Raw genomic sequence first — 816247 nt, forward strand, 5'->3', positions numbered from 1 at the left:
TTATCCCTAAAGAAATTAAATATTTGTTATAATACACATGCTTGAAACTATTTAGTTCTTTATTGAGTAGATATTAATTAAAACATTTAAAAATAATTATCACGAAGAATAATTCTCATATTTTCGTATGTTAAAAATCTGTTATTTGTATAAATAATGCAAATAACAGATTTTTAACATACGATGATAACAATATTCCATTGAGACAATAACGAACCAATATGAGGTAATGGCGTGTAATTAAATTTCAAAAATTGATTCAAATATTTTTTATTTAGTACACACTCTTTCTGGATATCGAACTTCAATTTTATACTTTTTCTAAATATCTCCGCTCACATTGAACGCTGTGACGGAAATTTAATATGTGAATGAGGAAAATATCGCGGGTCGCGAATAACTGAAGAGAGAAATAATTAAATAATCGAAACATTTAATTAAATAATGAAATGTTTGAATATTTATTTATATATTTTATTCTATATATAGTTGCTTTTTAGCCCAAATGGAAATAATTAAATAACACGCAGTAATTAATACACGTAAAATGCACGATAAAATAATAATTATAACATATTAATTTTTCCAGATGCAACCGAGAGGCGTATTTAGTTAAAGAGTACAACGACTGGTGAGTGAACTCGTTTATAATGTTTATATAAATACATATTCTGATACTGTCCTTTTATTTGCTGCTATTTGTTGCGCAATTATTAAATATCGCGTTCATCTTCGTTTTCTGCGAATAAATAACAAAGTACAAAATTACTTTTTCCCTATTTCGACGACAGAAGATAATTGAAATGTGCCATAATAATGAGTAGCTATCGCGATTATTTTCTATACTTGTCGTTCACTCGATTATTTTTATTCTGTCGAACAAAACGCAAAATCGCTGCAATTACTGTCGCGGTCGTAAAAAGCGTTTGTCTCATATTTTAACTTATCAGAATAAAACTAATTATAAATCTATTTCTTATATAAATTTTCTCAATTAAAACACATAATTAAATTATAATGTTTTTCCATCATTATACATTGATCTAATGATATACGTTTTGCTATTAACTTTATATGATTGCTCATTTATTGATCTTGATTTCATTCTAGTTGCTTAAGCTTATACGAGCCTTTTGTTTTATTTTCGTTTATTAATTAATAAGACTTAATCGAGTTTCCTTACTTTTTAATAAACAGAGTTTGATCAAATTGAGCTCTTATGAGGTTATTCATTTAATACTAAAGAGTTAATAGAATGTCTAATAGCAAATTTGGATGTACTAATGCGCACTAGTGCACATTAAAACTTTCGTACACTGATTTAATCTAAGTGTAAAAGTGAAATGCAAGTATTTCGAATTATAAACATTATGTCCAGCAAAATCTAGTTAATCGATTCAAGAATAATTTCAGGACATTCCAGATAAAGTTCTTTTTTAAGTTAGTTTTTTCAGAATTTTTTTTCATCATTTAATCATTAATTTTCATTATTTAATTAATTTTCATTGATTCGCGCAATATTATATGCTTTGCATTCAAATTAAGATTCTATGCATGACGAATGAATTAAAACGCTAATAAATTTCGAACAATATTATTTATTGCGTTATAAATAATATCAAACAAACATTTCGTCAACATAAACGATTTTTTTATTGTGTTCTATTTTAGACATTAAATTCGAGTTTTCTATCGTTGACTCATTGCATCTTTAAGGGAGGGCTTGTACACCATGCAATTTTTCTTTTTATTATTATATTTCTTTCTTTTTCACAATCTGATTTTTTAAATGAAAGAATGATAAATTTCAAGCTGACCCTGAAATTTCAAAAGTTATCCAGGAATTTTCCAGAATACATTAAATTCTAATATAATTCCAGGATCCAAGAATATTCAATATATTAAACACATATCTTACATCAATTTGTGTACAATGGTTTTAATATACTAGTGCGTCTAATCGATTCGCTATAATTGAAAATTAATCATTATAGCTATAAATTAGATCGCAATGTGTGAATATTTGCTTTCACTTTTCTTAGAGATGTGCTATTATCGACCGCGAACAAATGATAACATTCGAGAGTTACACACGCTGATATGTGGACGCGACGTAATTTAATAGTCTACATTTAGGTCGTTTTAGGTCGTTTTAAGAAGACATTTACGAATTTTCGGTCTAATCAAGGGATGTCGAAACTCCGTTAGCGTTACATAAAAATAAAACTGTGACGGTCGGCGTCACGGGAGAGACAGAAGCAAAGAGAGCCAGAGAGAAGAGAGAGAGAGCTTTCTCGCGCGCGAGCGGCGCTTTCTTCGGGTTGGCAATCCTTCACAGTTAACGCCCCTAATCGTATTCATTAAAGTGCTCTCAATGCTTTTACACGGCTCTCAAGCTCCCGCCACCACTTTCTCGCTCCCGTTTCTCGCAAACGCTTCTTCCTCACCTCCCCTTCGCGTCGTGGTCCTTCCGCCTTAACGCCTCTGCTTTCAGTGCCCAAGATTTCGAGCGGATTCTCTCTCTCTAGCATTCACTCTCTCTCTCTCTCTCTCTCTCTCTCCCTCCCTCTTTCTCTTTTACTCTTTCTGTAGGTTAAATAAAATCTACCTCCCTCCATCTCTATTTTTCTTTTCTATCTCTCTTTGTCGTCGACTCGTTCTTCATCCTCTTCTTCTCTTTCTCTCGCTTGCTCTTCGAGCCCAGTCGTCGAGAGAGCTTTTAAGTTAGCAACAATGCGCGGATTTATAAACCAGCGGTACCAGGTATTGTTATCGGCGAGTGATTGGAAGCCGTCGTTTCGACACTGGTCGAATACCAACCATCGGCTGCCTGGGCCATTGTTGACCCCTTTATCTTGGAAATTCGTGGGTGCTATGGTCTCTACCTTCTGCGTGCCTGCCCGTTCGCTCGTCTACCCGTACGTACGTACGTCCATCCGTCCAGGGACTAACTAAATCACTCGGGTTTTATTGATGGACCATGGGGCAGAAAGGCGCGCGCCCGAGCGGGCCGGTGCCCCGGTATCACGGCTCCTGATAAACGGCCCATTGTGGACCACCTTTTCTTCATGGTTTCTTAGTGTGTCGCGCGTGCGATAGTTTCGACCATTTCCCATTTGAACGCCGGATTCGGGCACCCGCCGAATCGGATTTACTTGTTCTTCTGGTCGCCAAATGACGCGACTGCGTCAAGTCCAGATTGATATAGCATAGATGCAGCGATGTCCAATCGAACTTCTGCAACGGAGAGACCTTATTAATTACCTTTGTTATGTTTGTGATAATATCTTATTTGTGAGAATAAAAATACGTTTAATCAAAAGAGATGATCGATAAAAAACCGAATAGGGAAAAAAATAATTTTACTGAAGTATCTAAAAATTATATTATAAATATTGATTTGAAAATAATATTACTGAACTATATACAGAGAAAAATATCTGGTTGGATTAAAATTAGAATTCTGATTGATGTAATCAGAATTTTCTGGTTCATCTATTTCCAACCAGACATTCTTCTCAGTGTAGTAAATTAATTATGTAGAATGCTCGAGCACGATGAACAATATTGCAAAAAGTTTGATATTCTAATAACTAGTTTGAGTGTTCTATACAAATATTTTAATGTTCTAACAGAATTATTTTCAAATGTCTAACTAAAGAACACTGCACTAATCATAGAAAAAGTGATTTCAGTTAAATTGAGCTGAAACTGTGATATTTTGACTTATGAGATGTTAATAAAAAGTTTCCATATACAGGTACAATCAAAGTGACACAAATTTTGCTGCACTGAAAAAAGAATCTGATAATGTTAAGTAAAATAATTTCAATCAAATGTAGTTTTAGTTAATACCAAAACCAAAATAATTTACTAAAATAATTTTATTTTTCGAAATATTTATTAATTATTATCAAACGGTTGGTTACATTATTATGTTTGATAATACTAACTAAATATTTAGAAGAATAAAATTATTTTTGGTATGTTAACCGAACATTTGATAGCTATTAGCAGATTCTTTTTTCAGTATATAGCATTATTTGAAAGTTGCTATTTTAGGTCTAATTGTATTGAAAAGAACTTTTATCTGCAGTACATAGTTAAGCATTTATACAGTTAAACATATATATGTGTGCCTATTATTGAGAGGTTTATGTCTCAATGTATGTACGCGAAAGGGAGAAGGGGTAAGTATATATATGTATATCGGTACATATCTGTATTTGTGCCGATAGCTATTCCATTAATATGTCTGACATTATTACGTATAATAGATACGCATGGCTATACATATATAAATGTCTATATAGTTAAAAAAATAAAGATACTTTTTAATCTAATTAGACAAAAATAGCAATTTTTAAATGGTGCTAAATCTGTTAATTTTTAATGGTTGTATTTATGAAGACTTTTGATTAGCAAAATTATTCTTATAAGTTTTTTCTTTCTTGTAAAATATCACAATTTGCCAATTGACTAAATCTTTATTTTTTTCTATATGAATCATTTAGTGTAAGCTCCTCTTTAGATACTTGGCAAAATCATTTTTTCCATTTAAGAAAATTACATTGTAAATAAATTTAAACTTTTTTTCTAAACCATGAGATAAAGTGATTCTTACAGATTTTTTGTCGCTGAAAATGAATCCGTAAATAAAAATTATGTTGTATTACGTCACGTTTTCAAGATACTTTAGCTTAAAAGTACCTACAAATGCCATTTTCGACACTTTTAGATTCAATTTTCTCGAAAACGTGACGTGACAGAGCAATTTAATTTACGGATTTTTCATTTTCAAAGACAAAAAATTTATAACAATCACTTTGTCCCGTCGTCCATGGTCTAAAATCCATGTCGGACAATGTTATTTAGATATACTATTTGGCATAAAAATTGTTGAAATAGAGCTAAATAGTTATTGAGTAAAATATACAAAAATGTGATATTTTTGAAATTTTGTAACGCAGGAGAGCTTATTTGAAATTAATTTCATTTCCAAATTAAACCATGTCAATCAGTAAAATAACGGTATCATAAGAATTAACAAATAAAAAGCTTTAATCGATTTACTGTTTTGCTTGTTTTTACCGCAAAAGTCTCGATCCACGTTAAATATAATATAAATAAAGAATCGAGAAATAATCCTGAACGCGAGGCAGTCTCAGTAACAGTATTTTTCGGGTTCGTTTCGAACGAAGAACTGCCACTTTTCGAACAAAAGCTGACTGTACACAGCATCTATATTTTTCGTCGATAGTACAGCTTTTGTCCGAGAACCGTGGTTTCCTCGATCGAGAAACTATTCGAAAAAAAGCGCCGTTGATCAGCAACGTCTCGCGCGTTCAAAACTCACCCCTCCTTTCTTTCTTGTGGTTAAAGGGTTAAAGCCGGACTCGATCCGCTCATTCTGACGAAGGAAGCATGACCGCTGTCCGGAATACATATGTAGATGGGATTTCAAGTCCGCATTTAACCGCCTTACATCGACATAAACGCTTACCGCGTTGCGTTCTCACCCCTAACGTCTGTGTTTCACGTTTTCTACACCGCCGGTGTAGCTTTAATGCAGAGCACGTGGATGCGCGTCGATCTCGCCGAATTATACGCGTCGGTGACACTCACCGGTACAATGGGATACCGGGATGAATCGCGCGCGTTTCTACCCCCCTTGGTGGCTCGCAAGCTGACTTTCCCATGATGTGCCTGTAATCAGATCATCTCTATCCTATATACCCTACCAATACCATACACTGCGTTGTGCCGCACCATATCCTACCCCTGTCGTACCCTACCTACCCTACCTACCCTACCACATTATGCCGTCAGCTTCTCTTTTATCGGCTATGTCACACACGTCCGCACACGCGTACAATCTGCTCCGTAATCCCGAATTTTCTAACTAACTGGTTTTTTACGCGTCGCTCAGTCGAATAATCAATTTAATGATTAGTCTTTGTTACTGGGGTAACGGCGAATATATAATGTCGAATACATTGTACATTATCGTATGCTTTGTACTGCTTGTTCGCGGTACCTTAACTTTACACAATGACTTTTTCCTGACTTCTCTAATCAGATCGTGAGAATTTGAGCATGCGACTGCAGCAATAATAACGATTTTAGACATCAGTTTTACAAGGATCGATTTTAATTTGTTTTTCAATTTATTTTTTATTTACAGTAATTAAATGATTCATAATAATTACTTAATTTTCATTAAAAATTAATGATGTTTTAATTTTTTGTTCTAATTTACGCATAAATCGTAAAAACTTACTACTCTATATTGTAATGAATAGTACATTTCAGAGTTCCTTAAAAAAATTTTATCCTTTATTTGCATTATATTTTGCTCCTCCTCCGTAGCTTGTTTTTTATTCTTTTACATTAAAAAAATACTAAATTTTATAAATATTTGTTTGAATATTCTAAGTAAGTATTTACTAAATGTAACATATATTTATTTTTGATACAAGAACCATCAATTTAATTTCACTTTAATTTAACTTTATACTTATTTAAAGTATTAGGTGTTGGAATTAATTCGTAGCGTTTTACAAGTGATGGGAAGTACTTTCATTAATGTATTTTTTAATGCTCATGTGAAATAAATAACATTCTTTCATTAAAAAACGCTACGAATTAATTCCAACACCTAATATAATAACACTTTAATGTAACTTCATATTTATTTTATTTTTATCGAGTAAAATTTATTGTAAATAAATGTTTACTTAACACTGTTAAAAAAATATGCATTAAGATTTAATAAATTTTTTCCAGTGTAGATTTTCAAGAAATGTGGAAATATTTAGAATTAGTTTTTAATATCTTTATTACCAAATAATTCTTTAATAAGATGTTTTAAGAGAAAAAGCTAGATTTTGCCTCTTTATTTTTTCTTTATTTCTACCAAAAAAGATACGAATTGCGGATAGAGGGTTAACTGAAAAGTACTGATTAACTACTCATTTTAAATATTAAAAATACTGTTATTCAGTGTTTTCAATTTTCAAAATAAGTAGTTAATTATTATTTTTTAGTATTAAATTTAACGGTATTAAATTGAATTTTTGTAAGAGATTGCCCTTTTCTAAAAATGCCGATCGCGAAGCAATGCTGCGGTTTGCGGCCTCGTGTGGATTCTTGCACGCGCTAAAATGTACGTACGAGGTACATTGTGTCGCATACAAAGAACTATCGATTTTCAAGAGCGACCGGCACGTGTCCCAAATACCGGGACACGTGCCGGCTCGCTTCGGTTCCGAGAAACCGCGAGATGCGCTAGACAGAGAAAAAGAGAGAGGAAGAGAGGGAGGGGAGAGAGAGAGAGAGAGAGAGAGAGAGAGAGAGAGAGAGAGAAATCGTTGTATTCGTCAATTCGGCCGCACGCGTCTCCTGCATTTGAGTCGCGTGTACGCATGTTATATGATACATATATAAATGCATATCGATTCCGTACGCGCGATTTCGAGGTTGCCCTTCTCGCAGCTCGCTGTCGGATAGCAATCTTCCATCGATCTAATCCGTAATTACACCGCTGAAAGAGCGACCCAGGAGTCACGGATACCTCGATAACGGAGAAAAGTTCCCCAGTCATTTTTCAGATGGGATAGGCCCTACGATCAACTACAGCCATATATTCCCTCCGGCAGTGAGATGACATCTTTTATATAAATGCTATTGAAACTATTGACGTCGAATTACTGCTATTAATACACTAATTTATTATATATACTTCAAAATTATTGTGATTTAATTTTAGTATATGCTATTAATAGCATTGTACATATATTTTTTTATTTTCATCGAATGTAAAATCAATTTGTAAGATATCAATTCTTTTGTCTCTCAGAATTTTCATATTTATTTATTTTATTTATTTTTTATCCTTATAAAATTACTTTAAAAAATATTATCAAAAAAGTTCTCCAAGTTCATTAAAGTATTCGTAACTTTATGTTATATGTTTATCTAAAATAATACAATATTATATCGAAATATATTATTTATATAAATATAAGTATTGTAGATAAAAAAGGATTTGAAAGAAGTGAGATATCTGGAGTAGTGACATTGTGTGTGCTCTAATAAATTGAAAAGAAAAAAAATTAAATTGATTCCTTGCGGCAATTTAATCTACTTTCTTCGACTTATTAAAGTTACGGTTCATGTTTTATTTATATCATTCTACTTCATATTTTACAGGAAAAATTGGAAAATTTATTAACATTAATATTAATTTATATAAATTTATTATTTATCGGTGAAAATAAAATAAATAATAATCTTTAAATAATTGTTGAATCTAATGATCGGGTAATTAATAAGGAATTTAAAATTTCATTCAAAAAGTGTTTAAATAATTTAAATGTTACATTTATGTTACATTTAACGTAAATATACATATCAATTATATGGCAATTTACTTACCAAATTAGAATTTAAGGGGCAATAATTTCGGTTATTCTTTGAAAATCGCGAGAGATAAAATACTTTCTTAGTAATATATGATGTAAATGAATTTATAAAATAAAGAGTAATATATATTGAGGTACAGTAATCCATAAATTCATTGAATTTAATTTGAAATACAAGGAAATTAAATATGTAAACTTTCATACAAAACACAGTTTATTTATCGCGCATTCATACACGTATTTATACATCAAATTTCGCGTCAAATATATTTTTCGGAAAGTTATTTATTTTAATGTTTGAAGTGTTTAAATAATTGTTTGTAACATGAACGGTTTGGATTTAGGAAACGATAAGGAACGGATAAGGAACGGTTTGGAATATTCTATTATTTCGAGGTAATAATTAAAGAAGCTTTCCTAAGGAAGAGTATATAAATTTCTATTATATATTTCAAAGTTTATATGATTATATGTATATTTCTATTTCATATTTTGACGCGCGATTGAGAATTTGTTATCCATTGTTAAAGAATTCATAAGAATTCATTCATATCAAATTATATTAAATTTTATTTTTATAAGTCGTCACTTAATCTTACTTAATCGTCAATTTAGTTAAAACAACTTAACTAAAGAAAATGTGTCAAAATTCACTCAAATTTAATTTATTATTTACGTGCATATGTTAATATGGATAATATTTACTTTAAAACTAATCATAGAAGTAGATTGATTTACATTTTGACTCACATGAAAGTTAAAAATAACAAAATTATTTTTCAATCATTTAATTCAAAAGATTGATTCACTATTGTTCCTTTGATATTTAACAGTAATAACTTTAATTTTGAATAATCTTATATTGCGTTTTAACTTTTTCGTTTATTTAGATGTAATTTGTCAATCAATTGCGCGAATCAGGATATATTGAAAGTTTACTAATAATTAATCGGCGGGACATTAAATAAAATATTTCACATTTATTGTATAACATTAAATATTTCATATTATCAAGTAACGTGTTGACATGATATACTAATGAGTTAATAGTGAGTACAAACAGATGTTCATTTTTTGGAACATAAAGCTATTGCATGCTTTTACCGATGATAATCCTCCAAAGGGTATGACCTTGATGTAGATACGATAAGCTAATACCTTGATGGTGTAAAGACCTAAAGACGAGGGAGTTAACTGTACATTACACTGTTAACACAGCATTGCTACGTCGCTCAATGGCTCTTATGTGGCAAAGCGCATACGCACACTATCCGTTTTCTCGGACAAGTTGGAGAACGAGTTGGAGGTGAAGGTACAGTACTCTGAGAGTGTAAAAATCCAACGACAGGAAAGAGCCATCTTAACACAGTGGTGTCAAGAGTCGTTCAATGACTCTTATGTGGCTTCAAATCGTCGCTGATCGCAAGCGGACGTTTCAGCGTGTCGCATTTTTGAAAGTGCCATGCGAAATCTCGCGTGAAAGAAGATCATTGCGATAATTAATTTGCGCACGATTGTAATTATCGCTTTCTTAATTTTAATTTTGAGAGTATTGTTTGAAATATCGATTCTAATAATTAACATAAATTGCATTTTTTTCTTCTCGTTTTCGAATGCTTTTGATACTTCGGCGAAAGAGCTTTATTGGTATCCTTCGCATCAGGTGGATGTGTTCGTACCGGCGGGAAATTGTAATAATTTCGTAAAAAGTATTTCTCGTCCGTTTCTACAGAAGCCATTCGAGATGTTCGATATCCCGTAGAAAACTGGAGATTTCCTTTGCATGCAGGGCTAGAATTAATCTCTGATTTTCTTGATGGTTTCTGGAAGTTATTATCTTCGCACTGAATCAACGACGACACCATTCACGTGTATTATAGTCGAAAAGCGAAATAAATTCAATACATATTTTGAAAGAAATTTTTCTTTTTTTCTTTTATCCTATGTCTTTTCATTAAGTATTTATCAGTTTTATCTTAATGAATTATAATAACACTTTTAATTGCACTTAACACTTTTATTTTTATTATGCAAAGTTTAAGAAAAAGGTATCTGTCGTTGATTTATTGCCAAAATGGCAATTGAGAATAGTCTGGAAAGATCCGGAATTCGTTTCTCCTGCAATGGGGTCTTTGACGTTTGATCAGCCACTTAACTTTCCTTCGCGGATTGATCCCATGGGTCTCGAAAGAAGCAAAGTACATTCAGCTCGTTTTCCTCAATGATCATGCTTTTTTCTATGTTAGATACTAACGGGTGAATCACCTGTCGGGAGAATTTTGATCTAATTAATGCGTTCTGAATTACGCATGAAGCGTATAATTTATTATATGTATTTTTTGTTCTTGTTGTTCACGATAAATAATAAAGAAGAATAAAACGATATATCATGCGCTTCATGCATAACTCGGAACGCAGCCTAAATGAAGTTGATTATTTTCTCCTAAATGCATATATAATGTTTATAATGATTATCGCTTGCGATTTTTTTCGGATAAAGTTGCGCGTTTTAACTTCGGGAATGTTGTGCAACTAGCCGTGTAAAGTAAGTGGCGCGATCGTAATTATCGTATTGTGTTTTCGCGAGTATCGCGTCAAAGGAATTCTATGGACAATCCAGATAATCTGAGAGGAAGCGATGAGTTTAATTAATTAATTTATATATATATATATATATATATATATTAAACATATACAAAAATTACATTTGATATTAATCGAATTCATATATTTGATTTTAATCGAATTGCTCAAATGATTCAGAAAATAACGATGTGAGGAAATCGAATGAAGTTGATAATCAATCAATAAATGAAAAGAGGAGAAGGAGGTCTATGAGAGGCATTGGGTATCAGCTGAGCAACCTAATGGTAAGAATGTATATAATTGATATACATATAATGATTTATATATTTTTATATTATTTTAATATATTGCTTTTTAACTGGATCATTGGTTTATTTCAATGATTCAAAAAATAAAATTCGAAGAAAATTTTCTATTTATGAAATCCTAAAGATTTATTTTTAAGGAATAGTTTTTAAAAAACTACATGGTTATTTTTATTTCTTTTTTTTTATTTCATTACTTTCGAAAAATTTGTGTACATAGGTTTAATAATTTTTTTCTTGTAATAATAATTGTTTTTTGTTCTATTTTAATTTGGTTTTTTATATTTGTTACAGAATCGTTAGTGCGTAGTTGCAGATATAACTCAGCTGTTGCGCATCAATCGGTGAGTCATGTGAAGAAATTTTTCTATTGAAATTTATTCACAACAATTATTCTATATATAGCAAATATTTCTAAATATAATAATGTACGCCTAAATATAATAAATTATTATCTATATTATATTTTATAGATCTATATTACATTTTATAGATCTATTGCTTTAAAATGGATAGGCTAGAACAGATTATGACTTGATATTTGTTATTTAATCCTGCAAATATATCATATATTCAAATTAATTTATCACTTGGATGTTGTTTGTAACCGTTTGATATATTATATTATACGAATATATTTTTATGAATAGATTCCACTGAGAGAAATGATTTTGTTATAACAAATTAAGAGAAAACAGATGTGATACTTGTTAAGAAAACGATTAATTAATTACTATTGCAAATTAATTATTTCTCATTCGTCAATGTAACAAATAATCAATAGTATCGCTTACAAATAAGAGGCTTATAAATATACATAAAAATTTTAGATGCGGTCGCAGGGTCTCAAATTGTAAGAAATTGATAGATTCTATAATCAAGTATTCTCCCTATATATTTGACTGTGATTGATCAATTTCCTACGACTTAAGACTCCACGATCATTTAGGATTTCTATGTAAATGAGTCTAAAGTCTATCAAAAAGATAGGTTAAATTCTATATAGTTTGCTTCTGTTACTAGTAATTTGATTGGTATAGCAGACTAGCAGGCAATTACAACAAATCAATTTTGTTGTCACATATTTACAGGTCACTTGTTAAACGTACTATGGCTTGTTAAATTAACAAAATCCTTTCTTTTAATGTTTATACATTTATTTACCACATTTATACTTGTATTTACATATTCATTTAAAATAAAAGAATGAAATAATATAATGAAATAAATAACAAATAAAAATGAAATGAAACAAAAATGAGTATAAAAAAAGAGTAAATACATATATAAAATATAGTATATATATATATATATATATATAAAAGTATATATATATATGATAGTATTATATATACATATATACTTTTTTCTTTTCTTTTCCCAAATATTGTCTTGCAGGATTAAATTGATGCAAAAATTCAATATATATGCTTGATGAAATATTTTCAAAGTACAAATAACAAAATCGTAAATAAAAAGCTAGAGAGAGAGAGAGAGAGAGAGAGAGAGAGAGAGAGAGAGAGAGAGAGAGAGAGAGAGAGAGAGAGAAAGAGAGAGAGAGAGTAGCTTATTTTAATTATGGTATATTTTACATAACTTAATAAAATCATATACACGATTAATTTAAACATGTTCTTATAATTTGTCAATTTTAGCTTAAATTTTTGTAGCCAATCCATATCTATTAGTTAATAACTGGGCTTTATATCAGTTAAAATGATACGTTATGAGATCCAATAAATATTTTACGAAATAGAAGAATTTTGTGTAATAATTACTGTAAAATTGATCAGGTTTGTGAAGTATGAATTTTAAACAATTGATTTTAAAATATAATATTTATTTCTAATATATTATAAAATAATTTTAGAAGCATTACTACTATCATGTAGTACTGATATAAATTTTCAATATTCAAATTGTATTCGCCCAAATGTATGAAATGCATTATATTAGTAAATTAATTGCGCGAGAAATTCACTCTCTGTGGATATCATGTCATTAATTCTTTATTTCTCACTTGTGTGCTTTTGAGATAATATTCGATATTCGAAACGAGTGGATAAAATGGGCCTTAAGTTTTCTTAATTTGCTATAAATGCGTTTATTACAATTTTCTCTTATTTATTTTCTAAGATTATTAAAGTTCCATATGTTTTTGTATTGGAAAATATATGGAAAATAAAATTCTTATCACATTTTTCTTATCACATTTGTAAAATGTAATAATCTATTCGAATAACAATGCGATTAAACTAAAGTTTTTTCCAAGATTGAATGTTTTAAGTTTTTTTACTTGGTGAACGTATTATCACGGATACAAAGTGGAATAGTATAGTTTTAATATTTTGGAAAATGTACTAATATATATACATATATTAGTACATTTTCATGTGTGTGTGTGTGTGTGTGTGTGTGTGTGTGTAAACTATTTAATATAAACCCTATTAAAATATATTGTTTTGAAAATTGTATATAAATATTAATGTTACATAATACTAATGCCAGATATAAATACAAAATTCGCTCAATTAGCGCTTAATAAGTTTTGCTTACTTTTGTGATTCTTATTGCACAACGTTTTCAAAAATCATTGCTGCCTTTAATACAAATTTTATATGTAAAAGCGTGAAGATTCAAATGCTAAACCAATGATTAAATAATAGCTTCTCGCTCGCGAAATTTAACATCCGCTTGAAATTTAATATTACAAAATCACGAATATTTTCCAAAATTATTGCAAAATTCGGGGTTTGAAATTATCATTATTTGTTATTAATCATAATATATGAAAATTCTACATTTTTAAATGAATTTATTCACGAATTTCACGTCGCATCTCATGGTAAATATTTATTATATACATTTCTTAATTACATTTTGCGATAAACGGTTTGTTGAAGACCGCTATCTATTCACGTTTTTAGGCTTTGATTGATCTCTCATCATTGCGTAAAACAATATTTACTAAATAACAATTTTTATAAAATTATAGATATCGTGGAAATTAAATTATTCGTCACGTTTAATAACACGAATTGTGAGATTATACCTTATAGTAATTTTTGTCTAATCAGCTTTGCTATAAAATCTCGCATTTTTTAATACAATAACAAAAAAATAAGTAAGAGAATTATTCATTATTTTCGTAATATTTTCAACAGCCGATATTTAGGAATTGTGTGGTTTAGGAATTGTAAATTTTATGTTATATTTGTTTCGAACGTATTCGTGTAATCAGTAAAATATCTCGAATGTATAAATAATCTTATTGTAATATATTTTATAATTCTGTTGCATACTTTCTACTTCATTATGTAAAATAAATTGATATACATTATAATTGTAATATATATAATATATATTATAAATCGTATGAAAGAATTAATAATAAATGATTCAAAAATAAAAAAAAGAAAATCTGAGACGATAGCGGAAAATCTTTACAGATCGATTTGTTTTTATAGGATAAATATTCAATAAAAGCGAAACAGTCTTAGCGAAAATGAGATTACTTATACATTTTTTAGCGATTATTATAAATTTCACATTCATGCTTTTAGATTATTAAATTGCACTATTCAAACACATTAGTTATGATGCGCATCAAAGCCATCGTACATAACTGTCATCCACTTAAAAATGTGTATTTAATATAAATATAGAAGCGGATTAAACAGTGATCTTTAATGCACTTTATTGTTCTGTTATTATAAGTAAAATGTGTATTTTATAATTCCAAAATATTTGTATTTCATTTTTACACTCAGATTGAATCAGTATAACGACTTTAATATGCATCAACGCACATTAGTACATCCACTCGAATTTGCTATTAAATAAAATATATGTACATAATGTATACCATATATATATGTACACGTATATATAGACGTTTGTGCTAGTGGTACAACTAGAAAGGGAGTGATTCTACATTCCGAAAAAAATAACAATAACGTAGAATAAAATTTTTTCACATAAGACTTTGTTTCCAAAAAAATCAATTTTAAATATTCGCCGGATACGTGTACACTTAACTGTGTCTCGACTTAATGAATTTCGCTATAGACTATCTCTCTTCATATTTGTATTTATTATTGTACTGGGTAATTAAGTCTGTACAATAAAAACAGGATATTTACACAGGATAAATCTTTATTATTTTATAAACTGTTGAAAATGTTATTCATTCTGTCGAATATACAATTCCGCTCTTCAAAGTAAATTTGATTGGACGTGTTCTAACGTGTCCTGATGCTTTGTCAAAATTAAATCCGTATTTGGCAAATATTTAAAGTAGATCTTTTCGAAAATAAAGCTTTTGAAAAAATTTTATTCTAGGTCTTCGACTTATTTTTTCATGCGAAACCATCCGCTTCTCGGTTGTACCATTAGATCATGGATACCCTGTATATCTATATATACGTATAAAATAGTAGCTTCACTTATGCTGACGCCCTGAAAAATATTTCGCAAACCCTCTCAATTCACACAATTTACACAATTCCACTGTAACTCGCACATAACGGCTGTAACGGTTTCGTGTGCAGATACGCTCACACGCTTCTTTGCCGCGCTAATCTGTCCCTAATCGCGTACCAGACTTTGTCACGGCGGTGCCGTTTTCCCCGGCGATTCAATGCGAACCACCGTGAAGGATCCGCACCCCTCTCGACGGCTCTCTCACAACACGACGGTAAACAAGTGGCCGGGTTTTTCTTTGCACAATATGTTGCAGGACCATTACTTAGTCGTGGCAACCTCCGTTCTCGCGGGGAGAGTGGCTCTTACCTAAATAACCACTCAGTCACTCGCAGACTTCTCTTAGCTAGAGAGGTCGGCGAGATAGAGAGAGACCGAGTGAACAAGTAAGATAGAAATAAGGATAGACGGAGGGGAGAGAGAGAGAGAGAGAGAGAGAGAGAGAGAGAGAGCCAGAATAGTCGGGGAATGGGAAAGGATAAAGGATGTGAGACGAGGGGCAAGCGAGCAGCTCGACCGGGCGGGGGTGGTCCCGATACTATTACGTGATGTAAGAGTAACCGAGCATCCAGAAACCACCCCGTCAGATTAACGAGGCCATTCTCCGATTGATTTCTCGAGGAGCGCGCTTCGACCGTTAACTTCTATATCGCGCTCCCGCGAAGGTGGAACGACTGCTTTTTGCGCGATCCGATATACAGGGCGATATTGAACTCCGGCCGATGGACTTTCAGCCATTAGACGGATTATTTGATCAATTTGGAGCTGATTTCATTTCTTAGACAAAAATATTATTACTACTGACTCAAAGAGTTTTACCTTGCATTCACAATATTGATTATTTATTTAACGATAAATTCTTTCCGAACAATTAAATGAATATGCAAAATGCATGCGCCTTAAATGTGACAGATAATATTTATTATGTAATAAAAATAAAAATATAAAAAAATAAAAATAACTGTAAGTTATATTTAAGAAAATAGCAGTACGCTGTATTTAAAAATATGGAAAAGAAAATTCCCTATGAATATAATTACAATTTTTAGTATTAATGGAAAACTAATTAAAAGCAACAAGTTATAAATGAGTAGATAAAGATTTTTCGAATGAATTAACGTTCGAGATTCAAATGGATACAAAAATATTATTTTTTAGTTATTTTGTAATAATTCAATAGTTGAGATTTTTATTCTGATAGAAATCTGTCTTAAGCTTCATTATCTAATACTGAATATTAAAAACATCAGAAAATCATGATCATGATATTTTGCAAAAAAAAAGTGAAGATATCGGCAATTATCGTTAATACGATGTTGTAGCAGCTAAAAAATAAATCGTGTAAACTTGAGAGCTGTTTCTATCTATTTCTTTGTTTCTCTTCCTCTCGCTTGATCTGCTGATTCCGCGAGAACAGCACGTTGATTGTAGCGAATGAAATGCATGGAGTGGCGTTATACGCGCTGCAGAGAAGCGGAACTCGAGATGCAGAGGGGGAGGGAGGGGGGGGGAGCAGAGAGAGCGTGCGAAAGGAGGTGAGACGAGACGAGACGAGATGAGACGAGACGAGACGAGACACGTAATGGCGTGTCGGAGTTAACCGGTTGATAACCATCGGCTATAATTAACTCGGGCGAACTGGTGAACGAGCACCCGAACCCGATAACTGCACCGAGCCGCAAACTATGAGTTTACGATACACGCGCGATACGTTTGTGTGCGCGTCGGAGGGGATGCTTCTTGCCCTTTCGGCAATTGCGAGATTCTTGACGAGATCGTGGAGCGTACCTTGCCTCGCGGTGAGGAGAAATCGGCTGTAATCGGAATTACGTTCGAGTGCATTATATGCCCTTGAGTACGGAGCATCCCGCGCATATACGATAATGTCTGTTTTACGGCCGGATAGCTTTGCTAACCGACGATAATGTTACTCGCGCGTGGATGAGGCGGTCTATCAAAACTGATTAAAATCAATAGTACTAGCGACGTTGTACATATTTGGAATTGTTTTCAAGATCCTCGATCTTTTGTTACAAATTTGAAGCTTTGTCCAAAATTTGAAAATTATATTTAACAACACACATTAAGATACAAGATAAATTGATAAATATATTTTAGTCAATTGTTCATATACACAGTAAAAATATTTTGTATTTGTATATAAAATCTGTTCTTGTCAAAATTTTTATGTTAAAATTCTCGACTCTTTGTCAAAAATCTGAAGCATTGAAATTATGCTTAATAGTATAAATTGATAGATACATTTTAGCTATATATTTATTTACATATGCGACCAAAACATTTTGTATTAGTGTTAAAATTGATCTTTGTTAAAATATTTGTGTTTAATTTTTATATAACCGAGTGTTAATTTAATCTAATGTAATTATGTTATTTGAAAATTTTGTGTTAAATTGATGTTCAATACTTTTTTAAATAACATAATTTATGTGTATATAATAATGTACTTGAATAAAAATAATGTATGTGAATAAAAATAATGTACTTCAAAACGTAACTTCTAAGATAAATGAATAAATATGTTAATTTAATTATAATTATTGAATTTAATACATTGAAACGCGTGAATTTATTAAATTTAATACATTATTAAATTTAATACATTATTAAATTGACGTTGATTTTACTGAAAAAATATAGCTCCACAATTTTTTTTTACAAATTGTGTCAGTATTATGTTCCTTGTGATACTTTTTTATATAATATTTATGTTAAATACTTCTCAATATATTTATTTTATGTTAAATTAACACAAATATTTGAATAAATCGTTTGGGACATATGAAATGAGTTAAATTTAACATAAATTTATCATAAATTTTCTAACTGTATACGTAAAAACATATATCGAATATATCTATATTCCGTATAAAGCAATATATAAGAAATATATTTCATAAAGTCAAAAATGTAGATTTCTTGACTAAAGTTAATTATACTTTTATAAATTGATAAATAAAGAATGAGTATAGTTGAATGAAATGTACTGTTATTAGCATAATAAAAAAAAATGAATTCATTTTACTTTAGTTTTTATTTATACTGTAAATAGAAAATAATGTGAGATAAACGAAGAGTAAAATTTTTACTCGAATAACTGAATAAGGATCTATTCGAATAGTGTTCGACTTTCTCTATGGATTATATATGGCCGGAAACGAGTCTCGGCGGACGTGAATAATTGACAAGTCGCATTTGGCGGCGAGGCGGCGATCTGTTCGCAGTCGAATCCGCAATTTTCGTTAAGCAGCGGTCGATTTTCTTCCTTTTTCGACTTGCCCGAAGGGAAAGACTTGCCTGCCTACTTCCCCGAAAGGAAGGAAAGCTATACTACCGTGCAATCATCGGTCAGTCTTTTAATTTCCTATATTGGAGTGAGAGCGTACATGATTTGGAATTGGTGTGTGAACAGACGTACGTACATGAACGACGTGAGGATCAGTGATGGATATAAAATAAATGCTCGCTTGAGCATCATTGAGCTCGCTTTCATATATGGGTCTGCCTGAACTCTCGCTTTCTTATACATCATTGGTGACTCTAATTTATCCGAAGAAGAGAGAAAGAGAGGGAGATAAAGAGAGACAATCCATCATTATACGTTTGCTCGGCACCCTACAAGAGATATATTACACCCCGCGGATTATATCGCGCCTAGGGCGTCAAACCGTCTTGACTCGTCACTGATGTGAGGACGAAGGATCGACGAAAGAGGGAAGGAAGCAGGGTGCTGGTGAATGAGATAGAAAGAGAGTACAGCGAGAGAGAGAGAGAGAGAGAGAGAGGGGGGGGCAGGAGAGCGAGGAATGAAGGGATGGCTCGTGCGCGAGGGTCGGCACGGAGTGGTAATTGGCTGTCAGTGCTTCCCAGTCCTACCAACCACCCAACAACCCCGAGAGATTGGTATCGCTTATAATTAACTTCTCCGTGCCACGAAGCCACCGTTTCCATCGACGTCCACGAAAGGAGGAAGAGAAAGAGAGCGGGAGGTCGGTAGCTAGAAAACAGAAGTATAGAAGATCACATCCAAGAATCGACGGTGGCGCACGGAGGGGGGTTGTTTCTCAACAAGGGATGGACGAGTGTTTCTGGACGGTCCGGAAGTCCGAAAGGTGACTGGATGCGGGTAGCCGGATGTCCGCAGATGTCTCGGCTTTTACAACGTATTCGTGACACGTAGAGTATTCGGTAGAAAAAAAAGTATGAGAAATTCAATAATCATGGGCGTTTCAAGTATAAATTTTGAGTCACTGAATGTCGAATGTTTTTCATTCGACTCAAAAGTAGAGAGTACATTAAACGTAGATTTTGCATACACGGTAATTTACTTTATCTTTCAGCAACATGTATTTTATTTACCTCTAATTAGCGTTGTGTCTCTTTGTGTTAATATTTATATAAAAATCATAATTACGCTTGCACTTTTTCTTTTGCATAAAGGAAGTGCAAAATTATAACAAATTTAGCGTGACATGATATAACAGAACAAGAATAGCGCGATAAATGAATTTAACAATAATCTTCAATCCATTAAAACTGTGTTTTTAAGATAAATATTTATTACGAATAGAATATGCTATAATTAACAAACAAAATCTTCCTTTCCCTCTTTTTCGCCATTTAATTTCCAGATATTAGATTATTTAGACGACTTTATTTATTGTATTGATTTAAGAAAAAAAAAATAGACACCGAAAACGATTATAAAATAATTATTTTCAGTATCAACTATAGTATGTTTTTTTTTATGTAGAGAACTATAAATATAATTAATAGCATTATAGTAACAAGTACAAAAATGGAGCTCTTAACCATAATTATATTATCATGCAATTACACGGAAAGGACGATTTTGTTGTATTATTATCTAAAAATTTAGCTAGATACAGATCTGAAAATAATTTTATTAGATTATCAAAATAATTAACTAACGTAGGAATCTCAACCATGATAAGTAATGCTGCAAAAAGTTTTGATATTTTAGCAAGTTTGAGTATCCTACATAATTATTTTACTAGTACAACAAAATTATTTTTAGATCTGTATGTAGCTAAATTTTCAAATATTTTAGCAAAATCGTATGGTCACAAATATTAAATATTTTTCTCTCAGTGTAGAAAAAAATAGAAAGAGCTATCCAAATAAAATCTTTCATATTATTATCGGCCTCTAATAAGCCTTCAGAACTTTGAATCGAAACTCAAATTCCGTCTCTATCTCTTCATTCTTTCTGTCTTTTCTCTCAAACGGCGTCAGCCTTATGATCCACGTGCGTCGCAACAACGTCGTTATAGCTCGGTAATGTCCACGACAGACCAAAGCTAAGCGCGTGCAGGTTGCATCAAATCAGCGGGCTAACGAACTCGCAGCATCCGCGCGCGCGGAGCGGGATAGTTACCGGCGTGGAATACGACGTAAGTCCGGGGCATCAACCGCTGCGTCGAGCGTGTACCACCCGCCACACATACTCCCGCCCTCCTCCCTCTCCTCCTGCCCGTTCTCTCCCTCGACCGGCATATAGGATCCACGGAATATCAGTGCAACCCTCCGGTAACTAGTTTCTGAGCAGGTCACCCCAATTAACGTTTCCACGTATAGCACGACCACCCTATCGTCCCCTCCTCGTCCCTCGTACCTTCTCTCTCTGTTTCTCTTCCTCTCTCTCTCTCTCTCCTTCGCGAGCTTCTCCCTTTTGGTTCTAAGGCTCCTACCATTTTCCGCTGTGCGTCGCGCCGCGGTAAGTCTCCCAGAAACTTATAATTGCGAAAGGAGTCGGCAATTATAATTGCCTCAGACCGACGGAGACGGCTGTAATTATCCAAAAAGTCGGTGCACCCCGCGAGAAGCACTCGAGCACTACGGCACCACGCGCCGGCTAGCTGCACGTAGTTTTCTCGAAATCACGAGGGATTGAAGAGAATAACGGACAAGGACGCGCGTTCGCGCCTGGCAGAAAATTTTCACGTGACTCTTGATTCGGCAGACTTGGTACGGATAGACGGAGAGCCTGGTCTCGAATTAAAGTTCGTTAATTATTTGCATACTTGGCATTCGACGCTATCCAAATCGAAACCTAATTCAAAGCTGTTAATGCCGAGAGTGGTGGCGGACATTGTTTCGCTCGTTTCGCGATCAATCTATTCGCGGCACGGTATATTTCCGCAAAAGATGTACGATGACAAAACGATACAAAAGATCGGAATGCCTTTGATGCAGCTTTAAGCGTCTTTAACTCTCCGGAGTTAAAATTTGTAACGCAGTTACTGACGCTGGATCTGTGAGACTTATTTAATATATGTTAGTTAAAAGACACTAATTAATTTTAAGAAACTGAAATGACATAACTCATATAAAAAATAATGAATGTTAAGTATATTTTTATAAGAATGATTTAAATTTGCAGATAAAATACACTGAAAAAAATACTAAATAAATATTTGTTTGAAAATTTGTTCTAAATATTTATTTATGTGAACATGTATTTGTACAAAACTATTAATTATCATAACTATTTGACTATCATTTTAACTATCATTTATTATTGGTACATATGTATTAAAATAAAAAAAGTTTTTTCAGTGTAAAGAAAATTGAATTGTTTGACTTTGATTTTTATGCAAAATTGCTACAACAACTGTTTGACAGAAACATTATTTTTTTCTCTCCAAAGTATTATGGCACATTCCTTGAAGATTTTTTAGCGTTGAAAACGAATTAGCAGAATTTATATATTAGGATTTAGAGTAAAATTGAGATAATTAAAAAAATTTTTTACAGTAAATCTTGTTTTTAAATAAAATCTACACTATCTAAAAGTATAATTCAAAAATTTACAAATGAATTTCAGTTCATGATCGTATGACTTATTTTTATCAAGTTGTGATTGTTTGAATTTTAGACTTTTTGTATAATTACATAGTAAAAAAGTGTTTTTTCTCTTTAAAATGCTTTAGTATATATCCGAAAATACACGATACGGTTATTAGAATTTGTCCATATCAGAATTTTTAACAAATTGGAGTGAAATGAGCCAAATACCATCCAATGTATTATTATATTCTAATTTAATAATAATCTTGACTATTATGCAAATTCTAACAATGACAACATGTTCAGCGCAAAACAATTTTGGAAAAAAAAAATATTATATATATATACTATGATACTATATACTATAGAGAGAATTTGAATTGAACAGTAATATATATGTACACAATTAAAAACTAATAATAAATTTAAATATAATGTACTTTTTATCTTAATACTCTCTAAAATCTTTTTGAATAGAATCTAATTCTAAAAAGTAACAATTGAGCCATTATTGAAAAAGAGTGGCGCAATTATAAATTTTTAAGAGTGAAATTTCTCTTTAGATTCCACTTCAAAGAGTATTACTTCACAGAGAAAGCTGAATCATGTTTATTTATCAGAATCTTTATTATTTAAACAATCATCTGTATAGGAGATTCAATAGACCCGTCAGCTCCGGAAGGTTAACCTATCTTTCGAACATTATCGAGCAGTTTGCGTTATCCGGCTGTACTCATGAAAGTCGACTTGTAAAAAAAATTGGCAGCACGTAGCTTCGAGACGTTGAATCCTTATCCGCTCGACGGAAAACGCTCGCAATAAAATTGGTCGTGCCAAATCGAGTTTCTCCCCCTTTCTGTTGGGTTTCGCGGCATTTTTGATTAAGTTCACTCGGGCGGAGGCATTTAACGGAAAGGCATTCAGCGTCGGCCGCAATCGGTAAACTGATTAAAATATAATCCCAGTCGGACGAACAAACAATCGACACGAATCGCACGTATCGACTGACCGCGTCGGTAGTAGGCAGTGCCTATGGACTCGATTTGCGCGCGGAAAGGCGATTTGAGCAAGGAAATTTAAGCGGTATATGCGAGATATATGCAATATATTTGATTCCATCGCCGAAACTCTTGATATTCATTAGGTCTGGGAACATGAAAAGAATTGAAACAAAACCGAGCTAATTTAAATGCTATTCAATCAACGCGCCTTAGATCCGTGTCCACGTTGCTATTTAGCCGCGCATTTTGCGCTAATTGCCGCGCGTCTGAATACTGCATCTCATTCATCTGATATGAATATTGCGCCCAACGTTATCATGGCTTGGGAATCAAATAGCCGCGTTTAACGCTAGTGGTGCGTCGTGAATACACCGTTGTACGCTGTTTCTATATTCTATCGTGAATTCCGTTTTTCGGTGGTATCTGTTGCGTCAGAAACAAAAAAGTTGTATGCGTTGCTTTGACAAGAAACAAGAGAGAGGTAGAAGATTAAGAAACTTCTCCCTTTTCTCGTTTCTCCCTTTTCATTCCTCGTATAAAATGCAAAACGGACACACGTCGTATTCTGTTTCACGATCCAATTAGAATTCTTGCCGCCTGATTATCGAGTAATATTTATACAAAAAGAACGGTTCGAATCATCAAAATAATTATGTAGGAAACTCGTGCATGATAAATAATGCTGCAAAAAATTTGGATAATTTGAACAACCATCTTAAATGTTCTACATAATTATTTTGGTAATAAAATCATTTTCATCTGTATCTAGTTAAATTTTTAGATACTTTGGCAAAACGCTTCTTTGCGTATATTAATTCTTTGTGGACCGACAATTCCGTTTAAGGAATGTCTCAAGAATGGCATAAAGTTTTGGCGTCACTTTTTTTTATTTTATAAATTGTTTATTTAATTTTTATGAAATTTGGCCTGTGGAATAATTTGATAATATTTTATTCAAAGAGATCAAAAATAAAAAAATGATTGAAATAAAAAATAATAAAAATTCAAAATGATAAATTCAATATAGGTAAAAAATGATTTAATTATTATAGTATTTGATTTTAAGGAGTTTTTAATTGCGAAGTAATATCAAATTTGCAGCTTAATTTGAAACTCATCAATGCTTTGTAAACGATTAATATTAAAAAATTTCCAAACTGATTTTCAAACTCTGATTATAAATTCTGTGACATTAGGTCTTCATGGAAGTTACTATCCTTTTGAAATTCGATATTTTCAAACTACACTTCGATATATTCAAAGATATAAAAATCTCCTAAAAGTTTTACGATAATCAGATTATTATTTCGAAATTTTAATTTAGAATTCTGACTAGAATTCAGCGACTCCGAAAACGACTTTCAGAAAGCAAGATCTTCCATAAGTTACCTTGTTAGAAAGCTACGATTCTTATAAGATCAATTGAATCGGCGTTTTTAATCGCGTCCTCATTAGATCTCGTTAGGACTTTTGACGTAAAGATGGAAAACGGTAGCCAAGACATATTTAGCACGTAATATTGCTTTCGTCAAAAAATAATTGTACTACGTTTAAGAACAGAGAAAGCCGTCCGCCACTATCGTCGTCGCGCCGCGCCGCCGTCGCACGTTGGCCGATTGCGGATGCCTTCTTCACGGCCCCCGATGTAATTTTCTGAATGACTGCGTAATTAAAACTCTAATTTCCTGCGCTTAATTGACCGGAGTCTTGGTTCCCCCTTTCCTCGGTGCCTCCCGCCCCCCGCAGCCTCTCCCCTCGCCGGACCGCCTGGCTCACCCACCAGTCACGCCGCTCGCTCGCTCGCGCGCCCTTACGACCTCGTAAAGTAAAGACGCGAAGAAGGTGGGACCCCATACCATTCCTAAGGCATTCTTTTTCGCGGAAATTTGACGTGTGCTCGCCGAATGTCGGAATAGCAGTTATCCGGCGTTATCTTGCAATTTATTTCCGTGAGAAGGTATAACGCGGAAATATGGATATCAGCAAACGTGCGAGAGAGTACACCACTTTCTTTTGACGGAGAATATGATTATTCGAAGAGATCGAAACTATTTCATGGAAAGAATGAATTTGGGTATTAAAGTGTCTAAGAACTTAGCTGAATACAGTAAAGAAGAATGTGGTAAATTTTAATAAATATTTGTTAGAACAGTATTTTCTTTAATTATTATCTCTAAATATTTACTAAATGTTTACTATATATTTATTTAATATAAGAAGTATTGATTTAATTTAACTATCATTTTCTTTTATTGAGTAAATATTTATTTTGAAAAATGCTCACTTAATATACTATTGAAAAAATATATATTAAGATTTAAGACATATTTTTAAATTTTCTTTGCAGTGTGCGGATCTGAAAATAACTTTGTTGAACCGTCAAATATTCTCTAAATCTGAATCAGTGGATAATCACTGACATCAGTCTTGAGTATGTAACTGGTATAATCAGTGAATAAAACATGGAATCCCTAACCTAGCCTAATCATTATTATTTAATCTAACTTATTTACTTTTAGAATATAAATTTAATTCATATGATATTTGGAAGATTGAAACTAACGTGCAAATATCGGTTTTAATTATATAATGTTCAAACTTCCTTTCTGTTTCAGGTGGATTTCACTGATTAATTAGTACCAAGTATACCACTAATTACCCGATTCAGTGATTTATCCACTGATTCAGATTTAGAGAGTAATTATATAGGAAATGCAAGCATAATGAGCAATGCTGCAAAAAGTTTTGATATTCTAGCAATCAGTTTAAGTGTTCTACATAATCATTTGATACCTCAATAAAATTATTTTCAAATCTGTATCTATCTAAATTTTTAGATATTTCAAGAAAACCATTGATATACTTGAATTCACGTTGATGTCGGACGCTAGGTGTTAGAAAACGTCGATCGACAATATTAAATTGCGCACGCGTTTTCGAAGACGCGAATGAAAATCAAAAAGGAAAGTCGAGGCAACCACCGGCACGATCACAATTAGGAAAATAGATTTTAAATCCAGATTATAGCGGGAGGCGAACGTCGAGTAGTAAGGTCGACGCGGACAGCCGCGGATGGGTTGCGCGTGACAGAGTAGTCGTGGGAGGGGGAGGGGGACGGGGGAGGGGGACGGGAACAAGGGGGGAGCGAGGTGGAACTCCAATGGAAATTAATTCATTACTCTAATGCATTGAGCGAGAGGGAATGAGCCAGGCGCTGAAGCGTTGAGCGCCAAGTATTTCGCTAAAGATGGATGTCTCGTTTTCATTTCGAAAATTAACACTCTTCGCCGCTTACTTTTCGAGCCGACGAGAATACCGTGGTTTTGCGTTCTCTTAAACTTGCTTTGTAATCACGATCAAAAGATTCGGCCAAAATCAATTTTAAGGCACGATTTAATGAATTGCGGCTAAATTAATGATCTTGAGAGCCAATTTAATATAAGGACACATGTTGATTATTAAATAATATATTATTTTATGATACCAATTTTATGATATTTAATTTTTCACAGCCTTTTCATCCATGTGAAACTTCATTAACATGCGAATCGTATATTTAATAGATTCTGTAATTTAATAATAGTTGAATAATTCTATATTTAACAAAAAATATATATAATTCTACATTTAATTAATTATGCAATTTACTAAAAATTGCACAATTTTACATTAATTAAAAAATTATATACTATGTATATATAATTGGGTAATAAATCTAGAATAAAAGAATGTATCAAAGAATATGTTATACATATAATTATTAAAAGCTGGTTTTAGTTATCAAATTTTATTTTATGCATCATCGACAGAAAATTATTCTAAATGACACTTAAAGAAAATGTGATTTTTACGGATTAAATGTCATTTCAAGAACATTTCCAAAGAATCGCATTTGGCGTTTACAATTTTTCTTCGACTAACGGTCCCCATGTGCCCATTTCCTTTTCATGGCACTTTTATACATTCCATTTTCTCGTTGCTGTCGCGACTCCTTGGCCGCTGGCGATGCTCGCGAGGTGCGTAGCGCGCTCGTTAACGTATTCATGGGTTTATGGGACAATTAACCCTTTGAGGGACAGTTTAATTACAGAAGTGATTAAACATCTTAACGTACAAACTCGATGGGCCTCGGACGACGTATATGCATTCGCAACGCGACGTGGCAGGCAGCCGGGTCGGCTGGCAGCATAGCATGGCAAGGGGCGGCAGTCGGGGGTCGGGGGAGGCAAACCAGGCTGTTACCAATTAACATACTAATGACACGAACCGCTTTTCGAGGGCCAGCATAACCGGCCGACACCGAGAGAGAGAGAGAGAGAGAGAACTTCGTGTGGGTATACGCGTGTGACGTCGCCATATTTGCGCGTGCATACGTGGGCATATATCTTAAGAATTGTCGCGTTTATTATGACAACAATTAAAATCAGTCGATCGAAAAATTCTAACGGATCGTCCATGTGTTAAGGATGGATTACACGTAGTTTTTAATAAAATGAAGAAGTTATAAAAAAATTACAGAATGTTCTCTGTATATTGTATTTGTGTGAAATTAATATAAGAAGTTTGATAATTATTTACAACCTGGATTAAAAATTTTTTTAATAAGAAGTAGACATGTTTAAGAAAACAATTAAAATAAAATGAAGTTTTCAATTATAAAATTATATTGTTAAATATATATGAATGTTAACTCTTTTGAATGGTTTCATTCAACATTTATTTTTATACGGAAAGTATAAATTTTCAGTCACTTTTTGCAGAAAGAGACTATAAACCTAATAGGTCAGGATTTGTAGAAAGAATTATTTTGCTAGAGCAGTTAAAAATTTAGCTAAGTATAGAAAAAAATTTTGTTAAACTATGATCAAAATAATTATGAAACATGCTCAAGCTAGTTGCCAGAATGTCAAAACTTTTTGCAACGTTGTTTATCATGCTTGAGTCTCCTACATAATTATTTTGATGCTCCAACAAAATTATTTTCAGATCTGTATCTAGCTAAATTATGAGATACTCCCGCAAAATGGTTCTGCTTTTTCCGTGTATCTAATCGACGAATGAACGCGCGTTGCCCGATGAGAAATTTAATACTGTTAACATTAAATTGATTAGTAATTAATTACTTATTTTGAATATTAAAAGCACTACTGTTGTGCTTTTCTTAAAATTAATAAATAATCGCTAATCAATTTAATACTTACAGTATTAATTCTCCATCTGCAATCTAAATCTTTTTTATCCAACCCAAGCTTTTTTACTGTTCTAAAAAAGAAAAATGAAAAAATTTAAATTTAAAATTACTTTCCAACACTTTCTATTACATTATCAGATAATTTTTTAACTTAAATATTAAAGTATTTGATCTCTCCTTTATTTTGAAAAAATTTGAGAATAAAATTTCGCTTGTGCAAAAAAAGATCCAGATTGCAATCGAAGGATTAAATTTCTTTAAGGAAGTCTCCATAACTTTTCTAAGGATACTTCTACCGGTCTGCGTGATCGTTGGATAAAAATCCTCTCCTATCCTCGCGGAGTTTAATTAAACGTTTATCGGCGTGCAATTACGCGTCGGATCGCAACGTCAGCCGCGCTTTCGCTTGAAACGCCGCGACGAATCGTGCGAGCGACTCCCGATAGTAAATCTTGCTCGACACGATTGGATTTCACGATATTGTGTATCTTCACGGTGGGGCGCGGGGAAAGGTACGCGATACGTGCACGGGCGGGGTACGTGAGGTATGGAAGAGGAGGAGGGGGGGGAGGGAAGGGGAGGACGCAGGGTTGAGCGCGCTAGATTTAATTAGCTGATTATAATGTTTATTTAATTAATATAATTGGCAAAGCCCCGCGAGCGTGTGTATAGACTTACACGGGCGCCCCGCGGCCATTCCGCCGGCGTTGCATTTAATGACGTCCATTAACGAACATTTACATTAGCAGTAATTATTATCGCGTGGGCGACGTCAGTTGCGCGTGGACCGACCGAGGAATTTTTGGGCACACTCGTTACCGGGTGCGGAGGCCGATAAAAGCGACGATTATATTCCCTCCCTCTCTCACCCCTCCTCCCCCCCTTTCTCTCCCTTTCTTTCTCGCGCACGTACGCTCGCGCGCGCGAGATTATTAACGCTATTTTGTTAAACTTTCCACACGCTGCGCCATATAAAACCCGATCGACGCCAAAATCACTGTTTAACCGATATTCGTTACTTGATATTAATTGAGCGTTTACACCGACGCGATGTTTGTTGTTCGATACCGCTTCCGGCAGCAATATGCAGCGTAAATATATGCGGCGTAATAGTTAGCGGAACGAGCATTTCCACACCATGTTTTTCGGTGCGTCGTTAACTTTTTCACGTGTAAAACTTTCCGTAATACGTAATGCTCTCGAGCTTCTCCTGCACGTTTGCTCAATTTCCTAATTGATCTTCAAAACGCAATAATAATGCTCAATATTGAGTTTACGCTCCTCAGATTATTTATTTATTTATTGTAAGATTATAATGAGACATTGAAGTCTTTTTCACGATTTGAAATTCTATGTCGTATGCAAAATATGAACTGCTGTCGGATCATTTTTTCTCTGCTTTTCCCTCAATCCTCTTTCAGAACTAACGCCAAGTCTGTAACATAGTTACTGACTAGGTTTGTGAGACTTATTTAATTTATCTTGTCTAAAAGGCACTAATTTAATTTTGAGGAACCAAAATGACATAACTTGTATAAAAAGGAACGAATGTATATAAGTTATTACTATATTTTGATAAGAATAATCCAAATTTGAATGAAATAGACCAAACATGCGCTTTTTACTATGTTCAACAATTTTTACAACAAAACAAAATCTTGTTTCTAAATAAAACTTGGATTTTATTAATTCAAGAACTTTCAAATAAATATTAATTCATGATCCTACGTGACTAATTCATGACTTATTTTTATCAAGTTATAATTGTTTGAATTGTAGACTTTCTGTATTATTATATAGCTCAAAAAGAAAAATTAATTGTTACTTCTTTGGACTGTCTTTATAGTACATGCCTCGGGATTCTTTTTTGCACTGAACATGATTATTATCAAAATTTGCATTAAGATAACACATTAAGATTTTTAGTAAAATGGGATGTTATACACTAAACTGGGATGGTTTTCAACCATTTTACTCCAATTTACTAAAAATCCTAAATACTACGCAAATTCTGTCAGTATTGAATTCAGCGCGAAAAAATTATGGGATAATGTATTATGACAGTTGGGAAAGGATTTGGGTATAAACAGTGCAAGAGATACAAGAATTATGAATAATAAATTCAAATATAATGACATATTGTTTATTTTAGCATTATTTTACAGAGAAAGCTGAATTATTTTTATTCATCAGCATTTTTATCATTCAAACAATCACTATATAGGAGAACCAATAGGTTCACCGTCAACTCCGAAGGTTTAATTGCATCCGATCCTCTTCAATGGATTCGATACGGCCAGTGATAACCAATAATCGGATTAAATGAAATACATAGTTGGAAAATTTGTGATAAATTTAACACATTTCATGTATTTTAAATGGTCCAAATTTTTGTGTTAATTCAACATAAATTAAATTTGTCAAAAAGTAACAAAATAAAAAATTAACACAAAAATGTAACACTGATATAATTTTATAAGTAGTCATATTTTTTCATTAAAATTAGCACTTGTAATATGTTGAATTAACGCGTTTCATTAATAAATTTATAATATGTTTAACTAACACATTTTATTCATTTATTTTAAAATTTACGTTTTGGAAAACATTACTTTTACGTTATTTGTTCACATGTTATTTTAACACTAATAAATGGTTTGATATCATCCATTTAACACAAAATATTTAAATTGTAACACAATCACATTAAAAAATTAACACTTGAATACGTAAAAATTTAACATAAAGTTTTAACGAGGACTTGAAGCAGACCGTTTCTAATACAAATATAGAATGTTTTTTTTTACCGTGTAATAGAAGAGGTATAATTAGAAAATATCCAGTAAGGCTGTAATCGCAAACGTCGGTTAGTTTCATTAGAAACTTTCAAAAATTTGTTTATCAGTAGCTCACTCAGTAGCTCCTCTGAAACTCGAATGAGAGAAACTAGAATTTGAGACTGAGATTGAATTTGATCAATCAAAGCAAAGCTTAGTAAATTTGACAGTAGTTTTATTTTCTTCTGAATGAGTAATTTCACAATCTCAATTTTAATTTCTATTCTGAGTTTGATCAATCAAAGCAAAGCTTATTAAACTTGACAGTAGTTTTATTTTCTTCTGAATGAGTAATTTCAATCACAATCTCAATTTTAATTTCTATTCTAAGTTTGATCAATCAAAGCAAAGCTTAGTAAACTTGACATTAGTTTTTTTCTTCCGAGTGATTAATTTCAATCACAATCTCAATCTCAATTTCTAATCCGATATATCCAATACCAATCTTCAACTCGCTGTCAAATCTTTGCGTCGCTAATAGTTGACGCAAAGAGACATAAATCCACGACAGACGTAAAGGCCAACGATCTCTCCGAGCCTAGGGGATACCGGGTACGGGGTACGGGCCCAGACCCAGGGAACGGCGGGATTAGATTCCGCTACGCGTGAACGGGCCCCGCCGCGCTGCGTGACGTGATCTCCGCTATGACGCAAGGGGAAGGCACAGCAGCCGCGTATATCCTGTACATCCTGCGCGTGTGGAGACACGTGGGAGCAAGAGAGACGTATGAAAAAGGGAAAGAGAGAGATAGGTAAACACGAGGAGGAGACGAGCGCCGCTTCGGGCGCTCTCGGCGAGTTTCGCGTCGCGGTGCGCGGCCGCCTCGTCACTTCGCGTCTGAGTACCGTCGCGTACGGACGTGTAGACGGAGCAACGAACTAACGAACGAACGAACGAACGAATGTACGGACGGACGGACAGACGGAGCAAAGCGAGCGAGTGGAGTCGCCGCTGATCAGCCAGCGCGGTTGCGCGTAGCTACGTTGAACCGTCGCGCCGCGGCGGGGGGTACGGACTCTCAGTGCACGACTTGACGCAGCGGCGAACGACACGAGGGAGACCGACCCCGCGATTGACACGCGCACGCTCGCGCCAAGGAGGCATTATAATCCGACATCCCCGTGGAAGAGAAGTGTTCCGCGCGCGCGGACGAAGAGTCGCAGCGAGAATCGAGAGTCTCGACGGCACGCCGCACGCGTGCAACGGATCGATCGTTCGTGACACATCGAGCCCGCCGAGTTGTGAGAGATTCCGGATATCGGGAATCTTGTTCTTGTTTTGTGTGAAACGCTACTCTCCGCGCGTCTCTCAAAACGTTACTCTCCTCTCTTCTTCTCCCTCTTCTCATTCTCGCGAGTCTCGTATATATATCTCGCTTTTCCTTTCTCTCTTTCGCGTGTATAACATTTCGATTACAACGAGTCTCAACGACGAAGACGACGGGAAAGACGTCGACGACGGACTGGCCTGTGGCCTCATGAGTGTCACGGATTGCGACGTCGCATCGCTCCGAGTGGACGACTACCAGTCGCGAGTCGCGAGGATTTCTCCGCGCGGATCATCGGCCGGCAGCCCTCTCGTCCTCCCATTGGTGAGTAAATTGAAAATGTGTGTACCTCGGGGTACGGGAAGGGGGAGCTTGTATTTCGAGATCGAGTAATTAACGCGATGATAGAGGAAATAATATGCGACGCGAATTCGTGGAAGGGATAACGATAGCGGCGAGTACAATGAGAAACGATAAACGGTGACGAATGATGAAACTTTAGTTACGATTATTTGGACGAACGAAAGATTTGCGATGAATCACAGCTGTTCCAGAAAGAAGAAACTTTCGATAGAACGATGAAGGAAGGATGAATTTGTTTTTTTTTTCGCGAGGTGTTTCTTTACGTTGCGTTAGCAGAAGAAACAGCAACCGTTGTAAGAATTTTCAAACTGAGATGTTACTGTGATGAATTTTTAGCATTTGAAGTTTTTGTTATTAATATTTGGATATTAATATTGCTAAATATAACATTTAATTTGTTTCGTTAGAGTTTCGATATTAGAATAATGTTAGTTTAGTTATTTTAACATTTTGCAAACTAAAATACATAAAAAAATGTAAAAGAATTCTTATATAATTATGTATTATAATATTCATTTAGTAAAGAATTATATATTTAATAAAGAATAGTTGGAAAATGTGTGTTAAATTTGACACATTTCGCAATCTATCTGTTTGTTTTAATTTAATGAATACGTTAGGAAAATAACATATTACGTAAAAAATTAACACAAAAAACGTAACACAATTTGTAAGCAATTGTATTTCTTCATTAAAATTAATATTTATAATATATTAAAGTAATGAAAAAGTAATAAAATAATAAATATTTATAATATATTAAATTAACACATTTTATTCATTTATTTTAGAATTCACATTAAAAAAAAAATTATTTTTATATTATTTGTGCATTTACTTATATTGTATTTTAACACTGAGAAATGTTGGATATCAATTTAACACAAAATATTCAAATAACATAATCACATTATATCGAATTAACACTCGGATATGTTCAAAATTCAACACAAAATTTTAACGATGACTCGAGTAGCTCGTTTTTAATACAAATGCAAAATGTTTTTTACTGTATAAGGATAAGAACCAATCATATTAAAGAATCTTATAACAGTTCAAAGTTGCTTTTTCTGCTGAACGCAGCCTTTGCCTTCACGCTCGCGTGACAGTTGCCATGCTGCGATTTGAAAACGCGACGATCGCGCGCAAAATCCAATTTAACTGTATGATCCAATTCCCGGTTTCCGCGCCTTTTTTCAATAAACATTTAACGTCCCAATTATCATAAAACACTGCAAAGATTCCATTTGCACGAAGCCACGTCGTAAAGAATTATCGAATTATCCGCTCGTGACTGTCATCACTGATTGACGGAATGTAATTCGCTGATTCGCTGCGTGATCCCGAAAATCGAAACATTCGACGCAATTTGCATTAATCTACGTGTGTGTGGCAAGATGCGTTGCATCGAATTGCATTTTCGACATTCGATCGATAGCGGGACCTTCCTGTGTTGCCCCGTCATGAAAATTATATCGAAATGCTTCTACATCCTGATAAAAGTCTACTGCGTACTCTCGTGAAATTTTTGGCGACAAATTGAAATTCAAATCGCGTTGGCAGTGGTTCTCAGCAGAGTATAAAGCCACGCGCATTGATGCACTTAATAGACAAGTTATTCCTCATGCGACACTCGCTTTTAAAACAAGATTTATCGCTCATTTCCACCCATCATCCTATCCATAAATCATATTTTTAAGAGCTCGAGATTATAGTTGTGGAAAGTTACTTTCTTTTAGCATGTAGAGTTTAAAAAAAAAAAAGATATATATAAGTTAGAGATACAGATTTCAAGATTTAAATGTAGATTTAATTATGAATTTGACAAAAATACGATTGACATTAAATTCTTCAATTAACGTTACCGTTGTTACGAATCGAGTAAATAGAAATAAACGGACCATAGGATCAATCGCGAGGTGATTCTCGATGGCTCTCAATAAGATCGAAAACGGGCGCACGGCCGACCGGATGAGGAATCAGTGGCGAAACAAGGCACTTACGAAGAGAGGGTACATCGAGAGGGAGGCTCGCGGGGGTCGCGGAGGGGACGTGAAGTACAGGACGGAAGAATCAACGGGAGCGGGGCGCGGGGCGTGTGTGCGTGTGTGCGTGTGTGCGTGTGTGCGTGTGTGCGTGTGCGCACGAGTATATGTACGTGCACGCGCGTGTGAATCGGCGCAAGCGCGTTCGCCGAAATGGAATAGTATGACTGAACTCGAACGAGAAAAGGGAAATAGCTGCGGGAAGGGTGAAGGGAATGAGATGGAGGTATGGAAGAGAAGGAGGAAGAGAGGAGAAAGAGACCAAGAGAGAGAGGGAGCGAGAGACAGAGAGGATGTAGCGTGGGGCAAACGCGAAGCAGGGAATGGGGGAGGCGGGGGGTCCAAGGCGTTGCTTGCTTAATTACTAAAAGCTAATCAATTCCGGAGGAAGTAAAGTTTAAATTGCAAACTAAAGTATAGCTACCCTCCCCCGGACGTAACCCTGCAAAGCGATATTACCGCTCGCTGCATTCTGCAATTAGCCCGTGGTAAATCATTGAAGGAAAATTATGGCCCGCGCGCGTATTCACGTCTGAGCGAGTAGCAGTTTTTTCGCAATTGGAAAAATTATATAGTCGCGGTTTTTACCGTGTCGTTCGCAGTTCACGATGTCCCTCTGTCTGCCAATCTTCTGTATAATAACGGTTGCCTCTTTTGTTTTCTTTTTTCTTAATAACGTTTATGCCGTTTTACACGAAGATTACATTTAGGTACTCGGAAAGAACGACGATTTTGTTGAAAGATCTAAAAATTTTGCTGGGTAATACAGATATGCAAATAATTCAATCAAGATAAATAATCCTATTTTCGGTCAAAACGGATTTTAATGCTGAAATATTTCGGTGTGAATTTATACATATCCAATTCGCGCACCGAAATTTTTTTCAGTCTTGAAACACAATTAACAGAACTAAAATAGTAATATGGTAATATTACCTAGAAAATCGACAAGCAATTTAATAATATTAGTGTTAATAAGCATATTATTACAACGCTATTTATAATTTGATTCTAATTGGCATCTTAAAAACTGAAAATTTTGTTGGAAACAAACTAATTGCTAGATGTTAATATTTATCGTTGCTCATCATTTTTTTAGTTTTCAACATAATGATATTTGATGATCCAACAAAATTATTTTCAAATCTGTATCGAGTGAAATTTTCAATCTTTCAAAATCATCCTTTTCGTGCAGGATCGATTTTTATGATCATTTTTTTTATGGTTACTCGCACTATACTGAATCGTTACATACATTAAAAGAATGTTGGAGGACAAAATTATTGATACATTATAATCATACAAAATTCTCCAAATTGACTGAACAGAATCAAAAATCCTTTCACAGAATTAAAATAGACGCAAAATTAGAAGGTGGGACAGTTGATTTTATGCTGAAATAAAAAAAAACTATGTTTTCTCATTGAGCTGACGTGGACATTTCCTTAATACAAAAGTTCTATAGCTCATATGAACAAAATGACATTGCATTACCCGTCGGATTACGTAAACGAACAATATACTGAGTTTATAACTAAGATTGAAAATTTAAAAAAAAGATTTACATTCATCTGCAAATTATGTATACATATAACGTGTATACGCTTAACTCAGAATGATAAACAGATAATTGTGACTAAGAGGAGAGAGAGAGAGAGAGAGAGAGAGAGAGAGAGAGAGAAATGCCAGATTTTGCAAAAGATGGCGCTGCAATGTGTTAGATAAAGACAGATGTATGCGTTTGAATAAGACAAAATAATAATAAGAAATGAATTAAAGATATCACTATTATTGACATTTTTCATTGATAAAAAAATTTGTACTATCGACATCAAACAAATTTGTGACTTCAGCACTCCCTTAACTCTTGTTTTATATAAAGTATTTAAATACAGTAATATAATCAATTTTGATAATAAAAAAATTACAGTATATATTAATTCCATTATTGAGCGAATTTCATTCTTATCTCAAACGATTTAGATAATTAAACGTTTAAGATAATTATGTGCTTTTATATTTAAGCTTTTTTAATTTTATATAATGTGAAAAGAATGATTTTGCTAAAATATCATAAAAGATAGTTACAGATCTGAAACTAATTTTATTGCACCATCAAAATAATTTAAATGTAGGAAACTCAAGCATAATGAGCCATGCTGCAAAAGTTTTAGCTATTCTGTAGCAACCTGCTTTAGCGTCCTGCATAATTATTTTAATGGTTCAACAAAATTATTTTCAGATATGTATTTAGTTAAATTTTCAGGTACTTCAGCAAAATCGTGCTTTCCGTGTATAGCAGTTTTTATTATGCATCAATCTAATCTAAAGCAAGTGACCGAATTCGTTATTAGGTTCTGGAATCTTATAGACCAAGTAATTCTGTGATTTCTTTCTCGAATAAAATCGCGTTTTACACTGAAACGATTTGAACGATATATCGCGGTATTTTTCGCGCGAAAGCAACGAAGTAAGGGTTGCCGAGATGGCAGTGGAAAACGTGTCGCGGTTCTGAGTAGAGCGAAGGAAGGTCGGCAGTAGGAAGATGGAGAAGAGGGTAGGATGAAGTATACAGCGCTGGAAACAAGCAATAAAATCAATGTCGTTTCCGGCGATTCAATTCGCAAGACACATCGCACAATTTCACATACAATTTTACGGCAGAACGACCACGACTCCTATTTACTTCACGGCCGCCATTCCCCTTTCCCTCCCCCTTTCCCCCTCTGTCGGCCGTTCGCTAGTTCACCCGTTTCACCGTTCCTCAATTTCTTCCTTTATCCCCGTATTTTATTTTTTACAAAATAATTCCATTTTGCTCTTGTTTACTTAACAAAGTAAGATTTCCCTCCCCCCCAAAAAAAAAGAATTTTACGGAAATTATATAAGAGAATGACAGAGAATCTCTCTCGTTAGCTCTGTAATGATTTATGCGTCGCACGCGAACAGCAATCGGAAATGGAATCCAAACGGTATACGAGTATCAGAATGCCTTCCGTCACAAGTTTGGTTTATTTTTTGCACCGTCTAATGCTTAAACTCGGGGGAGAAACGCTCATTCGTGATTCTCGAGTTTGGATTATCCCTTGCTCCTTGGCCGGGATCGGATTCTTAATCGGTGAGCACTGGCCGGAAAATAGCCACTTTGCCCTGGCACGAACGGGCGCGAATCTACAAGCGCTCCTATCGCCTGTACCATTGGTCGCGAAACAACGGAGAGGATGGACGGAGAAAGAACCTCGGCTCTCGAAAAATCTTTCTTTTTCGAACGAAAAATTAATCAAGCTCACACAGAAGGATAAAGTAAAAAAAAAAAAAAAGATAAAAAAGGACTAATTCTTGTAATATGACAGTTCTCGGGTATGACTTTTCAGTCGCAGATTCATTCGGAATTCGTTTGGCGGGACGATTAAAATCATTTTAGTCCGTCGGATTCTCCAGCCGTTTGATTTCGAGCTCTTTCACAAAGCGTCAATTTTTGCAAATTAACATGATATACGCTTTGGCGCGCAGCGATTGTAACGTCGTTCATTCGGTCGGTCGGTCGGTCGGTCGGTCGGTCGGTCGGCCCGTAACTCGTATACGTGTTAACTCGCGTTGCGCGTGTGCGCATGCCAAGAGACGGCGGTGTGCCACGAGCAATCGATATCGGCGGGTAATAAAATTTGAAAGAATGTAATTCCGAGAAAAGTAGAAAACGCAATAACGCTTAATCGTATTTGCAATCTGCATCCTATATCTAACCGGAGCGGAGTCGCAGTTGGAGTGCGCGAACGGGCGCGCCGCGACCAATTCGGTCTCTGCGATGCGGGTATCATAATCGCGGCGACCGTAATATCATTTTTATCTGGCTTCGATATCGATTACGTATATACGCGCCCGCATCTCGTCGCCCGGTAATCGTCGAGTATACATCGGTGCGGTAATAATGTAACTAAATACGTCTGCATTGAGGTGCTACGAAAGATGTCCTTTTGTCTCTCAACATGAAATATTTTATAGATATTTTATAATATCGTTATCTTATGTATTTTTGCAAAGAGAAAACAATTTTGGTCATCTATCTAAAATTTAGATAGATAGATTTGAAAATAATTTTTGATGACACTATCAAAATAATTATGTAGAACGCCTAAACTGGTTGTTAAACTGTAAAAATTTTTTGATCATCATGTTTGAATTTTGTACATAATTATTTTGATGGTCCAACAAAATTATTTTCAAGTATATCTATATCTAGCTAAATTTTTATATACTTCAATAACATTTTTTCTCATATAAATGCAAATAAAATAACTTTGGATCATTAAAATAATTATGTAGGACGCTGAAGTATAATGAACAATATTGCAAAAAGTTTTAACATTTTAACAACCAGCTTAAGCGTTCTGCATAATTATTTTGCGTGTTTTGATAATCCAATAAAATTATTTTTAAATCTATATCTATATATAAGTTTTTAGACATTTTAACAAAACTTATTTTCGTACAAATATCTCATTATATTGCATTTTACTATACCGTGAATCTTACACATGAGACCTTTCGCATTTGTCATTTGCAAGTTTCATAAAATTATTTTAGGAGAGAAAGAGAGAGAGAGAGAGAGAGAGAGAGAGAGAGAAATATCTGTACATATTCCGTATTACAAATATTATTATATACCAAAAAAATTATTTACATACAGAAAATTATTGCACAGAACAAACGATTTTGCTGAATTATCTACAAATTTAGCTAGATACAGATCTGTGAACATAATTTTGTTGGATCATTAAAATAGTTATTGTATAAAGGGCGTTAAAGCATTCTATATAACGAACAATGCTGCTAGAAATATTCCAGCGATCTTAGGCATCCATAATTACTTTTTGATAGTCTAACAAAATTACTTTCAGAACTATATTTACTTACATTTTTAGATATTTTAGCAAAATCATTCTCTTCGTGCGTCATTCGTGAATCCTACCGAATCTTCGATAACACGCGACAGTCTCCTTTTTCACGTTTACACCGCAGTAATTAATCGCGCATAAATAACGCTAAGCGGACTATTATTACATCCGGGATATTAGCGTATTACGGTATTACGTATCGCGATATTACAATATCGCAATATGAATATTAATCGCCAACGTATTGTTCGTTCATGTAATTAAAGTGGACGTTCCATCGAGTTGGAAATTGAATCAATCAATACGAAGCCAGCCTAATTATCTGCCTCCGGTTTATAGACGATTTTTCGTCGCATTAGATCGGATTATTATATCTGTCAATTGCATAACGACGCAACGTCATTGTGAATGCTCTCGATTCATGTTTCAATATCACCGAAACGACCAATAACAATCGTCGTATGATTTAATGTTATTATCAGTGGGACAGAATATGTCACCTCGAGGGATAAACGACGACGGCGGTATCGGTGATGGTGATGGTGATGGCGACGTTGAGAGTTTCCGAAGTAAATTTTCGGGATTTCATTTGGAAAACATAACGTGCCCCCGTGCGGTATTTACGGGTTCCATTAGGGAGCTGTCAGTCGGTGATCCCGCGGCGCATCTTCAGGCTGCACGTCCGGGTGATCCGGGTGACCCGGGGAGGTAGAGAAGCGCGACATACGATGCAGCAGCGACGGTGCGCAGTCCGTGCACCAAGCTACGAGACACTATACGTTCCGATGGAGGACAAGCTTATGGGATGGAACGTTCATCCGTGGTGATCCTCGGAGTACAGTTTCTTTCGGCTGACTTCCCAGCTTCTCTGTCCCATAGGCGTCGATCGAAAACGGGAGATACCCGTGGCGAGATACGTAGTGCTTTCCAGTAACAGAACACAACGATCATTTCGTCTTTGTTTAACATTGGCAAATAATAAACGGTGCTTTCCATCTGGTGGAACACAAAGCGACATATATGTTGTTCTACTCTTTGTTACTCACTGAATGTTAAGAAGTTGACACGGTGTTTGTGTCAACTTGTATCATCAAAGGGAAAGCCCAAAAACGTAATGATTCATTGGGTAAGGTTGATATATTTCATATATCGTACAAAAAATCTTATCAAGCTTGTTGATTGGCAGAATAGAAAGGTTCTTAGATCTCTCTACCCTGCAGCTGATCAACATGCTTAAAAAGTTTGTCGTGCGACACATGAAATGTCAGCCTTAAGGCGCCTCCAAACTCCAAACGACATGGCCAATTTACGCCACGTTGTCAAATATTACACACACACGCACCACACACACACATGCACGCGTGCAAACACTTGATATGTACTCTGTAAAAGCGAATCAGTGTATTATCATTGATTTCAGTGTTACACTTATAACTTTAATATCAGCGAATATATTTATTTATTTTTAGAAGTTATGATTTCTACAGATTAAATCTGTAGAAAATCGTAATCTCTAAAAGTGAATCATATATTATTACTGAAAAACAGTAAATATTCGCTGATGATTACATCAGTTATAAGCGTAGCACTAAAGTCAGTGATAATACACTGATTCACTTTTAGAGAGAATGAACGTAAACCAGTTTAGCGCAAAGATGGCTTATGTTGGCTATATCGGAGGCATATCTTTACAATGAATCATTACATCTCTTATTTGCCAATGTTAAACAAAAGCTTATGCTCGTATCACTCTGGCGATTGGAGATTGTATCTGTGCTCGCGTTTGCGTCTCTTGATCAATCAGAAAGAAACAACTGACCAGCAATTTCATTTTGATTGGTTAACGCAAACGCGAACGCACATTGAAAGAACAATTTTGTTGACGAATCTAAATAGATCTGAAAAATAATTGTGTTGGACTATTAAAACAATTAGGCCTATAAAATTGATTGCTAGAATATCAAAACATTTTACAGCACTGCTCATCATGGTTAAGATTCCTGTAAAATTATTTTGACGATCCAGCAAAATTGTTCTTTTAATGTAGACGCAATCTCCAATCGCTAGTGTAATATTATAGTGTGATATAGGCATTACACTGTCATCTGTGTCTCTCGCTGGAAAGCATCCACGGCCGCAGACGCAGCTCGTATCTCCTCCACTCTGCCTCCTCGCTCTTTATTATCTGTGGTTAATTTTCTTCTAATTTACAACAAACGAATTTTGACGGAAAAAAAGGAGATAATTATTTTTAGAAACGTGCGGATTACAATTCAAATCATGATTCGCGCCGATTTTCTATTTGTCGCCGAGATTTCTCCATGAATGAAACATCTCGGCAGCCGACGGTTTGCGATTTTCCTGGAATTTGAGAGATTCGGTCCGCTACCAATTTGTGCTACCAAATCCAATTACGGTTACGATCGGGCAAAAATAACACTACATGATGACACGTGTGTGTTTTTGAGCGTTTTTCGCCCACCTGAAATAACTCGACTACCGCACCGGCCGGATTGTTACGAAATTTGATATCCCGCGGAGAGAGCTGCGCCGTGGTTCGACGTCACGGGATCGAAGGCATCGCTAATAAAAATGTTCCCAGGATGGCCCCAATCCGGACAGTTCGATTGTCTATTAACGCTTCGTCTTTTTTTCCTCTCTTTTCCCCTCCTTTTTTTTTTAGTGACGTGTTACACGCGAAGTTACTACGCCATCCGATTGAACTTAAATTAGTCGCAAAACAATTTACCGCGCCAATGGATATCTCTTTTTCGTTTGACACGACTGTAAATAGTGTCCACAGCTCTGCTTTGTAGATATCGATTACTCGGCATCACTGACTAACTGCACAATCTTTATTGGAAGCACATAACTGATCGTCGATATGAAAGCATCTCCCGCGAGAACACTTAAATTTAGACTCGTCTGTTAAAAATTTCTCTATCAAAAAATTCTTAACATTTAGGGAAATGAAGAAGCAAGATTCGTGTTCGTCGATTTTTTGGATATATAATTAGAACTATAATTTTTATTCAACGTGTCTAATATACACAATTGGAAACTCTGTGTTAAATTTAACACATTTCGCGTGTTCTAAATAGTTTATCTAAATTTTTTAGTTAATTCCACACAAGATAAATATTTTGGAAGTAACATAAATTTAAAAATGTGTAACACAAATTATAAGTAAATTGTAGAAGCATATTTTTTGAATAAAATTAATATTTACACATATAAAATTAACACATTTTATTCATGTATTTCTATCTTAGACTTTGATATCTTTAATTCCTTGCAAACTACATTATTTTTATTTGTTCACTTACATATAAAATGTGTTATTTTGACACTAAGGAATATTGAAAATCAATTTAACACAAACACTTTAAATAGTTTCATTCTGTTAAATTAATACTCGAATGTATTAAAAATTTAATACACATATTTTAACACACACAAGGATTAATTTTATATATAACGCAAATACAAAATACTTTTTAGTGCCCACAAAGCTATATCCTTTTCTAGGTGTTAACCGTATTCATTATTAAGAAAGAAACATAAATATGATTTTTACTTTTCTATACCGTCACTCACGCGATCATTTTTCACTTCTTTTATGTTCTGATCAGTTACGTATAAAAGCGTATTTATCCAGTAAGCACTGTAATCGGTTGCGTCCCATAAAATATTTACGAAGACGCGATAGAGACCAGCTATCGTGTATTGCGTAATTATCGGGCTGTGCGTATTCCGGATAACTGCAGTAATTAGGAATTCGCGCGACGAGTTGTTAACGCTCGTAACGCGAACGATCTTTACGAGATTGGCGCGTGCGCGCGCGCGCGCGCGGCACCAACGTTAATAACTTTATTAATTTACGTAACAATTAATGCGACCGCGATAATTAGTCGGCGTTACGTCGACTGCGTATTGCCCATGTACGCGCACATGGCACGAATGTAACATTACGCAAGTCTTCATCGGTTTTTCACCATCGCATCGCGTCGTTGGAAAAACTCGCTTTTTGTCGCGCGAGTCCAGGTCGATCGTCGACGTTGTCGGATGCGATGGCCCGATATGGAATATTAATTTTCGCTAACTCACCAACCTCTCACCTCTCCCTCTCGCCGATCCGTCGACCCCTTTACCCTCTCCTCGTCTCCCAACCCTTCCGTCGTCCCTCCACACCGCTCCTTCGTCACAATTCCGTGTCCCGTCCCGTCCCGTAGTACAATGTTTTCCAATTAACTTTATTCGAAATCGAGCGAACCACCGCGCCGTTTTCCCGACACCCTTCCCCCTCCGACCCAGTCGCACCCCCTTATTCGCTACACTCGGTCGTAATAGCCGGATTCCATGTACGGAAAAATTTACGAAACACTAGAATATCGAAAATCCAGTACGTGGTGTATTCCGTAAAAATACGCTTAATTTTCACGTCTCGTGGGAAATGAACGTAGAAGCAAATGCCCGTTTTTGTATTCTCCTCTACCCCGTCAATGATTTAAAACGAAAAATATCTCGAAAAATTATATCGCGCAGCAACAACGGCGGGATTCGTTTATTAAAATATTTTTTTTTTTTTTAATTTAAATCCTAGACACGATTGTCTCGAACTTTCAATGACGGCGACCAACGTCAGTCGGCATTCAATAATCGACTTTAAACTCAGTTGATTAGCACGTCTCGCCCGGCAGAAATGCGTCATAGTTACCTCGGGCGGAAGTCCTGTATTATTTCGCTTCGCGCGAGGTGATATAAAGTTAATGATATTTGGTGCCGTCACGTTCCGAAAGTTAATTCGTTCTCGGTATTAATACGGAGAGTGCATCCCCGATAATGAGATTGCGTTGTGCGAGGGGACGGATATAAGAGGTAGGTTATAAAGCTGGATCGTAATAACGTATTGTCTGGCGAGTCAGCGCGCGTGTCTATCGAAAACGAAACGACTCGTTGTACTGCCATGATCCGATACATTAAAAGAAGGAATCCGCGAGCCAGTATTTTGTATTTAATAACTTTAATCATACGCGACTTTAACACTTTCACTGCCATTTCTTTAATAATTTAATTAAATGTAATTTACATTTAATTAAATGAGAAATCTTATATTGGATCGAAGCAGATTTTAATGCTTAAATAGTATATTTCTTGTGTGAATGCTCTTTCATTTAATTATATTTATTCTTTAGACCGGATCTACAATAGGTGTTTTAAGCCGTAAGAAATTGAACAATTACAGTCGAATGCGAGGAGAATAATTGATTGTGATTCGTCCATTCCTTACGGTTTAAGGCTTAAAAATCTATTGTAGATTCGAAGTTAATTTTTTAAATACACAATAAAAATCATTTTTAATCGAATAAATAAAATCATCAAATGATGATTTAATCTACACGGTAAAAAAACATTTTATGTTTACATGTATTAAAACTGATCCTTATTAAAATTTTTGTGTTACACAAAATGTTTTATTTTTGACACACCCGAGCGTCAATTTAATATAATGTGATTATATTTTGAATATTTTGTGTTAAATTGATGTTTAACATTCATAGTAAAATAACACATTTTATATAATAACAATTTATGAATAATATTGTATAATATATAGGACCGTATATGTGATAATATTATAGTAATCAATGCCTTAACCGGTCTAGCTGGATCTTAAATGCTTGTATGATTTTATGTGAATTTATATACTACGTATGTAAACGTGCACCGAAAAACTAATTCTACTAAACTACCGCAGTAATATCACGAGTTAAATTGACTAGCAATTTATGAATAAATGAATAATATAGTTTTCAAAACATAAATTCTAAGATAAATGGATAAAAGATAAATGTACATGTTAATTTAACGTACCTATTATAAATATTATTTTTATTGAGAATCACAATTTGTTTTCAAAGTATTACATTTTTTATGGTAATTTTTACACAATGTTTGTGTTACATATTAATATTCATCTTGTTGGAATTGAGTGAACTGATTAGTACGTATAATGTAAATTTTTCAACTGTGTACATAAATAAAATCTACAAATGACTCATGAGATTTGTGCAAATTTTATGCGTCATTAAGATATAAGTGACATGGCAAAGGCGATATCAGTCACACTTATTGTATTTAACTAATACTGTAAAAAGTCTTTACGTTTTTCAAAGGATTAGAAAAATAGATGAATGATGCGATACTTTTTTTTCTCCTAGATCTTAAAAAAAATTGTATATTATATATACAATTGTATATACGATAGCCAACGTTAAAAAAAAACGCAATTTTTTCGATAATTACAAATTAGTAAAAATTCTGATTCTAATATTAATATGAGACCATATGAGACCATAATAAAAAATAAAGATTGTAATTTCTAATGAAATTTAAGTTTAATGAAATTCTTTAAGGTTATTAAAATTATAACGAATTAAACAAGATGTTTCGCATTTGATCGGCTTGCAAAATGTGCACGACAATGTTTGGAGCGTTGTCAACACGATGCTTGGCCGTAAAATATTAATAAATCATAACCACAAGTCGTAACCGCAATTTCTTTCAGAGTCTGTCTCTCTCTCTCTCTCTCTCTCTCTCTCTCTCTCTCTGTATGACGCTGGCGAACTAAAAACCGCGCCTTTCAAGTCTAATGCACGGGCCCCATAAATCGAGGCGACTTCTTGTCGGTGGGCCAGACGATACGACGGTCCAGCCGTTTTTAGTTCCGCTCCGCTGCTATTATTACGCCACGCTTATAGGTCAGAAATCCACTCTTATACCGAGAAGATATTTATACGCTATTCCATTTGGGGCAATCATGGATGAAACAAGTTGGAGAAGATCCTCGTATTGCGACACATAAATTATGCACGTTGCCTTTATATACACTTTCCCTGCCGGATACCTTTATGCAAAAATTCTTTATTCCTTCTGCGTCTTCTTTGTTCTTATCCGCCAAGGGAGATCTTACTCCGCATGTTTGAGAAAATTTCGCCACCAATAATTTCACGTTTTTACGGTCGAATCTTGTGCAAAAGACGATTTTAGCAGGCGACGTAATACTCTTGCAAATTTTTTTTACTCCGCCAGTCATTTTTTTTGTCTCGCAAATTAAAAATTTGTCATACGTAGTCGATCGTAATCTTTCAAACTAGTCCGGAGAGCGTTTTCTTCATTCGTTACACGGGAATCGCTTTGGTATCGGTTTGAAAGCGGATTGCACGGCTCAAAGTAAAATTACGAGTGTATCGGCCAATCATGCACGGCACGAAGAAAAAAGGTATTGACGTCGCCGATATGCACCGTGGCCAATGTGTTAATTAGACGGGTTTTCTTATGATCTGGACGCAATTACCGGTTTCTCCCCACCCCGCGCTGCCCTCGCAACGCCGAGAAACGATCTGTCGCCGTCCATCGTCGGCCAGGAGCCTCCGTTTCTTCCGTGAAAAAGAGACGTGGCCGGCCGTTCGGAAAGATTCAGATAATTACTTTCGCTTCTCGGGAGCACGCTCCGGCGAGCCCGAACCCGAAACAACCGTATCTTGCGGTCATGAATTTAATTAAATATTTTCGTGGCCGAATGTGTCCGTTCGGCCGCGCGATTATCTCGCTGTTCTTTCGCGCGCGGAGACGAGGCAATTTACTTTTTTAATCTCCGTAATGAATTAAACGCTTTCCCCCTCAGTCTGGTTGCTCGCGATGCCGGCCTCACTCCAATCCCGACACCAACCCCTCTCGCGGCACTCCATTCCGTTCCGCACCCTCCGCCCCTGCCCCTCCCCCTACCTTTCGCTCTTGGCATGCTGCTGTATTAGCTTTTCCGATGGTTCTTCGTTGCCCATTGAGCTTTGTCGGTCGCGATAGATATGCGCGCGTGCAGCTGTAGAGTGATATTGGTTGCTCGGAAAGAGCACGATCGCGATAATACGCGCCACCCACAAATGGCCGGCGCGAATGGGGAAAAAAAGGAACTACGGGTCTCCCGAAACAATTTCTGCTTTAATTGCTTAAACTTTCGCGTTAACGAGAGAAATAGTGGATTTAAATTTAAGAATTATGGAAATAGTATTCTCTCGAAGTGATATTTTCCAACACGGTTTACTGTACTGAAAAATAATTTTCCTAAATCTAAGTAATATTTTCTTGAATAGTACTAGATAAGCATTTCTTTATTACAAATAAATACTTATTCAAAAAAAGAAAATACTTAAATCAACTAACACATATGCTTACGTTTATTAAATATTTGTTTTTTTACAATAAAGAAATGTATTTGCTTGTATTTATTTACAATTAATACTATTCAAGAAAATATTATTTAGATTTAGGAATTTTTTTTTTCAGTGTGTAATTTATGCAGATTGGTCTCTGTAATCGGCGAGTCGATGATTGTTCGTCTGTGAATTCTTTAATCAATTTGAAATAGATTTTTCTTTAACAACAATGTCAAGGGAGCCATAGTTTCTAAGTTATAAACGATTGAAAACGAATAGGGTTTGCTAAAGAAATAAGTTTCAAAGGTGCAAAAAGGTAGTACCTTATTCCTCATTTAATTCCAAGTAAACTACTTTAACAAAATTGTAATTTAAGGATTAGTTACAAAGTTATTTAATGTTGAAAATTGGAAACTTACGACAAATGACTTTACTCGACTTTATGCTGAGGAAAAACCGATTCCATCATTTGATCAAAGGATCTATAGATAAAAAAATAGTCCGCTGGAAATCTAAACACTCGAAGCGTAAATTTTAGAGCTGATCTTATAACCGTTTTTTTTTTTTTAGATTATATTTATCTGTATAGAAAAAGTCTGTTATTTTCCTCGTCTCCCCCCTCCCTCTCCGCTTCTTTCTTCACCATAAAAGCCTGACTAAAGTTTAATGATGCGATTCGCGGTTCCCTTTCATTTGCCCGATTGTAAAATTGACTCGGTGCCATTCGACATGCCGTTGCTGCGGTTTTCTCCATCAATCCTGCCGACGCGAAATCGGTGCTTTCCGATGCACTCGACAATGAAGAGAGAGAGCCGTATCGGCAAGTGTATATCTCGCATCGTCTTCCGCCTCCCCTCGTACACGGATAACAATCGGAGTAACCAGCGGGAAACCACGAGGGAAGACAGTAAAGCATCGAGAGTGCGCGTTTCCACCCTCGCCGCGGAATCTAATTTCATCGAATGTCATCCCCGAGACTTGGCTCGACGGTAGTGCAACGATCTGCATTCGAGCGTTCGAATCGCTCGATAGCGATTTCCAGCTAGAGGCTAAAAGGAGGAGGAGAGGACGTGGGGGTGTCGAGGGGCCGAAAGAGAGGACGAAATCGGGGGTGGATGCGCTGTCCGATGTGAGTATGTGTGTGTGTGTGTGTGTGTGTGTGTGTGTGTATGTGTGTGTGAGAGAGAGAGAGAGAGAAAGAGAGAACCTCGTCGAAGTATCGAGCCCCTGGATCGTGCCAGCTATAATATATTTTTTATCTGATCGAGGGGATCGTCTTTATGGAGGGTGTTCCGTGCAGGCTCCGGGCAGCGGCAGTCTACCGGGTAGCGCGTACGTATTATGGCGCACCGATGGATGTGTCCATCTGTGTGTTTCAGGGTACAGGGACACTCAAAAATATCGATAACCAAGCTAATACCGGGCGCAAAAATGTCGATTTTAAAAGTGCTCGTTATCCGGTTTGAAGTATCAATATTTCAGCGATCCCTCGGTACTCTTCTTCTCCCTCTCTCTTTTTCTCTTTATTTATTTCTCTTGATACTTTCGCTCTCGAACTCGTTTTCGCACGTGCAGGACGTACTTTAATTCCAATCGGTAATCCCGCATCCATTCGGGACGCGCCGCGTACTTTGTGAACTTTCATGAGTTGCGCGTGTTTGCGTACGCAGCCGCGTATTAGGGACGGTGTACACTGATGGCTGCTGTTTCCCTGAGCTAATGCGGGCGAACAACCCTTTGAGCCACGAAAATACGGCCGGGTGAACTTAAAAGCGGAGAATACCAGACGGGCGAATGGGTTAGGATTGTCGTGTTTGTTAAAAGACGCTATAGTGAAGTGTTTGCAATAAATCATACGATAATTTCATATTTTTTAGACTGAGTCTCGAAAACGTACTGCAATCTCATTCTTAACCCTTCTCTGTAAAAGTGAATCAGTGACTTCAGTGTTACACTTATTGATGTAATCATTAGCTACTGATATAATCATTACTTACTGTTTTTCAGTAATAATACACTGATTTATTTTTAGAGAGTTGGCTACAACAACGAATCACTTAAACTCCAAACGAAAATTTTACGATACAATTTGTACGATCTGTACTACGAAGTTCTCAATTGTAGATAAAAAGACTTTGTACCGTTTTCTGTCAATTTCGTAAGACGGAAATTCACTTGCATTTTGTACTTCAAATAAGACACTTTAGAACTTATTATTGTCAGGTGTAGTTTTCATGGTTATAATTAAAGGTTAAATATAACGCATGATCTGTAAAAAAAAACAGAAAAAATTGAAAAATATTGTAGATAAAAAACTTTAAATCTTCCTTTATCAATTCCCATAATAAGGCGATTCACTTGTGTTTTATATTACTTATTATAGTCTGTACTTCAAACATAAAACGCTTTATAATTTAGATGTAGTTTTTATAGCTGGTTAAGAGTTAAATATAACGCATGAATCACGAAAAAAATGAAAAATTTTGTAGATAAAAACATACAAAACTTTGAATCTTCTTCTATCAATCGTCATAATAAGACACTTGTATATTATAAATACTGTACTTCAAACACATACACAGAACGTTTTAGAATCTGGATGTAGTTTTCATAATTGGTTAAGAATAATATATGACACACGAAAACCGCGAAAAAATCGTGAAAAAAAAATTGAAAAATTGAGCTCGCGCAAGAAGTCTCGTGCGAATTCTGCACCATTGGACCTCTTATAAATCCGACTTTCGAGAACGAACGCTATAGCAGCAATGACATCAACGAGAAGAATCTACCGGGTGATACGCGCGGGTAGGAGAATCGGAGGGTGAAAGGGAGCGAGAGGGATGCGAGGAGGACAGACGAAGATGGCGGATAGCCGCGGGGGTCGGAGGTGTGCACGGCCGCTAAGCGAGGGGAGGTAGGGACCGGGGGCGGTCGGTATAGGGGATTGAAAAGCAATTTCCCCGCGACGGGGATGCGCGGGATGTGGGCCGAGCTTTATATTAATGATCCAGATATATTATCGGACGTGACCGAAATTGCTGTCAAAAAACTCGGATATTGGAGCGAGTCGAGATCGCGAGACGACCGTTCGCTCGCTCGTTCCCTCGCTCTCTTCCTACACGCGCGCTCATACATGTAGGTATACATATATATACGTGCACACGCACCCGCGAACGCACACGTACGCGCATTCCTATACACGAGCGACGTGGAAAATAGCATCGATCAAATAACGCAGGAAAAGTCGGGACGCTTCACGGCCGCTTACGCGTTTTTTGTTCGTACTTGTAGCGGAACTGTCACGACGACGATGGATCATTCGTGAGCATCTTATTGGGGGCGTTCAATCCTACATGATTATGTCTGTCGGTTCGGAAGATTAGTTTCTGGATTTTTGCTAACAGATAAGTTCGCTTATACTAGAGATACTTAAATATGAGATTGACCACCATTTAGATCATAGACATAATGGATAGATTCCATAATTTTAACAACGTTAAAAAATATCTGTTCCATTAAAAAATATTTGAGAGAGAGAGAGAGAGAGAGAGAGAGAGAGAGAGAGAGAGAGAGAGAGAGAAAGAGAGAGAGAGAGAATAATCAAATTATCTCGCTCTTTCGTAACAACTACATACGAATGTGCAGTCTATACTATATTACATTTGTGATTAGACTTTTGATTAATCTACCATATTCAGGATAATATTTAAGATCGAATATAGATAGATATAAACTAGATAGAATGAAATGCATGGATATCTCATTCCATGTTATGTATGCTCTATCTCATTCTATCTTAAAAACCGTTCTGAATTGGTGGACGTCAGCCAATCTCTTCTTGAATCTCTAGCTCATTTCTGTATTATCGATAGCTCGATAATGGAATGATAAAGCTAGTGGATAGAAAAACATAAGCAGTAAGTGAATGTTCGGCCAATCACAGTCGAGACAATAATAGGAACAAATAAAAAACGGGTATTTGCTTATTCTTTATCCTTAAATTTTTGTGTGTGTCATTGTCTTAAAAAAGTAGCACATACCTACACTGACAAGGGATTTGTCATAATTATTCGGAACTGATTCGATTCTGCTTGAAATATGTTGTTAAACACAAAAATCTAAGAGACATATTTTTTCTACCAGCTCAATCTCAGATCTAAGAAATGAAACAATTCCTCAAAGCTATAACACTTATATATCAGTGAAATAATGAGATGTACAGAAAAATGTTGTAGACAAAATTTTTATGGTTTTTTACATACTTTATAATTATGTATTTAGATTTATCAAAAATTTAACATTTTGAAAATACCCCTATTCTCATTAAATTTTGAGAGAATCTTTTCCATCTTTTTTAAATTGGAGATTAGATCGATATAAAAAATACGTATCTCGTAGATTTTTGTGTTTAACAATATGTATTTCACAAAGAATCGGAACTGTTCCGGACAATTAATAATTATTACAAGCCTCTCGCGAAAGAAAATTTTTTGTTATTTGTGATTATAATTACACGTTATTATAATTATGATTATTATTGCTATACTGTTAGTTATAATACATACAATTCTATTAACAAATATATAATATATAGTTGGTAACAAAAAATGACTATAACTAATAGTTATTATCATAAAAATGATGGCAATTATTATGTATAAATTACTGCAATTAAATATATTATATATTTTTTGTACATATAATATGGTTATCCCAAAAATTTTTATCTTATTGTAGAAAAAAACGTAAGCAGTACGATGTAAGCGAATCATCCAATCACAATGGAGAATGTAAGGCAATAACGTAATAGCGAATTCAATTGAATGCATTCTTCGATTGAATACACTGCACATTAAAGTCGTCGTACACAAATTAAAATGTAAAAATGTATGATTAATGTAAATATAAAAACAGATTAAATTATGAAATCCTCAACATATTTTATGTCGTTAAGTAAAATCTGTATTTTATAATTCGAAATATTTGCATTTTACTTTTATACAAATTAAATCAGTGTACAATGGCTTTTTAATATCCACTAGTGCGTCGAACCAAATTCACTATAAGCAGTAGCAAATAAAAAAAAATGTTGATTTGCTTATCGCTTTTCTATGTGCTATTAGTTGATCTATTCGTGTTATTAGAAGCTCGGATGCTATATATCAATTAAAGGCTTCTCGAGGGCCTTGCGTTCTCATTCAGAGACGAGAAACGTTCCAGCGCGACGCGAGATATTCTCATAATGCTTATCGAATACGTACGTGCGTGTCAAGCACGCATTATAGCTGGATAGGCGTTTTAGGGACGCTCGTTTTATGCGGGTACGTTAAGTAGGGAAACCTGTCTTGCCACATGTGCGTATCCGGACCATGTCTCATGCAAGTCTGTGATAAGCAGCTGCAAACGTAGAGGCATGCTTGTGAACGTCTCAAAAAGATAACGCTTACGCATACATCCCCCATGCGTGCGCTCCGTGACATAACGGCCTGTGTCTCTTTTGCCAGCGAAGATAGCTCGACGATCAGCGATTAAGTTCATTACGCTCGTTAATGAACTTTTTAGCGTAATGAGCACGATGTGGGGACGGTAATTGACCGCCGTTGTGACTCAAAGAGATAACATTTGCGCGTACATCCTTTATGCTCCTGGAGTATTCATGTGGCCATTGCCCCGTCAGGTTTACCTCTGCAGATGTTAGCATACATGTTAATTAATTAACGTTACCCAATCAACGTTTATTGTGTTAAAAAGTTTTCGCGGTAATCAACGATTTTCGTCTGATTTTTCCTGTACTGCGCGCATTTTTTTTTTCTGAGCGCAACTAAAAGATTAACGTGTAGATAATTACCAGTTCGACTCCATTATGGCTGTTAATTTTTTAGCTGCACTCGTACTGTACACGGTGCAGGGAAGTCAGGTTGAAATCGTCGATCATTGCGTAATAATGAGCTTTTTGACATAGCCAATGCTGCTATCCAATCAAGCACTTAAATCACTTTTTATCATCTTTTTTTGCAAATCACTACAGTTATTATCGTTCATAATAAGTCATCTTTTTTTAGGTTAATAAAGTTAACTTACGTTGATGGAAATAGGGATAAGTATAACATACGATTGTCATGATAAGATCCAGATATCTTGATTGATACCTGACGAAAATTTTTGTCGAATTTTAATTAAAATAACGTCATCTCGATCTTATGACGATCGTGTGTTACTTGAAACCTCTTTTGCAAAAAATATCTTTAAGACTTCTGCTTAAAGAGTCTCAGTTTAGGACATGCGTGTATTTGAATATAAATGTGAAGTTGTCTATAACAATGTGAAAAAATCGAGACCATTTGTCATTTTGGAAAACACCTCGTCGTTGTAAGAGACACGTTCTGTAATCTTTTTCAGTTACGAAAGCACAATGTGAGGTTGCATGAATAGTGCGATTATACTATAATGATGCATCGATTATATCCTATAGTCACTATGGGGATTTGATTCGGCGGTCGATCGTTACACAAGCGGCTATAATGGTGCCGGGGTTAGTGCTCCCGGTCTCGAGTCCGGATCTCAAAGATCGCTTTTCGTCGGTCCGTATTTACATAGCGGAATACACGGACTTGGTAATACAGCCCCGTTGACCGCCGTCGGTTGGTCGAAGGGTAACGAGCTTGCCTGTCCACCCGGTCGTTGAATCGGACGTCCATAGCGTTCACCATCGCCAGGGGTGATGAGAGGAGGGAAGGAAGAGTGGTAAGGGTGGCGAAGGGGTGATGTCAAGTCGACTCACGGGGGCTGCGTCGCGCGTCGACCCGGTAAGGTGCTTAGATAGGCGTAGCTCGGATTTCCATATCTGGGTGATTGTAATGCACATTTATTAGCTGGTAACGAGAACGGGCCGGAATTAACATTCGGTCGGGCCAGGTTACCCCGAGTATTTATATTTATGGCCGTTGTGTCCCTATAATGCGATTAGCTCAACTACGTGTTTCTCCCTTCGTGTCGTGTCCTGTGTTCGTGCGTTGGAAGGCTTCCACCTCTTCTAGCCAATCAGGTCTGGCGAGTACAGACGCGTACGTGTATACCGACGCAATATACGCTTTTAAAGTATCGCAAGTTGGAAGGCAGTCAACGTTAACTAACGTCGTTAGCATTCACGTTTTCATAAATTGCTTGCCAATCATGACGCTTTTATTACTTCGTTAAGACGGTATCCAGTGAGAGAGTGAGAGAGAGAGGGAGAGAGAGAGAGAGAAGGAGAGAAAGAGAGGTTGATAAGTAAATTGCTTCCCTTCCCTTCCCGACTTAATTCGTCCATCGCATTTAGGTGATTCATCCGTGAAGTAAATGCGGGCAATTTATCATTTCCACTGTACCTTTAGATACCGTTAATTTCTCATCGGTGCGTACAATGTTCTCGTATATGAATATTTAAATCGTAATCTCTAATGGACCGAATGAAACTGTTTCGCGACCGACAACCTAATCCGATTGATTGTTTCCATCGACGGAATGCATTCCGCTCGATGGGTGCCTCGAGCTGACAGTATAGCTACAGCTGCTAAAATGTACGTCGAGTCGACGTATCACGGGCGACAGTAAACTTCCACTATCGTTGAGTGCAGAAAAACCGATCCTGCCGAGCGAAGTAGCAAGGGAGACTCTTCGACCGGCACTTTGCGCGACGCTGGAGCGTCGCCGTCCTCGTGGAAATCGAACGTGGCGTGGCGTCGCGGCGAGGCTGAATCGAGTGGCGGCGGAGTGAGATACGGGGATGGATGTGTCGGCAGAAGCGGATGGGAAAAGACGGCGGGGGAAAGGGGAGAATGAGTGGGTGAAAGTGGTTTGTCGAGCAGCGCGAGCCACCAGACGCGGCTTGGCAAGCCCCGGGGCAAAGAGAGAGAAAAAAAAAGAGGATAAAAGCTACTGTAGGAGATAAAATAATAATAGCACGATAATGTAAGATGGGAGACAGCTAAAAAGAGAGCGTATTTCGGCTCTCATCGGATTGACAGCCGTACTGCGACTACGGCTATTAATAAAAAGATTTTACGCAAGAAAATTCAGTCTTCCTCTCGATTAAAGGAATAAATTTAAACGTGATTATTTTCGCAGTGAAATTTCGATACTACACCGTTGGAAAATTTGTGTTAAATTTAACATTTTATGTGCACTTAAATTTATACGTTATTTTAATGCAAAATGAATAAATCAACTAAATAAAAAAACACTAGATGAATATATTAGAAGGTAACACAAATATTTAAGAAGATAAACACAAAAAAGATTTTTTTAAAAATTAAAAAATAAATTAAAAAAATAAAATTTAATTTAAAAAAAAATGATATGTTAAACTAATATTTTATTCATTCATCTTAGAATTTAGTTTTAAAACACATTATTTTTATGTTTTTTTTTATGTTATTTGTTCTTACTCATAAATTGTATTATTTTGACACTAAGAAATTGAATATCAGTTTAACACAAACTATTTAAATAATATAATTTGATTAAACACATTAGGTTAAATTAACTCGAGTATGTTAAAAAAATTTAACACAAAAATTTAACAATGACCTGAACGATACACAATAAAATATGTTGAGCCGTTCCAACATAAATATAAAATGTTTTTTTACTGTTTATGTACCGTTATTTGATAAAGCATTTTCACGCATACACTCATAAATTCTGTAAATAAATTTGTTGAAATAAATTCCGGATTTTCTATCTCCCGTTAATTTTATCGTTTATTAATATTGTTATCATTATTTATTATACGGAAAAATAATTTGTATAGTTATGTGTAAGCATAATAGAACAAAAGAGTAAGCTAAGAATAATTCTACAAGATTAATCTAAAACAATAATGCAACATTACTAAAGATAACGAATCAGCAAATGCTTAAATATATAATCAGGATAGGGGAGCAGATCCTATTAGCGTCGCATTAAGGTGAATTCAAACCAAGTTAGCAAAGACGAAGGGAGAAAGACGAACGTAGACGAATTTATGCAGTTGGAAAATTTATGTTAAATTTAACATATTCCACGTATCAAAGAGTCTACTTAAATTTTTGCATTAATTTAACATAAAATAAATCTATTAGAAAGTAACTCAAACATTGTATAAACATAAACATAAAAAATGTAACACTTTGATATAATTTCGAAATAAATTTGAAAACATATTTCTTCAGTAAAATTAACATTTATAATATTAAATTAACGCATACGTTCTTCTTTCATTTATTTATCTTTGAACTTACTTTTAAAATTACATTATTTTTTATGTTACTTGTTCACTTAATCATAAATATTGTGTTATTTTAACTAAGAAATCTTAAACATTAATTTATACAAAAAATGTTCAGATAACTTAATTACATTACATTAAATTAACATCCGGGTTAAGAGATTGAATACAAAAATTTTAACAAGGACTAGTTTTAACACAAGTACAAAATGTTTATTTTATTGTAGCAATCGCTTTACTTTTAAAGTATAAATGAGAAATGGTGTTTGTCGATATAAATTTCGTTCGTGCTGTCTTGAAGATGTTTTAAAGTAAATTCGCATTAAAGATCCTCAAGTACGAGTAAAAGATTGGACACCGTTTAGATAACTTTTGATTAGATAAAATGAGATGCGTGAATATCTCATTCTATCATAAACAGGTTTGGAATGAAAAATATGGCGGACCAAACATATGATATCCAATCTCTTACTCGAGGATCTCTAGTTCGCGTTTATATACAGACTGCGAACGGCACGAGTAACGGCAGACAGCTCCGTAGAACGGTAGATAGCGGGGATGGAAGAGATTCTACGTGGCAGTCGCGAGGGGCACGAGAGCCCTCGGAGATCAGTAGGTTGGTTCGAGGGCTGTGGGTAGGGCTATGTCTGTACTTAGTTAGCGGACAATGCGGCCTCTAATGAACAGCCAGGGGCGCCCGATGCGGCTCGGTGCGTTGCGGCGCCGCGCCTCGATGGAGCAACCGGTGGAGTGCGCCGACCAGTCTGAAACCGTCGGATTGCAATACACGCGTTACATACCGACATTAACGTCGCTAATATGATACTCGGAAATCGCATAACGCATCGTTAATGCTCAGTTCTTCTGCCCGATGAAAAATCGACGCGAGATGAAACGCAATTGACGGTGTCTCTCACTGTGTCTCTTGCAGCGCGAGATATTATTTTTGTGTTGTAGTGCAACAAACGATCTAAAGGTATACGTTTAAGAATGCTTTCGCTGTACAATATCAATTAAAAGTATAATATATAAGTGTGTGAAAACCCTAATGCCAGTCAAAAAATTTTGATTGTGAATACATCCTAAAACTGACTGCAAAAAACAAAGTAATAAATAATTTGAATTAAAATGATTTATGTAGCGTAGTAATAATTATATTTTGCCGGAATTTTTGAATGGTGTAATAATGAAATTTTTTAAGGCTTAATAAAATTTAAGCCTAAACAATTCATCAATTATAGTCGATTATTTTCCTCATATTCGAATGTGATTGATCAATTTCTCACGACTTAAGGCTTAAAGTTTATGCCTTAAAATTTCATTGTAGATAGTTTGTGATTAGCTTTAGGAAAAATGACTTTTAAACGAATAAGCGGATTCAAATAAATTTTTGCACGAATATTTATTATAGAGTTTTTATTAATATATATAACGAATTCAATTTGTAATGCTACTTTCTCATCGAATTTGTAAATACATACTGCAAAACGCGATTTTACATACAAAAGTTAAGGTAAACAAAAAAATAAAATAATTTTTAAATCAATAAGACAATTGTACTCAAATTTTATACAGATGCTCAAATGAATAAAATGGAACGATCTATGAAATTTTTATATTTTTTATAATGCTTGGACATGTGACACATACATATCCTAATTAGCGATTCAAAGAATTTGCGTAAATGAATGGCGTATAAGAGTTTCGATGAAATGTAAAAGATTTTCGAGTTCCATTAAAGTTCCGTCCTAATCGAAAGTATGTAAATTCAATTCAGCACCTCTCACAATATTGTACATCACCGCGATGGAAACTCAGATACTAAAATCTCATTAAAGACTTACAGTCTTTTTCAATCTCGCGGCTTAGCATGTGCCGTTACGAGTCTTTTAATCGTTACCGTAAACGGAGAGAAGAAAATTGACGGGCGGGAAAAATATTGCCGTGAAGCTCAGCGTTAACGCCACCGCCGCGCAATATCGACTCGATAGAGAGAATTAGACTGCGGGAAAAAAACCGCGACGCGGAATGGGCGGGATTGAGTATCACTGGCTACCGCGACGGTCGTAATTAGATTCAATTGTCTCGCGTTAAATCAGTGACTGCGCGGCGCCGCGCCGGTTTCCCGTTCCGCGCCGTCCTCCGTCCGCCGCCGTCCTCTACTCCTACGATGCCGGCTCATTGAAATAACTCGGCCGCGTGCGGTTACGAACGTACGTAACGCGCGCGGAAAATCGAGCGCGCGCTTCGGTGCGCCCGTAACTTGAAAGAAGGCTCTTCGCCGGTTGGTGCCCGTCCGTGCGTCGGAAGGACACCGATTCTTCGCGTTTCTTTGTTGCGCCGTTTTCCGCGAGTCGATTCCGCCCGCCCGACTACAAATCACATTTACGTTTTTCCATCCCGCGCGTAAATAGCGCGGGGGAATGTGTTCCCATCAGCTGTGGTTACCTGCGTTTCCCTTTCTCGCGAGTGGCGTCGGCTTAACATGAAAGCAATCTTATTAAGCGCGATTTCCGATTGAAATACTTATTAAATGTGAAGAAAGGGAAAAAAAAACGATAATTCAATGGCACGATACGGCTGAAGCGTTAAAATGCTCAAAAATTATCGAACATAAAATGTAACTTTTGCGGATTACAATTTTACACTATTAAATTCATAATGTTAAGTTATATCTAATTTCAGTTATTACTAATTATTTGTAATTTCTATAGATCGCCACTGTTTTTACTTTATAGATCTTTTCTTTATCGATGAATTCTTTAAACTGATGCACACCAGTACAATAAGTTGGAATAAAACAGATATAGTTTTGTTTCACTTATTGCACTTACGGTTGCCACTTCTCCGGCTTTTGACCGGAAAAGCTCCAGTTGTTTTATTAAATCGGTTTTCCGGTACACGAGAAAAATCTCCTAACACTAAAAATTTTGGTAATCTTTTTTTAAATATGAGTCGATTTTTCTTTGGTTTTTTTTGAAAGATATCTGTGACGGAAGTGTCAAAACTGACGCATTATAACGAAGTTTCAATTTCAATAATTTCGATATTATCACTGTGCCGCATAAAATAATGAGATTTCCGGCAGAAGAACCATCGATCTTCGATGGAATACTGCAAAAGGTGGCAACTATAAATTTACATTTATGTGTAGTTCGAAGAGTTCTTTGATAAAGAACAAGTAATTGTCGTTAATTTAACTAAAACAATACAATTAAAACATTAGAATTAATTTAATTCATGAAATGTATTAAAAGAAGAAGATCAACCAAGTTTTTCTCATCTAATGGTTATTTTTGATATTTCTAATGAATAAACATACATTACAAGTAAATTATTTTTTTTAGATCTTGAGCGAAAACGACCTTATTGACCTTCCTTCTTTGACTCGGATTTAATTTACTATTTATTAAGTGCTTATATATAAAACATGTGCTTAGTTGAATTAATGATTAATTTTAAAGAGTAAACATCATATAATAATATTGTTTACTTTAAAATTAATCAATTCAACTAAGTACATGTTTTATATTAAAATAATGTCTTTAAAAGTTGAAAATAATAAAAGTTATAGTAGAAATATAAAATAACATTACGATAATTTAACTTAAGAAATTAGTTTAAATTTGATCCTTTAATATACATTTAATACAGTATAAATTGGCATATATATATAGATCAGTGCGCAGATACGACCGACTCGTCGACGGTTATCCGCCACATGCGGGTCATTTAAGAGCTCACTCGGGAAAAATTCTTTTGTACGGCAATTTGGACAGAAATCAACGTTAACGATCCAAATTGAAGTAGAAACGTGAGTTGGGGGAGAAGACGACGGAGGGATTAGGATCGATTCGATGATCGTGCGACTCCGTTCCGTTCGAATTTGCCGAGCGAAATTAATAAAAGCGAATTAATAACGAAACATATTCCCCTCCGCGGAATCTGCCCCTTGCCTGCCCCGTCCATGTTTCCATCGGCTTAATCTCTTTACGCGGCTACTCGGCTCTCGCCTATAAAAGCGGAAGACTTTTGCAGCGCGAACTCGCCGCAGAGTTTAATGAAAATAGTTCTTACGTTTTTACCTGAGGATCTCGGCCGGGAGGCGTTGGGGTTGAGCAAGGGAGGAAGGGAGAGCGAGACTTACGGGTGGTCTCTTAACGAAGATTCTAATTAAGGGAGTCTTTTATTTAGATCCACATCGCTCTTCGTTGCGATTCCTAAGATTTTCCGCCTATTACGATATTCTTTCGCGAAAATATCGCATCAGACTGAATAAAGACTTCAATTAGTCGTGGATGAACAGTGAGAGTATAAAGACCATGGATACAAAAAAAAACTTAAGCAGTAAGCGAATTAGCAATTACAGTAAAATCCATAAAGCCATAAAACATAAAATTCAAAATATTGATTTCGTTGTTTACGTTTTACTGCTTAAGTTTTTTTGTGTGCCATGGCCCGTAGTTCGCGGAGAATAGTTCAAAAGAAGAATAACATATTTCTCTTTGATTAATTCTACATTACTCGCGTGATTCGTTTTATCGGGATTACTCGCATGGAGTGTTTCTGACATTCCAACATTATATCTCAATTTTCATTATTCATATATTGTCATTGTAAATAAAGATTGATAATATTCTAGATATTCTTTAGATAAAAATAAATACAAAACTTTTTTTAAATTGTGAAATGACAATTTGCGCTAAATATAATAATGTGTACATTGAGAGAAAAGTTTTTGATATTTGTGATAAATATAATTACATAATTATGATTATTACTGCTATAAAGGAATAATAACTATCAAGTTTTATCAACAAATATATATACAAATAAATATATAGTTGGTACCGAAAATAGTTACACAAACTATGCCCAGTTTTATAGGGGAATTTGGGTCCTGGATGAACAGACGCGCCTAAAATTTTAAGGTATTAAAAGAGAATCAAAAATTAATACTTTATAGGAGAGGTTTCCTAAGTGCTAGAACTATCCAAAGTTCATTATTACAATCATGTACCACTAGTCTTATCCAATTTCTCTGCGTCCAGACACCTCCCCGCTGTGACGGCGGTAACGGATTGTACCAAAGACATTGAAGTAATATCTAAAATGTATTTGATACAGTTCATTAATCCGGCTAAGTCCCTGGTCGTAATTCATGCCACAGAAATTCGGATTTGCTTGTAATGATGGCGATGCCCCTAGAGTTCGCCCTGGGAGGAGGGGGGGCGAAGAGGGAGGAAGATGGACAAGCGGCGAATGTACCAATTGGGGTAAACCAGCATTTGTTGCCTGAGGAAGTGCTAGATTTCTTGGAACAAGAATCTAGTAGTTCCACAAGATAGTCCCACTCAACACATTTAAATATATATATGTCATGCCTGCCATTATAAAAGAAAACATATTAAAACGAGAGATGGAAATGTTACAGTTAAAAATACTGAATCGCAGCCTCTTTGTCAAATCAAACTGGACATTAGTACGGCATCTTGCAGTAAAAAAAAAAGTGTATATTTGGTTGAAAAGAGATAAGGTCCATATATTGGCACTTCAATTAGGCAATTAAAACCTCTTGTTTCATACTTTGAATGTCTCTCTTCCCTCTTCATTAATATATATTACTTATAACTATTCATTTGGGGTCCAAAAAAGGTTTTAGTTGTCTTCGTTAAGATTGGATATATTCCAGATGATTCGAGAAATCGAATAAAACAAACCTACACAATACATAGTCATAATAGCGAACTTTGAACAGCTGTAGCACTCAAGGGACTCATTTTACAAAATTGTGCATATGGAACTTTTTAATCCTTTTTTTTATGCTCTATAATCCTTTAGTTAAATCTCAAGCTATTCAGCCGGCGCCCAAACTGTAGAGCATAGTCCTTTTAGTTATTACCGTAAAAATGATTGGAATTTATTATAATTTAATTAAACAACTATAAATTAATAATTTATATTCATCTTTTAGGACAACTGTTTTATAACGTTTTATAGCATTCATACATTTCACAAATTTGAAAAGTTTCAAATTATCGCAATTATTCTTTTTTCCACTCATTGTCAGCATAATTGTTCGTGTTACATCAATGGCGAAGAGTTTTACGAAGAATACTTCTCATTCAGTTGGCCTTATATTTGGAGACAATATGAAAAATTGCAAACTGCGAATTTGCTCCTAGTAGATAATAACGAGTGATACAATAAAATAAGAGAAAAACCTTTAGAATTTCGCACGTCACAAATCGGGTTAGTACATTTTGTCTTATCGTATCACTTTTATGGAAAACACGAAATTAACGCGTGCTCTAGCCTCGCGTCCCGTCGCGACATCGCTCCGAAGAATCGAGAAGATAGTCAAAGAAGGGACACTACTAACGGCTACGTGGCGGAATTTCCATAATTCCAGCTTACAGAAAACGACAGGTTTTAACGTTGATGTTCAGTTTGTAACGGGTGTATTATTTTAAGTGGCGCCGTCTCTGTATAATTCGAGATCCGCGGTGGCGCGGATGAGATGAAAGACGATGGAGAATGATGGTGAGAGGAGAAGGAAAGGGGGAAGACAGAAAGATAGAAAAGGAGAGTAAGAGAATGTGCTAAAGAGAAAGAGAGAGGGAGAGAGAAGAGTAGAGAGGCTGAGGGTGTGGGAGAAGGTCGACGCGGTAATGGCATCGTCATGTCGCCAGCCTCAAGCTCCAGTGATCCTCAATCGCGCGAATTCGTTCACCGGATACGCGCCATGCGCAGGGACGCTTTACCCACGTGGAAGGAAAATTTTAGAGCGAGACAAGATTGTACTCGTCGCAAACTTTGCGCTTCCGACAACGCAGATTTAGAAATTTTAAGCTTTAAGGGGATCCTAAAGTTATTTGCTTTATCGATCATTTTTTAAATAAGTATTTTTCTAATTGCCTTTATATATATATACAGAGTTAAAAATTCTTCTCCACGTAACGTAGAAAGTCCAAACTGATCGACTTTATATTAAAAATAAGAAAGTTGGAAAATTATAATTTTGTTATCATCTTCTGACGTCGACTCGAAACAATATTTGCATTATATACAAGTTTTATACTTTGTACATATAAAACAATCTTGGTTTTTAGATTAGGGATTACATGAATAAACAGTGTTGAGTTGTTAGAATTAGATACCTTTAGAATTAGATAGGCTTAGATACCTAATATGAAAGATTAGTTAGTTACAAAATTTGTATTGCAATGTGATGTAGTATATGATAATACAATATATGCAGTAATCATATCTAATCATATCTAATCAACATGTAATCATATATATATATATATATATAAGGTGCGTCACCAAAATCGAATAATTTCTTTAAACAAAATGTTTTTAATGACAAATTAAATATTACAAAAAATCCTTTTACATGGCACTTGGGGGATCCCTGTAGAGCACAATTATTCGATATATCCCCCATTAGCTTGAATGACGGCTTCTATTCTCAGTCTGAGCGTTCGCACGCACGCTGTAATGTAGCGCTGTCCATGCACGAATGCTGCCTCAATAGCGGTCCTTAATGACGTCACATTGGGATGCCGAGACTTGTTTGTGACCCTTTCAACTACGTTCCACGTAGTCCAAGGGATTTAAATCTGGGCTGTTGGAGGCCAGAATGAGTGTCGATGCGAGCAACTCGGCTTGTCCTCAGAGAGCATCTGTCGTATCTTTAATGTGTACGATTTGTATCGAAGATCCTCTTCAGCAATTCGATTCATTGTTAGCTCGCTTACATCAACAATCGATGCTAATTTTTGCAATGATTGCCCTGGGTCATCCGAAATCAATGCTTGAGCCCTTTCAACAACTGCGAGGAGCCTCACGGTGCGTTCTTTCGAGTGACTCTTCCTCGCTGGCATACTGGAACCTTCGTTGAACTGTTCTAAAGCCGTGTATTTTGCCACAACGTCATAAACGATTGATCTCGAGTATCCAAAGAATCGAATTATTTCCGTTGCTGAGCGCCCAGCGCGAAGGCCTTCGATGATTACGGCTCTTCGATTATACTCCGCACTTGGTTTCAACATCGCGGCCATTTTGACTGTTTACTAGAAGCATCAGGCTTTCTCGGACGCCAATAACAACCTCTCACGGAGGCACAATATAGCGGAAAATTTAAATTGAAATTTTTCCGGATTTGGTCGCACCCTATATATATATATATATATATATATATATATATATATATATATATATAGAGGTCTTACTGATCGGTCAAACAGATGATTGTAGAAGCTCTTTAAGTAGATATTGGGTGCTCAAACATCCCAAAGTTTTTATTTTTATTTTTTTTTAAAGTACGTATAAAGTTAAATTAATATTATTTACATTCTTAAATAGAGGAATGTAAAAATAATGAACTTTGAGATCTCTGGATAATATTTTTTTATTTGTTCAAAAGTTTTTAAGAACAACTATGTGTGGCCATCTACTTACTTAAAGTTACTTTATTATGAGTGGATTCTGTTGAAATAAACATGGTGCGTGAACACCACGTGATATTTCTCATAGCATTGGTCGTCGTCTCGCCGGATACTGAAATCCCTTCGGTTTTTTCCCCAGTCTAATTATCCGCGTTCTACTTTGTGTATCCCGATCCTACCGCCTCATTAATTCCGACGATTAAAATCGGGAATTCGCGTGGCATTGCCCACGTGCAATTTCGTTAGAAAGAACTTCAAAACGTAGATGTACGATTCTTCTTAAATTCGGACGGAGCTAAAAAAAAATAGTCAAATCAAGACATCAGAAATTTTATTATGACATTTTTATATGATAATTTATTAATTTTTGGATCGTAGAGAGTCTGAGAGACTTAATTCTAATAATTTTCTAAGATAATTAATTTTAGCCAGACAATTTATCAGAAGTCAAAATAGTTTTTTTTTTACGCAATTTAGGTACAGCGAAATCGAATTCGATAAAAATAAAATTCGTCAGGGCGCCAGGATTGGACGGGCATTACAGCGAATGCGGATGAGAGAAATCGAGAACGTGAATCGTTCCGTGGAACCGCTTAGTCGCTCTTCCCCGATACCGCGGCGATGGTTAATTCAACGGAATTTACCGACGTTTGTGCGCGGCCTGAATAGCGTATAAATTTTACCAAGCGAGACGCATTACTTTCTATTGTGCTGTGTTGCAGTCGTCCTCGCGATACGAAAATCTCGTTCGACCTTTCATGATGATCGTCTCGCTTTGATATTGTTGCATATTGGCGAAGAGGTAAACGATGAGTTATGAACTGCGAAAAGCAATGATAAGCGGAAAATAAGCTTGTCCATTAATCACCAGCAAATTTTTTTTGGGGGAAAAAGCATTAAAGAGTAAGCATTTAGTAAAAAGAAAGAAGTGATAAAAATTTTGCTCTATTATTACCGGTAATATATCAGATATATTTTCAAATATAAGAAAATATTATTTTTAATAATCTTCTTATGTTATATTTTCATTCAGATATATTTAATATGCTTGTGTAATTATTGTGCATTGAGAGAAAAATTGCAATTATTATCATTTATTATTTTTTTATAGTATTTTCGGTGCCAGCTATATATTTTTTTAGTAGAACTGTAAATATAATATTTAATTATTATAATTAATTTACTTGTTACAGAGTAATAACTATAAAAACAGATTTAATTATAATTATTTTATCATACAATTATAGTAACAAATATTAAACACTTTTACCATAATATGTATCTAATTTCATATGTATCTAATTCAGTACCTTAATATACACTCATTCTATTCTTCTCTAAATAGAGTTAAAGAAAATTCGATTACGCAGATTTCCAGATATTATTTAGATAAGCGAACTCATTCATTTTATCATTTACATCTCACGAGTTCGTCGTTTATGTCGTTTATCAATATGCACTCGATCCTCATCGGCGATGAGGCCGTGCAGAAACGAGGCCGGAATTTCAAAAATCCAGGGTGTCCGCGATGGTAGCCGGGTGAGTGTATTTAGCGATAACTGCCGCGATATTTAAGGAACGATCGGATCGCCGCTGATGACGCCCCCGTTAATACGAGGGACAGGGAACGGTAAAGAGAGATCGTACAGTGTGAGAGGGGACGAAAGGGAGGGTACGAGGACCGATAGACGTAGGCGCCGTCCAAGTTGCGCCGTTGATTGCACCACAAAGGGTGCAATTATGCGGCCCTTCAGCAATCACCGCGCATTCTGCCCGCCATTTGACCCCTCCGATTTCCCCTCTCCCAGCCGTCTCCCTTCCCGTCAGACTCTCAACCCCTCAAGCCAGCCAACCCGATTTTGTTCTGCAATCCGCACGAGATATATATCGCTCGGCTATCGCGTCTTTTTATTTAAATGCACCCCGTCGACGTGTCGACGTGCACCGGCCAACCTGAATGCAATCCGCGGGCGTCGATGTGATTTAACCCACTGTCGTGTCGGCGCCGTCGCGAAGAAATCTGTTAATGAGCGATTGTCGCGCTTCCGAGATCGGGGATAAAAGGCGTGCCTGGCTGAAAATTGGGCCGTGCACAATAGAGGCCTACAATTATTGCGCTTTCTTTCGTCTATGAATTTCTTGCACATTACATATACATATATACCTATAATTGCTGTTGATTTTTTTCCGCAGAGTAGAAACTTGATTGAAATCCATCTTTGTCAGAACCTTTATAATACGCAAATAAAATTAAACATTTCAATGAGCAATGAAATAAAGTGAAACTTTTTCTTTGAAATTGATATAATTTTTAAATAACAGTTTAATATCAGGTTTTATAGGAGTTTATAATTCCTAACTTTATTATTACAAATGTAATCATTTTTAGAGTAACAATCGAATAATACAAAAAAATCGTATCATCTGTCAAAAAATCATACTCAAATATCTTAATTTAAATTATAATCTTTCATATTTGACATACGCGAAAGATACTTAAGACAAGTATTTAACGACACTGTAGAGCGTCTTTCCGGTTACGGTTTCTCCGTCGTACATACACATAATACTCTGTTACGGCGACGTGACTTTGACTCGCGCTGTTGGCGTACGAGACTGACGTAAAGAGCGAGACGCAAGAAGAAAACGAAAACAGGCCGTGAGAGAGAAATCCAAGGGGCCGAGACGAAGAGGATACTGCGGGAGATATGTTCCAGATGTTTTCTCTGGTTCTGAGCAAGTTCAGAGTCAAGTTGCCAGACCGCGGTCCCATGGCATGACCAATGTAGGCAGGAAGTGCCGCATTAAAGTCATTAATCCGCGTGCTTTTGTGCTCTCTTTTCGTTTCGCACGTTATCTTGATTTAGCTTCAATTATCATTAGCCCTTAATAAGCTAAACTTTTTTGAAACTCTTCTAGATCTATTCAAAAAATATAAAATAATAATAATAATAATAATAATAATACTGAAATGTACATAGTAAAATTTGTGGTAAATTTGATATATTTCATATGTCCCAAACGATTCACTCAAATTTGCGTTAATTTAATACAAAATGAATCTATTAGAAAGTAACACAAATATTATGTAAAAAATTAACACAAAAAACGTAACACTGACATAATCTGTATAAGCAATCATATTTTTTCATTAATATTTATAACATATTAAATTAACATATTTTTTATTCATTTATTTTAAAATTATTTAAAAAGAAACATTTTTATGTTATTTTTATTTATTTACAAATTGTGTTATTTTAACATTAAGAAATATCAATTTAACAGAAAATATTCAAATAACATAATCACATTATGTTAAATTAAAACTCATTGTTAAATAAGTTACTTAAGTATTTAAATTTTAACAAGGACTTGAGTAGAGTCTCCATACAAATACAAATACAAAATGTAAGATACGAGAAATGTTTTACTGAAAATAGTAGAGAACAACACCTTAAAAGGCATCAGCAATAACGTTGCTTACGAGTCTAGATTATTGATATATCTAATGTAAAGCTAATAAAACTACATTAAAGAAAGATAGTTTTTAAGAAATTGAAAAATATAATTTTATATATGTAATGATGATCCTTATGTACCAATACTGGATTATGGTAAATATTTTATAAATTAAATTTTAGATATGATGAATATCAATAAATAATAAAAATGATTATAATACATATATAAACATATGTAAGATATAGCAATATCAGTAATAAGAGAACTACGTCCTAAAATATTTTTATTATTAGGTGTTGGAATTAATTCGTAGCGTTTTTTAATGAAAGAATGTTATTTATTTCACATGAGCATTAAAAAATACATTAATGAAAGTACTTCCCATCACTTGTAAAACGCTACGAATTAATTCCAACACCTAATATATTTTGCTGAAAGATATAAATGTTTGACGAACACGTATATTAATTTTTTAATACATTTATTAATTCAATATATTGTCGCCTGGCAATGTTAAATGATGTACAGTTAACGGATAATACAAACTGATAATACAAAAATAATAACGATTTATAATTAATATCAATTGTTGTATAAATTAATTTCTCTTTGAATATAATACTGTTATTCTTTGATAATGTTATGTTAAATATTAAATAAATGCACATTATTTTTAACGGATCATTAATTTGTTAACATAACTAATCATTTAATTATTAAATTACAATTTATTATTGCGAGCATTTCTCGTGCCATTTGGTGTTAATTTTTAAATGATTTAAACAAGTTCTTATTGTTGACTTTTTATACTATAATTTATATTTTAAATAGGAGAAGGGGAAGTGGGCGAGACATGTGTAGGTGTACTGAGACATTTGCAGTAGCGTACGAGCAAATCGAAGGAAATAGGCGAGACAGAACGGAAAATGCGGATGTAGCCGCGGCTTAAAGTAAATTTTGAAAACGGCTTCGACGGTCCTCGACGGAAATCTTTCCCTGCGGTCCGCTTCCGTAATCCAGGGACATTAATTTGTCGGCGGTGGTAAACTTACGAGCGCCAGCCGTAACGTTTCCCCCGGGGGACTTCTTGTATTTTCTCAGAGGTTGGTCCCGGGAGGGCGGGACTTGCGTTCTGACAAAATTTTACGGTCCCGTACGACCGACGCCGCAACGGCGTCGTATGCGTCGCGCAAAATCCGCCTGAAAATATCGTTTCAATAAGTGCCGAAACGTTTCAGTCGTTTGCATCACTCGATCCGGGTTTCGAAGGTCGCGTTTAAATATTTAGGTCAATTTAGATCATCAAGCAGCACGTGAATACAATGAAAATTAAGTATCAATGTAAAAAAGCAGTTTGGCCATTTTTATTTGCGTTCCATTTTTTTTGTGATCGAAAATTAATAAAACTTACAATTGAAGGAATTGTATGTGTGTACTGCAACAGTGTATTAATCCACATTTTGTAAATATAGAGTAAATAAATTCTAAAGTTAACTCTGATCGACATTCGCGAGTCCAATGGACACTTTCTTCAACTATGTTGAAAAATTGTTTATAATAAATGTTTCTCACATAATTTTAAATTATGATTCTTTGAATTTTGGTCTAATAAAAAAATCGTTCAATTACGTTAACTTTAAATAAAAATTACATTAATTTTCTGACAATGTAACTTATGGAAGATCTTACTTTCTAAAAGTTTTCAGAGTCGTTGAATTCGACTCTTTTTGTATTTCAGAATTTTAAAATCCAAATTTCAAAAAACTAATTTCATTATCGTGAAACTCGGTTTTAGGTTATTAATATCTCTGTGTTTTTTTGAATGTATATATAGCCTGAAAATATTAAATTTCAAAAGGATAGTAATCACCATGAGGAAAGATCTAGTGTCACAGAGCTCATAATCACAGTTTGAAAGTGAGTTTGAAAATCAGTACTAACTGTTTATGTATCACTAATGAGTTTCAAATAAAGCGAAACTGGAAACTTGATGATTACTTCACAATTAAAAACTCATTAAAATCGAGTTTTATGATAACCAAATTTAAAAAAAATTTTTTTTTTACCATATTGAATCTATCATTTTTAATTTATAATTTTTTTAGATTCAAATAATTATTTCATAACCCAAGTTTCATAAAAATTAAACGAGCAATTAAAATAAAAGAGGAAATGTCTTTAAAGGAGTGAATCGTCGAGTGAGTAAATACTTAAGGATCTTTCTTTACTATTTAATATTTTAGCTCATTGCTCTCCCAAAGAGCTGTGCGTATGTCTAAAGTTTGTGCGCGCATTATGCTGGCAGTAGGTTAATATCGCGCGGTAATGCTACTGTAATTATGATAATGCTATTGCGTTTATTATCATTTGATCGTAAGCGTCATTATGTTCTCTTGCAGCCGCCGTTTTCACAGCGTATCATCCGACGCCGTAAAACACTAAACGCAAACGTTTGCGGAGAGGTTGATTATCATAAGCGCGATGGAAACGAAGATCTTACGTTTTGTGTGGCAAATATGCTCTAACGATTATCTAAGTGCACGTGCCGGCATTGTATGCGATGTTCCAACGGGTTAAAAGTGAAACTTAATCGATCGGTGCTCTTGCTGTTCGTTCATATCGTATCGAAAATCATCTGTTGTGTTTATAAAATTTGCATGTCGAATGCAAATAGTTATAACTTTGTCAAAGATAAAAGTGAGGAATATTGGTTGTGGCAAGAAATATATTCCCCTTTCATATGGAACTTTTTTATAAAGTAAAAGTTTTTTAATACATAGCAAAAAAATTTTTCATATTTGTGTTGGAAATAGTCCACTCAAATCTTTGTAAAAACTTTTGTTAAATTTTTCAACATATTTCAGTATTAATTTAACATAATGTCATTATTGGAGTGAAATTCATTCCAAAAAAGGAGTGAGATTTTGGAATAAATCACTCAAAAAAAAGTGTGAAAATCTGCCTCTTATTCAAGAGTGCAAATTTTCCAGTCTTTCAATAGTGATAATATTTTAACTCTTTTAAAATGAGAGTTCACTCCAAGAAAATTAGAGAGTACTGAAAAAAATATCTATGCTGTCATGTTATTTACAAACTATATCAGTATTACCTTTTTTATATTTATCTTCTTAAATAATATCTACTTGTGTTACCATCTAACAACTTGTATTAAATTTAATTCTTCCAACGGAAAATTGTAGTATATATAATATTAAATATATTGTATTTAAAATGTTACATTAAAATGACATATTCTTTTGTAAATGTTTCAGTTTTCAAATGATATTTGCGATTTCTCAAATAATGAAAAATTAGAAAATATATATAAAATAATTTTCAATTTCGATATCGCGAACAATTACAATATTGTAAAAGAAATTTGCAATATTGTAATTGTTCGCAATATCGAAATTGAAAATTATTTTACATATATTTCCTAATTTTTTCTAATATGAAATCTATAAGTCAAGAAAATTTGTATTACAAGAAGGATTGAAATTAGCATTAGAAATTAGTATTAGAAATTAAAAATGTGATATTGAGATCGCAGATCAGACATGCTTTTGACACAATTAACTTATCATCACGCATCGTGGGAATCGCAAGTAACTCGATAGTTGGACCTTAATCGAGAGCTAGCAATAAATTTGCCAGGACCAAATCGGGGAACCGGCGTCAAATCTCGCGGCCGTCTTGCTTCTTCGGAGGGACGTGGATGGCGTTTAGCGTTGAACGGTCGCGTATCAGTGCTGTCGGTGGCAGAGATCCGAAGGTGGGTAGCGGAGTCGGCGAGTGAGTGCGGGGCCCCGGGGGTGGAACGGGCGGTTATTGCCTGTTGGGTGATTTATCTAGTAATACTAGCCGACAGGCCGCGAGCTCGGGGCAACGGGGGCGAACCCGTGGGTTTCTAACCCCCTACCCGCGGGGCGGCCAACCGCCGGCACTGGTGGAAATTAAAAACTCACTTTATTACACGTCTCATTCTGCGCCCTCCTCGGCCCACCTCTTCGACCGCTTCCACCCTCGATCCTTCTGCACGGCCTCTCTTCTCTTTGCCATCACCTCCTCCTCTGCCGTCGTGCCACCTCATGCGTACTCTTTTTCTCCTCTCTTCGCCCCTCCGTTTTCCACTCATCATATTCCGCCGCTCTGGCGGCGCCTCGTTCGCGCGGACCGACTTAATATGAGGCCGGCTATACCTGATGGAACGAATATTATTAAAGTTCGCCTGCACGCGAAACCGTTGAAATATCGCCGACCACCCTCTTCTTCTTCCTTCGATCCCCTTCGTACCACTAGGCTTCCCCGTCGACCTTTCGGTCCTCACTATGGAGGGCTTGGGCATCGTTTATTCGCCCTTTCTCTTTGCCGACAATTTTCATCTAACTTGTGCTGGACCAAGTAACGTTTGAATCGCAGATGTTGATTTACAAAATGAATTTTGCTGAGTACCAAAAAATTTAGTTACCAGATTTTAAAATAATTTTATTGGATTATCAAAATAACTATGTAGAATGCTTAAGCATGATTGCGAAAAAACTTACGCAATACTGCGAAAAGTTTTGACAGTCTAAAGACCAGCTTAAGTATCTTATATAATTATTTTCTCTCTAAATCTGAATCAGTGGATAATTACTGATATCAGTGCCAAGTATGCCACTGGTAATCAATGAATTAAATATGGAGATTCCTAATCAATCTTTATTATGTGACCTAACTAACCTTGTTTTAGCGCTTAAATTCAATGAATACGGTATTGGAAGATTGAAATTAATGTCAGTCTTTTAGTTGTATAATGCTCAAATATTCTTTTTTTTTTTAGTTGAACTTCACTGATTATCAGTGCTAAATATACCACTGGGTAATTAGTGACTATCCACTGATTCAGATTTAGAGAGTTGATGGCCCAACAAAGTTGTTTTCAGATTTGTATCTAGTTAAATTTTTATATACTTTGACAAAACTGTTCTGTTTCCTTAAAAGTAAATATAAAAATATAGTGTGATAGATTCCATCCAATAATGTTCGTTGTTATCAAACTTCGAATTGGATATTCAATGATTTAATAATTGAGTTTCAATCTGCTGCGTTTCCGAGAGAAAGCAATTGAAGATTTCTAATTTGATCTATACAGAAAGAATGATTTTGCTGAAGTATTTATTTAACATTTATCAAAAATATCTACTCTCTAAAAAAAAGTAAATCAATTATTTTATTGACTACACTTATAATTAATGTAATCATCCGCAAATATTTACTGTTTTTCAATAACAATACACTAATTCTCTTACTTTAGAGATGATTATGATTTTTGCAAATGAATCTCTGATGTCATTGATTCATTTTTACAAACTGAAGTCACTGATTTATTTTTATAGAGTATCTAAAAATGTAAGGAGATACAGATAAAAATAATTTTATTGGACCATCAAAATAATGATGTAGAATGATATCAAAAGAGTTGCTAAACTTTCAAAATTTTCTGCAACACTGCATAAAAAGAACCAGTTTTGCTGAAGCTGGTTGCTAGAATATAAAAATGTTTTGCAGCATTACTCATACTCATCATGCTTGAATTTCCTAAAAATTATTTTGATAGTTCAACAAAATTATTTTCAAATCTCTATCTAGTTCAATTTTTAGATATTTCAGCAAAATTGTTATTTCTATGTAAAATTTAAAAAATGCAACAAAACAAAAACATATTTTTTGAATGTGAAAAAAATAATTGTACTCTTCGAAAGTCATGCTGCCTTTTAGTTTCACATTTCTCTGAAATTTAAAAGCGACAAACTAACAACTTTTCTGTGCATAATTTTTTAATTAAATAAAACGATTAAACCTAAGAGTATTCGTTAAATATTGAACTGCGAAAATCTTTAGATTAAGCTAATTGGATATACGATTTCCTGTATGGGAAGGTGAATGTGCGCGTGCACGCGATGGACAGACGTTTATGGGGCTCTCGATGACATGGCCGTCGGTATCCGGCTCGTTTTATTAATGTCAATAAGGCAATTATTGCCGGCGGGCGGTGTGGGTCGGGATATCTCGTTCATACCGCCGGCGTGGAGAGTTACCTGTCTCGGCTGCCGATGGCTTCGAGCATGCGTTTAATCCTGCATACGTCGCGCCGGTGAAAGCAAGCGGGATTACTCGCCCGTTTCGACACCGATAATCGGGCACGATGGACATTCTGGATTGATTGATCGATCAATCAACTGATTCAGAAATTCGTAATCGCGCCCGCACATTTAGATTTGCCGAAGTAATCGATTTCGCAACCGCACCGCATTACGAATTTAACTCCCACCGATTAGGTTCTGCTAATGACCCTCGATGTTACTCTATCACGATCGATAGGACGATAATTATCGCGACATTACGGCACTTGTATCAGGAAAGAACCATTTTATCCATCTGTACTGCTTTTTTTCCCCGTAACTGAATGGAGAACATAGAGCAAGGTAACGAGGAGCCGACTACCTCGCTGACTACCTCGGTACTTGAACGCTCGCGCGTCACTCGGCGCAGTCGCTGAACGGGATCTGAGGAGGTTGAGGGAGTATAATATAGGAAAGAGGGGTTTCCCTAGTCTCTCTCGCGCGGACTAAGCAATATCCATCCACCCACATGCTTGCTCGCCTGTCTGTCTGCCTGGCTTTTCGGTGCCGTCGCCGTGTACGGGCGCGCGCGTCCAACAATTTATTCATTACTGTCTCGCAAATACCCTCGATGCGCGCTCCATTATTCCGCGTTTCGCGATTCGCACTCGCGCAAACGGATTCCAGCGTAAGGGCGCTTCGAATTTCGTTCCCTCTTCTCCGACTAGCGGCTGCCGGTAGGGAATAGGAAAAGTTTTACGTCAGTCTGGAGATTGACACATGTATCTTGTAACCGTTGTTCCCGTCGTGCACGATGTGCGAGATGCCGAATCGCGAGTCTATGCGATTCGGAGATTCGTGGGGGATTGCCGATGGTATACCGCGGATAAGAATCCGACCGAAGATACGAGCGAAAGGCAGATACTTGACGAGTATGTAATCGCGTGAGTGCTCGTATACTCTCGCAAGTAATGCATTAGCCGGTAAGTGATTGCCGGAAGGACAGACTGCTTGCGAACCGAAGCTTACATTTGAACAGTCATACTTATCCTTCAGAGGGCTGCTCGTTTATTCCTTGCTTATTCTTCGTTTATTTTTCATAATAAAATAAATAAATGATACAATATATCCATATATATTAGTGTTATAACCAAGGAAAGAGATAATATTCACGTATTAGTGCTGTAACCAAGAAAGGAGTGATTTTTAATGGAAAAAGAAATTTTTGAAAAATATTTTTATCTTACAGATTCATTTGTTTTATAATACTGGAAAAAGTCTGATTGCACAAATGGAATTTTGTACGGAGAGAATTTTTAGTTTACTGAAAATATGGGAGTTGTGGTACAATTTTAATAAATGTTAATTTTGAGATATTATTTTATTCCTTAAATTTTATAGATTGAACTAGTGTAGAAAACAAACGTGTCCCTTAGAGTTTTGTGTTTAAAAAATTTCAAGAAGAATAGAATCAGTTCCGGACAACTGTAAAGGTCCGTTGAATAGTGAATATTCTACTATACATATATTATATATTTTTTCGTCGTCGTATATATAAATTACTTTTGTATAAATTACTTTACACATTACGAAAAAGATGCTGAAGTATTTAAAAATTTTATTAGAGAAAGGAGAGGTCAGTTATATAAAAATAATTTTGTAAGACCATCAAAATGATTATGTAAAACGTTCAAATTGGAATATCAAAACTACACTAGAATATCAAAACTTTTACAGCATTGCTCATCATTTCTCATTTTTATACTGACAATGAGAAAAATGATTTGAGTATACTTAAGGAATTTGCGTTACTTGTAACTCCATTACTTTTTATCCTTATTTTGTTATAATAACGATTTGGTAATGATATTATGAATGTTTTATAGCAGTAACAATAACACTAAAGTTGGAAAAGTCAATCGTTACTTGTAATAGACTAGAAAATTCACTCGTTACTGAAAAAAGTAAGTCATTATTTGTAACAAGTTATTTTTACTCGCTATTTGTAACGAATATAAAGTAACACGATGCGATACTTGTAACGAATTATTTTTACTCGTAATTTACTTTTACTTAGTAATTAACGCGTAAATGTAATAAGTTACTTTAAGTGACTTTCTCAATCTTAGCGCAATCTTAGCGTTTAGTCAGTTATCATTAGATATAAAAATTACAACGTCATTATCAAATTCATTATTATAAAAAGTAACGTTAAAAGAAATGATATTACTATACTTTCATTTCTTGATTATAGCAACAAGATGTATATGATTGAATTATTTTGATAAAATCAAGCAAAATTTTTTTTTTTTAAGTTATCTTGATAGAATTTTATATTTTAGAACGTTTGATTTAATTATGTGGATTTGGTTAGTATTTTCCAGTCGAATCTATAAAACTTCTAGTTAAATCCAATAAAGATTCCTCGAGAGCACAGTACGTAATACAGCCGCGAGATGGACGCAGCAGAAGTCTCGTAATTCAAAATCACACACGATAAGATAAAAGGCACAACATTATGAGATTCTTCACTTTCAATATTAGGTTTGAAGACGAAAGTAAATAAGAAATTTTTTGATAGTATAGTTTTTAATTCTATAACAAAATTCATTTAGGAATCTGATAATTTGGAAGTTATATGTGCTAAAATGTATTGATATAATGATACTTGATATTAGAAACACCAAAACTTGTGTGGAATTATGTGCATATTAATCGTCGCAACGATTAGAGTTTGATAATCAAGAATCGATCAACAAGAAATTTAACAGGAAAGAATTAATCATATTCATCTGATAATTTCTATGAGAAATTCTGATTCGTTTATTTTTGCCGAACAGACATACCAGATGAATCTGTATTTTCAGTTAATGCAACCAGATCTTTTTTCAATGTTATGTTGATGATTCAACAACATTATTTTCAGATCTGTATCTATGTAAATTTTTAGATACTTCAGCAAATTTTCTCCTTGTAAGAATATCTTAGAGAATACTCTTTGTGCAGTAATATACGATATACAATGAAAAAAATATAAGCTATGATATTCATCTAGATGAAACATCATATATAGATAATATATTATAATAACGATCAATCATTCATATCATTTTTTTTATCGCTTTTGCGGTATACATCGCATACTGAAAAAAACAGTATCATGAATAAGTTTGTTAATATCTACGGAGAATGATCAAGTATTAATCCGTTGCTCGAGATGTATCGGAAGCCGGCGGAGACGGTGAGACGACAATTTTGCAGAAACGTAGAATTTCGAAGGATTTTACTATTCGAAAAGTACTGCCGGCACGGGAATATCTCGTGAGACGCGGTAGAGCTATCCGAGAAGTCTCAAGGATGGCCCGTGGTGCCTTGCGCGCATAGCAACTCCAAAGACGTATGTCGGTTTGGGGCAACGAAGGCCCGCGGAGGCCCGACGCGGAGGGAGTAAAAATTTCACAGAGTGAATAAATCAGGGGACGCGCCGCGGTGGAGCAGCGCTCTTAGTTTAAGTACATCTGGCACCAGCATCCCTCTCTCACCCTTCCACGTTCGACTTGCTCTTCTCTCTCTTTCTCTCGTCTCTTTCCGGCGTACTCTATCACGAATAATGCGCGAGGAACAGCGATCCTGTCCTGCGTTTCTTGCGCGTGCACGCCATTTCGCGAGCAATAAGACCGTCCGCAACCATTTCTTGTGCGAAGCGGTAAATACCTTCAACTGGATAGGAAGATTTGTATCACTCCAGGAAACCGAAGATTTCAATTTCGCTTGAGTGCAGATTAATAAAATGGCGCATTGAAATTGATGGAATTATATTTAATTTCGGGCGCGAATTAAAAATTCACGAATTACTTTATTATGAGCAGTCCAAGTAAAAATGCTTCTTTTATTTAATCCGCGATAATTCCATAACAAAAATTTATAGGGAAAATTTTAGACTTTTACGTTGGAAAGTTGAAAATTTTCGCAAGTTTTTTTGGGCACGTGACAGGTTTACAAAGTGAAAAGAAAATTTCCCCATTTTGTCCAGCTCGTCCAGTTTTCTTTAGGTCCGCGTGTTCACAGTAGTATACGTTGTTTGTGCACAGTGCTTCAATATTGGAACATGGTCTTGTACGAAATTTGTGTGCGGTTCGCCTTCGTCGATTCCTCAGAAACGCTGGGCCGTCCTTTATGTCGAAGAACAGGATTGATCTTTTAAATTGCGTGTTTACGGTCTAGTGCAATATATTATATATGTGTATGTATATGTAAAAGGAAAGAGGATGCGAGAAGAGAAAAAGAGAGAGACAGAGGGAGATTGGAAGCAAGCGAGTTTGCTACGAAGCAATGTGTGTAGATCGCGACGTGTCAGTGAGGGAGTTGGAAAGGCGGGTGGAGTGGAGAAGGTCATTCGGGAGGATGGCGGCTCATCTTGTAATGGACTCAGAAGACAGGCGAGTCGGCTAATGGAGCCCTGCTTTTCCAGAAAAGCTCTTAGTATCCGCGCCGCGCGCGAGCGTCGATGCTGTCGGGCTGCGTCACTCCAAATCCGCAGCATCCCCAGTGGTTATTTCCGCGCGCGCAGGTGCGAAGGACAGGCGAGCACAGATTTAGAATATTTCCCCTTCCCAAATGCTACGACGTACTGTTTCTCAAGACTTTCGTAAAAAGTTGAACACATCGGACACGCCGTGCGAATATCGATGTGTGTTGATTGAATAATTATTGCAGAATTGCAAAGTATACCATTTAAAATTCTCGACTCTAAAGTGACTTTCTTCTTTTATTTACATTATACATGGTTTTGCTGTAGTCTAAAAATTTAGCCAGACACAGGTCTGAAAATAATTTCGTTAAAACATCGAAATAATTACGTACCAATCTCAATGATTGCATAAAATTTTGACATTCTAATAATCAGTTTGAACATCCTACATAATTATTCGGATGGTTCAATAAAATTCTTATCAAATCTGTAGATATCTACCTAAATTTTAGATACTTCAGTAAAAATCATTCTTCTTATGTATATAAAAATTTCTATCTCATTATTATGGAACACATTGCTCCTGTACTCCAAAAGTGATTCAGCTACAAAAGTTTCCTAGAAAAGGAGAAAAATTATTTTTCACAAAACTTGATAGAAAATTGATCAATCAAATGATATTTACAAAAAGAATAGATTTTTACATAATCAAATGTTACTTTTGTCATTTTCGTTTCACAATCCTCAAAAATTCACTTTCTTTTAGTCATGACAATTTTAATTTTTGTTTAAATCACTCTTTTTGAGTTGTAATGATTTTTTAAGAATATCAGTTTTTTAAATGATTGATCAGATAATTTGTTTAACTCATTCATAACAATAACTCGAAATCACATCATTTTAGTTGTGTCACTTTTAAAGTAAAGAAGCGATATATTTTAGTGATTTTTTTATCTTATACAGTCCGAATTGAGAGAAACAAAGCTCTTTTCGAAGAGCTATTATTTCCTATTGCAATCGTATACGGCATAAAGCATTGTAACTTACGCGCGTGTGTCGCCTTCTTCAAGTTCGACGCGGAATTTATCGTCGCGCCGGCGCGACGCGGCGCGTCGCGTCGTTAAATGCTTTTTCGCGAGATAAGGGCATCGCGAGCGCGGTCGGCGAGAGTGCCGCTTAGTTTAATACACGTAACGCTACTTTCCGCCCGCTTTTTCTATCAAATGCTCCGCGTCGAGCTCCAACGGGGTTCGAAGTAGTATAAGTCGTGGACAAAGTAGACGGCGTACAGAAAACCTCCATTAAAGTCCGTAGAAGTGATTAGTACGCTCCCCATTCCTCTTTCCCATCCTGCCTCCCACTTCACTCTTGCCCTTCGTCCTACACAAACACATACTTCCTCTCCTCCATACACACACACACACACACACACACACACGCGCGCGCGCGCGCGCACACAAGTGCATGCGAGATGCCCCTCCCGACACCTTCCTTCTCTCACTTTTCGCCTCACCTCTTGCAATTTCAGGACTCTCTCGCATTTCGCTTTCTCCTCTTTCGTGCGGCGAACGACAGGCTTTGGAAACGCGCATCTCGCGATACTCGTGGGAGAACTATTATCGAACGTCGTATAGCGATTTTGGATTTGCGACGGTATACAAGGATGCTGCGAGCGTTGCGCACTCTTTCTGTCGGCTAGGGATTTCCCAGTGAATCTGAAGTATACCAATCTGATAAAAATCAGAGCGCGCATCGTTTCCTTTGCGTGGCCCCTCAATTTTCTCAATATTAAATGCACCTCGGTAAGCCGGCGTGCATTTTTAATTTACGGCATTCAATAACGTGGTAATTAAGTCGCCAATTAAATTTCTGTTAAAGTGCACCTGAGATTAATTGGCAAATGAAGTTTTATTACCTATTTACACTTGCGAAACTTATTCGCTGTAACTCTTTATAATTTTCAATATTAAACAACTCCGTAACTGTTACCTCGGTTTTGAAGATTCGCCGAGGAAACGTCGACTCGAAACTTATCGTAGTGCTCTTTTAGATCATCCGGTGTAAAAGCGCCCTTTACGACGGTGCCGTCGGAAATTTTTCGCTGCAAGTATAGAAGCTCTGTCGTCCTCTATTTTATCTGATAACGATGCCGAGATTAACGCGGGGAGAGTAATACAAGCATGAAACCGGATAAGATCGCGAAGCTCTTTTTCTTCTCTGAAAACATTACTTCCTGAGAGGTAACCTAAACTTCCCGCGGTTGTGCGATAGACGTGACGTCATAAATCAGCTTGTAATTAAAAGAGAGACCGCCGGCCATCGGGCGATAAGCATGGCTTAATCCATTTCGTTGGTCCGGGGTATATGGGAACGGAAAAAAAAAAAGGTTGTAGCCTTTCTAATTTAATCTGGCGAATGATTCCGTGATTCTCGAAGCCGGCGGCAACCCTTTCATTACTTACGTCCCCACCTTGCACCGCGCAACCCTTACGGCTCCTTGCCTACCTCCTCCTCCTCCTCCTCCTCCTTCTCCTCCTCTACCAATTCCTGCACCCCCCTCGCGCACGGGCACCACCGTGAATCGGCGCAGAACACTAAATCAGCGACCGGTGTAATTTTTGTAATGGGAGGTGTGGCTTCGTAGGGGTGGCAAGCGCGTGTCCGCGAGGTAGGAGTTTAAAGCGCGTGGAAGGGATATATTTCCCCTGCATCGGCTTGCGTGTAGGCGTGTGGTACGGCAGGGTGGAATTCGTAGGGGTGATTCTAGGGGGGTATCCCGTCGAGCGAGACGCGCCACGCCGGAGGTTAATCCTCCACAGCTATTTCACGACCGTCGACGAACGTGATCGTTCCTTAGAAAGATCTTACAGAGCTCTCGTACACCTCGATTAGCCTCACTACTAAGCTATTTATTGACTAATAATTAATGACTAAACTACATCATTATTTCTCATGTTCTATATATACTGTTATTTGAACTTTTTTTTATTATATAATACATTTTCTATTTACATCCCTAATTTTTTCCATTTGTCTCTAATTATCCTTTCCCTGAAAAGAATTAATTCTGAAACAATGAACAATGTAACATCATTATTAATAATAAAAGAATTTTTATATAAATTGTATTATTGTATAATGGAATTTAAACATTACAATAGTAAAGATATAAATTATAAAATATTTGTTTAAAAAAATTGTCGAAACAAAAGCAGTTACTTGCAACAGTACATTGCGAAAGAAATACATTGAAATATGTTAGTAGAGCTTGTAATACTTTGCAATTAATACATTTTTTCTGTAAATAAGTTTATTATATTCAATTTTAAATAAATATTTCTTATATTAGAATCTATATTATATTAATAATTATGTATAATAATATCGCTCATAAAGAAAATTCCTTTGAAATGGAGAACACAAATAATCAATAATAAACAATCAATTTTTGTTTTCCTTATTTAATTGGATTTGCGATTAAATCGACAAGATATCGAATCATTATGCATTCATTACGATAAATCGTTGGTAATTGAATCCCTCATTCAATCGTGATTACGATCGCGCACGTTCCTTTACCGAGTCTCGGACAAAGTCGATTCTTATCCTCGGCGGGACGTCGACAGGCGCGAAATTAAAAAGAAACAAACACCAGAGCGCGCGGTACCATAATCGATATATCCCCTCGCAATTCGCCGTCGTCTTCACTTCACGGCGGCACGTCGTAGCGGCACGTTCCATCCCTTCCGTCGATCAGCCACCCCCTGTGCGCTCGCTCTTCGTCGCCGTTGGAAATCGAGGGCTCATAACTCGCCATCCTAAACGCGCCGCCTAATCGACTGGAGTGCGGCTGCTATTCCGAATCGGGGTACATCCGGCGTGATGCCGTGCGGGATAGAAGGAGGGGTGGAGGCTAAATTGTGCGGTGGAACACGGATAGTTGAAGGATCGACACGCGCGAACGATGAGAGCGAGGAGAGGAAGTGTGTGTGTGTGTTTGTTTGTTTGTGTGTGCGCGCGTGTATGAGAGAGAGAGAGAGAGCACGCGCGTAAGGGGTAAGTAAGGGGTAACCGTTGGTGGTGGTGTTTGCGACGTGGTGGGGAAAACGCGTAGGGGTACCAGGAACGACGGTGGCGGAGGCTGTCGAGAGAGGGTGGCTAGGTGATGGTGGGGATTTATCACTCTCGGTGGCGTGCCGTGGCTGCACGCGGCACTCGGCAGTTTACAGCCGACCGCCGGAGCGGTGGTCTCGTGGTACTTCCGGTGGGACATTGCTTGACGCACGTTTACTTCATGCTTGTCCCTGCGTACTCAAGAGTGTGCGTGGCTGAGGGTTGTAAGGAGAACATTGTACGTGAGAACGTTCGTGTAGAATTCCAATAGATCGCGATCGATCATTCGATAATTGATCACTGATGGGGGAAGACGATCCGTGGACGATTGGTGGCCGTTTCGTGCGCCTTGTGCAGTGCCACGTGACGCGGAAAGCTTAAACGAAGAAGATTGCTCTGCCTCGCAACGAAACCTTCGCCATTTCCCAGCAATTGTTGACAGGTAAATGCGATCAGAGATCAGATGAGATCAGATCACAGCGAGATAGACGGACTGGCGGGAAATAGAATGGGACTTTGATGAGAACTCTAGATTGCGTCGAGATTTGATTACTCCAAATGTGAAAGAGTGTAATTACTCGGTTCGCTAGGTAACATTTATCAATCTCGATCTCGCGTCCCACACGCGCAGCGTGATATTTCTGTGTAAAATGCATTTACGAAACATAAGATGCAGAACGTAGGATGAGAGGAGAGGAGAAAATAAAACGCGCCGATAAGATCGCGACGCGTGTATATAGACGGTGTATAAAATGAACGTGCATTTGCTAAAGAAGTCGCGTGAGAGTCTCGCGTTAATTATAAACTGTCTTGCTTTTTAGCTTGGCAGATAAGCACGCGCTGGCACACTTCTGTATAGTCATTCACCCCCTTCTTGGGCGCTTGCATCTCTCGCGCGAGGGTCCCGTCTCTCATCGACCGACGTCTGTTCCAATTACCGGTCGCGTTTTAAGGCGATTCCGTTGTAGGGCTGCCGTTAGCCGTTAGCCGACGCGGATTAACTGCATCCTTAGAAATGACTCGTACAGCTCCTTTACTTCGTGATTCCTTTGTCCCGCTGAATCGTCGTAACGGCGCGTGATTATCGACTAGCGCGGCTGCGAGGGGAACGCGATTAATTAACGCCAATCCTTGAGACGTTTAATTAAAATTAAAGAGACATTTATAATACGACAGTTTTTATTGCGGCAGTTAATTAAATTATTTATGCATCAATATGTATGTACATACTTTTTTTGTCACGAAAAGCGCAACGTGTGTTTTTTTTTGTAGTGAAAGAAAAAATGCCGTGAAATTAAATTTTGTTTAAGGATGGTTTAATGATTTCTTATATTTAAGACTATCTTAAGTACAGTCTTAAGATGTCATCAGAACCAATCAGAAAGTTATACTAGCATCTTAAGACATTACTTAAGATAGTCTTAAAATAACTGACTATAAATACTGGTCTAAATTTCTTTGTTTTAGGGTAATATTTTCTTCCTCTGGACAATTGAAAGTTGTAATTTATGTAATTGAAGCGTAATTTATATATAACAAAAAAAATTTTAAATTTACAAGCAAGATCCAACCTCGATTATATTTGGCGCTTCTTACTTTGTCTCTCTCTCTCTCTCTCTCTCTCTCTCTCTCTCTCTCTCTTTGTGTGTGTGTGTTATTCATATTCATTCTATTATTGAAATTGTAGTATCTAAAGTCAATTAGATTAGATTATTTTAATTTCATTCATTCATGACAATGGAGCTACGTTTCTTCATTGAACCGTCTTAGTAATGTCTCAAACTGATGCTATGAGATTACGTAATGCACTATGTATGAATCGTTTTCGAGATATCGTCATCCAATATGCAAGAGCGAGCCAGTTGCAGCGCGTGACAAAGCTTTCACGAAGATTAGCGCTAGGTGCAATCTCGCGAGCGATTCGTCGAAATAGCACATTATTATATAATCCTTCAGAATTTATTTTAAAGTGTCATGAGTGATTATAAATATCTTTTTATTATACATAAAAGGAAATAATCAATTTAGGATCTAATCGATCTAAACTATCCGATAAAAATATATCGCTTTATTTTCCAACTTTCCAAAAGATTTTTCATACTTACTTACTGTTTGACAAAAATTTAAATATTCTACAGCATCTCAATACAGCATAAATATGAAGTACCTCCAACTTATAACTTTTTCTTCTTTCGAAAAAGACGATAACAAAAACCAAAGGAGAAATCATAAAATATTAAAATAATTACAAAAGTAAATATTATTTTCTATTAAAACTATTTCAATATATTTTTATTTAGATATAGAACGTTTACGTCAATTTATGGAGATATTTTATATTTATGACCAAAAGATATGTTTTGTATTTTTAAAAACTTATATTATTATCGTCACACATTCAAGATCTTCTTCCGTACACTCTATTTACTTCGCGAAAATTCAATTAGAATCTTAATTAACGAATTATCGAGCGTTGAACATCAGAAACCTTCACCTTCGATGAAGAAATTGAAAAGGAAATTCCAGCAGATAAATGCGGCTGATGAATCTCTTCGTTAAAGAAAACTGGAAATATCATCGTCTTCAATCTTCCTCTCTTTCTACGATTTTTCGCAAGATAAGATACAGATCCTTCTCGCGTAGCCACATCACGCGTTTTATTCCCACATATGTCGTCGGTTGAAGTCGAAATAATGAAGCTAACTGTACGTCCGGACAAGCATCCCGCCCTGTTTCTTGAAAGCCCCGCCGCCTTCTTCATCAGCGATCTTTCCTCTCTCACCTCCTCTTCTCTCTTTCTCGTCTTTCTCCTTCTCCTCCTCCTCCTCCTCCTCCTCCTCTTCCGTCGCCGTCCCGACGGCCCGCCAAGAGAACGTCTCAACTGTCGGCCACCCGCGTGTACTCGTCCGTTTGAATGCCGATAATTGGCACTAGTTTCAGCCAACAGCGGGCTCGTTAGCCGGGCCAAGCTAAAGAGAATCGCTTAATTATTTCGTTTGAAGTTCGCTTCCGATGGAGGTAGGTATAAAGTAGATACGGCTAACACGCGCGCGTATAAATCGAGAAAGCTCGTGCGAGCGCGAGACCTTCGAACCGACCGCATTTGTTTCGCACCGACAAATTGCCGCGACTAATTAGCCTCGCGGGCTAAAAGAGGAGAAAAGGCTGCTGTTACCGTCGTGGACGCTAGTTGTTGTCGCTATTTCGCCAGTTTATTACCGCGACTGCTGAGTCGAAACTGTGCCGCACGGTCTTCATTGTTTCGAAAAATTTCCCCGCTGCTCGTAAAAAATGAATCGAATCGTTATCGGTTCTTGATACAACGATCAATGCGCTTCTAAAAAATTGATTAAAGCTGCTTATGCAGTTCTTAATGGTTTCATTAGATATATTTCTTTTTTAACTAAAATTAAAAAATTTTTAATTGAAACTAATGTACTTAGTAATAATAGTAAATTGTTAAATATTATTTGTTAAATATTAAATGTTTAATATTAAATATTAAAAGATCAAATTTAAACTAATTCTTTAAATTAAATAATATTTTATTGTTTTTAGCTATTAAGTATAGTATTTTAATATAAGATGTGTGATTAAGAAACAACCATTTCTGTGGTTGAATTGCGCACAGTCAAAATAAACAACGTTCGTATTAACATGTATATACTTAGAAAATAGTAAATTAAATTCAAGTCAAATTTAATATATTTCTTGAGTTAAATTATTTAACGCGCCGTTATTGTTTTAGTTAACCTATAAGGTACATGTCTTTTTTAAAAATCTTTCTTAATAGCTTTTACTTGAATAACATTTGTTATAATTCGTTATTTCATTATATTTCTTGCCCAAAATATGATATTTTTTGAGATTGTAATGATTATCATGTAAAAGTTAAATTATAAAAGACATATTGAGTAGTAACGATCTATAGGAATGATCTAAAAAATTGGATACAATTTTACATTATGAATTCAACAGTCTAGAGAGTAGAAATAAATAAATAAATGTAATTTAAGTGATTCGAGTTTACGTATAGGTATACATCACTCATAAACTTCGAAACAAGGGTCCAACAGTCTCAGGGCCAAGTATTCGTCGCAAGTTCTTTTAGAAAATAACAGTGGAAGTTTCTCTTTCGCCGAAGCAGACCTTTTTTTTCACAAGCAGCATTTTCCTCGTTTTCCGGACATTATAGCGTGGTAGCGGGCCGCTGCTATAATTTAATAACGCCGGGGCGCGCGTAATGCCTTTCGACACGAGTCAGCGATAATTCCGCGGCGAATGTCCAATAAAAAGCCACTTTGCCCGATCGAAATATCAAATGTAATCCTCTTAAGTCGGCCGCACCGTCGAACGTGTATCTCGCGAGCTGACCATCGCACCCTGTCCTTCTCCCCCTGCTTCGCATCCCCAGCCCCCCAGCGGTCTATCAACCCTCGCCTGGACTCTATCTCTGTCCGCCTCGGTGAGCTACTAACTTTTACTTCTCCTCTCTTCAATACCTTCTTCTCTTTCCTTCTTTATTTCTCTCCTTTCTGTATTGCTCTCATTTCGCCCTTTTCTCTCCAACCGTCGTCTTCCTTAAGTCGGAGGGGTTGCTTTTACGGCGATTGAAGCTTCTCGTGGGTCCTTGGGCACACCGCCAGATGGCAGTGCCGCGTCCTTCTGGGCGTCGTCCCCGATATTTTCCTGCGAGATTTTTTTTCTGTGCAGTGATGCCCTTGTATACTTTGGGTGTCGCGTTGCCCTAGAACGCCAATCTCGGTACCAAGTACATCAGTACTTGAAAGTAGAAGAGAGTATTGAGAAATAGAGAAGCTAAATGTGAGCTTTCAACGATCTAAAGAAATCAAAATCGCTTCAGCAGAGTTTTAACCACGCGATAGACGACTGACAATGAGAGAAAAGTTCATGGGCTACAGGGATCGACGGATTGATGCAAAATTATTAAGAGATACCATCGATTGCGAGGGGCACGGAAGCAACGCGGACGACACTGGGGCGAAATTCCGCAACATTCTTTTATCGATCGTTAAAAGTTTCATCGGCGCTCGACGGTTGCTCCTTTAGCGCAACGCTATTGAGAGTACCTCGTACAATTAGCTTCGCTCATTAAAGAACCATTCGCAACGGCACCGAATGCCGGGCCGATGTTGAATAATTAGCATTCGCTACCGACCGAAATCGATTTGTTAATTAATAAAGCGCTAACGTTCGCCGTACTAATAATACCGGTCAACAATTGAATAGAGAGCGCGTTCATTAACTCGCCGCGCCACAGCAACCAGCTAACGCCGGGCATCCCCGGATCGACTCTGTATCGACTCGGATAATCGAATTTGTTGCTGGGGACCCCCTCGTGAGTGGGGCGACCTCCTAGCATATCGTCGCGTAAACGACGTTATTTACAAGAAAGGAATGCGATGACTATAGTGGAAAAAGACTTTATTTTATCCTTGGACATTCTCGTATAATTTCTTCTTCTCGCTTTCCTTGTGTTTCTTTCTCTTTATCGTCTTTTTTCTTTTCTCTTTCTGTTCTCTCACCAACCGGCCAAGACTCCGTGCCACGAATTTTCCTCTCCACTCTTCGCAGGAAGGAAACCCAGAGGAAAGTTCCTTTTCCAACTCGTTCGGTGTGCTCCGACGGGTTACCGGCTATTGGCCAGGATATCTTTCGATTATCAAGACCATCCATACCTACCGCCTTAGCCGAGTCGGCTCCATTGTCTTCTCGCTCTTTCAATTAATGTTTTGATTGATTTCGGACCCTCGGCTGGAGAACGCGACCCTCCCTCGATCGGCGTGCTCTGTTTGTTCTCTCTCTCTCTCTCTCTCTCTCTCTCTCTCTCTCTCTCTCTCTCTCTCTCTCTCTCCCCCCCCCCCTATCTAGGCAATACTCAAGTTGGTTCTCCATAATCAGCATTCCGTAGGAGATGGAGTGCGAAGACGTGAGAATTTCGCACGAAATAAGGATACCTTTGTTGCTTCCTTCATGCTGTTATGACACGATATTTACAATAATGAATTCGATTAATGCCCATTTCCATCAATGTAAATTAATTTCAATTTTGGTTCAACTTACGCTTTATCTTCCTCTAGTTCCAAGAATTAGAAAAACATGAAAAGTAAGTTGAATCGAGATTGAAGTTAATCTATATTTGCATAAATCCTAAGATGATGATTTTTGTATTGAATGCTATTTTTCGAGAAAGCATAATTTTAAAATATAACTCCCATGAAAATTTGTTGCAGCGAATTAGATTTTTAGATATAAAAGATAAATATGAAAATAGCAAGTATTTCTTATTGTTTAAAAGTGTAGATTGAATGGCGAATAGAGTTAACGATTCTAAAAAGCTAATTGCGGTCTTGAGATCGGATTACCAGAGATTTTCCTCTTCCGGAATACTGCGTGCTGCAGATAAATTTTGCTCACTCCCTCTCCCCCTTCGGAACACGCCGCAGGGGAGTTTCGGTATATGTATACGAGAGAACGCGCGCGCGATGTCGCCAGCGACGGAGGAGCGACGGGGGGTTGGCTTCTGGTAGACGACGACGGTCCCCGAATCGGTGTTATACCGGTGGCTGTTTTATTGCGAGATTTGCGGCGTGGCCTCCCCGTGTAACAAGACTTACTGAGATCTTAATAGAATCTGAGACCACCCCTTCTCAGCGAGTCCCACACCACCGCAGGACTAACTCGTTCCTCGTCTATGGTTCCGCGCTTTTCCAACCGCCCTCATCTTGCCAACCACCCCTTCCTCTTTTGGACGGACTTTCGGAGAGTGAGGAGGACCGAGAATGAGGAAATCGCGCGGGGAGGGACGAACGGGAAGTTGACCTCGGCACTGCATCCCTTCGGCGAAAAAAGAAAACTGGTGCTTATATTCTAAGCGTATATAAGAGGGATGGAAACGGACGAGGAGGGGGAGAGGATGAAACGCGGCAAGGGCGGGAGCGATCTGAAGGGTGATTTATGAATATTGCCTACGGAGAAAAGTGTATCGCTACCGCGCTACTACGTCGATTCTTCTCTCTCTCTCTCTCTCTCTCTCTCTCTCTCTCTCTCTCTCTCTCTCTCTCACATCTCTTCGCGAAGACTTCGAAACGATTCCTGCGTGGCGATGCCTTTGGTATACATTCGCGTTGTTTCCGGGAAAAGAACGATCGCTCGGAAATAACCGAGAACGACGGAGCTGTCTTCGTCGACTCACATTGATGAATATTTGCGTGATAAAATTGTTTATAAAACGCATAGATCCTCATGAATCTATCCTCGATAATAAAAGTTTCTTTGATTCTTAAGCATCATAGTAAAGTGTTTGTAATATGTGAATATTTGCGAATGCACGAAAAATATCATTGTTCAAATACACGGGTCGTCGTAAATGTCTACTCTCGATAAAAAAAATATTTTTTCGATTTCTAATCATCATAGTGAGGTATTTGTCACTTTCAATAAAACTGGATACGTCGCGATTAAAGTATGAAAGAATTTTATGTGGGAGATCAAAGAAAAATTCAAAGCGTATACACACATTTACACATTTGTATTATACAATTTTAAGATTTCATACAAGATTTTTTAAAGAAAAAAGTACAGTATCCCAAAAAAAAATTATTAGAACTGACATCATCATGCGCAAAAACGGTAGAAATGAGACTCTTTTAGCGATCGAGTTTCGTCCGACGTATTTCGCTCTTTTGTCATTTCGGTTTCTCGCAGGTCGGATCGATATTATACTCCCCTTCTGCATGCCATGCCGCGCTCCAAGGCTCACCCTTATCCCGTAACGAACACAATTGGCATCGTCAAGACGATCTCACGTGCGTCTTAATTATACCGTAGTGCGGCGCCGGCCCGGTCAGGAGCATCGAGTTGCAGTGAATATTTTATAACGGTGATGCCAACGAGAGACGCGAGGCGTCGCGGCGCCGCGCCGCACCGGTACGATAGTAGTATAGTCGTATAGTCGTAACGACGCGAGAGTAGGTCTGTCCTCGTCCTCTCTGCCTGGTCCCTCCTCTCCCTCCAGCCACCCAACTTTCCCCCCCAGGAAGCTTGTTAGGCGACGCCGTGCTCCGCTATCTTCTAATTGGCGATATAATGATCCTGAAGGATGGAATACCGTGGTCCTGAAGGACCCGAGCAGAGAGAGCAGCCTCTCACCGCGCAGCCTCTCGCTTTGTCAGGGACGAAATTAAAATTTGGCTCTATCTTGCTGCTTCTCTCATCGTTCTCCGCTTACATTTCTTTTCCGTCGCACTCATTTCTTTGCCCTTATTTCGGCGTACCATCCTTCGATCACCGCCGCGTCTCCGCAATTTGAAGATCTCCAAGATATAAGGAGAAGAGTTAAGAAATAATTTATTTCACGTTCTCGTCTCCAAAATATCGCACGCACGAGGAAGTCGCAATCAGTCGCGGCCGTCTACAACGGGGTTTAAGCTCCGGTCGGGGACTATTAATTAATCGACCATTACCTGCATAGTTTGAAATGCGCAGCGCGGGGAACAAGTACTCGTTCTAATTACGCGCGCCCTCATTAACCGTAGTAATATAGTAAATTTACAACTTGTAATTATCTCTCATCCGGCGACGACGACGTCGGTGACGACTATGACTACGATAGCTCGCGCAACGCCCGCGATGTAGTTTCGCCTCGTGTTCACCCAATCAGCGGCGGTATATCCGTATCGTTATCGTTGCTCGTCCATTCAGAATTTACGAACGGACCCTTGTAGCGGTGTTGATAGTTACGAGGCCGGTCTCAATTAGTGGAACTTACGTCGCTAGGGTCCAATTAGACGTAGGCCAGCGCAGCTACACCCTGTTTGCCCAAGTTTCCCGTGCACCATCCACGCCATCGCCGTCAACCTCACCGTCGTCGGGGTAGAGTTGCCCGCCGTCCCGCACCTGCAGCGGTACTAGTTGAGGGTGTCTTTTTCCTACGCTAATGACTAATTAGCAATCCCTCCACTTCATAGTATAATGACATGGGATCCATAGACCGGGAGGGAGAGAGGACCGTCGGATCATTATCAAGCCCCGAAATTGCAGCCGTGCTTACTTGCCCACCCCTTCTCTTGGATTTCCCCTCTTAGAGGATTTTCCAATCCGGGGGGGTATTAATAAACGGACTTCTCTTTGTATCTGTCCGTTCCGCCGCATTGTGCTACCGGTGGGGCGCCATATTTTATTGAGCATCTTCAATACAAGTTTCGGACGTAAGAAAGCGACTTCCGATTGAATTGGCGAGTGCAGTCACTCACAGTTTGGGTCAGCCGAGTACGTCACGCTGACCTTTAACCGTAATAATATATTGACTCTACTATACTCCCGCTCTTCCCACGAGACGACTTCACCCTCTTCGTCGCCGTCGCCCTCTTCCTACGTATATCCGTCTACGTATTTGTCCATCCCGCGTGCTCTCGGTCTTTCCTCTTCTCCTTTCCACTCTCGAGTTTTCTTTTACATTTATTTATTTCCTAAACGTCCGTCCCCACCGGCTACTTTATATTTGACATTTTTATTAAACCACCTAGAGCGGCCCTCTGTGTCCGCTCCGACGGAATCCCCGGGATAGACGGACGGTGGGAAACGGCGAGTTGGGAGAGTCGCTTGGAGAAGCGCGACGGAGGAGATGTGGGGGTGGATTTCTCCTATATTGCTGTTAGAGCAATTTCGTAATCTCGGAAGGGTGCTCCTTATATTGACCGAATAAAAAGTCGTATATTCCATTACTGATTTCACGATCGAATATCAGCGTTCCGATCGAGATTCGTCCATGTTTGAGGAGTGAGCAGCAATTGACCGTTCGCGCCGACACGGAAAAACCGCTCGAAATCAGTTTGCCATTTTACGATTATGCTATCTCAGACGAGAAAACACGCAGACGAGAAATGTCGCACAGCGCGCCCGACGTGAGACCGATTTTATCGGCGAAGAATCGAATTTCTCCGAGACCTCCTCCTCGTAGAAATAAAACGATGACTGCTAGTTTTCAATACCCAAATAATATAATCCAGCAAATACCGACGATCGATGGTATATAAATATCAGAAGAATTTTTATTATTAACGTTTTATTATATATAGTGGCTGTCAAAAATTTCCAGCCAATGAGTACTTTTATTATGTATTATTCAGATAAAGAATTTTTATTTTTTTTCATAAATAAAGATTTAGTATATAAGTATATAATATATTCTTTTATTTAGAATATTATTCTTAAGTTGATTATAATAAGAATTTTATGAATTTATAATAATGTAAACTAAAAAACAGACTGACGAAAATTATCGTAAATTTTATTGATCAGAAACTTTTAGGAATCTAACTCTTACTTACTTTAAAAGTGACAATTGAAAGAAATAAGTTTTCCAGAAAACGGGAAAAACTATTTTTCGACTTGATAGAAAATTATTAATCAAATAATATTAGCAAAAAAGATATATTTTTAATATCATCAAATGTTTCGTTTCAACTCTTAAAAATCCAACCTTTTTGAGTAGTGATGGTTGATTGCAATATTCTTTTTTAGCTATCTTTTTTAAGTGATTTTTAGATGATTTTGATAATTTTTTATGAAGTTAATTTACTTTTGATGATTGATAGGGTAATATTTATTAAATTTATGGTAATAACTCGAAAATCACATTTTATAATCGTGTCACTTTTGAAATAAGGAAGCGATATGTTACCAAGTGTCTTATCGCGGACTGGATACGCGACATTTCCTGTTCTGACGTGGCGCATGTTTATGACGAGATCGCTACGTTTTAAAAGATCTCTGAAAATTCTTGGGGAGATCCGAGAAGATATCGCTGCAGTAAAGAGTCTAATTTCCATAAGACCGGCAGTAGTAAAAGATGCCGTAAATCGCGTCGAGCGAAATTCGTTTGCAATTTCGTTTTATAAGCGATCGAAATATCGACATTGTCCACGCTGACGACATCCGTCACAAGATAATACAATACCCGAAATGTCATTACTGTAAGCAGACCGATTACTCAGCATGGCAAATAAGTCTCAATATCAAATTAGCAACAAGAAATATTACAGATCTCCTTTCCGATTTTTTAGGAAACTTTTATATACAAGTTTCTAAATACATTTTATTTTAATACCGATTTAACAGAAGTATCAACGTTTTTTAAAAGAAGTGTGAATAAATTATTATTATTACGGAAACAAAAGAAAGTGATGAAAAATACTTCATCAGTATAAAAAATATAATTATTGAAAAATCAAAATATTTTTAATAAAAATTTTAACTCAAAAATTGATTTATAGAATTTACTGTAAATTATCCTTTGTTTCGAGAATCTTTTAAATTTACACATAATATCGGTAATCAAGATATAAACAAACAATGGAAATAAAAGAACTCCAACGGAAAAAATATAAGTGCCTAATATTTTTTGCCAAAACTGTATTAGATAATCCAAAAATAGAAATGAAAAAATAGATGGAATCAATATAGATTTCTTCTAGTGTTAAGAAACTTTTTTAGCCGATTAATTTGACATCCCCTTTCGGAAATATAAGTTTCCGCGGAAATGAAAAATGAAAAATTTTCATCTTTTTATAGATTATTTCACTGATTTTAGACACGTTCTTTTATATAAATTCATTCGTTTTTCGAACGAATCCGAATAAACTTATGATTGCGACAGGCGAGTAATTTTAATCAACGTACGGATGTGCGAATTCTCGCAGCAACAGGCTCGAAATTTTTCACCGACGCGAATGATTAATTTCACCCTGATTTTTTTTTGTTTGGTATTTTGGTATCTATGCACCGAACTTTTAATTTACTCGCGAGCATCGGCAATTTCGACATTCGCTATTTGCCAATGAAAAGGGTAAAGTAACATCCATTTTTTATTGTATACATATCTCTCGCAACCATCGCGATCAAATATGATGCATGCGTGGCTATAAGCGTTTGCAAAATACAGAGACTAGACACACGAGATTTTCCTGGTCGCGAATTCATCTCACGTTCTCATTTATCGGTTGGGTTCATTCCAAGTAATCGATTATCAATCGCTATAGCATTGCGGAGTTTTTTTTTCACCCCGAATCGGGAAAAGGACTTAAAAACCGTCATCGTTAACCGCGTCTTTTCGCGGCGCGACGCATAGTGCGCGTTTTTTTTTTTTTTAATTCCATCGCGATGTCAATCGGACTAAGAGAGGAGAATCATTAAAAAAAACTAGATCCAGAGAAAACGAAGCGTACGGATCGTTTGACGAATCACGAGGCGGCTCTTGGATATACCGACGTGGGAGGCGCACCACGGGAGGAAACGAGGCGGGGAGGAGGGGATGATGTTTTTTTCCTCGGCGGCGCCTCTTTAATTTGCCCTCCAATTAACGGACGGGGTCCTATTTGAAAAATACCTGCCACGAGGGCTGGCAATTATACTTCTTCCTTTTTTTTGCGTCACGAGCGCGTTATTAGCGCTATCCGTCCAACCCCCGCTGTCTCTCCCCGTCCCTTGCATTCTCCTTCTCTCCTCCAACTCTCGTTTGCTCTTTCCTTCCGTCCACCTCTCGCACTCTCTCACCTATTTCCTCCACCTCTCCCATCCATTTTGTCTTAGTGCATGTGTGCGAGCGCGAAGGGATGGGACGAGAGTGGGCGAGAGCGTATCCGCACGATTGTATGCGTTTTACGTGTATTGCGGAGCACGCGGGTGAAGTGATGCAGCGATGGGACGAGGGAGATGAAGGAAGGAAAAGGATAGGAAGAGATAACGAGATAGAGGAGGACAGGTGAGATGGAGAGAGAAAAGGGGTTGGCGGGTGGTAGCGAGAGAGAAAATTGGAGTGAGAGAGCGGAGCAGCAGTGCGGTATGGTAGCTGCGGGTCGCGAGGGGCTAGAGAGGGAAGGAGTGGCGTTTATAACTCGTGCCCGGGTCTCCCGGCTTTGAGAAGGCCAATTAGCAGCATAAAGCTGCAGCTCGGCCCCGAGGCCGAGGATGTTTGTATGTAATAATGGATTGTTACTCAAAGTATCCGGCTAATTAATTAAGCCCCCGCCGCGCGTCCGCCCGCTTGTCGTCGTACTGAACGGCAACGGTGGTGGTGGCGGTGGTGGTGGTGGCGGTGGTGGTGGCGGCAAAGGGGGCGAAAGCAAAGTGGGCTGCTGGCCGCCACCCCCATACGTCACCCTCGTTGGCCAAGTGTTACGCGGATCACCTCGGAAGAACATAACTGCGTTCTCGCGATCTTTGGACGCAACGACCTAAATCGTTGTCGGATACAATCGCATTTTTAACTCGATCGCCTGATGTTGACAGCATAGATCGCAGATAACTTGCGGTTGAAAAAATGTCTCGGAGACAATCTAAGTGTGACGCATGAAATGTCGTATCATTTAATTATCCAATTTTCAAGCTTTAGTAATCTTATATCTACTATTTCCGTATACTAAGAAAATAATTATTAAATTTTATAAATATTTCTTTGAATAGTCACATTTACTTACGATAAATAAATATTTAGATACATGAAAAAATGATAGTTGAATCAAATTATTGGTTCTTGTATCTAATAAATATGTATTTACATTTAGTAAATATTCCGCTAGAAGTAGTCAAAGAACTATTTGTAATTTAATAAATTCTTCCCTCAGTGCACTAATTTTGTTAAAACTAAATGTGTTATTAAACAATATATAGAGAAATAATATATTCGGTAAGGCGAATCTCAATAAATATTTCTGTCCGAATTTATGTATATATGTGATTTTTGCAAATCGCGCGTCGAAATCTTTTTCGATCTTGAAACGCAATCATGAATAAAACTTGAGTAGTAGTATCACTTATTAAATTGACAAGCAATTTAATAATTTTTATTATTTTTAATGCTAATAAACAGCTTTACTTTAATAAAAATATTATTAACCTAAATGTTAACGAATCATAAATCTGCGAAAAGTTTAGCGTGAAAAATATTGTTCGCAGAATCAGAATTGTATATAAATTCATACAGAAATATTTAAGAACTAAGAGCCACTTTAATCACAAATATAGGATTTATCTCGTTCAATAAGATTTATTCTCATCGGTGTCCAAATTATTAAATATAAATGTGTTATATTTAAACCAAATGTTGGCATTTCGTATGCCACCTGTAAGTCCGTGATTTACGAGAATTAAAAGATACAATTAAAATGTATCATTGTCGCCCATTTTATTGTACGAATTTGAAATATAAAATAGAAGTTTTGCGTGATTTTACACGAAACAAACAAACAACACACGGAATCAATTATTCATTGTTAACATTCCTGAGTGGGACGCAAAGGTTAAAGTTTAAAGTAGCATAGTTTATAGTACATCTTAGGTAGGATAACGCTTTTAGTTTCCCACTTGTAAGCACGAAATGCGGTTAAAATAATTGGCGTTGTAGAGAAATTTATTTTCGCCCGAAAAATGCTCGCTCAGCGCGAATGCTCCGCGGGATGGTTGGAAGACGGGCTGTTTCGGATGTCGGTAAGCGAAAAGAACAGAGAAAAGGTAGAAGGGTGAGAGCGAAAGAAAAAAGAAATGTTTTATGCACCGTGAAAGATTCCGGAGGCGCTCGTGACGTAGCGCGTCGGTGCTTATTGGAGTCTGAGTGCGCGAGAACGAGCGGCAGGCACGGTTCCAATTAGTCGCACTAATTATTGCGTGCTGTCAGCCACTTACGACGGTCGGAGACGCTTGTAATGGCCGGGATACGCGTACATTGCACGCCAAACGTCCGCGGTGTGTCGGCCCTTAAAAACACGCGCGGATGCATACGAACCGTCAAAATGCGCGGGTAAGGTTCTCATTAACTCGAGAAATCAAATTTTGAGACACTTTCAAATGACGCCGTATATATCATTCTCTCGTCGCGGGCACAACTTTTTTTCTCAGTGTCTTGTGACCTCCTGTCGCTTTGCTGAGAATTTTATTTCACTCGTAAGTTTTAGGCATCTAGTGATTATTTTAAATTTCACTTAACTTGAATCGATAAAACGTCCGAATCCCCGTTCATATTTTTCACAATAAATTCTTTTTGTATATTTTAAATATGTAAATTAATATCAATAATATTTCCTTATCAGTTTAATTTGTAATATTACATACTGCAGCTTCAGTCTATAGAATTGTGTTTCAAAATAGATAAATAATCGCGCGTATTTGTTTGAAATTCTTAAAACTTACACAAATATTATTAGACACCAAGACCCTAATCGAATGGCTCTCTTCACTCATTTGTGTCGAACTTTTCTCGATTCGTTTTCACTTAATATTGTTTGTTTTAAATTTTATCGTAATGCTAACCTTCGATTATAGCAACAGGTCATTTGAACCCAAAATGAATATTTTAGATGGTTATACATTCTGTATGATTGATACTGTGAAATTTTTAATGATAAAAAACCTTGAACTTCTTTCTATCAATCGCTATAAGGCGAAGGTTTATTACATTTTATACTTTAAACAGGACAGTTTAGAAATCTGGTTTAAGTTATTAAAACAAGCATGAGAAAAATCATAAAGTATTATATAGTATATATCTTTGAAAATATAAAACTCGTATTAATAATTCATAATAATGATTATATCAATATTATGAATTATTAATACGAGTATACTTTCAAAGATATATATTACATAATATTTTATGATTTTTCTCATGCTTGTTTTAATAACTTAACCCAGATTTTTAAACTGTCCTGTTTTATTGTTCTAAAATCATTTAGAACTTTGATGTTGTTTTCATAGTTATAGTTGAAGACCAGGGAATTGGAAAAAATAGAGAAGAATCTATCTCGAATATTTTTTTCTTTTTTAACAATAATACAATACAATAGAGGAATATACAATATTAAATTTATGCTGTCAAATTATCAAATTTGAGTATTTCTTAATCATTCCTATAGTCTTAATAGATTCTTTATAGTCTATATTTTCTTAATCATTCTATTTAATACGTCATCAATTTAACTAAAACGAAATTAAACAAAAGAATATATTTTTGGTTCAAATTTAATTTATTATTTATTTATTAAGGACAAGGGAGTTGATTATATGTCGTTTTTAACCATATGTTTTCTACTAAAATAATACAGTTTGACACTTGGAAATTAAAAATAACAACATATTATTTAAGAATTATTTATTCTCTACATCTGAATCAGTGGATAGTCACTAATTACCCAGTGGCATACTTGGCATTGATAATCAGTGAAGTTCAACTAAAAAAAGGAAGAATGTTTGAGCATTATATAACTAAAATACTGATATTTGCACGTTAATTTTAATTTTCCAATACCATATTCATTGAATTTAAGCACTAAAACAAGATTAATTAGATCACATAGTAAAAATTAGCTAGGTTAAGGATCTCACGTTTAATTCACTGATTATCAGTGGCATACTTGGCACTGGTATCAGTGATTATCCACTGATTCAGATTTAGAAAGTAAGCTAAACTCGATTCTTTAATATTTAACAGTGTAATTGTAGCGATTTGATTTGCTGTTCCAGACGGCGCCGTAGTTGAGATCACGATGACTATGGACGTGAGCAAATCCGAGACGAATAAAAATGGTTCGACGCAGCAGGAATGCGCCGGCTGCGGGAAGACAATTACGGAGAGGTAAACGACAACACACATATATACAATGTATTTTTGCATGATCTGTACTCTTAAAAGAAAACACTATCTTTGTCTCTCGCTCTTTCTTCATTAATAAATCCGTTACATATTCAATATTTTGTCGCAAGAATGTAGATATCGCTCTCCGATCTCTAAAGCGGCCCTCTCTCGCTTCGCTTAAAATGTTTAGTCAATGCTTTTGCGTAAATCTATGTTAAATATAAATATCAAGATAAGAGAGGTATTTTCAAAACTTAAACGGCCGGTAAGAACGAAAACTACGGTCGGTCCTTCAGATACCTCCTCAAGGCCCTGGACCTCTACTGGCACGAAGACTGCCTCAAGTGCGGATGCTGCGACTGTAGGTTAGGCGAGGTCGGCTCTACCCTCTACACCAAAGCTAATCTTATCCTCTGTAAGAGGGACTACCTCAGGCTCTTCGGGAACACGGGATGCTGCGCGGCATGTAATAAGCAAATACCGGCGTTCGAGATGGTCATGAGGGCCAGAACGAACGTCTATCATCTCGACTGTTTCGCCTGCCAGCAGTGCACTCATCGGTGAGTGCGAATGACAGTATTACCCTTATTACATTACTAGCTCCAACTCTATTAGTCAAGATTCTAGAATTATCTTTATTATTAGATCCGGTCTTTCTTTTAACAAGATTCTCCTCGTTTATTCTCGTACCTTTTCTCCTCGATTTAGACTGTGAATTTGTGAGTTTTATTTTGAATGTACTCTCTAAATTTCTTGGAGTGAAATTCCATTTGAAAATTAGAGCGATTAACGAATCACTAAAATTAGAATAACTTTTCATTCATATATCCCGTAAAATTTGTAGTGTTAAGTTATATCTAATTTTATATTTTTAACCATTTCTATAGGTCGCCACTGCTCTTACTCACTGTGTCGTTAATTTAATTAAAATAATGCAGTTAATTTAACTTTAAAAAAATGTATTAAATTTGACTCAAATTTAGTTTATTATTTACTAAATGCATACTTTAATACGAACGTTATTTAGTTTAAAAATAACTACAGAAAAATGAATTGATTTATTACATTTGGACGTATATGGAAGTTAAAGATAAAATAAAATATTATTTAACTCAAGGGATTGGGTTGCCATTACTCCTTCGATATCTAATAGTGCAGTGTGAAGTGAATTCTTCCACTCTGTGTTACGGAGTAAATATTTTCATTCGTAATTAAAGAAGAATCTGATATGCTCTACATCACTGTAACAGTTGGAAACAGTACACACGCACCAATGCACCAAGTACGAAAAAATTCAGTGAGCAAGTCACATTGTCTCGTCGATATCGTATTTTGCTGATATTATATAGAAATGACAACGCTTCTTATAGAGATAAAATATAAGAACCTATGTATATTTAGTTTATAAACAATTTTTTAAATTAAGACTCCTGATTTTATACTGAAGACATCAAGTTTTAATGTTTCATCATGTTCCGACACTGACGTTTCACTCCAAACGAATGAAACATTCACTATAGTTAGAGTTAGACATTTTCCTTATGAAAAGTAAAATGTCACTCTATTCCGAATGTGCTTTCACTATCAATTGGAATGAAGTTCATTCGTTTTGAATGAGATTTCATTCTGAAAAATTTAGAGAGTGGAAAATTTAAAAATAAATACAGCGCTATATAGAAAACACATTTTATTTCGGTACTATGCAAGCTGCTATCCGCAGAATTATTTAAAAATTTGCGCTATTTTCTTGTATTGAATAACGGAATTTCAAAAACAGAAACGAAATTCGTTGGGGCTCGTTAATTATTAAAAATTACCGCACGACGTAAAGCGCCGGACGACTCGGAGGAAGACTCGAATCGGCTAAATTTGCTATCTCGCTTCCCGTCCCTCCAATCCCAAACTACCATCCTCCTTTATTTTCTACTATTCCCTTTCACGGCGATGCATCTTTCGCGTCGCGTAGACACATATGTGAAGACGGCCAACGGTGGAAGAGACTACTGGTCCGCGTGGCAAACTTGATAGGGAGAGGGGTTAACGGGGATAGGTTGCTTTACAGGTCAGCTGGGAAATCACCCTGCGCTTTCCGCACCATGACCTCTCTTTTCTTTCGCGATGCCGTTTTCTGGACCGATTTGGTCGTGAAACCTCGCGGCACGTCTTCGCGCATCCCACGACTTCAGTCTCCATCTGCCAAAATATGCGATATGCTATCCACTTCAACCATCTTTTTCGTTCGTTTTTATAAAATAAGCAAGATTCAACACAAATAATTGAAATTTTACATCGCTATAATATCATTGTTTTATGCAACATATTAATAAATAAGGAAATAGTAATGAACGTAGCATATTTCTATTTTATTTGTTAGCAATTTTGGAAGGAAGGAAAGAGAAAAAATAATCTTGTCATAATCAAATAAAATTAATCAATAGTATATATATATATATATATATATATAAAATTGCCAAAAATTAATCATAAAATAAATGTAATTAAAATAAGTAATTGATAAATTTTATTTTAATTAATTAATAGAATTGTTATTCTTAACTAAATAATTATAAAATCAATCTGAAAAATAAAAGTTACCAAATGAGAAACCCAGAAATATGAAAATTATAATATATTTATTAACAACATTAATAATACTTGCTAAAAATTTATAAAATAAATACAATATGTAATTGACAGATTTTATTTTAATTGATAAAATCGTTACTTTTAACTAAATAATTAAAATTAATCTGAAAATTTACAAACTAATATATCAAAGTTAAATTTATTCACATTTATTGTTTGTGTGTCAGGAGTGTATTGACATTTTGCGGCCTTAAAACTTTGCCGATATATTCGTTATCGATTGACCTCTTTAATCCTAGCGCGGTTTGAGACTTTTTGTAATCAATGAGTTATTACGAACTGAACGATGAACTCTGATGGGAGATTAAGCATAGATCCAAATTTTAATAGGTTTTGAATTTTGCCTTTATAAGTTTCTTCTGTATCCTAATACAAGTTTATAAGTTTCATAAGTTTCTTAGCGATATAAAGGGCTTGCTTCAGAGCGAGGATAAACGTCCTTCTCTCTCTTTCTTTGTCTCATCTACTTCGTCTTTTAAGAGACAGTAGTTATTTACGTCGTATTAATATCCGAATATCGAGTATTTTCACGTTTAATTGAGATCAATCTTTGCGAACAAGACACCGATATCAACTCTTTCCATGACTCCTATAGATCGTACGCTCCAAGGTGACATACGAAGTACGCAACATTAAACAAGATCAATTGTAATGAATAAGATCAATCGTCGTGGATTTATCTATCAAACTCGCACGTTATCACCCGTTACTTTTTTCGTCGGTCGTTTTAATTATCTCCGGGCCACGGTACGACATTTAAACAATATGAGACAACGAAACGAGGCGGCGGAGACCTGTAGCGATTCAATGGCGGGAAGCGTACAAACGAGTGCACAAAAGCCAGTGGAGCGATACAATACTGGCTTACGGACGAAGTGACTCGTTTTGGGGGGAGGGGAGGTAACAACGAGCAGGAGAGAGCAGATAGAGCAGGTAGGAAGAGAGAGGAAATCTGTAGCCGTTCTGTCGGTAGAGAATGGCGACAGAAAGAGGGAGAGAGAACAGGGGAAATGATACAGGAGCCGGAGGTGGAGGATGTAGTTTCAAGCCAATAGCAATGGTCGTCCAGGCGTGTGGCAAACGTTGCGCAGCGTCTCAAACAATGTGAACAAAAGAGCATCAATTTTACGTTTTTATCGTCCGGCATTGTCTATCTTTGACAATGCGTCCCGGTCGCGCGCGACTCGCGGCGAAAGTGACCTGTAAGGGGTAAGGGGAGGGTGGCTCGCACGTCAGGATCAAAAACGAATTCGAACGGTGGGGGGGGGGGGAGATAGCCATTGGGGATCCTTTGGAAAGAATCGCGGACGTGTGACGTTCGCAGACAGAGAGTAGAAACCGGTCGACGTTGTCTCGGGGTTGAGGAGGAAAAGCGAAGAAAGTAAATTGAGACGGCCGTGCACTCAGTCCGGTCATTATATTTGTTGTAACAATCGCGTTGCGTGTGTCGTGGATGATGTACGAGCGCAATTAAAACGCGCGCTCGCGATAAAATATGCCTGATGCGGAATATTCGGTGCGACCCCTGCGCGCCTGCGATCGTGCTGCTAAAAAGCAGGCAGGTTGGTAGGTAAATTTGAAGAGGGCAATTACTCGCAGCGCTGCGCGTCCTGTAACGAGACGACTTAGAGTTTGCAATTAAACAGCAACAATTACACGGGGTAACTTTAGACTGTAATAACACAGAATAAAGGGTTGCCAGTGGCTGCGACTAGGCTCCCACCCTCCTGGTTAGAGGATGATTTACCGATGCAATTAGCTCTCTCCTTCTCTCTCTCTCTCTCTCCGCCCTCGATACGAATACACATACGTATGCATTAGCGCAAGCGCGGGCATCGCGTATTCGCTTCCCCTCCCAATTTCTTTCCTTCCGTCGAATCCGGTCAAACATAATGACTACTCGATTAAACTTTCGCCTTTGCGACTTGGATTTAATATTATGCCGGCGCGAGACTCGGCGGAATTGCAAACGATGTGGAATTTCTTATTTGTAGATAATTGCTATTTGCAATCGAAATTATAGCGTAAAATATTTTTTATTATTTATAAAAATGATATTCATTAATCATTACGCTTCGTTGATAAAAAACAGTGACAAAAGCACAAGTAAAAAATTTGCATTTTTTAGATAATGAAAGTAAATCGAAGACTAATACATTTTTTGTGGAAAGATGACATAGCTCATATTTGCACATATTCGAAAAATATCGCATTTTTGATAAAGAGTGAAATTTGCATTATATAAAGCTGTTCACTGTCCAGTGTTCGAATTTTGAAAACTCATAACGTGGTTTTAACTTCAAATGAATAGGTGAAATGACCACAGCACCCTATAGTTTTTTTAAAACAAAATTTATTATATTGTATACCTCTATCTCATAATATAATCAATGTGAATTTAATATAATATATTAGTAAAAAATACAACTATAAAATTAAAATTTGTAAAAAGTGTTTTGATCATCCTACTATGGTACTTGTGTATCTTTAAATTTGTACTTACTTAAAGAATATATCATAATTAAAAGTATATATAACATGAAAGGAAGATCAAATTGGACATAGAAATTGGACATTTATTATTCGAATTAAAACGTTCCAGTTCAGAATTTTTTAGAAGTGTCACTTTTCTATCAGCAATATAGTACAATCGGTCACAACGCGTTATTGTTCATGCTTTTTCATTATATTTGATAAAGATTACCCGTTCCGCAGCGGTTATCTGTTCCGAGGAGACATCCGGATTGCGCTCAGCGTGTGTGCTGTCGGCACGACGGCTTGACCCGCAATTTCCGCGATTCACGCCGCGATGCGTCGAATAAAGATTTTATCTGAGAAACTGGCGAGACGCGCATGGCAAGGCCGCTGAAATTTTGATGTGCTGATGCTCGCGCGCAGAGGACGGTATTACTCTTTGAGGGCTACGGCCACGTCGTCGGAACGGCCCGTAAAGTGCCTCTCTAACGGGGTCACGCATTGCCACCGGTGGTATCATTTATTGAATCGCAATGTCGCCTTTGCGCCTTTCTGCCTTTCTACATCGACCGAACGTTGTCGTCTTCTCTTCGCACGCTTCTCTTCGCCACCTTATGTCTCCTCGATCTCTCCCCACCCTCCATTGTCCTGCAGCCGGACTACCCTTGTTAAAGATTCAACCGAGTTATCTGAGCATCGTCCAGATTGAAATTTGCCATGCAGACCCGAGAGTCGTTCTCTTGCACAATTCTATCCCCTCTCGGGAACTACTCTTAGCGCGGACGGTTCATCAACTCGACGTTTCTCACACATCCCACACATTCGTAATGTAAGATCGATTTAATATTGCCGCAATTATAGCGATCAGAATTACAGCGATAATGTAACTTTTTTCCTAGAGCGGAAACATGAAGAGTGAAAAATTTCTCCATTACCTTCAATGAAAAAAATTTTTACTTTCACGTTTCTGCCTTAGAGGAAAAGTTATCTGATCGTTACCCAGTAACGAGGATAATTCTCATTGAAGCCCGTTTTTTTTTGTAAAATTTTACAAAACAGATTTATAATTGGCAACTCGTAAACACAGGTTTGATCTTTTACTGACAAGTATATACGATGTATCTAAAAAGTTATGAGATTAGATTCAGGAAAAATCGAGAAATAAATTATATTAATGAAAACTTTCAACATAGTCCCCCTGATCTCAATGCACTGCTCAGAACGTTCTTTCAATCGTTGGAAACTTTTACAGTAGTCATCTTTCGTAACGTATTCATTACACTAAAGGTTATTTCGAAGTCAATTCGCTTGGATATTTAAAATATTATCAAATCGCGTCCTCCTTCATGTTTTTAACTTCGGAAATCAAACATCAAAACCATAAAAAAGTAATTAATATTATCTTGATTTTGAATTTTATCATCCTCTCTGGTTGGTTTTGTTTCTCTTGAGACTAACTCCATAAAATTTGTTTCAAAATTGAAATCTGGGATTGGTCAACTCCCTCAGATTTGAACTTTGAAACAAACAGCTGCCCACTGTTTCATTACGAAAATTTTTACAACGAAAAATCTAATGAAACTCACACGCGGCCAGTTCTCGAAACATACTGCTTGCAACGTCATGAAAAAAATCATACAAATAGTCGAAAAAGTTATACTATAGTTGTACAATAGTACTATAGTTGGAAAAAGGCGTTACTTATACATTTAGGAAAAAATAAGTCTCGAAACTTTTTAGACAGATTATGTATACCAATAGACAATGATTCGTCCTTCCTTAAATATAGTGAAGCAAGCCTAAAGATGCCCTCTATCCAGTTTTATTATAAGAATCATATATAAGAGTCATATGCATATTTAATTTATGATATCCAATATACATAGCTATTGTATATTATATGATTTTTGTAGCATAAAAATGGAAAATTTGTTAAATTTAACACATTTCACTTAAATTTTGTGTTAATCTTGCACAAGTGAATATATTAGAAAATAACACAAACATATTATGTAAACAAATTGAGATAAAAAATATAACATTAAAATAATTTATAAGCAAACTTTGAAAGCATATTTTTTTCAATAACATTAAAATTTATAATAAAATTAATTTAACACGTATTTTTTTTCATTTACTTTAAAATTTACGTTTTAAAGTACATTATTTTTATGTTATTTGTTCACTTACCCATAAATTATTTTGAATTAAGAAATGTTGAATATTTATTTAACATAAAATATTTAGATTAATTCTTGAATGTGTCAAAAATTTCATGCACAATTTTAACAAGGACTTGAGTGGACCGTTTTATATTTGTGGATGTTTAACACAAATACAAAATGTTTTTTTTTTTTACTGTATAGAATAGGGCATCTTTAGAACTTACTTTACTAGATGTAAAGAGGACTACATTGTCCGAGGTGTACGCGATAATTTTTGACTGACGCGATCCCTCTCTTGGACTTTCAAAGGATGAAGAAATTGCAACGCATCACAGACTCCCGGGTGTCGTGAAACGTGTCAAAACGGCCGTAAACAACGCGATGTATCCCGCGATGCGCAGGGGGATGAGAAACGCGTGCGATGAGGCGATGGCAGAACGGCTGGCGAGCACGTAATAAAAAGAAAATTGAATGGAAACACTTACGGAATTGCGCCAATTACGTAGGTGCGGGCGTGCTAGATGCGCTCATGCTGTAATAAAGCGTTCGCACGGCGGCGGCGGTGGTGGCGAATTTGTTCTCATTGCGATGAACGCAGAGCGAGAGATAAATCAAGTTTTAAACGTTTATGACTTGCTCGCGCAAGCGTTACGCGATGATGAGCTTCAATACGATGGAAATTAAAACTTTGTAGAAAGGGCTTTGCCTGTCCGCGATTTTAATATTTCGCTTGTGATGGTCGTGAATAAAAATATTTCATAATCAGTACTTGCAACTCATTTTGAACGCGCAGATGTCTTGCGGTACATTTTAGAATCACTGTAGTAATTTTTAGACTTGCAAGAGAAGATTTCTAATTCGGAAATTAAAAAAATTATGAAACTGATATATAAAAGGTATTCTGATATGTAGTGAACTATTTTTTGTCCTGAATTCATCATAAAGAGTTAAAATTAATCTTTAAAGAATAATTAAGATCAGAAATAAGATCATGTATATGAATAAATTAACTAAATACAAGAAGCATTAATTATGATCAAAATTAGATGTTAAGCTAATAATATATATATATATGTATATATATATATATATATTAAATAAATTTTGATTTTATCTTTATGGTGAAACATTTGAACAATAAAAAAAATTTATTAATGTACTAGTGATGCATTTCGATACAAGATTCTCAGAATATCGTCTCAGAATTTCTCGTGTCATTAAAAGAAACATTTCCGAGATTATCGCATATGTCATTTCTTTTTCTCGTCTCGTCTCGTTTCGTCTCGTTTCGACATTTTTATGATAGTTATAATTATATGATGTGCTGCCTGTGTGGTTACATAAATATTTCAAATAAATGAAACGAGATAGTCGATATTCTCGAATGTCTCGAGATAAAATTCGGTAATCTCGAGAAGCGAGAATATCGACCCATCGAGACGAGAAAATTGTATCAATCATTTGTTTTTGTCGAATCTAAATCTCGGTATCGATATTTTCTCGTTTTGTCTTGTTCGAATACATCATTATTATAATATATACTAAAATATCTTTTATAATGGGTTGGGGAAAAAGTCCTTTCACATACATGTAACAAGACTTTTTTTCCCAATCTATATTAAGGAAAAAGTTTTTTCCTCGATTCATATTGGGTTAAGGAAAAAGCTTTTTTACACATATGTAAAAAGGATTTTTTGCCTAACTTATTATATTGTCAAATTTTCATAATTTTTGATAAAATTTGAGATGAGGATTTATCCTTGTTAATACTGTATCATATAGTTTCTACATTTTCTCTTTGTGATAAATGGACAAATAGATAAATTCTCATCGAGAAGTATTAAAAAATATTTTTGCAATTCTGATAATCTTAATCTTATTTTTTTTTATTTTCCAATTATTAATTAACTATTAATTAAAAAAATGATGAAACACTAGAGAGATATCATAATTGATCTCACTCAAGTTATCTGTTTTAGTTTTAATTTTTAAGGACTTTATAGAGTCAATACGATCGACTTGAATAGAGTATCTGCACATTTCTCCTGATGTTCTTTGATCCTGATTTTGGACCTCCGCGACATATCACATAGAATAAAAATGCATGGGGAGGGCGGGGACTAGGTGGAAAATTACGGGGCAGCGTGTGCGCTGATATCGTTCCACGGCAGACATTTGCACCGTTTTCGCGAGAAAGGATCGGGCTTTGCGCGGCATTATTCGCGCGCGCATAATGGAAGGCCGCGGGAATGACTGCGCTCGTGCAACGCGATAATTCCATTGCCCGCGCAATTACGACCCAGTATCTGCCTCTAACCAGACGGCCGAAAAAGGTATTCCAAAGCGTTACAAGGATTATTTTCGTTTAAACCGTCGAGAGTATTGCCGTTGGAGCTCGGATATTAATTCTTTTTTTCTCTCCCTCACGTCTCTCCTTCCCGTCTCTCAAACCGCCCCAACATTAATGAGAAATGACTAATGGTGAAATACAAATATGCTTCCGTCGATTATATCACGCACGTATGAAATGCAATAGGAATATCGATTGCGATAACGATAAGCATTATTTCAATTAATTCGTTTAATTCGCGTTCATTGTAAACTTTGTTCGTCGTTGTATTTCTGATCTATCGTGATTTCAAAGGCAAAACATTACAGTTTTCTGCTATAATTATTTCTTGTGAGGAATAAAAATCTCGGCTAGTTCTTCGTATTATTTATTGTTATTACTGTTTGATGACATAAACAACATTAACCCAAGAATAGCTCTAAACGATACCTGAGTTATTTTATATATATATGCATCCCAATTAAAATCACTATTGTTACAATATATTAAATAAATATATAAAATAAAGCCAAGATTTTGAATGTTACAAATAATACATTATATATTCTTTTATTAAATCAATTTATTCCAGATATAATTGATGTAATAAAACAATATATAATGTATTATTTGTAACATCCAAAATTTGACCAATCTTGACTTTCTTTATCGTATTTGATGTATTCACATATAATCGTAAAATTCTTAATATGATTATATTGTATGTTATTGATTGTTTTTCAATTTATTAGTATTTGAGGATATAAATATAAATATAAATTTAATCACAATTTTCTAAAAAAAGTAAGTAGAAACCAAACCAATATATAACAGAATAAGCACATTACTAATAGTAACTTATTATTATGACAATATTTTCAAAAAATAAAGATTTAAATATATTATATATTTTCTATTGCGAAATTTTCGATGGAATTGTATATTTAAAAATTCGTAAAGCGTAGTTATTAAAAAAGAAAGAGAATGTGTTAAACAATATCCATAAAAAATTATATTTTACAATTTATATTTTTTCGCTACTGAGATATAAAAAAAAATACTCCAAGTAACTATTTCTAAATTAAAAATAATAAAAATAATAAAAAAAATAAAAATTTTCGTATTTTTCTCAGAAGAAAGCTTGACGCATTCTAAGAAAATGAACATTTAATTTTTATAAGATAAATTTATTGCTATTCCTACTGTTTGTCAAGCGGCAACATACCTTTTTTGTGCAGTTAATCAGTGCGAAATAACTAGGTAAATCCGGATTAAAAGTACAGTGACTGGTAGATATATCGAGAAAATGAGAGAGAGAGAGGGGGGGGAGGGGAGTAGAGAGAGGAGGGATGGTTGAATGGGAGGGCGAGGGGCGAAGGGAAACGGAGAGGGATAGGTATCCGATTGGAGTGTGGCGTCATTTAGCAGACGACGCGTATAATGGGGGAAACGAGCGAAACCCGGTATAACCCCGTGCGCTTGCTGCCAGCACGGCCACGCGCGCAGCAACGCGATAATTCTATTTGCCGTGCGATTATGAGAGTATCTACCCCGAGCCAGAGACCCAGCACGGCACGGAGCGGCGCTATGCCGCGCCGTGTGCCGCCGTGCTCTCGTATTTCGCTCTCGTATTTCCTAGCCGGGGATCAAAGCGAATGTGTGCGAGGCCACACTCTCCCCCTCCCCCCCTCCCCCCTCTCTCTCTCTCTCTCTCTCTCGCGAACAGAGGCCCCGGTAATAATTATTTGTTCGATACGTTACGATATGCTCGTTATCCAGCGGAACTCCTTTTTCGTGCTTCCTCCCTTTTTCATTTTTCCTCGTTGCTTTTTCTTTTCTTCCCCCTTTCCTCCTCATGCCGGTCGATCGATCGGATTTGGAGTAACGAACCGAGGATGCCGGGATCGACCGGAGTACAGGATCGAGCCTCATTTGTTAATCGCGTTCTCTTCGAGTCTTTCTCTGAGTCTTGCCGGAGCTTGCTTAAATCTCGTTGACGAACGACCGACGAACAATTAGCGCGTACGCGTTCCTTTTACATTTCTAATGACGTCAAGGACTAACTTCTTTTTCTATCATTGTTTTGAATTGGGAGTCTAATTGTTGTCAATGGATTTTTAGAATAAAACTCTGGTAATTTATGAAATGTTCTTGAAAAGCAAATCACGGCACTTCCGAAAATATAGCGTGTTCCTTTTTTTTTTATTTACAGGTTTTGTGTAGGCGATCGGTTTTACTTGTGTGAGAACAAGATTCTCTGCGAGTACGACTACGAGGAGAGGCTAGCGTTCGCTAATATGGCGTTACAATCACCCGCCTCATTAGCATACATTAAAAGACAACTCCCTCCTACACCAACGCCTCCGGGCCAAAACATACACCCAGGACACAATCCACTCCAGGCTCATCAAGGTCTGGGGCAGTCGGTGGCCCAGCACAATCATGTGCCCAACGTAAGTGCCAACAAACTGTCGAAATGAATGGTCGAAAGCAAACTCGGGAAATAAATCAGCGATAAGAGTAAATAAAAATTTGTAACATATTAGAATAATAGAGCACATGAAATTATAATTTCCCTATATATTGTTTTTGTTATTTTACTTCCGTCGTAATAATTTTTTAATAATTATATCATTATACATAATTAAGCGATATAATCTTTTTACGAGAGAATGAAATAGACTTTTACCTTACAATTTGGACACACTGAAAAAAAGATTCAAAAGATTCAAAAGATTCTAAATCTTAATACATATTTTTTCCAGTATTATGAAACCATTTATATATACTTTTCTCAGTGTTTTAGAAAAGAAATCTTATTATATTAATTAGAATTTTGATAAATTCAACCAGAAAAGTACAAGTCAGACATTTACAGAGGCATGTAAAATTATGCACCCCATCTTTGGTTCTCGAAAGTTCTCTTACAGTTAAATCTATCAAATTCTAACCAAGTTAACTATAAATTCAATTATGATAATCAGAATTTTAATTCGTATAATCAGAATTTGTTTTGTTTGTACTTCTTGTTGGTATAATTAGGATATTTTTTTTTGCAATCAGTAAAGCCATCGAGGCTTGTAACGATCACTGATGCAACGTGAGAATGACGTCTCACGTCTCGTGAATCTTTTATGACTTCAGGGTCAAATGTCAGGTGGCACGCCGACGATGAACGGGACGACTATAGGGGTTGGCGGACCGAGGGCACCGGGTGATATGAACAACAACGGTCTGTCTGGGCCCGCCCTCGGGCCCGTGAAGCCACCCCCGATGTCTATGCAGGCGCCAACCAGCTGAAACGAGGCTTCGCCGCCTCTGAAGAAGCTCAGGTGTCTCAGCGGTTATTAAAACGGGAGTTCTCTTCGCTCGTGGAATATAATCCATGGATTCCGGGCAACGGAAAAGCAGATGAAAGGTATACGTTGCACCAAGAATGACGGAATGAACAAAGAAAAAAAGGGTTGAAAGGAGCGATAGAGAGACCGAGCGAGGGATGTGAATGAAGGAGGGAGGGACGGAAATGTTAAACGCGCGAGGAATCGGACGAACTTCGAAGTGGAATCCGAGGCTTCGTGGACAAAGTGATGAGTCTTGGGAGATTGAAATCACTGTGATCGTGGAAAATGAACACAAATTTAACGGAAGTTAATGTTAATACAGTGTAGGACACGCGCGTGGCGCGAGCTGGAGCTCGACACACCGTATTTACGCAGGCATACAGGTACATACAGAACGTACACTAAACACAAGCGCATACACTCCTTCCGGGCAACGCAAACGTTTAAATGACGTCGTAAAATTCACCAGACTGTCTTTCAGGCGTCTCTCAGACTTTTGCGTTGTTTGCCGATGCACGTACGCGTCTTGTAAGATACGACACGACACTCGACACACACATAAGGATAAATTAGATAATTCATGTAAGATATATTTCTTTAGCGAGATGGGAACGAATGTGATTCTGCGCGAATGTGGGTCTGTACGAGAATCGCGTACGCATGTGTGCAAGCAGCGGAGTCGTTCTGTAAATATATCTGTGTCGTAATCGACTCCGCGAAAGTGAGAAAGAGAGAGAACGAAACAATTACCAGTATACGCACGCCCACCGAGATAACTCTTGTCCCGCTCGTGATAACCGCCGTCGTCCACGCGTAAGGACGTAGAAGCGCCGAAATTCGAAAGAAGAGGGATCTTAGCGAAGAGAGCGAAAGGAACGCGAGGGGTTCTGTAACACACGTGCCATAATTCCGCGATCTCCCGTTTTACAGCCGGCCGAAAACGGGCAGCCACGAAAGGGAAAGGAAATAAAACGATCATCTTATAAGGTAAATATTCCAATAAATTGAATGTGATTGAAAAGAGTATATCTGTAATTATTAAAAATGTTTGTTATTAACAGCAAGAAAATGGCAAAATTAATAGTGGTCAAATATTTTGTACCATAATAAGTAATAAAAATATACTATCCCTCGAAAGTATTTACTCCTTCTGTTTTTCTGAATTAAATGAAGAAGAGTGAATTAAAAGAGTGAACTTTCTATTTTCCTTTCTATTTTTTTTTATGTTAAACTTAACAATAATGTATAGTTAAAAATTTTTAATTTTAAATGCAGTAAAAAAAATACAATTAAAATGGAATTTAGGTTTTTTTTACCTATCTTTATAAAAAAGATAGGTACAAAGATTTGGGTAAACAAATATTTTTATTTAAACGGTAGTATAATTTTGATTGCAAATTATTTTTTGAAAAAATTATTTCTTTCAAGTTTCGCAGAAGATAATCATATTTTTACTCATCTTCTTATTATCTTGGATAAGACATAGTGTGACATTTTCAAATTCTTTAAAATATTGTATTATATTCACTAAATACATATAGTGTATTTTTTTATTGTACAAAACTGAAAGTTGAATTTAAAATAATTTATTTTATTAGAAATTCAGTTATTAGTGCAATCAATAGGATGTAAATATATCAATAAAATTTTATTTTGATATTCCGTTTCAGATTTATGAGAGTATATTATTCGATTATTGACAAGTTTCATATTAATTCTTTGTATAATGCTACTAATTAATAATCAATGATAATACAACGGATTATACCTTCTTATTAATTCAGTCGTTGGAATATTTACTTTTTAAAATTCGAAAAATCGAAAGAGGGGCTAGTAAAGATAATTGGTACCCCCAACTATTTTCGGGATATTCAAAGATTAACGCTAAATTTTCCATTGTCCCACAGCATCAGTCGATTTCTTCTTCGTGGCCCTTCTAGTCTCATGAAATTTCTGTTATGTGTTACGTCGCGAGTTGGACGCGATCGGCTCACGTGACAGCCGATACCAAAGATTAATTAAAGACATTAGGTTAAGAACCCCTCGGAACGCCGCGGAAAGATTCAGTTTCAGACAGCCCGACGCGTCACGGCGAATTATTTTTTATAAGCTTCAGCTATTCTTGCCGGCGAAGAGCAGCGGCAGATTATCGCTTGGACCTCTGAAATTCGCGATTTCACAAAACACATTATTATTGCGATGATAAAACATATTGTTCATTTACTACAACATGATTACAAAATTGTCATTTTTTAATTACTTGCAAAAAACATAAAGAAAAAAAATACTTTTATTCATTCTACAATCAATTATTATATAAAAATTGCATTTTAAAAATTAATATTATAAAATTTAAATTTATTCAATACAAAATTTAATAATTCAAAATATTGAAACTTGTTTTCTGAAAAATTTTGCTTTTTTTAATTATCGTTTAATTGCTACAGCAAATGCGATGTAATCGTTCACCACTGACAATACTTATTTTAATTCATATGATTTCAAATTCTCGTTGGCGATAGCAAAACAGAGAGACTTGAAGTGGTTTATGGCGGGAGGTTTTTAAGTATTCCATAATCCGTCGCTGTCCGACAGTCGCGAGCTCTCATCGGAGCAGAGCGAGGGGCTTAGTCACTTAGCTTTAACGCTTTAATGCCAAAAATACGGCGGCGCTTATCTATACCAAACGCCAAACGGCATACATTCGTAATCATACAGAGATCAGAAAGGAGACCGGCGGAAACGCTCTCTGCCGCGTTTGCCGCCGCGGCATTATTAACTGCGAGCTCGTAACGCTATTAACTGTGAGCAATTTCCCGCGACGCCGGAAATACCGGTCCGTCTCATTCCCGCATTACATCCGGGCTTTCTCTCATTCGCAGCCGGTTGCGTTTGAAAATAACTGTAATGTACTACTCTTCCGTGTCATAGCTAGCAACGGCAACACTTTTATTTTCGTTACTATCGTTTAGTGATACGTATTATAGACCTTATGTCCATTTCTACTAATGTAGATTAACTTTAATCTCGGTTTAACTTTATTTTTTTTTTTTTAGTTTTAACAAGGAGAGGTCAAGTAGTGTATACACGGATTTTGCTTAATTTTAAATCTGTTTTAGTATTCCTAATTTATAAACAAGTGGTGAGCGTTAAAAGTTTTGGAATTTTTAATTATAAATTGCGCACGTTCGATATTACTTGTTGTATGTGTTAAAAATTAATTTTATAGTTATAAAGTAATAATTTTTCTACTACATGCATTGCATAATTACACTGTGTGCCCGCGAAAATTTTCCAAAGGTCACGTGGGTTTGGTTAAGTCGGGGACACGACCCTCTATCATTTCCTCAAGGGATTTGGTGAATAATTATTCACTTAAATGCACATTCTGTAAAAATTTACATAGAAAAAAAAGTATATGAGAAACTTTCGATGCAAATTTCTTGCGAATACATAAATGTTGCGTTGTGCCACTTGTCTATTAAAAGGTAAGTTTTAAAACATATTTAAAATTAGACGAAATCCGTGTGTATACTATTTGGCTCTCCCTGCAAGAATTAGAAAAAGATAAAGAATAAATTAAAGGGTTAGGTAAAGTTAATCTACTTTGATAAAAATGAGCCTTAATCTTTTTTATACTGAAGGGGATAGAGAATGATCATTACAGTTATTAAAATAACAATTAAAGTTGCTATCTAAATTCGAATGAAGCGATATTCACTTGTAATTTGACAAGGTCGCAAAATCCGAGAGAAAGAACGCGTAACGGGAAATTAGTTTACATCGAACATTTATAAATTCGAAGAACAACGGATCGAACCCGACGACTGTCGCATCGTGTTAGTACAAAGTCCTGCGACACGGCGGAGGGAAACAGGTCGGACGACAGGAGGCAAGCAGTACGGGGCGAAGAGGACAGAGGACTGTCTCCTTACGTAGGACAGAGAAGAGACAGGGGACGACACTTTCATTTTTTATCCATCTGTATATAATATCACTTACCTAGGGCTCTATTAATAATATTAACGACTGCCTAATCCCCGCGAGGGGGGAAGGCAGTTCCCATTACTACCGAGAAAATATAACATTCTTATAAATACAACCTGGTGTATTCCAAGAGCGTTTTTCATTTCCAGTCGAGAGGATCTACGACTTCATCTCCAACGTACCGGCAGATCCTATGCGCGTTCCACATCTGGGACGTTGCCTCTTCCACCTTCGTCATCACCCTCTCCTCTGTTCCAGCTTCTTCGTTCCACTCCCCATCCGACAATCTGTCTTTTTGCGGTGCCATGAGGAGTCGAAATCGAGGTAAGTCCCGGCGTGTGGAAGTTCACCAAATCCGATCGAAGGTCGCATTCAACGCGTGAACGCAGTATGGCGGGAACGAAGGGAGTTGAAGGAGGAGAAACGGTAGCCGGCTCTCTTTCTCGTGGCGCCAAGCTAATACGAGAAGGGTGGAAACGCGATTTCCCTAATGCCCGCCAGCCCGCAGAGCCGAATGGTATTATGCGCGGTGAAGACTTTATAATGGGACGTAGAACTCCTTAAAACTCGCGGATACGCGCCTCCGAAAACGCCGGGCGGCTCCGTTACGACGCGGAAGCGAACTCATAACTGAAAACTTATGCTGCCGCGATTGCGTTACGAGGTCGTTTCGCTCGATGGGCTGTTTCATTTTTAGAATTGCGCGCCGAGTGACCCGCAATCGGTCGCGTCATGCCGTTACATCCGTTGTTCGCTATAAAAAAAAAAAAAAGAAAAACTGTCGTTCGGTCTAATAAATGTATTGCAATTAATTGTTCGGTTAAAGCTTATGACAACCCAAATCATGAAATCGCTTTGTTTGATGGATTTTACTAGTTTTACAATTGAAGAGAGATGGTAATGAATTGTTATTTGTTTAACGTTCCGGGACTTTCCCTGAAGCATTGAGATGGGGTGAAAAGTAATCTCCTTGACCGCCAGAATGCGCCACTACTGCAAAAAAGTTTATGGTGCCTTGTAGTCCGTTCATATTTAGGCAGACATGCCAAGTGGCAGTGCGATACTGCCCTTAGTTTTGTTTTGAGAGCTGATTGTTGTTGACGTGTTTGCGAAAACGATTTTCGTTCTCTCATAAAACATTATTTTTTGAGAGGCAAAACGGCGAAGGAAACAAAAGAAAAGTTGGATAAATATTATGTGGCTAATACTCCGTCAGATTACACCGTCAAATATTGGTTTCGAGAGTTTCGTGGTGGCCGCAACTCCACTACCGATGAAGTCCGCAGCGGCAGGCCCTCCGATGCGGTTACCGAGGAAAATGTCAAAAAAATACATGAAATGGTGTTGGCTGATCGGAAAGTGAAGGTGCGCGAGCTAGCAGATGCTACAAAGATTAGTACTGAGCGAACACGCCATATTTTGGGCGAGATTCTGCATAAGAAAAAAATTTTTTTCATTCCCAAGGAGGTTACTTTTCACCCCACCTAGTAGAAAGAACGCGTCTGTATGCACACTGTTAAACTCGCATTAAATGTTAAATTATATCCACCTTAGAAATCTAATGCTAACCAATTTATTAATGAAAGATAGTAATTAATTTCTATTTTTGAAATATTAGAGAACATCAGTGCTTTTAATACTTAAAATAAATAATTAATAAATAATTATTGTCTTACAGTGACCAGTATTAGATTTCTGTAAATTTGAATTATTTTTAACAATTTCCATAAATCGCCATTGCTTCTATTTAATATATCGTTAATTTAATTAAAACAATGGAATTAAACAATTTAATTTAAATATATTAAATTTGATTTAATTTTTGTTTATTATTTACTAAGTGCATACGTCAGTACAGACGTTGTTTACTTTAAAACTAACCGCAGAACTAGTTTGATTTATATTTTGACACATGGAAATTAAAAAGAATAAATGTTATTTAACTTAAGGAATTGAGTTACCATTGTTCTTTTGATATCTAACAATATATATATGGTGGAATTACATTGGGCACGTAATGCTATTGATTTTTTTTTTCAGTTGAAAATCATACTTTCTCGGGTTAATAAACTCTACAACATAATAAATTATGTGATGCAATTCAAAGATAGCACTAGGAGACTCAGTTGACTTTAATTAATTTTTATGGGAACGGCTCAGAAGTTGTTTTAATTCGTACTCTCCACGCTATTCATCGGCGAAGATGCTATCAAAAATAATATCCACCTTTAATGCGTTTGGGCCGGAAGGGGTTAACAATCTCGGCTCGCTTCCGGTGCGTGTTCGAGCGAATTAATCCGACGTCGCGCGAGTAGCCGCGACTCGTCATCTCAACCCTCAAACCACCGCTGCCACTACAGTTGGTGCCAGCACCAACACCATCGTCAGCGTTCACGTCCAGAGTCGCATTAATCACGTCGAAGGCAGACGAGGGCGGCGGCGACGCAAGGGGGGGCCCAAGGGCGGTGCGAGACTAGGAACGAAAGGGAGAACGGAACCCCTTAAAATAATCTGGCCCGAAATGAAATCAGCCAAGGCAATTTCCAATCCCCTCTCCCTTCTCGTATCCGACAGTGATGTTAACAGCGGTGGCGGTTTTATCCGCCCGACCGGCGGGCCCCATCCTTTCTCTTTCTACCCCCTCTCCCCCCTCGTCCATCCCCCGATTCCGTCGCAGTGCCACCGACAAATGACGACGCGGCGGCAACCCCCTCGCGGCGACTCACGGAATTAAAGATCACGAGATAAGGGTGTCATCCTTCGCTATGCATTATGTGTTCGGCAAAAAACTCGCCCCCGGGCCATCCCGTCGTTCCGTCGCCCTTGTCCCTCTGCACTTCTCTCATCTCTCTTTCATTACTTGTCTCCTTCTAGCACGTGTTTGTTTCGACGAGAGAGAGAGAGAGAGTAAAAAAAAGTGGAAAGATGGAAGGTTCCAATTAATCTACTTGGTCCATTTTTCCCTGTTCAAGGCATCTCTGCTGGCGTTCCTCTCGTATCGACATTCTTCTGCTAAAGACGCTCGTCGTTTCGAATACAATGTAGATAATGAAGAAGAATGTCAAGTATCTCATGAGTTTATGGAGATTTTCTCGGAAACGATTGCAACGGGATGTACGCGAGGATGCATTTCGTCTATGATCCGCACATACTCTCATAGTGCGGATGAATGAGATTCGGGTTGCAACCGAGAGTCATATTTCAAGTTTTATCGTCTTGAAAACATTAAGCGGCTAACACTGAATTCAAGAACTTCTAAGGCGAATTCATCGAATCGGAATTCGAAAGCGCATTGTCGAAGTAACATGATAATTGCCAAACTGTTCTGGGGTTTATTAGGTGTAAACAGTAAAATATGAAATATAAGAGAAACATATAAATACACTCAAAGAAAAATAATGCTAGCAACTATATAGATAACGACTATACAAATTTTATATTATATAGAATTAATTATAATAAGTGAATCTTAATATTGTTCTTAAAAATCAAGATGATGTATATTTGGATTACTTGTTGCTAACCCACGTATTTGTGTTTGTGTGCGCGCGCGCGCGCGCGCGTGTGTGTGTGTGTGTGTGTGTGTGTAGTTGAACCAAATATTTTATAGTAATAATTATAAAATAGTTTATTCAACGGTGTACATTAATTCTGATATAAAACTTGTATAGTTACTACTAAAACTTGTATAGTTATGTTTTTCTCTGAGTATAATATAAAAATAAAAAGTATTTTGCTAATACGATATTATAAAAGTTTATTGATCTTTACAGGAGAAAACCACTATGCGGCGCTGAAGAAAGAGAATGTCATATTTTTGAAACAAGAAATAAAATGAAACAATGAATGATTACAAATCTTACTTAAGAAAAAATTATAAAATTTAAAAAAAAATAGATTCTCTAAAGATTAAACTGTATTTAAGATGCAATCAACAGTTTTTCGGAAATCAAGCCTTCAAAATAAATTGAAGAGATAAATCAAGATTCATCTCTTTTCATTAACGTAAACAGAACTTTTGTAATAAAATGTCTACTTATCTCGATTCGACTTGGTCATAATATTTTTTTAATTTAAAAAAAAATTCTAAAAAGAATTAACGATTTCATTTGAGATGAACGTTCAAGAGCGGATCGAGATAGGAAGTGAGGGAATCGCTTAATATCGTCGGCGAAAATCGAGTTTCAGGGACCGTGTTCTGAAACATCCTGAAACAATCACACGGTTTGGTCGTTAGTACGTAAGAGCTATACACAGACAGAGAGAGCCTCTACGGCCTTCGGTTTGGGCGCGGGAGTCGACGCCGTAGGGCTGCGCGTTATGTATAGGGTGTACCGAAGGAAATAACCGTCATCTGTATTCGCGATAACATCGTAATTGAATGCGGTTGACGGGGATTTGCAGCGTACGACGGCCGACCACTGGCGGCCCCCGCAAACGATTCCCTTCCATCGTGCTCTTGCAGTTCTTCCTCGCACCCTACCCTCTTTGCACACCCCCGTAACCCTCGCCGATGATTCTTCCTCTTCCTTCATTCTTTCCTTCGCCTTACCTTCCTTTCTTTCGTTTTTCACTGACATTTTTTTTTATTTCTCATGTCTCTTATCCCTGAAGATGAATTCAAAAGGCATTACACGTTATAGTCTTCGGAATTAGATATTGTATTCGAAAAGAACGCTGAAAATTTGTTGAAATATCTATCTAAAAACTTAGTTAGATACAGTTCTGAAAATATTTTGTTGAGATCAAAATATTTATGTAGAAAGCTCAAGCACGATGAACAATGTTATAAAATATTTTGATATTCAAGCAATCAGTTTACCCATCCTACATAATTATTTTGATAGTCAATCAAATTATTTTCAAATCTGTATTTAACTAAAATTTTAGATATTTTAGCGCAAAACCATTCTTTCTTTGTACGATTGAATAAACAAATTGATGGAATAAACAAATTCTAAGGAAAAAATTGCAAATATACGGTTAAAATTGTTTCATTTTATAGGCGATAATTAAAAAAATTTTTGATATATTATAAATTAATGTTCTTCCATGTTCTTCATTTTGCAGCTAATCTCCCATCGCGATCTCGTCTGTTCTCCCATTGTTTACTTTTTCTACCCCACTTTCTTGGCTGGATCTTCTCGTTCCATCGTTTTCTCCCCTCTCGCCTTCTCTTCTCTCGATCACTTTTTATCTTCTGAGAGTAAAGCATTAATCATATCAAGGCGCAGGAAATCTACTTCGATATTTAGGGTATGTCGTGGTGTTGTCACGTGTGTGCACACAAACGTGCGTTGGCACGCGGGGAAAATCGGGAGTGCTAGAGGGGCTGGTAGTGAATAGCGATATGACGATAGCATAGAGAGGAGTGGGTAGCGAAGTTTATGAGGGGAATTTCGGAAAGGAGATTCTACGAGGGCTATTTGATCGTCATTTTCTCGTCGCGAAACGCTTGTCTGGTGACCTTTTCCCAAAGAACCGAACAGTACGAGGTAAATGTACCTTGCGAGGTGGATTCAGGTCGATACGTCTGCGGTATTTTAATTTTAATTGTGTCGCGATATATCTCTAAATTCACTTCCTTCGACGTAGACGGTATTAAAATTATATATACATTACGTTTTAATTCTTTACAAAGTGATAATACATTATTTCATCATTTTTCAACGTAAAATAAAGCATATTAATTTAATTACTTTAATTAATTAATTTAATTACTTTCTTATTTAAAAAGGTACTATACAGTCCTAAAAGTATTTCATAAAATCATATTTCAAAAATCCTTTTTATTATAAGTTTACATATGCCAATATATGCCGAGGGACTGACTATAACTGTCATGATCGATATAAACATACATAATAAATATATTTATTAATCTTTTAATATATTTTCAATTTTCATATACGATAGCACTGCACAATGCAATTGAATAATTATCAAATGTTTCATTATTTTAAGTCTCAATTGGTCGATATGATATTAATTTTTTCTCAATGAAAATATCGAAGCATTTGTTCTGTAACTCTTAACAAAACAATAATGTTAGTATCGTTATATTGTCAATTTTTTTATATGTATAAAACTTGCACTACGACAATGTAATGATACCGATATTATTGGGAAGAGTTACAGAATATAGGTCTTTCTTCGAATTCTTTCCAGTAATCAATGATCAGAAATAGAATTTTAAATAAGAAAAGAAATATGTAAGTGAAGTGAGTATACTCTTAATTTAATTCCAAGGATTTATAAATATAATTTTAACTTACCTAATTACAAAGATTATAATATCAAAATTATTATAGAATTATAATATTAAAAAATGAAAAAGCATGATGAACGAATTGTAATATGTTTGATAAGCAAAAATCATTCTTTACAGAAACGTAATACTGGCCAATTTACTACTGAAAGACAGCAATTAATTACATACTTATGAAATATTATTAGGTGTTGGAATTAATTCGTAGCGTTTTACAAGTGATGGGAAGTACTTTCATTAATGTATTTTTTAATGCTCATGTGAAATAAATAACATTCTTTCATTTAAAAACGCTACGAATTAATTCCAACACCTAATAAAAGTACCAAACAACAGTATTTTCAATACTTAAAACGAAAAACAAGTGATTAATTACTTTCTTTCAATATCAAAGTGATATATATTTCTGTAAAGAATTATTATTAAAAGGATACAATGGTGAAAAATATGATCGTTTTGGATCATATTGCACAATACAAATACACGTTTTCGTAGGGCCTGCAACAGCTTCGATTGTTGGCACTCGGCCCGATTAATCCCGCCGCGAGATCGGAAAGAGGACGGGGCTGCGCGTATCGCTAATCAACGTAGAAGAGGTCGTTTTGCGATCCGGGATAGCGACCTTGCATGCGGAATGCGCTGATGGGAAATACTTGTTACGTCGTGACTACTGTCACGATCGCTGATTGGCGCATGACCGTTGGATTTCGCGCTTTATTAATGGCCGTCTGTCGTCCTTCTCTCTCACGCTCTCTTATCCCAGACACGGGATCTCCGATCTAGGTTCACGCCTTTCGCCCTTCGATATCGGCTATCCTTCGTTTTCCGCACCGTGACGTCCGACGCCTGCGCCGCCAAATTATTTATGGAATCTCGTTTTTCGCGTCCTGATTTCGTCCACCACAGCTCGTGACGCAGATCGCAGGCGAGATTTTATTTTGGGAGCACATCGTGAAGATCGATCGCGGCTCCGATATAACTTCGCAATTTAACGTTTCTCTCAACTTTCTCAGAGGAGTAGAGAAAATAATGCAAGAAGCCCTTCCCGCGTTCGTTAAATGCATTTATTTTATTCTACAATTTTACTCTACAATTCTGCAGATATCAATATACCGAGATTTGAAATGATGTGAAACATTTGATAATTATCCAATTGCATTGTACGGTATTATCGTGTAAGGTGAAAATTAATAATACATCAAAGGTTTAATAAACATGTTTATTATATATGTTTATGTCGATCATGGCAGTGCAGCTATAGTTAATCCATCGGACATATGTGCAGACTTAGATAGATAGAACACAATAGGATATACGATGTAGAATAATGTGGAAATAATTGTTGCGCATGCGAGAGAGACTGATTGAACGATGTACATATTAAATTGTTGCATACTATTTCCTGATAATCAATGCAACGATGCGTTTCTATGTCCGATATAATAGCATCGTTATATCGCGGTTACATAAATCAGTGATGAAGTCCGAATTGTACATGCTCGATGCTTGTAATATTCCGTTTGCCGGATTTCCGCGAGCGCGCGCGCACTGGTAGAAAATTATAATTATGCGAGCTTCGATCGCGTAAGCCTATAAATGTATATTGTAATTGTCCAACATTTTCGTCATATCATTTATTGGTTATGTTACACAGGTCGTCTCAGACCTATTGTAAAATATTTTCGAGCTAAATCCAAACGTGAATTCGATTCGGAAAATTCAACCTCGAGTTTGCATATAAATAAGCTACAAATAATTGCTAAAGTAAAATAAATTTAAAATTGCGTTCGCCTTCTATTCGATTTTAGTTTCTTGAAATGTTATAATTTTATTGATGGGAAATTTCAAATTTTATAGTTTTATCAGTCTTTTGTTTAACTTTCTGAAGTTGACGGTGAATCTATTAGACCTACCTCCAATTATAAAGCTTTATCAACAATGTCAAATAATTCAATTTTTTTTGTGTTAGTTACAAAAATTTGGATTATTATTTTATACTTATAAGAAAAGGATACAATTGAATCGTCACGGATTTCATCTCCTTCAATAACTAAATCGAAAATAAGTTATGTCGTGCGTTTTGAATGAATTTTGTAAATATTATAGTATTTTTTATCATATGTGTGTGAAAGGATACCATATATAATTATACAGAAAATATTGGATCTGAATGAAATGAGTTAATTTTCACAACTATAATATAACTTATAATGTGAACAAAAAATATCGTATTTTTTTTATACAATTCCTAATTGTTGATTAAAAAAATTCATAGGCATTTGCATCTTCGTTCGAATCTTGACTGACATTGAGTCTTGATTAGCTCTCTGTATATACTGTACTTGAAAGTGTGGAGGATTTCCTTTTTTGTATTTCGCTGAAGATGGTCTGAAATGCAATTGAAACGTTCAAGATTTTAACATTAAATTAAATATGATTTATTATACATAAATTGAATCACGGGAAAAAAATTTACTACTTTTTAATTTTTTGCGCATGAAATATCGCGTCGTATCTTATTAACTTTCATTTGCCAACTTTACAAACCTTTGTTAAAAATATCATAGAAGGCTCATTGCGTGGTTTTTGAACTATGTATAAAACATGTGGTCACGTACAGAACACCTTTGGCACCATAATCAGTTAAAAAGCTATTATTGAATTTTGTGTCTATAATATCTTTTGATCACCACATTATATAAGCTACATTATGTGAAAACTAATTTATTTCATCGAAATTCAATTTTCTATATAATTAATTCACAATTCTTTTATTTTTAAAAAATACTATTTGCAAGTCCAATTCAACAAAACACTTGGGCATTTATTTTTTATATAAATTTATCATGTTAAAGGAGAAAATCCGTGACAAATCTATTGTGTCCTAATCTTTTTCATCATGGTTCCCTGAAATTAATTAGTGGATTTAATTAAATAAATTAAATGAATCTTACATATCTAGCAATAATAATGTTATACGTCAGGTTCAGAGGATTAAAAGAAAATAAAATTTGTACATATAATATGAAAGAAATAAGAATGTGCGGTTAAAATCATATTAAAAATATAAATATCTGTCTGAATTTGAACTTAACATGAGAGATAGATAATTAACTGAGAATTAAAATTTTACTGTTCATTTGTATACCTTTGAAAAGAGTTAACATGTCGATCGAATAATCATGCATAAGCAGGAAGGAGGGACGTTAAGACTAACTTCCTTACTCCAAATCTCCGAAGTCTCGTTTATCGTATTACCAAGTACCATTCGCAGGGTAGGAGCTTTACCGCAGCGAGGATAACCGTTTGGTGGCTGCTGCGGAGGATTTCACGCGCGAGGATATGGGCCGGCGAGACAAACTAAGAATATTACCTTCGGGAATATATACGGACTAACGATCTACCGATGCGTATTAATAGTCTCGACGGTGCTAACTGTCTCGCCACTTAAGCGCTGAAGTCTGGCGACCGAGTATTTATGCTGCTTCGTAATGGTCTCTCGACGGAAGTTCTCGAGACCCATCGAGTTCACTCGAAAACCGGGGTATTTGATATTATGATGTGTAAATGGGTGCTTCTACAGGCCTTAAAATCATTTAAAAGTTTTCTGTTTTTGAGTGCAATTCTCTATAGCGAAACCATAAAAATAAAAATAAAATAAAGATTCAAAATTAAGGATTAAATTCATTTTTATCCAAAACTGATTTATTTATTTTATTGTTTTCTATATTAAAAATCCTTTTAACAAATATTGAATAATATTGATAATAATATTTAAATATCACAAGAAATGAGAAATATTCCACAGATACTTTAAAACATTTTTAAGTTTCTTTGTCTCTCTTTTTTTTAATGCGTTTTCTTTAGATATTAGATATTTCTATTTCATCAGATAATTGCGACACGAAAACCGTTCTAACTTCCTGCCGCAGATTTTATTGTCTGTAAGTGAATGGTAGTTTGCGTTCATCGTTCTCCCTCGCTCTGCTTCCTCATCCGTCCATTCGTCACTGTTCCTTCAACCCCCCGAAGACGGCGAAAGGGGAGGACCATTCACGGATTTTACGAGGGACTAGAGTCGAGTATCGGTGGGCAATTATCCGCGAAACAAACAGGTCCGCGAGGGAAAGTCTAACGACTGCCGGGGTCTTCCCGGCGATTACCTCAAAGCAAACCGCCTAACAAGACATTGTTCCGAATAGCTTAGCCATTCCTCTCCCGACAGCCTCCGACCGGGTGGCTCTTTTCCACCCTCTCACCCACTCTCGTTTCCACGTGGAAGAGACACCACATCAACCAAGACGACCGAACCCAGTAGCAGTTAACAACCCTGGTCTGGTGACGGTCGTTAGCAACATGGGTCATCTCCCGTACCATGTTTCGAACTTAAATCTATACGTAAAGCGCATCTCGTCGAAGTATCATTAACAATATTTGATGTATCTAAAAATATAAACAGACAGAAAAAAATTATTCTTAAATTAACTATGCTCATATGTATGTATAAGCAAAAATATTGTAACAACTTTAATGTCAAAATAGCAAAAGAATATAATTAGCATGGAAGTAGCATTATCTAAATTTCCTAAAATTTCCTAAAATTTCTCAAAATTTCTAAAATTCTCTTCAAAGCATATGCATATCATATTAGAAATTATAATTTCTAAACAATTTGGAAACAAAGAAAGATATTATATGTTACTTCTCTATCATATTCACATCCGTGATTTCGAGTCTTTTTATAGCTTTTAATTTTCGAAAGGTATTTTTTCTGCTTTGGAAGAAATGCGTCTCTATTAGAGAATAAGAATGATGCCAGATGCTCTGGCGGGACATTAATACTGTTTACGAAAGCTCTCGTATTAGGCTCGATAGAATGGATACGCCGGAAGAGGGAGATTTTCCACAAGAAAAGGACTTCGCTCCTTGTCTATTCCTTTAAGAAGTTCCCATCGCTATATTTATTCAAGTACATATATATATGTTAGCGCCATTATCGCCATCCGCGATAAGGTCCCCCGAGTGATAATATATTCTGGCAAGCATCTCGGGGAAAAAAATACAGATTAAGGCTCCTAAGCACGGATTTAACGCTTATTTATACTCCGCTAAGTACCGGCATTACCGCGTATTACGATCCAAATGGTCGCTCGAACTTTTTCACTGTCACCTGCTTCGAGATTTTCGCCGCATTTTCCACTCCTTCCCACATCGCCATTTCCTCGAATATTTTTTTCCTCGCTCCTTTCTCTCCTCGTCTACTGGTTGCCGTTTTATCGCAAATGTATATCCGCACTTACTCAAGTTTAATGCGTCGCGTATTAGCGAATTGAGATACAATCATCTTGATTTCCGTCGCACCATACAAATTATCTATATCACTCGTCGCAAAAATATAATAAAGTGTTCCAACCAGGACGATGAAATCGATCCTAAATCGTGGAAGTAATCATCATCTATGCTACTACACGGAAAGAATAGTTTGCTAAAGTATCTAAAATTAATATTTAGTTATAAATACAGATCTGAAAATATTTTTTGTTAAAAGATCAAAATAATTACATTGATAGACAATGCTTTTGTTAAGTGGATAATTTTGACTAAATGATCTTATGTACTTTTATGCAAACTCTGGAAATTCTGAAAATCGAAATTTATTAATCTTGTGGGCTTAAATTTTTTGAAACCGACATATTTCTTTTTAAAAACATATATTTTATTAACAGCAATTCATTGTATGGATAACTTTTTAATTAAAATTATTTATTTTCTAATCTTTTGGAATGAGTAAAAAAGCATATTAAATTCAATATCTATTAATTTACATTTAAGCAGAAATAGAATTTTGAAATGCATGTTTTTCAAAAAGGCTTGCTCTCCTAAAAGGCAAACGGATTTGAAATCAGCGTAAAAGATATTATAATGTAAGAACACTCTATTAAATCAATTTAACTCGGGAATAATCGTCTAATTTTTTTTTTACGTAAACGACACCTGTCGTTGTGGGGATGTTTATATATATATATATATATACCCCAATTAAAATCACTATTATTAACAATATATTATGGCATTATTTCTAAAAAATAAAAATTTTAATTAACGTAACGTTGTTTTATTGTACATTTTTACTGAATTGCATATTTAAAAGTTCGTGAAGAATAATTAATAAAAAAGAAAAAAAATATGTTAAACGATATTCATACAAAACAATATTTTATAACAATTCACATTTTCTCGTGATGAGATATAAGAACCTTCCAAATGATTTTTCTCAGATTAATATGAGAAAAGTAAAAATTTATCAATGTTTATGTACTCTCTGAATTGCTAGTATCAATATTTTTTTGCAGCTCATCATGCTTGAGTTTCCTACGTAATTAGATAGTCCAACAAAATTATTTTCACAGATCTAGTTAAATTTTTAAGTACTTCAAGAAAATTATTCTTTCCGTATAATTTTCAGAAACGTGGTTCTCTTCGGCTTTCGAACTATAGCTATCTCACACGAATGCACGTTTCGCTGTTTCTTGCAGTTCGTGCTCTTAACGATCTTGGAATACCTCGTTTCCTCTGTCTTCTACGAGGCATACGTATCCCTCTGGTGTACCCAAGGGCTCTTAACGGACGATGGGCGATAAGGGCAAACGGCTTACGAGCCCGTCAGATTCGAAGCACCGCGATTCCCGCCGCGTCTATTCACTTCGAGTTCCTACCACTCGTAGATTTTCTGCTCGCGTTCACGGCTCCGGCTACTTGGAAACATTTGATTTCGATCACCGCGATGCGGCTCGGCAATATAACATCGTCCTTTACGTCGGGTTTCGGTCTGGTTGAAACTACGCGTACGGCACGAAAGCACGTGGCATCGAGTCTTACAATACTTTGTTACTGCGTCGTTAATTTTAACACCCGCTACGTGCCGGCGTTTTTACCAAGTTTTTCGCATCTAGTCGGCAAGAGTTAGTCACGTGAAATGTGCCTTGTCAGTTCGAGAAAATGATCGAATTTATGGAGACGGCTTGGAAATTTCAGCTTTGGAAATTTCAGCTCTGTTCTAATAAATCCACGTAGATATCGAAAGTATTATATACAGTTGAAAAAATATTAAATGTAGCACATTTTACGTGTCTCAAATGGTCTACTCTTTTTATATTAATTTAACACAAAATTAATATATTGTATTAGAAAATAACACAAATATTATATGAAAAATTAATACAAAAAATATAATATTTAATTTGGAAGCAATTTGTGGAAGTATTTTTTCAATAAAATTAACATTTATAATAAATAAATATAATAGATAAATTTATATGTTTTATTCATTTATTTTATCTATAAAAATGTATGTTTTAAAATATATTATTTTTATAATATATCATTTATTTATTTATGTTAACGCTAAGAAATGATAAATATATCAATTTAACAAAATATTCAAATGACGCAATCACGTTAAATTAACACTCAGATATATTAAAAAATTTTTTTAAATTGTTAACCGGTGTTTAACACAAATACAAAATATTTTTATTCTGTAAAATTAATTTTAATCCTATTTTTTATCAAATTTTCCAACAACGATTACGCGAATTGATTAAAAAAAATAATAGGAAACCATTTCTTTTGCCATTACTTTCTATAATAACGATATGATGATATTTTTTTATGTGCGGAAAGAATTTTCTTCCAAAATTTACCCTGAAAATATGGTAATTGTGATGCATTACATATTTTAAAGATTTTTACTATGCACTTCAGTAAAATTGATCAAACTTATTTTATACTTTATTATAGTTTTATTAATGAATGAGAGAGATTTACATTAAGTCTTCAAAATACAATGTTGTCCCACGACTGTCACATTTTCAGAAAAAATTCTTTCCGTGTAATGATAACAATAATTAACTAAAAGCTAAGATTGAGACAATCTTTCTTGAGATAATTATCACTTTTAAGAAGTAACTTGTGACCATTATACGTTTTATTGAAAAAAATAAAAATCTTTATTATATAAATACTTGTAATGTGTCGATTTATTACTTTTACTCGTTATTTTAACAGGTAAGGAGTTACCTTTTTTCAATAAACAACGCGTGATGATCACAAAATATTTTCCAAAAATAATGTTTTCTAAACCTTTGCTCTAAATTAGTTATTGTTACGTCATAAAAAATTGCAACGTTATTATCAAATTGTTATTATAAAAAGTAACGATAAAAATAACGGCGTTACTTCCAATCCCTGATATTGTTGTTACTGCTAGAGTCTGGATTTATTAGTTGACAACGAGAGGCGAGACACCAGGGATATTTTATCGTGATCAAGGGAACGAAGCCTAAAATCGAATTGCCCGCACGTAATTATTCGGTCTCCTTAGCGTAATCGCGGTAAGATTATCGCCTATCTTGCGGCTCGATTCGTCGTTGTTAAAGGGAACGCTTTCATGTCACCCAGGGGAGCATGTTGGGGACATTATGGCTGGTAGGTCGCCAGAATTAGTAAAAGGCGAGACGATGGCGACTTGATTCGATTTATCATCGCGCCACGCAATTTTTTGAATTTCGAAAACATTTCTGTAAATTATAATTAATCTAGGAACGTAAATACATATATAATGCAAGAATCGTTATAGATCGTTCCGCATAAAGATCATACAGATTAAATAGATATAGGCCTCTTGATGGTAGTGAACGGATCAAATCGTTATTCTGGCTGCCGTCTGCCGTGTCAGGTCCGTGGAGTGAAGTAAAATGTACTCGAAGGGTTATGGTTGGTCATCCGTGGGGCTTATGGGCCGATCGCCGCCGATGGAATCAGCGTTCCCCCTCCCTCCCCCTTCCATCCTGCTGCTCATAATCAGTTTTAGATTAATTAAATTTTACGGCCGCTATCGTCGATAAACATTAAATTTAACGGGCCAGTCCTACCGAGACCGTTACGGTTCGTTATATGATCTCATACGCACCATGGGCGTTCACTCGAAATACCAATGTTTGGCATGGATGCTTTGGTTGCATTTTTACTTTGTCAGCGGTAACGTAGTGAAAAAATCGGTCTCGAGATTTTAATGGGAATATGCGTCTTTCTATGTATTTCAAAAAATCGAATAAAATAACTTTTAAAATAACTTCCAAAGTTATTCTTTTCTTCTCGTAATTAAAATATGTTTTATATTCTTCATAATGTAAAAAATATTTTTATTTTTTAGGAACAATCGTCATCAAATTAAATAGTGCCTTTATTAAGTAAATTAAATTATATCCTAATGACTGAATATGTCTAATGATTGAAAAATTACAAAAAATATATATTTGTAATTGATAAAAAAAAGTACTTGTTAATAGTAAAAAATGTCAGATCAAAAAGAAGAATTAAATATTTAGTATTAAAATAAGTAATAAAAACATAATTCTAATTGCAGTTTATTGCAAAAAAAATTCATCTCAAATTTCGTAGGTACAGTTATATTTTTATTCATTTTTTTACAAACTTGAGTATATTGAGAAAAAATGTAGATACTAAATTTTAGTAAATATATATTTGAATAATACCAAATTTATATTTACTTACGATAAATAAATATTTATTAAATAAAAAGTGATAGTTAAATAAAATAGATGACTCTTATTAAATAAACATATATTTACATTTAATAAATATTCAAACAAATTTTTATTAAAACTTAATAGACTTTTTTCTCAATATAAGACTTTGGCTGTGTTCATTTTTGATGCTTATATTCTGTAAGCTCCATTCTATCCTTTTTCAAGACATTATTCATAAATAATGAGTAATAAAGACAGAAGTAATAAGTCAGTATCGAAACCGAATGCAGCAATAATGTCTACATTTTCAAAGTTTAAATTGTATCGTTAAAATATTCTATTTATCAAAACATATAGTGTTTTTTATTATTAATTATAAGAAACTGGAAGTTAAATTTAAAAATATATTTTATTAGAAATTCACAGTTACTGATACAATAGATAGATGTAATACATCAATAAAATTTCAATAAAACTTAAGTGCTCTTTTTTTAAATTTATATGAAAGTATTTTTCGATGACCGATAAAAAAGTTGAGGATATTAATTTCTTTTATAATGCCACTAATTAATAGATAATCAATAATAATATAAAACTTGTTATATTATGCCTTTTTATTTTAGTTCAGTCATTGGGACATTTGCCTTATTTTATACAAATATAATTTAAAATTTATAAAGAACGTTAATGCATTCTTTTAGCGTGAAGAAATAAAATATATAATATTTACCATAATTTTTTATTTCGCTTTATATACAAATTTTGTTAGCGACACTGGGGCACCTGATATGTACATAACTGAGTCATAACTGAGTCGAATCATCCAGGGTGGTTGACGATGCGCGAGTTTCGAGCGAATTGTTATCCCACAGCCGTGAAACGTGAATCACTCTCGTCGACCAGAGAACGGCGGGTGTCGGCGCGGTGCGGTGCAGCACGACGGCGAACAGCAGCAAGCCGGGAGGTAAATCTGGCGAAGGCGGTAATTAAATTAATTAGCTATCTCGAGGATGCAAGGATGTACTGTACCGACCGAGAAAGCAGCCGCTTTGCCTCTCGCTCGCTCGCTCGTTTTCTCTTTAACGGTCTTAATTATCAGAGACTCTCCACCCCTCTATCCGCGCACCACCCCCTTTTCTCTTTTCTTTCTATCTCTTTCTCCCCTCCCTCCCCTCTCTCTCTCTCTCTCTCTCTTGCTCCTCTAGTTCGTTCCCCGCGCTCATGTCTCGGTCCTTCTTCCGGCTATTTATTAGGTTTTTACTTATGGAGTCGGTCGCAGTGCAATCGTCCGATCTGGACCAGTGCGCGATCGAATTTTCTCATTATCGTCGACCTTCTCCGGACGAAACTTTTGCCGGTCCGTCCTACGGCCGGCGGCGAGCGGGACGGCCCGGTTTCCGTGAAAGAAGCAAAGCACTCTGGGTAATTAGAAGCGGAATTATATTCCGCCGCGTCCTGTTTCAGTTTATAAACAAGGACTCTTAAATGAAGTTCCCCGGGAGCTGGCCGCTTTAATGCCTCGGCCGATGCGTTCCCGTGTTTCGATCCTGAAACTCTGAGCTCGCTCGGCGTCACTCGCTCGCTCGCTCGCACGAGTTTTACCGAGCTTTTAACCCTTTCTTACGGCTGACGGCATGCTAATAGAGAGCTCATTCTTCTTTAAAGGAATAGTTAGAAAAAAATAAGGCTGCGAAAACGAGGTACAAATTCGGGAAAGCGCGCGAAAGAAAAAAGTTATGTATAGAAAAATCATTTGCTAAATAGGCAATCATGTTGTCGCATACTTTTCGTTGATCTAATTAGTGGCAAATCGCTAACAGCGCCGTTTAATCATTTAATCGAGCTAATGGTTCTTCCGTAGTGCTAGAAGAGCGTTCACTCCCGTTTCTCCCTCTATTAATTTCGGCATTGAGCTAACTCAACTTCACCTCATCCGTCTATTTCGAATCATGCGGTTACAATTGTAGTGCAAATCAACTTTGATCTACGTCGCACTTAGAAATACAATTTATAATCTTGAAGTTCTTCTTCGATTTTCGTGATAAAGATATATTAGTATTAGAAAATTAATTCATTCTATAACAAGCAATTGCGTCTTAACTCCTTCAAACGTCTTGTTTAGCTCTGCTAAATATATAACTCACTGCATAATTATCAATTTGAGTTATTTTTAATCATTCTTGCAGATAGGCTACTGCTTCAACTCGATATGTCGTTAACTAAAATAGTTTAACTCAAGAAATTTATTAATTTGAGATTAGTTTATTATTTATTAAATATAATAATTATATAATTTGTTAGATATTTATTAAGTGTAATCATATTAAGTCTATTAATATGAACGCTGTTTATCTTTTATCTAAACTAATCAATCATAGAAATGGATTCATTAGATATAGTTTTTAATCAAACATATTTTGAATGAAATTAATACAGTTTTAAGTTAAAAATATAATAATAATAACACTTAAAAGTTAAAAACAAAAATAATACTCTTTTAAAAGTTAAAAATAAAAAAAAAATTTAATTTAAGAAATTGATTTAAATTGGGTCTTTTAATAACTAAGAATCATCTATTTTCTTTTTTATTCTCTAATACGAAGAAAAAAAGATGAGTCATGCAAGAAGTTCAACTGAAATGAACAAGCTTAATGTCCAGGTTTGAAAGAAATAACTTTTAAACACGTCCTAGAAACGATAGAACGTCTCTAAAACGCACATATAGTTTACTTTTTCTAATCCCTTTATAATCATTTTATTCATTTCAGGAAAATATCATGAGATCTGAACTATTATTTTTTCCCTTTAGCCTGTGTTTATCTCGGTATTATATTACGTCGCACGCACAGGACGCCGAAGAAACCACCTAACGACGTACATTCATAATCGATCTCTCGCTCTTATGGGTACGTATATGCGTACGTACATACCTACGACACTCCCAGAGGTATCCTATACGGAGCGTTACCCTCGCCGCACGACTGCGAAATTAGCGCCAAGCCCCTGCGCACGGGAGCTTTCCTCCCCGAGAGCTCCAACTTCCTAAGCTCGACCCAAGTTTGGTCCCTCGGTCGACGCACTCCGCGTCACTCCAGCTCCTCTTCCCACCGCTCCGTTCCGCTCCGCTCCGCTCTCCTTGCTCGCACGCAGAGCGGAGGGATAGGAACACGCATTTTAGTTTTTAATGATTATTGCGCCCAGCTACGCGGCCCAGGTAGGCAGGCATTACCCACGGCGGTCTCCCTCACGCGCATTTGCATATCTTTCCACCCGTTAGGAATTGCCTGTTGGTTGCTTTCGTCCGCTCGCGAGCGGGTTGCGTCTATTGGCGCTTTCGCTTCAACTTTTAAGCCCTTTCCTCCGTCTCTTTCTGTTTCTCTTTCCTTCTCTCTATCTTCTTTATTCACGGGGTGTTCCATAAAATTGTCCGTTTTCGCTCAAATGCAGATTCCTTGACTGAATTTTCGAATGGGACTTCTCTCGAAAATTTGATTAAAAATTCTGTTTTCAACATTAAACACTCTGATAATGCTCTTGAGTCTTGAAATTTTAATCAAGTCTATTTAAAATCCCTTTAGTTGCGATCGCATACGCATGCAAAGATTGAGATGATCGTGAAGTAAAATTTTAAGCAAATAATCTATCGAGATTACTAATTTACGTTTACTTTGTACAGAGATTAATAATGAAATAATGATTTATGGCAAAGTGCTTCATTCGTGCAGCGCATCCGTATCTTTTCTCTGGTCGATGTGATTCTAAGAAAAACTTCTTTGCCTAAAAGATTAAACTGAAAATGCGATATTGTGATCGCAATTGATTCATAATTCTGAAAGTTCGATGTTAGTTTGAAATTCCTATTATTTCTGCACCTCGAAATCTAATTCATCAGAATCAAAATTTGGAATATTGAATTAGCATCATGTTTTTTTCCTTTCAGCACAAAGAATGAGACACCCTATATAATCTCTATCCCTATCTCCTGTCTCTTACCTCTCGGTACCTCTCGTCCTGAAACGGTGTTGGCGTCTCTCTTCGGAACGTCGCGGGCGTCGCGACGTCTCGCTCGTGCTTTACAAACGGCAGCCGCACCGGTAATTTCTCTCTCGCTAGTCTTCGGCCACCCCTGCCGTCGCCACTTCCCTATGCCACTTTCTTCCTTTAATGGCACTTGGTTTTTGAGTGCATTAATTAACGTTTTGTGTCAGCCACCCCTTAATTAGACTGCTTTTGAAAAAATCAGTCAGTGAGTCACTGCGTTCTCGAGATGGGAGAAGAGCGACTTCTCTCTACCGGAAGGTTGAGTTGCTACGTGATTTGACGTTTATTATCCAGGCGGAATGTAATGGCGCGCGCGCGAATGCTAATTTTGCATAATTAATAATTTACGCGACTATTGACTCGAGACTCTTATCGCAGAAAAAAAGAGTGACCCCAAAATTTGAAATTTTTATCTATGTATCTTGCGGCCCTCGAATTTCGAATCGAATTGTATGTCAAATGATGCTATATGATGGGATATTAATCTAAAAAAAAATTTAAGTTAAGCATAGGTGTAGTTTCGGAGAAACGGAAAGTCAAAATGGTCAAATTAATAACATTTTCAATAGGTGTACGTATAAACTTCTTTAAAGCTAATAATTTTAATTTTCCAGGAAACTTTGCAAAATTCTTTTACCTTGGAAACGATAGATAGTCTAAAATAATATTAACGTAAAGTTAATATGATGGCAGAACAGTATATGATGAAAACAAAGATATTTTATTAGTTCATTTAGTCCTAAAAAGAGCTTAGATATCATCACAGCGATATATTTAAACTAGTAATTAGGGATAGAATTTTTTCACATAATAATTATTTTTAACATTCCTAAATCATATAATACAAAATAAATTATTTAATAGAAATTTGTAGAGGGTCTTATTGATCCCCAAAAAGAGAGAGAAATTATTGACCTCCTTCCTTTGGAAGAATGACGTGACACGAATGACACAATTGTTCAATTTCTATTGTTGCAGCGACGAAATATGTTATTTCAGACAGATTTATGATGAATCAATGCCGCAATATTTTCTATCCTCAATTGAAATTTCTGTTGATAAACTAAATGCGGAACAAGACGCCAATCGTAAAACTGTGGACAATTTGGCTGGTTTTGTCGTCAGATCGATCACGTTATTTTCGCGAACGCTTAAATTTTCTCCCTCAATGACACTCGCGCCATTAAATGCCGCGATCTTCATAGTTCGCGAGTATCGCGTATTCCTTATCGCGCGGGTGGCGGGTTGGTAACTTTCTCGTATCGAGCCCGCGGAGTCGGTGGTTTACACGTTATTTAGCAGACGCTCTTCCCAGTGCAAATCGGCGTCGGCGAAACTATTGACCCCGTCATCGCAATACACGCGCGACTTTGGTCTTCCATTTCCGCAGTCATTTCCCATCCTCTCGGCTCGACGAATGCGTCGTGCTTCTCGTCGGAAGGGAAACGGCGCACTTCTTAAAATTATGCCGGCGAACGCGCGCGTTTAGCTATGCCGACAAGAGAAGGATGCAGGAGGACTCGGATGCACGGACAATAGTTCGCCATTGACGACGAATGTTCCCCGCACGAAGATCGTATCTGTATTTCATTAACATTATTCTTGGTGTACTATGTACCACCGCTCCATTCTGCGCACAATATCTATGAAGACAAGGATGACTGAACTTGAAGAAATAAACGCATAGGGATGCATACAACTTAGAAAGTCAGGCAAGTTAGGCGCAAAGAAAAAGATTGAATTAAAAGTATATTCATTAAAGTGTAAGTGACGGAGTAAAAATGAAAAAAATGTGGACATGAGATTTTTATTTGACACACGGAAAGAACGATTTTGTTGAAGTATCTAAAAATTTGATTAAATTCGGATTTGAAAATAATTCTCTTGGACTATAAAAACAATTATTAGGATGATCATTCTGGTTGCTAGAATATCAAAACTTTAACAGCATTTTTTTAACATGCTTTCCTAATTGAATCTCCTACATAATTATTTTGATAATCCAAAGTAATTATTTTCAGATTTGTAGCTATCTAAATTTTTAGATATTTCAGTAGAATCTGTGTGTATAAATACATTTATAGAAATAAAGAAAAAATAACTTTGCATATATACCATATTTATAGTTATTCGAAAAAAGACTTTACTGACAAATTTAAGATACAGAACTCAAAATAATTTTTGTTGGAACATTACAATAATTATGCAAAAAACATGATGAACAATGCTGAAAAAATTTTGAATATTCTTCCAGTCTTGAATTTCCAATAAAAATATTTTGATGGTCCAACAAAATTATCAGATCTGTATCCAGCAAAATTTTAAATTCTTTAACAAAAAGAATAGTTTTTTCTGTGTTACTTCAACGTATATTTTTAGAGAATCTCTCAGTATCCCTCTGTAATTCCTTTGTTAAGATAGTTCGGTATCGTTATGTTCTCGTTACACTTTTTTTTTATTATGCATGATTATAAAAAAATTTTCCCTAATTCGTGCATAAGATTTTATTTTCTATCCCTTTATTGCTTCATTTAGAAAATTTATATGCCGCAATTTATTCCAATCTCCTGAATTTAAGAGCATCGAATATTTACCGATAATTCTTCGTTAGCCTTATGATTCTTCGATCAGTGTAATAAAATAAAATTAAAAACGAGACGTTATACTTTTAAAAATAAAAGGATACGAGAAAGTGGTGGGTAAAAAAAAGACAAAGAGTCGCATCTACGGTAGAAATCCGCACATATGCGCGATAAAATGGCGCGAAAAGTGGAATAGGCGGCTCCGGTGGCACCGCAGGAGCGCACTGCGAAACGGCCCGGGAATTCAATAGCGACAAACTCTCTCGCGCGTGGATATTATTCGGCAGTAAAATTTTATTTCGTCGGCATTTATCGACGACATTTGGCAAAGCCGCACGGCGAGCCCAACGTACGCGAACGTCGTTATTTGATAACGACAAATTATTGTTACGAGAAAAAATGGACGCTACCGCGCACCCCTTAACTCACTACCCTAGGCGCCCTCTCTCCTGTCTCCCCCTTTCCCTGAACCGGCTCGAACTCGTTGATCACGTGTTATACGTGAAGGGAGAGATTGCATGTATATTTCACGAATTGGCAGATATCAAAATGATAATGCATAAATAATTAACAATTTAAATTAAAGCTATAGAAAAATTAATCTTAATATTATAAGGCTCATTTTATGGCTAACATTATAAGTAAATCTCGTTATAAAAAGTTTGAGAAAAATTATATTACCTACATTTCTATAGTTTCAGGTTAAAAACAGAAATAAATATTAGAGAAATAAAAAAGTTACGAATAGGAATTAAACATAACGCATTATGCATACAAATAAGATATAATATATATAGTATTTTCTGTCTTATTTGTCCATTATGCATACACCCTATTTTTAATTTTTTTATTTAGCTAATATTTGATATTTATTCATGTTTTAATATCTCTTCTTATTGTAGGGCTTATGTCAAGATCGATTAATTGTACACATACAAAGGAGATAAATAACGGTAGAATGATCATCAACGTATTATGGTTAATAATATTTATTTTTGGAATATTAATAATTCATTTATTAATTTAGTAATCAATTTAATATAGTAATGCCAACAAACATCTTATATAAATATTTATAAATCTACAAGAGAGTTTATTCCTCAAAAAATATTAATATTAAAAAATGGAATATCAATTTTATATATATATATATATATATATATATATATTATTTATATATAAGAAATTTTGAATATATATATATATATATATATATATATATATATATATAATTCAAAATTTCTTATTTTTATTATGTTTATTTAGAATTGTTCGTATATATCGCAACATAACGTTGTTCCTTAATAAATTATCAATACTTTAAGAAATTTAGTTAAATAAATACAATCAATGTAAAGCCTAAAAAATAACTTTTTGAGAGAGAAAGGATTTTTTTAGGAGCGAGAAGAGGAGAGGGGATGGTGCTGGCTTTGGGTCTGATCCATGGACTATCGAGCTACTGTCCGAACGCTAATCTCTCGATATATTAGCGGATTTATATTTTCAGTATCGGCAGCCCTATCTACCCCTCGAAATATTTAGAAGCACGCGACGGATGTTCCATCCTTTCTACCCCTCGCTCTGTCATAGTTTTCTGTCGGATTATAGATTTTTTTCATCGGTATTCAACAATTTTTGCAATTTCAAAAATTAATAAAAACTCGAGAAAGTTACCGTCAATGTTATGTGAAAGAATTCTAAATAATCTCTCGATCATTTTTGACGTTTTAGTGTCGCCTGTCTTACTAATATATTAACACTTTATTATACTAATTACGTCCCATAATTTTTCCATGCAATTAACTGCATTTGAATCCGGTAATCAGTAACGTGCGTTCCATGGGCGGCACTCGGCGTCGAGCTTTAATAAGCGGTGCCCGTCGCCTCGTTATGCTTTATTAACCATTTACGTTATCAGCCGGCCGACATTATATCACATTTTATCAGCTGCAAATATCGGTAATCGCTACGTTCCACCTAAATTATCGCCCGCGTGTTTCGATCAGCGATTCAATTCGGCGAGCCCCGAATTTGGCATGACGAGCACGAGGCCGGGTATAACGTGACTTTTACATCCACGCTCGTTAAGTCGTCTAGCATTGAGAGACGTGTTGCGAAAGAATCGGCGAAAATACCGAGCATGGTGTGTGGCGGTTAACGTGCTCGACGAGTAGAGAAACGGGGAACGAGGAGAACGGGGATTGTAGGTCTCGTGTAGATACGCGGATATATCCTGGCTGTGCCGATGGTGCTCGCTGCACCTGATCCTGGTCGGCGAAATTGATGATATAATCCTCCATAACTCAGGATTACCGAGGAGGCTTCGGGCGTACAGTCTCGCGTGGAGAAAGCGAGAGAAGGAGGCGCGATTCGCGACTTGCACACACCGGCCGGCCTGCGACCGGCGGATGCGAGATTGACCCGCACTACTTGCTGCACGGAAGAATTCGGAAGAAGCTTTGAGAAGCGCTACGCGTATGAACTGTCGAAAGGATAAAAATAAATTACTAAAATATAGACAAGTATGGATATTTAGAAGATCATTACATTCATTGCAAAATGACGAGATAAAGTCATGGAACTAAAAAAAAAAAAATAATTTTTTTCCATCAATTTTTTAACTCACTTTTTTTATACCTCCGTGAGGCGTATGTAGACTTTTGTTACTAATGGCTATTTCACCGACCTTCCCGAAATTCTCGTTAACGAATGCGAAATTGACGATCCGCCAATTTTTAATGGTTCGTTAAAAGTAGAAGTGATTTAACAATCGTTAGCGCTAACGGACGTCGCTGAATAAAAAAATTGCATTTACAGGTTTCATTCAACCCCGGTGATTCCATCGATCTCCCTCGAGACAGTTAATGTCCATTAAACCTTCGATTAGCGTAGCTGTTCGATAGACAAATTTAATGTCTGGAAAAAAAAAATCTGAAACTTCCGAAAATTTTGTAAGCTGTTTCTTAATATGCAAAAGGGAAAAGAATTAAATTACGCAAATGTGAAATCTTCTTGATGGCGTTACAATTGTTATCTCACAGTTATCACCTAGGGACTGTACGTCATATTTTTACAAAAAATAATTATATTTCTGAGAACCTCTCAGTAAACTCAAGTGATTTACTGTAAACAAAGAATAAAGAATATAACCCAACCAACTAAGAATAAAGAATTATATTAAATGAGATTTAAATGATTTAAATTTGTCACTATGTTCCAGTATTTAACAAAAATCATTACATTTCTAAAGATTAGTTCTTTTTATTTACATAATAAATAAGAATTTAAAAATAATGAAAACAAATTAACTTTTACAACTTGACTTCAGTTTTTACAAATGATCGAACTTACAACGCTATAATGCAGATCAATACTTTTTTAAAAAAAGGATAAAGCAATTCGTGACTGACGTTTATTTCAGGATTGTAAGATCTCGCATTAATTCCTCGCGTTTCGATTCTTCAGAAAGAAAATAATTTTTTGATAGTAAAATTAAGAGCGAGTTTTTAAATTGATTGTAGTAACTCTCTATCATCGCGATCTCTGAGCATGAATCTCGACGTTAAAACTATCGATGATTCTAATTTTTAGAAATATCACAACGTTTTGGAATGAAGATTAGAGGCGATAATTGTTTAAAAGCCGTCGTAAAAAAACGCCGTTCATTTCCGGCGCGACAGTGAGCGTGAAGCACGGCCAGAAAAAAATCCGTTGCTCAAACAAACGAAACGTCGAAATTTACAGCCTTACATTTCGGATAAAGGGTAGCCGTGGCAGCTTTAAGCAGATTTGCAGGTGGGCGGACAAGAGGGAGGAAAAACAACGTCTGGTTTGGTGCTGGAGAGCTGTCGCGTAACGCGAACGTTAAAAAATTCATAAATACTATTCCTAGGTGCCATTGCGAATTGTCCGCGGCGGAAGAAAAAAGGCACGAACGAGCGCGCGCTCGTCTTGCAGTCTGGAACGTCGCATAAATCGCATTTTACGAGATATATCCTGAATAGTGTACCAGTGCCTGGAAAAACGCGTTTGAAGATCGTCGCACGTATTTATGGGACTTTTAGAATTATTCAGCGGATTGCTGTGGAAAACTATACGTGAGATCCTACTATACTGTCGGATGTGATAATCGAATAATTATAATACTACATATCTATTAAATATTTATATTAAAATTATATTATATATATTATTATCTATATATACTAAACAACTAATATTACAGATAATTTGTATTATTAATCTGATAATTTATCGACATATAACATTTTCAGCTTTCACAGGATACGTTACATTATTCTTAATATATATATATATATATATATAGAGAGAGAGAGAGATAATGGAATTAATCATTGTTTTCTTTTATAAATATTAAAAATTGTATAGATATTTGATTAAAGTTTTGAATTTAAGCTGTAAATTTGTGAGAGCTCTAATTATATATAATATAATAGATATAATCTACGCATCGTTTTCTCCCGCGTATGTTAATTCGATTCAACTCTTGAAGATCTATCAGCTTTGCGCAATCGCGTAGGATTTACCCCGCGTTTCTTCCCTTTTAAACATACGGACTGCTTTGCAAGCTCAATGAGAGTATGCAGAAATTAGAATGGGAAGAAAGCTCGCGATTCGCGATCCTACCCGCGAAGAGTACTCACGGCGTTTTCCCCTCGGAGTAGAGAACACAGGCGCAAAATGCAAAATTCCCCTTGGTTCTTGCCTGCCGTGCTTGATCTCGGCAGGAAAGCGGTGACAAAGTTGTCCCGATAATGTTTCTCGAGCTTCCTCCCCCCCCGTCTCTCCCCCTTTCACGAAGTGAAGTTCCGGCTCTCTAGTGCCACGCCTGGCACTCTTGCTCGGTATGTTAATTAACGGCATAAGCTTCCCTAGCCACGAGCTTGCGAGGAGGCCCTTTATATAACTAATTAGCACGGGCGGTATTCAGATTATTTACTTCATTTGGCTCGGCTTAACTCCATCCAGCGACAGCGCACCCCCGCAGCACACCCTTCTATCGTCGCACAGCACACCCTCCCTCCCGCCTCTCTCGCTCTACTATCTTCACCCCGTCGCGCTCTAGCAGTTTACAATATCCTAAACGATCACCGAACACCGTAGCCGCCGGCGACGCGCTCAAATTTTAATTGTCCTCGTTTGCTCGCGTCGTCAAATTTCCAAATGACGCGACGAGTCACCCGATCTCACCGCTCGCGTACGGTATATATTACGGTCTCTCCGCATCCTTTTGCGTATCAATATCGCGGATTGTGCACGGGAAACGTAATTCGCGTAGATAAGAAAGAAAAAATACATAAACCGGAATTCTACCGCTACCCCGGATTAGAATCGGAGGGAAGCTGGGATTTACCGAGGTGAACCCCTCGCCGTCATCGATTACTGCGAATAATATAATTGCCTAATAGCAAGAAATGGTTGTAGGTACAAAAAATCGAGGGTGGTTTAGTAAAAAATTAATTAGTATTATAGAAGTTAATCTTTTTAGCTTGGGAACAGCTCTCCCGGCCCGAACGGACCTTCCAGAGCAAATAGCGGTTAAGGTATCGCGGAAATCGCGTATTAAGGTAGATGTCGCGATATATCGCATTATATTCATGATTGTCATCCAAAAACGTAGAACATGGATCGCGCCATTAAATAATAATCACATATCTAAATAATATATTTAATATAATTAAACAAAAATGAGAGAGAGAACGTGAAGTCAAGTTCTCTCTCTCTCTCTCTCTCTCTCTCTCTCTCTCTCTCTCTCTCTCTCTCTCTCTCACAACATTATACTGTTGAATAGAAAAGGACAGAAACTGGCCATTTTCGCGTCCTATCTCATTTATTTTTTTTGACTAATTATACGTTATGAATTGCGCAGTTCATGCTTTGTCTTCAGCCACCTTCTTTGCCATAGATCGATTGCCTATCAAAATATGTAATGTAAAAAAATGAAAGTCTTGATGACATTCTTTGTTTAGAGAACATATTATAATTTTGATAGGCAATCGATTTCTGACAAGATAATAAAACGCAGGAAGTTAGCAATCATGATTATATTAACTAGAATTGCATATCGAAGTTAACCTAATCACAATTCAAAGTAAATTTGGGTTTTTTTACGAGGAAAAGTTATCATCACAAAAGTAAAATTACTTGTAATTAATTATAATTATTTACAAAAAGTCACAAAAAATCTAAAGCTCCACGTACAAATCTAAATTAACTGAAAAGAAAAACTATCAGATAAATTAAAAATTAGCCAATTTCTGGCTAAGTATTAAATAATTTGCTTAATTTGTTAAATAATTTGCTGGAGGAGAAAGGCTCGTCCTCATGATTATTCTTCCCTTTACGGGGCTTATTCCTATATCTCATTCTCTCAAAGATTTTGTCTTTGTAATTATTGTTTTCACAAGGATATGAGCGTTTCTGTTTACTGATGAGGTCTCGAAGATACGAAAACCGTGCAAATATCGGGAGCGACGCCGCCGTCGCATTTTCGACGATGGCGTGAGCGCCGATGAGGAGGAAAGGGGAGAAGCTCTCCCCCTCCCCCTTCGATTGTGCCGCGGCGTCTCGCGACGGCGATGTCGTGCAAGATTTTTAATTAATCGATCGAGACGCGAGCGTTGTGCGAGCGCCGTCGTTTGCGGCGCGGCTGGTTCATTAGAGGCTCTTAATTAACTTGCGGCACTCACGCAACTTCGCACAATGGATAGCGCGCACGTATATGTGTACGTGTATTTGTATGTGGATGTGTACATGCTGCCTGTACGTGTGTGTGTGTGTGTGTGTGGGACTGCGTGCACGCGCGCGTACTTACAACGCGTCTCAAGCTTGCGCCATTCAATTACATGTTAATAATATACGCAGCGCGGAGTTACATTGGCTCGCTTCCACGCCGGAAACTCGCCCGAATCGAATCCACTTTCACGTAAAATCGAGCTCGAGGTAATCTCGAAGCCGGCGGAGAGCGTGCGCAGATCGATTAGTAATTACATATTCGCACGGTGAATGCTTCTTTATCGAGCGACAATGGAATTGATTCGCGACGGCCGCGTACAATTAATTAGCGGTGACCGGCGCGCAACCGGAGTGATTAGCACATACGCGGCTGACATTGCGCGATCGCGACTATAATTGCGCGCTTGTGATACGCACCGTGAAGAGCGGAAGTATTCCGATACGTACGTTTGCATGGGCGTACTTCGTAACGGAATTACAGCGTTTATGACAACATCGATACAAACAAAAACGGAAAAACTTGAAGAGAAAGAAAGAAGGAATGTAAACATATATAATTTTAGAACACTCGTGTATCTAAATTTAGAACAAAACCGTGCAAATGAGCGAGATCATTGTTAAGCTAAGCCTTTAGTGATCATCAGGAGGTCCGATTTGCCATGCAGGATAAGCAAGCACAAGTTTTTAAGGGAAGCAGCGCATTATCAAAGAATAAGAAATAGGAAACAGAAAATAAAAATTTTAATCTATTAAAAAAAACTGTATTTCACTGTATATGATTTTTAGATAAGTTCAAATTTTTATTCTTTGTTCCTTGTTTCTTATTCCTTTGATAATGCAACTCCTAAAACTCAACCTATTGTATGTTAATTTGGATCTCCTGATATAATATTATAACAAAAAGCGTGCGTAATAAGTAATTTTAATTTTTAATGCAGTTTTGTGTTGCTATATATTTTATTAATAATAATGTTATAAGAAGACATTGGATTACATACTCCGTACCATTTCAGAATTAAATTTGATAGTGTGTTTATTATTTCTTTCTTTTGAATTAATAATTAGGTTATTTGTGTTTATATATGAAAGTCCATTATAAATATTTTGCATCAAAAGTATGAAATATATGAAAACTTACATTAATTAAGAGTGATCTATTTCCTTGAACGTAAAATTTACATATCAATAGTAATACTGTAAATATATTCGCAATATTGACAACGTTCTTTAAAGTTAATATTTCGGAGCTGACGGTAGATCTATTGGATGCACTCTTTCTCTCAATTGTAAATCTCTGTCGAAAATGTCAAACAATTTATAAATTTCTTTTAGTTAACAAATTGCAAATTTGGATTATTCTCATTAAAATACTTAGCATTCATTCTTTTTTTACAAATTATACCATTTTGATTCGTTGAAATTAATTAATGTGTGTTTCAATTACACTGTTAGATATCAAAGAAACAATGGTAACTCAATCCCTTGATTAAATAACGTTTTGTTATTTTTAACTTCAATATGTATATCAAAATGTAAATCAATCCATTTCTGTGGTTGAATTGCTTAGTTTCAAAGTAAATAAGCCATATTAATGTATGCACTTAGTAAATAATAAACTAAATTGAAGTCCAATTTAATACGTTTCTTGAGTTAAATTGTATGATTCCATTGTTTTAGTTAAATTAACGACATACTGAATAGGAGCAGAGTGGTGACCTATAGAAATAATTAACCTTTACAGAAAACGGGAAAGCTACTATAGTCATGTTAAAACAGTATCATATTTTAAAGCAAAAAATACAATGAAATAATGAATTATAATAAATCTTAATAAATCTCGAGGAAAAACTGTAAGATTTTAAAAATAGATCTGCATCCTCCAAAAATAAGTCAAATCGGATATAAATTGGTATTATAAATTTAGCAGTGTAACATAAATTAAATGAGTTCTTACAGACCTAGCATCAGGAACTGTTATAGATTTTGGCGTCAACTTCAGAGGGTTAACGCGTGATTATGGGATTGGCCTTCATGGGGTAGCAGAGCAGCGAAAGGCGGGGAGTCTCGCGATCGCGGACTGTTATTTCTAATAATAACTAACTCGCAATAATATCTCGTTAACGTTTCATTATTCGTCGCGTGATATAACGAAGGTAATATCGATATCACCGGTAGATCGCGGAGTCGGGAGTTCACGAGCTTCGTGTGAAACGCCCATCGCAGCACGACGGCGAGCATCGAAATCGTTGGATGCACGTGCGTAATCACTATAACGTTAACGAGGCGCGAACTTTCGTAGTTAGACACCTCGACTTCTGTCGCCGTTGAACGATCGAACGACGCGAGCGACGCAACGACGCGGGTGATGTGCGGCGGCAAGAGGCCGCGCCGCGCCGCTCCTCGTATGAAAGGGCGGATGAAAACGACCCCGAAACTGGCAGAAACTGGCAACATATGTTCAGACAGGACTACCGCGTGAATGTGCCGGCCGTATATATCCGAGGACGACACCCACGAGCTGTTCCGGCGAGCTGGTTAACCGCACTCGTTAACCAGTTCGTTCCATAATGCGTTTACCATAATCTAAAATCCCTCACGCACCGAATTCGCATGCGTGTCGCATTTCGTCGGCTATCGCGAGCTCTTACGATATCGAATAAACCGAATGAAACGGGCAAGAGGAATACGACGAAGAGAAGATGCGGGACAATTTAGTGCGATAATCTAAGAAAAACGAATTTGAATGTATAATATAATCATAAAAGAATTTCTTGTAAAATTATACTGATTAGTAATCTTACTTTTAAAAGATAACATTAAAATCCACTTTGACTCAATATAGGAATTCTCTTATTTAATTAAATTTATTCTTATCGGACGAAACTTTATTTATATCGAATTCATTCGTATAAAGTTGAAACTTATGAATAAAAATAAAATAAATCAAATTAGGCTTCTTTATGATAATTAAACAATTTACAAAAGTAAATTTATAATTGAATAAGTTAAATTTATATAAGTGTTTACGTAATATAATTCGTGAGTTGCGTATAATTTTTACTTTTTTGTAACTAACGTCAATGTATGATATTATTACATTATGTTATATAATATAAAATTTTGTACATTTACATAAAAAAGTAGAAAATATATTATTATTATTATAACAAATTTTCCTCTCTCTTTCTCTCTCTCTCTCTCTCTCTCTCTCTGTTTCTCTACCTCCTCCCTCCCCCTGTCGAAATATATAACGATATCTAAGAGCAACAACAATTGATCAGAAATCATCAATTTAAAACTGATTTATTGTAATTTTTTAGGTAATATAAAGCCATATTTACACAATTAGAGGTGTAAATTTTTCTACAAATACAATTTTATTTTCACTTAATTATAAATCGTGTAATTTTTACACATTATTATTTACATAATATTATATATTATTATTGTTATATACCATTATTATAATATATATATTTAAATATTTTACATACATTTTTTTACAGCGTAGAAACGTTGCTTTCTTTTAGTGCCTTATTTACATTCAATGATCATCATTTTCAGATTTTGATGTATATTTCAGGAAGAGAAAAGGAAAAAATCCGTTAGAATTTTTTAGTTTATACACGTAAAAAAAGACGAGAAACGAAGGTCGATCTCGTCGAATCGGTTTACTGTCGGCTGAACCGCTCGAAAGACTGGCTCAACAGCTCATAAAAGGGCGCGAGCGGGAAATATATGTCGACATTGAAAAGTTTGTCGAACAAGCTCGGCGACATGTTGCCAGGATAGCGCTATAACTTAACGCCGCCGTCGATATATGGGAAAGGACCTACCAGCCCGGCCCTTCTCCTTATCCTTATCCTATGACACCCGCTTCATCGAGCACGCTTCCGTTTCCTTTTGCCCTCTCGCCGTTTCTTTGTACAGCGCGCCAACGAAACTTTGGATCGCCTTTGGTTATGTGCGAACAGAAACGGCGAAAATATGGCATCGCGATTTACGGCTTCGCTTAAACGCAAGGCCCTCGAAAGAGCCGATTTTCGCCAACACACTTGCGACCGTTTTTTTTTTTATTTAATGTCGATTTTGTCCTAAAGCTTACGATGCATTTTTTTCTTCTGAATTGCTTGTGTTTTAATAAATCATTAGAATTGCATAACACAGAACAGAATTTCTAATAATTTTATAGCGTATATATTATACTTTATTAAAAATTTAGAAGAATTCTAAAATTTATTGAATCTTAGTGTGGATTTAAAAAATTGTTGGTTGATAATCAGTTTGTTTTTTTGGGACGAACTCAAAATTCGTCATTTTAGATTTGGATGTTAAGTCTCTCGTTTGTTTTCATTCGACTGCATTATCTATATTAATTTCTATACATTATCAATCAAACATTAAATGTGGATATATATTATAAATGCAAGGAAATTGTACTGTTTTATTTTTGTTGTTAATTCAAATTTTGTTTTCTGATGTCTAAAAGGCGGACGTTAAAGTTTCTATTCATTCATTACTATCTCAGATTGTAACATCAGAAACAAAAAAAAACGTACGATAAAAATTCTTGTAAAATCTATTAAAATAAAACTATCTTTTAATTAAACAATACTTACAATCAATGAAACCAACTTGTAAAATATAACTCTCCTTTTGTCCTGTTAATTAATATTAATAATTAATTAATTAATTAATGTATCTGGAAATTATGCATAACCAAAAATAAAATAAGCTATGTTCACAGCTATGACAACTGTCAAATTATTAATATATGATAATAAATGCGATTTAATGCTCGTTCTGAAACAAAAAGATAGTTTCCAGTGTATTTGACATGTCTATTATCAATTGCAAATATTATTTTATAGAAACATATTTCTATTTGAATATATTTTACAAAAATTTTTATTGTATATACTTTTGATTTCACAATCTGAATAGTGCTGAGTAGATAAGAACCTAAATACATATATATATATATATATATATATATATATATATATATATATATATATATATAGAAAATATATAGATATATATTTTCTTTTTTAACTTAAATTCTGAAATAAAAGAGAAAAATTCCTAAATCTATTCTTTGTTCTCTGACACGCATAAAACTTTTAAACGCAATTTTCGAAAAGCAATGGAGATAAAAATACATAATACAGAATAATCTGGTTCTTTCAGGTGGTTGAGGTGTCATCGTTCGCAAGAAATGTTAGCCGCCATAAAAATATATGTACGTCACGTCAGGCAAATGGCGCCTATTGTAGCCGCCTCGTCATGCGAATCCGTGTGTAACACGCACGTCAAACAATTAAAAAAATGTTCCCCTCTCACGGCGCTTTTTCAACTCGTTTAGATTATCCGCGTTCGCGCGAGCTAGACAAACGAATGCCGCATAGTTCTTTACTGCTGTGGGATGAGCCGCCGCACGTTCAACGTTGAAAACGAGTATACCCGGTATACGTGCAGCCCTGGCGGTGGCTGTAGGCTGGGGTTGGTGCAATTAGGGGTATTAATTAGCGGGTACTTCATACCGCCCCCCTTTCCGCTTCGCTCCTCCCTTCTCACCGCCTTTCCGCTCTCCCCGATTCTCATCCCCGAACCAGCCAGCCTCCCTCGTCCTCTTCTCCATTTATCCTTCTCATTCCCGTCGACGAGCAATATCCCTCTTTCTCCCATGCCTCTAAAGTGCACCACCGCGCCACCAGTGGGCCAATACGAACAAGAGGCATACATAGCTAATTACACGGTTTTATGTCATCAGGCGTGGGGTTGGTATAGAAACACCCCGAGAAACTTGTGACGTCAGCGAGAGACGCTAGAGCGGGAGTGGCGCGTCGTTGTGCTCTGCGCCGCACGGCAGGATCGAAGATTTAGTTATTATCCTTTTTACCGCTTTCGTTCGCACGAGTACCAAAAGCGCGGGGGTAATTAGCCGCGGAAATATCCGTGCGATGACATATCTACAGTGTGCGCGTCGATACGCCGCGCATCGGGAATACATTTCGCAGTGATAATAGTGAATTTTATCTTGGATTTACAAATTGATGTAAAAATCGAAACAAAACTCGTAAAAAAGAAATTATAAAATTATATTAAAAATAAGGCTAATAAAAGCTTAACACGAACGACCGTTACATTACGTAAAATAAATTAAAAAATTAATTTATAAATTAAATATTCCTACTCAAATTTGAGCTTCTTCAGTACAAAACAAAAATAGTACAAATAAAAATATATTATTTCAATCAATTTCGCTGACAGTAAAAAAAATAATAGGAACACATAAAAAACCTTGACCCGATTAAAAAAAAAAGTTTTTTTTTTATTTCAATTTACTTTATTGCTTATTATTTTTTTGTTAATAACTATTTATATATTTGCTTAATATTGTTATGTTTCTTAACATGATGTTTCAATCGAAGAAAAATTTGTTACAATGTTTATTTTTATGAAAATTATAAACAATTAAAGTTGAGTTGGGTTTTCCAACGGTATATTTTTTTTTGTAATTTAAGCTTACACTATTAAATTCGTAATGTCAAATTATATATATTTTTCAATTCCAGTCATTTTTACTCATTCCTATAAGTCGCCATATATGCTCTTATTTAATACATCGTTAATTTAACTGAAACAATGGAATAAAACAATTCAACTTAAGAAATGTATTAAATTTAACTCAAATTTAATTGTAGTTTACTATTTATTAAGTTAGTAATACATATGTTAATATGAGCGTTGTTCATTTTGAAACTAAGCAATTTAGTCACAGAAGTGGGTTGATTAAATGTGGTTGTTTTTTTAATTACATGTTTTGTATTAAAATAATACTATTTTAACATACATGGAAGTTAATAATAACAAAATGTTATTTAACTTAAAGAATTAAAGTTTTATAAGGATAAAATTGTCAACTTGATAGTAGTTGAGAAATGATTTCGTTAGCCATATCTTATTACGAACAATTGGAAAAGGTCGACTATGAGTTCGAAGATATCTTACTCACTTTATTTACGCGGCGATATCCGTTACAGACCGCAAAACCGCTATCACGGGGTGGTTAGCGTCGGCGGCAGGGGGTTAGATATTCATGTATTTAAATTTATTTATTGGCAGGATTTTTGCTCTCGAGGGCGACGGTGAGCGGAAAGCTGGACCGAGCCCTCACCCTTTTCGAATTTCCCCCCCTCTGTTTCCGTCGTCCCTGCCGCTCTCTTGGGTCGTATAGTTGACTGTTAAACCTTCGATGCTGTACAACCCCTTCTGGGTAATTTTCCCGCTTAAAGAGATCTCGGTCAATTACACAGCTGTCCGATGAACGTTGAATTTTAATCGAAATGAAAGAAAGTAGAGATCCTCCTTGCCGGCTCTTTACACCCCCACCCCATTCCCCTTCAACCAAGGATGCCGTGGGTACCTAACAGGGTAGCGTAGAAAACGACACGTGCACATACACAATACACGCACGCGACGTTGTGACGGCGCGATTTCGATCGTCGACGACGTTCAACGTTCGCGGCACGTCCTGGGGTGGGAGACACGAAAGAAATTCTTCCGCTTCGCAATTAAGTGGTTCAAGATTCGATGCGTCATTCTGTAATCAGTGTGAATCACGGGAAATTGGTCTGAAGATTTTATTCAGAGTTATAAGGGTACTGTGTACTGAATACATTCGCGTGATGACTCTTAAATTACGAATACTAAATTAAGATATATCGTTCATTTAATATACAACGATACAATTCAATAAATAAAGTTTTCTAGAAAATAAGTTTGAATATTTTGAATCGTTAATTTTAAAATGCAATTTTGATGTAACTGATTATAGAGAAATAAAATATTTCTTTTGAAATATGGAAAGAACGATTTTGCTAAAGTCTAAAAATTTAGATATAAATCTAAAAATAATTTTGTTGAACTATTAAAATAATTATGTAGAATATTCAAGCAATGAGGAATGTTTCAAAAAATTTTGCTGTGTCTTCTTTCAACATAACAGGATCAATGCAACGTTAATATATAATAAAATCATTTTTTTTTAATGTAAACAGCAAAAGTGTTATAAATAAAAAGAAAACGCACGATGAAGTATAAAGATTAATGCAATAAATTTCATAGAAAAACATATTATTAAGTATCACGCACGCCACGATATGGGAAAGAGGGTGAGTTTTAAGAAACACTTGGAGACGGATTTCTCTCCATCCTGGCACGGGTGCTGCCATGTCGCGGAGGCGTAATAAACTAGCTAGCCTCCCTCTTACCACCCTCTCGCACAACCCCTCTAATCAATTTCCTAAAGTATCCACATACGATCACGATATCATTCTCAAGATTGGATACATTCCTCGTTTATCTGATATTTGAAAGTATCAGAATCAGTAAATAAAATATAATTACCATGCATTATCGATTGCATGGAATAGATAATCTTCTGAATGGCACGTGTTTCATCCTCTTTCATGTTTACAGAATTCAAACGTGAAGCAATATTTAATATTCCCTTTTTTTTCTACTATTTGCACCTCTCTGAATGGAAATGGTAGAAACACATGTGACTCAAATACTAACATATTAATAAAGTTCCATTCGCACGCGCGCGCGTACACGTGTACTTCTGCCTGCGATTGTGCCTTTTGTCGACGACTTTGTGCCGAAGAAAGCTAATAAGTATCGAGAAACACGAGTCGAAGTAACTTTTAAGAACTCCACCGAAAGACTGGGGGTGGCTCCCTCCGGGTTCCCTGCGGCTCGCAAGGGTGACGAGGGGTAGAAGAAGGAATCGCGCAGCGGGAGGGTTGCCGTACTTTATGAACAGGCTTCACATAAATTGTCGCGGCTCTTTAAGAAATTGGAAAAAGGCGCAAGTATCTTACGTGGAACAGCTTGCGCCGAGAGAGCGGACTGAGAACTTTTTCAACTACTGTTGGACACTAACTAGAAAGGGATTGGCGAGACGAATGAACGAACGGGCAAACGCCGTGCGTGATGCGTGGTGCGTTCGTGCGTGCGTGCTTGCGTAAGATTGAATGGAGAGAAATGGATACTCGAAAGAAGCAATTGAAGAGCTTGTTCCTTCAAATCATTTCCAATTTATATTTCACAAATGGAAATACCATATAACGAGTTATATGCATAGAAAACTATTTACAAGAATCTCTATTTCTTTAAAATGTGAAAATTTATTGTTTACTAATTTGTTGTGTCATATAAGTGTAAATAATAATAAGCAAAAATCTCTCAACGTGTAGGCATTATAAGTATATTTGAAAAAAAATTTGTTGCTTAAATATAGGAATATTGTCCAAAAATTTGTTGATTGCGATCTAAATTTCAAATTTATTGCTTTTAAAAGAAATTTACAATAAATTTTTTACACAATTTTTTAACACCAAATGAACAATGAAATATTAGAATTGATTCTGTTAACACACACTTTGTTCCGTTAAATTTTAAGATGTCCTCTAAAAATAGTTGGAAAAATAATTCTAAGAAAAGATACAAATAGTAAAGGTACTTAAAAAAATTATAACATATGTAGAATATCCAATTATATATCATAATTGTATATATTGGCTGGGATAATATTTTTCGCAATAAATTCTTTATAGTTTTAAGATGTTTATTAGCATTACTATTAACAATCAATTTAATTTATTATATTGGATCAGTGCAAAAGTTCATGCGATTTATTATTCAAAGTTCAAATAGCTGTAAATTTGTTAAAAATAAACGAAATTTAAATTAAAAAAAAAGTTTTAAAGCTTAAAATCTCTACTTTCGAATAGTTACTATATTTTTTTGAATTTATGTAAGTTTTGTAATTTTTACATATAGAAAACTATAAGCTGAAAAAAAATGAAAAATTTTCTTTTCACTTTATAGATTTGTAGCGTATCCAAAAAAATTTGAGAACATTTTCGACTCTCTATCATAAAAGCTTGAAGTCTTCCCTACAAAATCATTTTTTAAAAATGTTTCTATGATTTTTTGTTACTGAGTTGCAAATTAAATAAAATAGATATTTTGACTTTGATTGATTGATTGTGTGTATGTGTGTGTGTGTGTGTGTGTGTGTGTTCATACTCTATCAAACCATCACAATTAAAAAAAATAGATTCTTAAATTCTCTTATCAGATAGAGTAAGATTTAAATTTAATTTTATTTTTAATAAAAATAGCAGCTGTTTGAAATCTGAATAATAAATCGGGCACGAATTTTTGCACTAATCCAATATTATAATATTATTTCAGCTTCAGTTTATTATTTATATTTATTATTTACGTTTTGCAAGTCCGACAATAATCAACATGCAGTTTATATAACTGAAAGTTTAAATACTGAAAGTTTAGTTTATATAACTGAAAGATGAATTTAAAATTTACATATAAATATTATTAGGCACCAAAATTTAATGTCAACCGTATTAGCTATTTATTATATATTTGATTTATATGAATTGTGATTGTGAATAGTATATATATATATATTAGGTGTTGGAATTAATTCGTAGCGTTTTTTAATGAAAGAATGTTATTTATTTCACATGAGCATTAAAAAATACATTAATGAAAGTACTTCCCATCACTTGTAAAACGCTACGAATTAATTCCAACACCTAATATATATATATATATTAAACATTTAAAGAAGTCTTTTAATGTTCAGAAACATTTTATGTAATTATTTTATAAAATAAATATGAAATAGTGTACACACATATCATGGAAATAAATTTTGGTATCTTCATAGCATTTATACATTTTCAAGTGTGATCAACTTGCGTGGCAACCTTATTTTTAATCTAAGAAGATCGAATGTAGAGAACTTTTGATTAATATCCCCTTTATGTATACAAGCCATAGACGAAGGGCTCCTCGTTGGAGTGACAACGAGATCAGGGCGAGAAGGGTAATTCGGAGGAAGAAGGATGTTGTAATACCTGTGGGACACATTTCCCGGGTAGGTAATCTTCGTTCGAAGGCGAGATATTACATTTGAATAAATGTCGCCGCCGATAACTGGTGCCGATCGCAAATACGATCGCGGAATATCTAGGCGGGCTTGTCGCGCGGCATGACACCCCGTGGGAAATATTTGCTAATATCGATCATATCGTCATTAATGGCTTGTCGCGCGGCAGCTCCCTGCGTCACCCCGACTCGCGACGCCAATAACCCTGACTGTTACCTGCCGTCTTTGTTCAGCGTGGCGCCCCGCGAGTTCGCGATAGTTTGCATTAATCGAATTATCACGCAGACGAGCTGTTCTCCTCGTCTTTATTCGCGATCACGACAATGCAGTAGACACAGATTTCATCTCGCGTGAATTCAATTCTGGCTGTAACTTAACTACATACAAAATTAAATCCAGCTAAATAAGAAGTTCTTTTTGTAGTTTAATATGCATATGTTTTATTGCGCTGCCAGAGTTTTAATTAAGAAAAGTTATAAGATTTGCAGAAGAGAGAAGCTTAATATTTAGATTATTGTATAAGTTAATATTTTTGATAATCATTGGACTATTCATTACATAGCTTTGGCATTTGGATAAAGAAGGGCGAACTAAATTGTTGGGAATCATCAACTTCGAATTTGCGTTATTTATGTAATTTCGATTTATATTTTATATTGATAAGGACCCGAATTGAAGGATCGAAACATATATTTTATTCGTTTTGTTACATTCACACGAAAATAAAGAATTTTCTGTGCATCCGAACAGCTAATGTAGACTCTGGGTTTTTTTACATTTTTCACTGATAGATTCTTTCGAGCCTCATTTTATATATTTATTTAAAATTTAGAAATTTTCGTTCAATATATATTCGGAAAGAACGGTTTTACTAAAATAACTAAAAGTTTCACTACATATCAAAAATAATTTTTTTTTAATATTGTTTTGTTACAATACCTAAAAATTTAACTACATACACAGATCTGAAAACAATTTTGTTAAATCAAAATAATTATGTAAAACGCTCAAACATAATGCGTCATGCTATAAAAAGTTTTACCCTTCTAGTAACCAGTTTGAACATTCTTAATTATTTTAATAGTCTAATAAAATTATTTTCAGATCTATGTCTAGCTCGATTTTTTTAAATACTTCAGCAAAAGTATTCTTTTTGTGTAAGAAATATAAATTAAATGGATGCACTTAACTGAAAATTAATATCATGTTTTATAGTACAGTGTATCTATAAAGTCTGTTCCCACTCCCTACATTTCGGGAATGGTTTAAAATTATGAAAAACCGCGAAATACGTGTTTGATAATTTTAAAGGACTATTCACAAATCTCGCAATTAGCGCAATCCTCTTTGAAATAATAAAATACGTATTTCGCGGTTTTTCACAATTTTAACCGAAATATAGAGGGAGGACATATTTTATAGACATTCTATATATATATATATACGTATATAAAATTCAGAAATATTTTTGCACTGATTAATCGTGTAACGCACAATGCAATATTTATTGAATACATTTGCTATGTATTGCATTTATGAATAAATAATATTTTTTTATAACTAACATTGTTGCATCTTGCTAATCAACATGCACTTCTCGCCTTCCCTGCAAGATAAATTATTGTAAAACGAGAAAATCAGTTTTGTCTCGCGGAGTGTGAAAAATCCACAGGAATTGAAGGAAAAGCGAGAGAGTTAACATCAGCCAGGATGTTCGGGTAAGGTGCAATAGCGACCTATAATAATAATGTCTCTCGTTCTGAGCGAGAGGACAGAAGCGAGGAAGAGGGAGTAAATCGGAATTTACCCCAAACGCGGGCGCGCGCGGTCGCGACCGTATCTCGTCGGACTCACCCCCTGTGGCCACTCGACGCGTCCGCCGGTGTTTACCGCAATTATTAAATGTAAACTCATATTTCGTAATTGCCAAATATTGGCGGTCCGATCGTTCGGCCGCGACTCGATGCGCCTCACGCGGGGCTGGTTGCAAGAGGCGTCGGCGAGGGGGTGGGAAACGGCAGAGGGGGATCGGGGGAGAACCAGGGTCGGGAGAGAGGGGCACTGTTGCTCGCATCGTTTCATCCCTTCTCGAATAACAATCCTTCCTCCCCCTCGCCGCGACCCTCGAAATGAATTAACCCTCGGCGAATCGATAAATGAACGTTACAGGGGTACGCGCGACACGCACCGAAAAATCTACATCAGACGTAAACGGATTATTTGATCCATCCGATATATGACGTTTCTAATAAATCGCCGCGTTATTGCATATACGTTGTACAATAGAGAGAAATCCAGAATATCATGAGGTGATATATTATAACGGTCTCGCGTGACTACATGCGTTATCTGGCTCGCGTTTCATTTGAAGAAACTTATAATATAAAGCAATAAAACACACAATAAAAATAGTTACACATTATTCTTCCGTCGAGGATTAACGAGCTCGCGAGCTTAATTCGCGAATCATGTGCTTACAGACAATTTTGTAAAGAATATCGAAAAATACAAAACACAGAGAAAAGAACTTACAACGAGATATCAGGGTCGATTTAAAAAAAAAAAAACAACTCACGAGAATAACGGTTGGGATAGGAAGGGGGTCCAGCGATATCATGGAGGGTTGTCAACGAGAGAGCGGCGTCAGCTTGTGTAACTATCGGTAATTAATCAGAATCATCCCCGCATATCGTGTCCGTCGGATGAGAACGGGCGAAGGCGCTCCGACGTGGTGGTGATGGTGGTAGTGGTGGTGGTGGTGGTGCCCACCACGAGAGGGTAGTTAACCGGTGACGTCACGCCCGTGGCGACATCTGGACCGGCACTAACCGCGCCGAGCCGCGTTGTCCGTCCAGCACGGTAGACACTGGACACCGAACACCGTCCCGGCACACTAACTCCCCGGATCCGGATCAAAATTACCCTGCCCGCCGCGGTGAGGCCGCACGCCGCGCCGGCTGGCTCCAATTAATTTCGCATTCGGCACGTTCTGCATTTCGGCTTTCCCGCCGGTCGCGGACCGGTCGCGACATAACGGCAGCTTCGGGATGGACCCCGAGTTTTGAATAGGAGAGCTTCGTCCCGAGAATAACCGAGAGTAATTGAGAATATCAAAAAGCTTGAAATTTGAAAAAAAAAAAAAATCTTTCTTCTTTCTTCATCCGATAAATCGTTGAGCCATGAAGTAATCTAAATTACATACCATACATGTACACTTAATTATCGGAGTGTCGCATTAAATTTTCACAAAGAATTACATTGACCAAAAGTATTACCTATATTTCATTTATTTGAAATTCTTTTACCTGTACTATTTCTTACAGTTACTAGTATTAAAGTGTTTTTAAAACGTAAGTTTAAAGTGTTTTTAAAACAAAGAATAACTCACAGCAAAGTCAAATCCATTTTTAAATCAAAATTTTTAAATATTGGACGAAAATCACTTTTTTTCCCCGATGTGTCATAATATATATAGAGAGATTTGAAGATACGCAGAACACGATGCCATCGTTAGAATTTGCATAACATATCAAGATTTTTAGTAAACTGGGGTGATATTTGATCCATTTAATCCCAACTTGTTAAAAATCCTGATATGCTACGCAAATTCTGACAATGACATCGTGTTCAGCACGAAAAAATTTTCAAAATTTTATCTACGTACCATACTTCAAAGAAAAAAAAGAGTGATTTTTTTGTTAAACTGTATAATTATACAGAAAGTCTAAAATTCAAACAGCCATAACTTGACGAAAATAAGTCATGATCATAAACTAAAATTCATTTGAAAGCTCTTGAATTGTATTTTTAGATACCGCACTGAGAAAAATTTCTGGTTGAAAATGATTGAATCAGTAAATTCTGATTATATCAATCAGTATTCTAGTCAAGATTACCATATGTCAAATCGGAATTCTGATTGTTATGAGCAGAATTTACTGGTTCGTTTATTTTTAACCAGAAATTTTTTTTTAATGCATACACTTTATTTAGAAACAAATTTCGTTTTGCTATAAAGAAATTTCAAAAATGGCTAATAACGTCATTTTTTGCCCATTTCATTCAACTACTTAAATTCCTGATGTGCTATGCAAATTCTGCAAACGATATCCGATACGAAAAAATTTTCAAAGTATGTACTATGACACTTCAAAGAGAAAAAAAGAGTAATTTTTTGTTGAACTGTGTAATTATAAATACAGAAAGTTTAAATGCAAACAGCTATAACTTGGTAAAAATAAGTTGTACAAGCATGAACTTAAATTCATTTAAAAGCTCTTAAATTATATTTTTAGACGCCATATTTTGAAAAATTTTTGGTTGAAATAGATGAACCAGTAGATTTTAATCATATCAATCAGAATTCTAGTCGAGATAACGAAATGTCCAATTATGATGACCGGAAGTCTAATTACTCTAATCAGAATCTACTAATTTACTTATTTTCAACCAGAAATTTTTCTCAGAATGCGTCGACTTTAATTAGAAACAAATTTTTCTTTTGTTATAAAAAAAATGTCAAAAATAGTCAAAAAACATCATTTTTTATCTATTTTTATTTATTCAGAATGTTGATGTGTTACGCAAATTCTGCCAACGGCAGAAATGTTCAGTGCGGCGTTTTTAAAGAGAATTCATGTTGCATAGTGTATTGATTAGTAAAATGCCTAATACTTTTGGCCAAGGCTGTATTTATAATCTTTTATCTTTATCGTAATTGAGACAAATAGTTAATTAATTACTAACTACAAAAATAATATGCGCAGAAATATTAATTAAAATCAGAGTAAGAATGCAACTCCGCGAATTCATCTACGACGGTCGCTCTTTGAGCGGCGAACAAATTCAGAAACGTCCCTCCGTTCTCGGTGGCTATCAATTGTGGCTAATCCTTTCCCAAAATCGCCGAGAAATTCTTGTCCAGTGTGTTCTCCGCAGTGGCTATGAGCTCGCGATTTAAAATCGTATCTGACACTCATCCGCAGACATATTAATCACGTCATTTATAACACACCGTTCATAAAATCCGTGCACATTCGATGATTATTGCGGATCGATATTCTAGGAAGATCGACTTTTCAGTGGGACAATTAAAACTCATGCGACTCGGTGGTTCGGTCATGTATATTAGATACCCAATTCCAACGGTAATCCAGCTATAAATATCTTTGAATTATATTTTCTACCGGGTCCGAGAGCCCGGACGCGCTACGGACGATTTGTCCTAAAAAGAGGGTGGAAAACGAACGGAGGATAGCGCCGCGCGATGTCTGTTTACCCGTCAATCGTACGATTAAATTGGATCGCCGGTATTATCTTTTAATCTCGCCTCGTCAGTAGAATGGTGCGGCTTTGGAAAAATCGGTATAAAATTTCGCATTGCAACGCCGCGCCGCGCCGACCGTCGGGTTATAGTCTCGCAACCGGAGACTAAAACAATTTGAAAACGCGGCACGCAGTACTTTATTTCGTGTTGTAAACTCGAATTCCCGTTTTGTACTCGTCATCAATCATCTTTCTGGGACGTATAGAGTGCGCGTTGCATCTCTCTTTTGTTACAGATTTCTCGGTCACACTTTGAAATCCATCTTTCGTCAACAGAAACATTGATATGTTAACAACTTTTGAATATAACTATGGAAAATATGAAACTTCTCTTAAATTCAACTTGAAGAGACCGAGTACATAATTGACCAAATCACATTTTTCAATCAATTCCAAAACATTTTTCCTTTAACATAATTTCGATTAAATTTAGTATAAAAGTATTTAGTAATGATACACATATATAAAATTGAAAAAAGAGATAATAATTAGCTTCAATATTTTTTTAAAAGATTCCGAAATTAACTTAAAAAGCTATGAAGGATATTACGTCAAAGAATATTTGTATTTTGAAAAATTATATTTAACGTATCACTCCGTTATTTCAAAAGTGACACAACTTAGAAAATTATTATTGACTTAAATCAAATAATGTAGGCAAAAAATGAATATATTTTTAATACGATAAAAAAACCATTTTTTTTTAATTTTCGTTTTTACAACTCTTAGAAAATCTTTATGAGCTGTGTCAGTGTTTGAAGCCAGGAAATTAACTTTAAAAGTCTTAGAAAGAGTAAGTTACTTCATTTGATAATTAATAGACTAATGTTACTCATTCATAATAATTAAAAATTCATATTTTATATGTAAGTTGTGTCACTTCTAAAATAAGAAATACATATAAACTCGCTTAATAATTGTGTACATATACTATTATAAACTTATATATGTATGTGTAATAATTAAACTTTTTCAACATCTTTTTAATTGTATCTTTTGAACATATAAATTTATAACATTGAAAGTAAAATGCAGTTTAGCATAAAAAATAATGTGCAAAAAATAAAATTGGAAATATAATTCTTTTTTAACCAATGCTTTATCTTACGAGATATCTTTATCACGCGATATCGAACCATGTATCTTTCATCGAACGTATTTCTCGTCGCGGCTTCTGGTAGTTTATCTTCCATCGTTATCGTATAACGAGGGGTACTTCCCTCTCATCTTTTCTCTCTTTCTCTTCCTCTCGTTCGCGAAAGCGGTCGGTAACGGCTAATCCAATCCTATTTACATCGCGGAACTGTCGCGGCGGCATTGACGCGCGCGGAAATAAATCCCGACACGACTAACACGAACGTCCGCGCGCGCGTCCACCGCCGAGGGTGCGTATAAATCCCGGGCTTTCTCTCGGAACAAATCGAATGTCGGTCGATGTAAATGAATTCCGCTCTAATTGCAATTATGCGACACGAATGCGCATAAACGTTCGCGTTATGCGATAAATGACACGTCACTCAGAGGCTGGTGCGGAGCGGAGCGGAGCCCGCGCTCGCCCGCTCTCTCACGTCATTGCGAATTTATGAAATGGCGATCGTTATATCCGTATCGGGCCCTCTCGAAACCGTTCGCGTTATAATTGCAATTAATCAATAATTGACGTCATATAATTGGGCGGCCGCCGAGACGACGGACCGTTAAACATTCACGTACGGGCGTCTAGTGGATGGCATACCGAAATGAGAGCTTCCTGGCACCTCAATTTTACACAAGACGCCCGATTCGATTCGTTGACGAATGTGACATTTTAGACGGAAGACTAATTATTTACTTAATATAAAATATAATTTAATAATAAAATTAATTAAAATTTAATTTTGTTTTAATCGTTGACTAGTTACCTTGATACGCGTTTAATGCGTCATATTCGCATTCAGATTCGGAAACAAAATTTCGTTGTGATAAAAAAGGTTGTGCAAAATTTTCCGTCATGAGCCAATAAACAACATGATAAATTGAAGTTCGAAATTATTAGTATATTATTTCGTTGATTAATAATGATAATGTAAGAAGTATTTTTAGATTTATTTGTTAAAAGAAACTATTCATTCACACTCGCATGAGATATGATCCCTGACATATTTATACAATATTTGAAGATCTTTCAATATATTCGGCGAGCGCAAGTGTGTAATAAATTATTATATTATTGTATAATTATTGCGTTGAGTTGTGCCGTTATGAAAAATTAATTAGTCATTATTAGTGGATCAATAAATTCTATAGGTTTTTAGCACGAACGATTGAAATTCATGATGAAAACATCTTTGAACTAACGGAACGTCGACCTCGAAAATTCGAGCCATAATCGATAATACATCGCGTCAGACAATTTCAACGCAAATACCACCTCACTAAGAGTGAATGGATAAAATTGGCGAGTACGCCAATCGGTAGACATACCGTGTAAATACGCGATGGAGATCTACACATTTGTCCCCCAAATCAAATTCCCAATTGATTCACCAAGCTGTTTAGTTAGTCTGATCTAATTATCTATCAGACCAGCTGTGATTAGACTTTCGCTTTATCATGGATTCGCGGCCTGGTGAGATGTCCATGAACCGACTGCAATTGTCCGACCAAATGGATATTACACGAGTAATTTGAATCTGTTCGAATGCACCAGAATTTCGCAATAAATCGGTCATTCGCACTTTCTCTTTCTTCTCGTTCTTGTAAGAACGTTCTTGTAAGTTCTTCGTCTTCTTTCTTAATATATGTGTATGTGTTTTATATATGATGTGTATATGTGTGTGTGCGTGTACATATATCTGTTTTTTGGTAGAACACGCTTAAAAGCTTTCCACCTGTTGCTAAAAAAGAAAACTATTTTGTATTACCATTACAATCAATATTTGCATTTTTTCTTAGACTAATATAGTTATTTTCCAACAGTACATAAAACAACATTTCCTGTAGTTTAAACAATATTATATATACATACATGTGTGTGTGTGTGTGTGTGTGTGTGTGTGTGTGTGTGTGTGTGTGTGTATTTGAATGTGTATGTGAATAAATAGAGGCTCTAAATAAAAATTTCAAATAAACACTTTTCCATAAATTTCATAAACCACATTTCATTTCTATTGAAAATTTTGATTCTTTGCCTTTATTTTTCTGCTGATTACAGAATTAAAAATAGCTAAACCAATTATCTCAAACTTTATGCGTTAAAAATTTATAAAGATATATTAGCTAATTTTCCTGATAATAATTTCCCTATAGTAAATGAATAAATAATTTGAAAACAAAAAAATATTATTACTTAATACAGTGTGCAATTAGAACTTTCACTTTTTAATGTACAACTTATATATAAAAGGTCTTTTTACAAAACTTTTCACTCGAGAAATGCCTTGATCAAGGCGTCTCACAGCTACGCCGCGGTGTCTGACTTGATACTGCCGTTACTACTTAAGGTTCGATTCTCAGGTTCGCCGCATGATTTCCTCTGCAATAACAAACACTCGAGTGCCGCCATTCCATCGCCTGGAAAGAGCACGCCCGTTCGCGCGGAAGAAGCCAGTTCGCAAGTTCGAAGCTCGGACGGGAGAACAGTTCTCGCGCTCGTTACGAGATTAAGGAAAAAGCTCCGGAGTCACGAGGGGGTGGCGAGGTGGCGACCGGGGCACCCGGGGCCCACCCATGGAGACGTGCCCCCTTTCGGAGTATCCTATCACCGACCCGAGCTTATTCCGCCCCTCAAGCTCGGGCCACACCCGCAATCATGCGCAGTTTCCACCCATCGGCCAATGAAAAGCGCCCAGTAGCTTGCAAGCTCGCCGCTCCGGCTCCGGCTTTCGTGGCCGAGCCACTCCGACCAAACACCACGTGGCACGCGTCCGAGTTGCACGTGCATTCGCGGAGCTGCGAGAGCCCGGTGCGCGCGCGAAAACGGGCGCTCGCGACAGAGCTTGCGAGAGAGCTTACGAGGGATCGGAGCGACGGTGTTCTCACCGCTAGCGGAGAATTGTGTCTCCCTTCACCCTGGGGGATCCTCCGTTTCCTTTTTGCGCGAGTTCCTTCTTCACACACAGCTTCTTTCTGTAACGTATTCTTTCGATCACTCAATCACTCCCTTGCGCTTTCATTCTTCTTCTCTTTTATCTTCCTCTTTTTCTCATTTTCCTTCGATTTCTCCTTATATCTTTTAACGCATTTTGTATAAATGATTGATTGAGACATTGTCATATTGTACTGTTGTGACGTGAAAGATTTAACTGTGCTTCGAGAAACCTGTTTCGAGAAACCTGCCCGACGTCTTTCGTCTTCACTGAAAGTCAAGAGCTGTTGGCAAAGACGAAGATTTCAACGAGTCACGGACGAGGTAAGAAAATTATTTATTTGCCATCAAAGATCATTGCTTGCATATATAGAAAGTGAAAGAAAAGCATTTATGCATCTTTTAATTTGCATTTTATTGTGTGTAATAAAAAATGCGTATTGAATATAATTTCTGATAGCAGTCAGTGGCAAGTAACATTCAATTAAACACATTAAAAATAAAACATTTACGAGAGTAAATGATATATATATGACATTTGCGTGGAAATTTAATATTTTTTGTACAGTAGAAATATCGTGACAAGTCAAATGATTAAAAATAAAATTTGAGGAATATTTAATTAACTCTTTGACGACTTTTTATTATACACCTATATTCTTCTAAATATCTGTAAAATTTTAGTTTATAAAGAAATGTTATAATTGCGGAAATTTTTAAAGATATTAATTTTCTTATAATTACTTATATTATAGTTTACCATATTGTTTATTTTGCTAAAAGATTATGAGAAATTGAATAGAATTTTTTCAAAACTTATTTAGTTCGCTTAGAATGTAAGTAACATTATATACAAAATGTATATATAAATTAATCGAACTTTAGACAAGCTTATAGTTTTAATAAAAATTAATTCTTTATACGGTATTTATATAAAATATAATATGTAAATGAAACTTTAGGGTATAATATGGTACATGTAAGAAAGTTTGACACGTAATAGGCGTCGGTGTCGGCTGGAAGAGAGCCGATATTCAACAGTTGGTCCTTCTTTTATCTTTGAAACTTAACCCTCGATGCTTCCACCCTTCAAACAGGCACCCTCTGTTCATACACCCTGAGAGAAGCACTTCTTGAGGGTGTAACAAAAGTATTTAAAAAAGGTTGAGGGAATTTTCTGCGTAAAACAAGGCGAAAATATATTTCGAATAATGAAACGAAGTAACGAATAGATAATATCTGGATTTATTCTCTTGTACTTGAAATGATCCTAAATTCTTTTTAAACTAATCAGGTTATAGTTTATAATAGTTTATAACCAATCCATATGCTTATGACATTACATTTAATTAGTAAAAGTTTTTATTTATTCAAGTCTTAAAAAGTTTTATTTATTTAAGAAAAAGAATGAAAGATATTTTATTTTATATAATTATATATATATAATGTTGCTGTTTTTTATAAACAAACGATATTTGAAGACATATCAACAAAACAATTAATTTTTGCTTTATAATTTTGTCAATTTAATGTTGCAATGCCCACAAAGCATAAAAAAATATTTAAAAAATTATTTCAAAGTCGGTAAAAATTAAAAAATATATACATATAAAATTAGAGTTGCTTTAACTTTTTAACTATAAAAATATCAAAGAAAATTTTTTTGATCGCCTACTCCAAGTATTAATATTCGTCTAGAAATGTTCATTCCATAAATTTAAAAAAACTTACTCACATGACATTCTACGCATTAAGAAAATTTTTTATACATCTTGTAGATTTCTTTGCAAAATTACTAAATAATATTCTATTAATGACGAAATTGTGAAATTCATTATCTCGTTTCACAGTCTACAAATATATCTGGTAATAGTAGTAAACGATCCAATTTATCCCTAAAAATACCAATCCACTCGTTCGACGATGTTCTTTCTTCGTTCGGTCCGCAGCGAAGGAATTCGCGGACTCAGTGCAATAGGTGCGGCCATAGGTGTAACATATTTATGTTGTGAACCGGCCGAGTGCGAGCAATAAATAGCGAAGGCGTGGGAAGGGTGAAAGAGAGAGAAAGACAAAACGCATGTAGGGGGGCAGTTCGTTGAGGCGCGCGGGGCCAGAGCGATTACGTTTCCCAAACCCCTCGCTCTCTCGCGCGACCGAGTCACCGGCACCACCATCCACCACCGTTTTGCTCCCTACAACCCCCGCGCGAATCTCCAGCCCCGCCCGCCCTCGTCCGTCTCCTCGCGCGCGCGCCTCGTCCCACCGGACCCTTTACGGCACCCGAACAACCCTATTCGTTTGTTTCCAACCCGTATGTGCACGTACACGGAGGTATGCAATTTCGGGAATGCGCGCTACCGGACGAACGACCGATGTATCGTGTATCAATGTTAGAGCTCTTACAAAAGAAAGAAAAGATAGTTACCCCTTCGAAAAATCGGTAAGACATAAAACTGAGGATCGTCGGCTGAAAGAATGCTTCGTCGAAATGTGCTTAAAAATTATACCTTTACAGAAAGAGAATACTGATCAACTTAACCCTTCGTAAGTACACATATATTTATTTCATAGATACTCTGGATCTTTTTTGTTCAGCCGAAATTTTTTTACTAAGTATTCTGGGCTTTCAAAAAGACCTAGAAAAATTCAGGATTATTTTTCAACATCTCTGGTAAATGGTTGTTCATTGCCAAATAGTTCCTTGACTCAAATGTTAAAATTTTTATTTAATAAACAAGAATGAAATTTGAATTTTGAGAATGAAATTTCGCCTGCAATGAATAAAAAAAGATGTATCTACGAAAGGTTAATACCTACTGACCTATTTATCACTGAAAGATAGTAATTAATTACTTATTTGAAGTACTAAAAGCACAGAACAGTGTTTTTAATATTTAAAATAAATAATATTAATTATTGTTTTTCAGTACCTATTGAATTGGTATTAATACCTATTAAACCAATATTAGATTTCTGTAAAAATAGTTGACATAAACGGCGGTTACTCTCTATTATAAATATTAGATATCATAAATATCCTATTAAAGTAACATGAAAATAAATAAAAGTTAAGTTATGTGATTCAGATCATAAGATTCATTTAATGCTACGCGAATTAATTTTCACATTTCGTGTTATTTCAAAGATTTTGAAAGAATGTACAAGCACAGACGATGTAGGATGTCTCAAATCTAAACTGTTTATTCATAAATTTCTTGGTCACCAACAATTATCTTTCCTTTAACAAACATTAGAACTGCAAGTACTTGGAGTTACAAGCTATTAATGATATTTTCTTCGCTAGAAAATAATGAAAATATTTTCGCAAACATTTCAGATATACGATAATGTCTTAAAAGCGGAGAATGAGATATTCGATACGGTATTTCGTATTAGCGCCCCTATTACTCTTCCTCCATTACGGTTACCAGGCGACGTAACGTTCTCCGATAACGAAGCACACGAGTGCATACGGGCACGCGGACGAGCGGACATATCGGAACGCAGACTCGTGGATCCGAATCCGGGCGGCATGCTCGAGGCACAGTTATGCTGAAAATCTTGACTGGAGGACCCTTTCGCATACCAATTGCCCGGGCCAATCCGATCGAGGATGCATCCGTAGGCACGCCGATCGGAGACGCGCTAGTCGGCCAGTCGGGTAACCAAATGATGCATATCTCTCCTCGATCCGTCGTGTCCCGAATGTCTCGACATGTTGCTCCCGTTCGCAGGAACGAGGGGAGGACTGTCTATGGTGGGTGGGCGGACTAGCTCGAAAGCCGTGGGTGAGGAGGACCAGCTCGGGGAGGGCCCGAGCGTATGGTTGCGATGAGGTCGAGAGCTTGCGGCCGGATGCCAGTCTGACCATGTCTCTACCGGCGCGTTACTTGCGAGCTCGTCAGCCTCTCGCTCCTAGACGCATCCTCGCTAGAATCCGAGCAATGCGGCTCAAGAGTCCGCGCCGGCGCTGCAGCTGCACTCTAGGATGCAGCTCTCGGCTACCTTAGCGGCTATACCTGGCGCGATCCTCAACGGGGATTGGTCGGTCGAATATCATCGAGAGACGGGGCATTGGGGTGGTCTTCGGTGGCTGCCGGTATGCGTGGTAATAGGAGGATCTTCGCCGCGATATCGAAGGAAAATTGTGAGCCATCGTAGATGGAAATAATAACGCGAGAATGTCTTATTTATACTCTAGTTTTTTTTTCTTTTTCTTTTTCATTCAATATTCTCCTCTCCTCTGCCTCTCAGTAATATTTAATATGAGGTAAAATATGAAAATGCATTCTATGTATCAAGTATTTAAAATAAATATGAAATTACAGAAAAGGAGATTTATATTTATATTATATATAGAAATGTTGATTTTATATATAAATTTCGCATTTAGCGGTCTAAAATCTGGTCAACGACGCTTTAAAATTCAATGTTATACATCAAATTCGTTGTTATAATTGTGAAATTTGCATTGCCCGCTGTGCATTACATTAATAATTGGGTCGACTCTGTTTAAGCTTTTAATCAAGTACTGACAAAATGCGCGCGTTGTGCGTCGATCGCGCAATACTCCCTCTCGCTCAGTGTGTGACGGAGGCGCGTCGAATGCGGCTTTTGCAAATGAATTTTTCGGGGCACGCCATCGTTCCGCGTTGATACGTTTGCATCGCGGTGATTTCGCAGGGCACCGAGCTATATAACGCGCGAGGGGCCGCGGGTAACGAAATTCCCCCGATGCGTGCATCTCACGCATTCCGCAGCGAGATTGCGCAAAAATCGGGCGAAACAAACGCAACTAATTTAACTGCTTTCGAACAATTAATCCGAAGCATTTAATTTAATTGCGCCGCAGCCCGTCGAGTCCGACCAACAGCCAGTCGGAACAACGACCGGCGCAAAACCCGGGACGGAATTTTCAGCTCGATGCGATGACTCGAATTCTTTGGCGCGTGTAAAACAAAATAAAAACATTTGACAGTTGAAAGTTGACCCGGAGAAAGGCGTGCTTGTTGCAATATCGACATTTGAGATTTGATACGATCTATTTGGTAAAAATGTCTCATGGAACATTCGAATGGCCGTATAAATATTTTTTCCCCTTTATTCGTTTTATAAATAAATATCAATTTAATTTTTTTTTTTTTTTTTTAGATTATATAACGATGTATTATATTTATCTACCAAGATAAGATTTCTCAAAAGAACTTTATTTCGCGATTTCCAAATTAAATTACATGTTTTAGTAAGTCTCAAGTTAAAATTTCATATTCCACAAGTGGAACACTATAGAAAAATTTGTTACATTTTTTACTTGTCGATTTAACTTGTAATATTATAATACTTTAATTTACAGAATTAGCTTCAATTTATAGAATTGTGTTTCAAGACCGGATAATCGGCGCGCCAATTTTTTTGAACTGAAAATTGGAAAAAGATATACAAAAATATTATTAAGTATTAAGAGGCACTTCGACCGAATTTGATCTGCTTCGTTCATTGGCATTGATTTCTTTTTTTTTGTTTTTAATTTAAATGAACATAAACAGGCATAAATGTCAGTAGCTATAAAACGTAAATGCTCTCGTATGAGGATTAAAAAAGAAGAACGATTGATAAAGTAGATAAACGTGGAGAAAAAGACAAGACCGACGAGACGATACGAGGAGGGTGCGCTATGGGTGGATGTAATTAATAGCAAACCCGTATAAATCAGAGACAGGTTGGATGCACGCTGGTACGCGGCGTTACCGATGCAGGATTATGCCCAGAGGGGCAGTTACCCCACGATTCGCTAATTTTTCACACAGCCGCCATAATGGTCCGGGCTAATTACTGATTTTTATCAACGCGAGTTGCTTCCGCACTCGTGCGAGTGCGCTTACGTACATCGGTGTGACCGAGAGGTGTAAAAAGAGGAAGGGCTTGCGGTGATAAAATACGGCGAGGGAAAAATACGATTCGAGATTCAACAGATCAAAGCCGATTTCATAGAGCAATATAATACATCCAACTCAGAGCTCTATAGTATAGTAGAGTCAATCATCGAGAAATTCTTCACCGGAGAATCCCTTCTATCCCAATTCTTAAACAACAACTTAACAAGGATTGTACTGTTTTCTTTGTCAAGGATTCACTTATTGGTTAATGCTGTTTTCCTACCATTTCCTAATAAAATGTAGGAAAAAGTCGAAAAGACAAGTATATATACTTGTTAAATTTGTAATGTTAAATTATACACAATTTAAGTTATTTTTAACCATTTTTGTAGGTCGCCACTATCCAATATGTCGTTAATTTAACTAAAATACTGGAATTAAACAATTTAATTCAAGAAAATGTTTTAAATTTAAATTAAATTTAGTTTATTATTTATTATATTAACACATTTCGTGCTAATTTTAAATAACTTAACTACCACACCATGTAGGTCATTCGCGATTTCATTTGTGTTTGTTATATTTATACAATAACATGTGTTCCGTAATGGAACAATGTAAAAATTATTATTAAAGAAGAAAGCCTCTAATGCACCAATATTTGCTTTCTTCTTTAATAATTTTTATGATGCATCATATATCATCGTTACATATCTACGTATAATATCAGAAATTCATAATTATGTTTTCATAATTATGATTTTTATAGCCAAAATATCAAACGACCTGTATGAAAAGTCTAGTGTGGATCACCGAAACGTGTTAAGCTCATTCTACAATTGCATGAACGTAGTTGTAATTATAAAAATTAACCAACTACTATCGAATATGAGGAAAATAATCTACTGTAATTAATCAATTCTTACGACTATAACCACTTACAACTACATTTATCCAATTGTGAAATGAGCTTAAAATGCATACGTTAACTTACTTTTGTTTAGTTTGAAATAATCACAAAAATAGATTGATTTACATTTTGACACACATGGAAGTGAAAAATAACAAAATATTATTTAAGAAATTACCCGGGTTATTGTTGCTTCTTTAATATCTCATAGTGCTTTTCTTTTCTCCGTCAAGCCAGTTTTCTATTAGAGAGAGAAGTTTAGTAAAGTTTAGTATTGATCACTCCAGTATATACTTCTAAAGCTCACTTTATACGTCGCCGCAAATAATCTTGCACCGCTTTACAAATGACTATTTTTTTAAGGTATATCTGATGAAGAACACTGTCACATCCCAATAAAATCGGCGCTCGTCGTCTCCGTTTACATTACATAATTTGGCGACATTTCATAGCGACGGAAATATGCAAGTTCTTCGTCGTGCTACAGGTCGCTCCAAGTTTCGTGCACCAGGCAGAGATATTCCTCTCCCGCTTCAGTAGATACAGTTAACCAGCCCCAGACGCCTATGTACTTAACGTAACCCATGTAAGCTCACGCTAGAACAAATTTACCACCAAGCTGCTCCTTCGTCCTCCTCGCCTCGCGCCATGCCTTCGCCGAGAGAGCTTCGAGTCCCTTCTCACCCCTCGTAATTCGCCCTCGAAACACCGATGCTATGAAGTTGTGTTGAACTTTTCGCGAGCATAGTTTGCGGAACACCCTCGGGTGACTGCGAACGCTTACCTTCGTTCGTGACATGTATCTACAGAGAGAGCGTCTGACAGTGGGAAGCGGGAAAGCAGGGGAAACGAAAGGTGAGTCAGGCAAATTTTGATAGAAAAGGAGTGTTTCGTCATCGCCTAAAAAAGCGCGAATTTTTACTGAGAGTTCGCTAGATCGGCATTAACAGCTACCTGTTGCCTACCTCCGCAATATTTCGATTGAATCGTATCGATTTATGATATGTAGGAAAAACTTTTATAAAAATATCTAACAGTTTTATTAAAGTATCTAAAAATTTAACTAGATATACCTACAGATATAAAAATAATTTTGTTCAACTATCATAATAATTATGTATTATTATGACTATTAAAATAATTAGAACGCTCAAGCTAGTTGCTAGAATATCAAAACTCTTTGCAGCATGCTTCACATCATGCTTGAGTTTCTTACATAATTATAGTTTGTTGGTCCAGCAAAATTATTCGGATCTGTATCTACACGAAAGAACGATTTTGCTGGAGTATCCAAAATATTAACGAGATACAGATCTAAAAATAATTTTGGATTATCAAAATAATTATACAGAACATTAACAACAAAGCTAGTTAGAATATCAAAACTTTTTGCAGTATTATTCATTATGTTTGAATTATCTACGTAATTATTTTGATAATCTAACAAAATTATTTTCCGTATCTATCTAAATTTTTTATACTTCAGCAAAATCGTTCTTTCCATGTAACTCAATAACTTGATGGATTTCTATACATGACTTCGACGATTCTTTAACACATTCATTCAATTATAAATCAAGTATGGTTTATTAATACAAAAACTCAAGATTCGCATTGTCGCAAGAATTTTCGTGCTCGGAGATCGAAAAGTTTTCTCACGATAAATACCAGAGAATCGCGTCGAGATGTATGAACTTACACAGTGTGTTGTGCTTGTGTTCCTTCGTCTCAAACTTTCTGTTTTTTTTTCTCGAGTCTGTAGATCCTAACTAGTACATACGCACGTTGGCAGCTAAAATGGTACACGCGTTAGGAATTCTCGGCACGGCAGTCGGAGCCAACAGGCTCCGCAGAAACTTACGGGCCAACTTTGAGGGGGGTATAACGGCATTACAACGTTATTAGATTTACCGCAAGCACCTACCCGGAGGCACTCCTGCACATTACCCACATACCCCTACCGAAGTATAAGTAACCCTAAGCGTCCCATAGAACTCACCTCGTGGCTCCTATACCGCCGTACATTAAATTATGCGCGTGCGCCCTGTACTGCGAGTTACTTCGTTTGTTTTTCATATTAATCTCGACGAATATTCATAGAATTCTTTAAGCGAAAAAGCAAGACGAAATTAGTTTTTGAGATATCGCTTTTTTATTTAAAAAATGACATGATTAAAAAAAAAGTGATTTTCGAGTTATTATCATGAATTAATTAAGGTAAACATTATCTTATTAAGCATCAAAAACTTAACTAACTTAACTTCATAAAATATTATCAATACTGTCACAACTCAAAAAGTAATTTTAAAAATGGTGAAAAAAAATAGTATTTAATCATGTTGAGAATATAATATATTTTTTTGTCGATATTATTTAATTAGTCAACAATTTAACTAGTTGAAAAATACGATTATAGTTTTTCCCTTTTTTGGGAAACATAATTTTTTTAGTTGTACTTTTGAAGCAAGATAATAGTAAATGTGAAAAAAATGTCTTTTTGAAGCGATATAGTGAATGTAAAAAAAAATACAAATGTCTATTATAGATTTTCTATAATAAACCAGCCATTATTTAAACTTAAGTCTTAAGCAGTAAGAAATTGACCATATAGTTGATTATTCTTCTCACATTCAACTGTGATTGGTCAATTTCTTAAGACTTAAAACTTAAAGGTAGCAGCTTATTGTGGAAAGTCCATTACACTTATTTATTAATTTTATAATAACAATATATATATTAACTTTATATACGTATTTTAATACCTATCGATATTTTAATTAGATACCATATACATAACAGTGTACTTTAAATTATTTAATACATTACCGATTTATATAATATCAATTTTTCAACATTTTCACACATATCGTATACCGCTGTAATTTTGCATAATGATCATTCGTCATAAAAGAGAAAATGACAAAATAATTTAAATGCGCTAGAAATAATTGTGAGAACGGAAATGCGTGTGGCGAGCATAGATAGCGTGGGTGCGAGAAATGCGAGAGAAATTTCGACGCGGCTAGCTATTGAGTAGCTACCCTTAAGATAAGGGTGGATTCACCCCGTCTCTCATACGTTTCCGCTATCTGACGCTAAGCGGCACCGCTGCTCGGTGGCCTTCCACGGCAAAAGGGATGGCCCCGACAGTGCACGATTCTACATAATACGTTGGCACATTACTGTCGAAGCACCGTTAGATAAGCGGAATTTAGAACGGAGCGAGACAGGATTTTTGTACGGCCGGCATTTGTGAAGAATCGCCGGATCTCCGGATCGCCAGATTTGTATGCAGCACTTTCTCTGTACGCCTCTTATCCAAACAAATTCACATCCTCCGTTTGATCGAAGAAGACTTACGTGAGATGGATCGTCATCATTGTCAGACATTCAAAAGATTGAATAACATTATCATGTAAGAAAAAAGAAAAATTAACTGTACAATGAGAAGCTATAAAATGCAATTAGAATCATCTATCTTATCTATATAGAATCATCATTTATGAATATATAACACGTAGATAAAAAATTGTTTCAGTACTATAAAGTACAATAAAAAAATTTTATTAGTAACACCGTGATCGTTAAGACTCCTAATCACTCATGGATATTTAGATGGATGATAAATAAAGATAAAAACACATAATAGAAATTCTTGCTAGATACATTAAGATAGAAATATTTTTCAATAAAATAATTTTTGCATTGGATGAAGTACACTTTTAACGGAAACCGGAAGCTTTCCTTCTATTTGAGAATAGAATTATATTTACCTCATTTGAGAATAATTACTTCATTTCAGAAAATTATATTTACCTCATTTCAACAGTTGTCGTATAGCTTATTTGATTTTTTTATTAGACACAATTCATCTTTTAATCACACAATCATTTTTAAATGTATGGTTTATTGATTATCGGAACATAATTAAGAGAATTCGATGTATTTCACAAATCCATTCAACTGATTGCAAATGTAGTTTTGATACAAAATATTTACATTTTAACGTAATTTGCAAAAATTTTCTTTATGTATTTTTCTCGTTTCTAACATTATAATCCAAAATGAATAGCCAGGAGCCTTAAATAAAATATGAAGATATCTTCAAATTAAAATGAAGGTAATTTATCTGACAGTTCAATTCTTATTGCCGAACTCTCGATGTTTGATGAAATATCGTAGCTAGACGAAACTGATTTCGAAAGCCGAGAAAGACGAAGCTAACGCAACAAAGGTCTTTACATGTCTCACCCCCAACTCATTTAAGGCTAACTGTCCACAACGGGGGTGCAAACTACCCTTATCTGCGGACGTTTATGCCCACGCCTTATCTAGTAGCCCCCGAGTACCTCGCGCTTGCTAACAACTAGGTATTCTCTCTTCTCCAACCCAATCTCCTTTCTCAAACGACCTGAAGTCCCTTTCTCTCTTCTCAAAGACCTGTTATCTATTTTTTTCTATTCTTGCTCAACTTGTAGCTAGTATTCAATTTTTAAAATATCTATTGATAAGATCATTTTTTAAATTCTTTTGTCATTTTTTTTTTAGCAGAAAAAGAATGTATTACTGTTCAATATAGCTATTGTAGACTTGTAATTTTCTAAAAGATTAAATTAAACAAAAAAATATCAATAACTAAAAAAATTAAAATAATAATTTTTAAAACTAATTATCTATTATATGAACAAACAAATGCTCATACCATAATTAATTCTTTAATTCTGTGTATCTGTTCCAATCATCCGTACTAACACAAAATATTTTTATCATCACAAAATAAGTAAAATCAAAATATTTTATTGTTATTTTATTTTTTCTACTTATTATATATTGCACTTATATGATATCGTTTAACTAATAAGAAATTTGTTAAATATCAAATTAATTCATGATTTAATTCACTTATTAAAAGACTTTAGTCTGCGATGCACAGAGGGAAAACAGAAGACAATCGATGAGGCTTTCTTATCTCGCGTCATTCCTATCCTACTCCTGTCTCTCGTTCCGTTTCGCGAACCGAGACGGTTCGTGAACGAAGGGAGGGTTTCGCCGTTGCAGGATGTTGCGGTGAAAACAAAGACGTTACTCGCCCCTATCTGAGGGTTGTAAAGTAACCGTCGAACGAGGACGAAACAGGGACGTAATAAATGAGATAAGCTACGGATAGATTCCTGCGGGAGTGGAAGGCATAATCGATGAGTTTCTTCGTAACGCGATCAACGTCGAGCCTTATCTAATCGTATCGAGAAAAAATTATTCGTGGTGAACGAATTCGAAGCGACGACGCGATAAATCCTATACAGATCGAGGGAGACGGCAGTTATCACGAGCACAATTAAAAGGATACAGAGATTCGTTCATGGTAAATTGACGATACATCGTTGAAGGGAATCGACCGACACAAGAAGGACGGTTTTGTTAAAATGTTTAAAAATTTAACTGAAGAGGAAAATAATGTTGTTGAACTATCAAATTAATTACGTAGAAATCTCAAGCATGATGAGCATGCTACAAAGTTTTAATATTCTAGCAACCAGTTTGAGCGTCCTATATAATTATTTTGACGATCTAACAAAATTATCCTGTTTCAGAAAGGATTTTTAAAAACAAAATAAAAAATATTCTTGACTTAATTTTATCATATATAGCATAAAAATAAAACAATATTAAAACTTATTGTCTTGAGTCAAAAATAACTTATTTATTGATTTATAGTCTCGAGTTAAGAGTAATGATATAAATTTAAGTTTATATAGTCTTACGTTTAGAACAAATCTTTACTCAATGATACAAAAACGATGCTGACGCCATAATATTTGGCGTGAAACCGATGACCAAGATCATTTTATACTAGATTTACGAAATTTTCCATTTAAGAGTAAATATTCTTCTGCTAACAATAAAATGATTGTCCCTTACATATTCTATTTCATAACAGATCGAAGAACAATATCATTGAACCAAAAAATCTCTTCTATGGGTGTATTTTTTCAGATCTATATCTGACTAAATTTTTAAACACTTCAACAAAATCATCCTTTCCGTGTAGAACTAGAACGCAGATGAAATAGAATATCCGGAGTCTACGTAAGTGTTATTGAGTCAAAAAGTGGTGACTGATATCGGCGGGCAGAGAGTGCGCTTGTTTGTGGATTGCGTGTACTAGTGCTTGTAATCGTGCGAGGCGCGTAACGTTACAGCGGTCATATTATCGACCGCGCGTCGCATTGTTTTTTTTTTTCCGTTATATTCGCGTGAGTGTCTCCGGATGAAACCATGTCCGTCCACATCAGAGTTTTAGCCCGCAGTTTTTTTTCGGACGAGGAATACGCACGCACGTATGCAGCACGCACGCATGCACGCACGCACATACGCGCGCGCTCGGAGAACGTCGGACTAATTGGAAGTCTTAATGGCACTCGACGGTAATAACGCAGTCGGGATCCGGGTGTGTATGCATCATATCGATCAGCATTTGCAACGAACCCCACTCGCTTCCCGAACCCCTTGCACCGCCGATCGTTCTCTCGCGATTTGCCGCCCGTCCGTCAATGACGAATCAACAAACGGGACGGGGTTTGATTTCATTCATTAATTCCGAGCGACTTCGCTCGGGTTGATTTCCGTTATATTTTGTAGTTGATTGTGTGTTATAAGAGAACTAAAAAGAGAAAAAGAACTGAATAGAGAGAGGGCGAAGCAAACGAGACAAAGGGGGTAGGAACATGGAAAAACGGTGAAGAGGATACACTTTTCCGATAAATCGAGGAACCAAATAATGTCTGACAAACAGAGTATTAAATGTACCGCCGGTGTAAATCATCGGGCGATTAAATTACCGATGATTCGTTTCCTTGTTAATGTGTTTTTTTTCTCATCGTCACACGACATACAATTTACCTCGACATTTTCGACGCACTTGTGAAATTTTCGACGCGCGACCTGTAAAAATATAGAAACCCAAATACAGAAATCCTGGTTTATTGGCAGTTGAAGTTTTTATAGAACGTGAATTCATCGAACGATGAGATAAACAGAAGCTGGAAACGGATAACTACCAACGTTCTGTTATATCGTTATCGGTATCCTATATAAGTGGTTATTAGGATAAAAGATACAGATGTGCAAGTAGGCAGGCTCGTCGGATGAAAGAACGTTCCTAATATAATCTACATTTATAATCTCATTTTTATTATTTAAGTCATGATAGCATCAGATGTGTAAATATATAAACACACATTGATTTATTTATTTCCTCGTACATCAAAGATGACACAGCTAAAAAAATTAAATTTTCCAGAAAAAAAGAAAAATTATTTTTCGACTTCATAGAAATTTATTGACTAATCAAATAATAATACCGAAACATATTTTAACATATGTCATTTTTATAAATCTTTTTAAGGAGTTTTTATTTTAACCCGATATTTTCAAGATGATTTTTTTTAAATTATTCATTTTCGAATTAATTTTAACGGTTTTTAAATAATGTTAAGGTCTTCTTAATAGTTCACTTTTAATGATTCCTAAGATAATATTTACTGACTCATTCATGATAAAACTCGGAAATCACGTTTTCTAAGTTGTGTCACTTTTGAAGTAAGGGAGTGATATGATTTTTTTTCTTATCAATTTGAAAATACTAAAGAAAATATAACGTATCATATATCCAAGGGGCATGTATCTTTCTTTATTATAATATCAATGTGTGCTTACTGAGTGCAAGAAACAGAGGTACAGGGCGATCCAAATCTAGCAAATAACCATTTTTAGTCTACAGATTTTTCGTCCAATTTAAAATCAATTTGTATTTAAAAAATATCGAGAAAAATCATCACTGCAAAGTTTCAATCATTAATATTAAAAAAACTGCTAATCTTGTTCATCAGCTAATTCTTAAAGTTAAATTCACTTGTATAAAATTAAATAAAAATACAAATTCTATTGTCTTTTACTCTTGCATATCTTTCAGGATTATATCTTATTAAAAATAAGAAACCTTTCTTATTTTTGCTTAATCCAGAAATTATTGGCTCCTTATATGAAATGATTCGAACGTCTCAAAACGTCCTGTACAGTATTGGCGAGGGCTACGGCAAAATGCCGCGAAGGGTGAAGGATCCGTCTTATTGACATCCCGTAACTGTACCGTGATTTAATATAAACTGCACAAAGCGTCTACCTTTGATAGGTAAATATGAAATACTCCGGTTGCGGACGAGTGCCCTTTCGGGCACAGGCTCGCGCTCGAGGGTGCGTTCGATCCCGCTTTCCAACAGGATGCAGGACATATAGACATACCACGTACCCCCCTGCCGTCTGTTCCGACTCAGGAAAATGTTCTCGGGTAAAAGAGCGCGGATGCTCCATGCTTTGAGAACTTCGAAGACTTCGTCGTATGCGTCTTCCTTTCATCAAGCGTATCGTCTGAATTCTTTCCGTGTGTATATCTGCCGAAACGAAATCCGCGAAATTGCATCCAGTCGAACAACCATTCGAGAGAAAATTATAAGGCAGGAATACGCTATGACTGCTACATATGTAATATGCGACGCGTAAAAGTTTGAATTAATATCCAATTAATATAAATAGATATAAATAAAACCTATATTTATATACAAATATTTTAAAAATAAAAGGTAGTATTTAATATTTAATGCCCATACTGAAAAAAAAGTGTTTGGCATTCGTGACCATAATTAGTTAAATAATTATAGTTAAGAGCTCCATTTTTATCACAGCTTTTTATCTCAAGAGAAAAAATAGTTGCAATTACCATAATTTAATCATAATTATTTTCATTGCTAATATACATTTTTGATGGAACTATAAATATAATTATTATTATTAATATTACTATTATAATATAAGTAATAGTAATTATATTTATAGTTTTATCAAAAACATATAGCTAGAACCGAATAAAATGATCGTAAATTAATAAAATTATGATAATTGCAACCATTTTTTTTCTCAATGCAGATGTAAAAAGCTATAATTATAGCACAATCTACGTGTACACGTTTATTTATTACACGTGTAATTACGTTTATTTATCAACTATAATACATTTAATACTTGCACGGAAAGAGATGAGAACGAAAGTGGGTAAAGATATGTCGCTCGAGAAGAGATCGTTTTATATAATACGGTTCATCCGTCGGCGGGGCGCAATATATATTCTTCTCGCCGACGCTCTTTGATCCTTTATTACATTTTTACAAGCGATTACATTGGCCAGCCGCCGGCAATCCTCCGGGACGACCTTATTTCCGCTCCTTACGACTGTCTTCAGATACCGCCTCGCCTTGCCGGCGCGTGCCCATCCCCGAAAGCGTAACGAAGTTTGCCATGCCGCAAGGACGAAGATATTGTTCTTGTTTATAGCCAAGTTAACTCGAGTCCTGCCCCGCGACTAGGGTTCATTCGCCCTTAATTAAGTTTAGGGGATTATAGAATTGTTCCGCAAAGTCGATTATATTCCTCCGATGCGATGAGGAAAAGACAGCGGATTTTGCCGTGCGCGAATACATCCAGAATTGAATTTTCGCGGTCGTCGGTTGAAAAAGCACGTAAATCACTGGAACTGATAAAATAATGACTAAGGTCTCTTTTCCCTACCCGTGAAACGAGCGGGTCGATCATAGTTTCGTTCAAATTCTGACAGTTCCCAGAGGATTCATCCTGTAACGCGATCGATTATCCGACTCCCCTCGGCTCGCTGCCTTCCCTCTCATCGAAATTGGAATCACTCACGCGGCGTTTAAGAGCGCGCGGCAAGGAAACCGTTCCCAGCGGCCTTTAATTGGTATCGGCCATTAGTTAGCGCGAAATCATAGCTTTTGAGCGACACACGTCACAAGCAGGCGCGCTCACTCGCTCACTAACCAAATGCTCCTGCGAAAGGCAAGGGATGGTTGGACCAACGGCACGATTATCCCAGACTCGCGGATCAAAGGTGAGCGAGAAAGAGAAAAAAGATATAACGCATGGAGTATGTATGTGTGTATGTGGGGGGTCCACGCGCTCTCGCAATTTCAAACAGTCTCTCGCGACTCGATCCTCCGACGTGGCTGGAAGTCCGGCTAGTGAGTCTGAGCGTGCAATGATTGATGCTGGAGCCAACAGTCGCGCGGGAAGAACGGACGAAGGGTGGGGTCAGAGGACCGGGTGCTGATGGTCGATGAGGAAGGGAGGGAGAAGAGGGGAGAGAGAGAGAGAGAGAGAGAGAGAAAGAGAGACCGATGCTGAAAGTGAGGAGGGCCGGAGGATCGGTCCTACGGACTGGGGAAATTTAATTAACGTAAATGCCGCCGCCACGGCCGGCGCTACACGCCGTGTGTGGCAATCGCTCATATGCAACTCAACCCTACCCGTTTTCCTTTCCTCCCCCTTCCCACACAGCCCGTTCTTCTACTCCCCTAACCACCCCCGACACCCTTTAGCCGAGCCGCACGGTACCTCATCCCAAGGCTTATCCCGCTATCACGTGCATCGTCCTGAACGGCCCAGCTGGGGGAGGTTATTAAACATCTGGGAAAGGGGTGAGGGATTTCTCGATTGCGGGGCAATTGATGGGCCTTGAATCGGCCGGCCACGTTCGATTCGGACACGATTTATACGCGCGATTGATCGACGCGAGCCGTCGAAACGCGCCTCGCGGCGACGGTGGCGGATAAATAATCGGCGTGTAATATCTTTGGTGGAATTCGAGCTGCTCCTTTCCCCCGGGAGAGTTAATGGCCCGGGCTAATATATTCGGTCGACATCATTCCACTCGCACGGGGCTCGATTTGCCGCGCGAGCACGCCACTTCGATACGACGGAACTTCCGATGGCGGTTCACCGTCGCAGGAGGGTCTTTACGGCTATCTGTTGCGGGGTGTATTCCCGAGGTAGAGAAATGTGATTTCGCCAGCCTGGGATAGAACTATCTTCAAGTATATTCGTTTTATTCACATAAAGTATCTTAACTCATCTTGTACTCATCTTGTACTCATCATTTTCTTTCATTCGTAATTTTTTCAAGCTATCTATAATAAAATATATTTTTATAAAAATCAAGTGATTGTAGATTTATTTCGTTCTTGTCGTGTCTGATTGCAAAATGTAATCTCAAAGCAATATAAATTAACGATGGCTGTGGCGAATGGTCTTTTTGTAACGCGATCATACATTGAGAAAAAAGTGTTTGGCATTTGTGACTATGTAATAACTATAATTACATGGTAAAATAATTATAATTAGGAGTTCCATTTATATAGATGCTCTAATAATAATAATATTTATAATTTTATATAAAAAGGAAATATATTATAGTCATCCTTGAAAACGACTCTAGAAAGAACACTTTTACTAAAGTAAAAGTTTAAAAATTGTAGGATACTCAAACTAATTGCTAAAATATAATAATTTTTTTACATCATTGCTAATTTTGAATGTCGTACATACTTACTTTGATAATCTAGCAACATTATTTTCAGGTCTGTATTTAGTTAAATTTTGAAACATTTCAGCCAAAATGTTCTTTTCAGTGTAAGTTATCGGGATAATCATATGTTCTTTTTGATATATAGAACAATAAATATAATAATTATTATTATTACTCTCTCTCTCTCTTATTATACACAGTTAAATTTATAATGTTATTATAAATTATGTTCATTTTAATGATTTCTATAAATCTCTACTGTTCTTGCTCAACATGTTTTTAATTTAACTACACAAACAATGGAAAATAATTTAACTCAAAAAAGTGCAATAAAGACTCAAGTTTAATTTATTATTAATTCGATTATTTATTAGATGCATACGTTAATATGGGCGTCGTTTACATTAAAATTAATCACAAAAATAGATTGATTTAGATTTTGACACACAAGAAAATTAAAATAAAATATTTTTAATTTAAGGGACAGTTACCAATACTACTTTTATATCTAACAGTGTAACAATAATAACTATAAAAAGGGCTCCTAACTATAATTATTTGATTATGTAATTATAGTCACAAGTACCAAACATGTTTCTCTCAATGTACTTATTAAAAAATGATGCAAAATTCTTCATTTAGTCAAACCGGATTAGTGAACCTGTCAAGAATCTGTCAAAGCGACTTATCCTAAGCTGCGTGAGATAACCGAGTCGCATTGGTACGCATATGAGTGGATAGGAGAATACACACGCGGGGGGAGGTGGAATAGAGCGGGTGAGACGGGCCGCTTGGTGGTGTCGAGGGTGACCAGGGGGTTGATGATGGAGGCGAGTAGCGCGGCGGCGGCGGCGGCGGCGGCGGCGGTGGCGATGGTGGTGGCGGCGGGGCCAGGGGTATGCTCTATAATGGCCGCGGCACGTGGTGCGTGCCCCCATTAAACCGATCGCACCCCGAATTGATTTTCAGCCTTTCGGCATTTGATCCGAGCAAACTTCGTTGTCGGTATAATTGAATCGCGAATGTTCGCCCGACTCGGCCGCAAATTGACCGAAACGCGCTGCCGGCCGCGCGCGGCACAACGCGGACGAGTTGGTGACTGCCGGCCGGCGAACAGCGAGAGCTAGGGGTTAAAGGGGGAAGAGAGGGAGGAGGGGGCGAGAGAGAGAGAGAGAGAGAGAGAGAGGGAAAGAAAAAAAAGATCGCGTAAAGGGTGGATGGAATCGATGAAATCGAGAAAAAAAGGTATTGAGAAGAACAAGGGAAGAGGGAGAGGAGAAAGGAGGATGGAGAACGCGGCGTGACGTAGGCCGTGCGCGGCTTTCCCTCCCGGTGGGAGGGAAATAAAACGGTAACTTAATTACTCACGCTCGTTGTTTGCCGGGCCGATGTCGACGCTCCTATACCGACACGGTCGCGTCGTCGATACTTTGACAATTAGCGAACCTGATGGATTCGTTGTGCGCTCGTCGCCGCCTCGATTCGATTGCCGCGTCACGTCTACGTTGTAATTCGATTCAACGTGCGCAGTGCGCCACCGAATATGCTCCCCTCCCTTTTCTCTCACTTTTTCTCTATTTCGAAGTCTCGATTCCAAAAGGGTCGAAAAAAATAGGAAGGCGCATCACAGAAGCACGATTGAACCCGCGTCGACTAAACTAATTCGGCGAAACTTTCGAGACCGGTCATTGAGTTAGGCGCACGATTTCAAATGGATCCCGCATGTTCACTATGGACGTAATCGAGTGACACGCATGAAAATTTTAAAAAGCTTTACGATCAGTTTCATTAGAGATAGCCGCGTGAGGCGACTCCCCCCCCCCCCCTGGATATAAAATACAACCTCTTTCTCTTCACGGAAAGAACGATTTTGTTGAAAAATTTAGGTGGATACAGATCTGAAAATATAACTTTGTTGGATCAGCAAAATAATTATGTAGAACGTTCAAGTTGTTTACTAGAATGTCAAAACTTTTTGCTCATTATGCTTTAGTGTCCTACACATATATTTTGCTAATCTAACAAAATTATTTTCAGATCTGTATTTACACAAAAAAAAACCGACTTTACTGAAGTATATCTATAAAAATTTAGCAAGATCTGGAAATAAATTTGTTTAACTACCAAAATATTTACATAAAACAGATCTGTATCTGCACGAAAAACGGTTTTCTGCTGAAGTATTTATAAAAAATTAGTAAGATCTGAAAATAAAATTCCTTAACTATCAAAATATTTATATAAAACACTCGAGTTAGTTGAGAATGTTAGAATTTTTTTACAGCATCGCTCATCATGCTTGAATGGCCCACGTACATATTCAGCTGGTCCAACAAAATTATTTTTAAATCTAAATTATTTTAGCTTTTTATACTTCAGCAAATCCGTTCTTTCCGTACAAAGCAGGTTATTTAACTCAATTGTATGGGATAAAAGAAACGACGAAAATATATAGACTCGGGCACAATCGAGTCAGCGATCCGAGTCGCACCGATAATACAATTTTCAAGATTTGAAAGAAACTCTCGAGAGTTTGAACGAAACAATAAACGCCGTACATCCGATGGGCTAGATGGTGTTTTCAACCGACCGAGATGTTCGAGACGCAAAAGAGCAACGGGCGACCCAGCAGCAGCAGCAGCAGAATGCATTCGTGCGGTCCGCAGGCCATAACTGCTAATTAGTCCATACAGAGCCGTATGGCAGGCTATGGAGGGTCGACCGCCCGACGAAGCGAGTAGCAGGATGCACCCCTTTATTAAATACCATCGAAATTAAAATTATAATTGCGTTCGCTCTCGCAGTGCCCCTCGTTCGCGCCGAGAGCGCGCGCGCTCATATGATAGTTCTCTCTGCGAGAGATTACTCCCCCTCTCTAATATCGCGGATCGAGGATTTTGATTGGAATTCGACGCGCTTAAAAACGCTAACGAGTCCCGATGAAGATTTCGGGAAAATATCCCATCGTGATGCCGTAATTTCTAATTATCGATCCTCGCGCGGGCTAGCGGTTGAAATCCGGCGCATTATAAAACATAAATGGAAATCGATATTTTCCACGGATCTGCACGATGCAACAATATTCAGCATTAGAACGTAGCAATTAACTTTCTATAAATCATATCTTTTATAAATTTTTTTATTTTTCAAAAGATATGATTAGCTCTCAAATGTTCAATTTTACCAATACAAAATAACTTTAATTTCTCTCTCTTTAATGTATTTTAATTTATTTTTCACCTTTCTCCAGTTTTAAAAATTAGAAAAAGATAAATAGTAAATTTATATAAAGTTACTCTACATTGGTATAAATGGAAATTAGTCATTTTATGCGTTATTAAAGGCAATCCAGATCCTTTAAATCTTAAAATTATTATCTGCGAAAAATTCATTGAAAAAATAAAAAATTTATTTTCACGCTACGTGAAAAGTAATTAACCACTACCGAAAGGGGGAAGAGAGGGGAAAAGTATCGCACGGATGAAAAAATTTCGAAATATCGGGCGAATGCAACGGGATACGGGCGAGCGTTGTAATCGACCAGCGGATATTCTAATTAGGGGTAACGCGTGTCGGTTTCTCTTGCCAGCTGAGTAAGGCATACGAGTATACATAGGAACCGTAGGTGGATGAAGCGAGGAATCGGGATCGGGGAAGGAGAAGAGGGTGACGGGCGGGGGGGGAGAGGGGGTTGAGTTGGAGGTAGTAGGTTGTATGGCTCCTGTCAGCCACTGTGCCACTGACGGCTCGCTAATTGCTCAACCAACCTCCGATCCTTCCACCCCCTCCTTCCACGTTGTGCCACCCTTCAAATCCAAATCCATCCCTTCGTAACGCCTGGTCGGCACGGCCGTTTCTCGTCTCCTCCTTCCCCTATAACCCTCTTCGCTCCTCTCCTCTCTCTCTCTCTCTCTCTCTCTCTCTCTCTCTCTCTCTCTTATTCTCTCTCTTCTCTCCCTATGCTGCCGTTGCACCTCGCTGCTCCCTTTCCCCTGCCCGCCGGAATTGCGAGCATAGATCGACTATCCTGCGAACGTAGAAATTTCTGGGTCGACGACCAAAGTGGCCGCCGCACCGACAGATTCTTCATCGGCATTGTGCATCTACGCAAATTTAATCGAATTATCGACGCGACCGGCAACGGTGCGTGCCTTCACGCCGCAGTGAATTATACGCTATATTTTCGATTTGCCAGTGTACACACTTTTCGTAGGCGATTTGTCTCTCACTGGAATATAGGTACACGTTGAATAATCATTTCATGTTCATTTCTGCTAATGCAAATGAACTCTCGGTTTAATTTACCCTTTATCTAATTCACAGAACTAAAAAATATAAAGAATTAGAAAATATAAAAAATATAAAGAAGTTAAAATCAACCTACATTGATAGAAATTATTGGGTTATTATCGATAAAAACAGTTTGCGAAATGTACACGGAAAAGTGATTTTGCTGAAATATGTCTAATAATTTAGCTAAATACAAGTTTGAAAATAATCAATTATAGATTTTTAAAGAGAGAGAGGGAGGAAGAGAGATACAGATCTAAAAAAAATTATGAAAGAAGCTTGAATGTCCTACATAATTATTTGATGATTTAACAACATTATTTTCAGATCACCTGTATTTAACTAAATTTTTAGATATTTTAACGAAACCATTTCCTTCCGTGTAGAGAATTGTTAAAAATATTCATTCTGAAATATACTAAATAGTAAATGTTGAAATTAAAATATGAAAAAATTAAAATGTTTAAAAAACTCACATTTTATTCCACGAATTGACCACTATCAATCTGGTTTTATGAAATGGCAATCTTATTAATTCATTTATTTGTAAATTTTCCTTATTGATGACGTGTAAAAATATTAATAAAGGCCTATCAAAAATTTGAGTTTTCGAATGTAAAAAGATTAATGAAGGCTATTAAAAAAAATATGGATTAAGTAAAGAAATTAATAAATAAAAGCCTACTAAAAACAGCACCGAACTAATTTCACTTATCAGCAATTAGAATTTCTACACGAGATATGATGAAAATGTTCCGTCATTCTTGGTCGGGAGAATTTAATATTGGCATATCTCGTGTAGAAATTCTAATTGCTGATAACTGAAATTAGCCCGGTGCTGTTTTTGAGGCCTCGTCAATAAAAGCCGCAAAGTTTAAAACGCAAGTGCGTACGTCCACGTGCGCGCGATCGATTTCGCGCGCGTTGCGTCCGCGCGCGCGTAGCGAGCGGGTTAGCGAATGGATGGACGGACCAAGGGTTCGGCACGGTCGCGAATTAATCGAGCATATAATCGATGTGCGCCTGTCGATGTATGTATATATGGAAGCCATCCGCCTGGTCACCCTCGCGTACGCAGCTTTCCCTCCCTGTCCTCCCATCCGTTCGCTCTCACCATCCCTCCCAGCCTATCGTTAACCAACGGCGCCGCGTACGGTAACGCTAATTTCTGTGCCGGACGTGTCGTCGTACTAACCCGTCGAAAAACGTCAAACGGCGAGCTTACCTTCTCGTTTGTGTCCCGCGCGCGCTTTCGAGCGCGTCCGGGGGCGACGATATTTTCCAAAAGTTGCCGCTTTGAATTTTACTGTTGACGGACGTCGCGAGCGAACGAGAGCGCGCGAGCGACGTCTGGCTTTGGCAAAATTCAATTGCCGCGCGCTCTGTTATAGTTGCGATGAAAAGTAAACGTAAAAAGCAATAACGATGGGCAGAGCACAGCGTTATGTTTGTGCGATAGTTTTACATCGGATGTGGTAGCAGGAGTTAACTTTTCAAAATTACTCGAAATTCAACATAAATATGACATCTCGGCTTACACTGAGAGAAAAATATGTTTGATATTTGTGACTAAGTTGCATAATAAAATAATTATAGTACAAATGAAGCTTCTGCACAAGAAAAAAAAATTATTCATTCGAAATTAATGTAAATTAATGTAATTGTTTGGTTTTATCTTTATTCCTTTTATTGGAGAAAATATGTATATTAAGTCAAATATATATATATATGTTTGACTCAAATACATAATATTCTTCATCGAAAGAATATATAAGGGCAAACTAAATTAATTTAACCAAATAAACTGTTTGTTTCTTTGTTTAATCATTATTATTTTACCATGCAATTTTAGTCACAAATATAAAACACTTTTTCTCAATGTACGACAGAAAGTCACATATAATATGTAGAGAAATTTTATTATATTTAAATAGAAAATGATATTAATTTAGAAAGAAAGAGAGGCGCTATTTTTGGGGAGAATCCTATCGAAAAACTCAAATCACACGTGTTCGATGCTTAATATCGTGGAACGTTTATGAAATATATCGGTCGCGTGGATATTGGATAACAGAGCTGAAAACCGGAAGGAACGTTGGAACCCGCAGTTTGCATGGGCGGGTTGCAAATTTTGTATCTGATGTCCCCAGGACGGAAATCAGGGGGCGCTGCAAAATTGATCTGTCTCCTGATTTATTACCGCGAACTAATAAAGCCGGTATCGAGCGTGGCCCGCGGCATCCTCGAAACGCGCGATAGGTGCCTATCCCGCGGCATCTATACGACTGGTTCAAATCCATACTTTACAAGAGCTACCCTAATAGCGACCGCGGTGATGGACAGCCGTGAAAACGCCCGCTGTCGCCCGCCAGTGCTCGATTAACGAACGCCAGAATCGAAAGGCGGACAAATTTTCGATATCGCTCGACGAAATTAAAGCATTTCTAATACAAATGTCACGCGTACGTACGTACACATATATTTTACATACATCCCGTTAATTCAATTTAATCATTAAAACCCGCGAGCCCCGAGATTGCAAACATACGGTTGGAAAATTTGTGTTAAAATTAACACATTGATCATGGTCAAATGGCTCATCCAAATTTTAATACAAGTGTTAATTTAACAAGATGAACACATTTTAGAAAGTAATACATATATGTATTATAAATTATCACACAAAATTTAATATTGACAATTCGTGAGCAAATGTATTTATTTCTGCAGTAAAATTAGCATTTGTTAAATTAGCATATTTTATTTATTCATCTTACGTTTTTAAAATTGACATTTTTGAGATACATTATTTTTATGTTGTTTCTCTTACTCATAAGTTGTGTTTTTTAATACTAAGAAATATTTAATATTAATTTAACAAAATAATACAATCATATTGTATTAAATTAATACTCGCGTATGTTAAAAATTTAATATATTGAAAGAATAATTTGCTGTAATAATTAAAAATGTAACTAGATACAGATCTGAAAATAAATTTTGTTGAATCAAAAATAATTTTATAGGACGCTCAAGTTGATTGCTAGAATATCAAAATTGTTTTGCTTATCATACTTGAGTTTCCTCACAAATATTTTGATGGCTCAATAAAATTATTTTCAGATCTGTATCATGCCTACATTTTTAGATATTTCAGAAAAATCATTTTTTTCACGCATAAAAATTTTAACAAGAATTGATTTTAATACAAATGCAAAATGTGTTATAATATGTAAATTTTAATTCAGATCATTTAATTCGAGCGTGCGAGCCAAACGATCGTTTTGAAAATGCCTATAATTTTAGATCCATAAATTGTTAATTTTCGCTTCTCGAAGGTCCAACAAGGAACTATTTGTGTACACATGCATATCCCGAAATCACCATAACGAGCGACATAACGCACCCACCCCGAATGCCGGTCCCGACACTTTTTAAAATCGCGCGTCAGATCCCATATTATGTTTCTCCATTTCATTTGCGCGAGACAAGGCGAAATTAATTAAACAGCTGATACCTATATAGCGCGTCAGAGAGAAAGAACGAAAGAGAAAGAGAAAGAATGTACACCGGCTGCCTCGGGGCAGAGGGCTAGCATTCCGGGACCGGCTTGGTGGTGGAGGGTACAAGCGGAAAAACAAACGCGGCACCGCGTGTTCGCCTCTCTTGGAAATCAGCGCAGTTGTTCCGGAGATTTTCAATTTGCGGATCCGTTAAGGGCACGCAAAACGTTATTCCTGGCGCCGCACCGTTCCGCGCTGTTCTGCTCCGCCGTGCGGAATACGTCAGTTCGCATACCTGTCAGCTGCGCTCGAGCTTGGTAAGAAAAAAAAGAGCCTGTATTCTGGTATAAAGTAAAATTAACCGCGGCCAGTCGGATACTGTCGGATTGTTCAGATCGAAAATCTGATTTCTGCGATTTTCTGACTATCACTCGCCGGCCAGTGGATGAGATCAAGCGCGAATGAACACTGAATAATTTTTATCGCAATGCCGCCTTTGTATCGCGGCGTAAAATAAGCGGCTTTAGAAACGTGTATTTCTGCAAAAATTTTTTTTTTTCCCCCAAAACTCGCTTAGCTCAGTGGTCCGCGAAGTAGATCATTCGCCATGTGAGGCATTAAAATATTGACGACGGGAATCAAATATAATATATAACATAGTACAATATATTTGTGTTGAAAACCGATCCTTATTAATATTTTTATGTTAAATTTTATTTATTATGTTATTTAAACAACGACATATCGCTGCACTTGTCTTAGCGTCGAGGCACTATCGTGTTTCCAGATCTCGTGTTTAATGAATAGTAAACGTTTCTTAATAATAAAATAATATTTTAATTATAATTCATAAACAATAAAAATAATGTAGTTTTAAAATGTAAATTCTAAGGTAAATAAACAATATGCTAATTTAACATATTATAAATGTTAATTTTACTGAAAAATATGTTCCCACTCGGACAGAACGATTTTTGCTGAAGTATATAAAAATTTAGGTAGATATAGATCTGAAAATAATTTTGTTGCATCATCTAAATAATTATGTAGCAATTTCATGATGAGCAATGTTGCAAAAAGTTTTGACATTCTAGCAATCAGTTTGAGCGGTCTACTATTGTGATGGTCCAACAAAATTATTTAAATACGAGAGCGTCATTTTCAGTCAAAGTTAAATGTTAAATTAATATATATATATATATATATATATATATATACATATATATGTATTATTTAAATGAATTTATCTCAGAAATATGACTCGGCGTCGATTACTTTCGGATTTTCCACACAGCTAACTTGCAATATTAATAATCTCCCCAAAAAATTCTTTTAACAAAATTATTTTCAAATCTATATTTAAATAAATTTTTTAATACTTTAGTAAAATTTTTCCGTGCATAGTTTCCAATTGTACCAAAATATTACATTTTTATGTTAATTTTTACATAATATTTAAGTTACTTTCTATTTCCCTTTTATTAACACAAAAATTTGAATGAATCGTTTAAGACATATGAAATGTTTTTAACACAAATTTTCTGTTAATATTATTGAAAAAAAATATATTTTTTGTTAAAATTGATTAAAAGCAAATTAATTAAAATTGGTGATAAAATAAGAATAATTTAATGTATAACGTAATCATTTTAATGACTTTACTTATTTTAACGTCTTAAACCACTTAATCCAAATCTCTGTGCGTAGAATTATTTTTCAAAAGGAAATCACAGTAGATACTTGCAGCAGTATTTGCGCAGAGCGATAAAATTCTACCCGAAACCGTTGTACTTGGGATGTTTGCAGCTGTGTCACGTACGTATCTCGCGTTATGTAGCGAATTACAGACACGCTCTAGGCCAGAACGCGCACGCGGCGCTTTCTGGCGGCGAGCCGCGCTCCGCGCCGACGTGATCGTCGAATTCGCAAACTACATTTGCATAAATTCCGGGCTACACCGAGACAATTTGGACTCATAAACGTAATTAATGGCGGAGCATTAATTCAGAGATTTTTCGCCGGTTGCAAACACATGCCGCGCTGCGCCGCGCCGGTACCAAGTGTTCCGCAATTTAGCTAAATAATTACTAAACTTGCCCCGCTGCTGTTTCCCCAGCACACCACGTCGCGACACGCGACGACGTATCGCAAAATGCCTATGTAATCATTGTAGAATAAACCGTATGTTCGCCATATATCTCGAATCTCAATTCTGTTATTACGAAGAGAATACAGGATAGAATGTCCTAAGTTGATCCCATTTCTTTTAGATTTGAAATCGTTCACTTCCTTAATAAAAATAATTCAATCGTCATTTCATTTTTCTACGTGGAAAGAATAATTTTTTTGAAATATCTAAGATTTTAAGTAGCTAAAAATTTAGGTTCTTAAACAACAGTTTAAGTGTCAAATTATTATAATAGTCCAACAAAATTATTATCAGATCTGTATTTAACTCAATTTTTAGATGCTGCAGGAAAACTGCTCTTTCCATATAATTTCATACAATAGAATTAGAAAATAATGCAATGTTTCCCAAAAATTTTCATATATGAAAAGAACGTTTGTTAAAGTATCTAAAAATTTAGTTAAATTTAAATATATATATAGATCCGAAAATAAATTTTTTAAATCAAAATAATTACGTAAGACGCTATAGAATGGCAAATCTTTCTTGCAGGAATAGTCTAATGTAGGAATATCCTAATGCAGGATGCTCCTCAAGCATAATGAGCAATACTACAAAAAAAGTTTTGCCATTCTGTAGTTTGAGCGTCTTATATAATTATTTTAACATTATATAAAAAATTTATTTTCAGAACTGTATATTCAGATTTAGCTAAATTTTTTGATAACACTATTATCAAAGAAGTAATAGTAACACAATCCTTTGAATTAAATAACATTTTATTTATTTTTAACTAAATATATATTAAAATTAATCCATTTCTTATTTATATTTCTAAGTAAATAATATCCATATTAACATATGTATTTAATAAATAATAAACTAAATTTGAGTCAAATTTAATGTATTTTCTTGAATTAAATTGTTTTCCAATTAAATTCTATTGTTTTAATTAAATTTACAACATATTGACGACCTACAGAAATAATTAAAAATAATTTAAATTGGACATAATTTTACATTACAAATTTAACATAATGTGTACATAATTATTTTGATGATCTAATAAAATTTTCAAATCTGTATCTAGCTAAATTTTTAAATATTTGAGCAAAATCGTTCTTTTCGTGTGTTATCAAAAGGATAGTTTAGTTCTATCTAAACTGGGAACTGAGAATGGGGTTTTGTCGGCATTACCAAATCAGAATATCCGTTCTTATAAGCGTTCTCGGATTCTCTCTGATGCTCCGGCGGATGCTGCACGGCACGGCGGGGCATATATACATATGTAGGTATACATAGACGTTTGTCCTGGGGCAGAGTTGCCATCCTAAGCCGGCTTGACTAATTGGCAGCGTTATAATCATGGGTACACGGTTAGGTTGGTATTACCGCGAGTTATAGCCCCGTCTCCGCATTGGCGACCGCCACGCACATTCGCGCGCAAGAGGGGCGCTTAATGACCCCGTCGTTTACGCAAATTTTCCCATTACGCGACGCGGTTTTGGACCGCCAAACGGGACGCTCAGGACTATCGTCGGGACGAAACTAACGTATTCCGCGGTGTGAGATGCCGCCAGGAGAATGCCGATTGACATGATTAAATTCTTTCTCGTTTAATATCAATTACATTCAAATATTTCATAATATAATTGGTCATTTATTCATGAAAATTGTTCAAGGACATTTTTCCGATATTTGTAGCAGCGCGATATTTTTTTTATAATCATGTATTCTTTCCTTACAAAAATCCAATTTAATACTGACCAATTTAAGTCTTTGTCTACAATCTGGATGTTTTTTGTCACCGAAATTTCACTCTCAAATTTTTCTGAAATAAAAGGACCCCATTCCCTTATTGCTAATAAAAAGAGTTAGACATTTTTAATTTCCATTTTTTCCTCATTTTTGAACAAATTTCAGTTTTTAAATAAATTTTAAGTAAAAATTTTAACATTTAAAAGATCCAGATTGCAGACGAAAGAAATAAAAATATGATTGTAGAGAAGAGAATTTAATACTGAAAGATAGCGATTATTTATTTTGAGTATCTATTCCAATAATGCACTAACAGAAAAAAGATAGTTCTGATAACTATAAATTGACACTCAAAAATGTAAGTATCTGCAACTAGTTTTACAAAGTAATAAGAAATAAAATAGTAAAAATATAGTATTCAATATTACTTTAGTTCTTATTACTTTGTAAAACTAGTTGCGAATACATAAATTTTAGAGTCAATTTATAGTTGCCAGAACTATTTCTTTTTCTCTCTCTCAATATACTTAATACTTATAAGTAATTAATCGCTACCTTCCAGTATTAAATTTCTATAAGAGTTCACAATGCTTCCTATAAAATATAGTTCGCTTTGTAAGCGAGTTTTGTAAATACTGTGAGACGTGATAAGAGACAAATGTGTGTTTGAAAAAAAATTTCCCTGTCGCTCTCCTTCATGAAAATCGAATGATGTTCGATGATGAGGGTTGGAAATTGCGGAGCGATTTCTTTCGTGAGAGAAGATAAGACGAGAACGCGGTGTATTTCTTTCCGCTAGAGAGAGAGAGAGAGAGAGAGACTCGTGCGCTCGCGATGAGAAAACGCGCGAGCACGTATGGCCAAAGGAGATACTGATAATAAAAAATCGTGGGATATAAAGTAATTCAAACAAATGCGCCGGCGCGCACGGGATACATCAGTCCCGCGGCGATATATCCCGCAGGGGCTTATCCGCGACCGGTCATTCATAAATGTGGGAAAAAATGACACTCTAATGGCCGGCTATCTGTAACGGTTAGAAGGTAGAAGAGATTTGTTGGCGACGGATGTTGGGTGGTCCCACCATTTCAAGCTCACCGTGAATTCGCCGTGACTCCTTCGACGATGCTCGAAGATATTTCTACGGTCACACGAATCGATCGTTGGACGTCAGAGTTCGGAGGACGTATCTCGTTTTTGACGTTATTATCTTGACGATGGTTTACTCTCGGTGGTTTACTCCAGACGGTTCCTTATGAAAATCAATCCCTGTAACATGATCGCACGTGCGGCAGCACTCCGGAAAGAGTTAGCCACGGAACTCTCTGGGAACGAAGAGCTTCGCGGAACTTCATACCGATAGCCGGCGCGTCCCATCAGCCTGAGGTCCCAAGGGTGTAATCGCCGGTAACTAAACTTGTAAATCTCTCGTCCCATGCCATGCCCGGGCTTTCCCAACTGACCAGAACGCATTTGTCTATCTTACGCGACGGTAAGCGCTAGTGCTAGAAAGTTAGACGAACGCGAGTCCGATTTGAATTTTAAGTGTACCCGATGGACAATAAGGGCAAATAAAGTATATTTCAAATAAGTAAGTATACTTCAAATTTATTCTATTCAGATTGAACCTTGTTCTCATCTCAATCTAAAAAGATAGCACACGAAAAGAACGATTTGGCTAAAGTATTTAAAATTTTAGATAGATACAAATCTAGATAGATAAAAATAATCATCAAATTAATTATAAGAAACTTTAGCATGATGAGCAATGCTACAAAAAGTATTTTCTTTCCAGCAATCAGCTTGAATGTCCTACATAATTATTGATAGTCCAAAAAAATTATTTTAAAATTTATATAAATTAAATTTTACTTCAGCAAAACCATTCTTTTCGCTATTTATTTTAATCCTTTATATACAATGGCAAAAGTTCGCGATCAAATGTTTTACACGTTTCTTTTCAAAATAAAAATCAAAGGAATTTTTACTAGAGTATTGTATATAAAGATAAGTCATTAAAAAAATAATATAGAAATAAATGTTGTTTACAATACAATACAATAGATTGGTAAAAAAATCCTCTAATTTTCACTTTTAAAAGAAAACATGAAAAAATCAACCTGGAGACTTTTTGCACATTACTGAATATATTAATTCTTAACGTACTCATATATAATATTTTTTTCTTGCATTATCTAGATTTACTTTTTAAAATAATGATGTGCAATTAAAAGAATGAAAAAATTGACAAAATAATATATTTTTGGTAATTAAAACAGAGATTTCGACGTGATAAAACCACTCGACTTGAACGTCATATTTTCCTTTACAGTTTAATATAAAATACGAGAAGTTTCTTAAAGTAAAGCGCACTTCATCCTGCGTTACTCTTTCACAATCGTCTCGTGATTTATCGTCGTTCGTATACGGTCGCGAGTATTCACGAGTCCCGCTGCTGGAATTCGCCACATTTAACGGCCGCAATCTCCACGCTCGTTTCAGTAGCTTCGTTCTTATCCTATAAACTTTGATGTACGGATCCCGTCGAGACGTAAAGGTAGTTTCGGGCGCTGGAGAGATACGTCTCGCGCCCGCGCGACTGGCGGGGGCCATCACAAACAAAAGCTGGGCAAACGAGAAGTTACGAGGACCCTTTACGCCTCCCCCGCCTGCCTCGGCATCCGGTTGTCTCGCGTATTATGACTGATGTCTTAGTTAACCGTTTCGCCCGCGCCGCTCCGGGCCTTAATGTCCCGCGGAAGAAAGAGAACTCCGCGAGATACGGCCACTTGCCGGGCTCGCATTGCCGCAGCCGCGTCAGAAATTGTGAAAAATGGTTATGGCGTGGCAGTTGCGGCGATATCACGGCTACGAGAAAGCGTATGGCGATTTGCAGCTGTGATTATTTGCGTTCGCGGATTTATTAGTTGGACTTCGGGAAAAGAAAGGGAAGAGAGATTCGCATTGGACGATTCTACAAGATTTATGTAACTCGTAGAAAAAAAAAATTAGCCTTACTGTTATATCTTAAATTAAGAGCAAACGTTATAATTTATAAATGCTGGTATGACGCGTAAAAATACGACCTTGTCGTTTCTGTTCCGAGAATAAGCGTCGACGAGCTGCCAAAAAATTCACCGGTCGAATCGGGACAACGCCTCGTTGCCTCCGCTGCGAATTATTAAAAGAGCGTTTAATTTTTTCCTCTCTCTTTTTTTTTTTTGCAAAGAGTCACGGCGCCGTCCGCTTTATTTTGCGCAACTTTCAGTATTCCAGCATCCTCCCTTTGCCTTTCCACCGCCCTTCGAGTACGGACGGTTTTTCATTCCTGCCGTGCGCGCTCTAATCGCCGGCCCTTTCCGCGGTAATATTTAATTTTTAATCCGCTCGTATTCAAATGCACCCGACCCGCGTCCCCGCTACCCTCCTAATGGGAATACAATTTATGCCCGAGCCGCGGCTTATTTTACATTTTATGCTAAATACTCGCCAGCTACGCGCCCACGGTTCGGAGTTTCGCCGACAATTAATCGTATGGGCGCGCGTGTGAGAAAATGAACAATGTAATCCGGCCAGATGCATCTCTTGACGTGCACGTCACGCGAACTTTTCAGGGAGAAAAACGTCATCTTTAATAATCTAAATTTCCTCTGTTTCTGCAAGTATGTTACATATAGAATCTATCAACTACTATCACAAGTTCGAAAACCGTAATATAATAAGATACTAGTATCTTACTTAAAAAATGCGCACAATTAAAAAAGTATGATCTTTAAGTTACATATGAATTAGATGTATAAACATTATTCTATCAATCATTAATAACGAATTAATTTAACTTCTGTGTCCGCCAAATAACACTTGTGTCTTAAGGTTTTCAAAGAGATTATAATACTTTCTACAAGAGTGACATTTTGAGTCGCTTTTTTTGTAAATAAAAAGGAGTTCTACTTCTACAGAAAATATTTAGAGTTAAGATAATTTTAATATTCAAAAAAAAAATTATTTTATTTTAAATTTAATTATTTTAGTATGATGTGCTCGTTTCTATCAATGTAGGTTAATTTTAGAGAGTTTTCAATTCATCTTTTTCTAGTTCTAAGAACTAGAAAACGATGAAGAGTAAATTAAACTGAGATTAAACTTAATCTACATACTTGATAGAAACAAACATAAGGTAAATATAAACTGCTGACGATGCGTCGAGTTAAACTACTTTTAATAAATTATTGTTATGGATTTGTTATAATTTTGTAGAGTATAATCAAAATCATAACTTAAAAAAAGGTCGTTTTTTTTTAATTGTGAAATGAAAATAAAACAAAAATGACTGAAATATTTAATCAAGTTGCTAAGAGTATTTTCTTTTTGCCGATTATATTTGATTAATCAATATTTTTTATTAAATTAAAAAATAGTTTTTTCTTTTTTCTGAAAAACTTATTTTTTGGAATTATATACTTTTAAAATAAGAAAGCGATATAATGTACATGCTTTGCAAATTCTTAAAAATTAGAAAATATGTCGAAGTATGCTTTTAACTTGCTAGTTGTATGTTGTAGGACCTAATTTTTTATATTTTCTTATTTATATTATTATAAGATTTAAAATATGATTAATGTACAATGATTTTATAATCAACGTGGCTTGAACATGTTATCGTTATGAAAACTTTTAGCCAAAACGAATTGAAATTAGAAGGTTGCAAGACTTACTTTCTCATACTTCAAGAATGTAGAAGTACGTACCTCCCTCGTGATTATCTGCTCGAGGAATTTAGCTAGCATAGCCTGAGGATGTGTACGAAACTCAGTTACGGTTTGGTCAGTCGAGTCGGGTCGAAAACTCCCGCGGGGCAGCTTTAAACTGTAATTTTTAATCAAGCACCGATTAAACACTAATAGGCAATCCTATGTGAAAATGACCAAGACCCTTCTGACTCCGCCGAGTATCTCCGATGTCCTAACATAGCAATGTGTAACAGAGTTTAATTTTGTTGTACCGAGTTACAGTCTAATTCAACTATATTATCAGAAATATATTTAAATATACAATTTATTTTTAATTAATATTCACTCTTCGAAAATAGCATGAATTCGAGAGCTTTATGACACATTACGCGCGATTACATCTTATGTTCATCGAGTTGACCTGCCTTGTATCTCGACGAATGCTCTGCCTGAATCAGAAATGAATGGAGTCTGCTTGTCTACCTTCTCATTTCCGGCGTGCCGACCTACGGGAGAAAGGAAAGAACTCCCTTCCGGCTCTCTTGGCCGCTTATTTTTTGACTGGTTGCTCATGCATTATTTAAAGCTCGGCAACGAGCGTTAAAGTCTCTAGGAAAGCTTTGCGCCGCCGGCGCGAACGAATCTCCCAACTTCTCTCTTAATTTCTTAAAAATTTCTCTTTAGTAAAACGATACTACTCTTGAGAGAGAAAAAATGGAAAAGAATGGGAGAGGACGGACTATTCACGTTGCGTCTTTAACATTGTTTCGATCGATTACGAATGTGGCGTTTATTATCGACTAGGTATCGGTGACCGCGCCTCGTTGGTACATACATAAATTATGCTTTCGTATGTATCCGATGCAACATTTAAATGCACGACGAGCAAATTTAGATTTCCTCCCCGGCAACCTCCGGACATAACCGAGATCTCGATTTAGACCGACCTAACGAGGCGGTGATTTGAATAATTGAACGAATCCTAAACCTCATGTCCGGCTATTACGGACGTTGAATATTAAAGCAATCGTTCCCGTTCCGCTACCGCTCGCCGGCGGCGATTCCGATTCCCGAGAAATAAAAAGATTCTGAGCCCTTTACTTGCTCAGATCGCAGCTCCGAAGCAAATGGAGTCTGGAAGCCGTACCTACTTCTTACGTTCAATATAAGGTGACCAACTCTTGATCAGTCAATTTCAATTTTATTATCAATCTGAATATCGGGACGCAGCTAAAAAAGAGATTTTTTTTTATTGGTATACGTTGATATTACAAAAACACCTTGTAATATCAAATTAATTAATTTCATATACAGATATACAGCTAAATAAGTAAAATATTTATTTATTAATAAAATCAATTAATAAAATCAAACAATAATCTACTTATTATACAAGTTAATCATCCGGTTGGCTAACCGGAAGTTTGAATGATGTTTTAAACGTAATTCAGAGAATGTACTTTTATATGTTTAATACTTTTACGAATATTTGGTCACAAGATATTTTTAAAAATTCAATAGAAAAACGTTAATGTTCATTTCTACTAATATAGATTGACTTTAACCTCGATTTAACTTATTTCTTATCATTTTCTAGTTTTAAGAAAAAAATAAAAAAATTTTTTAAATTTAGAAAAGGAGTAAATTGAGAAAATTAAATTAGGAGAAATGGATATAAGAAATATATATATAGTATATATTTCACATATATCTGCGCTTCATTTTTTGTCCTCTGACAAAATAAATTAAAAACTGCAAACTTTCATTCGACACATTAATGTCAATATTATTACATGCATAAGCCATTACCGAGAAAACTTTATATTGCTCGTTTTGTACCCTCAGATTAAACCTTGCCAAAAAGAACGATTTTTATAGCGCATTTAGCTAATGGAATCGATAATTATCAGACGACGCTATTGAATTATCCTGCCATTACTTGGGGAAGATAATTAAGCAACGCTTCGGTAAGCAGCGCGACAGTGAAAACATATTAGGTATTCTTAAGCTTCTCCGCGAATTTCCTTCTCTCACGGGACCGACATAACTTCCGCTTCAATCGTCGCATTAACCTTATTAAAGGTTCTCACGAGTCAGTGTCTAATTGAGATACGATGGTTAAAATACATGATCTATTTTATGTCATTCTATTTGAAAGGATTGACGTGCTTTAACATTTACAGGACGAGAAAGCCACTGTAGTGTCACTAGCAGTGGCACCGAAACAGTGTCATAGTTCAGAAATATTACGAAATAATGAAAGAAATATAATACTAAGAAAAAATTGTCAAGAGTAGCAATTGATTTTGTCTTTATTTGTTTCGATGAAAAATATATTGTATGTATTTAAGTCAAACATATCTATATATTTAAAATATATTGATATATATTTTCCAACGAAAGAAATAAAGATAAGCTAAATTAATTTAGTCAAATGAACAATTTCTTTTCCTCGGTGAATCAAATCATAATCAAGAAAAACTAAAGGGTTTTCTACAATAAGTCATATATCACCATTCATATCACACTAATAAATCAGAATTAGAAATCATAAAAATCTTAAAAAACTTTCGTTCAGAATAAGTCATGTTAAATCATTAATTGCACAATATTTCAGTCAATCAAAGGTATGATAATTCTTAAAGCAAGCAACAAGGCACAGTGATTGATTAGTCATAACATAATCTAAGTTCTAAATCATAAGAATAAAATTCGGCCATCTCCACGCAGTCATTGATTACTGATTTCTATATATATATTACTAATGATTTATTGTAAAAAGTCTACAAGAAAAGCAAATCCCCATCTCTAAAGGTTAAGGCAACACCCTCAGACTTCTCTAATCTCGAAATAATCATAAACCATCAGACTCACCATTTACAGCGAATAACGGCGCGGATATTCTTCGACGCCTAATGACACCCGAGCGGCAAACACAACGAAAGCGCGCGCATTTACTCGACTCGAGAGATAGAGGGCTATATAATATAAGGGTTATTAAGTGGCCGCGCATTCACTTAATCCCGCGGTGAATATCGCTGGGTATCTCCACGCCGATCAATCACCACCAACCACGGAGGGGGTGGAAGTTGCATTATATAGAGGGTGTATCGTCGAAGCCGAGGCGAAAGGGCCTCTGGACCCGAGTGCGGGGTGGGCAAGGCAACGTCCGGGTTTGGCTTGGTTCTCACTTCCCCATAAATACATTCGCACGAGTAAGTGAGCGAGCGAGCGCGGTCGCCATATATCATTTCGTTATCATCGACTCTTTATATGCGGTCGCGCTCCATTTTCTGTCTGTTTGCCCCGTTAAACGCCAGCCGCCCGGCTGAATTTGATTCAGTGAAACCATTAGCCGGATTTCGACCGCCGCCGCCGCATTTTCCGTCCTCGCCTATCGCTCGGGCTATCTCGGCGTATCATCCGCGAATGACTGCCACCATTATCGGTACCGGCGTGAAAGATAACGCCCGGATAGGCCAACAGCAAAAATATCCCCGAGCTGGATGGTCTGCGTCCGTGCCGCCCCGAGATAAGCAAGATCGCGAATCGAGCTTTGCACCGTCGGGAGATGGACGCAAGCTAATGGTCTTTTAGCAGCTCTGTGGAACTAATGATCCCCCAACGGGCAGATGCGACCTAATAGGATTCACTTGGTAGAGACTATGGAAGATTCGTGCAGAGTAAACTTGGAGATCGGTCTCTTGAGGAAGCATCATAATTCAAGCGAGGGTCGTCCAGGTCTCAGATTTTTCTTCGATTTCTATTTTTTGTCTATTAACTCTTATGCGTGCTTTCATACCATAAATAATAAAAAATAATGTTTTTAATAGGTTCATATTAAGTTACTATGCAATAGATATAGAACGTAAATAGTTGTTAAAATTATTTTTTGTACCTAAATCGGCATTTGCTTCAAAATTTTCTTAAATAATATTCGCAGATCCAATGAACTTTAAAATTTAAATTAACATATCTTTGTTTAAAGTTAAAACGTAATTGAACAATTTTTCTTTTTATTTCGAAGGTAAAAATCTGAGGAATAAAATTATGTAGCTTAAAATTATGTATAGCAGCAAAAACATTTATTATAAACAATTTTTTACAATGTAGTTAAGAAAATATCCGGATCCAAAATTAGGGAGTTAAACACTTATTGAAAAATCATCTAAAACAAACAACGTCCTAGTTTAAAGATTATACGTATTCAACGCGTGGGCGTTGAACACGTTGCCGCTTGCAGACAGATCTTTACCATTCTCCCCGTTTTTTGCAACACACTAAATCTCCGGGTGCATATGCGAGCGAATCGCGCTGGTGAACCGACGCCATCTTGCTGGGATAGCATGGAGTGGTGCCTGGTGAGGCGGAAACAACTGATAGTGACGTCACCGATCGACGCTTACGGTCGTTCGAGGACGGTAAGCGCCGATATTATCCATTGTACTACGAATACTCGCGATAAGCCGCACGATAATAGAATTTACGCGACGAATTCGCAGCCCCGTTCCCGCTGACGGTAGGATATTGGAGTTACAACCGTAACGCTTGTCGAAACCATTAGCGCGTCTCCAAAGGAGACGCGATCGATCATAGATCGAGAGGGAGCTTCAAGATATGTCAGGTTACACCACGAATACTCGTTACATCTACGACGTCACATCGATCGTCACTATTATTACCGTGACTATCCAAGTCCTTCCCCTTTCATTGTTAAGTTAAAGAAAAACCAGGAAATCCATAGGAAATTGTCATAATTTTATGTTCACTCATTCGAAAAAAAATATAAAAGAACATTTTCGCAATCAGTTTTCTATCAATTGCTAACCCTTCTGATAGTTCGCTGTACAAAACAAAAAAAAAGCGATAAAACACGAAAGTAATATCAAAGAGGCGATTATTTTTTTTACGACATTCGAAAGAATTCATGCTCCGGCAGACCCACAACAAAGTCGTCGCTGGAGGCTTCCGGACTCGTCCGGAAACGCGTGAAGAGGCCGGAAGAGGCTGAATAAGATCCGTCTTGGCGCATTTTCGGTACGCAGTTTCGCGCGACGGCAGAGATTGCGTCGGGGTCGTTGCAAATAGGGGTGTCAACGGCATCGGGGCTGTATTGTGGACCGTCAATGCCACGGAAACTAACTCCACCCCAACCCCTTGATCCCTCTAACGTTTCCATGCTCCGCTGTAACCGCCAGAACCGTCCCTTCTACCATCCATTTCTCCTCGAAGGTAGCCGTGAAACCAGATCCGCGTCTCATTGACTGCAGAAGCGTCTTATGTCCACTCGATTATAATTCGATCGTATTTTCCCCGTTGTATCATCGCGTAAGATAAATTATCGCATTTGAAGTTGATCAAAGACTTCTGAGAATACATATTATCGTTTTATTCTGCTGCAAACTTAATCATTTTTAATTCTTGACTTTATTCTGAATTTCTATATATTAATTTATTTTAATACTGTAATTAATTATTATTACAATATGTTTGGCTGCATTGATTCGCTTTCAAAGTTTCGTTTTTATCTTCACATTTTTTAGACTCTCAGAATCTAAAGTAGTATGATTATGGCTTAAGATGAATAGCTAATCTTGAGCAAAGCGAAATAAAAGAAAAACAAAAGGATAGAATCAAGTATATTGTCACAATTAGCGACGCTTCCTTCCCGGAATTGTCTCGACAAATATTTTTTTGCGACACACGCAATGAGACTTAACATCGTCACATGTACACCATCTATACCGATCTACACATAATGTGGGAGCGCAAATTAAAGTCTGTAATAGCTTACAATTATAGGTATTCAATTATATACTCATATGTATTCTTTAAAACTATGTCATGAGTTTTCAAAGTCCAAACACTGCGACCCAATGCTTATAATTTTTTACTCGTATCACTTTTCTATCAGCGCGGTAATGTAATGCAAAATAAATAGGATGTCATTTCAAAGTAATTCGACATGCGTTTTTCATTCCTATATTCAAAAGTTTTGATCGTCGTTCAAAATGTCGTTTATCACAATACAGTCGTCTATCTGTCCAATTTTGGTGATTGATAAAGATGATACGCGATTAGCGTCCTTTTAGTACTCATCACGTCGCGTCACAGAGGATCATGATTAACCCTCGCAGATCTCAAATGAGGGCGACATCGCGATTCGCGGGCACGTCAACGGTAAAATTCGACGCGCCGTCTTGTCAAGGACCAGTAAGTTCGAAAGTTCTCGATAGCCGATAACCGATAACCGATAACCGGCTGTCAGAGCGAACCACTTGTCGTGACACCTGTGCCGCTCCTGGTTATTCAAAGCCGACGGCGCACCGTCAAAAACGATGACGGCGCCTTTGTCCGCCCGGGTCCAGTGACAAAGCGAGCGCGTAGCCGACGACAACTATTATTTTCCCTAACTGGACTCGTTAGATTTCCCATTGTACCGCATGCGGTCGCGGTAGGCGTGGTCATTGATCTTGCTGTTCAGAGCTGACGTACTGTCGTTTTAACTCGCGGGGATAGTAGTGTCACGATGCTGGTTAACTTTGGCCCGGAAGCGCATTGCAGATACGTAAAACATCGTAAAAAAAATCTAACAATAAATCAATTTCGTTGCGGCATCAAAACTCTCACGATTAGAGTAAAAAACAGGGAGAGATAATAAAAAAGACTATAGAATCAAACAGATTTGATAATCATTTATACGAATGCAGATTAATTTTAAATTTAAATAAAGATTTAAAATTTTAGTTGATTACTTTTGTAATTCAACGTAATACCATATAAATGTCAGATTTTCCTACAAAAATACGTCGACTCGGAAAAGGTAAGCTGTTCTTAATGAATGACTGGCGCTAATCCAAAAAGCGTTACAGGGCGTGCTGATTTTCCCAAGCACGTCGCGGAAGGTCCCCGAAAGTAAACGGGGGATAAAACGATTATATGAGAAATCTCGCTTACCCCGGTGATGGCGGGGTATTCAAAGGGTGCAATTCCAAGCTGCGAGGACGGCGGGGGAAGAAGATGGAGGGGGATCGAAGGTCTTAACGAAGGGTTAGGGCTACCGTTCTGTGCTACGATTCGAGTCCTTATTAATAAGGTCGGATTAGCATAACTACTCGGATCCGTCGACTGAACTTCGCATAATTAAGCCGCGAGATCTCGATTACCATCTTGACCGGGCAAAAGCATCTAAAGCGTAACATCGGGAGACCGCGTGATTCGGGAAGATAAGCTGCTAATCCTTTCCATCTCCCTCCCCTTCTTCTCTCTCACTCTCTCTTTCTTGTTCAGTTTTGAGTGCGAAATTTGGCAAAGTTAGATATAGGACCGATAGCGATGAAAATTCGTGCCATGTTTCCTAATATCTGAAAGCTCGTTTTCCCGAGAGGAAACCTTCGCTGACGTTATTCGGCTTATCTTTAAAGTTTCTATTAGTGTTTTTGTTTTTGAAATATGATATACACATATAGATAACAGAAAATATTAAATCCAGCTTTCAGTATTGATAACTCATAAATTTGACGATGCGCGCCGCACAGTGCGGGATATCAATTAAAAATCTCTGTCAAACGCGTGGTACTTGAAAAATACGCTCTGATAGGAGATTAAACGGATGTTATGAAAATATTTCCCATGTAACGCACCGAGAGAGATGTAACACATCGAAAAATACTCACCGTTGTCGGCCCTTCAAATATTTGCGATGCGTAATTTTTAAAAATTTTGTATCACTTTCATATAAAGGAAATTAAATATATCTATAGACCTCAGTAAATATTTTCAAATCATGAGCAGATCTCCGTACAGCTTGAATCTCTAAAATTCCATAACCCAATCGAGCGAAAAATTAAAATACTTATACCAATGAAAACATTACGAAAGAAGTTTACGAGTTGTAATTATCTTCCTATCGCAACTGCAGGATTGGCTAACATTGACGGTAGCTTTGCACGATAAAGCTAACGACGCAGCCAACAAAGCTGGAACGGTGTTGCCTTAATATAGATGGGCTTATCGTTCGGAAGAGCTAATGTAAACTTGTTCGTCACGATCCTACGACGCAAACTGTTCGATAAACACCGTAGGGCAATGCCGGGAAATCCGGCCGTAAACTGGAAAAAAAGTCTTGCCGTATTAATTGGAATTCTGATAGATTCAATAGAAAAGCACAAATCAGACGCTCGTAGTTAAATCTATCATTCAGTCGAGATAACCAGAAATTCAATTACAATAATCAGAATTTTGACGCATATAATCAGAATTCATTTTGTTTGTACTTCTTGTTGCTACAAGAATCTCTGATATAGGAATCTCAAGAGTGATGAACAATGCTGCAAATAGTTTTGACATTTTAATAATCCTACATAAGTTTGAACGTCCTACAAAATTACATATTTTGACAGTAACAAATAAAATTATTTTAAGATCTGTGTCTAGCTAAATTTTTCATAAATATTTCAATAAATCCTTTCAGTATCCAAAATCATCAAAATTTAGTGGTCAATAACTAGAAAAATACAATTTTTACATTGCCATCAGATTTAATCACAAGTTAATCAGAAAATAAAAAAATGCTTAACTCAAAAGTGCTAACAGTTCAATGTATCAGAACATGTTTTCTCTCTTCCTCACCTGAGACAAACTGTATTTAGTTCTCGTGTTGGCAATCGCGATGACTGATTTAATCATTAATTAACCGATGAAAGAGACTCTAATTCACATTTGTAATCATAAATTACGATGCCAGTGTTGTTTATCGTGCAACGTCATTTGAAACGGTTGTTTAACCCTTTTTGTGTGCCGATCAAACCGACTCGCAACGCAGGCTGATAACGCCATGACAGTGAATGCTGTCACTGTCACGTGCGTCACGGCGAAGAAAGGGATGTTTGCGCTCCGCGGGGCAAAAACTGGAGGCCACGTCACGACGGTATAACAGCTTATCGGCCCGGTGCGGTACATTAAGCACGGCCGTTACCGACTCCACCGCAAAACGGGGATCGTTCTGGGCGTTAGGCGAAGGGCGGCGGCGGGAGGGGGGGGGGAGGGAGGGGTGTCGAGAGATTATCTTGTCGTATTCAATATTCCTATGGAACGTTCGGGATGATAAATCGTCCGTGCCGATAGAAAAGATGCGTCGAAGCCACATTTCGGAGCCATCATCCGCTCCGCCACGGTTCGGTTCATAGTTTATACAGGGTGTCCACCGAAGTGCGTGAGAATAATAGTACTCGGGTCGTACGCTAGAATAAAAGTACCAACTTCTTTTTCCAGTAGTAAAACGTGATTTGCAACTAGCACATTAAAAAAATATTTCATTTTTGGTGCTGTCGTTGCATTTTTTAAATTAAATTTCGGTAATTCAAGTTAAATTTTTCGCCGAGACAAAGGCACCATCCCGTGCCACTGCGTATAACCGTGCCGTCACGGAATTTTTATATCTGATCTTCCTCATGTCTCTCTCCTGGAGGAGAGGACGACTTGCGATACCTCGAAACGAGAAATCGCGGAAATCATGCGGGTGCGAATGCGTCCACCAAGAAATCCCGCGGGTATCAGTATAATAAAACCATTAGAGTGATCCTCGTGCGTGCATTCAAACCGTATAAATATCCGGCACAATCCCTCGCGCCGTTTCCAACTTCTGTGTAATGTTAAACTTGCGATAAATCCGAAGTGCCCCGGGAACGGGCGTATCTTTTGCCCACCGCCGCCGGCGCGAGACGCGGCGTCCGTCGACAATAATTCCTCGGCCGCCATACGTGAAGTGTGCGGAACCCCTATGGCGCTGTCGCTCGTATTACGCGCGATATTTTTTTTCCGCCCTCTCCCGCGCTCTGCCGCACTTTCGAGGTTCTATTATTTTATGTGCATTCGTCGCGAAAACAATAACTCCGCTGACCTGACTTTCTCGGATAGCGACTCGCTTGGCGGAGGCGTTCCGTCGTTGATCTTCTTCGAACGTGATATTTCGTGGTGACGTTTATCGATAAGAAGCATATGCGAAGCAGTGACTTTGTAGGAATTGTTTAATTCTCCAAAATCAAAGTCTATATCGTCTTACTGACGCTGGATTTATAAAATCTATTTAATTTATGTGAATTAACTTGTAGTTAAAATATATGAATCCTGAAACGTTTTCCTAATTTTTAAACAGCATAATGATTGAGAATTTTATTACTGTTTAGACCCTTTATTTCTGATTTGCCGTATTTCCACGTTACGGTCTCTAAAAATACCGTATTTATTATTGTTTAGAATTTTATATTTCACAATCTTTTTTACAACTTTATTCATGGGCTAATCATCGTACTATATTTATGATAAGTTCAAGTGTTGCGATTTTTTATATTTAAAAAATTTTGAAACTTCTAATTTCCAAGGAGTTCGAATTTCCATTAAAGTTCTTTATTATTAGTTTTAGCATCACAATAAATAAGTATGTTTTCCTATTATGAGTTAAAAGGCACTAAATAATTTCAAGGAATCAAAATAACATATATAAAAGAGAACAAATATTAACAATAAGTAGATATATTTTAATAAGAGAATAGCATAAAGAAAATTGAATTGTTTGATTGTTGTTTTATGTATTTTATTTTATGATAAAGAGATTTATAATGGAGTGGGTTCAATAGACTCATTGTCAGCTCCACAGAATGAAAGAATTTGCGACATAGAATTCAGTAAAATCTTGCTAAAAATTAAATGTAGTCATTGACCACTTATTTCAAAAAGTGCTTTGTTTCAAAATTATCAAAAATCAATGTCATTTCCTTATGAACCATGCTTTTTTAATGGATACTCATATAAAAAAAGGCCTCAATTTAATTACTGATTTACATGTAAGTAGAATGATAATAAAATATTTTTACGCAATTGCATTTACGTTATAACGTATCTTTTTTATTTCATGAAAAATAATAATTTTAAAATAAGGAATCCTTTCTGAAATCAATAATTCAAACTCCAATAAATCTATAATGAATAAACTTACAGTTTGTTAAAAATTTACTTGAAAAAAAAATCGCTTAAAAATTAGTGTTCAGATATGGAGAGATGAAAGTTTATCTTGTATCCTGTGATGTATCGTTTCACTCCCTCCTCAATATTTCTTGTATTCACTTAGTCCCTACTGAGACTAACAAAAGGACTGGTCATCAAGATCCTAAGCAAAGGCTGACCAAGCAGCGGCCTGCTGGGTAGCCGCGTGTAAACGTGTACATAATTATCGGGGAGTATACTAGGACGATGTGATGTCAGCAATGGTCATTTGCCGCTATCGGCTGGCTCGCAGACTATCTCCTAGCTATTCTATCCTCGCCTGTCCTCCTACCCCTGTGTGCCCTGCGATGTATTTTGCTTCGTGTGGGACAGAGACGGACGGATTAATCGAAGTAACCATTGGTAATTTCGACCGCATTATTAACGACTAATTAATATCATTATTGCAAACAGAATTTCCATATAATTAACACAATAGAGAATTTTTATGCGTTTATACTTATGATCCGAATATATATTCTTTGTCATCAAGACGAAGTTTCTTCGCGACATAATCTCTAATTTAAGAAAGTCTTTAGATTAATTGAATTCAAGAAAATCTTCCCTTCCTAAATTGAAGTAATTCGAATGTTATCTTAAGTCATTCTTTCTAGAATCAACAAGTTCAATCCGGGACGGTGTAACACTCGTCGCTTTCTTCGTAAGACCGTGGATGCACATAAATTCCTCCCTTTGCTCATCGTGCTTTTACGGACTCTTTTCCCGAGCAACGATATATCACGGTGCACGGCAGTGGCCTGACGTTCCCTGTCACCAGTTTAATCGAGCACCACTCGGATTAAGTGTTCTCGTTCGCGAGCGACCACGTCCTGACTGGTCGCTGTCGAAACACGTAGACAGCGACTGCGAAGAATAGTTAACGTCCTGCTCTCTTTCTCTCTCTCTCTCTCTTTCTCTTTCTTTCTCTTCCTTCCTTCTCTCCATAATCTTTGCCCTTTATGTCAATAGCTTACTGTTAACTTGTTCGAAACTCGATTTTTCGCAATAAAGACTAAGATCGATAGCACGATAAAGGTTTACTATCGATCAAGCGTTTTCTTGTAATATTATTATTAGGTGTTGGAATTAATTCGTAGCGTTTTTTAATGAAAGAATGTTATTTCACATGAGCATTAAAAAATACATTAATGAAAGTACTTCCCATCACTTGTAAAACGCTACGAATTAATTCCAACACCTAATAATTCTCAGCAAGATAAATAAATTGAAATTGTCGCTATAAATATTATATATATATATATATATATATATATATATATATATATACTATTATTATACACTGTTATATTTATAACGTCAAATGTCCAATTGAATTAGTTTTAATCATTTCTATATGTTGTCATGCTACCTACTCAATATGTTGATAATTTAATTAAAACAATGGAGTTAAAAATTTTAACTCAAGAAATGCATTAAATTGATTCAAATTTAATTTATTATTTACTAACAAGTCCAATTTTGATGAGCCTTTAATATTGCTTTGTAGATAAAAATAAGAGATACGTATTTTTTAAACATACCCACTTTTAAGGGGTAAAATATCCCTTAGAAAAAAATTGGTTTTTTTTCAAAGTGATTATCGTCGAAAGTATAAAAAATAGAAAAAATGTTTAAAACAAAAATTAAATAATTTTAAGAGAGGAATGGTTTCTAAGAGATTGAATGATTTTAAGAGTTCAATAATTATAATTTTAAAAAAAGAAATTCTTTAATTTTCATTTTTTATAAATAAAAATGTTTTATTTAAACAACTTTTTTAAAAATTATTCTAAAATATTTTTTAAACTATTTGAATTTTATTTCAAACATTTTCTTCTACGTCTTATACTTTCAACAGTATTCATTTTAAAAGAAAAACAAACAATTTTCTTCTAAAAGATATTAATAAGCAAAGTGACACTGAAAGTTTGCCTGATGTTTATCTGTCTTTTCTAAAGAAAGATCTCACTCACACTTAATAAATAATTCTGGAACAATCTAAACTTTTGACATATATATAAATAGCGGTAACACATGATATAACGAACAACAATACACAACGAGAAATTTCCGTCTGCTTGAAGGAAGATTCATCATTTTATCTGTAAAACAGGTAATGATTCAATCCTCATAAATTTGACTAGAAGTTATTAATGATAGTTTAATTTTTAAATTAGAATTCGGAAATTCTTGTTCTCTCTACATAACTTGCAACATGATAATTAGCGCTGTAACATTGTTGTACGATGCACCTTAACAAGATGAAAGAACACGTTTATACATACGACTTATATTATACGACGGCTGAATTCAATGTCAGATATATGTAAATTCTGTGTTTTACTAATATTTGTGATTTTACTGAAGATGACCAGATTGTGGCCGAAACGTCTAAAGATTTTTTATTAATGTAATGAACAATTAAACTTCACAAACAACATCCAGTGCTGGTTTCATACTCCTTTTTTTATATGTTTGATTTATAAACATTCGTTAGAATTATTTATAAACTCAAGGGATGACCATTACTTTTTTCATATCTAACAGTGATATATCAGTCCATTTAACGTGAATCATTAAAAAATAACTTACATTTTTACAGAATCAGATACAAATTCATACTGAAATATTAATTATTGGAATATTAAGCACTAAACTCTAGCTCAGATCGAAAAGGCGTTTTAATTGTGTTATTCACACATTAATCTAATGTTGTTTGTATTTTAATTTATTGTTATCCTTCTGCCTGTGTATGTGTCAGATTTTTACTCTCTCCGTCTGCTAATTTGGATCTTCTTTGTCCAGCCAAAGTTTTTTTTATTCTAAGTTTTCAAAAAAATTCAGAGTTACTGTTCAACATCTCTATTATACTACCAAATAGTTTTTTGCACTCAAATGTTAAAATTTATTTAATAAATTTGAAATTTGAACAAAAATAAAGATGAAATTTCACTTGAGAGTGAAATTTCGCTCGTGCGAAAAGATTCAAATTGCAGGCAAAAAGTTAATTAGACGATGCTTATAACATCGTTTCTAATGCAGTAAAACGGTTATTTTAATTTAAACTTGTATTATTATGCATCATTTTAAGTTAATAAATAATTTATCGCGGATAATAATTTAAAATAATCATTCCATTTTGCAAAATTCGAATCGGGGCGTCAGAAAACGAAAAATGGGAAGAGATCGTTCGAGAAACGTGGACCCTTTTGACCATAGCATGAACCGCTTCTATGTTATTTACGTTAGCTGTTAACGGCTACGATTTCCGGAGCAGCCCTAACTCACGTGCAACGACCAAGAATATGTCCCAAGTGTCCGGACCTTCGTCTTACTGCGGACAGACCGCCTCGAATGAGTTACTTGTGATCAAGCCTCAACTAGAATAGAGAACCCGAGTTAATCTCACGTGCCGCATCAGACGCCCACGCCACCTTCGCTCAAATTTGTACAAAGCGCGGAATTTATCCCCGCAATGCCAAACAATTCGAGGAATGTTCCTCTCTCTTTCTCCCTCTCTCTCAACTAGAATAAATTTAATAATGATTTAATTAGCATTCCTACGCTTACAGTTATTCGCTTTCAGTATAACGGCTACCTGCGAATTGAAATGATTTCGGTATCATCCGAAGGTTAAGAACGGAAGAGGAGAGTAGCGTGCGGATGAAGAATCGTCGGCGAGCAACAACGCGAGTGATACGCGGACACCGCAACAGAATCGCCGGCGCGTTTCTGTTACAGCGACGGGATCGCCACGCGCGTTATCTTGCAGTGAAACATTAATAATAAAAGTTTTCGTTTATTGTCTCGCGAACGACAAACCGGCCGCCGTTAGGGGAGGAGGGACACACAGGCTCTGGCGACGCTGTATAACTACGCGGTTACGGCCACGTTTTGTCTTCGTCATGAATACCCCCTTATCTTCGGGCGAGTCCATCATCGCGGGACGGTTTTGTCCCCGGGCGCGTTTCGCCGTAGGAACCTGTCTGCTGGAATTGTAAGGAGACAGGAAGCGCAGCGTCTGGACGTGTCCGCCAGTCGGAAAATATTTCGAAACGTCGATCAGAACCAGGCGAAACGAGGGTCGAGAGCAGCCGGGTACAAGCGACACGGGAGTCTGGTTGTTAAACTAATGCGTCGATGCATCCTCTCCTCCCTGTATCTCCTCCCTGCCGAGGGTTTTGTCGCTTACTCTTCCACCCCCGTCCGCCCTCCTAAGTTACGCGACGAGTCGTGTCGTATTTTTTTAACTACAACGCGCTTTTTTTTACACAAAAAAGATAATTTTGCTGAAGTATCTAAAAATTTGTACTTACATATAAATATTATTACATATAACACACCAAACGCTATTTTGACTAAAAATGGCATTCTTTTTTATTTATATTTAAATGCTTCTTGATTTATTTTACTTAATATTGTATTAATCTAAAAATTTAAATAGATATAAATTTGAAAATAATTTTATCGGATCAAGTGATTACTAGAATATCAAAACTTTTTATAGTACTGATTACCATTGGAATGTGTCCTACATAATTATTTTATAATCCAATAAAATTATTTTCAAATCTGCATTTCAGATCTAAATTTGTTGATGCTTTAGCAAAATTGTTCTTTCCATGTAGAAATATCCCAGCAAACACACTACCAGTAACATAACTGTTAATTATAATTTCCCATTCAACAATATAACTGTTATGTGTTTTAATTGTTATTTGTTATAATACAATTATATCATTGAATGGAAAATTATAACAGTCATGTTATTGATAATTGGTATTTACTGAGATCTCCCGTGAAAAGAATAAAATTCCTCGATTTTGTTTTCATGGCGAACCATGTCTTCCTTTTGGAGTCGCAAATAGATCTTATTCCTTCCGCCGAATTTCCTCCAATTACTGTCACTGATTGGTTCCTCGTCCATGGCGCGACCGGCCGTAACAGACAGAGATACACTAACATATATCGAGCATGCATGTGCAAATGAGAGACTAGATTAGTTACCGTCGGTTTCGCTCGATGTAGAACGGCACGAGACTGATCACAGGCTACGTTTCTCAGCTGACCGCAGCTTCCCGCCGGCCAGTACTTACTGCGTCCGGTAAAGGGACGCGATGTAAATCAGTCTAGCAGTCTGCACTGGCCGCACATTAAGTTGCCTCGAGGTCTGTCAAGAGGGTGGGATGATCCGAGTGCCAGCTTCCGACTAAAATCACGTGCCTTGGAATTCAACACCAAACAAGCGGCCGATACATTCCGAATTAATATCGTGCATATAATATAATACATGGAATACAATCCATTTATTTCATCATTATTATGCCTAAGAAGGACAATTCGCCCGTACTTTCCATTGAGCGAGTATCACCGGGCACGTATGTGGTAGGAGGTCGATCGATCGTTAAGTTGCGCCGGCTGCCGGGGACACTTACAAATTAGCCAATCAAGTTCTAATCCCTTTACGATTTACCCCAATCAGCCCGCATCCCGCCACAAATACTTTAATCCGTCCATTAATCCTGCAAGATAAAAGTTTCCGGAGTAGTTACGGACCCTTTGTCGTCGCCACGGTCAGCAGTATCAGTTCAAGAGGATCGAATGGCGAATGACAGCGATAGTTCTATCTAATCCCTATTATTAGTGAAATAAGTGATCGTCATGAGCAACAACTATCAAAATACGCATTCGACTGACTATTTTGATTTCAAGTGCTAAGAAGGAATTGCTGAAGTATTTTTTCATCTATCTTGCTTCAAAAATGACACAATTAAAAAACATGATTTTCGAGTTATTATCATGAATGAATTAGGTAAATCCTATCATCAATCATCAAAAGTGAACTCATTTAAAATTATTTAAAAAATCATCAAAATTATCACAACTTAAAGAATGATTAAAAGAAAAATATCAAAATTGTCACAATTTAATAAAGATTGGTCTTCTAAGGATTGTAAAACGAAAATGACAAAAATGATCTTGTTAAAAATATATTCTATTTGTCGGTATTATTTAATTACTCAATAATTTTCTATCGAGTTGGAAAATAATTTTTCCCCTTTTCTGAAAACTTAATTTCTTGAATTTCTGTGTCTTCCGAAGTAAGGGACTGATATCATTGCAAAAAGAAGAAATGAATTCTTCCTTTAATCTGGTTAGTTTAAAATGTAATCTTCAAACTCGATTTTCGAAAAAAATACTCACTTTAAGTTACGTTTAAGGTTTTCTTTAAATTTTTCATGGCAAATGTATACATTTCTGCAAAGTGCTTTACAAAATAAAATTAAAATATAGAGAACGCAGAATTTTTTCGTATACTAGATAGAATTTCTCTTTTCTCCTAGATTGTGCATGTCTCGCACTGCGACGTGGTTTTCTATCGCGGACATTTCCGCATAGCGTCGGGGCGTCGGTATCTCTTCGGGGTGGTCATCCAGTTTATTTACGCGTCCGCTTTGCGGATCGAAAAACCCAAAAAGAAGTAAAGCGGCTCCGTGAGAGAGCGGATGGACCGGAGCGGCGCGAGCGGAGGTGCGAGCGTCGCTGGAATTTATACTCCGCGTCGTCGTGGCCGTCCCCGGGCAATTTTTTTTCAACCTCAACCTCGAGCAAAACCCCGCGGTCCACTGTCCCCTGCCTACTCCCATCTCGCTCGCGCTACCGACGGCTATATACAGAACGCTGGACAAACAACAATAAATACATTTTCCCAGGCCGGGTGGCAAACCCGGTGAGGGGTAGAACTTCCATGCGAGCACGTACGGGCATAGCTTAGCGTAATCTGACTGCACACCACCCCATTTCAGCCACCGACCCTCCGCGCCAGGACGCACGCAACCCCCGTTGGCCCCTTCGTCCCCTAATCCCCCTTTTCGTCCTCCGTCCTCACCGTACCGCTGTCAGGAGACTGCAAGCTCCCATACCGTAGAGACAGAAACCAGCGAGGGGGTGGAAGGAAGAGAGATAGGAACCGGGAAAAAAAAAAGATAAATACAAGAGCCGACAACGCAGCGGGGAGTTAGGTGGCATCACCACCTGACGAAAGAATTCCGCGACCTGACCAGAATTTCATTAGCCGTGGTCTGGCGAGAGAACACGGCGAATGGGAAAGAGAGCTGCGAGGGGGTAAAGGCGAAAAATGGTGGGGGAGAAAATGGAGACGCGTCGGGCGCGTTTATCGGTGCGAAAGAGCTTGTTAAACGGCCCGTTTCACGGTACTGCCTTTTCTTCCTGGATGGCGGTCGGGGGTGTCGGGGAGGTTTAAGCGGGAGAACGGAGATTTCGTGCGCGATGACGGCTTAAGGGAAGCGCGTCGTTACGGTAAGAATGAAAACAATTTTCGTTCAAGTGGCATTACATTGTTTCAAACGGTATTCGCCGTTCGTACATCGTAAGGAATAAACGCCAAGGAGATATGATAGTACAATTTATATGAACAGCGAACGAAAGATCCGAGAGATAGATCACGTAAAAGGTAAATTGTGTAAATTTTTACGTTCGTGTTACACAATCTTCATTTTGTATCGTTAGAAAAATTAGTACTCCCAACAAACACTAATATAACAACAATATAACTATTAGTTATAATTTTTCACTCAACAATATGACTATACAACATATATGTAACATATTACAGTTATATAGCATGTAATAGTTATATTGTTGAATGGGAAATTATAACAAACGATTATGTTGCTATTAGTTAATGTTTGAGTTATATCTTCATTATCAATGAGATGATATACTTATCTACATCACGTTATATCATTACAGAAAAAGAAAGAAAAATATAAGCACGGAAAGAACAGTTTTGTTGAAATATTTAAAAATTTAGCTTGATATAGATTTGGAAATAATTTTATTGGACAACCAAAGTAATTATGTAGGACGCTTAAATTAATTGCAAGAATATTAAAACTTTTGCAACATTGCTCATCATTAATTATTTTATGATCCAATAAAATATTTTCAAATCTGTATCTAAATTTTCAGATACTTCAGCAAAATCGTTCTTAATTTCGTGTATAGTACGTAATTAATTAATGTAATATTTTAAAGGAGAAAAAAGAAATAATGAAACTAGAGTCTGAAAATTGGATATTACCTAAAATCAAATAAATTTCGTACTTTATTATACTTTACTATAGAGAAGATGAAATATTTCGCATTCTATGCACAATTTCGTCGTATTACGAAGAAAATTTAAATGCTACAAGTCGATTTCCCTCTTCGGAACGGAAGTTTAGTGCGCCGTTCTCAGCGTATCCGGAATATCATGGCGGCTCCGGCCGTTCGGAATGCTAATGCGTGATTACGGCAGCCACGGTCGTAATACGCGAACTTTTTGTGCGGCTCACGTGTGACCCAGGGGCGCTTAAAACATCCCTTAAATTACCCCCATTAGCAAGGGTTGAACGCCGGGTAAACGAGGATTTCACTGGCGCTGTTACGCGAGATTTATTCCGTGGGAAATATTCCTTTCGGACGTTAAATTACGTCGTTATACCGAGGGCTCTTATTCCTCGCGCCCGACGAGTCGATCTAAGTATAAACTTAAGCCGATTTCGCAACGTATTGTACCGCTATCGCGCGTTTTCGCTTCCGTATTAAATGTGAAGTAACGAGCCGGCAGCGACGGGTAGCGAGAGTTATCGCGGCGCAATGAAAGCGACGATTTCGAGTGGGCGACGATATGGGAACTCCTTCACTGAAGTAGTTACAGACACACGTGTGGGAACACTTCTCGGTAATCGTCTGGAAAAATACGACGGTAGCTCTCTACACAAAAATTGACGCCGATATTATTCAACAGAGACAATGACAAAGATACGAATTAAATTATATTCGATAAACAATAGAAATTACTAACTGTAATGGTTCTTTTATGTGTGCGTGCTTATTTATTTATTTTATATGTATTTATTTATTTAACTCTTAGTAAACGCGATGTTTTTTTTATTTACGTCCTGAATTAATTTTCAGCACTTTAACAAATATATAAAAATTAAGTAATTCTTACATATAAATCTTTAATATCTTTAAAAAGTATTTATAAAGTTGTGTGCTTAAAAGAATTATATATAGTAAATGTTCCGCTACTAACTTTCTCAGTTTTTCGACTCTTCCTAATTTTTTGAAGAAAATCAATGTACAAGACACGAATGACCCAATCGTGTGTACAAAGGATTAATAAATATTTAGCTGCGTTAGTAGAAGAAGCAGCTTAGCAATTATTGTAAGATTCTTTAATATGATTCATTTAAATCCAGTAAGGAACTAAGGATGAAACTAACCATATTAAAGAATTTTTTAAACAATTGCAAAGCTTTTTCTACTAAACAATCATTTTTCCTGAGATTTAATCTCACAAATCGCGATGACGAATGTTAAATATACCAAGTTTCCATGATTATTATCATTATTATCTTCAATTTATATCAGAATAAACCTGTAGAGATTATTTACAAAGTAAAACATCAATAAATTAATCCAATGCTAATTATCACATAAATAACATTAATTATATAACTGTGTATGCTTAATTATTTCAATTCTGCTATGACACGCGCTCATCGTCAGACGAGCGATGGATTTTGTTGATGAATTTCTTGAAGAGAAGAATTCTGTTGATGGCATCCCGTGTTTCGCACGTAACTAACGGCACGCGGTTCGAATCTTATCTCCCTAATTTCTCGAGAGCGACCATTCACCGTCGGCAACGCGCATCGTCGGCACCCGGGAGACGCTCTCGCGGGCGATTTACGGAATTTAAACAGCCCCCCGGGATAAGGCGGCGGCTTGGCGTTGCGTGGCAGGTCGGATTAGCAGGTTGCCCCCACATCAGGATAATTCCCTTCGTCCCCTGCCCCGTTTCCTTGCCACCGACTCCCGGCCGCCCCCGCCGTCAGCCTCCGGGGTAGGTTACGTCCTTCCTGCGGGATAAAACAAAACAGCCAGCGGAGTATATTAATGCTCGGCTTAATGCGGCCCGCCTAATTAATGGACCGACTCTCCGGACGCCCGCGCTCAGCCGCTCGCCCGTTCTAAAAGTAAGAGATAACGCCGCTGCAGAAGCATTATTAAAGACAAAAGCGCGACCGCGCCGCTCTCGTGCCCCTGGACGAGTGGAAATTTCGGTAAGCGCTTCCTGACGTAAGGGATTTCCCCCCTATGGGTCGGAGAAGAAAAAGAAAATGGGAGGACAGATGCGGACGATGATGATATATTTATATTAAAGCTATATCGAATTATTTAAATAAGCGAGATTAATAAAATTTAGCACGTAAAATCCTATCTAAAGATTTGTAAAAATAAGAACTGAACTTCTTTTTATGTATAGAAAGAATACTTTTGCTGACGTCTATATCTAAAAATTTAGCAAGATATATTGGATTATCAAAAAAAAATTAGATAAAACATTCAAATTAGTTGTTATGCTGAGAGAAATGTTTTGTATGATATGTGACTAACAAAAAATCTCTTACTTTTTAATTAAAAAACTTTGTTGTTCCAATCAGGAATTTTAAATTAAAAAGTAAGAAAGTTTTGTAAGTCACATACAAAGCATTTCTGTCAATGTAGAGATCAAAACTTTTTGCAGTATTATCATCATGCTTGAGCGTTCTACTTCAAGTAACAAGGTGATGTCAAATAATGTCTTAATGATATTATTAACGTTAATAAGATATCATTAAAATGTCACTGCTCTATACTGGGACATAATTTTCAAATCTATGTCTGGCCTATGTTTTTATGTTTCAGCAAAATCGTTTCATCTGTATGCAAATATAATAATAATAACAACTTAACATTAGAATCTCGGCTATACCATTTTTACGATCTGATAGTTTTCCTTTTCCAATTAATTTATATTTGCGCATGGAGCTTTAGATTTTTGAGACTTTTCATAAATAATCACAATTAATTACAAGTATTTTTACTTTTACGGTGACAATCTTCTCTCGTAAAAAAGTTTACCTTGAACCGCGATTTAGACCCGCGGTTCTAGTGTTGATATGGAGGTGTCGATGATATGTCTATTGTAAAATTGGCAGAGAAGACAAGGGATACTGAATTAAGTTTCCAAGCACAAGCGCAGCGCGCAGTACTTTCTATTTCTTCAAGAGATCCGGGGGTGGCACTCTGGGAGTGTCATGGATGCTGCCGGGGCGGAGCCTTGAGAGAGTTGCATCGAGACTGCTCGGCTGCGTCAATAAGCAGATCGCCCCCGCCCTACTGTTACGTACTCTTGATTTTATACAGACGCGTTTCTTACAATATTAGAGAAGACTTTTATTGAGATTTGCTCTTACTAAATTGCTTTGAGGGATCCTAATTGTGAAATAAATCATCTAGAAATATTAATTTGAAATGAATGATCAAGCTATGGTTTTTGTATTACGCCCATTTTATAACCGTGTCGTGTCCTTTTGATTAACTTGAGGAGATAAGCTCCATGGCGCTTCCGTAATACTATCGCGATGATAATGACCACCAAGAGCATAGCAACGAGCAATGGCTTGGTCAAGGAGGATACATACACTGACTCTCGTCGACAGGTTAGCGGTTCTCGAACGTGTAGCGGCTAATCGAATTATCGATGCTTTGAGGCTCAGCGTCCGTGGATGATTCGATCACGTAGCTGATGAACAGTTCCGGCGGTCAGCGATGCGAGCCGCTTTCGAAGGGAAATCTCTCGTTATGGACTCTCCCCGGTAACGTTTGAGCGAGCTGTTTCCGCCGTGCTCCACTGGCTTCTCAACGACAATAACCGTGTAATTAGTTGCAAAAACCGGCACCAGCGCCTGGAAAAATCGACGATTGGTCACGAATTTCCGACGGGAGCAGGTTTTTGTAGAATTCTAGTTACCAGGAACTCTAGATATTCGTGAAATAAAGTTATTAAGCCGTTTAGAATTATTCAATCTTCGAATTTCGATAGAAATTAATACTCTATTTGTTTAATTAAAATTTGAGATTGTAAGCAGAAACGAAAAGAGTTTCTTTTAATTTATTATAAGAATTCTTATTCTAGAAGTTGGGAGTGAGTTGTAACCGAGTCAGTAGTACGTCAGTAAACAAAAATGTATCGATAGTCAGTAATTGCGCATAGAAATGATCAAATTCGATTTGTCATGATTTAAAATTTAAATTATGTTATGACTGACTAATTATAAAGCAATATGTTTACTATTTCATCGAGACAACTAATCAGAACTGATTGACATAACTTGAAAACTGAACGATCTAATATGACTTATGCTCGTTTCTATGTAATTTAATTTTTCTAAACTTGTGCTCATTTCTATGTATTGTAGTTCAATGTAGTTTAATTTTAATCTCGGTCCGAATAACTCATCATCTTTTTTTAGTTCTTAACGAATTAAGATAAAAAGTAAGTTGAAGACTAAAGTTAATCTTCATTGATAGAAATGGACATTATTTTGCAAATTTCCTAAAATTTATGATTTATAACTCTGATTTATCACCAGTATAATGTGAATAAGGTGAAAACCTAACTTATGACACACAAAGAAAACATAATGCAATAAGACATAAGTAAACAAATCCACCAGTCAGTAAAAAAGGCAATAACGCAAGCAGTAAATCCAAAATGTTGATTTGCTTATTGCTTACGTCTATTTAAAATAAAATTAAATTTCTTTATGTACCATCATCTCAACAGCTTATTGTATTCTATAAATTCTTTAGAGTGGACTCTTACTTTAAAGAGTAAAACTTGAGCCTTTATTGAAAAACAGTGGCTCAATTTTCAATCTTTAAGAGCGAGAAATTTCACTCTTTAGAATAATGTTTCGCAAGTGAACAATTCACTCTAAAAAAAGTTTTAGAGAGTAGAAAGCCCATTAATGTTGGGACATTAACTTCACACACGCGCAATTTTCCTGGTTTCGTCGCCATTCCAGCAGTGCACGCGCGATTTCGAAAGAGAAACAGTTAAATCGCGATCAAAGTTAGCTGACGCCAGTCGGAAGAATGGCTAAAGGGATGGATATTCTTTCCCCGAAGGTAAAACCACATTCACCGCACCGATGAAAATCGCGGCTAAATACAAAGTGGAAATTGAGCGCCAACCTGGCTTGACGGTCGAAGGTTTTCGAGGTCGTCGGCGGAATCCAGGTCGGCGTCCGCAGGAATTTCTGCGGTGAAATTCCAGTGCACGTAACTCCAAATATTTCTGTAGTATCGTAGTTCGTACGAGGGCGGGGAGATTTCGAGTTTCAAAGGAAACACTCTCGCCACTTCCGTTCGCGAGACAACGACGTTTCGTCGTCCGAGAGTCTAACACGTGGCGACTGAACGGACACATACAGCCATGACGGAAATTCTGTTGATAACTTCGAAACGCATAAACGTGAATCTGAAGTAAAAGCGCCTGTACAAAATTCATGTAGGTATATATTCACGAGCGATACCAAAAAAAAGTGAGGAAAGATACTCTAAATTATTTTCAATCTGATCTAATTACATTGGCGAGGTCCGCCAAAAGAGCAACATAAATTTAACATATCGCGCCAATCGATATCGCCTAGCGATTATTATGTGGGAAAGTTTATATGCGGGCGGATTTAATAGTTTGCATAATTTACCCCTAGTTAGTTATTCCATTAATCATTACCCCGGGTAGGTGTGTGCACGCCCGCGAATAACAATCGTACTATTATTTATAACGTATTCAATTTATCGGTAACCCGCGGGCGGAGGTAAAGCGTGTAATCGATTCAACTCGATTAATTAACTCGCCCCCACGTATGCGATTGTAACCGAGGTGCCTCGGTGTGCACGGAGGCGTCTCTCGTTACCGTGGACGAAAACTTTCCGCCGTCGCGTTGTGTCGCGCAAAAAACGCACATACACAAACATACATACGCAGGACACGCATTCTATGTATGCGGGTCTCGTCCGTTTATCCGCGACACAAAGGCGTTTAATTAGAAGCGCATCGGAAAACGGGGGCATCATCCGGCATCTGGTTTTTGTTCCTGGCAATTTTCGCGTTCCGCTAAGGCGATACGGATTTTTCATCCCCGTCACCGTTAATAATTAACGGATCAAAGGCATCGTATTAATATTTGCCCCGAAGTCCCCGACCACAAGGAAGATATTAACCCGCGTAATATTGTGTCCATGCTAAGGGTGGAGAGGAGGGAAAGGACATATTGAAACCGCACAAACTTCGCTCATAGCATCCGTGGGTATGAGCTCGTAAATATACCGGGTGGCTGAAATCGAACTTGGCGTAGTGCGGCCGGTGGACATCGCCTGAGGAAAAAGACCGACCCGTCAATATGCGTCACGTTAACCGCATCAAGACCTGACAATTTAGTATTTTACTATTTATCTAACATGTAGGGAGTGTAGTATTTAGGAACATGTACTTTGATCACAATTGTCTCTTTAACAATAATGACAATAGTTCATTTTTATATTATTTTAATTAAAAAGTAATATAACCGAATAGCCAACATGAAAAATCTCATTATTGTTAAAAAAGAATTAAGTTAACACATTTTTTAATGTTATATTGTTAAAAAATTATAATAAAGTTGTGACTTTTTTTATTGTTAATGTAGGGTAGACTTGTGATACATATTGTACCTTGGGGTGGAGGATGGGCAGAGATATTATTTTTTAATAAAAATGTTATTACCTTAAAAGACACACTATTATTTTTTAACAATATCAAGATTTTTAATGATAGTTCAGTTATACTTCAATTGGAAAATATAATTAAACAGGCAAAATTAAAAAGCTCATATATATATATATATATATATATATATATATTACTTCATTTGAAAAGTATAACTAAGCAATCAAACATTAAAAATCTCTTTATTTTTAAAATAATAATTAGTATGCTGCAAAGTACACATTCCTATACTGAGAAAAATGTTCTGGTTGTATCAACAAGAAGTACAAACAAAACAAATTCTAACCAATTCGAATTCTGGTTATTGTAATTGACTTTTTTACTATCTCGACTAAAATGTTTGATAGATTTAATTATAAGTATCTAATTTATGCCTTTCTAATTGAATCTACCAATTAATTTTTCAGTATGAATGTATTATATATATGTACCACAGTCTCCCCTACATTCAATTAAAGATATCGCATCTCCCAGAAAGCGTTCTCTGGAATAATAACATTTACGGAAAATTTGTCCCTGTCGATTCGGTTGAAAGAACGCTGTTCTTTTTCTGTGCAATCTATGCAAGCGTTATACTATTCTTATACACTTAAAAGAACACCGTGGCTCTTCGAAGGGATACCTAATGTTTATCCAAAGCACGGACAGCGGTCGGCTACCCGAGTCGCTGGGTTGTTTCGGAACCGGTGGTGCTTAAACGTGCAATAAGTGGAGGAAGAGAGAAGTGTGGGAGGGTCAAACTAATTCGATTCTAAACTCTGACCACATCGCGAGAAAGAGGACAGAACGGTCCGATGCGGGAGGGTTTCCCGGGGGATGAGGAAGGCTACACGCCCGAACGGGCCGAACGAGGTGGACACAGATGGCACTAACCGCGCCGTTAAATTCTCAAGCCGTAACTCTAATTACTCATAGACAAGCCGACATTCTAGTGCCAGATGCCGGTGAAACTTGTTAAAAGCACGCGAACGCGATTACTCATTCTATCCTGAACGGCAGCGATTGCAGCCGAAAGTCGATCCGAGATTTTCCGGCTGCTCCGGAAATCCTTTTGGATCTAAATAATGACATAAAAATCAGTTTTTATAATAGATAAGTGATGTTAAAGTAACTGTTGTCCATTACCAGTCATCAGAATAAAACCGATATATCAAAGATAAATAAATATAACACCCAAACTATAATAAATTAAAATTGACCGAAAAATGTTCGACACAGTTAAGTGAAGAAAGGCGTATTCGATCAAAGTGGATCTTGATATTTAATAATATTTTTGTGTGACTTTTCTGGTTCAAGTAAATTGCGCACTGATTTATCGTTCTTGAAACACGGTTTTAAATTGAAACCGGAATACGTAATATCATGCACAAATTAACGAGCAATTTAATAATATAGATGTTAGATATAGATCTTAACATACGATAATGAATTTGAAGTAACTGGAATAAGAATTTGAAATAATTGGAAATTGTAAGATTCACTCAAAAAATATTATTAAGTATCAAGATCCACTTTGACCGAATATACAGTTTTCTTCGCTTAATTTCTTCGCTTAATTATAATATCAAACTTGACAAAATATCGCGCTCTCAATATATTTCCTGAATAAAATTTGAATGTGTTGAACGTAAATTCCACGAGATGGTTTGTACGATGGCGATTAAACCAACATTTCTGTATCATGTTGCAGGCGATAAAATGACTATGGATGGGAGCAAGAGCGAACCGGGCAAGAACGGGGCCACTCAACAGGAATGCGCGGGTTGTGGAAAGGCGATTACGGAGAGGTAAGTGTTCCGCTTCGTTTGCATGATGCAACGCTACGTGGTATGTTTCACATCCTACCTTGAAAGAACGTTAACCGTAGGGACGGTTCGCTCAACGGTCGATCCTAATGTCTGTCCAACCCCGGAAGTCGTCAGAAGTATGAACTGAGTGGGTTAAATGCATTTTTTCTTAACGAGAAGTGAACCACAGGAAATCTGTGTTGTACAAAATTCGCAATTGATACTTAAAGCAAATAGAAATGTGCAATTATAATTAAAAATGGTGAATGCACGCTTAATGTAGTTGCAGAATAGAAAAAATCTGCATTCAATTATATAATATTATTATATAATCTTATTATATAATGATCTTATTATAGATTTATAAATTATAAATATTATATATTTCTTTTATAAATATTATATAAAATCGTTACAGAAAGAAATCTCTTGTTGTATAAAACAAACTGAACTTACATTGAGTTGCATTAGTAATATTCTTTCTTTTATTAAAAAAATCTATTAACCGATAATATCATTCAATTCTTCAAATTTAAGTTTATATGACAAATCATTATATTAAAATCATAATATTTAGTGTGTTATTATTGCATTAATGATCAAGTCATAGGTGAATAAATATAAATATTCACCATATTAAATAAATTTTCCGGAGAGAAGAGAAGTCTAAATTTTATAAATTTAATCTTGAAAATCTAAAAGCATATTTTATAAGTTTTAATCATACTTATATTTTCTATTCAGACAATAACTTTTCTTAAACAGATATCTTCTGAAAGCATTGGACATGTTTTGGCACGAAGACTGCTTGAAATGTGGATGTTGCGACTGCAGACTTGGCGAAGTTGGTTCGACGCTCTACACCAAGGCCAATCTTATCCTCTGCAAAAGAGATTATTTACGGTAAATAACGAACAAACAATTTAATCGATTGACCAGTTCCTCGCAAAAATCTTTTCGACAAGATTTTTGTGTATTCAATACAGCGTTGCGCATCCCGAGTCAGTAAACAGACAGACAGATTGACAAAACGATTGACGAAAGACGCTATTGCGAAAGGGAGAGGAAACCGAGGCGGGTAGCGGCAACAAATCGAATTTTACAGATGAATTTCCCTTATTGAATACATCCACATCCCATATAAACACGAGTGAGAGCAAATAAACTATGTTGAGATTACGGAGTCCCGAGGGAATATGCGCAGGTGGTGGCGTCCGCACGAGGAACACGCACCGTCGAAACATTGTGGCCTTTATTAATGGCCTAATATTTGAAGACGGTATATTCGCGGTGCCCGTAAGCTTATTGGTTTCCGTCGCGCACAGAGTGAAACTTCCCGTTCGCTTTCGTCATCGAAAGAACGACTTTTCTTCATGGCAAAAGTTAGGCCTCCCAATAATATTTAACTGCCCGATATAAGAATATCGTGATTTTAATTTAATACAACATAAAAAGTATTGTTTCGCGTACATAATTACTTGATATGTAAGGTGTGTATAACCTTGATCAGAAGTATAAATACCTCCACAAATTGACGTAAACATTCTAACAAAAAAATAAAAAAATCATATTTATTTATAACAATTTCAAAATTTTATTAGTTTTCCATTGAACTTTATTACCGTTTTTTTTCCAAAAGAATGCAATAAATTGAGAGAGCTTTTATACATATGGTCAAAGCTAAAAAAATAAGAGTGTTAAATCATGTCTCTTTTTTTTTATTTAATAGACTCTTCGGAAATACCGGTCACTGCGCAGCGTGCAGCAAAGTAATCCCAGCTTTCGAGATGGTGATGCGCGCAAGGACCAACGTTTATCACTTGGAGTGCTTCGCTTGTCAACAGTGTAATCACAGGTACGTAAGAACACAAATATAACGACACAATTGATTTGATAATTTTCTTTCTCACAAAAAGGATTTTTTATTTAAATTTAAATTAACAGTACAAGGGATTAAAATCGTATTAATCGTAATTAATTTTTTAATGATCGGCGAAATTCCAGAAAATATTTCGCCAACGAAACAAGTTCCGATTCACACCGCGTCAAAGTGTGGTCTCGCTTCCGCGGAACCCCCTCTGGCGGTGCTATTATTTTATTAACAATAATGAAAGCCGGTAATTAAACATTCACACCCGGCGGCGCCGACGTCGGCGGCGACGGCAAAGTCGCTTGCTCGAGTATTCCTCGTGGCAGCTCATCCGTATAACAATTTAATTCGAGCCACCCCAGCCGCGCGCGCCCGGGGGTTTGCCTAACTTCTGCAGCACTTCGCAACACTTCGCTTACTTATTCACAACAACCGAGTTAAGCCGAGGCTCGTTCGAAAGCCGGGACTCGAGCCGAGACGTCTCGGCGGATCTGCCGAATGGAGATAATCGGTGTGCGAAGGCTCGAGAGCCCGCACGTCATGCTTTTGCGAGACGCCACGAAGAAGACAGCCATCTCTTCTCCATCTCTTCGCAAGACAACGAGCAATACTTTTCATCACACATTTTCAAGTTCTTTTAGAACTTTATAAGAGTAAAATCCTATCAAAGAGTTACAATTGTGTGTGTTCCGAGTGAACGCTGCTCTAGGAAATGTTACAAAATAAATACCTACACAAATAATTAATATAGTTTACGAATAAGTTATTTTTAATAAAATTAGAATCTGAGAAGGTAAAATGTCGCTGTTTTCGCGACTACCGTCCCCCGTTTCAAATTATGGTCGGAATAAACGTTGGTTCATTCCCCTAACTCGAGACTTTCGAGGAGGATCAATGCCATAGAGCGAGAAGAATCCGCTCGACGTTTCCTCTCTTGACGAACATAATTGACGCGAGAGCTTCTGACGTGGATGCGAAGGCATTCGGAGACATTCGCGGAGAAGGAAGATAGAGAGAAAGAGGGGAGGGGGGAGGGAGGAAGGGCTAGGAAAGTCAAAGTTGCAAACTATGCGAGCGACGTATGGGTGCCTCGAGGTGCACGTCAGATGCAAATCATGCCGACTAATTTCTCGGAAAACTCACGAATCTGAAGGGAGAGAGAGCAGACCGAATATTCGCGGTGAGAGATACGTCCGAGCATAATAGCACAGCGATAAAGCCGAATGGCCGAATTAATTATACCCCCGTGTCTTTGGTTGTCCAAAACAGTTGAACCATTCAGTACTAACAACCCTTTGGCTCGGCTAGTTACCAAAGCGTCCCGTTTTACGTATGTGTTGATTAACTTTGGGAGAGGGAGAGTCAGATTAATCTTTTTAGATGTCGACATATTAATATTTTATTTATTCAAATTAAATTCATAAAAAGCCGCTAGTATAACCAGGAGAAATAAAACATATAAAGTTTTGGTTTTATATTTTTTTTTTCCAAAAAGGACACAATGCAATTATTTAATTTAACGACGGCGAGCTGGTTTCCAAATGCCGAAATGATTAAACTCTATTTAAACGATTATAAAATTGCACTTTCTTTCTCTCTCTTTTAAATATATTGTATCCCTTAATAGCTATTTTATTATCTTAGTTAAATCAACTTAATTATTCACGCTTATACCACTTCTCTTTCTTTTTTGTTACATATCTATACATACAGGGAGTTTCATAATATATGAGCGTTACTTAGAAATGAATTCAAAACCTAACTAAATAACACAAAAAGTTTATATAAATATATGTTCTTTCTATCCTTGTTTTATTAATTACGTTTTCGTGTCTTATTAATTTTCGTTACAAACTGAACTATCGTAGTGTCTTCATACATTTCTGTTTTTAAAGAAGTCAGTAAGATGCGAAAACGTGTGAAAATGCTAGTTCAATTCGTAACAAAAATTAATGACACGTTTGTAATTCGAAAACAAGGTCAGATAGAACAAACAGTTCCATTCGCATTGCTTGCAATTTTATACTCAAAATCTTCGCTTTTTCTCTCTTAACGCTCAAATATATATTTATACCTTGTTTTAAATGCAAAAATTTTTGTATTTCGAACAACGCAATTAAACCTAATATTTATATAAACTTTTTATACTGTCTTCGTAGATTCTACTGGATTCATTTCTGATATCATACCTATCTTTCTTATCATTATAGAGATAAATTTATTATATTTTTCGTATATAGTACCTAAATTTATATAGATCGCTTAAATGCTGTATTTATACCAAACAAGTTATGACAGATTGGAAAAAAGATAGGAAATAACAAGATCGTTTCTTTATGCTACTTCATAGAGTCGATGGCATTTCGGCATTTAATGTCACACCCCGACATTTGTCCGACCTTTCTTGCACCCTACGGCTGTCTAGTCTGAATTGATTCGGGCCACGAGATCGAAACATTGAAAGCATATGTCGGAGCATATGTCTTGACGGTACCTACAAATCTATAAGTTTATTTCCATTGATTAATAGATCATTTATAAAATAATAAGAAGTATAAAAAAAAACATTGAGTCTAAAAAATAATTAATGATGGTTTCCATAAACATTATAAAAGGTGGTCTTTAAATTGAAAACTAAATCTCACACGCGCAAATCATGTATACGTTTGTATTTCTATAGATTAATAGACTATTGATAGAACAGATAATGAAAAATATATTAGGTGTTGGAATTAATTCGTAGCGTTTTACAAGTGATGGGAAGTACTTTCATTAATGTATTTTTTAATGCTCATGTGAAATAAATAACATTCTTTCATTAAAAAACGCTACGAATTAATTCCAACACCTAATAAAAAACATTAGATCTAATAAAAGTAGTGTTATGAGTTTATTTTCAAAAGTTCGAGCAGCGGTAAATTTGTTAAAAATGAATAAAATTTAAATTTAAAGAAAATAAAATTTTTTAAATTTCTATTTCCGAAAGATCAAATAAAAAAAGATTTTTTGTTGAAAAATCTAAAACTGTGCTGGATCTGCAATTAATTTTGCAGAACCATCAAAATAATTATGTCAGAAACTAAAAAATAAGCAATGGTACAAAAAAATTTTGATATTCTAGCAATGAGTTTGTGTTTCCAACGAAATCATGCTAGTGGTCCAACAAAATTATTTTCAGTTCTGTATCTAGCAAAATTTTCAATCTTTTAGTAAAATCGTTTCCTTCCATACATACAAGGTGCGTCCCAAAATTTTCCCAACTTTTGAAATAAAACAACAACGGTTTACTTTTTTTTTCAAATTCAAATTGTTTATTCAAAGTAGTCCCCGTCGGACTCAATACAACGTTTGGCACGATCTAAAAGCATTTCAAATGAGTGTTTTATGTCGTTCAAAGGCACGTCCTTCAGAATAGTGGTACAAGCCCTTTGGATGTCTTCTACGTCCACATACCGCTTTCCTTTCATGGACAAATGCATTTTGCCGAATAGGTAGAAGTCACAAGGTGCCATATCAGGCGAATACGGGGAATGGTTGATTGTTAAAATGTGATTTTTAGTCAAAAAATCAGTGACAAGTGTCGAACGGTGAGATGGCGCATTATCGTGTAACAAGCGCCAACTTCCTCCTTCGCGATATTCTGGCCGAATACGACGAATGCGGTGCACCAAACGCTTCAAAACGCTTACATAGAATACAGCATTAACTGTTTGGCCTGCTGGAACGAATTCTTTGTGCACAATACCCTTGGCATCATAAAAACTTCGATGGAATTTTCGTTAATTGTCGATTTTGGGCGACCTGTATGTGCGTCGTCATTTATGTCCTCACGACCGTTCTTGAATCGCGTATACCACTCATAAACACTGGCACGGGCTACACAATTATCACCATAAACTTGTTTCATCAAATTATGGGTTTCGGTAAATGTTTTACCAAGTTTAAAACAAAACTTAATATTGGCTCTTTGTTCGAAGTTCATTCTCGTACCGATGTATACAACATACTGACACTTGAGACGCCATAACTTCGTTTCCACTGAACCAAATGTCATGAAATTTTTACTGGAAGTCAGCTAGGGATGTACCTTTCAAACGCGCAATCGAACACACGGATGGCGCCACCCGACCTATCCCTATTGAAAAAGTTGGGAAAATTTTGGGACGCACCTTGTATAACGTTATAAAAGTAGTCTTTTATATAAGTTGAAAATCACTGCCTCCTGCGACATAATCTCAATCTTGAAACTGGACTCCTTACTAAATGCAGAAACAAAATCATCGGAGAGTGTAAATAGTCATCACGAAATAAAATTTAACTGGTCTCGTCGAGAGCTTGTCGTCGACGCGTGACTATCGAGCGAAGTCGATTACGGGTTAAAGATACGTCAGCGGAAAGTATACTTTCTTTCGCGGTCGATGGTAACGCGCACCCTTAAGGCGAACCATTGGTCAGGGGTCGAAGAGGTTGACCGTACACAAAAGCGGAAACGGATGTGGCCGTTGGGTCACGCGATCACCACCGAGCCAAGCATAAAACACCTGAGTTGTTTAATCATACGCTCCGGCGATGGAAACCTCCTGCTTCGAGAATTCTGCAAGGGTGAGACCGTCCAGTTTCTTTCTCTCTTTTTCCTTCGTTGTACCTACCTCCTGAGGTTGTATCGCGATACGGAAGTGCGGATTACTCATTGACGAGTGGACGTGCAAACGCGATGATAATGAACACCTTGGATTGGATGAATCGTTCGTGATAACCGCGAGTTCAAGTACGAAAATTTAATCCTCCAACTTAACGTACGCAGTATAAGGTCCCTATTAATATCTAATCGCGATAAACTTGCATGATATTTCTATGATAATTACGTGAAAATTTCAATTTATATGCTAATTTTCTTGATACTATCGTCTTACAGGCAACTGTTTCAATTTATTTACTATTAAATGTAAAAAATTCAGAAGGTGAACTAGAAAACTATTGGTGCTTGTTTTCGCGTTTATCACGATAAAGTCCATGGCATACAAAAAACTTAAGGTAGTAAGAAAGATGTAAGCATAAAGAAATTAACATTTTTTGCTTGCTACTATTTATATACGTTATTAAGGTTATTACCTTACGTTTTCTAGTGTGATTGACCGATTCGTTTATTGCTTACGTTTTTTTTTAACGAGGTTTCTACAAGTTCTAAATCGTTAGTCACCGCGCTCATATCATACTAATGATAAGGAAGAATTATAATTCATAAATCTTAGGAAACTTACATCTAAATATAAATCATATTAAATTATCAACAATATTTCAGCCAGTTAGAAGGCTGATAGTTGTCAGGGTACATAACACTGTAAGGTTAATTAACCATAAAGCCAATATTCATAAAGATCTTTTATCCAAAATCATCTTAAGTACAGTCTTAAGAAATCACAAACCAATCAGAGGACTGCATTAGCAACTTAAAACATTGCTTAAGACCATTTTAAAATAAGAACCGATGAATATCGGCTTATGTCTAAGTTTTAAATTGTAGTAAATGGAATTTGGCTACCTTCACGCAGTCACTGATTACTGACTTATTATTGCCTTATGACTGCTCAAAATTCGATTTTACTTTTATCTATTATTAACAACTTATTATAGAAAGCGCATAAGACAAACAAGAAATACACAAAAGTCAAAATGATTTATTTTGATTCTTAACGTCGATAAACAGCCAAATTTGGTAATAAAAAAAAATCATCATTTCGACTTTCTTTTGACTTGATGTGTTCCTTAGGCGATTAATAGAAATAGAGAATAACAGATTTTAACTAGAAGCCATATATTCTGGTAAACACGGTTTCTGATAGATTGTTAAATCTGTTATTCTCTGTTCCTATCGCCTGTGCTTTTCATTCAATTGCGTCTCAAGCCCTCCTGTCTTACGTTCTTTTGTGTGCCATAGCCTTAAAACTAGAGAGTTACGGCGTAATAGGATTAAGTACGAAAATTCAAATTTCTACATCGCATTCAACGCTTGCATGACGAGATGTAAATTCGTAAGTAGCCTGTGGACGGAAAACTTAAGTTTCCGAGCGATTCTCAAATATTTTTCCACGGTAACGCGGAGTTATTCTTGCTAATGTAATCACCGCTTCATCTGCACCGATATCATTATCAACGATGTTTTCTCAAGCAATAATAGGATAGCCGAGCGTCAGCGAATCGAAACGCGCATAATGAAATTATAAAAGCCCATCATATAAACGGCATTAACGGGGCGAACTCTTCCGCCTGTTTTCCCAGCGTGATTCTCGGCTAATATCTCACGGCGATCGAAACGCGTAGAAATAAAAAAAAAATATCAAATTTATACCGTCCCATCGGTGGCGGGTATCTCTCGCGGCGTGCACATTGTTTAAAGCCGATGACGCACTTTATGCGTCGAGCAGCTACGAGATTTATCGCGGGCTATGTTTCGACCACCAATTCGTCCGACGGCCGTTTCGCGTTTACGATTAATTTGAAGTGTCGCTTGTGCACGAGATGCCGGATGAGTCGATACAAAATATGCAAAACGGATAAAGAAAATTATATCCGTACGTCGCGCTCATCACGCACGAGTAGAAATAAGCCGGTAATTTGTCCATATTCCACGGTAAAACTTTTGGATGGCGAAAATCGGCTTTGGCAATGCGATTGTCATCAACATAATACAGTTAATGCATCGCAATAATTAATTAATAACCAACGCGGGAGAGATACACACATACACACATGCGCCACGTTATTAGCTTGTCAAATAATTATATCAATAATCACGCATTGATAATTATTGTATAATGAAAAAGCGAATGCGCTTCGTAAATCATGGCGGAGCCGCGTCGGCCTCGCAACATTTTCTGAAACGTAAAGTTTCAAGAGGAGAGCGGTAGATTTTAATTAAATTCTACGATCTCTCCTCGTGCGCTCTCTGAAACGACCGCGGAGTAGTAAGACGCGACCGGCTTAAGCTCTTCCTCGACTTACGATCTCTGCCCGAGGAAGCTTCGTGAGTCTCGCCTTTGTCTAACGAAAGCACGGGTATTGTCGGATGACTCGCTCGTCCTTCCCCGCCAAGAGCAGCATTGTTCGTGCTTATATTGTATTTTGGCATTACGAGTTAGCCGGTTTAATTGTTATTGTTCCGCGGAGCTTATCGAACACGGTACCCTGTTGCATTCCCACGCGAATCATCGCCCGGCATCGCAATTACTCCTAAATCACTAAACTCCCTTACCTGCGAGCGAGCAGTTACACGTAACTTACGACATTGACACCATTTATCGACTTTCCGATAGCTGCACCCCTGTTATAAGCGTCGCGAAACCACGCCCGACTGTAACATCATCGTTTGCGCACGTCAAATATCCAGCACAATATTTAATAATAATAATAATATGTATTACAGATCACGAAACTCAGTACACGCGATATCATCTTTGATTTCGCTTCATGTGAACTTGCTCCTAAATTTAGTGCATCTCCAGCTTTCTCGAGTAATTAACAATGCAAATGTACACTGAGAGGTTTGATATTTGTGATTATAATGACATGGTAAAATAATTATAGTTAGAAATCGAAAAGTTTTTATGTACTTATTACTGCTGTAATGTTAATAATAATAATTACATTTATATTATAATTTAAAAAATATATAGCTAGCATCGAAAATGGCTATAAATTATTGTCAAATTATGATAATTGTAATCATTTTTTTCTGTCATCGCATTTTCTATGTAATTGCAATACTTCTGAGATAAATTATATTTCAGGATAGAAAATAGGTGAAATCATTTTTTAATTAATTTATCGGTCTCTTTGTTTTAACAAAATATTTCGATTCAAGGCTCGATATTATACAACTATAAAATGTTTGAATAACTGAAATAAAAATAACAATAAATGACGCAACTACCTAAAAATTTTTATCAAAAATAATTCCATTCCAAATTAATCATAGTAAATTTACTATTAAAACATTAAATAACATGGAAGTGAAAGATAAATGGAAATGGAACATCCCCTGCGTGCTGCAGAATTTATTTTATTATAGCACCTAATAATCAACACTAAAAAAAAATTCATATATCGATGTTCAAAGGATTCGTCGGTGTTTAAAATCGCTCGAACTATATCGTATTTGTAGTAATAATCCGCTATCACTCTACCACAGTTATTACTCGTCTTGCCAAACTTGTATCTCAGCACACGGCCTTGCTATTATCCGAGAGCTAACCCGCGCGAGATCCTCGGAATAAGGACAATGCAAAGTTAATTTCGCCCTATGATTCTCAAGGGTGATGGTGAGAAGGGGTGAGAAAGAGGGCGGACGCTCTCGCGGTCGGGTAAAGTAAGCGGTATAGGTTGGGCGTCGTGTGCGATAGGACGAGGTGACGGCGCCAAGGCGGTGGTGGTGGTGCGACTGTGAGAGGGTTGAGGAGAGAGAGAAAGCGGCCATTTTGTTTCCGGTGTCCCGGGAGCACTTCCGGTCACCGTCACGCAGTCCCGCGCCACGGAGTACCCCCGAGCTCCTGAGAGATCTCCTTCCGTGATTATATTCAAATTAAATGCACCGGTCCGACCGGTAATATACTGCCGCCAATTTAGCTACAACCCCCCGGGGGATGGCTCGCCTTACCTCCCTCCGTTTTCGCCGGCCGTTTCGCGCATCGGAGGCGCAAGAACTACGCGAATTGTCTCGTTTTGCTGGGGCACGTGCCGCCACCATGGTACGTGTTGATGATTTTCGACCTGCGGTTTCGGCGGCAGGATCCTCGATAAAGAGCACCCATCGTGTGCGAGCATAGTGATCGCGGTGAACCAATCGACGCGGCATCACTCTAGTGGGAGGATTGTTTTCGGAATTTCGCGATGGATAACTGAATAGAAATGTATACACAAAAAGAACAGTTATGCTAGAGTAAAAATTTAGTTACACTTTTAAATAATATCATATTGAACCCAGTTTAAGTTATTTTTCATCATTTCTATAAGTACTTGTACTTAATATGTTAATTTAATTAAAATAATGGTAATAAATGTATTAAAAAATTTAGTTTACTATTTACTAATTGTATACGTTAATGTGAACGTTTATTTTAAAACTAACCACAAAATGGATTAATTTACATTTTGATGCACATGATTAAAAATAATAAAATGTTATTTAATTCAAGAGATTGGGTTACTATCCTTTGATATCTAACAGTATAGATACAAATCTGAAAATAATTTTGTTACATCATTAAAATAATTATATAGAACGTCCAAGTTGCTAAAACGTCAAAACTTTTACAGTATTATTATTATTATCATTATGCTACGTTCTACACAATTATTTTGGTTGGTGGATGGTTCAACAAAATTATTTTTAGATTTGTATCTACGTAAACTTTTAGATACTTCAGAAAAATCATTCTTTCTATATGTAAAGAAAAATTTATGACCAGTCTGCAAGTAGAAATACATACTCGGTATTTCACATAACGTTTAATGCTCATAGCAAATTTTTTATTTATCTATTAACATTTTATAGAAATCCATGTTGCAACGTGTTTCCGTGTTGCATTACAAAAGAAAGAACAAATTGCAGAGGGGTTAAACTCCAACGATAAACGACAAAGGCAGATCGCAACCAGAGTACAAAACCGTAATCGTTCACACCGTGCGAGATCGACAATAAATTCCCCGGGCGGTGCGACAAGGAATTCGCTTCCGGTTTTGGTTGCGTCGCGCCGCGCACACGTATCGCGTTCAAGCGCGGCTGCATCCGAACAGTGAGGGTTTCGGTTGCACCATTTTCAATGGTGATAATCCGACGTGCCGAGAGGGCCTCGTTGCGCGAGTCGAACCCTGCTTTGTCACCGGATAACCTAGACTCGCATTCCCGGCTCCGATGGCGATAGACCTGCCACTTCCCGTCCCCCGCCCTTCTCCCCTTGATACCCCTGACTGCCCCCGGCATCGGTCATTCCCTCCCGCCGATGGGCCCCCGCATCCACCACGATACCAGTACACGACAAACGCGCGCACCCTCGCACTCAGAGCCCTTGAGAGAAACAGGGACAGGAGAAGGATGGAAAGCAAACGTCATCGACGGTATACGAGCATATTCGTGTGCACTTCAAAACGATACGCAGCGGCTGACGCGAGCGGTAATAGGCGTATTGCGATTATAAATGAAATGTACCGCGGGAGAAACGGAGGGCGGAATCAAATTACCCGAACGAACGGCGACGAGCCAATTCTCAGGTGCGACGGACGGCACAGAGAGGATAGGTATCACAACAGAGAGTGATTAACGAACCGAGTAGCAATATGCGTGCGCTTATGCGTGCTATGCAGTGATGATTCGTATTTTGTGAAAGGAAGATCCGATCTCGTTTTCGAAACGAACGCGGCGATGAAGAATTATAATAATCAACAATACTATCAGCCGCGAATACTTGTTTCAAGCAGAATTAATGTCTATCATGCAACTATTAGAAATTTTCTTTGCTGCGAAAAGACTTCCGCTGGATCTAAAAGTATAATTCATTCGATGAAAAGCTTTTACTACATTCTTAAATATCAAAGAAATAACGTAATCCAATTCCTTGAATTAAATAATATTTTATTTTTAACTTTCGTGTGTGTTTAAATGTAAATCAATCCATTTCTGTGGTTGAATTGTTTAGTTTCAACGAAAACAACGTTCACATTAATGTATACACTTAGAGATAAACAAAATTAAATGAAATTTTAATCTATTTTTTAAGTTAAATTGTTTAATCTTTTAAAGGCAGGAATCTATTTTAAAATCTTTTTTCTTGAATAAAGTTTGTTATAATTATTTTATTGTTTTATTTTTGTTTCAAAATATGACACTACTTCAGTAGCTTTGTTGTCCCATAAAGGTTAACTCCATTGTTTCAATTAAATTAATGACGCCTATTTTTTTAGCTGAACCTCTTACACAATTTATCTTTCCTTTTTTTCTTTTTATGTTAAAAAGGGTAAAAAGAAGGGTTTTACCCAAGAATTAAAAAATTTAGTTAAATACAAACCTGAAAATATTTTTGTTCCATCAAAATAATTATGTAAAACTCTCAAGCTGATTATTAGAATATTAAAACTTTTTGCTGCATGTCATCAATTAGCGTTTTACATAATTATTTTGATGATGCTACAAAATTATTTTCAGATTTATATCTAGCTAAATTTTTAGAGATACTTGAACAAAACCGTTCTTTTCATGTTGAAGAGAAAAGATGAACTGTGAAAGAAACGGCTAAAAAAAACCTTTTAAATAGGAGCAATAGTAACCTTACAAAATAATTGAAAATAAATCAAATTGAGTATAATTTGACATTATAAATCTAACAATATAAGCGTTTACTTTTGCAGCTAGTAACTCAGTAACTAAAAAAATACTTTTATACACGAATACGTCTGTATAAGCTACTGCCCCGTGGTATCACAATCGATCCTACTGGCGGAGTTTCTCGTTTCCAGTCTCGTATCTCTCGCACAAATAACCGTGGATGAAATCAAAGATCACTTGTACGAGCGAAGAGAAGAGGCGAGTGTCACAACGTTTGCATTGGTCGTTACACATGTATGGTATTCGTTTACTCGGTGAACTGTGGCTGTCCAGTCGACGGAGACGGAGGGGAAATTTACCGGAGGCATTGCGTTTGGGGGGTGAGTTTGTAATAGGCGTACACACGCGTACGGACGCGCATACACGTGTGCGTATGCATTTACGCGGCGCGCTGCCAATGATTTATGTATACCGCTAATTACCAGCGTGCACTGCACTGTTTTATCCGACGATCATAGTTTTATTAGGCCAACCTGTGCATTGCGGTATTGTCAGCGCCAAAAGCACCCCGACACGCACCCCCAAACAACCCCGTACCGGCTGCACCGAAATGCACCGCGCACCCTGCGTTTGTAACTCTGCGAGCGCAGGCACTTTCCGGAAGTGAAACCGTTTTACGAGATGTTTAGCATACTCTGCAAATCCGATCGTGTTTCATTATTAATTTAAAGAATTTTTCCTTCTTTCGTCCTTTCAATTTATATGTCAATGAAAGATTCAGCTTAGGATTAGAATTAGATTATTTGCAAATTTTTTATTATAAATAAAATAATTTCATTTCAAATTAGTTATAATAAATTTTTTAAAATATAGAATAAATTAAAAAAATGAAAAATAAATATAAATGAAATATCTTCGCGTAGAATTTATTATTTTATTATAGCATCTAATAATAGTAATTAATTTCAAAATTCTTTCTTTCTTTCGACGAACTCTTTACATTTTTTAGAATGAATCTCCTCTGATCAATTAGAAATCTCATTCTTAGAGATTGAAAATTGAGCTACTCTTTTCTTTCAATTTTCATTCTTTGTGAGATTCCACTCCAATGAATGTTTGGAAAGAAAATTTATATGCTGTCGAAAGATTCATCTTAGAATTTATAAATTACTTACAAAATTTTTTATTAAAATAGGTAGGTAATTTAAAGATACGTAAATTGATAGATGAGATGCATAGAATATAAAAAAAAATTTAATTTTATGAGATATAATTTTTATTAATTTATGAGATATTATTTTTATTTATATACTATAAGTTAAATTATATCCTTCTAAAATTGTAAAAATAAAGAACCTTAAGGTTTCTGAGCAATACTTTTTAATTTTCTTTTTCAAAATAAGATTTTAAAGAAAACTATACCTGGAGTGTTGCAACTACCTCGTCTCTATCTATTAAAAATTAAAAATTAAAAATTCCATTTCAAATTAGTCACAGTAAATTAAAACAATATGAAATAAATTAAACAACATAGAAGTGAAAGATAAATGAAAATGAAACATTCCTGAGTGCCGCGGAATTAATTTTATTATAGCGCCTAATAATAATAACCAAAACTGAAAAAATATTCATGTATCAACGCTCAAAGGACGCATTATTATATTACGTAAAGCGCGTGTCAAACAGTTATATCTTGTCTACGAACTACAATTTCACGTATCTCTCGGAATTTTTCCTGCATTCTTAAATGATCTGGTATATAAATTATTTTATGATAAAGTGAGACATATCTATGGATTCGCGAGAGCAACGGGAAACGCGCAAAAAGAATCCGTTGTTATAAATGAGAGACGCGATAGCTCTTAACGTCGAAATTAATTCATATCCACCATCGCCGTTGCTGCCTAGACGTAATCCCTGGATTTTTGGAGCACCCCCGCACAGAGCGATGGCTTTAATCTCCGGTTTAGGGGCCTTGCTAGAAAATAGACGCACCTAAGCCCCATACGGCTTAAACGTGGCTTTAAACTCGTCGTACGCAATATGCGCGGACGATCCGCGTCACTCTTACGCATGACGCACGATATATTGGAGCGCAGCTGATTCGTTCGCTTCCGGTATATGCAATTTGTTACGATCAAAATAATTGAGACGACGCGATTCGGGCGAACGCCACAAAATACACAGCGAATGATGACTCTAAACTAAAACTGACTGAACTAAAAGTTCGATTATTCGCACGAAAAATATGCAGGATATGATCTCAAAATAATTCTACCGTTGGCCTCTACCAAGAACTAAATTTACCTCACTTTTATTCGCACGATCCATTAGCCAGCAGATTCCATAATTAACGCGAAAACAGCATCGTCAGTGCGCGCGCGAAATGCTCGCGACAGAGTAATTAGCGAGACACGGGATTCCGTTAAACGCGTAGAATTAATCGCGTAAATACGAGATTAGCCGATGTGGGACGCGCGCGTGTATGTGTGTACAATACATGAATATACACCCGTGTACTATATCTCTCTCTCTCGCCCCCCCTTCTCTCTCTCTCTCTCGCTCTCTCAGTTTCTCTCTTTCTCCTTTCTGTTCGTCCCTCTTTCATCTGTATTTCTCTATTTCACTCTCTATAAAAAAAAAATATATATATATATACACACACATACATATATATATATATTACACACGCGCACTTACGCACGAATTGTATTCTACATTGCCGATAAAACGATACCAAAATTGCCGCACCGCAGCAAATATCGTTATAGAAACTAACGCGATTCGCCCCGGGCTAGCCACTCGTGTCTAGATTTACTATAATTATGCTTGAAATGCGATCGCAAACACTTCCATACGACTGGCTTAATTGTGTGGCTGAACGCGATTTGTAAAAATCCAATTATTATTACACGACTGAAAATGTGTCGTATTAACAATTGTAATTTCAGTGAAACATCAGACGCAAGATTTTTGTGTGAGATACAAATTTTTAAGTAAACAGAAATCTCTATAAAGTTGACACTTTCAAAATTTTAATATATATTATTAACCTTCTGTTTGTGTGTGTGTGTGTGTGTGTGTGTGTGTCTTTTTTATCCATTCCAAGCTTTTTACTATTCTAGATTTTCAAAAAAAACGTAGAAAAATTAAGAGTTATTTTTTGACATCTCTATTATATCACCAAATAATTTTTGAATTTAAATATTAAAAGCCTTTAAATTTAAGCAAAAATTCAGGAAGAAATTTCAGAGTAACCCTTGTGTCAAAAAAAGACCCAGTTTGCAGAAGAGGGGTTAATAATTCCGACTTTTTGAGAGTTTTTATTTTTTATATTTTATCGCGCCAGAACTCTTTTTGAACATATCAAGACTCTAGATTATCAATTCTTTGACAATCTAGAGTCTTGATTATCAGAATTTCTTTGACGATCTAGAGTCTTGATTATCAGAACTTCTTTGATAATCTAGAGTCTTGATACGTTTTAAAAAGAATTCTGGCGATAAAATATAAAAAACAAGAATTGGAAGATATAGATTTGACGTTTTCACAATATAAAGATTAATCTTAACTTTTTCATTTCAAGCACAAATACACGGAAAGAGCAATTTTGCTGAGGAAATCTAAAAATTTAATTAGATACAGATCTGAAAATCATTTTATTAGACCATCAAAACATTATAGGACAAAATTGGTTGCTAGAATATCAAAACATTTTGCAGCATTGTTCATCATACTTAAGATTGCTACAAAATTATTTTGATGGTCCAACAAAATTATTTTCAGTATGTAGTTGTAGTCTGTATCTAGTTAAATTTTTAGATTCCTCAGCAAAATTGCTCTTTCTGCGTAGTCTTTACTCATATCGCACAAATATTTTACACAAACAAAGTTCCAAAATGCACGGATGTTTCGCGTGGCGTGCGGAATCCGCGTTTCATGAAATAAAAAACGCAGATCCCGTGCCGGGCGACAGACAGGTGCTTATTTATTAGCGCGAGTCATGCGGCGTGGGTCTGGCGAAAAATTGTCCTTTCCAGGATCGGGGGTTTCGGGCCGCGCGACGCGATGTAATCGCGGCAACGACACGCGTGCCCGCGCTCACGATCGTCCCGCATTCGATAATCCGCGGCGTGTTTGTGCGCAACGACCGCGTCGTGCCGTGAAAACAATATACGCGTACATTTTTTCGTTGCGCGCATGGCTCAGCATAAAGCGAGTCAATTACGAAAAAGCGCAGCGCGGCTCAGTTCACCGAAACAAACGCGTGTGGTCTAAAGATCCTCAAGTTGGAGATTTGCAGGGGCTAGAGTTTCACGCGGAATGGCAAGATGTTGATGTGAAGATGCTTCTTCAACTTCATACCTTCGACGATAAAAAAATTCACCATTTTCACATTGACCATCTTGTAGAGTGCGCGCAAGATTTCTAGCTCTTATCATTTGTAATTTTTAAACTCTTTACTGAAAGAAAAAATTGGTTGCTTTGATTGCATCCGCAATGTCAGTATATGATTTCGATAGGCTAACGCAACTAAAAATTTGCTGCTACGACCAAAAACTGGTTGCTGCAGCCGATTAAAAATTCTATGTCATATTTAAATTGTTACAGCAACCAATTTTATCTTTCAGTATTCTTAGTTGATTATCATAACCCAGCATTTTCGTATTAGACTTTTCTTCTTAAAATGCTTCAATTCCTTCTGTTTTAAAAAATATTTATTATCAATTTTGGGACATCCTGTATAAAGTATCCTTTAATGATATTACCAATTCAATATAATGATCAAGTTCACTATGAGACATATTAAGCTACGTATCCACCAAAAGAACATTGAGGAACTTTTTGCAGCTTCTTACTAGAAACAAGCAACTTATAACAACTAATACAAACAATTTATATAAACTTTAGTATATAAACTTTAGTATATAAACTTAATTTAATGAATTATTTTAGTTTTGTTTTAGTTTATTGAGGCAACAAACTGTTTTCGCAATTTACTCATCAGATCAATAAAGTAACATATTTTAAATTATGTGAAAATAAAGATGAACTTTTCAATTTCTTTTGATTATATTATTTTCAATCGAAAGAAAAAAAATGAAAAAAAAGCATAAATGATGAATAAGATCAAACTTGCAAGAAAGAAATGAATATAGTAAATTATGTCTTATGTCATGAATTCCTTAAGGAATGACTTGTTATTGGGACATACTATTATCGATGGACATATTCAAAAGTTAATTCGCATTTTGATATCTATATTTTGACTTAGAATTGCTATATTTTCTCACGTTAAATACTTGAAAAAATGTGAAACAATCAATAAGCGATACAGTGTGTTATAGAACATGATCTATAATATACTCTTTGCTTTCTTCCTGTGTTATATCTTGCCTTTTCCTTCTTTACGATCCTTCAATGATCGTGTATCTTGTCACGTATTTCATGTCTCTTCGAAGTTCGTCAACTTTTATTTTGGGCGACAGAAAACGAAGAAACGAAATAAGAGGTAAAAAGACAAGAGATAAAAAGTGATAAAAAGCAAAAAACAAAAAAAAGAGTATATTGTAGCTCAAACTGAATGAAGAATATCAAGAAATACATATTTACTAAAACTTTTACGGAGACAAGAAATAAAAACACAAATATTGTTCCTCTGATAGATATTTAGTTTTAGGTAGAATAAAATGTATGATATTTATCTCATTCTGTCTTAAGCGTTTTTCCATCATATTCAGAACAATAGCCAATCTCTTAGTTGAGGATCTTCAGTATAGTCAAAGATATTCTTCGCGCAATCGTCACGCAACGTGCCGATCCCTCGCGAGAAATTGTGCAATTTGTACGATAAAGCAAACGAATCGTCGATCCGTGGCGAATCGATTGTAATGTAATGAGCGTCGTAAATTGATCTGCGCTTCCCCTCTTTATGCCAATTCGGTGAGTGAGAAATGCGGGAGTGCGGTTTACCCTCGTGGCAATAAACGTTCTGCACAACGATTAACACTAAAAAAATTCCATATTTTTACGTCATTTCTTGTCGAGTTCCTTGTAAAAAAAAAACATGTTTCTGTCGCGAAGAAAAATTGACAAATTTGCGTAACTACTGATTTGATCGCTTTTATCATTAATGCAATCTGAATTTCTTATTCCACGAGCGTATCTGACACGCCATAATACATGACATGAAATTAAACGCGTCGACGATATCGCGGTCGGTTTTAATGCACAAAACTGCATAACGCTGCTGGGAGCTCTTTCGATAATAGCGTTCAGTGCGTTCGCAAAACGGAACGCCGGCCAATAAATAATAAGGGAGTACAAGAGATCGGTCGTGCGCGCGTGACCGTCGATAAAATAATAATTACCGTCGACAATGCGCCCGAACAAATTGCCCGTTAATTTTTGCCGATAAACATTCGTAAGCCCCGTAGAGGCGAAAACCGTATGCACGCGACGCGTAAATAATAGCCAAAATGCGATCACCAAAATCGCTCCCCCAAAACCCGCGCGGAAGGGCGCGGTTTGCGCTCGCTGGTGCGTGTCGCGTGTGTATATGCGAGCGGGGTAAACTGGGAGGAAGGGGCGGTTAGCCTCCGCATAAATATCAACGCATAATAATTTTGGATGGTTATTAGCGATAATAAAATCCCAATTTATCGAACGGCAGCCACCCCCGCCATCCGCGCGGCCTTCGCGATTTATAATCTGCCCACCCAGTGCTTCGTCACGATCGCGCGTTGCACCGAAACAATGCGCCGATGTTTATCGTCAATGGGAAGAATTTATTTTCACCGCGATTGGCCACGCAGCAGTTTTCCTCAAGCTCTTAGACGAGTTTTCGATATTATTTCTTGAATGTTTTAACATAATCTGTTGCGCATAAAAAATTTTAGTTGAGATGAATACCATTTTTTGTGATTAGTCCGTTTTCTTGATATTGAAGTAATTCAATTCCTCTGAAGCTGATAGTAAATATATTCACGGAGAAAAAAAATTTGCTATGAATGCTAATCGATCCTATATCATAACGGTAAATTCCATTTGCAAATATATACGGATCATAAATTATTTGTAGGTAACAAATATTTATTCTTTTTGTATTCGCTACAAAAAATATTTGCAACAAATGTAAAATATTGTCAATATAAAAAATATATTATACAAATACACAAATGCCAAATATGTTATAAACAGGAAATAAATTTCACAATTAAATTTTGCAATTCTTTTGCGTTCACGTCACATTTCCTTCATGTTGGATTCATTACAATTTTATTTTACATTTGCAAATTATTGTTTTAAAATAAACTTTATATTTATTTTTTTTATGAGTTATGTCATTTTAGTTCCTTAAAACTATTGAATGCTTTAATCAACACAAATTAACCTTTAATGTATAGATAGATAGACCTGAGTATCTATATAGAATTTGAATACAACAATAAAGATTTTTATACTTTTGTGCGAATTTCATTATGATGCTTTATAAATCTTACTCATCGAAAAACAAAAAATAATTTTGTAGTTGTCTCATTTTACTTTTACATTTTTAGTGGAAACTTGTACTACATTATTTTTACATTTTTAGCGGAAACGATTTTACTGAAGTGTTTAAAAATTTAGATAAATATAGAAAATAATTATGTTGAACCAAAATGATTACGCAGAAATTTCAAACATGATGAACAATGCTGTAAAAAGTTTTGACATTCTAGCGATCAGTTTAAACATTTTACATTATTTTAGTAATTCAACAAAATTATTTTTAGATTTGTATCTAGCTAAATTTTTAATATAAATACTTCAGTAAAACTGTTTTTCCCATGCATAAAACACGATAGTGAAAAGAACGAGAATTATACATAGACAAAAGAGCTAAATAGATTTCATGTACTCAGCGTCAATAATTACGTTACAGATTTTATCATCAACTTCGGAGGGTTAAAAGAATCTTTCATGATCGAGCAAAACAAACGCGAATAACGATATTCGCAAGTCTGCTTCTGGCATATCATAGTCAAACTAAGATTCTCCACCCCTTCTGACGCATTTGGTTTCTGAATTACACAAAGTCTGCCGTAGACATCCTGTATCTACTGGCACGCAACAAGAATAGACAGGGATAGACACGGCGCGTTATAATGTCACTCGTCACGTCCGACGGTGTTTCACTGAATTGCGTATACATAGTTTCCCGCGGTGTACGGTGAGATTACGTGATGTACACTTGAAACTCCCCCAATTACACAAAGATTGAGCGAATCATATGTAACTTCTCGATTTTGAAATAAATTTCAAACAATTGTTACAAATTCCTTTCGCTCATTATTAATTTCGTTAATCAGAAATTCGATCAGCAGCGATATCAAAAGTTATCATAATGGCAGTTTTATAATAAACTTATGCTTTGTTTGTTCTTAAAACAGATACAGTATGATAAAGAAAATGCTAGAATTTTGCATAAAAATTATGCAATAATTGTAAATATGATATTAATATAAATATTATGAAAGAATGATTTTGCCAAAAATTTAAATATAGATCTTAAAATAATTTTGTTTAAATTATCAAAATGATTATAAAACTTAAAACTGATTGCTACAATTTTAAAACTTTTTGCATTACTCATCATGCTTGAAACTCTTATGTAATTATTTTCAAGGTCCAACAAAATTATTTTCAGATCTACATCTAGCTATAAATTTAGATTTCTTTCTTTCCATGTAGGGTAAGGTATCCAAATAACAAAACTGAATACAAAAGATAAAAAAAGAAGTAAGTTCAAGTGTAAGTTCAAGTACAAGCAATATTTATCTATTAAATTTTAGTTAGCCTTTAATTTTAGAGTATAAATGGATGTGAGATTAATCTTCGATTACAGTATGGCTCTTTTGAACTCGAACAAACATTTTAGTATTTTTCTATAAAAATTTTTTTTGGCATAACTTTTAACATTCTTATTAAAACTTTTTTTTCGTTTACAGATTTGAATCTGTATAATTGAAAACAAATTAATTTATTTACATTAAAATTTGTAGAAGATACAGTGAAAAAAGCGAGTCTAAAATAAAATCCATAAATTAGGATACTTTTTCCATTGCTATAATCGAAGAGAAGAAATCATAAACCAAGTCCTTCGCATATAAAGAGAAGAAAGTGCAAACTAAGCTAACTTAACATATAAACTGAAGTAATAAATTCTATATTCTATAATACTCTAATAAACTTATGCTAATAAACGCATCGCTCGAGTACAGCCATCATGTCGCGACCACCTAACGCACGCATCTCTATAATCGATTTTGTTCCATCGGAACGGCCGCGAAAACTTTTGAGAAACGAGCTTTCATGATCGTCTTTTCCTCCCTCTCTCTCTTTCTCTTTCTCACGAATAGCTTTCAACGAACGTAAGCTTCCTATATTCTAGCACCCGTCCAGTGCATCAATTTCAACTTTACCCGCCATTTCGAGCCGCGCCGTCCCTCCCGCATTCTTAGTCGACGCATTTTCTTCCACTTAACTTTTCCGGCGATAAGGGCGAGGCCCATCGTCGTCCGCGTTGTCGACGACAGAGGGTTTGGCGAGCCGCCGGGACGCATGCAAAGTAAACTTGTTCTTTAGTTCGTTAGGTCGGGCAGGAGAACGAGCGGAGAGACAGGGGTTGCTTTTCCGCCTTACTTACGGGACTCGAAGGTGAAAAGATAACCTACGAGCATTATTCACCGTGGAGGAGACGAAGTGGTGCAGGCTACGACCGGATGCTGCCTGAAAGCCGAGAAACGAGGGAACGAGATCGTTCGCGTACCATCTTACGCGTTCTCATAGTTTTATCGCAAGCACTTGGTGTTCCTCGTGCCTTTTTACGTCGTTTTGATACTACTTCGAAGTTTCAAAATTTATTCACGCGACGTGGAAAGAAAAGAGAAAATTTTATCATTGTCTTTTTACGTTTTGTATCTTCACGTAATTTCGACAGCTTATTTTGCGATAAACTTTGCAGGATTTTCTTTGATAATTATATCAGTCTATCCTCTGGAGTTAAAATCTGTAACACAGTTACCGACAATGAATTTCTAAGAATCATTTAATTCGTAATTTATGTTAATTAAAAGACACTAATTAATAAATTTTTTTAAGGAACCAAAATGACGTAAGTCGTATAAAAAGAATGAATACTAAATATATAAGAATAATCTAAATTTGCAGATGTAATATAAAAAAATTGTTTTATTATATTTTGAACAAAGAGATTTAATTGAGTAGATTCAATAGACTCACCGTCAACTCCGGAGGATAAAAATATTTTTCAAGAATTCGCGATACAGTATACAGTTTGCAACGTCTTACATGAAGCGAATCTCGATTCCTTCAAGTAAGACGTCTCATTTTTGCCCGACGCGAGCATCCGTCGTCGTTACGATCTCGTTAAGGAACGAGTTTTGCACAGCTCATCGCGGGAGCAAAAGAGGATGCCCAAGGGCCAGTCGATGGCCTTCCCTTACGAGGGTGGAGGATGGATTCGAACTCCCAAGGGTGAAATGGCTCATTCCGACGCACTTATCCAACGCGGGCCGTAGATAACCATAGATTAATGGGGCCTGGAGACTCGCTGAACGATAGAAAGAGAAGAGAGGAAAGAGAGAACGATGTAAGCGAACGAGAGGGAATAAGAGAATGAGCGATGAAGCGAGAGAGGGTTTATTTCAGAGAGAAGACGATGAGGTCAAGAATGAAAGAGAAGGTAGATCCATAAGAAGGGGCGTTATACCTTGGCGACCCCGCTGATTTATTGTTTATTGAGAAATATGGCCGTTACCTCGCTCTCGTGGATTAACCTCCTTTTTTTTCTCGTTCTTAATGTTCGATGGACTCGGACATCAGGCCGTAAAGAAAGCCGGTTCAAACTTCGGATTATCTTCCTACTTAAAGCAGCAAAAAAGTTATGACGATTCAGAAGATACCTCGTTTATGTATCGTGAAAATACACGGAAAAAAACAACCTTGTTCAAGTAAAATCTAAAAATATAGCACTGAAAATAATTTTATTGGACTATTCAAATAAACGTAAGAATTTCAAGTATAGTGAGCAATGCTACAAAAAGTTTTAACATTCTAGCAACTAGCTTGAATATATAATTATTTTAATATATAATATAGTCTGACAAAATTATTCTCAGATCTGTATTTAATTAAACTTTTAGATATTTAGATGCTTCAATAAAATCGCTTTTTCCATGCAGAATTTAAAAAATTTAACTAAATATAAGATCTGAAAATAATTTTGTTGAACCATCGAAATAATTGTATAGGATTTCAAGCATAAAAATTGCTGCAAAAAATTTGTAGCAGCCAGCTTAAAAACATTCTACGTTGATTTATTCAAACAAAATTATTTTCAGATTTATATTTAGCTAAATTTTAGATATTTCAGCAAAATCATTTTTCTTTCGCGTATTCTACGACTTTAAAGAAACTTTTCATCGAAAGAATACGCGAGAACAGCGAGAGAACAGCGCATATAAGTTTCCAGCCAAGTCGATGGACTTTACTTAATGCAAAACCAACCCACGGAAAGGATTAGGTTTGACTAAGCCTGGTAGCAAGCCTGTCTTTCGATCTCTTGCTTGCTTACTCTATCGTACTTGTTCTCTCTATCGTCCGTCTCTCCGGAGTCTCTCTCCGAGATAGACTCGCGGTGTTCAAGTTATCAAATGCGTCCGGTCAGGAGGAGACATCGCCGGAAGTCAAACAAGCTGCCCTATAGAAGATAAGGCCGTCAGCCGGAGGTAGAGGCTAAAGGATAAGGAAGCTATCAGCTTATTTAGGTTGAAATTCTGAACGAGGTAAAACTTCGCCGACAACTTGCGCAACGTCATAATCCGTCAACATTTGCTCCCAAATAAATCGAGTGAAATTAACGATACATCAATATCTTTTTTCAAGGATAGTTTCTCTTTCGCTCTCAAGCAAAACGCGGTCTCGCGAATGCTAACGGAATTCGAAGTTTTCAACGGGCTTCTGCAAGCTAACTCTCTCGACAAGATTGAATAATTAGACTGCGGTCCGTGCAACTTTGAATTATGCGTGTTCACGGCATTGCGCCGGAAGACTGAGGACCCTTGGGGGACCAATTTGTTGATTAAGTCCGCCATAAATTAAGCTGCTTGTCTTCTAAAGAGCCTAGGAAAGCATTTTTTAGACAACATCTTTATACAAATATTTGTATCAATACAATGTGTCAAATATGCATAAATATATTTGCTATATATGCTATATGCTAATGACAGCTATTGAATGTACGCAGAGTATAATTAAATATAAGGACGCTAACTTAAATCAAACAGGAAATTTAATTCTAAACATTAAATCTGTTTTTTTTTTAGCTGAACTTTTTTCCTCTTCAAACGGGAGAAAAAAAGAGAAAAAAATGAAAAAATTCAGCTAAAAAGAACAGAATTATTTTTGAAAACAATGTCTTTAGAAATTTCGAATGTATATTTGCTATTAGGTGTTGGAATTAATTCGTAGCGTTTTTTAATGAAAGAATGTTATTTATTTCACATGAGCATTAAAAAATACATTAATGAAAGTACTTCCCATCACTTGTAAAACGCTACGAATTAATTCCAACACCTAATAAGATTTCATCATTAGAAATTAAATTAAGAATGAAATTAAGGATTAAATTTCTCTTTCTATTTTAAGTTACTATTTTTTCGTTTGATTACATTGATGCGTATTCATCTTGTTTCATGTTTTAAATAAATTTTACAAAAATCAAATAAGGATTATCAAAGAGAAATCGTTTTGCGATTACATTGAAATTAAACAAAAAATTAAAAAATATCTCATTTGGCCAAGATTGAGACAGTCGGATATTTCTCGCGGGATTACGCAACTTGTTCTGATATTTTCCAGTCGAATTATAGACGTCAACACCACTACCGGTATCCCTGTCATCCACAGCGCTCGACTATGGATCGAGGGTAGCGAACCTCGCTTTTGAGCGTAAAATTGAATCAACGCTTTTTAAATGTCCTGTACACTTCACTGTATACATTTCGCTCAGTGTTCCCTTGCGTTTGATGCGGAAGATCGTTGACAACACCATACCAAATTGTTGCAAAATTCATAGCACGCTCGACCATCATCCGACGATCGAACATTAAACATAATTCGACGAAGCGAAAGTACTTGTGGCTAGTAACTGACAGAATTAATAATTAACAAGCGCAGTCAATACCGCGATATTTCAAGAAGTATCAGATCTAAGTTTCTCTCTATTTAAATATTTCCTACATGTTGAATAAATAATTAGATTTCTAATCTGGTAATGTTCGAGAAAGGAACAATATTGGCATTATCAATCAATACCGATAAGTATTCCTGTAGAGCTTACATCAAGTTCTCTCTCGAGTGCACCTTGATGATAATCCGGGCGAATCCGCCTGGAGTGAAATCACGGGGCCGACAAACTTACCCGAACGAAACCTTGACAATGCCCGCCGGTCACGACTACACGGAGGCGCGCGATATGGTAACTTTGCTCTCCGATCCGACTACACGCACCCAGGGTCTCGCCCTATCCTGAAGTTGGCGCGGTCGGTTACGTTACACGAGGAGCTACGTAACGCCAAGAGAACTTAAGTACTACCCCGTAAGTCATATTTAATCCGACTCACCGGCGTACTACTATCCGGACTTCAGCCTTCTTCAACGTCGACCCATTATATCTATCACGCGCACCTGCAAGAACATATAAGACAGTGATGGTTAGTTCCGACGGTTAGCTTGAGAAAATAATGACGACAAATATAAAGTGAATAAAAAAAGTTTATGAATATTCGTGAATCTGTATTAAATTTATAATAATGTTTGTTTTTCATATACACATTAGAAAAAAGAAGTTACTAAGTTAAATAAAATTGATATTTTATTATAACAGCAATCGGGTGTTTCATTTATACGAAAAAATTAGTTCTTCTATTCAATACTTTTTAGCTTTGTAAATAACGAAAATATCTGTTTATATCAACTAAATTGTTGCCATAGATTTTCTCATCATGAAAATTTGCGTTGCACGATTTCTATTAACTCTATAATACATAATTGGGCCATTCTTGCACATTTCTTTTCTTTGACATACTAGAAGTAATATCTGGCTAAATAACTTAAAATCTACCCTTTCGTTTTTTTAATATACAATCTTTAATACAACATTTTTTTAAATACTTCCTAAAAATATTAAAATATATGTAATATTAAAGTAAAAGTAATATTAAAATAAAATCCCTTAATACAAATTTGTTATTATATATACCTAGTTATAAAAGTGATGGAAATTAATCCAAGACACAAATAACCTTCGTGTATAGTAAAGAACCAAAAAATTATTATGTGTACTAAAGATTAAAAATGAATAATAATAAAGTTATTACTTCATTAGTCACATAGAAATAATGAGTTTGCTGAAGTATTTAAAAATTTAGTTGAAATACAGAGATACTGAAAATAATTTTGTTGGACTGTCAAAATAATTATGTAGGACGCTCAAATTGCAGTTGCTAGAATTCCAAACTTTTTGCAGTAATGCTCATCTTGCTTGAATGTCCTACATAATTATTTTGATGGTTTTACACAATTATTTTCAGATTTGTATTTAGCTAAATATTTAAGTACTTCGGCAAAACTGTTCTTTTCATATGGAAAAAAACGCGGCAATACAGTTGAAAAATAACACAACTCGTGACGCAATTTAAGTAAGTGGAAGTGTAAGCGACAAAACATTTTAAATACTTCAGCAAAACTGTTCTTCCCGTACAGTAAAGATTTTTATCACACAAAATTAATGCTTCATTATCAACAATGATGTTCGGGGAAAAGCTAACTTATCCGAAACTCCATTTCACCCTTGCTCGATTCTGCATGCTGATACGTGTGCTCACGCAAGTATCCGACAGAACGTCGCCGTAGTTGCTGCTCGTTACGTCAGATCTCGATCTCGCTTCGAACTGCGACGTCAATTTGAAGAAGACGAGAGCCCGCCGGGGATTTCACGCGACTCGTGACGTCGACGGCGATCTTGGCGAGCCGATAAGTACTCGCTTCGGGCGACCATAGATTTATTGCCAGGCTTGCCAGTCTTCTTCTCTCTATGAGCCACCCTTTAGACAGTCCTTAACCGCCCGACCGTCAACCTCCCCCTCTTCGATTTACCATCGTCTCCGTCTTGTTATGCCGCACCGAGCGATTCACGGAATGCCTCCCCGACCAAGACTTGACTTCCATTTTATTGGCGGAAATAATCTTTGATGTGATTCCGTCGCGTCTTGAAAGTTTTTCTGCCGTTACGGGGGCGACAGTAATCGATTCTCGGCGAAGAAGAAGACGTTCGACGTACGCGAGATAGACCCGGCCGATCGGGCATAATACTTAACCGCATCATGTTCTTATCGGCTTTCCATCGTATCAATGCGCCGCGAGCTCGATGGTGCCATAAATGAGAACAGTCGTTCGAGCAAAGTATAGGATAATGATTGTTTGCGTCGAACCTTCAAATCTCTAGTGATGTAATTTCAATAAATTCAGAATATAATATTATAAACTGGCATTGTTAACAAACGCGATGTAATTTCGATTGTTTTTGAGATATCCAATAAATTATAGATTCTCTAATAAGAATCACGAAATAACATTAAGGTTAGATTGACGATGCCACTTTTCGATAAAAACAGTATAATTGTAGTAGTGTACATATAGTGTACAGTCATATTATATTTAAAATGATACGACTGTGATAATATATGTACAACGCAGTCACATTACATCCATTATTTTGCTGAGAAATGGCACCAGTTAAAATTGGGGACGTTATTTCATAACTCTTATTAGAGAGTCTCTACAATAAATCACAAAAACTTGCGTATTCAAAAATTTCCTCAAAAAATTACAACAAAAGAAATTCCATGATTTTTAAAGTGAAAACTTTCTTTATCGGATTTGCAGCAGATATCTTGTATTCTTTGTAATTATCGCAAATAAAAAGAAATAGACAGAATAGACTCAACAGTCTAGAATCAAGTAATGTATGAATTTTTCTATTCTTTAATATTCAAGAGCTGCGATATTATTATTACAGTCTAATGTGTTTTTTCAGTCAATATTATGCGACGCTATTCTCAACCGTGTGAGATGCAGAGCGATTTAACGGCTCTCCTCAACTCAACCCTTTTGCCATAAGTAACAAAGGAACAACGGCGAGTCCCACCGCGGTATCTGCGACCCATCGCTGTCTTAATTTCCTTCGTAATCTACGATATTAATATGGCTTAGGGTCGGCCGACGCGCGTAATTTCGCGCCGCGTAGAAATTAATAGAAAGACGAATGTTCCCCCCGCGTGCTTTACGGTTGAACGCTCGGCCGGAATGGTTAATAGCGACGATTTCTACACGTTTCCGTGCTCGCTTTGCGAAAATGTGCTCTGCGACTAGCACAGAACTAAACTTCACATCTTCCAGACAAAGTTTCGGCTTAGTCGTGATACTCCATTGGATAGTAATACATTATAATATATTTATTATCCAAGTAATTGTATCAGGTTGCTTCTCATCCTAGTAAAAGTGAACTGCAATGTTCACGTTAACATTTAACGACGTATCAAAACATAGAGATAACCCGCAAACCGCGTAGCTTCTTTGAAAAAAATACATAGATGATTCAAAAGTATTATTCAATTTTTAACGTATTATCACAAGCTACACATTCTATATATTTAATAAACTATACATAGGAGGACATACATTTACCAGCCATTTTTCTTAAACTTGAAACGTATTTTAATTTAAAAGTAAAAAATATGTTCTTTATTCAACAAATTAATATAATACAGAATTGACTAAATATGCAATCAAATTAATGGATATCGAGTATATTTACTAAGCAATCAAGTGATTAGTAATTGTGGTTATTAAATAATTAGTAATATATCATAGTTAATAAATAATGAAAATAATCATAGCTAAATTAATACTCGGTCTTGTGATTAAATTATTAATCGTTAAACAGAAACTGATTGTATCTTACGATCGATTCAAGAATTTAAAATATTAGAAACATTTATACAACTCGCCGTATGTTTATTAATCAATTTCCCCGCTCCGAAAAAATTTTTTCAAGACTTTAGTTAAATTTTTACAATGATACAAACAGATAAAATTAACGGCATTTTGTCGGAATTTTCATTAATAAAATATCGTGCTTTCGTACACAATCAATATCAAAATGTGCAATATCAAAATAAGCATATGATAACCCAATCTCTTAAATTAAATAATATTTTGTTATTTTTAACACATGTGAGCATGTATCAAAATGCAAATAAATCCTTTTCTATTTCAAAATAAATGTCCATACTAACATATGCACTTAGTAAATAGTAAAAAAAAAATTTGAGTCAAACATATATTTTACATATATTTTCTTAAGTTAAATTGTGTAACTCCATTATTTTAGTTAAATTAACGACATATTATTTAAATAAGAGTAGTGAAAATTGAATAATTTACAGGGATGGAAACTAAATAACGCAAGTTACTTTTTATAATAATAATTTGGTTTAAAAGTTATCACCATCACGCGTTCTTTATATAAAAAAAGTAACTCATTATTTATAACGATTAAAAATAACGAATCGAAAAGTAACAAATAATAATTTACTTTCAATAAATAATGCATAATAGTAACAAGTTACTATACAAAAGTAACTTTCTCAATCTTAGCTTTTGAAAGAGCAATTTTGCTGAAGAATCTAAAAATTTGACTAGATACAAATCTGAAAAATTATTTTACTGGATCATTAAAATAATTAGATAGGATGACAAAATTGATTGCTAAAATATCAAAACATTTTGCAGCATTGCTTATCATATTTAAGATTCTGCAAAATTATTCCTGCAAAATTATTTTGATAATCAAATAAAATTATTTTTAGATCTATATTTAATCAAATTTTTAGATTCTTTAGCAAAATTGCATCCATGCATCCTTGAAATTTGACATTATGAATTGAACAGTATGTAAGCAAGCAACGTGCAACGTTGAGGCTGCGATTCATCAGAATTTCGCCTTGTTGAAAATGACACGCGCAAGATATTCTCCCCGGCGAATCTTGTTCAAACGTCGCCTCGCGCGCGATAGCGACGCGGAAGTCCTCGGCATCCGTCCATCGTTCGCGCATGCGATCGCGGATCGCACGTCGGACAATGAGACGTGATTCGAGACGGCGCGCCCTGCCGCTTTGTGTTATCGAGTGGCATTCCGACACGCTTCTGGAGTGACATTTAGATAGCGACGTCAACTGTCTGCGGAGCAAATCCGTCGTGGAAGCGAAGGCTCTCCTCCTCGTACTTCCCCGGAAACCTGACGGCGAGAGCCCTCGCCACCGGAGCGAGCGAATTCACTGCTGATCGAATTAGCGCGCCACGGTTCCCCGATACCCTGACAGTCTGAATTAATTAACAGGAGAACGCGCTAGGTAAGCAGCCATTATCGCAACAAAGTACGCGAGCGAGAGGTAACTGTTCAATGGTGCAATCATAAATGTCAACTGATAGACGACATGAGTTTTCACTGATTTATGAAGAAAATAATTCAATTAACTAATATTATGAAATCTATGTTATGACTTTAAATATTTTATATAGTAATAATTATATACGGAAAGAATGGTTTGCTAAGTAATCTAAAAATACTATTTAAAATAAAACTATTTTCAAATCTGCATCTAGCTATAAATTTTTAGATACTTCAGCAACTTGTTCTTTTCATGTAACAAATAAAAATAATATACGATAACAGCCATATTTTATTAATAATATATAAGATATAACAAAAAAGCGAAAAAATAATTGACAAGTTCAGTTATTATAGAATCTTCTACCTAGCATTTGTTTGCTTTTCGACAGGTCAAGGCATCAAGATAAATGAAGAATATCCTCTGCATTAGGTAGCGATATAAATCCCGGGTAGTCGCGCACAGCGAGAATTTTGCATCTCGGCGCGACGTCTTGACTCCATTAACTTCACACTTAGCGGCACCTTAGAAAGCCCGTTGCCGTCGGGAGATCTGATTAGGGGTTCGAGTCTCTGCTAAACGCGTTAGTCTCGGCTGCGGGGCTTCGCGCGAGAGGACGGAGGCGCGGCACCATCAGGTGTTAGAGAGTGGCGACCCCAGGAGTAGGCATGAGGGGACGAGAGGACGGTTGCTGGTGTCTGTCTCTTCATAGTTTGATGCAAATTGAGTACGAGCACCACCAACTACGAGCAGTATAGACATTTTCCTGGCTTTCTCTCCCTCCTGTCTATCTATATATAAGCAACACACACCTATATATACCTATCTGCCTCGATCTAGACACATTCTCTCTCTCTCTCTCTCTCTCTCTCTCTCTCTCTCTCTCTGCCCCTCCCTTTCTCACTCTCTCCTTCTTTGTTCTTGGAGAAGACTTCACGATCGAGTACAGTACGGAATTCATTCCACGCGACCCTCTTCGACTTCAAGCAAACCTCTACTTCTCCCTCCGATCTTGACTACCACCAAAGTGTTACCGTTTGGGGTTTCCCGTCCCATGTTGCGGAGCTCGCACTGTTTGCCGACGAATCTCGGAGGCTTTCTCTCGACTTAGCAGCGTTGCGTTTCGATCATTTAACAGTTTGGCCAACAAGTCTTCTGACAATTTATTTTCCAAAATGATTCCATTAAGGATATGTGTGTGCGTCATATGTAAAAAATATTATTAAAAATATAAAAATTTCATAAATTGTTCTATTATTACATTTGAATATTTGTGTAAAATTTGAATACAATTCTCTTGGTTTGAAACTTATTTAATTTTTTGTTTGTCTTGATTTTTATGTATATACTTATTTGCAAATTTGATGGGGAAGCAGTATTACAAACTAAATTAATTTTTTTATACATATATACTAATAAAATTCTAATAAATGTTTGTGCAAAAATTCATTTAGATCCACTCACTTGTTTAAAACTTATTTATCTAAAATTGCAGCAAAATCTGATCATTTTATTGCACAAAGGCTACGATAAAAAAAAACATAAGGCAGTAAGACGTAAATAGTAAGCTAATCAATTAATCGCAGTAGAGAACGATAATAAGACAATGACATAAAGTAGCAAATCCAAAATGTTGATTCGCATAATGCCTTATCGTATTATTGATGACTTGAGATTTTGTGTGGCAAAACCTTTATCGTGATAAACACGAAAACACCAACAATTTTCTAAGTGCTACATACATTTAATAACAAATAATTGAAACGATTGTAAGATGGTAGTATCAAGAAAATTCGCATATAAATTGAAATTTTTAGATAAGTCAATTTATTTGTTTTGTTTTTTGCGATTGGGTTAGACATTTATGACTCAAATTTTTTGCTAATATTGGCTTTTTCGGTTGATACTTTTAACTAATATTGTACACCTTCAAGATTAAAATTTTTACGCGCGCGCGCGTATGTGTGTGTGTGTATGTAATGTGTGTTATATTAAGCAGCCCTATTGTATTTCATTCTATAAATTCCAACATGGAAACTATTCCTGCTCGTACTTTAATTCAATGAAATCTACAATAACCGATATCACCGTCAAATATCTCATTCGCCTGGGTCATGAAATATATCCCATAGACCGATGATGTTATTTATATCTATTAGTCATTTAAATATAATAATTACTATATAATTAAACTACTGCCCTTGTTTCTTCTAATCTATATCAGATATAAATAAAAAAGTTCTTTTGAAACATATATGTTTGATCTTTGCTTCGCCAGGATACGTAAACGATACAAAGCTCTGAAAATGACCGGCGATACTAATGTCTCGAACGTTTAGCGTTGCAGATTACAGAAACAGCGTTTATCGGGGAAATATAGCGCATATCTAGACGCGAAATCACGACACCATTATAAAGGATCGTTCTTTCCTGTCGCTCCAACAAAATTCTCTCATCCCTCACTCCTCTCGCACCTACGCTCAGTAATGTTCCTTTTTATGGTACATGATTCGAAGCTGCCCCCAGGATCGATTTTGTTCCGTAGCTCGGTACTTATCGTACCCTGTTACGAGGACGCATTGCTTTTTATGGTGGTTACATGTTCCGATCGCACATTGTGTGTGTGTGCCCTCTCCTTCTCGCTTCTTCTTCGTCCCCTTTCATTCCTTTTATTCCTACAAAACGAGATGTCTGTACCGTGTCAAAAATCGCATTGCCTAAACGAACGATAGATTATCCAATATTTCTTCATAGAAGAAATCGGAGGAGGACGATTCTAAGTTGAAGCTTCATATTTTAAGGATGCATTGAACTTTTTTCACGAGATAAACGGATCATTCAGTGTAATTAATTCAAGCATTTAATTGAATAGACGCAATCGATAACGATTGCTAAACTTGTACGTACAAAATCGTTAATATACCTCGGGTACCCGACAGGGTGTCCTAATTTCACTGGACAAAGGAGCGTATTTATATATTACGATTAACCCACACTCGACTATCGATCGAGACATCGCGGATTCACGTGCTGATCAGGCAGATATTTTAAGTTCAATTATACCGTCGCCAATCAAACTAAATATAAAATCGTCGCTTGCTATTTTGAATCGAGTTTCTAACATGGACTTTGTTGCATTCGTATTACACTTCGTATTTATATTTCTGAATCAACGAAAATCTTTAACGGCGATGAACAAAATTGGTGAGTTTGTATGCCAAATGAGATAATTAATACGATTTAATGCAATTAAATACTCCGTTTTAGAACTATAATGTAATCAGTAAACCTATATTTACAGCAGAATCAATAATCTCTGTATCAATAATCTCTGTATCAATAATCTCGGATGTCCTGTAACTTCTCGTCTTTATATTTCCAAATCAACGACGGATAGCAAAAATCTTTAACCGTAATGAACAAAATCAAAGTTATGTACAAAATGATGTAACTAATACGATTTATGCGTAATCAAATACTCTGTTTTGAAACTAATCTAACTGTAATCGCAGTAAACCTGTATTGATTATAGCAAAAGCTTATAATAGAATCTGTATCAATAATAATCTCTAATACAGTCTTAACTTCTCATAACTAATATGATTGTCGATCAAATACTTTGTTTTGAAACCGTAATCGATAAGCTGTATTCACAGAAATCTGTATCAAGAACTTCAATCAACTCAAATTTGTTCTCATTTACAGTGTATCATAAATGTCTTTCGGTTACTATTACACGATAGATAATCACTTTTAGAAAAAATATTATACTTTTCGCAGATATTTCATCAAAATTATCACAGCTAAATAAACTTCGAAGAAAGTACAATTTTACACAATTTTACAGGGTTTTGCACAATTTTACACAATCACGTTGTACATTCATTATTTTATATCAAATCAAATTTTATATGTAAAATAGGTATGCCGACTTGCGTGCATTGATTTCGACGTACAAATTGCTCAGCGGCCGCGAAGACGCGTCGCTGAGTCTACCGGAAAAAAATGCAGATTCTACCGGATATGTCGTAAAATCTCATTACGATTTCATGGTTCTCTCGAAAGGAGACGTCGGCCAAGCGGCTCGTTTCGAATGCTACAAATGTACCGCGCGCGCTCGTTCAGGTGGCTCGAGTAGGTGCTGAAAAAAATCACGTCTGCATTTACATAAGCGCCAGTATAAACCACTCGACAGAGAAATCCCGACATAAAACCGAAACAGGATCTCATGCGCGGGACAGCACATCCGTTGAATACGCAATGGCCATATGTAGCCGATGTACCCTTCTACCATTTCCTTACCGAAAAAATGCTTTTATTATTCACCAGTGAATTACAAACGTGAAGGTATAGAGGTTTTACTCCCGACATTTGCACTGATGTGGAGTTTACACGGCTCATCGACGTCTTTGACAGAAAGTCGCTCGTTTCGTTGAGAAGCATTGCCAGTATCGAGGTACGCTTTTTTTTCGAGCTATATGTTTCAAATCCAACTAAAGTAAGTGATGCATAGTTTAAAAGATTTTTGTAATTAAAAAATTTTTATATAATTAAAAGTTGGAAAGAAAGTTGGAAGTTTTAAAGTAAACAGTTTATAACAGTTTATAATAGTTTTGAAGTATCTAAAAATTCAGCTAAATCTAAAAATAATTTTTTTAGGAGAACAGAAGGTAACACAAATATGTGTTAATAAAAAATGTAACATTGACATAGTTTGTAAGCAAATTGTAAAAGTATATTTTCTCAGAAAAATTAATATTTATATGACATATTAAATTAACATAAATATTCGTTTCTCTTTAAATGTAAATTTTAAAATGTATTATTTTTGTTATTTCACTTACTCATAAATTACGTTATTTTGCTGTTAAAAAATAAACACTAATGATAAAATAATACGTTAAAAATTCAATACAAAGTTTTAACAAAGATGTGCGTGAAAACTTTTTAAATCAATCAGTGATCACGGTCGCAATATTATATGAAAAATTTTCGTGTACATTATTACATTTGAAACAAACATATAACTTATCGAAAATTGTTTCAACTGCAAATACTCAGGATATGTTCCTTTTATTGGATCGTTAAGAGTTAAAAAAAATAGCATAAAATCAAAGATAATGTAGCAATATCCGAAGCCTTATAAAAAATAAAGACGAGGGTAGATTCTCGCCGAATGATCTACATTAATGATATTCGAGGGATTCGACGTGTCCCAAAGAAGACTGAAAGTTCCGCGAGACTCTTCTGTAAGACAAATCGCGCGAACACGCCTGTCATATCACGCGATCGATACGCGGTATGTATAACGTCCGGAGAGTGATGTGCCCGGCGCCTGACGGGAATTTTCAAGACCCCGTGGATCCTAGCAAAACGATTTTCGCGTCCCTCGTGGATCTCCGATCCATTGTGACGTGGTGGAAGCGCCGGCCGTTCTTACGAGCCCCCTTTCATGGCTCTTTAGCATTTCCGGCGTAACGTCCTTTATACGGACGCTTTCTCCCTCAAAAGAACGCGGTAGAGAAAAAATTGACTTTTAAACCGGCAATAAAAACGAAAAATGTGAAATCTTTGATTTTAAAGGTCCCGCCAGCCCGCCCACCCCTTCGCGAGAGCGACAGTTGGTCGATGCGTATAACCCTCGGTGGCAACCTTATTTCTCTGATATCGCAAACCGAGCACGTTCGGTACCTCGCCGCCATCCCGAAATCCGCGTGCAGCGGTATGTATATCGTGTCGGATTACTCCAAAATCCCGGACTTTTATACGCTGAATTTTAAAATACACTCTTCCGTCTCTCGGATTTTATTCGTTGACATTCGAGAATGGACAGACGTCAAACTTGTACACGATCTGCTAAAGGATCTTTTGTCGTATCAGACGACATTGTTTAATCCCTTCAGACCTTGCGTACATTATACGTGCACACGAGAAATTAAAGACATTATCCATTGAAATTATTTCTATTCTATCAATATCATCTGAAATATACATAATAATGTATATATGTTGAAAAAAAAGTCAAACTTTTAATTTTAAAAATTAATTGTTTAGTATATGAATTGCTTATTAAGGTGAATTGAATTGAATTAGACAAAAAACTTTTTTTAACATGGTTTCAATAAAATCAGGTCTGAAGGGTAAATACCTTATCAATAAAGAAGAAAGTTAAAACTTGTAAAGGGAAAGAAGAAAGTAAGAATGTGGGAGAAGTGCAGAGATTTCCAATCGTGGATAATCTGAGTACGATGTCTGGGAATCGACTGAAAATTTACATTTAAGAGTCTTGAGAGACGCCGGAAAAAGTGGATGAGGGGCGGCGTTTCGCCGCTTGTTTTTATTTTCTAGCAATTTCCTCGGCGGAGCAAAAACGGAAAGTGACCTTAAAAGAAATTAGCACTTTACCGCTCTACCGATTTCGTGTAACTCGTAAACGGAATTTCTTCCTGTTCCTTCGCCACTTCTAAATTGTGAATCAATATGATAATGTATATCTTCGTTTATTCGCTATTTCCTCCTAGTTTTTTTAACATGGTGATAATTTCACCAAGATCATGCATTCTCGATCCAAAATAATGTAGTTGAAGAATTTGCGTTAAATTTAACACATTTTACATGTCTCAAATGACTCATTCATTCTTTTGTATTAATTTAACCTTCCTTTTGCAATCTGAGTCTCTTTTGGCACAAACAAAATTTCATTTTTAAATTTCTTCCCCATTTTTTTTGCTGAAATTTCAATTTTTATTAAATGAGAATTTTAATGTTTGTGTTAAAACTATTAGTAATATAATAGGGATGTTGAAAAGAATCTTGAATTTTTTCACATTTTTTGAAATTCTAGAACAGTAAAACAAATGGACTGGGCAAAAAAGATCCAGATTGCAGATGAAATAATTATACAAATATTATGTAAAAAATTAACATATTATAACACATTAACACAGCAAATTGTAAAATCATATTTCTTCTTCATAAAATATTAAACTAACACATGTAAACAATTATAATTCAAAATTAAAACTGACGAGACTAAATCAATTAAGAGAATTAATCCATTTTCAATCAAAGCGGATTTTAATACTTAAATATGTATTTCGATGAATTTATATATATATATATCCAATTCTTCTGCAAATCGCTGAAATCTTTTTTAGTTATGTTGATGATTTTAAGACTAAATAAGATTTCAACGCGCGATTTGCGCAGAATTGAATAAATATATAAATTATATATACAGAAATATTGTGCTTAAGCACTAGATTTACTTTGACCAAAAATCAAATTATTTATCTTACCTGATTAACACATTTAATTTATTTATCTTAAAACTTACGTTTTAAAATATAAATTTTTCTGCTACTGTTCACTTACTCATAAATTATGTTATTTTAGTATCTAAAAAATGTCGAATATCAATTTAACGCAAAATATTCAAATAAAATAATCATATTATATTAAATTAATCTCAGATATCATTGTAAAAATTTAACGTATTTTAACAAAGACCGATTTTGACACGAGTATAAAATGTTTTTTTTTACTATGCATAACATTGTAACACAACAAAATTAATTTCTGATTGCAGATTTTGCGTGGGCGACAGATTTTATCTCTGTGATAACAAGATCCTCTGCGAGTACGATTACGAGGAGAGGCTGGTTTTTGCCAATATGGCCTTGCATCCTCCGCCTAGCGCAACTTTGGCACACATCAAGAGACAAGTGACCCATCTTCAGCCGCCGGTAAAACAATTTGCATTTGTTTCTATTATCTGTAAAACTTGCGCACAACGATAGGACGAGTTATAGGTTTACGTTGTTATAGAGAGTACATGTCTATCGATCAACAGACATATTTTCGTTACGAGATAACTTTATGTAAAATACAATAGAGCGCATCGTGGAATCTCCTTTCTGGACCCTGGCCATCGGATTTCAAACTCGCAAGGTTTCGAACTCCTCAAGGCGCAACCCCTTAAGGCGGGTTAAAGTGGCAGGTCGCCTGTCCTGACCCTCTCGACAACAAAGGACTCCCCCGAGGGCTTTAGCTATGCTTTATCATCCTACCATCGTCTTACGAGTTAGGATATCGCGTGTCCTTATTAATTAAGCTCTACCCGTTAAGCAAGCTTCGTCGCATGCCTTAACGATTCGCTCCTACTTCGCTCGGAAGCGTGCAAAAGAATTTACTCTTCGCGAAGATCGTTAGACTTCTGAAAGCTATTTTATAAAACTACGAGATCATTGAAACAGTTTCTTATAATAGCGAATTTTTTATTAACTGAAAAAGTAATTTAAGAACTTTTATGACGCGAGAAAATAATCTTAAATTTTCTATCGATTGTGAAGCAAGTATAACAAGATTTAAAAGAATATTTAAAAAAGTAGAAAAATATTTTTAGCAAATAAATTTTTCTTTCTGGAAAATTATGAAAAAATATACACACTAGGCAAAATGTTTTGTTTTATGAACCAAAATTTTATTATAACAAAAATTTGGTTGAAATATACCAAACAAACATTTTTAGTTGTATGAATATATAAAATGTATCAAACAAAACTGTAATTTTATGCAAACTAAATTATTTACTTAGTACAAACAAATATTTTTGTTAGTTACAAAGAAAGCAAAGAAATTATTTTGCAAAAGCAATTAAATTTTTTGTTATACAAATAAAATATTTGATTACTGTTTAAAAATGCCTCAACTAAACAGTTTTGTTGAAGACACTACATTTTTTTCCTAGTGCATAATGTATTTAATTATGTAATCAAAGTGAAAATATGTGTAAAAACTGTGATAATAAAGCACAAATGACAAGCAAGGAGGAGAGAGGTGAGTTTCACGAGAAGGAACGTCCAGAATTATGAACTCATCGGCGTTAAGCTTGTCGGGATTAAGTCTTCTTGATTATCCTAAGGCAACAGCGTTGCTTCGAAACAATATCTTAAGCTCCTGCCGCACGAAGGACCACGTCCTACTCGACCTTAGGAGCCTATCCATTTAATCCGGGTGCCGTCTTGCAAGGATTTCACCGTCTTCCTTGCACAATAACTTGTCACGTATTCTAATTCGCGATATTTACTTAGAAGTAATGACCAAATTAATACTAACATAGGTAGAAAAAGACTATTTTATTATTGTAATATTAGAATTTGTTATTATATTCCATTTATGTTCAAAATAATCAATAAAAATCTATACGCAAAGAATTTTAATGAAGTATCTAAAATTTAGCTACATACGGATCTAAAAATAATTTTGGATCATCAAAATAATTACTATTAGAGATCAAAAGAAGCAATGATAACTTAATTTCTTGAGTTGAAAATAACGTTTTATCATTTTTAACTTTCACATGTGTCAAGATATAAATCAATTAATCAATCTATTTTTCTAGTTAGTTTTAAAGTTAGTCCATAGTAATGTATGCACTTAATAAATGAGCTAAAAATTTAATACATTCTTGAGTTAAATTGTTAACTTCATTGTTTTAAATTAATATGGCATAGGAGCAGTAGCGACCTATAGAAATGATTAAAAACTCAACTTGGGTATAATTTAACATTATAAATTTAACAGTTTAGGATTATCAAACATGATGAGCAATGCTAAAAAATCTTGACATTTTAACAATTGATCAGCTTAATAATTATTTTGATAGTTTAACAAAATTATTTTGAGATTTATATCTAATTAAATTTTTTAATACAGCAAAGCCATTTTTTCTATAAACATTTTTTCTATAAAAAGACACGAATCTTTTTATTTATTTTTATGTAAAACGAATTTCTCTCACGAAAATTAAGTTGTTAAACGCGTCATCGACAATCACTGCTAATAATATCGCTCGCCGTCATCTCCTTTATTAGAAAATCGTTAACAAGCTATGCTAAAGTGTTTGTCGCGAGAGTTTGAATCTTCTAAACGCCTCTTAGAAGCGATCTAAGACCATAGATACTCGTCGCACGCTCGAATTGTATGCATGCACAGAATAACGAGGTCCCCACCTCGATGATATCAAGCTCGATAACATGTACTACTTATAATATGCAAATTCGCTACCCTTAACCGCCTTCGCGAGCGAGCTGCGTGTAATTCAGGGGTTGGTAACCCTTGCGACTCTATTCGTGGGTCGTGCGTGCGAGCGTGCGTACGTGCGTGTGAGTACGTCGCTTATAATATTTAAAGAACTATCGACTCACATAAATGTAAGAGTATACACTATTAAATCTATAGTGTCAAATTTAACCTAATTTACGTCACCACTGCTCCTACTCAATATATCGTTATTTTACATTAAACATTGAACAAATTTAATATTATATAACGTTTAATATTATATAACATTTAATATTACGCTATATATAGTGTAGCCGGTAGCGACTTAAACAAATTTAGCAGTGTATCGTATAAACATTTTTCAGAAACCCTCAGGCGCGCGCAAATCTACCTCGGTGAGATCGAACATGACGTCTCGCGTCTAAAAATTCGTGAACTCGTCAATTCTCGAACGGTATAAAAGACGTGTCGCTTTAATTAATACGAGATATTTTTTATTGCCCGACACGAGGAAATCGATGCTGTTGTTTTTTTTCCTCGTGTAAATTTCTGGTACCGTCAATCGGAAAAAATTGGCACGTCCGCGGTGTATTCCGCGATATTGCGCGATCCAGCAGCTTTCACACGCAATATCGATTCGCTCGGAGGGTTTACGGGTTATAAATGACCGGTGTGCGAAATAACGGGATGGCAGACTAATGCCAATAATCGGCGTGGCATGCTAATGTCGTCTGCGCATCTATTACGCTAAAGCCTGATGGATCCCTCTTGACATCTCGTTTCTGGAGCGTGAATATCTTCGATCGCGGAGAACACTCAAGATATCTACTAGTTAACCCGAGGGTCGTTTCATATTTTGCATCTAAATAAGAGGAATTAACACATGTATTGCAACACTCTTTTGTGTCAGATGGAAATAAGGTCGCAAATATGATCGTGCACAAATAAATGATTGAAGTAAAATGTCAATACGTGAATTTAGATCAATTAAGATATTCTTTTAGTACTAATACGACAAGAAAAAAATTCTAAAAGAAAAAATGTTTGGCTCTCGTTAGATTTAATGCTGATAAAATACAAGAACGAAACTGAGAGCAGCTATAAAGCATGTAAGAGAGACAGAAGATGGAGATATAAAGAGAGAAAGGCGTTAAGATTCTTAAAAACCGCGAAGAGGGTGCTCGTCCTGGAGGCAGCTGCCACCCTTGTACTCTCCTTAAGCCGCGGCGAAGTACCGTCGACGGATGGTGGAAGGAAGGAAGGGAAGGTAGGAAGGTAGTTTTTTCTGATTGCCTGAGAACAGACAGCTGTCCCAATCTTTCTCAGCCGCCCTGGGAGAATCCACCGCGCTTTTGGCGAATAATGCCGGAGAATGTTGCTTACGAATAACTCGAGTATGCCTGATCTAGGGTGAATCGAGAGAGGGAGAGTCGAGGGAATGAAAGGAAGTGGCGAGACTGGACCGCCTTCAGCCGTCAGCATCGACAATCGAGTTGTCTCGGTGGAGAGACGGATGATGGATCGTTTCCGATATCTTAGTCGACCTATTGAAACTTTATCATATGTTGAAATGCGAGTTTTATGCACAGGGATTGCTTCAAAATCGATAGTTTTTCTATTGTTAGACGACGCGAGACGCTCCATTTAAGTGTAATTAATAACTTCATCCGAATATTAAAAAGTTTACTTTTTGATATCCAGAAATAATTCCGGGATAAAGAAGTTGAGAAGCTCGTATCTTTAGAAGAAAGTCAATTAAAGAAAAAACGCCGTTGCTCCGCAAATAGTAACGACGGCGAAAAGACTCATTGGAGTTTTTAGCTCCGTTTCCCGACGAGGAGCTTCGATCGAGCCGCGTAATCTCATCCTCCTTAGAGACAAGTGTAACGCGCTTAAAAATTGGCGAGAACTTTTATTTCGGTCTAATTTTCCCCTTGGGACTCAGTGGAGAACGGCAGGGAGAGGACTGAAAGGGGAAACATAACGGGGAATATAGACACGGGGTAAGAACGAGAAAGAGAAAGACACGACGAGAGAGTTTGGAACGATTATCTGAGTTTTAAAACAAACTCTCGAGTGTCTGCGAAGTCCTTCGCGAATCAGAAGGGGGACCGAGGTGCCAGAAGGAGGCCGAAGGGAGACTGCGACGAGAGAAAAGAGGGGGGGGAGGGGGGTTACGGAGGTGAGATAATATGCTAATGCCAAGACGGAAGGTACATGGGAATTTAAGAGGATCAATGTGCGCAGTACGAGATTCGTACGGGGAATGAGGTATTACAACGTCCTCTATATTGCTTCCAGGCGATTAGATTCTTGAAAGTTCGTTGAACGCAGGCGACTAATTTCGACAAAATTAAACTTTCGATTTAACGTCGCTTTTATTAGAACTGAGTGTTCAATATCCATTTGTTCAGGGATGAAGTAAACGCGTGACGGACGTATCGAACTTGAAAACGAAGATTAAAGTTTCCGTATTACACAGCTTAAGAAAATGTTCGATATCTATTTCGTTTACCATTTTTTTAACATTACGTATAAAAAATCATATCAGATAAATATTTAAAAATTAACGAAACGATCGAATTAATATCTGACAAACCTTTGAAATAAAGAGAATGGATATTCCATTATTAAAGGATTTTTAATCCTTCGGTGTCACAATTGTGTGGCATATTCGATATTATTTTTACTTTGCTGTACTATAACATTTTTTATTAAACTTTTGACTTCCAAACGGGATGAGCTGTTCGTTTCAAAAATAGTCTTTTTAGATTAATTATATAATAAGATTTTGATAATTTTTAAGGATTTTTCTAATTGATTTTTAAGTTATAAATTTTTGAGACAAATAAATGCGTCACAATTTTCAAAAAGACATAACTTATTTATTTGAGACAAGCCATTTGCTCCTCTTAGAAATATATTTTATAATTTAAAAAGTTAATTTCATTTGCAATCTAAAAAAAATTAATATCAATTTAACATTTAATATTGTAAAACTATTATTATACATATAATAATTAGTATATACAATTATAATAATTATTTCGTTATTATAATTATAGTTTAAAAGATATTCTATATCGATATAAATAAAAATGAATGTATGACATATTGTATTACATTTATGCATTGATATGCTTATTTATATACTTTAATGTAATTATTAACGTCATGAACATGCTATTATACAGAAAATTATTTGGAGTTAACCGTCCCATTTGAGAACTTATATCTGGGAAATTAACATGAGAGTCAAAAGGTTAATGAAAGATAATACATTTTCCTTTTATATTTTTCTCTATATTTCAAAATATTCCATTTCGATTAAAAAAAAATTTGTTATATATTTATTTTTATGCACTATTTTTTATAATCCAGTTAGATACGACAAAATGATATAAGTAGAATCGAAGAGATAATTATATTGAGTAAACAGTGCGTGTATTTTTACAGAACTGTACAATGTTCATTATCGATATTGCGTTAATTATACGGAATTGATTTAAAATAGTTACTCCGATATGAATGAAACACTTACTGATCGATATAACGTATGCATTAGAATACCCGAATAGAATGTGTCAGAATAGGATATGATACCATTAATAATAATTAATGTAGCGCACGGTTAATCCCTCGAAATGTAGCGTTTAGCGAAATGGACGCGCATCATCGTAATGCAGTACTATACAGAGCCACGAGCGTATTCCCACACTGAACAAAGCCATTAGTCCATCATTAATCCTTCATTGTAGATACTCTATCGTTGTACATGCGAATATGATCTGTTTAGAATTACAGGGATGTCATAAAATTACATAAAATAAATATATTTTATCTGTAATTAATTTTCAAATATATTAAAGAATCGAGGAATTTTAACGCTCGAAAGGATTTATTATGGTATTCTCTAACCATCATAGTCAAGATGTTTTCTAAGCCTAACAAGGTTCAGGCCTAATCGAACGCCGATCGATCAGCCGATTAGATTGCCTCTTGGTCAAACGTAGCGTAAGCTGTCGTGACAGGAAGACAGAGAGAAAGCGAGAAAACGAGAGAGAGAGAGAGAGAGAGAGAGAGAGAGAGAGAAAGCACAAAGAAAAGGGAGACAGAGGCACGTACATACGAACCCTCGCACGCGCGTGTACACGTCGTTCTTGTTAACGAGCGCATTATTAGGTGCACCGTGCTTGGCTGAATTTCACGTAAAGCCTCCGCGCGGCCCCTTATACAACGCGCGCGCCGAGAAAGCTCGCATGGGAAAGCCCGGCTTGCAAGCTTATGCGAGATTATGAGTTTAGTTGGGAAACAACTCCGAGAGCTATGCGCTACGTGGCCGAGCTTACTTTTATAACGATTATTACCGACGAGTGTATGGACCCGTCGCGAGGGATCGACCACGCGACCTCGACATCGAAGTAACGAAACACGCAGCAAATTTTAACGCAGCACTTGATATTACAGGTGCTTGGCAATAATGAATGAGAAATATATACGAAAGAAAATTTAATAAAATGTCCAATGTCATAGTATTAAAAATACTAATTATATAAAAAATTGGATTTTGGCGAAATGAGATAGTTTTCACACATAAGATAAACTTAGATAAGATGGCCATGACATAGACACAGCGCAATAATAGTTTTTGAGCTATGATATCAGAGATGTATAACTTGTACTGACAGAATACACATCATAACTCAAAAATTATCCATTATTATGTTTTGTGTTTTTGACATTTTTTATGCAATCAATTATAAGCTGCAGTGAGTGTAAAAAGTATTTATACAGATGATATTTTTGTATAAAAAAGTACTATTGGTAAAAAATAAGCATAACTCTTATAATTCATTAATAACGAATACAATAGATAGTATGTTTCTTAAAATTATTATAAATAAAGAAATATAATAATTTAAATATATTTTTTAGCATGAAGAATAATACTTTACTGCACAAAAGTATTCATATACATTTTCAATTCAAGTATTCAATATATTTTTTAATTTGAATAACATACTAATTTAATACTTTATAGATTAACTGTTGGTACAAATCATAGCTCGCAGTCTTCAATACATTGATTGCATTAAGTTTCGCGTGGTTAGTGATAGATTTCTATTCTTCTCGTATACAATGATTTTTAAATCTTCTTGGTTAGAAAAGAATATGTTTTAATTATTATTTTTCTTTAGGTAAAATAATTTTGAAAAGTATTCTACTCGTTATTAAAAATTATTGGTTAATTTATACAAATTGCAATTAATTTATTGTACAAATACTTTTTTATATACAAAAACTAATTCATTTGACTAGATCCCAATTTTTATAATAGAGGATTCTTCATAAAATTAAATAAAAGAATCTATAGATGTAATTGACACGTGTGATTTTTCTCACGGCAACCTTATATTAATTTTTTATAAGAAAAAAAGTTAAATAAATTTCTTTTCCCCCTACAAGAATCAGGTACGGGAACGGCCGTACCGGGCTAACGACCCGCCAGTAAATTCCGCTTCTAAACGCTCCCGGAGCGATTAACGATGTCTTGCCTAATTCTCATCTCGTGCCGAAGGTCGGGCTCGCCTGCTCTACGGCACCGAACATACACGGGTGGGTGGCGCTAATTTTTGCGCGTAAGAAAAGCCGCGCCGCGCGGAGGAACGGGAAGAGCCGTGCACCTGGCCGTTTTCCCATCCACGGGAGATCAACGGACAAATGACACGCGATTCCCTACAAGCGCCCTCGCGATGGCGATGCTCCGCATTTACCGTCAGTTACAAACTACCTGGCCCCGCTCTACCCACCCTCGCGCCGGGTCACGATTAATGTCTTATTTGCGCGTGCGAGGTCTCCTCGAGAGAAAGAGAGAGAGAGAGAGAGAGAGAGAGAGAGAGAGAGAGAGAGAGAGAAGAAAGAAAAAACCGGGAGATTACAGCGGGAGATGAGAATAAACGCGAAAAAAAGCTGCTCAGCTATCTGGAGCTATCTGGAGCATGATATTACGTCGTCAAAATTATTTTGCTCTATGAAATTTCTGATAGTTACAAGAATCCATACAACACAGTTCTCCAAGGGATGTCCTAAGGATGTACAGAGGATGTCCCTCGAAGAACTGTGTTATGTGTAAAGGTTTGAAAGAGATGTGCTTGACTTCAAAGAGAACTCACATAGAATCCTATCTAGTATCTACTTACATACCAAATCTCGCAACGCGCGTGCCGTTTGATTACGACGTCGGCAGTAAATCCACAGCGCGGTAATTCCTCCTCTGGCAATTGTAGATAAAACTTGAATAAGTCATAGACTTAATTTAACCCACAGCAGCGTTCAACGGTGGTCTGGAGCCTTCCACGGAGATTTCTTAATTACGAGCGAGACCCTCTAAGACAAGAGAACGAGGATAGGAAGAGATAGGAAGAGAAAGTATACCGAAAGACGAAAGCGTAAAGCAAGGGAGAGAAAGAGACGGAAATTCTACTGATGGCTGTAGGGAAAAGGGTTCTCACGGCAACGAGATTTAAGAATCCTTCCTAAGGAAAAAGAATCACCCCCATCGCGAAGACAGATGATAAAGCATTTCTTTAACGATACTTTGTCATTTTTATCATAATTATTTACGAGATAATTACTCCGCAACCGCACCCCGTGCTGGCTACACTTTCTTGCGTTTTAAAACGAGAAAAATGCTTTATTAAGACACTTCGGAGATAATACCTTTCACAAGGTCCCGTAACAGATCTGTCCTCTTTCGTTCTATTCTTCTATTGCATACAGCAAGAGATAAAAGCGAAGTATTTAAAACAGGAGGAAGATAGGAACATATTAAAAAATAAATATATTTATCATTAATCCTCTTTATGGACGAGCAGTTCGTTTGAAACTTCCCTTTTTTATTTTGTAAACTATTTGCTCGATTTTTATGAAACTTAGCCCATGGAATAATTTGATAAAGCTTTATTCAAATTCAAAAATAAACAATTCAAAATAGTGGATCCAATATGTCAGACACAATTTTTAAAACAATCTAATTATTATTAAACTCGGTTTTAGAGAATTTTTTATTGCGAAGTGTCATCAAGTTTCGATTTGAAGCTTATCAGTGCTATACGCGAAATAGTTAGAACTAATTTCCAAACTAATTTTAAATTCTGAACACTAAGAGGAAGGATTTTGATAATTTAACAAGTCACCAGTACCTTTAACCGGTGATCGGTAAATATGTGACAATAAATTTTATTGTTGTGATTGCTGCTAGTTTGCTATATTAATCAATTATAACATTGAGAAGAAAATACTGTTGATTCAATTAAAGTCTATATTACAGGCTGTCACTAACATAAGTAATTCATGTATATTTTTGACATAAAGGCTTTGATTATTGAAATAATAATTTATGCCTCATGTTAATAAAAATATACATGAATTAATCACTTATGAATTAATCGACAGCATTTTTTTCTCAATGTAGTAACAGAAGCAAATATATAGAATCTAACCTATCTTTTGGATAGACTTTAGGCTTGTTTACATAGAATTCGTAGATAATCATGGAGTTTTAAGTTAGGAAATCGACCAAGCACAGTCTAATATAGGAAGACTTGACTAGAATTGGTCAATTTCTTACGATTTGAGACTTTGGTACCGTCTACGACTTTTATATATATATATATATATATGAGCCTCTTATTTTCTAGCGATACTATTGATTATTTGTTACATTGACGAATTAATTTCCTATCGTAACAAATCGATCGTTTTTTTAACAAATATCACATTTGCTTTCCCTTGATTTGTTCCTATAACAAAATCATTTCGCTCAGTGAATATTTCCTGTGACATTAGATCCTCTTTCATTGTTAAATTCATAATATCAAATACGAGTTATTTTTAATTATTTCTATAAATCATTATACTGCTCCTACTCAATATGTCGTTAATTTAATATATCTAAATAGAAACAATTTATTTACGCAATCTCCGAATGTTAAATTATCCACATCGTAAATAAAACGAATTTTCTTTAAGATTTCGGACTCAATTTAAAATTTAATTTGATAGGGTTTCATTACTGGTCCATATTTGAAGAATTTAAAAATATTAACATACATCTTATATCTTACAAGATTCTTTCGATTTATTCTTTAATTGATTTCTTTAATTGACTTTAATATTTAGCTTATATTTCTATGGCAATGATATATCAACTAATTTTTTTTGTAATTATTGACTAAAAAGCAAAGAATCGAAACATTTAATTGTTATTTATTATTATGTAATAAAGAACGTTACATATGTACACGCGAACAACCAGTGCTGGTTCCGATAGAAATTTATATTTAGTTAAATTATTTTTGTTAAAACAAGATTATATATATATTTGTTCTTATAGATATATTTTTTATTCTTTTCCTTTAAAACATTATGGAGTTAAATAATTTAACTTAAAAAAATGTATTACATTTGATTCAAAGAAATTTAATTTATTATTTACTTAACAAAGTTACTGTTACCCTTTCAAACTCATACTAAAAGAAAAGATTAGTTGCTGCAACAATTTAGATAATACAATATAACATTTTTATATAGTTGTTTTTGAGTGTAGCAGTTCAATTTTTAGTTGCCTATCGAAATCATATACTGACATTGCGGATAGGCTAACACAACTAAAAATTTGCTGCTACAATCAAAAACTGGTTGCTGCAACTATATAAAAATGCTATGTTATATTTTACTATCTAAATTGTTACAGCAACCAATCTTTTTTTCCAGTACAGCAATGCTAAGAATCTCCCAAAACCGAGAAAAATCAGATTATTTTTTTGAAATTTGAATTAAAAAATTCTGAAACCAGAATCAAATTGTACGACTCCGAAAATCTTTAAAAAACAAAGTATTTTTTAAATTTTTTTGCCAAAGAGCTCCCGTTCTTAAAGGGTTAATAAATTGCAATCTGTATCTACATTATTGCATTCTTAAAAATAAAATGTCATAATTAAGAACAACAACATTTCGTTCATCGAATCGCAACGAAACGTTCCGCGGCGCGGGATAATTGCCGAAAATGGAGGCTTAATTCGACGCCGTGCGAAAGTTAGTATGATCAACTTACGGGCCGAAATCGTAGAGGGGAAGGGAGGATTCCGTCACGAGGGGTTGAGCCGCACGGTCTGCCGAATTTTAAGCCTGTATAATTTAACACCTTTACTGCAGAAACTAAGAGAAACTGAAGGGAAAGACGGAGAGAAGAAGGGGCAGGGGGACACGCGTGTTCGCGAGAAAACGACGAGACGGCAACGAAGATCGAAAGACGACGAAGAAGCAAGATCGACAGGATAAGATGAAAGTGGAATGATGAGAGGGAGATGAGGCGAAGGGAATGCAAAGTTTCAAGTTTTCAACGGCACTTACCTAGCCTACACTCTCTGCCTCTCCCACGGGTACTTTGTACCACCAACGTGCAGTATAGCCACTGGATAGAGACAAAGATGGATAAAGAATCGGTCGCGAGAAAGAGGGAACCGCCTAAGTTGAGTCGTCCCATCCCTCCTCTTTGCCCGGACACCAAGATACAAATTCATTTCTCCGGCCTTTTGTTTTTGAAGTAGAGACTTAGATGGCACGTTACAGAGAGGAGAATGAGAGAAGAGAGAGAGAAACGTGAATTCGTTAGCATTGTCAACCCTTTAAGGGCGGGAAATCCGCCTGCTGGATTTTACGTGCCGCGTCGTGAATAATTGTTAAAATCGAATAACGAGGCTGCCAGAGTCGATTGATCGACCGAATTTATTTCTGGACTTTGTAAGGTGCTCTCTAATCGGATTATATTCTTCAGAATTACAAATTCATCTTATGCATTCTGATATGCATTTAAGCGCTTGATAAACGAGTTTCGAGAATAAATTGAACCTAATTCTTAACCGAGATGTACTTCTTGCTCGGTTAAATAAAACTTGAAGAAAATTAGTAGAATCTATAAAGTTTATCCAATTTGGATTAAATATGTATGTTACATGATCGTTATATCAAAAATATCAAAATCAATTTCGGTAAACGATACGATGCATGTTTTATTTATAATCACATGTCAGGATCAGTGACGTGATTAAATTAACGAGTTACATTTCTAATAATTAATGCTCCCTAATAATTAATTCTCAAAAGAGTGAATGTATGAAACTTACTATATATTTCAGTATTAATTTTTGTTTAATCTTTCATTTTGCGCATTGCCTCGAATAAGTCCATGACGGCTTTTCGGATAAAAAAACTGTCTCGTTCCAGATATTTTAAATTATTATTGTAATCACATATTTTCCGATAAAGATTATCGAGCTAAATTGAAAGTCGTCTACGCGTCGTTTTTCAGACAATAGTCGCGACAATATTTGCAGCAATATTGTTTAACAATAATCATAGTTAATTAAATCTTCTTTCTCAATCTATGTTACAGCTACAGTTATAATCTAGACAAGGACACGAGTTACTAACCAGAATTTGTTAACTAAGGCGATCCGTGCGATTCACCTTCAGTGGTACGGTATCACACGCATTGATATAAGTTATCATACGCATTGTTATAGATTATAACTCAGGGTTGGTCGGCAAAATCCAGTGGGTGGAAAAAAACCATGATAAATTCCGGATTTCACTATCCTGGATTTTATTCAATGGAATAAATTGGCAAAAATTATATTGTAAAAATGATTAATATGTAATATTAAAATATATTCGTATACTTTATGCAAAAAGATATTTTTGCTTTAATTAATAAATCATATATTACTATTAATTATAATAGTTTAAAGAATGGAACAAACTATGGCTGTATTCAGCAAAAAAAGTAACTTTACAACTGTTGTAAAATTCTTTAATATAATTGATTTATTATACATTTATATCTAGCGAAGAACTAAGGGAAAAATTAATCATATTAAAGAATTTTTACAACAGTTGCAAAACTTTTCTGCTGAATGCAGCCAATAATAACAAAACATCTTATATTAAAGTTTTTCAAATTAATATTTTTATAACAAAATCTTTGGAAATAATATAAATGTTATAAAATTTTATGATTTTTACACAAGAAGAACATAATAGTAACAAAATTAAAAATTATTAAATCAATATAGATCTAGTTCGCGTTTACTATTCAATATCTTAAAACTAATTTATGTGTCAATTCCAAATTTACAGATTTTATTTCTGATAAAGCTCTTTTAAATTGAAAAACACTCTCGATTGATGATGAACTAGAATAATAACAGAATACTGAATTAGAATATTGGTAATAAATTTTTCTATTTATTTTATTGCTTTTAATAAAAGAGACCAGTTTTTGCTGGTTTTTTCCAAAAAATATATACCGGTTTTTACTACTGATGTGGACTTTATCCAACAAACGTGGAATTTTGTCAACCCTGTTACAACTAGTTGACAAGAAAACTTTAAACAAAAGAAAGCGTGTACGTAATATATAGAAACTTTTAAATTTCAAATACATATATACAAATCGCTAGAAAAATACAAATGTATTTATAAATGTGCTGCTTCGATCCGCTGTTGATATTATAATTCGCGATGGTATTATTCCACGGTACTCTTTACAAAGGACGCGATGCCCCCGGTTACACATAAATTTTCCGCTAAGTCGAGATCGTCGATCGAGCCAAATTGAAAGAGAAAAACCGACCACCGAACACTCGTACTGCAACGGCCCGTAATTCTCACGCGTCTTCTTTTATCTTGCAGAATGTAGCGGGTGGAGCTCAGCGACAGGCAAATGGGGAAGCGGCAGCCCATAACCACAACGGATATCCAGCACCAACCAGCTCGAGCGCCCATAACGTCCTGAACCCTATGAATAATTTAAACGGTATCAATGCGCAAGCATCGTACGATGCCAAATGACAAACGAAGTAAGCGCCGATATATCGATTGAGTCGCCCGAGGGGAGGTCGACTCGTGTACCGTTCTCATTGTCTTCGTGGTTTACCGTGCTGATCGTCCGAACTATCGTCCTAACTTTAGCACGCGATTCACGATAGATTGCGTATAATCGAATATCCCTTACTATCAAGAAGAAAATGATACTGTTAAGTTATCGCGAACAAGAAAAATGTTACCGCGTATAGATATGTATGATATAATCGCATTAAACGATACGATTCGCTTCATGTCGCGATCGGAGATCGATCGGGTGAACTTTGTGTAAATAGAAGGCAACTATAAAAAGTATGATAGAGTGTTGCAGACAACGCAAGTAAGCGGCGTAGGAGAATTTAAATATCTGATAAAATATAAAACGATTAACAAATATCGCCTCATTAATAAAAAAAAGTGATACATCTCAAAATTAGTAATTTTTCAGAGCATTAATTAAGATAGTTAATAATAATGCATAATTTTACTTTTTTTCCATGTTATACTTTCAGTTATATTAAAACTAATGAATTTTTAAACACTTAAAATTTAAACACTGCAATTCTACACTGACGATAAGTACAAAAACAATTATATTTACTATAAATTATAGTTAACTTCTAATTGCAATCATTTTTACAGTAATAATAATTATGATTTATAATCATTTTGATGTCAATGTACTTTCTAAATTCTTTAGAATGGAATCTCACTTTAAAAAGTCTAAAGAAGATTCACTCTAAAAATTAGAGAGTAAATATATATTTCTTGAAAGAATATACGTAGTTATTATTACTAACATTATAACAAGTAATAATTACAGGGTAACTGTAAAAAGTATGATATTTGTAACAATTATAATTACAAATATCAAAAATTCTTGTCTTATAATCAGTGGAACATAGGATTGTCATCCTTCATCAAAGTTGTGATACTTTTTCATAAAATGTGTAATTTTTCTACAAAATTTTTGTGTTTAAGATTTGTCTTTAAGTTTGTCTTTAAGATTGATTTCTTTTCATTATCTCAGAAACTAATTTTTTTACTTGTGTCACTTTTCTATTAACGTGGCGAAATATCGTGATGTTCCATCTTAGAAATTTCCTAATAAATGACAAGATTGTCCCAACGCTATTATTTCTCCTACGCTATCTTAGGCGTCGTTTGGCGAATTCGTATTTCCTGGACGAATTATTATGCCGTCTTCTGGAATAGATTCTCTCCAATATAAAATAGAACGTGAGGGAAGAATATATAAATCCAAAATGCGTCTTTCGTTCTTATATTTCATTAGATTCATGTATCCGAACGAATTCGTCTTCCCCGCGCTCGACTGGCTAGACGATAAATAAATAAGTAGATAGTTAAATAGATAAGTAGGTAGATAGATAGCTAACGGAACGTATATCGGCCAATTGTGGCGAACTATTGGTGCTGTTTAGATTGTAATTAATCGAATTTTCAATTCAGCGATATTGCTAAAGCGTATCGCTAAAGGAAAAGATAAGTTCGGAAAAATGAAACTTGTATGGAAAAGCATTTCCATCGCGATCCTTCCCGGATTTATCTGCTTTCAATCCTACGGCAAACGGATCGACTTCCGGTACAAGATATCTTTAACAGCTGACGTGTCATGAACCGAAACCCAAAACTTCGGAACAGTAAATAAAGTTCGGTGTCGCGTATTTAACGTTCGCCTCGCCGAGAGGAGAAGAGACCGGGATAACCCTCGGAGGACCCTGGTCCAGCTGGACGGGCATCGAGAACGAGATCGAATCGACGGACTTCAAGAAAGCGACGCAGTATTGCAGCCAGCAATGGCAACCGCCTCGCCAGCTCGCCACCCCATGGGGCTCATACGTTAGGGGTGACTTAAGCATTGTTTCAACTTCGAATCTCTCGGCAGAGGGCCAGATTGATGTCGCGAACTTTTCCGCTACCTTATTTGCGAGTCAGATAACGAGACTGAGTTATGCCCAAAGTTCTCTCTTGATCTCTCTTGTTCCGGCTCGGCTCGTGCTGATCGTATCGGATCACGAAGAATAGTCGTAGTCGAGAAGGATGTTTTATTTCCTTCCTCTTTGGGGATTCGTCGTCGATGCCAAAAATACCTATGTCGAACGATAATAAGCTAACAGCTGCGCCGAGAAAGCTGCTAAGAACTAAGATTTCCTTAAGAATGCTTATATCTTCGCGGTTTTCATTTCGACCGTAAGTAAGATAAGAACTTTGTTGCTTGCAATTGGCAAAAGGGAGAAATAATTATTGTTAATTATTGACGGCAGGGGTTTAAGAAATAAATATTGCAACCGTAGCTCCGCAAAACTAATCGGAGTTGATTGATGAGTTTGTTGTTAATAAATTATGTTAACAATATTTTAATTATATTACTTTCTTACGTTAATACGCAATTTTATGAGAATGTAACAGTATATAAATAGCTTGATTCCGCAATATTTTTATACCGCTTATTTGTTATAGCAACGAAATAACTAAAAAATTATCATTCTTTTAGTTGCTTGCAAAAAAAAGAACAGAAATGTAAAAACAAAAGAAAGATCATACTTTAAAAGAACATATTTTTATTATTTTACAATCAATTATTACACCAAATTTGCATTTCAAAATTAATATTACGAAAGTTTAATGATTTAAAATATTAAGATTTATTTTCTTTTGAGTTATATCGTTGTTATAGCAAATAACTGATATGTAACACTTTCTACATAATTCCGTTGCGAAATACGTTAAGAAATATGTGTGTGTGTGTGTGTATATATATATATATATATATATATATATATATATATATATAATATTATATATATATATAAATATTAAATATGAACCGGAACTCTTGAATTATTATAAATAATGTCATATGTATTATATATACAATAACGAGTGCCAATTTGTCAGTGATTCAGCGCACTTTCCTTTACAAATAAAAGCACCATACGAGTACGCATTTATTTCAATCTGCCAAAATTAATTTAGTAATCATCTCAAATTATTAAGACGACAAGAGAGAACTATTACCGATTTGCAATTTATATTTTGATACTACAATCATGAATCTCCATTCATTGAGCGCGTTAAAGTCGTTCGACTGATTGTGAGCCAGACGCCATTCTTTTCGACATTTAAACGTACTTCAATGACTGTAATAAATAATTCTCTCGCAAACGTAGCGATTCCAGAATAATACCAGCATAGTTCCTAAACGCAAAGGGTCCTCGACGAAATGATTATGATTGCTAAAGGCACATTTGTACCGCACTTGCGACTATCAAATGAACAAGGTACAGCCAATGCGAGCATCGGAGCCCTTTTGTACATTGTATCCTACAGTATCGCTTTCTAAATCTCCCGCATAAATTATGAGCCATTATGCATCTCAGATCGCGCTTTGATCACGATGTACGAAAGAACTCAAAATCACTAATTAAGGAAATGTATAACGTTCGCTAGTATGTAGATACGTTTTGTATTTATAGTTCTATCATAGAGGTATTAATAAATTTGTTTCGATGTTATGCAAAGCACTGCAGTTGTGATTTTGAATCACGGAGCGTTACCAGACAGGGTGTTTACTGAAATTTTGTAAAAAATTTCCTGAAAATTCCCGAATTTACCAGATTATTTTCATTCGAAGTTCTAGGTAAGATTAAAGAATTTTTTAATGCAACGTTGAAATAAATTAAAATGTAAGTAGACAAACTATATATTGTAAATTAGTAAAAGATGGGGGCATTGTATCTATTGTTTTTTACAATTCGAGCTGCAGAAACTATAGAATAGTACAGAGAAGATTCATTCTACAATATATCAATGAGCTACTTTTCCTCTGTTGACTTTCTCTCTTACTCGGGTTTTTTAAATAATAAAAATCTCGCAAGACTCACACACGAGAATGTACACGGATGTATGTGCTGTATTTAATGCTAATCCATCAACATTTAATAAAGTTATTATTACTATTATTGTTATATTGTACCTTTATTTAAAAAATGACACAACTAAAAAAATGTAATTTTCCAATTACTAGTATGGATGAGTTTGATTATTCTATCAATCAGCAAAAATAAACTTCAGAAAAATTTAACTTCAGAATCCGTCCGCTAAATAACACTTGTATCTTAATTTTCAAAGAAATACTTTCCACAAGAGTAATATATTTCAAGTTGTGTCGCTTTTGTAAATAAAAAGGAATTTTTACAGAAAATATTTAGAGTTAGGGTAACTTGAGTGAAGTTTAAAAAAAAATTATTTTATTTGGAATTCAATCATTTTAATATTACGAAAGTTTAATGATTTAAAATATTAAGATTTATTTTCTTTTGAATCATTGTTGTAGCAAATAACTGATATGTTGATCAAAGTAAATATAAACTATTGGTGATATTTTGAGATACGTCACTTTTGATGCATTATTCCGGATTTGTTGTAATTTTCTAGGATATCAAAACTGTTAAAACTCCAAAAAATAATTTTTTAAAGGTTTAACTGTTTAATAATTTTTTGTGAAACGAAAATGACAAGAAAAAGACATTTAATCATGTTTCCAAGAAAGTATTCTTTTTGCCAGTATTGATTAATCAACAATTTTCTATTAAGTTGAAAAATAGTTTTTTTTCTGAAAAATTTAAGTTTTTGGGTTGTGTTATTTTTGAAGTTGAAGGATATATTTTGCATTATTAAAAAAAAATGAAGAAATAATGTTTTCATGAGAAATAGAATTTAAATTAAAAATAAAATTCCAAAAATTTTCTTGACAATTGATAATATTTTAGTAAAATATCATGATTGTCAAAAATAAAAAAAGAAATTCTCTGAAAAATCCCGGTTTTCCCAGATAGTAAATACTCTGTGTGACTAAACCAAAACCGGCTCAACTTATTTATTGTTTTTTCTTCAGCTTTCTTAAAGGTTTATGCTCTTGTTTCCGTCGTTACGAACGCGCGATATTGATTCGACGACATTGCGACGCGGGAATCTTCAACACGCGAAATGACTTTCGCCGCCTCGACAGCCTCTCCCCTCTCTCCTTTTGCATCCGCCTGTTCGTATCTCCCTTGAATTATTTAAGGGCGCTACGTGATTGGCCGACAAATCCGGTTCGCCTCAATAATTTACCAATCATACGCGGTCCTTTGTGTTTTATACGCCGCGTTTCGAATAAATCGCATTGTGTATTCAAGAGAGCAGCGTCCAACTCTATTCGGGTGCGAACGCGAACCCTCTCCACGTATCCGGCATCGCGAAAAAAAAAAGGCGAAGCGAAGAAACGGAAGAGGAACCGACCGGAAAGATCGCAAAGGGGCCGATCCGCGCACGATTCGCACGAATTGACTCGAAATTCGGCTGAACATCGCGAATTTATGACGAAGCCACGAAGGAGAGCAATATCCCTCATCCCCCATAACGCTCGGATTCACAAGTATTGCTAACGCAAAGTTAAGTTTAATACTTAATGCATCCCGCAGCGGCACGCTGAATATTTCGAACGAAAGCTCGCGAGATCGAAAATTGGAAAGAGGAAAACTGTCCGTATGAATTAATACATTCTTTTTATCCTAAACATCTCCCGGATGGATTCCGCTTGAATAAATGCGTAATGGAGGATGATCGAAATCCAGCCACGGCGAACCTCTCGTGATTTCTCGGGAATCCATATAAAGCATCCACGAAGCAATTTGTTCTCCGAGAATTAATGCGCTCGCGATGCTTTTTAATATCGACGTATCTCGACGAGGGTAGAGGAATTTGGCACAACCGTCGCTGGATAACGGAAGGTGATTTAACGTCACAGGGCGAAACTGCTTATCTATAATCCGACGTTGGCGGACGGTAAGTAAACGAAGCGGGAAACGAGAGAGACGGCCGAGCATTCGATGCAAATTGGCAATTTTTCCTCGTACAGCTCGCGGTAATCATTGGCAATTAGAGCAGAGGGCATCCCTTCAAGCTCCTCCGCCTCGCACCCTCGATAAATGTTATTTATGACTATGATTATCCAGGGCGCACCTAGACGGTTCGAAGGTTCGCCTAACTATAATCTCCCGAACGTCTAATTGGCTGTCGATTACTCCTGTTTGTAAAAAACGCGGTATTTCGTTGCGAGCGCAAACGAGGAACTCCCTCGTGCCGGATCATTTCGTTCCTTTAACCTCCACACTTGTCACGCGGAACGGACATGTATTTGCGGTAAGCGAAAATTATAACCATGGGAGAATAATTAGACTCACTTTAAGCGATCTATACTAAGGAAACTGTTTGATATTTGTCATTATAATTGCATGGTAAAATAATTATGATTAGAAGCTACATTTTTATGATTTCTTTTTATTTACTGCTGTAATGTTAGTAATTCTAACAATTCTATTTACTAAAAAATATATATAGTTGGTCAAAAACAATTATGAATTAATTATAGACATGTCGAAGCCAACTGTATATATAGTATAAGTGACAAAAAATTTTATCCGCAAAATTTTATATTTATAAAATCATGAATAGCGCATATTTACAAAAAGAACAAACTCTTGAATGTTATATATATTTACTAAATATCAAAGATAATAAATAATACATCAAATAATAAATAACATATCAAAAATAATAATTAATCAATTAAATATCAATCAATATTTATAATTAACATTGAAGCGTTAATTATATTTATTATTTATAAATACAAAAGTAATAATTAACATTCAAAATGGCCATTTTTAATTTTGATACAAGCTTTGAAATGCATCGACAATGACCACGCAATTTTCCACAGATAAATTGTCCCTGCAGACAATCAATAGAGCGATCTCCAATTCACTGATTGACAAAAAATTTTTGGTACAGAATCTTTTTGGTATATTTAATAAAATATAACTAACACTCCAAAGTTTGTTTTTTCTTATGTTACTCAATTAGCGAGCTGACATTATTTGTCTTAAACGATGATTTAATAAACACAATTTTATAACCAAATTGTTTTATTATCCTGTTTTTCTGTACAGAATTATATAAATATGATTAGTATTACTGACATTATAACAATAATAAAAATAGAGCAGTAATAATTGTAAAAAAATCGTAATTATTTTACCATGAGATTATAGTCATAAATATCAAATACTCTTTTCTCATTGTTAATTCTCGAAGTTGAAACGAAATATAAAATATAGTTTCACATGTCATGTACAATACAGAGAAAAAATTCGAACAGAATACATACACGGATACATACAGAACGTAAAAATTATGAATAGAATTTAGCAGCAGATTATAAATTGTCTATATTAAAAATCTCACATATCAGTAATATATTATTTTTACAAGCGTATCCAAAATAACGCAAATACACGTGCTTAAAACGACATACCGAATACGATATAATGGAAATTATATCGTTTACCGACAAGCGTGATCAGTATTTACACGTCGGAAGTGCGCATCGAATCGCGTTTTCTTCTCTCGTTACACAGAATCGTTATTTCCGTTTGAACTATCCCCATGTTTAATCGCGAGCAAATTACTCCGTCGAATCGCAAAACTCCCCGCGGCTACGAGCAACTTGCGAGGAACAAGCGTCATTATCTGCTCGCTAACAATTTTTCCAGCCGCCCTTTCGTCGTCGCGGGAAAAAAGGCAAGAGAACATCGCGGCGGGTTTGCGTAAATCACGCAAATCACGTATCGTATGCGGGGAATCCCAGGTGAGGGAAAGGGGGTGGGAGGGGAAGGGAGGGGCGAGAGTCGTACAGCACTTTTCCGCGAGCGGTCTCTGAAACAATATTATTACTAAAAGCCGCCCCGAACTGCTTCTCGCGAGGTCTGCTCGCCGCGCGCGAAGAGGAATGGCAAACTGCGGACTGTACGGCGACGGAGGAGCGATTAATTAAAAGAGCAAAAACTGTTTTCATAAAATTCATTTGCGGAAATATGCGCCGACTGAAATAATATCTGGCCGCCGATGGGAAAGAGCGTGTCCCGTTCCGGCATGGCCGCCTGATAGCCGCGCACTGTCGCGTCGCATTCGAATGTAAAAAGTGCAAGACGAATAAAAATGAAGGGGCCGTATAATGCAAAAATCTTCGCATTTTTTTTTTTTACGTGCATGTACGTGCAAGAATAGGCCTCGTTTGGCTTGAGCTTTTTTACTAGACAAAATATGTATATCTATGTATTTTATAGAATTTACGAATTATTATATCATTAGTGGTCATTTTTTACTATTTCTGTCCACAAAATATGTTACTGTTTTATTCATTCATCACGAGATAAAAGTAAAATTCTGTAGTACTTATGATAATACATCGAGTAATGGGTCAATAAGTGATCAATATAAGTTCAGTTGGGGTCAGTTCTATGTGCACATACAAATGTATTCTTGTATGCGCAATAAATTGACGAAGATTATACTTCAGAATTAAATCTAGATTCTAACTTTCTAAGCCCAATTCATTTTAAGACAAAATATTTATGACACGTTACATTTATCCGTAATATGTGATATATTATATACATATATCTATATTATACTTAATTTGTTTACCTATAATTTTCATAGATACATTGTCTTAACATTAAATAAAAGATAGTTCGAAACTCACCAATACGATGCAGTAGCAGAGCTGTAGACTACGTTGAACTGTAAAATAAAATTATATAAAAATTATAGCATTCAAGTGATTAATATTTAAAAAAATAATTATTGCATGCATATAAAATAATCGTAATTTTTTAAATTTTTATAAGTTTTATTAAAAGTCTATTTTTTATATAAATAAAAGCTAAACAAATTATTTACCTCGCCGTTGCTCCGCCATCGCTCGATGATACTTTAATTCCAGACATGTACTTTTTTTGTTAGATCCAGTGAATAAGCAAATCGCAGGAATAAGCCTGCATAAGCCATAATAATTGTGATTCTCTATTGCAGCCATAATTCTCAAATCTTCCAAGCTTTCTTCTTTTTTATTCTGTCATTACTTGTGTCATTACGTGTTACACAGCACTCACTCACAAAATACGTGTTTTAAAAAATAACTCCAAGCACCAAATATAAACCAGATTAATTATATTTATTAGTTAAATAAATCACGATTCGAAATAATTCCTTTTAAACCGCAATATGCCGTTGATAAAGAATTCGAGAATAGCATCAGACTTTAATATCGTGAGACAGGATCAATAAAATCGAGTTAATGAATAATTAAAACGCAACAAACCGTCCGGAAATGAACAATCAAGATTCAGTATTGCATTCACAATGAATCTCGAATATATAAATCTTGCGAAAACATATACGTACTATTAATAAACGCCCGATATATTACAGCTTCCTGTTACACGAATCACTCAATTATTATGCGCTCTTACTCTGAAACTGATGAACACGTCAGCGAAAAATCTAAAACACGATATGTCCGAATCCAAGTATAATAGTTAATTAAAGAATGGCTGCAGGAAACTTGCAACTGTTGTAAGATTCTTTAATATGTTTGGTTCATACATATTTAAAGTACGTTTCACATGTTACGCATAATGTATTTTATTTTTGTATCTACTTTAAAGAAGTATCTACCATAAAATAATACATATCATGCCACGTGTGAAACGGAACGCACCAGATTCATAAAAAAAAAAAGCATATTAAAGAATCTTACAGTTGTAAAACTCTTTTTTGTGCCAAAAAGCAGCCAATTATCTATTTTTATTATCACTAATTTTATTATATCTATCAAATTATTTTTTTCCAAAAATATCGTAAGAAAAGAGTACGTCACGATTTGTAACTAAAATCAGGCAAATAAATTACAAAATATGTACAGCAGTTTACCCCGATACGAGAGATTCATTATAATATTAATTTATAGTAAAAAAATTACTTCGAACCAGATTAGATATTTCTTATAGATTTTTGAGATGTTGATGAAAAAACATAATGCCGTAAGTCAAAAGCTTTCAGCACAGGTTTTCAAGACAAAAAGTTCAATGTCTAAGAAATGGCTTTTAAATCATATTTGATGTTTTTTGTACAAAAAAAGTAGAAATTAATATTATTTTAAAATTCTGATCAGAAGTCATAAATGTACATTCTTGTATTGTTCATCCTTTATAAAACGTATGTATTTTTTAAATTTTAATATCATCCTGTTATAAAGGATTATTAAATATAAAATTCTCCTAAGATAGTAAATTTTTCTATGATAATAAAGTCATTATACTTTCATTTTCAGCATCCAAAAATCTATAAGAAGCACCACAGTTTAGTTCAAAGTAATTTGAAAAGAAAAAACAATTTTTCTAAACGAGTGTAATCATTAAATATTCGTAAGCACTCCTAGCTCTCGACTTGATCGCGTTTGGAAGGACAATACAATCACGCGCAACGCACCGTTGGCTCGAGGGCCACATAATATTTTAAATATTTCTTCGTAGTAACTACAAAAACAATGGCTCAACGAGCGGCGCTCGGCGTGACGTAGCGGTAACCGTTTGTTTTGTTCACGCAAGGTCGCCGCGTGACGTCACGCATAGCACTGCGTAGCACATAAGCGAGCCGCATAACAACGCATTATTCTCTGAGACGCGAGCGTGACGAGTGCTTCAAACGAGGGCAATTGTTCCTTACGATTCTTACGAATATTTGATGATTGCCGGATCGAAGGAATGATCTCCTCGATTTGCTCTCTCAATTAACATCTTGTACGCGTATCGTGACGACGATTACTTAGCAAAACGAGTATCTCGCATGATTTACTTATTCGATTTGAGAATTAAAGCGATGGAGGTTACTTTCTTATCGTAATTTTTGTAACAAATAGCTATTCGACAATGCAAATTAGGACGTCTCATATTACAAAAACTTTCAAATTTCTTCAGTTTGCTTCTTGTTTTGTAAAGTAATATAAATATAATTTAAACAAATAACGAAAGAAAAGTAAGATATAATGAAGATTTATTAATGATACACATTTTATGAGTTTACTTTTACGAAGTATATCACAATATGATAATAATTTGTATCTCAATTATAAATTTTCTGACAGACATCACATTTTGATCATAATTTTATTCATTATGTCGTATCTCACCGTATCAAAGTAAAAACACCATCCTCTAATTTTTCAGTCGTTAACGGAACGTCGAGGATATAAAACGGATCGATTTTGAATGGAATGGCATCGCGTTTGATTAATCAATACAGTCATAATTAGTCCGATGTATATTTTAATATTGACAATCGTGTAGAGAGATTCATTTGTGCATCAATAATTTGTAAATACGTGCACTTCGCAAGTGAGTGTTATGTGTGAATGTCGCAAAGGAGCAACGACAGAATCAGACAGGAAGCCTGGGAGGCATCGAGCAATGGTAGAACAACCAAGAGGTAAGTAATTTATCATTTATACATATTATTTATTATACGTAAAATAAATTATATACATTTACTTGAACATAGTGTATAAAAGTTGAAGAAAACCTTTTATTTATAAAATTTCGTATAAGTTTATATCAGAGAAGAAAAGAGCGAAATGTTTTTTTCAAAAATCACATATATTTTATTACACATTTATTTCATGTGGATAAAGATTTTCGTATAATATTTATTAATATTTATAATATTTATTTTCGAAATTATTAATTATTGTGGCTAATCAAAATTTGGATTTTACAAATCAATGTAGCTGTCGTAGTCGACAACTCCACTATTGCGCATTCGGTGAATTGCAAAATAATCTTTTTTAAACTGAGGAAATATTATTTTATTTATTACAGATAGATATATAAGATATCATAGATGTCAAAATATTAGGTGTTGGAATTAATTCGTAGCGTTTTTTAATGAAAGAATGTTATTTATTTCACATGAGCATTAAAAAATACATTAATGAAAGTACTTCCCATCACTTGTAAAACGCTACGAATTAATTCTAACACCTAATATATAAGGTATCATAGATGCATCGTCTTGAAATGGATGAGCTAGATTAAATTAGAAAAAAACGTTTATTTCTGGAGTATATACAATATGGAGTATATAAAAATAAATAATTATTAATTATATATGCATTTTTATTGCATGTACTAATTTGATTGTATTATTTCATTGAAAGATTTCGTGTTTTTTATTCAAGTTTGTAACACACGAAAAATGTTTTACTTAGCATTAATTTATATATAATATTTAATTTTAGAAAGATATATACAATATGTAAATATAATATCAAAGATATATTTGAGAAAGAGAAGATAAAAGAGAAAAAAATTAATTAATACACATAATATATGTTTAGAAAAAAGTTTACAGTTAGATGTGTATTAATTAATTTTCTTCTAATTTTTCATAGCACATCCATCCATTTTTTAATAACGTCACTTTATATGTTCTATTCATATTACGTATATAATTCAATAATTATTTCATTGTGAAATACTAGAATTTTTACATAAAATATCATCTAATATTTACGCACGTACACGTAATCTATATTGATTAATATATTGTTAAATAAAGAAAAAAATGATAAAAATTAAAAATTAAAAAATAGATGGTGTTCGAAAAAAACTATTAATTATTTGCATAAATCGCTAGTGCTGTATAGGAAAAAGAAAAAAGTATTGCAAATTAATTTATCGCGAGAATTAAATAATGGGATTACGCGTTTGTAAAAAGAAATAGTACAGAAACTGAGAGAGGTCTGTTCCATTGTGTCTTATTCTATTTTTGTGTAGAAATAGCATATGTAACTGTGTTGCACAGGAATTTCGCGTGCGATCAGTAACATGTATTATTGGCTTCGTTCCCACGTAACAAAACGCAGATATGCTCCGGTACGAACTTCTATGCACTCTCACAACGTGAGATCATTCATCTAACTGACTGAATGAAAAATGTATAGTTTGCGGTGCACCACGCGCGAGTCTATAGAGACCGCGAATGAAAAGTCTACGCTTAAAGTGCCAATAACTGCATCTCTATGTGTGCATCCGTCTACGCTTATCGAGCGTTAAAATAACCACCTGTCCGCTGTTGATATAGCTTTACAAAGTAGTTCGTTCCGATTCGTGAATCGAAACGTCAAGCACCGAAGTATCGATACTCCAATAACAACGATATAATAATTGCGTATAAGAATAAGCAGGTCGGTAACAATACAAATTTAATATGTCCCCATACTTAATTATTTCAAATCAAAGTATAACTTTTGTCTTTGTTTTTCTTCATATGATTGTAAAAAGTTATTGCGTCAATTCATAAGCCTAGGAGATATCATTCCATTATTATTTCAAAAATTATCAAAAAATTAAATTTTCTAGAAAAATAAAAGGAAAATCATTTTTCAACGATAGAAAATTATTATTTTATAACTAATCTAATTTTATAAAAAAATAATAAATGATATCAGAAAAAAAATGTATTCTTAACGTGATTAAATGTCATTTTTATCATTTTTATTCCATTCTTAAAAAACCTTTTTCAGTGACAATTTTGATTGATTTTTTTTTAATGGGTAAGCTAAGATGGCCATCTCGCATTCCAGGTTTAGTTTTTCATTATTCACTTCAGATATGGTTAACTAAATACAGTTTCTTTTAAAGACCATATTCTGAAATAAAAAAATATCGCTTAGATGTCTAGAAATCTTAAAGTTCATTATTTTTACGTAAATTTAATGCAAAAACTATAACACTAATAAAAAATATAAAATTGAAAAAATTTTTGGGACGTTCTGAGGATCTCAATTATCAATTTGAGTATATCTTTAAATAATTAAATCGCATATTTATGGGTTATTTAAATCACCTTTTTGAGTAGTGATGATTTTTATTTTTTATAAAATTAAATTAATTCAATTTTGATAATTGATAGGATAATGTTTGTCTAATTCATTCGTGCACTGAAAATCTCATTGAATTAACTAATCTCTTATTTGTGAATATGAGTAAATAAATTCTTGATTAATACAATAAAATAATTTAGTTGAAGCAAAAAATTTGATTATTGTACATTTGATTATTGTACATTTTACTTGTGTTATCAGAAACTTTTTGCTTTAACTAAATTATTTTATTGCATCAATCAAGGATTTGTTTTATCGAAATAAGATCGAAATAATTAATTAAGTCAAACAAATGGAATATTCAATATGATAATAACTCGAAAATCACATTTTTTTTAATTGCATTATTTTTTAAGTATAAGGGAGCGATACGACTGATAGCCCATCCTGAATCTACGCACAAATACTTATTCGTGCATTCACGTCCGTTTCCCTCTCGTCGCTATTCACTCGTAAAAATCTCTCGGCACCTTTCTGAATTCCGTGTTCTTTCTCGCTCCGAGCAAGACATCCCTCGCTCGCGTTCACTTCCTGCCTCGTCATTTCGCGAGCCGAACGGCGCGTGATTTAAGCGAGCGTAAAAACGGCCGTTAAAAAACAAGAAAGCTTCTTAACTCGCACTTTGATTGGCCAACTCGGTTTATTAAATCGTCTCGCGCGACACCGGTGGCCACTCTCTTTCTTTTCTTTCTTTACTTTTTCCATGTCCTCTCATTTTCGCGACATTAACTTCCCGAATATCCGCTCCAAAAGGCCGTATTATTTACTTGCTCTCTTTCCACGTCGACCTGCCCTTTTCTTCATTGAATTTTACTGCTCCTTCGGAGCGGACGGCCCTAGCGATACCATAGGGCATATTCGACCCTTTCGTTAATGACTTCTCAACTCGAGACTGTGGACGCGAATTTATCTTTGTAAGCTCATTAATAGCCGTATTAAGTCCATCACGAGTAACCGAAACAATGTAGCAAAAGTGAATAGATTTGATTCGTCCTAAGTGATGTGTAAATGAGAAGATAATCCTTTTGATACGATATCAAGTCATGTAAAAATAGAGAACAGAATATACTGACAAGCAAAATGCTTGTGATTATAATTGCATGATAAAATAATTGTGGTAAAGAGAATTCCGCGGAAATAAATATAATTATTATTATTGATATAATTAAAGAATATAATAATTAAAGAATATAAAAAATAAAAAATCAATTTAGCGCGCAATTTAAATGACTACATATGTAGTAAATAAATTCATATGGAATTATTTAATACTGAAGCTCTAATTTGACCGTTTAAGGCATTTATTCCCTATTTGTTATATATTAAATATTATTAATATTACAACAGCAATAATTATATATATAAATGCTCCGAATCATAATTATTTGAACAATTATAACTTCACAAATATCACTTTTTTCTCAGTGTATGATACACTATAAGATATCAAATAATAAAAATTCAATCTCTTGAGTTAAGTAAAATTTTGTTACTTTTATCTTTTTTGTGTATCTATTAAAATATGAATTTATTTCTATATGATTAAATTGCTTAGTTTTAAAGCCCATATTAACGTATACATTTAGTAAATAATAAATTAAATTTGAATTACATTTAATTCTTAAATATATACGACGATTTTCCGGTCCTTTAAACTACACACATCACTAATTATTTGTGTTCCGGATTAATTCTTATCACAAAATATATAAATTCTTTAATAAATATATAAAAATTTTTAAGTTATTATTATTCTTTTTTGAGTTAATTCTCTTACATATACCTTAATATCTTTAGAAGGAATTTATAAGGTTGTGTATTTCAAAAATTTGTATACAAATATTATAACTAATTATTTCATATTCCTAATTTTTCAAAGAAAAGAAGTATGTACAACACACCAATGACCCAATCGTATAATGTAGAGTTTACATTTCTTGAATTAAATTGTTTAATTAAATTAATAATATATTAAGTAGGAGCAATGGCAACAGAAATGACTAAAAATAATTCAAATTGGATATAATTTGACATTATAAAGTCTACAGTATCAAATAATAAAAGTATATATAAAAGAATGCGTAAAATTAAGAAATAAGTCTTTGTAAATGCAAATTTATTTTATAATATTATTACAATTAATGAAAACTACTTTATTTATTTAGGTTATCATGGTAGTTTCATAATTTCTTTAACATTCTCAGGATTTAAGTTTAATCGGAATTACCATATCTCTCCGTATCTCTCAAGAACACGCGACGTTTTAACTTATATTTAAGTCTCGTTTACAATTTACATAGTATAAGATTTAATCTCGACGAGTTCGTCGCATAGAATTGATAATTATTCATCGAATTCTATAATTATACATTTCGTAGTTATATTTGCGTTATTTATTTTACTTTAATGAGAATAATCTGATGATTACTTTGACTACGTAATCGTGTAAGCGAAAATCGCGTTTTCACAGAAAATATTCTTACTCTAGCATTCCTTTCTCCTTCCTCCTCCCCCTCTTCCCCCTCCATCGTGTCTCTCTTCTATAATATTAATTAATAAGGCAACTTCCGTTGGACGAGATACTTGCTGCTAATTAAGAAATACCTACCCGCGCGCTCTTTTCCAGCGCCGAGGCGAGGAGGTGGAAAAATAAGAGGTAGAAATTCCACACTGCTCTGGCACCCTTGAAACGAGGTAAACTTAATCCTCAGCCAAGTTAAACCAACTGCTAAGCTTTTCATTATGCCGTGAGCGAAGGAAAGGGGGAAGGGATGTGCGGAACTCGGTTGTGGGGCACCGCTTTTCGTTAATTCCGGAAAATCCGCGGTGCTATCGCGTTTTTGCAATAGGAAAATGCAACTTTACACGCGCGTTTTTCAAGAAATTAATGTTCTTATTGTAATAGAATTCTTATTTGTGAGTAATTCTAAAAATTATCTGAAGAAATTGACAATGAATAAAATTAATGAAAAGTAAAACACTTCTTAGAGTCAAACGCAATTAACGGAACGTGAAAATAATTTTCGTTTAATCATCAAATACGTTTCGACCTTTTATTTAGATCTTGTTTAGTGCAAAAAGTTCTCCCCAGAGAAAAGGTTGCTTCGATTTAAAAAAATTTCAGTTAAAGAAAAAAATTTCTTTGTGATTTAAAAATAAAAATTTTATTTGATTAAAAAAAAATAATGTTTAAATCAAAGACATGTTTTCACAAGTCAAAGAAATTTTTTTCTTTAATCAAAATTTCTTTAAATCAAAGCAACCTTTTCTCTGAGTGTTGACATTAATATTAAATCGTTTGCAAACTTTATGGGTCCAATTCGTTCTTTTATTCGAAAAAGTAAAAAATCAAAAGAACTGCTGTATCGAGATATGAGCTTTTTAATAATCAAGTGAATAAGAGAAGGAACGAGCGAAATCAAACAAATAGATGTGAAAAGTCTCTATGTTAACAATAAAGTCAATAATAATAACAAAAATGTAATAGAACAAATAAAACAATGGAAGAAAGAAAAATATAATCGATTGGATCAATTCTTACTGCAATCGAGACACATCAGCGATATCGCCATTTCGTTTCCACGTGATATTTCCCGCGAGCGAGATTACGAGCGCGCTTAGGGTTACTCGCCTAAGGACTGGCATAATTCCGTACGGCGGAACAGTTCCTAGGAAGGTTGATGTGTCCCAGGAGTGCCCTCGCCGAGTGTTTTTCCGTGATGAGGGCGGAGGATCGGCGATGCCGGGAAAAGTGGCAGCGGAACTTCGAATTCGCGCGCGACGGGCGCGGAAGGCGACGAAAAGTTTTACGAGCGCACCAGGCGGCACCGGCGGCTGGTTTGAATTGCATCAATTAAAAAAAGCCGTTCCACAAAAATTCCATAACGCCGCGTCGCGTCGCGTCGCGTCGCGTCGCGTCGCGTCAGAGGGTTGGTGAAGAGCGGGTGGGAATGAGGGACGCCCGCCGCGTCAAATGTCCGAGCTTTCGCCGCTTTTCCGCGTTTCCGCGTCGCGGTAAAGCCCTTTTATTCGTTTCGCGCCCCGTTCTGTCGCGCAACCGATAACGACCGAGCCTGCCACGACTTAGGCATCAGTCGTAATTAATCCGTACATTTCCCAGCCATTATTAATTGACCCGGGGTCCGTTAAATAAATTTTACCGCAAAAATGCCAAATAAATTTTACTCCGCGCGCAGCAGTGAAATTTTATATGTGAACGTGAAAAACGCTATACGCGCGTGTGCGTACATAAGGAAACACATCGACGATAAATCGATCGAACAGCTCGTGACGGGATGTATATTCGAAGAATTTATTAGTAGATTTCAGTAAGGATTCCTGTCGCTTTTGTGCAGTTGCCGGGCGGAAAAAGGGACTCAGGTGTGATGGTCGTTCGTGCGTCTTTCAGTCGATACTTATTGTTCCGCCGGCTACAGAGAGGCGAATATAACGTAACAACGATATACGTGCGCGCGAAAGTATGCATACATAAGCGGAAGTCAAAGCATCCGAACTATCTTTTCATTTTGCTTTGTTCCGCGCTGGGCGGGATATATATACATATGAAAATATGTGAAAAGGGTCGTCCATCTTGCGCGAGGGTAGGCGAGGACGAGAGGAAAATGTCGTCAGTCGGACAAACAATTTCCCTGCGATTGTCGTCATGCTTGAAACGAAAAGGGGTGGATTTAAAAAGGAAACTAGGAGATATTTTCGACGAAATCTCGTCTGCGATTTTGTAATAAATGACGTCAATATGCATGGTTAATACATTTTGAAACTGAAGAGAGTTAAAAGAGGCTATTGTGTATAATTACAATAAATATTAAAGAATCTGTAAACTAATTCTTTAAATTAAATGATATTTTACAGATTATAATCTGTGTTACCGAAACTTTGATGAAATTGATTTTGTTACACTAAAGAGAATCCAAGATCGAAACATACTTCACTAATATACAAGGGCAAGGTGAAAAGTTCTCGGCCTAGAAGTGAAAGAATAAATTTTTTACTTTAAAAATACATTTATTTGTAGCAGTACCATCTATGGGTTAGGCCGAGAACTTTTCACTTTGCCCTCGTACTTAATTCATTGATAATTATTTATTTAAGTTTAATTTACTTTTGTATGTTTCAACAATAGCTGAGGTTCGCAGACATTTTTACTTATTCAATGAAATAACAGTTTGTTATTTTTAACTTTAGTGGTCAAGAAAACAACTACTTTTAATCAATCCATTTCTCTGATATTGTACATATATGTATTGCTTAATTTAATAACTTCAAAGCATTCATATTAACATATGCAGTTGTTAATCAATTCATCAGTAAACTTAATTCAAAGAACCTGTACTAATTATATAGAAAATTAGATGATGGTAAAATGAATTAGTTTCCACATATAATGTAACTTATGTGGTAAACAAAAAATATCATAGATAAAAAGACTCAATAATGGAGTTTTAGAACTATGGTGTTTCAAAAATGCTCTGTAAGCACAATTTTTATGCTTTTAATATAACTGAAAAATTATCCATGATGATTGAATTTTGTGTCCATAACATTTTTTATCTACATCATATCATTAGCTACTGTGAAAATTAACTCATTTCAAGACCTAATTTTCCAATAATGTGTCCTTTAATACAACACTTCTTGAGTTACTCCATTGAGTTAAATTTAGTTAAATTGACTTTTATAATTTGACATTATGAATTTAACAATGTTTATTACAACGTAACTCTTCTTTCGTCGCAATGATATTTTAAATATTTCGATTTTACGTAATGGAAACAGAACTTGAATTTCAAATTTCAAAACTTTAAACATTGAGAAAAATTTGAAATTTCGAAATAACTAAGCGTTTATTTTGTTGATATATGACAAAAACTTTCTTATTTTGTAACTTAATAACTATCCCAATTTTGTTCTAAACAAAATTTGATTAGAATAATGGGATATTAATTAGAATTACCAAATTTTGATTAGAACAAAATTATTTAATTAAAAAGTAAAAAGACTTTTGTAAGTCACATATAAAACATTTCTGTCAGTGAACTAGATATAATGATTTTTCAGAATAAAGCACCATAAAAGCTTCGAAACTCATCATTACCATTTTCGTGCGAAAAGGACGCAAAAAAGTACAAACATCAAACTGGAAAAAGGAACTGTTTCTTAACGGTCGACGCCGTTTTCATAAAAAGTATAATTTGATTAGCTCGAGTCATTGCTCGCAAGGCTGAAGTAATCTCGACAGAACTAGGCGAACAAATACCACTTAATTGCTTTATGGTCTTTCGTATAAGAGAAAGAATTTCGACCGCGTCGCGAAAAGCGCTCGGGAAGTTCAAAGGCTTCGTCGCGAGAAAAAAGACGGGGGAAGCCTTTGAAAAATCACGGGGCGAAGAACTTTACCTGTCCTTGTTCCTTCCTCGCTAAGAAACGAACACTTTTTCAATCATACGACTCGTAACTCTTAACATATTCGGAAATACAGTATTTAACCGGCGTTGAAGAAAGAACGGAAAAATAAGAGGGAAAAGCGAATTTATTACATCACTGGAAAGGAAGCACTTTTATGCACAACAATGGGATTTTTAATAGCTTATTTTATATGGCAAAGATCAATTTAATAACAGAATTTATTACAGAAGAATTTAGAGGGAATTGGCTCCATAATATTGATCTAATTTAATTTTTACAAATGGGAAAATATCGATACTCAATTAAAGTTTCATAAAAATTAGACGATATTATTGCAGAGGTTATTGCTCTCTTACTTCAAGATAATACAAATCAAAAAATGAAGTTTCTCAGAAAAGAGAAAAAGCTATTTTCCAACTTCACAGAAAATTATTAATGAAATAATATTGACAAAAATTATATATTCACTTAACATGATCAAATGTCATTTTCATTTCACAATCCTTAAAAAATCATTGCTTTTCACGATTTTGATGATTTTTTTAAAACACTCTTGTTGAATTGTAATAATTTTTTTATGAAATTAAGTTAGACTCTTAATAATTAATTGATAGATAATGTTCAGCTAACTCATTTATGATAACAACTGAAAAATTACGCGTTTAAGTTGTATTATTTTTGAAGTAAGGAAGAAATATATTAAAATAACGAAGCGTAATATACATTAGCGGAAAGAAAAAGAGAAAAAAAGTCAGTTTTCCTTCAGAAATATTTAATAAAATATGAGAAAGGAAATGGATCTCTGGAAAATAATCCGGTATAATATAAGCGATACTATAGAGTGGAAACTCATCCGAATGATATGACAAAGATTAACTTTAGCACTACTGCTTTATTCGATTTGCAATCGAGCTTGATAACGGTCAATCTTTCACGCAAATTAGTTTGCGTGAAATTAGTTTGAAAACTTGAAGTTGAAATCCGTATAGCAGTAAGAATTATCTACGTAAATTTCATTTGCTAATCGAATTGCGGACTTAATTCTCAACATCCAGCGAACTTGCATGCGACAATTACCTTAAATTCGCATAATAAATGGTGAGAACATGTTGTGTAATTCGAAACAAAGTTGTTTCATGATGTTAAACCAATTTGAGTTACTTTTAATCATTTTTATAAGTCAACACTCCTACTCAATATATTGTTAATTTAAATAAAACAATGAAGTGAAACAATTTAACTCAAGAAAATGTATTTTTAAGTAAAAAAATTAGTTTGTTATTTACCAAAAATAAGTACATATGTTAATATGGACGTTTTATATTTTGAAATTAATCACAGAAATGAATTGATGATATTTTGATGTATAAAAATATGTCTGATTTATATTTTGACACACAGAAAGTGTTTAAAATAACAAAATGTTATTTAACTCAAGAGATTAGACACACATATATGTAAGTAAAAAAACCGCTATATTCGATCAAGATGGTTCTTCGTGTCTAATAATATTTTTTTTATGAATTTATACAATTTCTAATTCAAGATAACTGTGCGCCGATTATTTGTCGATCCTAAAACACAATTTAATTAATTCGAAACTGGAATAGTAATAGTTTAAATTAAATAGATATTTAATAGATAAAAATATATAATTTAATATTATTGTTATAAATAAGCATCTTAGAAAGCTGTTAATGATTTTATGGTAATAAGTATCTCAAGAGATTAGATTATCATTACTTCTTTGATATCTACAGTGAATACCAGTGAATACTTAACATCCATTTTTATCAATCCAAATTAATCTTAATCTCGGTTTGATTTACTTTTTACTTTTCAGTACTAAAAATTAAAAAAGGATACAGAATAAATTAAACCGAGATGAAAGTTAACCTGTATGTACATTAGAAACAGTAGAAACAAACTTATGTATAAACGCGAGACACCCAACTGGAAAATTTCCACAATGTTATTATTCGGAACTTTGTCAGAGGATTTATCGAATCGCCCATCACTCGCTCTCATTACGTGACATTAGACAGACTCCAGGCTACTCGACGACTTCTCTTTCGAAGAGATCCAGTACAAGGAAGAAAGGGGTGGGAGAGAGAGAGAGAGAGAGAGAGAGAGAGAGAGAGAAAGAGAGAGCGATTCTTCCGCGGAAGTTCTTGAATGAATCGAGCAATCTTGAGGTCCTTTGTTTTCGAGAACTGCCACTTGTAAATATAATTACCCCGCCATACCGCTCTCTCTTTGGTCCGCCACCCACGCCACCCAACACCGCCGTTCCTCCCTTTCACCCCTACTCCATCGCTGTGTCTAATTTGATTCCGCGGTTGTTTTCACCCTCCCTCCTCTCCAACCCTCCGGATCTCTCCTCCCGCCTCTCTAACCACCAGAATACTTCCTCTCCGCCCCAGCGTTCCGTTCTGTTCTGGGCGCTTCGCCCACGCATTGTCTCTTGTCTCTTCATTCAAATTACCCTCGGCTTTCCCATTCTCGCGCCGGCACAACTCGCTGCCGCAGCCCCTTCCCGCCCTCCTTCTCTCCCTCCCCCGCACCACCGTTCCGGGGTGCCTCCTGTCCCTATTCCTCGCGTACCAGTCTCGCAGTTTTCACCCTTATTGTTGCGGTTTTATTGAATCCGCTGTGCATTGTCTGCGCGCGAGCGAGACGCGCGGCTGTTGTTCAAAGAAAATTGGCGCGCGGTTCGAAAATGCGTTCTCTGTGCTCTATTCTCATCCTCCCATCTCTTCTGTTCATCTTTCAGCCGCACGACCCACCTGCGAGATCAGGTTTCACGGCTGCGTAAATATGGTAAAAGGATCAACGACGTTATGTCGTAACATCGTTGTACATCTTTCGGTCAAGTTGTGTCGCCATGCATGAAATCGCATATAGATGTGTAACTTTTATGTAAGTCCGCATCACCGGCGGCAAACGTCTCTCATGGATTTTTTTAGAAATAACAAAGTTCAAGCAGTTTTCTAAATAATTTTTTAAAAAGTAAATTGCGAGTAAAACGAAGTATAATATGAAACGCGCGTTTATGCAACCATTTAATTTGATATTTCTTATGAAAATTGCAATATGATTCGCCCATTTGCTAAAATAACGGCACAATTCAGAAAATAAAGTTTTCTAGAAAATAAATAAAGGAATAACTAATAAAATATTTTAAATCATTAAAATTTTGTAATAATTTTGATAATAGATTATAAAAGAATAAAAGAGTATGTTCTTTTAAAATATATTGTTTCTTTTTTCTTCATATATTCATTCCTTTTTTGCAAGTAAAAATGGCAAGTTATATCATTGTTGTAACAAAAGAAGTTGTAAATATAAATTTCAAAGAATTTTCTATTTTCTATGAAATTAACTATAAGGAACAGTATTTTATGCATTATACATCGAACGACACTTGATTAAAGATCCTTTTATTACAAAGAACACATTGTTTCACGATTTAATGAAATATTCTTTACAAAAGAGTAGGACAAAATGTGTCGCGAGCCGTATTTGAATCTCCGGCGCTCGCCATAAGTTCGTTTCGGAGCAGCGGGGGATGGAAAAAAAGGGCGCTTAATAGCCGTCAGCCTCGTGGCTGTTGACTCGTGTAATGAAAATCAAGAGTAATCGAGAGGGCGATGGCTTTTGTCGGGGACGCATGAATTTCAACGGACGACCATTAATTATTCGAAATTAAATATCCTTCGCCAGCTTTAATTAAAATGTTTACGATATCGTTCAGTCGGCTTATCGACGACATTTCGCGCCGTTGATATATTAAAAACAGGCGAAATCATTCGTCACGAGAGCTCCGATATTTTTCACTCGCATACTCGATCTGCACGGACCGTAAAAAAAAATATTGTTTTGCCATAAAAAATATTTTCATCAACTGTAGACGAAAAGAACGATTTTGCTGAAATATCTAAAAATTTAGTTAGATATAGATCAAAAAATAATTTGGACCATCTCAAAATAATTGCGTTAGATATCAAAGAAACAATGGTAATCCAATTCTTGAAATTAAATAATATTTGTTATTTTTAAATTTTATATGTCAAAATATAAATCAATCTATTGCTGTGATTTGTTTTAAAGTAAACAACATCCATATTAACATATATATTTAATGAATAATAACCACTGAAAAAAAACGAAGAAAAAGAATTAAATTTTAATAAATATTTGTTTGTATAGTTCTGAGTAAATATTTAGTAAATGTAAACATATATTTATTTAATATAAAATTTAATTTAATTTTCAATTTTTATTGAGTAATATTTATTTACTGTAAGTAAATGTTTATTTAATATTATTCGAAAAAGTATATATTAAGATTTAGTAAATTTTTTTCAGTCACAAATTTAAGTCAAATGTAATACTTTTCTCTTAATTAAATTGTTTAAGTTAAATTCCATTTTTTAGTTAAATTAATGACATAATGCAGAACAATAATGACCTGTAGAAATAATAAAAAATAAATCAAATTAAATATAATTTAACATTATGAATTTAATAGTATGTACCTAGGAAATCCAAGTATAATGCTAAAGTTATATTCTAACAAGCAGCGCCAAAAACCTCTATATAATTATTTTAATAATTCAATAAAATCATTTTTAGATCTGTATTTAGCTAAATTTTTAGATACTTTAGCAAAACCGTTCTTTCCACATATGATATTGAAATTTGCCGACATTTTACCGCGTCCGTCGAACCTCCATCAATTTCCTTCTAAAATCAGTTAATGCAATTATATCCGCGGTCCCGGGATTTTAATATTTCCATAATTAAAATTCCGTCCTTTCCCGAAAGAAAGAATAAGAGAGAGAATCAGTCCTTCAACCTGCACCATCACTGACTCTTGCGAGCAAACGATTCTTGTTTGTCTTGCAAACAAAGGGTTTCTCGCGAGGGTCGGGAAAACGTCGCGGGGAGGATGACGGCGGTCGGAGATGGAGAGAAGAGGTGGCGCGGTGGAAAACAGGGGTGGAATTATTACATCTTTTGTCCGAAGGCTCGAATCGCCCCGTTTGTGGAATTGCGCGATCGCGATTCACCAGCCTACGATTGCGGACGCCGAATGCCGCGCGAGCGGGTCGCCGAGGCTTTTGTTAGTTTTGACTAATTTCCACCGTGGGTAATCCGCTTCAATTCGGGCTCTCACGCGCGGCTCACGATTATTCCGCAATGAAACTGGATATTTCACGTTTCTTATGATGGATACCTTCATATTTGTTACACATCATTGTTACATTATCTTCTTAGTTATTATAAAACGACTCTTATTTATGTATCAAATACTGCAAGTGTAACAAAATTTTCTTCACTCGTTGTTAGAGTAAAGATACATTTAAAAAAATTAAAATTTTTTAGTTGAAAATGAATGAATCAAAATTTTCTGAGTAAATTTATTAGAATTCTAGTTGAGGTAAACGGAATTTTAATTGATCAATATTTCTGGTAAAATCTACTAGAATTTTTATTTTCACCAAAATAATTGTATCGATCAGAATTCTAATTATATCAACTAGAATTATAATAAATTTAACCACAAAGTTCTGATTCGTTCATTTTCCACCAGAATTATATTTAATCTAATTTAATCTATATTTAGACCATTTTTCTCAATGTATTGATGCATTGAACGATTTTACTTTAAAATATGTAAAATTTAGATAGATATAGATCTGAAAATAATTTTGTATAATTTTAGATGTAATAAAAATAATTATATTAGAAACTTCAGTTTATGATGAACAATACTGCAAAAATTTTTGAGATCCTAGCAATTAGCTTGAACATTCTACACAGTTATTTTGATAGTCCAAAATTATTTTTAAATTTATAAGTAGCTAAATTTTCATACATTTCAGCAAAACTCCGTGTGGTAATTATAAAGCTATCAAGTTTGATTATATAATTAAATACTATTTTATATAATCATCGCAATTATAAAGTAGTTTATCCAACTGTGCGTGTGTGAGTGTGTACATTAATTTTACATATAAAACTTATATAGTTGTATCTTTATAGTTGTCACCATGTTTTCTCTAAATGTGTATTGCTTTTATGTATTTACATCCTTTTATGTAAAATCATGTTTGAGTTACTATCACAATAATAAAATATCCTCTATATTAAAACATATCCTTTACTTTTATATAGACAAATTGCATGTTAAATATTTGTAATTTTTAAATAGGATAGAAGTTGCATGCTTCGCGATTTTTGTTGTAGGCTAATGTTTCACCATCGGACAATTAAATGGGAGATTGCTGCGGTGTAGCAGACTTTAAAATTTAATACCTATTTGACGCTTGCTGCACCGTCGCCGATCTACCCCTTCGGGCGAGTTTAATTCTTGTAGGTCCCATCGGTGACTTTATCGCGAGAAATTGCCACGCTCCGGAAACCGTCGTTACAGCATCGTTACCGTAAGAACTTACTGCCGGCATTGTTACGGCTAATGGTACCGAACTTGGTTAACTTTCAGTTTTACCGTCGATTCGGATTAAGAATTTATGATAACGACTGGTTCTCGGTCTATTATCCACCGCGAAGGGGCGAGTGAGACGTTTTCCAGTGTCGCGCTTTAATTATGATACTCGCACTTATTTTTCCACCCACGAAGACGTTACATCGAATTAGAGAATGTTCATGTTTCGTTATGCCATGTAAGCACTTTCGTCTTGGAATTGATACAGATAACAGGACAAGTTCTCGCGTTATTATAGGGCGAAGCATTAAGGCTCTATCACGTATCGAAAAGACATCAAATAAACTATTTAGATCTGCTCTGATACTGAGTCGTGAAGTTGGCACCCCATTTTTTAATCATTATATATTTTTAATTATATATTTATGTATATTTGTGTATATATATATATATATTTTGTGTGTGTGTGTGTGTGTGTGTGTGTGTGTGTATCTTTAATTATATATTTTTCAATAGTCCCGCACTATGTTCAAAATCAGAACATAAGACATCATTGGAATATCTTTTAGGCAATATGCGCAGTCAGTTCTTATTTGAGTCCGTCTTAAGTACAGCCTTAAGATATCATGAACTAATCAGAGGACTGTATTAGCATCTTAAGACATTACTTAAGACAATCTTAAAATAAGAACGAACTATGAATCGATCACAGAGCCATATTAGCATCTTAAAATATTACTTAAGATGTTCTTAAAATAAGAATAGACTATGAATAACCCGGTTTTAGATAGACATCATATCATAAAATATCTTAAAAACGTCTTTTGTTTGTCATAAGACGCCTTAAAGATGTTTTTAAAATGTATTTAAAATATTTTGTATCCTCTTGTTGGACAAGTATGCTGTCTGAGGTGTTAATCGACGGAACTCCAAAAACATATTAAAGAACTCCTTCAAAAAGAAGTTAGAACTCTCATCAGAACTCTCCAAGACTAAAACTGGGGTACAACTTCACATGTCCATATCAAAGATTTTTTTGAAAAATTTAATAAATCAATAAAGAATATTTTATGAAATTTTAAATTATCGAACTAATATATTTTAACATGGAATATTCTACACAGAAGTTTCGGAACATTTTCACGTTGTTTTTTCTCCATTCCCTCTCACAATAGTGTGATACGGGTTTAAGAGCGTTGGATAAAATACCGTCGGTCGCAGAAAAGATGCGAGTCTCGTGTGTCATCTAATCCGAGGACCTCTCGCCGACAGGCAATTGTATTAACGAAGAAACATGGCGCGACAGGAGCGAACGCACGATCAGAGGCCAGAAGTTATAACTCCACTCGACTCTCTAGTTTTATCCCCCTCCCCTCCCCCCACCCACTATCGTCCGAAAGTACACCCGTGGCGTGGCAACTTCTTCGCAGTCGGCTAACTTCTGCTAATAATGGCGAGACATTAATTTCGTGCGATTGGGCCCGGCGGACGGCCGCGACAAAGGCAACAAACGGGATAGCTTGGCGAGGAGGAGAAGAAGGAGGCGGGAGACTCGGATGAGATGATCCTCTCTCGTTTTCTCCTCGGCGGGTCCTTCCTCGCACCAATCCTCCCTCGTTCAAGCATTCGAATTCTCTCTACAGTGGCAGAAAGAGAACAGAAAGAGAGGGAGGGAGGGAGAGAGAGAGAGAGAGAGAGAGAGAGAGAGAGAAATAGCGGAGTGTGTTTTAACCCTTCTTCTTTACGTCGTAGCCGTATAATCCTTCCCTCTCCTCCGAAGCGGAGCGGTCGGTATAATCGCGCCACACTGCTGTTCCCGTGGGAGTCGTTGCTCCCAACACGATTCTGCGAAGGACGAAAACGACGAAAAGTTTAATGAGTCTGCCTACCACGCATTTTCGGCCGCTAAGATTGCGGCTGCCGACATTCTCTTATCTGATCCCGATTTGTAAGACACGTGAGCTTTCCTTACGAAGACGACGAGCGGTCAATCAATATCGACGACGCACAATTCAGACAAAAGCTTCTTGCACAGTCTTATTTTTTTATTTGCTTTCTTTATTACTCGCTTTAATCACAAATGAGACAAAATTAAATCTCTACACAGAAAAAATTTTAATTTTCCTGAAACATTAAAAATTTAGCTGCAGGTGTGACAATTATTATGTTGGTCTATCAAGATATTTATACTAATTTATTTCTAAATATTAATATTTAGAAAATTTAAGCACAATTAACAATATTGCAAAAAATTTTAATATATTAGTAACCAATATATTAGTAACCTTCACTGTCAGATATCAAAGGAGCAATGGTGAAGGCCATGGCACATAAAAAAACTTAAGCGTAAGATTTAAGCAGTAAGCGAATTGACCAATCACAATAGAGATCGTAAGACCATATATATATAAGCGAATCCAACATGTTGATTTCCATACTGCTTAAGTCTTATATCTTAAATTTTTGTATGTGCCAAGGCCTTAATCCAATCCCTAATTGGAGTTAAATGACATTTTGTTATTTTTAACTCTCATGCGTGTCAAAATGCAAATTTATCCATTTCTGTGCTTAGTTTCAGAATAAACAATAAATTAATGTGTGCACTTAATAAATAATAAAACTAAATTTGCGTCAAATTAATTTCTTCAGTTTAATTGTTTTAATTTTGTTTTTTTAGTTAAATTAACGATATATTGAATAGCAGCAGTGGCGACCTATAGAAATTATTAAAAATAACTCAAATTGAATATAATAAATTTAACAGTGTGTTGAGCGTCCTATACAATTATTTTGTGGTCCAGCAAAATTATTTTCAGGTCTGTATCTAGCGAAATTTTTACATATTTCGGTAAAACTGTTTTTCTCGGTTTTTTCCATGTAAAAATTGATAAGAAAGACTATGCAAGGTGGGCAAGAATTGAAAGTATGATGAGAAAATCGCGAGAAACTCACTGTAACGTTAATAAAAATTAAAACATATTCTGCAATTGACGGTACAACTGAAAAGATGATAATTATACAGAAATTATGCGTTTCGCGGGTTATCTCCGTGTTCAAATTCATTCTTAGAATGCCAATGTTTCATGAGCATTGCAGTTCACTTCAAGGCGAAGAACAGCCTGAGATACTGATGATAATTATATGAATGAAGAGACAAGTCTGTAGTAAATTCATTTACGCTATTTATAAAACAAAAAAGAAAGATTGAATAATACTCTTTATCAGGAAACTGCGTTTCTGTGTATTTCTAAAGCGTATTATTAGTTTTATGCCTCGATCGATTAACGAGCGTCATATTGTCCGCACATTCTGCGAAGTTGAATTGATTGATTAGATCGAAGGATAATCATCAATCATCCGCGTTTGTCACTCGGTTGTTGTTACTGCACAATTATGTCCAATACATCTTGTATAAGTCCATTGCGTATTGAGACCATGTACGGATAAGACGCTGTAAGATCAGTGAGGATCCGACGACATTTCGCAGCGTAAATCAATGTCACTAGATGCTAATTGGTTGTCTTAAATATGTAAGGCTAGTCTGCCCACAGGGTACGGCTAACAATAAACCAACACTTAAGATATACTCCAAGACACAATACTAAGTCGCACCCTTGGTGCTAACGATGTCATTTACGAGCTTCCCGTATCGAGCTCCATGTGAGTGGCCTAACGTGAAATTGTTCTGCGAAATTTACTATATTTTTATCATTTCATCTAGCAAACATTGATATCTGATAGATAGTTGTATAATATAAATTATATATGTAAGTAATAAAATATAATTACATAAATTATATAAATAAGATCACAAAGAACTACAAGAAGCAAAATGTTTAGTACTAATATTATAGAATAATAAATTTTATTATTATAATATTACACATTTTGCTTGGTTCATAGCTCTCTCTCTCTCTTTCTCTCTCTCTCTCTCTCTTCCCCCCTCTCCTCCTCTCTCTCTCCCCCTCCCTTTCTCTCTCTCTTTCTTGCTCATTTAATTAATTTTGAAATTAAATTGAACCTTATATTATTTTAGTATCTTAGTACATAAATTATACAATATTTATATAATAATTATATATAATAAGTTATATAATATGTAATTATTAACGTTTCGCGTTACAACATTCTGTGAATTCGTAAAAAAAAAATAACGAATAATAAAATATTTATATACTGTTCTTTTTTTTTCCATTCCGATTTTCATTTCTGCCTAGATCAAGATTAGCTTCTTGATCACAGAATATAATTTTTACTTTTCATTTTACCCGTGTAATGCATTTTTACTAAAAGTCATCATTATTTACATCAGTCATCAGTTTCAATTTCAAGAATTCCGACAACAATCGTACGTTTTTTTTTTCAGGATTAATAGGGAGTCGCGGCCCCGGCACATCATAAAAGCTAACAATGATGGAAATATTAGTTCTTAAAGCCGCACGGGGTGTCGTTAACGACTCTCTTGAAGCAGCGGCTCGCGACATTGCGAGAAGTTACCACTCCCTTGGTACCCGTCGAATTTCTTTACAAATTTTCCGCACATTACATCTCTCTCTCTCTCTCTCTCTCTTTCTCTCTCTCTCTCGCTGTTTCTCCATCTGTCTCTTTCTTACGCACACGATACGAATGGCAGTTATAACTTCCCATAACTTCTCTTTCCATTGTAGTATCGCGCCAAGCTGACGGGGAAAAGGACTGAGCGCGAATGGACTTCGCTTTTCAGAGTTACGTCTTAATCATCTCGTTCGCTCTCTTCCCGAATACTCTTAATGCAAGAATATAAGAGAGAAATACGCAAATAAAAAACAATGAAAAAAGAGTCTGGTTATCAAATGAATGTTTTTAGCATACTGATTGAATATTCAATAAATACCAAACACAATAATAATAACTAACCGTTTGATAATATTTAGAAATCATTAGAATAATAATTTAGAAATCATTGGAATAATAATAACATAAGAAAAGTAAGATAATATTTAGAAAAGTAAAATTAGCGTTTAGTTTCGGTTATTACAAACAAATAAAGAACACTGAAAAAAGTCTGGTTATAGCTATCAAATGAATTTTGTTTAGTTTATTGATTCAATATATTTATATTTAGTAAATATTACAAAATATAATAATGCTACAACCAACCGTTTAGTAATAATTAGAAAATTAATATTAACAATCGAGAATTATATGAGTTATTGAATAAATACTGAAATAAACGCTTGTCGTGAATTAGATATAAAGTAAGAAACTTGAACAATATGTCGCAACCGTCGTATAAAATGACACTCGATTTCAATAAATATAACATCGCGTAATCGAAACTACTTTCGGAGAGCATCCTTAAATTCGTTGTTTGCGAGCAACCGATAATGCCGGAACATTATAAATTTAAGCACTTTTAGCGAAAGCTACGTTAGGTCACAACCGTTTCGCACGCAAGCTGTACTTTGCATGCCGCATTCCGGACGGCTTGCCACCCTTGTTTGACCTGGCCAAGTAGTGTTGCGCTCGAAGTCCGAATGCATAATTAATCGGGTTATCAATTAAAGGTATACCGGTGACTCGTTATCGCTCTGTACGATTATCTTTATTTATATCGACTTCTTATCTATATCAATGTACATTATCGACTCGCTAAAGGAACTGACGCTCTGATTTGAGATTGACAAGTAATTAAATTCAATTGATTCGAAGACGAATTGAATTTAAATAGTTAGCGATTTTTTCAATAGTCTCAATTTTTCACTTGAAATATTTTTATAATTTAGCTTAAAAGTAAAAGTTTTATAAACATTTGTGCGAGAGTTTAATTAAAGAAGAGATCTTATATTACGTGTTCAAAAACAGTCTCAATGTATTATCATTGAAACTTTATATATGCAAAAATTTCATTTCCAACTGTTTGTCGCACAAAGGCTATTGATATTTCGATATATCGATACAATCACCAAATCACCCCATTATTATTGATTTGATTCCTAATACCATTAAAATATACATGATACGGGACATTCTCTGTATAAAGTAACGTGATGCGTATTTATATTGCAACAAAAATTATTCGGTCCGCCTCTCTATCGGGCAATAATCCAAAATATATACAATGCCGCGTAACCCAACAGTTTATATATAAAGATTAAATTATTAATTGATCTGTTGTGTTTCCGTATGGCCTGTTATAACATTTGACGGGTAATAAAGAGTAATAATAATCGTGGTATTGCAAAACAAACAACAGATAATCCGAAATAAATCCGCAATCAACATTAATTCTGATTCTTCAAAAATAATCATATTACTTTCCAATGATTTTAAAAATTTACAAGAATTATACACGGAAATCGTACACGGAAAAAATGACTACGGTCACGAAAAAAAATCGCCCATTAATACATGTTTTGGTTATAAGAACTATAATATGATCGTGATAATCATAAGATTGATATATCTCAAAGATTATGTCCATTTTACGATTATCAGAATTAAATATATTGATTGGCGAAAATTATCATTATTATCAGTTGTGACAACCGTAAAATTTTTTCTGTGTATCATCTAAAATAATTTCATGCAGCGCGTTCGAATGGAGAAAGAATGGACGTGTTTGATGAACATATTTCCGATGATATTTTCTGTCAAATACTAAAACGATTTCCCTTCACCAACGTTTAACAATTAAATGCTATCTATATCTTTCTGAAAAGTTCCTAAAGTTCAATGTATTGCCACGATCATTATTTAATCAATGATTACAAAATCATTATTTCTGAATTTTATTAATTTATTAATTGCTAATCTAGCAATGAAAGGTTTTCATTAAGCGATTATTATTTTTAAGTCTCATTAAGCACGAGATTTCAATTTAATAATGATAGCTTATTCACGTTACGAAGCATTTGCTTCAATAAATAGAAGTGAAAATATTTACCCCATTTTATTCATGACTGGTTATATACGCGTGACTAATTGCCCATTTAGTTTGTTCGCTACGATTTGACGTCATCGCATTATAATAATCACCCTTTGGGTGCAGGCTATAATATCGCTTTGAATTAAAAACGGAAAGAAAGAATATATATATATATATATATATATATATATATGCTGTGTGTGTGTGTATCAAAAAAAATTAAAATATAAAAGAAGTTAACATTTACATCATAATTATAATATTATTAATATAGAGATATGACACTAGTCTATATCTCTCTAATTTCAATATCGTTATTGTATCACTATATTTAGAAACCGTAAAAAACATGATCGAACAAATAGACGCTTTTTCGGTTAGTTATTCAAAGTATTCGAGCATAGTAAAAAAAATCCTGAAAAGATTTAATCGTGGATCAATTTAAGACCAGTACCACTACAACATAAGATTAACCTTGATTTAATTTACTCTTTACCTTTTTCTAATTCTAAACATTAAAAAGAAATAAACAATAAATTTTAAACTGAGATTGAAATTAATCTTACATTGATAGAATGGGTTTTTATATCTATTTCTAAATAATAAATAATGTCCCAAGCAGAACAATAAGTCATTATAATATCAAAATGATGTCAAAATGACTCCAAAATGATCATTAAAAGTCATTTTTCAATCATTTCCGATTCATTTTAATGTCATTTTGACGTTATTGTGACTTATTGTTCTGCTTCGAGTAGTTTAATTTTAATCTCGATTCGACGAACTCTTTATTTTTTTCTATAATTCAACACTGAAACAAAATATATATACTAAATTCTAATAAATATTTATTTGAATAGTATTAACTGAACATTTATTTACGATAAATAAATATTTACTAAATAAAAAAATAATAGAGTACAAACATCAATTTAATTCTTGTATCACATAAATATATGTTCATAAATATTCACTTAATACTATTTAAATACTATTTAAATATTTATTATAATTTGATACATTTTTCTCTATAAGAATAAGAAAAAGATGAAGAGTAAATTGAATCGAGATAAAGGACGGTATGTTTATAGTCCGTTCTTATATCAAAACTATCTTAAAGTAATGTCTTAAGACGCTAATACGTCGCTCTGATTAGTTCGTGACTTCTCAAGATTGTACTTAAGACGGTCTCAAATATAAGATCTGACTATGAACACTGACCAAAGAATCTACATTTGATAGAAACTAGAAATGGACACTAGAGGACACTAGAGGACTGTTTTTGAAAACTGGTACGCCCTCATGTATGTTAATATAACATCGCAATTAATTACGTACCGATCGAACGTAAAACGAAATCGATTATCCCTGGAGTAGATAACTGTGATTTACTGATGGTCAAATAACATACTACTATTACCATAGGTACGTTATTTATCATGCTGTTATTTATATTAGGTGTTGGAATTAATTCGTAGCGTTTTACAAGTGATGGGAAGTACTTTCATTAATGTATTTTTTAATGCTCATGTGAAATAAATAACATTCTTTCATTAAAAACGCTACGAATTAATTCCAACACCTAATAATTTCCTGCCAGCACTGAAAATCTACTGTTTGCATTCACTACACAATAAAAAAATTTGTGTATTTGTGTTACGGAAACGGTTCACTCACGATTTTGTTAAAATTTTGTGTTGAATTTTTTAGTATATTTAAGTGTTAATTTAACATAATGTGATTATGTTATTTTAATTTTTTTATGAAATTGATATTCAATGTTTTCTTAGTTTTAAAATGACACAATTTGTGAGCAAGTAAACAAGTAACACAAAAATAATGTGTTTTAAAATGTAAATTCTACAGCAAATAAATAAAATACGTGTTAATTTAACATATCATAAATGTTAATTTTTTTAAAAAATATGTGTTCTCACGTTTTTTTTACCAACTATCGATGTTATCTTTCTTTGTATTTATTCTCTTACATAATATTTCTGTTACCTTCTAACATATTCATCTTGTGTAAAATTAACTCAAAAATTTGAATGGGGACCGTTTGGGATATGCGATTTATGTTAAGTTAAAAGATTGCAACACATTTTTTGCAACTGTGTATAAATTTTTAGTACTGGGCCTGGGTCTCTATTTTTTAAAAGAAGCTTACGGATCCGTAAGTAAAAATCAATTGCTCGGTGAGACTGCATTCCAAAAACCATAAAAAAAAATCTATTGCATCTTTTAGTCGGTGAATGTACGTTAAGCACTGATATGAATGTATAAAACACTTTAAATCTCCAAACCAAATTTCCGCTAATTAATTTTATATATATATATATATATAAAATTGATTAAATTGCAATTGCCTATTGTAACAGTTATAATTATTTCTGATTGGTCAATATGATAACTTGTGCAAAATTTTTTGTATGATATAATATGTAAAATTATTCTATCTGAATTAGTAATATTGCCTGTGAATTAATAATATTGTGAGATGATAAAACCATATTATTAGTTATCAATTACTGTTTTAAGTATATAAATATATAAATATATGCTCTCTTTATGTCACTATATTTAGCTTGATGACGCTATGATCGCATGATGAATTTGTCGCCTTATCTCTCAAAAACTGTATCCGGCATTAGATTTTCCATTAGATCGACACCGAAAAATCTCAAACTGTCAAAATTCGCGACCGGGGATTGTTATATTAATTCGTGAATTACTGGAACGTGGTAGCCTATGATTCTTTCTACCGTTACAAAATTGAACTCAGTGAATTCAATATCAATCCGTGATTATTGGTAAATGCATGTGTAAATACCTGCGATCTTGCACACATTGCACCCTGCATTTCCAGAGCAGAATATCCATGGCCAAGATAGCTGGTTCCTTTATTCGATCACCGTTATTCGATTAATACACCATACAACATGACATACGATACACATTTACAACACATTACATTTGAAGATTTATCGCGTCACTACTCCAACATGCTCCTACTTGCTCCAACCGTAGCTCCTACTCACTTTAACGAGCGCCTTTGAAGCATGCTGGAGTATGCGACGCGAACAAACTTTCAGATCATACACCTGTATTCCCATCATCTGCGCTGTATGTATACACGAAAATCTCTTTTAGATGACGGTAACAATAGCAAGAGGCACACGGAGCAACTTAAACGCGAGTACGCACTCCGTCCCGACTGTCTACTGTTTCGACTGTCTACTGTTTAGATTGGGCGCGCAATTGCAATCCCGTGAAATTTCAAATCGAGAGACTGAGGGAACCAATCACGTCACTGCGATTGCGCGCACTTATTCAAATTTCAAGGAGATGCTATTATAGAGTTGCCAGATCTATTCAAAAATTATTATATATATTGAGATTTTCTCAATACTTTAAATATACTTTATACTATAATTTAGATCAATATTTATTTGTATTTTCTTTCTAAAGTCCCAAAAATTCTCCTAAATGTCTTATACTCCCAAAAAATCTTCAGTAAAAAGAAAAATCTTTAAATTTAGGAAATCCTGCCAACTTAGTAATAAAGTGCTATTACCGTTATTTCTATCATTCCATCTTTATCATTATGTTGCCTTATCTTTACCATTACATTGCACTTACGATTAGTATGATGCTTGTTGACATTTGAGATCCGTTCTTTTTAATTCAATTGTACGGTTTATCTTATCTATTTTTTTCACACAAAAGAGAAAAAGAGAAAAGTATAAACTATACACACACACACACACACACACACACACACACACACACACACACACACACACACACACACACACACACACACACACACACACACAAAGAAGTTCAACTAAAAAGAACAGATCTTGAGCTTTAAAAAAAGAAAGAGAGAACGAACGAGTGAGTTAAACAATTAGAAATGTTTCTTTAATAATTAAAATTCAAGAATGTTTTAATAAATAGAAAAAAAAATTTCTCTAAAAATTCATCTAATGATAAATATAATTGTTTCACAGATATTGTAAATTTAATTAAAATATGAATGGACTCTAATCATGGGAATTATTTAACATAGAAATAAAATTCAAAAGATCATAAGGAAAATAGATGAGAAAATTGTATTCCATAGTTTTAATAAAACTCTTTAGTAGAAATCATTGTAATACAATTTAAAGCTTGATTAGAAAAATATTTGTCATAAAATATCTACGTTTTTAAGACATCTTATGAATCATAAATATTGTAAATATAAATTGAGAAAGATAACGATAAGCACTATCTCGCGAGTTATCATAAAAAAAATTTTATTTATAATTGGATCTGTCAATTTTTAGAAATCAAGGATACTGTATGACTTCTTCAATTTTAAACTTAGAACTTTTAAATATAAAAATTGAAATTCTTGGGGCAAAATTTGATTGTTTTATTTTTTAAATTTGAACAAATATTTTCGATAGAATTGATTGTTAATTTTTTATATTATTCTCGGCAAAAATAATGTTATATTTAAAAAAATCTTTCATTACTGTGTTATATAAATGTATGGCAGTATTACTATTCGCATATGAAAGAATGGGAAAAGTATTAAACATACAACATATATAATGTACTTAAAGTGAATTTTATTAATTCATTGATTGTTTATCTAACAAAAAAGCGAAGGATTCGCATCTCTAATTTTCACTAAGCATAAAATTTTACATTGATAGTAATGCATTTGGAATATTGCGCACATGTTGGATTTATTTAAGCGCATTACGGATCTATTATCACCTTCAACATAGACTGTCCTTGACATGATTATTAATTAACAGGTGCAAGGCTTGCACGTACATTTTCCACCCTGTGTCTTGCAGTTACATTGATCTGTAAAAAAAAAATATTTATTTATCATAAAGGCGAAGGTTTAAATTTTTCTATAAAAAAAAAATAAAAGCAGCCGTTTATATAAAATTTAATAAATAGGCTTTAAATAACTCTTTAAAAATGTTGACTATTCTTCTCATTTTTTGCAAATAAAAATTTTAAATATTACTACTTTTTGCTATTTACTATTTGTCAATAATGTAAAACAACAAATTATGAAAATAACAAAGGAAAATATAAAATATACAAGAATGAAAGAACTGAACAGAAAAGGAATGCAGTGTTCCGGGAAACCGTGACTCATTACGTATAATGATCGAAATGACCGTAAGTATAGCATAGAAGCTTCGAATAACATCACGTGTAACTGCGCCGTACAACGAAATTGCATCACAAGTCCCGCGGAACTGCGATGTACAGTGTTAAGGGATATTAGCAGGCGTCGACGGCGGCCGTTATTAATCGGTCATTGTCCGGGATGAAAAATAAAAAATAGTACAGTTACTAGGTGGCGCACGTTCTCGTTCATCGATTCTGCTTGGAAAAAGAGACATTCCGATGCGTATTGTGAAAACGAGTTCGACAGCTTGTAACTGGCCGTAATTAAGAATAATAACTCGTTAGAAAGGCATGACGAGCAAACAGTGAAATGCGCAATTGGAAAAGCAAGTGCACAAAATATAACATTTCTAATATAAATATTACCTTTGCATCCGGAATCGCAGCACGAGCAGTTATCACCGCACTTGCAGTCCTGGCATTTGGCTGTAATAAATTAAAAAAATTATTTTAAAAATTTCAAAATAAATTAGAATTCATATGAAATTATAGAATCCTATTTTTTGTCAAAGCGGACATCGGTATTTAATAATATATTTCTAAATGCACATATAAATTTACAAATGCATTTTTCAATTTTTCTATGAACTATATGTCAATTCGGTTTGTCGAATTTAAAACACAATTACAAATTAGAAATAATATATAAAATTACATTGGCTATCAATTTAATAATGATGTTAATAGTCTCTTAAAACACTGCAGCAATGAACTTGGAAAATAGAATTCTTTTTCTTATTTAATTTATTCTTATCGGTCTAATTAAAAAAAAATATTTTTGTAAATTTCGACCTATAATTGTTTAGAATATATTAAATATATTTAGAATATACATATTTTATATATTAGAATGTATTAAATATGTATTTTTACATATTTATATATATATATATATATTAGAATTTAAAGATATATATTAGATATATACACATATTAGAAAGAATACAATTCTAGGCATATATATTTTTAAGAATCCACATTATTTAAGAATCGTGTATAACATTCAACAATTATTCAACAAGATATTTCAATAATTCAATAATTAATCAACTGTCCTTTGACCATACATTGCTGAATAAATGATAATTATAAATCAATCGCGTGATAGCTTAAAAAACATTGATCTGTTTTCTGAATATATATTTTTCACTATGCCTCAATAATTCCTCTAAAGAGCAACAATAATAATTGAGGAAACGTCATGTTAAATTTTCTATTAATGTTCATTAAGCATTTATAAGCATACTTACTCTTGCATTTATCGCAACCTGGTCCCGGCATTTTGGTCGGCTTTAGCTTGTCGCTTCACAGTCGTAACTTGAACTTTCAGATAATGCAGCGGAATGCTTACTCGCCGGTAGAACGTCGTGGCTTCGAATTTATCGATCGTTCCCCACCATGGTCGGGGGCTTGGTTCCGAGCGGTTTGACAAGCGCAATGTGTCGCGTGTGCAATCGTCAACATGCGTGCTATGCGCAATTTCTCAGGGCCGTGTGACTCCAGCGAATTTTTCTATCAGGTTACCGATTAGGATGATGCAGAAAGAAGTGTTATCTCTATTCAGTCCCAACATTCCTGTAGACATTTTTTAATTTGAATTAATGCGCGTTTATGTCTTAATCCTTAATACAATGTTAAAAAACATTTGTTATTATCAAATGCAAAATTAATAGTCATAAAAATCAAAATGTTAATATCATACGAGCGAATCAATTCATAAACTCAAAATTCATAAACATTAAAAATTACATATAAAAATTAAAATGATATCAAATAAATTTAATCAGCAGATTTAAGGATATACTAACTTCGGATATCTTAACTTTTATGACTTATTGTCTCTAATAAATTTAATTTAACGTACAGTCATAAATTGAATATTATTTTGTATGAATAAATCAGGTATTTAATGTAAAATAAATTTAGATTCGTAATAAAAAAAGCAATTGTAGAAAATAACTTATTTGCGATCTTCATTTGACGAACAATATTTATAAATTTTTACACATTTTTACGATGATTGACCGGTGTCTATGTTGTTGTATATGTATCAGGAAGTAACACATTATGTAAGATCAAAAAAGTTTTCAAGTCCGACATATCAAGGGCGCTCAAATCACGCCAACAATACATGTCCTTGTATTCTCTTTCCTGATTGTCTAATTAAAAATTCAGTGCGATATTGGCATACATCTCGAAGGTATTATTGATTCAAGATCGACAGCCCTGTCGACATTATCAGTAGAAAACCAATCACGAGAATTGTAAGAACGACGCAGTACTGTTGCACCATATTGATAACGAAGGAGAATCTTCTACATTCTAAATTCTGAAAACCGCGCAGTTGATAAATTCTACACACTCTTCGAAATCTTTCCATCGGGCTTTTTCACCTTTTTGTCATCTTTGCGCCATTTTTCCATAGTAAATTTTACGTTTCTCGTAAAATTGTTCTTGTCGAGCTTCGTTCGTAATAATTCCCACTAAAAAGTCTTCCGTGTTTTCTTCTCGTTCTTATTTTACATTAGAGGTCTATTTTGTCTAGCGATGTGTGTAATATTATCTCAAATTTCTTTGCAATTGTAATAACGCTCAATATAATGTTAATATTAGGATGATAAAACTTGAGAATCAAATAGGTAAATTTGCTATTAGATAAGAGTGAAAATGTGTGGACTTTTGACGTTATTTCTCTTCATTATATCCATTTTATCCGCATACTATTTCAAGAAATAGATTTGAATTCGAAAAAGAGATTTAATTTTTCTATTATCTCCGATATCACAAGAAAATCAACTTATCACAAAATTATAACTGTGATCAACTGTTTCGAAAGATTGCTTAATCTTGCAAAACAAAATGATATGCAGTAAAATATAATGATTTTACAACACAATGCAAAATAATTGGTAATCCGAAAGAATAATTACAATTTAATAAAATTGCACATTTAATAAAAACTTAGATAGTCAATACATAAAAAAATTATAATTTTTCATAAAAACAAATTAACATGGCGTTATAGAATGTTTTCTTCTGTAGAACTTCGGGTTAGTCCATGTGTTTAGATTGATTTTGTACCTCCTAAAATAATATAATACAAAATTTATATTTAAATATATATGTGCACGTGTGTATCACATTTTTTATCTTTTCTTTCAAAAACGAAGATCAGAAAATTTGGACTATATAATATTATATTGTATTACATATAAATAATGTTTATTTCTTATATTATTTTTCTTACTTACATATTTTTATATACAATATAATGCTTAAAATTCCTTTAGTCTTCATTTTTGAAAGAAAACGTAAAAAATCCTAGCTAGAAACTTTTGCACATTATTTTGTATATATCAACTTGATCAAAAATTTTAAACACATATTTTTCCATTCATCTGGAATCTTTTTACCTGCGGTTATCTATTGTACTGAAAAAAAATTTACTGATTTTATGAAATATTTGAATGGTACTAACGAAATATTTACTTACAATAAATAAACATTTAAAATAAAAAAAATTATACTTAAATTAAATAAATATTTGTTTACATTTAGTAAATTCGTTAGTACTATTAAAACAAATATTTAATAAAATTCAATACATTTTTTTTCAATGTGATTATCGACATTATGTATAAGTTTAAAAGGTTCTTGAAACAAAGAATAATTTATAGCAATAAAGAATAATTAATATATAATAATTTAAATGTCATAAATTTTTTAGCTAAAACTTTAAATAATAAAGCGTCTAACATTTTTAACTAAGGCTCTATATATATATATATATATATATATATATATGTATGTATGTATGTATGTATATGTACGCATAATCAGAGTTAACTTTAGTAAATATATACTTACTACTTAATGTACACATTTACGTATTAAAGTAAATATTCTATATTGACTACAGTAAACGTATAAGTTTACTAAGTTAACACTTTAACTTGTCCACGCGTGTGTGTGTGTGTGTGTGTGTGTGTGTGTGTGTGTGTGTGTGTGTGTGTGTGTGTGTGTGTGTGTGTGTGTGTGTGTGTATGTATGTATATATATGTATATATATATATATATATATATATATATATGTATTATTGAATCTTAGTTTATAAATTCAATTTCACCTTCGTATGAGATCTTTTTTTTTGTATTATACAATGCAATCATTCGGTTTCATAATTTCTCACTTTTAGATTTTCTGTTTCTTCTATCTAAAAACAATTTTTAAATCATTACTAATACGTTATTTTAAAATTAACTAACTAAATTTTTGATACATGAATTATTGCATACACGTGAATGCGATGGATAATTGTAATGCATTTTTGGATGTAAAAAGTTATCGGCAACATTTTCATCTCCTATTGTCCCAGTCAACTTCTGAAATATAATGTGAGATAAATTTCTAATACATTGCAGAAGATCTTGCGTATTATATTTACATATTTATTATAATATTGTTATTTACCTTTTTTGGTTTTGGAGAGAGCTGAAGTTTCATTTTTGAATTGGACAATTGTGTAGTCTTTTTTTTAGGTGTTAATAGCATTTTATCTGTTATAGGTTTCAGATTTTTAATCAGATGGGACTCAGCGCCTTTTATGTACATTCCAACTGGCGATATTACATGATCATAATTTCCTATTTGTCGATAAATGTTCTTTGCTTGAGGACTTACATGCTTGTTTTGCTTATTCATTCCCGGTAGTAAATTGGGAAAGTACGTGCGTTTTGGCTTACAATTCTTGTTAACAAGTGTCTTTCCAGGAGTTATAAATAATCGTGGCTTTGTAGCAACCGTTTTTTTTGTCGACGAAGGACTAATACTCTTCTTTCTCGGTGAAGGCTTCGGTACTTGTAAAGTTTGCTCATCCTCTAATACGACTGATAGCGCGCAAATATCTTTGTTGAACATTTTCTCCGCTTGGAGATCTTGTCTGTCACAAGGAGTGCGAGGACTGCTCAATCTTGTTCGATGAAATAAATTGAGCAAAGATTTGTACTTTTCCAAATAATCTTGATATTTCTTTACACTCATGAGAGTTTTCATTAATTTATTGTCAACCTCAATCGAAGAATCGTTGATATTTGGATGAATTTCTTCCATCGGCTTGAAATTTTCGTCAATTTCCATCACTATCTTTGCTGTGTCGAGGCACCTCTGTCTTTTTTTCGCAATCTCATACATGACCGTACTCTCAAAATCGTTCGTTTCGATCATTTCTTGACGCTTACCATCTTCTGTTTGCTGCTTAAGTATATCAAGTACTGCCTCCGAATCCATTCTATCGTACTTTTCATTTAGTAACAATCTATATTCCAGATTCTCTTCAGATAATTTATTGTGCTGGTATGTTGAGTCCAAAGTTCCACACATTCCAGCTTTTTTTATCTGCTCATGAATGATAGGTGAATTTTCCAGAGAGGCCATTTGGTTTTCACAGGTACGCAAGATATTAGCCATATTTTGTAAAGGAGACTGTGACAAATTCTTCTCCCTTGGGACAGTATAGTCATTATCAGGAAATAACTTTTTGCACATCGTTTCTAAACTTTCAAACGTATTTGTATCGTTCAATAAATTTTTCGTAACATAGGAAGTATTTTTTGACATACGCCAACACGCTTTCTTGGGGCTTTTAGTATTACATTGGGAAGAAACAGGCGTTGTAAAATGTAGCCTATCTGGAGATAAAGCACTCAGAGATTTTCGCAAAAGAATGTTAGACTCTTGGCTTTTTCTTTTCGTACAAATTGGTGTCGACATACCAGGAGACTCTGGCCATTCAGGAACGGTCTCGTCCTCTAGAAATTTACGCATTTTTCGAAGTTCTTCATTAAATCTAAATAAACTGAGTTCTGGATATTGTGACTGTGCATGAGAATCGTTATTTATAACAGATTCTTCGATTATCGTTAGTAAATTTTCTGTAAAGGCTTTTGGTGCATCGTGGTAATCTACAGATAAACGCCTTAATAAACGTTGTTGCACAGCTGTTTCTTTCAATAGCTTTTGATCTGCCAATGACTGTAGCAATGTTTTTAACTCAAAAGGACCAAGTTCGTCTTTGGAACTCACTTCGCTGTTTGAATCAAGCTGATTTTCTTTTGAAGAATCATCTTTTCTGTTTAATAAAACAGAATGTTTTGATAATGATAATGCTTCAAAAGAAGGAACGACTATTTCAACTTCCTTGCAACTTATTTTTTTCATTGTATTTTTAATAGGAAAAGAAAGCCGGTCACCTTTAATATTGTAATTCCTATCCCTCCTCAAAGCTTTATCAAGCACAGTGTAACTTTTTGATCTTTTAAGTTCTCGATTAAGTATTATATTTCTCAGTGACTCTGCTGACATAGAACGTGGTCGATTATTAAGGTCCTGTTGTCCCATGAACTTTTTATTTAAATTACAAAAATTAATGTCTTGGCTGACATTAGTTTCAAATAGTGTAGAACTTAATTGTTTTTTAGCACCATCATATTCATTATTCAGGTATTCATTATTAAATAAATTTATACATTTATTCAAGTCTGGTTTGATTGACAAATATGATGTTCCATCTGATACAATCAATGCATCATCTATCAACAAAGGATGCCTGTTTTTACATGCTATATTATAGCTTTCCTCAGCAATATTGCACGAATCTGAGATAAATTGCTGATTGGTTGAACTACCAGCTAGAATTACAGACTCAACACAAGATGTATTCTCCGAACAGCTATGTTTATGAAATTCATCTGATATCTGATTTGATTCATCCTTATTTATTGTTTGACCTGCAAACATGCATATTTATATATAGTGTCTTCTATTTAATGTCAATTAAGTCGACACTAGTATCGTTTTGTCTTTATTGGAGTGCAAAGAAAGATAAAACAATTGTGTCGACTTGTGTCACTAAAAAGATAAAACTTTATACATTTAAATTTGAACATATTATAAAACTATAATAAGATTATTAACATATTCATAACTATAATAATTTACATAAACATTGATGTTTATTGGCAAGAATAGTGTAACATAATGATGGTTAAGTCTGTTCTTTTCCATACCAGGACTGAAACTCTTGCATGATTCATCTTTCTTCTTTTTTTTATATTGGAGAAAAAAAGACAAAACGAACTGCAAAAACATTCATTCCTGAGATAAAGAAAAGAACACTTATTATATCTTTATTATTTACCAATGGTAAATAAGGATGAAATAATTCACTTATGTTACACTACCTTTGCTGGAAAACAAAGATATAAAAATTAATTCCATTACTTTAAATACGAAGCGCCACTACAGTCCGAATGTTAAGATGTTGAACTATTATAAAAATTAATTTTACTAAAAATTTTTTTCGATACAGTAAATATATGGTTATTGATTGCCTCCTCATTTTTATATAGAATACTTATGTATATTATATAAAAATAGAAAGGTATATTAAAGACCACATATGTATATAGACAGTAATTAATTACACATACAATATATACAGTCTTGATACAAAATATTGGACACTTTATTAGCATTTAAAATTTTAGATAAAAATTTATAGCATTTGCTATAAATTATCCTTTGTTTCAAGAACCCTTTAAGCCTATTTTACAATGTGCTCTTTGTTTCCTGTTTTTGTTTTTTACCTTTTGTTTTTTTTTTCCTTTGTAATCATTTTATCGACAATTGTATTTCTTGCTACATATTTCTTGTTTCATTCGAAGTTCATTAACTTTTATCTCGGGTGATATAAAACAAAAAAATGAATAAAAAGCAAAAAAACAAGATGTAAATAATAGCAAAAAGCAAGAAACAGAGAATAAAAGCACATTGTAAACAATTTTTAAACTTGTGTATAGTGCCAGTAACCAATAAGTAACAAAGCAAATAAAAGAATTAGAATCTTTAGAAGAATGAAAAAAAATGCCTAAAATTTTTAGTCAAAACGGTATAATAGGATTATGTGTAAAACTACAATAGATTTCACTTATAAATACTGACTATAAACACAATAAAGAAAACATTATCGCAAGAAAACATTATCGTACTTACGAAAACTATTTAAGGAATCTGCAAAATTATGGGCACGTCTCCGTCGAATGCTCATTTTAATTTCTTAGAAAATATCTGCTACGTACAACAGTAATAATGTGAAAACAGAGCAATTCGCTCGAAAAGTCAGGAATTCAAGAGAACGTGACACCCATAACGGCTCGAGTACGCTTACATTCTACTGAAACTGAACTTGTTTTCGAATGATCAATGGTACCAACATATTCGATCACGTGATAACGTAATTAAGCCCGGATCCTCATACGGGCAACAGCGCTTTGGCACAGAGCGCTGTTGTTCGGTGTTAGAACGCTGATTGGTGAAAAATGGATAATGAAAGTAAATTTTACTCCACAACAGACTTTTCACCAATCAGCGCTCTGTGTCAAAGTGCTGTATGAGGATTCGGGCTAAGAGGTTTGTTCCATAAACATAGCCGACGGCACATGATGCTTGTTTTCCTGCTGGATTGCTAGCTGAATTAAAATCTTGACACCATTTAGCTGCGATGCTGGCACTGATAACATGGTTTATTCACATCAGGTCTGTTCAACTTACTTATACTTTTTACACTCTTCGCTTTCTCTCTTTTCAGCGCCAAATACAATATATATATCTATCTCATTTTAAGTGTAAAAAGCGTAAGCAAGTCGAACAGGCCAATTGCTTGAAACCCCAAAAAATATTTGCACTTAAAACGGGATAGATATGTATTCAGGCGTTGAAAAAAGAGAACGAAGATGCTAAGTATAAAAAGTGCAAACAAATTTATTAATTAAACAATATGTACATACACACATATGGTAGAAGAAACTTAAGTATGCTCTTGCATACACGTTTCTAACAGCCAATGAAAACGTGACATCATATTCCTCCATGTTGTATTTAATTATTGGGTCATCTAAAAAGTATCCGCGGTTTTTTGTCATTAGATGTGTGTTGATGGTCATATATCTAGTGACAAAGTATCGCGGATACTTTTTAGATGACCCAATATATTTGCTTACAATATATAGTATATTGAATTTGATTTTATCTTTTGTAATAAAAACAGATTTTCTACAAACTTCTTCCCATTTCAATATTAATGCTTTCTGTTTTAGGAAACAATAAAAAATATATTTCTGAATTATTCTTTTCGATGATAATTTTTACATATATATTTATTTGGTAAGTACTCATTTTGATCTCTTGAGCTGTTACTTCAAAATTACTGCAGTGCAGCAAATGTTTAAACAGTTAATTAATTTAATTAATGATCCCTTTTACACATTTAATACGTAACCAATAACTTTCTATTAAATTATCTTAATTTCAGTATATTATCTTAATTATACATAATATGCGTATCAAGTGCTCAATGTAAATTAGGTCAATATATTATTGGATCTTTTAGTTCTTTGCTGAATCTAAGTATAAGAATCACAATCATGATAAAGAATCACTTAGCCCTCACTAATTAGTTTTTTGACTGCTAAATGCAGTCAATATAGAAAATTGCTGTTTCTTAAAAATTAAAAGAAAACATTATTTTCAAAATAATTCATTAGAGAACAGAAATACATGTATATATATATATATATATATATATATATATATATATATATTCATATATTATTCGTATATATGATGATCAAATTGAACACGTTCACTCTCTGTGAATTAATATAAACAAGAAAGAAGCACATTATTAGCTACAATCAATATTGTCTAACTGTGTCAAATTATTGTATATATTCCATTTTTGAGTAATTACGACACGTGATATACAATATTTAATTTTCTTGCCACTTCAAATACCTACAATGAATTAAAAAAAATTGTATAAACATTTTTATAACTGTTATTCCACTACCCAGTAAACGAGGATGGATTGAAATAAATTGAAACGGATTTAGATTTTCAGAAATATTGATTCACGAATGTTAAAATAAAAGCTTTTCAATCCTGAATGCATTTTTATTCATTTATAGAAATTGCATGGAACATATCTCTATGCCTTTCAATCTAAAAATAATATTAGCTTTTCTGCACACAAACACAATTGTGAATACTGTATCATTCAAAATTTTGAATAGGAAATGCAATTTTTCATCCAATTGAATCTAATTGAATCCAATTGAATCCAATTGAATCCAATTAAATCCAAAAAAAGTATTCGCTATTTAAAATACGTATTCGGATAGAAAAAAACTTTAATCCATTTTAATCCATTTTCATTTACTGGGATCTGTAAAAAAAGAAAAAGTAATATTGTTATACAAAATTTATTGCATTTAGTCGATGATACAGATGACTCGAGAATTCTCTTAAGGGGATCCTAAAGTGAAACCTGAACTCCAATGAAATTGCTATTTTACCGATAAAATGCGACACATCAATATATTTTTATATGCTACTACATCAATATCGCACTTATACATACGTACAAACTTTCTAATTAATCTTTCATATTAAATAAAACCTATTTCTAAGTACTTAACATTGTTTATGTAATCTCTAGATTCTAGTCCAAATCGAGATTGTTTTATACGAAGCATACATTCGTACATAAAGCAAACATTATTATATGAGTCGACGTTAAAAGTCAATAACAAAAAATCAGTAACTGTTTTCTACGTTTTTTTCGTTTTTGACCTAAAGTCAACCGGTTTGGATTACATTATCATTCACTAAGCGCTAACTAATTAATATTTTCCCTGCTGAACGCAATCATTGTTTTATACAAAGAACGATTGATATCATATTTTTAATTTGATACTTAGAATTCAACAAATCTTACTTTGCATTGTGAATTTGAATATAATTTACTTATACTTTTCCTTATTATATATATATATATATATATATAAGAATACAAAATAAGACGAGAAGTAAATAATTCAAAAGTAACAAAAAGTCTCAAGGCGTCATCTTTTTTTTTAAATATTGTGTACACTGCGTAAATTTTGTGTAAAATAAAGTTATTATAAACTGATAATCATTTATTATGCAACACAATTGAAATATCTAATCATTAAATTGAAATACGTAAATTATCTGTGCGCGTAATGAATCTAAGAAATAAAGTAATAAAGTCTAATTATCGCAAAAAAATGTAACGAATAGATTATTTTATTTATTTCGTAATATACATTAATATTTCGACGGTCAGACGGTTGTCATGTGACTTTTGGCGCGTAAACTTTTGGTGAGCAGCGTAATATATTTAACGCAGATATTCCTTTACTCGTGCAGGCAGGTAAAAATAATGTCGTACATCTTCGTTCTGAATTTTTAAAATATGACATATGTATTTATCTAAGAACATATTACTTAGATAATCGCAAATGAAAATTACAAAGCAATAAGAATAAGAATCTAGAATCAACATTTTAAAAAAATTTGATACAATTGTACGCTTAGAATTGTCATTTAGATCCAACTTTTAACAGTAACCTTTTGAGAAAGTAATATTTATTTTGCAGGGGCAAGTCCCACTCGGTCATTTTTCATGTCGAACTTGACATAGTAACGACGAAGAAATACATTGCCCAAAATCCACATCGTTTCCATATCTTTATTCGCACTCTTAAAAGCGCTTATACACTTTGTTTTCTTATTAATTTGTTCGAGCTATAACAAATTGATTGCGGCATGATGTTTCTACTCTAAAACATTTTAAAACATTATTTGACAATATTTACCTTAATAATATAATCTTCACCAGTGAGTTCGAATAATTCACCACCTAGGTAGAAATAGACGTAGGGCAAATCAGAAATATTGTCGCAGTCCACCTTTAAACAAAATTTGGTGTTAATAAATATTAGTGTATAATCAGTAATGTATCAAATATTATCTAATATATTTTAGTAATCTGTATATTATTGTTGAAAAATAGCTGCCATTGCAATAAGTGTCATTATTTACAATCATTTCTTCCTTAGTATAAGTAGCTCCGATTAGTCTATTAATATTTGCGACATCTGATGATGGTCCAGTTATCCTGAGCGTGAGCGTGTCGAAAATAGCTTGACAGCCATTCATGCATAAAACTGTATCTTCTATTTCAATTCTACAGTACAATAGCGTTATTAACGATTAGTTAACATATAATTTGTAGGTAACATATATATAATTTAAAAAAGAATCACGTACTGATCTATAGTAAATTTCCAGACTGTTTCACGGATGACATCAACGTACGTTAATTTGCCTTGGTAAAACCTTTTATCGGAGCCACCTAATATCAGTGTATTATTCCATTTTCCAGATTTCGAGGGATACCTGTATAGATTATATATTTTTCAATATAAAGAAACAATATTTTTATAATATAGAAAGGCAAATTTTCTAAGATGAGGGAATGAACTGTGAAAAATAATTTTGGCACAGAAAGATAAGAAAGGGGTACGGAAAGATACATGCCGATTTAAATATAAACTAAAAACAGGTCGTGACAACAGGTCTAATTCAACCATATTGGTGAAAATAAGAGACATGTTGGGATACTTGTACATTGAGGAGAAACCCATTCCTAAGATACCATCGAATATCAAATTGTTGAAGAATCGGTTCATTCCGACTACATGTATTTCTCCGAATGTCTGATTTGGAACATTAGTTCCAGCAATCTACAAAAAATTGATGTTTTTAGCATATTTTTACACTAAAATTGAACCCAAATAGAACTATTTGCTTGACGATGATTTGCTCACATTTATTACATCAGTAGATAAGAATCCTATCAGCCTATCCTTATTATCATATACAAAACTGAAATATTCATAACTTGATGAGTGTGTGCTGGATTTAGTGTAATCGTATCTATTACGTAACGCTGTAAGAAAAATCGTAAGTAATATTAAATTAATATTTAAAAAAAATGGAAATATTAATATTGGGAATTATCAAAGATTCATTAGGTATAAGTTTAATATAAAAAAAAGTTTATTATAAGACTTTTAAGTTTGAATTTTAAGTTTTAATATTGATTTTTACAAATAATATTAATTGTTAGATAATTTAATTTTTAAATCTAATCTTACTTTAACGTTACAAAAAAGTAACGACAAAAATAACTTTACTTTCCAAATAACGATAACGATAACGCATTACTTTTTGAATCATTTTAGTCATCATTTTAGTAACGTGTTACTTTTATGAAGTAACTTTTTCAATTATGTATTATGATATATTTTGACTTACAACAAAGATTAGATCTGCAAAGTTTCGATGGTATCCATAAATCTGGGAAAGTAATGTCAATAAGTACATTAAACTTTTGTGGTGGAGTTCCAATTGTGATAGTGCCATAGTATGCATCATTTCCATCATAATGCAAGGGTAACTTTATAACGCCAATCCTTTTAGCTAAACGATCCTGTGATGATCGATGATCGATGATCGTAGAGTTTATTTTGTACAACGGAATTCTTAAAGCAACAAATAAACTCAATTATATTATATTATATATATCCTACATGTACACATATATACGAATACACGAATGTCATACACATACACAAATTTTGGACAAATTAATTCATGATCTTAAAACACTTCTTATTTTTAAAAATTATTAAAGCCTCAACATTTTGGTATTAAGAAATAAATATTATTTGCATTTATCTATTTACGCATTATATGCTGTTTAGTTATTTTAAATCAGAATTTCTTCTTTCATGACAAAAAAATTAAAAGTATAAACCCTAATAAGATTCTTTAAAGCATTTCTCTATTTGCTTCACTTTGACATGTATTTGATATTTTTCTACAGATTTGTTCTAATCGTTGAAGTACTTATTGGAAATCTATATTTATATGTGCTCACCTTTGCAATTCCGCGTTGATTAGCACGGAAAGTATTACGATCGTCACGAAAAATCGAAACATGTTTCGCAAATTTCCTGATTAAAGTCAGAAAAATTAAAAATATTTTAGAGACGTTATAATTCTTACTCTTTCGTCACATTCAAAATACACAACAGACAAAGGATATAGTCGATCATTAAGCTGATATTTATATGTGAGCTTGTATACTTCTAAGAGAAAATAAAAAAAAATTGCGACAGAGTGCGCAAAGCGTTCTGAAAGTGATCCTAACAGTTTAATTTAGAGAACAACAACTTTAAACAAGGTTTTGAATAACAGTCACTTTTAATGCCATGTTTTAACAACTCCTGAAAAAGAAAAAAAAGACAGAAAAAGAAATAAAGAAAGATACATAGAACAAAAAGGGGATTATTCAAAAATATCAAAATTAATTATTCATAAAAGGATCAAGATAACAATCATGTATCACGGAACAGATATTTCGTACGATTCATTTATAAAATGCGATGGAGGGTTTGATAGGAATAGAGATTGATAATGTGTTTTGTATATTTGATTTTATTTTACTTAAATTTTCTATCGCGGTCTTATAGAGATTCTCTACTTCTGATTTATCGCCTGAATTCCTCGTATTCATTCCTGTTTCCGAAGATTGCACTTTCTCATCCCGGATGAGCCCCCAATTTTTCAAATTCTGTTATGTTCAAGCTCCGCACACATGGAGCTGAGGAGGGGGAACGCAACAGGAACCGAATTATTAGATCGATTTGGTCGTGTTCAGGTTCCGGAAGGGAGCTCCGGAAGGGGGAAGGACCGACGCAAATCGGTAGGTACTTCGTTCTGAACGGTTTCCTAACGGGGATGAATGGAGGACGGAGTGGAAATCTCAACTCGTACTCCGTTAAGCGGACTCACGAGTCGAACGTTTAGTTTAAAGGGCACAAGCTAGGTCAGTGTGCCAGGAGGGGCGCACTTTCAGATGTGTCCGTATACCTTGACTTTCGGTCATGGAACTTAATTCAAGTGACTTAATCCAAATGGGGAGAAGGCGAAGTGCAACCACGAGAGAGCTTACAATAAATACAAGGAGAGGTTTTCAAATTAACAAACGTGGGTGTAATTTAATAATTTAGTACTATAAGTTTAGTACTATAAAAGCAATATTTAATAATACATTTTTCTAAGTATAAAAAGTATGTGTGCGTGTGCGCGCGCGCGCGCGCGTGTGTGTGTGTGTGTGTGTGTGTGGAAAGAGAATTGTATGTTATATAGGCGTTATTTTGTGTGAGAAGGATTTGGAAGGAGGAGGGGAAATTAAAGTTGTGTAGGATCGTATGATTGGAGAGAAAGAGGATCGATGGTATGGGGATTGAAAATAGGCATGTTGTCTATTACTCGATCGTTGGTAGGGATGAAGTAGGGATGAAGTAGGACATATATTCCAATAATTTATGGGCGTTATGAAAGAAAAGAGGAAGGTGACCAGGGGGAGAGTAAGCGTCGGTTTAAACGCGAGGAATTGAGTGGTATGCGAGATGGGAAGTTCCTCAATTAAGAGGTGATACCGGATATGGAATCAGGGGAGGACTGAACGGGAAGAGGTCATCGAAAAAGTCTGGGGATAGATCAGAGAGGGGAGAGACAGGAGAGTTTAGTGGCGGCGATAGAGTCGGGGGTGGAAACTGGACGACCGGAATCTGTTTTTGGGTTGATGCTTGATTTAGTGGAGATTGTTCTTTAAAGTTTTCCGCGGTGTTAGAGCAGACACGAGCGATGATCGGCGCGCTATTATTAGTTCCCGCTAGGATGACGAGGGGCGGAAGAACTGCGTGAACGCACTAAAAATGCTAACGAACGCACTAAGAATTTATATTTTTTAATTATTCATTTAAAATACAAAAATAACTAACAAAGAACAGAGGTACTGAGAACCAGGTGCGGATAATTAAGCGCAAGTTTTATAGATTTTTTTTTATCTACGAAACTTGCGCTGTATTATCCACTAATTCTCATTAACCCTGTTTGTTAATTTTTTTGTATTTTCAAGATTGAAAGTCTGTTTTAATTATTATTATTTATTACCTATTTATTTTTAATATGATATTGTAGCATTAAAAGTATGCATACTTATTTATATAGCATTTATATAATAAAAAATTACGAATTTAATAATGTATTATTGAAATATTTATGTTAATAACAAATTTTTATTAATTGTCGGTAACGTCATCGTTCTTCAATTATCCCCGAGTTCTCTGGACTCCATTGATTCGTCAATGGACGATACAATTTTATCGACGATACAATTTTATCGATAGTGTCAGAAAATGTATGTCACGTAATTCCTAAACTGAAAATAGATGTACTGGCGGTAGTATACGAGCGATTTCGACGGCAACAAGAAAAAGGCCGGCATAACCTCTCTCAGGTTTCTCTCTAGTTTCTGGCTTCACTCTTCATAATAATTTCGGGTAGATAATCATTCAATTAACAGCAGTTAACAGACTTCTTTACGATTGTCAGATGATATTCCTCTTCCATTTATTTGTGATTTGACAAAGACTTTGATAAAGACAAGTTCGAATCGTATTTCAAAAGCATATTGGATAGGAGATATATGATAACGAATGAGCATTTTGGTTTCGGGAAAAATTCAAATACGGAACCGTAACCTCCATTTACTACATGAATTCATATCAACAGGTAGTAAATACCGGCTCTCAACCGCCTACTGTGTACGATCAGAAGTATGTAGATTTCGTGGATAACGTACTGAAGGAAGTAGCCGACGATTTTGAGAGAGAGAAAAAATGTATGTGACACATTACGCCGTTTAATAACTTGATACAAGTCTGTTTCTTTTTCTTTTTTTTAATTTATAAATGAAAAGAGAGCGTATGCACGAATTTTGCTTATTCTCTCAAAAATTATCGCGAATATAAAAACCAGAAGAATAATGAAACCCTGGTGGAAAAATTTGTCCAAATATGTCCGAAATCATCCTAAATGTTTCCGAAAATTATCGAAATGTACAAATTCGGACAAATTCGGTTACAAATTCGTTTACATAAAATGAGATACTTTTCATCAAATTTCGGTAATACTGTCTGAATTTGTTAGAATTTGTCAGTTTTTATATTTTTCAGAAACTGACAAATTTTTTCCACCAGGGAAGAGATTTAAGTTAAATAGACAAAGGATAGACAAAGGTCAACAAAGGTCGATATTGCAAACACTGAAGCGTTTTTTATTTAGTCAGTTTATAAAATTCTTTCTTCCAATTGGTTCATCAAATGCTTCAAAGCATTTGTAGCGAGACTTTGACCACAGCCAAAATCTGTAACAAATAAGTACATAATAAATTTTCTTTATTTTTAATTTTGGGATAAAGATTACATATGATCATAAAAGTGTGTTAAAATAAAAGCATTAATTTTCTTAATCTGATTTTTTACTTTTCATTTTCTTAAATTTTTCTCCTTATTTTTGAAAAATTATCAAAAATATTTAATAATTTTCAAATGAAATCAAAACTTATTAAGTATAAATATTTATAATCTATTCGGCAATAAAGTGATAAATACTTTCAGTCTCCGATCAAAATCTATTGAAACTACACAAGTTGTTTGATGGAGTATTTGAAAGAGCCTTAGATTTGTACGAGCAACAACGAGTGACACAAATTTCTACATCCAATACGATTATAACAGAGCCGTGCAAAGGGATTAACGAGGCCAGCTGGTTAATGCAAGTTAAAGGGCATTCTGGAGCATTGTACACACTTTTTCCAGAAATAAATTATTGTACTTGCGCTGCTTTCAGGTATAATATCCTATATAAATAAATTATTTATTAAAAAAAAACAGAGCAATTATGTTTTTTACATGTATAAGAAGAAATATCTCTGGCACATATTATACAAGATATCATGAAAAGTTCTTATAAAAGCTCTTACAACGTTACAGACATCAGGTTCTAACAGATCGGTCTGCTTTTACATGTAAACATGTTTTGGCAACTTGGCTAGCCAGTATTGACAATGAGAAGCTGTTACATCAGCAATTAACACAAAAGCAGTTTAATAATTTATTGTTACATCAGGCTTCAAACAAATATGATCCCCTCTAACACAGAAGACTACATATTGATTGCAAAAGTGGGATTGACAAATCTAAAGATTATAATAGAATTATTAAAAGCTACTAACTTTAAAGAGGTACTTACGGGATGTGTACTTATGTTAGAATATATTTGCGTTTTTCTATAAAAATGGTATAATGTATGATTATTATTTAGATAGCTACTTGCCTCGGTAGTGAAAATGGATTGAAAATCACAGTTGAGGATGCAAAATGTATGCAAGCCAGTGCATATATCCCATCTACAGTTTTTGATGAATTTGAATTGAAAGAAGACGTGACGTTTTCATTAAGTCTGAACATATTAGTGGATTGCCTTTGTATGTTCTGGCCTACTTCACAAGAAGATTCCGTCACAGTGCAAATATTTTACAAAGTAAACAAAAAACGTGCCATTTCAGTATAAAACAGAATAATTCTCATCTATTTTTAAATTAAAAGTCCGAAACAAAAAACTTGATATAAATTCTTACATTTGTTTTTCTGAATTATAAAGCCTGTTTTTTAGCTTTTATTGTTTATTTTGTTTTTCTTTCTTTTTTTAATATAGAAAGAAAAAGAGAAAAAATGAACAATGCAAGAAATTCAACTGAAAAGGAAAAATTTATACTAAAGGAGCGAGTTTAAAAATGGCCAATTTTATCCATGAACGGAAACCTATAAAATCTCAAAAATAATTAAAGGAGTCTTATTACATAAAAAATTTAGAGTTTAAAAAAAGTGATCTTCATGTAACCTTAAAAAATCAATTTATTTCGAACATTGATCTATTGCCGTTTCAAACATACAACTTTTATCTGAAACATTTTTGTCTAACGGGTTCAGTTTTCGATATATTTCGATATTTCATTTATTTTAAATAGAATATCCCATATATTTATAGATCTCCCTGGTAGTGTATTATTACAGTATTTAATAGTCCCACATGTATTAAATGTAAACACATCATTAGTTTTGATATCTAACATTCATTAGAAATAAAATGAGTTTTTTTTTTTGCAAAGCGTTCAAACAATCTAATTTATTATTTTTGAAAGATTTTCCAAACTTTCCTGCATAAATAAACTTTCTTTTATAAATGTATGGACTTTTAAGATGATAACTGCATAGATTTCCGTTTACAGGTGTCCGTTCACGGCCAAAATTGGTCATTTTTAAATTTTCTTCTTTAAAAACAATTCAAACTGCACGTATTTAATTGTAATATTAAAGCAACGATATCATTTTTTTATTGCTGTAACAATATTGATATCATAATTATTCCTTGTAGGGTACAGGCTATCCTCTAAGTATTATCATTGAAGAAGATGGAATTATAACAGACTGCTCGTTGAAAACTTTAGAAGTAGAGGAATTGTTAGATTTCCATCTTGATACAGAAAACGTTGTAAATAAAGTAGTGTTGCAAACAGAATTATTGAAGGCTGTCATGGCTGAATTAGATCCAACTAGTCAACTAGTCAAGGTATAATGAGCGATTTCAATTTCAACTCGAGTTTTAAAATATCTAGAAATTTATTAGGTGTTGGAATTAATTCGTAGCGTTTTTTAATGAAAGAATGTTATTTATTTCACATGAGCATTAAAAAATACATTAATGAAAGTACTTCCCATCACTTGTAAAACGCTACGAATTAATTCCAACACCTAATAATTTTTTTTTTATTTTCGGCTTCAACGTCTCTTTGAAATATAACACTTTCATGTTCTAGTTATGTTTATCGCCAGAAAAACCCTTCTTCAGAATTAGTTTGGAAAGTATAGGCAGCGTTTGCCACATCGACTTACCACATGATAACGATTTAATAGACACATTTCAATGTACGACAACGGTTACATCCACTTTTAAATTAGAGTATATTAAACCGGCAATGAAAGCGTTATCATGTGCAAGCAAGGTTTCCCTAAGAACTAATAACGCCGGTCTATTATGTTTTCAATATATGATTAAAACCGAAAATGGAAATACATGTTACATGGAATATTACGTAAGATTTTTTATAATTAATTGAACAATCAAATATAAATCAGAGTATCATCGTAATATTAATTTAATACTAAATAGTTTTCACAATTGTATTTTGTATAATCTTATATTTTGTAATGCATATATCTGATATATACGATAAAAATTTCTTATATTTCGTTTACAGATCTCTCCATTAATTGAAAATTTGGAATGATGAATAGTGATGATATAAACATATCAAATCAAAAATAAAATATATTCAGATGCCCATTTTATGTATAAAAATTACTTTAATAAATACTTAAATATTTTTTCTACATATTTTTATTGATTATTTTTTCTTATTTTTAAAAATATATTTAATATTTTAGATTTGCTTTTTAAATAAATATTTTATTTCGTTATACATCATATACATCATATACAACATATTTAAAAGAAGTTAGCAGTCAGGAAACTTTTGAATGAAAACACATGTATATTTTCATTAGACATTATTATTATTCGTAGAAAAAAGCAAATTCATGGAATAGCTAGTACAGCAATTGCTGTACGTGAAACATAATTCGCTGATGATATTACATATTTTATTATGTAATATGCTATACATAAATAGGAAATGTGCACAACAGATGGATCAATTTATACTTTGATTATCATTCGATACATTTTTTTTGCGAACGCATGTAAATATGTGAGTTTTAACTCTGTAAAAAATGTAAGTTCTATAATCTCTTTAAGTTACATTTCAACGCGAGTTACAATTAGCTTATACATACAGTCCAATATCATGGCAGCATGATATATCCAAACATGTCTAAAAAAACATCTTTTAGATATCTCTTAGAGGTATATAAAAGATGTTTTTTAGATATACTACATTTTATAATTGGGTATCTCATTCACGCTCAAGCGAAGATTTCAAACAATAATTTACACGTTTTCAGAAGCTATTATACTGAAGCACCTGTATGAGTTGTGCACGCGCCACCTTCAACTTTGGTACTGGCCTTATTCCTGAAGTTTGTATACCCTTGTGCAGACTATGTCATCGACCTTCATGATCTACAACAGAAATAGTATATAACGCCAGTTAATATTTGACGATGATAGAGCTCTCCGACGTAACGGTAATCTTTTGGAATTATTAATAGCAGTAGTTTCTGTAAGTAGAAGAGCGAAAGAGTGGGAATTATCCCCGTGCCGGTGTCTCACGGTATTAACACGTATCGCCAGACGGATCAATGGATCTTTATTGGCACCGTTTCGGAGCTCGGTACTGTAGAATTGTACGTGTCACGAACAGGAGGAGCGCACGCGATAATTGGCCGGACATTTGTCGAATCATTATAACATTAGCCGCTCGTGCAACGGTCCCTCGTCACGTTCCTCCACGTATAGCTTTTGTACTTTAATTGATAACTCCTGCGCCCGCATCACTGTGACACGAATCAAAGTTCAAGTTGTTCAGAGAGGAAGGATGCACGCACACGAGTGACAAGTGCATTTTCCACCACTATTAACCACGTCATTCTCACAACTCATGTTTTGTTGCATATCATCATTCCTATAACTCATGTTCTATTGCATATCATCCGAGTTCGCAGGTTGAGTAAGGTTTTTAAAACGCTGCACGTGAAAATCATGAAAATTGCTCTCGGTTTAAAGAAAAAATATAACCATAAGAGAGAAAACAATTCTTCTCAGGATACCTATTTTCGTAATTGTTAATGCAATTAAAATATATGTGCGTCTAAAATCTTGAAAAAAATTCTCAAAATATTTTTCATAAAAGAATTCTTCATATTTTAAATTTATAATAATTTCTAACAAATACCTTAAATTTCTTCAGACTATGAATGTTTTTCGGAAAATAAAATCTTAGTGTATATCAGAATTTATATGCTTTTAGAAAAGGTGTAAATTTTTTTGGTATTTCTGTTTCGTTTTATATATAAAAAGTACGAGAAATTTTTTAAAAAGACAATACAAAATACCAAAATTTTGAAATTTATATAAAAATCCTGAAAAATTACATAAAGAATTCTAAAAACAATTTTCTCTAGAATGCTGTAATTCGATATTATAGAGCGATACATCGATAGATATATATACAAGCGTTAATGTTAATGATGTTTCCACAAGCATTCTCAAGAAACAGACACTATTTTAGTCCATAACCGGATCTCGCGCATTTATCACATAAGACAAGTGGAAAGATGAAATTTTTTGCTTAGTGTTTACGCGACTGAAGGTCGACATTACCTTGCTGCTAACTTTTAATAGTGTTAATAATAAATAGCGACGTAGTTTGATCGATAAAGCTCGTTATATTGATTTATGGATAAAATATTGACACGAAACCTTAAGTATCAATGATTTAATCGCATCGCGAATGAATTATTTATTAATAAAACTTGTAAAAAAATATATAAAATATTTATGTTCTTCGTTTTTTTAATTTTTAAAAAATATATAGTTTATTCCAAGAAACGTAATAACATTTATAAGTTATAATATATTTACAGTGAATGTAAAAAGTATTTATATGTAAGATTTTCATTTAAAAAATCTTATTTGTAAAAAATAGACATTAATTAGCAACTTATTAACAATAAGTATGTTTTAATTTAATATAAACAAAAAAAAATTTTACAAAAATAACTTAGAATTAAAAATTCTCGACTATGAATATTTTCGGTGTCCAAATAATACCATATTTCACTTATTACTGATATATTTTAATTATTGCACATAATTTTAAGTGAAATAATTTTGAGAAATATACAATCTATTTGTCCTTTGTTAATAAATTGCCAATTATTAATTAATATTTACTTTCTAAAAATAAGATTTTTTTCAAAAGATATCTCTCTTATACAAATACTTTTTGTATTCATTATATTAGGTGTTGGAATTAATTCGTAGCGTTTTTAATGAAAGAATGTTATTTATTTCACATGAGCATTAAAAAATACATTAATGAAAGTACTTCCCATCACTTGTAAAACGCTACGAATTAATTCCAACACCTAATAATATAAATCATATAAATATTTTATTTTAATCATCTTTATTGCAAGTGATGCGTGTGAATATTCGAAAAATAAATTATTAATTCTAATAATCTTCTAAAATCTCTTACCGCCTTCATCTCCGTAGGCCCGAATTCCCTCTCGATCGTAGTGCCCTTCTCGCCTTTTTGCACCTGTACGAGTTTGTTATCCTCCAGAGTACAGATGCTCTTCACCTTCCTGCCATCTACGGTCTCCTCGTCAAACTCCTCTCCAAGTTTGAACTTGATTTCGGTATTTTTGAAAGCGCTGGATGTCTTCAGAATGTACAGTCCGTCCTTTTCCGTCAATTCGACAACGGGACTGACGCTGCTACCCATTTTGCGCGTCACCATACCTACGCCTGAAAGAAGAATATAAGCTGCTTTAAAATCACCTACGCTTTTCATCAGTTCTATGAAATCTTAATCTGCTGGATGTATTTATGAGTCACACAGATGACTCATCGCAGAATATTAATTTAATAATTATTCTCGCGAAAGCGTTCAATTTAATTACGAGCTATTAAAAGAGAAAATATTCAAGACATCTGTTCCAGGCCAAAAAATTGGAAACGTTTTTTAAAAATTGAAATTTTTAAGTGGGAGTTTAAGCATTGACTTTTTCAGCTTCAGTAAAAAAATATTAGGCACTTATATTTTTTTGTTCATCTGAAATTATTTTATCTATATAGATGTTATACTGGCTACTAGAATTGTACAAAGTTATAAGGTCCATTCAAAAATGTCAATTTTTAAGAAGTCTTTCCAAACTTTGGCTTGGAGTGAGCTCTTCCTCCATATGCTTGCAAGTTCACAAGTTGCTACTTAAATTTAACAGATTGAACAGCCTAAACAAATATAAAGATAAAATCATATAGCGATTGGAAGTGCGTCAGGCTCGATCAGGATAACTTTTAAATTACATATCTATTAAACTCCACTCGAAGTTGAATGGCAAAATGAATATTTATCTGCTAGCTGATAAAATTCTTCGAAGCTTATCTCTCGAGAAGCACTTCGTTTCCTATCGATGAAAGACCGAACCTAAGATCGAGTTCTCGATATTCTTTTAGAGAAAAGCAATTCCTCGTAAAGAATATGCAAAGAAAAAATACACGCATTTGTCGATCTATGTCACATGCACTTGTAATCTATGTCAATGGATCAGGGATCGATTTCTTTTGAAAAACGGATTTACGTGCTCGTCTCACCTAAAGCTTTCATGTATTCGTCAAACTTTTCACTAGATTGGAGCTTGTAACGCTTGCCCAAGATACCGGTTAATATTTCCGACGACATGGTTCGATCTATCACCGACGACTGCGAGAATAAAACTGACTAACGATTCGACTGGTTTGTATGCCTTATGCTCGCTTCTGCGATTGATTAGACTTTATATCGTAGGTAGGTTCATCGTGATGTGGAACTCGGTTCCGCGTTGAAAACCGACAACGTGAGAAGTAAACTTTGAAGTTTGACCCACCGATCGCGCTATTTATAGACTTCGTGAATTATCATCCGCAACTGATATTATGTGAGCGTATGTGAATGTAGTACATGTCGCTTTGACATTCAAGAAGCACTTAATAGATTCTCAAAGTAGAAATCTTTTTAGTGATAAATGTCTCTCAACTCTCATTTTCAAAGCGATTCAACTAAACTAAAACTTTCGAAAGTATCTGATAGTTTGCGTCAATCGCTAACGGGAAATACATCACGTTCATCCGCGAAATGTCAGCGTTTATTTATCATCTTAGGATGATTAATACTCATTAATACTCTGATTAATAAATTCGCGATTGGTCATGATTCTTTTCGCAAAGCTGTTCGAAATTATCTGCTATTCGCGAAATCGATGAAATAATTGTCGCTCAATTTATGCCTATTTTTATCACTGTAGATTAACATTATCAGTTCAAATTACTCTTCATCTTTCTCTATTTCTTAAAACCGGGAAAAGAAATAAATTGAAGTTGAAAAATTGGAGAAATCGAGATTAAAGTGTTAATCTGATAATGTACAAAACAGATTCTATTCCTCTATCTGCTAACGTGGATCTGTTTTGGCACATTGAAAAAAAGAGTGTACTGAGTGCAAAATTTCAAATTAAAAATGAAGGAAGCCGAAGATTCTGATTATATCAAGAATTTTGGTTATCTCAACTAAAATAGTGGATTTAATCAGAAAATTCTGATTCGTTTTCCAACCAGAATTCCAATTAATACAACCAGAAACTCTTTTTCCAGTGTGATAATATAGCTACCAAAAGTTGAAATAATTTCAATTAAGTATTCGTTTATATATATAACCAAAATAATTTTACTTTTCTAAATATTTACTTTTCTAAATATTACTAAACATAATAATATAACCAACCATTTGATGATAGTTACTATATTTAAAAAAATAAAATTATTTTTTATTACAAATAAGGAGTTTTATTCGAATGAAGAAATTTGGTTCGAAGATCTTTGATATGTTCGTTTTATTTTTTTGCTTCAAGATAACGGCACTGGAAGTGAGATTGCTTCTACTTATTTTATTATTTAACAGCAAAAAATTCTCGAAATTATCCTGTTTTCAGGCGTTTACTCAGATATAATCCCTTGACCGAGCATTTGATTGAAATTATTTCACTCAACATTTGACAGCTATTATAGATTTTTTTCTCAGTGCACAACAAAATTTTACTCAAATTTCTCGCAAATAAAAGAGAGTGAAGTTCCCCTTTTAAAATATATAATATCTATTTGGTAATAGAAATATTGAAAAGTAACCTTAAATTTTTCTGCATTTTTAAAAAATCTAAAACAGTATAATAAAACAAATTGTAGACAGAGAGTCATAATAGCAACTCACAATAGCACTTGATGACATACGTGTCTCGGAAAAGTTCCTTTAAATGACCTCGGAAGAAAAAAAAAGCGAAGATACCCTTATCTCGTCTCACAAGTGATAACAAAATTACAGGTCTACATTTGAGTCACGTAAGTGAGTCGCTTATCGACCTCTCACCACTATATCGCAATTCTTGAAAAAATGGTAAACGCTATCAACTTTTCCGCGACATTTAACCGTTCGGTATAACACGTCGGAAGACGACGCGTCTAGACTTGCTCTCTTATTTAATTTCCGGCGAACCGCTCTCCCGAAGATTACCGTAACGATGTCGAGCGAGGGGGTGGAGTATGGTTGATCCGTCAACGGTTCTGCTTGTATACCGACGTCTCGTGCGTACAATTTATAACTTTATCATATCCTAAGCATTATTTAAAAAAGCCTATATTTGGTTTTTTTACGAATCAATAATCGAATAGAATTATATATAACAGTCGAAATTAATATCGGATAAAATTCGTATAAAATTTACTGTATAATAACCATTTTATTATTATAATATAACACATTTTATTGTTATCGTGTATATAATAATAGAGATGGTTTGCAATTATTTGGATTTATATATATCTGTAAATATAAATTAACTTTCATTTGGGTTTAATTTACTTTTCATTTTTTTCGAATTAGAATTATATCTCTCGCAGAGAAAAAAAATTCAGTGCCTTCAGCAAAATTTAATTTTGTAGCAGCATTAGAGACATTTTTTATAACAGCCAAATATGTTTCATTTTATGTCATAAAAAATGTAGTTGTTTCTGTGAAATATACATTTTTCTGCTTTATGAATAACAAAAATACTTGTTTATACTAAGTGACAGTATTATTCAGTGCATTTTAATCAGATAATTTGTCTTTATACAGTGTTACATACCAATAAAATCCCCTTATTCTTTATAGAATAATATATTCGTCATAGGTATACAATTTATACTTTACTTTATCTTATCGCTAGATTTCCCTATTTTCCTTATTTCGAAACTGGAAATTCCGTTTCTCTTTTATAGCCAGTTTCTTTATTTGAACATTCAAACTCTAACAGATAGATCACGTTATGTACTTTTAGGCGTCATAAAAATTATCTATAGAATATTCTAGAAAGAATGTCTAAGAATATCACACGATCTTTCTCAAAGAAGCCCTCCTATAAAATAACAAATATAAAAGCGTATTATACATTAACATTATATAATAACGTATATTATATTAGCGTTTAACGATTAAGTAATTAGCAGTAAAATAGAAACCTTCCTGAATGCGAGAACGAATATCTTTTTCTTTTTTTCCCTTTTTCTTTTTCTAATAAAGTTAAATTAATCTTAAATATATGAATGTAGTGAATTCGCCTCGCATAAAGGATATTAAGGAAAACCGAATTTTTATAACAAATTGTTAAAATTCAACTATTACTTATTAAGAATAAACTTGTAGAGTGGGGAGTAGGGCTTACGCGGAGCCTTGCTGCCTTATCTCAAAGGAAGCGCGAGTATAGGTTCTACCAAATTTTGAGAAGTGTCGATTGGTTCTGAAAGGACACTCCCATACTCATTTTCAGTATATAAAGGGAGCTGTCGAAGACAGAAATGTACATTTTTATACATTTTTATTCACAAACTCTTATACTCAAACTCTCAAACTCAGACTCTTAGACTTAGGCTTAGACTTAGACTCACTTTCAGACTCGCACTGCTTCGATCACTCAGCCAGTCAGTCAGTTACAGTCAAGGTGAGAACTATCCTCGCGCTTCATCAGAACCTCGTTTTCACATTTATCTTTCTTTTAATAAACGATAATATCAAATCGAATCTATCGACGGAACGTCTAAATCTCTGATCTCTAATTCTTCATACAAATATACACATATATATGAATATCTGAGGAGTCGTTGCGACTGTCGCTGCCAATAGCGTGGCCCCCGTTGTCGGCACTTCCTCGGAGAATTCATAATTTCCTCGTATCCAGAGAGCTGTTACGACTGTCGCTGCCAATAGCGTGGCCCCCGTTTACGACAGTTCTCCGGAACATTATAATTCTTTTTTTTTGCATTACTTCCATGCCTACCAAAGGCGGACGAAGACAAAGGGAAAAGAGATTGAGGTTCCAAATTAAATCGGCCCTTATTTCGAATCAAGATCCTTTCCCCTATTTCCAAAAACTTGCGCAATTGCTAGACCAAGACAAACCGGTAGACTCACCTCGCGAACCTGTCTATACTCTGAATAAATTGGAGGTCAACCTAACGTTTCCTAGTTACAAAACCATTCCAAAACACGATCCACGTAGATTCGCCTATAAACTTCGCGATCTTTTTGGCACCGGATTCAAGGTTACCCTTCCTTTAAATTATCCAATACTTCCCAGTGAATCGCATCCTTAACTACACAACTTAATCTCCGGTCCCCGAGTAAATTGTTTAAATATTAGGTGTTGGAATTAATTCGTAGCGTTTTTTAATGAAAGAATGTTATTTATTTCACATGAGCATTAAAAAATACATTAATGAAAGTACTTCCCATCACTTGTAAAACGCTACGAATTAATTCCAACACCTAATACATTGACTCAAAAACGGAGAAAACATCTCAATAACAACACTGAGACGTAACAACAGAGTGATCCGAAATCGGAATACAGAATATTATACTTTATGCTAAAAAAAAAAACAACTTTTTCCTTTTGCAAAATTGCGTCTAACAAGTAGTTTTTGCAGGAGAGCAGGTTGAAGTTATATGAGTAAACGCAAAAATTATTTATCGAATGTAATTTTACTACAGGAAAAAATTGTTCGTTTTAACAACTTGTGTTCAATAAGTAACTTTTACAGGAGAGCAAGTTGAAGTTAACAAATAAGCGCAAAAATTATTTATCGGACGCAATTATGCTAAAGGAAAAAGTAACATTACTCGTTATTTATTTTAGCATAAAGTATCATGTCCTGTATTCCGAAATCGTGAATTTCGGATCACTCAGTATATAAGAAAATGATTTATATAATAAAATATTTTTTCTCATGTAGCGAAAAATGAAAAGTAAATTAAACCAAAATTGAAGTTAATCTACAATAATATAAAAACGTATTGATGATCCGCGAATCCAAACTCTTATTATACCTACACATGATCATATAACACATTTTTGCAAGTGATACACTAATGCCTTCTATCAATATAGATTAATTTTAATCTCATTTTCATCTAACTCTTTATCTATTATTTATTTCTAATTGTAAGAATTAGAAAAAGATGAAGAATAAATTGAGAAATTAAAGTTAATCTACATTGGTTGATGAAATAGGTTGATAAAAAAAAAAGAATGACGATGTTAAGTTTTGGCTATTTTTCGATCAAAATGTAATTTCGAGATGTATAAATTATATATCACATCAAAGGATTATTTAAGTCGAGTGCACTTAAAAAAAAGATTGGCTGCTATTAGCGTATAGCTGCAGTTAGCGTATCGAAATCCTATATTGCAGATAAGCTAACGCAACCAAAAGTTGGTTGCTGCAACCAATTAAGAATGCTATGCCATATTTTACCATCTAATTTGCTGTAACAGCCAATCTTTTTTTCAGTGTAGTGTATCGCTTATCTTAAGCAAACATGGGAGAAATCGTGATAAATCGAATGCTCACATTTCATATCATACATTTATTGATAAAAAATTGTTAAATAAGATATCAAGATATCTCAGGAATAAGCAACAAGGACTGTATTGTGTGTACAACACATAATTGCAATAAAAGAAATTTTCGAGCAATTCACAAACGACGAAGAAACTGATACAATATAATCGTTTGATTTCGAATTCTAGCTTTGAATAACAAAAATTAACAACTTTTAGATTTATAGCTATTAGTATGTGTGTGTATGTAAAGATTTCTTCCATGTTCCCCAAAATAAGCGATAAATCATTCGATTTCGCTTAAATAACCCTTTAATGACACGCACACATATAATCTGTATCTTTCAGAACTTTTTCATTTTAGCCGAAAAACTTAACATTCACTTTTATTTGTAAAACATATTTGTGAAATAAATCTTTTACGAAATAAAATTGTATTCCTAGCAAATAAATTAACTATTTATTCTTTTTTTTTTACAATTAATGAGATATATTTTACGGAAAAATATATTCAAAAAAGTATAGTTATTTCAAAGAAACTTTTTTGCAATTAATAAATATCGAAGAAAATGTTACATGTTTACCAATATTTCGATTGTTTTTTAGTATAGTTATGATTATTTAAGGAAAAGTAAAAACAAAATCAAATCTAATTTAAGAAAAAACAAGTATGTTTGATACAAATGAAACAATATAGTTAAAATTGAAGCTTGTTTCTTATTACATTCCTTAATTAAAAAATAATAATTAATAAATTAGCAGATAATGGTGCAACAAAATGAAACATGGAGACTATGGGTGTGTTCCGAGTTACGCATGAAGTGCATAATATATCATTTTCTTTCTTTATTATTCGAATAACAGATAAAAGTTATAATGCGCTTCATGCGTTACTCGAAACGCATGTCTTATCTGATTCTTTAGTTTATTTGAAGTCAATAAACATCAGATAAGCGATTAAAATCAGAAATCAATATAATCGAAATATAACAGAATTCCCTTTCCTTAATATTAATTTAAACAAAAAGAAACGAATGTTTGTGTCCAAAGGTATGTCTGTTTCCAGAAATCTAAGGATGCGTTTACACCTTGACAGAAAAGAAGAAAGCAGAAATCAGAATGATAGTCGACACAATTTCAGCTTTCTGTACTGCTTACTATCAGCGCAGATAGTAACAATACAGAAAACCGAAATTATGTCAATCAATTATCAGCGTGAGTTAATTGACTGCTGCATTTCTGCTTTCTACTTTTCTGTTAAGGTGTGAACGCGCCTTAATATGGTTTCCAACATTGCAAAAAGATACACGTGATTGATAAGCTGAATTTTTAACACGAATACCGGACGCGCATTCGCGTGATTCGACCATCAATTAGGGGATTTATTAATCCTGTTAATGAATTAATTCAAGTGTTAAATTAGACTGCAATCAGGCGGTCCGCAGCACACAGTCCGGAATTAAGATCGAGGTCAGGTCGTTGCACGGAGAGGTGAGGGGGTGTAGTTTAACGTATTAAAATTGATTAACATCCCGGGTTCCATTGATATATCTCGCTGATGTACAAACGACTTTAGCTAATTAATCGGCTAATTAACCGATTAAAACTGCGATGGTAATATGCAGTAGGAAGCATACCTACATACATCTTTACATTTTTTTGAACGTACTTTTAAATGGTTGTTCACAGATTTAAAATAGATTGAAATGTAACGAAATTATAAAAGCACGTATTTAGAACCGTTTAGCATTTAGATTTTAATCGAAATTGTTCAATTGTTCCTTAAATTTCTATTATTTTCTAGAAAAAATAGAATTCCTAGAAAAAAGAAATTCCTAGAAAAATAGAATAATTTCTTAGAAAAAAAAATTCCCAGAAAATTCTTAGAAAAAAAAAATTTATTATGTATCTATTCCATAAGGCCCTATTATAAATTTGGGATACAATTGAAAAACAAATTCATTCTCTCCCTCCTCTCTGTCTCTCTCTCTCTGTCTCTCTCTCTCTCTCTCTCTCTCTCTCTCTCTCTCTTCCCTCCCTGTTCCTGCTGTTTGTACTTTTCATTGTACCTAAGACACAAATAAAAGCACTAGAAACAGCACTAGAATACAAGCAATAGAAACAGAAAATAGATTTCAACCTATCAAAATATCATATACTATACCAAAATATTTCTGATAGGTATATATACCACTATTTCTGATAGAAATCTATTATTCTCTGTTCCTACTACCTATACTTTTCAATTGTGTCTCAGATTTCATGAACAATGAAAAGCAACAGGAACAGAAAGAGAGAGACTAACACAGACAATAAGATTTCAACTTGTAGTAAACTGTGTATCAATAAACAAAAGATTTCAGACTTATAGGAAACTTATAGGAAACGTGTATCAATAATTAAGGTTGAAGTCTTGATTGTCGAACCTATATAAAGTCTGATGTACAATTGAAAAGCATAAGTAATAGAAACAAGAAATAATAGCTTTCAACCTGTCAGAAATCATGTATATAAAAATATAATTTCTGATAGATCGAAATCTGTTACTTCTTGTTCTTATTGTCTGTTCCTATTGTTTTTCAATTGTGTCTCAAGCTTTAAGACTAATCTACAATATATTCTTTGCTTTCTGTTTCTTGCTTTTTACCTCTTACTTTTCCTTCTTTGCAACTATTTTATCAACAATCATGTTTCTTTTCCGAAGTTCGTCAACTTTTATCGAACGACAGAAAACGAAACAACTGAGTAAGAGACAAACAGGCAACACGTGATAAAAAGCAAGAAACAGGAAACAGAACACGTCGCAGATTAGGTTTTATTCTCTTTGTCTGCGTTTTTATTATGGATAAGACTTAATACATATTTTTTGATCGCTATAAGAACTATAAGATTCTTTTTCTCGAATATTTGTCAAAACTGATATTATTCTCTTGTCAATATTATTTCTACTTTATGAACCGCGTAAATGAGGTCTCCCGATAGCTCCTCTGATGTTTATTTTTCATACGCATCTTCCATATATCAACCACGTGCGCTTGTCACGTTCTATACACGCACGTAAAATTGCCGATGTATCGATCCTAACCAAGCGACCATTTGTACATGGAACGATGACACAACAAAGCTAACGACAGATCTCATCATGGTAATAATACGGTCTGTTGTAATATGTGTAATCGTTCGCTATTTTGTAAAAGAGCAATTTACAATGTACGATACGTTGCTCGATTCCTTTTAAGGTTCCTTTTGCGACCTATCATTCTATATAATATTCTTAGCAATTCCTCAATTATCTCTCTTTCTCTTTCCTATAATTTGTAATGATGGGTTTAGAGATTCTTAGAGTATTGTAGTATATGAGATTATAATAGAACAATTTTACACCTATAACTTGTGCCAAAATTTACTTCTAGAATTCTGATATTAATAGAATTCTTCTAATTTTAAATGCCGTGTACAATATGAAAAACATTTGAGGATTCAAAATATATATATGTACATAAATAAAAGATTATCATTTCTAAGTTAATTACAAAAAATATGGAAACAATATAAAGAAGAAAAGAAAGAACATTTTTCAGCAATCAATTTTGACACTAAAACTGCCTTTTAAAATTTACATACAATTGTAATGATTCAAAGTTCAAAGCATTCAAATTCAAGCAAGTTTTTTGGAAAATTTTTTATTTTCTGAGTTATGTTGTGTTGTAGCAAATGGACGATGTGCATAAATAATATATTAACATACATATGCATGAAAATATATACAGCGTCTGATGCAATCTGATTATAGCAATCTGATGAGAATTATAAATTGAACTGTGCACTTTTATCGTGTTTTAAGATTAGATAATATGAGGCGGTTAGTACTAAATAAACTTATTCGCAATCAATATTAAACATGAAGTGACAATCCAATGTCTTTAGGAAAAGAATTATAAAGGGAAAAAACTTATTAAATATTAATATTATCGCAACGTTCGATATTCTAACTGATAAACTAAATCCGAAATAAAAAAACTAATTGCATGAAGTAAAAAAAGAGTTTTAACGGGAATGTAATTCTTAACAATGACTGAGAATATTCAGAGATACGTGGCAGAGTTGTGTCAGAAAAAATTACTAACTGCGGTCTTAAAATTTTTTAAAATTTCTGACGAAACCAACAGTTATATGTATTTACATAAATATTTTCTGATTACTTCATGATTACTTTCTTAATTTGAATATTGATTATTATTCTGGCCAAATCGAATTGAGTTAAAAATCGATTCATGCTCATATTTTTTTTACATTTACATTATTCTGGATGAAAATTCACCTATATAATTAGGAATATTTTTTATTTTACTTCGTAAAAGTAAATAAATTAATACAATATCTTCATGATCCTACTTCCTCTTCATGATTATTAGCGGGTAACTAATATTTAAAAGATGAGAAGATATTAATTTGCTTTATAAATAAATGACTTATACATGAACAAACGCGGAAACTTATATTAGCATTTTACTTATACCTATTTGATTTATTTTTGGAACTGCGAAACTATTACTTTTATTTTAACCGATTTTATAAGTTGTAAAATGTAAAATAACTAACATTATTTTTATGCAAAAGAAATGAATTTCATGTTAAATAATTTTATTAAATATTAAAGTCATTAAAATTTTAATAAGAAAAACGAATTAGCACTTGAATGAAAATTCACTCAGTAAGATTTCAGATCTGAAAAGGAAAAAGTGACACGCAATTAGGTAAGAATCGAGATGATTTCAGCACATAAAATAGTGTTTATCATAAGAATATTCATTTGACTGTGAGAGGACTAACTATTTCCGACTCTCCTACGTTGAGTTTTTTCCATGCCAATCACGCGCGCATTCTAAATTAACATTTCCGACGCACTTTGAACTACCGAAGCGATGCCAAGAGCGGCCGGCGTTCGTTCCGACTACGTACATACCGAGCGCCTTCATGAACTCGTCGAAATTCTCGCTGCTGAAGAGCTTGTAACGTTTCCCGAGAAATTCGCTCGACATGGTGCTCGACCGGACGTGACACGTGGAGGACAAAGAGTGATCAAGAGATTGGCGACGATCGGGTTGATTGTTAATTGATATATTGTCGGGTGACCACTGAGACTGAACACCTCCTGATCGATCGACACGGCTACGAGAACTGAACAGTAACGTCAGGATGACTGAATGAGGAGTGCCGCGAGTGCGAAAACCATCTCTCCCGTTGGCCCCACATCGTTCTCTCTCTCTCTCTCTCTCTCTCTATCTACCTTTCTCCGTCTCTTTATCTTTCCTTCCTCGTCCCACCCGAGACTTGCCGCTCACTTGTTCCGCTATTGATATTAGGGGTCGCGTTCCCTCTCACTGCACTTTCTCCTTCCCCTTGCCAGAGCCGCCCTTTCCTCCCTTTCCTCTTCTGCTCCGCTCGTTAGCTAGTTCCGTCTGCCTTGGTTCCTCGGTCCACGCTCGTTACTCCCTTTCGATCCTTTTCGCCCTTCCACCGATCGAGTACGAAACTTCCCCGTCTCCCTCTCATCCGGAAAGCTACCCCCTCCTCGGAATCTATTCGCAGCTGTGAGTCTCACATCCTGCGTCCTGCTTGCGCAACTTCTCGTCCTTCTTGGTGTGTCTCATGTCGTCTCTTGCGACACGCCGATTCTTCATTTATTCTTCTTGCATATACTCGCGTGCGTGACGCGTTGGAGGATAAAATTGGCGGACACGAATGCTTTGTCAAGTTAATTAGATCACATTTTACATTTACTTTTAGAATAAATTTAGAATAAATAAATTGTATATAAAGTTACTACAATGTGTTATTATATATTGATTACGCATATACGTTGATCAAGCATTGATTATTACAGTGATTTATTATTATTTCAGTATATGATGTTGATGACGTTAATCGGAAGAATCGTAAATATCTTAGCTGTAATTTTCAGACAACAATTTTGCCCAAAATTACATAAAAACCATTCGACAATACTGATGTAAAAATTAATATTTCAAATAATTAAGTTTTGCATGCTTATTAAGACTAATGACTTAATAATTCCTGGCTTTTGGAACTCTAAATTCGAAACCATTCATAGATATACGTTTCTTCTAATTCGGACACTTAAAGTATCTCTGTTGTTTTTAATGATATGAAATATCAAAAAAAAAAGATTGGCTATTTAAAAAATGAACTGTGTTTATTTTTTAATAACGAAAACATAACTTTTTTAAAAAAATTATGCAATTGTATACATATATATATATATATATATATATATATTTTTTTTTTTTTTTTTAAGTATACGTATATTTGACACCAACTATTTATACACCATTGATTTATTTCATTATTCTGTACATAAAAGTATTAAGATAATAAAGATATGAATAATTTACGGAAAATTTTATATTTCATATTAAAATTTGTGCGAAAATAAAGTAGAAAGTATTTCATAAATGATATACACGTCATACATTATCGATTTTTTTACAGTTCTATCTTAGTAGTTCTTTATACAAAATAATTAAAAGAATCACATTGCGTAAAAAAATCATAATTTCATTTTTTAAATTTAAATTCATAATCTTGAAATCACAATAAATAAGCCTAAGAAAATGTGTTGCTTATTTCATAATATTTCGTAATATTTCGTAATATTGTCCCTTTGAAATAATTTTTCCCTGACGTTTTGCCGTATTATTTAAACCAACAAAGATATCTTAACAATATCTATCTCGAATAATAAGACTTCAAAGAAATAAGTGAAAATAAGTCAATAATGCAAGAGATTAAATGCTTAAGTTAAAAACACCCAACATACAAATTATTCAAACGAAGGAGACCGAGTTTCTATTCGCATGTATAAACAATTTCTTTCTTCGTAAACACTGCATATTTTCCATAAACGAACGACTTTCCTAAGGAACCGATATATTTACAAAAATGGCCGGTAAGTCGTACACATACATTTAACACAAGCAATCGCTAGGCTTATATCAGATCCAGATTATAAATCGAAAATTGCGAATTGAAGATTAAAATTCGATCCATTAGAACAAAAAAAAACGATTGAAAGTATCTGATTGATCAATTCTAAGTCTCATCGATTTGGTAATTGTCTGTGGTTCGTAATCTGAATTAACATTAATAGAATGAGGCAGATAAATTAGACAGTATAAATCAAAGTGAAATAGTATCCTATACAAGGAGACCGTATTAAGAATATAAATTATACAGAACATAAATTATAATAAGATCAAAATGAAATTAAGAGGTCATTTTAGGAAAATCTGTAATGATATTCAATACAGTTTTAACGATCATTTTGTGATAAATTCTTGACATGATTTTAAGTGATTTCTTAATTAAAGTCAATTTAAAAACATATGAAGAATTCATCACAAAATCGTCAAAAGTAAATCGAATGACATCACTATAACTTATTTTTATCCCATACAGCATAAAAGCTCGCAGCAACATTGCTCCAATATTGCTGCAATATTACGGGAACATTGCAATGTTGCTACAATATTGTTGCAATGAATCCATGTGTGGGATTTGACGTTATCTTAATTTTATTGTGATTATGTGTTTTGGATACTATTTTTCCGAATTTTGAAAATCGTTTGAGGACAGGCTCTATTTATAAAATTTCTATCTGCATCGCGCGGTAAGAAAGTTCACGAGGTCATCACGGGAATCGCTCAATAATATTAGTACCAATAATGAATACAGTAACAGGATTTCCAAAATTCAATAAAAACAGATTGATAGTTAAAAAGAATTAGGAGGTTAAGAGTCGACAATGAGTAAACAATGATAATAAATTGTAATAATAAAAAATGCTTTAATAGTTAAACTACATACAAAGTTAAAGTTACAACTATTAAAGAATTGTTTATTACAATTTACGTATTGTTTACGGCATCGACTCCTAACTTTCTTCTTATTAACTATCTAATCTGTTGTTATTGAACGTTAATAACTTAAGCCAATTCTTCTGAATACGTGACGCTAAACGCTTTCAGATATACGGGCTAATTCGAAGTTCAAGAACGGTGCAAAGTCGAAGGTATGCTACCTCCTCAAACTTGACATGCGTGATGCGAGACGTACATCGGACGATACGAATGCCCGCATCTCATTGGTCGGTGGATCAATGCGCGCGACTTAACGGCGAATCGTTCCTGCGTTCGAATAAGCGGCTAATGGGCACTTACAATCCCTTGTAATCCTCGTAATTGCGCTCAAAGTCCTACTTACGCATGTGAGTGTGTCGTGTTGTATTATTTATATTTCGATTCATACATTCGTGCGCGCGGAAGTCCCATTTGTCACGACGTTCGCACGTGAAATTCACATCGCGACGAATCTACAACTTGTCTAGCTTTCCGATAAAAGAGAACTTTTGCAGAGAAACAATTTATCTCCGTATCTTTATTTATTCATATTGTTTCTTTTTTATATCCCTTTGTCGATCATGAGAAATTTTATATTTTTCATCACTAATCTGGGTCTTTCAATGCAAATTTTTATATTGTTCCAAACTGCATGAAAATCTGAAAAAAAATTTGCATATTTGTGAAAGCTTTAATAAGTTTTTATTAGAAGTCGTATTAAGTTGTATTTATTTTTTACAGATTGAAATTTATCTACCAAATTTACAATCAAAATATCGATTGCAATCGACTGTGTGAAGTACCGAATTATTATTATTTTGTAGTTATTATTATATTATTGTTGTTATTGTTATTATTATTATTCTGGTTGTTATTACCATTATTACTAACATAGAATCAGATATAAATATACTCATAACAGAAATATCTAACCACAAAAGTCTGCTTTGATCGAATTAGGATTTCTCTTATTTAATTAGATTTATTTTTATTGGTCCAAATTCATATCAAATTGATTATTTTATTGACATTTCTATTTTTTAGAATATTATATTTCTTGTGTACAAATAGGAATATAAAATTGTTTGACCTTTCAATAATTATCCTTCATACTGACGAAATGTTCGATTTTTCATTACTTTTTCTATTTTATAGTAATTTATTTGCTTAACTCTCTTTTAATGAATAAAAAACGTTGGTACTTTAGGCTGAATTGTATCTTTCGGTAAACTTCAGCTCATTGTCTTATTCCCTTATTCTCTTATGCTCTTATTCTTTTACTCGTTTGTTTATCCAGTAGTTCGGATAAATTATCACATAATTTATTCGAAAATGGAGTCCAGTTTACATTCTATTCTATACAATGCATTCTATTTTTTTATCTATATGAATATTGCATCGCTGTTGAAAATATTGCTTCGATTAATCTAATCTTCAATTCTAAGCGATTTTTAAACGGACAACAATTCAAACGATTTTCTTTGAATAAACAAAAAAATTTAGCGGTCGAAATATGTGAAATGTTTCAATGATGCGGATATGGGGAACGTTGAAATTATGACGCGCTGCTGATCGCGGTGGCGTCGATTTCGGCCGCGATCCGCAACGCCCGCCGCGGTCGATAACGGTGCGGTGGAAACGCGTCGACGTTGCCGTAACGTTCGTCGAACACGGCGACGATGTCGCGTAGCAACACGTGAATTCCGACACCAACGACGATGGCTTGGCAACGTCGCGGCGGCGCGAATTCCGCATTCGCCGCGTCGAGGGGTGTATCTCTCGGTGCGAACCGGCTGGAACGCGCGTTCACCGATACATCGACGATGACGACATTTAATTCCTCCTGAAGGAAACCAAGCCGAACAATCGCGATAACGTCGAAATGACGTTAAAATGACTCATGATTGAAAAGTAACTTTTAACTGGCCTGGTGTTTGTTTCAACTTTAAAGATTCGAAGCTTCGATATTAAAATTTTCAAATATTGAAATAATAATTGTATAATTTTGGTTCTTCGAAGACTGTGTCGAATAAAAGATATATAATTTTATTAATTAATTTAACATAGTTAATAGTAACGAATTAATTAATAATAAACGCTAGTAATAAATTATTCGCAGAATTAAGATTCTCATTAATATCAGAATATTAATATTGAAAATATTTATTGACATAAAAAATTATTAAATTGCTTGTCAATCAATAATGTGACATATTATTCTGATTCTGCTCATGATTGCGTTTCAAAAAACATTTCGACGCGCGATTTGTAGAATCAGATATGTATATAAATTTACACAGAAATATTTAAGCATTTAGGGTCTCTTTCACTCGATTAAGTTAACCGACGGTTACATAGGGCTCATTTAGGCCCAGTTTCACAACTCATTATTACTCACTATTACTCATTATTATTTAAAATAAGTTAAACCTTAGTTAAAAGTTAACCATGAATTGTGAAACTAGGTTTAAGGCCCGTTTCCACCAACGCAGATTAACTTTAATCTCGGTTCAACTTACTCTTTGTCTTTTTCTAGTTCTAAAGATTAGAAAAGGACGAAGAATAAGTTGAACCGAGATTAAAGTTAATCTACATTGCTGGAAATGGGCATAAATGAGTCTCATATAATTGTCGGTTAACTTAATGAGATTGGTGAAAGAGACCTTAAAATCCACTTTGACTGAATATAGAATTTCTCTTGTTTAATTTGATTTAATTATAATAATATATTGTTATAAAAAAAATGTATAAATATATTTACAAATATATTTTTGTTATTTTCTATTTGCACAAATACATTTTTCACAGTTCATATCGTCAAAGTTATCAAAAATAATTCTACTTTTAACTCTTTAATTTTCAGAATGCAATCAGAAAGGTGTGCTTGGATCCGATTAAATTCTCTGTTTTATTAATATTTTTCATCTACAAAATGAATAAAAGAAGCAATTAATAAGAAATAAGATGAAACTTCTTTCTCTATTTATTTATAAATGAAAAAATAAATAATTCTACAAATAAATAATCATGACGTCACGAGGACATTTTGTTTTGTTTGGAAAACATCTCGGGAAGAGGCATGAGGATATTTATTTGGTTCCTTACATCTTTATATTATTCACAAGGAACGGCAAGATCACACGCATAAAGCGGCGTCTACAATGAAATTTTAAGAAGTAAAGCTAAAGCTTAAGCCTTAAGCCATAAAAAATTGATCAATCACAGTCGAATGTGAAAAAAATAATCATCTATAGATCTGTTTTCTATAACTGAACTAATGTACTTTTGGAACTTCAAGTAAGATACATACATATATGTATTTGATATTTGTTGAAAGCGAGAAAGAGAGTTTTAGTGCAGCCCAGTGCTTAGAAAAAAAAAACAGGCCTTAGTCAATTTCTTAAGGCTTAAAGTTTAAGTTTCATATTTTAAAATCTCATTGAAAACGTCGCTTAACGAGATACAATATCTTTGTTCATTCACTCTACCACTTGTCGTACCAAAATATGACTTTCACCGTCTTTTATTTTTGAAACTCCCTGCCGGGATGAAGTTGTCCCCCTCTTATTTCGATGCACTCACTTCGTCGTTACTTCATTCATTTGGTAATTTCATGTATCCACATCCGAGATATCCGTTTCGCTGTTATCTTAAATCTTAAAATAATAATACAAGAAAAAAAGTTAAAATATTAGGAAGAAAAGAAAGTACTTTAAGACTTAAAGCCTTAAAGACTTTCTTTTCTTTCTTCTTTAACTCTTTTTTTTTCTTGTATTGTCCACGTCTCAGGTTTTGCTTTCTAGTTAAACTGTTCATTCAACTTGCAATTAGATTTGGACCGTTTTATTAACTTTATTAATCTCTGCTGCTATTACTATTCGCGAAATGTTAATGTTACTTGGAATCTTATAGTTGGAATCTTTTTGCACTTGTTTCGCACTTTACAGAAAATTACAACGAGATGTACATTTAACGGATCATTATTCTAAAATGAAATACAGAACTCTTAATTCATTTTAAATTGTATGCTTATAAACGTCTAATAGTAATTTCTACTGGTAAATGCTTCTTTTATTAGGTTGCCGCGGCAAATAGAAGTCCGAGAGATTCTAGAAAGCTATTAATGACTCTATTACGACTAGTATTTAACTTTAAGAAACTATGCTTCAAGAAATTATGTTTCCGATTTTAAGATGTTTATTAGCATGATTATTAAATTGGCGATCAATTTAACTTGTGTATTATTATTTCAATTTCAGTTTATGATTGGATTTCTTTCAATAACTGATACACATTATCACTGTACAGTTGATGTTATTGGAAGATATATTTAAAATTTATATAAAATGTATTATTAGGCATCAAAATCCAGCATCGATTATATTGGCGCCTTTTTATTTATTTGATTCTGTCGATTTTATTTGGCAATTAAAACGAACAGGCGTGCTGGCAGAAAAAATAAAAACTGTGAAAAAAAAGTTTTTTTACCGCAAAAAAATGGAAATCTGGTAGTCTCTTTCGAAAGTTATTAAGTCTGTTCGCGTTGCTCGAAATTCCCAAAAATTTTTACACTTAAAATGAGATAAATATATTCGGGCATTGAAAAGAAAGAATGCGAAATGATAAGTGCAAAAAGTGCAAGCATTATAAAGTATCAATTATGTAGCGATGCGATGACTCGAATCTTGGACTCAAATTGGATTCTTAAAGATACTCGAGCAACTCAAAATCGATCTCGATCAACTCGAGTTTCGAATATTATGGGAATACTTATTACTGTACTCGCACTTTCGAATTAAATTAGTGTGTGTTCCAAAACTGGACTCTGTCAACTCCAAAAATAATAACAAAAGTTCCTATTATATTTTCTAAATGAAATTTTAATTTTGTTTAAAAAGAATGTGAAAGAATATTATTAATAAAATTTATAACTTATGTGTTTTGTATTGACATAATTCTAATAAATGTTTTTGATAGATGAATAAATATTTATTTCTGTTCATATTTAATTCTGTTTTTCCTAAAAACTAATCTAAGTTTTATGATTTTATGTACTGATTTGTAATACTTTTATGAGTTCTGTTTTATGACAGAGGAACAGAGAAATGAAACAATGAAACCAGCTATATGTATATTGCGCAGTTGCTCTAAAATTATAAAGTATCCTAAAAACGAAGTTTGTTTTTTAGGAAAGTGAGTAAAATCAAAGGTCACTATTTTTTTAATCTCGTTTGATTGGAATTTATATACAGGATGCCTCAAAATAATCGTCAAATATTTCGTGGGCAGGTAGAGCGGACTAAACTAAATCGAAAAGTCCTCTATCATTTTACAATTTTCAACAGAAAAACTGCAAGAGACAAAAATTGTTTTTTTCTTATAAAATTCTAAGAAATTTTTTAGAATCTTTTCAAAATTTTTTAATGTCGTATTTTTTTATATTTGTAAAAATAAGAAAATATAGTACTAAAAAGTTGAAAAATTCTGAAAAAATTCTTAGAGTTTTATGAGAAAAAAATTAATAATTTTTGTCTCTTACAGTTTTTCTGTAAAGTTGATAGTATTTAAGTAAAAAATTATTAAAGTCCAATTTTTAGAAATTTTTAATAATTAATATCTTGTTAACTATTACGAAAATTGCAAAATGGTAGAGGACTTTTTGACTCAGTTTAATCCGCTCTACCTATCCATGAAATATTTGGCGATTATTTTGGGACACCCTGTATATTAAATCATCCGATACTCGAATACTAAGATTTTAATTTAGTCAAGTCTAGATTGTATCTCTAATCTGATACTCAAATTATTCGACTCAAGTTCAGAAAATAATCGAATCCAGATTTTTCACTAAAATGTACAAGTTACTCGAGTCTCGAAATAAATGAGTCGTTATCACTATCAATTAACAACTAACAATTAGGAGAAGCTATTCAATATTTTCGATTTGACTTGTATGATATACACGTATGACCATGTCTTGTGAGACATAAAAACCATGAAAAAAACAGTCTTTTCTATCTGTTGACGCGCGATGCCCGGTGCACTTCCGAGATGTGAATTTCTGCGCGCGAACATTTCCATACGCCTCGTGCGGCCGTGTGCGTGCGCGTGCGCGTGTGCGTGTGCGTGTGTACGCACGTGTATGCGTACACGCGCGGCGCGGCGACGCGATTCCGTCGTTCTTTCGGCCTGCTCTCGACTCGACCCACGACCACGGCCCTCAACGGCCTCGCCGACCGGCGCTGGTCTGGCAACGTCGCGGGCGGCATAGATTCCGCTCCGCAACCGCAACCGCACGTTTGCCGCCGGGCCGCCATGATACCCGAAGCCGTGCTGGCCGTGCAACGGTTTCTCCGCAGTGACGCGCAAGCCGCTGCCGACGACGCGACACGATAACGCTGGACGAGCAACACGACAGCGGCTGTTCCGTTTGCTAATTTTGATAAATTCACTTTCGCGTATTATTACCGATTAATAATAATCAAACCCGGTGACCATCGTGGTCTTTGTGGCTGGAAGGAATCGGTAATGCTCCATCGTCGATCTTGATCTCTTTTTCGAAAATTTGAACTATCCGCGAAGAATTCGAAAGATTATTTCGCCACTGTCATTATCTAAAACTCATTAAAAGACTTTCGTTCGATAGGGACTTTATTGATCTTTCATTTTGAGAAATATTTTGGAAAGTACTATCGAATCGAAGTTATATCTGCACGAGGCGCAAGATCGAGTTGCGAAGCGGAAGGACAGTCACGAGCGAGTATAATTGAAGAAAAGAATTTTTTTTGGTGGATCTATGAACATGTTCGACACGGAGAGGTTCATCGAGGAAATAGAAAGGCGGCCGGCGATCTACGATGTGAATCGCGGCGAGTACAACGACCGTAACGCCAAGATGACCGCGTGGGACGAGGTCTGCCAGGTGATGGTACCGAATTGGGCGCGCTTGACGGACGAGGAGAGAAACGTCGAAGGTATATGGCTGCACCACGATTGATCGATCCGGATTCCTTCAGCCGCCGAAACACCGAATTGCAGCGGAAATCCAAAAACTTTGAACTGTCGCGAATCGATATTTTCCGCGCGATCGAATTAATAGAGCTATTTCATTGAAAAGGTTTTTAAAAAAGATTAAAAAACGATGATCTAAGTGGAAAAGGTTTGGACAAACACGTCTCCACGTGGTCTCGAGTTTTGATAAAGGAAATGGAGAGAATTGAGGAAAACGCAATGCGGTTTGGACATATTAATTAGATGGCGTTGTTGTAGATAGTGTTTTACTAAATTTTTACTTTGAGGATCGACGGGATAGACAATAGGCCTATTCTTTTTAGCTAAAGTTCTTGCACAGTTCATTCTTCTTGTTTTCTCCACGTTGGAAAGAAAAAAGAAAAGATGAACCGTGCAAGAAGTTCAGTTAAAAAAAATAGATCTTATGGAGACGGAGATGAATTTTTTTATGTTGAAATTATGACTAAAATATTACATGAATATAGCGTTTTAATTGCAGTACCTATTCGTAATCAAGAAGGTCACCTGAAGGTTCATACAGAGCGATTTTTTTTTTAAGAAAAAAGCAAAATAAAAATTCATTTTGATATTTCCTGATATATACTATAGTGCTCTTAGGTGCATACAATTTTATTTATTATATATAACTTTTCAAGAATTAATTTGCAAAATCCGGTTTTGTACGTGTCTTTATAGCTCTAAAAAAAGAAAACCAAAAAGGTCTCATGTGTGACGTAATATTCTAAAAGATAAAATATAATCATAAAAATGAATCTCTGTATCGTAAATAAGAAGTTACATCATTTTATTTATTATAAAATATTGTTTTTAATAGCGAAATTGCAAAATTTGGCTTTTTAATAGGCTTCATAAAATATAAGCCAAAACAAGTTTCATGGCAAAATATTTCTTCTAGAGTGCAGATATATAGCTGCACTACAAATGAAGTGTAAATGAGTCGGTTTATTACTTCTGTTGTCCCTTCCTTTAGACTCTGTATGTGTTGTAACGTATATTTAATCTGAAAACATTATTCATTGAAATTATTTAATTCTATCAATGTTATTTGAAATCTAATGTACATGTTAAAAAAATAGTTAAAAAATTAAAAAAAAATTTTTTAGTATAAATTACTTATTAAAATGCCCTTAAATTGAATTAAAAATTTAACATGGTTCTATTAAAATCAGGTTTGAAGAAGATATTTATGAAAAAAATGTTTTGATACATTATTGTTCCTTTTAAAATCATAATTTGTTCACTGAGAAAAAAAGTTCTTAGTATTTGTGACCATCATAATTAAATTATAGTTATTACTGCCACAATGTTAATAATAACTATATATGTATAGATTAAATTATAATATTCATAGTTATTTTTGAAGTCTATCAGTATATAATTATTCTAAAAAATGATTATAAAATATTATATTATTGTAATTGTAATAATTTTTATGGTATATAATAATAATTATGTAATCATTTTCGATATCAATTATATATATTTATTGATAGAACTGTATCACATATAGTTATCATTATTAACATTATAGTAGTAATAACTATAATTATAGTAATTCCCAAGTAACACACAGCGTCTACAAAGCGTTTAAAACGTGTATATATTTTTTAGCGCTTTACAGGCGATGTTATGCTACTTGAGTGTACATATAATTATATGTATAGTTACAAATCTAAAAATTTTTCTCCCAATGTACACGAACATAATTAAAATTACACAATTGTAAAATCTGTGTTAAATTTAACATATTTTATATGATTCAAATGGTTTCAAATTTTTGCATTAATTTGACTTGTGTAGTTATCATAGGATGACTACACAAATATATTACGTTATATAAAAATTAATATAAAAAGTATAACATTGACACAATTTAGAAGCAAATTGTGGAAGTATATTTTTTCAGTAAAACATATTTTTTTTGTTACCGTTAAAGCTATATATATAAAAATTTATATATATTTGTTATTATTTGTTCATTTATTTATAAATTACGTCATTTTAACTAATTGTAAGAAATGTTCAATATCAATTTAACAAAATATTTAAATAACATAATTACATATTAAATTAATATTTGATTATGTTAAAAATTTAACAAGAAAATTTTAACTAAAAAATGAAGAACACGAAGGAATTCTATGCAGCAAAAAATTTTACTACAAAATTTTTGTACTTATGTCAAAACAAATACAAAATATTTTTACCGTGTAGAATCCCTTCGTATTTTTCATTTTTTCTAGATAACGAAAAAATTAGGAAGCAAAATAAATTTTTCAAAAATTTTATAAAAAATTCCCTAAATATATGAACATTATTATTATTCTGTTATTTTACATCTTATAGAAGAAAATTGTAACTGTTGGTTTGTAATTATTTTTAGAGAAAAATTTACGCGGAAAATGGAGGAATATACGAGATTACTTTATGAAAGAACTGAAACTTCAGAAATCGCACAAATCTGGGCCCGCCGGACGAAAACGGAAGAAGTACATGTACTTCGATCGATTATTATTCCTCATGCCAACAGTGGAGAACAAAAGGTATCAACTGTCGTCAGAAGCGACAAACGATCGATAATAACGCTAAGTTAAATCTTGTTTTAGGATTCCCACGAGCATCAATCTTCCTTGCAAATCGGAGGAAAGCGAGGGTGAGGTGGACAATCCCGTGATCGAGGAGTACGATCCCCTTACACACGGTGGTGCCTCTATAACAGGTACCTCTATAACAGGTAGCCGCGAGTATCTTCAGACGGGTACACCCTCGTACAAGGTGTGCCCGCGTTATTCGAAACAGCTGTGCGAGACATCCTTCACGCCCTTCGACAACGAAATACATGACATCCTCTCCTCGCATAGCAGTCAACGCGTTACCCTCGACGAGGATGACTACGACAAGATGTTTCTTCTTTCGCTGCTACCAATCATCAGACAGGTGCCGGAGGAGAAGAAGCTAGATGTTAGAATACAGATGCAGCAAGTTCTGGCCATGGCGCTCCGTCCGTCTGACAATAAATAAACTGTTCAGCGTGCGTGATTTTTCTTTTTAGCAAGAGAAGATAATCAAAATGTGCATAGAATAGAAAAAGTTTTTGCAGTGACTTATTTACATTATGAATATCTCGTGATTTAGCTTGTTTTAGCCTATTTTCTTGGAGAGATTAATTATCTTTACATGTTCTAATGGAAATTTTGAATGGAAATTGTTAGTCTAAGATTTTATTCTAAAATTTAATGGATATGCATACATAATATAGAAACTATTTCGTTTACTGTGTCTTAACGCGTCTTTGCAAGGTTTACATTCGGCAAAGTACTTTGTTATTTTTTTATTATGTAAGCATAATTGTAGATATAGCATGTTCATGACGTTTTTAACGATTAAGGTAATTGCATAAAAAGTTTAAACTACACATACATATGTAAATCTAATGAGAACGCTATATTGAAATAATCACAATTATAGAATATTCCAGGATATTTAATATAAATTTTATACAAAGTAAATATGAATATAAATACTGCGTCTGTGATATATTAAGCTCTACTTGACAATCGAAGAGATGAAGACATCATATGTGTAATATGACACAATCTTATCATGATTAAGATAATTTAACTGAAATCAATTGAAATATATGTCGCACGTCTTATTCTGCAAGTTCCTATTTCCCAGCTCTGCATTGTATTTTAGACTTCAAAAATATGTTTCATGAATTTTAGGACATCTTTATGATGTCTTATAAGACGTCTCAATGTTCTCTGGGATATTTTATTATGAAATATTAAGAGAATAAATCTTGTACATGTAACGATTTTAAATATTAATAAATTACAAAACAACCAATAATGTACTATTATATAAATAATAGTACTGATTTTAAATTGGGACATAAATAATATCCTTATTATTATTTATTTAAAACAAAAATATGTATGTAGTACAAAAATTCATATTGAATTTGACATATTTCGCATGTCCTAAATAGCGCACTCAAGTTTTTATGTTAATTTAAAACAATATAAATAGATTAATATAGCACAAACTTTACGTAAATGTTAACTCACAACATGCAACATTTTGACACAATTTGGAAACAAATATGAAATATGCAGTTTTAATCAAATTAACATTATAATATGTAAAATTAAAAGATTTTATCCATTTATCTTAGAATTTATGTATTAAAATTATATATTATTTTTATGTTTGTTTATTTACTCATAAATTATGTTATTTTAAGATATCAAATGATACTAAGATATCAAATATCAATTTAATATAAAATATTCAGATAATAATTACATTACATTAAACTAACACTCAAATATGTTAAAAATCCAACACAAAAATTTTAACACTGGTACATTGAAAACAATTTTTGATTAAAAATGGACGAATCAGAATTGCTCGTTTACTAAAATTTTAGTTAAAATAATCAGAATTCTGATTAATATAATATGTATATTGTTGAAAAATTATCATTTTTTCTGTGCAGTTATCATTTCTATTGCTAATTAAATTCGGATTATGACATTAAAAACACAATTTTAAATAAAAAACGAGTATTATTAAGTTTTAAACATATATATATATATATATATATATATATATATATATATACAGTAGCTACGAAACCAATAAACTATGAAAATAGTACCGTCTAGTTTCTTACTCTTAGGCCCGATTGCACAAGTGAAGCTTAAAACTCTCTGTCTCTCTCTCTCTTTTTTGCTTTAAAACGAGATAGAGAGAGTTTTCTTAAAATCAAAGTAACGTTGGTGCAACCGGACCTTAATCACTTAAATTTTAACAGTCACGCAAACTTCTATTAACGCTAACCGTCTTTAATAGTATTTCGTCAGTGTCAGTGTATAAAATATTTTTTATAAGGTATACTATTGCAGTAGGTGATTATTATTTCTGAGGGAAGAAAATTGAGAATGATACAAATAAATACTAACCCAAAATTTTTTAAACAAAATTTCATGCATTTAAATATTACAAAATTACAACTATATGAAGAATTGAAACAATTATAATTTACGCTACTGTCATTGCCAGGATGCTTTTTCCTTTTTCAGAGATTGTAAACGTTTCAATGTGCGATATTAACTTTCTCAAGGAGAATAAATGTGATCAAAAGCAATTATAATAATAAATCGGCGGTAGATACACATAATAAAAGACACCGCACTATGTTTTTGCGCAGTCCATGCATTCTATCTCGTGGAATATAAAAAAAGTTGCCTACGCGATTCTTTCATGGTCGATGAATAAACTTTATAACATCATTGTGCAAAGTACTACGATAATTTGCCTCGATAACCATAATAAAGTTGATTTCTTTTTTACTCCTCTCTCTATTTCCTTCCGCTGTATTTTTAACTCAGCATTAATTCTTCTCTCTTACCAGGTTCCACTTCCCTGGCCCTTATATCCTTCAATGCTCCGCGATGTGAATGGTTTAGCGGAATTTATTTCCGCTCGATTAATTTCAGGCGGAGGAACAGCAGCATCGCGGTCACTGCGAAGCCGTTCAAGATGACGAGGACAAAAAAGCGGAAATCTACGATAATCACGTGACTGGAGATTTCCTTATTGAGGCTAGGGAACAGGCCGAGAGCACAAGCTATTGACGAACCGATATAAGGGCATGACGAATTGAAAGGCTCAGTTGCAACAAATGAAGGAGATACATGAATATGAGCAGAAGAATTACGCTTTAACATATCAACAATTTTATCAATCTACACTGATCTAAAAAAAAATTTAAATCTTAATATACATTTTTTCGATAATAATGTTAACATTTACTTATAGTAAATAAATATTTACTAAAAAAATGATAGTCAAATCAAATTAATGGTACTTATACCAAATAAATGTATGTTTACATTTAATAAATATTTAGTTAATATGTTTAAATATTTATTAAAATTTAATACACACACATACACACACACATTTTTTCAGTATACCTCTTTTTAACTATTCAATATAATGGAAAATGTTAAAAAAGATTCCGATTTCGAGTAAAAATTTTGCAAATCAGATATTAATTATGCATATAATCATCTTGTAAGTGTCAACAGTACACAAAGACTGTATATGCGTCATTGATTATAATTGATTTCACGGCTGATTCATTACACGTATTATTAATGTACATGTGTTTAAAATAAAGTTTCTTTATTTGATGTATTTCAGATATTTATCGGCTCTTTTAAATCTACACAGAGCTATTAATTTTAAGAATATAAGAAAACTTGTTTTTTACAGAAAATTAAATTGGAAGAGAAAAGCCTCAAAGAGTCTTGGGCTCTCTTAATGGATTCGCATCTTCAAGCCGCATATTTGCATGATCACGAATTAAATAAAAAAATCGTAAGATCTTAAAATAATTTCATATTTAATTTTCATCTTTAAATATCATTAAATATATTTTATATAACAAGATTATTTTTAATGACATATATTTTGAATAAAAACCGTGATTTTTTTAACTTGCTCCTTTAAAAATTCTTCGATATTAATGAATTCTTTTATATTTCAGTACACGTAAATAACACTTTAAATGCTACATTGTATTTGTATTCTTCTAGGGAGCTCAATAAGAAAATTGTGGAGAAGAATTTGCGACTTGCTGAGCAACAGAAGCAACATCAGAAATACCTTAACCATTTCGTTTATAAGCATCAACCGATAGCCGACTTCTATGAGCAGTTTAATAAAGGAACGGTGAATGCAATCGCAATTTTTGCATGCAATGTACTTTTTAAAGGGAGAAGAATCAATGTAACATGTAAAAGTCGCTGTACAGACTTTTTCATAACGCATTATAAATGATGTACAAGCGAATCGACCAATTAAAATTCTGCTTTTCTGTAAAATGGTTGGAAAGAAAGGATTTTGATTGGTTGATTTGCTTATGCACTATGCATTATGCGTTAAAAAAATTTCAAATAAGTAAAAAATAATTTCATCGATTTCTGTCTTTCTCTTTTGTAGGTTTATTCACTAAATTCTACCATAACGACGGAGATGTGCATATTATAGACTTTTCAGTTATTACAATTAAATACTTTTTATATAAATACTTTTATAGTTGTACAAAAATCATAATTAATAAAATATATTTTAATTTATAAATTAAAATTGAATTTATCACGATTAATAAAAAAAGATTATTTTAATATTATTGTGATATTATCCAATGTCGATAATGTAAAAATGTGTTGCTCTATTGATATTCAATCCCTGTCGATAAGTTATCATATTTGATAAATTAGAATTTATACAGATTTTGATGACCAATCAATAAAAATGTACAATATTGATATCATTAAATTTATGATATCATAATAAATCTCGTAAATATGCGCAAATTTAGTCATAAAAATACAATGCAAAGCTAGAAATTAGGAACATTCTTGCAGAATAAGACAAGTGATATATATTTCAATTGATTTTAGTTGAATCATCTTAACATGATAAGATTATGTTACACGTATGGCGTCCTCGTCTCTTTGATTGTCAAGTAGAGCTTAATACTGCATCACAGATGCAGTATTTATATTCATATTTATATATTACTTTGTAAAATTTATATTAAATATCCTAGAATATTTTATAATTGATTATTTCAACATAGTGTCCTCATTAGATTTACATGTACATGTAATTTAAATTTTTTGTGCATTTACCTAAATTATAATATCGTAAACATACTATATCTATAATTATCGATGCTTATATAATAAAAAATACCAAAATACTTTGCCGTAAACTTTGCAAATCTTAAAACATAGTAAATGAAATAGTTTTTATATTATGTATGGATATTCTCTAAATAGAACAAAATCTTTTAGACTAACTATTTACGTTCCAAATTTTCACTGTCTAAATTTCCACTAAAACATGTAAAGATAATTAATCTCTCCAAGAAAATATTATAACAAGCTAAATCAAGAGAGCGCGAGCTGTTGTAGCGGACAACGCACTGGACACCTATCATGGAAAAACGGAATGGATTCGAATTGGAATTATTCAATTATTCCCTAGATTTTTATTGTGTTTTCTGGGGAAAATGAAATAATTTCGATCGGAATCCGACTTTGTTCCATGATAGGTTTGCTATACTAGAGATCCCAGGTTCGATTCCTGGCAGAATCGAAAAATTTGCGTACGCTCGTAGCTCCTCTTGAAAAATAATGACAAACCACTGAGTAGTATACTTGCCCAGGAAACCCTCTTTATCGTTATTAAAGGGCTCGCACAGCTGTTTCGAATCGTTACTCGAACACAGGCACTCTTTGTACGTGCCGTATTTAATGGTATCGTCCTGTAGGACTGGCAGAGATTGCAGCATTGTCCTCGTCTTCTCACCTTCCCCCGACAAAATGCTCGTGGAAACATTAAAACAAGGTCAAACTTAGCATTATCATCGATAGTTTATCGCTTCTGATGATAGTTAATATCTTTCGTTTTTCACCGCCATTGGCATGAGAAATTTTTTTAATTTATAGAAATATATGAATTTCTGTTTTTTGTCCGGCGAGCTTGTATGATTTCTCATGTTTTACCTCTTTTTTAAAATAGTCCCGCATATTTTCCGCATAAATTTTTCTCTAAAAATAATCACAAACCGACAGTTACAATTTTCTTCTATAAGATGTAAAATAATAGAATAATAATAATGTTTCAAATCTATCTAGAGAATCTTTTATAAGATTTTTGAAAAGTTAATTTTGCTTCCTAATTTCTTCATAACGCTAGAAAAAATGAAAAATACAAAAGGATTCTACACGGTAAAAATATTTTGCATTTGTTTTGATGTGCAAGTACAGTTTTGTAGTATAAAGGAGAATGTTAAAAGAGGCCGATTTTTGCCCATGAAGGTATAAAATTATTTTTAATGATGTATATATTTTGAAAAAAAATCATGATTTTTTTTAACTTGCTCCTTTAAAAATTCTTCGATAATAATGAATTCTTTTATATTTACACACGCACACTAATTATAAATTCAATTTTAATTTATAAATTAAAATATATTTTATTAATTATAATTTTGTTACAACTATATATATGTATATAAAGTATTTGTAGATAACTGAAAAGTCTATGCACATCTACTCCATCGGTGTAGTAGGATTTGATGACTCGATTTACAAAAAAAAGACTGAAATCTTCAAAATTATTTTTTATATTTGAAATTTTTTAACGCATAACATTATAGTGCAACAGCATGCATTATAGTGCATAAGAAACAACCAATCAGAATTCTTCGTTTCCGATTATTTAACGGATAAGAAGAATTTTGATTGGTCGATTTTCTTATACATCATGCATCTTGCGTTATGCAAAAGTCTGTACTGTGACCATTACATTGATCTTTCTCTCTTTAAAAAGTACATTTTGCACGCAAAAATTGCATTCAACGTGTTCCTTTATTAAATTGCTCATAGAAGTCAGGTGTTGGTTGATGTTTATAAACGAAGCGGTTCAGATATTCCTGATGTTGCTTCTGTTGCTCAGCAAGCCGCAAATTCTCCTCCGCAATTTTCTTATTAAGTTCTCTAGAAGAATATAAATAAAATGTAGCATTTAACGTGTTATTTACGTATACAAATATTGAATATATAAAAATTGATAACCATCGAAGAATTTTTAAAGGAGCAAGTTAAAAAAATCACGGTTTTTTTCAACATATACATTATTAAATATAATCTCGTTATATGAAATACACTCAAATATTTTTTTAAAATGATATTTAAATAAAAAAAAATAAATACGAAATTATTTTAGGATCTTACGATTTTTTTTGATTTAACTCGCGATCATAGGAGCATGCGGCTTGAAGGTGCGAATCCATTAAGCGATCCCAAGTCTCGTTGATACGTTTCTCTTCCAATTTCATTTTCTGTAAAAAACGAATTTCCATGCATTTTTAAAATTAATAATTCTGTGTAGATTTATAAGAATCGATGCGATGAATATTTGAAATACATCATTGCATCAAATAAAAAAACTTTATTTTAAACATATGTATATTAATAATGCGTGTAACTATGAGTCAGCCGTGAAATCAAATATAATCAATGACGCATACACAATTTTTATCTACTATTAGAGTATAATGTTATTTACAATACGATTATATATATAAATTATATCTGATTTACAAAATTTTACTCGAATTGGTTCTTTTTTAACTTCTTCCATTATATTGAACAGGTAAAAGAAATTACACTAAAAAAAATGTGTGTGTGTGTGTGTGTGTGTGTGTGTTATAATAAATTTTAATAAATATTTATTTGAATAGTACTTACTAAATAGAAACGTACATTTATTTGATACAAGAACCATTAATTTGATTCAATTATTTCTTTAATAAATATTTATTTACTAAAATAAATATATGTTAATACTATTGAAAATGTGTATATTAAAATTAAAATTTTTTTCTCAGTGTAGATTGAAAGGATTGTTGATACGTTCAAGCGTAATTCCTCCGCTCATACTAACATGTATCTCCTCCATTTGTTGCAACTGAGCATCTTTGAAGACCTTCAACTCGTCTGTAGTCATGCCCTTGTATCGGTTCGTCAACGGCTTGTGCGGACCGCGGGTGCTCTCGGCCTGTTCCCTAGCCTCGGTGAGGAAATCTCCAGTCACGTGATTATAGATTTCCGCTTTATTGTCCTCGTCATCTTGAACGGCTTCGCAGTGACGGCGTTGCTGCTGCTCCTCGGCCTGCAATCGAGTGGAAATAAATTCCGCGAAACCATCGCGAAGTATTGAAGGATAAGGGCCAGGGAAGCGAAGGAAGAGGGATTAATGCTGAGTTAAAATATAATGGGAAAAAGTAGAGAGAGGAATAAAAAAGAAATCAACGGCAACTTTATTGTGGCAAATTATCGGGACAAATTATCATAGCACTTTGCACGATGATGTCATGAAGTTTATTCATCGATTACGAGAGAATCGCGTAGGCGACTTTTATATCCCGCGACGAGATAAAATACATATGGACTGCGCAAAAATGTAGCGCGATGTTTTTTATTACGTTGTATCTGCGATTGGTTTATTATTATAAACGCTTTTTGATTATATTTATTCTCTGTGAGAAAGTTAATATCACAGAAACGTTTACAACTTCTGAAAAAAGGAAAAAGCATTCTGGCAACGACAGGCGTATATAGTATAATTGTTTCAATTCTGTAGTTGTAGTTTTGTAATATTTAAATGCATGAAATATTGTTTAAAAAATTTCGGGTTAGTATTTATTTGTATCATTCAATAGAATTTTTTTTACTTGGAAATAGTCATCTAAAAATAAAAAATATTGTATGTACTAAGAAAACGATCTGGTTGGATTAAATAGTCATTCTGGTGGAAAATGGATGAATCAAAACTTTCTTGAAAATATTAGAATTTTAGTTGAGATAATTAGAATTTTGATCGATATACTTATTCTGATAAAAATAAAAATTCTAGTAGACTTTATCAGAAATATTATTTAATCAGAATTCCGGTTATTTCAACTAAAATTATAATAACCGAGCAATTCTTTTAACCATCAATTTTTTTCAATGCATTAGTGTTAAATGATGCTTACAATTTTTGATTTGAATTTCTAACATATTTGAGTGTCAGTTTAATGTAATTATTATCTATAAAATATAATATATATTTTGTATTAAATTGATATTTAATATCTTAGTGTTAAAATAGCACAATTTATGAGTAAGTAAACAAATACATAAAAATAATATAATTTTAATAAAAATTCTAAGATAAATGAATAATACCTCTTAATTTTACATATTATAAATGTTAGTTTTATTGAAAAATATATTTTATCAGAATTTGTTTCCAAATGTTGTATTTTGTGTATTAACATTTACGTGAAATTTGTACTATTTTATTTTAATATATTCATTTCGTTTTAAATTAACATAAAAATTTGGGCAGACCCATTCGAGACACGCGAAATGTGTCAAATTTAATACAAATGTTTCTATTGTATTTTTGTTTTAAATAAACAATAATAAGAGTGTTGTTTACACTCCAATTTAAAATCAGTAGTATTAATTATATTAGGTGCGCAACTAAGTTCTCGCTGTTATTTTGATGGTATTTCCATCAAAATAACAGCGAGAACTTAGTTGCGCACCTAATATATTGTATATTATTGATTGTATTTATAATTTATTAATATTTGAGATTAATATGAACAAGGTTTACTCTCAATATTTTATAAAAAAGGAAAAATAAAAAAATAGGTTCAGATTCTCGGCCAATAAACAAAGGTATTGTGACTGAGCTTGATATTCTCTTTGTTGGAGTGTAAAAAATATCTTTAACCCCGGATTAAACAGATTTAGATTTTTCTGTGATATAGTATGTATTTCATATGTATTAGTGCGGAATTTTCCTAAAAGAAAAACAACCGAGACAAAAAAGAAGAACAAACCCTGATACATCTTCTTAATGTTACATATACATATTAAGAAGATTGAAATTGGAAACAAATAGATGGGTAGCACATGCTCTAATATGTCAACACCATCATGTCAAATGTAACAACGCTCGGATCGATCGCTTCATTAGATATAAGTGGGCGCGTATTCAAATATAGACGTGTTCTTATCTTCTATCCGACACGATCAAGGCGCGTTAGTCGACTAAAAAAAACTCCAGTCTTTCCACGAAGTGGCTTAATAAAAAAACGTTACCCCTTTCGAACATCCATCTTACTCGCCGGACCCGGTTTTCATTCGCCTTCTACCTCCGCCCAGAGATCAAATCGGTCAAAGGAATCCATTTTTTGTCGGTAGAAGACGCGAAAGCAAAAGCGGCGGAGTCCCTAGAATGCGAAATAACAGCAACTGCTGCTGCACATTGATTAGGAATGAAACCGGAATTATTTTGAAGATCGTACAATTGATTTTATCTGGTTTATTAAAAAAAAATGAGTCTTCTTTCTTGCATTGGATCTAGATCAACTTAAAATTGACGTCAAAATCCATAATACAGTTACTGATTTGTGAAACCTAGTTAATTTATGTTAATTAAAAAGCACTAAGTATATATAATTTCATAGAACCAAAATAACATAAATCGTACAAAAATAATAATAAATATTAAGTAATTTTTAAAAATATACTAAATTATCTATAATATATTTTTAAAAATTTGCTAGTATATATGACATATACTGTACGGAAAAAATAATGTTATTAAAATATTTAAAAATTTAGCTAGATATAGATCTGAAAATAGTTATGTTGAACCTAAATAATTATATTGAATGATGAAGCTGATGCTAAAATGTGTCAAAATTCTTTGTAGCATTATCATCAATCTTAAGTGATTCCTATATAATTATTTTGAGATAGTCTATAATTATTTTTAGATCTGTATCTGGTCTAATTTTTACGTGCTTCAGCAAAATCATTCTTTTCGTGTAAAAATATTAAAAAATATTAAAGGATACTATAATTGTATTTTAATAAGAATGAAAAAAGAGAGAAAAAAATAAAGATCTTTGCAGATAGAAAATTTGCAGATATAATATAAAGAAAATTAAATTGTTTGACATTGTTGACAAAGAGATTTATATATAGTTGAATGAGTCCAAGAGACTCATCGGTCAATTGCAGATTAACTCTATATGACGCATGTTTTTTAAACATAATTACTTGCGTGGGATGTTTCTGTCATCCCAACATTGTATCTCAATTTTCATTATTCTCTTTGATAATTTACAATATTAAATGGAAATTAATAATATTTCACCCTTTAGATAAAGATAAATGAAAATAATTTTTTATAAATTGTAAAATAATTTGCATTAAATGTAATAATGTGTATAAATAGCATTAATACATTTAGTGGATTTATAAGGTTGAGTCCTTAGACATCCCACGCGAGTAATGAAGGGTTAAAGGTGCAAACAGAGAAGATTCCTTGTACCAGAGCGCGATTAAATATCGCTGTGGCTTCGTTCAACCTTCGCCGGCATTCCTCCTCCATCCGTGCCAACGTCGCCGCGCGCTTGTCCCTGGAGAGGACGACTTCCTTATAGGCATCCTCGTCGTCTTGTCGCGCCTTCTCTGCCGCTCTGCGTTCCTCCTTTTGTTTCTGTATCCACCAACGCATCTGCTCTTTCTGCGCTTTCAATCGCTCGAGAAAATTGCGATCCTCGCCCTCGAACCTGCGGCAGCCGTAATATTTCATCGTTTCTTTTCTCTTCCGCGACGTTACGCTCATTACCATTGCGCCAGGGTGAGCAGGCTGTGGGGTAAATTATTATCCGCGCGAAGATCTTTTACAATGAACACGGAGAGGAAAAATATTGTTATACCGTACTCATGATAGCCGTGGTTTACAGACTGTATATAGAAATGAATCCTTTTCACGATAGCTTTGGCACTTTAACGTTATATACAAGATTCTTAATACACACGATGGATCATTCATTTCTTGCGTATAATATATATATATATATATATATATATATATATATATATATTATATATATATTTTTTTTTAATCTAGGAGCATTTAGCTAAATTGCTAAATAATGATTTCTGTTCTTTGCTCTTTTTTTTTAATACATAATTTTACAAGTATTTTTTAAAGATGTTAAAGGATTTGTAAAATTCTGCACTTAAAAAAAAAGGCAAGAGACCAATAGTTGTACGAATCATTTAATACATTGTACATTTACTTAAATCTTAATGCATCTTTCTTTAATAGTATCAAGCAAACATTATTTACAGTGAATAAATATTTACTGAATAAAAAAAATAATAGTTAAATTAAATTAATAGTTATTGTATTAAATAAATATATTTACTAAATATACATTTATATTTAATAAATACTTAAAACTATTCAAGCAAATAATTATTAAAAAATTTAATTCTTTTCTAGTGTAATTTTTGCACACTTTTGAAACTATACAGAAATTAATAAGTAATTCTTACATATACTTTAACATTTTTAGAAAGTATTTGTAAGGCTATGCATTTAAAAAAAAGGATAGAGACATTATTTAGTATTTAGATGAAAATTAATCCAGACATAAACGATCAATCGTAATAAATTATTAGAAAATCATCGCGTGTACTAAGCGTTATTAAAGACGAAACATCGAGAATGCAAGAAACAGAATAAACGAGTTTCACAAGCACGTTCTTTTATCTTCTTCTGGAAAGTCCGAGATAAATCTCTCCGAAGCTTTTCTCCCGGTTGCACCATTATATTGTTGGCGGTATTAATCAAGCTATTTACGCACTTCTGAGCGGACGCTACTCCCATGTTGTCGCCATTGTCGTCCACGCATATAGGAAGCGATTTCTTTAATGCCTCGGGGTCATACAAATCGTAATCTCGCCGGTCCTCCGGTCGCTGATGGAAACGTCGGAAGAAATTGATCTCCTTGTTTATCTTTCGCCGCTCCTGCAAACAGAGAAGCGGAGTTATTTCGCTCTCTCGATCGATAAAGTTTTTAATTCAACGACACGTGTGACACCGAAATCACCGAGTATCAGCTCGAGTATCGAACGGACATTCCCGGTGTAATTATCGTCATTGACAGCACTCAATTACCTCCTCCTGCTGTCTCTCCAAATACGCGGCGTGCTCGCTGCTGCGAACGAGAGCCTCAGCCAATTGACATTCTTGCGCTCGTTTCCACTCGCGCTGCTGCTTCTTCTCCTCGACTTGCCTATCCAAGAACTCCTTGTCTATCTGCAAATGTCAGGGAAACAATCCGTGCGAATCCTATTGCATTGAATCAAACAACTTCCCAGACATTAGATCAATCAAGTAGTGTGTAATGTACCATCGAATGATGTTTGTGGCATTTATGAGATATTAAGGAAAATGTATGAATAGAAATCAATTTAATCAAGCGTGGGTTGTAACAAATTTAAATAAATATTAGTACGAAGTATTTTTTTTTAATTAATTAGGACGTAAGTTAATAGAACGACTAAATTAAGAATTAAAGTTTATGCGATCAGAATAAGATATGAAAGTTTAATAGTGAATTCGGTCATTCGCATTGGATAGTGTACAGCTTCATACATAATAAAAAATTTTGTATTTGTGTTAAGAACAATTCATTTCCATCTTAAAAAATTTCGTGTTGAATTTTTAATATATTCGAATGTTAATTTTTAACATAACTGTAGTGAGCAACTTATATTATTTATTTGTTTTGTATCAAATTGATATTTAATATTTCTTATTTTTAAAATAATATAATTTATAAATAAATAAATATATACATATATATATATAATAAATAAATAAACATATATATATATATATATATATATATATATATGTATATATATATAAAATATAAAAATAATAAATTTTAAAACGTAAATTCTAAGATAAACAAATAAAATAAATGTTAATTTTATCGAAAAAATTTATTTTAACAGCTTATTTACAAATGACAACGCGATTATTTATTCACATATTATTTTTGTTTATTTTTGTTAATTTTTAACATATTCATTTCGTGTCAAATTAACAAAAAATTTGGGTGGATTGTTTGATATGAAATGTATTTTTAACAAAATTTTTCAACTATATATAAAATATTTAAATACAGTGACATAATATAATCAGCTCTGATGATAATACATGTATATTCTAAATATGACATCATTATTAGATATTTAATAGTTCAAAACATTTGTATGCTTTTACATTTAACTTTATTAATTTTATGTATAGTAGCTTTTAGTATGCATTAATTTATTATAATGCAAGTGATCGAATTCACTATACTAATACTAAACGTAAAAGAATAATCACGGGACTGAATTTCTATTTAAAAAAAAATTTATTATTTAAATTAAAGAAAAGCAGCAAAATATACAAAATAAAATTAATTTGATCGAAAATGGATTATAACAATGTTAATATATATTAGTACAAAGTATTTTCTTAATTAATCAGAAAGGTGATAAAATTAAAAATTAAAATTAATTCGATTGAAATAAAATGAATTGTTGATAAAATCGGGACCGAATTCCTACCCCAATTTTCCTAATGCGAGGGTTAAAGATGCGTAATTTCCTCGCTTCTTCGTTTTGTCGTTTGCGTTCTATAGATGCGGCGAGCTTGAGATCCTCCGGAGTAGCGCGGTGTTCGAACTTAAACATTTTGGATATTTTTTGAGATAAAAATCTAAGAGGTGTGGTTTCTTTTTACGATCTCTTTTTTATGAGATTACACGTGTGAGACCGAAAACGTGAATCTATTCGGACTTTTCAGCTTGGAATCGAAATCGAAACTGAAGTGTCTGAAGTTTCGCAGTCGAGTTTTGTTACCATGGTGAGTTTTAGGAGGGTTGTACATAGAGTCGATAAATTCCAACTGCACAGTAATCATTAAGGGGAACGACAAAAGCGCCGTATTGCAGCACACACATTTTGTCCAATTAAGATTCAAAATTAGTTAGTCTAGCGAAATGTTCGATCGAACGGAATTAATTGTTATTTTAGGAGAGAAAACTGAACCATAACGAGTTTATGAAGTGAAGCGTAAAATACTCGATAATATAATTAACACACCAATTTTATCGTAATTTTATGCAGGACATGTTACAGAATTGGCAAATGCCAATGATGCTTCAAAGGAATCATTAAAAAATGTAAATGATATACATAGGATAAACCATATAAAGTATGATGACAAAAAATATGGAAGATATGAAAAACATTTTATATAGAAGGGAACAATTTCGAGAGGGATGTTTTTTAGTTACGTTATTTTCTTTCTAGATGGAGGCAGCAAAAAAATAAGAAGATCACCTTTATTTTTTAAAATGGAATTGATGAATTGATTGGTGTACAGAAAATACATAGTTGCTTACTTAAAAAATTATACATATTGTATTTTTTTAAAGCAACTATGTATTTTTTTACACCAATTGATTCATCTCAGTATTCCGTTTAAAAAAGTATTTACAATTATTAGAAAAATTAATAGTTTACGTGATAATTAAAATTTCATTATGTGCTAGAATGAAGTACAAAATATTTCGTAAACTGTAAGTTCTTGATATCTCTATCTTACTGTTATATACAGAATAATATATTAAAGAAATTATTTTATGTAAAAAAATCATATATTTCTATTTTAAAAAGTGATGGCTTTCATATCTTTTTGGCGTCTCCACTTAAAAATAATAACGTGATCAAAATACATCCCTCGAAACCGTTTCACTTTGAAACGTTTTTTCGCATCTTCCTATTTTTTGAATTATTGACTTGTCACATTTTACGCTAGCCACCTTATATACAAGATGTTGTATGTGGGCGTAACTTCAAAAATGAAGGATATAAAAATAATACAAAAAATTCATAATAAATATTTGTTCAACCTGTGAACTTATTGGCGTAGCAGATTCTGCCAAGATATTTACTCAATTTAAGTTAAAACGTTTTATTATTAACTAAAGACAGAAATATGTCAAAATATTATGCTAATTCGGTTTATAACGAGAATTAATAAATCACGAAATCTATACATAATTTGGAAATATAAAGTCAGATAATACGTATATTTGTATAATTTTTTTGTCATTTTTGTGTTATTTATTTCTGAAATTATTATTTATTTCTGAAATTATGCCCACATGTTATGAGAGAGAAACACCATTTATATAAATATAAATAATTTTTTAAAATCACTCCACAAAAGCGCTTCAAGCTTCGACAACGTTTAAAAAAAAATGCGCCTCTGCGAGCGAATATGTATCGTTTTCTGGATTTATTAAATTCCTCTTCGTTTGACTGGCACTTCTCTTTGACGGTTTTTTTCAGTCCGCCTATATTCGTTCATAATTATTGTATGATCAATACACGGTGATTCGAATGTTGCTGTCGCGCGAGTTCGACGTTTGACTTCGACCACACCGATTATCAAACCGACAGAATAAAATAAAATAAAGAGAATTGATAATTATTCAGCTGGTAAAGAGACATCCGTATGCGTGTGTCACGTGAGGAGTAGCTGTCGATGGTATAAACATGTATACGGTATCATTATCTGTTGGTTTCGTGAAATCCATCTTACTCTCTTCCGTTACACGCATGCTGTGTCGATTCAATTTGTCATCATATTATTGTGGTGATATGCACGATAAGCAAGGGAAGGGAGGACGTCGATTAAACATTTTAATTGGGTTAGCCGTATCTTTGCCTTCGATAAAACGCCTCGCAGCTCTCACGAGGCCAGAAGCCGTGAGGTCGTATAACCCCTGTGGCAGTTATTTGCTTAGAAAGAGCGAAGCAGACGGTAGAACGGTAGAATCATTTTTTTATAATTAATAATTCCTGATTAAGTATCGATCGAACTGCGTCGTATTTTAGTGGAAATATTTTGACTCTGAAAGAGTTCGAATTGTGTCACTAGAGAAAATTTATTCAATTGATAATTCTACACTTGTATTATTACATTGTTAAATTCATAATGTCAAATTGTATTCAATTTGAATCATCATTTTTAATCATTTCTATACATCGCCATTGCTTTTACTCAAAATATGTCGGTTCATATTAATTATTATTATATTATATTTATAATTTAACTAAAACAATGGAGCTAATCAATTTAATTAAAAAAATATATATTAATTTGACCTACATTCAGTTTATTGCTTTTACTAAGTGCACATATTAATATGAATGTTGTTTATTTTGAAACTAAACAATTAAATCATATAGTTGAATTGATTTACATTTTGATACACATGGAGGTTAAAAATAATAAAATGTTATTCGACCTAAAGAACTAGGTTACCATTATTCCTTTGATATCCAACGGTGTATAAGAATTTATTTTTTAATAAATTTTTATCGTTTTTTTTTGCTTTTTTAAAATTAATAATGATTTTTGTTCTTATTTGTTTTTCTAGAAAAGATATATAGCGCATGATTTCTAAAGTCAAATCTATAATTTAAATCTATAATTTCTGTTAAAATTTAGTATATTATAATAGACATCTTTAAATCATAAAATAAAATGCAAGATATTTGCTGTATATTAACATATTTATCGAGATAGATGGCTTAATAAACTTGCTTGTTCATGACATAAATGAAAGAACTGAAAAAAATATTGGCAGAAAAACATGATTATAATAATAAAACTATTAAAAGAAAATAACGCGGTTTCACATCTACAGACTACAGTACACATTATTTGCAAGTTGAAGAAACTAAGTTAAAAAAGAATAACAATGGTAAATATTATTGTATTAGTGAATATTAGTGTTTTATCTTTCTTTAGTCGCGCATAATACGTTTTCCAAGCAGAACAACAGGTCACGATAAAATGAAATCAAAATGAAATTAAAATGAATTTTGAAGTGTCTTTTAATAATCATTTTAAAGCCATTTTCATGCCGTTTTGATCATAATGAGTTTTTGTTCTGCTTAAGTTATATACATGTGTGTGTGTGTGTGTGTGTGTGTGTGTGTGTGTGTGTGTGTGTGTGTATATATATATATACATGAATTATATTATATTATACATATATCGTATGTATAAAGATATGATTTTACAATGAATTAATCAAAATTACAAAATTTTAAATCTGATATTTAGAATGCGTATTTTATAAATGCTAGAAATATTTGAGTTAAATAATTCTATTTAGAGGATATTAAGGTTCGATTATTTAGATTCATTATCGTCTATTTATTATTGAAATACACAATGATCGACGAATATTTTAAAACTAAAATCAAATGTGTCATATGCTCAAATACTATTTGAATTTATAAGCAATTCAGATTCAAACAGAAAACTTATTCTATTGCTAAGAAAAGTAATTATTTAATTTTTTCTTGTAAATAACAATTTTTAACAGAGAATATTTATTATAATTTTCTTGGTAATAGTCTTAAAATATATTTAATACATTTAATATACAAATTTTAGAAAAAATTTGTTATTATGTACTTAAAACACAAAATTTATTTTCTTTTAAAGAATACTATAATTTGATTGAAGAAACGATTTTATATAACAAGCGAATCAAATGTTTTTCATTAATAGTTTTAATACAAATATTAAATTTATCAGGATTTAGAATATATTTTAAACAAATTTGATGTTTGTAATAAACTTACGATAGATTTATGGCTATATAAATGTTTTAAATACTTGAAATATATATAAGTACTTAATATTTAAATATAGTATGTATTATTCTGATATATATTTCAAGTCCTCGTTTCTTAGTTCTACTTATAAAATATGAAAGATATTCAAGAATACGAAAAACATGTACGATATAATATAACTTATCCCTTCGAAAATGATTTAAAAAAAAAACGCAGTTACTGATGCTGGGTCCATTTAATTTACATTGATTAAAGGCACTAATTAATTTCAAGGGCTAAATAAATTTCAAGGACTCAAAATCACTTAAGTCGTAAAATTGAATGAATACTAATTGTAAGTTTATTCAAATAAACAAGGAAGGCCTATATTCGATTGAAGCTATTTTTGATGCCTAAATTTATTTTAATAGAAGAAAATGTATTAAGCGAATGAGAGATATTGTGACTCGGATAAATTTTTCAAATCTCTTGATTGGCTATAGCATAATATTAGTCTGAGATTACCGGAAGTGCTGTTCGCGGAAAGCGGAATGAGCGGGCAGAATCTCGGGTCAATCGCATATATAATAATACATCAATCTTGTTTAATTAATTCCGGGGCGAAGGCTATCCTTTCGTAAGATCGATCGAGCCGCGTTATGGATCGCCGTGAATTTTGCACCGTTGCAATTTTAATCGCGCAAAAATCACGTTACGATCGATAGGGAAACGTATAGTTAAACACGTGAATCCTAGGCTGTCCTGAGAGACTTCGAAGCCGAACCGCCATGTTCGCGGGTCGCGCGCGTCTCGTCGAGGTGTGAGACGAGTTGCGGGAGCGACGATTACGCGCCCCGCGTTCGTCGATGAAAAATCACCGTTGACAAACAGAAGACTCGGTGAGCGCGACGCGATAAGGAGAAGAAGACACTCTCGTTGTGTTCGCGGCAATTGCGCCGCGAGTATCCTAGCCGACGTGATATCGTGCGACGCGCGCTTCGTTTCCCGAAGAGAGGAAGAGAGAAAGAGAGAGAGAGGGAGAGAGAGAGAGAGACCTCGAGGAGAGGGAGAGGATGCGTTCGCAGCATGGCGAGACTCTCGGGCGCCTGCGTGGCCGGGTGACGTCATTAGCGAACCGGGCAGCTCGTCGTCGTCGGCCAGACATTCAGTCTCGCCTCGGCCGTTCGAGGGGATTGTACATGTAAAGTTTCTTTTGGCAATCTCGCCCATTCTTTGCCACAGTAAGCCGTAATTATCGCGGAAGTTTAGAGATACGCGCGATTGACGGAATCGGTATCGGTCCCGATCTACCTGGGTGTTGCTTGTCGATAATGAACTGATTCAAAAGGCCACCACTCGAGAAGAAGACGTTTGACGCGCGCACGGACGCGCGTGGTGTTTGCCTGGCTTGACTAAATCGCTGGTCGTTCACCCGGTGTACGCGACTACGAATATTCTTACGCAACGTCCTGATCGGGAGAGATCGGAGCGCGGAGGAAAGTTTCTCTAGCACGAGGGGGAGAGCGTTTTCCTCGCGTCGGGAAAGTCTGAGCGGAGCGACGCAAACGTGACACGTGCGAGTCGCAGAGGATCCGTAATTCGCAGTTTCTCTTCTTCTTCTTGGACTCCTTCAATAGAGAGAGGACTGGCTACAAATCTAGAAGACTCTTAGAGACTCACTCGGACATAATTAAATGACAGGCGGTGCGTGTCGCGGGGGGATGTGCGCCACCGTCCTGAAGTAGGATCCTCCTCTCCCCGCGGGTCCTTTTTACTCAGAAAGTGATCCACGGATGTGACACCGGCGTCGTCGTTACCACGATAAAGGATTGAAGCTTTGCTATGCGCTCCGGGCTGATTACTATGAGAGAATGAGCTGCTCGGTGAAGATCTCTTGCGGCAAGGGCTGGGGTGGCTCGCAGCGTAAGATCGGTTCCCTCGCGGAGGAAGCGAGCTCCCCTGGATCCGCGATCACCTGCACCGGTGGCCTCCAGGCGGTCCAGTCGAGCACGACCAACACCACCACCACCACCATCACCACCACCGCAGCCTCCAGCAACCCTGTCGTCGTCACCACCAGTACCAGCACCATCACCACCGCTTCTACCGCTACTACAGTCGCCACGAGCGTAAACGTCATCGCTGCCGGTAATCAGAAGGTGGTCCCACCACGCCCCGTCAAGTCGATCGCCGCGAAGAAAGGGGAGGACATTACAAAGCTGTTCAAGTACATCGAGGATAACGTCATCGGCAAAAACAGCACGTTCTTCGGGCCATTCGGCCGCAGGAAAGGTCAGTGATCAATATAGTGGACGCACCGCTTCGTTACCCCTTCTCGCGCCTCCCTCTCCCCTCGCGCGTGCCCGCCCCTTGTTACTCACCCCTAGACCCTCTAGACCCGCATACATGGCGGACGTGCCAAGAAGCGAATCATGCGATTCGTCGACCCGTTGGAATTGTCAGGGTGCATACAATCATGTAACTTTTTCCCTGAGATGGAAATGAAAAAAGTGAAAATTTTGCTGTTGGAAATAATGGAAATAATTTTTCACCTTTCACGTTTCCGTCCTGAGGAAAAGTTATATAATCACTGGAAAAAGAGTCTGGTTGGAATTTTAATTGAAAATGAATAAATTAGAGTATTTTGTTGTATTATGATTTATAATACAATAGGACTGTTTATATGCCAACTAAGTGAACGAGAAACATCTATTAATTAATATATTTAAATATTACGTCAAAGTTGATGTTGGCATAATAGATTTTAAATAAAATTTTATCTCAGACATGTATGACTGCCGATTACTTTCGATCTTGCAACATAATAATCAAAGTAAAATAAAATTATTTCTCCTAAAATAAATCCTGGCTAAGATAATATTTTTCACAATAAGTTTTCTTTAAAAGTTTTAAGATGCTAGTATCATTAAATCGAAGATCTTATAATTTAATTTGGAGGAAATTATTTTTTTTTTTTCAGTTTGATTGTGTGGAAAGATCGAAATCGGCGCGCAGTCGTACATCTAAGATAAAATGTTAGATACATATAGATGTATTATTCCAATATCTAGTACTTCGATCGTAGTAGAATTTAATTTGACTCTATTATTAATTTTATCTATTAATTTTAGTTGAAGTAATCCGAATTCTGATTGTGATATAATATTTAATTTAATTTAATTTAATTTATTGTGAATTGTGAATACAAAAATGGCGAGGCATTTAACAATACTGCTGCTGCTGAGCCCCCCAGGACAATGAATATTATAACATAAAATAAAATAGAGCAGTACGTAACAATTTAAATTAACAATCATAAATGTGTATATGGCGGTATATGTGATAGATGAATTGAGTGATTACGATGTGACGGTAATATGTCGCAGAATGAATTAAAACATTTACTAGGTATTAAATATTAATACGAGATAACTGATCAAAATAATAAAAGATAATGATGATCAATATTTTCTGGTTTATCCAACCAGTTTTTTTGGTTTTCAACCAGAAATTTTTCTTAGTACAACAAGAAAGAATTTTGCTGAAAGATCTAAAATTTTGCTGGATGCAGACCTGAAAATAAATTTGCTGGACAATCAGAATAATCATGTTGGAAACTAAAAAAATGATGAGCATCGTTGGAAAAAATTTTGATATTTTAGCAACCAGCTTGAATTTCCAACAAAATTATTTTCAGGTTTGTAGCCAGCAAAATTTTAGATCTTTCAGCAAAATTGTGCTTTTATATACAATTTAAGATATAAGTTGAATAAAATACGGCGTGTCATTTTCTGCCTTATCGCTATCTCATTGTTCAGTTAACAATAAGTAAGCGAAGCCTCCATCTTTGTAGCGAATCGGCATCCCGATGAAATTGAATGCGCCAGCTGTCTCAAGATCGCAAATAATTTCTTGGGGCGATTTTTTTAGCATCTCGGGGAATGCGATCGTGTTCGTGAAATTATCAGAAAATTACGTCGGCTTAATTTGTCGAAATTTAGATTGTTTCTTACGTGTATTGTATCTCTATGATTCATTCGCCGCGAAATTAAATTATCTAGAACAACGATAAAATTAGAAATTGTTACATATAATTGTTTAGTTATTTCTTCTTTTACAATTCGAAATATGTTAATAGGATTTTTTCATTGAGAAATTTCTTTAACCCTGCGGAGCTGACGATGAGTTTGTTAAACTCAGACCCGATTCCTCCACTGTATATAAGATTAATTTTAATCTTGGTTTAAATTGTTGTTTATCTTTTCTTAATTCTTAGAATTAATTAGTTTTAGTCTCGATTTAATTTACTGTCTACTTTTTTATAATTCTTAAAATTAATTAGCTTTAGTGTCGGTTCAATTTACTGTTTATCTTTTTCTAATTCTATTAGAAATTTTATTAGAATTAAAAAAAGATAAATAGTAAATTGAATCGAGATTGAAGTTTCTCATTGATGAAGACGGGCATCACTCAATTTCTTTGTAAAGAATGTTAAATTTTCTCTTATGTTATATCTACAAATTTTAATTATTCTTATTAAAATATGCTTATTATTCTTTAATCTTCTTTAGCTACATATTGTACAAATATATTTATTATTTTTTATACGAGTCATTTTGTTTCCTTGAAATTAATTAGTATTTTTTAATTAACATAGCTTAAATGAGTCTTATAAGATCCAGCGTCAGTGTTAATAAATTTAATGTGTTCGGGAGATTAATCGATTTTGTTAGCTTTAATTGTGATCTATGATTGCTACAATTATATAGAATTGCTTTGAATTATGAGGATCTATTTTTAGATTTCGTCGCATTTAGAAAAAAAATATAATGTACTGTAATTGTAACAATTGAGGGGATATGCGGAATAAAGGCCAAATTATTATATAAAATCTTGATATTAATAAAAATTAAAATAACTTGCTACTTTTTTTATTATACATAAATGGATATAATATTAAATGAATTTATGTAATATCTTTAAAAAGTTACATGTTTATAAATCTTCACTATTACGATCAATATTACATGAAAAAGCTAATTACCGGAAAGAGGGCCTAAGTAGAATTGTGCCTTTATTCCGCCCATCCTCTCAATTGTTACAAAGCACTCATTTGTTTGTTTACAAAATCAAGATGCAATTATTCGTTTTCATTTCATTGCTCCGAAAATAAAAAATATACTCATGAGTATATTAACGTAATAATGATATAAGTACTGGTGCTGAACTTTATTCAGAACCAGGGCCGATGTAACTTTCTGATAATCTCGCGCGCACGAGTTCGCTAACAAGTAAAGTGTGAAGTGATGAAGAATTCACTTGTCGAGTTATGTCATAGCATAAACCTTCGCCCGCGCTCGATTGGGACACCCTCCAAGTGCAGTTGGCGTATACCTTCCTTAACTCGATACTACCCCACGAGCGATAGCGCGAAACCCTTGCCGTGTGTTTCGAAATATCCTAATTAAGAGTATAAAGCCGTATATTTTTAGCTGCCGATCGATTGCTCGCGGAAGATTTTTTGTTGACCCGCGCGATCGCATTCGACATTGAGAGCTGATCGATCATGATTTCTTTCTCCGTCGAAAATTTCCTCCTTGCATCGTTCGTTCCATCACGATCGTCTTTACCTTGCATTTTCACCTTTTTCCATAAGCGCATGTAAAAAGAATGATTTTGCTGAAGTGTCTAAAAATTTAACTAAATATCAATTTGAAGATAATTTTATTGAATTATCTAAATAATTACGTAGAAACTCAAGTCTAATGAGCAATGCTGTAAAATGTATCTAGCTAAATTTTTAGATTCTTTAACAAGAATCAATTCTCTCTTTCCGTATATAAATATACAAATATAATTATTACTAATATTATAGCAGTAATTATAAAAATGAAGTGAGGATAAAAATCGAGTTCTATAATTATATTATAATACTATGCAATTATAATCATAGATACAACACTTTTCTCTCAGTGTTTCACACTGCATCGATATACATACCTCTTTTACTTTTGCATATAAACAATGTGACATTCAACAAACATAAAACCGTAATAAGCAAGTCGGCGCGTAAATTTTTCTGTAACAACACTCATTTGAGTTGTGCAAAACATTTTCCTTATCGAGTGCACTTATCATTGGCATGTGTAAACACTTTGCTGCTAAAGTTTATTTGACGGTTTCGTGCGGCTGACCATCAGGAGGTGTCATTGTCCGAGGAGATCGCCTCAAACACCACGTGCTACCTTGGAAACTCGTCCACCACGATCAATAAAAGGCTCGCGTGAAAAGTGTCGCGAAGGACCTTGAACGCGAAAGGAAGAAAGAGAGAGAGAGAGAGAGAGAGAGAGAGAGAGAGAGGGAGGACCTCTGTCACATCACATCGAAGGAATTACCGGTGATTAACATCATTCGCAAAGGACGATGATGACGGACTATTTGGAGTAACTTATTTGCGCGAGAAGTTGGTTTCTTCGGGCTCGCTCATAAATATCGGGCTGACGTCATGCATCGCTCGGCGCGACGGCGACCTTAACTCTCTTTCGCGCGCTAGATAGCTCTCTAACGGAATCGCGTGGCGGCTGGGTGTCGCGTCGTGTCGCGAGCTGAAATATCTCTTAAACGTTGCGGCGACGCGACGCGACGCGACGATCGACTTATTTGCTTAACGAAGTGAAAGTTCGACGGATCTTAAAATGCAGATCGGGCTCGCATGCGATCGGAGCGCGACAGGGATCGATAGTTTCTATCAGAAATTTATGAGCTTCTATTTATGGACCTCAATGATTACTCTATGATTTTCTCAATCAAGCGACTATTCTAGGTCACGTGACTTGTTACAGTTCCGTTTGCGAGAGATGCTGAATTGTCTGAGACTGCAGATATTCATAGTCGGTTCTTATAAATGGGACCATCTTAAGTACAGTTTTAAGATGTCGTGAATCAATCACATATTATGGAAAAAAATGATTTTGTTAAAGTATTAAAAAATTTAGCTAGATATAGATCTGAAAATAATTTTGTCGAACCATCAAAATAATTACGTATGAATCTCGAGCATGATAAGCAATGCTGTAAAAAATTTCGACATTTTTTCTCTAGCAATCAGTTTGAGTGTCCTACATGGAAAGGATGATTTTGTTGAAATATTATATAAAAAGTTTAGTTAAATACAAATTTAAAAATAATTTTGTTGAACCTGCAAAAATAATATATGTATATAGGAATCTCAAATAGATCAGCAAAGATGCAGAGTTTTGATATTCTATAACCAATCAGCTTAAAAATTCTTAATAATTACTAACATGTAATTAATTCGGGTGATTCAATAAAATTATTGTCAGATCTACAATTATCGTCAGATCTGTATATTTCAGAGTTAAATTTTTAGATTATATTTTAAAACTATTCCTTCTGTAAGACATTCAAGCATAATGAACAATACTTTAAAAAGTTTTAACATTCTGATTAATTTCATGCGTTTTGCATGATTATTCGAATAGTTCGAAACACAGAATTATTTTCAGATTTGTACGAAGTCAAATTTTTAAATTAAATACTTCAGCCAAATCGTTCTTTTGAATAGAAACTCGAATCCGTGGTATATCGATCGTCTTGTACACTTGCACGTGTCGCACACGAAACGCTCTCGTGATCTTATACACGCAGTTCGTGATCTCCGTTTATAGACACGTGTCAATAAATTGCTAAAACTATACGCACGCTTACGCGACTCCATTTAATGAATCGACGGTATCATTCGACGCGATCATACTCGCTAATTCGATTTGCTCTTCGATGGCACACGGCTTTTTGTTCGTGCGTCAAAGCCGCTTAATGGCTTGCTCGCATAATGAGCGAATATAGGAACGTTTGTACGGTAAACACCGCGAGAGGAGAGCATAATGCATATCGCAACATGATCTAAACTCATAGGAACCACAGAGAGTGGCTTCATCACGAGTCATTGGCTGCGTTCGAAAGTATCGATCATGTAACTTTTTTTTCTAGGGCGATGGTGCGAAAAGTAAAAATATTTTTATATGTACACAATTTTTATGTGTACACAGAAAAATAATTTTGCTTTAGAAAAGATCTAAAATTTTGTTGGATACAGATCTTAATAATTTTGCTGGATCATAAAAATAATTATATAGGAAACTAAAAAATGCTGCAAAAAAATTTTTTTTGATATTCAACAATCGGTTTGAATTTTCAACAAAATAATTTTTAATCTATATTCACCCTGAGAGAAGAAATGTTTTGATATGAACAATCATAATTTCGTTGATGTGAATTACCAAAATTTTTATTATGTTTTAATTTATAAATTGTATTGTTCTAATTAAAATTTTTTTCGTATCAAATATTGATTATAATAACATAACTTTTTAATTAAAACATAACAAAATTTTAGTAATTTACATTTTAACAAAATTATGATTGTTTATACCACACATTTCTTAATGCAGCAAAATTTTGAATTTTTAAATAAAATTATTTCTTCTCGTGTATGTATGTACAATATGCACATACGCGTACATACAAAACATTTTCTCTTTTCATATTTCCGTTCTAAAAAAAAAAGTTACATGATTGACCCTTTATACAGAAAAAATTGATTAGTAAGCGCTGAGTGATTCTTTAATATGATTGATTCTTGCTTTTACTTCTTCACTGAATTTAAATGTAGGAACTAATCATTTTAAAGAATCACTGAGCACTTACTGATCAGGCTTTTCCACTGATATTTCCACACAGCTATAATATTTCTGTCGAGTTTGAAAGAATTCTACTTTCATTACGACTCTTCTTTGAAACGCTTTCTTAATCTTTTGAAGCTAACTACAGGTCTATTGGATCACTTGATTATAAATCTCTTTATTAAAAATTTGGTTTTATTATTGCGTCTGATAGTTATATCTGAAAATTTAGATTACAAAAAATACACTTAACAGTCATTTTTTATCATTTTAGTTACTTGAAATTAATTGGTGTCTTTTTATTAACATAAATGAATCTTACAAATCCAACGTCAGTAACTATAGTACAGATTGTGGCGCCAGTTCCGGGGAGTTAAAGTCAATATTCTTTAGATATTGACCTGTAACAATTGTAGTGATGCACTATAATAAAAATAAATGTCTCAATGACATGTACCTATGTCCGACTTACACAAAATTTATTATTAACCTCAAATTAATAGTCTGTCTTTATTACAATATTATAATTTAGTTGCAATATTTAAAATTACAATATTTAGAAAAGCATTTGAGATTGATAATAAAATAAACAAATAAAATTTGAAAATGTTTAGATACATGTTCGATAATTGCCATGGGACGTTTATTTTATATGTGATTGTCACGCGAATCTTTGCATTCGGTAAAGAAAAAAAAACATGACTACGTAACACCTTGCAAATAGAAGATTTAAGACTACTATCGATGGGACGAAAAACAATGAGTTTAAAAGTATACGATTATATCGCTAAAACGAGTTTAAAAGTATACGATTATATCGCTAAAACACGCGATAACACAGTAGCTTCGTCTTTAAATTTTCATGTGAATGAAATATTGCTGATAAATATTATTCTCTAAAGTGTGACGAATGTTAGTAAGGTGGCCTTCACCGAAAAACAGGTTCGCCACCGCGTGATTCACGAACGACGACGCTCGGTGGGAAGTGACGGAAATTTGCATGAAATTTGCAAGTCGAGCCGTCCTTCTTTAAAATAGAAGCTCAGAATTCGATCCGTTTCAAAAACAGGTCTTGAAGTTACAGTCATATTTTTGTTTTACTATTCATTCGCAAGAATGAAAGTAAGAAATAAAGAGAGGATCTTTTTTTTTCTTTTGATAATTCACATTTATAATTCTGCCTTATTAATAAATATTAATAAAGAAAAATAAAAAAGTTGTAAGACAAGAATGTCGAACAATGTACAAACATCAAGTTGTAGAATGTCTCGATTGATTTTATTTTAAATCGAATTGCGAATTTAGGAAGATATTTGGATGTAGTAGAGTTCGATGAGTTTAGACGTCCTGCCAACAGCAAACAAGTTTCTCGAGTGGGTCAGATGCTTGTGATGGACGATCCGTTGTCTTCTGATACGTTGATCTTGGTCTGACATGTCTCGAGGTCGATGAGAGATGCGATCCTGTTAGGCCACTATTTCACGCGAGTCCATGGTCACGTGACGTCCCGAAGAAGTAAGGATGACTACGTCATCCACGAAGAATGACTTGTCCAGCTCATCTCTCGTTTCCAACACTCTCGTCTGGCAAGTAAGCCAAATCAATATTTTGTTGGAATTAAAAAATTGGAGTACTGTCAAGAGAAAATTTATTCGGTTAGTTAAATATTATATTTGAGTTTCTTTAACTCTTCGCGGTTCCACATAGACATCACTTCGAAATAACGATTTCCAATAATTTTACGAAAGCTAGAATTCTTCAAATAGAGATTTCGGAGAACGACGGCTTGTTGAACTATAAAAATACAAGACGCTCAAACAATTGCTCAACATTTTTTACGCTCAACATTTTTTAACAATATTATTCATCATACTTGAGTTTTCTATATATATAAATTTTCTGTATGTCTTCATGGTTTAATCAAATTATTTTCAGATCAGTATTTAATTTCTTCCATGTACAAACATTCGATAAACGACAGATACGAAAAGAATGATTTTGTTGAAATATCTAAAATTTTAGTTAAATACTGATCTGAAAATAATATTGGACTTGGATCAAAATATATGAAAGAAAACTCAAGCATGCTGCAAACAATTTTCACATTCTAGATATCAACTCTATATAATTACTTTTATGATCCAACAAAATTATTTTCAAATCTATCGAAAATTTTAAATACTTTAGATCATTTAGCTAAATTTTTAGATATTTCAGCAAAACATTTTTTTCCATGTACATAAACATTCGAGAAACGGCGAGTAGTTATATATTTTCGGAATCTCTGCTGTCCGAGAGTAGTAAAAATATATCGTTTGATCACTCTCGAGAGTAAGAGTGTGGAAGAGTTATTAAATGTCCCCGGTATCTCTTTATTATCTGCAATTTATTTCCTCGCATGACAGACGACGAGAGTGTCGCGATGGTTCGGCTTTGCTACGCTTCAATAACGATGGATAATATCGACATCATAAAGCGACACAAGCCTTGATCGAAGTTCGTTAATAATGCGAGTATGCATGCACGCGTCGCTTCTCATCGATTCATTTTATCGCGCACTTCCAAAATGCAAATGCTGTGGGTAATGCGTTCCCGGATCGGCAATAATGGCGCGTTTGACCCAGTTTTACTTGTCCCGCGCACATCAGCTTGACCTAGTTTCTTCCTGGTCGTCTCGACATAATAATACTGGATTCCGAGCGCGAATTGGTGAACGAGAAATATATTTTCGCTTCGCCATAACTCACTTTCCGACAAAACATAACTGGTCCGATTTGTAAGTCGCAATTTTTCGCGAAGCCGCAATTTTTTACAAAATCGCGTAACATTTCAATTTCGTTAGAATTATTGTAAATTTAATTTAGGCGAAACGATTGAAGACAAAAGAGACAAAAGAGAACTCGTCAATTAAAAGGTTCATAGGGCACTGTAAAAAATTATAATAAGCGTGCTAAAAATGAAGAATTAAACAAAGTACAGACGATACAAAAATCTTTCATTGTTCGAAATACCTTTGATGATTTTATTTTGATAAGATCACATTTTAATTGACAAAAATAAAATTAAATTGTGAGCTTAAAGCAAGTATCTATAAATTAATAATGTCATCTGATAATAAATTATCGAGTTTTGATCTCAAAAAACAATTTATTAATAACATGTGGAGAACTGTTTATACTTACGACTGGTATATCTCAATCACGATCTTAGATCATTTTTCTAATGTTCTTTTAATCGGACAGGAAATGATTTAGCATCTGGTTCTCGATCTGGCTCATGTAACGTTATCGAGCGATTCGCTCCACTGATATTTGCAGATCAGTTTCTCTTTATTAAGATACGCGTGGACAACATATTTCATAATAACAAAAAGATATCATGTGCATGTGCAGATATCTACACCAATGACCCAAACAGAAAAAATAATTGTCCGTAACAAGATAAGACAAAAATGGCAGTTTAATTAATAAAAATTAGGTAATCATGTTTACGAGGAACCTCTCTGATTTATTCATTATTGATGAATCAATTATGCTAATATGTTAATCGGATGCAAAGTAAATTCTGTCCATAACGTTTTCAAAAAACATATCAACAAACATTCGGTGAACATTTAATCAATATTTTTTTTTTCAAGAAACTAATCCTTTCAGATCCTGTACATCAGGAAACACGATAGTCAAGTTTATTTTTAAAGTATTATTAATACATTAATATATCTTTTGATGTTATCATGAAAGAGACGCTAGATACATTATCTTGATTTTAATTCTTTTTCATGACGTATTCTTGGTTTTTTATTATGTTTTTAAACGTCTATACTTAGATATATTTACAAAATAATTTTGTAAATAAAAACATTGCATTTTGATTTCACTTCCTTTTTGTGACATTATTTTTAGTTTTTTAAAATATATTTACATATTTTTGAATATATTTACGATTCTGCGTAGAGATATTACAAATATACTTGACACCTTTTTTATATTTTTGATGTTCTTTCCGGTGATTGTGATACGCATCAAATTTGAAGACATTATCCGTTGAAATTATTTAATTTTATCGACATCTCCGAGATGTATCTATATAATAATATAATATACACATTGAAAAAATATTCAAAATTTTGAAAAATTTATTTTTTTTTAATATGAATTACGTGCCTTTGAATTGAATTAAATATTTTTTTTAACACGATTTTATTAAAATATTTTATTATAGATTCGATGGAGTTAAGTTGTAATTGGTTTATTTTTATGACGCTTCGAAACGTATGATAAGTCATTGACGTGTCAATTATTTTTATTTTCGTCCCGAAACGACTCAGAATTCATTAATCAATATTAGCGATTAACTGGAATTTCTAGAATTTCTGAAGGACAATCCGTCACTATGAAGAATCCGAAGGATAACTCTTCTTAGAGGAAGATACCACGTAGTCAGCCATCACGTGACACGCGTCTTTATGTATGTACAATGTACGTGTGTCGAATCGTGTGTCACACAACGTTAGCATTGTACGCCGAGGCACAAAGACTAGTATTCACTCTGTGTCATCGCGTCAGAGACGTGCTGCGAATTTCGCTATGGATCTTGGCGCTCGGATCAAAACAAACTCTCCCGAGTTTTCGATCGGAAAACTACTCATCCCGAGGATGACTAATTCGTCGTCGAGATCGAAATGCAATTTATACACGCCTCGAATTGGATATAGTCAGTGGAAAATTTATCACACTCGAGAAGCACGTGGCGAGGCTTGAATCTATCGATTCTCGTGTTTTCCGATCGGAACAGCTGTTTGCAAACAGCAATTATCAGATAAAGTGGTCGCCCAATCACCGCTATAAGTAGCATTTTGCGATGGTTTATAAGGCTTAAAGTGCTATTTTATAAAACGCTGAAAAGCAGTACGTGATTTTAATTTGACGTTTAAGCTAGATAGGACGTTTAGGTTTATAAGAAAATGTAAACAATAAAATGTAAGCAATAAGTGTATCGACCAGTCGCAGCCAAGAATATTAGATAACATAAACAATAATAAATTCATGTTGGTGTAAGCAGTCCAATAGTAATCTAGTAACAAAATGTTGAAAAGTTTACTGCTAAAAAAAGTTTATATCTTATTGTTTAAAGTCAGGAGCGCATAGTCTTGCATAACGCAGAATGCATAATGCATAAGAAAATGAACCATCAAAGTCCTTTATTTCCATGAAATAAAAGATTCTTATTAGTTAATTTTTTATGCTTTATGCATTATGCATACATTTGTCCGACCTGAAGTTTTTTATGTTCCATAGTCTTTGGGCTCGTGGCTTAGAAAAATTATAGAAAAATTATAATAAACAAATCAGTCAATCACAGTCGAGAATATAAAACAATATGCGAGCAATAACAAATAAAAAAATTTGATCTGTTTAGGTACTTAAATAACCAAATTTTGATTAGAACAACACAATTTTTAGATGAAAAAGTAAAAAAGTTTTATAAATTGAGAAACAGAAAATTCTGAAATAAAAATTATCAATCAGAATTCTATCTAAAAAGAATTAAGACTAATAGATTCAACAAGAATGTCAATTAGTGCAACCAGACTCTTTATTCAGTGTAGGATCCCCGTACTCTTCAATATAAACTATTTTAATGCTGAAAATGAGCGTCAGCGTGAAGAGATACCTTTATAATGTTGAATCCGTGAAAAAGAATTCCGGAATATGTACGTGCATGTCTTTTCTCGATCTGCGGCTTCCCCGGTATGCCTCATCGGGCACCGCGTGATTTTTGTTACCCTAGGATCGGATTCCCTTGTGTACACCTTACATGCGACTCATATGTTACCGGAGCTGCACTTTGTCGTGCTTTATTATTTTCGACATACGTCATTCGTTCCCTCCTGATACGCCGGCAGGCTACACGTTAACGCTCTTGGGACGGTCACGATTTCGTACGATAAATACACAGTTGAGTCACTCTCCGCGATTTGAAGAGCAAATGAAGAACTGTTGTCACGTTTGATAGGCGATATCTTAATGCGTTTTTGTGAATAAAAATGATGACACAGATACTTTGTTAGATCAGCTAAAGTTATCGATGAAAAACAAATTATTCATTTTTCGCTAATCGTTCCATTGTTGTATTATTATAATAGATTGTTATACTTATTATCCCTCGGTCGGAAATTCTCATTCTTTGTTTGTCAATATGAGTTTTCAAATTTTAGTGTACATTTTTATATTTTTGGAACAAAATGTGTACTATTTTTATTAAATAATACCTAACTGATGGATATAATTGTATTTGTAACAGCAGGGATTTGGGAATTTAATTTCTTTCTTTTTTCAATTTTTCTTCTTACAACTGTATTTTCTTTACAATTATAGTCTTATCTTCTTACTTACTTATATTTGTAACAGTAGGAATGATTTAACTTTCTTTACAATTAAACTTTTCTTCGTTGATTTTATAGGATCTGTAATGTATTAATATCTAAAAAAATTCTTACATACTTGTAAAAAATTTTAACAACGAATTTTTATTATCATAAAGGTTGCATCGTATCTTATACTTTTTTTTTCGCAGATTTACATTTATCTACTAGAATTTAAAATTATTTCACAATCAAAAAATTATTTCGTTATTGCTACTTTTAATTTAATATTATCGTGAAAGAAAAGACCGAGTTTTCTTCACTGATTAAAGTCGATTCTTACTGTTTCTCTTATATGAAATGGAAAGCAACTTTAAATATCCGGCATTTCTCGACGCGGTATGCTATTAATAAACAGCTCGACTTTCTTGCTTTGAAAGTCTCGGACCAACTTTACTTTAATATTACGTTATATGGGTACATTTAAGCCCAATGTTTATTAGCGACACGCGATGCTGATGTTAATTCAGGAAATTGTCACAGGTTCTCAAACAGCATACAACTATAATTTCCTCTCGCGTACATAGAACACTCTCGGTCAAGAAACGCGAGATAACAATAATTCTTGTTTGAATTGTATGTCCGCCGCATCGTCTCAGATTCTGCTACAACGGATGTCCAATAGTAAATATCTAGAAATAGCCGTGACGCCAACACCGTACGTTATCGAATGAAAATCCTATTATTTTATCTTGCAATCTTGCACTTTGACTAGAGCAAATATTTGGCGCTGGCAACGTATTGCGGATGCAACGTGCACAATTATGCATAAACGTCTGTGGTTTGACTCACCACATTTCCGCAAACATTTAACTCTTTGAAGTGCAACTTTCACGTTTAATAGAGTTAAACTTGAGCAATTTAATTTCAACATTACTTATGCAAATTGCAAGACATACACGATGTAAATATACAATATGTGTGTGCAAATAATTTATTTTACCCTTATTACACGCGTGCAGCGTCCAGCCTTATAAATTTGTCAAGTGTACGGAAAACTTTAGGTAAATGCAGATTTAAATTATTCATGTTGTTGTTTTTAACGCAATTACTTTATGAAGTATTTCTGACAATCCAATAGTCACTGGGAAGAATTTTGTTAAATATAATCGAACCTCCGTAAAATATTTTAACCTCCCTTATATAGTAATCGAGTATATGTCGTGCATTTGTTTACTTTTACGGAGATCGATCCCGACAAGTTACTTTTAGAGGTTCGACTGTATACGGAAAAAATTAAGTCGATATACAGATCTGAAAAATAATTCTGTTGGACCACCAAAATAATTATATAGAAAATTCGAATATAATGAGCAATGATGCAAAAAGTTTTGACGTTCTAGCAATCAGCTTCTAGTAACCAGATTCTGATTATCTCAACTGGAATCGTAATTCAATCAGAAAATTCTGATTTGTCCATTTTCAACTAGAATTTCAATAATACAATCTTTTTCCAGATATTTTCCAGCGAATGTTGGAATGTCAGAAATACTCCAGAAGAAGAATTATGTTAAAAACAACCACACAAGTATACAATATAGGATAACATATGCAAATTTATTTTCTATAACTGAACTATAGTATACACTTTTGAAACTTAAAGCGAAATAGTTATATTTGTTTGATATTTGGGGAAAGCGAGAAAGTTCTCGTGCAGTCTAGTGCAGAAATAAAAAAAAAAACCAACTTTTTGATAACACATGAGAGACGTAGAACAGATGTCCTGGTTCTGTCTTCCTGTCTTTCTCTGAAAAACGGCGGCCCAGTTTCTTGCTGCATATTGTCTCGGCGGCCGTAAAAGGACATGCGGTCACCGTGACCATGCCTCAAGGAGTTAAGGGTTATTGGAGCGACTGCCCGTCGTCGTTTAGCCGTAAACCCGCATTCGAACACGGCCCCGAGAACGGGATACGTTTTGTCGCGTCTTCGCGTATGTAGGTGACAGACGCGATCCGCGAAGCGAGGTCCGTTAACGGGACGCTCCGTAGACGTGTATATATGCGTACCGCACCGGTCGATCCCGGAGACGATGCGGATTCTCGCCCTCGAATGTGTCCCACCTTCCTCTTAAGGGAATTCTATAGTCTATAGCCTATTTTACTCATTAAATGCAAAATTATCGCCAAATTAGAAATCGCACATATTACAGATTTGGAAATCCTCTTTCAGAATTACACATTAATGGTAGTTTGTACCGTGAATTAATGTCGGAAGCCACAATTTTTGAAATTGATATCTTTACCATTTCTTAATCCAATATGGTGTATAGAACTGTCAAGTTGATATAGAAGCTCTGCAATCTGTACTTACGAAATTGAAAGCTACGGACTAATAGATTTTAGACAGACTCGAAGAAACAACGTATAGTTCTTGGAATTAGATTTAGGGCCTAAACACAAATATGACCGTAACTGAGTCGTGGAACATAAGTTGTTGTAGTTGTAGATTGATCAAAACATTGCCGTTGACCTACGACTGACGTTGAGTACGACTCACGTTTCATGACTCAGTTACGATCATCTTTGTGCTGAGGCTTTTATTAGTTAGGCTGCATTCCATTAGAAGTTCACAGTGCTCTTGGGATCATTTTATTGTTTATCAAATGATAAAGAAGGACAAACGATACTCATAAACACTGAGCATCAAATGAAATGCGGCCTTTGACATATAATTCTATATGATATTGTTTTATGAAAATTTATGTATATATATATGCGTGAGATATCGATGTAGTGATGTGTAGTCGATGACACGTAAATCATATGCGTGTTAGTTCTGTTGAATGGTAAAAAACGGTAATTCCGTCAAAGTTCGGTCTTCACTTTAGGATTCTCTTAAGTTCGTGTCTTACTATACATTGGAGACTGAGGATTACGAATTAGAAATTAGAATTTGTCTTAGTCTCCCATAGCAAAAAAACTTTACAGTGACATCGCGATAGGCTTACAAGGATACAAGGTCATAATAGACTCACAAATATTAAATTATGTTGTTATTATGAGGTTATCAAAAGGTCTCAGTGATATCGTATTGTTATCTTAATCTGTATACGTCATCACAATATCACAGTGAGGTACAATTTTTATAACAGCTTCATAGTCATAGCGATGTTGTAGCGATATCACTTGTGACAAAGCGGACATTCGCACATCGCCATGGCTTTGCTGTGAACATGATGTAATATCACACCTGTGATAAAACGGATATTCGTATATTTCCATGACTTAAACACATCTTAAAATATATTTATTACAAATTTTAGAAAAACTCAGTAATATGTATTCAAAATAAGAATTTATTTTTTTTTAAGAATATTACAAAATTGATCGAAGAAGTATTTTTATGTAATAAGTAAATCAAATTTGTTTCATTTAATAATCTTGATTAAAGTTATTAAACCCTTCTAACCTCCTCCCCTTCTCCCCCCCCCCCGGGTGTCTTTTTTGCGACTCGAGCATGTTTAAAAAGTTTTCGATATTACAGTATTATCAACAAAAAGTTTTGAACACGATCAATGATATGTGATATAAACACATAGAGGATAGAGAGTTAAACTTAAGATTTAGAATATATTTTGAACCAAATTTAATGCTTGTAATGAATTTTTTGTGATATTTTTTGCTATAGGGTTAGATAAATTTAATTTTAAAATCCCTGTTTGTTCTGATAGACTAATTTTAATTCTCAATCTTCAATCTTCAATGCATAGTATATGATACGGACTTTGAGAATGCTGCGCGAACACTGCATGTTTCCTTTAAACGAGAAAAGCCATCGAATTTACTGCCTTATCTGCGTCCCATCGGCAGATGACCACAACTACCACCATCCCGGAGGCAATTAAATCGTCCGTTTTTCTTTCTCGAGGGCCCTGAATTGAAGACGGAACTGAACTCATTCACGGCCAACATTGTTGCCAGCCATTATCCAAGATTTTACGATCGACGGACGTTGTAATTGCCACGTGACGTGGACGTAAACTCAAATGCATCTCTTCTTGTCTTAATTTTCTTTGTAATATATACGTTACGATCTTTAGTTTACGCAGTTTAATTTCCGCAATTTAATTACGATTCCTCCTTGAAACGTTGGTCTTTAAATTAAAGTCTTTAAATTAAGTACTTTTCGAATAATGTACGACGTACGTGGAATAATACTCGAAAAGGTACACGCAGAAAAAAACATTTTATAAGATAGAAAAATGATTATTCAATTTATTTTCTTTCTTTTAAATAATGATTATCTTTAACAAGAATATTTTCTTAATAATAATCTTAAAATATATTAGGTGTTGGAATTAATTCGTAGCGTTTTACAAGTGATGGGAAGTACTTTCATTAATGTATTTTTTAATGCTCATGTGAAATAAATAACATTCTTTCATTAAAAAACGCTACGAATTAATTCCAACACCTAATATTTATTACAAATTTTTTAGAAATGCTTATTATTATATACTTAAAACAAGAATTTATTTTTTTTCGAAGAATATTTTATAAAATTGAACGAAGAAGCTTATATAATCGAAGAACTTTATATAATAAACAAATCGAATTTGTTTTAATTTAATAGTCTTGATTGAAGTATTAAACTTACACGATAAAAAACATTTGTTGAAAATGATCTATTCACGTTCTTGTTAACTGTTTATGTTGAATTTTGTAACATATTCGAGTATTAATTTAACATAATGTGATCATGTTATTAAAATATTTTATGTTAAATTGATATTCGTGTTACGAACGTTTCTTCGTGTTACGGTTTATGAGCAAGTGAATAAGCAATATAAAAATAATGTATTTTATATAATACATAAATTCTAAGATGAATAAATGAAAAATATGTGTTAATTTAACATATCATAAATGTTAATTATACTTAAAAAAAATATACTTCCACACTTTACTTACAAACTGTGTCGGCGTTATCTTTTTTATGATAATTTTTTTGCATATCTGTATTGTTTTCTAACACACTTACCTTAAATTTTTGAGCGGACAAAAGAAATATTTAGGACATAAGAAATATTTTATATTTACAATACAAATTTTCTAACAGTGCACTAGGATTCAGAATATATTTTGAATAAATTTGATGCTTGTAATAAATTTATAATAGATTTTATATATGAATTTTTGAAAAAAAAAAATTTGAAACAAAAAATAATTATTATCTCCATACAGTAATATTTTTCTGTGTGTACAGACGCTTTATGAGAAGCACATCCTGTCGGGAGTAATTTCATTTACTACATGTAGTTTATACGACCGTCATGTAGCAGTTATTGTGCGACACGTAGCGAATTTTTATTACAATCTCTTTTTTTTTCCTGAACATACGATATCACAACGCATGGAGCACTTATCACTACGCGCATTAGTCAGCCATGCGAGTGTTGGATAATTTGATATCACGGTGGAATCATCGTGCAGAACGCACGCGAAATTATTGGCGAAACGTTTTTAACCTTTGGCTCTGTGCTAGCACACGTTACTTCATTAGACATGCAGGCGAAGTGCAACAACTGTACATTAAGGAAACGCATAATCATCCTGTCGATTATTAAACGAGATAACAGACATTTTGCGCGAGGTCGATCACACCTTCTCCGCGTTTACAAAGCCGGACATTTTCTAGTTGTTTTAAATCTTTTCTTATTACATGATGACTTTCAAAGAAATCATCAAAATGCTGAAGTACACGTTTCTTATCATTTCCTCATTACATTCAAAACAGATCGTTAATTATGCCAATTAAGACATCGATACCTTGTTTTTCTTTCCGACTAAATTATATAATATTTAAGATAAACGCGTGTAATTGCACGAAATACAAATTAATTTACATAAAATAAACGGGTTTATTAACGGGTATTTAAATTAAAAACCATAATAGAATTTACTCACTTGAATAGAATGATAATAAAATAGACCATATCGGATTAATGTATAATTTATTTACTAAATGACTTAAATGGTTTGTATTCCAATTTGTTTTCATTTCTTTTCATACTTTCCACGTGAAAGCGAAAAAGGAACAGTATATTTACACAGAACTCGTTTGTGTTTGATGAGAAATGATAAAGTCTAATTGTGTGTACAACATCGAGTAATGTGATATAAAGTATGTTTTTTCAGTTTTTTTTGTGAATAACTTCGCTATTTATAGTAAAAACGTTTCCACATATTATCTCAAATTCTGTTTATAAATTTGTAGCTCTTTATATTTATTTCTATTTTTATTTGTTATTTGACATAAATTAGAAGATGAAATTAAAGATAGGCTTAATCAGTACGTTGATTAAAAATTTATATGAAAAAATAAACGATTTTGCACACGGAGAAAAAATATATTTTTTTTAATTAACTGGAATTCTTAGAATCAGAAAATTAACCAGAATTTTGATTAAATGTATTAGATTTCTTGAATCTATTATAATTCTAATTGAGATAAACGTAATTCGACGTAATTATTTTAATAATCCAACGAAACTATTTTTCCGAAACTAGTTTATATTTGAATTTTTAGATACTTTAACAAAACCGTTCTTTCCGCGTAGATTTTTTAATAAATAGGACGAATAGATTAGTCTCAAATTAAATTTTCCCACGCTTTGATAAATCCTTAGAATGAAAGTTCAAGATCGTTACTTCACCTTGTCTAATTTTTCCCAGGAAGCGGACGTTAAGAGAAAATGGAAAGCGAAAATCATGGCGTTACGGTATTTATAAGTCACACGGCGAACGTCTGTCGGCGACAAATTTTCCGCGGTCGGAAAAATCCACTGCTCTTTCTCTTCCTCTTTCTCTCTTTCCCTCTCCCTGGTGCGAGCTCGAATGCAACGCATGGATGCATGTGCAAGTGCAGCGAGATGATAATAGTGCAGCGTGTTGCGTCGCCGATGGTAGTCGATGCCGGTCGAACGCGGCCGAGCGCGTTAACCCGCGCGCTCGTTCCGTGCTCGCCGCGTGCTAGAATCGGGATAGGATAGCAGCTATATACGCGCACCGCGTATATATGCTCGATCCGCTCGGTGCATTACGTAACGCCCTTTACGCACTACACGTAAGCATTGCAGGCGGAAGCCGGTCGCGGCTATCTGCATTCCGCTGCCGCGTCCCGGCGAGAGGTAGACGGGCAACCATTGTAACGCGACACGCGCTATCCGCTCATCTGTTTGCATACGCACGATACCTTGGCCGACGATTTGAAATTCAAGCAAGAATGTAGGGAGGGGAAAAATCACCACGTAGGACATCACCACATCACGGCTCGAAAAAAAAGTATTATTATCCCGAAATGTAATATGTGTAGCAAATTTTAAGAAACTTTTCATAATAAGTCGTTATCAAAGTTATAAGCCGCAATGTGAGAAGAATAATTGACTATGATTGGTATCTCAATTTTTTAAGACTTACTACATGTATTGTGGATTTGGGATTTAGAGCTATGGCAGAAAACTAAAGCAGTAAACGAATAGGTTAATCATGATAAAGACTATAAAGTCACAATGTAAAATAGTACCAAATGCGACACGTTAATTTCCTTACTACTTATTACTTACATAGAAAAAAGACTTTTTAAATTAACTATAATACGCTCATATACACATAAGCAGAAATATTGTAATTTTACTTTAAAGATTTTAGTCTTGATTTTATTGTGTTGTCAATATTATTTTGCACTCAATTCAAAACTTGCTCAATCAAAATTTTTGCTTCGGTACAAATTCAATCAAATCAAGATTAAAATTTTTGAAGCAAGCTTACAATATTTTTGCATATATATTATAATTGATCTAAGAAGTTTTCTTTTTTCCTGCGTTTTACTACTTTATAATGAGGTTTTAAGGCTTAAATTTTATATTATAGGAAAAACAAGTTTTTCTATGCCATGGCACTTCCGAAACACAATAGATGTAATGAGCTTTAACTGTAAGAAATTGACCATAATAGTACTGCGTTCTGTGTGGTGCAATTCTAGTAATTTACTAAAATGCAAGCAATTGAGCAGAAGAATATGCATTTTGTAGGCTTTATTCAGCATTTGCGCGTTATTTGCGTTTCAAAAGCATCAAAGAAAATAAAACATATATATGACATCACATCATCCAATAGAATGGAAAGAGAATAGAAAGCGTTAGAGAGAATCCAACGAAATTAATTTCTGTAAGATTGTCTTATTTATTTCTTTAACATTATTAGAATATTAAATATTTATATATTATATTGCTACAATGTTATCATATTTTATACACATTTTTGGACTTAAATACAGAGATAAAGTAGACTTGTTTAGCTCTGTTGTAATTATATTTAAATATATCTTTCGATCTTATTTTGTGTACATATTACATTAACAACAAGTCAGCGAATTTTTAATTTGAACACATTTCGACCTTTGAACTTTCTCGCTCATGACGTACTTTTCGTATTTTAAGATGCATGATTCTTTTTTTATCCGGAGTGATTCAGAAGCTTGGATATGGTTCGAAAACATACTCTCGCTCGATTCCGTGAAGAGATTCTCAATCGTTATGTTGTTGTGCGTCTGCGAGATATCAAAGATTTCTCGCGCGAAGAGAACGGGGGAAGTCGTGTATCTCGATGCCAATTTCTGTTTCGCACATTTTGTCGTAGATAGGAGAACGTACAAAATGGCGGGATGTACATTATTAGAGAACACGCGTTTTATAAATAGATGCCGCGGATGAGAAAGAATATATTCCTGACTGCTGTACAGAAAGTCTCGAAATAAAACGCACGTCTACGACACTCGTCAGAGAGAAATTATTATTTGCTTGCTTCAGTCGCTCTTTGACTTTTTCTCTTGACATTTTCAAGGTGCAGAAAAACACACAATCAATATAGCCGGGCAAAGAAATTCGTATTACTTTTAATCTATAAATGCTGTTTGCTCAAAAAATATTGCGTCGACTTTCGTTATGTGTTTGGCAAACGATATTCCTTTCTATATTTTTATACCGCTTTACACATGAAATCTTGTTTATATATATAGTTCTTCGTCATATTATGAAACGCGATTTCTGTATCTATTATAAATTTTTTTAAATTTATTTGTTTATTTGTCATAATGAATTTTGATTGAAACATTAGAATAGCATTGTTATTAAAATCTTAGAGATTAATAGCTGCCGATGATGACTTAACAATATATAATATAAAAAGAACTTATCGTTTATTTGCTATAATGACAATTAAGAACAAAATTTTCTTAATAAATTTTAATATTTTGAATCGTTAAAATTATGTATAATAATATTAATTTTGAAATAATAATTGAGTAGAGGAATAAAAATATGTTCTTTTAAAGTATACATTTTTTTGTTTGTTTTTTTTCTGCAAGCAACTAAATGACCATTTTTTGATTGTATTAATTTTTGAATTATGTTATAGCAAGCAGAGATATATTTTTATTTTGTTAAAAATAAATAAAAATTAAAAAAAATGTGTTTTTATTAATTAAGAATGTTTAAAACAAAAGAGAATCTTACTTTACGATTATTTTCATCCATTTTCAAGATAAATCTGTCAAAAAAATCCGCGCATATTTAATAATATGATCAAAGACTATATTTATATCAATAATGTTTCATTTCTCGACAAAATGAAAGATAAAAAAATTGAAAAAATTGCATTATCTTAAAATTCAATCGCCCGCAAGTGCAAGATTGAATACGCTTTTCGCGCTCCTTCCGGTATTCTAGTGTGCTTCGCTAAAAACATCAAATAAACATGAATTAAGAAAATAAGCTTGTGCACGAGGACGTGTGGAGATAGGAAATACGGGCACATCGGGAATTTCTCCCAGGTGGCCTCGCTTTGAGAAAATTCACGCGCAGTTGTATGTTCACGTCGACGCATCCCAACTCGATTTTACGAGAACCCGGAGGTTGGCCGGGTGTAATAAGGCGACGAGGAGTCTCAAGGTCGTGGTATCGATCCGTCAACCTCTGCCTGCTGCCGCCTATTTCTCAGCTCTCTCAATCGGTCTCCGCTCTCGCTCAGCATCAATTTTCGCGATGCTGCCGGAAGACGAGACGAAAAGAAAAACGAGAAGAATAACAATATATGAAAAAAATGATTTTGTTAAAATATCTAAAAATTTAGTTAGATTAGATCTGAAAATATAATATTAGGTGTACAAATAAGTTTCCGCCGTTTTTTATCAAAAATTAAGCATTTATTATGAAAGAACGATACATAATGTTTTATTGATGTAAGTCAAAATGTAAGTGCAAGTTCTTTTTGCGTTTGGCGAAACGAATCTTCATTCAATAATACTTCCAATTTCGCGTTTTCGTACACTTTCGGCCTTCCGCTACGTTCTTTGTCTTCGACGTCAAATTCACCGTTCTTAAATTTTTGAAACCATTCACGACAACTTCTCTCACTTAAGGCAGCCTCACCATATGCTTCTACAAGCAATCGATGAGCCTCAGCTGCAGATTTCTTCAAATTAAAGAAGTAAATCAAAAGTTCTCGCAAATGACGCTTATTCGGCTCAAAACTCGGCATTTTCGCACAAAAAAAATATATGATGCTGATACAAAATCGCTAGTATTTCAAGGTTATGTTGTTGACAGATGTCCAACCTTACGATATAATGTTTTACATCAAATCAATTTTAACCATAGCTTGCTAGTGGCGCCGTCTTTTGTCAAACGGCGGAAACTTATTTGTACACCTAATAAAATATCTAAAAATTTAGTTAGATTAGATCTGAAAATAATTTTCTAAGATTATCACAAAATTGTAATTGGATATTAAAGCTCAAACTGGTTAATAGAATGTCAAAAATTTTGCATTCCTCATTATGGGATTTCTACGTAATTATTTTGATGATTTAACAAAATTATTTTCAGATCTATATCTCTCTAAATCTTTAGATACTTCAACAAAATTATCCTTTCCGTGTATAAATTAAAAAATAACTTAAAAATTATTAATTACGTACTGTTAGATAAGTATTGAATTTAATTCAATTTAATTCACTCTTGACTCTTATTTAATTAATTCTTTTATATAATTATATTTAATATGTTAAACATTTTTTATACAATTTATAATTTATTTTAATGTAATCTTAAATACTTAAAGTTTCAAGAAGAAAAAATCCTTAAATTCCTAGAAGTACGAATATATCTTACTAGAACAAAACAAATAAGGCCAAGCAAATTAACTGTTATAATTAGAACACACGATGATTTTTCTATCCTTTATAATGATTTGTTCCTGACTGAATTAATTTTCATTACTTTTACAAATAAAAATTATTAAATAATTCTTACGTATACCTCAACATCTTTAGAAAATATTTGTTGACGACACGATTATGTATTTAAAAAAAGAAAAAAATGGAGCCTAACTATCTAGCTTCTATAAAATGCTTCTAGTATTTCAAAGAAAAGAAATCCACAGGACACAAATAATTCATCGTGTGTATCAAGAGTTAATTACATGTTAAACCATGTATGAAAATAAAGAAAGTGAAAATATCAAGTACCATTAGAATAAAGAAAATAATTTATGAAAAATCAGAAAATTTCAAAATCCTTTTAAGAAATAAGCCTAAAACCTATTAACCTAAAACAAAAATAGTCGACGATGATCGTTCGATATTTCTATAATATATTAAGAAAATATCAAATTAGTTGAACGAATCCTTAATTAAATTCGCGATTCTCAAATAAGCTTAGGTCATTAAAGCTTATTCTGGTAAAGGATTCTAAGAGAGTTTCACTCCTTCATTTCTAATATCTGCAGGCAATTTGTGAATGAGAAGACTGAGAATAGCGGATCTAAAAAGCAGCGTTCGCAATCTTTCGCAGATACTCGCGTTCAAGACAATTAAGGAACGGCCGTGCATTCGTTATGCAAGACTTTCTATTTGGGTCTGTTTCGTTTCTCTGTGAAAGGCATATGAATCTAGACGACACGATGTAATATTAAAGAGATGAATCTTCGTGGATGAAAGAAAGATAAAGTACCAACGGTATCGCGCATAAATAGCCAGCATTATATAATTTCGCGACGATTATACTCCGACGAATGATGAATAAAGACGATTGGTTATTGCGGTATGATCGATTAGTCATGTACCGAATGATTATCAATAGATAACTCCAGTTTTAACTGCATTTATCTGTTTCTGTCGATTGTATCTTCCGATGTAATCACGTCTTTCGGCACGCTATCACGGTCTCCAATCTCGGAAAGTTCCGTACTTCTCTAAAAGAAGACGACAGCGTGGCTAATAAATAACAACTAAAAGAGTGGTCAATTATTCCATGGAAGGAAGAGAGAGAGAGAGAGAGAGTGGGGGGGGGGGAGGGAGAGAGAGAGAGAGCTAGATGGAAAGAGCCAGCCAAGGTTCGCTCCATAAATTAGAATTATAAATCATGCCTTATTCCAAGGCAACCCGTGACTGACCTATAAGAGTGTCGGATATTTCGATCGGGTGAAAGCGCCTGGATCGGTATCGCGCATGATCAACCGTCATACATATATCCGCGATTCCTTCTGCTCGATTTCCTTCCTTCAACGATCCGAAGTCGGTGGAAAACTGGGTGAAACTGCAGGGAATCAAGGCGTGGTCGGTTATTAATACAGTATTCGTTTTTCTGCACGTTTTCCATTTCTCCTAGCACATTCTCGTGCATACATAATTTTATTTTTAAATAAATATATTTTTCATAACTGTATTTTTCGATGGAAACATTGGGCGTGTAGAAGCAAAAGAGAATGTTAAAAAGAGGCCGATTTCTGCCAAATATGGTAAGTGAAAGAAATAATCTTTTTTGATTTTGATTTATGAATATGACAAAATTATTAAAAAGTTCGTAACACGAACCTTGGCATTTGGGGAACACTTCGAAAATTGAATACGCATGGAGTATTTATTAAAATTTAAATATTTTTGCTTAATTTTTTAGGTGTTCCCTTTTTTAGGAATGTCATGAACTCTAACAATTTTATCGTATCCAGAAATCAGAATCACCAAACTACCGAGTAGTGGAATTTGCCCAGGAAACCTCCCAAAAATTGCCGTTCGGAATCGGCATTTAAACTGTAGGTCTCCATAGCCACGTTGTGTACAATCAGTGTGCACGCAAAGATATATGAGAGAGAGATCTCATAATAGCGTCTACACACTGAGATAACGTATGACACTTGAAAAAGATTTAAGGCTAATTCTACAATGCTTTTTGTTTTCTGTTTCTTGCTGTTTGTCTCTTGTCTTATTGGCCAAAAGGCAAGAGACAAACAGCAAGAAACAGGAAACAAAGAGTACATTGTAGAGTACATTGAGAATTAGCCTAAAAGTCTATAAAAACAAGAGTGTTTGATTTGGATCAGGGGATGATTTGGATCAGTCTGATTTGGAACCAATAATTTTAAATCGAACCGGAAAAAGCGTTTTACATTTTCCATTAATAGTTCGACACAGAGATACGTCAAAATGGTCTCCAGCAAAAATGAATTAAATGATATTTCCAACGGCACCTTCGGTTTTACGATCGAACTTTATTTACGCCTTATAGAGAGCAAAAATTGCAAATATATATAGGTCCGACTTTTATCCCATTATCCCCTACATAAATCATAATAATAATGTACTCTGAGAAAAAAAATTGTAATTACTACGAGTAATAATTTAGTAACATATAATTATAATTTTATAATTCGTAATCATTTTCAATGCCTGTATATTTTTTTTTGGTAGAACTATCAATTATTATATAAATATTATTAGTAATAACTAGAAAAATGGAGCTCTTAAACATAATTATATATATCATGCAATTATAAATACCAGACACTTTTCTCTTTTAGTGTTTCCTGTTTCTTAACACTACAATTGTCGAAGGTCAATTTGAACATTTTTTATTCTTGTTTAAATCCTTGTTTTTGATTTATGAAAAATTATTTCAGTATTATTTGTATTGTTAGAATTATTTGTTTTATATTCACATTTTATATACTATCGATCTAATACAAAAAAGAAAAAAATTTAAATAATTAACGGAGCTAAAATATCATCAGTGGTTCTAGTGTTAAATATGACTTGTTTTTCTATTTTATGTATAATATAACGTGAAGTTTTTTTAAACTTTCCACAAGGTATAAAAAAATCAGTACGTTGCGCGAGAATAGATTTAATTATTCATTCAATACACGCAGTTGCTCTGATATTTTAAGTTCTCTTCCCTTCGTATGAGAGAATGAAGTGAAGAGGGATGTCGCTTACGCAAATTTACTGTCGACAGACGAAAGGTCGCGGGTCAATCGGCTTTTCCGTGCACGCTGCACTTTGTCTCTTCAACGACAAAGTTTTAGCCCCTGATTTATGTGTTTACTGTAGTTAGCGCGATCGCGCGCGCTCTCACTTTCCGTATGGCGGTCGCTTCACGATCCCAGCACGATCTGTATTATGGCCATCACGTGCGCGAGAGAGGGAAGGTAAAAGTCGCATGGGAGATATCAGCGCGGCGCGGCGTGGTGCACCGGAAGAAGAGACTCTTCCATTTGCACCCGACCGTGCATGAGGAATATCGCGCCGCAGAAAAATACCTTTGAATAATTAGAAAGTGCTCGTTCGCTTTTCGTCCGACGCGCAATCGCCGAGATCTGCTAGCAAATATTATAGCTCTCGTGTCGCGGGGAGATTACATCCCGCCGGCGAAATAAGAGACTCAATCTCGCGTGCAGCAAATTAACTCTCCGGAACTGATGGCGGATCTATTGGACTTATTCAATTATGAATCTCTTTTTTATCAAAAATGTCAAACGATTCAATTCTCTTCATGTTACATCTGCAAATTTGGATTGCAAATTCTCATTAACATATATTTGTTAGTATTCGTTCCCTTCTTTTTATATGAGTTATTATTTTAGTTCTTTGAAATTAGTTGTATTTGAAATCTCTCCGTTTGCAATTTGAGATTTTTCTCTTTTGGCATAAGCAAAATTTTGCTTTCAAATTTTACCTTCATTTTTTGCTAAAATTTATTATTTAATTTTTATTAAATAAAGGTTTCAATATCCAAGTTAAAATAACTATTTGGTAATATAATAGAGATGAAGAAAAATAATCTTGAGTCTTTTTAAAAGTTTGAACGATAAAAAACGTGGGTTGGATAAAAAAGACCTAGATTGTAAACAGAGAGACTAAAAATTAAATGATTGTAGATGAAGAGTATTAATTAATGTGAATTAAATGTTTAGTGTGTTCGATGAATACATCCAATATTTAAATGAACGTAATAAATATAAATATGAATGAGAATACACATTTTTTGGTATTTATCGAGAAACGAATAAATACTTTTTATTTTATTTGAATGAATATTTTTGTAAGAGAATATATTACGAATATTTTTTTATTTCGCATTTACTCTCACTCTGCATATATATCTTATCTGCACATAGCTTGCAAGCATAGAACAAACAGATAAAAACAATATATGAAACCGTCAGAAGAATAATATTCAAATTTTAAACTTTGTAAGTTCTTTTTTTAAATTACATAAAGTTATTCATACATTTCTATGTATCCAATTCCTCAATTAAAATTATGTCTGAGCAAATTACATTTGTAAAGAAATATAAAGAATATACGCATAATATTGTAAAATTATTATTATCGCACATAATTGTGTTTTTCTTTCCATATATAACTAAAGATTATAGATTTTATAAAGATAAGTTGTTTAACAATATGTCTAATCCCTTAGAATCGTCGAAATATTAATTATATTAAAATGCTCTTTAGGCAATAGTTGTTTATTGGAGCTTTTTTTTAGTTTACATTTTGTTTGAATATTTTGAATAAATATATGAATATATATTTTTTTAACGAAAATTTCTAGTGAAAATTTTAAATAAATATAATATAATTTGTAGCTCAATTATAAATTTTTATATTCATCAGACACACTATACTTACAGACTCAACTTCAATAACTGTATTTAAATTTTAGTACCAGTTCCGGATCAGGATTAACTCTTGAATTTTATCTCGAATGTAAATGTGCCATCCATGTTTAATAATTATTTAACATCAAATCAATATCATTTCAATATATTATATCTCTCGTTATATTCTCTTAAAATCTTTGTCGATGATTTCCAGTTTATGTTCATTAATTTGGCCGACGCTAAGGGTCAATTATTCGTGAATGACATTAATTCGAATTAAACCCACTCTCAATGAACAAATTAATACAAGATTGAATTACATGAATTCTAATTATTTTTAACTGTATAAACGAGTAGGGGAGACTGGGATCAAAAGTAACACAAGTAAGTTGTAAAAACTTACATAAAAAAACGTTATAAATAAAAAGAAAAGCGTAAGGAAGAGATAGAAATTTATAAAAATATTTATTACAAACTTCTATCTTTTCCTTACACTTGCATATTTTGTTTATATAAATGTTTTTTTATATAAATGTTACAGCTTATCCGTATTACTTTCGATCCCAGTCTCCCCTACTACCAGAGGTCGAAACAAAGGCCGGCAAAAATGAACTCGGGCTTTCCGCACCTTGCCCTAATTACGCAGTCTATTTCGGCCGCACAACTGCCTCGCGTACGTCATTCTTGAAATACACGCGGCATCTGCATACGATGTTTATTCATCTCGTCGAAGTGGACGAGGATGGCGGCGAGAGAAACAAGCGAAGTCATCGTGCTCGGCGTCGCGGTCGTGGTCATTCTTGCTTCGCTCTGCTCCGTTCATTCGGCAGTAAAAGAACCGCGTTTAACGGTAATAACGAAAAAAAGGTGATGGACGGTCCCGAAAATATAGGCGCGCGATGTATATCGACGTTCGTGACCCCAAACTGTCCGTCTCTGTCAGTTCCGAGCGACTTGTCACTCGAATCTGCGCGACTTTTTCGCTCTCCTCTCTCGACGTATGGCAAATTGTGAACGATGACCTTTTAGAGGCTTGTACGGATCCAAAAATCGTGAGTCGTTGCGATGCCAGCCTCACCGATAGTCGTGTGCAGATTTCAGGTTTTATTTTTTTCTAAAGAGAACAAGAAAATCAAAATAATATCATATTGATTGAATCATGACAAAAAAAATGACATAAATTCGATCAGTTAATATAACGTCAAATTAACATTATTTTGACTTTTTTGTTCTCTTTGGATTGGATAATGTGATGGTATTTATTTCCATTTAATTCTTGAATTTTATCTCGGGGGTAGTCATTTGGAGTGATTTTTTTTTACCCTAAAAGCAAAGAAATAAGTGTTCAGTCATAGTATTTATTTGTTTCTGATCGAGAATCCATACTTATTTTTTATAAACTTTTTAGAAAATAACGATTAAATTTATATACCTACGTAGTGATTTTCAATACTAATAAATTATAGAATAAATCAGTAATGTATGATATATATAAATTGATCTATAAGTGAATAAGTGAAATAGTCATAACATGCGACGCATAGTTTCTTAAAATTTTGTTTTAGGAAAGAAAAATAAAAAATATTGATGCTCATATATTGATGAAGTCTTAAAATTTATTATTTTTACATACCTTATAAGGTTATAATTAATGTAATTTAATTATAACATAATATATACTAAAGTAAATAATATAATACATACTAGTAAAAATACTAGTAAAATGTAATTTACTAGTAAAAATATATTAGTAAAAAATATGTAATAAAAAATAATATAAATACATGCTCTCTAAAACTTTTAGAGTGAATTTCACTCTAAAGAGTGAAAGTTCACACTTGAAGATTGAAAGTTGAGCTATTCTTTTTCAGGATTGACTCAATTTTCACTCTTTAGAGTGAAATTTTATTCCAAAGAATTTAGAGAATAAAATCAACATTTTTTTTGGAATGTTCCGGGGAATACTCGACTTTTTACCAACTTGTGTGTCTTTAGACTACCTATATCTTAAAGATTATAAATTATATTTCAGTAAAAGATATAATACATTTGATATTAATAATAGTAACTTTTAATTGGGGTATAAAAATTACTAGGTGATCATTTATGCAAAAACAATTGAGTAATCGTTCCCAAGTTAATTGTAATTGTTCGCGAGTCAGACGTTTATTTACTTACAATAGGTGGAACACAATTATATATCGAAACTAACTGAATATTTAATCAAATGTAATATCACGCCAAAGTTACATCAGCTTAACAATTGGCTACGAAAGCAAATAACCCACGGAAATATGACCGCGTCATCGTGGATTCATTGTTTGTCTTTATACCTTGCGTTAGATTTCGCGGAATTTAATTCAAGCTGGCCGTATCTGAATGTTAAAGTTCATTCTCAAAGATAAATACGTTTTTATTACGAGCTATGATAATAGCTCTTGATCTATGGCAACGTGCGTACATAAAAATTACACAGCATGTAGATACCTTGAATCGAAAATTTCAAAGAACTTAAATTATAAGGTGAGACACTTGATTGCAACGATAACCTTGTTTGATTAACTCTGATTGCAAATAGCGACTTGCTGTTTTTTTTTTCTCTCTTTTTCTCTCTACTCTAGATCGTAGGCGCAGTTATAACACGAGGTATACAGGGAAAGGAGACTTAGTTTACCAGATACTGGCAATCATCGGCCGTTAAGGACATTTGCAGCAGCAGCCACAGTTAACGAGTTATAGGTAGCAATCTCCTTTTCCTCTCTGGAACGCAGCCTGCATTGCGGCTACAACGCCGAAGACCTTAATTAACCGCTATTAGCGCTAATCAATCTTACAATTCTCGGGTACGACCGACTTTACGTCATAATAAAAATGCCGCGATCATGTACTGTCGATCTATTCGATAAAAGCGTGACCGATATAACTTTTGATATATTTTTCGTTTTATCTCACTGAAAAAAAGAATCTGAGTGTATTAATTGGAAATTCTGGTTGAAAATGTGAACAAAATTTTCTGCTTGACTCTATTAAATTCTTGGAAATAACCAGAATTCTGATTGATGTAATCAAAATCTTTTGTTTATTTTGTTTATTTTTTAATAAAAAAGATTTTCTTATTGAGTGTTCTGGCAAATTACAGGCGATCTCTATGGATATTTTAATTCTTATTTTAGAAGATAAAAAGTTATCCATTTCTGAAGTTGATAAAACCTTCCATGACTCACGTAGATCGTCTGATTAATTTTGCACAATGATATATACTTTATATTGATTTGTTTTATGACGTGTTAGCTAGACTACAACATTACATCTAACATTAGAAAATTTTTTTCATTGTTAAATAATACATTGTTTTCTAGTAAAATCAGACAATAGATTACTAAAATTCTGTATAATGCGTTGTAAGTGAAGAACTTTTCTCTCTACCCGTTCAAAAATGCTTGATATAGCAATTCCCAAATAAAAGTTTACTTGGTCACGCTCTTATTAAACAAACTATGTTTTTCAATTGGTAGAAAGTAGATATGTCTCAAAGATGTCGACAATAATTGAAAATAGTGGTAATTGGATTACTTATTAGTACAAAAGCATTGTAGTACTGATTGTATATGTACATGATTTTTTTATGTTTTTACAATAAATATTTTAAAAGTTACGTCGGTCATGCTCTTATATTGAATAGAGTGTACAATTTAAAAAAAAAATACGAATATGCATTTAATACCACGCATTGGTTGTATATATACCTACAGGGTGTTCGGAAACTCAACCAACAACGCTCGTGGGCAGGTAGAGCGGACTAAACTGAGTCGAAAAGTTCTTCACCATTTTGCAATTTTCGCAATAGTTAACTAGATATTATTTACCACATATCGCTAAATATTGGTTTTCAATAATTTTTTACTCAAATATTAACTTTACAGAAAAACAGCAAGAGACAAAAATTATTTATTTTCTTTTCATAAAATTCTGAGAATTAAAAAAAAATTTTTTAATACCGTATTTTCTCATGTTGGCAAAAATAGTTGCCAATATAAGAAAATGCAGTACTAAAAAGTTGATAAAAAATTCTGAAAAAATTCTTAGAAGAGAATAAACAACTTTTCTCTTGTAGTTTTTCTGTAAAATATATAGCATTTGAAAAAAAAATTATTGAAAACCATATTCAGCAATTTTTAGTAATTAATATCTTGTTAACTATTGCGAAAATTGCAAAATGGTAGAGGACTTTTCGACTCATTATCAGTTTAGTCTACTGAATTTCCGAACATCTTGTATAATTCTTACTGATTGGTATTAATATCAACGCTATCATAGTGTGGATTTAAAACCATGATGTTAAATTTATATACTCATATTTTTTAGAATGTATATACTTTTATTACGATCATATACTTTTGAAATTTATAAATCACCAATTTTTTCTTGTTACTTTAGCCGAGACGTAAGACTTGCAAATTATACAAATTGTAAATGAACAATAAATACGTCAATTCTGATCGAGCGCCGTTAAACTAGCTGGATTAACGTGAATTTTACTCGCGCTAATCGGAGTAAAGTAGAAGTTATTGCTAAGCGCAAAAGTCTAAAGCAAAACACGCAGCACGTATACCAATACCATTGGTCTCCCGCGTGTTCATATTAACAATTCATCTGCAATCGATTCTAACAAACCTGCCAAGAAATAATAAAGCCCATAATAAATTAGTATTGCTAATATTGCGCGCTGTCGAGCGAGTGGCTTTTGAATTCTACACGCGTTGACTTTCGTCGCTCGTATACCTCTCTCGCACCGAAGATTGTATCTTCCAGAACGGAAGATCGAGAATTTATCATGGAGAGTTAAGCGATCTTTTTTCCTTTTATTTTTTTTTCCTGTCAAATCATTTTCCGTAGCAGAAAGTTTCCGTTTCCCAAATGCTCGCGGCGGGCGGAAGTTGATTTTATGTTGATCTTGCGTTTCGCGAGATTATTTCGCCGTGCAGTCGTCCCACGTATATATCGTGGAAATGATTATTCGCGACTCTTCCTTTCACCGGATCAATTACGACTCGTTGCGAGAATCAATCGCTCGCGTGGCGCGAATTGCGTTTTTCCTCATCTCTCTCTGACATCTCTCGACTGCTGCAGTCGTTGTCGACCACCGAGTTAAAAAGCGCACGATCACGACGTCGTTCCTGGAAGCAGTCAATGCAGAATATCGTTTCTGCTTCTACATAAACTCCAAGAACAGCCGACTTGATCTACTGACACCGCCATGATGCGAGATTCCGGTTTTCAGCGGTTATCATCTTGAACGGACGTCATTTATGTTAGTGTCATGTCATGTATCCATGATCATTCATTGTGACGTACCAGGAAAATTGCGAAGAATATCCGATTAAAGTAACCTCGTTGTTGCATCTATGAATGTATGGTTTTTATTATTACGACATCAACAGGCAACGATTCTTTGGCCAACAAAAAATCAATTTTCTTTACTGAAAGAGTAATTTTGTTGAATAATCTAAAATAATTTAAATACAGATCTGAAAAATAATTTTGCTGAATCCTTAAAACAATTAGATAAGACAACAAAATTAGTTGCTAGAACATCAAAACATTTTGCAGCATTGCTCATTATGTTTAAGTTTCCTGCAAAATTATTTTGATGATCCAACAAAATTATTTCCAGATGTGTATCTAGCTAAATTTTTGGCTACACACTAAATTAAATTTAAATTTTCACCAAAATCTTTCAATGTTCATTACAACATTTCTCGATTTTTATTGCTACATGCTTCTACAGGGTGGGCCATCTATTGGTACGTTTTTAAAAATGCGATCAAATGAGCATACATTGATATTTTTTATTAATTTTTTTTTTGTTGTGAAGCTAAAAGTATCCGCGTCAAGAATGAAAAACGATTTCGTTCATGTGGCTCCCTCTACTGGCCTTACAGTATGCCATTCGGTCACCCCAATTATTAATGACATTTTGGACTACCTCGGCGCCAATTTCACTCAAAACAGTCGTAATATAATGTCATCCACTAACATCCCTTTCTCACGAACTTTCCTCACCAATTTGCGTATAGCTCCTTCGGTGGGTGCTCTATCACGACCCATATTTCTTTTCAAAATTCGTACAGTTTCGGCGACACAGCACTGACTTTGAAAATAAGTTTTTAAAATTTCAAAACGCTCTTCAAGAGAAAACATGTTGTTTCGTGCCGCGGACGGTTGACTAATAAACTGTCAAAATTTCGGGTCTGTAGCTCGTTCGGTGTTGCCATACGACGAAATTCAAAAACGTACCAATAGATGGCCCACCCTGTATAATTAAACCACGAAAAATTTTATTAGAGTAGCGTCACCTGAAGTTCTACTGTTATTTTGTTATCTTACAATTGTTTGTTTCACTAAAGTCTGCGGAAAGTTTCTTATCTATGAACGATAATTACATAGAAAATAGTCGCTTGTAATGATGGCATAATTAAATATGACTGTGCCACATTTTTTAAACATGAGTTAATGCTACTCTGTTTATCAGTTTCGAGTGATAGTAATACATCCCTTTTTTTAATCTCAGAGACTTAACTCTTCAACGTTTTTTTAATTTTTCCACCGATTTTTTCCAAAGTTTTTCTAACGCTTTATATGATATTATTTATAGCTTATAACTCTTTGACCATTAAGGATACATACATTTGCTTAGTACTGTTATGTTCCTTAGTATCTAAAAAATTTTTACAATATGTTTATTTCTATGAACATTATGAACAATTGGATTGGTTATACTATATGTCAAATGTTGTTTAAATAATGAGGCATTTAAGAGTTGACACTAGAAGTACCGAGCAGTCAGTATTGACTATTTCTATTTTTTAGATCAATACAATAATATATTTCTTGCATAACAGATAGAATTCTGAAATTTTTCTATTTCTTAAAATAATTATATCCTTTATATTAATGAAATATTTGATTTATTATCACTTTTTTATTGTTATGTTATAATTGATTTGGTCTTTTTAGTTAATAAAAAATTGATATTTTTAGACTGCTGTCCGATTCATACTCACAATTCACATTCGTGAACATCATTCAACTTTGATTAACGTCTTTCTTTAACTTTGATAAACAATAAGGATGAAATGATTCCATAAATAGGGAATCGAGGACTAAAGTCTTAGTGTTAAGAAGATTAGAGATTGTTTCTCTAATAAGAGTTTGAACACGAAATGCCAGGTTTGATTGTCCGCCATATTTTGTCAACTCCCGAGAAAGAGTGAAAGAAAGAAGGGGAGAGGGAAGAGAGAGAGAGAGGAGAGAGGAAAAGAAGAGGGAAAGAATAGTGAATGTATATCCCTCCCTTTGCATTTTGATACTCTTATTAGGTCTTCAAAGAAGATTTAAGACTTTGTAAGCTTTTCGCATTGGACGAAGAATCGTTACAAATATTATAACAGACGGGGTTGTAAAACTTTGGATAGAGCTCCGTTATCGCGTAGCAGCACTCGCGTAGCAGTGAAAAGATTAATCTCGAACATCAACCAAACATCCGCGATGCATCTGGCTCGTTCGGGTCTGGGTTTAATAGCGTCAGCGCTATAGTCGCACGAATTCAAAACATTAAAGTGCGGGCCAGCGTGCGTGCCGCAGTGGAATAAACCCGCCATCGCCATTATGCACCGGCAGCATGCGACGCTGCATTTCCACGACCGGCCTTCGTGGTGGACGTTTACTCGCGCTGGCCAAGCGAATTCCTGGCATAATGCCTGCTGAAAAAGGCTCTACGAGGAGAGCTTTAGGGAAACGCGTCGCGGAATCAACCGGACCTCTCCGTCTAATCGAGAAAGTTTCCGTCTCCTCGTGAGTTTCCGTCTGGCACGTTTCTCTTGTCTACGCATAATAGTTAATTCTTCGTGTATTTTCGCGCCGCGAGACAATCTGTCGCGGGACACATCGGGTGTTGGAGAACATTCAGGTTTTCGAAAATATATAAATGAGATATGAACGTTAGTGTGACGATTTCTTTGTTTTGAGATTTTTGGGATCTTTTACCAACTGAATGCATGCCTGAAACGGTTTGCGTACGTAGATCGCTCCAGTCCTCGAAGACGTGCTGTTAGTCGATAATACCGAATGAACAAAATTGCACCTGTACTTTGTGTTGCAGGAAAGCTACTCGCATGCTATTCTTCTGTTATTACTGGAGAAATTGGAGCACGGCTAATGTGTAATCCATATTTGAGTGAACGTACTGCCATTTGCCGAATACTTTTTGCCTTGCTTAATTCATTTTTTAATGATCGAGTAGAATTCTCGCGAGATTTAAAAAGAGACTCACGGAGAATTGTTTGCTAAAAAAGTACACGGGAAAATTTGTGTTAAATTTAACAACAAATTTTTGTATTAATTTAATATGAGATGAATAGAAAGATGATGTTAGAAAGTAGCATAAATATTATTTAAATAATTAACACAAAGAATACGGCACTGACATAATCCATAAGCAAATTGAAAGTCTATTTTTCAGTAAAATTAACATTTATAATATGTTGAATTAACATATTTATTTAAAATTTTACGTTTTACAATTTTTTTTATGCATTATTTTTTTTTATGTTAATTAATCGATTTCATTGTTAATTAATTTATAAATATTTATTCATAATTGTTTTAATGCGGCACTAAGAAAGTCAATTTAACATAAAATAGTAATCAGATTATGTTAAATTAACATTTAAATAATATTAAAAAATTAAGATAAAAAACAAGGACCAGTTTTAACATAAATTCAAAGTACTTTTTTACTCTATAAATATACATTTTATCAGGAACTCTTGCAAATCTTATCGTGCACATGCACGGTGGCAATCCATTTCGCCCGGCAGGTAGTCATTTTGCTGCTTGAAATTGAATTTGAACTAAAATGGAAACACCGCCGCGAGCGTTTTTATTCAGATCATCTAATGGTATTGTATGAAAAAAGTCGCTGATGTACCATTCCCTACGACACGTGCGCTGGTCATGTTATATTGAAAAAAATAACAAAACGTGATTTCTTCATTGTGATAGCGCACGCGTGACAAATGGGCCTTCGCCCAAGAATGGAATGCGGGACATATTTACGTTGAATGTCAAGGTGCGTACTGTTCTAAATTTCATCACCGACTTATTATTTACAGCAATGATACTATATTGCTTCCTAATAAAATAACAAAATTCATGAATGACGCAGAATTATGAAATTTATTTGAGACATGCAAGCTTCTGTTTGGAAATTTTCCAGCAGGCAGTGTCGCTCATTTGTCATAAAAATAACATAAATCAAAAATGACATAACTAAAAAATTATCATTTATTTATAGTTGTTTACATGTAAAAAACGATTTTGTTGAGGTATCTAAAAATTTAGATAGAGAGATTTGGAATTAATTTTATTGAATTATCAAAATAATTATGGAAACTCAAGTGTGATGAGCAATGATGCATAAAGTTTTGACATTCTCATCAACTTGAGCGTCCTATATAATTATTTTGATAGTTTAATAAAATTATTTTCAAATCTGTATATATACATATATCTATATATATAATGTATAGTTACATTAACAAAACTGTTCTGTGTACAGAAAAAGAAAACAGGAATAGAAAAAAAAGGAATATACTTTAAATTTAAAAGAACATACACTTTTATTTTTCTACAATCAGTTATTAACTAGATCAAAATTATTTTTGCGAGATTTTATTGATTCAAAACATTCATTCATTTTCTGGACATCGTTTCTAATATCAACTTATTTTCTGAAAAACTTTGTTTTTTAAGTTGTGTCTTATTGTTGTTATTGTATACAGAAAATAAGCGATATATTTTTATATTATACAAAAATTCGTGCGAATCCTTTTCGATTCGTTATTACATTGCAAATATATAATAATTAACTGCCTTCATATACATACGTATGATTCAGTTTGTCGTGTAAAAATAACATATTACTGCATACACGAAAGTGCATTTACATATTTAAACATATTTTTATGTTATGTAATGTTATTTTTACAAAAAACTATATGACATATACGCATATATATTAAGGCACTTATTATACACTCAGATTTACAATGAAGATCCTTGATATTTGCATTTCCTTCGGTAAGAGAATTGCAAAGTGTGCTGCAATTTGCAACATTCGCTATTATTATGAATTTGGATGTGTCGTGCTAGAGTAAGTGCCTCATGAATTTCGAGTTTTGCTCGATAAACGTACGGCGTCATGATGGCAAAGTTTATGTACAATACGCGTTCAAAATACTAGAAAGAAAAGAAAAAAAAAATGTATATCACACTTCGGCTTCCCGCGTGATGTGCTTCGGACATTGACCTCCAGAGCTCCTATTTTTGGTCAGTGTCTTCAATCGCCCTGCGAGAGTTTTCCCTTCGCTGCTACGGCGTGACGAGCGTGATCGCTGGTTTTCCGGCGAATCTTCCGGGTCTGTGCAAGCCCGGTGACTATCCGCGTTGCATTCAGTCAAGAGACAATGTCCTGGAAATCGGCCAACTTGCGCCCGCGATGCCATCGTATAGTTCGAGCAGCTGCTTCCTCGCGATTTATCCCCACCGGTTTGCGCGAATCCGAACGGATTCTTCGTTGTGCCGCACTCATTTCTATTTCTCGTTTCTTTTCTTTTCTTTTTTTTTTAATAGACATCGCGACGTCGCTTCCGCCAAGAACGGTCGTCGATTCTTAGGTAAAAGAGACCATCTGCTACGTCTTGACGAGTCCTGACTGGTGTTGACAATGCAGTTTAATATTATATGTGCGCAATTGCTCGCCTCGGATAGCCTTTATCCTTATCGACCAAAGGAGACAATCGTTGTTTACGAGATAACGGTGACGTAAATTGATACAAATTACATTGATATTCACTTATCACGAGATTGGTCTTATCGTTATTCCGTTAAGAAAATAAACCATCATTTGATTATCTAACTAACTAAACAGAATTAATATAACTATTGGATAGTTATATTAATTCTGTTTAATAATTAAGAAGTAAAACTACTTAAGATCCCAATCTGAAACAACAACACTGTCTATAGTTACTGCTGCATACAAAAAAATACGAAAAATTTGAATCTATTCACTAAACAAAAACAGAATAAGAAATTGTTTACGCAGTTTAATAATGACTGATAATAATTTATTAATACTATACAATAATTAGGAAGATCTAGTATTACCTGTATATTTTTTTTTCTCTGTTTCAGTTTACTACTAAATAAAACTTTATTATTAAGTACTTGTCCATTTCCTACATAGTATTGCTACAACTACTGAAAATACGGTATTTACAATAAAAGTAGTATGAGTGTAAGAAAATTGCTAATTTCTACCAGGAAGATTTACTCAAATTTTTGGGACGCGTATTTGAGTTATTAATTCTGTGGCGTACAATCTCTGTTTTGTAGAATTTGTCGTTATTTTGTCGCGTTAAAAAAATAATGAATGATTACTTAATATAAGAATTATCCATTTATTTTTGAAAGATCCATTCGGATTTTTGGGTGATATCTAATAGCGCGTTTGAATTACGATATCCTCACTTTTCCCGATGCAATTTCTCATAGTTCTCAATGTTCACAGCGTGGTAAAACCGATGAGAACCGCTCGGTCCTATAAGCTTCCGGACTAAATCAATGAGCGTTTTAGATCGACTGGATCGATATCGGGAAAACGACGACAGAGGTAATCGCAGTGTGACTTACGCGAGTCAGTGACCTTTCCATTCTGCATCCGGATAAAATCAATGAAAGTAAACGCCAAATGTTTTCCGCGTTCGGTGATCGTAAAAGGTGCGACGTAAGGCAAGCAAATCCGAGAAAGTTAAGACATCATTCACACCCGTATCGGTAAAACGATTCCCTTATCGCGATCCGCGTTTTCTTTAATGACCGACAGAATTAAGTCCGCGACTCGATCGTTCGAGCGTTTCCACGCGCCGACGTGTAACACGAGGCATATTTTCCATACGCTAAAATTATCACAGCGAATTACGCTTAAAATAGTCGAAGCTGCTAATGTTTCTTTTTGAGCCTTCCGGCGCAGATTTTGCGACGTAAAAGCAGATCTCGTCAGATTCGCGATTTCCTTTTAGACGCGACGCATTTTGGCGTCAAAAATTCGTCCACGAATAATTCATAATAAATAATTTTTTTTTTATTAATTACAAGGATCAAAGTTAATCATTAAAATCTGCACAGAAAAAATGATTTTGATGAAGTATCTAAAAATTTACATAAATACAGATCTGAAAATAATTTTGTTTGATCATCAAAATAATTGTGTAGAAAACTCAAGCATGATAAGCAATGTTGTGAAGAAAGTTTTGATATTCTTGTAAGCAACTTGAATGTCCCACATAATTATTTTAATAGTCCAATAAAATTATTTTCAGATCCGTATTTAAAAATTTAATCGAAAGACAGATTTGAAAATAATTTTGTTGAACTATTAAAATAATTATGTAAGACACTCAAACTGATTCCTATTGAATATTAAAATTTTTTTCAGCATGCTTGAGATTTCTACGTAATTATTTGATGATTCAACATAATTATTTTCAGATCTATATCTAGCTAAATTTTTAGACAATATTAGACAATATTAATTTAAAACAGGACTGCTTATATGAATGCATCAACTAAATAAGAGAAACATCAATTACAGTCAAAGTTAGATGTTGATATATTATATGTATTTTAAATACATTTATCTCGGTTAAATATTCTCTTAGTTAATTTAGATACTTCAACAAAATTAAGTTCTTTCTGTGTACTTTTATCGAAAGGATTCAAGAGAACAATATGCTTCGTAAACTCAGTATTACATTAAAGTATCAGAAACTCTTGGATATAACTCGGTCAAGAGTTAAATACAGCTGCCGCAGTTAAACGTTAAATCGAAATATATAGATCTGGTAGTCATCCTAATCGGAATATTACTCGCGCGTATCCTGTGCTTGAAACTTCCCGTCCATCTTATGCTTTCTCTATAGTTCTGCTGATAGCACGATGTGCACGATCGGCTTCTAGGCGACCCAATTTATAGTCGTCAGGATCAATGAGTAACGTGGTACGTGGAACATGATCAGTAGTAGAAAGTGATCGAGCATTTCCGGTTCTCCATTGCGAATAATAGCGGCGTCCTATCGAGAGGAGGATGTAGAGAGAGAGAGAGAAAGAGAGAAGGGACGGGAAGGCAGAAGAGAACACACATGAGTGTGTGCTTGGCCGGATAAATGTTGGCACGTTGAAGGCAAACTTTGTGCCTTCAATTGCGTGAACGACGATCTCTCATGTTCATGAAAGACTGAGTGTATTCCTGAATAATGCGTATACACACCGAGAATTCATTTGCAGCATGATGTAATCACGCATCACGAAATTTGGAGATAGCGGTGGATTCTTCTGCTGATTTGAGTAAACGAGGAAAGAAATATTATATGTTCTATATGTATGTGTTGTGTGCCAGAAGCACCGCGCTTTCTCTGACTCGCAGGAGCCTGGGGGTAATAGGAATGGCGGTTGTGTTTGAGCGTTGCGACATTTGTGGTCTTAGAGGTACTGAGGACATTCGGAGTATTTCGCAATCAGTGCATAGCAGCAAGCAGTAATTAACTACGAATTAAAAAAAGAAAAGAGACAAGAGTTTATGGGCGCGAATGTCTAAGGAATGTACACTAAAATCTTTTCTCTGTATAAAACATGTGAAGGAATGACTTTGCTGAAGTATTTAAAAGTTTAGCTAGATACAGATCTGAAAATAATTTAGTTGGATTAGTAAAATAATTATGTAGAACGCTTAAACATTGATGAATGCAACAATGCTGCAACTTTTTGATTTAACATTCTAGTAACCACTTTAAATGTTTTACATAATTTTAATAGTACAAATAAAATTAGTTTTAGATCTGTAGCTAGCTAAATTTTTTAATATTTCAGCAAAACCATTCTTTTCATATATCAAATTACTCTAATTTCCGATATATTTTTTATTGTTGGAATTGTTGGAAGCTATTTTGTAACTAATTCGAAGCGTAAAGGAACATGTTTAGGCTAGAATTTATTTACATATCGTTAGTTCTATCTTATCATTAATATTATGCTACTTTTTTTAACAATACACCGGTCCCATATTTTAGGGTGCCTATCGTTTCATGAAGTAAATTGTCCTTGACCGACAAACTATATATATAAATGAGAAGATATGACCAATTTTATATACATTATTGATTATTAATTAGTGGCATTACAAAAGGAATTAATATCCACATAAAATTTTATTTTGTCAGTGATTAAAAAATAATCATATAGTATTTTTTATCTTATTTGATATTTCATTGATATTAGACTATATTGTATCACTATTATAATTGAATTTTTAAAAATGTACTTTTTTAATTCAATTTTCAATTTCTTACAATTAGAAACACACTACGTGTTTAGATAAATACAATACAAATATAGTTTAAACAATTCGAAAATATAAATACTATTTGCTGAAGATGATAAGAAAATGAATGAAAATATGATTGTCTCTGACAAACAATTGAAATAAACAATTTTTTCACAATAATTTAATCAAAATTATGTTTTATTTATTATTGATTTTGATACAAAATATTTAATTTTTTGTCATTTTTTGTTATTGACAAATATATTGTTGATTTTTCAATCACATGGGCACATTCAATTATTGATACATTTATATCTTTTTATATTCACGTCTTGGAATAAATATATTATTTTTTGAAATCAAGTTGACTCACAGGAGGGACTTGAGAGAAGGAAACGTCAGCGAAACAAACTGATCGACGCGTAAAACATGCGCGGCTCGTGAATATTTGAACCTTCCAATAAAATTCGAGACTTGAAAGTTCTACGTGGAATATAATCGAACGTATCGGATGATCGAAACATGCACAGGGAAATGAACAAAACTCGAGTCAGTCATACCATCGCACTCGTAGCATTATCCAATTTCGCTGATCGCTGTTCGAAAAGCAAAATCTATTGCGTGGCACAGTAGTTGCAATTGGTTTTGCCTGCATCATGGTGTGCTCACAGAGGTATTTCAAGGACAAGGAACGACAATTTCCGTAATCGCGAATATTCTACTTCGCAACATAACAATGTTTGACAGTAAATATAAAAATAGATGAGTTATCATAGCTCACATTTGACGATCAACCTCAATCTTGACAATCGTTTGAGAAAATAATACAGTAATTTTGAAGCTGCTATTCCGATGTTTTTTTTCGCAAAATAAATTGGGTTTCACAAAATGGTCAAGCTAACAATAAATGAAATCTGATATTCATAACGTCCTTCCAAGTGTTATGAATATGAGAAAAATGTAATTTGCATATAAATTATCGATTATAAATATTAAAACGAATGTGTGTATGTGTGTGTGTGTGTGTGTGTGTGTGTGTGTGTGTGTGTGTGTGTGTGTGTGTGTGTGTGTGTATATGAAGTGTATGATTATATGCTGAAATTGAAACGTAGATTTTCATACATGAATCCATTTCTATCAATATTGATTTAACTGTAATCCTGGTTTAATTTATTCTTTATGTTTTCTTAGAACTAGAAAAAGATAAAGAGTAAATTAAACCGAGATTAAAGTTAATTTTTCATCTGCAATTTAAGTCTTTTTGGCACAAAATTTTACTCTTAAATTTCTTTCTCATTTTTTTCAAATTTTAATTTTTAATAAAAATTTTATTATTAAAAGTTTTATTAAAAATTATTAGTTTTATTTAGTTTTATTTGTAAAAGTTTTAATATTTGAGTTAAGAAAGTATTTGGTACAAATTGTACTTATTTTGTATTTTTTATTTCAGTGGAATACATGAAAGTATCACGTATTTTATATTTAAAATCGAAAGATTAAAAGTTTTTTGTGTTTTATAATTCAAATAATACGATTGATTGTGTCAATATTAGTATTTGAAATACAAAATATTTTCAATCTATTATTATTAATACTAAAATACAAAATATTTTTATATTCTCTCATAAAATACAAAATACAATTGTCTTACAAATGTTATTTTTCAAATAAAAGTATTTTAAATACATTCCCAGCTCTGTTGCAAAGTAACTTGAATTTTTTTACATTTTTTTAAAAATAAAAATGGAATAATAAAAAAGACCCAGATTGCAGATTGAATATTAAAGTACATTGGCAGAAACATTGAAGAAAAGCAGTCAATTAACGATTATTCTTGTAAAAATTGATGAAACTATTCTAAGAATCACATGCACTAGCGAAATTCACTTAACGGCTTGTGTGTGCTATGCCTTTCATTTCGCCTGAGGAATTTATCCAACTCCGCAGAGCGTGACCCAGTATTCAGAAACGATTCCTAGCTAGTGCAAGTGTTGATACATATCCTTGATCCTGCAAACAAGTTTAGAACGAGAGAGAAAAAACAATTTGAGTAAAAGAACAAAAATTCTGCGAGGAGAAATTTGATCACTGAATTGGACTTGGCACACCTGTGACATGACTTTGAAATATCGTGCGTTTGCATATTGTAAATCGGAAGGATATCCAGAAATAGAATATCGTCTGGATGCGAACGACTTCTACTTTTTTAACCCTCCACTGATGTCAAAATCTGTAACACAGTTACTGACATTGCGTCTGTAAATTCTATTTATCTTATGATAATTCAAAAAGCATTAATTTCAGGGAACGAAAATGATATAACTCGTATAAAATAGAATGCATATTAAAATATAATATTAATCTTCCGCCGGCAATGTTGGATCTTTAAAAGTTTAAGACCTTTAAAGGTTGTATCTTCAAAGATACGGTAGATTTTTTTGATTGTGAGTTCTGTGAGATAAATTTAGATCTGTAAAAAAATATGTAAAAAATATGTAAAATAAATTCAACTTCTATGATGGTAAAAATTCATTATTAAATTCACAAGTAATTTTTTCATATTTTTATACAGTTCGAAACAATATAAAAATTTGCACTGAAGTTTGAAGATTGCGAATGAATAATGAAAATTTTACATTGACGAGGATTTATTTTAATAACAATCATTCAAATTTGTGTAACATAAATGTAACATATTATAAAAAAAATTGAATTATTTGACATTTTTATCTAGAACTTTATAATTGAGTTGATCCAATTGATCCACCATCATTTCCAGAGGGCTAAGAGAGGAGAATTTCGCGTTCGATGACAAAAATTATTCTCGTACAAAGATTTTTAATAATAAATTCGGTCACATACTTACTACTATATTGAATTACACATTGAAAACGATAGCTTTATATAAAGTATCTATATGGTACAATATATATAATAACTTGAAAATGATACGTGTGTATGCTATTAAATAACATGACATCATTATTAAATATTTACTATATATTTTTAGTTAACTTTGCTAATTTTATGTATAACAACATTTAAGCCTATCATATACAAAATGACATAAGCTGCATGAGCGTAGTATAAGACATCTGGATCAATGAGCATAAAGACGCCATATTGAAAAGATAAAGAAAAGATAATAATAACAAAATGAAAAAAAGGGATATAAGAATCAACTTGTAAAACTTGTTGCATAAAAACAGATATAAAATAAGAAGTTTAAACAAAAAAGAAGTTGAACGATAAAATCTCAATCACATAATAACAAAATACATTAAACTTTGCAATTGATATTACATACATTGAGAGTTTCAAATAATGACATATTTCGGCTGCTGTATCAAGTCATAATATATAAGATAATAATTGAACCAGCGGCCTTTGCTGTGCTTGTCATAGCTTATGTCATTTTGTGTGTGATAAAGTTTAGTGTAATGCAAATAATAATCGAGCTCGTTAATAAGGCTGCGTTCACATAACTAATATCTTCCACGTAACGTATATTGCGTAACAATAAAAATATTCCAAATTCGTATAATAAAAGACGGAACGTGATTGGTTCGTAATATGCGTTACACGAAAAATTAGTCTACGTGAATGTATCCTTAGGCTACTTCAAGGACCGCGGCAAAATTTATTTAATGACTCGCGCCTTTCATTTCGCTCGAGGAATTTGCCAACCGTCGTGAGCGTGACCTAATATTCAGGAAAGATTCCTGAGTACTCTTGTCGCGCGGTATCCTTGATCCTGCCACGAGTTCAGGACGAGAGGGAGAACGAGAGCGAGCGATGCAAAAAAAACGAGAGATAGAAATCGTATAGGAAACAAGAGAGAGGTCAGAGGAAAGTATTGTGAGAACGAAGGTGGTCGTTCCTATTGGTTGGCGGCCATCGGCCGACTCGCCAGACCCGGCGTCGCCTGCGGTATATGCTCGGATTACGTCACACAGCGCGCTCTTTGATAAGCGCACGTGCGCGAGCGCATGTGTGCGTGAAGTGTCGGGGTGCGCCTACATGTGCGTCGTCGTTGTAACGCACACGATCAGCGCACAAACGAGCGATGTTACATGTATCAATGCGGGACGAACGTATGTAAGCGTGAAGAACCTTGAATGGCGACTGCGTCTCCGCGTGCGCAGCATTTGTGGCCGGTGTGCGGTCGGCAAATTACCGATTGACCAGTATTTCGGATTAATTTACGTCACACACGACAACGATGCGTGTAACGCATCGTGATTAATCGACCTTGATTCATGGTCCATAAATATTTACATATTTACATGGAATTATACGACCGATTGTACTACGAACGCGGCACTCAGCTTCGTTATCTTATCTGTTTGTTATTCATGTCAGGTGGACATGAATAACAAACCGGCCTAGAAACCCAGGAAGCTCGAAATCAATAATATCTCGATGATTCCTGAACTGCGTTCAGAAACTTCATCTGAAAATGATACCCGGGTATCATTTTATTCTTAGATCTGTTCTTTTTTGAAGAAAGTTCTGAACTGGTACCGTTGTTATTAGTTGAAGTAAAACAAATTATATTTGTTTCTCTCCAACTTGTTGCATTAGTGTACATCAGTTCAGAATTTTCTTAAAAAAAAAAAAAAAAAAAAAAAATAGGTTTCATATTTAGCAAGGATGAAATATACTTAAAATTCCTGAATGTACCCCTGAATTTCAATATTTTTTTTTGACACTCTGAAAATAAGATTCTGATTGTGTCAAGATAAACGAGTGATTATAAAATAATAATAGAATCTTTAGTTTTTTTTAATTATAAATTAAATCACATATTAACGCAGTCATTTTATTGACAGTCTCTTGTACAGATTAACTTAAGTCTTATCCACCGATCGAGTCCCTCCGACCTATCTCTTTCTTTTTATTATTTCGAATTCTATGTCTCGATTCTTTTTGGATACGGTAATTATTTGAGGTCTTCTTTGTTTGATCAATTTGTAAAATTCTTTCTTCTGATTGATCAAATGCTTCAAAAATTTATAGTGAAACTTTAATTGCACTTTTGTTCCGCGACTTTTGGTATTTTTTTTAAGAATCGATTTTATCACGATCTAATTTATCTTTCAATAATCCGTATTCATTATTTACGTGTTGACATATTATCTTTTGACAGGATTTCATATTCTCAATTATTTACTCCTACCCTAGATCTTACAATATTCAAGTCTTTTTTTTTTATAGATAAGCTAGTGTACATTTTGAATTTAAAGTAAAATATGTTTGATTATTATTCTATTTTTTTATTATACATTTGATATTTAGCAAAATCGAGAAGGAAAGTTCCAGTACAATTTAATATAATTCAGGAATAAAAAACAAGCCTCTTGTTTACTACTGTAAAGCAGCGTTTTACGAATCGTTTTCTTTCTGCAACCGCTGACGTCATCTTGCGCCAAAGCTATTTCTAATGATAGAAAATATGCGCACGGCCAGTTGAATCCATTCTCCGACTGGATGCTGCATCTCTTCGCTGTTTTGCATAGTTTGTTTACGCGACATCTCTCTGGATGCTGACTTATTGGATTTATGAGCGGGCTTCGTGCCAAGTGAATCGTGCGATAAGAGCACTTTTACAGATAATTATCGAAGTCGATAAACTCCCACAATTTATTTTTCAACAATGTTATCTCGCGCCTTTCTTTTTTTTTGGAGAACAGAGAGAGAATGTTTTCATAACATGTTGACGATAGGAGAGTTTTCGTTGATTGAACTTTTCTTTCTCTCTCTCTCTCTCTCTCGCAGAAAATTCCGGGAGCGTCTCTGTATAAAGCGGCGAAAATTTCTAAACTTATCAGAGCGTAGCCGAGATCGCTCTCGTGGAAAATCGGTTTCGTGAAAAAATCTCTCGCCGATGATGCTTGCACGTGCAGCTCAGTTCAAAAGCGGTCCCGCTGGATTCGACTTGTTTACGTTGCGTGGCCCGCGGACGGGACTGTTTGCAAAACATAGATAACGTATTACCTTACACAAACTCTTGAACGCGCCGCAAGTTCAACAAAGTAAGTCATTGTATGCGTGCGCGCGCGTTGTGCGACATGAGATTACGTCAGCTTGATGTCAGCTTGGCAGAAAGAGCGTTGAGAGAATGGCAATAATGTAGGAACTTCCGCAGCAAGGCGAATCATCAGTTTTCCAATGGATGTCTCTTCCTCCATAAAATAAAGGAAATGAAATAACACGATGCAATAAACGTCGCAACCTTTTTATTATGTATGATATATGCGCATCTTGTTAACTCTCGTGTCTTTTCAAACGTTGGCACGTACATAAATTGATATTAGAGACTTTTTGGTTTGAATCGTTTGAATTTTAACCTTCGGGTTTTTTTTCAACGAGAAATTGTCTCTTAAATCTCAATAAAAATTTTTTATCCAATTATGGAAACATTTACGTAACGCGTAATCTATTAACACGCTTACGTAAAACTACGGACAATGAATATAATAATGTCTAACGTATTTCTGATTGCGAGAAACTCTGAGTCGTTAAGAAATAATTTCTCGAATGAGAATTGAAACGGACGTCATAGATCGTTAATTTATTGCTCTTTTAATTCAATTAGATTTCTTATTCTTTTTAGAAATTTATTTGAAATTATATCAATTCGTATGTAGTTTGAAAATTTGTGTTAGATTTAACACATTTTATGTTTCAAATGGTGTACCCAAATTTTTATGTTAATTTAACACAAGATAAATATATTAGAAAGTGACACAAATATTAAATAATAAAATTAACAAAAAAGACGTAATACTAATGTATTGTATATTATTTAATATATAATAATTATATCTTAAATTAAATTAAATTAATTAATATAATTTGTAAGCAAATTGTGGAAGCATATTTCTTCAGTAAAATTAACATTTATAATTTATACAATATTAAATTAACATGTAAAATTAACATTAATAATATGTTACATTAACACACACTTTACTTAGAATTTATCTTTTAAAATAATTATTAAAGATTAATGTTAATTATTGACTTATTTATAAAGTGTGTCACTTTAGCATTAAGAAACATTGAGTTAATTTAATACATTAAAATGTTCAACTATTATAACATAATCACATTATATTAAATTAATACTCAAATATATATGCATGTGTTAAAATTTTAATCGATTTTAATACGGATACAAAATGTTTTTTACTGCAACTTCGAATTGGGGTCTGTTTCCGAAGTACTTTTGGGCGAAGTACGATGACGCAAAGACCCGGTTTCATCCTGGCGAAGTTACCACTTCGTTGGCAATGTTGGTCATGTTCTTGCACGAGCCGGCTTTACGTAACGATTTGCTCATTCGATAAACAAGGTGTCAAACCTCTCTGGCAATTAGTCATCCTGCATCAGCAAGCATTATAACAATTGTCTTTAATCTTTTACCTTTAGTGAGCGTTTTGCTCATACGCGATTCTAATCCCTTGTCTCTCTTTGTATTCTTTGTGTATTATTCTCCGAGAAATCGTCGACCGACCGTCGAACTCTACGTCACAATTTCGCAAACTCCTTTCCTCACATCGCTATTTTAATCTTTAAGTAGGTAGGTGGCTACAGCATTCTACGCATAGCTATTTTAAAAAGTGTTCTGGAAAAGGAAAATACGAGTAAAAAGAATGGCCCAGAAGTCTTAAAATTAATTATTTTTATATTCCTCTATCTTATAAAAATATAAATAATATAAATTTAATTCTATTATATATATATATATATATATATATATATTGTTAAAAAATTTAACAATAAAAATAAAATTTGTTTGGGATGTTCCGAGCATTCCACTTACCTACTTAAAGGATAAATATCACGGAACGTTAAAATAGAAACGCTTATGTTAGAGTAAATCTTTATCGTTCCATCTGCGCATATGTATCGAGGCTCGTTTGCACATAACAAAGAGCGCACAGATCCTGGAACGCATCTCTCTCGTTGTTACGCGAGTATCGGCCTTACGTAACCGCAGTCATGCATCGAGTCGCGCTGGTCGCGCATGCCGTGATCGCGTGTGCGAATCGCGATTCGCGATTCGCTCGATCGTGCTTATCGCTTTATTAGTCGGTTCTTTATTGCACTGACGACCCGGTTGACGCGTCTCATCTATGATAGCAGATGCAGACGCAGCAGCACGATAAAGAATCTCTTTCCCTCTCCTTTCCCTGTCATTCTTTTTCTTCATCGTCGCAGCTGTTGCGTTCGTATAAAGTTCATATAAAGTCCTAACGGAAACTTTATTGCTATCGAGCAACTCTTTTCCTAAACATCTAGCAAATCTCGAACTTCGGCGCGACACACTGTATCTTAGATCAGTATTGGAGTCAATTCTGACGTAAAAATGACGATCATTTGTGAATTTATTCTTTTATGGATGTTGATACTTCCAAGGCTATAAGTAGCATACGAAAATTTAAACAGTAAAACGTAAACAGTACGTTGAAAAAATTTCTGGATGAAAATGAACAAATCAGTAGATTCTAATTATACAATATCAATCAGAAGTTCGATCATCTTGATTGGACATTTGATTATCTCGAATTATCTAGAATTATAATAGATTTAACTGTACAATTCTGTTTTTGTTTACTTTTTACTAGAATTTCAATTAATGCAATCAGACTTTTTCCACTATAAGCAAATCAACATTTGCTACTGCTTACGTTATTGCCTTACGTCTTTTATTGTAATTGGCTGATTCGCTTATATCTAACTGCCTTATTTTCATTTGTGTGTCACAGCCTTAATAAAAAAGCTGTTTTTCATATCAAGCCATTATCATACTTGTCAATAGAAGCATGTCGATCGTCGTAAAGACTGGTAATTATTATAGTTTGTCGAAAGGAAATCTTTCAATCCAATGATGCAATAAAAAGAACAATTACTTTGATTGAAAATAAAATAAAGGGATTTCTTTCGTTGTTCTATAATGTGCTGCTTTCGGCAATACGTTGCACAGACTTAAAATTTAAATTTAATGGATCTGGTTGGCTTTGCCAATAGCTGCGGCGGAATAAAAAAATTTTTTTAAAATACTTTTTCCATATCATAGAAACAACAAATCCGTCTAGTAATCCGTCTTTGGTTTTCTTTTTCGATAAAATCGATTTCAGAATTCCCGATATGCGCTCGTGAGGACTACACGTCGGTGTAGCGCTATCGACCTTGACATTGACCACGGTTGTCACGGCGCGTTTACGTAATCGTTCAACGCCAACAGTCCAACAGTCACGTGCTAATGTAACGCACGCCTAATGCGGTTGGTGCATACGCGCTGCTACACACCAAGCCTAGTCATTATGCGTGGAGTATAGGGACCTCGTCTACCCGAAGACTCTCTTGAGAAATCACGACGCACAGCCGGTAAACGCGGAAAAACGAGCGTAAGTTAGCGACCAGTCTAGCCAGCTGATGCGTGTGATCGAGAGGTTTATTCGTGATCGATGCGATCTCGTTGAACTTTGATCGGAGTATTATGTCCTCAGCACCTAGCCAGACACCGAAACCGATGGAATTGCAGTGACTTGAGATTTTCTATTGATACTAGCGATATGCAAAAATAGCTTTAACAATTTTTCCGATTGATGGATAGTCGCGATCAAAGTGCAAAGAAGTCATTTCTCAGAAGCTCGTGTTTAATTGGAAACATTTGATACACGCGGATATTTCAAAGCCTCCGGATGTCTCCTTTTAGTTTCTCTGACTAGAAAGAACATTGAAGGAAATTATCACTTTTTAAACGAATAAATAACAAATTTTGAAGTCGAAATAAGGGCTAATAATTATTTCTTTATAATTAAAATACTACAATATATTATTGAAGATAGCTCAAACTTGAGCCAAAAAACGTTTAATTTTCTTATGTATTAATTATTTATTATATTTTATCAAATATAATTTTATCGTCCGTGCGAGACTCTTATTAACTCTATTTTAATTTTATATTTATTATTTTCCGTTCTTTTACAACTTTCAATTATTTCTGCAATTGAGTATCGATTTAAAATTTTGTTAAAATCTTGAGATTAACCAGAATATTCCATCACTTATGTTCTTTTCTTGAATTTAATCTTGGCTAGAAGGCATTCGCAGCCTTGGCCAAAAGTATATAAACTATATAAAGCATCCCCATAAAATAAAGTAAACCTTTTACATTTTAATATCTGTTTAATAAAAAATAATTTCATTAAAAAAAATAGTATAATATTTATATTTTTATAAAAATTATAATATTTTCTTGATTTTTTTTTATTAGTTTTTCTTTAATTATTTCATTACGTCTTTTTCAAAAAAATGCAGTAAATTGAGGATGTCTTATGCTTACAGTCAAAGTTATATAGCTTCTATTAATAATTACTCGAAAACTGTAAATGTCTCAGTAATCGCGCTTCAAATAGACTGAAAATAATACGAAGATTTTGCGATGCTCGCACTCTATGAAAAGTACGACTTGCCAGATCTGCGACTTCGCATTTTATTATATATTTAACTTTCAAATTTTATTTTTTCGATATTATCGCGTACATGCCGTGTGGAATCGACGGTTATGGAGAATAAACTGCACGTTTTTACCTGTGCTGTTCACGTGAGAGCCACGACAAATGTATATACGACTGAACACTTATCTATCGCGTTAATTACGCGACTCACGCGTTGTCGCCTATTACATAAGTCACCACCTGAAGCGAAATTTCCTATATTTTCGCATAACAACGTTTGCTGATCAGCCAACATTCATCGTAACTTTTTCCTTCTCTTTCGGAGAAAACAGGAGCGATTCGTATAGTCTCGAATCGTCAAATATGAATTTGCTCGCATTCTCAGAAATTTACTCGATATTCCATCAATAATTAGACACCGTTTGGAGATTGTCGGAGTCACCTGGCGTTTCCTGAAATAACAGTCGCGCTTTTATCCGCGCGAGTCGCGTTTTTATCTGCGCAGCAGAAAACAAATCCGAGTGGAGTTTGCGTGGAGTTTAATTGTGGCCGGAATCCTCCGACCAACGTGCCATTTGCTCCAATAAAGACCGCGGCGCGATAAAAATATTGTAACGCCAAGGTCACTCGCGCGTGTCCAATTACTCGTCACGATTCGCCGACATTTTCTGCCGGATACCTCTTCCACCGTCGCAAAGATTCTTCTTTGTAGCATCGTCTTCGTTGACGCAAAAAAACGCGCATCCGTACGTGATTCTTCTTGATTTTCACTCGAACGAGAGATCGGCTCGCGGATTATGCAATGCGTAGCTAATGTTCATTTCTATCAACGCAATGTGAAATTTTGTCTCAGTTTAACTTGATCTTTATTTTTGTCTAATTCTTAGAACTAAAAAACAACAAAAAGTGTACTAAACTGAAATTAAAGTTAAATCTATTGGGTTGAAATAATAGTTTGTAGCACTAAGAACTTCAACTTCAAGTTCAGTTCAATAAAAATTAAAAAATTTTATTTTATTTTTAATTAAACATTTTAAATTATAAATTATAAATTAAACATTTTTAATTAAAAACTAAATTTAAGTTTAAGAAAGAGTTTTGAAGCTCTCTTGAGTTGATAATCTCTTCTTTCGAAAGGTCACTATATTCTTTTTAATTCCTGTATAAGTTTGATAATTTTTACGTATAAAATTACGAGCTGAACATAATGAGAAATTTTCTTGTCACTTTGTGGACCTGTCACGTCCAAAAAAACTTGCGAAGATTTTTGCTACTTAACGTGGAAGCTTAAATCTTTTCTTACAGAACAGTTTAAAAAAATTTTTCTAAGAGTTTTTGTTACTGAATTATCGCGTTACTGAATTAATAAAAGAACATTTAGAACTTTCATTGTTTATAATTCTATTAAAAATCATCGTACCAAAATTCAAAAAACAGATTTTTAAGCTTGAAACTTTGCTCTATCGAATGATCTAGTTGCCATTTTTTTTTTAAACATGTAAACATCATACATCAAATAAAGTAGCACTACAAATTTTTGTTCCGACTCAATTGTATATTACTTTACTTTATAATCAATTAAAATTAGAATGAAACGCGCGCGATATAAATTAAAGTGAGATAGTATATATGTACACAGGGAAGAAGTATATATACTTTTCTCTCTTGTATAGAATTTTGTCAAAATCATTCGTGACCAGACTCTGTTATAGGATCGCTGAAAGTAAAAATAAATATGGGAAGGTCGATTTTGCTGAAGTATAGGTACATCTGAAAATTTAGCTAAATATAGATCTGAAAATAATTTTGTTTGGACTATCGAAATAATTATGTAATACGCTCAAACTGGTTGTTAAGAATGTCAAAACTTTTTGCAACTTTTCTCTCATCTTTGAGATTTCTACGTAATTATTTTGATGGTCTAACAAAATTATTTTCAGATCTCTGTGCTAAATTTTTAGATATTTCAACAAAATCATTCTTTTCGTGTGAGCGAACATTTTCGCCGCAAATCACGGAAAGGGATTTGAAAGATATATCGATACTATATATCGATTAGTAAGTAGAGTACGATTTCATCTTTGACATTTCGACGATATGTTCGTATACGATACATCGTGAAATGCACGTAAATGCGATTAATTGTCGTGTGACATCGAGTGAAATTTGAATAACTAGAAACGCAGAATGCAAGTTTTCCATATAAGCGGCGAGCACAATTCCGCTAACTCAATATAATTCGGATGAAATGCCTCACCGCATCAGGTTGCATAATTCTGTTCGCGGGCATCCGGTTTATGGCAAATGTACATGCGCATAAGCACGCACGCTCGTAACTACACTCCGATTTCTCGGTGATACGCTCGTCCGCGTAGTAGGCCATCCTCTTTGCGCGTCATTGTTCCCAGGGTTAAATGCTCAGGCCGAGGAAGTGACAGTGATTTAATCATTCTCGGTTTTTGCGATGAATTAACGGTCGAATTGTGTTGAGTCACAATCGATTTGCCACAACCGCCATGTCCGAATTGGACGGAATACAGAAATCTTTTAAAGTAAAAGATGGACACCGTCTTAAATTGTTTGGGGGACTAAAGGACGTATGGTTGTATTACTTAAAAGTATCATATCAAAAAAGACTACTGGAAAAAGAGATGCATTAATTGGAATTCTAATGGAAGAAATGGACAAATTTTATAGTTAAATCTATTATGATTCTAGTCAAGATAAGTTCATCCATCTTTAACCAGAAATTTTTGTGATGTAGGCAGTGTAGTATATGTATATTTTTTATTCTATGTCTATGAAAGGAGTAAATATTAGCCAATATAGCCGATATCAGCAAAAAAATTTTGATCGTGAATACCCTGAAATTAATTGCAAGAAACAAATAATTTGGCTTATTAATAGTTTATGCAGCACAATGATCGTATTTGCTGCAGTTTTAGGTACATAACTTTTAAATAAGTAAGTGGATCCAAATAAACTTTTATACAAGCATTTATTACTGTTTTATTGGTATATATTTATTATATTTTACTGTATACTTATTATAGTGATCTCATCAGTTTGACCTTGGATGGCGTCGCTAAGATCAGTTTATTTTGACATAAAACTTCACATAAGAATCCAAGCAAGTATAATAAAAAAATTAAATAAGTCTTAAACTAATAAAAAAATTATGTTCAATTTTTATATAATAAATATTCAGACGTAATAATAAAACAATCTACGGAATTTTTACATTTTTAATTTTACATTTAATTTTACATTTTTAATAATGCCTCGAAACGTGACACATAAGACATAATAAGATACAATAGATATCCTATTTCATTTTGCCTTATGCATATATCTCATTTTATCTTAAATATCATCCTAAATATGACGAATCAAAGTTTTTCCAATTCTTACTTAAGAATCTCTAAAACGGACATAAGGAAATAGAGGGCTTTTCTGTGCAAGGCGAATCGATCGTTTTCCCTCGAAGAAGCTATGTAACCGCACTCGATGAGACCTGTCCGTTTGTCGTGAAATATTAAGGTCACTTCGTACACTTACACGTGCCGCTCGATGTGACGACATATATACGTCGGCGAGATAAAAAGATATTCCTGAAATTGAAATACACGTATTGCTTGCACGTATATACTTGCGCTTGTACGATTGTCGTAGGCATATCAAGTGGCGAAGAGCGCTAATCGACTCCAAGACTCGCTCGCAGGCTCGTTTTAATGAATCCAGGAGGCAATTGGAGAGGCGACGCGCTTAACGTTCATGACGCTCCACTCGGGATTACCGTCTTTGAAATTGATTCAATTGCCTCGACGTCGCGCGTTTTAGTATCATGTGTGGATAAGGCTAATATTTCATTTGTTGTACGACAACAAATGAAATTTTTCGCTGCATTTTGCAGAAAAAGCAACTTTGTTATTATAAAATTATTATAAAATTCTTTAATTTGATTGGTTTTGCTCTTAGTTCCTCACTAAATTTAAATGTGTAAATCAACATTAAAAAATTTCACAAGAGTTACAAAGCTGCTTTTTTTTTATTGAATGCATTAATTAACAAATCAAGCTGACGTTATATGTCATCACTTTGACATCAATTTTGACGTCTTTGTTATTTTTAGGAACTTTCTAGAAACTTGAGAAATTCTTTATGCAGCCAGTTAACACGCTTGAAAAATTTGTCATACGATAAATGAAATTATTAGCCTAAGGGCACTATTTCATTTTTCGATGAAAAGTGTACGATAAAGTTTTAAGCTACTGTAGAACAGAGAACTTCCCTTCTCTAGAAACTCTTTCTTATAGCCAATCAATAGGTACACTTGAAAAATTTACTGTACGACAAATGAAATATTAGTCTATTGCCAATGTAGTTCTACCAATATAGGTTAATTTTAATCTCGGTTCAACTAACTCTTCATCTTTTTCTAGTTCCATTTTAAGAATTACAAAAAGACGAAGAGTGAGTTGAAATTAATGTTAATCTACATTGATAGAAATGGGTATAAGGACGACTTGTGAGTAAACTCCAATTAACTTAAACGGCGGTTAACTCAACCGGCAGATGTCCATTTCTATCAGTGTAGATTAACTTTAATCTTGGTTTGACTTACTTTTTATCTTCTAGTTCTAAGAATTAGAAAAAGATAGAGAATAAATTAAAGTTAATCTAGTTTGAAAATAGGCCAGAGAATCGCTTAAAGCAATATTTCTAATATACAATTTTTCATCGTCTTTTAGTACGTTAAATAACTATAATTCTATTAATTAATTTAATAATTTTATTCGTATCATATACTTAATAAAATAGTGTTGATTTTATTAATCGGAGTTTGATCAAATTCATCCCAATGTTATTCTCCGTTTAATTTATTCCCCATTTTTTTTCTAATTTTGGAAACTAGAAAAAGATGAAAGGCAAGTTAAACTAAGATTAAAGTTAATCCCCATTGGTGGAAACATAAATCAGCGAGTAATACGATTCTCCAAGTCGATCGCACTATCTCTATCTTGAACAGTTATCATTCTTTGTTTCCGACAATTAAACGACTACGTTATACGATAAGACTCATCGCTGTGTTATCGCGCGTTCGTCCCTGACCCGATGTATTCCGCGTGAAAGCCACGGTGTAACAATGTTCTTTTTCTCACCCCCAACTTTCACTGCTCGACATTTCTATGGCGCCACGACTACTGCGCCACGTTTTCAGCGCACGCCTTTCGATTTCCACGCGCGACGCGCAGCATCCGGCGTGGTTTCCTGCGTGGATCGATCGGGGTTCTATCGTCCGTAACTGTTTTCCGCCACCTTGTACGCGGACACGATCGAAGCCCGACCACGCCAACCGACCGCCATCCCCACATCAGCCCTCTCCCGGGGGTGAAGGGGGGAGGGCGAGAACGACAAGAGCGGTGAGAGAATGAGAGGAAGAGGACGCGAACGGTAACGACGCGTACACGCTCGGGTGGACAAAGAAGGCGGCTACTATTTTCGTCCACTGTTTCATGGAAGTGACCCAGCACCCGTAGCAAAGCGTACGCTCGATCCCTTCGCGATGTAGGTCGCAAGCTGCTCGCTCTGATGCGTCGTCGATGCGGAGTGCGCGCGCGCGCGCGCGCGCGGTTGTTCTCGAGCCTTGTTCCAAATTTAGTAGTATTTTCATCCGAGAGAATCTACCACCTTTTACACAGGGTTTTTCGGCGCACTTCAAAGATTTCAAGGGCGGCCTCGCAACGTTGTTGTTGTTGTTGTTGTTACAAGTGGTCTTCATATCATTAGAGGTGTCCACTGAAACAATGGCAAGCACCGCTCTTACACAAAAAGATTTTATAAGAGGATATATAGGAAGATTGATTTTAATATAAATTTAATTTTAAAAATAAATCGCTTCAAAACGGATTATGGGATATAAATGTTTGGAAGTCTTGTAATTTATATAATCTATATAATCTCAATATAATTAAAGTAGGTTATAGAAAACTTACTTATAATAATTATTAAGTTTTATATAAACTGTTAATAAGCCGGATTAAGTATAAATGTTATCTAAACTTTCTAACGCTCTGATTTCTGATGCTCTCATTTTTTTTTAATGATCATATTATATAGAGATTCTAGTCAATCGAGAACTTTTTCTTAATTTTTCCATATTTAAAAATTTCTTATGTTTATCTTAAACTGTAATGGGAACATATAGGTTCTTGTTAATTAATAATAAAGTTAAAACTTTGAAAATAATTAAAAAAATAGTACCTTCTGAAAAAATATTTTAATGCGTATTTATACGTAACAAGGTTTAGAAGCAACAATTTCTATCAATAATATACGTATTTAATTTGTGTTTTTCAAATAATTGTTATAAGAATATACAAATACAGATTAAGAATATATAATTAAAATTGAAAAATTCTTGAAGAAAATAAAACTAATAATAAAAAAAACTTCGGTAAGCCTTAAGGATAAATTTTTTTAGCATTATAATTAAAAATATCTTCCTATTACGAGTTAATTTCATCGTCGTACGTAAACAAAATATAGTGATAATAAAATAATTTGAACATAATGAACAATAAAAAGGGGAGAGAGTTGCTGAAGCGCCCTAGTTTCCTCTCCATTAAAAAAGATTGCAAATATGCCAGTCTCTTCTTGTTCCAGTCGCACGCGCACGCACACAAATACGGCATTCTAATTTCGCATGGTTTATTGACGAGCCACCGCATATTTTTTTTCCCGATAGTTACTGACTTCGAGCTGTGAGCTCCATTTTGCGAGAGATGGATCGAACGTCGACGCGACTAGAAAGGTGGGGGTGATCGAACTCGCAACGCAACTGGGTCGCGACTTGTTCGATCAGCACCGACAGTCAACCTCGATGCGCTGGTCAAGATTTTTTGACGTTTTCCGTATTTCTCTGAATCTCACATATAGTAGTCTGTTTGCACACGTCTCAATATTCGATGGACTCGTTTCTAATATCTTCTTTAATATCGCTTCAAATAACACAAATTAACACAGTATAACGTTACATTGATATTATAATTTTCCACTCAACAACATAAATGTAATGTACTACATGTTGTACGTAACAGTTATATTATTGTTGAGTAGAAAATTATAACATTGATTTAAAAGTTACTATTAGTTTGTGCTGTATGAGGCATTGAAGAATGTATTGCATTCATTTTTACAAAAATAAACATATATATGAAAGTTGTGTTTATAACATTCTATTTTCATTGAATAACATTTTTATTATTATTATTAACTTTATTTGTTATTATTGTTTTTATTGTTATAAAAAATTGATAAAGCAATAATAAAAATTTTAACTTTTTTGTGTAAATATTTTAAATATTCAAGATGATTTATGCAAAGACTATTCAGAGATTAGTTACAAAGATTTATAGGAGAAATAAAATAGGAGAATTTATAGGAGAAATAAGATTTATAGGAGAAATGAATAAAATATTTTGTTTATTTACAGAATAACTAATCTCTGCATTGCAATGTAATGTTATATAAATTATCTTGAATACTTAAAATTCTTAGAATACTTCTATAAAAATTGAAATTTTTGTTATTACAATATTTTCATATATTTTATAATTTTCATTTCCATATATTTCTATTAGAAAACTAAAAAACAAATTAAAAAATACTATTTCTTATTTTAAAATAATTTTTCATCCAGATGATAAATTGTCACCAAAAACATTTTTTGTATTATTTTTAAATGTAATCTAGAATAATCTATAATTTTTACTTTGAAAATATTTTTAATACATTCTGAAATGCGATAAGAAAAGCGACTGAGATTGGCATGAAACTATAGGTATTTTCCAATAAGAAACATAGATGACACAATGAATCATTACATCTTTGTTGTTTACTAATGCTAAATAAAGTGAAATAGTGCATTCACTGTGCTACACTGTGTCGGTTGTGTCTCTCGCTGGAAAACATCCTGCATAATTTCGAATGATACTTGTACAAATAGAACGTATTGGTATACCTATTCTATTTGTGTTTATTGTCTTTGCAGAGTCTTTGATACTTCTAGAATGAAAACAATTTCGAGGAATAGCCTCAATGGTGAAGCGACTATTATGGTCGATGACTATAGGACAGTCTTACAATAGGTATATGCAACTCTATTCAACTCTATTTTAGAAAGAAAGGGAGAGAGAGAGAGAGAGATTAATAAGATATAAAGTGAAAAATTAAGTTAAATGAAAATGATTACATTTTCGGTTACATTATTGTTTTCTTTGATTCTCCGACAATGTGAAATTTTTATTTTTTGTTCGCAATCTGGAACTCAAAACTTTAATACAGATTTTTCTATTGTTTTGAATTGTATAAAATTGTGAAAAAATTTTACATATTTGTAAAAGCTTTAATAACGAGTTTTTATTCATCATTGAAGTTGGTTGGTATATTATGATGTTAATATACAGGATGTCCTGTAGAATACCTTGTTCTAGGAAATTGCTGAAATTTTAATTAGCTGTTATTTTTAAACACATCCTTAGGGAATAGGAAAAATAAAATATGTTTTAATAGAGGACATTTAACAGTTTTATTTATATAAAATAAAAACAATCGAAAATATTTGTAGCATTTAATTAAATGTTTATAAAAATATCAAATATTGTTAATCTTAATAATACACATTTTTGAAGTGCTAATTTCTTAATAATTTTTTGGAAATTTAAAAAACTTTATATACTAATACTGTTTTATTGATTTTTCTACAGATTTTAATGTATCAATCAGTACTTACAATAAAAAAATTGATTGTTCTAAGCGCTTTTTTAATTCTCCACCAATATAATTGTTAAAGAATAAGGAAATATCACAAAAAAAAGTAGAACTGTAATAAAAGTATATTGTAACGTAAGAACGGTATTAATAATAATATCAAAATATGACATAGTTGCTTAATGACAAGACTTGCTTTGCATAGATTTACATAGATACAAAAATAAATGCGTACGCGTTCAAGCGAGTAATCGCTTTAAATAGATTAATCAACCTATCACTTTGTCAGATTGAAAAATGTGTAAAAGTGAACAAAGTATACAAACGCTTCAGTCTTTAAAATTAAATGAAAAAAAAAGGAACAACAAACACGCGCCGCCAAGATATACACTAATTATAAATTTCATCTTGCTTTAATAAAGTGAAGAGTCGGACTGTTTTTACGGGCATGTCCTCCATTTTTGAAAGACACCGCGCCACACCACGGACGCGAACGAACGAAGCGCGTTAATTATTTTCTGCGTTTAATTAAAGGTGTCTGCGAGACTCGCGGCGTGCACCGTGGCAATACCGGATGTACAGACTTGCGTGGTTTACAGTGCACGCGGTCTGGTCCCGTAATGCTAATGAATCTTCCGAGGCCAGAAGAGGCTTGCTCTAACGGTCTGAGCGCAGACAGCGCGGCGCTGGCCGGTGGATTATTAACTCCACCGAGTCGAAAGAGAGATACTCTCAAGGAGAGAGAGAGAGAGTGCAAAAACGCGATTCTCGCAAAACGCGACAAATGGCGTGTAGGGCTGGCGTGCATCTAAATCACTCTACACACACGTTTTCTTTTTCTTTCTCTTTCTCTCTCTCTCTTTCTCTCTCTTTCTTTCTTTGTATAAAAGCTGATGTATTTTTCTATTTTATGCTTCAATTTCAGCATAAATAGACTTTTACTTTGAAATATACACATACTGAGACATATTCACACATCGTTATTACTATAAATTATTTTTTTTTATTTTTGTAATTCTATAATAGATATTTTGAATTTAAATTTATTGTACATACTGTCTTTTAAAATTTTATATATACTGTTAGTACTTGAGAAGATACCATCTTATAGCGCTTAATAATTGACGATCTCTCTCTCTCTCTCGCTCTCCCTTCCTCCCTTTCTCTGATTGTAAACAGCAACTCTATGCGCATTTACTCCTATAACGCAGTCACGTTCTTGATATGAGTAATACTATCATTAAGCCTGCTTGTTATCTTATTGATTACGACATTTCATTATGAATTGTTGTGTTATTAAGAGATGTGAGTATAGTGCGAATGCTCAAATGTATGCTCACTTGAGTGTACTCGCGCACATAAATTAATTTCTACTTTATTTTATTTTACGTATAATTTCATTTTATTTTTATTTTTAAATTTGATTATGTGTAGTGTTACTTTTTGTTTCTATTCATTGTTGTAGTTGATGCTTTGCACTTGAGAGTATTTATTTCAGAGAGCGCCTAATAAATGATGACGCTGTCTCTCTCTCTCTCTCTCTCTCTCTCTCTCTCTCTCTCTCTCTCTCTCGATACGTAGAAACGAGTCGCTGGTATCGTGCATGCGGATGTAGAAGCCATTCCCGCTAAACGCGCCTGTAATTACAATTGACCGACATCCCACGTCTACTATCGGGACATCAAAGCGTCCGCGTTTCCGCGTGTCGTTCATAGAATCGCATATGCGATAGAAACGAATTTACATGCCGTTGTCGTTATCGCCGTGGAAACTAATCATCGTCGAAACCCGTCGAAGCACGCCACGCTTGTTCGCAACGACAAAGCAACCGTCACGCGACGTAATTTTATTTTAGTTTCTTTTTTCTCCCATTTCTCGCTAGATAAACGTGTCACGAGAAAGTGCAATGGAATCAATCATTATAAATCGTATTTCATCGTAGGTGCCAAACTTGAATGCGATAATCAATCCTATGCTCGGCATTTCGTAATAATCCACGCGATGCAGTGTGCAAATAACGTTATGCTCGCTAGATATTGAAATTGAAATTGAGATTGAATATGATATCAGAAGAAAGAAAACCAATACCAAGTTTAATGAACTTTACTTTGATTGGTCGTATTCAATCTCAGTCTTAAATTTTGATCCGATACGAATATCAGCAATTATCACTAAGGTAAACGTCCCAGTGACCGAACATGTATCTATTGGGTTGGTAAGAAAGTAATTGCGTTTTTTTAAAAGACATCTATCAATAAAAACCGCAATTACTTTCTTATTAAACAATATAAATATAATCTTGATAGAGTAAGTTTCAGCTTTAAGAATCTCTTTTTTAAATTGCGATACGAGACAATTTTTAATAGAGTTATAAGCAATTAAAGTCAAAATGATCCTGTTATTTAATCCGCGATAACTCACCAAAAATATTTAAAAAAAAAAAACAATTTTGTAGGGAAAGTATTATGTTTTCACGATAGGTAGTCGAAAATTTTCTCAAATTTGTTTTGGGCACGTTACAAACCCACAAAGTGAGAAGAAAATTTTCCGTATTTTTCTAGTTTTTGGTATGTAAAAATTACCAAACTCATACAAACTTAAAAAATATGACTTTTAAAAGTAGAGATTTCAAGCTTTAAAATCCTTTTTTTAAATTTAAATTTCATTTATTATTGACAAAGATATTGTACAATATATACAACTTTTGAGTTAAAAAAACTTTACAATTATTTCCTTGTCAATCCAATATATCTGTATACTTACACAAGATTTATTATTTTCAATCTTTAAATGTTTTTTTATTATAATATTATAATTTAATTATATTAAAAAATCATTTAAGGTTAATAATAATATAAATAAATATATTAAGTTTTGTATAAATATCCAGAGATAGATACATGTCCGGGCACTGGAACTTTTATTTTACAAATCCTTTTCTTCTTCTATTCCCTTTTGGATTTTCGATCTCATAAAGAAAGACTAGATGAGTACTGCGATTTAAACAAATAATGCAAAGTAGGAGTCTTCACCTATTGGAAAAAGAGTTTGATTGCATTAATTAGAATTCTGGTTGAAAATAGAGAAAGAAATTAGAATTTTCTGGTTGAATCTATGTATTATAATTCTAGTTGAGATAATCAGAATTCTGATTTATATGATCAAAATCCTTTGATTCATCCATTTTCAACCAGAAATTTTTCTCAGTTCGGTCAAGGAGACTCCATCACTATAGAAATTCTTAAGAAATTGAGCACTATACATTTGATCCGCCATATTTTTCAACACTTAAGATAGAACGAGATCGATATCTTGCATCTTAAGGTCAGAGCACAGAATTTTGCATAACGCATAAGAGAATCATAATCAAGCAGCCTTCATTTCATGGGAAGGAAACATACTAATTGACTGATTCTTTTATGCTTTATGTATTATGCAAGTCTTTATTTTATCTTATGCATCTATCTGATAGAATAAAGGCCTGAGCATAATTGAAAAGTACAAGTGATAGTAACAGGTAATAATATATTTCAATCTATAAAACTAGAATTTGGTTTCTGATTGGTTGCAATTTATTTTCACTTATTTTTGTGCCTTTCAATTGTGTCTCAGGCTTAAACGATGTTCATTCAATGTCTTACTTGAGGATCTCTAATCCGCGTCGTTTTCGCGCAACATTTCGCACATCGCAATGAATCTTAGTGTAAATGAATATGCGTTTGCGAAGCACGCACTTGTGTGAGGTGGGAGAAAGAGGTCTAGAAGCAGATAATCAGCTGAGTCTTGTACGGTGAAACAAGTGATTTGATATTCATTTAGTCACCCTTGAAATTCGAGTCGTGAAAAAAAATCACTTTCAGCCTGCATAACTTGCGATTACATTTTGGCGAATGCAAATGTCATGTCTCAGTGGGGGGAGAAAGTGATTGTGTCTCCAAGATCTACACGTAACACTTTCCAAGCCGCGGCAATCAATTTGCCGACATTCGAAGAGGAATGTTTCGCGATTCTGTTATCGCGAGTTCGAGATATAAGTAAGATCCGGTTAGTTTAGGTCAAGTGTACGTAATGATGCAAACTGTTTAATTTTAGTTTGCCACAGATAATTGCGTGGAAAAAAATAATATCGTATGTTATCAGCGTTAACTAAACAGCATTAGCTAACTGAAAATAATCTTGTTAATTTAGTAACAATATTATATATTAATCAAACAGATACTTCATAATCATGTTTCAATAAAGTGTTACGTATTTTATTAATAGATATTATTATATTGAATTAACAGTAAATTTACCAAGAAATCAATTGAAAGACCGATAAAGTATATAATACAAGATAAATGAAGATATAATACTCAACAGAATCAAGATTATTTTTAATAAAACTGATGTATAAGCAGCATTCGAGACAGCATTATTGTTAATTGCTCATCTTTTGTGTAGCTCTACTTCTTTTTATGTATTCTCTTTTATTGTCACCATTTTAATAAAATTATTATTATTATCATCATTATTATCATTATTGTTATTATTGTTTTATATATATATATATATATATATATATATTACAGTAACATTATTACTTTATTTATATTCATGTTAATACATTATTTTTTTACAATAAAACGTATCTTGCTACAGGCATACAGGGTGTTCTAAAACTGATGATAAATATTTTAAAGACAAATTTTTTATACCTAACATTTTAAGAAAAGTCTAATATGAAAATGTTAAAGTTATATTAGTTTCAAATGAGAAGAATTTAAAACGAATGACAGGACTAGAATTTCGCGCACTCAAGGACAGCAAGATATAAAAATGGTGTTTTTCTAAACTTGTATCTTTGACAATAACAAAATTCAGCACTGATCATCTTGCCATTCCTGAGCGCACAAAATTCTAACTCTGTCATTTGTAATTTTTTTTTAACTTCGTACTTGAAAACTTTCATAGCAATTTCGTATTAGACTTTATTTTAAAATGTTAAAAAGCCTGTCTTTCAAGTATTTATCGTCAGTTTTAGAATACCCAAATATATACATATAATACAAGTGTGTGTACGTAACAATTGTTTTTGCTCTATAAAAATTGAGGAAATTCAATTTATTATGTACAGCTCCAGTACGACTCGTACACCGGATACTTTTATTTTTTTAGAAGTAGCGCTAGCTACTTCTAAGTTAGTTGTGACTCTACATGCCCTGGGTATGACATAAGGTTCCACGGATTGCAGCTCGTTACGCATTCAAATCATTTCCGCGAAATCGGTTATCGTCGGTGGAAAGTACAGTCGACTCGATATGTTCCCATGCGACTACAATGTTCATTCGGTTTATCGACATAAGATCGCGCACTTTGCCTCGAGCATTGATTACGAGCGACGTTTGCTCATAATATCTGACGTCATTTATGACAGTCGACGGGAAATAGTGCATCGTCTCTGATAGGGCACAATTCAAAAAAAAAAAACCACGACCAGCGAACAAATTGCGAGTTGTCAGCCACCCGCTCATTTCGATCCGCGAAGATAAATAAGTTAAACACCGTCTCTCTATCTCTATGCGATCGAAGAATCGATTATTGCGCAATCAGTGGCTTCGTTCAGCAGAAAAAGCAGCTTTGCAACTGTTGTAAGATTCTTTAATATGATTGGTTTATATATTTAGAGGAACTAAGGGCACACACCAATCATATTAAAGATTCTTACAACCTCTCAATAGTTGCAAAGCTGCTTTTTCTGCTGAATGCAGCCAATGATACAAATATCCTTTGGAACTGCTGCTTTTCTTTTTCAGATAGAAAAGTATCCCGCGCTCCGATCGTAACGATAGATGTATCAAGAGATAATAAGCACTTGCGATCGCAATTGCGTCACCGACGATGATTACCGCCTCGACTTATTGCTGATTCCAGTCGAATTAAAAATAAAGGAAAAAATAAGAGGAAGGAGATCGTCGCGAGGAACTGTTAGGTGGTAATCTCCGGGATATTTTCACGATGTTTTCCTGTATAATTAGACGCGGCGGTGCGGAGAGCAAACAAACCGGCTACCTGCGAGACAGAACTCGATATTGTCACGATGAGATGTCCGTCGAGTCAGCGAATCGCATCTCGCTTCCCGGCTTCGTCTCACCGTTCGCTCGTATGAAGAGAGAGAGAGAGATGTATTAGGAATTACACACGTATACCGTGTCTAAGCTCTCGAAAGTTCCACGAGCGAGCGAGCGAGCGCGCGTATATGTAATTTCGCCGCGCCGCGACCGGTTGGTTGTCGATCAAGCGCTTTCGTAAGAAACACCTGCGAGTTATTATTCCTCGCCTACCTTGGCTTTCCCCCGGCGATTCGATTTTGCACACGTACAAAAAGAAAAATCGCTCGTACGCTCCGCTCGCCGCTCTAAGCGATAATTGATGGATTGTCGCTGTACGCCAGACTCCTATGGATTACGGTAGATTTTGGAAGATTTTGGCAGATCAGTGCCATTGTCCTCTGACCGAGTGAAAGAACGGTTTTCTCCGGTCTTTTTTTTCTCGTTATGTACTACGGATATCAATTGGACCGCGAAATCAGCATGTCGCGTTTTTAGAATATATTAGGTGTAGTAAAAAGAAATCCATTATTTTTCCAATAGATTATTAAAGCCATCCATTAGAAAAATAATGGATTTCTTTTTACTACACCTAATATATTGTACTTATATTCTAAAGAATGCAGACGTATTTATTCCATATATATATATATATATATATATATATATATATATATATATATGTACCAACATGATATGGATTTAAAATCCATATTGCTAAATCTATATTTTATTGATGTTTATATCAACATTAATATGGTAAGAATTACATAAATCCTGAGTAGTGTGTTAAATTCATACTCATATTTTTTAGAATGAATGTAGTAAAAGTGCCATGACTGATAGCTGTAGCACGTAAAGACAAATGAGCAGCAGCATAAAGTTGTCATATTGATTTATATAACATGCTTATTGATCGCATTTTGTGTGCTATAGTCCTAATTATCGCTGTCTCTACATCTGTCCTTGTCTATTTAGGTATTTTCACACATACACACACACACTGCGATGTGTCGATTGTCTGCAGGTCTTTAACAGTTTGAAGTTCTATTATAATATTACAAAGGTATGTATCGCGTAAAGTTAGGCAAATGTACACGATTGTCATCTATAGAGCACATAGATAGATTTCAAACAGACAAGGATAGATGTTGGAAACACTTTTGTTACGTTACTCAAATCACTTTTATGACGTAAGAATATCAGATGTAACACTTTTATTGATGCGCAGATGATGTTCAAAATAATGATGACATTTGTAATCAATTAAAAATTGATCCCAAATTTTAGAAGTCAATATAAAATCATTAGAAATTTAAAATTTTCCTGGTTATCTAATCAGACAAATTTTAAATTTCTAATGGCTTTATATATTGACTTCTAAAATTGATTACAAAAAGTTTTAACCAGTTTAAGTATCCTACTTAATTATTTTGATAGTCTCACAGAATTATTTAAAATTTACCTGGCTAGATGACCGTTTCTAATAATAGCTTTAATTTTAAATTTAATTAACCAGAAAACTGATCTCAAATTATATTCAGCCATCATTTATATGCAATGTTAATCCTAAACAGAAAGAACGACTTTGTTGAAGTATCTAAAAATTTAGCTGTAGATCTGAAAATAAAAAATAATTTTGTGAGACTAGAAAAATAATTAAGTAAGATACAGGGTCCGGCAAAATGATCTCCCACATTTTTAAATTATTAAAGATTAAAATGTGGGAGATCATTTTGCCGGACCCTGTACTTAAACTGGTTGCAAAATGTTAAAACTTTTGCAACATTGCACATCATGTTTGAAATTTCTACGTAATAATTATTTTGATGGATCAACAAAATTATTTTCAGATCTGTATCTCTATATAACTAAATTTTTTTTGATACTTCAATAAAATCATCCTTTCCGTGTAGTATTCCTACATCTTAGACACCTTCAGTATATATATATATATTTTTTTTTTTTAAATTGCATCGCGTGTTTCACATTTGTAAAAATCAGCGAGATTTTCGATACTCGGTCGCGGAAGTGACGTAATTATGAAGATGCGACAAATTTTACATCGCGAATTTTGCATAGCCTGCGATTCATGTAATTTGATCGTTCTATTGGCATTTTTCTATCGGAAGAAAGAAGAAGGGGGTTTGATACCGAATAACAACTTCTGAACGAGTCTCGAAGTGATAGGTATCATAAATCGACGCTCTGGACATCGACTTTAATCAGCGCAACGGTGTTCGCAATTTGTCGTTTCCTCCTGGTAAACTCAACTCGGTAAAGATTGGAAATAGCGACAGAAATACGCTTCTTGTAGTTTACGCCAGATATTTTAACGCCTCGACACATCGTCGACAAAGTATATCCTCAAATAGACCGCCCTATGTTTGCCACGCTGTTCGCTTGCGGACGACGAATTGCATGTTTGCGCAACACTAGTCGCGCGAATCGAGTAGGAGATAAACTCTTATAAGCGGAATGTAGAAATTAAATAAAAATATCTTCTTCTGGATTAAAATAACTCGTTGCCTAACAACGTCCGTTCTCTATATTGGCTGCGTTTAGCAAAGAAAGCTGTTTTGCAATCGTTGCAAAATTCTTTAATATGGTTGGTCTTGCCTTTATAGGTTTTTATTGTAACTACATGTGGTAATTAAATGATAGGTATAAAAAATATGGACAGCTAAAATATAGATATCATAGCTAATGTTTTATAGCAGATAATAATATAACATAATGATTATAGCAGCAACAGCAAACTATTTCGTCGTTATAGTTTATCAATTTATAGTTACGGTATAGTAGCAAATCTGATAAATAAGCAATTTCTGATGAATTCGGAGTATTCGCAAAAATAAAGTGTGTCATGACGGCAATTTGCTCGACGAGATTAAAAATAATAAATATAAAAATAAAGCTTTCGTAATTCCGGCGATAACTTCTCGCGCGCGCGCGAAAGCATAAAGCTATTCTTTACGTTACCTTTCACCATCACCATTTTGTGTTTCAGTGGTTTATTGCGACTATACCGCCTCGGGAAGGTCATTACAGTTCCTCGAAGATTACATCGCCAAGGAGGTGCTGCCATGTTTGGGCGACACTCGAGCATCCACGTCCATCTGCAGTCTACAGTCCTCTCTTTTTAGGTAAACGATAATGGACTCGAGAAGTCTTCGTCCTTCAGAAGAATAAATGTAGCTTTGCGAAGAGTTGCTTTCGTATGTACGAATTGTACATGGAAAGAACGGTTTTGTTAAAGTATCTAAAAATTTACATAAATCTGAATAATTTTGTTGGATCAAAATTATGTAGAACGCTCAAACTAGTTGCTAGAAAACTTTTTGCAACATTGCTTATTATGCTCGAGTTTCCTATATTTTGATAACCCAACAAAATTATTTCATCTGTGTACGAGAAGTCATGAAGAAATGTTCATTTTATTCTAATTTATTATAATGAGAATTTAATTTATTTATAAATCCTATCTCATTTTTCTCCTTTCTTTTATTGCAATATTTTTATAAATGAAACTTTCCATTCATCCCGTTCTATTTAACTTTTAATTCATGCTCCGTGTAGACTTCACTCTATAATATTGATTGTAATTATTATTTTATTAACGTAATCTAATTTCCCTCTCTCGTATTCACATCGATTGCTCGTGAAAGGATCTCATTCTGGCGAATAATAAAACGTTCTCTCGTTTACTCCCATCCGTTCACTCACTCACTTATTCAAGCTATAAATTAATCTTATTCATATTTCATTTCAATGTAACTGGGACACTGCGGTATTGTCGATATACGAATTTTCATCAGCGTGTTCTCGCATTAATTTTTGTATGCAAATAACGTTAGGCGCGGCGTTCATGTTTTGACTTATTTGAGACGAGAAACACTCGCTCCTCTCGCCGACGCGTCTGTTAAATCGAATTATCGTCTGTCGCGATTTCTAATCCGACATTCCACGTCCGATAAGCAACGAGTTACGAGTCGCGACAGCGAGTCTGCCCGCGTCTGTCGTTTTGCTCGCGTCATATTGTTTCGAAAGATATCCACTGGAAACTTTCTCGGTCGCAACATAAATTTAATCAGCATTAAAAAATCGCGATTAAAAAATCGCTTAATGATGAAGTACCCATCGCCTAAGAGTTATCATTAGCGTTATCGCCGACGACAACTTTCAAAGGAAAACCGGATCGCTTTTAAATCTTATCCGACTAGGACCTAATTCTACAATTTATAGTTAACTCTTAACCGAAATTCATCTTATATTCCTCATTTCTTTCCAATTATGGAAATGTGAAGAAATTCATAATTGGAATTGGAAAGAGATGAGAAATAAATTAAATTAAAATATTTTTTAATAATAATTAGAGATTTTTCAAGTCTTTTGCAGTGAAAAAATGATTTCACTTTATGTCCGGATATGCTTCGATCCACTTGCGGCGTCACGAAGAAAAACATGGACCGAATCGTTTTAAATCTATCTCAATCGGATGATAGTGGTGAAAGATGCATGAAACGGTCTCGATTCTTCCGTTTGGTTCCTCTACGTTGATGTCCCAGATCAATATATAACTCTTTTTCCTTGGAAATCGTGATGCTTATTTAGTGGTCCTCGAAAAGACCGCGATGATAACGATAGTCTCATCATTGCGACGAATGACACATTCAGGGGCCGTGTATACACAATAAATTATCGTGACCTGCAATTTTAATCTCTCTCACGAGATTGCTGATGTTGTTTATCTCCATTGGGGAACAGCAGCATCGTTTGAAACGTATATCGCTTTCATTTCATAATTTATTATGCAGCTTGTATATAGCCAGAGCGTGACATTCAATCGCAACCCAGAATTCATTTATATTTATGCTGCCAACCAAAAGTTTGAGAAACTACTAAATTTTAGAAAATTCTATAAAATTTTAGAAAATTCCGGTTATACTACTTAAAAGTTCGATTCATGCCTTGCTCAATATTTTTTAATTTGAAAGCAAATAGGGATTATATTTACAATTGTGATGAATATTGTTTGATTTCAAGAAAGTAGATTACAATCATAGTTTTTTTTTTCTAAATTAAGCTATTAAATTATTTAGAAGATGGAAAAAGATGTGGAAAAGTTGTTTAGAAAACATAAATAAACTTGTAGTTAAATTATAGTTAGATTAATAAAAAACTAATTAAACATAAGAGTTATTATTTTGACGAAAAAAATATTTAATATTTTTTATTGTTTTTCTAGTAAAAAATTTGTGAAAAATATTTTTTTTCAAATTTTTTAACATTTTATTGTCTATTTTAATATAAAATTTTAACGAATCAAATAATAAAAACATGAGTTAAATTATGAGTTAGATTTGATTTTATATAGTAGATATTTTCTGAAATGGTCTATTTCAGTTAATTTAAAAGAAAATTGAACAATTATATAAAATCTTTTTTCTAAAACTGAATTGGGTTATTTTAAAAGATGAAAAAATCTTAAAAGTATTAATAAATTTGTAACTAGATTAAACGTAAGAGTGATTACTTTAATGAAGAAAATATCTTAAATATTTTCTGTAAAACTTTTGAGAGAGAACATTTTATATTATTTTTTATTTTATTATAAAACAATAAACAAAGTAATAAAAACATCTTAAATTATAATATATAAATTTATTTTTATTTCACATAGTAGATAATTTTCAATTAATGATTTCAAACCTTTGACCTGCGTGTATGAAATAATTACATTCTTGTCTTAAATATTAATATTCTATACATTCCCCGTAAATTTCCCATAAATATTAAATAAAAAGAAATATCAATCGGATAAACATTTCATGTTGTACGACGAGTGTAGGTAAATTAACAATTGAGAAATTAACATAATTAACTTTCTTGAGTGACGCGCTGTCGCAATGCTGTTCGAGTCCTCGTTAATTATGATTAACGCGAGCTGCGAAATCGATGGGCACTGTACAAACTGTAAGATATACATCATTTTCCTCGACCTGTCTCTTGTCTCACAATATATGCTGCTAAATCCATATTGACTCTGTGTCAGTCGGCCGAGTCAAACGAACTTACACGTGTCGCAGTTGCTCATGAATACCCGGAGGTGTCCAATACATACAGCTTTATTATCATGAATCAGCGCGGCGGCCGCGTTATTCACGTCTAACTTGTAACGGAAATCTCAAGATTATCTCGTTGTCAACACCTTCTTCTTCCAAGAAGAAGAACTCTATTTCTGAAACCTATTAACTATGCTATCAGGAACTATTACGAGTGTAAATAGAACTTGCATCAAATCTTGGGGGGGCGGTGCGAAAAGATGAAATGCCAACTTCCCACACGCAAGTAAGATCGCGCCAACGGACTCTTGGCTGGTGTTCATAATTGATTCTTATATTTAAGACTGTCCTGAGTGCAGTCTTAAGGTGTCATGAAACCATCAAAGAGCTACATCTTGGTATCTTAAGACATTACCTCCTTAGACCTGATTTTATTGGAATCATGTTAAATTTTTTTTTTAATTCAATTCATGCACACTAATAAGTAATTCATATTAAACAATTTATTTTTTTAATTTCGACTATTTTTTTGTACATTATTTTATACATTATTGTGTACATTAAATTTCAGATGATGTCGATAAAATGAAATAATTTCAACAGATAACGTCTTGATGTACATTATAATATACGCAGAGTCTGAAGGGGTTAAGACAATCTTAAAATAAGAACTGACTATTAATACTGGCCTTTATCGCCAATTTCACGAAGGTCAGTTCCATATATTTGCGTTCGTTTATTGTTGCAGGTATGAGGCCAGAGACATCGTCAGACACGCGGTCGGGGCTAGCGAGCAGGATGCAGTCCTGTTCACCGGTCAAGGCACCGCCGCTGCCCTTCGCACACTTTTACGGCATCTCGATCTCTCCAAGTCTACCGTAGTCTTCGTAGGTCCGTTCGAACATCATGCTAACCTGAGGCCTTGGCGCGAGCTCGATGTCAAGGTAAGCGGACGGTCGGCAGATAAATTTGCGTGGAAAAGCCGTGCGGTTGATTCGAGCGCCGGATAAGCATGAGCGGACAGTAAAATGCAGCGACGGCGAAGTGGATCGTTAAAGATGGCCGTAGGAGATGCGTGAAGAGATTCGTACGGTATACGCAACAAACGCGACGTAGCTAGCTTGAATTTTTGGCAGCGTGCCGAATATCGTTTTGCGCGAACGGCCATTCCACCTACTCGTCGCGATCCTGATATGCGTCGTTTCTTCTTCTATTATCTAACATCTTTCAAAGGTCGAACAATTTTATCGTTAATTAATCCTTAGATTAAATCATTTGTGTCCATTTTTCCTTTAAAATACTAACAATAAGAGCATCTTGCCAAATAATGGTCTCTACTTTCAATTTTTTGAAGTGGAATTTTACTTTAAAAAGAAATTTAGTCCATTTTAGAAAATGGATGAGATTCTATCGTAAAAAAAAATAAATAATTTTACAGTTAGATCACCGAGATTAAACAAAAATAATTAAACATGGGAGTGGCTACTTTTGCGAAGAGAGTATTTTGTAAAAATTATTTTCTACAAACATTTTCTTTTAAACATTTTATATTATTTTTTATTTTATACAACAATGAACAAAATTAATAAACATACTTTAAATCAACCACTCCCATCTTAAAAAAGAGTGGCACAATTTTTAATTTTTAAAAATAAGATTTCACTCTTCAGAGATTTGCTCTAAACGTTTTAGATATTTTCTTTTATTTTTTTATAATGCATAACTTTATACAAATACTCTCTAAAGATGTTGAAATATAACAATTACTTAATAATTTTTGTAAACTTATAAAGTGATAAAAATTAATCTGATACACGGACAGAATCATTGTGTGTACCGGAAAATCATCGTGTGTCCAAGGATTAATTAATTCGTTAGCTTGTAAAATATTTCTGTATCTACAAATGTTTTTATTTTATAACAAATACGTATCTTCAAATATAACACAAGCGACGTTGATTTCAAAGAATCTGTTTCTAATAAATTTCGTGGAGGCCTTGAGACGTTCCGTATAAATATTTTCAAGGCGCACTATAATCCACAAAAATGACTCTCAGTCTAGAATAGTCGGGGATTGACGCTTGATTGTTCACAGTCGTCTAATTGCAGACACGATCATCGTCGAGTCCACTGTCGAGCGGCGAGACCTTTGATAGAGCAATTAAACTGTCTTTACAGATAATACGAGTTTCCGAGACCCGGGAGGGCTTCTTGGATCTGAATGATCTCGAACGGGGCCTCGCAAGAATGCGGAGCGAGGGCGTTGCGCAAATGATCGGATGCTTCAGCGCTGCCAGTTGTATAACGGGGGTTTTGGCAGATGACGTCGCGACGACCCTCCTGCTGCATCAATACGGCGCACTTAGCGTGTGGGATTACACCACCGCAGGTAATGATCGATCAAAGCATAAAATCAGTTGCTAACCGATCCAATCGGTCATAATCGATTACCGTAGCATGTAATTTTCAAGCTACACGGAAAGAATGGTTTTGCTGATATATTTGAAAATTTAATTAAATATAGATCTGAAAATATCATTTTATTTGGACCATTAAATTATGTATTATTATATAAAGTCGCTTTTTCAATCAATTTTGTAACATTTTTCAAAAGAAAATAAATTTTATTCTTATTTTGAATATATAATAAGTTTTTTTAAAATTTTTAATAAGTATAGCTTAAGATTATTATAAAAAAATATTCTTTTTTAAAGACTCAAATTCTCTTAGTAATAGAGTGATATTTTTCTGTGTGTAGGACGTTCAAACTGATTGCTGAAATGTTAACATTTTTTGCAGCATTACTCGTCATATTTGAATTTTCTACATAATTATTTTAATAGATTAATAAAATTATTTTTAGATCTGCATCTATCTAAATTTTTAGATATTTCAGTAAAATTATTCTTTCCGTGCAAAATTAGTAAAAAAACGAGCTGTAAATTAACCTCTCACGCGCGTGGGGTATCTAGAACGGCCAGAATACTATTTATACATTATTATATTTAGCGTAAATTGTTTCACAATTAAAAAAATTGTTTCTACATTTATCTTTATCTAAAGTATGTATAAAATATCAATCTTTATTTAATTATAAATTATTATAGAAAATTATGAAAATTGAGATATAATGTGTCAGAAACGCGAATAATTACGTTAAAAAAAAAATCACGTGAATAATGTTGAGTTAATCCACAGCCATATAAAAATTTTATTAATTTAATACACTCATTATTTATATCAAAATTGGTTATAATTATACACTCTAATTTTTCTACATTGCACTCATTCTGCTGAAGATTTTTGCGATTATATGGCTTTGATATGTGTCAAGCGAATTACGTGTTCCATCTTGTGTGATGCATGTAAAAATATCTTCGTAACAAAGATAACTTAAATATTATTGATGTTATAATACTTCTCTCTAAAATCCTTTACATAAGCGCTCGAACGTTATGTAATGGACGGATGATAAGCGGTTCAGTATCGGGGATAGAAGACACGACGCTACGATGTTATCAATGTTATTTTTTCAGCTCCGTACGTCCCGATTGACATGAATCCGCATCTACCCGGAGTCGGAGAGACCGCGGTACACAAGGACGCGATTATCTTCGCGGGCCACAAATTCATTGGCGGCGTGCAATCGCCCGGTATATTGGTGACCAAACGATGGCTCCTGCGGGAGGACGTTGAGCCGGAGGACATGAGGGACTCACATTACTATCACCGTGATCCTGAGTTGCGGGGCGAGAGCGGAACCGCTGGTGTAGTCGAGAGCATCCGATGTGGATTGGCGGTCCAACTGAAGGAGAACGTCACGCCGAGGGCGATCGTCGCGCGGCAAGACAAGATCTCTCGGTGAGCGCACTTCTTTTCAAGGCAGAGAAATCGCGCTTCGATTATATTACGACTAAAGACCTCATAACAGAAATCTGGCGATTTTGTCAAAATCTTATAATATGATAGAGAAAGATATGTACTCTTTAAATTCTTTGAAGTGGAATCTCACTTTGAAGGATAAAAATTGAGTCAGTTTTGAAAAAGAGTAGCTCAATTTTCAATCTTTGAAAGGTCATTCTTCAAAATGACGCTCTAAAAGTTTTAGAGAGTACTGCTTCTCTGTATACATATATCTTAATTTATTATAACTTACACTGCCTTACTATGTTAATTAAGATTACAGTAAGTTAGATATTACAGTAAAACTGTAATTGACTGTAAAATTGTATTAAGATTAAATAGTAAGACAAAGTGCAAAAGGGCTGTTTATTATACAATGGAGATAAGCCGTAAACTATAAAAAATCAATCACAGAATGTTAGAAGAATATAATTGATTACAATTAATCAATTTTTTATTCATAGTTTACTACTTTTACTATAAATAACTCTTAAGTTATGAGATAGTATATATACAGGAAAATAGTATACGTACCTTTCTTTGTTATAAGATTAACAAATCGCTCGTAATTAGACTGTTACAGAGTCTTTAATTATATCCGAAACAGCGTCATGTAAAGCGACTTTTAGGCGTTCAATATTACTGTACAATTACTTTATACAATATTTCACATAAATAGTTTAAAACAAACAGTCTGGAAGTTCAATATACTGTCTGGATGATCAGTAATATTATGTAATAATGTTGATCGTTTTCATAGGGACCGCTTTAGAATTGTGTAAGACATCTTTCCCACGTCTTTTCTCGCCATCCAGGAAACAAATATGATCATTTCGAATAATTTCTTATCGTGAATGCTTTTCTATTTACGCTGATTCATAGAAAGCGTCAGAACGCTATTTGGAGCTTTTTTTTATCAGCGGATCATAATTTTCTTTCAGATTAATTTTGTATGAATTCACTTGTGATTACGAGTACAATTTCGCCGATCGTATTACGCACGTAATTGAGATAAGATCGCCGATACATAGATCCGTATAGTTGCAATAGTTCATAATACTAATGATTATCGCTTTCTCTTCAGGCAAGTCTTGGCCCACGTGCGCACAATTCCGGAATTGATTCTCCTCGGCAATTCCTCGCACAACGTGAAACGACTACCCATCTTTTCGTTTATGGTGCGCCATCCTCGCGGCACGTTCCTTCACCATAACTTTGTCTGCGCTGTTCTGAATGACGTCTTTGGTATCCAGGCACGAGGAGGATGCGCGTGCACGGGTCGTTACGCCCATCATCTAATGGGAATTGACCGTGAACTCGCCAAGGAATACGAAAGCATTCTCTTGAAAAGGTATATAATTCTTTTATTACATTTAGATCTGACTGAAAAGACTGAAAACTATTTTATATTTATCACGAATAAAGTTTATATTTATCACGAAATGTATTATAAATATATATTCGACATCGCGCGAGATGATTAGAATAATTTTATTTAAAGAGTTGTTTTGAGTTTGTTGCTATATAAAATAATTCTAAATTAAATGTAGATACTTCAGAAAATAAATCTCAAGAGCTCAAAAAAAGGAAAAAATATCTTATAGGAATATAATATCTCTTAGGAATATAAATCGTATTTATCTTTCGAATGATAATATATAATTAATTAAGAGAAATACTCAAAAAAATCGCCTCCGATATATTTTTATCTATATTCTACATTGATTAAATTATAAAAAACATAATGAAATCATAAGATAAAAAATGTTTGTGTTATTCATAGAATAATCCAATTTATTTAAATAATTATTATTACCTCATATGTCTTCAATTTAATTAATTTTAAATATAAAAAGAGAAAATATCCGTTAAACACAATTTCTCTATTTGATGTCGATTGTATCTTACATCAACATTTCTATTATCATAAATAATGTAAATGAAAAACTGATTTTATTTAAATTATAACGTCTTTTAATTACTTCATCGCTTTGTACAAAATAACATTGTCATCCGTGCGAAAGATTGCATCGCACAGATCAGTAGAGCAGAAAGTAGTTGCCTATTAAACTCAGCGTAGTATAATTTCGCACAATAGACACATGCCTAGAAATAGACGGTACGTCAGCTTTCAGTCCCAACTTGACGTAGGATTCTATTTTCATAAAAGTGCGGTACATGCAGATTGTATATAATTCATTTCACTTCAGACAACAAAATGGCACCGAGGAGACCATCGCGGAGAGTCTCAGACCAGGCTTTGCTAGACTGTCCTTTCCTTATTTTATGAACGAGACGGAAATTGCCTTTGTACTGGAAGCTCTTAAGATGGTAGCCACTGAAGGCTGGAAGCTGTTGCCACAGTACGTACTGAATCCTGATACTGGTGAATGGCGACATCACACCAACAGCGTTTTCAAGGAACGTAAGTGGCTAGGTTCGATCAGATATACGGACGGAAGAATGAATGCCACGGAGAGACGAGCTTCTGGCGCCGGCGTCTTTCCACAGAACTACGGTGACTGCCTGCAGACTGCTCGAAACATCTTCAATCGTGCTCGTAAAATGGCACAGCGATATCCGTTGCAAATCGACAAGAGTTTCAACTTTATGTGCGAGCGTATGGAAGCATTGCGCTGGTTCATACTGCCGAGCGAGGCACAGGATCTACTTTTGGGTAACTCGCAGAATGTCAAACAGGACGTGCCATTCAATCCCTTGCTGGCCTGGAACAAATACAATACGAGCACCGTCACCACCACCAGTCACGATAGTCTAGTAAACTGCCTGACGCTGACGAATGGCATGAGACGACTGAATAGTGACATTCCGCGTACAGGCAACGCACCCATCTCGACGACCTCACCGAGGCACCGAAGCCTACCGGCGTTAAGCACGGTTCAGCGAACTTTGATGGCGACCTCGGCAGAACTAAACCAACCATCATCATCAAGCAACAGCGAGGAGGAGAGTCCAAATCAAAATGAACAGTTTTCTGGACACCGATCACCCGCCACATGTCCAAATTCACCAATGCCGGTTAGATTCATGGTGGGCGAAGCCGTCACTACCTCGGTCCTGGGATCTACATCTCGTACGACCGTTCGAACGACGAAAGAACAGAGGGAACTAATGGAGGCGACCAATGCCGGGCGAGCGAGATGTAATTCTCTGGGTAGCACCACCGATGGATGTAATATACAGGGAAATCGCACTGGTGTCGCAACGGCGTCCTCGCCGATCCCGCCACTTCCATTGAGCCCGCAAACTCTGACCAGCTTGGGCCTGAGCACGTCGAACGGTTCGTCGAAACAGAGACGTCTTCACTGCAGCTGCAGTAGTCAAACGGAGTTAAACTCTTTAGAATTGGATTCTGCTGCCAGTCCGAGTCACTCGATCTCTTCCCTGAACTATAATCATAATCCGGCATCGCCACCGTCTTCATACTCGTCGACCAGCGATTACACCGAGAGGTTGATAGGTGGTGGCAGATCTTCGCCTATTTCGACGAATATGGGTCAGGATGATCTGAGCGCATATGTGAAAGAAATGACCAAGGAATTAGCGACTGAAATCAAATCGGAAATCCGCGAAGTGATTTCCAAAGTAGATGACGCTTTGTCGGAAACAAACACGTCTGAGAACACGCCACAGCATCACTCGCGGGCTCAGAGTATAGCTAATCAAATATGTGTGGAGGATAAACAGTCGAGGCATGACTCGTTCACGGCTAGCGACATCGCCGAATACTTAATGGAATTCTCGAAGGAAATGGCGAGCGAAGTGAAATCTGAGATAAGGTAATTTATTATTATTAATAATACAATATTATAGACTAAAGTGCAATACTGATATAAAGTACGATCCATTAAAATACAATAATTTTTATAGAATTAATAATATCATTTTTAAAGTTGTCACATTTATGTGGCATTTTTTTCAACAGATGCATGGTGAACGCCGTTGACGGACTTCACAGGTACTCGCCCGATGCATCCACTTCGGATGTTTCTTCGAACGGATGTGGTTCGCCCGATCGTGGAAGAATCGTGCTTCCCTCATCGGCATCTCCGCGTCTTTCGAACTCTAGAAAAAGTGGACCGATCGAGATCACCAGCAAGGTTGGCGAATTGTCACAACAAGAGAGCAAAATGTCCAGCGAGTGCTCCTCGGACGAGACGGTGATTTACGTGATGAAGCCGTCCGAAACCGAGCAGATAGTGCGCACTCGTTCGAAGACTGAGGATGAGGAGGTGGAGAATGACGTGGATGACTATGTGGATGATGATTCACAGGAGGGACGTGGCGGCCTCGACATCGGTGACGCTCGGAAAGTCTTGCCAAAAATTTATTCGGCCGTGAATTCGGTCAGCTCCCAGGACAGCGGCATAAATATGTCCTTTCAAGAGAGCGACAAATCGATAGACTCGTTGGATCTGAAACGAAGTAGCAGCGCCGAATCCAACTCCGCCCACAGCCACGGGCGAAAACCCAGAACATCATCAATGATGAGTCTGTCGACTAAGTGCGGCGGTAAACAGCAAGCGCGTCAAAATGACAATCTTTCGGAAGACGAGGAATGCACAGGCGATCTGCGAGAGGAGGAGGGCGACGATCAGGAGAATAATTTTGATGACAATGAGTCCAGACTTGAATTCCCACGAACTCAATGGCACTGCCCGCCGAAGAACATGTGGAAACCTTCGGTGGAAGCTATGCAAGAATTCGATATGATTCGGGACAATGATAAGGTCTTAGTCTGTCTATCAGCGATTGGCAAAGACTCGCTTTCTCTTCTACATACTCTACATCAGTACAGATTTTATGTTAGATCGAAAGGAATCGATTTTGAAATCGGTGCGGCCACAATTGACACTGGTGGCTCCGATCCTATGGAATTAATGAGTTATCTGAAGACTCTCGAGATTCCCTACTTTTATAAGGAACAAGTGACGAACTCGAACAGCGTCAACGTTGACAATCCATTGGACGCTAGCATTGCCAGCGGGACCTGCAGTTTCTGCGACAAATCTGTCAGGACACAATTGTACTCTTTGGCGAAACGGAACGGATATAACGTACTAGCACTCGGTCAACATTTAGATGATCTCGCGGAAAGCTTTCTTATCTCGGTACTTCACGGTGGCGTGTTGAAAACTATGAAAGCACACTACTACATACGTCGAGAGGATCTCAGGGTTATTAGACCATTTATCTACGTGCGAGAGAAGGCATTGAGGCAATTCACCGAAAGCAAGAAGCTGCCTATCTCGCGAGATTCGCAAACTCTGTCAGAGGTAAAATCTACATCTCAAAGGCGTAGAATTTTTTTCAAAGTTGGCTGTTAAGCTACATCTACTTTGCAATTATTAAAAAATTTACTCTCTTATTTGTTTGTAAGATACATTCTTATTGATTTTTTTTTATCTCATATGTTACAGAAACAAAATAGAAGGAAGGAGCTGATGCTCCAACAGGAACGTGCGTATCCGCGATTACACTGGTCCGTGCGCACAGCTCTACGGCCCTTGATAACTGCCCACGGACAAATTACTACCTTTGATTTGGCCTGCAGTGGCACTGGCGGCAATAGTCCAAGTGGCAGCACCAGCAGTAGTATAAGCAGTACTTGTAGCAGCAACAGTAGCGGCAACAACACCAGTAGTCAGCAGAAACGACATCGGCGGACCAAGACGAATCCCTCGGCGAACACTGCTTCGTCCCAACAAACTGACGAGAATGATGAGACCGACGAGGAGCCCGTACTTTGAGGAGGACCCATCGCGAGATGGGATCCCGATTGTCCTGCGGTCCCATCTTCGCGTCTTCGTCGCCGGCATCCGATGTCGACATTCGCTCTCGTTAGACGAAGACGATTGCGCTTTGCAGCCGTAGGCACCACTGCTAGGGCAAACGATCAGAAATCTGCCGAGAACGACAACTGAGCGACAATTGCGAGCGGCATTTAAACGCAGAAGACTTTGCGAGGGAGATTCCTCAAGAATTGCTCGTGTCTCTGAATGTTACTCGCGAGTGTATATCCATCGCTCATCTTAACGATATATTTGATGGTCTTGAAAAGTATCCATGTAATATCGTCGCAGTGAATAATTGTCGACTATTTGACGAAAACGTGACTATTATTGAATTGTCGTGATGATCTTGAATACAGTTGCTTTCTGCAGCTCGATGGACGTTTTTAAAGCAGAATAGGCGCGATCGGCAAAATGCTATTTACTTTAAGGAACAATGTAAGCGTAAGTCCTCTGAGTTTACGACGGAATGTTTGATTGTGAATAGTTAGGCGTATTGGCAGCTAATTGCGCGATTGTCTGTTTTACGCCAAGATGCAAAATTGATAATTGATAATTGATCGACGAATTGATACAGGACAGAATGGTGCATTACGCCGTTACATTGTCACGTCGATTGTGGATTATATCATCGGTACGGAACGGTAAACGGACCGTTGCCGATTCGCGTATACGATTAAGGGACGCGATACGCTTGAGAGACGCGGTAAGCGATAGCTGCTTAAACACTGACACAGGCATTATGTGTTACGTATCTTAGAGAAGAAGTCATGCAGCGAGGGGAAGACAGTTTCACGAGCAAGCCAAAAACCTTGCGAAGAAGGCTCGAGTCACGCGAATATATACTTTTTTTATACATATACAATTATACTTTTTATTTGATATACTGCCTTTGGCATCTAATACTTACGATCATTGAATCGCGATCAAGAAGTTTTGTAAGTGATCAAGTCTATCTTGATTGAGGCCTTTTCTATGCGTTTTTGACTTCCCCGACAATACGACTTGACAACAGGCCCATTTTTTGCGGTCAAATAAATGTGTCTTTTAGATGGTCTGTCGGGAACGTCATCTCGGGCGGATTGAAATGACGGCACGATTTATCGTTACGTTATTTATTGTATCGGTTAAATTAAACCGATTAAAAGCATGGTCGAACGTTTCGTTTTGAGAGGACCATATTGAGAGGTAAAGGCTGCAATGAACTCTTACCTGCATGAACTTCTACTTAAGAGAAAGGGAGGCACCCACACGACGCATAAAGGATTAACGCTTCTCGCGGATAGAGCGTATCAAGACGGATTTGTGTGAGACTGTTTAAATATTCCCAAGCAACACATACAAATCCATTAAGACGTCTGAGAAGTGACTAAGCACGTCTGAGATATAGTAAACGTTCTGTTTCCCGCGTTAATGAGATAAGTGCGAGAGAGGCTTGTAATAAAACATTAATTTAAGGATTTGTTGGAAGAAACAAGTTTTTCGTTTCCATCTGACAAATATTTGAACGGCGATCTCCGATATTTCAGGCTACAAAACGTACATTCTCTCCTCTTAACTGGCATTGTCGAAGTGCTATCGCACAGCGATATAATAAAGCTACGCTCTTTTTCACCGTAATTTTGTTTATGCTGCACGATCTACGTTGTGATCGATAAGTTTAGTTTCGATACAAGAAGAATTAACGACGTCAGGTAATGAAGGAGATAAAAATTGCAGATAAGAATCCGATCACATCGCCAGTTTATTTAAGTAGATAATAATAATGATGGAATCATTGTGCGACGGGATCAATGAAAAAAATTAAATAAAAATTTTTCTAGTAGAATAAAAACGCCAAATTTTCGGTATAAAAGAAAAAAAAATTGTATTTTACCACCTCGAAGATATATGTATAAATTTCTCTGATCTTTTGCCTGAAGATAACGAAGACTTGAGTCCGATCGGACTGATAGTCTAGTATTCAATTAATCCTAGAATCGTGATCCTTTTCTATTATAATTATGCTTATCAAAGATAGGCACGGCAATTAAATCAAATTAATCCAGATTAATCCGTTAATCATCGAGTCACCGTAACTTTAATCATGCAACGAAATACATAATATTGTACAAACAGGATTCTGGTAAGAATTATTTTGTAAGATAGAATTGTAATAAAAAGTAGGTAAAGACGAAGGATAAATAATGTTACGGTGGAAAATGGAGCACGCAATTGGATCGTAAACGCCAGTTGATGAGAGATAGTCCGCCAGGTGACATAAGGGAACTTAAAAAAAAGAGGACACTCTGAGAAAAACTAATATCAAAATTTGCAAAGGGAAAATATGTAAGCCAATAAGCTCCGATCGTTATGTCGATTACAATACTTGTAGCAGCAGCGATCTTATGTTGTTCACTTATTCTCTCATGTTTGGCTGTACGCTCGCTAATCGTTAGTACTGTAAGTAACGTTTAAGACTTGTACGTAGATCGCATGTGAAACAACGTACGCAACGTAGACGATGATCATTATAAAATATTTACGCTATGTACGTACCGTTCGCGTCGTACTGATTTTTTTAAAGTGTTCGTTCGTTCATTCGTTAATCGTTGAGGATGCGAAAGGCGGAATTAACAACCAAATGCGACAAGCGAGATGGAAATTTTGATCTACACGAATCTTTGCGAATAGATATTCTCATATTTTCCGAGAGTTACGAATGGGACATTGTTACTGTAAAGATATGTAAGTTTATTTATCGCTAATAAAAATGAACGTTGAAGAAAAAAATGGAGGAATATATAAAGAAGACAAAAAAGTTTCATTCTTTCTAATTAATAATTTTTAGTAAATAATGTCACAAATAAAACTGCGACAATTTCAATATTTAGAGGAATAGAGGAAATCTATCGGCAACTCGGTCAAACTAATCGATAAATTGGACATGCAATAAAGCAAGAATAGAGAATGGAAATCTTGAAAGACGTGTCATGTTAATTAATTGTTAAAGAGTAACTGTAAATTTAAATCAATTTCTCAAATAATATTTTGTTATTTTAATTTCCAAGTATAATATTAAAATGTATTATTTTAATATAAAATATGGATAAAAATATCATTGCACATCTAATCATTTCTGTAGTTGAATTGTTTAGTTTCATCAAAATAAACAGTGTTTGGGTTGACTTTTTATCAGCGTATCTCAAGGTTTAGGAAGTGAAATACCCTCTCGAAAAATATTTTATCGCTTTTAGCAAATATCTTTGATATTAAAAAAAAAGTAAATATACCATTATATAGAGTAGAAAATACCATCGCATAGTTTCGAAGATATTTGCTAAAAACGATAAAATTTATATTTTTCGAGGGGATGTTTCACCCCCTAAACCTTGAGATACGCTGATAAAAAAATATGGATCTTATATTTTTTTATACAACATATCCAAAGCCCATCAAAATCCGTGACGGACGACTCCGACGGTTCCCTTGTTAGAGTGATATAATAATGAACTAAATTTAAGTTACAATAAACGCACTTCTTGAGTTAAATTGTTTATTGTGTCAGTTAAATTAATGACATATTGAGTAGGAGCTGTAGTGGCGACCTATAAAAATGATTAAAAATAACTTAAATTGAATATAATTTAATATTATAAACTTTTAGTGATGAATGTAATACTTCAGAATCAACATATTAATCCATATTAGTTTATAAAAATAAAGAATTTCAATGCTCGTTTTCAATACATATGATACATATGGTGGTTAAAGATTGAAGGTTCATGAGATCATCAATAAAATTCATTTATAAATTTCTCAGTAACTTTTAATTTTTAGATAACAATATATCATGAAAAGAGACGTTAGAGGGATAAGAAATCTGTCAACAACTTAATTAAACGAATAGAAAAATCAGCAATCGATAGAGCGGTTGAATAGGAATAGAAAGTAGAGAAATCCTGAAGGACATTTGATGTTAATGGACAAAATACTTTATAAAGAAAAAAATAATGAAATATCTAAAAATATAGCAAGCTATATAAGTCTAAAAATAATTTTGTTAGACTATTGAAATAATTAGATATGTTATTAAAATAATTAGATAGATATTACGATTTCAAGCATGACAACAATGCTTCAAAAAATTTTGATATTTTAGCGTCCCACATAATTATTTTGATAGATAAAATTATTTTTACTTGTATCTAGTTAAATTTTTAGATATTTCAGCAAAACCGTCTTTTTTACGTGTAGGATATTAGAAGAACAAGGAATTAAATAAACAGTCAAAGTATATATATTTTTTAGCGATTTATTAAATCCTTTAAAATATTTGAAACAGCGTGCGGCTTTGTTATTGGCGTAACAGTGATATAGTCGTTTAAGGTACGTAATACGAGGAGGGCAAAGCGAGCGAAGATCGATGTAAAGTCCGCCCGCCGGTCGCCGGATTAATTTCAGGCGAAAGGAATCGTGGCAGATCCATCGATTCGGCACAGTAATCGTCGGGATTGAGCGAGCGACGTTAGCGATCCTTCGGTCTTTCTTTTCCCTTCCCGTTCGCTCGCTCGGCGATCGCGCCATCGCGACGCATGCATGATCGGCGCGATCCGCGGAGATGTTGCGGTGCGTCCGTTCCTCTTAAGATTAACTTTAAATAGAATGTAACGTTATCTAGTTTATTAGACGAGATTAAAATCGAGGAAAAAAGTCCACATACGAGACGGAATTCAATTACGGTCTAATCGATCTTACATCTTAAAATTTGCCCAGTGCGGCATCGAGAGACTCGGAAGAGAGTATTAGTCGGTATATATAGAAGCCACGTCTGCCTCCGGATATCAAGAACGTGCGAAATAAATTAGATTTATTTCTCAATCAATGAGAATTACTTATTTCTCAATCAGTTTATCATTTCTCGCACTTGATGCTCATTCCTTACGGAAATTTAATATAACTGGAATTAATTACTTATACTGATTAATTATTGAAAAAAAACTAAATTTCAATAAATATTTGTTTAAATAGTTCTAAGTAAATATTTACTAAATATAAATATATATTTATTTAATACAAAAATCATTAATTAGATTTAACTATCATTTTTTTTTATTGAGTAAATATTTATTTACTGAAAATGTTTGCTTAGTACTATTCAAAGAAATATGTATTAAGGTTCAGGTAATTTTTTTTTATAAGGTAGTGTATTTTAGGTATTAAAAGCACTGGACAACAATGCTTTTAATACTCAAAATAAATAATTTTCAATATTAAATTGACCAATATTAATATTATAAATTGAATTTTTGCAAGGAGTCTTCAGGAATAGAAATTGAAATCTTCACGTCTTCCGCGTAGATATGTCGTGGTATTATCGAAGAGACAGGGGCTTCATTTTCCGAATAACTTTCGTTTTCCGAGATAAAAGTCATATAGTCGACTGCTGATGATTTATCTGACGTTTTCGCGAATTTATGGCTTATCGCCAGAAACCCTTATCACTCTATCCAGCGCGGCGAAATTTCGCCAAGCTCATTAATGGTTTCGCCAAATTGCCTCATACTTATCTCATGTAATTATCTCAATTTTCTGATTATCCTATCTATCTTCTTAAGCGTGTCAACGAAAGAATCGTTCCTCGTAGTCTTGTGTTTTATTTTTGCGTATTTATTTGATTTATATTGCAGAGAAATTTTTATTTCATCAGGGTGACTGAAATTTTTTATTTTATTTTTAAGAAAACCAATCTTTTTCCGAACAAAATTTTCAATCTACGTAAATTATTTCAGTTGAAATCATTGAATTCGCGTATAGAGGGTTACAGATATAATTTTTAGAATTAGATATAATTCGCGCGCGAAATACATTCACATATTGCAAATTCATCAGCGGACGACTGGTGACTGTTAATTAAATCAAGTGTCACACGAGCCATCGAGTCATGAAACTCGTGATTTATCGAAAATTCCCCGATCGACGGGGTTTCGCGTATGACGTATGTGTTTAGTATACATCGAAAATTCGTGCTGTACCCACGATGATTACGCAGGTAACGATAGCTCAGTGCAGATTTTTTATTTTTTAAGTTTTTTTTCTTTGTAATCTATATTCACAATGCGCTTAGCGAGATCTTCGCATTCCAGCATTAAATTTAAATTTGATTCGAAATCTGAGAATAAGGATGAGAATTAATATGAAACGTAAACGGAATTTACGAAGTCGAAATTGAGCCTCGTTCCGTTTGTCAATCGCATACTCGTACGGATTGCGAAACGCGAGAGAAGGAATACTTCGCGAAAGCGAGATTTCACATCGCTTTTGCCTGCATCGGTATGTCTTATCTAACAGAGAGGTGAGAATAAACGTGATCTTAGAAGAGCGGAGATTGCAGATCTTCGTCATCATCCTCTTCGTCTTCGTCGATTCCCGGTTCGCCGAGAGCGTGAACGAATTCTGAAATCACAAACAAAAAAGAATTAAGAATATTTTTGCTGCGTAATATTAACCAAAAAAATCAGCCAAAAAAATTAATATTAATTAAAAATTTTTGTTGTAAATACATTTTGAAATTAGCTGCAAAAAAAAAATTATTTGGCTTTTATGCAGCGCAATTACCATATTTTATTGCAATTTTAGGTAAATAATTTTTATTTTAAACAAGTAAATCGATCGAAATAAACTTTTGTATAAATATTTATAAGAGTTTTATTAGTATGTACAAAAAAAATTGATTTAATTTTTATTATTTTATGCTATTTCATTATAAAATTTGCAAGTAAATACTACAAAATCTGATTTTATGTAAAAATTAAAACAAAATAATTAAATAATCAAAAACTTTCAGTAAAGCTCATAGAAACCAACATAGGATAAACGTGTGTAGAACTTATATTAACAGAAAATATAATTTAGATGTTTCAATCCTCGGTTTAGATTTTCTTCGGTATGATAGTGACACATTAATAAATTATATCAATTTCGCTGTACAATAATCATTAAAAGTGTTATATTAAATAAATACAAAACGGTGTCAAATAAGAAATATTGTAATATTAAAGTTCAAGAATAAAAATTATCAAACGTTTCAGTACTTGGCAGAATATTTAAATTATCGAAAATTACAATTAAAAATATAATATCGATAAGAGGATGAAATAGAGAGCGCACCGAGGAGCGCACGCAAGCACAATATGTACGTAACAAGAGATGTTGAACTTATAAAAAATTAAGTAATGCTTTTGAAATTCCACAGTTTGAGATTTTCTTTTATACTGAAGCTATATGTTTCGCAAATTATCTTCGTGTTCAGAATCATTATTAAAATGCTACGTGAACACTGCAGTTCACTTTCTCAAAACGAAGAGCAGCTTGATATTAATGAACTGCGATGTTGCGAATGTGAAACATTGACACTCTAACAATGGATCTGATCATGATAACTCGAAACGCTTCTGTATAAAAAATTAAATAACTTTTAAACCAGTAAAAGAATTATACTTAAATTTTATACAAATACTTACAATTAGAGGTAATACTTATATAATAGAACAATCTATATTATATTTTTATAACGTTTTAAGTTGTAAAACATACATCCTTAAATATTTCTTAAAAAAGAACATGTAAAGTCGATCAGTCACATTTATCTAACAAAAGAGATTTTAATTGTTACATAACATTAGATAAAAAATAGAAAAAAATAGTTGTCCTGCCGTTTTTTCTGTAATCTCTTAAATAATTCCTACTCTTCTATAAAGACATTTTAATTGTTAGATAATATTGCAAAGAAAAGAGAAGAATAGTTGTATTTCGTTTCCTCCATTATTTCTCGAACAATTCTTACTTTTCTGTAAAAAGTTAAATTCTCCTTTTATTTTAGATATGACTCCATCGATCATTTCAAGAATGGATTGTACGCGAATAGAATTTAAAATCTCTTTTTCACCATCTGCTCTTATTCTTGTGTTTTTTTTGTACGAAAATCGCGCGATGGCAATACAAGAAATCTTACCGTAGAAATCAATTCGACCGTCTCCATCCACATCCACTTCCTTAATCATATCTTCGACTGAAAGCAAAAAGACAAAGAGTGGTTTACAATTCACTTTTCTATTTACAATTAAATTGTTTCTTTTTTCAAATAAAAATAATGAATTGTGAGCCGAGCTAGACTTTGACATTAAAATATAATAATTATTTTGAATATACAAAAGCAATGTTCTTTTTCTTTTTGGATTTATCTATTAAATGATTTTACTAAATAATTCGTTGTAAAAGGAAATATTGTAGGTATACAGATTTGAAGGCATTTATTCTATAATATTTAACGAACTGAATTCTCTCATATACTTTCTATTTTATTCGTTATTGTTGACCGCGATTAGGCATTTAGGAAAAATAAAGGGATATATTTCATGTGAAATTAAAATGCACGTCGAATTCGATGAGTAACATATTCCTATCACGGTTATTTGTACAGAGAAAATGCGTCTATATTCTTGCAGTAATTCAGTTAATATATCTTTGCTGCGTTGAGCAATGGGATTAATTCGTATCACGAGCGCCGATGCTGAGAAAGATATTACCAATATACCCGCATTATTTCACGTAGAATTTATTGCTACGAAAAGGAATGAAGAGGGCATAACGATCCGTTACGATACCACGCTGGCATTCAAAGACTTTCTCTTCGGATGCTTTCTTGAAATTTTTTAAATTAAAATTTTCGCTAATAAGAAAATTTAATTTCCTATTAGGAATCGTCGATTCCCTATTCTACGCGTGCCATTATCTAATAGATAACATAATAGCTTTTAGAATTTTTTATTTCTTTTTAAATCCAAAATTAACATCAAACACCTTAACAAATATTTAGTTTTCTCAATTGCTGATATTTCATTTCAATCTAATAAATAATCGATTCGAACAACAAATTTTGATCAATATTTTTGTTTTCTAACAAGAGGTATTTTTTCAGTTTTTTGTAAATCTTCTTAACTAAAAATATATATTTTTTTAAAAGAAGATCATCATCCTTCATTTTTTTAGTAACTTTGTTTTGAATTTCTTATGTAATAACGTAAATTCATATAAGATATAGTATTAGGTGTTGGAATTAATTCGTAGCGTTTTTTAATGAAAGAATGTTATTTATTTCACATGAGCATTAAAAAATACATTAATGAAAGTACTTCCCATCACTTGTAAAACGCTACGAATTAATTCCAACACCTAATATAATTATAAAAAAATTTTAATTTTTTTACAATATATCTAAAAATAAATTATGATTTGAAATTTCTTTTATTATTTATATACAATTTATGTTTATGTTATAATTTTAAGTTATATATTAAAATAATAAAATTTATTAGCAATATATTTAGTATCAAGCAATTACACTGATTTACAATATTTCTGTTTCTCAACACCAAAGGATTTTTGTGTATTTCACCGTAAAGTAAAAGAAAAAAGTTACACATAATTTAAATTTTGTAGTTTTTCCAAAAATAAAGATAATTTCTTGATTTCTCAAACTTTAGGGTGATAGAATTTTTTTAATCTTACATTCTTTTTCAGCAGTTAAAAATATTGCATTATAAGAAAAGTTCGTTACGCTACGAACTTTAAAATTTAAATAACTGTAACTTTATTGAAAATGAACGAAATTTAAATTGAAAAAAGAATTTTAAGGTGATTCTTTAGTAAATCGAGTTACCATAGAAATGTCTAATTTCTTTATATAATGAAATTGATTTACTGAACTTGACGTGTGCAAAATTCTAGGGTAGATTAACGAAATGAGACAGAAAAAACGTAGAAGAAACTAACTTTAAACATATAACTGTAACTTTTAACATATAACTTAGTAACAGATAAAAAAATTGGAAACGTTTCTTTGACTAACTGCACACAAATATTGCTACAGACTTCTCAAAAAAATGAGATTATATTAGTTCAAAAAATTACGATTGCAATGGGCACAAAAATAATAGATCAATGGCCATTCTGGAAAGGTATTTACATACACAAATTTGCATACAATTTTAACCTCGAAAAGGAAACATAACTTTATCTTGTTTTCGTTTGGTGAAGATGCAGCTTTTGATAAAAATATATCGAGTGGATTTACTATGTTTCGTATGTATTTTATTAAGATACATATACGTAGTTTTAATATTTTATCCAAATTATACAAATATTTATTAGATGCGCAACTAAGTTCTCGCTGTTATTTTGATGGCATTTTCATCAAAATAACAGCGAGAACTTAGTTGCCCACCTAATATAATTTTGGGTGAACTCTGGTGACATTCCAAATTTTCGACATTTTACTAAAAAATTCATTTAAAAAAAAAATCATTTTAAAGCTTAAAATATATTCTTCCAAAAGGTTACTATATCTTTTAAGTTTTTATGTTTAAAAATTTTTACATATATATAAAATTACGAGCTGGACAAAATGGGTAATTTTTTTCTCGTTTTCTTTCACATGCTTAAAAAAAAACATGTACAAATTTTTGACTTTCCAACGAAAGTTTAAAGTTTTCCCTATAAAATAATTTTTAAAAAATGTTTCTAAAATTTTGTTATTGAGTTATATCAGATTAAATAAAAGAAGCATTTTGACTTTGATTGCTCATAATTCCGTTAAAAATCATCATGCCGCAATTAAAAAAACAGATTCTTAAAGCTGAAATTTTGAACTATTGAACGATATATATATATATACATATATATATTGTCATTTAAAAAAAACATATAAATATAATACAAATGAAGCGCTACGAACTTATGTTCCAATCCAGTACATAAGATTCGTTATTCAGTTGTTGAGAAACTGAAACTTTATAAATCAGTGTTATTTCTTCAAGTTACTCCTCAGGTTTTATGATAGATTAAAATAAAATAGTTATTGACTCTGTACAAAGAAACACAGTTCGATTGGAATAGATTTTGACATCATTTAAGTTATTCATGACAAAAATTCACAATATTATAGCAACGATCATACTGTTAATATCGCCAATTGTGAGACAATTGTACATCTTGAACATTGCGCGATTTAGTCTAAACTGATTGTGGCCAATCAAGAAACCTGTGTCGATCATCCGTTTGTGCGAAATTATCAAATCAATCGAAGTAAGCTGAGTTTCTCGATGTATACGTTTCGTTGACTCTCTCTCTCTCTCTCTCTCTCTCTCTGAAATTACTTCTTGCTTCGTATCTAGCAACGAATTAACGCTTGGCGGATGCGCAAGAACTAGCGTTTCAACTTACCAATAACATCAAGACTTTTTCAACGCGATAACGATCATATCTGAATTACTAGCCTCATTGATCACGTTTTTCCATGTCCTCTGCTCTTCCTTTTATTAGAGCGTAATTAACTGAATGCAATTACATCGTGCACTAGCAATCGTATTTCCCTTCTTGAAACCAATTATTTCTCTAAATGCTTCTTTAAACGCGTTTTTCCGCGCCTATTATTATGAAAAAAATTCAAACGCAGCGCGATAATTAAGATTGCAAACCCAAAAGAGTCTTTACAAGAGAAAACAAACGTATAACGCGAAATTCTTTTTACTCGCATTTCCTGGAGCAGCCGTGGTAGTCTGATTGTATTTTAAAACCCAGGACATACAGGAGAACAAAAGACTGCTAATGGCACAGGAAGACGTAAAGCAATAAGACATACATAAGCAGTAAATCAGAGCTGTCTAAGGTCGGCATTTTTTGGCTTGAAATGGAAATGTGTTAGTATTCACGCCTTACATTCCTACTTCTCACTTCATTACTATTTTGTCACAGCGCGTAATGCTCGATCTCATGGACGACATTAGGCTAAAGTCGTTAAAAGTTATTGACCTGTGTCTTTCACTATGTTTAAAAGTATTCTGTTACTAATATTATAAGATACTATTATTCATAATATATTTAACTATTAAAATATGAATAACAGAATACTTTTAAACATAGTGAAAGACACAGGTCCAAAACTTTTAACAATTTCAAACTAGTGTCGTCCCTAAAATCAAGAGTCGTACACTACGACAAAACAGCAATGGAATAGGAATGGTAATAGATGTGAGTACACCGACACATTTCGATTTCAAGCCAAAAAAACACCGGACAGCTCTGCAGTAAACGAATCAGCCAATCATAATAAAGAGTGAACGTAAGATAATACACTGTTAAAAATAAAATGTTAATTTTAATTTAAAGACGTAGTGGACTTTTTAATACATGCAAAAATGTTAAAATTAATTTTTTTCGTAGAAAAATTTTAATATTTTTACTGTTTTTAATTTTGCAGCACCATTCATGCCTTTTATCATTTTTTTTCAAAATTCTTATTCAGATTTCAATAAGTAAAAATAAATAAAATATAGTTTTTATTATAATAAAAACTTATTAAAGTTTCATAAGTGTACAAGAATTGTTTCAAATCAAATCATAAAAAATATATGCTGTTTCTCTCAACAGCCCAGAGTGTAAATTATAATCGAAAATTTCGGGATGATGCTAGAAGTTTAAGTTAAAATTAATAGTGTAATGTAAACAGTAAACAAATAAAAAAATGTCGATTTGCTTACTGCTTACTTTTTTATCTATTTATTATTCTGTGTGTCACTAGTTTATCCGTTTACTAACATTGGCGTGCTTGCAGGCACCCGCACGTATCCGACCGATTGAAATGTCATTCTTCAAATGTCGAATGCAAAGCATTGACGTTCGAGCCGCTCGGGAAGCAACGTGACAAACATGAGATACTGTACATTATTGCGATCCGCAAATCTGCGAAGCGGTCAGCGCGACTGTAGCATCGCGATTAATACCTGGCGTCTGAGATACATGTTATGATTTGCAACGGATTTGATGGTAAATTGCGTTAATAAACACAAATTTGCCAATGCCATTTCAGAGAATCGTGTTGTTTGCAATAACACAAACTCTGTTAAAGCAAATTTGTCCTCAATTAACTCCGAAATAGTTATCTAATTTTTTGTTGCATAAACGATCAATACTCCAATTCAAAGTTAATATTATTAACTACTATTGTATATTACTGACTGTTCTACAATTTCATTAGAAATTTGAGAGCATTATACAGATTTATTTGATTTCTAAGAAATGTTAAGAGAAATAAAATAACAGGTATGGAACTTCATTTCTTTGCTGCTAAGGTATAAAAATTATTTCAGGTGATTATTCTCCAAGTAGTAAAATGCCATCATTATAATGATTATTTAAGGTTATTTTTCGTCATTTTATGTCAGTTGTAACATTCATGATGATGTACAAAATTATCATCATTTAATTATCATTTTTAATTCATATTTAATGAATAAATAATGGATAACGTTATCAATTACTATCTTTATTAAATAAAATAATCAATAAATTGCAAATAAATAAGTATACTTATTTACTTGCAATTTATTGGCGCAATATTGACATAGTATATCTCCAATGCATGCCAATGTTTAAACAATTTATCGCCAATAAATTATTCTACGGAGGTTGCAAGTGCTTATTGCTTAAGTAAGACAAATATTAATTAACAATATTTATTCCATAGAAAAATAAATTGTATCTTAACTTATATTACGTATTGTGTAAGATTACGTGTGTCATGACGAGAAACATACCTACATCATCTTATACAATATATAATACAAGCTAAGATACAATTTATTTTTCTGTATCACGTCATAATTTGAGAGGGCTCCTTCTTGACGTCTTTTGTGATTTTAATTTTAATTTAAAACATATTATATTGACAGAGACATTATATTGATGATCCTTGCTACTTAAGTCTTAAGTTAAAATAAATTCGGCTTTAATTAATTCTATAGATTTGCCATTGATTTTGGAAAATATGATGAATCTCTTTGCAATTTATGGAAATCATCAATTTATTATTCGTTAATTGATGCTTAACTTAATAGTTGTACATTTTTAACAAGATCGGTCAATCTTAAAGTAATAACTATGGAATAATCAATATTGATGACAGGAATGTCTAGACATGGCGTTTATGATAGCACGGATAATTCAGCTGTTGTTTGCTTTATTTGCGCAAACACTCGATTGGCACGAATGCGGGCGATGTGCTGACGTTTTCGCGGTGAGAAATAGAATCGTGGGATGGCACGGCTAAAGACGCATGGTCTAGATTTGTGATGAGTATGTGTCAACAACGTGGAATTAAGCAATTTAAGTGGAATAACAAAGGGCAGGCATGCGCAAATAATAATTCAGAACAAAAAATACGATACTCATAATATGGAAGATATTTTCTCCTTTCTTAAAAATAATGTGATATATTTCAAGCAAGAAAAAAACCTTAATATTCTTTATATAAAAAAAAAGTGTACACAAATAAATTTCTCTATCTGAAATAAACTGCATAAAGCAATGCGATATATTTCAGTTAGAAAAATATTTAAAATATTTTTACGGAAATAGTATATACAGAGCATCATTTAGCCTAATTAGGTAAATCTGATTAATTTTCAACAATAAGCTCGAATCAGCTATCAATTTTAATTTTATAAAGTACTACTTAATTAGCTAGTAAACTCGTTTATTTCGAAATAATAGATATTAATGATATTATCTCGAAATATAGTAGATATTAAAATAATTAATATATGTTTCTATAAAATTTTTGAAACTGCATTTACAGTTTATTTGTGCAATTACGATCTACAAAATCAATTAACAACACGTGATTAACAAATAAAATTCTGTTCACGTTTATTGCGTGAAAAGACAGTTAAAAATAAAATTTTCCACGTTAAATAGAAATTTATCCGTATAATGCCGAGCTCTGCGATGAAGTTACGCTTCCCGAGAATCAATTGGCCTTAGGTATGCCAATTTAGATGGAAATGGCCTACTTTAGCTTTTATGGTTAAAGTTTCTCTTATCGAAAGTATTTGAAAGAGGGTGTGAGAGAGAGAGAGAGAGAGAGAGAGAGAGAGGGAATAAGGGAAAAAGACAGAGAGAACGCCAACGCATGTTATATCCGCGTAATTACGTCACATTCATCGTAATGGACTATTAAAGAATGCGTTAACTATTTAAGACTTACTCTCTTCCTCAGAAAGATCCTCTCCCAGACACTGCAGCACCGCCCTAAGATCCGACGCAGTGATATACCCACGATTATGTTTGTCGAACACCTGTACATAACAAATAAACAGAAAAATTAAATCCATGGCGAAGCAAATCTCTGCACTGAGAGAAAAGTCTTGATATTTGTGATTATTTCATGTATGTGTGTGTGTATGTGTGTATGTGTATGTGTGCATACTATATATAAAACTGAATAAAATAATTATGGTTAGGAGCTCCAATTATTATATACATATATATGCTATAATGCTACTTATAATTACATTTAGTTATTAATTCTAGTTCTATAAAAAAAAATATATAGTTGACACAGAAAATGACTATAAATTATAATTAAATTATGATAATTACAATAATTTCTTTGTATGCGCTTTGAATAAAGATGTATATAAAAAAAATCGGAAATGACAAATGGCACAAAACTTTGGTCGCATCGTCAGTAATTTTGATTGATGATTTCTTTAAGATATATAATAAAAAAAATCGCTAAACGCGATGAGAAAAACCGACGAAGTTTGTTCTCTCGCTCCGTCACTGGATTTCTCCCGCGATCGAATAATGACTCCCAGGGAAGCAAAAGTAAATATTTTTTTTTCTCAGAAAAGTTATCCCTCTTCGAAGCTCGCGCTCTCTCGTTTACAAAGACATTTCGCTTTTGTTTTCGCTAATTAGTAAGTAGAAACGTTTTGATGAACATTAATTTTCCCAGGGAAGGAAACCGAAGCGAAACAGAGACAAAGTAGCTGACAAGGAAACAATTATTCTACCTTATTATTTATTGCACACAGCGGTCAATTCGACTAGCACAATTTGTAAATCGGGATCGAAGCGAGCAGACGCAAAATCGAATTACCCAGATCTTTCCCGAAACGGAATCGGAATTGATGCTGAATCAAGGAATTGTTCTCTGAGAAACATTTGCGTCCAATAGCAATACAATCAATTATATTGCTACCTAATATAACAATATTTTGTCCAATGACATTCTATTGAGATAACGAGTGAAGCATCGTGGAAAATGTCATACTTCAAGAAAAGGATTTTTGCTTCCGCCTCGTTATGCTCGCGATCGTAGAGGATTACGAAAGAGCAGTTTGACATTTAACAATACACAGACGTCTGTCAATGCAAACAATATTGTTACTACTGACTCACTCGCGCGAGCATCGGCTTGTTTCATTCAGCTTGATTCAATTTGGTTACACTAATGAGTAGTTATTGCAACTACAGTGGCGGGCTTAGAAATACATTGCCAAACTCCGTTCGCAATCTCCTCCGTCCGATGTCTGTCGAATGGCATGTCTTTTGTCCGCCCACGAATTCGAATTCCGCATCAAAGAGGCTTACCTTTGAATATCAAACTGCTGCTTTTCATGTATTCCGATAAAATTGATTTCGCGTGTACTTTTCATAAGTTGCGATTGTATAAAATCTGATTTGTTTTTTTGTACTTTGATATTCAAATGTATACAGGATCACCAATCATAATATAAAAAGAAAAAAAAAAGAAAAGAAAGATTGAAAAAACAAATCGAGATTATATAAAAATTTTTTATTCAAAATTTTATTTTTTTTTAATTAACTTTAAAAATTCGAAAATTCTCATCTCTTCTTTTTTATATTTAGAAGTATGCACAAATTTATTGCACGCTGTTTTAACATGACAATTAGATATGAATAAAATGTAAAATAAAAAATAAAAAATGTAATGTAAATTATTGAATCATGTACAAAAAAATTAAAAATTTAATAATAATAAATTAATTTAAACCGCTATATAAACACATTAAGTAAGGAAAGGCTCAATACGATTAAATTATTAAGCACCAGATCTTGGTGCTTAATAATATTTATATCGTTCCCTCATTTTAAAAATTACTGCAACTAAAAAAAATTAGTTTTTTAAAGAAGGGAAAACTTTTTTTCGATTTAACAGAAAATTATTGATTACTCAAATAGTATCGATAAAAAGAATATATTCTTAGAAACGTAATTAAGTATAATTTAAATTTTTGTTTCACAAATCTTAAAAATCTACTTTTTCAGTTGTGACAATTTGGACATCCCATAAAATTATAACAATTCTGAAATAATTCATCAAAAGTATTGTAAGTATCACTAGCAGTTTATATCTACTTAATCAGCTAAAGTGACTAAATTCAAAATAAAATATAATAATTTCTTCTTCAAACTTCAATCATCAAACTCTAAATGTTCGCTTATTTAAGATTATTTTAACTAATTAAGGCAAATATAAACTGTTGATACTTCGAGTTATATTACTTTTGATGAATTAGTTCGAATTTGTCATAATTTTATAGAATATTAAAATTATCACAATTAAAAAATAGTAGTTTTTTAAGGACTGCGAAATGAAAATAACAATTATATTTAATTATGTTTCTGAAAATATTTTTTTTGCCGATATTTTTTGAGTAGTCAATAATTTTTTGTTAAATTAAAAAGCAGTTTTCCCTTTATTGAAAAATTAAACTTTTTTAATTGCAATAATTTTTAAAATGAGGAAACGATATAAATGTTATTAGGCATCAAGATTTAGTCTTAATCGTATTAGCCTTACTTTCCTTACTTATTTAATATTATTAAAATAATATATTCATATAGCAGTTTTAATTTATTGTTATTAAATTTTTAATATTTGATACATGATTCAATAATTTATATTACATTTTTTTTACAATTTTTCATTTTACATTTATTTTCATTTTACATTGCATTCTCCATTTGAGTTACAAACACGACACAAAATGTGTTACTCTTGTAGAAGATATCATAATTTTTTTTTTAATCTTATAGAACAATAAATGTTTGATGGATTGTAAAGTTAATTTAATTTATCCTTGATAATTAATAGCGTAATCTTTATATCTAATTTATTCATCTGGAGACACGGTAGGGTCTCAACATTACATGATAGTAATGACACGAAAGTTTTCTGAGGTATATGTCACTTTTAAAATAAAGGAATGATATATAAATTCTAAATACATCTTTCTCTCGAATTTCATCTTCAACTAATGAAGCTTCTTAAAATGCTAAAAAGGATTTAATAAATAATAGTATTTTTCGCAATAAATTCTTTTAAATGTTTTAAGATGCTTATCAGCGTCGTTATTAAATTGATGATCAATTTATGATATCTCATTATTTTAACTTCAGTTTATAATTGCGAGTCCGACAGTAAGCAGCGCGCAATTGTATTACTAAAAGATGTATTTATAGAATACATATAAATTACATATAAATGTTATTAGGCAAGATTTAGCCTTGATCATATATTGATCCTCTTCTTACTTAAATAATTTACTTAAAAACATTTTATTTACATAAAATATGTTATCAATTGTAACATCACAATATTTTGTGTTAAACTATAATATTATTTCTTTAAACGTTAAATGTTTTATATTTTGATAAACATTTCATATTTTGATTTGAGCTAAATTCGAAGATCTTTAAAGATTATTACGCCAACTTAAAGGAAAACAAAATATCTTCTATGTTTTAATTTTCAAATTTGATTTTCTCGGAAAATTTATTGTCTGTAAATTATATTGTTATATAATTTATATAATTTTAACTTATTCTGTCAGAAGTAATCACTCATTCTTCCGGCTTGTATTATAAATATAAAATATATTAAAAATAAAATTATCAAATAAAACATACAAAAGTCTGAGAAAAAATGTGTATACAAAATGTGTATATTAAATATTTAAAATCAATTTCTATCGTTTTTCTTCGTATAATTTGGACTTCGTAACGCGCAATTGCAGTTATTACCTCGTACAGAAAATCAACGCTGTATAAATCACTCGAAGTACTAATTGCACGCGCGATATCTTTATGTTTGTACTTATGTATTGCGATAAAACGAGCTAAGTGCCATGCCAAGGTATATTTTCGCAGCGCGGAAACTCGGCAGATAGGCAGATATTTGTTACTTTTCCTCGGTGGAAATCACCGGAGTAACTCCGTTTCCGACAAAAGTCAGAAGGGAAAGTGCTACGCCTCTAAGGAAATGGGAAATAGAAGCTTGGAAAGAAATGCTGTCGCCGAGGAGAATCGCCCTAAGTGGCATCTTGCCGTCGTCACGATCTCGATCATCGCGGCTCTCCAATACCTATTCCACAATAGCATTGCAAGCCATAAGAAATTATCCGAATATGTGAAAAATCATAACCGAATATGAGAAAAATAATCGATTATGATTGGTGAATTTCTTATGACTTATTATAGAACAGACATCTTATTATAGAACAGACATAATGTGGCGACGGACTGGATTCGACCGTAGGAAATTACAATCGGACGATTGTTACAGTAATTAGCAAATTGTTTAGCCCAGAGAACCATCCGATCATTCCGATCGATCAATATTGTGGTCTGTTTACACTGTTCTAGGACTGAGCATTCGCAGAAATAGCCGTCGTCATCGGAAATAGTTAATTACAATTATAATTGTAATTGTCGAATAATTTAATTAAAGTTATATTGTAATTATCAGCGTTTTAATAAAGTGTCCTATATGTGTATTCCCGATGCCTAGTGCATATTCTCTAATTTGATTGTCGTAAACATTTTCCCATTCTATGATGCAAATCGATATTTGCTCCGCAACTAAGAAAATAATAAACATTTATTAATGATGGATATAATGAATTAATAATCGATTATTTCAAACGATTAATCAGTTATTTTTAATCTTAAGGATCGACAGCAGCGACGTATAAGATTTCAAATCTGCATTCATAATTGGCAAATTTTAAACGGTAGATCCGAAATGATGATCAAAATTATTATCAAGACATGATGAATATTAATTTCTGATATTAGTGAAATATAAATTCTTAATATTCTTCATTCTTTATATTCTTAATATTCTTTATATATTTTTAATATTCTAACATATAAAATTTTACATATAAATATAAGTCGAAGTTTTTTCCACTTGACCGCCATATTAAACCCATTATTTTGACTTTTTAAATTTTGATTTCAAATTTGTAATCCCAATCAGCAATCCCAAAAATTTCCACATACTAAAATTTAGCAATAGAATTTACGTTCAATGGAACAATTTATGTAATAAAGAATTAAGATCACATCTATTTAAAATAAAAATCGTTTTTTTTAAATAATCGATTAGTTCATTATGTCATTGACGTCGAGATTTCGCTTATCAAATAATATGCGTTTCCGGTTGCGTCACCGGCTGTACGCATCATATATATTCTGACGAAATATACGGATTTATGGTGCCAGAAATGAGCGTCCTAATATTCGGGGGTTGTAACACGTGGTTTTTTCGTGTCGGTCCATTCTGGACCGTACACACCGGACCGGAGGATTACATGAAAATAAATCACCCCCTATCCTTTAACCGCTCGTAACGTTGCCTGTCCGATAAGAGACGAAGAACGTTACGCGATTACCGTTCATTAGCATGCTAATGCGAACTAAGGAATCTCTTGCGTTTTTCTTCCCCGGAAGTAAAGGTCAATGTGAAACTGCTCGCGCAGCAATCCTACATGACGTGGGCATCTGATTCTCCGGAGATACGTTTTTTATTTTTCCTTTTTTTCCCTTTTCGCCTGTTTTTTAGCCTTCGTTCAAAAACCTGCAAGTTTCGAAGTCTTGAAAAACGTCAGCGTTACGTGTGTTCCCGCGATGATTCACGATATTTTAAAGCTTGAATTATAGCTTCTAAAACTGCGAACAGCGATCGCTCGCATTCATATCACGAATACGTGAAAATCCTGGAAAGACGTATATGTACGTGTGTTTCCCTCAGTGTTGCGTATATTTTTTTTTTTTTTAAGAGAGAACACTTATGCGTTAGTCACAACGTTTTTCTCGACATTTTTTTCGCCGATGTTGTCCCGTGGTTCGATGGTGATCGAACGTCATGAAACCGGTGAATCTTCAACGACTCTTTTGCCACCTTTCACTTTGATATTGTCTGCAACGGATACATTCGATTGCCATTATTTGTTTTTGCACACTCTCACATTTGTTTGCCGGACCTCTACTCGCTTTTTCTCGCTTCTTTTATCCTACCACGCCGCACAGCATTCCCTGTTAGTACATTGTTTGCCTCTTTTGTTGCCCAGGGGGGAATTGTTGTTGTGGATTTTTGAGCCGTTACGTGCCGTGCATATGTCCATCCTCGCTTTTATCTTGCGTTCGATCCCTTTGTTGCTTGAATTGTTTCAATTTTATTTTTTGTTTAAAGTTTCGGTGGCTCTTCCCAGAAATGGTTAAATCATCGCGCCGGCAGGTATCGTGCTTACATAAAAGAGCATCCTGCAAGAATCGCGAACGCGGTACAAGAAATAAATTTCACCCTGATCGCAGACAACGCCGTTTGGATATTAGATTTTACGAGGTTCTCGAGAGCTTTCGAGAGCATAATGTTATTATGCAATATAATCTTGCCTCTCACGTGGGAATTTTCCTTTTCTCTCTTTTCACGCTATAAATCTTGCTATCTATCCGCGATACCCATCGACAGGTTGCGGCTGAGAGTCGCCTCACACCCTTTTTACAACCCCCATCTAGTCGCTCTTCCATTTCGGTCGCTTGTTTTCCACCCTTTACACGTTTTCCTGTACTTCCTCTTTCCTTCGCTTACCCTCTATCACGCGTCTTTTATTCTAAACACGAGGTACGATCCAATGTGCGGTAGTAGCGGCGTAACGGTGATAGTCGGGTCACGAAGATTAAAATATCGACTTGGTGACTACAATACGTCACGTTTGACCTTAATGTCCCGATCGTTAAACACTTTAGCGAACTATGCAGTTTAAAGAAGCGGAAGAACTTCATTGTTCCGTTGTTACGCATTGTAAATTCTATGCAAACGTGGAATACGAATTTTGCAAACAGTTGTATTTCGAAGCATTTTAGAGTCGACAATTGTCGTGATATTTTCAAAGATACTGAAAAAGGGAAAAGAAAAATCTTGAAAAGTTTGATAAATTAATGAATTGTAACAAATTTTTAGTGTTATTTGTAACAGAATTAATTAAATAAAACAGCAATGAGAGAATAAGACATTCTCTGAAAACTTTTGTTACAAAAAAATGTTTTATTACAAAACAAAAGATCAAAGAGCTTGAACTGGCTGCATTGTAAAAAGTATAAAAATTACATAAAAAATTAATGTGTAAAAATTACATAATTTATAGTAGAAATATATAAAATTATTTTTACACACATTAGTACTTTTAATTGAGCAAATATATCTTTATGTTAGACGGAGAATTGCAATAGGAATATAATATTTGATTATTATAAAGAAAAATAATTTTGGTTGAGGCAATATTTTTCACAAATAAAATTATTTTCAGATTAAAAATTTTTATTAACTTCTAATATTATTAATGTGTTTTTTTAAAGATGCTTATTAGTATCAAAAATGATTAAATTACTTGTCAATTTAATAATGATATTACTATTTTTAATAGTGATATTGTTACTTTTTCTGCTCATGAATGTGTTTTAAAAGATTTCGGTGCGCAGTTTGCAGAATCAGTTATATAAATTCATATAGAAATATATTTGCCCACTAAGATCCGCTTTGATCGAATATAGAAATTTCTCTTATTTAAAATTAAAAATAATTTTATATAAATTGTAACTTCACTTATGTGTATAAACACACCTTTAATAGTAAGTTCCAAAATTATTCATTAAAACTATTAATTCTTACACGAAATTTTTTTATAGTGCAATAGAATAATATATTCTTTGTACAAATAAAATAAAGACAAATTAGAGAAGAAAGACTTGATTCTCCAATCCCGTCACTGTAAAGTTGCAAAATGTCGAGATAATTCTGCCATCAAATTGTCACTAAAGCGAATTTAAACTTCCAGATATTCCACCGTAGGTATAAGAACGCGTATGTATATGCCTAAAAAAAAAAAAGTAGAAAATCCCAAACGGGTGATTTACATAATTCGCGAAGATAAGGGGAAACGACGTAGTCACAATACGACGAGCAGTATCTGAACGCGTTAAAGTAAGACAGTGCAGAAACTCCGGTTTTGAAACAGTCAGAAGACCACCTTGAACAATAAGGAGCCCATGCAGGAGCGAAACAAATTTAATAATAAAAAAGAAATTCTGCACAATAGCTTTTAGAAATGACGGACAACGGAAGCGGATGGGAACCGGCTGGAATAGGAGCGAATTTAATGAAGGGCAATTAGACTGTCTGAAAATAAATCTGATAGTACGGACTTGCGAAGACCGAGATAGCGCAACAAGGACAATAAATCGTTGTGCCCGAGGACTCATTTATATTTATACTCGCAGTTTTATTTCGCTAGAAAGAAATGCTTCCCCTCCTCATGTCATTTCCTGTGTTTTTCTGCCTGAAAATGTGACTGAAAATGTCAGTCGTTTCAAATATGATTGTTATGTTAAATAGGTAAAAATTGCTTCAGAAACAACACAGAAGCGGAACTCGAGCACCCTCATATTAATCGCACATATTATGTCTTCATCAAATTTTAGATAAAAATTTAAATAAAGTAAATTTAAATTAAATTTAAGCAAAACGTCAGTATTCTATGAAATCAATCTAGAAATTAATAAAGTAAATGTTCTAATGACTATAAACCAAAGTATAATTAAATCTATTATTATTATTGATTATTAATTAGTAGTATTACAAAAGAAATTAATACCTACAAATGAAACTTTGTTTTGTTGATGATTGAAAAATATTATCATATCAATTTCAAATAGAACACTTAAGTGAAATTTTATAATTTCACTAATATATTAGGTGTTGGAATTAATTCGTAGCGTTTTACAAGTGATGGGAAGTACTTTCATTAATGTATTTTTTAATGCTCATGTGAAATAAATAACATTCTTTCATTAAAAAACGCTACGAATTAATTCCAACACCTAATATATCATATAGGTACCGATAACTGTGAACTCCTAATAACATAAATTTTTAAAATTTAATTTATAGTTTCTTACAACTGTAAAAAACACTACATGTTTAGGCAAATATAGTCTTTACAATATTTCAAAAGTATGGCTGTCTCTGTGAATTAGAAATGAACAATATTTTCGCAATAATTTGAGATTAAAAATATGTTTTTATTACTCATCTTGATACAAAATATTTAAATTACGAACATATTGATTTTTCAATTATTGAACACATCAGTTATTGACATTTATCTTATTTACTTTTATGATATTTGATCGCTTATTTATCGAAATATTTATCCGATTTATCCATTCGTGTATCACTTTTAATCAATAAGTTTGCGCCAAGATTATGCGCGAATCCTTCAATTCTCACATAAACACCTCGAGCGCATATTTGATCAGAAAGAAAAAGCGGAAATGCAACAGAAACCTCGGCATCCTCGAGAAAACATTGAAAAATAACACCATCGCGGCCAGAACTCGCTTGGGTAACCAGACAAGCGACAGAGAAGTGGCTCAGACAAACAGCAGTAGACAATCTAAAAGAATGGTCGAGCAAAGAGAGATGCTTTGGCAGAAATCCTCCGCGAAGCTTGGCGTCATTAGGATGTATTGTGGCGTAACAGTTTGACATACTTCCTTCCAACATGCAGCAGTTACCCGACTCGCTCAGGTGGATTTCTCCTCCATCTCTGTCGGTTCTTTTCGGATGCATCTGCCATCTTCAGCTACCGACTTCATGCACAATCCTAAATACATTGCTCAGAACTCGATTTAACTAACACTGTTTTGGCACAAAAGCGTTCTGTTCAAGATTCAATTTTTCTTATTTTCAGATTCAATTTTTTTAAATAAATAAAAAAAGTATATATAAGAAGAAATGTTGCTATATTTAATATAATAAATATTTAATATAAAAAGATTAAAGTGACCCACCTGATTGAAGAAAGACAAGAATTTATTTCATTGTAAAAATCAGCAAAGAACAGTTTTGCTTATGTAACTAAAAATTTAGCTACAGATACAGATCTAAAAATAATTATTAGAAATTATGTAGGGCTTCCAAATTGAATGTTAGAATTTCAAATTTCTTGTTGCATCATGCTTGAATTTTCTACATAATTATTTGCTACAACAAAATTACTTTTAAATCTGTATTTACTTAAAGCTTTAGATATTTGAAGCAAAATACTTTTTTTTGTTATCGATGTTTTTTCATTTAAGAGAAATTACAAAAATACAATAATAATTAGGAAATCGAGAAAATCTCATATATAAGTGCATTTACTGAATAAATTAATTAAGATAGTTATTTAAAAGAATGGTAAATTATATACACGGTAAATCTGAGTTTGAATCCTGGTTAAGACAATATTTTTCAATAAAACTATTTACAGGTTTATTTAAGATATTTCTCAGCATCAGATTATTAAAATGCCTATGAGCATCAATTAAATTATCTGCTAATTTAATTTGTAATATCACTACTCTAGTTTTATTATATAAGATTGTATTTCAAGATAGAAAATTAAATTCAACGTACAGTTTGCAGGATTAAATATGAATACCTATGTAAATCACATCAAATTATTTAAGCATTAAAGATCCAGTTGGACCGTTTAGGATCTTTATTTCTTAATTGTTGTGTATTCACATTACGGTCTCAAAAGATATTTTAATTTAAATTTTGTATATACGCACATCGGATTTTATTATAAAAACAATATTAAAGTGAATCGAGCGCGGAAGTGCATTTTCGCACTTAACATTTAGAAAATACGAATGCTGCAGTAAAACGAAACGTTCGTTAACGCTCAATTCGTATTCTCATTCGATTCAACTCATGAATTGTACATCAAAGAAAGTTTTAAATAAATTCTATTTCGCGTTTGTTGTTGCTCACCGGATCAGCACGTATCTACCTTTGGTCAGAACAACCTGTGAGCAGGTGGATACACGAGAATAAAAAAAAGTCTAGACAGCCGTAACGGAAACTGGTATTAACTACAGAAACGTTCCGACCTTTTATTTTTAGATTGTTCTCTATCTAAATGACACAAATAAGAACTCGCCAATGGCAAGAAAAAAAGTTCAATCATGATCAGTTTGATATATGCGCTTCTTTTTAATTCTCAAAACAATTTTTAATTCTCAAAACATTTCTACGAAAAAGAAATAAATCGCTTGCGCTTTTTACCAGTAGAAAAAAAAATTGAGTAGTTTCAGTAAAACTATTTACTGAGGCTTTTGTTAACAGCAACTAAACATTTTGCTTTATACATGTATAAAAATTTAGTTGCTTTTACGAAATACATTTTTCTGCTTTGTAAATAATAAAAAATATTTACTTATATTGGTATCAATTATATATTTTTATTTATATTGAATATTAACACAATTAAACACTTTATTTTTCATAAATAAATATTTTGATTATATTTTAATCAAGTAATTTTGTTCGATTACATTTTATCCAGATATTCTATCGTTACAGCAAAATTTTAATTCATAGAACAAAACATTTTTCCTAGTATACTGCAAAGCTATGATGCAGCTGAAAACAAATTCGTTAAAACGAAAAACAATGTTTCCATAGACGATTATATACGATAAGCACACGTAAGAATCAGCCAGTTTATATTCTTGTTTCCAGTGATAATTGTACAAATAGGATAAAATCATTTGGAGTGGATAAAAGTTCTTTCGCATAAAAGAATTAAACGCATCGTGCGGAAATAGAAAGAACCGAAGCAGGAAGAAGAAAATGGAAAAAAAAAAGGATACGCGAGCATGACCTTTGTTGATTCAGCGAAAACGAGAATGAATCTCGCGTGACTTGCACGTGAATCTTGGACGGTGCACGCTTTCAAGTTCCGAGATTCGCGAGGACGTCAGTCAGGATAAGCAATGTCAGTGTAACCCCCGTCGAAGGGAGGAAAGGGCGGTAAGACGGAAAAATGTGACCAGGTTGACGAATAGCGAAATGAATGGAGCATGAATGCCTGGACGACAATTCGTCGTACAAAACGTCGTCCTTCGAAAGCGACGTACATCTTCTGGCGAAGAATAGCCATTGAAACGCGTGGGGGAGGGATAGAAAAGATGGGATCCAGAAGAGGACATTGCCGGAAACGAGACGTGTTGCGAATGTTTAGAAACGTAGCGGTTCCGCGACACGGTTAATGGACGGTTCAACCGTTCTTATGCGAACTTCCGGCGCACTCAGGCGTGCTGCCTTTTTACTATGGCAGAACTCCGAGATATATCCGCGAAGGAAACTGTAAAGCGAATTGCAGCTCTGAACGAAGTGCGCGTTAAAAGGAGACGAGTTTCCAGAGGGAAATTGGCACCGTACGTTTTACTCTACACGTATTAAGTTACATAGAACTCCTGTTTGAAGGAATGAGAAGCGATACTGTTTGTTCATCTTCCCCGTCTTTCTTTTCCAAGAGCGTATTTCCTTAAGGTAAATATTGAAATGGTCGAAATTAGTCGAAGATGAATTAATTAAGTCATTCAAAATATCGCTATGTTTACTTACTAAAATTAACGCAGTTTTGATCTATTCACTTTCTTCGTTACAACTCAATGTAGATAGAGATTATGTAATTTTTTTGTAGAGTAGAAACGTGAAAAGTGGAAAGTTTCTCCATTACTTTCAATGATAAAAATTTTCACTTTTTATGTTTTTGCCTTATGGAAAAAGTTAATGATCGCTAGAAAGAACAACTTTGTTGAAGTTAAAAATTTAGCTAGTACGGATCTGAAAATAATTTTGTTGTTTTATTAAAATAATTATCAATTAATAGAAATAATCTTATTTTCGATCAAAATAGATCTTAATCCTCTTAATAATATACTAAATTTCAGTTTTATAAAGTACGCCGATAAAGTTTGTCAGACTTGAAACATTATCGCAAATTAAAGCTGAAATTATGAATCAATTCTAAGTAAAATCATAAGATTGGTAACATATTCTCGCAAGACTTATAAGAACTTACAAATACTTATAACTTTATGCAATATCTTTACAGACAGTTTCTTACTAATGTAAAATTTACGATAAATCATAGATATTTATGAATGATCGTATGTCTTACGATATACGTATAGAATTACAATATTTACAATATCAATCACAAGTTTTTACAAGTTTTACGAGAACAAGTTATAAAAAGCTTTACGATTTTGCTTAAAATTAATATTCATTAATAAGATGCCTTCCAATAAGAGACATACATGACACGGTGTGACACAATGCATCATTACACTCTTGTTGTTCGCTAATGTTAACCAAGGATAAGATGATCATGTGTTGTATTGAATCTTGTTGGAGGGCACCCTTAAATTAGATCGATCATCTACTTTAATAGTGAATTTAATAAACATCTTAAAAACCTGTAAATTAATTATGAAAAATGTTCAAATATAATCAGCAATCTTGTAAGTTGGCAGTTTTGAGATTCCAGGAACCAGTTTGAATGTCTTATATTATATCAATTTAATGGTTTAACCATTAAAATGGTTTAAATTATTAAAAATTGTTACACTAAAAAGAGCCTAAAAATATAAAAGAGACTAAAAATATTCAAAAGCAAATGTTATTTGAGACGTTTTCCTTCGATATTTATTAATTATAAAAAAAATTTGACTGTGATAATGAAATATTTCTGTGAAATGTATCTCATTAATTGTAAAAGAATAAAATAAGATAATTTATTTGCTAGGAACAAAATTTTATTTCGCTGTATTTAAGTAAGAATTTATTTCAATAAAATTAACATTATATCTCACAAATAAATTGTTCAATATCTTTTTTCCAGCGAAAATAATTTAACAAAATCTTTTTTTCCCGTGTGAGGAACTGACAACTAACTGACAGCATAGAATATTTAAGTTAGAACGAGAATCAATAGCGAATCAGTTAGCCAAACAGAAATAAATGTTATAGCAGACATATTGAAATACCGAGTTTCGTATTCGGTTCACTTTCACTTCGTCCTGATTCTGAGTTTGGCCGTTTTAAGCTGCTCGGAAAATTCTACAATCTTTTGGTATACTTTTGGAATAAGAGCTACACGAGACAGTAACTTGCTACGCAAGATTTTTTCGTTGTTAGTCAATGTAAATCTAAATTTATTTTGCCCAGCATTAAACGTTATGGCTCGCAAAATCCCAAACTCGCTTTAAATGTAATTTAAATGTAAGGCTAATATTATGATACAAAAAAATCAGGTGTAACATTATGCTTAATAACAGCTATGAATATAACTTGAGGCAAATTTTTAATAAGTGACAAATTTTTAATAGCGAGTTTAATATTGGCTTATAAAATTTGAGGCTAATTTTTGATTGGTTACAAATATTATTTTGAATGACTACGTTCCAAATTTACTGCCAACATTGAAAATGCTACAATTTATGTTATTGCACTATAGATTTTCAGTACTGGCAGTCAATTTTGAAACACAGCCTACACATTCTTGAAATTGGTTTATCTGGCTTTCTTACAACATAATATTATATTTGTCATACGATTAATTTTTCAAACATGTCAATTGGCTGCAGGACAAGAGATTCTCAGATTCTGTAGCCAATCAACAGACTTGAAAAATTTGTCGTAAGTTAAATGTAATATTAATTTAAAACTGCTGTTACGTGCTCGGCATTTTGCGTTTATTCACTAAGAAATGCAAATTTCTATTTTATTCCAGAACATTTGCTTTGTACAACACAATACTTTTTTATCGGATAATAATGAATTAATTTATGCTTCTCTTTCAATATCGTCGTGACTGTTGTAAATTTAATCAGGATCCAATTTCAATTAAATATCATCCATGGAAATAAAATCTCTTGGCTTCTCAGGTATTCGGTGTAAATCGAATTGTATCGTTATCCGAGCACTTTGACGAGAAACTCATTTATTTCTGAAAACGATATCGAATTCAGGTGCATGCGGCTCTCTTTAATCGACATGAATTTTCAGAGGAAGGGGATATCACGGCGGGTGAATTTCTGAAAATTCCCAAAAAGCGTCGTAATCACATCGGTTTCATCTATCTAGTAATTGCATCACGAGCGAGAAGCGGAACAAAACTTTTCTTTTCCTTCTCTTTCTCTTCCCGAGGAGACCTCTTTTATTTGCGCGTAGGTGGGAATTGCGGCTGCAAGGAAGGAATGCGAAAGGATATAACGACCGAAGAAGAATCCAAAGTAAATCCATATTCTCCATTTCAACGATTTTGATTTTGCAAAGTGTATAGAATCCTCATTTCATTTGTGACAGAAGTTTCGACGGGCAATAATCGGAATCATTGGACGCTTGACTCCTCATCGCTCAGCTTCTCTCGATCATAATAAGCCTTCTAAGATTTAGTGACTTTAATGGAATTGTTATAATCAGTTCCGCTTGGAGGAAATGAGCGAATTAGATTGTTTTATCACCATAACTTTCGTCGTTACTCGTCGTTTCAAGCAAGAGAGGTCCTGTCGAAAACGTACATTGAAATCAGAACACGTTCAATTGGAAAATATCGCAAAAAACGTTTTGAAATCTATTCATGTAAAATAAAACGTGAAATCTTGGATGTATTCAACTGGAGAATCTGAGGAAAATACCTTGAAGTATATTCAGCTTAGATTGAAACTTATGAAATCCCGAATGTTTCCAAGTGAGTTAAGAAAGAAAAAAAGGGAAGATCTCCTTTTGCAAAGCAAGAATTCCATCCATTGCACTTGTTACATCATTTACGACGCTGTTCGTCGTCTCCTCGATTCTTCGATTCTTCGATTTGGGTGGAATGTCGAAACAAGCTCGTCTCGGAAGTCAGACGCGATAGAGAAAGAGAGAGAATTAAATTCGGGACCCGGTAAAATCAAGTGTCGCATGTCTTTCGCAACTGAATGAGACTTGGCGGTGGCTAGCATTGCAGCGGTCGACCGATCTGATAAGGCAGCCTGAACAAATACCAGCGTACTTGTAAGAGAAGACCGTACACCCTCTAAGCGAAAGACGCAGCGTGCTTCTAACGAAGTCGACACTCCGTGTTTTCCGTCCTCCTGTAACCTCTTTCTCTCCGGCTTTCAGAGCAAGAATCCGTTTTCACATAGTCTCCTTACGAGTCTATCTCACGCAGAGAGAGACTTTTCGCCCGTAGATTTATTACCTTCATTCTAGAAGTTTTGGAAACTTTCGACAATTCCCACCTCGCGTCTTTAGATATCTATTTCTTCCGCGGGCGGATCCTGCGAATACGATTGGGATAAATTGTCAAATTTCCTTAAAAAGATCGCAAGATTTTATGTACTTAAAACGCGAAACGATTTTGATTCGGGATAATTAATTTCACGTATGAATGCAATCGCAATCTTGATCTTCCATAGCGGGAAGAAAATTACCAGCCGTACTTTTAACCCTTTGCGTCATGATGGGTCTCTCAGAGACCCATCTTTTTCTATTCAGTTTCTAATTACTTTAATGAATTTTTTGATAGTTAAGTATCATATTTTTTTATTTTCGTGGAGTCCTTAGAGCATGAATAAGTGTTAGAAAAAAATAAGCAATATGTTTTTATTTGCATAATTATCTGTAACTATAAACAAGTAATTAAAATTTGTGAGCTTAAAAAATTTTCTACTGAACTATTATATATATATATATCAATATTAAAATGGTAATTTAGGCACTCAGGATATTCTAAATGTTTTTATTAAGTATTTTTCAGAATTTTTTCAAATTTTTCCATTACATTGTTTTTTTTTTATTAAAAATTGATAATTTTGAAAAATATGGAAAAGTCGATACTATATAAATCCAAATAAATAATTCAAATATCTCTTGATATTTTATAAGGGGCTTGTTGATCATTGAATTCTAAGATCAAAATTACCAAATTTTAAAATCCAAAATGGCGGAATAATAAAAATTATGTTTTAGAAACTTTATTTAATAAAATAAAATTTTTAGAACGTAATTTGTACTAACAATTCTAATTAATATAAGAAATCTTATACAGAAATCCTACACGAAAAAAACCATTTTGCAAAAATATCTAAAAATTAAGCTGAATACAAATCAGAACAAAATTTTGTTAAAGTATCAAGACAGTTATATAAAATAACAAGCAATACTGCAAAAGTTTTGATATTCTAATCAGTTAGAGCATTCTACATAATTATTTTGATCCAATTATTTTTAGATCTATATCTAATTAAAAAATTTTAAATATTTCTTCAAAACCATTCTTTCCGTGCAAAAATTAAACTCATTCCTTCCTTCCCCCCAGATAATTATTTATTTTAAAAAAGTAAACATATGTAATTTTTATTTTGCGATTCAGATATGATAATTCTATTCCAGTAGCAACTGTCTAGGAAGCCGTGTCGCATTAAACGGAGTATTTCGCGCTGATCCTGGTTTATCTCCAGTTTGATAAAGGCACGCGTATATACGACGGGCAAGATGCATTATTCATACAAAAAATACCTTTGCTGACAACAAACAAGAAACCGTAAACGCTCCGTGATCTTCTAGCGTTTCGCGTCCATAAAATCAGCTTAATCCTGACTACATGTATGTATGTCTTTATATATCGTATTACCGAGATTAAGCGAATAGGGCATCTATTAATTGTCTAATTTTTTAAGAATATTTCGTATATAACTTCCTGATGAAAGAAAGAATGTTCTTTTAAGATATTAATCTTTTTTATATTATTTGATTGAACAATACGCAAGAAAGTCAGTCATTCTATTAAAAATTTTTTTTTTAATTTGATAATATCATCACTTACTTATCTACGAGCTTCAAGAGAAATAAAAATTTTTAAAAAGTTTTTATCTCTACGTTATGATTTCTTTTGTATAAAAACATAGATTTTAATATTAAAGTTGAGCGAAATTTTTTTGGTATCACATTACATGAGAAAGGTTCTTGTGGCTCTTGTGATTATGTGGGTGGAATTGTTGAACAGTCAGTTTCCAAAAGACTTCACTTCAAAGAATATTCTCTGAATAAAATTTCACTCAAGCATATTTGAATTTTTTAAACGCAACATAAAAGGCATTTTTTAATCTTTATTAGTATAAATAACGTTCAAGAAGATTCTCTATTATTGGAAGAAAGATTCAATAATACGAAACTAGTCTTCAATATCCTGAAAAAAAGTATCGTTTCATGTCTCTCAGACCAAATCAAAGATGCCACAAGACATCAGACTCTTAAAAATAATTTTATGTAAGTTACTTCTTAGTTAAATAGTCTAATCGGTTTGGTGAAAAGTTCGGTATTAATAAAGTGGCAACCAATACAAACATTACTGATACTCTCTATGCTAAAAGCTCAAAAATTAGTTAAATCTCTCTCAAAATAGACAAGTAAATAGTGACATTAAAATTTTTTTTAAATTACAAAGTAATTTTAATTTAAAAGGAAAGCGTTATTAATTTAAGTTATTTGTGTTTATAAAGGTTTAGATTATAAATATTTCGTCATTAAAAATGTGCAATGTATGAAAATCTTGTGTTATATAAAGACTTATTTCCTCGGATGTAAAATTTATATGTCAATAGCAATATTGCATTGTTAAATTCATCATCAATATCAAATTATATTCAATTTATTGTTAATTTTTAATCATTTCTGTAAGTTGCCACTACTCAATATATTAATTTAATTAAAACTCAACAAGAAGGTCAAAAGAAAGTCTTTAATGGTCAAATTGGACCTTAAGTGTTTAAGTAATACTGTGAATTTATATACTACTTATGTAATTATTTAAATTGATTTTTCAATATTAAAACGCAAACCTGATTGAACTGCAGTAGTAACATCACAAATTAAAATTGTAATTTAATAACTTGATGCTTATAGACATCTTATAAAGATTTAATAATGCTTAATTAAAACAATGGAGTTAAACAATTTAAATAAAAAAATACTAAATTTAAATCAAATTTAGTTTATTAAGTACATACGTAATATTGTTTACTTTGAAACTAAACATTTCAAACACAGAAATTGATTGATTTACATTTTACAGTCATGGCAATTAAAAATAACAAAATGAAAAATAAAAAAACAAACTATTACTTCTTTGATATTTAACAGTATGTATATTAATAGGGCTGGTTGAAATAGTATAAATAACCTAAGATATACGGCGAAAATAAAAAACGAAATAAATCAAATAATTCTTTGCCAAACATTTTTCTCTAGCAATAAGCAAAATTCTTTACGTAGAGCAACTTCAACGGAAGCAACTAAAACATGTATACGATTTTTACTCGAGTCATTCATCGAGCTGTTAGTCGCTGATATATGTATATAAACATATGTATGCATGTATTTTACAAGGCAACAAGCAATAAAAGTAACAAGACATTTTGATTCTGTGTTTCGCATCTTACTATATGTATATATTTATTTAAGTAAGTATCACTTTATACATCTGCGTATTGCGGGTATTATGGAATCGATGTCGTCGAGTTATACATATTTTTTACATTCATAGTAAACGTGTCAAAAATTTCGATGAGGGTCGAGTAACTCGGAATCGAAATTTATTTTATTATCGAAAGATCGAGGATTGCACTCACCGCAGAAACCATTGAGCTCAGGTTTTCTGATCCCTATTTCATGGCTCTCGTAAATCACATTTCTCATATAAATCAGATCTGTTTGCTTATTTATTTAGTTATTACTTATTTATTATTCTCAAGCCAATTCCGGGTATTTCGTTATATAATTTATAAGTGAAATGTAAAATTTCATATTATATATTGACGTTACCGCGATGTGTAAAATATATAAAGTGTATAAAATAAAAAAAAATTAATAATAAAAAAGCTTTAATAAGAATGTAACAAATGAAGGATTATTTCCTACTTTCCTAAAAAAAATCAAATAAGTTTATTTTTAAAAATTTGAGTTATAGTGCCAAGTTGTTCTCTATCAATAGTTATATTATGAATTTTATTCCGGTAAGAATCAAATAAAAAACGAGAAATATAATAGTTTCACATTTGCTTTTGTTAATAACAATTTGTAAAATTATACAAATAAGAAAATAATGCTTAATACTTTAAATAATATTTTCTCTATTTTTGTTATTATTAATACCATAAGAAAAGGTAAGTGTAAAATATTACAGGACAAATATGTAATAAATATAATATTTCCTCAGAAACCAAAGTCCAGAGATTTTTACTTGTTTTTTAAATGAGTCTTCAAAATATTAATTAAAGTCTATAATTTTGTTTTTATATTCATTTTGTGTGTGTGTGTGTGTGTGTGTGTGTGTGTGTGTGTGTGTCAAGGAGAAAATTACTATACAGTAAACATTTTAAAGATAAATTATTTATTTGTTCGTTTCTTAAATATTTAATCCTTTAATTATACGTAAAACAACCAAGATATAATCAATAATCATGAAGCTGAATATCTCTCAAAACATTCAGAATTTAAGAAACTTATTATTATACGCGAGGTAGCGTGTCTCACCAGCAGGCCGCAGCTAATTTGAAAGATTATGCGAATAATTCGACGGTTCTGACATTCCAGAAGCGAGAGAGCTTGAATCCTCTCGGAAAGTAAAGATTAAGGGATACACATTCGACAGTCAGAACACATTAACTCCAGTTACTTAACCATTAAAACACCCATGCGCACAGCAGAAAACTTATTAATATGATGCATAAAATATGCATAGAACACTCAAGTATTCATGGTACATGTCGCGATCATTACAAACTTTTGCGTTTCATGAACAGCATCGTATTCTAAAAAGCCGCTAAGGTGTAGTTTATAAAGTGGTTGTCGTTTCGCGTTAGTCTCTATCTAAAGAAACCGGCTCTATCGGTTCTTTTAAGAGCAAATCCTCTTCCTTTAGAGAAGAAAGTTGACTGAGTACGGCCGCGGTAATCCAGCCGAAAATTGCCTGGATCGCGAGAGAAAATATGCTCTACGTTTGATACCCGAGCGCTTCGCCTTATACATGAAGCGGGAGATAGAGATTTATCGAACGATCGCGTGGACCGATCCAAAAGGGCAAAGAAGCTATCAACCGTGCGATTCATAAATTCAAATGAAACAGCGACGAGGGATCGTTTATTTCACTCACCCGAAAGGCGTCTCGCAATTCTTGCTCTTCCTGATGTTGATCTGTAGGCGCCGCCGTGCTCGCGCCGCCGATATTGCTGACGATCTCGACGAATTCCTCGAAACTGACGTTTCCATCACCTGAAGAAAAATCATAAGCATAAACGAATAAGTTGTTGGATGAGCAAAAGATTTAGGCGTGCAGTAATTAAGTTGTCAAATTAGGATGAGGCTCTCATATATTTACTACATTTAGTCAATGAACAAATATGAAGACATTTACAATGTTTGTCGAGAATTATAGTACGTGTATAAAAAAAGAACAAATCAATAATGATGTTTATTTAAAAATATTATCTTGAAAAAAAAGTCTCGATTTAAGAAAAATCCACTATAACGCTAGTAAATAATTAGTGAACAAAAATTATGTACGTGCGTATTAATTAAGCATTCTAGTAAATAATTAGCGTAAGTTTTCCTTATAAAAGAAAAAAAATAGTAAAGATTTAAAGATACAAAAGATATATATTTTTAGTAGAAATACATGTGTAATTAAATAAATATAGAATATTATAAAGAAAGATAATAAAACAGAGTCAAAATTTTTCCATAAAGGACGTTTCAAATTGATCAATCTCTATGTTGCCTGAACTAGAATACGAAGTTAATTAAATAAGAAAATTTCTATATTTGGTCAAAGCAGATCTTACAAGTTACTGGTTAAATATTTCTGCGTAAATTTACACATTTGATTCTGCAAACTGCACGCCTAAATCTTTTTTCGGTTTCAAAACTCTATCACGAGCAGAACCAGAGTAGTAATATCACTTACTAAATTAACAAGCAGGGCTTGTAATTAAATTTATTTTCATCTAAATTCGTATCATATAATATGAAGCTTAAAATTATCTAAAATCCGGGGAACTTGTGAAAACGCATTCTTTTCTATATGAAAGCTTTGTTTTGCAGCAAGTATTTTCTAATACTTGATTGATAATTGTGAATAAAAGAAATGTTCTTTTATTGCTTTTAAAAAAGAGAGAGAGAGAGAGAGAGAGAGGGGGGGGGAATGCGTTTATATTCATTAGAATTTTATGATTTTATATCTTACAACAGATTTAAAATGAGTTCAGAAACTTCACCCGAATATTCTTGTTTTCTTGTTTTTTAAACTTAAAGATATTTTAAGTTTAAACGTTTTTAGGTTTTTAGATTTTCATTAAATAAAATACTAATATTGGATTCAAATCTTAAAATCCTATAAAAAAATTTAAAATTGAAATACCAGCTTGATCAAAAAGTTTCCGGAAGAGACCACCAGGTGATGCTCTGAGTCAGCTGATTTGAGTTCTTTTTTTTTGGCTAGGTTGCCACATCTATCATTGACATTTCCATCAAACTTTATCGCCATAGTTTGACATTTGTAAAAATTACGCCGTCTTGAGTACATCTACCTCTGCGCGTGTTTTCGATTTTTTACAGTTTTAAAAATGGAGTTGAATTTGCAACAACGAGTTTGTATTAAATTTTGCGTTAAAAATGGATTCAATGGTGCGAAAACCTTGGAAATGTTGGGAAACTGTTTCGGCAGTGATGTTCTAAAGAAAACAATCGTTTACGAGTGATATGAACGCTTCAGAAGTGGTCGTGAATCCGTCGAGGATAACGAACGCAGTGGCAGGTCGTCGACATCGAAAACCGACGAAAACATCAATAAAGTGAGAGAAATGTTGGCCAATAACCGCAAATTAACTATCAGAGAGCTGGCAGAGGACTTAACATTGCTTATGGATCCGTTCAGGACATTGTAGTGGGTAAACAACTCGTGGATTTTGCACCATGATAACGCACCGTTGCACAGTGCCATCATTATCCGTGAATTTTTGGTCAAGAACAAAACGAATACCATCCAACAGCCATCGAATTCACCCGATATGGCTCCCTGCGATTTTTTTCTGTTCGATCGAGTCAAAAAACCACTGCGGGGAACGCGTTTTAACAGCCGAAAGGAGGTAATGGAAAAATCGAAGACGACTCTGATGGCTATACCAATAATAGAGTTCCAGAAATGTTTCGAGAGCTGGATCAAGCGCTGGCATAAGTGCGTTGCAGTCGCTGGAGAGTACTTTGAAGGGGACAATATCACTTTTGATGAATAAACTTGTATTTTGAATTTTCTGAATGAATTCCGGAAACTTTTTGATCAAGCTAGTATATCTTTATTAAATATTTGTTTTGTAAAGATGTTTTAAATGTTAACACTGTACTTTTTACAATGTAGTAACGGAACAGAGCTTCTACTCTTTTTGCTTTCTCTTAATCTTGTTCTATGAAATGATGGAGAGGTGGAAGAGTTTAGTTCACGAGCAAAGTATTGGACAGGCCTGCTACAAGACATAAGAATATATTGTGGAATTTTGATGAAAATGAACAGTCGTGCAGGACTCTCTTTTCTGTCTCTTCTTCTTTCTCTCTTTCTCTTACTTCAAGAATAGAAGAAAGCATTTCTTTTGTCCACAATTACAATTTGTTTATTAGAAAATATTTGCAGCAAAATGAGATTTCCATGTGGCGTAAAAAAATTGCGAAAGAAAAATTGTAAAAAAATTAACTGATTTCAAACATTTCACTTATAGATAAATTTTAATCCTATTTTATCAAAATTGAAATATCAATTAATTTACAACTTATTTTTTAAATTTTATTATTTTAATATTTTTCTTTAACAATCATTTGGTTTAACGACCGGTGTAATAATTATCCTACATGATTTATCACAAAAAGATTTGATAATAATATGACTAGATTTTCAGAAGAAACGAGAAACTGATCGGTTCAACTTATCTTCTAATAATTGTTTTTATATAAGCTTTTTTAAGATGGAATAAGATAATGTCGCAGTCCTGTACAATAAATGGCAATAATAAATCCGACGACCTTTTTAATTAAATGTGATTTAATTGCGCATGTAGAATAGAGAAAAGCCTGATTACAGAAAGAAGAATTTCTCTCAGTCGTTTAAATGCAGATCCAACACTCCTGAGTTCTCCGAGGGGCTGGAAAGGGCAGCCTTCTGATTAAAGAAATTAATTCATTCTTAATCTAGACATTGAGTTTTTCCCTCAACTTTTCTCAGTTCTTCCTTCGGTAAACCGAGCAAGTTCAATAAAAAAATCTGACTGACCGTTTTGAGTGTACAATAGTTCCTTATTGAAGGGACGGGAGTCACGTTGATATTAAATACAGCTATCTCGCTATGCGTTTGTCGGGCACTCCACGTCGAACGCGAGAAATCTTTCCCGCATTCCGGTAAAGCAGTTCCACGGCGTAAATGCTTTCCAGCCTTCTAGGCGGTCGTCGGAACCCCTTTATCATGCTAGACGCGTCATAATAAGAGGGAAGTACACGGCAATATTCGCACAAAAGCGCAGAAGAGTGGGCGCGAGAGCGAACGAACTTTATACACTCTGCGATCCGGAGTAATGCCCTTGTGAATTTTCTGAATGCAGAATTTTCCCCGCGTAAAAAAGTACCGTGCGGCATCTTTCTCCTTAACTTTTAAGAGAGTTTTTTGTCGAGGCTGATTCTCAGCTTGTCGTATTCTGCTTCGTGCGAACGCTTAATTACGACTTCCCGCGCGCGTAGTACTTGCTATTAATTCATGGCCCTCAAAAATGGCCGTCGCGTAATTCTTTCATTTACAATGTCGGTTTAAGGAATATTAAAACTGTTACTTCATCATGATCTTATGCTCTTAAAAATAATTTAATGTATTGACATTATTAATCAATATATTAAATTATCAATATATTACATTATTTTTAAGAGTGTAAGATGATATTGAAATGAATCATAAACTGAGAACAATATTTTTATAACTATAATAACATATCATCATAATTATTACTGCTATAATATTAGTATATGTATTCGTAATAAAAACTACCGTTTCTTTACTTTAAAAGTGATACAATTAAAAAAAATTTTCCAGGAAAGAGGAAAACTAATTTTTAACTTAACAAAAAATTATTAATTAATATCAAATAATATCAGCAAAAAGAATATACTCTTAGAAATATATATGATCAAACGTCACTTTTGTTATTTTCATATAATCAATCCTTAAAAAGTAGTCTTTCTGAGTTGTAAATCGTAACGATTTTGATAACAAATTAAATATATGCATATAATAGAACTATACACAGTTATTATTACAATATTATTATAGCAATATTAACCATAATTATGGTGAGATGTAATTATAATAAAAAATATCAAAGATTTTTCTCTCAATGTACGACGAAGATGAAATAAATGTTTTCTTTGGCAAAAAGTAGGAAATGCCATAAAAGTACATTTTACAATTTATGAATGCAAATAGTTTTTTTATTTTTATCACGCAGATATTATCAACACAAGAACTAGCGTTTCATTTTCATATATGAAAAATTGTTGTATAATCTGTTCATTTTATCCATATTTTAAAGCATTTTATGTAACTTTCGTTTTTACAAGCATTTGCTTAAATAAGCGAGAACAAAAGCATGTATGTGAGTGTACTTTTGCTCCATTTCACCCAATGTTTTCCGTTCCACTACATTAACGGCGCGAACGGGACAAAAATTCGCGAGCACGTAAACAAATATAATCGAGAAACCAACGTGTATCGATCGTTGCGGAGGAGGATTGAGTTCGCGGATCGGGTTAACATTCGGTAATATTTGAAAAAAATAAATCACGAACGAATGCGGGAACACGTTTCAATCGGAACATTGAAGACCATGTCGAGGATTTGAACGATTCGACGCTGGCGCCGAATAATTTGCATAATTCGATCACTGCCTAAATAAATGCGATGTTGTTCGTGCGACGTTACAATCCATTTCGTATCCGTCAGTCATCCCCAAACGAGCTAATTCCTGCGCCACTGCTGACAGATCCGCGCTGGACCTGCAGCATGGCGATGAAGTCACGTATTATACAACACGTAATCATAATTTTACATTGCACGTCTAACTAAGAGAAAGATAGAAAAGACTCGAGACTTTAACATTGTTAAAGGAAGAAAAAAAAATAGTCATTTTGTACACGGAAAAAGATGTTGTATTAACAAGATTAGCCAGCGGCAGTATAATTGGAAATAATCTTGTTATATATTATTAAATAACAGTATTAATAAAATAAACAAAATTAATAAAATAACATTTTATTAAAACAAAAGCGTGATGTGTTGACAGGATTAGCCAACAGCAGTGTAACTGAAAATAATCTTGTTTATACACTGTTCGGTTTAATGAAATAAATAACAATTTTATTAAAACAACAGCATGAAGTATTTATTTCATTAATGTCGTTATAACAAGACAATTCTTAATTAGGCTGTTGTCAGTTAATGCTGTTAATACACCATTGTTTTCATTATTATACCTTACATTATAATACAATTTTTACAAATTAAAATGCTTGATGTTCTATAAAAAATTAAGGAAGAAGACAGCTTTTATTTTCGAGGATTTCTTTTATTCTGCGAGTTAATAGCATTAATATATATGGTACCTTTCTTCAACTATAAAAATATAAAAAATATATGAATAAAATATGAAAGAGAGAGAGAGAGAGAGAGAGAGAGAGAGAGAGAGAAAGAGGAGATGTAGTTAATCCATTAATGTCTAGAGAGAAAAAGAAAAGAAAGAAATTATGCCCTGTATAATAGAATACTATTTTTGGGGAAAAGAATTTTAATAAGTTAACGAATTTTACCGAGTTACTTTTTGTCATGTCATTTTCTGAAATTATTTAATTTCTGCTTAAAATTTAATTGTAAAATTTTTTTGTTATAACAAAGATTCGAAAAAATATCCGATTAAAGCATACAGATAAAAGGCATAAATTTTAAATAAAGAATATCCACAATATTGTAAATAAGTTTCAGTCGATATGATTTCAGTCAAGATGATTCTTTCTCTTCTTTTTCCGTTTGAATTTCTGTTCTAAATTCTGTAAAGTTACCGCTACTAGACCGCAATTCTATCTTGTTACAGTTGATAAGTTCTTATCAAGTATCTGTCTTAGATATGTATAATAACGTTTGATTCGAGAGAAATATAAGCATAAAAGACAAAATTTCCATTCTAAGAATCGCGTGAACAAACTTTTTTTTATTACAGTGATATTTACCTTTTTTGTATTACAGTGATAGTGAGTTGCTTTCAAATGTGTAGTAGCTGCAATAAAGAATCTTTCAGGTGACTAATACTCTTTTCCCTTTTGCTTTTCGTTTATTTGTCTATTGTGTGTTTCTAATATTTTTATTGATCTCAGATGGTTTTATCCAATACTGAGAAAAAACGATTTGATATTTGTGACTATAATTGTAAGATAAAATAATTATTTATAGTTATTATTGTTCTATATTGTTACTGATAATAGTTATATATAATTCTACTAAAAAATATATAGTTGCATCGAAAATCACTATAATTCTATAAGTTTATAATCATTATATATTTCATTATAAATTATAATTATTTTCGATGCTAAATAATCTTGGTCAAAAATAACAAGCATTTTTTTCATTAATCTGGAATTCTTGTATTGTTACTTATTGATTATATATAATGTTGAGAAAAACATTATATATATAAGTTTAAAGGATTTTTGAAACAGAAGATAATTTATTATAGCAAATTCCATAAATCAATTTTTTAGCTAAAATTATAAATAATGGTAAATAAAATGCCTAATATTTTTGGCCAAGGCTACATATATATATATATATATATATATATATATATATATATTTTGTATTTATAACACGGAGAGAATTTTTTTCTTATAATTTATTCTAAAAATATAGTAGTCGTGGGACAACATTGTATTTCGAAGAATTTTATTAGTAAATCTCTCTCATTCATTAATAAAACTACAATAAAGTATAAAATAAGTCTGATTAAATTTACTGAAGCATGATAAAAATTTTTAAAATATTGTACCACAATTACCATATTTTACTCTCTAAATCTGAATCAACGTATAGTAACTAATTAAATACCCAGTGACATACTTAGCATTGATAATCAGTGAAGTTTAACTAAAAAAAAAAGAATGTTTATATAACTAAAATACTGACATTTTCACGTTAATTTAAATCTTCCAATACCGTATTCATTGAATTTAAGCACTAAAACAAGGTCAATTAGATCACATAATAAAGATTAGCAAGTTAGAGATCTCATATTTAATTCATTGATTACTAATGGCATACTTTACACTGATATCAGTGATTATCCACTGATTCAGATTTAGAGAGTAAGAGTAAATTTTAAGAGAGAAAATTCTCTCCGTATATTTTGTCTTTTTTTGTATCTAAAAGTGTTGTATGTAAAATTGCAATAAAGATAATATAAATTGTTACCAGTAGTATAAAAATAGAGCACCTAATCATAATTATTTTATCACGCAGTTATATATAATCACAACATACCAAATACTTTTTTCTCGATTCAGATTATTTCATTTCAGAATAAAAAAAAACGCGAGCAAATATTACCTATCAATCTCTTACACTGAATCTGTTATTCACTGACATATTTTTCGGCGGACTTAACTTTTCAAATCTTTCTTACATCCGTGATTCTGACGATTGGAGAACGTGCGCTCGTTTCGCTCTTATTCTCCTATAAAATGTAGCGTACGGAAATGTGTGTCGGAAATGAAGAAAATATGCGCGTGCATTGGACAGCCTTTCTCACGATGAAAAATCCCCTCCGATAAAATCTACAATCGGAAACGATCGCACGCCTCGACGCGTCTTTTATCGAAGCTGTCGAGACGTGGAAGCGTACGCGCGCGTTTTTTAAAGAGTTCTCATTTGCAGCGTGCCACCCACCCTCAAGATTTCCGGCTGCAGCCGACGTCATAGACTAAGCGCCGGCCTAAGCGGATTTTAGCCGGATAACTGTCGGTGTAAACGGGATTTAGGTGACGATAATGCCGTCGGAAGGAACACCCTCGAATGCATTGCCTCGGGAATTTTGCGGTGCGTATATATGTATACACGCATACACACATGTTGACTTTTGCAGCAACTTCCCGTTGCAGCACTTCATGCGTGTATGCAGCGGCACGCATGCAGACCTGCGCGTGCGGAAAATGCCGGTGTTTGCGTGGGATCAACCCGCTCTCGTGCGATCTGCACGGATGGTTGAGTGTGTAAACGCGGACTACGTGATAACGATACGTGCCCATTTCCGCGAAGAATGTGAACATAAAGTGTGTTACAACGTCGGTAAAATATAACGTTATCTTGCACTTGCAAATTCGCTGGCAATAACATTCAGGTAGCGAACCGAAGTATGTATCCGTTTGGACGACAGTTTACGATGTACGACGAATCATCTGACATTTTGCGTACGTGACTATTTGGCATTTCTGCCTTTTTTACAGCTTTTCTATGTTGTTTTGTTTATGCTAAGTAAGGTGACATCTTCATTTGCGCAATGAAGGTTCTTGGAAATCATTATGATGTTATGTCACCTAAGATTTCGAAATTTTGAATAATTATTGTTGATAAGCAGAAGATCTATGTGGATGCTTATTTATTCGTGGATCATTGATAAAAATGTATAACATTTGGTAATTTTTTAAAAACATAATAAAATATAGTATACATATATATTAATGATACGAAATAGTTGTCTTGTAACTTTCCTAATCTCATTCTTTGACTAAAAAAATTCTAAAAATGGCAATTTAAAATTTCAAGTTTAGAAACTTCGATATCTAAATTTGTAAAAGTATAATATAAAATATTTAAAAAATATAATAAACAAAAAGATTATATTATATAAAATTCTAAGAATGCTACTCATGAAAATAATTGCGATTTCAAGAATTCGAAACTTCAAATCATTGAAAATAATGATCGATAAATCAAGAAAATACAATCGATAGGTTACAATGTAAAATTTCAAGAATTTTTCATTTCTAAGTATTGCCCACATTTCTGAGAATTTTCTACATTTCCAAGAATATTTTGAATTTTTAAGAATTGCGAACATTTCTAGATTTGTAATCATACATGACATTTCTAGATTTGTAATCATACATGTCATTCTTGAAAATTGATGAAGTATTGAAAGTAAAAAACAAGCTAAAGGAAATCAAGCTGCAACTAAATATTTTAATTTCAACAAATAAAATTTAATTTTTCTTTTTATTTACATTATAAGCAGGAATATAACTATAATCATTTTAATAGATTACAATTTATAAGATATTAAATAGACAGAAATCAATTTTATCATTAACAAAATTACATAAATGTCAAATTATTGACATACTGATTTATCAAATAATTCCAGTTTCTGTCTTGAGTTCTTCTTTTTAAGTTTCCGAAAAATTATTGCAACACTGAATAATAAAAAATTTCAGATATTACAATTACATTTTAAAATAGCAGACATTTTTATAGATCATGTTACAACCAAAAAAATTGGCATTTAAAAAAAATACATCTTTTGAATACGCGTGTTATTCTGAGTTTAGCTTTTAGCCAAAATAATAAATCTCGGTGAAATTTCGGTCTATGTGGCAGTGTTTAAAAAATCAACATTATAAAATCAACACAACTTCGAGAGAACAATTTTAATTACGCTACTTTATCCGTAGCTTTATCTTTCTATTAATTAGACAAGGTAATGTTTTGCCGAGGAAAGTTCAAAAGTATCCCATAATTAGATTCTCCGATGTTGTGTTAGCAGTGTACTTTTGGACTATAAGAAGCTATGACTACAATTACCTAGAATGAGAGCAGGCGGGCGATTTAATCGAGAGATTACTCTGATTCCACACAGAATCTCGCGTAGAATTAATCAATATGCGATTACAATCATCGATCTGACCCACATAATTCTCTGATCTCCATTTCGTAGTAGGTAGCCTATGAACTGAACGTGTGTGCAGAATATCATCGTGGATGACAGTCACACGTACGCGTACGTATTACAATTACACGTGTAAGCTCACAGGGGTGGACGCCACCCTGATGTGTACAACCTCCCGATGGGGGTATTTTCTGATATAGCGCGGATTCGTCGCATTATACCATGTATCACATGCTCCACGTACGTATGTATGCGCGGGAATACAAATTGACTGCGTGTTACGATACGGATCGAGATTCCCGATGAAATTCCGTAGGCGCGTAACTCGGGTAAGGGGACGATCAAGGAGAGATAGGGATCTCGTGCCTCTCGCTCTCGCCCCTTCGGAGGATCCCACGGAGGAGAGTGGATCAATCACGTGACCCGATGAAGAAGCCCCGCGGTGTTAGCATATTACGAATGTCACGGCCGCATAGTAGCCCCGCATACTCCCGAAAATGCTCGTGCTCTCGTTTTTCTCACTCGTCGTACTGTATCGCGTACATGTTGCAAAAAGCGTCGATTGGCTTCGTTTCGTCCACCCGTCCATCCGTTTTGCATCTATGTATCGTTTTTCCTTGCTTTCTCCCCTTCCCGCTTCTGCAGCTCGTTCTCTTTTTTTTTTCTGTTAATCCGTTCAGTCGTTAAAATTCTCATTAAACCTGCGGATATGGCGATCATTCCACGTTTTAGACGGTGACTGCCTATCCTAACAAAGGTACAAGTTACGTAACGAGTTACATATCTCGCGTAACGAAGATAAATTCTAATAATTTTCTAAAAAGGGAAAAGAATGACAATACTTCATGTTCGCAGCTTTTCACCTTGTGGTACGGCAAATTTAATGATTAAGTCAATTGACAACCGTTCACTGTTACAAAATGATAAATGTCGTTAGAGTAGCGCTGTTTTCAACCGGAGATTCCGATTTTTTGAATGAATTTTCGACTCTCCGGCAGACACAGAAAGTCTCCAACTTATTGTTTTAATTTTTGATAACCTTTTTTTAATTCGTGAATAGTCACCTCGGGTTTGTATATCCTAACAGCAAAAAAATGTAAATTATTGTAAAATATTTTGTTTTGAAATATATTCGATTATTAATTTAACATAATATGATTTATGTTATTTAAATATTTTGTTGCAATATAACATTTATTAGTATCAAAATAACAATTTATGAGTAATTACACAAATAACATAAAAATAAGGTATCTTAAAACATAAACTTCAAAAAAATAATAAGTAAATAAATCCCTTTCCCTTTCTTAAAGAGAATACTATTAGAAAGTAACAATTTTGATAGTGATAGTCAACAATGGACCAGCAGGAGAGCCATCGATTTCCAGCGGAATATTAGTCGAAAGGTGGCAATGAGGATTCGTTTTCATCTCTTAATTTGCGCTCTTTTCTCGAGTCTCTGGGATCTCTCGACTTCCGACTGTCATGGCGGATTTGTGGGTCATTTCGTTTCGTTTGTTAAGTGTCGCGGTAGCGCCGGCACGAAAACCACTTGCGGAGACGAGAATTTAATTCTGGCGCGGACACGCGCTCGAGGATATGAATCGAACTACTAAACTCCCGCGTATGAAGGACTTGTGTGGTCGGGGCGCGGTTTCCCTCGCCTTTTGTTCTTCATGATTTCATATATATATATATATATATATATATATATATATATATATATATATATATCATCGGGAGTGGAAAATAGCGCTAAATTGTAAATAGCCAATATTCCGAATCCGATAACATCGACGATCGAACGATCTTCAATTCCGTCACGTTATCCTCATCCTTCTGAGACACGCAAAACGAAAGACAGAAATAGAGAAGTCAATAGAAAAAGTGAATCAGAGTTAGAATCAGAATCATCATTTATTAGACTTTCTGCACTGTTAAATTCATAGTAGCAAATTATACCCAATTTGAATTATTCTTAATCATTTCTATTGCCACTGCTCTCATTCGATATGTCGTTAATTTAACTAAAACAAATAATTTCGTCTAAGAAAATGTATAAAACTTGACTCAAATTTTATTATTTAAATACATACGTAATAAAGACGTTGCTTATTTTGAAACTAAACAAGTCAACCATAGAAATAAATTGATTTACACATATAAAGAGTTAAAAATAACAAATATTATTTCACTCAAAAGATTAAAGTTACCATTGCTCCTTTGATATAATAGTGTTCCAGTATGGAACTACGTTCCGTAAAGTGTACAAATATTACAAAAAAAAGAACAAGTTGCAATAATTTAGTTGCAATAATTATAACATAAGATGTAAAAAGAAAACAAAAAATAAAGATAGAAAAAGAGAGAAATAGAAGAAAAAGGAAAAAAAAGAGAAGCGGCAAAACAACAATATACGGGGTAATCTAGATTGCGATACGTCGAGACCGATGGAAACGAAGGCGATTCGCGAAAACCGGATGGTATTTGCGGAACGTTATTACTTTCCGCCGAATAGGAGATCCATCGCGCGGTTAGATCGATCGATATCTGCGATATCGTTTCGCCCTGTAACAATGATACGTACTCACGGAGAATTAAATCGTGAAATAAAAGCGATAGAAAGACGGATGCGCGCGTGGAAGCTGCAGACGGATTGTTGTAAACGCGCTGAAACCTGATCTATACATACACGAAATATTTTCGAAATAGTGATTTTCTGACAATAGAAAACCAAGGGAAACTCAGGCTGGTTGCAATCGCGGAAACTTTCCATCGATTGTTGCAAATTAGTGTATTGAAGACTATAGTAGGAGATGTGAAAAAGATAAAAGGAAGAAAAACAGTGGTGCTTTTGTATCTTTTGATGTATCATACAAAGCTAACGGAATTCGAAAAAACAATGTTTGTTCGAGTGAGACTAACTAAAAGAGAGAAAGCGGGATTGTTCCCTCAACGTGTATAAATATGAGGAACATTAAATTATCTTCTAATTTAGTGTGAATATGAATATAAAATTGAAATTTAATATCGGGTTATTTTTACACGGCGTTATTATTTTACAGTAAAGTTGATTGCTATACGCGCTGTTTAATTAATAAAGTTTGAGCTTTAAAAACGACTCTGTTTTTGGTTCTATTTATCCCGAAGGTATAAAAATGTATTTGCATTTTTACAGAATGGAATGTAATTTAATTCATACGTTGTAGTATCCACAATTTTTTCTGATAGTTCAATTTTTATCTCAGGGGAAAAAGAATTTATTTTTCGAATAAGTGCTGAATGTGCTGTATGCTGCTCGTTGCCAGCATCACCGGTATCATTTAATATTGGTTGGTACACATATCGAGGGACGGTTTTAACTTATTCATCACGACGATATGCAATCACTATAAATCTTTGGCGCGACGTAATAGTTACGATTGCGATAACTTCGCAAACTGCGCGTCTCGTGCATGTGATGTTATTCATAAAGTGATTCTATTAGAGGAAATCACGCCAACAAGGAAAGTCCGAGAAACCGAGCAGGGACGAGTCTGAATTGCATTTGATCTGGTCCTGGGATGTGACGACCGAGAGTTTAACGTAACTTTGGTCATTTTCCTTTTAAGGCATAATCGACATACGTCTAAAAGGCATAGTTGACATAAACGTCGTTCTATCCTTCTTGACAGACAATGAATAATAAAAAGATCTCTCCATTTAATGGAATATGAAGCGACACAAACATCGTCGTTGCATTCTTTCTTGGCACCCAATAAGTAACAAAGAATGACACTTGTGTCGACTTATATCACTAAACGGAAAGCAGCTGAAGATAGAACGACATTTGTGTCTGTACTGATTATGGTCCACTTGATGCTGTAATGCTTTGATGCATTCTTCGATTGGTGAATTAATAAAATTGCTTTTTGTGTTGGTCAATCAAATACTTTGAAACATTAATAGAATTAAGAGCTGGAATTGTCTGTATTGCCAATCAGACAAACATTTTGTACTTTTCTTTTTTGTACTTTTTTGTCGCTTTCGTTATACAGAATAAAAAATTCTTCCCCAAAATAAACAAATAAATGTGAATAAACACACAAACATTTACTCATATATATATATATATATATATATATATATATATGAGAGTATATTTAGTGAAAAATAAAAAAAGTTTAAAATATAATGTTCTGTTATTTCCTAATTTCTAGGTTGTGCACATTTACGCATAAAATATAATAATCTACATTTACATATATACAATATAAACTATGTAAACTATGTTTTACTGGTCAACTACGTAAACAATTTATGGATTAATGAAGCTATTCTTTATCGTTGCATTGAACTGCATTAAAACTTCTATCTCGTTTATATATTTTTATATAAAATTTAATTACTTCTTTTTGTATTGTTATCCAATTTGTAATAATTTACATATTTTACTGCTTGTATTGTCTGTTTGAAAAATATTCGTGTAAACGTAAACAATACGTCAATATTTGATATAAACTGGAAATATATTGCACAATCCTACTTCTCTCCACGTGATATAAAAAAATTTTATATTAATATATTATCAAATTAATATATAATCAAATTAAAAGTATCTACTCTCTTAAATGATATATAAAAAAATTATAAGACCTTGAGTTTATGATTTCTTTGACAAGAGAAATAATAGAAAAATACAATTCAAGTATTTTGTACGTATACATGTATCGTACTTTTCATTTATTATATTTCTCTTGTAAACTTCAAAATCATAAACTGAAGGTTTTAAAATATGCTTATATATTATTCAAATGTGAATAGATACTTTTAGTTCAATTACATATTTAAAAAGTTAAAATCGTATGCGTGTAAATCGCGTTCAATTGATAAAACAGATGATTTTGTCGAAATTGCGGTCATTCAGCATCTTCTTAAAATGCAGGGACTGCAACCCTGTGTTTCTTAAAAGAAAAATAGCCTTTGTATTCGTGTGGTCGCCGAGCAGGTGAAAGAGACCATGTTGCAACGCGTGTACCTACGTCGAGCCGCAGGGCGTTTTATACGGATTTATGCGCTCACGATAGCACGATAATTTACGGCATCGCGGTCGCAAAATGCGGTAGAGCCGCGCGCGTGGGCGAAGCTATAATGCGATCGGGGAAACATGAATCTTTGAGAGAATCCCGGGAGCAGCTTCCGGAGAGGATTCCGCCTAGCTCCTCCGCCCCATGTACGTGCCGGAACTTCTTGAAAACTTTCCCTTTTGCCGCAGTGGAACGACGTCAAACGTTTCAGCTTACCGCGAGGCGGAACGGCGAGTGCCGCGAACTCATGAAGTTCATTCATAAGGGAATAAGAGGGCCGGTAACCTTCCTGATAACGAAGTGAATCGAATAAATCGGCAATTCCTTCATCGTGATTTGATTGCTTCGCTGTGATAAACCAATGGCGATCCTACGAGTACACTTCGATTTTATAAGATACCGGATAACTGCCAGTCATTTGACACCGTTTACTCACGCTGGTACCTAAAAGGCTTTCTTCATATGCATGTGAGTCTTCTTCAGATATTTCTTGAAGTTCTAGTTCTTCGATCAATAAGATCTTCTGATTCTTCGATATCAATAAGAGCGTTTTATAATTTTAATAATTACATCGAAACAGATAATTTGAGGTATTCTCGATCTTCTTCTTGGCTTTTTGAAGGTTCTATTTTATAAAATTAAAACGATTAATTTTAAGGCTTTACAGATTAAAAATCGATGTGATAAAAGGGCTGATGGGCCAAAGCTAAATATAGACATGCAAATACAATTCAAATGTTATAAACAAAATTAATCATAAAGTCATACTTTTCAATTCTAAATAATCATCTTCAGTGAATAACTTATCTTATAATAAACAACATTCTTGTGATATACATATTATTTGTCAATTGAAATACTGCAATCTAACATCAGTTACAATGCACGATTTCTGTTAGTATATTTTGATATTTTGATTTTCGTCTCTATTCTTAATAAGAGACTCTTCCATATTTATTTTATATATTATTCCTTTATTTCAAAAATGATATAATGGAAAAAATTTTCAGAAAAGAGAAAAAACAATTTTTTAATTTAATAAAAAATTATCGATTATTCAAATAAAATCGTTGCAAAAAGAATATATTCTTATAGAAATATTATATAATCAAATGTCATTTTCGTTTCATAATCCTTAAAAATCATTCTTTTAAAGTTGCAAAGATTTTTACATCTACAGTCTGTTCAATAAGAACGTGATGCTCATTATGTTCAATAAGAACGTGATACTCATTATTCTACAAAGAGCGACCGTAGCGATATCTTCCTGAACTCGTTTGAACCTTTATTTCGTGCTCTTTTGCGCAATATATCCTACCAACACATTGTGTAGCGTGTTACGTCAGCGAATTTATTATTTTTACAATGAGTGCCAAATTCTTGAAGCGGTACGAGGCAGTGTTTTTAGTGAATGGAATGGCCGGCAATGTCCCCAGATGCTAATCCCATTGAAAATGTGTGGTCGTACATGAAGATGAAACTCAAAGGAAAGCCAGTGTACACGGTGGAGCAGCTGTCATTTCAAATTAAGAAGATATGGCGATCTTTGCCAAAGAAATATGCAGATAACCTCATCGAAAGTATGGAAAAAAGGTGTCATGCAATAATCAGTAATGGAGGTGATTGGACAAAATACTAGGGTAGGTAATGCGCAATAGTTAATAATGTGTACTTCAAAAAAAAAAATAAAAAACTGTCTAAATGTTTATAGTTTTTTGATTATGGCAGACACTTTCTTATTGAACAGACTGTATAACAAAATTATTTATAGAAATTCAGAATAATTCATCAAAAGTGACAATTCGAAATATCACCAACAATTTATATTTATCTTGATCAATTAAAAATAACTAATTAAAAATAAAATAATCTCCGAATTTCAATTACCAAAACTGTTTTAATTTTAAATGTCTGTAAGATTTTCTACATTTTATAAAAATAACACAACTTAAAATATGTCACTTTTATAAATGATATTATGATCTTTTCAAGCTAAATAATGCTGCTTAGTTTCTGGCCGTTCCGAGAAAAGTTTGTAAAGGACTGTAAACGTAGTAGAGTTTTTAGTAAGAATCCCCCGTAACTTTCAGCGCTGCCCTGGGGAAATATTTTGGTGAAGATTCTCCCCAGCTTAAAAAAAAAGTATTATCTCTAATTATTATTATCTCTAAAACCTTAAAAATGACATAAGTTATTTGAAGGACGGACTGTAAAATTAAGTTAGTTTACTTTTGACGATTAATAGAGATCATTTTTACCTAATTCATTCATGTTAATAACTCAAAAATCATATTTTTTTAATTACGTCACTTTTAAAGTAAAGGAACGGTATTTGCAATCACAATTTTGTCACAATTAAACAATTGGTGAAAACCTCCGTTTCATCATTTATGCGTTCAAAAAAAAAAAATTAAAAAATTGCGTGCGTACCTTAAATAAAATATTTCTTATTGTTAGACATTATGCTTGATCTCTGTTTATTATAAGTTTATTATTTACATACAGTAAATAATTAAAATTTATAAAATAAGTTTATTGTTTATTACAAGATAACTAAGTTATTCGCAAAACTACTATACTTAAATTCAAAACTTTGTATAAATTTGTTTGATCAATTTTATAAAATTTGAATTGTATTAGCATATCTAGTTTTAGTTTCAGTTTTTATAATATTAATTTTGATTCTGATCTTGATATAAAGCAGAATGTGTTTTATTTTCTAGTAATTTTTATTTCAATAATTATTTCAATAATTATATATTCAATTAATTGTTTCTTAATGCTTCTCAACGGATGTGATAATATCGGACTTTTAACGCAGCATCCAATACATGCATATGTTTTCACACGCTTCTATTCAGTTTTGTCAGATGATCTCGATACTATTTTTCGACACTTTTATCGAGTCACTCTTTAAATAATGCAAGCAAAGAGAGAGAGAGAGAGAGAGAGAGAGAGAGAACATTGAAAGCTGTCGCTACTATCACATAGTCTCGTTCAATAAAGAGCTAATTCCGGCCTAATTAAATGCTGCGAGCCATCGTATTTAACACGAAGGGCTCGTGTCATCAATGTGCGCGTATGTGCACATTGGCACTTAGACGTAGATACTAATTATCGGTATGGAGAGGCTCTCAGAGCCTTCATTTTGGCGCATACTCAGGCTACTAACGCGAGTTATAGTGAACGAGAAAACATCGACATGAAACGCATGTACTCGTGGATACGTCATTCTCTCACCATATTCGCGAAAACAGAACTGCGTCTCGTCACTAGAAATTGGCTTCATTTTCATTTGATCCACTCTGATGACGCGATGCAAACATGTACCTCTAATTACTCGTTTAGAAATTTCAATCGTTATTTCAGCTGGTCGAAATTATGTGCGTCATCGAAGAATAAGCGGCGAATGAATGAAGAGCCACATACACGAATGTATTTTACGTTAGTCGGAAACTCCTGAGAGACTCTCAGCGGGGAGTGAATTAAAGCGTTATTAAAACTGTTGGCGAGCCGATCGCACGGAAGGAGAGGTAAATTAATCTCCTGTGAATTGCTCGCTCAAAATTTGAATATCGTTTTGTTTTTCGACAGATTCTAGCCGATGGCGTACTACGCTTAATAAAGTTTTTTTCTCGCCGAAAGTTTAAATTACAATGCGATTAAACAACAAATCCAGCTTGCAATCGAATCTCATTTGCAGAATAAATAAATTAATTAAACGGCATGTCTTCGTGAAATTTCCTTGGTCGTTCGTGCAATAGGGCATAAATTTTCGCCTATAAGCTTTTGGCAAAAAAGTAGCGTTAACCACGCTAATTGTAGCAGTAACGATAATAGTTACATCAGCCTTGATAGTCGCATAACGATAACGGCTCATCGTTAACATGAATGGACTTCTTAAAGTTACCGAATTTTCCGTGGAATAAGACTTCGCTGAAGAAAAAAATTGGATATTTTACGAAAATGTCGTGCCGCACAAAAATTGCACGTTGATTCATTGATCTGATTCATGTCTCACAAGTATGAAAAAATTATTTAGAAACCTATTTTAAGATTTTTATGTTATTTATGTCTTATGTCTTTAGAGAGATGTGCGAACTATTTGAATATTCAAATTACGTAAGATTCAATTCAATTTGAATTTGTATCTCTACACTGTTAAAAATATCATGAAATTTAATATATTTTTAAGTTACACTTAGTTAAATTTAATTACATTAAATTAAATTTGTATATGTACCTAAAAAGTATATTTGTGTACATGTATACGAAATTTAATGTATTTTCCATAAAATTTTATGTTGCATGAAATTTAATACACACATTCATTACATTTAAGACTACTGTAACTTAGTTATTAATTAAATCGTTCGTTACTTTTCAGTTATCTTATACCACAAGCTTCTGTTACATGTTATTTGAATTTATAATGAAATTTCTAAGAGTATATATCTTTTATTTAATGCATTCAAGTATATTAATCAATATTATTTTTACACAGAAATTTTTTTACTATCTATATATTGAAATTTAACCTAATAATATATTGTTAATAAAAAAATCATGTTTCAACAATTCGATTCGATTTGATTCAATTACAATTAGGATATAAAATTTTATTGATTTGTATAGATTCGAGCAAAGAAATTCGATTCGATTTGGCGTAAAAAATCTTGATTCGCACATCGCTTTCTAATCGCTTTAATAAATACTACGAATAATAATTAGGATAATATTAAAGGAAACCTTAAGTTACGATAATTTGTGTATAATCTCTATAGAATTATGACGATATAACGAGTATATATCGATTATATATTATATCGATGTCAATGCCAATAGAATTGTAATCTACAAGAATGAAATTTTTCGGAACAAATGAGAAAACTCTTAAGTTTGCGCGCAATTTATCTGATATAGTGTAATGAAGATTTCACAAACTTCCAGTTTAACTTCCTTTTTCCGTTTTTTTTTCTTAACAATATGTCTCTCCAGCAACAGCGATTTCCAAATCATGCGACTAGGTCAAGAACTCATTTTCCTAAGAAATGTACGAAGCTGAGAATTGCAGTATTTTTCCAGCAAGAAAAAAAATATCATTAGTGAGAAAGTCTGTGTTAAAAATGACAAGAAATTGTAAATTATCTCATCGCGTGTGTTGCATGCTTTTCTTACAGAATTACAAAAAATCTTTATAAAAATTTAATAGTCGCTAATTTATTTTAAATATTAAAAGCTATAAAAAATTATTCAACGCTTTTAATACTCAAAATAAGTAATTTTTCAGTATTAAATTGGATTTTTGGTACAGGAAAGTTATGTAAAGTCAATGCGCGACGAGTATGGAAATGGATAATTTCACGCGCAGTTCACATGATTCGCGATCGGAGGATAGCTCGCAAAACTGTATCTCATAATGGTACATGAAGCACAGATTTGAGTGGTTCAAACGGAAAAGTAATTTCCCTCGGAAATATCTCCGAAACGAGATCGTTTTGACAATTATCAAAGTTTGTATCGCTTCTTATTTTGACCGCTGGTCGACCAGCGCAAATCGACTTTTTTTTCTTAAATACAACCGTGATTTTTGTACGATCACGGAAATTTTCGTTCATCTGCTTCTCAATAAATTTCGTCCATTTTCGTAATTTCGTAATTTCAATTTTGCCATTATCTCTATTATTTAATAATATCTGTAACAAGAGGTCTGTTTTTCGTAACTGAAGCCAAATACACTTTTGGAATTTAAAGTGAGATAGATATATGTTTGATATTTGGCGAAAGCGAGAAAAAGAGTTCTAGTAGTCTAGTGCAGCAATAAAAAATAGATCTGAAATCTTTATATCGGGTTCAAATCCCGGCTGAGATAATATTTTTTGCAATAAATTATTTTCAAGGGTTGTTTAAAGACGTTCACATTAACGTCAATAACATTAAATCGCTTGTCAATTTAATTTGCGATATTACTACTCTAGCTTCAGTTTAGGGTTGTTTTGAAGATCAAACAATCATTCTCGATTGTGGAGACATATAATCGCACAGTTTGCTTGAACTGCAAATTGTATAAATTCACAAGAAATATTATTGAGCACAAAGAACTGTTTGATCGAATATGGTTTTCCACTCATGAGTGTTTAATTTCATCCATCGATTTTCACTCAATATTGAACATCTTTACAGTCATACTCAAATTTTTTCTGATCAGGACTTGTACTTGTGTTATTTGCTACAGGATTTTGTATTTTTCTCTCTTTCTTTTTTTGTAATTTTGAACATTGTTTAAATCCAATTGTCAATGATACAATAAAGTTATTATTATTATTATTATTATTATTATTATTATATTTCTCCTCATGTTGGATCATTAAATTCCTTTTTCACAATCGCTCAACGCGGAGTCGGGGCCAAATGTTAACTCGGAAGTCTCTTTTCGCGCCAACTTAATCCTCGGAAATTATCACTTTCGGAGTTCTACTAAAAAGCGCGAATGCGCTTCTCTCCGCACAGCTTGCATTCGCGCGAATGAATTCCATTCTCGCGGATAACGCCTGTCCCTGAAACAATTTACTTCCGCGACCGTAATTACTTTGTCCTTTGGAACATGCAAAGGCTTCAATTCATACCTCCGATACGTTCTCGCGTGGATTTTAATAATCGCTTCGCTTTTTCTCTCAATTCTTTTGTCGTGGGAACAGAACGGCCGGAAAACACCGAATTTCCGCCAAAACTCGTTTTATCGAGTTCTCTTTCGAAGGGCTGCGATCGTTTTTTTATTGCAAACTTTATCCCGTAATTTTTTTGATTACACAGAAAATGACTGATAATAGCCAACCGTTGTGGAGTAGACTAGCAACAGGTACAAGGATTTGCACCATCCGATGTCAATACGCCGACCCATTTCCGTTCCCGAGTTATCAATAATGATTTCTCGGCAGAAAAAGTATTGACTAGCATTATTAGATTAACTAATCAAATTAAATATGCATTGTTAATAATATTTAGAATTGTGTCACTTTCGACATGAATTATTAATTTGTTATAATTTTGTAGAATACAAAAATTATCATAATAAAAAAAGTGATTTTTTAAAGATTGTGAAACAAAAATGACAAAAGTGACATTTTGATTATGTTTTAGTATTTTGACACTATATTATTACAATTACACTATAATTATTATAATTAATATACAAGAATCGACAACGATTATAGTCAAGGTCATCTGCAGACATATCGTTTCTTTAAAAGTGACACAAAAGAATTCAGTTTTCTAAAAAAGAAAAACTATTTTTTTACTTTTTACAGAAAATTATTAACTAATCAAGTAACATTGACAAAAAAATATATTGTACTTTTAAAAACATAATATTTTTTTCACTTTCGTTTTACAACTTTTAAAAACATCACTTTTTTAGTTATAACAATTTTGATATCATACAAAATTATAACAACCTAGAATAATTCATTCAAAAATGACATATACTTAATTCAAAACATTATCAACAATTTATACTTATCTTGATCAACTGAAATGGCTAAATTCAAAATAAAATAATTTCTTCTTTAAACTTCGATCATTATAACTATCTTAATGCTAATGTTTTCTGTAGAAAAATCTTCTTTTTATTTACAAAAATAATTTTATAAAAACAACTCAAACTCTTGTGTCTCTTGTAAAAGATATTATAATTCTTTTGAAAACTTTAAGAAGTAAGAACGACACAAATACGATTAAAGAACATATTGTAAAGTTAAATTAGTATACTTTTGATGATTGATAGAGATAATTTTTATCTAACTTATTTATGGTCATATATCAAAAATTCTATTTTTTTTAGTTGCGTCAGTTTTGAAATAAGAGAATTATTAGAATACTTTTTGCAAAGAGGAATTTTACTCTTCTTTATCTTTTTATATGCCAATTTTTTAAATAAAATACTTTTTAAATATTTTTAAAAAATATCAATAATTTTTCATTTTTGTTTTTTCTGCTAAAATGATTTGACGATTTAGTATTAATATAATTATTATATATTATTTACTTATGATAAATAAATGTTTACTAATCAGAAAAAATGATAGTTAAATCAAATTAATGGATTTTGTACTAAATAAATATATGTTTACATTTAATAAATATTCAGCTGATGCTATTAAACAAATATTCATTAAAACTTAGTATATTTTTTCTCATAATCATAAATGTAGTATACAATATCTAATCTGTTTACTGTGATTCTAATTATAGTTTGACTATTCGACGCATGACAAATCTTACGTATAAAATATAATTTAGATATTTCGATAGAAAAATCAATGGACAGCTAAAGAAGTAATTTTAAATTATTCTTATAAAGAATGGTTTTGCTGAAAGATTTAAAATTTTGCTCGATACAGATTCGAAAATAATTGAAAACTCAAACTGATTACTAGAGTATAAAAATGTTTTGCAGTATTACTCCTCACTTTTTACTTTCTAATATAATTATTTGGGTGGTGTAACAAAATTATTTTCCGTTTCAAAATTATTTGCTATATCCAGCAAAATTTTAGATTCTTCAGCAAAATTATTTTATCCGCGTAAAAGATATCTAATGCTTTCCAAACATTTCACTCGTTCCTTATTTCGTCAGATATATACGTTCTGAACCGAAAGGATGTTCCGATCATAAATACGCTATCGGGAATGTTTCGAAATACTGTGGTTTGCGCCACATAACAAATTCGATTGAAAGAGGTATTGATGCGGATTTCGCGCAGACCTTTTCGTTAGACAATAAAACACACTGCACGTAAATACGAAGAGAAAGCCAGGAGCACCAGAACGAAGAATATGTTACATAAATCCTAGCATGGCCGTCGCGAAATTGAATACAGCAAGGAGATAGAGTTCAAGGCAAAGATGAAGGAGAATTCTCCAAAATCAAGTGAGAGAGAGGGAGAGATTAACCAACGTTGAGGGGTATTTATAATAAAGAGGCTGCCCTTGCTGTGACAAGAACAAGGCATTGTCGGAATGTTTCACGAGAATTAGCTGCAATCAAGGCGATTTACTGACAGGTACGAGATTGCGCATAGACGACCGTGGGAAGAATAGAAGACAGTAAACTTTCGAGTGCTACAATCTCCTCTGACAGCTCGCTTTGTCGCGCAGATGATAGCTCGGGGTGCACCTTACTTTATGATTATTTCATAATCCCGATGATGTACCTCGCATATCACGGAAATAGCGATTTAACGTTGTTGCTTTGGATAATTGCATGCTTGAATGCACATTGTTTTGCAATTGTTTTGTTAAAAAGGAATAATTTTTTTTTACGCAAACAATCACCTCGGATTTTTTTTCATCCCAATTAAAATCACTATTATTAACAACATATTATATGATACATTTGAAAGCATGGGTTTAATCACAATTCTCTTAAAAAAGTAAATAGAAACCAAATAAAATTGAACGGAATATGCACGTTAAATAGCTTATTATAATAGTATTTTTAATAAATAAAGATTTTAATTAATACTGTATGTTTTTCAATTAAGAGTTTTCAAGAGAAATTGCATATTTAAAGAATGTGAAATCATGAAAAATAATTATTAAAAACAAAAAAATATGTTAAATATTAGGTCATTTAAAAAGTATCCGCGGTTTTTTGTTCAATTTTTGAATGAAAAAACCGCGGATACTTTTTAAATGACCCAATAATATCCATCTAAAATGATATTTTATAATAATTCACATTTTTTCGCTGTGATAGAAAAACACCCCTCCTCCCCTCCCCCCGGATGACTATTTCCGGTTAAAGAAGCTGCCGGCGCTGCGCCGGCATTTACGAATAAAATTAAGATAACTTGCGAGATAAAGTCATATGCTGCATTGCATAAATTTACGCACATTATCATATAACAATTACAATAATAATATAATATGACATAAATATAATATGATATAATACAATATAATATAATTTCATAATAAACAGTAATATATTGATTGATAAAATTGTCCATTTTTCCTTCAATTTCTGTTTGTATGTTTTCTATTTCATTTGTGAATACTGTTGGTCAATCGGTATTTCCTTTTTTTTTCATCGGTTATTATATTATCTACGTAATCTATTCAGCGGCACGTGGCACGCGAAATGGGGTTTTTCAAAATGCGCGGATTGAAAAAACAAAAGGCGTGATATCGTGCGATATCACACATGCCGGCGGTCAATACCACCGGTTTCGATAAAATGCAGCGGTTAAATCTTCATCGAACAATTCAAATGTCAAATACAATTACGTTACATATTAGCCTAATTTCTCTCAGGCTATATTAATTGGATAAATCCAATGATAAATGCTGAATTCAAAATAAACACTATATTGCATATTAGTAAATTGTTATGTTTTGATTTCCACTGACCTATTCGAAATAACAAATACGGATAAATACCTATTAATTTAATTTCTTCCCTTTGATTAAACACAGAGACAAAGCCAGCGGTCATTACTGCAACTTGTAATAAGTAATATAAGTTTAATTTAGTAAATATTTACTTGCAGTAAAGAAATGTTTACTTGAAACTATTCAAGAAAAAAATTACTTAGATTTAGAAAATTTTTTTTCAGTGTAATAATAATATATTTGCTTAAAAATCTAATATCATTTCCTTATTTCAAAAGTACATAATTAAAAAAATATAACTTTCAAGAGAGTTATACTATGAGTTAAGTAAACTATGAGTTTATCCTCAAATTTCATCACATTAATCGTCAAAAGTGAATTTAACTTCATAAAAAATCATCAAAATCATAACAATTCAAACGAATAATTTCTTAAGAGTTGCGAAACAAAAGCGAGAAAAATGACTTTCATGTTAAGAATGTATTTTTTTTTGCCAATATTATTTGATTAGTGAATAATTTTCTGTCAAGTTGAAAAATAGTTGTTTCACCCTTCCTGGGAAATTTAATTTTTTGAGTGTCACTTTTGAAATATAGGAACGATATGAGCTTTCCAAGTGTCGAATACAAACGGGAAAACATTGCAATCCGAAACTCTTTCTAACTTTATTGTAGCCTAAGATGGATAATAGAACTGCCGCTCACCGTCAATGTCGATTTCCTGCAACATCGTTCTCAACTCCTCCGCTCTCGCAAATTGTCCCAAGGAACGCATAACCCTGCCGAGTTCTTCTTTCGTGATAGTTCCATCGCCATCCTTGTCAAACAGCCTGAAGGCCTCCCTAAATTCTGTTGAGGAAAAGGAAAAGAAGAAACCAGCGTGAATAACTATAAATATGTTCACTTTCTGCACTGGAAATAACTAAAATTACTTTGTGTAACTTTCTCGATCTCTGAGAAAATTGTACAGTGTAAATTGTTTCGCCGTTTATTCTCATTTACGATGCAATTTTAGAGCAATTTTTTTTAATCTTCTACTTTTACGTTAATTAGTTTGGGCATTATATACTTTGAATTTTTCCCTTCGGCCTTTAGCCGAGTATCTTGATCTGTTATGGTACTAACATCAAGCGTCCTCTCTGGAATTACCCTTTCAGAGACGGTCACCGACGGAGTTAACTGACTAAAGGTATATGGTCGAATTCCCGGAGCGAATTTGACGAGATACGAGTACAAGCCACTGCGGGTTCGGTTTAACAGTGCTTGACTCGATCGTTTAATGTCCTCGTTTCTCGCGCCGTTGATTCTGGCGGCACATTATACGCGTATCTATGCACAATTGCTCGTACAAGGAAACTACGATGTAATCGACGTGATCGCGTCTTACAGTCGCTTTTACAGTCTTATTTACGGTTGCTACGCGAATTTTATCTCAGATGCACATCGCGTGCATTAAACGAAGTTATATATTATCTTGAATTGCGAAAGCGATTTCAGATCACATTTGGCGCAGAAATCAACCGAGGACGGAGGATTCAGACGGGAAGTAGAGAACGATTCTTCTTCTTTATCTATGGACTTCTGACCTGCCAGGAATGGTACCGTTCTCGTCATCTCTATTTCTTTCGTCCCATTTCGGTCCCCATAGAATTTTTGAAAACTGTCACATAAGGTATTTTACATAGAGTTATTGAATCAATTTTTTTTTAATTGACTATATAATAATTACTGTGATTTTTTTTAAAGAATTTTGGCTGCATGAAAAAGAAATTTGGGACGAGAGATGAATTTTATCTGAGTTTCTAGTAGCGACTGTAAATATCAAATCGCAATTATAGATATAATTTCATGAGAATAGCCTTCATCTATTTGTTGAACCGTATCACATTTCAAAATGAACAAGAATGCGAGCATTAGAATCGCATTACTGTAATGGACTTTAATATAATGTGGATTAAAATTTGATCATGCTTCGATATTAGAGATTGATTACGTAATTTTAAATAGCATTTTTGAAAAATATTAAAACAAATTACAAAAATAATTGTGGTACATAAAATAGAAAAATCTTTATTTTGGTTTGTAAAGATTAATGCAAAGAAAGTAATCTTTGTATGTAATTAATTTTTATATAATTCATTTCATGTATAGAATTTAGTGATAGCATGTGTGTTCCCTCTATTTTTTTTCTGTTCTTTATTAACGATTCTACATACAGTTAATTGACAATAGTGTAGTGACACGACAGCTGCTTTAAGAGAAGCCCTCTTATATACAAAGACGATAAAAACGTAACGATTTTACAGAAGAAATTATGTTCGTCGAAATACATATTTATCAAGTATAGACTTTCGTAAATATTTTCAACGAATACGATCTTAGAAGAAAAAAACTTAATGGAAAGAAAACAAAGAATCAGTAAAGAAACGAATTTTTCGTAATAAACTAGGAAACGAGAGTTAATCTGTGCTAATTTAATGTAATTGTTTAATTTTATTCTTGTAAATTTTGAGATCGCGTTTTCAAAGAAGTTTCATGGAATATATTTAACGTGATGAAACTGAAAGATAATCGATCGCGCAGTATATAAAGTTACGCCGTTTATAACAAAGTTAAATACACAATCTTTGTTTATAGTTAGACGAGTTTCGTGAAAACTAAAATATACTTAAAGTGTAACTGATAAGTGCCTGTCTTAAGCTGTATTAAAAATATTGATGAACACCTTTTTTCATCAGTGCTATTCTGAAAAGAAGAACTTCATTCACAGAGCTCGCAATTATATAATGACATTGTATGTGCAATAAAAATTACTAGAAGATATTCAGTTTCGTCGATAAATATGTCTGAATTAATGTCATTTCGCACAAAACTCAATCGCGAAATGGAAAAAAATGGAAGAGAAAATTGTCTATTCGTATTTTCTCGTTGGATTCTCTTAAAGAGAAATTGAAAGCATTTATTCTTTGATTAATCGGTTTTTTAGATTGGTTTCGATGACCCGCCATAGAACATTTACGTTTGGCTTAGCAAAAATAATTAAATGTAAAAAAAATGGAAACGATGAGCACCACAAAATGTGAAACGATATTACAAGCATTACAATGCAATTTGTTTGACGTCGATTGAAGAGATCTCTATTCATCCGACCTGATGTGAGTGGAAATGTAATATTCAATAGCGATATTTATAAAACCAGAAAGAAAAACAAGTGCATGATGGACGACGCGTGCGAAAATAAAAAAAAACGTTCGCACTAAAAAAAAAAACGTTCGACGTCTGCATGACACCGTGTACGCAAAACGTGAAATTATTTATCTCGCGTACGGATTTGATCGATCAATTGGCCTGATTTCCGATTCTCGAACGTGCACTTGTCGTGTACGACGACGATAACGGCGGGGAAAAATAATTGCCGGTTGCAAAACTGTGAATGAACTGTGACTCACATACGCCGCGGTGCGGCGGAATAGCGAGCATAGTTTTATCGGGATTAACGAAGCGATGACACCAAACAGGAGATATCCCGTTTACCGGGCGTGCCAAATTGAATCTGACGCCGTGGGCATCTCCATCATCCGGCATCTGACGCCGCGATCAAAAGAGTACAAATTTACATTTCGGCATGTGAAGCCTGATATCATGATATAATATGAGGTGATGAATACAGGAGAAAATAATTTTGTTCGCGCGTTGTAAACGAAATTAATTATTATCTTAATCATATTGTTTTAATTATTAATCTATCACGTTCATGTTTCACTGAAATACCATGAATATTTGTCGAAAAATTCTAGAAAAAAATTTTAGAATTCATGTCTTTTGAAAAAAAATATTGCAAGATATTTTATAATAAGAATTTTTTATATTTAGGATTTTTGTACCTTATGAAAAAAAAGACACTTTCAGTAAAATTACTATTAATTTTTCTGTTGATAAATAAAAGTATTATTTGTCAACATGTTTTTTGATTAGTTATAAGTGAATCCTAGAGATTTGCACGTTCTTTAATTGGATGCTGGATGAATTTAGGAACTAAGTTGGATTAATCAATGAGATTTATTAAGTACTTTTAGTCTTTAATTAACAGTAAGCATTTTACTGAAAGTATCTTTTTCCGTACACAAAGATCCTATAATCCCTTTAGAAGATAGAATAGATAATAGGATAGAATAAATTATCCTTGTAGATAGAATTAATTATGCGAGAAGAGTTACCTGTCTCGCTCAGAACGAATGAAGACTGTGATGGGTAAGTCTGATATTTCACATGTCGCGCGACGAGTTTTTCCGGGGTGTGCCAATTGGCCATCAGATGGAGACTTTCTGGAGCCCCCGAAAAACTTGTTCTCTCAATAGGTCAATCGGCCAAAAAATTTGCCGTACGACGAATGAAATATTAGCTTAAAACTCAGATGAGATTCGTGACGCACAGTTTGAATCACGTTAGAGAAAGAGTGAAAGAGATAAGCTTCGCCGCTGAGAAAAAAGTGTTTCATATTTATGACTATATTTGCATAGTAAAATGATTATGGTTAAGCGCTCCATTTTTATAGTTATTGTTATAGTTTATAGTGTGTTCTTATATTGCTATAATGTTAGTGATAATAATTATATTTCTAATTTTATATATAAAAAAATATATAGTTCGCACCAAAAGTGATTTCAAATTATAGTACCAATTATATATTTTTTTGTATATATGATAAAAATAAAATTCACACAAAAATACTATTAGGCATTGCTCTATTAGATCCATTTCGACCAAATAAAATGTCTATTTGTGTTGAATAAATAAAATCATTATATATATATTATATATATATATATTTTTTTTATTATATATTGGGTCATTTAAAAAGTATCCGCGGTTTTTTCATTCAAAAATTGAACAAAAAACCGGATATATATATATATATATATATATATATATTATTAACATTATAACTATAAAAATAAAGCTTCTAATCATAATTATTTTACCATGTAACATATATATATTATAATGATAAATATATACAAAACACTTATTTCTCAGTGTGCATTTCTGTACTTTATTCTCTCTTTATTTCTTTTTCTCTCCCTCTGTTCTTCCTATTTAATTTTCGATTCTAGTAATGCAATCAGACTGAAAAAAAAAAACACTTCTGTTGAGAAATCTTAACTCACCTTTCATCTGCGATTTCGATATAGGCGTCTTGCTGGACGAAGAATAGCTCGCCGATGATCGTTTCGGTGAAGCCGGCAGGGACAGGAGAACGTTCGTAGAGAGCGGGGTTCTAACAGGTTCGTCGAGGATGGACGACGAAGACGCGGCCGTGTCCGTCGGCCGCGTCAGGGATAATTCTTGCGGTTCCTGCTGCAGTTGCCATAGTCGCCGGCGTTGCAGATTCGTTGGGACATCGGCGGCGGAGCATGATCCCGCGGAAACGTAGATCGGCTGCATCGGTAGCGCAGACGTTGTCACGGCCATCGTCATCGACGTCCGCGGGGTGCAGTCCAAAGGGCTGGTGCTCTCATGTCCCTCCGCGCCGTTTCCTACCGCGCCGCTGCTCTGTCTTGTCTGCAAGTAATCGCGGCCTGAAATGCATCTCTCCCGCTCGTCCCGACAAGTTTGAACCGGTCGAATTATTTAGACAACTTTTGTTTACAGCTTTTTTCAAACAAAAGCAATGAAATGAGTTTAAGATTGAATCGTCGCACGCGAAGTGTATTCGAAAAACGTTTTTAGTATGAAGAGAATGTCTCATAAATACTCCTGAACATAACCGAGTTTTATCATATGCATATCAAAATGATAATTCAGTAAAGTATACATTTACTGTAATCTGCTAATCAAATTATACACATATTTAATTATTATACATTAACTGGTAAATGTATACATTTACTAAAGTTAACACTTTTACTGTGACATGATATACACTGAGAAAAAAAATTTTTTATATTTGTGATTATAATTACATTTTTGAAATGTATGACTTTAATTACATATTTGTATGTTATCATAATATATAATTGTTATGTTATAATTTTAGTAATATAAAGTTTACATATAATTGTTATTAATGACATTTAAAAAAGCGATAATAGTAATAATTATGGTAACATATAATTATATGTAATTATAAATACCACAAATGTATTAGGTGTTGGAATTAATTCGTAGCGTTTTTTAATGAAAGAATGTTATTTATTTCACATGAGCATTAAAAAATACATTAATGAAAGTACTTCCCATCACTTGTAAAACGCTACGAATTAATTCCAACACCTAATATATTTTTCTTTCAGAGTGTAAGCCTCTCAGAAGTAGATTGATCAACTCTATAAAATAAGAAAGAATATTAAAAGTTACGTACTGATCATGTAGTGTTCATTTAGTATTAAAAATAAAAAATTTACGAGAGTGGAGTTGATCAGTTTAGTTTCTGATCCACGTATCAAAGAGAGGGACACGAGAGATTTTCCTTTTACAAAATTCTTGACTTTTTACCAAACGCGCGTGATTTTTCTAAGTAGCTCTTCTAAGTCTTTGTTTTTTCAGCAAATATCTCTCTGCGTACGATACATTAACTTATACTAACATTTGACAAGCTTGATATAAAACTTTGCGTAGCTCCAAGGCTTTAAAAAGAATATTGCGAGGATATTGTTAGAGAGAGATTTAAAAGGCTCGTTTTTTACATCGTTCTTTTGCGCTTCTCTCCTTCATAAGATTTTGTTTTGTAGGGTCGACTGTTATAACTGTTAACTTATAAATGTGTCGTTGAGCGACACTAGCGACAGGCGAATTGTTCAAAGTAAAAGTATCTTAATATTTGATCTACTCGTGTCAGACGCCGTTAGGCACGAAATGTGAAACTTCTAAGGCAGTGACACACATCCGACAGTATCTAGCCGAGTTCATTCCGTCATTTCAGTGTCAAGCTTTATCAATTATTAAAATCTACTCGCACATAAAGTGTCAGCGTACGGGAAAGACACGATTTTAATTTCAAGAACGTGCTAATGCTGTTTGCTGAAATGTTTTAACATTTATATATTTCGATAAAGTAAAAAAAAACGTAAAGAGAAAAAGGGGAGAAAAGAGAGATTTGTTAATCCTATCTCATTCAGTGATTTTTTTTTAACGTAATTACTCGCACTGTTTTTGACATTTCATCAACGTTATACCTCAATTTTCGTTATTCTCTTCGACGATTCATGAATAAAGATTAATAATATTCTACATATTTTTAAATAAATCTTTTAAATAAAAATAAACACAAACAATTTTTTAATTGTGAAACAATTTGTACTGAATTTAATGATATATACATGAAAAGAATGATTTCGCTAAAATATCTAAAAATTTATATAGTCAGTTATAGATTGAAAAATATTGTTTAAGGCATAAAAATAATTTTGTGCGATGCCGAAACTAGTTGATAATACATTAAAATTTTTTGCGGTATTCTTAATCAATGCTTAAATGGTATACATCATTATTTTGATAGTCCAACAAAATCATTTTCAAATCTGTGTCTCTATAAATTTTTAAATACTTCAGCAAAAAAAAATTGTTTTTGCCTGTATAAATAGCTTAAATATATTTAGTGAATTTATAAGATTTTTTTAAGAGAAAAATTTTTTGCATTTATGAATGGATCATTAATGGATGTGTATAATTATGATTATTACATTATAATATATATAATATATATAATATGTATATAATATATCTATAATATATCTATAATAATTAAATGTATATAAGTCTAATTATTTCTACCAAAAAATATATATATAATGGCAACTATAATTATAGTTATTATTGATATAAAAATAGGTTACAATAATTTAATTATAATTTATAATCATTTTTTGGGACAACTCATAATATAGTCAACTATAAATTATAATGTAATTACATTATAACAATTGCAATTATTTTATGATAAAATAATTATAAAAAAACGATAATTATTTTTGGTTGCTAATTATACATTTGTTAATAAAATTATACACATATATACTTATTATCTATTATTAAAATTATAGTTATAATCATAATTATACTATTGTAACCTGAAATTGTCAGATTATAGCCACAGTCAGATTATAATTAATTATAGTCATAAATACCAAAAACTTTTCTCTCAGTGGCAGAGTGTCCTGGACACCTCATGCAAGTAATGAAGGGTTAATGAGACAAGCTTGTCGAGCGGCTCATCTCCTCGACACTTTGGATCTCTGCGCCGAGATCCGCGATCTATCAGCGGTCCGAGCCACGTTCATCCCGCGAATAAGAGCGTAAGTCGATTCAGATGGAGAGGTCGCGCTTCATTATCGCGAAAGTTCGCGAGACGTTAACGAGCGATTAACCGCGCCCACGAAAGAATGAAGTAGCACCCGCGCAATCCATCATTTAAATGAGGGAGCATCGTAAGCGCGGTGTCACTTGGCGGCTCGATATGACGGGTGAAAATGCACAGACGTCATTTCCCGTTTTATTCACCCCCAGGAAAGGAGGGGAAGGAACGGAGGGATGAGATCTGGCAATAACCCGTCAGCGAAACTATGGCGGTCCATTGAATCGCCGCGCGTCAATCGTCGGAATTGTGATACTAGTTTGCGACCCGAGTAAGAAGTATCTCAATCCCAAGCGAAAGCGGCGGAATAGCTGCTGAAAGCACGCAGCGTGAGCTTTAGTCGGCAATGAACATCGTTATCGGGATGTCGAAACGATAAACTCCGCGCGGGGTGTTAAATTATATAACTTGGACTCATCTCAATGGCGAGGGAAAATCACCTCCTCGATTACGTCGTTCGTTGACGGACGCGTCCGTTCGCGTAACCAGAGTCGCCGATAAGATTCACGTAGAGAGAGAACGAGAGAGAATTAAGACCTATTCCCGAAGTTTATAATTGAGGACGAGCACGCGCGACAAATTGGGAGACAAATAGCGAACTTAAGGTGCACCTCGTCTTATTTCCCGCCTTATCTCCTCTCCGACGCCTCCGGCAGATCTCGGCGAAGCTACACTCGGCCGAGCGAAACATGTCGCTCGTAACACGAGAACTTGCGTAGATGCGCGGTATCACCGGGGAACACATTTGCATTCCCGAGAAGTCGCTCCTAGGGTCAAAATGCATTTAAGTTCTTTTAGGTAGAGAACGTCGGGATTGGTGCGACGTACCGAAACAGACGTCTGACTGTCTTGCCTTAACTGGAGTCACGAAGGTGAAGGCGAGAAACTTCCGACAGCGACGGTTCGACGAAGCGAATCAAATTCGAGAGTGCCGCGAACGTTGCGCGCTACCTGTTTAATCAAATTCCGAGGGGGTTCCTCAGATAGCGAGAGAAAGGAAGAGAGGGAGGAATGTCACCAACCGTGAGGGTGGATTACGGCGGTTGTGCGCCGCAGGCGAAAGTTTTGGCGCTGAAACCGCGCGAGAGAGAAAGTTTCCCCGGACATCCGGTAATAAAAGCTCGGGTGTTCGGAAGAAGAAACTTTCCCGGAAGTTCCCGGTTCCTTTCCACGTTTTCTCCGAGCGATGACAAAATTGAATCCTCGTTAAAGCGTCGTCACGTTTCGTCGATCGACATCGACTTTCATGTTGTCCGACATCCCTTCCTTCCCTCCTCTCTTGTCTCCTTCTTACCAATTTAAATTACATTTCATTACAAACCTTTGTAACTGCGATGGTAGGCATTTATTTTGTTTCACGGAAAAACTTTGTGTTAGGTGCAAAACCTTAAAAAAAATATATATATATACCGATGGCAACTATGTAGGTGACAACTACTATAGAAAATATTTTTATATTTAAAATTAATGTACAATATACAATAGTAGTTACAAAGATAATAGTTCAACTATACAGTTAGCTAAGAGTAAACTATTTTATAAAGCTGTAAAACAGTTGCAATAATTATAAAATAATTTATTCAACCATTATTATATATATAAATTAATAAATAAACTTAATATGTATTACTTTCACTTTTAAGAACAAAGTTATATATAAATTATATATATTAATATTAGTTATATATATTAATTATTATATTTACTTCGTACATTAAAATATTAAATAAAAATTCGTACGTGTACAAAGCGAATTTACTCTACTATGCATAGATTAATGGAGCGTATTTAGTTGTGAAAATATTATTAAAAAGATCCACGATAAACAAATTATTATAAATAACGTGCTAGAAGATATTCTTTTTATTCTGCATCTTCTCGTAAAAATATGTTACTGTACGAAAGGCATTAATATCTTTTGTTCCATGCTCGTTTCTTGGCTTTTTAATATTTCATTTTGCCTTCATTAATATTGTAAAATATTCTACATAATATTGTAGAAGAAGTTGATGATAAGTGATAATTTAAAATATAATAAATTATGATTATCTATATCTTGTGTTCAATTTTTATTGTACGCAAAGATATAGATGATCATCATTTATTCCGAATATATTTACATGATTATGTAGCGAACGAAATCTTTTACGAGGTTCGTCACGCGATTATAAATTAAAAATCGGCATCTTTAAGCATCTTCAACAATTAAACATTTCTATTCGCATCAAACTCATGGGAAATATTGAAAATCGTCTATTTTAATTCAAACGTAATTCTTCTCTCATAATCGTCTATTACGCTCTTTAACTCTTTTACTGACTCGGAAACTCTTTATTAGATTTTATATTCTTCCGCGGATGCAATCACGATAAATCGATATAATCGACTATCAACCAATCATCAACCTTCAATCTTTGATTGATTCTCTTTATTCTTTTCACAGACTCATATATAAAATTCTGTGATTCTTCTGCAATAACTTGTAGGTATTTTTCCTCGAAATATGGAGAAGATTCAGCAGCGTATTTTTGCAAGTAGAGGATACAGAAAAAAAAACATCTTTCGAAGCACGCTTGCCATGGACCTTTTAATAGTATTTTCGCAGTTAAATGTGCTTCATTAAACTGTGCATAATAAAGGTAAAGTTAATTTGCTTCCACTATCGTGTTCGACATTAATCAGCTTGACAATGTTGTTTATCTCCGCGTGCATGCAAGGAATTATAATGCAGATTTTTAATGGCTGTTTTAATAGCCATGTATTGGCGCTTAGCCAAGCTTACGCGGCCGCTGCCCGTGTCAAAATGTTACGCTTTTATGAGGACACCGTGTCACATGGTCTTTTAACGGATTAAGGACTACATTGTTTCCGCCTATGTATTATGCTTTTAAAAAACAGGGACGCTTATGGAAAAGTTATACGAATCTTTCGAGTAAACGACGTTTCGCCTCGCATTTATTATCTGGTATGACATTATTATGGCATTTATTTTAGTAACATATAAATATTGGATCGAGGATATTCTATTTTAAATTTACCTATGGATATGTGCGCATAAAAGTAATGTATAAAATTGCATAAATGCATAATGTAAATATACGTATAAAAATCTCCCCGTACTCGCAAATTCCTGAATATCAAGAAAAGTCACGTGAGCGACGCCAAGTTAAACGATTTGCGCCCCAAAGTGGTCAATCCGACGTTAACGTTTAATATCGTCGCTTCTGGCGAAACAGGCGCGGTCATAAATCTATGACTGGTATACATATATTCGCTCGAGTACGTCATCGGCTAAATGACGCCGATTATCGATGAACGAATGTATTACAGTTGATCGCACTTCACGCTTCCACCGGAAATAATTATTTTCGCTTCGTCACCGATCGCAATCGCTGACAGCCGTGAGTCGGTTACTTTAATGAAAGTAATTACGAAGAGAAATGTATGGTCCTATAATTTTTATTGCTTTTAAATGGTATATTAAACGGAAAACATAAAATTTTCATTTCGTCTTTTGCGCGTAGAACTTCCCACACAACTTTGTGATAGAATTCTGAACATCTCGCTTTAATTTCAAATCTCTTCTTAAATTTAAGATTTCTACAATTGTACTTGCACTCATAAACGTAATAAGACTGCACCTCCTATGAAGTTGTTACTCTTGATTTAAAAAGAGCAAAATAACTTGAAACAAACAAAGAAATGTCAAAACTGATATCAAGACATCAAGTTAAATTCTTTCTAACAGAGCAAAGAAGCTACACAATTTTTTGGTGAAGTTTCTGCAAAATAATTATGTAGAAATCTCAAGCATGAGCAATGATGAAAAAAGTTTTGACATTCTAGCAACCAGTTTGAGCAGTTTATATAAAAATTTTGATGGTTTAATAAAACTATTTTTTGATCCGCGCGCGTGTGTCTAACTAAATTTTCAGTAAAACTGTTATTTCTATGTATAATCAGAGAATGTGTAGCTTATATTTACTATGTCTATAATTATACTACAAATATTAAATATACAATATATGATATTTGTAGTATTATATATGTGTATGTGTGTGTGTGGATGTGAGTGTGTGTGTATCTCGATAAGTTTATTAAAGCAAATTTACGATAGATGGAAGATAATATATAAAATATAAAATATAATATTTTATACATGTAATATATAAAATGCAATATAAAATATTGCGCGAGAGTAATCTCGAGAATAAAAAGTCAATTAACGAGTGCTGCATCAATTTCTCGTCACTATAAGAGTCGGATAAACATTAACATTTTTCATTTCCTTTGGCAACAATTAAACAAAAAAAATTAATTATACTTGTAAAATTAATTGAAAAATTGTTCTCCCATTTTTTTATTTTCCTTCCGAAACAGAAAGTCTCAACAAGTTTGCGTGAGTTCTTCTTCGCGATTAAAATTTTATTCAAGTAAGTGTTACAACAGTGACGGTGAAAAAAGTGACGATAGGAAGATTACTCGCCGATATAAATTACATTAGATATTTTCTGGAGGTGTTATGCATTATGCATTACATCCTGAAAGCGACGATATGATTCCTGCAAAATTCTCTTATTTAAAGAACTTAAAGATTTCTTGAACGCGAGGATGCGCGCAGTAACGTCAGATAAATGGCACGTATTTTTACCAAGGAAGAATAATTTAGTCGCATTTTTCTGATTTTGCGAATATATATCGGTCGGCCAACGAGCCGACGGCTCGTACGATGTGAATTTTTGTTCCGTGACTTTTCGAGCATTTTTCCGAGAATTCTCCGAGTGCCGAGTGTGCTTCGATCGTAGAGATGCGCACACACATACATCCACATACAGAGACACATCTTTCTCTCTCTTATTAGATTACCTCCATAAATCGGGACACCTTCCGGGTGGTATATCAAATATGTGCAGGGTGCCTTCGTCCGTAAAAATGTTTGGCACACCTGTACTTATAATCACGATGTGAGCCGCGTTTTCCGATACGCTGTGTATGCATTGAATTAAAATAATTCAATAAATGGGCGAGTTCGCATTCACACACGCAATCCAATAAATCTTAATTACGCGTTATTAAATTTATTCTTTATTTTTTATTGATTAATAGTAATAGCACTGCATCAAAGTCGCGATCGTATCTCGCCGCCAAGGCGGAAGCAATTGTTTTACATTTATTATAATAATGATACACTCGTTCGTAGCTTTTATGCGTCTGTCTCTTATTTTGTTCTAAGGCTGATGATTTGCTTCGAAGACATTTCCTTCGAAGATTCGAAACTTATATTAAAATCTTTGAAGATCGAAACAATATCGATATTTCAATCTTCAAAGAATTAAAATTATACAATTATTAATTTAATATAGTTAATAATATAGCTAAATAGCAATGAATATTTTAAATATATATTTACGAATGTATATTTCGAATATATTCTTTTTTTCTCTATTTTAATATATTCGACTATTCTTTTTAATCTCTGAAATATAATAATTTCAGCCATATTTTTGTTTTTGTTAATTATTGAAAATGACTTAAAAGTGAGTCGAAACGTCTAATTAATTTGTTATTTAATAAAGAATTTGGATTCTTACACGAGCACCTAGTTAGTTTCGATATTTGTACTTTTGTAATTTATTTATTTTTCTATCCGCACAGATATGTTTTTTGAAGTTTTAAAGCTTCAAAGTTATCAAAAATAACCTAAAATGACCTTATATATATTAACAAGCAAAAGAATCATCGAATTATCGTAGTCATCAAGCCGTTCGAAATGACGTTTAGAAAATGGAAATGGCCTTTAGTATTCATCTCGTATATATGAACGGTAAATGATTTTCGTGGGATTCATTCGGCTGATTCATAATCAGTTTAATGAAACGATCGATCCGATCGAGTCCCATAATTTGAAATTTATTCAAATACATTCAACTTCGAAATACATCATCCTGAGATCGAAAATTCGCGATCGATTCGAGGACTGAGGGGCGCTTAAGTTCGCGACCTTCTTATCTTCCTCGTCCTTAATTCTCTTCCGAATATTTCGCCCGCCCAAGGAAAACTTCGTTAACGTTGACGACAACACTAATTGCTTCGCTTGATTCTCGTCAAGCGGTGGGACAGGTGGGGTAGCTGTGCAAGTGGATATCACACCTTGTCGTTGTGCAACGGGTAAGACCACAACCATTATCGTCGACCAACCCTCGTTCTTTAGCACCCGTCGTGTGCCGCTCACGTTTCGTTGGCTAAAAGTAGCGAAACGAAGAGGAAAAAAGGCAAGGGTGACGAAGAGCGGTCCAACTCGAGATCGCAGGATGCTGACGTTGGCATCACGTTGCATAAACATACGTGATCGGGTTCTCTGTCGGGATCGAATTTGAAATGCGACGTTCGATATGGATACGGGTAAACACATGCGGTGCAAGCTCATGGATTGACGTATCGAGGATCGATAGGACTAGTAAAACGTGTGAGCACCTCGGTATGGCGGACCCAAGTATGATAAAAAGACGCGAATAGCTTGGCGGACCGTTAAGTTCCACTGATTCATAATGAATTTGATCTTTTTAGATTTTCGATGAACGCTGACATTCTTTTATAAAACGAACTGGCGCTCTGGTGATAGAGCCGAAGATTAAAATTGGAGATATGATGATGATGGAAATCGGAAAAATTGATGATTATTATTTGGTCTGGAGTTTAAGCGTAAGATTTTTTAATTTAGATCGCATCTAAATTTATGATAATTAAGCGAAAACACACTTTTTATATCAACGATTGGTACAGCTCAAAGGCCAGCACATTTTAAAAAATGTAATATATTTAATATCGTGGGTATGAAATATAATTTGAAATAAAATTATAAGATCTAGTTTCACAACTCACGGTTAACTCTTAACTGAAATTCAACTTATTCATTACCTCTTTTCAATTCTAGAATTAAAACGAGATGGAAAACAAGTTGAACCTCGGTTAAGAGTTAACTATAAGTTGTAAATCTAGATCTTAGAATTTTATTTTGAATTATATTTAACATCCAGGCTCTCAAAATTATCAAAAAGTAAAGCATAAAAACGAGGACTAAAGAGAGTTACAATGCGGTATTTAGAACATTAATTAATTTATTTTAAAATGTTTTATATTCAAATTACTTGGTTGAATGTTTCAACTCCATTTTGAGTCATCTTCAGCATCAAATTAAAAAGTTAAATGCTCAGAAGACCCAGAATGAGCAATCTCCTAGTTATATTTTTAATACGTTGTATCGTTCAAATATAAGATCTGTACTTTTTCCACCTCAAGTTCTGAACTGGTGTATACTGGCAATAAGTTAAAGTGAGGCAGATATAGTTTGTTATAGTAGAAACAAGTATAGTTTGTAACTTATTACAGGAGAATTCTGAACTAGTTCAGAACTAGTTCAGAATTCTTCGAGATAGAACAGACCTATAATTCTCACCGTGTTGATCTTGATATAAATATCATCAAGATGGTGTGGATTTCATACCATAGGTTTTAAACTATACTGTTAAATTTACATCTATGAAATTGTATTCATTTATATGTATTAATTTATATCAATACCAATGTAAAAATTATACATATAAATACTGTACGATATTAAATCTATATATTTTTTTGATTCGCACAGTTTAGAATTATACTTTATTTTGATTAAACATTTGTCTTTTAAAATAAATCTAAGCCTCCAATATATCGTCAGATATATTGGAATTAACATTGTTAACGCGATCCGACGCGCTCGTCTATAAATCAGTGGCAGATCTAGCATCATTTATTCTTTAAATAAATCATGAACGTACACATTAACATCGCGATGACGAGCAATTTTGCAGAGCACATCCTCTCATCCTCTCATCCGAAAACTCAAATATGCTCCGCAATTTGTTGCAGATCGGGGATGAGAGGAAATCATTTTCGAGATGGTAACGTTATGTAGCATTTGCATAATGCATGGCAAATAAGAGACATTTTTGAATACAGATTTCCATATATTGCACTAGACCGCTAATAAAGTTGTACTTAGTGTGGAATAAAAGTCGTGTAGGTACAAGGTGTAAAATTTCGTATGCAACAAGTATTATTAAGTATGCAGCATGTCATAGGCTTTTTCGACATTTTTGTTTAAAATCAATAATATTATCTTTTATTCATTTAGATTAATGTCCATTTCTACCAATACAGATTAATTGCTTGGTTCAACTTATTTTTGAATTGAGAGAACGCCCGCATGAAATAAGGAAAATCCGGATTTATATCCTGGCTGAGGTAGTATTTTTTGTAATAAATTATTTACAGCTTTCTAAGATAATCTAAGATAATTATTTGCATCAATAATATTAAATTGTTTGTTAATTAATTTGTGATATTACTATTTCAACTTCGATTAGCATTGTTTCAAGATTGACAAATAATCGCACAGTTTGCTTGAACTGAAAATTGTAAAATTTACAAGAAATATTATTTAAGCACGAAGACCCACCTTGATCAAATATAATATTTTTGCTGTGTGTTTAACTCATTTTTTTAAGACTAACAATAAAAATGAGAAAAAATGAATAAGTTGAGAAGAATCGAGATTAAAGTATCTATCTTGGTAGAAATGGGCATTAGTGTGTGTTGCACATATTTATTCTTACTGCATATTGCATTATCTTTCACAATATTCTTAAACACTCAGTATGTGATATTTTATCTCATAGTAAGTATGGCTACCAGCATTATATTTTACCGTGAATTCGCTAGGTGTTAGCGGTCTAGAGTAATATACAGAAGCCAGTGTTTTCGAATTAACGTTGTACACTTGTCACCTCTTTTACGACACTGAAGTTGACACTATAACTCGTTAAATTCACAGCAAATGAGAAGCTTTAAATCCGCCATTCTAATCTTTTACACTGAAAAAAAATCTGGTTGTATTAATTGGAATGCCTAAAAATGAAAAAAAAAATCAAAATTTTCTGATTGAATCTAAATTCTAGTTAAGATAAACCAGAATTCTAATTGATATGATCAGAATCTTCTGGTTTATTTATTTTTAACAAAAAAATTTTTCTCAGTGCATTTTAATGTTATACCATGGCCTGTTCCGTTGCAATTGACGACACGTCCGTAAAAGAAAAATCAGATATAACTTTTGCTATTTTATACACGCTGCTCCATGGCGTTTTATGAATTATTTCAGTTCATTCTCTTGAGAAAAGTATGCGTTAGAGTTGCAGTAGTTTTTAGTTTTCTTACATAATGTTTTTTTTTCGAGAGAACAAATTGGAATAACTCGCGAAACACAGCGAAGTAATATTTACAAAATAATCAGCAAAATTGTATAGGAAAGTGAAGTACATAGGAAATGAAATGTTGCTTAGGAACATTTAAATAGGATCAATTATGATAAGTCAAGAGTTACTACGACACAGAAATAGCTGCGACTCGTGGAAGGAGATGAAATGGAATTATGTCTATATGAATATATTTTATCTTTTTTCAGTATATTTATCATTGAAGAATATATCTTGCTTATTAACTTATATTATTGTAATATACATTAATTAGGAATTCCATTTCTCTATTTAATGCATGTATGAAATGTTCATAAGACCGATGTAAACCTGGCGCCCAACTTTATCAAAAATAAAAATTAATACCGTAGCGCGTTTATACTTCGTTTGTACTTATTTGTATCAATCATTATTTCGTTTGTACCTTAAACAATTAAACAAAAAGTGAAAAATAAAAAAATGACCAGCGCGCAACTTTAAGATTTTTTAATTTCATTTATGCCATTTGAAGGAGAATCGTTTGTACCTCTCTTACTTTCGTTTGTATCTCAAAGGATTCGGAGATATTTTTCAATTTATGCGCAACCCCTAAATAGCGAACTTAGCCAATTTTCAAGATATCGAAATGAGATCAACGGCATTCGAAAGAGAATTATTTGTATTCGTTTGTACCTCAAAGTATGAGAGGTACAAACAGATACAAATGATTCTCTTTCAAATGATGTTGGTCCCATTTTGATATCTTTTAAAATGGCCGACTTTTCCTCTTGGCGCATTTCCGAAATTTTGAAATCGCTGTCTTCAAACTCTTTGAGATACAAACGAAAATAAGAGAAGTACAAACAAGTACAAACAATCCTCTTTCGAATGCCGTTGTTCTCATTTCGATATCTTGAAAATTGACCAAGTTCGCTATACAAGGATTGCGCAAAAATTGCAAAGCGCTCCGAACCCTTTGAGGTACAAACAAAAGTAAGAGAAGTACAAACGAAATAATGATCGATATAAACAGATACAAACGAAGTACAAACGCGCTACGGTATTAATTTTTATTTTTGATAAAGTTGGACGCTAGGTTCACATCGGTTCCATAAGATTTTAAGCGAATGATAATTTTAAAGCTTCCCACTGTCGATCCATCTGACATTGTTATTTATATCTATTAATGCAAAAATAATTAATTAAGTATAAATGTGTAAACGCGGTACATTTACTATTTCGCTTGTGAATAATTTTTGAAATACTTTTTTTGTAGATCGCTGCATCTAAAGGATTAAAACGACAAGAATTTCCGCGGCTGCATTTCACGATGTTCCACTGTTAGATTTCTAGATTTTTGGATCCCGTTAAAATCAGAGCGAATTTCCATACCGGAGATTCCGCACGTGGTGTCCGCAGCAATTAGCACGCCAGTCGCCAAGAAAAAAAACGTGCAGCCGATTAAAGAACATCCGGAGAAGAACTGCTAGCGTAAGTGGTGGAAGAAGCAGTGGAAGAAACGATGGGAAAGAGAGAAGGAAAGAAAAATCGCGGCTGAAAAAGGAGATTTACGAGCGGCAGGTAGAAGTACGATAAGGCGCGAGCACTCGATCACGTTGTCCTGCATTTTGATTGAATGAGAGGCGCAGAAGACACTGGCGCGATTCATTTCAGCGCCTGCCGCGCCGCGCGAAAATTTACATGACGATCACTGATCACGGGTTATAAACCGCGAAGATAGTGACTCGGAACAGGAAGATTGGGATCGGCATAACACGTTACAAGACAGGCAAGAAGCGACAAAGTACGCCGTCATATGACATCGATAAGCTCCCATTGATACTCGTGACGGGGAGTAGATCGTTGAAAAGATATTGATACTCGGTAATAGACAAGGGAGATGAAACCCGCAGAATCGGATAACAACTGGTACGCATTACAGCAAGTTGAATTGTTTCCAGTTCAAAACTTATTATATCCTATGATACGATCGGTAAAAAATATTTCATATTTGTTTGAAACCGATTTTTGCTAATATTTTTGTGTTAACTTTTTAACATACCCGAGTGTTAATTTAAAATCGTCTCAACTTATTAAGAACCGCTGGTCGATTTTTCAAAAAAATAGATTAACTTTGAGACCAAATTTGGACCAATGGTCGCAAAATCAACCATCCCCCCCTGCCTAAATGATCCAGGGAAAATTTTTGACAAGTAGGCTCCTTTAAAGCATGGTAGCTTATCATTAAAAGGATTTTAAATTTTGAGAAAAAAATTTATCTTGGTCCTTAATGGGTTAAAATTGCCTTAAAATGTCTTAAAATTTGAAGAATGTCTTAATATTATATTCAAATATTACATTATAATATTATATTATATTCAAATATTACACATTATTGTGTTATTAATTAAAATATGTTAAATTAATATAATGTATTATTTATTTGAATGTTTAACATATTGTGTTATTTTTATATTTAATATTTAAACATTTTGTGTTAAATCAATATTTTTTCCTTTAATTCACACGATTGGGTTATTCATGTTCTATATACACTCTTTTTTTTTTAAATATTAAGAATACTTGGCTAAATAATGATCTCAATCTTTTCCTTTTTTTTAATATACAATCTTACAAATTTCTAAAAATGTTAAAGTATATGAAAAATTATATTTAACAGTTTTTGGACCAGAAAATTATCGTGTGTATTAAGAATTAACTTTCCGTCTGTTAAGTATTTGAATCTTTTTTGGCAAAAGCGAAATTTCATTTTCAAATTTCTCCAAAATAAAGGAGGGAAATAGAGTCCAGTTTTCCTTCGAAAATATTATGTAAATATCTATATGTGTAAAAATATCTACTATATAATATTGGTAATATAATGGAGATGTTGAAAAGCAAAAACCAATAAAATGTGTCAAAAAAAATATAATGATACCTATTATACATTATCAGAAACATCAAAACTTGCTTATCACGGTGAAATTATGTGCATACGTTTACTAATTGTTGCAACGCGTTCTACTATTAAAGTAACTCAATTTTTTCTGTCAAAATAACTTTAAACTTTACTGTCTAAAATAAATTTTTATGTATTTTTATTTAATATTCTTATAACGTTTACAGTTAATTAACATTGGCTACACTGCTAAAGATTGAGGATACACTGCTAAAAATTGAACTACTACACACAGATTTTTGTTGCAACAGAAATTTTTTAAATGTGCAATTGAAATAAAATTTTTTTCATTTAAATCTTAATTTTTAAAAAAATATGTCTACTTTTCTAATTCAAAATAATTTTTTATTCAGATTCTGAATCACCGCTAAACTTTTCGTATTGACTTTTTCATAATTTTTTTCATTTTGTTAAAAAATACGTGCAATGCATTCTTAAATTTGATTCAAATTTTCCAACTATATTTTGTCAAAGCTTTTCAACAATTTATTGTGAACTACAACGTCGACAAATGAGTTTTATTATTCTGATAATAAAAAACTGATTGCAATTGGATCAACATGCATTGCGGCAAATATTATACATTTAACATAATCTTCAGTGAAGTCTGTTACGATGTTGACCCGCCATCGAAGTGTAACTAAGAACCTAATTTATGCGTTGCAATTGTATTTTGTTATCAGAGATAATCAAATTCATCAGTCCCTTTTACATTTGTCTGCTCAATGAATCCGAAACGTCAATGACTTCCAGATCACCGAATCGATTCAATCACTGACACAATAAGAAATTATTCAACGGAGACGAAGATACAACAGCGACCCGATAGGTCATCTTTCCAATTATTTCGCATCTTTTCCTTCGTCTTCCTCCGAGTGGCAGTGACGTCAATGGAAAAGCCGGCACTTCTCAAATTGACTGTAATACATCGGCCGATTAATGTAATACCGTGAGTTGTAACAAGCACGATACTCAATGCCGTGTTCGTGCAGATCTAAACAGTCTTTTGCCATGATTCGATTTTCCTCGTGTATCAACAGCGGCAGCTTAAGTATTGGTGGATAAGTAATTGCATCTCGGACGCGAGTTTCGGTTTAGCAGAAACGCCGCAAACAAAGTCCCCTCTCGGCGAATAGCCCTAAAATCTTAGGGCAAAATTTGCCAGCATATTTTTCAAGATATATAAATAAGACACAATCTACATTAATTATCAAGTACCCTTAAAACACACACAAAGCCTTCGTTTTACTCCCCCGAACTATTCGGGAGTTAATTCTCATCAAATTTCACAAAGCTCGCTAAAATTATCTCGCCGCTCACGTCATAATTATGAATATGTGACACACTGCCTTTCTCTCTTTTCTCGTCCTATAGCAAATTTTTTCTACCTGGAAGATTGTATTCAAAATTGACATAAAAATTATTAAACATCAAGATCCAGTCTTGGCCGTATTTGGCAATTCTTTCTTATTTCGAAGGAGAATATTTAAAGAAAAAAATATATTTAAAAAAGTAACTAAAGAATAATTTTGAATAGAATTAAGAAAAGTTAAATGAAGAATTAATACAAAAGAAATTTTAAAATAATTTAAAAAAGAACATACTGAAAAGAGAATGTATTTATAAAAAATGTATTAAAAAACGAAAATGTTTTAAAAACCGAGAATCGAGTTTATTTTCTCGAGAGAAAGAGCGATTGCACAATCAGAAAAAACAAATAATATCAAATTAACATGAAATAGAAGAATATTATTTCCTGCAAAACGAATTGTACGATCTGAGCAATTATTAAAAAAAATATTTAAAAAAGAAATCTCTCTGACGTTCTCTTGCATTCTCTTTATGTGGAATAGAAAAATAGATATATAGAATAAATATATAGATATATTGAGGAACATATGCGGCTTATCAGTCGTTTTCAATTGTGGATACGCGAGATTACCAGAAATTAACCGATTAATCACCATAACGGGGAGGACGACAAACACGTTGAGGATGAACTCGTTAGCGCTGCGGTTAACCGCCTGTTTACAGCCGATTTCGTGCACTACGTCATCGTCAGATATAATTGCGATTTCGATAAGCCTAATGATTGTGTGCCGTAACATTCACAAACCGATCCAAATTGCAACAGTTATTACGAGACATTAATACGAGAGATTAATTTACATATCAGGCATAATATCACATCATTTTAAAGATTATTATTCACAAAATTTCCTTATACACACAAAAAGAAAGGTTTTAAAATATATATTTAAAAATTTGGATAGATACAGATCTAAAAATATTTTGTTAAACTCATCAACTATCAAAATAGTTAAATAGGATGTTTAAGCATGATGATAATGTTGCAAAAAATTTAGACAGTCTGGCAACCAATTTCAATGTCCTGTAGAGAATTATATTTTAATAGTCCAACAAAATTATTTTCAGATCTGTGTAGCTAAATTTTTACTCATAGATAGAATGATCAAATCTAACCGAAATAAACTAGAATATTTCTTTGAAAAGTAGGACACTAAGACATAAATATTAGGTATAATAAAAAGAAATCCGTTATTTTTATTATACCTAATATATAAAACAAAAAAAGAGAAGATTTTAGATTAAATTGTGTAAAATAAGTTGTATATCTGAACTTAAAAATAGAAAAAAAATAATATATTTAAAAACCCTATACAGTAAAAAAACTATTTATGTTAAAACGAATCCTTGTTAAAATTTTCATGTTAAATTTTTAACATATTCGAATTTTAATTTAACATAATATGATTGTGTTATTTGAATATTTTGTATTAAATTAAAAATTAACATTTTTCAGTGTTAAAATAACACAATTCATAGGCAAGTAAACAAATAACAAAAATAATATAGTTTTAAAACATAAATTCTAAGAATAAATGATTAAAATGTGTGTGTTGATTTAATATATTATAAACGTATGTTAATTTTACTGAAGAAATATGTTCTGTACAACTAGTTACATATTTTATATGTAAAAAGGTACAAATATTTTATTTTATTTCCTCTTTGTAAATATCTTAAATTTATATACTATGTTAAATATTAGGTGTAGTAAAAAGAAATCCATTATTTTTGCAATAGATGGCTTTAGTAATCTGTATCACGTGTAGACGAGATACAGATTACTAAAGCCATCTATTGCAAAAATAATGGATTTCTTTTTACTACACCTAATATCACAGAGACATCCCCTAAACTATAAATGCAAAAATAGCATCTAATTTCAGTTAAATTTAATATTATAAATGTGTCAACTTAACATAAAATTTATTTTTAAATTGTGTCAAAATATTACGCTTCTTATGTTAATTTTTTAAGTGTTACTTTCTAACATATTCATCTTATTTAACACAAAATTTTTTACTGTGTAAGAACATAAAAATGTAATGTACTTAATATTAGTAAAAAGTAGTTTTAATATAATATTTATCAGATACATAGTATCAGATACATAGTAATGATTTAGTGATTACTATTTTTTTATGCGATGAGCTTAATTTCCGGTCTCTCTCTCTCTCTCTCTCTCTGTCTCTCTCTCTCTCAAAATGAGTACTCTCCGGACACGTTGAAAAGCTGAACGTCCAGCTGAACGTCCCTGGACGCTTAAAAAAAAAAAAAGTATAAGGGAAAAACCGGACGTCTGGGTCACCCTACAGTCACACACAGCAAGCATACATGTAGAAGTGGACCAGAACAAGGATAGTTCGAAATAACTTTTATTCCTTTCTATCACAAGCAAAATAATCGAAATAAATCTAGTTATAGAAGTTTGTGTGTAGTATGTTCAAACTAAACTTGTCAATGGACATCATCTCATTAATGACTAAAGGTAAGTTCACAGACTATATTTATCAGTCTAACTAGTGTTTTAAAAAATAATTTTAAGACACTAAAATGCAAATTGATATTACGAGATATAAAATAATAGATCGCAGTAAAAAGAAAAATAAACTTTTATGCGAAACGTGAATGCCTACATTACGAATAGCTATATTGATAAAAAAATAAAAGATCGATCGAAAGAAAACACACGACGGCCGTTTGTCAACACTCTATACGATATTCTACGTAGGCTTGGAAAGCGAAATATTATCATAACATATTCTTCGATAAAATTGTCATAACGTATTATGTATTCTTCGATAAAAATTTTCCCTTTCGCCAATGGTCCCACAGGGAAATTATAAATTCACATATCTTCACTGCAATTATCAATTAATTTAAATAACGGCAATAATAATGGAAATAAAATCGATGCAGTATTACCACAATGGAATAAATAAATTAATAATTTCGTAAAAGAGAGTAGTCTATATAAAAGAGCAATAAAATTAAGCCAGTTTTATTAGAATATTAGTCGATCACCGAGAAATTCGCGGTTTTCTGGTCAAAGTATATCGAAATTTATTGCGAGACTGATAAAACGGTAAAGACGATATAACTCTTAGCCAAGTTCATAAACCGCTGCACAAAGGATCTCTGCGCCATTCATTCCTTAACAATGTTTAGCTGAAGGTGAATACTGGAGGTATATCTAATATTATGGAGATATAAATTGAATACGCATAAAAATATTCAGTACATTTTCTTTGCTATTATTTTAATAATTCTCTATTGCAATCTTATTTCTAATACATTGGCGGTTAATCTTTAACGTATATTATATGTAAAATTCATACGCGGAAAACATAGTTTTACTGAAATATCTAAAAATTTAGCCAAATACATCTTTAGCTATATAGTTAGATCTGTAAGTAATTTTGTTAAACTATCAAAATAATTATGTAGAAACTACAGAGATTTTTGGATCGGTATTCATAGTTGATTCTTATTGTAAGATTCTTTCTTAAGATATTAATACGATTCTGTGATTGATATTTTAAGACTGTACTTAAAACGATCTTAAATATTAGGTGTTGGAATTAATTCGTAGCGTTTTACAAGTGATGGGAAGTACTTTCATTAATGTATTTTTTAATGCTCATGTGAAATAAATAACATTCTTTCATTAAAAACGCTACGAATTAATTCCAACACCTAATATAAGAACCGACTATAATTACTAGCCTTCACTTAAAAAAAGAAGTGTTTAATTTTACGATTAAAATGTTTTATTCTTGTTTCCATTTTTAAACACTTTAACATGTTTTACTTTTACACTATGTATTTTAAATCCAAACATATAGTGTTTTGTTTATTGAAAAAATTTAAAACTAAATCTTTCAGGCTGGGTTGTTTTACTTTTCGGTAAATTTCATCTCACTGTCTTACTCTCTTATGCTCTTACTTTTAATGTTTATTTATCAAATAGATAAATTACCACATAGTTTATCTGAAGATAAAATAACTGGCCCTTAGTGTTTAAAAAACGGAGACAAGAATAAAACATTTAAATATCTAAAAAATAAACACTTCTTTTTTCAGTGTTATAACTAGACTGTTCACTTAGTCGCCTAGTTTAATATTAAACTTCCGCAATAAGGGCTCCCACTTCTTGATTTACTTACACATATATAAATCATATAGAGAGTGCGCTTTGTTATTCATTGCAAGTATGGAAAATCTATATATTATAAGTTTACATTATGTATATAGTATAGTAAATTTTCAGTACTCGCAATGAATAACAAAACGTAGTCATAATTACGTAATACAATCATGTGGTATATTAGCAGACAATACGCATACATGTGCATAGGTGGATCACAACAAGAATAACTTAAAATTGTTTTCATCTCTTTCTAACACGTGCAAAATAATCGCAGTGAACATTCTAGTCCTAGAACTTTTTATAGTCTTTTTTTATTCTAGAAGTTTGCGTGTAGGATATTCAAACTAGTTAGAATGTCAAAATTTGTTGCAGTATTGTTCATGATGCTTGAGTCTCTGACAAAATTATTTCGATAGTTTAACAAAATTATTTTCAAATCTATCTAAATGTTTAGATACTTAGCAAAATCGTTCTTTCCATCTAATAATTATAAACATATTACGTTCGCGATGTGCGCTTTAAATTCTAATTTTAATGAAATTGCGCAAATTGTATAATTTGCCTCATATATTTTTCACTCATTAATCTGTTGTTAGTTTCAAGAAATAAATTGCAGAGTATGCGGGGCACATTGTTGCGCGACAAATATATTTGTTCTTCGCTTCACGAGTGCAGGCTTTTTTTCTATGCATCCGACATCGCGAAATTGCGTTACATAACGCAATTTAGTATTTTCATACGGAAGAGAAGCTCCTGGGAATCCTGACGAAATCGCGTGCTGCAAACGATAGACGATAAAAGTTTTGCTTTGGCAGAAAAATGTATTGCAATCAGTGGTGCCACGATCGCTGAACCAGAAAGCGGGCAATTGTCAGAGATGTAACATCGTTCTTGTTCATAATGCATTCGTTGCAATGCGCTTAAAAAGAATTTTTATTTTCTTTTATAGAGAGAAAAAATACATGTACACGCACGTTTCGTGCATATCAATGTGATGATCGCCAAGTCATGTGGAATTTTGGTTCGCAAATATTGAATCGCGAATATTACACTATCAAGACGCTATTATGAATCTTGAAATGAGGAGAAAATTAGAAAAGTGAGCGAATTTTCTAGAATATTTATAACTTCATTAGATCTAAATCAATTAGCAAAATAAATATATTTTTTATCCAAGGGTTTTTAATGCTTAATTATTTCAGAATGAATTTATATACATATTCAATTTTGCATTCCGAAATCTTTTTCGGTTTTGAAAAGCACTCATGACAGAATAAAGTAGTATAAATCACATATTAAATTGACAAGTAATTTAATAATGTTAAAGCTAATAAGTATCTTAGAAGGATATTAATAATTTTATGCTAATCTAAGCATCTTAAGAATTGTAAATAATTTAATTTATTGTGAAAAATATTACCTCAGCCTGGATTTGAATCTGGATCTTCATCAGGTCTGTTCGCTTTGTTTGAAATGTTTAAAAATTTTTGCTAAAATGAAATAAATACATATTTGAGCATTGAAGAGAGGAAAAGAAAAGTATAAAAAGTGTAATCAACGCGAATAGACCTATTGGTCAATATCTAGTGAATTTATTCACTTTTGTATATAATTTTCATTTCAAGAATCATAATAAGCTCTCTAGGTAGAATCTGAATCTTAAAATCGATGTTGGGGGCGTTCCAGTTACGGATGCGTCAAGTACAAGATAGCACGAAAATCTCGCGCTTTACATCCAAGACAAAGAGAGGAAAACGAGTGAAAGATGTAAAGTGAACTGAAAGAAACGTGAGGATGAGAACAAGAAGCGAGGGGTGATGGGTGGACCGCCGGAGAGAAGAGATCCGCGCACAATCCTCCCCACTTCCGGTTTAAAATGCCACGAGACACCCAGTTACAATGTATCTTGCAATTCTCCCTCTTTCTCCCTGCGTTTCTTTAACTTCTGCGTATTTTATCCCCTGCGTCTTCACTTTTCATGATTTCCGGTAAAACGAAGGCTTACTCAGACGACTTTAAGGTACCTCCCTGCAGCAGAAAGCACATTGCAGTGAATGCAGCGCGATGCACCTTGAGAAGTGTACCTAAGTCGTACCTGGTCTTGGAAATTTTGATTACGACATTGAGAGCGAGATATTTTTCGGAAAACGCAAAGCTTGTTTATACTACTGCCTTTTATCACAAATTCCAGATTTCATATTCTCCGAATGATGTCAGAATAAAATAAATTACATACCATTCATGTAATAAAAAGGACAGTTCCGTCAGAGGATGACCGATTTATTCAGCTCGCTCTCCTTTGTTTGCTCTTTACACAATCTATAGAATATCGAGCAACAGGAGGTACGCACCCGGAGGAATAGATATATTCCTGCAGAAATATACGTAAAGACCGATGTGTGTGCACAGGAAAACGCTTCTCGTGTTATCGTTGACTTTCGCTTGTGCGGAATCCGAGTTATGAATGATGTTCAACGTTGCAATAACATCAACGGACAGAGCGAGAAAAACGATGCGACAGAGAGCTATAATTCCTAACTTTTATCCGCCTTTGTCCGCGATGTAATGAATGCGGTTCCGTATAAAATTACGACGGTGGACATGTTTTGAGCGATCGCTGCAAACGACACCGCAAAAGTCGATTTAAATGTACGAGCTCGTCCATTTTATTCGCATTGAGGAAGGAAGTGTACCTTAAGACGCGGAAAAGGGAAGAGGGGGGGGTGGGGGAGAGAGAGAGAGAAAGACATCGAAAACTTTGCACTGTCGCGAAATCAGCTTTCGTGGTCGAAACAGTTTGCATAAATTTACCGATTATGTTAATTTTTTCTTTCTTTCAAGGCAGAATTAGTTGTCTTTAAGAAAGAGTTCAAACGTTTGAACATTTCACTGCTAAAAACGAATCGTACAATGCGTACGCGAACACTGTGTTGTAGCACGAAATTGATAATGTCGACTTGCGAATATGAAAAACCAAAGCATTAGAAAAAAACGATTTTACGCTGAAATATCTAAAAATTTAGATATAGATTTGAAAATAATTTTATTAAGCCACCAAAATAATTATATAAGACATTCAAGCTGATTATTAAAATGTCAAAATTTTTTTGCAACATTATCGTCATATTTAAATTAAAGTATCTAAAAATTTAGCTAGATACAAACATGAAAATAATTTTGTTGGATTATCAAAATAATTATATAGGAATCTCAATGATGAGCAATGCAAGAAGTTTTGACATTCAGCTTAATCGTCCTAATAATAATTTATCTAACAAAATTATGATCTAACAAAATTATTTATAGATCTGCTTCTCGCTGAATTTTTAGATATTTCAGCAAACCGTTTTTCTGTGTAACTTCCTGATTCTAATGGCTGAAACATTGATTATAGGCGTACTATAATAAGTTAGTGGCCACATTTCTGGTATCATTACAGCGAACCTCATTCATGTCAAAGCGCGTTGAGTAAGTTTTTTATCGCGTTAACCATCCTGTCGCGCTCGCTACGTGTCCCCTTCTATCTTTCAAACTAGAACGAACTCGGAGTCATCCGGGCATTCGTTTTTGTCAAAATGCCGCTGATTCGTTATGCAAATCGGACTTTTCATTAACGATATTAGACTGAGGAGAGAGAATCGTCAAATTCACTTAATGAAATAATCGTTGCGTACGTGCAAATCATTGCGTACGTGCAAATCGTGCTAATATTTCCAACCGCGATATTTCTCAAAATACAATATTTCTTTATACATAAAATCAAATATTCGTCCACAGTCTCATAGTTATAAATTAACATACTGATAAAATACGAGATGCGAAAAAGATGTGCACATGCTGATAACAAAGTACCTATCAATTATATTTTCGCATCAAGTATTAAAAGTCGATAATAAATAAATTAAAAAGGGATTAATTTATTGAGCTATATATTCTCCACACTTTCTTACGATAAATCTGTAATCAGATTTCTACATTCGGATACTTCTTTGGGACAATAAACAATTCAATTGTAAAAAGAATTCTCTCTTGATTTCGCGATTTGAATATTCATGTAATCATGTGATCGAATCATATTATTCGTACAATCAGATGACGTTAATTTACGTATAATTAAAATACCATTAAAATTTTACCTCTTTCTACGGAAAGAAATTTGTCCGGATCCTTCCATAGCTCGCGTTACAGTTGCCGTCCGATATTAATCAATTGGGTCAATTAAACTTTTATAAGAGTGCGAGGAAGTGGACTCGGTTAAACGTAAGTTTGTCGGTGACAAGCGCACTCGGTACTTTTGTTCGCGCCACTTAAGCTGGATTATGAAATTATGGATCGCGTTAGTAGTGGCCGTAAAATATTCCTCGCGCGATATTTTAAGATGACATCCTCTTAATTACGAAAAAAACGGTTTTGCTGAAGTATCTAAAAATTTAGTTAGACACGGATTTAAAAGTAATCTTGTTAAACTTATAATAATTAAAATAATTATATAAAACGTTTAAATATGATGAATAATGTTGCAAAAAATTTTGACATCGTACATTATTATGATAGTCCTCCCCCCCCCCTCCAATTACAAAATTATTTTCATATCTGTACCTAGCTATTTCTAAATACTTCAGCAAAAAATTTCTATATAGCTCGCTGATATTCAGTAAGTATAAAAACAACTTTGAGTCAATTTTAGAATACTTTTCCATAAAAAGACATAATGCGATTTTCATTCGCTCGATTAATCTGAATGAAGATCATTAATATGAATAAAATTCATCCGTAGAACTCTGCATATAATTGCAGAAAAAACGATTTAGTTGAAATTTCTAAAAATTTAGCTAGATGAAGATCTAAAAATAATTTTGTTGAGTCATTAAAATAGTTATGTAGAACTTAAACTTGATGATAATGCTGTAAAAAGTTTTGACATTCTAGCAATTAGTTGAACGTGTTACATAATTATTTTTATGGTCCAACAATTAAAAAATCTTTCAAATCTATATCTGTGTACACTAAATAGAAAAAATGTTTTGTTCTGTAAATCAAAATTTGTTGTAATAACAAAAGTTTAGTTAAAATATATATTTAAAAAATATTTCTATTTAAAATATACTGAACAAAACTAAGTAATTTAAATTTCGCGAACTAAATTGTTTAATTTTTGTTATTTACAAAACATAGAAATACATTTTGCAGAAGCAATTTTTTGTTATATAAGCAAAATATTTGGTTACTATAAAAAAAATCGCAACTGTATATAGTTTTGCTAAAAGCATTAAAATTTTTTTTTAATATAGTCAAATTTTCAGGTACCTCAGCAAAATCATGTAAGAACAGATAAATATTCTGTAAAAATAAACGTACAATAAATTTTTTTTCATATTAAAGAACGAAAATTTGTATCTTCAGCTGCTCATCGTACTTGCAACAAAAGTTACTTTGTAAAAGTATTTGACAAAAGTAACTGACTATTGAGGTCATAGTTTTTTTCTCTCAAAAAGTAAGTTACTTTTACAAGTTACCAATTACTGTTACAAGTTACCGATTTTGAAAAGTAACGCAATTATAGTTATTTAAAATTAATAATTATAGTTATTTAAAAAGTAACGAGTCATTTTTTGTTAACTTTTTGTTATTTTTTGCATTAACATTTTAAATACAAGAACCTTATATTCTAACATTATATTCTTACTAAATTATTTTTGAATTATTTATATACTAAATATTCGGTTATATATATGTTATGTTATTTATAAAAAAATAATATATATGCTTGAAATTGAAATTATATTTAATAAAAATAATAAAGTTATCGGATTAATATTAAGACATTCTAAAAGCTCCTAGTTTAATTCTTAATACGGATATTTACAGAATATAATGATTTTATTAGGGATAAAGATATATTTCAATCACAAGAAATAATCACTGAGCACTTCATTTTGATCAAGTTATATGTTGAGGAATAAGTTTAATATAAAGTAACCGTAAGTAACTATTAAAATTAGTTACTAGTCATAAAAAAATATAACTAATAGCAAATTCGATTAAACTATAAAATACTCTCATTGTCAGTATGCACTGTGCATATTAAAGCCATTGTATACAAATTGACGTAAAGATATATATGTTTATTATAAATATAGGAATCGATTAAACTATAAAATACTTAAAACACTTTATTATGCTATTAGGTACAATATGTATTTTCAAACAAAATATTTGTATTTCACTTTTACACTCAGATTAAATCAATATACAATGACTTTAATATGCACCAGTGTGCACTATAAATGTGTCCAATCAAATTCACTATAAATTAAGTATAGATAGAAAGACAGAAAGTTAAGTTACTGAGAAAAAAGTAACTCCAACCGTAACTTCATTACAAGTTAATGAGTTACTTCCCTATCCTAGCTTACAAATAAAAGCCGGCGAAATAGCGCGAAAATCCTGCGATAATGTCACGTAAGAATGATAATGATTAAATAATGATCTTCTCACGCAAGAGGTGGTCTGGTGGTAGTATAATGGATTATGATGCACTGCTAACGACAATGATGATCGGTCAGAGAACACGACGTGATTACATAGCCTGCTTATTCACGGCTCTCTAAATGTACACCTCACCGGTTTCTTCGCAGTCGTTTTCTCGCGCTTCTCTCCATAAAAACTTCTCGCGGCGCAAAATAATCAATATATGCCCTACATCTGTGTCGATACGTTTCAGTACGTGTCAATACGATACACCGGTGTCGAAACTGATGTGACGATATTCATTTATAAAAGAGGACGCGCATAAACGCACAGACAGAATACAGACAGATTTATGCCCAAGGCGCATGATCAGGTATTCAGAATTCAGACATTTGCAATTAATCCGTAATTAGACTTTACTAGACCTTCCTAAAATTTTACGTTATTATTATTTTCATAAAATATGTAGAACATTTAATTAACTCTTTCATAAGGCGAAAATATACAGAAAGCGTAATTGGCACGAATTTATATTACATTACCCGGACGTATGAAATAATTTTTATGATAATAATTTTTTTTCAAAAAGAAATCTGCAGCTTTCATTACATTTTTTTTCTGAGGAACAGAATATTACCGTCGTCCATTTAACTAATAAGCTGCCATTGTATGTGTTTCAAAATAGTCCGGGTATAAAGTGATATATATTATAGCGGCGTGTAAAAATGGAGCCGAAGGTAAATATACTGTAAAATATGAGCTTCGTAAAATATATTTTAAGCGCACATGTTCATGTTATGTCCTTACTTTGCCCAAAATAATTCTAAGAAACGTAAAAATAGCGAGATACACATCCGTATTAGGCCAAATGACGGGGACACAATGCATTATACGAATAGTATCTCACGGTACGATCAAATACATTAGAGTTATTGAATTCACACCAGCGACCACCAGATATTTTGATACACCTCGGATAGCATGGTGACTGTAAAGGGGAGGAAAAAGGAAGGAAGAGAGTTACCGATATATCGGCAGGATGTAATCGAATTACAAGAAATTTCCTATTAAGTCGTCTTTACGCATCATCTTTGTGCGACGCAATCTCTAATGTACCCCCGGAAGGCTTGCTCCCGTACCTTCGTTTTTAAGCTTATAATTATAATTTATGCACGCGCGCTTCCCCGCGGAACATTTTCCGAGCGTGTTCTCATTTCCATACTTTGCTGCCATTTATCGCGGTATCTTGGGCCAAAATCGAATTCATACACAAAGTACGCGCTACACGGATTGTTAATCATTGAGAAGGCGCGAGTTTTAGTATACACTAGTTCCCAACGAAGTTTTCATCATGGTTGTGTATTTTCAGAGCGGATGCCTGCAATATCAACCGGACTGAGTGACACGTTGCTGTCGCGACGCGAAAGAGATGTTCTACTTAATAGAGTTAGTCGCCAAGCGATTTTCCCCGAAGAGACGCCTCTTTGCCCGGCTGGAAATTACGCGCTGCTGTTAAAAGTGTGGCCCAAACAGCGTTATTAATTAAAAATACAGAAATCCCAAGTGTAGCTTCATATATCTCTGCGCGATAAAATACGCAACTTCATTAAAATTAATGCAAATATGTATTTTATTCTGATGTTGATGATGTCTCTCCTTCATCATGTATGTAAATATTAGATTTTGTTAGCTGATTTAATATATGGAAAGAGAGAGCTAAGAAATTGAAGGAGGATAGAAATAAGAGAGAATTCAGACATAAGATAAGTCAGACATAAGAGGATTCAGACATAAGATAAGTATAAAAGATAAATTATTAGAAAAGATACAGAAAGACGTGAGATATCCTCTCAGAAAGGATTTCTAATAACGAGATAAAAATATTCTTGACGTACTTAATCTTATGGCAACCTTATGTAATATAAAAATAAAATAATATTAGGATTAGATCACAGTTCTTATTCTTTTATCACGAATTAAGAGAATAAGATTGACTTATTGTCTTGAGATAAGAGTAATAAATTTAAGGTTATATATATGCTTATGTTTAGAATCTTTACTCAATGTTGTAACACACGATATTGGCGTCATAATATTTGGCATGAAATCGATGCTAAGATCATTTCATCTTAGATTTAAGAATTTTTTATTTAAGAGTAAAATTTCCATTGTTAATAATAAATATACAATTGTCCTTATGTCAGTTCTATTTTATGATAGATCGAACAGTAACGTATGAATTCAGAAATTTTTTCTATGCATGTAAAATGCTAGTTTTGTATGAAGACTATAATAATTGGATAAAATGATATTAATGTATTATATATTAATGTAATATTAGATCAAACAAAAATTTGTAGTTACAACATTTGTATCATGTCTACGTTTAAAAAAAATTTTACAATTACATCGAAATACGAATAATGTAAGGTTAATTATTAAAATATGAATAGATGTATGAAATTAAGAGAAGAAATTGTAAACTAAGTCCCTTCTTGGCAGACAAACTGAAGCAGTAAATATTCTATTTTAGTAAGCGATTCAATAAAATTAGAACGGAAAACATAACAATCGATTTCACGGTTGAGAAACTATGTACTGGCTATCGCGAGGGACTTCGACGCCTGGAAAATTCTTCGTGCGATTTTATATGAGATCAAGAACATAGAGAATTACAGTTGCGTATCAAAAGTGGCCAAGCATCCACGTCTCCGGTTTATGTCACATAAAGGCCTCTCATAAACCATCTCTAACGCTATATCGTATGTACGTATGACGACGCGTTAGGTAGATCGAATGAGTGCAGTCATAACGACAGCAGTAAATAAAATAAGGATTCTATTCAAGTAAACGTCAGTATGACAAAATTACGACGACAAAATAACTTTCACAAAACCTACTTCTAATGTCACCTAAGTTTATCGTTGCCCTCAAACCGACCGCATTTTAAAACGATGTCGAACGTCACGTAAGTATCTAGTAATTAATTTTAAGAGAGAGAACAGTAGATATTGTACATTTGTACAGCGCAGTAATAAGCGTTAACTAGATTTTAGGCGACTTTTGCATTGCATCACGCTGCACTGATTACACCTGTATCGCCAATGTGGCGACTAACCCAAAGTAGCCCAAAACTATTTACATTAGGCTATATTATTGTATTAGTCTGTTACGCTGGTTACGTGAAATTTAAATATTGCGAACTTATAATTAAAGTTACCATTAGCTAAAATTTATCCGCCATATTGCACCTGAAATCGCCTAAAAGGCGACATGTCGAATTTGACAAAACCCTAGCGGTAATTGATACTCGAATAAAATAATAAACAATTAATAGAAGTATAAATCATTTAATCTTTAAGTGAATAAGATTGCCACAATACCAGGTATAATTTTTTTTTAAAATAAATCTTGTTCTGTAGAAGAAAGATAAAAAGTATTGCCTCGAAGTTTTAAAGTTCATTATATTCTTACATTCTTTTATATTACAAGAGTAATATTAACGTAAATTTAATTATAATATAATATAAAAAGTAAAAAGTATAACTATAAAATTAAAACTTTTTTGAGGATGTTCTGAGCATTCCTCATCTACCAACTCATCATTAAATCACCTATCTACTTAAAGATTAATAGTAGAATGTTTTTTTTTTTGGAGTCATCCTCAGTTTACAATTGATATTTAAAATTAAGATGTTATTAACATCCTATCAACGTGAACGCAGAGAATAAAGATTCTTGTTAGAGGAATGTCATTGAAACATTAATTGTAATTAAGGACGATTCCAGAGGAATCGAACGTATTATTGTTAAATACATATATTTGTACTTCCAATTAATTAATCATGTTTTATTCACAGAAATTCCTATTACAACCCACTTAAGTTCTTGTTAAAATTTTGTGTTAAAAAATTTTTAATATATTCAAATGTTATTTTAACACATAACTTAATTGAATTATTCGAATGTTAAATTGATATTCAACATTTGTTGGTAATAAATAACAATTTATAAGTAAATATAAACAAATAAACAAATTATAAACAAATTATAAATAGATATTGTAAATAAATAATATGAAAGTAATATTTTTTAAAACAAATTCTAATATAAATGAGTGAAATGTGTTAATTTTGTAAATGTTAATTTTAATGAAAAAATATGATTGCATACAAATTTTATCAGTGTTACGTTAGTTAATTTTTTACATAATATTGTATTTGTATTATTTCTTAAATAAACACACTCATCTTGTATTAAATTAATACAAAAATTTAAGAATTGTTTGGGACATGTAAAATGTGTTAAATTTAACACAAATTTTCCAAGTGTGCTTTATTCGCGCATCAATTATCGCACAATATTCATATTTGCCTCCTTAATGTTTAATATCATAAGTCGTATTAATTTATTAGTAATTAATCTTTTAAACTATGCAGACCCTCGATCGCGAATTCGTGTTCGGTCGTAAATCGCGATGCGTCTCCCGCGGCACAGCAAACGACCTATCGGGAACTATCTGTACATCGGTAAACCCTATCACAATTGACTCCGCAGACGGTATTTAGCGCCGGTGTTCCCGGTCGCCGGTCGTATCTGCACCGCATCTCCGCCTATTTGTCTCGTAGCACGACAACGAACTCGACCGGAATTTCCCGTCTGCCCGAGAACGTAACGTTGCACGATAAAGGCACTCGGAGTATGGCACCCTCGCAAAAGTCGTAGACTCGCCCCCGGGGGACAATGCTCGGACCGGCTGCCTTTTCCGCTTCAGCGCGTTGTGCCTTCAACGCCCGGCACGCACGCGTGTGCACACGTGCGTGTGTGTCGGTCCTTGGTGTCGCCGAAATGTGTCGCGAAATGTGGAATTTCTACGAAGGAACTTTGTCTTCTCTGTGAAGTGGTGCGGTAGTCCGAATAACATCGCCGACATACATACATATATGACGTACGTATACTGTTAGATATCACAGGAACAACGGTAACATAATCCCTTAAGTTAAATAACATTTTTTTATTTTTAACTTCTGCGTAAATATAAATTAATTAATTTCTGTAGTTAGTTTCAAAGTATAAATAATGTCCATTATACATATTAACGCACTTAGTAAATAATAAATTAAACTTAAATCAAATGTAATACATTTTCTTAAGTTAAACTATTTGATTCCATTATTTAATTAAATAATGTCATATTGATTAGGAGCAATGACGATCTATAGAAATAATTAATACACTAAAAAAAGAATTTGATAATAGTTAATTATCAAATGTTTAGTGAAATAATGCTAATTATATGTTTGATTAATCCATTCAGACCTGAATTTTATTGGAACGATGTTAAAAAAAACTTTTTTAATTCATTCTATTTCAAGATTCTTATTTTTTAATTTAATTCACAAGGGCTTTAATAAGTAATTCATACTAAACAATTTATTTCTTTTTAAATTTTGATTATTTTTCCAACATATACATTATTATACATACACATCTAAATTGTTAATAGAATTAAATAAAATTCCAATGGATAATGTCTTTAAATTTGGTGCAGATTATAATATCTGATAAGGTTTGAAGAGTTTAATATAACAAAAATAATTTTATTTTCCTAAATATTTTAGTTATATAATATTATCCAAAAACATATTTTATTAGTTAATATATTTGACTAAAAGTTAATATATTTGAATTTAACAATGTATAGAAGCTGACATCTCTAAAAGACACATGATAGTAATATCACATGCAAATATATCGTAAAATCATTGATACCAATATGGTTTAGTTATGGGATGATATATTGGAAGATTTTATTAGATCCCGGATTTTATTCGAATCCACTGTGTGAGTATAACAGAAATTCCATATTCGCACATTCCTTCTCACGATTTGATATGTTCTCATGCGTTCGCAAATATAGTATTCATTTATTTGTGAGGAATTTAGTGAATAAAGATTTTGTAAAACATCGGCGTGACGAATAAAAAAAAGCAAAGTATAGAGACGTTATATATTTCCTGTAAAATAAATGTTTCTTAAAATTGGAAAATATATCTCTCTCTTTTTATTTTAAAATAGAGTCAATAAAGAGGGAAAATAACAAGTGAGAAATGAAAAAGAAATATGAAATATTTAAAATAAATACAATAAATGAAAAACAATGAAAGATAAAATATGTTTTATTTTCTCGTTATATCTAATTTTTGATCTAGCTTTGATTATTATATATATTTCTTTCTCTTCTCCGTATTTTTATGTTTTTCCAGCAAAATGTAATCAATGTGCAAATATGAAATTTTTACTATTTACCGCGGATGTGAGTTTTAGCTATTTTTAAAAATGATGTCAATCTTAAAATATGGAAAAGCTCGTGTTCTCTAATTGATCTTATTATTGAATTATAGATGCACATGCAGCTTTGATACATAGAAAGAACAGTTTAAGTGGAGTATCTAAAAAAGAATAATTAAAGTTGGGCTCTTGAGATAAAAATTATGTATATATAAACAATAAATAAAAAACGGGCAATTAATACACACACATACACACACACACACACACACACACACACACACACACACACACACACACACATATATATATATATACACATATAACAAGTACGATATTTGTTACATACAATATATGCAGTACTGAGAAATATATGTTAATATAATCGCTCCAATTACTGGGAATTTAGGCTCTTAATTGCCTGTGTTTTCATTTATTGGAGTATCTAAAAATTTAGCTGAATACAGATCTGAAAATAATTTTGTTAGAAATAATTTTGTTTGACCATCAAAACAATTATGTTGAATAAGCATGATGAGCAATGTTGCAAAAACTTTTGGCATCTAGCAATCATTTTAAGCTTCCTATATAATTATTTTAATGTCCAACAAAATTATTTTTAGATCTATTTCTAGCTAAATTTTTAAATACTTTATCAAAACTTTCTTTTATATACATAATTACATGCCATTTCTAGCTAAAAATGTATAATAAAACTAACTTTCTATAAATCTCAATATTGAAATAAAAAGTCAAGAGTGTTTCTGCATGCGTGAGAAATTTTTTTAATTTTGCCAGAAATCTTCACGGAAGAAACAATTTTATTGAAGTACTAAAAATTGTATTAGATACAGATCTGAAAATAATTTTGTTGAATCATCAAAATAATTACATATCGTAAGAATCTCAAGCATGATGAGCAATGCTGCAAAAAGTTTTGACATTCTAGCAACTAGCTTGAGCATGTTACATTATTTTGGTGTTACAACACAATTATTTTGAGATCTGTATCTAGCTAAATTTTTATATACTTCAACAAATCTTTTCTGTGTTGAGACGTAACGAACACGAGTTCCGCTTTGACGTCTCTTAGATGTAACTCACGAAGAAAATAATTAGAGAAAATAATTAGAGAAGAAAACTTCTCGATGATAAATCATCATATAAAAGTGCAGATACAATAGAAGGAATAAAAAATTAATATTTTATTCTTTAGAATAACGATTTCAATCTGTCAGAAATTGGATACACCGGAATACATAGTTTCTGATTGAAATCGTTATTCCTTATTTCAAGAATTATTTGCTAGCCACATAAGTTGTTAACTTATGATGTAACCAATAAGTTCAATATAATGATTCACGCAGATTTATAAGTTGCTATAAAAGTTAAATTTGAGTTAATTTTATGACATAAGTTATATGCATCCGGTAAATCATTAGAAACGATATTTGAATCATTAGAAACGAATATTGTAATTATTGTGTTGAACTTTACGGTAATAAGTTAACAATTTACGGTCAGCATAAATGATCCTTTATTCATTCTTTTATATCTGCACTCTTACATAACGATTTATTATCGAAAAGTAAATCCTTAATTTAATTGTACGGGAGAATATAGATGACGCATTTCAATGAGTGGTGCCGAACAATAGCAGGCGAAAGGCGCCTGCTAAATGTATATCGAAAACTACATGCACGCGTTAATTCACTTTGCTACTTTAATTAAGGTTAATTAAATATTTCTAGGGGAGGATGAGAAAGAGCATTCCGTTACATCGAGCGGCGGACATTCGAGGTCCCGTCACCACAGGCAAGTATCGGCCGAGCCACTCTCACTTTGAACTCTCTAATCGACGCGTTCGCAATAATGATCTCGCGGTTAATGCTGATGAGGCAAACGGCAATCTTATTTCGGCGTATGTTCGAAACATTCGGAATATCTCTCCCATCGTACGCAAAAACCTGACTAATGCTCACGTGAAGAGCACTCCCGAGACTCGATTCTAATGCAGTGGTCACGCGATCGTTCTCAGGAGATATGCTCGTTCGTCTGACATAATGCTGACAGCTACCACTTCACAGGCAACCAACGGAAATGCACATCTTTCTGACAGAAAGACTATCAAGTTTTCGTTATATATTTGGACATGGTGTTGCCATTAGATTTGTGAGTCGATTACATGAAAAAAACGATTTTAACGAAATATCTAAAAATTTAGATATTTACATAGAGAATAAGGTTATAAATTTAATAAATGTAGTCATTGGAATAGAATAATCGATAAATTAATCTTTAAATTAAGAAATGTAATTGATTGCATTCAAACTAAATTTTTGAGATTAAACATAATAATTTTGATTCAAAAAATTAAAATAAAATTATTTAAATGAAATAAATATAAATAGTAGTCTAAGTAAATTATTTTCTCTGTGTAAATAGATACAGATCTGAAGATAATTTTGGATCGTCACACGGATGTAGGATTTGGGGATGGATGTTAATTCAATTTTATTATTACAGAGCAGCGATTTATTACATTAATGAATTCTTTTTTTTATATTTTAGACTTTAGAATATCTTCTTATTTTTTATTTCAAATAGAAAAAATATTAAATTTGTTAAATCATACATAACTTTTTTTTCTAAAAAAAAGTATAGCCACATACAATAGTTATTAAAAACGAAATGTGTAGTTCTTTAATATTGCTATTGTTATTATTATTATATGTAAACAAAATATTAATTATTATTTTTTTAGAAAAACAAATTTTTAAAAAAGTTCAGAAAAGAGAAGGTAAAAAGACCTCAGTATGAGAGAAACATTGCTAGATATTATTAAAAATGTAATATTAAGTTAAAGTTAAATAAAAAAAGAAGAATAATGAATAAAAGAAGATTATTTAATAAAATTAAATTATGCGACGATTTTTTTTCCAAAGTGAATTAATACATCTTCAGGATTCACAGTAATATCGCTGTGAATTAACATAAAAGCTATGCCATTCGAATAATGTTCTATCATTGTGTTGCTAAATTTTTAAGGGGAGAGGATTGAACATTCTAAATCTTCCCCTGGATACACTCATGGATCATCAAAACAAATTATATAGAAGACTGAAGCATGATGAGCAATGTTGTAAAAAGTTTTTAGTAAACATTTAAGCAATCTGCAAATTGAATATCTCATATAATTATTTATAATCCAACAAAATTATTTTTAGATCTAATTACAAATTTTTAGATACTTTAGCCAAATCATTCTTCTCATGTATTTATCTCTCTTCGCGTTTTGCGATTTCATGAATACACTTTAATATTTTAATTGTATTAATAACGAGGGTAAAAAACGCGTTTTGTCATTGTGTTGCAAAATTTAGGTGATTGAATATTCCAAATCCTTAATTTCTTGGATACACTCAGGGATCATTAAAATAATTATGTAGAAAACTCAAGCATGATGAGTTACGCTACAAAATGAGCTAATGCTATAAAAAATTTTTAATAAACATTCAAGTAACCAGATTGAACGTCTTACATAATTATTTTGACAAGTCAATAAAATTATTTCCAAATCTGTTATCCAGTTTTTAGATACTTCAGCAAAACTATTTTTTTCGTATATTTATCTCTCTTCGTGTTTTGTGATTCTATGTATATATCGTAATACAATATTTTGATTGAATATCAATAATGAGGGAGAGAAACGAGTTTGTTCTGCTATTGTGTTACTAAAATTTAGGGAGAGAGGATTGAACATCCTAAATCCTCTTCTGAATTCGTTTATGAACCATCAAAATAATTAATTATGTAAAAAAACTCAAGCATGATGAGCAATGCTGAAAGTTTTGACATTCAAACAACCATATTAAGCGTTTTAATTATAAATTTGATAGTCCAACACAATTATTTTCAAATCTATATAGTTATAATTTTTTAGGTACTTCAGTAAAACCATTCATATTCTTGTTCGCATTTTGCGATTCCATGGATACATCCCAATATTGTGATCGTGTATCAACAACGAGAGTGAGAAATAAGCGTGTTTTGTATGACACATAAAGATTTTCTTTTTATCTTTATACATGGCTTCGCAATCTGTACCACAAATTTTATCCTCTTTTCCATCCACGTTCATTACTTAGTTATATCTGGCTCAATCAATAGGCTATTATGAATGGATAATTGATTTATCGAAAAAAAATGGGTATACCTGGTTCATGCAACCGGGCTTTCATTTCGGATTACAATGGCATGGTGGGAGACACACGCAAGCACGCGTATCACGCATCACTGATCGTCGGCGGCATAATTGCGTAAACGAATACGCAGGAACGTAGTTAATTGCACATTATTTTAGCGTGACGTGCGCACACGTCGTAAATAAAAAATAGAATGGAAATCTCATTCGTAACATTCGCGCAACGTTTTTAATTATGACTTTCAGTGTAAAATCAAAACTTCGTATATATTTAAAATCGAGAAAAACGAATAATATTCTGACGTTCTATATGTACATAGCTAAGTAAGTATTTTGTCTTCCATTGTACGAAGGACAATTCTGCCAATTAAGACATTTTTACGGATCGCTTCGCTCATGGCAGGAAACAACTTTATCCTTTGAAAGCGTCTAACGAAGTATGAGCACAGGTGTGCATCCGAAGTTCCTCGAAATTCGGTAAGTAAATTAACGAAAAGTGGAATGGTACATATTAACATAAACGTTAAAAGTTAAGTGTCTTTCTTAATGCTAAGCAGTTCGATGGTTGTCAAATTAAACTAGGAAATTTCTTCGGATTTACGTAAAATACTTTCAAAGAAACGTAGAAAATTTGGAAAGAAAATCTTTCGCGAAGATAGAAAGTATAACACAAATAGCGAAGGATACAATCGTAATATTCAGAGGCGTATATCTCCAATTTCCGAGAAAACATCCCATAGTCGCTCGGGATCGTAATCCTTTTCTTCCAGGAGTTATCCTAGCAATTATTGTTTGCTCGCGAACGCATATTGCGCACCGTTACAAATAATAGTGTCCTACCGCAAGTTAATTCGCAAAAGTTGGGCAAAGTTGAAAAGTTTTACGCGTAATTGATATAATTTCGTAAGTTATCCCCGCTGCGCTAACTGTGATATATTAGGAAGTTTTTGCAATAACGTGAATCCAGATACGGTGAACGCTAGTTACGTTATCCTTTTCTTAATTAGTTGTTAAGAAAAAGATAACCTGACCTTAGCATTAACCGTATCTGGATAAACGATATTGCAAAAACTCCCTATGTCATTTCTTAATTATCCTACGCGTAACCATTCACGGAGAAAAATGTTTGGATGAATTCATTAGAATTCTGGTGAAAAATAAATGATCCAGAATTCTGATTAAATCTATCAGATTTCTGGTTAAATCTATTAGAATTCTAATTGAGATAATTAACATTCAGAAATTAATGAAACGCTGAAAACACATTAAGTATTTTTAAATAATTATTCCGTTCACAAATTTCATCGAATTTATATCACGATAAATTACAATACTCGTGACACTTCTGTCTGGATTCGAGGAGTTTTCATTCTCGTGGCAAGAGTTTCTATAATTAAATCCCATCGTTGTAAAATAAATAGGTATTGGGTGACAAACATTCGAGTGACGATACCACGCCGATACGATCGGTGGTGCAAAGTGGATCGACAATTATGCTTCATGACCTGTCAAGCACTCCACGACGATGAGAAGCAGGGATAGTTAAGCTCCCGAAGCAAAATGTCGATGAATGAACGTAAATTATGTACGATGTTAAGTAAGGAATTCTAATTATCAATCGCGTGCTAAGCTTTATTGCTCACGTGTCGGTAAATAAGATTAATAGAATGTATGCAACTAGATGTTTAACATTAGTCAATTGTTATTGTCAATTGTAACGAAAAAATAATATATATGTATAGTACACACATATATATATACACACACACACACACACACACACACATGATATTTATATATATAATAATATATAATTTTAACAAAATTATTATAATTTTGTTGTATTATATATAAAAGTAACCTTGATTTTCCGTACAAACTCTGATAGTATGTTCTATGAGCTGAAATAAAAAAAATATACATATACATAAGTCTTTAAATGCTTTCACCGTGTAAAAAGTGCAGTGTTTAAAATGTTTACATATTTAAAACATTTTTGTAAAACAAATGTTCATAATAGAAGATATTTCAATTTTAAACGTTTTAGTTTAGTGTTTTAAATCCAAATACAGTGTTTTAATTATTGAAAAAATTTGAAACTAAACCGTCTTTACATTTTTTTAAAAAAGGAGACAAGAATAAAACATTTTAATATCTTAAAATTAAATATTTCTTTTTTTTAGTGTTATTAGTTATTAAAAGTTACAACAAAAATATAAAATATGTAAAAAACATTTTTATATAAGTTTGCATTTCAAATTGCCGTCTGCTCATGTCAGTACAAGCTTGACATCGATGTAATTTTGAATTTATCATCTTTTTTTGCGAGGATAGAGAAAATCTTCATAGAAAGGTTATTTCCTCTGCTCTAGCATAAAAAAATAATAAATTTAAAATTACATTCAATTAAGTTTATATTAAAGGATGGCAATTTAAATGCAAACTTACGTAAAATTTTATTTTTTACACGTTTTATATGTATTTTTCTTATAACTTTTTAATAAAATGTTTATAAAGATCTGCTTATGACATTTTTTTATTTCAGCTTATAGAACATACTGCCAAAATGTACAGAAAATTGGGGGGCACCCTGTACACTATTAGTTGTATTATTATATATTGCAAGCCACAACTTCGGTTTTTATGAACACACCCGAGAGACAAAACTCGCGGAGGGTAATCCAAGCGTCGTCCAGCGCGATGAAAGATTCAGAGTATTCTTTCTTAATTATATTAGAAATTTAGCTCACGTTCTCTCGCGCGGGGAAGAAACTGACGCGGATGAAACTAAACTTCAAAAACCAATTTTCCCCGTCAATCAGAAATCGGAATCATGTCGATATCTTGTACCTTCCTCGCAGTAACGGTGAACATCGTTACCCTGAAACTTCCCGGAGGCGGAAAGGTACAATCGCGACGAGTGCCGTGCGACAACTGCGAACTAACTGCATTCAAAGCGAAGTCAAAGCATATATGTCCTCCTACGTTGAGAAAGCGGGAAACTAGACGGGGGCCGAGTCAGTGGCCGCGCGGACATTCTCGGTATGTGTCTACGAGAGAAAGAGGGAGAGGGAGAGGGAGAGAGAGAGAAGGTAAAGAGAGAAAGAGAAAGGCATAAAGAGGGAGAGAGAAACAAGAGAGTAAGACTCACCATCAGCAACTTGACCTTGTTAACCAAAGGGGACGTTGTAAGGAACTTGTTGACGGCCGTCAATATTTTCCCTTCCAACGTGGCAGCGCTTCCGGCGTCTTGTCTTCGCGAGCATCCGGGCCCGATGTCCGCCCCCTCGCCGGGACTGGGCAACAACTTCCGGCAGTCGCCCGGCCCGAGATCCCTCTTCTTCAGCTCTTCCGGCGGGCCCTCGTGGCTCTGCTCTTCCGCTGCGCACCGCCGCACCCTCAACGATCGCGCTCAGCACGTGTCGACATCAGAACCGATGACCGGCTGGCCCGGGGGCGACTTCCCGAGCCCTTAGGGCATCCAGCGGGATTCGTCACGTCTCGTTATCGGATGGAGAATTCCGTACAGAAACACCAGCTGATGAAACACCGCTTTAGGCCGGCTAACCCCGTGCACCAACCTCTGTATCTTGTGGGAACTTCACGACTTCTCTGGATTCAATCGCACTTCGCGCGGTACCAAACGAAGCAAGACTGGTACCAGCGTTGATCAACTATTGTATTAATGGTAGATTAATCGGTACGCCGAAGAATTTGTGCTCGCGCGTCGCTCTCGGATAATTGTTATCCGTAAGATTTAGTATGCTAATACACGTGATGCGCGATGATGAGGCTTTTGTGAACTCTCGCTTTTTTCTCTTTATCTTTGGATATCCTTTGTCCGAGAGATCACGATGTCATAGTTTTGAACGATGAATTGCCGGTGGATACAAAGTGACGATAATGTCGTGCACGCGACGTCGGCCGCGAGCTTCCGGGTAGCTCTCACTCCTAGAAGTCCCGACAGTGGCGCGTTCTCGACGTGGACTGAAGTCCGGAACGGTCCAACGGATGCTGCGACTCGCTCCAGAGGCCGAAGAACGCGCGAGCGCGCGAGAGGAACGCGGCGTGCGAGATATGGAAGGGGGGAGGAAGAGGGAGCGATGGGGAAAGAGAGAGAGAGAGAGAGAGAGAGAGAGAGAAAGAGAGAGAGAAAGAGAGGGTAGCGGATACGAGACGTGAGAGGGAGGATTCTCTCGTGGAAAATGGGGGAACGAGATCTTCTATCTCTCTCCCCCTTTCTCCCTTTCTCTCTTTTTCTGTCTTTCTATATCTTTATCTCCGTCTCTGTTCCATGAAGAAGGGGTGCAAGAGTGAATTACAGGAGGGTTGTAGAGTCCTCTCAGGAGTTTGGAGATTCAGAATTTCGACGCCACTAGTTGCTGGTAAACCTCGCAGATTTTCGCGCCCAATGAGACTCTGGTTATTCTGATGTTCCGCATTTTCACATTCCCTCCTTCTCCCACTTTATTTTTTTCTTCTCTCCGTCTCTCTCCGTCTTCCCCGTGATACCTAATAGGTATCACATTTACACGTGTTACAAGTTGGTTGGTCGATGAATGGTTTTGTAGATGTTATCGGGGAATTGGTACCCTCATGAATTTGACATAATTCAGAAAAACGGTACCCTTCAGCTAGATATCGCCGATGTCATTCCCGCGGGAAAAAGAAAAACGTTAGAATGAATTTGATTTATTTAAATTGCCACATGATCTCGCGTTTGATTTTCAAATTGATAAACTGCTATGACCTTTGGGCATTGGTACATGAAATTATTGATTAAACTGAATTGATTCGACTGAATGGAATCCATGGTTTTTCGTTTCGCGAAGAGAAGCGAAGCACGAGAAATCGCCGTGAAATCGAAAGATTGAAAGATTTTGCGAAACTGTTACGCGAGCAATGTACTTTGTGCATATATAGAAAATAATCCATCGTTTTTATTCGCGAGAACGCATCAATTTGCCAAACACGTTTAAAATTGGCGTTTCCGATATGTCGCCAATCAATCGTTAATTCTCCTGTATGTTTCCGAGAAAAAAAAATATAGTCAAATATATTCTTTTTCCTTGATCCGCCCTGTGAGCTTTCTCCCTTCAGTTCAGTCCTTTATTCTATCAGCCTAAAATAATCTTCGATTTGTAAATTTGTTGTTATGTAGACCGAACATTCTCGTGAATTTAGAGGCTAAAGGATTTCGAACAATTAATGGCGACCGGCCAAAATCGAGCGTTACCGAATCATCAGTTAAAACTGGCAATTAACGCACTTCTACAGAAATCAACTTCCTTAGGATAAACTCGAGGATACCTTCGTTAGTTATATTGAGTGTGCTGAAAATTAATCTAAGACCGATCGCAAGAAAACGTTAACTCTAGAACGCTATTGTACATTTGACATGCAAATGGTTTAAGACATAGTCTGTCTTCAGTGGTCAGCAGAAAGCTATACTATGCAACTATAAAAAGAGCAGAATGACATTACATACTGCACGTGTAAAAAAACCGATATGTGAATATGAAAAAAACTCTGTACTCTGACTGATGCGATGATGCATGGAAAAGAATAAAATATGCAATTGTATGCTACAGTGTTTAAAAGACATTGGACTATACACATTAATTATTTCAATTGAGTTTGACAGTCTACTTATTCTTTTTTTCTTTTTTAGTTAATTAAATTATTTATGTTTATAAAAGTCTAAATTATAAATATTTTGTCATTGGCTTTACCTTGATATATAGTAATTACATTGATATATAGTGGTTTTTCATAAACACTTCTTGATTCTATTTCACTTAATATTGTTTTTAACATAATTACGTATGGGATGTTTCTGACACGCTAACATTAGATTTCAATTTTTATTGTTCTCTTTAATGATTTCCGTTTAATAAAAATTGATAATATTCTATAGCTTTAGATAAAGATAAATAAAAAAGAAATAATTTTAAATTGAAATAATTTACACTAAATATAATAATTATGTTTAAATAGCATTCATACGTTTAGGAAATTTTAAGATGGGAGTATTTTGGACACCCCACGGAATAATAAAGGATTAAGAATGTGAAAATATTGTGTTACATTAATTAGGAGCAACTTCTTTGAACATAAAATTTACGTATCAAGCAACACTGCATCATTTAATATCATTTTAAGGTTGAATGAAATAAATTGAAAACCCAAACTGGAATATGAAGCTCGCATTCCTTGGGACGTTATATATAAATTATTATGATCCATTTATATGTGATTATTATTAATTATTATCATATAAATTATTATTTGCGCGACAAACGAAGATGCAGTTCGGCGAATCTATGTTTGGGCAGGGTTCTTGTAATTTCCAAGTGTCTAAAAGCTTTTGTGGAGAATATTTCTTTGTTTCCATCATCGCGTCCTGTCCATATTTACCGCAACACTCACGTGGGCGGCCGTCATTATTCGTATTGGCATTGTTTTCTAACACGCGGGCTGCTTTTATCAACGACGTCGTGGCTATATCGGCACGTCCCGTTTCTTTCGAGAAACCCCGCGCCCGCGTCAAATCACGTTTAATGTCAAGAATGGCTCAGCTCTCGACCGCTCTTCAACAATAGCCGGTCGACCTTCCTCGCCGTGCTTGCACAACTTCCTTCGCGAATTCATCGCGGAAAAATCGCGGCGCGCTAATTCGCCAGTATGCGGTTTTTGCGAACCTCTTGATGCTAATGACACTTCGCTGATTAGCCTTATCCAAATAATTCTCTCTACGAAAAGCACAAGCCGCAATATAAGAAACGCAGCAGAATCTTCTGCGACAGAAAGAAAGAATGAATTTTTTTTAATTAATTGCGCAAACAAAATTTGTTTTAAATTACTATTGTTCAATAAAATAGTTTTTAAAGATTCAAATTTAAAGTTACAATATCGCTACGTTAAAAAATGATCCAAGTATAAAAATCAAAAATTTTTTAATAATGAAAAGAAATAATGTATTTTTGTAAAAAAAATTTTGCAGCTAATTTGCTTATATGGAAAAATATTGATTATAACTGTAATAAAAGACACTATACTCGAGTTGTAATGTTTGAATTTTGAAAATGACATAATTTTAAACAATATATTATAATTAAAAGAGTATTTGGTTAGAACAAACGTTCATAAGCGTTACGAACTTCAAAATTTAAGCAGCTGTAACTTCGTTAAAAATGAACAAAAAGTTTGAAAAATAAATGTTTTCAATGCTTCGTGTTGAAAGTCAAAACCTATATGGTATTTAATATTGCATGTATAGCAGAAACAATGCGTTATTTTTCAAACTTTTAATAACTTTTTAACGAAGGATGACCGCGGGCTAAAACCTTCCGAAGATCACTCGGGATCATGACCTTGACAACACATGTTAAGGTCAAGGTCATCGGAGGGTGGTCAGTTATATTGTACATTTACCAATTATAATATATTGTTTAAAATTATGTCATGAGTTTTCAAAATTCAAACATTACAACACGAGTATGGTGTAAATTGTATCCTTTATTACAGTTGTAATCAATACTTTTTCATATAAGCAATTTTCCAAATTAGCTGCAAAATTTTTTTTATAAAAACACATTATTTCTTTTCATTATTAAAAAATTCCTAATTTTTATATTTGGATCATTTTTCTATTAACGTAACGATATTGTAACTTTAAATTTGAATCTTTAAAAACTATTTTATTGAATACAATAGTAATTTAAAACAAATTTTGTTTGCACAATTAATTAAAAAAAATTCATTCTTTAAAAAAAAATCTCTATTTTCGAAAGGTCACTATATATCTTTTGAATTTCTCTTAAGTTTGATAATTTTTATATATAGAAAATTACGAGTTGTGAACAAAATGGAAAATTTTTTTCTAATTCTGTGGGCCTATTTTGGTGCACAAAAAAAAACTTACAAAAATTTTTAGCTTTCCATAACATAAAAGCTTAAATTTGTCGCTACAAAATCATTTTTTTAAAATAATCCTAAGATTTTTTGTTACTGAATTATCGCGGATTAAAAAAAAAGCATTTTGATTTTGATTGCTCGTTTCTCCGTTAAAACTCATCGCATATCGCAATTAAAAAAACAAATTTTTAAATCTGAAACTTTGCTCTATCGAATTATTGCCAAAAATTTTTCTTTTAAACGCGTAGACATAATACAAATGAAATAGTGCTATGAACTTTTTAATTTAAAAAAACATTTTAATTCATAAAAAGAAAGTAAAGTAGAAATTGCATATTCATTATCCTAATTAAAATATTATTTCAATTTCAAATTTTAGAAATGTTCAAAATGTCCAAATGATCGGACACGTACCTATGTTTGGATACTTACACAAAATTTGTTATTATTAATCTCAAATGCTTTTTTAGAGTATTCTAATTTAGTTGTACTTAAATATTACAATTGAAGGAATCGGCGGAATAAATTCTACTTAGGTCCTTTTTCCGGAGATTAGCTTTTTTATATAGTGATTGATCATAATAGAAAAGTATTGTAACATGTAACTTCTTACATTCCATAAATTCATACTGATACTCAATATATTCATACTGATCTCAAATTGATAGTATACTTATTTGTGTATTAATAAAAAAGTTATTGAATTTTCATTAAAATTAAGATGTTGTAATTAGGTCTTTCCATATATCCCCTCAATTAAATTATAATATTACATTTTAAAAAGTATTTAAGATCAACAATAATTTAAATATATAAAGTTTGATGTAAATATTCAAATACAAATATATGTCCGGTTAGAGGAACGTTTACCTTACATTCCCAACTCTCAGAATTGAAGAGATATTGCTGATATTTCTTGCTACTGAAAAATTGGTAATTGGAAAATGACTAATTTTGAGATATATCACTTTTTTATCAACGCAGCAATATCACCGAGCATTGAAATCGTTATTAATTTCCATTAATTTCTCGAAACGAAAGCAATTACGAGTTATGAACACTTTGTAGTTAATTATTGAAAAGTTAAATATGTTTTAATTAGCGAGCAATGTTTAATATCGAGCGAATGCGTTCTACTTTCGCATCTATATTTTTCTCCGAAAAGTATGTATAAAGAATATACGTTCCACACTTTTTATTTGCGTTTTCCTATCCGGAAAGTTCCTTCTTAAACATCCGCGTAATCATTGCTTCTATTATGCCGAGCTTTGTGTTACAAGTTTTATAGACGAGAAAGAAGAAAACCAAAGGAGGTCATAAATCAGTAGAAAAGCTTCATGTTGCCTTTCAATTTATAAGCGTCGCTGATATTCTCACATTTTTGCAACACCCAGCGTGACGTAGGTCTCCATTCGTATAGCGACTCGCCTAGTGAATAGTACAGTGACTAGTATAGTGAATAGCCTCAAACTTCATTAACTTTTCAATCTTAGCTAAATCTAATTGCTATAATTTCTCCCCCGTTCCCTCCTGGAACTTTTACAGGGATCTTACATTCAATAATAAAAGGAGCATTATTGTCAGTGCCAGCAAATACTAACAATATAATTATTTACCATGTGTGGTTAATATTGATGAATTGATATAGAATAGTGATAGTGAACCAGATTTCTTCATTCTCAAGTATTAGTATTTCCTATCATATATCTACTTAACGATATTGAAGCTCAAGAAATAATTAGAAAAATGTATACTAATATGTACTAAAATTCTAGTAAATGTGGATTAGCAGATTCTTGTGAGGACAAGCATCCACTTATGTAAAATTATTTTACTTTTCTAATAAATGAGCAATCGTCATATAGAGCCATACTGTAAGATAATTTTTATATTTCGTAAAATAAATTTTAGAAGTCGTTCGTGCTTACAGTCTTGAGAATAGTACCTGCGATTTACTTTATAGAAAGAGAGAGAGGTGTAAGATAATAATCATTTGAATGGATTTACTATAATTATAATATACTTTTTATCTTACACTTTCGATATTTTTATTTTTAGACAAACAAAATTCGTCACAAGTTTGAAAAAAATAGCTAGAATATTTTTATTAGCGTTGTAAAAATTACTCAATCATTTTTTTCCATAAAGAAATCTGAATCACTATATTATTCTACATAATCATCAATATTATTGTCAGTATTCGTTGAAACTAACAGTATTACTGACTGCGGTTTAGGTGTTTAGCAGAGAAAATTTATTAATCAGCTTAATGATTCTTTAATATGATTGTTTCTTACACTTAGATTCATGAACTAACAATAAGGGCAAGAATCAATCATATTAAAGAATCACTAAGCGCTGATTGAGAAATTTTCTCTTCTGAATACAATCATTGATTGCATAAGATCTATAATGTACAAAAAACGGAGCTGAAATATTGTCAATAATATTGATTGTGAATAAGATTGTAAAATTATTGATGCATTGAGAAAAATTTCTGATTAAAAATAAATAAATCAGAAGATTCTGATCATAAAATCAAAATAGTTATCTCAAAATCACAGATTCAACCAGAAAATTTTGATTTGTCTATGTTCAACTAGAATTCCAATTAATGTAACCAGACTCTTTTTCCAGTGCTTACTGTTAGTATTACTGATATTACTTATCAGTATTATTGATCGTGCAAGGTTCATATTACATTCAATATATCGCGCTAAAAGGATTAACCTACACTTAATAACCGACAAATGCTACCGCTTGCTGCAGTGATACGATCAATTTCGAATTTACGCGAAGAACGAAAGCAATTCGGTCAAAATGGAGCACTAAGTGATGCATTTTCTGTCGCTATTCGTTAAAATAGTCAAAATAATCGTCGAAATTGAATAATCAACGCAACCGGACGATTTATCTTAAGGTCATGAAATGTACGCGCGTCGCGTATAAACCGTTGCATAGTAAAAAACATTTTATATTTATTTTAGAAACAGTCTACTTGTTATTGTGTGTGTTCAGTTTCTTGTTAAAATTCTGTATTGATTTTTTTAACATATTTAAGTGTTAATTTAACATAATGTGATTATATTATTTAAATAGTTTGTGTTGAATTGACATTCAACATTTTTATTAGTGTCAAAATAACATAAAAATAAGATATTTTAAAACATAAATTTTAAAACAAATGAATAAAAATATATTAATTTAATATATCATAAATATTAATTTCACTAAAAAAATATATATTTCCACAATTTGCTTACAAATTATATTATATACAGTATTACATTTTTTGTATTAATTTTATATAATATTTGTATTATTTTCTGACATATTTCTGTGTTAAATTAACACAAAAATTTGAGTGAACCGTAAAACCGTGTTAACTTTCATATAAATTTTTCAACAATTTTTATTGAAATGCTTCAGCGTGCAGTAGATTCAGATTATTTTTGTGAAATTGACAGTCTCACCACAAATAAAAGTATTTGATTGATCAATTAGAAAGAATTTTGCTAATTGACTAATCAAAGAATGTTGCAAAGCATTTGGCATATTCACGTTGACTGTACTCCGATTCCCGAGGCCGATACGAGTATAATTTACTCGAATTACAGGACATTCCAGATTTTCTTTCTACCGCGGGCTCCCACGAAATTCAATCTTCGTGGTTCGGTGGTCTAGATAATTTACAGCGCGGCGCGTTACAAGGATGCACGATGCAAAATATCGTGGGATCAGGGTCATACGGTTAATCGTGGATACGCTATAATCTCCTATTGCGGCTACACGCGCACATCATGAGCATTATACTGCCGAGAGTACATAATGTGTGGCGAGAAACGCGAATAGATAATCTAATCCGAGGTCTGCTTTGTGCGAATAATACGATAGATGGGCTTCTGATTGAGTTTCGTTCTCGTTTGACAGACATTTTGGGAGGCTTCCGAATTAGAATTATCGCTGACAGGTTGGTGTCTGTATTGGATCAGAAAAGTTCTGAATAGCTTCTACAAATGACATTCGTATTCGGATGGAACTATTGTAGTTCACATCAACTGGGATGATATAGTTCTAGATATAAAATATATAATTCACAAATACGGTGAAAAATTACATAACATATGAGAAAATGAAAGAATATTCATTTGGAAAGGAAAATTGAAGCTATTTCTCAAATTAATATTTTTGTAAAAAAATAGCTCTTTGAAGCAAAAGAAATTGTATAATATTTTAAAAAATGTGTATGTGTATTTATTTTGTTTGTGTTGAAATCTTTGAAATGTTTTATATTAAAAATTAAAACACATAAATATATTCACTTTTTAATTAAGAGATATGAATTAAAAAATGAATTTCAGTTTCTGCTATCTTGTTCTATATGTGAAATACATATATTTTTTATTTCTAAATACTCTAATTTTTCTTATATCTTTTAGTACACACGATTGTGGACCATTTGTGTCTTGCATGTTTCTTTTCTTTGAAATATTAGGAATACCTGGCTAAATAATAATTTCTATTTTTTTCTTTTTTTTAATATATAATTTTATGAATATATTTTATACTAAAGATATTAAAGAATATGTATAAAGAACCACTTAATAATTTTTGTATGTACTTGTAAAAATAATACAAATTAATCCGAGACGCGAATAACCCATTACGTATAGTAAATAACCAAAAAATCATCGCTAAGAATTAATTGTATCTTGCTCCAATTTTCCATGAATGTTTATTACTCACAGTTGACAAATATTGTGCTCGGATCCGCGGATTCGCTAAAAGCCCAAACGCGGATTCATCGTCCCTGCGGGAAAACATTAGTTCTTTTATTATGAAAAATTCAAAAATATCTCATTTCTCCTGGAAGTAATAGGTCTCTTCGCGTTGCTTGCGCTTAATATCTTTGCTTTTTCTCTTTTTAATGCCCAAATATGAATTTCGTTTTGGGGATTTCAAGCAACGTCAACGGACTTAGTATGTTGTCATTAAAAAAAGTACAACTATGGTACATATCTATTAGGCCCAATTGTTCACAATCAAGTTAATGAATGGATGATCATTTGTTCACTCTAAACAATAAGATTATTCTAACAAAAGACGTTCACTTGTTACTCTAATAATAAGCGCAAAAGAATACATAGCTGACCGAAGCTGACCTGGAAAAGATCGAAATTCACAAAATTAGTATAATAGCGTCCTCTAACGCCTTCTAACGCAACGAATTTAATTGATTCATTTTTTCTTATGGTAAGGGAATAATATCAATCGATAACCTATCTCGGATAACAACCTAATATTAATAGATATATAATTATTAAATTATAAATTGAAATTTCAGAAAATTAATTTATAATTATTCCTGATGAAAACTTTCCTTAAAATTTTATGCAGATTGGAACACTTTTTAGAAATATCAAGAAAGTTTACATCTATTTTAGATTTTTTCATGTATATATATATATATATATATATATATGTGTATATAGAATATTTAAAAATTTATGTATATGTATATATATATATATATACACACACACATAAATTTTTAAATATTCTATATTTTTATTTTTGAAAAAATACTTAAACTTTTACAGATCCTCCATATGGATAGTCGGCACACTTCTATTCTATGCAGGATATAGATACGATTTTATCGACAGTGTCAGAAAAAGGACGTGGTACGTAGTTCTCGGAGCTCAAAAATGGACGTTGGTGCCCGTTTTGTTGGCAGCACTAATTTAACGGACTGTTGGCAGATTTTGAAAGTTAATCCTGTTTATTTAAAGACGTACACGTGGACGAACGTGATTATGATCTCTGTGTAACAATAGTATCGCTTTTATGACAGAAATCGACGGAGAATTTTAACGGAACGCTGTACAACGTGTACAAACGACATAATATAAGTGAAAGTGTAACGTAAATAAACTCCATCGACTTTTTCTTTAATTTTTAAATCTTACACGTATTGTGGATAACTATATGTTGATATTGTTCCTTCTCTCTCTGCGCTGTTTTTAATCATTTTTTTTTATTGAAGACCGTAGCCGTGGAAAACTCCGAAGTGGCCTTTGTAAAAAAAAGTGACATTAATTTACAGTGAAATGAAAAAATAATAGAGAATATTGAAAATGATGTCTAATTGGTATCCGGAGAACTCGGTGTGTGGTTCGCAAAACTTTAAGTTACGTCTTTCTGAAGATTCTACTGGAAGTACTGAAGACTCTTCTCTGCAACGTTTTGCTGCAAACAAAACGAAAGACAATGATGATGTTATTGTGATCAGCGACTCCAGTTATAGTTTGTCTCCTGAACGTTCTTATAAATCAAAATGGGAATCTAATTCTAATGTTAAAAGTAAGGAACACCAAAAATTATATTTCTTGGATATTTCTTCCGAGAACGAACAAGAAAAGGAATCTGATTCATTATGGAATTGTGCCAGAGCTGATGATAAATTTTCAAAGGAAAAGTCTGCAAGTAAAATTATTACAGAAGTTAATAAGGCGCTTACTGAGTCATCATTAATTTCCAACGATATCTCAACTGCTGATAAATTATTTAATGCTTTACTAACTTCTGATGCTTTAACTAATGACAAAACTGTCAGCAGTGGTGTGAGCGATGATAGAGATCAAGTAAATAAATCTAAAAAATTCTTTAAATCTAAGGGACACGTTGATTACAGAAGTCCTACATTAAGTACACAACAAGAAATAAATTCGAAATTAAGAGAAAAATATAACACTAAAGGGACAAATAAAATAACTAAATTGAGCTATAATGTATATAATGGCAGTCCTAATGTTCTTTGTAAACATCCAATTTATATGCCAAAGCAAAATAGTACAGGAAAAGTCAAACTTACAAAAAAAGACACATATAAAATTTTAAAGAATATAAAGTGCACGCAAGTCGTGTATGATTCTCCCAGGGAGAACAAAAAAAATAATGTAATAATTGATGAAAGTACAGATATAGATGAAGATGCATTGCATCCAGCTATATCACCTAGTTATAATAGAAAAGTACAGCGTCCTAGCGATAATTCTGACGTTATTGATAGCAGTTTGAAGAATGATATTTTACAAACAGATTTACCTGTACCATCCAAGTCACACATCGACATATCAAAGATAATGGATTCCTTTAAACCTCTGTCTGAAAGGAGACAGAAACAAATCAAGGAATGGCTTTCGACAAATTTTTCTGATTCTCACAATCAGAGCGATTGTTCTTTCAATACCGTACCCCCAAGTACTAGAAATAGTAATTCTGGAAACAGCAGTCTAGAAAGATTGGAGCAGAACTATGAAACTCCAAACAACAGAGGAAAAATTAACAAAACGAAAACTGACGGGAAGCAAAAGACAATTGTAAATTCTGACAAAGTGGTCCATTCATTCTTGAAGGGACAAACTACAATGGATCAATATTTTAAAAAATCTAAGAATAATTCTAAATTTTACACACCAAATAATAAACCAAGGCTTTTATCAAAAGCGCAAACTGAGAAGAAAGCTTCCTCGGTAAATACATGTGAAAGTAAGACTGTAATAGACTGTGCTAATATTTTAGATAAATTATATGGTACATCGTGGAGAGATAAAGCTAATATACTTTCAACAACTAAATCACGAAAATCATCTGATCAACCAATAAATAGAATTATCCAGTCGGAACGGTAAATATATACATTTCTGTTATATTGTTTAATATGAATACATGATATGATAAGTTAGTGATGTTTTAAAAGAAGACTATGTTAAAAAATAAGTAAAAAAAAGAAGTTAAAACTGACTTATCGAATTATCTTCGTATATCTAATAAATTATATATGTTTTATTACAGGAAACCTGTATCAAGGAATCAGTATCGTACAATAATTTCGGATTCGGATGAATCTGATTTGAGTAAGAAATTATATTTTATTTCATTTTGAAACCTATTTTGATAATTTAAAAAAAAAATTGTTTGTTTTAGATGAAAATAACATTAAATCAAATCGAAGAAGGAATATTCAACGAAAACAAAAAGAAATGGATGATTTTATCAATGATGAATCATTATCAAGTAATGATAGTGAAAGTATATATCACAGTGCAGTAACGAATCCTATAAATCCTACTTTTACAAGTAGTACAACCAAATCCATGCCAGCATCAATTAAACGGTATTATATTTATTATTTATTGTAATAGAGATATTGAACTTAATTAAATATAATCTTTTGGATATAGGCTTCAGACTATATGTGATACGGATACTGAAGATGAAGATGACAAATCCAGAAGAATAAAAAATTTGCAGAGAAAATTGTCATTTAGCGATGATGAAAGTTCTAGCACGAGCGAATTTGATCCTGGAGATTATGTACCACCGAAACACGTACGTGATAAAGGTACGGAATGCACGATAAAATTTATTTAAATTGGAAATGAAAATTAATCTTAAGAGGACATATATACCTACACGGATTCAAAATGAAGTCTAATTTTGCGAATTTTTTTGTAAAAAAAAACAGAAATAGAGAAATTGAGTTTGTTCCATTGTAAAGGTGACACTTTTCTTTATTTATCATTAAAATTATTATTTTAAAATAATATAAAATGGAGTTGCTATTCAAATTTTCATATATCATGTTTTATAAAATGGGATTTGCAATGATCATTGCTCACACTCGTCTGAAAACAAAATGAAATAAGTTTTATAAAAATGAAACATAGATCTTGTGTTTGACGTTTTTTAAAATATTGTGTTTGAATAAAATGACAGCTGGTCAAATTAACGATAAAAAAGTGCTCTCATTTTTGACTACGAAAAAAAAACTAAGCATCGTAGGAAAAAATCCTACTTCAAAAACTAATGTTCAGTATATAGAAAAAGTGTGCAAAATTGCAAATCGATCGGTCGAGCCGTCTTTAAAATATAGTGATCATGTGTTTTGAAAATTTTTAAGAAAAACATGTTTAAAGTTTTACAATACATTCGATTTATACTTTTCGTTGCTAACGTTTCAAACTTTTCAATTGCTCGTCCAGATAAGACTATTACACAATTAACCGTCCGTATTTTATATGCAGCTCTGAGGCTTGCTATTGATAAATACAATGAATAGAGAAGACTTTCTTTGACCTGCGCGAACTTGAATCATCCTGTCGTAGGCACGCTTAGCTGTCGTTTTCAACGCATTCAAACTTATTCGTCTATAATTTCATTTAATTCCGTAATTTTTTGAATTTTTCTCTATTTATGTCGAATTATAACTTTACAAAAACGTTCTTAAGACATTATACTTTAAAAATATGTAAAAAGAATCGATGTTTTCACCTCTAAGTGTATATGCCCCCTTAAGGCTCCTGAATAGTCACCATATTGAATCGTGACGTCAGAAGCGAGAAATGATACTTAATTTTTATTACGTGTCATTTATAAATAAAGATAATTTGAATAAAATGAAATGATAAAATCGCTTTAAAAAGAAAACAATTGTAAAAATAGATGAAAACTATCCTTGTCGCCACTGACAGTCAATAAATAATCGTAAAAAGTGATAAAACGTCATCATTTTGTTTTACCCAAATTGTCTTTATTTACAAACGGCATATAACAAAAATTAGCATATCAATTTTTGCTTCTGACGTCGATTTAATATGGTGGTGATTACTTAGGAACCTTAAAATAAAATATTATTGGTAACAAAGCCTGTATACAATAATTTTATAATATATAATTTTTAGAAGTTGCCAAAAGACAAATGCCATCTAAAGTAACACCTACATTTGAATCAACTGTGACTAAGCCTGTATCAGGATATAAAACCTTTCTAGCATCTTTATCAAATACGATTCCAATGTATGAAGCTCATACGAATGCAAAAAAATATAGACTGGATTACAAAAATAATAAAGAAGAATTATGTAAAAAATTGTATCAATTATATAATGAGAAAGTATTTGATAATAAGTTACCTCAAGATATGTCGATTGAATGGAACGTTCGTATGAGAGGAACTGCTGGATATTGTTATAATCAAAAGTCTATTAAAGGTATTAGTGGTACTATTATTAAATCTTCAAGGATTGTATTAGCAACAAAGGTAATCTCTATTTTGTTTCTTTTTCTTGTTCTCATATGTATATACAAATACAATCAGTCATATTGAAAGAAATTATTGTTCTAGATTTTAGACACGCCAGATAGACTAAGAGATACTTTGATCCATGAAATGTGTCATGCTGCTTGCTGGATAATAGATAATGTCTCAGATGGTCATGGAGTATTTTGGACAAGATGGTAGGTTATGATGCAGTATTATCAGACAACCTGTTATATATATATGTGTGTGTGTGTAAATTTTTCTTTTACTATAAAATTCTAGAACTATTTGTGAACGCGCATTTATAGTAATCATTTTGCAGAATTTTATATCATTTATTTTATATTATAGGGCTAATAAAGCAATAAAGATGTTTCCTGAATTGCCACCAATTCGCCGATGTCATAATTACGAAATTAAAACTAAATACACGTACAAATGCACAAGTTGCGGATACAGGTATTGGATTGATTGTATGAAAATTGATTTTATTCTTTGTTATACTTCTGAAAGTTATATCTTTGTTGCAGTGTTGGAAGGCATTCAAAGTCCTTGGATATCGAGAAAAAGCGATGTGGCTATTGTTACGGAAAATTTGAATTATTAATTAATAAAATAACGAAATCTGGTACCATACAAGTGCAGACACCGAAGAGAGAACCCACTGGTTTTGCGCTTTATGTAAAGCAGAATTATAACTCAGTGAAAAAGGAAAAAAGCAATATGAAACACGCTGACGTAATGAAACTTTTAGGTCAGCAATTTTCAGCAATTAAAATAGCAAAGAAAAATGACGTAGCTAGCAATTAAAAATGACGCCTAGCTAAACATCAAAATTTGTATAATTCAAATATTTATAAGATTTTTAAAATCCCATATAATTTTTAATCAGTATGTAATAATTTTAGAGCAGGTTTTGAAGCTGATAATTGTATGTATTTAGATTTCCGACTTCTGCATATTTTATTTTCGAAATCATAAATACATGCAGTCATAATATAAATATAATATTTTGGAAGACTGATACTTTTTTACTATTACAGGCACTGGAATGTGAGATATCTTATAGATTTCACATGTTACATCTATACATGATATAGAATATTTTCATATAATGTGAAATATTTATATATATATATACATATATTATAAAAATTAATGTATCTAACATGTGAGATATTTTATAACTTAAACCGTGATTTAGGAACATTATTTAGGTACTTTTTAAGTAACAACTAAAACTTAACTGCCATAGCATTTAAATATTGACAATGCATTATGTAAAATGTATTCAAGAGTGCTGCTTAAGCAAGAACTGTACTAATCATTGTAATAAAGATTTAATACAAAATCCTTATAACTTTTGTATCCCCGTCTTCAAAAATTCATCTGTGAATGGTACAACGAATTTAGGTTCTTTTATTTAAAATTTGTTTCTTCTTTTTGAGATTATATAATTATAACAATTTATTTATAAAAAACATTTCCTGAATATAATGTAAAAAATAAAATAAATATGTGATCGATATCAACTCATCAATTACCATTGAATAAATAATTTAAAATTTGACTAAAATCATAAATTATTAAAATATAATTTTTTTTTAAATATATAATAAACTATATTGTTTAAATTAAATTGTACAGAGTGTTTGGAATTTAAATGTCAAAACTTTGGGAGCGTGTAGGAATTGATAAACTAAGAAAAAAAATCCTGTAGATATATTCGTTTTTACTTCGTTTTGAAGAAAATAGCAAAAAAAGACAAATGTAGTTTTCATTTTTCATTACTTATTCACATTGTATTTATTCATTTGCTTAGTAGATATTATTCAAAATGTTGACCTTTTGTCACAGAAGAATCCACTGTGATTTGATTCGATTCGTTTTTGAATTTGAGAGATTCGAAACCAAATAAAGGTGAAATCACACGGTACGGAATAGAGAATGCGTCATTGAAGCAACCAATCAGTACTATTCCGCATTTGATGTTGCCATGACGAGATTCTATTAAAGATCGTCAACCCTAGACAAATTTTCGGCGGTATAAAAAGGGCCCGGAGGTAATTGAAAAACGCTGATATTATCGACAATTGATATAAACTATTATTAATATAAATATTTGGCTTACGCATTATTAAATTCATAACTTTTTATTATATAAATGTTCCATAAATAAATATACATACTTGAAAAGTTATAATATCTTATATATTGCAGAAAAATTACAACAATTTTTTTCTGCAGTTATCATTTCTGTTGATAATCAAACTTTGATGATAACATTAAAATCACAATTTTAAAGAAAAATCGAGTATTATTGCGTTCTAAATGCATAAATACATCTACTAAACTAAATAAATTATAAAATTAATACAATATTATCAGTTTTTAACTCTTAATCACTTCAATATTCTCAAAGACGCAAACTAAGGATGTCGATCTTTAATAGTATCTCATCGATGATGTTGCGGAATAGAGTGTGTCATTGTGAACTGACCGTACCGAAACCATAAAGTCATCTAAGGGTACGGCCAACGCGATGCTGCAAACGCTTTGAAGCTAACCGATCAGTTTGTAAAATTCTTTTTTCTAATTGGTCCATCAAATGCTCCAAAACATTTGTAGCGAGACTTTGATCACAGCCTAAATCATATTCTTATAATAAACCGTCGTATTTAAAATAATTTGATGCTGATTGATATGATGGAATAATGTTGAGACAAATGAAACAAAATGACAAAATCTAAGTGTGTAATTACAGACATTAAAATAAAAAAACAATGATGCATTACATGCGATTTTAGCGTGCTCTGTTCATACAATCCTGAAAAATGATAGTAAATGCGTTAAAACAGTTCAAAAAATTGTTAAGAGATTGTAAAATATTAAATATTACAATAGTAATAATTGTTTTTACAATTTGATAAATTATATTTTATTTTAATAAACAAATTATTAACACAAAGTTAGTAGTGTTTAAATTACATAATAATTATAATTATTCATTCTGAAAGCATCTTTGACGCACCATGTAAACATAGCAACAAAACTTGCGTGATGGAAAAGTGCGAAATAGCTCTGATTGGTTGCTTTAATGACTATTCACCAGTTGATAGATATGATCTTTTAGATCATCCAATCAGCATTTTAGATTTGAAAGAATACATCAATAACAGCGAGCGCTCACTTAACTGTTGAATCCGCTGAACGCAGTTAGGTCTAGTTTCCATCGAGGGTTTAATCCGGATCAAAATGTCAGAACCAACCAACTACAGTCGAGCATTCCTCTGTTACAGTCGAACGACAGGGGAATGCTCCCTTGAAAATGACTGTAATTGGTTGGTTCTCACATTCTGATCCGAATTAAACCCTCAGTGGAAACTAGACCAGTTTCCGCGCGACAAGCGGTCGTTGCTCAACGCATTCAATCGAATTCGCAATTTGATAATGTTGTGCCGTTGAAAACGCGGCGGAATGGCGAGGCATTCGAGCGCATGCGCGGCGGCGTGACGGCGGCGCGTCTGTGGCGCACTCTAAAAACAGTCGTGCCGAAGATGGCGACGTGTGAGCGGCGGCGTCCGCGCGGTGTTTAATCGAGGAGCGAGAGAGAGCAAGAGGAAGGTGTATCATGTTGCCGCGGTCGCAGGGTCCGCAGTGTTTCCGTGATCCGCGTTAGGTTTCGTGCAAATGTAAAAGGAATGTCAGAGGCGAAACGGGTGCCCCTGCAAACCCTGGAGTTCCCGGAGCCCCTGGGCCACGCGACGAAGAAGGAGAAAAAGGGGAACATGGGCAAGCAGCTCGCGCCCTCCTTCCGTTTCACGCTCACCCTTCCCGAGTCCAACGAGAAGACATGCCCGGAATTCAACTATGCCCAACTCCTCAAGTCGGCAGAGGTAAGCTATCAAGCGATTTATCCGCACCCATCACTCCCACAGGGAGGGGAAAACAAAAGACCTTATGTCAAGCCTTGTGTCATACACGCATAAAACATACGGAGAAATGAAAGAGAGCAAGAGAGAGAGAGAGAGAGAGAGAGAGAAAGAAAGAGAGAATGTGAGCGTGTGAGTACAAGAGGGGGAAGGAGAAATAAAAAAAGAGAGAGACACACACACACACACACACACACACATGATGGAACGCGTGTGGCTATCTATCGATGAGACGTGGACGCTGAAAAGGCGCGAGGGATCCTCGTCGAGGTGGCTGCCGCGCGATTGTCACGCGGCTTGCGTCGCCGCCGTGTACGCCGGAATTTATCCAGTCGCGTGCATACAAGACGAGGAATGGTAGATGACAGACGGCGGTGGCGGAAACGAGACGGGGCGAGAACAGTTTCTTGATCGATTCACTATCCTCCGCCGGGCCGGATCCGCGCGTGTCAACGTCATCGCCGTCCAACATTCAGCCATACGCTGTCAGTCAATCAAGTCAGATTTGCATCTTCAAGGCGAACGCAGTTTTCTATCATTCCGGAGAAACGTGGCGTCCTTCGTGCGCGTCCCTTGTCCCTTCTGCTCATAAAACGTCTATAGAGAGTTGCCATTGCGCGACCGTCCGGCATTTCGTTTCTCTGTCTTGCCTTCTCTCTCTCTTTCTATATCTATCTATCTTTTTCTCCGTTCTCCTTCGTGAAGAAAGGAAAGAGACACACACGTATGCGACGGCGGTGTGCCTTATTCGTGTGTGCAGCGTCTACGTCGGTCTATTTCGCAAACCATGTACATTTCGTCCGGCGAGTCTTGCTGTATGTGGGAGAAGGATACGCGGAAAATGCGATTGGGAAGAGGAAGCGGGAGAGAAAATATGGAGAGATCGAGAAGAAGAGAGAGAGGGGGGAGGGAGAGGGGGGAGAGAGAGAGAGAGAGAGAAAGAGAGAAAAGCGACACATCGTGCGTGAACGTGTGGTCGCGCACGGAGGTCTCTTATTTCACGCGCGCGCGAGAGAGCGTGCTGCGGGACTCTCCTTTCTGAATTGTAGATCGATGCACCGGAGGAGACTCGTGACCGCCGACACGTATCGAATACGCCGCTCGAAACGCGTGTCACGCGCTCGCGATTCCATCCTCTCTCCCTCACCTCTACCGCGCGATACAAGTGGATAATAAAATAAATAAATAAGCACCCGATCTAATTTGATGTATCTATTACTTCGATAATTGGCGAACAATCTACTTCGAATCCTTTTCGGCGAAAAACGCATAGTAAATACGATCCTGATGACAGAACGCGATTCGAGACCATCCCTAAGAACAAATCGCGTAAAAATTACATTAAAATTAATCGTGATTAATCGAAAAGTGAAATTTGTTTGAAATCAAACGCTCAAAATAGATATCTTATGAACGGCAGGGCTTTTAATCGATTAATTTAATTTTTAATAATATATCTAATTTCTTTAGAATAAAGTAATAATTTAATTTATTTAACAATAAATTAATACTCAAATAATGGGTAATTGAGAGTTAACAACTGTGCGTGGTAATTTGCTATTATTTAACAATTATATTTTTGAATTTAACAATTACATTTCTTCGAATTAAAACATATTTGGAATCAATTTATTTAGCTGCCATTATTTATTAAAAGTGTATCAGATATATAGCCTCTGCACAAAAAAATGATTGGAATTTTATATTTTTTTGTATAAAAATGAATGTTGTATACATTTGAAACAGAATTTAAGAGAAGATCACAATAATTTATATTTAATAATTCATATATTTATAGTTTTAATAAAAATTTTCTTATTTTATTTTAATTGCTTTTTAAAGACACGTTTTTTTTATCCAGATTCTAAATTATTGCTAAATTATTGCTTTTTTTTTGTATCACTTTCAAATATAATACAGAAAAAATTCCAATTTTTTCATATTTTTTGTTAAAAAATACCTGTAATACATTTTTAATAATTATTTTTAAAACCCTTTGATGTTATCACTATTCTTCGTTCTATTCTCTCTTTTTTCATAAATAAATAATTTATGGATGTTATTGGACGATCTCGAACATATATACCACGGTTACATAAAATATCCGTTACATAAAATATTTTATTTTCAAGTGAACGCATGAAATTCGTACGTGAATTACGCTATCCGTTGTTGTGCTTTCAATCGCGTTTGTGTCTCGCGAAATAACGAGTTTGGCGGGACGGAAGGGCGATAAATCGTCTCTGAAACATTTGCACTCGCTCTTTTTATTCAGAATGTCTGGATTGTTCCAGCTCTTTCGAGCAACGCCGCTTTATTTATTTTCAACGACGGTCACGTTGCTTACAATTTGCAGCTTTGTTTTGGTCGCGCACGTGTTTTCGAAAACGTGGCACGAATTCGCCGGCGAATCAAATTTCGAAGTGGCGGCAGCGCGCATTTTGAAAATTCGCAATCGATCGACCGTAAGATATATAGAATTGTTGCAATTAAATGAGAATTGGCGTTCGTGAAAATCGAATGTTATTCTCTTCTTGTTTAATACGCAGCTACATTCAGTAAGCTCGTTTCATTTTTTAATGCTCGTGTTCACCTATACCACATATTATAACATCAGAAACAAAAAAAAATACTTGCAGTTACATTTGAATAGAAATTTCTACGATGAAACAATATTTGCAATTGATAAAATATATCGACAATTATTTTCTTGTTTTGAGGAGAAATTAAATAATATTTATTTCTACATATTTATTTAATAATTTGTAGTAGCTATGAACATAGTTTATTCCGTTTTTAGTTATACTTGTATATATTTTATATAATTTCCAGATATACGCTTTATATATTAATTAAAGAAATAAAAAGAGAATTTTTGATATATTTCACAAGTCGGTACAAGTCAGTTTTATCGATTGTTGTTTTATTAAAACATATTTTTATATTAATATATGTTACAAGAATTTTTATTACGTATTTTTTCGTTTCAGATGTCACAATCTGATTATAAGACAGATGATAAACAAGCTACTCTCTTTTTCTCTCGTATTATTTTCATCGTGCTCGCGTTCTTCTCTTCTATTCAATTTTATCTGAATTTTTTAATTCATCAAGCGATAAAATCGCGTTACTGGGTTAGCCCCATATTTTTTTTTTAAATTCCGATAATAACCGCGAGCAGTGAAGTGGTGTGAGAAAAAGCGATACCGTGCAGATTCGCGATTATATCTGACTGATTAATTGAGTAACTAATTGAACGATTAACACGGCCAATTCGATCAAGACGCGTTTGTGCAGAAAAGAAAGAAACCAACTGATTCTTGATCGTCAATAGCCACGTCGCAGACAGGATCAATTGCTCGATTTGGCGTCCCTTCAACAGGGGAATAGGAGACCGTAGGAGGTGGTTCATGACGTGGGAAAGAGCGCGAAATCACAAGGACGATGCTCTGACTGCTTTATGCGCTCCTGATATCCTTGGACACCGTCAGCATCCTTTCCAGTTTGTTCATCCTTTTCAGAATCGCACACATCATTTTTGCTTTTACAATTATGAGTGGAAATTAGACTTTTGTTTCTCTCTTCAGTTTTTGTAATCCTCATTCCTGAGAACGTGACAATGGTCGGTATGCATAGTCCATTCTTATATTGAGACTATCTTTAAATACAGTCTAATAAGCTATCTACAATAAGTCAATTATCTAAGCTTTAAGCCTTAAGCCATAAGAAATTAACCATTACATTATTACAGTCGATTATTCTTCTCACATTCGATTGCGATTGGACAATTTCTTACGGCTTAAAAGTGAGAGTACATTTATGCGTTTTTATGAGACAAATTTATCGAGTCTGTTAATTGACTGTAATATAGAGAGATTCAAGAACTTTTCTGTTCTGTAGCCTTTGTCGTACGATAAAAACGGATAAATGAAATATCACCCTGAGACTTCGCTTATTGTAGAAAGCCTAATTAAGATGTCATAAGCCAATCAGAGGACTGTTATTAGCAATACTTAAGACATTACTTGAAACGGTTTTAAAATAGAGATTGAATACCATCCAATAATCTTATTTTGGAACAAAAACGACAGAATTGTTTTTGATGAATACTAATATGAATATACTAATATTAAACTACTACGGATTTTTTATTGATTCTTCTATTTCGAAAAAAAAAACCGTCTCAAAAGTCTTCAATTAATTCATAGTATTCGCTATATGTAGAGATACGGTGACTCATGGTTGAATCATCAAATAGACTTTCGTAATTTCTTAATTATCTTCTCAGGAGAAATAGCATAAATACATTTTGCGTGACGCAATAAAAGTTATTCCGTTACATATTCTATGTATGAAAAAATAGTGCTCTTTGCAAGAGATTTTACTTTAGATACTGATGATATAACATTTGATTAACATTGATCATAAAAGATATCTTATTTTCAACGATACATTTATAATAATGTAATTATTATTATTATCACAGAAATGGATGAAAAATTACATATTTAGTCAAAGCGAATCTTCGTATCTAATAATAAGGTACCTGAGCCGAATAAGGCCTAATTTATTTTATTTTTTTTTTAAATCTATTTATGGGGATATTGAAATAAACTAAGTGAGAATTAAATCATTTTATTCACTCCCAAAAATAAAATATATTATTTATAGAATATTTGTAAATGAACGAAAACGTTAAACTCTGATATTGAATCTTATTACATGCATATGAATATAAAAAGGCCCAAATCAAAAAAGTAAATTAAAAATGATAAAAAAGTAAACATTATCTTTCTAAATCAGTTTTAAAATGATTATTAATCATAGACAGGAAATTCCTTAGGACTTACTCTACTCTCAAACATTACAATTATCTTTAATTTTGTTTGTGATTTAACTCTTCAATCTTTAGAAATTTTTAACAATTTAAATGCAATTTTAGCTTCTTAAAAGATAGCTGAAAATCGTTATTCTTTGGCGTAAATTCTATACATAACAAACAAATAATAATAGCTACAATAATAATCGCATAATTGGGCTTTATTTAATAAGTACATTGTTTAAAAAAAATATTTATACTCATTTAAAAAATTGATTTATTTGTTATTTTTCGTAGATAGAAAATTGAATAATATTATAATAAATTATAATAAATGAAACATTGTATACTACTAAATTTTGCAGCGGATTGTATAAAAATGACTCATACACACAAGTTTTTGTTGTTAAATAAACGTGTTGCTATCGATTCCAATTTTTTAATTCTTTTTTATCTACTTTTTATGACACGTCTTTTAAACATATATTGCAGGCGTAAAGTGAGTTTTAATACAATAAATTTAAAAGTGGACTTTATTCGGCTCAGGTATCTTATTCTTTGCGAATTTTTAATTCAAATAACTGTGCGCTGATTATTTGTCAGTCTTGAAACAGTCATAGATTGAAGTTAGAATAGTAATAAAATTGTCAAGCAATTTAATATTATTGATGTTAATAAATATCTTTAAAATCGTGTAAATAATTTTGCATGACGCCATTGCATGATATCATTATTTATATGTGAAAAAATTATGCTTTTGAAATAGATTTTATTGATAAATTGCAAAAAATAATAAATAATATTGCGAGAAATAATAATAATAACTTTTAAACCGGATTCGAGAGCTTATACATGAGTGCACGTACAGATACGCGGTTTATTCTCTTTGATCGATCTGAATTTTTTATAAATTAGTGAAAGTGGTGCAGAGAGCGAAGTGAGATAGAAAGCGATTTGATTGTGAATTACTAGGTCGATTCACGAATGTGCAACAGGACGTTTTGATGCGTAACTCGAACAATTGTAAATTAATCTATTTCTTTTGCAGAAAAAGCGAAGGAAAGAACAAAAGAGGGGAGATGAAAATACGACCAATGGACTGGATCCGTTCGACGATGACGATGACGAGGATAAGCTTAAAGACATGGCGAGACGGTTCGAGGCAAAATATGTATGTTGACGATAAAAAAATCTGACCTTTGGAATGAAATCGACAGACGGTTAATTATTTCTCGTTGTTTTAGGGAACCTCTACCATGGGAAAGAAAAGGCACAAGTATGATGATTACGTGGACTTGGGCGCAGGATATGATGAAAACGATTCCTTCATCGACAATACTGATGCTGTACGTTAAGTCCTTTTTTATACGTAAGAAAATATCTTCAAAGAAGATATCAATTTTTAATGCAAATATTTTGTCAATAGTATGATGAGATCGTACCCGAAGAGATGACCACGGCGCACGGAGGATTCTATATTAATTGTGGAGCTCTTGAGTTCAGAGCAGCCGATAGACGTTCGTTAGTCCATAATAATAATAATAACAATAATAATAATAATAATAATAATAATAATAATAGCGATGATGAGGAAAGTAGCGAAAGTAGCGAGGAGGATACCGAAGATGTAGATAGTCCTAATCCTAAAAGAGTAGATAAACGAATCATTAGCTCCTCGGATGATGATGAGACGGAGGATATCACTGGTGATAACCCGCGAAAGGTAATTGTTTTTTAAATATACGATATTCGCTATAGTTCACTTGATACTACAAACTTTAAAGCATTTTTTTAATTGATCAATTAGTAAAATTTTTTTTTCTGATTGGTAGTAGTAGTACTTTAAAGTAGTACTTTAAAGCATTTGTAGCGTTAAGTAAACTCCATTATTTATTTTGTATATAACATTTTGTCCATATGTTATTCTGTATAATGTAATGCCTTACAGAGACGGAAAATTGAGGAAAATAGCGAGAAGAAAGTTAATCACGAGAATAACAAAAAGAGGAAAAAGCCGCAAAATCATCAAGCACAAGATGCACAACAACAAAATTCTCAACCAGATTTGGATCTTTTGAGACGGAAGGAAAAGAATGAGACGACAGATGCTGAAGGAGGTACAGGTATGTATCTCACTTTCTATATCATTATTAAGTTATTAAAAATTTTCGATTTACACATTATTCACGGAATAATTCTGGTGATTTTAGCTTCGGAAGATCAAGAGGAGAAGAAAAAGTTTGATAAAGAGAAAAATAAAATAAATGAGAAAAAGTTCGATATCAAAAAGTTCGAAAAGAAATCATCAAATAGTAATGGATACGACGCGAAGAAGATAGATCTAAAGAGATTGGACGCTAAAGATAGTAATATTGACGATGCGATAGAGAGCGTTGTTAATGCAGCAGCTAGAGGAATCGAAGACGACTCGAGTCGTGATACAACAGATTCAGGGAAATCCCGCGTTTGCCTTTATGTTGAATCCGATGGCGAGGAAATGGAGAATAAGGAAGCATCTTTGCCTGAGAATCTATCCGAGGATATAAGAGAGATAGTGAATAAATTAAAAATTCAGGCGGAAAATAGCAAAGATGGCGGCAAAAGCAAGTTTTTCAATAGCGCAGTCAACGAAGTGCTCTTTAAGTAAGTTTGTATTATAAATTGCTTAAATTATAAATTATACAAATTGTGAAAATTATTCTAAGATCCGTTACTTTTATATTACAGTTTAGAGAAGAAACTGCGAATGATGAATTCGCCTAGTATAAGATTACAAACGTATGTACATCTAGTACGGTTTTTACCTTGTAGTAAAATTACTCTTCTCAGCAGAGCTAAAAAACTTTATTTAAAAGATGCAGAACACAGAGTGAACGAACCGATGCAAAAGTAAGATAGTGGCTGTATCAACTGTACAATACATAAGAAATTTATTTTGATATTTATAATATTATGCATAAATTATATCTTTTTTATATTTTTGTTCTTTGAAAGTTTTTTTGGTAAAGTTGTTAACACTTTACAGATTAAAGACGCTCATCGATAATATTATGCCATCAGTTATGGATAAATATATGAAAGAATGTCAGAAAGTTGCTGATGAAAAGTAAGTAATTTTATTTATATATATAGTATTATTAGTGGTTTGGTATGTCGCAATTTTTATTCTTGATTTTTGCGACAGTTCACTTTTGCTCTCTAATAGTAGATTATGTTTTAATTCTATTTATAATAAATTGTTTTATAATTTTTTAATTCTATTAAATACAATTGAGTTAAAAAAATCCAGTTTGCCAGTACATATAAAACTATAGTTTATAATTTCTTGAATATAAACTTATTGTAATTTTTTATTTCTCAGTCCTCAATTATACTGGGAGATATATCGGTACTGTTGGTAAGGCGCCCCTCGTAAGAGGAACCCCTTTCTATTCTCGCCTCTTCGACTGCTCTTTCTCTTTATCTTTCTTCTCTTTTCTACTGCCTTTAATCTTTTTTCCTCTAATCTAGTCATGCTTACATGCTTTTGCTCTCTCAAATTACCAACATTCATACAATCAATTATGTTTACATATAGAAGAAAAGACATTTTATTACTTAGTGTGATCATTATTCTTCATCTATCACATTACTGAGAAAGCAGAGGAAGATGCGGGGCTTTTTATCATCAGTATCAGTGTTTAGTTCATCACTAGAATCATCTTTTGTGTCAAACAAAAAAAACTGCATTTGATGTGGGACACAATTCGATGACTAGGCTATTTGATTATGTATTATATTATTATTAAAAAAGAAATTAAGATCGCGGAATTCTGTCACAACAAATGCTGATCATCATTTTGTCATCGCGATATCATGAATCTCATAATATTATCTTGACTAGGATATAATTAACTGATCGATTTCAGGGGTTTTGAGGGATCTCCTGCAGATGCAGAGAGCAGCGATGAAGAAGATAGTTCGTCTAAAAACACGGAAAAACCAAAAATACCACGAAAACGATTTCCATGGACTGATGAAGCAAAGTTTGTTTGATCAAAAATATATAATTTATGGATAATCTAAATGTGTATTCACACATATATATGTAAATTTCAATTTTAGGAAACTTGTTTTTGAAATTGCAAACGCCAGGAGACATTATTTCAAAATTCTCAGATCAAGAAAGGAGAGTATGGAATCGTTTGTTGCTTCTTTCATGGATACGAATGTATTACCATTGTGGCCGCCCGGATACGTACGATTGCAAACCTTGTTAAAATATGCTAGTCCAGTTGAACCCGCGTAAGTAGTATATTATGCTGTTAATATATATTACATTCAATTGTTGATACACTGTCTATAAGCGTTATAAGAAACTTTCGCTATTTGTGCTTTGCTTCGTGCATGAAAGTCCCTTACTATGGTTTTTTCCTATTTTCATCAAAGTGAAAGGAGTGTGTGTTATTCGAAAATTAGGATCAAGATCCTTGAAGATTGATTTAACTAGTTTCTTTGCAAATCGTGGTCAAGAAATCTGGCGCGTTGACGTCACATGACTACGTCAGGAAGGTTAATTGATCGCTTCATGGTTTGATTATTGTATGTTTTAGGAAGGTGTAATGGATTAATACTGATTTCTACTTCTTCGCTCGAAACATTAACGGATTCCTAGAAAAAAAGTCATATTCTACGAAAGTGATACTCAATTTAATGCATTTATAAATATTAACAAGATTATATGAAATTATGATATTAACTTGTACGCAAATGTTTAATGTTAATGTTAATTTGTCTTTCTCGAATGCTTTTTTAGTTTCTTGTACATGCAAAAATTGCTTCAATTATTTTAGTTAGCATACACTCTTTGTTATTATTATTAAATGCACACAGAAAATTTACTTCATATTTTTGTTTCTTACTGTGTACAGCTTGCCTTCTTCCTGTCTTATATTTATACATTCCTTTGATGTCAAGTATTCATGTGCTATTCTATATTAATGAATTTTTATGATTTTAGCATTAAGAAGAAGTTGAAGAAATCAAAAGAAATGGTCAATGCAAACAACGTTACCACTTCTACGAATACTCAAGTTTGCAATGTTGCAAAGAATGATGCAACAAACGTAAATAATATTTTGTCTCAAGAAAATGAGAGGACAAATACGAATGTATCCAAAGTTCAGATCATTGGCGAAAATTCGACGAATTTTGCAAGTCAAGCTACAGCGAAGTCTAACGACGTTAATACCGATAGGAAGCAACATAGTAATAAATATAAAGATAAGCATACAGAGAACAATGCGAGTCAACAGCAGGAAAGCGCTGCGGTCAACAATTTTACAGTTGGTAAAATTTCTGTAGTACCTACAGCACAACTAATGGCTCAAAAGCCAACTAAGAGTCACGTTGAGAAATTTAATTTTATGGATTTAACAAACAGCTCTTTGTCCATAACACGTGTTGATTACGATAAATTATCGACAAAAATAACTGAAGCGATAAAGGATAGAGTTTCTATTACACCGTGTCCGGAACCTGTGAGCCATTCTAAGACGAACGAAATTTCCCAAACAGGACATCATTCCGTATATAGACAAGATACTTCCTATTCGTCAGCACAAGCCTTGAAACATAGGTTCTTACAGGAAAATGCTGACATTAAATGCGAAAAGAGATCGGACGACAAAGATGTTGACGCAACGGTCATGAAGACTGAAAAAAAAGAGAAGAAACGAGAGCGATGTGTGGAAGTCAAGCATAAATCGTCGCACGATCAAAAGAAAAGAAAGAAAGATCATAAGATGATTGAGCAACAAATAGGGCCTATTAACCAAGACGTAGTGCCTATGCCACAGCAAACAACCCTCTCGAAGGAGGAACAGGAACAAAGACAAAATGAGGAAACAATTGCTGCAACTAATTTTCTTAGTCAGATCATTAACGATGATTCTTCGCCACGAGGATTAATTGATAAACGGAAAGACGGTTTCATTACAGATGATACTTTAGCGAACGCAGTACAACCAACGGATCAGGAAAAGGATGTCCAGATGGTAATGAGATCGTTGAAGGAGTTGCAAGAGTTACAAGAAATGAAATACTCCCCTAATAATTCGCCGGTCGGTGGTACTATACAAAAGCCTGGTAAATCGAACGCGCAATATGTCACTTATCAGGAAGACTATCAGCGATTGTATCTCAAAAAGGAAGATAAAATAAGGTCTAAGGAAGAAGCACAATGGTAGAAAAGACGTATCTTATTGGCGATTTGAAATTTTTTTTCTTGGGGATGATAGTAACGATCAGTTAGTAGCGAAAGGTAATAGGCGGATTCTCGATATTTATGTAATTATGTTTCGTTTCGTATGAACATTCGAGCGAAGGCTGACGGAAACTTCTTCCACTTATACAACGCCATTATTGGCGAAGTAAAACGCAGCTATATAGATTTATAGCGGTCATACTGTGTATGTCGTGTAAGGATTTTTAAATATTTTCAAACAAAACCGCCAAATTATGTACATACATTACAAATTTGCTAGCGATAGTTTTGGTTGTATGTGTACAGTATAAGTATATAAATTATAAAATTCTAAGGTATTCAAAAGATGTGGATATACTTGGCGAATGAGTAATGAGCGAACGAGTGAATGTAAAGTTGAATTTTATTAGAACTTTCTATACTAATTTTATAATCTAATTGGATGTGAATTAAATTTTGTTCGTATTTACTGTACACGTACAAGATCTTTACAAGATTTAATAACGAAAATTCACATTCGCTCTCCGTTCATCATTTGTTCAGTGTATGCATATCTTAATAAGTATTTGTGTAAATAAGTGAGCAGCGTCCAATCGCTCCGTGAATTGGGTGGTCTATGAAAATTTTATTTTCATTTATTCGACGAGCCTTCTGTGATTTTTTATTGTAATTTTGTCGAGATATTTAATATTATTTCGGCTACATACTTGTAACGTTTTGTTTTAATCGTAAACATAAGCATATTAAATGCTCTTTTTTTTTTTAATAAATAATATTAGACGAATGGATTATTAGTGTCCGTAAACCTTTGCTTTATATTTTCTTATATTTTTTGATCACCCATATCACAGAGCGAGAAAAAGATGTCTTGTGTACTGTTCCTCCTTGTGTTTCATTTGTCATTATCACAATGTATGTACGCGAACGAAAAGAAAATTCGATATATATTCATTTCTCGAAATTGCATTATTGCCTTCCATAAATATGATTTGTTATAGTATAATTGTAATGGATTGGTGATTCGTCATAGATATTTATAAACAGATTGACGATTGCATAGAACAAATTAGAGTGCAAAGCTGTGGTATCGGATATATGCATGATTTCATAGGAGCAAAAAGTCACAATACTTCCATTGTATATTATCTTTGAATCGTCTTTTTTTTGCTGTAACATCACAATAAAATATCTTCAACGCTTTATAGTGTTGGAGGCGGGAGTGCGATTATCACTATATTAGCTCAAGAAGGTACGTGCGAGCATCCGTTGCTTTCTCGACTTGCAAATTTGTGTGGCTTTGTATGTGGCTTGACTGAATAATAGACATGTTAGATAGTGTTTGGAAAGGGGGAGAGTGCGAGAGGACGTGCGAGAGAGAAAAATGTCTCAATGAGACGACGAGAGTGCATGGAAGAGCGAGAGAGCGAGAGAGACAACTAGAATATTTTTGGAACACATAAAGATGACTAGTACTGTATTATATACCGTATACCTTACCCAACCCCGCCCCTTCCCTAACTTATCCCTATGATACTTAGAATACGGATAAAGAACGTCTTGTACAATTCCGCATTGAGAATTTTCACTAAGACGACTTAAAATATAAGTTTTGAATATTTTTTACATAAGCCATACGATTTTTACCCTTCTCTTCTGCGTCGTGCGATATGTCGCGTTATTGGTGGCATCTTTGAGATTTTTTCTTTTTTCGCTTATGATCCGAAGACGATTCTGAACAAGAACTAATAGTAACATTACATTAATGTTATAATTTCTTAGTCAACAATATAATTGTTATGTGGTATGTACAACATGTTACATGATATAATTTATATTGTTGAGTGAGAAGTTACATGATGTAATATTATTGTCAGTTTGTGTTCTGCAGAGATCCATACAGCACAGATAATTCTAACAATATTATAGCAATATTCCAGTAATATTGCAAAATGTTGCAGCAATGTTATTGGATGCTTCTGTGTTGTATGGAGACTTTAAATATAAGTTTTGAATATATTTTACACAAAAATATTTCTATTCTCTTCTGTACCATGGCGTTGTTGATGATAAATGATTTTTCCTTATTTTCTCTCTCCTACAATTCGTATCGATTTATTGGAAAACACAATACGCGAAAAGGTCCAACGCTGCCATGAGTAGTGTGTACGACAAGAGCGAGATTTCTGAAATTTTTTTTACCAAATGTTTTCAAAGATTTTATTCTTATTTATATTAATCTGTCTGACTTACCAGAGTTTTGGGGTTGCAAGTTCAAAGTGTTGTCATAAAATATAAAGTGTATCATCGTTAGGTATATGTTGAAAGCGTTCGTACAGATTCGAACAATCCAGTCGTACTCGGAATCTAATGGTTTTTTTTCGGACATTTCATCAATTTTTACTTTTGTGTTGTCGCATGAACAAGAAAACTACAATTTTACTGTTCATTGTTCAACATTTTGGATAACAACGAATAATGTGTCATTCTCTTCATTTTTCGATAACGGGACAATTTCAGAATGCGGAATAATGTGAATTTCTATCAATGTAGATGAACTTTAATCTCGGTTTAGCTTATTTTTAATTTTTTTTCAATTCTATGAATGTCAATCCATTAATTTCTGTCAATGTATAGATATTAATTAACTTTAACATAGATTTAATTTATTCTTTATCTCTTCCTAACTTTAGAAAATTCATTTTATAATCTCAATTTAATATTAATTTCTTTTTATCTCTTCTTTCATAATAATTTTCTCTTTCACCATGTGTTTTCTTATTTTTTTTCTTTTACTCCGTACTACATTATTCCAGCAATGATAATGCAACGTTTTCAGAAATATTGCAATAGAACTTTTCTTTTTGTCTTTTATTTCTTTTATATTTTTTCCTTATCATCAAATTATTCCAACAATTTGCAGTGACACTGCAACACCCAGTAATATTGAAAATATAGCAATGTTGTTGCAAGTTTCTGTACTATATTCTGCATAGAATTCTTTCTAATAATCTCAATCTACCAGATTATAATATCAGTTTGCACAGAGACGAATATTAGAAAGAGTAAATTAATTAAGTAAATTAAGAGTAAAATCGAGATTAAAAATTGATGGCAATGAGTATAAGGCGATTAAAGAAATCAGAAAATTTATTTCTTTTTTTGAAATCGCAAATAATTCTGGCAAAGTTTACAGACGACTATTTTGGAAACGAGTGCATTATTTCGTATAAAACGAAAGGCGCTCGCCTCTACTTTGATTATTGACTCAATTTTATCAGTTTCCGAGACATCTGGTCGACCTCGTTCCTATTCTCGTTCATCATCGCGACCTATAAAATCGTTCATTCGCGCGCGCGCGTCGCATTTTCACGGGAAGTTAGGTGTCTCATCGCGTAGCGCCGCCACCATCGCGCGCCTCGTGACGTAATGCGCGCAGCGGTCTGAAGTGAGCGGGGGTGGGCGGGAAAGTGGGGAGGAAACGGCGGTCTGATGTGTGACCTTGCAGTGTTTGTAAACAGACACACGTTGCCGTCGCGAAGTGTTACGGACGATCGCCATCGCGAAGAGCGAGCCATTCCGAAAGCACCTATTCGTTTCCGTAGACCGACGCGTATCGTTCGCAACGCCATGGAAGTGGAGCCAATGTGCATCGTGGAGAATGAGACGGTGAGTGGCACGATTTTTCGGCAATACGTGCGCCTGACAATGTGCTCGCGCGTGACGCAAACCTGTGCCATGGGGAAACAGCTACGGGTCTTGCGTGCGTGCACGGTCGAGGATTACACCACATTGTGCAAAGAGGGCGCGCGTCGGACGGACGTGTTTCGCGCGTCCTAATGAACGCGATAATACGCGCGAATTGCAATTGTCCCGACATCCCAGGCTGCGAATCGATTGAGATCGAGCGGATGTAGGAGAAGCGGGCGGGACGGCGAGGGGGGTTGCTGTTTAGCTGATATTTCGTTCATGCGGTCAACCTGGCGCCTGACTCTGCTTGGCATTTTTCGCGACAGATGGCGCTGCCGTCGCCGCCATTTCCCGCGCGATGGCGCTGACTTCGCGTCAGTTGAAATTGAACCGCGCCCGCGATTCAAATCACCTCTCGTTCGTTTACGGCGCCACAGAGTTGTTACCTTGGACAGTTGTTCGAACGATTGAATTCACATTGGTTTTCAAAATTCGCGAACTATCTTGACGAGCATTGCGGATAGAGTGGCGAGCGGATGCGAGTTTGGTTTTGGTATGTACTTTGCGAATTATATCGCCATGACTTGCTTGAATCATCGTCGATTTTCAGTGGAAACTTTCCACGGCGAATTGCGTTCTAGTTGCTCGATTGTTCGAGAGGAAGTTCTACCCGCGAATTATTGTAGCAAGTGTCGTAACGCATTGAACATTTCGCGCAATCGTTAATACTAATTTCGTTTCGCATTTCAAATGAATCTTCTTATCGAAGTGCAGCAAGTGCGCAATGGATATACGATCATCGCGAGGTGTGCATACGCACTTAAATAATTCATGTTAAATTTAACGCATTTTATATATCTTAAATGATCCACCCAAATTTTTGTATTAACTTAATATAAAATAAATATGTTAAGAAATAATGCAAATATTATGTAAAAATTAATACAAGAATAACACTGACACAATTTGTAAGCAAATTGCGAAAGTATTTTTTTTAAGTAAAATTAACATTTATAATATATCAAATTTACGTATTTTATTTATTTATTTTAGAATTTACATTTTAAAATACATTATTTTTATGTTATTTGTTCATTTTCTTATTATAAAATGAGTTACTTCAATACTAAGAATACTATTGAATATATATTCGCAAAGTTCATAAATAATACATTATATATTATATTAATACTTAAATATGTTAAAAATTCAACATAAAAATTTTAACAAAGATCAGTTTTTTCACACAAATACAAAATATTTTTATTGTACATGTATCGTATAATTAACTGCATTGATCATGTTTTTTTTACCCTCTATCGGCAATGTTGGATTTTAAAGACATATTGATTTTTCAATTGTGAATTCGGGTAGATGAATTTAAATTTATAAAAAATGTAAATTAACTTTTTAATGGTAAAAACTTGTTGATGCTTTTGCAAATATGTAAGAATTTTTTCAGATTTTTATACAATCCGAACATAAAAATCTAAAGTTTGAAGAGGATTGCAGACAAAGGATGGAAAGTTCACATTATTGGCGAAGGATTAATAGTAATTCAATTATTCACTGAAAGAAACGTTTTTGGTATTTGGTATTATTATAATTACATGGTAAAGTACTATACAATGTTATTTTCAGAAACAATATTGTTCCTTTCGAAAGTGACATGTATAACTAAAAAAATTAAGTTTTTTTAAAAAAGGAAGAAGCTATTTTCCAACTAAACAGAAAATTGTTGTAAATATCAGCAAAAAGAATATTCTTTTAAACCAGGCCTGTTCAATCAGAGCTCCGAAGCCAAAACTATCGACGCAAAAAATTCATTGTAAGATTTCAAGGACTAATATAATAAAGTATTAATAAGCGTCACTTAAATGCGTAGCAACACTTTACAGTCTCCGAAATCTTATTCACATTGAATTTTATTTATGTTGATGGCTTTGTGTTTTGGCTCTAGAGCTCAAATTGGACAGGCCTGTCTTAGACACATCATTAAATATTATAATATTTTTGTCATTTTCGTTTTACAATCTCTAAGAATCACTCCTTTTTTCATTATGACAATGTTATATCTTAAAAAATTACAAATCTAGAATAATTCAGCAAAAGTACACTGTTGTGAAATTTATGTCAAATATAGCTCATTTTGTCTTGAACAAGTAAACTGATAAATTCAAATTTTTGTGTTCACTTAACATATATAAGATGAATATATTAGAGAATAACACAGATATTATAAAAAAATAATCACAAAAAAGACAACACAGTTTGTAAACCAACTGTCGAATATATTTTTTTAGTATAATTTTATAATTTACGTTTTAAAATAAATTATTTTTTTCATTTGTTCATTTATTCATAAATAATATTATTTGTTCATTTATTTATAAATTATATCATTTTGACACTAAGAAAAGTTGAATCTAGATTTAACACAAAATTTTTAAATAACATAATTACAGTATAAATATATAATTACAATTAAATTAACACTCGAATATATTAAAACATTCAACATAAATTGTTAATAAAAACGTGAGTTTCCAACACAAATACACAATGTTTTTTTTACTATGTAATGTACTTTAACGTATCAGCAGCTTACATTTATGTATCTTGATTAGCTGAAGTGGCTAAATTTATAATAAAATTTCTTTTTCATACTTCGATTATCAAAACAGTCTTAATTTTAAATGTTTTCTGTAGAAAAAATTTCCTTTTTGTTTACAGAAACGATACAATTCAAAAAATGTGTCACTGTTATAGAAAATACTATAATCTCTTTGAAAATCTTAAGAACACGATACAAGTGCTATTTGACAGATAGACTGTGAAGTTGAGTCTACCTTTAATGATTGATAGAATAATCTTTATCTAACTTACTAATAATTAACTTCATAATAATGATTAAAAAATTACTTTTTTTTAATTGTATCACTTTTGATGTTAAGGAATATTCTTTTTGGTATATAGAGCTATAAGTATAATTGTTGTTATTAATATTATAGCAATAAATAACTATAAAATAATAACTATAAAAGTAGAGCTTTGTAATTATTTTACCATACTATTATCACAAAAAAATTTTTCTTTCAGTGTTTCTTAATGGTTTATGAAATCATATTAAATCTTATCTATGCAGTAACTTATGAGCCTATATTTTTTTTTAATCAAAATTTCATTTGTAATATTTTTTAACATAAAACTCCTGATCATTCTGATTGTGCTTTGGGTATATTAACTCATTTTTTTTCTTTTAAAAAATCAAGCATATTTCGAGTGTAGGAAACGCGGGAAACGAACGGATCTCGACATCTCGCAACATGATTGGTCCGCCATCTTTTCGATATCTCGATACTCGCAGTATCGCATCTTTATAAATTTTGAATCACAGTCATGGAATGTCGCATCGTGTATCGTGAGGATTAATTTACAAATCATTCCGTATGTTTCGTAATTATTATATTCTATAAGAACGAATTTTGCACAAATACTCATCATAAGTGTCTTATTGAGGCTCATTGAGGATCAGTAGAATCCTTCCTTTTCTTCCACTTCACGGAAAAGAACAACTTTTTCGATTGGTTGATTCTCTTATGCACTATGCGTTATGCAAAAGTCTGTTCCCTGTTTCCTATTCTTTTGATTGTGCGCAGCTCTTATGAATGAATACCGGCCATTAATCGCGGTCGACGGCGCGGTACAATTAAAATGGCGGCGCGCCTCCGCGAGGCGCCGCGCGGTGACGCCAGCGTCACCACCGCGCACATCGTTCGCGGGCCGCCGCGGGCGCGATCCGCGCGCGTCACGTCCCTGCCTGAAAGCCTTTTGGCCCGTGAACTGCGCAGTTGACAGAGCCCGCACGACGCGTTGCACCGGTGAGTTTTCCCTCCAGATATTTTTCGCGCGACGCCCGGCATGTCTCCACGCCGGCGTCGCGACGCCGTCGCGCGCGAGCACCATGGCGCTTCGCGGTATATCGCGTTTTTGTTTTCGCGCCGCGCGTCCGTTTCATATCACGACGCGAGAAACGCCTTATATGCATACGCGTACGTAACGTTTCGCGGCGCGGCAACGGGCGCCTTTCCGTTGCCCATCTGTGTCGGTGTGCCGTCGCGACGCGCGCGTATGCGTGCGCGCGTTCTCGTTCTCCGTCTCTCTATCTATCTCTCTCTTTCTCTCCTGCCTGCTTTCGACGGAGCGGTGCGATGTAACTGGGACACCCGCTCGGGTCCCGTCCGAGATGATCGTAATTCATAAAGTGTCGCGACGTTTCCTCCGCCGCGACGCCGACGCGCCGCTCCGGTCGATTTCGGAGCCCGCCGTGTCACGGGCATCCGCGTCGCCCACCCGCGACGCTACTGCGCAATTCAGCGACGACGCGTGTCACCATCGAAAGCGTGACTTGTGGTGGTCCACGATTTTTTAGCAAACCGCGCTTTTTCGTGCGGAAAGAAAGAAAAAATCTCGAGACGCACACGTACCTGGCACGTCGAGTAATCGCGAGCTATTCTTGGAGCAAGATGTTTCGCGATACTGCCACGTATTCGTACTCGTATTTGACGAGCTTATCTTGCAAAGGGCTTTTGCCGATAGCTACTTTGTCGATTTTGAATCGGGAACGAATCGAACGGAAATGCATGCACGTTGTGTAAAAAGGCACTCGGTCAAGTTCCAGCGGTTAAGTTATATTTAGAAATCATATACTTCGAGAGAAGCTACAAATGCGATAATTATATTTGTTTAAAAATTACTTATAATTTTGATGTAAAGATTTGTATTTATACCTCACTTATCGATAAATGCTCACAATTATTTCTGAGATTCTATTGTAAATTAAATTGTTAATTAAATTGTTAATTAAATTGTATATAAAAGTATAAATATACACCAATATCTATATATATTTATTAATATTTATATATAAATTTATTAAATATAATACCAAATGTAATATGTATTGATTAAATATGAAGAGATCAGAAAAGTAATTATTTAGAAATCTGATTTGAAATTTTAGCACTGAAAAAAATTTATTAAATAATACATATTTTTTTAATAGTACTAAGTAAATATTTATTCAATAAAAATGATAATTAAATTAATGATTTTTGTACCAAAAATAAATATGTTTATATTTAATAAATATATATTTACTTAGAAATATTTAAACAAATTTATTAAAATTGATTTATTAAAATTAAAAAAATAAACATTAAAAATTTTTTTGAAGTGTTTTTCAAGATTCAACAACTATTTGGAATTGTGAATATAAATATCCAAGTAATTTTTTTAGAGTTAGTTTTGTTGCCAAGTTACTTCTTATCGGCAATCTTTTTTCAAATACATTGTTTGTTTGCAGCTCGCATATTGAGAAAAAGGATGCTTTAAAAATTTATTTGTGATATAATGTTTATTTCACTGACCTAAAGCTTTATTTAAACGGCTTTTATTTAAATAACATTTTATTCCTAACAAATTATTTATTTTATTTTTTTACGGTTAATGATATATTTCACAAAGTATATATATAATATATATATATATATATATATATATATATATATATATATATATTATCACAGTTAAATTTCTCTTATAGCTAAACTTTTTTATAATCTACAATATTGGAGAAAACGTCACACACGTTTGCGAATATTTTTATTTCTTTCTCTCTATGTACGCATCTGACATTATGTCTCATATAAAATACCTGAATTTAATATGATAATGAATGTAAGCTTATCTACTGCGTATTGCAGCATTGCTTAATTTATATTCTGTCACTCATGTATCTCTCGTCTTCTTGCCTCTATCAATTCATTCGTACGAACTATTATATCTTTGCAATTAAGAATTTATATTGATTTTTTTTAATTTACCGTGTAGTACAAAAATAATACTAATTAATATAAAAAAGGTTAAACGCTCATTATTTCTCATCATAAAATATTTTTTTCTTAGGAGAGATATTTCGCTTCTTTGTTTAATGTAATTGCTATGGTTTATTTTTCATATTAATTTCTTATTTGCATATTTATTATAGAAAATCAAAAAATTGTGGTTATAGACGGAAGGAATTATGAAATGATTTCTTTTACAAGGAAAATATATCAAATTTGATAAAGAATCCATGACTGAAAGATCCGTGCACTACTTCCGAAACGATTCGTATTACATTGCGTTACGTGAAAATTCACTAAGTACTCGGTTAGTTGAGAAGTAATTGAGGTTCGTAAGCGAAGGCATCGAGGCAACGGCGTCTTTTAACAAATCCGCGATATTTCCTTCGTATCACGTCCTTGGAAACAAGGTTCACAATCTCGTGTCCGAGCGAGGAGTTACGATTGTACGTGATCGTCCGTTGTCCTTCGTGCACTTCTTCGAACCGGAGATGCAAGCAAGTACACGCTATGTGAAACGCTTCGATGCACGCAGTAAAAACGTTTAATCGAAGTCGTGATAATGACGAAAGCCTATACAAAGGAGGAAAATGGATGACCCTTCGCGACGTAACTGTATGCTTTACGTAATTCTGTCATCGTCAGAGCATAGGATAATGCATGATTTTTGGAATTTAGGACACCCTTTAACGCTTGTTTCTATCAATGTAAATTAACTTTAATTTCGGCCCAACTTGATGTCCATTTTTTTTTAATTTAAAAATTAGAAAAAAGAAGGAAAGTAAGTCGAGTAATATGAATTGAGATTTGAAAAATACAACGATGTCGAGATGATTTGTTGTAATATCTATTTAAACCAATGTAGGTTAATTTTAATCTTTGTCTAACCTGCTTGTCTGGTGTTTAAAAATTAGAAATAGATGAAGAGATAGTTAAATGATATAAAAATGAGATTTCAAAAGTGTGATGATATTGAGATTCTAATATTTTGTTCTATGCAATTGTTAGATTTATGTCCATTTAAAACAGTGTAAATTAATTTTAATCTCGGTCCGATTTGTTTTTCATTTCTTTCTAATTCTAATATTTACTTCTATCATTGTAGATTAACTTTAATTTATCTTATTTTTTATTTTTTCCTGATTCTGAGAATCAGAACAAGAGATAAAGAGTAAGTTAAACCAAGATTAAAGTTAATCTATGTTGATAAAATGGACGGAAGAATTAAAAAAAGAAGTTGATATGAAATCAAGATTTAAAAAAATATCACAATATCGAAGCGATTTTACAATTGTCAGATTTGTGTTTGTTTCAATCAAAAAAGTAGAATTTTAACGTCGGTCCAACTTATTCTTTATTTTTTCTAATTCTTAAAACTAGAAAAAGATGAATAATAGCGAATTCACTTGCATTACATCAGATTAGTGTATACTAAAAATTACTGTATATGAAATTAGTAAAGTTAAATATGAAAGCATAAATATTTTAAACAATTAAATACCCTACAATGATATTACGCGTTAACAAAACATACGTGCATTATTTCATTATTCATCAAAATTGATTATGTTATGCCACTGCATTCAGATACTTCATATAAAGCAGCCTTTAATGTCCATTAATCCAGCATAATGCGAATGAATTCACCATAAGTTGAACCGAGATTAAAGTTAATATTGGTGGAAATGCGGATAAATCTAACAATTGCGTGGAATGTAGATTATCTCGATATTGTTGTATTTTTGAAATCTGGATTTCATATTGCCCATGGCATCTATAACGATAAGAACATCTCTTCGAGGAACATCTTGCGTATGAAATATTTCGAGATATCGTATTCATAGAGTTATCTAATACTGGCATCATCTCTCTCTCTTTCTCTCTCTCTCTCTCTCTCTCTCTCTCTCTCTCTCTCTCTCTCTCTTGTTGCTGAATTTGAACAGAACTTTAACGTCCCTTGTCGCGGATGATAGTTTCTGCCTTGTCGGTATTGCAAACGTTATCGTTCTCGTTATCATTACTATCACCGATATAGCTTTAAGGTGTTGCTGTTGCTGCTGCTGCTGCTGCAGCGAGCATCATCACTCCAGCAGTAACAGAGGATCTTTGCGTTCTCAACGTCGTCACTCGCGTTCCGTGCTAGTATCTCGACGAGCCAGGTTATCACGAGAAGCGCTCCAGATGTTGCACGGCATTGTACAAAAGAACCTTTTGCCGGCCGCAATATCTTTAGCACAATATGTGGCGATGTTACCGACTTTAATAAGTATTATATAATGCTTGGTTTGAGATTAGGCTTGCGATGCATTGAATTTATTAGTGAAGTTCGCGAAAGTCTAAAGTCTTTAATCTCATCTGTTTTTAAAATCATGAGAAAGAATATTTGAATTGAAACACCACCTTATAATGATGATGTTTATCTTCATGAATCTTTACGTATTCAAAGCTTTAAGTTGATTTTTTTGTGTAATCTTTAAATAAAATAGATACAGAAAACACAACAAATTTAATCTCTATTTTAAATAAAATAAATGAGGAAGATTCAGGAAATTAAATAAATTCTTATTTATATTTTATTCGAATTGAATCTTTTTGAAGGGGAGGAAATCCGCGACGTAACGAGGCAAAGTCGTGTGATCTCTTTGAGTTTATATCTATTTCTTATACTTTTAAAGTTACTTCTTGCACACAAGCATAGAACATTAAAAAACGCGTTTCACAAGGTCGCAGACAAAGTATATTAAATTCTTTAAAGGATTTATAGGGCATTTTCCACTTTCTTCCTTTAAATTTATCTCTTGTCTCGACGTATGCTGTTTTTGTTTTCTCTTTCAGTAAAATTATGGCTGTACTAAAAAAAAGGGTTTTAGTATTCGTGAGTCTAATTACATGGAAAAATAATTATAGTTAGGTACTTTACTTTTATAGTTATTACCGTTATAATTGTTGTTAGTAATAATTATATTTAATTTATATTCTTTTATATATAAAGTTATAAGTGTAATTATTATTAATGTAATTAATATTAATTACTAACATTATATTATATTTATAGTTTTATATAGCATAAAAATATATCGAACATCGAAAATAAAAAAACTACAATATAATTATTTTCAATTCTATATATATATATATATATATATATATATATATATATATATATTCTTTACACAGAATAATAAACATAATTATTATTACTAACATTATAGCAGTAATAATCAAAAAATGAAGCTGCTTAACCATAATTATTTTACTACACAATTATAATCACAAATACCAAACACTTTTCTTTTTAATATGGCTTTCATAAGTATGGTTACCACAAAACTGGAAATCAGAGAATTCAAAGAATTGTTAGGGAAATGGAAAACTGTCAGGAAAAGGAGGGAATTTTGCAAAAATTTCTGAAAAATAAAAATTCCTGGCTTTAAAAAAGTTCAATATACGTACATCGCACCTACGCAGTTTTCGAATACTACCCACTTAATAATTAAAAGTACAAGCAGTATCGCAGTAACATTGATAATAATTTACATCGCTATGTTAAGTTGATCTCCCAACAAAATATTTTACGGTTTTCAAATACGGAAAATAAAAAATACTTAAAAATATTATTGAAAGTCAACAAAAATTATAAAATTTTGTCGAGAAATCAGGGAAAAAAGTTATAGAATTTTAGGATGAGAAATTTGTGGTAACTCTGATATTATATATCAGATCTATATATCTTATTATTTTTTACTGTTATATTATACTTATTATTTTATGCTGTTTCGCTTTCAATGAGAAATTTCGAATGCATCATCAAATCGTCATGCGGTGTGCAAAGTACACGCACATCATGCAGTTCATTGTCTTTCGAGTTGCCGCGGCGTATATTGAATCATTCTTATTTTTGTTTATAATGCATATTGGCCTCGGCCGATTATAGTATCTTCTATCGACGTCGACGCAGAGAAAATTTATATCCGCCTTGAGATATTCCACGATATTATTTCTCTTTGTCGTCAAGATCTACGTCCTCCTTTTCGCACATGCGTGCACTCTTTATGTCGTTTGACTTTCATAAATTATTGTCTGCGACGTGGACGAATGCGATCGCATAAATCCAATCGCGTTCTCTTTGTCTCCTTATCAGCCTGTGTATGCCAGCAGGAAAATGTTATACGTTCGGTTCTATATAGTTTCTTCGTTGTACACTATTATACATTACGTACCTTGCCGTTGTGTAATTTTATCTCGACATCTCGAAGAAATTTTATATGAAGTGGAGCATATAGCTCCGAAATCAAATCGGAGTAGAAAACTTGCTACATTATCAAAATTATTGCGAAGGAATTATATTTTATAAATTTAAAATCATATTTATACTTTGGAATTATACATTAAAGAAATTTTATTAGCAATTTAAGTAACGTGTAAAAGAAGTTTGTAATTATGAGGTAACTAAAAAGTAATGAATGGTTTAACTGAAAACTAAGTTACGGTAGTCTTAAATGTAATGAATGTATGCATTAAATTTCATACAAATCCACGGAAAATTTTATGGAAAGTATATTAAATTTAACAGAATTTTATGAAAAGTACGTTAAATTTCATGGATATATACACAAATATATTTTCCAGTTACAAATACCTACATTATAAATTTAATGTAATATAATTATATTTAATGTAATGTTATGAAATTAATTTCAACTTGTGTAACTTATAATAAAAGTATATTAAATTTCATGATATTTTTAACAATGTATTTCGTATATTTTACAAATTTTTACGAATGGTACTTTACTGATTTTTAAAAATTCTTCGTTCGCGGTAGTCTTTTTGTTACAACTACAGGATATTACGGAAAATACAATAGAGATGGTGCTTTTCATTCTAATTTTATATCGGAGATACGAACATATTTTCGCTGTGATACGCGCGAGAGTACGCGCGAAATACGCGTAGCGGGGGAGAGCGACGAAATTTACGTGATTTTGGTGCTCACGCAATGATTTCACCCGCACTAGTCCATTGTGCTCGCGAAACATCCCCGTCCATTGTTGTACATAACGTCGCTAGAGCAGCGGCGCGGCTGGAAAATTACGAGGGAGCTTTCTCCGCCTCTTTCCGTGCCTCCTACTCTCTTCCGGTTACGCTAGTCGAGACGAACAATGACCTGGAAAAGCTCAAGAAAGCTTTAAGCCCGCGACTGTACACTCCCCGAGACCAGCTCTCCGCAGCTTTGTCGTCGCAATTCGAAATGGCAAGAAGAAAAAAAAAACAGCGCCACAAAAATACTGCCCGCAAAACTACCGCAATAATATCACGAAATCAAATAATATCTTTATGAAGTGGGTTAATCGTATATATGTATAAGCTTGAAAACTTGGTTCGTAACTGTCGTTATTCACGCGATCATCTGGTAGAGTTTAAAAATTGCAAACATTTTACTCTGAGAAAAGTATTACCAAGTGTTTAAAATGTCACCAAAGTTCGATTCCCCTGAGGTCGAAATCCGCTTTTCCGCTCTATGGAAAATTGGTGCTGGCCTCGTTGTAACTTTCATAAAAGTTCTCTCTCTCTCTTTTTCTCTTTCTCTCTTTCGTTGATGCGGATCGTTAAAAGTCTTACGTACGAACAAAACGTAACACGATGAGCTAAATACGACCTTCGAACGCGAGGACCGACGAAAATAATCCTCTGTTCGAAGCAGATAAGCGCTGTTGCGCACTCGGGGAAAATGTACGCGATTCGTTGGTGTAAGCGGACCGGAGGATTGTGCAACCATGGATCGAATGGAGGTAATAATAAGGTCGTGGGCACGGTGAATCCGGTAACTCTTGCATTCACCGCCTGGCCGGCTTTATTATCGTGAGTGACGCGCGTGCGCGCGTGCAAGAGAGAGAGAGAGAGAGAGAAAGAGAGAAACTGTGCATGTATTTCACAGCGCGGCGTATTGTGAAATCTTGATGAAAACTTCATAAATTATTGTACACCGTAAATTCAGCGTTTACGCGCACGACGAAAACTTTATGGCAAATTTACGCCCGGGCTAAAATCTTTAGCGTTCGGAATTTTATAATCTGCGTGAATTTTCATCGGAGGATGATCGTCGACGACTTTTTTTTTTTTTAATTAGAATCAGCCCCTTTGCTGAAGCTTGTGTTTTTTTGCACGAAGCATAATGTCGCGACCGCGAACGTTTTAAGTTTTCGGCGTCAAAGGACCTTGCAGTGACAATAAATTAGCTTTAATCGCCGTCGGATGATTATAAAAGTTTAGACACGCGCAAAATTTCCCTCCGTAAATCATTCCGCAAAATGAGAATTCAAGACGAAAGAGTTGAGCGTGGAAGGCAGCCAGCTTTTACCTCGTGACCACCATAGTAAAACGTTCCTATCCCTCACTTATGTCTACTTTGTTCCATTTCGGTCCACTTTAGTCCAATTTGTCTAACGTCCATTTTCCGCTGAGCGCCGCCTTCGGTAGGGAAAAAAAAATAGTAAAGCCAACTAGAAGTACCTCTTGGCGCGAGCATCTTCCGCGGATGTCCGGTTTCATCGTAATATTCTTGGGGTTGTTTTGCCGGAGGAGTAAAAACAAAAAAAAAGAAAAAGAGAATGAAAGGAAATTGCGACGTGCAGCCAACAAACCCGGTTACTAAGGCAATTAAAATTAACCATGCTAATAAAACCGTGTCAAACGACGCTGAAATTCGGGAGGGCACTCAAGTGTGAAAAACAGATAATCCTGGAAGCAGAGCGGAGAAGATGAGTGAGTCCAATGTGGGTGATTCGAATCACGAACATGCGAAGAAACGGCGTGACTAAGAGGAGAATAAGAGGAGGGAAACGGTGCGAAGAATCGCATTTTAAAGGGTCACGTTGAGAGAGACCGCGAGAATAATTTGGCTAATAACGGAAATTAATTGCGAGCACGCGTTATTTCTCTTCGAAATTCGAGAGTACCGTGCAACACGAAAAAGCTGGAGTAAAAGAACAGCGGCGGTAGAACGGCGATGGTGTGCGGTTGTAATTAAAGAGTTTTCTCTCGAAAAGCGATCACCTGAAACTCGCGTTCAGTAGAACGCGAGGTAGGAATGCGATCTAATGAATGGCTTTTGCTCAGGGTTTTAAATGACTGGTAACCGTAAAGGAGAGCTCGCGTCGTTAACTCGATTTTGTAGCGTAATATAATCTATCCGCACTTTTCGTTATTAATTATCCCGTTGATCGACGAAGAACATTTCTTCTTCTAATTTTACGGCAACTATTCAGGTTGGATTAAGAAAAACCCAAGGTTCAATCTTCTCGGTTTTCGCAACGAACTTAAGTTCTGATAGAATAACTCGGCGGAGGGAGGGGGGGCAGAGAGAGAGAGAGAAAGAGAGAGACATAGAGAAATGTGCGGTAGATTCGTGAAGGAGTAACATATTTAAAGATCTGAATGATGAAGATGGTGATGCTCCTTTGCAGAAGCTACCCAAGACTTATTTATATTTCACAGTAATTCTTGAGCGGATTTCAGACAAAGTGAATTTTTTAGGTGTTCTGCATTTACTTACAAGACTGAAAATTTTAATAAAGTTAAATAGATTTGGGTCTTCCAACAAACCAGTTTACAGCGAGAATATTTGCCTTGTTTTAATTTATAACGGTAAAACAGACTCCTGCGCATGTAATGTGCCTCTATATTTTTATATAGACCCGTCAGAGATTGCTTTGATTGAAGTTTCACTTTGCGAAATACAATTCGAATTTCGAAAACGTAGTTATGAACGCACATAAAAAAGCTTTTTATTTATTTGCAGTAATTTGGTGCGAATTAGCTTTTCCTGTATAATATCCAGTTTTATCTCATTATTTTTTTGATTCCACAACATTTAACATTATGTATCTTTATGACGGAGCTCCAATTTAAAATTCGGTTATAAAACGAAATTCATAAACAGAAATAATTAAGAGAATATGATTTTATCATCTGTCATCTCTGAAATTCGGTTAATTGAGAGGCTTATGAATGGTTATTATATAAAAACTCTACGCAAGAAATGATTGTGCTCAGGTATCTAAAAGGATAGCTAGATACAAATCTGAAAACATTTTGTTGAACTATTATAATAATTATGTAGAAACTTTAGGCATGATGAGCAAAAAAGCTACAAAATATTGTGATATTTTAGCAACCAACTTGAGCGTCCTACATAATTATTAGGTGTTGGAATTAATTCGTAGCGTTTTTTAATGAAAGAATGTTATTTATTTCACATGAGCATTAAAAAATACATTAATGAAAGTACTTCCCATCACTTGTAAAACGCTACGAATTAATTCCAACACCTAATATTTTGAAAATAAAATTTTCAAATTTGTATACATTTCCAAATCTGTTAGCTAACTATTAAACTCATAGCATCAAATTATACTCAATTTAAGTTATTTTTAACTTCTATAGGTCGCTTCCTCTAATCTTTAATTTAACTGAAACAATGGAGTTAAACAATTCAATTCAAGAAAATGTATTGAATTTAATTCTAATTTTGTTTCTTATTTATTAAGTATATAATATTAAGATGGACATTGTTTACTTCAAAACTAAAAAGTGAATTGATTTGTATTTTAACACACATGGAAATTAAAAATAAGAAAATGTTATTTAAGTCAAGGAATTGAGTTCATCATTATTTCTTTGATATTTAAGTGTACATTTTTAAATATTTCAATTAAAAAAACCGTTCTTTCTATAAGTGTCTCGATAACTTTGTTTGCGCTAAAATGTATTTCAAAGAATTTGTCATCAAGGAATGCATACGATAAACTGGTTGGAGCACTAGTAGATCTATAGCAGAAATTTAATATCTCTGAGAGCACATTGGCGTTGATATTTCAAATTATCGTTAACGGACGTCAGTGCATTCGAAGGCCTGAAGGCGTAAAGGTGATGATGGCAGCAGCGGTGTGAACCGTGTCGTTGCATCTCCGCTACATATTGTGTGCAATATGCTTTGCGGGCATCCGGTTCCCGGTGCAGTGGCGTAGTATCGAGCATCCGGTTCGCCGTGGCGAGACGACGTTAAGGGTTTCCCATTGAAGCGTACCTCGGCTTGATTAATGTTAAAACGGTAGGGAGCCTTAAGTCCAACCGTCGGACGCTGTCGTTTTTTTACGGTGCTTGCTTTTAGTAATTCCTCTTAGTCCTTTTAAGTAATAAAAAAATCTATTTTTATATACGTGAAGCACGTGACCGATACGAGTGCAGAAAATGTATCCATAAAAGATAATGACATTTTACATCGCTGCTTTTAGGGCAAATACGTTTTTTCTAGACGGGTTAGCTTCCGCAGAAAAAAGCATATGCTACGTCTAGAAGTGGCGTGAAAGCGTTGTATGCAGAAGAGCTTACGGTATAAAATTATAAAGTAGACTATTGTCTCTATCTCTTGCTACTATAACGAGAATATTTTCTTAAAAAGATTTTATTATATAATCTCGAGACTATCTATTAAGAGAATATTGGTAGATATTGTACACATTTTGGCATAATACCTCCATGATGAGAGAAATTTGGTATGCATGTAGAAGTTCAGGAAATTCCAGTTTTTTAATATTATTAGACCGCAAAAAAGTTACGTCGATAATGCGCTAACAGATTTTTTTTCCATGTAAATGCAAATTATAAAAATTAAAACAGGTATTGCCTTTACGGAAACTCGCACTCCGATGGTAGGACCGTGTCCAATTTTCTGTAACAGCATCTAGTAATCGAGTTCAGATAACTGAAATTACTTTTTAAACGAGAAATATTGCTCCGCATGTTTTTGCTGGTAACGACGAAAAACGTTAGAAAAAAATATCTTAAAATTTTACATTCGCGCAACGATGAAATTTTACGTTTCACTTTCGATAGTTCTGACAATCGTTAAAATTGCAAGCTCCATGAAAATGATATTTGCATATTAGAACATGATGAGTTCGCTCGTTCATGAATGAAAAAAAGTATTGCAAGATTTATTGCATATTCATATCTTATGACAGTTTATGTATCAATAAAACACATGACGTTCTACAATTGACGTAGATTTCACATAGATGTCAATTGAAGATCTGTATTAAGTTAATAGGGTCAAATCAGTAAAATCAAATCGGATTTGTTGAAATATTCAGTATTTATTTTGTACTCAATTGTACCATTAAAAATAATTGTATATACTATGTGACATTTCGAAAAAGAAATCGTGGAACTAGTTTAACCTTCAGCACATGGACCATTCGTGTTCTGAGTTAATTTTTATTACATTAACAAATATAAAAATTATTAAGTGATTTTTATATATATTTTAATATCTTTAGAAAATAAGATTATACATATTTAAAAAAAAATTGATATAAATGTTATAACTGATTACTTGGTATTCCTAGTTTTTTTTTAAAAAAGAAATCTGCAGGACACGAGTGATCCAATTTTGTACTAAGACTCAATATTAAGACACTTCAAAATAAAAAAAAAAAGAATTGTACAATTTAATACAAAATAAATATAAATATTCCAACAGTTTTATTTGATTTTACTGATTTGGTTCTGCTATAACTTGAAAGAAGTTAACTGAAAAACATACACAAATACATATAGTAATTAGTAATAGTGTCTAATTCGATAATTTTATAAAATCGGCTTATTTTCAATGAAATCCAGAATATCATTTGCTATTTAAAACAGGATATGATACATTCCGTTTTGATGAGGATGTGAATTGGACTCAGAAGCTTTAATATTAATTTCTATTCAATATTCCATTCGTTTCTCGTTTTTAAATCCTTCATAATGCGGAAAGACATTCTATATAATTATATACGATTGGGATACAAAGAGATACGTGTAATTAAAGGTGCATCAATAATATACGTTATGGAAATTTTCCGACCCAATACTTCATTTGATACTGTTTACTGTCGCATTATGCACATACGCTCGCACATACTCTCCGCGATGGGAATTGTAAATGGCGATTGCCGAGTTATGGAAACGGACGGATTGTTTCTTCGTTGATCGGATATACGTCAATCAAGTCGTCGTCAATGGATTGTCGTATACAGGAGAAGGAATTAGAGTCTGTGCGCTCACAGGCACGTCTGTGGCTGGAATGTGCGAGTGTGCAACACGATAGAGACAAGCAAGTAGACGGAAATGTCAGTATGAGTAAATGTGTAGCAGATTTGGGTTTACAGCTACGGATCCATGTTCTATGGCAGAGGTTTCATATTGTTATCGACAAGACATTTGTCGGTTTATACTAATTCTGAATTTACTTTTGCTTACATTAAAATATTTTTAAAAGAGAAAGCATGAGAGAGATTAATGTTATGTTAATCTTCGACTACAACGGGTTATTTGAACCAAGCGAAAATTGTTTAATGATTGTATAATCTGTAGCCGTAATTGAGAAAGTTAATTGCAAATTGCGGCTAGGCAGAAATAAAAAATGTCTTGCAGTTAGTCTGTAATGGATATTTTTTTTCAAAGAATTGCGAATGAAAGTGTATGAAACATTTGGCAAAGAATCATCCGCTTACATTGAGTAGAAACGGTATACCTAAATGTTTTATTCTCGCTAATGTTAAATACTTTCAATGACATGTGAATCGCGAGATGTTTCATAATGATGCCGGAATTTCAAAATTTATAATCATTTATATTGAACTGCTATTTTTATAGATTATAATTAGTAAAGATATTATGAACACACACACGCACGCACGCACAAATGATAAAAGAAATCTTATTAATGTTATTAAGTATCTTTTCTCTGAGCATCAATTCTTAATATAACAAAAGTAAAATATTTATTCAATCCCTTCTCAATGCAATGGATAGTTTTTGTCGAATGTTTTATGTTTTCTTTTATTTACGATTCTTTAAAGAAAATGCTCTTAATAGATTAATTCTAAAGCATCTTTTATTTCTGCTTAGCCATAATTTGCAATTAACATAACGCGCATTGTTCTTGCATGCTCTCTTTTAAAAATAATCTTTTTTTTTTAAAAAGAAACGTATGTGTATGCTGAAATATAAAAATTCAGCTAAATGCATATCTGAAAATTATTTTATTGGATTATTAAAATAATTATGTATGACCCAAGCTGAATGTTAAATGTTGCTAGAATGTTAAAAAATTTTTTGTGGCATTGTTCTTTATATTTGAGTTTCCTACGTAATTATTTTGCTGGTCCAATTAAATTATTTTTAAATCTATATTTAGCTAAATTATTAAACATTTTATAAAATCGTTCTTTTCTGTGTTGAGATGTTGTAAAGAAACAAAACAGTTTGAATTGACATAACATTGCGTATGAAGTATTTCGGAACGAATTGCTATATTTTATATGTTTAATTAAAAGTTTTTATAAGCTGGGATATTTTAATTATTATCACTTACTTATGATTATTAAATTTATTATAATTTCAAAAATAAAGTTTATAAAACTAACCGTTAAAATAAAAAATAATCCGTTTACATTTTAAAAAGTCAAATCATCAAAATTTTTCAGCTCAAAATTCTGAAAGAATATCTCGTAGTTTTATTATTTAATCGGCGTACTGTTTTTTTTCCATTGGGAAAAAGCTGATTGTTTTGCAAAAAATAGTTGACAGATAACTCAATATTCCTGGGATACCATAAAAGATATTATATTTGTTAACGAGATGTTTACATCCATATCGTTTGTCTTGTCAGTGTAACTACAATATACTACAATTTGTAAAAAACGGCCGTGAACATTCCTCTATTTGCGTACTACGTTCTCGATTTTCAAGTTACGTAATTGTTGGCACGAGATTTCGAAATTATGACATTTCTGCATTTTTTTTTGCATACGGGTATCAATTCCAATTATCGCACACAATGACGTGGGAAAAAAAAAGAGGTTGTAAATCAGAAAAGGAGATCCTAACCACTCTCTAGTGGACCGATAAGAGGTTGGTTAGGGCCGATTAAAAAAGCTGGAAGTATTCTGGAAAGAAAGAACAGAGATTCTGGGAGATTTAATACCAGATAGGATTGAGAGGTGCGGACAGGTTGTAGCGGTTTTAAAAGGGGGCGGAAATTTGTATCTTGTCATCCTTGAGGGCGTATGCATATCTAACGGCCGCCGTATGCAACAACCATGCCTGAGAGACGTGTAAATTTTAACGGCTCGCCGGCAAGATGGGCGCATTTCTATCTGGTGTGTGTCGGGTCCGCTTGTCGTCCACTGTGCTCCCAAGTCTGCGAAATTGCTCCTCCAGGTAATTACACCGTGTTGAAATCGTTTTCACGTGTGACCGCCCGTTTTTCGTTACGGGACGAAATGAGAACCTCGTGCGAAAATGCAATTCGCGAAAATGTATGCACGCAGCGTTCATTTGACTCGAGGCAGTTTGTATACACGAGAAATGTATACTTTGCATAAATAATATTCTCGGGACAAGGGAACCATAGAATATATATAGGAATGCGCGCGCGATGTGGCTTGTATCATAATAGCACATATGAAGCGTCAAGAACGCGCGAGATTGTGGAGAATCCATATGTCATCGAAGAATGCGGCTTGCAAATAATTCTACTGGAAAAAGAGTCTGATTGCAACAGAATTCTGTTTGAAAATGGACGAATCAAAATTTTCTGATTGAATTTATTATGATTCTATTTGAGATAACTAGAATTTCAACCAGAAATTTTTCTGAGACTCGATTTTTCTGATTAACTTATGGTATAGAATTAACCTTATCTTTGATTAACTTGATGTAAAAATATTTTTCTTCCTATGATTAATCATTAAACTGATAGTTTCGCAGTAATAACTTTAAATTCACTAAATACACAACTATTTTTAGTTTGGTGATTAACTATAGTTATAGAAAAATACAATTTTTACATTATCATCAGGATAACTCTAACCATAAGTTAATAAGAAAATGAAAAACTGGGCATAAATAACACGCTTTGCAATTAAGGATGTATTACTTTATTCTTAATTTCAAAAAAATATGTATAAATATATCAAGAATAAGTTTAGTAATAAATATTAATTTCAAATTTTAGAAAGAATAATTATGTCTGCTGTATATCACGTCAATTTCGCTCAGTATATTATAATTAATGTATAAATAAAATATTGAAAATATGCAGGCAATAATAAAATAATTTCTTTAGAATATTTCGATTTTTTTTTGTCTAAATTGTGCTGAAAATGAAACAATTAGAATTCTATTATTCAGGGCAGAAAAATGTAGACAATTACGGAAAGAACAATTTTGCCGAAGTATTTAAACATTTACTTACACTACAAAAATATTAAATTTTAATTAATATTTGTTTAAATATAGCTTTAAAGAAATATTTACTAAATATAAACATATTTATTTGATATAACAATCATTAATTTGATTTTTTTACTACCATTTTTTTTATTGGGTTAATATTTACTGTAAGTAAATGTTTACTCTTAGTACTATTAACAAAAATCTGTATTAAGTTTTGAAATTAAATTTTGTCCCGCATAGATATAGATCTGAAAATAATTTTGTTGAAACTATCAAAATAATTATATAGGAAACTCAAACATGATGAACAATGCTGCAAAAAATTTTAATATTTTAGCTACCAGCTTGAGTGTTTTTTTATAATTATTTCGATAGTCCAATAAAATTATTTTCAGAGATCTGTATTTAATTTGTACTAAATTTTTAGATGTTTCAGCAAAATCCGTTCTTTCTGCACATTAAAATCGATGATCTTAGAACTTGATCTTTTTCTCGTGTCTAAATCTTGCTGAAAATAAAGTCAAACTGAGAATTCTACTATGCAGAGGAGAAAATAAATGCAGGGAGTTAATACGACTTCTCTTGATTTCATCTGATAGACTAGATTACGACGATCATAAAGTTCAAAGCTGTGTAACTGTATCACCAGCGAAGCTGACGTTTGTTGGATATCGTTTGGTCTCGCGTTCGCCGGTATTGAATAACGCTCATTACACTTTTGTGACCGCGAGAAAAGGGATATCATAGAGTCGGCGAGACAGCGATTGCTCATTTCACGTTTACGATCGAGGGGGTGAAGATTTTTGAGGGTGGAGATGATTTTATCCTCGAACTTACCATCGATATAGACTTGGGGCATGGTCTTTCTTCTAGGCGACACAATGAGCTTTTGTTTCTATTGAAAACGACACCGCCGTATCTCGTCCAAGATATTATATAATCGGGGCGAAACTCTGGCGCGGATCAAGTGGTATTATAGCGGTCGCGTGTGCGCTCGTACGTGAGACCGCGGTCCGATTGAATCGTAAATTACCCCGCAGCGAATTATTCATGGCGCGCGTTTTCGTTTCGGTAGGCTGCGTAATAATCCAACCACCCGTTTTGCAGCGCGTCAATTTTTAATGTCGTCTCGGCTTTTCGCGCAAGATTTGTCACCGTCGCGCTACCCCCGCGCAAATACATCCACGATGCGATCATTAATCATGAACAACTCGGTAGAATTATTCACTAGTCTCTCCATGCAGTCGGTAAAAGCCGATCGGCGGTGAAGCCGCGGGTGCGAAATGGATTGGTTTTAACAAATGGCTGATCTCTCTATTTTGATGCACGATATCTTGGTTGTGTCAGAGAGGAAAGCGAATGTCGATGTCGATTAGCAGCTCGTAACTTATTAACTTTTTTCTGCAAAATCTGGGTCTTTTTTGATACAAGCGAAATTTCTCTTCACTCTTATTTTTGCTCAAATTTAAATTTTTATCAATCCTTTGTGAACTGACGATCTCATTTCGAGTCACTCTTTTTTATTTTATAAATTGCTCGCTCGATTTTTATGAAACTTGGCTTATGGGATAATTTGGTAATTACTCGAATTTAAGTCAAAAATACAAAATTCAAAATGACAGAAATATAATTTGACTATTATACAACTCGATTTTAGAGTTAATTACAAAGTAACATCAAGTTCCTAGTTTTGCTTTATTTGAAGCTCATCAAAGCTATGCCAAACAGTTAATACTGATTTTCAAACTAACTTTCAAACTTTGATTGTAAGTTCTGTGATTTCTATTTCATGGAGGTTACCTTCTTCAAATTCGATATTTTCAGGCTACATTCAAACTTAGATACCAAGACCGAGTTTCGCGATAATCAGATCATTTTTTGAAATTTGAATTTTAAAATTTTGAGCCAAATTAAATTCAGCGACTTCGAAAGTCTTTAGAAAACAAGATTTTTCACAAGTTACTTTGTTAGAAAGCTCCGATCTTCAAATAAAGATTTTAACATTCATATCAAAAACTATTTGATAATGTAATAAACATATTGAAAAGTAATCCTGAATTTTTTTTTGAAAGTCGAGAATAGTAAAAATCTTGGGTTAAGCAAAAAAATTGCATTATATTGTTCTAGGTAAAAAAAAATTGCATTACCAAATAATTTTTAATTGAAATGTTAATTACTTTCATTTAATACAAATTAAAAAATATGAATAAAAATGAGAGGGAAATTTGAGAGTGACATTTGACTTGTGCCAAAAAAGACTCAGATTGCAGACGGAGGGAGTAAAAATATAATTGCAGATGGAGAGTTAATATTTACAGTGTATGATGAATTTTTTCGCAATTAACTATTACATTTTTTTATTTGCAGGAGGGATCTCGCGGTGATCGGAAAGAGGGGGGCAAGAGGGGACGCAAGCCTGGCAGGAAGGCGGCGGACAAGGCGGACATGAAAGCTAAGCTCGGTAAGTAGCCACGTAAAGGATACTTGTTGACATCTCCTAGACACCTGCTTTAACATTTCGCGATCTCGCCGCCGATATAATGCTTATGATACGATTTTATCTTGATTGCAACTCGAATTGAAATTGTTTCACAGTACGACGAAATTGTGCGACAATACAATTAATTGTTGCTCCAATTAGATTAATGAAATAATTTGGAATCAGTAATTAAGTAATTATGATTAAAATTCATTAAATAATGCATAAATATGAATTGATGGTTTGTCATTGCTCATTAATCATTATCTAATAATTATAAAATGAAACGAGTTAGATTTGTTTCAATAGTGTAACATATGTTAATTTATTTAATTAAAATTGTAATAAAAATATAATTATTTGAATAACTGAGATAATTTAACTGGGACTGTGATTGATATTATTTTTATGATTTATTGTTCGATAATCGGATATTGATTAGTATTTTGTTATAAATTATAGGCCATTGATTACTTAAAATACGCAATCAATTATCAATTTGATTAGATTTTGTCCATTATTGTTGTCGATGCTTTAATTGGTTATACAGAGAATAATACATTATACTAATTATAATCTAATAATTTATACTAATTACAATGTAATAAGTGAACTTTTCGATGTTATGCTGATTGATTCGTAGACATAGAATAATCTATATGTATGAAATTGATGGTAATTGGAAATTATTATTTTATAAGAATACATTATATTATACAGATTTTCTCTCGATAAAATTGTTCGTTTGAAAAAATATCTTTCATAATTCTAAATGACAAAAATATTGGGTGACGAAAAGTTTGACAAAGTTTTATGCGTTTGTCAAATCATCACTCAAATTATGAGCTGATATTATTTTTCCGTTAAAGACATTATCGCCATCAAACGTTTAACTTTTTTCCATTTTTCTTTAATTTTACAGAATATAATAATTCCTATGTAAACATTATGTATAATATACATTGTAATTATATAAAGAGTGACAAAAAAGTTTGTGTGATAAAATTATGTGCATTTATCTTGCAAATTATTACTCAAGTAGCAAGGTGACGTTATTTGACATCATTTTCACGTTAAAATGACATTAAAGACATCAGATTGCTACCTGGGTAATAACGTATTAAACAAAATTCTGAAGCATTAGTTACATTTTATTAAATACTAAAAAGAGTCTGAAAAAATTTAATGATGAAAAAACACAGGCAATTGTTGACATGTCCCTGAAGCATCTTAAAGTTTGCATCAAAACTGAAGGTGATCATTTAGGAAGCACCGAGAAAAAAATTGTCCATTTGAATAAATTAATTTAGTTGTTTTTATTTCTTTTGTTGGAGAATATATGTATTTAAGTCAAATGTAATATGTTTGACTTAAATACATACATTTTTCATCGAAAGAAATAAAGATGAATTAAGATTTAGTCAAATTAATATTTTTTTTCAGTGTATTAATTATTAAGTATTTTTGATATTTAATTTAATTTTTTTTTAAGTATACATGTTATTAATCATTTGATAAACATAAAACTTTACGGCCAAACTTTTTTGTTACTCTGTACATGTTAAAAGTAAAGACGATGATCAAAGGAATAATAAATATTGGTCACTGGGGCGACTTTATCTATTTCTCCGATGTACTGAGAAAAAAACTTTTTGGTATTGTAACTATAATTACATATTACACACACACACACACACACACACACACACACACACACACACACACACACACACACACACACACACTATGATTATGATTGAGTTATTATTATTATGGTATTAATAATAACTATTGTATCAACCATACATATACATATATGTAGTTAGCAATCGAAAATCATAATATAGTAATATGTAACTATATACAAATATCAAAAAGTTTTTCTCTAGTATGTTTCAATTCTTCAACGCCTCTTTAATCCAGGTGCGAAAACTCGCATGAAATAGAGAGATAGCGTGTTCTACAAGACAGTAAAACGAATGTGGCTAGCAGATATATCAGCCATTCGTTGCACTCTGACTTTATGCGTGTACTTAACGTGTCGACGTCTATCGCGTTTCTTGATTAAAACGTTTAGTAGCTGCAACAGCACGTCTTTCACGCGAAGAGAGAATCGCTATCTACTAATTGTATACGCGACTTTTGTTTCGCATTCGTTCACGCTGTAAGGTTGCACGAAATGGTGCGAATAGTTGGACAGGAACGTTTATCTTTTCCGCGAATGAATATTTATACTCAGGTCGTCCCACAGCGGTTTCTCGATACCTCGGCGAACGAGGATTACCGACCGCGCTCTTACCGTACGGTTATCGTTTGGCTATTTTGCAATTCCGCCATTTCTGCCGCGAAGCTCCTCGGGGTAACAAAAGTGAGAAGAGAAGGGTGAAGAATAGAAGGAGAGGTTGGACGGGAAACTAACTCGCCGCGTTGATGCTGCGTCCCGTGGCTATTGCATGGACCGAGTAATTTCACGGGGTTATTTCTGGAACGCGCGTCGTCCTCTCATTCGAGAACGGAGAAACTTTATAATCGCTTAGTGCGTGCTATTTCGTTCTTCCCTTTCTTTCACATGTTTGCCACCGATGGTTCTTTGCGATCGCGATGCGGCCTCCTTTCCGCAGAACACACATCGTTCATTCCATACATGCTCTCGATTCTCTCTATTGTTGATTATAGTTATATAATTCAGGTATTATACGCAGCGAAAACTTTCCAGCTGATTATTCTATTTAAGTTTTAAGTTTTACATATATATAATTTATATATAATACACATATATAATTTAAGTTTTACTTATATGGATTGAAAATTAACACTGAGAGAAATGATTTGGTTATAGATACACAAATCAAGGGAAAGCAAATGCGATATTTGTTAAAAAAAAACGATCGATTTGTTACGATTGCAAATTAGAGGCTCATATATATATATATATATATATATATATATATATAAAAGTCGTAGACGGTTGCAGGGTCTCAAATCATAAGAAATTGACCAATTCTAGTCAAGTATTTTCCTTATATTTGCTTGGTCGGATTGTGCTTGGTCGGTTTCCTAGACTTAAGACTTTACGATCATCTACGAATTCTATATAAACGAACCTAAAGTCTATCCAAAAGATAGATTAGATTCTATAGTGTTCTATTTGCTTCTGTTACTAATAATTGGTTGGTATAGCAAACTAGCAGCAATCACAACAACAAAATTTGTTGTCACATTTATCGATCACCGGTGATGGCTTGCTAAATCAACAAAAATTCTTTCTCTCAGTGAATGCTTGTTTCTACCAATGTAGATTAATTTTAATCTCGGTTCAAGTTACTCTTTTTCTAATTTTTGGAACTAAAAAAAAAGAAGAATTAATCGAACTAAGGATTAATTGAACTAAGATTAAAGTTAAAACTACATTGATAGAAACGGACATAAATCATAATAGGATGTTAAAAAAGGGAGTTGTTTCTGTCCAAGTGAGTATAATAAAAGGAATATTCTTTAAATAAATATATAATATTTTAATCTCCGCTTAAATAAATTGTATAAGCGAAAAGCAACATCTCCTTAAATTAAACACGAACATCCAAATTTTCATGTTTTTGCTTAATTTGGAAGATGTTCCCTAAATATACCTCTCACGAACTTTATTATTGTATCCACGAGGTCAATATCTACAAAAAATACTACTCTTTTTACTTATATCTTTTTAGGCAGAAATTGATCCCTTTTTAACAAAATCTCCTCCTTTGCAAAACAATAATATGTATTTTAACGTTTTACTATTCTTGTTTAAAATTGAAACTTTCAATTGCATCTAATTTTGCAAATATTAATTTCCCGTCTTATTAATTCCTTATAAAACACTAATACTAACTATTTAGAGTTCTACGTGAATTCATTTTCCTGTCAAAAAGCTATGAAAAACAACGATGTATTGCAAACCTTTTTATTACTTTTGATTGTTTAAAACTGAAACTTTTAATTTTATTTAATTTCGCAAAAGCATTAATGTTTTATTATTCTTTATAAAATAACACAAATTTTTAGAGTTCCATGTGAATTTTTTTCCGTTAAAAAGCTATTAATCTCTCACTTTGAAAATCAAATTTTCAGTTGTTATTTATTCGCTGTTTTTGTTGGATTTTCTGTACAACGGCAATTTAGCAATTGCAATTCATTTAAAGGGTTAAAACAATTGTATTTTCTTCAACTTGTCTCCTATCTGTCGTTAAAAGATATTCTGTGGTTTCGTGACGACCTGTATATCGACGGAAATTGCACGTGTATCTTTTCCGGGGTCGTTCTTGGTCGCTTGAACGAACGAACTCTCCATTTTATTCCTTACGGGTAACAGAACCAACTTTATTTAAATCCGCTCGGGTTTTTCGCTTCGCCTCAGTCCAGATGTCGGCTGTCGCAATGAGATCCTAAATGGAGCCACAAATTGACTGTGCGAGAACGCTTAATTTCCGCGGTGCGCCGCGCCGGTATCGATTTTCCAGGCGCAACGCCGATCGCGCGTCAGCTTCAATCGACACCGACGAATCTCTTTCCGATAAACGGTCTTGGACCGATCAACGCTCTACAGACTGCGAAAATTCGCGGGTGACTTGGTCACCCTTAAAGGCCCGCAATGAGACGTATGACGTTTATTGCCGCGTAAAAGGCGGTTCTAGCTATGAGCTATGAACGATAGCGTGTTTGCTAACCTCGGTCATAAAAGACGTTTATTATATCTGGACGCGCAATGGTTCCCGTAAAAGAAATTTGCTATTTGAAACTATGTAACAATCTGAGCGACTTTGAAATCTATAACAGTTCTTTAACTCGCAATAAAAAAAATCTTTGAGAATCTATAAATCAGAGCTACTAATCTCAGTGCTCAGAATCTCGTGCTTAAATGCGAGGATTTTGTACTTTTAGATCGCATCTTACACCTTAAAAATGTATCGAAAAATAAGAGAAAAGGGAAGGCATTTATAATGAAAACAAGAATACTTTATAAAAGTTTTATAATTACCTTGTGACGCGATTCGATAATCTTATTTTGATGAGAAATCAACCGTGTATTTATATTTAACTTAATTAAGGCAACATGGTCGCCTTAATTAAGTTAAATATAAATCGGATATCATTAAAATATAAAATACACGGTTTTTGTGAGACATCCCGTAATATTACATTGTGTCACGTAAATAATTAAAATCACGTATTATTTTATTATTTCATTTTGCTTTTGATATAAAATGATATAAAATCAAATCAGCAATAAACAGTTGGATAGGTTATGATAGATTAACATTTGCATGTTATTCATGTATGCATTGATAAATACATCTAATAATTATTACCGTGCTTTTTGAATTTTATTTGATTACGCGATGGAATTGTGCGTAATACATTTATTGTGTCCTTTATTTATATATTTATTTGTATACATATTGAAAGAATTTTCAAGTATTGTTTTTGGCATCAATATAATAAATAACATTTAGGCTAATTCTACAATGTGCTCTTTGTTTCCTGTTTCTTGCTGTTTGTCTCTGTTTGTCTCTTGCCTTTTTGATCAATAAGACAAGAGACAAATAGCAAGAAACAGAAAACAAAAAGCACATTGTAGAATTAGCTTAATCCTGGAAGGAAATACAGCAGAGTCTCTTTAAAGGCTTAAGGAGCGATAAGAGTGGAATGCCAAAATTGTAGAGTTCCCTTTCTAGTATGAGTCTATCAATCATCGCGTACTTGCGCGAATGCAGTTATGCATGCTAATTTGTCAAAGTGCAGTACAGTGTACATAATCTTAAGAAAATAAGTCATGTATATATATATATATGTATATATATGTGTATATATATATATATATATATATATATATATATATCACGTATTATGTATCACAAAAGAATACATTTTACACAAACAGTTATACGTAACCTGTCTATGGAATTATATTGTATACACTGTGAGAACTTAGTACAATTAGGTATAGATGCGCGCGCAACATATGTCCAGCCTACCTAATGACATGGAAGGGACATGACATTAGTATTTGTAAAAGTACGTATAAGGAAAATGCAAAGATTACAGAAGTCAAATTTAGAAAGATTCTACTGTACACTATAAAAAGATTAAACTTGAGTTAAACCTACAGAGCTTAAATTCCATTAAATACAGAGTTGGTCATATTCGACGGAAAGATGTTTTTTTTTCAATCATAGGAAAAAAATACATTTTTTGCTGTTCATTTTAAAAATCATCTCTGTCAAAAGTTACAGTGTTGCCAGATCTTTCCGTCGAATATGGCCAACCCTGTATATATTTAGGAAGAAAATCGAGAGAAAAATAAAATAACACATCTACACTAGTTTTCCTTGATTATGTTTACGGATATCAGTTTTTATTTATTATATCACAAAATGCAGGAATAACAAATATCTGCTTGGTTTTTTCACTATTTATCTCCATAAATGTTGAATCAAAAATTTTATTTAATATTTATTTCGACACTAAAACGCCTAAATTAAAATCAATATATTATACCTTCATGATGATTTTAGTTATTTTCTCGAAAATTTTGCCTCTGTATAAAATGATTGGCAAATATTAATAAATTTGTTATATAAATGTCAAACAATTAATATATCTTGTAACTGATATTTAGTTGTATAATAAAAAACAAAAATAATATATTAATAAATAACATTGAACTTTTTTTATATGCTCGTGTATTTTTTTTTATGCACAATAAGTTAAATAATTGTAGTCCAGAATTAAATATTTATTAATCTTGATCTATTCTAACCCATTCATCTTAAAATAATAAATTTGACAGATGTGCTTGTATTTATCTGAATTATTCTATTATTCTAAATGTTAACATATATCATTTAGACTAATAGAATAATAATTTTTGTGCTTTTTCATATATATAGAAATTTATATCTGTGATACAATTTTTATAGATTTATTACTTTATATTAAAAAATTTAATTGTTACCGTGAGAATTGTCGTAATGTATATTGCATCTGCGTTGATCTGTAAAATATAAAATTCAAATTAGTAGCGATAAAAGTAATTGCTATTTTTTAAAATTATTACGCAAAAACATTTTTTTAAATACTTATAAGTATTTGTGACAATGTTTTTTCCTAATTCTTATGTTAATTATCTATCAATAAGTAAAGGATCCAAGTTCTATAAAAATAATAAATAACAAATTACCTTGTGATATTTCTGTCATCATCCGACGTTCTCCTCGGCCTCCTCTTCCTCTTCACAGATCCTTTTCGTTTGCACAAGACACTTGCGAAAACACGATTAATTACGATCACACGCAGTAATAGAATGCAACGATTGCGCGATATTTTGCGCGACACTTGCGACATTTAATCGCACCGGACGCACGATTTATTACATTCCGATGGAAGAATAACGCGAAAGAATATAGGAAAAAAGATGTGACTATTTTCTCTCCACATTTGCATCCGCAATCGAGATTTTGATGTGCATACGTCATTCATTTTCAAATCTTACAGAACTCACATTATGTTAAAAAATTAATTATTACTTCAGAAATTGCATCCGTAGAAAAGATTTCCGGATTACTTTTAGATTTATCATAAAATAGGATCGATGTAAGAGGACAATCATATTTATTGTTAACCGAGAAATATTTTATTCGTAAATAGAAAATTCTTAAATTTAAAATAAAATAATCTTGGAGATCGGTTTCGTGCTAGATGATATGACGCTAGTATTTTATATTATAATATCGAGTAAAGATTCATTCTAAATGTCGGAATAAAACTTTAAATTTAAATTTATATGTAATTTTATATGTAATTTATTTACTCCTGTCTCAAAATAATAAGTCAGTCTTATTCAATTCGAGGGAGGAAAATAGAATTTATTATAACCGTAATTTATTTTTACACTGCGTTTGCGATAAGATTAAGTGCTTTTCAAAAGAGAACAATTTTGTTTCGTTATCAGAAATCCTTTTCTTGAGAGAGGACAGTTAATTAATTAATTTCGCGTTCTTCCGTTATTTGAGGATTATAATATATCCGACGATTCATGTTTCATCATTTTCACATTCTTCACGTTTTCAATTAGAGTGAATGTTAGTCAAATTACATTCATATCGTCTCGAGTTTCGCTTCTAATGAGTTAATCGGAGTATTCGCTTCACTGTGAATGACCATCGCGTTGCCTCTACACATCTACGAGTCGTTAAGCGCGAAAGTTAGCACAATCACGCGATCCGATAATCGCTACGGTGCTCATAGGAAACGACCGCTATTTGTCGCATTTACGTCTTGATAGGTAAAGGCTTATGTAGATAAGTCGCAACACGCAAAACATATTCGTAACGCTATCATGATAGCCAATTAGAAGCGTCAATGGTACTATTGATCGCTTTTGAATGGCTGTCGCGATAAGTTATGAATGCGTGTTTTGCGTGTTGCAACTTATTTAAGATTTGTTTTCTGTGGCTGAATTAGCGTACGCTTTTGAAACAAAGTGAGATAGGTATGTGTTTGATATTTAGCGAAAGCAAGAAAGAAAGTTCTAGTACAATCTAATACAGGAATAAAAGACAACAAACTTCAACACGGAAAGAATGATTTTGCTGAAGTATCTAAAAATTTAGCTAGATACAAATCTGAAAATAAATTTGTTGGAATCTTAAAATAATTATATAGGAATTTCAAATATTCAAATGATCAATGCTGCAAAAAGTTTTGACGTTATAATAAACAGTTTAAACGTTCTGCATAATTATTTTGATGATCTAACAAAATTATTTTCGGATATGTATAATCTAGCTAAATTTTTAGATATTTTAACAAAATTATCCTTTTTGTGTAGAATGCATTCTGTTTCACACATGATGCGTTTGATGTATCATTTTATCCTTGTTATGTTCCGAATGTTGAAGAAGGATAAAATGATACATTACATGATATGAAACGGAATACATTCTTGGACGAGCCTCAATGCGACGTTACGTATTTCACGTCCCTGCGTGTCTGACCGAATACCTAACATCCGCGCAGAATAACGCGCGACCTTTCGTCAAATAAACAGCGCTGGCTGTACGATGTGCAAAAATAATCGATTCGTTGTTATAAAATATTTTACATCACGTTATGAAATAAACAAAACAAACGCGTGCTGAATATTCTGTCTTTATCTCGGATGAATTTCGAACACCGAGCTAATAAAATGTAATATTTGTTTGAAGATTGGAATCTATTTTATTAAATTGAAAATATATATATTTATGTATGAATTAACTTATTTTATTATTATTATTATTGTCAATGTTTTATTGAATATGCATATGAAATAACGAATGTTATTAAATTAAATTGATCCTCTGGAGTTTAATAAACGGTAAATCTATTGGATTTACTCAATTATAAATTTCTTTAGTAAAATGTTCTTTAGTAAAAATGTTGAAAAATTTGTTTATGTTATATTTGTAAATTTGAATTATTCTTATTAAAATGTAGAGAAAGCAAATGGACACCCTGGATAAAGTACCTTTTATTTTCGTTTATCTATCTAAAATTGCACTATGAGTCTCTAGCAGTTGAAGGAATGACCAGCGACGCTATGAAAGTATGAAACGATATATGATTGTTTCGTTTGTGTTCAATAGAGACATATAGAAAATTGAGTGTTTTTTTGGGAATTTTCCTTAGGTACGTAGCTTAATTATTACCTGTAATTGTTCCTTAACCAGCGTGAATGATTTTTTATAAAAATTTTGTGTCTTTAAAATGTATTCGAGGTGAAAATTTTTCACTTGGTGTTTCAACTTATTCTAACCTTTCCAAATTCGCGCCAAGTAGATCCTTTGGGCAAAGCCCAGGATCATCCAACCTCTTTACTCGATATATAATTACAATGAAAATATTGGAAATAAAACAGACAACCTTTCGAGTGTACGAAAAGCACGTGTTTGTTTACATCTCATTTTTGTTTATTTTTATTTTTTGTCACAATGCAGTATGATAATTTGTTTATGACTGATCTGCAATCATTGCAGCAAATGGACCTATGAAGGCTGTACTATATAGAGAGGATTTGATAGCTACTTTGAGACAATTGCCAAGACTGATTTTAATTTTTATATTCCCCTACGTACAAAAGATACATATTGTATGCAAATAATAATTATTTATTTCAAATATTGCAAAAGTTCATATATTTGTAAATCTATCGTATTCATCATAAGCATTAAATTTATTCAAAATATATTCTAAATCTTAGTAAGTTTTATACTTCAATTAAAACTATTAAATTAAAACAAATACTCGATTTGTTTATTATACAAACTCACTTCTTTGATCAATTTTATAAAATATTCTTCAAAAGAATGAATTCTTATTTTGAGTACATATTAATAGATTTTTCTAAAATTTGTAACAAATATATTTTATGAGATTATTATTAAGAAAATATTTTTTGTTAAAGATAACTGTTACTTAAAAGAAAAAAAGTAAATTGAATAATCTTTTATTAGCAATAGAATTTTTCTGTGTATACTTGTAAATAAAATGTATCCATTTTTTTCGTACGAATTATATCATTTTGGTTTTTAGAAATTAATTAATATAAATTAAATATAGGTCTTATAGACTATAGAGAAAGTGTCAATAACTGCGTTATAAATTTTGACGTTAGCTGCGGAAAGTTAAATCGTGTCGCGTTGCTCAAAGAGCTCTCACTGGTTGGACTCATCTTCAGCAGAAACGTGACTATAAAGAAATAAAACGCGGTTCTTAGAAAATCCCGGACTTTCGAGAAATTCAGGAATCAAGAGAATTTTGGAATATAAAGCGCACAGAAATCAACGATTTAATAAAATTCTAGAACCGTATAGGATTCGAGGATTTGAATATTAGAGATTTCAGATTGCAACGACGTCGTTATTTAAATCGGTTTCGCATTCCGTTGAGCTTCGACTTTGTTCCATGCGACACATTTATTTTCTCCTTCTATATTCGAACAAAATCGTAGCTTACCGTAACACACCGTCCGTCTTCGTAAAAGTTTCCGCTTTTCGGTCGCATATGCCGCGGCATTACCATGCGTCTTGCGCGTTCGGCGACATTATTAAATCGTGAATTCTTGTAGAGCTCGTGATATATATACATCTGCCACTTGGCTTGCCGTTACGTCACAACCTGACGACGAAAACCAGAGAAATTTATGCTCGGCGCGAATTCGGGGCCAAAAACTTTAGTCTCGGGGATTGGGCTGCTTTACATATCGATTCTTTGTATTAGGTGTTGGAATTAATTCGTAGCGTTTTACAAGTGATGGGAAGTACTTTCATTAATGTATTTTTTAATGCTCATGTGAAATAAATAACATTCTTTCATTAAAAAACGCTACGAATTAATTCCAACACCTAATATTAATATGGATCCGCGTTTTCTCACCCTCGTTCGTTTGCTATTCTGTTACAGAACGAAGCCGGCAGAGTGCGAGGGAGTGCCGTGCTCGCAAAAAGCTGAGGTATCAGTACCTGGAGGAGCTTGTGGCCGATCGAGAAAAGGCGGTGCTTGCTCTGCGGAAAGAGCTCGAGATGGTGAGTACATATTCTTAACTCTCCTAATAAATGAACGAACGAGAATGGTGAGGGGGGGGGGGAGGATTCTAGTAAAGAATCCAGGATTTTCTCTTTTAAAAATCAACGATCGTTTATTGCGACGAATAAGCTGCGTATTGCAATAATAAGATAAATGATAAACGCTTCTGAATAAATTGCAGCTTATATTAATAAATTTTGTTAGACTTGAATATTATATAATTGGTAGAAAATGTGAAAATATTACACTGTACTTTTTTTTTAAACTTGAATGCAATTCTTCCTTAGCGGAAATATTAAGAAAAATTAAGCATTGTTCACTTTTATATTTCAATATTTCAGTTTTTATAACTAACTTTCTTTCTTATATAAATATTGATATTTTATCGAAGTAAAAACTTAAAGTTGAAAGATAAAGAACGTTTCGATATTTATTCTGACATTTAGTTCACGAAAAGTTTATGAGTTTCAACAGTTTATAGTTTGAAAATTATTATGGCATATAATGTAAAATGTAAAAGCAATTTTACGAAATACTGCAACACACTTTTTGAAGCATTTTGTATATTTATATAAATCACCGTTTATAATTATGAGAGAAATTAAATATATTTAAAGTTTTATTTATATCAATTTTTGATTGTACTACATCATTAATCGAATAAAATAGAAATAAAATCTATAATACATTCGAAAAAACTCTTTTTTTATTGAAAAAAAAAATGTGCTTCAAAGTTCTCTGAATTAGTTGTATCTTGAACATAAAGCAAAGCAAATTCTTCGGAAGCTGGAGAACCTCGAAACTTTTTCTTTTCCATCGCCTTTCTCATCGTCTTCCTTATCGTCTTCCTTAAACCTTCCTTCGAAGTGCAAACTAAGTTACTCGCAAAAGTGTAAAGTTCTGGCGGAATACAAAGGTTCGCTCTTTAGCAATACTACTTTGTTTTGTCTTGTCGCAGAAAAGCATTCGTATTTGTTAGAATTATTTGAGTACTTTACGCAAAGTCGTTCGACAGTTTATTTATTTTTGTGGGCTTCTATAGTAGGAAATGTTTCGCACAAATAATTTCTATCATTTATATAAAAATTGGCGTTCTCTTTATTCAATTATGATTTATACGTGAAAAAATAATGTTATATTAACATCATTAGCCAATAACAATCTGAATTGAAAATAATTTTATTAATTTAATTAAATATAATTAATAAATCAAATAATATTTTATTAAAATAAAAGCATAGTGTATTTATTTTATTAATATCATTAAATCTACAACATTATTTTCAATTAAACTGTTAGCTAATACATTATTTTTTCATGTAGCAATAAATCTGAATGAAGTTCAACGATGGAATAATAGAGAACAAGAGTCTGCTTATAAAAAATTTTGAAATAAAGAATTATTTGTTGATTATTAATTGATCGCATTCGTTGTCCTTATCTTCTTCGCCGTACGGAAATGCTCGTTAAAATTTTTTGTGTCGAAAAGGTTATTTATCTATCGATTCTACCGCCGAGTACTGCGAGTATAAGGAGTAGTTGAAAAATCCTGACGAGTCCAGCGTTCTTGCGTATCCATGAGGTCATTCCCAAATCCTTCTGATTCCACCGAAGATCTCCAGCATGACAGTTTAGTATGAACAAGACCAGACCGGAGAGACGGAACTTATGTACTTTACACACCATCATTTGTTTTTCTGCAGTATCGTCAGTGGACTCAGGAATTGGATGCAGGACAAGTCCCCGAAGGACTTCAGGCGATGCTGGAGGAATTCGGCTCGCTGAAACGGGAACAGTCCAGCAGCAACTGAACGGCCAAGGAGACGAGGAATAAGGAAGTCACGTGGATTGAGCCGTTCCATTTATCTTATTCCTCCGATCGAAACTCCCCCCTTATAGTCGAACTTTCTTTCCGTCTTCTCTTATCTCCCTTTCTTTTTTACTGTTCTTCGAGGCAATAGGGAATAATTGACTGGCGAATCTGAAATTTTCTCTTTTACTTTGGGTACTTGTATACCGTGATTGATCCATTGAATGAACCGCGAAAAGTGGATCTTCCGGCGTTTTTAAAAAATACGTTTTTTATGCGAAATAGTGAAATTCCTCCCTCCTGTTTTTCCTCCTAATTCTCTCGCCGAACGGCGGAATCGTTAGCCTTGATTATTACCTCATCGTGTTATCTTTTTTTATACGTACATTTTGTTATCGCGACTCGTTACGTTGACACATTTTTTATTCTCGTTGATTAAGAACATCGGTCGGTTGTCTACGGCCTCATGTTTAGAACGTACCTCCTTCGCATGATTGTTGCGGTGTAAGAAAGTAATTATAGATATATTACTGTTAACGCCTCGAAGGAGAATAAACGGTCGTTGTATATCAAAGTATATCTATATATTCAGTATTGTCTGTTTGAAAAGGGCGTCGTTGCGAGATTTTTTCGTTGACCGTTTACCGATTTGTTTGAACTTTATCGATACGCAGTATTTCTTGTACTGCAGAGAATTCATCATTTTGTACAAATTACACCATTACAAAAGTTGATTCATATATGTGTACGGAAGAGTCTGATAGTCGAATAAACCAATATTTTTCGATGAAAAAAGAGCCTGCTTGACGTTCACCGTTTCTTATTTTCCTGACTTTCCTATGTGTGTATGAGAATTATACATATATCATAATTCTCTGAATATTTTTAAATTACTTTAAAAAACATTTGCCATCCACAATAAAAGAACGATTTTGTTGAAGTAGCTAAAAATTTAGCTATCTACAGATCTGGAAATAATTTTATTTAGACTATCAAAATAATTACGTACAGAAAAATACTGTACGCAAATAATAATTATTTATTTCAAATATTTTAAAAGAATTCATGTATCCATCATATAATCTATCATAAGTTCATTACAAGTATCACATTTATTGAAAATGTATTTTGAATCTCAATGAGTTTATTACTTCGATTATTAAATTGAAATTAAAACAAATTCGATTTGCTTTTTATATAAAGTTGTTGCTTCAATTTTAATAATATTTTTTTAATAATATTCTTTAAAAGAAAATAAATTCCTATAAGATTTAATATTGTTAGAAAAAAAAAATAAATTCTTGTTTTGAATACATAATGAGTTTTCCTAAAATTTGTAATGTAAATATATTCTAAGATAATTTTTAAGAAAATATTTTTCTTATTAAAAAGCTCTAACAATAGAATGATATTTTTCCGTAGGATACTCAAACAAGTTGCTAGAATGTCAAATCTTTTTTGCAACAATGCTCATTATGTTTGAATTTCTCACTAATTATTTTGATGGTCAAAATTATTTTCAGATCTGTATTTACCTAAATTTTTAGATAACATTCTGCAAAATTGTTCTTTTCGTGCAAGTCAACACACTTTCGCCGGCGTTATTTCGAAATCGCATTGTGGACACTGCGATGTCGCGGTTTTGCGTAACGGGAATTTGCATATTTTGACGTGGGTTATATCGGGCCATGAAATCTCTCCGCTCCCGTTTACGTAGATTGCGATATGTCCACGGACGATATCATCTCCCGTGTTCGTTCGACGGTACGTTAAAAAGAAGGAAAAATTGATGAATCCAATATCGCCGTTATCACGATTACATTCGGAAATTTAAAACGAATTTTGTTACGTAATTTGGCTCGAAGCTTTTAATCAACTCGAGCAATAACGAGCGAACTTAATGTCGTCGTATAGTATGAAGTAATAATTGTAACGATAATGATGTTATAAACGTTGGTATCGATTAAACTGAACAAATAAGAGTATTATCCTTATACGGAGTATAATGGATTGATTTAATGATATTTTTTATTTTTTGATCCCTGGACGAATTACTGCTCGCTTTTACTCACTTAATAGCTTAATGGACAATAAGTGTGTCAGATCAAATTATTCAGATATTTAGCTTTGTGACATTTTGTTATTATTGAAAATGTTCTGTAATGATTTTTGCACGAATTCTGTTTTTTTTTTTATAAAGCTGCTATTGATACGAATGAAGTGGCAGCTAATGTAAAAATGCGAGGATTAAATTCATATATACAGCTCAGATAAAATTTTTAGCCAAATATCACGTCGTCCATAAATCACCGTCTCGCCACAATGCACGCGAAATCAGACTTTACTTTCCTATTAAGAAAGAAATATCGATTTCCCTACGTTTCTCACGCATGGAACGTAGGAAAATCTTGCCAGCATATAAAGCGGAAGTAGAAAAAATAGAAGAGGGAAATTCATCGTTTTTCTCGCCATGGTTGCAATAAATCAGCGTGTTAGGCGGAGTGTAAAGTAAAATATTGCTTCGTAAATATCAAATTGTATTAAAGTATCGAGCAAAAAACCGAATACTTCGTATTATTATTAAACTTGCTACATAGTAGGTATATAATGTACTTCTTGGTACGATGGCCTTAGTTGTGACAGTGTCCGGAGATGATATATTTTACACGTTGTGTTCGAATATAAAATAACTGTCTTCTGGATAAAAGATTACATTATATGAGTTTGATAAATTATATCTGCTAATGCTAATAATACTTATTAAAATTTTAGTAAAAGATATGACATTTACAGACTTTTTTAATCATTCCTTGCGATTAAACTGAGACTACTTTGATTAAACTGTGATTACTTTTCCGTCGATCTTGTGGAATTTTGCACCTTCCATCTTTAGCAACCTGGGTCTTTAAGAAAAAAATCTTGTATACTTATGAAATCTTTAATGACAAGATTTTACTATCGTAGAAGTCAGACTGTATTTTACTTATTTTTTATGGATTATTTATCTATCAGAATTTAAAATAAAGAAAAATATCGACTGTGCTTTTAAGTTGAATGAAATTTGACCGATAAAAATTTAAATAGACTTACTGAGAAAAATTTCTGATTGAAAATGAACGAATCAGAAAATTCTGAGAATTAATTAAAATTTTTGTTATCTCATTAAAAATTATAATAGATTTAACCGGAAAATTCTGATTTGTTCGTTTTTAATTAAAATTCCATGTAATGCAGCTACTCTTTTTCCAGTATGTATTTGTATATTTTCTCCATATCACTCCACGTTACTTTATAAAGAGTTAAAACGATATAAATAACTTTTCTGCGTCGGACACATAATTGCCTAGCATTTTCCGCGTTGTTCTCGTCGAATCTTGTGCAAAGCACATTCCTCGTAGATGTTTTGCGAGGAGTATTAGCGGCATAAATCGTAAAAAGCTAACGTCGTGCCCATGTATAATACATATACATGCCCATCTTTTGCACCGGCAGTTAACGATATACACAATTCCGTGCGTCATAAACTGTGCACATTCAATTTCGCGTTACCACGGAAAACGCAATTCTTGCTGGATGGACGGACGGACGAACGTGTCGGGCGCAGAGTTCATAAAGTGTAACATTGCGGTGTGAAAAAATAGCGGCTACGTTTGGGGACGCGGAAATAAGGAGAAAAAATATGGCTATCCGGCGGAGCGAGGAACTACTTGCGGCCTCCGCTCTTTCGACCCCGCGGGATTCTCTTGCCGCTTGCTGGAATTTATTCTGATAGCTCAAAAACGTTTTCGGTCAGTACCTATTTCCCCTTGCAACGTGATAACGAGCCTGAGATGATTCGTTGCATTTTGCGTTTTCAGAATATTCTAGATAATTCGCAACTTCAATTCTTGTGATTCTCTGATTAATTTAGAGAATTAATTTAAAATTTCTACCAGTTGAAAATATTGAGCCATGAACTAACTTTCAAAAGCTGGGAAAAGGGTTTATTACCTGGAAAAACTTAGAAAACCTGAAATTTTCGAAGTAATTTTTTTACTCTTGAAAATCAAGGATTTTTATGGAATTTTAACAAAATTCAGAGAGAGAATTTTTGAAATTTTACTTTTAAATTTTTACGTTTCTGAAAACATTGTTTCTTTGATCGGTTTTTTGATAATATAAAATGTTGACAAATAATAATAAGTATATAATAAGTATATTCTTGCTGTGTGTCTCGTGAATTTTTATAAAAAAAAAAAAAAACAGGATGATAGTAGAAAATAATACTCATCAGAATGAAGTAATTCTTCACCGATATTATATATATTGCAACTTTCTTATATTATATGATAGATATTCGCGGCAGTTGTAGAAAATGATAAATATAATCTTGTAGAATCCCTATGTTCTAACCTTCAATATATAGTTTACTTGAGTTGCTTGTACTGCAATTTATTTCAAAGTTGAATTTAAAAATTTGTTAGTTTCTCTCTCTCTCTCTCTCTCTCTCTCTCTCTCTCTCTTACCTGGAATTTTGAACAAAAAAGGACCTGGGAAATTAAAAAATTATCAGGAAACTTTTTTACAAGATTTCAGTAAATACCCTGTAGAATTTTTAGAGAATTAAGCTTTAGGTAGATTTGTTATATTTCTTCAAAAACAACTGTTAATTTTCATTTTTATATTTGAATAGAGTTTTAACGTCAAGTTATAACAATATGTACACTAAATCTTTATGATATGTAATAAATTTCTTCGATGAAAGAAAGGATTGATTCTAAATTTGTGATAAATTCTTAAATTTGAGAAGTGATGATATTGTCAATTCATCAATCTATGGATTGGTTTATCTTATTAAAGAGATTGCGATGGACGTATAAGTCGATAAAGCGGAAAAGAGAAGAATAAGTAAACGGAAGCTATTTTCCGAGGTGAGCGACGCGCAAAGCCCGAGAACGTGAGCTGAGAAACGAGAAGAAACTCCGTCTCTCTTATCCTCTTTTTTTCTCATTTTTTTCTTTATTTGCTCAACGAAATGTGCCTTCAAAGAGATGATATGCGCGGATATTATCGCGCCGCTGCGATTATTTTAAACAATATTACGTATAAGGAGATCACGACATCCAATTTATGTTTTTATAATGTTCTATTCTTTCACGAAGATATTGTAAACAACACAGTATTAGAGTCTTGCATTTGCATGATAGTAAGTTTTTATATGTAATTTAGAAAAAAAGAGAGAAGAGAAAAAAGACCGAGGGTATCCGATAAAGACTAAAACTTAACACTTAAAGATTCCTGTGGGATTATTTTAAAACGAAAATCCTAATACTAAATATCGAGGCTATAATAGTTTTTAAATTATAAGCATTGAAAGTTGTCGAATCATACCGCCTAAAGTTTACGCGTTCAGGTATGATACAATGCAAAATGTCAACCACACCTGAACGTGCAAACTTATAGACGGTATGATTCGCTAACTTTAAATACTTATAATTCAAAAACTATTATAGCTTCAACATTTTGGTATAATGAACTTAGGAATATACTCTTATTACAGTATATACCGGATACAATGCATATACGATACGATTGTATGGAAAGAATAGTTTTGTTGAAGGTATCTAAAAATTTAGCTAGATACAAACTTGAAAATAATAATTTGAACCATCAAAATAATTATGTAGATTCAAATTGGTTGTTAGAATGTTAAAATTTTGTGCACCAATGTTTAAGTGTTCAACATATAATTATTTTGATGGTCCAATACAGTTATTTTAAAATCTATATGTAATTGAACTTTTAGATACTTTAGCAAAACCGTATTTTTCGTACAGTGGAAAGAATGATTTCGCTAAAATATCTAAATATTTAACTAAATATACATCTAAAAATAATTTTGTTGGATTATCAAAATAATTATGTACAATTAATGTCTAAATATTAAAAATTATGTACTAAAATGTCAAAACTTTTTGCAGCATTGCTCATCCTACGTAATTATTTTCATGATGAACAAAACTATTAGGGGTACAAATAAGTTCGTGCGGTTTTTTCTCGAAATCTTTATTGTGAAAAACCGGTTACAATGTAATCAGAGTCACTTCCAATGATAATGCAAGCTCTTCTTGCGTTTGACATGGATCTTCATCGAGTAATGCCTCTAATTCTGCGTCTTCAAACTTTCTTGGACATCCGGCACGCTCTTGGTCTTCCAAGTCAAAGTCACCACTCTTAACCGTGCAAACCACTTCTAACACGTTCGCTCAGATAGAGCATGGTCACCATAAACTTCCACTAAAATACGATGACTTTCGGCAGCACTTTTCTTCATATTGAAGTAATGCAGTAAAACTCCCCGCAAAAACACTTTATTTGGTACAAAGTTCGACATATTTGACGAAGTAAAAATATTGTTGTTTACAATTCGAACAAATGACACATACTGAACTTAATACCTACTAATGACAGCTATCCAACGCATACTTAGAAATACGGAACGGTGGAATGAAACAGTAGTTACGCCATCTCTTTCAAAACCGCACGAACTTATTTGTACCCCTAATATTTTCAGATTAAGTTAAATTTGTAGATATTTTAGCAAAATTATCTTTCCATATAAGTATTATACAGAGTATCTACTTTATTGTAAGAAAATTTGAACCGAAAATTTGAGATAGGCCATTTTACGATGCCGAAGAGATCGAGATGTGTTCCGCATGCATCTATCTTCGTATACTGTGAAAAATTGACGCTTCCTACATATATCAACGTGTCAATCGTGTCGCGAAAGATATATCTCTAGGAATTTATTTTTTTCAAATGTTGCCGAGGATAAACGTTTTTTTTTAGTGGTAAATAAACGGAATTGTATACGTTCGACGTGCTGCTGCCCCTGCTAACGTTTCCCATGGTGCGTCTCATGCATGTTGTTCAAAGATATATTGCATATAAAAGTCTACAACAAAAATACGCGCGTGATTATTTATGGAATATGCGGTATACATTATGTATGAAATTATGTTAGGCTCACGAAGAAATTTGATTTCTCTCTTATGTATGAAGCTTTTATTATGAGAGATTCTTCTTTCTTCGAGTTATTGAGAAAATGAAGTGGCGACGTATATGAATATGCGATCACGTATGATCTCCCATCTTTTGAATAGCAAAGATCGTGTTGAATATTTAAAGATTATATGTCATCGAATCCACAAGTTTATTTTTAATTTCAAGTCGATTTTTAATATACAGAAATTTAATATGAAGCACTTATTTAATTTGATTACTTTAATAATCAAGATTTATCATGTTGAAAAATTAAATTACTTGAAACTATTCATAAAATTTATTTTATAAACTGAAATACTGGCATTTCTTTCTTTCTCTACTTATGATTTAATTTATTAAATGTTGGCAAAAGTTCGTGGAGTCACCATTAGATAAGAGAACTAGAATTTATTTATTTTTTTTATTATAAATTTATTATAAAATTTTTTGTTATTATAATGTTGGATGTTTTGCATCACGTACTAGCTATATTCTACAGTTATCAAATTTAATTATAAAGCCTGATGAAGTACGTATTCGCTATTATTTAATATTTATATAATCAGGAGAAGAGACATAAAAGTCATGGAGATTATGTGATATTTATGATAAATCTGTTATTTCTGAAAGTTTAAGTGGTTTCAATAATATTTAAGACGGTCTTTTCTTATAATACTATTTTTAATACAATTCAGACGCGTCTGTTAAATATTAAAGTATCTGTTAATAAATTTGATAATCAAGAAATACAATTGGTATACTGCAGGATATCCAATATTATAATAACAATAACTAAAAAATTTTACAATAAATTCTAGTGTAACATCTACGGTAACATTACTCCCGTAAACTTTCGCAAATATAGATGTATTACCTTGGTAAAATATCTCTAACGAGCTGAGTTGAATTACATACATTGATCTATCTTTTATTTCCAATTCTTGAGAGATGGATTGAGAGATGGAATGCGTATTTTCTTTCATAAGATGACTATTTTATGAATCATTATGACAGATGAGAACGAGATGAGGTCGAAGATACTTGTATTGATTGCGTTACAATATAATATTTACGAGATCATCTTTGGATGAGTTGGTTTCTTTATTGCTCCGTGATAAACAGCGGTTATATACATTGCGAGACGAAAGTTCTCGGCAGGACCAAGCAATCAAGGTTTACGATTGACCGAATCGTAAACTTACTCTCACCGCGACGAGATACGATTCCTTGATCATATAAGCCGAATTCCGAGCTAGTGTTGGCCAAATTCTGTACAAATGCGGCATTAATTCCTCCGCAGAGCGAACAGGTTTGCCAGTATCTCACGATGCCACCTCGAGGCACTGCAGAAATTCAGGACTCATATTTGTATCGCTCCAAGTCCGAAATTTCGGAGAGATATATACCTTGATCCACCTAAGGAAGAGACTGGATGATCCTTAGTTCACCTTAGGCGCTTTCTGTGCGCCTTAACTATTTCGAACAGAGCGTATTGGTTAACCAGTGAAACTATTGTACAATATAACGAATCGCGTGTCTATGTAATAATTCCACTACTTAATAAGTCTGCATTTTCAACAAGGTAGAATTTAACGAAAAAGAATGTAAGGTATTTGATTGAGTTCTTTCAAGCACAAATATTTTGAGAGATACTTATTCGTACACTGTTAGAAATTTAAATTCGTAATGAATTTATGTAATACGTAACTGAAACTTGGTTATTAGGTAATTGAAAAGTAATGAATAATTTAACTGAAAACTAAGTTATAGTAATCTTAAATGTAATGAATGTACGCAAATTAATATATTTTAAATTTCATGCAAATTCACATAAAATTTCATGAAAAGTACATTAAATTTCATAAAAAATTTTATGAAAAGTACATTAAATTTCATATGTACACAAATTAATACTTTTCAGTTATGAATATCATTATATTTAGTGTAATGTAATGAAATTTAATGTAATGTCATGAAATTAAATTCAACTTGTGTAATTTGAAAGTACATTAAATTTCACGATATTTTTAACAATGTATACAGTAGGATTAAAGTAATTCTAATAACTTAGCATCATTTAGCTGTTATAATTATTCAGATAATTTTATTTGGATCATTCATTTTTACATAATATTTATATTTAAATCATTTATATTTACATATTTAAATATAATAATTATTCATTGTTCATCTTTCAGAAAATTATTTGTGTTACTCGAATAATAAAAATTTATATCTGAATTATATATAATATTATTCAGATTTTTGATAATAGCTTTTTAATATAATTATTTTTTACCGCCAGTTGAAATAAAATGATATGTATTAAATTATTTACTATATAGAATAAAACTTTAATGCGAGTGTGTGCCACTGTAAGTTTATTTCTGTTAAGAGTAATGGTTTGAGCATGCAAGTAAAATAATGCATTGCGCGTTTTCTTTTACTTTTTCTGTCTCGCTTTCTCTTTCTGTACACAGGGGATGTGGCTAGAGAATTTTCTTAACTTTAAGACCTCTTTTTACTCCGCGCCTCGTGCTCACTTTGCGAAGCACTCAGGAATATCGTTGGCGAACTTTTTGCAAATCCAACAAATTCCGGGAAACGCGAGCAGGCCAAGTGAGTAACACCATCAGGCGTTTCTTAAAACGGCCGCGAGGTATAACTTGACGGTTTCATATTATACGTTCCCGGGCCCCGTATTAAGGGATGAAATTTATAGGTCGAGTTTCCACAGTAAACTTAGCCGATATCTCGTCGGGAGGCGAAACAAAGAGTGGGTTCTCTCTCACAGGTTGGCACCCGCTACCTATGGAAACGATCTCGGCAGTAGCCTCCTCATTTACGCTATCTTTTGCAGCGCTCCTCTACTCATGACTAGTTTCCCTCTCCTTTTTATTTTTACCCTCATTCGTGTCCTTCTCCCTGTTTCTGCGGTGGAATGTCAGCTAAACGACGGTAAGAAGGAGCTGAAAGTTGCTATCGAGGTAATAGGAACGGCTGCGAGGTGAACGACGAAGAAGTGGCGAGTGGCGAAATGAGAGGTTGAGATGGGGTGCAAGAGGGTAGGTCGTAAAGGTGCGAGGTAGACATTGGAAAGCAGGGAAAAAGTAGTTGCTTCTGAGACGTGGTCCGTGGAGGTATGCGAAGAAACCGGTCGTCCATTCAGCTCCGCAGTCCGACGATGGAAAGAAGCTTAAATGGTTTTTCCATGGCCCGAATCCGGGTCTAAACGTGTCGAAACTTTTTAACGAGCTCGTTAGGGTTCCGGAAATGACCGGGAAATTAATTTGATCCTTGAAAAGCCTTCCACTCATCTACGGATATACGATGCTTCCATTCTCTTTTTCCAACTTTCTCATCGTTCTTGCTCAATGACCGCGAATTCACACGTGAATTCGGTCAATGATCAGTGATGAGTTTTTTGTTTCCTATTGAAGAACGTAAATTAATCCTCTTTAGAGTATAGTACGAGAAAATTAAATTCGTTTAAGACTACATGAAAAGGAAATGAATAGCGAAAAAATTTAGCTAGCTTTCAATAAAGAATAGAAATACTTGAATTAGTAAATAACTATCTATCCAGCAAATAAGTATCTATTTATTAAAAAATCGTATGTTTTGGTTTTATTCAAGTCATTTTTAGCCATTTATATGTTCAGCCATTTATGGTCCCAGTACTCATCAGGTAAAACATCTTTTATAATTTTTATAACTTTTTATAATTAATAAATCTCTCTCTCTCTCTCTCTCTCTCTCTCTCTCTTTTCTCTCTTTTTCACTAGTTGATATATTGAGTGAACTAGTGAGACAGACGCTTCTGAATTATTGAAAGTAGAAGATGTTTCACCTGATAGATATTGAGAACGTATATAAATATAAAAATAGTATTGTTACACATCGTTGAAAATGGCTTGAATGACGATGAAACGTATGATTTTCTGATAGATACAATTATAAAGCAAATATATTCTTTACTGAAATATTTTGCGTACTAATTATCACATATCATTGAGAATAATACATGGTAATTAGTGCGCAAAATAATCGACTGTTTTTTATTGAATAAATTATTAATATAATTATAATAATTAATAATATTAATATTACTGATTTTTTTATATCTGCAGTATACAAGATTTATAAAAACAACATATTTTTTACTGAATAATATTTTAAATGATCATTAGATGAAATTTGATGTTTGCTGGTTATAATCGGTGCTCTGATTTATTTTGATATTCTTTTTCTTTTAATGTTGGTTGATTTTGTCTGTCTTGATCTGATTTATTTTGGTATTCTTTTATTGTTACTCTTGATTGATTCTCTGATTTATTTTGGTACATGGTTCTTATTATTCTCTTGGTTGCAATTTAAAATTTTCTCAAAATATCGTAATCTGATAACGTCATAAGATCATCAGTAATGCACACTGCAAATTTTTAATGCTACTTACCGAGATGTGGGGAAAGGATCGAAATAAATAACTCGATCGCTTTTGCAACGACGGCGTCCGATTTGCCGTGGATTTATTTTAGATACCAGTAACTTTCGAAACCTTATTGGATATTAGTTGCGAGACACGCATTTCGTCGATCCCATTCCATAATTATGACAATAATCGTTAAATCGGCCGAACGGGATTCTGCGCAAGGGATCGACCAGATTAACTCTCTCGATTGTATCGTATTGCCTTCACGCAATAATAGAAATGAATACAATTCAAAATTTTACACAAATTTTCACCTGTCCTTTGTAAATCGTAATATTGCTCGGTATAAAAACATAATGAAATTTCTGTTCTTTATTCCAGATAAAAACGTAACTTGCAAATATGTTTCTGACACGTTTTTGTCTCTTTTTAAACGATTTTTTTTAAACGATTCGCGTTGAAATAGAATTTGCCACGCAATGGAGAATTAACGACCATATCGTCGTGGCACAAGGGAAATCGATGCGCTCATTCGAGGCTCCGATGTAATCACCAAGCTCTCTGCTATGATGAAATTTTGGTGCAAAACAGTTTATGCGAGAGCGTAGCCGCATCGAGATAAAAATATCATGCGATTCATCGAAATCGCATGCGACGGTGCGGTATAATTACGATATAGAATTTAAAAAAAATTTCATTGTTCTCAATTCGCGACATGCGCCGGCGTATGTGTACGTATACGACGTCAACTTCGATCGTGCAAAATCGTAGGAAAGGCTTATATTTTATCAAGCAACCGTAATCCATCGACTTGGTCGACATCGCTAGAGAGTTGCTTCGCGATTAGCCCCGTTCGTAGCTCCCCGATGATCACGATTGGTCAAGCCTACCATCTGGAATCGTGGTCGCCGGTTGGCGAGATTAAGAGACCAGATTTGGAAAAACAAAAAACAATATACCGCGAGAGTTACAATCAAAACACATGAATTTTTAGCTACCCATCGACGCGACTCCGTGTCTAGATTAAAAAGGATCGAGGACACTCGGTGACCTGGTTCTCCAACATGGCCGGCTTGACGTGCTAGAGGAATAATATGTTTTTTCGACTTCAGGTACCATATGTACAAGTTGCCATTCACACATGTACGGATATTGCACGCACACACACACACACACACACACACACACACACACACACACACGCGCGCGCGCGCGTACGCAAAACACGTATCTCTCTCGTTCACGGTTTTACATTCTCAACAATCGTCCACTCGTACTCGAATAAATCGACAGTTTTGTCGTAAGTAATCGATCGTGATGTATACATAGCATAAATTATTGACTAGGATAGTTTTTGGTTCCGGCTTCGACGAGGAAATCGCTGAGTACAAATTTTAACATCGAGTATGCCCGTGGCTAAATTGTTTAAACGTTTATACAAACGCGTTGGTCTTCGTATCGCAGTGATAAGGTGCTTGTTTCCGCTTCGTTATCGTGCTAATTTTCGAATATTTCGCCCTTCGCTTTTAGTCATTTCCCAGCTGCATTAACAGCTTGACTAACAGCCAATTTTGACCCTTTTACCAACGAAGCACGCGAGGCATGCTTTCTCATTTGACTATCGCATGACGAGTGTACGTATCAGTACCGCAACGCTGTAATTGGATATCATAGTGGGTTTCAATCGTTTTACTAAATCGTATTTCGCTGTTTGTTAAAATTTATCCAAAGTTTAAATTCCAACTATACGGAGCATTGTTCTTTGAAGTAAATAAATCATAAATTAAATAATTGAAATAATTGATGAGCGAATGAGTTACGATGCAAGAACACTAATTTGAATTATCATATAAAGCTTGTAGTTGCGTTGGTGTTATCGAACGCACTTAGCGTAATTCTGCATATATTTCATCATACATTTGATTTTGCTTCTAGAGTAAGTAATTAAATTGTACAATGGCTTGCCAATATCTCGTTCCAGTAATCAATAGCACTACAATAGCACTACTCGTGGTAGTTTCAAATTAATGAGCTATCGCTTCATTAATACACGCTGTAACATTATTATTGCTCATTATCGGTAGATTGGACACGGTTAATAAATATGAAAATCTTTCGAAATATAAAGCAAGTTGATTGAATTAAAATTAAATTTTTAAATTAAATTCTAATTTTTACATAAACACAGAAGCAATTAAGAATAATTAGTCACTCTTTTTACTTTGAGAAACATCAAGCTAGTGTTATTAAAATATCGATTAATGAGAATTATTATGATAAATATTATTCCGATGATAATAATACATAATACGAGATCGTGTATAATATGTAACATAAATTATACACATATTACATACAGATACACGAATTATAATGTATAAAACCTTACACTTGTGCATTCAGGGAAAGATGTAATAGTAGCAATTACAAAGGTGACAACCATACAAATTTTATATATAAAATTAATGTACATATTTTATAGTTACAACAACTACAAAATAGTTTATTTAATTATATGTGTGTACATTAATTCTATATATTGTTCTCTTATTTCAAAAGTGACACTATTAAAAAAATATGATTTTTATATGAGTTATTGAGCTACTACGAAGGAATTAGGTAAAGATTCTATCAATCATCAAAGTAAATTAATTTTAAAGTAATGTTTAAATTAATTTAATTTTACAGTCTGTCTGTTAAATATAGCACTTGTGTCATTCTAAAAGTTTTTGAAGATTATAATATCTTTTCTGAGAGCGACACATTTTGAATTGTGTTGTTTTTGTAAATAAAAATGAGCGTTTTCTGCAGAGAATATTTAGAGTTAAAGCAGTTTTGGTAATCGAAGTTTGAAGAAAAAATTATTTTATTTTGAAATTAGATCAATGTAAATATAAACTGTTAATATTTGGAGTTACGTCACTTTTTAATTATTTTTGGATTTACAATTTTTTAGGATGTTACAACTCAAAGAGGATAATTTTTAAGGGTTATAATACAAAAATAATCAAAGTAATATTGGATCATGTTTCTAAGAATATATTCTTTTGCCGATATTATTATTTGATTAATCAATAATTTTCTTTGAAAAATATCTTTTTCCTTTTCTGTAAAATTTAATTTTTGAAATTGTATCAATTTTGGAACAAAGGAATAATATAAAACTTGTATAATTGTTATTTTGTCATTACTATGTTTCTTTGTGAAGCAGATCAAGCGATAAAAGAGCTAAAAGACGGAAGTAAAACTTGTAAGCCGATCTTATTTTACCTCTAGAAATAACTTAGCGATGCGACTCATTGTTAGTCTAACTACAATTTTTATTCGCGACGCTGTGCTCTTAGTCGCGGTACTGACGTTCACTGACCGTCTTGATATTTTTCGTGAATACTCACATCTCCTGACTCCGAGATCCTTGGCGGAAATCGAGTTTATCTACCTACTTACGTACAAAGATGAGAATCGTGGGTAAGGACGAGAAGGATCGAAAGAGGTAAGACAGAGAGAGAGAGAGAGAGAGAGAGAGAGAGAGAGAGAGAGAGAGAGAGAGAGAGAGAGAGAGAGAGAGAAAGAGGGGGGGGAGGGAGAGAGAAAGAGAGAGAGAGAGAGAGAAAAGAAAAGAAAGAGAACGTGTGCATATCTGTATGTGCAGCGGATACCGTGTCGTTTCTAGGAGACGCGAGGGGTCTCGCAAACTTAGTGGTAAAGTTGTAAAGGGTGAGTTTTACCCGTTGGGGCAGTGAACTTTTGCCTTCCACTCCTCTCATCCTTCTATTTCTCTCTCTCTTTCTCTTTTCTTTGTATACTTTATATCTCTCTGTTTCTGTTTCGATCGCTCGACTCGTTTGCGAGTTACGTTTCACGGCGTTCGCTGAGAGGATTCCGGCAGCTTAAGGCGTCATCGGACGCTTTATGTTGTAACGGCAGTAATCACGACCGATTATATCCTCCTGCGGGATCTCCTCCTCCAGCGGTTCCATCCCTTCAGCGGCCAGGTTGTCCCGAATCTGCACACATAGAGAACGCTACGATGTAGTGAATGTGATTTATCGACTGTTAAAGCGTGGCTTATGATGATTTATACGTTTAGTCCTTTGATACGCATTGCCATAGTCGTCGACTTGTATCGAAACGTTTGATGCTTATGAAACAATACTACCAATCATGGACTACAGCCGTCGATCACTCATTGTAATCCGTATACCTGTACGTCCATGAATCACAAGTCAATGACGATTCACGATGTAGCAAACTCCTATTGATTTAAAAGGCTCTTGAAATAGTTAGACGTAAGAAGATTAAATTGCTCGTATCAGTGAGCAGATCAATACATTTACAAAGTGTGCTCGTCGCGCGCTTAAAAGCGGAAGACGGGTTCTCCTCATTTTTCTTCAATACATTCCGGTGGCTCATGAAAAAAGCCGAAATGAATTTTGACTGCTTCTAAACGCGACAGAGGAAGAGAAGTGGCGAAGATGGAAGACCACGGCACCTCGCGAATGTTTTCAGGAAAAATCGTGCCTGGTGATTGCCGTTGTAGGAGACGAAATAAAAAGATCGGAGCCCGCGTGCCTCTCAGGACGATGTGGCGCGCGGCGCGTCTATGAAAGGTAAAGACGAGCGCATACGGGAGAGTAAAAAGATTGGCGCCGGTGTGAGTATTTCACACGAGCATACACGAGCGCCCATCAATTTTCGGTGAAGCCCATTAACCTCCCACGGGCTTTAACCGAAAACGAAGCTTTCGACGGCTGACGAAAGCTTCGACGCGTCAGCGATGCTCTGCATGATGACGAAAAATCGCCGCGATGTACACGACGTGGATCAGAGTTTGCTATTTCGAGACGAGATTAACGCATTTGTAGTCTGCTATATGGACAGCAATTTATATGCGCCACTAACAAAATGAGATGGGCGATAAAAGAATTGAAAAACAAACTTTATGCATGCACTGAAAAAAAGTCTGGTTATAGTTGTAAAAGTTTTGATAAAATAATTTCAGTCAAATGTTTGATAAATATAATAAAAATTATTCTTATGAAGATTTCATGCTTTTTTTTTAACAATTACTGGACAGTATATCAACTTTTGTCTAGTAACTGCTGACAAAAAAAGAAATGAAAAATGAAACTATATTTAAAATTCCAATCTAGATGTAACCATCTGTAGTTATTCCTCAGAAACAATGTTTGAATCCATTTGCTGAACATAAACAGGATAATATATAAATGGATTTTAATTAATAATAATTTATTAATACTAGACGATAATTGCTATTTACGCAAATTGCATGTATTTTTATCAGGAAAAATGCTTCGCAGCTACTAAATAAATCTACTAAGTTCTTATCTATTTCCTATACAATAATGTTGCAACTAATAAGAATAAAGTAATACTATATAGATACTAACTAAATGTATGTCTAAGAAAAACTGTATATACATTTCTGTATATACATTTCAGGATAATTAAATTCTCATTTTAATTATCTAAATATTATCTTACTTTTTTTAATTATTAAACTGTTGGTTAATATTATTATATTTGGTAATGTTCATTACATATTACATCGACATGCTAAACAAAATACAGTTATAATATAGTTATTTATAACCTATTATATTATAGCCTTAGATTTATATTATGACCTAATAATATTAACTTAATTATGATATAATATGTCATATTAAAATAAGAGGAAAATTAACAAAGTCGCTATTCATTAATAGCCTTTCAAACCAGCATAGCATTCTTTTAAGTGCTGTAACAAAATTATTGGACACATAGTATAATTTGAAACCGAAGTAATACAAAGCACAGAAAAAAATAATAATGTAGCTAAAAATAATAACAATGTCGTTCTAATGATATCTCTAGCTATAATATTATTAGACTTTTCTTCAGTGTGATTTGAAAAATTTTTTGTGCTATAATATTCACTATGCTTTCTACTCTTTTCTCTACTAATTATTTGAAATTCTGTTACTCTGATGAAAGTTAATAGGTTTGAGTAGATGTACCTTCATTAATTAAATAGATACAAGGATTGAAGGTACGCTGAATCAGTGATATTCGAAAAGAAATGAAAGAAATGAATGTTTCATATAGAGGAAAGATATAAAAAATGTCATTAAATTTGAGATCCTTTCTGCGTTTCTCTCATTGGCGCTTCGAAAAGTAAAATTTTTTTTATATCACGAAGAGGAAGAGAGTCTCCCTGATTTGCACTGAAATAATTTATCGATAAAGCGTCGGGATGTAAAAAGCTTTTATTGACTTGGAAATGCTAGCCACGTTTTTTCCACTCTTTGTAAAATTTATTTTGCTTTCATAAAGTAAGAAAACGATGTTCTCCGTTTGGGGTCGATCCCACTGGAATACATATTAGGATGGCGTGACGTAAATTTCACTCTCGCCCGAAATTCACCCCCCCAGTTTTTCAATTAAACGAACGTCACAGGAAGATGGCGTCCTATCACAAATATTTACGTCGTGCAAACGCAACTGTAATTTTTCGGTCATTGATTATCTGTGTTGCGAGAAACCAATATTCTGTGAAGGAGATAGAAGAGCATATATGACTATTAATTGTTAAAAAAAAATAAGAGAAATATTCTTAAAATAATATCTGTAGATTAAAAAAAATTATTGCAAAGTTTTAAATTTTTTTCTCCTATTGATAAAAAAAGAAATATAGTATTTAAAAAAACAAAGGTAATTTTTTGTATACAATATTTAAGATGAAAATAGTATTTTTATTGGACTCATTGTTTTTTCCTTTTCTTTCTCTCTTATATATATTTTAATATAACATGCAATGGAGAAATGTTTTAGAAAAAAATGGACATATCACGTGTTATGTTAGACGTTTATAAACGTCATTTTTGTTCAACACTCCGTGACGTAAATCCTGTGTACGTAAAGCTTCATTTTGCCGCCTCGCTGAATTTTCAATTAAACGAATACAGAGAGCGATGGCGGCGCGCATCTCCGGCTACGAGACAACGCAGAAAAGGAAATGAGAGGGCGATATAGGAGGACGTCGACAGTCTAATCAAATCCGCCTTTATTGTCGCTTTCATGCCTCGGGCACGTAACGTTACGGTACTTACGGTATAAACGCCAGCAATACGGACGTCTCATAGATGTAATAGCCTTTTCTCTGCCAATCTTTCTATATATTCTACTTTCAAATTGATACTTTTTTTTTTATTTCAAAATTTTAATCGTGCGCGTTCGAAGAAACTAGTGACTGAGAGATTAAAAGTTAATAGATGTTGAAGGATTTTCATCATAAATGCGCAGGCTGCCTTGTTATAGTTCATATTTTCCTGAATTGAAGAGAGAACTGCACAAAGCTGAAAGCCGTGAATTTCTATTCTAAAAATTAAATATCGCGAAATGAAAATTATTCTTAAACTTTGACATTTAAGTTTAATACTTGTATATGAAAAATTAAATTAAATTCACTTTGATTTATGTGCTTGCAGAAAATATCTTCATGAACGAGAGCTTGTCATATTGAATGTGAGATATTAATGGATAGATCTAAAGGGCTATATGTGTCAATATCTTATTAAAGTTCATATTATTATTAAAATTGAATTACCAGAAAGCTATCTCTCAATCTCTCTTTTAAAAATTGAATGTCATAAATGAGAGTTATATATTTTTAAATCATCTCAACTGAATGTATTTCTTTGAAACTGATACGTTTCAGCATACGGGTATACTTCTATGAAAAGTTTCACGATTAAATTATAATTAAATTCAATTATATATTAAACAAATTATATGACTGTCATAATTTATGTGTATATATATATATATATATATTATAAATATATTATAAATATGTATATATATATATACATATACATATACATATATTTAATTATATATTGATCGCACTACAATTTATATTTCTCGAAAATAGACACTTTGGTGGCAAGTATGATAGTACATCATACTTGCCGATACATACATTTTACGTACTCCGATATTTACGAGACATAAAATTGTTTCGACGAGATAAAATGTGGATGAAATGAGGGCGGAATTTGGAAAAACTCTGCTAGATGTTTTCAGCAGAATGTAATGGCGATCGATACGCAGCAAGCCAATAATGGTACGGTATGCGCGATACTAATTGCATTATTGCGTGTGGCATGTTGATGACTGTTCATCAGTGGTTCCGCTAATGAAAGGGATTTGATAATAGGAAGGAAAAATCTTAAGAAGAAAGAGACCGAAATTCTGCTTTCCGTAAATTGAAAATGAATCCCCGCAATATAATATTCCCGAGAAATTGTATCATTACGTTGAAATTGAATTACTTAATTATTTTGAAAAGGTCATTACTTTAAATATAATATTAAGTATAATTAAAACATTATGTTATTTCACATTACATTATTTCTATTATTATACTGTTTCTATTTCTGCTTTTATAAGCACCAATGACAAAGGTAAAGCTTTTGTTATGCACACACTTTTATAAAAGAAAGGAAAACAACTTCATACATGTGGTGTAAACTTCTTTCACAACATTTTAAAATAAATTCTTTTTTTTCACGCACACGAAAGAGAAATATGCGGATCACAGTTATTACAATTTATCTTAAAAAATAAAAGGAAGAGTAAATGAAAAAGTCATCTTGACTCAACATTAGCGTGTTTCGAAGTGGTACGGCGATTTACATAATGTGAATGTGCACGACACTGATTGCATTACGCCCGAGGAATTTGCACGACTGTTTCTGAACGGATCCTTACGGATGAGCGTTTGTCGGGGGAGTCGCGGTCTTACGAAACAGTATCAAAGTTCCTACGAATTCCGTCCCTCTTGTGCGAGGAACAATAGCGGAATTGAGTTTCAAGGTAACGTAATCGCCGCCGTTTTGTTCGCCGCGCCATACTGTAGGCACGACCATTATTTCAGCAATTACGACGTTTCTCGCCTGCCTCGTATAACCCGGTCCACCGCCAACGACGATGGAGCGGAAAACGGCGATGAGATGAGTTGGAATTGCTCAAAGGATTTGCCTACCCTCGTCGACCTCATTGCGATGAGAAAAGCGTAATGTAAATGTGCGTGCGCGTGTGTGTGTGTGTATGTGTGTGTGTGTGTGTGTGTGTGCGCGTATCAGGTAAGAAGATATGTCGACTTCTCCGCGAATTTGCGCATTGAATTAATGGCAAGTTGTCGTCTCCTAGTCGGAAGAAATTGGATTCATAAGCGCGGAAATTCTACGCGACTCGAGCGCTACAAATTATCCTCGATGTAGAAAGTCACACATTTTCATATTCCGATAATCAAATAATATTCTCTCCGCGGCCGGATCTGGAAAATTGCATCCGCCAAGTTAAATTGGAATAATTTAAAACGCCGTGACAGGAAAGACGCGCTTACGAATAATACGCAACCATTAGGCTTCCATTGTGCGTCTCGCAGCTTTTTCACATATCCTTAAAGCGCGGACGCGGACATTTTTTCGCGATAAATCATTGAAAAATGCAGAGGATAATTTTAATTCTGCAACTATCCTAGCTGGAATGATCGCTGTGTCTTTGTTTTTACGGAAACCGACGCTCGGAGGATTGCTACGCGAACGCAAAATTTACGCTTTCACGCGTAATTCATCGCGGCGGCGTTTATTACATTACAATTCAAATGTATGTATATACATGTACAAAAGTATATGCACGATACACATTCTTCTCTAAATATAATAAACAACTCCTGCTTCGGACGAATAACCCGCGGTTCCGTTGACCATGCCGCACCGCAATTAAATTATCACAGTAATTTCAACAACGGCCATCCTGAGCGTCCTCAAACATCCGGAACATCCGGCGCACATAATTTCTCACATCATTCCTGTCGGGGCGTGTACCACCGGGTAATATCCGGACTGAAACATTTTCAGGCGCGTCGGAATTCTCATAGGACGATCTGCATTCGACTGCACTCCGCGAAACTGGGCGTTTAACATTGAAATATACGAGACATTAATCGAGTGACCAAAGGGTAGAAGCTGAATCACAAATTAGAGAGAGTTTAATTCAATTTTAGTTAAGCGGAGAATCAGATGAATTTTTAATGATACATTTCCATTAGCAAATATTGACATAATATTATAATCAGATAAACGAATAAATGGAGATCGTTTTTAATTTAGGCATTGCAATTTTAATTCTTCAGCGATGTTCATATTCTTTTTCCCGTTATTATTTCGATAGAAAACCTAACAGTAAAAAGTTATTACTAGTTACTTTTTCTTTTTGTTAAACGGAGAACAATTGCGATCCCCGTAACTTCATACGTAAACAAGCTTCGAGCGTTGAGTTTTAATTAACGTTGACGAGCGAAGGAGGGTTCCAGGTGCAACGACTCTCCCTGGAATGTCCGAGCTTATCTTTCACCAAGTGTACTTATATTAGGAAACGTCAGTGTTGAGTGATGCTGAGCGATACTTCAGAGCCATTTAATACACACACCATATGTAGTCATGGCTGTACGTCACAGGCGTGAATAAGATAGAAAGAAAGAGAGAAAGGGAACTATCAGATGGGTTAGTGGATAGTGCCAGCTGGTTCTACGACTGGCAACACTCCAAGGGAACAAAAATCATGGTCCGCCCAATCGGCTTCTCTCTCTCGTCCGACGGTGCAGCGCGCAGACCGGATGCATGATTTGTGTGCTTTATTAAATCCGATATTGGTCGACTCGGCTAACCCAAACCAGGCCATCGGTTATTTCGTGGCAGAAACGAGAGCGCTTTCCTTCGATCTCTCTCTCTCTCTCTCTCTCTCTCTTTCTCTCTCTCTTCTTCTATCCTTTCATCGGTGCGACTTTTCCACTTTCGACACGCGTCCGCTCTTTTCATCAAGTGATGCGAGAAGTTGAATGTGAGGAGAAATGATCCTCTCCTTTTTCCTCTACGACTAGAGAATAATTTACCTGTTCCACCGCCTTGAATACCCGTATAAGATTCAGACCAGCCAACTTCTGGATGTCTTTCTCCGACCATCCATGCGCTAGCAATTCCGCGAAGAGCTCCGGATACTTGCTGACATCCTCCAGACCCGTTGGTGTTCTGAGACAAAGAATTTATGATGAAACTTTATTGAGATTCGCAGATGAAACCATGCGAGATAATTAATTAGAATAGAAATGTCATAGAGATCGAGTTGCATCTTCTTTCTAAGTGTATCAATTTGGAAAGCTCAGAATAGAGGATATTTAATTATGTAATTATAAAAAGTAAAATGTGTAATTATATTATTTTAGCGATATTTACGTTGCTAACATTATATTGGAAGGAACATCATTTTCAATATTTTTATTAAATCTATATTTTATATAGATAAACTAAAATCTGATAAAATGATTGAAAATGGTATTACACTTTTTTCAATATAATAGATTAATCATTACAGAATAATTTTGCTGAAGTATCTACAAATTAGTTAGATACATTCTGAAAATAATTTTATTTGGACAATTAATGAAATTATTACGTGATATGGTGATCAAGTTACTTAAAATTGTTTTAATTATTTTAATGAGTCAACAAAATTATTTTCAGATTTGTATCTAGTTAAGTGTAAATTTTTAACTATTTTAATAAAACTGTTCTTTTCTTGTATTAATCAGATAAAAAAATTTATTCCTCTTGGAAATCATTTCTTTTCATAGAAAACGAAATTTCATCACGATAGTGAAGTGACAGTTGGCAACTTGTCAACAGAGTAACTTTGTATTCGATAAAGCCGCAAACTAGGATGAAAATAATTTCATCTCCCTTCATCTCCAAAAATATTGTTTTAAAACACTGTGCTCTTGCGCCGCGATAAATTTTCGTCGCCCTGTAAAAGTCGATATGGAAATAATGTTCGTCCCGCGAAGCGCCAGCTTGTGAACGTACGGTGCGCACCAAGGCCACAATTTACATGAATATTTCCGCTCGATAAGATAGGGCTTTAATGAAGCAGAAAGCATCGGGAGTTTAAATTAGAAAACTGCTTGAAACTTTTATGGGTCCAACCCCCGGAACTTCACGTATCCTCGTATTACCGCAGTAATTTTACGTGCACGTGCAACTCTTCTATCTATTGCACCGCGGCGTGAATTATATTTTCGTCCGCTTGAATTATTCAATGTATATAGATGATGCGATCGCATTGTAAAAAGCTCACATTATTTATGCATGCAAGAGGCGCGAATTAAAAAAGTTAATTAATATGTGCCTGTGTGATTAATGATACACTTTTTATTTACGATATTTCCGAAGTGGTGTCTCTTTGTCGAGATAACAGAAAGCATATTCTTCAGGAATATGCACTAAAAAGAAAGCTATTTCGTACATATTTACACGGAAAGAATGGATTTGCTGAAGTCTAAAAATTTTATAGCTAGACACAGATATTGAGATTCGCAGATGAAACCATGCGAGATAATTAATTAGAATAGAAATGTCATAGAGATCGAGTTGCATCTTTTTTCTAAGTGTGTCAATTTGGAAAGCTCAGAATAGAGGATATTCAATTATGTAATTATAAAAAGTAAAACGTATAATTATATTATTTTAGACACAGATCTGAAAACAATTTTGTATCGACCATCAAAATAATTGTCTAAGACGCTTGAACTGATTACTAGAATGTCAAATGCTTTCTGCATTTTCCTCATTTAAGCGTTCTATAATATAATTATTTTGATTTAACAAAATTTTTATCAGATATGTATCTATTGAAAATTTCAGCAAAACCGTTCTCTTTGTATATGACTATAATTGCATGATAAAATAATTATGGTCAAGAGTTTAATTGTTATAGTTATTGTGCTATAATATTATAATAGTAATAATAATTATATTTAAATATAATTCTATCAAACATGGTGTTCAATGGGAAAGTGTTGCAACTGCATAATTAGCTGCCATGTTCGAATATGTTTAATTACTGAAAAAGGAAATTATGAAAACAGAAAATTTGTAACTTTTAATGGGTATAAATAAAATTTAATAAAATGTTTGTATTAGTATACTTCATTGATGAACAATATGAATTAATCAATTAAGTTAATAATTAATATCCAATATCATACATACGATCCGAAAACAGTATCAGATTTAATAGCTATAAAAAGGTTATCAGAAATATTAAAAACGACATGCAAGAAAAGTACGTTTTACGAATTTTCCTTTAAAAAATGAGTTTTGTACAAATTTTGATAGTGTTTACTTCTACTAGTGTAAAATATTAATTCTTAGAATTAATAATATATTTTTCCTGAATAAAATAAACTCATATACAAACATTTTGTTAAATTTTATTTATACTTATTAAAAATTGCAAACTTTTCTCTTTTCAATACAATTTTTTTTCAATGACTGAATAAATTTGAAAATGACAGTTGATTGTGTCAACACTTTTGCGTAAGACATCCTATATACAATTACTAAAAATGACTACAAATTATAGTCATGTACGATGAATTACAGTCAATATCAATTATATATATAAATTTTTTTGGTATTATATAGAACTATGAAGCTTTTAATCGTAATTATTTTACCATTCAATTTATAGTTATAAATACTTTTCTTTCAATATGAGTTTTCACAAAAGATACTGGAAATAATTATGCAAACCACTCGTGTTTATTATTGATTAAATATCTACTTATTCAAATTTTTCCTCGTATTATCCCAGACATATTTCTCTAGCGAACAAATGTTTAGTTTGAATTATTTTGTGAAACGTACGACCACGGTTCTCTCTCCGGGTTTCCCGATATGAAAATTATCTCTCCTTTCAACCGTTGTGTTACGCTCTCGCTCATCTCTCCGACCGTTTCGCCTAAAACAATTATTTGCAGACTGTCGCAGCTGTAAAAATTTAGACGTATGTTCCGCACGTCAGAAGCGGAAGGGATGGAAGTAAATTCACGGAAGAAGGTCAAAGTACAATAATGAGCTAGTCGGGAAGCAGTCACGGATAAATTACACGAGTTACTTCAGGTGGTTTATCCTTCATTACTTTAATTACCAGTACGCTGGGTGACTGTGGCGAACTTACTTTACTGCTGTGAGAGAGGCACGCCGGGAAAGCGGTCTCGCCTTCCTATCTTGTACGATCTTCACTTATGAGCGGAGGGCGAAAATGCGCTACAAAACCAAAATTCGCTCGACCCAATTTGACCAGGGTTACCACAAAATCAAGGGAATCAGAGAATTGTCAAGGAAATTGAAGATGGTCAGGGAAATCAGAGGAAAGTCAGAGAATTTTGTAAAATTTTCTGAAAAAATTAAAATTCATAGCTTTAAAAAATTTAACACATCATATCTATATGCAGTTTTGAAATACTATCAACTTTACAATGAAAAATGCAAATAGTGTTAGTAACATTAATAGTAATTTACATTGCTGTGTTGATCTTTCAATAAAATATTTAACGGTTTCCATATCAAGACAAAAATGTAAAAAATCTTGAAAGTCAAGGAAATTTATTTGAAAATCTGGGAAAAGTTATGGGATTTTAGGATGAGAAATTTGTGACAGCCCTGTTAACGCTAACGCAGAGGGTGCTGTACTTTGCGAAAAAGTCCTTTAAAACTACAGAAAAAGAAGTTACGAATTTTTATATTTTTACAAATGAAAGCTATCATTCTAATAAAACTATCATTCTTAGCTATCATAGCTAAGATATCCACTTTTTTGTCTTTATAGCTTGATATGAAGTATTTTGTACGTCTATACGATACAAGCACTAAAGATTGTCCATCTGTGAATTATCTGAATTATAATTGCAGGAAGTCACCAATTAAAATTTCAGTTTTAGTGAAGAGGAGATGATATCTCCTCGTTCGTGATTCGTGAGAATAATGTTCGTCTGCGTTTATGAAGCAGTCACGTTCCTTCATTTTCGCAATTGTCTACATTTTCATTAATTTATCTCCGGAATATTATTACGGGAACGAATGCATTCGATACCTCTTTCGTGAAGATACATTGAATCGCGTTACTGATGGCGAGCGGGAATGAGCCGGTAAAAAGGGTTACACAGAATTTCGACGTTCTCATTACGGGACGTCATAACGAGAGCTCGAAGAGACCTGGTTACAACAACGCGGGGGTGATGGAGGCAAGGGGACGAGCTGTCGAAAGCTGCTCTGCTGACAATGTCGGGCCAACAAGAGTGGTTAGAGACTTATTCATGGCGCGTCGTGTCCCGGCTGAAACTGGCAGTTATGTAACTGTATATTGTACGCATCGGCCGACCGCATCCAGAGAGCCGTTATTCCAATTTCGGAAATTTCCAAATCGTGTATGTCCATCATCATGCACTGCAAACGCGAGATGATCGCCCGCGAAAACAATGCGCAAATGATCTCTGATTGATTATATTCGATTTCAGGGTGGCTTTTTAGAAATAATTATAAGCACGAGATACAATTTCGATAATAATTTAGTTAGTAACGATTAGATTTCTTGGAGCATAAATTCCTTTGAAATAAAAAGTAACTTTCAAAGAATCCATGAGCATTATAGTTTCTATATACATTTGAAATTTATGAACTTAAGCTGAACTTTTTTATATAGTCAATAAACCTCATTTACCCTTGGGCCTCAGATAAAAGATGTTACACTTAAAAGAAGTGCAAAACTTTGCATCCCACAAGAAAAGTGACACAAATAAAAAATATAAAATTGTTCGGCAGAGGGAAAAAATTGCATATTTAAAATAATTATTTATAGCGATATACATAAGTTAATTAAAGCTAAACATAAGAATATGTTTCAAATTTGAATCTAGATATCATGTAGGTATTAATTTTGTGATATGTTAGGCCTCTAAAACTATCGTTAAATTATTAAATATTTACATTTTGGTATTAAACGCGAATTAATCAGAACTAATTACAAACGGTTTGTTTAAAGTTTCAAATCCAAAAGTAATGTAGATATTAACTTTCAATACTAAAAAAATGTCTATTGTGATCGAAGCTGGATCTTTATTTCTTTAAATAATTCAATCTTGAATTACTAATATATGTACTTGCATATATATATCATATTGTAGTTTTTTAGAACTGCGCGCCAGATTGTTTTTCCGGACTATAAACGCAATTAAAACTACTCTAGTAATCGCGAATTAAATTGACAAGCAATTTAATAATTTGATGTTACCATCAATCATCATATTATAAAGATGTTAATATGTTGAAAAATTTATTGTAAAAAATATTATCTTTAAAGGCTTGCTCGTCGATTTAATTCGTAATAATAATTCAATATTAATAGTAATTCAAGATTGAATTATTTAAAGCAATGAAGACTCAGTTTCGACTGTAATAGGCATTTTTCTAATATTGATTGTGTTTCTCACATATGCGGTTCAAAAATAACGATTCTTAATATTGTTGATATTAACTTTGTTATGTTAAAATCTTTAAAAATACTATTCTTATTTTAATTTGTCATTTTTTCAATTTTCTATTTAAATTCAACTTGTATCACTTTTTTAATTAAAAGCCGATATATTTAGACCTCACAATCCGTATATAATACAAAATTCGAAAAATTTTAACGTACTATTTTTCTAGGAATACGATATGCTTTCTTTTATCCATGATCGGAAAAACAAATGGAAATCGTATCCTCAAAGGATACAATATATTCAGTGTAACTGAATCGCGCTATATTTTTATGTTGTTTACCAACGGAAATCTCTATTAATCCGTTCATAAATTTTCTATCATCGAAATGATGAAAAGTAATGATGATCAAGAAAGCAAAATTATTATGCTATAAATTAATCGACATACATACAATATGTAGAGACATTGGGATACGTGGAAATTGTTATGTAACTGCAGTGACAAATAAATAATCGTGCCGCGGGCGACTGTACGCTGATGAAAATATTGACCTGTCGCGAATCGCTCCTCGTTGGATGTAGTCCGTCGAAATGTGACGGTCCGAGAACCCGGGGTACCGTTGTAGAGAGCTGTTGGTTGACCACGGTCACGAACGTTGTTCTAATTCGTGAAATTTCCAATCCTGTCCGCCCGTCTCTTTATCGATCGAGATCGAAAGAGCGTGCGACTGCTTCTCACACGTACGAATACTTGTCGCCGCAGCGAGATACCTAGCGGCGAATTTCTGCAGACTAAATCTATAGTAAAAATGTGCGTTGCGTAGCACGTAAAAGTCATGCTATCGAACAACGACAATGCGGTTAGCGGACATCGATTCGCCTTTCTCGAGCGTCGAGGTTCTCGCTTTTTACTTTTTGCCCGTCTTGCTCGTACCTCGTCTATTTGCCCGTCGGTGCGACCGAATCGAATTCAAAAATGCCGTTTCCGCGGGAAAATACGTTTCGCTCAACCCTAGTGACAGTGATTTATGGATGGGGATGAAAAGCACGAAGCCTGGTAGATCGTTCCGCGAAAAGAACGACACGCGGATCTCAGTTCCTCCGGGAAAAACCTAGGCAGGAAGTGTCCATCGACGATCATTCCGTCCTTTTTCACGATCGTGACTTGGATGTTAAGTGACGATAAGACTTTGGATGTAACATTTACCTTTTGCTATCAAGTATACATATACAGGATACTACACAATTTTATCTGTAATTTCCCTGTGAATTCGAAATTAATTATTCCTTCACGGTAAATGCTTCTTTATATAATTTTAATTCTTTATATCAGTTGAACGTTGCAGTGCATGTCTATTGACAAATTATATACATACATGCAATATTTTATTAATAAACTCCTTTTCCTTTTAAATTTTAGATTTGACATCTTATCTTTTCTAACAATACATGCAATACGATAATGGAGACTAAACTCTTTGCTCGTCTATAAACGGCTACTCTTGGATGCGATGTGGTAACCAGTTTCTGATGGCAACGATATGAATTTTAATCTAGCGTAAAAGCTTATTGGCCGGCAGAACTATCAGCAGCTCCACATCCTGCCAGTTTTAACCTCCTCGCCCCCGTGTTTCCTACACGTCCCGTCGTCTATTTCCGCGTGTGACCCATTCTCTCTCTCTCTCTCTCTCTCTCTCTCTCTCTCTCTCTTTCTCCTTTAGAAATAATTAAACACATCCTCTGACGCTTTTTCCGACCCATCTCGTACGAATATTCCCGTCGCTTCTCGCATCCAGTGAGAGCTACCGGTTTGTATAGTCGATGAGACAGATACCTTTCATGATAACCGGATAAAATTTTAATGTCTCACTCAGACAAAAACGATAGTTGTCTTCCTTCTTGGCTAATGCCAGTATTTTTTCCAATATAAAAAAAGACATGTAACTTTACTTTGGCTAAAACATTTAGAAAATTTACAATACAAGAGTCTTTGCTAAATTTAAAAGTATTATAATATATCTAATATACATTATTTAATTATAATAATTATAAATACATAACTTTTTTATTTTAAAAGTGACCAAAAAGTTAAGTTTTTTCTGAAAATTGTCAAAATTGTCACCGTTCAAAAAGGATAATTAAAAAAATCATAAAAGAAGGCAGTTTTGAAAGAGTTGTGTGTAAAAAATGATATATCAGAATATATAAAAAAATTATTACATTAAGAATATTATTTTTGTCATTTTCGTTCATAATCTTTAAGAAATTGTACTGTTTGAGTTATGATGATTTAAAAAAAAAAAACCTTTTTAAGATGTGACAATTTTGACGATTTTTAAAGCTTTTGATAATTGATAAGATAATATTTATTTAATTTATTTTTATAGTAATAACTTGAAAATTATGTTTTTTGTGTTATTTTTAAAGTAAGAGAGCGATTGCAATTTGAAGAATGTTTTTTGTAGCTATATTGTTTCGCTTGATTGAAAAATTAAAGTCATCGATATAAAATTTATGAATTCGCAAAAAACTGATATCGTTTTTAGAATTCGCATATCAAAATATGACAGATTAGTCGATTTAATTTTCAGGCAACAGGACTGAATTTATCGACCAGTATTATATATTATTTCGTTATTTACTTCAACGGAGTTATATTTGTAGCCGCGTTGCAATGTGGACGTAGTAAAACCCACGAATTGAAACGGCTGACGAAGTGGAAATGCAACGAGCGTAGCAATAAATGCATTGATCGCTGAAGAATAAATAGCGTCGTGCTTTCGGCTTTCATGTGTTTCGGACCAATTTCGTACGTGAAGGCAATGAGCCACTAGTTGGTGCTACCCGCGAATCGAGGGTCTCCCTATGGAACGGTTCTCCCGATTAGCTCGTTGAAATTTTAACCACGCGCTGTCAACCGGTGAGTTAATTTAACGTGCAATTAAGAACGCGGCGTTTCTGTCGTGGATTCAGCATGACTGTTTCTAATGTAGTTGCCGGCACGGTTTCTACATGAAATTCGAGGACCGCGTAATTTCCTTCCCGCGGAACCAATTACTGATTAATTTGACAAATAACTGATGTGCAAATTTATCATTGGCAAACACCTGACTCCTCCTCTAATTGTTTATTGTTACTATTAATCGCTGTTGCTGTTATGATGTCTATTAGTTTAATATGTATATTGTTTAGTTTAATATGTATATTGTTCAGTTTATAATTAGGCTGACTAGACTTTTCGAAAGATATATATTTTTTTTCTTCACAGATTTTCAGAATGTCAAAATTTGAGATTTAAAATACTGCAAAATATTCTTAAAAAATTAAGTAAAAAATTAAATATTAAAATTATTCACAGGTTAATACAGGGTCCGGCAAAATGATCTCCCACATTTTTAAATTATTAAAGATTAAAATGTGGGAGATCATTTTGCCGGACCCTGTATATTATTAAATTGTCCTTTGTAATATTACTATTCTAGTTCTATATAGATTGCGTTTTAAGAATGATAATTAAATTCGGCAAACAGATTGCAGAATTAGAGATATCTGAGATGTAGTATATAAATTCACACCAAATTATTTATAAGCATTAAAGATCCATTTTAATCGTTTAGGACTTTTATTTCCTATTTGTATTCACATTACGGTGTACTAAAAGATACTCTGTTTAAGTAAAAAAGTTTGTAAATTTTGTAAATTTACAAAACAAAGTTTGCAATTTTTTATTTTAAGTGGTAGTTTTTAAGGAATATAAATATGGCGAATTACAGGCTATGTTTAAACAGTCACCTGTGAATATTAGTGAGCGTATTTCAGCGTTTCGTGTTAGAAAAAAAATATAAAACAGCTACCAAACTTCTAACATATTTGCATTTCAATGCACACACTAATACTATCGCACGTGCAATTCATGGGCAGGTAGTCGTCTAAACGTAATTTGTAATTAGCTATTGAACATTTATAAACTACTGTTTAAAATTACAAATAATTTTTTTACTTTTTAATTTTTTAAGAATCTTCTTGCTACAATATTTTGAATCGTAGATTTTAAAATACATTGTATATTCTTGAAGATTTTTAAAACATATTTAATTTTAAAAGTTTTTTTGTTTCGAAAAATGCAAATATCTTAATTTTTTATACGATTATGGCCGCATGCATAAGAAAATATTCGCAATAAGAAATTATGAAAATTTATGCAAATTCTGTTAGATCGGCAAATGAATTTTTTAGAAAAATAATTTATAGTAATTCTTCTTCGTTTTTTACTAATATTGGTTATTGCGATTAACACGTTAAAATTTTAACCAGGAATATAGTTGAAAATACTTCATCGTACGATTCGTCGTACGTGATCCCTCTGATACGGAAATAACACAGTTTTATCTTCAAAATTAAATATACTTGGCAAGAAAACGGTTTTTATCAGTAATAAAAACACGTTATTGAATTTATTTGCGGTGAATTCGCTGTGAATTCGGATAAAAGTCTCCCTGCGGATAAAATGCGTCTTGTCTTTTTAAAAAATTTGATCGATTGTTTACTTTTTATATATTTATGAAAAAGTTATTAGATGCCATTTCCAATATTCATTGCGAAAGGTTTAAAAAAAGGAAAATAGTATGTATGTGAATAACAGACTGATGTTTTTCTCTTTCTTTTCGAATTTCTGCAATATCTTTGCTGTTTTTCGTTGTACTCTCTAACTAAACGCAAATATGTTAGAGGTTTGCTAGCTGTTTTAGATTTTTTTCTAACATAGGTGGTGTAACTTTAAGCCTTGAATATTCGTGGCAAATATTAGAATCTCTTTTCTTTCGTAACGGAAGAAGCTGGAAGCTGGGTGCAGAGAAAAGAAGCATTGTTTTCATTCCAGTGGGACATTTCTTTCTTTGTTCGTATAACACCACCAAAGTGCATTCTTGTCATTCGCGTCGTTTTTCTCTAAACCATCGTAGCATATTCAGCAATCTTAGACTTCGTGACGAAACTGTGACATGTTTAAGAATAGGCAGGAAAATAATTATTGCAAATAATTATTGAAAATAATTATTTATCGCTTCATTACGTCTGATATGTCATCACGTTATCAATTTTTATTTGCCATAATTGGATGCGAAACCACTTTAATAAAGTTTTGATTTGCTCGACGTTCTTGCCAACCAATAAAAATGGAATTTAAAACGAAACAAAATGGAACATATTGATTGTTTCGCAGTTAAAGTTGACAAGTTTTAAATAGTAGTACAACATCAATTGAAAATTTAAAAAAATTGAAAATATTAAAATTTTTGTATTTTTTTCTTCCGAATCAAAATACGATAAAACGTAACAAATTTAATAAAAATTAGTGAATAGAATTTTCTCAACGTTTTAGGTGAATACGATTAATTACAATTACTTTATCTCCACATTATTTTTTAAAAATATTTTCGCATCCGAAAAATTCATCGATAATATTGGAAATTCAGGTATTTATGTGAAATTTTGTTGATTTAAAATTCGAAACGATATCGTATTTCTGTTTTTATTTTGAAGCCACGATAATTAAATATTTCTACAGAGAAAAAATACTGAAAATAATGTATAAAATAAAATAAAATTCTATGTATACGATTTCAACACTTCACTATTTAATAACCTATATGTTTATTTATTAATCTTCGTTCGCTTGTTTTGTAGCTAACTTTATTTATCCGTGAAATATAAATGAAAGCTCGCGTTCGATAGTTACATATACATATACGAGTATTCATAATCAGAGACTCATTTTTCGTTTACATGTTTTATATCTATGTTTTATCAAGAATCTTACATTTAATTATTTTTTAAACTTTAGATATTTATTTAGTTCTTAAACTTGAATTTATCATTTTCCCGAAGAAAGTAAAAACACTATAATCATTAATTATTTGCAGTATCGACATATAATATCTGTTTTCATGTTTATTTTCCTTGTTTCCCTGCATTCGATATTGTCACACTGGACAAAAATACAGAAAAACCGTAGGTATATCGCGACGGTTCGATCAGCGCGGCGCATTTTACGTCGTTTTGCTTCTTTATCGTTTGGTCTGCAAATCACGCTTCAGTGCATTCATACTGTTTTTCAATCCTGTATCACATACACAAGACGCGACCACCTGTGTTTTTCATGCAGAAAAACTCAACAACTTTTTAGTTACCTTCTCTATCTTAAATTTACTTGCGGTTAGAACTGTTTCTATCTATTTCTTTTTCTATCTCTGTTTCAGTCCTTTTCCCTCTCTTTCTCTTTTATGCTCTGTTGATTTTTTTCACCAAGCTTAATGCTAGGAGTCGCAATTTTCGCAATTCTCAAAGAGTCAGCATTTTTAACAAAAGGGGCCGACGTTCATGTGTTTTTATCCGATTCCCACGTCCAGCAGATTCTGTATTTCGAGTTATCGCGGCAAAGAAGAAACTCCGGGCGTCTTTTCCGCACGCGTTGAAGAAATTGCGTGAAAAGCACAACAAAGACAGGGATAATGGAATAAAATATAATAATATTGAGCGTTTTTTTTTAAACAAACGGCTATTAGTATACGAGTATTATCCGATATTTCACGAGAACGATTTTATGTATGGAATTCTTTAAAAATGCATCGGTGTGATAGACTCCCTCGTGGAGAATTTATGGGCTTTAAATGATATTCATGAAGTCGCTTCGACTAAACGATCTCCGTCGTACATTATTTTCCTTCCGTTTCAATCTTACTCTCGGGTTATAAGCGAGATGTATTGAACTGAACATTTTGATGGTCATCCGGAATCGAACTCGTAATCGGTTCTCATAAATTCTGGAAAGCGACTTCAACTGTCTCTGAGTGCCGCAAGTGATCGGTAGCTCTGTACGTATTGATCTACAGCCCGTCCTACATACAATGGTACAACCGAAAACTTCTCTACGTTTGCATGTACTAGTTTCGCAATCAGTTCGACGGAACTAGTACGCGCTTACGAATTTGCATTGTTTTCTCTTGGTAGGAAAGTCGTATATCGTTAATGCGAATGAAGCTACCGTTGCTTAAAATTAAAGTAGTTTCTATTGTCAAAATAGTTGATTATTGCCGATCATTTAACCTTAGTAGATAGATGGTTTAAAGATATTCAAGTGTTGATAGGTTCTCAGAACAACCCCCAAAAATTTCAATTTTATAGTTATATTTTTTATTAGTATATATTACGTATATAAATATATTACATATTATAAATTATTAAATCCTCACACTGAGAGAACAATTTTGCGATTATAATTACATGTTATCATTATTTATGATTTATTAATTATGATTATTACTGTTATAATATTAGTAATAAAATAACGATTGTAGTTCTACTAACAAAATATAGTATAGCAACTAAAAATAATTATAATTATTATAACCATAAAAATGTTTGCAATTACTGTAATTTAACTAATTCATCATTTTTGTCAATTATATACAAGTGACTTAATATTATCTATAGCAGTAATAATCATAATGATAACAATAATTATAGTTGCAAATATCAAATTTTTCTTTTAGTGCAGTTATATCCTTTAACAGAGGAATGTAAAAATAATAAAACTTCTGGGAATCTCGGCCATATCTTTGATTTTTCTTTTTTAGAACAAGATGTTAGAAAAAATTATGCTTGAGGTGCTGTAGTCATCCATCTATCTACTTAAAAAATTGTGCTACTCCAACAAATTGTGCTACTCCAACTTTAATTATGATATTCGTTGGAATATTTTCTCCTATACACATATCTGCCACGTGTTTGTACATAGTTGACATACAATTGTATTCGCGCCATTACAAATATGTCACACTTACAAATTGATCCCGTCGTATCCAGCCCCGATGCCGACGTGATCCACTCCGGCTATCTTCCGCACGTGATTGATGTGCGCTGTAACATATCACGAAAATTGCATGTATTAGGTAATCGTAGTAATGCCCGCTGCATGCCCTTAACGTCACCGAGATACACGGAACGTGTAGCTCATTTATCGTGTAACAAGGAGAATTACATTTCCCTAACCGCGAATTGTTTGTGAACTTGGCTGTGAGTGCAGCGCGATTTTTCTTTCTGCGACTAATAACACCGCAAGTTATTACTCTCGAGCGCAGCAAAGAAAATTACCTACACTTACATTATGTGTTTCCTTTATTTCCATTGTTACCCAGCAACGTATGTTTATTTTTTCTGCACATGTTTGATGTATAATATCGTATGTCCGTTGCAGCTGCGTTTGCCATCCTGGTTGCCTAGTTAGTCACAATTGCTAATCCAATATTGTACAATGTGCATAATTAATTCTTGCTTTTAATTAGAAGGAAATATTGTACTCATAAATTAAATAACTTATCGTTAAAAGCAATCTGTCCGTCGGGTGGATTTATCTTTATATTTAAAGTCGAAAGAGACTGTAAATTAATTTGCAATTAGCGCAGTCAAATCGCAAAAACTCAAAGGAAAAGGATTCACAAAGGCGCGTTAATCTTCAGTGGAGATATCGGGATGATCGAATCGGGATGTAAACGAATTATGATTTTACACTGAGAGAAAAGTATTTGGTATTTGTAACTATAATTGAATAATAAAATAATTATGGCTAAAAGTTCCATCTTTATAATTATTAATACTATTACTGCTTTATTTTTATGAAGAAACGTTATTTATAATTTTATATATCAAAAAGAATATACGGTTTTCGAAAGGATTATAAATTAGTTTATAAGAACAATTATATCTTTCTGGTATACATAATATTAAATGTACAATTTAATTCTCGATCCCTACATTTAATCGTGCGACTATTTATTTAAATTTAAATTTTTTTTCACTATATAGTCATTTTAAAGCTCCATCCTTCAGCTTTAAAACGATATGTAATAGAGTTGATGCTGCTGATATACTTCTTTTTGCATTTCAATTAAAGAAAAATGCCAAAGAGACTAAGGAAATGATTTGCTCGGCCTTAGAGAAAATGTCTTATAGTACATATAAAAAGTAGTTTCAAAAGTTTTGGGATAGCAATTTCAATCTCCAAGATGAAGAACGTCCTGGACAATAAAAAAACTTGAAGAAAAATTGGAATAGCCTTCAGAAGAAAATCTTTGTCAGACTCAAGAAGATTAAAAAATTGAAAGATTATTTTTATATAGATAAATAATATATATTTGTAAAAAAGGCCGATAATTACGTTGTACATTATAGATTTATAGAATCATGAATATAATTATTGTTAACATTATAGCATTATAACTTCATAGCATTATATTTACTATAAAGATGGAGTGTTTAACTATACTTATTTTATTATGCATTATAATTATAATACAAATATATCAAACACTTTGCTCTCAGTGTGTTTATTGCTGCCAATCGCATTTGTAAATGCAATTCTCTCGTAACTAGCAAATTTCAAAGTGTTTCCTCTCGCGCTAAAGATGGATAAAATCGAATAATAATTTGAACATGTACAATGAGATCATGAACGTACGCATAAACAATGAAAATTTGCATATCCGTCAGATGGATGTTATTGTTAACTCGGAAACGGTTGCACTCGCGCGCGGATATAATTTACACCTCGGTAACATAATATATCGCGGATATAATTTACACTCTACAGAGACGTATAAAATTCAAAAGACAATTTCATATACTCATCAAAATTATGAACGTGTTTCTCTTCTCAATAAATTGAATCGCTTATTGCGTCATGAATTATCAAAGGGTGCAATATTTAATACATTTTAAATGATAAGTATTTTAAAAGTAAGAGGATTATTTCATATTAAACGAATCGATTAAAAAATTATTTCCATATTTATCTTATGTATTCTCAATTTAATTAAATAATCTGATATAGCTCGATGTCGATGCAATTAATCTTTTGAAGATCGGAACTTTCTAACAAGATAACTTATGGAAATCCTTGCTTTATAAAAGTTGTCGGAGTAGTTGAATTCGAATTTTAGAATACTGATTTCAAAATATTTAAATTTGAAAAAACAATCTGATATGTGTATATATATATATATATATATATCGTGAAAACTCGGTTTAAATTTAAAAAAATATCTGAATCTATTGTGAAAACTCAGTTTTAAGAGGTTCTTGATATCTCTCAGCTTGAATGTGGCTTGAAAATATCGAATTTCAAACGGACACTAACCTCTATAAAGGGGGATCTAGTGTCACAGGATTCATAATCAGAGTTTAAAAATCAGTTTGGAAATCAGTACACTACTCAACTGTTTACGTACTGAACTTCAAATAAAACGAAACTCGTAACTCGATGTACTAGCAATTAAAAACTCCCTAAAACTGAATTTTATGATAATCAAATTATTTTTAAAAAATTCTGATCGAATATACATTGAATTCACTGTTTTGATTTTTTTTTATTTCTGGCCGTAGAGTCGAATAAAACATTTTCGAAAATTGCTCCATAGACCGTTTCAAAAATTTGTTTCATAAATTGCATTATTTATAATGTAAAAGGGATAACATAAAATGGGGTTGCAAATCCACAAAGGATTAATTTTATATTGTTTAGTATACAACATCATCAATAATTTTTACGTGAGAACGTGATTTTTTTCTGTGAATATTCTTTATAGAATATAATAATAATAATTATTATATGTATTATATGTATATATATTATAATATTATTATACTTATACGGAGTGACAAAAAAGTTTGTGTAACAAAGTTTTGTGTATTTATTAAAATCATTATCTAAGTAGCAAACAAATGTTGTTTATCATCATTTTGAGAGACGTCAAACTACTTGACAGAGTCTGACCGAAACTTTTGCCTAAACTGAATCGAAACTGAATCGAAAACTCTCTACATGTATGTCAATTTCAATCGTAACCGAAATTAAAAAAAAAAGAATTCTATAAAGGTCATATGTATAGACATGCCCATATATCACATATTTTTTCATAAATATCATAATTTATTGAAACAATAATTAAATTTCGGGCAAAATCGAAAACCGAAATTTCGATTATGTGTTAATTTTTGCCAAAGAATATAATACTTCTTCTTCATAAACATCAAAATTTAATTATTAAAATACAATAATTACACATATTAAAATTAATTATGAAGAAGAGCTATATGGTTTCAGTCGAAATTGATACATAATGAGTATTTCGACAGAAGTTTCGATTGGACTCTACTCGAATACAAGTAACATATATTTTAAAAAACAAAATCTGTGTTAGTTATATTAAATACCAAAAAGATATCGCACCAAAAAAAATGTTCATCGTATGATGAATCAAAGATCGCTCTATTGGTTGTCTGGAAAAATTTATTCATGAAAAGATACATGACCATCGTTGATGTGTTTTTGAAGTATTTTAAGTCTGTATCAAAGCTAAAGGTGGTTATTTTGAAAATGTTAATTATTATTTTTGATATTTAATAACAAGATATTTGATATTTAACAACAGAGTTTGATTTTTTTAAATAAACATTATTAATTAATAATTTGATAAACACAAAAGTTTGTAGCCAAATCTTTTTGTCACTGTATACCATACTGTTATTATTATTATTATTACGATTATTATCTATTATAGAAATTATGCGTTTCGCGGGTTATCTCCGTGACCATTATTAGAATGCCGATGTTTCATGAAAACTGCAGTTCACTTCATCAAGACGAGGAACAGATATTGGCTATTACTATCAAGCTGCTCCTCGTCCTGATGAAGTGAACTACAAGGTTTACGAAACATTGGCATTCTAATAATTGATCTGGAGATAACCTGCATAACTTCGAATCTGTACAGAATCTATCTATAAAACCTTAAAAGTATTATTATTATTATTATTGTTATTATTATACGCATCGGCAAATCATTAGTTACTGATCATTGTTAGCTATTTCCTTCTACTAATAATATTGTAACAATGTACATTAGCGTTCAAAAATCAATAAAAAAAAATACTGTAATATATCTAATAAACGTTAATGCATTTACAAAGCTTTGTATACATAATGGATAACGGTATGTCAGTCACGCAGACATGACATGCATAATCGATCGGATAAATGACATAATTCATAGCCGATCAGACTGTAGAATAACGACGCGCCTCATTGCACCGCAATTTTGTTCGGGCACGAGTTGCCGCGTGATGCAGAACATATCAGAAACGTCACAAATTTCGATTTTCGCGTTTGCGCTGCGTTGCACCCGCGTTACATCTCCATTATATCGTAAATTATGTGTCGACCGGCTCGGTGCGGTCTTTCAGAATTGATCACGATTCAACGGGGCACGTCGTTACCAGCATGGTTAGAAAATCACGTTATATGATGAATAAGGAGATGAGCGGATAGCCTAGCCTCGCTGAGCGGAAATTCTGACTTTAACCAGAGTTTATAATTTCTATTATAGATTGCATAATTTCATAAAAATTCCTCCTATATTTATTAAAATTGGAAAATTATCTGTATCACGATATTAATTGCAATTCAATGGAATTCTCCTAAAAAGATGGAAGATTCGTGCAGAGAGATCTTGCGAAGTGTTTCCGTTGAAAAGGACGCGAGCAATTTTGTCGCATGACTGCTGCATGTTACTATAAACGAAGGAAGTTGCATTTGCATTGCATGCGTCGTGACGGTTGTACCATTAGCAGGCTGCTGCGAGATCTTTCGATTTGCATGTACGACGTAAACAGCGCGGTTGACGTTTGTTTGGGCAGAATAACGTGCGAATGTCTCTTGGGATGCAGTGCATTTTAATGCTTCATGTGCGGAACACGTCGCAGAATATACAAAGTCCTACAAAGTGAGAATGAAGAAACGATGTTGCATAAAATGGCGAGTATATTCCTAAAACGAGATGTATTCTAATGGAATGCGTGACAAAACACTGACGCGAGGAAAATCAATTCTATTGTAATTCAAATTTTATAATTGTTTTTCCAATCAATTGAAAAAACAATTGTGCTGAAAGATCTACAATTTTGTTGGATATAAATCTGAAAATAATTTTGGAAATTGGTTGTTAGAATATCAACACTTTTCGCAGTATTGCTCATCATTTTTTAGTGTTTTTGACATAATTATTTTGATGAGCTAACAAACTTATTTTTAGATCCGCATCCAGTAAAATTTCAGAACTTTCAGTAAAATCGTTTTTTTTTTCGTGTAAAAAAATGAGAATATGTCAAATCTATGAAGCCTGTTGAATGTAATTTAAAAATGTAATTTAAAAATGTGTGATACGAATTACAAAAGATTTAAATAGCACATTGCTACGGGTCGAAAATAACTTCCGTAATATATGTGATATATACGTATCCATCGTCGGAGATGGAATGCTTTTCGGTCGCAGTTTCATTAGCAGTGAGCTCAAATCGAGAAAATTGCATTCAAACGGTAAACAAAGAAGGAATTATTCGACAAACGTAATATGGGGAATTGCGAGCTGCGATAGCACGACTCGCCAGCTGTTATTATTAACCGGGAGCGATTGTCGCGCCTGTGATGCGGTGATCATCATGGGATCCAGCTAGAAAGGGAAACAAGATAGGATGAGGGAAAAGGGCGAGTGTGGCGAGAGCGCTCGAATCAATCATTAGTGTAATATTGGTGCCAATGGCCACATGGGAGAGAGAAATGCATTACAATTCGCGAAATTATCATTGCGAGTCCGCTGTCTAACGCACTTCCCGTTCCGCACAAATAATTTTCTTCCCCGCTCTCTCCCTCGGCGGACATAATTTTCTCCGCGGCTCGGTGGCCGTCGATGTAAAGCAATTAGAGATGCTGCCTGCGGAAGGAAGCGATTATTCAGGCACCCGGTTACGTCTGATTATGCTACGTCCGATGTGCGGCCGTCCGGATCAGCAATTATCATTTGCTCTTTCTTTTTGTTGCACGATATTTGAGACGCAAATGTACTGCATTTTGAATAACATTTTATTGTTGCGATCGCTGATGTATGCGAATTGCTGATTAATAATTGTAAAGTATTCCCATATTGATAGAAATGTTTAGTATAAATAACTTTTATTTTGTTGGAATTACAGGAACTTTTTTTTTATTTAAAAATTGTGTTGTTTTCCAATTAAAATTTTTTAATTTAATTCTAACATCATTCTAACCAAAATTTAGTTATCATAACAATTTTTTAATTTAAAAATAAAAAAGTTTTTTCGTAATTCACATATCAAAATAATAGTTATTTATTTCAAACATTTCTCTCAATACATTGAAATATAATAATACTGGACGTGTTGCTAAGAAGTGATAGAGTGCGTATGAAGTGGTATCTTTATTTTTGTCGAATCAATGCGATATGGATTGTAAGAAGTGAACTAAAAAGTGATCACTTAAGATTTTTCCATATTACCCAAGTAGAACATAATCATAATAATATTATAAAGACACAATCTTAATTGTCTAAATAATTTATAAGTTCATTTTTAAGTATCAAATGATGAACATATAATATCATTATGACTTAATTATGATTCTGTGTCTACTTAGATGTCAGTGTATTATTAAATTTAGTGGATGTCATCAATTGAATATTTGTTATTTTACAAAAAAAATTACTGTGAGTGCGCATTAATAATATATGTATTGTATATTATATAATTTGACATTATCTCTGTGTCTTGATATATTGTTAAATGCCCATGTTTTGTGAAAATGATTATACTATATCAGATTGTTTCTTGCTCTGAAATTAATGGAATTAACAAACCGCATAGCTGCTTTAAGGCTCTTTTCTCTTAAAAAGGCATCCACAGAAGCTTCAAAAGTATTATCAATAATTTATTGACAATAATAACATTACATTTAGTGTTTTTGTGTGCTTTGTTACACGCTTTAGAGGACTTTCCTTATAAAATAAACCGCGTAGCTGCTTTGAAGCTGCTTGAATTTTTACTTGAAAAAAACATGGAAGTCTTAAAAGTATTATCAATGATTTGACATTAATAGCATTACATTTACTAGTTTTTTCCTTTTTATACCCTGTGAAAAATTTTCTTTACAAGATGAACCTTCAATCGAGTATGGAATTTTTAGAATGAGGACTAAAACATCCAACTCCACAATCCCATGTAACACATAGCAAACTCTTATTTTGTAACTCTTAACGATGTAATAGTAAAACTATGTAAAAGTATCAATGTTGTTATACATATTATTATTTTGCAGCTTTTTTATCATATATAAAATCTGCAATGTAAAGATACCGACACTTATTAAGAATTGAGGTAACAATTCATGTAATATCAGTGATAGCATTCAATTCATATATACAATATCGTGAAATTTACAATCGTAATCCGATATGTATTTATTATATATCACAGTGCAATATTACTATCCGCTTATTTTTGTAAAGAGTATATGTGAAAACACCGGGTAATGGGAACATAAAGATTATTACGATCCTAGGAAAACTACAAATTTTCTAGGGTACTGAATCGAGACCAATTTTACACGAGAGATTTCAGAGAGATTAGCGAATAAAAAGTGGGCGAAATTAAAGAACTTATTATCTCGCATTTATTATCTACACGGGGATTATGAATTACGAATAATTGTTATGCGTAATTCTTCTACCGCGAAATTCCACGGAAAAGAAAGTGAGAAATGATTCGCCCTTTTCAGATCAGAATTCACATTCGCGTCTACAAAAAACTGTCACCGCTTGGCAATACCACAAACGGAATTGGCTGCTTCCACGACACGGACGTTTCGCTTTTTTGTCATGTTTGCCTGCAGAAACACTCGATTTTCACAGGATGCACTCTGAACCGCGGTTTGGCCGTGGAAAGTGTGAACTTTAGATTACGGGTTTCACGGATTTCGCCCCACACAGGATAGCTTTGGTTTCACGATCGATCTCGCTCGTTACGGAAAGATATACGGTTAACTTTATAAAGTGTGATATACTACATTATATTAAATGCTATGGAAAATATCACCCTGTGCACAATTTTATTTTTATTTTAATATATTTATATTTAATAATTCTCTCTCTCAAATTAGTTCGCATTGTAAATAAGAAATGTTATAAAAGAATGCAACTTAATTAATTAGCAAAGAAATGTTACATATTTCAAGTTTCAATTTAATTCCAAATAGAGTTTCTCGAAGCTACGTGCTAGACTAATTAATCCCATTCCCATGATTCGTACATATCTAATTGTATAACGCACACACATAACCATTTATATTACCGGTACGGTATGAAATGTTAATATCTTCGGAACTTTGAGCCGTCCTGTAATAATGCAAATATGATAACAACCCGCGAGAATTGGCACCTAACGCGAAAACTCATTTACACGCTTCAGCAGACAAACGCTTCGGATGTTCCCTTTACAACAGCGACGTTGAAAGCTGTGGCTTTATAATCACGACAAACACTTTAGTAACAAACAGAACGAGCTAATTGAACGCGATTTTTATTTCTCTCTTAATTAGTTATCTTATGTTAGAAGTGTGGAGAAGATTAGAGATTCTCTAATTATGTCCATTTCTACCAATATAGATTAACTCTAATCTCGGTTTAATTTACTTTTTATCTTTTTCTCATTCTTAAAACTGAAGAAAGATAAAAAGTAAATTAATCCAAGATTAAAGTTAATCTACATTGATAGAAATGAACAGAAGAGATGAAATAACGTCAAGGTTAAGTCGGTAATGTCATTTTTCAGCAAAAATGTACGACTGTAGTAGTACATTTATTAGTCATATTACATCTTTAATTTGCTGTAAAGTAGTTCCATCAATCAAAAAAAAAAAAAAAAAAAAAAAGGAATGTATTTCGTGATTCTATAATAATTAAATGATCTAATTAAACGATCATCGTGATTAAAGCCACAAAAAGTAAAAGCACATGAAGAGAATGTTTTTGCTAAAGTATCTAAGAATTTAGCTACAAAAAATTTTATTGAACTGTTAAAATAATTATGTAGGACGCTCAAACCGATTGTTACAATATTAAAATTGTTTACAGCATTGCTAATCATGCTTGAGTTTTCTTCACTGCGAAAAAAATGTTGATTCAATTAAAGTCTATATTACTGGCTGACTAACTAAAAATAATTAATTCATGTATATTTTTATTGACATAAAAGCTTGATTATTAAAATAATAATTTATGCCTTTATGTCAATAAAAATATATATGAATTAATCACTTATGTTAGTGACAACCCGTAGTATACTTTAATTGAATCAATAGCATTTTTTTTCCAGTGTACATAATTATTTTGACAGTCCAACAAAATTATTTTTAAATCTGTATCTATCTACACATACACCTAACTTTTTATAGATTCTTTAATAAAAATCATTCCTTTTATGCATGCCGAATGTTGTTATATCGGTGAAAAAGTTATTTTAATCAATGTCATATTTATTTTTCATTCCGGAAAGAATATGGTAAAATATAGGTAAATACAGAAAATGGTTGAATTTATCAGATATTGAATTGCATTACGTGTACATTGTGTTGTTTAAAAAATTCGAGATAACAGCGTACTTCGATAAACAAATATCGAGCTTTAAGTCCATATAAGCACGTATAGTGTTTGCAATTGAATGAATTTCACGAAATTTTATTTAATACATTACGAGTGACAAACAAGTAGATACGGATGATATCCCTTTTTACGGATATAAGTTTCGTGATTGCTGTTAATGATCAAAATGAAACAATGCTAATCGCAGTAAATGCTTACCTGCTACATCCTCAAGCGTCGATTTTTCGCCACAGCTGATAAAATGGGGGTAGAAGGATACCATAACTATACCACCGGTCTGCGCCTGTAAACAAAATATTTGTATTCCTCTTAAAGTAATCGTTGAATTAAGTAAAACATAAAAACGTTATTTATTTATTTGAACGGAGAATAAACAATTATAATATACTTAATATAAAATCATAATTATATATCTGTCTCTTATATTAATATAATTTATAAGATTTAGAGTTTATATAATCATAAAGCGATTATATTAGGTGTTGGAATTAATTCGTAGCGTTTTTAATGAAAGAATGTTATTTATTTCACATGAGCATTAAAAAATACATTAATGAAAGTACTTCCCATCACTTGTAAAACGCTACGAATTAATTCCAACACCTAATAATTTCTATAGAAAAAATAATTTTCTTGAAATATTAAAAAATTTAGCTAGGTGCAGATTTGAAAATAATTTTTATTTAAAACCATCAAGATATTTATATAGGAAGCTCACGATGAGCAATAAATGCTGTAAAAAAATTTTGACATTTCAGCTTAAGCATCTTATATAATTATTATAATAGTTTAGCAAAATTATTTTCAGATTTATATCTAGTTAAATTTTTAGAAACCTTCCTTATAGATACTTATTTATAGAATTAATCTAATGCAATTTAACCCTTTATATTCGAATGGCAACTTTCAATTGGTTTCATGCAATTCTAGTGGTGAGTGAGAGGCGACAATGACTGTTACGTTTAATTTGGGCAATAATGACTGTTTATGTTTAATTTGGGCGAAACATAAAAATATAATAGTTTTATAATTAATTTATGTTTCATTTGATGTCACAGCTATAAGAAATTCATCAAATTCTATCAAAACAGCCTCAAGTTATTGATTCCTCCTAATGAAAAATGCGTCGAGTGCAAAGAATTAATACTGGTCAATTTATTACTGAAAGATATTAATTATTTATTTAGGATGATAAAAACACTAAATAACATTGTTTTTAATACTTACAATAAATAATTAATTACTGTTTTTCAGTGTTGATTGGCCAGTATTAAATTGATCATTATTTTTGTAAAATTTTAGTAAAATCGTTCTTTCTGTGCAATCATCGCGTTATATAAGATTACTTTCAGTGAATATATTATAGCGTTTGTTATTTTCTGTTTCGTTACCGAACTTACCAAAAGTCGCAGCGCGTGGTCAGGCACATTTCGCGAGGAGTTGCAAAGAGCGTGAGCGCTGCTGTGACTGAAAATCACTGGCGCCCTCGACGTCGTCATAGCTGCCAGCATCGTGGGCACCGAGACATGAGAGAGGTCCACCATCATCCCAAGTCGATTCATCTCCAACACGACACTCTGGATAGTTTCACGGGTGCAACGTTAAATAGTTTCGATACTCGTGGACACGCCCGCTTTCACGATAATGGCATCGAGGCACCGCGGATTAAAGTACTATGAAAAATCTCTCGGACTTCGCGTTAACATTGAAAGTTATGTCTTCTGGTACATCTTTTGAATATTCTTGCGATGAACTAAACGCTAATCCGGATTACATAGACTCACAGAGATTCGCGGGATCCGCTCGAGGATGATTTAATGTATATATTATCACACAGTTCTCCTTATAAATTTTCTCCTTATAAAATTTTCTTTTCGCAAATTTATGATTATGGCTGTGATAAATTTTTCGAACGAACCATTGGAAGAAAGAGTACCTCTTGTTCATTGTTATTGCTTTCTTAAAATTAAAGTAGGACGAACCGAAAGTTTGTTACAGTATCTGTCGGATTGCTTTTAGAATTAAATTTGGCGTTAGTAGTGGAAAGGAAGGACTAGTTTTATAGTGCGCGCACGTTAGGTCAGTGACACTTATTGCACGGATTGAGTTTCAGAACGAATACTTTCGAAGCTGCTCTCTTCTCGAGAAGAATGCCAATGCGAGAGGCAGTGGCCCATAGAATAAATCGAAAAGTCGGATTTCCTAGCGCTGCAGTCGCCAATCAATATGTTTAAAAGACAGCAATTGTATCTGAGATTTATGTAGCGATATTTCGCAAGTCGTATTACTCATGGAACATGACGCAATATTTTAAAGCTAACAAAACATTTTCAAAACAACCAACAAAATGGGTAAAATAAAATTTGTATTAAGTCTTTATAATAGAAAAATTAACCCTTTAATGCCATATATTAGGTGTAGTAAAAAGAAATCCATTATTTTTCCAATAGATGGCTTTAGTAATCTGTATCTCGTCTACGCGTGATACAGATTACACCTAATACTATCTATATACAATACCATTTTGTCATTTTGTCATGGGCAACACATTGACATACTCAACTTTTGATTGCTTATAACTTTTAAATAAAAGAATTTTATTACAGCTCAATAAAGGGACTTGATTTATAATTTTTTAAACAATACACATCCATTCATATCTTTTAATTAATAGCTAACTAAAATACATTAGCTATAATAGTCAAAAATTTTAGGATATTTTTATGATAATTTTTGTCAATCTATTTTTCAATTATATTATAAGTTAATAAAATTCTTGCTATAAGTTAATAATATATTATAAGTTAATACAATTCTTGTTATTTACTTAAAAATTATGATATTTTAGATATTATTAAATATATTATACACTATATTAAATTTTTATTTGTCAAAATTCTTTATCTGAGTAATATACTAAAATTACTCATTGGTCGGAAACTTTTGGCAGCTACCGTAAATGTTACTCTATTACTTAAACCTACACACACATCTACATTTATTTTTTATTTTTTATATCTTAAATATAACAGTTTTTCTTATCCTAATTTATATTTTAATATTACGTTTATTCAATTATTGCATAGTTTTCATTTAAAATCTTAAATTTTTCTTTATTCTCATGCACAATAATATCACGAAATCATCTTTATTAGTGAAAAAAGTTATAAGTAATAAAATAAATAGAAGTTTTGAAAAAAAATTTTTCGAAAATCATTTTTCGAAAAGAAGCTGAATATATCACCGAGATTGAAGTTAAGAGCTTATATTTCTGTGTGCGATGATTGATGATTGTATTAAAATCAGATTGCGCATAATTATAATCAAATCATTATAAATAAAATTAATGATAGATAACAAAAAAGATAAAAACATAGTTTTTTTAAATACATGTGCGTTTTACGAATATAAAAACAGTATCTATATAACAACCTCATAAAACTAAAAATAAAAAAACGATAAAAATTGAAATTTGCTAGATTCTTTGGCACGGAAGAGTCATTCTTGTTAGGAGCCAAGTTGTCGCACGAATTCCGATTTCTTTTCTGCGCGGTGAACGTTATCTCCGTTAAACGAGAATGCTTTGTTAAACTGGCAACGTGATAAACTGAACGTCTTAGGATTCCTTCTCGACTTTCTTATTCTCCAGGCTTTGCCATAGTTGTGCCTCTGCTTTTTTTCTCTCGCAAGTCGTGACGGATTCTTAGCGTGACTTCCGTCTCGTTTTCATTGTGGATGCTTCAGGCACGAAGCTGCACAAGAGAGATTCTCGAGGTGCTGACGGATAAATAGAAAAAACTTTTTTACATGTGTGTGTAAATCTTGTTACAGATTGAGTGACGTGTTAAATTGAGGATTAGTTGTAGGAAACACGTAAAACATTAGTAATCAAATTCTTGCATGTAAAACTTTTATTCTTTTTTTAAAATAAAGGTAATACTTCTTTATAATATTTCTTTTTCATTTATTTCAAATAAGTAAAAAAGGATTAAATACAGTCGAGATTAGATCGTATATATATATAATGTCTAATATTTAATTTATATAAGCGGCCGAGGCAATATTTTTTCGCAATAAGTTTATTACAGTTTTTTAAGATTAATTTGGGGAATTTTTGGGGGGATTATTACATTTCAGATTAATTGCGTTAATGTCGACAACCATATCGACACGTAATTATTATTTCTGAAGTTAATTTATTCGTTTGAATAATATATATTATATATTAGTTCAACATCTTAATACTTAGTAGTGGCGCTTCGGATTGTAATGTTATTTAATTTATATAAATTTTAAATATTGGAAGTACAATATTTAAATATTGTGTGTGAAATACAAAATTTATATATAAATATTAGGCAAGATCTCGATCGTATTTGACTTTTCTCTATTTACTTACTTACATATACATAAATTTTAAATCTTCCATTTATATAAACTACCCTAATTATTGTCGGACTTAAAATGCAATCATAAACTAAAACTGAAATATCATAAATTAATTTGATTGTCAATTTAATGATGCTAATAAACATCTTAAAGTTTCTGCCAAGAACTTATTGCGAATAAATATTATCACAGAGTAATATTTATTACAAGTTAATTTTTTTAGGAAATTAGAATGTGTCAATGTCTTCAACAAGATTAAAATAAATTTTTAAGTTGGTGAAAACTCGAAAAAAATTTTATTGCATAAAGTTGTGAAAAAAAGAGAGAGTGCAAGTGAAATTAGCTATGTGCGAGTGATAGGATAGTTCTGTTGGTCTTGTTCGCTAAAAGTCTTGATGAAAAGAGGAGAAAGAGTTCAGAGAAATGCGTAAGCCCGGCTCAAGCGATTCTTTTCCATTATTCAAGCAATTTATTTTCTGAAGAGGCATTTTGCGATCTATTCCGACTTTTCGTTTATCTATCCTTTGCCTGGAAATGGTAAATTTTAATAAAAATCACGGATTAATGAGACGAGAAATAATTGCGATTGATTATTTGCAATTCTGTTTCTATTTGTACTTTGACCAAGTGGATGCATGTTTTATTATTTCGTTTTTGTAGTGAAATATCTTTTTATTCTAATTAATGATTCCTGCTCATTTTTGCTAAACAATAAAAAGAAACAAATGAAAGTCAAATGAATGAACATATAAGGATGACATATATAGATAATTTCTTCTTAAAATCAATAGCGATATGTTTTAATTTTTCTTGGTTATCTTCAGCCATGAATATTATATTAATTAACAAGTAGAAAATAATAATAAAATCAAATATAAAAAATAACTCATATAAGTGTAATATAACAGGTGTTATATTATAATTATATTGTTGAGTGGGAAATTATAATTAACAAGTATATTGCATATAACTTTGTGTTTGCTGAGAATATTACTCAAGACTTTTAATAATTTATTAGAAATAATAAAATCTTTTTATTTTCGAAAACAAATATATTTACATCGGGAAATAGAATCACTAATCGTTATAGGCAAATTATATTTACAAAAATATTTGATGAAGATTAGCAGGCTGTTGTTACATGCAGCTGTTTGTTACATGGATATATTATTGTCCTAATTTATGAACTCATTGCTCCAAGCATATGCATAGTAAATTTGTTTCTTTCAAAGGATGACAATATATATATTTTTTCTGGTTATTGAAAGAATTCACCCTGGAGGATCTCCAGGATGTGTTAGGTGGCGCAATGGTGATAGTTGGTACGACCTATCGGCAGACAGGATGACGAATAAGCTTCATTCTCCCATGAGTCCTTTTGAAAGGTATCCACTCGTATCGTAGATACGTTCTTCCATTCATTGCTCCCTCAGGTATTTTTCGGAGCGAAAACTGAGGAAGGAATCGAGACATTTATTCATTTTCTTTTAACCCATGCATCCAATTTTTCTTCAACTTTTGACTCCCAGACGAAACTTATTCTGCGATCGTGCAATTTTGCCATTCGCCATTCAAGGTATATTAAAATCAATCTCTCTCCTCAAGCTATAACGTTATTATTTAACAGAAAAGAAAGAAGTATTATTTATATGGAATATCAACGATTATTACTATTTTAATTGTATGAAATTTTGTTTTACGAATCTGTAAACGTTACGCGTATAATAGAAATATTTTTCGGTCTTTTAATAATCCTATAGAGACAGGAAGAGATATTTTCCGATTAAAATAAATATTTCTTCACAAAGAGAATTTTTTTTATATGCAAATAATGCACATTTCCGAAATTAAAGAAAATAAAATAAAATACACTTTTTAATCTTCTTTAACGTAACAATTTTAAAATTTTTTATCGCGCTTAATAAAGTTTTTATAAAATTTTCATTAAAATTAATATTTCATCAATGCATTTTACTAATGCGTATTATTAAAATTGATTAATAACATAACACTTTACTTAATTTTTTTCATAAAATATAAGATTTGAATAACAAAAAATGTGAAATAAATCTTTTTTATTGAAACTTTGGAGATAAAAGTTGCAATTAAACTTTAAACAGAAACTATACAGAAAAAATATATTTCGTACTCACTTTTACCTATAAATCTTTCACGAATAGTAACGGTTTTTACAAGTACTTTAGATATAAAATTTCAAATAATAAAAAATTCAAATAATAAAAATAACATTTATTTAACAGCTATTATTTGATTTGTATTATTTATTAATACACACAACACAAATTCTATAAAAATTCTGTAAAATAATATTAATTTATTTATCAAATATAGTAAGAATTTCGTTTAGTATAGTAAGAGTTACGATTTTAGATTTTTGAGGAAATTTAGAATTATAATAAAGGATCATATCGAAAAACAGGAAGTCGTTATTTTTGCCAGATTTAACCTTATACATTCTCCGCGAACATGTAGCGGTATTCAAAATGGAACTCTCCGGAATTATACTAGTTCCAATCCCTGCAATCCAAACGTAGCTTTTCGAAAATGCATTTTCCGCTCGATCGAAACGGACTGGCTAAATCTCGAACAAGATTCGGTCTCCTCGGTCCTTTCACGGAGACAGAGGATCAGTGAGTGACGTTTCGCTTTGGTTGCATAGGAAATTGCGCGATTCGGAATGCCTAAAGTTTTTCCGATGAGTATCCAAGCGAATCGAAGCCGAGAGCAAGTGGAATGGAAAACACAGGGGGGTTGCTCCTGTTTGCTTCATGGATATATGCGGCGAGAACGTCAGTCTCGCTTTGATTGATTCAACTTGGAGACGAGGCTGGTCATTCCGTGTTCTTTCTCAAGCGATGAAACTTACTCTCTGCGACATCCGCACTTTGTCGTCGCCCACGACCGTTATCGTCTAACTTCAGTTTACGAAACTGTCGGCGTTCTGGCGACTATTTAGACGCGAACTCCCAAAACAAGCATGCAGCTGGCCTCAAAAGGGCGACCGGTCAACCCATAACGCTTTCGGAAACTTATCGGCCACCTGTACTGCCATATTGCTACTTCGCGGACATCCGTGTTGCTCTTCTGATGTTCGGCTGTGACGAATTAATTCAGAAACTGCCTCGAAAGCTGTCGCAACTTTTCTTTAGATTCAACTTGTGGAAATTTGATCCGCGATGTTCCGCATAAGTCGACATACACGGTCCGCTATATTGGTTGCAAGTTTCGTACAGTTTCCATTTCACAGAATACTCGACATTTACACTGTCGTCTTATTATGCAATATAATGCAGGATGACAAAAGTTTGGTCTCAAAGTTTTGTGTATTTATTAAAAATCGTTATCCAGCAATATTTTATTTGCCGATAATTTGATGTTAACATGACAACAAATAACATCAGCTTGCTACCTAAATATATATAGTAAAGTATATTTAAAAAATAAAAACTTTATAATTATTTCATTACATTTTATTAAATACTAAGATATTATAAAAGATTGTCATCAGTTGATAAACTGAAAATGGCCTTATTGACTATTTAGCAGAATTTATTCGTAAAAAGATGTGCGGCTATCGTTGATGCATTCTCGAAGTATCTTAAAGTTTATATCAAAGCTCTGAAGGTGGTCATTTTGAATAATTATTTTTGGTATTTAAGATATATATAATTCATACTCCAGATTTTTTTTGTAAATATATGTGATTTAATAAACAAAAAAACTTTGTAGCCAAATTTTTTGTCGCCTTATAAATATATTGTATATTTATAGCTAAAAATATATACGAAAGATATATAATAATACTCTTTATATTATAACTTATCTCAAATTTCAGTTAAATAAATCATTTCATTTCTGATTGAAATAAACCTAATAATGTCATTTTCACGATCCCCGATAATATTTCAATACAGTGACTATATTGAGAGAATTGACGTTCACATTATTGCTATGTTAAATCGGATTAAGTTTTATCTGTATCCCGAGTGCGAGAGTGAAAATCAACTTTTGGTAACAGCTCGCTAAAGTTTGTCGATGGTTAAGAACCAAACGCGCGCGGTCGAGGATAAGAGACAGGGAGGAGTAAAAAGCGAGAAAGTTAATAAAGGGCCGATGTTCGAAAGTTCAGCGGCGCCTACGAGATAGTCCGCGGATCCCGGGAATTAAGATCGGAGCTCGCGGACCGAGAGAAAACGATAATGCGGTTTTAAAGAGTCTTCGATATAGCTCCGCGTACACGCTATATATATATATAGCGCGCGAACTTTATGAAATTAAAGGAATGGAAGCTGCAATATTGATAACGTCGCGAAGTCGACCGTAGTAAGTAGTTAATGCCCGTCTTGCGCGAGGGAAGGGACTACAATGTGAGACAAGTATCCTGACAGGGCGATTAATGCCCTTACGTCGAAGCCTCTGAGAAATGATCCTGTGAAAGAAATATCGACTATTCCTCACACGTATAACCCATTTCTCTCGATTCTTATTCTTTTTTTGCGAAATATTAACCTATTGTCCTCGGAAGTCTGGGATACTGCGGCATAATAAATCATCCATCTGCAGTTTACTCACTTCCTCTCTTTCTCTCTCTCTCTCTCTCTCTCTCTCTCTGTCTCTTTCTCTTTTTCTCCTCTTTTTTTTTCTTTTGCTAAAGTTTTTATCCTGTTTATTACAATCCCATTCGATTCAATCGAGACTCCGCAAAGTGATTAATCATTGAAGAAGTAAAGTTGCGTCTTAACAGCAACATCGAAGTGGAATCTCACATAATATCCATTCACAATCAGTGAAGTGCGTAAAGTGAAGAAATGTTGCGTATTATTTAACGTTATTGCGCAGATTACTACAATGAGAGAAAAATGTTTGATATTTGTAATTAGTTACATATTACTGTAATTCAAATTGTTAATTAATAATTTTATAGTCATTTGAATTTTTGTGGTAACTTCAATTATTTTTATGATTATCATAATTACAATTATAGTCATTTTAAGTTGCCAACTATATACATTTGTTGCTAGAACTATACATATAATAATTATTATTAATATTACAGCAATAATAATCATTATTATAGTAATATATAATTGCAGCTACAAATATCAAACATTTTTCTCTCAACGTATTTGTCAGAAAAAAATGAATGCCTCAAAGGCATTCAGAATGTCAAGGATGAGGGATACAGAGAAAAGAGAGGGTGTCCTGGCTGCTTCTTTTCCATGATTTTAGTTCGCGCTTTCGGTAGGTAAGGGCTTTGCCGAAGCAATTAAACGAGAGTATCGGGGTGTGACTGAGTGTGCTTTTAGTGCCGGAATAGCAGCGATCCGTAGATATCGGCCACTTTTGACATGCGCATGGCATGCACGTGAGATGCGAATCGGATTCGACGGATTGCCCTCGAATGTGGGCGCGTGTAAGTGCACGTCAGGATCCACACACGTCGCGTCGATACAAAGGGTCACGTAGAAAGTTGGAAAACGTAGCTTCGGGATATATTGTAACAGGGAAAGAGGTACCTTCGCGATACGTAGCCACCGAGCGAAGCTATCTGCCGTTCACGTAGCATATCATGGAACGCGATACTCGTTCTCTATTTTCTTTCGATATCGATGTTGTGGATGGCCGATTAAATCGCTTCACTTTTGATACAATACAGGCAGCCCGAAAATAAAAAAACATTGTGAATACCAATGACTGCGTTCAATGGAAAAAGCATCTTTTCAACTGTTGTAAGATTTTTTTTAAATACATTTATTGGTTTTATCGTTCATTTGCTACCTACAATAATGACATAACTAAAAAAATTGTCATTTTTTTTAATTGATTGCAGAAAAAAAATAGAAACATAAAGGAAAAAAAAAGAACATTTTAAAAGAACATACTTTATCTCTTTACAAACAGTTATTACACTATTTGTAGAGAAATAAATGTATTGCATTTTAAGATTAATGTTTCAAAATTAATTTTTAAGATTAATATTCCATTTCAAGATTAATGTTCCAAAATTTTCATAATTCAAAAGATTCACATTCATTTTCTTGAAGACTTTGTTTTCTGAGTTGTATCATTGTTGTAGCAAATGAGTGATATTTAGACTTAATGAGGGAGAACTAAGGGCAAGAACCACAATCATATTAAAGAATCTTATTATATTATAGTTGCAAAGCTGCTTTTTCTGTGAACGTAGCCGATTTCTGGGACCAAGAAATTGCGGTACGTATTAAGTTTATTCATTTAGATGAAAAGGAGTAACGATTTAAATAAACGTGTAAAAAACTAGCAAATTAACACAATCCAAAAGGAGTTACTGGATTTCACTTTCAATTTGATATTTTCCCCAGTTTACAGTAACAAAGACTTGAGTCTTTATTGACTCTTTTTCTCTATCAAAAGATTACTACTGTGATTTTATTACAAGAAATCTTTTTTTTATTCAATTTGCAGTCATCAAGAAAGAAATAGAAATTTTTTTTGGAAACCAGGGCATACGTTAAACTGTTTTTGCGATGAATTCATTTACGTACAAATAAAATATGTCAAATACGACCATGCAATCGTATGCAATAAAGTTGAGAAAGGCTTTAGAGCGGATTCATTTCGATTTGATCAGACTCGTCGGATTTTTCATACTCGGTTAATTTTGCATATTATGAGCGCATAAAGCGAGACGTAATTCAACACGTCAGTGGTATTCGCTTCATTTCTCGCTTGGATGAGCATTTACGTAATTTTCAACCTTTCGGTATTTTCTCATCATGAAACGCAAACCATAATGTCCCAGCCAACAGAGACGTGCGCGGACTTGTGCTTAAGATTTTCTTTAATTTTACGGTTTCATTTATCTACATCCTTTTGAAATTGTCTACGCATTTGAAAACGTCTCCTTCACCGTTCACAGTCATAAATAATCATTCGTTGTTGAAAGTAGAAACGTGTGAAGGAATCCGCGCGCGAACTATTCGAAAAGGTCACAAAGATACCCGAGGATGTTAATCGAATTCCAGAAAATAATTAAATAAATTCCAGGAAATGAAATATTGTCTCTACTGGCTCGCTGTACTTATTCAAGGAAATCCATTTTACGCAACGCTGAATCTGACGTTTTCTCGTAACGGGACGAGTGTTCTCTCGGAGAGATCATTCTGAATAATAATTATGGAAAAGGATTTTGCAGATTGTAACATTCTATTAAACGTTCTAGGGTACTTACATATTTTCAATGCCATTTTCTCGTATAACGAAAAAGAGTCTAATAATAATAATAATCAAACTTAAATTACAATTATTAAAGCTTTGATGAAATAATTTCAATTAAATTTAATTACTTAGTAAAATAATTTCAATTTAGGTTAATATAATCAAAATTAACTAAACGCAAATCTTTTAAATTATTACTAAATTATTAATTACTATTATTATGTTTGATAATATTTAAAAAATATTGAATCAATATGCTAAAACAAAATACATTTAGTAGCTATTATCAGATCATTTCTTTCAGTGTATAAAAGCACAACTCTTCTACTTTATTTCTTCAACGATTCGACACTTGTTTACGTACTTCTTTATATTACTGCAACGCGAGTAGTCATGAAGCCGCGTTTCCCTTTTATAAAAGTTTTCCCTTTAGAGCGATTACTAGTCCTGGTCGAAGGGAATGGACTAGAAGATGTGTAAGTGTGTATATGAAATGGTCTAGGTATCGGATCCTATTACTTCTTTCGTAAGAAGGCAGTTTCTATACACACGGCTGCTTCGTTGCTCACTAGCAAGACCCTTCTATGTATTATAGCATACATCATTTAATATATTTCATATGTATGAAAAGAAAGAAGAAACGAATAAGCTAGCTTATTTGAATTGTAACAATATGAAGATATTTTTGAATCGAATAAGAGAGAGAGAGAGAGAGAGAGAGAGAGAGAGAGAGAGAGAGAGAGAAGGGACAGTTATTACATAATAAAGGAATTTCATTTTAAGATAATTAAGATTTGTACAAAGGATAAATGCATAAAAGAGAGAAGAAGCGATGGTAATTAGTAATAAGGGCTTCCATCTATAACGCTAGAGTTAAGTAGCGATTTGAAAGTAATATTGAAAAAGTTTAATGTGTACATCAAAGAGATTGGCGGGGCGCTCTTTAAAAGGAAGAGTATGTTCTTTTATGGCGTCGAAGTAAGGAGATTCAACGGCTTTTTTTTTTTAGACTGCAGTTTTGAAGTATCGCTGAGAATTTTTAGCGAGTGCTTGAAAACCTGTTTATTGCTCAGGTGTAGGTGAGAAATGATGCGGATACTAGTCCAAAGCATAAAAGAAAAGCGGGGGATCATATATAAGCTCCTACCGCGAGACCGATCTTGCAATATGAGGTGGCAACTGCGCGGAAAAGAAGTACATTCTTTCTGGATTGCTTCACAAAGGCAAAAAATGTATTTGTCAAAAATTATTCGATGAACATTACGTGTAAAAATGAACATACAAAAATGTATATTCATTTTGTGCGTATGTCTCATATTTATTTAAGCCAATATAAAAAATTACTGATCAATAGATAAAACGCGTGGAAGATACAGGAGATAAATAAAGAGCAAATATAAAAAATTATTGATCAATAGATAAATGCGTAGAATATACAAGAGATAAACAAAATAAAAACTTGAGAGAAATACATTATTTATGATTTTAAAATACACCATTTATTTTATTATTTGTTTTATTAAGAGGTTGGCCTATCATATTCTTTTGAATATATTTGAATATATTATATATTTTGTCCTTGTTAGAATAATCACTCAGTGCTTGAATAATTACCAATGGAATATTGTACTATTCTTTTAACAGAATGTCAATTGTTTATATAAATTATATTGAAGAGGGGAGGAAATTTTATTGAATTTTATTCTCATTCTCAGAAAATTTTTCAAAATTGCCTTTTGTTCTTCAAAACTTCAATATTTTTTCTGGCCAATGCAATTACCTGATTTAAATAATAGTTGCAGCTGTTTTGAAAAGCAGTGTGACAGATTTCATCCTTCAATATCTTTTAAACAATTAGAAAATGTTATTCCATTCTTCTGCTAGAAGAATGGAGTATAGTTGCTACACTATTCAAGCAATATATTCAAGCACGTATGACTCTTTTAAGGATTTTAATAAGGATAAAATTTATATTAAAGACTATAAATGATAGGACAACTAGTTGTTAATAAAACAAGTATATTTTTCAGATGTTCACATTATTTTATCTATCCCCTGTATATTGTATGGTAATCATATGTACGAAGAAGGACGATTAAAATTGTTTATAATGATCCTGAAGAATATTCTTCATACATATATTCTTCTTTGAGGGATATATATGAAGAAAGTTTCCTGTAAATATGCTGTATCGTTCATACGCTTTATTTTGTTGCGAAATGACTGTTCTTCGTGTCATAAAAAGTTACATTTGAATTATTCCGGTAGATTTCCAAATGGAAACTCCCTGGGAAACATTCTACTTCATCCATCCATCTTGATCGCGAGCTTTTTTACGGTCGAGCGGATCCACCGTGCTTTCTGTAATCCGTGACTCGAAGCGGGAAACGCCCGTTCCTTCTCTACTGGCGCGCAGAACGTCGGCTTATTTACTTGAAATCGTGTCGATACGATAGATAAGACAGACGGTGACGTAAATGGGTCGTGTAAGAGAAAGAGAAAGAAAGACAGAAAGAGGACCGGTAGAATCTGTCGTAGTCTCGCAGATAATGCGCATCACTTCTCACGGTTTTAGTAGCATGTCGGCTGGTTCACGGTACGTGAAGATTTATAATGTCCTGACTTTCGGTTCAACGGAGGCACAGTTAGCCAGCGTGCAGCTAGGTCGATCCCTTTTTCATCGTCAAGAAGCGGAAAGAGCACCGCGGAAGAAACTAGGAAAGAGGTCGACGAATTCTCAAGTACCTGAATATTCAAAGAGCTCTAAGTATTCGCGAATGTCAGATATAATTTAATGTATATTTCGAAGACAAAAGATGTGTGAAATCTTTCCGCGTTATTTGTTATATTTACAGACAACAATTACAATAGATTGTATAGCTAAAAACACACTTGTCATTGGAATTAATGTAGATCCTATATAAGCTATGAATAGTAAATAGAGGCATAAGAAAAAAACTTGAGGCTTGAAGACGAGGACGTTCGATCAACGACGTTTCATCAGCGATAAATGAAAACGCTTATATGATTTCAAGAAACAAGCGACGAGGCGATTCGGTATGCGAAGGAAATATCATTTACACCGTCGAACATGACGACGGCAGTTTCATCGACGAATTCAGTAGATTAAATCGCGCCAGTTTGATTGTTCTGAACAGACACGTCGACTCGACACTGTCCCAGATGACGGAATATCGGGACAGTTAAGCCAACCAACCGACCGAATTGATTGCGTCGAATGTTGCTGAGTTGGAGAGGGATCCTCGACTATCCTGGTCATCGAATCGTATCGGTGTCGAGTTCGCCCCTTGACAGAGACCGTCAGCAGCTAGTGCATGAAAGTTTTGAACGTTTACCTAACCAGATGTTTCAACACACTCGAATCGATATAAGGTTTAACGTCGGTTATCGATGTCCGAGACGGGTCTAATCTGGGTCGTTGCAAACTTGAAACCGTATAAAGCTTCGTATATAAATAAACTGTCGCAGATAGATGTGTTTCAACGATCTGTCCAACGACTGATTAATTAATCCAATGTACGCGTGGTTCAATTTTGTTCAAATTTCAATGCAAGAGGAAATTTTGTAATTCAATTTAGGACATTAAACTGTCGAATGTTACACAGTAAAAAAAATATTTTGTGTTAAAATACTTGTTGAAATTTCTGAATTTTCAATACATTCGAGTTTTAATTTTACTGATTTAACATAATGTGATTGTATTATTTGAATATCTTGTGTTAGATATTCAACATTAATTCTTAATATTTCTTTTAAAATATATTATTTTTATGTAATTTATTTACTTACAAGTTAAAATAACATAATTTATGAATAAATAAATAAATAAATAAAAATAATATTTCAAAATGTAAATTTTGAGAAAAAAATGTATTAATTTGATATATTATAAATGGTGTTATATTTGTTATTCTGTGTTACATTTAGTATCAGTGTTTATTTTTTATGTTAATCTTTTACATAATATTTATGTTACTTTCTATTATATTCTTATACATATATGTTTAAATTAATATAAAAATTTATGTATTGTGCTAAATTCGACACAAATTTTTTCAATTGTATTTACGTTCAGGTAAAATATAATGAAAAATCTTAGTCGATTTTTCAGATTAACCGGAAAAATAATTATGTCGTTATCTATTTAGATAATGGCAATAATAAAATGATACAAAATTTTTTTCTGTTTATGCTTGCTATCAATATAATGGCAGAAGTCACTATCTGGCAGCAGTCCCAATGCTCGTTCCTGAGTTCCTATTAAACTTCCTCTTTTATTCTCTCTACAAGCATCGGAACGACCAGCTCCATTCTATGCGGCAGAGCTGCAATTTCAAAAATAAGATAACCGCGATCGGCAGTCATTATCGGATCCCAGTTTACCGGCTCGATCGGAATCCTTTATTCCGCTGATTGTCTGCCTGTCCCGGCCCGTGAAATGCGCGGCGCGCACGATTATTGTGCGAATCGTCCCCGAAGATAACAGTATGTCGTTTTCCTCAGCACAATATATACGTGCCGTGCAACGTGATTACCATGTTACATGATTTCACTGTTGATGCTGCGAAGGCAAACACCCGTCAGAAGTGGTTGTCTGATTTAAGCTCGGTGTATGTGCATGGATCATGTTGAAGGAGAACGCCTCTGAGGGTGCTCACGGAGATCTCCTTGCAGGAAATGGAAACACGCCGAGAGGGCTCTTTAGATCTTAATCGGCGCTGTGTTAAAGCTGGTCCGCTACTGCGGAACGAAACACAACGCGGAAATGCGAATGGAGAACGAAAGATAAAGGGGAAGGTGAAGAAGGTAGGAAGCGCGGGAGAATCACCGGTTAGCCGCGTGAAGAGACTCCGTAAAAGTGAAATACTACCACGGACGCCCGGCAATCTCGGGAGCCTGGTGACAATTTTTTATCTTTACGAGCACAGCGCAGCCGTTGTTCCTATTGCATAAGTGGAAACAAGAAGAATTATGCAGTTACGTAAATTATGGCAGTGCCACGGAAATGGCTTCCGCCGGTCTCGCTACTCTCGCGGTGTCACCGCTCGTAAGAAGTGATGGTGTAAGAAAAAGATGAAAGAGACAGAAAGAAAAAGAACAGAGTGGGAGAATCACGAGACCCGAGGAGATAGGAATAAAATAAGGAACTACGGACCAGATCATGTGGTGAAATGCGGGATGATTCTGTGAATTGAGAAATATATCATAAAAAAATATTATGCATTTAAATTTTGATTTCTTACAGTATAAATCTATCTACATTGAAAGAACTTTGCTAAGTATCTAAAAGTAGCTATTAGGTATAGATCTGAAAATAATTTTGAAGTCATTAAATTTGTAGAAGCATAACGAATAAAAAGCTGCAAAACATTTGGGCATTCTAGCAGCTTGAGCATTCTACATACAATGAATTCAAAAAGTATTTATACAGAGAAGATAGTTTTTTTTTAAAAAACTTTATTTAAAAAAAATAAACACTAATTAGTAATTTATTAATAATAAAAAGAATAGCTTGTATACATATATATTTCTTAAAATTATTTTACCAAAAACGAATATGTAATAATTAAAATAGACCATCTTAATTATAAGCAAAAGTGAAAAATTGTATTATTTGGACGTATCTACAAAAAGTACAATCAAAAGATTTTAGCTTTTAAAATCATGAATGTGATTATTTTTGCAAAGCTTTTTTTAGTTAAAATAACGTTCATATTAGAAATTTATTATTAATATAATTATTATTATTATAAATTGTTAATTGATATTAAATTATTTACAAATTTTTTACAAAAAATGTTTTTTTTATAAAGATGTCTCTTGTATGTACATAACTTTTTACATTCACTGTAATTTTTGTAGTTAAATAAAATTATTTTCAAATTTATTTAGCTGAATTTTTAGATACTTCAGCAAATCGTTTTTTTCAATTTCATTTAAATTTAATTTGATATTGCGTTTCGCAATGCATACTTTCACTTTTATACCGAGAAGTCTCCACTTTCATGAATGGCTTAAAATGAATTGTTTTGACAATATTTCTTTTGTCAAAGCTATTTCAGCGTTATATCCAAAATTCGTTAGAAGGACTGAGCGCGTGTAGAAAATCGAGCTAATGCAATTATTTTTGCAGTTTGGAATTCACGAAGTATGAGAGCACGATATTAAAAATTCGACCTGTCGATAACAGGAATTTCAACTCTGGCTTTTCGCACGCGTACATGTTGCGAATGAAAAACGGTAGAAAGTCTGTAGCCCGTTGAATTGCGTACGAAACGAAACGCACGTGCGTGTCGTTAAATCTGTAAGCTAAAATGCTTGTACCACCACATGCGTCCATGCAGAAAAATATTCATCAAGGGATCTTTACAATGTTAAAAAAAATCAAGATCTAATTTCGACGAAAAGGATGCGAGGATAATAAATTGATTTTTTAGCGTACAGCTCCTTTTATTTTAGGATTACCATTTCACAATTTGTCTTTTCCACACCTCGCAGCAAAGTGGATTCAGCAATAAAGATTCGTAAAATGTTTCTGTGAAATTTCCTAGTATATCAAAAACTGTTATCCTCGAGGAAAACAAAAAGGGTACAAGACGATGGAGAGTTGAAATAAGGAAGGCTCGAATGTGATGTTGGCGAGGGGGTGAAACAAGAAAGTCTGTGAACATAAATAGCTAACGTGTCAAAAGCAGGCTGAATCTCTCGAATGGTGCACGAACCGGTCAATTGCAGTCGATACTTGCAGAATCGAAGTCAGTTGCTAAGCAGAGAATCGTGTATTGCCGCACGAGCAGGAACTTTCCGTCTCGAAATCTCTTTATCCTGTTGATGTCGATATTGGATGCGGAACTTGAGTCACGACGGTATATTGTTCATTGGTGATAATAGAAAAACAATTTAGAAATATTATTGAATTTTTTTAAAGCATCACAAAGTAGTGTGAGTAGTTTAGATCTTTTCTAGTGAAAATAGTTCAGATCTCTTCAAGTATTTATTATCACTTGATTATTGTTGATTAAAATCTTCTTTGACTTAGTTTCTTTTTTTCATACATATATTCTGTATATCTTTTAATACATTTAGTTCTATTTTTCCTTCTGTAATCTGGTTTATGTTTTACTTGTAATTTTATTTTACATTCAAGTTTAGGTTCTTAGACAGCATTATTGCTAATATCTCATTTTTTGATTGTGCTTTGTTCTTATTTTGCAATTGATGTATAGTTTCTTTTTTTATACTATTGCATATTAACAAAATGTAACTATATTATTATTATATTATTAATGTCATGATATTTGATAATTATAAAAATATGTATAGTTCATATTTGTTTAAAAGAGGCAAAGGTTAATTGCAAACTTTGAATTGCAAATCTCTCACGGGAAATAAAGGAGACATCGTGACGACCGTTTGCATATTTTCTTCAAGAGTGTCACGAATGCAACTCAGCAAAAACTCGTCACGGCGCAGCCTTTTGAGTAATCTCCCTTTTTTTTGTCACAAAATAAGTAATCTAAGTACATAATATTTTGTGAAAGTCGCGCAGAAGCTTAATATATAATGCTTTTTTTTCAATACGTTTACGATTTGACATACAATATATATATATAATATTTTCCTTAACAAACGTGAAGGTTTCCTCTCTAAATAATACTTAATTTTCTTGCCTTAATTAAAAGTCTTATTGCTATTTGCTCAGCTCTCTCAACTTTTATAATTTGCTTCAATAAATATCAATGCATTTTGCATTAGCCGTAGAGCAATCAAAGTTTCGCGCTTCTCGTTTGTTTTCCTTCCAAAAAAGAATTGCTATCAAAATGCGTTCTACCGGGGCAGTGCACGGTTCTCCGTTTCGCGTTATCGCCACCGTTAAAACGAGTCGTGGCCGTCTTGTTTTACCGGAATGTGTGCGAGAGCCACCGACAACGAGTGCGATGACGACAATGGTGAGTCGCGTTAACTTGCCTACGAATATGTGAGCGATGTAAATTCCGCACGTCGACGGAAGTGCTCCGTTACAGTTGCAGTTGCATGGCTCCTCTCTGCGAAAGCACATTGCGGCTTTCGACGGATGTCTGAGAAGAACGTCGTTGGTATTTTCCCGAATAGTAGGACGAAAGTGGCTTTGGCCGTTAGGAACGGCGAGCTTTTTAGAAACAAAAGGGGATCCCGTCACGGTTAACGTTTTCTTTCACTCGCATTAATAATTGTAAACTCAAGCTGTAACCCGCTGGGAAAAAAAGTTACACGTAATTCTACTTTAACTCTTTTAATGTGGCATTAATTCACTCGAGTGCTCAGACGATGTCACGGTAATTTTGTAGTATTTGTAAAAGATTCCAGAAAAGCTATTCAATTTTTCAATATTATGGTGCCTGCAGAAGTAATGGGATTTTCTGATTTCTAGGATATAGCGACTCATAAAAAAAAAAAGATATTTCTTTCTGAATAATTTATTTGTATATCGAAACGATTTCTGAATGATCGAGAAAGTTTTGCGCGAATTCGATTCCCACAGCGATACAATCGGACTAATGCAATCGAACTTTTCTGGAACTTCGAATAAATCCAAGATTCGGTAAAATCGTACCGACCCGAAGATTTTCTATGAATTTTTAATCGTGCACGTTCGTGCCGCCTACCAGAATCCGGGATTTTCCACCTTACGTTCCGAACGTGGAATAAGATGCGAATCTACAGAATACCGTTAAAGTACCATGAGAACGTGACACGAAATACTCATTGCAAAGGAGTCAACCGAACAGTATATGTGTTATGTAATCGCAACATCTGTCACGGTTAGCAATCCCGTTTGTTTTCGTTTCCGACAATTTGGAGCAAATGCAATCTATGCTGTATAGTGTGTATAGCAAATCTAAAAGGCAAATGGAAAAATATATATCCTGATATATTTTATGATCACACTAGCAGCAAGCTCATCTTTATCTCTTTTTACTGCAAATTTAATAGGTCTAGACTGAGAAAAGTCTAGACTGAGAAAAAACGTTGTTAACTTGATTAAATTAATTTAGTTCGTTTGTATTTTTTTTTCATTTGTGAGATTGTGGGTATTTAAGTTAAACAAAGACGAGCTAAACTAACTTAATCAAGTTAATAACTTTTTCTCTCAGTGTTTATTCTAGCTATATATATCGCGACGGTTTTATTCGTTATAACACAAATATCATCACGTAGATCTTAAGCCTTTAAGACTTTATTTACGTCTTGAGATGTATGTTTGTATTGGGTTAGACGCGACGAGGACGCGATAAATCTCTCTTTGTCCCAAAAGGATAAGGGTCGGTGCACCTGTCATGTTATTTCTACTGAATATTTGAGCAATTTCTACGTCCGCGGTTGGTTTACACTTGTATCGCATTTCTAAACTCATTCACATGCGTCTTCGCCCGTCGAAAAACGCCCGTGGGATCGTCTGCAACTTTCTCTCTCTCTCTCTCTCTCTCTCTCTCTCTCTCTCTCTCTCCCTCTCCTTCCCTTTTTTCCTTTTCCGCTCTATTTATTTATCTATTTATCTATCGACCTTCCCTCTTTTTTTCTCTATTTTCTATTTCTGGCTGCGCATTGAAGGAATGATATCCGACAGTACAGTTGGATAAACGCGCAATGGGAAAGACCGATCTTACTCTACACATAAAATATGAATGAACCGGCAAGTGCATTTCTTGCAGGAAGAACTTGAGAAAATTCCTTCGCCGTCGTTCGCAACGAGTGACGCGTATTTTATTTCCGTAGACACGCCGTAGACATGCCGGCATAGATGGAATTAAGCGAAAAGTATACAAGTAGAACAGTTAGTGGTATTCTGTTTTGTAGAAATATAAAAGAATGTACTTATTGAAGAACAAAGCACAAAGATAAAATTATAATATATATAAGATTATATTACATATGATTATATTATATATGAGCGCAATTTTTTGAAGTTAATCAGAAATGAGAGAAATGTAAACACAGACGTTATGATTTAATTAAACATCCTTGCTAACACTGTCCTATCGATAATGGAACAAGAGCTTAGGTAGTTCCTCACCGATAAAGTTCTTAGAGCTCTGTTTGAGCGTGCAACTAACAGCTCGAAGCATCACCGTGGTGCAAATTCAATTCCTCCTTGATCGGCAAGGACTTAACCATACCACTGTCGCAAACACAATCAAAATTTCTGTTACGGCACATCTACGATGATTAAGACTACGTAGAAATCGATTAATTGGAAATCAGCGCGAAAGGAGCGAATTAAATAGAGCAAATTAAATAGCTATTAAATCAATTAAGAATATAAAAAAATATAAAAACGATTCGAGAAACTTATAGCACTTTCTCCAATTGTTCTAATCAAATCTATAATGTCAATTTATCGATAAATTTAGTTCGCTTTTCGATAATCGAAATAAATTCAATGAGCTACTCAGAGACAACATTAATGGCACAAATGGAACTGGATCAATTACTGCAATTTCCTAACTTGGAAATTGGCTAAGGAAAGTTTATTGTTACTGTTTCCTAAGCTCATTCGAATCGATGAAGACTGTCGAGTGTCATCCCTTTTGCTCAGACTATTCCCTAGCGTGAAGTTTCGCAACGACCCTTCTACGTGACACTTTCGCAAGAAATTTAAAGTTTGACAAGCGGAAGATATATTCTCGAAAGATGAAAGGCGGCATTGTTCTTAAGTGATTGTCTAGAAACGGCATCGTTTACAAATAGACCGATATTCAAAGTTAATCTCAAAGTAACACTTCATGTTATAGCCCTACAATTCGTCAACATTATCATTGTTTTAATCTCTATTCGATTTTGTCGAGGGCCTTGTCGTTGAGATAAATATATTTTCTCTGATGTATCTCTTGTAAAGTGTTTTAATAAACCCGAGTTATTCAAAATATATCTCTTTCTCAAATATTGCTGGCCTTTATGAAGAGGATCTATCTAATGCTCTTAAAGTTCTCGGCGATGAAATTTACATATTAAAAGTTAAGTAGCTACTTTAACAGTAGTGGACAGAGCTGGCGTATCAGGGAGTTGAAGTGAATTTGGAAACGACCACTAATCTGTTGGACTAACCATCCTTCGTCATGTAAGCGAACAATGGTGCAGTAGAACTTTGAAACATGCTCCATCCATTTTAGTAGTTTTCAGAGGATCAGCTCGATCGGTAGTTGCTCAAAATCTAGTTTCGCGAAATTTAGTGTTTATTTTACAAACACTTTTAAAGTGCTGCGAAACATTGAAGACACATTACATAATTACTTGCTACACTGGAAAAATAATGTAAAGTTGAATTAATTGGAATTCTCGTTAAAAATGAGCAAATTTTTCGAATCTGTTATAATTTTATAATAGTTAAATCATCTGTTATAATTCTATAATAGTTAAAATCAGAATTTTGTCCGATATCAGAATTTGCTAGTTCATTCAATTTCAATGAAAAATTTTTCCTAATATAATTATATGAAATTGATTGTAATTAAAAAAAAATATATAGAAAGGGTAGTTTTGCTGAAGTATTTAAAAATTTAATTGGATACTAAGAGTAATTTTGTTGGATTTCTAAAATAATTACGTAAGACGCTCAAAGTGGTTGTTAAAATTTTTTACAGCATTGTTCATCATGTTTGAGTTTTCTACATAATTATTTTGATGATCTAACACAATTATTTTTTGATCTATATCTACTTAAATTTTTATATACTTCATCAAAATCGTTCCGTCTAATAATTAACATTAAATTAATTACTGTTATCATTTAACTTTTTTCCATTGATGAGCAGCATTTGCAGAGTGTAAAATAAAATATGACACTAATATGTATCGCATTAATACTATTTTTATTGTTCTTACACTAAAATGTGTGGTGCAACGAGCAAATAGTATATATCATAAGATTTGATACTATTATTGCGTTATAGCGTCAGCTTTTCCTGTGCATACGCACAGACCGCGGTGAAATCACCGCAGCAATAAATCCGATATCACCGCGTTCCCGATGGATCTCCGATTGAACCAAAAACATTTCGGTTCCACTTTGGTGAAACCATTTTTCGTTTAAATTCTCATTGAAATCCGTATATTTATGGACGACACGTCGATACAAGCGGGAAAGGGACGCACTGAGTACACCAGATTTACGATTAAACTCTCAGTTGAATATGGCTGACGCGGTCAAAATCGGTCATTCTATCGCAACGAGTCGAGAGCGGACAGAAAGTGTGTTTTAATTCTGTTTGACACCATAATCGAACTTTAAAGCTGTTAATCCGGTAAATTTCGAGAGATTTGTTTCGAAAAGAAATGCAATCAAATCGTATTATATTTCAATATGCGAATATCTACGTTATTCTTTTTTCAATTCCATTTTACGCGTGATTGCGTCATAAATAATAACAAACAGGATTGATAGCACTGGTTGTAACTTTTTTTGTACATCACGTATATAACGCAGAGAGATGTATGTTATTTTTGCGAAAATAATTTTATAAAGCGTGATAGATTTATAGAGGAATAGATTACGTGTTTCATGAAATCGTGTCTGATGCCATAATCGAAATGCGCGTTTGCGGTCTCACAAAATCTTATAAACTTCACAGAGAATTCTGAAGGAATGAAATATCACGAATATAAATAACAGTACATCATTATCGTTTAATAGATTCTTATTCAATATTAATTTTTATATCATTCTTTTACTTCAAAAGTACAATTAAAAAATGTAATTTTAAAATTATTACTATAAATGAGTTAATTAAACATTATCTTATCAGGCTTGGTTTTTTATTTTTTGTTACTTAAATGACAATTTTAACCTCATTTAATCTAATAATAATGTAAAAATTATATTTTTCTAGTTATGATTAATCACTAAACTAATGATTTTATAGTGTGATAATTTTAAAAGTTACTGCAAAATTATTAACTTAGTGATGGACCTTAGTTAAAAAAATTTAATTTTTCTATTATTAAATTAAGTCTAACCACAACGAAAACCATGCCAGTGACCAAAAGAGAACTAACTACGAGTACTTCATAAAACTAACTTCATAAAAATCATCATAATTGGAAAAGGATGGTTTAAAAAGAAAATCATCACAATTCAAAAAGGATGATTTTTTTAAGGATTGAAATCAAAAATGACAAAAATGACATTTGAATATGTTAAGAATATATTCTTTTTGATATTATTTGATTAATTAATAATTTTCTATCAAGTTGAAAAATAGTTTTTTCCATTTTTTGAGAAACTTAATTTTTTTAAATTGTATTTTTAAAGTAAAGAAGTGAATTTCTTTGTAAATATGAGAATTCGAAAATATATTAAAGTAACGTATAAATTTATAAAATATTTTATATTGTACTCACCTTGCCGAAATTCGAGAGACCACCGATTTGAGGCACTTGACCGGGTTCATCCGCCGTGCTGCAGTCTGCCCTAACGAACCAACAGGTCAGTAACTCAGTAGTTACAATTGTGAATGTTATGGCGATAGAATTCTCTCTAATCACAGGTCTCCACACGCACCCGTAACGATAACGACAATAGTATTATTCGCAGGACAGCAGCTCGCGGCGAGCCACAATGGCTAGTTCGTAATCATACCACAACTAACTTGTTTCTATTCCGAATGATCTCGGGAATATTCTAGTATGCAACTTCATTAAATGTACATTACACAATAGCGTTCATTAGATACGATAAATGCGTTTGAAGTGAACTTAGAAGTCTCATTATTACTGTCTATTTCGACTTCTTTACGTTTTTTTAAATAGAATAAGCCTAAGAAAACGCTGAATAATTATATACTTAAAAAAAATTAATAAATCTTCATACATATTTTTAAAATAATATTAACATTTATTTATAGTCAGTAAATATTTACTTAATTTAAAAAATGATAGTTTAATCAAATTAAGAATTTTTATACCAAATAAATATATGTTTATATTTAGTAAATATTTAATGTTTTAGAATTATTCAAACAAATATTTATTAAATAATATTTTTACAAATATCAATTAATTAATTTTGTTTAGTATAATTTCATAATAATTTGATTTTTTTTTATAAATCGATATGTATATTATTTGCAATGTTCCTTTAATTCTCAATTTTTCTAATTTTATCTCGGAATTACGAACATTTCTCTATAGTTCATTGATAGGATTAACAATGTATTCTTGTGCAGCATGATGTATTGGTAATTGGATTTTGTGATGTAACGCGCGAGTAAATTACGTCCCGTTGAATGGTTTTTATGCGAAAGAAAACGACCGGTTTCTGTCAACGCCGAGAGAAATAGATTTTCCTAATGTTCTCCCATTTTCTTTAGTATACATTACACATGTCTTTTAGTCACATATCACATTATGTCATCCCAATTCTCCCGGAGCGACTAATCGCGATAACAACTGTCGACGGGGTATACAGACGAAGGAGAGTTAAATATCTTATGTAGATAGGGATTATATGCGAGACATACGACGTGCTTTAGGCGTCAGCTCGAGGACTCGAGGTAATACCACGCTGACAATCGTGCGCATTAGCACCGTATCCCCTAAAGCCGTCACGAATGGAGCAATGATGCGGTGGCAATAATGGTAGCGATAATCGATAACCGAGCCCATAATCGGCCGTCGCGTTGCACTATCCTTCGACTCGACTCGGGAATCGCGGCTACAAGTTTTAGCCACACCGCCGGATTTAATTGCAAACGATGACGACGACGGCGGACACGCGCCATTAAACGTCGCGGCCTCTCCTCTCGTTCAGTTCGAGTGGCCAATACGAAGCTGTACACGGCGCCGTCGTCGAACGTTCCGCCGTATCGAACTTAATCACGTGGGACTCAACGATCGGGCACCTGTCGCACTGCGTAAACGCGATTTCGCGGATTTATGGTCGCTCGCCTGGAGAGGCGCGACAGCAGCAACTAGCTGCATTTTTGTTTGACCGTGCGTCGTAATCGCCCTATCTATCGTGAAATGCCGGTTGTTCGACGGACGCGTATAATATTGCTACAATATACATTAATCCGGACGGGATTTATCATGTTACACGCGAGATTTAATTGCAAAGCAACGGATGAGTAAAGCAGGGATGCATGAAATATAACGGCCGTCGCGGAAATAAATCGCTCTCGGTAACGCTTCTATTGTTGACGATTTTTATTGATGCGGCGTATTTTCGCGTGGCATTTTTCTTAGGCCAGATTAAGGGAATCCTAGAGTAGTTTGTTTTACCGGTTCATGTCTAATATAGTTTAATTCTACCGATTTCTATCGATGTAATTTAATTTTAATTTTGTTTCAATTAAGTCCTTTCTTTTTCTAATTTTAAGAATTAGAAAAAGATGAAGAACAAGTTGAACCGAGACTAACACCTTTAGACTCTGCGTAATGTACATCAAATTTAAAGACATTATATTTGTTGAAATTATTTAATTCTACATACGTCATCTGATGTATATAATAATGTACATATTGGACAAATAGTCAAAATAAAAAAAAATTAGCTGTTTAATATGAATTATTCATCAAAATCCGCATGAATTAAAAAAATTTTGTTAAATATAATTCTCATAAAATCAAGTCTGAAGAGATTAAAGTTAATCTAGAAAGGGGCATCAATAAAATCTATACGATTTACGTGTCATTGAAACATCATCATACTACTATATCAATAACACACGAACAAATTATATATACAAATTTTATAACTAATTAAAAAAAAATTTTTTCATATTAGGTATCTAAGCTTAATTCTAAAAACTACAAAGTACAAAACTTTTATATAAAACAAATATTGTTAAACGATGCCAGAAACTGAAACAAATTATAATTTTCCGATTTTTTTGTTTTTGACATGAAGTCGACCGATTTAAACTACATTATCGTTTATATTTTAATTATGGAAAAGATTTTTAAATCTGTAAAGGTAGTTAAGAAAATATTTATTTAAAAAATAATCGGTAAAAAAAACAAACGACTTTAGAATCCCATTAAATATGCTTGTAGAATGGAGCTGGACGAGTTGATCGCCGTTTTGCGTGTCCCTCATTATACGTCGCGTAATAACGAAGTATTATTCGACGAAATAGCCTGAAATCCTCTTTTATTCTTGGTTACACGGAAATACTGAGAATGTTGTAAAACACGACATTTTAAGTAAACGTACCCTGTTTAAATTACTCTTCGTGAATTACCCTTAATTTGGATAATTTCAAACAAAACGTATAATAAACATGTTGCCTAATTGAATAAAATGCGGAAATTGGTGAGTTTAATCTGGACGTAATCTTTAAATAACAATATTGGATTGCAAGGGAATTGATGCAAAAATTTCAAAATTCATAAATTCATGTTGTGTTGGTTTTGATAAAAATCTCTATTGAAAAAATTTTATGAGGTGGCAAAAAGAGTGTGTTTGGAAGATAAATATAAATCCATTCCAGCCATATACGCAGTAACGTATCAAAATTTATCTATAATAGAACAGCGATTCTTCATCGCGACGTCGTAAAACAGAGCGCAATGTCATAAAATCGGAACCTGAAACCGGGAGGGACATATCGATCAAAGCTCATCTCGTTCGTAGGAGAACGACGTGACAGAATGCGCGATACCTTCGCGATACATCAGTTTGAAAAGCTTTCTGTCGCTTTCGTCTTGCAGCTGTCGAAAAGATGTCTCGTAAAAGTTCACCGTTGCTTCGGCCATTGTTTGTCGCAATATTTCGAAACTCTGCGGCACCAGCTGGGCCGTACAACCTGCGATCTTCACGTAATCCCGCGTTCTCGTTCAATAATTTCTCTATTTCTTCCGAAACAGCTCGACGTGCGGTAGAAAAGGATTGCTCTGAATAACTTCATCCAAGGGTTGGAATAACGTCGTAATTAAATTTTAAGGAAGAACTTTGTTCGTAAAAAATATTGAAACTTTTTCTCTTTTTACTGTACACTCCAGATCAACAGTTTAGACACACTTTTTAAAAATTGACATTTTTGACATTACTCAATCAAATATTCATACACTGAAAAATTTACTTGTGATTGTAATTACATATTACCATAATTGTGGTTGTTACTTAGGACCGTTACTTTTGACAACTTTGAAAACTGGAAGCTTCGAAAGAATTTGAGTCTTCAAAATTAACTTGGAAACTGTCGAAGTTTAAGATGCCTTCGAAACTTCGTAGCTTTGAAGTTAGCTTTGAAGCTTTGTAGCTTCCAAAAATATATTTGTGTGAATAGAAAAAAATATATTTGTAATACGTATTCGTAAATATATTTATATATTCACAAATATATTTTTTATGAAAATATATTTATTACATTATAATTCTATAATTTTGATTTTTCGATACTTCAATCTTCGAAGAATATTAATGCCAAAACTTTGAAACATTGAAGCCTCGAAATTCAAATGTCAAAGTTTTCACAGCAAATTCAGTCCTAGCTATTAAGCTATAACGTTAGTAATATTAACTATATAATATTAACTATAAGTGTTAATAAAATATATATATTAGGTGTTGGAATTAATTCGTAGCGTTTTTTAATGAAAGAATGTTATTTATTTCACATGAGCATTAAAAAATACATTAATGAAAGTACTTCCCATCACTTGTAAAACGCTACGAATTAATTCCAACACCTAATATATATATATATATATATATATATTGTTATATAGATAATACATTGTTATATGAATATTTAAATAAGTAATTCGAAGAATGTATTAATTTTTGGAAGTGTTTCCAAACTTTTAGTTTGAAGAATGTGTATCATTTGTTTCTATTATATGTAGGTACCTACATATATGAGTGCTAGATAAGTTTCTTTGGCTATTAATATAAAAATAAATAAAATGTAATGATAATTGAATATTTCTGTTGAATTAATACTGCCGCAGATTTTCTGAGAAATAAGGGGTGCATACAGACCGCTTACTGAGTACTCTCTGAGCAAAAATTGGCAAAAGAGAGATTAATATGTTTATTTATCATAATATTTGTGATATAAAATAACTTATCTATTTTATATTATGAATAATAAATAAACATATATTAATCTCTTTTTTGCCAATTTTGCTCAATGATCTGTAGTACTGAACCCAAGGATTTTGAAATTTTTTCTGACTGTAAAATGACCGATTTAAGTGGAATATTGTCTATTCACTTAGTTGATTTTACGGAAATTAAAATTTTACAAAATGTTTTGAAATATAAAAATATAAAAAGTATAATCCACAAAGTAGGACGACCTATATAACCGATTCTTCAACATTGCCATTATCGTTTTTTTCAATGCGACCGTGGCTTTGAAAGGCCATACCAGGTAATACCGTAAAACTATGCTGTCCGTGAATTTTGCGGATTACTGCACAAACGCACCGTGGTAACGTTATGCCGTTGATCTCTTATGGTCCGCGCGCGAACTATTATAGGAACTTCAATCCGTTTACGTTAAACGTTTTACTGCTCGCGTTCAAAGCGATAGCTTTTAATGCACGAGAAATGAACGAAACTGTACGGCTTGGAATTACTACCGTCGACCGTTTCGCTCTAGGCAATGCGGATGAAAAGTCCTACCAGCAAAGGCACCAGCGATTGCATCTGCTGCGACGACCTACGTTATTACATGGGTTGTGGTCCATTTTCAGCAGCCGGTAAAATTCTATACTCTAATCACTATTCACGCATCAATGCAAATCGGGTAATATATTTTTATTTCAGTTTCTGACCTGGATGGGGCGGGTCCGTTGTAAATTATTTACATTTTCACTGTTGACTCTTTTTCGCTCGTCGATTACATGGCTGCTGAGTTTAGATCTCGTAATCTTTAGTAAGCGTAACGAATTATTACAAAGCTATTCTCGATTTGAAAAATGAAACGTTCAATTCAAACTTCAATTTTGGCACTTGAAAGTCATCATATGAGTAAACAATTTTTTCTTAACCTTCCAGAGCTCGCGACAGGTTTATTGGATCCACTCAATTATAAATTTTTCTCAGTCAAAAGTATCAAATAATTAAATTTTTTTAAGATTACATCTGCAATTTGAATTGTTTTTATTAAAATATATTTAATATTCATTCTTTTTTATATAAGTTATATTATTTTAGTTTCTTAATTAATAGATATTTATAAATTAATTAATAGATATTTTTTTAACATAAATTAAATGAGTCAAGACTTAGCATTAACTTGTTTCTTTACATCAAAAGAAACACAAATTAAAAATGTGAGATATTACCATGAACGAATTAGGTAAAGATTATTTTGTCAAAAAAAGTGAACTAATTTAACTTTCACAGATTGTCTGCCAAATAGTATTTGTGCTATTCTTAAGATTTTTAAAGAGCTTATAATTCTTTTTCACAAAAATGACAAATTTTAAAGTTACATCGTTTTTATAGATAAAAAGGAAACCTTTTATATAGAACGTTAGAATTAAGGTAGTTTTGGCAATCAAAGTTTGGAGAAGAAATTGTTTTTTTTTAAATTTAATCATTTTAGCTGATCAAGCTAAATACTGACTGTTTTGATATTTCAAATTACATTACTTTTAATGAATTATTACAAACTTGTTATAATTTTATAGAATCAAAATCGTAACTTAAAAGCGATAATTTTTTTAAGGATTGTGAAACGAAAATGTACAAAAATGATATTTAATATTTCTAAAAGTCTATTCTTTCGTTAATATTATTTGTTAATACAATTTTGTTGACTAACCAAATTAGAAAATAATTTTTTCTCTTTTCTGAAAAACTAATTTTTCAAGTTGTCACTTTTAATGTAAGGGAACGAACTATGTAAAGATTAGATAGATTTGGATGTCAGCTCCGAAAGATTAATTCGATTGCATTTACCGCATACGCTTTTAACGCTTTGATTTAAGCGAAATGAGTTTGAATCTGATTTAGAGCTTGAGTTTGTGTACGTATAACGATAAGAAGTAAGAACCTCTAAAGTCTAAGGAAATTGCAGCTTACATGATACAAGTGTAATGGGTTAACGTAACGCGTTGTACTCGTTTCTCGTATTGTGCACCATTTTAGAGCTTGATCGTCGACGTTCTTATTTCTGCGCTGGCACACTCACCAAGGCGTGTTACACGTGTGCGTGAGGGTGAGATACCTGGCGCCCAACTCATACAGCATCCTCAGGACCGCGAGACTCGCTCCAACAGCATGGCCCCCTTCGACTCCTATCAGACTTGCTAATCTAGCCTCTTTGTGCGCCCTCTCGATACCTGTAACCATACATCATAACTTATTTCATGTATCATTTCCTTCCTATCGTCATTATTCATAGCATGAATCTGGAATCTCATCACATTGTGGACTCTTGCTCAGATGGGACGTTGGATCATAAGAGCTCGATAACCCGAATATGAATATGTCGGATGTGTGTTTCAGACAGATAAACCCCGCATGCACTTTTAACCCTGATTGCTGTTTAACATTACGAAGGAGCGACATAAACGAGAAGCTCTCTACGTTTCAGTTCCATCCAGATTTGCGCGTTGTCCATTAACTTTTCTCGGAAGAATAATCTTGCTCTCACGAGCTTTCGCACGTAACGCGAGTGACACGTGAATCTAATAACGGCTGGAACGTCGTTACGAAGTTCCAACTGTACCTCCGATAAGTAATACCGATGGTAAGTGGATCTGCGAAGTTTGCAAATTCTCTTTGCACGACATTGGAAAACAACGACAAAATCGCACCGGAAACAGCGCTTCCGACGGACATACGTACTTATACACCGGAATTGCGTCTGAAACGAAAGTTTCATCAGAGAAAAATGCTTCAGTTATGAACGCAATATCTTTTTCATGATCCCCTTTTGTCTTGCACGATTTTCAGCGTGAACAAGGCGAGTGCAGAATTCAATTACGATGTGCACAATGCGCGATGCACATGGATCATAATTAAACGAGTTTATCCAGAGTCTCCGATCTTCGGATTAATTAAATCTTTCAAATTGCCCGTGATTATCAGGAATGTTTCATCGCGATCGTTAATTACAAAGTGTAAATAAAAGTTAATTAACCCCAGCGCGGTGTACGACGTCCAAAGCCCGAAATCCGATCGAAGAAAAGCTCAGTTTGTGGAATCGAAGCTCTTAATCAGGTAATCGGGCATTTTGTCAGCGTTTCGCGAATTCGATCTGCGACGTTTAATCGCTTAATCGAATTGGACGGCGCGAGATCTGGTTGGCGGTATATCTGGGAATCCAATTTTGCGGTCTGCGTTTTGCGGATTTGATTAAAGCACCCGTTGGACACACGTTGGGAGGAAGGGGAAGGTTCGCGAGGTGTGTCTCGCTGTCAATATGTTTGCGTAAAATTGCACATATATTACGATTTATATATATATATATATTTATAGCGCTTTCCCAGACGAATTCTTGATGGTTACCTACGATACTCCGGCTTTACGGACGAGTTCGTTAAAAGGGGGGAAAAAAAGTACGCAGTGTAATTTATCATCCAATTACAAAGAATTCACGGCAGCTAGGTGGAAGTAATACACTTGACGCCAACGGCGGATTATCGCGCTTCTAAAAATATCGTTCCGCAGCGAGGTAATATCACAAAAGCAGTAACCGGAATACATAATACCCGCGCTGCATCGTTACGATATATACCGGTGTATATTTTTAATACGTTCAACGTGCCTACCGGTCGAACGATCGATAATTGAAGAGCTCATGCAGATAGGGCTTTTTGCATAGGATAAACGTTTTCGGAAATAAATTTAGTTTTATGATTTTAGGACATGCCAATTTTATAATCTTTTATAACTCAAAATGACTACTTAAATTTAAAAAAAAACACACGTACAAAAAATTAAAAAAGCCAAGCACTATTCTTCTAAAGATTAAATTGGTCTACTTCCTTCTTTATGCGAGCGACCCTCACAGCGCTGGCATTGACGAATTATAATTTTCTTCGTACTTGCGAAAGTTTGTGAAACGAAAGTTTGTAAGTAGAAGAGTGCCTGTACTAGAATTTGCATACTTTTTAAATGTATAATCCCGTTTTTAGGACGACAGATCATGGAAGCCATCTTTCAATACGAAAACTTCTGACGTGTCTACACAGAGAAAACGGTTTTATTATAGAAATGTCTGAAAATTTAACTAGATTCATATCTGAAAAGAATTTCATTAAATTGTTAAAATAAATATATACAATGCTTAGGGATGTATCGTCTCGATAAAAAGTAATTGTAATATTTATACTTCCCATACAAATATAAATATTACATATGATAATATTATATTTGATATAAATATTAAATATAAATATAAATATTACACATGAATCAAATGATTAAGATCAATATTATAGTTCAAATAAAAATTTTCTCATTTTATTTTAATTATTTTTTAAAAACATGTTTATTTCTTATTGAAATAATTTTGATATGGGTTTTTTATCTAAATTTTTTTATTTATATTTTTTATTCAGATTTTAAAAATTTGCCACTATATTTTCTATATTACTTTCAAATACGATATCATTCCCTTACTTTAATAGCGACATAATTAAAAAAAATTAAGTTTTTTAGAAAAAAGGAAAAATATAATTATTCAATTTAACAAAAAATTATTGATCAAGTAATATCGGCAAAAGAATATATTCTTAAAAGCATAATCACAATCATTTTTGTCATTTTCCTTATACAACCTTTAAAAAAATTATCTTTTTTGAGTTGTGATGATTTTTTTTAATATTCTACAAAATTATAACAAATCTGGAATAATTTATCAAACGTGACATAATTCGAAATATATCAAAGCAATTTATATTTGCCTCGATCAGTTAAAATAAATAAATTCAAAATAAAATCTTTTTTTTTTTAATTTTAATCACCAAAATTGTTTTTAAATATTCTCTGTCAAAACTCTCTTTTTTATCTATAAAAATGACACAAATTTGTTACTCTTGTAGAAAATATTACAATCTCTTTAAAGAAATCTTAAGAATGACATAAGTGCTATTTGATAAATAGACTGTGAAGTTAAATTAGTTTGTACATATACTTTTGATGATTGATACCTAGAATTTTGACGTAACTCATTTATGATAATAATTTGAAAATCACATTTTTTGAATTGTATCACTTTTTTAATTAAGGGAATGATATAGAAAAATCTATAGTTTGTTCATAATGGTTTCATTTTGTTAAAAATGTATATCCTTGAATGTCAATGATAATGCTGTACAAAATTTGGACAATCTAACAAACATTGAATCTTAATAATTTGATGATCCAACAAAATTATATTTAGACGTATATCTAATCAAATTATTTTTAAATGTATATCTAAATATTTAAATACTCTAGCAAAATCATTCTTTCCGTGTAGATTTAAGATCGTTTTAACTTTGCCTTCTTTAGCTTTCAACGAATTCCTTTCTCCAACTTTTTAACAGCGTAAAGCTTAACGATGGATTTCTTCAGACTACATTTTCGAAATAAATTGCATGTGTCACAAACGAATGTCATTTGTCGCGGCTTTAATTTTTCCCGTTGACGTAGCCGACGATTACGTTGTATTACGGCTTCTCTAATGGACGAATGGACGAAAAAAGAGTGACGCAAATAAAACGCGTGCTGTCGATGGTCACCTGATTTAGTGCGGCCTGCGATTTATACTTTTGCACCCGCCCGCACGTAACGCTGATACATTTGATCCTGCGAGTGTATCAGTTCAGGGTGTCCCTGCACGTACGTATGCACATATATCTCGCACAAAGTGCATGCGAATGTATGTACGTGCTCGCGCTCACGTATATACCAAGACTAGCATTTCGACATTATCGGAGGAGCTACGGCGGGCTCCATGGTTTCAGAACATTCTTCCATTCCTCGTGGAATTTCTCATCTTCCGCGTTCTACTGGAGCCCTTTCTTCCATCTGGCAGATTGCTTCCCCAAAGTGCTATATTTTGTACTTTCTCGCTTGCGAGCTCTCTTCGCGCGAAACCCCCTTTTGCCAGACGGGAAAGATAGCGCACCACCGTGATGTGTAACGTGCATGAAATTTGCATATTTTTAAAAAGACGAGCACGCGTTTGCTTTACGGTGACGTACGATCGTTTGTCTTTCTATCAACGCTCGTATAAATGTACTGCGAGTACAAGCGGAGACAATGCTTCGAGAAATATGAATCGAGAACGGATTGCGCGCATATAAGGTAAAGTACGTGATTTTCTCTATAGCTTCCACGTGTCGAAGGAAAAATGCGGTAGGGGTCATAAATGCAACTTCGAAAATTAAACGTGACTTTTTTCGAGACAGATATACTGGCGAATACCGTGCGAAATTGTTTTCTTCAGAAACGTCACTCGCCGAGGTGGATTCGACACTCGAAAATATCACGCGAAAATGTGAAACAACGTATGTCGGAATTACAACGAGCGTTTACATTTTCCGTGATATATCTTGGCCTTTTTAATCAGCGGTGAAAAAATTCCTGTGACACGTGGAGAGGGAACGCGGGAACGGGCTGTCGGTTTCGTACAATCAGCTGTCCGTATGTATGAACGTACATATGCGTATTTTATGTTCATTTGCATATGGATGTGCACGGCGACATGCAGTCGTCGGCGTTCGGGGTTATCGAACGGAGTACGTTGGTCGGTAGCACCGGACCGACATTTTTCCATTCCAGTTGGAATTTACCATCCGGCGCATCTTTCTCGTGTTCCATCATCTTCCCATCGGATTTGCGTTACGCTTAGACAGCGCGCATTGTGACAGCGGGACGGCGAAATCCAGCAGCAAATATTTGCTCACCAAATATAGGAAATTTTCTAGGAATTCGTCTGACGCGTATACATCCTCGCAAAATAAGACACATTAAAAATAACTGGGAGAGAGAAAGAGAGAGAAAGATGCTTCCTTTAGGCGAACGTTAAGAAAGAGATAATAGCAACTGAGGCAGTGAAAAGCTATGGCAGAAATTTTACATTATTTAAAAATGAAAAAGAATTCGATATATTTTGTTAGAGTGCAGGAATATGCACGGAATTTTCTATACAAGATAATCCCTAATCTGTTATATATTAAGCAAAATTTGCTTTAATCTCTTCCGTTTCAAACTTCTTCGAATAACGCTCTATCAAAGGTTTCATTGAATAAATATCATAAAATATTTAATATAATTTTCATCGATATCGCTTAATTTCGCATTTGATTAAAATATCCATTTCGATTGCCTCGAGTAACTCTATTTATATAATGCTTGTGAAGAAACAAAAGTATAATGACTATTTCCCGTAATATTAAACTTGATAAAACCGTTTCTGTAATATCCGTCTCGTGAATATCTATCTTTTCTTAGAAATACATACGACAAATAAAAATCAATCGATAAAGCGACGCTATTTATCGAGACTTAGTTTTTTTCTTATTTTTTAAATGTTGCAGATTCATCGTGTTGTAATTGCCGTTATCATCGATTTTTTTTCCATGTTTGCATGTTTAAAGAAAAATCTATCAAAATCTCACGTTTACGATATTCATATCAAAACATTATAGTTATAATGGCTGCAAAAATAAATGTAATAATAAAAATGTCTTTAGGAGGGGGAAAGCGAATTTTTTTATTAAATTATATGATATCACAAAATTAACGCAAGAGTGATGGATTTTCTACAATTTCCATTTAAGCTTTAAATCTTAAGTCGTAAGTAATTGATCAATCATATGAAAAGAATTGATTAATCAATTTCTTACGGCTTAAAACTTATAGCTTAGGTAATGAGCTTATTATGGAAAGCGCTTATGAGACAAATATGACATAAACATTTACAAAAATCTCTAAAATAAGATAAGGTCTAAAGCACATTCTAATCCTTTAAAATATTTGACAGATTTTTAATTTTTTCTAATTATCTCTTTTTGATTTTTATCAAAATTTCAATGGATTAATTAACTTTTTAGTTTTTTAAACGAGAGAAGCTAGTATATTATTCTTATTTAATTCAAATCTTTTGAAAAACAAATACAAAATGAAAACATGACAAGTCCAGTGACTGTAACAATTTGTTATTGCAAAGCGGCAACGAATATGGAATAAAGTGGCGTACAAAATTTATCGTATAAATGTGATTTTCGAAACGCGCCAAATAGTACACTGTATTTTTGCCAATACGAACGTATTTGATCATCATCAGATTTTTTATGACATCAATAAATTTGTTCCGTGCTGCGTGAGAGATTCGATCCTCTATGTGGAAATTTCGCTTTTAAAAATAGAAGAGAACCGATACGAGAAAAACGTTTTTCCCTCGGATCGATCTTATTACATTCTCGTTTTTTTTCCAATCCTTTAGGGGAACATCGCACCTGGAAAACTCAACTGTTCATCGGCGGATCGTTCTGAAATGGATTCAACGAGGTCGAAAGATGCTTCTTACATTGGAAAAACGATTGCTCGTTTCCCGGATCGCACTTCTTCCACACGGTCTAAAGTGCATTTTAAATTTTTGAGAGAAAGAACACGTAGCGAAGATGATGTGGAGGGATGCGAGAACGAAGCGCAGGATGGAAAAATGACGATTCTGGCTTGCCTCCGAATGTCGAGGGATCTCGAATATGTCGAGAACTCGAAACGAGAAGTAGGTAACACGATTCGACAATGAAAATTTAATGCTGTTGCGATTCGTTCGGTCCCAGACGCTCCGGGAGACGTAGCGAACACGTGCTGCAGACGACACATTTCCAAGGGCGACATTTTAAGTTATATTTTTATTTTCGCGAATATCCATCAGCATGCGAAACATGCGAGACATGGAGATTACAGGAAAAGGTCGGCGCAGAATGTGGACGCGGATAACGGCCGGGAAAAAATTTCATAGAATGAACCTAAAAATCTGTTTGTACGGATGAGGGAAAAATTACTGTGGATTTTGTCTCTATAACTTTAAACATTAGTCTGTTGAAGAGTAGATTGATATAGCGAGCAATTATGCAAGACTGATCCAGTGCCGAGCAACACATTAATCTCCGGGCGAAACTCGGATTATCAAGTAATATGCTTGGCATTAAAGGGTTAAGTGGAATATTCGTTATAATTTGGGATAAATTTCCCGTCGGATGAAAAATAGGGAGCATTTTAAATTGATGGCTCTCAAAAGTTCTTCTGCGGAATGTCGTTCATATATTTTTCTGAGTGGCGAAGTGCCGACCAAGCGAACTCAATCGAAAGTATTCCAAGCTCGAAAGTATCGAGCGGAACTGAGGTCAAATCGCGCTGGCACTTCGCCAAATGTATCGCCGGGCGAATTTTCATTCTCGCAGGCTGTGATGGATTTAAGGTTTCGCTAATAACTTATGCATTCTTGATTTTATCGCTGCATTCACGAGCCCGTAAACGGGCGGATGAAAATACGAACCTTCCGCTGTGGTAACGAGGACCATACTGTCCGCATGCTTGTTGACCAATCGGCGAATAAGATCGATCTGTTCCAGGGCCAGCTGGACCGAGTCGAGATGCTGCGACGAGCAGGGCACATACGCGGACCAGAACTGCAACGATAAAGCGGAAATATATATGTAAGTTAAATCGCACTTCAATTTATTGCTTAATCTTTAAGTGGGTAGGTGGAGCCACAGTACTTCAAATATAGATTTCTTTAAAACTTTGTTCTGCGACAATAAAAAGTATCTAGATACCCAGAAATTTTTCATTATTTTTTATTCCTCAAACTCATAAAGATATAATTAATGTAAATTTAACTATACATAACATATTGTATTATTAAAAAAATGTAACTACACTGAAGAGAGTTTATTAAATTTTAATAAACATTTGTTTGAAAAAGTACTCAGTATTTCCCAAATAAGCATACACTTATTTTTGATGCCAGAATTATTAATTTGATTTAATTATCATTTTTTTACTAAAAATATTTATCTTACTGCATAAAACAAACATTTTTAGAGATGTTCTGAGCAGCTCATCTACTAACTGTGATATCTTTAAATTATCTACTTAAAAATTAAGGATTAAAACACACAAAATTCATAAACATAGCATAGCTAGTATAAGACCGTTTGGATCAATGAGCATGTTATGTAAATGAATATGGAAACTTTATGTTGGATGTTCATTAGTCCAAACGATCTTATATTATGCTATGCTATGCTTATACATTTTGTATGCTATAGCTCTAAAGCTTTTGTTCACTCACCATTATTATTTAAGATTGTGACGTTAGAAGAGAGAACACATAATAAAAATTCTTGCAAAATATATTTGAGTAGAAATAATTTTCAATGAAATAATATTTGTAATTAATAGAATAGATTTACAAAATATACAAAAAACTATATTTCTGTTTCGGAAAGAAATTAAATCATATTCATTTTTATATGATTTTAACAATTTCTGTATGATTGACAATTTGTCATAACAGTGAACATAGCTTATTTCGTTTTTGATTATGCATAATTCATTTCCAGGTATATAGTCATTTATTAATTAACAAAATAAAGGAATTTTTGATATATTTTACAAGTCAGTTTTCTCGATTGTAATCCTAGTAGCAATTTATTGACAATATTGGTTAAATATATGGCATGTGTTGGGAACGTTTTGAACTAATATTAAGTCAATATTGTACCAATAAATTGTATTGTATTACTAGGGAAGTATTATTTTATTGAAACATATTTCCATTTCCATATTAATATATTTTGCAAAAATTTTTATTACGTATTTTCTTGCTTCTAACGTCAAAATCTGAGATAGTAGTGATAAATAAATAGGAGTCTTAATCTACGTAAACATGTTGAACGCGGTGCTTCTGATTTTTTAATATTTAATACGCACACACATAAACATATACACAAAGAACATATAATATATTGATATTTTACTGTAATTCATGTACAACGAGCAAACGTAAACGCAAAACTAATTATTATTTAATTATTTCAAAAATATGTAAATTTGATATCACGTTGAACTTTATGGAATTTATTATGTTAACGGATATATTATAACGTTATTGTAATATAAAGTAGGCTGTTCTTATGCTAAAGCTAAAATCGATAAAAATGGCGCGATTTATTGCAACGGATTATCTTTATTCAATATTGGCTCGCGGGTTTACTCGCGTTTAAAACACGATAGCATTAATCGCATTCGTATTCTAATTACAAGATATTTCTGACACATATAATGCTCCACTTTAATCCAGCAGCATCTGATAACGCTAGGAATAATTAAATGCGTATTACGATAGTCTACAAACGCGGGAGTAATTTGCATTTTAAATGGTTTGATATCGGCAATGATAATAAATAACGAAAACTTTAAGAGTCGCTTTGCAATGCATTCAAAGCAAGAATAAACGGCTTGGTTCAGAATAATTTGAATGTTCTGAACGTGTCTCCTAAGGTTACGCTCCATGCACGACATGTACTTGGCGCTGCAAAAAATAGCAAATGCGACTTCAAAAAGCACGCGATGCGAAGATCGTGATTTCTATTTCTCTCCCCGTCACGCGAGATCGTCATGTACAGCGATATAATTAGTTTCTCCTACTTACTTTTCCTCGTTATGACATCCGTTTGACATTACTGGGATTTATTTGCATTTTTTAGATGTTTATCATTTGTAATCAAATATAAGCCAGTGCTTAGATTTCTTTCACTATTAAATTCATAATATCAAATCATATCCAATTTGTGTAACAATAACCGCGGAGGCTTTTTTAACAACCATTTTACTTATATATTTTATTTATTATTGGGGCCACAAAATTCTTTTTAGTTTTATGTTTATTAATCTAAAGAGTTTATTTTTATTAATTTATTTTTTTTAATGTACACTGTCAAATTCACAATATTAAATTAAACCATGTTTGAATTATTTTTTAATCATTTTTGTATAAGTTGTCACTGCTATTCAATATGTGGTTAATTTAACGAAAACAATGGAGTTGAACAATTTAAATCAAGAAAATGTATTAAATTTAATTTTATTATTTACTAAATGAATACATTAATGTAGACGTTGTTTAACTATAAAAATGGATTGATTTAAATTTTGGCGTACATGGAAGTTAAAAATAACAAAATGTTATTTAACTCAAGAAATCTTTTACGAAAAACATACACAGGAACAGTTGGATTGGATCTAAGTGCTTAATAATGTTTAGATAACGATTGTTAATAATACAAATAATAGATAATATTCAACTATAATTAGATGATTAAGAGATTAGGTTATAACTTTGATATAATAGTGTTCTTCCTTATCATATTTTACCAGACTGTTAAATTCATAAAATGAATAAAATTATATCCAACTTGAGTTATCCTTAATTATTTCTATAAGTAGCGGCAAATAAAGGTTTTAAGGGGCGAAACTCCTTATATAAAACAATGTTTAGCTTTTTTCGTTATATTTCAAAAATTATTCGAGATAGCAAAAAATATCTAATACAAAAGTTTTATAATAAAATTATCTCTACTTGTCTACATAAATAATGTTTTTAAAAAATAATTTTGAAAATATGAATTTTGAAAAAAATTATTTTTTAAAAATATTATTAAAGATAAATAGAAATAATTTTACAATACGTTTACATTACGAGTTTTAATTTCTTTATAAATTCTTTTTTATATTTTTAACTATTTTTGAGATGTAATAAAAAAATTAAAAACTACTTTACATTTAAAGGGCGATTTCACTTCTTAAAATTATCTGCTGCTATGCTCTTTTCTAAATTCATCTACTCATAAACTATAAGTACATAAAGTCCCTTGTAAGTACATTAATGTTTGAAATTAATTACAGAAATGAATTGATTTATATTTTGTCACACATAGAAGTTAAAAATAAAATGTTATTTAACCACGAGATTGAGTTACCATTGCTCCTTATTTAACATTGTACAGCCTGTACACATATTTCTCTTGAGAAAAATGAGAAAATGCGATTAAGCGAAGTTAATAAATTCTTATCAAGAGGTTGCTGGCTGATGTCCCGTCGGACGACACTGTCGGAACTTGGAAATGAGAAACATTAAGTTCTTGCGCCCGGTCGGAACCGAGGCCATGGTGTCTTACTTCGGTGCGAATTTTCCGCATTATGCACAAGTCGCGCATCGCGCGTCGTCGCGTCGACGGGAAGTTTTATTTAACAACGCGGACGAAATTTATGCTCGAAGCGTGAGGTTACCGTCGCAGTGTCATAAATCAACGTACACGGAGGAGGCGCGAGAGCACTTCCGCTTTTTCTCGTCATGTCCTCTCCCCCTCCCTCCCCCCCTTCAATGTCTGCCGCCGACAGAAATTGCACTGTGAATTGCGACGCCGCTAATAGTGACGGGCTTTAATCGCATGCGATACCAGCAGTGGTAATTACTACGTTCGGGACGTCTATATTTCGAATACTTCGGCGACTTCTTCCGCGAAACGGCTAATTGCGATGAGTAAATAATTCAACAGCGAGAAGTTCAGCCTACGCTTGCGGTTTAATGGTGGTACGTCAAACGGAAACGGCGAGACGGCAGTTTCTAATTCTAACTTCTAATTACTTTTGTATATAGCTAAAAATCTACTTGCGGCGAAACGATTGGAAAAAGAAAAGACGGACTTGTCATTATCGAACGAGTGAATGAATAAGCATCATTTGGGAATATAGTCACCTGGGATGTCTTTATACTTTCACCTAGCAACGAAAAAGTGTGAATTATAACATACATATTGTTTTAATATATTTCTTTTTTTAATAACTATTTTTAACGAATCTTCATAAAGCAATTCCACCGAAAACTCGCAATAAAAAACTACTATTCCCAGATAAATGGACAAAATATTAACGGTCTTTTATAATTTTCTTCTTTTTTTATATATGACGTACGTACAAAAATACATTGTTCGCATTGAATTAGACACTGTCTTGAGTTCGCAGTTATCAGCAATCTCAGTTTTAAACGAATCCCAACTTCAAACGGTGGAAGAAACGTGATTTTACGAGATTACGAGAACAGAGCTACGTAATCTTGCATCAGAGAAAATGCAGGGATATTAAGCAGAATATACTGACATCTGTATTAGCGCACAATCACCCTTCATTCTCTCTCCCTTTAGATATTGTAAGAAAGCAGTTACCACGGTATTTTAGGTCAGACGTTCGCAGAACATGTCTCAGTGCATGTGCGCGCATGTGCACGTGTATACGCGAGATTTCTTTTTCCCTTTCGCACCACTATTTCAGCTCCGCACAAGAACGAGCAGTAGTCACGGTGAGTTTTAGGTCAGACGTTCGTAAAAATACTCTCCTCTTCGTGTATAGAACGTGTCGCGTCTGCGATTCCACTTAAAGGCGAACTGTGGCTGTAAGAGTTGCGCTCTTATATACGTTTTAGCAATTTTGTGGCTGTACGATGCGAGCTGGCTATTAAGACGGCCGTTTTAACTTATCCTGTGGAGAGCACTACGCGAACAGCCGCACATAAAATCAATTTAAAAAATTGCTTTCTTTTTCATCGCGCTACTTTAATTCTCACATCTGGCATTGTATAAATTTTAATCGTATCTCCTGTTATGGTATCGCTTATATTCCATTTTTTAAAATATAACATAATTACATATCATTCTTAATTCAATTTTGAAGCAATTTTTCATCAAGTCATTCTAGAAAACTTCCATTTACATTTAAAACTATAAATAATAGAACATCTTAGAAGCTTTTGGAGGAACTTCATAGTTATATATTATATTGAATTATCAAATGTTTTAAAATTTAAATATTTTTTGGAATCTGAAAGTTTTGAGTATATCACAAACTTTCATAAATCAGCAAAAATTATATCAAATTTTGAGTAAAACTATTTACTATTATTTATAAAGATGATTACAATTAATACTTTGATTAAATTATATAAAACGTAACTTTAATTTAACATCTGACATGTGTTGCGTATTCTTAAAAAAAAAACATAAAATAATATAACTTTTAACATATTAGTATGTCAAAATTTTTTGAAATTTCAACATTTTAAAAATTAAAAAAATTTTTAAAGTAACAAAAGAAAGTTTTCAAGAATTTCTAATTTCAAAAAAAAAATAATAGAAATAAAAACATTTTTGTTATACCTTCAAAATCATTAAGTTAACGAGCTTGTTACCCATATTACAAAATACAATAATTAACAAATAATATTATAATGTTAACTGTATTAAAATGTTTTAAATAATTGCGACAAAACGAAATTAATTGATCATTCAAAGATACTCAAAATAGATGACAAAATGCTTTTATTTTAATAATAATAATTCAGGCGAAAATAAGCGATACATAAGCTGTTCGCTCTGCAATCCTTTCTTCTAAAATTCTGAATGTTTAATCGAAAAATTGGTACTAAAGAAATTTGATGCAAAAAATTGGTTAATAGTTAAAATTTTTTATGTTCAAATATCCAATCAACGTGCAAAAGACAATTGCGTTTTTATTGTCAGTTATTGAATGTAAAAATATATAATGAGAAAGCAGGACAATAATGGAAATTCAATTTGATCAGTTATAAAAAAAAGGGAAATCGTATTTCGCCGTTGGCTTTCCAACTTCTCCATCAGTCGCCCTCCTCCGTATCTAAAATTTCGAAACAACCACGCGAGACTTAAATTTCCTTCCGTTCGTACGAATTGCTTCTCTCACAACGAAGACGCCGAAAGTGTAACGTAAATTTCCAGCGAGAATCTAGCGACGCGATAAATCAGGATGCCTCGACTCATCTCAAGTTAGAATGCACTTTCGCGATTTGTGATGTGCCGGAAGTGCCGAAGGTTTCTCGAGATAGACAGCCCGAGGGTTCAAACGAAAGTATACTCGTCACATGTATTCTGCGATGCGCTAGTGTATTGTGTGTGAAAAATTGTAGCGAGATTTTTTGACTTTCTTTTATACTAGAAATAGTCTGTCTAAGTAAATAAGATCTTCCTTGAGGAATGCTGGAAAAATGCTGTATACAAAGACTAATAGACCTCATGTAATATCTAACAGGGAAATTTTCATGTTATAATGTTGCAAAATTGATGTCTGTAATCTGTTCTGTTGTTGAATTGAAAAAGCGGTCGTTGTACGAAAGGATGGAAAATCTCGTTTATGCCGCGATGCCGCAGACTCTATGTAAGTCGACGGCACGCGATCAATGATAAGTAACCTTCCGTTGCCGGATACCGCCAGCTCGTCTGAATTAACCAGGACAGTGATAGATCGAGGCGAGTCTCGGTTTGGCTGCTGTATACATTCGATATATGCGTTATGTACATGTTACATGAATGTGTACGCGCGTTCGTCCCAATGGATATAACCGAGTGGTTATCCCTTTCGTCTTGACGTTGGTAGACTGGATATCTTAAGGGATCTGTCGAGGTCGAAACGTAGGCAACTCAAGATGCAAGCTGTATGATCCCTTCCTTTGTAGAAAAATACTACTGCACGGTACTATTTTGAGGCATTACGGAAAAGGTACTATTGTACTATTATTATTATAAGTATGCAGTAGTGTTGTAGTGCAGTAATGCAGTAATATCTCAAAATACTGTGTATTAGTAGTGCTCAGTAGAACTTTTCTACAAGAGTTCAAAGATCTTTTTTTTAATCTTGATAGTTTTAACATAACATATCTCCTGTTAAAAAAAAATCACGTTTATGAAATTATATATTAATAAAGCAAGAAGGTTAGACAACCAAGAAACGAGCAATGAAATCAAGAAATATTAATATAATAAAAAAATAAAATTTAATATCAAATTGTTGCCAAAAAATAGGACGTTTCAACTAAATAGAGCTTTTATCAGTTAAGAAAATCAATAGAATATAAAAATTTGAATGTTAAGAATGTATCAGGTATATCTTTATCAGATGTAATCTCCATAAAAAGTGACTAAAATTGGAAATTTATATTTTCTATATAAAAATGAATATTATATACATATGAAACGGTTTAATATTTACATGTAGGAATAAAATTTTATAGTTTGAATGAAAATCTTTTTACTTTATCTCAATTATTTTTTAAAAATATATCTATTTCTTATTGAAACAATTGTTGCCCCAGATTTTAAGTCACCGCTAAACTTTTTGTATCGCTTTCAAAATGCAATATAAAAAATTTGTATTATAATTTTTTCATTTTGTTAAAAAATATGCGTAATACTTATATTAATATAAGTATATTCTTGATAATTATTTTGAAGCCATTTTGATATACATCTTCAAAACCATACATTTTCAAAGTTCAAGAACGATATTGTTTTTACGATGCTCCTATAATATTTATAATATTATTAATTTTTATCTATTTATTAAATAATTTTATTTTGTCGATGTCTATTTTTGCATTTTAACATTGAAGTTTTTATATTCTACCAATTTCGTTAGTTGATGAAGACTACATGATTGATATATCCTATTATATTTTACAATGATTTGATTAAATTATTATTTATCATCTTGATTTCTCTTTTTTATTCGTTCTTCTAATCTTATTACTTTGCTTGTACAAGTTTGATTTTCGTTTTATATTATTGTTAATAAAATTCCAGTTATTAATAAAATTAAACAAAGTCTATATAAAATCTGATTGGACAGCGTAATACGATCACGCATGCTTCTATTATTATTAACGACGTTCTACGGGATATTTCACGTTATGCGCCTTCTATACGATATAATTACAAAATTCTCCCGTCAGTGGCATTCCGATTTTAATTGCATTATTAATTGTTTCGTATAAAAATATCTGATATCTTTGAAAAAGTTTCCGCGTAATTATCCAACCATTGTTGCGTTTCGGTCATCAGCGTAATAATTTTTCCTCGTTATTACGCCATGCCTCGGAAACCTCGCGCGATCACAGATTGGCATTAATTATGAAAAATTGCTCGTAACGTGCCGGCGGTATGTTGCACGTGCGCGCATCGTAAATACAGTGCGTTTTACTAGCATCTCCACTCATTATGCATGAAATTAATATTCCATTTAATAACATTAATGATTTCATTACGTTGCAACGGTAAATGGCGCGCATTTACACGTCTTCTCATTAGCTCGGTGGATGCTCGTTTGGCTTCTCCCCTCTCCCCCTCCCCGCCTCGCTAAAAGACCAGCAGATACTTTAACATTAAAGTAACTAAGATCTCGATCCTCTTCAAAGGTATCTTATTCCACGCTGCACTTCCATGAGAGCACTGACTTTTTCGGATTCGTGGCAACTCTTTTCTTGCGGCTTACCGCCTCGTTCGCCGTAAGCGCGTCTAAATAACGGGAGCGTTTAATAGTTGGGGATCATCCCGAGACTGTCTTTGCTAACGAGAATGATGGCATTTTCAAAGGTCTCTCGAGAAATTTCCTTTCCCGACGAGGAGGCATGACGTATGGATATATCGGGCGATTTTCAACATTACCCTTTCATCCGACATGACGCAACGTGACGTCGCGTCGGGGCCACGAGCTCGATTTCTGCATCCCGCCGCGCCCGTTCGACTGCAAATTGCATTGTAACTGAAAATTTCACGGGGGTTTAATCTCCTGCGATGTATTATTTATTTATTCCCTATGTAGCACGTGCGAGCAACAGCTCCGTTAATTCGTAATGCATTTTAACGGATTCCGCACGCAGCCCTCGAATCCCGTTTGAAAAAAACGTGGATTTATCCAAAGTTATAGAGTATTGACCGCGCCATCCGTGTGTAAAATTGGTCGACAAAATGAAAGAGATAGAACGTGAAGATAGTCAGTCTCTATTGTATGTATTTACTCTCTAAATTTGAATCAATGGATAATCATTGATATCAGTGCCAAATATGCCACTGGTAATCAGTGAATTAAATGTGAGATCCCTAATCTCTAGTTAATTTTTATGATGTGATCTAACTAACCTTGTTTTAGTGCTTAAATTTAATGAATATAGTATTGGAAGATTGAAATTAACATGCAAATATTAGTATTTTAGTTATTAATGCTCAAACATTCTTCCTTTTTTAGTTGAACTTCACTGATTATCAGTGCCACTAGGTAATCAATGACTATTCACTGATTCAGATTTAGAGAATAATTAATTACAATTAGAAAAAGAGAGAGATTGGCCGTCTTTCTTCCCTCTCATTTTTATTGACCATATTTGTATTCGGTCATTTATACTATTCTAGAGTAGTGCACATTAAAGATTGCTTTATGTAAAGTATCTAAATGTAATGGCATAATATGATAATCACCTTGATAATAAAATTATACATAGGTATATATATTTTGTTAAATGTGATGTGTGTTAACATAACAATGTCATTATTGATTATTTAATCGTTTAAATTAAATTAATACATCTACATATGTATATACTGTTTTATATTTAACTTCATGTATTTAACTTCATTAATTTCACTTTTAGTATACATTAATCCAATATATAATACTAAGTAATTAAATTCGCTATTAGATGCGAATAGTGCAGTCCATGTTCTATGTCTTTGGATTTATCATCACGGAATGGTGGAAAGGTGAGAGAGAGAGAGAGAGAGAGAGAGAAACGCACAAGCGGCACTTCGAAAATGAATATTCGCGAGACCGAAAATCCCATAATCCTCCTTCCAATTTAATCGAGATTCAATGCATTTAAGAACGTATAGCGCACGTGTGTACGGGTCACACTTCGTCCTCGCCGGGTCGCGTTCGATATTGGGCTCTTAAATGGATTCTCGCGCTATATTGTGCGAGTTTATGACCAGTATACCCTGCTATTACCACGCTACTGAATCACATCGTTTATTTAACACGAATCAAAATTCTCGTTTGAACACACCGCGGGTTGTATATATATATATATATATATATATAGCCATCTATATACGTATATGTACGACACGCCAAATTCGATGTTCGAATATGTTCCCGAGAAATATCTTTATATTTGCACGCGTCCCAAAACTTTTCACCGGACTAAGTACTTTGCGCATACACCGCGACTATGCATCTTTGTCTTCCTCTTCTGTGTTAACTCTCGACTATGCACTTCGTGTCTTTAGAGGCACGTTCTGCTGGCGCGCGCGCGAGTGCTTCAAGTACCGTAAATAAATTCTCCACGCAGCCTCCGTTCAGTCTCTGTTCTTCTTTGAGAGCTACTAAATGCAATAAGCTTATCACGTACAAAGGGGAGTAATTTTTGATAATGAGAATATTTGGAATTGAAGACAGTTTTTATAATAAAAGAATTTACGCGGAATCGACCGATGTAGTCGCGAATAGTTGCGTTATTTATATTATTTACAGAGCATTTTAATTTTCAAGCAATATTTAATTCTAATTGATACTTAAATCTTTTATTTCTTTGATTACACATGTTCCTTTTTCTAGAGAAAAATTGTCTTTATATGGAAAGGATAGTTTTGCTGACTAAAAATGTAGTTAGATATAGATTTGAAAATAATTTTATTGGACCATTATATAAAATTATTATGTATAGGACGTTGAAATTTGCTGGAATGTTAAAACTTTTTGCAACGCTCATTATGCTTGAGATTTCTATGTAATTATTTTGATGATTCCAACAAAATTATCTTCAGAACTTTATCTAGTTAAATTTTAGATATTTCAATAAAATCGTTCTTTCTTCTTTCCGTGTTATCGGAATTCATCAAAATTTTTTTTTAGCTACAATTCTTTTATCACTCTGATTCGTCTATTTCTAACGAACACTTCATGCTACCGCGAATGCGGTTGAGAGTCGATATGCTCGATAGAGATTCTCCGACTTCGTGCAAAGTTTCGCGCGCTATGTCGAAGTTTATTCGATACGATACCGAGTCGGTCGGAAAGGGATTTTCGCGGGATTAATCGAAGGTATTTCGGGATGGGGGATGAAAAGGGAAGGAAACCGATCGTGTCGTGGTAAATTTTCGGCGGCACGTGAAGCACGGCGGGCAACCGAAGGAAATTAATTGCCCAAGTTCGCCTCGATTTTCCTCGGGTCGTTAAAGAGCCGTTTCTGCCGTTAATTGAACTGAGAGGTGATTTTTTACGGTCAGATCTTAATTGCGATTTTAGATTAATCCCCGTTATTAACGATCACCCGGCAGAAGCGTCGCGCGTGAAAGCTTTAACTGCGCGATCGGAAAGATCAAATTTATATTCGTTAAATTCACGGTTCACGGAAAATCGGAACTGCTAGATAATTCCGGCAGGATCCGCGTTAGTCGATTTTCGTTCACGGGGTTGTTCCGCACGATGTAACACGGCGGCAGATAATTAATTTCTGTAATTTTTGTCATTACAGTAACATGTTTAATAGCTTAGTCTTTTTTCTCTCCCGTCTCATGTATTGTGTAGCACGTACTTCCCTTTTCTGCAACATAAATTTTATCGTACTTGTTGCGATAGATACCACGAAATTCGCACAAATTGACGTACCAGGATACTCGAAAGTTGCAAACGCGCCACACATTCGCGTTTAAACATAGGCGTGAAATCTTCGTAAAATCGATTAATTGCTATTAGGCGCGGCACCGCTGCTGTTTGATTTATAGCCGAGTTACGTACACGGCACGCTATAAATTAATAATCTCTGCTTGCCACGAACAAAACAGGCTTTAGGATACGGCGAACATTTCGTAGCAATATTGGTGAACGACTAACTGCATGCGATTCTGCGAGTCGGCAACCGCTTGAATTTAAATCAGACTGGATTAACGCGACTTTAAATTAGTTATAATTGTCGATGACTCTGCAGGTCGAGTTCTACGTGCGAACATTTAATTGCAATTTGGCGGTACTGTGGCTTCAAGGCGACATGCGATTCTCTCATTCGCGTGGATTTAATTTTCACCTCGCGAGCTGCGACGAAGTTGGCGAAAATCGCATGTTAAGCTCAACTAATTGCCAGGTCTGTTTTCGAAAACCAAGAGAGAAAGAGAGAGAGAGAGAGAGAGAGAGAGAGAGAGAGAGAGAGAGAGAGAAATTCAGATTAATCCGCAACAATGTTATCTTTTTTTTTTTATTTATTTACTTTATTTCCCATGATGCAATTTGTGAGAAAAGTATTTGGTGTTTGTAACTATAATTGCATGATGAAGTAATTACGGTTAGAAGCTTCATTTTTACAGTTATTCCTGTTGTAATGTTAATAACAATAATGTAATTATTGTTACAGTTCTATATTAATACAAAAAAATATAAATTATAACTATTTTCGGATCGGACTGTACATATTTTTGTATATAGAAAATGAATTGTAAATAATAATTATTATTAACATATTATAGCAGTAATAACCATAATTATTGTATCATGTAATTATAGTCATAAATCAAACACTTTTTTTCCAATGCAGTACAAAGTGTATTTTCACTGAACAATAATTAATTATAAATTATTCACAAATTTTATGCAAAATCTCTAATATGAAGTCATAGTTTTAAAAAACAATAGAAACACTAATAAGCGTAATACGTATATAATTAAAGCAATGAAAACCTGATCAAGCAGTTAACATTCAAGAAATCACATTTAATACAAGTAGCTTTCCAATAATCTTCTTAAGAGTTTTACGGTATTCTTGTTCATTTTGTGGAAGTAAAAAGATTCTACTTTATTTTCATAAAATATCTTTGCAAAAGTCAAATTATTCAACAAATTTTTTACTAGATTTCATTTCTAAAAATTGAACCAATCGATTCAACGTAAATATCGACAATTAATTAATTGTGCAAAGAGAGGCTGCATGTTATTCAACGAAAAATTTTTTGCACATTCAATCAGTATCGTAATAGATCAAGCTTTGGCCGCGACAATAACTTTGACGAACATTTATTATTAAACTCACCTGCGCTGCAACCATGCCTTGCCTCAATCTCTTGAGATCTGTGTGGCTCCAGGCGCTCCGTGACCAGGGATGAATGTCACTTAGGTCATCAAACCTGAATTCCCTCAGCTGGTTCTTCAGGAACTTTCGTATATTCCAGGGTAGGTCGTTGTGCCTGGAAGAAAACGCGAAATATTGATTAATATGTGCATACACGCCGCCCGTGACTTTTCCATCCTTTAAACTTTTTAAGCTAAACATGACGTGCTACTAAAACAATGGATAAATTATTCGGATAGAATATACATTCTTCAGGCGTATATGACGTGAAATATATGTATTTCCGTACGCGGAACTTCCATCAAATACTTTTCCAATAAAGTTGTTTTACATGAATGCTCGTAATCCTCCGACGAAAAGATAAAGCATCACGAGTGCCACGACTTCTTAAAAGAATCAGTTAAAAACTTGGATGTTAGCAGAATATTTCAGCTATACTATTTTGTTAAAAGTTTTGCAACTTATGTAAGATGGATTCATTTCTCATTGTTTGTTTGAGCTTATAGTTTAAGCTTAATTACTTCTGGTGTTAATCATACTTCAAAACGAGAATATTCGATGTCCTGTAATTTTGTTCTACAATATAGCCGAACAAACTCTAGATAGCCAAAGTTTAGCCTTTATAACAGCGTTATCTGATGTCCAACTTCAGGTGGACTCGGTAGCTGTGTCAAACTTATTTTCCACGAAGTTATACAGAGGATGCTTCGCGGAAACAAGAGTGTATTTGCATTCTTGTTGAGATGAAACATGAATTTAATTCTCTCTGACGTGTTGGATACGTTTAAACTTTATTTCGAAATAAATATTGTATTTATTTTATATTTTATCAAAAAATGGAATTGTTTATATTTAATATGTATAAATACAGGATCTCGTATTATGTAGAAAATTGGATCCTCGAGAAATAAGTGTAATTAGTTTTCACATGTAATGTATCTTATAATGTGTTGATCAAAAGATGCTATAGGTACAAGGTTCAATAATGGATAATTTTTGGGCTGTGATTAAAGATGTAAAATTTGTACTTACACAACACCTTTGAAACATTATAGTTAAAGTCTTGTGTCTCTTATATCTTTTTTGTTCAATTACATTATAAGCTACATTATATGCGAAAACTAACTCATTTCATCGGATTTCCATTCAATTTTCCACACGATTAGTGCGGGGTTCTATATCACATAATTGAAATATTTTAAAAGTAAGGTCATTCTTTGTAAAATGACGGTACGAGAAACATAATAATAAAAAAAATCTTAACATATTTTTTAATACAAAATATATCTTTTTATTTTATATATTAACAACAATATTTATTAATTTTAATTATAACATATCGAAAAATTAATTATCGATAAAATAGAATACAATTATATATATATATAAAATATTTATCGACAATATTTGAATAAATCTCATTCAATTTTCGTAACTATAAAATCAGAATACTATTTCGATTTTCATATTAATATTTCCATATTAATGAACATAAAATAATGATATTATAAATTAACAGTATAAGCTTTATCCATTTAATTCATTTTGCTTGCTTTTGTGACAAATGTTCCAATGCTTGAACGTATAACGTGGCGCACGTTTGCTGAAAGGGCTGATATATTACATATTACGTATCACTGGTTATCTGATCAATCAATATTTCTCTCATGAACGGATGAAGAAAGCTTGGACATCGCGACGTATAGTATCGGAAGAGACGCACGTTCATTACGCGCACTAATTATTACAGCAATCGTTTACGGCACTCGGCATGAGGTTGAAACACGTTCGGTCAATTCGGAGAAGTACATACGTACAACTGCGACAATGGTTTGCCCGATATTGTGGCTACGTAGAGCGCGTTCGTTACACGCGATCTGTTTTCGTTATCAACTGCGTGTTTCCTAGAGATGAAAATGATCAGAAAAAAAACTCAAAAATTAGAAATTTTGAATTAAAAACTCAGTAAAAAAAAACCCAGTTTTTCTCTTGATCCCTCAAAGTTCTTTTCTTATATATATTTTTTAAGCCTTTTATGATTTTCACGCTGTGCTATTGTTTTAGAATTCAACTTTTATATTTATCCAAAAGATTTTTGTGAAAAGATAGCTTATAAAAGTTGATTAACTGGTAGTGATTATGGATGTAAGTTACATTATCATTCATAATTATTTGAATAATATTTTATATTGTTTTTTTATGATTTTAAAAATTAAATAAGTATTGCGTATTGTTATTAACAGAAATAATACTTTATTAGAATAATTGATGTTGTTTTTGTTGTATATTTGTTGTAATTATACATATTCTGAAATATAAATTAATGAATAACGTTTGTCGGATTATCTACAGGTATTATTATAATGTACTTTTACTACTCTTTGAGGCATAAATTATAAAATATTATTTTGAATATTGTTAATATTTCTTTTAATAACTATTTTTTTTAACTATTAAATAGGCAATTTCATTTGAAAACCTATAATAAAAAAGCGTTATATTAAATAAAATCTTTATTTCTTTGGAAACATCACCGTCATAATAAATTATTCAACGTGCTTTTGTTCAATATTCCGTTTAATATTTGTTTTGAAACCAAACAGTTATGGATATTTACATTTAACATTCAACATTTTTTTTCTGTTTCCATAACTACCTTTTATGAACCTTTAAATATGCGATTACATTAAATATGCGAAAACTCATAAACGTTATATTAAATAAATTTTTTTTTAAAATGTTATCATAATAAATTATTTAACGAGCTTTTGTTTAATATTTCGATTAATATTTGTTTTAAAACCAGCAATAGTTATTTAGATATTTTTAAACTTTTGTTTCATAACTACATATTCTTTATGAATCTTTAAACATACAATTCTATCGAAAAGCCATGATAAAAAAAAACGTTATAGTAATTAAAATTTTTATTTTTTAGAAGTATTGCCATAACAAGCTATTTAAAGTACTTCTGTACTTTCAGTATTCTGTTTAATAATTGTTTTGAAACAGTTATTCTTTTTTAGAAAAAAAATTGTGAATAAATAATAAATTTATATTCATAATGTTCTTCATACATATAAATTAGCAATGAATAGTATACAATATATTGCCAATAATATAGTGATTTCAAATGGGATATAAAACGCTCTAAGTAATCGTTTACGTAAAAAAATTATATGAACTTCCTGCTTAATTCTTAGTACACACTACACACGTCTGGGTCATTCGTGTCCTGCCAATTTTTTTTTTTTTAATACTAAGAGCACGTAGTCAAATATCGGTCATTTTTCTATTGCTAAAAAAAGTTTGATATCTAGAGAACAACTTTTGTGCGTTATCAGCCTCAATTCGTGCGTATCCTTTAAATGGATGTATAACTCCAAAGTTCATCTCTGGATCACAAATGACTCAAGTCATTATGTGTATATTTTCTGTAACGAAAAAAAATTTTATTTTCTTTAAAATTTCAATTAATTCTCGGTTATATTGCGAGAATATTTCGCAAATTATTAAAAAAAGAATTTAACTCTAAAATAACATATTAGCCCTTAATAAACGCGATTTTTGGTATCTTTGTTCTGTTGTTAGTAATATTATATATTACGTTGTCTGTTAATGTTATAAAGAACATTTTCCTAATAAAAATTATAAATTTTTTTTAACAATATCAATAATAAAATCTATTGTTTTAAAATATAAATGCAATATATCTTCAATTTATAGCTATTCAAGCATATTAAAAAAACGTTTTCAAGTTACTCAATAACTAAACTTTTTGGACAGCCGATACTTGAATACGTTTTTTCTTGTAGTTTGGAATGTCAATTTTACTATATTTTCCCTTTAAACATTTTTGTTTCAGAGTTTTATATTTTTATATGAAACAGTGCATTTTTCTGATTTTGTTAACTATATTTAGTTATAACAATTTATCTACAATTTGTTACGAATATATAACACAAATATTTTCTAATGATATCAAAATATATGGAGAAATTGTTTAATACTTTATACATATATACCTGTAAAAGTGATGAAAATTAAACCAAGACACGAATGATCGGACTCAAAAACGAATATGTATCCAAAACTAACGTGTGTACTAATAGTTAAAAATCTCACTACAATATGTAATACTGAATTTCTTAAATTGTGAATTTATTTGAATGACTTATTCAATTCAATTGCTTAAAACTTTCATAAAAATGTGTTTTAAAAACTTGTTTTATAATCGAAATGCCAAACTCTTCTGTAAACACACATATTATTTCGTATTAGATACGCATATTTTTACTTCGTAGGCACGCTAGGTCTTTTTCGTCCAGCTTAAATTTCTTTACTGTTCTAAGTTTTCAAAAAAATCTAAGAAAATTCTAGATGATTTTTCATCTGTACTACATCGCTACTTGACAAATAATTATTTAATTCAAATGTAAGAATTTTATTTAATAAAGATTGAAATTTTTATACTAAGAAATTCGAGAGTGAAATTTCGCTTAGGTAAAAAAAAATCCTAATATGAAGGATTAAATAGAGAACATAATTAGAGAACGGTATATGTGTGTGTGTGAATATATTTACCTTTATTAATAAAATAATTATAAGCAATGTAAAGAGCATCGGAAAAGCATTGTAAAAAGTCAGGTATCGATGCTAGACTAAAGAATGTTTAAGTCGACGTTAACCGTCCAAGGTCGCAAGCTCCTATGTAAACACCTCGCGTACGTCACGCCGTACCACGTCGTGCCACCCCACTCGCCACCTGCCGGCCACATTCCTCATACGAACGTCGCAGGTGGGTGACCGCGCGCGTAATTGTGCGTATCTTTTCGTATCGAACGGACGCCGTACGAATCTTAATCTTGTGTATTAAGAGTAATAATCCCTGTAGTATACCTATCGTTATTGCGAACGTTAATAGTGTACACGATATTCAATTGTGATTATAACTGTGTATGTTTCTCTCGTTACTCTAATCTCTAATACGTCATTAGTCTAATTTCCTTCGTACATATTATTCGCTTCGCGTGTAGTTTTATTGTATGTGTTTTTTTTGTAGATACCTTGGCTGGCGGATGCGAAACGAGGAGTAAAGAGCATTCTACAATGTGCGTTGCAAACACCCGTTGCCAGTTGAAACGTTTGTCGCGACAATCAATTAGAAGAATGCCCTTCAAAGTCGCGAGTGGATTTCGGGAGTGTTGAAAATTGGAAATGTCGGTGAGTATTGAGAATCGGGAATCCCGAAAGATCAGAGTATTTCGGATAGTTATTGAGTTTAGTGTCTGATAAAATTAGGCTCATTCGCGTTTTTGCATAAAATGAATGAATCTGACAAAAAAATGTCGCTCTGTCCCGTGGTATTAAAGTTGATGATTCGACCTATTCAGGTTAGAAAAGCAAGCAGAGAATTTTTGTTTTAAAGTAGAGAATTTGTGTAATTGAAGCAGAAAGACTTATTCTAGCCTCATATGTTTTTTGTGAGAGACATATTATTACAACGATTTCCTAACCTGCATACAGGTATCTGTTGACTTTAAAAATTATAATATCTTGATTCGCGGCGTAGAGCGACACTTTTTTTGTCAGATTCGTTCATTTCGTGCAAAAATACGTTGAATGATCCTAATTTTATCAATACCGGAGATGGTTAAATCAACAATTATCTACAATGATACTCAATTGTGATGACCATTCTTTCGTTATGCTTCAACACACGCCATTACAGTTTAATTTTCTTCATACATCTCATATTATTCTCTTCGTGTGGTTATATTCTATGATTATCATTGGTATGCATTAATTTTTTAGATGATATGGCTGGCAGATGCGGATTGAGGAGTAAAAGTCGCGAGTGGATATCGGGAGTGTCGAAAATCGGGAATATCGGAAAAAATGTTCAATATTGAGAATCGGGAGTGTCGAAAAACCAGAGTATCTAAAATCGGGAGTGTGTCGTTAATAGTTTCTCGCGTGATCGTAATTAGTCACGTTTTATCGATCGACGTTTCCGTGAGTGTCTCAGAAAATGGAAGTGTCTTGATCTTCAGGAATCAACTTGGATACAGAAGCAGGCGAAGCCGGGCAACGATCATTGGCTGGTAAATAAATTTACTTTGTTTTTAAATTAATTGCTAGAGGCATGATTTTATGCAATATATAAATAACTTTAAAGATCAGAGAGTTTCTTGACTATAATTATTAGAAAATTAATTAAATTGGAAATAAATTAAGTGAAAAAAAATTTTTTTTTATTTTTACTCAGTAATAAATTGTATACGTTAACAATTTTTAGAATAAAATTGAAAAAGTGAAATTAAAATAAAATAGAATAATCTGTTATTGCATATAAAAAATAACTGTTGAACTATAATTAATAATCGTATAAAATTGTTTCAGATGCAATTTACAGCATGATGCCAATGCAACATGGTGAGTGAATTTATTTGTTACTTGTAGAGTGATGCCCGAATTTGCATAATATGTATTATATGTACATAAAATTCACGAATCAGAACATTTACGTGACAGATATTGAAAATTAAATCGGACGAGAACATCGACAATTAACCCGGATTCATAATTACATGATGTGGAATGTGTGTTATTAATCATATAACTTGAAATATGGGTTATTTATTTTCAATATTAAAATATAAGAGCAGATTACTTTTGTGTGCTGAAAACTAATCATAAAATTTCGATTGTTATTATTTTAAAGTATAAATAATTTATTTAAATATAAATCTATTTATATAATAAATAAAATATAATCTATTTGCAGACAGTGATTTATCGATAATATAAAATTTTGAATGATTATTAGCAATTTACATTTGTATTTAAGTTTTTAATTTTTTTAATATATAGATATAATAAAGTTTCTAATTTTCTAATATTCTATGTATTCTTCAAGGAGAAAAAGAAGTACATACATTAAAGATATCATAATTGAAACTTAGAATATAATTATAAGCGTTTTAAGCGTCCACATTTATTTATGTAACAGTGAGTTTCTGTATACTTAATCTACTTTGCATATATTCGGGCATTACTGTACCTGTATTTTTGTTAATGCGTATGGTTGATGCGTTCTGACACACGCTTCCGTCATTCAAATTGGTGTTGCATATGCATTAAATGATAAAGCAATTCTCTCGCTTTCGAAGAACGCGTTTCTCATTCACACGTTGTGCGAATGCAGATATTCAAATATCTTTTCCTGATAATTTATACATCCGGTGACAGACAGAAATGGATTTTAATCTAATTTTCATCTCATTGTTAAACTATTTCAAAAGTTCTACATTATTCTAAATCAATCAAATCTTATTAGTATCGAATCTCATTTGATTCCTGTGAAATTGTAATAATCAAACGAAAGAAACACACATTCGAATTAATGAAAATCATTCATATCTTTCTTCGTGTTGTTGAAATTTCCGGCGGTAAAACAATAATTATCTAATTGCATAAGAAACATTGATACACTGAAACAAATTTCTGGTTGAACATGGACAAATCAGAATTTTCTGATTAAATTTATTTGAATTCTAATTGAGGTAATCTGGTTGATACAATATTTCTGATAAATATTTCTATTAAAATTCTTATTTTTACCAAAATAATTATATCAGTCAGAACTCTAGTTATCTCAACTAAAATTCTAGTAGATTTAATCAGAAAATTCTGATTCGTTGATTCCACTAAAATGACTTTAATCCAACCAGACCATTTTTCTCAGTACATATTTAGCGCAAGATGACTAAATTGGCTTCTCTGTCGTGCCGAGACGCCAAATATTCTTTGTATTTCCGGAATTTACTCTAATCGCAAGTCAGCAGACAACAGCATAGTTTGACGTAAAGGAATTTCTGGTGCTCGGTGTATATATACCGACAACAGGGTGGTGCGCGCTGGCCGTGTGGTTGTACGCGTGCATTGTTACTCTAACAAATCTGCCTCGAATCAGCGATGGATCTGCTGTACGTTTGTAACTAACCACACCATACCCTCTCAAATGCACTTTGCATGCGGCGCGATAGGTGCCTAACTTCCAGCAGAATTAGATAACCAAACGAGCACTCGCGTACCAACACCGGGCGTACCCCTCCGCATGTTTCCCCATCCCGTACGAGTGATAGTTCGATCGTTTCTGGAATATGCGAGTATTAGCAACGTGCAAATGTCCGACTTGATTTAAATTTTGTGCGCCATTCTGTCCGACAGCGGCGGAGTGCGTGCTTATAGTTTTATGGCAAATCGGACGATTTTATTATCGAAGCAGATATGCAAACTGCGAGTGCGATCAACTTCATGTTACTTCATGATTTGAAACATTTTTTAATTGTTAGGATGACAAAAAAATTTGGCTATAAAGTTTTCGGGTTTGTCAAATTATTCAAGTGATATTTTTTTGACATCAAAATGATGATGAATAACATCAGCTTGCAACCTGGATATAGTAATGTATATTTAAAAAAACTTTGAAATGTTTGTTACATCTCATTAAGTATCAAAAAGACTGCACCAGACTGCAAACAAAAAGTTTTCATCTTAATGATTGATCATTAGTTAATGAATTGGAGATATTAATATTTATTTGATAAAGTGTAACTGTGTTAATTCTAGAGTTTATTTCTTTTATAAATATGTGTATGATTTGATAAACAAAAAATTTTCTGGCCAAACTTTTTTGCCTCTCTATAAATTCTGTCTTCTAGTTGATCATAACATTTTGAAGCGTTTATAGTGTTAAGTTGATGGTACTCTACCATCGCGTCCTTTTGCGCACTTTAAATTAATGCTGGTTAGTTATTGTCTCTCGTCCCGGGATGCTTCATCTCCGAGAGAAGGACGTTTGCCAAGGAGAGAAATAATTTCGTGTTGAGAGGGATAAATTTAGCAGTAGGCCGTTCGAGTTAGTAAGCCATCTGCAAATGCACGTGTACTCTGGTCGGCTAAACAGATACAATGAGACTTCCTGTGTGCACAGAGAGACCGAGTCCTTTTGTCCATTGGATCATCCATGCAGGATAGTGTGACCAAACGCCGGTAAAGCTCTTTGTTTCATGTGGGCTACCACTCACGCAGCCTCGAGACACTCGCGTTGCGCCGTTCGAGAAGTGTACGAGAGTATCTGTAAAATGTACTTTGGCAAAGCACATATAATTCCATGTGTGTAATTCCAAGTTCTGCATTAATCCTTTAATCGAAATCGTACTCCCTTTGTGTGTCCAGTGATTTACTTTTGTCGTACCGGGTATTAGACTGCGAAAGCGACGATGCGATTGTCTCTTGGCTTAAAACATTTTTCGGGACGGCCATTAACGACACATAGGAAATTTTTAGTAATTCATAAAAGTGTCCGCTGGATTTGGCCACCAGCCAGAGTCGTGTTTGTATTCGTCGATGGCAGTAAAATCGGTGTACTTACTCGTTTTAGTCGCAACAATTTATTCTCTATGAGTAGAATAAAAAAAGTGAACTATAATACTTACGTCGTAAGAGTCTTAACTTACTCGTCTTGGTTGTACAACTCGTACATCTGTTAGAACTTGTAATACAATTTTATCTCGCACTATAATGAGAGTTCATGATTGCATTAAAAATTATAGTGTAATTGCAAAGCAACAACGAATTTAAATATAAGGTCAATTAAATTAAACAAAAATTAGGATGATCGATAATAATAACATTTATTCTCACGGAGAATTATTTGTATATAGAACGTTTCAAGTTTACTATTTACTTATATATAGTCCTCTCTCTCTCTTCCGTATAAAATTAATAAGCTTAAAAAATAAATTAATATATCCTACATTATAAAGAAATTAATGTGGGTATAAGAAAGAATGAGAACCTCATTTCACTTTCCATTACAATTTTCGACGTAAAGATACAATCATAATAATATGCTCCTTAGAACAGCACGATAATGTCAAAATGACATTTAAATGAATCGAAAATGATTGAAAAATAACTTTCAATGATCATTTTGGAGTCATTTTGACATCATTTTGATAATGAACTTGTTGTTTCTGCTTGGGTTATTAATAGTCAGATAGTCAACATAAATGCCAATGAGGTCCATATTCAAAAGTCAATTTTTCAGTAGCGAAAAATATATAGTAGTGTCAGTAAGTTAAAATAATATATAAGGTGTCTTCAAATCAAAAGCAATATGAATATACATGATTAATGTCTGGAATCGCAATAAGATTGCGAAGATATTAATCGTAACATTATAGGGAAGAAAAGCAGACAGTTCTTTATCGCACAAATGATAAACAGCGAGTTTAAGGTTGCATGTTATTATATAAATTATTATTGCAAATTTAACAATTATTACTTTACGATTACAAATTATAAAAATTCAGGTTTAATTGAATTCGAAAATATCAGAGGATTAACGCGCGATTTACGACGGCGTATACTATGCTATTCAGCGAAAACGTAGTATAGTAATAATTATGACGGTATTTTCATACTATTAAAGTACGTTTCCGTTAACTCCTCATACATATTCAACGAATGGAGGCCGTGCCTAAGAGGCGAGATATATCCGACATTAATTTTGGCTTATATATAATATCAAAATTTCTCCGCATTTGCGAAAACGCGAAAGTTGCAAAACAATTTCACTCAGCGATAAAATAAGAAATAATAGGGAATTTCTCTAAAAGATTTTACGTGGCAAACTGTATATAAATGTCTATTGTACTCGATGTTCCTACAATTTTGGTTTAATTTAGTTATATATCCAATTTCGGTGAAACGATGTCAATTTTATCTCACGATTATCGTTATCGTTTTTCCGCGATGACGATTGGTTATCGATGGCGTATTTCTCGTACGCAGATACACGAATCGCGAGCTTCGTATTGACAGTTCGACATTTAGCGGCTATAAATGTATACCGCGTAAAATGATTGATTGAAAGCAAGTAAAAGTTAAAAGTGGAAGAAAAACGCGGAAGCGAAAATGGAAGCTCGGGAAACGGAAGATTGGGTGCGATGCAGCGTAATCTATTATATAAACTAGTCTATTCAGTATTCAATCAAATTCAATCATATAAGATAATGATTATTAAATTTGCAACGATGATTAATGGCAGTTTATAATTATTGCGTCAATACAATGCCGTATCGAAGAGATAAGTGCCTGGCATTTTCTACACGAGAAGAACGAATTTGCTGAAAGATCTAAAATTTTGCTGGATACCGGATCTGAAAATAATTTTGTTGGGCCGTAAAAATAATTTTGTTAAAAGCTTAAATTGGTTGCTCTGGAAGATTCAAACTTTTTGTTGTAAGATCTAAAATTCGATTTCGGATACGGATCAGAAAATAATTTTATTTACCTATCAAGGTTCATTGGAAACTCAAATTGATTTTCAGAAGATTAAAATTTCTTTGCAGTATTGCTCATCATTTTTTAGTTTCCAACATAATTATTTTCAGATTCAGTAAAATTTTAGAATCTTTTAGTAAAATTGTTCTTTCCATATAAATGTTACTAAACCTGAGTTCCCGAGTAGCGGTTTTAAGTGGTACAATTAGTAATTGGAAAGGCATCCTGTGCTTTTAAACTTCGTTCCTTCATTGATCTTCTCATACATATTCAGCTGATGTAATGCGTGTTTAAGAGCCGAGATAGCTCCGATGTCGATTTCGCGAAACTACCGACGAATTTTCGTCGTTTGCCAAAGCTTGGGGGAAGGGTTACCGAGGGATCGCTAGTTAAGAGGTAATATAGGTGGTGGGAGTCGGTGGTTAATTGGCAAAGCACGATAAGGTGGCTCGTCCTGATATATGCATATGAATGGCGAGTATATTCCGTTTGCCTGCCATAGCTACGTTACCTGGCATGCAAATAAGTCTTTCGGTTGTGTGCACCGTACGACGTGGTTTGGATCTATCGCCTCTACAAAACGTGTGACGAATTTAGCGGCCACGGTCATTTCCAAGCAGGTTATTCGTGATTCGAATGACCGCTCTTCATGCTTAAAGCAATTCATTAAAAATAATCCGATAAAGATCAACGTCCGTCATTTTTATGTCCGTAGCTGCTTTCGCATCCGCGAATCGCACGCGGCTTCCGGTTTTTCGCGCTCCAGATATTTTTATGTATGCCGACAAATCGTCGTCCTGCTTGCACATCTCTTTTTAGAAGCATCAATTGCAGCCGAGCATATACCAGGATTATTCTTCGTCGACCGATTTTTTCCTACGACTTAAACATCACTAGTGTTGTGTTGGCTTTACGGAATATATTTCACGGTTGTGCTATCAATAAATGTCAGCGATGTGCTAAATGTGTTAAGCAATGTTAGCAACATTTTTTTCTCTACAACGGCTGTATTCGATGCCAAAAGGTTTGATAAAGATTGAGAAACAATAATAAAAATGAAAAATTGATGAAATATCTCTTTCTTAATATTTCAATTTGTTCAACGATTATCTTGTCGCTTTTTGGATAGTCTCAGCCATTTCGGTGATTCATAAGTCCTGATCCACCATGCTAACCGCGGACTCACCGACAAACTTCGTTAGTACCTCTTTAAAGTTACTCCCGAGGAACTAACTTGCGACGTTTTAAGGCTTAATACTTCCCGTAACGGTGACAATTTATTTCGCGACCCCGTGCTATTTGCGTGCTACATCTCTATTACGTTATTAACTTTTTTATTAACCCTACCAGCGTATATGAACGTTATGACCTCATATATTCATATATATTCATGAAACTTGCGAAAACAGGCTACATCGTGGCGTAGAAGATTAAAAAAATTTAAGCATATTGCCTGACGTTTTGGATAACTTTATTATACAAGTTTTCATACAGAATTATATTAATAATCGAAAGCAAAAACAAATTTTTTCAAAATTATTCCCGGCACTTTTTAAATTCTTTGAAGACGGAATCTTACTCTAAAGAGTGAGATTTCACTCTTAAAAGATGAAAAATTTTGCCACGCTTCCTTTTGGCAGAATTTACAATTTTTAAAAGTCCAATTTTATTCCTTAGAGTGAGATTCCACTAAGAATTTAGAGAGTATATAACCAGTAAATCGTCATCCTCTTTTTTATGGATTTTTATTTAAGAAAGAAAGAAATTTATTCATTTTATTTCACGCATTTTACTCCATCTTGATATTCCATTTCTGTTTCTCACAATTTTCAAATAAATAATACAAGTTTGCGATATTACGAAAATTAAGCTCTGTCGATGACGTTTGCGCAGGATGCGAACTTTGGCTATCCTAACGAAGCGGGGTAAGCAAATTTTCCCAATTTACCATTCGAATCGCGAACGGGAGCGGAATCAATGAAATTTTGCGACAGTTGTTCCGCAAAAGTTTGCGTCGCCTGATTTTCGACATGCGCACGGGTTTGCTCCGATTCTCGGACTCCGAGAATTTTCAGTCACGTTTCGGGATCCAAGATCCAGATCCGGTTTCAGGGAACAGGATCGTGTACCCGGGAGGTCCCGGGGATCGTCGCGCCACACCGAACGCGTTCGAGCAACTCCGTGAAATCGAGTTACGCGTTGCTGCTACATTAACTCCACCGGAAGTTGGTGTCTGTCGGTTCCCGGCGCGTACACATATATCGTAGACCCAGACGAGCGCGGAGTACTGAAAATTAGTCTCACCGCATTTGCCATTGACGATCGTTGTAGTTGTGAAGATTTGTCTTCTTCACCGAAGCACCTATTTGCCGGAGTACCTATTCTTCTGTCTCATGAATTTACGAATTTATTCGCCTGCACTCTAAAAAATATAAGTGTGAATTCAACACTGAGGGTGTTAAATATAATTCTCACGTATTGGTGAGAAATTGATACCACGTTTGGTATTTATATTAATATTAAGATTTGTAAAAATTTGTCTTCTTTGCCGAATATTTACCGCAGCATCCTTTGTCTTGTGAATTTTACGAATTTATTCGCTTACACTTAAAAAAAAAGCACAGAAAGAATGATTTTACTGAAATATCTAAAATTTAGTTAGATATCTGGAAATAATTTTTGTTGGACCATCAAAATAATTATGTATGTTCAAAGTGGTTGCTGGAATGTCAAAACTTTTTGCAGCATTATCACGCTTGAAATTCCTACATAATTATTTTAATGGATCAATAAAAATTATTTTCAGATCTGTATTTATCTAAATTTTTAAATTTTAAAATTTTTAAATATTTTGGTAAAATTGTTCTTTCCGTGAAAATGTGGGGTTAATATCAAGGGTGATATAATTCTCCCCGTGTTGGTGTTAAATCTACTACATCATGTTGGTTTATATCAACAGAGAGAATCTTCTCAGTGAAAATTATATATAAACACTGCATGAGTAAATCCACATTCATATTTTTTAGAATGTATATACATTGTTTTTTAACATTTTTAAACATGTTTTTTAATTATTGTCTCTAGATACGCGAATATTACACTTTCCTCTTTCGTACGAAGTTACATACGAAGTTATTTAAAACGATCGAGATTTTTGTTGGATAGAGAAACTTAAAGTTTTCAAACCTCATTCAGTTAAGCCTTATATCCACGATGTTAGAAATTGTTCCGAGATCTCGGACGGAAAAATAAATAACAAATTACATTTGAACAATCTGACCATTCATTCGTTTCATTTCACGCTTTTTATTCTATCTTGATATTCCAGTCCACTTTTCCCAATTGGCGATTGGTCAATTTTTTCTCTGTTTCCGAGATCTCGAAGCAATTTCTATAGTATCGTGAGCACAAGGCTTTACGTAATTGAATGGCGAGAGATTCGAAACAAAACTTTAAGAGTTTTGCTATCTACCGGTATGATTATATACAGAAAAATATCATTCTATTGCTAAGAAAAGTGTTTACTCAATTTATTGTCTTCCTTTTGTAATTTTTAACGAAGAATATTTTCTTGACAATAATTTTAAAATATATTTATTTATTATAAATTTTAAAAAACTTATTATTATGTACTTTAAAACAAGAATTTTATTTGAAAAATATTATAAAATTGATTGAAGAAGCGACTTTATAATAAGCAAATTGAGTTTGTTTTAATTTAATAATCTTGATTGAAGTATTAAATTTACTATGTGAAATTCAGAATATATTTTGAATTTTGCTTGTAATATGAATTTATGATAGATTTTTACGAATATATGAATTTTTGAAGTACAATATTTGTGAAACATGTTATAATTATTGCTTACAGTATGCATTTTTCTATACAATTGTCGTATGTTAGGAGTACTATCTGCAATAAAAAATTGATGAAACTCTGACAATCATTTTAATTAAAATCACAGAAGAAAATAGATTTATAATACTAAAAGAGCCGACACAAGTTATTCATGTATAATGAAATCACATATAATAAAAATTGAATTATGGATATTTTACCCTTAGTATTGATCCTCTTTAGTATATAAAAAATAATCATCGAAGATTCTTCACTTTGAATAACTCTATATATCTACTTTGATTTAATTTTCCATTTGTCGATGGTCCTAGCTACAGAATAGAATTGGGTTCGCAAAAATTAACTTCTTTGACTTTTTTAGTTTTTGCATATATTAACATATGTTGGATTAATTTACTTCTTGTCTGCTACACTCCATAACTATTTTCATCTCTCTCTCTCTCTATCCGTCTCTCGGACAGTTTATCGTTTACTCTCTCGGCATTTCCTATGCGTTGCAAATTACTCCGTTAATCCGTCTACTACTCGGTATCCCGGCTGAATGAGATCCCGGATTAGTACCTAGTGTGTTTTTGTCCGAATTTCGAGGTGCCCTCGGTATGAGCGCCACCATCTGTCTTCTGTCCCGTGCGAAATTTGCGGCTTGGAAACATCTCTCGGAAGAAACTTAATTAATTATCATGTCGACTGATTTTGATTAATGCGTATTTTCTTTTCTATTCGACACTGCATACGGAAGGGCGCTCCATTGATGATATAATCTCCCCCGCCTCTAATTTTTTTTTGGTCAATTATTTGATTGAGTCCGCGGTGACAGTCCCGCCATTGTATCGCTTTTGTTATCGATGTAGCGAGGAATTGAATACGCTGCTTCTACGAGAATGACTTTTACGACCACGCCGGCCGGGGATGGCCGACTATCAATCGAGCACAAATCCCATAGCGAATGCGAGACCGTCCCGCTGCGTTATAATATGATCTCACGGTGACCGACTCTACACAATTCCCTCGTTCCTTACAAATGAATTCAGTGGACGGTGCCAATAATTCGTCTCCATTCTTCTTCCCTTGAATTACTTGGTACAATGGCGGATTTAAAACGAGGATACGAGAGAAAAGGGAACTTCGATCGTTATCGGACAGGAACTGAGTCGAGCCTCTTTTCCATCCGCGTTCGCTCACTTGTTCGTTCGTGCACTGTTAACGAACGGCTTCCCAACGAAAGGATTCTATTCGAGTTCCATAAGTCCGACGACTTCGCGGCTCGTTAATAAAATCAATTATAACCAAAGGAGGCAAAAAATTAGCGAGGTCGTTTGAGAATGTTCGTGGAAATTTTAGATTAACGAACCTGCGAACTTTGTCTTTTATGGGACTACTGCTCATTAGTTTCAACTTATAAGGCTTATTCCAAAATAAAATCTAAATTGTTCATATTTTTGTATTAATCTTTTGGAGAACAGGAAACCTACTTTATTGGCGCTGAAATAACAGTCATATTTTTAGGCAAGGAATAATGAATTATAACAAATCTTATTTAAAAAAGTGTAAGATTTTTAAATTAAACTCCCATCCTCCAAAGGTCGACATTTTATCGCAGAAAAACATAAAAAGAATTTATAATGAATAATAGGTACCAATAATACCAACTTAGAAAATTTAACATTTTTTACGATATAAAAAAATACAAATTTATCTCTATAATAATTTTATGATTGGAATTATTCTTCTTATTAAAAGTTTTTGTATTAATTTTAAATTTGTAATTTCGAACTCTAATATTATAATCGAAGAAGCCTATAGCAAGGACAATATAAGAGAAAAAATAATATATCTTCTCAAATTTTTTATCTCTTTTGAGGGATACATCGTCAACTCTTAACCTGCCATTCCGTGGCTCTTGTTTTCGATTCCTTTCTTATCTGGATGCAGGTATAGAAGATCAAAAAAGAAAAACACCCTTATTTCCCACTCCAGCCCACATTCATGAAAGTGGAACAGGCTCGATGGCTCGATTGCATTCGATGAAATCGCCTGCAATCGGATGGCGGAAGAGATTCGAAGTAAATTGGAAATGTCCCGCGGCTCTTCTGATTTTTATTTTCGTGTACAAAAGCCGTATAAAATAGTCAGATCAAGGGAGGACGGAAACTATATATAAAATGATTTATAGTGATGAATTTTGGATTTTCTAAATCTAAAGAATCTGATCACAGATTGTTTTGGTACAATTACATATAATCAAATATCGCGGTTCAGCTGCATTTCAAATTTTTAACGATAAATTGAGATCGTAATCACTTTGTAGATGGTTGACTCCGGAAGGAAAATTACGATCCTATATATATTGAGCGTTTTCAACGGAAACAACGGAAAGAATGGTTTTGCTGAAGTATCTAAAAATTTGGCTGCAAACAAATCTAAAATAATTTTGTTGGATTATTAAAATAATTATGTAGAGAACTCTTAAGACCCAGTTTCACAACTCACGGTTAAGAGTTAATTTTCAGACCTACGTGGATACGACAATAAAATTCGGCGAATGAGAAAATAAACACTGTTTAATTATTGTTCGTCAAAGTAATCCCCTCTGTATGCAAAAAAATATTTTGCTGCTCCAGCTAGAATTACAGCTTGTTTTTTGTATTTAATAGAAAATTATGTATCATAGAATTATGTACGCATAGAATTTATAGCACAAATCTAAATTCTATCTCTGTCATCTATATGATTAGATGCAATACATATCCAATATCGCAGTACTTGCTAGAAATTTATTTATTTTAGTTATTTTTCGTATTTAGATAATTTTCGCTATAACTGCGAGATCACTTTTTTGAGTGTAGAGACACATTTCTGTTAACATTAGATATTTTAGCAAAACTGTTTTTTTCCGTAAGGAAATGTGTGCACAATATTCCATAGATCTCTTTGTGAGTTTGATAATTTTCCATAATGTATAAAAAGATACGATATGTTTTGAGATGTGACATTTTTTTGGAAGCGTTCAATCAGAAACTCGCGTGTCAATAAAAATAACACCGCAAAGTAACGCAAAGCCCTGTTAGCGAAGAATACTTTATGCTTCAGCGCGGAAAAATTTCAGATAATAATTTGACGCCCGAGGAAATGTCATGTTTTACTGAAAATATTGTTTGGAAAAACTCTTTTAATGTCTTGATGTTTCTTCTTTTAATTTATTCACTGTTACCTACCGTATCTCTCATTCTGTTAAGTAAAAAAACTTAGAGGCAAATTTACAGAAGCATTTCGCTTGATATCACGGGATTTTCCTCGGTTATAGACCAGTGGAAACAGCTCGCGTTTTCATTATTTCAACGACATTACCCCAATTCTGCTACTGCGAGCGTACGCGTCTAATTATGGTACAAACGCGCGTTCTACTTTTACGAGCACATTGCTCGGCAAAGGTGGGCAACATTTTCATTAAATAGATCACATTTCGACACAAAATTTTCCGCGTACATGGGAAAACGCGATATTTCATCGTGCGAATACTGCCTGTCGCAGCAAAGGGAGAACACAGAAAATCTAATTATAAATAATTAGTATCACTCGGAACATTGTCGCGGCACTCCCGAAGGAGCTTCGAGAATATTTCGATTGAGCTGAATAGTTGAGATGCTACTAGCATCGAGGCTCTTTCTCGCGTTAGCGGTAATCTTTTAGCGTATAACGGCGACGTTGGGATCCTTCGTTCAACCATACCTTCCATCTTTTAACTCGTAATCACCGACACGATTCGGTCCGGGCTAGGGAATTACGGGAAGGTGGATAATTAAATATTTCCGCGCGGCGACGAAAACTATAAACAGCGGCGATGTAACGAGGTAATTACGCCCGTTGGTCCATCGTGGTTATCAGGTTTATGGCGACGGTATTTCCAAGATCTCCAGTCGCGGGAGTCCAATGCGGGAAACTCGTCGCCGGTTTTAATTATACGATGACGCTACATTAAGCTGTTTCAATTACAGGCCGAATATATTTGACGGTCCCGACGGGATTAAAAATCGTGTTTCTGGTTCTTGGAGATAATAAACCTGCAGTGCCATTCTTGTAATTTTTAACCGAGTTTTTTCTTTGTATTTTTTATATTTTCTGTTATTACGTTTCGGATTATGAATAAACCTTAATCACGTCGGACAAAAATTTCAAATATTAAGGATGTTTTGGTTGTACAATATCAGCTAAAAGCATAAGCCAAAAAAATCAGCTAAAAAGTCAATATCAATTAATATCGGCCAAAAATATTTTATCATGAATACGCTCTGAAACCAACTACAAAAAAATAAAAGAAATAATCTTGCTGTTAATAGTTTTATGCAGCGAAATGACTATATTTTCTTGCAGTTTTAGATAAATAATTTTTAAATAAAGTGGTTCCAAATATAAACTTTTGCTTGAATGTTTATTAGAATTTTATTAGTATAGATATAAAAATTTGCTTTAATTTTTAATTTTACTATCTTATTAAATTTGCAAGTAAAATACTACAAAATGCGATTTTACATAAGAATTAAGGAAAGCAAGAAAATTAAATTAATTAATTAATTTAAAAAATCAGTATGAGAACTGTGTTCAAATTTTGCATATTCAAATGTAATAATAGAACAATCTGTGAAATTTTTATATTCATGGTAATGCTTTGAAACGTGACACATACATCCTTAATAAGATTTCAAGACGAACGAAAGAGAGAATCATTTCCTCTTCGACGATCTCTTATAGGAATTATTCGAATATTATGACTCACATGTCGAGAGTGCATAAAATATGCATCAAGCACTTGAGAGTTTAAGCTCTCCACGGAAACCGACGCGAATTTGTAATGTAGAACGAGGATGGAGAGGCAAAACCGACTTGCCTTGCAGTCCTCGTGCGGCACGTTACAGTTGTTGCATCCCGTATCCCGCATCCCGCATTCCGCGTTCGCATTTGCAGAGAATTTTTAAACGTTAACCCGTTTAATCGGATTGAAGATAATCGCGCAGTTTAAGTACAATCGATCGAAATTTGCCTATCGCATCGGCGGCCGTTTATTTGCATGAGATGCAAGCTCGGCATCTCTCGCTTGGAAATTTCGGTGATACGATTTCCCCGGGTTTTAACCAAACGACACGTGGCCCGCAGGCCACACGAGGCACTTCTTTTTCCGGAAACTGGTGCAAGAGAGAGACGGACTATTATTCGGCCCTGCACAATGCGCTCGACGAGGCTTTCACTCGTTATCGGTAACGAGCTGCCTTCGGCTCGTCGACATCGGGAAATCGCTGGTGCGCCTCTTCCACGATGTCTTTTATCAGAGCTACTTTCGAGAGTTTCTTTGAGAGTTTGCTGGTGGAATCGGCGGCCAATGAGCAAAATCAGAGTTTGGGTTTTCGCAACGTTTTACAGCAATAAAGAGTGATTACTACTTAAAGTTTATTTAGACTAGTTTTCGATGCGATACATATTGCTATAATATAGTTTCTACATTTTTTCCAAATGCGAATGCTGATGTTTAAATTGGAGACAATGTCATAGATGATACGTAGATTTGAGATTACACACTGTTAGATATCAAAGAACCAATGGTAACTTAATCCCTTGAATTAAATAACATTTTGTCATTTTTAATTTCTATGTGTGTCAAAATATGAATGAATCTATTTCTGTGACCAATTCAATGTAAACAACGTCTATATTAACGTATACTCTAAAAAATGTGTGTAAAAATCGATGTGGTTTTAACATCCCTGGTATGGATTTAACACTTATGATCGATGTCTTACCATGTTGGTGTTAAATTAACATCAACATGATATAGATTTAAAATCCAGGTGTTTTTATATCAACACCATCATTGCGAATTTAATATCATGAGTGTGTAGATTTAAAACCCATGGTGTTAAATCCATACTACATTGGTGTTAATTTAACTACAACACAATAAGAATTATAAAACACTGCATGGTGTTATCTTTACATCATTATTCTTTGAACTTTAGAATGTATGTACACTGAGAAAAATGATTGGATTAAATAATTCTAGTGGAAAATGGACAAATCAGAATTTTCTAGTTAAGTTTATTAGAATTCTAATTGAGATAAGAATTCTGATTAATATAATTATTCTGGTAAAAATAAGAATTCTAGTAGATTTTATCAGAAATATTGTATCAACTAGAATTCCGGTTATGTATAATTATAAACTAATTATAATTGCTGTAAGCGCAAAATGGAATGCACCCTAAGTAGGGTCAGTGTAGAGCGACTTATAGAAATGATAAAATAACTCAAATTTGACATTACGAATTTAACAGTGTATAACGTAATTATTTTTATATAGAATAGCAGAATATGTTAACATTAGATATATTGACATATACTCTTAGGGTGTATATAAATACTTATAGATACGCGCGTGCGAACATAGAAGAAAATGGAAGGGACACATACGAGTTTGCTGTAGCTAGCCGGAAATTCGTATCTATCCTCCGGGGTAACCGAGAAATCCGAGGACCAACATCCATAGTCCACCTTCTCTCTCTCTCTCTCTCTCTCTCTCTCTCTCTCTCTCTCTCTCTCTCTCTCGAGTAAACTCTATCCTCCTACCGGTGCAACTTCCGCTCCATTCTCTCGAGTTCCTTTTTTTATTCGCTCCTCTCCATTAACGTCTTTTCTTTTCCGCGCTCGCAAAACTTTCTCATTATCTCAGCGAAAATACGCAACTCTCTTTCTCGGATTGAGTACGATTCAATTGGTTTTTTGTTGTTCAAATAAGGAAGTGATTCCGGGTATTGACCCTTACAGACTAGCAAATCCTGTTTATGTGGCATTGTCTGGTTATTTTTAATTTCCATTGCATTTCGAGTATTTTCTTATTTTCTTTATTGTATTTCTTTCTTCTTTTAGCATAGTCTACAGAATATTAAATGAGATCGCTCTATAGTTTCAAATATTTATTTGATATATTTGATTAATTTATTAGATTATTCTATTGTTGCGTGCATTTACTTGAACATGACTCTTGTAATTTTTGTTTTTTATTTTTTTCATTTCCATATTTTTAATTGTTCAATTTTTCATTTATTTGGAATCATATTTTATTTATACTTCGTGGTTTATTTATTTTGGTCTAGCTGAAGAAGACTCAGTGAGAAGTTGAAATTGTGCCATTACGTTTTAAAATAAAGTTTATGTCTATTTGTATTTGATATCTTTTAATTGCTCATCGTGATTTTCTTTTTTTCATATAACGTTGCTTTAAATATTCTAAATTTGATAATTAATTATTGAAACATTACGAAGAAATTACAGATAGTATAATATTTGAACATATCGTTTATATAATTTGTCTCAGAATGATTAAACATCTTTTTGTTCGATAACGTTTACGAATTTTTATGTAAATATAAAAAGCAGATTGTAATAATTAAAAAACGTTAGATATCTATATAAACAGTAAGTATATATAATCATCGAGACAGGATAATATATTAATGTTTCAATGACAATCATTATATACTTTCATCTTATAGAATAATTACATAAATTAATTATCTACAAAACCAAAGATACATCGGTTACTTTGATGTATTTTCCAACTTTTTTGATATCTCGTAAATAAATACGTTTTTTCTAGAACTATTATAGTTTTGCTGAGTATATGACTAACAATGAATGTGACATGGCGCTCGGTTAATAAGATTGACTAATAGAATGCTTGCTTAATGGAATTGTCGGTAGTTAAAGCACGGACGGATGCAACGCGTCGTAGCAAATCGGACACGATGGACGTGCCTTTGAAGTTTAATTCTCGGTGTAATTAGAGTCACGCCTGGCCATACAAAGTCGACCGTGTACGTCGTTACGACATTGTTCTCGCCGGCTGTAAATTCGTGTCTCGGCTAACGATTATACGATGGGATTCAAGTTATTCGTTGAATTTTCGACGCAGCGTTTTTCGCTGCTCGTCAACGTGACAAAGGGAGCGAGATATGTGAGAACGAGCGAGGCGGCATTCTGCTACCGGCTTTCGCGAATTGCATCGCGAAAGTTTTCACGAGAACTTTTGTTTTATTTGAGAACGGAATCCGGTTATTTCGTTTTTGAACCTGGCGTCAAGGATTTTTGCCGAGTGCAACAAAACCTTTTGATATCTTTGTATTCGTACATATCATTAACGAACATGCATTGTTCTGAGGCTGATATTAATAATATTAATTGAAACAGTTTTCTGACATTTGAGCTGCGGCCCGCAGATTTTCACGCGATTCTCTTCTCTATTCTCTTTGCGAACGCAAATTGTACTAGCTAGTTTGACGCATATATTTTCCGCTTGTAACTGCTTTGTAAAATATTGCAGAGAGAAAATGGCTGCGGGCGTAACATATACACAATTCACAAGTCTACCGTGAATCCACAAGTCCGCGATTACAGATAAATTAGAACGATAATACAAGTCATAAAAAAAATTTACTTGCTTACTGCTACTCAACCTTTTTTGCTCTTAGATTAAATTCCGTTGAAGACAGCAATCTTATCGCATAGATCAAAGACGTCGATAATTTCATTTAAGAAGTCGTATACTTTTTAGTAAAATTAATTTTAAAAATCTACCGACCATTTTAATAAAACTTCCGGCATTTATGCTTTAATTTTTTCGTTGTTATTTTAATGATCTATATTGGATATTGTGATTTATTGAGAGGTATTCGTAGGGCTGCAATTCAATCTTTTTTTGCTATTAGATTAAATATTGTTGAAGACAGTGCAATTTTATTATGACGAAAAATTATTGACATCGATAATCTTGCTTAAATATATATAGATATATATTATATAGATATTTTTAAAATTAAAAATTCATGAAGCATTTTAATGAAAATTTATACTGGCTTTTATGCTTTAATTGCTTCCTTGCTGTTTTAATAGTCAATATTGGATATTGCGATTTATTTAATCTCGCCTAAGTAGTCATGCATAGATATTTTTATAATTGATTTAAAAAATCTATGAAACATTTTAACGAAAACTTCTAATAACTTGTTTATGCTTTGATTGTTTATATTGGATATTTTCTGATTTACTAAGAAGTATTTACACGAGACTTAGACTTAACTTACCCATCTATCAGTGGCACGTCCTTTAGAATTCTGCGAGCTGCCGCGAGGCGATCTCCTGCGTGGGCCGCGAGCAAGATCCTCGTCAGTAACTGACCAAGGACCATCACGCCCACCACCATCCTCATCCTCCTCCTCGCTGGACCCGCAGCGCGTCCTTACTAATGTCCTCATGCCATCACCATTAACCCACCGGCTCACCCGTAGCACTTCCTTCAACAGGGTTGCAGGATGGCCAGGATGTAATAGGATCTTCGATCCAACTCGTCTCGAGTTGCGTATCTAGTTAACTTCTACAAAAGGTTTATCTAGCATGACCATATTCTTAATGGTGACAGTTTTAAGATCTTCGTCGTACGACAGTAATAAAGATTTATCTCTCAATTTCTTGAAAATTCTTGGAGGACTTTCTCAAACTCGTAGACTATTTTGTGAGATTTCAATAGCGAGTTCTCCTCCGAGGATTCGAGAAGGATCTGGCTATGTTTTTTACTGATAAGAGCAGCCGTCACCACGCGCACGATTTTATCACCACACACGTGGAAACACTCTGTCTCTTCTTTTGCTAGGATAACAGAGTTCAGGAATCAACGCTCACCTTCCTTTTCAACCGGCTCTTCTTATCTTCGGCACATTCGTCTTCACACATCCTTGAGCCCACCTCAATTTCTCACATCTAGTGGCCTCGAAGGTTCACTTTTTCTACTGTCGTGATAGCTACTTTAGGCCCTTCCTCCTTTCGTTCTATCCAACCTTTCAGATTAACCTTCCGGTCTCATCGCCATACACTCCGTCCGGCGCAGCTGCTCAGCGTTTCTTATTCCTCTCGTCTTCTGGTTTCTTGTCCTTCGAGTGGAATGCCCTCTTTGTATGTGTGTCACTCGTTCTAGCATTTAATATCTTCGTGCCGCAAAGCTAACCATCTTTAATGTGGACGCTGATTTTTGAACACAGTATTGCGATGCATTTAAATCGATTTATCCAATTCTTGCCGTAGCTTGAAATTCATTCGTTCACTTTCGGAATTAATCTTCTGAAACGTGCCTCGTTGAAGCGTGTCGTTTGAAGCAGCCACCACTGCTGCTTGCTCGAATGTCTGCACGTTGATTCTTTGCCGGCATTTACCTAGTCGATCAAGAAATCAATTACTTGATGAGCTCCTCCTTAATAGAGCTATTCTTAATCGCTTGCAAGATGTACTTAGTGTGCTTTCCAACTTCACCCGTTACAAATTCTACGGAGGCGAAGATGACTTCCGAAGCGTCGAGTCGCCTCGGGGATTTGCTTCGATAGTTTGATCAGACAGGCTTTCAGAGGTTTCCCCCCGTTCTTGCGTCGTCTTTCTATCAACCCTTAAGGATTGAAGGCCTCCGAGTAGCGTTCTTATCGACTTCTTCACCGACACTTGAGAGATCTAAAGCTAGTCGGTAATCGAAGACACGTCACCCCTTCCGTGATCCTCACCAGTGTAAAGTGCTGCTGGTTGAAACCACTTAAGCGAGGTTATCGATGTCGATGGTCTTTAATTTATGTCGGCACCAGTCTTGGGCTCGACGCACTTTGATCGAACTATCCACTAATGGGTGTATTTAAGAAAATTGAATTCCAATTAGCTCTCTAACTGCTCTAGTTTGCTCATTAAGGCAGCATCTCAAACGTCGAATCTTCTCACCGTCGAATCTTTCTTCACTGTCTTGTCTAGTACGCGCTATACTCGCAGCTTGTGCTACCTCCAGTTGAGAGTTTCACAAAACCATTACCTTCTCCGGGGTGTCGTGCTACGGACGGTGATCCCACAGGCGGTCCGCTCGTTACCGTCCTGAAGATTAATTAGACCGGCGAGACGGAGACGTCGTACTATCCGAGCGCGAAAACCTTTCCCTGGTTCCTTCTTTATTCCCGCGGTCGGGGATCAGTGTTCCGGCATGTTTTTTGATACGCGATTCATCTTCCGATATCCTCACGACTTCACGGTTCTCTTTTTTTTCTTTGTTTCTTTCCCTTCAGAGAATCAGTCCTTTCTCTTCTTCGTTGTTACTAAATCACTTGCATCGGCGACGGCGTTTCATAATCGTGTGTGGCAAATGTCACTGTCACACAACGCGGCCCGTAAATCCGTCACGATTAATTCGGCACTCGATTAAGTTCCGCGATTAATTGCGCACTTGAAACGCGACGGGCGGATCTCACGGCGCCACAGCCACAACGGCTTCGACGTCACTAGGAAATGAATCGCTACTCGGCCCGGATATTTTCTAACTTCCGCTGACCTGTAAGAGGTAGATTTTTCTAACTCGTAGCTCGACTTGCGAAGAATTATCGCCTGGAGGAATCTTCGACGAGGAATATATATAGGTCGGCGAATTGAATTAGGTACGAGTTGAAATTTACGTGATAGTTCAATTTTAATTATCGCAAAAGTTTTAAAATGCACTATTAATGTCATTTTGATAAATTACATATACTCGATCGAACTGCATTTTAAAATTTATTTACCATCCTGTCGCGTAGCTACGAATAAACCAATAGTGAATCAAAAAAACGTATTAAAAATTAATATCCACATTAACATTTTTAATAGGCTTTTGTAATAATGATGCTACGTATTGAGAGAAATTAATGCCAGCTCAGAGTCCCGGGTCTCGGGTAAAGCGAATAGAATTTTCGGTCTCTCTCTAGTAATAATATGATTATCTCCTCCATTAATGTCTTACTCTCGTCAAAATTAATAGAGACCAGATTGGTTAGCATCGCGTCGGATTACGGAAAGGCGATCAAGCTGGTGCATAGCATCAGCTATAATTGATGACTATAATCCGTTCGTCACTGTTATTCCCGCGGGTATTACCGTCGCAACATTTCGAGTAATCGTAACATCGGACGTCACGGTGATAATTCTCGCGTAATCATTTCCAGCCGTGATTTCTTTTTTGACATGTAATCTCATTTTGTGCGTCACATCGAACGATCGTAATCTTCTCATCGCGGTTGATAATTCGACAGCTTATAGAAGACCGGATAAATCGAGGGAAGGGGATGGTTTGCAACAACGAGGCCGTTAACGTCGATTGCGACTAATGAGTTAGCTTGTTCATAATTATCGGCAGACGCGCGGTCGCTCACGCCCGGTTAGCGCCGTGATACATGGTATTTATCTACATGCCAATGATTAATTAACGCTAACGACATTAGCGATCATGTCTTTTCGACAGTTGCGGCATACGTCGTATTGTGTACTAGGTGCTCTTTAACTATTCCGCCAATAATACCTACCCATATCAGATTTTAACAGTAAAAAAATTTTTATTGCAAATGAATGAAGAGAGTCATGTTTGATTAAGGTGGGCCTTGGTGTCTAGAAATATTTTGTATCAATTTTTACAATTTTTACAATTTCCAATTCAAGCAAATTATTACGTTGAGTATTTATTGATCTTGAAATTTAGCCTGAAGCTGACATAGGTATATACTTTATAAATTAAATTGGTAAGCAATTTAATATTACTGATATAAGCACCTTTAAAACACTATAAATAATTTATTTATATAAAAATTTTTATATATTTTTGTAAATAAATTTTGTTTCAAAAACTCCACTTTTTTAAAGGACAATTTTGCACAGATTTTATTTAACTCTCGTTTTCGCTTTTACATTTCTTGTGAAATTTGGTAGGGGAAAGATGAAAAATTAAGCATTGACAGAAGGTCCTTCTGTTATGTTAAACGACGGATTTCCGTTGTATATCTTTTGTTTTACGAAGGAGATATGAAATGATTATAATTTGCTCGGTACACGTTTTGAAATTAGAGGTAACGATCGGTGCGAAAATTTAACTTGATATCGTTCTCTATATTAATCACACATTAGATTGTGTGTGTGCTAATTTTTAGCAACGTTTTTAATTTATCGTTTTTATTAACGTTTAGAATTTTAATATATAAAAAAAATACAACTGGCAGATACACAGTGCCGTGAAAAGTTTGGAACAATTCTATATTTTATTTGTACAACAGATATATTTATCTAGCATCTGCTACATTGTTTATCGAAGCATGTGTTTATTCGAACTTATAATGAAAAAACTTTTTCACGCACAGAGAAATTTTGTTTCTCGTATCGAATGCAGGTCACCGTGGTGATTTGAACTTTTAATACAATCGCCGTTTGAGAGCATCTTTTTTTTACAATAGGGCACGTTCGATGGCGTTAATTGACGCGAGGGAACTTCATCAATGTCGTAAGTTTAATATTCGAAGACGCGCGCGAACGACCCATATTTTAGCGTGACGTGGAAAAGTGACAAGTTAATTTAACGATCGACAAGATGTACAGTCATCGCTGATAGCAGCAGACTTTTCCGCAAAAATGAACACGCGAATCGAGACGGATGCACCTGACAGCTGCGTTTCTTGGTAGACATTTCGAACGTTTCTTTCAACAGTGTATCGAATCGCCGCCAAGTTATTGGAATTGCTTGCGAAATTTGGGCGTCCGAGAAGAGAAGTTGTATCTCCGAAATATGACAGATTTTTCTGTCAAACACGAATAGTGACTGAATAATTATTTCTATTCAGCGTTTGAACTATTCAAAATTGTTGACATCTATTTAAAACGGCAAATTATTCTCACTTTTTTTTTTACCGCAATTGACTTACAAGTATTCGAATATTTTTTATAAAAATCGTTTTGTATGTAACGCTGTGACGAAGAGTGTGCGATTTAAATAAACGCGATGCTTCCCCGCGAGATCTTACCACGGACGTTTCTCTCCGCCCTTCCATTTCTATAAAAATTCCGGCGTTCGTTCCGCAGGACGGTACACGTCTCATAAAAGTCCGCGTGCGGGTGCAGGGCGCATCTGTTCCGCTCATAAAAAGTCACAGAAGTGCTCCCCGATATATAAGATCCTCCATGCGATTTCCCTCGCAGGCCAAACCGCGCGAAACTTTTTACGAAGCTTTTCAATACTAGTTTCGCCCTTCACGAGAGCGAGATTGCGAGATTGCGAGATCCTGTTTACGGGCGTGCGGATGAAACTATCGGCATGCTCCAGCAAGAATCCCGGAATGTCCTCGAAATTTCGTACGTGATCCTACTTCGATCTCTTCTTCGACGTGTGCAGTGGGATAGGTCGGCGCAATCACGACCCACATATACCGGAGGGGTGGTTCCGTCGGGTGGGTGCGTCGCGACGCGGACGACGGCGCGGATCGTGCCGTTGCTCGCGGTCCGGAGTTGAAGACCCGACTGCTGGAAATGCACGCAGGAACTCCGGCACAGTCGAGGGCGCAGGCGCCTCCGCGTCTCTCTGCGATCTTCTCCCTTTACACGGAGGCTGCCCCGTCGCATCGCGTTGCACCGCGCAGCGATGCACCCACGACGTGCATCTCCGATGCCTTTTCCAAGTGTCGCTCGCTACTCTCTTCGACACCGCGTGTCGCGATCTTAGGCCAAGCGCGCGCTATCTTCTTTCTCCGCTATCTTTGCTGAACTTCTGTACGACGGGTACATACGTGCGCTCCAACACACATATGTCACAAAGATTGTACACATGGTTTACTGAACCGAGTAGCTCCGCGCGTGCTTAAACACGCGCTACTCGAGCGCCGGGTACAAGTTTTACTTTAGATATTTATGATACTATCATTTTTCGAACGACAGAATAACGTTGTATTTATTATCATTGCGTTCTCGCGTAACAGATCAGCGAATTTCACAAGGATTATGTACATGGTTTGCTGAAATGATAATATCGCGTGTGCTCAAAGTAACTACCTTGTTATTCAATATTAAAGAATCAAATTTAAACCAATTCTCTAATAACGTTGTTTCTCTAATTTCGTTGTTTTTAACTTCTAATGTTCGTTTCCATCAATGTAGATTAACTTTGATCTCGGTTCAACTTACTCTTTGTCTTTTTCTAGTTCTAAAGATTAGAAAAAGATAAAGAGTAAGTTGAATCGAGATTAAAGTTAATCTCGGTTCGACTTACTCTTTATCTTTGTGGAAATGGATATAAGTATGTCAAATGGTACACTGAGGAAAAAATGTAGTAAATTTTAATAAATATTTGTTTGAATAATATAAGTGAATATTTATTGTAAACACATATTTATTTGACAAAAGCTCTATTAATTTGATATATCATTTTTTAAATTTTAATTAATTTATTTTTCCAATGGGTAAATGTTATAAGAATTAATATTATTTAAACAAATATTTAAAATTTAGCACATTTTTTTCCGTATTATTTTAATATAAAACATGTTAAAAACAACTACATCTAAAAAGAATCTACTATTTTTGTGAATCTACATATTTGGAAGTTAAATCGCTTAGTTACAAAGTAAACAATTTACATTAACGTATGCACTTAACAAGTAATAAATTAAATTTGAGTCACATTTAATACATTTCTTGAATTAAATTTGATCCCATCATTTTAATTAAATTAACGACATATTTAGGAGTGGCGACTTCAGAATAATTAAAAATAATTTAAATTTAGTAATGAATCTAAAGAACAAAAAGTCAAAGTGACATCAAAATGGCTCCAAAAAAATTATTAAAAGTCACTTTTCTATCAATCAGCATTTTAATGTCTCTTAATTTAACGTTATCGTAACTTATTTTTGGATATCACATGCGTCCCAATCTCACTTCAGAGATTTATATCATCCTTCGGCAGAGTGACGCTTTATTTATTCATTGAATTTTTGCGAAGCAAATTAGTGAATTTTCTCGCAGATTACTTGGTATTGGTTGAAATGAAATTTCTTCCCTTCCAAGCGTGAACGCGTCAAACTTCCATCGTACGCATACAAGTTTTATAGCGTGCAGACTTGCTACTCGTTCGCGTAAAGTAGTGAAAAAAGAAGATACTGCGTCGACCGCCCAGGTTACAGCTGGTCTTCTTTCCTTGGCGGAATAACTGGCACTTTCGAAGATGGGTCTGTAACCTCGTAATTTTATATCGACCGTTCCTGCCGAACGGAGAACTTTTACCCTGTGGTCCTGCACGACGGGATGGAGGAAAGGGTCTAATTAAACGTGCAGAAATACGCAGAATGCATCCGAAACTTAAAGGCACGTTTTTATTTCGCCTCATTCTATGAGGAAGCGCACGAATGCTAATATTGCTTGAATTTTAGATGTACTAGAATAACGCAATCCTTTTATCTGAGCCGGATGCCAACAACTTTTCTATTGACTATTTTAATCGCTATTTTTGACCCGATGGTCTATCATCATAAATAATCAATAATAAATAAGCTTAGTAAATAAACCAACAAATAAATAAACATTCTAAAAAATCGATGAATTTAATACCTTTATTGTGGATTTAATACCCATGCGATGTCTATATAATTCTCATTGTGTTGATGTTAATATTAACACCGACATTATATGGATTTCAAACTTCTAGCGTTTATATACCAATACCACATAGTGTGGATTTAAAATTCATGGTATTAAATCTACTTCATTTTGGTGTTAATATTAACACCAACACAATGAGAATTATATAGACATCGCTATTTTTATTAGAGTGTATAATATAACACATGTGTATTATATTATGGTTATAAAAATGTAACACACGTGTGTTATATTGTAATTATAAGTATTGTTCAATGGGAAATTACAATTAACATGTTATGTGTAACTTGGTATTTGCTGGGTAGTAATTCTTTAATATAATATGGTTAGGCCAAACATTGTGCACTATTCTGGTACATTTAGAGCGCTTGATATCGCGAATGTGTGTGCCGGCTGTGCGAATTCATTCTAAGTTTTCCCTTCGGACAGCCAGCCGGAAAATTATTGTTCGGCAAGTTCTCCGCAAGGAAAGTTGTCAGGCCCTTGCGTCATTGTTATGTATCATGCCGGGAACTTTATGACGTATTTTACGTCGACTTCCGACGTATCGCGATATACTGTCGCGCCAATGGTTGTGCCACTTCCCTGGTGCATGGGATACGCGCGGTTTTATTCCGATAGAACGCGCGTCTTCGACGTTTCGCATTTGTATGTTACTTTGTCTCAGCGTGTCGCCTTTTCGAACGACGGGAGACGAGGACCACCGAAGTTTTTCCAGTTCAGAATACGCTGGGTATTTTCTGTCTTGTAGCTATAAAACACTGTCATGGTTACAAGATTTCGATACTCCTCTTTTGCTTTTTCTTCCACGTCGTATTTTGTACTGCGATACCTACGTTAGAGACGGGATGATTGGCCTTGAGAATAAAATGTTCGCGAAAAAGAATAGAGAAACGCGTGGTAGGGAAGTAGGAGGATTCTGCATTAATGTCTCCGTGGAGGAACAGCACGGACTACAATTTCGTAAATTACTTTACGCTGCTGCTGCGAGCTTTTGTAGTATAGATAATAACGGAGCAAGGGAAATTTTTGCATTGTAGGAGAGAAAGAAAATATGTTGAGAAATAATTTCGCATATTTGTCTCTCTTTTTTTCCGAGAAGGAAAGACTGGACAGAATTACTGTTATATTTAAATAGCTTCATAGAGATACGAGAAAATGAAAGACTGCTAAATACTTTGATACAGATATGAATGATTATTTAATATTTTATTAATTTGCGAAACAGCCTCAAAGGATGAAGTCAAACGTTAGACTAAAGTAGATAAATCAAAATGAATCGAACCAATTCTGTTTATTGATAAAAAAAAAGTTTTGTTATTAAGTTTTACTATAAATTCTTAATTTTTACAACTTGATTATATAATAAAAATAATATTGGGTTGGGAAAAAGTTTCTTCTATTTTTTAATTTGATTATATTATTATATATTATTTTTTAATAAAATTGTATATATCAATATCTTCGTAAAAAATGAATAAAATTTAAATAAAAAAAAAAATAGTTTTAAAGTTCGAAATCTTTACTTTTAAAAGGTTATATATTCTGTGAGTTTGGTAATTTTTACATTTAAAAAATTACGAGCTGAAAAAGATGAAAAATTTTCTTTTCGCTTTGGGGGTCTTTCACGTGCCCTCCAAAAAAAATTTACGAAAATTTTCGACTACCTATCATAAAAGCTTGAAGTTTTCCCTACAAAATCATTTTTTAAAAATGTTCCTATGATTTTTTGTTCCTGAGTTATTCGCGAGTTAAGGAGCATTCTGACTTCGATTGCTAACTCCGATAAAGATTAAAATCATATCGCAATTTGAAAAACAGATTCTTAAAGCTGAAACTTTGCTCTAGCGTATAATATAATTATAACGAAAATTTCGCAACAAATGAAAAACTTTTGCAAAAACATTTTTCTAAATATGAAGAAACTTTTTCCCCGGCCTAATATATAAACATGGTATTTCTTATTGCACAACAAAAAATAAAAAAAGATAAATTTATCCAATATGAATTGCGGCGAAGCGGATCACCAATTTATTAAACTGATTTAGCAAACTATATACTGTAAAAATTATTATAATTTGCAAAAGTTTTAATATATTTTTTTGTTACATTATCGTAAATAAAATTTGTGATATTATTGGGATCGTGATTTTACGTGACAAGCAAAATTTTTTCGTGATCTCTGCGCTTGTATCGTTGACTGGCACAGGATTACACATAGTAGAATTGTTATTTATTATTTCCGGTGCAGAGGAAACGCACGAAAATAGCATGATAAAACGCCTATTTGAAACACAAAATAAATTTGAAACACGAAATTAATAACGATTATTGATTAACGTGTGGCTCCAATGTAAGATGTTTTTTTTCTAATTCTAAGAATTAAGAAATGATGAACGGTAAGTTAAACCGACGTTAAAGTTAATCTTACGTTAGTAAAATCGAATTTAAACTGTCTCAAAATTTATATTGATCCGATTCCTCAGGTTACCTTATCGTGGTAATGTTACGTGAATCGAAGAAGGAAAGAAGAACTTTTTTTAAATCTTAATCGAGATTATATATGCGGATGACCGGCAGAAAATCTGCAAAATGAATCGAAGTGTTTGCAGAGGACAGATCTAATTTCGTGTGTATCATGATGATAAACAGATTCACCTCCTGAGAGATAGGAAGATGGAAGATAGCTTGTCGGGACTCTATTTGGTCCGAGCTATCCCGCCACCTTTATTGAGTTATCCTTTCGTTAGCTCGGCCTAATCTCCCTCTTTGGCTGCCTCTCGCCATGCTCTCGATCTCCTACCAACCCGTTCTCATAACTTTGATTCCCGCCGTGCTTCTCCAGCTTCTCTCTCTCTCTCTCTCTCTCTCTCTCTCTCTCTCTCTCTCTCTCTCTCTCTCTCTCTCTCTCTCTCTCTCTTTCTCTATCTTTCTATAGCGTTGCGCCTGGCTCTCTTGCCGGCATATTCGTTCTCTCACTGGCCCAATGCAAATTTCGAAAAGCCTTCGGCTCTGGCCATAAATCAGGTTAACGTTATCCAGGTTCACCCGTCGGCTAACCGGAGTCGCGTTCTATGCGCACGTCATATAGAACAGGCGCCCGTCATCACGATCTCATACTGGCCTCTTTTCCGCCCGAGTTCATCGCGATTGCGGTCATTGCGATTATGATAACGATAATCGGATGGAGAATCGCCTACGGCGCTTTGATATTCCATCGTTGTGGTTGAAATTATTACTCATCTCGTCTCTCTTGATTATTATCAGCCCGATATTTCGGAAAAAAAAAAACATAAAACGGATATACCAAAGAACACATTTGCTCGCCCGAGGCATTAGGAAGCCATTCATTGTAACAATACACTGAAAGTACAGTTTTGCTGAAGTATCTAAAGATTTAGCTGATACAAATCTGAAAATAATTTGTTAGACCATTAAAATAATTATATAAAACGCTAAAAGTTGCTATTCTCTCGCTCTCTCTCTTTCTCTCTCTCTCTCTCTCTCTCTCTCTCCTAGATTAAGATTTGCTATAATTCATTATTTCTTGTCTTAAAATATGACACGAATTTAGCATCATATTTTTATTACAATTGTTTTCCTGTAAAGGTTAATAAATATTTTTCATAAAAGTAATAAAATGCATGGATTGAAAACTTGTATTTAATTTAGCAATTTAGCACTTACTTTGGAAAGATTTGCTGTTTTAATTATACTCTAATCTCGTTTTCTTTTTGTAATTTTCGATTCAATTTGATGTCAGTCAACAGACGTAATATTTAACGCACAAAATCAAAATCGGCCTCGATCCAGAATAAATGCGTGGCAACACTCGATTATTGGGAAGAAATAGCGTGAGAAGTATAAATAAAGGACACCAGAATATAACATGCATAATACAACCGGCAAGAAATTCCACCTGATACGAGGTATCTCTAGCTGGCTTTCGATTGACGTTTCGTTTCGTGTGAGACTATATGCACAGCGGTGGGCGTTATCGGATCGAATTCAATTTTGGCGTAGAATAAAAGCGACGACGAATGTACGAATATTGGGTCATGGTAAGCGAGGGGCTTGCATGCAAAGGGACACGAGTGATAAATTTTGCAGGAGCAATCGGTATTACGGAGTTTTTGACTTCTTTCATCAAAGAGTCCTTTTAAATTGTCAATGCTGCTATTTATTCTTTTTATATGAAGAACTTATGAAACTTATAATTTTATTCGAAAACCACAATAAAATATAAAAAACTAATCGAAATATTGAACGTTATATAATATAACTAACGAATATTAATTGAGGTGCTCGGTGTGGCGATATTCCTGCATGAATGCGGAAAAATGAACTGGTTTTCTGGCGAAGCTTCTTATATCAAAATCTATGAGTCTAAACTGTCTTCTTCCCTTCCTCGATAAATCTTCGTCTCTAAAAAGCAAAATTTTCGAAAAACTTATCACGCCGTTTAAACGTCATAAATTTTATTAACCTGATTAGGCATTAAAAAAGTTATAAAGTTTGTTTATCTTAAAAATCTCCTTTTAAGATCTGACAAATGTTGTGTCATGACTTTGCGTTTAATTATATAGCAAGCTGTAGTTACATAATATATATTGTATTATGGTAATAACTATAGCAAGAAAATAGTATTTTCCAACATACTATCGAGACGTAAGGTACTATTATAAGCTGCCGTCCATTATGCTGAAATAACTGCTCGCGATAGCAGGCGACACTCGATTATTGGGAGAAATAGCGTGAGAAATATGAATAAAGCCATGTATATATTGCATCACCTGTACGGTATTGTGCAGCGATTCGCATGGTACTACCGGTGTATCTTCGAGTATTCGATTGTAATTAGAATTTATTGCGATAGACCGGGAAGCACCAATACACAAAAGACGCTTTTGCATCGATCACCAGTTGGAGCATGAAATCGTGCAATTTATTGCAAAAAGCATAAACGTATTAACGAATTTATTCGACTCGATAGTGAATTTTCTATCTCTTTGATCATGTCACATTGATAGACTGTAACAATTTGTAACGACAGACTTTACTTTTTTTTATTTTCACATCGATCAACGATATTGAAAATTATTCAATTTTTGTGTGAAAACCTCGTATTTTCACGCACGTAACACACGCGGGAATGGGAAATGTGCCGCCTGCTCTCACTATTACTAAAATGCGTGGCGATGAATCGGACTCTTCGACGCAGATATTTTCACAGCTCATAATATACGACTACAGGCCGGGGCTATCTCTTCAAATTGCGTCCACGCCCAAAGTGGCGATTTCAATGTAATAACGACATCGGCCGGGCGTTACACGATACCTACCATTAGCCTCATCGACCGAATATCGATTGACCCGCCTCGTGCGCGGCTAGAAGAGAGTATTCGATGAATTCCGGGAGGGAAACGGTGGAACGGTAGTTGTAGATGAGAATACAAGGCGTCGACGATTTTTCACGTCGCTCTGCGCGTGAATTATTCATCGGTCGTGATAGGCATAAAAGTCGCGAGTCCGAGATGAAAATGTTTCGTGTGAATGTAAACCGAATTGATATTCTCAAATCATATACTTAAGATCGAGAGTTTTGCGATGCTAAAAAGCAATTCGGCTCGCTTCGTCTCGCGTCATTGATCTCGTGTATATGCAGTATGATATTTTTAATGGATATTCGTGATAATGTGGCAACATGATAATTGAACGGTTCATATCGTCGCAAAGAAGAATTTTGTATTCTTTTCTGTTTTGGCTTTTTAACGAAGCGTAAAGAATAAAGATTGATATCCTTTCGGAGCTGCGGTATCGAGAGAGACAAGTCAACTAATTAAAAGAGTTACGTAGATCGATCATGTAGATTACATTAATAATCGCTTTCGAATATTGTAATAAATTAATAGCCGAAATGGTATGGGGCATTTAAAACAAATAGATATAGACCAGAATATAAACCAGAATATGTCGAAAATTGAATCTAATAAGCAAAAACGTTTTAGATAAAAGTTATGTATTTGCAGGGGTCGAATAATGGTAAAATTAGTTTTCGACATTATAAGAAAGTTATTGTTATTTTTTAAATAAAATTATATAATTCTTTTTATATAATATGATTCCTTTAATTATTCTGCGTACAAAAGTATTGAGGTAGAAATATAAAAAATTAATAGGTTATGAGATATTTTATTCTTTATTCTGGCACATTTTGACATGAAATATAAACTATCTCGTAAAGTATTAATTTTTTGATAACTGAATTTTAATACTTTTATGCACAATAATGAAATGAATAAATTGATGTAAAGAAAACATAGTTGTTTTTCAATAAAGACATGTAGTTGTATAATTTTTTAAAAAGCAACTGTATGTTTTTTTTTACTCCAATTAAAACTGCTGAAAGATTTAATATTTTGCTGGATACAAATTTTGTTAGAAATTTATACTGATTGTGAGGATATCAAAACTTTTTGCAGTATTTTTTTAATTTTTTATTATTTATAATATAACTTATAATTATTTATAATATAATATTATATAATATAATTTTTTATTTTGACGATTAAATCCAATAGAATTATTTTCCAATCTGTATTCAGCAAAATTTTAGATCTTTCAAAATTTAAAATCTTTCCATGTGTCTGCTGCTTTGGTCCCGCGTGATTTTATACCACGTTTTATCACTGGGAGTCTTGGGATATCCATTAAAAAAGTCGTTTGCTCCGGCGCGATTCATCTATCTGCAGAAACCGCCGCGAGACGGAAGGCAAAAGGGTGCGGCGGTGTTTATTTCCTCCCGTACAGGCGCAAATCTCTGTACAGACAGGACAGACCATTGCAGGTGGCAAATTGCGTCGCTGCGGAGTCGACGTGTCGCACCTATGAGAAATTACCCGGTGGCATGCGGTGCGGTTCTCAAGCACCTGTCTAACGACGCATTTCCATATACACGCGTGGCCTGGCCATACACACGAAGCTCTCTTGTGCATAACTCTGTGCCCATGTACACAAGTCGATGCCTGCTTCCGTAACGTGCTCATGACAGCTCCGTGGAGCCCGAAACAAGATCCTTCTTGAGTCTAACGGCTTAAGTGCTCCTTACCGCGCGTTTGTGAATGTACCTTTACCTGCTCCAGGAAGCAGAACGGTCGGTGGTAAATGGGGGTTGAGGGCAAAGGAGAGCCGGGACGAGAATGGAACCGTCTGCGATTCGGGAGTCTACTACGATCGATTATCGATAAATGCCTCGTGGAATGCTCCCGATGGTCTGATTGTTAGACGCGGCCTCTTCAGCGCCGATTAACGGCCTGGCGCTGTCGTAACCATCTTCGGCGCGAAGATAGATGCATCTTGGAAATCATAATAAATGGCGCCGCGAGTTTTCTCTTTCTCTCTTAGTATTTATTGCAAATCATTGCACAATCAGGTTAATTAATAAAAATACAAGCTTCGTTACGTTCAAATTTGTGCAAATGATTCCTTTATTGCCTCAAGTGGCCCTACACTTTTAAATGATCAACTTAAAGCAAGAATTTGAGCTACGTTCAATATTGAATATGCATTAGAGATAAGTATGCATTTTAAACATGTTTATCTTTTTCCCAAATTGAAAATTCTATCAATTCGTCAGAGTTAATCGAAAGCCTATTTCATAATCTTTGTTGGATTTATATCGGGCAAACATTACAATGCAATTTACGGATGTACACGATCAATTATCGATAAATCGTTCGCGGGTCGCGTTCCCGGTGTTCCCAAACGTTATGTGGATTCCCTTCAGCTTCGAGGAGTGTTAGCTAGCCGGAGGGTGCCGACATTTCACATGGCAGCCGACTGGATTCTTTCCAGTCACTTAGCACGACGGTAAGAAAAATAGACTGGCGCGACGATTTATAGATTTTCTTTACGTCGCGAAAAATTTCACTTCTCCCAGTTTACGCCACCAACAGCAGCCTCTACTTTTCGCCGATCAACTTTGCCATTTTATTATTTGAAAACAATGGAGTTGAGAGATTATATTATATAAAAGGAAGAGTGTATATGAGAATACATTTTAGTATACAGATCTGACAATAATTTTGTTAGACCATCAAAATAATTAGGTAAAACACTCAAACTAGTTGCTTATAGAATGTCAAAACTTTTTGCAACATTGTTTACCGTGCTTGAAATTCCTATGTAATTATTTTGATGGTCTAACAAAATTATTGTCAATAATTTAATAAATGTTTTCGAATCTGTATTTAAATTTTTAAATACTTCAGCAAAATTATTCTGCATCTTTTTATGTCAAGAAATATTTAAAACTTTTATCAACAAGAAAGGAGTAATTAATGAAACATGTTTGGCTAGAGGGTGTCAGCGTTTCCTTCAAAGTTAGTTATACTCTACAGAGAGACATACATGCAAATGCGCTTTGGGAAAAACACTATCGTTTGTTACAATCTGATCCAGCGCAACAACAAGAATCTTCTTTTTTTTCTCAACGATACGAATTCGTTAATGGCTGAAAGGAAATGCCCGTTCTTTACTTTCCTAAAGTTGCTCTTCACCTTTCCTGTTGTTCCAACTTTGACCCAGATAGTCAACGACGCTGCTGGCGAACAAGTTCTACGGGCGAGTAGAAATTGTTCCTAATTGTTAAATGCTGTTTCCCACGATCTTTTACATTCTTCTCGTTATCATCTTTAAATTACATTGCGCAGATAAGACTATTTCCTTGACTCAAAAGTCGAAAAATGGCCTTAAAATTTACAGGTAATGTATTAAGGCAAGATAATTTTCGTCTAGATTAGCGCAATTGTAAGGACTGCGCAATCTTTATGATTTTCCATAAAAAATTTATCTTTCAAGCAGTTTTCAGAATTCATGTGTGAGTATGTATGCACTTTTATATATCAAAAGAATAACAATGATAGTAACCTAATCCCTTGAATTAAATAATAAATAAGATTTTGTTATTTTTTTGAACTTCCATGTGTCAAAATGTATACATTATAAAAAATAAAATGTTTATTTCAACTTAAAGACGTGATAGTGAACACAAAAATGTTAATTTTAACATTTTTGGATGTCTCAGAATGTCAACTATGTATACGTCTTTAAGTTAAAATTAACATTTTATTTTTTATAGTGTATCAATCAATTTCTGTGTTCGAATTGCTTAGTTTTGAAATAACAACATCCATATTAAAATAAATAATGTCTACATTAGTATGTAATATTAGTAAATAATAAATTAAATTTTGACATTTCTTGATTAAAATTGTTTAACTCCATTGTGTTAATTGAATTAACGACATATTGAGTAAAAATAGTGACGTCTTATAGAAATGATTAAAATTAACTCAAAATTGAATGCACTTCGACTTATGATTTGAACAGTATGTGTATATGTAAAAATAAGTCTATATATGTATGTAAAATAATCTGCATTGGATCCTCGATCCTTAATCAAATCGACTCTGATAGGATATCAGCTCTCTTGCATCGTAACTGCATAATGATATCATGGTATCACCACGCGAGACGGTAGATCTATTTGTCAGATTTGACGTGTCGTGAGTTATGATCGCTCCCTTCTCCCCTTTCGCCCGTGGCATCCACAATTCATCCACTTCCCATATCCGTGAGCCTCCTTTCTCCGAGCCTCTGCCGATTCTTCTCGCAGTTTTATCTCTTTATCCCCACTATGTTCTCGTTTCCTTTGAGGGAAACGAGAACGAAAGATAGAAATAGCATTCGGTGCTGGACCAAGTGTGCGCCGACCAATGCATGCTGATAAACCCGTCGGACGAATTTAAATCCCACGATGGCGTCCGCGGTAACCTCTTCCTTCCGGATCCGTGCTTCTCGATCTCGGATCCTTCGCATTGCAACAATTCCTTCAGCCGCCTCGCTACGGCTTAAATGTATCACGCCGGACGATTTATTAACCCATTTCACGAGCAGACACTGCGAACTTCGAGGATTTCGTCGAGATAGATACCGATAACTTTCCACGTTGAAACGAGCCCCCGCCGACGTCTTCGTGCTCTGGCAATGCTTTCGTGATTGCGATGCCGGCCATTTTCCCAGCGAGAATATTTGCGATCTGATGGATCGCCCGCGGTACCTCGACACAGAGAACACGCACATAAATAATATTTTCGTTGTATTACCTCGTGAACCATTTTATTGAAATTGCAGACAATGCGATAAATTTCTGATAGCAGGCGTTGTGAATAGATTTTTAGTTTGTAACTGTCTCGCTTCTGTGAATTGGCAATTTGCAATTTTATTTCGAAAATTTATTTAGCATCACAAGAATGACATAAATATTAATATCCATTGCTTTTGTTGATTACAGCCCTCATTAGCAGAGCTTGCGTCAATGAATGAATAAAAGACTTGACTCGTTAAAATAAAAGCGTATTTAAATAATAGCTGACTGAAAGTACTGCCGAGTAAGTAGCCTAGCATAATTAATGTTACTGAAACATAAAGTTCATCCTCATTAACGATTATTATCGAAACTTGTGAATACGCATTTACAAGTTCCATTTGTATTAAAATTATCTCTTTTCTACTTTCTTAAGATCTACATTTCTTTACTGTACTAATAATGTAAAAAGTTTTTACATCAGCAGGTCATTTCTAGCTTAGACGGGGGGGAGGGGGATATGATCAGAGCAGAAAATCTTGGTGAAATAGTTTGTAAAAATAAATTATACAAATCTTGAATTAGTAAAAATAGCTGAGTTAATAAAAATAAATTACAAGTTAAGGTAATAGTAACAATTAAATTGAAGAAATTTACTAAATAAAAATATAATGTTCGATGATATTTTTAACAGGAAATAATCCACACAGGAAAATACTATATGCAAGTATTACTTGTTTCAAGTTTCCATAAATCTATCATAAATTTATCAAGCATAAAATTTATTCAAAATGTATTCTGAATAGCAAGTTTATTTCGATAAAAATTATTACATTAAAACAAATTCGATTTATACAATGTTGTTTTCTTGATCAATTTTATAATATTATTCTTCAAAAGAAAATAAATTCTTATTTTGAATACATAATAATGAGTTTTCTAAAACTTGTAATAAATATATTTTAAGATTATCATCACGAAAATATTTTTTATTAACGATAATTGTTACTTGAAAGTAAGAAAATAAATTGAGTAATCACTTTTCTTAGCAACAGAATGAATATTTTTCTGTGTGTAGTAAAAAAATGTTGGAAGAACTTTGCGATCCGCACAGATAGCATAATGGAAGTAATGCTCAGTTTGCGTGCAGGTGCAAATTGGGCACGATCTCGGTGTTGTAAACTAACCACGGAGTTTCGTATAATTTTATTACTTACGCGTTATATCGCTAAACCGTAGTTGCATTATATTAACAAGTTTATCGGAAGAGGAGAGAGATAGTTAGTTCGCTTAGCATTAGAAAATTAATGTTTGCAATCAAGTTACAGATGTCATCCACAAACAGAGTTGATCGAGTGTGCTTCTCGCAACTTTTTAAAGAAAGCTCTTACTTTCTATTATCGCACTAAGAATAAACAATAACACTTACTTCTCTATTATCTAGGAGCATACTTTAACAGACGTGCTTGCACTCTTTCCTTGATTGGATGGTCATTGTCGTTAGTTTCCTTATCTCGCAGCCAGCGCGACTGCAGAACAATTGCATCGGCAACGATGTGACCAACGTTCCAACTCGCGAAAACACGTAGTCTTCCGCTTTCCTATCGTATTGTTGCATTCAGTTCCTTCGTTGTTTTCCTTGCGCGACGACGGGATAATTCGCTAATGGAGGGACAACTCGCAATTACTCCGGCGTTGTTCTTATCGCCTTTTGCAGCGACACTTTCTTGAAGTACCTATTGTTATTCCCCATTCCGACGACATATTTTACGCGCCATTCGAAAACAACTTTATATCGGAAACCGTCGTCGCTTAATTGTATTAATTAATTAACTACCGGGAACTACCGGTGAGACCGACTTACAGGCACATTACAGTAACAAGTTTGCGGTTGTGGAAAGACGGAAGTTGCTCTAGGTCAAAGTTGAACACGATAGGGACGTCGAGGCAAGCCATTCAATCCGCAAACAGGATTTATCTTCGCTCGCTCACTCGTCTCGCGTATCCTCATTTTGTCTCTCACGCCTCTCTTTGTCTTTCTCTTGATTTTCTTGTTCAACAAAAAGACAATTTCCTGATAGGCAAGCATTCCGAAACATTTCATTGGCCTCTCGTTTAAAACTTTAAAAATAACTTCTAAGGAATTTAGTTAAAAAGATAACATTTAGAGATTTGAAATTTTCGTAAAGGATCTACCCCAAAAATAAAAAGTGTCAAATTGTACAATTTAATTTAGCTTATTATTATCATCATCATCATCATCATCATCATCATCATCATTATTATTATTATTATTATTATTATTATTATTATTATTATTATTATTATTATTATTGTGTCTGTAGTCATGAAGCTAGGATCAAAGGCGTAACATTTAGATTCAAAATTACGCAGAGCGGTGAAGGAAGATGGAACTAGTAATTTGATTCGCAAACACAATTTATTTTCTTTTGTTCTCCTACCACGTCCGCGTCACTCTGTCCTTCCTGCTTCTTTTAGCCTTGAATCTTCTTGCTCTTTGATTCACTTATCACGCTAAAAGACGATTTACTAATGGACATCTGCGGGACTTTTACTTTGCTACCTTCTTCAACGTATGCTCGCATTATTGCTCCTCTTTATAATGCTTTTATTTAAAACAAAATTTTAATTCTTATTAATTCTTTTTCTGTCCTTACTATATGCAATGTCGTATACCAATTATGATGTTCTCGCAAATATCTCTTGACTTAATCAGCTTTTTTTTTTTCGAAATTTATCGCGTTATCAGAAGCGGATATATCTGTCGTTTTAATCTTAAAGCATGGCAACTTTATAGCGAAGCGCACCGTGAACGATATAGAGGCGTCAATTCAATCCACAAACGGGATTTATCGCCTCATCTCCTTTCTGCCTCTCATCCCCGCCATAGATCTCTCGTCTGCCTCGATTTTCTTATCGTGCGGAAAGATTCAACGGGGAGTTACTCTCGAAGATTTCTAAAGTGCTTTCTTTTTTTCTTCCTTCAGATCTTTCGGAAATGACGCTTATCCAGAGTCATCATTGTTCGATTTGTATCGTTCCCCGATTCTACTGCACTCTCGAAAAGTTTCGATCAATATAATAAATTGAAAGTCGAGCTTATAGCGTCCAACGTTGACAAGTTGTCAAACGAGTTACAACGTCGTGGAAGACGACATTAACGGATTACGCGTGCTCACGCCTAAAGCTAAATCGATTCTGTCTGAATAATCGATTCATTACCTAGCACGCGAGATAGGTGTATTGCTTGCGGCGTATCGAAGGATGTACACCTTCCAAATGTACACACGTCCTAACCCACGGCTTCTAAGAAATTACTTTCATGAATCGCAGTTTGCCGGAAGAAATTAGTACCGTCTGTAAATTATTCTTAAGTCAGAGAATTACGATCACGATCCTCGCTACCTAAAGGAATTACATTGGAAATTAACTTTCGAATCGTCTTTTAAATTGGATTTATATATTTGCGTAGAGTTTTCTGCTAGAGTACGATTAAACTTTCCTAATATTGACGTGTTGATTCTGTCACTTGATACTGTCGCATTAATACTGTTACTTCGACGCAATTAACATGTTAATACTTTAATCTATCCCTTTTTTTTCCATCATTTGTTTATATCCTCGCGGATAAAATTTCTTGCAGCGGCATAAAAATACAGCTCTTTGCTATAAACCTTAAATATTGTCTCTCTTCCATGGAAAAACGAGCTGTCGTTTACCTCGGCTTTATACCAAGAGGCCAGGGTGGTGGAAAAATGAAAGGATCGTAAAGTGGTGAAAACTTTATATTTCAAAGGTGTCAACAACGCTCGAGTAATGTCTGACTAACGAGAAACAACGTTTAACGGAATACCTGTGAGCTCGTACCACGATCGAGCCGTAATCGTTTTCTTGAACGACGCCATCGTCGAGAAAATAGAAAGCGGGTAATGTAGAATAGCATTCAGTTGGATGGTTTCCTACGACAGGGTTAAATAATATACAGTCTTGATGTAAAACGTGACTTTTTCGTTTACTATAAGCGACATTTCATTTAAAAGCAGCGCAAATTACATGTTTTTAAATATCGCATTTGTAAAATGCTAACAAAAAATTAATCTGACATATCTATTTAGCCTGAAAATAAATGAGTACATATTTCGTCGTATAACAAATTAAAAAGCCGGTGAGGCATTTAAAAGATTACAAATTTAATGTAACATTTAATGTGATTTATTTAAATGTTCTTTCATTTCTCGTTCTTTCTAATTAATTTTTAATTCATCAAATATGGTAGTCATTTTTATTAATAAATAATAAATATATGAAATAAAAAATTCTCTTAGAAAAGTGGTTTAAAAGAAAGCCATTATTCAACTTATTTCAATATACTTTCAATAATTGGAAAATCAAAAGAAATTATTACGATGCATAATAAAGTGTTCTTGATTAAAAGATTGCCCTTTCAAATAGAACGTAGCAGGAAATTTAAAGCTTCAAAGTTAAAATACATGAAATCTTTTATTCTGCGCTACTAAATGCTTCTTTTTAATTTTTGTTGATATATATTGTTTATAAGTAATTGATTTTATACATTTTGCTTCTAAGCAATCCTATCGTATTATGTTATAATTCATATATTAAATTTGTGCAATCTCCGTGTGCTCTACGGATTCCCTCACTTTCGGTGATTTTGTGATCTTTAGAACGTCTTTTGAAGGCGGTGTCACTGAAATCGCTGCGCTTTCTTCTGAGAGTATGAATTCTTCATGAACAGGCGGGGATTCGAAAGAATGGCCGAAACTTTTGTAATGCTCGTGATCGTGATTTTCAAACACATGGTGATGATCCTCATGATGCTTATGATGATGATCATGTCCATGCTTATGGTGATGATCCTCGTGATGCTTGTGATCCTCATCGTGATAATGATGCTCATGATGATCATGATGATGTTTATGATCGTGTCCATGTTTATGATTTTCTTTATGATGATGATCATGCTTGTGTGATTCATGATGTTGATGCTTATGGTCTTGATGATGATGATGATGATGATCCTCATGATGACCATGATGATGATGCTCCTTATGATCGTGTTTATGTTCATGGCCATGCTTGTGATGATGGTCTTCGTGATGATGATGCTTGTGATCCTCGTGATGTCCATGTTTATGATCATGTTTGTGGTGATGATCCTCATGATGGCCGTGATGATGTTCTTCGTGATGGCCGTGCTTGTGCTCATGTCCGTGATGATGCTTATGGTCCTCCTTATGCTCGTGCTTATGATGCTCTTTGTGATCGTGTCCATGATGGTGATGATGTTTCTCAGTTTCCTTATGACTGTGATGATGATGATGCTCGTTAACATGATGATGGTCATGGTGATGATGGTGCTCGTTATGATGATGATGCTTATGATGATGGTGATGCTCAGAATGATGTTTATGTTCTTCATGATGTTCATGCTTCGAATGGTGATGATGTCCGTGATGATGCTTATGCTCTCCATGATGTTTATGCTCATGATCATGTTTATGATCGTGTTTGTGGTGATGTCCATGCATATGTTCATGGCCATGATGATGCTTATGATCAGAATGATGTTTATGTCCATGATCATGATGATGGTCATGGTGATGATGATGATCTTGATGATGTTTGTGGTCTTCGTAATGTTTATGTTCTTCATGATGACCATGCTCGTGCTTATGTTCATGACCATGATGATGTTTGTGTTCGTGATGATGGCCGTGCTTAGCATGGTGGTCATGATGCGAATGATGACTGTGATGATGATCATGATGATGTCCGTGATGATGTCCGTGTTGATGATGGAAAGAATGGGATTTATGATGAAATGACCTGTCGAAATCGTGAATTCTACGTTGTGATTCAGGGATCGGTGGGGTCACGATTGTGACATGACCAAGCGACGGCGATCCAGTCTCGGTTATCCGCGTGATAATCTGCTTTGGTTGCGGAATGATTCGTGGAACGATGCTGGCATCGAGACTCGCGCCAAAAGTCGTCTCGAGAAGTGGAAGTGGAGTTTGACCGTTTAGCGGTAACAATGGTTCTGAAAAGGTTGGCCCGAGATCGGCCAGCTGTCGTTTCTTCTGATTTCTTTCGACTGGCACGATAATGCCCGGTAGATTCTTGGGCACAAACGGTCGAGGTGGCTGCAATTGTCCCAGTAGCTTGATGGAGCCAACCAGTTCTTGTTTGGTCGCCGACACCTGCGGTCGAATCTCATCTCGTGTTTTAGGTTCCTGGCCAGTCGCTGCTGCCAGCAACAGACCGACGACCGGAAACCACGCCTAGGATGACAGACGAGCTCGGTAAATGGAACCTGTTCGTGGAACGGCGATGTCTTTTGGATTGTTAATCTAATAACAACTTACTATTATTGCCGAATTTTGATTAGCTATACACGGAAAAATATAACATTGTATTCGCAATTAGTCAATAACATTATTGAATTGAAAAATAATATTGTTTCAATAATGATATTACTAAAACAATTGTAAATAATATTAGAATAAGAGCATGGCGTGTTTGTTTTACTAGTATTGTCATAAAATTATTTTTAATTAGATTGCTGGCTGATGCTGTCTAATATAATCATTTTTCCGTATAATACTTATATAAGGATATGACATCTTGGATATAAATATTTATTTTTATAATTTTAATTCCACTACAAAGGAAAAAATTTAACAGTAACCAAATATTTTGTTTATATTATATAATACATTCAATAATATATTCAGTTGTTTTTGCAAAATAATTTCTCTGTTTTGTAAATAACAAAAATATTTATTTATACCTACTAAATAATTTGCATTAAATTAGTTGTACAATTCAGTACATTTTCATCAAAAATTTTATTTTTCGCTTTATATTTTAACTAAATTTTTGTTGTTACAGCAAAATTTCGGTTTGTAGAACAAAATATTTTCCTAGTGTTTTTGTATGATGATTCAGCAAAGCTCATCACTTATTATGTAATCATATTCTAAACAGAGAGATAATTCTCTCAAAAAGAAACGATTTGAATAATAGATGTTTATCTTTCAATAGATATAAATCGTGCAGTATTAAGCATTCATTTTTGTCGCACACATGCGTGCACGGATGAGCTCGAGCGGAAGAGCTGGAGATAATATCCAGTAAATCGTCGGGGAGTCGTTTATCGCGCTTCGGCCTTCTTGCCGCGGATTCCCTGCAAGAAGAAAGGGAGAGAAATCGCTCGACTAACGAGAACCGAAATCACATCTCGAGCCGTTAGGAAAATCAGCGTGGTCAGCTGGCGGTATGTTTGCCGCAAGAAATCAATTAATCACGCTCGAATATAATCGCGCCGGTGATTTATTCGAATTTCCGGTAGGACCGACGCGTGTAGGAATTTGGAATCAGCCGAAGATGGGATTAAATTACATTCTCAGAAATCCGCTTTTGCGATTCACTCGTGGCACGGGATCGAATTCGATCGAAATTGACGAAATTAGATTGAATCTATGATGTAATTTTGCGCTTTATCTTCTCCGGCTTTATTTAATTGAGCCATTTTCTAAATACGGGATTTCTTACTTACATGCTATAGTTAAACCACTTCGATTTTATCTATTATTACTGATCTGTTGAGATGAAAACTGGGTACGATAGGAAAATTAAATTACCATGTATGTGTATTTTCTTCATTTGTTTAACGAAACTGTTATATTATTTTATCATCTGTATTATATAATTTTCTTCACGTGAATGAATTTTGTTTACTACAAATTTTATTTTCAGACTTTATCAAATTAATTATATGATTTAAAATTTCAAAAATACAAGATTATTAGAAATAAATCCGCGATCATCAAATTTTAAATTCAATCGAGTCAAATGCAAATATAAATTTAAAAATACCCAGTAAATCGTATTCTCTCAAGTCTAATGTAAACTGTAGAACGGATAATATCGCGAAATGTGTCAATTGCAATCGAGATCTACGCTGAATGATATGAAGAAGCTTTCAGAACGATTACTCAATGCTTTCGATCGGCTCGGGGACAATTAAACGTTTATATCCAATTGGAATAGAAAGATTCCCATCGAGGGAACTTCAGAAGTGGGAATCTCGGTTTCCCTCTCCATCGTTCCTTCCGCAATATCTCATTCCATGGCATCGCGACACCGTCTTCGCCGCCGCTAATTTCCTCGTTCCGCAGTAGTTGCAAGCTGGCGAGTGACGTCCGCGAGAAGCGCTGATATATTCTTCTTGAAATGCAAATGTTCCGGCGCTTAATAACTCGGGATTTAATCAGCGACAAAGCAATTTATACAAAAGATTCCGAGATGCTGACGATGCCCGATTGGCCGGCGCCGGGGAAACGGCGAGACGTGTTTTGCACGGAGAGGGACGGTACGGGACAGAAAGACGAACTGTCTTTCTCTATTACGAACTTCAGCCACGTTTTTAACTGAATTAATGCGATACGAAGGGACGCGATCGAGCTACGCGAAACGTGAAAATTTCCAGACGCATGTCAATTAATCGCAAATGTTTCATTCAGTCGCGCCGACGGTGGACGTTCTAATAACTTTTATCTGTGACATTATACGTCACAACTGTCCGCAAACTTGCGTCGGATAATTCAGTCTAAAATCCAGACGAATATCAACGATAAATTTCGAGCTTTGTATCACATAATAGGCTATTACCCATAATGATATTAAAAGCCTGAGTTAAAACGTGTGTATTTATCAGAATAATGGAAAAGGTGAGTGCATAAGGGGAAGCAGATCTTTATCTTTAAATGTGAATTATTCTCGTTGATGAGTCCTTATTCGACGCTGTGTATTATGTACACAGCACTTTAGAAACGATTATGAACTTTGCGCACTTCATTCAGTTGGCCTCTTCAGCTACTTCACCGACTAAAGAGAAACGTTCTGAGAGAACTGCGAGGAACTTACCCACGTAACCATGTCGGCGTTATCTCGGTGGATGCAGCCAGCGAACAACTGGATGCCAAAACTGAGTGACTATGTACTTTTATAGAGAGCACCTAACTTAGTACTTTCTTCCGTGCTTAGCACCAATGTCGTTTACGACGAGGCCTAATGTTTTAATTGTCGTCATAATACCCGTCGGACCGCGACTGGTTCCGATTGCTATTGCAATTCATTCGTTGAATTCATTCATGCCTAATGATTGTTCCTCTAAACATATTTCCGCTACGTTACTGCTAAATGTTAAAGGATTAAATTAAAATTTTTTGAGTTAAATAGCATTTTGTTATTTTTAACTTTCAAGTGTGTCAAAGTGTATTATTAATTGAAACGTGAGAACATGTGATTACAAAAATAACACACACACATTTAATCGACCTATTTCTGTGGTTGAATTGTTTAATTTTAAAGTAAACAGTATTTTATATTGCATTAACATGTTCATATTAACATGCTGTGTCAATTTTAAATGACTTCACCGTAATGTCGTGTAAATCATCGGTGACCTACGATATTTTTGTTTACGTTTGTATTTGTTAAATAATATATATTTCATAATGGTTGAAAAAATTGCAAAAATTATTATTATTATACAGAAAAACCCTTAATATAAAATTGCATCATATATTATAATTATGTGTATTTTGCATGATATCAATAATTTATTTTATAAATATTTATTTTATAAATATATTATGTTTCTTTTTATAGTTAAAATATTAAACAGTCTAAACTGAAAGTTTAGCGTTGGTCACCAATTTTACGCGGCATGGAATGTGATGCACTTAGTTAATTACTTAACGTATGCACTTAGTAAATAATAAATTAAAGAAAAATGTTGAAAAAGAAGCATTTTTCCTCAAAAAAGTAAGTAAAAGAAATAGTTTTTTTTTTAAGTTTTTATTTTCTAGAATTTAATTTTATTGTATTTGTAGAAAGTCAAAATCTATAAAAAAAACATTATTTTTTTATTTATATTCTTTTGGACAAAGAACTGACCCTTTTTCAACATCCATTTTAGAGTCAAATTAATATATTTTTTGAGTTAAATTCTTCAATTCCATCGTTTTAGTTAAATTAATGACATATTGAGTAGGAACAATAACGACCTATAGGAATGATTAAAAATAATTCAAATTAAGTATAATTTGATATTATGAATTTAACAGAATAGAAGATCTTGGATAAGTGCCGATCACCTTTAGTGCTCGATAATACCAACGGTATTAGGAATATCATATTGCAGCAATTTTTTAACAAAATATATTATGCAACATGATATATTTTGCCCGAATTAATTTCATACCGAAGCACTGTTATTTTTTCTGCATGCAAAAGTATTCACATAATTTCTATGAATTTTTATGCACTATTTTTGTATAACGGTAATAAAGCGTACGGTGGATATATATCCGAATGAGGATGAATGCGTGTATGAATAAATATGATTTTTTTGCATTTAAATTTTTGGCGATATTTATATCGCGCGCACAAAAATTTACTCCGCGTAATAACAGGGTGAATTACAGTCGCGCCAATTATCTCGGTTCAAGAGGAAGTAGTAGTAGCTCTTAATTACCGGAAATAAACGGACGAATGCAAAATGTTATATGACCATGTTTTAAGGATCTATTATCACCGTTAGAAAATTAATTTAATTTTACTCATTTCTGTAATACTAATCGAATTTTGCTTTCACGTCACTTTCATATCCGTTCGCGTCCCTTGAGGGCAATGACAGCACTCACGCTGCATAGACTATTCAATACGCATATTAAATGTACACTGCGCGCGATCAGTCAGAAATGAAGCAGGCGATACGTACGACTGAGCTAAATTAGTAACATTTACTCAATAAGGCGAATTCTGTAGTGACTTACTACGTCACTCTCATTGACACGAACGCTCGGGGACAACCATTAATATTAATGTATCCGATATTGTACTTACGAGGTGATGGATTAAGCAAACTTCATTTCAAGTTATTACGGGGTAAAATTAATTAAAAGCACGTGTGGCAAAATATATTTTAAATAGGTATATTAATTCGTTATTTGTGTGTGTTTCTCGAACAAAATTGTATCATACAAAAAAATTTTTATTGATATTAATATTTATTTTATATCAATAAGTAACATATATTTATGAATTTAATATTTGATTATAATATTTATCGGAGTTAATGTGTATACCTCGATATCATATATTTTATGCATGGTTTATTACTGTCGAATTAATTTATTTATGCCAATTATCTCATAGAACATCGTTATTAATGATCAAATAATACAAGCAACGAGAATGTAGCTTTCAAGATTTCGAAAATATTTTCCTTCCATTCGCGCAACTGTACGAGACCGAGAGTTAAGTCGAGAGCATCAGGATTCTCTAATAGTCTAGAGCAGGGGTGGCCAATCCGCGTAACTCGTGGAACGCGAAGGCATTCTCAATGGTACGTCTAAAGCACGTATTAGAATTAAAAATAACACAGTAAAGTAGCAACTAAACTTACTTAACTAAAATTTATTTTTTACACCTGGGCTCTCTAGCTGCGTTTTTTTTTTTCGTTTTTTGTAAACTATTTATTTTAAAACGAATGTAAAACAGAACATGGTAAAAGAAATAAACTTTGTCAACAAAAAAATTTTTTGCTTTTGATGCAAGAGAAGAAAGTATAAATAAGATCACGATATTTTTTTGCTTAATTCTAGCACAGTCACATTAAAGATATTGAATCTCCATATTGGTGCGTTAAACAAAAAGATTGGCCACCCCTGGTCTGAAGATTATTGTCAACATTCGGTGAGTGTTTCCTTATCGTAGATATCGCGATGAAACATTCGTGAAACAGCAGTAAAGACAAATACCCGATGTACCAACGTTATGCTCGTGCGGCCAATTGCGATGCACACAACTCTCTCTCTGTATAGTTCTCTCGTAAAACATTTATTTACTATCAAGTTCCGTGCTAACTCGCTATAGTGTTCACAATTCTTTGATAATCTCTATTTCATCATTTCGTATTCAATTTTCTTGTGTCAAAGGCGATTTTCGTTCTATACTGCATTTTGTTTCTTTCATTCTAAGTGCTATGTAAATTTTACGTCTTTTTGAATAGAATATGCCAAACTTTTAAGGACGTTTTTTCTTTATTCCATTCTTCTGTATGTCAATTAGTTTTTTGACTAGTGAAGTCAAAATTTAATTTAAAAATTCATAAAATTGATTTACTTTCTGTACGTAACATTTATGTCGATGTAATGCTGTTCAATAACTACATTTTAAGATTGAGCCCTTGCATTCTTTTACTTTCTTTGGATTTCTTGTATGTAGAGAAAAGTTAGGAAATTTCGAATACACATTTAAAGAAAAAGTTAAATAAAGCTGATGATTATATAGAGCGCAAAATAAAATTTAATGTTTCATCCGGAGATTAGACCATGGTATTTTTATGTATTTTGATGTTCTGAAACTGAATTCGATATCCAAATTGCTGTAGCATGTCACAATTTTTTTTATCAACAAAAAATAGCTCAATTTTCCAGTAATTTTAGAGCCATATATGACCTGATTTTTAATGTGCAAGTTGAAGTAACAGAGAAAAAGTAAGTTCAACGATAATATGCAAGCTTATAAAGTTAATATGTAAGCTGGTAGATTAGAAATACTGGGAAATTAAGTTCAATATTTTGGATGAAAAAATTTTGTTTGTGTGCCTGATATTTATCAATTATAAAAGACTTTATACAAAAGAGATATTTGAGTTATTTCGTTTTCAATTACTATTAACATTTATATATTTCATATAAATTATACTTTTATAAATAAAAAAATAAAACTTTTGCTGTTCGGAGTTACCCCTGTGAAACAATGCCGAATCTTGTTTTTTGTTTAAAATTACAAATTTAAATTGATAATATATAAATTATTGTACGAGTTTTAATTATTTTAATTTAAAGCCTTAATATCCTTAGAACAAAGACTTTTATAATTAATAAATAAATCGTCGGTTTTATTTAACTTTTCCTTTAGGTATTTACAAATGACTCCATTTCTTTTTACATTTGGAAGAATTTTCTTTTGTAATACGATTATCAGATGTAACAAGCAAACTAAAACTTGTATTTGCTCCGTCTCAAGTTCAATGAAAAGTAATCTAAAATTTGTTACAATCCAATATCTATATCGCATCAACAGTAGTCTCTTACTCGTAAATCTAGATCGTACACGATTTCAACTTAGTCGAAACTTTTCCGGGCTTTTAGTACACTCAGTTTCCCGGTTAGGGAAACGTAATATTTGTTTAATGCACAGTCAGATAGTCACTGTGTCGAACGGCGGAACGAAAAGGGACTCCAAGCGAAGTCGAGGCAGAAGAGGCATTATTAGTCGAGCCGCAAGCTTTCCTCGTCTACTGTCTCTTCTCCATCTTCGAAGCTGCAGCATTACTAGTGGTCTGGTAATTACTTCCGCACGATTTTCCCAGCGATATGGCACCGCGTAGAAATTTAGGATACAAACGAGATGTTCGAATCGATCGAGACGTTAGTTACGGTCTGGCTCTTCACACAATTTGAGTCGTACCCGTGTAGCATCCTTCACAATTACATAGCAGCAAGGATAATTACAGAGCGAGTTACACGCCAACGGGAGAATGTCTCATAAAAGCGATAAGGGAAATTTTTCGACTTGACATCTTCGTGTTATCGATTTAAGCATTAGCGTCCCGTTGTGATAATAGAACAGCCATTTATGCGCGCTATCAGCTATGTGCCATTAGTTTTTTCTTTCCTTTCTGTTCCTTCCATCATTACAATGCCGACATACAATCGCATCTGTATGATTAATTTTCAATACTTCGCGGATGCACGTCATTTTACTCGACCGTTCATTTATTTCAAACGCATGATTAGTTGGGCGTACCCATTGTGCGTACTCATTTCGAACGGAATGACAATGTATGGAAAATACAGGAAAGCCTTGTTACTCGATGAACATACAATAATCATGATAGTAGGCGCAACGATAATAATGAGCGTCACAACATATGCATCGCCAGCAATTTTGCATTTCGCGGTTTTTAAATTTTTCTATGCGCGCTTCTTTTTTGCGCCCGTTATCTGTCACATCTCGCTGATGCCCTGAATTTTTCAAGGCACTGTCGCGTTGCAGCATCGAGCAATAAAAAAGTATGTGCATTCTGTTGTAAAAATTAACGGTGCATGAAGCTTGTTTTGCGCGTTTAACGGAATTGGGTTTTTTGACATGTTATTTTGTTGGCGTTATTTACGGAATGCGATAGAAGGCAAACAATTTGGTGTGTAATTGGACGCATTGATGAATACACGACTCTAAAGATCGGAAGAATTTGTAATTACGTAGGTTCACAAAAATAAGTAAATAATTCTGATAGATATAAGATGAAAAGATCGGATTTATTTATTTATCTTAAGATCTTTAATTATGAAATCCTAGAAAAGTCTCTATTTTACGTTGAAAGATGGACATGTATAATATCTTTTAACAAAAATATGAAAATCCGTTTGAAGTGAAAACCCTGTTATTTTATCTTACATTCTGATTAAATGAAAATTTTTTGTTCATTTTTGCAAAATACATATTTAATGCCCATAAATCTTTCGACTTTTTAAAAATTACTTTTTAATTTACTTTTTATTACTTTTTAAAATTTACTGTAAGTGATATATTGTTTTATGATAAAAAAGACATCGCAGTGTATTCTGAAGATTTTACTTTTTCAAGAAAGCAATAAAAAATAAAAATCGCTGTTCTTTCATGCTGCCAGTGAAGATCAGCGACCACGTTTTTACCGCGTCCGCAAATGGACATGAATTGCAGTGACTATCGTTAAGAATGCGCTATCGTGGAACGTATTGTCCGCCGCAAAGCCGCCTACTTGTTAACGCCATCGATGGTGAGGAGGAAAGACGGGAAAGAAAGCACATGGCGAGAAATTCTGAATAATCAGCAAGAAGTCCGCTAACGAGTGCCAGTACAAAGCTGGTTGCATTTGTGTTGACGAAATGGTCGTACAAGGATTTATGATCACCCTGCATTTCACGGTTCTTATTCTGCGGAGGAAAAAGGACTTAAAAAATCGTTGCTCTCGTAACAATTATATTTAATTGTTTATTTTACATTTATATTGTATTTATAAAGATTGCAATACAAGAAAAAATATAATTATTTTAATAATATATTAAATATGTAATATATTAATAATATATGTATTAAAATAATAGAGAGTCGCCGATACTGACATAGCTTTTGTAAAATAGCTTTTGTCAAAATTTTATTTTTAGCTTTTGTTTAAAAAAATATTATTTAAGAACAAAGTAATAGTAGATCTTTTTTACATTTTATTATAATATATATAAACAGTACTCTTTCTATTTTAATCTTTAGGACAGGAAAGCCACTATAATGGCGCTGAAACAGTGTATTTTGAAGCAAGAAATACAAATAATGAATTATAACAAATCTCATTATAATCTAAACCTTTCTCTCTCTATCTCTCTCTCTCTCTCTCTCTCTCTCTCTCTCTCTCTCTCTCTCTCTCTCTCTCTGTCTCTATAAGATTTTAAAAACACACCTGCCTCTTTAAAGATTATTATCATTATTAAATAATTAATAATTATTATTATTAAAATAGTTCTTTTATATAATAATATTATAGCTATATTATGCTATTATACATATAATTGCATATTTGTTAACATTATCACGGTTTTATTTAAAATATGATTTTATTTAAAATATTCTTGCAATGAATTCTTAATTTAGGTCACTCGAGTTCTTTTAAATAAACGTTAGTTGGCTTTATAATACGTCGCGTACAAAGCACTATTATATTATAAGCGCCGTCATACATTGCTGGTAATAATCAAAGTGCTATTTTTAATGTTTTAGCAATCGCCCGTATATTATCGTTAACATACGTGGATCAATTGAATGTACTGAGTATAATCAATACACGTAGCGTAAACGAGCATAAATCAACTTGACTCGAAAACATTTAGCCCTACACAATTAGGTCACTTTCACACATGTGAGAAATATACGTATTTAATATTTGATATTCGCGATTATAAATAGAGATCATAACACACGATGATATACTGTACAACGTATACAGCGAGCATAATAAATCGGATACAGAGAGCGGACGTCAATAATAACGACGAGGTAATCGGAAACGGAGGATGCTTCGGCGCGGAGATATCCCGTGAAAAACGACGGCGTCGGCGTCGGGACGTCATGCCGTACAACATCATTTATTCTTCATCCATGGCAGGAACAGCAGTAAGGGGCAAGAGTGAAAGAAGTCCACTAAAGAAGTCCGGGATGAACAGCGAGCAGGGTGGAAGGGATGGTAAGAGAGGATGAGAGAACGAGTGGGACGGAAGTGAGGATAAAAAGTAAGGTAAATAGACGCCGGATACACCCTCGTAAAACAACTGGTACGGAAGCTCGTCGTTTCTCCGACATTCGTCACCTTCGTCCCGTCTTCTATCGTCGTATCCTGTCTCTGTCGCGACTAGGATCAACGATCACGCTGCAAGCAAAAGGAGGAAGAGGATATTCGCAGCCGAATGCTCCGTTCTCTTTAATACAGATAACAATTATTGCTGGCACGTCCACGAAGAAATTTTGCACTCCGTTGCACTTTCTTCCGGCTAACCATCACCGGGTATATTAGAGGGAAGTTAGGATAATTGTGGGCCCTTTAGAGTCTAGATCGTTTCTTACGGACGAAAGTAATGGCATACACTCGCAATGCGCACTTGTGAAATGCATTTGAGAAAATTACAGTTTTTGCGCCTTCGATTGCGACGCAGTTCTCTTCTTTGTTCCAAGAGATGGTCGTGTCTCGGTAGACCTTTTAGAGTTTGGAAAATCAGACATGATATGTAGCGAATAGAGATACATATAATAAATGCAAAAAGTATTTGTATACAGAGGATATTTTCATAAAAAAGGCCTTATTTGTAAAAAAGAAAATTAATTAATAATTTATTAATAATAGGTATCTCTTAATATAAATAATTCGCGAAAATAACCGTGTTTAATCTTGCAAGCTCTTGACTCTGTGAACATTTTTTGTGCGTCAAGATAATACAATTTTTCATTTTCGTTTATTAAGATAATATACAACAAGTAAGAGTTTAAGTTGCTTATAACGGTCGAAGCTTAAGATAATATATATTTTAATTATTATACATCTTTTTAGTACACATAAAATGTCTATATAAGCCTCCGGAACTATTAGTACATAAATTATGTATTCATAAGGCTATAAGTAAACAATTTTAAATTGGAATGTATCTACCAAATGAAAGTTAACTGCAGACATTTCAACTCTGGATTTGAGTTTTCTTCAGTGGAATAATTAGTGAAGTCGAATCCAAACTGAAATAAATTACGTCGCCTTATGATAATATGTAATTTACTAACAACTGCGACAGTTCATATAGAAATTTTATTGGATTTATTCTTTGAGCCACAAATACTATTCATGTTATTTTAACATCTTTTTAGATAAAATAATTTTGAGAAATATATAATATCTATTTTATTCTTTGTTAATTAAATTGCTAATTAATGTGTATTTTCTAAAAACATTTTTAAAAAGATATTTCTTCTGCACTAAACTTTTTTGCTTTCTCTCTGTATATATTTTGTGAGTAAACGACTATACTTATTTTTCTCATTCTTGGAAAAATATCTAATAAAATATCATTGGTATTTAAGAAAAGGGAAATGACACGATAAAAAGATAATAGACATACAAATAACCCATATAAAAATAAATGTATCTTAGCAAAAAATTGTGCTTTAATATTATCGTAATAAATACTTTTGCCAGTTATTTTTAATATTATATTTATCGCTGGTTTTTTATGGCATATTAAAATAGCAATTTTATTAGATGAACGCATTTATCAGAGGTGATAACGAGAGCTCTATCTTTTTCCTTTCGTCTCTTCAATCTCCCTGTTCATCTCTTTTCGACACCAGCTCGCGGAACAAGGCGAAAGTTCAAAGTTTACCAGCCCGTTGTCTCAACGACCTCTTACGAATTAAGAATCGGCTTAAATTATGAAAGCCCTCATCGTATCTTGAAACGCGGAATTTGCATTCCAAAGACGTAGCGCTTCGCCTTGAGCTTCGAACAATTTGTTCGTCCTCGCTTCCGAAGCGCTACAAGTTCAAAGCGGGTCACGCGTTAAATAGGGAAGAACGCCTGACAAATCATAAGTACGAATTTATGAACAAATTTGACTTTCTATCGCCTTGCTAGACGTTTTCCGAGAATGACTTAAGAACGTATGTGTCACATTTCAAAACGATACCATAAATATACAAATTTCATAGATTATTGTATTATTACATAAGTATCTGTATAAAGCTTGGATACAATTCTCTTATTGATTTAAAAATTATTTAATTTCTTGTTTGTTTATTTTTTTCATAAAATTGCATTTGTAGTACTTATTTACAAATTTGATAAGGAAGTAATATTACAAATTAAGTCAAACTTCTTATATAGAGTGTCTGGTAAATTTTGATAAAGCGCTCGTGTGTAGATAGAATGGACTAAACTAAGTAAAAAAATCTTCTACCATTTTGCAATTTTTGCAATAGTTAACAAAATATTAATATTTTTTATTACTAAAAATCGTTGAATTTTAAATAATTTGTTCCTCAAATACTGTCAACTTTACAGAAAAACAGCGAGAGACAAAAATTGTTTATTTTCTTCTCATAAAGTTCTGAGAATTTTTTAAGAAATTTTCCAGAATTTTTTAATACCATATTTTTCATGTTGGTAAAAATAAGAAAATGCAGTACTAAAAAATTGATAAAAAATTTTTTAAAAATCTCGCAGTTTTTCTGTAAAGTTGATAGTATTTGAAAAAAAATGATTGAAGGCTAAAATTCAGCAATTTTTAATAATTAATATCTCGTTAACTATTGCGAAAATTGCAAAATGTTAGAAGACTTTTCAACTCAATTTCCGTTCTATCTATACACGAACGCTTTTTGTCAAAACCAGTGTCTTACCAGACACTCTGTATATACTAATAAAACTCTAATAAATATTTGTTTAAAAATTCATTTGGATCTATTTACTTATTTTAAAAATTATTTTTTAGAATTTAACAAAATATAGTCATTGCATTACAATAAGCTATTATAAGCCAAAATATAGTTATTGCATTACATGAGATATTATAAATTATAATTTGTTGTTTTGTTTTTGGCAGTTAATTTCAGGATATATTTACGATTAACATTTTTTGACTGATAGACTAATATTAGTTTTCGATTTTTAGTCGATATTGTCAAGCATACAGTCAAAGCATCCTTAAAATCTGATAAAACTATAAAAGATTCTGAATGTCGATTAATTAGTAAAATGCGTCTACGCGTAAAAGAAGCTATTATTACTATCCATTCTTTAATTATCTTATTTCGAAATTGTGAACAAAAGTTAACTAATATTCCTCTTAGCAGGGCGGAGAATTACGCGGCCAGTTATATCGCATTTTCGTCGTAGTTGGTAGAAATTCTTACAGATTTGTCAAGACTTTCGGTCGCGCGAGAGAATTACGACTCTTTCTCGGAGTAATTTACGGAGCCACGAAGTTTACGCATTACACAATAATAAGCCACTACATCGCCGACCATGCGATAATTGCCACGGCGTCGTATCTGTAAACTAATCCGCTTTGGGAAGAAAAATTCGTTCGTACGCGCGAGCGCGTGATTAAACACGGGCCGCGCGCAATCATACGCGTCTCGGCAGCATTTTTCTTTCTAAATCCCGACTTACCGGTCGGCGCCATAAATTCGCCCTAGCCCAACAAACATCACGTGGCCATGCGATGCATATACGTGCTTTTCTTTTCGCTCGCACGCGGGTGCTTCGTTTCACGCTCGCCGCGGCTGTGTTCAATTTCAATTTCCACCTCTTGCGGAATACTTACGAGCCTTGGTCTTCCTTTTCTTTTTCCTCTTCTTTTTTTTTTAAGTACTTTGTAAAGTACGTCGACATGCAATCGTTCCATCCCGTGCGAACACGCGGCGGGAAAGCTTGCACGCTAAAGCTTGCCTTTAAAACGCACGTAACGTGGGACAGAAGATGCGGGAAAAACCGCTGTTTAGCGGTCATCATGCTAACCGTGCCGGTGCTTGATTGCCAACCACCTTAAAACCATTAACCGTTTTCTCGCAGGATGGAAATTCTATCTCCGTCCAGCGGATGCGATTATTTCAGCCGCTGCGTCGCGCCGTTTGTATGTATCCGGAAAAGACGGTCGGGAGCGTTTCCGTTGGAATGCTGGATTTCATTCTGCTACCTCGAAATCCTGGCGAGCTTATTGGCATGGGGCGACAGTCGGTACACGTCCGCAAAAGCACGTGATCGTTATCCTTTTCCTCCTTTTATTCAGCAACTGTGTTACTACTCTTTCCACACGTCGCTGCTTGGCGCGTCTCTCTGTTACGCGAAAGCTACTGCCAATTCTAACGACGGCATTTCCCACGCATAACGCGCATTCTTCTTGTCTTTCTCGATTCACTCGAATTTCTCTTTTCTTTCCTTTTTTCCCTATCTCTAACCACGGCTGATTTGCGACACTGTTGCTTGATTAAAGATCTACAATTGCTTTGCTTTCTCATTAGGGATTAGCTTTAAGGAATTTTCCGGAGATTTACAATCTCTGCAGCTAAATTATATTAAAGCTTAATCCGATATGAGGAAAAATACAATGTAATTACGTGAATATATCGCTTGTTTGCTACAAATTTAAAAATTAACTAAAAAGTAACTTTAAAAAGTAACTAAAAAATGACAATCTTGCAAAAAAGAATAAAAACAAAAAAGAAGTCTACTTTAAAAGTACACACTTTTATTTATTCCTCTATAATCAGTTATTACATCAAATTACATTATAAAATTGCATTTCAAAATTAATGTTATAAAATTTTAACTTTAATAATTCAAAACATGGACTCATTTTTTGAAAAACTTGGTTTTTTAAACTGTTGTAGCAAATGAGCGATATATTTACGTAATTACATTATATTTTTTCTCATATTGGATTCTCATGTCGCTGTAATAAATATTAGGAATATATAATGATGTTCCGTCAGATACAACCAAGAAGGAGATGAAGAAATAAGTCATAAATGTAGAATAAAATTTATATGAAGTTTTGTTTTCGAAAAAATTGAATTGACACACACACACACACGCGCGCGCGCGCGCGCGCGCATACACACACAGATATTTACTAGGCACGAATTTAATTAATAAATTAAAAGAAAACATGAGAGTACATTAGAAAATACTCATAGAAATTTACTTTAACAAACAGAGAAGAGTATTGTTTATTCAACAGAATGGGCAATATTTTTAACTGTTTATAAAGTAATAGAATTTATCATGAATATTCTGTTTTTATTGTATATATTCTCGTATATTGTCGTATATCGTATATTGTCTATATTATTCAATAAAATAACAAACACAAATATGAGCAGAAATAATAGTCTGCAGTGAGCTCCATTAAGTTAAGACATAGTGCACACCCATCGAATGTTTGAAATCGATTTTCTCGAAAATAAAGCTTTATGAAAAAATTTTATTTTACGTTTTCGACTTAGTTTTTTCATCACTCCCTAGAATCACTCCCTTTTCAATATACAGTCCGTAATTAGTGACACTCCTAGTTACGGAACAGTCTGTATATTGAAAATAGTTCTTAAAATGTATATATTGAAAATAGTTCTTCTAATTTAGAGAGTTTTCTTTATATTATAATAATTTTGCGCAGTAATACACGTTTAAGATAAATCTTCTAACTAAATTCATAGCAAATCTTTTCATAATTTTATAAAATTAGTTTTCTTTATAATTAATAATTTTGCGCAGTAATACATATTTAATATTTAAGATAAATATAAAATATTTAAGATAAATCTTCTAATTAAATTCATAGTGAATCTTTTCATAATTTTATAAAATATATCTTTCACACCATTTCATTGTTACGTTGATAATTTAATGGTTAATGAGAGATTTCTGCTTTCATTTTCCAATTCTTTTCTTGTCTTTTGGTAGTTATTTATGATTATCTAATATTGTATTATATCAACAAGATATAAAAAGTATTGAACAATTTAACAAGATCCTAAGTTTTCGTATTAATATTTATGCAAAAGTGTGTTAAATGGCGATCAAAGTTATCGCCTTATTTCAACTTTATTTTGACAAGATTTTTTTCCCGCTTGAGTGAGAAGGCTTTGTGAGAGCCGAACGAAAAAAGTCACTTAAATCTGTTACTCTATAGTTAGGTTTTTGTTGAAGAACTTAATTGAGAGGTATAGTTTTTAATTGAGAATTAAGTTGATATTCTTTATGTCATATTTGTAATCGCGATTCAGTAATTATTAAGAACTGTATTTATTACGAATTTTTAAATTTCCACTATCTCCACTAATTGCGAATCAGTATTATTGGTTTCTAATGATTTATTTGTTGATGTCTAGTGATATGAAACGTATGAATAAGTCAGTAACATGCCGGTTATTTTACTTTAAAATTGACGACTCAAAAAATTAAATTTCCCAGAAAAGAAAAAAATTATTTTTTAATCTGGTAGAAATTTATTAACTAATCAAATAATGTTGGCAAAATATATATATTTTTAGCAAATGTTATTTTTGTTTCATTAAAAAAAAATTAACCTTTTTATTTAGGACGATTTTGATTTATTGTACAGTGTTGATTTATTTTAAAAATCACTTTCTTTGTGTTGTGACAATTCCTTATGAAATTGAGTTGATTTTTGATCATTGATAGAGTAATGTTTAACTCATTCATGGCAATAATTGAAAATCACATTTTGAGTTATGTTACATTTGAAGTAAAGGAGCGACATTATTGATTACATAACAATTTTTGAATGATTTATAAATGATTTTTCGCATTATCATTATATATCACGAGGATATAAGAAAAACTTTAAAAGAGTACACGATGAGTACTACGACTAATGATTACAAGCACCGATAATGATATCCCCGCATACTTTATAATGGTGTATTGTCTTAAGGTATGTGCTCTGTAACGCGATACCTCATTATATTTTCCTGAAGTTTGCGACGGTAAGTTTCTTGTCGCTCGATCGATTTTGCCGGCGTTAAAGGCGCAAAGCAAAGGAACTTCAAAATCTTTTATTTGGCCGGCGATCGGCGACCCCGTGAAATTGGAACGCGAGTCCCCCGGGCAAAAAGCCTAAGAGATCTATGGTTTCGGGTCCAGATTCTCTGAAGAAGAGATCTCGATTGGAGGTGGAGGGAAAGTGGCAAAGGGGAAGATTTCGGCCGCCATGGGGTTTGACCACTACGTCGTCCTAACCTAGTAAAGATCCGCGTTAGGCTCTCCAAGCTGCTGGTATTCTCCGAGCTCGATCTCGGTTAATTTACACCGCTGCCAAAGTTTTATCGCCCCGTCTATCAAACTGTACCCCCGCCAGCGATCAAGTCCCGTGAGAATCGGTGTGGGAGCTTCCGGCACGGGCGGAATATTCCACGGGTTTCGCAGAATCTAGCATGTTCTAGCAAGCCGCGTTTAATCCCATATTAAAGACAAATTTATGTTTGGCGTTTATAAGTATGTATATAACCAGCCGACCGTGTTCCTTTTGTTGCAATTTCATTCCACCCGTCATTTACAGCTTTATTTTAAGATTGGTTGTAAACGTAATTCATGTCATTAAGGACCGTTGATTTGAGACGCTTCCGGAATTTTTTATATTGTTTTTGCTTCGTGAGGAGAAAAGAGATATTTTTATGACTATAATTGCATAGTAAAATAATTATAATTCATAGTCATTTTTTATTAATTGATTAATTACTCTTACTAATATAACATAATAATTATAAAAATGAATGATTATAATTGATTAATTACTCTTACTAATATAGCATAATAATTATAAAAATGAAGCTTCTAATCTTAATTTTTTTCCTAATCTTAATTAAATATTTTACCACATGTAATAATTATAATCACAAATAGAGAAAAGGAGACGGTTATAAAATAAGTAGAAGGTTGTCACAATATCTTGTATAATTTACGATGCGTTCTAGGGACCGTCAAAATTGCTTTTTTACAGTCTGCTTAAACGTTATATGGTCACTGGTCGTTAATGTTTATTGCGTTGTTGTAAAAGTTGCATTTCAGTTTTGTAGGTGACTGACAGTTTTATAGGAATGTATTCTTTATGTAATTTTTGAAAAATATGTTGATATTAATTATGATGATATTAATCTTGTAATTTCAGTCTCGCTTGAAAGCTTCGACTTTCAAATGATATAATTGAATTAAATTTTGTGCATGATTGAACGAAATATGTGGATGCATCCAATGTTATTACTATAAAAGCATATATTAGTTAATGGTATTATATACAATATTTTCTCTCCTACTCCATAATATATACCGTATCTTCT

At 33.7% G+C, this 816247-nt stretch overlaps 16 protein-coding genes and 6 long non-coding RNA genes across 48 annotated transcripts; 12 read left to right on the plus strand and 10 right to left on the minus strand.

Annotated features, from left to right (window-relative positions):
- Nucleotides 1-254: 254 nt before the first annotated feature.
- LOC147910988 (uncharacterized) lies at nucleotides 255-320918 on the minus strand. Of its 6 annotated transcripts, XR_015547235.1 has the most exons (5): nucleotides 320086-320914; nucleotides 319815-319882; nucleotides 291963-292000; nucleotides 256472-256535; nucleotides 255-3237 (listed from the first exon to the last, which is right to left on the minus strand). XR_015547235.1 is itself a non-coding variant. In XM_087412854.1 (4 exons), exons 1-3 carry the CDS (start codon nucleotides 292293-292295, stop codon nucleotides 256503-256505), a joined length of 207 nt encoding a protein of 68 aa, XP_087268980.1. In that variant the 5' UTR covers nucleotides 292296-293055; the 3' UTR covers nucleotides 255-3237; nucleotides 256472-256502. The 6 variants fall into 6 exon arrangements, 2 of the variants coding, with proteins under 2 accessions (XP_087268980.1, XP_087268975.1); XR_015547232.1 differs by having other exon boundaries at nucleotides 319815-320908; XM_087412854.1 differs by lacking the exons at nucleotides 319815-319882; nucleotides 320086-320914 and adding an exon at nucleotides 292160-293055.
- LOC105146922 (LIM domain only protein 3) lies at nucleotides 32237-118665 on the plus strand. 3 transcript variants are annotated; one of them, XR_015546011.1, is made up of 6 exons: nucleotides 32237-33248; nucleotides 100833-100944; nucleotides 101241-101504; nucleotides 112772-113012; nucleotides 113704-114283; nucleotides 118037-118665. XR_015546011.1 is itself a non-coding variant. In XM_011057569.2 (5 exons), the coding sequence occupies exons 2-5, from the start codon at nucleotides 100856-100858 to the stop codon at nucleotides 113857-113859; spliced, it is 750 nt and encodes a 249-aa protein (XP_011055871.2). In that variant the 5' UTR covers nucleotides 32237-33248; nucleotides 100833-100855; the 3' UTR covers nucleotides 113860-118002. The 3 variants fall into 3 exon arrangements, 2 of the variants coding, with proteins under 2 accessions (XP_011055871.2, XP_087265027.1); XM_011057569.2 differs by lacking the exon at nucleotides 118037-118665 and having other exon boundaries at nucleotides 113704-118002; XM_087408901.1 differs by lacking the exons at nucleotides 32237-33248; nucleotides 118037-118665 and adding an exon at nucleotides 83821-84738 and having other exon boundaries at nucleotides 113704-118002.
- LOC105146923 (LIM domain only protein 3) lies at nucleotides 165481-287334 on the plus strand. Of its 2 annotated transcripts, none has more exons than XM_087412841.1 (6): nucleotides 165481-167787; nucleotides 229500-229596; nucleotides 230362-230499; nucleotides 231326-231451; nucleotides 268950-269106; nucleotides 269256-273378. In XM_087412841.1, the coding sequence occupies exons 2-6, from the start codon at nucleotides 229508-229510 to the stop codon at nucleotides 269340-269342; spliced, it is 597 nt and encodes a 198-aa protein (XP_087268967.1). In that variant the 5' UTR covers nucleotides 165481-167787; nucleotides 229500-229507; the 3' UTR covers nucleotides 269343-273378. The 2 variants fall into 2 exon arrangements, with proteins under 2 accessions (XP_087268967.1, XP_011055872.2); XM_011057570.2 differs by lacking the exon at nucleotides 269256-273378 and adding an exon at nucleotides 283181-287334 and having other exon boundaries at nucleotides 165835-167787.
- Nucleotides 293072-317042, plus strand: LOC147910989 (uncharacterized). The gene is made up of 3 exons (XR_015547236.1): nucleotides 293072-294745; nucleotides 314444-314584; nucleotides 314745-317042. It is a non-coding gene; the product is annotated as an uncharacterized LOC147910989 (long non-coding RNA).
- A 665-nt stretch (nucleotides 320919-321583) lies between the features above and the next one.
- On the minus strand, nucleotides 321584-330427 carry LOC105146925 (uncharacterized). Of its 6 annotated transcripts, none has more exons than XM_087412808.1 (8): nucleotides 330237-330426; nucleotides 326658-328972; nucleotides 326483-326569; nucleotides 326314-326400; nucleotides 324580-325270; nucleotides 323437-323761; nucleotides 322553-322612; nucleotides 321584-321847 (listed from the first exon to the last, which is right to left on the minus strand). In XM_087412808.1, the coding sequence occupies exons 1-4, from the start codon at nucleotides 330289-330291 to the stop codon at nucleotides 326353-326355; spliced, it is 2505 nt and encodes an 834-aa protein (XP_087268934.1). In that variant the 5' UTR covers nucleotides 330292-330426; the 3' UTR covers nucleotides 321584-321847; nucleotides 322553-322612; nucleotides 323437-323761; nucleotides 324580-325270; nucleotides 326314-326352. The 6 variants fall into 6 exon arrangements, 5 of the variants coding, with proteins under 5 accessions (XP_087268934.1, XP_087268923.1, XP_087268955.1 ...); XM_087412797.1 differs by having other exon boundaries at nucleotides 324192-325270; XM_087412829.1 differs by having other exon boundaries at nucleotides 323437-325270; nucleotides 326314-326396; nucleotides 330237-330427.
- Nucleotides 330428-333258: 2831 nt separating this feature from the next.
- LOC105146927 (lysosomal aspartic protease) lies at nucleotides 333259-336374 on the minus strand. Of its 2 annotated transcripts, none has more exons than XM_011057574.2 (9): nucleotides 336052-336374; nucleotides 335427-335653; nucleotides 334937-335058; nucleotides 334647-334852; nucleotides 334377-334505; nucleotides 334149-334293; nucleotides 333923-334015; nucleotides 333675-333851; nucleotides 333259-333596 (listed from the first exon to the last, which is right to left on the minus strand). In XM_011057574.2, exons 1-8 carry the CDS (start codon nucleotides 336111-336113, stop codon nucleotides 333693-333695), a joined length of 1143 nt encoding a protein of 380 aa, XP_011055876.1. In that variant the 5' UTR covers nucleotides 336114-336374; the 3' UTR covers nucleotides 333259-333596; nucleotides 333675-333692. The 2 variants fall into 2 exon arrangements, with proteins under 2 accessions (XP_011055876.1, XP_011055877.1); XM_011057575.2 differs by having other exon boundaries at nucleotides 333260-333504.
- A 2113-nt stretch (nucleotides 336375-338487) lies between these two features.
- On the plus strand, nucleotides 338488-340568 carry LOC105146929 (zinc finger SWIM domain-containing protein 7-like). The gene is made up of 4 exons (XM_011057578.2): nucleotides 338488-338865; nucleotides 339644-339875; nucleotides 340019-340269; nucleotides 340350-340568. The coding sequence occupies exons 1-3, from the start codon at nucleotides 338739-338741 to the stop codon at nucleotides 340179-340181; spliced, it is 522 nt and encodes a 173-aa protein (XP_011055880.1). The 5' UTR covers nucleotides 338488-338738; the 3' UTR covers nucleotides 340182-340269; nucleotides 340350-340568.
- LOC105146928 (cell cycle checkpoint protein RAD1) lies at nucleotides 340136-342480 on the plus strand. Its single transcript, XM_011057577.2, has 5 exons — nucleotides 340136-340269; nucleotides 340350-340568; nucleotides 341463-341657; nucleotides 341905-342180; nucleotides 342346-342480. Exons 1-5 carry the CDS (start codon nucleotides 340168-340170, stop codon nucleotides 342373-342375), a joined length of 822 nt encoding a protein of 273 aa, XP_011055879.1. The 5' UTR covers nucleotides 340136-340167; the 3' UTR covers nucleotides 342376-342480.
- A 162-nt stretch (nucleotides 342481-342642) lies between these two features.
- On the minus strand, nucleotides 342643-356988 carry fabp (fatty acid binding protein). 2 transcript variants are annotated; one of them, XM_011057581.2, is made up of 3 exons: nucleotides 356706-356988; nucleotides 345307-345578; nucleotides 342643-343226 (listed from the first exon to the last, which is right to left on the minus strand). In XM_011057581.2, the coding sequence occupies exons 1-3, from the start codon at nucleotides 356779-356781 to the stop codon at nucleotides 343173-343175; spliced, it is 402 nt and encodes a 133-aa protein (XP_011055883.1). In that variant the 5' UTR covers nucleotides 356782-356988; the 3' UTR covers nucleotides 342643-343172. The 2 variants fall into 2 exon arrangements, with proteins under 2 accessions (XP_011055883.1, XP_011055882.1); XM_011057580.2 differs by lacking the exon at nucleotides 356706-356988 and adding an exon at nucleotides 346428-346581.
- An 8414-nt stretch (nucleotides 356989-365402) lies between these two features.
- LOC105146930 (Dorsal interacting protein 3) lies at nucleotides 365403-370542 on the plus strand. The gene is made up of 3 exons (XM_011057579.2): nucleotides 365403-366632; nucleotides 369074-369233; nucleotides 369297-370542. The coding sequence occupies exons 1-3, from the start codon at nucleotides 366455-366457 to the stop codon at nucleotides 369709-369711; spliced, it is 753 nt and encodes a 250-aa protein (XP_011055881.1). The 5' UTR covers nucleotides 365403-366454; the 3' UTR covers nucleotides 369712-370542.
- Nucleotides 370543-375883: 5341 nt separating this feature from the next.
- LOC105146933 (RIB43A-like with coiled-coils protein 2) lies at nucleotides 375884-388930 on the minus strand. Of its 2 annotated transcripts, XM_087408588.1 has the most exons (8): nucleotides 388721-388930; nucleotides 383766-383882; nucleotides 382318-382458; nucleotides 382004-382167; nucleotides 380677-380917; nucleotides 377224-377451; nucleotides 376512-376618; nucleotides 375884-376274 (listed from the first exon to the last, which is right to left on the minus strand). In XM_087408588.1, exons 1-8 carry the CDS (start codon nucleotides 388928-388930, stop codon nucleotides 376133-376135), a joined length of 1350 nt encoding a protein of 449 aa, XP_087264714.1. In that variant the 3' UTR covers nucleotides 375884-376132. The 2 variants fall into 2 exon arrangements, with proteins under 2 accessions (XP_087264714.1, XP_011055885.2); XM_011057583.2 differs by lacking the exon at nucleotides 388721-388930 and having other exon boundaries at nucleotides 383766-383891.
- A 108-nt stretch (nucleotides 388931-389038) lies between these two features.
- Nucleotides 389039-477238, plus strand: LOC105146932 (uncharacterized). The gene is made up of 9 exons (XM_087408581.1): nucleotides 389039-390134; nucleotides 461696-461831; nucleotides 465499-465694; nucleotides 466929-467139; nucleotides 468287-468611; nucleotides 469738-470004; nucleotides 470864-472453; nucleotides 472600-473950; nucleotides 474095-477238. Exons 1-9 carry the CDS (start codon nucleotides 389714-389716, stop codon nucleotides 474422-474424), a joined length of 4827 nt encoding a protein of 1608 aa, XP_087264707.1. The 5' UTR covers nucleotides 389039-389713; the 3' UTR covers nucleotides 474425-477238.
- On the minus strand, nucleotides 437952-441267 carry LOC147910990 (uncharacterized). The gene is made up of 2 exons (XR_015545905.1): nucleotides 441181-441267; nucleotides 437952-440982 (listed from the first exon to the last, which is right to left on the minus strand). It is a non-coding gene; the product is annotated as an uncharacterized LOC147910990 (long non-coding RNA).
- Nucleotides 446661-456720, plus strand: LOC147910991 (uncharacterized). The gene is made up of 2 exons (XR_015545917.1): nucleotides 446661-446788; nucleotides 446878-456720. It is a non-coding gene; the product is annotated as an uncharacterized LOC147910991 (long non-coding RNA).
- Nucleotides 477239-478744: 1506 nt separating the features above from the next.
- Nucleotides 478745-583140, minus strand: LOC105146935 (uncharacterized). 4 transcript variants are annotated; one of them, XM_011057586.2, is made up of 7 exons: nucleotides 582235-583140; nucleotides 541181-541574; nucleotides 536718-536861; nucleotides 510694-510812; nucleotides 489549-489639; nucleotides 482460-482516; nucleotides 478745-480901 (listed from the first exon to the last, which is right to left on the minus strand). In XM_011057586.2, exons 1-7 carry the CDS (start codon nucleotides 582235-582237, stop codon nucleotides 480819-480821), a joined length of 891 nt encoding a protein of 296 aa, XP_011055888.1. In that variant the 5' UTR covers nucleotides 582238-583140; the 3' UTR covers nucleotides 478745-480818. The 4 variants fall into 4 exon arrangements, with proteins under 4 accessions (XP_011055888.1, XP_087264734.1, XP_011055887.1 ...); XM_087408608.1 differs by lacking the exon at nucleotides 582235-583140 and adding an exon at nucleotides 581834-582052; XM_011057585.2 differs by lacking the exon at nucleotides 582235-583140 and adding an exon at nucleotides 581934-581972.
- Nucleotides 583141-592763: 9623 nt separating this feature from the next.
- LOC147910992 (uncharacterized) lies at nucleotides 592764-597118 on the minus strand. The gene is made up of 2 exons (XR_015545143.1): nucleotides 596978-597118; nucleotides 592764-593249 (listed from the first exon to the last, which is right to left on the minus strand). It is a non-coding gene; the product is annotated as an uncharacterized LOC147910992 (long non-coding RNA).
- Nucleotides 593108-598456, plus strand: LOC105146936 (uncharacterized). Of its 2 annotated transcripts, XM_087406372.1 has the most exons (9): nucleotides 593108-594690; nucleotides 594858-594919; nucleotides 594990-595179; nucleotides 595247-595407; nucleotides 596747-597105; nucleotides 597190-597302; nucleotides 597457-597564; nucleotides 597636-597859; nucleotides 598149-598456. In XM_087406372.1, the coding sequence occupies exons 1-9, from the start codon at nucleotides 593138-593140 to the stop codon at nucleotides 598160-598162; spliced, it is 2784 nt and encodes a 927-aa protein (XP_087262498.1). In that variant the 5' UTR covers nucleotides 593108-593137; the 3' UTR covers nucleotides 598163-598456. The 2 variants fall into 2 exon arrangements, with proteins under 2 accessions (XP_087262498.1, XP_011055890.2); XM_011057588.2 differs by having other exon boundaries at nucleotides 597636-598456.
- Nucleotides 595556-596306, minus strand: LOC147910993 (uncharacterized). Its single transcript, XR_015545146.1, has 2 exons — nucleotides 595993-596306; nucleotides 595556-595690 (listed from the first exon to the last, which is right to left on the minus strand). It is a non-coding gene; the product is annotated as an uncharacterized LOC147910993 (long non-coding RNA).
- Nucleotides 598457-600625: 2169 nt separating the features above from the next.
- On the plus strand, nucleotides 600626-613728 carry yem (yemanuclein). 2 transcript variants are annotated; one of them, XM_011057590.2, is made up of 12 exons: nucleotides 600626-601001; nucleotides 606905-607027; nucleotides 607101-607202; nucleotides 607283-607579; nucleotides 607805-607979; nucleotides 608067-608499; nucleotides 608584-608745; nucleotides 608882-608962; nucleotides 609218-609253; nucleotides 609765-609881; nucleotides 609961-610140; nucleotides 610856-613728. In XM_011057590.2, the coding sequence occupies exons 1-12, from the start codon at nucleotides 600807-600809 to the stop codon at nucleotides 612081-612083; spliced, it is 3129 nt and encodes a 1042-aa protein (XP_011055892.2). In that variant the 5' UTR covers nucleotides 600626-600806; the 3' UTR covers nucleotides 612084-613728. The 2 variants fall into 2 exon arrangements, with proteins under 2 accessions (XP_011055892.2, XP_011055893.2); XM_011057591.2 differs by lacking the exon at nucleotides 609218-609253.
- Nucleotides 613729-615578: 1850 nt separating this feature from the next.
- Nucleotides 615579-652670, plus strand: REPTOR-BP (REPTOR-binding partner). Its single transcript, XM_011057592.2, has 4 exons — nucleotides 615579-615766; nucleotides 638350-638443; nucleotides 649943-650064; nucleotides 651769-652670. The coding sequence occupies exons 1-4, from the start codon at nucleotides 615590-615592 to the stop codon at nucleotides 651874-651876; spliced, it is 501 nt and encodes a 166-aa protein (XP_011055894.2). The 5' UTR covers nucleotides 615579-615589; the 3' UTR covers nucleotides 651877-652670.
- A 10725-nt stretch (nucleotides 652671-663395) lies between these two features.
- Nucleotides 663396-779511, minus strand: LOC105146940 (dipeptidase 1). 5 transcript variants are annotated; one of them, XM_011057599.2, is made up of 11 exons: nucleotides 779265-779511; nucleotides 774171-776437; nucleotides 749790-749943; nucleotides 736347-736479; nucleotides 729033-729183; nucleotides 722287-722356; nucleotides 698682-698858; nucleotides 697480-697564; nucleotides 687562-687637; nucleotides 674297-674432; nucleotides 663396-667340 (listed from the first exon to the last, which is right to left on the minus strand). In XM_011057599.2, the coding sequence occupies exons 2-11, from the start codon at nucleotides 774293-774295 to the stop codon at nucleotides 667224-667226; spliced, it is 1224 nt and encodes a 407-aa protein (XP_011055901.1). In that variant the 5' UTR covers nucleotides 774296-776437; nucleotides 779265-779511; the 3' UTR covers nucleotides 663396-667223. The 5 variants fall into 5 exon arrangements, with proteins under 5 accessions (XP_011055901.1, XP_011055900.1, XP_011055896.1 ...); XM_011057598.2 differs by having other exon boundaries at nucleotides 779255-779511; XM_011057594.2 differs by having other exon boundaries at nucleotides 779189-779511.
- Nucleotides 736426-771739, plus strand: LOC105146939 (uncharacterized). Of its 2 annotated transcripts, none has more exons than XR_015545139.1 (4): nucleotides 736426-736506; nucleotides 754891-755051; nucleotides 755643-755932; nucleotides 756231-771739. It is a non-coding gene; the product is annotated as an uncharacterized LOC105146939 (long non-coding RNA). The 2 variants fall into 2 exon arrangements; XR_846243.2 differs by lacking the exon at nucleotides 736426-736506 and adding an exon at nucleotides 749950-754784.
- Nucleotides 779512-816247: the final 36736 nt, after the last annotated feature.

Source organism: Acromyrmex echinatior, chromosome 1, assembly GCF_024713525.1.
Source record: "Acromyrmex echinatior isolate Ae372 chromosome 1, ASM2471352v2, whole genome shotgun sequence".
Classification (NCBI taxonomy): Eukaryota; Metazoa; Arthropoda; class Insecta; order Hymenoptera; family Formicidae; genus Acromyrmex; species Acromyrmex echinatior.

Coding starts and splice junctions, on each gene's coding strand:
- LOC105146923 (XM_011057570.2), top strand. CDS start 229,508: ATGACTATGGATGGGAGCAAGAGCGAACCGGGCAAGAACGGGGCCACT. Junction 230,500..231,325: donor TGCAAAAGAGATTATTTACG/GTAAATAACGAA, acceptor TTTATTTAATAG/ACTCTTCGGAAATACCGGTC. Junction 231,452..268,949: donor TGTCAACAGTGTAATCACAG/GTACGTAAGAAC, acceptor TTCTGATTGCAG/ATTTTGCGTGGGCGACAGAT.
- LOC105146936 (XM_011057588.2), top strand. CDS start 593,138: ATGATGTCTAATTGGTATCCGGAGAACTCGGTGTGTGGTTCGCAAAAC. Junction 594,691..594,857: donor AGAATTATCCAGTCGGAACG/GTAAATATATAC, acceptor GTTTTATTACAG/GAAACCTGTATCAAGGAATC. Junction 597,303..597,456: donor GGAGTATTTTGGACAAGATG/GTAGGTTATGAT, acceptor TTTATATTATAG/GGCTAATAAAGCAATAAAGA.
- LOC105146927 (XM_011057574.2), bottom strand. CDS start 336,113: ATGTTTCGATTTTTCGTGACGATCGTAATACTTTCCGTGCTAATCAAC. Junction 335,059..335,426: donor TTGCAGATCTAATCTTTGTT/GTAAGTCAAAAT, acceptor TTTTTCTTACAG/CGTTACGTAATAGATACGAT. Junction 333,852..333,922: donor GTGAAGATTATATTATTAAG/GTAAATATTGTC, acceptor AATTTGTTATAG/CTCGAACAAATTAATAAGAA.
- fabp (XM_011057580.2), bottom strand. CDS start 346,515: ATGTCGTCGGAAATATTAACCGGTATCTTGGGCAAGCGTTACAAGCTC. Junction 345,579..346,427: donor CGAATACATGAAAGCTTTAG/GTGAGACGAGCA, acceptor TTCTTCTTTCAG/GCGTAGGTATGGTGACGCGC. Junction 343,227..345,306: donor GGCCTACGGAGATGAAGGCG/GTAAGAGATTTT, acceptor TTTCTGTTGTAG/ATCATGAAGGTCGATGACAT.
- yem (XM_011057590.2), top strand. CDS start 600,807: ATGTCAGAGGCGAAACGGGTGCCCCTGCAAACCCTGGAGTTCCCGGAG. Junction 608,746..608,881: donor GTGAACGAACCGATGCAAAA/GTAAGATAGTGG, acceptor AACACTTTACAG/ATTAAAGACGCTCATCGATA. Junction 609,254..609,764: donor GAGATATATCGGTACTGTTG/GTAAGGCGCCCC, acceptor GATCGATTTCAG/GGGTTTTGAGGGATCTCCTG.
- LOC105146935 (XM_011057585.2), bottom strand. CDS start 581,957: ATGTTCACCGTTACTGCGAGGAAG. Junction 510,813..536,717: donor GCAGGAAATCGACATTGACG/GTGAGCGGCAGT, acceptor ATTTTTCTTCAG/GTGATGGAAACGTCAGTTTC. Junction 480,902..482,459: donor CGGTCGAATTGATTTCTACG/GTAAGATTTCTT, acceptor TTGTGATTTCAG/AATTCGTTCACGCTCTCGGC.
- LOC105146925 (XM_087412808.1), bottom strand. CDS start 330,291: ATGAGCATTCGACGGAGACGTGCCCATAATTTTGCAGATTCCTTAAAT. Junction 326,570..326,657: donor TCTCTCCAAAACCAAAAAAG/GTAAATAACAAT, acceptor ATTATATTTCAG/AAGTTGACTGGGACAATAGG. Junction 326,401..326,482: donor ATTATCCATCGCATTCACGT/GTATGCAATAAT, acceptor AATTGTTTTTAG/ATAGAAGAAACAGAAAATCT.
- LOC105146928 (XM_011057577.2), top strand. CDS start 340,168: ATGATCCCCTCTAACACAGAAGACTACATATTGATTGCAAAAGTGGGA. Junction 341,658..341,904: donor CAACTAGTCAACTAGTCAAG/GTATAATGAGCG, acceptor TTCATGTTCTAG/TTATGTTTATCGCCAGAAAA. Junction 342,181..342,345: donor CATGTTACATGGAATATTAC/GTAAGATTTTTT, acceptor TTTCGTTTACAG/ATCTCTCCATTAATTGAAAA.
- LOC105146929 (XM_011057578.2), top strand. CDS start 338,739: ATGAATTCATATCAACAGGTAGTAAATACCGGCTCTCAACCGCCTACT. Junction 338,866..339,643: donor TTTTGAGAGAGAGAAAAAAT/GTATGTGACACA, acceptor AAATACTTTCAG/TCTCCGATCAAAATCTATTG. Junction 339,876..340,018: donor TGTACTTGCGCTGCTTTCAG/GTATAATATCCT, acceptor ACAACGTTACAG/ACATCAGGTTCTAACAGATC.
- LOC105146940 (XM_011057599.2), bottom strand. CDS start 774,295: ATGAGGATGGTGGTGGGCGTGATGGTCCTTGGTCAGTTACTGACGAGG. Junction 674,433..687,561: donor GGATACGACGGGATCAATTT/GTAAGTGTGACA, acceptor TCTTTGTCTCAG/AACACCAACGGGTCTGGAGG. Junction 667,341..674,296: donor TATTCAAGGCGGTGGAACAG/GTAAATTATTCT, acceptor CTATGTGTGCAG/ATTCGGGACAACCTGGCCGC.
- LOC105146933 (XM_087408588.1), bottom strand. CDS start 388,930: ATGCTGCGAACGCATCCTCTCCCTCTCCTCGAGGTCTCTCTCTCTCTC. Junction 382,459..383,765: donor CTCGCATTAGGAAAATTGGG/GTAGGAATTCGG, acceptor TGACATTTGCAG/ATAGACAAGGAGTTCTTGGA. Junction 377,452..380,676: donor CGATATTTAATCGCGCTCTG/GTACAAGGAATC, acceptor ACTCGATTGCAG/GCCGAGGAGCAGCAGCAACG.
- LOC147910988 (XM_087412849.1), bottom strand. CDS start 292,295: ATGGCTGCAATAGAGAATCACAATTATTATGGCTTATGCAGGCTTATT. Junction 292,001..292,159: donor GATGGCGGAGCAACGGCGAG/GTAAATAATTTG, acceptor TTTATTTTACAG/TTCAACGTAGTCTACAGCTC. Junction 3,238..291,962: donor TCTGCTACTGCATCGTATTG/GTGAGTTTCGAA, acceptor TCTCCGTTGCAG/AAGTTCGATTGGACATCGCT.
- LOC105146930 (XM_011057579.2), top strand. CDS start 366,455: ATGAACATGTTCGACACGGAGAGGTTCATCGAGGAAATAGAAAGGCGG. Junction 366,633..369,073: donor CGAGGAGAGAAACGTCGAAG/GTATATGGCTGC, acceptor AATTATTTTTAG/AGAAAAATTTACGCGGAAAA. Junction 369,234..369,296: donor CCAACAGTGGAGAACAAAAG/GTATCAACTGTC, acceptor ATCTTGTTTTAG/GATTCCCACGAGCATCAATC.
- LOC105146922 (XM_011057569.2), top strand. CDS start 100,856: ATGACTATGGACGTGAGCAAATCCGAGACGAATAAAAATGGTTCGACG. Junction 100,945..101,240: donor GGGAAGACAATTACGGAGAG/GTAAACGACAAC, acceptor TCGGTCCTTCAG/ATACCTCCTCAAGGCCCTGG. Junction 113,013..113,703: donor AGCACAATCATGTGCCCAAC/GTAAGTGCCAAC, acceptor TTATGACTTCAG/GGTCAAATGTCAGGTGGCAC.
- LOC105146932 (XM_087408581.1), top strand. CDS start 389,714: ATGAGCTGCTCGGTGAAGATCTCTTGCGGCAAGGGCTGGGGTGGCTCG. Junction 461,832..465,498: donor CTACAGTCCTCTCTTTTTAG/GTAAACGATAAT, acceptor TTATTGTTGCAG/GTATGAGGCCAGAGACATCG. Junction 468,612..469,737: donor CGGCAAGACAAGATCTCTCG/GTGAGCGCACTT, acceptor CTTTCTCTTCAG/GCAAGTCTTGGCCCACGTGC.
- REPTOR-BP (XM_011057592.2), top strand. CDS start 615,590: ATGTGTGACCTTGCAGTGTTTGTAAACAGACACACGTTGCCGTCGCGA. Junction 615,767..638,349: donor GCATCGTGGAGAATGAGACG/GTGAGTGGCACG, acceptor TTTTATTTGCAG/GAGGGATCTCGCGGTGATCG. Junction 638,444..649,942: donor GGACATGAAAGCTAAGCTCG/GTAAGTAGCCAC, acceptor ATTCTGTTACAG/AACGAAGCCGGCAGAGTGCG.